At 40.6% G+C, this 994,023-nt stretch overlaps 4 protein-coding genes and 1 pseudogene across 9 annotated transcripts; 2 read left to right on the top strand and 3 right to left on the bottom strand.

Annotated features, from left to right (window-relative positions):
• Positions 1–26,245: 26,245 nt before the first annotated feature.
• Cad99C (cadherin-99C) lies at positions 26,246–555,481 on the bottom strand. Of its 6 annotated transcripts, XM_068225294.1 has the most exons (29): positions 555,383–555,481; positions 278,709–278,795; positions 246,930–246,995; positions 232,605–232,783; positions 196,934–197,056; positions 165,011–165,274; positions 96,436–96,585; positions 88,513–88,734; positions 83,819–84,013; positions 83,509–83,646; positions 81,815–81,964; positions 78,985–79,149; positions 73,393–73,545; positions 72,406–72,546; positions 68,507–68,791; positions 64,388–64,561; positions 62,828–63,037; positions 60,525–60,656; positions 60,309–60,425; positions 59,548–59,797; positions 58,540–58,691; positions 58,026–58,166; positions 52,700–52,918; positions 48,450–48,715; positions 47,454–47,669; positions 36,282–36,378; positions 32,907–33,039; positions 31,484–31,634; positions 26,246–29,913 (listed from the first exon to the last, which is right to left on the bottom strand). In XM_068225294.1, the coding sequence occupies exons 1-29, from the start codon at positions 555,405–555,407 to the stop codon at positions 29,772–29,774; spliced, it is 4,743 nt and encodes a 1,580-aa protein (XP_068081395.1). In that variant the 5' UTR covers positions 555,408–555,481; the 3' UTR covers positions 26,246–29,771. The 6 variants fall into 6 exon arrangements, with proteins under 6 accessions (XP_068081395.1, XP_068081396.1, XP_068081399.1 ...); XM_068225295.1 differs by lacking the exons at positions 165,011–165,274; positions 196,934–197,056; positions 232,605–232,783; ... (1 more) ...; positions 278,709–278,795; positions 555,383–555,481 and adding exons at positions 117,175–117,281; positions 151,048–151,157; XM_068225298.1 differs by lacking the exons at positions 165,011–165,274; positions 196,934–197,056; positions 232,605–232,783; ... (1 more) ...; positions 278,709–278,795; positions 555,383–555,481 and adding exons at positions 117,175–117,281; positions 151,134–151,153.
• Positions 108,865–109,527, bottom strand: LOC137501080 (uncharacterized; annotated as a pseudogene).
• Positions 555,482–577,268: 21,787 nt separating the features above from the next.
• On the bottom strand, positions 577,269–628,402 carry mRpL1 (mitochondrial ribosomal protein L1). The gene is made up of 7 exons (XM_067148557.2): positions 628,279–628,402; positions 627,887–628,091; positions 616,738–616,951; positions 610,575–610,742; positions 603,818–603,932; positions 585,414–585,532; positions 577,269–578,080 (listed from the first exon to the last, which is right to left on the bottom strand). Exons 1-7 carry the CDS (start codon positions 628,313–628,315, stop codon positions 577,802–577,804), a joined length of 1,137 nt encoding a protein of 378 aa, XP_067004658.1. The 5' UTR covers positions 628,316–628,402; the 3' UTR covers positions 577,269–577,801.
• Positions 628,403–628,806: 404 nt separating this feature from the next.
• Positions 628,807–844,318, top strand: LOC136874858 (CCR4-NOT transcription complex subunit 6-like). Its single transcript, XM_067148544.2, has 5 exons — positions 628,807–628,899; positions 649,695–649,823; positions 657,104–657,290; positions 691,997–692,172; positions 844,219–844,318. Exons 1-5 carry the CDS (start codon positions 628,863–628,865, stop codon positions 844,236–844,238), a joined length of 549 nt encoding a protein of 182 aa, XP_067004645.1. The 5' UTR covers positions 628,807–628,862; the 3' UTR covers positions 844,239–844,318.
• A 6,861-nt stretch (positions 844,319–851,179) lies between these two features.
• Positions 851,180–854,846, top strand: LOC136857749 (uncharacterized). Its single transcript, XM_067136644.2, has one exon. It carries the CDS (start codon positions 851,305–851,307, stop codon positions 852,772–852,774), a length of 1,470 nt encoding a protein of 489 aa, XP_066992745.2. The 5' UTR covers positions 851,180–851,304; the 3' UTR covers positions 852,775–854,846.
• The last annotated feature ends 139,177 nt before the right edge of the window (positions 854,847–994,023 follow it).

Below are 994,023 nucleotides of genomic sequence, written 5' to 3'. Positions count from 1 at the left end.
GGGCTTGTCCTTCTTGATTCGATCCTCTAAGATCAGACGTAAAGTCAGGATTGCTTCACGTGTTCCTACATTTCGTCTGAAACCAAATTGATCTTATCCCAACTCAGCTTCAACTTGTTTTTCCATTCTTCTGTAAATAATACGTGTTAAAATTGTGCAGGCATGAGATACTAAACTAATGGTGCGATAGTTTTCACACCTGTCAGCACCGGATTTCTTGGGAATAGGTATAACAACATTCTGCCGAAAATCGGATGGGACTTTTCCTGTCTCATACATCTTACACACTAAATGGAATAACCTTGCCATGCTGGTTTCTCCTAAGGCAGTCAGTAATTCAGAGGGAATGTCATCAATTTCAGGTACCTTGTTCCTATTAAGGTCTCTCACAGCTCTGTCAAACTGCAAACTCAAAATTGGGTCTCCCATTTCATCAGCATCAACACTCTCTTCTTGTTCCAGAACCAAATCATCCACATCTTTATCTTGATACAACTGTTGGGTATGTTCCTGCCATCTTTCTGCTTTGCCTTCTTTCCCTAGAAGTGGCTTTAAATCTGAGCTCTTAATATTCATACACGTAGATTTCCTTTCTCCAAAGGTTTCCTTGATTTTCCTGTATGCAGCATCTACCTTTCCTAGGACCATACAACCTTCGACATCCTTGCACTTCTCCTTCAGCCAGTCTTCCTTAGCTACCTTGCACTTTCTATCCACTTCATTCTTCAATCGCCTGAATTCTTTTCTGCCCTCTTCATTGCTAGCCTTCTTGTATTTTCGTCGTTCATCAATCAGGTCTAGTATCTTCTGAGTTATCCACTGATTCTTAGTTGATCTTTTCTTCCTTGCTAACATTTCTTCAGCAGCCCTGCGGACTTAATTTTTCATGACTCCACTCTTCCTCTATTGTGTTTCCTTCAGCCTTTTCATTTAGTCCTTTTGCAACATGTTCCTTGAAACAATCCCTCACCCTCTTTTCTTTCAACTTATCTAGATCCCATCTTTTTGCATTCTTTCCTTTCTTCAATTTCTTCAGCTTCAGATGGCATTTCATGACCAACAAGTTGTGGTCAGAGTCCACGTCTGCTCCTGGGAAAGTTTTGCAATCCAACACGTGGTTTCTGAATCTCTGCCTAATCATAATAAAGACTATTTGATACCTTCCAGTGTCTCCAGGTCTCGTCCACGGATAAAGCCGTCGTTTGTGGTTTTTGAACCAAGTATTGGCAAGTACTAAATTATAATCAGTGCAGAATTCAACCAGCCGACTTCCTCTTTCGTTCCTTTGTCCCAATCCGAATTCTCCTACTGTATTACCTTCTCTTCCTTGACCTATCACTGCATTCCAGTATCCCATCACGATTAGATTCTCGTCACCTTTTTATATTGTATTAAATCTTCTATCTCATCATATGTTCTTTCGATTTCCTCATCATCCGCTGAGCTAGTAGGCTGACCTGCACTATTGTGGTGGGCATTGGTTTGGTGTCTATCTTGACGACAATAATTCTTTCACTATGCTGGTCGTAGTAGCTTACCCACTGCGCTATTTTATTATTATTAAACCAACTCCTGCATTTCCACTGTTTGATTTTGTGTTGATAATTCGGTAGTCGCCTGACCAAAAAATCCTGTTCTTCCTGACAACGTTCTTCACTTACACCAACTACATCTAACTTTAGTCTATCCATCTCCCTTTCCAGATTCTCTAATCTAGCACGATTCAAACCTCTAACATTCCACGCTCCGACTCGCAGAATGTCAGTATCCATCTTCCCGATGATCGCCCCCTCTCGTGTAGTCCCCACCCGGAGGTCCGAGTGGGGGACTAGTTTACCTCCGGAATATTTTACCCAGGAGGAAGCCATCATCAGTACATCATTCATACAGAGAGAGCTGCATGTCCTCGGGAGTTAGTTACGGCTGTAGTTTCCCGTTGCTTTCAGCCGTGTAACAGTATCAACACAGCTAAGCCATGTTGAGTATTATTACAAGACCATATCAGTCAATCATCTAGACTGCCGCCCTTGCAACTTCCGAAAGGCTTCTACCCCCCTTTCGATGAACCATTCGTTAGTCTGGTCTCTCAACAGATACCCATCCGATATGGTTGCACCTGCGGCTCGGCTATCTGCTTCATTGGGACACGCAAGCCTCCCCATTGCGGCAAGGTCACATGGTTCGCAGGGAAGGATGTATCAGGCCTAATATATTATGTTAACAGATCTATCCGTTTCAATACCTTGGGTGTAATATAGTTAAATAGTTGCAACATCCGCGGATGTGGGTGCGGATGCGGATAATATTTTGTTTATCCGCGCAGGGCTCTAATTATAGGGAAACCGCAAAAACCGGCGGTTGCCTCAGAATGAGGCGTACAGGCCAAGATAAGTGGTTGTCATTGCTTTCCTCACTGTGGCATAGAAGGATACAGCAGCACGACTGACCTTATGAGTAAGACCTTTCATAACATTCAGACGCACTAGTTGAGCTCTGAATGTTGTTACTCAGCACCACCCATACCCCAGCAGCTTTCATATTGTCACAGCCATGGATGAGACTTGCACTTCGGTGGAAGCTACATTTTATTTTTGTTTGCCAGTGGTTTATCGGTGACCCAAGGATGGGGAAGGGTAGGCCTGAGAAGGTATTCGCCATAGCCTTAATTAAGATACAGCCCCAGCATTCACCTGGTATGAAAGTGGGGAACCACGGAAAACCATCTTTAGGGCTGCCGACGGTGGGATTCGAGCTCACCATCTCCTGCATGTAAGCTCACAGCTACGCGACCCTAACCACGCGGTCAATTCGCTCGATGAATCTACACTTTACTTTGGCCTGTGCTAAGATACAGATCCAAAAATACTGCATTCATCGAAATAAGGCACCAGATGGCTATTTTATGTAAAATAATTCAACATAGTAAATAATTTAATTACCAGAAGATACGTCATTGACAATCCTAATATTCAGGAAATTATAAAAAGTAAACAACCCCTATTAAATCACTTGCAGTTCATTTTAAACGCATTTTCCCGAAGAGATTGTTAGAAAAAAGTAAAGTTAAAACTTTTCGAAGAAATGTCGGGAGGGTTCTGGACTCTCAAGACCTCACCTCCACCTCCAAACCCCCCCCCCCCCCTAGCTATAGATCTGATCTGGGAAGATCGAACTATTCTATTCGGGTCTCGACGGTTCTTCCCCGTTCGTGCCAGGAGAAATATTTAGCATCTAAATTGATGTGACATACTTCTGTTGTACTAAGGCAGAACGCGGTATGTCAGAAACAGGTAATTTTCGATTTAATGCCGGTATGGTATAATTTGCGAAGAAGATAATGACGAAAAATCCCGGTATGATTCTGGTACCCGCAGAGTACGTTGTTCTCAAAATGAAGACTACAATTTGTTTTGCATCGCACTGACACAGATAGGTCTTATGGTGACAATGGGATAGGAAAGATTTAGGAATGAGAAGGAAGGGGCCGTGCCCGTGGCCAAACATTTATAACAATGAGCACAAAATGACAGACTAAATTATAAGTTACCGGGGTCCCGAGTCATGATCTTCTATCCACTCTATCCACTGAGATATGCTTGTCACAGAATCGTAAGTAGAATGTAACGGGAGTTTTTTATAACTTCATTCTCATGTAATTCTCGCCTATTTCTTGAAGTCGGCCTTCATTATGGTGTGAGGAATATGAGTATTTTTAGAATATAAATCGAAATTATAGCAATATTTTACTCAGACTTGAGAAGAATTTTTTTTTCTATTTGCTTTACGTCGCACCGACACATATAGGTCTTATGGTGACGATGGGATAGGAAAGGGCTAGGAGTTGGAAGGATGCGGCCGTGGCCTTAATTAATGTAGCCTACAGCCCCAGCATTTGCCTGGTGTGAAAATAGGAAACCACGGAAAACCATCTTCAGGGCTGCCGACAGTGGGATTCGAACCCACTATTTCCCTGATGCAAGCTCACAGCTGCAGAAGGATTTACAAAGGCAATTGAACTGTAAGCCTGAATGGCAAATATTCTTGGTATTTCACTCGTTTGTTTTGAACTTCGGAGTGGTTTTCTTTTTTCTGCTAGTGATTTAATTGCCTGGTGTAAAAATGGGAAACCACAGAAACCCGTTTACAGGGCTGCCGACGATGGGATTCGAACCCACCATCTCCCGAATGCAAGCTCACAGCTACGCATCCGTAACCGCAAGGCCAACTCGCTTGGTTTCGATGTTTCTATTTCAGTGCTTCTTGTCTAAACGTTTAAGGATCACCTTCGTTACAATGTTTTGAATATACTTTTATGCGTAAAAAGTCATGAATTTCTGTTCTAATAGTTTCTGTAATGAATATATCATTATAAGGTTAAATAAAAATGAGATTATGAACACGTAGTTGAACAAAGATAGAGATTCAATAGCGGTAAGTACAAATATGTGTAAGGTTATAAACTTATAAACAACTACATATAGGGCCTAGATATATATCGATCAAAGTACTGTGAGTTGGCAGCGAAGAGCCGGGCCATGTAGCTCTTAGCTTGCGTTCGGGAGATGGTAGGTCTGAACCTCACTATTGGCGGCCCTGATTATGGTTTTCCATGTTTTCTCATTTTCGCACATGTTTTCTCATTTTCGCACCAGGCACATGCTGGGGTTGTATTTAAACCCTCAACTGCTATCATATGTCTGTGAGACGGTTATTCAACTTTCCCTAGACCATTTCCTCTTCTTTTGGGGTAGCCTACTACGGAATTTGTAGTTATTTCCATCCTGTGATAATGAAAATTGCGCTCTTTAACGAACACAGATTTTTGAACATCAAAATGTAAATTGATGTTTTCGGTTTATCAGTAATTTTGTTTCTTTGATCGATTTTATGTTTACAAACGACTGGCTTAGCAGAGAAATTATTATAAAAAGGTGTATTTTTAGATTTTTGAGAAGTGAAAAGCCTCACATTACCGCAGCTTCATTTTAATTTTTTTTACACTCCTCTTTTTCTTTTAAAGTTTGGTGTGATGCGACTGGAAACTTATTTTTAAAGGAATTAAGTTCAATAAACAAAAAACCCTGCAAGGAAAGGTACCTGGAAAGAGAGGTGTTGGCAGGAGACGAATCTCCTGGCTAAAAAACCTCAGAGACTGGACTCTCAAGACATCGGCAGAGTTACTCCAGGCAGGTCACAACAGAGAAGACACAGGCAAGATGGTTGCCGACATCCGGAACGGATAGGGACCAGAAGAAGAAGAAGAAGAAGCAGAAGAAGAAGAAGAAGAAGAAGAAGAAGAAGATGAGGAAGAAGAAGAAACAAAAAACAATTAACAAATATAGTTTAATTTAACAGAAAATGATTGGGAAATGGCAGAGCCCATGTTATCAGTTACATTACAAAAAGTATATGAGACCAGATGAGAGTCAACTACGGGCACGATTGCTTCCTTCCTGGCCCTAGCCCTTTCCTGTCTTACCATCGCCAAGAAAACTGTCTGACTTGGTGCGACCTTTCGTCACTAGCAAAGAAGAAAACATAATCAATAATATACATATTGAGTTACGTGTATGTCTGTCTACTTCTTAGTCCTGTTTCCAGATACGAGGTCGGCAGTGGGGTGAGATGAAGTTATATGGCATGTTTCTCGACCGGATGACTTCCTGTCGCCAACCTCAGTGGAAGAGCCAACGACGATGAAATGAATAACGCTAAATTAAATTGGGTAAGAAGGTGGAAGGAATCGGCTGTGGTCTTTGAAAAGGACCTGTCCGGCATTTGCTGGAAGTGAAAATGGAAAACCACAGAAAACCATTCTAGGGACAGCCGACGGTGGGGTTCAAACCCACTCATCTCCCGAATGCAGAGCTCGGCTTCATAGTCGTAGCGCGTTAGCAAGCGCGGTCATTCCGCTCGGTTATACATAATGAGTTATGTATACAGGATAATTCAAATCGACATCGACAACGCGAGAGGTCGACAATTCCAACCCCTTTTATAATTTCATGCATAGTGAAACGCTCTTGTTATAAACCTCAACTGCAACAGTACTTTGTTAAAAATTAAGTTCGCCTGTCGTGAGTGTTATCGTGGTTGGTGGATCAGCAGAGGTGAAAGAAGGTGCGGGGGTGAATGGGTCTAACTACTTTGTCAAGAAAGAATTTAAACAGAAATGGAAGGTTATATTGTTTGAACAGCAACAAGTTAACAAATCCTCACTTCGTGAGATAACAATTTACATAGCAAATTAAAAACAAGATTCAGAAAAGAAAAAAATCAAGATTTTAAATCTTTAACACATTACGGCTTCAAGCCCTTAGTTTTACAATTTTTGAGTGGTAGCTCAGAAACCCAAATTTGTTTCAAGAGCAGAAATACCCTAATACGCGGAGCCCTTGCTCCTCGTTACAATATCAGGCCTCCCAGAGGCACGTTTACAATACATAAAAGAGCTGACCCGCTCTCAATTTTTCGAGCCTATTAAAGGACATGCCAGGCTTTACCAATAATTGCCCTCAAGGCACAACTTACAAAATGAAACGGGGGTATCTTGTACCCAACCTACTGGGCCTTAGCAGAAAAAGAACATGTTAAGTAAATGGCCCGACATACAAAAGGAATGGAGGTGTGAACTTGCAGTCCTACATGAAACTTCTTAAAACCTAAAAGGCACTAGGCTGATGAAACAGGGGCTATTCCCAAACTATGGAGGTGACTCGTACAAGAAAAAACATTTTAAACATTACGGAAAAGAAGAAAATCAGTTACCAAAACGTAGTCATCTCAGACCAATATGACGGTGAGCTCGAGAGGGCAAATCACTCTCTATCCCCGAATTACAGTTACAAATTTACTTAAGTTTTTACATAAACTGGTAGAAATTTACATATTTGTAAAGATGGGTTACGTGGTAAAGGTTTTAGACCTTTCCCGCAGGTTAAACTGCTGAACTAGCAAGAAATAAAGATGTTAAGCGGCCATTACCTTACAGAAGAGCAGCTGCCTGATGAAAGAGGCGCTTCCCGCCTCCTGCTACACGTCCTTACACTAGGTTAGATGTTGATGAAGTGGCCGAGGGACAAGAAAATCAGCAGTTTTTATACCCTCGGGGAAGGTTTGAGACCTTTCATGAAAAATTAAGAAACACCCACAGGCGTTTATTGGGTAGCTTAAGGTTACACATCAAAATCGAAGAAGAAAGACACGATTGGTCAAAAATTAATTACAGAAATTCTGGGTTGGCTAAGTTCAAAACTGGCGGAAGGAAAGATTAATATTGCCAACCCACAAATGAAAGAACGAAATTTAGTAAGGACAAAAACTTATGAGTACAAAATTTCTTCAAGAAAGTTCCTTCACTTCGCACCAGGGTGCATGATCACAGATTTTAGGCAGAGACATCTATGAGAGAATGTCCAAACTTCTTGATAAATAGTAAACAAAAACACGTCGAAATTCACACAGTGACATCTTCAGAGGAAAGGTTTAAGTAGATCCAGTTTTAAGTTCACTGTTCCTCCTGTAGAGAAGTACTTTAAGGCGTAAAATTCGAATGTGCGGCGTAGAGGTGTACCACCCGGTACAGACCTTCCCCCCTCCCCAAATGTCCTCCCCAGGGGGACACAGAAGAATTTTTTAAAAAAATATAATTTGTTGAAGAAATTTTTTTATTTCTTGCAGATAGATTTGTGGAAGAATATCGACGAGACATTAAGAATTTCCAAATTCTTTTAACGTGGATTTGTAGAAGAATTTTGAAGAACGTTAAAAACATTTTTCAAAGTCTCTTTTTTTAAGTAGATAGGTAGAAATTATTTAAACACCAGCTTGAAAAAAGTTGTGTTGCTGTATACTTGAAATACATGCTGCCAATTTTTACGGTAAGACCTGCCGCCGCTGCCGATATCCAGTTGAGGTCGCCCGGATCCCTCAAGTACCCTCCGATACACCTTTCCCGCTATTATGAGAGGGGTAGTCGTCGTGAAGGATGCCGCAGATCAGAAGTGTATTAACAGTCCCCAGATAAGTTGGCAATAGGTGCGCCGCACATCAGCCTTTGCCGGGAGATGGACTCCGGCGCGCCGTACACAGGAAGACATCACGGGAGTGGAGTGGGCCCGAACCCCACCTCGGTGGCTGTACTGCGACGAACGGCTGCGGGGCACTGAAACAGTCAGATCTCGGCGGCAGAATTTGTTGGTGACTTGTTATTTTAGGGTACGATCTTTGTTGGTGAGGCTGAGGGGCCAGCGGCGTGGAAAAATTTAGCCACCGAAGTGGTTTTGCAGGAGGCGGGGGCTTGGTAATGGCCGCAAGGGAAAGGGACATCAGAAAAACTGGACGGAAAAATCGTACAATTAACACATAATCACAGGGAAATTAATCCAAGGGCAGAAGGCCTTAAAATAAAACAAAAATATAACCTTCACACTACAACAAAATATTAATGGCTAAGTTACAATGACGTTACACAGGTTTTATCTGTGAAATATGGACCCTAATGATCCTCTCGGTGGCTGGATTGTTCACCAACAATGTAACAGGAGTCAGGATATCTAAAATGATGCACGGCCCATGAAATCTGGGGGCAAGCTTGCCCGCGGGAACAAAGTTTTTAACCATGACTTGATCCCCTACTTTTAAATTGGTGGGCCTCCGTCCACGATCATATCTTTCCCTAACCTTTTCATGCGAAACTTTAAGATTGGCCTTAGCCTCCTTCCAGAGGTCTCTAATATTAACGGGATCTATTGTCTCAGGTAGAATATCACTACGAGACCAAAGATTAGAGAGCGGCGTGTTGGGTACAAATTGAAACATCAACGAAGCTGGAGTGAACTTATGGGACTCATGAACCGCCGAATTCAAAGCAAAGGCTAACCAATGCAGAGACGTATCCCACCTAGAATGATCATCATGATGATAGGCAATTAGAGCCGACCTCAATTACGATTGACCCGTTCAGCCAGAGATGGTTGAGGATAGTACGCAGAAGTAGTTACATGAGAGATGGACAGATCAAAACAGAATTTACGAAAGAGATTGGATGTAAAAGCTTTAGCATTATCAGAAACAATGTATTGACATGGACCAAAAGAAGCAAAGATGGTATTTAAACAAGCAATGGTGGACTGAGCGGTAGCCAGCTTAGTCGGAAATAACCAGGAAAATCGAGTGAAACCATCTGCACATACAAGAATGAATGTATTCGCATTCCCCTTTGATTGGGGGAAGGGTCTTACGTAGTCGATGTAGAGGCGTTCCATGGGGCGCGACACTTGATGAGAAGATAGTAGCCCCAGCTTAGTGGACAAGGTGGGGTTACTAAGAAAACAAGATTTACAAGCTTTTACCAATTCACGAATTTCACCGTCCATACCTTTCCAAATGAACATCTCTCGGATCTTTTCTCGGGTTTTGAAGATGCATAAATGCCCCCTAATGGGGTCTCATGGTAATACTTGAAGATCATAGGTACAAGAACAGCTGGAACCACAACTTTCATCTTCTGATCACGCCTCGACGGGCAACATAAAACCCCATTCCTCAACACATAAGGTACGACATGTTCCCCAGAAGAAAGGGTTACCATGATAGGGGCCAGCGTCGGATCTTCACGTTGATATTTTTCAACATCCCTAAACAACATGGGAGCATCAGTTAGAATGGCATTTACACCAGGAGGTAGGGACTCGGGAAGTAAAGAACTGTCTTCCTGTTCAGAGGTCTCTACGTCATTAGAAAACATGCGGCTTAGTCCGTCCGCCACAACATTTTCAGACCCTCTTATATGCCTAACATCAAACTGGAAGGCAGAAATTCTGACGGCCCAACGGGCTATACGACCAGTACGACGCGGCCTAGCTAAGACCCAACTTAAGGCTTGGTTATCTGTTTCCAAGTCGAACTAGACGTGTTCCAGATAGAGGCGAAATTTCTATAGCGGAAATAAAGACTGCCAAACCTTCAAGTTCATAGATGGAATACACTGACTGACAGTGACAATGCAACACCAAGGAGGAGTGGTTCGAAAGGGATGAAAGTTGGGGAAAAAACAGAGACGGCACGGATGAATAATTGATGTTTATTTCAAACCGATATGCAGGTTACACAATGCGCACGGCATCGACTCAGTAGGATGTAGGACCACCGCGAGCGGCGATGCACGCAGAAACACGTCGAGGTACAGAGTCAATAAGAGTGCGGATGGTGTCCTGAGGGATGGTTCTCCATTCTCTGTCAACCATTTGCCACAGTTGGTTGTCCGTACGAGGCTGGGGCAGAGTTTGCAAACGGCGTCCAATGAGATCCCACACGTGTTCGATTGGTGAGAGATCCGGAGAGTACGCTGGCCACGGAAGCATCTGTACACCTCGTAGAGCCTGTTGGGAGATGCGAGCAGTGTGTGGGCGGGCATTATCCTGCTGAAACAGAGCATTGGGCAGCCCCTGAAGGTACGGGAGTGCCACCGGCCGCAGCACATGCTGCACGTAGCGGTGGGCATTTAACGTGCCTTGAATACGCACTAGAGGTGACGTGGAATCATACGCAATAGCGCCCCAAACCATGATGCCGCGTTGTCTAGCGGTAGGGCGCTCCACAGTTACTGCCGGATTTGACCTTTCTCCACGCCGACGCCACACTCGTCTGCGGTGACTATCACTGACAGAACAGAAGCGTGACTCATCGGAGAACACGACGTTCCGCCATTCCCTCATCCAAGTCGCTCTAGCCCGGCACCATGCCAGGCGTGCACGTCTATGCTGTGGAGTCAATGGTAGTCTCCTGAGCGGACGCCGGGAGTGCAAGCCTCCTTCAACCAATCGACGGGAAATTGTTCTGGTCGATATTGGAACAGCCAGGGTGTCTTGCACATGCTGGAGAATGGCGGTTGACGTGGCGTGCGGGGCTGCCACCGCTTGGCGGCGGATGCGCCGATCCTCGCGTGCTGACGTCACTCGGGCTGCGCCTGGACCCCTCGCACGTGCCACATGTCCCTGCGCCAACCATCTTCGCCACAGGCGCTGCACCGTGGACACATCCCTATGGGTATCGGCTGCGATTTGACGAAGCGACCAACCTGCCCTTCTCAGCCCGATCACCATACCCCTCGTAAAGTCGTCTGTCTGCTGGAAATGCCTCCGTTGACGGCGGCCTGGCATTCTTAGCTATACACGTGTCCTGTGGCACACGTCAACACGTTCTACAATGACTGTCGGCTGAGAAATCACGGTACGAGTGGGCCATTCGCCAACGCCGTGTCCCATTTATCGTTCGCTACGTGCGCAGCACAGCGGCGCATTTCACATCATGAGCATACCTCAGTGACGTCAGTCTACCCTGCAATTGGCATAAAGTTCTGACCACTCCTTCTTGGTGTTGCATTTGCTCTGTCAGTCAGTGTACTTGGATTCTTGAGCCAATAGAGTCCTAGATGCATAGGCGATGGATCGCCTCCCTAGTTCAGTCTCTTGAAGAAGGACTGCAGCCACCGCCGACGACGACGCGTTGGTTTGGATGATGAATTTCTTCGAGAAATCAGGCATAGCAAGGACAGGGGGTTACAAAGAGCTAATCTGAGGTCTTCGAAAGCGGCTTGTTGAGAAGGCCCCCACTCGAATTTGACGCCTTTCCTACGAAGTAAGTTCAAGGGCGCCGCTCTGTTAGCGAAGTTAGGAATAAATTTCCTGAAGAAATTCACCATGCCAATGAATCTGGCAATACCTTTGATGTCCTTGGGCGTTTGAAATCACGGATGACCTGTGTTATGATCCACTGCGACACCATCGGGCGACATAATATGCCCTAGAAATGACATGGAAGGCTTAGCGAAAGCAACCTTAGATAACTTCACAGTTAATCCTGCCTTACGAAGGCGATTGAGGACCTCTTTCAGATGATCTAGATGTTCTTCAAAGGTCTCAGAAAATACGATGACATCATCAAGATAATGGTATAAGTACTCGAATTTGATGTCGGAGAAGACCCTATCTAGCATTCTCGTAAGCACAGCTGCTCCCGTGGGGCTTAACTGATACTGTATTTTCCATGGAAAGAATATAAAGAAGCCATATGACATGGCATATACATCCGGGCCCTAGTTAAGAATTTAAGTTTAGTATTTTGAGATACTTGCTATTTGTATGTTTAAATAGCGCATAGTGATCATTTACGGCTATTAGAAAAGTCTTTGTCGATTTATTTGCCATACCTTCCATCTAACATCTTTGACCATTGAACTGGTAAAACACGAAACCAAATATATTTCGATATTAGTTTGTGTCGTGGCTCTAGATCAGTCTTTAATATTTATATTTTGTCTTAAGGGGAGCCGGAGGTACCTATGCTGCCCATGATAAAATGGTGAAAAGTAAGGAACATTTATGGGAAAACTATTACTTCTATTAATTTGAAAATTCGTCAAGAAATACAGTGGTTCAGTCTTGAAGTCAGGACGGGGGGATTCTTTACTATCTTTTATAGTTTCCCTTAAATAATTTTTTTGTTTCCAACCCTAAAATTTTTGAAAAAATTGCTATATTTAATTTACTTATACACAACGGAACATATTGTCAAATGGCTGTGCTAAAATGTACTTTCTACCACAAAGAGCACCGTATAAAAGTTTCATCTGGCTATCGTGAGTGGTTGTTGAGAAAATGTTCCTTAAATTTAAAAAATCAAATTTATGGGAAATGGCCCCCAAAATTTATCAATACATTCCTGCACTATAGGATGGAATGTCAGGGTCTTCTTCTTCATCCTCAAGAGGATTCTTCTTCTTTTCTGTCCTGTTGTTCCATCATATTTCATGTCCCTTTCCCTTCTTTCTGATTGGTCAGCGTAGTCGCCTTCGGTTCAGAGGGTGCTGGGTCGATTCCAGGCCGAGTCAGAGATTTTAACCACAAAATGGTAATTTTCCCCGGCTCGGGGACTGGATATTTGTACTGTCTCCAACATTCCTGCAACTCACACACAACAACATCCTCTACTACAAAAACACGCAGTTCCCATACGCGGTAGATGCCACCCACCCTCGTTGGAGGATCTGCCTTACAAGGGCTGCACCAGGCTAGAAATAATAATAATAATAATATTAATAATAATAATAATTTTTTGCTAGGGGCTTTACGTCGCACCGACACAGATAGGTCTTACGGCGACGATGGGATAGGAAAGGCCTAGGAGTTGGAAGGAAGCGGCCGTGGCCTTAATTAAGGTATAGCCCCAGCATTTGCCTGGTGTGAAAATGGGAAACCACGGAAAACCATTTTCAGGGCTGCCGATAGTGGGATTCGAACCTACTATCTCCCGGATGCAAGCTCACAGCCGCGCGCCTCTACGCGCACGGCCAACTCGCCCGGTAATAATAATAATAATAATAATCATAATAATAATAAGGTAAGGTAAGGGTGTGTTCTGCCCGAAGGCAGGTCCGAACTTCCGCAGAGGTGTGCCTGAGCCGGAGTTTTGCGTGCGGTAGGGTGGCCACTTCCTTTCCGCTCCTCCATTCCCTTACCCCCCACCAATAGCGTGTGGCAACCCATCCACTTCTCGACCACGCCCAATGTTGCTTAACTTCGGAGATCTCACGGGATCCGGTGTTTCAACACGGCTACGGCCGTTGGTTAATAATCAATCAAAACAACAGAAAAAGTTTCAAACATTGAAACTGACATTAAGAAAAGACGAATGAAATTCTTTGGACACCTCACAAGATTACCAGAAAATCGACTGTCAAAAAGAATATTAAATTATGTTAGCTCACTTAAGAATTCAACACCTTGGCTGGACGAACTTCGAAAGGACCTCAAAAACGCAAACATATGTGCAACAGACATTTTAGAAAGAGACACCTTCAGACACAAAGTCAACAAGTGGGAAGTTACATCAGAGCAACCAAAGCAAAAACAGTGCAAACCGAAATGGTCGGAAGAACGTAAACAAGCCTTCTCAGAGAGAATGAAAGCCTATTGGAAGAACAAGAAGAACCCAAAGAAAGCTTGATTGAGTTGTTTGCTTAACGTCTTCCATTATTGGGAGAATACGCTAATAATAATAATAATAATAATAATAATAATAATAATAATAATAATAATAATAATAATTGCTCAGTCTGTTTCCAGTCATTTGACCGGGTTAGGAATGTAATGAATGAAGCCTCATCTAGCGGCGAGGATAAGCATTACTGTGCCGGCTGCCCACTTCCTCTGCAAGCACGTATAGAAACATCAATAACTCCACTTCTAGGGCGAGTAGAATGATAAATCAAAGTTTGCCTTGAAGAGGAATGTTTGAGTTATTTCTTTGTAGTAAAAATGGAATATCGTCATTTTTTTTAATTTGACCACCTCCGGCTCCCCTTAAGAATACATTAAATGCTAACGTGTTTAAGTAGTCGACACAAAATAGGACAATCTTGCTAAAGACAGTGCTCATTGTCGCTTTAAACCACACGCGAACGGCCATCGCAGAGGAAAGAAACCATCAGGGAACGCTCATTATTATTAGGGAGGACCGACCAGAGGAGAAGTATTGTGATGAAAGGCTGCCGACTGGGGATCCGTTGGCTTTGTCAACTTATATAAACCAGGGTAAACCAGCTGTGGCCAGTAGAACATAGTTAATGTGAGACGTAGTGTCACAGCGCAATGGAGTAACGCGTGAACATCAAGTTCTGCTACAAACTGATGAAACGGCATCGCGGGCGCGGTGGAAGTTCACGGGAGGGAAGCCGTCAGCAGAAAATGTCCTTGCGCACAGTGCGATCAGTGCACACCAATTCCTGTCTCAGAGTTGTGTGCCTGTTCTTGAGCATCCACCGTACTTGCTAGATCTGACCCCTGCAGACATCTTCCTTTATCCCAGTGTGAAGAGGATCATGAAAGGCGTACATTTTGCAGACGTAGCAGTAATCCAAGATCGTATGAATCGTTCTGCAATCGAATCCTAAAGAGGCCTTTGCTGACAGTTTCCACAATCTGAATGGAAGTTGCCAAACGTGCATTGTAGCGGATGGCGAACCCTTTGAAGGGCAATAAGGGAAATGTGTTCTTATATTCTGTTTTGTTTATTTTCTGGTAGCATTCATCGAACGTTTTAGGCGCATCACGTATGTATGTATTGAACTCATGACCTTTGAGTCATAAGGAGCCAGATTTTTAATGTCATTACATGAGGTCCCATATAAATTACAAGTCAGGAGCTCTAGCTACATTATTTATCTCTGACCAGAGTGGACACGTGGATAAACAGGTGGTGATTCTCAATCTCACGCTAGAGAAATTACGCCATCCGCACGTGTAGAATGCGCAGGGATATGTCGGGACTAATTTTCTAATAAAAGTACATTTTAAGACGAGTTGTTGATTAAACTGCCGTAGTGAACGTCAGGAAATTGGAAGTGAAACAATTTGGTTATTAATGGCAAAGACTTTAGACCACTATATAACTCCAGAAAGAAATTTATCGAAAGACGCGCCTGTTTTTTGAACTCTGTTACAACGACCAAATATAATGCCTATCTTATGAGGTAATTTAACAATTCAGTTGGTTAAGAGAAACCCTTAAATGCTTATCATCAACACCGCTACTAAACTAAGCAACTATGTGTGATGTCGTGATCTGCCATAAGTACATTTTAAAGGGGTAGAAAAAGTGTCTGTAATATTTTGGCGGCAAATTCAGATGGCATGAGAGTGGGAGTAAATGTTATAAAAGAACGATGCGCCATTTTCAATCCCGCATTGTGTTCAGAGAATTTGAAACGACCGCACGCTGCTCAGAAGAACAGTAAAATCGGTTGTGCAGACCAAGTTCCCACAGGGAGGGCAATTTGGCCAAAGGTGGTTATCTAATAACATCTCCAAGTGGAGAAAGTTTGTAAGTCAAGTTAACGGTATTCCCATGTGGGACCGTCATGTAAATTTACGTCCAGGCAATAGACGGTCATTGTAATGCCGAAGTCCTGCAGTTAAATGAACTAATATTTATTTATTTAACTTCGTCGCGTGTGCGGATCGGTGTTTTGACGAACGTGTTCAGTTCGCCAGGAAGAGAACGTGTGAAGGGCATTTTTTGTTTATATCATTATTTTCAAGTGTATTGTACCGAAGACAGAGAAGGGAAAAATATGTTTTGTAAAGCCACTATCTGTCGAGATGGCTAAATAAACAATAAGAGAGGCTGGTGAGCCTGTGGTGATGGGAGACGACATACGACTACAGTTATGTGAATTACCATCGTTATACAGTGCTTTTATTTATTTCATGATGTCACCATTTTGTGTGTGTACCTGTGCCGCATTTGGTTACCCTCTTATTTCGTGAAAATGACAGAGTAATATGACAACAGGTAATTATTTAATGTTTCTTGGATAATCGGGAAAGTCGCGAAAGTAGGGTGTGAAGTATTGTATTGTAGTAGATTTTATGGTTGAGAAACGAATATGTCTAAAGCAAAGTATCATTTCCGTACGTTCATTTTCTATATTTGAGGTTTGCCAAAGATAAGACATTAACTTATAAAATTCTGTTTAGTGTAAAGATGAAATCCATGTAAGCGTAATTCGTGGTTTATGATTTAGAGCAAGTGTGCGATAATGGTGGAGTGTCAGTTGCCACAGATTGTTTTATGTAACAGCATAGTGAGTCACCCAAGAGATATATTACATATTATAGTCGTGTAGAGAATTTGTGATAGCGAGTGTTTCGAGTCTTGCGAAAATGGGAAGGAATGAAGGAACGTGGATCAGGTCGTTGAAATCATGTAGTGTTGATGCCGGGATTTTCAGTGTAGGAAACCCGAGGAGTTATTTTGTGTAATTTATTTATATGGGAATAGGGTCAGTAGGTAGGATTCCAAGTGGAACCGTAGAACCGTGATGGATAAGAAAATTTAAGTGACGTTTTAAATTAAACCTCTTCGCATAATCTATGTGGGTCAAGAATTATATTTCATGTGAATTGCCAGCGAGGCGAGGTTTTTATTTGATGCAAGTTAAGATAACATTTGTGCTTTGTTTAGAGATATATGGGGAGAGCTCGGTTTCCCGGTACTCCAGCCAGCTGTTAGGTGGTCGAGCCAGCTTATTACTAGAAAGAAACTAATGAGATTTGTCGTTTTAATAGAAACTTAAATTCATTATCGAAGCGGCGGAAATGAGACGATGGTACGATATGTTAGAAATAACCACTTTCAGGGATATCAAAACTTGAGAATCGGTAGTGATGTTGCCTGATGTTATTGAGGGTTGTACAAAGTTTTATTTGAATGTCACGATAGCTGTCAATCCATAGAATTCGTGATGGATGATTGCTTTGTGTTGTTGTTGTTGGTTTCCAAGACACAAATGTAGGTTCTTGTGATATGAGGTCATGCTTGTGGAGCACATGGGGTGCAGTAGTCCATCCACTCTAGAGCTGAGTGAAGTGCATTACGGCATTTCAGTCTCATCGACCTCCCTCATCGGAGGGTCTGCCTTACAAGGGCTGCACTCGGCTAGAAATAGCCACATGAAATTATTAGTCTCATCGACCTGAAATCATATCAAAGGAGGTGCCGGAATTAGTCCAAGGGATAACCGTAGGTTATAAGCGATTTTACATGGGTTGTTTTATTTTGCGTTGTGTGTAAATTTATACAGATTATAGGATTTAATGTTAGGATTATCCAAGCTAGTTTCTTAATAGTTGTTAGTGTTATAATGTAAACTTGTTGAGTGACATCACGATATAAATAGTATTGATAATTATGACAACGTATCCCGTTTCCAGCGGCGATGAAGAAAAATAGAGAGCATAAAACAATATTAGATCGCCCGGCTCCATGGCTAAATGGTTAGCGTGCTAGCCTTTGATCTCAGGGGTTCCGGGTTCGATTCCCGGCAGGGTCGGGAGTTTTAACCATAATTGGTTCATTTCGCTGGCACGAGGGCTGGGTGTATGTGCCGTCTTCATCATCATTTAATCCTCATCACGACGCGCAGGTCACCTACGGGAGTCAATTCAAAAGACCTGCAGGATCAATGCGATGATGTGTGCCTGATTAAACAGAGTGATGGATCGTCTTGACATACTGATATGACTAACAACATGCACCGAATGCATACAGGCCGTGACATGAGATGTTTACTCTTTCTTTATAGAAAGCAGAAAGTGGGGGAAGCGATTAGTCTCAAAGCAGCGGACGATCACACGGTTGTTTCAAAACGACACACTTTACAAGATCATGAATGGCATTTTAGAAGCCAACACACAAGGCTAAATGTTTATTTTTAATACTATTCCATGTAATGCAAAACTTTGTTATGTATAAGATGGGGCTTCCTTCTTCTCTTCTTCTTGTCGACTTGAGTGGTGCAGTAGGCTAATCATTGTACTACTCTTCCCAAGATCGCGAGTTCGACCTGAATGAAGTTGGTGTCATCAGAGGGTGTTTAAATGCGACCAATTCGTATCGTTGGCTTTCACATAATAAAAATTACTACTGTAGGTCAAAAACCCTGGATAGAACCGTTGGATACGCGTTTGGGTCAAGTAGCTGTCAGCTTGTAATTGAGAGATAGTGGATTCGAATCCCTCTGTCGGTAGCCTTGAAGGTGAATTTCCGTGATTTTCCCACTTTTACACCAGGTAAATGTTAGGGCTGTAGCTTAATTTAGGCCATCGTCACTTCCTTCCCAATATTAGTCCTTTCTATCCCATAGTCGCCATAAGACCTGCCTGTGTCGGTGTCACGTAAATCAAATAGTAAAACACAAAACCCATGGTATTTCTTGCAATTTATAATAACTGAAGGGATGTTAAGCCGGCCCCGTGGTGTAGGGGTCAGGTGTAGGTGAAGGTGGTTGCTTAGTGGTACTTAGTGTCTAATATATTAAAAAATACTTATTGGTAGTTAAAATAGGTTAAAGATGTCTTATAGAGTATGTGAATATGCTTAAAAATACTGGTCCACTTTTCACTGAGTATAGTTGGAGTGCGTTGGACGTTGTTTTCCTTTGAGTGTCCAGCTTCTAATCTATATATATAAAGTAACTTGTTCTGACTGACTGACTGACTGACTGACTGACTGACTGACTGACTGATTCATCATCGCCGAGCCAAAACTACTGGACATAAAGAAATGAAATTATGGGCATAGATTCATATTAAGATGCAGGTGCTCGCTAAGAGAGGATTTTTGGATATTCCTTCGCTAAGGAGGTGAAAAGGGGGTTGAAATTTTAAAATGAGTGTATCTATATCTCAAAACTTTAAAAGTTTACAGATGTAAAAATTGGTACTTAGAATCTTCTTTAATAATAAGGAAACACGTATTTTTTGTTTTCAGAAAATCCCAATAGGAGGGGTGAAAAACGGTGAAAAAGGGGTTGAATGCCTTTAATCAGTATACCGGTACTTATATCTCAGAAACTGAAGATATTACAGACCTGAAAATTGGTACTTTTATCTCCTTTAAAAATAAAGAAACACGTATTTTTTGTTTTTGGAAAATCCCATTAATGGAAGGGTGAAAAGGGGGTGAATTTTTAAAATGAGTGCATCTATATCTCAAAACTTTTAAAGTTTACAGATGTAAAAATTGGTATTTAGAATCTTCATGAAAAATGAAGGAACACACATTTTTTGTTTTCGGAAAATCCCAATAGGAGGGGTGAAAAATGGGTTGAATGCATTTAATGAGGATACTTATATCTCAGAAACTGAAGATATTACAGACCTGAAAATTGGTACTTTTGATCTCTTTTAAAAATAAAGCAACACGTATGTTTTGTTTTTAGAAAATCCAATTACTGGGAGGGTGAAAAGGTGGGCGAATTTTTAAAATGAGTGTATCCATATCTCAAAACTCTTAAAGTTTATAGATATAAAAATTGGTATTTAGAATCTCCTTTAAACGTAAAGAAACACGTATTTTTTGTTTTCGGAAAATCCCAGTAGGAAGGATGGAAAAGGGTGAAAAAGGGGTTGAATGCCTTTAATGAGGCTACTTATATTTCAGAACCTGAAGATATTACAGACCTGAAAATTGCTATTTGAGGTCTACCTTGAAATTAAAGAAACAGGTATTTTTTCGTTTTTGGAAAATCCAAATAATGGGGGGTGAAAAGGGGCGGGTGTTTAAAATGAGTGTGTCTAAATCTTAAAACTTTAAAAGTTTACAGATGTAAAAATTTGTGTTTAGAATGTCCTTTAAAAATAAAGGAACACGTATTTTTTGTTTTCTGTAAATCCCAATAGGAGGGGTGTAAAAGGGTGAATAATGGGTTGAATGCCTTAAATGAGGATACATATATCTCAGAAACTGAAGATATTACAGACTGAAAATTTGTATATGGGATCTCCTTTAAAAATAAAGAATAACGTATTTTTTGTTTTTGGAAAATCCAATTAATGGCGGTTAAACAGGAGTGACAAATTGGGGTGAATTTTTTGAAAGACTATATCTACAGAATATCTGAGAAACGTAAAATGTTACAGACGTAAAAAGTGGGTATTTGGAATCTCCTGTAAATGTAAAAAAACATAGGTGATTTGTTTTTGGAAACTCCATTTAAGGGGAACTAAAAAGGGGTGAAATTTTAAAATGAGAATTTCTACAGTATACCTCAAAAAACTTAACATGTTACACAAGAGAAAAATGGTATTTTTTTATCTCCATTAAAAATAAAGAAATGTGTATTTTTAGTTTTCGGAAATACCACTTGGGTCGAAGGGGGGCGGTAAAAGTGACTGAAAATTGTGTTGAATTATTTTAATTAAGCTACTGATATCTCAAAAATGAAGATGTTACAGACGTGAAATTTGATGTTTGGAATCCAATGAGGGGGGTGAAAGAATTGAAAAATTAATTGACTTAATTGTATTAGAATACATAACCCACAAACCCTATGGCACTACAGCGACCGCTGCTCAGCCCGAAGGCCTGCAGATTATGAGGTGTCGTGTGGTCAGCACGACGAATCCTCTTGGCCGTTATTCTTGGCTTTCTAGACCGGTATAGAATACATACATCTAATAAAAGGTAAAGTTGTTACAGACGTGAAAATTTGTATTTGTATCTCCTTTAAAAGCAAAGAAAAACGCGTTTTGGGGGAAAAACCATCTTGGTGGGCGGGAGTGAAAAGGAGTTGAATTCCTTTCATGAGGACACATAAATAAAAAACTGAAGAAGTTAGAGTCTTCATAACTGGTATTTAGAAAATCCTTTACTATTAAAGAAACGAGTATTTTTTGCCGGAAAATCCACTTGGGAGGGGGGCGGAGTGCGAAAGGAAGTGAAAAAATGTGAATTATTTTTATGGGGACACTTATATCCCAAGAGCCTCCGTGGCTCAGACGGCAGCGCGTCGGCCTCTCACAGCTGGGTTCCGTGGTTCAAATCCGGGTCACTCCATGTGACATTCGTGCTGGACAAAACGGAGGCGGGACAGGTTTTTCTCCGGATACTCCGGTTTTCCCTGTCATCATTCATTCCACCAACACTGTCCAATATTTAATTTCATTTGTCATTCATCGATCATAGCCCCAGAGGAGTGCTTCGGCAGCCGGCACAATTCCTATTGTCGCCGCTAGATGGGGCTTCATTCATTCCATTCCTGACCCTGTCGAATGACTGGAAACAGGCTGTATATATTCGATGCACTTATTCTGATCATAAACCGATCTTTTTTAATCTTTCCTGGGTTCGTTTCCAACAGCCATCTTTTCCTTCGGAGAACGTTCTTAGATTACAGTAGATTCTCCTGGCATATAAATAAAAATTTAAACACATTTGAAATAAACGATAGGAATGAGATAGACCGTCAAATTGTTCACCTCTATAATAAGGTCAATAATGCACGGAAGTATGTCATTCGTATCGCCAGAAATCCCGCACACTTGCCTATGCGCGACAATGGTGCTGGTGACATTGTCAACAATGACAATGGCAGCAGATGTAATTTACCGCCAGGTAGCGGTCTTGCATCTTGGCTGTGGGGTCCAGAACATCTACAATAATAATAATAATAATAATAATAATAATAATAATAATAATAATAATAATAATAATAATAATAATAATAATGTTCTGGACCGTCGTCAAATGTGCGGACCACGTTGGAAGTGGCTCCTGGACGGGTAATGTTAAGAATGCAGTCCGGCCGCGGGTTCAGTACCGCCAAGGCACCCAAGACGACACCACACCGTTTTTCCTGAAGGATTTGATCCAAATTAAAAATGCTTATAGGAAAAGATGGCAAAGATTCAGAGACCCAACTGACCGGGTGGAATGCCTGGACCTAGCCCGGGAAGTACGAAATCGATTGCTGGGAAAAAAGGTTGAAAAATGGGAGGAGCCGTAATCTATTAGAAAACGAGTCAGAGCGCGAATTTTGACGGATTATATATCTAAAACAACAAGCATTCAATTATAAATTTCAGTATAATACCATAGCGAAGCATGGGTATCTTGCTAGTCACCAAATATAAAACTTCTTTTGAAGTTACTTCAGTACTTATTCTAAAGGTTCGTAAACTAGGTTGTTTATCTTGCTTTAACTTGTTTGCCTTCGGAGGATACACTGTTGTGTTGGGAGTTTCAATGTATTCAAATTCATTTAAATGGGTAGCTTGCACATGATCTGTAAAAATACTTGGTGTACAACCTTACTACTCTCGCTGTCCTGGGCGTTGGTCAACCTGGTCAAGGACGGTGGACACAGACCACCTTCACGTCCGCACAATCCACACACAACCCCTCCCCCCAACACTACATTCCTCCCTCAATTAGTTCACAAGCTTTTAGTTTCCCATGGGATACTTTTTAAGAGTAACGAAAGAACACACATGTGCTTACTTTTAATTATTATCACCTAAACTTCCATTCGTACAGCTAATGACGACTGCAAAGCAGTTGAAACATGTACAGTATTTGTTAATTTTCTTATAGATTTGCCAAAGGCAAAGAATAAAAAGTATCGATTAGGTGAAAAAACATTATTGTGATTATCAGATTGACTTATCGATACGGATATGAAATGGATAGTTTGCAAAAGAGACCAGAGACGCATTTCATGGCTTGTGAATCAAAATCGCTTCCAAACCCAACTGGAATTGCTGCAGTCAGTGAATAAAGGTTAGCAAGAGAACATTGCGAAGGGAAATGCATGCAATGATCATTTCGAGTCGGTCACCTCGCAAGAGGCCATTAAAGCTGCGCGTCTTCAGTGGATTAGAAATCATCGAATGTGGACAGTAGCTGGCTGGTGGAACGTAATGTAGTCTGATGAATCACAAATTTCGTTTTTGCCTTATTCCAATGGCGCACGTCGTCGAGTGCACTGAAGGCCAAATGAAGCATTTCATCCTGGTTGTGTGCAAGGTCAGATTCAAGCCAGAGGTGGGTCTGTGATGGTTTGGGGGTGGTTTTCATACAATGGCCAACAGCGTCGCCATGTTGAAACACCGGATCCCGTGAGATCTCCGAAGTTAAGCAACATTGGGCGTGGTCAAGATCTGGATGGGTTGCCACGCGCTGTTGGTGGGGGTGTAAGGGAATGGAGGAGCGGAAAGGAACTGGCCACCCTACTGTACGTAAACTCTGGCTCAGGCACACCTCTGCGGAGGTTCGAACCTGCCTTTGGGCAGAATACACCCTTACCTGACCTTCATATCATGGATTGGGCCTGCTCGCTGAGGTGACCACTAACATGAACCAGCATGTTTATTTAAGCATTCTGAATGATCAGGTGTTGCCTTTAAGTCAACATCTGTATGATGAGTATGCTACTGATACCCCGAATTTTCAAGATGACAACAGCAAAGTTCATCGGGCTGGTTGCATATGTCATTGGTTTTATGAACACTCGCCCACCGTATTACATCTCAATTGGCCTGCAAAATTATCTGACTTGAACCCCATTGAAAATCTGTCGGACATGTTGGAACAGCAGGTAAAATGCTGACATCAGCATCTTTGCAACATGGTGAAATTGCGCAATCAAATCTGCAGCAAGTGGCTTAACCTGGATGTGATGTACCTGCACAACCTTGTGGACTTACTTCTTAACTGAATCCAGGCGGTTATCAAGTCCAGAGGCAGAGTTACACGGTAATGATTTCTCCAGGGGGGCTAGTTTTTAGTTGTGATGAGCTTATATGCATATACAGCCTGACCATATTTTGATTAGGGGTGCGGCTGATGTGCAATGGAGGCTGATAACACGAGTAAATATGGTATTTCAGGGCAGTTAAGCAATGGCTGCTCTCCTAATTAGGAGGCTGCATTTGTTCTTCTTCTTTCTTTTTTGTTTGTTACAAAATAATTAGTCATAATTTTACTGTCAAATACTAGGGCCTGTACTACAACAGCCAGATAAAAGTGTGGTTTAAATTTATCTGGAAGTTGAAAATGCATACTACGACTTTCGTTTATATGCAATCTGGGAGAATATTCTCGAGTTTAGCTATGCCGAAGTTGGAGAGGCAGTTAACGTTCTTATCTGGAAGTCAGCTGTCGGCAGTAGAAATAATTCAAGTCAGCTGCTCATCGTGATGATGGTTTGATGAACCAATTTGATTTCGAGTCTGATTCTGATGATGAATTTCTGGAGCAGATGCTTTTTTTTCTAAAAAATGGGAAAAAGCATAACTAATGCCCGAGTCCACCAATATGAGTAAAGAGAATACCATGGTAAACTTCACCAGAGTAAAGTCGTATTTTTATTGCACTAAGCTTACTCGGTCATGAGGGAGTGATTTTCCAAGAAAGCCATGGTAAAGAATCTGAAATGGAGTTTAACAGTTACATGTTATATAATATCTTAATAAATTTAAATGGAATAAAGGGGATGTTATAGAATAGGGGAATGATCTATATGAAGAACTAAACTGTGTTTCTTTTCAGAGAAGATTTTGATTTCTTTTAAAGATATTGGTGAAACTATCGTAGTTCCCTACTGACAGAAACCATCTGATATCGCCTAGAAGTTGCCTTCTTGTAGTTTTATGATTCTATTCAACTGGAGCAATTCAAAGAGAAATCAGTGATATCTGTGATATTGACAGAACAACAGCTTGCTGCATAATATACCAGCAAATAGATATCATTGCTTCATTATCACTACAGTTCATTAAACTTCCTTTTACACTAAGAGAACAAAGAGAAGTTACCGTATGGAAGGTTTTAGGAGTATTTCTCAGCTAAATCGAGCAAGATGGAATTTTCTTGTCAGTTAAAATTTGGAGCTCTTGGACATCTGAATATTTTATCTTCACATTCCATTTTGAAGATAGCTGACATTTGTAGACCAAATGTCAACAACTGGATAAACTGAACACACATGACTGTGAAAATTATCACTGCCTTCTGAATACTACTTTGAATTGTTTCCAAAGGCAATAATAGTGAGAAAAACAAGCACCAAGAAATCAAGCAATAGCAATGGTTTAAAGGTTTTATGACAATACTATGGTATGAATTTTACCGTGGTTTCGTAAAGGCTGATATTTACCAAGGAATAACAACACTCAGTTGTTATTTAATGGAAAATATATTTTGTTTGTTTTTGAAGAATTCCTACTAAGTTTTGCTCCATTTTATTTATTTTTACCAACAAGCAGTTATGTTGGTATTATCAAAGAAGGTCCAATAAATGGTACTTTGACCGAGCTCGATAGCTGCAGTCACTTAAGTGCAGCCAGTATCCAGTATTCGGGAGATAGTAGGTTCGAACCCCACTGTCGGCAGCCCTGAAAATGGTTTTCCGTGGTTTCCCATTTTCACATCAGGCAAATGCTGGGGCTGTACCTTAATTAAGGCCATGGCCGCTTCCTTCCCACTCCTAGCCCTTTCCTGTCCATCGTCGCCGAAGACCTATCTGTGTCGGTGCGACGTAAAACAACTAGCAAAAAAAAAATGGTACTTTGAAGGCAAGAAATTCTAAAAAGATGTTTATATGAGTTATGACAGATTAACTAGAAATGCGATTCCTTAAAACAGCTAGGAGCCTCATGTTTCAAAAGAAAAATGTTTACAACACATTGTGATTCACATACACACGCAGAGAGTGGAATGCTCAAGAGCCGGGGCACGAGATTTCAGTTGCCGGCCTCAAGACTCAAAAACAAGAAGAACTCCTATACTTGCTGGAGTAACTGTCAAATAACAAGGAGAAGTCTTATCCAGAATGATTTAGATAAAAAGGTTAAAACTTATTTTTATATTATTAGTTGACTTCATAGAAGGAGAACACCAGAAATATTAAAAATGATAATATTTATTTATTTATTTATTTAACAATTACTGAATGGTAATTCTTCACACTTATTTTATACACATATATAAAATATAACTATTTTTTAAAATAAGGTAATAATTGTGGATTTTTTCACATAATGAGAAAAAAAAGAAAACTTCAAATCCTAATCAGAAAATACACCTACTTAAAACAGTAAATTTACTTGTTTGAAAGTGATATGAGATTTCCAATTTTTATATGAATTTCATCCCCAAGATACAGTTCACAGAATATCATTTGATACCAGATGATTAAACATGTTGAGAAGAATTACTTTTCAATATCTATGTACAAACATATTTGATACACATGAACTTGCAGTTTTGTACAAGCAATCCAATCTATTACAAACATTAATTTCTGGAAGACTTGTTAATTGTTCACATATATACACACAAAAAACATACTGCTCTGTACAAATATTCGTTGGCACTATCAGCAATGTAAATAGCATCACTGTATGGTTTCTTTCTTATATACAGGATTTCTTATAACATCTCAAATGTATAAAATCATACACAACATTATTGACAGGTAAACTTTGTGTAGAATTAAAACAAATGCCTCTTCAGTTTACAGTATTGTAGTGCTGCCCAACCTTGACCATTTCCTCTCCATCACATTCTGCCTTTCTCGATTAACATGCAAACTTAAGCAGAACATTAATGGCTTTTAGAATTTGATCTATACTTATTATGTCTTGCAGTTTTCATGTTACTGTCTATTATTTACTCTCTACATTTAGTAGGGAGAGGGGCTAGCATCAGAGGATCCCTAGCTGAGGTGGTAAAGACGTAATCAGTTCAGCCAGAAGGACATCGGAAACATTGAGGAAGGATATTACTGCTTCTGAAAAGGTGCAAGGTCCTGAGGTCAATTAGCCTGCACCAAAACTGGATATCAGGTTAATTCCTGAGACCAAAACTGGATATCAGGTTAATTCCTGAGGGTAAAGACGACCGAGCATAGGACTGCCCGTGCTATCCCACTCTCTGCCAAGGTTACAAATAGTGGAAGCCTTCTTTATCTTCCACCCTTCCAAGAATCTTCATGGTGTGTATGGAGACTGCTTTGCCTTGGCTTTGAGCGAAGGAAGAAGGGGGGCAGGGGGGTATTCTGGTCTTGGAGCCCCAGCCAAACTCATAATGAGTGAAATATGGCTCCAGTAATATGCTAGCGATCAGTTTCGCTCTTTTCTCTTTCATTATATTTCTGTTATATTTATCATGTTGCTTCTGTTCTTCCATTTTCATGGGAAAATGTAATAATCAGTTCCTTTTAAGTACTTTGTTATTTTGTAGTATATAATGCAAAATATTAATAATTTGATTATTTTCACATACAGAACACAACTGTCATGTGTGCAATGTATAGAAGCAACAAGCAAGAAGAAGGGTCAAAGGGAACACATTATATGGGTGGTAGAGAGGAAGCTAATGTTGGACAGCACTGACATAAGGTATTTCATTCCTTCTCCATAACCTATTAAGTCATCTTGTATTACATTATATAAAAACATGTACAGCAAGTAAACTGAAGAAACCACTCATACAATTTACAATTCGGATGTCTCATTTTGTTAAAGATTTTGTATTTTTATAAATAATATTGATCATATCTTTAACAATCAGATCACACACAGCAAAGTTCTAAAACATGCAAAATTCTGTACATGTTTAGACGGCTTATGAGCTTTAGATCAGTTTAAGAGAAGATGATTTTTACAAACTTTCTTGTTTTTAAATAACAAGAAGTAAGGACGGTACTTAAATATACTGGTTTAAAACATTCCTTAAGATTGAGATCTGTTTCCACACTGACATCATAAAAGACCAAAGGGAAAAAAAATCTTCTAGCACAGGTTCATAAAGAATCCAAATTTATTTTAAACTGATAACCAATCTATTAAAAGAAGATGACCGGGCAAATTGGCCATGCGGTTAGGGACGCGCAGCTGTGAGCTTGCATCCAGGAGACAGTGGGTTCGAACCCCACTGTCGGCACCCTGAAGATGGTTTTCCATGGTTTCCCATTTTCACACCAGGCAAATCCTGGGGCTGTACCTCAGTGAAGGCCACGGCCACTACCTTCCCATTCCTAGGCCCTTCCTATCCCATCGTCGCCATAAGACCTATCTGTGTTGGTGCGACGTAAAGCAAATAGCAAAACAAAAAGACGACGACAAATCAGAACATCAAACATTCCCCCTTCCCCTGTTACTTTTGTTACCATCAGTTACTATGACATAAAAGTGAAAAATCATGATAGCTAACAGTATGAGACATGATCCCTCAACTACTTGACTCCCTTGATGTAAGTACTGGTCCTTGAAAAGTTAAAGCAGTGCATTTTTATAGCCTCACAGCTGACATTTCTATAGACCCCAGAACTTTTACATGTTCCAGAGGGCACTAGTGACTCTTTTATAAACTATAATATTTCTTTAACATCCAGTACAGGAATGAATGTTAGCTGGGTAGAACTTTTACAGTGCACAGATATGTATGTTCTAACATCTTTTATTGAGTATTTGAGCTTTGTCACAAACATAAGTGTGGATATCAGTTCTGATCAACAATCATACTTCTACATTAGTACCTGTCAGGCTAAAACAAGAACTCAACAATATGATCTCATGTGGATTCAAAGTAGAGGTGCTACAGACTGTTAAGTGAAAATCATTTTATTTAGTAACCAGTCAATCAGCCAAACAATCAAAATTAGGATGTACAGTTTGTTCTACCTAACCCTAGAACTGAATTACAAGAAAGTGATCAATCTTAACAATGCAAAGTCATTTCTAGAAATAATCTACCTCTGCTTACACATTTATATAATTTGAAATCCATTTAAGCAAATGGTACAAGGAAAATTGTTTTGTTCCCATCATGCTCCAAGAAGACTGTTCCAACAACTCCCATATGACATCACTAGAAGTATGAATGAAAATTGTTGATCTGGTTGCAAAATGCCACCATATGATGAAGAGATATCCTCACGCACTTTTCACATCTTGGCCCAGTTCATCCACTTACCAGTCCTCCAAATAGTTCTAATAACACTGTGCATCCCTTATGATTATCAAATAGAACTTTGGAAAGATTCAGAAAATGGATGAAAAGGAAAAGACTAGATGTTCCCAACCACATTAGAGCAATGAATCCAGCTCTTAGGGCTGCCACCTATAAGGTATTCAGATCTTCATAACCCTCAACCCTGTTATGCAGTCCATGAAGGTCAATACAGGATTATGATGTCTGAAAAATCATAAAGCCATATTCGTAAGAGTTTCAAACCACAATGTTCCACATAATTATGTATTACATTGGCTTAACTGTGCAAGAATGTAAACACAATAAAACGATAGCATGAAACCTATACATGGCCGATGAACTGTGGCATGCAGCTCCTTCACTGTTGTGTCTTGTTGTGGTCAGAGGAGAGAAGAGCACGCCATCTAATGGATCTGAGAGAAACAATCAACAGATCAGAGCTCTGTAGTTGTCTCAACTGGGGACTTATCTCCCAGATATGTGAAACCAAGATGTGAATAGTCTTTCTTCTCTCTAAATGTTACATTTTCATTCGTTGCACTAGCGTTCATATGGCCAATTTCATCGTCTGAAGATCTGAAACAGAATCATTAAACAAAACAGTGTAATAACATAGTATTCATAAAAAGAAATTGATATTTTGTTGCAACTACAGATGTAAAGCTATACAAAATTAAATACCAACACTCAAAAAATAATAATAATAATAATAATAATAATAATAATAATAATAATAATAATAATAATAATAATAATGATGATGATGATGATGATGGCATATGACCTCTGGAGAGGCCTGGTGCAAGTCTTTCGAGTTGAGGTTCATGGACAAATTGTGTGTCTGTGAGAATAGGGCCCTATCTAGGATGAAATGTACTGTTGAAAATAGTGTGCCTTCCTGTGTATGCACACGCACTCCTCCCCCCCACCTCTCTCTCTCTCTCTCTCTCTATGAGCAAGAGGAATTAACCAATGGATGTTAAATTCCCCAAGCTGGCTGGTTATCAAAACCAGAACACCTTTGACCAAAGACCAGCATGCTAACCAGTCAGGATGGAATCAGGCTCTCTGAAAATGATAATCTTCATTACAGTGAAAAATTAATCTTCCATCTTATTCTTATAAGAGTCAAATATTATTAAATTTTCATAAGAATTAAGGCTTGAGAGGAATTAATATGGAGGGGTTCAAAATAAAGTGTTGTAAATTTTGAACCAATTTATGATCTCTTTTGGTCTTTCGAGAAATGTCTATAATAACTGGACTTTGTAACTGTTGACAGATGGTACAATGTTCAATAAATGAAAAAAAATTCAGAAGCTTCTTTTATCTTGTCAAAAAGAGAAAATTATTCTAATTTTGATGGAATTAAAATATGAACTTTGGAGGCCCAAGAGAATCACAAGAGATATTGATACAGAATGGGTAATTACAATGTTGCACATTTAGCATCTCTTGAAGTATTATCATTACTCACAGTTTCCTACACACAGCAGATGCTGCCCACCCTCGTTGGAGGCTTACAAAGGCTGCACCTAGCTAGCGATAGCCAAACGGAATTATTACATCATTAAAGTGCTGGAATTTAACATTGAACAGGGGATTTTTAATGTCTGTAAATCTATGTATAGGGAGGGGCTGGACCAAACCAGCCAAGAATAGTGCTAACCCCTCAACTGCATTTAGTGCTGAGGTTATGGATAGTGGAAGCTTTTAACTTTCATTCATCAATGGCCCTCTATGGCCTATTGTGAAGACAGCTGTCAATTTGTGGAAGAGCTCCAAATTTGACATATTATTATAGGAATTTGATATGTTATATGAAGGAGAAAACCTTAAGAATATTAAGGACTCAAGACATTGACTTCCTACAAACCTGCTTAATAATTCTGGATAAAATATTCTGGAATATCTTTTTATTCAAAGTCAAAGCATTAGAGCAAGCACAAATGTTATGGTATGTATGCTGTATATGCATATAAATCAATAGGTTGAAGTTTTCATTATGTTTTGTTTTTAATGAAAGCATACGGCAGCATGGATCAACAATGAAGTAAACTTTCAAAATGTGTCTTGCCTAAATTGTACAAATGCATTATTTTTTATAAATAGGAAATAGCAAATATGTTAATAAATAACATCCTACCTTTGGTACATTGGATTTGTGACTGGTATAAGGGGAGAGTCATGCCCCATGAGGTTATTGTGGTCTGATTCACTCCTCAAGTGTGTTCCTCCAACAATACTCGATGCACGTGCAGTCGTTGCAGCATCTGAACTCACAGGACTTTGTTGTCCTGAAACAATAAATTTAGTAAATGAAACTGCTGCACAGTGGAGTTTATCCTCACAAATAATGCTGACTGAACTGAGTGTTAATTTTGAATTCTTTATTATGGATTGAAGATAATCACTTGAACTATTACTACTACTACAGCCCTGCATCAAATAAGCATGCTCCTTGCACTGATCAAGAACTTGATCAATTTTTGGCAATGTAGCAATGTCCTAAACTCACTCAGATGAAACTGTTTATTGAATTGTCACTCAGTTTAACTTTAAGTTAACCAAGTTAGATTTGCTTGTCTTTGTCAAGAAAAGTATTCCAGAGAAAATAAAAACAAACCTATATGCAAACTACTGCTGTACCTACTTTAAAGTAGGCTACTTCTATACTGAATGGTGAATGATTTCAAAGTTATTGAACATATTAACTATGTATTCCATTACAACTTAACAGCTTTTTTAACTTTTTGACATTGACTTCCTACAAACCTGCTTAATAATTCTGGATAAAATATTCTGGAATATCTTTTTATTTAAAGTCAAAGCATTAGAGCAAGCACAAATGTTATGGTATGTATGCTGTATATGCATAAAAATCAATAGGTTGAAGTTTTCATTATGTTTTGTTTTTAATGAAAGCATACGGCAGCATGGATCAACAATGAAGTAAACTTTCAAAATGTGTCTTGCCTAAATTGTACAAATGCATTATTTTTTATAAATAGGTACCTTTCTTTTTCTTTTTTCTCTCAGTCATGATTTAAGGTACGGTAGTTTCCTAATACCTCAAATTTATGATGGTGATAGAATATTTACCTATGATATAAATATTAACTTTTCTGCAGTAAATAGTGTTTGCTCTCTGGACTACCTATTATCAAACACAAAATATTCATGGTGTACAACAGTGCTGTACATTTTTCATTAAACAGAACAGTGATTTCTGAATGTGATCACAAAAATACGCTAGATAGATTTGTGAGACATGTTCATGAAATCACAGCAAGTTATTTTATCAGCCCTAATAGAAGAAAATAAAAATCCACAGCCCTAGTAGATAATAAATATATTTGATTTTTATGACATGAAGAAACATGGAAAGCAAGTCTGAATCCTGTCAACTTGACACTTGAAAATGTTCCTGGAACAGTCTGAAACCAGTGGGATCTTAAGAAATCCCATGATCTTGAGGTACCATCACTGATGCAAAAGAGGCTACATAATCAAAGTACCGGTAACAAAGATTTTAAACATGCGCTGGAAGTTAGTTTTATAATACTCACCTATACTTTCCCCATTTTCTTTTGTTATATAACTGACATTGTCAAGGGTGAAAGCATGATTCTTACTACTGAAGTCAAGCTGCAGATCATTGTAACTATCACTGTCATCCAATGGCACACTCATCTGAAGAACCTGCAATGATGGAAAATGAGACAGATATGAGCTCCTTTTACAACAAACTAAAATTAACTACATACTCCATATTGAGATACACCATAGCCATTGCAAAATATCTAATGCAGCTACCAGGATGAAAATGAGATTTTAGAGCTAAAGAAGACCTTGATGGACCCCTTTGCCAATAAGCGAAAGCTCTTATACTCAAACCATCCCTAATATTAAATAATTTCTGCACCCTAATTTTAGGAGCAAAATTTTGAAAATAAAAAAGTTCCTATGTGTATTTGCAAAGCTTTGTTATATTTATATTGAAAACTGTAAATGCTAAAGTAAAATAAATTATAAAATTACACAGAAACTCATTGCGTCACAATATTCATTAGTATACTTCAGCGGCCAGTATCCAGTAATCGGGAGATAGTGGGTTCGAGCCCCACTGTCGGCAGCCCTGAAGATGGTTTTCCGTGGTTTCCCATTTTCACACCAGGCAAATGCCGGGGCTGTACCTTAACTAAGGCCACAGCCACTTCCTTCCACTTCCTAGGCCTTTCCTATCCCATCGTCACCGTAAGACATATCTGTGTCGGTGTGACGTAAAGCAAATAGCAAAAAAAAAAAAAAAAAGTATACTTCAGCGGCATTTCAAAATATACTGTCATCTGATCTGTATTACCCAAATGCAAGAGTAAGTACAAATATCTCTGGCACAAATCGATAACAAATCTGTGGAAATTTACGGCCTTTCCTTCATAACTGGCTGGGAGACATTTCACAATGCTAGTTTTTCTACAAAAACTCAAGTTACTTCATTCAAAAACACACATGAATAATCAACAGCTAGCCTTACAACCCATCATTTTGAAGACTCATAGTATTATTGTAGCTATCAACGGACATGTTTCACTCATGACCACACATCCAAACTTTCTCTTTTCAGTCAAATATTCACTTATCCTGTTTTTGATTTCTGGAAAATTGACTTTATTGTATCTGAAATGCCTTGCAGTTATTGCTTGTCAGCTTATGACAATCTTTATTTTTCCTCCAATCATGCATGCAACACTTTTCCACATTGTACTTTCTTCCCACAGTGCAATTACCAGTTTGCTCTGCGTCTTCAATGACATGGAGCTTTTCTCCAGCTGTAAACGACCTATAACGAGAACTCACATGAGCCATCCCACACACCTGCTACTATCTGTGTCTGACAAGAAGTCATGGCTGTTTGTAGGTATGGCACAAGTAACTCATTACAAACATTAGTCATGACAGAGGAAACAGATCCATGTTCATTATTAAACTGTTTAGTATGCAGTATATATAATTATAGTGAATGTGTAACTAAAGCACAATTGCCCTATAACTTCACAACAGCACCTAAATTCTCAAGAGTCACTGCGGGCGGAATAGATACTTATTGTCAGGCCTTCAGACTTGAGACAGGTGCAAGTGTGGCAGCCATCTTTATCCCTAGCACCCCTTTCCCCACAACAGAATGACTTCTTGTCAGACGATCATAGTACTACTCAAACTAACACCATGTAAATGACGTGTTACATATGCCCTACATGGCATGCTTCCCCCTTCTGGCAGGAATGGGGCTGCCAAGAAAATGACTGGAACAATACCAGCTTCAGGATTTCTGTATGTCAGGAGCACCGTACTAACCCTAGTGCAAATAATCTTGTGTCCCAACTTTTCACCGCCAAATTTTGAAAGAAAAAAAAACATGCAGAGATTATTTGAAGTGAAATACAATTTCTTTAAATAATCCTGTTGTCAATACTGCATTTTAAAAAACAAATCCTTTGTGAAAGCTCTTCATGGAGTCAGTGGTGCTATAAATAATTATCTGTTAATGGTAATGTGAAAATTACAATTATGCTTAATGCATTCATCTTCCATATTTAAAAAATCTATGTTCTCTGTAACCGGTCTAGAGAGCCAAGAATAACAGCTGAGAGAATTCATCGTGCTGACCACACGACAACTCATAATCTGCAGGTCTTCGGGCTGAGCAGCGGTCACTTGGTAGGCCATGGCCCTTCGAGGCTGTTGCACCATGGGTTTCTTTTATTTATATATATATATATATATTATGTTCTCTGTAAGCAGCAATCTAAACTTATATAAGAAAATCTCAGCTGTCAAGACATACTTCTTTATTTAAGCTATAACAATTAGGGGATGGAAGAGAAATTGGAAGCTCAGCTACTTCAAGATAAGTCAGAGAGATACCACTTGAAAGGAAAAAAAAATATTTAATGAATTCTTTTATGATTTCAAGACCAGAAACTAGTTTATACCCAGAATGACTTAACAAACAGTGTGAACTTCCAGTTAGATTTTAAATGTAGAATCAGAATTTAGTACAGTTATCGTTATCACTCAACATTTATAATAACCACTATGTTAACTCCAGTTAGTATATCAGTAACTTTCACATATGAATGTCTGAAAAAAGTTGTGATCTAAAATACATACATTGAAAAATATCTCAGATAAGCAACAACTCATTCTGAATATTCAATGAGGTCTTTAGCAGATTTACAAAGGCATATTTCATCTCCTACATTGACAATGTGTATGTATGTCTACCCTGTTAGTACTGTTTCCTGATATGGGGTCAGGGATGAGGAGAGATTAAATATTATATGGCAAATTTCTACGACTGGATGTCCTACCTGTCGCCACCCTCAGCCGAAGAGCTAATGAGAGTGAAATGAATGATAGCGAATGAAATTGAGTAAGGAGATGGAAGGAATTGGTTGTGGTCTATGAATAGGACTGTCCCGGCATTTGACTGGAAGTGAAATGTAAACTACAGAAAACCATTCTCAGGACAACCGACAATGGGGTTTGAACCTGCTCATCTCTAAAATGGCTCCATAACCCTAGTGCTCAGTCCTATATTGACAATATAAATGTATATTCTCTAAGATGGTACTAATTTATAAAAATATGAAGAATTTCTATCACTCTCAGTTGTCAGTAGAGACTACAGATGTCTTGAAAACTAGGTATCATAATCAATAGAGTGAATTTGATTTGAAATTGCACTCATGCAGGTGAGAACCAAGATCAAGCCTAAAATAAGTTGTGCACTGTTCTTGCTCCAAATAAAAGGTCCATCACATGCATATTATGCTACCAGAATGAGTATCTAATAATGAAATATAATTTCAGAAAACTTCTGTACATTCCACCACTATACAACTGTATCCAGAGTAGGCTTTAAATTGACCATAACTTACTTGTGTTTCATATTCTTTGAGATTGGGTTCCACAAACACTGGATCATAGCGAGGAACAACATACATTCGCTGCATACGCTCCTTGTAAGCCTTGTACCTGGAAATGAGAAAAATTCTTATATTATTCCAAAACATCATACAATAACACAGTATTTCAATAAGAACAGTCACTTCAATGAAGGTAGATCACATTACCCTGATGAAGCAGAAAGGAGCTCATTAGGTGCTGAATAAAAAAATCTGGAATAATTAGGATGAGGAGAACAATCTATGAAGGTGGCAAGGTATGAAACTATGGAATTTATCCTTGTCATTTTATGTATTCAGCTTCATCCCTCTCTTTTCTTTGTGTAGCCCCTTCAACCTATATTAATCTAACATTTATATCACCTAGCTTCTCTTCCTGTATTCTTGTTGTTAATATACAGTAATTATATTAAAGCACCAAAGGGGTAAGAACACAAATGTGTATCTCTAAATGTATACCGGTATCATTAAATGCAAGGTCAAATGGACTGTATCGCAATTAACCTATCTAAGGCATTTGATAGGGTAGATCATGGGAGACTACTGGAAAAATTGAGTGCAATTGGACTAGACAAAAGAGTGACTGAATGGGTGGCTACATTTCTAGAAAATAGAACTAAGAGAATTAGAGTAGGCGAAGCTTTGTCTGACCCTGTAATAATTAAGACAGGAATTCCTCAAGGCAGTATTGAATGCTAGTGGCTTTACGTTATACCGATGCAGATAGGTCTTATGGCGACGATGGGATAGGAAAGACCTAGGAGTTGGAAGGAAGCGGCCGTGGCCTCAATTAAGGAAGAGACCCTGCATTTTTTTGGTGTGAAAATGGGAAACCACTGAAAACCATCTTCAGGGGTGCCGACAGTGGGGTTCGAACCTACTATTTCCATGATGCAAGCTCACAGTCGCGCGCCCCTAACCGCACGGCCAACCCGCCTGGTCAAGGCAGTATTATTGGACCTTTATGTTTTCTTATATATATCTTCTTATAAATAAAGTTGTTCGTGTCTGTTTGTCTGTTTGTTTGTTCCACCATCACGTCGAAACGGCTGGATAGATCTCAACCAAACTTCATATTTGGAGTATACTCACCCCGGGGAAGGTTTTGATACGCATATCATTTTAAAATCTTTGAAAAGACGGGGGTTTTATAGGAAAACCACAACGGTTTTATTTTCTCTTATACTATTATAGGCAAAATATCGAATTTGTCGTATAAGGACGAGACAAAGCTCAATTTAATCCTCTTGACGCAAAGAACAAAACTCGGTAAGCCCTATGGGCCCGAAAACCATGTTTTAAGGCCCTAAAACCAACCGTTACGGAGATATTGGCACCACACTACCCCTGCTCTAGGAATCGGATAAAGAAATGAACTGCCGTAACCATGGCAACGTCAGCTCCAGGATTCTAGAACAGTGAGATTATGTATGTACGTTTGGGCATAGCTGCCAACCAAAATTGGTACAAATAAGACTTAATATCTGGAAAAAATATACTGTTGTGTAAGGCACTCATAGGACTCCTTTGGGCGGGGATGGAAAGGGGGTGAAGTACGAGTATAAAAATCTTACTATATATAGAAATGGAAGTGTGTGTGTAAATGACACATCTCCTCCTAAACCACTGGAGCAATTTCAACCAAACTTGGTACACGTATTACTTACTATCGGGAGACGATCACTGTGGGGGGTAAGCCATCCCTAGCGCCCTTAAGGAAGAGGGTCGGGGGGGGGGGTAGTTACAATAATAATCGAGAATAGTGTCGAATTCATAGTTTTCGGGGTCGCTGAGTTGAAAAGTAACTCTAGAATTTTTTGAAGTCCAGCCCCCTTTTAGGTGGGGAGCAGAGGGGGGGGGGGTTGAGTTATAGAAATAATTAAAAACAGTTTCGAATCCATAGATTTCAGGGTCTCTGAGATTAATAGTATTACTCCGGATTTTTTGCAAGTGTGTGTGTAAATGACACATCTCCTCCTAAACCACTGGAGCACGAGCTGCTCGACTAAGTGGTATATTCTGAGCTGTCAATGAAGAGATGGCATGGAATGACATTAGTAGACAAATAAGTTTGAGTGGTGTCTTTAAAAGTAGGCAAGATCACAATATGAAGATAAAGTTGGAATTCAAGAGGGCAAATTGGGGCAAATATTTGTTTATAAGAAGGGGAGTTAGGGATAGGAATGTCTTACCCAGGGAGATGTTCAATAAATTTCCAATTTATTTGCAATAATTTAAGAAAAGGCTAGAAAAACAACAGATAGGGAATCTGCCACCTGATTGATTGATTGATTGATTGATTGATTGATTGATTGATTGATTGATTGATTGATTGATTGATTGATTGATTGATTGATTGATTGATTGATTGATTGATTGATTGATTGATTGATTGATTGATTGATTGATTGATTGATTGATTGATTGATTGATTGATTGATTGATTGATTGATTGATTGATTCATATTTTGTGCAGTTATCATTTCAAGGACTCATTTATTTTCAAATATGAGTGCTCTGGAGCCACAGAGTACAATGTAGATAAGTCTCATTAGAATGAAACGTACATAACCAAAGATTTCCAAGCGTAACAGTCACCTTCTCAGTGAGCTGGCATGTGTATGGCAGTGAAGACATGGTGAAGGTAGCATAGTGAAATGAGAATTTCACAAAGGAATTAATAGATAAGGTACCATATTCTATGACATTAGTTCATAGCACTGTTGGCATGGAGGAATGGATCTTCAAAGAAACCTGTAAGTATTAAGCCACTGTTATATAGAAGGGATGATAATTGAAAATTAACCCTTACTTCTTTCGTTAGTAGGTGAGCGAGAAGTGGCTGTTGTGATAAAAGAGAGAAAGAGGAAGAAAGAAACAAAATACTGTAATATAAAACAAAATACAGTAAAATAATATAACAGTCACATTTATCTAAGAAACTGGCAAACTGCCTTACAAAGCTTCCTTGTAGTTGGTATTAGTCAATTTCCTCCTGATGTACTGTAGCTCAGTGCAATATTTTTTCCAAAACCATTCTCACCACCTGCCTGTTAGCTCACTCTTTTCTCCCCATGTGATATTTAAGCCATTCCTGCACTTTAACAAAAAAACAACAGTTTCTCCCAAACCATTCATGCAAATTATATACTGATGAAGATATTTTTTATCCTAACACAATTACTAAGGTGACTGAATACAGTTGAACCTTGATATCTCGAACCTCCATTACTCAAATTTTCAGCATCTGGAAGTGACTTCAATTTCCCAGCCGTTTGTCCTATTCTTCAAGAGTATTTATTTCTCTATTACTCAAAATTTGGTTACACGAATTTCTCGATTTCTCAAAGCAAATGTTTCCTTCCTTGAAGCAAAAAATACTCTGTAACTCAAATTTTGCACAACATTATCTGTGTAATACAGCAATTGTGATTTGTGAGGAACAGTTAACAAGTAAAGAAAGGGTTACAGCAATGCTGGGAGCTAATATGATGGGAACTAAAAAACTAAAACTTCTAGTGATCGGAAAATTGGCGAAGCCTCACTGTTCCTCGGGTGTGAATTCACTTTGCATTAAATTTTTATTATTGTTTTCCACCTATTCAATACATAATTGTTTCATCGCTAGAAAATCATTTTACTACAACGCTACATTAACGGGGACATGTTTTGCTTGACTTCCAAGCATCCTCAGCCTTTATAACTTTTCTCAAGGTTAAGACATAACATTATTAACTTTACTTATAACTAATTTGTAATTAATTATAATCTTAATATTAAGTAGTAAAATACATTAACAGAAAGACATTTATGAACATAATGAACAGATTAACATTTAAAATAACAGTGTTAAAATTGGAATAGACATTAATTCTATTAACACTGATGTCCAAAACATGGTAAATCCCAATAACAATGAAAAGATTTGGCTAAAATTCTAATAAATTTCTTCATTTTTACTAACTCAATTATTAATGAGCTACTGTATTGTGCTGCTTAAAATTTGAGTCTTAAACCCTGTTAAAATTCAATAGTATCTGAGGCTTAAAAACCTTAATGTACATGTCGAAATAGTGAGAAATGTTCTACATCTCGTATTAATTTAATGCTGGCTGCAATAATATATTGATTGTGAACGGCTAGGTACATCTTGTTGGTTGTTTCCCCAAACTGGTCTTGAAATGACGAGTTGACATGTTGCTTGGGAGTTGTTCGTTATATTAAGGGCTTGGTCAAAAGGCACTTCAAATCTGAGAAACTGGATGTTGATGTATTATCCTTTATGGCAACCTTTATGTGTTGGTGCCCTTTGAGTGCCGCTAGGATGCCTCGCAGTGCTTGTTGCAGCACGGTGACGGTTCAAGCAGTCACCACAGAGACAAAGTATGTCAACTACACAGTATTTTGTCTCCTAAGTTACTGGTGAGTTTGCTAGTGTGCCAGACAGAAATAACCATCACAGGACTCAGGAATAAATTTGGAATGTGGCATGATGTACAGCTCATCAAATGTTATATAGATGATTGCGAAGTATGGTTATTGAACCTTGTATTGCTGTGATAGCGATGTCATGAAGTCGTGTCCGGTTGAGACCGATAGAATCCCACAGCTGTACAAGAAATTTAGCAATTGTGCCTTGAGCTCCGATCATGAGTCCATGGATGGAAATATTGTCTAGATGATATCTGTCTTTATAGTAGTTCACAGTTGGCTGGTAAATTGACTTCTTCTCGGCGCCCACCTCTTCGGCCTGGCCAACCTGCAATTCAACACTCTTTGCCACCTCTAGATGTATTTTTGATGTGATTGGTTTATCCATATTTGAACATTTTATTGTGATATAATTTGCTTATCAACAATCTGTGATTGTTAATTTCACAATTTTGCATTTTCTGGATAAAGTCATTTGGAACCACACATTCAGAAAAATTAATTTTTGGACATTAAAATTGTATCACGACACTAACTATTCATAAATTTACATTCAAGAAAGTTATTGGGAATGATGTATTTCATCCATTCTGCATGCTTAAAGCAAGCAGATTATTTGATATTACATTTTGACCAAATGAACGGCTTTCCTAAGATAAATAAATGGACCTATACTTACAGATGAAATATTTTATCCCTTGGTAGTTCAGAAGTCAAGCATCATTTTATTTTTATATATCAGAACAAAGTCAATATTTGCCATCCAATTTCAAACTTTAGCTTTAAAATATACAAAAGTGATAAAATAGTTCCATCTTTTGAAGATATGAGTGGGATTATAGTTCATCGCAAACAGAATTCAACTTAAATATTGGACATCCTGGAATTTAAACTTGAGTTTCTTTTATTTAGCTTGTATACTATATGAGAAGGGCCAATACTAGAAATTGAAATATTCCCTGGAAGTGAGAATAGGAAACCATGGAAAAACATTCTCATGACAGACAATTGTAGTATTTTAAGGCCAAGACCTCTCAAATGCAGAGCTGTTAAGCTGTAGCCACTCAGATCGGTGTCTAGCTATTTTCAACAAATGTCTGTACAAAACCTCTCTGTTGTACATTAATTAAAGTTAAAAACTTACAATTAAATTTACTAGTTGCTAATTTCTTTCCTATCATCTTGCAACTTAGGATACCATTCTGATGACTTCAAGTCTGCATAGGTAGAATTTCTGCAGTCTGCTAGCAGAATTACTGTCAATTAATACTCTGAACTTAAATTTATATCCTGCCATATTTTCAGACAAGATGGTTCTAAAAGATGGCCCCTTGACTGATAAATTACTGCTTAATGCATGCAAAAACTGCAAAATCTTGACAAATTCTTAGATCTATCAAATTTCTATAGGTGAGTGGTGCTGGGTGGGGCTAGTTTTCTGTAGAATGTTGTTATGATGTTTGCTGGAAGAAGAAGAGTAAGAATCTGGTGAACTTGGTAACCCTGCAGACCCTACCCCAAGTAAACTCTGGCTCAAGTTACCTCCTTGGAAGAATTCAACCAGCCTCTGTGTCGTTGACCAAATACACATCCCACTGGCAAACATAGAAATGTGGTCAATTATTTATTACCTAAAGACATTTAACTGCCTTGTTACACAACTACCATATGAATTATTATATTATTTATCATTAAGATTAAATGTCTGTCTTGTTGGCTGAATGGTCAGCGTACTGGCCTTCGGTTCAGAGGGTCCCGGGTTTGATTCCCGGCCGGGTCGGGGATTTTAACCTCAATTGGTTAATTCCAATGGCACGGGGGCTGGGTATATGTGTTGTCTTCATCATCATTTCATCCTCATCATGACGCGCAGGTCGCCTACGGGAGTCAAATAGAAAGATCTGCACCTGGCGAGCCGAACCCGTTCTGGGATATCCCGGCACTAAAAGCCATACGACATTTCATTTCATTAAGATTAAATGTACAATGTACTGTCACCACATGTATATAATGCAACATCAACAAATCGTGTGGGCCTGACGAGATACTTGGTATCATTCTCCATGAATGTGCTTCCCAACTAGCAATTCCACTATGTCAAATTATAAATAAATCACTTAAGTGTGGGTGTTTTCCAGCTGAGTGGAAAAAAAAATGTTATGTAATCCCTATCTTTAAGAAAGGTGATAAGGTGTTATTTGATAATTATAGACCAGTAGTGCTGCTTTCACTTTTATCGAAGGTGGTGGAGAAAGTCATATATATTTGCCTGTATGACTCTTTTAGTCAGTACATAGACCCACTACAGCATGGATTGCTTAAAAGTAGGTATATGAAATGGCGTATGGCTTTTAGTGCCAGGATGTGTCCGAGGACTTCGGCTCGCCAGGTGCAGGTCTTTTTATTTGACGCCTGTAAGCGACCTGCGTGTCGTGATGAGGATGAAATGAGGATGAAGACAACACATACACCCAATCCCTGTGCCAGGGGAATTAACCACTTATGGTTAAAATTCCCAACCCTGCCAGAAATCAAACCCGGGACCCCTGTGACCAACGGTCAGCACGCTAACCATTTAGCCATGGAGCTGGACTAAAAGCAGGTCAACTGTTACCTATCTGGCACTTTATTTATCTTCAACTTCAGATGCATTGAACAAAGGTAAACGGGTTGATGTAATATATATACTGATTTCTCCACAGCCTTCGACTCGTTACAACACGAGGCCTTGTTGAAAAAGTTGTCAAGTGTATGGAGTGTCTGGCAGTATTTTTGAGTGGCTGAAGAGTTAGTAAACATATTAGTTTTGTCAAGTCCAAGGGTTTGATCTCTAACCCTTATCAACCTTCATCTGGCATTCGACAGGGATCACTGTTAGGGCCTCTTCTATTTGTTTTGTTTCTAAATGATATTACTGCAGTCATTTGGCGCAGTGAATGTCTCTTGTATGCTGACAACTTGAAACTATACAGTCATAGAAGAAGACAGTGATGGCGATTATCTACAATAAGATCTGAACCAAATATGCGAGTGGTGTGATAAGTGGTCCCTCAGAGTAAATAAAGTTAAGTGTGGTGTCATGTCATTTACTTGAAAATTAACACCTGTATTGTACAGATATAAAATCAGTCAAGAATGTTTAAATAGTGTGGAGGAGTTTAATGACCTAGGTGTAATTCTTAGTAATAAGAATTCCTTATTCTTCGAGAAACACATCGATAATATTATAAAGAATCCTTCAGACTACTGGGGTTTGTCAAAAGAAATTGTAAAGATTTCAGTAATACTGCATGTGCCAAAACATTGTTTTGTTCCCTGGTGAGACCCCTCTCTTGAGTATGGTTGTGAGGGTGAGGTGTGGCTCCTGTATCAGAAAGGCCACATATACCATCTCAAGAGAGTACAGATAACGTTCATGAAATGGATTAGTTTTGGATTCCTGGGCATGCCACTCTCTTCAAGCAGGTATGAAGAATTTGTAAACATTTTTGGAATGAATACGCTGGCAACGTGCCAAAAATGTGTGAACGCAATGTTAGCAACTAGATGCTTGAACAGTAAAGTGGACTGTCTGGCTATACTGGGGTTGATTCAAACTTCATGTTCCAAGCAGGTGAACAAGGCTGAAATGTACATTTCATCTGCTCAAATGTAGGACGGCTGCATATGAAAATTTTTGGTCACACAAGCCCTTAGGATTATAAATCAGCTAGAAGGGTCACTCGACATTTTGTAACACCCTTCCACTACATATCGTTAAGTTCTTCTCAAAGGTGCAACATGATAATTTTGTAAATTATGTGAATTATTATGCAAATAGTCTGTAGAAAACATGTAACGATGTATATCTGTAAATTTGTGTGTGTGTGTATATATATATATATATATATATATATATATAAGAATTATTACAAAATTATAATTATTATTAAAAGAATTATTACTAAAGAATTATTACAACTACCAGCAGATGTTCCGGATCACACGGTGTACACTGAAAGGAAGTATAAAGGCCTCGGTTTGTTTTGCGCCACTTGGGAAGCCAAACTGCAGCATATTAACATCTGTAATAAATTAATGCTTGCAAATAATGGCTACATTAATGGAACTAGAAACTTGGAGCAAGAACGTATAATTTGTTTGCAAGATCTATGCATAGAAATTAATGATCAAGTTATGTCCAAAAACAACCATCTTCCCAATGTAAGGAAGTTCCGACAGATACTACGAAACAGAGAAGTTCAGTCATGAAGGAAAGGGCGTTCGGCTCATCCAGGAATACGCGCCAGGGAACAAATGGATAAGAGATCACCGAGGCTTATCCTGTGTGGAATGGAAAGAGGCCATCAAGATGACAGCGAATGCGTGGACCGTTCGCTCCATGGTGGGAAGGTCCCAGGACAACACCCTCTGTCAGCGTTGCCACAGAGAGCACGAAACTCTCGCCCATGTCCTGGGTGCCTGTCCTCATGGGGAGGTATTGAGAAATTCCCACCATCATTCAATACGACATATGATGGCGACCTCACTGAGGTATCACAGTTTCATGGTGCATGAAGAGGTTTCTGGCCTAGCTACCAATAGGAGTAACAGGCATATTGACATGATAGCCTTTCAACCAGGTAGCAAGCAAGGACTAATCTTAGATCCCACAATACGCTTTAAATCACACGTTGGCCAGGCCAAAGAGGTGGACGCTGAGAAGAAGTCAATTTACAAGCCAACCGTAACTACTATAAAGACAGATATCATCTAGACAATATTTCCGTCCATGGACTCATGATCGGAGCTCGAGGCACAATCCATAAATTTCTTGTACAGCTATGGGATTCTCTCGGTCTCAACCGAACACGACTTCATGACATCGCTATCGCAGCAATATGAGGTTCAATAACCATACTTCGCAATCATCTATATAACATTTGATGAGTTGTACATTCTCAGTCCTGTGATGGTTATTTCTGTCTGGTACACTAGCAAACTCACCAGTAACTTAGGAGACAAAATACTGTGTAGTTGACATACTTTGTCTTTGTGGTAGCCTCCTCATGGGGGAATAATGTATATATATTATTTAACATTTTATTTAATTTTCTATTACATTATCTATAATTAGGACACCCTATAGATGATAAATAAATAAATTCTATTCTTACACAATCTTTTCCTTTCATTAAAATGCTTACTGGTAGTATTCTTTGAAAAGTCAATGATAAAAATTATGTCCCAGGATGAACATTCAGGTCTTCAGGAGTGAGTTCCTTGAAAATTATTGATGTATTTTAAACCAGTACATCTATATTCAAAGCTGAGTAATTATGAAGATGTGCAGTCAAAAGATCAAGGAGGATTCATAGGCAAGCATGTACAGTTAGTGTTAAATTGTTTTCCTTTCCTCGCAGCCCATACACTAAAATAAATGCAGGAGTCACCATAGTCATGCTTATTTAATTCAGTCATGCTTTTCTTGCCTTTCATTCTTGTACGGACCTCTTTTAATTAAATTCTCCGTAACGCCTTATATTTTTATAAAATGATTCCCTCCTGTTTCTTTGTTTATTTTCTCTTATTCGTGTAGCCATAATTTTGGAAAAATACGATGTTTCTCATCAAATGGCTTCATTCCAGTGCATTCTCTTGTTTGTTTCTGCACAGTGTGATAGGGCGATAGTGCTGTTTCCTCAAATCAAGGTCGACAGTAGCTAAACTGTTTGAGAGTTCATTACTAAGAATATGAAACTAACAATCACTATGACTTAACACGCTGGCGACTATGACACCCACCAGTGGGTCACCGCTGACTCTTTACTTCTGGGACCCACCAGCAGGCCTCAGAGTGAGTCATTCAGATTATGCTTTCACATTTTGTGGTTAGTCTGTACAGAAGGTGAACTAACTTCTTATGATGTGGAACATGTCAGGGGTACATACAAAATAGTGTAGGGGTAGCATGCCTGCCTCTTACCCGGAGGTCCCAGGTTCGATTCCCGGTTAGGTCAGGGATTTTTACCTGGACCTGAGGGCTGGTTCGAGGTCCACTCAGCCTATGTGATTAGAATTGAGGAGCTATCTGATGGTGAGATGGCGGCCCCAGTCTAGAAAGCCAAGAATAACGGCCGAGAGGATTTGTCGTGCTGACCACACGACACCTCATAATCTGCAGGTCTGTGGGCTGAGCAGCGGTTGCTTGGTAGGCCAAGGCCCTTCAAGGGCTGTAATGCCATGGGGTTTGGGACATACAAATAATGAGTGCGAAGAAGTTCCACAACTTGTGTTCAGTTACATCTGTCCACTTCTTTGGTTTTGTGTTTCTTGTATTGTGATTTGTTTCCACCAATATCAAATTAATGTTTTCAATACTAATTAGACCTTTGAGTATCTTTACAACACTACCTTTAATCAAAACAAACAATAGTGCATACAGACCACCAGTTTCAATGAGGTTGCCAATGGGTCACAGGCTGCATGCCAAAACTGTGCATTACTTGTGAATGATGAGACCCATCGGATGGTCTCAACTCACAATGCACCTTAACACCTCAAAGCTGTACTTAAGATAAATAACAGTATATAATAAATCCCTTATTTTTTTCATTCCTAGTAAATAAAGTCTGAAAACAATATGCCATCATCAAAATGTTACGAGTTAAAAACCATGGTAATTGAACAAAATCCCTTTTATATCAAAAGGTTAAGCAAATATTATGTAATTACCTAGACCATGAGATGCAGATATACACAATGCCTGCAATGCCCAGCACCAGTATAAGACAAGCTATCACGATGAGAGCATATGGAAATACATCCCAGGAGATGATAATAGTTTTGGACTCTTTTAGTGGACCATGGATATCAGTCGCTGTTGCTGGTAGTAGGTCTCCTGTCACATCTCTGGTTATGTTAGCCATGGCTCTTTTGTCAAAGATTGACCTGAAAAGACAAATGAAATTAAAATATGACAAATGGTTTGTGAATAATTTATTAATGTATAAGTCAACATACTTCAATGAAGATAAAATCAATTATTTTAAAACATCAATTGCTCAGTTATTTCTGACATACACAAAAAAAAAATAACAGAAAGAAAGAAAGAAAGAAAGAAAGAAAGAAAGAAAGAAAGAAAAAAGAAAGAAAGAAAGAAAGAAAGAAAGAAACAAACAAACAAACAAACAAACAAAAAGTAATGCAGCCTGATAAAAGGTAAAAAGTATGGAAATTGAGAAATGTCACTAAAGAAGATTGCTTTAGTAAGTAACATATTGCTGCACTGAGTTTGAACTTACTAATACAACTTCAGTTTTTCTTTGAAGACTTGAACTAAGAAAACATTAAGATTTACAACAATACCGGTACCTTGTAATTGTATCTTTCAAGATACAAAAAAGTTCCATTAGTAACTTCACATTTCTGCATGAGACAAAACCACCAACAATTTCTGCTGAGAATTATGTGGAGATGAAAGTATCATCTATGATCTTTTTCTTAATCTATTCATAAGAGTGTAAATTTTACACACTGCTAAATTCTGTTGTCAAATTCTAACTCAAAATGACTGATGGCTTCCTTGCACACACTTTGAAATGACTTAAGACAATGATAATCCTAAATTGATATTGATGACATATTTTCTAAATTCTTCCATTGAAAACACTGTTAAAATTATTGTTTATAGTAACAGTTAACTATAACATTTGTAGATGAAAATCTCACCTCTGGACTCTGATACTATTCCTCTCCAGAATGGTCTCATTCTGGGGATCAATTGCATAGAACCAAATGTCTGTACTAGAGCTGTCAGTTTCAAATGTGCTGTTATCTCCTAGGCACATTTTGGGAGCTACTTTCTCAATTCCAATGATAAGATGAGTAATGTCCTCCAAGTTCTTGATCACTTTATTTTCATCATGCTGGACAAACTCTGGCGTACGGCCACTGATGACTAGTACCATGCGATGGCTGTCATCAATCAAATTAATCTGAAAATAATAACGTATCAAATTATTATAAAATTCATAATCTCTTCAGAAACTTGAATATAATTTTATTATGACTCTTTCATATTCAGTCTGAAAATCACTGGCAAAGACTTTGGTGATTTTAGAATCCCTTTCTTGCAGTTGCTGCCACAGCCTCTATTGCTCCTAAATTCCTTGTGACAAAAGAGTTAAACAGTGAATCCAGCTGTCATCCTAAACTCTAGAATGTTAATTCTTCCACTAAAAACCTTGTATAATATATTGTTAATATTAAAGTCAGTCAAATTCCCTACATTCTCCCCACTACTTTAAGAAATGACTCTGATCGGCAGGTGTTATTATAAATCATCTGTGGTGAATTTTGTGACAGTCAACCATTCTGTAGGTATCCAGTCACAGGAATACATGATATTACGGACCCTGCACACTGATGGTGGAATACTGCTAGCTGTCTTATTTGCTATTTTTTTCTTGATGACCTCCACCGATGCACCAAGTAGCTATGTCTATTATTCTGAAGGGTGTCATACACTGATATTATATTATAGGTGATACCAAACTTTTCTTTCAACCACACTTGTCACACACCGCCAGACTGAATTTGACTGTTGTTTCAAGGCACAAAGCCACATTGGGCTGAATGACTCAGACAGTAGTGTGCTGGCCTTCTGAACCCAAGTCTGGGGGTACTTGATGGTGCAGAAATACACCAATCTTGTGTTAGTAGAAAAACTATTCACCTAATGCGACCCCACCACCAAACCCAGTTCATATGTACAGCCGCATCCACTGAGTTTACTCCTAATTTTTAGCCTCTATCCCCTCATTCGGAGTAGTCTTCTGCACTTATTTTCACTTGTTTTCACCAGCAATCATTCTCACTACTTTGATGATGGTTTCTTCCAACTCATGATTAAGATATCCTGAGTACACCCAACTTTCACTCCTATTCAGTAAAGTCAATCTGAAAACAAACCGATGTGAAGTTGGTATAGTCTGGGAGCTGACTTCTCTCTTACGGAATACACTGATCAAAACTGGAAGCTCTGCATTAGCTTTGCAGCAACTTGATTTCCACCCTGAGAGAATAAACATCCTAAATACTTGAAAAGATCCACCTGTTCCAGTTTTGTAATCTCTACACGACATTTTCCACAAGTGTATGCCAGTGGATCAGTTCGTATCTCACCAGCCGCTGGCAGTGTGTACTTAATAAGAACAACAAATATTCAAACTGGTGTACAGCCAACATGGGCATACAACAAATATCTGTAGTGGGCACCCTATTTTTGTTTCTGTATATAAATGGCACAGCTTTTAGATCAAAACACTTAATACCCCTTATACACATAGGACTTTTAGATACATATACTGGTACATAGTAAACCTGAAAACCTACACTCAGAAGAATTGATGACCAAAGACATGTGGGCCAAAAATCACAGAATGAAACTGAACCCATCAAAATCCCAAGCAATAATTACTGGTTACCCTAAATTACTTTACATACTCAATCGAACAGTGTTACCATAGTTGTCCATTAGTGACACTCTCATACAGTATAGCCAAAACGTAAGGAATCTTGGTATTTGATGCACATCTGTCCTTGTTTTCCCACACTGTATCTGTGTGCCGATAAATGTACGGAATGCTACATTGTCTCAGAGAATTTTAACTCACTTCCCCTTTTAAACTAGAGAAAATTTACAATCTTTTCCCCTTTTAAACGAAAGGAAATTCTTGTTGAATCATTTGGATTACCTCATTTCAATTATTGCAATATAGTTTATAATAACCTAGGAATAGAATAGGGAAGGAAATTACAAAGTAATCAGAATGCTTGTGTGAGATAAATTTGCAGGCTTCATTACGCTGACCTTGTCACACCTTCCCTCATGCAGCTTGGGTGGTTTCATTTGCAAGAGTGCCGCACACTTCATACTTTTTGCATAATATTCTTTGACCTTCTCAACCAGCCTATCTCCATTATTGCATCAACCTCCCCTTCACAGCCTCTAACAAAAACACCCAATCCTACAGCACCGTGTGTTTATCCCTTCCTGTACACAGAATGACAATCTACGCTAAAACATTCACAGTTACTGCATCCTGACAATGGAATCTGCTACCAGTGGACGTCAGAAGCATGTCTAGCAACACAGCTATGTAGAAATACTAGGAAAATATAATGAATCATCTAGTTGTGATCTCAAAACTCCTATTTCCTCTTTATAATTATTTCCCTCTTCTTTTCACAGAACATTTTCCTTCTTCCTTCTCATCATCTCTAAACCGAAGGTAATATTTCAGTAACTTGAAATTTGTCTCTTTTTAACAATAGGAAATAAACATCAGTAATTAGTAAATCTACTACTCTCCCAGACATTTACATGAACTTGAATTTAATGTTCATATATTTTTTATGTATGTACAGTGTGTTTCCTGTGCATATGACATAATTCCATCTTAATATCACTAGGTTTGATTATTTTATTCGTAGGTACTATTACTTTTATCATTGTCGACATATTTCTTTTCTTCATCTTGTTATTTTTATTTGCATCATTTAAAAGTAGTTGTTATTAGTAAGAGGTAAGGTAAGGGTGTATTCTGCCTGAAGGTAGGTCCGAACCTCCGCAGAGGTGTGCCTGAGCCGGAGTTTACGTACGGTACGGTGGCCGGATCCTTTCCGCTCCTCCATTCCCTTATCCCCCACCAACAGCGCGAGGCAACCCATCCAAATCTTGACCATGCCCAATGTTGCTTAACTTCGGAGATCTCACAGGATCCGGTGTTTCAACAAAGCTACGACGTTGGCATTAGTAAGAGAATATTAGGATAATAAGTGTAAGAAAGGGAGTACATCCCTAACTTTGCTAGGATAAAAAAAATCATATCTTATTCAATCCTCTTTGGTTTCTTTCCTATTGACGTCATGTTAGTCTTGGAAAAGCTAATTTTCACTCACTGCTTCTCTTTTCTAGCTTCAATATTTTGATTGCAAGCTTTCAGGATAGTCTGCCATGAAGACCAAGTAATCAGCGTAGACCGAACTGCTTACTACATTTTCACTCAACTGAATCCTTCCCTGTCATTGTATGTCTTTCAATAAATTCTATAAAATAATCCAGATGTTTCCTGCAGGCTATTTAGTAGTCTGTGGATCACATAAAAATTAAAACACCTAAAACAACTATTTCATTCTTGTTCTTGGCCTACACCTATGCATTCTGCTCTAATATCACACACCCTATATATTCACATGTACAAGTTCAATCAATCACCACTGATCTGCATTTAAGGCTGCCGCTCAGGTGGTAGACTCCTAATCAGTTCTTTATCTAGTCTTTTCTCTATGCTTATCATCAATCCAAATCATACGCATGTTTCATGTACATAGTTTTGTGCCAGCCCTGTGATGTAGGGCTAGCATATCTGCCTCTTTTCTGGAGGCCCCAGGTTCAATTCCCAGCCAGACCAGGGATTTTTTACCTGGACCAGAGGGCTGATTCAAGGTCCACTCAACCTATGTGATTACAAATGAGGAGCTATCTGACGGTGAGTTGGTAGCCACCATCTAGAAAGCCAGGAATAATGGCCAAGAGAATTTGTAGCGCTGACCATGTGTTACCTCATACAGTAATCTGCAGGCCTTCAGGCTGAGCTGTGGTTGCTTGGTAGACCAAATGCCCCTGTGGACTGGTAGAACCAGAAAAAAAAATGTTTTATATAAATGTTATATAGATAATTGTAATAGATTTCATTTACCTAGAAATTAATTAATTTATGATTAGTACGGTATCTACTTTAAAGAAAAAATGAATTGACTTCATAGGTACAATATATACAGTAATATGAACAAAAATAGGAGCTTTGCCTGGACATTGTTTGCTTTCATGAATATTTTGAAATGTATTCATTTCAGGTCAAAATGTATGTATTAAAATGCATCATCATTAACTCTGAATCCTAGAAGAGACTTACCACTATAGGAACCTGTACAGCATGAAAGTCTCGAGTAGAGTTAGCATTGTCTCGAGCTTCGACATTGAATTTGAAGGGCAGCTGATTTGACTCCACTTTGTCAAACAACTTCTTGCTCTTGATGGTACCTGAATCTATAGTGAAGAAATCGGAACCTCTCTTGCTTGGAATGATTCTGTACACCACTTTCCCATACTTGCCACTGTCTTTATCTTCAGCCTGTAAAAAGATCAATTATTGCACATTTAAGTTATGAAGAACTTCTTACATGTCTCAGAAAACACATATTGATTTGTCTGTGAATGGTAACTTAGGTTATGAAATTACTTAAACTGACTGCCAATGCAGAAGCATACTCACAAATCAAACAAGTATGGTAATCTTATTCCAGTCACATGTGAAGTCAGTCTTCCATTAAACACCAAAGATTAGGAAAGTGACAATTGGCAAGGTCTTGTCACATACAGTACTTCCAGAGTTGACAATAAGTTAATTAAAATCCCAGGAGAAAATAGAGATCTTGGAGGAAACTTGTTACCATAAAGCCATGAACAGCCAAGTACCAAATTTGATTCGAAATACAAAGGTAAGAAGGAAACTTACAGGAATTTTATGTAGTGCAATGAATTCTCACTCTTTTATGTACAGTTTCTGTTATGTACATCATTGTCCCAACTTTCTTTCATTCTCTATGATTAGACAATATCTCTCAGGTCAATCAAGAACTTCCCATGTTATGTTTTTCTGATGTTGGAGTGAAAGAAAGTAAACACAGGACAATACAAATACATTTCACAAAGAAAGGAAACACTTTTTCAAAATTGTGGAGATTTATTGTGAAACAAGAATGTTACCTGATGATATGAGTGCAAGCATATAATTCTCTGAATTTGTGGAATAGAAGACAGCTGGTAAGTTTTAATGTAACCAAGCAACTGCTAATATTTCTTCTAAATAAGCAATGAATAATAATAATAATAATAATAATAATAATAATAATAGATACAGGGAATTATCGTAGAACGCAGAGGTAAGGAAGTGTGTGGGATGAATGGCTGGACAGGGGATCACTTAGAGCAAAAATTTACTTGAATAAAAATTGAAAATTTTATTTCTTTCTTCTTTTAAAACCCAAATAGAGTAATCAAATGATTTAACAAGAAGTAGTAGAAAAATTACTTGAGAATATTCACATTTAGCAATGAGCTTGTCAGCTCCAACAATACATTGGACTAGAAAGTCCTTAGAAGAACGTCGTGCTAAACACAGTGAGCTAATGAAGACAATGTGATCAAGCAAAAAAAAAAAAAAAAAAAAAAAAAAGAAAAGAAAAATGCCAGAATGTAAATTGAGGCTTATCGTGGTCCCTAGCTGGCCAATTAGCGAATAATAATAATAATAATAATAATAATAATAATAATAATAATAATAATAATAATGATGATGATGTAACATACATCCCACACCTACTTTAATGGTTTTTCAGAAATGCTGTCCTGCAGGAGTTTTTTTTACATGCCGGTAAATCTACCAACACAAGGCTGGTGTATTTCAGCACCTTCAAGTACCACCGAACTGAATCAGGATCCAACCCACCAACTTGAGCTCAGGAGATCAGTGCTCTACACTCTGAGGTACTCAGCCTGCCGTTTTTATTTATATTATATTAAAGAGTCAATAATTGTGAGATTAAAAAAGTATTGTGGTACAAAATTTGTTTTCACGGTGGTGTTCTTTAACCATCTATCTAAAAGTATTCAAGCAAGATTTTGCTATATATTTCCCCTGAGCTGTGTAATATGATTTATTTTAAAATGTGACATGTCCACAATTCAAAGAGTTGCATTTTCATGGTGCAAATATCTCCAGTTTAAATACTGGTATGTTCTTCAGTTTGAAAATCTGTAATTCATGTTTTCCTAATTCTCCTATTAATAACATTTAACAACCTAACTACAGTATTATTATCTTCAATAAATTGTATTTCATGGCAATATACTTCGTAATACCTATCACAATACAACTGTTTGTTCACCTTCTTTCCACTGGGTCCTATGGTTGGCACCAATATGGTTTAAGCCCAGTTTACAGCCAGATGCACCAGGCGAGTTGGCCGTGCGGTTAGGGGCGTGCGGCTGTGAGCTTGCATCTGGGAGATAGTGGATTCGAATCCCAATGTCGGCAGCCCTGAAGATGGTTTTCCTTGGTTTCCCATTTTCACACCAGGCAATGCTGGGGCTGTACCTTAATTAAGGCCATGGCCGCTTCTTTCCAACTCCTAGCCCTTTCCTATCCCATCATCGCCATAAAACCTATCTGTGTCGGTGCGACGTAAAGACACTAGCAAAAAAAAAAAAAAAAAAAGCCAGATGCCCTGCCTGATGCCAACCCTATGTGGACGGATTCACTACAGCGTGTTTCTGTGATGGATGATAGGGTGGTGTGTTGTATGTAAATGAAGATATATATTAAGACTATCACAAGCACCCAACATCCAAGCTAGAGGAATTAACCAAACATAGCTAAAATCCATGATCCAGCAGGGATTCAGACCTGGAGCCCTCTGAACTGCAGGCCACTATGCTGACCACTAAGCCAAGGATCTAGACCTTTATCTAAATCAATCTGACCAATAGTATATTATGCAATACCCTAATATGGCATTTATTAAGACACTAGTAAGTTTATGAAATGAGCATAAGTGAGTTTTATTGTTTCCATACCCTGAAGAGGTAAGGTGGGATACTTAGAGAGTGACATCCTCTCTCTGGCCAGGAGATGTGTGATGATGTGAGTTGCGGTGAAGGACAAAGGAGAATGGATTGCCTGTGACCTATAAATAGGAACTGTCCTGGCATTTACTTGGAAGTGAGAATGGGAAACCACAGAAAACCATCTCAGGACAGCCAATGGTGGGGTTTTAAACCATCCATCTCCCGAATACAGAGCTGTTAAACCATAGCCTCTCCATATAGTGGAGTTTATTTTTCAATTTTTGCATTCATTCCGTACCCTGAAGGGGTGCCGCGGGCCTCCTAGAGGGTGGTGCCCTCTCTCAGGCCAGGAGATATTTTGTTGTGATTTGAGGGGCAATGAAGTATGAGAAAGGAATATCTGTGACCTATGAATAGGAATTATCCTGGCATTTCCCTAGAAGTGAACATGGGAAACCACAGAAAACCATTCTCAGGACAGCCAACAGTGGGGCTTGAACCACTCCATAAACAGGAGCTACGAATACTTTCATAAAATCTAAAAAGAAACAATCTTTACAAGAAATACCTTGTACCAAGATGTACATCACTGAAATGAAAATACTGATATTCATGAAACACCTTTAATGGTTTTATCAGTAATTGCTAAATGATCCAGCATAATGAAATGTACACTGCCAGAAAGAAAGAAAAAGAAAAAACATGCCTGTGTTCAATGGCACCAGGGTATATATAATATGTACATACTGAGGGGTTGTTGTGTTAGTGATTCATTTGTCACGGACATCAGCGATCAGATGGCGCTCAGGAGGCCTGTCCATGCGCACTCTGTTCTGATTCTACATGCAGTAATTGTGCTGATATTAGAGGTCAACAGTGTTTGCAACATTCATTCTAGGGTATAACCATGCCTCACCAATGAGTACGTTCTCTTTTTTGGACAACTGCAGGCATTTGAACGAGGTTGCATTTTGAGCCTGCAGGAAGCTGGATGGACGTATCAGTGGATTGTTGCACATGTTGGGCACAATGTATCAGTAGTGTGTCGCTGCTTTCACCAGTGGTCTGCGGACTTTCCCACACCCATAGACCAGGCTCCAGATCTCCGTGTAGTACAGACGCGCGTCAAGATTGGCACATTGTACGAGCAGCGGTGACCGACCGAACATCCAGTTACGAAATCCGGTCACATGCTACACCTGCTGTGTCATCAAGGACCATTGGGAACCATCTGCTTGCAGCAGGATTATGATCATATGTATCTCTGGCCAGATTACCACTGACATCATGACGCAGCCAAGCACGGCTACTCTGGTGTCGTGAAAGAGTCGACTGGAGAGGGGAGTGGTGCTCTGTTGTCTTCAGTGGTGAGAGTAGATTCTGTCTGTATGCAAGTGATGGACATACACGTGTATGGCGTAAACCTGATGAGCGGCCTATTCCAGAGTGCATTCGCCCATAATAACCAGGTCCCACCCCAGGCTTCATGGTGTCGGGGGGGTCCATCAGTTACAACTCGCGGTCACAGATGGTGTTTCTGCAGGGTAACATAACCAGTGCCTGCTGCATTGCACAGGTTGTTGCCCCATGCTACAGCCACTTCTTCGACAAGAAGTTGATGTGATTTTTCAGCAAGATAATGCATGTCTACATACAGCTACTGCAACACAACGAGCTCTACATGCTGTACAACAACTGCCCTAGCCGGCAAGATCACCGGATCTCTCACCAATTGAACACATATGGGACATGATGAAGCGGGAACTTAGGCATCACCAGAGCCTGCAAGAAAGATTGCCAAATTGCATCAAAAGGTGCAAGATACTTGGCACTATTTATCGCAGGATGCCATTTGGCATCTTTACGATCATTTGCATGTGCGAATACATGCCTGCATTGCTGCCAGAGCAGGGTACACTTTGTATTAATGCAACTGTTTGGGCACACTTTACTGTGAGGTGTGGTTTATTTGGTCTGAATTTGTAATCATATACTCCTGCAATGATGAACTACCTGTTACATCGCTTGTGAATAAAATGACCTTGTACTTGAGAATGTTGCATATTTTTTTTCCCAGTAGTGTAGTTTGAAAAATATCCAGCTTCAAAGTTCGAAGGATGATGTTCTTGACTACTGCAACAAATGGCAGCCATGATATACCTTGGCCATGAGTGTTCCTGACTATTTAGTTCAATACATAGCCTGTATAGAACAGTGCTATAGTTTGAAGATTTTAACCTCAAAGCAAGGCTTGCTTAGGTAATGAACTCAATTTATTATAATATTTAAATTAATATGAACAGAGTTGATTTTATTATAAATGCAGTTCTTTGATTGTGCACTTTGTGAAATTTATCTGGGGAATGGTACCCAGCAGAGTGTTTATTTGAGTGCTATGACCGCTGCTTCCAAGGCTTGAGGATTGTTCTATGTATGATGTTGATCGATATTGGATATGGTTAGTTGGAAATCAATGGTTAGCATAACAACAGTACTGTAATGAATGGCAGTACTTTAATGTACATCATTAAGAGACAGTTACGTCACATGAAATTAGCAAATTATAGTGTGGTTGAACAAAAACATACAAATATAGCAAACAAGTAACCTACCTTTACTTGAAGAACAGATGTTCCAATTTTTGAATCCTTTGATATGGCTCCAAAATACTTCCCATGTGTAAGCTGATTGTCTGGTACAGGGAATATGAACTCTGGTTCATTATCATTCACATCAACGATTTGAATTTTAACCTGGAAGAGGATGGAAGAATATTATGGCTTATGTAACATCATTTTAGGCTTTCTTTATATATATGTGCCAGACTTATCAGTTTGTTGTTTATGCACATAAGTTCTACTTGTTAATGTTAATATCTGGTAAAGGAAATTCCTTAGGACTGCAGCTAAATAGGTAACATTTAGAAAATCTACACCCCAAAAATGAATAAACAACAACTTAAAGTTGTCTAGGACATATTATTCAACTTGAAATCTATCATGATTGGGCACCAAGTATGAAGCTTCTCTGACAGTAATTTATTTTTCCTGTTATGAACTCCAGAAGAGTGAGAAAGAAGGTGTAACATTACTCTTTAAACTAAATGAGGTGTAAGATAATACTCACAAGTGCTGTAGTCTTAGCTTGATTGATGAGTCCTGATAAAGTTTCTAATTTCAGTTTTAGTTGATATTCATGCTTCTTTTCATGATCCAGGTCACCTTTGGCTAGTTTCACATCACAATTCTTATCTTCAGTGATATTTACATAAAAAAGACCTGAAATGAAAATTACATACTATCACAGACATATTAAAAAAAAAAAAAATTCCCTCTTTCCATTTCTTATTTATAATGTAACCAAGTATATTTTCGGCTGGAGAAGGCAGGATGTGAAGGAAGGCAGGAGGATTAAAAATAGAGATACAACAGATTTACTACTGGTATGGATTTATTGTATCTCCTTATCCAATGGCTAATATTAGCAGATGACATTAGGGAAACTAAGTTCTAAACCTAGCTCTACCACAAACTTTACGCTAATTCAAAGGTCTGTAATTAAACAAATTTAGATAATAATTTAATGCGGCTGTTGCTAGCCTGGTGCAGCCCTTGTAAGGCAGATCATCTGATGAGGATGGACGGCATCAGCTGTGTATGCAGAACAGCACGTTATTATGGTGCACGAGTTGCAGGGATGTTGGGACAGTGCAAACTCTTAAATCTGAGCTAAAGGAATTAACTATTAAGATTTAAATCCCCAACCCAGCCAGGAATTCTAAGCAGGGGCCCTCTGAACCCAAAAGCCCATAAGTGAGCACTCAGCTAATTCATTTTCAAGACTGGTTGATTCAGTAAAGTGGTATTTGAAGGTGCTCAAATATGTCAGCTTTTTTTTCTGTAGTTTTAATGGCATGTAAAAGAACTTCTGCGGGACAAATTTACAGCACCTCAACACCTCCGCAAAACATAAAAATATTTGTAGTAGTAGTAGTAGTAGTAGTATTTTACATTTCAATTAAAAAGGAAAAGTTGAAATGTTCAGGTGGGAGAGGTTGAACCTGGTGAACACACCCTTGCATGCATCACTGAGAATACGGATTTGGTTATGTGACATATAAATGTAATTCCATACCTTCTTCATTGCCTTCAATTATTGTACATTTCAGAGGAATGATGTCTTGGTGAGCCCTGCTGTTCACTATAGCTAAAGTCTTGATGAGAGTATTAGCTGTCGCATTCTCCAGCACTTCTACAGTGTATGAGTCGTCAGCAAACCCGATGCCAGTGTCAGGAGCAACGGTCGCTACATGTCTCACGTAAACATGGAGTGATATCACAGACGACAAATGTGGCTCACCAAGGTCATAGGCTTTAACATCCACCTGAATATATTCAAAGATCATACATCAGAGTTATATGTGCAAACTTCACTATCTCAAAGTAGACATGCACAATCCAGGCTTTTCAAAATTTCATAGAAATAAACATCAGTTATTCTAAGTCCTAATATAAGTAAACTTAAAATCTACCAGGAATATTGAACATGAATTAATTATATCTTTGCAACATTCTGAAGGAAAACATAAGTTATGATATGCACAGGCTGTAGCATTTCTGTTATTGATTTACCAAGCAACTGGCAGAATTTGAATCTGTTATTCAAACACACTTATATCTTCATTGAGGGAAAATCTGCTGCAATATTCTTTTTTTTTGAACAAATGAATACAAAATATAGGCCCTGTAACAAATATGAAGTATTCTAGGATTTCTTGCTGTGAAATTAATATGAAGGGTCAATGACACTGATATTTGACGCCTTAAAACAGCATCTATCATCAAACTTGTTCAAACATATGTACTGATTCAGCGTAGATCGAGAAATAATCTTACCTCATATTCTGACTGAACCTCTTTCCTAAGATCATCTCGAACCTGGATAACTCCCGTGTCAGGATCAATCTGAAAGTATTTGGTAGCCTTTCCTCGTCCAACCAATTCATAGCGCACCTAAAATTGATAACATCATTGGGATAATTTAAAGAAAATAAACACTGTTAAATAATATTTATAATCAGATTAATCACCATAATATTTCATGTACGCTACCTTATTCCCTGGAGGAGTGCCATCTGAATCTGTGGCAATCAATGTTGTCACTGTTGTTCCAATAGGCACATCATCATCCAGAGTAACAGGACGAGGCACAGCAGTAAATACTGGAGGAATATCATTTCTATCCTGAAAATTCCAACGGTATATTGTCATAATGAAAATAATGACATAAGTTTATTAATGTACAGTACCTCTGATAAATAAATGCTAAACAAATTATCATGAATTAGTGATATCTATATATTATTGTGATCTTATTCTAAATATATTTTAATACTTTGAAGTAACTCAATGCTGTTGGCCACTGACATTTTAGTGACATTTTTAAAGATGGGAGAGAGAGCAACGATGATGGCATCAGATACTGCTACAGTAAAATAAATGAATCATTGTGTATGAAATTATCTATGGGCAAACTGTCTTCAAGGGAAAAATAGCTTATCTTATTATCATCCACTCTGTGACTATGTAAAAGAAAAGTACAAATTTGACTACTTGGAGATTGAAACAATAACTAAACTTACTGCAGACACCTTCAGATAATTTGTACTTAGTCCCAACTATTAGCAGGATGTAATAGTACAGAGAATGAGAGTTTCTCTCAGCACTGTTTGCATAAGACCAATGAAAACACTAATGAACCATTTGTAGAAATTTCACCTAAAGACATTATCATTACTTATTTTCAATGAATATTTGAATTTTCATTTCTAGTATGGATGTGTTAATTATAAATATCTTCACAAGTGACTAGCAGGTTGTACCTATCGGTAATAATTAACAAAAGCAGCTATCCCTATAGGAATGTTTCCAGATCAAACTAGCAGCCATAATAACTCTATGTTATCAGAAGGATTGTCAATTTACCTCCTTACTCTGTGCAGAAAGGATTTCCAGTTCTCAGAAAAAATTTACCAGTAATTGCAATAATCTTTGAATTATTGTACAGAATTTGAAAACATGTATTTTGGATAATTATCTTAGCAGGAAATATAAAGCTTCTTTAAATGCCTGTCGTCCAAAGGCACCTCTCAAGTGCATTATACTCTCCCGGCTCAATGTGTTAATCCAGATCATAGTACATCGTTCCTAACAGAGCAGCTCCATCACATCCATAACAAATCCACCAAGGTACAGTCACCCGGAAAGAGAACTTCACAGACATTCACTTTATGTCATTTGCATTTTTTTAAATGTAGTATTCATGTTTTGTCAGACAGTTACAATAATATTTTAGCAAACTCAAAGTGAGAAAAACATTACTTTATACTGCACTGAACAGTAGCTCTGTACTTGAGAGACAGGAGGGTTCAAATCCCCCATCGGCCATGCCTGAAATGGTTTTTCATGGTCTTCCATGGCTTCCCATTTAAACTACAGGCAAATGCTGGGATGGTACCTCCCTGAAGGTCACACCCCCTTCCTTTACCTTCCCAGCCCATACAATTACACCTAGAGGTAACACTCTAACACAATGGTACATGTAGCTCATCTCCATAGGGTGTACCAGGAAAAGCAGCTACAAAACTGGCGACCCAAACATATCCTCAGACATATACTTTAAAAAAAAAGCTTTATACTGCCTTGCTTTCTTGTAACAAATACCCTGTCTACAACAAACAATACAATCAATAATAACATTGCAATTACTGGCCCGGCCTCTTTACATGTCCATATGAACTGATTCAGACATTCTCATTCTAGGAAAGAGTCACAGCCACTAAGGGGTACGGCCACAAAGCCCATTTGAATTCGCCCGCGAAGCGATCTGATTGGCTAACTTCAGCAGCTGATAAAGTGACAATGGTGTGAGATACCAAATTATATTTTCAAATTATTTATCAGTATCACCAACCTTCTAAAGCTCATATACCCAGTTCACATTGTTTCCGACTATCCTGTATAAATAAAAAGCATAAAGGTCACATAATACTGCCCTGTGGGATTCCCCTCTTAATCATTTCAGGCACAGATAATGCTTCACCTACTCTAATTTCTAGAAATACAGCCATCCATTCAGTCATTCTTCTTTCTAGTCCAATTGCACTCATATTTGTCAGCAGTCACCCATGATCTACCCCATCAAAAACCTTAGATAGGTCAATCGCAATAATTGTGTCATGAATGCAAAAGGGTTGAAAGACGATAACTATTTGAAAAATAAAAGGAAAGGACATTTCTCTTATCATATCCCTGCGATTTATAGACATTTTCCTGAGCAATTTTACAGCTTCTAATTTAGCATCATAATTGCCTATTCATATTTAATATTAAGATGTATGAAGAAGCAAACTGACCTCCACATTGATGATTACCCTGGTGGTGTCACCCGGCTGTGAACCAGGGTTTTCAAGAGTGCCAACCACCAGGATATACTGGGTCTCTCTTTCGTAGTCCAGACCACGCAGAGTGCGTATAACTCCAGTTTGAGGATTGATGGAGAAAAGATCAGTGGGACCTTGTCTTATAACATATGTTATCTTTTGATTTGTATCAGGATCATCAGCCTGTAGGATAACAATAGAAAAACAATATAATACACTAAAATAACAGCCTACTGAGTATAACATGATGATTCTGTGTCTAGTTTTCAAATTTTATATTCAAAGAAAAGAATTTATTTCTGTATTATTTTGAAAAACTTTATTCCAGTTTCTCCATGACTGAAAGTTGCCCTGAATGACAAAGCTTACAAAGAAATGAATTTAAGATCTGAAATGGTACTTAAAAAGAATATAATAAAAGCAATAGAGCTGTTACAAATAATAACAAATTTAAAAATAGCTTCTTCCTGGACTTTTCACAATTACTGTGTACAGATTTAGCCTAGTATTACAGCCACATGCCTTTCCTGATTCCAATCCTATGCAGAGGGTTGTATTCTCTATTGCATATTTCTGTGGTGGTTTTTAGTGTGATATGTTGTATGTAAACGAATACACAAACTCCCAGACTCTCAACAAGATGAATTAACCATATATAGCCTACTGCCATTTCTTGATGGATGCAGTACTTTTGCATCCATCTCCTGGCACAGGCCAGAGCAAAGGGTAGCTTCCACTGAAGTCCCAGTCTCATCCATGGCTGTGACAATATGGAAACTGCTGGGGTATGGGTAGTGCTGAGTAATGACATTCAGAGCATGAGCGCGTCTGATTGTTATGACAGGTGTTGTTCATAGGATCAGCTGTGCTGCAACAGCACTTTCTGGCCCAGTGAGGAAAGCAATGGTAAACTACCTCACTCCTCATCTTGCTTAGTACGCCTCATTTTGGCCCTACCATAGGTTGTTGCAGTTTCCTTATAACCGCATAGCCTATGGTGGTGCTATTTGAGGATCCAACCAGCCTCAAGGCTGATGACCTGACAGACAGACAGTTAAAATAACCAGTGTCTATATACTGTGAAATGTTATGTTACCCCTAGGAACCATTCATTAGTCAAAGTGTATTAACAACCAAACATTTTACAGAAACTGACAACCCTCATTCTTATAACACGACCATAAAACCTTAATTGTGGTCGGTGTTAATTCATATTTTTCTCAGTAGTATAGGATGGATACTTCTCTTCATGTACTTACTATACTTCCCATGCAGAAACATAATACATTTCAGACTGATGCAAGATATTAAATGATAGGATAGCTCTATGAATTATGAACAGTTTATTTCTTTACAGGCATTACTCAATTTACTCAATTCATTGTTAAATGATGAATGTGCCTGTTATTCAAAAGGAAAAACAATGTGATTATCTGCCCCCTATTTTCTTCCATTATTTGTAAGTACGGTAGTCTAAAGTTAACGTTACAAAAAATTGATCTAATATGACATTCATAATACATTTCTACTAACCTTTACTTGGGTGACCATGTAATCTGGAACATTTTCAGGCACTCTGGCTTCATAAATCGGTGAATGAAAGATAGGTCGTTCATCATCAATGTCAATAACCTGAACTGTTACAGTAGCAGTAGCTAGGCGAGGATCTGGAGCTCCATCCTTTGCTGTTACAACAAACTTGTACTCCTGCACACATAAAATAGTTATTGGTATTTTAAAATTTTAAATGCTAATGCAAAATATTCAATGGAAAATTGACTTGCAAGTTACACTACAATTATAGTGGTCAATGGCATTAATCCATTGACATATTCATTTTAATGTACTTAGCATGCGCATGTATACCATTTTTCATGCATAAGATACAGTTTTACACTACTAAGATTTATACATGTAATCTGCAACAGACTGAATTCTAATCATGCCTTGTTTGATGTGATGAAGTGCAGTATCCAGAAGAACAATTTGTATGTTTTAATGGTGTGAAACACCTTAAAACACTCCTGGAAATGCAAAGCCACCAAATACTTCCACAGTCATATCTCATTACACTTTTTTTTCTGGTCTTGCTTTCAACAGAGTCACTTCATGGTTTAGGGTTTTAAGTCTTGTGAAATGTTCCCAGTGAACTCGTACAGGGTGAGTTGGGATTTTTTTGTTTGTTTGTGAATAACTGATCGGCAAAACTGTTTCTTTCAGTAGCTATCTTATCCCATAAAGAGTTGTGAATCACATGCTGAGAAATGTGTAGAGGGGAGGGATCTGGAGAGAGGTTCCTGTTTATGATGGGTTTATTCCAGAATTTCATATAAAATCATAACTGTATGGTTTATCACCTGTTTCTACTCCATTCCCACCCACCTTCCTTTGTCTTTTTGTAGGCAGGATGGACTTCATTATCATCATCACTGTCACGTGAAATTTTATGTTATTCTGCTATAAATTTCACTGCTAGTAAATAAGATTGATTAATTTTCTAAAACTACATCACTGCCCAATTCTGTCTGACTATCCCATAATATATATTCGATTTCATTCCTTGTAATACAATGTTTACTACGGCCGGCCATTTCTGCTGATTATCAAGCAGGTTATTACCCTACTTGGAGAGTGATTGCCTGCTGTTCCGCCTCCGCTTTGTCCAGCACAAATCTCACATGGAGTGACCGGGATTTGAACCACGGAACCCAGTGGTGATAGGCCAATGCGCTGCCATCTGAGCCATGGAGGCTCTGCAATGAATAGTATTACCATATCAAATGAATGATGCAAATGAAATACTAGTACAATATTCGATATTCATTCAATCCAGAATCACAAACAACCATGAATTATTCGAAGTGCTGCAGAGGCAGAAAGAGGAAAATAACATTTGTTTTTAAATTGTGCATGAAAATGCCATTCGTGAGGAAAAAAAGTTGTTCATATGAAAATTTGTTTTATTGTTCTCCCCATAATAATAATAATCGTATGGCCTCAGCTACCGTGTGCAGACATTTCAATTTGACGCCATCTGGCTGTCTGCTCGTCAATTTCGACGTTCCGTTTTACTCTAGGCCATCACTAGATAGATGGCAGACCGAGTAAACCGAAACTCTCTTGGGCGTCTATGGCTGAGATTTTTAATGAATTTTGTCGGGTAAACACCAAATGTGTCACCAGAGATCTTTTACATGCCGACATCGTACGACATGGAGTGTCGAATGGACTTTTTTCCGCCCTTCAAAAATCCGACTACCTCTGCCGGGTTTGAACCCGCTATCTTGGGATCCGGAGGCCGACACTCTACCGCTGATCCACAGAGGCAGCTGTTCTCCCCATGACAAACTAGCAATTGAGACAACTATCGAATCTGCAGTTAAGATCTAGATTTTACTATTTATATGAGATCTATCCTCTGGCAAAGTTTTGTATCTGCAGCTCGTTCTATATGGCTAACACAATTTACAACATAATGTACCATCCAACAACATTGTATTTTGTATTGAAAAGGTGGAATCTGCTAGATTCTAATTCAATTGTGATCTCAGTTCAATACAGATAAGAAATATGAAGTTCCTTACGTTTAACTATATGGCTAACACAAAAAGTCAAACATTATAAATATAGATTTTACATGAGCTATCACAAATTGTATATTGTATACTTCGCCCCTGTCCTGAGAACGTACTTCAACATACTTCACACCTGCGCGGCTTCTTTCCGCAGTGTACACGAGGACGATAATTTTATATTCACCACTTTATAAAAACCTCTTTTTGTATTCTTGGCACTTTTACTGTTTTATGCCGGAGTGATCAGAGAGGTGACTTTCAGGTTTCCCTCTTTGTAGAAGTGCACTGTTGCATGGTCATCTTCTGATCTTCTGATCACTCGGGAGAATGGCAAGACTGATGTCAAACAGACATTAAGACGTTTGCATGAAGTAGTGAATAGAATAGAATAATTTTTATTGTCGTTACGCAACTGCCAGTTGCAATGGATAGAGTCATAAGTGCATACCACTAGTTACAAAATATTACTATTATCTCAATAAGCACAGAAATTAAATACAACTATATACACAAAAGTTAGAATAAACATAACACTATTCGTCCAAGAGAGTGATAAATAACTACTAATTTAGGATGACATTGGCCTTTATTACCCCACCTTGAAACAGTGTTATTTATTCTTCAAATTCAGATACTGAGTAGAAGCTATTGGATGTCAACCAATTTTTAAGGGTTCTTCTGAAGTTACATAAGGGCATATCCTTTACTTGGGCAGGTAGTTTGTTGAATAATTTAATGCCACTATACCTATAGTTTTCTTGTGTTTTTCTCAGCCTAACATGTGGTAAATCTAAGTCATTCCTATATCTTGTGCCATAGGAGTGTACAATGCTGTGAGTTGTTAAGTCGAGATTTTATTTAGTATTGAATATACCCTACTATGATAAATGTATAATGATATGATAACTCATCACGGAACACATAGTGAAAGGAGGATATGCACATGTAATGTATGTCAAGAGAATTTCAACACAGGATAAGCTCAAGAATTTATAAGAAACGTCTACAACATTCGGAGAAGAAGCTATGGAAGAACGAAGAGTGCCAGTTTACGCTTTCACCAAGAAGGAACCTAAACCCTCCCTCGGAAAAAAGTGTACACGTGTCAATAATGTAACAGTACGTTTTCACAAATTGTTGATCTCAAAAAACACAATTGCATCCACTCGAGGGTGAGACTACACAAGTATACAATATGCAGTAATACGTTATCATGAAACAAACTAGAGATTAACCAATATAATAATGCTCTTCAGGACCTGCTCTCCTGATGAGTTAAACTGAGCACTGTCCTTGTATTGCAGGAGGCCATAGCCCTTAGGGGATTCACACAGCTAATTAATTAATTAATTAATTAATTAATTTATTTATTTATTTATTTATTTATTTATTTATTTATTTATTTATTTATTTATTTATTTATTTATTTATTTATTTATTTATTTATTTATTTATTTATTTATTTATTTATTTATTTATTTATTTATTTATTTATTTATTTATTTATTTATTTATTTATTTATTTATTTATTTATTTATTTATTTATTTATTTATTTATTTATTTATTTATTTATTTATTTATTTATTTATTTATTTATTTATTTATTTATTTATTTATTTATTTATTTATTTATTTATTTATTTATTTATTTATTTATTTATTTATTTATTTATTTATTTATTTATTTATTTATTTATTTATTTATTTATTTATTTATTTATTTATTTATTTATTTATTTATTTATTTATTTATTTATTTATTTATTTATTTATTTATTTATTTATTATCACAAATTGTTTCAGCTCTCCTGATAAATGATAATTTTCACTTTCACTTTTGTTAGTTTTGCCATAGGGATGACTACATGTCTTCCAACAAAAAGAAATACAGTGAAAAATATGTCTTAAGAACAACAAAAAATTAAGATGAATACAATAAATATATTAAAATGTGGGACAAATGCTAATAATTACCCTTTACTTTTTCTTATTGTACTCGTTTTCTATTTTAGTTAAAGTAATGCTGTTGGAATGAGTACAAATCGAAAGCAAAATAATAACCTCAAAGAACTTACCCGTTCCTTTTCGTAGTCCAGTGCCACCTTGGTTCGAATTTCTCCAGTCATAGCATCCACAGCAAAAGGTATATCCTCTGGTACAGAATAATATACTACAGCATTCTGGCCCTCATCTGCATCCACAGCATGAACACTGCCAACTTTCATGTTGGCCTCACCTTCCCGTATTCGGAACACGTATGGCAAGTCCATAAACTCAGGATTTTTGTCATTGATATCAGTAACCTTAATGTTCACTGTTGCTGTGCTGGAAAGTCCACCAGTGTCTTCAGCTTTTATCAGCTGAAAGAAATTTTCCATACTTTAAGAGTGGTTCTTTAAAGAGGGGGCGAGTTATTAAGTCCTTCAAAAGGATTTAATGTCAACAAAATCATCATAAAACATCTTACTTGCTCTCTAAGAGTTAGCTAATAAATGTTTTCCATTTTCCCTTACATTTTTTTTTTTTTTTTTTTTTTGGGGAGAAGATAGAGAAAATTACACATGTAACGAGGAATTAAGATACCATATCTATTTAACAGAACACTGAATATTAAAATGATATCCAAAAAAGGAGCGAAGGAGGGTTATATATAGTACATGCCCTATTTTTTTTAATGTGTACAGGAAGTAAAGGACACGTGAGATGGAAAATGAACCACAGTTCAAGAAGAGAAAATCAAAACTCTAAAATTTGCTAATGATCCAAGTCTGAAAGGGGTCTGGTGAAGTTACTGAATGGTATGGATACAGCCTTGGAGGAGATCATAATGAAATTACAACAATCAAAGTAAAAGAAAGAGATGATGGAGGAAATATCAGATTAAAATATGAACTATTAAAGATAGTAGATAAATACTGTTACTGGTTATTAGAACAACCAATGATGGCAGAAGTAAGTACATAAAATATAGACTAGCCCAAGTAAGGAAAGCTTTTCATCTTAAGACCTGATTATTTACCTTTCAGTTTGAGATATAGGCTGATGATGCTCTTAATTAAAGAGTGAAACATGTCCCTACAGTTTTAATTCTTTTTTAAAATTCTTTTTATGTATTGAAAAGGTGGAACAAATAAACTTTCATATTTATTTGACTTTACTAGATACTGGCCACACTTAAGCGACTGCAGCTATCGAGCTCGGTTGAATTCTTTTTATGAAGATACATATATATATCTCAAAAACTGAAGATGTTACAGTCATGATAACTGGTATTTTAAAGCTCCTTTATAAATAAACATGCATTTTGGGGGGGGGGGGGGGGAATCAAATTAACGAGGTGTGGGGGTGAAAAAGAAGTTGAATTCTTTTTAATAGGGTATATCTCAAATGCTGAAGATTTTACAGATATGAAAATTTGTATTTGAAATCTTCATTCAAAGTAAAGAAACATGTATTCTTTTGTTTTTGTAAAACCCACTTAAGGGGGGTGAATGAATTGAAAAATTTGTTGAATTCTTTGTATGAGGGTACTTATATCTCAAAAACTTAAGATGTTATAAACGTGAATATTGGTATTTGGAAACTCCTTCAAAAAATAAAGAAACACTTTTTCTTTTGTTTTTAGAAAATTACTTAAGGGGGTTGGGTTTTGAAAAATTAAAAAATAATTTGAATTATTTGTATGAGGATACTTATATCTAAGAAACTTAATATGTTAGAGACGTGAAAATTGGTATTTGGAGTCTCCTTTAAAAATAAAGGAACTTTTTTTTTTTTTTTTGAATCGACTTAAGGTGGGGGTGAAAATAAATAAAGAAGAGGTTGAATTCCGTTTATGAGGATACTTATATCTCAGAAACTGAAGATGTTACACATGTGAAAGTTGGTATTTTGAATCTCCATTAAAAATAAAGAAACACGCATTTACTGCTTTTCGGAATATCCACTTAAGGGGGGAGAGGAGTGGAAAGAAGTGAAGAAGAAGTTGAATTCTTTTTATTAGGATACTCAAAAACTAAAGAAGTTACACATGTGAAAACTGGGATTTAGAATCTCCTTTAAAAATAAAAAAAGCATGTACTTTTTGTTTTTGTAAAATCCACTTAAGGGGGTGAAAAGAATTGAAAAAGCGGGTGAATTTTTTAATGAGTATGGGTATATCTACAGTATATGTCAAAAACTTAACATGTTACCGACGTGAAACTTGGTATTTGGAAAGTCCTTCAAAAATACAGGAGCATGTTTCTTTGTTTTCGGAAAAGACACTCAATGGGAAGGAAAAGAAGTAAAAGTATAGTTGAATTTTTGATGAGGGTACTTATTTGTCAAAAACTGAAGATTTTACAGACGTGAAAATTGGTTTTTGGAATCTCCTTCAAAATTAAAGAAACATGTATTTCATTATTTTTGGAAAATCCACTTAGGTGGGGGGTGGGGGTGGGCGAAGGACTGATAAATGGGTTGAATTCTTTTTATGGGAATACTTATATCTCAAAAACTGAAGATGTTACAGATGTGGAAATAAGAATTAGGAATCTCTTTTAAAAATAAAGAAACATGCTGGGTTTTGTGTGACTTGACAAAGGACTGTTTCTCACATGTACAGTTCTATGTCACAAGGTCATCTTAGCCCTAAAAGGCAATACCACAAATGTGGTTTACAAAGAGTTTCTGGGGTAAATGAAATTCATTTTTTTGGTTAGTTTTTATAATTTAGGGATTTTCAGATAATGTCTTAGTACAGTACCGAGGGACATTTACTTTTAAAAAATTACGAAATCTACACAAGGGAATCGGCGGGTAACTACTAGTTTGGAATAAATCTTTGTATGAAAGTGAGACATGCAGCAAGCGCTGACAGAGAATTCAAACCTTTGAAATGTTATGTTACAGATAAATACTGAAGGTGAGATTGGCAGATCTGACCACAATGAAGAGGTATGGAGTGAAGTTAGTGAGAGGAGAATGACTTGACGAACTCTGACGAGAAGAAAATACTGACAAAACACTTCTTCCCGATACAAATTGGCTGAAAATTTTTAAAGCTCCTGAGTACAACTATGACTGACAGGAAGTGGTGTATTATCATGGAGGCTTTTTGTCTGGATAATACAGATATTTTCAATAAATTTAGAATGAATTTATATTATTACATGCAATACATGTTGCACTAAATGCTGCTTGCCACTTTCCTAATGTAACAGAACTATCCAAGTTTACTGACAAAGTTTTTATTGGACAAGCACATACTGAGTAGTAAAACAAAACAACAAATATTTTATTAGAAGCATAAGACAGACTATGCAAAGGTTGACGCTAAGTTTTCTGTACAAGAGTAGCTCAGTTTTTATGCCAGGAAGTGTACGTTACCAAGGTTTGGACAGGGGTATATAAGTTTAAGAATGGTAGGGGGAAAGTCAACACATGATTATGATTTCAGTAATTGTATTGTCTAAATATGTGAGAATTATGTTTTGTTTTCTTTCATGTTAAATAAATAGAAGTACAAACCAAAGAGAAGTCACAATTTGTTTAGGAAATATATACAAATTCAGTTTCTTGTAAAATCAATGAATAATGAATCCATTTTGTTTATTTTACCAAAGAACCATTTTCTTCTACCATCCACTCCAAGCACTGTGAAGGAGTTACATCTCCAGTTCTTTCCTTCCCTTCTACAATTAAGAAGGTTCAGGAAAATTCTGGATTTGCGAGTGTTAACTTACCTTTCTCTCTACCCTTGGTGTTGTCAATAATTGTATTTTAGATAAAAGAATGAAAGAACGCAGCAGTTTTTTAATTTGTTTACGTCAATAATGAGTGTAGCAAAGTCGGTGTAATTAATTGTATATTTCTGATATTATCTATACATTCCTCTCTAAATTTCTCAGATGTTTGCATGTGATGTATACTATTACAAGTTAAACTACCAGCAGACAGGGAAAGACAGAAATCATTTCAATAAGTAACTTACCAGCTGATATCGTGTAAGATCTTCTCTGTCCAACTTCCTTATCACTGTAATGACCCCTGTTCTATCACCAATTGTAAACTGTCTAAGATCATTTCCAGATATTATGGAATAAGTAACAGGATCATTCTCTGGATCTGTTGCCTAAAAGAGAAGACAATCAAATGTTTAGATATACTCAGTAATCCAAATATTATATTACATTTACCACTGAGCTGCATTTAAGGTTGTTGCCCAGCAGCAGATTCCCTATCAGTTGTTTACCTCATCTTTTCTTAAATGGTTTAAAAGAAGTTGGAAATTTATGGAAATTTATTATTCTTATCCCTAATTCCTCTTCTTATAAATGAATATTTGCCCCTATTTGTCCTCTTTGAATTCCATATTTATCTCCATATTATGATCTTTCCTACCTTTAAAAACTTCATTTAAGCTTATTCATCTACTAATTTCATTCCATACCATCTCTATACTGACAGTTTGGAACATACCGCTTGGTCAAGCAGCTCAGCTCATCTCCTTACTCCCAAGCCTTCCTAGCCCAATGTTTGCAAAATATCTATAACACTTATCTTTATTTGGAAATCACCCAGATTAAATCATACTGATTTCGTTTGGATCTTTTCCGGTTCTTAAATTACATAATCCTGGTGAAAATCCCATACACTAGAACCAAACTCTAATTGGGGTCTTACCAGTGACTTCTACATCCTCTTCATTACATCCTTACCTCATAACCATATGAAGAGATCTGTGCCCTTTATTTACAATCTTGTTTATGTGATTACTCCAATTAAGATCTTTTCTTATATTAACACCTAGGTACTTACAGCAGTCCCCAGGAGGTAAATACACTCCATCAACATAGTTATTAAAATCTGAGGAGGCTCCTCCTCCTAGTGAAACTTACAACCTGACTTTTCATTCCATTTATCAGCATATCATGATCATGATATAATGCAAAGCTATAGCTTAATAAACAACTTGTACCGTGATTGTAGTGACTGTTGAGTTGATAGCTGCTCCCTCGCTCACTTGGACTTCATACACAGATTGTTCAAACACTGGACTTTTAGTGTTAGGACCAGGTAACACTGTCACTTCCACAATGCTCTGACTGCTCTTTCCTCCACGGTCAGTTGCCTGAGTGAAAAAATAACAAGAAAAATATAATAAGTTATCTGATTTACTATAAATTGTAAGTCTAGATGGAAATAATTCAGAAATATTCCATCAGATTAAGAAAATGATATGCCTTTACGTGTCTTTCTCCACTATTGTGAAATCTGAAAAGAATGAAAAGAATGTTTTTTTTAAATTATTATTATTATTTTAAACATTTTTATTCACAATGAATATCTTACATATACATACAGAGGTAGTAAAAGATACAATGTGAATCCCGCATAAGATAAATTTGTGTGTGGGCTTGAAAAATACAATAGCTAGATTATGTACACCATGGCATCTAGTGAATATCATTTACTCCATTATCATTTTGGTGATCAGGGGCGTATTCTCCTTGAATGCAAGGCATTCATTGCATGCGTTATGATAACACAAAGAACTGTCTGATTTACGATTTTAGGTTGTTTCAGGTCAAATATTAACGATTTCATCTCTCAGAAGTTCAAAAGGTCCGCGCAACTGTACTAGTTCCGTTGCTTGATTACGTGTGGTGCTGGTGTAGTCTCGCCGTCTACTCCACTCTCAGAAGAAAGAGACAGCAAATGCAGGAGTTAACGACGTAAGGCATTCAATCTTAAAATTGCATTCAGTGGCAGACGTAGTTCTGAAACCCTCCGAACGATGTCGCTGCAATTGAAACTTGGTAAGAATTTGTCACCCCATACCCGTGCTACCCTCTGCCATCTGTTAGCAACTTGGAGAAAGTCGACATGTTTACAGCGAACGGGACACACAGATTACCCCCTAGAGAGAACCCAACGTGACGAAACTGACCAATGCCACTGGGGTGACTTACCTCCAGTGCTTGAGTTGTGGCTAACTAGTGAGTTAATTCATTGTGTGTTTTGCTGATTAGTGAGTTCATTCTGTGTGTGCTGTTCCTGTGCTATTCGTCGTTTTCGGTGTTTTATTATATTTTGCGCAATGTGGTATTAACGATGGATGAGTCTAAAACGGATATAATTGTAAATCAGTTTGAAAAGCCATTTACTGGCCGTTCGTTTGATGAAAAGATGCAAATAGTTAAAGCCGCGAGACCTCTACATTCCCTCGTAAATTTCTTCTTTTTCTTCTTCTTCTTCTTCTTCTTCTTCTTCTTCTTCCTCTTCTTCTTAATCTGCTTACCCTCCAGGGTTGGCTTTTCCCTCGGACTCAGCGAGGGATCCCTCCTCTACCGCCTCAAGGGCAGTGTCCTGGAGCTTCAGACTCTGGACCGGGGGATACAACTGGGGAGGATGACCAGTACCTCGCCCAGGCTGCCTCACCTGCTATGCTGAACAGGCGCCTTGCGGGGGATGGGAAGATTGGAAGGGATAGACAAGGAAGAGGGAAGGAAGCGGCCGTGGCCTGAAGTTAGGTACCATCCCGGCATTTGCCTGGAGGAGAAGTGGGAAACCTCGGAAAACCACTTCGAGGATGGCTGAGGTGGGAATCGAACCCACCTCTACTCAGTTGACCTCCCGAGGCTGAGTGGACCCCGTTCCAGCCCTCGTACCACTTTTCAAATTTCGTGGCAGAGCCGGGAAGCGAACCCGGGCCTCCGGGGGTGGCAGCTAATTACATTAACTACTACACCACAGAGGCGGACCCTCGTAAATTTAAAAAGAGAAAACAAGAATTGTGTACGCACGTTCAATCCAGAAACTTACAGTAAAACTGTTTGGCTCGAGTTCACGTACATGTAATTAGGGTGAGTAGAATTGAAATTTACTTAATACATTGTGTTAACTGCATGGTTACTAGTTGCATGCCTCAGTGGAGATTCCAGGATACGCCACTGTTGGTGATATATGACTACAGTAATTTTATGAACTGTTTTTCTGCATTTGGTGTAATAAACAGGAAACTGGAAAGGAGGGAAATGGGTTAAGGAGAAGGTTAGTTTCTTAGTAGAGAGGAATAGTGTGCTAGTTGATTTAAATATTATAATGGAAATTTATAAGTTGATCTACTTTGTAATAACTGTTAATGAGCCATGTGAATAGCCTTTTATTCAGGGTATTCTGATTGCCACTGATCACATCCACAGGTAATGCATTGTATATCCGTGGCCCTAGACAACTTAGATTTCTTTGTCCAAGTAAAATGTTCCGGCGTGGTATACTTATTCCAGTTCTGTCTTGCGGCCTAGTGCAAATTTTTGACTTGTGTTCTTTGCAGAAGAGCTTTAAATTTTTATGCATGTATAGGGTCACTGACTGCACAAATAGCTGCCGTATGTTAAGTACCATGCTTTGCTGGAACAGTTCATATGTTGGAAACATCAGTGGCTTTTTGTACATGACTTTCAGTATGTAGTTCAAAAAGAAGAATACAGTACAGAAACATGCTAAATCAAATACCCTGTACTGATATTTTGCACAATATTTATGTATAAAAGGTATTCTATATCTGATATATTGTGATATATTTTACACATTTATGTATATCTCTGTATCTAAATTACAAAGCTTTCAACATTTATGAGCAAGAAATTTTGAATGTTAAGACTGTTACAGGAAATAAAAATACACCTAGGCTACTCCTATGAGAAATTTCAAGTATAGATGACATATGCTTAACAGCTAGGAATACATATTAATTTAGCAGTATGCCTTTAGAGAACTGTATAATTTTTCAGACAGTAGTATGATAAATCATTTAACCTTTTAAATAATACCATCATCATTACTAGGCTATCTATACTAATATTATAAAGAGAAAAAATTTGTATGTTTGTTTGTAATGGATAGACTAAAAAACTCACTGGCAATGGACTGTATTTTATTTTAAAAATAATTCGAGGTAGGGGAGGCATGTAGGGATATAAAAAAATAGGCTAATATAGGCAAAATATTGAATTTGTCATAGAAGGACGAGACAAAGCTCAATGTAATCCCCTTGACTCAAAGAACAAAACTTGGTGAGCCCTATGGGCCCAAAAACCATGTTTTGAGGCCCTAAAATCAACCGTTATAGAGATATTGGCACCACACTACCCTTGCTCTAGGAATCGAATAAAGTAATGAACTGCCGTAACCATGGCAACGTCAGCTCCAGGATTCTACAGTAGCGAAATTACATATTTACAATTTATCACCAAAACCTAACATGTTACAGACATGAAAATTTTTTTCCTATTTTTTGCTATTTGCTTTACGTCGCACCGACACAGGTAGAAGAAAAAGATACTCATTTTAAAAATTAACCTGCTTTTTTATTCTTATCACCTCCTTAAGTAGATTTACCATAAAAAGTGTGTTCATTTTTAAAGGAGATTCCAAGTACCAATTTTAACGTCCGTAACATCTTCATTTCTGAGATATATGTATCCTCATATAAATAATTCAACTGCTGCCTCACTTCTTTTCACCCCCACTCCCACCCCAAGTGGATTTTCTGAAAACGAACATTTGTGTTCTTTTATTTTTAAAGGGGATTCCATAGCTGCAGTCCTTAAGTGCGGCCAGTATCCAGTAATTGGGAGATAGTGGGTTCGAGCCCCACTGTCGGCTGCCCTGAAGATGGTTTTCCGTGTTTTCCCATTTTCACACCAGGCAAATGCCGGGGCTGTACCTTAATTAAGGCCACGGCCGCTTCCTTTCACTTCCTAGGCCTTTCCTATACCATCGTCGCTATAAGACCTATCTGTGTCGGTGCGACGTAAAGCAAATGGCAAAAAAAGAAATAATAATAAGAAGAAGAAGAATACAGACACACCATTGGGAAATACTTCACAAAAGAACCAACAAGAATGGAAAAAGTCTTGTTGAATTATGTGAGGATCATGACCTCTACCCACTTTCATCACCTAATAAACTAAATTGCGATACCCATACTCAGCAATAATTTTATTGGCTTACGTCCCACTAACTAATTTTATGGTTTTTAGAGATGCTGAGGTGCCGGAATTTTTACGCGCAAGAGTTCTTTTACGTGCCAGTAAATCTACAGACACGAGGCGGACGTATCTGAGCATCTCTAAATACCACCGGACTGAGCTAGGATCAAAACTGTCATATTGGGATCAGAAGGTCACCGCCTCAACCGTCTGAGCCACTCTGCCTGGTGCTTTGTTTCTGTGACTAGATTTGCTGCCTCTCATATCAGACAGCTCCTCACTTCATCTCATGAGGCTGAATGAACCCCATTGCGGTCCTCAGTTCAGAACTGAGACCGTTGGACAGGCCGGCAATCAAAGAGGCATGCATGCTACACTACAGGGCTGACAGCCAACAGCAAAGGGTCTGCACATTTACCTGTTGATCATGCCCAAGGTCGTACCCAGGGAGAGGAGGTTAGGGGGGTTCAAACCCCCTCCAAAATAAAAAAATGAACTTACAAATTTAAACAGCCTACAATAACTTAGAAGTATTATAAAAATAAGCATCTGCAAAATAAACAAGTGAGTTCAAGCTATAAAATCTGTGAAATCTTTAAATGTTTCTCTTTGAATTTAGTTAACAAATTTACTGAAAACATAAATGGAAATTTTAATTTTGGTGAGATATACGGACTATCCATTTTTTTTTATGTTCTTAATACACTTTGCACCAGAAAAGTCGATTTCAAGAAACATATAGGAATATGTTCATGTTATCAAACCGCTAAAAGATTTTTTAAAAATAATCAAACTGCTAAATATTTTTTAATACTTACAGTGAAACATACTGTTACCTCCATATTTAAACAAATTTTTGGGGCGCACTACATGCACATGTTAAAGCGTGTTCTGTCTGCTGGATCGTTATGAATTTACATTTCTACTTCACCCATTGAGTTATAAAAGGTACTCCTCTAAAACTCATACTTTTCTTTCCGTAAAATTTATGTGAAAGTAAAAAATATTTGTTACTATAGCTAATGTTTTCAGAAACCCCCCCCCAAATCCTAACCCCTCCAAAAGAATTCCTGGGTAAGGCCTTGATCATGCCCAACTGTAAGGATCCCAGAGCATCTGGAATTTCAACATGGTTATGAAGTGAAATGAAATGAAATGAAATGAAATGAAATGAAATGAAATGAAATGAAATGAAATGAAATGAAATGGCGTATGGCTTTTAGTGCCGGGAGTGTCCGAAGACATGTTCGGCTCGCCAAGTGCAGGTCTTTTGATTTGACTCCCAGTGGCGACCTGCGCATCGTGATGAGGATGAAATGATGATGAAGGCAACACACACACCCAGCCCCTATGACAGCGAAATTAACCACTGGTGGTTAAAATTCCTGACCCTGCCAGGAATCAAACCCGGGACCCCAGTGAACAAAGGCCAGCACGCTAACCATTTAGCCATGGAGCCGGACAACATGGCTATGCCACTGGCACACACACTATTGGATTAGTGAAGAGAAAGTGAAAGGTAACTAACTGTAACTAACTTATCTCCTACACATGTTTTCTTACTAATTACTTACTTGCACAGTGATACTGTACTGCTCCCCAGCATTCAGTTTCCCAACAGTATCAATTTCTCCTGTATTACGGTCAATCTTAAACTTCTGTAAACCATTGTTGGATACATGGTAGATGCTGTAGGTAATTTCTGCATTTTCTCCTAAGTCATTGTCTGTTGCTTCAATCTGAAATATATGTCACTTATAATGGGTTAGCCTTAGGAGAGTAGACAAACATTTAAACTGTGCACTTCACATGTAGAGGTTAAAAGTTATTAAACATTGTAGGTACAAACAGACATTTTGCCTTGTAAATTTGGTTTCTAGTTTACAGAAAATACTCTGTTCCCATTCTCATGTCATGGGCCCAACAATCAGTGTATATCATAAGATTATAAGGTAAAGGTAAGTCCAAAAACACTGTGCTGATATAACTTAATTAAAAGGTTTGAATGCCTATGAAAAATCATGTTTTGTATTTCATTAATTCAGCTATAAAGAATATCTTACAAAATCATATTTTATTAATATTAGTAAGGGTTAACCAAAAGAAACTGCTATTCATAAATGCTGCACTATACTAAAATTTAACCTGCAAAATTATTTTTATAACCTATAAAACATGACCAGCTTTCTAGCAGCCAATTTCTGAACCAACACTTGCAGTATCTTACACAGCAGATTTTAGGATCTTGTTAGCTTTAGTTTCCAATAACTTAGTGCCCACCTGGTGGCTATGATCATAAAGGCGTTCAGTCTATGATCGTAAAGGCATTCAGTCTATGATCGTAAAGGCGTTCAATCTATGATCGTAAAGACGTTCAGTCTATATTGCCTGACACCATGGTTAGCTGGTTCAAATCTTGCTGGTGGCCTTTCTGTGCTTAAAAGTTTTGCTTTGAGCTAATATTAACAACACTACCATTCTCATCTTTGGTTTTGTTCTATTCTATATATACAATATTTTAGCATTACCATAGTATTAAAAGCTACAATCAAAAGATACAAAGTAGCCTACACATAGTTCTTTGTCACTGAAAATACTTGTATACTGTGTGTAATGGACTTGACTATTTATGAACATCTTTTTGCTTAGCAATTTTTCCTCTTTAAGGACCATAGTTTCCTTTACTTACTATACCGGTACTTACCGTACATCTTTTTGTATTTTTGGACTTAATACATTTTCCCTGTAAGCCTGTGATATATTATCAACACAGATTATTTTCAAGACATTACTATTTGTTTTAAATAACTTAATGCAGATATTTTTAACTACCCTATATGTTTTTATCATGAACTTTATTTTCTTTCTGACCAGGATGGAATATCATACTTTATTTACTGACAATTTTTGGTTAGTATAGAAAAATACAATATCCTAAATTAACAAAGATCCTATCAAAAATATCTTTAAGATACAATACCGTACCGGTACCAATTCTTTTGAATATCAAGTCCTGTTGTTTCCTCAACAAAGTGATGATATACTTGATTCACACCATTCTTTGTTTGAAAATGTCTTCTTTATAATTATCAGTAGGCCTACTTGAGTGGATGTGGTGCCTGTATAAATAAACCAAGAAATATATTTGGGGCTAATTACCATGTTGGTATTTGTCTGAAGGTTCTAGGATGGTTGAAAGTAGGATTTTAACCCATTCCTTAGAGGTATTTTCTGAGGATGTTTGTATTTCATGAAGCTCAGTATCTGACCTCAGCTACTTTAGCTGCTCCTCTTTAACAAGAAGACACTCCCTACTGTGCACTCATGAGTTAACATCTCAACTCTTCAGCTCTCACAGAGCACTATTTATGAAGGGCTGGTACAGCACATCAAACGGTGTTCGTTTGGTTTATTGTTTCCTCAACAAAGTGATCCTGATTAAACATGATATACATGAAGTGGGGTGTGGTTCTTTTTCTTTCAGATAAACGGCACCGGAGCCAAGAAGTGGCAAAAGGGGGCTGAAAGGATTACATGAGGTAAGCCCTAAGTGACCAAAATGATATGTTAAAAGGTGTATTTTATTATTATTTTCTTTCTTCTTTTGTTTCAGTCAATTATGGACCATACTATTTCAACTGTTTTCTGTCTTGAGCTTTAACACTCACCCAGTACTCCTGCATCCTTCTTCTTCGGTGAGCTTCCGTCCGTTCTTTGGTCCACGTCTTGGCTGTCTTTGAAAGTTAGAAAGGTGGATCCAAAATATATTTAATTCATTGGCTGTCTTCATTTTAGGTTTTGAAAGAAAACTCTGTAGACCTTCAAGTTTTTTCTTTAAAGGGTCAAGATGTCATCACGTAAGATCCCCAGTTCTTGTAAGTCCTTTTCCACCTCGCTGAACCAGATCTCTTTCGCTTTCTTATTCAGAAAGTAGGCAAAGATTCAAACGATGATGATGATGATTATTATTATTATTATTATTATTATTATTATTATTATTATTATTATTATTATTATTATTATTATTATTATTATTATTATTATTATTATTATTATTATTATTATTAATATTATTGTTATTATTATTATTGCCTCCTTAGTTGCCAAAGATGCTGATCTTATAGAATAACAAAAATTTATAATATCATTAGTTTGCTACATTGTATGACCGTTTTATACAAACTATGATCATATAATAATGACTGAATGATCCAACTGTGATAGTCTCCTAAATCCTTGAGTACTGTATACTCAGTTCCAGAAATTATCACTGAACACTACAAAAACTTCCTTGGTAAATTAATGTTTCACTTGACCACTCATGGTGAGAAACAGCATTGAGGCATAGCAAGAATAGTTCAAAGACCTCTAATAAGTGCTAACTAATCTTCATGTTTACTTTACCTTGATGACTTTCCGTCTTCCTTCCCCTGCTTGTATTGTAACAGGTGGGATCAGGGGTAAATGTGGAGCATTGTCATTGACATCATTCAGAGAGACTGTCAAAGACATTGGAGCACTGGCTGCATTTCCATTCCTTTCACGAGCAACAACCTAGAATGACAAGATAAAGACAATAGTGATAGTGTCATCTTAGTACAATGTAAATGTGTCTGAATGTTAGTGATAAGAAATTATTTTTGGGAAGAGTAATTGATTAGTTTTGGTTAGAAACATCATAGTAAATAACCTATTTTCTCACTATAGGATATATAGATTATATTGATTTACGGTAATGTTATACCGTACTAACAATAACATGTCTTTTCTCAACTATAGTACCAGAAAGGAAGGTAATGGCCATAGCCTTTATTAATATATATAGCCCCAGCACGTTCCTGGTGTGGAAATGGGAAACTACAAAATGTCATCTTCAGTGCTACCAATGATGAGGTTCAAACTCACCAACTTCTAAATGTAAGCTACACGACTTGTACTAGTATTTGCTTGGTATGTTAAATAACACCTCGAGTATAATTTTCAATGTAGAAAGAAGAGACAAACATTGTTAATTTCCTTTGTTTGAAAAATATTTGATTTTGAAGATATTCAATGGCATACTTACAAAGATGGATGGATCAAACCATGAATGAAGAGATACTGAATCGAGTTGATGAGAGGAGATCAATTTGGCTAAATCTGATGTTCCTTTATTTCATTTCCCTAATATACTAAGAAGTAATGGAGTGCAGCTGAGCAAAGTCAGGTGATGCAGGAAATATTAGATTAGGAAATGAAGTCTTAAAGGAAGTAGATGAATATTGTTACTTCGGTAGTAAAATAACTAACGGTGGCAGAAGTAAGGAGAAGGAAGCGGCCGTGGCCTTAATTAAGGTACAGCCCCAGCATTTGCCTGGTGTGAAAATGGGAAACAACGGAAAACCATCTTCAGGGCTGCCGATAGTGGGATTCGAACCTACTATCTCCCGGATGCAAGCTCACAGCCACGCGCCTCTACGCGCACGGCCAACTCACCCGGTGCAGTTAGTTTTTGAGGGAAATGTAGGTGGTAAGAACGGTAGGGGTAGACCAAGGTATATGACAAGCAGGTTAGAGCAGATGTAGGATGCAGCAGTTACATAAAAATGAAAAGGTTAACACAGGATAGGGTGGCATGGAGGGCTGCATCAAACTATTCTAAGGACTGATGACTCAAACAACAACAACAACAACAACAACAACAACTAAGAGTTAAATTAAGAACTAAACCAAAAAACACTGGCATTACGGCCCTTAAAAATGATATATGGTCAATGTTATGAATCCTCTCAGCTATTATTCTTTGATTTTTTAGACAATAATAATTATTAGAACTACCATATATTATATTAAGAACTTCCTAGACTGAACATATAATTAAATGACAAGTAATTAAGAAACAAAGGAAATATCCAGAAATATGGAAATACCGGTAATCAAGAAGAGGAAGTTCAAATATTTTGGACAATAATAAGACATCCTGAGAGAGATAAACTACTTCAGGGGGAAAATGAGGACCTGGAAGACACCACTGGCTTCTACAGGTTATTACATCCTGTGCTACATAAGTGTACTGTACAGGCTTACAGGTAAAATTCAATACAACTGTTATGTAGTACCTGAAACCGGAACTTTCCGGGACTTGGAGGGTCTCTGTCAAGTTTTTCTTCATTTACCGTCAAGATACCATTATTATCAATCTGGAAGAAGTTTGTGGTGAGCTCAAAGCTGTAGCTGGGTTTTGGATCATCAGGACCCTGAAACAAGAATGATATTATGACAAAAAGCAGGAAAATTTCATATTACCTACTTAGACTTCAGGAAAGTGATGGAAGTTTGAAGATAAAGCCTACAAGAGCAATTGATGATCTTATTTTACTTTCAAAGCTATGTTCTTACTGATTTAAAATAATAAATTAGGAACATTACCAAGTCAGCATCTGTAACAGTGAGCTGAATGGGATTTCCACTAGAATCCACTACTTTGGTTCCTTTAGGGGAATTCTCATCCACAAAACCTTCAATAGCTGAAGCATGGATAACAGGAGGACTACTGTCAACAGGTTTCACAGTGATGGTCAGTTTGGCTGTAGTAAACCTCTTCTGTTCAGTCACCTCTTGTGCCTGCAATTAAAACAGCAAGTTGACATTTTAGAAACAGGCTAAAAGTAAATGTTTATTTCCACAAATATTTGCATATTATTTTAAACAAAGAATGTGAGGGATGATAGATGTACAATGTAAAGTTGAGAATAGATTATACTTCTACAGGTAAGAATGAGTGATAAACAGAAAGGAAGGACTGAAGACAAGAAAACAAAGTCAACAGCACATTACTTCTATGTTTGTTCTGTGTTCCAAGTCTCTTACACCTGCATTATATCTCTTCTCTTTTCCCGTGTTTATCTGGCTATCTTCGTACGTTACCCCTCCAACCAGGGTTGCCAGATGTCCCAAATTTAATGGGACAGTACTGTATTCTTGTTACGTGCCCCGTGTGCTGGACAGTTCCTATCTGAGATGGCAATTGTCTTGTATTTTGAACCTCAAGAGAAATACGCCAGTGTTTCCACCTCTGATAAGTACCAAAAGGTTTTTTCTTTCTTTCAAAGAGGATAGATTTCTTCACTCTTTGGTTTCTTTATCTGGTGTGAGTTTGTAGATTTTAAAAATTGTTTTTTATTCTATTGTTTGCAGTTCTTGGGTTGTCCATCCTGGTAAATAAGATGTGTAATAGTGGTCAGCTACCTGAGGTAGTCCGAGTCCGCCGCAAGTTCGTGATCAGCTGTGAGAAATATTATGTTATGTTGAATTGATCAGGTCTCAGCTGTTCATTTCTGTAAATTTTTCTTCAATGTCATGCGGAGATTTTTATGAAATTGCTAAGAATAAGAAAAAACTGTTAACAGCACTTCAGAGAAATGAAAGAATATTGAAATTGGAAGAAATGGTATGAATAATTAAATAAACTAATTTTTTTCCTATTTGTTTAACGTCGCACCGACAGGTCTTATGGTGACGATGGGATAGAAAAGGGCTAGGATTGGAATCGACCGTGGCTTTAAGACAGGCTACAGGCCCAGCATTTGCCTGGTGTAAAATGGGAAATCATGGAAAACCATATTTAGGGCTGCTGACAGTGAGGTTCATACCAATAGTCTCCCGAATACAAGGTCATAGCTACATGACCCAAACCACGCAGCCAACTTGCTCGGTACTGTAAGTTTCAGTCTGTGTTCAAATGTTAAGGCTTTCATTAGTAAACTGCACTATGATATCAAGATGATAATTATTATCATTTTGAAACAAAGTTTATACCTAGTAGAATACGAGCCTGTTGATTTCCTCGATCACACATCTGTCCCATATTTTTATTTCAGGTATCTGACAACCCTGATGCTGCCTATCAGCCAAGATGGTTTCTCAGGAAGTGTTGATGCTCACCTTCCTGATGGAGCTGGGAAGAAGCGGCTGTAGAAGAGCTGGGGCTGATGAGGAGAGACCCCATCTCTTTGAAGACAGCAGTGTTTGAGGATGTTGAGATTATCCTTGTCCTTTTGAGTTTTCTTCTTTCTATTCCTCTCTCTTCCCAGGGTATTTATCCACCTCTTCATGTTCCTATCTATGGCCTGATTTGACATATCTGTTTCCTTTCCATTACTTAAATTGATGACACTCTTTGTAGTGATGAGCTTGTGTTCATAACACAGAGATGGAGAGATGGCTGTTTATAAACTAATGGAAAGGTTTGCAGGCTTACACTTAAATGCATTCTAGTCAAAAAGAATGCTAGATTACATGAATGCATTAATAGAACAGAAACATCTCACCAATTCAAGGGATGTTATTACAACATGAAGCATACTGATAGTTCACCTGGGACTAAGTGTAGAAACAATCTGTTAACTTCTGTAATTATGTTTGCTTATCGATATAAACTGTGATTACTGGACCTAGGTTTGCTTCCCCAGAACCTGAGAAGGAATTTGCCTTATCATCATCATCATCTTAGCGTTTATCCCGCAAAGGAGTGGGTATGCTGTTTTGCAAGCCAATCTCCACTTGATTTTATTGTAAATGCATCATTTGGAACAAGATGAACATAGTGCATGTCTTCTTGAAGGCGATCAAGCCAACTTTTCTTGGGCTGATCATGTGGCGTATTTCCATATGGCATGATGCGAAGTGCCGTCTGTACAACAGATGAACCTTCTCTACGCATTACATGGCCATACCACTGAAGTCGGGTCTCACGCATCTTGTCTACGATCAGGACAACTACCATGATTTTGCGGATTTCTAGGTTGGTGACATGATCTAGCCAGGTCAGCCCAAGTGACCAGCGAAGCATGTGCATTTCCATGACATGAAGTGGTTGCTCATGCTTGACTGTTGATGGCTAGGATTCAGAACCATACAAAGTGACTGAGCGAACAACAGTCCTGTAAACCTTGGACTTCAGGTGGATTGGTATCTGATGATTGCAAAGAACACCAGTAGTTTGCTGCCACTTCCTCCAGGCCACATTTATTTGTGCATGGGCATCTGAAATAGTGTCACACTCAGCATTGATCAAAGAACTAAGTACTTAAACTGTTCTACTTTATTGAGATCTTGGCATCTATCGGAATAGTTCCATTTGTCTTTGGACCACCCTCCATGTACTCAGTTTTGCCTTATATGAATACTATTTTTGAAATGGGGATAGCAACCAAAAATACACTGCTGCCCAGAATTAGCTACTAAATTTCAGTTTCCACTTACTCCTTGTAACATGCACTAAATTATGAAGGTGGGTTTATAACTTAATTGAAAGAAATCAGGATGCTACTAATAACAACATCATGACAAAAAGGAGTGATGTATGAGCCATTAGAAAGTTGCATATGATTTCCTTATCAGAAATTTGGAGCAGATACTTAAAAGTGCTTACCCTGGACTTGTACACAGGCCTTACACCTCTATCAGTTTGTGACAGACCTAAGACTGGATATTGTTATTGGTCCATATTCTGTCAATTACTGTACAATGTCAATAACGTCAGATCTGTAGCTAAGATCCTAGTCAACAGAACAGAAATGGCAGAGCTCAATATAGAAGAGAAATCTGATAGGTGTGCATTCAAATACACCAATTTCTGCTCAACCATTTTTGTTTTGTACTTAACATCTGTTTGGCATGTATGGTATTAGACATAACCTCATAGATGAAATCCTATTTGGAGAAATATTTAGTGCAGTTTCATTCAAATCTAATAACAGCTTCTACTGTTCAACAATACATATTTTATTATTTTGGAGGGTGATTTAATATCTAAAATACACTTTTCCACAAATTAAAAACCATATGTCTTACATTTTTATCCCCTGCGAGATATAAAAAATTCAGCGAGACTGAATGGGTGGCAAAATTTCTAGATACAGCAGAACACAGAGAATTAGAGTAGGTGAAGCATTATCTGATCCTGTTATGATTAAGCAGGGGGTCCTGCAAGGAAAATATATATAAATGATATGAGCAAAGAACTAGACTCACAGACAAGGCATTTGTAGAGTAGTAAATAAGTTACAGGACTGTGAGCGACTGCAAAAAGATGTTGATAATGTAGTGAGTGGACAGCAGGCAATGGTAAGATGATAAACGGGATGAAAAGTCAGGTTGTAAGTTTCTCCAAGAGGAAAATTCCTCTCAGTTTTAATTACTGTGTTGTTGAGGTGAAAGTACCTCATGGGGAGCACTATAAATACTAAGATGTTAATATAAGGAAAGAGTAATGTTACCAAAATGTCGCAAATTTTGGGCTGTGAAGACCTGGGAGTAAGGAGACGAGCTGCTTGACTAAGTAGTATGTTCTGAACTGTCAGTGGAGAGATGGCATGGAATGACATCAGTAGATGAATAAGTTTGAGTGAAACTTTTAAAGGTAGGAAGAAAACGTTGGAATTCAAGAGGACAAATTGGAGCAAATATTCATTTATAGGAAGGGAAATTTTGGGATTGGAATAATTTAACAAGAGAAATATCCAATAAATATCTCTAAGTTCTTTGAAATCATTTATGAAAAGACTAGGTAAATAATTGATTGGGCATCTACCACCTGGGCAACAGTCCTAAATGCAGATCAATGGTGGCTGATGATTGTTACTCTACTTTGCATGTCAGGTGTATTATAAGGGAAAAAATTCTATCTTCTTCTCAGGAGCTTTAGTTTCTAATGTAGTGATGGCATTTAGCTCTATATCCACTCAAGTAGTAGAACAATAATATTCTTATTTAACTTATATTTGTGAGTTTTTGCATATGATGATTTTAAGTCCCAAGAATTTATTTTGAGCATTTACAGCCTTAATGTCAAATTGTGGTTATGTAATTATTTCACAACATCTGATGGATCAAACAGTAACTATGCAAGAGAGCCTTATTACAGGGTGATGGTGGTGGTCCATTTTAATATATAAATATCACATGAGCACCATATACTACTTGTGTTATGCTTTCCTTCCAGATAATAAGGTAGTCAATACAGTATTAGAATTGGTCATAAACCAACTCCACAATCAAATAAAATATAAGTTATTCAAAGAGAGACAAATTTTCATATTTTTACTAAAGGAAAACTGTACCTTAATGATGATCTCAAACTGCTTTGCAACAGATGTATCGACAATCTTCGTCTGCCTCACAGCACCTGTCTGGCTATTGATCTCAAAGTAGTCCTTGTACGATGAAGGTGATCCACTTAGGAAACTGTACTCAATGGGTGCACTATTATTGGAGTCCATGTCAACAGCTTGAATCTTCTCAGGTGCAATGCTAAGCACACCCGACTCGATTCCACTAGATACCTTTAATTGTAATAAGAAATTAAAAGATAGGTTAATATAACAGATATTTACCAATATTATCCATCGATTCACACCAAATATAGTAATTCAAAACAGAATGAGTGCATGGTATTGTATGTGCTTCACATCTAATATTTTATCTGACTTTATTTTAATTATTATCAGAATATAATTGAAGATATAAATGCAAGAATAGAATGATAATGACCACATTTTGTGAAATTTAGTTTTTGATGCATGAACCAATAGTCATGTTAAATGAAGCCCAACTGGACAGCGTTCCAGTTTTCAAATACTTGGGTAGCGTTATATCAAATGACAACCTAGCAAAACATGAGGTGAACAATCGAATCAATAAGGCAACACAATTTTACCACCAGGTAAGACACCTGCTGTGGGATGAGCAAATACCCATGAAAACAAAAATGACATTGTACAAGTCCTATTATACACCAATTCTTAAATACAGTCTCGAAACCACAACACAGACCAAGAGATAATTCCAAACTTCAGGCAGCTGAAATGAAATTCCTAAGCACTATGATCCAGAAAACCAGGAAAGACAAGATTAGGAATGAGAAAATTAGAGAAGAAGTAGGAATAGATGATTCTCTCCTCAATAAGATTCAGGTATCAAGACTGAAGTGGTTTGGTCACATGAAGAGGATGCCAGTAAACAGAACTGCAAGGAAGGAATTTGACAGAAAAGTAGAAGGAAGACGACCCATGGGAAGGCCACGAAGGGAATGGATAGATTTAGTTAAGAACGATGTACTGCTGAGAGGTCATGATTGGGACAAGTTGGTGGAGGAAGAATGGTACAAGGACAGGATGAGATGGAGGAGGCTCATATACCACACCCGGGAAACTGGAGATGGTTTAGGATGATGACGATGACTTGTAACCCTCTATCGATCAGTGTAATGACATACCGTAGTATAAATTGTAATAATTATACTCAAAAGATGGACTTTTTGTAGTGTTCCTTGTTTAGTGCAAGATCTAGATAATAAACAGAATCATCTACTTCTTGTGAAAAGAACAAGCCAAAGAAGGAGTATGTCTTTTTACCTGAAGAATGGTATGACATAACATCAGCTTTGATGAAATTCAGTGTAGTGAGGGTAAACTAGAAAATGATATTTGATTTTAAAGGACACTTTCAACCAGCATTTAAGAAAGTAATGAAAATAGAACTGAATCATTTACAGTCTGTAGATATCGTAAATTAATTTATGAAGGGAGGTGAGTGTATGTTTCTGTTGGCTGGAACACTCTTGATCTAACAAAATTTTGTTTAACTCGAAACAGATCCATACACTAGATGCACCAAAGTTATATCATACTTCATTGGCACTGAAAGTACAATGATCTGATGTGATTTGGCACACAAGAATATTCCTCCAGCACATTTGCAAAGGTACGTGGGTCTAAAAGGCAAAAGCATACATGGATGTTCTGGATATAAAAGTGATGCATCTTACTATGAAATTTAAAGTGTTGCAAAAAAAATTTTTTTTAAAGGATGTGACTAAATTTATGTTCTGATCTTTTAAAATAATTCATATGGAAATAAATAAACAGGCATAAATATACAGGCATTCATTTTCATACATTAGTGTCACACAACATTCTTATGTAACATTTAAGTGCAAGAAATGGATAATTCCAACACATATTTTTTTCATATTTTCGGATGATGCACAAACCTGAAAGTTTAAAACAAAGTTCACAATCACTTACATTTGTGAAATAAATCCAAATATTATCCAAGATGAAAATTTAGTGTAAAAAGTTGTTCTCATTTTTCTCAGAACTTTACTTTTGGTTATTATCCAGTTCTTGCACTCTTATCTTCAGTTCACTTCCCATGTAGTTACAAATCCTATGAATACAGACAACACACATTATATCGATAGGTTCAATTCTTTCTGAGAAAAGTGTATCTGCGAGAACCTTATACCAGGGATGTAGCCAAGACAGAGGGGGAGTTACTGGGGGTTAGAAACCCCCCACGGAATTTTTACAAAATAAAATAAACAGAAACTTACAAAAAACCAGTGAAAGTCGACTCAGTAGGTTGGCTGCTTTGAATATTCACAGAGACAAAATTATAAAACCAACAGATCTGTTGAATCCATTTTCTAAGAAGCCTCGAAAGTTGGATTTTAGATTGTAATCTGAACATTCCATTCACTGTAAAACTATTCACCTTGATCATATTGTTCTTGTTCTGTATTTTAATGTAAGATTTTGTAATGTACCAGCTGCCAACATAATTTACTTGTATCAGTGTCCTTGCGACACTCATGCAAGCGTGCATCACACACACAGCTTCATTATGTTTTATTATTTCTGAAACTATAATCGCCTCCCCCCCCCCCCCACAGTGGTCGATCCTGGCTATGTTACTGACTCCTCCTCACTCCTTTATTGCATTAACCATTTATTTGACAAGTTGAGCAAAATCACAATGAAAAGAAATTTTAAGCACCTTTTAAAACAAAAATAATAAGGCAATGCCCATTAACTTTGCAATTTATGTTTATGTATGTTTTAAGTTACATATTACTTGAGAACCACATTACCAACATGTATGAGCATAAACAACATTACCAAATATGGGGTCAATGCAGTAGTGGCAATTGGGAATTAGAAGTGGGGGCAGGGAATGTTTACAGACAACAGAAAGTACTTGGGTTTGTTAATAATTAAAGAAAATAAAGGAACAATTAGCTGATAAGACAACAGGGCTTGTACAAATTGCTTTCTTTAATAATTCTGTAATTCCAAGCTTCAGGCAGCTAAAAATGAATAAAGACTGTTTTCTCCACAAAGTGGGGAGGTGCCTCCCTTAATTGCTACTGCTGGGCCAATGTGTAAAAGGGGCAGCTTTAATTAAAGAGTGAAGAAATACGGTAAATGCCAAAAGAACAGGGACAGAGATGATGATCAGAAACAGAACTTCCTATAAGGCTCAACCTACTCTGAATACTGAAAATAAAAGAATTCTTTCTCATATTTTCATTTATGTTTGTTCATGGCTCAGTGAGTTTTCTACATTCCTGATTAAGGTGTCCATCTATACTTTTCTCCTCTCTCTCCAAATAATTGTCAATGTCTATGCTTTATGTCGAAGGCCAAGAACTTTGATAGTTTCTGCACAAGCAGTCAGTTTAATAGTGGAATGGCAGTGCTTACTATTCTGGACTAGCAGATGTTAGCGTATTGTATACATTTTCAACAGTTTGTAGCCCCTTTGCTTTGGAAATTATTTGTACCTGCATGCATTTTTCTCAAGACACTCCTCTTCATACACATACAATACACCTCACTGCCAACAACCAAAGAAACACATCATAGTAGACATTCATTTTGTATTTGTCCAGTTTGTTCAGTTACTGTAGTGTTTAGTTATTCCTATGTAGGTTCATGTTTTTATAATCTCACACAGGAAGAAATTGGGCGGACCTCTTTGCTGAGTTATCAAAGTAGCACCTTTTGTTCAGAGGGTCCTGGATTTAATTCTTACTCACAGGAGGGATTTTAGTCACATATGGTTATTTTCTTGGGCTTGTCCGACTCGTTGGCTGAATGGACAGTGTACTGGCCTACGGTTCAGAGGGTCCCGGGTTCGATTCCCGGCCGGGTCAGGGATTTTAACCTTCATTGGTTAATTCCAATGGCTCGGGGGCTGGGTGTTTGTGTTGTCCCCAACATCCCTGCAACTCACACACCACACATAACTCTATCCTCCACCACAATAACACGCAGTTACCTACACATGGCAGATGCCGCCCACCCTCGTCAGAGGGTCTGCTTTACAAGGGCTGCACTCGGCTAGAAATAGCCACACAAAATTATTATACTAGCTGATGTACCCGTACTTCGCTACGGAATTCTTCATTGTATACAGAATTCTAGTTAGGTACTGTACACTTTGTGAGCAAGATTGTATTAAATTGCATAGCTCTCGACGTTACCCTAGAAACGCGACGGGGAAGTCACCAAACGTCTTTTCTCATATGATGACTGGGTTAGGGAAAGTTCATTGTAAGCTTAATGATAGGTCCGCTGGCAACGATGGGATAGGAAAGGCCTAGGAGCGGCCGTGGCCTTAATTAAAGTACAGACCCAGCATTTGCGTGGTGTGAAAATGGCAAACCACGGAAAACCATCTTCAGGGCTGCGGACATTGGGATTCAAACCCACTATCTCCCGGATGCAACCTCACAGCCGCACGGCCAACTCACCCGGAAAATTGTAATTCTAGACCAGGATATACTACTACTACTACTACTACTACTGAGTGAGTCTCTGCCGTAAATGTACACACTGCTCATTCAAAACAGTGCGTCAGAGTAGGGGTCAAATAGCTGAAATACTATGATGAACCAGTGTGTTACGTACCAGCAGTATCAGAAAATTTATGAACCAGAGAAATGGCATGTTAAAGAAGAACGTTTTTCAACTCCCCTGCCATTTCCCGCCAATATTCAGTCAGGCTGTTATACCCGGTACGCAGCGGTAATCCCATCTATCGGAGTTGAGTGGCACCATAAGAGACAAAGAATATCACAACAAACAATGGTCTATATAATATTATTGTTGATCAATGTTATGCGCTTTCGATATTGTAGACCTTCACATTTAGTTTTCTTCCGACTCTGAAATACCATTTTTATCATAGTCGGTACAGTAAAAATGATAAAACATAAATGATCGGAAATTGTATTATCTATAACTTTGTTATATAGTACTTTTCGATAGGACCAATAACAGGTATTTAAAAATTAAATTTTTGGTGCCTTACCCTAAACTACAATTTCATCCAGGGTGAATAAAATTGTTTATAGCTTAGACTGCAGTTTCTTATTCCCCGACTCTATATACCGATTTGCATTAAATTCTGTTTACCCATTTTCTCGTGGCTCGGCACTGATATGGACTTGGCAAGAAAAATACAAATTCATGAATATCTGTGTTATCATAGCTGGTACGGTAAAAATGTTTAAAACATAAAAGATCGTAAATTTAATTCTATATAACTTTAGTTATGTAGTATTTATCGATAGGACCACTAATAATAAAAATATATGAGTATTACATTTCAACCTTCCCCTAAACTACCATTTCACTCGGCACGAATAAAATGATTTATAGCCTAGATTTTAGTGGTTCGTCCCACGACATCACATACCGATTTTCATGAAATTCTGTTCAGCCGTTTTCTCGTGATACGTGTACATACATACATACATACATACATACATACATACATACATACATACATACATACATACATACATACATACATACATACATACATACATACATACAGACAGACAGACAGACAGACAGGCAGACAGACAGACAGACAGACAGACAGAAATTACGGAAAAGTAAAAAGTGCATTTCCTTGTTACTGTGGATATGACCGATACAGAAATACCATTCTTTTCAAATTGTGAGCAATGTACAGACAAAACTCTTATTATATATATATTACATTTCAGGCCTTCCTTTCACTCAGTGCGAATAACATTATTGATAGCCTAGATTATAGCGACCTATTCCCCGACTTTGCATACCAATTTTCCCGAAGATACGACCACTAATAAAATAAATATTTGACAATTAAGTTTTAGGCCTTCCCCTAAACTACCATTTTTCTCAGCATGTATAGCCTATATTGTAGCGAATTATTTCCCATCTTTGTCTAGCGTTCATTAAGACACGACCACTAATAACATAAATATTTGAGAATTAAATTTCAGGCCTTCCCCTAAACTACCATTTCACTCAGCGTGATTAAAATAATGTATAGCCTAGATTGTATCGATTCATCACCAGACTTTACATTCCGATTTTCATTTAATTATCTTCAGCCGTTTTCTCGTGATGCGTGTACATACATACATACATACATACAGACAGACAGAAATTACGGAAAAGTAAAAAATGCATTTTCTTGTTTCTGTGGATATGAGCGATACAGAAATACCATTCTTTTCAAATTCTGAGCAATGTACAGACAAAACTCTTATTTTATATACCGGTATATAGATTGTAGCGGTTCATCACCCGACTTTACATTCCGATTGTCATTAAATTATCTTCAGCCGTTTTCGCGTGATGCGTGTACAGACAGACAGACAGACAGACAGAAATTACGGAAAAGTAAAACATGCATTTTCTTGTTACTGTGGACATGAGCGATACAGAAATACCATTCTTTTCAAATTCTGAGCAATGTACAGACAAAACTCTTATTTTATATATATAGATTATATTTTCTTGGGCTTGAGGACTGGGGCTTGCATTTGTCTCAAGAATCTTCTCTTCATATACTGTACATACAAACACCTCACCACCAACCACCACAGAAATATGTCGTAGTAGAACACATCCCTCCACATACGTTTGACATCAGGAAGGGCATCTGGTCGTAAAACTGGGACAAGTCCAAATGTTCTACATGGATAGTAACTACCACCTTCTGCTCACCTAGGTATGGAAAAGTTGACAGAGGTTTAAAATGGACGTTAGTTCTCCCAATTAAGAGAGATGTTTTGTTTATTATAGCCAAGAATCCAACTTCAATTTTTCATTATAATTAGATTATGAGGAGAAACTGAGAGTGAATACTAAAAGGTCTGCACCTAATCTTCTTTGGTTTATACACCGTAATGATAAACAGACTGAACTGTTTTCATTGTCCTTATTTTCAAGAAATGATGATGATATGAGCTCAACTTCAGTGGTATGGCCATGTCATGCAAAGCAATGATAATTCTCTAATAGAAACTGCTCTCTAACCCAGGAGGACGCCGGCCACATGGGAGAACGCCAAAGCAGTGGATAGCCAACATAGTGAAAGACTTGCATAATATGGACCTCAACACTCAAGATGTCCTACAATGGGTCGAAGAGCAAAAATTTAGCAAAACAGCAGAACCCATTTCAAGGCGAAAACACTAAGGAAGGGAGAGAGATAATGGTAAGAACTAGGAACAAAGACAGTTTAAAGAATTTCATGACAAAAGTTAATTTCTATAGACTTTAAGAGACATTGGGATGTTGGAATATTATTCCTTGAGTTCTGAAATCCACTAATGTTGTAGTATTTAAGCACCCTTCAATCCCACTGACCTCAGCTAGGACTGAGCCTTTTTTTCTTGGGAATAGAAGAATAACAACTAACCAACTGAGCCACTAAGGTCAGCTAATTAACAATATAGATAGATAGGAGGAAGAAGAAAAGGAACACAGAATAGGATTAATATTAAGGCAGGTCAATGTGTGAAGACAGAGTAACAAGAGACAAGGACAGGGATGAAAACACAAAAGCTATCCCTGTATCTTCTTTCTGTTGCTCCCTCTTCACAATCAGACCTGAGTTTATATTTGTCCTATTTTTTGTTCCTCCTATCTATCTATATATAACTTGAATTGACACTTGTTTCTTCCTTTCCAACACTAAATTAATTAACAAGTATAACCCCTCAAGATTATCTACTTGCTGACTTTTGGTCTATAAAGACCATGATTACAGAGAGTATTCAAAAAGTCTCAATTTCTATGGGTTCTCACCTTACAAAATTATGACATTTTGTGCAAAGCAACCTCAGTATTTAAAATTAGCTCAAGAAAGTATTTCCAAGATTGTAACTGTTACCTCTTAAATGCATTCACACTCACCGAGGCGGAATACTCAGGGTTGATGCAGGCTCCATTGAGCAGTGTACAACCCTGGTAGATGAAAGAAGGATCCTGGTCATCATCATCCTTAACATTCACAGTCAAGGTGGTTGTGGTGGAAAATCTCTCTGACACATTTCTGGCTCGATCCTGAAACAAGATGAAATAACAACTGTATCAAACACGTAACTTATACAAACTAATAAACTAGACTGGGGGAAAGAAGAAGTACAGCATATCTTCAAGACTGCTGTTGTCCTCTCTGCATGATAGTATATGATGTGATATGTATCCATTGGCATGGAGTCTAAGGAGTGAGGGTAGATAGGCAGACTGGGGTTGAGTTAGGTGCAGCAGAGATACAAGAAAAAGTTGGAAATATGTTTTAGAAAATACCGGTACCCTAATTTTCTCCACAAAAATTTATAAATATACAGAGGTGCTTCAAACAGTAAGGTAAGAAGAGCTCGGGTGGAGAAACTTTACTTTTACACCTAGATACAAGGATACCCAGTAGTAGAGCACTGGTATGTGTTACCATTCAACAAAGTCGCCGTTATTGATTGTCCTAGCACTTGTTCCAACATAGGCCTACACCAAGGCATCAATATCAGCATGAAAGAAATCTCCATCCAATCCCTGAAGCACCATGATGACAGCATGCTAAACAGCCGTAATGTCATTGAATCACTTACCACCTAGGTGCTTCTTTAACAACCTGAATAGATGGTAATGACTGGGTGCCAGGTCAGGGCTGTAAGGATCATGGTCCAGATGGTTGTCCTCACCAGGGAGTGACAATGATGCCGACAGTTACTGTGACACACTGAAGAATTTGCAGGTGGCAATTGCAGAAAAGCAGGCTGCACGACAATGCCAGACCGCATGCAGCCAGCAGCATGCGTGAGTTGATATGGTGCTTCTGGTGGGAGGCACTGGTATGGCACCCAATGATTTTCATCTCTGTAGAGAGCACCAAGGTGATAGGCGAATCGATGACAAAATAGCCATTCACTATGCCGTCAACACATGGCTTCAGAGACTGGATCAATGCTGGCATGGATGCGAAGTATAGGCCTATCGTTGGAACAAGTGCTTGGACAAGAATTGTAGTTATGTTGATCAATAATGCGTATTAGTGGCCAACTACTGTGTACCCTTATATCTCATTGTAAAAAAGTTTCTCCGTGTAAGCTTTTGTTACCGGTACCTTAGTTTTTGAAGCCAAGGCTACATTGTATGACAGTTTTATACAAAACTAGCAAGATACCCGTGCTTCGCTACGGTATTATACTGAAATTTATAATTGAATGCTTATTGTTTTATATATAATCCGCTGAAATTCGCGATCTGACTGGTTATCTGAGAGAATCCGCCAAAATTCGCGATCTGACTCGTTTTCTAATAGATTACGGCAAGTTTCCTCCCATTTTTGAATCTTTCTTTCCAGCAATCGATTTCGTACTTCCCGGGCTAGGTCCAGGTATTCCACCCGGTCAGTTGGGTCCCCAAAATCTTTGCCATCTTTTCCTATAAGAATTTTTAATATGGATCAAATCCTTGAGGAGATCCGGCGTGGTGTCCTCTTGGGTGCCTTGGCGGTACTGAACCCGCGGCTGGACTGCATTCTTAGTCATTACCTGTCCAGGACCCGTTTCCAGCGCGGTCTGCACATTTGACGACGGTCCAGAACATTATTATTATTATTATTATTATTATTATTATTATTATTATTATTATTATTATTATTATTATTATAGATGTTCTAGACCCCATAGCAAGACCGCTACTTGGCGGTAAATTACATCTGCTGCCACTGTCATTGTTAATAATGTGACCAGCACCATTGTCGCGCGTAGCCAAGTGTTCGGGATTTCTGGTGATACGAATGACATATTCCGTGCATTGTTGAACTTATTATAGAGGTGAACAATTGGACGGTCAATCTCATTCTATCGTTTATTTCAAAGGTGTTTAAATTTTTATTTATATGCCAGGAGAATGTACTGTAATCTAACAACGTTCTCCGAAGAAAAAGATGGCTCTTGAAAACGAACCCAGGAAAGATAAAAAATGATCGATTCATGATCAGATTAAGTACATCGGAAATCTACAGCCTGTTTCCAGTCATTCGACAGGGTCAGGAATGGAATGAATAAAGCCCCCATCTGGCGGCTGCAATAGGAATTGTGCCGGCTGCCGAAGCCTGTCGCACTCCTCTGGGGCAATGGATAATGAATGACAAATGAAATGAAATGATGTTTGACAGTGTTGCTGGAATGAATGAATGATGACAGGGAAAACCGGAGTATCCGGAGAAAACCCTGTCCCGCCTCCGTTTTGTCCAGCACGAATGTATCATGGAGTGACCGGGATTTGAACCACATAACTTAACCCAGCTGTGAGAGGCAGGCAGGCGCGCTGCCACCTCAGCAACGGAGGCTCCTTATAAGTACATTATGAACAGTAAAATCAACTATTCTCACCTCCTTTAACACCCCACCGCCGTTAAGTTTATTTACCTCCCCCCCCCCCCCACATAAAAAAATAACAGAAAGGCATGTTTCCAAACACCAATGTTCACGTCTATTACCTTCAGTTTTGAGATATAAGTATCCCCTTAAAAATAATTCACTTTTTTCACTTCCTTTCACACTCCTTCCCCCCCCCCCTCCCAATTGAATTTTCCGGCAAAAACCTTGTTTCTTTAATAGTAAAGGATCTTCTAAATACCAATTATCACGACTCTAACTTCCTCAGTTTTTGATTTGTGTGACCTCATGAAACGAATTCAACTCCTTTTCAATCCCGCCCCCAAGATGATTTCCCCCCCCCCCCCAAAAAGGCGTTTTTATTTGTTTCTAAAGGAGATCCAAATACCAATTCTCACGTCTGTAACAACTTTAGTTTTTATTAGACGTAAGTATTCTCTTACAATTAAGTCAATTAATTTTTCAATTATTTCACCTCCCCCCCACCTTCATTGGATTTTCCAAAAACAATACACACGTAATTCTTTATTTTTAAAGCAGATCCCAAACACCAATTTTCAGGTCTGGAATATCTTCAGGTTCTGAAATATAAGTAGCCTCATTAAAGGTGTTCAACCCCTTTTTCACCCCTTTCCACCCTTCCTATTGGGGTTTTCGGAAAACAAAAAATACGTGTTTCGTTATTTTTAATGAAGATTCTAAATACCAATTTTTACTTCTATAAACTTTAAAAGTGTTGAGATATAGATACACTCATTTTAAAAATTCAACCCCCTTTTCACCCCCCATGAATTGGATTTTCCAAAAACAAAAAATACGCGTTTCTTTATTTTTAAAGGAGATCCCAAACACCAATTTACAGGTCTGTAATATCTTCAGTTTCTGAGATATAAGTATCCTCATTAAAGGCATTCAAATTCTTCTTCACCCCTTTTCACACCTCCTATTGGGAATTTCCGGAAACAAAAAAATACGTATTTCTTTATTTTTAATGAAGATTCTAGATACCAATTTTTATATCTGTAAACTTTAAAAGTTTTGAGATATAGATGCACTCATTTTAAAAATTCACCCCCCTTTTCACCCTCCCATTAATTGGATTTTCCAAAAACAAAAAAATACGTGTTTCTTTATTTTTGAAAGATATCAAAAGTACCAATTTTCAGGTCTGTAATATGTTCAGTTTCTGAGATATAAGTACCGGTATCCTGATTAAAGGCCTTCAACCCCTTTTTCACCCTTTTGCACCCCTCCTATTGGGATTTTCTGAAAACAAAAAAATACGTGTTTCCTTATTTTTAAAGAAGATTCTACATACCAATTTTCACATCTGTAAACCTTTAACGTTTTGAGATATAGATACACTCATTTTAAAATTTCACCCCCCTTTTCACCCCCTTGGCGACGGAATATCCAAAAATCCTCTCTTAGCGATCACCTACATCTTAATATGAATATATCCCCAAAATTTTATTTCTTTCTGTTCAGTAGTTTTGGCTCGGCGATGATGAATCAGTCAGTCAGTCAGGACAAGTTATTTTATATATATAGATATGGTCATATAATAATGACTAAAAAATGTTACTGTAATAGTCTCCTAAGTCCTTGAGTACTGTATACTCACTTCCCGAAAATATCGCTGAATACTACTAAAACTTCCCTGGTTAATTTACAAGAACATTAACTTACAATGTGATTTTTTTGTAAACTCTTGCTTTTAAATAAAATATTTTCTCAGTCAGCTTGATTATTTGTTGCAGAATTTTGATGATGATGGTGATGGTAATGGTAATGATATACGATCGCGGCTGTCGAGTGAAAGTTCTCCGATCAATCAACCTGACCATTCTCCAGGTTTTGCTTCCATGTGAGGTCATACCACCTCAATGTAGCAGTTAGCATTCCAAAGAGCTAAACCCCTCATCTGAGGATCTGCCTTACTGTCCACACGATTTTTTTTCCTAGTGGTTTAACGTTGCACTAACTCATCGGAGGTTTTCAGCGACGCAAGGATGGGAAAGGCTTAGGATTGGGAAGGTAGTGTCCGTGGCCTTACTTAAGGTACAGCCCCAGAATTTACCTGGTATGAAAATGGGAAACCACGGAAAACCATCTTTAGGGCTGCCGACATTAGGGTTCAAATCACCATCTCCAAAATGCAAGCTCACAGCTGTGCGACCCTAATCGCACGGTCAACTCACTCGACAGCAAGAAAACACCTCTTTGTCACGAATTCCTATTTAAAACATTTTCTACTTAATCCTTAGTATTTTGTACCAGGTGAGCTAGCCATGCGGTTAGAGGCGCGCAGCTATAAGCTTGCATCTGGAAGATAGTGAGTTCGAACCCCACTGTTGGCAGCCCTGAAGATGGTTTTCGGTCGTTTCCCATTTTCAAACCAGAAAAATGCTGGAGCTATGCCTTAATTAAGACCACGGTCGCTACCTTCCCATTCCTAGGTCTTTCCTACCCCCATCATCGCCATAAGACTTATCCGTGTCGGTGCGACGTAAAGCAAATGCTAAAAAAAATTCCGAACATTCTGTACCGTAATCATTAAGAACGAGAATTATTGGATATAAACTGCACAAACTTCCCGGCCAAATTCTAAGCTGAAATATTTCGCAGCGACTAATAATTAGGCTATCTGTTTCAAAGACAATCAACGTATACTTCCTGATTACTTCTCTGCATTGGTTACACCTCTGATACTTTACTGTATACCAAATACAAAACAGTGACCATCTTTGGCGTAATTGTTCTGAATAACCAGGATAAATAGCTACCCGTTAGATACGAACTAGCCAACTTCCACCTAGATTATCTTATACTCCCATAAAGTATGGAATGTAACAGTATCTTGGTAAGAATGTGCATTTTCATGGTCTTGGAGCAGGTTTACATCTCATTCCAGTTTAATTTTTTTCATCCCCACGACCTCGGAAGCACGTGACGTCACTAAGCGGGCGCGTGCGTCCAGCATCACATGTCTTGTGAACGACACACCGCCACGCTGCGCCGCGTAGTCTTGGACGTGCTCTAGTTCGCACCTCACTTTCAAGAGGATGAAAGTGGTGACTAAAAGTCTCTTCAGATTGCAGCTCATATGAAGAGATATGTCACGCGAAGTTCCGAGGGTTCGAAACCAGCAATATCTTCCGAACAGCAGTGAGATACTGATCAGGGGCGTAACGTTAGGGCCTGCAATTCAGGCGGGCTCAGGTCTTTAAGGGGCTTCGCAGACTCCTCGAAAAGAAATAAAAATAATATACATAGCCTAATGTCACTCTACATGTAAATTGTCTGGGTGGTTTTGTAGAATCAGTTGAAATATTGTAATTTGTTGTTTACAATTTCTACGTAGAGAAATTGCCACTTGGCTGTATCTAGCAGTGCAACACAGCACAGCTGTAAAAAGTACTTGCCCTTGCCATCTCTAGAAAAAACGTTCTTCAGAAAACACCTGCATCTAATTACTGAAATAAATGGCGTATGGCTTTTAGTGCCGGGAAATGTCCGAGGACTTCGGCTCGCCAGGGGCAGGTCTTTAGATTTGACGCCCATAGGCAACCTACGCGTTGTGATGAAGATGAAATGATGAGGAAGACGACACATACACCCAATCCCCGTGTCAGAGGAATTAATCAACTATGGTTAAAATGTCCGGCCCTGCCGAGAATCGAATCCGGGACCCCTGTGACCAAAGGCCAACACGCTAACCATTTAGCCATGGAGCCGGACCAACCTAATTATTTATAAATAAGTACAGCAATAAAAATTGGTAACAAAATATCATATAGTTAGGAAATTACATTTTCTCGATGTGCAGTGCACCTGAGATCGTATTATGCATACATTTTTGCAAAACATTTTACTTTTGCCGCACATTTATTCGACAACGCCAATAAGAAGTTCTAGTAACAATCACTCAGCTCAGTTGCGAATGGGCTCTCTTTGCACGAAGTTAACAAGAGACTTATCAGTTGTGCGGTTTGATATTTTCCAAACTTTATCTGAATATTGTTTGATTTAATTTTGCCCGTATGTTCTTCTGTGTTGTAATCGAATAAACTCGGTTACAGACTATACCTAGGTAGTTCTGTAGTTACTGAAAAAGGTTAATTACAAACATCTAAGTGGTTCATGGTTGCAGTTCAGCAGCTTAGCCGTTAAAACATGAAGATCTTTTGCCCCTTCTTGCACAATATGATATGAACCTGCGTGTAATTGGAATTGTGGAAGTGTAGAGTGTTGATTGTGAGGAAAGGAACGTTAAGGACGCCACAAACACCCCGTCCCCAGGCCAGCAATATTGATTATTTACAATTAAGAACCCCTGACCCAGCCGGGAATCGAACCCGGGGCCGTCGGGTGACAGACGGACGCGTTACCCCCTACACCACGGGGCCAGATAAGACAGGCAAACAAAACTCATTAAACATTCTTTATGCTCGACGATGCCGAAATATAAATACTGTATGCCAGAAAACTGAATGAGGCTCATGATAGTTCAAGTCTCATTACAATACAGGTTCTCCACCAATCAGAGTTCAGATTTTCATTTTTATGCAGGTTCTCCACCAATCAGAGCTCAGATTTCCATTATGATACAACTGTTTGATCAATTAGGTAAGGACAGCATCGCACCTGCGCTTAACGCACTAGCTTCGCACTTGTTTCCAAAATCAAACATGTCGGACACACATATTAACATCAATGCACCTTCTACTTCCAATATTCCACAACCACATGGCACATTCCAGCAAATTCACTTCATCAGCTGTACAATAAACAATTTGTACTTGAAATAAAGCTAGGTTATAATAACCTTCTATCAAAGCTTTGAAAACATGACATTTGTCAAGGTCTCTGATCCACTCACGGAAAATAAATAACCCAGCGCATGCGCTCTGTTTAGTAAACTCAACTGTCATGTGGCATCTCGACAGAAATTTATGAATATTTAAAAAGTAAAGTTATAAGTATCGTCGAGCATAAACATTCGTATGCAACTCGCCTATAATGGTTATTAAGACACTCGTATGGAAATTATAAAACCAATATTGCCATTACAGGCTTGTTGCATAATGTACTATTAAAACAATCTTACAATAATGAATAATCTCTTTGTTTGTACAACTTGACAATATACTGATTTACTTCTACCTGCTGTAATTAAATTTCTATTAAGTTACTGATAGCTTTTAAATTTGATTTCATGGGGCCCGAATGTGTATTTTGGCAGGCGGGCCCGTATCACATTCGTTAGGCCCCCGATACTGACGCATGTCAAGACTGCCGTATCGCACAAACGACCACGCACCATGCAGCAGCAACCTCAGAACAGAAGTAGAGGTAGAGTCGCTTCAGGTGTATTGGTTAGTACCATTTTTTATCGAAGCTGGACTTCAACCACAAACCGATACTGCGGACTTCCACCCATGCCTTTTTCAGCTCTACGATCGCTTTCAAGTGAATACTACGGCTTGCAATGGAGTCAGACCTAGGGGAATATCAAGGCGAACCAGAAGGCTACTTCTATAAAGTATATGAACTAACTTTTGCGAGTGGCTACATAGCAAGAGAATATGAAGCGGCATCAGCTGCTGATGAACTGCATACACTGCAACTTTGTATATAAAGCATCCGGCAATAATTAATCGTGCACGACAGGTTAACGAATTAATATGATACAGTTTACCCCTTGTGGTATTTTATATATTAAGAAACCTGTGGCACAAATAGCTAATTAAGGACCTTAGTCTGTCAAGACGCCTGCTGCCCAACTAGATGGCCTACAGAATGTCAGGGGGTCAGTGTGACGACATCATCGGCCTGTTACTTGGCTTTCTCGGCCGAGACCACTCTCTCATGCCAGGCAGTTCCTCACTTAGCATCATAAGGCTGAGTAAACCCCCTCAGTCCAGGATTAAAATTCTTGGACTGGCCTGGAAATCGAAACGAGGGTATCCGGCTAAGAGACAGACACGCTATCTATGAGCTATTCGTAGAAAAAATACGCCCCTCCCCCCTTCACCGTTTTTACTAGGAAATATTCGAGGGGAAAAGATGTCAGTAAACATGGTCATACCGAGAGAGCTGGCTAGGCAGTACAGGTCATGTCACTATAGGCTTGAACCCCACCACTGACAGGTCTGAAGATAGATTTCTACTGTTTCCCATTTTCACACCAGGCAAATGCCGAGGCTGTACCTTAATTAAGGCAATGGCCGCTCTATTACCAGGCCTAGACCTTTCCTATACCACCGTCGCCGAAAATTATACGGTTAGTACGATGTTAAACCGTTAGCAAAGAGGAAAATTATGGACATACGAGTATCATGCTACACAATAAACAATAACCTTAATATGTGCTCTAATGAACTTTTTTCGCTGTACTATTGCACTAGATAACAAAGGGGGACAACGTTGCTCAACGTCCGTAGGTTTAACCTTAAAGTACCCTACACGTGTCCTCCGGGTGGAGCTAATAGAGCAATAACAACAGTAATAAGCCGCCGTCCTGCTCTACAGGGCCTCGTGGTTATGACAATCGAGAAATCAACTTAAATCATAATAAAAACAGTCCTTCTGAGGACTCGCATTTCCATACCCAAACCTTTGGCTCTCAGTTAACAATCTGCTAACTTAACATCGAAGGAATCAGTAAGGCAAAAAGTGAATACTTATTCAAAATCCTTCTGGATCACTCCGTGGATGTAGTAGTGCTTCAGGAAACTCATACAGAAGATGACCTTTAACTGAACAGCCGGGGTAAAATTCCTTGATACCAATTAGCAACAGCAGTAAATCATCCTAAATATGGCATTGCCACTTTGGTCAGGAAATATATAGTAAACTATGATATACTTGAAAACGTTGTGTATCAAACTTTCTTCTCCTCATCTACACAAGTGTTGTGATAACCAATGTATATAAGGCACTTACAGTCAATTGGCCAGATCCCTTCTTGCTGGTACCTACAGAAAATACACATAATCATTGGAGACTTCAACAGCCACCACAATTTACGGGGATATGACGAGTGTAATAAGAATGGTGACAGACTGCTTGAATGGATGGACAAGAGAGACATTAAGCCAGTCTACGATGCTAAGGACATAGCGACATTCCACTCTGGCCGTTGGAATAAAGACCATTCACCCGATCTCTGTTCCGTTCCTTGCAATTTCATGTCGACTTCGCCAGTGCACAGGTAGGTACTGAAAAATTTCCCTCCATGTCAACACAGACCCATAATTTACAAAATTGGCCTGCAGATACCTGTCATTAGGTCTATACCTAAACCTCGCTGGAACTTTCAAAAAGCTGATTAGAATGCTTATGCAATGAACACAGATGCCAATATTAGATGCATAGTTCCAACTTCAGAAAATTACGGTAGGTTTGTTTGTCTAATAAAATCATCTGCAAAAAGGGCCATTCCTCGAGGCTATCGGAAGGATTACATTCCAGGTTGGAAAGAGGAAACCAGTCGCTTGTCCGCTGAATATGAGTAAGAATGTAGTCAAGAGAAAGCAATCGAACTCCTGAAATCCCTAGACAATGCCAGAAGAGAGATGTGGGTAACAACTGTAAGGGATCTTAACTTCACACATTCAAGCAGAAAAGCGTGGTCTCTCATCCGCAAGCTCGATCCAACTTCTACACCATCAAGAAATCAGACCTCAATGAATGTGGAAACCATAGCTAATCACCTCAACATCCCGGATTTTGGGGTTAAATCGGAACTAAGGCAGAGACAACAAGACACCCAGCCAAATGACTAGTATACAAGTCCATCTTATTCAAAAGAGGTACAAAAAAGTTTGGACACACTCAGAAATGGTAAAGCTGCTGGACTTGATGGCATATACCCCGAACTTTTAAAGAATTGTAGTCCAGCAACCAAGCGTTGGTTTGCTTCTTTCTTCAGTGATGTACTGCAATCCGGCCGCTTGCCTCCTCTATTCAAAACAGCTAAAATTATTGCTATCTTGAAACCTGGCAAGGATCCCAAATCACCTCAAAGCTAGAGACCCATAGCTCTACTAAATGTTACATATATGCTTCTAGAAAGGCTGATCCTCTATAGAATAACTCCTGCAATTGAATACCTTATTCCACTTGAGCAAGCTGGTTTCCGGCATGGTCAAGACTACGGTGATCAGGTTCTCACTTTGACTTCCTTCCTTGAAACAGGATTCGAGAGGGAAATGAAAAATCCGGCTGCTTATGACACCGCTTGGAAAGAAGGCCTTCTCCTGAAACTCATCAGGGCTATACCATGTTTTAAAATTTTCACCCTGATAAAAAATATGTCCAGTAACAGATGTTTCCAAATTCATATAGAACATGCCCATAGCAGATTCCATTAAAATTAATAACGACTTGCCACAGGGAGCTGTCTTGTCTCCCATTCTCTTCAACTTATACATCCATGATCTCCCAGAAACCGTATATCGCAAGTTCATCTATGCAGATGATATCAACCTCACCATACAAAGAACAGACTTCAATGAGGCAGAAGACATTCTATCCCAAGACCTTGACAATATGGGTAATTATTTCAAAAAATGGCGCCTGAAACCTAGTCCACTAAAGACAGAGTTAGCTACGTTCCTCCTAAATAACAGGCTGGCAAACTATCATCCTACGATCAGGTTCGGAAACCACACACTGCAGTGTAATACCAACCCAAAATATCTGGGTGTAACTTTAGACAGGTCCTTAACCTATCGATACCATCTTGAGAAACTGGCTGCTAAGCTTAAAAGCCGTAACAACTTACTGGGTAGACTAGCTGGTACTTCATGGGGCGCAGATGCGTGTACACTACAAACAACTGCTCTAGCAATAGTATATTCACCAGCTGAATAGTGCTCCTCTGTATGGCTCAATAGCTCCCACACTAGTCCGGTTGATGTCCAACTGCACCACACAATGAGAATTATATCTGGTACATTGTGCTCTACTCCTATTCAACGGTTACCGTTACTGAGCAACATTCAACCTCCTCACATCAGACGGCAAAGAGCCCTTGTTAGACTGTGGATCATCAGGATACAGGTGAAAATGCCGTAATAGGACTCAAATAACTGAAACCTGCCTGAAAGACGGCAATTTCAAGCCTGATGAAATATGGAAACACGAAGGGTCTCAATCACACCCTCATGGCATTGTCAACATTAGGGATCCAATTACAGTACAAAGTTGTCTGGGTTCAACCTTCCTCGCTCCACCTGAACCACACTCAACAGGATAAATTGCGGAGTCGGCAGAAGTGCTTCTGCTCTGCATCAGTGGGGCTGGAAAGACTCTCCAGCTTGTGGCTGTGGTGCTGAAGTGCAAACGATCGTACACATTCCGAAGGACTGCCCTCTGCGAGCTTCAGCTGGTTCCAACGAGGACATTCATCGAGTGACCCCTGAGGCACTCTCTTGGCTGGAAGAGCTGGACATTCGTCTATAAGAGACTAAAAGACCCCCTCATTAACCTATTTAATGTGGAGTTTGTATATATATGCCTATAGAGTCAATTTTTGTGTTTGTTAAGAACTTGTACATAGTCGATTGTCAACTGTAACATCATACGCTAAATAATAAACTAGATTACAAATTAAACATAATATTGCCCAAAGTAATAGCCGTAAGAAAATCTATAAATGTTGTTGTCATCAGACCATAGACTGGTTTGATGCCACCCTACCTTGTGCTAACCTTTTAATTTCCACGTAGCTACTACATCCTCTATATGCTCTAATCTGCTTGTCATATCGATACATTGGTCTACTCCTACCGTTTTTACCACCTACACTTTCCTCAGAAACTAAGTGAACAAGACCTGAATGTCTTAATATCTGCCCTATCATTCTGTCTCTTCTTCTCGTCAAATTTATCCAAATTGATCTCCACTCACCAATTCGATTCAGTATCCCTTCATTCGTGATTCGATCTATCCATCTCACTTTCAGCATTCTTCTGTAACACCACATTTCAAAAGATTCATTCCTATTTCTTTCTGAGCTAGTTATCGTCTATGTTTCACTTTCATACAATGCCACGCTCCAGACGAAAGTCTTCAAAAACTTCTTTCTAATTCCTATATCAATGTTCGAAGTGAGCATATTTCTTTTCTTAAGAATGGCCTTCCTTGCTTGTGCTAGTGTGCATTTAATGTCTTTCTTATATCTGCCACCATTAGTTATTTTACTACGCAAGTAACAATATACATCTACTTCCTATAAGACTTCATTCCCTAATCTAATATTACCTGCAACACCTGACTTCGTCTGACTACACTACATTACTTTTATTTTAGACTTACTCATTTTTATCTTGTGCTCCTTACCTAAGACTCCGTCCATACCATTCAGGTATTTCTATAGATCTTCTGCGATCTCAGACAAAATAACAATATCATCGGCAAATCTCAGGGTTTTGATTTCGTCTCCTTGGATTGTGATTCACTTTCCAAATTTCTCTGTGATTCCCTATACGGCCTGTTCTATATACAAATTGAAAAGGAGGGGGAACAAACTGCAGCCTTGCCTCACTCCTTTCTGGATTCCTATTTTTTTTTCAAAGCCCTCGATTCTTATCACTGCTGACTGATGTTTATACAGATTGTAAATAATTCTTCGTTCTCTGTATATGATCCCGATCACCTTCAGAATCTCAAATAGCTTGGTCCAATCAACATTATATTGGCCTATCACATAATTCTATCACTACTTACGAAGCTCATTTTCTGGGAACTTAAGAGAAAATAAACATTACACAAAACCCGCGTCATATTCTCATAATTTTCAGAGTTACGCCGATTTCAACGTTGCTTTTACAATGGATGATCTACAATAATAATAATAATAATAATAATAATAATAATAATAATAATAATAATAATAATAATAATAATAATAATAATACTTGTTTTACGTCCCACCAACTACTTTTACGGTTTTCGGAGACGCCGAGGTGCCGGGTTTTTGTCCCGCAGGAGTTCTTTTACGTGCCAGTAAATCTGCCGACACGACGCTGACATATTTGAGCACCTTCAAATATCACCGGACTGAGCCAGGATCGAACCTGCCAAGTTGGGGTCAGAAGGCCAGTGCCTCAACCGCCTGAGCCACTCAGCCCGGCAATATAATAAAAATAAAGAACGTACGTTTTAATAATAATAATAATAATAATAATAATAATAATAATAATAATAATAATAATCATCTTCAGCTAGCGCATACACACATTTTGATCTGACGTCATTTAGGCCGTGAATGGCCTTGGAGGAGTGCAAGGTAAAAGCTTCTATTATTCGTAACCTCAGAACTAGTGGAACAGAGTTGTTACCTCTTTTCCCGACGATATTTGCACCCCAAAAAATAACCCCATAATTATTTTTATACAGACTGAGTGAACCTTAGGGTCACGCCCCTCTCCGAAAGTAGAAATATCGTTTCTACATTTTTCAACTCCTTAACAGGGAATCGATCTCACATCCTTCAGAGGGCCGAGCATGCATTTACGGTCTCGCCTAGGCACCTTCTAGACTCCACAGAAATTTGAATTCTTAGGCAACCTACTGGTGAGTTTTAATTAAATTTATCGCGTAAACATTTAACACGTTTCCAGATATCTTTCACATGCCGACGTGGAATATCGAATGAACTTTATCTCGCTTTTCAAAACTCCGACAACCCCTGCAAGGTCTGAACCCGTGATCTTGAAGTCCGAAGCCCGAGACTTTACTACTCTAGTATTATTATTATTATTAGTAGTAGTAGTAGTAGTAGTAAGAGGAGGAGGAGTAGTAGTTCTGTGGTGTAGAAGCAGAGTATCTGTCTCTTACCCCGAGTCCCTGTGTTTAACTCTCGACCAGTTCAAGGATTTTAATTCTATTCTAAAGGCTGGGGCGGGACTCACTCAGCCTCGTAACCCAACTGAGAATCTGTAAAATTGCATTATATGGGTTTTTGATTGTTTTCCTAGTAGTAGTAGTAGTAGTAGTAGTAGTAGTTTGATTTGCCTTAGAGACAGTTTCATATCCAAGAAGTTGATTTTTCCCAAGGGAGATATGATTGAGGTTAAAGGTCACAAGTTCACGACGGTGGTGACGATTTTTGTTTTAAGAGGACGCACAACTAGGTAACCTCCAAAGACAATTATAACGACCGTTTAAAATATTTTTAGCCTCGTCTACAATGTCCGCTATTTTCCCATATCCCAAACTTGTTCCTTTTCTCCACTAATATCGTGAAGATCTGGTACGGCTTGATCTCTGTAGCGACATCTCCGTCTATCCACAGCTCTTTTCTCACCTGTCTGTCTGATGAAGGCTTGGTGTAGCAGAATATATCTAAACTATTTCAAACGTCAGCTCCGGATTATGACAGTTACATCAGAGTCACTGTAGGTTGACGGTAGGTTGTACGTAACGTACCTCCTGACTGCTGCGTAGTTTCCTGGTGTAGTTCTGATTTAAGACGTCCTAAGAATTTTCTGAGAACTGTACATTTAAAAGTAATGAGTGATCTGCAGCCTTTCTTATTTACCAAATGTTCAGAACCATAGAATAGAAGAGGTAGGATAATTGTTTTGTACTGAACCGATGACTTTTGAGTCATAAGAATCCAGAGTCCTAAATTCATTACATGAGGAACCGTTTAATTCCAGCGCGCCAGGTCATGAGGAGCCCTAATTACATTTTCATTTCTCACCAGAGGCGACGAGTGGAGAACAGGTGTTATGTTCTCATTCTCACGCAACAGAAATTACGCCACCCACACGTGTAAAATGTGGAAGGATACAAACTAATTTGGCGTGGAACTATTTTTGCTGAAATTCCGTTTTAAGGCGAATTGGCGACTAAACCGTCGTGGAAAGCGTCAGGAGGTCGTAAATGAAACAATCTGGTTGTCAGTTATAAAGACTTTAGGCCGCTAAGTGCCCCAAGAAGGAAAATTACCGAAAAGACGCGCCTGTTTATTTAAACTCTGTTAATCGACTAAAATATAGTGCCTAGCATATGAGTTCATTTAAAGACTAAAATTTGTTCAGAGAAACCCTTAATGCTTATCATCAACACCCCTACTAAACTGAACAGTATGTGTTATTTCAGAATCAGCCATAATCAAATATTCAGTGAGGTAAAACTGTGTCAGTAAACTTTCTGTAAATGCAAATGGCATGGGAGTGGGAAAAAATTTATAAAACCACGCCACGCCATTTGCGAGTGCCCATTGTGTCCAGTGAATTTGAGGCAACTCCAAGCATTTAAGAATAACACTGCAAACTTGTTGGAAAGACGTAAGTCCTAAAATGGAAGATAGGTTTAGCCGAAGGTGGCTGTAACATCATATCTAAGTGGAGATAGGTTAAAAATATCGACGGTATTCCAAAACGTAGAATCATCATTCAGATTCAGCTTCAAGCAACAGATGGTCATTTAATGCCGAAATGCTGCAGTTGAATTAGCAAATATCATTGTTGTATTATAAAATATTGCGTGTACGGATCAGTGGTTCGACAAACGTGTTCGGTCCCTACAAGGAAGAAATGTGTGAAGGGCATTTATAATTGTTATTTGCCATTATTTTCAGATTAATGATATAAAATAATCTATAAAACATTACACCCAGGATAGGAATCCTGATGAAAGGAAAATTATGTTTCGTAAAGCCACTACCTGTTGAAATGGCTGGATAAGAGACAGAGAGGCTGGTGGGCCTGTAATGATGCAAGGCCACGTATGACTTCCAGGTATGTAAGCTACCCTTTGTAAAGTGCATTTGTTTATTTCATTATGTACCATTTTATTTGTGTATCTGTGACCCACTTTGGTCTCCCTTTTATTTCGTGGAAATGTCAGAAGTATGCGACGAAAGGTCATTTTATGTTTCTTGGACAATCGGTAGAGCCGTGAAACTAGCGTGTGAAATGTTGCACAATAGTAGATTTGATGGTTGTAAAACGAACGTAACATTCCTATGTTTGTTGTTTGCCCAAGTTAAGATATTAATTTATCACGAAATTCTGTTCAGTGTAAAGCTGCAATTCCCGTAAGTGTAATCCGTGGTTTACCACTTAAAGCGATTGTACAATAATGATGGAACGCCAGCTATTGCGGAGCGTGCGTCGTAATGTGGTCGGAACTGTAGAATTAGTCAAGGAATTTACAAGGTGAAACTGGCGTGTGATTTGTGGAAGCGAAATGTTATTCCAAAGGTCTATTAAAATATGTGTAGAATTGGTGAGGAGAAAATAACGGTAAAATTTTGTAAGTCAAGTTGTGAGTTTCGGTTTTGAAATATTTTGTGGCCAGACTAAGATATGCGAGGAGAGATGGTTAATTTGTCACAGATTGTTTTATGTAATAGCATAGTGGATCGCGTAAGAGAGATATTCCGTATTATTGTCGTGTAGAGAATTTGAGGTAGCAAGTGGTTGAAGTCTTGCAGAGTTAGGAGGAAATGTGGCTCAGGTGGTTGAAATCCTGTAGTATTGAAGTGATATTTGTTGCAGGGATTTTTCATTGTAAGGAACCCGATGATTTATTTGTGTAATTTAATTATATGGGAATATGGTCTTTCCATAGTTAGGATCCCACGTGAAACCGTAGGGCGTGGTGGATAGGAACATTTCAAGTGACGTTTTAAATAAAATATTTTTGCATGTTCTGTATTGGTTAAGTATTGCCTTTCACGTGAGTTGTCAACGAGGCGAGAATTAGAAGAGATAACGTGTTTGCTTTCATAGAGGTCACGAAAAGGGTTTTCATTCCAGGTAGACCATCTGTTTCGGTGAGCGAGCCAGTTCATTTGTCAGAAAGGAATTGAAACTGAAATTTTGTCATTTATAATAAATGTTTGGAAATAGGTTTCAGTACTTAACAAGAGAATCGTTTGGTATAGAACTTGAGAATCATTATAGGTGCGACGGAAATGATACGATGTTATGTTGTAAATAACCATTTTCAGGGGTGTCAAAATTTGAGAACCTATAGTAATGTTGCTTTGTATCGTTGAGGATTGTTTTATTTGAATGTCACGATAGCTTGTAAATCCATAGAGAAACTGATGGATGAGGTGTTGGTCTGGTTGGTTTTCAAGGTACAAGTGTAGGTTCGTGTGATATGAGGTCATGCCTGTGGAGCACATGGTGGTGCAAGTAGTCCATCCATCTTAGAGTGTGGGTGAGGTGAATTACGACACTTGAGTCTCATCAGCAGGAAATCATATCGGAAGGAGGTACCGAAATTAGTCCAAGAGTTAACCGTAGACGTTATAAAAGACTGACATGGGTTGTTTTATTTTGCGTTGCGTGTAAATTTATGAAGTTTATCCAAGCTAGTGTCTTAATAATTATTAGTGTTATAACGTAAACTTGTTGAGTGAAATCCTGAAATAAACAAATGGCACCGGTAGTTATGACCATGTCTTTCGTAACACAGCTGCGGAACACGAAAGCTATAAGAATAAGGGATTAATATTTTCTTTTAAAGGAATGTTTCTGGTAAACATGTCCAAGTGCTAACGTAAATTTAATTGAAACCGTACGGGGGTTTAAATGAACCAATTCGTCCAGGATAGATAAAATTTGTTGTTAGTTACGATCACGAGATTACTTCATTTATTAATTTATTAAATTCAGTGAAACCGTATTTTGAGAATTAGCTTAAACCCAAGTGACTAACTTGAAAATGTATTCTGGAAATCTTAGTTTTATTTGCTGGGAAAATTTAACTTGTTAACGTAACAATTAAGGGGACAAGTCCGATAGCAAGGGACTTTACTGCCACAAGTGTTGTGAACGTTTGTTGTTGTTGTTTTTTATTTTGATTTGACTGAGCACCAGATGTGATGGGTATTTACTAACATGGAAACCTTGGTCATCAACTACTTTAACTTAATTGTGTTCAGCCTTCAGCCTAGAAATTTGGTTGGTCATGGGGTCATCAACCTCAGTGACTTAGATTAGGGCCATCTACCGTTATAGCACCATTCTTCTTGCAGTCATCATCCACAATGACTTTAACATAAATCACTGAGTTACATGTCGGTTAGATTTCGGTCCATGACATAGTCGCAGGTCACATCGATTCAATTAAGGGTCCATGCTGTACAACCGCTGTGTGCCACATGCTGATTGGACAGCCTTAATTATACCAAGAGTCCAGAGCTCGTGTTACGGGGCTGGATATCACGAATCATTATGGTGGTGCATGCAGTCTCACACGGAAGCAATTGAGTTAATGTCTGCAAAGCCAGCGTCTCTCATCATCGTTGTTATTATTCGTTTGTTTCTAAACGGACAGGTACCGGTATGAGTTCGTTGATCAGCTGTTGTGAAATGTTAAAAGTTTACATATGTTTCAAATGATCAATAAACCTACATTTTTAAATCGAGTTCACTCATTATAGACATTCTTTTTTAAATTACTGAAACCCACCTCTTACATAAGCAAGTGACGAAGAACCCATAAGCGACCCAAGAGAAAGGTCTCGTGTCGATTGCTGATAAATAAGGAAGGTAAGTATCCTTCGAAGGGCCTTAAAGGGTTTAGTATATCATGAATGTTGTGTTTCTGGACAATAATTTTGAATGTTATAGGTTTTTAACGTTAAAATAACACTTGCTGGCATTCGTTATTCTAATTTTGGTTCCTTCTTCCCGCTCAAACTTATAAGTTGAAACTAAATTTTCACATATTAGTATTGATATAAGAGACTCCGTGGCTCTGGTGGCAGTGCGCCGACCTCTCACCGCTGGGTTCCGTGGCTCAAATCCCGGTCACTCCATGTGAGATCTGTGCTGGACAAAGCGGAGGCGGGACAGGTTTTTCTCAGGAAACTCCGGTTTTCCCCGTCATCTTTCATTCCAGCAATACTCTCCAATATCATTTCATTTCACCTGTCAATCCGTAATCATTGCTCAAGAGGAGTACGACGGGCTTCGGCAGCCGGCACAATTCCTATCCTCGCCGCTAGATGGGGCTTCATTAATTTAATTCTTCATCCGGTCGAATGGCTGGAAACAAGCTGTGGATTTTCATTTTATTAGTACTGTATTGGCATACGTTAAATTAGGGGCGTGGGGGCCCTGATCCCTACCGAAATTCCTATTCCACTGGCTGTCAAGCAGATAAATAACTTCATAAGGGAAGTAAATCACACACATTTAGCTACAACCAGTACACAGAAGGAAATATTGTTTTAGAAAGGGAAACCTGATTTCAGATAAGGTACGGTTTCTTAAGAAACGAATACTTTGGTTCTCGTCGACGCCAACCAATGATTTTCCGTCTCTTCAGCCTGCTGTGAAGTTCTATGAATAAAAGTGTTATGAAGAAATGACTGAAGGTGAATATTCATTATGGCAAGGAAAGTGGTTCCGTGAAACAAACATACTACAGTGGGGTCTATGTGTAAGTGTGACAAACAATATTTTCCTCATATCTATGTTCTTCACAAGATTAGGTGTTTTCCAGTTTCAGCTGCTTCTGCAGAACAAAGGTTTTCCACAGTGAGACAATTAAAAACGTATTTGAGAGGCACAAAATCTGTTTTTTGTCTTTATTTTACAAGTTGCTTTACTTCGCACCGACAAAGATAGGTCTTATGGCGACGATGGGATAGGAAAGGGCTAGGAGTGGAAAGGAAAGCGGCTGTGGCCTTAATTAAGGTGAAAATAGGAAACCACGGAAAACCATCTTCAGGGCTGCCGACAGTGAAGTTCGAACCAACTATCTCCCATATACAACATTTGTACAGCGGCTGAATGGACTTTTGCTGTCGATTCATAGTAATATTCATGTGTTTGATGAACAAGTTTGCTTATAGTTCCAAAGAAACTTGATTTGGTACATTCAAATTACTTCTAAAAATATTAAAATATGTAAACAACTGTCATGAAAAATGTGTTCAACCCACATTGTAGGAAGCTGTGCATTTATATACCGAAGACCTACTACAAATACAGGGAGGTTTGTCATAGAACCCAAGGATTATATTTGCTTTGAACAGGTTAATAGCGTTTGTTAATAATGTGTGCATATATCAGTGTATTGTGCAAGGTGTTCTAAAATTGTATGCAGGCAAATCTCATTCGCCCCATCCCTCTCCCCCAAACAAAATTCTGTACGGTATACGTCTCTATGTTAAACCACTTACGGCGATTAGCATGTTCAGTTCAAAGCACGGAATACACTTTCTACATGGCGTCTTATCGTACAAAGTCAGCTGACTTACCTGTTTACAGTCGGTGGGGGATAACAGTTCCGTCAGGAGCAGCACAAGAACGCACGTCCGCCACATGGCATCTCACTAAAGTCATTAAGTTCTTGCTAGTCCCTGGGCTACAGATAAGCAGACTCTTAATAGCCTGCCATAACGTGCTAGCAGGTCCAAGTCTCACTTCATTATTAAGTTACTTTCGAGCAAATAACAGCCAAGCACCCACACATAAAATACTGTATAAGCAAAACGCTACATTTAAAAATTACATGTATTATAGCCAACTTTAACGGAATGAGAACCGTTCAACTTTCTTATCACATCACGGTTAACATTTTTTTAATACTCTAATGGATGTAATGTAGTGCTTCATAAATGAGTACATCCCACGCTAACACTAAATGTAATATAATAATAATAATAATAATAATAATAATAATAATAATAATAATAATAATAATAATAATAATAATAATAATAATAATAATAATAATAATAATAATAATAATAATGTTCCTAAGAAAGATAGTAGGATCAAGGATCCTTTCAGATGGAGGACGATTGTACAAACCAAACCGTGAACTACCAACACTAAGAACCCCTCATAAATGCCATCAGAAGAAGACGGTTCGCTTTCTACGGACACCTGTAAAGAATGGACTCTCACAGGCTGTCCTATAAGATCTTCTAAGTAGCCAATAAGAGTAAAGCCACTGGATCCCTGTGGATCCAGCAGATAGAGAAGGATATTGAAGAAAATATTAATAAGCCACAATAATTAAAAGAAGTAACTTCCGTTCAACTATTAAAACGAGACCCTTCCTACCATTCCTTACAGAAGCAAACCACAATGAGACCAGAAAATGGTCCAAGGAACGCAAGACAGAGTTGAGCTAGGAAATGAAGGATTAATGGGCCAACAGAAAAGCTCAAGGTACCAAGAAGAAAACAGCAGCCAAACCCACCATCAAGAACACCAGAAGCGGGCAAGCATCGACAACAACACAGCTAAAGCACAAGCACCGTGGTCTTCAGGCGGCCAAAACAAACTAAATAATAATAATAATAATAATAATAATAATAATAATAATAATAATGTTATATGAAACTGTACTCCAAATTTCATTTGAAAAGACGCAGCATATGGAAGGAACTAAACAAGATTCAAGAATCAACCACTAAATTCGGAAAAATCTTTCAAGTAAGTTATTTCGGCGAAATTACTCAACCAGCAGAAATATATCAGGAAGCTAAGAAAGAAAGAAAGAAAGAAAGAAAGAAAGAAAGAAGAACTGCTAAACTGCGCAGAGCTTACAAAATCACCGGGAACAGATACAACAAGAACTCTCTATTTAAAAATGCAGAATTACGATAATACAACACAGTCATGAAACCGGAGGCACATTATACATCCGAAACCCTGATAACTGGGCACAAATAAAAACATCGAACAAGAGCGAAAAGTTCTCAGAAAAACCTAGGGCCAAACTATGAAAACGGAATTAGGATGGAAAAGAAAACACAGGGTCTACCTCGGTGATGCAGCTGTTAGCGTAATTAGCCGCCACCCCCGAAAGCCCGGTTCGATTCTCGGGTCTGCCACGAAATTTTAAAAGTGTTAAGAGGGCTGGAACGGGGTCCACTCAGCCTCGGGAGGTCAACTGAGTAGAGGTGGGTTCGATTCCCACCTCAGCCATCCTCGAAGTGGTTTTCCGTGGTTTCCCACTTCTCCTCCAGGCAAATGCCGGGATGGTACCTAACTTAAGGCCACGGCCGCTCGTTTCCTCTTCCGTGTCTATCCCTTCCCATCCCCCCTCCCCCCCACCGCCTGGGTGAGTTACTGCTCCTCCTTCCCAGTTGTATCCCCTAACGCAAAGTCTCACGCTCCAGGACACTGCCCTTGAGGCAGAAGAGGTGGGATTCGCCACTGAGTCCGAGGGAAAATCAACCCGGAGGGTAAACGCATTAAGGAGAAGAAGAAACCACACGTAATTTATAAATCACAGAGAATAAATCAGATACAATAATGGAAAAAGACGACTTAAGTACTACGAACAGCTGCGCAGAAGAGATAACGAAAAACTGACAAAGAAACTTCTAGAGCGAGCACTATCCCTGCAAAACAGCAACCAATGGTGAGCGGAAATACACGAATATTTACAAGAAATTGGTTTTATAGAGGAAAGCACTCAAGACAGAACAAAATGTTTAAGCTTAGTACACAAACATAAATTTTCAGAGAAACCTACAAAAAATATACAGGATTAACACAAGAACGCGGAAAGGAACTCAGTGAACGAATGCAGAGATATTAGGAAGAAAAGAAGAAACATTCGCGCTTAGTTCAGCATAACGAATCGACAATAATAATGTTATATCAGTAATAAAACTAATAATAATATTATTGTTGTTTGTTTTTGAGACGCCGAAGCCAGAATGTTATCCCGCAGGAGTTCTTTTACGTGCCAGTAAATCTAGCGACACGAGGCTGACGTATATGAGCATCTTCAAATACCACCAGACTGAGCCAGGATCGAACCTGCCTTAACGTACCACAGTTCTCTTTCATTCATTCTTAAATAAAACGACTATACCCGCATTCGCGCCTACAACTTTGACCGTAGAAAACCAAACATGCTGCAAAAATGATCAGCAGGAGCGTGATCACACACCTCGGTGCTTATGCGAGGCCTTTTTTTTTTCAATTGGCTTTACGTCGCACCGACACAGATAGGTCTTATGGCAACGATGGTATAAAAAAGGGTTAAGAGTGGGAAGGAAGCGACCGTGGCCTTAATTAAGGTATAACTCCAGCATTTACCTGGTGTGAAAATGGAAAACCACGGAAATCCAACTTCAAGACTGCCGTAAGTGGGGTTCGAACCTTCAATCTCCCGAATGTAAGCTGACAGCTACGTGACCAAAGCCACGTGGCCACTAGCTCGGTGATCATGGGACTTTTTTTTTTTTGCTAGTGTCTTTACGGCGCACCGACGCAGATAGGTCTTATGGCGACGATGGGATAAGAAAGGATTAGGAGTGGGAAGGAAGTGGCCGTGGCCTTAATTATGGTATAGCCCCAGCATTTGCATGGTGTGAAAATGGATAACCCACGGAAATCTAACTTCAGGGCTGCCGACAGTGGGATTCGAACCCACTATCTCCCGGATGCAAGCTCACAGCCGCGCGCCTCTAACCGAACGGCCAACTCGCCCGGTGACCCTGAGACTAATAACCCCATTGCTTTAACTCTTACAACAGCAATTATCACCACCACTATCCATCCATACCGTCCCCCTACGCTTGACTTGATGCAGGTTATTTATTCTCTGTTGCTCTAATCTGCTCTTTTACTTCTTTTGGCTTGGCTTATCTGTTGAATATCTTTGTAATATATCAACGTGCGTGTACAGCTTCAATGCTTTTACATCACAAAAACCGCATGCCATTAAAAAAGTACTACCATCTGTTTACTAAACGTGCTTTAGTGGTTTCTGTATTACTATACATCCGCAGCGATTCAGCATTATCAGATTAGTACGGCGCCTTCTGGATTGCAAAACAATGTTGTTGAATGTACAGTGCGTGACAATTTGATAAACAAGCTATTGAGTGCAAAGCGGTGTTAAAAGTGCACAGGATTATCCTTGACCCGAAATAGATTTCAATGACCACGAACTGATTTCTGCTCTTTCTCTTCATTCATGTTACGGTGGTGTCGAGAAGGATTTTTGGCATTCCATTCATAATCTAACGATCGGTGAAGAGGTCCGAAAAGTTCGCCTTTACTGGTGAGAAAATGCTGAAACGAACATCGAAATTATGGTTCGAGATATAACAGAATATGATGAAGCAGGCCTAAATCCTTGTATATTGAGAAAGTAGCATCTGAAATATATACTCAGAAGGACACTTCACCAGTGAAGAACAAAGGGACACGTGCACAAATTCTCTATATCAAGCATCGGACTTAGAAATACAGAGAATATACTGCTCCTCCAGCATGACATTTGACTGTGTACGAATGGAAGGAACTTCAGAATACCGTCGTTGCAGAAACGAAAAGTCGCATATCAAAATTCGCACACTGCAAACAACAATACCGAAAAAAAAAACCCTGGTTCTGGAAATGCAATACTGCAAGGAGACATCTAAAAACCATCATCAGGATGTGGCTTGGACACGGATGCTACCTTCACCAATTCCACCGGATCGGAATGACTACTTTGAAAGTTTGCCGACATGACGATTACAATGATGCGGATCTGAATCATATAGTATTTTCTAGTTCCAGGTATGAGCAACAGCGAACAAAGTTACTCATACAGCTTCGGTTACTACATATCCCATTCCCCACAAATGTCAACATTATTCTTCAAGACCACGATAAAAAAAATCTACAGAGCACTGATCCATTTTCTACAAAACACCAATCTAACTATATAAACCCGGATGCAGAAGCCACCAACTGAAACAGTTTTTTAAAAAAAGATAATCTCCTAACTGTTACACCGCATTAACTACTACCTTGTCCGACTCGTTGGCTGAACGGTCAGCATACTGGCCTTCGGTTCAGAGGGTCCCGGGTTCGATTCCCGGCCGGGTCTGGGATTTTAACCTTAATTGGTTAATTCCAAAGGCACGCGGGCTGGGTGTATGTGTTGTCTTCATCATCATTTCACCCTCATCACGACGCGCAGGTTGCCTACGGCAGTCAAATAGAAAGACCTGCACCTGGCGAGCCGAACCCGTCCTGGGATATCCCGGCACTAAAAGCCATACGACATTTCAACTACTACCTTTCTAGCATGGCCTTCCCACCCTGTAGCAGTGCCATGACTGGCCTCGTGGCGAAAAGACATAGCATCATCCCTATCCTTATCACTATTAGATGGCCAAATGTTGTGGGCTATAACCAAAGGCCATTAAAAAATAGTCCAAATGCTCTTGCTCTCCATTATATAATCACGCCTCCCCCCCCCCCCCCCAGTCACATACAGTATACGGGGTGGTCAGAAACAATGTAAACCGGGTAGAGGATTGGTGATGCTAATAAATAATTTGAAAAATAAATAACCCGATATCTCGCGCCGTTCTTATTTCATTAGCTGCTAAAGTTAGCCAATCAGATCGCTTCGCGGGCGAATTCAAATAGACTTTCCGAGGCGACGTTGCTAAATCTGCTCGCGACCGGCTTGAGAGCCATATCTTGCTGTTAGTGGAGGAACCACAGCACTACAGCAGAAGCGCGTTAAATTCCCTCATTTCTCAGTCAGCTGTCTGATAGTGAGAACTTGTACACGTGTTACTTTATTCTTCACAAAGCCAGCCTGCTCTGGTAGTTTCCGTATGTAGATAGTATTTCAGGCGTCCGTTTCAAATGTATTTCATCACACTCTGTGATAACTCGAACTAGCATTGCGACGTTCATGTGTCAAAACTGACCGCCATCTGGAAAGATCGCGGCTATAAGTAGGTGAACTGCTGATGACCCTTAATGTTCGCAATTTTCCCTTACTGTGTGCAGACGTAGATAATTCAAGCAGAATAAATAAATGAGCGTACAGGAGGGCACAAAGAATATCGTGGATAGAGAAAAGAACGAACAACTCGATTTTAAAGAAACTAATGGAGGGAAAGAGACTATGTTACCAGCGAATTCTACTATTCTTCGCCCCTATTGGTTGACGACAAGAGCACAGGCTGGACATAGTACCCATAGTAAAGTTAAACGACAGTGCAATAACTAGATCATTATCATAACTAATTAATAAATTAGTAGTCCACCCCTGTTGTATAGTGATTAGTGTGATTAGCTGCCACCCCCGGAGGCCCGGGTTCGATTCCCGGCTTTGCCGAGAAATTTGAAAAGTGGTACGAAGGCTGGAACGGGGTCTACTCAGCCTCGGGAGGTCAACTGAGTAGAGGTGGGGTTCGATTCCCACCTCATCCATCCTCGAAGGGGTTTTCTGTGGTTTCCCACTTTTTCTCCAGGCAAATGCCGGGATGGTACCTAACCTAACTTAAGGTCACGGCCGCTTCCTTCCCTCTTCCTTGTCTATCCCTTTCAATCTTCCCATCCCCCCACAAGGAACCTGTTCAGCATAGCAGGTGAAGACGTCTGGGCAACGTACTGGTCCTCCTTCCCAGTTGTATCCCCAACCCAAAGTCTCACGCTCCAGGACACTGCCCTTGAGGCGGTAGAGGTGGAATCCCTCGCCGAGTCCGAAGGAAAAACCAGCCCTGGAAGGTAATGGGATTGAGAAAGAAAGAAATTAGTAATGTATATATTAATACATTTCTATTACGAATTCTTTCATTTATTCATCCAATGGCTGGATTAATGGAAGAGGGAAAAATGAATAATGGAACAGTTGAGAAAAGTAAACTTGTTTCACGTGACTGTCAATATCTTTATCATAGCCAAGGGATCTCTACTTTTATGCGGAATCCGAACCACAAGGATGTGACCATTCAAAACTCCCACTAACGTTGGGCGGGATACGGACCACGGCCGTGTTGGTGAGAAGCCACTCGGCTATCACACCACTACTGGAACAGCTACTTCATGGTACAGAAGATCAGGTGTGATGGAAGTAGAAAACTGAATTAGTCAAATGATGGGTTGCCAAATTACAATACGGAAAGACAGAATAATGATGATGAGCCAACTACTAATGAGGTAAATATAAACAAGATGGGTTCCTCGCAGTTAATGGAGGTTATGGAGGGGATTCTGAAGAGAGGAAGCAGATTACGACAGAGCAATTAGCACTGTGCCTCGATTCAACTTAACCTCCAGAGGGAATATGCAACGGAGGAAATCTCTTTGGTGTTCATCTTGACAACTGGTTAATTTAATTGGGAAAATGGTGCAGGTGATCGCTAATTGGGAAAATATTGAAGGTGACTGCTATTTTTTGGGCAAAACAAACGTAATTGTTAGCCCCTCTCAACAAATCAAATCGAAAAAATTTAATATAAAATCCACGACAACAAATAAGTTTGAAAGAAAGAACGAGATACATACACCTATAATTTAATTCCGAAATAGAAATAAGCACATCAAAAGGGAACACATAATATATAAGTAGCTATTAATTTAAAATTCAGAACAAATAGTAAAGTGGCAGGCAGTTCTTAAGTACCTGCATCAATCAAATATCGAACAGAAATTTCCAACTATGAGACTAACGTCTTAGCCTTTTTAGCACAGCCTAATGATCGATGATTGTCATCTTCGCTACAGTGAAGTATCGTGTGATAAGAGTGATTGATCCCATGGTTACTTTACCAAATGGGAGGGGCCTATTTTTTACGACCGGGAATATTCTCAACTGCCCTCGTGAAATAAAGTTCCTTCCATTCCTAACCTCAAAACAGTTTCAATTCGTGATAAAACCGAGAATAGAATTTGCCACTTCCTGATCAATGTGATGATTACGATGATTATGATGTTGATGATGATGATAATATCCCTTCGTTGCTATAGTCTTAAGATATCGTGGGCTGCCTAAACTTCCCCCCTGAAAATGGGTTCTTCAATATCTATGGGTCTCTCGCATTTAAGTAGTCTTAAAGAGCAACGTACATTTGCTGGTGATCCTAGTGTTTACAGTGCTCTATGTCTGCTGGTATGGGCTAGAACAAATTTGTTACTTTCATTCATCTGTCTGTCTCATTCTTAACTTTGACAATATGAAAGTGACTGGAGTATGAGCGATACTAGTAATAGCATTCCTCACGCAGCCAGTCCCTGTTATTGTTGATGTAAAACTGTCTCTCATACGGTCATTTGGTGCGTGCATTTCACATCGGTCTTGGCAGACATGTGTAATAGAAATATCTGTCTCTGTGAGTAAAGCAAAGGGAAACGACATCACTCCTGAGATCCCTAGTACGCCTCTTCAGTGATGCCTGGGCAGCTGATGGTGGAGTCCGGCTCCATGGTTAAATGGTTAGCGTGCTGGCCTTTGGTCACAGAGGACCCGGGTTCGATTCCCGGCCGGATCCGGAATTTTAACCTTAATTGGTTAATTTCACTGGCACGGGGGCTGGGTGTATGTATCGTATTCAACATCATTTCGTCCTCATCACGACGCGCAGGTCGCCTACGGGAATCAAATCAAAAGACCTGCATCTGGCGAGCCAAACTTGTCCTCGGACACTCCCGGCACTAAAAGCCATACGACATTTCATTTCAGCTGATGGTGGAGCTGTTGAGGATCCAGATAGGCTCAACACGCATACATATTACAACCGACTGCTGCCCGACGTTTTTGACATGTTTCTCTTCGTAGAACATAATCTAAACTTTTTAGGGAATATAATTTTTTTCCCATCGCAGTACGTGATAAGACCTGTCAACCTCTACAACCACACAGTCATGGGACCTTGGTTAAGGTCTTATGTCACCTGGATAACAGAGGAACGTGAACGTTAATGGTATTAAGATTGGCTGGTTAAATCAGCGAATATTATCAAATGAAGAAGGAAACAAAAACCACGCTTTAAGTCAACGGATCTGGATTTTAAGCTGTCACAAATGCCAAACACTGCACCGGAACCATGAGCACAGAAGGCGAGCCTCTAACGAAATATTATTCATATCTTCCTCAATAATTAATTATAATTGTACACATTACTGAAGAATTCTAAGAAATACGGGGTTTTTAGACAGTATCTACACAAAAACATGTGCATGGGCTGATGATCTTTTACGTGCCAAGTCCAACAAAACAACAAACCTTGCAAATACCATAAAGTGCATTGGGTCTACTAAGACGATTTTTGTCCAGCCAAACAACCTGAAGGCTGTTACATAATTATATTACTTGAATTTCGTGACGGAGTTCGCTTCCTCTCGTTGCATGCAGCGTCTCAGCTCACCTTATGGAGCTAAGTCAGGGCCTCTCAAACGCCCAAAATCTCACGCGTGCAAACAGCGGCGCAGAGTTCCTGTGCACAGTGCATCGGTCCCGCTCGGCTCGGACCAACGCTTCGTCTCTGGGCCACTCGGCTAAGCTCGGCTCAACTCGGCTCGGATTTGGAACGCTACGGAGCAAGTGAGGAAGAGGGAGACAGGGGGAGCGAGCGAGACAGGCGTGGGGAAAGAGAGAGACAGCGCTATTGCTCCAAATCGAGGAGTGGGGTCTGCACTCTGGTCAACCAAGCGAAGTCGTCTTTTGCACCGTGCACAGTGCATGCACCAGGCGCATGCACCCTGAGAGGCCCTGAGCTAAGTGAACCACTTTCTAAATCTCACACCAGAAACAAAAGTACTGAGGAAGCCGAAAAACAAATCCGGAGTTTCTGAATAAGATAAACAGGGATTACCCCGTCTTATTCTTCTTCTTCTGCAAGTGCCATGTCCGGAAGCAGACACTGGCAGTCATTTTGGCAAAGTCCTCCTGTTGATGGATAATCTGAAGAGTGCTGTTCAGGAAATCCCGAACCACTGGCGTAGGATTCCCAGCGACGAGATCTTTCTTCAGCTCGGGCCGCGTCTTCCCCATATCTTTCCCTGAAAGATGAGATGGAGTAGACCATAAGACGATAATTCTCAGTGTGTCGCATCACTTGACAGAAGTAGGCGAGTTTCCGGGTCAAGACCCGCTCCTTTCTCATCCACGTGAGAACGCCTTCGTTTCGAATCCGACTAACACAGTTGATTCGGAGCATCCGGTGATAGCAGCACATCTCGAATGCCTCAATTTTTTTGAAAGAAGCTTCTATCAGTGTCCTCGATTTAGCTCCGTAAAGAAGGACTGAAAAGATATAGTAACGGAGAAGACGTACTTTGAGGTCCAGGCTGAGATCGCGACCTCTGAGGACTGCCTGTAACTTGAAGAATGTGGTTCTCGCCTTCTCAGTGCAATACTTAACTTCCAGGGATTAATATATAATTTTTCTTTATGCTATTACATTCGTTATTGTCTGGCGCATTACTTCACTCCTCACTGACAGAAGATCCCCGGTAAGTTATCTTTACAGGGGGCCGATGACATAGATGTTAGGCCCCTTTAAACAACAAGCATCATCATCATGTCCGGCTCCATGGTTAAATGGTTAGCGTGCTGGCCTTTGGTCACAGGGGCCCCGGGTTCGATTCCCGGTAGAGTCAGGAATTTTTACCATCATTGGTTAATTTCGCTGGCACGGGGGCTGCGTGTATGTGTTGCCTTCATCATCATTTCAACCTCCTCACGACGCGCAAGTCGCCTACGGGAGTCAAATCGAAAGACCACCTAGCGAGCCGAACATGTTCTTGGATACTCCTGGCACTAAAAGCCATATCATGTGTTCATCATCATCTTTACAGTTATCTGAAGAGATCTTCCTGCCATCGAAATGCCTCGATATGCCACCGGCTGCTTGGCCACGACCATGCATATAGTCTTGTTGGCATTCAGCCTTAACCTTAACTCCTCACAGGCCGTCACAGCGCGATCCAGTAGCCTTTGTAGTCCGTCGTGTCTATCAGCAATCAGCAAGGTGTCATCTGCATATCGAATGATCGAAGACGGCATCAATATCAATTTCAACATCAAAGGAATGTTAATCATCGAGGGCTGTTTGGAAGATGTGCTCGGAATAACAACTGAAGATCAAAGGTGATTGTATACACCCTTGTCTCACTCCCCTCTTTATTTTGACCTCTTCTGTCGTGCGACTGCCGATTCTGACGTTGGGTTTCTGTTGCCAGTAGAGACTGGCTATACTCTATGGCCGTCAATCATTTTTTCATGATGAACTTTGTGAAAAGCCTTTTCAATGCCAATGAAGCAGAGAAAGGCAATGCAGTTAACATCACGGCAGCGCTGCATCAAGTCCTGAAAGTTGAAGAGAACCTCTCTCATACTAAGCCCAATCCTAAAACCAAACTGGGAGTGGCTGACGCCTGCTTCTATCCGCCCATATATTCTAGCGTGAAGGATGCGAAGGAGAAGCTTCAACGCGCAACTCATCAGGCTGATGGTACGGTAGTCACCGTATTCTTCCGCAGTCGGTTTCTTCGGGAGAGCGACAAAACATACCCCTCGGTATTGGAAATAGAAATTAAAAACAACAATGAATTGTTAATTTCCTACGCAGTCGGTAGCTTCAAAAGTTTGCTTTTTTATTTTAACTTTCAACAGTCGGAAATGCCCTCTGCTCGTATTAAGTAGAAATAAAATTAAAATGTCGTCTGCATGTAAAATGTGAAATGACCAAATTTATCAGGCAAAGGGTAAAACAGTCACTCTAAAGTGGACACCAGGACACTGCCTAATTGAAGATAATGAATGAGCTGATGCACTTTCCAAGAAAAGTGTTAAAGTTTCAGGAATTATCAGTAAGGAAATATCTTACCAATCTGCCTAACTGATTGTCCAAAAGTATTTAAAGAATATCACCATCATATATTGGAAAATATAACTTCTTGGAATACTGTCTGGTAACTATAACATACTGGGGCGGGGATAAAGATTAATATGGATGATTGTCCCAATCGTCTCTCGACCACTTCACTTCCCTGTCGGTCACGGCCAGCTTAAGAGTTTTGAAAGAAGGAATCTCCAACGTTCCAGACTGGCCACGAAGAGAGGCAGTTGCTGAGATTCATTTGAGTGGTCGGACGCGAATTCCCAGGGAAACATCTTCATCGGTGTCCGGCTCCATGGGTAAATGTTTAGCATGTTGGCCTTTGCTTTAAAGCGTACCGGGTTTGATTCCCAGTCGGGTCGGGGATTTTAACTTTCATTAGTTAATTCCTGTGGCTCGGGGGCTGGGTGTTTGTGACATTTTCAGCATTAGCTTTCATTTCAGATAGGGTCAAATCGAAAGACCTCTCCTGAGGCTACAGGCCATTAAATAATTAAATCTTCATCGATTCGGTATTGTGCTTGAGCCGTACTGCAAACTTTACAATCAACAGGAAACAATGGACATAAATAATCTGAAAACCGCGCTACTCTGACAAGCAAGAATGTCTATGATTATGAAACGAGGTGGTGCATGGTTCCATGCTGTATTTGTCAGTGTGGCAGCCATTGCATTAAGATAGCATTGGTTTCTCGGTCTATGCAGTTAAGATGCACTATCTTCTCTCCCCACCACCTCCATCCCCCACAGAGCGAACTGGAGATTGAGGCGAACATATAAAAGGATTTGAAATCAGCGTGTAGGGATAGAATCCCGCCACTAATTTACTATACTGTATTTTAGCTAAAGAGGAAGGTCATTGTAGAGGCCAGGCAGTTCCTGTGTGATGGTGCGTGCGTTGTCCACCGGGCCATGCTTCCTCTTACCACGGGGGCTATGGACTGTGAAGCATGATCTGAGTTAGAACTGGACTGTGAGCTGTCACAACTGGGATTTAGTCCTAAACCTTCTGGGCGTTATCTGAAGCTGCTGACTTTATTGAAAGCTGTACAGACTTTCTGGTAACCATACCAGCCTGGAATGAGAATGAAAGTTAATATGCATTCTTTTTCAGTCTCGTCCAAAGCACTTTAAGCAACAGCAAAGAAGAAACCTTTATAGGACTGAGATCTTGAATGACACTTCTATTGTCAGCAGTGCATGTCACCTGACATTCTGTGTCAGAGGAATAATAATGGTTGTGTATTTTTCACAGTAGTTAGTGCATACTTATTGACAATGCAGGGGAAAAAGAACTAGACTCTCCAGGTTTGAAACCCATCTCTATATATACTGGAGGGGAAAAGGAACTAAATTATCTCTTTCATTTGTCTCTAGACTTAAAACATGTTTCTACTATTTTGTAGGGTTTTCCTGTCACTAGTCGTGTGTATCCTCCGTATATAATAAACCTTGGAGTGGATCACAAAGAAACACAAGGAACATTGAGGGCATAAGTAGTCCAGCTTTTTGTGTTAAATCATGTCATAATGACAGTGGAAAAGTTTTGTTTCGTAACTCAACATTCTGAAGAAAGGTCAGATTTGCAAATGTCAGAGTTATGCTTTTACAAAATCAAATGCTAATGAAATCTCCGTACAAGCCATGAAACTCCTCGGAGGAGTGAACGATACATTCTTCCACCTTCCGCAATCTTGGCTCTAGGTACTACAGAGTGGTTAGCCTGTGCCCCCAGGAATTATCGTGGTATTCATTTCTGAAGTAGGCTTAGTGAACCCCGCGGCCATGTGCCTCTTCAGACGTGGAAATTTAGTTTCTATCCTTCCGGGTGAACTGAGTACACCTTTAAAACCTCGGCCAGAGAGACCCTTTCTGTGTGAACACAAAGAACACCAAAACTCAAGTAGTACTGCAATGGACGTAAGGCAACTTATGTATTAAGTTTTTTTTTTTTTTTTTTTTTTTTTGCTATTTGTTTAACGTCGCACTAACACACCGAAGGTTTTCGGTGACGGAAGGGTGAGAGATTGGGAAGGTAGCGGCCGTGGCCTACAAACCATCTTCATGGCTGCCGACAGTGGGATTCGAACCCACTATCTCCCGAATGCAAGCTCACAGCTGCACGACCCTAACTGCAAGGCCACTTGCTCGGTATGTATGAAGCGACTGTTGATAATGTGATCAATGCTTCGCCTACAATCCGAGCAACAGGAACGTGGCTTCTTATTTGAAAAGACCAATGCATTTAACTGGGATTCGAACATCGACTGCGATGATGAAAAGTCCTGAACTCAGACGCCCACAAATTTACTTGGGTTCGAATGGCATATAGATTTTAGCCCAGTTTTACGTCGGGATGCTCGTTCTGATGCCAACTCTAGGTGGTGGGATTTATTCGGTTTTTTTTTGTTTTTTTTTTTTGGCTAGTTGCTTTACGCCGCACTGACACAGATAGGTCTTATGGTGACGATGGAACAGGAAGGGGCTAGGAGTGGAAGTGGCCGTGGCCTTAATTAAGGTACAGCCCCAGCATTTGCCTGGCGTGAAAATGGGGAAACCACGGAAAACCATTTTCAGGGCTGCCGACAGTGGGGTTCGAACCGGGGTTTATTCAACTATTGCATGTTCCTGTAGTAGTTTATAGTATTATGTGATGTGTATTGAGACAAACGTGAACACGCAGTCCTCGAGGCAGGGGAATGAACTGGAACTGGCTAAAAACGTTGGCCCAGTCGGGAATCGAACCCCAACCCTCTGAACCGAAGCCCGCTACGCTGACCATTCAGCGAAGAAGGTGTATTTATAACGCCAGTTTACTTTCCTGGACTGAGCCGGCAACGTGGTCTAGAGAGAGTGAGCCTGCCTCTTACCCAGAGGGCCCGGGTGCGATTACCGGCAAGATCAGCCGTTTTTTACTCGGATCTGAAGGCTCATTCAAGGTCCTCTCATCCTATCTGAGAACAATTGAGGAGCTATCTGACAGTGAGATAGTGGCCCCGGTCTAGAAAGCGAAGAATAACGGCTGAAAGGATTCGTCCAAATGACTATACGTCACCTCGTAATATCTGACCAGCGGTTTCTTGGCAGGTTAAGGTCTATCAATGTTGCAGCATAATGAGGGTGCCTTGACTGGCTGCGTGGAGTAACTTCTATGCTCAAGGTCGCGGGATCGAAACCTGGCTTAAATGCCAGAGATGCGCGCAAGTGTAGGCCTACTCACTCGCAGGTTAAAAAACATTTTTCAGGGCGACAAAAAATCAGCACTCGGGCATCTCTTAAAGTATAGCAATTGAAGGTACGTTGAACACATAGCTTTGGTATATTTCCTTTTTCTCTTCTGCAAAATACAATTCACGGTGCGCAGCAAGTAACTCGCTTGCTACTTGCCAAATGCTATGCAAAGTTGCATTAGAAATTATGTTACTTTGTAAAATAAGCCGAATTAATTAGCATTGCGCATACTAGAAGCGATCGGAAAGTCGTTATGAATTTAGACAACGCATGGAGATTCGACTGTTAATTCGTATTAACCTAAGGGTTTTCAGGAATCTTACCGCAAAGGCTACTGGTCTGTTGGTAGATTGTTCATTGTTGTGAGACCCTATTCATTTGTTCCATTGTCGCGTTTTAGTACAATATTCGGTTGGTAAACGGCTATTAAAAGGCGATAGACTACTAGTGTAATTGTTCAATTTTTTTAAAATTTACTTTGCGCCGCACTGACACAGAGAGCTCTTATGGGGACGATAGGACAGAAAAAGACTAGGAGTGGGAAGGAAGCGGCCGTGGCTTTAGTTAAGGTACAGCTCCAGTATTTGATTGATGTGAAAATGGAAAACCATCTTCAGGGATGCTGCCAGTGGGGTTCGAACCTACTATCTCCCGAATGCAAACTCACGGCTGCGCGACCCTAAACGCACGACCAACTCGCTCGGTATGGTGCAATAATTGCTCAATTTAGCGTTTAATCTATCGTTTCAACTGAGAAACGTTCTTAAATACGTATTTCGACAAGGCATTTGCTCAAAAATTTCCAGAAACAACAGCTGTATCTGTTCACAATGCAGTTAGTCTTCTTACAGGTTTACGAGGAAAGTGTTTGCGTTGAAATGCTTCGAATTGCAATCAAGTTGGTACGAAAGCTCAAGTATGGTCACTGGAAACGGCTGTAGACGATCTTTTACATGTAAAAGTACGCATTTGTTCAAACGAGTGACTGAAAAGAGCTGCAACCACCTCGAGGTAAGCGAGGACACGAAATTACTCAAACTTATAAAATCTAATTTATTTGGTATATGTTCGCCCGAATTTGCAAGCTGCTGTGCATTCTTTCTTCCGGTTCCAGTAGGTCGTGATTAACAGCACTATGTTACCAAAATGAGAACCGGAGAAGTCCATCAATACTTGCAAGAAATTTCAGAATTATTTCAAAACTGGGGTGAAACATTAAAAAGAAATACGTAAGATAGTGTACATTATAACGGATACTAGGTCTGAATAAGTGTTGATGAAGATGCTGAATGGTTAGGATCCAAGGATTTCGGCGTCTGCTCGTTTACAACGAGGCTGTGAAAAAACTTCCAATCACTCGAAGACAAACCCTACGTGTTTTTCTTTTGCTTGCAGTTTAACGAAGCACTAACACATAGTCTATAAGTTCTCGGTGATACACGCGTGGGAGAGAAGTGGAATTTGGAGGTATCGGTCTTGATATTAATTAAGGTACAGCCCTAGCATTTGCTTGCTTGGAAATGGAATTAAGGGGAAAATGTGCCCTTCCGAGTGAACAGCGTACGTCTCTACTGCCTCGTCTAGACGTATGTATTGCATCCATAAGGGTTCAGTATGCTATTTGCTTTACGTCGCACCGATACAGATAGGTCTTATGGCGACGATGGGTTAGGAACGGCCTAGGAATGGGAAGGAAGCGGCAGTGGCCTTAATTAAGGTACAGCTCCAGCATTTGCCTGGTGTGAAAATGGGAAACCACGAAAAACCATCTTCAAGGCTGCCGACATGGGGTTCGAACCCACTATCTCCCGCATACGAGCTCACAGCTGCTCGCTCCTAACCGCACGGCCAACTTGCCCGGTGGGTAAAGTATGTAGGTTGTTGTTGTTTTCTTTTTCTTTTCTACTGGTTTAACGTCAACCTAACGCACGAAAGGTGACGCAAAGATGATAGAGGGCTAAAATTAGAAAGAAATTGGCCGTGGCCTTAATTAAGATACTGCATTTTTCTTATATGAACATGGGAAACCATGAGAAACCATCTTCAGGTCTGTACACGGTGGGGTTCGAACCCATCATCTCCCGAATGCAAGTTTACAGCTGCGTGAGCCGTATGAACTAAAGAACATATAGAGAATCAGAGTAATTTGACTCCATTATCTCCAAATTACTGAAATAATCCTTCCAAATTAGAACTCATCTGAACGTACTTGGTTATGAAATCCGAGGAACTGGCAGAAACCGTAATGAATGAGTTGTTCAGAAGGCACTATAGCTCATGACTCATGGCGTAGTGACATATATTGCGGAGTACGTCCACCTCGAAGGAGTTATCGCCTGAGTGCCCTTGACGTGGTCTCTATGACTTATTCAAGGAAAAGTCTATCAGTTGGTAGAGGATGGTTGCCTAGTTCGTACTTCCTCTTAAAACAATAGTTACCACCACCACCACCACCTCTTTCAGTTGGTAGCCCTGCCCGTTGAACAGTTCTGATGTTGCATTTCCTCTTGGATAGCGTGACTCAGTGTGGTGTTATACGTCACATATTTTAGATGAGTTCCGTTATGACCATTCAAAGATTACCATCATAAAATCAGACAGGACTTAACTGATCTCAATTTAAGTGATGACTCATAAATCGCCTATGCCAGGTAGAGTATCTCCTTTGCGTTGAAGTCACTTCACCGTCGCGCATGCTTGCATGTATGTATGTATGTATGTATGTATGTATGTATGTATGTATGTATGTATGTATGTATGTATGTATGTATGTATGTTAGGTATTCAGTCCGAAGACTGGTTGGATCCTTAACAGGTTCACCATTAGCTGTCATAGATGGTACGTGTCACTGAAGAGGCGTACTAGGGAAATGAGGAGTGAGTTTCCCGTTGCTTTCCTCACTGAGCCAGAAGTTGCTATTGCACATCAGTCTGCCAAGCCTACTGAAATGCGTGCACCAACCGACCCTATGGGCGACATCTTCACACCATTCATAACAGGGACTGGCTGCATAAGGAATGGCATTACTAGCGTCACTCGTACCTCAGCCACTTTCATATTGTCAAAGCCAAGCATAAGACTGAGACAGTGCAATGAAAGTAACAATTTTATTCTAGCCCATACCAGAAGACATAGTGCACTGTAAACACTACATCTTGCCAGCAAAAGCCTCGCGCATGCTTAACCGTGTTATTTCAAGAACGTTGCTGGTATAAAGTACCTCTATATCGTCGTTGCACCTGCGAAAACCGCTATGTGATATCACGTGGAAGATATACTGTCCCGCAGCACATAGATAATACGAGCGAGAATTCTGTGAAATTACTTGCACAATATTGAACCTCTAGGCAGAACCTTACCGGCCAAAGTTTTAAGCTGAAATATTTCAAATAGCGGCTTTCATAGGCGCTACGACGATATGTAAATAATAATAATAATAATAATAATAATAATAATAATAATAATAATAATAATAATAATAATAATAATAACAGCTTGTGGCATCCGGAGAGGCCTGGTGCACGACTTTCGAATTAACGCCTGATAGGATATAATGGCGCCTTACCAATGATGAATTCCAATAATGAAGAGGGAACACACACCCAGCGCCCGAACCGTCGGTATTAACCAATACATGTTAAAATGTCCGACTCGGCCTGAAATTGAACCGGGGACCCCTCTGACTAAGAGCTAGCTCGCTAACCATTTAGCCATAGCTCTGGACACATATACAAATGAAATGACGTCTGTCTATCCGCCTTCCGAAACTACATCATGTATAAGCCAGCGGGCGAAATGTCATGAAATTTTGCACACATATCTTCAGAGAGAACTGACACATGGTTGGCTATGTTTTATTTCCAAATACTGATCTAAAACTATATTATTTGCAAACTTATTTACAAAAGAAAACATTAAATATCCGTTGCTTAAAATGAGATATTGTCTGTATATTTTCATTCAATAACGCCAAAACTGCAGGACTAACTGAGCTGAAATTTGGTATGTGGCGAAACAAACGAAAGTGAAATGTTAATTAATTGCGCTGGTAAAGTATATGTTCAAAATGTGTACCATCATGTGTTATACATTTTGCATAGCGTTTCTGAAGATTAATGAACATGTTGAAGAATAAATGTTGTTGTATGGACACATAAAAATGACATTATCTTCTGGTGTAATTCGGGAATATTCCTAGATCGGTTATCTGTCTTGAAAACTTCAACATCCGTGGACATCTGTGGCCGTAAGATTCAGGAATCAGGAAGAATATGTGAATGGAGTTCAACAAGAAATTAGGCTATCACCAAAGTGTCGTTGCAGAAGGGTGACTCCCCATGGTGTGGGCTGTAGCTATGTCTTGTTACATCCATGTGTTTAAGGCTAACAGAATGGAAATGCCATCAGATTTTTTGCATAGCAGACATTCAAACACGAGTTTTAAAACACTTGAAGCATAGGGAGTGAACTATAATCAATTTTTTGCTAATTAATGCATCAACGTGTATAACAATATTACACAAGACAAATATACATAATTTGGATTTCATAATATGATCTCCATGATTTTAAGTTCTCCTGAATTCGTTCTAAAATGGTAGTGCAATAAAATATGAGAAATACTGCTAGATATGATTCTATCAATTCCATGCTAATATTTCTACACATATTTTAGAAAAAATTGATCGGTAGTTTTTTTCTATTTCCACGTCCTCCTTCCGGTGATCCGAATTCTACATCATCCTTAGTATGAAGTTAAGATGTGATTAGACGTCAAAGAACTAATAAACAATAGTGCGTTAATGCCTTCAAAATTACCCTGAAAGGAATCTTGCAGTTACTCTTACACCTTCAAATTCCGTGCTTTCGTTAACTCCTCGTCGCAGTAGCCGTGACCTCTTCAGCCAAAACATGGAAGGTACCCACTGCAAAAAAAAAAAAAACTGAACATGAACTCTGAATTTTGAATTTTGTGCATTTTCTCTTCTATTCTAATTACTTCCATCTCTTGTAGGCTGAAACGTTGGGCCACTGCTGTAAGCTAGAGTTCAATATAGCGGATGTTTCAGTCTCATTTGTAGCTGTGATAGTTCGGAAAGAGTATTCAGATTACAGCTCGGACCTGTGGATGTTGTGGCATGTGCTATGATTTTTAATTATGACCTTTAACAGGAAAAGAGGACGAAATCAGAATCGAATGATGGTGCAATAGTGTTGCCTAACACAGTGAAGAAATATTAGATCCAAAACCTGAGGAACCATACCTCCCAAACTTTTTAATGCAACAACATACGTCAAATGTGCTTATCAACCTTTATGTAATTAACTCACAATTACTTTTCAAATCCATATTGTTTTTTGTATGCTATATCCTCAGGGGGAATCTCCAGTTGGGGAAAGGCGAAACAAATAATCTGATCCTCATTTCCTGATAACACTTCTTTATATCACTACGACAGGTTTTGATAGCCGAGTTACATTGTCGCTACTTCCTCACCAAAGCGACTATGGTCTAAATCCCGGCCAATATGTCTTCATCTGAGGTATTCCAAATGAATGGCAAAGTTGCGTAAAAGTGGTGATCACGATATCACCATTCACGTAAGACAACAAACTTGCTTGATTTTAACGATTAAAAAATAAGTTGGTTGTTTCCACCAGAGCTCAGATTTCTATGACATGTCATATTTTTATCTTGGTCTCTTTTTAACAAATGCAAGTTAAATTTAACACATTTATAGGTTTTGTGACATAATAAACTAGATTTTTATTGGTCACATAAATGCATATTACATTACATTTTATCTTTTAAGTCACATCTGACCAAAAATGGTATGAAAGCATTTTTTACACATTATAATAGTTTTAGTCGTTCTCCAAGAATTATTCACATGTTTCATGTTGATAATGCCAAGTGATTTTGGTTATTTTTGATTTCGTTTCCTTAGAAACATTTTGCGGTTAAATGAAGTTTGAGGTAATCAGTTCTGCGAACACGAAGTTGTCAAAATAGAAAAGACAAATGATTGTTAAGAATGGCTACTTTGATGCTGGTCTTCTAATTGTAGATAATATATTTCTTTTGCGTCATATTTCTAAGATTTTATATCATATTCTGGTATTGTTAGGGCATAATTGCATGTATATCCTGAGTTTTTAGGTCATGAAATTCCGAGCCCTATTTATCACCAAGATACTCTGAACATGGCTCGAATGGATATGATTCAATTCCCTCCCGTAAACGCACCCCGTATTATATCTCCATGCTTCCTCTCTTGTTCAACCTAACCCCAACAGAGGACAATCTCTGCTGAGATGAGACCACTCATCACTTCATTTCAGCATGCGAGCCAAATGGGTTTATAACCTGTCTAAAATGACTGAGCGTTAAATTTAGAATGAAGTTTTATGATTGATGTGACTCTAAAGCTGTACTGCAAGGTGAAATGTTTGGCATAAATCCAATAATTACTGGTAGAAGATATTTCACTGTTGCTCAACGTCGCATAACTGAACGGTAATTAGCATCACCATGCCTTACGTGGCGTTCATATCTAACTTGCTGTAGAGATAAGAGACGAGGCTGCGTAGCGAAGGCGGAAAAGACGCGCTGTTAGGAATTTTAGAAATTAAAAAACCCGGATATTCCACTCTCTGGAGACGCATACGGCTCTAAAGTTCACTCAGCCTACCAACAGAATGAGTACTAGGTTAATTTCTGTTGTCAAGGGCGGTCAGAGTTAACCATTTACCATTTACAAGGGAACTGTTTGGGTTAGACCACACATATGTCGATGAAACTGGGGTGAATGATCAATGAAGAAATCCTAAACTAAATAATGATAAACATTTTGCTGTAAAACTGACGGTAGCGTTATAATGAATTGCTGAAAAATAGCTGAGTGGCTCGGAGCAGTTAGGTGATAATGTCGAAGAATGACGTTGCATATGCACTGTAGAAATATGCCCATGCTTCTATTTTAAAGTTACTTAAATCAGTTTATATCAACAATGATAGTTTGATAGCAAGAACAGGATTTCATGCTCTAATGAACTTAGTGGTAGGACTACATTAAATGAATATATCAAAAAATTAGGGGCGTAATACTTCTGTATCATTTATAATGGAACCTAAAATATAAATAAATTAAATTATAATTAAATGTTTATTGTAACGAGCATGGTGTTAACTGTTAATATAATATTTTATTAGCATACAAATAAGAAAATTGCCGAATTTCCGGTGAGTATCGCTCATTTTTTTTTCATGCTGTGGACAACTCACGTAACAACGGCAGGCGATCAGCGATGTTACGATGTCTTAATGATCATCTTATCGAGTTTCATTGCAATCGGAGTCACCTCCGTAGTGTAACGAAGCTGCCATCCTCAGGGTCCCGTGTCCAATTCTCGGTACTGCCAGAAATTTAGGAATGGCAGGAGGGCTGCTATGTGGTTGAAATTTTACATGCAGATCACATCCAGCTGGGGTGTGCCTGAAAAAATCTGCACCTCCTCGGGATGAGGACACGAGTTTACTTTTTACTATTGTAATCAGTCTACTCCAGCGTAGACAGATCCCTTGTTGGTTCAAACATATACCTACAAGTTCTCCAAGCGCCTTGCTGATGCCCAAATATGCCTCAAGTCCATAGAATGCATCGCCAACAACAACTGATATTTTCTTTTAAGCAACGAGTTCCACCTAACAATATTTATTATTTTACTACATTTTCAGTAACATCAGTCCATCCTATAGGCAAATGATTTTTATTTTTTATTTTTTTCCGAGAAGTATGCATGTTGAAATGTATAACAATTAAACAAAATTTGATAAGACCAATATTGAGACAGCCTTCTATCCGCTGGGAATGAAGTCGGCACGAAAAAGATCTATTAGTGACAGATTTGGTGTTTACCCGACAAAATTAAAAACTCAGCCGAGAGATATCCGTATTTATCTGCCATACGGTAGATAGAAACGGAACGTCAAAACTGACGAACAGGCAGCCTAGATGGCATCAAAATAAAATGCCTCCACTCGGTATCTGAATTCATATAATAATAATAATAATAATAATAATAATAATAATAATAATAATAATAATCTTTCTTAACCCAGTTACCCTCCAGGTCGATTTTTCCATCGAATTCGGCGAGTGATCCCAACTCTACCGCCTCAAGGGCAGTGTCCTGGAACATGAGACTTTTGATTCGAGGGGATACAGCTGGGAAGGAGGACCAGTACCTTGCCAAGGCGGCCTCACCTGCTATGCTTAACAAGACTTGTGGAGGGACGGGCAAATTGGAAGGGACAGGCAAGGAAGACGGAAGGATGAGGCCGTGGCCTTAAGTTAGGTACCATCCCGGTATCTGCCTGGAGGAGAAGTGGGAAACCACGGAAAACAATGCATGTTGAAATGTATAACAATTACACAAAATTTGATAAGACCAATATTGAGACAGCCTTCTGAGGTGTGAATCGAATCCCCCTCTACTCAGCTGATATCCCGAGGCGGAGTGGACCCCGTTCCAGCCCTCATACCATTTTTCAAATTTCATGGCAGAGCCGGGAATCGAACCCGAACCTCCGGGGTTGCAGCTAATCACGCTAACCACTGCACCACAGAGGCGGAAATAATAATAATGTTATGCCCCATTAACTACCTTTTGCACATTTCGGAGACGCCGGGTGCCGAAATGTTATCATGAAAGAGTTATTTTATGAGCCAATGAACCTACCGACACGAGGCTAACGTACTTGAGCACTTTAAAATAACACTAGACTGAGCCGGGATCGGACCTGCGAACTTCGGCTCGGAAGGCCAACTCGCTACCGTCTGAGCCACTCAGCCCGGCTATTAAGAGAGACGAAATAATATTTTAAGTACGAAACTTTTCTAATTGTTAGTCATGAGGACTGTGGCGCGAATGTTTCACTATTAAAGGTGAAATGAATAACTGAACAGTTGTTATTCGCAGAATTCGTCCAGCTATCATGGAAACTTGTTCGTCATCTCTTTGACAATATGTCTTTACAAGGGTAATCCGAGACAAGATAAAACTCTTATGTCTGAACTAAGAATCGAATACTGACTCGTCTAATCTTTTTAAATTACTTTATCAGATTGTTGCACTTGTCAACAGAAAAAGTTTCTACATATACTAGGATCAGGCACCTCTTCCATTATAACTAAGTGCAATAGATCATGATACGGTTAGTACCTCAAAAATTCATTTAACTCCTGGAATATGCTGCGAATTTAGTACACCTGCATATCAGCTATTGATTAACAAATTCAAGGTGAATTAATCTTCTTCTTTATCTGTTTACCCTCCATGGTCTGCTTTTCCCTTGGACTCAGGGAGGTATCCCACCTCTACCACCTCAAGAGCAGTGTCCTAGAGCTTCATACTCTGGGTCGGTGTTACAACTGGGGAGGATGACCAGCACCTCGCCCAGCACCTATTATGCTGAACAGGGGCTTTGCGCGGGGATGGGAAGATTGGAAGGGATAGACAAGGAAAAGGGAAGGAAGCGGCCGTGGCCCGGCATTTTCCTGGAGAAGTGGGAAACCACGAAAAACCACTTCCAGGATGGCTGAGGTGGGGATCGAACCCACCTCTACTCAGTTGACCTCTCGAGGCTGACTGAACTCCATTCCAACCCTCGTACCACTTTTCAAATTTCGTAGCAGAGCCGGGAATCGAACCCGGGCCTCCAGGGGTGGCAGCTAATCACACTAACAACTACACCACAGAGACGGACATAACGTCCCACTAACACATCAAAGGTTCAGCCACGCAAGGCTGGGAAAGGTCTAAAATTGGGAACGTAGCGGCCATGGCCTTGAATAAGGTACAGCCCAAGCATTTTCCTGGTAATAATAATAATAATAATAATAATAATAATAATAATAATAATAATAATAATAATAATAATAATAATCATAATTTCGTGTGGCTATTTCTAGCCGAGTGCAGCCCTTGTAAGGCAGACCCTCCGATGAGGGTGGGCGGCATCTGCCATGTGTAGGTAACTGCGTGTTATTGTGGTGGAGGATAATGTTATGTGTGGTGTGTGAGTTGCAGGGATGTTGGGGACGGCACAGACACCCAGCCCCCGAGCCATTGGAATTAACCAATGTAGATTAAAATCCCCGACCCGGCCGGGAATCGAACCCGGGACCCTCTGAACCGAAGGCCAGTACGCTGACCATTCAGCCAGAGTGTCGGACATTTGCCTGGTGTGAAAATGGTAAACCACAGAAAACCATCTTCAGGGATGTTAACGGTGAAATTCGAACCCACTATCTATCGAATGCAATCTCACAGCTGTGTGACCTGAACCGCACGGCCAACTGGCTCTGTTATTTTGATTTTGTATGTCATGATAATCAGAATATTTTAGCCACACAGTTAACATAGTTCTCATTTTGTAATTTCCTTTCGTTATCTCCTGTCAGTGATGTAAAAACTGACGCTCAGAGTACACGAGAAAATGATTAACAGTCCGAAGTAACAAATTTCCACTCAAGGTTGCTCTAGTACTTCTTGTCTACGTGCGTTAATATATTTTGTCGTTTTCCTGCAAACTAATGAGGATTATTTCCGGTATTTTCTGATTTACGGTATGTTTAATAAACTTGATTTTATCTAATGAATGTATTTGCAACCCTGTATGGGTATAGACTTGAGGATTCTTCTTCTTTTTCTTCTTAATCTGTTTACCCTTCAGGGTCGATTTTTCCCTCGGACTCAGCTAGGGATCCCACCTCTACCGCCTCAAGGGCAGTGTCCTGGAGCTTCAGACTCTGGGTCGGGGGATACAACTGAGGAGGATGACCAGTACCACGCCCAGGTGGCCTCACCTGCTATGCTGAACAGGAGCCTTGCGGGGGATGGGAAGATTGGAAGGGGTAGACAAGGAAGAGGGAAAAGGAAGCGGCCGTGGCCTTAAGTTAGGTACCATCCCGCATTTGCCTCGAGGAGAAGTGGGAAACCATGGAAAACCACTTCTAGGATGACTGAGGTGGAAATCGAACCCACCTCTACTCAGTTGACCTCCCGAGATTGAGTGGACCCCGTTCCAGCTCTCGTAACACTTTCAAATTTTCGTGGCAGAGCCGGGAATCGAACCCGGTCCTCCGGGGTTGGCAGCTAATCACACTAACCACTACACCACAGAGGCGGACGATTTGAGGATTCATCCTGTTTAAAATAAATTCTAATGATTGACTTTTTATCATATGTAAAGTGGTATGTTTTCGTAACTCTAAACATCAATTTTATTTTCATGTTAGTTTTTCTACCATTAATATTTGAAGCTATTGTATTTAGATATGGATCACTTCCAAACTGTAGACGAAGTTCCATATTTCGATTTTGTATGCTTTATAAGTCATTACTCATTAGATACAAAAGAGTTCCTCAAATAGGCACATCTAGTAATAACGATCGGAACACTTCTATAAAACTGGCGAAAGTTTGCCTTCCCGATTGACTGCACAAATCCATTTCAAGGGTGGCTGATTGTGTCAAACATACGCTTCACCAGGTTCTTCCAATTGCATTGTGTCCAAACATCAGTAGAAATCGCGAATATTTCATCCTTCCTTCCTTCCTTCCTTCCTTCCTTCCTTCCTTCCTTCCTCCTTTCCTTTGTTCTTTCTTTAGAAAAATACTAATAAAAAATAAGTTGGAATTTATTCTTACGTTCTTCCAATATAGGCACAAGCCCTGTTACTTCCTAATTACAGTACTGCCATCACATTGCTATACTTCCTACTGGTATACCTACATTTTCTGAAGTATGATTCTTGCCTGCCGTTGTCATTACTCTAGTTAATTGTTATTGATTTTTTAATGATTTTGTTATCGTTTATTTCTTTTCATTGCGATTTTGTTAGCAGTTAATTATGTTATACGACTTGAGTCAAATGGCCTCCTCAGGCTGTAGCTTAATAAATGGTAAATAAAAAGTAAACAAATGATCTCTTAAAAAGGACTCATTTATACTCTTTAAACTATAGGCCTACTTACTGGGAATTTCTAAATAGCTACAGTAGTTTTGACGAATGACTTATTTTCTCAGGAGTTCAAAAACAAATTGACTGGTCCACCAACCTCCATCTCAGAGTCTAAAGCAGTCACTTTCAGATTTCGCACATATTAAATTGTAGATAATTAAGAAACTGCGCAAGGAGAGATCGCCAGGGTGTAGGAAAGACAGTAATCGCATATTATTCACACAGATGTTCCATTTGCTGTTGCTTCACTTCACACGTGCCGACAAAATTGCAGCTGAGAAATATTACCTCATTCGTACGTTCAGCTTAAAAAAAACAACAGAATACCGCCGCTGCGCTATTCAACAAAGGTATGTCAAATAGTTGCGTAACTTCAACCTTACATCAGCGTTGTGATCTGGGCCACAAGAAACGTCTACCTAGCAAGCTTGACCAAGTCATCCATCCCTCGAGCTTTTATCGTAGGTTGCAGCATTTGACTGACCTAATCTCGATTCACATTACAGGGAACGTCAGCGTCACGTAACAGATCACGTATTAAGCTTTTTATATGGTAATGATAATAATGTCCAGCTCTGTGGTGTAGTGGTTAGTGTGATTAGGTGCCACCCCCGGAGGCCGGGGTTCGATTCCCGGGTCTGCCACGAAATTTGAAAAGTGGTACGAGGGCTGGACCGGGGTCTACTCAGCCTCGGGAGGTCAACTGAGTAGAGGTGGGTTCGATTCCCACCTCAGCCATCCTGGAAGTGGTTTTCCGTGGTTTCCCACTCCTCTTCGAGGCAAATGCCGGGATGGTACCGAACTTAAGGCCACGGCCGCTTCCTTTCCCTCTTCCTTGTCTATCCCTTCCAATCTTCCCATTCCCCACAAAGGCCCCTGTTCAGCATAGGCCACCTGGGCGAGGTAGTGGTCATCCTCCCCAGTTGTATCCCCCGACCCAACGTCTCACACTCCAGGACACTGGCCCTTGAGGCGGTAGAGGTGGGATCCCTCGCTGAATCCGAGGGAAAAACTAACCCTGGAGGGTAAATGGATTAAGAAGAAGAATGATAATAATTGTCTGGCCTCAGCTGTAAGTGTAGACATTTTTAGTTGACGCAATTCAGGCTGCCTGCGTGTCAGTTTCGATGTTCTTCTTTACTCTTACTAGATGGCAGACAAACGGATCTCTTTTGGGAGATTTATTCTGGATTTTAACTAGCTAACTAACGCCGTCACTGGCTTCTTGTCAAGGCAACTGCGCTTTGAATTTCGGCCCATTTATATGGAATTTCTGAAACAAAAAAATCACATCCCAGTGATTCAGATTCCACGTAAAACAGGATGTCTTGTGGCTATGATCACGATATCAAGAGCCACGTAAAACTACAAGCTTGCTTGCTTTATTGCGTTAAAGCTACCTCACTTCAAGGTGAAATTCTGACGCTCAAAAATAATAGAATTTGAAGAGACGTAAACGCCGTATTATTATTATTATTATTATTATTATTATTATTATTATTATTATTATTATTATTATTATTATTATTATTATTATTATTATTATTATTATTATTATTGGTATTACGGATTGCAGGAAATATCATAATTATAGAATATAGAATTGCTACACGGTCAGGACATTCTGGAGTAGGAATAGGCTCATATATCATATGAGTTTGACTCAAAGCTTTCATTTAGGACCTGGTCCAAATTTCGTTTTGGAAATGATGTAGCCTATAAAGGACAGCAGAGAAAATTTGCAGTTCTATAATAAGCCCAATATATCCGTGACTGCCTCGAAATGGACTTCAAGAACATAGCTTTTTAATAATATAGAAGTAATCTTATACAAAATAAACTCCGACTCAATGGCTGAATGGTCAGCGTTGAGGTGCAGGGTTCGATTCCCGGCCGTATAGGGGATTTTAATTATCTCTGATTAATTATTTTGGCCCGGGGCTGGGTGTCTATGTTTGTCCCAACACATTCCTCTTCCTATTCAGACAACACACTACACTACACTACCAACCACCACAGAAACGCGCAATAATGATTACATCCCTCTATATAGGGTTTGCGTCAGGAAAAGCATCCGGCTGTAAAACAGGGCCAAGTCCACATCTGCGGCACAGTTCGCATCCGCGACACCCCAGGTGTGGGCAAAGCGGTAGAAAAAGAGGCCTTCGGTTCAGAGGTTCCCTGGTTCGACTTCCGGCCGGGTCGGGGATTATAATCACATCTGGTTAATTCCTCTGACTCGGGGACAGGGTCTTTGTGACTAACATACTCCTCTTCATATACACATAACACACTACACTACCAACCACCACAGAAACACACAACAGAAAATACAACCCTTCGCAAAAGGCTAGTGTCAGGAAGAGCATCCAGCTGTAAAACAGGACAATTCTACGACAAATTTCACACCCGTGACTCGATCATCGTATGGGAAAAGTGGCGGAAGAAGAAGAACATGAAAGGTAACGTATATTACAAATACATTAAACTGGAAATGTGCTATACGTGAGTATTTCCTTCATTGTTATCTCATTGCTCATCAGAACTTAATACTTTAACAATTTGCGGTTACCTATTACAAACTAGCGTGACGTAATAAAATGCAGAAGAACGATGACAAAGAATTCTAAAATTTGATCACTCTTATCGGCTTTACTGCAATGGTTGAAATTTTCTATTGCAAATTCTGTTAATTAGACCATGCAAACTTAAATCCATAACCGTTAATTTGATTAAAGTTACTGTGTGAGGTATTCGAAACCTGGAGTGATTTCAGTGTAGCCGTACCTTCTTTTATATGTATAGCAACCGTAAGTGAATGGAGAAATTTTGAACCACATTTACATTTTACATTAATAATTATCCATAGAATAACAGCAAAGAAACACAATGATGATAATATGGTTTTCACGTCCCACTAACTACTTATACAGTTTTCGGTGACGGCGAGTTGCCAGAATTTTGTCCCGCAAGATTTCTTTTGTATGCCAGTAAATCTACCAACAGGTGGCTGACGTGTTTAAGCACCTTCAAATGCCCCCGGACTGAGCCAGGTTCGAACCAGTCAACTTGGGCTCGGAAAGCCAACGCCTTAACAACAAAGGGTCATGCGTTAAAGATTACTCTATTGGAACAAGTCTCAATATACGATTTTCGGGAAGTCTAGAAAAAAAAAAAAAAACATAATGATGCTGATTAATAAGCTTCTTAAATCTTTGAACAATCAGATGTGACGAACGGATTAATATTGTTATAAAGATGTCGAATGTGGATACTCTGACTCTGTATCGGAATGGTTGGGAAACAGGGCGTTAGTCTGCAGTTGACCTACTAGGACACAATGAGGTAGATCATGAAGCAGGTATAGCACTGTTTAACCCCAAACATCACTCCTTATCACTTGAGTGCTAACAACTGGGAATAAAGCCTCAAGAAAGCAAATAAATGGGCTGTTAAAGCGGCATGGTAGGCATTAAATGGACAATAAACCTGAACTTCCTAAACTTTACTACAGTTCTTAAATAATATTTCACTACGTATTCTTTACTTCGGACAGAAGACTTAATTTCGTTGTTCAGCAAATATTTACTTCATAGGTACTAAATTCACAAGACCGCAGAATATAATATTTTAACCTCGTACATGAAATAAACGCAGTTGGGCGAACAGTCAATTAATGATTATAAATCCCAACCAAATTAAAGAAATTGAATGTCAAAATTGCTGTGGTATTAATATTCTACAATCTGCTTTACGTTGCACCTACACAGATAGATCTTACGGCGACGATGGGATAAGAAAGGGCTGGGAGTGGGACGGAAGCGACCGTGGCCTTAATTAAGGTACAGCCCCGGCATTTTCCTGGTGTGAAAATGGGAAACCACGGGAAACCCTCTTCAAGGCTGCCGACCCACTATCTCCCGAATGCAAGCTGATAGCTATGTGACCCGAAGCCCGCTGGTTAAAATTGTCTTTCACATTCTAATGCTTAAAATCGTTGTTTCATCAATAATGTTTCTTTGTTTTGTCATTTGCGCATTAGAGTGCTTTCATTAGTCAGCTTCCTGGTTTAGCGGTAGTATATTTGCTCCTTACCCGGAAGCCACGGGTTTGATTCCCAACTAATCCATTAATTTTAACCCTGGACTTAGTCACCTTCATGAGGAGTATGATATGAGATGCATCGGAAAAAGTCAAGAGAACTAAACAGTACAACTAAGGATGACATATTGCTGACTGTATGTCACTTCATTATATGATGAATAGAATATCGCACGCTTCGAACGCAAAATAGTTCATTCTGAAGCCACTATTGGCTAACGACGTAAGTTACGAAGCCAGAAAATACTTCTCACGATGGTATGACTCAGCTCAGTTCCATTTACTTTTGGCTCCAAAATGATCTTGTAACAAGGCCGTATCATCGGTATAGTCACTTTGAAATGTGGAGTCTTTGATGTCCCCACATCACATATATGGCACATAAATGACAAGCACAATTATATATGCCGTGGTAACTGAAATGCTCGCTGTATGAATTGAATAGTACAGTGAGTAGCCGTGCTGAACACGCAGTAACATACCTGAAAAACACTGCGATACTAAAACTCCAGTACTCAACGTACAGGTCACCCAATTACTTTTTCGAATACAGACTTTCGGAGCCGAGCATTCTAATACATGTTTCACAGTAGAAATGGGGATCGACAACTGATCGCAGGCTTAGCTAAGCCTTGTATGCCTCATTATAGCACAGCCATTCGGTTTTTGCGGTTACTCTACAGTTGCACAATCTTTGGTGATGCTATATGAGGATCCAACCAGCCTCCGAGATGAACACTTACACCCGAGTGGGATTTATATTCGAAACTTTATTCTCATTCATCCACTGAAAATGGAGGATATCACGGGGCACACATATCCAAATAATTACAACTGCAAATATTTTCTTTATAATACTTTAAGAAGACTTGCGGGGGGGGGGGGTCATTATTATATTAATCTTAATCAGGCAGCGAGTTACATTTCGCAGTGTTTTAAGTTCATTAGCTGTTTTTCATTCGTCAATGAATTAATCATTTACAATAGGCTAGACTTTTTTGATGGGCATTCATTTTCAATGTCCATATTACACGAAATACACGTATTTCGTCCCTGACCGAACTGAGTGGCTCAGACGATTGAGGCGCTGGCCTTCTGACCCTCACTTGGCAGGTTCAATCCTGGCTCAGTCCGGTGGAATTTGAAGGTACTCAAATCCATCAGTCCTGTGTCGGTAGATTTAGTGGCACGTAGGACAAAACTCCCGCACCTTGGCGTCTTCGAGAACGGCCAATTAGTTAGAGGGACGTAAAACAATATTATTATTATTATTATTATTATTATTATTATTATTATTATTATTATTATTATAACCGGGCGAGTTGGCCGTGTGGTTAGGGGCGCTCGGCTGTGAGCTTGCATCCGGGAGATAGTGGATTCGAACCCCACTGTCGGCAGCCCTGAAGATAGTTTTCCGTGGTTTCCCATGCTCACTCCAGCCAAATGCTGGGGCTGTACCTTAATGATAGCCACAGCCGCTTCCTTCCCACTCATAGGCCTTTCCTATCTCATCGTCGCCATAAGACCTATCTGTGTCGGTGCGACGTAAAGCAAATAGCAAAATATTAATAATAATTAATTATAATTATAATTCAGTTATTATTCCTGTTGGCACTAAATTAGTTTAAATTAGATCAAGGCTAAGTTGGGAATGAATTCGATTGATGAAGCTGTGCATATCACCGGCTTCGGCGGAGGACTCATGTGAGGCGAATGTTAAGAGGATAGGTTACCAAGGAGAATAATGGACTCGGCCATGGAGGGTAAGAAGAGAAGAGGGACACCAAGATGACGTTACTTAGACTCATTTTTAATTAGTTATTAAAATATATAGGTGGTGTAGAACTAAATGAGGCCACAGATTTAGTTGCAAACAGAGAATCGTGTAGGTGCATAGTTAATTCTCAGATGCTCGTAGACTGAACGCTGAAAGGCATAACAGTGCATAATGAATATATACGTATGCAAATTACTAAATTAGGTAAACATTCTAACAAGATATCTCGAGTGACTGGTGAACTCAAAACACGACGTATACAAAAATCGCTAGCTGCATTTCTAAGGCATAGGCAAGATTGTAAATATGTAGTTAAGTCAAGCTCTGTGGCGCAGTGGTTATTGTGATTAGCTGCCACCTCCGGAGACCCGGGTTCGATTCCCGGCTCTGCCACGAAATCTGAAAAGTTGTACGAGGGCTGGAAAGGGGTCCACTCAGCCTCTGGAGGTCAACTAAGTAGAGGGGTTTTCGATTCCCACCTCAGCCATCCTCAAAGTGGTTTTCCGTAGTTTCCCACTTCTTCTCCAGGCAAATGCTGGAATGGTACCTAAATGTTCGACCCTCCCGGGAATCTAACCTGTGACCAAAGGCCAGCACGCTAACCATGTAGCCATGGAGCCGGACAGTGACACGTTAAGAAAGAATAAAATATTCTATCAAGTAAAGAATAACAATCAGAAAGAAGTAGAAGAAGATCAAGTCCACTGGCTATGAGGATCGGATATTATAGCTGTAAGCTCACAAAATCTCAATGCCAGCCATGAACATAATTTTCCGTGGTTTCCTATTTTTTCACAACGCAAATGCCTATGCCTTAAGGCTACGACCGTCGTATCCCTAGTCCGAGTTCATTCCTATTCTACTGTCGCTAAAATCCTACCTACATTCATGTGAAGTAAATCATCTATGGCTTACCAAATAAAGAATTGGGATAACGCAGAAATAGAGAAAACCCAACAGTTATCAAGAGAGAAGAAGAATCAGTACTTAGTTTCATTCCATATACCAATATTTGCTCTTCATGTATATACAACATCTGCGCACTAAATTCCGTTTAACCCTTTAATACACAACATGGACCTCAGAGGCCCAACATCTCAAACCAACTTCTATATCAATTTTCTGTTATTTTTCCATCATGTGAACTCGTGGCTATATGACATCTCCACACACATTGTCATGAATGACGTCTTGAGCAGAAATCCCATGCGTTAATTTATTTTTACACGATTTGCTGAAAAATAATGATTACTAACGCGCTATTTTTTGAGTTGTGCATTAGAGGATCATAACGATAATTCTAAGAGTAGATAAATCACACACAGTAGTTAAAACACAGAAGTGAGCTAAGAACAACAGACGATACTTCGCAGCTTGTAACATACTTTACTATGGTGATTAGTGAGACTCAAGACCTGCCAACACTACACAACACTACGCGACACACACTACTGTACCGCACACCACTCACACTGCCTGCCCGCGCTCTCAGCACTGGGGCGCTACTGACACAGCTGTGGTCACGTGATTATATTTACCTGCTGCGGGCAGACGTCACACAAGGACACAATATTCTGTCAAGTTTCTGGCTATTTCCTACTGCATCATATGCTGTTGCTGCTGCTGTTGTGCTATTTTAACAATTAGCAATTAAATATAACAGTCCCGGTAGCGTAACGTATTTGGTTTCGCTTGCGGATGGAAGAGCTTACTGTTCGACGCTGAGAAACCTAGCAATAATAATAATAATAATAATAATAATAATAATAATAATATACTAGGATAATGAAAAGCTATCATGGTTTTATGGTGGAGACAGAACCCAGAAGACGAAAAGGTCCTTTACCAGAGGAGCGGAAGAAAACGCTAATCGATAGGCTAAAGAGATAATGGAAAGATGTCAAAGCCGGCAGACAAACAAAACACAGACACTGAAAATGAGATTGGTTGTTAACACGCAGTCAACAGAGGCTCAATTCATTTTGCTAGTGGTAATACGTCGCACCGACACAGCTAGGTCTTATGGCGACGAGGGGATAGGAAAGGCCTAGGAGATGGAAGGAAGCGGCCGTGGCCTTAATTAAAGTACAGCCCCAGCATTTGCCTGGTGTGAAAATGGGAAACCACAGAAAACCATCTTTACGGCTGCCGACAGTGGGACCCAAACCCACTATCTCCCGGATGCAAGCTCACAGCCGCGCGCCCCTAACCGCACGGCCAACTCGTCCGGTGAGGCTCAACTCAAAAAACAAACTCATACTACTACTACTACTACTACTAATAATAATAATAATAATAATAACGAGCTGAGTAGCTCAGAGGGTTGGGGCGTTGACCTTCTGGCCCCAACTTGGCAGGTTCGATCCTGGCTCAGTCCGGTGGTATTTGAAGGTGCACAAATACGTCAGCCTCGTATCGGTAGATTTACTGGCACGTAAAAGAACTTCTGCGTGACAACATTCCGGCACCTCGGCGTCTTCGAAAAACATAAGAAAGTAGTTAGAGGGACGTAAAACCAGTATAATAATAATAATAATAATAATAATAATAATAATAATAATAATAATAATAATAATAATAATATGCCTGCAGTCTATGGACCAGGTAGATAAAATCAAACTCCCGTGGAAACAGCAAACATTTACTTGTGCAATGTGAAGTCAGCAACTAGAATCGTAACAAAACAGTTACTGAATATACCATACATCAAAAAGTCATTTCTGACAGCCAGTAAAACTTCTGGTGAGCCAGGCTGAGTGATTCAGACAGTAAAACGATGGCTTTCTGAGCTCGAGTTGGCGGCTTGGGTCCCAGTTCATTTCGGTGGTGCTTGAAGGTGCCCAAACACGACAGCCAAGAAACTCCTGCGGGACAAAATTCTGGGACCTCAGTGTCTCCTAAACTCGTAAAAGTAGTAAGTGGCACGTAAAACTACTACTACTGCGTAGTAAAACTTCTTGTGTGTTACCAACGAAATTTTGCTGAACATAGATCTACTGCTTCTACTACTGTTATTTCAACCTCTTATAAAAAAGATGAAATGACGTATGTCTGTCTGTCTGTCTGTCTGTCTGTCTGTCTGTCTGTCTGTCTGTCTGTCTGTCTGTCTACCTTCCGAAATGATAATACGTCTAACCGTTGGGTGGAATTCCATGACATTCGCAAAAACATTCTCAGAGGGATCTGTCACATGGCTAACTTACGTTTTATTTCAAAATATCCCAGCGGGATACAGGAAAGCGTATCTACACGACGCCACAGAAGATGACTACCGCAGCAGTAGTCGAAACGTCTGGGAGAAGCGAGAGGAGTGGACCACGGCATAACAGCCCGGAAGATTTTTATTATATAAACATGAAAGTAGTACAAGCATATGGGAATAATGGAAGGAGGGTACTCGAAATGAAATGAAATGAAATGAAAAGGTAAAGTCTAAGTTAGGAATAAATTCGATGGTTGAAGCTATATGTATCTACCAGCATCGGCGATGGGCTCATGTGAGGCGAATGGAGGAGGATAATTTACCTACGAGAATGGTTGGTAAGAGAAGTAGAGGGAGACGAAGGTGATGATGGTTAGATTCAGTTTTTAATTATTCTGTTATAAGAGGTAAGGAACTAAAATCCGCTTACATTCAACTATGTATTTTTGCAAGATGTTGACCTGAAAATAAAATACTTGCGAAACTCTTTTAAACAATCACGTAATAGTTTTTATGCATTCGGGAGAAAGTGGATTAGAATCCAACTGGCGGCAGCCCTGAACATGGTTTTCTGTGGTTTTCCATATTCAAACCAGGAAAATGTTGGGGCTGTGCCTTAATTACGACGTAAAGCAAACAGTACCAAACAAATATATATATATATATATATAAACGATGTGGTGTCTCTTTCATTTCTCGCTCAATCACGTCGAAATTACTGAACCAATTGAGCTGGAATTCGGTATGATGTCTGCATTCAGAAAATGGTGGGATCGAACTTCGTCGCTGGCAGTCTTACAGATGGTCTTCTGTTATTTCCCATTTTATATCATGAAAATACTGGTCTGTACAACGGCCAGTACCTTTCCAGTCTTAGCTCTTTTCTAATACACAGTCGCCAAACCCCTACACAAGTTAGTGCGAACGTTAAATACCCTTCTACTTTTCCCTGCCCGTACATAGAGATAACATTTTTTTTAAATCGTAGTTTACGTAGAATTCCAAGTGTCCCCCTGGGTACTCATTGTAGTTCCATGTTAACTTCAAAGACCTGTATCTCCTGTTGTTAAGATCCATAGCAGCTAAACGTTTTGTAGTGCGAATATACTTTGATTGTCCTAATTGAACGCACAAAGGCACCAATCAGTGCGACAACAGATTTGTTAGTCTCTAGATTCCTTAAAGGACACTGCTATAATTTTACGTGACTTTATGGTATCACAACTTGTGTTTTATTTTGTTGTTTTGTTTGAGAGCCTTGGGGAATGTCTGTAATACAGTGTCGCGCAACCAGTGTACGTGAAGTCTATTTGATGCCTGCATTAATGCTGTACGCCTGTTGCCATTTCTTGAAGAAAGCTAAAACAAAATGTAACTTCCAGTGAAGTATCGATCTAATTCAGGGCCTCTCAGGGTGCATGCGCGTGGTGCATGCACTGTGCACGGTGCAAGAGACGACTTGGCTTGGTTGACCAGAGTGCAGACCCCCCACTCCTCGATTTGGAGCAATAGCGCTTACTCTCTCTTTCCTCACGCCTGTCTCGCTCGCTCCGCCTGTCTCCCTCTGCCCCACTTGCGCCGTAGCGCTCCAAATTCAGGCTGACTTGAGCCGAGCATAGGCGAGTTGAGCCGAGCTTAGCCGAGTAGCCCAGAGACGAAGCGTTGATCCGAGCCATGCCGAGCGGCAGCGATGCACAGTGCACGGAGCTCTTGCGCCTCTATCTGCACGCGTGAGATTTTGGGCGTTTGAGAGGCCCTGATCTAATTTATGGCTATGACAGTATGGAAGCTGCTGTGGTATAGATGGTCTTGAGTATTTACATTTGGAGCACGACTTGGGCGTCTGAGTGTTATATAAGGTGCTACTCATGGGGTCAGTCGTATTGCAATAGCAATTTCTGGCCCAGAGAGAAAAAGGTTTTTTTAATTCTAGTAGTTTCACATCACACTAATACATCGAAGGTTTTCGCCGTCACAAGGAAGGGAAAGGGCTAGGATTGGAAAGGTAGTGGTCGTGACCTTAATTAAGGCACAGCTCCAGCATGTGAATGGTGTGAAGATTGGTAGCCACGGAAAACCATCTTCAGGGCTGCCAACGGTGGGATTCGAACCCATCATCTCCCGAATGCAAGCTCACAATTATGCAACCCTATCCGCAAGGCCAACTCACTCGATCAGTGAGGAAAGCATTGGTAAACTACCACACTCCTTTTCTTACCTGATACGCATTGCCATTGACATTTGTGGTTGCTCTAAAACTGCATAATTATTGGTGGTGCTATCAGTGGACGGGCTGTTGTCCTAACAGAGACAGGCGGACAAATTAACGCAGTATTTATATTCCCCATTAGCCGGCCCTGTGGTGTAGAGGTAGCATGCCTGCCTCTTACTCGGAGGCCCAGGGATTCCCGACCAGGCCAGGGATTTTTGCTTGAACTGAGGGCTGGTTCGAGGTCCACTCAGCTTACGTGGTTAGATTTGAAGAGATATCTGACGGTAAGATAGCGTCCTTTGTCTAGAGCCAACAGTAACAGCCGGGCTGACCACACGTCACCTCATAATTTGCATTGCCTTCGGACTCAGCAGCGGTCGCATGGTGGGCCAAGGCCCTTCACGGGCCGTTGCGCTATGGGTTTTGGTTTTATTTTCTACATTCCGTATTTGTGATCAATTTGAGCTAGAGATGGTGTTGGACGCAATTTGTAAGAAGGGACTCTTAGTCTGTCCCTGCTTTTAGTTCCAGACTCCCACCGAGCTCGTAAGCTGCAGTCGCTTAAGTGCGGCCAGTATCCAGTAATCGGGAGATAGTGGGTTCGAGCCCCACTGTCGGCAGCCCTGAAGATGGTTTCCCGTGGTTTCCCATTTTCACACCAGGCAAATGCTGGGGCTGTACCTTAATTAAGGCCACGGCCGCTTCCTTCCCACTCCTAGCCCCTTCCTATCCCATCGTCGCCATAAGACCTATCTGTGTCAGTGCGACGTAAAGCAACTTGTAAAATTAAAAAAGTTGCAGACTCTTATCCTATTTGTTCTCTACTCCGTAGTTAACAGTTTTTCCTTTAATGACTCGACACCATTATCCTTTATTCTTCATCTTTCTTCCATTCTGCTAGCGTGGGTATGATCTCGCAATGATATCCCTTCAGCCGAATCAGTCTCCCTGACTACACCAGCAAAATAATCTTAATTCACTCAGTGTGTAGAAGACAAGAGAGTACATGCTTCGCTGGCTGCACACTTGGATAACTTCAGTTCAAGCCATAGTTAGTGCCCATATAACTTTCACCAAGAATATTTCACTTTTCTTTGCTTTGTATATTATTTAAAATTCTTTAGCTAATAATTAAAGACAACACATTATTCTCGAATATAACTGGACTTAAATTTCAGTGTGAAATAGTAATGTTTCACAGATACTATGATCACGGGAATCATTTTAATAGCACCACCACCGGGCGAGTTGGCCGTGCGGTTAGGGGCGCGCAGCTGTGAGCTTGCATCCGGGAGATAGTGGGTTCGAATCCCACTGTCGACAATCCTGAATATTATTTTTCGTGGTTTCCCAGATTTCACACCAGGCAAATGCTTGGGCTATACCTTAATTAAGGCCACGGCCGCTTCCTTCCCACTCCTAGCCTTGTCTATCCCATCGTCGCCATAAAGACCTGTCTGTGTCGGTGCGACGTAAAGCCACTAGCAAAAAGAAAATAGCACGACCGTTCATTTACGTCAGGTGACGACCTGGTCTACTGTCATGTAGATGAACAAACGTTTACAACATTTACAAACAGGAGCTTAAAAACTGAATTTAAATATACTTTGGATGAGGTAATTGTTCCAAAAGATGGCAAGTGCAAATACTTAGGTGTGAGATTTGAAAGTAATTTGCACTGGAAGGGTCATGTTGATGACACTATTGAGACAGCATACAGATCGTTACATGTTATAATGAGGCTATTTAAAGGATGCACCTAAGTATGGTTCGTCCATTATTGGAATATGCAAACAGTGTTTGGGATCCTCACCAGGAACACCTAATAAAAGAAATAGATGGTGTGCAGAGGAAACCAGTAAGATTTGTAACAGGAGATTTCATGAGAAAACGTAGTTGATCAGAAATGTTACAGAAACTGGGGTGGGAAGCTCTAAGTAAGAGAAGGGAGAAATCTAGACTTAGAGCATTATATAGAGCCTATACAGGAGATGAAGTAAGGGGAGAAATCCGTGAGGGGCTTCAGTTAGAAAATAATTATATTAGCAGGGCTGATCACAAGTATAAAATTAGACGGGATTTTAGCAGAAATGATTGAGGTAAATTTTCATTCATTGAGAAGGGCGTGAAGGAGTGGAACAGTTTACCTGGGGAAGTGTTTGATCATTTTCCAAAATCTGTACAGATATTCAAGAAAAGAATAAACGGCAACAGAGAAAATAAATGTTAGAGGGCATTCAATCTGTGTAGGTTGTTGTAATAAATAATGTTTTAAATAAATTAATTCCATCCCCTTGTCTATGGAGACTAGGCAGCTGAAGTAGGGGACTGCCTGTAGGGGTGAAGTACAGTGGGGACTTCGAGGGCCCTGGGACCTCTACGGTAGCTGTGAAGGATCTTCAAGAACTCTGAAAAGCAGTGGCAAAAGGGGCTCTGGTTAAGACGCAACAGGTCGTTATGCACGTTAGTTACCAAAATAGATTAAAAACCAATGTACATTTAAATCTTATAGCAATAATGTATAGTATTTTTTGAAGTGATTCCACATACTGTATATGAGTTGTTTATGTGTGTAAGTACAGAAGATGTTATGAGTAGAATTTCGTAAATAATATAAATTTATTAAGGATGAGCTGTGTGTTTAATAGAAAAAATGTTCATTTAAATTGTATAATACTGTATTTCAGGAAAATGTATTCTTTTCTTTTTATCTTAAAATTTAGTTGTTGAGAATAATGTATTTTTGTGTATCATTTGCCACCGAGGTAGAGACCACATTTGCAAATAAAATATTTTGATTTGATTTGATTTGATTTGATAGGTCTTATGGCGACGACGGGATAGAAAAGGGCTAGGAGTAGGAAGGACATGACTGTGGCCTTCAGGTACAGATCCAGTATTTTCTTGGTGTGAAAATGGGAAACTACGAAATACCGCCTTAAGGGTTGCCGACAGTGGGATTTGAACCCACTATTTCTCAAGTGCAAGCTCACAGCTACCTGACCCAAACCACACAGCCACTCACTTAGTACTTGCACCAAGGAAGTATCTCCATAACTTGACTGTCCTACTATTTGTTAATCATATATTATTTTGAACTTCACTATCCATTTCACTTTTGCTTCGAAAATATTATACGTCTTCCTTTATCTAATCTTGCTATGACATCTGTCGTGCATTATGAAATTGTAAGAATAAGCTGCTTATAATTTTTATTTTTATATCATCAAAAAAGAAAAATGGTTCCAAATGGAGAAAAAATCATTCCTCTAACATTCTTGAACCCATCTATGCAATGCTCTACATCTAATCTATCTTTTTCGAAGGACAATTACGACCTGTCACCACTTCATAAGTGAAATTCGAGCAGCGTACGAGATTCCTGTTTCAAGGCCATGTATAATAATAATAATAATAATAATAATAATAATAATAATAATAATAATAATAATAATAATAATAGTTTCCTGTCCCACCTATAATTTTTAGATTTTTTGAGACGCCCAGCTGGCAGAATGTCTACTCACAGGGGTTCTTTTTATAACTTGCCGATAAACGTACTGATACGAGACTGGCGTTATTTGACCACCTTCAAATACCACAGAACTGAGTGGGGATCGAACCCGCCAACTTGACCTCAGATTACCAGCGCTTTATCGTTAAAGCTACAGAGCTTAGCTGCACATACATAAGTTACATTTCTTTTTGTGGTAAAATATTCTACCAAGTGCACAAGCAATGGAGTCGAAAATTGAATCTAGTATGTCTAATATCGTCCCCCCCCCCCCCTCTGGTGAACTAGCGAATCTGCAGTTCTGCAGTGTTCGGCTCCATGGCTAAATGGTTAGCGTACTGACCTTTGGTCACAGGGGTCCTGGGTTCGATTCCCGGCAGGGTCGGGAATTTTAACCATTATTGGTTAATTTCTCTGGCACGGAGGCTGGGTGTATGTGTCGTCTTCATCATAATTTCATCCTCATCATTACGCGCAGGTCGCCTAAGAGCGTCAAATCGAAAGACCTTCACCTGGTGAGCCGAACATGTCCTCGGACCCTCCCGGCACTAAAAGCCATACGCCGTTTCATTTCAGTTCTGCAGCTGATTTTGATTTTACTATTCATATACGATCTACCCTCTGGTAAAGTTCCCCATCTGCAGTTCGTTTTGCATGGGTAACATATAATACTGACCATAAAAATATAACCACTGATTCAACTCTGCTGATAAATTGACAGTTTGCACTTTCGTAAGTTTGCCAGAGGGGGTACGATATACAGTACAAGATCGTGAATGAATATTCTCTATTCTGGAGATACTGTACGATGGAGTTCAGCCAATGAGGAAATAGAATAGTCTACGGGAGAGTTCTATGAACCTTACATTCTTATATAGAAAGCGTTACAGAGGAGTTGGTATTGTCTGGAAAGTAGATGTTTACTGTACAGGAAGCATGTATTGGATGTCAGACGAGACTGAGTAGGTATTCATACATCCATTCATTCATTCCTACATACATACTGTACATGCAGACCGTTAAGATTTTACGTGCAAATCAGCGAGAGCATCTCCTAATGAGGTGGAATCCAGAATAGAAAGTGTCTGGTTCGACACTAGGCTTAACATTCCAGAGGCACGGGATCCTGTCATTGATTGCAAGACCTAGCGTTTACAGTGAATGATGTCCCCTAGTATGGACTAGATCAATTATTTTATTTTCACTGCCCTCTCTCAGTCTCCTCCTTGGCTTTAACGATATGAAAGTGATACGCGCGATGCTAGTAATGCCATTCCTTACGCAGCCAGTCCCTGTTATGAAGGGTGTGAAAATGTCTCTAATAGGGTTGTTTGGTGCGTGCATTGCAGAGCGCTTCGCAGAATGATAATATAATATCAACTTCTGGTTCGGTGAGTAAAGCAACGGGAAATTACGTCACTCCTAATTTCCCTAGTCTGTCTCTTCAGTGATACCTACACCATCAACGACGGCTGATGGCAGATCTGTTGAGGATCAAACCAGCCTCCGGGCTGGATACTCAATAAACATACATACATACATACATACATACATACATACATACATACATACATACATACATACATACATACATACATGAATTACAACCGCAGCTACCGGGCGAGTTGGCCGTGCGCGTAGAGGCGCGCGGCTGTGAGCTTGCATCCGGGAGATAGTAGGTTCGAATCCCACTATCGGCAGCCCTGAAAATGGTTTTCCGTGGTTTCCCATTTTCACACCAGGCAAATGCTGGGGCTGTACCTTAATTAAGGCCACGGCCGCTTCCTTCCTAGGCCTTTCCTATCCCACCGTCGCCATAAGACCTATCTGTGTCGGCGCGACGTAAAGCCCCTAGCAAAAAAAAAAAAACAACCGCAGCTCGTATGAATAGCCTTTCCCTGGTACTCACAGTGGTGGGGATGAAAAACGTCATCCAAAGTGAAGCAACACCTTGCAGCGATCTTAACAGAACCCGTAACATCGACCCAAGAGCCTTAAGCCTTTGAGTCAACGAAGCATTAACTAAACCCAAATCTGTTGTCCCAGTTGAGTTGGGGTGTTTTCCACCTCATCATCGTCTGACGAAGATCAATTCCAGTTTAAATACGTTATTCGAATGTATCTTTTTTATTTGCTTTACGCCGCACCGACACAGATAGGTAGGTAGGTAGGTGGGTCTTATGGCGACAATGGGAGAGGGAAGACCTAGAAGTGGGAAGGAAGCAGCCGTGGCCTTAATTAAGGTACAGCCCCAGCATTTGCCTGGCGTGAAAATGGGAAACCACAGAAAACCATCTTCAGGGCTACCGACCGTGGGGTTCGAACCTTCTATCTCCCGGAAACAAGTTCACAGCTGCGCGCCGCTAATCTCACGGCTCGAATGTATCAAGAATGACGGCAATGCGGAGAACATTATCACGTGTATAATGATTTAAGACAACATCCAAACAGAACTTTTGGTTGGATGAGAGTGACATTTACTAAATTCCATTATATCCTAGACAAAACTAATTAAGTTACTGTATCTTTATTAATACAGTAGTTTTCAACACTTAAACAAGATAGTCACCAAACTCTCAGTATAATGAGGTACTAGGTAGTAGGCTAAGCAAATGGATAATCAATTTTCAGGCGCGGAGCTATGGTTGGTAACAAAGTCAATGTAATAACAGCTTGAGGGTACATTGCCATCACACGAAGCCTGCTTCCAGAGTCAATTTCCCAGTCTGTGCCTTCACCTTGCAATAATATTTTTGAATGTTAGATAACTCAAGACATTACATATTTCCTGTACTTCTTCTCTACATATAAGGAATCTATTTTAAATTTCGATCCCTAATCATTAATGTGTGGGTTCCATTGGCTGTGATGATGGAGATTTTCCGATCTTCATTTACTAGTTGCGCACCATATTGGACAAGATCTAGCCACTCCTTGCCTCAGAGTCGAAGATAATTATGCAAGCGTCTGTTTCTGGGTCCAGAGTGAAGACCGCATGTTATGTGCTGTGTAGTGTGTGATGGTGATAATGATGATGACTATGATAATAGGGAAGGGAAGGGAAGGGAAGGGAAGGGAAGGGAAGGGAAGGGAAGGGAAGGGAAGGGAAGGGAAGGGAAGGGAAGGGAGGAAACACGGGCATAAGTACAGAGTCCGCCCCGCAATGTTAGTAACACGATACACCAATATGTGGCGCACGCGAAGTGACTGTCCTTTGTTTAGTAATTAGGCTTCCACTAGTAGCGCAGAGGCAAGACCAACTATAACCTATAACAAATACAGTAGAGACAATACGCGACACTGAGCGAGATATCGAGGGACAGCTATTGGAGCTCACTCTAGCGAGTAGACCTGAAAACTACTGATTCTGTCATAAGAGCACGTGTATTTTTGTGTGAAGTTTTTGGTGTTATTTATGCGTTTTCAGTGAGTTGACATAATTAAATAGTAGCGTGTGTCATTCCTTGATATCTCCTCTCAACATGAGGGGAAAGGTATGTGCTGTGTTTGGCTGCAGTAACTATGAAGTAGAGAAGAATGCGCGGTCGTTCTTCAGGTTCCATCGTGACAAGAAAATGTAAGTAATATTGTGTTTGCATATATATTCTTCCAATGACAGAGATTTAATCTTCTGACCTGCTCGACCCATATTTTAACTGGCTTAAAATGTAATACGCATATTTTATTGTATAGTGCAGCAGTTAACCTTCAATACCGATGTGTTGTTGTAGGTGTGATCTGTGGGTTTTGAAATGTCACAGAAGTGATTTGGATAAGGTGTACAAGAAAGAATAATAATAATGTTATTTGCTTTACGTCCCACTAACTACTTTTACGGTCTTCGGAGACGCCGAGGTGCCGGAATTTAGTCCCGCAGGAGTTCTTTTACGTGCCAGTAAATCTACCTACACGAGGCTGTCGTATTTGAGCACCTTCAAATACCACCGGACTGAGCCAGGATCGAACCTGCCAAGTTGGGGTTAGAAGGGACGTTATGCTTATATAAGAATTATAAGATCTGTCCAGATCATTTCCAGGCCAGCGAATTTAAAATCCTCGACTATACAGCCAAGGGTATGTTACATTTTTCCTCTAATTGTACGTAAATATTCCTCAAAGCATCACTGTCGACAACATTTTCATACTTTTCTTTCTTTTTTATCCCTCTTCTCAGATTAAAGCCGGGATTTTATAGATTATCTTTCTGTTAGTAGGCTTCATGTTAAGAGGAAAACTGTCCAGCTATTACAGGTTAATTCGCCGGGCTGAGTGGCTCAGACGGTTAAGGCGCTGGCCTTCTGACCCCAACTTGGCAGGTTCGATCCTGGCTCAGTCCAGTGGTATTTGAAGGTGCTCAAATACAGTACGTCAGCCTCGTGTCGGTAGATTTATTGGCACGTAAAAGAACTCCTGCGGGACTAAATTCCGGCACCTCGGCGTCTCGGAAAACCGTAAAAGAGTAGTTAGTGGGACGTAAAACAAATAATATTATTAATGTTAATTTATTGCATCATATGTGTAAGGAATATCTTTCTGTTAGTAGGTTTCATGTTAAGAGGAAAATTGTCCAGCTATTAAATGTTAATTCATTGCATCATATGTATAAGGAATGTGCCGATATTTTTATTGACAAGTGTCTTAATATGATGATGCAATGTTTTTAAATGAGAAAAAAGACAAATCCAACCGTAAGAGTTCAGGCAGGAATGCTAAAGCTAAAAAAAGTATTGCATAAATGAAAGATCAAGCCATTTCACACCAGTCCATTTCACTTCTTGTTTATATGTCTAATTTCAGTCTTTGAATAATGACCTTTTAAATAATTCTTCATTCATTTATCCAGAACTGCTTTAGCAACTTCGAAGTTAATATCTAAATAACACTTTCTGTCTAGACGTAATTTATTTATCCATTTCCGTATATACATTTCCATTGATATTTGAATTTAGCGCGATTTTTTCAGGTCAAGTCACTAGGAGCGCCACCGTCGAATTGTCTCCCATTTTAGCAAGGCTAAATCCGTAAGTGTCGCGTATTGTCTCTACTGTATTTGCCTTTAATATTGTAGTTGGTCTTGGCTGAGGCAAGCTGAGATAAGTGGAGTTAAGTAGTGTAGCACCGCTGCCAACTGTTGGTTGTTGGTTTGATGAAAATGAAAATCCACAGCCTGTTTCCAGTCATTCGACCGGGTCAGGAATGGAATAAATGAAGCCCCCATCTAGCGGCGAGGATAGGAATTGTGCCGGCTGCCGAAGCCTGTCGCACTCCTCTGGGGCAATGATTAATGAATGACAGATGAAATGAAATGATATTGGAGAGTGTTGCTGGAATGAATTATGACAGGGAAAACCGTAGTAGCCGGGGAGAAACCTGACCCGCCTCCGCTTTGTCCAGCACAAATCTCACATGGAGTGACCGGGATTTGAACCACGGAATCCAGCGGTGAGAGGCCGGCGCGCTGCCGCCTGAGCCACGGAGGCTCCTGTTGGTTTGATATGGCTGTCTATATTTTTCTTGTCGTGCGGACAGTATGCACCGCGGCGATAGACAAAAGCCCCTTGAAAGGTGTGTGGCCCCGGCTGTTCTCATGACAGAGGTTGGCCTGGATGTGCAAAAATGCGTTATAGTTAGTAAATGACCTTTTCTTCTTGCCGTAAACTTCGAAATTATAGGAGGAATTGAGAACGTGTAAGGTTATCGTCCGACGCCATGACACTTTCAAACTTCGCGGGCCCCTTTACCCATTTTTTTTCTTCTGCAGTGGTTAGTAACGAAATCTCTGTCTCTTCTTTCGTGGGAATGACGTCTTCATCTTCGATATCTCGGCCAATGCTCACGATCCTTGGCAGAAGCAATGGATAATGGCACCTGGACCATTACATTAGGTTATAAAAGTAAATATACTTCTGTGGGCGGGGTAGGTTGGTCCCTGGCAGGCGTAATGAACACATCTCTCCTCCAGAATCATTTCTAGATAAGAATAGCAGCAGTGAAACCAACATATTATGTTATAATCCTTGCGGGGCGGACTCTGTATTTCTACCGAAACGCGTTGTCAGTGCATAGCCTACTCTTGTCGAATAATGCCAATGGGTCTGCTCAAGGCTTAATGTCTCCATCTGACGGACGAATCACCAAACAGCGTTATATGTCGTCACTCCAAATGAGCACTGCGAAGAGGTCTGGAATTTGAACCCAGGCTTTTGGCACGCAATCTGGTGATTAAGAATTGTAAACTACCACCTCCCTCCTACCTTCCCTGCCAGCTAGCATTCTGATTTCATTAATACATGACGTCTCAACTGCCTAGTATTCTGATTTAAAATCATAATTGTGATTAAAAAATCCTTCTGCTAGGACGCATAACCAATGACTGGCCCTGCAAATCTTATGAAACCTGAGGTAAGTTACTGTACTTACCGACGCCACTAGCGTGACCAAGTACCGCTGAGTTCTCTCATAGTCCAGGCTGCGGGCGACAGTCACCTGCCCCTGGTGCGGCAGCTTGATGGCGAAGTAGTCGGCGCCATCTGCCACTGTGATCCTATTTCGACCCACGCCGTCGTCAGTTCCTAGTCCCTTACCATTTCCAGGAACAATGAAATACTCCATAAGCCCGTTGACTCCAGCATCGGCGTCTCGCGCCAGCACATTCTGGAAGATGGTGGTCCCAACAGGAGTCAACTGCAACAGAAGGTATCAACACGTTCTTAAAATAAGTGTCTTAAAACTAACGAAAGGAACGCTTACATTTCTAAAACATATTTACAAAACAATACACTAGTGACCTGTCGCAACAACAGCTGCGAGCAAAGATTAATAATAATGCTGTTGTTCTTACATGCAACTAACTACTTCTGAAGGTTTTCGGAGACACCGAGGTGCCGGAATTTTGTCCCGCAGGAGTTCTTTTACGTGTCAGTAAATCTACCGACACGAAGCTGACGTATCTGAGCACCTTCAGATACCACCGGACTGAGCCAGAACAGAACCTACCAAGTTGGGGTCAGAAGGGCAGCACCTCAACCAAAGTGAAAATGATGATATATGAAGCGTGAGGAAAGTAACGGAAAATATACTGATCTCCGGAAGACCATTCATTTGCCTTTAAACTTAGACTCCCGTCGTAGCTATACATATGGAATTTTTGAACCTTGCAATTTATAGAATTATGTTCGCAAGACTTGAATCTATCACATGTATAATGCTCGGTAATTTTCAGCAAGCAGAAAATCTGAAAAGTACCTATGAATCATTCCCTGAGTCATAAAACAGTAAGGAGCTAATCCTGGAACGTGGCTACGGTTAGCAGAGAAGGATGCAAAGGACAATGAACTATTATCCTGCATTGTATGGTTCATGAAATATTTATTATGTAGTATCGAACCTTTAAGTACGTCGTTTACTTGAGGTTTTAGAAAATGGATCAAACCATTGTGGCAACACAAATATCCACCATTTCCGCAGCAAAATGTCGTACTTCGCAGTGCATACAGATTTCATTTAATAACCCTGCAGTGAATAATTCAATGAAAGTTTCATAATAAACGACTTTCTGAAATACAGCCACATATCGGACTGACATAGGAAGATCCGCATAGAGGCCTCTATCGGGCTGGCATAGAAAGATCAGCGGAGACAACTTTCACAGAGCCATCTACCGGCGAATACAGTTAACTGCAACGACCTACGCATCGTGTTACTCGAATAAATGACAATTTTATGCAAATAAAGGACTTAATGAAATAAAAATATTTTTCTAGTAATCGTGAGATGGAGACGTTACTTTTGATGTATAACACATAGGTGTTAGTATTGCGATTTTCTCACAATATTGTGTTACACGTTCAAATTATAAACAGAAGATTTTCATTCTACGAATAGTGTTCTTTACTAGTGGCTTGATGCCGCCTTTACACGTAAAAGGTTTTCGACGACACAGTGATGAAATAGGTCTATAATTGGGAGCCCAGTTCTTCGCTAAGGTACAGCCCCAGCATTAGCCCGGTACAAAAATGGGGAACCACGGAAAACCAACTTCAGCGCTGCCGACTGTGGGATACAAACCCACCGTCTTTCGAATACAAGCTCACAGCTATGCGTTACCAACCGCGCTGCCAACTCGCTCGGTGCTATGAGCAGACTCGAAATCGAAATCTCCCAACGCCAAGGTGAAAGACTGTTTGAAATTCGTACTTGGCTACTTCATAATCAGTTGGAGCTAAAATAGAACATTTAAGATAAGAAACTGCACGCCTATATTCATACACCTTTCTGACCGAGCTCGATAGCTCCAGTCGCTTAAGTGCGGCCAGTATCCAGTATTCGGGAGATAGTGGGTTGGAACCCCACTGTCGGCAACCCTGAAGATGGTTTTCCGTGGCTTCCCATTAATTAAGGCCACGGCCACTTCCTTCTCACTCCTAGCCCCTTCCTGTCCCATTCCTATTCCTATAGTGAAACTCTGTTTCTAGATCACAGATATCAACAGCTGATGAATTCAATAATAATAATAATAATAATAATAATAATAATAATAATAATAATAATAATAATAATAATAATAATAATAATAATAATATCCGAGGTCGAAAGTGAACAGATCATTTCTATGGCAATGGCTGGTTTCGGTCTCAGGAATGCGGATAAATCCAGAGGGAAAGTCACGAAGCCCATAAGAAAAGGTGCAAATAGGCAACCCACATTTGTTTCAAATAATATTCTCACTGCTGCAGGCCTACTCACAAACTCTAAAGATGAGAGAAAATGCCTTTTTTCTTCTTCTGGCCACAGTCCTCAAGACTGTATTAAAGCTCAGAACTTGTCTTTATTAGAAAGAAGACGACAAGTGGTGGATAAAAGTAGGGCCTGTTTCTGCTGTCTGCAAGTCGGGCACCCAGCTAAGACATGTAGGTATCGTTCCACGTGCATCGTTTGAGGAAAAAGGCATTTTTGCATTAATGTGTGGAGAGATTCAGAAAGAGCGATCGAGCAAACGGCAAGAAGTTGCTCGGCCAGTGGCCCAAAATAAGTTATCTGGTAATGCTGTTAAAGACGAGGCCCTTGCAGCTCTAGCAAATCATTGCAATATTCTAATGCAAACACTTGTAGTTTATTTGAGAGGCAATGATCGAGTTTATTTACGTGCCATTAAATCTACGGACAACGAGGCTGGCTTATTTGAGCACCTTCAAATACCACCGGACTGAGCCGCGAACCCGTCAACTACACTACTCTTGAAGCGGTAGAGGTGAGATTGCCCGCTGAGTCCAGGGGAGAAACCAACCCTGGATGAAGAACTGATTTAATAATAATAATAATAATAATAATAATAATAATAATAATAATAATAATAATAATAATAATAACTGTACCGGGAGGTACACTTCTACGCCGCACAATTAAATCTTGTGCCTAAAAGAACTCCTCTACTGGAGGAACCGTGAACTTGAAACTAGTCCTACTTAAACCTTTACTCAGAAGATGTCACTACAGAAATCTGATGAAATTTTGTTATTTTGAAGTTTCCTGAACTGACTGTAGTTCTACTTGTTTTGTTTGGCCTTCATCAAGAAGTTTGGACATTCTTCCATAGATGTCACTACAAAAACTATGACCATGCACCCTGGTGCGAAGTGAATGAACTTTTGATTTAAAGAAGTTTTGTATTCATAAGTTTTGTTTAACTAATTGATGTTCCTTTATTTTTGGGTTGGCAATATTTATCTTTTCTTTCCGCCAGTTTTGAATCCAACCAATCAATAATTTCTGCAATTAATTTTCTACCTATCACTGGCTTCTTCTCCGATTCTGGCTGTCACTTTTGAACTCAACCAATAAAATTCTGTGGGTGTGTCTTGATTATTCATGAATGATCTCGAACCTTCCCTGAGGGTTTACAAACTGCGGATTTTCACGTCTCTTGGCCAATTCATCGTCAGCTGACTAAGTGTGTGTATGTATCAAGCAGGAGGCGGGAGGCCTCTTCCCCCAGGCAGCAGTTCTTCGACCAGGTAATGGCCACATAACATCTTGATTTCTTGCTAGCTCCGCAGTTTAACCCGAGGGAAAGTTCCGAATCATTAACTATGTAACCTTCTTTTCTAAAAATGTAATTCTCTGCCGGCTTATGTAATTAATTCATAAAATCGTTAACTGTAAATCGGGAATAGAGAGTGATTGACCCTCTCGAGCTCCCCTTCATCTTGGTTTGAGGTGCCACGCTTTCGTTTCTGCAATGTGTTAAAGTTATTTCCATACGTGCAACCTCAGTAGTTTGGGAATAGTCCCTGTTTTATCGGCCTGGTGCCCTTTAGGTTTTAAGTATTCATATCTAGCAGTGCAAGTACACGCCTCCATTCAAGTTGTACTCGGGCCGTTATTTAACCTGTTCTTTTCTACTAAGGCCCCGTAGGTTGGGTACTAGATACCTCTGTGTAATAAGATTTCTATTTGTAAATATTGCCTTGTAAGGCCAGTGATTTAGATTTTCATGATGTAGGCTTAGAAAACTGAGAGCACCTTTGCTCTTTTTCAAGTGTTGTAAAAGTGCCTCTGGGAGGCCTGATATTGTAGCTTAAGGAGCAAGTGCTCCATGTATCAGGAGATTTCTGCCCTTGTATAAATTTGTGCTCTTTTGTAAATTTGAGCCAGGAGCTCAAGAATTGTAAGAGCGACGGGCTTGAAGTCCAGATTTTTAAAGTCACTAAATTTTGGATTTTCTTGTCTTGTCTAAAATTTGTCATCGTATCTGACGTTTCATTGTTATGAAAAGTTGTTAAATTTATTGTTTTTCAAAAATATAATCTTCAGTTAAGTGTTTAAATTCTTTTCTTGACATTGTAGTTAGACCCATTCATCCCGGCACCTTCTTTCACCTCTGCGTTCCACGGGTAACCCCGGAATAATAATAATAATAATAATAATAATAATAATAATAATAATAATAATAATAATAATAATAATAATAATAAAACCGGAGGACCCAAGGTTGGAATCCTGGCTCATTCAAGAATTTAAATCTTGGTCTGACGGTGTGAATAGTTTCCGCTCGGCCTCATGAGGAAAACTGAAGAGCAATTTAGTGCATGAGGAGTCCGACCCCGCGGTGTAGGGGGCAACGCATCCACCTGTCACCCGGCGGCCCCGGGTTCGAATCCCGGCTGGGTCAGGGTTTTTTAATTGTAAATGATTAATATCCCTGACCTGGAGGACTGGATGTTTGTGTCGTCCTTAACGTTCCTTTCCTCACATTCAACACTCTACACTTCCTCCATTCTAATTACACGCAGGTTCATATCACATGGTGCAAGTAGGGGCAAAAGATCTCTATAGGTCGACGTCCCGAAGCATTTTTTTTTTTTTTAAGTGCGCGAGGAAGCAAATCTAGTCATAAATGACAAGAAAGACCGATGAGGGAGTCGTCAAGCTAACTGCTTGTCACCCAAGTTCTGGCAGGTCAGAAATCACCTTAGTAGCACTAAGGTGTTTAAAGATATGTATGAGTCTTGTTGTAAATAAACGTTAATATTCTGTAGTGTGAAGGTCCTTCAGTAAATAGGTAACAAACTGATGTGGGTAGCTGAAAATGGTTATGAGAAGTTTATGACATTGTCAGTAGATGGCGGCAAACTCCAGCTTTATGATATTATGTCAACAGTCGCCAGGTAGCACTAGCATGCATGCGCGATTTTGTTTAAAAATGACATCCACAGTCGAGGAGTGTATATAAGAAGAACAGTATGGTGCAGTGAGTATTTTATGGGAAGATTGACTTCCTCCACAAGACATTAACAAAAAATGTTGTTCATATTTATGCCTAGAATGGTGTGCCGCGTAAATATGTGCACAACTCTGGGAAGAAGTCTCTCAAGGACTTGACGAAAGATTTGCCTAGACGTCTCGTAGAAACAGTTACAGAGACGTCGGTAGATGCAGAGTGGGTTGTTGTCCCATAAGCTCTGTATTCTGACCGGCCAACCGAGCAGAGGAAAGGTGGCCACGGCTCCACCATGGCTCTACGCCTCTGCATTCGGGAGACGGGCCTGGGGCACAGTGCTGCACTCCTCGCCTGGTCCCACCCGTCGGTTGTCCTGAGAATGGTTTTCCGCGGTTTTACATTCTCCAGCACGAAGGCGAATGCCGGGACTGTTTGTAGTATAGGCCACGGCCGCCAACCCCCTCACCTTGACGCACATCTCCTTCACCGTAACAAATCTCCCGGCCCGAGAGACGGCCTCACCGTCTAAGAGGCCCGTCTCCACCTTCAGGGGAGGAATGAAAACGTTTAGTAGTAGTAGTAGTAGTAGTAGTAGTAGTAGTAGTAGCTACAGAGACTCCATTTCCTGGTGTGAACGATGACACAGTAAACTCAACCCATCTAAAACCCAGTCCCTCCTCTTCCGCTGCAAGCACCGGAGATTCAGCAGCACCCGTGATCCCCACAATCTCCACCTCCGAATACGCGATACCCCCGTCCACACCCAATCCACCCTCAAATACCTAGCATTTCCATGAACACCTAACATTTCGGCCCCACTTCCTCCTCCTCAAAACTAAGACCGCCACCCGTGCCCAGCTGGTCCGACGGTTAGCCGGCGCTCGGTGGGGTCTTATCACCTCTCCACTCCTCTTAACCTACAAGTCATTTATCAGTCCCCCCCCCCCATTACCTACGGCCTCACTGCCTCGGTAGCTGTCGCCCACTCGTATCCTACCTTGTACCGCCCACTCCTTTCCGTAGAACGTCGCCTTGTCCGTCATGCCCTACGTCTCCCCTTCCTCTTCCATACGTCCGACCTCTATGACATCTTCCCCTTTCCCAAAGTGGATTCCTTCGTCCTCATCCACTTCCAACGAGCAGTCCTTCGCGCCCTCAACCGAGCCTATTCTCCCCTAACCCAACTCCTTAATGGCCCACGCCCTCCTTTCCCACTTTTCATCCAGTGCCCTCTTCACCTCTGGCGGCCGACAGAGGCCTGTGACGGACAGCCACCCTGGATGTCCTCCCTGTTCCCTTATCAGCCTTAGCATCAGCAACAACTAAGCATTCTATTTCACCTCCCATTATTATTATTATCATCTTGTGCGCGAGGCCGCGTCTGCGTCCTCCTTCTAATACACTGTGGCACGCCCCGCCCCTTCACGGTGGGGAATGGAAACTTTAGGAGACAGATAGCTACAGAGACTTCGGCGAATGCAGGGCGGGTATCTGCCCACAAGTGGACACGGCTGGTCCGTGGTCCGACCGGCCAACCGAGCAGAGGAGGGGTGGCCACGGCACTACGCGTCTGTATTCGGGAGTCGGAGAGGGGTAGTCCCCACCTTCGGCTGTCATGAGAATGGTTTTCTGTGGTTTTCCATTCTCCTGCACTAAGGCGAATGCCGGGACAGTTCTTAGTATAGGCCTCGGTCTCCAACCCTCTCATCTTCTCCATGAATCTCCTTGTCCGATACAAATCTCCTGGAGTGGGAGACAGCGTCACCGACCCCTTCAGGGGAGAAACGAAAACATTTTTTAGTAGTAGAACCAACAGAAACAACACTCCGGCGGGTGGAGATTTATTAATGGACCACATTTACGAAACAAGCACGCAATCTTTCGTAACGGTTCTTACTTCTAACACAGTAGATTGTACTGCCCAATGAAATTAAATTAGCCTACAACGTGAAGTTTGAACATCGTACGTCAGATACTGTGTTTTAATACCGGTATGAGCGGTATAAAGATACAGAGGTCTGCACTTCCTTATCTAGCATAATTCTTATCTTAGATTAATGCAGCAAAACAACAAAGCTCACGCTTGTTTTGTTTAGTGAGCTTGTTCTAACACTTCTGTGTTTTGACTGTAAAGTCAAATTTTGATTCTAAAATTAAAGGAATGTGATCATTCGTATCGTCAAGAAAGAAAAGAACAACAAAACCATCTCTGTATAGGCCGTGAAGGTACAGTCGAACCTCAATATCTCGAACATCCATTACTCGAATTTTAGTATCTCGAAGTAACTCAAATTTCCCGGACGTTTGTCCTATTCTTCACGTGTATTTATTTCTCTATCACTCGAAATTCGGTTACACGAATTTCTAGATTTCCCGCAGCAAAAGCCAATAATATTCTGTAACTCGAATTTATTATTATTATTATTATTATTATTATTATTATTATTATTATTATTATTAATATTAGAAGGTTATTTAATTCCTACCCTATGGGTAGGCGGGCAGCTCTTAGGCCGTGTACAATATATATATGTAAAAGAAAATCGAACGTTTAGTGGTATGTATAGACATACATAAGGGAAAAGTAGGAGGATAACGAGTTAGGATACACAGTTATACAGATATGTACAGAATAGGATAACAAAATGATGAATATACAACGAGGAGAACATGTTTGCATCTTAGCGTATTGGAGCAAGAGTTCATATAGTCCATTGGGCGTCAATGCACTGACAACATAAGCACTGCACTAGTCAAGTTCACAACATACCGAGTAGACAATTGTTACAAATAACAGACGGAATTGCAGAAATAAAAGAAAGAAAACACTGAATATAAAGAATATGGAATAAAAGTCGGTTGAATAACGTTCAAGAACACCAATTGCTAGCTTAAGCAAGTCCACATAACGTAAATAAAGAACGTGCCGCAGGTAGAATGTTAATCGGCACGAATAAATGCACTGAAAAAAACAAACAGAAATTAGAAGCACACGCACTACCTAGTGGCACTGCAGAAAAACGAAACGGAAACACTGTCACATAATACAATATGTCCTCACTTCGGACGAAAAACATAAATAACAATAATAATAATAATAATAATAATAATAATAATAATAATAATAATAATAATAATAATAATAATAATCATCTCGAATTTTGTGCAACATTATCTTATCTTATCTTAATCTGTTTACCCTCCAGGGTTGGCTTTTCCCTCGGACTCAGCGAGGGATCCCACCTCTACCGCCTGTGCAACATTAACTGTGTAATAAAGCATTTGTGGTTTGTGAGGAACAGTGAACAAGTAAGGAAAGGTTTAGAGTGAAGCTGAGAGCTAATATGACGGGAACCGAAAAACTAAAACTTCTAATGATCGAAAATTCGGCGAAGGCTCGCTGTTTCTCAGGTGTGAATTAATTACCGGTCACGTATGAAAGCAATCCCTAAAGTCACAGATGACAAGCTTCATTTACGAATCTCGGCTGCGTGGTACTGACGAGAAATTTCAACGTGAAGGGAGGAAAGCTTAACAGTAACAAACAGAAGAGACTATTTGGTTTTTTCGAAAAGTGTTAACCGAAGTTTCTTGTTTCGCTACTGTATGTACTGTATCCTGTCTTCTAAGAAGTTACTACAATGAGGGTTATAATTAAAGTAATGCCGTAAAATGTTTGTTTGTATATTTTTAAACACTGTTAAAAATAATGTATTCAGGATATATATTTATAATTTCGTGTGGCTATTTCTAGCCGAGTGCAGCCCTTGTAAGGCACACCCTCCGATGAGGGTGGGCAGCATCTGCCATGTGTAGGTAACTGCGTGTTATTGTGGTGGAGGATAGTGTTATGTGTGGTGTGTGAGTTGCAGGGATGTTGGGGACAATGGAATTAACCAATTAAAGTTAAAATCCCCGACCCTGCCGGGAATCGAACCCGGGACCCTCTGAACCGAAGGCCAACGAGTCAGACAAACTCGTGTCCTCATCCCGAGGTGGTGCAGGCTCTTTTCAGGCACACCCCCATTGGAGGTGAGCTGCATGTACTACTTCAACCAGCCCTCCTGCCATTCTTAAATTTCTGGCAGTACGGGGATCGAACCCGAGACCCCGGGGACGGCAGCTAATAAAACTAACCGTTACGCTACGGAGGCGCACTATTCAGTATAAGCCAGTAGATACATATGATTCAATTATGTGCTATACATGCTCAAAAATGATATTCTCTATATCTCGAAATTTCGATATCTCGAAATAAAATTTATCTCCCGACGTGATTCGGGATATCGAGGTTCCACTGTATATCGTATGCCAGATGCAGGACTCTTAAGAGAAGAACAAACATCCAGCCCTCACGAGCAACAGAAATTAAACCCACAACTCGGCCAGGGATCGAACTTCGAACCCACAATCCGGAGGTCAGAATACTAACGATTCAGCTACTGATCCAAGCATATTACAAGAAGAGATCGCAGATACTACCAATATATTTTTTCTTATATGCAAGGTGTATGTAAATACAGCAGGTGTCAAATATTTGGTCCGCCTCTGTGGTGTAGTGGTTAGTGTGATTAGTTGTCACATCCGGAGGCCCAGGTTCGATTTCCCGCTCTGCCACGGAATTTGAAAAGTTGTATGAGGGCTGGAACCGGGTCTACTCAGCTTCGGGAGGTCAACTGAGTAGAGATGGGTTCAATTCCCATCTCAGCCATCCTGGAAGTGGTTTTCCGTGGTTTCCCACTTCTTCTCTAGGCAAATGCCGGGATGGTCCCTACTTAAGGCCACGGCCGCTTCCTTCCCTTCCTTCCAATATTCCCATCACCCCGCAAGGCCGCTGTTCAGCATAGCAGGTGAGGCCGCCTGGGCGAGGTACTGGTCATCCTCCCCAGTTGTACCATCGACCCAGAGTCTCAAGCTCCAGGACACTGCCTTGAGGCGGTAGAGGTGGTATCCCTCTCGGAGACCGAGGGAAAAACCGACCCTGGAGTGTAAACAGATAAAGGAGAAGAAGAAGAAGTCAAATATTTGGGGGCGTATTATCCTAGCAGAAAAACTGTATTTTTCAAATGAACGAGGTCCTGAACATTCTCAGTTTGAGAATCATCAAGAACCCCGAGGAGAAAACAAATCAAATTGCTTTCAAGGCTGAGTGGACCCTGTTCCAGCCCTCGTACCACTTTTCAACATTTTGTGGCAGACTCGGGAATCGAACCCGAGAATCCGGGGATGTGGTAGCTAATCACACTAACCACTACACCACAGAGGCGGCATTATTATTATTATTATTATTATTATTATTATTATTATTATTATTATTATTATTATTATTATTATTATTATTATTATTATTATTATTATTATTATTTAATGTTTATCGTCCAAGATTGGTTTACATATCCCCCCTCCTCCGGACTCAGCGGGGATCCCGCCCCTACCGCCTCAAGTGTAGTGTAGTTGACGGGTTCCCAGCTCAGTCCGGTGGTATTTGAAGGTGCTCAAATACGCCAGCACGTAAATAAACTCTTTCAGGACGAAGTTCCGGCATCTCGGCGTCTACGAAACCATGAAAGGAGTTAGTGGGATGTATTACAGAAATCAAGAAAACGGCGGTTACAATTTTATGGTAATTTATATTGAATGGATAATAACAGGAACGCAAAAAAATTTAAACTTAGCCTTATCAATGAAAAATCACAATAATTGGCTAAAAGAAATCAGTGAAGAGCTAAATGCAATTGGCATTAATGAAGATACCATTCAAGACGGAATAAAATTCAGAACCTTAATTCGCAAACACAAATTTTCCATAAAGACCACCCGAATACAGGATGGACTGAACAACGTAAAAAGGAACACAGCGAGAGGATAAAAAGATACTGGAAAGAGAAGAAAAAAACCGAAAAAAGTGCTAATAAGTTCAAACGCGCTTAGTTGGGCATAAAGAAACAAGAATTATTATTATTATTATTATTATTATTATTCAAAGTATGGATTGATGACCACGGGTTACCTAGCTGAGTCTTGTATTGCGTGTACTTTATTTTGCTAGGCTTCTCAATATCATCCTTCCTACCCATCTTACCTTAGTGAACCATTTTTCTACTCCGGCCCGAACGGTATTAGGTTTATGAAGCCTAGTGTGTGTATCTGTGTGTGTGTGTGTGTGTGAGAGAGAGAGAGAGAGAGAGAGAGAGAGACCCTTAAGTCTGTGTTTGAACTGAATATATCCAAACCAAACCCCATGGCACTACAGCTCTTGGAAGGCCTTGGCCTACAAGCGACCGCTGCTCAGACCGAAAGCCTTTAGATTACGAGGTCCCGTGTGGTCAGCACGACGAATCCTCTCGGCCGTTATTCTTGGCTTTCTCGACCGGGGCCGCTATCTCACCGTCAGATAGCTCCTCAATTCTAATCACGTAGGCTGAGTGGGTCTCGAACCAGCCCTCAAGTCCAGGTAAAAATCCCTGACCTGGCCGGGAATCGAACCCGGGGCCTCCGGATAAGAGGCAGGCACGCTACCCCTACACCACGGGGCCGGATGAACTGAATATATATCCGTACTAAATGTACGCTCATCTGTTCCTGTACTTCAGGCGTGGTTAAGGGAGAAAGAAACAAACATCATCTCATTTAAATTTACTACGCGATTTTTTGCAAATAATTTCGTAATACATTTATTTTTAGGTCAATATTTTGAAATTTAACAGGGTCGTGTGCAGTTTCCTCCGAGAATGTTTGTGTAAATTTCCATGAAATTCCGCGCAGCGATTTAGACGTGATGTCGGGTTCTGATGGAAGACGTACAGATACCATGCATTTTTATACAGTACGGTATACAGAAATGCCACGGTAGCTTCAGAATGTTTGTCATTAAACTGAATACGTATGAGAAGGAAGGAAGCTGATAGATAGTGCAGAACTCAATTAGCGAGTGGAGGCAGGTGTGAGGTAACCACGTAACTAGGGATGAGTCATAACTTTAACCTGACACCTGGGAGAACACGAACGAAACTCTCTGCTTCATCACGTCGAGTGGCGCGATATTTACGTAGCCTACTTAATTTTTAAAAAAACACACACATACAGTAGTATACTGCATCTAATAGAAGTACATGGCACCTTAGATTTGACCAAGGGAATATGACGTTGTTGCACCTAGAAAAAACCGCTATGTGATCATGTTTCAGCTTATAACTCAGACCAGAAAGGTTCTGTCATCTAAGGTTCAGAATTGTATGAAATATATCTACGAATTTTTGTTCTAAGTGATACCTGTGCTGCGGGTCAGTATTTCTCCCCTCGCCATTGTCATATAACGGAATTTCGAGGTGCAACGACGATAACTTTTACTACAGTGAGATATTTGGAGCCTTCTGAGCCCAGTTGTCTGTGTCGATCATAGCTCAATGCCGTAGTATTTGTACGTGCTCAACTTAGGCCCACCTCGTATCGGAAGTTTACCAGCACGTAAAAGAACTCCTGTGGGACAAAATTCCGGTACTCAGGCGTCTCTGAAAACCGTATAAGTAATTAGAAGGAAATAACAGCAATAACATTATTATTTATTATAGATCTTTGGACAGAACACGAAACAATACCAAAACACTGATATATCTTTATGTGAACGCACGTTGACTCACGCTCAAAAATACGACTTCGAATCTATACCGTTCAGGAATCCACTATTAAGATCCCAGACATTATAGCAGCTGTGAGCTTGCATCCGGAAGATAGTGGGTTCGAACCCCATTTTCCATTTCAACACAAGGCACGACCACGTCCTTCCCAGTCCTACCCCTTTCCGATCCCATCATCGCCATGAGACCTATCTGTGGCGGTGCGACGAAAAGCCAATAAAAATCATATCCATGCAGTAGTACAAGAAAAGCGCGTATTTCTTATCACAACAATTTCGCGACAGAACTCGATACTAGGTTGGTAATACTGGCTTATACCAGTCGAAAACAAAGACAGTTTCTCGGATGTTGAACAGAAAAGTTTAGTGCTGGGGTTATAATTTTTCGTCATTGTGAGAGTATTATCTTTCTAGCGACGAACAAGAGACTTGTCACATCACTTTAGCAAGAGTCCGGCTCCATGGCTAAATGGTTAGCGTGCTAGCCTTTGGCCACAGGGGTCCCGGGTTCGATTCCCGGTAGGGTCGGAAATTTTAACCATCATTGGTTAATTTCGCTGCCACGAGGACTGGGTGTATGTGTCGTCTTCATTATTTCATCTTCATCACGACACGCAGGTCGCCTACGGGTGTCAAATCAAAAGATATGCACCTGGCGAGCTGAACGTGTCCTCGGACACTCCCGGCACTAAAAGCCATACGCCATTTTTTACTTTAGCAAGTGAAGTCGATAGTGAGTTGGCAATATTGTTTTCGACCATTTGTAAACATAAAAAAGTATCGACAGTTTTTTGGGGGGTAATGGTTTTTTTGTGTGCGAGCAAATACTTATTTCAACGCATTAGTAACATTCCACATCGATGTAATGGCATAACTAGATTTCGAGTTGTCAACAGCTATCAATCAAACTTCGAATCTTATTGTTAGAATACTTTACCTGGTTGCTTTGCCGGCTGGACTACGCCCTTGGATCGTCTGAATGCGCGAGACATACGAACGGACACGAGGCAAATCTGACATGCGGACTGGATTTTGGTTTCTTCGACAAAACGCATTGTACTTTGTGCTGTGGAGATTATTTAGAAAGAGATCGCTACATACCTATTGTACCTTCATAGCAAAGATAAGAAATATGAATATTCATAAAGAAACTTTTCGATCTTTATCACATCAAGTATTAATGAAATTATTTTACTAAAAGATTCCAATCCGTAATCAATGAAGGCGTTCGTATAACTAAAGATAAAACTGAAAAGCTTGTCTTTCATATTAAGAGGGAGTGCTTCTATTGGAATCCTCGAAAGGTACATTCCAATCCTAAGGCCAACTTAACAATAATAATTTAACGTCCTTTCAATTGCTACCGATTTTAATACGAGTCAGAGTATCCCCCAAAGGATCCGAAAGCTAACGACATGGATATGAACACCTTAAAATGCCATCGACCTCTGCTGGGAACGAACCCGTAATCTCAGCAACACAAAGTCAACGGCTAACCGAGTGTGCCTCTAAGGTCGGCTCCAACTAATTGTAGACGAACATATGAAACATTAACATACGCCATTAGACAAATAGTCGTTTAATCGTGTTAATTGGCGATGGTTTTTGTCGTGATTAATATTTCAAATATTTCTAATTACGGGAATTATTGACATATTTTTCAACTAATTTTTCATGAAATAGTAATAAAATTGATAACTTATATTGTCATATACACTTAATTTATCTCCACTAATGTTAACGATTTAAGCTGCCTCTGTGGATCCGTGGTAGAGTGTCGGCCTAATCCCAAGATAGAGGGTTCAAACCCGGCAGAGGTAGTCGGATTTTTGAAGGGTGGAAAAAAATCCATTCGACACTCCATGTCGTACGATGTCGGCATGTAAAAGATCTCTGGTGATACATTTGGTATTTACCCGACAAAATTAATTCAGTCTCAGCCATAGACGCCCAAGAGAGATCCGGTTTACTCTGTCTGCCATCTAGCGGACCTAGAGTAAAACGGAACGTCGAAATTGACGAGCAGACAGACAGATGGCGTCGACAGCCAGATGGCGTCAAATCGAAATGTCTGCACACGGTAGCTGAGGCCATACGATTATTATTATTATTAACAACGATTTAGAACAATAAATAATGGATATATTTATTTTAAAAGCTCAGTACCCTAACATTATTTCAAGTATTTAAAATATAATGAAACTTGCTTAATTAAATCAATTCATTTTGGTACATGAAATAGAAAATTCCACAGTGTATTTTCCTGGAAAATTTTACCGATTTTTATTTATCAGGTATATTTTGAAAGATAAAGAGCCTCCATGGCTCAGGCGGCAGTGCGCCGGCCTCTCATCGTTGGATACCGTGGTTCAAATCCTGGTCACTCCATGTGAGATTTGTGCTGGACAAAGCGGAGGCGGGACAGGTTTTTCTCCGGGTACTTCGGTTTTCCCTGTCATCTTTCACTCCAGCAACACTCTCCACTGTCATTTCATTTCATCTGTCAGTCATTAATTATTGCCCCAGAGGAGTGCGATAGGGCTCGGCAGCCGGCACAATTTCTTTCCTCGCCGCAAGTTGGGGGTTTCATTCATCCCATCCCTGACTCGGTCATTGACTGGAAAACAGGTTGCAAGTTTTCATTTTCATTTTGAAAGATAAATGTACCTTAGTTTGAAGAACATGAATTTTACAGGAAAGAAAAAGGAATTTTATAACAATATTCGCTCATTAACAGTTGACTTAACATAAAGCTATTTCCATGGACTAGAGAGGAAGATCACAGGCTATGTTTAAACCATAGCTAGGTAATCTTATTCGCGAAGGCTTCTCTTACATATTGGTGAGAAAACTGAAAAATGAGATTTTGTCTATTCTTTGATGTCCGGATCCTCTTAAAGGGAACAGTTATGCTACCAATGACTCCAATAACTCGAAAAATATATCGTTACATGGGCTTGCACCAAAAGTAAACTGATTCACAATTCACAATATTAAAACGTGTGGCAAGTTGGAAGCTGCCTTTTCTTCTTTTTACCAAGGCCTACCAAGGTGAGCTGACATCATCGTTATCGGCCATGAAACATATTTTTGTCTTATTATCGACCTCACAGCTCGCTTCGAACATCAGCCCTCGTGATGTGTGAGATGAGAAGTGAGCTATTTATCGACTATTTTGCAAAGACCTGGGTGTTAAATATAAAGTCAGTCCGTGGAAAGCCATTGGACTGCCGCTCGGAGCAAGTGGTACAGTATCTCATGATTCCAGGGAGTTATAGAGAGTACCAAGAGACGACAGCATTTTTTTTACAATTGGATTTACCTCGCACCGACACAGATAGGTCTTATGGCAATGATATGATAGGAAAGGGTTAGGAGCGGGAAGGAAGCGGCCGTAGACGCAATTAATGTACAGCACCAATATTTGACTGGTGTGAAAATGGGAAACCACGGAATAATATCTTCAGGGCTACCGACATTGTGGTTCGAACCAACTATCTCCTGAATGCAAGCTCACAGCTACGCGCCCCTAACCGCACGGCTAACTCGCCCGGTAATGACGACAGCGTTTTCCATATTGCAAGTATAGCTAAAAGTAGTTAACTACCATTCGATCTCATTCAATTAATGTACAATCACACAAAAATTGGCAGGCAAAGTAATATTTAATTGTCTACATTCTCGAAACGCGAGGATATTCATGAACTATGCATAGCCTATGCCCGCAGAGAGAGAGAAAATCAACTAGAGATAGCTGCCCTAGAACGAGGGGTACCGTACGTTAATAGCATCAAATTGAGAGTAATATAACTAATGCCATTCCAATTTTCACACTATTTATCTTAGGATAAAATGAGCTTACATAATTTTTAATTTTTAAATTTCCCTGATGGTCCGCCTCTGTGGTGTAGTGGTTAGCGTGATTAGCTGCCACCCCCGGAGGTCCGGGTTCTATTCCCGGCTCTGCCACGAAATTTGAAAAGTGGTACGAGGGCTGGAACGGGGTCCACTCAGCCTCGGGAGGTCAACTGAGTAGAGGTGGGTTCGATTCCCACCTCAGCCATCCTGGAAGTGGTTTTCCGTGCTTTCCCACTTCTCCTCCAGGCAAATGCCGGGATGGTACCTAAGGCCACGGCCGCTTCCTTCCCCCTTCCTTGCCTGTCCCATCCAATCTTCCCATCCCTCCACAAGGCCCCTGTTCAGCATAGCAGGTGAGGCCGCCTGGGCGAGGTACTGGTCATTCTCCCCAGTTGTATCCCCGCCCCAATGTCTGAAGCTCCAGGACACTGCCCTTGAGGCGGTAGAGGTGGGATCCCTCGCTGAGTCCGAGGGAAAAACCGAACCTGGAGGGTAAACAGATTAAGAAGAAGAAGAAATTTCCGTGATGTATAGCTATCTCCCACGAGGAACGCTTTATTTTTCTTTGAATATACCGTAAATTGTGATTTACTATTGACGATGAATTACGTAAAATATCTACATAAACCCCTTTTAAAAACGAAACAGGAATGCCAAAACGAAGGAAAAATTAAATGAAAATTTTGTGATAGATCCTCGCGCACCGAAGAGCAACCTAATCACCTCCCAGCAACTGGCGAGTATGTGATACTTTTCTTCAAAGTATTTAAAACAGGGTTCGTAGTGTCGTTTCTTTTCAGAATCACCTTCTTTGGCCTGTGAACTGTTACTCCAGCACCTGCACAATATGTACATCATGTTTCAAACAAGAGGATTTTGACAGAAAGTCGTCCTCTGCGGCGGCCAATTTTTGTGCAGTTGAGTGTACAACAGCTAGAAGATACAAATAAACTATGCACTGATTGTCGTACACCTTCTTACTCTTTATCTTATTCTTTCCTAGCCTTTTTCTAAATACTTGGGGTTGACATTACATGCAAACCCATTTTACCGAGCAAGTGGCTGTGCGGTTTCGGTCACGTATCTATCAATTTCCATTCGGAAGATAATGGGTTCGAACCCCAATGTCGTACCCCTGAAGATGGTTTTCCGTGGTTTCCCATTTTCACAAAAGTGAAATGCTGGGTATGTACCTTAATTAAGGCAAAGGTCACTTCCTCCCCACTCTTACCCTTTCCTGTCCCATCGTCGCCATAAGATATATCTGTGTTTGTGAGACGTAAAGCAGATTGAGGAAAGAAACCCAGTTTTTTTTAGTGCCGGGAGTGTCCGAGCACAAGTTCGGCTCGCCAGATGCAGGTCTTTTGATCTGGCACCCGTAGGCGACCTGCGCGTCGTGACGAGGATGAAATTATGATGAAGACGACACATACACCCAGACCCCGTGCCAGCGAAATTAACCAATGATGGTTAAAATTCCCGACCCTGCCGAGAAGCGAACACGGGACCCCTGTGACCAAAGGCCAGCACGCTAACCATTTAGCCACAGAGCCGGACAGTTTTACTACTGAATAACCTTTATGACGTCAACCTTATGCGCGTTATTATTATTATTTTTTTTTTTTTTGTGATTTGTGATGTGTTGAATGAAAATGAAGACATGTATTCAGACGAACACATCACCTAGATTTCGAGCTAGAGGAATCAACCAGACGCAGGAAAAATTCCTGGCCCGGCCGGGAATCGAACGCGTTGCCCGCTCAACCGATTCCTGACCATTCAGCCGAGGTGCTGAACCTACTGATTGTTGTACATCTACCAGGTAAAATATACCGAATCTAACCGAGTTATTATTTTTGAGAACTGATGAAGAGGCCGATACATCGGGAACCCGTTTTTAGGGTGGTTACCAATTCCTGTCTCTGTTGACCGCATTGAACAGTAATAACTGTTCACAAGAGAGGTGAAATTCATAGCATGATACGTTACTTCCATCATTGCATCGGCCACCTCTTGTCTCTTCGGTCCCCATTCTGTAGGTAACCATCACACTCTTCAAAGAGGACAGACTTCAGATGTGGCAAAGAAATCGCTGGAAAAAAAAATCCTGTTCTACCATTTATCAAAATATTTACTAATTAATTTAAAATACACAGTGAACTGTCTAAATGGATATCCAACGTTGGTTTCCTCTATCGGATGGAGCTGACGACCTAAATCTATGGCCCTTTAAAACAATAATCAGCATCTCCATAGATCTTCCATTGACAGATTCCCTCTCGCGCTATCGGGTGTGTGCTTGTGTGTGTGTAAGAAAGAGAGAGAGAGAGAGAGAGATATTGTGTAGCATCGAAAGGGTGTGAACTTATTTCTTATTTGTGTCAGTGTAAACTTCTGCTTCTTTAGCCTGCGACCTCTCTGGGTCTACTTCTGTTTCACACCAATGGCGATGGCTTTAAGAGGCTTAGGCCCTCTGCTATAATTTGGTCTTGAAACCTATGACTTCGATAACAATGCCCTCTCTACCTGAACCATCAATCGTGAACACGTAAGCCTAGTGTCATCCCAAAGCAAGCTGCCACTGAAATCTCGACGAGTAGGTGTGAGATTTTATAAATGCTAAGTCACGTTACGCTGGTTTGAATTCCACGAACAACTTAACGTTCCGTGACTTCTGGTCACAAAATTAAATTACGTAAAATGCAACGAATTATTATTTCTAATGTTCAAGATATAAATTTTACAGGCCATATTTTATTCTCTGAAATAGCGGCGTGATGAGCTCAGTGGCTTAGCTGCTGGTTTCCCACCGGGAAGGCTAAGTTTCGAATCCCGATCGATCCTAGGTTGACATTTTCATCTCAAGAATCATCTGACGTCAGGAAGGGCATCCGGTCTTAAATCCCCCCGGATAAAAGCAAAATGACCGAGCTCGATAGCTGCAGTCGCTTAAGTGCGGCCAGTATCCAGTATTCGGGAGATAGTGGGTTCGAGCCCCACTGTCGGCAGCCCTGAAGATGGTTTTCCTTGGTTCCCATTTTCACACCAAGCAAATGCTTGGGCTGTACCTTAATTAAGGCCACGGCCGCTTCCTTCCTACTCCTACCCCTTTCCTGTTCCATCGTCACCGTAAGACCTATCTGTGTCGGTGCGACGTAAAGCAAGTTGTAGAAAAAATGAACCTAGGCGACCACAGAAATAGCTGAGATAAGTTGAAGAAAGTTTTAGTTTTTATTTCGTTCTCTGAAATATAGAAAAGAGGGAACCGAAGGCCGAATGAGTACTATACTTGGTTAGCTGTTCGCCTTATAAGCTCAAGGTTGCAGAATCGAATCCCATTTGAATCATTTGAATTTTATGCCAGAGACATTTCCTTGCAGATTATGATGACGTAGTAGCGTACGAGTGGAAATGCTTCGACAATTCTACTCTTCTTACATTTATGAGAAGCCGTCGTTCTCTACGTATAAACCTTTTATTCCATTTCGTTGGTGAAGGTACAGGTAGAAATCATCATATTATTATGTATTAATGCATTTATTAATGGCGCAGGTAGGGCTCCTGGCCCTCACTTACACTTAACCACAATATAAAAATAAGACTATGATATAATCATTACAAACAAAAATTAAACTTAACTATGATAATAATCTTATATTACAAATGCAGCTTAATTAACTACCGTCAGTAGGCTATATATCTCTCTTAATGATGACCTCCTTTGTATATGCTGGAGTAGAGATAAATTCCAGATTTCAAGGTCGTAAGTATTTAAACAGAAATAAATATATTTATTTCTAAATATTTTAGTGCGATTTGATAGAATTTGATTATGTTCTTTTAAGAACGAAACATACGATTCTATTTTAATTAAGTTATTTCTTTTTCAGGTGTAATATCGTTACCATGTGTTTTCTCTTTCATGTAGTTTATAAATTTATTTACTCAAAAGTTATTTTCGGCAGACGGAAGAGCCCAACAGTTATAGAATTTCTAATGTTCACTGGAATAGAGTTCCAGAGTCTGGCACCCGACACTTGGAACGACCGGTTGAAAATAATAGTTTTGTTGTTAGGAATGGTAATGGCAATGGTATGGAGTGGTATTGTGGTCATGAAAGGAGGAAAGTGAGGAATATATATTAATTTATCGATTTTCTACGTGTAATCAAACTCATGTTCCTTCATGTGAACTCTTCTCGTTTTCACCTTTGTTAGGCTAAACAGCCTCTTTGATTGACATTTAAGAGTAGTTAAATGTGAGATACTGTAGGCCGTATAACTTTTACTTTTGTTGGTAACGTTATATAAATGCAAAACTCAGCGCAGCCAGTATATTTTAAAACTGATATTGATCGAAAGAAGATTCAACTCATAGCATTATCAATGTCGCATCCAGTCTTCTTTAGCGCTTCTCTCCCTGCCGTGAGGAGGAGGAGGAGGAGGAGGAGGAGGAGGAGGAGGAGGAGGAGGAGGAGGAGGAGGAGGAGGGAAACCCTTAACGACATGCATTCGCTCGCCGTCTCAAAGATTTGCTTTGTAATGTCTGACAATGCAATTATGTTTGGTTAGAAAGAGACCGGCGGCGCAGTGGAGCACTGAACCCGGGTCGTTAGCACGGAAAGAGACTGGGACTTGTGCAGACAGCAAGCGGGCGGGAGTGAAAGTGAGTGAGTTCCAGTAGGCCTTGAGCCGTGCACTACACCCACCCACATGTACAGAACAGGCCTTGGACAGCTCGAACCGCAATGGCGTGGAAAACAGTCCCACAGTGCAGTGCTTTTGAAACGAACTAACCGCAACGCGTCTTCTACAGCAGCTTGCCTACGTGCAGCTTTGTCCAGAGAAGTCTGAGAGTCTACGATTCCCTTAAAATTCATACACATTTCTGAGACACTCATACATCACAAGAGGGAAGCCTATTCCGCCTAAAGTACACGAAGATATAACATTTCCTAGGAAATGAATGTGGCCCTTTCCCCAATTCCTTCATGTGGATGGCTTTAGTTTTACGACCGGATGCCCTTAATTAAGCCTACTCCATGTACAGAGATATATTCACAATTACGTCTCTGGTGGTAGGTAGTGTGATATGTTGTTTGTATATGAAGATGAACACTAATAACAAGTCCCCGAACCACAGGAATTAAGCAGAGTTTTCTAAAATTCCCAGCCCGATGGGGAATCGAACTGGGGATCCTCTGAAGCAAAGGTCACTGCGCAGATCATTCAGCCAAGAGGCCGGGATGAATAATAATAATAATAATAATAATAATAATAATAATAATAATAATTACATCCATCTAACTACATTTACAGTATTTGGAGACGCCAAGGTGCCGGAATATTGCCCCTCGGAAGTTCTTTTAAGTTCCGGTAAATATGTCGGCACGAGGCTGGCGTATATGAGCGCCTTCAAATCCTACCGGAAACAGCCAGGATCAAACCCACCAACCTGGGCTCAGAAGACCAGCGCTCTACCTCCTGAGCCACTCAGTCCGACTTCAAGAAAACACATTGCAGTTTCGTAGGAAATGAGCGTGAATAATAACAATAATAATAATAATAATAATAATAATAATAATAATAATAATAATAATAATAATAAGTGGCCGTGTGGTAAGGGGCGCGCAGCCGTGACCGTGCATTCGGGAGATAGTGGGTTCAAACCCCACTGTCGGCAGACCTGAAGATGTGGTGTCGTCTTGAGTCCCTTGACAGTACTGAACCCGCGGCCGGTCTGCATTCGTAGTCATTACCCGGCCAGGACCCTTTTCCAGCGCGGTCTGTGTCGGTGCGACGTAAAGCAAATAATAATAATAATAATAATAATAATAATAATAATAATAATAATAATAATAATAATAATAATAATAATAATAATAATAATAATAATCTATATAAATAAAATAGTAACGACCGTGTGTCTGTACATTGATTATTTTTGGCGTAATTTCCGTACAGTTATCCGTTTCAGGTGTAATAATGACCATCTGCATAATTTTTAGCTTTGGTGTCTGTTTGTTTGTCTGTTTGTCTGTCCTTCTATAACTTGAAAACTACTGGATATATTTCCACCAAACGTCATATTTAGAATCCACCTGTCCTTGGGCAGGTTTTAGCGCAAATATCGTTTCTAAATCCCTGAAATGAGTGGGGATTTTTACGAAACCGAAACCGTGATTTTGCACTCCCTCAAAGTATACACAACCGAACTTAATGGAAATCTACCTGCCTTAATGAAAATTAATTTCTAAACCTTTTTTTCTCATGTGCATCATTTCGATAACAGGATTTAATAAAGGAGATATCATTAACGGACCGTTTTTCGGCACAAATCCCACCGGACTTAACGCAAGAGCGGGTGCGTGTAAAGCGTATTTCTTACAACTTGAAAACTACTGAATATTTTTGGACCAAACTTTTTATATAGCATCCATCTGTCCAAGGGTAGATTTCCTTGGTGTCTGTTAGTTAGTTAGTTTGTTAGTTTGTTTGTCTGTTGGTCTGTTTGTCTGTCTTTCTATAACTTGAAAACTACTGGATATATTTCCACCAAACTTCATATTTAGAATCCACCTGTCCTTGGGTAGGTTTTAGAGCAAATATTGTTTCTAAATCCCTGAACTAATTGGGGGTTTATACGAAACCGAAACCGTGATTTTGCACTCCCTCAACATATACACAACCAAACTTAATGGAAATCTACCTGCCTTAATGGAAATTAATTTCTAAACTTTTTTCTCATGTGCATCATTTCGATACCAGGATTAATAACGGAGATATCATTAACGAACCGTTTTTCGGTACAAGTCCCACCGGACTTAACGCAAGAGCGGGTGCGCGTAAAGCGTATTTCTTACAACTTGAAAACTACTGAGATATTTGAACCAAACTTTATATTTAGCATCCACCCCTCCAAGGGTAGGTTTTAAGGTTTATAGCATTTCAAATTCGCGGAATGGACTGAGGTTTTATAGGGGACCGAAATGGCGATTTTTACTCTCCCACAAGATTTAAAGTACAAGACCAACCTAACTGGAAATCGATCGAACTGTTTGGAAATCCAATTCTAATTTCTTTTTCTCATGTGCATTTTTCAACGGGAGGATTAATAAGGGAGATAACATGAAAGGTCGGTTTTCAGGCTAAGTCTAGCGGACATAGCCTAAAAGGTGTTATATGTGGAGCAGATTCCTTATCTATCTAGATAAATCATATCGTAAGGACCGTGTGTCTGTGCACTGACTATTTTGGACACATTTTCGTACGGCTTTCCGTTTAAGGGGTAATAATGACCACCTGCATATTTTTTAGCTATAGTTTCCTGGAAGTCCTAAATTATACCCCTACCCCTCGCCCAACATCAAGATTGCCTCACAATCTGCCACACGAGCTGAAAAATTGAAATTAAGCAAATTTATACGTTTTAGCCGGTAACCTACGGAAGATCTTGAAATATTTCACTCTTTATGGCGAATAATATCGAAATATAGGCAATTTAATGACGGTGCAGACCTTTGTTTCGAGGTATTTCGCGGCTAAACGGTAAGTCCTATCACAAAACGGATGGCACGATCTCCGTTCAATTTCGAGTGGTCTACAACTTTGGTCCTGTGATATTTTGTCGTATCTCTCTCTCTCTCCCTTATAGGGTAGATTTGGCTGTATATTTCGATGGTTCGTAAATTTTGTGCTTTTTACACGTGTATTATTTAATTTGACACACTTATAGAAAAGGTAGGGTCATCGAATTTGGCACGCACATTGACACGACCAATGGCTATATGCGAACCCAAATTCATGATTCTAGCTTCCACATAAGTATGTGAAAAATAATGTAAAATGATGAAAATGTACCCAAATTTCACCCCATTCAAATATCGTAACTCAATCGAACCCATAAATATGTGAGATACGAGAAAATGTTTTAACACCAAACATGTAGAGCGATGAAAGTGACGTCTGGGGGTGCAAACCGTTTGTTGGTATGATGTACCGTTTAGGAGCAGTAAATCTCGAAATGAAGGTTTGCACTTTCAAACGTGCCCATGCATATCTGTCATCTGTATAAATATAATCGCAACGACCGTCTATCTATACATTGGCTATTTTGGCGGAATTCCCGTACAGTTATCCGTTTCAGTTGTAATAATGACCATCTGCATATTTCTTAACTTTGGTATCTGTTTGTCGGTTTGATTTATGAGTTTTTATAACTTGAGAACTACTGAATATATTTCTACCAAACATGATATTTAGAATCCACCTGTCCTTGTGTAGGTTTTAGGGCCAATGTTATTTCTGAATACCTAAATTTACTGGGGGTTTATCCGAAACCGGAACCATGATTTTGCACTTCCTCAAAATATGCACATCCCAAATTAATCGAAATCTACAATCCTAAATGGAAATCCATTTCTAAAACTTTTGTTCTCATGTGAAATTTTCGACATGATGATTAATAAGTGAGATATCATAAACGGTTGGTTTTGCAGGTTAAGTCCAGCGGACGTAGCCAAAATGTGTTGTACGTGGAGCAGATTCCTTATCTATCTATATAAATAAAATCGTAACGACTGTGTTTGCCTGTACATTGACTATTTTGGTGAAATTTTCGTACAGATACCCGTTTGAGGGGTAATAATGATCGTTTGCATATTGTTTGGTTTAATTTCCTGAAAGTCATGTTTTTACCCGCTCACCCAAAATCCAGATTACAGCATAATCTGCCAGAAAAGCAACAAAATTGAAATTTGGCAAAATTATACGTATCAGCCTGTAACGAACGAAAAACTTCACAGATCTTTATTTTTTTCATTTTTCATCCCCGAAGAATATCGAAATATGGAAGCAATTTTAATGATGGTGCAGACCTTCGTTTCGATGTATTTCGTGGGATAAACTGGAAGTCCTATCACATAACGGATGGCACAATCTTCGTTGAATTAGGAGTGATCTTACAACCTTGGTCTTATGACTTTTTGTCGTATCTGTATCGCTTATACATTAGATTCGTCTCTATTTCTCGATTTTAAGTAAATTTGGACTCTTTACCTATATAATTCATACTTTCAATCACTTACAGGAAAGATAGTATGATCAAACTCTACACGAACATTGGCCCACCCAGTACCCATATGTGAGCCAAATGCTATGTCACATAATTATCCGAAAAGTAATGCAATGTAAGATAATCTTACACAAAATTCAACCTATTCAACTTCTTCGACTCAGTCTGACCCATGAGTAGATGAGATGCGAGAAAATATCATAGGACCAGCCATTTAGATCGCTAAATACTGCGCCTTACGGTACAAATCCTTTGTCAATATGACGTACCGTTTAGCAGCAGTTAATCTGCAAATGAAGGTCTGCAATATTGTAAACATGCATATACTTTCGTATGTCCATCTATATATATTCATTGATGTCGATTTGTAGCGATCGAGAAAGGGTGTGTCTGCTATTGTAATCAGTACTCCCTACACCGACTTTGACTGTTGGCAGTAGGAATGGGGTTCTTCCCCAACTCCTGTGTAACTGGCATTAGTAGGGAGGGCCTTACCATTTTAATGAATAATTCACTTCTCGATTTGTCTTGCAGAAGGCAAGGGATCATGCAGTTTTGTTCGAAAGTCCCCTACACTATCGTGTTTGGCTCTAGGCCAGGGTGCCCGCCACTATAAACAAATGTTCCAATCTAAAATTTGACTAGCATTAGGCATAGTGGTCTGCTATTTTCATGGAAACTCACTAATTCTGTGTGACTGGCAGCAAGCTGGCTGGCAGCAGTAAAAAGGGCCTGTCATTATAATGATAACAGCACAACTCAATTTTTACTGGTGGTAGGGAAGTTGCCTGCTATTATAATAAAAACTCCTCAACTGTAATCTGTCTGAAAGTCGAAAATGGGTCTGACATTGTAACTAAAACTCCCCAAATCGATTGTGACCGCGCAGTAGGCTATGGGGCCTGCAATTATAATCTAAACTTGCCAACTCGATTGTGAATGGCAGTAGGCAAGTGAGCCTGCCGTTATCATACAACTCCGCAACTCTCACTTTACATTGTAAACAACGTATGGGGACCTCCCCATGCTATTTCTCGGATAAGGCTAAGAGACATGCAATTTTAAAACAATCTCATTTACTGCACGCACAGTATTTACGTCGATATCCGTATACAATGTAGATTACCGTAGCGAAGCACGGGTACATTTGCTAATAATAATAATAATAATAATAATAATAATAATAATAATAATAATAATAATAATAATAATAATAACGTTAGTGCTTTTTACATCCCAATAACTACTTTTACGGTATTCGGAGACGCCGAGGAGGTTATCTTTCGTGCCGTTCAAATACCACTGGATTGAACTGGCATCAAAACTTCCAACTTAGACTCTACCATCTGTGCCACTCAGCCCCCATTAGGAAATAAAGTCATCAGACTGATAAAAGAGAGATTCATCAAGTAACTTTTTCTTACTATGCTTCAAACCCGTGGAGTGAGCTCAATTACAATCTGCAGGCGTCTGGCTAGCTTGAACCTGCCGGCAGAAAAGAGCACAGTAGTGGTGAACCTAGTGCCGAAAAAAGTAAGCTACTGAAAAGTGCTGTTAGACGTTTAGGACGGTGATAATGAAGATGGAGAACAGTGTAAAAATAATGTATGGTGAAAGGGAACAGACACGCCTGCTTTTTAAAAATGTTACATTCAAACATTGTAGGAAAGATAAATCTATTGGTGATCAGGGTTGGAAATGCTCGAAGAAGGAAAACTGTAATGCCAAACTTTTAACACCGGGGAGTGATCATGTTTTAGTCGGTAGATGCAGAGTGGCCAACGCTGGTCCGTGGTCCAACAGCTCTGCACTCTGACCGGCCAACCGAGCAGAGGAGCGGTGGCCACAGCTCTACCGTGGCTCTACGCCTCTGCATTCGGGAGACGGGACAGGGCTGGACCTCATGGCTGGCCCCAACCGTCGGCTGTCCCGAGAATGGTTTTCCGTGGTTTTCCATTCTCTTGCACTAAGGTGAATGCCGGGACAGTTCCTAGTATAGATCAAGGCCGCCCACCCCCTCACCTTCTCCGAGCATCTCCTTCACCGTAATAAATCTCCCGGCCTGAGAGACGGCGCCACCGTCTAAGAGGCCCGCCTCCCCCTTCAGGGGAGGGATGAAAACATTTTAGTAGTAGTAGTAGTAGTCATGTTATGTCTAGGCGCGTGGGAAATCGCACTCATGAACCATCTTGAAAAGAGTATAACCAGACTCTTACATTCGATTAAATATTGTCGGCTCTGGTTCCGTACCAAAAAGGGCCGATGGCCTAGTTGTTAGGCCCCTTTAAGCAACAAGCAGCAACCGTACCAAAAACTAACAAGAAAACTAAACAGCGAAATCCAGAAAATTGTGCAATGGCAAAATGGCGTTTCGTAAAATGTTTAAATATTATCGTTTGCTAAATGAAAGTACTTGCAACTTAAATTCTATCGTTAGCTTAAAAAATGTATCTGAAAACTGCCCCATATTCGAGATAGTCACATGGGACTCAGTATACTCTCAAAATAATGCAATTTTAAGCTCGTTATTATTATAATTTATTTTCTTTAAAACTTTTTCGTGATCCTAATGACATACCTTAAAACTATCATCTGAATAAAAGTACTTGCAATTAAAGCTCGTCATTATATGGATTACCGATGTGTTATGGGGAGTGGCCAAGAGAAAATCACAGGTCTGTTGCAAGTTGCGGAGTTTTTGTACTGGCGGTAAGGGCAGTTTTGGGCAAACTGCGGATTCGTGTGTTGATCAGATAAAACTTGCGGAGTTCGTGTGAGCCGAAAACGATTGACCGCACTACTATCCCGTCCTCGACTTTTGGAAAGTACCAGAGGAAGACATTGTCTGCTAACAATTTCCTTGAGAGCGGCTAATGCAAGATGTATGTCGAACTGCAATGTGACACTACTGTAAACAGTATTTCTGTCATGTTACTTCTGCCAGGAAGAGACGCTTCTTTTTCTCATGTTTGAGTCATCATGGGACAGCTGCCTTCGAAGCCTTTCAAGTCCATGTCTAGCACCTGGCCGTATTGCGTTTCTCTTAGTAATCAGAAAACCAACAAAGCCTATTAATATTATGACCAAGTGGAAATGAGTTAATATGATGCTAACAAGAGGGCAATTTGGAAGATGCCTTACCCGTCCACAGTCACAACAAATTAAATTGTCCTTTGCAATATGCTTTACGTCGCACCGGCACAAATAGGTCTTATAGCGACGATGGGATAGGAAAGACCTCAGAGGGGGAAGGAAGCAGCCGTAGCCGTAATTAAGGTGCATCCCCAGCATTTGCTTGGTATGAAAATGGGAAACAGAAAACGATCTTCAGGGCTGCCGACAGTGGGGTTCCAACCCACTATCTCACAAATATAAGCTCACAGCTGCGCGACCCTAACCGCACGGCCAGCTCGCTCGGTAGAATGATAAACTTCGTTGCTCCCACTCGTGGTTTCTTCCAACGAGAGAAGTAACTTGCTGCAGTGATTAGGGGTGCCAAGAAACACGACCTTGGGAGGGAGAGAGGCACGTTTTACGGTTGCGTACTGCTCACGCACGCATGGATGCAAGTAGTGCGTGTGAGGTCGACCACACGTGCGTACTCTCGTGGAACGCTGGGACAGATTGTTTACTCTCAACCCACATAGACTGCGCTAATTAAGGTGCACCACCGCATCTCTCTGGGTTATTAAACAGCAATGGCTTTTGTGCGAGAGCTGCCTATGGACTGGATCCACTGTCTACACTACAAGACACAGAAGCGAGAGCTAACAAATAATATCAAGCTTATATAACGCCTTTTCATTACAAAAAATGCTAAGAAATGTACGATAATCCGCATCAAGAACCCACTGCTACACTGAGGCAAAACTCTAGTCATTTCACGATTGAAAACATTTAAAGAGCAATAGGTGATATTAAATTCTGGTTCATTTTGGGAACTTAATTTTGGAAATATTATTGGTTTTACGTTCTACTAACTAGTGTTACGATTTTCGAAGTCCCGGGGTGCCCGAATTTCGTCTCGCAGGAGTTCTTTTACGTGTTCGTAAATCTTGCGACAACAGGTTGGCGTATTTGAGCACCTTTAAATACTACCATCTATCAAGCGGAAAACCCCTCACCACTGGGCGAGCTGGCCGTGCGATTAGGTCCGCGCAGCTGTGAGCTTGCATCCGGGAGATAGTGAGTTCTAACCCCACTCTCGGGAGCCCTGAAGATGGTTTTCCGTGGTTTCCCATTTTCATACCAAGCAAATGCTGGGGCTGTACCTTAATTAAGGTCAAAGCCGCTTCATTACCACTCCTACGCCTTTGCTATGCCATCGTCGCTAAACGACCTACAGTATGTGTGTCGGTGTGACGTAAAGAAAATTGTAGACAAAAAAAACCCCTCTTCACCGGAATTTCTCAGCTACCACACCCCAAGACTTACCAACACAGAATTCTCAACGGAACAGGAATCCAACGAATATTTTCGCCCCTTTGACGTCCTAGTCATCAGAAGCAAAGATGGACTCTAATTGCATAATGTTAACCACAAACCTACTCGCACAGATATGAACAGATAGACTGGAACCGTTATCTCAATAAAAAACAAAATAAATAAAAACTCGAAAAACTAAACTAGATCGAAACAAACATTTATCAAAACAAATGTAAATAAATGAAATTTGCATTATGCGGCAACGATTATTCCATGAACAAAATAAACAAATACGGTAACTAAATCTTCCATCGGCATGGGCTACATGCTATATATATGGTTTACCTTGAAAATATTACCTCGTCTCAGACTTAACAAGTGTAACATTACATATAGTATATAGTAATCTAAACTGAATTTAACTCATACTCTACAGTAGTATCTACCAAAGGGCTACATAATACAGTATATCTTATATGTTACATGTTTTTTAAAGTCCATATTGGTTTCTAAATACAATAATGATGTAATAGTTGTGTAGGAATTGATAATAATAACAATAATAATAGTCCGTCTCTGTGGTGTAGTGTTTAGTGTGATTAGCTGCCACCCCCGGAGGCCCGAGTTAGATTCCCGGCTCTGCTACAAAATTTGAAAAGTGGTACGAGGGCTGCAACGGGGTCCACTCAGCCTCGGGAAGTCAAATGAGTAGAGGGGGGTTCGATTCCCGCCTCAGCCATTCTCAAAGTGGTTTTCCGTGGTTTCCCACTTCTCCTCCAGGCAGGTACCTAACTTAAGGCCACGATCACTTCCTTCCCTCTTCCATATCCATCCCTTTCAATCTTCCCATCCCCGCACAAGGTCCCTGTTCACCATAGCAGGTGATGCCGTCTGGGCGAGGTAGTGGCCCTCCTTCCCAGTTGTATTCCCCGACCCAAAGTCTCACACTCGAGGATACCGCCCTCGAGGCGGTAGAGGTGGGATCCCTCGCTGAGTTCTAGGGAAAAACCAACCCTGGTGTCTAAACGGATTAAGAAAGAAATAATAATATCGGTAACAATAATATTAATATTAATAACATTAACCAATGAAGGTTAAAATCTCCGACCCAGCTAGAAATCGAACCAAGAACTCCTTGGACTAAAGGCCAGCACGCTAACCATTTAGCCATGGAGCAGGATTTAATAATAATAAAATGCATTTAATCTGGCCAAATCCATCTCTGGTGAGATTCAATATGCTGAGTGCACTGTGTCTCTTGGTATTGGTTGATGTTGATGCTTGTTGTTTTAAGGGGCCTAACATCAAAGGTCATCGGCCCCCCCCCCCCCCTGGTATTGGCTAGATCAAGTTTGTTACTTTGATTGTTTTGTCTCAGTCCCATCCTTGCCTTTGAAGAAATTAAAGTGATTGAGGTATGACTATCACTAGTAACAACTCAACCTTGTAAATATACCTTGTGAAACAAACATAAATCTCTCCTAGAAACTAGGAACAACACTACTTGTATCAATGAATCGGTTACCGATTGATAATCACTACGTATTAACTACGTCACAGATTTCCTTAAGACTCAGACGATTCCGACGTGAAAGCTGTCGATACAAACGGACATGGGAGAACAAGAACTTACCTCTGACACAGTGGTTTCGTAGGGCGTGTTAACGAACACTGGAGCATTGTCGTTCACATCCGACACTCGAACTATGACGGGTATGGTTCTCTTCTTATTGCTGGCCTTTACTGTGCACGTCAGCTGAAATACAAGAAAAAAATAGATAAAAGAATATGTATGCAACTTACAATAGCAATAGAATACATTTTTTACATCGGAAACTTGCATCATTTCCCAGCTGTAAGCAGCACAGTATCTGCCGGGTCACTACCAACAGCTAGGACTACCAATGAAATTAAATAAAATGGCGTATGGCTTTTAGTGCCGGGAGTGTCCGAGGACAAGTTCGGCTCCCCAGGTGCAGGTCTTTTGATTTGACGCCTTTAGGCTACCAGCACGTCGTGATGAGGATGAAATGATGATGAAGACGTCACACATACCCAGTCCTTGTGCCAGCTAAATTATGCAACGATGGTAAAAAATTTCGACCCTGCCGGGAATCGAACCCGGGACCCCTGTAACCAAAGGCCAGCACGATAACCATTTAGCCATGGAGCCGGACAGCACTACCAAAATACCTGATCCTTATACAGTTATTAAAGCAAGCATAGTGTGATACAGAACTCGTGAGCCTCACTAGGGCGAGGATTTTTATGTATTATAAAAGTGTGAAATGCGTACATAAACATGTTGTAAATGTCAGTGAAATATGTCATTAAAATGTGCTATGCGTAAAATATGTAATTAAATATGTAATAATATTACTGCACAAAATTTGCAAAAATGTTCGTATATTCCTTTACTTATGACTATACCTCGGATTTGTAGGTGGTAATAGGTTAGAATGGAAAGTAATTTGGTTTGTAGGAAGTGTCATGCAACCCGTTGTAGCATAATGTAGGAAGAGTGCCATAAATTCAAGGAGTTCTATAGTCTGTGCCCCTAATATCTATGCAAATCTCATAGCATAACCGTTGTACAGTGTAGGGTATACTGGTTACTGGCTTAAGTAAGTTTGCATTCTAACCTATCAGCACCTAATAATCCGGTCTCTACTTATGACTTATGGTTATGATATGAGGCAATAGAACTGTTTTAAATACCTCCATATTCTATGAAAAAGTCATCGTTGTTGCTTTAGATAATTTATATAGACTACTGTTTTTCTAATTTGACAGTATTAAATAATGAAATTAAAGGTATAATCAAAATACTTCAAATATTTTAAAATAATGTTATGCGCTGTAAATCGCGGAGTACATTGCACTGTATTGTTGTAGCTGTTTTCCTGTCGCCCTCATGCCCTGAAACAAATAAAGTAATTATAGAATCTGTCATTAAACCCCTATTAAGTGACACAAATAGTATGGTATCGTTTTAATCGTGATGCACAGTGTGTTACCAAGTACATCTCCTTGTTTTCCATTGTGGTGTTTTGGCGCTTACATGATAAAATTCTCTTGTAGGCTGAGAAGGACCGTTTAATATCCCGGGACGTCACCGGTGTATATTTTAAAAGATATATAACTAGCTGGATTTGATATGCACCTCTTCTTGTTCGCCACTAATGATCTTGCAAACATAGAGAGCTTGAATAATCTAGATTTCGTTTAAAGACTGCATGGAGGTCGTTAGAAACTCTGACCAATGAAAGATATCTAGTCATCCCAGAATTTGAGAAAGGATTACCCCTATTGTGTTTCACAGACAACATGTACAAAAAAAATTTAAAAACATTTTAAAGCCAACTTAAGCAATTGAAATACACGGAACCCTTGAACCTACCGTTCCATCGTCGGTCGTCAGCCTCGACTGCTTCGGTAGACCTTTTTTTTTGCTAGTTGCTTTACATCGCACCGACATAGATAGGTCTTATGGCGACGATGGGACAGGAAAGGGCTAGGAGTGGGAAAACCATTTTCAGGGCTGCCGACAGTGGGGTTCGAACCTACTATCTCCCGAATACTGGATACTGGCTGCACTTAAGCAACTACAGCTATCGAGCTCGCTTTCGGTAGACCAATATTGATTCTTAGATCTTGGGGTCGTGTAGGATTCTTTTCAGTCACTTCATTGACCGAATCGACTGGGTTCAAAGGAGAGCATAACTACTTCAAATAAGGAGCAAAATAGTGCTTATTAAAAAATTTTGGAACTAAATCACGACAATCATTTTTACTGAACAACAAAAAATATAAAAAATCAAATTAAATGTATCATTAAATGTTAAAAATCAGTCACATTGCACAACATGAATGGCGAAAGTATCTTCAAATTATTTACGTTAGTGTCTTCCCAAGTTAAAAAAACGCAGTATGAAATTTGTACACAGCAAAACCAGAAAAGGTACAGAAAAACCTGAAAATCGGGCAACACTGACCCAACCGATAACTGAGAGTTAACCAACACACATGATCCGTGGAAAATATGACCTCCAAGAAATACAATACATTTAATTAAGTTTATCCTCCAGTCGAATAACCTCTCGGATACCGGAACATCCCCCGAATGGATCCTTAATCGAGCCAAATTAACTATCAATTGCTCTGGATAGGTTGTGAAATATTATTTGAAACCATGGTGTTTATTACAAGTTAACAGCAATTATCGCAATCTGAAATAAAATCACACCATGTGTTGTCATCTAGTAACACCCTGAAGTTGTAGATAAATCCCGATGCTGAAATATGCACCACACCAAACAGATGTTCAGAATGAACCAACACTTCTTGATCCGAGGGGATCTTACGTTACATCGTTCTGAAGGAACAAAACTGCGAAATTCAGGGACACATTAACTCACTGTGCGTTTAGAAATGACAAACACTGAAGTTAAGTAAAAGGGATAAATCACTCGAAAAATCATCTTACCAGACCAACTTTCAGGTTATGAAACAGTTACGTCGTTGAACTGGTTAAAGTACAAGTCCGCAATATTAAAAAATTTAAAATATGAAGTCTTTCCAATTCTACAAAACTACAACTACAATTACAAACCTGTCTACCAACATTTGTCCCCTTAAGCTAAACTACAAGTGATCTGTAGACCAACGTCTCACCTAAGTAAGATAAAACACGTACAATGAAATAGCATAACAGTTGACGAATCGAAACCGCATTCGTAGTGTAAATTACTCAATACAAAAAAAAACATTAACTGAGTGTCAACAAACTGCACTATCATGAAAATGCCTAACCTATGACTTGGCTATATTTGAACGGCGTCCTGATCCTATCGTTGAGCCAACGCTACAGTGTCTACACACCTCTAACTAATCACATACATGTGGAAACCCGAACCTATCACTGAGCCAACACTATGGTATCTACACATCACTGATACTATCGGGCGAAATCGCAAATTTAAAACAATGTCCGGATATTTAAATCTAATTCTCATTGAAATTCAAACAAATGAAGTGAAATCCGCTACAGAAATGAACTCAATCTGGAATAATGTTAGCTATGTCCATTTCCTGCTATAAAGTGTGAAATCAAAATTAAATAACGGGTTTGAATAGTTCAGTCTATCACTCATTAAAATTGAACACATACAGTGAAGTTCCCTAAATAAAAGTAAACTCAAATCTTGTCTGATATTACGTGATATTAATGAAAACAATAATCAGAACCACAACGATATTCGCGGCATAGCCTAGAGCGTGAGGCTCCAAATAACCTGCAATGTCAACACTCCAAACATGTGTCATTGTAAACTGTCCGGTGAAGTAAACTCTCATCAGCATACGCAGGGTCAACTCTCAATCTGATAAACTCATTCTCTCCCCCGCAATGTTTCCAAATCGCGATGTTTTTCGCCTCGTAAAGATACAGAATAAAATTCAATTTCCAATAACCAAGTATTACCTCGATCGCGTGTAAGAATTTATTTCGGTTATAACAAAATGCACTTCGCTGGTGTCAAACAGAATCGTCAACTTGACTTAACTGACGTTATCTACAGTCTTACGTAAAATAATAATCATGGGAGAATATCACTTGTACTTAAAATATGCGTTACAACGCACTCACTTGGATTTGACAACCCTTACAATTTCCAATCGCTTTGTTTAACATAATTCAGGATCGCTACAGGATGTCACTCCTCTTACACAGCCTGTCTCGGAAACATTACACATCAACATATACACCCTGTCACAAACATTCCTCTTCATCAAACTAGAGGTTTCTTTCTCTTCGGCATCCTGCTTAACTTCCCACTCATAAAATACAGGGATTACTCTGCCTCAAACTTTCTTACTAATTATTCTCATAAATATTTCATTTCCCATTTCGATCCATTTCTTCTTGCTTAATCAAATTTTAAGTACAAGTTATCCCATAAACAAACAACTTCATAATGATCTCCAAGTAGCTTCTCTGAATTTTCCCAGACCTCAGGAGCAAAATAGCATGCCGTGATTCTATCTCCAATATACGGTGTCACAAAATTAAATTTCCAAATGTAAAAATTATCTCACTTCACTGGATTTCGATATGAAACTGTAAACCTCGCTCACACAATTGCTGAATGCATTTTTATTATCATAATTTACTCCAAACGCGAATATTATTATTAGCCTATTATTATTATTATTATTATTATTATTATTATTATTATTATTATTATTATTATTGACTTTATCACACGTATAATTGTTGTCTTTACTTTATCATTATTAAAACTTTTACCGGCATGAACATATTCAATTGATTTTTATTGTAATATTTAATTTCACATTTTAAGAATTTTAACACAGTTGCACATCTCGCGGCGACAAAAAATGACCGTCAATCGCACCTACAGTGTTTCCTGGAACTTTCCGCCGACATCACACAAAATCATCACCGCAACACACTTAATTCTTCACACGCCACATATGCAACGCGGTGTCATGATCTACTAACTTAAAAGGACAAGCATTTACATTTCTAACTACGAAGACCTAATATTAGAATTAGACAGGCCTGCAATTGTGCTTATTGATGTGGCGACATTTTGACTGCATTTAGCAAGCCAGCAACCTCCAACTTTATGCCTCATAATGATAGATGGCATTCTTCACTTAAATACTAACGTATTAATTACACTGACTCTACACTTGTCTCGATGCAACACAAATTAAATTTCTTGAGCCTGAACTAAAACAATAACAGATTTTATTATGTGCATAACACAAAATGGACAATACCACTCCGTTTTCGACCAGGTAACTGATGGAAATCGTAGAAAGCTTCTACCCCTTTGTCAGGTGTTTACCAAATGCGAGAGGCCGTGGGACAATGTTGCTAGCTCTTACAAGAAACTAACTGTTCTCCCATACAGATTGTCAAAGGAACCGTGTTAATAATAATTTAAAAGAGCTATCTGGAACTACGCTGTCTCCCTCGCAGAAGTTCAAGAATCCTACAAATAGCCTTTATGATATTCCCACCTACCAGGATGAATGTCATAAATAATGTTTTAATATCAAAGTTGTCTCTATTACTCCTTAATACTTTACAAATGTTCTCTCTCTCAAGCCAACTGGCTTTTGGGATTTCCGAGTCTCTCTTCTAACACTTTAAATTTTGAAAGTTCTCTTCTTGGTGTTGACTGTCGCAGGTTTGCTTTCTCGGACCGATGGATGCTGAGTGCTTTTCTCGTCCTCAGAGGTGGTATTTATACGCAATATAGGGACGCTGTACAACGCGTCCCCCTGCTATTGTGCAATCGTCCCATCTTCTAACCGCTAGTCCGATTTTCTGAAACTCACACTATAAATTCTATCTATTTTCCCATTGTGGTGGAGGATAGTGTTATGTGTGGTGTGTGAGTTTTAGGAATGTTGGGGACAGCACAAACACCCAGCCCCCGAGCCACTGGAATTAACCAATGATGGTTAAAATCCCATACTCGACCGAGAATCGAACCCGGGACCCTCTGAACGGAAGGCCAGTACGCTGACCATTCAGCCAACGAGTTGGACAGCTTCAACAAATTATTCTAAAATTCTCAATTAATTACCGGTACTCCCTCGCTAAAGACAGCGCCGAAATCTCTCTAAGAGGGAGCAAGGAACCTCAAACTATTTACAAATATGGATGCGCGTGTTCTCCTCTCGCAGCTGCCCTACATAGCCGTGCGGCAGTTCTACTATGTAGAATTATGAGCTCAATATTATATACGAATTCAAATTCGCCAATTATTTTTACTATAGTCTGAAAATAAAAAGAGCCGATACATTTCTTAATAACTGTCTATATACTGTATTTACAAAATGTTGCATTCTTCACATAATATGTAAGAATATGTAAAATGAAACGCAGGTATAACCATATCAGAAATACAATTCGCCGTCATTTTTCATCTTCAGTTGTCTACAAGTAAAGGAACAGAATATGTAATTACATAAGAATTCGGGCCTTACTTATCACCACCAGGGCTACGTTAAATTTGCGGCAGCACTGTGTGCCTGCGGTTAGCATGAACGATCTCACCGCCGTTCTTGACTCGTGGCGGAGCCCACAATAAAGTCTGGTCTGTGACAAAAGCTTGCAACATTCGCCATAGGACCTGTCTGTCTGTCTGTCTGTCTGTCTGTCTGTCTGTCTGTCTGTCTGTCTGTCTGTCTGTCTGTCTGTCTGTCTGTCTGTCTGTCTGTCTGTCTGTCTGTCTGTCTGTCTGTCTGTCTGTCTGTCTGTCTGTCGGTTAGGTCATCAGCCCAGAGGCTGGTCGGATCCTCAAACAGTACCATCAAAGGCTATGCAGTTAAGGAAAACCACAAAAACCAACGGCAGAACCAAAATGAGGCATAGTAGGCAAGATTAAGAGTAAGGTAGTTTGCCATTGCTTTCCTCACTTGGCTAGACAGTGCTATTGCAGCACGACTAACACTACGAGCAACACGTTTTATAACACTCAGACGCATGGGTTTTGCTTCGAATATCATTACTCAGAATCACCCACACCCCTGCAACTTCCATATCGTCACAGCCATGGATGAGACTGGGATTGCGGTGGAAGCTACACTTTACTTTGCTCTGTGCCAAGAAACGGATGCAAAAGTACTGTATCCATCAACAAATGACAGCAGGCAGACCATACGAGCTATCAGCTGCAATACTAAGCAAGGTGCAAAGAAAGTGGCATCCATGGCCCCTAGCAAGAAGATGGAGAACTTTATAGGTATTAAGATTACGTTCTACATCCCGACTGGACAATGTCGTTGTTCTATGCATATAGTGTATCGCTTGCCGATGTTTTGAATGGATTCAGTATTCTTTATTAAAGGGATACAGTCCTCCACGATCCGAAATAATTAGTCTCCGCAGGTAGCTAAATTCGACTCGAGTTGATCAGACTGAGAAGACTAAAGCAAGCAAGGTTGTAGTTTTACGTAACTGTTGATTTAATTATCATAGCCAGGGGACCTCCAGTCCTGTGTAGACCTTAAGCCACAGGGAAATTAATTTTCATTTCAAAACTCCCATATGTATTGGCCGGGGTTCGAATTGCAGGAAGCTTGGTGAGAAATCTTTTTTTTCTTTGCTAGTTGCTTTACGTCGCACCGACACAGATAGGTCTTATGGCGACGATGGGACAGGGAAAGGCTGGAGTGGGAAGGAAGTGGCCGTGGCCTCAAGTAAGTAACCACGGAAAACCATCTTCAAGGCTGCCGACAGTGGGGTTCGAACCTACTATCTCCCGAATACTGGATACTGGCCGTACTTAAGCGACTGCAGCTATCGAGCGCGGTGGTGAGAAATCAGCGACATTCTATGGGCATCGTTTCCCTTTAACATAGTGTTTGGTCAGAACGTGTATATCGCCGACAGTATTTAACTTACGATTATATTTAATGTCCCAGTTGACAGATAAAAGAGGAGGCTCCCTGTTGCAAAAAAATCTGAACCGTAGTTTTCACGAAATAGCGCTTGAAAGTAAGGCAAAATTTGTGCTAAATATGTGACGTCATATGCATATTCTGGTATAAGATGGCGCTGTGTTGAGGTTTTACATGTAGGTATCTTTCTATTTCCGCCTATGTGGTTTTGCCCTGACCCTTATTACCCGATTACACCACTATTGATACCCACCACCACATCTGGCCTTGCAACATGCTGAGCATGGGGACAGGCAGATACTCCTGTAGTATCACTTCCCACTCTACCCAGCTATCTCTCTTCTTAGAACTAATAGCATGTCGGAGGCCATGTAGAATAGGACGATTGCCACGCGGGGGGAGCGGGCTACGGCCTCCCCTACCCCAAAAAATCTCACATGTTCAGTTGGAGGTTAGCTGTCGTTGTGAATACATCGTGGTCAGCTGTATAGAATTACAAGTTTAATAATGGAAATAAAAGATTTGATTAGGATTCAACAAGAACGTGTAAAATAAAGAGTTGAAACGAGAAAAGTGAATGACGAATGAATAAAAGCAATGAAAAGAGCGAAATAGGCATGAGAAATAGAAACAGCGAAAACAATGTACAATAAGTACTTTGAAGTAAATGAAGGAACATATACATCAAGTACGAATTTGTTAGAAGGCGAGAAACGTGAATCAGTTGATTTGAAAATTCTACGATTGTATCTGATTGAAGAAACTGCTCGTGAACAACGTTCGAATCGCTATTATGTATGTCTTGCAGCAAATATTTCAAACAGCATTTCCTGGACAATGAATTTCGTTTTGCATGTGATGTTTGCGACAGGCTTTGTCTCATTACTCATATCACAGACCCATACTAAGTACACCGAGTTATTACCCACATTCCAACTGTACCTCTATTGAATAAAATTTATTATCTACATAATATTCGACTTTTATAAGTAAGTCTATGAAACACTCAAAACCCTGTAGTCGTTACAACAGTGGCAGTCTACAGCCAAATTTTTCAACCCCCTTTTTAGATAAACGAGTCAGCTGTGTTGAGCGATTGGTTAGGCACTGGTGTTCTTTGTCAAAGTACCTAAATACAATAGACTCGCGCCAAATAGTTCACCGAAACTTTGAATAATCCCTTTCACAACGAAAATTCTGCCACTCTGAGGGTATAAACACATAAACACGACCCCCTTAGGAGAAGCAATCTGCAGCTTACGGACTGGGGGTGAAGAATGATTTCAGCCGCCAGACAGTGTGAGAAAAACCGTAGACTCTGGGCTCGAATTACATTGTCTGACTTCCTTGAATATTACTATGAGGTTTCTACACAATTTCATCTCCAGGTATACGATAAAATGGTAATTACTAGAGGATACGGTCCTGTTCCTCACGATACTTACTAAAAATGGTTCCAGATACATGTATACATCAGAATATACAGGATGAAGCCGAACTTCACCGACAAACTTTCTGAGGTTGTTCAGGGATACTTTCTGAGTATATTGGTACCAGGGACCCATGGTATCTGGCATCTCGTTACAGAGTAATAATGTAGTTACTATTTATTCGATTTGTTACACCAATCATCCCTGTTTTTGTGAAAATACCTTGATATCAGTGAATAAGCCTGTAATACGCAATAACCTAAACGTATAAAACAAAACACGGAGTAATGCAACAATCCTCAGACGAAACACGAACACTTTTGTCACAGCTTTTCCAATCTGTTCTATCAATATACTATACATTACACTACGTAAAAATGCAAAGGTGTTTCCTTACAAGTATTGTTCAAAACATCGACCACCAAGATCACGGTATCGTTGGCTTCCTGCACGTTAAAAAACTCCTGCAGGACAAAATTCTCACACTCCGGTGTTTGTCAAGAAATAGTACAGAAGGTCGTTCGGGATCTCTGGTGACGAGTTTGAAGGCCGCTGGCGGCGCTGTTATCAACTTGAGCACGTCAAAACGGGGAGTGATGATTCACATCAGTACTGAGAACGTGTGTGAATAGTTTCGTGACATTAGCTGCAACGATGCTGAAGCGGATTGACGCTGACGCTTACTGGGAGGGCTACATAACAGCACTTTCCGATGCTAAATATAGCTATTCTGCAATCCAAGAAATGTGATTTCTTGATATCAATGGACGGGATCAGTACTGTATTGAATAAAACATTGCAAAGGTCGCCTGGGCTTTAACAGGCAAATCCACGTCCAGCCGTACACCAGAAGTGGTGAGGAAAGTGAAGGCCCTTGTCTCAGGTGGAAACCCTGCTCCCCAAAGGGCTATCGCACGTAAGTTGGAGATGTCTTTTTCAACAGTTAACACCATAATCACGACCTTTAATTAGAAAAGAGTCATAAGCTCCGAGTTCACAAGCTGTTGCCCCGTCACATTTCGGAACGTCGCACTAACGAAAGAAAGCTGTGTGAGGGCTATCTGGCAGGGGTCAGATAGATAAATGTCAGTATACTCAGGAGGTATTCCTGAACAACCTCCGAAAGGTTGTCGGTGGAGTTCGGCTTCACCTGTATGTAAGCAGACGATTAGATAGTATTCACACATGCTATAAACTGTTGAGCATGCAAAGCAAAGCAGAGCTATCTTCGTACCGGCCACTTTCCGTAACCTCGGCACTAAATGAAATATTTAGAAACGAAATTTCTATACCTCATGAGGCAAATAGCCCTGAGGTTCAGTCGGCCTACACAAAGAATAAGTACCAGGTTAATTCCTGGGTATAAATGGGCCAGGCATAGAGATAATCACTCTATCTCGCTGAGTACTGAGGTAACAAATAGTAGAAGCCTTCACCTTCCATTCCTTCAAAGCCCTTCATGGCCTGTACGGAGGTTGCTTTGCATTTACAGTACTCTCTGAAGTTCAGCTGGGTGAATTCTCTAGCTAGAGGGCGGTGAAAGTTCTCGTGGCATGGAGAGGCAAACTTCTGTACTCTGTATATGGAAGAAGTTCCAGAATGGCTGCACAACAGGCTGGCAATATTCCCAATTTATATACCAGTTTTTTTAAATAATGACTTACAAAAATATTACCAAGTTAAAGTCCGGCTCCATGGCTAAATGGTTAGCGTGCTGGCCTTTGGTCACAGGGGTCCCGGGTTCGATTCCCGGCAGGGTCGGAAATTTTAACCATCACTGGTTAATTTCGCTAGCACCACGCGCAGTTTGGCTACGGGCATCAAATCAAAAGACCTGCACCTGACGAGCCGAACATGTCCTCGGGCACTCCCGGCACTAAAAGCCATACGCCATTTCATTTACCAAGTTAAAGGCACTGAATGGTGAGTACAAAACCGGTAAAGATACATATCTTATGCAAACGCAACACACAACTATTGGCTAAAAGAAAGAACGAACTCTTACTACTATGGTGCTATCTTAATGGAAAGGAAACATCGCCCAGTTGGATTTCAACTCACGATCTAGCCTCTACCTTGCTCTGAGCGGTCATTCCATCAGAACAACGCCCAACGTATACAGTCAGTTATTTTCACTACTAAAAGAAACACATCTTAGAATGCATAAAAGTCATATCTCCCTCCCCTGTCAGTAGACGTTATCCAAGAAACTATTTTATGATCTGCATTTTGAATATACTGTACACAACGAAGAGTATTATAATCGATTAATTTCTTCTTATCTCTCTTTACCAGGCTGAGTGACTCAGACGGTTAAGGCGCAGGCCTTCTGACCCCAACTTGGCAGGTTCAATCCTGGCTCAGTTCGATATACACTGACTGACAGAGCAAATGCAACACCAAGAAGGAGTGGTCAGAACTTTATGCCAATTGCAGGGTAGACTGACGTCACTGAGGTATGCTCATGATGTGAAATGCGCCGCTGTGCTGCGCACGTAGCGAACGATAAATGGGACACGGCGTTGGCGAATGGCCCACTTCGTACCGTGATTTCTCAGCCGACAGTCATTGTAGAACGTGTTGTCGTGTGCCACAGGACACGTGTATAGCTAAGAATGCCAGGCCGCCGTCAACGGAGGCATTTCCAGCAGACAGACGACTTTACGAGGGGTATGGTGATCGGGCTGAGAAGGGCAGGTTGGTCGCTTCGTCAAATCGCAGCCGATACCCATAGGGATGTGTCCACGGTGCAGCGCCTGTGGCGAAGATGGTTGGCGCAGGGACATGTGGCACGTGCGAGGGGTCCAGGCGCAGCCCGAGTGACGTCAGCACGCGAGGATCGGCGCATCCGCCGCCAAGCGGTGGCAGCCCCGCACGCCACGTCAACCGCCATTCTTCAGCATGTGCAAGACACCCTGGCTGTTCCAATATCGACCAGAACAATTTCCCGTCGATTGGTTGAAGGAGGCCTGCACTCCCGGCGTCCGCTCAGAAGACTACCATTGACTCCACAGCATAGACGTGCACGCTTGGCATGGTGCCGGGCTAGAGCGACTTGGATGAGGGAATGGCGGAACGTCGTGTTCTCCGATGAGTCAAGCTTCTGTTCTGTCAGTGATAGTCACCGCAGACGAGTGTGGCGTCGACGTGGAGAAAGGTCAAATCCGGCAGTAACTGTGGAGCGCCCTACCGCTAGACAACGCGGCATCATGGTTTGGGGCGCTATTGCGTATGATTCCACGTCACCTCTAGTGCGTATTCAAGGCACGTTAAATGCCCACCGCTACGTGCAGCATGTGCTGCGGCCGGTGGCACTCCCGTACCTTCAGGGGCTGCCCAATGCTCTGTTTCAGCAGGATAATGCCCGCCCACACACTGCTGGCATCTCCCAACAGGCTCTACGAGGTGTACAGATGCTTCCGTGGCCAGCGTACTCTCCGGATCTCTCACCAATCGAACACGTGTGGGATCTCATTGGACGCCGTTTGCAAACTCTGCCCCAGCCTCTTACGGACGACCAACTGTGGCAAATGGTTGACAGAGAATGGAGAACCATCCCTCAGGACACCATCCGCACTCTTATTGACTCTGTACCTCGACGTGTTTCTGCGTGCATCGCCGTTCGCGGTGGTCCTACATCCTACTGAGTCGATGCCGTGCGCATTGTGTAACCTGCATATCGGTTTGAAATAAACATCAATTATTCATCCGTGCCGTCTCTGTTTTTTCCCCAACTTTCATCCCTTTCGAACCACTCCTCCTTGGTGTTGCATTGTCACTGTCAGTCAGTGTACATGAAGGTGCCCAAATACGTCAGCCTCGTGTCGGTAGATTTACTGGCAGTAAAAGAACTCCCGCGTGGCTAAATTCCTGCACCTCGGCGTCTATGAAAACCGTAAAAGTAGTTAGTGAGACGTAAAGCCAATAACAGTATTATTTTATTTTCTTCTTCTCGACGTTCTTCCCTCGGTGCATGGTCCAATTTTCTGTATGTTGATCGCCATTTCTGGCGGTCGTTAAGGAGACACTGATTGACGTGTGATCCTCTCTCAGGCGGTCTAGCCAGCGTTTTCTGTATCTTCCACGGGCACAGCTTCCTTCCTGGTGAAGGTTCAAGACCGTTTTACCCTCAGACTGCTCAACGCTGAACATGACGTGACTGTTTTTTTTCTCACTTTTATCTTTTTGAGTGCCACCCCCGTGGCCCATCCAACATTAACGTTTCTGTATAATGTGGCCAAGACGCGCGAGACCCAGTGACAATCGTAGCACACGCAGCTCCATGACATGTAAAAAGCAAGGTAATCTCCGTACAGGCCGTACAGGGGTGGAAGGTAAAGGCTTCCACTATCCGTAACCTCGGCACGTGATGGGGTAGAGTGGTTAGCTCTACGCCCAGCAGCCTTTTTCCCCCTGGAATTAACCTGGGACTCATTTTTGGTGTAGGATGAGTGAACCTCAGGGCCATGTGCACCTCCGGAAGTGGAAATCTCGTTTCTTAAATTCCTGACGGGGATTCGAACCCACGTCCTTCCGGGCGAACCGAGCACGCCTTTACCGCCTCGACCAGGTAGCCCCTCCCTAACATGTAGGGTATTTTAATGTTTCACAGTCCCACTAGAATCGGGGCCCACGACGCTCTTACACGCCTTGACCTTAGGTGAACAGGCATCCGGTGATCACATAATCTGTTTCAGTCAGGCCGTACGGATACGTGCTCGGGCGTCGGGGAATGAATCACAATTTCAGAGCATATTAAGAAATTGAAAAAACAAGGGGAGTATTGCTTAAAGAGTTGAAATGAAATGGCGTATGGCTTTTAGTGCCGGGAGTGTCCGAAGACAAGATCAACTCACCAGATGCAGGTCTTTTGATTTGGCGCCCGTAGGCGACCTGCGCGTCGTGATGAGGATGAAATGATGATGGGGACGACACATACAACCAGCCCCTGTGCCAGCGTAATTAACCAACTATGGTTAAAATTCCCGACACTGCCGAGAATCGAAACCGGGACGCCTGTGACCAAAGGCCACCACGCTAACCATTTAGCCATGGAGCCGGACGCTTAAATATTATTTAACATAAAATTGTGGGCTCCCGGTATCTGAGTAAATCATTCATTCTTGTAAACAAGATCAGTCATCATTAACCACGCACCATGATCGGTACGTATAATACCCGCGTCGTGAAAGAGCATATAATGGAGCCTATTATTGTTAATCTTTTGTTGAGTAGATATCATACTACGTGCGATCCCAACAAGAGTTAACGACGTGGGAAGAGCTGTACTGAGCAAGAGGTGAGAGAGTGGTAAGTGGGTTAAAATCCCACGCTTGATCTGATCTTAGTCGAAGTGGTTTTCGACTGCTTCTCAATTTCAACTGAGGCAAATACTGGGTAGGTAATTATCACATAGGTCTCGAATATTCCCTTGCCAATTCTAGTCTCAATAACAAAACCATACACACTAGGACAGATTACAAAGCTCCATAGGTTGTCAGTAGGACCCAGATTTCTATGCATAAACAGGCTAATGTAATGTATGTAATAACAATTTGGAAATGACCTCCAACCTGAACGTATGGACTGTATAAAGATTTGCATAAATATTATGGAAAGGGAGTTAGAAGCCAAAAATAAGAAATACTAAAAAGAATGAGATGAGTAAGTTATCTGACAACGTTGGGGAGGTGCATTTTTTGAAAGTTAAAATTTAGTAAAGTTCATTTTTTTTATAAGTCGACAACTACAAATACTACTTATGTCGAATTTTTCGGGTTTAACACACATTGATTACGTACATAAGACATAATACTCAGATTTTGTTTAACTTAGTAATTAGGTCCTACCTGTAAAAATGGTATCAAATTTGCATGTTAAATAGTTACTGCATATCGTTGGCTTTTTTAAAACCTCTTATGGCTCGACGCTCTTCCTAACCAGTATATTCATTAAGACTGGTCACGCCCCCCAGGCACATATTTATATGCAGTCCATCAGAACAATTTTCGTTGTGTTCATTTTCCTATGCTAATATGCCAAGGAATTGTAGGAATATATGCTTGCATGACGAATTTACGCTCTCCTACACTATAATGTATTTAAGGTTCATTTTCCTTTACACTTTAGGAAAGGAAAATGAACACAACGAAAATTATCCTGATAGACTGCTTATAGATATGTGGCTGGGAGGCGTGACCAGCCTTAAGGGATATAATGGGTAGGAAGAGCATTGAGACAGACGAGGTTTTAAAAGAAAGCTATCGATATGGGGTAGGCTACGCACTATAAATACTGCAATTCATTGATAATTCAAAGATCATTTTTCTAAAATGCATTAAATACTTATATGACCGGCACACTATACAATTTTCAATGATATTCCATTTTTTTTTCTTAATCGTTAGCTTTTATATAATATTTCCTAACTTTTGCACTGCTAACAAATTTCTTGTGTCAAAGGAAACAACCAACAGAATGTTGTTCACCATTCGTATCAAAAAAGCACGAAAAACTACAGACTGCTTTCAACAAGCTGAACATTTGGGCAGAGGACAATAAATTCAGAATTAATCGACAAAATACGGTACAGATGATCTTCCGCAAGGGAGGCAGAACAGCATTAAAAGAGAAAATTCACTATGAAAATGGAGGAGAAACTATGCCAATAGTAAACAACTTTAAATATTTGGGCATTACATTACAGACGTCAGGAACTACTTATACCAGACAGATCAAGGATAGAGTGGCTGAGGCCGTAATAGCAATGAATGACATCTTGATCGTACGCAAACTTTCGGTTGAAGTCACTATGAAATTGTTCCATGCAAAAATATCTCCGATAATGACGTACGGACTAGAATTGATATGGGAAACACCTCACTAAAGGAAATATTCGAGAAATTGAAAGTGTAAAAGCAATCTACATGAAAAAAAAAGTATTATGTTCGTCCAAATTCACTCCTTCAAGACTATGTTACGAGCTGACAAGAGAACTCTTCTATACAGAAGAACTACGTCACAAACTAATATTGCCGTCTACAGATGCATTCAACCAGTTACAAACATAGCTGCAAACCAAGAAGGAAGATACAGTATATGGGAAACATTTTACACCACAGAGACTATGACCAGTACTGATTGGATGAAGGCAAACTATGAACTCAGGCATATAATGACTAGATTAGCAACACACGGCTTTCATCATCGCGTGTGTGTGCTAACAAAACTTTTCACACCCCGAGAAAGGAATGTATATGTGTACTGTGCGAGAAGACTTGCGACTTATATCATGTTGTGACGTGTACTAAAAGACAGATGGGACTAACCAAATTCTGTTTGATGTAATTAGTCATGTAAACATATTTTAATGGTCATTGGCTGCAGTAAAATCTTTATTTATAAATAAAATGCACTACTATTCAACATTTTATGTAAGTATCTTCAATAATGTTTGAATTATCATTAAAAGTGAATAAAAATTAAAGTTGCGAAACATGAGCTACAAAGATAGGAAATAGTGGCACGCAACACAAACATACACTGTGTTCTGAAACAGTCGAGATAATCAATGTTTACACCAAATTAAAGGTGAACGAATATTCTATAAAGAAGGAAGTTTGAAACATGCGACTGTTTATCCACAAAGATGTGCCTCCCCACCTCAGACTCAAGGCTGCTGACCGTAATTATTGCGCATGTACTTCAGCAGTTGGAAGACGACAAAGACTAAGTATGATATTCAGAATTACTCAGCTTCTTAGGCAGATAATGACTTAAATGCCCTCTCCTTTACATCCTTACTACAAGGATCTGTCCCGACATCTGTCTCAGTGCAGGAGAAAGGAAAAACCAGGGAAAAAACATTCTCAGCCGACGATGGAGACTAGCCCCTCCGCCTTCCGAATGCAGAGCTGCAAGGCTGGTGAAATCAGTCTCTGTTAAGCCGAAGCCCATTCTGCTCAGTGTGGGGGGTACATCCTAGTGTGTTTGACGGTAAGATAGACTCTTCTCGCTCCTCTTTTCAAAAGGTTTTGACGTGACAGGTGAAGGGAAGGAAGGGAAAACCCGCAGTTCTAAAATTTGGTAAACGTTAACGTGACTCAAATGCAGCTAGTCCAGGCATTCCAAGGTACGAGCTGACTGACAGCTCTGAGTGCACGAGAAACAGCTGTGACGAGCGCTGTCCCAAGATGTTATCAGATAGCGCTAGCATGGAGGGGTGTATATTACTCTTTCATAACTACGATACTGCCCGGCTCCATGGCTAAATGGTTAGCGAGCTAGCCTTTGGCCACAGGAGTCCCGGGTGATTCTCGGCAGGGTCGGGAATTTTAACCACCATTGGTTAATTCCGCTGGCACGGAGATGGGGTGTATGTATCGTCTTCATCATCATTTCATCTTCATCACAACGCGCAGCTCGCCTACGGCCGTCTAATCAAAAGACCTTCACCTAGCGAGCCGAAGTCCTCGGACACCTCCCGGCACTAAAAGCCATACGCCATTAAATTCATTTCGTTTACTACGATACTCTATGCAATACATTATATTTTCATGAAAAGACATGCTGTACATAATTAAATAAGTTCAACACGGCGTTCGCATAAAATGCGCCAGACAACATGCTTTATAATCACCGTGCACTAGAAAAACAACTTTAAATGTTGCTATAAACAAAGAAGTAAAAAATAAAAAGCATTTATATTTTAGGGGCTTAACATGCTGAACTATTCAATAAACAGTTATAAAGCGGAATAATATGATTCTTCTACTGTATATAGCTTCTGTAGCAAAACGAATGGTTTTTTTTATATATAAACTTGAACAAAGACTTCGACAAAAGTAGCATCTCCTCAAGTAACATCATCATCATAGGTTGTTCTGTCATTCGGCAGGTCCAATCATGGCTTGACATCCTCAAGTAACCGTGTTGACATGAAAGTACACAAATACAAACACACACTAACAAGTTACTGTGACAATCCTTATGCCACAGCGTATGTAACTGTATGTTTCAACCACTACGTGTAAAACGAAACAGGTAACCGGAGCCTGTCATCGACAGGTGTGCACAGCCCTGAGACAGCAACGTGGGGAAGTACAAGCCGACTGACGGAAGAGACTTGCTCTCGCGAGCACAAGTATTTCTAGCACGGGCACTGCACTTACGGCGGGCAGGTTTACTACTACTACTACTACTACTACTACTACTACTACTACTACTACTACTACTACTACTATGTTTTCATTCCTCCCCTGAAGGGGGAGGAGGGCCGCTTAGACGGTGACGCTGTCTCTCAGGCCGGGAGATTAGTTACGGTGAAGGAGGTGCTCGGAGAAGGTGAGGGGGTTGGCGGCCGTGGTCTATACCAGGAACTGTCCCGGCATTCGCCTTAATGCAGGAGAATGGCTAACCACGGAAGACCATTTTCAGGACAGCCGACGGTTGGAGCTAGCCATGAGTTCCAGCCCTGTCCCGTCTCCCGAATGCAGAGGCTTAGAGCCACGGTAGAGCCGTGGTCAGCCCTCTTCTGCTCGGTTGGCCGGTCAGAGTGCAGAGCTGTTGGACCACGGACGAGCGGTAGCCACTTGTGGACCGAGACCCACTCTGCATCTACCGACCGGGCATGGTTTGACACCAGTGAGCTACTGTGTATGGCTGTCATAGTTTTCTATGAAGTGATTAGAAAATCGCAGGTCGTAGAGCAGGTAGAGTAGACATTTTCTACCCTTCTTGTAGCTGAAAAAATGTCTTATAGGTCTTTCAACGTCAACTCTCGTCCTTGCACTTTAGACAGAAAGAGTATACACGTCAAACACAGTATAGAATCTCGTCAGAATCTGGGAACAGAAGCAATACGAGAGCTGGTAAATCTGACAGTCACCGGGCGAGTTGGCCGTGCGCGTTGAGGCACGCGGCTGTGAGCTTGCATCCGGGAGATAGTAGGTTCGAATCCCACTATCGGCAGCCCTGAAGATGGTTTTCCGTGGTTTCCCATTTTCACACCAGGAAAATGCTGGGGCTGTACCATAATTAAGGCCACGGCCGCTTCCTTCCAACTCTTAGGCCTTTCCTATCCCATCGTCGCCATAAGACCTATCTGTGTCGGAGCGACGTAAAGCCCCTAACGAAAAAAAAAAATCTGACAGTTTGAAGGTGAGGTTGAGGTATACGCTGCGCTGTTACGTGACTGAAGATACCGTACACAGCAGCAGTCACTAAACAGGTAAATAGAGGTGACCTCATAGTCGGTAAGGGAACATAGCAATGGCTGGCATCCCATGAGTGCTCGGGTAATCGCTGTTACCTGCTGACCGAGGACACTGTTACAACGTCACTCCCGTTCCCTAAGACCGCTCCTCCCCAATGACCTTTTAGAGATAACAACTTTCGAAATTCCCAGCTGATGAGACGCACTTTGTTTATGATATTAATGCTCACTGGTTCGGTTCTAGACCGTGGTGCCTTTCAGCGTACATCTTGAATGAGATTGTATGCAAAACAAACATACAAGCCCGTGTCACATCTCATTACAAGTCATGACAGTTTCTGCCTAGCTTGATGCCCTACAGATTTTTGACGTGGTTAGCTTAACTTCATCTTCAACCGTATTACTTTCCTTTCATAACCGGTTCTCTAAAGAACTAAAATCCTTAGACTGGCAAGGAATCGAACCCGGGTCCTCCGAGTAAGAGGCACACGCATGGCGGTTTCTCCTTTCAACGTTCCAATAACTACATTTATGGTTATCGAACACGCCAAGCTGCTGGAATTGTGTCCCGTAGGAATTCTCTTTGGTGCTGGTAAGTCTACTTTGTTCTTTTTAAATGTCGCGCCGACACAGGTTTTATCACGACAATAGGATAGGAAAGGTGTAGAACCGGGAAGGAAGTGACCGTGGCCGTAATTGAGATAAGGGCCCAGAATTTGCCTGGTGTGAAAATAGGAAAGCACGGAAAACCATTGTTAGGGCTGTCGACATTGGGGTTCAAATCCATTAATTCCCGAATGCAAACTCACACCTACGTTTCTCAAACCACGTTGACAGCTTGCTCAGTGGTAAATCTGCTGACACGAGGCCAGGGTATCTGATTGTGAGCACCTTGAAATATCAGTGGACTGAGTCTTGAGCTAAGAAATACAGCGCTCTTTTTCCTGATCCACTCATCATGGCCTACGACGATTAGCCAACGCCATTCGTCAAATAGTTCTCTGGAAAGAAGATCAAAACTGGATTGTAGATTTGTAACAATTACATTTATGACGATAACAAGGTGAATAATGGGTTCTCTCTTATAACATAAAAATTTCCCTTTATTGTAGCAACCTCGGTGGATCAGTGGTAGTGTCCGATTCACGATTCCAAGTTCGGGAGGTTGGATCCTGGCTGAAGTAGCCAGTTTTTTGAATGGTGGCCAAAATTCTTGGCACTCCAAGCCCTTTTGTGTTGGCATGTTAAAGGTATCTGGTACCGCACTCTGTACCACAAGACAAAACTAATTAAACTCAGCTGTAGAGACCACCCAGTATAATTCCACTTCTGTTGCTAGGAAAGGTGTAGAACCGGGAAGGAAGTGACCGTGGCCGTAATTGAGATAAGGGCCCAGAATTTGCCTGGTGTGAAAATAGGAAACCACGGAAAACCATCGAGAAGGTTTGTTTATGTTCTTCCGACCACTTTGATCTGTACTGTTTTTGTTGTGTTTGCTCTGATTTAGCTTCCCCCAACTGTTTACTTTGTGTCTAAATATGTCTCTTTCTAGGATGTCTGTTGAACTTGTGTTTGCGTTGAGGTCCTTTCGAAGTTCGTTAAGCCAGGGTGTTGAGTTCTTAAGGAAGGTTACATAATCTATATCATTTTTGTTATTATTATTTCCCTCTACTGACAATTTTTTATAAATAAAATCATCCACAAAAGTAATCGATTTTTTTATCTAGTGGTGTGGGTTTTGCTTTGTAGCCCAATAACTTGATGAGAAATATGAAGGCACTGAATATGGATTATCTCAAATGTATCCTTCTACTCATCAACCCCTTCATAACAATGCCAAATCTCCTCGCCAAAGAGAGGGGTTTTCCCTCAGGTGGCCTGCTGCATCCACTCAGGACGGAATATGAAAACATTTTACATAAGTGAAAAGGAGGGACTGTCGTTATGAACTGAATAATAATAATAATAATAATAATAATAATAATAATAATAATAATAATAATAATAATAATAATAATAATCGTATGGCCTCAGCTACCGTGTGCAGACATTTCGATTTGACGCCATATGGCTGTCTGCTCGTCAATTTCGACGTTCTGTTTTACTCTATTTCCACTAGATGGCAGACTGAGTAAACCGAATCTCTCTTGGGCGACTATGGCTGAGATTTAATGAATTTTGTCGGGTAAACACCAAGTGTGCCACCAGAGATATTTTACGTGCCGACATCGTACGACATGGAGTGTCAAATGGCCTTTTTTTTCGCCCTTCGAAATCCGACTATATCTGCCGGGTTTGAACCCGCTATCTTGCGATTCGGAGGCCGACACTCTACCACTGATCCATAGAGGCAGCTAACTCAATTATAATTGTAGAGTATAAACTCCTCGAAATCCGAGTTGGTGATCTAATTGCACGTTAGACGTTATATCTGAGAAAACAGGTGTCATTAATATGATGTCATCAGAAAGTACGCGAAGAAACACCCGGAAACCACACTGTAAATCGAGGAAATATCTTGTTTTTCCTCCATTTCCTGTAAGAAGTACACGTAACTGAAAGTGATTCATGAAGATATTTATTGCAAATTAAGTCCTGGGGCATCCATTAGCTGAACATAACTTGACAGTACTGCCTGTCCCTGTGCAGTAATCGATTTTGTTCATGGGATCCTGTTTCATTCCTACGCAACCGAGGATCTGGAGATATCAACAAATCCACGATAAGCATTTTGACATTTCAACAAACTACTTACAATTATGTACTCCTCACATTGAATTACAGAATATAAACTAGTGCGGACAGTTTATATTATATTATATTATATTATATTATATTATATTATATTATATTATATTATATTATATTATATTATATTATATTATATTATATTATATTATATTATATTATATTATATTATATTATATTAGCAAATGTACCCGTGCTTCGTTACGGTATTCAACCTTGTATACGGAGTTCTACGTAAGGTACTGCACACGCAGTGAGTAAGATTATATTAAATTGCACGTCTCTTAGCGGTGTCCGAAGACACAAAACGGGGACGACCCCGTTGTTTCCGATGTAAGGTGTACGTTGGGGAAATTTAGATGATAATGGCATTCTGCCATTCACAATCGAGTTCGCAAGTTTTTACAATAGCCGCAAGGGTCACTTGACAGCTGCCATTCACAATAGAGATGGATAGTTTCCATTATAATGACAGGCCCACTTCATAATGCCAGTCGCAATCGAATTGGAGAGATGTGATTGTAACCGAGAAATACTGCGCTATGTAAAGTATAAAAAATCGGGATACGACAGTAAGGCATAGGTCCAAAGTTGAATATCTCTTCAAATTGAGCAACGATCGTATAATCTTCTTTGTGAAATTAGGGTACTTAGCGTTTAGAAAGCAGTTACCATGAAACGAAGGTTTGCACCGTCATTGAAACTGTCTCCATATTTCGATATTTTCTTCTTCTCCTTCTTTCTTCTTTATCTGTTTACCCTCCTGAGTCGGTTTTTCCCTCGGACTCAGCGAGGTATCCCACCTCTACCGCCTCAAGGATAGTGTCCTGGAGCTTCAGACTCTGGGTCAGGGGATATAACAGGGGAGGATGACCAGCACCTCGCCCAGGAGGCCTCACCTGCTATGCTGAACAAGGGCCTTGCGAGGGGATGGGAAGATTGGAAGGGATGGACAAGGAAGCGGTCGTGGCCTTAGGTACCATCCCGGCATTTGCCTGGAGAAGTGGGAAACCACGGAAAACTACTTCCAGGATGGCTGAGGTAGGAATCGAACCCACTTCTACTTAGTTGACCTCCCGAGGCTGAGTGGACCCCGTTCCAGCCCTCGTACCACTTTTCAAATTTCGTAGCACAGCCGGGAATCGAACCCGGGCCTCCGGGGGTGGCAGCTAATCACACTAACCACTACACCACAGAGGCAGACTTATTTCGATATTTTACGGGGCCTAAAAGTAATACATTTGAACAGCCTTGAATCTTCTCTCAAAGGAAGGAGTGTCCAGTGACCAACCGAAATTATATACGTAACAAAGAGACGTAACGTTGAAGGTACGTTTCGTATGTTGTCCACGGATTTCACAGAAAATCAACAAAGGCCTAGGAATGGGAAGGAAGCTTTTTTTTCGCTAGTTGCTTTACGTCGCACCGACACAGATACGTCTTACGGCGACGATGGGACAGGGAAGGGCTAGGAGTTGGAAGGAAGCGATCGTGGCCTTAATTAAGGTACAGCCCCAGCATTTGCCTGGTGTGAAAATTGTAAACCACGGAAAGCCACCTTCAGGGCTGCCGACAGTGGGGTTCGAACACACTAGTTTCCGGATGCGAGCTCACAGCTGCGCACCCCTAACCGCACGGCCAACTCGCCCGGTGATAGTGTAAGAGAAAATGGAAGAAAACTGTTGTGGTTTCCCTATAAGACCCCCGTCTATTCAGAGATTATTAAATCATATGCATATCTAACTTTGCTCCTGGATGAGTAAACTGTTAAATATGAAGTTTGGTCGAGATCTATCCAGCCGTTTCGGTGTGATGGTGGAACAACCAGACAAACAAACACGGAAAATAAAAACTGCTTAAACGGTCTTGAGTTGACCTAAAACGGATAAATATATAAAAATTCGGCACAACGAACGAAATTACAGACAGCGAACCCCTACAACTTTATATAGATAAGCACGGACACGTTTATAAGTGCACACCTTTATTTCGAGAGTTACCGCTTTGAAACTGTACGACATATCGACAAACTGATTTCACCATCAGACGGCACTACATGGTTGTTCGTATGACATTATCTGCTATATGTGGGGGTTATATTGAGTTAGAAACATTAAATAGGGTGGAATTTGGGTACAGTTTTCACACACTACTTCATTTTTCGGATACATATGTGGCACCTGGAATCATAAAATTTGGCTAACATATGACGACTAGTCGTGTCAATGTGCATACCGAATTTAATGTTTCTGTCTTTCCTACAAGTGTGCCAAAGGATAAATGTGCGTTTAAAAAGTATGAAATTAATTGAGAAATGCATTTACATTTCTTAATAAAATCATAGGACCAAAGTTGTAGATCTCTCCAAACTGAAAGGCGATTGTGCTTTCCGTTTTGTGATATGACTTACCATTTAGCCACTAATTATCGTGAAACAAAGGTCTGCACCGTCACTGAATTTTTTTTTTTTGTTGCTTTACATCGCACCGACACAGATAGGTCTTACGGCGACGATGGGGCAGGAAGGGACTAGGAGTGGGAAGGAAGCAGCCGTGGCCTTAATCAAGGTACAGCCCCAGCATTTGCTTGGTGTGAAAATGGGAAACCACGGAAAACCATCTTCAGGCTGCCGACAGTGAGGTTCGAACCCACTATCTCCCGAATACTGTATACTGGCCGCACTTAAGCGCCTGCAGCTATCCAGCTCGGTGTCACTGAAATTGCCTCCATGTTTCGATATGTTCCGGGGCCAAAAGTTATACATCTGAACAGCTTGAAATTTTCCCTCAAAGCTAAGTGTGTCCAGTTTCTGGATTAGTACATACCGAGTAGTTAAAGAAGAAAGTATTACAGTTAAGAAAATTGAAATTAATAGAAAATAGGATTAAAACTGAAGACAGTCGGATGGAACAAATATGTAAATACCAAGAGGATGTAATGTAAAATGAAATATTCCTCACTAAATTGTTATGATATGAGTTACGGATATAAGAAGGCAGTAAAAGACGTGAAATTTAGCCGCAGGGATTCTTAGGTAAACAGATAAGAAGATGACTTATGGTGTTAGTACTTAAGCTTAAAGAGGCAAGACAGAAATCATGGACTAAAATCCGCGGTACTGTTCAAATATTAACAGCCCCTTTACAGCTATTCGAAGACGATTGTAACGTCCAACGGGATTCCGCAAATATCCTGCGGAATTGCAGCCTGACGTCTCTCTCGCCTTCTACGCACGGAACAAAAACAAGTTTAAGGGAGTTTTTACGAAAACTTCACTGCTGGCAAGCTGCCAGAGACGTTGCCATGGTAACCGGTAGGTTCGTTGTCCGTCTACGGGCCACTCCATGCAGAGCATGAAACCCGTAGAAAGTAGTAATTTTGTCCGTCATCTGAAGAGTAAGCGAAGTTATGCTCGTAACAAAAGTTGTTTAAAAGAAGGAACGTTTCACATGTAGCCCACGGATTTGACAGAAAATCAATAGTTTAAGAGAAAATGGAAGGAAACCGTTGTGGTTTCCCTGTAAACCAGCATTCTATGCAGTGATGTTTGAGGCATATGCATACATAACACTTTTCGCTGGATGGGCATACTTTATATATAAAATTTGGTCGAGATCTATCTAGCCGTTTCGCCGTAATGGTGGAACAGGCGGACAGACAGACACGAACGATAAAATCCACTGATAAGATCTTGAGTTGATCTAAATCGGATAAATATCTGAAAAATAGGCAAAACAAACAAAATTTCAGGGATCGTACTCCTATTTATATAGATTATATTCATCAGTTCGCAAACAGTGAATGACCTCATAGATCCTGAATTTTTACAAGTTTCTGTAGACGATGATAACCTAAAATATTAAAATTATTTCAAAGAAAGCAAACACTAAAGCGATTTATCATTTAGGAGTAGTATAAGTGATGATTTAAAAGAGTCTCTGAATCGTTTAAAATGTCCACTATGCCTTTTCGAGAGTCGTGTGCTGGATTCCAGGCTTTTTCAAGATTTCCCACATATGCTTTGGTACGCTGCCTCTGCTTACAAATAGCAGAACAATCGCAGGCCAGTTTTCTTTCTTTCTTAATCTGGTTACCCTCCAGGGTTGGCTTTTCCCTGCTTCAAGGGCAGTGTCCTGGAGCTTCAGACTATGGGTCGCGGGGATACAACTGGGGAGGATGACCAGTACCTCGCTCAGGCAGCCTCACCTGCTATGCTGAACAGGGGCCTTGCGAGGGGATGGGAAGACTGGAAGGGATAGACAAGGAAGAGGGAAGGAAGCGGTCGTGGCCTTAAGTTAGGTACCATCCCGGCATTTACCTGGAGGATAAGTGGGAAACCACTGAAAACCACTTCCAGGATGGCTGAGGTAGGAATCGAACCCAGCTCGTCTCAGTTGACCTCCCGAGACTGAGTGGACCCCGTTCCAGCCCTCGTACCACTCTTCAAATTTCGTGGCAGAGCCGGGAATCGAACCCGGACCTCCGGGGGTGGCAGCTAATCACGCTAACCACTACATTATAGAGGCAGACCTGTAGGATATTAAATTTACAGCCCCAGTATTTGTCTGGTGTGAAAATGGTAAACCACGAAAAACCATCTTCAGGGCTGCCGACAGTGGAGTTCGAACCCACTATCTCCGGAATACTGGATACTGGCCGCACTTCAGCGACTGCAGCTATCGAGCTCGGTCGCGTTCTTGTTAAAGCACTTTTTTACACTACTGGTATTCAAACGGTTTGGTTGGCGTACGCCCAAAATCCAATGGTTTTACCTTCGTACCCCTGAAATACAAGCATACTACAATTATACCAGAAATAATAAAATGAATGATAGTTGCTTGATGCCAAATAACTGTAATCTTCTTCTTCTACTTCTTTTTCTTCTTCTTCCATAACTTGCTTGCTTAGGGTCCCCGGACGCACTGAAGCATGAAAGAGTTGTGGCCGGGGATTAAATGTCGCAATCCCTTCCTGACACCACGGGATTTTCAACTGAAAATCCCACCCGAAAAGCACCAGGAATGAACCCACAGTCACCGGGATGACAGGCAAGCAGCTAAGACGCTACACCACCCTGCTCCTCAATAATAACAATAATGTACTGTATATATATCGTCAGTCCGCCTCTGTGGTGTAGTGGTTAGTGTGATTAACTGTCACGCCCTTAGGCCCGGTTTCCATTCTCGGCTCTGCTACGAAATTTGAAGAGTGGTACGAGGGCTGGAACAGGGTCCACTCAGCCTCGGGAGGTCAAATGAGTAGAGGTGGGTTCGATTCCCACCTCAGCCATCCTGGAAGTAGTTTTCCGTGGTTTCCCACTTCTCTCCTCCAGGCAGATGCCGGGATGTACCTAAGTAAAGGCCACGGCCGCTTCCTTCCCTCTTCCCATCCCCACCGCAAGGACCCTGTTCAGCATAGCAGGTGAGACCGCCTGGGTGAGGTACTGGTCCTCCTCCCGAGTTGTATCCCCCGAACCAGAGTCTGAAGCTCCAGGACACTGCCCTTGAGACGGTAGAGGATCGCTGAGTCCGAGGGAAAAACCGACCCTGGAGGGTAAACAGATTAAGAAGAATATATATATCGTCACTGGGCAAAGGAAACCTCCTAACTACAAGTACTTCGCTGTAAAGTTTACAGAAAAGCTCGAAACTGAGTGGTGAGCAGCGACCGGAGAATTGTTCCTGGTTTTTTCATTGCTTAACGATTACGCAATTATTCGACCATTGGAGTCTTCTGTTTCCTTCTCAGGCAACGCGGCAAGCCTTCACAAGGCAGATAGAGGAACGTGATTTTCTTGTGTGTGGAATTACGAGCAGTTCAGAAAATAGTTGCACCTGCTCATTTTCAATAAAATCTTGTTTTGATTTAGTGGATTTTTTTTTGTCTACCACTACACAGAGTCCCCTTTCCGAACTATCCATTCTAAAATATGTGTCACCGGGCCGAGTGGCTGAGACGGTTAAGGCGCTCGCCTTCTGACCCCAACTTGGCAGGTTAGATCCTGGCTCAGTCCGGTGGTATTTGAAGGTGCTCAAATACGACAGCCCCGTGTCGGTAGATTTACTGGCACGAAAAAGAACTCCTGCGGGACTAAATTCCGGCACCTCGGCGTCTCCGAAGACCTTAAAAAGTAGTTAGTGAGACGTAAAACAGATAACATTATTATTATTATTATTATTATTATTATTATTATTATTATTATTATTATTATTATTATTATTATTATTATTAAAATATGTGTCTGCAATGCTCGTTTTGAATTTTTTATTTCGAAATGAGCTCATCCACTTCAACTTCTTTTTCTGTAGCAGTGTTTATAGTACAATGGTAATTGTTGCATTAATAATTATACCTCTAGCGGTACGCGTACCACACTTTGAATAATACTGCTCTACATTGAGATTAATATAACCTTCGGGTACTGCCTGCACTTTCAAATTATTGTAACATAATGTATAACAAGCCATGAGTAAATACTGGCTGGCGTAGAGATGCCAACATGACCTTAAGTTTGCCCTTGTGCTTTGTTAATCGTCACGCAAAAAGCATGACGAATACAAAATTGCTGTCTTTTGAACCAAAAGGAAATGTGTCCGGTAGGGTCAGACTAATTCTTGATATCGAGGTTTTTTGACCTATCCTTTCACCTGTAATGATTTCAAGTCTAGACAGTTGGTATACCCATATTTCGCACAATTAATCGGCCTCCATTTATAAGGTCTTCAAAAGCATTTACATTTCTAATAGCACTGAATTTTAATGTGAGCGTATGTGGCTGCAAACCACTTAATTCCAACTTGTTTACCATTCTATTTGGAATTAAAAGAATTCGTTTTCTTCTTCCGGTATTAAACCGTTTACGCTGATGTATGCCTTTGTTAATCGAGGTACCAATACAATGTTTGTAACTTAAGTATTGATTTCATCGCAGTTATCAGTTTATACTGATATATGTTTTCTGTATTCTAGGTACCGGTGCAATGTTTATAACTTTGGAATGGATTCCATCGCAGTTATCAGTTTTGGGGACACGAATAGCAAATTTGGAAAGAAAAATATTATCTGAAAATTTAAATTCTCTTCCAGAATCCTTTAAAAGAATCTTTTCTTCCGGTTTTATCCTGGATGGTAAATACAGTATATAACGATGGAGATTTCTGAAAATTCGTCGTTTATATGACAGTAATATGCCTTTGCTGGCAGGACCTAGTGTTTACAGTGCACTACGTCTTCTGGAATAGGCTAGAGCAATTTTGTTACTTTCATAGATCTGTCTCTGTCTTATCCTTGGCTTTGATAATATGAAAGTGACCGAGGTATGAGCGATCCTAGTAATGCCTTTCCTTATGCAGCCAGTCCCTGCTATGAATGGTGTGAAAATGTTGCTCATAGGGTCGGTTGGTGCATGCATTTCAGTGGGCTTGGCAGACTGATATGTAATAGCAACTCCTGGCTCGGTGAGGAAAGTAACGGGAAACTACATCACTCCTCATTTCCCTAGTACGCCTCTTCAGTGATGCCTAGGCCATCTATGACAGCTGATGGTGAAGCTGTTGAGGATCCAACCAGCCTTAGGGCTGTGGACTGAACATACAAGACAGTAATCCCCATATCCAATTAGAAGTAACGAATCACCGAATTGTAATTCATCTGGTTTTATCCGTATGTTTTAAACAAATGAAATACCTTAAATTCCGACCAAAGTGCAGAAAACTTTGTACAGTTTTGAAATATTGGAAAAGGGTCTTCCAAGTACGATTTTTGCTCCAAAAGGAGTACCACTGCCCATAAAGTCCCTGATGAGTCTATGAAGGTCACCTTCCATTGACCGGGAGAGTTGGGCATGCGGTTAGAAGAGCGCAGCTGTGAGCTTGCATCCGGGAGATAGTGGGTTCAAACCCCACTGTCGGCAGCCCTGAAGATGGTTTTCCGTGGTTTCCCATTTTCACACCAGGCAAATGCTGGGGCTGTACCTTAATTAAGGCCACGGCCGCTTCCTTCCCATTCCTAGGCCTTTCCTATCCCATCGTCGCCATAAGACCTATCTGTGTCGGTGCGACGTAAAACAAATAGCAAAAAGGAAAAAAACGTCCATCGAGGCAATAGCCAAACAAACTGACCTAATCTTTCTCTGGAAGTCCCTCTCTGGCTCTATAGAAATTGATTCCTTCGAAACTCTAGCGCTTGTTTATCGCTCAGCTCAGGAGGGTTTCTATTGGCTTCCCGCAAAGCCATGGAACTCGCTGTCAGAGAATGTCAAGAACTTGCCTCTTTCGAAATTTCAAATATATATTTGAAGCAGAATGTAATTTAATGGAACTGCTTCATGTGTCTGTGGATGAATGGGTGAACGGTAGACTAGTAGAGTGAAAGGAAGTATGGGAGCACAGGAATGATCGATTGAATGAATAAATGAATGAATGGATAAATGAATTATTAACTAACGATAGATAGAATGAACGAGCAGTAAGAAATTAAGTGTATATCTTACAAAGTACTGCAATATAACTCGGTTATCACGACATCCCAAGGACCTGAAAAATTGTGTCGTTATAAACGAGTGTCGTAACAACTGTATTATCAGTCTAGTAAGGTGGAAAATGAAACATACAGTAAAATAAACTTAATTAGGCTTCATCCACTTCGCTCCGTAGAGGTTTTCGTAGCAGCTTAATTTTCGAACCATTCTGTTCAAAAGCAGCAACAATTTTATCGTTGTTCTTCCAAATCGTTTGGACTGTGGAATTAACAAGGCCAAACTCACGACACACGTCAGCTTTTTAAAAATTCCATTCTCAGTTTGGTGCATCACTTCAGCTTTCTCTTCCGACGTTAAAACTTTTCTTTTAGTACTCATACTGCATTAAAATATGTGCACCTAGAGGAAACTTCCAGTCGAAACTGACCGCACGCAGGTACCGTTAATACCACAAGAAATCGGGTGGGTTACAATGGGGTGGGGAATCTGGCTGCATTCCCGAGGTCTATGATAAAAGGGGACAGGAAAGAATTTGCCAAGTTGCCATATTTCAACAAAATATTTCTTAAAATAATATGGTTCTTAGAAAATCTAATTCCGAACTGAGGTTGAAGATGAAGTTGTATGCGAGGTAGACGCATGTATGTTTTTTATATTAAGAAAGGCTGAAAAGCACATTTATTACGAGGAATATGTCCGTACCATACAAAACATGACGTTATAGACGAGTTGTCGCTGAAATCGATGTCGTTATAACAAAGTTCAACTGTATTTAAGTATTTTATAAACCATGCAAATACTGTAAGTAATATATCGTAAGTTAGGTCTAGGGAACATTTTGTATGTACAAGAGGGCTCACCCCTTTTTCTCTAGACCTTCCATATTTCTGAACAGAACTGTGGTAAAGAAATGACACTAATACTAAGATGTCACTCGGCTCCAAGACGTAAATGCTAAGTTCTGTATCACTTTCCCCCCTAAACTGACCTAGTAATCCTAATTCCCAGTGAACTACGAGTATGGCTGACCATTTTAGCGTGCCAGCTCTTAATGCGGTAGTGAATAAGTGAAACGAAGGTGGAACACCTGTTGAATGTAACCTCACTTCGCGCTCACGTAGCGAGCTACATGTCTATCAGCAGAATACCTGCATGTGACATCTGCTTGCGGCATTGTGAACTATACTCGGCGCAGGACGCCACAACAGCGACCTGTCGGCCGAATGTTACATTTTGCAGTTTCTTGCTACACCAGAGCAGCATCTACAAGAGAATATTACGGTTCGTTGTACGCCAGTTAGCCGCCACCATCAATCTTTCAGCATTATATACGTCCACCATTTCTTTCCAGCACTGGGACCCTCGGTAAAATCTCGTGTGAAACTAGCACAAATACTGTATTAAGATCTGCACCGAGCAGACCACTATGGTGCAACTCTGTATTCGGGAGGCGTGTGGGTTCCAAACCACCGTCGGCGGCTGTCCGGAGAATGGTTTTCTCACTTCTAAGCATATGCTGCTGCTACTGCTACTACTACTACTAAATGTTTTCACTGCGCCGGATGGAATGGCTCAGACGGTTAAGGCGCTGGCTTTCTGAGCACAAGTTAGCAGATTCGATACTGGCTCAGTCCAGTGATATTTGAAAGTGCTCAAATTGGCCAGCCCCGTGTCATTAGATTTAACGGCACGTAAAAAGAAATCCCCCGGGAAAAATTCGGCACCTCGGCGTCTCCGAAAACCGTACATTTAATTAGCGATACGTAAGACAAATAACATTATAATGATGATTATGGAGATTATTATTATTATTATTATTATTATTATTATTATTATTATTATTATCATTATTATTATTATTATTATTATTATTGCTTACCCCTTTTCCTAGAGGGATGACGCCCTTTCTAAGGCTACGAGATTTGTTGCGGTGATCTGAAGTGCGGAGAAGGTAAGAGGGGAGCGGCCGTGGCCTATAAAAGGAACTATTCCGGCATTCGCCATAATGAGAGTGAAAAACGACGGAAAACCATTCTCACGACATCCGACGGTGGGACCAGCAAAGCGCCTGCCGAATGCAGAGTTCTAAATCCACGGTAAGGTAGAGGCTACTGTCAGCCAAAGCTGCTCTACTCTTTCTGGCAAATGCCAGAACAGTTCATTTTTATAGGTCACTGCCGAACCCTTCTCCTTCGCCCTTCACTGAGCCGCAAATCACCACATATCTCCTGGCCAGAAAAACTGTGTCACCTACCGTGAGGCCCGCTGAACCCCTTCAGGACACGGAAAAAACTATTAAAAAGTCTACTTGAAACAAGGAATGTCGGAGGAGTATCCAGAAAGCTTTCAATAGTGACTATTTTGTGGTGAAATCAGAGGTCGGAGTGTGCGGTAAACATTAGCAGAACTCGGGACCGTGCGTCAGAGCACGTATGGCGATTAGTCATTCACTTCTTCTACGGGAGATCTATCGATACCTTTAATTATATCTGTGAGAAAATCTGATTAGGTACGTACAAATAATTGTGAGACAGTTGTGAACTTCGAGAAAATTTCCGAAATGTATCATTATCTTGACTTAAATAAGGTTCAAATCAACAAGGAATGAACTCCGTTCCAATAAATAATAGTGTTGTCTTATGACTACTTTTACGAGTTTCAGAAACTCAGACCGTCTGTTAATCTACCGACACGAAACTGGCGTATTTGAACTCCTTCAAATGTCACCAGACTGAGCCGGGATCAGATCTGTCAACTTGAGCTCCAACACTCTATCGTCTGACAGCCCTCAGACCTGAACTAAAATACTTGGACAAGCCTGGGATCGAACCTAGGGCTTCCGGACAAAAGCTAGACACGTTATCCTTACACCACAGCACTGCTGATACTATTATTATTATTATTATTATTATTATTATTATTATTATTATTATTATTATTTCCGGCTCCATGGCTAAATGGTCAACGTGCTAGCCTTTGGTCCAGGGGTCCTGGGTTCGATTCCCGGCAGGGTCGGGGATTTTAACCTTAATTGGTTTATTCTGATGGCTCGGGGGCTGGGTGTGTGTGTCGTCTTCATAATTAGAAGTCATCGCCGCTAGACGGGGGCTTCATTCATTCCATTCCTGACCCAGTCGAATGACTGGAAACAGGCTGTGGATTATCAATATATCTTCTTCTTGCTAGGGGTTTTACGTCGCACCGACACAGATAGGTCTTATGGCGACGATAGGACAGGAAAGGCCTAGGAGTTGGAAGGAAGCGGCCGTGGCCTTATTTAAGGTACAGCCCCAGCATTTGCCTGGTGTGAAAATGGGAAACCACGGAAAACCATCTTCAGGGCTGCCGATAGTGGGATTCGAACCTACTATCTCCCGGATGCAAGCTCACAGCCGCGCGCCTCTACGCGCACGGCCAACTCGCCCGGTATCAATATATCTAGTGTCGGGTGATGACCAGTAGTTTTATAGTACGGGGTCACACAAAACCTATATCTTTATTATCTGGTTTAAGCACATGTTTAGAGGCATGATTTTTTGGATTAACGACAAACACGACAAAAATATTTTGAAGCGATTTTGAAATATCTTAACGAATCGTATGATTCTGGTTTAAAAAAATAGTGATTTTATTGCTGCGAATTAAAGCGACGAGGCCAGTTTAAAGCGAAATTAACTTATTTTGCGCTACTTATGTGGCGAAATTCATGGAAAATAACGACCTTGATATTGTATTCCAATATCACGCGTGTGAAGGGAAACAGAAGACAGAATAAGGATTTCTCATTTCGACAGAAGTATCTCTTCGTATGGCCGTATAGGGTGAAAAGATAATTTCTTATGTAATCTTGATTAGGGCTATATTATACTAAACAAGATTACATAAGGAATAATGAATGATTATCAATACCACCCCTGTTTATTTATCTATTTTACATAAATAATTCACAAATCTCATAAAATAACCTTTTTATGAATACATTTAGGAAAGGATTAAAGCGAAATTAAGCGATGGGATCAGTCCTATTTTGCGAAATAACACGAAAAATCGTTTCCTTTTCGCGAAATCGAACATATATAAACATCATGCCTCTACACATGTAAATAAACTCTTTCCCGGCCTCCCACTACCCAAGTGACCTATTGACCATCATTGAAGTGAGCTGGAAAGAGCGTTAGCTGCAACCCCATACCACCAAGAAATATAAAACACATTCATTTCTGCATTCTCTCCGCAGTAATTTCATCAGGTACTTGTTGTCAACACTATATGTGGATTAAGCCCAGTTTTACTGTTGGATGGCCTACCTGACACCAACCCTACGCGCATGAATGTATTCATTACTGCGCATTTCCGTGATAGTTGGTAGTATGAAGTTGGTATATAAATCAAGATGTACAGTATATTAAGGCGAATACGAGCACCCAGCCTCCGAGCAAGACGACTTAACCAGCCAAGGGTAACATTCAGATATTAGAAATTAATAATAATAAATAATGTTATTTTTACATCCTACTAACTCATTTTTTACCGTTTTCGGAGACTCCGAGCTGCCGGAATTTTGTTTCGCAGGTGTTCTTTTACGTGTTAGTAAATCTATCGACAGGAGGCTGACTTATTTGAGCACCTTCAAATGCCACCGAACTGAGTCAGGATCAAACCTACCAAGTTGGGGTCAGAAGACCAGAGCCTCAACCGTCTGAGCCACTCACCCCGGCAATTATAAATGAAAAAATAATACGAAAATATAATTCTGGAGGAAGAGAGCAAGACTAGTTCCCGCATGGAATACCATTCCTGAACAATATACGTGGTATATTTATCAATCTTTTCCTACAAAAACTCAGACTATCGTAAACGCTGAAGAGAGTCTCAATGGGTTTGAGGGAGGTATCCGTAATAAGGTGGTATCTATTAGCATGGTATTCTGCAACCGATTTCTTGACAGACGATGGTGTTATAACTCTATTACTGTAAATAAACTCTTCCTTACCTGAAAGACGATGTGCGACAAGTTCTCGGAGTCGCGGTCAAGCGGTTGCAGTAGCTGTAGTTTCTTGCCATTGAGGATGAAGATGGCAGTACCCTTTGGAAATACGAGGTCCAGAGCGATGTCAGAGAACGGGTCCCCAACAATAGGAAGCTCGGGCGGACTTGTGGGCTGATTCACCTCTGAAATGAAGAACCACATTACCACTGAGAGATGTTTATAAAATGCATAATTTATTTTAACAAAATTTTAGAAGTATCAGCATAAATACCTAGGAATAATTCGTTAATTACAACATTTTTAAAAGAAGCAGCTTCTACTATTGTGTACTCGCTCAAGAAAGGGATGAGAGCATGTTATTATATCTTCCTCGCATTTAATATTTTATCAAAATTAATTATTAACAAAATATAAAATGCCTCCCATTTAGATACAAAAAACCTGTGGGTACCCGCAACAAACATTATACCTATAGGTTCAACTGTTTCTCAAAAAAGTGTACCTGCGAGCAAATTTTGCTAATTCTTTTCTTGAGTGACTGTACAAATTCCTAGGATTAATTCAGCTTATATCCACCTCGGAAATAATCAAGCACCCTGCCAGTTAGCGATGTTTAAAAAGTTCACAAATATTATTGGATGAATAACTAAGAATAATTCAACGTATCGTATTTCTTCTTGTAGGCGAACGCACTGAAATGAAATGAAATGTCGTATGGCTTTTAGTGCCGGGATATCCCAGGACGGGTTCGGCTCGCCAGGTGCAGGTCTTTCTATTTAACTCCCGTAGGCGACCTGCGCGTCATAATGAGGATGAAATGATGATGAAGACAACACATAGACCCAGCCCCCGTGCCATTGGAATTAACCAATTAAGGTTAAAATACCCGACCTGGCCCGGAATCGAACCCGGGAACCTCTGAACCGAAGGCCAGTACGCTGACCGTTCAGCCAAGGAGTCGGACGGCGAACGCACTAATCACCTGTGACGTACCACAGACGCTAAAAGTTACACCAAGTTGTACTCGCCCCATTTCCAAATGATTTCCTTAATTCCACAGAACAGCCTACAATTATAGAGACTTCACCGGGAAACGTAACCCGCTGAAAGTCGTACCTGGAAAGAATCGTTCGCAGCAAACGAAGGACCGGCTTCTCACAAAGGTCAGCCGTCAACCGTGATAATACTCGGCAATAAGTGTACATCAAAATTATGCACAGTAGTATGCAAATATAACGTAACTATTAAGTAATTAATTATTTGCACAGTAGCATGCAAATATAACGTAACTATTAAGTAATTAATTATCTTACATCACAAAAACGTCACAGACAGCTTGCCAGGAAGTACACTTTTCACTTTAATTTTGGAGGAAAGAGAACTCTAAATAATTACTTTTTTAGAAATTCCGTATCTTGAATATTCATAGATAAATAGTTGTCGAGCCTTAATGGAAAAAATGATTTGTTATTTTAGTATTTTACTCACACATATACAAAACCTCCAAAGTAGAGGATTATTAATAAATCCTGTCTGCCATTCAGACTGCCACTGATCCCCAGCTGTTGCAGTCTTTCCAAGCGGGACTTTATCGGTAAGAGAGAGCGGGTGTCGTGTTCCCAGCGAACACACTATACCACCAGTATGGCTTAAGAAATGTGATTCGTCGCCATAAGACCTATCTGTGTCGGTGCGACGTAAAGCAACTAGCAAAGAAAAAAAGAAAAGAAAAGAAAAGAAATGTGATATTTCCTTCTGTGCAAATGATTGTGTGTGGCTCAGCACGGTGTAGCAAGAAATGGAAAGAACCTTCTAGCTTCTCATTTACGAAGGGGTGTCCCGGTTATACAGCGTGTTTCGCTTCAGACGGTTTGCTTGGCAAGATGTCACTAGGTTAACATGATTTCCTACATGTTCCTTATCTCCACCCTTCAACCGTCTCTGCCATGAAATTCAAAAAGTCATTCGAGGACTGGAACGCGGTCCACTCAGCCTCGGAAGGTCAAATGAGCAGAGAGGGCTCCAATTCCCTCTTCAGCCATCCTCGAAGTGATTTTCCGTGGTTTCCCTCTTCGCCTCCAGGCATATTCCGTGGTTGTACCTAACTTGAGGCTATGGCCGCTTCCATACCTCTTCCCTGTCTATCCCTTCCGATCTTCCCACCTCCCACAAGGCCCCTGTTCAGCATAGCAGGTGAGGTCGCCTGGGCGAGGTACTGGTCCTCCTCGCCAGCTTCATCCCTGGAACCAAAGTTTCACGCTCCAGGACACTGCCATTGAGGCAGTAGAGGTGGGATCGCTCACTGAGTCCGAGGGAAAAACCAACCCTGGACAGTAAACGGATTAAGAAAGACAGAAGAAAGAAAGAAAGAAAGAAAGAAAGAAAGAAAGAAAGAAAGAAAGAAAGAAAGAAAGAAAGGTGGAAAAAAATCAGGTTGCCCTATTATTACAAAATTGATTGTCACTGAGGAGGTTTAAACAGCGCGTCAAGGATGAGTTAGCATAAAGCACTGCAGGTGGCACATGTGACCAATAGAAGGAAGCAAGTTCATGTGAGACCAGGTGGATGTCAAACAGTGGTTTGTATAAGTCGTTCCATGGAAAATAACATATAATTATATGAATTAGCGTAGGAATCTTAGACGTATTTCATGTCATATTACACACATTTATCTCAAGTCACGCCCAGCAAGTGATTTATTGTATCTGTGAAAATACTGAACGAGGATTTAACAGGTGATGTTTATGACACGAGCAAGGCGTGAGGTGTAAACATTCCATTATAGGGCGTCGCTCATTGTTCAAAATTCATCACTGCATCTGTCTGTGAGGTCGAGGTGATATATTACTAACTGAAGGTTACTGTATCATCGAAGGTGTCTTTGACAAATTCATGAAATAATACTGCCGGCAACTATGAATATTTCTACTGGTTAACCTCACTTGTTGCTATTTCTTGATGATGCAGTATCTTTTCATCTGTCTCTTGGAACATGCCAGAGTGTAGCTTCCACCATAGTCTCAGATATGAGGTATGGGAGGTACTGACTAATGGTATTCAAACCACGATTAGTGCATCTGGGTGTTGTGAAATATGCTATTCATAGGACTGGTCGTGCTACAATGTCACTTTCTGGCCCAGTGAGGGAAACAATGGTAAATCACCTCACTTCTCATCAAGACTTGAACGCCACATTGTGGAACCGCCATTGGTGTTGTGGTTTCCTAATAACCGCATACGCTTTTTGACGGTGCTATCTGAAGATTCAAATAGCTTCTGGGCTGAATAGTTTATAGAGAGACTTGTTAAACGAATTCAAAAATATATTTCTAATATATATAGTATATAAGTAAAATAAAATCGGTAGCTTCTTCTCCACCTTCTTGCATGAATGATCAGCGTCGAAGCCTTCTTTTAAAGGGTCCCGGGTTCTATCAGCAGCAACAGAACAAACGTATTCTAAAAACTGAGTAGTTATGGAGCGAATTGCTTATGCGATGCAGGTTGTGAAACAGTAAAGTAACATTCCAGAGATGAGGAATTCGAACCCCATTGTTAGTAGCTGTGAAGATGGCTGTATTCTGATTTCTTAATTTTTGTACGTACCAGATAAATGCCGGACTTGAACTATAATAAAGGCAACATCACTACCTTCACAATAATAGTTCTTTTCTATACTAATGTCACCGAAGTTTGTTTTTTTTGCTAGTGACTTTACGTCCCACCGACAAAGATAGGTCTTATGGCGACGATGGGATAGGAAAGGCCTAGGAGTTGGAAGGAAGCAGCCGTCGCCTTAATTAAGGTACAGCCTCAGCATTTGCCTGGTGTGAAAATGGGAGAACACGGAAAACCATCTTCAGGGCTGCCGACAGTGGGATTCGAACCCACTATCTCCCGGATGTAAGCTCACAGCCGCGCGCCCCTAACCGCATAGCCAACTCGCCCGGTGAAGTCTTGTCTATGTTAGTTCAACGTCAAACAGCTAGTAGAAAGAAAACAAGCAGTTACGCCAGATAAAGTATCTAAACTCCGTTCACGGAATTTGTGAAATGGTGGTGAAGAAACTAGCCTCCTTTTACTAATTGTTTTACGTCGCACCGAAACAGACAGGTCTTATGGCGACGATGGGATAGGATAGGCTAAGAATGGGAAGAGCGACCGTGGACTTAAAGGTACAGCTCATGCATTTGCGTGATGTGAAAATGGGGAAACCACAGAAAGCCATCTTCAGGCTGCCGACTTTGGGGCTCCAATCCATTATTTCCTGAATGCAATCTCTCAGTTGCGGGCACCAAATCACGTAACCTACTCGATCGGTAAGAGATTAACAGCCTTTGGAAGTATAACAATGGATAAGTTAATACGTACTGGAAACTACAGTCAACCAGGAATATTCCAAGGAGTATTTTGTGATATCTTAATATCGCAGTGACGTGGCATAAAAAAGAAAAACAGTCCACAATGAATTGTGGGTGGAAGTTATACGCAATCCTCTTGCAAAACGAAGCAAGCTTGTAGTTTTATGTGACTGTTGATATGGTGATCGTAGCCACAGAACCTTCCGTTTTAACTCTAATTCGAACCACGGCTGCCTTGGTAAGGAGCCAGTGCAATGCCACTGGGCTTTCGCGACCCCTGCAGTTCTGCTACTCAAACTTTATAGCGATAAGAATGATAAGAATGAATTTAGATTCCAATCCAAAAAATGACGAAGTGTCAAGATCGAATCACAAGGAATACCACAGTAGATAGGTTTCCAGTGTAATATTAAGATATTCTTCTAAATATACGATTTTCTGGATTATCCTACTTTCTAAATAGGTGCACTAAAACTAAGGAACACTTGGCGCATTAATTATACCATTCATCTGAAATATGGTCGAGGAAAGTTATAATAAAAAATCAAATGAAGTCCTGAATACTTTAAATTGCAATGGGCTCGAAAATTGTGCTGGCAATACTGCCAGACCTGTAGCTATACAGATGTCTCTCTTATTATTATATATGTCTTGAGGTAAACAAAGAGATGTGCACGAATGTACATCAAGTGAACACTAATTGGCTAGCATCGTGTGCTTAGGTGTGGCACGAATGTATAGTTGCCCGAAAAAAATTAGTTCATGGTATTGTATTTTCCTCACATTTAATATTTTATCAGATTTATTTTTAATTATCTTCAAAATATAATTTACCTCTCATGTAGATAAAAACCTATGAACAACCACAACAAATATTACTTCTATAGATTTAATTGTTTCTGAGAAAAGTGTACCTGCGAGGAACTTCTACAATAGCATGCACTTTTTTCTGTTTTGAACGACTACACATCGATTGTACACTTATTGGCTGGCGCGGCGTACGGAGTTCACTTAACAGTACGCAGGTCACAAAGTAGTTCGCTAACATATTGACAAAAGCTACTACCTAAATGATCTGTATTTTGTAAAAAAAAAACGCGTTATAAAAACAATGGCTAGATCTGTGTGGGAGCCGTACTACAATCAGAAGAAAAAACATAAATCACTTTTCCTAGTCAACCGCTTTACTAGTTACATGACGTTAAGAAACTCTATACGTATTTTACAATATAGTTCCATGGTGTTACTGATTATCTAACTGAAGAAACAGGCGAACTCCATAGTGATGGTGAAAATTAATTATATAAACTACTTAGTCCAGAGGCTAATTGAAGTGCTATAATAACCTTTTTCAATTTTGTTTAGTAGGAAAATAGCAGTTTCAATGAAATGCTATTTAACCGTACCAAACAGTTACTGAAATGAAAACCAGTACCAAAACAATCCATTTCCTGAGTTACTTACAACCTGGACCACTTTATTCTAATGTGGCAGTATGCTCACAAATAGCATCCCGTACACTGTACTTCCAAAACAAATAGCCATACGTGACATTCTTAAACAATCGTCGACACTACACTCGTGAGAAAGAGAGAGAGAAAATATGGGTAGGAACAGCTAAGAGACTGTCACGATGGGTTTTCGTGATAACATCGAGCGTCGCAAGTCTGACTTGCGGGTGAAATTAAAGACGTGTTGGATAGTCAATTCAATAACATTTTAATTAAAAGTGGCCGACGATAACTGCAAACGTATCGAAGTGAGAAATGTCTTTATCTGGATAATTATATAGCCCGAGCATACGTACCACTCCATCAGCACATGCGGTTATAATTTGTGAAGTTGAAGTTAATAATAATAATAATAATAATAATAATAATAATAATAATAATAATAATAATAATAATAATAATAATAATAATGTTATTTTGCTTTACGTCCCACTAACTACTCTTTTACGGTTTTCAAAGACGCCGAGGTGCCGGAATTTTGTCCCGCAGGAGTTCTTTTACGTGCCAGTAAATCTACCGACACGAGGTTGACGTATTTGAGCACCTTCAAATACCACCGGACTGAGGCAGGATCGAACCTGCCAAGTTGGGGGTCAGAAGGCCAGCGCCTCAACCGTCTGAGCCACTCAGCCCGGCTGTGAAGTTGATATCCGAGAAGAGTTATGATTGCACAATTCAATCCCATTGAAGTCCCTCTTTCCAGCAATACCATACTTGATAATGATTCAAAATATTTGGTAATTTTCAAAATACCGTACACCATGTAAAGGAAGAAACAGGTAAACTCCATAGTGATGGTGAAACTTAATTATGTAAACTACTCAGCCGTTGAAATTAGGTCCCGGATTGAACAGACAAGAACTGTATAATTTCTCTTTAACGGGGACTTTAATATCAATCTCCATCTCCGTTCACTTCAGTGTTATGTATTTTCCGTCATATTTTATGGTGCCGAGACTTGGACCTTGAGAGAGAACACCACCAAAAATCTTCGATCTTTTGAGATGTGGTGCTACCGACGCCTGAACAAAGAGCCAGAGGTCATTCACAACTTCAAAAAGAAGAAACTTGAGTACACTGACCATATCATTCGAAATGATAAATATAAGCTCCTTCAGCTTATCTTACAAGATAAAAATGAAAGAAGGAGAAGTATGGGAAGAAGGAGAATATCTTGGCTACGGAATCTCCGAGTTGCAGAGAACAAGAACAGATTTCTCCCTTGACAGCCAACATTCAATGATGGTATGGTGCAAGAAGAAGAAGAAGAAGAAGAAGAAGAAGAAACTTCTGCGCTAATTGTCCTAATTCTACCACAACAATACCATAAGGTTGGGCGTACACACATAATTGGGCGGTTATACATTCAAAAATCGATCACCGGGCGAGTTGGCCGTGTGAGGCTGTGAGCTTGCATCCGGGAGATAGTGGGTTCGAATCCCACTGTCGGCAGCCCTGAAGATGGTTCTCCGTGGTTTACAATTTTCACACCAGAAAAATGCTGAAGCTGTACCTTAATTAAGGCCACGGCCGCTTCCTTCAAATTCCTAGGCCTTTCCTATCCCATTGTCGCCATAAGACCTATATGTGTCAGTGCGACGTAAAGCCACTAGCAAAGAAGTCGATCTGAAGCAATTTGAGACATTCTCACATTTTCGACCACCCACTCAACTTTGTCCCGAATACACTAGGGCAACCGTAGCGGTAACATCATCAGGGCCTCACAGATATATTTTTAATGGTTAGAAGTGATATTTAGGCTAGACGGTCAAATAAAATCTATTTTTCACGAGAATTTCCAACTTCAAATTTTGGGCCCCTTCGTATTCATTTTGTTATTAATCGCAAACCAAATCATATACGAACGTTATGATTTCGTTACACTTAAGTTTGAAACCTCCTCCTGAAAAATTGTGTGTAACGGAGTTGGGGCCTTTTCACATTGGATGCTTTACATGCAATCAATACGGCCTAATATTTGAAAACCTAATTGTTGGTATGTATGGGCTCATGAAAACGAAATATTCAATTTTACCATTCGTCCGTTCACTTTCCTATGGCTTTGACTAACAGGTATGAAGTAACAGCGTTCGCCTGATACATCAGAGTATGCAACCCACAATTCTGAAATGTTACACAGGTTATCGCATGGTAGGCTCTCCTTGGCAGCGAGTAAGATGGTACAGGAAATGGCTGTGGTTTGTACCCTGGTAAGGTGACCAGTTTCAGTCTGCCACGCCTTCCTCTGTCTAGCACAGCTCGATGTCGTCAGATCAAGTTCCTGGAGCTGCGCCAAGTGAATGACTGTTTAGAACCTTGCTAGAGTCTAATTACATTCTTAATTAAGAACCCACTTCTTGAAAAACTGCCGCTTTGTTGGACAGGGTTTAATACGGATTTCATTATCTACTTGCTTTAAGTCGCTGACTAACTTCCTTCCTCCGATCAATATATTGTACTTTCTCCCTTGCCTGGATATTCGCATTTATGAATTCACATCTTGTTTGTCCTGTTTCATTACAGTGTTGAAGATGGCGCAGCATGTATAAGACAATGATTATACTTTTTCTTGGGCTTTCACGTTGATAAGAATTTGGTCCACATTTACGGCCAGATTCCCTTCCTGGCACCACGTAGAGAATAATAATAATAATAATAATAATAATAATAATAATAATAATAATAATAATAATAATAATAATAATAATAATCCACAGCATGTTTCCAGTCATTCGACCGAGTCAGGAATGGAATGAATGAAGCCCCCATATAGCGGCGAAGATAGGAACTTTTTTTTGCTAGGGGCTTTACGTCGCACCGACACAGATAGGTCTTATGGCGACGATGGGATAGGAAAGGCCTAGGAGTTGGAAGGAAGCTACCGTGGCCTTAATTAAGGTACAGCCCCAGCATTTGCCTGGTGTGAAAATGGGAAACCACGGAAAACCATCTTCAGGGCTGCCGATAGTGGGATTCGAACCTACTATCTCCCGGATGCAAGCTCACAGCCGCGCGCCTGTACGCGCACGGCCAACTCGCCCGGTAAGATAGGAACTGTGCCGGCTGCCGAAGCCTTTCGCACTCCTCTGGGGCAATAACTAATGAATGACAGATGAAATGAAATGTTATTGGAGAAAATTAAATGGCGTATGGCTTTTAGTGCTGGGAGTGTCCGAGGACATGTTCGGCTCGCCAGATGCAGGTCTTTTGATTTGACACCCGTAGGTGACATGCGCGTCGTGATGAGGATGAAATGATGATGAAGACGACACATTGGAGAGTGTTGCTGGAATAAAATATGACAGGGAAAACCGGAGTACCCGGAGAAAAATCTGTCCCACCTCCGTATTGTCACGCACAAATCTCACATGGAGTGACCGGGATTTCAACCACGCAACCCAGCGGTGAGAGGCCGGCGTGCTGCCGCCTGAGCCACAGAGGCTCTAATAATAATAATAATAATAATAATAATAATAATAATAATAATAATAATAATAATAATAATAATATCAAGAAACAGCTGGCTACGTGTAACAGGCCATATGCGTTTGGTACTGGTTGGCAGGAAATAGCTGGTTATGTTAGAGCTAATCACTCTCCTTTTGCCAGTCCAGCAGTTGCTTGTGGTCTCCAGTTCTACTGGACAATAATGTGATCTACATATTATTTACTGCTTTGCAACTGCAGTATCCTGAAGGAAAAGGTTATCATGATATTTTCCGCCACCCAAAGCTGAAAGAGTTCTCGTTCTTGAAAAAGTTTTCCAAGGCGATCAGTAAGATTACTACAAGAAATTAAATTTAAGATTACGTGCTCTTCGGGTTGCATACAATTTACATAGATGTACTTGACAAGTGATTGCGTCTTCAATGCTCGTTAGTCGATACAAAAATTCAAAGTTCATCAAAAGTAAAGTCACTTCTTTTTCAAACCATTACTCATTAACACTTGAATAATAATAATAATAATAATAATAATAATAATAATAATAATAATAATAATAATAATAATAATAATAATAATGGCGTGTGGCCCCCGAAGAGGCCTGGTGCAGGTCTTTCGAATTCATCTGCGCATCTGTGAGGATGGGACCCTACCTATGATGAATACGGAACACATACCTAGTCCCCGAGCCATCGGAATTAACCAATGAAGGTTAAAATCCCAGAACCGGCCGGCAATCGAACCTGGGATCCAATGGGCCAAAGGCCAGTACACTAACCATTTAACCACGGAGCCGGACTACAGTTGAATGAAGTACACATTTACCACATTTCAGCCAACTTGTATCATTGTGTGCCTGCTGTAATCTTGATGCCATAAAATGATGTATTCTGGGTTCGTCTAGCTTTCCTCCTAAGTACTCTAACATTGCTTCCAGTGAAAAATCCGAGTGATCTACCCGCTGGATTCTCGTCCAGCTACGTGCCCACACTACTACTTCTCCAATACGCCAGCTTTCTCTACAACCTCTGCTCTTCGAATTTCTGCTAAATGAGTCCTATTTCTGAAAGTAATGCCTAGCACCTGTCTCTCCACAGTGTGCTACGGTTGTATACAAGGAACTACCTTCCACTTCAGTCATAAAAGCCAAAACATTCGAACAAGGGTCAAGGCCGCAAATCTGATGTAGTATTCGTACTGCGTAATAGATATTGTTGAAACGGAATATCTACTCAGTACGGGTTTGAAGTTTTACTGTTCATATTTCTTCTTTTTTTCTTTCTTTTTTCTTTCTTTCTTTCGTAATCCGTTTACCCTCTAGGGTTGGTTTTTCCCTCGGATTCAGCGAGGTATCCCACCTTTACCGCCTAGAGTGTGAGACTTTGAGTCAGGGGACACAACTGGGAAGGAGGACCATTATCTCGCACAGTCGGCCTTACATCCTACACTGAACAGGGGCCTTATGAGGGTCTGAGAAGATTGGGAGGGATAGACAAGGAAGAGGAAAGGAAGCGGCCCTGGCCTTAAGTTAAGTCCCATCCAGGCATTTCCCTGGAGAAGTGGAAAACCACGGAAAACCACTTCGAGAATTGCTGAGGAGAGAATCGAACCCCCGTCCATTCAGTTGACCTTCCGAGGTTCCCGTTTCAGCCCTTGTACCACTTTTCAAATTTCGTGGCAAAGCCGGAAATCGAACTTGGGCCTCCGGGAGTGGAAGCTATTCACACCAACCACTACACCACACAGAAGAACTGTTCATATTATATTTCTTAATTTTCTGGTTCCAAGGCTAAATGGTTAACATGATGGTCTTTGGTCAACGGGATCCCGGGTTCGATTCCCGGTCGGGTGGGGATTTTGACTTTCATTGGTTAATTCCTCTGGCTGGGGACAGGGTGTTTGTGTCATCTTCAACATTAGGATTCATCTTAGGTAGGGCCCAGTCTTCACAGATGCGCAAGTCTCCTAAGTAGCGTCAACTAGAAAGACCTGCACCTTGCCTCTCCGGAGGCCAAGCCAAGCCAAACCAAACCCCATGGCACAGCAGCCCCGAAGGGCCTTGGCCTACCAAGTGACCGCTGCTCAGCTCGAAACTCTGCAGATTATGAGGTGTCATGTAGTCAGCACGATGAATCCTCTCGGCCGTTATTCTTGGATTCCTAGGCCAGGGCCGCTATCTCACCGTCAGATAGCTCCTCAATTATAAATACGTATGCTGACTGGACCTCGAACCATCCCTCATATCCAGGTAAAAATTCCCTGACCTGGTAGGGAATCGAATCCGGGGCCTCCAGGTGAGAGTCAGGCACACTACCCCTAAACTGCGACGGTAGCCTCTCCGGAGGCCGCATGCCAATGAAATAAAATTTCTTAATTCTAAACTAATGTACACTTCTTCAAGACAAAGTCCATGTACAATGGGTCCGTGAAATGAGAAGTAACGTACATGTGGAAAGATATCGATGTCAATATTGCAGACGGAATTTAAATCTCTATTTCTATAACACAGAGTCGTGAGAGCTTCGACGGGTGCACCGGAGCCTCATCATCATCATCATCATCATAATCATCATCATCATCATCATCGTCGTCATCATCATAATCATCATCAGAGTGATCAGTATCCACACCCTCGAGTACCAGATCTTCCATAAATGGGTTAGTAGATGTTCTCCGGCTGGGGCTCCAGTAGTGCGCAAGTCACCTCACGACGTTCGGACGTCCTAACTTTGAGGCACTCTTCGTAAGCCTGTTCATGGTGAGGTTGGATATTTTGGAATTCTGTCAATGAGTTTTCGACCATTCTGAAGCCATTAAATGTCCATATGTCGCGACATTTTGCGAAAGAAAGACATTTGTCACAATTCTTCACTCCACTATTTCCTCCATTTTCTCTCTATCTGATTGTTTTCCGCCGTAAGTTTGTGGAACTTACCGAAAGAATTTAAACAGCCCCGTGTTGCCAGGCCGGAGGCTAGAGCTACATTAATTAATAACCACGCGGGATGGCGATTTAAGGTAGGTAAGGGTTATTCTGCCCGAAGGCAGGTCCGAACCTCCGCAGAGGTATTCCTGAGCCGGAGTTTACTTGCGGTAGGGTGGTCAGTTCCTTTCCGCTCCTCCATTCCCTTACCCCCCACCAACAGCGCGTGGCAACCCATCCAACTACTGACCACGCCCAATGTTGCTTAACTTCGGAGATCTCACGGGATCCGGTGTTTCAACACGGCTACGGCCGTTGGCGGATGGCGATTTAAGCACCTAAAAATGTCGGCGCTATTGGATCAACCGATGATGTTATAACGAGGCCAGACTTTTGTTGTGAGTAGTCCTTTCCCATTACAGTGAGATATTGAACACTGTCGTCACACGTGTTGTTTAGAAATTACTTCGTTTTGGAAACGTTCATGTTTTTGCAACGCTCACCGGCGCAAGTACGGTTCTGAAACCGTAGGCCTAAACTAGACGTATCCTATATCAGAAACAACGGCCGCCTAGCTGACCTCACGAAGTCCAGTAGTGGGAAGCCACGTGGCTGCGAAGTGACCATCTTATCAGCCTCAATCAAGAGTGAATCTTCTTCTTCTTCTGATGTTTTTTCCACACTCTGGTGGGGTCACAAGTGTGCTCTGTGACTCCAAGCTTATGTGAGAGATGTATTCGCTTTGGCGCGTCTGTGGCGGTTGGTATTGTAGCGCATTGTGTGGAAATGAAATAAGGTTGTTGTAATTTAAAACGTCCTAAAAAGTACCCATCTAGTAATTTTAAACACCCACTTAATACGACCCGCCAGAAAACGCAGTAAAACCCACAAATGTATATCATACAAATTAATCAACATACAGAATACGATATTACAGAGAGGCTAATAAAAAGATGGATAATACCCATGTCATTAGAGGTTTATTTTATCAATATTTTAGCACTCAGTCTTTTATTATGGAAAAGTTTTAACTTTAACTACGTTAAAATTTAGTCCTTTTTCACTTGTAGAAATATGTAGATCTTCACTAATTTCTCCATTTTCCTCTTCTAAATTATTTTTTTAAATTTTACCAATGAAGCTAATAGGTTGAGAACATTCTGTCAATGAAAGCAGAGGTAGTAGGGCAAGAAATGAGACTCATCACAAAACTAATACATCCTGTTGGCAAGTTCTCTCTCTCTCTCTCTATCTTTTTTTTTTTTTTTTTTTGCTGCTTTCAATTCCGTTACCTTTTATTTCTACCATTTATTTGGACTGAACTGTTATTACTCTGTCAGAATTTTCACAACTTTGCAGGGAGAAAATCAATCACGTGCTTAAGGTATTTTGCTAGTGTGCAAGCTGCCAACATAGAAATAATAATTTACCAATTTTCTTTATTTAATTTTCCAGCTTTTGTTCATGAGGTAGTTCTTATAATGTACTGTTGTTTTGAATCAGTCATGAAACTGAACTATTTAATACTCATAAACCCCCTTAAAACACCAATAAATCCATAAATAAAAACATCGAGTTGGGTGATTTTAAAACTACCCGGGTTTATCTCAACCCTGTTATGTAATGTCAATGTAAATTCCTGTCACCACCCCGAGGTAGTGCAGCTCTTTACAGGCACGCTTCCAAAGACGAAGGCGAGCTGGTTGTACCATTTTAACCACATACCAGTCCTCTTGACGTTCTTAATTTTCTGGCAGGTTTGGGAATCGAACCCACACCTCTGAGGACGGCAGCTAATAGTGCGAAACCTTATATTGCGCAGGCAGACACCCTGAAATGAAGAGGTGTGTACTACGACAAATGCCCAGTCCCCGAGAAAGAGAAATTAATCAGGTGTAGCTGAAGTCTCCTACCCGGAGGGAATAGCCAAAATGGCTTTGTAAACATCATGGCCGCTTTAAGAAATATTATCCCAAAAAGCTTAATTACTTTCGGCTCTGGGAATAACACGCAGTTCACGGTTAATTCCTAAACTAGAATAGGGGCACAAGCGCCGCTAATCTAACGAAGAATGAATTTGTATACTCACGACTGTCCCGGCTTTCCTCGATGTCCAGGATGATATTGGACTGACCGGTCTCCACCTCACACAGGCCTGTAACAAGAGAATATTATTATTATCGACATCCTGTGAAATACACAAAACATGAGATTATAATAGGAGAAGACTTAAAAAATACACAAAAAAAACATTCCTCACTTTGTTTGCCTCAAGACAATAATATCTAAGCACATAAACCAATCAAGTGAGAAATAAAACAATGAATGGAAATAAATTCGTAAAAACAATATGTAAGGTAAATACACAATATACCAGTACTACAAGCAATATTAATATCTTTAAATTATCAAATTTCATTCAAGTCTATTCCATTTCATAAACTATTTCCTCGTTCTTAGCATGTACAGTTTCACGAGAGAGATTCAATATTCTGACAATTTCAAAAGGACAAATCGTACATAAATGTTCTAGTTATTTCGTACGTCTAGACACGATTCCATGGGATTTAGGGTAGAAATAATGACTGTATTCTGACACCAACAGTACTACAAATATTGCCTTCTATTCAGAGTCTTTATGAAATATATTTCAAACGCGTCCACAAAGAACCAAACTTCATGGCACTACAGCCCTTGAAGTGCCTTGGTCTACCAATCGACGGCCGCTCAGCCCGAAGTCCTGCAGATTACGAGGTGTCGTGTGGTCGGTACGACGAATCTTCTCGACCGTTATTCTTGGTTTTCTAGGCCAGGGCTGCTATCTCACCGTCAGATATCTCCTCAATTATGGTGATCACATAGACTGAGTGGACCTCGAACCAGCCCTCAGATCTAGGTAAAATCCCTGACTTGGCCGTGAACAGAACCCGGGGCTTCTCGGTATGAGGCAGGCATGCTACCCCTACAACACGGGGCCGGCGTTCACAAATAATGTGAACAAATAAATAAACAAACAAACAAACAAACAAACAAACAGTATCGTTGTTCGTGATGCAAATACAAAACTTTATCGAATGATTTGAATCTAATATTGTATATACCGGTACCATAAAGTGTGCCTTAGTGAAGTATTTTTTTAAAGGTATTTGTAACCTCGAATGAAAATTAAATATATTTATTCTTCAAATTAGTTATCTGATTGGTTAAGACATTTTATGTGAGGGAAATTGGTTCACTGTGTATTGAGAGTTAGTCACGGTACTATAATAATTTTGAAATACATATGATTTTTCACATTTTAAGTTGCAGTTTCTTTAGTATGTAGCTTTACTTTTCCAGGAGAAAATCATAAATGACAAGGAACAAGAATTTCTTTCAAAATTAGTCATATTGCACTTTGTAATACTCACTTCGGAGTTCATCATGTAAGCAGTAACCTGTACTTTTAAAACAAGGGCTCTCAAGCGGAAGAATTCCTGCAACTATGTTTAGTCAATAAATAAAACTCGGCATAAGATTGTCCTCATGTTCATTTGATAATGAAGGGTATTTTCGTTGCAGCTTGAAAGTTTTTTTTTGTGCTATTTTGCTTTACGTCGCACCGACGCAGGTATGTCTTATGGCGACGATGGGATAGGAAAGGCCTAGGAATTGGAAGGAAGCGGCCGTGGCCTTAATTAAGGTACAGCCCCGGCATTTGCCTGGTGTGAAAATGGGAAACCACGGAAAACCATCTTCAGGGCTGCCGACAGTGGGGCTCGAACCCACTATCTCCCGATTACTGGATACTGGCCGCACTTAAGCGACTGCAGCTATCGAGCTCGGTCAGCTTGAAAGTGACGAATGGAACTCAGATATTATTTTAATATACATGTATCCAAGTGCCTAATCCATTTCCGTACATTAGCGACCTAGTCATAGCCCCGCTGCCGAGCCAGGAGCCCCTGACCAGATATCATGAAATTCATCAAGGATTCTTCACACTCCTTTCAAGTAAATACTGAGCCTAAGCTGATGATCGATCATGTCCCTAGCCTCCTAATCGAATCAGCAACAACACAAAACCTGTAAAAAAAAAAATCTGCTTGAGAAAGTTATACGGAGCAAGCAAACTCTGCTCTGTGCTCGGGGCAGGGATGGAATTCCCAGAGCGAATCGAACGATCCAAACCAGATATGATGAACACACGTCTTCAGTGCTACATTACAGATACATTAGTGTACGTACGGTATACCAAGAATGGATGAATAACGAGTTCAACAGTTTATCTACAATGCCTGGCGACAATTGAGTGAACTATTTTGTACACTTTAGTTTTGTAAATTCAACTGGTTCAAACAGAATTAATAAATATATCCAACTACGAAATGCACTTCGATGTTTGTCACAAATCATTCGAGGATTCAGTATACACATGTTGGTAAATGTATATCAATGTATGCCAAATATCGTAGTAAAAACAGTAACAACTACAACGACAATAATATTAATCTCCAATAACCCGAGCGGTTGAATCATACGACACCATTTGGAAATGTCAACCAATCAAGTGCAAAAGTCGCTGCCCTCTTCAGCTCCTCATAACTTCTAAAACCTATCCGTATATTAACATATTCCCCGCTCCTTTACCTTCTCAAATTTGTTGAAAAGACTTCATATGCCATAACACATGATCTAAAAATTTAATTTTCCTCTATTCCATTATGTCCAGTAATACTCATTAACCTCATTTAACAATTATTTTCTCTCCAGCTTGTTCGTGTCATCATCCATCACATCTCTACAACTTCTAGTTGTTTTATTTCCTTTCTTTCTAAATGACCAACTCTCAATTCCATATAGCAACGTGTTCCAAACAAAGGTATTTTGCAAATTTCTACCTTATTCCCTTATCTAAATACCTAATATCTAAATACCTAATATACTTTTGTTGATTATGTTTCGACAAGGCAGTTGTAAAAGTTATATTAATCTTTTATGCATTTTCATGATTAATATATTGTTCTATATTGTATCAATTTTCCGCTCTCTTTTACATTATGGTTGTCTTTCATAGTCTTAATCACTTCTTCAATAAACAAACTAAACAGATAAGAGCATCTGATTTCCTCATCTTTGCCTATTTTACACACTGATTTATCTCTATTACGGCAATCTGATTTTTATAAAGCTAAAAGATATACAGCATTTCTCTAGATCAATAAATGTTAGATATGCTCTACTTATTTTCAATCATCTTTTCAGTATCAAACATAAAGTCGAAATTGCATCACTCGTTCCTTCACCTGTTAGGAACATATGTTTGGAGATGCTTTACTGGAATGCGTGAGGTTGAAATCCATTCTCTAACATGTATTACTGCAAATCCCGTAGCAGTGTATGCGACCAAAATACAAATCTACAGTTGACATTTTGGGAATGGAGTATGATACTTTCTCTGTGCCTCATTAAAGTAAGAATAGGAAGCGACCTGTGATAAACAATATTTCCAAATTCCCACAGCCCGGAATGGAACTCTGTAATGTTGACTCCCGTCAACAGGTGCATGTCTATACTTACTAATCAAAACATCTTTTACGCCTAGGAAGATACGTATCTTGTTCCACCGTGCCACGCCCCTAATCGTTATTCCGTCCCTGACCTTAGATTGAGTTTTGATGGTTGCCACAGCACCATTGATTACGAGACGTCACAAATCTTGTTACAGAAAACAGTCCGGCCTGAGCACCGACCACCGCGTGACTAACACCTGCTTATCCACTGAGTGTTCGGCACTTTGAGGTAGGTGTTCCGCATGTTAAGAATTGATCATTTTCAACAGTCTCACTGTTCCGTGCGCTAATCAGATATAACTTCATAAATTCTCGGCCCATGTCCCTTTACTGGGACAGAAAAATAACACGCATAGCAGGAATAAATAATATTTTAATTAAACTAAACGCGTGGTGCAGCTATTTTCTCGCACATCTCCAATGGAGGTGAGCTGCGAGTACTATTTTAACCACTTACCAGCTCTCCAGCCATTCTTAAATCTCTGTCAGTACCGGGAATCGAACTCGGGTGCCAAAGAACGGCAGCTAATAGTTCTGAGCGTTATACTACGTAGGCGGACAATATTTTAATAAAAATAGTGTTTTAAAACTGAATATGTTATGCGATCAGGCATTGGCAATTGCCTTTAGTTGGTGATAAAATTATTATTATTATTATTATTATTATTATTATTATTATTATTATTATTATTATTATTATTATTATTATATGTGCGAACAGGCCATGAAGACCCATGGAATTGTGGAAGGTAAAGGCTACCACTATTCTCCACCTCGGTACTAAGTGGGATAGGATGGGTTGGCTCGATGTCCGGTCGCCTTTGCTCCCAGGAATAAACCCGGTATTCATTTTTGGTGTAGAATGAATGAACCTCAAAGATATGTGCCTATCAAAAAGTGTAAATATAATATGTAAAGTTTTGGACTTCCTGACGTCGAATCAAGCCCATGTTCTTCCGGATCGACTGAGCACGCCTTGACCTCTTCGACTAGGCAGCCTCTAATAATAATAATAATAATAATAATAATAATAATAATAATAATAATAATAATAATAATAATAATAATAATAATAATATCGGTAATCGTACGGCCTCGATTACTGCGTACAGATTTTCATTGGACGCCATTTAATTTGCCTGCCAAATTCAACAATCAATTTTACTCTACCTGATGCCAAGAAACCGAAATTCCGATGGGCGTCCTATGGCTGAGTTTTAATTTTTTCTGGAAAACATCAAATTTGTCACCAGAATTATTTTACATGCTGAAATCGTTCGACAAGGAGTACCGAACGAAGTTTTATCTGTCCGTTAAAGATTCGACTACCACTGTCAGGTTTAAACCAACGACCTTTGGGTGGCCGATACACTATCACTGATCCACAGGGAGAGCTTAAGATCATACGCGAGAAGAACGTGAGTATCTTCCAGTACAGTTCATTTACGAACACATTTTAGGTCAACTTACACACGGTAATCTGCGATGGTTGTAACTACTACTACTATGCGGCTAACAGCAGTATCTGTAGTGAATACATAATAAATGAATAATTCCATCATACTTCACAAGGTTCATTTTAAATAAAATTCAAGTCTAAACTGGCCAGTATCAAAGCACTGTTTATGGCTGTTCTTCTAATTCTTCTTTTGTTCAGCTTGGATCAACGTACCAAATTTTATAATATTTTTTAATACTGGCTTCTGTATTTGGAATATTTCGAGGTTAACTGAAGCAAGCAAACAAGTTTGTAGTTTTATGAGACAGTTGCCATCGTGATCATAACCTTGGAACCTCCAGTTTTACGTAAAATCCAATCCAAAGGCATGCAATATTTCGTTTCAAAAATCCCATATTCATTGGTCGAAAATCGAATCGTGACCGCCTTGGTGAGAAGTGTAAGAGTGGAAATTATGATTAGGGGGGCTGAGTGTCCATTATCTGAGTTTCGGGCTCGATTCCCGGCTCGTCGAAGTATTTCAGTTCTGAACGGAGGGCTAGAACGGGGTTCACTCAATCTCGCGAGACTGATAAAGGAGGATTCTGATGTGAGAGGCAGTGGATCAGGTCAGGAAAGTCCAAGCAAGACGGCTGTCGATGTTGTCGTGCTGGCCAAGTGTCACTCTAATGTTTGCAGGCCACCTTCCTGGACAACATTTGCCACAGTAGACCAATAGGCCTACTCTTAATGCGTAGGGATGGTTGCTTAGCAGTACTTCCACTTTAATAAATTATCGCGATTGATCAATCACGATAACTTTAATGAATAATGTATGTATGTGCCACAAGATTTGGCTACTGATTTAAAACAGTAATCACAACTACCCCATCATTCCTGGCAATAACAACAATAATTTAATGTGCCTATTGCTACCATGGAGCAGTCCTTGTAAGGCAGACCCTCCGACAAGGGTGGGTGGCGTCTGCAGTGTACAGGATCCTGCGTGTTATTGTAGTGGATGATCCCACAGCCGGGCCGGTAATCGAACCCAGAATCCGGAGGCCAAGATACTGATAACTCAGCCATGGAGCCTGTCACTGCACGGATTATTACTAATGTTATTATTAATGTTACTGGCATTGCGTTCCACTAAATAATTTTACGTTTCTAGAGACCCCGAGGAGCCAGAACTTTGCCGCGCAGGAATTCTTTTACATGCTGGTAGAGTCACAGAAATGAGTCTGTCATATTTGAGCACCTTGCAACACCAGGAAATAAAGCCAGGATCGAACCCGTCAACTTGGGCTCAGATCGCTAATGCTCTACTATCTGAGCCAGTCTGCCCGACGCACAAATTGTTCAAGTTTCGTTTTAGGGGCCAGCCAGTTAAGGACCTTGGCCTGCCAAGACGTCTCCTGCCATATAGCCTGCAGATACCACGGTACTACATGGTCAGCGTGATATCTTCAGCCATACTGCCTGACTACATGGGCAGGTCCACTACCTCCCATATCTTCGGTTGTTCTCATGAGGTGGAGTGAACATCGTTCTAGCCCTCAGAACAGAATTAAAATCCTTGTAATGGCCGTGTACCGAACCCAGAGCATCTGACTGTGTTTCTGATGTATTGATAACTAGGATCGGGAAGGAAGGAGTCTAGTTGGTATGCTGGGTACTATTCTGGAACTCTCTTGGAACTGAACTGGTGGAAACCATGGAAAATTACTCCTAGGAAGGTCAGATGCGAGATTTTAACGCAGTTCCCTTCAGAAATGCCCTCATAAGCCTGAGTGTACCCTTTTCCAACCCTCCCTTCAAGATTAAATACTCCGTGAGTGAACCAGGTACAGAACCTTAGGCAATCTGAAAATATTCTCCAGCGAATTGTCGAGTGAGCATATGGCAATTCATGAAGGAGGTCAACGCGTAGGTGGTATTATCGACCCGGTTGAAGATAAACAGCAATTCGATACACATTTGTATGTGCGTTTCAGTGCGATTGGTTTGTATCAATAAAATGTGGAAGGATATATCATGGCTATGGCAGACCAACTGGACTGGTAGCTACAATAATTTACTATTGGACGTGTATTCGATTGGATTCTTCTTCATTAGGTTGGGGTGATACTCTAGAACCGGTTCAACTCAGACCGAATAATAAACAGTGACGCTGATTTGTTTAATGGCAGTATCTAATGGAGCAAAGTGGTAAAGTTTACAGCGTGACAAACAGCAGCCGCCGGTGAGTATTCCTTAATTTTTTCTCATTCATGATGTATGCATACTGAGTCCTCAGATCGAAGGTTGGTTGGATTCGTAATAGTTTCATACAAAGCCTGGGCATCAATGTGCAGATGTGCGGGGGAAATAAAGACTGAGGTAGATCCCCGTTGCTTTTATGAACCGGGCGATCTGGCCGTGCGGTTAGGGTCGCGCAGCTGTGAGCTTGTATCCGGGAGATAGTGGGTTCGAACCCCACTGTCGGCAGCCCTGAAGACGGTTTTCCGTGGTTTCCCATTTTTTCAACAGGCAAATGCTGGGGCTGTACCTTAATTAAGGCCACGGTCGATTTCCTCACACTCCTAGGCCTTTCCTGTTCCATTGTCGCCATAAGACCTATCTGCGTCGGTGCGACGTAAAGAAAATAATAGCTTTTATCACTGAGGCAAACAGTGGCCTTAATTAAGGTACAGCTCCAGCATTTTCCTGTTGTGAAACTGAAAATTAGTTGCAGAGAAATGGTACGAATGAAGAGGTGTTTAGAGCAGAAGATAAAAGATGTTTTATGACACAAATAAAAATACGGCGGGATCATCTAATAGGCCATGTACTTAGACATGGTGGGTTATTGAAGAGAATAATAGAAGGTTCCACAGAGGGGAAAAAATATAGAGGACGACAAATATTAGAGTACATGACGCAAATATTAGATGACATGATATGTGATTCCTCCTACGAACTGAAAAGGAAAGCAGAGAAACGTGAAGAACGGAAGTTTCTGCCAACCAGCCTCACGGCTAATGACTGGACAGAGAGAGAGAGAGGGAGGGAGGGAGGAGCCATGTCCTTAAGAAAAAAATACCAGCATCTCGTCACCTAAGAAGCAATAACTCGTAATTCACAATGTTGTTTCCTATCCATTATGTTCCTTAAGAAAGGTCGCGCCTCCCAGCCACTTTTGGATATGCAGTCCATCAGAACAACGTTAGCCGTGTTCATTTTCCTACGGTTACAGGAAAATGAACCTTACCAAACAGTACTGTAGGGATGTACGTTTGCATGACGTATTTACGCACTTCTACAGTATACCGTATACTTCTGCCATCATTCACTATTCTATTACCTAAGAAACAACATTAATCTTATAACATTTAAGATCATTAAGTCTTTAGGCTTTTCAATCGTGAAATTACCAGCGTTTCGCCCCAGTGTAGCAGTGGGCTCATCAGTTGGAATGCTACAACTTTCCAAGACGCTGGCGTTAGTGCGCCGTTGAGACCCTGCCTCAAATCTCAAACGGAATTTCCGGATGATCGCTTCCGTTGAGAATTTTAGCCCTCCGACCGAAAGATGAGGTCTTGGGTGTTATCTCTTAATATTTAGGCTTGACTGCATTGGTGTGGTGGTGAGGTGACCTGTTGTTGGGTATCTTAGCTGGTCATAGTATGACCTGCGCCCTAATTTAGGGGGCGACTAAACTTTGGATACCCTGGATCTGGGTCCAGGATTCCATTGCCCAACAAGTGGTGGGTGAGTGGTAGTCTCTCAATGGATCGAGGCTGTAGTGAGCAAGCAAGTGCAGGCGTAGAGTCAACAACTATTACAGTGCTAAGAAGAAGAAGGTTAAGAGTGGGAATCAGCAAGGCGATTTGTCTTGAGCCGGGGAGGGGGGAGGTGCTGGTTAGGGCTTGCTTGGTTGGGGGATAACGGTTTAATTTCTTGAGGAGGGGGGGGGGGTGCTTGATGAGGGTGAGTTAATACATGATAAGTTGTATGCATGGCATGGCGGGAAGTAGGGTAGAGGTTTGGGACACCGCTGCAAGCCTCCTATGTAGGACAATACAGTGACGGTGCACTAAGAGGAAGCATGTGCCTCCACTACCATAATTTAATTTCATCGATTGCGTACTGCGTAATTTAACATTAAATCTTTTTTTTCTAACTCGACACTTCGATCATCACCCGAACTCATTCAACACCAGCAACCCATTAACAACCTTCTCCTACCAAAATTACTTCTGCCCAGCCAGCAGGTCTGCAATTATTCGAGTGTCGCTCGGTTAGCGAGACGGCATCTCCAACGCCAAGATTAAAATCCTTGGACGAGCCGGAAATCGAACCCGGAGCTTCCTGATAATAGGCATACACGCCATCCCTGAAACATGGGAGATAAGTACAAACAATATCCTTAAAGATGGAAGAAATGAATGCCCGCAGTTCGTAAAATATGTTTCGATTTAGCAAATGGTATTGTCCGTGGGAAGAGCCCGAAGTATAGTTGCGTTGCGTAAGTTGTTTGAAAACGTTCTACGTACAAGAAGCGAACGTTTTCACACTGAAAAATATTGTAATGTATGTCAGCAAAGCAATAAGTCGTTCACCATTAACTATTACCCGGATGTTCGTGAGGTAGATAGTAGTTTCGGTCGCCCCTCGGTTGATACCACCCGCCGTACCATGCTTCAGGCAGTATGCATGCGTAATGTGCTAGAACTTCTAAAAATAATAATGTTAATGGCTTTACGTCTCACTAACTACTTTACGGTTTTCGGAGATGCCGAGGTGCCGGAATTTAGTCGCACAGGAGTTCTTTTACGTGCCAGTAAATCTACCAAGACGAGGCTGACGTATTTGAGCACCTTCAAATACCACCGGACTGAGCCAGGATCGAACCTGCCAAGTTGGGGTCAGAATGTTAGCGCCTCAATGTCTGAGCCACTCACCCCGGCCCAAGAACTTCAAAGTACAAAGTACAAGTAGAAAATATTGTGATATATATCAGTAAAGCAATAAGTCCTTCATAATTAAATACTACATGAACTGCAAATATCCAATTTTCAACTTTTTTACAAATTTTTGAAACAGGACATTACTTTACCGTCATATGTATTCAGAGCCTTGCCAATAGTGAGAAAATATCTGTACGTACTTTTCTCCCAAACACCCTGCCTGTATATTGCTTAATTTGATCACATGGCTGAAGTCAACTGGAATTTTATTACATGCTGACCGAGTGAAGAATAATAAATAACTTAATTCACTTCTAATTCAAAATAGCTCTCTCTGTGAATCAGTGCCAGAATGTCGGCCTCCACATCCATATTCAAACCCAGCAAAGATAGTCGAATTTTAAAAGAGCGGAAAAAAGTCCATTCTAAACTCCATGTCGTACGATATCGGCATGCAAAAGCTCTATGGTGACACATCTGGTGTTTATTCGACAAAATTAATTCGACAAGTGAGATCTATTTTACTCAGCCAGCTGATAGAAGGTGGAATCTGATGATGAGGCAGCCTGGATGGCGTCGAATTAAAATGTCTAACACGGTAGCTTTAGTAATAATAATAATAATAATAATAATAATAATAATAATAATAATAATAATAATAATAATAATGCAGATGGGAACAATGGTAGGATAGTATTCGAAATGACAAGATAAAAGCTAAGTTAGGAACGAACTCGATGGATGAAATGGTACGCATAAATCGCCTTTATGTGAGGTGAATGGAGGAAGATAGGTTACCTATGAGGATAATGTGGAGGGTAAGAGAAGTAGAGGGACACCAAGGTGACGGTGGTTATACTCAGATATAATGATTTAAATATAAGAGGTATAGAACTACACGAGACCACAGTGATTGTTAGAAACAGACGATGGTGGAGGCGTTTAGTAAATTCACAGAGGCTTGCTGTTTGAACGCTGAAAAGCATAAGAGTCTATAATGAAAGTGTATTTATTTATTTATTTATTTATTTATTTATTTATTTATTTATTTATTTATTTATTTATTTATTTATTTATTTATTTATTTATTTATTTATTTATTTGTTTTATTTATGTATTTAAAATGACGACGAAGCAATATCTGTGACGTTCTTATTGTCTCTGCAGGGAGTCGAACGTCTGATGAGTAACGAAAATGGATCACTGCGGCTTCACTTTAAGCTGCTGCCCGAAGGTAGGTATACTCTTGTATTTGTAATCGGCTTATTTACATCCCAAATCAGATTATGAAGTGTGTTAATTGCAATGCATTAAAGTAAGACATGAACATTTAATTTGTTGATCAAAATAGATAACGCATTGCTATCAGCTGCGACTTTCGCGCAGAAAACGTCCATAGATTCGAAACTGTACTTCGGCCGGTCAGCGGTAAAAAAAAAAAAAAGTTAAGGAAGCCATACTTTCGAATGCCGAGTCAGTCAAATGTAACTTAAAATCTTTTCAGTCTGTCAAACACATATCTTACACATAAATATTACACTATAACATACCTTTAAAAAATACACTATTGAACAAGGAATAAAAATACACACTATTAAACAAAGAATGACATGTTTCGTTCCTAAAAGAACATCATCAGATCCCATCAAGTCACACTCAATATTCATACAAAACCGGAAATTATGTTTTGCAAAACTTCCATTATGCATCGTTTTTCAATAAAGCTAATATTAATGGAAAAAGACATTTCCGGTCTCGGTGCCCTTAAAATTACTACGCTACGGTGTAATAATCAAATAATCTATAGCCTAGTGCACAACTCGGCTACCCCTGCACTCAAATGCCGAGTTTCAAGTAATTATGTTACGCTTTTTCTAGTGATGTAACTAACAAATAAATAAACAAACATACGACCAGATATAGAGATAGATATACTGAACTACTGAGTGAGTTGGCTACGTGGTTCGAGGTTACGTAGCAGTGAAGCTGTATTCGGATATGGTGGGTTCGAATCCCACCGCCGGTAGCGTTGAACATATATTTTCATGGTTTCAGGCCATACAAGTTCTGAGGCTATACTTTATTATATGCCTTGCTTGCTCTTACCCAATCCTAGCCCCTTCTCATCCTTGTGTCACCAAAATTCTTTTATATTTTAGTGCGACGTTAAACCACTAATAACAAAAAAACTGGCTGCATGTACGTTCGTGTTTGGTGTATTTAATTCAAAAATAGAAACGAATTATGAAGCAAAAATTTGATTTGTACAGATAAAATTATAATTTTATTTATACAAATATAAAGAAGTGTATTATTACAGATTTATTACAAACACGATACTTCAATCGTTTCAGAAAAGGAAGAGCAGCATTCATCCGTCGGAGTCTTCCCTCAAGATGGGAATGGGTAACCCGAAACTCAACAAGGCTCTCTTCACGGCACTCGAGAAGGACGATATCGTCACCTTCAAGCGGCTCTTGTCGGAGGACGTGGATCTGGAACACAAGTTTAACGAAGGAGGTGACACACTGCTTATCCGTGCTTCACTCAAGGAGAACGGAGCTGACTTCTTGCGGGCGTTGTTAGAGCACGGCGCTAACCCTAACGCCGCCGATTCTGCAGGTTTCACAGCGCTTCACTGTGCGATGATGTACAATCACGATGATAATCTTGCTCTTCTGTTGGCCGACGAACGCACCGACGTAAATGCCGTCAATGAATATGAGTGTACCGCACTGCATTATGCAGCGCAACCTTCTTGGAACTTCAGGAATCGTCCTCAACATTTGCGGTGCATAACACTCCTTATGTCACATCCACGCTGTCAAATGAATCGTCCAAATGTGGTAGGAGAGACGCCAATTTCTATGGCTGTTGGATTACACGATGCGGAACGAATCAAACTTATGCTAATACTAGGCAAAGGACGTCTCAATGTTGATTATTCTCGTACTTCCAACGGTAAGCTCATTCGAAGCATTGTCCATAAGCGATTCCCAGAACTTGAAGAACATCTGCCTCCCGTTCGTCTAGAAGACCTCAACTCTGAGAATACACATACTAGAGTGTTAGCAGCATTACAACATCGACAGTTAGACATGTTCAAAGTAATTCTAAGCAAGAGTCTATTTGGTGAATCTGTGGTAGATCCTAATTACTGGTACGAAGATCCCTACTACAGTACATTGGTTGAGATGGCATGTAGAATGCGAGGTGGTGAAGATTTTGTTCAGGTACTATTGGATGCAGGTGCAAATCCAAATACTATCAATAAGATCCATAAAATTCCTTTGATTCACCAAGCTATGGACGCAGCTAACTACCCAGTGTTGGAAGTGCTAATCCAAACAGGTAAAGTGGATATTAACGCTAAGACATCCTTCGGCCATACGATGATGCACGTTGCTGCACAGAAGATCTGTTCAGATATTCAAGAGGAAAATGATATCATGAAGTGCCTTAAGGTTATCAACAGTCAAAGCAAGGAACAACAGAAAGCTATCGATATCAATGCAAAGGACACGTTTGGGGACACAGCACTGCATGATGCTGCCTACTATGGAAACAAACAGGTCTCGCTGTTTCTCTTGCGTCTAGGAGCAAACATTGTTGAGAAAAACGTCGATAAGGAACCTCCTCTGGTGTGCATTGACCCTTCCATTCTTGAAGCATATTTAGATGAGCAACTGGATAGTAATGGTCTATCACAAAAGAGTTCCGAGTATCAACTGATACTGAAGTATAACTTTCTAATTCCACCTGATGATTCAGTGACTGAAATGTATGCAATACAGTGCATAAGTCAGACGGAAGATTTGCGACATCTTTTGAAACATCCTATCCTAACTTGCTTCCTTTATCTCAAGTGGTACAACATTCGAAGAATGTTTTTCTGCAATATAGGAATTTATTTGGTATACGTTATTCTGCTGACGTCCTTCATACTGGGTATCAATGCTTATCACTTGAAAATAAATAACGATCCTGACACAAACACTTCAACAAAAAGCCCTGTTAGATGGGAAGACACCAATAATCCATACGATAGAAATACAACTAAAACAGACGATGAAGAAATTGAATATCCATTATTTGCTTCCTTTTCGATCACTTTTCTTATATTTCTTAGCGGCATTGTGATACGAGAACTTTTTCAGTTTTTCACTGGACCATGTCAGTACGTCCGAAGTCCCGAAAACTTTTTAGAAGTAGTCCTTATTATATGTACACTGTTGATCATTTTCAGGGAATATATAAATCCAGAAATGGTTCACCATATATCGGCCATAGCCATCTTGCTCTCATGGGCGGAACTAATTTTGCTGACTGGTCGTCTGCCCCTGTTGGCTCTGCAGCTAGAGATGTTCTGGAAAGTGGCAGCTACTTTCTTACGCTTTATGGCTTGGTACTCGCTCATCATAGTCGCCTTCTCTCTCAGTTTTCATACCCTGTTCAGTTCAGGAAAACCTGAGAAGGACAAAGATGAATTCTACCTCAACCCAGTGCTCTCTATTCTCAAGACCATCGTCATGATGTCAGGTGAATTTGAGGCATCCGATTTGAGATTTGAAGCTGCCCCTTATACCAGTCATATCGTATTCCTCATCTTCGTATTCATGGTAGCAATCGTGCTTCTCAATCTACTGAGCGGTCTGGCGGTTTATGACACTCAAGCTATTAAAGAGGACGCTGAAATTTTCAGGCTAGTGTCAATGGTTCGTGTCGTGTGCTATATGGAGGGTATTCTAGTGGGTATTTCCAAAACTCTTCTTTATCGTAGTTTCATTAAAAACATATTATCCCCAAAATTAAAATTATTCAACCATGAAATTCACACCAAACATATTCATGCATTCAAAAAAGACCGAACAATAAAATTTCTTTTGGATGCAGTAACGACAGAACGTTACAAGAAATATAAGGTAGAAGAGGATGTTTTGAAGGCAGCTACTGATATCATCACGAATAAAAGTGCTTCATCGGAGCTGGATGAACTTAAAGAGACTTTGAGCGCTTACATCCCTCGAATCGAAAGTATCGAAAAAAATGTAGAGCAAACAGCTCACCAGATAACTGATATACGTGACATGCTGTCATCCATTCAAAAGACAATCGAAGCAAAATTTACTTACCCCAGTGACGTCGATTAGACGCACTGTCGACTGTAACTATAAACGTCCTCCCATTTTAAGAATGTGAAAGCTGTGCTCCTTGTTATGAATGCTGCAGATACCGAACGACGTGAGAAATATAACACACAGGAGGATATAATTAATGGAGAAGCAGATTTCATTTTATCAACGAAAATAACTAACTGTGGTTAATTAAATATCAAGAATTGAAAGCATATAACAAAAGGTACACAACTCATCCCCATTAAGGAGATATAAACTATTTGATCATCATCTCCAAGTACTAAATGAAGAATATAGTCATACCTTGTGTTATGCCCTATTTCACTCTCAACGAAAGTGTCTTCTTTGCAATGGATGTACGGAATTAAAATTTGGCATCTTATATCAATAGAACTAATAGTACCTAACACAGGATACACAAAACATCCCTATTAAGGACCTAGAATATATGTGGTCATCAGCTCAAAGTATTTAGTGGTGACTGTAGTCTTATATCTTGTGTTATGACGTTCTTTCACTTTCATTGTGCCTCCTTTTGAAGTGAATGAAATTTTAGCCCATTACATTAGTCGAATTGAAAACAAAGAACAAACAGATCTCGAAACTAAGTAGTACTTTGTGGTGAATGCAGGTAGGTATCTTACTGTATGTTATGGCAATCACCCGTCTGCAACGTTCGACTGCATTCTACAGTAATAGAGTTCGTACCAAAGTACAGAAGAGAGAAAGCGACTGAACTCAAGTATCATTCAGGCATTTTCCTAGACTTAGCACGCAATAATGTCTACAAAACAGGCTCGTCGCCGAAAAATACCATGTCCAGAATTAAAATAATTAAACTTCGGTTTCTTTGTTTTTACATGACACTAGACCATCACAAAAAGCCAAAGAATGACTCTGCTATTTGAACAGTAGTGTTAGGTGTAGTTGACTCTGGGAAAGCGGATTAAAGTCTTAGCGAAAAGTGAAATTGTCTCCCTCACATGATATGCGCCTGAAACAATATCATATCTATTTTTCTAGGCTTTGGATGTGTTAATGTGAAAATAAACGCTTTTATAACGTGCTTCTTAACAAATTGTTTGCGATTCAATAAGAGCATTCTAATATATTTTGTGCGGTTAATATCTAATAATGCCAAACTTTCACTTTTAGCTTTCCAAATCTAAAAATGCACGTAACATCTGTATATTATGGTTATGACCTTTAATTTCGAAACTCTTACACGTATTTTTCAGTATTCGAACAGAGATCAACTTGGTAAGAAACTCATGATAGTACTGAGACATCACATTTCAATAAGAATGTAGCGAGTGAATTATTGGCGAATAACAAGGTCGAACTGGGCTAACAGTTTTCATCTCTGTTATGTTTTAAAAGAAAATGTACAATAAAATATTTCTTTTTAAAATCAGGTATACCAATTGTTCAGAGAGTTAATTTCATGCACTTTCTCGAAAACAAATCTATATACAAATATTGAATTTGTACTTCTAAATGTAAAGAATCTGAGATCTTGTTTCTTCCCTGTGGGTGTGGCCATTACGCACAAACTTCTGGAGACATGGTCTATGTCACCAAGTTCCTCTAGACCAAAAATACATACAGTACTGACAGTCAACCTTCCAAATCAATGTCTTGGGGTTCATCGTTGGGTGTCACTTGAAAATGACAAATAACAGTAAACATTATAGTAGATTATTATACACTGATAAATAGAAGTCGAAGTGTAACGATGCAGAGAGGTACCGGTAGGTATAAAAATTTAAATTGGCATAAAGTAATGAGGCACATTAAGGCATTCCAAAAACTTAAAACTTTATACCACAGATTCCTAGAAAACTCGAAATTTTCCAAAAGCTCTCCGAAGGCGCCGTTGTGGGAAGTTCGAAAACTGCGAAATACTCATTTGTAAGTATTTTTTTCACCTAGTAAAGAACTATAGTTTTATGAGCTTAAAAGTTTCCTGTAAGACCAATTCAATTTTTACACCAAACCTCCAGAACGTGTTGAGGGAAATGTTCGAGATATTAAGGAGGTAATCAACAAAGTTCTACTAAAAAATAATAATATCAGTAACTCAACTGACACCGATTTCTTGCATTTTTTCAATCGACTGCATCCAAATTCGCATCCTTGAGTACAGGGGACGAGAACGTCAAGCAACTTCATAACGCAGCCGTTACTTGGAAGTAATAACCATCTTCTATTGCAACCTCCATCCTTATCCTAGACGAAGTTAATTCCAAATACACATTCTAGCACTAACGGTCACCAGACAAATTTAACATGGACTAAGTCCATACACCTGTTACAAAGATGTTCCAAACCGCCTACACGAGAGTACAATAACAACATTTAATAATGATGTCCCATTAGATATTTAAGAGAACTCAGGTTACTGGAAGTTTTCCATGAGAGGGAAATGTGGCAGTAGAGAAACACATACGGGTCCCTTGAATCTAACAATTCTCAAATGCCAACTGACAGTGCTACGAAACGCGTTAAAGCGTAATCAGCTACTCTATACAACCCGCCTCCGTAGCGTTACGTTTAGCATTGCTAGATGCCATCCACGGAGACCCGGGTTCGATTCCTAGTAATGCCAGAAATTTAAGAACAGCAGGTCTGGTATGTGGTTGAAATGGTACATACAGCTCACCTGCATTGGGGGTGTGCCGGAAAAGAGATGCGCCACCTCAGGATTAGGACTCGAGTTTACTTTTTGTCCACATCCGTAGCGTAACGGTTAGTGCTATTAGCTGCCGTCCTCGGGAGTCCGGGTTCGATTTCCGGTACTGCCAGAAATTTAAGTATGGCAGGAGGGCCATGTATGTAGTTAAATGGTGCATACAGCTCACCTATATTGGGGGTGTGCTTGAAAAGAGCTGCACCACCTCGGGGTGAGTTTACGTTTTTTATCAGCTATGACCCACTTTTACACCTGTGATGTGGACTGATTACCGGGACGAATATAATTACTGTGGCTTAGAATACAGGCAACATGACAATCAGCATTCAAATGCAATTTGAAGGATCATCGCCGATAGATCTCTAGAACAGATGGATTGTCATTGTCATGATCAGCACCTCAAATGTCTAAAAATGAGATATTCTGAACAGTGCCACTTGAGAGTTCTGCTCTCCACAATATTACCTCAACGCTTTCTCTTGTTTACTCAAGCGAAGTACGAAGAATATTACTCACTGTTCTCACATTTATTGTCCAACAGACATTACACTTGACGGAAGAAACACTTTCTCCTGGAAAATACTCACACATGTATTTCACCTTTTGACTAGGCAGTTTTTTAACACGTTATGAGAGCAATGAACAGCTGCAGAAGAAGTTTCAAATCAAATTGTGTTAAGGTAATGGAATATTTAGGTTGAACTTCTATGCCGGTCCCTGCCTATCTCTTACCCGGAGGCTACATCGGGTTCAATTTCTGGTCAGGCCATGGATTTTTGCCTGGATCTGAGGGCTGGTACGAGGTCCACTCAAGCGGCGTGAAAACAATTGGGGAGCTGTATGATTGTGAGATGGATACCTCAGTCCAGAAATCCAAGATTAATGGCTAAGAGAATCCATCACAATGACCACTCTTCACCTCGTAAGCTGCTATCGATCATATCAGGAATCAATGCACATGCACCTACAAACAATTACAACCCGAGGACTTCTGAGAACTACTAGAAGAAACTATAAGCAACATTCCAAAAGACTATATCAAAATTCTGCCGGGAGACTTCAATGCATAAGTGGCAAAGAAAGGAAGTCCAAGACCACTGTAGGTATGTAACCTGCTCACAAAAACAAAACAAAACCAAAAATAAGTATTAGTTTCTGTGAGAATTTCACAGGATAGACAGAAGAGCGCAGGAAGGTACTCAGTTTACGAATGAACAGAAATTGTGAAGAAATGAAGAAATTTGCAGTAAATAAGTCAAAACACGCTCCTTAGTCGGGAATAACGAATCAGTAAGAAGAAGAATATTTCGATTAATGCAAAATTGTGACATTACCAGGCAGTGATACGCCTTATACGCCGCAGAAACTCTTAACCTAGTAAGAACAGTACTTAAGTGATTAGAAATGGTGGAACGAAAGATTCCCAGGAAGATATTGGGACCGCGAAGAATAGAGGATGATCAATTTAGAAGACGAGCGAACCAAGAACTGTATACCAAGATAGGAAGAATCTTGGACATCATACGGAAAAGAAGGAACGTATTCTTCGGATACATCCTGATAATGGACCAGGGAAGGTGAACACAGCAAATAATACAGTTTCTTGTGAACAAGAGAATCAAAGTATCCTGGATCCAAGAGGTACAAAGGGATCTAGAAGAAATGAGAATACATGAACCAGAGATATACAACAAAGTGATTTTTAAATAAAGCATTCAGGCTTGTACAGGTTTTCAGGACAGAACTAGGCCCAGAACAAAATCATCATGAACAGAAGAGCGAAGAAGGTTGCAAAGTATGACAATGAAGGATTATCGGACAAGGAAAAAGACCAGAAGAAACGAAGCTGATACAAATTAACGTGGTCCTCAGATGGCCAAAACGAAAATAGAAGAAGAATAAAAATAATAATGTCCGTCTCTGTGGTGTAGTGGTTACTGTGATTAGCTGCCACCCCCGGAGGCCCGAGTTCGATTCCAGGCTCTGCCACGAAATTTGAAAAGTTGTACGAGGGCTGGAAGGGGTTCACTCAGCCAACCTCGAAGTAGTTTTCCGTGGTTTCCCACTTCTCCTCCAGGCAAATGCTGGTAATCTACCTAACTTAAGGCCACAGTCACTTCCTTCCCTCTGTCTATCACATCCAATCTTCCCATTCCCCCACAAGACACCTGTTGAACAAAGCATGTGAGGTCGCCTGGGCAAAGTACTGGTCCTCCTTCCCAGTTTAATGTCGCCGACCCAAAGTCTCACGCTCGAGGACGCTGTCCTTGTGGTGGTAAAGGTGGGATCTCTTGCCGAGTCCGAGGGAAAAACCAACCCTGGAGGGTAAACGGATTAAGAAAGAAAAAAGAAAATAATAATAATAATAATAATAATAATAATAATAATAATAATAATAATAATAATAATAATAATATCCTTTGGTGTAGCTATGATTGCCAAACGGAACGTTCGGATATCAATTCTTATGTCTACCACTCTGAACATGATTAAGTTACATGATTTCTATAGAGATTTTTTTTTGACGCGCAGAAACATCGTAAGGTGCATGTCACAAAACCTAATTCCATTCAAATGCGATCATATACAAATGTCAGTATTAGTTTCGAACTAAATAGCTTCCAATACTGTAGCCATGTGTATTAGACTGTTTCTAAATTGCACGTACTAGTATATCTCTTACTAAGGAATAGTTCTGGATCAACGATAGCAAGAAAGATAATGTCAAATACGTATTTCCTTCGATTTAAGAGCAGCAAGTGAGTTATCAACGCACTATAGGTATATACAGTATATGCGAGCCAACACTCCAAAACACGGTTAGTTTGAAGGCCTGCTGGATGTCTCAGAATTTATTATATGATATTATCTGAGCTTCGTCCTGCAACAGGTGTAGAAAAATACGGTGGAAATCATAGACAATGCAACTGGTATTAGCACTACAAACCTCGGAGAACCCTCAACCGACGATCTTTTTTTTTTTTTTTGCGTCGCACCGACACAGATAGGTCTTATGGCGACGATGGGATATGAAAGGCCTAGGAGTTGGAAGGAAGCGGTCGTGGCTTTAATTAAGGTACAGCCCCAGCAATTGCCTGGTGTGAAAATGAGAAACCACGGAAAACCATCTTCAGGGCTGCCGATAGTGGGGCTCGAACCCACGATCTCCCGGATGCAAGCTCACAGCCGCGCGCCTCTATGCGCATGGCCAACTCGCCCGGTAAACGACTATCTTCTTAAATCTGGTTAAATCGGTGCGTTTTTTAAAAAATTATTTGAAGATAACTGTATCTTACAATACGTGCGCACAATAAGTCCTATGAAGTTTCATACAATTCGAAGACACTTCGACCGAAAATTAACAGCGCTCCTAGCTGGTGTAAGTGGCTCAGACGATTGAGCGCTGGCTTTCTGACCCCAACTCGGCGGATTCGATCCTGGATCACTTCAGTGGTATTTGAAGTTGCTCAAATACGCTAGCCTCGATAGATTTACCGGCACGTAAAATATTACCTGTCGGAAAAAATTCTGGAACCTTGGCATCATTGAAAACCGTGAAAGTAGTAGGACGTAAAACCAACAACATTTTATTAAAGCACTCCTCTGAGGTTAAGACCAGTTAACGCTCGTATAGCATGTTCCACACAGTTAGTTTCGTATATGAGAAGTACATTAATTCACCACTAATAATTTCTGATAAGAACTGCTCATAACAGTCTCCACGAAAGCTGGTACGCTCTGGACAGGTGAGCGAAGGACAGCCATGTCTGTTTTACGTGACTTGATTGCTCTTTCCTCAATTTCTTGAAAATTGCGAAAACAAGGCCAGGTGACCTCGACTGCAACTGCCTGGAGTGGCACTGCAGCAGGTGCACGAGAGAGCACGGCAAGAGTTCCTCATTCAATAGTTATAAATAGCCTGAAATACGACACAAAATTTACAATACTAAGAAGAAGAAGAAGAAGAAGAAGAAGAAGAAGAAGAAGAAGAAGAATTAGGAAGAAGAAAGGAAAAAGTAATGGAAAATTCAACCTCCGTCGTAAAGGAAGGTACAGACGGACTTCGAAGAAGTGGGTTTCGAAAAGGGAGACATGCAGCAAAAATGAGACTTCAGATAGAAGATTACGGGAATGAGCGATGCATCGAAGAAACTACTTGCTACGCCACAAAGCATCTCGCTCCTGAGGGAAGCACAAAGAAAAAGGCATGTGTCTGAGGGACAGAAGGAGAGGAAGATTGCGAAAATGTGCCCACAGACGACCGTAACGATAATAATAATAATAATAATAATAATAATAATAATAATAATAATAATTAAAAAAATAAAAAAATTTACGTCCCATAATTACTTTTACTGTTTTCGGGGATTATGAGGTGCCGGAATTTTTTCCATCAGGAGTTCCTTAAATAGCCGGGCTGAGTGGCTCAGACGGTTAAGGCGCTGGCCTTCTAACCCCAACTTAGCAGGTTCGATCCTGGCTCAGTCCGGTGGTATTTGAAGGTGCTCAAATACGACAGCCCCGTGTCGGTAGATTTACTGGCACGTAAAAGAACTCCTTCGGGACTAAATTCCGGCACCTCGGCGTCTCCGTAGACCTTAAAAAGTAGTTAGTAGGACGTAAAACAAATAACATTATTATTATTAGTTCCTTAAATACCAGCTAGCGTATTTGAACACCTCCAAATAACGTTCTACTGATCCACCATTGAACCCACCAACTTGGAGGATGGTTGCCTAGTTGTACTTCCTCTTAAAACAATAATCACCACCACCACCACCAACTTGGGCTCCAACAGCCTGGGTTCTACCGTCTGAGCCAATCACGCCCATTGACTGAAAATTAATTATTTCACAAAGCCACGTGATTATTTTTGCTAATGCCTCTCTCTATGGACTTGAAATGACATGTTCAACAGCCCTGTAAATTTAACCGCTCGTCTGAAACACTAGCTCAAGATTTAAGGTTAGAAAATTAATAATCATAATTAATGAATTAATGAAATTAGGAGGCACTGCAGGTGTTTTAAGTACACCTAGAAGAACGTAGGTTTATTTCCATGTCAAGAATCGAGAAATATAGAAAGAAATTTACCATTTCCGGAGAGGTGGAATATCCTCAACTTCATTCAGTGAACACTTAAATAGCCACTATGCCACTGCGCTATCCTTTCAGATCCTTGTAATAGCCATTAATGGTCTCTGATTTTGAAGAAAGCGCCCATGGTTTTGCAATACGTCCATTAAAGCATTTTCCCGGAAACATCAAAGAGCCTTCCCCACAGAAGCTAGCCCACCAACATGACCTTCAGTTAAAGTATTTCAAGAATTTTAAGCAATATGGCTGAGGAATCGACAAGATAGCCAAGAAACACACGTAATATGCCAGTTACCAAGTTGGACAGCCGTCACTTTGGCAAGTTTAAGGTACTTAATGCACGATGAAGGCAACTGATCTCTCTTTTTCCTTTTTCTTTCCGAGAAGTCACTGTTTATTGCGTTATATCGTCACTAGGCTTGCAAAAAAAAAAAAAGATGAAATAATTCTGATTGGAAAGCATCTTACCACTTAAAGTTGAATATTGCCCAAGGAACAACTAAGAATGGTATATGCTACGCGGGTCAGTATTTTCGCGGTAAAGATTGTTTATACGGCTGCCTTTTCAGGCGCAACAACGATATGTCAGTTTAGAGTTCTTCCTATGATCTAGCTGCTGCTCTTTCACATAAGGAGACTCAAGATTCCACGGAAAAAGATGACCAAGAACGAATCAACTACCGTCCTGCGCGCTAAGAGAAACAAAGTGCAAAAATTGACTAAGTTGAGTTGGGTCAGGGTCATGCAGTGGACATTAAGGACTTTCGATTTCAACCTTTGTATCGGCCCAAGCTTGCGTGCTAGATCCTAGGTCCCGTAGTAACGAGAGGGGAAATAACAAGAGTAACTTGTATCAGATAATTACCTGTTCGTGCTGCATGCATAGTTTGAAGAATTCCTCTGCACCAGAACACATGGACAGTAACAAATTCTCAAATGAACATATAAAATATTGGTTCTTTGATAACATATGGCCGAGCTCGATAGCTGCAGTCACTTAACTGCGGCCAGTATCCAGTATTCGGGAGATACTGGGCTGTACCTTAATTAAGGCCACGGCCGCTTCCTTCCGCTTCCTAGCCCTTTCCTCTCCCATACACCCCGTAAGATGTACTGTACGTAAATCCAATTCTAAAAAAAAAGGAATTTTAGTCTTTTGTTTTGAGCGAAAAGTGTTTAAAATGCGTTTTGTCATGGAGTGTCGTCCATCCGTCGTAGGTGTCCGTATAAGCTAGCCCTGCATTTGCGCGCTGTGTCCGTGATCTTCTCTATCTTAAGAGTAGATTTCTTATCTGGATTTTCTTATGTACGTTCCGTTTTTGTAATTTGGCCCAAGAATGTTGTGGAGAACCTTTCCCTCTTTTTTGCTCTAACTTAGCGAGCGCACGTTTCTGAGAGAGGATAAGGCATTCAGAAGCATTGAGAGATACCGGTTTAATGACAGTGTTATAATGGCGAATTTTGGTATTTATAGAAAAGCACCTTTTGTTATATATGTGCCGGGTGGTTTGGAAAGCTATCTCCGCGTTTTTGCTCTGACCGCTAAGGTCTCTGTATCTAGTGCGTTTGATTGGATCCACTCACTAAGATTTAAACTTACGCGCACGGTTCATTGTTCCATTTTTGGTGTTTAGTTGGGTCATGTTCTCTTTGATGTTTGACATTACTTCCGTCTTTACAAAGTATATCCGCGAACCTGTTTGTTCTGCTGTAAATTTCTACTGTTGCTGTTTCAAGATTTCTTGTCATTATTGCTACATCATCTGCAAAAGCTGACAATAGTAGGCAAGATAGGATGGCCGCAGCATTTCGCAGAACACACGACCTGTACAAGGAAAAACAATTTCAATGCAAGCTAAACTCAGACATTACAACACGGTGATTAAAACCGAATGTCTGTTATGGGGCTACCCGTGGTCCAGCAGAGGTGAAAGAAGATGCCGGGGTGAATGGGTCTAACTACTATGTCAAGAAAGAAATTAAACAGAAGTGGAAGGTTATTTTTTCAAAAAGCAACAAGTTAACAAATTCTCACTTAGTGAGATAACAATGACATCTCAGGTACCATGACAAAGTTTAGACAAAGCAAGAAAATCCAAAATTTAGTGACTGTTTAGTAATCAGGGCTTCCAGCCCCGCGCTTCACAATTCTCGAGCACTCGGCTCAAATTTACCAAAGAGCACAATTTTACAAGGGCAGAAATCCCCTAATACAATGGAGCACCAGCTCCGTAATTTACAATATCAAGCCTCCTAGAGGCACTTTTACAACACTTGAAAAAGATCTAACGTGTTCTCCGTTTTCCAAGTCTATTCAAGGCGATATCAGAAAATTACAATCACTTGCCATCAAGGTACAACTTACAAATTTGAAACAGGGGTGTCTAGTACCCAATCTATTGGGCCGTAGCGGAAAAGAACAGGTTAAGTAAATGGCCCGAAACACAAATTGAATGGAGGCGTGTACTTGCACTCCTAAATATGCATTCTAAAAACCTAAGGGGCACTAGGCCGATGAAACAGGGGCTATTCCCAAACTATGGAAGTGACTCGTATACGAAAGAACATTTAAGACATTACGGAAAAGAAGAAAACCGGTTACAAAACGTAGTCACCTCAAACCAATATGAAGGGGAGCTCGAGAGGTTACATCACTCTCTATCCCCGATTTACAGTTAAAGTTTTATGAACTTATTACAAAAGCCGGCAGAAGTTACATTTACTGAAAAGTAGGTTACATAGTTAAGGTTTCGGACCTCTCCCTCGGGTTAAACTGCAGAGCTAGCAAGAAATAAAGATGTTAATTGGCCATTACTTTGCTGAAGAACTGCTGCCTGATGAAAGAGGCGCCTCCCGCTTGACACACACACTAAGTTAGATGACGATCAAATGGCTAAGAGACGCGAAAATCCGCAGTTTATAAACCCTCGGGGAAAGTTCGAGACCTTTCATGAATAAACTAGCCACACCCTCTCACTTTATTGGTTAACATCAAAAGGGACACTCAGAATCGAGGAAGAAGCCTGTGATAGGCGGAAAATTAATTACAGAAATTCATGATTGGCTAAATTCAAAACAGGCGGAAAGAAAAGATCAATATTGCCAACCCAAAAATGAATGAACATAATTTAGTAAAGAAAAGAACTTAGGAATTCAAAACTTCTTCAAATCAAAGTTCTTCCACTTCGCACCAGGGTGCATGATCATAGTTTTTTAGCAGTGACCTCTGTTGAAGAAAGTCCCAACTTCTTGATAAATGGTAAACAAAACACGTAGAATTTCATACAGTACATGAAACTTCAAAATAACAAAATTTCATTAGATTTCTGTAGTGACATCTTCTGAGTAACGGTTTAAGTAGGTGTAGTTTTCAGTTCAAGATTTCTCCAGAAGAGGAGTTATTTTAGGCGCAAGATTTAAATGTGCGGCGTAGAGGTGTACCTCCCGGTACAGTCTCTATGGAAGTGAATGCCTCCGAGTTACTGGAAAGGTTGGTTTGAGAGAAGCTGAGAAGTGTGAGAGGAAGATCCTTTGAAAGATAATAGGTCCAAATATCGTGGCTGGACAATATAGGTTGCGAACGACTGATGGAATCCATCAAGAAGCGACGACTCAAGTTCTATGGCCATCTACTTAGAATGGAAGACAAGCGGGTGACTAAGAAATGTTTTACCATACTCGATAGTAGACCTAAGACATGAAATAAGTGGTCTAGGAAAGTCAGGAACAGTCTGAAAAATAATTGGACCTAATCGTGAAGACATTGTGAACAGAACCTAGTACCGACACCAGATCAATAACTTTAAGGGTTTTGTGGACTAGAAGACGAAGAATAAGAAGAACAGAACATCGGGTGGACAGCAGAAAGGAGACAGGCTGCCAGTGAGAGAATGCAACCATACTGGGCTGCAAAGAAAGCTTCTAAAAATGTGTAAATGTTGCTTAGTGTGGTCTCTAATGGCCATAAACGTATAATAATAATAATAGTAATAATAATAATAATAATAATAATAATAATAATAATAATAATAATAATAATAATGTTATTTGCTTTACATCGCACTGTCTAATTTTTCATGGTTTTCGAAGAGGGCGAGGTGCCGGAATTCAGTTCGCAGGAGTTATTTTACGAGCCAGTAAATATACCGACACGATGCTGACGTAGTTGAGCACCTTCAAATACCACCGGCCTGAGCCAGGATTGAACCTGCAAAGTTGGGGTCTGAAGGCCAGCGCCTCAACCGTCTCAGCCACTCAGCCGACTACAGACTGAATGATAAGGCAGATATGGCCTCATTTTTGCCCGTAAAACAATAGTGGCCACCACTAAACACCCGTTACTAATAGTTACATGGCATGAGACCAAAAAGCATACGAGTCATTAATGCTACCTGAAAATATAGCATGATATAGACGATTAAATCGCTAACAGAATATTGCAGACTAAATGTCGTTGTTTGGTCCTTTAACCCATTAATACACACAAATGAGCCTCAGATGCACGACATCTCAAATCTGTTTCAATAATTCTGTTATTTTCCATTATGTGAACTCGTGGTTATGTGACATTTCCAAACACACTATTACGGGCCCCATGGGTTTTTATCTTCGGAGCGTAGGTTAGCGACCGCGAAGCCTTTAGATGAGTCCTGGCATTGATTCCACTTACTTGTGCCAGGCTCCTCACTTTCATCTATCCTATTCGACCCCCCTTGGTCAACTCTTGCTCTTTTCCGACCCCGACGGTATTAGAGCATTTTAGGCCTAGAGAGTCTTTAATTTTCACGCCCTTCGTGGCCCTTGTCTTTCTTTAGCAAATATCTTCATCTTTCGAAGTGTCTGATCCCTTCTATTTTTCACTCTCCCATTAGTGTTATATAGAGGATGGTTGTCTAGTTGTACTTTATCTTAAAACAATAATCACCACAGCCACCACACATATTGTTACGAATAATGTCCCGAGGGGACATTTCATCCTTAACTTTTGCAAGTTTCTTTACGTCGCACCGACGGCGGCGATGGGACAGGAAAGGTCTAGGAGTGGAAAGGAAGCGGCCGTGGCCTTAATTAAGGTACAGCCCCAGCATTTGCCTGGTGTAAAAATGGGAAATCACGGAAAACCATCTTCAGGGTTGCCGACAGTGGGGTTCGAACCTACTATCTCCCGAATACTGGATACTGGCCGCACTTAAACGACTGCAGCTATCGAGTTCCGTCATCCTTAACTCTAGTTTAAATATAATTATTACGTACTCGGTATCTAAGTTGTACATTACAGGTTTAAGACAGTAATCACCAGCATCTGAATGCTGAAAGTCATACCAGTGCCGAATGAATATGTACGTAACATTATGACTAATATTAAGCACTTTACTGTACGAGCATTGTATTAGAAAACCTGTTGTTAACTACCAAAGAAAGGGTTGGAAATAATCTACAGTAAACCATATGCTTCCAATTTTTTCAAACGTACGGAGTCATGGCGGAATTGTTTCCTCCAAGTCAGAAATTCCCTTATGATGCCACAAAACAACGCAACACAGCAGGCTTTTGTTTACGTAGCATGCAGCACGCACGACCCGAGAGCCTCGGGCGAGTCTCCCGAATAAGACGCTCACGATTCCCACATAACCAAAGTCAACGTTAACTTACCTAAAGGCAAACAAATTCTACGTTTATAAACTTTGATATCAACATACCAAATAACATACCTAAATCCCTTGCAGCAGTGCATACCACTTCTTCTGAAAGACAATGATTGTTTGCTGATTGAAACGAACGATTTGATAGATGCTTAGGTATGTGCACAGAAACTGTCTGATAAGCCGTGTTATTGTATGATCTGTGGTACCCTGCTCATAGTATGGCCCGAGATTCTCATTTATGGCCACAACAGTACAGAAGTTTTGATGTACTAGATGTAGTGCTTATCACTGCTAACAATGTTACTTGATTCACGCCCCACTAACTACTTTTACGGTTTTCAGAGACGCAGGGGTGCCGAACTTTTATCCCAAAGGAGTTCCTTTACATGTAAGTAAATTTACTGACACGCGAGTGGCGTATTTAGCACCTTTAAGTGCTACACACATCGATAATCATAATCACACGACATTGTTGCACTTACACTCTCCACAATGTTCACAGAAACAAGGCAATGGAGAAAGCAGTAATTTCTTCTATTTGTCGTATTACAGTTTACCAAGTTTTCCATAATATTTCTTTAAAACTAATAGAATAATCATGCTAAATTTTAGTTGAACAAATAGTTCCAACCATTCAACAAATCTATGATCACTTCAGAAACTGGAGGAACTGTTGCCAAAAGATTAATTTCGATGATAACTTTATACTACTCCTATCCAGTAAGCATACGGCAGAAATAGCTATGATCATCCGCACGTGATGCATCCAAAAATATTAGCTTAGATGATAATATGTATCCTCATGGTTGAACATTCTACGAACAAGCAAATTATTTTCAATATGTGTTGCGGGTCAGTATTTTTTACATATGTAAAGGCGTACGGATCTAACACGTCCGTAATCATCTCCTTACAAACCAACTGCTGCTTTACCCTTGCTTTCATTCTTAGTATTGGATGAATTGCTGAGCGCAGAGTCGATTTTAGGGAATTAAAAACATATTAGTTACACGTCGCGAAACCTTGCAAAGGAGCCAGAATATCTAAGAGATCACGTGACATGCCTAACTTCCAGAAATAATAATAATAATAATAATAATAATAATAATAATAATAATAATAATAATAATAATAATAATAATGGATTTGCGTCCCTCTAACTACTTTAATATCTTCAAATACCACCGAACATAGTCAAGATTGAACACACCAACTTGAGCTCAGAAGGCCAGCAGTCCACCATAGTCAAGTGATAAGTGTTTTTTTTTTCAACTACTGTTCCACTACATTACTTAACTTCATTTATCATGGCTTGTATATTATAATAACCTATACACCATATATACAGAGAGGATATGTACTGACAGGCCGCTTTCGGGAATATATTCTGAGAAAAAGGCAGAACAGATTTTCATGACCAACTCTTCATTTTAAAGCGGACAACACGAAGATCCTCAGAAAATAGTAACTTTTATAGGATTACCGATTTTCCTACATGATTTTCTTCAGGTACTTTCATGATCTTACGTCGGGTAGGCCTTCTGGCACGTACCCTATGGTAGTTGGTAGCATCGTTACTGGCGCTATAACTGGAGAATTGTCAGTTTAAAGCAGGGCTTTTCTAGTAATTTTAACGTCGCACTAACACATCGAAGATTTTCGGCGAAGGAAGGATGGGAAAGTGTTAGGACTGGGAAGGTAGCGACCGTGGTCTTAATTAACATACAGCCTCAGCATTTTCCTGGTGTGAAAAGTTTAAAGCGGAAGTAGTAGCCTGTTAGTGTTATGTTATGTTCCGACTATCAGCTTTGTGTGAAATGACGATGAGCTATAGCTATAACTTACAAACTTACAGATTTACCTTCGCTATACAAACATGAATATACAAATCATTATACGGTTATGTCTACTAGAAGACGTCCCGTAGAAATGGCTGACCCTAAGAAACTCACCTGAGAGTAATTGAGTCCAGAGAGTTTCAACGGCTACAACTCAATCGCAAATCGTAGTTTCAGCGAGGTACCTTAAGAACTATGATACCTTTCAGTGGCACAAGCCACTATCAGTATTATATCTTTTTTTCTTTTCTTCTTTCTTTCTTAATCAGTCTACCGCTCAGGGTTAGTTTTCCCTCGGACTCAGCGAGGGATCCCACCTCTACCGCATCAAGGGCAGTGTCTTGGGGATAGAACTCCGGAGGAGGACCAGTACCTCGCCCAGGCGGCCTCACCTGCTATTCTGAACAGGGGCCTTGTAGGGGGGGGGGGAGATTGGAAGGGACAAACAAGAAAGAGGGAAGGAAGCGACCGTGGCCTTAAGTTAGGTACCATCCCGGCATTTGCCTGGAGGAGAAGTGGGGGAAACCACGTCGAGGATGGCTGATGTGGGAATCGAACGCCCCCTCTACTCAGCTGACCTCCCAAGGCTGAGTTGGGCACGTCCCAGTCCCTGTACCACTTTTCAAATTTCGTGGCAGAACCAGGAATCGAACCCGGGTCTCCGGGGGCGGCAGCTGATCACACTAAGCACGGCACCATAGAGGTGGACCATTTTGTTCTTAACGATTATTATTCTAAAAATGTAATGAAATTACAGCACGATCACACGTCGAAGAAATGAGAATTCAGTTCACAGCGAGCTAAAGAAGAATATTGAACTGTAAAAAGTAGTGGATACTATTTTGTCGATAACTTTAAATACAATTAGTGAAACAGTGAGCTAACAGAAGGACTCCGTTTAGGGATTGTTGTAAAGATGTAAAGGAGAGGCCATATAAGTCTCAGGCAAGACCCCAACTAGAGTATGATTCCAGTGTATGGGACCCTCACCAGGATAACTTGATTCTAGAACTAGAAAAAGTCCAAAGAAAAGCAGCTCGATTTGTTCTGTGTGATTTCCGACAAAAGAGTAGCGTTACAAAAAATTTGCAAAGTTTAGGCTGGGAAAACTTGGGAGAAAGGAGACGAGCTGCTAGACTAAGTGGTATGTTCCGAGCTGTAAGTGGAGAGATGGCGTGGAATGACATTAGTAGACGAATACGTTTGAGTGGTGTTTTTAAAAGTAGGAAAGATGACAATATGAAGATGAAGTTGGAATTCAAGAAGACGAAGTGAGGGAAATATTCATTAATAGGATTAGGAGTAAGGGATTGGAATAATTTATCAAGGGAAATGTCCGATAAATTTCCAATTTCTTTGCAATCATTTAAGAAAAGCCTATAGGGAATCTGCCACCTGGGCGACTGCCCTAAATGCAGATCAGGATTGCTTGTCTAGTTGACTTGATACATTTTACCGTCTCATTCACTTAAATTGACTATCGTGGTTCTCAAAATTATTATTCAATTTATGAACTTACCCGGTTTGGCGGCATGAAGATGCGTACTAGCTAAGAGAAGAGTGGCCACCAGGCGTAACAAGAGCTGTCCCGTTGTCATGGCAAGACCTGCAACAAACAAGACAACATTAGTCATCGAATTTCTACATTCTAAATCCATCGTACAAAATTTATATCTGATACAGTATCCTGTGTGACAGACATCAACATCATCACACGTATACACTCGCTCGTAAGTACAGTGAGTTTCTTTCTCGGTTAGCCGGCAGACGCGCCCAGCTTAGCTGCCTCCGGTTGACTCATCACTTCCCGTTACACAGCGCAGAGACAGCACGGGAATGCCCGCACTTCGCAGTTCAGGTCCGTGCTTAGAACATGTATTAAGTGTTGGTAGTGGCTTTACGTCGCATGGACACAGATAGGTCTTATGGCGACAATGGGATAGGAAATGACTAGGAGTTAGAAGGATGCGGCCGTGGCCTTAATTAAGGCACAGTCCCAGCATTTGCCTGGTGTGAAAATGGAAACCACGGAAAACCTTGTTCAGGGCTGCCTACAGTGGGATTCGAACCCACTATCTCCCGGATGCAAGCTCACAGCTGCGCGCCCCAAACCGCACGGCCTATTAAGTGTTGATCTGTCGCTGCAACTGTTCTCGAATTGTAAAGTGTTACTTCGGGGTATAATTCTCATAATACCTCCACGTGTGTACACAGTAGAGGAAAGTGTATTTATGTTCGATAATTGAAACAGTCTTGCAGAAAAGCCATTAGGCGATTTGTAACACAATTTCCAGATGTACGCCCTCCATGTGGAGAAACCGTGAGGAAACTCGTAAACAAATTGAGAGAAAGGGGTTCTTTACTCGATAAGAAGCGAAGGGTTAAAACACGTCCGCTTAATGAAAGTAAACGAAATCGCAGAAAAATTAGAACATGCGCTTACAAAATCTCGACAACAACTTGGACAGGAAACAGGGGCTTCGAAGAGCTCAGCATGGAGAGTTACGAAGCATATCAGGAGAGAAAATTAGCCTCAATTACGGAAGAAGAACCTATGCGTGTTTCCTAAGACGTTGTCAGAAATGTGTGGATGAAGGAGGAGAACATTTCCAACATCTCCTGTCATAAGGTACGAGCGTATTTTCTTAATTCTTATTTTCTTAGTTTTAATTGTTATCCCGTGTCATACACGGATTAAGTGAGCAAAGTGCCGCCCTTGTTGCTATGCCACGGAGCGGGGAGTGACGAGTCAACGGGAGGCAGATAAGCTGGGCGCGCCTGCCGGCCAACCGATGAGAGAAACTCATTGTATAACAATTGTCGCTGCTATGCAAAAACCGCGAATGTGCTATGCTCTTCCTATCCATTATTTCCATTAAGACTGGTCACGCCTCCCAGCCACATATTGATACACAGTTCATCAGAACAATGTTCTTTGAGTTCATTTTCCTATGCGCCTCATAAAAGTAAATGGACCTTAAATACATCATACTCTGCGGGAGGATAAATATGTCATGCAAACATACATCCATACAGTACGTACAGTAAGGTTCATTTTCCTTTCACGCGCGAATAGGAAAATTACCTCAACGAAAATTGTTGTGATGGAGTGCATATTCATATTTGGCTGAGAGGCGTGACGAATCTTAAGGGAAATAATAGATAGGAAGAACATTGTCACATTCGCGGTTTGGGCATAGCAGCGACGAATTGTCTTCCGAGTACATCGATGTTACCGATCATGTGTTCTTAGACAGAAAGAAACCAGTATTTAAACCACAAGCTCTATCGCAATGCTGGCATATCGAATTAACCATACTTCCTCATTGTTGAAAAACCTGTCCATCAGTTCTATTATTTCCTCCTTTTCTATCATCTCTTTTATCTAACTCGTGCCTACGTCACTGTTTCTCAAAATGTTGTGGGCCCCTGTTCGAATCCCAATCAACGCAGGTGGAATTTTCACATGACCGTGGTTCAGAAGCTACTAAAACTTGAGTCCGGTGGTTATGATCACGATATAGCAGGGCCTCTCAGAGTGCAGGTGCATGCACTGTGCACGGTGCAAAAGACTACTTCGCTTGGTTGGCCAGAGTGCAGACCCCCACTCCTCGATTTGGAGCAATAGCGCTGTCTATCTCTTTCCCCACGCCTGTCTCGCTCGCTCCGCCTGTCTCCCTCTTCCTCACTTGCTCCGTAGCGTTCCACATCCGAGCCGAGTTGAGCCGAGCTTAGCCGAGTAGCCCAGAGACGAGGCGAACCGAGCGGGACCGATGCACAGTGCACGGAGCTCTTGCGCCTCGATTTGCACGCGTGAGACTTTGGGCGTAAAACTCATTTTTGCTAGTGGTGTAATGTCGCACTAACACATCGAAGAGTATTTTCGACACAAGGACAGGAGAGAGCTAGAATTTCTAAAGTAGCAGCCATTGCCATAATGGAAGTACAAGCCCATTTGCCTGGTGTGAAAATGGGAAACCATGGGAAACCATGGAAAACCATCTTCAGGACTGTCGACAGTGGAATTCGAACTCACCATATCCCGAATGCAAGCTCACAGTTACGCGACCTCAAATCGAACACATACAACTAAAAACTTATGTTCTTTTATGAAGAGGTTACCACAGCACAGATAACATGCATGATGCATTAAATCAATGTGTGAAATAATGATCATTATAACAACAATGAAACATGAAAATCCTTATCATTCTTATTTTAGTATTCGTCTCAATGTACTACTCAGAATTAAAGAATTGAGTGGGTTATTTTTAAGCCCCGTAAGTCAAGAATTATACACTTGTGGGAAAACGAAAACACTGAATTATTAATAATGTCCAGTACATTTGTAAGAGTCCGCCTCTGTGGTGTAGTGGTTAGCGTGATTAGCTGCCACCCCCGGAGGTCCGGGTTCGATTCCCGGCTCTGCCACGAAATTTGAAAAGTGGTACGAGGGCTGGAATGGGGTCCACTCAGCCTTGGGAGGTCAAATGAGTAGAGGTGGGTTCGATTCCCACCTCAGCCATCCTGGAAGTAGTTTTCCGTGGTTTCCCACTTCTCCTCCAGGCAAATGCCGGGATGGTACCTAAGTAAAGGCCACGGCCGCTTCCTTCCCTCTTCCCATCCCCCCCGCAAGGCCCCTGTTCAGCATAGCAGGTGAGGCCGCCTGGGTAAGGTACTGGTCCTCCTCGTGAGTTGTATTCCTCTAACCAGAGTCTGAAGCTCCAGGACACTGCCCTTGAGGCGCTAGAGATGGGATTCCTCGCTGAGTCTGAGGGAAAACTAACCCTGGGCGGTAGACTGATTAAGAAAGAAAGAAGAAAAGAAAAAAAGAAAACATATAATACTAACAGTGGCTTGTGCCACTGAAAGGTATCATAGTTCTTAAGGTACCTGTTGAGTAAAGAAGTCAGGGAAGCATGTAAGGTACTTGTATACAATGTTACAACTTCTGCCACAATGGTTTAAATGTTCATGGCATACGTGATTCCAAAAAGTAATGATGATCTTTTTATCATTGTATTTTAATAAACAACGCATTCTGGTTCCATTTATAAAGTGACTTACATTTAAAACAATATTTTTAAAATTTTATTGTTTATCAACTCAAAATGATATACATAAATAGTAATAAATTGTGCCGGGAAACTAAAAAAAGTGTTGTTATGAAACTTCATAGAAATGTTTCTGAAATGGTCTTTCTTTTCTTCGCATCCTCCTGTCTGTAATATTCCAATTATAACCATTATTTTCCCCTTCATTGGGCTGGTAATCTTCATTTTTTTAATCCATGTCCATTTTATGCGTAAGACTAGCAGTATTCTACGTAGAACTGTGAGTCTACGTTGCAACCTGTTTTTTTTTAAATAAAACGAAAATGAGAAAATAGGGGATACGGTTTTTTTAAGTAACCGATTAAGCTGGGGATCATATGTATAAAATTAAAATTTACCGTTTCTTAATCTTCCCTCTCCCTGCGGGGAATTCCTCCCAGTGCTCAAGACAGAGATAATTTTTCCTTATATGACGCGCATGTCAAAAAATGTATGCCAGTTAGTAACACTTAGCGCTGCGCCTAACAGGTTTAAAACCTGGGATAAGAGCAGCAATGGAGTAACCTCAATAAAAGCAACTTCCTACCCCCACTCAAACTCAAATTCTTGGCCCGGAGTTAAACGTCGTTCCACTGGCCGACACCTGTTCTGATTCAGCGAACAAGCATAGCTTAAGATCGCGCTGACTGTTGGGCTGGCCGAGGACAACAACCTGTACCTTATTAGATGCTAGAATCCTTAACTCATTCTCACCAATTACACGCCATGCAGATTATGCAGGTGTAGCCCCTGTTCAGTGATGGACCGCATCATTACCCACAGAACTGCCGCTTGAGGCTAACTGCCCACTCTGCCATATTCGATACTAACGTTTCGCTAATTGCCAGCACGACCGCGCGGCTAGCATCTCATTTCCTCTCCCCACGCTCTTAGTTTTGTACCTGTCCACTACCTCACTTCAGTTTATTCATAATATCAGTGGAGTTTTCGCTAGTTAGACCCAATGTCGCGGAGTAAATAGTACAAGTTTAGTTCCAAGCCAGAAAAGATTATAATTAATGAGTGATTAAAAAATAATAATATGCGTCCCTAATACAATCAGTTCACATTGTATTTCTTGTTTGCTTGTTTTTAAAAGGGCCTAACTTCTAGGTCATCGGCTCTCACATTGTATTTCAGCATAGTCAGATTCTCAAACGGTAGTCCTGGCGATAATTCGGGTTCGAGCCCCAGGACTCAATTTTCTGTCAGTTGAGTTCACTAGTTAGGTCTCGTATCGTGGGTTCTAAACCGGAAGAGAATTCATGATTATCGGGTTCTGTGAATAATCCTCCTCAGAGAGAGTCTCGCACTGTCTTCTGAGTCTAAGTTGGTAGGTTCGATCCTGGCTCAGTCCAATAGTATATGAAGGTACACAAATACGCCTATGAAAAAATCCAGCGGGGCAACATTCCGGCATCTCGACGTGTCCTAAAGTCGTAAAGGTAGTAGTTTAGGACGTAAAATTAATATTATTATATTCGAAGTCATGCAGACTCATAACTGCCGAGTTAGATACGTGTTGCTGTAAGCCTGCCTTCAGGAGATGGCGGATTCGAAACCCACTGTCGGAATCCCTGATGACAATTTTCCACGGTTTCTCGTTTTTATAATACGTAAATACTTGATTAAGTGCACGGCCACTACCTTACCAGTCCTAGCCTTTTCACATCCCAAAGCCACCAGAAACTTGTGCGAGGTAGTGAGACTTAAACCACTGGCAAGAAAATCCCTTAAATAACCATACCTCACGGATAAAAGACTAATGTACGTCCGTAACATAGCTGTCTCCATTATGATTCGGAAAGGATAGAAACTCGAACGGTGGTCCTGCGACGATTGGGTTCGTGGACCGCAAAGTGTCTCACTCTACAGCCTCACCCAACCCCCTATAACTAGTGCGATGGTTTGGAGAGCTATGGCGTAATATGATCTGCATTTGTTAGTGGTAGTAACGTGAGAGTATATACCTACACGGCTACATTTTCGGATTGGGTGTGCAGGACCCTCTCCAGCTAGATGACCTACGGTCATATACACTCGGGTGTACCAGGAATATTTCCGACGTGGTAATTACTCTTCTTTGACCTGTTCTGTCAGCTGATTTGTCACTCATCGAACATTTGTGGACTCAGATGGAATACCAGCTTCATCAATGTTGAATTGTTTCAAGTCGGCGGCAGGATTATACCGTGTGTCCTTTTGATTCGACACCCCACAGTATGAACGCACGTATCCAGAAATGAGGTAGTTCAACAAGGTACAACAGGTGATCTTATTCTGCGTTGTAGGTGGGTAATACATTATCCTGAACCAAAAGTAAGGTAATCTATTCCTTTTCTATGTACCATCATGTTAATAACGTTTCATTTCAGTCCAACGGTGCACAAATGTTTGTTAGAACGACTAGATAAGAACGAACGGTATTAAAACACGAGTGCTTTCCACTCTGGCCAAAATAGGCTAATAATGTCTGTCTGTTGGGTCATCAGCCCAGAGGCTGGTTGGATCCTCAAATAGCACCACCAAAGGTTATGCTAGTTATAGGGAAACTGCAAAAACCGATGGCAGAGCCCAAATGAGGCGTACTAGGCAAGATGAGGAGTGAGGTAGTCTGCCATTGCTTTCCTCACTGGACCAGAAGGTGCCACTGCAGCACGACTGATCCTATGAGCAACACCTTTCATAACACTCAGACACTAGTTGTGCTCCAAATGTCATTACTCAGCACCACCCATACCCCAGCAGCTTCCATATTGTCACAGTCATGGATGAGACTGGGACTTCGGTGGAAGCTACACTTTGCTCTGGCCTGTGCCAAGAGACGGATATAAAAATACTGCATCCCTCAAAAAATGGCAAATTCTGTTCGTAGAACATAACCAAAGGCACCCAGTGAAATATCAGATTGCTCAACTGTAGCGGTATGTGGGTTATGGAAGACGATGCATGTAATGTCTGTATTAATGATAGAGTAAATTACACTTCCATGATGAAATGCATTTTCAACGCTCAGATAAATGGTTTCAGCGTTTCTGAACGGAAGTTATTCCACAGGAGTTACTAAGGTGTGTATGTACGCCTCGGGTTGTATATAAAATAACCGTGCAGCCGGTTGTAACGGCTGAGAAGGAATACTTCGCGGTATGGATGGGTTTGGGACGAGGTGGGATTCAACTCCTCCTGAAAAAGCCAGCAAACTCGTGGCCACATTTGCATGGAGATTTCAAGTCACGCATTCACTTCCCACTCTGGGATATTATCAGACCGTTTAAAATAAATCTCTGAAATTTATTGTTCTATCAGTGCGTATGTAAGCTAATGTCGAGAGGTTTTTATAGTGATTTTCGATTGTCGATGTAAACGTATCATTCGTTAGCATCCTTGCAGTTTCTAGAAAAAATAAATAGAATTCACATTTTGAAAACTATGTAAGTTAGAGGAAAGTCCAGCCCCGCGATGCAGGAGGCAACGCGTCCGCCTGTCACCCGGCGGCCCCGGGTTCGATTCCCGGTCGGGACAGGGGTTTTTAATTGTCAATGATTAATATCCCTGGCCTGGGGACTGGGTGTTTGTGTTGTCCTTAACCTTCCTTTTCTCACATTCAACAGTCTATACTTCCGCAATTACACTTACACGCAGGTTCCTATAATATGGTGAAAGTAGTGGCAAAAGATCTGCAGAGGTCGACGCCACGACCAATTCAACACACCGAGCAAGTGGCTGCCCGGTTTGCTCACGTAAGTATCAGTTTGCATTCGGGAGTTAGTGGGTTCGAACCCACATTCTCGGACTATCTGGTAGTGCGCCAACAGACGGCAGAACAGCGTTACGCTAGCCGTTATAGTGACCTTCAACCTTGAAAAGGCAGTTTGCCAGAAGACATCGCTGTGGTAACGTAGGGAGTTGTTATGCTAGTGTTTCTGTGAACACATGTGTGTTGTAGTCTGCGATTTCATCATCGACAGAAAGGTCGAGCAACGAGCCAACGTGAAATTTTGCGGTGAACTATGCAAATTCCAGGTAAAAAGAGTGAGTAAGAACAAGAACCTCGCTTTCATCTCCCAAACCTTGATGAGATGGAAGTAAAGTACAGTTAGTCACCAGAACTTTCCTCGGTGCACATCCGCCTTCCTACACACCGTGTGGTCACGGCGACCTTCGACGACTTATAAGTCTAGCCGAGCAGCCCAATAACGAAAGATAATCTCGTCCGGCTCCATGGCTAAATGTTTAGCGTGCTGGCCTTTGGTTCAAGGGGCTCCGGTTTCGATTCTCGGTCGAGTCGGTGATTTTAACTTTGTCTGGTTAATTTCTCCGATTCGGGGGCTTAAATGTATAAGTTCATTTCACCAAGTCAATTAATTCTTAATAAGAAACATACAAAACACACGTATCCAGAAATGGGGCAGTCCGACAGGGTAGTAAAGGTGATCTTATATAACACCGGTATTTAACCGATATTTTCTGTAACAATACGGTCTCTGTTCCTGGGAAACAAAGTTGCGGCATCTCGACGTTCCCAAACCGCAAAAATAGTTAATGTTCTTTGCTAGTTTTGCTAGTTGCTTTACGTCGCACCGACACAGATAGGTCTTATGGCGACGATGGGACAAGAGAGGGCTAGGAGTAGGAAGGAAGCGGCCGTGGCCTTAATTAAGGTACAGCCCCAGCATGTTCCTGGTGTGAAAATCGGAAACCACGGAAAACCATTTTCAGGGCTGCCGACAGTGGGGTTCGAACCTACTATCTCATCAATAACATTATTATTTATTGCGTTTTATTGAGTAAATTCAGCACTTTCTCCAGATAGTTTGCAATCTCAGATAGCTATACCGGTATAATACTAGTAAAAGCATCCAAAACTAGAAGAGTAAAACCTGAATACTTAAGAAGGGATTGAAGTACTATAGTTCTGCTAGTCCTAGTCATTACATTTACATGGTACAGAGGTGCTTCTTCTGATCTCCTGCTTGTTGTTTTGTTGAAGTAAGCACTGAACTGTGCGGTCTGCTGTTTCGTTACGTGGTGGTCGCACACAGCTAACTTTAATTGAGCTGCTGCCGTAACGTCATTTACAGCTAACTGCATTGTATGAACTGCACATCTCACAGATCTCACTATGCGTCTTGGACTGGCTGTGAAATTCCCTTTGATGTTCATTCCTGATTTTTCAGCCTTTCAATGTGTGTGGTAAGCAAGTTGAAATGGGTAGAAAACAAATCCCGTACTTCGAATATCAGCCAACATCAACCACATCCAGATGCATAATTGCTAAGAATATAACAATATCAATGCGAATCCGATCGACCATTTAGCCAGCTACAATTCTCTATGTTTCTTATTCATTACGAATTGACTTGTTGAATTTTGCGTTCATACTATCGGGTGTCGAATCTAAAGGACACAGTATAATCCTGCCGCCAACTTGACCAAAGTTGTAGCGATGAAGTTCAAAATTTTTTTTTTAAATCTTCAACATTGATGAAGCTGGTATTCCATCTGAGTCCACAAAATAATGTTCGAGCTTGTCTAAAAATCTACAAGAGCTCGCAGCAGAGAACGGACGAAGAAAACCTGAAGACACGCCGTTGAAGAGGACGTCCTGAAAATTGAGAAGACAGAATTTGGCCATAGGTGAGAATTGAATGTGTTATGCTTCACATGGAATGGATAAAATAATACAATTTCATAACCTCTGTAATCTGTATCCTTTTTGTGTGTAATTGTGCGTCCCTGTAATTAGACGGCCCTAAAACTGGGGTAAGTACCTGGATTTTTAAATCTATCCCATCATTACGAGTAGAAAACCTTGAAAATAAACCTGCAGAAGATACATGACCTTGGTATTTGGCATTTCCTGGAAGGGATGAATGAATCAGGCCGGGGACCTCCCAGCCGGCCTCTAATTGGATTGTGCTTTCGTCTGGTTTCCCCGTGGGCCTTCTAGAACACGAAACGAGAATATTTCTTCTCTAGTAGATATTTGGACCGTGGCGGCTCTTAAACGTAGAGTGGGGTGTAAGTTATCACGCTCGATTTCAACAACGTATTACTTTTAACCTGAAGAAATTCCGGGCACAAGAACAACAACTCGTAGCCGAGAAATTTCAGGAGAGCAAAAAGGGTGAAAACAAAATTATTTAATCATGTTTAGTTGCAATTACTAAAGTTATTGGATATAAATATATTGTTATGCGCTCAAGCGACCGTCAGCCCTGCCGTAGCCTCTTGGTATTTCCTGAAAGGGATGAGTGAGTTAGGCTGGTGACCTCCCATAACACAAAACGAGAATATTCCTTCTCTAGCCGCATCGCGAAGATTCCAGTACACCAGGAGGGATGCTAAAAGAAGGCTAGCCGCGGACAAGGCAGTTTGTGTTGGACAGCAGTAGTTCTGGCTGTCGTCGGAGTCGTTGTGGGTGGTGAGTGTTTCTCCAGACTTGTGTCAGTGACCGTAGTGTTGGAGTGTTGTTCTTATTGTCGTTACGGTGTGGAGCTGGACAGAAGTGGTTGTTGTTAGAGTGAGTAAGCAGAAGTAGTGCTCGTCGTGTATTGGAGTAGTACGACGGAAAGTAATTTTGTGTGCTCGCTGTTGTTTAGTTGCGCTGTGTTATTGTCTTGCCGAGTAATATGTGCTGAGTAGTTTACTGTAAGGAGCAGTCACGTAAAATGATTGTGTAAGTGACGGACTTCTCTGGAGTCGAGCGAAGAAGCAGTTGTCGAGCGTCGTGACTGCTAACAGGCTATGTGCGTGACTATCTCTGTGTATGTGGCGTTCTTGAGTGGAGTAACTGAGTCTGCGAAGCGAACTAAAATGACATGTCAATCAAAATTTCGGAAGGGTCCCCGTTCCAGGTAAAGACTGCCCAGTTGGTGACGTGTTGAGAGGACTAAAGACTTTGTAAATTGCCACTAATTAGGAAAGTGTTGCCATCCACTCTCAAATATAATTACTGTGTGTGTGTGTGTGTGTGTGTGTGTGTGTGCGAGCGATGAAATAATTTGGTTATCCTACATTAAATTAGACTGATAAAGCAGACATCGTTTTATTCGTAACACTATGTTTCCTACTGCTCATAGGAAAAAGAGAAAATACTTTATTTTAGCTCTAGTAAGAGAAAAGAAACTTGGATGGACCTACCTTTTTACTCCCTCGCAGTGAATAAATAATTGTGAAAAAGTAGCTTTAATGAAGTGTACAGTGTGTTTAATGCAAACGGTCTCACGGTCATTAAATTACTCTTCTAGTTCATAAGTGATTAGCTTACAGAGTAGATATAAGTACTGCACAATTAGGGAAATTGTGTTTTGTGCATTGCAATCATCAATATACCACAGGATGGTCGGAAAACGACGTGAACAGGGTATATGCGCGTTTGAGGGTTGATCGTACCGATAAATAATATGAAAAAATAATTCGATTATGTCATTTTATCATTTGCTGAAATCATCCAATCCGATCGCCAAGCGGGCGAATTAAAATAGGTTTAGTGAGGCGGTGTTGCTAAATCTACACATGTATTAAGACCCGCTTCAGAGCACTAATCGAAGATAAACTTAACCAGCGGAGAGATTTGAACACGAACCTCCGAAATGACAGGATCGCACTATAGAAAGTACACTATGGTGACACCAGCACAAACCCACGTTGTGTTCGTGTTTAATTCTGATTTCTCGGCGTGGCTCTCTAGCCTGTCTTAAACGGCGTGCAGATTTATCCACACCGCCTCGCAAAGCCCATTTGAATTCGCCAGCGAAGCGATCTGATTGGCTAACTTCAGCAGCTAATAAAATGACAACTCTCATATACCCGGTTCACGTTCTTTCCGGCCATTCTGTATAGCTGCCGTATTACTTGGTGCAATAGATTAGGTAAATAATAATGAATTGCTTAGTTCATTTCGGTCTTTGCACCTAATGGTTTTATTACACTGGTATGTCCGATTCATAGCAGATTGATCTAGTTCTTATCTCAACGAGAGGTGGCTGTTTTCCATATATCTACAAATCCGTGAAAATCAAACAACGATCTTTCTTGTATCCACTCCTTCAAATAAGTAAATCAAATTCATACTCCTGCAATCAACTATAGTCCTTAAAAATTCACTTGTGTCATTTTATTTATCACAACTAGCAAATGTACCCGTGCTTTCTACGGTATTTTGCATTGTACACGGATTTCTCCGTAAATTACTGTAAAGGCAGTGAGTAAGATTATATTAAATTGCATGTCTCTTAGCGCTATCCCGAGAAACATAACAGGGAGGAAGCCAGACGTTGTTTCCGATGTAAGGTATGCACTGGGGAAGTTTTGAGTATAATGGCAGGCCACATTTCCCACTGCCAAATACAATCGATTTTGGGAGTTTCTACTATAACGGCAGGCTCACTTGGCAACTGCCATTCACACTGGAGGTGTAGAGTTTTCATTATGAAGACAGGCCCCTTTTCCTAATGCCAGTCACAATCGAGTTGGAGAGATTTGATTATAATCGACAAATGTAGCCTTATATAACGTATCAACAATCGAGACACGACAGTAAGTGATAGGACTAAAGTTGTAGATCTGTCCAAATTGAACGGCGATGGTGCTCTCTCTTTTGTAATACGACTTACCGTTTAGCCACCAATTACCCCGGAACGAAGGTCTATACCGTCATTAAAACTGCACCCATATTTCCATATTTTCCGTGATCAAAAGTTACACATTTGAACTGCTTGGAATTTTTCCTCAAAGAAAAGAGTGTCCAGGTTTCGGGATTAGCACTCACATACATACGGAGTAATTAAGGAAGAAAGTAATACATTTAAAACAGTTGAAATTAATAGAAAATAGGATTAAAACTGAGGACAGCCGGATAGGACAAATAAATAAATACCAAGTGGATGTATCGAAAAATAAAAGGTCCCTCAATAATTTGTGATGATATGAGTTTAATGGCAAGCTACATTTCCTACTGCCAATCACAATCGAGTTCGGGAGTTTCTACTATAACGGCAGGCTCACTTGGTAACTACCATTCACAACCGAGATTAAGAAGGCGGTAGCAGAGAAGAAATTTAGGCGCAGGGATTCTTAAGTAACAGATAAGAAGAAGACTTACAGTGTTATTACTTAAGCCTAAAGAGGCAAGGCAGAGGCAAGAAATTAAAGCGAAAAATATAAGTAGAATAGGAATACAGTAAAAATTTAGCAAATGCCAGAAAACATCTTACGGTGTGAAATAATGGGCTACACTCCGCGGTACTGTTCAAATATTAACAGCGCCCCTTAGTGCTATTCAAGGACGATTGTAACCTCCAACGGTATTCCACCAGAATCCCACAGAATGGCCGATTGACGTCTCTCTTGCTTTCTACCCAAGGAACAACCACGAGTTTACAGGAATGATGACAAAACTGGCAATATGTTACTTCCCTGCTGGCAAGCAGTCTGAGACGTTGCCCTTGGTAACCTGTAGGTTCGTTGTCGGTCTGTCGGTCACTCAATGCAGAGCACGATACCCGCAGAAAATAGTAATAGTAATTATGAAAACAACAAAAGTTGTTTCACATAGTCCACTGATTTTACAGAAAATCAACATTATACGAAGAACTGGAAGAAAACTGTTATGGTTTTCCTATTAAACCCCCCGTCTATTCAGAGATTTTAAAATCTTATGCATATCAAAACCTTCCCCGGGATGAGTATACTATAAATATGAAGTTTGGTCGAGGTCTATCCAGCCGTTTCGCCGTGATGGTGGAAAGAAACAGACAGACACTGATACGGTCTTTGACCTAAAACGGATAAATATCTGAAAAATTGACCAAACAAACAAAACTACAGACAGCGCACCACCTACAATTTTATTTAAATAGATTTGTTTTACTTCGCACTACACAGATATATCTTATGGAGACGATGGGATAGTAAAGAGCTAGGAGCGGAAAGGAAGTGGCCGTGGCCTTAATTAAGGTACAACGCCAGCATTTGCCTGGTGTGAAAATGGGAAACCACGGAAAACCATCTTCAGGGCTTCCGACAGTGGGGTTCGAACCACTATCTCCTGAATGCAAGCTGATAGCTGCGTGACTCAAATTGCGTGGCGACTTGCTTGGTTCATTGCGTAATGTCACAGTCTAATACAGAACAGTGATTCTTGGAACAGGCGACTTGCCTCATGGGCAGGTTCTAACCAAGGACCGAGCTCTTGCGACACAGTACACAAAGTTTGGAGAGTCAGTCGCATATGCATGAGCATTTATTAACTGCTGTCCACGAACTACTTCTTGGAAGTAATTTGAAGTAATTTTTCCATTCGCTGTACATGAGGAATTCTAGAACATGAGAAGGTATTACTGATTCTAGATTCCAACGAATAACACCTATATTCAACTTTCACTCCTACTTACCACTAGCATAATTAAGCCCTGAAGATGGTTTTCCGTGGTTTCCCATTTTCAAACCAGTTAATGCTGGGACTGTACCTTAATAAAGGCTTAATTCCCACCCCTTGGCCTTTCCTATTCCATCATCGCCATAATTAATAATTAAAATTGTTTACATTCTAATCTCATTTTATAACTTAATAACTCTGCTGTTTAATTTCAGTTTTCATAGTATCAGAACACCATCTGAAGAGCTCTCAAGGGATGCGGCATTTTGGGAAACGCACCTTCACTTTGCGGATACAGAAGTTTTTATATTTTCCAAGCGACGGATCTAACTAAATAATAAAATGAGACATGATAAGCCACAATATCGGTGAAAGGTAAACATGATAACATTCTTAAAATATATATATATATTCGTTCCTCTTTTTCTAGCAGCTTCCTTTCGGAATCGCGAAATGACTTTTTCCATTCATTTCTATTTTATTTCTTGCAACTGGCGGATCTCAGGTTCAATTCTCGATCGGACTGATTTTTAGCTGGAACTGCTATAATTCCACTGGCTCGGGGACTAGGTTTTTGTGCTTTTTAAAATTCATACACAATACACTATAGGGTCGCGCAGCTGTGAGCTTACATTCGGGAGATTGTGGGTTCGAACCCCACTGTCAGCAGCCCTGAAAATGGTTTTCCGTAGTTGCACATTTTCACACCAGGCAAATGTCGGGGGTGTACCTTAGTCAAGGTCACAGCCACTTCCTTCCTACTCCTAGCCCTTTCCTATCCCATCGTCGCCATAAGACCTATCTGTATCGGTGCGACATAAATCAAATTGTAAATAAATAAATAAAAAGAATTACATCCCTCCATATAGGGCTGGCATCAGGATGAACATCGAGCGTGAAATTCGACCAAGTCTACATCACACCCGTGATCCCGGTAGAGACTGGAAAAAGTACCAAAGAAAGAAAGAAAGAAGGAAAGAAAGCCATTCCTGCTTCTTTCTCAGTGGTAGTTACTGTATTAGAACATTAAATTCCGCACAGCCTGTTTCCAGTAATTTGACCGGGTCAGGAATGGAATTAATGAAGCTCCATCTAGCGGCGAGGATAGGAAATGTGCCGGCTGTCGAGTCCTGTCGCACTCCTCTGGGGAAAATATAAATGACTGATAGATGAAATGAGTGTTGCTGGAATGAAATATGACAGGGAAAACCGGAGTGCCCCGAGAAAAAACCTATCCCGCCTTCGCTTCGTCCAGCACAAGTCTCACATGGAGTGACCGGGATTTGATCCACGGTATCCAGTGGTGAAAGGCCGGCGCGCTGCCTTCTGAGCCACGGAGGCTTCCCTGCATTAGAACATGAACACACCCTAAATACTTACTATTACCATTCTCAGAAGGCCATAACGGAGTTCACTCTCGAAGTGAATTAATGGAAGATTGTTTATGGAAGTCAACTAGCAACCAGCATTTGCGGGCATCAGTCCAGCTCCCAGTGGGACAAGTGCCAAAAGTAACCGCTGCGCCCACAATCAGCAGCCAGAGGTTCTCACACTTTGGGCTACTCATTACAAAATCTGAAGTGATCTAAGCAAGGACAGATGTGCAAATAACCGCCCACTTCTACTCTTCAACTTGAACAGACAACTTAAGTCACTTTTAAGTCACTTTACTAGACACCTGCTGTGGAAATAATGCGATCCTCCAGCATTCCAGTACGATACAGAATGACACCGACAGTGAACTCAGAGTGGACAACGCGAAGGTTGGTGAGATAACATCTCCTCCAGAACAGACACAAATTCAGAAATGCCAAGTGAAATTGAGTAGCATTAACTTAATGATTTCTTCTTCTTCTTCCCGTGGGTCGGTTTTTCCCTCGGACTCAGCGGGGAATCCCACCTCTACCGCATCAAGGGCAGTGTCCTGGAACTTCAGACTCTGGGTTGGGGATACAACTGGGGAGGATGACCAGTACCTCTCCCAGACGGCCTCACCTGCTATGCTGAACAGGGGCCTTGCGAGGGGGGGGGGGAGGAAATTGGAAGGAATAGACAACGAAGAGGGAAGGAAGCGGCCGTGGCCTTAAGTTAGGTAGCATACCGGCATTTGCCTGGAGGGGAAGTGGGAAATCACGGAAAACCACTTCCAGGATGGTTGAGGTGGGAATTGAACCCACCTCTACACAGTTGACCTCCCGAGGCTAAGTGGACCCCGTTCCAGTCCTCGTTCCACTTTTTAAATTTAGAGGCAGAGTCGGGAATCGAATCCGAGTCTCCGGGTGTGGCAGCTAGTCACACTAACCACTTCACCACAGAGGCGGACACTTAATGATATACAGTATAGAAGCCTGCGTGGCTCAGGCTGCAGCACGCCGGCCTCTCACCGCTGGGTTCCGTGGTTCTAATCCCGGTCACTCCACGTGAGATTTGTGCTGGACAAAGCGGAGGCGAGACAGGTTTTCCTCCGGCTACTCCGATTTTCCCTGTCGTCCTTCATTCCAGCAACACTCTACAATACCATTTCATTTCATCTGTCATTCATTAATCATTGCCCCAGAGGAGTGCGACAGGCTTCGGCAGCCAGCGTAGTTCCTATCCTCGCCGCTAGATGGGGGCTTCATCCATTCCATTCCTGACTCGGTCGAATGACGGGAGACAGGCTGTGGATTTTCACTTTCAATTATATACAGTAGTCTATACTGTCTAGTCTTTGATTTTTCTTTCCTTTACGTCAACTAAATGTCCGGCTCCATGGCTAAATGGTTAGCGTGCTGGCCTTTGGTCGGGAATTTTAACCATCATTGGTTAATTTCGCTGGCACGGGGGTGGGTGTATGTGTTGTCTTCATCATAATTTTCATCCTCATCACGACGCGCAGGTCGCCTACAGGCTTCAAATCAAAGGACCTGCACCTGGTGAGCCGAATATGTCCTCGGACACTCCCGGCACTAAAAGCCACACGCCATTTCACTACATCAACTAAATGACACCGTGGCGTCGGCTTGTTTCTTTTCTCCTGCAACCATGACTGTGGGTTAGTTTCTAACGACGGAAGCAATTGAGGGCCTATTTCTTCATATTCTTCTTATTGTTCGTCTTCATCCTCCTCCTTCTCCTCTTCAGTATTTATCCCGAAATATGGCGAGGACCGCTTCTGCCGGCCTATGTTGACACTTGGCACGATCGAACGCTTTTTCAGGGTAACGAATTGCAATTTCCAGGTTTTGTAGAATGCCAGGCCGGCACTGCCTCGGTCGTCCTGCTGGACGTTTTCCAGTTAAACCACTCTCCGTACTTTCTCGTACAGTTACTGTCTCAGAGTACGCAACAGGTTCATGTAACTGGCTTCCAGCATTAAAAGAAAAGAAGAATTGCTGTGGAACAAAGCTTCTGACACTTCAGCGCCTCCTACAAATCTAGAGCAATTAAAGTGATGTTAAAACAGCATTCAAAGTACTTTGCTTATTCTCTAGCATTTATTTTCGATGCTCCGTTATTAATTCTTATGAGTACTCTCACAAGTAGGTTGGAACTACAATAATAATAATAATAATAATAATAATAATAATAATAATAATAATAATAATAATAATTGTTACGGAGTTATCCGTGGTAGTTAGGGGTGAAAGAAGGTGCTGGGGTGAACAGGTCTCAAAATACGTAATTAAAGTTAAGACAAAATTTAACAAGGTTATATTTTCTTTTCGAGATCAAGAAATAACAAGAATAACAGAAACACAGCTGAATATCAACAATTTAAGAATGTACAATTACAGTTTTTACAGAATTTGGGCTTCGAGCCCCGGACTCACAATTCTTGAGCAATTAGCCCAACTTTACCCAAAAACAAGATTCGACAAAGGGGCAGAAGACCCCAATCATGCCCAGGAGCACTTGCTCCCAATTACCAAATAAAGCCTCCTCGAGGCACACAAAATCAACTTTTAAGAAAGAGCAAAAATTCAAGCCTATCAAAGGCCACACCGAACTCCACCTTTAAGCTGTCCTCCAATTACAATAACACAGGGGTTAAAATACCCAACCTACTGAGGCCTATTCAGTGAAGAAACAGGACAATTACATGGCCTCCAAAATACCAACTTGAGAGGAGGCGAAACTGCACTCCTAATACATTTCTGTAAAACCTATTTGGCACAAGGCCGCTAATGCAAGGGCTAATCCCATCCTAAAGAGGTGACTTATATGAGAAAACGATTTACATTACATTAGAAGGGAAGAAACGGTTGTGAAAATAAGTTCACCTCAAAGCAATATGAGTGGGAGCTCGAGAGGGTTAAGCACTCTCTATCCCCATATGTAGTTACAGAGGAGGAATTTAAATCAAGAGTCTTTTACATTTTAGAGGACAGTTACATGGTAAAAGGTTTCGAACCCGCCCCGAGGGTTAAACTGCTGAGCTGGCAAGAAAATAAGTTATAAAACGGCCATTACCTGTTGGTTGAACTGCTGCCCGAAGAAAGAGGCGCTTCCCGCCCCCTGCTACATACTTTACACTTTGAGAGATGTTACTGAAGTGGCGCAGAGACCCGAAAATCAGCAGTTTATATACCCTCGCGGAACATTCGAGACCTTTCATGAATGAGAACACCCGCCCACAAGCTTTTTATTGGACGACCAAAAGATTACATGTCAGGATTGAAGAAGAAAACCCGGATTGGTGGAAAATTAATTACAGAAATTTATGATTGGCCAATTTCAAAACTGGCAGAAAGAAAGGGTTTACGTTGCCAACTTAAACACAAGCTGAAAGAAATTTAGTAAGGAACAAACTTATAAATACTAAATTTCTCCAAAAACACAGTTCTTTCACTTCTCACTAGGGTGCATAATTGTAGTCCTTCAGTAGTGCCATCTAGAAGAGAATGTTCACACTTCTTACTACAGGCAAAACAAAAATACATCGAAAACGACACAGTTCAGAACACTTCAAAATCTTCTGAGAAACTTGAGAATTAACACTGTAGTTAAAGTTCAGGCTTCCTCCAGTAGAGGAGTTTCAACTGGCGCAATGTTCGAATTAGCGGAGCGGAGGTGTACCGCCCGGTACAATAATAATAATAATAATAATAATAATAATAATAATAATAATAATAATAATAATAATAATAATAATAATAATAATCTAAAACGAAGAACGGCTGGCTTCGTGAAATTGAAACAGATCTCCAGGAAATCAACATCTCGGAAGACATTATAAAGGACAAATATACATTCAGAACCAAAATTGACAATCATTAGTTAGAAGACAAACCCAACACCAGAGCCACTATAACTTGGACAGAAGAACGAAGGAAGAAGCTCAGCGAGAGGATGAAGAGATTTTGGGAGGAGAAGGCCAACACATCAGCTAAGTTGTTCTATCGAGCTCCTAAGTAGGGCATAACGATGTAAAAAAAAATGTGCTAGTAGCACTAACACATCAAAAGTTTTCGGCGACGAAAGGACAGAAAAGCGCTAGGATTTGAAAAGTAGCGCTCGTGGTCTTAATTAAGTTACAGCCCCAGCATTTGCCTGATGTGATAATGGGAAACCATGGAAAACTATTTTCAGGGCTGCCGACGGTGGAATTTGAAGCCACTATCTACCGAATAATAAATAATAATAATAATAATAATAATAATAATAATAATAATAATAATAATAATAATAATAATACGTCAAAATAGCAGAAGAACTCCGCTAGAGATGGAAAACGGCACAATTTCACAGGTGCCCTCCTTCAAATACCTTCGAGAAATTATACTACCATCAGGATTACACAGTAGTGCCAATGTAGAAAGAAACACCAAACTACATAAGGCATACAGACTGACGTGGAATTACTACAACAAAAGAGTCATATCGCGTAATGCAAAATTACGACACTACAAGACAGTTGTATTGCCCGAAGCTTTATATGCCTCAGAAGCCATATGCTTAGGTGGTCACTCTAAACTTACAGAAATTGAAAAGCAGGAGCGGAAAATTCTCAGGAAAATTTATGGTCCTACGAGAGAAAATGGAATGTGGATTAAGAGGAGAACAGCGGACCTCTACTCTTTCACCGACAGGTTTACTGATGCCGTACGGAAAAGGTGCCTTAATTTCTATGGCCATATCTACAGAATGAATAGCGACAGACTAACTAAAAGATTATTCAAAGTAATCAACTCAAAGAAGATCAAAATAAAATGGCTAGAAGAAACTAAGGCGGATCTCCAAGAAATAAATATCACAGACGACATCATGGAAAATCGTGGAGCTTTTAGAATAAAAGTAGCCAATCTTCAATTTAGGGAGAAACCAAAAAAGACAACTGGTAGGAAGTGGTCGACAGAACGCAAGATGCAACACAGTGCATTCATGAAGAGATTTTGGGAGGATAAGAAGGCACAAACCATCAAACCAACTAACAAGTTCAAACGCGCTCTATGAATGGGCATAACGAAGAAAGAATAATAATAATAATAATAATAATAATAATAATAATAATAATAATAATATAAAAACAGAAGATGGTTATAGACTGAGATCACGCAAAGTGACAGAAGAGCTTTCCAACATTGCAGCAGGCATCCGCTAAAGACGCCTGAAATTTTATGGGCACGTTCGCAGACTGCCGGCCAGTAGACTGACACAAGATTCTCACCTATATAGAACATCTAAAAAATATTCCCTGGGTATTGGAAGTGAAGAAGGATCTGGAAAAAGCCCAGATGAACTCAACTGACACCGCGGACAGAAACCTCTATAGGAAAAAAATTAACGGATGGAAAGTGCAGCCAGAGAACGACGTGAAAAAGAAGACTGGAGCAAAGTGGACAGGACAACGAAAAAGGCTCCACGGAGAAAGGATGGGAGCTGTTTGGCAACTCAGTAAACAGAATCGTTAGAGCTTTGCGTGATCCATTGGGTCCATACGCACATTAATAATAATAATAATAATAATAATAATAATAATAATAATAATAATAATAATAATAATAATAATAATAATAATAATAATAATAATAAACTTCGGAACAGCAATTAAATATACAAAAATATGGAGAAAATTTCACAGACCATGAAAAAGATGAGGTTATTATTTCTCGGACATTTGTACAGAATGGACGAAACCAGGCTAACCAAAAAGTTATTCAACTACCTGTGTAAGAAAACAACGACGTAATGGATTAAGGAAGTTCGTAAAGATCTAGAGAAGTCCAACATCCAGGAAGTTCTGATGTTAGGCAGGGAAACATTTCGGATGAGAATTCAAAATTTGAAAGGGTTTCAAGTCGAAAGAACTGCAAAGATGGGATGAGCCTGGACTGATGAACAGGAGAAACAACATAGCGCCTATATGCTAGTTTCTTTGCGTCGCACCGACACAAATAGGTCTTATAGCGACCATGGGACAGGAAAGGCCTAGGAGTGGGAAGGAAACGGCCGTGGCCTTAATTAAGGTACAGCCCCAGCATTTGCCTAGTGTGAAAAGCGCCCATGTGAAAGAGTACTGGAGGAAGAGGAAACTTCAGACAAAGAAACAATGAAATTGTAGCGTAATCCTAAGTGGTCAATTCGTGAATTAAAATAATAATAATAATGTCCGCCTCTGTGGTGTAATGGTTAGCGTGATTAGCTGCAACCCCCGGAGGCCACAAAATTTGACAATTGGTACGAGGGCTGGAACGAGGTCCACTCAGCCAGTAGGTTCGATTCCCACCTCAGCCATCCTAGAAGTGGTTTTCCGTGGTTTCCCAATTCTCCTCCAGGCAAATGCCGGGATTGTACCTAACTTAAGGCTAAGGCCGCTCCCTTCCCTCTTCCTTGCCTCTCACTTCCAATCATCCCATCCCTCCACAAGGCCCCTATTCAGCACAGCAGGTGAGGCCGCCTGAGCGAGTTACTGGTCCTCCTCACCAGTTGTATCCCCGACCCGAGTCTCGCGCTCCAAGACACTGCCCTTGAGGCGGTAGAGGTGGGATCCGTCGCTTAGTCCGAGGGAAAAACCGACCCTGGACCGTAAACAGATTAAGAAAGGAATAATAATAATAATAATAATAATAATAATAATAATAATAATAATAATAATAATAATAATAATAATAATAATAAATACATGTATGTGTTCAACGTAACTCTAACAGGTATCGAATTCAAAAATCGCTGGAGTATCGAAATATTTGAAAAGGTATGGTTACCGTGAAAGAAAAATGTATGTTCGCTGTTTAACTGTTAGGAACGCTGGTCGTAGTATTTGTTCGGTGACGTGATCTAGTACCCCCAAAAAAAGTAATAATAATTTGTTGCATAAATAAAACTACTTGCGTTTGGCCACCTGGAGAGTATAATAAAATACAAACAAATCTCCACAAAAAGTTGCGATTTGTGAACCTGTAAAAGTAATTAAAGTTAATTAATGGTAGTGTACACACAGCATTGATGAATAGCCTATAAGGAATCGATTCTTGTTTATCCCAGAATTGATCAGTGGCGAGCCCACACAACGGACGTAAATGGAGACAAGGACGTGCCTGAGTGTGCACGCAATTAAATATTTAGAAAGGTAATGAGACTGTTCTGCAGTATTGTTCGTGGACATATACCATGTTGGGAGGTATTTACATCACGGCGAACCTCACAGCTAAACAAAGAACATGATTTGCAGACAACATGATGGTTTGTTTCTTTTTTTCCACACTCTCACGCATCACTTAAGTGCTTTACGGGTAAGACACATCAAGGTCTATTTACTTTCGTAATTAGTTTCAATTAAACTAAAAAGTGCTTGTGTGACTATGTTGAAAGCTGAGGAACTATCGTTGGCATTCTGTTTCTACAACTCAGGCATTTTGAGTAAATTACAGAAGATGAATGATTTCATTCGCCACCTGAAGGGTGACGCACGCCACCTCGTGGTAACGCCTACTCTCTGCCAAAGAGATGGGCCGAGTCTGGAGGTATGATGGAGGAAGGAGTTCGGTTAAGGTATTTTGAATTTGGTGGTGGGAGTGAGTAATCTCTTTGGTTTTATTTATTTATTTATTTATTTATTTATTTATTTATTTATTTATTTATTTATTTTTATTTATTTATTTATTTATTTATTTATTTATTTGATTGGTATTGGTATCCTCTTGCCGAGCGGAGTGGCCACGTGTGCTAACGCGCTACGGCTATGAACCCGAGCTCTGCTTTCGGGAGATGAGTGGGTTCGAGCCCCACCGTCGGCTGTCACGAGAATGGTTTTCTGTGGTTTCCCATTTTCACTTCCAGTCAAATAAACAAAACAATTAAAACTTGAACTGAACGTATTTTCGAATTCTGTGTGCCTAATCTGAGATAAAATCAAAGTATAGTATTAGACAAACATTTGAGTGTACAGCAGGGCCTCTCAGGGTGCGTACGCCTGGTGCATGCACTGTGCACGGTTCAAAAGACGACTTCGCTTGGTTGCCCAGAGTGCAGATCCCCACTCCTCAATCTGGAGCAATAGCACTGTCTCTCTCTCTCCCCATGCCTGTCTCGCTCGCTCCCCCTGTCTCCCTCTTCCTCACTTGCTCCGTAGCGCTCAAAATCCGAGCTGAGTTGAGCCGAGCTTAGCCGAGTAGCCCAGAGACGAAGCGTTGATCCGAGCCGAGCGGGACCGATGCACTGTGCACATGAACTCTGCGCCGCTGTTTGCACGCGTGAGATTTTGGGCGTTTGAGAGGCCCTGGTGTACAGACAAATTTATAGTTTGACTTGCGTAGGTTTAGTATCTACGGATTCGTATATGTAATATTTTAAATGGTTTAGATATCACCGTCGAGGTAGACTAAATCCATAAATGATCTACATTTATTAAGATATACAAAAATAATAATAATAATTGTTATTATTACAGTTTGCTTTACGTTGCATATCTCCTGTTTTGATACCCTTAATACTGCCACGCCACTGTAAAATAAACAAACAATACATAGCCAAGTACCAAGTGCCTGAAGTTAAATACTGAGTTACAAGAAATTCTGTTGAGCCATTGTCTCGTGTGTTGTCACAAAGAACAAACAAACAAACAAACAAACAAACAAACAGATATATAGACAAAAAAATGAACTGAATCTACTATCGACTTTTGCATTCCTAAATCTAATACAACTAAGTATTCGGCAATATTTTAAAGTGCATAGAAAAACATATTTTATTTATATAAATGTAGGCAGAAATTTGAAGTACATAAACAAAATTATATGTTATTTATATAGATTGAACAATTATATCAACAAAAACAACAAAATAAAGATACACTCTGAAAATAAGGAAGAAAGGAACCTGTCGGGAATGAAAGGAAGACATCGGAATGCATAAGCACTGTAGATGCAGCCTCTGGTGCCACAACCTTCACGCTCGTTACGTAACGGGGTCAGGCAGATGAGTGTAAGTACTTGCTCCTCCAGGGTTTAAATGTCAGACGTTAGCTTAAATGGCATTCGCACGTAGAGAGACCAGTCTAACATCTCTAGAGAAGGTCAAATTCCGCTAATATAACAAGAATTCTCCATCACTTTGTTAATATTGAAAGCCTTCATATTAAGTACAAATCCGTGATTACCAATACACATTTATTAATATGTTAATCTTCACTATATATTGCAACTGCAATCTGATATGAGCCACTCGATAAGAAATATTCCTGGTCGCAAACAACGAGATGTCCAAAGAGTTCATTAAAGCCATCTCGAATTCTTATAATCTTACAAACTTTCAAGGATAACTTATATGAATATCAGTACAATCCGACCTAAAAATGCAAATCATTTAAATTTTTATTTGTGTATTTTCACATGTATTTCATTTGATAGGTTTCAATGAACAGGAAATGGACACGATGCTCGACACACTAAGCTAAATTTTACAGAAACTCGAAGAGAAAACAAATACAAAGAATACAAATCTCATGGTAGTCGAAAAACAGAAAAATAAAACTGAGGCAAATATAAAACTAGGACAAATTAAATTAGTGCACATGAAGGAATTCTGCTATTCGGGAAGTGTCATTAGGCTGAAAGCAGATGGTTCACTGATGTCAAGAGGAGGATATTAATGGCGAAACAAGCTTTCCAAACAACATTTGCTCCTAAATTCACACATCATTTTGGAGACTAAATTGTTTATTAAAACCGTTGTTTGGAGTTTGATGACGTACGGAGGTGAGAGTTGGACCTTGAAAAAACAAGAAAAAAAGACTTGGAACAGCTGAAATGTGATTTTGGAGGTGGTTTACAAAAAACAAGTTAGGTGGAAAGAAAGAACAACAGACAAGTTCTGATGGAAATCAAGGATAACCGGAAACTACTCTCGAACATGACACCTTTCTCCAAAACATCTTTGAAGGCAAAGTTCTGGGAAGAAAGCCAAGAGGCCGACTAAGATTCTTCTATTTCAGAAATACAGTAAAATAATTAGGTGCCCATACATGTTACCATGAAGTGAATTGTAAAGGACCGACCAATGTGGCTGCAGCGACAAGGCCTGTTCTCTAGGAAATTATGGTGATGATGATGATGATGATATCAAATATAGACTTGTCACATAATGAGGAAATACACTATGAAAAAGGACATGTACAAAAACAGCCTCGGGCATAGGCAACTGGGTGAGGAAATAAGAGAGAAATCTACCTAGACATAAGAAATATGAAATCTATTTCCACTTTTGCTTCAAAAAGCAATGCACATTACTTCACATTCAAAGTAATTAAAGAGGATAATGCATTTTGAGAGCAAATTATACCAAAACATGTTCTTTCTTTCTTTCTTTCTTTCTTTCTTTCTTTCTTTCCTTCTTTCCTTCTTTCTTTCTTTCTTTCTTTCTTTCTTTCTTCGCGTCCTACTCACCAGAGAGAGGTGGTCGTCTGAAGTTCGGATGACGGGGTGAATTGGTCGTGTGTTTAGGGGCGTGCAGCTGTGAGCTTGCATCCGGGAGATAGTGGTGTCGAACTACACTCTCCCATTTTCACACCAGCAAATGTACCTTAATTAGGGCCACTTCCTTCCCACTCCTAGGCATTTCGTATCCCATCGACGCCATAAGACCTATCCATGTCGGCGCGACGTAAAAAAGCGAATTGTAAAGAAAAAAGAGTTGGGATGACTGTTCTATTTCTCATTATACTGAATCGCAAGAGATTTCAAATCTGGCCATCCAGCTCTTCTAGCGATCTTCAATTGAAGAAACGACTGGACATTGTTGTTTCCTTTCCCGTAGAGAAAACTTGCGTTAACACATGTCTACTGCACGGTCGGAGTACAGTCTAGACTTCTGAGAGAACTGTATTGTAATACCATAGCGGAATTACTTATTCTTCACACGGAGGATTTTTATTTAAAAATATTTTCTTATGCGTAAAAGAAGAAATAAATAAAAATATCCTTTGTTTCTTAGGATGTCGAAAAATACACCACGAGGAGGTGCCCATGATGTCTTTCTATTTTGCAGTTTTCTTCACACGCTACCAAAAGCAAAACCAATAACTACTATAACAGCCCACGAAGTAAAAAACGCTATCAAACGACATAGAAATTAACTATTATAGCAGCCCGCAGTCTATCAAAAAGTAGCATAAAAATAAACTTATAGCAGCCTGTGACCTGCCGCAGCTACCAAGCAGCACAACAATCAACTATCACAATATACCGTGACCTATCACTCCGAAATATTGCCTATCTCACGTATGTTTGTCCCGTTAGGAGATGAAGTTGTCAAAAAATGCTAGTAGTTGTTAGTTATGGCTTATGACCTAAGAGGAACTACTACGCCAAATTCCACTGTGATCGGTTCGGTGGTTCTAGAGATATCTATCGTAATGAGCCATGACACGGTCATACCGAGTTCATTTACATAATACAAAACTCCTGATTATTCGTGAACGGAGTATCCAGTTTGTGGGTTATAAGTGCATCTCTAAAAAAATCGAATAGGGCTGTGTTCTGACGCAGAATGAAATTTCTAGTCAGTAGGACTATGGTTTGAATTTTATTGTTAACACTATTTCTTAATTTTTTAAAATCTACACATCATCGCGATCACGGGTTCCAAATCATTTTCCAAAAGGGGCAGTAGAAGTGTTTGGCTGGGGCTCAAGTAGCGCGGAACTCGCCTCTCGATACTCGGCCGCTTTAACTTTGAGACGCTCCGGAAAAGTTTTGAAGCTCGACACTGATGATTTTCAATTTTTTTGGAATTCTGATAGACCAATTCTATTATCTCTAATGAATTTTTTATTATTTTAAATTGTCAACATATCGCGACATTTTCCCCTAATTGTTCTCATCACGATTTTCTCAAATTCTCTATTTGATCTTGTTTGGCCGTATACTTGCAAAACTCACTGATATGAATCAAACGACACCTCGAACTACATGCCGCCACGCCGGAATCCGGAGCAACACTAATAAATTGTTAGTGGCGCGGCAAAATGATTTTAGTACCTCAATATGGCGGTTCTACTGCATCACTCGATGGCGTCATGCTGGCGTTGCATGTGTAGTCTAGAAATCATTTCGATTTGAATACTTTTATATATTTGTAATGCTCACCTCCCGAAGTACGATTCGAAGGTACAAACATACTCTACGTCAAACAATAAAAAGAATTAAATATTTAAAAAACGTAGTGTAAAGTATTTTTATTTCTTTTTTTTTTGCTAGGGGCTTTACGACGCACCGACACAGATAGGTCTTATGGCGACGATGGGATAGGAAAGGCCTAGGAGTTGGAAGGAAGCGGCCGTGGCCTTAATTAAGGTACAGCCCCAGCATTTGCCTGGTGTGAAAATGGGAAACCACGGAAAACCATCTTCAGGGCTGCCGATAGTGGGATTCGAACCTACTATCTCCCGGATGCAAGCTCACAGCCACGCGCCTCTACGCGCACGGCCAACTCGCCCGGTTTTTTATTGCTTTTGAGCTAGCCTGAGCAGTTAAGAAATGCAGTTTTTGGCAGCAATAAATCCCGTGCCGTCTGACCATAGAGTACCATATTCATTGTTATCGGTCTACCGCCTCTATAAAATTTGAACATTTCTGTTGTAAATCAGTCTGCATGGTCTTCAGTTTCATCTCGTCATGGGGAAAACGTAAAAAAAGGTAACAATAACATAATAATTGGAAGTCAGATAAAATCGAGAAGCGCTGTTGAACTGGCAGCAGATATTGGAATATCTCGAGGATTTTGTGCAAGATATGGACCTTCAGTCGAAAACGTATTACAAATCTACATTGAACGGTTGCATACAGTGGTTCAACTAAAGGAAGGGCGGAAATCGTTTTCACCACCGGCACAATGTGTAAAGAAAAAGTCAAATTATTCCATTTCACTGAAGTGGATTATTCATGTTTCCACATATTTTGTGCATGATATCCCCAATACTATCCTCAATAACCGGGAATTTACTGTGTGCGTGGATTAAGAGGACCGTTAACTCCCGGATAAAACCATACAGTAAAATATTAAGAGCCCGCACAACACAAATGAGCATTTTCATTAACATATAGACCGAGTGACATAAGGAAATTATATTACATCACTTAGTTCCGGGGGGGGGGGAGATAATAAATACGTAATGCGAGCATCTGTCATTTACACGTTTAATTATCATAAACGATAGAAAGCATTTCTCCCATGGCTTTCTCTCTTCCTCTCCTTTTATACGACGCAGCGACAGCCTACAGATACTCACAGAAGTAATTCTTCACAGGTTTCATAACTCTTATGAAACGTTTGTATCTCAGTAAGTCATCGTGTGGCTCGCGGACAATGGAGCTTAGATATACTTCTCATGAGATATTCCCAGCCAGTCATAGTGCTACTCAGTCTATTTCATAACATATGCACTGCTCTGTGATCCTCTTGAACTGGGTGACTTACTCCATTTCCACTGGCAGCTGATCCAGATCAATAACAGGAGAGGTACGACGAAAACTTGCTAGCATCCATCGAGAGTTTAGATTGCCCTCTCTATGGAAAATAAGTATCACATTATTATTATTATTATTATTATTATTATTATTATTATTATTATTATTATTATTATTATTATTATTATTAGTATTATTATTATTGGCAGATAAACCAAACTCTCAACAGGAGAAGCCTGGTATAAATTTGCATCCACCACGACTTAGGCTGTCCTCTCTAAGGAAAACAAATATCACAATACTTGACACCGGTGGGGTCGTGGGCGCGAATTGTGTCTCACTTGTGGGGTTGACCCCCTTTTTACAGACGGATGGCCTTCCTGACACCAATCCTATATGGAGGGATGTAATCATTATTACGTGTTTCTGTGGTGATTGATAAGAGTGGTGTGTTGTCTTAATATGAAGAGATGAGTGTTGAGACAAACACAAATATCCAGTCTCCGAGCCGAAAGTATTAATCAGACGCGATTAAAATCCCCGACTTGGCCGGGAATGAGACCAGAGTCCCTATGACCGTTCAGCCAAGCAGTCGTACGTCACAATATTATGATTTTTGTTAATAATAATAATAATAATAATAATAATAATAATAATAATAATAAACAGGCCGGCCTGAGTGGCTCAGACGGTTGAGGCGCTGACCTTCTGTCCCCACTTGGCAGGTTCGATTCTGGCTCAGTCCGGTGGTATTTGAAGGTGGTCAAATACGTCAGCCTCGTGTCGGTAGATTTACTGGCACGTAAAAGAACTCCTGCGGGACAAAATTCCAGCCCGTCGGCGTCTCCGAAAACTGTTGAAAGTAGTTAGTGGGACGTAAAAACAATAACATTATTATTAAATAATAATAACAAGATAATGATAGAGATTGTTGGAAACATCACTATATATTCTAAAAGCTATGATTATATCTTAGTTATGGGAAATATTACACGGATAAAAACTGTATGATTTTGACTGATTATATATCTGCGAACTTACCGTGGCTGGCTCTCGTATCGCCAAGCCACTACAATAGAACAGAGGAAGTCAGCTGGCACTCGCAATTCAGGAGCTGGGATAGAACAGATGTCTGCTTGTTAAGCAAAACGTGCACGGACGTTCGCATCTTAACCAGACATTGATATTTCCGGCAAGACTGGCGAGCTGCTTGTCTCTTACATCATAGCAGAAAACTCTCACGAACAACATGGGTATTCATGACGGGTACAGAACAAGTACGAAGAAGTTATTTACGTTCATCTCATTCACGTCAGTGTTTGAAGCTTTAGTAATAACCACTACTACATACACCGTGGGTGTTTCTTTCTACACAACTAAAGTTATACTATGGATAATATGTTATACAGAGTGCCGGGCTGAGTGCCTCAGACGGTTGAGGCGCTGGCCCTCTGACTCCAACTTGGCAGGGTAGATCTTGGCTCAATCCGGTGGTATTTGAAGGTGCTCAAATACGTCAGGCTCATGTCGGTAGATTCACTGGTACGTAAAAGAACTCCTGCAGGAATAAATTCCGGCGCCTAGGCGTCTCCGAAAACCGCAAAAAGTTATTATTATATTATTATTATTATTATTATTATTATTATTATTATTATTATTATTATTATTATTATTATTATTATACAGAGTGTTTGAGATAAGTACAAACAAACTTAAATAAGGCAGGGATGAATGTCTGCAGTTTGTAAATTATGATTTATTTTCAATTTGTTTGGTTTGTCCGAGAGAGGAGCTTCAAGTAGAGTGTGATGTTTGTGAGATAGGCAGTAGCTTCGTTTGCCCCTCAGCTTATACCATCCGCCGTACCATGCTTCAGACAGTGTGCATGCGTAATGTGTAATAAACAATTCTAAGTACATCACCGCCCTGTAGCTGTACACTAACTTCTAACTTCACTCCGCTTCAGGACATATGCACGCGTAATATACAAGAAACAATTCAAAATACATCTCTACACTGCAGCTTCAGATAGTATGCATGCGTAATGTGTACGAAAAACCTTCTACGTACAAGAAGCGAACGTTATCACACTGGAAAATAGTGTAATGTATTTCAGCAAAACCCTAAGTCGTTAATCAGTAAATACTACCTGAGCTACAAACATCAACATTTTAACTTCATTTTTTTTAAATTTTTGAAACAGGGCATTATATCTACGTCATATGTATTCAGTACCCTACCAATGGCCAGCAGTAAATATATTTGTACTTATCTCCCGAACACCCCGCAGTTTAATCAATATTTTAATTGTTTGATTGGTCATACAAATGAACACTGCTGCGAAAATATATTTCTAGAGATAAACGGGGGCTGGCATTATATAGCACTTGTATTTCATACTACAGTATTTCGAACTATGTTTGCATTCTTCAAAATAATGTGTAAAATTGAACTTTACGATACTGCTGATATATCGTACTCGATTCTGCCAACATAAAAATACACCATCAGAAACCTTTTTCAATGCAGGTACAACATTTTCTTAGACACTATAATCTAAACCGCGGTATATGGACGAGTCAATACATCTTTTGACTGATTATTTAATTACATTGGTTTTTTTTTGTTTTGTTTTTTCATGGACGGAGTCGACTGTTGAACGGTAGCTGCTGATCTGAGCATTCTGTTTGAATGGTGCACCCAGAATTGAACATAATGTGTTTATCTTTATATTATTTAAATAAAAATAAATTCAACATAGCCTAAAATGAAACCCTGTATGAATATTGAATATTCACGACTGCACTGTAATCGAAATCGACTTTCAACCTATTAGGTGTCCGACTCGTTGTCTAAATGGTCAGCGTACTGGCCTTCGGTTCAGAGGGTTCCGGGTTACATTTCCGGCCGAGCCGGGGATTTTCACTTACATTGGTTAACTCCAATGGTCCGGAGGCTGGGCGTTTGTGCTGTCTCCAACATTCCTGCACTCACACACCACACATAACACTATCCTCCACCCCAAAAAACACGCACTTACCTACACATGGCACATGCCGCCCACCCTCATCGGAGGGTGTGCCTTACAAGAGCTGCGTTATTATTATTATTATTATTATTATTATTATTATTATTAGGTCGTGTTACGTACATGTAGTACGTGTTGAAGAGACGTTAAGTACAGAACAAAAGTGTCCAACCGGACACCAGTGCAAAATCGGGAGGTTGTGGGTTCGGATCCCACTAGAGATTAAGTACAGAACAAAAGTGTCCAACCGAACAGCAGTGCGAAATCGGAAGGTTGTGGGTTCGGATCCCATTGTTTCCGGTTGGCCAATTTTGTTCGGTACTTAACATCTCTTTAACACGTACTACATGCACGTAATATGTCCTAATAGGTTGAAAATCGATTTCGATTAAACCCTTTATGGGTTTTTTTAATGATATTTGTTCGTGGCGTCGACCCTTTATGTTACTCGAGCGGAAGTGATTCGTGTATTCGTTTCAAAATCCTATTCTCGCCTGACAGCTCGGTCGTAAACATCTCATCTCATGAGCAAAACGTCCCTTTAGGCCCTTGTGATGTAAATAACGGTCTCATTGGTGCTGCTTCGTACATAGTACAAAGAACTTTACAGACCTTCAATGAAAAGGAATTCATTTAACGTGGCATGCTAATGGATTGTGTAACTACGTCGAAAGTGTAAGTATCAGAACGTGGTTTCGCACTCTATAGAACCTCGATCACTGAAAGATTCATCTGATTCATCTGCAATGCATTAGAATCATCACACATTGGTATTCAAACACATGTAGCCTACAATAGTTCAAGGTCAATACAATGCGGTTAACAGCCAATTTTTAAATATCCTAATTTTTAATATTTTATTTTTAAAATATTTAAAAAATAAATATTAAAAAGCAGGACAAATCAAACACAAAATAAACACATAATAAGGAAAATATAACCACGAAAAGGTATCCAGGATGAAAGGGAGATCTTCTCGCTGATTCACTATCCTAGTTAATAAAATTGTTCCGCTGTAGGTAGGGGAATATCATAAATAAACGGTACCCACTGCCAGTAGTAAAAGAGGCGACTCCTCAGGGACTTTCAAATCAGGAGCGTGAGTTAGCGACCACGGATCCCCAAACTCAGCCTGGCATCGCTTTCCCTTACTCGTGTCAGGCTCTTCAGTTTCATCTTTCGTGTCTGACCTCGCCTGGTCAACTCATGCCATCATTCGACCCCGAGGCCTAGACTTTCATTTTCACGCTCTTCGTTATTCGTCGCTTTCATTTTTGAGTAGCAGGATCTTCTCTTCTTTCTCTTCTGACTGGTGTTAAGAGGGGGTGGTTATCCAGTTGTACTTCCCTTTAAAACACCACCTCCACCAACATTTTAAAAATTGCTTCAAAACATTACATAAAATGAGCCATGCTTGTTATCATTCAGTTAGCTATAATCCTTATTAGTAACTACATATGTATAAAAATGTAAAAATCAAGACAATGTTTAAGTAGATAAATATAACAATAAATTGAATACAAATAAAAGAGTAAAATATAATGAAGTCGAAATATGCATATTTGTATTTAATAAATTATATTTAATAGTATTTAATAAAGGATCGACTGGGAGATCCGCCTTCTCAAAAATATAAGGTACTGTAGTCAATACCGACGTTAAAAATCGTACTATTTTCTTCCTCTACTTTTCACCTTTTCCACGGAGTGAATTTTCAGACCATACTTCCCTAGTTTACACTATCGTTATTAAATAATAATAATTATTATTTCTTTCTTTCTTTCTAGGAGCTTCCGTGGCTCAGGCGGCTTCTCACCGCTGGATACCGTGGTTCAAATCCCGGTCACTCCATGTGAGATTTGTGCTGGACAAAGTGGAGGAGGGACAGGTTTTTCTCGGGGTACTCCGGTTTTCACTGTCATCTTTAAATTCCAGCAACACTTCTCCATTAACATTTCATTTCATTTGTCAGTCATTTAACATTGTCCCAGAGGAGTGGAATAGGCTTCAGCAGTCGGTACATTTATTATCCTCGCCTCTGAATGAGGGCTTCATTCATTCCATTCCTGACACGGTCGAATGGCTGGAAACAGGCTGTGGATTTTCATTTTCTTTCTTTCTTAATTCGTTTACCCTCCAGGGTTGGTTTTTCCCTCGGACTTAGCAACGGACCCTACCTCTACCGCCTCAAGGGCAGTGTCTTGGAACGTGAGACTTTGGGTAGGGGATACAACTGGAGAGGAGGACCAGTACTTAATCCAGGTGGTCTCACCTGCTACGCTGAACAAGGGTCTTGTGGGAGGATGGGAAGATTGTTATGAATAGACGAGGAAGAGGGAAGGAAGCGCAGCCGTGGCCTTAAGTTAGGTACCATCCCGGTATTTGCCTGAAGGGAAAGTGGAAAACCACGGAAAAACACTTCCAGGATGGCTGAGGTGGAAATCGAACCTCCTCTACTCAGCTGACCTCCCAAGGATGAGTTGACCCCGTTCTAGCACTCGTATCAATTCTCAAATTTCGTGGCCCAGCCGGGAATCGAACCCGGACCTCCAGGGGTGGCAGCTAATTACACTAACCAAGAGGCGTACAATAATGATAACAATAATAATAATAATAATAATAATAATAATAATAATAATAATAATAATAATAACATTATACTAAGGAGGATTTTAGGACCAATAAGAGAAGGGGATGATACTTACAGGATAAGGCACAACAATGAGATCTATGACCATCAAGAAGACATAGTTACATCCATGAGGAAGAGTCGATTGACTTTCTATGGGGATTTGACTCGTATCAGTACTTACAGACTTACCAGCAAGATCTTTACCACTACCAGCAGAGGGAAAGCGTCCAAAAATAAATGGATCACCACAGTGAAGTCCGAATTAGAACAGCTGGGGATTTCAGAACAAACCATACAGGATTATTCCGGCAGATGACCTTTCAAGGTGTCTTTCCAGAGTCTCTCACCAGCAGACAGAGTACCCGTCAGAAGTGGACCGAGCAAAGGAAACAAGCACACAGCCAGAAGATGAAAACTTTCTGGGCGAAAAACAGAATTTCCATACTAGGAGTCGAAACGAGCCCGGTGGTCCTCAGTAGGCCCAAACGACAAGAAGAAGAAGAATAACATTGTATTTCAGATAAACGGTGATGATAAAGGACAAAAACCTAATTATACATTGTTTTCGGATGACAAAATATTTTAACAAGGAGATTTATAAGGGATCCCCGCTGTTGCCAAAGTGTTTTAAAATTATTCAATGAAACCATCGGTGAAACGGAGGGATGCCGAAGAGGTCCAGATGTTCTAAGCGGTTACGATATGTTAATTATGTAGTACATTATTCGGATGTAAAGCACTAAATATTAAGTATCTGGATGTAAAACACTGAATACTAAGTTTGCAAACACAATGATCATGCTCCCTGCTTCTAGTAGTTAATAACTCTAGCATGTTCTCTCTCGACTGTGGTTAATTAACAACAGAATTCACGGTAAGTGCTCATATCCACGAGCGTACACCATTCCAGTTCACCTGCAGGAATTCCTTTCGTTAGTACAACTGCTATTAGTGCTACATTCCTTTAACATCTCTCTCATGGTTTATAACAGAATACAGCGATCACAATTTGAAACACACCCTTTACCATTCTTCTGTTTGTGCTTTGCCTTCATTCTAAGAAGCCATTCTCTCCAACTCTATCCCCCACTATTTTCTTCTCTCTCAAGAGTCTACACCATCACTCGCTGAGTGTATTGCTTCATTTGTTATTCCCGCTTCCATATTGTGATCACATTAAGTCTTGACCAATAAACTGGTTCTTTGATTCAATCGTAATATGTATCACTTGCAGTGTTTTCTTACTCTGTATTTCTGTTTAGTGCTGATGTAGACTTACACAACATTAATTCTGAAACCGAGTGAGTTAGCCGTGCGGTTAGAGTCGCGTTGCTGTGAGCTTGCATTCGGGAGATTGTGGGTTCGAATACCACTCTCGACAGGCCAGAAAATGGTTTTACGTTTTTCTATTTCCACACCAGGTAAATGTTGGGTTTGTACCTTAATTAAGGCCATGGCAGCTACCTTTCCATTCCTAGACATTTCCCACCCTTGCGTCACCAAAGACCTTCGAAGTGTTAGCGCGACGTTGAACCAGTAGAAAAAATCTGAATTCTTTTTTCATTTTACTCACAAATAGTATATATAAAGACTTCCTCCTCCTCCTCCTTCTTCTTCTTCTTCTTCTTCTTCTTCGCTTGTCCTCATAGAAGGTTGAAGACCATCTTGGAGTAATTATCCCATTTTTGCACTGCCAGTGTCAGGATTGCCGCATCGTAGATGTCGAATTACCGTAGGAGGATCGATCTCCGCTCTCGTACACGTTTCGTTTATATACACTGACTGACAGAGCAAATGCAACACCAAGAAGGAGTGGTCAGAACTTTATGCCAATTGCAGGGTAGACTGACGTCACTGAGGTATGCTCATGATGTGAAATGCGCCGCTGTGCTGCGCACGTAGCGAACGATAAATGGGACACGGCGTTGGCGAATGGCCCACTTCGTACCGTGATTTCTCAGCCGACAGTCATTGTAGAACGTGTTGTCGTGTGCCACAGGACACGTGTATAGCTAAGAATGCCAGGCCGCCGTCAACGGAAGCATTTCCAGCAGACAGACGACTTTACGAGGGGTATGGTGATCGGGCTGAGAAGGGCAGGTTGGTCGCTTCGTCAAATCGCAGCCGATACCCATAGGGATGTGTCCACGGTGCAGCGCCTGTGGCGAAGATGGTTGGCGCAGGGACATGTGGCACGTGCGAGGGGTCCAGGCGCAGCCCGAGTGACGTCAGCACGCGAGGATCGGCGCATCCGCCGCCAAGCGGTGGCAGCCCCGCACGCCACGTCAACCGCTATTCTTCAGCATGTGCAAGACACCCTGGCTGTTCCAATATCGACCAGAACAATTTCCCGTCGATTGGTTGAAGGAGGCCTGCACTCCCGGCGTCCGCTCAGAAGACTACCATTGACTCCACAGCATAGACGTGCACGCCTGGCATGGTGCCGGGCTAGAGCGACTTGGATGAGGGAATGGCGGAACGTCGTGTTCTCCGATGAGTCACGCTTCTGTTCTGTCAGTGATAGTCACCGCAGACGAGTGTGGCGTCGGCGTGGAGAAAGGTCAAATCCGGCAGTAACTGTGGAGCGCCCTACCGCTAGACAATGCGGCATCATGGTTTGGGGCGCTATTGCGTATGATTCCACGTCACCTCTAGTGCGTATTCAAGGCACGTTAAATGCCCACCGCTACGTGCAGCATGTGCTGCGGCCGGTGGCACTCCCGTACCTTCAGGGGCTGCCCAATGCTCTGTTTCAGCAGGATAATGCCCGCCCATACACTGCTCGCATCTCCCAACAGGCTCTACGAGGTGTACAGATGCTTCCGTGGCCAGCGTACTCTCCGGATCCCTCACCAATCGAACACGTGTGGGATCTCATTGGACGCCGTTTGCAAACTCTGCCCCAGCCTCGTACGGACGACCAACTGTGGCAAATGGTTGACAGAGAATGGAGAACCATCCCTCAGGACACCATCCGCACTCTTATTGACTCTGTACCTCGACGTGTTTCTGCGTGCATCGCCGCTCGCGGTGGTCCTTCATCCTACTGAGTCGATGCCGTGCGCATTGTGTAACCTGCATATCGGTTTGAAATAAACATCAATTATTCATCCGTGCCGTCTCTGTTTTTTCCCCAACTTTCATCCCTTTCGAACCACTCCTTCTTGGTGTTGCATTTGCTCTGTCAGTCAGTGTATTTCCTTAGGCTATATTATGATTATTTAAAATAAAAAGTAAACTCTTGTCCTCATCCCCAGGTGGTGCATCTCTTTTCAGGCACACCCCCAATGGAGGTGAGCTGCATGTACCATTTCAACCACATACCAGTCCTGCGATTCTTAAATTTCTGGTAGTACCGGAAATCGAACCAGGGACCCCGACGATGGCAGCTAATAACACTAACCGTTACGCTACGGAGGCGGGCATGATGATGATGATGATGATGATGATGATGATGATGAAAAAGATGATGATGAAGATAATAATAATAATAATAATAATAATAATAATAATAATAATAATAATAATAATAATGCGAGGTCGTAATAATTTTATACGTTTTATATACCAACAACTACTTTTACGGCCTTCGGAGACGCCGAGGTGCCGGAATTTTGTCCCGTGGAAGTTCTTTTACGTGCCGGCAAATACGCCGACACGGGGCTGACGTATTTATGCACCCGACTAAGCCAGGATCGAACCTGCCAACTTGGGCTCAGAAAGCCAGAGCCTTATCCGTCTGAGCTACTCAGCCCGGCTGCCTTATATGACCAGTTGTATCAATCTGTATTAATTTTGTTTTTTTGGAAGATTTGACCTAAATAGACTCCTGTCATACGTTTTACGAGAGTTAGGAATTGGCACGATTTCCCGGCACGACGGAGTGCCTCCTCCTTGGAAACGCGGTCTACCCATAGGATCTTCAACATTCCGCGATATATCCACATTTACAGTAAAAATTTTGTAATCAGTTCATTAACGAAACCTTTAGTGACCAGCGTTCGACACCGTAAACCATCATCAACAATATATCGTTGGCCTAACTAGAAAACCTCGTATCTCCCAATGCTCTTCCCATACATTATTTCCTTTGAGACTAGTCACGCCTCCTAGGCGAAAATTGTTCTGATGGACTACATATCCATATGTGGCTAAGAGGTGTGACCAGTCTTAAGGAGAATAATGGATTGGAAGGGCCATCGATATAAGACTGTAATGGTTGTTTAATAATTTGTGACCGGGCGAGTTGGCCGTGCGGTTAGGGGCGCGCGGCTGTGAGCTTGCATCCGGAAGATAGTGGGTTCGAATCCCAATGTCGGCAGCCCTGAAGATGGTTTTCCGTGGTTTCCTATTTTCACACCAGGCAAATGGTGGGGCTGTACCTTAATTAAGGCCACGGCCGCTTCCTTCCAACTCCTAGGCCTTTCCTATCCCATCGTCGCCATAAGACCTATCTGTGTCGGTGCGACGTAAAGCCACTAGCGAAAAAAAAATTTGTGTTAATTAAGATTATAAATCAGGAATCGTAATGTTTTTACTTATTCGTGATATCACTTATGGCCCGACTCCTTGGCTGAATGGCCAGCGTCGAGGCCTTCGGTTCAGAGGGACCAATGTTCAATCTCCGGCTGGGTCGCCACTTTTAGCTACGACTGATTAATTCCTCTAGCTCGGGGACTAAGAGTACGTGGTCCTCACAGTGTATATAAGTCACACTACCAACCGCCAAAGAAGCACAAAACAGCGATTACATCCCTCAACTTTGGGCTGGCTATAAGAAGGGTATCCGACAGTAAAACAGGGCCAGCTGTACGTATGCGACAGAATTCACATCTGCGAATCAACCATGGTGTGAGAAAAGCATGGGAAGAAAAATATTCGTTATACAACTTATGTATGATGTAAATAATTCACTGATTAATTTAGTTTAATGAAATATTCTGGATGCTTTCAGCAATATGTGGGATCTAATAATAGTACCGTACGTAAACGTTACGTTATAATGATTGAAAAACCTACTAAATGAACATATAAAAATCACTTGCGACTATATTGTGCCTAAGATAGAGTATGATCAAATGTCAGGATAAAAAAGCTTTGAGCTGATTTTCACTTACATTAATGAATATTTAGTAGAAAAAGATCATGTCTATCGTCATCACTTTCCAATATAACCGTGCATGATAACGTACTCTCTATGTAACTTCTAGCAAACCAAACTTAACAGTTCCATTCCATCCTATTGTGATATAGACAAGTGTAGTCCTTCGGCATCCGGGACATATACGTATCTCAAGTCTTCCAATATCTTCCATACATCTACGACTCTATTAATTACTCACAAACATATAAATAAACATCCCACAATGAAACAAATTATCAGACCAGCTTTTGTCCACATAGATCTCTGGAGATACATGGTGTTTACAGTGCACTGCGCTGGCTTTGGGATGGTTATATGTTCTTTATCTTCTTCTCTTACGTTTCCTTCGTTTATCCAGTTTTCTTGTTCATAATCTTGCGACGTAAAGACTGCATATTTGTTAGGATGACCTGTAACGAGTGTTCTAAGTCCGCCCTCCAGACGAAGCTAGAAAGCAAAAATGAGCCCGCTGGAGACGATAAGAAATGGATGCAGAAGATTGGAATTCATGAGGAGAGAGTCATCTATACCTATATGAAGATGTGGAGACCGTCCTTGCTCTTTTGTGTTTTCACGTTTGTCCTTGTCTCCACTTACCGTTGTCCTCTCGTCCCACACTGACCAGTCACAGTGTTTATATAATTATACCTCCCTATACAATAAAGTTGTAGGTTTCACGTCTCGCTAACTAATTTTACCGTTTTCAGAGACGCCGAGCTGCTGCAAGTTTGTTCCGTAGGAGTTCTTTACGTGCCGGAAAATATTTCGACCATCTACTGAGCCATTAAGCTCGGCAATAACAAGTTCCGAATGAAGTACACTTAACAAATACAGTACCTTCTTGGCAGTACGCAGTCCGAACTTGGAACTATCGTATTTTTATCTATTTCCAAATTTAAAGAAAAACCCAGGAAATCGTTCGACAATAATGAGGACGCTAGGTTTATTGCGAAGGAGAGGTTGAAGCAAGAAATGTCAAATTTCTATGAAATGGGAATGCTTAAAGGTCTCGAGACATGACAAGTGCATGAATGTCCATGATGACTACTAGCAGAAGTAGGTAAATGTGCGACACAACTGGCTACCAGTCACATATATGCAGTATACACTGTGGTGTGCCAGCTATATATACATATACACCGAGCTCGATAGCTGCAGTCGCTTAAGTGCGGCCAGTATCCAGTATTCGGGAGATCGTGGGTTCAAACCCCACTGTCGGCAGCCCTGAAGATGGTTCTCCGTGGTTTCCCATTTTCACACCAGGCAAATGCTGGGGCTGTACCTTAATTAAGGCCACGGCCGCTTCCTTCCCACTCCTAGCCCTTTCCTGTCCCACTGTCGCCATAAGACCTATCTGTGTCGGTGCGACGTAAAGCAAATTTAAAAAAGCTATATATACATATACTCCTATGCGGCCTTACGGCAAGTGACCTTTGACTTGAAATAAAATGTTTCCCCAACTTCTCATACCAATGATCAAACATTCAACATTAGATTCCTAATTCTATTACTATTGTGATGCCTATATCGATCGTGTGGCTCAAAACTGTCGATATTGAGTTATTTATATCTCTTCCATTTTTCAATCTCTCTCTCTCTCTCTGGCTGAGTACTTCAGTAAGTCGTAGCGCTAATCAAAACCAAACTAAACCACAAAATTACTATATAAATGTCCACAGTTGTCGAGTTGAACTTTTCACAGCTGCACATTTCCGAAATATAGTAGTTTTGAATAGGAACAATATGTTAGGCCTATGTGTCATTTTTTCTACAGTGGCTCGGAAGGATAAAAGAATAAGAAGCTACCAATAATGTCGGATTTTATAGAGAAACGTAAAATTTCACTCTCATATAACTCGGATCTAGCTTTTTTTTTTTTTTTTTTTGGTCTTACTTTTGAACCAGACGACCGATATTGGCATGGATGTTCTAGACAGCGTTAATGAATTTCATTGCCCTGCATTAAAAATCAAGGAAGTTAAGGGACATAACGATTTAGAATCCTGGGCCACGAAGGTATGCAAAGGGTAATTACTGCATTCACATCAACCGCCAGGCTTTCTGTCTGGCCAAGAGTGAAATACATCTTAAACACTTTGAAGTGGCAACCACATAATCAGGGCAATGACAAGCAAAGACCGTGGAATTGCAAGATGTTTTTAAGTGCACGTTCCACCTCACGGCTCAAGATCTATTCATCACGAATGAAGTTGACCTGGCAGGTGGCTACAGATCGTATCCATAGGATTCCTACACATCACAGACCGCAACATCCTCACTTAATGGCACATGCCGTACGTCCGGTGGACTAGACATTAGCACTTATTCTCCACAAGTTAGTCTATATGATACTTACTGGTATAGGGGCAACGTGTTTTATTTTTACTTTGATCGCCTGAGTTTGATTCCTCGCCCGTTCCAGAGATTTAAATTCTGGAATGAGAACTGGAACGGGATTTATTCAGCTTCTTGAGATCAACCGAGGAGCTGTGTGATATGAGATGCAGTGGACACGGTCGCGAATGCCAAGCAGTACGACTGAGGCTGTCATCACACTGAGCATATGGCTCTCAAGTTTATGTAGGACATACGTCGGTAACGAGCCACTGCACCACAGGTTTGTCTACTTTTTATTTATGAGGTAGTTGTGCCCACTAAGGGAATAGAAAACTAACGATAAAGTCTAGACCAAGGAAAATCTTTGTATTCTGGGTTCTGGGTGTAGTTTATCTTCAGGTGGTGGTGGTTATTGTTTTAATGTAAAGTACAATTACATAACCATCCCATCTTAATTTTAATGTTGAGAACATTTCTTAACAGACAAGTAGTTCCCATACTACGAAAAACGTAAAATTAAGCAACATCCTCAACTGTACCGAAAGTTGAAGGTCTAAAGGTCCCGGAAAGTTTCAAATTGTGAGTCTTGGACAGCTCTATCAAACTAACAAACCAAATTTCGAAAATCACTTCCGGCCTAAATGCAGTTCCAGAAAAACAGCCTAAAATCGCTCGTTTCTTTACTCGTTTTTTATTCCAATCCCAGCCAAATTAACTTATTTACATAATTATTTCTGTAATGTGTTCCTTGGCTCTATATCCTCAGGCATTTTTTATGTTTTTGAAAAATATCCACACAGAATGTAGTTATAAGAGCTTAGGTGAAACTCTGCATTGACTCACATGAGCGCTCGGAGTGGTAGAAAAAGGCAAACTGCTAATCTAATCGACCGGATAACGAGGATTAAGAAAAGGATTGTAATTTTTAGGAATAAATATTCTCATTATTATATTTTATTTACCTAAAATAACTCAAATCCCTAGGATGTTTTCAACATTGACTTGCTTGCCTGAAGAGCTAGAACTGTGGTTTCTTATCAGAGAAACAAAACATCTCTATCGGCAAAAGAAAGAGCTACAAGGGGTGTGAAAATGGAAGACTCTCCAGACTTCACAAACATAATATTGTCGGGACTGCACTAAGGTGTCATACAGGAAAGATACAAGCGAGAAGTCTGGTACGAGTTAAGTGCAAACAATGTTAAACACAGCTTGAGACCCCGCTCCTATGTTGAAAGCTTATGGGGAATCGCCTCTTACTACAAGCAGGGGATACCGTATATGTATTCTATCCCCTGACTACCCGTATTTTATCCCTGCTTTTATAACATTCGTTCCCGACAAGTTAAGAAAAAAATGAACACATATTTAAATGGAATATCCGAGAAGATTAATAAAAGCAAAAAATAACACTTTTAGCAATGTAGTAAACTAATCCAAGGGGGGTAAAGAGAAGCTTGATACACTCGAAAGATTCGATTCCTCGTCAAGAATTCGAGAACTTTAGAAACTAAACTACAACATCTAGATACATGGCCCTAAAATTTACTCTGCCAACGACAGAAATGAGTGACAATCAGATATATCCTAAAGGCAATGGTGACCGGCCATAGTGGAAAGCTTATAACTTAGTCCTTCATTGTCTTCCTCCAAACCGTAATAGCCTAATTTTAAGAATAAGTCTCACTTAAAGAGAAGTAAGGAGACGCCTGTTGAAATCTTCATCCGTCGCTTTCTAGATACAATATGTGTCACGTTAATTAATTCAATGTCATTGTCCTTGCTGTGTTCCAATGCATTATACTTCTTGCCACAATTAACTATATATTCCGTGACTGGAGCTCCTAACTACCAAAGAAGGCCTGTAGTCATTTCAAGCAACGGTTCGATATAGCAGACATTTTACTCTCAGTACCAAACTAAGTTCTTGAAAGAGATTTAATGGAAATTAACACTGCGACAGTCACATAAAAGAGAGAATCCTTACGTCTGTTCTGTTTGTTGATCAGCTGTAAAGTTTGACTTAGAACTAATATTATAAATGAGTGAACGCCACGTCAACCAGACGAACTTCAATTTTATTTGTGCATAAACATGTTCAATTGGATCTAGGGCGAATTCGGTAAGAGAAGATGATTGAAAGGGTTAATGTATATGCATTTAAGGGAAAACATATGGCTTTAAGTAAAACCGACTGCAACGAAAAATATTATCAGACATCAGTAAAGTAAAAATATTAAACCTAAATTTACTAATCTAACAGAATCTGAAAAATGAACCAAGTTCAAGATTCTGAAGATCATGAATTATATAAAATTTGAAATTTGTAAGGACAATCTACTGGATTCTAAACTAAACTATAAAGCCCTCGTTATGGTATACACTAAATAGTAAGAGATGTTTTAGTATTTGATTTTTATCAACCACGATAGCTATGTAATTTTATCTTCGGATCAGCATTCGAGAATTAGTCGTGATAAATGTGTTTATGGGTCATCAGCAGATATTCTTGAAGAGGAATTCCAACATCCACTGTTTCAAATCTCTGAATAACGGGAGAATTGTACTCTTCTTAAGACCACAGTCACTTATAGCTTAATCTTGATTTAAATTAATTATTAATATGCACAACAAGTTCAACATTCTGAAAATGTGATTAAATAAATTTGAAATTTTGAAACAGAATACAAAACATACCCATAGATACTAAATTATAAGTTCGATAACGACGTCTGAGCTGCTAAAAAGAACATTTAAGTTCAACGTAGAGCATAGTCAGTGGTATAATTATGTAGATAATATCCACTATGGAGCTAAAAGAAATCCTTGTTTCAAATCCTGGGTTAAGTCATTACATTCCTTCGTGTATTCGTATTTATCACACACAAATTGCAAACAGAAATTATAGGAAAACTCCTAACCTTAAAAATATTAAAATACTCCTTGTGTGTATAAGAGTCACGGTGATTACCGTTGCTTCATTTTAATTGTTAATGAGATCGTAGGTTAAGCACAGTCTTCTTAAAGTAGGTATTTGGAAATGATAAACCGCCGAAGCGAGTACATTGCAACAACTAAATGCTAAGTAAGTAATTGGTTAATGTGCTGGTATGTATTATTTGCTGCTAGAAAAAGGGACAGATATCATTCCAAGATTTCTCAACGGCATAAAGGAAACCCAGCCCACGGAGCCTACGGAGAGCGAGCCTTCCTCTTACCGGGAGGTCTGGGTTCGATTCTTGGCCACGCCAGGTTTTTTTTACCCGTGGTCCGCTTAGCCCACATGAGAACAACTGAGAAGTTACCTGATGGTGTTATAGCGACTTCGGTTTATAAAGACAAGGATAACAGCCGAGGGGTTTCGTTGCACTGGCCACGTATCACCCTGTAATCTGCAGGCCTTCGAGCTGAGCAGCAGTCACTTGGTCGACGCCATCAGAGCTGTATCGCCATGACTTTTTTTTGTTATAGAAACAGGTAAAGTAACACTCAAAATAACTGCCAAGATGTATTATGGTCTATAACCAACCTACTGAACTATGGCTTTTAAGTCTGCTTAAGGTAGACAAATTATATGCACAGCTTCAGAAGTCGAAAACGAACATTTTGTTCGAGGTAAAGGTTGACAAAAAGCGACGATTTGCTGTTCTTAAAATTTGATCTTGTTCGCAACCGTGGAGCTCCCACTCAGAAATTCGCCTCATACTGAAGGATCGAGATACAATTAGACACAACCTACATAGAGCGCATGCAATTGCAACATTCATAAGTGAAGTCACGAACACGGAACAAGACAGGCAGCAACCAACAGAGGCTTGCTTTTGGTCTGAGCGAACACTTCCTTTCTGCTCTAGTTGTAGGACGTGGCAACCTCGCCAGTCGCCCACGGCAGCGCCCTATATGGCTGTGCTTGGGGTGATCACCTGTACGGGTACCTGTATCCCACTCTCTGCCTGGGCAGGTACAATACACCACGTTCTTTGTCACACATCCACCTTTAGAATGTGTAGGAGTGAGTGTTTTGACACTGAAAGTCCTACGATTCTTCCTATAACGGAAGTTGACTACAAATCTATATTGGAGATTTCAGTACTTGAATAGAAAAGAGAATGTCGCTGGATGAAGAGAGAGGAAAGCGATAGTAGCCTTTCTATTGCAGTAACTTCTAACTCTGCATTCATCCTTTATGTTTTTAGCTGTCTTTTGAGCCAGCTGCAGACTGGATATGCTTTTGTCGGAAAAAATATTGATTATAGTAATTTGATTAACTTATTTCTACCGATCCACAGTACCATTTTAGAAGTGTTGGCATATTTTAAATGTGAACTTGCCCTTTTCTCTAACCTAGCTCGCACACCACATATCAAAGTAGGATGCAAGATTTGGTTGTTGTTACAGGTTTAACGTCACTCCATAGTTATTGCTTATTTAGAAAGCAGTCGTATCTTTCTATATGCTTTCAGACAGAAATGGGGTAGTTTTGATCATCTTTCATTTTATCTTCACTAGCTCCTCAACTGAGGTTGGCGTCAAGAAGGACATCCGGTGTAAAACATGCCATATAAATTCATCTCACCATGTCTCTGACCCCGTATTAAGAAACAGGACTAAGGAGTAGAAATATATACAGTAAAAGTTTGTATTTGTTTTATTCATCTTATGAAGAGAACATAAAAAGCCTGCTAATGTGTGGGATACTTTTATTTGACGGGTAGGATGTCGCACAAATTATAAGAGTTCGGCAAGGTGTCACCATGGAAAAACTTTAGAAAGCATTGCGTCTAACACATGCAGGTTTATGAATACAGTATGATGGAAAAAGGGCTAGGACTGGGAAGAAATTTGATGTGACGTTAAGTAAAGGTACAGCCCCGAAATATCCTTGGTGCGAAAATGAGAATCCACGGAAAACTATCTTCAGCACTGCTCACTGTGAAGTTCGAGCCCACTATAACCTGAACACAGGCTTCTAGTTCCCTGACCCGTACCACTTAACCAGCTCATTTGGTACAAATTTCCTGGTATGTATTCTTCTTGTGTCCCTTCATGACCTTGTCCATGCAACCACTCTTCTTTATATCCCGGCGCTCCTTTCTTCTTTGCGTATTATCCCATCCCATCTTCAGATGTGCTCCAGATACTTCTCCAGGGTCGAACTCTCCCTTTCTCTCTAGCACTTCGCTTTCAAAAACATTAGTGAGGAAGATGGTGTGTCAGTTATGCATACTTAAAGAATAAATTCTTACCTTCTTTTGACTAGGAAAATAATGAACAAAGGAGACGAAATGTAGACAGACTCGTCAATTTGGCAAAGAAAGGCATAAACTTGTCACATTTAGTATTCTGACTAAGATCATGGAGAAAAATAGCTTAAGAACGGAAACCATCTCCGCAAGGATCCTTCGAGTTATTGTATACACAAAAATAAGAGAAAACTTAAAAATACAACTGTTTCCTAGGGGTATAACGTGCCCAATGGCGTTCTGTATTTAAGGAATCATGAAGTTAAGACTGAAAAAGTGAAGAATACCTGTTGAAAATTTTACCTAACCCCTGCAATTAGTATAACATTGTGATTTTTAATTTATAATAATATGTCTCACAATATATATGCACAATTCAGGTACCTGTAGTTTGGTATATGTAATAAATTGCAAAATGTTTTACTCAAAGAATTACACTAACTTATGTTCACATCTACTTTAATTTCAGAAGTATGTTTAAGATTTTTTAAATTCAATTTAAGAAAATAATAAGACAATTTACTATTTTGCGGATGAAAATAGCCCGAAAATAGGTCTTTTGATTTTCAGTTGAAGAAATATAACTGTGAAGAACCATGTAAACAAACCCATAACGAATGCGTGCAAACTCGTCTTATTAGCTCGGAATATCTCTTACATTAGTTCAAACCAGTTCAGAAACATCGTTCAGATCTCAATGAGAAGAATCTAGTTTGCAAGAATGTCAGAACCATATGTTAATAAAATTGAGGTTACCTGATGACGAGATGTGTGTCACGTATGGTGTTATAAGGACATCTCTACACATCAAGGTGCCTCTCAATAACTTTAACCTTCACTTCTTAAGATGGAATCACTAGCTGGTGTGGAGAGAATGTAGATGATGCTTCACCAGATAGTGGAAATGTAGGTGAAGCAGATATCCTAGCAATGTGCCACTCCCGTGTTTCACGGTCGTTGGCCCTCAAATATTCTCTGACCTGCTGGTAACAATATCTTGAGAACAGGCACACCCTGACGAATTTTATATTCAAGTAATCGTGAATAGGAAATCTTAAAAAGAAATATCACTCTATAGTACCTTGCAGCATGACCTGTTTGCTTCATCTGCCTGGAGATATCAACGCTTGGTCAAAACACGAGCGTAATTTTATTACACCACCTCCGAGCAGGAGATAGTAGGATGTTGTAGGAAGCAAATATAGTAGTAGAAATACATATTATCCATATCATATGATGAGTAAAGTAGTTTCCTGTTCCTTTCCTCATTGAAACAGACAGTGATATTGCCTATCAGTCCCAAAAAACTTGTAGGCCTAATAGTGTAATAGTATGGCCTCAGCTATCGTGAGCAGACATGGCTTTGTGACGCCATTTAGGCTGCCTGAGGTGTCAAATTCGACGTTCCGTTTTACTCTAATACATGGATGAGAAACGGATCTCTTTTGATTGATCTGTAGATATATTCATTTTGCCTGACCGAACTCGATAGCTGCAGTCGCTTAAGTGCGGTCAGTATCCGGTATTCGGGAGATAGTGGGTTCGAGCCCCACTGTCGGCAGCCCTGAAGATGGTTTTCCGTGGTTTCCCATTTTCACACCAGGCAAATGCTGGGTCCGTACCTTAATTAAGGCCACGGCCGTTTCCTTCCCAGTCCTCACCCTTTCCTGTCTCATCGTCGCCATAAGACCTATCTGTGTCGATGCGACGTAAAGCCAATAGCAAAAAAAGAATGGCTGAAAAATACCAAATGATTCGCCAGATTTTATTTTCATGCCAACATCGTATGATACGGAATACCGAACTAGCTTCTTCCGGTCTTTAAAAGTCCAACTACCTCTTCTGCGTTTGAACCTGTGATCTTGGGATCCGGAGACCAACACTCAACCACCGAATCAGTAGACAACCCTATGAGTGACACTTTTACACCATACATCATAAGAAAGACTGCATTAGGAATGGTGTTACTAGCATCGCTCATACCTCGGTCACTTTAATACTGACAAAGCCAAAAATGAGACTGAGACAGTCTTATAGAACTGATAAAAAGTGTCAAATTTCCTTTTGAGAAAATAAAATGATCATGAATATGTCTTTTAATGAATGAAATTCAAATTGCTACCTATTAATATACTTGCATCTAAGGAATAGTTTTCTAGAGACATCTATATGGAATTTGGAGTCCACAAGTATAGGATTCAGAGCATCGAAAGGGGGAAATTGAGTCAGGGCCTATGAAACTACCATGAATTAGATAATTTATCTAGAATATGATGGGATGAAGCCTCTTTGTTAAAAGATATATCCCTCAGTCATGAACATCCATCAACACTTCACATAACAGCCGACAGGAACACATCGATCACCTATACTCTAATGCCCCACTTTAATAATATGTCTCTCAGTCACAGTCATCTATGAATACTTCACATCACAGCTTACATGGTTGCTAAGTAACATCGCATCACACATTTTGTATTGCTAATTTCGTGACGCAAATTTTCAGATAATCTCCATCCATAACACATATGTCAAAAAAACTTGTTCCAACTCATATTAGAAGTTAAGTGTTCTAAATGAATTAAACGGAAGTCCTCTGAGTTAAAGTATGGTTAAAAAAAAGAGCAGTAAGAAGAGAGAGAATCACAATTCTGCTAACACTCTTTGCACTGATTTGCTCAGCAAATACGGTCATCAATTTTTAACATATGAAATTAAGAGCCAAAATGTAACTAGAAAATTAGGTCCGATAAGTCTATTGTTATTCAACAACATTGTCAACGTTAAATTTCCTGCAAGTTGTAAAGACACACTGAAATGGCTATGTTCTGTCTTGAAAATGGGTTCTTTAACGCGATAGTAAATCGAATGGCATAGCTCTCCCCATTCAGCACTCTTAAATGTCAATCAATAACGTCGGGTTTCCAACCCGCAAACTTGAGCTTAGAAGGCGAGTGTTTCAAGCGACTATTTTTTCTCCACTACCGGTAACGCTTTTTCTTCTTCCTTTAAATGGCAATATCATATAATTTCAGTTCCCCATTAGCTATCATAACGATATAGTGATGGAAATAGTAATCGTTCATAATATGCCGACAGTTATTTATGGGTCGTAAAACAAATGCGTGCCATCAACCAAAGCTCATAGAGTTCTAATACTTTTAGCCTTTCTTTTTTTTTTTACTTTTAGCCATTAAGTAGGAACAGATTAGAACATATTTTTCTTTAAATAGACGTTTTTAGTGGCAGCTGAATCTCTGGATTCCTTCCTTCATTCAAAACACCGGGCGAGTTGGCCGTGCGGCTGTGAGCTTGCATCCGGGAGATAGTGGGTTCGAATCCAAAATCGGGAGCCCTTAAGATGGTTTCCCGTGGATTCCCATTTTCACACCAGGCAAATACTGGGGCTGTACCTTAATTAAGGCCACAGTCGCTTCCTCCCAACTCCTAGGCCTTCCCTATCCCATCGTCGCCATAAGACCTATTTGTGTCGGTGCGACGTAAATCCACTAGCAAAAAAAAAAATCATTCACACATAAATCGAATCCATGCTGCTTGCAAATCGGTGAATTTCACACTTGTTCTAAAAGTTATATAAATGTCGGTCTCCCACAAGTTTTCGTACCAGTGTAATGATGGAAATAATAGGATCATAATGTGCAATGACGTAAGGTTTGCAGTATGTTTTCAGGTAGAGCTTAAGAACCGGGCAAGCCTTACGTCTCACATCGAGGAATGCGGCAGTGGCATTGGGGATCTCAATGCGCGAGATTTAAACCACGCAGGCTCTCCTGCAGTGATGTCTGGTCTCGCTCAGTGAACCCACGACGAAGGCTAAAAAAAGAGAGATCCCGGTATCTTTTTTTTCTGTGCAATCTTCTCCGCAGTGTTGTAAAAGTGTACAGATTCAAACGCAGTTGGCATCTGTGGTTTAAAAAATACGTTCTAATTACTCAGGTGATAGAAAAACTTCCCGTTATCTTATAACGGCTCTCAATCAGGTTTACACACACATTGAGAAACTGCAATTATTTTATTTTCCAAAAACTTTTGAAGGTAGTGTGACTTCAAAGTATCATCACCCCTCAGTCCTTAATTATAATAATTTACACCATATAAATGTCCACTACCGGGAAGTAAATTTGGTTGTGGAGGTGGTTGTGATGACTGTCGTTCTACGGCGAAAAAACAACAAAGATATGATCATGGTCACAGGTAGCCACTCAGAAGAAAATAGGATAACCAGTACATATGCATATTTCATCATGCTGCTCAATTTGAAAACACTGCGTTTTCAAGAACTGCTGATTCTCCTTTGCCAACTTCTACAATTCTGTACAAATAGCATTCACAATATTCCTCTCTGACTTTAATAATAATAATAATAATAATAATAATAATAATAATAATAATAATAATAATAATAATAATAAAATTAATCATCATCATCATCATCTGTTTACCCTCCAGGGTCGGTTTTTCCCTCGGACTCAGCGAGGGATCCCACCTCTACCGCCTCAAGGGCAGTGTCCTGGAGCTTCAGACTCTTGGTCGGGGGATACAACTGGGGAGAATGACCAGTACCTCGCCCAGCCGGCCTCACCTGCTATGCTGAACAGGGGACTTGTGGAGGGATGGGAAGTTTGGAAGGGATAGGCAAGGAAGAGGGAAGGAAGCGGCCGTGGCCTTAAGTTATGTACCATCCCGGTATTCGCCTGGAGGAGAAGTGGGAAACCACGGAAAACCACTTCCAGGATGGCTGAGGTGGGAATCGGACCCACCTCTACTCAGTTAACCTCCCGAGGCTGAGTGGACCCCGTTCCAGCCCTCGTACCACTTTTCAAATTTCATGGCAGAGCCGGAAATCGAACCCGGGCCTCCGGGGGTGGCAGCTAATCACGCTAACCACTACACCACAGAGGCGGACAATATTAATAATAATAATAATAATAATAATAATAATAATAATAATAATAATAATAATTTTATGTCCCATTAACTACTCTTACGGTTCTTCAGAGACGAGAAGGTGCTACAATTTTATTCCACGTGAGTTCTTTTACGTGCCAGTATATCTACCGACACGAAGTTGGCGTATTTGGCCACTTTAAAATACCACTGGACTCTGCCGGACTCCTACCCCCACCCCCTTAGATCTACAAGATCTCTCTCTGACTTGTTTACTGACAATGTGGTCATGTAATCTCTATCTAGCTGAATCATCTTGCGTCAAATGATTTGATTTACGTAATTTCGTATAAATATAAGTGAAAATCTGACAGCTTTTAATTTTGATTGACTTCCCTTACATTCCTATAAATGGAACGTTTATATTATTATTATTATTATTATTATTATTATTATTATTATTATTATTATTATTATTATTATTATTCACGTAAGCGGTTGCACTTCTTCGTCAATAGCCCAGTGTCGTTGGTGCATGAAGTAGCCTATGCCTGATGATCGTTATAGCAGCAGCAACTGTCTTTGTGGGCATATTGGTTATTAAATGAGGAAAGACTGGGAAGGAAGTGGACGTGGCCTAAATGTTTAGTACCATCCCAGTATTTTCCTGGAATTGAAAGTGGTGGCCGACGAGGAGGAGGTTAGGCAACTGCCTCAAGGATGGTCTAAGAAGAAAATTTAAGGAATATAAATAGGTCAGGTGTGGAGCTATTATGCTTAACCTGGAGTCAAAATATAACTTTATATGCCCTTGATCATCGTGACATATTTATTACCATCATAGTCGTCATTCTGAAAGCTTTCCCAACGCTTTCTACCCTACTTCTTTCTGTACAAATTTGACATTGACCTTCAGCCTTTTAAACTTCAAAATTTGTCACACTGTACCAATTAGTCAATTAAACTGTCCTAAAAGACTGTGTAAACAATATTAAAACTCAATGAGAGCACAGCCTCTACCGATGACGACCGAACTTGACAGACGATTTCCGAGCGGTTGTGGTGTTCTCTCAGATGACTACAGTGATTCTGTTATGATTCTACAATGATGCCAACGTCTCTTCAAAAGTAGTGTTTTTAAGTCTGGTATTCATACCAACTTGACCTTTGTCAACGGATACCCATCCAAGCAGATCTAGATACCGGTACTTTAAACATTCTAAATATTAGGCAGTAAAAATACATGGCGTATGGCTTTTAGTGCCGGGAGTGTCCGAGGACAAGTTAGGCTCGCCAGATGCAGTTCTTTTGATTTTACTCCTGTAGGCGACCTGCGCGTCTTGATGAAGTCCCCGTGGCAAGGAAATTAACCAATTATGGTTAAAATTCTCGACCCTGCCGAGAATCGAACCCGGGACTCCTGTGACCAACGGCCAGCACCCTAACCATTCAGCCATGGAGCCGGACAATATTAGGCAACGATGTTGTCCGACTCATTGGCGGAATGGTCAGCGTTGAGGCCTTCGGTTCAGAGGGTCCCGAATTCGATTCCCGGTCGGGTCGGGGATTTTAATCGCGTGTAATTAAATCTTCTGCCCCGGGGACGGGGTGTTTTTGTTGGTTCCAACACTTTTAACTTCATAATCAGACAACACACTACACTACCAACCACCACACAAACACGCAATAGTGATTACATCCCTCCATATAGGGTTGCCGTAAGGAAGGGAATCCGGCCGTTAAACAGAGCCAAATCCACATGTGCTACACAGTTCACACCCGCGACCACACAGATGTGTGAAAAGCGGTGGAAGAAGAAGAGACAATGATGTTCACCAAGGCCTAGGTTAACTTCGCAACATTACGATGTTAATGTTCTCATCAGAGCCGCCAGTACTTCACTTTTCTCCGGCATTAAAAGTCTTAAATTTGAACTGTATCATCATCACTGGACCAATTACAGAATCTCACAAGACGAAAGAACTAGAACATAGAACTAGGAGAAACTTGACAGGTGAAGCTGAATTTCCCAGAGCTGATCATCATTAAAATCATATTCTGTGGTTTCTTTTTCTAACTTCACATAAATGTTGGGGTAGTAATTTCTTTCACAGTCCGTGCGTGTATCTTTTCAAATTTTAGTTATCATGAAACACGCACGACCGAGCTCGATAGCTGCAGTCGCTTAAGTGCGGCCAGTATCCAGTATTCGGGAGATAGTAGGTTCGAACCCCACTGTCGGCAGCCCTGAAAATGTTTTTCCGTGGTTTCCCATTTTCACACCAGGCAAATGCTGGGGCTGTACCTTAAAGCCACGGCAGCTTCCTTCCCACTCCTAGCCCTTCTCTGTCCCATCGTCGCCACAAGACCTATCTGTGTCGGTGCGACGTAAAGCAACTATCAAAAAAAAAAAAAACAGGCACGATGAACAATAGAACGTAGGAAGGTATCACACACACGAGGCAGATGATCACGTTCCTAAATTCCCAACATCCTAAAACGGAATCATAACAAAAATTTCACATTTTATTATAATCCTCTTGTCTCCCTACCTGCCCTGAAATCGAACCTAGGACCTCCAGGTAACCGTGGAGTCGGCATAAGTTTACTTAATATATTGTGCTACTATGTTATCTTCCGTGATAGTAACTATCAGAATTGCAATGTAATTCACGTACGGCAGATTCTCAGTTGTTTCCTTTTTCCATTTCTTTTTTGCGGGGTGAATTTTGAAACATCGAAGAATATCAATCGCATGACTTTCTCAATTGGCCGAATTCAAATTACTCATCGTTAGTTTCCAAGTCATTTAAAAGAATATCGAATTCATACGATCAGAGGTTGGTATTTCAAATCATTCAAGTTACTCAGAGACTTGAAATAGAAGTCTAACCTGAGAAGTTCATGTTAACCCCGAGTTGCAAGGACGGAAAAAAGACAATTTAGCAAGTTGAAAATGCTCAGCAGAATCATGTTCCCTGAATATATTTATCTTTCTCATCCAACTCGTTGGACACCAGGTGCCCCTGACCGCACAGAAATTTCCGTTACAATATAATACCATTGATTTACATCTCGCCGATGTTCTGACAGGAGGATACGGAGAGAAGGCCTGCGTTTCTCTTCGTCAAGGTCTGGAGAAGGCGTGGTTCAGGTACAGAAAAGTATTTGTTAGAGTTCATTATGTAAGAACGAACATATTCTGTCCTGCAGCTTTGTTGCAACACAGTATGGAGATGTATTGAAACAATGGCATTGATGTAATAGTATTAATACGTATTACTATTATATCAATGCCATTATATTATTGTTAGTGCATGCCATATGTCTCGGTGACTTAATGTGTGTCCCGAAAATATGCGAAGGTTCTCTGGAAAGGTATCCCAGGTAGTAAATTGTGTCGAATAGGATGGTCAATCCATATTCAAGTTTCCAGCAGCGTCAATTCATAGCCATCTATCCAAACAGCGACCATTCGCGAAGTTACTTAACAATTTGACCACCAGCATACTTATCGCAAACTTTGTGTTTCAGCCATATTATTTTTTATTGAATCTATCGCTTTTTTTTACAAAAATCCGTCAAAGATGTTAAAAATGGATTTACGTCGCACCAACACAGATAGATCTTATGGCGACGATGGGACAGAAAAGGGCTAGGAGTGGGGAGGAAGCGGCCGTGTCCTTAATGAATGCTTTTACATTGGTAATATTTTCTGCAATGTGAAAAGGCTCTGATGTACATACATTTAGCCTTTGGGAGGATGGAAATGACTTACGGGACAATCACTATTTTTTAAAAAATAGTAATAATTTACCAAGCAGGATACATCATTATTTTCTTGATGAAAAAGCATAAATATTTCGATGAACAAATTTCTGGGCACCGAAATTATATGGCAAGTTCCCTCTTATCTCGCGATTTATTATCGTTCAAAAGAAAACATACATACATCCACCTTAAAAAAGTGAACAAATGCATCTTCCATAAGTAGGTCTAATATGACTTCACAGCTGTGCGGCTTTCCAAAAAACCATGGCATGCACATACTGCTGAATGAAATGACTGGGCATTTCATGAACAACCCAATATCATGAGCAGAAAACATTTCCCAATGGCTAGCGGAACTGATTCCTATGTGTCTAATATTAATATTATAGGTTTCACGTACCACTTTTGCTGTTTACGGAACCCCGGTGTGGCGGAATTTTGACCCGCAAGAGATCTACGTGGCGGTAAATCTACCGACACGAAGCTGGCGTATTCTTATTGTAAGTGTCCTGAATGAACCGTAGGCACATATGATCGACAGACCACTTACCGTCGGTGTAGCACGTAATTGTATATGATGCACATGGCCAGAATCAGCTGTGCGGCGATGTGTTAAATTTAAACTTCCAAGATTTAATATAATCCTGCGCTTTCACACGGTACGACCATTCGGTAATAATAAGTAAAAGCTGGTGGTGATTATAAATAATAATTATGAGAACCACGATGGTCAATTTAAATGAATGAGACGGTAAAATGTATCAAGTCAGCTAGACAATCAATCAATCAATCAATCAATCAATCAATCAATCAATCAATCAATCAATCAATCAATCAATCAATCACCACTGATCTACATTTAGGACTGTGGCAGATTCCCTATCATTTGTTAAGAAGGGAGCCATTCTTTTTCAGTGTCGAAACACGAAAAGTAACATAACACTAAAAACCTGTAAAAAACAGAAACATTATTTCCTATCATTTGTTTACCTAGTCTTAAATGATTTCAAAGAAGTTGGAAACGTATCAAACATCTCCCTTGGTAAATTATACCCATCCCTAATCCTCTTCCTGTAAATGAGTATTTGCCCCAATTTCTCCCCTTGAATTCCAACTTTGTCTTCATACTATGATCCACAAGCCTATTCGTCTACTAATGTCAATCCAATCCATCTCTGCACTGACAGCTCGGATAATTCCCCTTAGTCAAGTTGTTTGTTTACCTACTCCAGAGTCTTCCCAGCCCATAGTTTGCAACATGTTCGCAACACTACTATTTTGTCGGAAATCACTCAGAACTAATCGTGCTGCTTTCATTTGGATCTTTTACAGTCCTCGAATCGAGTAATACTGGTGAGGGTCGCACACACTACAACCAATCTCTAAGAACCATACTCTAATTGGGGCCTTAACAATGACTTACACGCCCTCCCTTACTGAAAATGAAAATTCACAGCCTGTTCTCAGTCATTCAACTGGGTCAGGAATGGAATGAATGAATGAATTAATTAATTAATTAATTAATTAATTAATTAATTAATTAATTAAGCCCCATCTAGCGGCGAGGATAGGAATTGTACCGGATGGCTAAGCCTGTCACACTCCTCTGGAGCAGTTATTGATGACTGATAGATGAAATGAAATGAAATGATGCTGGAGAGTGTTGCTGGAATGAAAGACGACAGGAAAATCCCGAGTACTTGGAGAAAAACCTGTCCTGCCTCCGCCTTGTCCAGCATAACTCTCACATGAAGTGACCGAGATTTCAACCCCGAAACCCAGTGGTAAGAGGCCGGCGCGCTGCCGCCTGAGCCACGGAAACTTCCCTCCCTTACCACAACCCACTAAACAACTTCATGAAGAAATCTTTACAATCCTGTGTATGTGATCTGTCGTTTATTAACAGAACCGAATGATGATGATGATGATGATGAGCAGGTTCGTCAAATACTGTTTAAATTATAATTTTATCAAATATTATGATATAATACAGTCCACAAACTAAAATGATAAGACTTCAGATACAGTATCACACCACGTATACGACCATCACTTATTCAGATTGCGTAAATGGTTTTTTTTTTTTTTTTTTTTTTAAAGAGTCAAATAGGTCCGTCGTAGGTTGCTGGTGACAAAAAAAGTTAGAGCAGAAAACTTAGGGAAGAATGTAAAACATAGCTACTACGACCTAAAAGGATCCAAGAGGTCGCTAAAATGAGCAAAATAACACTTACTGCGTTAAATACGTTCGGAAAGTTTGTGTGCTTATTTGTCTGTTGTTGTTGCTGTTGATATAATGTAGAAATCTATACTACCACAGCGACAGTGAATGCTTCAATTAATGCACTTCGTTTAGAAACACAACCTTCCCGGATATGGCCAACCACCCCAAAAACATAACATGATCTAAAATGTTGAAAACATATCAAAATAGCATGATTTTTTTAAAAAAAGGTTTTACGAAGTAATGATACACGTGAATTAAAATTCTCTCAGTGACTAACAATTGGACTCATGTCTTAATAAACGTATGTCAAGGTCACCAGCTCTTTAGCAAATATGATTTTAAGGAAATTCACAGACTTACGTCCAGACACGTAGAATACATATCGTCGTTGCGCCTAGAAAAACCGTTATGTGATAATAATTCAGCTTGGAACTCTGACCAGAAAGATTCTGGCATCTGAGGTTCAGTAATGTATAAACTATATCGATGAGTTTCGCTCTAAGTAATAAATGTGCTGCGGGTCAGTATTTCTTCCCTCAACATTGTTACATAGCGGTATATCGCGGCGTAACGACGATATATTCTCCCTCTCCCAAGAACCCATACCTCGCTCTACAGAGTGGTCGGAAACAACGTGAACCGTGTATATGAGCGTCGGTCATTCTGAGGTGTAATTTCAAAAATGTACGTCGATATCTCGCGCCGTTATCATTTTATCAGCTGCTGAAGTTAGCAATCAGGTCGTTTCGCGGACGAATTTAAATGGGCTGTACGAGACGGTGTGGCTAAACCTGCACGTGGCTTGGTCGGGTTTGAGAGCCATGCCGAGAAATGCGCATCAAACACTAACACACCCTGGGTTTCACTTAATGCCGCCGCAGCGTGCTTGCTATGGGCCGAGCTTATCAGCAGGTAGGTCCTTGTTCAAGTTCCTCCCCTGGAGAAGTTCGTTTCTTCTATTGGCGCTCTCAAGCCGGTCATAAGCCTCTAGCAGATTTAGCAACACCGCCTCGCAAAGCCCATCTGAAGTCGCCCGCGAAGCGATCTGATTGCTTAACTTCAGCTACTAATAAAATGACAACGGCGCGAGATACCTAATTATTTGTTTCCAATTATTACTTATTAGTATGACGAACCCTCTAACGCTCACATACCCGGTCCAAGTTGTTTCCGACCACCCTGTATAGCTGTCGTTCTTCACAATTTTTTTTTTTTTTTTTTTTTTTGCTAGTTGTTTTACGTCGCACCGACACAGATAGGTCTTACGGCGCCGATGGGACAGGAAAGGGCTAGGAGTGGGAAGGAAGCGGCCGTGGCCTTAATTAAGGTACAGCCCCAGCATTTGCCTGGTGTGAAAATGGGAAACCACGGAAAACCATTTTCAGGGCTGCCGACAGTGGGGTTCGAACCTACTATCTCCCGAATACTGGATACTGGCCGCACTTAAGCGACTGCAGCTATCGAGCTCGGTCTTCACAATATTAGATTGAAAGAAATTTATCCTTCCCATCCCGTGAATGTCTGAAATACATCTACTACATAACAACTGGACAGTTTGAGCACTAAGGTACAATTTACGTTCTGGCGAACGGAGGAATATTTTAACTTCAGTAAAAGAAACAATTCTTGAAGGTCTTCAGTTCACCGGCAAACGAGTGCGGTTTGTGGAGGAACTATGAGTGTAGATTACTCTGTCTTTTCTATAAATTATAAGAAGACGGCTTTTAAAATATAACCTTGAGGAATTAGTTAAAATATTCTAGAAGAAAATACAAAATTACAGTTATCCACTTCTTTCTACGGGACAGGAAGGCACAGACTTGGTTGAAACACGCACCCTTCCTACACAATAAAAAATCTAAAGAAAACCCTTGATAATAATATGGTATAAAATATTAGGAACGTAACAAAATAAAAATAATTTGTTCGTGAACTTATTTATTGTTTCAAGATACCTCCTAGAGACAACCAATAGCCGAGTAAGAGCTCAAATCTTACCCATGACAAAATAAAGTGAATGTTTATGAAATTAAGGTGTACGCGTATAATGGTCTGAAATAATTTAAACTATTAAATAATAATGTTACTGGTTTAACGTTCCTTGTGTCTGTCTGTCTGTCTGTCTGTCTGTCTGTCTGTCTGTCTGTCTGTCTGTCTGTCTGTCTGTCTGTCTGTCTGTCTGTCTGTCTGTCTGTCTGTCAGGTCAACAGCCCAGAGGATGGTTGGATCCTCAAATAGCACCACCAAAGGCTATGCTGTTATAAGGAAACCGCAAAAACCAATGTCAGCACCAAAATGAGGCGTACTAGGCAAGATGAGGAGTGAGGTGGTTTGCCATTGATTTCCTCACTGGGTCAGAAAGTACTATTGCAGCACGACTGACCCTGTGAGCAGCACCTTTCATAACACTCCGATGCACTAGTTGTGCTCTGAATGTCATTATTCAGCACTACCCATACCCCAGCAGCTTTCATATTGTCACAGCCATGGATGTTGACTGGGACTTCGGTGGAAGTTACAATTTACTCTGGCTTGTGCCGAGAGATGGATGCAAAAGTACTGTATCCGTCAAGAAATGACAGCAGGCAGTAACGTTCCTTACGTACCTACAAATCTACCGACATGATGCTGGCTTACTTGAGAACCTACAAATGCCACGGGACTGGGCCAGAATCGAACCCGTCGTCTTGCGCTCAGATAGCCAGCGTTCTGCCGTCTTAACCACTCAGCCCTATACTGTTAAAAGAAATGAATGTGGAGTCACCATTGCCACAACTGAACAAGAGTCATTTTCTAAGATGTTCAACTTGCAGAGTAGGGTAATGAATTTTTTCTCTGGAATACATCAAGATCTAGACATTTCTAACCAGACACTTCCCAATTGTTCATCCTATACTACTGCACGCGTTCCTGATAGCAACACTGCGTCCATTTCAACAGAGAGGAAGCACATTTACATGTTTATTGAATTCGACCAATTTAGAAAGTACTCTGAATGGGACCATTCTTTATGGCTTGTGTAACCGTGCACAATACGCTTGCACTTTCATGCCAGGTAGGATAGACTGCAGAAGTTTGCTTCTGGCAGTCGTTGTTCTTTGAATAATAAAGATATCATCTTAACGTGGTACAGAATTACTCATGTAAGACCAATTTAATCTATAAACTTTGAATATATCATGCTTCAGAAACTCAACAGACTGTCTCGAAGAACTTAATTCCAAGTTATTACATTTACATTATAACATTTAATTTCAAATGTTTTCAGTTTTTGAAACTTTTGTTGAAATCAACTTATATTACATACCGGAGATTTCGATTTCATATTCCAATTGTATTTTGATTGTAAAGAATAGATAACAAAACTATAGGGTGCAAATTTCAGTTGTCGAAACGTTTCGTATCCTCAATATCGCTGTGAAAGAAGTGAAAATAAGAACTGCTAATTTAGACAATATCTTATCTTTAAAAAACCTAATTTCTAATTCTTACCAAAAATTCTTTAACATAAATGGAAATAGACAATTATTATTATTATTATTATTATTATTATTATTATTATTATTATTATTATTATTATTATTATTATTATTATGCAACGTTTACCGAGCGGAGTGGCCGCAAGTGTTAACGTGCTGAGACTATGGAGCCAGGCTCTACTTAGGGGTTGTCGTAAGTATGTCAAGAAGAGATAGTATAAGTCTCTGGTAAGACCGCAGTTCGAGTATGGTAACAGTGTATGGGACCTTCACCTGGACTACTTGATTTGAAAACTGGAAAAAAAATCACAGGAAAGCAGTACGATTTGTTTTGGGTGATTTACGACAAATGAATAGTGTTTCGAAAATTTTGCAAACTATGGGCTGGATAGACTTGGGAGTAAGGAGAAGAAATGCTCGATTATGTTGTATGTTTCGAGCTGTCAGTGGTTGATTGGAGTGGAATGACAGAAGTAGAAGAATGAGCTTGAGTGGATCTTTTAAAAGCAGACAAGATCATAATATGAAGATAAAGGTTGAATGCAAGACGACAGTTTGGAGCAAATATTCATTTATAGGACGAGGAGAAAAAGAATTGAATAAATTATCAAGGGCCATCTGGGTGACAGCGCTAAATGCAGATCATTGATTGATTGATTGATTGATTGATTGATTGATTGATTGATTGATTGATTGATTGATTGATTGATTGATGAGTGGCTTCAGTCTCCACCATCAACTGTCCTGAAAATGGTTTTCTGCAGTTTCCCATTTTCACTTCCAGGCAAATACTGGAAGAGTTCCTATTCATAGACCATAGCCAGCTTCCACCGCTTTCATTTCATCTTCATTCCCTCCTCAACTGAGCTTGGTGCCAGGAAGAGCACCCGGCCGTTAAACCATACCATACACTTTCATCTCACTTCATCCCAGATCCCGTATCAGGAAACAGTATAAAGGGACAGATATGAATTACACAGCATGCGTTAAAAAAATCATTATATTTACAAAAAATTAAATTCGTTATTTATCCGTTTAACGCTTCCGAAGACCTTTTTTACGAAACAGTTTGTACCATGGCATCCGATCATTAATTTCTTTGCCTGACCTTTCTCTCCTTTCACCGAACTAAAGCAAGAAATTGAAACTAATCGAGGGGAACATTTGATGTCGTTACTCTTTGTCACTTTGCTACAGAACTCCACAAAGATTAGTTTTGATTTCTATTGGCTCAACATTCTTGTTGAAAGGATAAATATTGCGACAAATGTATATATAGATGTTTCCCTGCTAAGAATACTTTGTAAAAAAAACTGTAGTACATAAGCCATCAAGGATTCACTCATATTCCACTATATACACAGGAACGGGTGATAAACTCGCAAAGGCCCAATACGGAGGTATATTCTGCATTTGAAGTTATTCTGTACATAACAAAAACATTTTGTGTTCACCTTAAATCACAAAGAAGTGAAATAAGAACTAATTTTTTACGACTTGTCTTAAAGCAGTCTTAATTTTGACTTATTACCAAAAGAACTTAAAATAAATGAAAATAGGAACAGAGAATTATTATTATTAATTATTTTATAATTCTTATCTTATAACATTTAAAGAGCAAACAATATAACTGACTTAGTCAAAATCTTCTTAGTTCATAATTAATAATAATAACAATAATAGTTTAATGTTTGGAGTCTCCGTGTTTCAGGCGGCAGCGCGCCGGCCTCTCACCGCTGGGTTCCGTGGTTCAAATTCCGGTCACTTCCTGTGAGATTTGTACTGGAGGCGGGACACGTTTTTCTCCGGGTACTCCGGCTTTCCCTGTCATATTTCATTCCAGCAACTCTCTCGCATACCATTTCATTTCATCTGTCATTCATTAATCACTGCCCAAGAGGAGTGCGACAGGTTTCTGTAGCCGGCTCAATTCCTATCCTCGCCGCCAGATGGGGCTCATTCCATTCCTGACCCGGTCGAATGACTGGAAACAGGCTGTGGATTTTCATTTTCAATTGTTTAATGTCCCGTCAATTGCTACAGATATAAAGAGATAGGCCTATCACAGACACATTTGCTCTGTAGGAGTTCTTGAACGTTATGAAGCCAACGACATGGCGTCGGTGCACGTAATCACCCTTAAATGTCAACATCAGCCGGGATCGAACAGGCTATCGTGAAAACAGAAGGACAATGACTAATCGATTGTGCCACTGAGGTCAGTTAATAGAATTGTTCTTGTTATTCTTCTTGATCCTGCTGCTGCTGCTGCTGTGCCTTAACCGTCCGAGCCACTCAGCCCAGCTCCATAATTTTTCTTCAAGTCTAAGTTTTCTAAAACACCTATTACAAGAAAAAATCTGGACTGAGCTGAGTGGCTTAGACGGTTAAGGCGGTGGCTTTCTGAGCCGAAGTTGACAGTCTGGTGGTATTTGAAGGTGTTCAAATAGTCCGACCCGTGTCGGTAGAATTCCTGACACGTAAAAGAATTCCTGAGGGACGAAATTTGGCACCTCGGCGCCTCCGAAAACCGTAAAAATTTAGTGGAACGTAAAACCAATAACAGTATTACCACTGGAACATTCTAATAACTGTCTGTGGTAGCATTTTCTGTATCTTGGTCTTTGATTGTGTACAAGTATGAGGTCTTGGAATGGGGTACTGTCCATAATTTTCCTCGAGTGTGTGTATGGAGCAACGTGAAAACAGAGCTGTCACTGCTGGTATCTGCCACTCTGTCACTGCTGGTATCTGTCACTCAGATCTCCCAGTCCTACTACAGAGAGTGCATAAACATACTCTCTTACAAAAGTAGGCATATTTAAACAATATACATTGTTTTGAAGATATATTTCTGGTAGTACTGTATCTCCAAATTAAAATATGTTAAAACACCAAGATACATTTTCTTCCAATTATATCACAAAATAAATCAAACCGACTGAAGTATTTAAATAATTGTCGAGAAATATCTGATAATAACAAATAACCGAAAACTTCTTCAGACTACTCAGTTATGCTCTTAGGCATTATTTCTCCAATGCCTATTTAAGAGAATACAAACAACACTGCCACTCTACCAGAAAGAGCAGGAATGTTAAGTGCTAGACAATTGTTCAGAGAAAAGAATTCGAAATACAAACAGCTCAGTTTGTCGTTGTAAGTAAACGATCAACAAGAATTAGAGAGGAATTTATCACCGACAGCATTATACTCACCTTGTTGAAATAACCAAGTCCCTTCAAGTATTTCTCGGTATACCCTTTCTCACTTCTTAATGATTTGGAGTTACCGGTGCAGAATAGTCTTGAGCTTCTTTGCCTTAAAACCAAATAAACACCGCTCCTTCATAGATCCTTAATATTTCGCCAGTCGGAGAATGCTTTTTTTTTGCTAGTTGCTTTACGTCGCACCGACTCAGATAGGTCTTATGGCGACGATGGGACAGGAGAGGGCAAGGAGTGGGAAGGAATCGGCCGTGGCCTTAATTAAGGTACAGCCCCAGCATTTGTCTGGTATGAAAATGGGAAACCACGGAAAACCATTTTCAGGGCTGCCGATAGTGGGGTTCGAACCTACTATCTCCCGAATACTGGATACTGGCCGCAATTAAGCGACTGCAGCTATCGAGCTCGGTAGTCGGAGAATGTAAGGCAAGTCATGAAACTATAATTAAAAAATATAAAAGCCTACAATACTTTATTCCTCGACATGCTCCTTACTTATTTAATACATCCAAATTTCTCACATAACCTCTGTGCTACTATGTCTTCAAAATTCTGTAAGTCAATACTGTCAGACTACACAGAGCGAAATTAGAATCTCCAAATGTGGTACTCTACGTAAGATTGAAATTATAATTATCATATGTTTACATGGCAGGAGTGTGTCAACGGAAACTTGTAAGGATGTCTTCGAAAGAACACTACGATAAATTTTGGTAACAAAATCTGATTTCACCACATTGTCGATTAATTTTATCTGGAGTGTGGTGGAAAACTCCAATGAGGCCAAGTTCTGAACATTTCTTTGTTATTACAAGACTGATATGCAAGTCAATCACTGGCATCTGCTACGTGCAAAGGCTTCTTTCTGAAACATCGTGACAGTGCAGAAGCCGTGCCATAAACTGGATTATACCAAAACAAAATTGGACCGTTATTTGACAGATTTATCGTAGGTAGACTTTTACATCTGTTACTTTTCGAGTTGAACGTTCCTCAATATTACAGTCAAACAGCGCCGTCTCAGCCCACACTTCTCACTTTAGAAGGTTATAAAAGGGCGGGGCTTTCAAAAAGAAGGTCAACCGCATCACCTCTTCAATGGATTATACGTATGCCACTTACGAATGGGATTTCAGCAGGGGCTTTTAGTTCAATGCAGCTCAAAATGTATTCGAAATCAGCTGCCCCAGAAACCTTTTAGGCACACACCGCTAAGATTCGACCCTGTCTATTTATAGACGAACGTGATGCGCGTTACATCAGAGCGGCCAGCACGCGAGAAGTATAGTGAAACCTCGATATCTCGAATCACATCGAAAGCTAAATTTTATTTCATGTTATCAGAATTTCGAGATATAGAGAATACCGTTTCTGTGCATGTATAGCCTAACTACGAGCTAACAATGAATACATTATTTTTAACTCTATTTTACGTCCGACTCGCTGGCTGAACGGTCAGCGTACTGGCCTTCGGTTCAGAGGGTCCCGGGTTCGATTCCCGGCCGGGTCGGGGATTTTAACCTTAATTGGTTAATTTCAATGGCACGGGGGCTGGGTATATGTGTTGTCTTCATCATCATTTCATCCTCATCACGACGAGCAGGTCGCCTACAGGCGTCAAATAGAAAGACCTGCACCTGGCGAGCCGAACCCGTCCTGGGATATCCCGGCACTAAAAGTCATACGACATTTCATTTTTCAACTCTATTTTACGGCATTACTTTAATTATAATCCTTATTATAGTAATATTTTAGAAGACAGCATACAGTACATACAATAGTGAAACAAGAAACACCTTTGGAAAAAAAAATCCGTTAGGCTATTCCGTTTGTTACTGTTAACCTTTCTTCCCTTCACGTTGAAACTTATCGTCAATATCACGCACCCGAGATTCGTAAATGGAGCTTGTCATCCGCGACTTGGTGGATTGCATTCGTACGTGATCGGTGATTAATTCACCCGTAAAACAGCGAGGCTTCGCCGATTTTCCGATCACTAGAAGTTTTAGTTTTCCGGTTCCCGTCATATTAGCTTCCACCATCGCTGTAACCCTTTATTTACTTGTTAACTGTTCCTCACAAACCACAAACGCCGTATTGCATCGATAATGTTTCACACAATTCGAGTTACAGAGTATTTTTGCTTCGAGAAATCGAGAAATTCGTGTAACCGCATTTCGAGTAATAGAGAAATAAATACACGTGATGAATAGGACAAACGGCCGGGAAATTTAAGTTACCTCGAGATACTGAAACTTCGAGTAATGGAAGTTCGAGATATGGAGGATCGACTGTACTATAGGCGCGCGAAGTGATGATGGCCGGGCAAGCACTTGTGCGGGGAGAGGGACATGCAGGGTTAAGCATGCGCACAGCAACCGACATCGCTCCTGACGAGCAAACGTTCGACTCAGGTGTTCTGTAGTTCTCGCGGGCTGACGAGTGACTGGGAATGGATGTATTAATCAGTACGTTGTAGGGAGTAACAGGCTGTCATTCGTTGTGCTTTTTATATCATTTATAGTTTCTAGTTCTCAGGCCTGCTGTAGGCCATAGCGAACGAGGTCTAATATATTCGTAATATCTCGGCAAAGAGACCGAGGGGTAAAACAATTCGCAGTCACACTAGAAACTTAATTGAAGGAATGATAAAGGTATATGATGATGGTCAGAATAAATGTCGCTGTATGTCTATAACTGACCGTACACTGCCAAGTACTGTAATGCTTCAGAGCGACCAATATGGCGTTTAAGAAATTAAATGACGAGGGCGGTGTCTTGTTCAGGTCGGGCAAGAAACGGCCACGACCCGAGTCCTTGAAAGCGGAAATAGATTACTTTTGATCGTCAGGTGATAAAATATGCAAATGAAAACTTTAGTTTGCAGCAGAAGGTAAGCGGGTACTGATTAGTAATGTTTTTAGTACTGATTAGTAATGTACTGGCGGGAGCAACTCTCTCCCCGCCTAAAAGTGCTCGTTCGGCCATCTCGCCGCACCCATTGTCCAGTACACGTTTTCACCTCTAAAGCTGCGTCCACACTTGTATCAGATCAGCGTATCTGTATCAAGAATTGATACACGATCATGATACAGCCGTCTTTCGACAAGGCTACCCGATCTGTATCACGTATCTGTATTCATCTATGCACATCTGTTAGTTTTCTACACATCGGGCTTGTACCATCTGTTGAGTGTTGGGTCTCCAGCTACAGTTGGCTGCTGCCAGCTCTTCTAAGAGCCGTGATCAGATAGGCTACAACTTTTTCTTTCACGATTAGATAGGGCACCCAACGTCTCTTCGCGATTTTCTCCCATGCGTCATTATTCTTCAACCGACTACAATGGGGCGGATCCTTTGGGTCCCACTAAACGGTCTTTCGTTAATAATAACTTATCAATTGATGAACTTTTTCTCTAGACCACTCTACATCCATTTTTCTTGAAATCGGAAGATCCCCAAACAAAGGTTGATGCAAAACTGAACGAAGTCGGAAGGACGGTAAACAGGGTAGAACTGAAGGGAACAGTGACGGGGAGTCGGACTTTGCGCAGCACACGAGGGAATGATACAGAGTGCTGACCGGAGAAACTCTCCATCCACACTGTCCGAAACTGTATCACGCATATTCCCTTCGATCCGACGACAAAAGATCGACTCTCGGTGGGAACATCCCCGATCGGATCATTGCATCATATTTGATACACGATCTTGATACAGAACTCTGTTTTCACAAGGCCGATCATGATACAGATACGGTGATCTGATGCAAGTGTGGACGCACCTTTACATGGCGAAAACACAAACGTGTCATTTCCTGAACATCGCAAAAAAAAAAAAAAAAAAAAAAAATCTTACAAAGGCTGACAACGTATTTCAACCTGCTTCATCAATCTTGACTCACTACATTTGTAATAATGTTCGAAATCATTGAGAACTGTGTTCCAGTTTCGATGGTGCTCAGTATTTCCTATTCATTTCGATTTCGAACATTATTATTTAAAGAAATATCCGCAAGAAGTACTATTTTCTTCAGTACTAAACTCTGAAAAGTTGATTTCAATCTCCTGTAAGTGATGTATATCTACAGACAGAATGCAGAAGTTTATTAGACCAATAATTCAGTTGATCAGTATCGGTTTCATAACTTTATGACCATAAATGGCATCTACGCGGTTTATATACAGTTAAATAGGCAAAGTATGAAAATATTCACTAAAATTAGTTTCAATAACTGGTAACATCATGCCGAGTGGTGTGCTGAAATTAAGGTTGTCGCGACACAGTAAAATGAGCATAGCCTGCAAATCCATGGTGTTAGAGTGTCACCACTGTTACCACTGATCATCATTACTTCCATAACTTCTCGATTAGGTCAGTTGAAAAGTTGAAAACTGTGCTTTATTTAAATGTTCAAATATCTTCGGTGCAAGACGTAAACCCCAGAACTTCTACTCCGCTTTCTTCGTCGTTTGGCGCGTTACCATTTACAGTACTCGATAATAGATGTATTAATCTCTAGCCACTGTAATTTTAAAATTATCTTCTGTAAGTATTGTTGTTACATCTAATTCGATCCGTTTCATTTTTGTCAGAAAGACGTATTCTGCGCCATAAACCCTATGGCCAAGCCTTCGACACAGCCCGTTCATGTTTTTAATCATATTGCTGAGAAGCACGAGGCTGTTCATTCTTGTCCAGACTTGTAATATTATTATTATTATTATTCACAAAACATAAAAGACGTCAAAAATAATTTACCAAAATGATATTTGTACCATCTTAGTTTACAAGTTAATTTAATATCATGTTTGGACTAGGGTTATATTTCAGAGAAGAGAACCGTATTATAACATTAATATTTAAAGTGTCTTCCGGTGTGAATCTCGTTCACGCTTCACACCTTCTATGCTGTGGAAGTTTCTATGACAATGACAACAATAAAACCGGCCGGATACGTTTACGAATGAAGTATTATAACATCATAACTTTGCTGAATATCTTAGCAATGTGTATTTCTTACAATGTTCCACTTAGATAAAACTAGAAACTAAACACGATACTCATACAGCCCCATTATGAACTTCGGATCTACGAAGACAACTAGGTTAGGGAATTTTCATTGTAATGGTAGACCCTTTTGCCTACAATCAGTTACAATCAAGTCGTGAAGTTTTCATTATATGGCAGACACTCACTCTCCACCTGCCTTTTTAGATCCTCAGAAAGACTGTCTTTGTGGTTTTCCCAACTGAAGTCAACATAGGTCATTACAATGACGTCAGTAGGAATGTCGCAAATAAAATTAATGCTATCATATGAAATACTCGATCAAATGAAAAAACACACATTTTCTCAGAGCAGTACTACGCTGCCGATCTAGCACTCCAAAGTTCCAGAGCTGGAATGACCAGGCCTCAGACAGCTGTGAACACATTTTTTGTCGGGGGCGAATAGTTGCGAGTCCCAGGGCGAAAATTATGCCCTTTCAGTTGTATTTTTCCAAGGAGTGCCCGATGAGTCGGAGAACCTCAATTCACTACACTGGCGGGGGGAGGAAACTACCTCACTTGGAGGCAAATTTTTCCTCCAAGCCAGAGGAGAAATCCCCTCTTCGCTGCTAATTTGGAATGAAATGAATGTAGAATTTAATAAAAGTGAAGAAGAAGAAGCTTCTCTTAAGAAACGGCTACTTTCAAGGTTGAATTTTGAGTTATTTAGTGAACTGTGGTGCTATAATTTGAAATAGGCCGAAATTGTAATTCTAGACCAAGTCATAAGTGAGCCTCTGCCATTATTCTGTAAAGTATGCACACTGATCATTCCAATCAGCACCTCAGAGTAGGGATCCAATATCTGGAATACTATGATGAACCAGTATGTTATCTACCAGCAGTATCAGAAAACGTATGAATCGGACAAAGGAATGGAATGCTAAAGAAGAAAGTTATCAAACTCCCCAGCTATTTCCCTCCAGTATTCAGTCAGGCTGTTATACTCGGTATACAGCAGTAAACCCATCTATCGGAGATGATTGGCAACATAAAAGATTAAGAACATCACAACAAACAATAGTCAATGTAATTTTACTGTTGATCAATTTTTTATGAGTTTTCTTCCGACTCGGAAATACCACTCGTATCATAGTCCGTACGGTAAATCTGAATAAAACAAATATCGGAAAACGTATTCTCTGTAACTTTTGTTATGTAGTACTTTTCGATAGGGCCAATAACATAGGTACCGGTACTTAAAAATTAAATTTTAGGCTCCTTGCTCTAAACTACCTTTTTTATCCAGGGTGAATAAAATTATTTACAGCTTAGACTGTAGTTTCATATTCCCGAATTCTACATACCGATGTTCATGAAATTCTGTTTGCCCGTGTTCTCGTCGCTCACGTTGATATGGGCTTAGCAACAAAAATACAGATTCATGAATCTTTGTTATCACAGCTGGTACGGTAAAAATGTATACGATATAAATGATCGGAAATGTAAATCTACATAACATTAGTTATGTAGTATTTATCGATAGGACTACTAATAACATAAATATTCGAGAAGTAAATTTTAGGTTTTCCCCTAAAATACTATTTCAGTTAGCGTGAATAAAATAATTTATAGCCAGATTGTAGTGAGTCATTCCCTGACTTTACATACCGATATTCATTAAATTTTCTTTAGCCGTTTTATCATGATGCGCGTACATTCATACAGACAGATAGATAGATAGATAGATAGATAGAAATGACGGAAAATTAAAGTGCATTTCCTTGTTACTGTGGACACGTCCGATATATAAATACCATTCTTTTTAAATTTTGAGAAATGTACAAACACAATTATTATTTTATATATATAGATGTTATAATATTGTTGTCCAGTGGTCCTTTCGCTCTAACGTAGCTGGCCCCTGAACAATCATCATACATTCACCTCTTGGATTTTGCATTTTTAGCACTCACAAATTATTCTTTAAAATCTACCTTTTCTTGTCGGTAATGAGAAACTGTACTTGGTCCACTGACCATGACGTGCCCACTGCTTGTCTCAGTGCGATCTATCCTTTGCGATTAACAAACACTAGCGTTCGATCACCCAACTCATTACGTAGACAACAGTACATGAAATTAAATCTTGTTATTATTTAGCCCATGCTGAAACCATGTGTGATGGCCAAGTAGAATAGGCTTATCTCCTACAGCGACCGCGGTACGTATACAACCCCACCCCAGTAAATGTGGAATTTTTGAAATGTAGTTCGGTTCGCATTCCACGTAAAACAGGAGGACCAGAGAATATGGTCACGATATCGAAAGTAACGAAAACTACAAGCTTGCTTTTGTATTGGTGAAACTATGGCTACAATATTTTTTTTTTATAAAATTATAATTATCTTTGAAGAATGTCTTACATATTGATATTTGCATATCACTGTTGATATGCACTCTTCATCCAGACTGAGCCCGTATCATTTACAGGTTTCGAAGTTTCAGATATATTGCGGTATTCCTTCCCGGTCTAGAAAGCCAAGAATAACGGCCGAGAGGATTCGTCGTGCTGACCACACGATATCTTAATCTGCAGGCCTTCGTGCTGAGCAGCGGTCGCTTGGTAGGCCAAGGCCCTTCAAGGACTGTAGTGCCATGGGGTTTGAGGGGGGGGGGGTGGTATTCCTTATCAAAATAACGATCCGAGCAATCAGTCTCCAAATGATTTCTAAAATGTCTTATCCAAATCTGGACTTTGGCGACCTACTTATTGGCCTCAGCTAGACCAAGGCCCAATGATGATGCATTCTGAAACGGTGTTTACTCGCAGTACGGTGGCCAGTTCCGCTTAGCAAGCAGTGCGTGTGCAACCAATCCAAGAGGTAAGTAGGCCCAATAAGTCTTAACTTCTGACAATCAATCAATCAATCAATCAATCAATCAATCTTCTAAAGGCTAATGCCTAGTCGATGCAACCACTCTTCTTGCATTGGTTGTTCGTTTCAGTTCCATGCAATTGTCACAACCTAACCTCTTCTTGATGTCGTCCAAATACTTCATCCTAGGTCTTCCTCTCCCTTTCTCTCCCAGCACTTTCCCTTCAAGAATGTTAGTGATGAAAGTACTGTGTCTGATGACATATCCAATAAATTTTAATTTCCTGTGTTCCATTTATTTTAACAATCTTCTCTCTTCTTTAACTTCCCATAAGATTTCCAGGTTGTTTTTTCTTTCCGTCCAGCTCGTTCTGGTCATTTTCCGCCATATCCACATTTCAGCAGCTTCAAGTCGATTCCTTTCTAATTTACCCAGAGTCCAACTCTCACTTCCATACTGAAGTGTACTCCATACAAATGATTTTGCAAATGATTTTCTGACATCTATATTCATGTGTGTGCTGCTTCAAATGTTTTTCTTACTCATAAATGCCTGTTTTGCCAATGCTATTTTTCTCTTTACTTCCAGGAAGCATCTATTATCCTCTGTTATCATAGTACCAATATAACAGAATTGTTTCACCTGATCGATTCTGACGCCATCAATTTTTATATTGGTTTTAATTTCTTCCATATTTTTCCATACCACCATTACTTTCGTTTTTCGTTTGTTTACTTTTAATAGTTTAAGAGTGCCTGAGAGGACTTCCAGCATTCTATTAATTTCTGACATCTCACCGAATTCTATGTTTCAACACGGCTACACCGTTGATTATTCGCTTTGCCAAAGAGCTAAATACATGTTAAACACGTATCAACTTCCGAGCCTTTTCCCCAATGATTTGGGATCGGCACTTAAGTGGAGTAATCCCAGTTTTACGGACGGATGCCCTTCCTGATGCCAACCCTGTTTGAAAGAATGTGTTCTCTATTGCGCGTTTCTGTGGTGGTTAGTAGCGTGACATGTTATATGTAGATGGAAATGCGTATTAAGACGATCACAAAAAACCAGCTTCCGAGCAAGAGGAGTTGACCAGACACGGCTAAAATCCACAGCCTGGCCGGGAATTGAATCCAGGGACCTGTGAAATGACAGCTGATGTTGTCGAGTCAGTCGAGGAACCATACAGCTAAATATATGTAAAGAACGTATATACGACCAATACACAATCCAACCAAGGCCTACAGTGTCAATTCTGTTTATCACACGGCAGAAGCATCAATACCACGATACCATACGTGAATTTAAAATTAATACTGTATGTTAAATTATTTCCTTTAGTGGTTTCCTTTTTTCCTTAGCGAAACTAATGCATTCAAATATTTTAAGGTGGAATTTTAAATTTGAACAGAAAATGTTGACGAGAATAAGACACAAGCAGTTTATTTTCATTTCTGCCAGGTTCGATCCTACCTCAGTCCGGTGACGTTTGAAGGTGCTGAAATACGTCAGCCTCGTGTCGGTAGACTTACTGGCACGTAAAAGAACTCCAGTGGGACAAAATTCCGGCACCTCGGAGTCTCCGAAAACAAAAAATGTTATTGGCACGTAAACGAATATATAATTATATTATATATAATATAATAATATATTATTATTATTATTATTATTATTATTATTATTATTATTATTATTATTATGCTATTGGCTTTACGTCGCACCGACACAGAGAGGTCTTATGGCGACGATGGGATAGGAAAGGCCTAGGAGTTGGAAGAAAGCGGCCGTGGCCTTAATTAACGTACAGCCCCAGCATTTGCCTGGTGTGATAAAGGAAACCACGGAAAACCATCTTCAGGGCTGCCGACGGTGGGATTCGAAACCACTGTCTCCCGGATGTTTAGTTCACAGCCGCGCGCCCCTAACCGCACGGCCAACTCGCCCGGTATTATTATTATTATTATTATTATTATTATTATTATTATTATTATTATTATTATTATTATTATTATTATTATTATTACTGTAGTGGGAGGTACTATTTTGGAGCTTTCCAAAAGTATTCCATCAGATCAAATGGGTCAAAGAAAGGACACACAATTGCCTGTAGGAAGCAGACGGGTTGCATAATGATAGGAGAGCACCTGCTGGCTTTGTTCCGCCTACTGTTGAATAAACCATAGTGGGTGGGTGTCAAAAACTGTTCACATCAAGTCGATCCTCACATCTCTGTATAGTTGTTTGTTTATACAATTCAGTTCTATAGCCACGCCCTTACAGACACTTAGTAAGTCTGAGTGGTTAGAAACTTACAACCGGTAGCAGAGAACATAGGATATTTTCTCAAAGCGATTTCGAAAGTTTTACTGGAAAGCTAAGAAAAATACTTTCTAGTATAACATTCAACATATTTTAATGCATTATTATTTAATGATATCTCCAAACTAAAGTAAATCAAAAACGCCGTATATATCACGAAGGTCCTTGGAGGAATTGAAGATAAAAGGCTTGCACTATCAGTAACCTTGCAACTAAGTAGAATAGAATGGTTAGTTGTATGCCTGGACGCTCTTACCCTGCGAATTAACCTGGTACTCATTCTTGGTGTAGGCCGAATGAGCCTTAGGTTCGTAAACCCCTCCAGAAGTGAAAGTCTCGTTTCTAAATGTCTCGACTTCCTGACAAAGAATCGAAGCCATAGCCTTCCCGGAGAACTTAGGACGACATCGCTGTCTATCTAAGACTATCTCCTAATAATATCTACTAAAATGTGCATTCTCGGACTGAAATTCGTGCAACAATCACTGCGTTGCTGATATTTCAATCCTTGAACTGTCATACTTCGTCGCTACTCGACCTGAATGTGGGAAAAGTTGCGAAGAAAGAAAGAAAGAAAGAAAGAAAGAAAGAAAGAAAGAAAGGTACAAGAGTTCACAATTACGTTGATTTGCTACTTAAACCAGCAATCACCACCACCCTCCGTGGATCAGTGGTAGATTGTCGGCCTCTGGATATCAAGTTCGGAGGTTCAAAACCGGAAGAGGTATTCGGAATGGCATCAAACTTGAGGAGGTGCTATACAAAAGCTAATATCTCAACCGAGAAAAGTATGTGGGAAATCATAATAAGAATAATGTTATTGGCTTTACGTCCCACTAACTACTTTTACGGTTTTCGGAGACGCCGAGGTGCCGGAATTTAGTCCCGCAGGAGTTATTTTACGTGCCAGTAAATCTACCGACACGAGGCTGACATATTTGAGCACCTTCAAATACCACCGGACTGAGCCGGGATCGAACCTGCCAAATTGGAGTCAGAAGGCCAGCGCCTCAACCGTCTGAGCCACCCAGCCCGGCTGTGGGAAATCAAGAAAATGTGTTTTCAGTTTACGGAAAGTAAAACATTGTACAATAAGCAAGTCCTATACTTCATTTATAATTTAAACATGCCATATAATTTTAATTGTCTAGTCTAAAAACCCACTAGTTTAATTTACAGTGTTGTAAACATTGAACATAATATATTTTGCATCAAGGCAAGAAGACGTTACCTTTTTCACCAAACCTTGTTTGGACATGTTACCTTTGTGTTAGCCTTTTTATAATGATAGAGCTAATATTCTACAAGTACAAAATTTAAAAAACCCATAGCGCAACAGCCACGAATGGCCATGGCCTATTAAGCGACCGCTGATCAGCCTGAAGGCCTGCAGATTATGAGGTGTCGTGTGGTCAGCACGACGAATCCTTTCGGCTGTTATTCTTGGCTTCCAATACCAGCACCACCATCTCACCGTCAGATAACTCCTCAATCGTAATCACGTAGGCTGAGTGGACCTCGAAGCAGCCCTCAGATCCAGGTAAAATCCCTGACCTGGCCGGGAATCGAACTCGGGACCACCAGGTAAGAGGCAGGCACGCTAACCCTACACCGCAGGGCCGGCAATACTCTACAAATTCCATGTTATAATTAGCCTAGTTATAATGTGAGCAATATTTCCTGGCAAAACTATTAATGAGGCTTACTTACCTAAAGGTTTATTTTTAGCATTATGAAGAAAAACAAAACTAAGCACAGTACTTTTTCATCCACACAATCACAAATTGATCACCTTAGCTCTTACTAGTTAGCTACGTATGATGAGCATTGCGATTCTAAGGGCCTGTACTACGACTGTCAGATAAACAGCTAGATACGTAGGCTGCAGTTTTGCAAACTAGAAGTTAAATATTTTCTTGCGTACTACCAACGGATTTTAATGGCGGGATTGTAATGCGGAAGATGTAGTAACATTTTTATTGAGTTGGTAATAAGGTTACTGAAAATATAGTGAAATTTAGCGCGGTGGTATACGTGTTCCCTGGTGTTTTCGTTTGTTTAGCTCTATTCCTTTTGAAATTGTATTACTAGAATCCAATATCAGACTCTTATTAAGCTATAATGTGGAAGTCCAGGTCAAAAACAGAATTAGGACTGAAATATACACATACGAAGGAATGTTAAAATTAATTAACTGTATAACGAAATTGAAACTGTTATAGAAAATAAAAAGACTGAAAATGTAACCTGGACGCAAAAGTAAAGATTCAGGTTATGTATCTTTTATTGTCTAGTACTATTTACGAGGTTGCGCGTTACGACGAAAGTAAAGTTTATATTCGTAATTAATGCTACTGATGCAGCGTGGGATCATTAATTTTATTATTAATTCAATTTATTGTTTGCTCATTGAATAAGTAGTTAGTTTCTTTCTTTTCAATACAATGTGAGAATAGTAACTGGCAAGCATTTAACTCACTTTAGCGTAAATACTTTTGTAGCAAGTTGTTATGAAGTAAAATAAATATAACCTCCTTAACATCCTCATTCGACGGACGAATCGCCATGAACAAAGTCGTATACCTTTACTCCATATGTGCGTCGCGGATAGATTTGGAATAGAACCCACGCTTTTGACACGCATTTTAATGATTAGGAAATGTGTACTGTCACCTCTAGTACCCTACCGACGACCATTTACAAATTAAAAAAATGTTAGACTATTGGGACTCGAACGCGCGAAAAACTGCTTAACAGCAGACTCTGATGCCCTAACGACCACGGCTACCTATGAAGTATTCGGTTGACTGCTTGTGTACTACTGATATACTCAGTAGCAACAACTTACTAGCTTGGAAAATTTTTAAGAATTCTGTGATAGCTGGACAGGAAGCATGACATACTTTATAAATATATACATAAATTACATTGTAACAACTTAATTTCGCACAGCATCATGCAGATGTAGATTCATCTTCATGAGTAGCCATCTTGATTCTTTACAGCAGCGTCCCCGATAAGAGCTAAGTCCCAGATAAGAGCGTTAACAGCCTCTCCAACTTCGGCATAGCTATACTCGAGAATATTTTCCCAGATTGCACATAAACGAAAGTCGTAGTACGCGGTTTCAACCGAACTTCCAGATAAATGTCCAAACTGCCAAATAAATTTATACCGCACTTTTATCTGGCTGTCGTAGTACAGGCCCTAAGAATGAAATTTCATCCAGGATCGGGCAAGCCAAAAAAATTGTTCAACAGTATGAGAACCATATTAACCAGTAGAGATCTCAACCTTCAGCTCCGAGTTCGGATGTTACGATGCTATGTTCTTCCTGTCCTTCTACATGGTTTCGAAGGCTGGACGATCAGCCCTTTACTGGAGAGGCATATTAAAGCTTTCAAAATGTACCTGTACAAAAGAATGCCTCGAATATCCTAGGTAGACAGGAAGACCAATGAGGAAGTTCTCAGCTTGTTATATAACGAGCTGCAACCATAAAGGAATAAAATCCCGGTACATCGAGCACATCATGAAAGGTAAACGATATGAATTTCTCCAGCTCATCATCGAGGGGAAAACGGAAGTACGACGATCTGTAGGAAGACGGAGAAATTCTTTGCACGAAGAACTGCAGCACTGGTATCTATACGAACTTCTACTGAAATCTTACGAGCCGCTGTTTGTCAAGTAATCATAATAATCAGTTGGATAGCAAACCTACTTAGGAAAACGGCTCATAAGAAAAAGATGTTTGACAGGTAGGAAATAAATGGATGATGATGATGATGATGTAGCTTGTTGTTTAAAGGGACCTAACGTCTAAGGTCATCGGCCCCTAAAGAAATGGAACAACACTGATGTTCTAATGTGGTCATTAACAATAGACTACATGATTAAGGACTTGCATATGCATTTCTCTATCTTCTTCTAAGCAGTCACATTATTCTTCATTTCTGCAACTATAGCTCATCTAGAGAAGAGATGGATATCCTTCTAGCAGGCAAACAACGGATTCTTCCAATCTTAAAAGCTCATGGTAGAGACGAGCAATTTAACCTCGGTCTTCTTATTATCAGAAAAATCACGACCAAGATTAAACCCTGGAACTGGAGTGAAGCACCTCCTTGTTCCTCATTCTTCCTTTTGAAGTTGTTTGAAAGTTTCCGTTCCTTACTCAAAATACACTAGTGTCCAAAAGTCAAGCATAGTTAGTAAACCAGGCCATACCACCTGATAGGAATGTCAGACGGATTGCTGAACAAACGGAAGCTGAATCACACACCATGTCACACAAATTGTCCAGAAAAACAGTGTCAGAAAGGTTCTGATAGCTAAGGTACATCTTTGACAACAACTAACAAAACTTGGCAAAGTCTTCCACAACAAAATATGCTGTTAATAGGGTGTATGGTTACCCAGGCATGTTTTGTAGGATTCAGATCCGCAGATCTCGCCGGCCAGTCCTTGCGATGAATGCTTTCCCCAGCCATAAATTCATCCACCAGAGCAGCGCGGTGCGGTCGGGCATTATCGTCCTTTAAGAGGAAGTCTGGACCAACCGCACCTCTGAAGAGTCGAACATGTGGTCTCAGTACCTCATCCCTCTATATACGAGCGTTAACAGTGTTTCTCGTTCCACCCATGGAGATGTGCAGGTCCGTACGGCCATTCAACATGATGCCGCTCCACACCATGACGCCACCACCACCATACTGGTCCCGTTCCACTATTTTCCTGTGGTTGTATCGGCTACCCAGTTCTCTCTAGATTAATGTGGGATGGGAATCACCCTGCAAACTGAAGCGGGATTCATCTGTGAAGAGTTCATGCTTCCATTCATTCATGGTTCAGTTTCGATGTTGACGGCTCCACAGTAAACGGGCCCATCTCTGTGCTGGAGTGAGCGGGACGCACACCGCTGGACGTCGGGCAAACAGCCCACAGTTTGCCGGGAAACGGCAACCCCTGAGACGGCTACAAGCTCCGTCGACAATTGTCTTGCAGGTGCACTCCGATTTCGTCGGGTGGTTAAGGCCAGATATCGGTCCTGCTGTGGGGTGGTTACCCTTGGTCGACTTGGTACTGGCCTTTTAATAACATCTCCTGTGTCTCGAAAACGCCTCCAAAGCCTGGAAATGACACTTTGTGGCACATTCATGGATACGGCGACTTCGGTCTGTGTCTGGCCTGCTTCCAGGCGGCCGAGCATTCTACCATGCAAAACGGGGTCCAAATGGCGTCGTTGTGCCATTATGTTGTCACGTTCACCGCGAGGCTACACTCCGCACACTATCACAGGGAAAACACGACTGAGAGAATATGAGGCGCAGGCACTAGCTGTGTTTACTTTGCGGTCAAGCCGCTAGTCAAAGCAGGGAACACTCCTTTCCTATACAGAGCGATCACGTAAGGTTGGTAGGTGCATATGTCGTACGATTTGCGGTCTATTTCCTGTTGCCCTGCTTACTCGTAACTTATGCTTAACGTTTGGACACTAGTGTAGGAATGCTCAGTTTCTTAGATTAAAACTTCGGATTGCTCAGGCATTCTTATGATTTTAAAAAAATCCTTGATGTAGTAACATACTTAAGACGTTCAGACAGAGCTCTAAAGTCCAACAAATTCCAATCGACGCCCAATTTTTGAACATGAGAATGCGATTTGTAGTACTCACTTGCTCTGAATTATTAGCCTCGTTCTCTCAAGTTTTTCCACTCCATCCACAGGAAAAAAGCTGTATCCTCGAACGGGGAATGTCAGTTCGATGTCTCTGAGACCTTCAGACAACACTTCCACTGTAAAATGGCTTGCAGAAGTAAGAGTAACCTCTCTTTGGGACAGAGGTCGCATGACTTTCGTAACTGCTATTCACTCGTGGGAAGGACATGTTATTACATTTTGCTTGCTTGCTTGCTTGCTTGCTTGCTTGCTTGCTTGCTTGCTTGCTTGATTGATTGATTGATTGATTGACGTTGTCTCCGAAGAGATCTGGTGTAGGTCTTTCTACTAGATCCCATGGGCGACCTTGCGCGTCCGGGTGTGTGTTAATGATGATCATCATAATCAGGTAGAGAGACGGTGAAACCTGGTGTCGGCATATAGCCTATCCCTGTCAAATAACACCAAGGAGTCTGGTCAAGGCTTAACATCTCCATCCGACGGATGAACCATTATCAGCAGCGTCATATGCCCTCACTCCATCTGAACAACGCGAAGAGGTCTGGAAGTGAACCCAGACTATTGACATACAATCTAGTAATTAGAAAGTGTATACCACCACCTCTCCTGTCCTGTTGGCCAACATTCCGATGGTTAATATTTTTCCCGTCAACGGGACTCGAACTGGCTAATTACGGTGTTAGACCATAGATACTTGATGCCTGAAGGATAATGAGCACCAGGTGGACCCCTTTGCTTAAAGCTAGGCTATGGACAACTACATATGCATTAACCACTCCTACTCGGTGAGGAAATAAAATGGAATCTGTTACTTTCTCGTTCTATTTTGCTTTAATGATCTGGTAAAATAAAACAGTGCCTTTGCAGTCATAGATAAGTTACCTCTTTGTTTTCTTTTAATGGGCATACCACCTTTTGCAAGGCACCTCCTCACATCAAAATACCGGTGGGCCTACTTGGTATCAATTTATCTTTTTATTTGTATTTTTTTTTTTTTGCTAGTGGTTTGACGTCGCGCTAACTCACCGAAGGTGTTCCGCGACGGAAGGATGGGAAAGGGCTTGGATCTGGAAGGTAGCGGCCGTGACTTTAATTTGCCTGATGTAAAAATGGGAAACCACGGAACACCACCTTGAAGGCTGCCGAATGTTAGCTCACAGATTTGCGACCCTAACTGAACTTCCAACTCGCTCGGAACTTGGTATCCAAGATGATGATGATGATGATTATTATTATTATTATTATTATTATTATTATTATTATTATTATTATTATTATTATCATCATCATCATCATCACAAGTCACCAGGACCCGAAAGTCCAAGGACTAGTACCAGACTCAGAGAGCAAAAGAACAAGATACTGTATATCACTTGAATCTCAAATTATAGTTTCATTTGTCTGCTTAGCTACGCGATCAAACATGGTACGATGGAGTTGTTTGGACGAGTTACCTTAGAAGCCAACCTGCAAGTTTAGTACGGTCGCTTTCCTCTTACCTGCAACAGAAAGAAAATAATATTATCTTAACAATAGAGTTATGGCTACTAGACTGACAATACGATCTTCCACATCGTAAGTCAGTATATGACTTCCTTAATTGAAATGTAAATTTGTCATCGACTTTGAAACAACACTGACCAGCAAAATCAATGGATCACTTGAAATTTCAAAGGAAAAAGGATGTTAAATACTGGAACACTTCTTTTATTATTTACATTGATTATTTGCATGAAAAAAATATCTAACTAAAGTTATCTGTCTGTTATTGCTACCCTTAGTTAGATAATCAATGTAAGTAATAAAACAAATGTTTCACAATTTTATAGTTCGTGTTTCTCTCTCTCTCTCTCTCTCTCTCTCTCTCTCTGTCTCGTTTTTCTCTGGCTGTCTTTCTGAACCTTGTCTAAAATCACTCGCGTGACACGGGTGACAGCAAGACAGATTGTCCCAGAGCCAGCCAAGTAGAAAGATTGCGATCTGTTCACGCTCATAACAACTTGACTGGGGAAAAAAAGAGAATATGAGATCTTCTCCATCAACATTAATAAATGTATTTATTTATTTATTTATTTATTTATTTATTTATTTATTTATTTATTTATTTATTTATTTATTTATTTAAATTTTAAGGATATATACAAACTGTCACAGAAGACCCAAGTAGAACATACAATATACATTAGATCCGAAAATGATAAAAGTAGTTCGCGTGACCTAAAACCAATAACGTTTATTTTTATTATTATTATTATTATTATTATTATTATTATTATTATTATTATTATTATTATTATTATTATTATTATTATCAACCTGGTTCCTGTACATTTTTGGTGTTGGCTGAACGAATTTGAGGCCAATGTTCCACTTCAAAATTTGAAAGCTCGTTTCTGAACTCCTTAGTTTCCTGATAAGGAATCAAACCCATGTCCTTACTGGTGAATACAGCATTCTTTTACCACGTCGACTAGATGTCCATTATTTCAGATCGATGAACATTGAAATTGTGTTAGTTCATTCATTCTTACAACATTTAATTTCATAACGTCTCGTCTTGACTGTGCAGTTTTTTCTGTTAAAGAAACGAATTTTATCCCGCAAGAGTTCTTTCGCGTGCCAGTAAATCGAACGACACAAGGCTGACGTATTTAATCACCTTCAAATACCGCCGGACTGAACCAGGTTCTATCATGCCAAGTTCGGGTCAGAAGGCCAGAGCCTCAACCGTCTGACGAGGGAACGGTACGAAGTCGGACGGCGAATTTCCATTTGATTTTTGCATATTCGTGAAGGTCTTTTTAAGCTGAAACAGGTAGTGGAAGTCTAATTTTTCGCTGGTCTTTTTTAAGGGAGCATTTGGGAGCTCAAAGCTGGCGGTGCGCGCCCTGAATTGTACAGTATATGCTGGCACGCGTCAGCGCTCACGGCCAGCGGCTGCCCTGCCTCGCCTTCCCTCTCCACTCCTCCGGTTCTCCTCCACATACGGCTGCCAACAGTTGTGTATATGAGACGGCGTGTCCTATTCTATTCGGTCAAGTTCTCCACGACTGATGGCTATACCATATACAGGAGATAGCATTGAACTTTGTTATGGCCGCTTGCAACATTATTGCAGCTCTTATTTTGCCTACGGTGTTAATATTCAGGAAGCTACAGAGCTTTCTGATGAAGAGCAAATCACGTATATACAAATAAAGACAACGTTTGATGCAATTTTGGAGGGAAAATGCGAATTTATTCAGGAGGAGGAAGCCATTTTCGTTGATTCAGAAGACGAAGATGGCGTTGAGGAGGGGACAACAACACCGAAAAAAAAGCAAACACGGAGATGAGTTTTTTTTTTTTTGCAAGTTGCTTTACGTTGCACCGACACAGATAGGTCTTATGGCGACAATGGGAGAGGAAAGGCCTAGGAATGGGAAGGAAGCGGCCGTGGCCTTAATTAAGGCACAGCCCCAGCATTTGCCTGGTGTGACAATGGGAAACCACGGAAAACCCTCTTCAGGGCTGCCGACAGTGGGGTTCGAACCCACAATCTCCCGGATGCGAGCTCACAGCTGCGCGCTCCTAACCTCACGGCCAACTCGCCCGGTGGAGGTGAGTTTAACGAAGATAACAAGTCTTACGATGGCCGAGAAAGACCCTGTACGTCAGTGAAAGATTATGATTCCAAATCATTGTTGGACATGTATCAAAAAATAAGGGAACAAGGACCTATGTACGCCGTACGGAAGTGTAAGAAGACTCGGAGACAAATTTATGGAATCGTCAACCGCGTTGAACACAATGGAGAAATTAGGAAATGTTCAATGGTTCGAGCGTATGTGAAAGAAGAGTTCACCAAAGCAAGGATGCGTTATTTATATGCCACAAAATCTGACATTGAGCGTTGGGTTGGTGAGGGTAGAGAGTTGTATTGCCCCAAACACTCTCTCCAAAGCGAAACATACTTAACAAACCTTAAAAGGCGTTTGAAAATTCGGTTCCGAAAAGTAACCAAACTAGTCAGTAAAACGTTTAAAACAGACGAAGAAGTACGACACGAAGTGGCTAAAAAGTTTGTAACATCCATTAATGAATTGCAAGAAAAGAAAGAGATCCCGGATGCCAATATCTGGAATTCGCACCAGTCCCGATTTGAGTACGAAAAGGCAACACAGAGAAGTTATAATTTTCGTGGTGTGAAAGACGTTCTTGCTACGCTTGTTTGCCAAAATAGTTTTACGCACTCCCACACTGTGCAATATCACATTTCTCAAGCCGGAGAAATGGGACATTTGTTCTTCATCGTTTTCCAAGGATTAATGGAAAGTTTGGACCTAGAGTACAAGAAAGTATCAAAGCCTACATGAGGCGTCTAGTATCAAAACCGGCCAAGTCACTCAAGGCATATTTTTCAATACGGACGAAAAACCTGTAGAGACAAAGCAATGATGGTCAGAAAAGATTTTTTTTCACAGTTATATCCTTAATGGTTTAATATTTAAGTTCCGCTGTTTTGAGAAATCTAACTCATAATTAACCTTTCTTTTTTGTTAATTTAAATTTTGACTTGGCCGTTTTTGTTGCAATTTTGTACAATTTCACAAGGTATGAAAGTAAATCTTTCAGTTCTCCACTCGGAACAATATCCACGTTACAGCACACAATAATGACAAAATACGAGCACACCGGAAATAGGATTGCTTTGGCGCCAATGACGGTAAGAAGCCCGCGAATACGTAAATCAGTGTTGCAAACGAACAAAAAACAAAATATAATGACTTCAAAGAATATACATTACAAGGAACGATTTTGCCTACTAGTATTATCACATTGTTGCTTAATGTAACAACACAAGATTCCAGACAATAATGCTGCATCATAAAGATTGTCGCTCGTTCCTTGACTTGGCCGGTTTTGAATTCACTGGCTGCACGACTTGGCCGATTCTGTTGCACGACCGAGAATTCAGTGCTCTATAACATGAAGACATGGACGATTTTAAAGCATATTCTTGTTTCACCTGATAGTGCTATACTTCTACTTTAAATTGATAACCTTAACTCATTTTCGTAAATTTTGTGACTTGGCCGGTTTTGATACTAGACGCCTCACATGGATACCTTTAAATATGTCGTAATTGATTGTTCATCTTCCGGGAAAATGGGGAAAGGGCATGTACGTGACTAGTTTCAAAACGTTTTCCATCCGCAATTACAGGAAGACGGAAGAAGTCTTCTTCTCGTAGTTTCATCCAGTGGCCAGGGCAAAAATGCACAACTTGAATCCCTGACGAACAAACATTTACAAATTGAATACATACCGAAAGTAACTACGTATCTTTGCCAGCCGTGTGATCTTGGACTTTTCCGACAACTAAAATGTTTAGTCCGTCGAATGGAAAACATTTGCCGGGTAAGATATTTATATGGCCATTCAAAATTAAAACCCAAAAAAAGACTTTTCATTATAACTAGTCAAATACTAGCGCATAACCAATTACAAGCTGATTGTTTTGTACCAATGCTGAAATATGGTTTGAAAGCGGGTGGTTATTCCATTAATGACAATATTACACAATTTCATAATGTCTCGCAGACGAATTTTCATGATTTGATTGATAAAAAGTGTGCTGGAATTGATTGTACCAATTTTGCGTTTATAAGGTGCGCACATTGTTGTATTGTGTTTTGTTATTCACATTTTGTGTTAGATTTTCACTATCACGCCATGAACAATCGACCAATGCCAGACTGTGTTTAAAGTCATTTCATGAACACTTTGAATGTCATGATGATGCAGATGATATTTGATTATGTATTATTCATATGTTAAGTAGTGATTTGTAAACCATTTTTATTGTTTATTTATTCCATACTGAATTCATCTTTGTAAAGAAAATGTCCCAACTAACGTTAGTCTTCACCCGCAATCCCGTGTACACAACTGTGGGCAGCCGTATGTGGTGGGGGACAGAGGAGAACCGAAGGAGTGGAGAGGGAGGCGAGGCAAGACAGCGCTGGCTGTGAGCGCTGACGTGTGCCGGCATGTACTGTACAATTCATTGCGCGCACCGCCAACTTTGAACTCCCAAATGGCCCCTTAAAAAGGACCAGCGAAAAATTAGACTTCCACTACCTGTTTCAGCTTAAAAAGACCTTCACGAATATGTAAAAATGAAATCGAAATTCGCCGTCCGACTTCGTACCGTTCCCTCGTGAGCCACTCAGCCCAGCGAAAGTGTAGAGAAAAGAAAAGTTTTCTTAAGGCCGACTTAAGGAAAGGCAATAAAAGAAATAACAACGAAACACTCCCAAGAAAACAAAAGTTGACCTAAGAAAAATAGACGAAAATCAACGTGACGTAACTCCTAGGAGTTCAGGATAATCAAACTACCGTACTATACTGGGTTTTCATATATTTTTTAGTGTCGCGCCACCTCAGACAGGTCTTACGGTAAAGATGGGATGGAAAGGAAGCAACCGTGGCCTTAATTAAGATACAGCCCCAGCCTCTGCCTGGTTTGAAAATGAGAAACTAAAAAAAAAAAAAAAAAAAAAACATCTTCAGGTCTGCGGACAGAGCAGTTCCAACCCGCAATCTACTGAATTCAAGCGAACTGTTACATGTCGCGAACCGCGCACCAATAGCTAGGTTTTACATTCTCGTCACCGTGGTCCTACTGGAGATGGACGTTCGCAGAGGAGGAACAGATTCTAACTTGAATTCCGCCGTAATACACAGTACTTTCTAAAACAGCGCCTTGTAGCGCCATCGAGGTTGGTGGAGACATGTCTCGAGAGTGGTCCAGCACGTTCATGGCACGGGTCTGCCACTCGTTCTAGTCGGGTAAGCAAGCGTGTACTCACCAGTCCTTGCTCAAAACAAACATGCATTTCACTTCTTACTGCCTTTCTTGCTCTTTGTCTGAGAGAAGTAAGGTATTTGTTCTGGATCAAGAGAAATGTTTCCGTCATGGTTGTTAAAATGGTTATCAATTATACCTGTAGGATAATAACCGAGCAGTGAAAGGGCCATTCACAAATATTCTAGATCTCGAGATTACAATCTAGCACTGTCAGTAAACAAAATGTTTTTGATGATATTGCGATTTAGAGAAAGGATGACAGAGATGTGCAGCAAATGAAAAGAGGTTTGTTTTGTTTTTTTATTTTATGCTAGTGGTTTAACGCCGCAGTAACTCGGAGAGGTTTCCGTGATGACAGGTAAGAACAAGCTAGGAGGAGTAATGAAGCGTCCGTGACCTTTATTGAATCGGTAGGTGGAGAAAGGAACTACGTCACTCTTCCTCACTGAAGTTATATTTCCACTCACAAAAATGGGCGCATGGTATTGTATAAGTTCTTCACATGTATACTTTTATCAAAAACAAATGAACCTGTATAATTTTTGCTGAGAACACGGTTTGTGTCTACATGGCAGGGGGATTATATTTTGATAACAATGAAATCTGATAAAATATTAAACATACAATACCATGCCCTCATTCTTTTCTTTTGAGCGTCTATACATGTTTTATGTCTTCCTTGATTCGCCCAAGTCGAAGATGACTAAAATGAATTACTGTGGAACACGTTCTTAGGAATAGCATTTTTAAATAAAATGGGCTCAATTCATTTCTCCACCAAGCGAGTGGCTGCACAGTTTGGGTCACGTAGCAGTCAGCTTGCATTCGGAAGATAGTGACTTCGAACCCCACCGTCGGCAAGCCTGAAGATGGTGGTTTTCCATTTTAACACCTGGCAAATGCTGGAGCTGTAGCCACGGCATCTTCCTTCCCACTCTTAGCCCTTTCCTATCCCATCGTTAGTGCGACGTAAAGCAGACCGTAAATGCCTTTCTTCACCCGCCAACCGTTTTCAAGCAATAACTCAGCACCTTTATTTCTTGAATATACAAGTGTGTTCTGTTTATAGGTCGAGGGCCGAAGACCTAGATGTTAGGCCCCTTTAAACAACAAGCATCATCATCATCATCATCATCATCATCATCATCATCATTTAAAGGCACATATCACTGAACTTCTTTGAGAAAAACTAGCTAACCAATGAATATTACCTCTTAACATACTAATAATCCAGATTAATCAACCAGAGGAACAACATTCACTTTAGTAATCCACATCGGCAAGTATCTGTCAATTTCTCGGTCAACTTAAATCCTTCGCCGACCGATTCAACGAAAGTGCAAACTGGTGTGAAAATAGGAAACCACGGAAAGCCATCTTCAGGGCTGCTGATAATGGGGTTGGAACCCACCATCACGAATGCAAGCTTACAGCTACACGGTCCATACCAAGCAGGCAACTTCCTCTATATGGAAAGCGTACAAACACACACACACAACACACGTATGTACTGGAATGTGGGTGTCGGATAAGACAGAGCTGTTAGCTAGCTTTATTCTTACAATCTGGAGTCTCTTAAAAGCAAAAAAAAAAAAAAGCAAAGTCATCTCCGTACCGGCTATGAAGGCCCTTGGAGTGGTGGAAGGTAACTTGATGGGGTAGAGTGGTTAGCTCTATGCTCGGCCGCCTTTGCCCCCAGGAACCAACCTGGTACTAATTTTTGGTGTAGGCTGAGTGAACCTCAGGGCCATGTCCACCTCCGGAAGTGGAAATCTCGTTTCTTAAATTTTACGACTTCCTGATGGGGATTCGAACCCACGCCCTTCCGGGCGAACCGAGCACGCCTTTACCGCCTCGGCCAGACAGCCCCTCTCTTAAGATCTACTTACACTTAAACGCAAATTTTAGTGAATATTTAGTTTTAACCTTAAATAAACCTTCAACTTCTTCGGTCGTGGTGACTCCATACAGTGAATGGCGAAAACATCCCTTCCAAGACAATGGATATAGGCCTAAATTAGGCTACCATAGCTCAATCGGTAGAGCATCCGATACGAAATCCGCAGGGTGTGGCTGTGGAATCTACTGGTGTCCGGTTGGCCATATTTTCCTTCGACATATACTATATGTACTTAGCACGACCTAGCAAACTGTAAGTTTTCCAAGCTAAATAATATTAATAAGATAAGGAGCTGTAGTAGAAACAGCAAGGGAATGCCTAAGAACAACTGTGTGTAAAGATGGGAAAAGGCGAACATCATGGTGGAATGATGAAGTGAGAGCAGCTTGTAAACGTAAAAAGAAGGCTTATCAGAAATGGCTCCAAACAAGGGCCGAGGCAGATAGGGATTTGTATGTAGATGAAAGAAACAGAGCGAAACAAATAGTTGTTGAATCCAAAAAGAAGTCATGGGAAGATTTTGGTAACAACCTCGAAAGGCTAGGTCAAGCAGCAGGGAAACCTTTCTGGACAGTAATAAAGAATCTTAGGAAGGGAGGGAAAAAGGAAATGACCAGTGTTTTGAGTAATTCGGGTGACTCATAATAGATGGAGAGGTGGAGGGAATTTGAAAATCTTTCCAATGTAAAAGGAAATCATCCCTGTGGTGTTGTGAACAGCCAAGCTCATGGGGAGGAGGAAAACGATGTTGGTGAAATTATGTTTGAGGAAGTGGAAAGGATGGTAAATAAACTCCATTGTCATAAGGCAGCAGGAATAGATGAAATTAGACCTGAAACGGTGAAGTATAGTGGGAAGGCAGGGATGAAATGGCTTCATAGAGTAGTAAAATTAGCATGGAGTGTTGGTAAGGTACCTTCAGATTGGGCAAAAGCAGTAATTGCACCTATCTATAAGCAAGGGAACAGAAAGGATTGCAACAACTATCGAGGTATCTCATTGATTAGTATACCAGGCAAAGTATTCACTGGCATCTTGGAAGGGAGGGTGCGATCAGTCGTTGAGAGGAAGTTGGATGAAAACCAGTGTGTTTTCAGACCACAGAGAGGCTGTCAGGATCAGATTTTCAGTATGCGCCAGGTAATTGAAAAATGCTACGAGAGGAATAGGCAGTTGTGTTTATGTTCGTAGATCTAGAGAAGCCATATGACAGGGTACCGAGGGAAAAGATGTTCGCCATACTGGGGAACTATGAAATTAAAGGTAGATTATTAAAAGCAATCAAAGGCATTTATGTTGACAATTGGGCTTCAGTGAGAATTGATGGTAGAATGAGTTCTTGGTTCAGGGTACTTACAGGGATTAGACAAGGCTGTAATCTTTCAACTTTGCTGTTCGTAGTTTACATGGATCATACAGTTAGGTGGAAATGTAGTAAGCAGTCTGGCCTATGTTGACGATTTGGTCTTAATAGCAGATTGTGCCAAAAACCTGCAGTCTAATATATTGGAACTTGAAAATAGGTGCAATGAGTATGGTATGAAAATTAGCCTTTCGAAGACTAAATTGATGTCAGTAGGTAAGAAATTCAACAGAATTAAATGTCAGATTGGTGATACAAAGCTAGAACAGGTCGATAATTTCAAGTATTTAGGTTGTGTGTTCTCCCAGGATGGTAATATAGTAAGTGAGATTGAATCAAGGGGTCGTAAAGCTAATGCAGGGAGCTCGCAGTTGCGATCAACAGTATTCTGTAAGAAGGAAGTGAGCTTCCAGACGAAACTATCTTTACATCGGTCTGTTTTCAGACCAACTTTGCTTTACAGCAGCGAAAGCTGGGTGGACTCAGGATATCTTATTCATAAGTTAGAAGTAACAGGCATGAAAGTAGCAAGAATGATTGCTGGTACAAACAGGTAGGAACAATGGCAGGAGGGTATTTGTAATGAGGAGATAAAGGCTAATTTAGGAATGAACTCGATGGATGAAGCTGGACGCATAAACCGGCTTCGGTGCTGGGGTCATGTGAGGCGAATGGAGGAGGATAGGTTACCTAAGAGAATAATGGACTATATTATGGAGGGTAAGAGAAGTAGAGGGAGACCAAGACGACGATGGTTAGACTCGGTTTCTAACGATTTAAAGATAAGAGGTATAGAAGTAAATGAGGTCACAACACTAGTTGCAAATCGAGGATTGTGGCGACGTTTAGTAAATTCACAGAGGCTTGCAGACTGAACGCTGAAAGGCATAACAGTCTATAATGATAATGTATGTATGTATGTAGATAAGGATCTGTTAGTAGTATTGCGCCAAATTAGAAACTGTTCCGCTATGTGTAAAAAAAAAATCGTTAACTTGTTAACTTAGCCACGGTAAAAATAATGAGGTGTGCGTCACAAACAGAACCTCTAAACTCTGAAAATTATCCCTCTGGTTTTTAATTATCCCGCAGTCTGTTTCTGAATTCTCATAAAATTATACAACCTCGTCAAACGTTTGTTTGATAAGTAATTTGTACCTATTGTATGCATACATCGACTGTTATTGTGCACAAGGCAAAGCTTTGTCGTTGATTAGCGTTATACAGAAGTTATTTTAACCAATGGATATATTAGTGTTAATATATTCAGACGAAGGCAAAGCGACATGGGATACAGTTACTCGCCACAACGATTTATATCCCCCACATAAACGATAACAACACTTACTACTTCGAAGAATCAGACTTTGTGGTAAGTTCACAGGCTGTCTCGAACTGACAGTGTGTTGTAGAAGGTTACAGTTATAACAGGATGAGATAAGAGAAAGCACAGTTATAGTGGTGCAATAATGAGATCTGGAAATGCATCGTACTATTGTTTCACAGATCAAGCAGTCAACATAACAGGCAACCTCAATCTGTCGCAATGTCTTACGATGGCATAGTTCTTAGAGGGGTACATCATGAGAGATTATAATATCAGAGTATGATTTCACATAATACAGTAATAATAAAAATATGAAGAAGAGGAAAAGTCTTCAACGTTCTATCAACCATCACCAGTATTAAAAGGTCCCGGAGTGTGAAAATTCTGTCCTCAAAATGGGCTCACTAAAGTGCCGATAAATACAGTATATTACTCGAGTCTCTGAAGCATTCCTATATCTCTACCGACTGCGCTACGTTTTTTTTTTTACAATTGGCTTTACGTCGCACCGATACAGATAGGTCTTACGGCGAAGAAGGGATAGGAAAGGTCTATGAGTGGGAAGGAAGCGGCCGTGGCCTTAATTAAGGTACAGCCCCAGCATTTGCCTGATGTGAAAATGGGAAACCACGGAAAACCATCTTCAGGGCTGCCGACAGTGGGGTTCGAACCCACTATCTCCCGGATGCAAGCTCACAGCCGCACGCCCCTAACCGCACGACCAACTCGCCCGGTGCGCTGGGTTTCGATCTTTCAAACTTGTGCACAGGAAGCGAGGAATTATCCAACTCCACTACGCAGCCACTCTTTCTAGAAGGAAAAAAAATGTTTCTGAAGGTTATAGATGACTGAAATTTAAAAATTAGAAACCAGTATGAAAGTGTGACCACTAATTGCTACCAATTTCATGAAAACACTCTTAAAATTCCAAGTAAATTGCTCTTGTATTTATTTATAAAGATTTTATGAAGTTACTAGTTACTCCAAAGAAGATCTTCTCTGTGCAGCAATTTTCATGATATTGCATTGATGTTTTGCCTTATGGTTTATAATCCATGCCATTTCATTCCCGCTTTTTCTTTTTAGGTGCAATGATTATTATTGGACATTTTCGCTTAAACACTTTTTAAATTAGTTTTAATTCCTTTACATAACAGCAACATAATAAGTAATTAGAAATTAAAACCTAATATGCAATGAATGCGAGCATCAATAGCTAAGTCTGATCTCTGTATATTTATTTAAATACAGGCCTATATAAAATTTCAACCTCACCGCATAAACTGTGACTACAGGAACTTTTTGAATGAAGAGAATCATTTTTTTAAAAGGAAAAAGTAGATAACATCTTTATACAATGTACATATCTCAGAGCCATACGTCGGTCCTTCTGTCAGTTTCGTCTTCAATTTTCGTGATATCGTACCCATTATGATCCTCTTTCTCCTAGCTTTTGCATCAACAGAGAATCCTTGTTTGGGCCGATGACCTCGATGTTAGGCCCCTCAAGCAACAACAACAACAATCCTTGTTTACACCTGAACTAAATCATCTCACAACGAATTTATATTAACGGCACGAATAAAAGAAACGAATTTTAGTCGAATTACAGTTAAACTTCGCCCATGGTTAACCGTAAACCAGGACAGGAATTTTTAAACGTTTTTAAGCAGTTACATATGTAAGTAATAGATAACGACTACACAGAGAAACACTTCGATACGCAGAACGCTAGCATTTCGAAAGCCGAGTGTTTTCGACTTTGTACTAATCCTTAATATGTTTGCACTGTATTCAAATATTTTCACTTCACGAACTCAATCGCGGTTTGTAGCAGAAAGGCGATTAAAGTCTCTCTAGGAGGAAACTGACTTTGCGGGACGGAATGTGTCCGTAAGCTTGCATTCAAGAGGTGGTGATTTCGAACCAAACCGTCAGTAGCCCTGAAGATGGTCTTCTGTGACTTATCATTCCCACACCTCGCAAGAGCCTAGATAAAATCTTCGTTTGACGGGATGGTTATTTACTTTATACTTCCCATTAAAATAATAATCACCACTACCACCTAACTGTATGTCCGCTACCTCCCAGTCCTAGCCCTCGCAGATACTAACGTCACTCTGTGGGTGAAAATGACCAAGGTCTGGTGCTCTGGGTATGACAATCCTAATAAAGGTCAAATGATACCTGCACATAACAATAACATCAACTTTTCTGAGCAACTACGGTCATATAGAGCAGTTGAATTTTACTAAATCGTTCCCTAATCTACCTTGCTCTGTAAAGAGTTTACAAAAAACTTTCAAATCTGCTTGCCATTTAGTCTTCGCCATAACTGCAGACTAAGAAACTCCTCTCTCATATTGCATGGGCTGAATCATTAGTCTGTCACAATTCTCCTTCTTTCGCCAGACCACTTCTCTTCACTCCGACTCCATGGCTAAATGGTTAGCGTGCTGGCCTTTGGTCACAGGGCTCCCGGGTTCGATTCCTGGCAGGTTCGGGAATTTTAACCCCCATTGGTTAATTTCTCTGGCACGGGGCTGGGTGTATGTGTCGTTTTCATCATCATTTCATCCTCATCATGACGCTCAGGTCGCCTACGGGAGTCAAATCGAAAGACGTGCACCTGGCAAACCGAACATGTCCTCGGACACTGCCGGCACTAAAAGCCATACGCCATTTCATTTTACTTCTCTTCGCAGCTTGCCTTCAGAGCTTGCTTCGGATACCTATACCTTCAGTCCTTCATGCGGAGACAATTGTCAAGCAAAGGCTGGATTTCTATGGAAACCACTTGATATTTAGAGCGCTCTATTAGCCATGCCAGAAACGAATAATTTCTTCTTCTTCTTTTTCTTCTTCTATCGGGCTGAGTGGCCCAGACGATTGGACCGCTGGCTTTTTGAACCTAAATTGATTTATTCGATCCTGGTTCAATTTGAAGTTGCTCAAATACGGCAGCCTCGTGCTGGCAGATTTTGCTGGCACGTAAAAGAACTGCAGGACGAAATTCTGGCAACTCGGTGCAATCCGAAAACCGTGAACGTAGAAAGACGAACGTAAATTATCATCATCATTATTATTATTATTGGTTAGTGGTGTTGGTTACTGTGATCACGTCTTAGTTCGTGAACCATGGGCAACGGGTGAGTGGCCTAGTAACTGGTCCTAAGAGTCGCAATACCAGTTAGTACGAGCATCTCCGTCGTGTTTTGAGACATGCCCCTCCTTGTGCTCAGGCGCCTAGTACTATACAATCCACCTGCGCTCCTTAACCCGTTAGAGGAGAGATTTTCGCTGGGAATATGTGTAAACAGCGTAAAAACTTACTTCACAGAATTGTTACCGAACACGCTCAGAACATTTTAACCAAGCCTAGGACCTATGGGAGTAACGGAGTTCCACTTCCATTTGACAGGCGAGGGATTCCTTGGAAACAACTTGACGAGGAGGATAGTTGGAATGAGCAGATAAAGGCCAAGTTAAGAATGAACTCGAATGATGAATCTGTACGCACAACCAGGCTTCGGCTGTGGGGTCATGTGAGGCGAATAGAGGAGGATAGGTTACCGAGGAGAATAATAGACTCGTTCATGGAAGTCTAAGAGAAGTAGAGGGAGACCAAGACGATGGTTAGACTCTGTTTCTAAGAATTTAAAGAGGTATAGAACTTTGGGCGTATGCCATGTCAAGAAAATAAGATGAAATTCTTTACCTTTCGCAGACAGATTCTATAACTCTTGTTGCCATTGATGCTTTCACGGACCATACTTATAGACATGATATAGGTTTTTGGGCTTATGCCGTGTCAAGAAAATAAGATGAAATGCTTTACGTTTCTCAGACAACGTTGCTTTGCGTCATCGGAAGAAACTCTCGACTGTTCACGAGAAAGGCCTCTCAAGTAATGATGTTTGAATTTAGACGTTATAATAGAAGTGGAAGTGATACGTTCATTCGTCACCAGATGGCGTGATACATTCATTCGTCACCAGATGGCTCACCGGACGCGGTACAGTGCTAGCGTTCGAAGCGGAAGCTGACGGATCCATCAGAATCAGTCTGAAAGGGATTCACATAACAACAGGAGTACAGACATGTGAAAGTATGACACAGATACAAGCCTGAAATGAAACATCTGGCGATGAGGAACGTACGAATTTGGAAAAACACCAAACGAACTAACAATAGTGAAGGGACAGGAACGCAAGCACTGTACCGCGTCCAGTGAGCCATCTGGTGACGAATGAACGTACCACTTCCACATCTGTTATAACGTCTAAATTCAAACCTTATTCCTTGGGAAGCCTTTCGCGTGAACAGTCGAGAGTTTCTTCCGATGACGCAGAGCAACGTTCTCTGAGAAACGTAAAGAATTTCATCTTATTTTCTTGACACGGCACAAGCCCAAAAGCCTATATCATGTCTATAAGTACAGGCCGTGAAAGCATCAATGGCAACAAGAGGTATAGAACTAAACGAAGCCACAGAAGTAGTTACAAATAGAGAACTGTTACGGTGTTTAGTAAAATCACAGAGGCTTGCAGACCGAATGCTGTAAAGCATAAAAAACTATAATTAAGATGTATGTTATTACTCGTATCATTACTGTGCCGATCTCTTCCGGATGCTGGTAGCACACATAGCAATTTCGCCCTTGTTAACTGCAGCCCGGAACAATTCAATGGATTAAGGCTGAAACCACATTCTTAAAGTTCTACATTAAATGAAATGAAATGAATGATGGTGAATGAACCTGGGTAAGGAGGTGGAAGGAATTGGTTGTGGCCTATGAACAGGAGCTGAAAATAGGAAACCACAGAAATCCCTTCTCAGGACAGACGACGATGGACTCTACTAACCATTTCCCTGCAATATAAGCAGGACAAGCACTTTAGAAGATACCTTCCCTAAAAACAGCACCTACAGAAAACGAAAGAACCCAATAGGTGATCGCACTCCTGGATGCCTTGATCTGTGGAACGTGTATTAACTGACACCTCTAGAGCAGTGCACACACATGAAAGAGATAATATGTTCTTGTACAATGTAACAATAATTATGTTTACTTCACTACCAGGAAGGACATTTCAAACACGAGTGAATACAACATTGTGGGAAAGGCTTCATTCTTTATACGGCTGTTTATATCGTGTGTAAATGCTGTAATTAGCAGTCGTTGTTTTCTCAACACTATGAAGCAAGTGTTGCAGTAGCCAAGAGAGACTCCCATGAAGATGTAAATAGTAGAGAAAATGGCAGTCAGACCAGGAAGAGAAACTGGATCTAGGAAGTAAACACCTCTCAAATATAATGAGTAGCGTCCGGATTCCCCGGATTCAAACGACTTATTATTATTATTATTATTATTATTATTATTATTATTATTATTATTATTATTATTATTATTATTATTATTATTATTATTATTATAAGCATTCTGCACATGGAAATGGTTTTGATCCGACACTATTTAGGCTGCCTGAGTGTCAGTTTTCACGTTCCATTTTACTCCAGCAGATGGCAGAGAAGTCCGCCTCTGTGGTGTAGTGGTTAGTGTGATTAGCTGCCAACCTCGGAGGCCCGGGTTCGATTCCCGGCTCTGCTACGAAATTTGAAAAGTGGTACGAGGGCTGGAACGGGGTCCACTCAGCCTCAGGAAGTCAACTGAGTAGAGGTGGGTTCGATTCCCACCTCAGCCATCCTCGAAGTGGTTTTCCGTGGTTTCCCACTTCTCCTCCAGGCAAATGCCGGGATGGTATCTAGCTTAAGGCCACGGCCACTTCCTTCCCTCGTCTTTGTCTATCCCTTCCAGTCTTCCCATCCCCTACCAAGGCCCCTGTTCAGTATAGCAGGTAAGACCGCCTGGGCGAGGTACTGGTCATCCTCCCCAGTTGTATCCCCCGACCCAAGGTCTCACGCTCCAGGACACTGCCTTTGAGGCGGTAGAGGTGGGATCCCTCGCTGAGTCCGAGGGAAAACCAACCCTGGAGGGTAAGCAGATTAAGAAATAAAGGCAGAGAAACCGGAACTGTGTTTGAGCGAACCAACTATTGAGTTTTAATTAATGTCACCAGAGATCTTTTACATGCCGACATCGTAGGATATGACTATCAGAATTATGTTTTTTTTTTTTTTCACTCTGAAGATATTCACTTGTTTGTGCGAAATTTATTATTCTGTGTTTGATAATGTTTTATATTCAGTTTTACACCCCGAATTTTATCTTATACTATAAATAATAATAATAATAATAATAATAATAATAATAATAAAACGACACGAGCATGCAAAAGATTTTAAAAAATAACATTTTGCTATTCATCTTTCCTCATTATCGAATATAAACTACCGAGGGATTTAACTCGGACTTAATACTGAACGGCTGTTTACATTGTGTTTATAATTATTATTACTGTTTTATTCTAATAGAAGATCATTATTTGACCTATCGGTATTTAAAATGCACAAACAGATCTAGAAAACATGACATATATAAAGAGGCTTACTTTTCACACTCTGGAATTAAACGTAACAATGGTTTATAGTAACCATGACCACGCCAGAGTACTCGCCTGCTCTACAGGGCTATACAGTACATGAGTCATAAACAAGTAGGTCTTCCGAAAACATATGTTCTACGTTAAAATGTTATCAGTGCTAGAAATTCATCGACATCACGGTGTCTAACGAGAATACATTCTGAGGGTGTCCTTGGTTTTCACTGGACAAGAAAAAGAGCACACAGTAGATCTGATAAGCCACGTCCAGAGAGCATTCTACTGACATGTACGCAAAGTGCGCACCTGGGAGATGAAGCTATTGTTCCATGACCGATCATGCGTTTTTCCAGCACTTGGTAGCTATTGTTTAACTTCCACGAGCTTTTACGAGCCCCTCGCCGTTGTAAAGCGTCCATACCCCAATGACCATGCACATAGCGCGAGGTACCTACTGGAGAACAGGCCATTGAGCAATGAAATAAATTATGCTGTCGTCCGTGGGTATCTTTCCCCCACGTCCGTGTTATCTTCAGGAGATGTATTGCCACCGGGCAGCTTAGCTCAGACGGTTGAGGCGCTGGTTTTCTGACCCCAACTTGGCAGGTTCGATCCTGGCTCAGTCCGGCGGTATTTGAAGGTGCTCAAATATAACAGCCTCGTATCGGTAGCTTTAGTGGCATGCAAAAGAACTCCTGCGTGACAAAATTCTAGCACTTCGGTGTCTCCGAAAACCATCAAGAAGTGGGACGTAAAAATATATATATATTATTATTATTATTATTACTATTAGATCTATTGCCAAGTATTTCAGTCCACAACATCCTACAGAGACCTATTCCAAACATCGCATTGTCCGTTTGCTAGGTCCTTCATAACATTTACAACGAAAAGCAAAATGGCGAAATAGTTATCGCCCATCCCCCAACTAATTTCACGAAAACGGAAAACTTCCACAATAAAGTTACCATTTTTTCCTTTAAACTTAAGAAAGTCGTTCGTAACTAACACAAAAAAAGTAGGAACGAAACAAGGTTATGTTCAAATTACTCTGATTAATGACATAGACATCTTAAAAAAATTGTGAGGATGTATCTACGTAAATTAGTTTTACGGGGTTTCAAATTGTAGTGGGTGACTTTCTTTTACCAAACACTTTAGAATCTGTTTTGTGATTGCATAATTATGTTGTCAAGGGGAAAACGATCTCAATTTTCTTTATTTAAAGATGATCTGATCATTTAATATACCGTATGCATTAATATTATTTTAAACATACGCGTTTTCAAATCTTGGAACAATTCTTTCAAATTATATTTGCTAGAGACAGGAAAATTATCATCATTCTAGATAGTCGCGTCATAAGAAATTAGAGCTAGTATAAGATAGAATTAAGGAAGTATGTTATCGGACATCACTAATTTCAGTGATTAAATATTGTCCCGTAACATCCTGTGATGTTGAAAGGACCATCTCGCCATTTAAACATATTACTGTGGATGACAGAAAAAGTTTCCTGCCTGAGAATTCAGATAATTATGTAGTAGTTAATTGCAACAGAAATAAATGAAGTTTTGTCTCAATATTCTTATATATATACCGTATATAAAAAGATTGTGTTATACTGAAAATATTTAGTGTATACTTACCTTTGCAGAAGGTTACTTGAGATGGTTCTTAAGTGCATACATGTACGCGTATTTTTTCGTCTCTCACCTGGGAGACGACTACATCTGTCGACAATTTCTAGGTTTTTTTTTTTTTTTTTTTTGCTAGGGGCTTTACGTCGCACCGACACAGATAGGTCTTATGGCGACGATGGGATAGGAAAGGCCTAGAAGTTGGAAGGAAGCGGCCGTGGCCTTAATTAAGGTACAGCCCCAGCATTTGCCTGGTGTGAAAATTGTAAACCACGGAAAACTATCTTCAGGGCTGCCGATAGTGGGATTCGAACCTACTATCTCCCGGATGCAAGCTCACAGCCGCGCGCCTCTACGCGCACGGCCAACTCGTCCGGTAATTTCTAGGTTTGAAAAAGGAACTTGGTTTTGGCGGCTTCTCTGAAGATTATGTACCTCTATCTTACGTATCTGCTCTTGGGAGGTCCATCATCTAATTTAAGCCCCCTCCTCCCGCAGGGAGGAGGGGTTTGGTTGGTGTTGCTAGTACCGGTGCAATTGAATGCTCCTCACCTAGCAGTTTAGTGACTGTTGCGCCGCCCGAAGGGCGGCGCCAGTGTTTTGGAAGTAGAATATTTATGTGTATTAGTGAAGTAAAGTTATTAAGGTTGTGAAATTATAAGAGAAATGAAGGTGTTAAAGATGTAAAGAATATTTGTGGCGTTGGTCACCCATCCAGTGTGTGACCAAGCCCAATGTTGCTTAACTGTGGTTAAATAATAGAATGAATTTTATGGTCGTCGTTTAGCGGTTTTGTACTAGTTATGTGACGTTTGTGGATACGGGAACTTAGTGTGACCTATGGCTGACATTGTTTTAATGTTTTTTGGACGGTAGTATGTGGTAGTCCTGTTTGGTTACCCTTCCAGGTACTGACCATGCCCATGATTGCTTAATTCTAGCAGGGTCCATACCACCGATTTTTCGCAATTTACTTTTAGTAAATTATGTGCGGGTGTTATATTAAGTTGCAGCATGATGTATTGGCAGTATGTGGTATCTGCAGAGCAGGTGGCTGTGCCGGAGCAGAGGAAAAACGTTTGTTGTAGTGTCGTTAGTTTATTAGTGTTGGTGCTTACTTAGTATGGGTTGCGTAGTATGTCTTTTAGGATGAGTATGTACTTAGGTCGGCGTTTGAGTTTATCATTAGGATCTGGGTCGTAGTTTCCTAGTTGTTTAATGAGTGGGTTAGTGTGGTTTTGTGTGTGGGAGTAGAATTTATTGGTGAGTTTTTCTGTGTAGTCTAGTAGGTAGGGAACTTTGGTTCGAGTGTGTATTTCAGTAGTGCTTGTTGTTTTATATTTAACTGCAAGACGTAGGAGCCAGTTCTGTATTATTTGTAGTTTCTGGAATTCTGTTTTAGCGATAAATCCTATTGCTGGTATGGCGTATGTTAGTATTGGTCTGATGAATGTGGTGTATATGAGTTGTACGTTTTTCTGTGTTAGTGTGCTGTTTCTGTGTATGAGAGGGTATAGTGTAAGTGTGACACCTTTGGCTTTGTGTATTACATTCTGAGTGTGTGTTTTTAGAGTAAGTCGGGTATCGAGTGTGATTCCCAGGTACTTCTGTGTAGGTGTCCATTGTATGTGGTGGTTGTGTAGTATTAATGCTTGTGTGGGTCGTATGTAGCGTCTGGTGAAAAGTATGGCTTTAGTTTTGTTTGTGTTAACTGCGATTTTCCATTTAGTGAGCCAGGTTTCCAGTTGTGTTAAGTGTTCTTGAACGTGCTGTGTTGCTAGATCTGGGTTGCGGCTTTTGGCCAGTATTGCTGTGTCATCGGCATATATGGCAGTGATGGTGTTGTTAGTGAGGGGGATGTCATTTATATAGACTAGGAATAAAATCGGACCCAGTATACTACCTTGGGCTACGCCCGCGTGCACGTTCACTAGGTCCGAGTTTATTCCATTTACTGAGACATAAAATTTACGGTTGGTTAGATATTGATTTATGATTTTGATGTATGTTGGATGAATTTTAAATTTAATTAATTTATATATTAAGCTGGGGTGATGTACTCTGTCGAAGGCTTGTTTATAGTCGAGAAATATAGCTGTAGTGCTTTGTTTGTGTTGGAAGCCGTGTGTGATGTATTCTGTAACTCTTAGGAGTTGGTGTGTAGTAGAGTGTCCTTGTCGGAAGCCGTGTTGTTCATTTATTAATTTATTATTAATTATGTTTACAATCCTGAGATACAGCAATCTCTCAAAGAGCTTTGAGATCATGCTGAGGAGACTAATAGGTCTGTAGCTTTCAGGAAGTGTGGGATTTTTGCCAGGTTTAGGGAAGCAAATAATTTTAGCTATTTTCCACTGTTGTGGAAAATATTCCAGTTTAAGCATACTATTAAAAATGATTGTTAGTAAATTAAGCATGTTTGAGTTTAGGTGTTTAAGTAGGGCATTAGGAATTAAATCGTCTCCGGGCGCTTTATTGTTTGATAGTTTATTGATGATATTTTTAATTTCTTGATTATTGAATGGAGTTATTGGCGAGTGGGTGGGTGTTCTTAAGAAGTTTTGAGTTACATTTTTAATATGGAGGTCATGTTGGTGATTTATTAAATGATTATTAGGTTTAAACTGTTCTTTTAGGGTAGAGGCTAATGTTTGCGCTTTATCCTTGTTTGAGGTGGCTGTGTTGCCGTTAGGTTTGTTTAGTGGGGGTATATCTCTTTCAGTATTTGTGAATATTTTTGCTAAGCGCCAAAGATTATTGGGGTTGTCATTTTTAGTGTTTATTTTAGTTAATTTAGTGTTCCATTGTTCGTTTCGATATTTTATGATTTCTCTTTTACTTTTGGCGTGGAGGCGATTAAATTCTCGTTTATCTTGGAGGGATTTGGTGTGCTGATATTTAGACCTGGCTTTATTTTTATCATGTATAATTTTAATGATATGGTCCGGGAGTGTGTATGGCCTGGGGTGTTTGTAGTGTGTGCTGGCCCTGGCGGCTGTTAGAATTATATTAGTGAAGGTGGTGATGGCTGTGTCTATTTGTTGGGTGGTCGTGGGTTCTGGGAAGGTATTTACTTCAAGGAGTGCTTCTAATTGTTGATTGTACTCTTCCCAGTCTATTAAAGTGGTGTTAATGACTTTCTGATTGTGCCTGTGTTTTATATGTCCACCGAACTGCAAAAGTACTGGTCTGTGATCAGATCTAAGAGCTGGCATAGTGTCTATAGTACAGTTATGTGGTATGTTTTGTAGTAGTGCTATGTCGTTTGTGTCTGCGTGTAGTGTATTGTTTTGAGTATAGTAAAATGTGGGTTCTAAGGGGGCAGTGACGAAGTATTGTTGGTTGAGGTTGTGGTTGCGTAGTATATTTCCGTTAGTGTTAATGGTTTTACTGTTCCAGTCCGTGTGTTTTGAGTTAAGGTCGCCGGCGATGAGTACTTGTGGGTATGTGAGGAGTAAATCAAGGTCTTGTGTGCGAAGTCTGTTCTTGGGTGGAAGGTAGGCCGAAATGATTGTTGTCATGGTGTTATTGTTGTCGTCAATTTGTATGGCTGTGGCTTCTATGTTTTGTAGGGTTGGTAGGTAGATATGCTGGTGTGAAATTGAACGTTTAATTGCAATAAGTGTTCCTCCTCCGTGTTCATCGCGGTCTGTTCTGTAAATATTAAATTTAGGGAGACTGAACTTTTTCCGTGGGTTTAGTTTCGTCTCTTGGAGGAGTAGTATGTCTATATCGTTGTCTGTGATATATTGTTTGAGTTCTGTTTGTTTGGCTGTGTCATTAATACCATTAGCGTTCCATGTTGTTATGTTCAACCTGTTCTTGTCCATGTTTCACTGATGGCAATGGATATGTCTTGGAAGTGCTTGTTAAGGCTGTTGAGTGTATTAATGAAGAGGTTTGTTAATGTGGCTAGTGTTTGTTGTAAGTTAGACAGTGCCATTTGCAGTATTTGTGGTAGAGATGGGTTGATAGGTGCTTTAATGAATGGTAATGTGTGTGTGCTGGTTGAGGGAGTTGGTAATGAGTGCGTGCTGGTTGAGGGTGTCATGGGGTTCTTGAGATGTGGTGCTGGAGTGGAAGGGTTGGTAGATGGTTGTGCAGGTGTAGGAGTCTTTGTTTGCGTGTCAGTGTTAGTCAGCAGTTCTGAGAATGTTGGTTTAGTGTGTTTCTTGCGCTTAGGGCTTGGTGGGGGACTTGGTTGTTGTTGTTGTTGTTTGTGGCTGGATTGAGTTTTACTGTGGTGGGGGGAGGTGGTCAATGGTGGAAATTGTTCATTATAATTACTGTCTATGTGTTCCATGTCATTGTCCGTTGGGGCAATGGGGTCAAATCTGTTGGAAAGTGTCACGATGGGTATTGTTGTCTGCTTATTGTTGTACTGGGTATGTTGGGTATTGTTGGTTGGCCTAGTGTCAGCTGTAGTTTGTGTGCTTTGTTGGCGTTTGGCAAGTTGCTTGAGATAGGCGGGGCATTGTCTGTAAGAAGCGACGTGTTTATCCTGACAGTTCGCGCATTTGAGGTCTTCTGGGAATTTAGCCTTGCAGTTGTGAGTTTTGTGAGGTCCTGCGCACTTGACGCACTTAGGGCTCATGGAGCAATATTTATGTGAGTGGTGGAAGGCTTGACAGTTGAAACATTGAAGGATGCGGTCTCGAGAGTTTTGGTGAGTTTTAGAGTCTTCTATGGTGACTGGGATGTTGCATAGTTTCTGAATTTCCCTTATGCCCTTATTGTAGGGAAAGTCTTCGTATGTGACAGTGAAGAGAGGTAGTTTCTTACGTATGGGTGCTGTGTTTTGCTGGTTGTCTGTGTTTGTTTGCTCTGTTTTCGTGATTTGGTGTACATATAAGGGCTTGTACGATAGTTCCCTGATTTCTTCCATGATTTCCTCAGGGGTGATGTCAATCGGTAGGCCCTTAATGACGAAGTGTTTGTGAGTAGACTTGGTTAAAGGATGCGTGAAATAATTTATGTTTGCTTCGGTTAGTTTAGCTGTCAGTGTCTTATGGTCAGTGTCAGTGTATACTTGAACGATTCCTCCTTCTGCCGTAGGCTGTATAGTGTAGTTAGCGTTACCGATTGTTTCCTGGATGAAAATTCTCAGACTTTTCCATGTTTTATCTGTCCGGATATTAATCGGTGGTAGCGGTTTTGGGGGGCTGTGCGGTTCAGAGGTCTTCATTGTAGTGTTTGTGAAGTGTATGTTAGTTCATTAGCAGCGACAGCAGCGGCAGTAGTTTAGGGACACTAAGGCACGATCTGAGTGCTTTGTCGGGCCAGGTAAAGTTTTTAAAGTGGTTACACCACGACAGGGCCCGAGGCAGCAGCTCGCGTGCGTGGTACTTTTACTATTAATGTTTAGTTTATAGCCGCAGAGCGAGGTGGATCTTCGGAGACTAATTTTATCAGTTGAAGTTGTTATGCGGGCGGCGGTGATGACAGGAGCAGCGGTAGAACGTAGCAAGCCATTAAGCCGATATCGCATAAAAGAAGAGGCCAACGACCACTCAGGGTCTACAACTCCTCTCCCAGTGACGTCGAGCAGGGTAGGACGAACTCTCGGGTTCTAATTACCAAAAGGCTATTGAACAACTTCCAATAACGCAGTTTGGCACCAGCTAAGGAGAGGCACGTCTGTACTCTTCCTTCTACACGCAGAGAATGTGTGTGTGTCTGTGTCTTGGGAGGTCAACCAGTCGCTTATTATCAAGTGGGCGATTTAGGTTATCAGGACGGGGGTGCAATAAATACTGTACGTGGGGGGGGGGGGGCGATTTGGGGGCGATGAGTATTCAAAGGGGGAAAAATTAAAATGAGTTCACTGCACTCACCCCTCTCCACAGACCCCACCTGTTGTTGCTCAGCTCGGCCGACTGGTGACTCAACCCCCTCCCCCTCTTGCCATCACAACACACTTGCCATTGACCTACATTCGTCTTCAGTCTTAACTAGCTTTTGTGTGCTTCACCATCAATTTTTGTGCGTGTCATATCTGTTTTTAATAATAATAATAATGTTGTTTTACGTCCCACTAACAACTTTTTAAGGTCTTCGGAGACGCCGAGGTGCCGGAATTTAGTCCCGCAGGAGTTCTTTAACGTGCCAGTAAATCTACCGACACGGGGCTGTCTTATTTGAGCACCTTCAAATACCACCGGACTGAGCCAGGATCGAACCTGCCAAGTTGGGGTTAGAAGGCCAGCGCCTTAACCGTCTGATCCACTCAGCCCGGCTTATCTGTTTTTGTGCGTTCGTTTTGAAGTGTAAAAGTTCATGCACGATGGATTCAAAAAAAAAAAAAAAGTAGTGTCGTCAATACTCAGCTGTGTATTTAAAATTCGGTTTTATCGCGTCACCGCAAAATGAGCGGTTTCCACATTGTTTTTTGTGCGATAAAACATTTACTAGCAATGAAGCCAGGGAGCCTTCGCGAATGAAAGATCATTTATCAAGAGTAGACAGTGATAAAGTGAGTAAAGAACTTAGTTATTTTCAACGCCTCAAAGCTAAAGTTGATAAAGTGATGGTGGTGATTATTGTTTTTATCCTCTAAATCTGAAAAACGGCCTAATGTGAGTAAATTATTAAAAACAAAAACAAAACGAGCAACCGATCTTGACAAAGGTCTTCTTGCTTCTTACGAGGTGTCTTTATTGATCGCTAAATGTGGTAAACCTCACACAATTGGCGAAACTCTTGTTTCACCGGCTACCAAAAAAATGTTGAAATCATGCTCGGCGGGGGCCCTAGTAATAAGATAAATCATACCGAGGTCGATAGCTGCAGTCGCCTAAGTGCGGCCAGTATCTGGTATTCGGGAGATAGTGGATTTGAACCCCACTGTCGGTAGCCCTGAAGATGGTTTTCCGTGGTTTCCCATTTTCACACCAGGCAAATGCCGGTGGCCACGGCTACTTCCTTCTCACTCTAACCCTTTCCTGTCCCATCGCCGCCATAATGCCTATCCGTGTCGGTGCGACGTAAAGCAAATAGCAAGATAAGTCAATCGGTTCCATTGAGCAACAATACTGTTTCCAGGCGAATTAACGAAATGGCCACGGACGTTGAATCTAAACTCACCAATTTGTTGACCAAAAAAGTAAATTTGCATTGCAGATTGATGAATCAACCGTGACTGATAACAAAGCAATTTTATAAGCTTATGTGAGGTTTATCAATGAACAAAAGGAAATTACCGAGGAAATGTTGCTTTCTAGAACTTTGATCACTGATACGAAGGGATCGTCGATTTTTAAAGTGGTACAAGATTGTTTTGAGGAAAAAGAGATTCCCCTAACAAACGTGAGCGCTTGTGCAACAGACACTCTTCCTGCCATGTCATGTCATGTCATGTCGTCATGCTGGGTTTCTAGCCCATCTTAAGAAAGAAGTGCCAGAGGTTATCACTATTCACTGTGGCATTCATCGTCAATACTTAGTTGCGAAAAAATTGAGTGGTATCCTGCATGAAACCCTACAACTGGTTATTACTGATGTCAACAATATCAAAGCTAACTCCCATCAATGACCGTCTGTTCCGACAACTTTGCCATGAAAATGATTAGGAATTCGAACGCTTGCTTCTACATACGGCCGTGAGGTGGCTTTCCAAAGGAAACTGTTTGCGCTGTTTCTTCGAATTGTTTGACACGGTTACTGAGTTTTCCGACACGTCTGATCCTGGTTTAAGTAAGAATTTGAAGAAACGCAAGTTGGAACTTACAGTACATACCTTACAGATTCATAAATAAATAAATAAATAAATAAATAAATAAATAAATAAATAAATAAATAAATAAATAAATAACAGACAGACGCTGAGTTTTATATACATAGAGATACAAGTACGTATTCACTAGTTGTTTAATGTCAAACTAACACAGTCGGACTTCGGAAATGCTGAGATAGGAAATACTTCGGACTGACAAGGTACGGTTGTGCCCTTTATTAAGGTTCAGACTCGAACCCACAACCTCTCGAATGCAAGCATACAACCACACAGCCTGAATCGCGCAGCCAACTCACTTGGTAAGAATTGTATTATTGTCTAGAAGTATGCAACGGATTGGACAGCGGCAACATCTTATATCTTGACGCCAGTTCAGGGCAAGAGTCTACGTTCTACTAAGAGCTCCTGTGAAGATCATGTGTTCATAACAAGTGAATTTCGCGTGCCCTTCAAGCTCACATTAGCCTATGACGAGCATATTTCATTCCACTGTCAACAGTGCATTTCTAAATAAAGAAACATTTTAGAGAAGAAACCTCCGTGGTTGATTGTTCGCACGGTATAATTTTAATAATAATAATAATGATATTGACTTTTACGTCCCATTAACTACTTTTACGGTTTTCGCAGACGGCGAAGTCCCGAAATGTAGTCCCGCAGGAGTTCTTTTACGTGCCAGTAAATCTACCGACACGAGGCTGACGTATTTTAGCACCTTCAAATACCACCCAACTGACCCAGAATCGAACCTGCCAAGTTGGAGTCAGAAGGCCAGCGCCTCAGCCGCCTGAGCCACTCGGCCCGGCTCGGTAAAATTTATAATGACCAATAAAATAAATGGATACTCTAAAGCAGAAATGGTTAAAGTGTCGAAATGAAACATATAAGATACTTTAAAAAATATATATGTTATTACAAGAATACTTTCACACAAATTGAGTTAATATATATGTTATTGGTAGACATAGCACGTTGATACGAGTTATGCATTAACACAGTAGCAAAGGTATACAAAATTGTTCATTGTTTCGACACGTTTCACGGGGAATTTTAAAGGTCACTTGTGCCAAGTCCGTTAGTTTTATGTTTCATGTTCTAAATTTACTCACAGGTCTGCGTAGAGGCATGGTTATGTTCATCATATGGTAGGTAAGAAATCACTGCCAGTAGATCGCTCTTCTTTGTTCTAGGGATAACCCGAAGTGGTGATTGAACTTCCAACAATGCAGACCGCACATCGTCAACTGTTTGACTATGTTTCAACACCATAATGGTATTCCCTACTTTCTTTTGCCTTTCTTTCTTTCTTTCTTTCTTTCTTTCTTTCTTTCTTTCTTTCTTAATTCGTTTATCCTCAAGGGTTGTTTTTTTCCCTCGGACTCAGTGAAGGATCCCACCTCTACCGCCTCAAGGGCAGTGTCCTGGAGCGTTAGACTTTTGGTCTGGGATACAACTGGAAAGGAGGACCAGTACCTCGCCTAGGCAGCCTCACCTGCCGTGATGAACAGGGGCCTTGTGGAGGGATGGGAAAGAAGCGGCGTGGCCTTAAGTTAGGTACCATCCTGGCATTTGCCTGAAGGAGAAATGCGAAACCACTGAAAACCACTTCGAGGAAGGCTGAAATAGGAATCGAACCCACCTCTAGTAAGTTGACCTCCCGAGGCTCAGTGTACCCCGTTCCAGCCCTCGTACTCCTTTTCAAATTTCGTGGCAGAGTCGGGAATCGAACCCGGCCCTCCGGGGGCGGCAGCTAATCACGCCAAACACTACACCACAGAGGCGGACATTCCCTACTTTAATGTTACTATGTGCGTGTTTAACAGTATCACTGCCTACGTTATTAACATCATAGGAAATGCAACATGTTTTAGAGATATTCAGTTTCTTTATGATAATCCGCTGGTCAGTAACTTCGTGGATGCTAAAGAAATCTGACACGGTCTCTGAACTACTTTGAACGTGAGTGTCTTCCACGATTTTAAACAGTTTCCGCAAGAACATACAGGGTTACCGCTGCTGCCAACCGGAATACTTCGTATTTCCCACTTTAGAACGCAAGTGAACCTAGCGTCGTCCATACATCGTTCTCCCAAACATACAGCACCTCCTTCGTAAAAACAGCGTTTTGACACATTGCACCTATCTTCTTTCTTTCTTTCTTTCTTTCTTAATCAATTGCCCTCCATGGCAGAATTCCACCTCTAGGGCGGTGTCCTGGAACGCGTGACTTTGAGTAGGGGATACAACCAGGAGGATGACCAGTACATCGCCTAGGCAGTCTCACCTTCCTTGCTGAATAGGGGCCTTGTGGAGGGATGGGAACATTGGAAGGGATAGACAAGGAAGAGGGCAAGGAAGAGTTAGGTACCATCCCGGCATTTGCCTGGAGGAGAAATGGGAAAAAACGGAAAACCACTTCGAGGAGGGCAGAGGAGAGAATAAAGGCCCCCACTACTTAGTTGACCTCCCGAGGCTGAGTGAACCCCGTTCCCCCTCGTACCACTTTCCAAATCGTGGGAGAGCCGGGAATCGAACCCGGGTCCTGGGGGGTAGAAAATAATCACACTAACCACTACACCACAGAGGCGGACACCTATCTACTGTAAGGTATAAAATTGAGAACTAGTTAGCCAAAATGATTAAGGAATACACGGGTAACCCGAAAGGAATAGTGTTCGATTCCCAATAGGAAGTAGAAAAGTTTAGAGAAGAACACTTCTGGAGAAGGACATAGCTCTGACATTCATTCAGCCAATGCCGGAAAAAGTCATTAATTACAGGGGGAAACTTTTGTAATCTTATTCCCACAGATATTTCCGACTTGTTTCCGTGGTGTAGTAGCCAGCTCATTGACGTTGGGACCTGAAGGATTAGAGTCCGAGTCCGACCTTGGTCAGCACTTCCTTCTTCTTTTACTGATAGGTACCTTATTTTACACTGACTGACAGAGCAAATGCAACACCAAGAAGGAGTGGTTCGAAAGAGATGAAAGTTGGGGGAAAAAACAGAGACGGCACGGACGAATAATTGATGTTTATTTCAAACCGATATGCAGGTTACACAATGCGCACGGCATCGACTCAGTAGGATGTAGGACCACCGCGAGCGGCGATGCACGCAGAAACACGTCGAGGTACAGAGTCAATAAGAGTGCGGATGGTGTCCTGAGGGATGGTTCTCCATTCTCTGTCAACCATTTGCCACAGTTGGTCGTCCGTACGAGGCTGGGGCAGAGTTTGCAAACGGCGTCCAATGAGATCCCACACGTGTTCGATTGGTGAGAGATCCGGAGAGTACGCTGGCTACGGAAGCATCTGTACACCTCGTAGAGCCTGTTGGGAGATGTGAGCAGTGTGTGGCGGGCATTATCCTGCTGAAACAGAGCATTGGGCAGCCCATGAAGGTACGGGAGTGCCACCGGCCGCAGCACATGCTGCACGTAGCGGTGGGCATTTAACGTGCCTTGAATACGCACTAGAGGTGACGTGGAATCATACGCAATAGCGCCCCAAACCATGATGCCGCGTTGTCTAGCGGTAGGGCGCTCCACAGTTACTGCCGGATTTGACCTTTCTCCACGCCGACGCCACACTCGTCTGCGGTGACTATCACTGACAAAACAGAAGCGTGACTCATCGGAGAACACGACGTTCCGCCATTCCCTCATCCAAGTCGCTCTAGCCCGGCACCATGCCAGGCGTGCACGTCTATGCTGTGGAGTCAATGGTAGTCTTCTGAGCGGACGCCGGGAGTGCAGGCCTCCTTCAACTAAACGACGGGAAATTGTTCTGGTCGATATTGGAACAGTCAGGGTGTCTTGCACATGCTGAAGAATGGCGGTTGACGTGGCGTGCGGGGCTGCCACCGCTTGGCGGCGGATGCGCCGATCCTCGCGTGCTGACGTCACTCGGGCTGCGCCTGGACCCCTCGCACGTGCCACATGTCCCTGCGCCAACCATCTTCGCCACAGGCGCTGCACCGTGGACACATCCCTATGGGTATCGGCTGCGATTTGACGAAGCGACCAACCTGCCCTTCTCAGCCCGATCACCATACCCCTCGTAAAGTCGTCTGTCTGCTGGAAATGCCTCCGTTGACGGCGGCCTGGCATTCTTAGCTATACACGTGTCCTGTGGCACACGACAACACGTTCTACAATGACTATCGGCTGAGAAATCACGGTACGAAGTGGGCCATTCGCCAACGCCGTGTCCCATTTATCGTTCGCTACGTGCGCAGCACAGCGGCGCATTTCACATCATGAGCATACCTCAGTGACGTCAGTCTACCCTGCAATTGGCATAAAGTTCTGACCACTCCTTCTTGGTGTTGCATTTGCTCTGTCAGTCAGTGTATTTCAATAATTTCTTTGCTGTGGTCTCTTTTCATTTGAGATATTTGCAACATTTCAAATATTTATTCGTTATTATCGCTTGAAGGTGTCGTAAGTTTTATTCGTTAGAATATAAATGCGTCCGCCTCTGTGGTGTAGTGGTTAGTGTGATTAGATGCCAGTAAAAGAAGAAAAAGTGCTGACCAAGGTCGGACTCGAACTCGAAACCTTCAGGTCACAACTTTAATGCGGTAGGAACTACGCCATGGAGATAAAGCGGAAATACCTGTGGGAATAAGACTACAAAAGTTTAAGGATAGATTTTAAACGTTAAATTTTGAACAAAATAAGGCCCATTGACTAAAACGCTCGAACAGCGCTGAAATATTTTTAATGAAGGGCAAATCCTCAAAATGTGAATCCTTTTCTAGAAAACCACAGTCAGTGCCGAGTTAACGGATAGTGGAAGTCTTTACCATCTACTCTTCCAGGGCCTTCGTGGGCTGAAAGGAGAGGGGTTTGCAATAAAATAATGCTGAAAATACAACAAATGTCACATAACAGTAAAACTGTAGTGATGACACAATAACAAATACGATTAGAAGGTGAACATAAGCCAAACATGCAAGAAGCTAATTCTCACAGAGCCTGAGGGACGAGATGTGGTAACGAAGTGAGAAAGTGAAAGTTCCTAAATCATCGTATCTCATCTCGCCTGGAGCAATCTCCAAGCGAAGTAATGCATTAAACAATAACTGCACTTCCGTACCTCATAAGCAAGAGTGAACATTTCATCGCCTGGAGACTGGAAAATTACCGAAGATAAATGAGAATTGCGCCGTTATTTTGAGAACGGAAACCCACACTTCACAAATGATTCAACCAATTAGAGGACATGTCACCAAATAAAGACCGTATATTAAAATTGCTGTTAATTTCCTGAAGTTATATACAGTCGAACCTCGATATCTCTAACCTCCATTACTCAAATTTTCAACATCTCGAAGTAACTTATATTTCCCGACCGTTTGTCCTATGCTTCACGTGTATTTATTTCTCTGTTACTCGAAATGCGGTTACACGAATTTCTCGATTTTCGAAGCAAACATCTCCTCTCTTGAAGCAAAAAGTACTCTGTAACTCGAATTGTGTGCAACATTAACTGTGCAATACGGCATTTGCTGCGAGGGAACTGAAAAACTAAAACTTCTAATGATCGGAAAATCGGTGAAGCCTTGCCGTTTCTTGGGTGCGAATTAATTACCGGTCACGTACAAAAGCAACCCCTGAAGTCGCGGATGACAAGCTCCATTTACGAATCTCGGCTGCGTGGTACTGACGAGAAGTTTCAACGTGAGGGTAGGAAAGGTTAACAGTAACAAACAGAAGAGACTAACGGATTTTTTTTTCCCAAGGTGTTAACGGAGGTATGGTTCTTGTTTCACTACTGTAGGCCCCTATGCACTGTATTCTGTCTTTTAAAAAGTTACTTTAATGAGGGTTATAATTAAAGCGATGCCGTAAAATAGAGTATTTTTGTATATTTTTAAATACTGTTAAAAATAATGTATTCAGTATAAGCCCTTAGGTGCCTCCCGAATGCAGAGCTTGGTCCCACTAGCCGTAGCGCGTTAACCCTGGATATAGGTTTTCCTGGTTTCTCATTTTGACACAGACAAATACTAGGGCTGTAACTTAATTAAGGCGAAGACCGATTCCTTCCCGGTCCTAAGTCCCTTCTTATTCCATCCTCGCTGAAAGCTTATCTGAGTTAATGCGACATTACACCACTAGCAAGGAAAAAATAAAGAAAAAATAATAAATTGAAAGGTTTATGACTATATCAATTCTTTAAATCAGTAAGTGCTTTGTGACGTTGCTCTAAATCTGGAACCATTCTGCTGTAGTTTAACTAAAACCTGGTATTTTAGTGTCGCAATCGATTTGTCGTTGACCTTGGGCTTTGAAGATACCGGATTCGACCCGGCTGAGATCGATGACCTTTTAAAGTTCTATGGTGACTACTTAGTGTCGTTGGATTTTAGCATGTTAGAGAATTTCTGTGGAACGAAATTCACAGCCCTGGCGTTTGTTAAAGTCAGTTAGCAGTTAGAACGCATGTTCAACAATTATTATTATTATTATTATTATTATTATTATTATTATTATTATTATTAAATATAAGCGCAAGATAACCAAAATCGTTCGTACTTTATCTACAATGGAAGTAGGTACAGTTTAAACAGGCTAGAATTTTACATGACTATTGATAAAGTGATCACAACCACGGGACCAACGGTGAGGAGCCAGTGACGATTCCACTCGGCTATCACGTCCCCCCCTCCTCCTCCCTACACTCAGATACACATTAATTGCCAGAACAGATATTAATCATACTATTCCACCAAGTGCCAGTGTTACGAATATGGAAAGTATTAATCTACATGCAAAATTCTCAGGAAAGTGTAGGTTGAAACTGAGGTTTCTTCTATTCTAAATGGTGTTCATTCATGCCTCACCTTGACTTGAAATGTGTGATAAATCTGCAGTAAAGATTCTCTTACCGGGCGAGTTGGCCGTGCGGTTACGGGCGCGCGGCTGTGAGATTGCACCCGAGAGATAGTGGGTTCGAATCCCCCGTGGTTTCCCATTTTCACACCAGGCAAATGCTGGGGCTGTACCTTAATTAGGACCACGGCCTCTTCCTTCCAACTCCTAGGCCTTTCCTATCCCATCGTCGCCATAAGATCTATCTGTGTCGGTGCGACGTAAAGCCACTAGCAAAAAAAATAAAGTTCTCTTTCAGGTTCGTTCGACTTCAACCTTAGCAATCAGCCTCGGAATAGTATCTCGACGACTCGGTCAAGAATGGCAGGTCTAAATTCTGTAGACTTTGAAAGTGAAACGTTATAAAAATCATAAGTTACCTTTTCAAAAATAAATTAACTCATTCCCTTACCTTATATTAAATAATAATCATTCGTTATTTTCACACGTAACTAATTTAATTTTACGTTCACCCTAACCAGTGAAATAAATCACAAGGTAATTTAATACAGTACATCATCTCCTCCGTACTTAACTATTGCTGCTCATCACAAACGAATGTCGTGACTAGCTCCAGGCGAACGCTCGTTTTTATAAGATCAGTTTCCTTACGAAACGTTCTATCCAGCCTCATATTCTGTTATCATCGTCTTCTGCTACTTTTCTCTCATGTAGACTTGGCTCAGTTTTAGGGTCGTTTTCCCTTCCTAACGCCAACCCTATGTGGAGGTATGCATTATGTAAGAAAAATTCCGTCTAATAGCAACAAGCTGTGACAAAAGAAATCAGGAATACAAAAATTATCGGAACCGTCCATATAACTCGCAATTTCCGTCCGGTTTCAAATAGGACAAATAACACAATGCCGTTTTAGACGAGATGTGCGGTCCAACTGGCTCGAAAGGAATCACCACAACGTCTCAAATCACAGTTATGTTGTGAAACCCACTTTTTCGGTGTCTAGTGTAAACGAAATGCCATGATCCGTCAAAAACCGGGTGTCGAATTTTGGTACGAACACAGACTTCGCCAACATCTTTGTTCGAAATTAACCGAGCTCGATAGCTGAAATCGCTTAAGTGCGGCCAGTATCCAGTATTCGGGAGATAGTGGGTTCGAACCCCACTGTCAGTAGCCCTGAAGATGGTTTTCCGTGGTTTCCCATTTTCACACCAGAAAAATCATGGGGCTGTACCTTAATTAAGGCCACAGCCGCTTCCTTCCCACTCCCAGCCTTTTTCTGTCCCATCATTGCCATAAGACCTATCAGGGCTGCCGATAGTGGGGTTCGAACCCACTATCTCTTGAATGCAAGTTGACAGCTACGCAGTCACGCAGCCACTCGCTCGGTGTCCATTATTCTCCTAGTAAACTATTCTCCTCCATTCACCTCACATGATACCACCACTTAAGACGGTTTACAAGCACAATTTCACCAATGGAAATTATTATTACCTTAGCCTGTGTTCCCTCATTCCAAGTACACTCTTGCCATTGCTCCCACCTACGTACCGGCAATCATTCTCGCTTATCGTCATGTCTATTACCTCCAGCTAATGAATAAAATACCGTGGGTTACCCCAGATTTCACTCCCGTACAGCAAAGTCGGTCTGAAAACAGGCAGATACATTGTTTTCCGAAAACTCACTTTCTTCTTACAGAATAACGTTGATGGCAAGTGCCTTAACTTAACAGCACTCTGATTCGAGTTCACCTACTCTACGATCACCCTAGAAGAACATCTATTTTCAAGATATTAGACTGAACATTCTCAATGCAGGTCAAATGGTTGACACAGTCGAAACTGCTTACTAAATTTCCAACCAAATGAAACTCTTTCTGATATTTTACACCATTCTGGAAATGATCCATGTAGGCCTATACTACGAACGAAAAGGTGAAAGATTAGAGTCTTCTCCAAACCATGTGATGATATCTTCATTGTGAAATTTAGTATAACCAAGAAATCATAAGGATTATTTGGCTGCCAGAAAGTTGTTGCTCGTTTAGTAGCACCCAGGAGTCACGTGAAGGGTAATTTAAGATTAATCCTACGAACAAGAACAACGCTCAATTTAAATAGTGTTAATGATTGCACATAATTGTTTGAATTACTTTGTGATGTGCAATTCCATACACTAAATAAACGAATAAATACATAAATAAATAAATAAACTACTTTGAATCAAGAATTTATTTATTTATTTATTTATTTATTTATTTATTTATTTATTTATTTATTTATTTATTTATTTATTTATTTATTTATTTATTTATTTATTTATTTGTCCACGTCGCTTTACGTCGCACCGACACGGATAGATTTTGCGACGATGGAATGTGAAAAGGGCTACAAGGGGGAAGGAACCGGCCGTGGCCTCAATCAAGGTACAGCCCCAACAACTGCCTGGTGTGAAAATGGCAACTCACAGAAAACCATCTTCAGGGCTGCCGACAGTGGGGTTCAGACACACTATCTCCCGAATGCAAGCTGACAGCTATGTGACTCAAGCTGCACAGCCACTTACTTCCTCGGTAGAACTAATTTTACTATCAATTCTCACTGCGGCCTGATGTCAACATAAATGCATTTTATTCCCTGCAATAACTCGCCCCTGACACCATACTCCTTCGATTATAGGCATTAGTACTCTCTCATGCATCTTATCTGCGAAACCGAAGCAAAAAGCTCATTCTTCTTGTATTATTATTCAATATTATTTGACGCGTATTGAAACAGCTGGTCCTGACAGCTCCTCTGTGGTCTGTAACCGTACAGGGCTTCTTTTGCTTCTTTTCTTATGCTGGTTGGTACTATGTGAACTAAAAGAAAAGTCCAAGAGGGAAAAAGTCATGGGCACCTCCATGTGTGTTTTTCCGGACGTCCTAAGAACCAAGGAAGATTTTCCCTTTTATTTTTCCTTACATGCAAAAGTTAAACACACATTTTACGAATAAAAGAAACTGCGCGGAATGGGTAATCCCTCTAGTTTTAAAGTAATAATGTATTTAAGGAGCGACTAAACTTACGTAGTTTGTTCTCTTTAAACAATTTGGATCAGTTTCTGATACAGCATGGAGAGTCGAAGGTCTTCCAGACCAATTCCCGTTAAGTGAGCGAGTGCACTTTATAACGGACTGAGTCTCAGAACTCGTTCCTGTATTACCATACGAGCACTCGCACAGCGATACAAACCTGTCTGCAGTGATGTGTGAATGAGAAGACATACACACTATCCGTTTATAAGTCTGCCCACCGTAGACTGAAATAGAGGCAATTTTTGCCTCACGGACTTGCTAAAACCACCGCGCGTCGAATTGAACAGGTCAGAGCTAAAACGACAAGCCGTTGCCATATTAACAGCTATTCTGATTTTTCCCTACATTTTCCCAATTACTAGGATTTGGTACCTGTGGATGACATCCAGTTTTACGGCCAGACGCCCTTCCTGACGCCAACACCATATGGAGAAATGGATTCACTATTGCGTGCTCTTGTGGTGTGTGGTGTATAAAAGAAAGAACATGTGTATTAAGATGAACGCGAACACCCAGTAGCTGAGCTGAGTAGTTCGAACGGTAGAAACGCTGGCATCCTGAGCCCAAGTCGGCGTGTTCAATCCTGGCTCAGTCCACTGATGTATGGAGGTGCTCAAATATTCCAGTTCGTCGCCATAAGACATATCTGCGTCGGTGCGACGTAAAGCCACTAGCAATTTTAAAAAGTTCCAGCCTGGTGTCGATAGATTTGCCGGAACGTAAAGGAACTCCTGCAAGACCAAATTCAAGTACCCCAGTGCCACCAAACACCTTAAAAGTTGTAGTAAGATTTAAAATCAAAATTATTATTGTACCGGTAACTACTACTACTACTACTAGGTAGCACACAGTCCCAGATCCAGAAAAATTCACCAGACGCGGTTAAAATGTCCCTTCAGGCCAGGAATCGAACCCAGGATCTCCTGTCCAATCAGCCAAGGAGCCGAATAATAATAATAATAATAATAATAATAATAATAATAATAATAATAATAATAATAATAATAATAATAATCCAGACACTATCGGTCGAGTGTAGCCAGAGAGACAATTTCTCCAACATCCCTACTCGGCAACTCAAAGGATATAACTGATATGAGTTTTTTAATTAAGATAGAAATAAGTATAAAATATTTATTTGAATAAATTGAACATTCAATAGCGAGTCAAACTGATCCTGCAGGTGTAGTGTCTTCCTTCAGTCAGGCCATTGTAACTGTAGACCCACGGGCTCCCTACCACGGAAGGACAAACCCTCGACAGGTAGCTGAATTCGTTCCAACAGGTGCAGCTGAATGCTTGTGCGAGCGGCCTTTGCATAACGGTTATTGTGTTAGCACCACTTCGCCTCCGGAAGAACACCTGAGTTTGGCTGCTAGTCGAACGTTTGGTAGTATACGTTTATTACAAACTGACGTGAGTTTTAAAGGTGCTTTACAATTCACCCTTTATGCATTTATACTTGTTACAGATCATTTACAGAACAGTATCCGAGGACAAGTTCGGCTCGCCAGATGCAGGTCTTTTGATTTGACGCCCGTAGGCGACCTGTGCGTCGTGATGAGGATGAAATGATGATGAAGACGACACATACACCCAGCCCTCGAGCCGGCGAAATCAACCAATGATGGTTAAAATTCCTGACCCTACCAGGAATCGAACCCGGGACCCCTCTGACCAAAGGCCAGCACGCTAACCATATAGCCATGGAGCCGGACACAGAACAACTATTTCCATGCATTGACTTCATTATCTGTACAAATCGCAATAAATATTTCTTTAATTATAAAACGACCGTGAGTATTGAGATGGAGAAGTCTGTATTTTAAGTAATACAAAAAGCTCATGTTAACATCGATGCTTTCATGGCCCATACTTGTAGACATGATATAGGCTTTTGGATGAAATTTCACCTTGTTTTCTTGACACGGCATAAGCCCAAAAGCCTATATCATGCCTACAAAGAAACCCAGTTCATACATTCTAACCACACTAATTTTAATGGACCATAAGGTATTTCCAGTGTCTCACAAATTGCTGAGAATTTGCTGAGAATTTTAAAATCTAATGTTCCCTCATGTTTGACCAAGTCCATTGTTCAGATGAGTAAAGTGCATGATCGGGACAATAGGTTTACAGCTAACACCCTTCAGGTTCCACAGCATCTTACAGTTAAGTGCAGTAAGTCGTTTATTGTCACTGCCTCTCAATTATACAACTACCTTAAACTATATGAAATACAGCAAAATAGTGTCGAAACTCAGAAAAAGAAATGTCCTAAATACCGCGCAACATTTCCACTTATTAACCCTTGTCTAGTCGCGCGAAAATTATTACGTTACTAGTCGCGCACGGAGGTAACCTCCGGGGTTAAAAATTCACGTCATTTTCGTCCTTTGAGATGTTGTTTTGGCATGTTTGTTTGCAGTATTCTTCGGTATAATTAAAAAAAAACACATTTTAGTTCTGGTAGGTTATTTTTACACAATTTGTTTGATCTAAAAGCAGAATACTGTAGACCTTAACTATGTCGAATGATCTTATGATATTAAATTCGTGAGACTCGCCATTACCTACGACGATCACATCAAATGAAATATAAAGTAACATTTTTCTTAAATAAGTATAGAAGAACAAAGCAACAAGGCTATCGACCTCCAAAAATAAAATAAAAATGCACTAATATATAAGGTAATTTATTTAATCGCACACGGAGGAAACGTCCAGGTGATATCACTCGTCAACACAATAATCCCACACTCGCACACAGGATGCACGATCGCGCCGAAATGCTGATAGGACGAGTCCGAATGAACAAGGAGAACAGTTCAACTGGAAAGTTCAGTATCGTACAAAATGTAATCGGCCCGGAGGAAATCTCTGTGAGCGACTAATTAAGGGTTAAGCAATGTAAGTGAATGTTTTACCAAATGAAGTAAATATTTGGAAATATCATAATCTCCTATATGAATATTAGATGTTTAGGTCTATTCTTAACCAGGAGAGTTGGCCGTGCGGTTAGGGGCGCGCGGCTGTGAGCTTGCATCCGCGAGATAGTGGGCTCGAATCCCACTGTCGGCAGCCCTGAAAATAGTTTTCCGGGGTTTCCCATTTTCACACCAGGAAAATGCTGGGGCTGTACCTTAATTAAGGCCACGGTCGCTTCCTTCCAACTCCTAGGCCTTTCCTATACCATCGTCGCCATAAGACCTATCTGTGTCGGTGCGACGTAAAGCCCCTAGCAAAAAAAAATATCTTATTTCATCCTCGGCATTAAAATGTACCTTCGGTTTCTCTTATATCTTCTCTTTCCTTAGCATAGTATATGTTTCTGAGATGCTAAACGTAATATTGTAATTCCTAGATATTTAGTTTTTAATATTTTTTATCCTCAGTAGGAAAATGTACATGTAAGTTACAGTGGCAGTTAGTTATAGCCAAAGGGACCTCTGGTCATACTTGTAATTGACTTTAAATAAATATATTTCTATAAACTGGTTGTATATACCAAGCAAGCAAGCAAGCAAGCAAGCAAGCAAGCAAGCAAGCAAGCAAGCAATCAATCAATCAATCAATCAATCAATCAATCAATCAATCAATCAATCAATCAAGCAAGCAAGCAAGCTCCCTTTGAAGATCCGTGTTAGAGTGTCGGTCTCCATATCCTTAGATCGCGTATTCAGCCTGTCAAAGGTAGTCAGATTTTTAAAGAGTGGAAAAATGTCAGTTCGGCACTGCATGTCGTACGACGTCGGCGTGCATAAGATCTCTGGTGTTACATTTGATGTTAACGTGGCAATTTTTTTTTTAAGAAAACTCGGTCATCGATTACGCAAGAGTCCTCTGCCACCTGCAAGAGTAAAACGGAACGTCGAAATTAACAAGCAGGCAGCTTAAATGGCGTTAAATAAAATTGTTTACAACACGATAGCCGATATTATTATTATTATTATTATTATTATTATTATTATTATTATTATTATTATTATTATTATTATTATTATTATTATTATTATTATTATTATTCGTTAAGCCCATTCAAAGAGCGCGTTTGAACTTGTTCGTTGGTCTAATATTGTATTCGCCATCTTATCCTCCCGAAGTCTCTCACGAATGCCCTGTGTTGCATCTTGCGTTCTGTGGACCACTTCCTACCAGTTTCCTTTTTAGGTTTCTCCACCAATCTGTGGTTGGCTACTATTGTATTACAGACTTCACGGCCTTCTATGATGTCGTCCGTGATATTCATTTCTCGGAGGTCCTCCTTAGTTTCTTCTAGCCAGTTTATTTTGACTTTCTTTGACTTGATTACTTTAAATAATCTTTTGGTGCTTCTATCGCCGTTCATTCTAAAGATATGGCCATAGAATTTCAGGCGTCTCATGCGTTAACCTAACAGTTAATGAGTAGAGGTCCGCTGTTGTCCTCATAATCCGCATTCAATTTTCTCTCGTGGGACCATAACTTTTCTGAAAAAAAATCCTTTCTTGATTTTCAGTTTCTAGAATTTTAGAGTGACCTCCAAGGGATATAGACCTAGTTTCTGAGGCGTATAAAACATCCGGCAAAGCAACTGTCTTCTAATGTCGTAATTTTGCATTGCTCGATATGACTCTCTTGTTGTAGTAATTCCACGTTAGTCTGTACGCATTATGGAGTTTAGTGGCTCTTTCTACGTTGGCCCTACTGTCTATTATTTTATTTATATTTAGGATCGTTTCAACCTCCTATGGGTAACGATTACACAACTTCCTTGACTGTTGATGTTCTTTCCTTTTACGCCAATACTCCTTCATTCTCTGGCTCGCTTTTGCTCGTTTCTCATCCGAGAACACCCTTCTTGTTCTCTTGGGTTTCTCCACGAATAGATCCGTCACCTCCGTAATTTTCCTTCTGAACACTGTTCTGGTTGTAATATCTCCCTCCTCAATGCCACATTTTTTAAGATCCTGATGAACTTCTTTAAGCCATGGTACTTGGGTCTCTCTTCTTTCCTGGAAGATGAGGATCTTATTTGCTACAGAAGTCAGTCACCTTTTTCTTATTGAAGTTGAAATGTTCTCGCATTTTTCATACAGCTCCTGATTTGATCTCAAACGCAAGGTACTCTCATGTCCCGTTGCTTTCTCGGATCCCAGAATTCCCTCAGGAATTTACACTCTTTCTTTTCTATTTCGGTAATCCCCTTTCTGGCAACTGTCTCTGCTGCACAGAGGCATTGCGGTTTTACCACGGTATTATAGTGTCTGAGTTTGGCTTGACAGGAGAGGGTTTTGGACTTATAAGTTTCCTGGCATAGTCTGAATGCAGTCTCCATCTTCTTTGCTCTTTCTTCGATAGCTGGCTTCTCGTTGTTGTTAGGAGTCAGAATCAGCCCTAAATATTTGAATTTGTGGACTCTCTTTATGTCACCATACTTGGTCTTCATTGTCCATCTTGGTTCTTCAATGAATTGATCAATCTTTCATAAACTGAGATGACAATAATATTGAAACTAGTGAATTAAATGTTTACAAATTTACATCTTTTATAATTGAGTATTTTCATGAAAAGGCTGTCTTTTAGTTCAAATACATTCACCGTCTTTCCGTTTTTTAATGTATATTTCTATTTTGTCACGAATATGATAAATACATAGGCCTATACCATTCACAGCGTCGTCAAACTGAAAAGAAATTCAGTTAATCTAAAATATTAATGCACTGATCAGAGATATAAAATATTAATTTAAAGGATTTTCTCATTATAATAGCCAAACAATCTTCATGATTTTTTTTTTTTTTTTTTTTTTTTGCTATTTGCTTTACGTCGCACCGACACAGTTATGTCTTATGGCAACGATGGGATAGGAAAGGCCTATGAAGTGAAAGGAAGCGACCGTGGCCTTAATTAAGGTACAGCCCCGGCATTTGCCTGGTGTGAAAATGGCAAACTTCATGATTTTAATAATATGACATCTATTGGGATACATTAGTATTAGTTCATAAGGTTTACCCTTTATAATTACCAGACTGACTCTTACGAGTATTACGAGTAAATATGAGATGTTTTCCATTATATATCCCTTTTATTACTATAATTATTACTTTTGCCGCAATACGTTTACTACACATATTTCTAGAAGCATTCTGAAGCATAATTCTATATACATGACAAAACCAGATTTTTCTTGGCAGTCTCTAAATATCCCTTCGCCCGTCGACACGTTCGGTCTCTAGAGTGCAACTTCGGTTGTCAATACCTCGTATACTATCATATAAAGCTAGTATAAAAATACTTTTCACGTAATGCAACTTATTTCACCACGCCCATTAACCAAACACTGAAATCTCCGCAGATGTAATTTCACGCTTGTGACTGGATAATTAACACAACGGTCCCATATATCTTCATAAAAGTATGTAATTACCTAAAAGATGTACTCAGCTACAGTACCAGCAATAAGAAATGTTCTCATTAAGAAAATGGGCTCTACAATTTAAATTATCTGAGCCTTCGGCTGGTTGGACAGCTAGACTTGCCACTTTTTGCAAAGCTCTGAAACTCCAGAAGGAAGAGAAGAAGTAGTGTGTTCCTCGCTTCAGTAACACAACGTGAATTCTCACTTCCGCCTACTAATACGAATATTTGTTAATGACTCGTACAAGATATTAGGATGTCGTGGATTGTATAGTTACTGTGTGTACGAATCTTCCTTATAATGGCATTGTATAGTACGTATAATGATCTGCACTTGTAAGGCTAGGATTGAGGAAACATCCACCAATCACCTCGTAATCGCCTACAGTGAATGTGGTAGATGCTCAGCAATACGACAAAAAATACGAACGCTGCGAAGAACCCATGTTCAGGGTCAAATCAATGATGTTTTCTTAGCATACTTCCAAGAGATCCTGCAAGAATTCATTGTCAAAAGAACAGACATTTGGAGATATGCCATGATATTCGAGAAATGGAGACAAGGAAACTATGATCTAATGCGTATAATAACCAGATTTAATGCGCACAGTTTCCATCATTTGATTTTGAAAAATTCAAAGATTTCATAATCCTGGCCCAGATTATATTTGCAAGCACTGCAAAGAGCTTAGTGGAAGATGCCATGTCATAGTTTACAGGCAAAGGCGCAAATCTCTCAAAATATTTTGCATTTTGAAGTAAAAAAAGAGTGCTACAAGTTTCCTACTTATGTTTTATGCCTTATTAAATACTGTATTTCATATGGTGATTGGCTGAAAGGATGCTGAACAGAGGGCAGAGTGAAAGTAACACTGAAGGAAGAACTGTAAAAAGCGAAATTATTGGACGAGTCATCTGTAAAGGACCAATGGGATGTTAAAAAAAGTAATTCAGAGTACTGGAGAAAAACACCTAGGCAGAATAAAACGGCAGAAAAGAGAAAGGAACGGACGACTGACTCAATATCTCAACTCATGGAAATTAGAATGAGCCGCAAGGAAAGGAATAAGGTCAAGTAAAATTGCATACAAAATACAATTCGCCGGGATCTCTGAACAGCGAAAAAACTCTTCATGAAAGACAAGTGTGTCGACTTCCGTAAGAATCAGACGTAGGACACACGCACTGCTTACAGATAAGGATGGGAATAAAGCAGGGGAAATAAAAGGACAAGCTCAAGATCTGGAAATAGTATGTCGAGGAACTGTTCAATGACAACAGGGGGGGGGGGGGGATCGGTCCGTAATGAACTTATCTTCCAGGCCAACGATATTGGTGAAAGAGGTTCGGAGATCGCTTCAGCTGCCCAAAAACGGGAAAGTCTGTGTACCAGATAATATTCCAGTGAAAATCTTGAAAATCGCAAAATCTTATGAAGATTATAGGACTATCAGCCTCATGAACCATGCCCTCAAGGACCTTTTAAAATTATTTACTGGTCGATCAACTGAAATGCGAGCGAAACATAGGTAAGACGCAATTTGGTCTCCGAATTTCCATGGGCAAGAGAGAAACACTATTTATTATTCAAGTCTCAGTGCAAAGGTGCCAAGATTGAGACGCAACGTCCACATACGTTTCTTATACCAGTCAGGAGCCAATACGAAAATATGGTTGCATCTTTGCAGAAAGTGAGGATTGATGACAAGGACCTCAGAGTACTTAGCAATCGTTACTGGAATCAGACATCCCAAGTCAGAGTGGACGGCGAACTGACTGAACAGGTACAGATTCACTGGGGCTTTCTGAAGGTCTGTCAGATCTGAACGTAGACAGGGATCAACGGCGAGTATATGAATAACATTTGCTTCGCCGATGATACGGTGCTCCCCACTACGAATCTCGCAGAATTCAGGGCAATGATCGATTTGAATTTTTTTTTCAATCTGGGAATCTAAATATTTTGAAATCTGAAGAGTTAGTGTAGACTCCAGTCTAACGTTCTACTTACACTAAAAGATTTTCAGAGACATGGTGGTGCTAGAATTTAATGCAGAAGCCTATGGGCCATTCGCCATTATTATTATTATTATTATTATTATTATTATTATTATTATTATTATTATTATTATTATTATTATTATATGCCTGTAACACCAAATTCCAAGGCTGTCATATATAAATAATCTGAAATGATACGGAGTCGAATTTGCATATAAGAGGAAACAGAGAAAAGGGATCGACTGATAAAATCAGTGAATTTTAATTTAATTTTCTTATATCTGGAAACAATAGCATTATTCGTTCCTCTGGTTATTTTCCACAACTTGTATTACAAAGCTGGTACCGCAAAGGGTAACAAGCCTGCCTCTTAATGAAAAACCCTGAGTTCGACTCCCGGCTTGATCAGGGAGTTCTAGCTGCCTCGGTCTAGAAAGCCAAGGATAATAGCCGAGAGTATCCGCCGCGCAGACTACGCGTCGCCCCGTTATCAGCAAGCCTTCATGCTGAGCAGTGGCCGCTTCATAGGCCAAGGTCTATTGGGGCTGTAGGGGAATGGGGACTGAAATGTCTGTTCTGAAATGATTCGTCCAATTATGATTGGTCACACAATTCGAATTTGTGACTTCTGTATCTACAGTTTCCTATAAACGTATAATTGTTTTCAGATGAGGTATGGCGTTCTTTACACGCCGGTAAATTTACCACCTCAGAAAGTAGTACACCTTGTAGCTTCAGTTGAAAGCAGTTTATCACGAGGAATGCCATCAGATATCTAATTTCCTAAGGCACATTTCAGCTGCTGACCAGCAAGTCCGGTGGAAGAGATCGTGGGTTAACATAAAGAGCGAAGCCCTGCTTTCTCAACGAGATCAGGTCAGTCGTACCGCACTTCCTTCCAACAGGAAGTGAGTGAAATCAACTCACCTTCTTCCGCTAATGTCAATATCTGAGAACTGTGCAGCAGTGTTCTCAATGTGGACATTCTTCTGTATGTGGGACACAAGAAGGTCACGAGACGGACTTACTTAATGGCTTGCAACGACGTACGTTACAGGTAAACCGAGAAATTTAGTCATGGCCATTTATTGAAACTTCCTTCACTTATTTCACGGTATACACTAGTTAACAATTCTATCGTCCGGCTTCTTGAATGAATTGTCAGCGTAGTAGCCTTCGCTTCAGAGGGCCCCGAGATCGATTGCCGGTCGGGTCGGTGCTTTTAACAAAGTTTAGTTAATCCCCCTGGCTCTGGAACTGGGTGTTTGTATTCGTCTCAGTACACATCTTCATTTACCCACAGTACAATAATCTACTATCAACCACATAATGAATATATCCCTCCGCAAAGGATTGGCATAAGGAAAACCATCCATCCGTAAAACTCGGCTTCATCACACATAGCGCCCACCCCACGTAATTGGGAAAAAGCTAACAATTATTTGTTGAGTGTAAGAAAGAATTCATCTCCCTACAGGTCATGAAGGTCCACAGAGGAATTCAAACTAAAGGCTTCTGTTCATTGTAACGCCAGTATTGCGTTGGATAGAGTGATAAGCTTCAGATAGCCTTTGACTCCGAATTTAACCTGTTAATGATTTCTGTTGTAAGCTGGGGAGGTTGTAGGAGTGAGTATGTATGTATGTATGTATGTATGTATGTATGTATGTATGTATGTATGTCTTCGAGTCCGGCGGTATTAGGTTTGTGAGGATCTTTCAATGGAACTTCACGGTATTTGCCCAATGTCCTTCTCCGAGGGAATTCGTCCCCTTTCCTATAAGATCAACGAGAGACCGATTGGCGTTCTAGGGTCTAGTTCTAGGCTATCATTCATAACCCGTTCTTCACCGCTCAACGTGTATGTTAGGAGCTGAAAAGTGTGTCCGTGAGCGGATGTTCATTCGTATCACACTCGCAACGCACTTATGCACGCAAATGCGTACAGGTAGCTCATTTCCGCCTGTCTTCTTCCGCATTACCACCAGCGTAGCCGACGAAGAAAGTTTTCCCCTAAACTTAAATCTCAAGTAGGCCTAGTTTAGAAATCAACAGAAATTATATCTGACTTATTCATTCCATCACTGTTTAAAAGTCGAGCGTGTCACACGTGGCAAATAACTGCCCGAAGATGGAAATGACGGTGACCAAAATTATTTCCTTCACACATATTTCAAAGAAAATGCTGTCTTTTCAAGCTCCGGGTGAGTCATTTTGATTCCGGCCTTACCTAATAACATTCATATCCTCACAGAGAAGTACACAGAACAGACAGTCCAGTATATAACTTACACTACTGACAATGTAAATTACCGGGCGAGTTGGCCGAGCGCGTAGAGGCGCGCGGCTGTGAGCTTGCATCCGGGAGATAGTAGGTTCGAACCCCACTATCGGCAGCCCTGAAGATGGTTTTCCGCGGTTTCCCATTTTCACACCAGGCAAATGCTGGGGCTGTACCTTAATTAAGGCCATGGCCGCTTCCTTCCAACTCCTAGGCCTTTCCTATCCCATCGTCGCCATAAGACCTATCTGTGTCGGTGCGACGTAACGCCCCTAGCAAAAAAAAGACAATGTAAATTTATACGACATATACTATGTGGACTGTCTAAATATTTTCTGACTAGTTAAATAAGTTGTTTCTGAAATTATAGATAATAATTTTATGGTTTTAAGCTAGATTCAGATTCGCATAGAGAATATATTCACCCATCATTTAGTTAAGAAATGACTCATGTCATCACAGAGCCTCAAAATCTGTGGTTAGTTCAGGAACAATATGCTTTATGTGCTACAGATAAATTACGTTTGATAAAGTCGGCATCCCTGATTTATAATTAGCTGTTTTTCCTTGCTTTATTGGCGGTCTGATCGAAAGTACCTTTAATCTAGCGAAAACTATAGACTCCACTCCTGCAGGCCCTTTAATCAATGCAAAGAAGATAGGATACATTGTGAAGTTTACGTGGTACATAAGGGATTATGAAAACTTCTATGAGGAGATACTGAACTAGCCCACTACCAATGCTGCACTCGACTCTCATACTGAAGAACTTTAAAATCTACAAAATCATACCCTTTTTATTATATTGCTAGTTGTTTTACGTCGCACCGACACAGATAGGTCTTACGGCGACGATGGGACAGGAAAGGGCTAGGAGTGGGAAGGAAGCGGCCGTGGCCTTAATTAAGGTACAGCCCCAGCATTTGCCTGGTGTGAAAATGGGAAACCACGGAAAACCATCTTCAGGGCTGCCGATAGTGGGATTCGAACCTACTATCTCCCGGATGCAAGCTCACAGCCGCGTGCCTCTACGCACACGGCCAACTCGCCCGGTAAATCATACCCTAAAGACTTAAGATCTTGTTAAGCTTAAGGAGTATTAAGGGATTCTTAAATCTTCGTTGATGATATATTCCTGCCCAACAGCCAATGCTGTGTTTAACTGTGACTCCGATGTTGCTGAAGAACATTAAGGAATATATACACCTTTACTGCCTTCTATCTATAACATTTTGAAAATACTTATCATATGTATTTAAACGAATAAAAATTATTATTTCATTTGTATTCCGGCATTTGACAGAAGAAACCAAAAACACATGTTTGGAATTGTCGTTTATTACAGAAACGACATACGTGAACATTTCATTATGATGAATTACCGGTACTAAGTCATCCGACGCGAATTTTATTAACCAAGTAGGCAGTCAAGCGAAGAAACCTTCAATTCTCAATATGGATTTTGTATAGACTTACAAAACTAGTGAGGGTGGAATAAAACAGGTTTATTCATTTTTCTCAACAACAACAAAAAAGCTACAAAAGTTCGCATAGGTTATGTCATTTCTGAAATAACTGATTCCATTGAAGATAGCGATAGGCGGTTTTCAGCTGTGGGAATAACAATGAGAGGTATATGAAAGAAAGTGAGAAGTGTGCCCCGTGCTTTAAAGAAGCACAGAGGCAACGACACCAATTTTTTTCCGGGTGTTACTGTCGGGGTTGAAGTGAAAATGAAGAGTTGACCAAGGGAGGTCGGATACAAAAGATGAAAGTGAGGACTGTGGTACACAAGTACAGTATGTGAAAGCAATACCATGCTCAGCAAGAATCCCCGTGGTCGCCAACCCACTCTCTCAAGTTGAGAGCCCCTGAGAGTTTCGTGTTTAGTCGCCTCTTACGACAGGCAGGGCATCTTTAAGGGGATAGTACACAATGTTAACGCCTGTGATAGATGACACCACCACATAGCATCCCTTGAATAATAAATGAGGCTCTGACACGAGTAGATGATTACTGCTACATGGAACTCTCACAGAGGAAAGCAGGCAGACCAAGCAAGTGGCTGTGCTGTTTACGTTACGTAGCTATCAGCTTGCATTCAGGAGACAGGCGGTCCGAACCCTACTGTCGACAACCCTGAAGATGGTTTTCCGTGGTTTCTCTTTTTGACACCAGACAAATGCTGGGACCGACCTCGATAGCTGCAGTCACTTAAGTGCGGCCAGTATCTAGTATTCGGGAGATAGTGGGTTCGAACCCCACTGTCGGCAATCCTGAATATGGTTTTCCGTGGTTTCCCATTTTCATACCAGGCAAATGCTGGGACCGAGCTCGATAGCTGCAGTCGCTTAAGTGCGGCCAGTATCCAGTATTCGGGAGATAGTAGGTTCGAACCCCACTGTCGGCAGCCCTGAAGATGGTTTTCCGTAGTTTCCCATTTTCATACCAGGCAAATGCTGGAAACGAGCTCGATAGCTACAGTCGCTTAAGTGCGGCCAGTATCCACTGTCGGCAGCCCTGAAAATGGTTTTCCGTTGTTTCTCATTTTGACACCAGACAAATGCTGGGACCGAGCTCGATAGCTGCAGTCACTTAAGTGCGTACAGTATCCAGTATTCGGGAGATAGTGGGTTCGAACCCCGCTGTCGGCAACCCTGAAAATGGTTTTCATGGTTTCCCATTTTCACACCAGGAAAATGCATGTACCTTAATTAAGGCCACGGCCGCTTCCTTCCCACTTCTAGTCCTCTCCCGTCCCATCGTCGCCATAAGACCTATCTGTGTCGGTGCGACGTAACGCAAATTGCAAAAAAAAAAAAAAAAAAAAATGCTGGGGCTGTACCTTAATTAAGACCATGGCCGTTACCTTCCCAATCCTATCCGTTCCCTATCCCATTGTCGCCATAAGACCTATCTGTGTCGGTGCAACGTAAAGCAAGTTGTATTTTTAAAATGTAAAAAGCAGACGGGCTCGTAGTTTTATGTGACTATCGTTATTGTGACCCTGGCCATGAGACTTCTAGTATTATATAAAATCCGAATCAATAAGAAATGGTTCGCTGATCATCACATCAGTGTGCTTCCTTGGCGTGGCAACAGTCCCGACCTCAGTCCACTTGAGAATTTGTGGCCAAAACTGAAAATGTTAGTTTCACAACAGAATCCCAGTAACAAGAGGGAGCTGCTAGAAATCATCGTCAATTCATGGTTGAGAGTGATCAAAGCAGACTCGATGCCGCGTAGAATCGCGACAGTGATTAAATCAAAGGATACCCCATGAAATACTGAGACACATTACAATAACCTTTGTGCCAAATAATGTTTAACTTTCTGAAATTGTTGGGTTGTGAGTAATTTGTTTAATTTTTTAAACTTTTAATAAATTTTGATATGTTAACTTAAATTTTCAAACAGCGGACATTAGGTTATGTTTCCTGAAAATGTGTAATATATTGTAATGCATTTTGAACTAATATAAAATCCAAAATACAATATTCAATGAATACAAAGTGTCCAGAATTAATGTAAGTATGTATGTATGTATAATGCATTAGTCGGGATTCGAACCAAGGCCACCTTGATGCGATACGAGTGACAACGTCACTCGGCTACCTCGCCTCACGGCAGAAACTGGGTGTTCTCCAAACACACTCTTGTCTCAAAAACTACATACAGACGTCAATATACTGTATGTAACACAAATTCCTCACTTCGCTGTAATGACCAGTCAACTGTAACTTGAGCTAGCGGGCAATAATTGGATTCCCGTTAACAATCTCCGACTCGTTAGTAAAGATTAATGACGCGTGCCAGTGATATTTCAGGAAACTTGGGACTTTCACCTGTTACTGTACAAGCAACGCGGCGGCAGTCTCTTGAACTTGGTCCCATAAAGACAGATTTCACGCGAGTAGAGGAATTCCTCAGCGTAGCGGCGACAATAGAAACTACACAAAGCTCCCTGACAGCTTTTCAGATCTCCATTCGTTCTTTTTACAAGAGAGACCTTGCTACGAGAACGAAACTAACATGACCATTTCTGAGAAAATTAATTCTCATTTCAGGGCCAGCTTTCTTTAAATGGTCAGAATTTTTCTCACCTCCTGGGATATAAAATAGTGAATTGATTCAAGTCCCACTTTTAATAAACACACCTGTGAAGTATCTGATAACTGTTGTAACGTCAATCTTGTAATGAGCCCTACAGAAAAAAATATGTATTTTAGAGAACCTTAAATCCACATGGACTGATTAGCATGAGGAAAGGAAAATCTCGGTATCTTACACATCATATGCTGATCAATATATTAGTGTAATTAGTCCGTAGGAATCAGGCGTCTTGTTATTTTCGAAAAGCATTCTTTTATGGAAAAATCCACGGAGATCCGAAAAACTGTATATTAAATAAAAATATCATCTACTATTGCAGCGACTCCCAAAATTTTCAGATTCGCGAACAAATACTTTTCACAAAGGTCTGAACTGTGTGCAACTCGCACTAACATAATATATATCAACCTTAAATTAAACTAAATAACATGTAGTTACGGTAATGGACCTGCATTAGGATCCCCCTCCAAAACTGTTCAGTTGCTTAAAATATTGAAACTGCGATAGGTGTATATTTATATCCATTTAAAACTATAATCCAAAATAAAGTAGGTAAATTAATAACACAATAGCACTATATCCTATCTTTAAAATCACATTACTGGAGTTTATAAATTTTAACCTACACTGAGAATTACTTCATTGATTTTACGTACGTGTTTTGTGTAATGAAAGAGTTTCATACACACTGTAGTTCCAGAATTTTAAATTTCTCTGTTAACTTTTTTTATCATAGACCTATTCGTCTCTTCATTTGAAATACCATGAAAAGGATGATCTTGTTTTGGGTGCCACAATCAAAGTCTTATCCTTATAACAGATTGCGGATGCTACTTCCCGTCATTAAATATCTAAACACAAGCTTCGTTTCAGGGAAATGAAAACAAAATGTCTAATCCACGTGGAGTCATAGTTACATAAGTTCGACATTCCAAATCTAAATAATAATAATAATAATAATAATAATAATAATAATAATAATAATAATAATAATAATAATAATAATACCATAACGATAAAAGAAGAAAGTCAAAATCCGCTATTACGGGAAAGTTTTGGTGAGTTCCCCGTAAACCACAGCTAGGGAAACGTTCTAATGCTTCCAGTTTCTCAGACTTTATTACAAACCAGTAATTCCCATTTGTTTCATTTCATGGCACCTTTGCGAAATAAGGCTTATTTGCATGGCGTTCAAATCAGACCATACCATATGCACCTAACCGGTGCGATTAGGTAAGTTAGAGAAAAAATAACTGAAATACGTTTTGAACACTACAGAAAGTGTAGTAATAATGAACACTGAACTACTGCACCACTGATCAAAATAAATAACCAAATAAATAAATAAATAAATAAATAAATAAATAAATAAATAAATAAATAAATAAATAAATAAATAAATAAATAAATAAATATCCGTAAATGGAAGACTCCGTGGCTCTGGTGGCAGCGCGCCGGCCTCTCACCGCTGGTTTCCGTGGTTCAAATCCCGGTCACTTCACGTGAGATTCGTGCTGGACAAAGCGGAGGCGGGACAGGTTTTTCTCCGAGTACTCCAGTTTTCCATGTCACCTTTCATTCCAGCAACACTCTCCAATATAATTTCGTTTCATCTGTCAGTCATTAATCATTGTTTCAGAAGAGTGCGACAGGCTTCGGCAGACGGCACAACTATCCTCCCCGCTGGATATGGGCTAGATTCACTCCATTCCTGACCCAGTCAAATGACTGGAAACGGACTGTGGATTTTCATTTACATACCCGTAAATAAATAAACAAATCTTTCTGCCACCTCTGTTCACGTGAATTAACCACGTTCTCTTGTCTGTTGTCATATGAATGAACCCCCATGCTATATATCGCTCCAGAAGCGGAAATTCTGTTTCTATAGGCTATTTCTCGACTTCCTAACGGGGAATCAAAAACCACATCCTTCCAGATGAGGCAAGAACGTCTTAGCCACCTTAGTTCCATAGCCTTCTATTATAATAACAAACCGAGCTAGTTGGCCGTGCCGTTAGGATCACGTGCCTGTAAACTTGCATTCGGAAGATGGTGAGTTCGAATTCCACCGTGCACAGTCCTGAAGATGGAATTCCATGGTTTCCCATCTTCACACCAAGCAAATACTGGGGATGTACCTTAATTAAGGCCAAGGCCGCTTCCTTCCTAATTTAGCCCTTTTCCATCCTTGCGTCGCCTACAACTTCAATATGTTAATGTCACGTTAAATCACAAATAAATAAATAAATAAATAAATAAATAAATAAATAAATAAATGAAATTAATAAATGCTCACCTCTATAGTGGTTAGTGCGATTAGCTGCCACCCCCGGCTCTGTCACGAAATTTGAAAAGTGATACGAGGGCTGGAACGGTGTCCACTCAGCCTCGGGAGGTCAGCTGAGTAGAGGGGCGTTCGATTCTCCCCTCAGCCATCCTCGAAGTGGTTTTCCGTGGTTTCCACTTCTCCTCCAGGCAAATGTCGGGATGGTACCTAACTTCAGGCCACGGCCGCTTCCTTCACTCTCTCTTGCCTCTCCCTTGTAATCTTCCCATCCCCCAACAAGGCCCCTGTTCAGCATAGCAGATGAGGCTGCTTGGGCGAGTTACTGGTCCTATCCCCAGTTGTATACCCCGACACAAAGTCTCACGCTCCAGGACACAGTCCTTGAGGTGGTAGAGCTGGGATCCCTCGCTGAGTCCGAGAAAAAAACCCTGGAGGGTAAACGGATTAAGAAAGAAAGAATTAAAAAAAGAAAGACAGAAAAATGAAGTAATAATAACCATAATCGTATGGCCCAAACTACCGAGTGTAGACATTTTAATTGGACGCTATTTAGGATGCCTGTATGTCAATTTTTACATACCATTTTACTCTACCAAAATACAGAGAAACGGATCACTGTTGGGCGGTCTATGCTGTTTAAATTTATTTTACATGCCTCATCGTACGATATGGTGTTCCGAAAGGAGTTTCTTCCACCTGTCAAAAATACCAACTACTTGTTCCGGGTTTGAGCCCGCGATCTTGGGAAACAAAGACCAGTACACTACCACTGATCCATGAGGTTTTAGGGTATAGAAATTGAGAGGCCATGAAGGGTAGGAAAATTACAACTTTTCGAAGTCTCAGAAGATAAGCATCGTTGGGTTTGTAAACCAGCAAGAGCAAACCATGAAATGTCAAACAAGAAAGGTAAAAAAGGATATGCCTGGCAGTGCTCGACTCAGCTGGGTTTCTATGAGTGACACACACACACACACACACACACACACACACACACACACACACACACACACACACACACACACACACACACACACACACACACACACACACACACACACACACACACACACACACACACACACACACACACACACACACACACACACCTTTTTTAACTACAGTACATTCATCATCATAGTCTTGGCTTATCGAAATGTTAGTGAGTCCTCGAATTACATGGCTGCAACAAATATCAAGAGATACCTGAGTATTCTCCACGTTTACATGACAGCAGTGGGAGCTATGGAATTTCCCCGCTTCAAGTGCTCTAACATCGAAAGTGATAGGTCATGCGATTCACTCCGACAACCAATTGAGCTCAAGAGCTGATCATTTCAGTACAGGAAACTCATCATCATCATCTGTTTACCCTCCAGGTACGGTTTTTCCCTCGGACTTAGCGAGGGATCCCACCTCTACCGCCTCAAGGGCAGTGTCCTGGAGCTTCAGACCCTTGGTCGGGGGATACAACTGCGGAGTATGACCAGTACCTCGCGCAGGCGGCCTCACCTGCTATGCTGAACAGGGGCCTTGTGGAGGGATGGGAAGATTGGAAGGGATACGCAAGGAAGAGGGAAGGAAGCGGCCGTGGCCTTAAGTTAGGTACCATCCCGGCATTCGCCTGGAGGAGAAGTGGGAAACCACGGAAAACCACTTCCAGGATGGCTGAGGTGGGAATCGAACCCACCTCTACTCAGTTGACCTCCCGAGGCTGAGTGGACCCCGTTCCAGCCCTCGTATCACTTTTCAAATTTCGTGGCAGTGCCGGGAATCGAACCCGGACCTCCGGGGGTGGCAGCTAATCACGCTAACCACTACACCACAGAGGCGGCTTAGTACAGGAAACTACGTAATAAAAATAATTAGAATTGATAACACATTCTATTTCCAAAGAGCTGAACAACTGCGTTTGTTTAAAACAAGACTCTCAGGTAGTGTCATTTTCTGGTTACAGTTCATTACCATGCCTCAGGCACCAACAGAGAGCAGTGACGTACAAGATGCAATTCCCAGAAAATGATGGAATCAGGACGAGTTCTTACAAGCCGATACTAGGGTAAGAAGAGCCACGGTACCTCTGTACAGCGTAAAGCAACTTTCTCGAGAGATCACAGCTTATATTGATCGACAGTCTTCAAGCCTGATTTACGTTTAGAAAGCACAAAACCGAACTGATGATTCGTCTCCAGTTGAGAACAATTAGTTATATGTTTTACTGGACCCTGTGTGGATCATTACTTTTTGTGAAATTCTAATGGTTGTCCCTGTCCTAGAACCATGTATACTGTAAAGTGCAGAATGTACATTCATTATCTTTTTTTTTTAAACGCCTGAGGAATATATGGAAATTGAACGAAATTGAATTCCGCACATCGAACACTAATGTGTTTGAAAGTCGAGTGGCATAACGCCACTCATAAATAAGGAGCAACCAATCAAAACATATAAGTCTGTGGACAAAATTGAGTTTGATGCAGTTTCATGGAGTATATCTTGTGCTTTACATGTTAGGCCAACGGCCGTAGCCGTGTTGAAACACTGGATCCCGCGCGATCTCCGAAGTTAAGCAACATTGGGCGTGGTCAGGAGTTGGATGGGTTGCCACGCGCTGTTGGTAGGGGGTAAGGGAATGGAGGAGCGGAAAGGAACTGGCCACCCTACCGCACGTAAACTCCGGCTCAGGAACACCTCTGCGGAGGTTCGGACCTGCCTTCGGGCAGAATACACCCTTACCTTACCCTTACATGTTAGCGCATTCGTATTTTATCTGTCTCTATACTGTAACATTTAAATAACAACTTGAAAGTGAGTGGTTAAAACAAATCGTACAGTATATCGTCCACGTGGGTGACTGAATCAGAACGTATAATGTCCACCAATGACATTTTCATATTAGTTTCCTTTCACAAAATGCATAAAATGTAATAAATGCAGCATATTCTTGACAATAATATTCTGCATATAACAACTTTTGTACTGAACCAATTTTTACAAAGTAATTTTAGTCTTTCTTGAATTCCTACAGGTAGATATTCATTTTATACTGTTCTAAGTAGATACTGTAAATTTGAAGTGGTTGAAAGTCTAATTTTGTAAGTTATAACTTTCAGGTATTAAAATGAATGTGAACTAATGATGATAAAAACAGTAAACTCATCAAAACATAATATAATGTCCGATGAAACAAATCAATACATATATTGTCCAAAATGTAAATTAACTTTCTAACATCCCCATATTCATCTCTTGCAACATGACAACTAATTCAGTATCGCAGTAAGAAACTAACTGTGAAAACTGCATTATATTTTTTTGAATATAGGAGCCATCAGTTTTTCGCTTCTCCTGCAAAATTTGCATTAATGGACATTACATGATTTGATTGGTTGCTCTTCAAATGATCCCAAATTTCAGGGTGTTATCACTTTTGCGGACCAGGTTTAGTATGACTAGCTTAATTACCAGCATAGCTGCATATCTGAGAACCTTCAAATACAAACGGAACGTGCCAGGATCGAATCCGTCAACTTGAGGTCACTCTACCATCTGAGCCACTTAGCCCAGCAATACCATAATAACCATGACTGGTCGAATAGAAAACATGCTGAAAGTTAGTTAAGCTACATCTGACATACGTCATTGGTAGAACCGAAGGCCAAGTGGGCAAGAAACCTCAAAGGCCACAGCACTGAATTCACTTGAAAAACCCACGCTCTCATTCCTGTCGCCCAGAGACCATTGTACTTTACCGCTATGTAGTATACAATCACTGATTGTTTGGTGAATAATATTCCATCTTAGTTCATTTGAATACCATGTGGGAGAGCGGCAAGAGACTCTCAGAAACAGCGACTCGTGATTACACCTATAACGGATATGTTCTGACAAATGCTTATTAACAGCGGTTTTTAAAATTTCAGCAACATATCACGTGTATAAAGTAGACAAACCGAATATTTTTGAAACAGATACATTCTGTCAAGACGAGGACCCACTCAACGGAGAGCCTACGTTTTATCTAGATGCACATTCAGAAAATAATAGGGAACTCAGCTGAGTGTAGTAACAAACACAAAAAAGGCCAAATTCTTGAAAACTTTTCAATGAAATTTAAAATATGCGAGTTTTCACAGTTCATGGCTGATACTCTTTCAGAAAAGTTATAAATATACAGTAACAGTGAAAGAAATCCCAATTAAGAAAAACAAAAGTTTGATCATTTCAAAAAGTAATGTATATGTCATCCCCTAAACATACTTCTCATCCTAACGTGCTTGACTCATTCCTGCCCTTCCCCCTGTTGGTAGGGGTGGTAGAATTCATCCACGGTATCCTCTGCATGTCGTAAGAGACTACTAAAAGGGTCCCCAGGGGCTCTTAACTTGTGAGCATGGGTTGACGAGCACGGGACACTTAGCTGAGTATCGGCATTGCTTCCACTGGCTTGTGCCAGACTCCTCACTGCCATCTATCCTATCAACCTCCCTTGATCAACTCTTGTTCTTTACGACCCCGACGATATTACGTATAGAGGTCTAGGGAGTCTCATTTTCACGCCCGTCGTGGTCCTTGCCTTTATTTGGCCGATACCTTCATATTTCGAAGTGTCAGACACCTTCCATTTTTCCCTCTGATTAGTGTTAATAGACGATGGTTCCCCAGTTGTACTTCCTCTTAAAGCAATCACCACCACCAGCAGCAGCTCTTTCCTGCACGCTATTTCAGCAGAAATTTAATGCTAGATATAGCTATATTACATAATAATAATCCAGAGAAAATACCTTGTAAACTTTCCCAGCAGAAGGAAAGAAAGATGATGTATGATGCAGCTTCTTACCTGAAACAAAATAGAGACACGTTAGAAGGTAGAGGCTCCGTATGCTATTATTATTCTATAACAGATATTTACGTTACAAGGACCGAAAATAGTTTTGCGTATGAGATGAGAGGTCCGGAATTTCGAAAGTAATATGTGGAAGACTTTCGTCCTTGTAACGTACAATATTATTTATTTTACATTATACTATGTGGAGTTTTTATTTTATTTAAATAATATTAATATGAACACAGTATGCCCAGCATTATTCAAATCATCGACACCATATATGAAAGAATCGGTACCATCTGATAGGTATCTAAGTAACTGTTTTGCATGCACTGAAAAATGTTTCTAATGGTTATGCTTTTATTTTGCTCGAAGTTGAGTGCCGTAAGTAACTACCTTAACGCCTCCCCACAGCCCAGTTGGGCATTCGCCAGTCAAAACGACTACTGCCCAGCAAGACTACTTGCAGATACTGGAGTGTCACATGGTCAGCGTACGACATTCTCAGCCTTATGCCTCGACTTTCATGACTGGTTCCTCTGCCTCTCGTATCAAAAACTCCTCAGTTGGTTCCATTTACGAGGCTGAGTGAACCTCGTTCCAGTCCTCAGCCTTACCGGGCGAGTTGGCCGTGTGGTTAAGGGCGCGCGGCTGTGAGCTTGCATCCGGGAGATAGTGGGTTTGAATCCCACTGTCGGCAGCCCTGAAGATGGTTTTCCGTGGTTTCCCATTTTCACACCAGGCAAATGCTGGGGATGTACCTTAATTAAGGCCACGGCCGCTTCCTTCCAACTCCTAGGCCTTTCCTATCCCATCGTCGCCATAAGACATATCTGTGTCGGTGCGACGTAAAACCACTAGCAAAAAAAAAAAAAGTCCTCAGCCCGGAATTACAATACCTGGAGTAGCTGGAAATAGAACCCAGGGTAAGAGGCAGGCATCCTAACCCTAAATCAGGGGCTGGCGTTTGTAGATAAGCTATACGATGCATTAATTAATTAATTAATTAATTAGACAGAATTACAAGAATCATGATCCCAATGTTTTCAGATGTCAGCCCCGCTATTCGAATCCTAGAACTATGGAACTTTGCAGCCTTCTATTGTTTCTTTAGTCTCGTGAATGCCACTCATTCATCTCGACTCATAACGGAAAAAGTTGCTCAAGGTAAGACTAAAAACAAGATATTTCAAAGTTCACGCACAGAACAGGAGAACGTTGACGTGGACACAATAATGGTGGCATTAAATCCTCTCACTAAGGGACACTGATACCAAACCAAACCTCAAAGCCAATCAGGATGTCCCGCCCGAGTGGGCACTCCCAGCGAAGCTGCAGGCTGAAGTGATCACACGATGATCGGACTTCAGGGAGCGACCACCACGTAACAGATACCCTTCTCTCTCCACGCTCGGCTTCTTCTTGACCGTTATGACTGACTGTCCATCCGAAACCTGCACGATCACTTTGCTGTCAAAAGGCCACTCACTGAGTTTCAAAAACCATGTTGTCGCATTTATTGACCGGTTCATGTTTCGAACTTCTTCGTTGTACGCAAAACATAGCGGATATCTCAATTTTGACAATGCTCTCCAGGGAGGAGTGTGAAATGACAGATAGATTTTTACTGAAACAGCCAGGCTTACTAATCCAAAATCAGATGGCACTGCCATATTTCATAACCCTGAATATGTTGGTGAACTTCCAGTCCACACAGATTTTCAAGGAATGTCATAACTAAGGCAAGGATATCGCCATAAATGCCTATTTTTATTCTCAACCCAAAATTGTAGGCTCATAAGTCTAAAATCTGTTTCAGTCGATTTGTGAAGGAAATACATGGGTTTTATAGTGCCAATAAATGCCTATTTCGTGCATTAATGCCTATTTTGAAGATACTTGCATGTTAAGTGTGTAAAACAAGGCCACAGGGGTCCCGGGTTCGATTCTCGGCAGGGTCAGGAATTTTAACCATCAATGGTTAATTTCGCTGACACGGGGGCTGGGTGTATGTGTCGTCTTCTTCATAATTTCATCCCCATCACGACGCGCAGGTCGCCTACAGATGTCAAATCAAAAGACCTGCACCTGGCGAGCCGATCATGTCTTCGAACACTGCCGGCACTAAAAGCCATACGCCATTTCATTTACTAAGTTTTTAAATAGTATTTTTTCACCCACATCTACTTTGTTAGTTTTCTTTACTAGATAGCAGCTGAAAGCAGGCATTCATTGCAGGTAGCTACCGAAGATAGGCACTTATATGTGATTAAAGGACAACCGCATTATTTCTGTCCTCTGATTCTGCTTGGAGCGAGCTGGCCTTGAATCTGCACCCTGCACTGGCCAACCCCAAGATTTTCAATGGTCTCACGTACATTTTTATCCACGTTTGAACAGCTACCTTCCAAAATAAAGTAGCTGGAAGAGAGAAAACTACCTCTTGTGAAGGCTTCAGGGATTTTTCGTGACGTGGAGATGATTACTGCTAACCTTAATAGAGTGGTAGGAGATGACATCAACGCCAATTTTTACAGCATAATGCAGCGGAACCCCGGCTGGAAGGATGCTTTGGTCACTGCTGCTGTTCTCGAAGGGGAAGACGAAGCACCACCACCAGGTTTCACCTCAGCAAAGCTAACTTCTCTTACACACTGTCCCCTGATCTTACGTGAAGTGGAAAGGTCATTTTCTCAATTTAAAATATATTTCAATATATTTCTTCAAAATTTGGGACAATATCTGGTTGTCAATTGTAACATGTGCTGACTAAGATTAATTTGAGGTATCCTGTTGACATAATTATTGTCGGGAAGAGATAACAGTATCTTCAACTGTACTACTAATACTACTACTACTACTACTACTACTAATAATAATAATAATAATAACAATAATAATAATTTTTACCTTTTCCTGATTTTTGTGACTACTTGTCCCTTCAGCTGAGAACGAAGTTGCATGATTCACATATGCCGAGAAATTTTAAATGCTAAGGAGATGGAATATTCGGGTTGCTATTTAGTGCCTATTTTGCTATTTTAAGTACATATTAGCCTGTCTATTTTGGGAACCTTTAGTGCCTATAAATCTCCACCCTAGTCATAACATATATGGCCTCGTGGTGTAGGGGTAGCGTGCCTGCCTCTTACCCGGAGACCCCGGGTGCGATTCCCGGCCAGATCAGGGATTTTTACCTGGATCTGAGGACTAGAGGTCCACTCAGCCTACGTGATTAGAATTCAGAAGCTATCTGACGGTGGGATAGCGGCCTCGGTCTAGAAAGCCAAGAATAACGGCCGAGAGGATCCGTCGTGCTGACCACACGATATCTTGTAATCTGCAGGTCATCGGGCTGAGCAGCGGTCGCTTGGTGGGCCATGGCCGTTCGGGACAGCTGCGCCATGAGGTTTGGGCAAGTTATATAATAGTCTGACATATTTTGAATTCAGCGGTGTTGATTTCTGCAATTATCGTTCTTACAAGCCAGGAGGCGCTTATCGTAGAACATTATTTCCGGACATACGGAGTGGGGAGTCAGTTTGCTTCACGTTAAAGAACCGTACGAGGAGCGATTTAATAAGGAGAACCGTCACCATAAACGAGAACCATGGACGACTTCTCAGCATGGATTTTTTTTTCTATTGGCTTTACGTCGCACCGACACAGATAGGTCTTATTGGGACGATGGGACAGGAAAGGGCTAGGACTGGGAAGGAAGCGGCCGTGGCCTTAATTAAAGTACAGCCCCAGCATTCGCCTGGTGTGAAAATGGGAAACCACGGAAAACCATCTTCAGGGCTGCCGACAGTAGGGTTCAAACCCACTATCTGCCGAATACTGGATACTGGCCGCACTTAAGCGACTGCAGCTATCGAGCTCGGTCCAGCAGGTGTTAGTCATCAGTTGATGCGTCATGGAATACTGGATCCTTATTTCGTCGAAGATGCTACACAGAATCAAGAATCAGTGGGCCAGCCAGTCTACAGAGACATCATTATTGCCCCCTTCGTGTAGGATTTGCGTCGTTTTTGTCGCGCCAGAACCTTAAACCTCCAACGACAATTGATGCAGCAAAATGGAGCTACAACCCTCACCGCGAGGGAGTCGTTTGCCCTTCTGCAACGACATTTTAGAGGTAACCTACCTTCTTATTAGCGATATTCCCTTAGCCTTCCTGGTCCCCGAATCTCACGGCTCCAGATACCTTAAGATATAGATATATTATTTTATTATTACAACTGGCTTTACGTCACACCGACACAGATAGGCCTTAATGGCGACGATGAGATAGGAAAGGCCCAGGAGTTGGAAGGAAGCGGCCGTGGCCTTAATTAAAGTTCAGCCCCAGCATTTGCCTGCTGTAAAAATGGGAAACAACGGAAAACCATCTTCAGGGCTGCAGACAGTGGAGTTCGAATCCACTATCTCCCGGATGTAAGCTCTCAGCTGCGCACCCTAACCGCACGGCCTACTCGCCCGGTCAAGATATAGATGACTCACCTATAAATATTCCCGAATTACACAAGAAGATAATCGCCCTAAACCTACGCCGATGTGAGTACTAAGTAAAATGCTAGTGGATAAGATGGCCAAACACAGACTTAACTTCAGTATTGAAGTAGGCCTGACGAATAGAGGAAATATTTACTGTTCACTCCTACAAAAGTCTCCAAAGCGCAAGGTCATTGCATTGCTTTATATTGTCTCCAGAGTCTCTCAACTTTTTTACAATTTGCTTTGCGTCACACCGACATGGATAGATCTTATGGTGACGATAGGATAGGAAAGGACTAAGGGGAGGTAAGGAAGAGGCCGTGGCCTTAATTAAGGTACAACCCCAGCATGTGCCTGGTGTGAAAGTGGGAGACCACGGAAAACCCTCTTCAGGGCTGCTGACAGTGGGGTTCGCACCCACTATCTCCGGATGCAAGCTCACAGCTGCGCGCCCCTAACGGCACGGACAACCCGCCCGGTGTAACCGGTGCTCGCACAACCAAGTGTCTTCTGACGGTACTCAAAATATGGTAAGTTGTTGTTGTTATAGTAGTAGTAGGAGGAGGAGGAGGAGGAGGAGGAGGAGGAGGAGGAGGAAAGGCAGGGAAAGGAAGAAGAATGGAATTTCAGAGACGCGCCATTCTGGAACTGCATCGAGTATAAACGAGAAAGCAACGCCAAGCTATCTCGGACATGACCAATGATAAATGGACTCCTACTGCACTACAAGCGCGACAGACGACTGGCAAAGCCACTAGCTTCTGAGGTGGCCGCTCTTCGAATACCAACTAATGAATGTGGGATTTTTGAATTGAAAAGTGTCTTCCCTGTGGTTCAGATTCAACGTAAAACTGCAGGTCCAGTGACTATGATCACCATATCAACATCACGTAAAACTACAAGCTTGCTTGCTTGTACTCCTGTCATTTATTAACATCTCCGTGCAGATATAAAGGAGACTAAGAATTCGTTCAAGAAGATATAAATTTCTGTCCCTACTAACGCAGAGCAAAAACTGGGCGACAGTTATTAAAACTAACAAATACCGTCGTTTACAAATATTACAAGGGAATATTGTGGGTCGTCGTCGACTTGGACGCAGAGAGAAGTCGTGACTACCTTGCGTCGAGGAATGGACAAAAGTCCACACTACCCAACAGCTTTCTCACCTGGCGCTAGATCTAAGAGCGTTTGCCACAGCAACCGCCAACGTTCAGGGGACCGATCACGGCACATGACGATGATGAAGAAGAAGGAGACTAAAGAATCAGGCGCCAATTTTTCTGAGTAAGAGTGCGTTTTAATTCGCTCATGTATTTTAGATAATTGAATTTATGCTCGATAGGATAAAAAGTTAGGCAGAGCACCAAGTAATATTAAGGTACCGTAAAACACATGAGAATGATGATTGCATTATCCCTATACCAAAAATGTACTCAACAAGACAAGCTACGAGAGAATATTTTTAACAGATATCTTACTATTAAAACACGCGTAATGTGTTGAAGGAGACATTTTTGCAACACGAAGAAGGAGACATTATCGCAACACGAAGCAAAATCTCCCAGTTCTCTCGGTAGCCTTATTCCAAAATAGCCACTGCTCAAAAATTCTACCCTCCCAAGATATTATTGACACCGTGCTTAGAACACAAATACTGGGCAAATTCTTCTGTGTTGCATCTCAGGCGTCAAGAAAGTACTCCTTACCTCAAGAGACATCTATCGTTACTGCAGAAATTGTAGGTATCCAATCAGCCATTAGCTACGAAATTCGTCACTTCCGTACAATTCTAATATTTTCTGGCTCACAATGTGCCCTTCAAAAGCTACAAAATTCTCGTTGGGACCTGTCTACACATCAGTATATATTAAACATTTTGAACTTAATCTATACCGCACAGAAAGCAGCTCAGGAAGTACATCTCCTAAGGATTACAGGCCACGCTGTTTGGCGATGAACGAGATAGTAGACCATCTACTGAAACAAGCCACTACTTGTGAACTCCGCCTTTACAAACAGTTACCATATTCTGATTTCCTGCTCATAATCAAACAGTAGGTCTACGGGGAATGGTCTGAGTATTGGAAAATGTCACAGTTTACAAGAGGAAAGCACTATGCTAAAGTTCAGCCCACCTACCAACGCAAATCTGGTTCAAGAAATTAAAACTAACTCGCAGACACCTTTCATCTTTAATAAGAATGCGTCTGGGCCATGGATGTTATCCGAGTCATCTACACAGGATCAAGGTCTTAACCCTCACTACCCAGAAAACCCTGGAGAAATAGCCGACTTGAATCACATCATACTGTCATGTAAGAAGTACTCCCAACAACACAAACATCTGTACTCTTCTTTGGTGGAGTTAAATACCCCACTGCCAACTTCAGTTGCCATCCTGTTATCAAATCTAACTCTACAATTATGCGCTGTAATTTGCTAATATCGATCAGACTGTAGTATTAATTTATAAGATATGACCTTTTTTCTTCAACCACGAAATTTATGTACAATAAAAATGTATGCTTACTCTGTAAATGCTGGCCGCATGGTCTTCCGAGGCCTAACGCCATTAGTAGTAATAAAAAAGATACTGGGCATTCCTCAGCTAGACTTAGGGTTGCCATGTGTCCCGTATTAACAGCATACGGGGCGCAATTTTTTCCCATATTTAAGCAACTCAATTATGCCATGGTTAAAATTATCTTTTCACAGTATCATCTACCGAACCTGAATATCTGTTTATTATTTTTCATCTAGCGATTCTGCACTAGGAACGAAACGTGTCGGCGTGCGATCCGGCGGCGCCGAGTCCAAGCGCGGGAACGAGACACAGATGCATATTGTTTATGTCAACGCAACAATTAAAGAAACCCTGCATTGAAAAAATAAACTTACCATTGTTGAAACTTATGATACAATGCCAAACCTGAAGTTCAAGTCAATTTGTAGGTTTTTTTTTTTTTTTTTTTTTTCCGTGGCGGACTTAAGTCATTAATAGATAAGCTCCTTCCAAACATTCAGAATAAAGTGAAATCTAACCTAAAGAGCTTTTGCAATGCTGCAATAAATTATCTGGAAAAAGTTTAACTTCGGTGATATTAATATTTTGAAGAAACTTGAGGCTTTACATTTGAAAGATGTTACATTTTCTGGCTTTGAAGAAATGATTCATTCTTTGAAATTCACTTAAATTTGTCCAGCTTTTAATCCGGATAATTCTTATGAAGAATTTTCTTCTCATAATATTGAATTACGTGATGCTCGAGCTAGATATACCTGTACTGATACTGACGGTGACCAGAGTTTTAGTGTTAACCAAAAATGGGTGATTTTTTCCCTAAAATGATGCCGCTCCAAATATAAAAATTTTGGTATCTTATGTTCTAAGTATACCTAGTTCGAATGCATACAGTATGTTGAAAGAGTTTTCTCAATTCTTGAAAACAATGGAATAATGAAAGGAATAGATGTTAGCAAGTCTGATCATTCAGAAATTCAGGTCTCATTAATTTCAATCATAGTTGTCAGAAATTTCATGACTTGATTAAGGGGGATTCAATAATATTGAAAAAGCCAAAAAGTGAAGGAATATACGGGTTGAAAGTTTTATGGAGAAAATGAAACAGGGAAATACTGTAAAAACGTTTGTACCTACGATGTAATTATAATACAATGTTTTCTTGAGCAAATTTTATGTCGTGTCGACATGGCCTGCCCTTTGTGGTCATTTCAAAAACATGGCAACCCTAAATATAAATCAATATAAAATCAACAATTGCATTCAGGAAAAAAAGAGCAGTTTTAATTTTAGCCTGATATTCTCATCAGCTACATAACAAGCCCAAATTTTTAAGGCTATGATCACCCAGAAAAGAGAAAATGTTGTTTCACAAAATTTACAACAGCCTTTTTCACAAATATCAGATGAAATAAAAACTTGGTATACAGATCAATAAGAAGTTTTTTTAAGACGTATTAAAGTTTGGTAACTATCAGACCAATACTTTTAAAGTTATGAATTTTCAAATTGAGCGCTCCGTTGGACATGGAAAAAATACCGGCACTTTTTTGTTCAACATGCTTTAAAATTTTAACTGGGTACAATACAAATTTCTACTCCACATAATTACATGTAGACTAAAATAAGCACAATGTGTGCGTAGTTTGTTTCTATGCGGGATAAAGAATAAACATTTCATTTTCGGATTAACTGGGGTGTCTATACTTTTTTTCCACGACAGTAGCTACACTGGTGCTCTCCGCTCTTCGACTTCGTATTTCAGATGAGAAGGACCTAAAGCACAGCCCCTGTAAAAGCGATTAGTTCAAAATATAGACGTTCTCATGACTCGAATCCGAATCCTTATCTTTTCTTTCCTTACCGGGCGAGTTGGCCGTGCGGTTAGAGGCGCGCGGCTGTGAGCTTGCATCCGGTAGATAGTGGATTCGAACCCCACTGTCGGCAGCCCTGAAGATGGTTTTCTGTGGTTTCCAATTTGCACACCAGGCAAATGCCGGAGTTGTACCTTAATTAAGGCCACGGCCGCTTCCTTCCAACTCCAAGGCCTTTCCTATCCTATCGTCGCCATAAGACCTATCTGTGTCGGTGCGACGTAAAGCCACTTGCAAAAAAAATGTATCTTTTCTGGAAGGTCTTTAAGGCAATTCACTGAAAGGTCAACTTTTGAAATACAGGTGAATCGCAAAATGTTAGCGATACTACAGGTAGACATCGTAACCAACGAGGAGGTACCTCGCCGTGTCGGGAAATCATTTCAAGTCTTAACCCCCGCAAAACGCAGGAAATTAGCTTATTTTGTTAACATATTCCAAAATGATAAATTCGGACTGATACAACTGATCACAGAAGGCAAGAGGGAGGAGAAACGTGCACGTAGGTGGAAAAGATTTTGTTGGACACGGAACATCCGACAGCGATTTGACATCCACGATACGCTAACTCTGATACGGGAAGTACAAAGGAGGTAAAATTATCCCATGGTTGTCACCATTCTTTTGTATTGAGATGACGCCAGACGAAGAAGAAGAAGAAACTGAATGCCGGCCGCTGGAAAATCGCACTTTCCCCTCTATGTACGAACGGCTAATTTGAACAAGACTTCCTTGTGAGTAGTCAGGTGCTGTAATTTTGTAACATTGTCACTCACTACCTTACATGTTATTTTCACTTGTACAAAGAAAGTGGACAATTTTCGACAACCAAGAAGTCAAAGTAGCATAGGTCGAGGTCAGTTGCTGTTTACATGGCTTGTGATTACGTTGCTGCTTTCTCTTCCTCAGAAGGTCATTATCAAAACACTTCCTCTCATAATTCCTACTTTCAATCCTTTCCCTCTACATAAATTTGCATTTAAATTTACTCTTTCCGAGGATATAAAAGGAAAAGTTAATGGGCACTCCGCTCGCAGAAGCATACAAGGATTATGCTTTCTGGGTATAAAGTAACATGTTGCTGGAGGGATGTCAGCACATATAGATTAATCCATCGTATCTTTAACCTGTACCCCGAACTGCTCCATTCCTAGAAAATAATCCCCAAACCATTATATAATCTTCGTCATGATTTCCAGTGGGTATTTTGACTTTACACTAGTTCAGACATTTAATTGGACGTTCAGAAAAGCAAAATTGCATGAAAGGAAGACAGATTAATTTTACCATTCATTTTACCTTCGCTCCGGTGAACTCGACTCCATTTCTGTCCGTCCAATGGCCACATTTCTAATCAAAACACAGACAGACCCTCGATTTGCTTAAATTCATACATTTTCTCTCGATTTTCATCCCAGTAAGCGACAGCCATTACGATATATTGTGATATTTCAACCTTATAATTTATGACTATGACATTGCTCACATGTACTGCTATGGTGCGTGTATCAGCAAAAAACCAGTTTGAAATTTGAGTTATAATTCCCGTCTTTTTCCACGATGTCGTCTTCTAGCATTATTTGTTGCCTGCAAAGTCTGAAGCACTAGAATACAAGCAAAGCTTCCTATTTTAAACAGACTTCTGCAACAAAACATTTCGTATACTATGGCAAAAGAGTTGAAAATGTTGCCGTTCTCAGGATGTTAAACGCATCCTACCACTTCATATTTAAGTCAATCAAATGTTCAGGGGAAACTCCGTAATCATTGGTATCATTGTATAAACCAGTTAAACAACTTAAACAGGTGACAGGAAATAATACTGGTTAGACATTTTCAGAAACTTCCTTTTTTAGTCATGAAATCTTGCTTCTATTAGATCGCAATGCAAGTAGTAATAATGGGTGCTACACGACAATGCAAGAGAGGTGGAGTGAGACTACAGTAGTTAGAGCGCAGTAAGCCTCCAACACTAAAGTCGACTCCATAGAATGTATTAATGACTGCGTAGTGCAATGTACAATACATCGTACGCTACAGAATCCTGGAAACTGGTGAAAGCATAACTCTCGCATATCGAATTTACAAGAAGTTGTTTGTGAAATAGGTTCTTCAAAACAAATAACCTAATAAACTAGCAAATAAATTTACACGTGTCTAAAATGATATAGCAGGAATTACGCTAACTGGGGTATAAAACTGTAAAGTATGTTTCACATTATTTTGACACTGTACTCACCTTCTGGTGCTATTTAAATACGCAATATTCAGAAACACAAATTCTGAAAATGTGTTGCTCCCGAGAAGCCAATATTCTCCTGGTTTGGGCAATCTGACCAATAGCAGAGATGTACGGATATCAAGAGACTAATTCGAATGAAAGGTCGCGTATTCTATTTTCTTGCCGATTATATCTGCCCGATTTCGTTATCACGCTACCGACTCTCAACCGAGATAGCCCCGAGGACTCAGTATAGTAATCGAAAATGTTGACACCGTTGTAATAAAAAGAAAGATTTTACTTTACGTAACTGTTTATATCGTGATTATAACCAAAGGGCGTCTAATTTTATGTAGAATCCGAACCGCAGGAAAGTGAATTTTCATTCCAAAAGTCTCACATGCATTGGCAGGGATACGAAACGCTGTCACCCTGGTGGGAAGTCAGTAGCGATACCATTCGACTATCATGCGCACGGCTGTAATATATATGAAATAGTGTAGTTCAATAAAAGAAAGATTCCAAAGATCAGCGACCACTAGGATGGAAAGTGAAATCTTAACATGACATTTTGGCGACAACAGTGAAGATGTCATTAATTTCCGAAGGACCTAATATATAAGTTTTTTATAGGGAGTTCTCCCATAAATAGCATAAGTATCGACCTATTCGGAATCAGCAATGGTACAATGTTTAAATGGTAGATAGTAAGTTATATCAATACTTCAATTGTGGAATAATTCAAAGAACGTATGGTAAAAAATGAAATGGCGTATGGCTTTTAGTGCCGGGATGTGTCCGAGGACTTCGGCTCGCCAGATACAGGTCCTTTGATTTGACTCCCGTAGGCGACCTGCGCGTCGTGAACGTATGGTTATATCATGCCTAAGATCACCGACAGAAACTAGGTATCTCCGTAATTCTCCAGCAGGCTATATTTTGATTTTATTAGATTTGGTAAATTTTTCAGCAACGAGATACTATAAACATGATTGTATAACAACCATTTTCTCATAACAAGTATATGATAGCTTTCTTGCTCATAAAGGCATTGAGAAAGTACTTTGTTGCAGTAATAAAACTTTCTTTACAAGTAGTTACGACAACACGTTCATCTTTGGCTGTGTTCGTATCCAATCGAACGTATCTGAGTGAAGTGATCCCGAATGAGTATGGTAAGCATTGAGATATATTGCACTGCTGATAACTACTCTCATGAGAAATCAATCGCCTGATTTTAAAAAAATACTGAGAAATGTCTAGTTGTACTTCACAATTCAGACAACTTACCACATCACCAACTACCACAGAAACATGCATTAGTGATACTGATTACATTCCTCCATATAGTGGTGGCGTCAGGAAGGGAATTCGGCCATAAAACAGAGGCCAAATCATCATGTGCGACACAGTTCACACCCGCAACCCCACAGGTGTGGGAAAAGCGGTAGAAGAAGAAACTGAATCTAGTTGTGCTTTACAAGTATCCAGTCACTCAACGTCTGGAACACTGCTCTCCATTTGTATGTCCTAGTCATAAAAGTCTGCGATGTCTGTCTACAAACGTTTTCCTGTTTGCATATCTCCAAGGCACGAAACTGTCTAATACGGCTCGTACGTTTCCTGGCGGAATTTATTAATCTTTACAACGTCTCCCATCAAACACTTTAGTTAATTTTTCTACCACCGGCTAATACGTAATACAAAATATATTATCAATGTTTTATCGGACAGGCTTGCTAAAAACGAAAACCGCATCACCCGGCGATCAAAATGGTTAAAAAATTTACTAGCAACTGGAATTCACTTCACTGAATAGGAGACATTAAACAACACTTACTTGCAAGAAAAGTTGGATTTTTATATAAATTACAAAGTCCCATTACCCCCTATGTATTACATAGATCGTGTTTCCTATGTATTACACTGATGTTAATGAATTGTCGTTTCTTATTGTTATAGGTGTTGATATACATCTAAATCATGGCGGATGAGCCCACTTACACCATGGAGGAACGGATCGTAATGAGCACGTGGGCTCACGAACGACCGCATACAGAAAAGTCAATGACAGATATTCAGCATGATGGTCGCATATGGTTCCAGCAGGATGGAGCACCAGCCCATAAGGCTATTGCCGATAGAGAACACCTCAATGAGGTATTGCCTGATAAATGGATTGGACGTGGTTCTGTCCATTTGCCTGCGCCTTTGTAGTGGCCACCCCGAAGTCCTGATCTCTCATCCTGCGATAATGCATTATGGGGGTTCATTAAACAGGAGGTTGCTGCCACACGTTACGAGACAGTTGACGAACTTAAGGATGCTGTTCGACGTGCATTTAGTACTATCACGCCAGCAATGTTGAGGAGAATTTCACATCGTACATGGAGGAGAATCATACTCTGTTATGAAAACGATGGTGTACACACAGACACCCTGGAATAAATCATCACGAGTAGTCATACTACCTCAAAGTTGTCCTCTGCCATGATCCCACAAGAGTAAGACACAACAATTCATTACCATCTGTGATAATAATAATTTCGTGTGGCTATTTCTAGCCGAGTGCAGCTCTTGTAAGGCAGACCCTCCGATGAGGGTGGGCGGCATCTGCCATGTGTAGGTAACTGCGTGTTACTGTGGTGGAGGATAGTGTTATGTGTAGAGCGTAAGTTGCAGGGATGTTGGGGACAGTACAAACACCCAGACCCCGAGCCACTGTAATTAACCAAGGAAGGTTAAAATCCCCGACCCGGCCGGGAATCGAACCCGGGACCCTCTGAACCGAAGGCCAGTACCCTGACCATTCAGCCAACGAGTCGGACATCTATGTGATACATAGGGATTTACGGGACATTGTGATCACCCTGTACATGGAACTATATGCTACAACATACGGTTCAACAATCTTCCGTTGTGTCATTTTAATTATTATTGTTACGTAGTGAATTCATTTGAACTTCATTAAACAGCGAAAGCGTGTTTCCTCAGACCAGTTTTTGCATTTATTAATTACAACATCTCCCATCATATTTTATGTAATAATTTCCTGCCTTTTCATCCAACGCTTTAATTAATTTTTCAACCACCGGCTAATACGTAGTACAAAATATACTGTCCGTGTTTTATCGGGAATGCTACCTTCATAGTCAAGCGGTTAAGTTCACTCCACGGCAATCCTACAAAAATTCACTGTCTGGAGATCCAATATTAGAGTCCCGAGGGCTGACGGTTAATACCTTAGTGTGGTTTCAACACTCACTCGAGGGAAAGTCTTACACTACTTAAGTGGAGTAGATTCTCAGCACCACTCCTCACAGGGCATGCACTTGTGAAGAAACAAATCAAATGCGAATTCTAAAGATTAACCTAGAACACAGACTATGCAGGCAGGAGAGATAAACCATCTATGAAATAATCTACACATGCGAGGCTCTACCCTAGAATACTGACATGAGAAAAGGAAGACAATCATTGGACTTTCGAGACATAGGAGAAGATAGCCTCAACAGAAGGGTCGAAGTACCATCTGGTACACGCTGTGGCAGGGTACGAGTACGTTGCCGAACACATAAGGCACTAGATCCATTTTGTCAGCAGGTTACAGTTCAAGTCAGTGGTGGGACGAAATGGCAGTCCTGGTACATCTGCCAACGTCCCTCACCAGCGAACAATATAGGAACCTGCTCTCAGATCATGCCGACCCGTTTGTACGCTTCCAGCACGCTGCAGGATACCTGTACGACAATGAACAGGCCCATCGCTCCGGAAGTTTGGCCGATTGGTTCCATAAATACACTATGAGCATGAGAAAGTTTGCTTGGCCCGCAAATTCACCTAACCTCAATCCTACTGAGTACATCTGGGATGATGTCGAGAGGGATATAAGCGAGTTCTGGACCTGCTCCGAACAGTATACGTACGTTATGAGCAATTGTGCAGCGGTATGGCTCACTAAACACTTCCGGTATCTTAAGGGGTCCATGCCACACCGCATCGCCGCCATCATCAGGACGAAGAGGAGCTACAAGTTACTAACGCATCTCTAATCAAATTATTACTCATCGGTGTATATAAATGGGGATATTATAAAATAACCGAACCAAAGGAGTTAAAAACAGCCTTATGCCAAAATTATATACTGTAGATGACAACACAGGGATAATGGGCTGGTGTTCATTCTAGACAGGGTAGTAAAATAAGCTTATGCGGTGCATTTGCTGGCAAAACTTGTGTTTACAGTGCACAATGTCTTCTGGTGTGGGCTAGAACAAATATGTTACTTTCACTGTCCAGACTCAGCCTCATCCTTGGCTTTTAGAACGTGAAAATGACTGAAGTATGAATGAAGCTAGTAATGCCGTTCCTTATGCAGCCAGTCCCTGTTATGAATGGTGTGAAAATGTCACTCATAGGGTCAGTTGGTGCGGGCATTTCAGTGGGCTTGGCAGACTGAGATGTAATAGCAACTTCTGGCTCAGTGAGCAAAGCAACGGGAAATTACCTCACTCCTCATTGCTCAAGTACTGTACGCCTCTTCAGCGACGCCTAGACCACATATGACGGCTGATGGCGGAGCCGTTGAGGTGTAAACCAGCCTCCGGGCTGAACACTCAACACATGCAATGCATACGGAGCAACGCTGATGGGCTCATGTTACACGAAAATAACGCTAGTTCTAATCTAGGCGTTCCTGCGTCAGACTTAGTCCCAAATGATGATAGTTACACATTCACATTAGCACAAATCCCACAATATCGTAAGTCATAGGTAGTTGCCCTACTTAAAAGCACGCGCGTCAGATGGCCAAAAATTTCCTAACACTCTTATATGACAAAAACTGTAAATGTACTACTCTGTACCGTGTCGTCTTTGGAACTCCTCAACTCTACCGCGTTCGTTGAGCGTGGGAATAGCATGATCAAATAAATAATAATCCTCTGTAATACGGCGAGTTTATGAATCAGACAAACCCTAAGGCAGCAGAAGCAGAACACAGCTCAAGTTTGGTGCGTACACCTGCAAGCAGGCACTCCCAGTTCGTACAGTCACAGCAGATGAAAAGCGAACAAAACACACACTAATGCAAACAGAATTTCGGCATGAATAATAATAATAATAATAATAATAATAATAATAATAATAATAATAATAATAATAATAATAATAATAATAATAATAATCGTTACCTTTCACTTCCTTGCATAGGTGAAACCACATATATATTTCATTTTTTTTAAATCTCCGATATTTCTTAATACTAAATGTCTGATTCATTGGCTGAATGGTCAGTGTAGTGGGCTTCGATACAGAGTCCCAGGATTGATTCCCGATTGGGCCTGGGTATTTGCCGTGTATGGTTAGTTCCTATGTCTCGGGGTCTGGGTGTCTATGTTCGTCTTCGTATACACGCTAAACAACACAATACCAACCACCACAGAGATACGCAATAGAGAATACCTTCCTCCATATAGGGCTACAGTCAAAGGGACATCCGGTCGTAAAAAAGGGACAAATTCACGTGTAGAATCGTCCGCAAATAAATAAGAAAAGACCAAGCAGATTTACTAACACTAAATATCAGAGTAATTTTATAATTTAATTATTATCCGGCTCCATGGTGAATGGTTAGCGTGCTGGTCTTTGGCCCACGAGGTCCCGGGTACGATTCCTGGTCGTGTCGGGGATTTTAAGTTCATTAGTTAATTCCTATGGCTCGGAGCGTTAGCGGCGATTAGGGGTGGCGAGGGTGGGGGGGGGAGTTAGTCGCCCTCCCACTTCGTGTACATAACATTACGTTTTTATTCTATTTTAGCCGGCTAAAACTAGGAATTATTCAAACTAGCAATTTGTTCATGCCCTGTGTCTTATCAACTAATTCTTTCCTTTATATTCTTTAATTATTAACAAAATTATTAGCGGAAATGCGCACAAAATATCATTCGTCGCGGCTAACCGATTTGTATAGCGCCACAGCATGTATGTGTTGGGAGGAAGGGTAGCAGGGGTGTATTTATTTGCCAAGGTTGTGGACACTGAGGTATGATTCACCCGCCTGCCGCGCGCATTCGTCAGTCTGGCAGTCTCCTTAGTGTCTGTTAGTTTCTTAGTGTGAAGTAAACTACCAAATGATTTTAATTGTATTATCACGCCGTACTTCTATTTAATTGTAAAAAGCAAAATGTAAAGTCATCTCCGTACAGGAGATGAAGGCCCTTGGAGGGGTGGAAGATAAAGGCTTCCACTATCCGTAACCAAGGCACTTCATGGGGTAGAGTGGTTAGCTCTAAGCGCGGCCGCCTTTGCCCCCAGGAATTAACCTGGTATTCATTTTTGGTGTAGGCTGAGTGAACCTCAGGGCCATGTACACCTCCAGAAGTGGAAATCTCGTTTCTTAAATTTTTCGACTTCCTGGCGGGGAATCGAACCCACGTCCTTCCGGGTGAACCGAGTACGCCTTTACCGCCTCGGCCAGGCAGGCCCTTCTATTTAACTGTAATACATGTGTAATATTGTTCCTCTGATGAAAGTTTTTTTAATAATGTTATTGTTCTTACGTTCCACTAACTACTTCTCGAGGTTTTAGGAATCATATTATTTCTGAACGTCAGTTCTAACTGCAAACGAGCTTAGCAGACACTTGAATGTCGACATTTTGCCCTAGAGAAGTTCGTTAATGTGCTGAAAGGAACTACATGGAGTTGCATAGATTAGAAACACTTTTAAATGCTATTGCCCACAGCCAAGGTCGAACACGCAATCTTTGGTACAGAAGGACTGCGGCACTCAGGTCGGCAATGGACTGATTAATAACATGTGGTACTATGGAGCCCTGAACAGCGTAGGTAATTAGTGTAAAGATTTAGAGTCTAGAAATAGGGTGAGTGATAGGATATTGATAAAATGATCTACCTTAGAATTTGAATGGAGCAGATGTAAGGGAAAGAGAAACACCGCGGGGAAGTGCACATACACAACAACCTTGTACATCAACACACGGATCTCCGAATTGAGAAGCTACCTCGTCCTACTGTTCATTACTCAGCTGCTTGTAAATACACGGTAACGACCATATCAGGGCTATATCAAGTTTGTCTCATATTAATGACATCATGAATAATAATAATAATAATAATAATAATAATAATAATAATAATAATAATAATAATAATAATAAATTATTTTATTATAATAGCGTATCGGGAAACGGGACTAAGAGGTAGCTATACAGTATATGCATTTTTGGATTAGCAGTCCATCTCTACGTAATTTGTTTGTCATATCAATGCGTTGGTCTATCCCTACCATTATTATGGCATGCCCTTCCCTCAAAAAAAAAAAACCAACTGAACAAGTCCTGGGCGTTTTAACACGTGGCCAATAATTATCTCTCTTCTTCTGGTCAAATATCACCAAATCGTTCTCCTCTCACTAATTCGAGTCAGTATCTCTTCAATCGTGATTCGATCTACCCATCTCATCTTCAGCATTCTTCTGTAACACCACATTTCAAAAGTTCTTCTTTCTTTCTGAACTTGTTATCGTCCATGTTTCACTTCCATGCAGTGCCACGCTCCAGAAGAAAGCCTTCAAAAACGTCTTTCTAATTCCTATATCAATGTTCGAAGTGAGCAAAATTATTTTCTTAAGAAAGGTCTTCTGCATTTTATGTCCTCCTTACTTCTGCCATTATTAGTTATTCTACTACACAAGTAGCAATTTTACTTTTAAGACTGCATTTCCTAATCTGATATTTCCTGCATCACCAGATTTCATTAGACTGCACTCCATTATATTTGTTTCGAATTTATTTATTCTCATCTTGTACTCCTTCATCAATACAGTGTAAATACCATTCAACAGTTTCTCCAGGTCTTCTGCAGATTCAGATAAAATAACATTCTTGTTCCTCTTCTTTTGTTCCCTCTTTTCCCACACCTGTGGGGTCGCGGGTGCGAACTGCGTAGCACATATGGATTTGGCCCTGTTTTACGGCCGGATGCCCTTCCTGACGCCAGCTCTATATGGAGGGGTGTAATCATTATTGCAATCTTTCTGTGGTGGTTGGTAGTGTAGTGTGTTGTGTTGTGTGAATATGAAGAGGAGAGTGTTGGGACGGACACAAACACCCAATCCCCGAGACAGAAGAATTAATCAGAAGCGATTAAAATCCCCGACCCGACCTGGAATCGAACCCGGGACCCTCTGAACCGAAGGCCAGTACGCTGACCATTCAGCCAACGAGTCGGACACTCAGATAAAATAACAATATGAACGGCAAATCTCAGATCGACTTCCTCTCCTTGCATTGTGATTCATTTTCCAAATTCCTCATTGATTTTCTTTACCGCCTGTTCTACACAAATGTTGAAAAGGAGAAGGGACAAAACTGCAGTCTTTCCTCAGTCCTTTCTGGATTGCTGCTTCATTTTCGTAATCCTCCATAGATGTAGTAGTTACGTAGACATTAAAATTTTAGCACAGGATAGGCTTATATGGTCAGCTGCAACAACAACAGCAACAACAACACAGTCAGAGCGAGGTGCGCGTGGCGAGGCACACAAAATTAAGGACATATTTACATTTGAGTTAGGTATATTATCCAACTACAGTCAATAACATAGAAAGTTATTCATTAACGATATTGCTAAATATCCAGTTAATTATTGTCGTAAATGAAGGAAGACATGTTGTTTGACCTCACGGCTCGGTCAAAGGGCTAAACTCTACGGTGACGTCTGGAAATTAAAGATTCCGCCTTCCTGCTTGAGCGACGCAAGCTCACTTTCTAATCCGACACCGTGAAGTGGTCTGTTGTTCTCTCTCCAAGGAGCTCGACTCTGTCTCTACCCACAGGTTACGAAATGCTTCACAGAGACAAGCATAGCGTTCAAGGAGTAGTCTCCAGGAAAAAAATAAAAATTAAAACGAAGTTAGCTAGGCAGTTACGCAATAGATGTTTGAGTCATCAGTCCATAGACTGGTTTGATGCAGCCCTCCATGACACCCTATCCTGTGCTAACCTTTTCATTTCTACGTAACTATTGCATCCTACATCTGCTCTAATCTGTTTGTCATATTCATACCTTGGTCTACCCCTACCGTTCTTGCCACCTACACTTCCTTCAAAAACCAACTGAACAAGTCCTGGGTGTCTTAAGATGTGTCCTATCATTCTATCTCTTCTTCTCGTCAAATTTAGCCAAATCGCTCTCCTCTCACCAATTCGATTCAGTATCTCTTCATTCGTGATTCGATCTATCCATCTCACCTTCAGCATTCTTCTATAACACCACATTTCAAAAGCTTCTATTCTCTTTCTTTCTGAGCTAGTTATCGTCCATGTTTCACTTCCATACAATGCCACGCTCCACACAAAAGTCTTCAAAAACATCTTTCTAATTCCGATATCAATGTTTGAAGTGAGCAAATTTCTTTTCTTAAGAAAGCTCTTCCTTGCTTGTGCTAGTCTGCATTTTATGTCCTCCTTACTTCTGCCATCGTTGGTTATTTTACTACCCAAGTAACAATATTCATCTACTTCCTTTAAGACTTCGTTTCCTAATCTAATATTTCCTACATCACCTGCCTTCGTTCGACTGCACTCCATTACTTTTGTTTTGGATTTATTTATTTTCATCTTGTACTCCTTACCTAAGACTTCATCCATACCATTCAGCAACTTCTCGAGATCTTCTGCAGTCTCAGATAAAATAACAATATCATCGGCAAATCTCAAGGTTTTGATTTCCTCTCCTTGGACTGTGATTCCCTTTCCAAATTTCTCTTTGATTTCCTTTACTGCCTGTTCTATGTAAACATTGAAAAGGAGAGGGGACAAACTGCAGCCTTGCCTCACTCCTTTCTGGATTGCAGCTTCTTTTTCAAAGCCCTCGATTCTTATCACTGCAGACTGATTTTTATACAGGTTGTAGATAATTCTTCGTTCTCGGTATTTGATCCCTATCATCTTCAGAATCATAAACAGCCTGGTCCAATCAACATTATCGAATGCCTTTTCTAGATCTACGAATGCCATGTACGTGGGCTTGTCCTTCTTGATTCTATCCTCTAAGATCAGACGTAAAGTCAGGATTGCTTCACGTGTTCCTACATTTCTTCTGAAGCCAAATTGATCTTTCCCCAACTCAGCTTCAACTTGTTTTTCCATTCTTCTGTAAATAATACGTGTTAAAATTTTGCAGGCATGAGATACTAAACTAATAGTGCGGTAGTTTTCACACCTGTCAGCACCGGCTTTCTTGGGAATAGGTATAACAACATTCTGCCGAAAATCGGATGGGACTTCTCCTGTCTCATACATCTTGCACACTAAATGAAATAACCTTACCATGCTGGTTTCTCCTAAGGCAGTCAGTAATTCAGAGGGAATATCATCAATTCCAGGTGCCTTGTTCCTATTTAGGTCACTCACAGCTCTGTCAAACTCTGACCTCAAAATTGGGTCTCCCATTTCATCAGCATCAACAGCCTCTTCATGTTCCAGAACCAAATTATCTACATCGTTACCTTGATACAACTGTTGGATATGCTCCTGCCATCTTTCTGCTTTGTCTTCTTTCCCTAGAAGTGGCTTTCCATCTGAGCTCTTAATATTCATGCACCTAGATTTCCTTTCTCCAAAGGTTTCCTTGATTTTCCTGTATGCAGCATCTACCTTTCCCAGGACCATACAGCCTTCGACATCCTTGCACTTCTCCTTCAGCCATTCTTCCTTAGCTACCTTGCACTTTCTATCCACTTCATTCTTTAATCGCCTGTATTCTTTTCTGCCCTCTTCATTTCTAGCATTCTTGTATTTTCGTCGTTCATCAATCAGGTCTAGTATCTCCTGAGTTATCCACTGATTCTTAGTTGATCTTTTCTTCCTTCCTAACATTTCTTCAGCAGCCCTACTGACTTCATTTTTCATGACTCTCCACTCTTCCTCTACTGTGTTTCTTTCGGCCTTTTCATTTAGTCCTTGTGCAACATGTTCCTTGAAACGATCCATCACACTCTTTTCTTTCAACTTGTCTAGATCCCATCTTTTTGCATTCTTTCCTTTCTTCAATTTCTTCAACTTCAGATGGCATTTCATGACAAACAAGTTGTGGTCAGAGTCCACGTCTGCTCCTGGGAAAGTTTTGCAATCCAACACCTGGTTTCTGAATCTCTGCCTAATCATAATGAAGTCTATTTGATACCTTCCAGTGTCTCCAGGTCTCGTCCACGTATACAGCCGTCGTTTGTGGTGTTTGAACCAAGTATTGGCGAGGACTAAATTATGGTCAGTGCAGAATTCAACCAGCCGACTTCCTCTTTCGTTCCTTTGTCCCAATCCGAATTCTCCTATTGTGCTACCTTCTCTTCCTTGGCCTACCACTGCGTTCCAGTCTCCCATCACAATTAGATTCTCGTCACCTTTGACATATTGTATTAAATCTTCTATCTCCTCATATATTCTTTCAATTTCTTCATCATCCGCTGAACTAGTAGGCATATAGACCTGCACTATTGTGGTGGGCATTGGTTTGGTGTCTATCTTGGCGACAATAATTCTTTCACTATGCTGGTCGTAGTAGCTTATCCGCTGCCCTATTTTTTTATTCATTATTAAACCAACTCCTGCATTACCCCTGTTTGATTTCGTGTTGATAATTCGGTAGTCGCCTGACCAAAAATCCTGTTCTTCCTGCCAACGTACTTCACTTATACCAACTACATCTAACTTTAGCCTATCCATCTCCCTTTTCAGATTCTCTAACCTACCACAACGATTCAAACTCCTAACATTCCACGCTCCGACTCGCAGAATGTCAGTATCCATCTTCCTGATGATCGCCCCCTCTCGTGTAGTCCCCACCCGGAGATCCGAATGGGGGACTAGTTTACCTCCGGAATATTTTACCCGGGAGGAAGCCATCATCAGTACATCTTTCATACAGAGAGAGCTGCATGTCCTCGGGAGGTGGTTACGGCTGTAGTCTCCCGTTGCTTTCAGCCGTGTAGCAGTATCAACACAGCTAAGCCATGTTGAGTATTATTACAAGGCCGTATCAGTCAATCATCTAGACTGCCGCCCTTGCAACTACCGAAAGGCTGCTACCCCCCTTTCGATGAACCATTCGTTAGTCTGGTCTCTCAACAGATACCCATCCGATATGGTTGCACCTGCGGCTCGGCTATCTGCATCATTGGGACACGCAAGCCTCCCCACCGCGGCAAGGTCACATGGTTCACAGAGGAGGACGCAATAGATACAAGCTTTAATTTGTCAAACGATGATGAAGATAATAATTATTTTAATTTATAAAAGTAAATTGAGCGTTGATAATAATTACCTGCTACTTATTGTCAGTCTTACTAATTTCGTGGGCTATTTCTAGCCGGGTGCAGCCCTTGTAAGGCAGACCCTCCAATGAGGGTGGGAGGCATCTGCAATGTGTAGGTAACTGCGTGTTATTGTGGTGGAGGATAGTGTTATGTGCGGTGTGTGAGTTGCAGCGATGTTGGAGACAACACACAAACATCCAGTCCCCGAGTCACTGGATTTAACCATGAAGGTTAAAATCCCCGACCAGGCCGGGAATCGAACCCGGAACCCTCTGAACCGAAGGCCAGTACGCTGACCATTCAGCCAACGAGTCGGACAGTCTTACTAATAAACGGTGTATAACATTTATACAAGGTTTATACACCGTTTATGTGCAATTTGTAACTAATAAACCGTGTATAAGCACTCTGTATATACACCTGTTATAGTTTTTCAATGAATTGCTTACACGGACCAGGACCCTTGTATAAGTGTTACATAGCAGCGAGTGACGAAAAAGAAACAACGAGCAATCAGTTTGTTTTAGGGCCGGTTCTACCACCTACTGGTAAAGTAGCGCGTAATTTGCCCTCCACGTAAAAGGATGTTTCCGTTCGACCACCCCCAGGTAGCGCTATCGGCAGCATAAATCGTAGTTACCCGGCGCGTAATTTATCGGCCACTTCGAGAGCCCGATAAGACTTTACCTGCCGGGCAAGTTTTGAGAGTTGAACATTATTAGGTGTATTTCTGGTGACATACAACTTAAATTAGCTGTTATACTGAAAAAGGATGATACTGGAACACTGGCCGATATTGTATTGCAGGATCTTGAACATTAATGCTTCCGTTGTGTTGCAACGGCCACACCAGACTCTTGCATCGGTAGCTTAGTAGGGAACACATTTTATAAGTCAAGCTTTCGTAAAGAAACTTTAAAAGGATATAAAATCAAAATCTATTTGGAAATAATTTCAAATGGGCTTTAATTTTCTACTTTTTCAGTTTTCAGACACGAGTATAAGTTAGTGTATGTATCCTAAGTGTTTAGGTGTTCTCGTAGCGTAATGCCTAACACGCTTACTTTGTAATGCGAGGTATGCAGGTTCGAGTGTTTATTAAGACGAATCTTTTTTATTTCCATTATTAGCGTTGTGTTAATCTGTATGCCTCTTTTCATACGTTCTTTTGTTAATAATATATTTCATTGAAATATTTAATCACAATATTATGTCTACTAGGAAATTGCTCTATATGTATGCCACGGTACTTATAGAAAGTGGTGTTATGATTAACAGCACATAGGACTGTCGCCCAGGCAGCAGATTCCCTATTAGTTGTTTACATAGTCTTCTTGTAAATCTTGTAAATTATTTCGAAGGAATTGGAAACTATTCCATTCCCGAATTCCTCGTCCTATGAATGGATATTCATCCCGATTAGTTCTTTACATTTACAGTACCTTCCAACTTTATCTTCATAAAGTTAAATATTAGAATGAAATGCTTTATCAATAAATGGAAGCATGTGGAATTAAACGAGGTCACAGAACTAGTTACTTAATCAATTCACAGAAGCCTGCGGATAGAATGCTCAAAGGCAATCAGTCCGTAAAGAAGATGTGTGTGTGTGTATATAGGCCTACGCAGGGCCTATATGGAAGCGCGTAAAAGAGAGTTAAGAACAACGGCAGGGAACGAAAATACATTTTAAAATGTAAATTAGAAATACGATGAAAACCTGCGTACCTTGTATTACGGAGCGAGCGACTTGATCAATCTACTACGAGAATACTTTTCAAAAACGCTGCCTTACATGACAGGTTATAACGGGCGTAAGAAAATGTAATCTCGAGGATTTTAATCCCAATTAGGTATTGATATTGAAGATCATAGATTAAAATCACGAAAGCTTGACATAAATCGTTGTCCTTAACTCTTAAGATTCCCCGTATTAGGCTTTTTGGTGATAATCAGCAAACGCAAGCACAGGGAAATAAGACAATCGAAATGTGTTTCATGTATCTGACGATAGATAGCACCACACTCGAAAGCGAGAAGTCGCTGAAAATCAGTCTAGCCAACTTCGTATATCGGTGTCTAGCTCCGGGTAGCTACCTAGCGCTTGCACGGAGGTGGTTGGACGCAAGCCCAAGTACCAGCCGATTTACACCTCCAGGTAGTTTACCTCCCGGGCAGCTGCCAGCCACTTTACCAGCAGATGGTAGAACCGGCCCTTAGTAGTATTTATTGTCTGCAGTAATATAATCGTGATAAAATATCCGACTTATCCATTTAGTGCACACTGAAAGAATGGAAAATAACGTTGATGATTTCCATATATTTACAACACAGAAGGCACAGAACATTTAGAGGTTATGGAGGCTTGACATGTTCGTAAAATAAAACACTTTAAGAGACGGAGTGACCCATTTCTCCTAGATGACAAAAGTTTTAAAATGAAATACATATTTACGAAAGAGTATGCTCGAATGTCATTACCACAGACAGAAATGACTTTATCAAAGATCCAAGAACTTAATGTTCTCACAACACTACGCACATGAATGTGGAATGAGGTTACTAATTAGTAATTAACAGTGATATAATTATTACTAGTGAGAATAAGATATCGCTGAAATAGGTGCATTACTGTTATTGTTTATTTAAGCGTTCTATTCTCTCTCTTCTTCTTTTTTTTTTTTTTTGCAAGCTGTTTTACGTCGCACCGACACAGATAGGTCTTATGGCGACGATGGGATAGGAAAGGTCTAGGAGTGGGAAGGAAGCATCCGTGGACTCAATTAAGATACAGCCCCAGTATTTGCCTGGTGTGAAAATGGGAAACCACGGAAAACCATCTTCAGAGCTGCCGACAGTGGGGTTCGAACCCACTATCTCCCGAATACTGCATACTGGCCGCACTTAAGCGACGCATCTATCGAGCTCGGTCGTTCTATTCTCTTCTAATCGTGCTACTGTGCGGCTTCTTGAAAGGTTTTGCTCCTAGATAACCAGAAAAAAGTGACCATAAAGGCTTGAACGTGAAGAAATACGCCAGTGAACTGCAGGAAGAGATTCCTGCAGCTTGGAACGAGTGTATACTTCTACGTGCAGTATAGTAATAAATGAATATACCATGTTTATTAGTAAGAAAAATATGACATGCTTGTACGAGGTTTATTCAATGTATAACTACACAAGTGTTAAACAACTGTATACGGATTTTTTTATTAGTAAGAATGTGTTTGTATAGGCCTAGTAAATATAGCCATTAATACAATGAGCCGCAACGATGAAACTATCGAGTAGTGACCATTCTAATGAAACAGCATTGGTAAACACGTTTACCCGTGGTTTCCCACTTTCATACCTGGCAAATACGGCCATGACCGCTTCCTTACCAGTCTTAGTCATTTCCTATCTCACAGTCGTCGAAAACCTGTGAATTGCATCTCGATGTAAAAGAGCTAAAAGAAAAGGACAAACAGCATTGCACGCGTCTCGGAAACTGGGAGAATTATTTTGTATTCGATTATCGTAAGCGTACAAATTTTCGCCTCTCATCATTATTTATTAACGTCGATCATAGAAAATTTTAAACTCAATTAATTTCTGACCTTTAGCAATACCTTAAATGTGGCCACAATCGCCAGTGGAAGCCAAGCAGGGAAGATGTTCAGGAAGTTTACTGTAGATTTACTAATACCAGACAAGACTAGTGGATTGACAAGACTAGTGGATTGCCTCCGTCAGCTGTGCACGACTGCTCGTCCCGCGCTTCCCTGGCCCTACTTTCTCTGACAAGGTGACTCCCAGTCTTAGCGATCTATACTTTCCCAGGGGAAAATGAAATGAAAGTTAGAAAAACATTTCCCCAAATTTATTAACAGCATTATCTCACTCAAGCCCTACCCCGTAGTGTACGTGTAGCCCGTCTGTCTTTTACTCAAAGGTCCCGAATTCTATTCCTGGCTCCTCCGAGTGTTTAAATGCTGGTCCAAATTTTAAGCAGACTTGAACTCTTCATCATCATCATCATCATCATCATGCTAGTTGCTTTACGTCGCACCGACAGAGATAGGTCTTATGGCGACGAAGGGACAGGAAAGGCGTAGGAATGGGAAGGAAGCGGCCATGGCCTTAATTAAGGTACAGCCCCAGCATTTGCATGACGTGAGATTTGAACTCAATTGAGGAGCTGTTGATATGAGAAGCAGCGAACCTGGTCGAGGAAGCCAAGTAAAATGACCTGATGACCGTAACGTAATTTCCTCTAAACCATATTATCGAAGTGTTTTGATCATTCAGGCTAAAATATTATGAATAGACTAATAATAATCATAATACCATAATAACACACTGGCGGAAAAATATCTAAACACCGTGAAGTAAGGAATGTAGTATACGGAAATGAAGGCAATGTATTTGCCGAGATAACATATTTAATTGATTAAAAGTACCAGACTACAGGTTAATATCCGCCCGAGAAAAATCATCGCAAATGTGCCATGCTGGTCCATTAATAACCGGTGTAATCGCCTGACTGTTGAATGAAGGCATGCAAACGTGCGTGCATTGTGTCGTACAGGTGCCGAATGTCAGCTTGTGTGATGGAGTTCCACGCCTGTTGCACTTGGTCGGTCAATACAAGGACGGTTAATACCGGCTGTGGATGACGCTGGAGTTGTCGTCCAAAGATGTCCCATACGTGCTCGATTGGGGACAGATCGGGGGATCGTGCAGGCCAAGGCAACATGTCGACACTCTGTAGAGCACGTTGGGTCACAATAGCGCATTGGGGGCATGCATTATCCTGTTGGAAAACATCCCCGGGAATGCTGTTCATGAATTCCAGCACAACAGGTCGAATCACCAGACGGACGTACACATTTGCAGTCAGGATGCGTGGGATAACTACGAGAGTGCTCCTGCTGTCATAGGAAATTGCTCTCCCGACCAGAACTCCCGGTGTGGATCCAGTGTGTTGACGCCGCAGACAGGTCGAATACAGGCGCTCACCTGGCCATCACTGGCATCAAGGCAGAACCGACTTTCAACGGAAAACACAACGGACCTCCACTCCATCCTTTAATGAGCTCTCGCTTGACACTACTGAAGTCGAAGACGGCGGTGGTTTGGGGTAAGTGGAATGCAAGCCGTAGGACGTCTCGGTCGGAGCTGTCCTTCAAGTAACCGATTTCCAACACTTCGTTGCGTCACTGTGATGCCAACTGCCGCTCGATTGCTGCTCCAGACGCAGTCCGCTAGACCACAGCCATACGCCGAATACGGCAGTCCATCCTCTCGGTGGTGCCACGGGGACGTCCGAAACCAGGTCTTCTTACGAGTGTACCTTCTCGTGACCACTGCTGCTAGCACGCATGCACAGTAGAGATATTACTGCCAGGTCGTCTGCAATACCGCGGAAAGAAAATCGACCTTCACGTAGCCCTATTAAACGGCCTTGTTCAACCGCAATGAGCTGTTGATACTGGCCTCTTCGTTGTCGTAAAGGCATTCTTGACCCACTCACAATCACTCCATTCAATCTCACAGGTAACTAACGTTCTCGCAAAGTACAGCCAGTATTTACAGCAAACCTGATCTGCAACGTCATGGGACCACTACTAGCGCCACGCTATTGCGATTTGCGGGAAATTCGAATCAACGTACTCTTTCATATATACTTTAATCTACCACAACCCCTTCTTGGTGTTTGGATATTTTTTTCCGCCAGTGTATGTGCTCAACGTTATTTCCACACCGGCAGTCTTTCCGATTCATGATCCCAAGTTCGCGGGCTCGCTCCCGGCTGAGGTAGTTAATTTTTGAAGGACTGTCAAAAATCTCGGCACACTATCTGACTATTGCTGGCAAGTTAAAGATCCCTGATGGTGCACTCAGTGTGAGTTGACAAAATTGAATTACCTCTGTAATAGGAACTGTCCAGTAGAACTTCGCTTCCGTTGCTAGATAGCGGCACAATCCACTTCAGATGGTCTGCAACTTGCTAGCTCAGGTCATACGATTATTATTATTATTATTATTATTATTATTATTATTATTATTATTATTATTATTATTATTATTATTATTATTATTATTTCCGGTTCCATGGCTAAGTAGTTAGCATACTGGGCTTTGGTCCAAGGGACATTGGGTTCGATTCCCTCCCAAAGGCCACGCGACATTATTATTATTATTATTATTATTATTATTATTATTATTATTATTATTATTATTATTATTATTATTATTATTATTATTATTATATTACACAGCTATCAATCTTCAAAAATGTCAGAGCAACAGAATTTAGTACCGAAAAAGCGAGTTTCCGCCTCTATGGTGTAGTGGTTAGTGTGATTAGCTGCCACACCCGGAGGCCCGGGTTCAATTCCCGGCTCTAACACGAAATTTGAAAAGTGGTACAAGGACTGGAACGGGGTCCACTCAGCCTCGAGAGGTCAACTGAGTAGAGGTGGGTTCGATTCCCACCTCAGCCATCCTCGAAGTGGTTTTCCGTGATTTCCCACTTCTCCTCCAGGCAAATGCCGGGATGGTACCTAACTTAAGGCCACGGCCGCTTCCTTCCCTCTTCCTTGTTTATCCCTTCCAATCTTCCCATCCCCCCGCAAGGCCCCTGTTCAACATAGCAGGTGAGGCCGCCTGGGCGAGGTACTGGTCATCCTCCCCAGTTTCATCCCCCGACCCAGTGTCTGAAGCTCCAGGACACTGCCCTTGATGCGGTAGAGGTGGGATCCCTCGCTGAGTCCGAGGGAAAAACCGACCCTGGAGGGTAAGCAGATTAAGAAAGAAAGAAAATTTAGTTTAATAACTCTGTTGCGAATTTGCTGTGAGTATAAATATATGTTTTTGGAGAACTTTGATGAGCAATATATTCTTCGGAAATTCTGTAAACCTACACCATGGTAGTGGTTGGGAAAAAAGATGAATATATGTTTCTGAAGTTCAGAGGCTAAATCTAACGGTAGTGGGAATTGGGTAAAATCCATTCGCACGTTTTGTCAACTCACTTTCAACCTAGACGATACTAACTACGGGAACAAAGTCTTGCGTAACTAGCGTGGGTGAGAACTACCTGTTGCTTGTCGCCCACAGAATGTGGAACGTGGGTGTAACCCAGTGGATATTACGGTACTCCTAAAGTAGTGTAACTCCCTTGGCAGTACAAGGAAGGACGTGGAGGAATTTCACGAACTTCTCACAGATGTCTAAGGCAAACAAATTAAGCACCGAGAGGTATATTATTCATTCATTTCCCAACTACATTCTTCTTCTTCTTCTCCTCCTCCCCCTCATTCACCTTTTCAATTTTTTTTTCTTTTGGAGAACATCGACGATCATCTAGCTCCAAAAATTCCGCTTGTTTTTTCTTATTGCCAGACCTCTTACTAGCGGGCCGCGGGCTCAATTCCAGGTTCGTTAAGCGATTTTAGTCCTTACCTGAGTCCAGCTCCATGGCTAAATGGTTAGCGTGCTGGCCTTTGGTCACAGGGGTCCCGGGTTCGATTCCGGCAGGGTTGGGAATTTTAACCATAATTAGTTAATTTCGCCGGCACGGGGGTTGGGTGTATGTGTCGTCTTCACCATCATTTCATCCTCATCACGACGCGCAGGTCACCTACAGGAGTCAAATCGAAAGACCTGCACCTGGCGAGCCGAACTTGTCCTCGGACACTCCGGGCACTAAAAGCCATACGCCATTTCATTTTTTCAGTCCTTACCTGAGTCTGCGATGGCGTTTACTCTGCCTCGTAAAACTAATGGAGTATTTGGCCACGTGACACTAAAATATCTGTCAATCATCTGACTGAGCAGTAGTTGTATTCCCAGGCAGTACGGGCAGTATTCACGGGTGCTTTGTTACTAATCCCAGTTAATTCCATGTGAAACCACAGGGTGTTGTTAATAGATGGGCGTTTTTTAGGACTCCTCCAGTTCTAATTTCTTCCAAAACAGGTTTAAGACGAGGACTGATTTCTCACTTCGCATTATGTAACCAGAGTAACTATGGTTTTTCTTAAATAGTTGTATGTCATCTCATATTTTATATTTTGTTCTAACGTCGCACTAACACATGCAGATATTCGTTGATGTCGGAAGAGTAAACGGCGGGGACTGGGAATGTAGCGGCTATGGCCTTAATTAAATAGTTCGGTGTGCAAATAAAAAACTACGGAAAATATAATCATAGCTGTCGGCATTGGAGTTCGAACCTATCATCTCCCAAATGCAACTCTGTAACTACATGACCCGTAACGCATCGTCAACTCCCTCGGTTTTACATGACGCTCTTCTTTATTCATTCTCTGTAGAACGATCTCATTTTGAGACTCGGTGTTTCCAGAATATTCGTGTCATACGGCGATAAGGGGTGCCGCTTCACGTACCACTGAATGGGCACAGAAACTTGATAGAGATCAGATTAATTGTATGACAACATGACCGAAAGCTACATATCTGCAAATGCTATATTTCACCTAAGGATGTGGATATAGGCCTACCTGAAAAGGGTGAATCTCTCCTGTACGGCAATACGCAGTGAAGGGATTGGCGCGATGATAAGAAAGATAGTAAGCCAAGAAGTATGATCCAGAACGCTATTAGTTAATAAAAATTTTAAAAAGTGCCCTCCAATATACAGTAATACTAAACCAAACCCCATCGCGCACCAGCCTCGGAGGGCCATGGCCTACCAAATGACCGCTGCTCAGCCCGAAGGCCTGCAGATTATGAGGTGTTGTGAGACCAGCGCGACGAATCCTCTTGGCTTCCTAGACCGAGGCCGTCATCTCACCGTCAGATAGGTCCTAAATTGTAATCACGTAGGCTGTAATCACGGACCTCGAACCAGCCCTCAAAGCAAGGTAAAAATTCCTGACCTGGCCGGGAATCGAACACGGGGCCTCCGGGTTACAGGCAGGCACGCTGCCCGTACACCGCGGGGCCGGCCCTATATACTACTACTGTTTGTTAATTTTACAGTTTATCGAAGTTAGTGGAAAATTCACACTGTGTTGCATTTACTATAGCAAGCGAAACAGTTCTACACAACGTTGACTACTACGGAAGCTACCACTACGTTGTTTCTCACCCGGCCCAGCGTAGACCTTGCTACACGAGGCGCACTCATCAACAATCTGCCCGCCGATTGCAGTACGAAAAGATCTCGTACGCGCCCGCTATTGACACCTACGGTTAAATTGCGTGTGTTATGAGATGAGCGTTACTTTAAGGTCAGGCCACTGTCTAGCTTCATCCCAGGCCTGAAGGTGCAATTACTATCTTAGCAGCATACAGTGTGATAAAAAAAAAAAGAACGGTGAACTGGAATATGCATCATTATTATCTCCCTCTGTGGATCAGTGGTAGATTATCGGCCTCTGGATCCCAAGATCGCTCAAACCCGATAGAGGTAGTCGGATTTTTGAAGGGAGGAAAAAAGCCAATTCAACACTCCATGTCGAACGATGTCGGTTTGTAAAAGATCTCTAGTGACACATTTGGTGTTTGCCCGACAAAATTCATTAAAACAGCCAAAGATGCCCAAGAGACATTCGGTTTGCTCTGCTATTTTGTAGGCCTAGAGTAAAAGGGAACATCTGAACTCACGAGCAGGCAATCAGATGGCGTCAAATTAAAATGCCTGCGCATTATAATTATAATTTTATTTATTTATTTATTTATTTATTTATTTATTTATTTATTTATTTATTTATTTATTTATTTATTTATTTATTTATTTATTTATTTATTTATTTATTATTCGCTAATCGGCCAACTAGGGACCACGATAAGCTTCATTATACATTCTGGCGTTTACTCAGTTTTCGATTGTTCCAGTAGGTTTTCATGAGCTCGCGGTGTCGAACACGGCGTTCATCCGACCACTTTACACCAGTTGTCCACTTCGCATCCCGGAAAGTCCCAAAAGTCACGATATTTGTTCTGAAAAGGTCTCGTTTGTGCGCGTCATCTGGTCATAGGCCCATTTCTTCGACGTTTTTCTCGACGTTAAAGTACCAGGAATTGTTGTTTTTCGTTCTGAGTCAAAATTATTAAAAATACGTTTTGTCCATCGAGAGTCGTCCATCCGTCGTTGGCGACAATAGAAGCGAGCTCTGAGTTTGCACATTGTGTCTGTGATATTCTCTTTGAGTAGATTTCTTCTCTGGATTTCCTTATATACATACCGTTTTTGTAGTTTGGGCCAAGAATATTCTGGAGAATCATTCTCTCTTTTTGCTCTAACATAGCGAGCGCACATTTCTGAGAGAGGATAAGGCATTCTGAAGCATAGAGAGATACCGGTTTGACGACAGTGTGATGAATTTTTGTATTTACAGAAAAGCGCCTTTTGTTATATATTTTCCGGGTGGTTTAAAGCTACCTCCATTTTTTTTTGTCTCTGGCCGCTAAGGCCTCTGTATCTAATCCGTTTGATTGGATCCGCTCATTATTATTGTTATTATTATCCTTATCTTCTTCTTAATCTGTTTACCCGCCAGGGTTGGTTTTCTCCTCGGACTCAGCGAGGGATCCCACCTCTACCGCCTCAAGGGCAGTGTCCTGGAGCTTCAGACTCTGGGTCGGGGGATACAACTGGGGAGGATGACCAGTATCTTGCCCAGGCGGCCTCACCGTCTACAGTATGATGAACAGGGGCCTTGCGTCGGGATGGGAAGATTGGAAGGGATAGACAAGGAAGAGGGAAGGAAGCGGCCGTGGCCTTAAGTTAGGTACCATCCCGGCATTTGCCTGGAGGAGAAGTGGAAAACCACTTCTAGGATGACTGAGGTGGGGATCGAACCTCCCGAGGCTGAGTGGACCCCGTTGCAGCCCTCGTACCACTTTTCAAATTTCGTGGCAGAGCCGGGATTCGAACCCGGGCCTCCGGGGGTGGCAGCTAATCATACTAACCACTACACCACCGAGGCGGACATTTTTATCCTTATAATCTCCTAAAACCTCCTTGCATTTCATCACGGACGAGAAACTCAACGAAAATGAAGAACCTATTTACTGAAGTGTGGAAAACGTGAGAACGAAGAGATAAACTCAGGATTACACAAAATATTTTACAGTATGGTCAAGTGTTAACAGAGGCAATGCATGTGAGATCTGCTGTACAGGTATGCATACGAACAGAATTTTCACTATCCCTGAACGCGGACAGCTGGAGAATGTAAAGTAGTCCAACAGGAATGACGAAACCGTGGTCAATATTCTTCTATGGAATCCCTGTAAGGAACCTACAGCTAGAAACAGCTCACATCCGGTATGATCTTGACGACCTTCATTATCCACAGTTGAATGACACCGTGGGTCAACCTTAATGAGAACTGTAGCTATCCTTCACACGCTCCAGTTTTCCTCCATGATGACAAAAAGAGACATGCAGGAAGACAGCAACACTGAGGTATTTGCTGAACGTAGTGACAGACCACTCCATTACACAACTTCTGTTCAACCTCTCTGGGCCTCCTTCCAAGAACGACGAGATTACTGAATATTCTTTTACCGTCACGAATTATTCTTCTTCTTCTTCTTTTAAACTAGGCCTAACACATTTTATAATCTCAGTATTTGTCAGGATCAAATTCCACAAAGAGTGGTTGCTGTCTTCTGAAATTATTTTGTTAGTGTGTGTGCTTAATAATCAAGTAGATATCTGCTGCCGTTTCAGGACCCGTTTACCCGAGGGACAGTCGCCCTAAAGTCATTTCTTCAATTAGTACTTCCTCCCTCTGATAATTTCACTCATGCATTGATAAAATAAAATCAATCAGAGTCAACACATTCATCAGGTTTAATGTTTACATTTATTGTTTATTCTCGTAAATATGAACTGATCATAACATATTGTTTCGTTTGTAGAATACAGAACAGAATTTTGATACACTAAACAGTGCTGTTGTGGACTCAAGCCCGCAAGTATTGTAATATCTCTCCCTGGTCTTTATAGTATTCATACCTTGAAGAAATGTAATTACTGGGTGAGAATTCATTTATGGATGAATATTATTGGACTAATTATCCAGTTCAACAGGCCCGGGCCAATTTGTCCAGGCGGAAAGCGTATTTGGGTTAACTGTCCCTGGTGGGGAAGGGATCCCATACCCACGCTGCCACCCATCGTTATTGTTTCCTGCATATTGCACAAGTTTTCGGTAACTCTGGGATAAGGAAAGGCTTGGCCTAGGTTTACGGTGATATAGCTGGTTTGAAAATAGGAAAGCCCAAAAACTTTATCTTCAAGACTGCAGACTCTGGTATTCGAACCCACCATCATCTGAATGCAAGTTTACAGCTTCACATACGTAGTTATCTCCCTCGGTGGAATCTCTTTTATTCGAGATAACTTACCTTCCAGTAAATTTCACTGCCCATACTATCGAAATTAATCCAGATTAGTTGAAGAAAGGTAGTTCATAAAACTAGGAAATGTACAGCTGTAAGCTTGTGCGATTTAACGGCTTGGGTCATAAAACTTTCGTACAGTCCCTGCTAAGACGAGAGGCACTGTATACCTCCTACTATGAATTCGGTTCAAAAAATCCTGCCTCCGTTTTATAACATTCTCTCTACTACAAGAAAAATATTTCTTACTTATTTTTCTGCTATCCGAAGTTCAGCCCTCTTAATGAACACTGAATGAATAGATGAATTTATGACTATTGTTCTGTGGCATGAGCTTTATTGTCTAATGAAAAAATACCGAATTAGAAGGCGGAATTTTGTGGTATTTAATTTCTAAGAAATTGTACCTATCTGCGAGAATGAAGTAGGATACTATTTTACGCAGGAAGTTGTATTAAATTATGAAAAAAACAAAACCTATAGAAACAAGTAAATCGTACAAGTTATAACATCTCCCTTCTTGTCATCAGAAGAACTTAAGTAGCTCTATTGAGTAACTTCTCCAATGGAAGTGAACTGCGTGTATTTTATCATCCAGATTTCAGACCCATACTTCAATCTTAATTCCGAAGATGGCATGGAACATCTCTGTGACTCTGTAGAAATGGACACATCCTAATACATAAAATATCATAGACGACTGTCTTTTCGGATTATCATACGAACTACTAGAACTGTCTGCGAGTATAACGAACTTTTAGTTCAAGACACTTGTTTGGATTTGTCCAGGAACTTCAGCCAACCAGTACCACAGCTGAGCATTCCTCACACTGCAGATTTGTTCAACTATTGTGCATTTGGATTTCCTTATCTTCCAGCACATATAGCAATAATACCTTATTTCAAGTCCCGAATAATCTTTCTATATGTACCAGCTAAAATTATATATAATAATAGTCACACAAGTGATGTTCATATAACTACAAAGACTGATAACCACGCTGTCTCTATCTCGGAAATGAAACAACTTCTAGAGGCGTAAAACATTTTTGATGATAAAAAATGTCGAAAACAAATAGTGCCATGAAAACTGTTAAAGCTCTTTGGTTTTACATATTCAGAAATATGTTCAGGACGGCCCGAGAAAATTTATGAAGGGACGAAAAATCAATATCAAAGGAATCCCTGCCAATGGGAAATCGATTACTTGTTGCCTTCAATATTCTGTCGCCTCAGTAGCTCAGACGGGTGAGTGCTGGGTTTCTGAGCCCAAAATGGTGGGCTCGATCTTGGCTGTTCCAGTGATATGTGAAGGTATTCAAATACGCCAGCCTCATGTCAATAGATTTACCGGCACGTAAAATAACTCCTTTTAACTCAAAATCAAAAACAACAAATCCCTGGTACGTTAATGTTGAGAAAGACCTCGAAGAAATGGGTCCCCAACCAGATGACGCGGACAAAAGAGATTTTTCCCGAACAAGCATCGTGGCTTTTGGGACCTCCCCGGGTGTGAAGTGGACAACTGGTGCAAAGTGGTCGGATGAACGCCGTGCTCGACACAGCTTTCTAATGAAAACCTACTGACATGGGCGCCCGCAGGATCTTTTCCAGGGGGGGGGGGGGGCACATTAACAATTTTCTTGAATATAAAAACCAATATAATGTCAGCAACATTAAATTGTTTACAGAAACTTCCAGTTATAACATATGCTAGATGACTGTCAGTAATTTCAGTTTATGAAATAATCTGGTATGATATTAAACAATTGAACATCAACATCTTTAGAATTCCAGGGGGGGGGGGCAAGTGCCCCCCCTTGCCCCCCCTTGCGGGCGCCCATGCCTACTGAATCAATCAAAACCGAGTAAACGCCAGAATGTACTGTATAATGAAACTTATCGTGGTCCATAGTTGGCCGATTAGCGAATAATAAATAAATAAATAAATAAATAAATAAATAAATAAATAAATAAATAAATAAATAAATAAATAAATAAATAAATAAATAAATAAATAAATAATAATTCGTAGTCTGTCATTCGGATCTTAGAAATTGATTTTTTTAAATATTAAGTTACAGAATTGACCATATTTCAGGCTAACAGAATATTTATCCTGGCGGTAAACCATCTCAGAACATTACGCAATGAGTACGGTAGCATGTATGGCCAACATTGCAAACCGCTGTGAACTTCACATTAGGGAACGCTCAACAGACATATCAAGCGCAAACCATTTAGAAATTACTTGAACAGTTATTTTGGATTGATATAGTCAAGTTGCTTATGACAGTATATAGGTAAACAGTTTCTATATCAATGTAACTTGGCAAGTTCCCATGCTTGATGCTTGGCCCACTTTCTCGCTAGTTCCCACAAGATGCGTAAGCTGAGCACCGTTATGAGTCGCAAATCCTTACTCCACAGTCTTGCACGGTCAAGTTCCCACTCGTCTGTAATTTACCGGTAGTATTTTGTCACAAAACAGCTGTAATAAAATTAGTAGCCTACAAAACATTTTAGGAAAGAAATGAAGCTTATACCAAATTTGTAATCGCACATTTAACGCACGCAGCTGTAATGTTGGAATATCTACTAGGCGAAGTTCAGTGTAAAATACTCATTAAAGTTCGTGGTGTGGGTTACCGTAGTCACGTCCTAGTTCGTGAGCCGTGGGCAAAGGCTGAATGGCCTAGTAAGTGGTCCTGAGAGTCGGGATGTCAGTTGCTATAGAATAGGAGTAGTCTAGACACCTCGGACGGATTCTGAGTCATACTCATTCCATTGCCTTTGCTCTAGGAAGATATCTCTTAACGGCGAATACTTTGTTTATTTCAAGGTTCCAAAGAGCACTTAAAATTACCACTTCATCTCCAAACCAGTTCCTCTCTATGCGTACGGTATTTTAAAATTACTACATTCAGAGTAGATTCATAGCAAAAATTAATATAGATTGTTTTTAAACGCATATTTTTGTTTCTCGTTTAGGCCTATACTTAAGAATGTTTATAACTTTTCAGACAATTTCAAAATTCCTACGAGTATATCATTATACTAGTTTGCAGGTCAAATTATTGTTTCGCTAGAGAGTCTTCAATTAGGAATAAAAAGTGATACTTTCGTACAACGAACACCTGATTGTATTAGCAATACTAAAATGGTGAGTGTAAAAAGTTTCCTAACGCTTCATTGGGTATTCAATGCACATCCTATTCTCTCGATGTATGTAATCGTTTGCATATAAATCAATTCCAATATGACTGGTCATTAACTTTTTCCTCTATGAGATTTCAAATAACCACTTCCTTTAAAAGAAACTCTTTGTTAAAAAAAGATAACAGATTTATTTTACTCGATGTTTTTTATTTACAAAACTTCTCTCGGTTCACAACTGACAAAGCATAACGAAACAAATGAAATTATAATTTTGGTTTACAATAATGTTGTTGATTACAGTATTATCATAACGTCTTTAAACTATGACCGAGCTCCATAGCTGCAATCGCTTAAGTGCGACCGGTATCCAGTATTCGGGAGATAGTGAGTGGGTTCGAACCCCACTGTCGGCAGCCCTGAAGATAGTTTTCCGTGGTTTCTCATTTTCACACTAGGCAAATGCTGGGGCTGTACCTTAATTAAGGCCACGGCCACTTCCTTCACACCCCTAGCCCCTTCCTGCCCCATTGTCTCATAAGACCTATCTGTGTCGGTGCGACGTAAAGCAACTTGTAAAAAGAAAAAAACTTTAAACTATAAAAGTTATTAACATGTAGCAATGATTTCTCAGTAATGAAATGGAACATCGTAAAGCTAACAAAGCAATAGTTTGTAGTTCCAGAACGTCTAAATTAAACTGTTTGCAAAAATTCACAATGAATAGGAATAGTCCCTCGAGATTCCTACTATTAATCCTATCACTTTTAATGTCCTTCAATCCAACTTTAACTTTATAATAAATTAAATATGGTCGGTTCATAGATCAGCTTCTTTTCCTTATCAACGTCTTCTGGCTGGTCTGTGGAAATTTCAAAACGAACTGTGGGGTCTATTATACAGGAAGTATCCGGGGTGATGTTACAAACTACTTTCAGGGATGATGTAGGATGGATCAATCAGTGAGACGTAAAGCAATATTATTATTATTATTATTATTATTATTATTATTATTATTATTATTATTATTATTATTATTATTATTATTGTTATTATTATTATTATTATTATTATTATTATTATTATTATTATTTAGGATTCTGTACCGAATGTACAAAGTGGCAATGCGCCCATTTTTCTGGCACTTAAACATTTAATTTCTGGGTTGTAATCTATCCTGCAATAATAACCAACTGTCAGTTGTCTAGTGCAGAGGGGTCTAAAAATGTCTTCAGAATATATTCAATTCGGAACTATCCATGAAAGTCAAGGACGAACGAACAATTGAAAAATATGAGCACGAAGTCAATACAAGAAGTGCGTAATACGCCGTGCCCCAGACTGACAAATACGTAATTCAAGTTCAAAAAAGGGAAACACAATAACGTGAGTAAAGCGATAGGTATGATCATAACATGCCTGATCTGATGGCAAGGAATATGATTAATCCGACCTTCACATGCCGGAAACGATCGACGCAAACACACCCAAGACGCACATGTCGAATGTAAAAACGATGAGTCAGTATTTTTTAAAGTTTGCGTCACGTGTAGAAGTCATCTTGTTCAACATGTCGGGTTCAACTATCGGACTTACACACTAGGGCGGTTTATATTTTATTTTCATCCTTAATGTGGTGCAATCTTGAGATATAAAAGTCACTAACGTAATGAAGTCCCTTGTTTATAAGGAGATACATGAGATAATTTCAGCAAACAAGCTTGTACATTTCGACGACTGATATCTTAATCATAGCTGCGGGACTTCTAGATTTACGTGAAATTCATATCATAAATACGTGACTTTTTTATTTCAAAACTCCTGCAAACTTGGTCAGGATTCGAACCACGGTCGCTTTGGTGAGAAGCCAGTGTCGTTGTCAATCGACTATCACGCCACCACTCTGGCTGTTTAAATATGCACTAAAATATAATATATATTAGACAAATGACTCTTCTAATGTAACGTGGCGTAACTCTTTCCTCCATATTCTAGATGCGAGGTACTTATTCTCCGCCACTGCTGTACACAAAAATAACTCACAGGTTTGTAATTTTAGATCATGAATATACTTTAAAAAAGTGAATCTTTGCAGAAGTATTAAATGAAACATGGTGTATCGAAGACATTAATAATGGAATGGAACTTGGTGGGAGGGTCAATTAAGACATCAGGACATCACTCCACGTCTGCCATTATTACATGGGCTGCTCACAGCATGACAAAATGAATGATTCTCAACAGGAATTCGGTATTTCCTCGTTCGTTTCAATAAAATGTTGTATTAAATCGCATGCATGTTTGCATATAGATGACCATGCTATATAATATTATTTTTAGCTTTCATTACAAACGATACACAATTAGAGCAGAACTCCGGTAATCCGAATCCTGCAAATACGAAATTTAGATAACCTAAACAGAATCCAAGACAAAGGAAGAAAATTTAAATTCCCACTTGCAATGTAAAGAAAGGATTTATCATAGTACAGTACTTAGAAAATATATTTAAGCCATCATTTAGCGGAATAAAATCCATATACGATACAATATACCGTATTGTTAATTAAATTCTAGTATACTGTAGCTCTAATATAATTCAAGCCATACAATAGAAATAACAAATACAGTAAGCTATTTCGTACTGTATTCTGTACTGAACTAACAAAGTACATTTGTTGCATTAAAAAGGTCGTTACTGTATTTTGCAATGCATGTTTAACAAAACTGTATTTTCCTCTTAATTTAATCTTCACATTTGTACGAAAACACAGCACCTTAACTAGAAGAATTGCTAAATCCCTTTTGATATAAGGAACTAAACCTACTACGTTGCCTTGTGGTTGCTAATACTGCGGTTATAACAGTATACTGTAGGTATTAACTATAATGGCAAGTTTGACGATGTCGAATTTAAATACGTTTTATATGCCAGAAAAGTGCATCTTAATGAGGTTCATTATAGTTCAAGTTTCATTATAATACTGGTTCTCCACCAATCAGAGTTCAGATTTTCCTTATGATACAGGTTCTCCACCAATCAGAGTTCAGATCTTCATTATGATACAACTGTTTGACCAATTAAGTAAGGATAGCATCGCACGTGTGCAGAACGCACTAGTTTCGCACTTGTTTCCAAAATCAAACATGTCGGACACATATATTACTGTAACATCAATGCACCTTCTACTTCCAATATTCCACAACCACACGGCACATTCCCGCAAATTCACTTCACCAACTGTACAATAAACAATTTGTATTTGAAATAAAGCTAGGTTGTGATAACCTTCTATCAAGCTTTGAAAACATATGACATTGTCAAGGTCTCTGATCCACTCACAGAAAATCAACAACCCAGCGCATGCGCTCTGCGCTCTGTTCAGTAAACTCAACTGTCAAGCGACATCTCGACAGAAATTTATGAATATTTCAAAAATGGAGTTATAATTATCGTCGAGCATAAACAGTCGTGTGCAAATCGCATATGAAATGGAATGAAATGAAATGGCGTATGGCTTTTAGTGCCGGAAGTGTTCGAGGACAAGTTCGGCTCGCCAGATGCAGGTCTTTCGATATGACTCCCGTAGGCGACCTGCGTGTCGTGATGAGGATGAAATAATGATGAAGACGACACATACACCCAGTCCCCGTGCCAGCGAAATTAACCAATTATGGTTAAAATACCCGACCCTGCCGGGAATCGAACCCGAGACCCCTGTGATCAAATGCCAGCACGCTAACCGTTTATCCATGGAGCCGGACAACTCGCCTATAATGGTAATTAAGACACTCGTATGGAACATGTGTGTCTTAAGTATTGCCATTATAAGCTTGTTGCATAATGTAATACCTGGTTTCAACTTACCCAGAAAAATCTGGTCATCACTTAATCGGATCAGAACTCAACATGGCAGATGCAACTTCTGGAAACACAAGTGTAAGATTACCACCGACCCTTATTGCGACTGCTCTGACCTGCCTCAGACCGTTCAACATATCGTCACAGAGTGCCCACTCCGAAGACTCAGTGGGACAATAAAGGACATCCACGAGGCCAGTGAGGGAAGCTGTGAGGTGGATAACAAAACTGGACATTCAGCTTTAGCAGCAATGCAGATATTGATGAGCTCAAATGTATAAATATTGTTTGTTTGTATATATATAATGTAATATTTCGCATAATCCGATAATTTACGAATTCGAACGGACCACAGTACCGGACTTCTACTGTACTTAAACCCTAACATTTTGATATATTCATGTGCTGTATGTATTAATAAACCCCCTGTGTGTGGGGGACGCAGACGAAGAATATACCCACGGTATTCCCTGCCTATCGCAAGAGGCGACTAAACGGGGGAACCAAGGGATGATTGTATTAGAACCATGAAACTACTTGTGATTAGTACCACCACGCGGGGAGCACCATGGGTTGCTTTTACTTGCCTATACTTGCACACAGTGTTAGGTACCAAATAGGTTTGTGATTAGTAGCACGCTGCAGCACCGTGCGGTCAGCCCCTACTTAGAGTGCACTGTCGGCTTTTATAGTTCCTGTGATTAGTACCACTATATAAGTGACACCATGGGTGAGTGACACCATGGTTCTGGCTCGCCTGTGATTAGTACCCACTATATGAGGAACACCACTGGATAGTAAGAGTCCCTGTGGTTAGTACACTCTGTGATGAACACCGTAGGTTTGCGTTGCCTGTAAATGTCTGTATTACATGTGCGAATTTCATGACCTGTGAGTAGTACCATCATGTGTGGAATACCGCGAGTCTATGCTACTTTTGATTAGTACCGCACCATGACAAATACCATGGTTCTATTTTCCTAGTGATAAGTACCATTATGAGGGGCCGATGACTTGGATTTTGGATCCCTTTAGACTGCAAGCATAATCGATTCAGTATTGAGCTTTAGAAGCAGTCCCTTGGTCAATAATACTATTGTTTTACTGTACGTCAGTTTCTGTGAATGTGAGGCACTGCGGGTCGGATCCACTGATTGTTTTAAATTCATATCCATCCATTCATCGTACTCACGTTTTGAATTCTGGTCAGTGGAGGATTTTGTACTTTTAATCTGTCATTACATTTCGTCTCATTTCGTACCATTAGGAGCCGATGATCTAAATGTCAGGCCCCTTTAAACAACAAGCATCATCATCATGTATTAATAAAATAGGTTTATAAAACGTTAAGTTCTGTTCGTGTTGTCAGTATATCATTTTCCGTATGAAATATTTTAAAACTTTAAAATCAAACTATTGATATACTTCTACAGGACATAATGGTACGCAAGGCCATTCTGCGCCATTAGCTAATTGCTTCGAGCCGCCCAGCTAGTTTTCAGCAGTTGGTTATAACATCACCGTAGATTTTAAGGAAAAAATATTATTACCTTCAAAATATTATGTTAATTGATCATTCACCCAACCGTCATTCAAATCTGTCTGGTCCAACCCAAATAGTTCCATTGTTAGGGGATGTGAAGTCAATGTGATAACATGTGTATTTGTAGTACACCGAGCGAGTTGGCCGTGCGGTTAGTGTCGCGTAGCTGTGAGCTTGCATTCGGGAAATGGTGAATTCGAATTCAACCATTTTAACACCAGGCAAATGCTGGGGCTGTACCTTAATTAAGGCCACGGTCGCTATCTTCCTTTTCCACCCTTCCGTTGAAACCTTTGATGTGTTAGTGCGTCGTTAAACCGCTACCAATATTTGTAGTATCTCCACCTCTCTGTACTGCCTGAGGTTAGGATTAAGACCAGCTGAAGAGCTGTGTTATACGACAGGAAACGGACTCGGTCGTGAAAGCAAAGCAATACTGCTGAAGATGTCATCACGGTGACCGCGTATCACTCCAGTATCTGCAGGCCAACGGCTTAGGTAGTACTCATCTTGGCAGGCTAAGATCGCAATGAACCGTTGCGCCACCTTCGTTTGAAATAAAGATTACCACTAACCAGACTGGTAGCCAGCTTGCATCGAGCTGCAGTTAGCCTACATACACTATACAAGTGGTCGGTAATATGGGTGATGAAAAATGTTAATATGTGAAAGAGAATGCAGTAGGAAGGAAACTGTAGAGAGGGAACAAATAGGTACGACCAAGACATACACAGATATTGCGAAAAGTTGTCGGTAATTCAATGAGACACATATGATTACCTAGAAAGAAACGTTTATGCACAGGTCGTGAGTTGTCATGTCCAAGTTCATTTTATTCAAATTAATCACAATTAAGACAATGTTGATATTTCAGTGAATCTCACATTAGTATGGTCTTATATAGTCTATACATTACATACAATGGATCATAAAATAATAATTTAAAATCACAAGTGGCTAAAAAAGGGTATATTAAGAATGGGTTGCAAAAATATGGCAGTCGTTAAGTCACAGGTTATTTACATTATTTCTCCATCACCATTCGAATATTTAACGGAAAAGTACAGTAGAATAATAATGCAAATACTTAGTTTCATATGGCTTGAACACTAAAACGTTCACGTGCATAATTTAACAAGGTAGCAAGGTGGCGATAAGACTACTGAAGGCTATCTTAATTATTCTTATTACAATGTAAGCGCTCGCACATTCTAGTGGGTTTGTTCGGTCAGTTCCGACAACTCTGTATATACAAATATTAGGTAATGAAGTTTGTATCCTATTTGAAAGATAAGTGAATTATAAATTAATATACAAACACCAACACGTGATTATTACACTACAGCTACTAAACCCGAATAAATATTACAGAGAATATAATATCTGTGGTTCTAAGACAAAACCCGATATGTCAAAAAATCGAACTTTCTGTTTTAATGCCAGTATGGTAGATATTGTGACGAAGTGTATGATAGCAAGCCCGATATGATTCTGGTGACCGTAGAATACGCTGTTCCCAAAATAAAGATTCCTATAATAATAATAATAATAATAATAATAATAATAATAATAATAATAATAATAATAATAATAATAATAATAATATCGTTATCAGCCACTAACTACTTTTACGGTTTTCGGAGACACCGAGGTGTCTGGATTTTGTCCCGCAGGAGTTCTTTTACATGCCAGTACTTCTACCGACAAGAGGTTGACGTATTTGAGCGCCTTCAAATACGACCCTGCCAAGTTGGGGACAGAAGTCCAGCGCCTCAACCGTCTGAGCCACTCAGCCCGGCAATATTCTTATATTTTCAGTGCATAGATATTCAGGCAACTGAGTGATTTGTTCCATAAACAAAACTTGTTCCTTCCTTTTATTACATTCACAAATGTATGCCACTACAATTTAAAGGTCATTAAAATACAAAATGAATTTCAGCGATCTCGCCGACTTTTAAAAGCGCCTCCTGAAAAATCAAGGTCTTTGACATATCATGTTCTGCCTTAGTGGCACATATATACAGTCTAAAAATGAGTAATTAACACAGAAATTATATCTAATATCTAAACTTTAAGGTGTAATGTTCAATTAAACAATAATTACTCAAGATTATGATTACAGTGAATTCATCAGAAGTGATGATTTACGTTAGGTTGATTTATAAGAAAATAATAACAATCAATATAAAAGTATGTTAATAACAACCTCTTCCTAAGCTGCTTGATGATCTGGATCATGACGAACGACTTTGCCTTTCCAAATGCTTGAAAGAAAGACTTCGGTGCAATCGGATCAACGTTATTACAGATGAATACATGAAGGCTACGACGGAAGCATTTAAAACTTCAAGAGAAATCGACAATGCATTCACATTAACTAAGGTCCTGGGTGGAGCTGGGGGTCTCATTGCCATGCACTACCAAGCCTCTGAGGAGTGTCCATACCTATGTACAGCCGCACGTTTTATGAGCTGGCTGCTGTGAATCACCTCTTTGTTTATGCTTATTTCAGCACCGATGACACTTCAATCCTTCTGATGAACAGTTCGTTAAATGAAGTAGTGCATGGTGATTTAAAGAAGACATCAGACGGAATGTGAAAGGAACACTTCACATAACCTCAGCTCTGCAGTCTATGTACGATGCAGATTGCTATTCTTTTCAGGTGAATAATAATAATTAATATTATATAAATAATTACCTGTATGTATTATGTCCGACTCTGTGGTATAGTGGTTACCGTGATTAGCTGCCACCCCCGAAGGCCCGGGTTCGATTCCCGGCTTTACCATGCAATCTGAAACGTGGTACGAGGGCTGAGGAATGGGATCCACTCAGCCTATCCCATCGACGCCATAAGACCTATCTGTGTCGGTTGGACGTAAAGCCACTAGCAAATGAGCTCAGAAGCCAGCACTCTACCGTAAGGTCGATTTAGCCTGAGTTAAATATTTTTTTATCTTTGCAATTGGCTTTATGTCGTCAGGACTGCCTACAGTGGGATTCGAACCCACTATCTCCCGAATGCAAGCTAACAGCTGCGTGCCCCTAAGCACATGGGCATGGCCAATTCGCTCGGTATTTTAAAATTGTCCTAGAAGATAATGTTTGTAATGAGAGCAGTGTAATAAATAAACACAGTAATGTCACTTGTAATAGACTCCGTGGCTCCGGCGGCAGCGCGCCGGCCTCTCACAGGATTTTCTCCGGGTTCTCCGGTTTTCCCCTGTCATCTTTCATTCCAGCAACACTGTCCAATATCATTTCATTTTATCTGTTAGTTATTAATCATTGTCCCATAGGAGTGCGACAGGCAGCCGGCAGAATTCCTATCTTCGCCGCTAGATAGGGGCTTCTTTCATTACATTCTTGACACGAATTTCGAATGACTGGAAACAGGCTGTGGATTTTTAATGTCACTAGAAATAATTCCAATGAAACTCATGAGCAGGGCCCAGATATTGATGACATCATCTTTTAACTGGTGCTTCGCACACATTACTACAGTAGCTCATTATACAAATCCTGAGAATACTCAGACATAAAAAAGTCCAGTACTCAATTCGAAAACTGTGAAATAAAGTATCCTTCTACAACCCTTACAGGAAGTCTTTGGAAATCCACATCCCTACAGAGCGATGAGACATTGCTACACATCGGGATAGGGTTGCGGTGAGAGTGAGAGCTATTACCAACATAGCAGGTACAAATTCACATTTCAGGCAGGTTGTTGAAGTGCCTGAGTTCTAACATACATATACGCACTTGCTAGTTTCGTTTTATATAGTGCGAGTTTTATTTATTCATTTGTGATTCTCTTTAAGTGCCGAAGATTACGCTTCAGTTGTCCATTGAAAGAAAATTATTTCACAATTCGGCAAGATCTACAGATGGTCAAATACCTTTCTCCGTGTTAATATATTAACTCAAATGGGCAGCAGATAAAAGATTTACCGTTCAGCAACATGTGGGTCGCGACAAACCCGTCGTATCTAGAATATCAGACGACTGCAGGGATTGCATAATATCCTAATAACAACGGCATACAGATGCTGAGTTATACTGCTTTCTCAAAAAGGATTGGAATATTATTCTCTCAGGTGTTTCTGTATCTATATTACTGTTTGGCTCCTTGGCTAAACAGTCAGCGCGCTGACCTTTGGTCCAAGCGGTCCCGGGTTTGATTCCCGGCCAGGTCAGGGATTTTATTCTTCAATGCTGAATTCCGATTGCTGGGGGACTGGGTGTGTGTGCCGTCTTCAGCATTAGAATTCATCATATACAGTATAGGGCCCCATCCTCACAGATGCGCAGGTCGCCTATAAGGTGTCAAATTGAAAGACCTGTGCCAGTCCTCTCCGAAGGCTACACACCATTTATTATTATTATTATTATTATTATTAATATTATTATTATTATTATTATTATCATCATCATCATACACCCTTTATATAAAAAAGGTGACCGCAGTGATGTCAACAACTACCGAGGGATATCTCTGCTGTCAGTAGCATACAAAGTGCTGTCAAGGATTTTTTTTTTTGCTAGGGGCTTTACGTCGCACCGACACAGATAGGTCTTATGGCAACGATGGGATAGGAAAGGCCTAGGAGTTGGAAGGAAGCGGCCGTGGCCTTAATTAAGGTACAGCCCCGGCATTTGCCTGGTGTGAAAATGGGAAACCACGGAAAACCATCTTCAGGGCTGCCGATAGTGGGATTCGAACCTACTATCTCCCGGATGCAAGCTCACAGCCGCGCGCCTCTACGCGCACGGCCAACTCGCCCGGTGTCAAGGATTTTACTGGACAATGTAGAAAGCCAATGTGATCGAACGATTGGTGAATATCAAGGAGGATTTCGGCGGGGACGGTCTTGTACCGAGCAGATCTTCAACCTAAAAACCATTCTCCAACTACAACAAGTAAGGAGTATGAACATCGCTGTGGTTTTCGTCGACTTTAAAAAAGCTTATGATTCCATCGACCGCCAGACACTCTTCTCCGTACTGCAAGAACGAGGTGTTGATTACAACACACGCACCCTCATCCAACAGACTCTTACGGATACAACATCTAAGGTGAAGTTCAGGGGAGAACTATCTCGGAGTTTCAAGATAGAAACTGGAGTACGACAGGGTGATGGCCTCTCACCCATTCTGTTTAATCTAGTGCTTGATAAAGTCATCAAGAACTGGGAATGTACACTGAGGAATCTAGAAATCAAACCAGTTGCCAGTGGAGCCGGGACCCGAAAGATTGAGATCAGGTGCCTAGCATTCGCAGATGACATTGCAATCCTAACCAACAACTCTAAGGATGCTGTCATTGCTACTGAAGCCCTGCACGAGATAGCGGTGAAGGCTGGATTACACATATCGTATGACAAAACTAAGTATTTTGAGACTCGGCATCCCGGAAACCCCCCTTTGACGACCATACATGGAACGAGTGGGAAAGTCAATCGCTTCCGCTATCTTGGTGAATAGGTCCACCCCACCTAGAAAGGTGTAACAAACTCAATGCAGCGTACCAACTATCCCACAACCATTATAATAAGAGGTGCATTTCGAAAAATGCTAAGATCTGTCATTACGAAACTGTTGTCAGACCACAGTTTTTGTACGCCTCAGAGACCCTCCTGATGAACAAAAAAGGCACCATGGATGATCTAGAGTAAGCCGAAAGACGTATCCTCAGGAAAATTCGTGGACCGAGATTGCTCCCAGATGGAACCTACAGACTTAAATCGAACTCTGAGCTGTATCGACAGTTAGAATCAGCCAATACCAGCATGCGACGTAGGAGGCTTAAGTTCTACGGACAGCAACAGGCTTACCAAGAAGATCTTTTCTTTGGTTAAAAGCTACAAGACTGGAAGCTTGTGGCTTAATGAAGTACAGAAGGACTTGGATTCGGCTGGGATTTCAGATATTGATATAGAAGATCGTTTCAAATTTTGCGCTATGGTACAATCTTGGACCCCACCACCTAGAGTTCCTAGAAGTCGGAAGCCCCTTTCACAGGAGAGAAAGGATAAATTATCAGCAGGGCTCAAGAGATATTGGGAACAAAGAAGAGCATCGAGGAAGAACTAGTCACCAGCGCTCCTTAGTGGGCTTAAATCAATAATTAATTATCCGATGACCACTTATTAAGTTAATTGTATTCACTCCGTTACGAGTTAAAGATAATGTGGACAATGCAAATATTTACTAAGTAAATATATATACTTCATATTTTGGATCATTTTCTCGCTCATTGTCATTTTTTAGAATTTATCTGAAACTTTTATAGGTCACTTTTCGGCATTTAAGTAATCAAAATCGTCGCCCTGTCCATCAGTCTGAAGCTTGTAAAGTATTGTGATGTATCTATCAATATCATAGCAATGCCCAAAAAAATTATAACTATTTGATGCATAAGATGGTACGAGAAAATATTATCGGTAATATAGGAAGAACTGCACTTTATTAGAACCAACCCCAAACACGATAAAATATAATAGATATGACTCTGTCCTGAGAGAATCCTTCATCAGACATAACCTTCCCATATTTTTGAAGATTTTTGTTTCACATAAAAATTATCCTCCAGAAACGGTAATTTTATTTTATGAACAACATATATAAAACCTTTTAGGTTCTCAATCGTGATTCGAGACAGTTTCAAGTGTTCTTTCTCATTTCATGTTCGGCGTACTTTTGATCTTTATGGTTTTGTTGGGTTTCATGTACAAAGTATCACCTAAACTAATAGTTTCTTCTCACGAATAACAAGCACGAACTAGCTTTCTGATTCAATTATTCTGGATGGAATTTTTCACTCGAACTCATTGGGTGTAGAGTTGTAAATATGAGGAAAACTGACTCGCTAAAAACGTGGTATAATAATGAAGTATTTTGTATTCCAGGGGTGGAGATTGGGGCATGTAAGTCCATTTCCAATGATTTGGCTTCGAAATCAGGTTGTTCTAATTTAAAAGATTAAAGATAGACACAAATGAACAAAAAATCCAGTGTGAACCTGACTTCAACTAATATATCTTAAGATATATACAGAATGCCCTTGAAAAAAGTGCCAATATTTACAAAGGAAGCAGCACGCAACAAATGAAGGACATAAGTTCCTATAAACATCAGTCACAAACCGAATATCTTAGGACTCATGGTCCGCTACCACTACCATCGATGATCACGATGTTCCAATACGGAGGGTCGTATGCAACAATGACGGAAATACGTTCTTACCTAATCATTGGTCGTAAACTTACTAGCGTTTTATGTTATGGTCTTATTATGCTGGGGCGCCAACCCACTTCCATCGTAGGGTTAAGTGACACCTAACATGAGCGATGGATTGATTGGGGAGGACCAATACCTTGGTTTGCCCGTTCGCCTGACCTTAACCCTTTAGATTGTTGGCTTTGGGGATATGTAGAGAACATGCTATATGCGGTTCCTATAAATGATGTGGATACACTACGAGAACGCGAGTTCAATGCCTGCGATGCAAACCGGCAACAGCCACGGGTGTTCCAACGAATGCGTGATTCCATGCGACGTAGTTTGGAAGACTGCATTGTAATGGATGGCGGTCACATCGAACACATGCTGTGAAGATCAGATCAAAGATATGGTGATTGGTGGCTTTGATAAGATCTTTTTTCCTTCGTTTGTTGCGTGCTGCCTTCTCTGTAAATACTGGAACATTTTTCAAGGATATCCTGCATAGTTAAGCAACAAAATGTAACACTTCATTGTACATCGCTTTGCGTAATCTTAAAACGTAGACTTTCACGACCACTAAATGGCATAATGGTTATGTTGGGAATATATACTGAGTAGATCACGACTGTCCTCCATAGTTAAGTCTTCAATATATTTCTCCTTGGCTCTAGAGACCCTGGAATGAACTACACTTCTGACAGGATCTTGCTATTTGAATCTATTGAATAGGGAGTGGTAATTTCCAGTAATAGGCTTCATCGATACTGCTCTGAAGACGATCCTAATTGCAGGATTAAAACGCGACAGCTTACATAATTATAACACAACCTTATATGCCTAGCATACCATTATGTCATGTACATAGCATTTTTATTTCAAAATGTGAAATTTATGATTTCCTTGAAATATAAGCTACTTTTTCACTACAAAATTAATGCATAATTACTATCAAACGATTTTTTTATGTGTTAGCTCAAAGTTAAAATAATGACTTCTGAATGTTTTGCATAAATGCAAAGCCGTACAATTAGTCATAGAGGCTACTATCTCGCTTCGGCCTAACCTAAGAGAACGTCATTTTAATGAATACAACAGAGTGTTGAATACAACATAGTGCTAAATTAACGTTCATTGTTCGACGTTTAAATTTTACTCCAGCTAATTAGCATGAAAAGCCCTGGAAAAGAAGATTGCCCATTACTGCTATACGAGTGGCACCTAGAGAGTTCATCTGCACGGTAGACGTTAATGCACATTTTTACAAACTCGTAAAGCAGAACGTCTAAGAGAAGTATAGCAAGAGAATACATTCTCCTTTGTTCATATGCAATGCAATACATTTAAGGGTTAAATTGATAATTAACTTTTAAAGATACTGTAGATTATATTACCAACGTTTTAATTTTCAGGCCATCGTGATATATTTTTCTTGCGAAAAAACCATTCTATCATTTTAAATATTTGAACTTCGTGAAAAATATAGGAAGACAATCTTACCAGATCGCTGCTAGATCTTAAGATCGGTTGCTTTATTGAAACGGTCAGAATATGGGAAATGTAAAAATTTTAAAAATTAAGAAAAGCAAAGTGAAATAGTGTTTATATAAAACTGATGCGTATTCTGTATCCTATAGATAATTTAAATACCATTTTCCTTCAAGCTAAATAATAATAATAATAATAATAATAATAATAATAATAATAATAATAATAATAATAATAATAATAATAATAATAATAATAATAATAATAATAATAATAACGAATGTAGCATACTGCCAGAAAAATCTTGCGTTTTGTTGGCTTAAGCGAAGAATGGCCGTACTTACTTTCACCAATTCGGTTTCTGCAATATGAGTACTGTACTTGCTGGAACTATCGATTTCATTAAGTTTTTTGTCACTCCAAAATGAATTCATGAGTGAAAAAACACGCATAACCAAAACGTTAGTCCCGGGGAGACGGGAAACCAATTCATAATTAAACTACAGTCGAAAATGCTGACACGTCTTCATTATTCTCAATAAATGTTTTTGAAATATTCAACCACTCATCTTCCGGTACTAAATTATCAAAATTATAATTTCTGTCTGAGAAAATTCCGATACACAGTCATTTCTACAATAGACATGGGAATTATTTATGTATATGTCCCGGAAACCTTCGGGGCACAGAGAGATGACTGTAATCCGGGACGTATAGGAACCTTATTATAAGCAAAGCCATCTCCGTTGCAGGCCGTGAAGGCCCTTGAAGGAGTTTCACCAGTCAACTAATAACAATAATAACAGTGGAGAAAGTAAAAGGTTTGCTATCACCGAATGTAATAAGACTGGAGCAATCACTGAGTTAAACTGTATGATAAAAAGCCCTACCAGACAGCACAACTGAGTCATCATAACCTGAACCATAATACTCCCAGACTTTACAAGTACTCGTATATATATAGGCCCTATATATACACACATTGTCATTGTATACTCTGTTTTATATCTAATTGTAATAACGTCCTAGTTATTTTAATACCGAGCTCGGCAGCTGCAGTCGCTTAAGTGCGGCCAGTATCCAGTAATCGGGAGATAGTGGGTTCGAATCCCACTTTCGGCAGCCCTGAAGATGGTTTTCCGTGGTTTCCCATTTTCACACCAGGCAAATGCCGGGGCTGTGCCTTAATTAAGGCCACGGCCGCTTCCTTCCACTTCTTAGGCCTTTCCAATTCCATCGTCGCCATAAGACATATCTGTGTCGGTGCGACGTAAAGCAAATAGCGAAAAGAATAGTTATTTTAATATATAATTTGTATATTGTTGTATATTCCAATGTGTTGCCATACGCTAAATAAATAAATAAATAAATAAATAAATAAATAAATAAATACCTACTATACCCGCTTTAACAACTTTTATCGCATGTTTCGTTTCAGGAGGCCTGGAGTGATTCTGAAGGAGTTCCTCCCCATGGTACAATCAAATGTTCGAAAACCTATCCTTGAACACCCAAAGGAGGAGAGAGTAGAAATATTTCTGAATCAGAACTATGACCCATAATTACCCATGCAAAGGGGATCTCAACACTTACAATCACAGTATCGGCGTTGTGCATTGCCCTAGATCTGCGCTTCAATGTTACTGCCAACGCCTGCTTTGGGAGAGAACGAACAATGCGGGATGATGTCCTAATCGAACTAGCGACAAGCGTTTAATTTATTACCTGATATTATAAATCTGCTGTTTCTTGGGTCATCAGTCCATACACTCGTTTGATGCAGCTTCCATGTCACCCCATCCTGCGCTAACATTTTCATTTCTACGTAACTACTACATTCGACATCTACTCTAATCTGCTTGTCATATTCATACCCTGGTCTACCCCAACCGTTTTACCGCCTACACTTCCCCCTAAAACTAACTGAACGGTCTTAAGATATGTCCTATAATGTTATCTCTTCTTCTGGTCAAATTTCGCCAAATCGTTCTCCTCTTGCCAATTCAATTCGGTATCTCTTCATTCGCGATTCGATCTAACCAACTCACCTTCAGCGTTCTTCTATAACACCATATTTCAAAAGCTTCTTCTTTTTTATCTGCTTACCCTCCAGGGTTGGTTTTTCCCTCGGACCCAGCCAGGGATCCCACCTCTACCGCCTAAGGCAGTGTCCTGGAGCGTGAAACATTGGGTCGGGGGATACAACTGGGGAAAATGACCAGCACCTCGCCCAGGCGCCCTCACTTGCTGTGGTGAACAGGGGCCTTGTCGGAGGATGGGAAGATTGGAAGGGATAGACAAGGAAGAGGGAAGGAAGCGGCCGTGGCCTTAAGTTAGGTACCATCCCGGCATTTGCATGGAGGAAAAGTTGGAAACTACGGAAAACCACTTCGAGGATGGCTGAGGGGGGAATCGAACTCCCCTCTACTCAGTTGACCTCCCGAGGCTGAGTGGACCCCGTTCCAGCCCTTGTACCAATTTTCAAATTTCGTGGCACAGCTGGGAATCGAACCCGGGCCTCCGGGGGTGGCAGCTAATCACACTAACCACTACACCACAGAGGTGGACTCAAGAGCTTCTATCTTCCTTATTTCTCAGCTAGTTATCGTCCATATTTCACTTTCATACAATGCCATGCTCCAGACGAAAGTCTTCAAAAACGTTTTTCTAATTCCTATATCAATGTTCGAATGAGCAAGTTTATTTTCTTAATAAGACCTTCCTTGCTTTTGTTAGTCTGAATTTTATGTCCTTCTTACTTCTGCCATTGTTAGTTATTCTAATACACAAGTAATAGTATTCATCTGCTTTAATACTGCATTTCCTAATCTCATATGTCCTGCATCACTTGATTTCGTTTGCCTGCGGTTCCATTACTTTTATTTTGGATTTATTTATTTATTTTTATCTTGTACTACTTTTCCAAGACTCTGCCCATACCACTCAGCAATTTCTCCAGATCTTCTGAAGACTCAGATAAAATATCGGCAAATCTCAGAATGCTTATTTCCTCTACTTGGATTGGGATTCCTTTTCCAAATTCATCTTTGGTTTTCTTTACCGCCTGTTCTATATAAACATTAGGAGTCCGGCTCCATTGCTAAATGGTTAGCGTGCTGGTCTTTGGTCACAGGGGTTCCGGGTTCGATTCCCGGCAGGGTCGAGAATTTTAACCATCATTGGTTAATTTCGCTGGCACGGGGGCTGGGTGTATGTGTCGTCTTCATCATAATTTCATCCTCATCCCGGCGCGCAGGTCATCTACGAGCGTCAAATCAAAAGACCTGCACCTGGCGAGCCGAACATGTTCTCGGACACTCCCGGCACTAAAAGCCATACGCCATTTTATTGGAAAAGAGAGAGGACAAACTGTAGCCTTGCCGCACTACTTTATTGTCTGCTGCTTCGTTTTCATAACCTTCGATTCTTATCACTGCAGAATGATTTTTGTACAGATTGTAGATAATTATATCTCGGTAACTGATCCCTATCGCCTTTAGGATCCAATGCCTTTTCTATATCTACGATTACCATGTACGTGGGCTCATCCTTCTTAATTCGATCCTCTAACGTCAGACGAAAAGGCAGGATTGTTTCACGTTTTCCTGATTTCTTCTGAAGCCAAACGGATCTCCCAACTCAGCTTCAACTTGTCTTCCCATTCTTCTGTGAATTTTGCAGGCTTCAGATACTAAACTAACGGTACGATAGTTTTCACACTTGTTAGCACCTGCTTTCTTGGGAACAGGTATAACAACAATCTAAAATCAGACGGCACTTCTCCTGCATCATATATCTTACACAATTAATGGAGCTGGCATGATAATGACAGAGGAAAAGGGAGATTTCTTAGAATTCTTGTCCCGTCTTCACCCTGCTCAACAAGAACTTCACATGAAATTGCCGATGTTTAAACCGTGGGATGTTGATGATGATGATGATGTTGATAATAATAATAATAATAATAATAATAATAATAATAATAATAATAATAATAACAATTACGTGTTTAGTGTCGCCTCAACTATTTTATCGAACCCAGCGAGTCGGCTGCGTGGTTCAGTTAATAGGTGTGAGCCTGTATTCGGGAAAGCGTGGCTTCGAGCCCCAGCGTCGGTAGCCCTGGATGGTTTCCGTGTTGTCCCATTTTCACATCAAGCAAACGCTAGGTCTGTACCGGATTTGACGCCAAGACCGCTTCTTTGCCATTTATAGCATTTTCTTATGTCAGTACGCCCATGAACTCTGTATATTAGGGTGACGTTAAACCATTAACAAGAAACATATTATCCGCTTTAAGCGACGCGAGAGTGTGAGACGTTTACTCTGAGAAGGACTCAGTCAGTACTGACGTGGGTCTTACGTAGTTCAGCACACTTAAATACCACTTGACTGTTACTGGATTGGGATACGGATCCTTCAGCACAGGAACACCTAACCTACTCTACTAAGTGTGTGAACAAAGTAAACGTCGCACTCAGGATAATCGTGTATCAGCATCGAGACTCGAACCTAGGACTTTCACTTTTCCTGAATTCACTGAGTCCAAAATTTTGCCTGAGGTGACTTTTTAATAGCTGTGAGCTATTCGTGTGACAAGGAACATGAAGCAGAGGAATGGACCATTGGAAGTGCCAGCAATGGCCTTTACTACAAAAGACGTACAAGGTGAACAACTCCCCGAGTGGGCTTCCGGGGTCAACACGACGTAAGCATTTAAATATGGTGGAAGAGTCGTCTTCTTCAGCTTTCCCGTATTACAATCAGCGAGAAACGTAAGTTGTAGGTGAGCTGACCAATTACACACTTTGTCGATGCAATCGATGACAATTATTATTATTATTATATTTTTCCGAGATCACTCTGGTTATACATGAGGATGCACTCTCTCTCGGCATGAATATATCTTCTCCTTCTCTTTTGACCTATTCCCAATTACTTGGGGTCAGCACCATATGTTGATTAAGTCCAGTTTTACGTCCGGATGCCCTTCCTGACGTCAACGGATATTCACTGGCGTACGTAAATGAAGATGTGCATTAAGGCGAAGACGAATATCCAGCCACTGAGTAAGAAAATATGAGACGAGGCTCGGCCAAGAATCGAATTGGGGGCCCTTTGAACCGAAGGCTACCACGCTAGCCATTCAGCCAAGGAGCAAAAATTCTGTAAGTAATTCTACTTTTCATATACATAATTATAATAAATAACATAATTTGTTTAAATTCTCTTTTAAATATAATTCTATTATTCCAATCTTACCGCTTTCTTATTCCGTATGATGTAAAATTTTAACTAAATATTTTAAACGTACGGTAGCTCTCGTATTTTAGAACATGACTTGAAAACTTACTTCCTCTTCTTGTAAAGGAAAATATTAAAACTAAAGTATCCAAAGAGATAACCTGATCGGCCTTTCTAAAAAGACGGCCTGATTAAACATAAGAAGGAAGAAATATAAGACATTTATTTATTTTATTTATTAATTCCAACGAGCCGAAGACTCATATACAGGAACCGTACAATACAATTTGGTAAGCGTATATAACACACATACATTGGGTGCATGTAAGTTAATTATGTTATACTGATCTTCAATCTAAAAAATTCCAATATTTCCTTTACCGTTACTATCACACAAACTATTCTCAGAAAATTCGTCTGGTTACTCAGATAGTGGTTCCACAGCACTTTCTTTAATTTAGTTTTTGAAAGATGATAGATTGAAAAGAGATTTTAAATCTCTTGGAAGATGATTATATGATTGAATGGCTGAGAACTTCAAACTACAGGTGCCATAGTTACAGCACCTTAGGCCTACTTGATTCTAGCTTAAACTGATGATGAAAATAATAATAATAATAATAATAATAATAATAATAATGTTATTGGCTTTACGTCCCACTAACTACTTTTACCGTTTTCGGAGACGGCGAGGTGCCGGAATTTTGTCCCGTAGGAGTTCTTTTACGTGCCAGTAAATCTACCGACATGAGGCTGACGTATTTGAGCACCTTCAAATACCACCGGACTGAGCCAGGATCGAACCTACAAGTTAGGGTCAGAAGGCCAGCGCCTCAACCATCTGAGCTACTCAGCTCGGCTGCTTGAACTGAACACAGTTAAATGTATATTAAAACAATCATCGCGATTACTGCAGTATGTAAATTATAACAAATTTTACAGGAACGTAAATATTAGAAGAGACAAGCGCAAAGACGGTTACATCAAAATATGCATACATATATTGGAACATACATCACGATTAGTAATCATCTTCATCTGCGTATCTTTCCATAGACGGGTAGCTATCAGATTCTACCTTGAACATCTTCTTTGAACTGAGTATACAGTCGACCCCTATTTAAATCTGTTATTACCGGGCGAGTTGGCCGTGCGGTTACGGGCGCGCAGCTGTGAGATTGCATCCGGGAGATAATAGGTTCGAATCCCACTGTCGGCATCCCTGAAGATGGTTTTCCGTGGTTCCCCATTTTCACACCAGGCAAATGCTGGGGCTGTACCTTAATTAAGGCCACGGCCGCTTCCTTCCCACTCCTAGCCCCTTCCTATCCCATCGTCGCCATAAGACCTGACTGTGTCGGTGCGACGTAAAGCCACTAGCAAAATAATATTATTATTGCAATTCTCCTTTCTCCTCGACCCCTCTTTCCTTTTATCTTCTTTTCTAAAACAGGTTTTTATTTCTATAGGCCTAAATTATCTTCTCAGTGTGTCATATTATACAACTAGCTTTCGTTTGCCTTGTTGTCTTTGCCTCTTTCTTTATTAACTCTCTTATGAACTTCCCCATTCCTTGCCTTATCTATTCATTTTATTTCCTCCATTCTTCCCCACAGCTACATTCCAAAACTTACCAGGTATTTCTCTTCTTTCTTTCTTTCTTTCTTTCTTTCTTTCTTTCTTTCTTTCTTTCTTTCTTTCTTTCCTTTCTTTCTCTTTCTTTTTTTCTTTCTTGACGTCCACGTTTCTGCACCACATGCAAAGACGCTCCGAACAAAACATATAGCAAAATGTTAAAACGATAGGCCTAGTTCTTGCTGTCAGAAGCTCTTTAGCCTTTCCATATGTGATTTTCCCATGTGTCATCCTGCCGTTATCCATTCTATACAGTTTCCATTCCATGCTGCAATATTACAGAAATATTTAAAGACCATACTTACTCTAGCGCTTCTTTTCTATCTCTAAGTGGATCTGTTCAAGACGTTTTGAGATTTTCATCATCTTTGGCTAACTGTAATCTTGAGTCCATATTGCTAATCAGTTTCTTTTAACCTGTCCACCAGTAACATCAGACATAACAAATGGTCAAGAATGAAGCAGGAACAAGACTACGCAATTCAGTAATGCAGTGATCACGTTTATCTTAGGCTATGTTACTGAATTTTACTGTGGTCATTCTCTGTGGTCCATCCGTGACTGGGAGCGGCTTGCAAGGGAGACAAGAGGCAGGAAGTGGTCTAGGGTAGCACAGGAAGTACCTCCCACATTATTGTAAACCACATCAACACTGGGTAACCACTCCGACCCACAAGACTAGACGAATTAAGGCGGATTCCATAGTTTACATTCTCAAAGAATTGACGGGTATAATGGAATTATCTTCTAGAGACAGAAATGAAAACCTTACCAGTCTAAAGACAACCAGAAAAGCACCTTCATCTAGAACATGTGTTTAAAGTTTTATAAATTCATGCTATCCCGAGGAGTATAAAATTATTTGCGAAATCTCTATAAGACAATACACAGCTGATTAGAAGACCGTGATCGCTACCTCAGTGGTGGTTAGTCATTGTTCTTCTGTTCCCAATATAGCAGGTTCGATCCCGCCTGAGGTCGGTCGCCTGAACTGCGTCGTTGGCTTCCAGCACTTTTTCCTTTCTGTTTGTAGTGGTCGCATTAATCGGACAGGTTTTTCGGCGACAATGGGATAGGAACAGGCTAGGCCTGGGAAGGAAGCGGCCGTGGCCTTAAATAACCCAATGCAATGTACCACGGAACAACTTCCTCAGAGCTGCTGATGGCGGGATTCGAACTTACCATTTCCCGAATACAACCTTGCTACTCCGTGATCCACACCACAGCCAACTCGCTCAACTCACGCGGGACTTTTTTTTTTTTTTTTTTTTGCAAGTTGCTTTACGTCGCCCCGACACATATAGGTCTTACGGCGACAATGGGATAGAAAAGAGCTAGCAGTGGGAAGGAAGCAGCCATGGCCGTAATTAAGGTACAGCCCCAGCATTTGCCTGGCGTGAAAATGGGAAACGACGTAAAAGCGTCTTCAGGGCTGCCGACAGTGGGGTTCGAACCCACTATCTCCCATATACTGAATACCGGCCGTACCTAAGCAGCCATCGAGCTCGGTGCGGGACGAAATTCCAACACATCAGCACTCGCAAAATATGCAGTCATTCAAGGGACATGATACAAATAAGATTTTTTTTTTTTTTTTTTGCTGGTGGCTTTACGTCGCTCCGACGTAGGAAAGGCCTAAGAATTGGAAGGAGGCAGTCATGGCCTTAATTAAGGTACAGCCTGGTGTGAAATTGGGAAACCACGGAAAACCATATTCAGGGCTGCCGACAGTGGGATTCGAACCCACTATCTCCCGGATGCAAGTTCACAACCGCGCGCCCCTAACCGTACGGCCAACTCGCCCGGTATTATTATTATTATTATTATTATTATTATTATTATTGAACCGGTATTGAATCTCTGATCTCGAGATGGTTTGCTAACCACATTGCTACCAGAGCCAACTATGATTATCTAGAATCCAAAGATGATAATTATAATATGTGGCCTCAGCAGACCACCTCGTGCAGGACTTTCAAGTTGACGCCCATGAACGTCATGCGCATCTGTAAGGATGGACCCTATTCAGGATGAAATCTAGTGCTAAAGATGGCACAAACGCCCAGTTTCCCATGAAATAATCAATGAAGGTTGAAATCCCCAACCTGACCTGGAATCGAACCTGGGGCCCCTTGGACATAAGGCCAGCATACTAACCAGTTATCCATGGAACTGGACGTATCTAGTGATAATACCTCATGCGACACTTCTGACATTCGCTAAATCAAGAGGATACCATACAATGAGGTAAGAAAAAATCTGTTTATCAGAGGAGTAGCCTTTCACAATGTAGATTCAGGTTCGATTCTCCCGCACGAGGAATGTAGTCCAGGAAATGAAAGAAAGTTGTGCAAGTCGACCAAGCCTACAGTCACTCATTACCTGCCTAGTTCACATCGCCTTAATAATCCCAAGAAGACTCCCAAGGACTGCCTGAGATCGAGAATGAGCTGTTGAGTATTTGGTTTGACTTGGTCAATGCATTTTTGTCCGGCTCCATGGCTAAATGGTTAGCGTCCTGGCCTTTGGTCACAGGGGTCCCGGGTTCGATTCCCGGTAGGGTTGGTAATTTTAACCATAATTGGTTAATTTCGCTAGCACGGGGACTGGGTGTATGTGTCGTCTTCATCATCATTTCATCCTCATCACGACGCGCGGGTCGCCTACGGGCCAAATTAAAAGACCTGCACCTGGCGAGCAAGTCCGACCCTTCTAAAGCTGCGTTTACACCAAGCGCAATTTTCTCGCGAAATAATTTCGCCTAGTGCAGACGCTCCCCCCACCCCTGAGTAGTTGCGGAGTGAGGGTCCTCGCTGCGAGCCGGAGCTCAGTCGGTTTTTATCCGCGCATCAAACGGTTTCGCTCATCGAATTTCGCTCATTGTAAACGTGGTTCCCATAGTTGCGCGAGGGATGAATCAAGAACAGTGTTTGCAGCTCATCGAGCTCTATAAAAATCGAGATTTTATATGGAATCCGAAAAATAAAAGATATTTCAATCGCAATAAAACTAAACTGTCCTATTTCTTCAGTGAAAGGGAAGATGAAAGCGCTACTGGGATCATATCAAAGCGAAAGATCGAAAGAAAATAAGAGCAGAGTCACTGGATCAGGTATGCAATTACTATTGGCTTATATGCAAAATTGTGTCATTTCATTACTTTGTTGAACCTACCGGTACCCATTTTGAAGCATTCTTGGGTCATTGTGAAGAACTTACACTGACCAGTACGAAAAACGCGACACTTCAATTTCTTACAAAAACTGAAATTTATTTTAACTTTATGACGATTTTATGACACTAATCTACTATATGATGATGAAATATTGTAGCGGCTGGAGGGACAAGACAAGTTTCCATGTTGGTTGCAAAACCAGAACTGAAGCTTTCAGGCTTGTCGAAGGCGGCTTGCCCCACTCGCGCTATTTTTCGCTCTGAATTGCGCTCTGTTTTGAGTAGTGCGAAATTTCACTCGAAGCGAGTCGCCCGAGCGACTTCCGCGAGGGAATTTCGCTAGTGTAAACGCAGCTTAAGAATGAACATATGGGCAAAAGAAAGAGAAGAGGCACGAAGAGAGTGAAAATGAAAGACACCCTAGGCCTCGCATATCTAACACCGTCGGGGTCGGAAAATAGTTTATCAATGATGGTCGGATAGGAAAGATGAAAGTGAGAGAAGTGGCACAAGTAAATGAAAGCAAACCCAGATCAAGCTAGGTGATCCCGCGGTCGCCAACAAACTCTCCCAAGCGGAAATTCTCTGAAGTCATCGTTTTAGTCACCTCTTACGACAAAGCAGGGGATATCGTGAATATATTTTACCACCCCTATCCATGAAGGGTTGTTGATTTTTCTAAGCCTCCCATTCACAATATATTTGGAAAGGGTTGATGAGTATTTTGGCTTCGTCTTGTTACAGAGGTCTGGGATCTAGACGTTAGTACGATAGCTTTCCCTGCGGTTCGAGTTTGATCTCTGACTCTACCAGGAATTTTTAAGACAGGTTTGAGGGAATGGAACGAGTTTCACCCGATATAAAATAACACTATTTAGACGAAAATGTGGTTAAAATTATCCCACTCTCGACCTTCCTAGCAGGGGTCTTCCGCGGTTTATCTCTTCAGGTTGAGGCGAGTGCCCGAATAGTACGAAATATACTGATCACAGCATCAAGTGAAGTAAGAGTTTTGTGTCAACGTCTTATGGAGCCCTTACAGTCCTCTTTCTTGTGTCTAAATACAATGTAAAAATCACCATTTCTTTTCAAAATGATTGCGTTTGACTTGGTCAATGCATTTCGTGAAGCTCCCTGCTTAAATGGTTAGCGTCCTCGCCTTTGGTCACAGGGGTCCCGGATTCGATTCCCGGTAGGGTCGGGAATTTTAACCATCATTGGTTAATTTCGCTGGCACGGAGGCTGGGTGTATGTGTCGTCTTCATCATCATTTCATCCTCATCACGACGCGCAGGTCGCCTAAGGGAGTCAAATCTAAAGACCTGCACCTGGCGAGCCGAACATGTCCTCGGACACTCTCGGCAATAAAATCCATACGCCATTTATTTCAATGCATTATTAAATTCTAATATATTTTGTTTTAAGTGTATCAAGTGAAGGGAATAAAAGCAGAACTGAACTGAAAGAAGTTAAAGAGACATTAAGAAATACGAGATCTACCCAAGCTCCTCGGATGGACGAGATAACTACAGAAATGATGAAATATTCAGATAAAAAAGGCTCGCATCGGTTGCGCAGACTCCTTGATATCTATTGGATCGTAGGATAGATTTACGATCAATAGAGAAATGGTATAGTTATACTAACATAGAATAAAACGGGAAATCCTTTCGACCCTGGACTGTACCACATAGAGGAACAGTTCTTCTGAGCCAACCCTTGAAAGTCCTATAAACATATTGGAATAAGATAGAAAATCAAGTGAAATAATTCTTCGCTGAAGAATAACAATATTTCACACACAAAAAAAGTTCAAGGATGGTACTTTCTCCCCTGAGATGAGTACAAGAGAGAATTTACTGTGTTTAGGCTTTCTTTTGCAGATTCTTCTAGAAAAATAATTTCATGTAAAGAGAAGAAAACATATATGTAAAATGAATGCAGCTGGATGTGTGGGTTAATCGCCAATTGCCAATAAATAAATGGAAAAAAAAGAGTTGGGCTTCCGTGATTTTGCAGTTCACTGAGTTGAAAATGCAAGTCACACGTAAAATCTCGTTAAGAACATTTTAATTAACCTATCCTGATTCACTCGGTATAACTTTAACATATTTTCCTAAAAGCAGCGCCATTTTGTAACGATATTTAAAGAGATAAGCGCACCCTATATCAATCCTGACAGTGTCGTTCGAGTGAAAGAAACCTTATTTGGAGCTCCTTGGGGTATCCTGGTCGAAGAGAGGCTGAGTCATACATCCTACCTTGGTGCTGCAGTCGCACTTCACTGAGAATACAGTGACCATTTTAGTACAACGGCTTTCACTGGACTGAAAATATTGCACTAGTGATAGATTTTTTATTAATATTTTAATATAATATTTAATCTCATCCCTATGATTTTTTTTTCTGCTATTTGCTTTACGTCGCACCGACACAGATAGGTCTTATGGCGACGATGGGATAGGGTAGGCCTAGGAACTGGAACGAAGCGGCCGTGGCCTTAATTAAGGTACAGCCCCGGTATTTGCCTGGTGTGAAAATGGGAAACCACGGAAAACCATCTTCAGGGCTGCCGACAGTGGGGGTCGAACCCACTGTCTCCCGATTACATGAAAAATTTTAAAAATATTTTCTCTGGAAACAAATATATCGTTGCATTAGAGAATAGGTGACGTAGGGCAATATCGCTGTGTCACAGACAGTTTCACGAAGATTGAATCCCGGTTAATGCACGTGAGAACTTTGAAATGAAAAATAAAGTCCTTGTAGTTCGGATTCCACGTAAAACTGGAGGTTCTGTAGCCATGATATCAACAGTGATGTGCTCGTTGATTCGTTTTGAAGTACTGAATGACTACAGCAGTGTATTCATAAAGTTAGTGACAGCTACTTCTATTCATCTCCCAGTAGCTCATAACATAACTTACGACGCTGGTGCGGCGATCAGAGACTAGTTGAGTCTGACATTTCTCGTGCCAGGCTCCCCACTTTCACTTATCCTAACCTAACACACTAAGTGAACACTCTTGTTCTATGCCGACCTAGGTGGTATTAAGTTAACATTTCATTTTTCCGGCTTTTATAGTGATTCACTTTCCATGAGTCGAAACTTTTTTCCCTTTCTATGACTAATGTTATAAAGGGTTGATCATTTCGTTAGTTTTCTCGTTAACTCTATTAACACAACACCACCACTTTCAGGCAACTTTAGAGAGAGTTACTTTTAGCATCTTACTGCCACTTCGTCATCACTCATGCTCCTCTGTTCATACATAGATTTTTAGTTATATATAGATACATATCATTAATGATTCGACACCAAAGCACTGTTGGGAAACTAATTGGAAACCCGCGTTGCTGTGGTCAACGATTGACTGCATATCTACGTACTCCGAAATCCACTGAAATCATAAAGCAAATACCTTGAACTTTATGAAAAGAAACCCGTTCCACTGTACATACGGATTTCGCAACAATTGATATCATTACAGTAGAATTCCAATAGTCCGGCATCCAACAGTCCGGAACAATCCGATGGTCCGGCACCTTTCCAGGATTTTTTATGTTACTTTTTTTTACGTTTATGACAGTGAAAGCGCACGGCGCGGTTCGAAACTACCCGTAAGTGTCAACTACGCGTCTGCTATTGGTAGACACAATCTGCATTGTTGGCTGTCACAACACACAGGTTCAGTTCATTGTTTTTGTTACCGAGTTTTTGTGGTAGTTATGCGTGAAAGAAGGTGCGGGGTGGTGAACAGGTCTCAAGCTACTAAAGTAAAATTAATTTAAAATTTAACAAGGTTATATTTTCTTTTTTAAAACAAAGAAATAACAAGCATGGCAGGTACAAAGTAGCAAGTCCAAAGGGTAGTTACAATATTTACAAGATTTGGGCTTCGCGCCCTGACTCCACAATGCTAGGGCAATCAGCCCAGTTTTACCCCAAACACAAGTTTCAACAGAGGGGCAGACAACCCCATTCATGCCTAGGAGCCCTTGCTCCAAATTACACAGAAAAGCCTCCACGAGGCGTACAACACTCAATTTTCAACAGAGCCACTCGCTCTCAAATTTAAGCCTCTCCCAGGCCACACCAAACTCCACCTTCAAGTTGTCCTCAACGGACCTAAACACAGGGGTAGAATACCCAATCTACTGAGGTCTATAAAATGAAAAGAAGGTTAATTAAATGACCTCTAAGGTAATAATTTGAGAGGAGGCGAACTTGCACTCCTAATACACGTTGATTAAGACCTACTTGGCACTAGGCCGTTAATACAAGGGCTAATCCCATACTAAAAAGGTGACTTAAGAAGAGAACAATTTGTTTTACGTTAACGAAGAATAGGTTGAGAAAAATAAGTTCACCTCAAAACAATATGAGTGGGAGCTCGAGAGGGTTAGCACTCTCTATCCCAGTATGTAGCTTTAAAAGAGAATATATGAAAGAGTAGTTACATTTAGGAAAAGGTTACATGGTGGAACGCTTAGAACCCGCCCCGAGAGTTAAACTGCTGAGCTAGCTAAGAAAGAAGTTATTAATTGGCCATTACCTTGTTGTTGACCGCTGCCGAGGAAAGAGGCGCTTCCCGCCTCCTGCTATGTACTTTATACACAGAAAGATGGAACAGAAGTGGCCCGGAGACCCTAAAATCAGCAGTTTAAATACTCTCGCGGAAGGTTCTAGGCGTTAGGGGAATGAGAACACCCTCCCACGAGGATTTTATTGGTTCATCAATAAACCCCCTACACAATACTAAGAAGAAACACATAATTGGTGGAAAATTAATTTAAGAAATTCGGGATAGGCTAGATTAAAAACAAGGGGAAAGAAGGGGTTAATATTGCCAACTTAACCAATGACTGAAAAAATTTAGCAAAGAACAAACATTTGAAATAAAAATTTCTCCAACAAAATAGTTCTTTGACTTCGCACTAGGGTGCACTATTGTTGGTCTTCAGTAGTGTCCTCTAGAAGAGAAAGTTCACACTTCTTACTTCAAGCGAAACAAAAACACATCAAAAATGACACAGTTCAAAAACTCAAAATTTTCCACGTGGTGACATCTTCAGAGAAAGTAGAGAATTAATAGCGTAGATAAAGTTCAGACTTCCTCCAGCAGAGGAGTTTCAACTGGCGCAAATTTTAAATTAGCGGCGTGGAGGTGTACCGCCCGGTAGAGAAATCCCCCCCTAAAAGTACCTCCAGGGGTGACACATGAAATCTGTTTGAAAGAAGGTCCAAGTTAAGCTGTGGATATGAAGATTGATTGCAGAATCATTTATAAGATTTTCTTAATTTGGTTTGATTCAGTTTCAAAATTTGTTGTTGCAGGTGAAGTAAAGTCTTTATATTTGTAGAAGTTGAATTTCTGAAGATAAACTTTTAATACTTAGAGGTGAAGAAAAATTTTGCAATTGCCGCCAAATATTGCTGTTGAATTCCCAAGTGTAGTCATTGCTTATCGTAACTGTCCATGTAGTTGATGTTGATTAAGTTGAATGGCCAGACCGGCCGTTGCAGCTTGCGTCCAAAAGGAGGCCGCTCGGACTCCTCAAGTACCCTGAGATACCGCTCGCCCGCACTATGAGGGGAGCAGAGGTGTTGAAACACGCCGCGCCCGCGGTGAACATATACAGGCTGCGGGCAAGTAGCAGGTCGTGCGCCGCGCATCAGCCTTGGCCGGGAGGAGAGCTCCGGCTCGCCGTGCACCTGACGTCCTCGCTGGAGAAGAGGGGGCCCGTCCTCTGCCCCAGTTGCTGCACGGCGCCGCGCGGCTGCGGGGGCACTGAAACATTAAAGCTAGGCGGCAGAATTGTGTTGGACCATCATCTTTTTGAGGGCACAGGCTTGGTGAAGAGGTTGAGGGGTCAGCGGCGTGCAGGTATCCATGGCATTTAATGTAATCACGCCACAGTGTGTATAGCAGGAGACGGGAGCGTGGTAATGGCCATGGTAAGGACAAAATGGCAGTTTAACGGATCGGGGAAGGTTTTACAAAAAGCTTACATATAAGACAAAATATTATAGAAGGGGCAGAAAGCCTTAAAAGTGAAACTAAAAAAAAAAAATTATATAACCTTCATATTCCTTTCAAAATAATATGAAGCAAGTTAACACAGAAATTACACCGGTTTCACCTGGGACAGGTGAACTCTAAATATCCTCTCGGTGGCTGGATTACTTAACAATAAGGTAACCGGCGTAAGGAAATCCAGAATAATGCATGGCCCATGGAATCTGGGGGCAAGCTTGCCCGCGGGAACAAAGTTCTTGACCATCACCTGGTCACCTACCTTCAAAGTGGTGCGTCTCCGTCCACGATCATACCTTTCCCTAACCTTTTCATGAGATACCTTAAGATTGGCTTTAGCCTTCTTCCAAAGATCTTTAATATTATCCGGATCTATTGTTTCGGGTAGAATGTCACTCAGAGACCAGAGGTTAGAGAGCGGCGTGTTGGGAACAAATTTGAACATCAAAGAAGCTGGAGTAAATTTATGTGATTCATGAACCGCCGAATTCAAAGCAAAAGCTAACCAATGCAGGGACGTGTCCCACCTGGAATGATCTTCATGATGATAGGCAATAAGTGCGGACCTGAGATTACGATTAACCCGTTCAGCCAGACATGGTTGAGGGTAATAAGCAGAAGTAGTTACATGAGAGATGGATAAGTCAAAACAGAATTTACGAAATAAATTAGATGTAAAAGCCTTAGCATTATCAGATACAATATATTGGCACGGACCAAAAGAAGCAAAAATAGAATTTAAGCAAGTAATGGTAGACTGAGCGGTAGCCAGCTTAGTCGGAAATAACCAAGAAAATCTGGTAAAACCATCTACGCATACAAAGATGAACTTGTTAGCATTACCCTTTGACTGGGGGAAGGGTCCTACATAATCAATGTACAGGCGTTCCATGGGGCGTGACGCTTGATGGGAAGACAAAAGGCCTACCTTGGTGGACATGGTTGGTTTACTAATCAAACAGGATTTACAAGCCTTTACTAGTTCACGGATTTCACCGTCCATACCTTTCCAGATGAACATTTCACGAATCTTTTCACGGGATTTAAAGATTCCAAGATGCCCTCCTAATGGGGTCTCATGATAATATTTGACGATCATAGGCACGAGAACAGCTGGAACGACAACCTTAATCATCTTGTCATGCCTCGATGGGCAACATAAAACACCATTCCTCAGAACATAAGGGACAACATGTTCCCCAGAAGAAAGGGTTTCCATTATCGGAGCCAGCGTCGGATCTTCACGTTGGTATTTCTCGATATCCCTAAAGAGCATGGGAGCATCTGTTAGGATGGCATTAACATCAGATGGTGTGGACTCGGGAGGTGATGAACTGTCGACCGGTTCATGGTTCTCAACGTCGTTTGAAAACATACGGCTGAGTCCATCAGCGACAATATTTTCGGTACCTCTGATATGTCTAACATCAAACTGGAAGGCAGAAATACGAATGGCCCAGCGGGCTATACGACCAGTACGACGCGGCCTACCTAAGACCCAGCTTAAGGCTTGATTATCTGTCTCCAGGTCGAATTTAACATGTTCCAGATAGAGACGGAACTTCTCTAAGGCGAATAAGACTGCCAAACCTTCGAGCTCATAGATGGAATACTTGGCTTCTTGAGCCGACAAAGTCCTAGATGCATAGGCGATGGGTCGCCTCCCTAGTTCAGTCTCTTGAAGAAGGACTGCCGCTACTGCTGACGACGACGCGTCGGTTTGGACGATGAATTTCTTCGAGAAATCAGGCATAGCAAGTACAGGGGCATTACAAAGAGCTAATTTAAGGTCTTCAAAAGCGGCTTGTTGAGAAGGTCCCCACTCGAATTTGATGCCTTTCCTACGAAGAAGGTTTAAGGGCGCCGCTCTATTAGCGAAGTTAGGAATAAACTTCCTGAAGAAATTCACCATACCAATGAACCTGGCGATACCTTTAATGTCCTTGGGAGGTTTAAAATCACGGATGGCCTGTGTTCTAGAATGATCGACTGCTACACCATCAGGTGACACAATATGCCCTAGGAAAGACATAGAGGGCTTAGCAAAGGCAACCTTGGACAACTTAACAGTTAACCCAGCCTTACGAAGGCGATCGAGAACTTCTCGCAGATGATCTAGATGTTCTTCAAAAGTCTCTGAAAATACGACGACATCGTCCAAGTAGTGATATAAGTACTCAAATTTGATGTCGGACAATACCCTATCTAGTAGCCTAGTGAGTACAGCTGCTCCCGTGGGGAGCCCGAAAGGCACGCGGTTGTATTCGTATAAGTTCCAGTCCGTGGCAAACGCTGTAAGATGTTTAGACTCTTCGGCAAGGGGAATTTGATTATAGGCCTGATTCAAGTCCAAGATAGTAAAGAACTTGGCCTTACGAAACCATGAAAAACAAGAATGAAGGTCAGGAAGGGGCACAGATTGCAACACCACCTTCCGATTGAGAGCCCTATAATCGATGACAGGCCTGAAGCCTCCTTGGGGTTTCGGAACTAGAAAAATAGGCGAAGAATATGCCGACTTAGAGGGCCTAATAATACCATCCTTCAACATCTGATCGATAATTTCTTTCAGAGCCTTCATTTTAGGTGGAGATAGCCTATACGGTGGAAAACGGACAGGAATCGAATCCGTGACCTCAATTTTGTATTCAATAAGGTCAGTAACACCAAGAGTATCAGAGAACACCTCGGGAAACGACTGACACAATTTGCGAATACTATCAGCCTGCTCCTCAGGTAGATGTCTAAGATCTAACAACATCTCATCCTGGGTAGGCGAAATAGAAGAACATGATGCAGAATTACACTTTAATAAAGGGATGTTACAATTAGAGGCAAATTTGAAAGTGCAAGACCTACTCTGAAGGTCGAGCACAAGACCAGTGTGAAAAATAAAGTCCGCTCCCAATATAATGGGGCAAGACAAGTGCTTGGCCACAAACAATTTAACTTTCCATGTGAATTTAAAAATACGAATTTTGACCAATAAGGAACCTAGAATTTCTAATGGGGATGAATTAGCCGAAACATATTGAACAGGAGATGAGACATAGTCAGGGAGTTTATAAGCAGACTTCAATTTAGAATACCATTCAGCCGAAATAATCGAACAAACACTGCCTGAATCTAAGAGAGCTGTTATAGGCTCGTTATTTAACTCAATCTTAAGAAAAGGAACCGGTGCGGGGGAATCCGCCGCAATCCTAAGACACTCTTTGGGACCTTCAAAAGATAAATTTGAAAATTGCTCGTTCCCTGAATTTACAACCTGTTTACCAGGGGCTGAGTCTCGGGAAGATGGATTAGTCGACTCAGCCGAAGCCACTAGTCACTTTTTATTATTGGCATAGGTAGAATTTGCACCAGAAGTTGAGCAGGAGGGGGTGCTAATCGAGTTTGGGCAATTCTTGGCGATATGTGAGAAAGCCCCACATTTAAAACAGCCTTGTGCTGAACCAGCTCCATTATTTGCCCTACTAGTTTTGACCAATGGACACTTATTGCGCAGATGGTCAGGCGACCCACAAGCATAACATTTACGGGGTGTGACTGGTCGGCGAGGTGGAGGCCGAGTATTACTAAACGAAGGAGGGGGTTCTTTTGCCACACGCAAAGAGTCAGCGTACCTCACTCCTTCCGCTGAGACGGCCAACGCTTCAAGTTCAGAGAAAGTTTGCGGGCACGCCGCGAAACACAAATATGACCTATAAGATGGTGAAATGCCTTCTACAATAGCCTGTACAATCTGATCTTCAGGAAAATGAAGGGCAAACACCCTAGTATAAAACTTAATGTCTTGTATGAAATCAGCCAAGTTCTCATCCAAGCGCTGTACACGATAATAGTACTTCTGAATAAGGGAGGACCTGGCCCTAGCCGGGATGAAGTTAGCTAGCAAATGGGCATGGAAATCCTCAATAGATGATTGCTCGGCAATGGCTCTTACGATTTTATCTGAGAGAATACCAATAGCATACGGATAGATAATTTGCAAAATTTGACATGGAGAAAGAGAAAACACAAGGGCATGATCCTGAAATTCAACTAGAAATCTTAAAAATGAAATTACATCACTGGTGGTATTAACGGAAAACTTAGAGATACCTCTGAGCAACATTGCCAATGGATGAGGCAAGCTGCTAAACCCGGGTGACATAGTAGGTAAAGGTTTCAATGGCAAGGAAGTTAATTCAGAACGGATGTTACTCAACGATGCACGGCGTTCAGATTCGTTGTCCAATGGGGCAGAGATAGTTTGAGCGGCGATGGTTTTCCTATTTACTTCTCCCTTAGGAGGTTCTTCCTCACTACCTACATTCACCGTGACGGGTTGATCAGTTTTGGGAGGAACTCCCCCAGTTAACAATTGAGTGACCTTGCTAGATAATTCAGACATATTTTCAAGCAGCGTACTAGCTTCCTTCTTCTGAACGTCATTCAACTTCAGAGACAACAGATCATTTGAAAAGTGATATAGCCTAGCTTGCACACGCTTAATTTGATTAGGAGAAGGATCATTTTCATCAAAAAAACTAACTACAGAAGCTAGCCCAGTAATATTCTCCGTGATCGTGGAAAGAGAGTCGTCAATTTCTTTCTCTCCCAAATTGGGTATGGAAATGGGCAAATCTAGGGACTCTCTAAGCTTGTTTGTGTCTACTGCAACCGTGCCTCCAGATTGTACATTTCTAATAGTCAATTCATAGATCAACTCCTCCTTGCGCAAATAGTTAAGATGGAGAACATCGCGAGGGCCGGGCATGGTGACAGAACAATTTTGAAAAACTCAAAAAATTCCAGCAACTGGGAGAATAGTTAGAGTTCGGAACAAAACAATGTTTAGCCGTCAAAAGGGCCTAAATTTGAGACCCATTCAACCACGCTCTGCTACCACTTGTTACCGAGTTTTTGTGGTAGTTATGCGTGAAAGAAGGTGCGGGGTGGTGAACAGGTCTCAAGCTACTAAAGTAAAATTAATTTAAAATTTAACAAGGTTATATTTTCTTTTTTAAAACAAAGAAATAACAAGCATGGCAGGTACAAAGTAGCAAGTCCAAAGGGTAGTTACAATATTTACAAGATTTGGGCTTCGCGCCCTGACTCCACAATGCTAGGGCAATCAGCCCAGTTTTACCCCAAACACAAGTTTCAACAGAGGGGCAGACAACCCCATTCATGCCTAGGAGCCCTTGCTCCAAATTACACAGAAAAGCCTCCACGAGGCGTACAACACTCAATTTTCAACAGAGCCACTCGCTCTCAAATTTAAGCCTCTCCCAGGCCACACCAAACTCCACCTTCAAGTTGTCCTCAACGGACCTAAACACAGGGGTAGAATACCCAATCTACTGAGGTCTATAAAATGAAAAGAAGATTAATTAAATGACCTCTAAGGTAATAATTTGAGAGGAGGCGAACTTGCACTCCTAATACACTTTGATTAAGACCTACTTGGCAATAGGCCGTTAATACAAGGGCTAATCCCATACTAAAAAGGTGACTTAAGAAGAGAACAATTTGTTTTACGTTAACGAAGAATAGGTTGAGAAAAATAAGTTCACCTCAAAACAATATGAGTGGGAGCTCGAGAGGGTTAGCACTCTCTATCCCAGTATGTAGCTTTAAAAGAGAATATATGAAAGAGTAGTTACATTTAGGAAAAGGTTACATGGTGGAACGCTTAGAACCCGCCCCGAGAGTTAAACTGCTGAGCTAGCTAAGAAAGAAGTTATTAATTGGCCATTACCTTGTTGTTGACCGCTGCCGAGGAAAGAGGCGCTTCCCGCCTCCTGCTATGTACTTTATACACAGAAAGATGGAACAGAAGTGGCCCGGAGACCCTAAAATCAGCAGTTTAAATACTCTCGCGGAAGGTTCTAGGCGTTAGGGGAATGAGAACACCCTCCCACGAGGATTTTATTGGTTCATCAATAAACCCCCTACACAATACTAAGAAGAAACACATAATTGGTGGAAAATTAATTTAAGAAATTCGGGATAGGCTAGATTAAAAACAAGGGGAAAGAAGGGGTTAATATTGCCAACTTAACCAATGACTGAAAAAAAATTAGCAAAGAACAAACATTTGAAATAAAAATTTCTCCAACAAAATAGTTCTTTGACTTCGCACTAGGGTGCACTATTGTTGATCTTCAGTAGTGTCCTCTAGAAGAGAAAGTTCACACTTCTTACTTCAAGCGAAACAAAAACACATCAAAAATGACACAGTTCAAAAACTCAAAATTTTCCACGTGGTGACATCTTCAGAGAAAGTAGAGAATTAATAGCGTAGATAAAGTTCAGACTTCCTCCAGCAGAGGAGTTTCAACTGGCGCAAATTTTAAATTAGCGGCGTGGAGGTGTACCGCCCGGTACAGTTTTGATTGCGAGCACTTTTCGCTATAGTATTTTTTCTTGAGATCTAGGATCCGTATTACAGTAGTGCAGCAGTGTAGTGAACATACCTATCAAAGTGCCCTGTGGAAGTTTTCTTGGTATTTATGCAGTGACAATGTTCTCGAAACCGAAACCTTTTTCAAGTTCCAAATCAGGAGAGAAACGTAAGCACGTAACTCTGACCATCAACCAGAAACTGGAAATCATCAAACGCCTGGAGAAAGTTGAGAATACAAATATTTTGTTGAATGAATTTAATATCGGCTCGTCAACCATTTACGACATAAAAAAGGATGAACTAATGAAATTTGCTTCTCAATCGGTAACAACTGAAAAAATGGCTTCCAGACAAACATTTAAAAAACCAAAACTGCAACAATTAGATAGCTTATTGTACAAATGGTTCTGTGCAGTACGCTCCGAAGGAAAGTCGCTAACGGGACCAATGGCTATTGAAAAGTCCAAGAAATTTGGACAAGACTTTGGTGCTGCAGAAAGTGAATGCAATTTTTCTGACGGTTGGCTCAGAAACGTTCAGTTTCGGAATGGAATTCGAAGACTTGATGTAACCGGAGAGACACTTTCAGCAAACCAAGATTCAGCAGAAAAATACAAAGGCGTGTTTGAAGAAATAATCGCAGTTAATAATGATTCTCCTGATCAACATTTTACTGCAAAACGCCGTGTTACAGCTGTTTTCGCTGTATGCCTTAACCTATATCGTAGTAAAAGGTACCGGCCCGGTCCCGGATTATCGAAAATGCCGGACTATCGGACTGCTACTGTATTCTCTTTTTGTTACAGGATGTTACTCCAGTAGTTTCTGAGCGATGCCAGCAAGCAACATTACAACAAACCACGGCACTTAACGCCCTTGAAAGGGCCTTGACCTGTCCAGCGACCGCTGCTCAGCCCAAAGGCCTGCAGATTACAAAGGGTCGTGTGGTCAGCACGACGCATCCTCTCGGCCGTTATTCTGGGCTTTCGAGACCGGAGCCGCCATCTCACCGTTAGATAGCTCCTCAATTCTAATCACGTAGGCTGAGTGGACCTCGAACCAGCCCTCAGGTCGAGAGAAAAATTCCTGACCTGGCCAGGAATCGAACCCGGGGCCTCCGGGCGAGAGGCAGGCACGCTACCCCTACACCACGGGGCCGGCTTTATGATGTAAGCTACCTGAAAACTTTAATATGAAATCCGTAAGTCTGGGGAGGTGACTTATTGTTTCGAAAGTCACCGGGGTTCGAACCACAGCCACAATTGTGAAGTACTTGATAGCATCTTGGCGCAATGCTGCATAGAGTTAATATAATTCAACCATCATCGCCATCTTGTGTTGGCCAACACCTACAGTATGTGATTAAATCTTCTTACATAATAATGTTGCATGTACAGTCGATTTAATTCCCGACGATTTTTAAAATACGTCACGATGCCGAAACTTCGATGTTAGTAAAGGTTGATTTTCAAGCTAGAAAATGTATAGAACAGATCTCGCTCATTTGTATACCTATAAATGCCAACTGAGTCTGCTGGTATTCGATTGGTGGTAATTGCTCGAGGAAACCACTGAGATTATCATTCATTCTAGGAAGAAGAGATGATGATGATGATGATGATGAGTTCAGAGACAACGGCCCACCCAAGTGCGTTGCACTTTTCAGTATTTCAAGTAGAGCCGGCATGATTTGAAGGATACATACTGTGTATAAATCGAGTCACCACATTCCGAGGCTCGTATTAGTATGAGCCATGCAGACTATTTGGCATCACACTTCAGGTTGAACTTGCCGAGTCCACGACGTGCAATGAGGCGTAACGCCACAAAATCAGCCGCTCCCCGCCAGACCGTTAGGACAGTTACCTTACGGTGATAGCACGCTTCTTCATCATTCACTGAGTGACCAAGTAAACGGAAAAGCGTTATTTAGCGTACCGGCGGCGGGGGCAGGGCGAGGGGGATTTTTTCCGATGATAAATTTTATTTAAAAGAGTGAGTACCAGCAAATGACTGGCTTCCACAGATGTACGGTGGACGGTAAGGACTGACAACTGTCTTGCTTAGGTCAGTTCTGGGTACAGATTTCAAAAATAAAAAACCTTGTGATCGTGGTGGTGATCGCTGGAGGAAACCATTGAGATTATCATTCATTCTAGAAAGAAAATGTAATGATGTTACTAATTTTACGTCCCACCAACTACTATCACTGTTTTCGGAGACGCTAGGTGCCGGTACATTGTCCCACAGGAGTTATTTTACGTACCAGTAAATCTACCAACGCGAGGCTGACGTATCTCAGCACCTTCTAATACCACCCGAATGAGCCAGGATCGAACATGCCAAGTGCCAAGTTTAGCTCAGAAGGTCAGCGCTCTACCGTCTGAGCTACTCAGCTGAGTTGGCCGTGAGGTTAGGGGCGCACAGCTGTGAGCTTGCAGCCGGGAGATAGTGGGTTCGAACCCCACTGTCGGCAGGCCTGAAGATGGTTTTCCATGGTTTCCCATTTTCCCACCAGGCAAATGCTGGGGCTGTACCTCAATTAAGGCATCAGTCGCTTCCTTCCTATTCCTATGCCTTTCCTATCCCATCGTCGCCATAAGACCTTTCTGTGTCCGTGCGACGTAAAGCAAATAGAAAAAAAAGAGTGGGAAGAAAGCTACCGTGGCCGTAATTAACGTACAGCTCCAGCATTTGCCTGGTGTGAAAATGGGGAAACTACGGAAAACCATCTTCAGAGCTGCCGACAGTGGGGTTCAAACCCACTTTCTCCCAAACGCAAGTTCACAGCTGCGCGACCCTAACCGCACGTCCAACTCGCTCGTAGGAAGAAGCGTGCTTAAACAATCTCCATTGTAGTGCAAACTGGCTATCAATGGCTGCGGATAAGATGATTGCGTGGTGATAGTGGCAAAGGAAGATATAAGCCATTATCTAAGTCAATTCTTTCACAACACTTAATAAAACAGGCATAAATGCAATACCGTGCCGTAACTGATCGTTTATATTCGTAACTTTTATCTAGAATTAGCTGTTGAACCTGTCATTGCCGGGTGAGTTTTCATACAGCTGCAGCGGTAAAATTAGTGGTAGTCGAATAGAGAGGTGGTGGTGGTGATTATTGTTTTAAGAGGAAGTACAACTAGGCAACCATCCTCTGTATAACACTAATCAGAGAGAAAAATGGAAGGGGTCCGACACTTCGAAAAATGAAGGTATCGGCCAAAGGAAGACAAGGGCCACGAAGGGCGTGAAAATGAAAGACTCCCTAGCCCTCGCAAACCTAATAGCGTCGGGGTCGGAAAAGAACAAGAGTTGACCAAGGGAGGTCGGATAGGATAGATGAAAGTGAGGAACCTGGCACAAGTAAGTAGAAGAAATGCCAGGACTCAGCCGAGGGCCCCGTGGTCGCCAACCCACGCTCCATAGTTCAGAGCCCCTGGGGTGAGTCGAATAGAGAGAGAGAGAGAGCATATCTTAACTAACAACAGTCAGTGTAATATTGCTGAAAGAGCCATTACAACTAAGGCGTCAAGTCTGTATTGTCTGACACCGTGGTTAGCTAGTTCGAGTCCCATGGGTTGAAAAAAATGTTCACGATAAGAATTTTGGCCGGCAGTGTACGACAGGTGGAGACTGAGTGCCAAAAGCACGCTCCCTCCAAGTGCTGCCAATGGCAACTACCCCTTCCTCATATAATCATGATCTCACCTCATAACCTCGCCTACCAGTGTAATCTCAACTCGCGAACGAACATTTTCACAATGTTTGTAAACATGTAAATATTGTATTCATTTGAGACATAAGAAAATACAGTGAGTTTCTCTCATTGGTTGGCCGGCAGGTGCGCCCAGCTTATCTGCCTCCCGTTGACTCATCACTTCCCGCTACACAGCGCAGCGACAGCGCGGGAATGCCCGCACCTCGCAGTTTAAGTCCGTGCTTAGAACGTGTATTAAGTGTTGATCTGTCGCTCCAACTGTTCTCGAGTTGTGAAGTGTTACTTCAGGGTATAATTCTCATAATGCCTCCACGTGTGTACATGGTAGCGGAAAGGGTATTTATGTGAAAACAGAATCTTGCAGGGAAGTCGTTACGCGATTTGTAACACAATTTCCAGGTGTACGCCCTCCACGTAGAGAGACTGTGAGGAAACTCATAAACAAATTGAGAGGAACTGGTTCTTTACTCGATAACAAGCGAACTGTTAAAAAACGTGTACTTAACGAGGAAAAAAGTAAATGAAATCGCAGAAAGATTGGAGCATGAGCCTAGAAAATCCCCCAATACGACTTGGACAAGAAGCTAGCAAGGCGGGCTATGAAAATGTTAACACTGAAACCATACAAGGTAGCTGTACTACACGAACTGCTTCCACGTGATCACGATAAGCGGGTGCGTTTAGTAACTGGATGTAGCGAAACGTTCATGATGAAATAATTGATCCACGCTTAATATTTTTCTCTGACGAAGTGCGGTTCCATTTACACGGGTATGTTTCGACGCAGAATATCAAATATTGGAGTACATTAAAAAACCATCGCATATACGAAATTCCTCTACATCACGAACGGATCGGACTATGGTGCGCAATGAATGGATAAGGAATTATAGGACCTATCTTTTTTCAGGGCACAATTAATACATAAAGATACAGGGAAATATACTCAAACCATTTTTTGACAAAATGACTGACACTGTATATCGAAATGGATATTTTCAGCAAGACTCTGCCACCGCGCATACAGCTAATGACACATTAAACTTTATTGAGGAAATGTTGGAAGACCGTGTTATTAGTACGGAGTTACGGCAGTCACGGTCCCCAGATTTAACTGTTTGTGACTTTTATTTATGGGGGAGCTTAAAAAATAAAGTGTATGCAAGACACTCTCACACGTTGGACGAATTGAAAGAACATATCCGGAAAGAAATAGCCTCAATTATGGAAGACGAACTTACGCGTGTAAATCGGAGTTTCCTAAGACGATGTCAGAAATGAGTGGATGGAGAAAGAGAACATTTCCAGCACCTCCTGCCATAAGGTGCGAACTTATTTCTTTAATTCTTAATTACTAATTTTCTTAATTCTTATTTTCTTAATTTTAATTCTTGTCTCATGTGAGGCACGGATAAAGTATGCAAAGTGCTGTCCTTCTTGCTATGATGTGGAGCGGGCAGTAATGAGTCAACGGGAGGCAGATAAGCAGGGCGCGTCTGCCGACCAACCCATGAGAGAAACCCACGGTGCACTTGATTTCTCTAGTTTCTTCTTTTCGTAGGAAAATTCACATTGAGAGAACGTTTTGATATTCACTTAATTTATGGAAGAGCAGATGGAAATGGAATGCAAGCTGCAATAATATCGGAAGAGGACCGGGTGGCAAGAATAATACACTCATGTCCATAAGCGAAGGGACCTTCAATCAATATCAATCAATCAATCAATACTGATCTGCATTTAGGGCAGTCGCCCAGATGGCAGATTCCCTATCTGTTGCTTTCCTAGCCTTTTCCGAAATGATTTCAAAGAAATTGGAAATTTATTGAACATCTCCCTTGGTAAGTTATTCCAAACCGGGCGAGTTGGCCGTGCGCGTAGAGGCGCGCGGCTGTGAGCTTGCATCCGGGAGATAGTAGGTTCGAATCCCACTATCGGCAGCCCTGAAGATGGTTTTCCGTGGTTTCCCATTTTCACACCAGGCAAATGCTATGGCTGTACCTTAATTAAGGCCACGGCCGCTTCCTTCCAACTCCTAGGACTTTCCCATCCCATCGTCGCCATAAGACCTATCTGTGTCGGTGCGACGTAAAGCCCCTAGCAAAAAAAAAAGTTATTCCAATCCCTAACTCCCCTTCCTATAAATGAATATTTGCCTCAGTTTGTCCTCTTGAATTCCAACTTTATCTTCATATTGTGATCTTTCCTACTTTTATAGACGCCATTCAAACCTATTCGTCTACTAATGTCATTCCACGCCATCTCTCCGCTGACAGCTCGGAACATACCACTTAGTCGAGCAGCTCTTCTTCTTTCTCTCAATTCTTCCCAACCCAAACATTGCAACATTTTTGTAACGCTACTCTTTTGTCGGAAATCACCCAGAACAAATCGAGCTGCTTTTCTTTGGATTTTTTCCAGTTCTTGAATCAGGTAATCCTGGTGAGGGTCCCATACACTGGAACCATACTCTAGTTGGGGTCTTACCAGAGACTTATATGCACTCTCCTTTACATCCTTACTACAACCCCTAAACACCCTCATAACCATGTGCAGAGATCGGTACCCTTTATTTACAATCCCATTTATGTGATTACCCCAGTGAAGATCTTTCCTTATATTAACATCTAGATACTTACAATGATCCCCAAAAGGAACTTTCACCCCATCAACGCAGTAATTAAAACTGAGAGGACTTTTCCTATTTGTGAAACTCACAACCTGACTTTTAGCCCCGTTTATCAACATACCATTGCCTGCTGTCCATCTCACAATATTTTCGAGGTCACGTTGCAGTTGCTCACAATCTTGTAACTTATTTATCACTCTATAGAGAATAACATCATCCGCAAAAAGCCTTACCTCCGATTCCATTCCTTTACTCATATCATTTATATATATAAGAAAACATAAAGGTCCGATAACACTGCCCTGAGGAACTCCCCTCTCAACTATTACAGGGTCAGACAAAGCTTCACCTACTCTAACTCTCTGAGATCTATTTTCTAGAAATATAGCAACCCATTCAGTCACTCTTTTGTCTAGTCCAATTGCACTCATTTTTGCCAGTAGTCTCCCATGATCCACCCTATCAAATGCTTTAGACATGTCAATCGCGATACAATCCATTTGACCTCCAGAATCCAAGATATCTGCTATATCTTGCTGGAATCCTACAAGTTGAGCTTCAGTGGAATAACCTTTCCTAAAACCGAATTTCCTTCTATCGAACCAGTTATTAATTTCACAAACATATCTAATATAATCAGAAAGAATGCCTTCCCAAAGCTTACATACAATGCATGTCAAACTTACTGGCCTGTAATTTTCAGCTTTATGTCTATCACCCTTTCCTTTATACACAGGGGCTACTATAGCAACTCTAGCGGCGCCAGTGTTCTCGTTTGGGGAGGCATCATGTTAGCAACACGTAAGCCACGGTATATGTTTCCTAGTGGCACTGTGACGAGTGCGGTCTATAGGGATGGCATCTTGCAATAATATATGTGACTTTTTTCGTGGTGAATATGGACCTGGGTTCCGTCTGATGGTTTATAACGCCCGCCCACAGAGGGCTGCATAGGTGGATGAGTGCCTGCAACATGAGGACATCATCGATTGAGTGGCCGCGTGGTTTGTGGCACGTAGCTGTCAGCTTGCATTCGGAAGACATTGGGTTCGAATCCCACTGTCCGCTGACCTGAAGATGGTTTTCCATGGTTTCCCATTCCCACACCAGGCAAATGCAGGGGTTGTACCTTAATTAAGGCAAGGGTCGCTTCCTTCCTGCTCCTAGCCCTTTCCTGTTTCATTGTCGCCATAAGACCAATCTGTGTCGGTGCGACGTAAAGCAATTTTCAAAAATTAGGACATCACGCATCTAGCTAACTCCCCGGACTCATCGGTTTGAACATGTATGGGACTCTCTACGCCGAAGGACTGCAGTTCCAATACCGCCATAACGGACCACTTTCAACCCCCAAAGGGCGCTTGTCCAGCAGTGAGATGCGTTACCGCAAGCCATGACGGATGGCCTGATCCACACTATAGGGAGCCGTTACGCACCCTGTACTGCCATACACAGCTCGTACTGGCGTTCTGTATGACACCGGCGAAAAAACATCACGCACGGTCAATGCCACTCACTGTCCATGTCCGGTTTTCCTGTTTACCCTCGTATCAGTGGTGTCACGAGTCACATTGTTGCCAGGCGCATTTTACTGCACATACTATCACCGTGCTTCATTCTTTTTCTGTGTCACCGAGCTCGATAGCTGCAGTCGCTTAAGTGCGACCAATATCCAGTATTCGGGAGATAGTAGGTTCGAACCCCACTGTCGGCAGCCCTGAAAATGGTTTTCCGTGGTTTCCCATGTTCACACCAGGCAAATGCTGGGGTTGTACCTTAATTAAGGTCACGGCAGCTTCCTTCCCACTCCTAGCCCTTCCCTGTCCCATCGTCGCCATAAAACCTATCTGTGTCGGTGCGACATAAAGCAACTATCAAAAAAAAATTCTGTGTCCGGTTTCATGGCTAAATGGTTAGCGTGCTGGCCTTTGGCCACAGGGGTCCCGGGTTCGATTCCCGGCAGGGACGGGAATTTTAACCATAATTGGTTAATTCCCCTGGCACGGGGACTGGGTGTATGTGTCGTCTTCATCATCATTTCATCCTCATCACGACGCGCAGGTCGCCTACGGGATTCAATCAAAAGACCTGCACCTGGCGAGCCGAACTCCTCGGATACATCCCGGCACTAAAAGCCATACGCCATTTCATTTCATGTTTTTCTGTGGATCTCTAATATCCCTTAACTTATAGTCATGAGTGTAACTGCTTGTGACACAGTCACGAGCACTCCAGGCATCTTCGAACGGGTGCAACAGTCCATGGCGCACCGTTCCATGCCCCGTTGAAGGCTGGAGGAACCCATTTTGTGAACATTTGCTGTAATTGTTACTGCTACCTGAATACTGTAATATTAATAAAAGAGTTATGCATTAATAATGAACTGTTCATAATGAAATACAAAAATACTCTTAACTACCAAACGAAGTGCTTCCGGACAAGGGTTCCTGTATGAAAATTGTTCATACGAATCCCTTCTATCATCCCTGAAAGTCTGTATAAGAGTCACAACTACACCCTGTATATCTTGCTCTCAATACATTACCAAGAGCTTGGAGGCAACCATTACTTTTTTTTTATGCTAGTGGCTTTACGTCGCACCGACACAGATAGGTCTGTTGGCGACGACTGGATAGGAAAGGACTAGGAGTTGGGAGGAAGCGGCCGTGGCCTTAATTAAGGTACAGCCCCAGCATTTGCCTGGTATGAAAATGGGAAACCAAAAACCATCTTCAGGGCTGCCGACAGTGGGATTCGAACCCACTATCTCCCGGATGCAAGTTCACAGCAGCGCGCCCCTAACCGCACGGCCAACTCGCCCGGTACCAATACATTTAACAACAACCTTAATGTAATACATCTTCAATGTTAGTCTTTAAAAATACATCCGAGAGAAAGTAAAGAAATGGGTATCCTTCCAATACTGTGTACTAACAGAGAGTTTGAATTTAAAAACTGAGACAGACAGGTAACAAAGACAGCTAACAAGGCCATCTTGACGATAAGTCGTAGGCTCCGAGCGAGACCTTGATTCAGCCTGGAAATGAATAAATTCATAGACCTTGACGGTGTTAATCTGTTCGGCAGCTTTACTACAATGAGACAATCACTCCATCAGATAGGTATTCAGGAGAGTGTGTTTTAACAACCTCTGGAGACACTGAAGCTGAATGTTACACCATACTTGCGGAACAATAACACTGTCGCTATTCTTAGCCTTCCATAAAATTAGTTTGTTATATGCGAAATCCAAACTATATAGGCAAAATCCTTTACTGCTAGATGAGACGAGATGAAAATGATATGGCATGTCCTACCTGCCGCCAACCTCGTGAAGATGAAATGAATGATGGAATCGTGTAAGAAGATGGAAGGAATCGGCTGTAGCCTGTGAACATGAACTGTCCCGGCATTTGTCTGGTCTACCAAGCGATCCCTGCTCAGCCCGAAAATTTGCAGATGACAAGGTAACGTGTGGTCAGCGATGAATCCTTTCGGTCGTTATTCTTGGCGTTCTAGACCGGGGCCACCAATTCATCGTCAGATAGTTCCTCAATTGTTCTGACTTAAGCTGAGTGAACCTCGAATCAGCCCTCGGATACAGGTAAAAATCCCTCACCCCCACAGTTTTTTTACGTGCTAGTAAATCTATCGACATGAGGCATGCATATTAGAGGCGCTTAGTTCATTCACTGAGGCTTGCATACTGAACGCTAAAAGGCATAAACATTATTTAATAGAGACGCTTGTTGCTCATTTAATGGTATTGGTTTCACGTCCCACCAATTTTTATGGTTTTCGGAGATACCAAGCTTCCGCAGGTGTCCCCTTTACGTGCCAGAAAATCTACCGTCACGAAGCTGGCGTACTTGAGTACCTTCAAATACCGCCGGACTAACCCAGGATTGAAATCGACGACTTGGGCTCAGAAGGTAAGTGCTCTAACCAGCTGAACCACTCAGTCCAGCATTTTATTATTATTATTATTATTATTATTATTATTATTATTATCATCATCATCATCATCATCATCATCATCATGCGTTTAGCCCTCTAAGGAATACGTAGAACCATTGATCTTCTTGTTCTTATCTTCCCAAATTTTTCTCATCCCCTCGCTATGTCTGTCGTCTTTCTTGTGTCCATAAGTATTTGAATTTCAAATTTCCTGCCATCACGTCGGTTCGTTGGGTGTGTGTGAACTTATTTTCACCGGGCGAGTTGGCCGTGCGCGTAGAGACGCGCAGCTGTGAGCTTGCATCCGGGAGATAGTAGGTTTGAATCCCACTACCGGCAGCCCTGAAAATGGTTTTCCGTGGTTTCCCATTTTCACATCAGGCAAATGCTGGGGCTGTACCTTAATTAAGGCCACGGCCGCTTCCTTCCAACTCCTAGGCCTTTCCTATCTCATCGTCGCCATAAGACCTATCTGTGTCGGTGCGACGTAAAGCCCATAGAAAAAAAAAACTTATTTTCTGTCTGTAGGTAGTCCGTACAGTTGCCAGTGAGTCAATACTGACTTCTGTGACATCCTTTTTGAGCGTCTACTAGCCAGCGTATTTTGATATGTTGGGTGTGATGAGGGATATTTTCTTAGTCAATCGCGAATCATTCATTCGTGCTATATCTCCAAACACACGTCTTTTTCGTGCGACTGAAGTGAATCATTCGGTCAGTGAATAAAGTTCTTCAGAGCTTTTGCGCATCCAAATATCATATTGGACCTTCGGTCTGAATATTTTCCTCAGTATCCACCACTTCCGAAATGCAATCTCACATCTACGAGACTCGAAATGCGCAGCCAATTCACTCGGCTTAGCGATCAACCTATTATTATTATTATTATTATTATTATTATTATTATTATTATTATTATCACCACCATTATAACGTAGCCCATGAGACACGTAGGATTGAAGCTAGAGGTGAATACAGAGCTCTTCGCAATATGGCATTAAAATAGCATAAAATGAGATAGACTCAGTGTCGTGATGGTAAATAAGTTATCTCACCCACAGAGTCGTATAAAATGCCGTTGGTAGCGTCGGGATTATGTATTTATAGTAATTGTATGACAAACGGGAGACTATGAACAATCGAACAGTGGCGAAAAATCATAGAAAGTCACACTGCATTACTGCGGTTGGAACTATACCGGCATTATGTAAACTATATAGGTACCTAATCGTTCATGGTATGTCATGCTGCGAGCGTAAGACTTTCATAGGAAATGTCAGTTTAGCTTAGTATGAAGAACCTTTTTTCACAGGCTCAGTTTATTTCCTTAGACTAATGTAGTAACGCGGCTTTATATATTTTCGCTGATTATTTCACTTGAACTTTCAAATGAAAGGACATCGTATACAGTATTGCAAGGCTAATGTAGCATGCAAGATTACTTTCACACGAAGTTTAGCAGTATTTTTATGAAGGAACGATACAGTTAAACTAGAATTGGTCGCCTTCTCGTTGTTCTATGTACCTCATGTACAGGTTACCGGATGAAACGTATTCGAAACGTCGTTATTTACTACCGATTTGAAATGAAATGTTAGGTTTTCGAAACATCAACGACTTGTACATAAAGTAGGCCCCTAAGGTATACACAAAATAACGGCAAGGTCTAATCCGTAAAAGTGCACGCTTCCCTTTTTATATTCAATGGAAGATACGTCAGGACTTCTCGGTCTTCAGCTAAGTTATTTTTCTTTTTTTACAGGGTTCTACTTGGTGCCCCTTGGGGTAGGTATCCATATCGTTAAAGGAGAACACATCAAGTACTATCAACACGATAGCATGGGTCGGCGACCACTAAACTCTTAGCCGAACTTGTAATTTATTGTTTTCACTTACTGACGCTGTATTTATTCTGACGAGATCAATCCGGGTGGCTTTCTCTCACATCTAGCCAGATTAACAAGGTGTATATAATAACTGACATAGTAGATACATAATTAATAGTTATAATTAATTTACACAGAATAAGGACATATAAACAGGTATTAAAATTATTTTAATAAACTACATGTAAATAATTAAATAATAAATTAAATAAATGAAACAGCCGCCTCTGTAGTGTAGTGGTTAGTGTGATTAGCTGCCACCCCCAGAGGCCCTGGTTCGATTCCCGGCTTCGTCACGACATTTGAAAAGTGGTACGAGGGCTGGAACGGGGTCCACTCAGCCTCGGGAGGTCAAATGAGTAGAGGGCTATTCGATTCCCCCCTCAGCCATCCTCGAAGTAGTTCTCCGTGGTTCCCTACTTCTCCTCCACGCAAATACCGGGATGGTATCTAACTTAAGGCCACAGCCACTTCCTTCCCTATCCCTTCCAATCTTCCCATCCCCCTACAAGGTCCCTGTTCAGCATAGCAGGTAAGGCCGCCTGCTAGAGGTATTGGTCCCCCTCCCCAGTTGTATCCACCGACCCAAAGTCTCACGCGCCAGGGCACTGCCCTTGAGGCGGTAGAGGTGAGATCCATCGCTGAGTCCGAGGGAGAAACCAACCCTGGAGGGTAAACGGATTTAGAAAGAAAGAAATAAAGAAAGAAAATAAATGAAATAATAAAGATACATACACAAGATATGATATATACAATTTAAATTTAACATGAGCCAGTGAGTAACATAGTGATATTTATAAATTATATGTTTTGATGTCTAAAATACTTTGTAGGTTCATTCACGTCTAACCACACAACAACTCCCACGCAGTTGCTGTAAATGCATTTGCATTCTGTATAGCCCTGATATTATCAGCCGGGCTGAATGGCTCAGACGGTTAAGGCACTGGCCTTCTGACCCCAACTTGGCAGGTTCGATCCTGGCTCAGTCCGGTGGTATTTGAAGGTGCTCAAATACGTCAGCCTCGTGTCGGTAGATTTACGGGCACGTAAAAGAACTCCTGCGGGACTAAATTCCGGCACCTCGGCGTCTCCGAAAACCGTAAAAGAGTAGTTAGTGGGACGTAAAACAAATAACATTATTATTATTATTATTATTATTATTATTATTATTATTATTATTATTATTATTATTATTATATTATCAGGAATTCGATTCCACAAGCGGGATGTAGAGACAATGAAGGAGTTGTCATACATGATATATCTGCGGGTAGGTAAGGCTAGGAGTTTGGTGTGGTAAGATCGAATATTCCTATCATGATATGCAGGGTTGGGAAGTAACAGAGTAAAATTAAGCGTGCTGACCTTCGGTCCAGGGAGTCCCGGGTTCGTTTCCCGGCCGGGTCGGGGATTTTAACCTGCATTGGTTAATTCCTATAGCTCGGGGGCAGGGAGTGTCCGCCTTCATAATTAGAAATCATCATAGGTAAGGCCCCATCCTCATCGACGCACAGATCGCCTATACTGCGTCAATTCGAGAAACCGGCACCAGGTCTCTTCGCAGGCCACACGCCTTTATCACTACTTGAATCAGATAACATTTTAGTAATTTTTACTTGTAATCGTCACTTTTCAAAAATACGTAATTTAACTCATAATCTACTTCTTAAAATAAAATTGAAATAGCTACATTCTAGAAATCGATGTATACCAGACGGAAAGTGGCAACACTGGAGCCCCAGCAGTTGCCTTGGGTTTGCGACCAATATTTATAGAATCTTTCTTCGTTCGTTTGTTGCGTGCTGCATCCTCTGTAAATATAGGAACCTATTTTAAGGACACTCTGCATACATAAACACACACACACTCGTACTTACATACACATTATAGACTGTTATGCCTTTCAGCGTTCATTCTGCAAGCCTCCGTGAATTTACTAACCGCTGCCACAACTCTATTTGTAACTAGTTCTGTGGCCTCATTTAGTTCTGTACCTCTTATCCTTAAATCGTTAGTCACCGAGTCTAACTATCGTCGTCCTCGTGTCCCTCTACTTCTCTTACTCTCCATAATAGAGTCCATTATTTACCTAGGTAACCTATCCTCCTCCATTTGCCTCACATAACCCTACCACCGAAGCCGGTTTATGCTTCATTAGTCGAGTTCATTCCTAACTCAGCCTTTATCTCCTCATTCCGAATATCCTCCTGCCACTGTTTCCACCTGCTTATACTTTTATGTCCGTTACTTGTAACCTGAGTCCACCCAGCTTTCAGTCCCGTAAAGCAAAGTAGGTCTGAAAACAGGCCGACGTAAAGATAGTTTCGTCCGGAAACTGACTTCCTTCTTACAGAAAACTGTTGATAACAACTACGAACTCACTGCATTAGCTTTGCTGTACCTTGATGTAATCTCACTTACAGTACTATGCTACCACCCTGCGATGATACATATCCTAAATACTTTAAATAATCTACCTGTTCCAGCTTTGTATTCTTAACCTGACATTCAGTTCTCCTGGATTTCTTACCTACTGACATTAATTTTCATACCATACTCATTGCACCTATTTTCAAGTTCCAAGATATTAGACTGCAAGCTTTCGGCACAATGTGTTATTAAGACAAAGTCGTCAGCATAGGTCAAACTGCTTACTACCTTTTCACCTAACTTATTGCCTCCCTGGCAAACATAAAGTTCCTATATTAGTCTCTTGCTATAGCTTTAATTGTGCGTGATACGTCTCGTATGGGCAGTAATCGGCGTTTTACACAGGCAGCTGGGGCAAGAAGGTCAGTAGTAAAGTCAAGAGTGACCCAATCACTCCAAGAGGGGGATCCTAATTATCGGTAGAATATAGCGGTGAGGTGTACAAGTGGGCCATGTGGCTACAGTTATGTGTGAAGGAGGTCGCACCGTTAGACGCTGCACCCAGAGGTCGCCATGCCGGACATATACGCGCTCTACCTGGGCTACATTGGCGAGGCACATCCCATTGATACGGCAGTCAAGAAGCTACTTCCGCTGATAATTCCAGTGCTTCGTAAATCCTTACTGGTGTTCTACACTCCTGAATGTACCACCTTATGGGTATTGTACACTCATGCATGTTCTCTAACGAAAGCATATGTAGTTCATAAGATAATATTGTTACTTGGGTAGTAAAATAACTAACGATGGCAAAAGTAAGGAGGACATAAAATGCAGACTAGCACAAGCAAGGAAGAGCTTTCTTAAGAAAAGAAATTTGCTCACTTCAAACATTGATATAGGAATTAGAAATATGTTTTTGAAGACTTTTGTGTGGAGCGTGGCATTGTATGGAAGTAAAACAGACGATAACTAGCTCAGAAAGAAAGATAATAGAAGCGTTTGAAATGTGGTGTTACAGAAGAATGCTGAAGGTGAGATGAATGAAGAGGTACTGAATCGAATTGGTGAGAGGAGATCGATTTGGCTAAATTTGACGAGAAGAAGAGATAGAATGATAGGACATATCTTAAGACACCCAGGACTTATTCAGTTGGTTTTTGAAGGAAGTGTAGGTGGTAAGAACGGTAGGGGTAGACCAAGGTATGAATATGACAAGCAGATTAGAGCAGATGTAGGATGCAATAGTTACGTAGAAATTAAAAGGTTAGCACAGGATAGGGTGGCATGGAAACTGCATCAAACCAGTCTATGGACTGATGACTCAAACAACAACAACAAGAAATTTAAAATAATATGGAAATAAATTAAATGTTTGATAGTAGTTTAACTTCGTATTAACACTGGCTTTCGGCGGCAGAAGGATAGAAAAGGGCTAGGACTGTAATTAAAAGTGGCCGTGGTTTTATTTTAGGAACGGTCCTGGTGTGGAAATGAGAAACGACGGAAAAGCATTTTCAAGAATACTGACGGTAGTCCTCGAACCCACCACGTCCCAAATTCACGTTCAAAGCTACACGACCATGTAGTTAACTCGCTCCGTAAAAGAAATAGAATTGCGTAATTTCTATGATTCCGTGACTTAGTGACAATAAACTGAAATTACTTTTTTAAAATTTATTGGCATTAGGTACCCGACCGAACAGCCAGCTGGAAATACATTAGAATAGAAAATATATACTGAGAATACATAGCCACGTATGAATCTTCCATAATATTGTACTGAATTAAGTTCTGAGTCCTTACAGAATGCTCACACACACATACACAGGGAAAAAAGAAGAAACTGAAACACTGCAACTGTAGTATGTTTAGTTATTTTTTCCGTTGAAATGAAATGGCGTATGGCTTTTAGTGCCGGGAGTGTCCGAGGACAAGTTCGGCTCGCCGGGTGCAGGTCTTCTGATTTGACTCCCGTAGGCGACCTGCGCGTCGTGATGAGAATGAAATTATGATGAAGACAACACATACACCCAGACCCGTATCAGCGGAATTAACCAATTACGGTTAAAATTCCCGACCCTGCCGAGAATCGAACCCGGAAACCTGTGATCAAAGGCCAGCACGCTAACCATTTTTTCCGATGTTTTACCACGTCAAACTTTATAGTCTTAAATCGGTGTCTTTTCAGAATATGGCGATTGCATCAGTGGCGGCTGGTGGCTGTCAACTCTAGGGCTTCAATATTGGAAATCAAAACACAGCTTATGGATCTCCTGGAGAAAGCTACAAAACTACATTATAAATCATGCAACAATAATTTCAATAAATTATACACTCACCTATGCAGACTGCTTGTACATGAAGTCTAAGACAAATTCGTTAAAACCTCCATATCCCTGACTAATTCCTTCTCAATCGAGAGCATTGCAAGAGCGGACAGTTTTTCGTCACTCTTTGAACTACGTAGGAAAGTATTTATCCTCTTCAACGTTGAGTTTTTCACGTTGCTAGGTCAAGTATTTGGTTCCTTCAGGCTGCTATTGGTCTTGATCAGGGTAAACCAACTGCTAAAGCAGTATTTTTTTTTTTTTTGGAATAACAGACGACATATATATCTATAACTAGCTGATGTACCCGTGCTTCGCTACAGAATTCTAGGTTAGGTAGTGTACACGTTGTGAGCAAGATTGTATGAAATTGCATAGCTCATAGCGTTACCCTAGAAACGCGACCGGGAAGTCACCAAACATATTTTCTCATATGAAGACTGAGTTAGGGAATTTTCACTGTAATGGTAGACCCGCCTGCATACCATCAGCCACAATCAGGTTGGGGAGCTTTCATTATAATGGTAGACACTCACTCTCCACCTGCCTTTTTACATCCTCAGAAAGACTGTCTTAGTGGTTTTCCCAACTGGAATCAACATATATTACAATGACGTCAGTAGGAATGGCGCGATAAAAAGCAATGCTTTCATATGAAATACTCGATCAAATGCAAAACCACACATTTTCTCACTTTTAACGAACAGGACTGCGCTGCCGATCTAACAGTCCAAAGTTCCAGATCTGGAATGACCAAGGTGCAGACTGCCGTGGGCCGTGAACACTCTTCGTCCCTTTTCGGTGGGGAGAGGGTCGAATAGTGGCGACTCCCACGGCAAAAACTATGCCCTTTTACTAATCTGTTTCCTAGGAGTACCGATGAGTCGGAAAGTATCAATTCACTACACTGTCGGCGGAAAAATCTATCTGACTTGGGGGCAAATTTTTCCTCCAAGCCAGAGAAGAAACCGCCTCTTCACTGCTAATTTGGAATAAAATAAATGTAGAATTTAATAAAAATGAAGAGGAAGAAGCTTTTCTTTAGAAAAGACTCTTTTCAGGGTTGAATTTTGAGTTATTTAGTGAATTGTGCTGCTATAATTTGGAATGTACGAACCAGAGGAATGGCATGCTAAAGAATAAAGTTTTATAACTCCCTGGCTATTTCCCGCCAATATTCAGTCAGGCTGTTATACTCGGTACGCAGCAGTAATCCCATCTATCGGAGTTGAGACGCAACATAAGAGACAAAGAACATCACAACAAACAATGGTCAATGTTATGCGCTTTCGATATTGTAGGTCTTCACATTTAGTTTTCTTCCGACTCTGAAATACCACTCTTATCATAGTCGGTACGTTAAAACTGAATAAAACGTAAATGACCGGAAATTGTATTCCCTATAACTTTTATGTAGTACTTTTCGATAGGACCAATGACATAGGTATTTAAAAATTACATTTTAGGCGCCTTCCCCTAAACTACAAATTCATCCAGGGTGAATACAATTGTTTATAGTTTAGACTGTAGTTTCTTATTCCCCGGCTCTATATACCGATTTTCATTAAATTCTGTTTACCTATTTTCTCGTGGCTCGCCGCTGATATGGACTTAGCAACAAAAATACAAATTCATGATTATCTGTGTTATCATAGCCAGTACGGTAAAAATGTATAAGACATAAATGGTCGAAAATATAATTTTATATAACTTTGGTTATGTAGTATTTATCGATACGGCCGCTAATAATATAAATATTTGAAAATTAAATTTAGGCCTCCCACTAAACTACCATTTCACTCAGCGTTAATTAAATTATTTACAGCCTATATTGCAGTGGTTCATTCTTCGACTTCGCATACCAATTTTCAATGAGATAGGACCACTAGTAACGCAAATATTTAAGAATTAAGTTGTAGGCCTTCCCTTAAACTACCGTTTCACTCAGCGTGAATAAAATTATTTATAGCCTAGATTATAGCGACTTATTCCCCGACTTTGTATGCCAGTTTTTATCAAGATAGGACCACTAATAACATAAATATTTGAAAATTAAATTTTAGGCCTTCCCCTAAACTACCATTTCAATTAGCGTGAATAAAATTATTTATGGGCTAGATTGTAGCGATTTATTCTCCGAATTTGCATACTGATTTTCATTAAATTATCTTTAGCCGTTTTCTAGTGATGCGTGTACATACAGACAGACAGATAGACAGCAATTACGGAAAAGTAAAAAGTGCATTTTCTTGTTACTGTGGACATGACCGATACAGAAATACCATTCTTTTCAAATTCTGAGCAATGTACCGACAATAATACCACGTCATAGTAGGTAGAAGAGTGCCACGTGCTTCTAACACTAGGTGGGACTTTAAATCACGGACTGTTGAAGTAGTTTATGAGAACAAGAAGTCCCTCATTGAATGCCTTGAAGAAATAGAAACAACGTCTCGATAAGGTATAACAATGTCAGAGGCAAGGGGATTAAGCCTTAAACTAGAACAACCTACATTTTAGTTTTGGCTGTCTGTATTTTATTTAATAACGCCACATGTTGATATTTTATACAACCAATTGCAAAAGAGAACATTAAACCCAGTTGAAATTAAAAAAAAAAGCTATTTATAATTTTGAATGTGTCATCCAAAAAGTTAGAGACAGTAAAATTGACTCACTTTTGAATGCGTATGATACAGTAAAAATATCACGTGCAAATATTTACATGCATCTCGAAGAAAGTGGCAGCCAAGGAAATTTGCGACCCAATTATTGTCTGGGCCACGGAACGTTTTCAGTTCACCACAATCATCTTCTTGCGGCGAACTTGTTTCATGCTGATAGTTTTGCAAAGTATGAAAGGCAGTTCCCATTTGTTACCTTGAAGAAAGTGTGTAAACACCGTTCACATAATCGCACCGACATCACAAATGGTTGCACTGGGCATCGAGTTCCGAGTAAGTGGATATATGCTGGCAGTTGTTGGACACGAAAGATTAACAGGCAAACTGGAAATAGGCCTTGTCTCCCCACGAATAAGCTTAATGAAGCGCTTTACACGAACTACAGGTAAGAGGGTTATCTCCCGTAATATTTCAGCTTCACGAAGTGTGGGGTCGACATTTTTGATTAAACCTTGTCTTTGAATTACAGTAGACGGAATGTAAAATTCTAGATTTTTTAACGAAAAAATTCAGATTCCAGTAGTTGATTCGCCACTGCTCCCGAAGTGGTTTAAATTCGAAGCTTGTTTCGCCCAATGGTTTTTGTCCAGGATGTTTTGAGGCACGCGACCTGCTCGTTAAATAACAGCCTACCAAGCTTTCAACGATAACAACGAAAGGGTCTTGATCATATGTGATTGTACCTATTTTCGTTGCTATTGCGATATACAACTCTTTGATTAGTGTTGGGCTGATTTACAGATAGGGATAAAGTATTTATTTCTCCCTCAGCTGCACCATTAGAACTGTTCGTGGTATCAGTTGAACCGGAACGGTTTATGATATGTATATATATTGCAAGTTGCTTTACATCGCACCGACACAGACAGGTCTTATGGCGACGAGTTTATGATATCAGACTCCTCTGTGGGACGGGGTTCACTTCCAAGAGGACTTTTTTTTTTCACTGGGAATGAATTCACTTAAAAGGTCAGAGTCAAAATTACCTGATTTCATGGCTGGCTGTGCTGAAACAGTGGGTACTGATACCTGATCCCTTTGTAGTAACGCGGCTCATGCTCCTTGCATCTCTGTTGAGTGGGTGTTGACAGGTTGTTGAGTCGACAGAAGTTGATGTGGATTCTGAGGGGTTTTGGCACTTAAAGTAAAGTCTGAAGTCATCGATGGAGACTTGCTGTAGCATGTTTGTAAGGTAACGTTAATTACCTGACCCGTGTCAGGTGAATCGTTCATGATTCACTCACAACACACACAAACGAAATTTTTGAAATGCTGCTATTCTTATTTGAAACAAAAGGAAAAGAAAACACAGTTACATATTAGCGACAGATACGTAAATTCTAATAGTACATAGACCATAGCCTTATTACACAAACACAGCACTTAGTACGCTGGGGCAACAGCGGAGCACTCGATGTGAACAAGACCACGCCTCACAGTGAACTGCTGAAATAACTTACATGGTAAAATATTTCTGCCAAGCAAAATACACTGGATCGAGCAAGTGGCCGCGCGGTTTGAGTCACGTACTGTAGCTATCAGCTTGCATTCGGTTGATAGTGGGTTCGAACCCTGCCCTGAACATGGTTTCCCGTGGTTTCCCATTTTCACACTAGACTGTACCTTAATTGAGGCTGTGATGGGTGGCACACTGTTACAAGGCCACGGCCACTTCCTTCCCACTCTTAGCCCTTTCCTATCCCATCGTCATCATAAGACCTTTTGGTGTCGGTGCGACGAAAAGCAGGTTGTAAAAACAAACAAAAACATTATATTGGCACCTTAGCTGCTAATTTCTGGAAATGAATGTTTAAACGAACACGGAAAAGAAAAGAAAGGCTTAACATGTTCTATCCTTCTTTCTCCGTCATTCTTCCCATACCCTGGTGAGGTCTCGGATGTAATTTGTGTCCCAACCGGATGATGACCTACCCTTTGTGCATTGATGTATTCCACTAGTATGTGTTTCTGTAGTCCGCCTCTGTGGTGTAGTGGTTAGCGTGATTAGCTGCCACCCCCGGAGGCCCGGGTTCGATTCCCGGCTCTGCCACGAAATTTGAAAAGTGGTACGAGGGATGGAACGGGGTCCACTCAGCCTCTGGAGGTCAACTGAGTAGAGGTGGGTTCGATTCCCACCTCAGCCATCCTGGAAGTGGTTTTCCGTGGTTTCCCACTTCTCCTCCAGGCGAATGCCGGGATGGTCCCTAACTTAAGGCCATGGCCGCTTCCTTCCCTCTTCCTTGCCTATCCCTTCCAATCTTACCATCCCTCCACAAGGCCCCTGTTCAGCATAGCAGGTGAGGCCGCCTGGGCGAGGTACTGGTCATACTCCCCAGTTGTATCCCCCGACCAAGAGTCTGAAGCTCCAGGACACTGCCCTTGAGGCGGTAGAGGTGGGATCCCTCGCTAAGTCCGAGGGAAAAACCGAACCTGGAGGGTAAACAGATGATGATGATGATGTGTTTCTGTAGAGTTGAGTAGTGTGGTGTGTTGTGTGTAAATGAATTATTTTGTAATGTCTGAAGCCATTTCTTTTCAATTTCGACTCATTTAATTTATAATTATTGGGTACTTCAGTCCGGCGAAACTAATTTTAAGCAATACATTTATAAACTACCTGAAAGAGAAAGCAAACGGTAACAATTAAGCTGTTTCTTTTCCAATAAAAATTACTGTTAAGTTATCTTATGTTATCTCTTTCAGGTAGTTAGTACATTTATTACTCAAAATTAGTTTCGAGTCCACCTCTGTGGTGTAGTGGTTAGTGTAATTGACTGCCACCCCCGGATGCCGAGATTTGATTCCCAGCTCAGCCAAGAAATTTGAAAAGTGGTACGAGGACTGATACAAGGTCCACTCAGCCTCGGGAGGTCAACTGAGTAGAGGGGGGTTCAATTCCCACCTCAGCCATCCACGGAGTTGTTTTCCGTGGTTTCCCACTTCTCCACGCAAATACCGGGATGGTACCTAACTTAAGGCCATGGCCAATACCTTCCCTATCCCTTCCAATCTGTCCATCCCTCAATAAAGCCCAAGCAAGCGAGGCCGCCTGGGAGAGGCACTGGTCCTCCTCCCCAGTTGTACCCCCGAGCAAAACTCCCACGTTCCAGGACACTGCCCTTGAGGCAGTAGAGGTGGGATTCCTCGCTGAGTCCGAATTAAAAACCAATCCTGGACGGTGAATGGATTAAGAAAGAAAGAAAATGAGTTTCGACAGACTGAAGAACCTAAAAATTATAAATTAAATTAAGACAAACACAAACACCCAGTCCCCGATCCAGAGGAATTAACCAGATGCGCCTAAAATCCCCAGCCCAATCGGGAATCGAACCGAAGTTCGGCGTTCTGATCATTCTGCCATGTAGCCAAAATACCGCTTAATTTGTGCAAATAAAATATTGTAAAAAGGCCACTGCTTAGCTGAGACAGTAAACATGTACTTGGTTCTTCTGGAAGGACGTGGTTTCGATTCCCCATCAGAAGAGTCTAGTAATTACGGAAATTTGATGCCTTCTGGAGGCCGACTCAACCTACAACAGAAATGAGTACAGATTAATCCCACGGCCCTTTCCTACAGCTAACTACTATATCCCATTTACGGCCGAGGTTTCGGGTGTTGGTGTGACGTACTTCACTCCTCCAGAGGCCTTCATATCCCGTACGGAAATGGCTTCTTCCTGTTTTTTTGTTTTTGTTTTGTTTTTGTTTTTTTGCTTTACGTCGCACCGACACAGATAGGTCTTATGGCGACGATGGGATAGGAAAGGCCTAGGAATGGGAAGGAAGCGGCCGTGGCCTTAATTAAGGTACAGCCCCAGCATTTGCCTGGTGTGAAAATGGGAAACTACAGAAAACCATCTTCAGGGCTGCCGACAGTGGGGTTCGAACCCTTCATCTCCCGGATGCGAGCTCACAGCTGCACGCTCCTAACCGCACGGCCAACTCGCCCGGTCTCCCTGCATTTAATACAACAAGAGGTATTATTCAGCGGAGTAATGTGTCAACAAATTACCCTCCTTCAGTACCACTCGCTTAAAGTATGCAGTATATTGTTATAATGACCTTGACACCCGACCAAGAAAGTCAAGTAATACGACTGACCATGCGACACTAATATCGGCAGACCACCTGGATGAATTGCAATCGTCTTGACAGGTCCAAGAAGACTGAATGAATATCCACAGCCTGTTTCCAATCATTCGACCGCGTCAGGAATGGAATGAATGAAGCCCCTATCTAGCGGCGAGGATAGGAATTGTGCCGATTGCCGAAGCCTGTCGCACTCCTCTGGGGCAATGATTAATGACTGACAAATGAAATAAAATGATATTGGAGAGTGTTGCTGGAATGAAAGATGACAGGGAAAACCGGAGTACCCGCATAAAATAAAATAAAAAACTGTCCCGTCTCCGCTCTGTCCAGCGCAATCTCACATGGAGTGACCGGGATTTGAACCACGGAACCCAGCGATAAGAGGCCGGTGCGCTGACGCCTGAGCCACAGAGGCACACACCCAAGATTACTACTAAATGTTTTCATTCCTCCCCGAAGGGTGAGGTGGGCCACCCAGACGGCGACGCCGTCTCTCTGCCCAGGAGATTTGTATCGGAGGAGATGTGCGGAGAAGACGAGAGCGTTGGCGGCCGTGGCCTACATTAGGAGCTGCCCCGGCTTTTGCCTTAGTACAGAAGCATAAAAAACCACGGAAATCCATTCTCAGGACAGCCGACGGTGGGGATCAGCCCCTCTCCGTCTCCCAAATACAGAGGCGTAGAGCCACGGTAGAGCCGTGGCCACACTTCCTCTGCTCGGTTGGCCAATCGGAGTGCAGAGCTGTCGGATCACGAACCAACCATGGCCACTTGTGGGCAGAAACCCACTCTGCATCCGCCGCCCCAGACCCAAGAGCCTCCAACAGGCTGTATACGAAACGAAACCAAAGTTCAGGACTGTTATCTTAGGGACATTTAAAGCCTACAACTACAGTAGCTGTAACTGCTACTACTACTACTACTACTACTACTACTACTACTACTACTAAAAACCAAACCAAACCCCATGGCACTACAGCCCTTGAAGGGCCTTGGCCTACCAAGCAACCACTGCTCAGCCCGAAGGCCTGCAGATTACACTACTACTACTACTAGTACTACTACTACTACTACTACTAATAATAATAATAATAATAATAATAATAATAATAATAATAATAATAATAATAATAATAATAACAGAAATAATAATAATAATAATAACGAAAATCCATGGCTTGTTTCCAGTTTTAACCGGGTCAAGAATGGAATGCCTGAAGCCCCAATCTAGCGGCGAGGATAGGAACTGTGCCGCCTGCCAAAGCCTGCACTCCTCTGTGGCAATGATTAATGACTGACGGGTGAAACGAAATGATACTGGAGAGTGTTGCTGGAATGAAAGATGGCAGGAAAAACTGGAGTACCCGGAGAAAAAAAAAAAAAAAACCGTTGCTCCTCCGCTTTATCCAGCTCAAATCTCACATGGTGTGACCGGGATTTGAACCACGGAACCCAGTGGTGAGAGGCCGGCGTGCTGCCACCTAAGCCACAGAGGCTCTATAATAATAATAATAATAATAATAATAATAATAATAATAATAATAATAATAATAATAATAATAATAATAATAATAATAATAATAATAATAAATAATACTACTACTACTAATAATAATAATAATGGTTTTACGTCCGACTGGCTTTTTACGGTTTTCAGAGACGCCGAGGTGCTGTAATTTTGTCTAGGAGTTACTTTACGTGCCAGTAAATCTACTGACATGAGGCTGGCGTAAGAGTAAAGCTATATTAATAAAGACCATTAACGCCCATGAAGTAGTGTAAAGGCGGGAAGTGTTCAGTAATGCAAACGATGTTTTTTTCTTTTTACTCCCAACTACGACAGCACGTACGTGACTGTACACAAGTAAATTTCATTTGTTGCGCTTGGTGTAGGAAATATCTATGATTTGTTTTGATTTAATATTTATCATTGTGAAAAAATGTATGGAATAAAGTAAAATGCAGTACCATTTTGATGAAAACTACACAAACCCGTGTATTGTTTGTATTTATGTTCACTGCATACTATAATTTTATTGATAATGAATTATAAAAACGTCCACCTCTGTGGTGTGGTGGTTAGTGTGATTAGCTGCCAACCCCGATGGACCGGGTTCGATTCCCGGCTCTGCCACGAAATTTGAAAAGTGGTACGAGGGCTGGAACGGGGTCCACTTAGCCTCGGGAGGTCAACTCAACTGAGGGGGAATTCGTTTCTCACCTCAGCCATCCTCGAAGTGGTTTTCCGTGGTTTCTCACTTCTCCTCCAGGCAAATGCCGGGATGGTATTTAACTTAAGGCCACGGCGGCTTCCTTCCCTCTTCCTTATCTATCCCTTCCAATCTCCCCCCCCCCGCAAGGATCCTATTCAGCATAGCAGGTGAGGCCGCCTGGGCGAGGTACTGGTCATCCTCCCCAGTTGTATCCCGATCCAGAATCTGAAGCTCCAGGACACTGCCCCTGAGGCGGTAGAGGTGGAATCCCTCGCTGAGTCCGAGGGAAAAACCGACCCCGGAGGGTAAACAGATAAATGAAAATGGAATGGCGTATGGCTTTTAGTGCCGGAAGTGTCCGAAGATACACTAAGTTCCGCCGCCAGATGCAGGTCTTTTGATTTGACTCCCGTAGGCGACCTACACGTCGTGATGAAGATGAAACGACGATGAAGACGACACATACACCCAGACCCCGTGCCAGGGAAATTAACCAATTATGGCTAAAATTCCCGACCCTGCCGGGAATCGAACCCGGGACCCCTGTGACCAAAGGCCAGCCACGGAACCGGACTAAACAGATAAAGAAAAGGAAGAAGAAGAATGATTAAAACAGATTTCACACAAAAATGTGGAAAGTACCATGTGAAAGAAAATTAACATGAAGGGTAATAATTGTCAAACAAAGATAAGCATAATGCAGATAAAATTTAAAAGAATTAAATACAAAAGTTGGTTAGTAACGGGTTTTGAACCCAGGTCCGTAAAGTACGATTCCCGCGCTTTAGCAATGAGCTGCCGTAGGACACAGGTACTTTCGTAACAGCTACTTGACACGACACTTTTTTCAGTAATCGTGAATATCTCTAACGCGGCGTGTTAAGGACTCCCTAAACTACATAATATAACTTTAAACTATTAGAAGTGTCTTTTCTCCAAAGCGCATATACATCTGTGATATACAGAGCGTGGTGGTGGTGGTGTGAGTTCGACAAAATAGTTTACTTCAAAACAATCTTATAGTCGTACATGATTTGACATTGTGATCATACCTACGGGAACTCCTATCTTACATGAATTCCGAACCACTGGGCTGTGAACTTTTCATGTTAAGGATCCCATATGCATTAGCCGATATACGAAACCAAGGCGATGACATACTGCTATCACGCCACCAAATAGTCCGGTTTAGTCCCAAGTCGGATCTCGATGTTAAGTGTCCTATTCCAAAACTGTGTTTAAATGCGAAAACTTTGTATCGTTTACGTGTTAGCACGTTAAAGTACCCTTTGAGGACGTACGGTAAGTCTTGAAAATCAACAGCAAATGAAGCGACGGTAGACAAACGACATTAATAATTGTACCGGGAGATACAACTCAACACCACACATTCAAAATAAGCGCCTTAATGAACTCCTCTATCGACCAAATGTGAAATTGCTACTACATAACGTTGAGACTTTAATCAGAAGTTGTCACTACTGAAATATTAAGTAATTGTGTTATTGTGAAGTTTCCTAAACTGATTGGATTTCTATTGGTTTTGTTTTTGCTGTACATCAAGAAGTTTGGACGTTTTTCCACAGATGTCACTATCAAAAAAACTATGGTCATGCACTCTGGTGCAAGGTAAAGGAAGTTGTTATTGAAATAAATTTTGTGTTTATAGGTTTTCTCAACTTTCATTGTTTTTTTTAAAAAATTTATGTAATTCTAGGTTTACAACACTTCTGTCTCATTCCGCCAGTTTTGAATCTGGCCAATGAAAACTTTCTGTAATTAATTTTCAGCCTATCACAGGCTTCTTGTTCGGTTTTCAGTGTAACTTTTGGGTTCAGCCAATAAAAATGAGAAGGTGTGTCCGGATTAGCCCAGAATCTTCTCGAACCTTCCCCGAGGGTATATAAATGCGGCTTTTCAAGTTTCCTTGTCTCTTGATCGTCATCTTTCTGAGTGTGTGTGTTAAGGCAGGAGGCAGGTCGCCTCATTCTTCGGCAGGCAGTACATCAGTCAGGTAATGGCCACTTAAATTCTCTTTTCTGTAGCTAACTCCTCAGACTTATCCCAGGGTAAGGTCCGAATTTTTAACTATTGTGGCTACTCCGACCACTACTCTTATACTTACATCTCCTTCACACAATATACATAACATTTGTTTGAGCGCCAGTTGCTTTTTTAAGAAAAACAACAAAATTCGGTAGAGCATACCTCTTATATCAATTATCTCAAGGCGTGAGGTGATAAACTCACATATTTGGCAATATACAGGGATATGGATCAGGAAAATATTAAATTACTATTGCATTTCCACAATTGAGGATTGTACATGGAACTGGAATCACTTATTATAATTAAAATAAAACTGAGTTTATGACTATAATTTACGTCACAATGAACAATCATTGACATCTTTTAATTTAACATAAGAAATATATCGTGAGATTTGCGGTATTAAGAAAAGGAAAATTTAATCTAAACAAAAAAAGCTATTGGCATGAACTTGAAGTGAGATGTGATATCGCCGCTGATTACACTCTTCTTCATGTTATGAATGCATAACATGTCTGATGCTTTAATTACCTGTTGTCTGCATACACCGCTGTTGAACTTGAAATTCTTGGGAAAACCTGTGAGCTGAAGTCGGGAGCCGTCTGTTGTAATCTTCTTATATAACAAGGAGTTGGCCTACATACCATGTACGCGTGTAGGGAGCTCCAATGTAATTACGTCCACTCAATATATTTTAAATAATTGGAAAATATTATTGAAACATCTTGTGAAGTCCATCCTCACAAGAAGATGATGTTTCTTTATCAGCATAGTACCCGTCTCTGCTCGGATACAACCACCACTTGTAGACCTCCTCGATTATTACTTCTTCAAACACAACTCTTAGCTTTGACCATCACACTAAGACCACTTCTTCCATTTTATACATCTGACTGTTACATATGATCTGCACGATATGAACTGCTTATGAACTGAGTAAGAACAGAATAATGAACTGAATCCCTCTCCCCACCGTCGCCTCGACTGTATATCACCTCGCGATGACGACTCATCTCCCCACTCACTGTTCATCCCTTCCACTTCCACATACAGTAGCTGGCGAATACTGACACTTGGTCGCAATCACGTGTCCACGCACTGATGTCATCAGTCAAGCGTCGTCTAAGCGTACCCAAGCGGTCCGAGAATGACTGTACCGAATGCGTCACCGGGAAATCTCCTTGTACACAACATTCCCAGTTAAACATAGCCTCGATTGCAAAATACTATGCCAGCTCATCTAGCCAAAGTTACAAGCCACAGCATGACAATATGAAACCAACAAATCTCACTTACTACAATACAGAATAATTACAAACATATTCACTTAACCTATGATGAAATACAATAATATACGTGATACCTAATTATTACAGTCTAAATGATGAGAAACAGAATATATAAAATCTAATGAATCGGGTTAATAATAATAATAATACTAACAATAATAATGAATACAGAATGGAGTCTGTAACCCTGTAGTACGGTTACAGAACGCCTCCCTCATGAAATAATCGATTAAATGAATCGATTGATTCATGAAATATCTACACAATCACCTGAAATCGAGTACACCATAGATACATGTATAAAAATGCCCTTTACAAATTTGGTACATAGTATCATCCATCTGGATGTTCGTTGTTACACATATAAAACATTTATCAATTATCATTTTCACTTTGATTATACAGTATTATTTACATACAGATTACATTTCTTTCTCACTTCTGTCGTTTCAAACGTTCATTGAGTGTTCAAAAGTAATTCTCGAAGACATTTCATTATATACACTGTCTCCAAGCACTGGAGTTTATTGCACTGCCGTGCTTCACTTATTATCGCAACACACGCTAATTTCACTGAAGTCCTGTTCGCAAAGCCAGCTTCATAAAACATGGTGAATTAACATAATAATGAGAATTAATCAACAAACTCACATGATATATTTCTTAATATTTCTTATATTGTATGTGCCTACGATATTTCCTTCCTTGTCTTCTAATGAATAAGCACATTTCCCAATCCGTTTCACTACGGTGAAGTATCCCTGATATAACAAGAAAAACTTAGAAAATTGACCAGCTTCTGCTGATGACGGGAATGGCACTCTGAGTAAAACCTTGTCACCAAGCTCAAATTCATCCAATGAAGTCTTACAAAAATTATCATGCACAATCTTACCGTGTTATCCTTCTTAGGTATAATAACAAGTGGATTTAAATTAGGACTACCTGATGGTTCAATGATATTATAATCTAGCATAATGTCAATCTGCTCTTCAACAGCGCTAGCGTATTTTAACGGAATGGGATATTTCGGTCCTACAAAAGTTGAGTTATCAATAACATTAAATTTGTGTTCGTAAAGATGTGTTCTACCAGGCCGATCGCTAAAAACATCACTATGTGATATCAATAATTCACACAATTCGTCCTTCTGACTTTCCGCTAAATTACATTTCTCCACTGTCTCATACAATTCATCTCTAGAATCTCTCTGTATAGACACATGGCAGACATCAATATTTTTCCTCATATTAGGAATTTCACAAGATCCTTCCGTACTAGAACACACTTTATTCGCACTAATTTCTGACAAAACATCATATGGTAAACTGACTTCCCTGCTACTCTTTCCCCAAATAAGATTGACATTACACAGATCAAAATTTAATTTAGCCTTGTGACACGTTAACCAGTCGGTACCTAAAATAACGGCATAAACTAAATTAGGCACAACTAAGCATGGTTGGAAAATACATTCTCCACTTATGTTAATGGGGACAGCTATTTGTTTATTCACTCTTTGAGACTTGTTTCCAACAGCTGTTACGATGAACGTATTCCTCACTGGAATTTCCGCTACCTCATACTTCTCTCTTAAAACTTCCTCATACAGCTTGGAATTTACACATGACTTCTCACTACCAGAGTCCAACAAAATCTTAACTTTTCTGCCCCATATCAGCAGTTCAATCGTCGGTGTAACAGTAACACTACTTAAATTATCCTCATTACATAATATAAGATCACTTAACAAATCTTGCCTTATATCTAAATTTAAATTACACTTATAAAATTTATTGTTTACGATTAAGTCGTCACTTAAAACATTTGAATTATTGCTACTTAGGTCACAATCATGTTCACTTACAACTATAGGCTGGTCGACATTAACATACTTATCTACCTTATACGTGAACTCACCATTTACGGACTGTCTCAGTGACCTGTTTATACAGTCCGTTGCGCGTTTAAAGTACTTGGTTCGGTTACGACTTGTTGGTTACACACCTCAGTCGGCCTCCCCTGTTGCCTATTTCCTCTAGCTTCATTATTATTATTACTATGGCCTGTATTGTCCCGCCTCGCAGCTTCTGGTTGACTACCATAATCACGCCTCCCAGTCCTGAAATTTTCCGAACTATTTTGATAATTTCTCTCCCTGTGGAAATTATTATTAGGTCTCTCCTGATATTCTCTTCGGTAGTTACGATTATTCATAGGCCTGTCCTGATTATTAGATTGGTTACCCCTTCCTTCTACATTCCTATTTAGTGTTCTACTATTATTCAAGCTACTACCTAAAGCATCAAAACTTTCCAACAAAATCTCCATTTCCTTAATAGTCTCCACTCTTTGCATACAAACAGCTTCTCTTATTCTATCGGGATAGTGCTTAGCCATAAGTCTAACTATATCAGCCTCAGGTCCAATACATTCTAAATTTCTCCACACCAACACATGAGCCAAAACGTATTCAGTCATTCTAACACCCTCGTTAGAATTATACCTGCCAAACATTACTCTCTCTCTCTCTCTACTCTGAACACCTTCACTCCAAAATTTAGCCATGAATTTCTCCTTAAATTCAGTTAGACTAGACATCGAGCTTTTATATACTTGAAACCAAGACTTAGTCTCTCCTACGAAAGCATTAGATAAGATCTCCAATACAGTTTCCCAGCTAATAATATTGTCTCTTAATTGAACAGCAAATTTCTTCTCTACTACTCTCATAAATTCCATCGGGTTAAATTCTTTCCCAGAAAACTTAGGTAAGTCATGATCTCTAGTGATTAAACCATTATTTACAATTATTTCACGTACATTTCTACTATCACGCACTTCTTTCTGGAGTACTCTCTGGCAACTCAGAAATTTTTCTTCCAATGTTTCCTCAGCCTTTTCTTCAATTTTTCTTAACTTCTCCTGTAATTTTTCTTCCGATTCTCTCACCTTCTGTGATAATGATTTTTGTTCACTCTCTAGATCACCTACTTCTCCAAGTTTTCTTTCCACCTGTTCTACCCTACTAATACATTTCCTAGTTTCTTGCCCCACTGTATTGGTTATCTTTTCAAACCTTTCTTCTACTAACTCATTGATTTCTCCTTTATTGGACTCGATCTTGGCGCCTAATTCATCAATCTGTTTGATGCATGTCTCACTAATTTGTTCTATTTCCGCATGGAGATTGCTCCGACCCAATTCCATCTCAGCTCTGATGTCACTACACTCCCTATTTACCTTACTTTCTAAATTATTAATTTGCTTACTTATTTCTAACACCTTATGATCTATCTTATTACTAACATCATCAATCTTCTTATTAATACTATTTATGGCATTACTCTGAGCTTCAATTTTTTTACTAATAATATTATTCTGAGATTCAATTTTCTCACTCATAATATTATTCTGAGATTCAATTTTCTCACTAATAACCGTTTCAATTTTCTCACTCATAATATTATTCTGAGATTCAATTTTCTCACTAATGATATTATTCTGCTCAGTCATTTTGGACATCAGCAAATTAAATAAACCCAGGTCAATCACCCCTTTACTTGGATCTTGCGTGACAGCGTTTTCCTCAGTTTCTACTATTTTCTGACTTTCAGCAGGTCCCACCTTAGTCACCAACTTCCTATTTATGTTACCACCTTGGATTTCCTTGGACACAATAACCTCAGCCTCATCACCTGACTGCATATTGCTATCCTTGTCCATCTTCGGTTTCCTACTAATTTTTCGCGATCTCAAAGCTATTTCCCCTTGCAATTCCTCTGACATTACCCCTTAAATACAAACTTCAACAAAATGACCTTCCTAACATTACTCGGTGAATTAAACATGTGCGTACTCATTAAAAGAACTGATCCATGTATATTGCCATTCAGAAACACTTTTTCTGAACCTTTCGAGTCCCACGTTGCTGGCGACACGTTGTGGCTACTCCGACCACTACTCTTATACTTACATCTCCTTCACACAATATACATAACATTTGTTTGAGCGCCAGTTGCTTTTTTAAGAAAAACAACAAAATTCGGTAGAGCATACCTCTTATATCAATTATCTCAAGGCGTGAGGTGATAAACTCACATATTTGGCAATATACAGGGATATGGATCAGGAAAATATTAAATTACTATTGCATTTCCACAATTGAGGATTGTACATGGAACTGGAATCACTTATTATAATTAAAATAAAACTGAGTTTATGACTATAATTTACGTCACAATGAACAATCATTGACGTCTTTTAATTTAACATAAGAAATATATCGTGAGATTTGCGGTATTAAGAAAAGGAAAATTTAATCTAAACAAAAAAAGCTATTGGCATGAACTTGAAGTGAGATGTGATATCGCCGCTGATTACACTCTTCTTCATGTTATGAATGCATAACATGTCTGATGCTTTAATTACCTGTTGTCTGCATACACCGCTGTTGAACTTGAAATTCTTGGGAAAACCTGTGAGCTGAAGTCGGGAGCCGTCTGTTGTAATCTTCTTATATAACAAGGAGTTGGCCTACATACCATGTACGCGTGTAGGGAGCTCCAATGTAATTACGTCCACTCAATATATTTTAAATAATTGGAAAATATTATTGAAACATCTTGTGAAGTCCATCCTCACAAGAAGATGATGTTTCTTTATCAGCATAGTACCCGTCTCTGCTCGGATACAACCACCACTTGTAGACCTCCTCGATTATTACTTCTTCAAACACAACTCTTAGCTTTGACCATCACACTAAGACCACTTCTTCCATTTTATACATCTGACTGTTACATATGATCTGCACGATATGAACTGCTTATGAACTGAGTAAGAACAGAATAATGAACTGAATCCCTCTCCCCACCGTCGCCTCGACTGTATATCACCTCGCGATGACGACTCATCTCCCCACTCACTGTTCATCCCTTCCACTTCCACATACAGTAGCTGGCGAATACTGACACTTGGTCGCAATCACGTGTCCACGCACTGATGTCATCAGTCAAGCGTCGTCTAAGCGTACCCAAGCGGTCCGAGAATGACTGTACCGAATGCGTCACCGGGAAATCTCCTTGTACACAACATTCCCAGTTAAACATAGCCTCGATTGCAAAATACTATGCCAGCTCATCTAGCCAAAGTTACAAGCCACAGCATGACAATATGAAACCAACAAATCTCACTTACTACAATACAGAATAATTACAAACATATTCACTTAACCTATGATGAAATACAATAATATACGTGATACCTAATTATTACAGTCTAAATGAAGAGAAACAGAATATATAAAATCTAATGAATCGGGTTAATAATAATAATAATAATAATAATAATAATAATAATAATAATGAATACAGAATGGAGTCTGTAACCCTGTAGTACGGTTACACTATGTAACAAAACTTTTCTAAAATGTAAATTTTCTTTCGGCTAATGTAAAACATAAAGTCTTTAACTGTAAATCGGGGATAGAGAGTGAGTTCTCTCGAGCTCCCCTTCATCTTGGTTTGAGGTGACTACGATTTCGTAACTGTTTTCTTACTGTAATGTATTAAATTTATTTCCATGCGAGTCACCTCAGTAGCTTGGGACCAGCTCCTGTTTCGTTGGGTCCAGAGCCCTGTTAGGGTTTTAATATTTCATTATCTAGGAGCGCAAGTGTACGCCTCCATTCAGTTTGTGTTTGGACCATTTATTTAACCTGGTTTTTTTTCGCAAAGGCCCATTAGTTTGGGTACTGGATACCCCTGTGTAAAACTATTTCCATTTGTAATTCGTGCCTTGTGAGGCCCGAGAGTGTAAGATTGTGATGTAATGTTGCCTTGAGTGGGCTGTAAAAAATCGAGAGCATGTAAGCTTTTTTTCAAAGTTTTGTAATAGTGAAGGGTGCCTCTAGAAGGCTAAATATTGTAACTTTTGGAGCAAGTGCTCTTAAATCGGGATATTTCCGTCCCTGTCTAACCGTTGAGATTTCGTAAGTTTTGTAAACTGGATCCGGTATCTCTGAAATTGTAAACTAAGGGCTTGAAGCCCCAAAGCTGTAAAATTCACTAATTTGGGATTTTCTAAGTCTGGTTTCAAGATTGCTAATTGTACCTGTCATGTTGTTATGTTCACTAAGTGAAGAAATTTGTTAAGATGGATATTCTAAAAGAAATATAACCTTTTAAAGTTTTAACTCAATTTTTGATATTGTAATTAGACCCATTCACCCCAGCACCTTCTTTCAGCTCTTTTTGCTCCACGGATATCTCCGTAACAATAATAATAATTTCGTGTGGCTATTTCTAGCCGAGTGCAGCCCTTGTAAGGCCGACCCTCCGATGAGGGTGGGCGGCATCTGCCATGTGTAGGTAACTGCGTGTTACTATGGTTGAGGATAGTGTTATGTATGGTGTGTGAGTTGCAGGGATGTTGGGGACAGCACAAACACCCAGACCCCGAGCCAATGGAATTAACCAATGAAGGTTAAAATCCCCGACCCGGCCGGGAATCGAACCCGGGACCCTCTGAACCTAAGGCCAGTACGCTGACCATTCAGCCAACGAGTCGGAGATAACATTAATTAATTACATACTTTTAATAGCAGATTTAATAAAACCCAGGGTCATTTGCCGCTCTGGAAATCGTAGTAGCGATTCTACATTTCTCGAACTAAGCACTATTCTACTACTACTACTACTGCTACTACTACTACTACTACCACTACTACTTCTGCTACTACTACGACAAACCCTGTTCTACGGTCGGATATCCTTCCTGACGCAATCCTATGTACAGGGATGTATTCACCATTGCGTGTTTCTGTGGTGGTTAGTATTGCGGTGCCCTGTGTGTATACGAAAAGGAATATACCCTGATATAAACAAATACTGAATCCCTGAGTCAAAACCCCGCCGCGGCCGGCAATCGAACCCGGGATCCTCTGAGCCTAAGGTCTCGACGATGATCATTTAGCCAAGGAGCAGAACATTTAACAGCTATATACTGGTTTAAAAACCCAATGAGAACTGTCACCACCGATTGCCGAAAACGGAATGCAAACAAGCCTCATGAATTGTACCTCCCTAGTCTAACGTATGTTCCAACATTATCGCAAAATGTGAGTGACCCGTTCACCCTGGGTCATTCGGAGAGCCAAGCCCACTCCAGTAACTGGCTCAAGGTGAGTGGGGCATTATACAAGTAGGTTACAGCTCAAACCTCAGTCTAGAACTTCTTTCTCCTTGTGGTAACGCATCGTCAAGAATACTTAACATTTGAAGTGTGAGAGCACTAAGTAATATCCCGTAGAAAATGAGTCGAATGGCGGGGAATGTTTTGTCAGTAAACAAAAAATTAATGAGATATGGCTGAATCTTACATAATCCGGAGCATCTCTTGCAATAAACTACCATTTGTCGTTCACATTCATCTTAATCGTCGACCGCTGCAAGGAATGATTTCCCTCCACTTTTAACTGGAAGAAATACCGTGGAATTGATGTGCGATTCTAGATCTTCTTTTGGTCAAGTGAAATGGAAATGGCGTATGGCTTTTAGTGCCGGAAGTGTCCACGGACATGTTCGGCTCGCCAGGTGCAGGTCTTTTGATTTGCCTCCCGTAGGTGACCTGCGCGTCGTGATGAGGATGAAATTATGATGAAGACAACACACATATCTACCCAGTCCTCGTGTCAGCGAAATTAACCAACGATGGTTAAAATTCCCGGCCCTGCCGAGAATCGAACCCGGGACCTCTGTGAGCAAAGACCAGCTCGCTAACCATTTAGTCATGGAGCTTTGGTCAAGTAACTACTACTAAATGTAAATAAATCGACTGTTGCCATCAGATACATGCCATCTCATCATTTGAATAATTTAGTCTTCCGAATTGACATCTCTACAGGTAGTCAACGTCCGAAAGCCATATGCTAACCTGATCACTGAACCAGAAAACTAGACATCGAAGACTATTTTCAATTCAAGCAGTATGACGTACACATTCAAATTTTAAAACTCCCTATTGTTTGAGGAGTCGTTCCGATACAAAATTTCAAATCCGTACGCGTTATGCATGAGCGTATGTTTATATTATATTTAAAAAGAGATGCGACAATACATCTATATTAATGACGTGTGACCTCCGAAGAGGCCTAATGCAGGTTTTCAGAGTTAACGCCGTATAGGTGACGTGCACGTCCCTGAGGATGGGGCCCAGTGGCGGTTCGTGCATGAAGGGCTTTTGGGCGCCGCTCCGCCGTCTCTTCAAAAACATTTAACGTTATTTCATTCTGTAAATGACTACATAAAGAGATGGAAAAATGTAGCGAAGTTGAACTTATGTGGTGTGACATTCAGTTATATAATGTTATCTTTATTATTACGGCTGTAAACATTTTGCTTTTCTATTTTCAAGAAATTAGCAAAGGCTTTCAGGCCGTGGCTGTTGTCCAGCAAGCACGATGTTTTCTCTTTAGTCGTGAGGCGCTCGGACTGTGGCAGCAGAGCCCTGAGTAGGTCCCCAGACGGGAAGAGCCTCGATGAACGATGTGGGCTTGTCAGGGGAAGGAAGAGTGCAGGCGGTGTATGATCTGTCCGGCAAAGCTCTCAGTAGGTCCGGGTGTGGGACCAGCCTGGAAGAACGGCTTGTCAGAGGTAAGAAGAGTGCAGACGAGTGTAAGCGCTGAACGGCGGAGCCCTCAGCAACATTGCCAACCACTTTAAAAGGTACCTAGAGTTTTCCCCCCACGTCTTATATTAACTTATGTTAGAGATGAATTCCAAAACATTTTACAAAACAATGAATTCCATTATACTGACTATTTAAACAAGTCAGGTCTATAAAGAAGCTAAAATAAAGATTAAAAATATAACCGTAACGTGACGGCACTATTTGTAGGGTAGTCAAATTGTTAAATACGTTGTCATGCTTTGAAATTTGAGCAAGGAGATAAAAATTCGAGAGCGCACTGTTTATTTGTTTTCATGAATATTATTATTAAGTATCAATAATTGTAGCCGCCTCTGTGGTGTAGTGGTTAGCGTGATTAGCTGCCACCCCCGGAGGTCCGGGTTCGATTCCCGGCTCTGCCACGAAATTTGAAAAGTGGTACGAGGGCTGGAACGGGGTCCACTCAGCCTCGGGAGGTCAAGTGAGTAGAGGTGAGTTCGATTCCCACCTCAGCCATCCTGGAAGTGGTTTTCCGTGGTTTCCCACTTCTCCTCCAGGCGAATACCGGGATGGTACCTAACTTAAGGCCACGGCCGCTTCCTTCCCTCTTCCTTGCCTATCCCTTCCAATCTTCCCATCCCTCCACAAGGCCCCTGTTCAGCATAGCAGGTGAGGCCGCCTGGGCGAGGTACTGGTCATACTCCCCAGTTGTATCCCCCGACCAAGAGTCTGAAGCTCCAGGACACTGCCCTTGAGGCGGTCGAGGTGGGATCCCTCGCTAAGTCCGAGGGAAAAACCGAACCTGGAGGGTAAACAGATGATGATGATGATCAATAATTGTATTGTGATCAGTGAAACAGTGCAGTGCCATAATAGTCGGGATTGCATTAGCTGTTAGCCTGTTAATTAATGTGTGTGCATAAATGCATTGTAGTGTAGTGCAAGCAGATTTCTATTCAGACAGTGTCATCGGATTATTATTATTATTATTATTATTATTATTATTATTATTATTATTCACCTAAAGGTATCGTAGTGCTGATCAGTGAAAACTGGACCAATTGGGGAGGGGAAAGAGATGGCGGCAAAGCCGTGTCAGAACCCCCACTGATGGGGCCCTACCTGCGATTAATTATAATACTCAAGACGCCCCCCTACACACACACACACGCAGCCCCAGACCAATTGGAATTAACCAATCAAGGTTAAAATCCCTGATCCGACCAGGGAACGAACCAGGAACCCTTGAACCAAAGCTCAGCAGGATAACCACTTAGCCATTTCGCCGGACGATGCAGCTGATGATGAATTACGAACGAATTACATTAAAAGTTAGAAATTCACACAAAGAGAGGGGTTAATTGAGAAATTCGGAATTGCATAATATTAACAAAGCGATTCGTCGAAGACGAGTAAGACTTGACCTCCTTTTTATCTCATAAGTCCATGTCTTGTCAACTGCCAGGAAAACTCGATCCTTGATCTAAATCTGAAGTACGATATTTAGCTTTTGAGGGAAGATTTTCTTCATTGTTAGTCAGATATTCATGATACGTTTTATTTGTCTCCTTTTCTCAGAATGAGTGGAGGCACACAATACCATGCTTGTCAGTTTAGTTGCAGGTAGGCTACCGTACTACGCTTGTCGGAGACTATGTTCCAGTCATACAGGAGATCATTACAACTCTTTAAAATTGTATTTGACACATATTATAAATACATCTCCCCCATTAGTTCCGGGTATTAGATTCTTGATGTGGAGACGTTAACTGACCATTAGGGACAGTCTAATGAAGCCAATGTCAAAACATACTGGAATCTGTGCTTCCGGTCCCGCTGTAGCTGGGGGCAGTAGAATACATCCTCGGTATCCCCTGCCTGTCGTAAAAGGCGACTGAATGGGGGACCTGGGGCTCTGAACTTTGGAGCCTGGGTTGGCGACCACGGTTACGCTAGCTGAGTCTGGCATTGCTTTCACCTGCTTGTGTCAGACGCCTCATTTTTATATTTCATATCCGACCTCCTTTGGTCAACTGTCGTTCTTTTCCGACGCCGACAATATTAGGTTTGCAAGGCCTAGGGATTCTCATTTTCATGCCTTTCGTGGCCCGTGTCTTTCTTTTGCCGATACCTTCATCTCTCGAAGTGACAGACATCTTCCATTTTTTCTCAGATTAGTGTTGATGTAGGACTTTTGCCGAGCCGTACTTCCTCTCAAAACAATAATCAACACTACTCTATGCTTCTGAAGTTCACATGGCTTAAGAATTTTACACTCACTTTTCTAACACGTCATCTCTGTGTATTTCATGGCAATGTAGAAAAAAACGGCGAGTTGTCCAGATTGCCTAATTTCAGGTAAATACATCTGTCAGAATGAAAACAGAATAAATTACGCAATAAAATCCCAATACTCATATAAATGTCGCTATCAAATGACCTTCCCTTTAATCGTAGAGACGAAATTTTTGCAAGTCTGAAAAAAAGTTCTGAACTATTATACAGTACATGCATTTATTATCGAAGAATGGACGACACTAAGAGAAAGAATCTGATCAATGTCATTATTTTCAAATAGTCTTTTCTTTAATCGTCGAAACGATAAAACTGACGCGTTTAAAAGTGTTCTGAACTAGTAGGCCTATACTTGTATCTATCAACGAATGTTCAATGCTACAGTATGAGAAATAATCTGTTCAACAGATATCACCATTACTTCTGGCATTTGCTTCCCGTTAGTTATTTCCTAGAACAAACTGAGACAGAAATTTGGTCCGGAGGATATTGTTATTAAAACAAAGGACTAGAGATACTAGTCTGACGGAGACTATTGACTGAGCTCATGAATTGCAAATCATCACTTGGAGTGTAACAAATTACTTTTAACTCTTCCGTAACCTCCCAAACCTAACTTCCGGGTATCCGTTAGGATTGATAATAATTAACTAGCACTAAGAGAGATGTACATGCCATCTTACTTACTGTAGATTATTTTCTGTTTCTGAGTATGCGAGCGTCTTCTCCATGGTGGATCAGAGTCCTACCATCGTCAACCCTGAAGGAGGTTTTCTGTTGTTTCCCGTTTTCACACAAGAAAATGCTGAGGCTGTACCTTAAATGAATATGCCAGATTAAAAAGAAAAAGATTCCATGTTCTGGTTAAAATAAACTTCAATTATGAAGTGAAGACGCGTCCAGTGATGGATAGAAGGCCAATAATCTTCACTGCTAAAGCATTTGCAAGCGGTTAGTTTTGACTAAGACGAAATAAATCATTTCTGGAATGCATTTGGGTTAAGAACTACGCTAGATCAGCAAATAGCCAATTTTATGACAGGCTGGTGTGCATTCTTTGAAGAAACAACGAAAGGTTTGGAGAGCAAACAAAAACAAATGCAAAATGTTAAATTTTCATTAAGAATTATCTAGCCAGTCATGAGTTTGCTGATGATTTAACCAGTGATTTGTTTAAGCTGTACAAGGGTAGTGAGATTATTCTACGTCAGAGCGTACGAAAGGAGGCTTCCCAGAGAAAGAAACAGCTCGAAGATATTGCTAAAATTATTACGTTCCTGATGACTACAAAGATTTCTACTAACAGATCTTATCGTGGTCAGCTAATAGAGACGAGAACAGTAATTTCTATGATGAACTTTTAATATATAGACAGACATGTTTTTGTTTACTTTGAACTAAATGCAATCTTGAAATGTAACCAGATGTTACTGTCGTTATAAGCCATGTAGTACTGAATGAACATTGTAACACTTTTGTACAAAAATAATTTCTGATTTTTAGCACTGTTTTTCAATTGAGTGGAAGTAAGGAAAATTATGTTTAAAAAGTAACCCTTGTCCAGCCCCACGGTGTAAGGAACAACGCGTTCGCTAGTCACTCGGCGGCCGAGGGTTCGATTCCCGGCCGGGACAGGGGTTTTTAATTGTAAATGATTAATATCCCTGGCCTGGGGACTGGATGTTTGTGTCGGCCTTAACGTTCCTCACATTCACCACTCTACACTTCCGCAATTCCATTGTGAAAGTAGTGGCAAAATATCTACAGAGGTCGACGCCACGAACAAATATCATTTAAAAAACTCTACTACCTTAGTTACCAAGGTTCTTAAATGAAAGTTTTTATACTTGACCTTCAGTTTAACAAATAACTATTTTCAGTTTTCTGAAAGTAATGCTACATAGACTCTTTTCCTTTTCAATCTTAGTTATTCAATCAAAGCCATGGTCGCTTCCTTTCCAGCCCTAGCACTTTCCTCTCCATCGTCGCCGAAAACCAACCTGAGTTAGTGCTTAAAACCACGTGCTTGGTTTTCTCAAACAGTTCTCAACAACCGTTGGTAACTGAAGAAGTGGCATTTTAAACCGTCTTCTTTCGGGAATAGCTTCAGTATTGAGCAGCAGTCGTATTTTATTGCAGTTTACTCCTTTTCCTTTGATATGGAAAATTACTACGACGATAGGCCCCTTCAATGTGAAAGACAGCAACATATGAACTTAAGCTTGGTCCTTACAGGGACCCGTCGACAAGACAAGACAGGCGGCAGAAGGCACAACGCACAAAAAGACACGCAGCAGAGATCCTCTATTTATTTTTTTCGGCCGGGGTGACGCCTCATCTGTAAATCGCACCTCGCCGAGCCCAAGCACAAAGGCTGACACCACAATTGGACGTCGGCGATATTCACTTGCATCCTCGATTCTCTCCAAATGGCATCACCACTGCACTTCTCCCGACCGGCCCACATACTGCCTTCACGTCTTCCCGCACAGCTGATGGACCCAGCGCCTGCTCTGACTACGCCTGTTGCACCGCCGCTGACATCGTCTCCACCAATGCACTTCTCCCGACCGGCCTACATATATACTTCATGTCGTCTCGCCCAGCTGATGGAACCACCGCCTGCTCTGTTTACACTTGTTGCACCGCCGTTCATCCCAGCTACTCCTACCACCACCCCTATCACCACTACAGTCTTAGTTTCTGCCGTTTCTACCTTTCCTGCCACCACTACCATTATGCCTCATCCATTCCCTGTCATGACGTTTCCTCCTCTTACCACTCAACACTCACAGCAACCGCCTGTCGACGAAGCTGCAACTGATTCCTCTACTGTTCCTGAGCATCCACCATTGTCATCGCCGTCTGAATGCATTGCCAATTATACTTGTGTCGCCTGTGGTGTTGATCCTGCTCTTCCAGTCGAAGTCATCACTTCTGCCCTTCATCAAGCTGGACTTTTTGTCACTGGGACCTCCAAGATATACAACTCCGCTGGACCTACGTTTTTGGTACGTCTCCACTTCGCTCCGCCTGAAGCCGTCAATCACCTGCTCACACATGGACTTCACCTCTTTGGCCGTACTTATCGTGTGGAACCATCTCGTTCTCCTCCTCGTCTACAATCTCGTATTCCCTCACCCCGTCGGCGTCCCCGACCTTCTGCATCTTCTCTTCACTCACCTCGACAACGTCTTTGGTTCACTCCACCCTCCAACAGCTCATTTTCCCCATCCCCGCCTTCAACCGATCTTTTCCGTCTTATCTTAACCTCTCTTGCTACATTCTCCTCTACCTTCCGTCTCATTGCTTTCCATCTTTTCCTCTATCACTCCATGTAACTCTGCATTGTACAACATGACTCTGTCTTTGTATCACTGTGCATTCATGTACCTAACAAAATACCAATAATGATATGAATCAATATTAAAAAATAAAAATAAAGGGAACACAAAAAGAGGAAAACCAAGACGCCCCCAATCATATCTCCCATTTCCATCACCTCTATTTACCCTCTCCCACATAAAGCACATCACCTTTAACCCCCCACAACTCTCTTGGCCAAAGAGTAGATGTTCCCTACTAGGTGGCCCGCCTCCCCCGTCAGGGGAGGAATGAAAGCTTAGTTAGTTAGTTTAGGGACCCGTCAAAATCGGTTTTACGTCCCAATAACTACTTTTACGGTTTTCGGAGACGCTGAGGTGCCAGTAAATCTGCCAACAAGAGGGTGACATATCTGTGTACCTTCAAATACCAATGGGCAGAGCCAGGATCGAATCCACCAACTTCGGCGCAGAAGGCCAGACTACCAAAAAGACTATTATCCAGTCAAATAGTCTGGAGATACAGAGTGGCACGTGTCTGAGGCAATTTCCTCAGACATGTCTATGCGTTGCTTCTCCTGTCAGACAGCTGCTCAATTATACTTAAGAGGCAGACTCAGACCCAGATTAAGATCTTTGGACGAGGCAGGAATGAAACTCAGGGACTACACACACATGCTACCTCTATTCCACGCGATCATCGATATCAAATATATGATTATTGCCATAATCAAGGAACGTTTGGAAGTGTCAGGCTCCTTGGCTGAATGGTCAGCATACTGGTCTTCAATTAAGAGGGCTCCGGGGTCGATTCTCGGCCGAGCCGAGGATTGTAACTCCGTGTTTAGTCTTAATATATTTCTCTTCAGTTTCATACAACACACCACACCACCAAAGAAACACGGGATGGTGAATATGTCCCACCAGAAAGCGTTGGCATCAGGAATGACATTGCCGTAAAAATGGGCCAGATCCATATCAAACGATGACCACAATAAATTTAGAAAAAATAGGAAGAAGAAACAATGTTGAAAGTATATATAATGCATGAACATACGATGAGACAGTGCTCTGTAGAATTCCATTCTATAATTTACAACATTCATGTTTTCTTAATATTTTGCAAGGGATTTATGAAAGATTCAAATAATATTAAGTTTACTAAGCTAGATATTACTTAAGACTGTCCGGCTCCTTGGCTGAATAGTTATCGCGGGGCTCTTCGGTTCAGAGGCCCCTGGGTTCGATTCCCGGCAGGGTAGGAGGTTTTAACCTTAAATGGTTAAATCCCTCGGGTCGGGGACTGGGTATTTTTGTTTTCCCCAACATCCCTGCAACTCACACAACACTACCCCCTACACCACAATAACATGCAGTTACTTCTACACGGCAGATCTCACCCACCCTCGTCGGAGGGTCTGCCTTACAAGGGCTCCGCCCGGCGAGAAATAGCCATACTAAATTATTACACTTAAGACTGACATAGGTATAAAACTTGCCCGGACTCAAAGAGGACCCGATGTGGGCCAGTTCCTCTGACCTGATCCAGCTTCCATCTGGGTCGCATATCCACATTCCTCTCTCAATCGATAATATACTGACCCACCATATTGACCTGAAGAAGGATACGTGTTACTTAACTGAAAACAAAAAGTTTTAAGGTTATCATCCTGAAATAATGATAAGGAGCATTAGTCGTTACACCTGTACAGAGACCAAGATGGAACGGTTTTCTTGGCAAGGGAAACAAAATACGAATAACTGAGCTTAATATTTGTCAGCTAATGAGATTAGTATCTACTGTATTGTAATCAGAAAAATTATCCTGGGTAAAACACACAAATCTATAAACGTGTAGGTAGCGTTGACACAACACTGTCATGGATGAAAATATGTCGGGTATAACCACAAAAAAAAAAAAAAAAAAGAGCGAAGTTCTCTCCATACAGACCAGTTGTCTGTAAAGTGCGGGCCACGCCCCCTGCGGAGAGGATGGGGGAGTAATCTAGACGGTTGCGTCCAACATCGGCAGTTCGTATGACGGTTCAAACTTCATCTAATTTTTTAATAATGCCATCCTCATATCCTCAGTACAGTAACTCAGACAAGAAGCCAGTGGCGTGCGGTGAACATATTCATTACCCCAGCTGCAAAAAGGTTTTCTAAATATAAACAATCGTAGCCCTACTACACTCTCTAAAGTCAACATTACCATTTTATAAGACTGGTTTTTCGTGGAAAGGTCTACCTGAGAAAGATATTTCAAGAATACTTTCAACCACACGCTCGAACATACTTCCAAATTGATATGCACGGTAGTGACGACACCATCATAACTTAATCTATAGCAGATTTTAAACAATGTACTTACGGTTTCGTGATACATAGTACAGTCATGGTTTACACAAAAATACACTGGGACTAACTATTTGTTTCTTACTTAAAAAGCCTAATCTAAACTAATCAGCAAAACTTAACTGGTATTTTACCGTCGCTGAAGTTTTATAGTTTCACTCGCACACTGAGTGTACGTGCATGAACGACAAACGAGGGAAAATATTTGTCACGACGTATAACACACGTTATATTCATGAAGAATGACACAGAACTCGCGAAACCCTAACGTATAATCCAATAGGAACACTACAAAAATTCACTATATACCGCCATCAGAAACAACCAAATACAAAATTCTTCTACTTCGCGCTTAACTCTGTGTTCATGCTGGGCAACCTAAATATTGTTCTGCGGCTATCGGAACACATACTCTACACGGGCCATCAATGAATTGCTCGAAAAAACTGTATACATGCCGAAACCCAAGACTAAAATATATTCTTCTATATTACAATTGGTTTCATATACTGGCTCTATTTTTCTTAGCAAGACGATGTGCAAATGGCTATACTGGTAAGATGTTGATATTTTTCTTGCAGTCTCTACTGTGTGACGCTGAAGACTTCGAGTGTCAAGTATTAAAACCAACATTACCTTAACTAAGCTAGCTGGCCTGTAGGTGTGAATTGCTGTCGGGAGCGGGCCTACAGTTCCGCCCCGCTGCCAGGACAAGGAAGCTTCAAGTGCATGCGTCACCCAAGCGGCCTTAAATTTCGCTGGGGTAGCTCTCTTTTGCGCCGGCAAGGAAACCCAGCTCCCTGGAGAAGCTGAACTGCGGTAGTGCGAGAGGATTGTCGAGACAGTTGTACTTGGCTTGCCTTAGATGTTCGCAGTTTTTTAACTTTATAAAAATCGTTCTTTAAGGAATAATTAAAAAATGTTAAGACAAAGTTCTTTACCTCAGCAGCGCTGGGGTAGATGGTGTTCAGTGCACGCCATTGCAAGAATCTCTTCCACTCCTATTCAAAACTAACATACTTTCATGGAAAAAACATTACCTTACTTAGTATCTCACAAGTGCTGACCAGAAAGGCTGGCAATTAGACCTTACTAGCACGAGTTCGGAGATTAATTTGACCACAGGAATTACCCCCCGGCCTTTCAGAACCGAACCTACTACTCGTGGCGCCAACTTCCACCCATTGTATCTCAATGACAATTAGCCACTTGACAATATTACTACCACTAACTCGCTTCGCTACTAGAATAGTTTATTCTAAGCCTGAAACTCGTTGTCAGTCGAGCAAAGACAATGAGTGAACAGTACACTCTGTTGTACAGATAGAATCTGCGCGTTCTGAATAGTGGTACTTAACATTTTTCAATGGTAAAGGTATCGTCATAAATGTCATAATCATTGACAAGTGGCTAATTCACAGTCGTAAAAAGCGATCCCGTTAAAGTGTTTCGTCGAATACCTGTTCTCCCATGAAAATGCCTAATTAAAAACTGGACGCGAATTTAGTTGTATGTTCCTTCACCTTCCACATTTCTTCAGCTTTCACCAGTAAAGCTAATTATTCGACAAAATAAAAGTGCGAAGATACCAAGACGATTGACAAAAGTACGCAGATATCAAGACGATTATTTAAAACTAGGTTTCAGTTACATTCACGTGAATAACCAGAAGCAGGCACAGTGTGTTCTTTGCTCGGATATATTAACCAACGACAATTTGAAACCTATAAAACTTATAAGATACTTACAGACAAAACATCCAGAGCATGAGATTAAACCTATCGGAGTTTTATGTCACAAGCAGCAACAGAAAATAAATGTCAAATTCCTAGAATTCCTACATTTACTAAAAACGCACTAAGAGCATACCTAGCATTTTTTTTTTTTTTGCTAGTTGCTTTACGTCGCACCGACACAGATAGGTCTTATGGCGACGATGGGACAGGGAAGGGCTAGGAGTGGGAAGGAAGCTGCCGTGGCCTTAATTAAGGTACAGCCCCAGCATTTGCCTGGTGTGAAAATGGGAAACCACGGAAAACCATCTTCAGGGCTGCCAACAGTGGGGTTCGAACTTACTATCTCCCGAATACTGGATACTGGCCGCACTTAAGCGACTGCAGCTATCGAGCTCGGTACCTAGCAATTTTAACTATATTACAGAAGTTCTTGTGAGTCGGATTTTTTTTTTTTGCAATCTAATTAGTAGTGAAAAGGAAGGAAGGACGAGTGCAAGACCTGGCATGCTCCAGATGGGGGGGGGGGCGACATAAAATGTGGACGACTAGTGTAGACCATGAAAACCTTCGATGAGTTAGTGCGACGTTATGTTAATCACGGTCCATCTAGGAACTAGCCCCCCATATCCAGAATTCGGGATGATAATCGAGTTCTAGTACGTGTATTATTATTATTATTATTATTATTATTATTATTATTATTATTATTATTATTATTATTATTATTGTTATTATTATTATTACACCACGTTTCCTAGAGGTCCAAGTGAACGGTACCCTATCAAAAATATTGTGAGTTAGGCCACTTTAAACAATAAGCATCATCAAAAAAATTGTGAAGGAGTTCAGGAGCGATTTTCATTCAATACGCTTCCGAAGATAACATCACTGAAGAACTTAGCAACACAATCATTAGAAAATCAACACAAAATCTAACGAAAAATGCAATATAAACACTAATATTTTAACCAACTTCTGTGAAATGCACATTCTGCTATTTATGAGTAAACGCTTTTGAAAGCAATCTGACTTAAATTCTCTCTTCATAAGCTCTGCGACTTCTTTATGGGTTGTCCCCAGTTTCCTGGCGTCGACACTTTGTATGGATTTAGCATAGTTTTACAGCCGGATGCCTTTCCTAATGCCAACCCTACGTGGATGTATTCATTATAGCGTGTTTCTGTCTTAGTTTGCAGTGTGATGTCTTGTATGTAAATGAAAATGGAGACGAACATAAGCACCCAATCCCCGAGCAAGAGGAATTAACCAAACAAAATTAAAATCCCCAACCCAACCGCGAAATCGACCATGGACCCTCTAAACAGAAGACAAGTACGCTGAACATTCAACCAAGGAGACGAACTTCATAAGCCCTATGGCTGTTCACAAGATTATTTCAGAAGATTATAGGTTACTCATAGTTCCATGCGTTGAAGTCTCTGAGGCATTATTTGGAAATTATTCATAATTTTGTACAAGTTAGCAGTAGGGCCTATACTTGTAAAAAAAATATTTAGTACAAATGATTCTGATAAATCTGTGTTCATAATTCGCTCATGTTCAAGTCTGAAGCAGTTCTCTGTATTGTTTTAAATGTGAAAAATGAAGTATATTGAATTAGGAGTGTCCCAACAAATTCAGCTGTTGAGTTCTCGAATGTTTCCTTTACTGAAAGACCAGTCCCAAGAAAAGAACTACTTGTTTGAATCAGGCTGAAGAGTGGTATGATGCAGACAATTTCCCATTATAGGCCTAAATATTTTATTACTTCTCTAAATAATTACTAATCATGGAAATTCTAATCTATGCCTTCAACTAATCTACCAGCTACAACATAAGCAATATTACGAAATTCTGACGCCGCATTGCTTGTTGTTGGAAGGCTCATATGAAGTTTCTATAAGGTTTACTGAGCTGTACACAGCCTTTCCGAATGTGAGTTCCTGTGGGACTTAATACTGCCATATTAAATGTAATAGTGAAAGTTAGAAAAACTGTAAATTGTTCACCTTCGGGTTCGGTTCCCGGTACCGTCAGAAATTTAACATTGGCTGAAGGGCTGGTGTATGGTTAAAGGGTACATGCAGTTCACCTCCTTTGGGGATGTGCCTGAAATGACCTGTACCACCTGGGACGAGGACACAAATTTACATCTACATCACATTGTAAAGGTCACACACTTACTGTTGCTGCCGTCTATAACAGCAATATTTTACCTCCTGACTAATCTCACACTAGATTATAATGTTTCGATATGCATTATAGAGAACGTCATTTAGGCCTACCTAAAAATTTCATGTTAGATCTAGTTTACGCAAGATGTGGAAAAATGTCTGATCTAATTTATTGACCAGCAGGAGATATAGAATGAAAGGTTCAACTTTTTCTTGACCTCTGTTGCACGAAATGAAGGTAATGATATCAACTCTGAACACCGAACGACCTTTACTCTACTATAGAGAAAAGTCTTCCGGTACTAATTCAGAGTCAACCCAGAAGATACCTGGAGGTTGGGAGTAGTCTGTAAATCCCTGCTAATAATGATAATTAGATCTCGAATTTATATGACATGTTATTTTTTTTATCTCGGTATCCATCCACAAACTTAAATTAAACACATTTCTAGCTTCTGTAAACATAATAACGTGGTTTTTATTGGTCATATAGATACATATAATACCATATTTTTATCATTAAGCTATAGGCCTATATGACCAAAAATGGTATATATGCATATTTAACCGTTCTCCCTACTAGTATTTACATGTTTTGCTCTGATAACGCCCAGCGCTCGTTTATGAATTTCCTTTTCTCAGAAATAGTTTGTAATTAAATGCGGTTTGAAGGTAAGGCAAATTCTGGACAATATTTAATTGCTTCCGTGTCGTATTTCCAAGTTTTTATGTCGTATTTTGGTACTTTTAGGGCACAAGTGCACGCAGATTTCCGGAGTTTTTAAATAAGAACTACTAATGATCGAACCTCGGCCCTCCCAGTTGGGAAGCTAACGCCTTAGCTCTAGATTTGGTGCGTCAACAGAGTATCACAAAATTATGTTCCTCTTAATTCATATAAATATTTCGTTATTTCAGCATAAGATTAGCTCCTTGATAAAGACGGAATTAACTTTTATATTTTCATGTTTTTTGTTTGTTTGGAAAAGTAAAAAATTAAACTAAAAGGGCATTTAGCCTACTTGAATGTTATCATTAGCCTATGGTATTGTCATAATCACGCTCGACAGCAACCCACATTGCATCACATTGCGATGTCCATTTTATTCGATACCCTTCAACCGAGGAAGCGATCTCTCAGACAAGGGGAGGTTAAAAACACTTAGATGTACTCTCCATCTAATAATCACTCCATACTTTATTTCAACTATTGATGATGATCGTATCCAAGTATCCTCAAATGTTGAAAGCGCTATTAAAGAGACTTGAGGACTTGAGAATACGTAATAAAGGCTCCCCGCTGCGTAGGCAACGTCCGTTAGCAAAGCGGCTAACTTTCTCGATACTGAGCAATTGAGAATCTGTGCATGACTATTCATTCGACTAGCTGTTAATAGTTGAAATCAATAACCATGCACAAATTCTCAGTAGCCTGACTCGATAAGATAATCAATCAATATCGAAAACAGAATCAAACATTCACAGTAATTATGATTCACAATATACCGAGCGAATTGGCTACAAGTTGGATCACGTAGCTGTGAACTGTATTCGGAAGACGGTGGGTTTGAACCCTACTGTCGGCATCCCTGAAAATGGTCTTCCGTGATTTCCCATTTTACACCAGGCAAATGGTGGGGCTATACCTTGATTAAGGTCATAGTCGCTTCATTTCAGTCCAATCCAATCGTCGCCATAAAACCTGTCTGAAACGGTGTGGTGTTAAACTGATTGATTCACAAAAATACAAATCTTACAACTATATACAATTTATAAATATAGGGATTATTCTCCCATACCCTCAAGCTGTTATTATGTTTGAGCAATGACCGGCGAAGACACGTCCATAGACTCGAATACCAACGTCAAATATCGTTGAAAAATTTATTATCTAGGTTTCTCCATTTCAGTTCCAGAAAACACGCTAGGGTGGTACCTGTCATATTGGTCATGGCCACTTCATTCCCAATATTTGGCACAATTACAAATGCACACACCAATGTAGATATCACAACAGACTGAAAGTCAGGTTTCATAAACACAGTCAATTTTGGGGTTAATTACCAGGTTATCTCAAACATTTAAAAAGCGATGCGTCCTTCTATTGTAACAATCCACGCTGATAAATGCATTAGGAGAGTTGGTGGTGGTGATTATTGTTTTGAGAGGAAGTAAAACTTGATTAAAAGAGGACTGAATTCGCATCAATGAAGATTTTTGTTTGTTGCCGGTCATTGAAATGTAACAGATAGGAGGTTGTATTAGTATTAGTATTAGTATTTATTTATGAACAAACAGGCTTTCCGCCCCTTACATGTTCACAAAGCAATAAGACACAATATTAATAAAAAAAAAATGATAATAATAATATAATACATAAAAATAAAATAATGATAATAGAGATAATAGGAATAAATAATAACAAAAATGATAACAATTCTGTAGCAGTCCTCGGCTCGAGGATCCAGCAAACTCATCACTTGTCCTTATGCCTACAGCAACTTTCGTCACATTCCTTTTCCCTGACCTACTCCCGATCAATACCAAAACATCGACAGTCAGCACTTACATTCTAACCAGCCATAACACAAACAAAAGTCCTCCACGTTCACAACAATAAATAACACAATCCTAACCCAGCAGAAAATCATAATAACTTACAATCAAATTTCAACACTGGTCTCCCTCCACACTTACCTTAAATACCACTTTTATTACAATGCATTACTACCTCTCATGTTGCAACTTGACCATTATTTAGCCATGCTTGATCTCATTTTAAAACCCAAGCCATGCTCAGCATTACATTTGCTATCGCAACCACCACTCATTCCGTGTCCTTGTGGATTCAGCACATACGTCATCTTCATTGTCCTCTAACTTACTCTCTGCCCAAACCATAACAACCAACATTCCGCAATTGCCCTTCAATCCATCATACACTACATTTACCAACCCGCACTTAATACAATCATCTCTCCAACTCCAAAAGTTTCAGCAATAAATTAAACCATCTCATTACCAAACCATCTTCGCCTATACCAGCACTTCTCCCACACCACATTTTTTTTTTTTTTCGATAAATCTAAACTAATTCAGCAATAAATAAACCATCTACATACCAACTCTCGGATTCAGATACCACCTCTTATCCACAATTTCCATTCCAGATCCACCTCATATACCTTCCACAATACACCACTAAATCTAAATTTACAACATCTCAGATTTACAAAATAACACCGCTTGACACCGCTTCTCACCATATTTCAACCATAGTCCTCAATAACTGCGACCGTTTTATACCACCACTTCTCCAACACCTCATTTCAGCAATATGACACATCTTACCTTAATCGTATCTAGATACCAGGCCATCTTCACCTTAAAATACCAAACACTCATATACCATCTCTTCACCAACACCACATTCCAATCTCTACCATTCAAAACTCTTGTCCCTCTTAACACTCACTTAGTTAGCATTAAATAAACCTCCTACCCAACCAAAAGCTAATACAGCTACCCTTCAATACCAACACATCGCTTCATATACCACCTCTCAATCTCATACCACACTATCATGCTATCCTCTCTCTTATATACATCAACAATAAATATACCACTTCACCATTGCCACATTTCGGCCTTCACAAATAATTACCATCATAACCTAATAAATTTACAGTGAATAACAATTACTGACATATCGTAAGACTTACCAATCAGCGTCAACTCCAAATATCACAATAAATATATCACTTCACCCTTACCACGTCTCAGCCTTCACAAATTATTTACCATATTTCAGTCTTCACAAATAGTTACCATCCTAGCCTAATAAAATTACAATGAATAACAATTACTGACATATCATAAAACAAACAGACCATGCCATCCTGTCCTCTTACCCAACTCCCCTAACTAAATACTCAGTCCCTATATACACTAAACCATTAAAATTTTAACCTACTATCTCCTTCCCTTATACAGATAACTATTCTACCCCCCTATTCCCCTGCCCACCCTCTAACTCACTCTCCTTCATTTTACTCTCGCAGGCCTTTTTTGTCGCACAAAAATACCTGTTCAATTCACCCCCTTTTTCCCATTGTTTAAGAATCCATCTCAGTATTGCGTTCTCATCCCCTCTCCCCAGTACTTCCCGATTCTCGGCACTCAATAATCTATGTCTTAACCCCCTCGTTCCCTCACAGTCTCTTAGCAAGTGAAACTCATCATTCACATCCCCACAAAGTACACACCTTGTCTTATCCCTGCCCTGTAACCAGCCCTTATTCCTTGGCAGACCTAAAAGCCACCACATCATCCCATATCGATTTGACCTATCAACGTATCTAATATTCAACCCTGCTATCTCCTCTATTTTCGTCAAAACAATCAGCGAATTTCTTAGTCTGCTTTCCCCCAATAATTTCTGCCTATGGATATCCCTAATTCTCCTTTCTAGTATTTTCATCCCTCTCACTTCTGTCTTTGACCAAACCTCCCCCCACAGGTGCCCTAATCCTATCCTCTCTAAATATCCTTTTATTTTTTCTAACCATCCCCCCTTATACATGCTCTTAAATTGCTGTACATATGCAGCCTGTAAAACTCTCCCACCTTCCTGTCTTTTTAAATTCATCCAATATCTAACTATTCTTTTCACACCCTCTGATTCCAAATCCTCCCCACACATTAATTCCGCCCCTACGTTTGCTGTACACCTCGGTAAGCCCATCACTAACTTAGCAAAACTACTAACAATCTTTCTTAGTTCCTCTCTTTTTTCATCCAGCCCCCAAACTTCTGCTCCGTATAATACCCTCCCCACTATTACCGACCTGAACACGAGTCTCAGTGTTTTATAACTGATCCCCGGGAACTTGAGTAGCAAATTTCTGACTGAGGCTAAGGCTGCCAAGCCTCTATATTTCATTCTTTTGATCTGGTCACTCCAAGTTCCTTTATCATTAAAAATAACTCCTAGATATTCCAGCTTCCTTACCTGTTCCAATCTTTCTCCCTGTATTACCCAATTCCCTTCCATCTTTCTTCTTTTGTTCACCTGTACTATCAATATTTTAGACTTATTTCCATTAATTTTCAATCCCCATTTCCTCGCAAATAGCATCACTGACTCTAAGGCCCTATTCATCGCCCCTGAAGTTAACGTCATCAATAACACATCATCCGCAAATATCAGTCCTGGCACTTCCAAACCATTAATTACCGGTACAGCCCAATTTCCTGCCCCAAACCCCTCTAATATATCGTTTATAAATAAAATAAACAGTATGGGCGATAACTTGCAACCTTGTTTTAAACCCACCTTGGACTCCAATGGTCCACTCATTCTCTCTTCTCCCAATTTTACACAAAACCTGACGTCCCTGTATATTCCTTCCACTGCCCTCAACATCTTCTCCGAAATCCCTAGCCTACCTAATTTCTCTCGTAGGGCCTCTCTATTTACCTTATCAAAAGCTTTCTCAAAATCTATTGCTGCTACATAAACCGTACTTCTATTCATATTCTTATACTTTTCTAAAATAGTCTTTACTATCATTATATTATCCACTGTTCTTTTCTTTTTCCTAAATCCCCCTTGGTAATCTGTCAAAATTCCATTTTCCTCCGCCCACCCACTTATTCTGTTCGCTAGCACCCCCGTATATATTTTACTCAGAGAATCCAACAGAGATATACCCCTATAACTGTTCACATCGTTCCTACTACCCTTTCCCTTGTATATAGGGCATATAATTCCTGTTTCCCATTCCCTAGGGTAATTTCCTCCCTCGAATATCCTATTGAATAGTTTCACCATGCCCTCTATCATTATCTCATTTTTACTAATTTCCTTCCAAAACTTATTATTTATACCATTACACCCCCCGGCCGACTTCGCTCTGGCTCTACTTATCACTCCCCGGATTTCCTCTCTTGTGATTTCTTTATCCAAGTCATAAATTGCCACTCCCCTATTACTCCAAATTACTTCTTCTCCCGAACCTCTCCATCTATCACCCCCCTTTTTTCCTAGTAATTCCTCGAAGTGCCTGACCCATTGCACTTCCTCAATACTCGTTCTCTCCATATTCCTTCCACCCTTAATAATTCTATTAATCTTATCCCAGACTCTCTCAAAATTGTTAGTCTTGCAGTCATTATTTATGGCTTCCATTTGTTCCTCTAACCACGTCTTTTTTGTCTCAGAAATTTTCTTTTTATACTCCTTCCTCAATCTACAGAAAAACTCCCTTTCTTGGCTTCCACCTTTCCTTCTATATTCTCCTAAAGCGTCCATCACCCTCCTCCGCAATCCTTCACACTCCCTATTAAACCATTCTTCTCCCTCTTTCTTATTTCCTTTTCTAGCTTTCACCTTCTGCGCTATCATCTTTATTGGATGTAGCAACAATTCCAAGGCTTTATCAGTATCATTCTCTTCTAACGCCCCTTCCCACCCATATTTCAGAAGATGTAACTCCTCCTTTACTACCCTATTCCAATCCCGGCCTACCTTCTCTGTCCATTTGTACTTATTATAACCCCTCCCTCGTTTATCCTTTGTCTCATTTTCCTTCATTGTACGCTTCTCTACCTCTCTTTTCAGCATAACCCTCACCGGGAAATGGTGTGACTCAATCCAATCTCCTATTTCCATACTTACAACTTCCTCAATCATCCCTTCCGAGCTCAGAACCATATCTATCACACTACCCCATTTCTCCGTAACATATGTCAATTTCCCCGTCCTGTCACCCTCTATCCACCCATTCAGAATATACAAGTTTCCCACAGCACACATCTCTAGGAGCTTCTCTCCATAACTATTTGTAATTTTGTCCTCACTCCTTCTGCTTTCTAACAAACACATTCCATCCTCCCTACTATAAATTGGGCTCTGTTCTCCTATTCTCGCGTTCCAATCCCCAAATAACAACATATCCTCCTCCCCTGGATACATTCCCCTTATCCTGCCAATATCCACCAATAACTCTTCAAAAAAATATTTATTTGCATATTCTGAATTACTAGGATGACAGTAAACAAAAGCTAGATTTATTTTCTTCCTCCGTCCCTCTCTCTCCCCCAAATTCAATCTCAGCCATATGGTTTCCATCATATCGGTCTCTATATCCTCTACTCTTTCACTAATTTCTTCCCTAATTAGAACTATCATCCCTCCTGGTGCTCGTCCCTTATTCCTCTCTTTTCTTCTATATTTATATTTTATCTCAAACCCCTTCCATGTAATCTCCCTCCCTGTTTCCAACCACGTCTCTAAGAGTGCCACAACATCGAAACTTTCAATTACTTCCCTAACTTTCTTGTTTCCTAATTTGCTCCTTACTCCTTCAATATTCACACATCCTATCTTCCAAAATTGTTATAACTTTCCTTCCCTCCCTTCTAGGTCTCCCACTCTATTCTTACTTCTAGTATTTATCGACCTCTCTCCCTCTGTATCCTCCATCCCTTTACGTACTTTTCCCCATATGTCTTTTAAGCTCTTACTCCTGACTTTACTCATAAGTTTTTTACCTTCTTGTCGATCTGTCTCCTCTTGACCTTTCTTTTTCGCTACACCACTGCACCCTGCACTCACCTCTTCTTGCTGCTCACCCCCACTCTCCCCCTCACTATTTTGGACTTCTGAATCCATCTCCCTTTGTCCTTTCTTACTCACTGCACCACTACACTCTCCTCTCCCAGTTTCTTGCGGTCCACTCTCACCGTCCACTTCACTATCTTGGTCTTCTGTCTCCCTGCTGCACTGCCCATTCTCTTCCGAGATGCCCTGCTCTCCTGCCACGTCCCTCCTCCTCTTCTTTTCTTCTTTCTTCTTCCCATCTTGCCTTGACCTCTCACCACTCTCAACCCTCTCGTTTTCGTCCATTTCCTTTAGCTTAGAAACTGAATGAACTCTGACCCATCGCCCGTTCGTCACCTCCAACCTCAGACCTCTTATTCGGGCCTTTAGCCCCTGGTTCCTCGCTCTCCAAAGGTGCCTATTCAAGATCTTCGCGTTTTCACTTCCTTCTCTTCCCATGTCTCCTTTCACCCCTATTTTCCGCCCTTGTAAATTCTTGCTGTTTCTTAACACAGAATCTGCCATTAGGGTTGAGAACAATGTAACCCTAATTGGCCTCCGACCTTTGATTCTACAAACTCTCTCTACATCATCAATGTCTACCTCACTAAAGTTTACCTTCATAACATCCCGTATAGCTTCCACCACCTTAAATATCAGCTCAATCTTGCTCTCTCTCGCCCCTTCCTCAATTCCATATAAAAATATGGCTTTTTTCAATCTCTCCTGCCTGTACCCCTCCGCTTCTTTCTTCATCTTCATCACCTCGTCTTTCAGATGCTTCACTTCCCCTCTCAATAACTCGATTTCTTTCTCGTTATTGACCACTCTCCAGCTCGATTCCTCTGTCTTCGTTTCAAGCCATTTCTTCATGTTCCCTATCTCCCTTCTCTGCTCCTCCATCATGTCCTTTATTTCCTGCACCTTATCCCATTGACACTTTTCCTGCATCACTTCACTTACAACCACCCTGAGTGCGGCCAAATCCTCTGCGCTAAATTTTCCACTGGTATTTGGGCCTGGGTTCACTTCCACCCCCCCAATAACCAGTAACACTGCTATCACTGTCACCACCAGCACCGCTTCACTCATTTTCAATCCGTCCGTCACCAATCCATTCCTGACCTCCTTCTTCTGCCTTGCCTGCCATTTCCCAATAGCGGCCCGGTACTGTTCAATGCCAACCATGATTACAGCACGCACTTCGCTACGCAACCTCTCTCCTCGACTGCTCGAGCTAGACTGATGGATAGGAGGTTGTAAGAAACCAAAACAAACGAATCCCATAATGCTGCAAACCTGATGGTTCTTGGCCTACCAATCGACCACTGCTCAACTGGAGGCCTGCAGATCACGAGGTAACGAATCCTCTCAGGCCTCATTCTTGGCTTCCTACACGGGGAGCGCTATCTCATCGTCAGATAGCTCCTCAACTGTTCTTATGTAGGATGAGTGGACTTCAATTCAGCCCGCAGATATCCCTGATCTAGTCAGGAATCGAACCCAGGATCTCCTGGTAAAAGGCAGACTCACTACCCCTCGCGGTCGGCAGGTGGTTGGAAGAGAGCAACTGTTAATCACAGACTTGTATAGATTCTAATAAATAAAAACAATGCGTAGAATAAGAACTTCGCAACCTCAAGCTAAGAATAACTATCCTCTCTTAACACTAATCAGAAGATGCAAGGATGGGAAAGGGTTAAGGCTAGCGTTAGGAAGGCAGCGGCCTTAATTAAAGTACAACCCCACCATTTGCCTGGTGTCAAAATCGGAAACCACGGACAAATGTCTTCAGGGCTGTCGACGATGATAATAGAAACCACCATCTCCCGAATATAAGCTCACAGCTAAGCAACTTAAACCGTGCGGCCAACTCGCTCGGTCCCGTAAGTTTAACACATTCCTTTGGTGTGCAGCAATTCTTACGTAGGTGCATGCATTTGTTTCTCCTGGTCAATACATGTTAATGCATTTCAAACCTTTGCACCGTAACATTTTCTTTTGAGAAACAGTATAATGACACAGCGTCTAACGAACGGTCGCAAATACTGTCCTTAAAATAACCCAATAACTCACAAAGGTTTTTATTTACCATTTAATTGTAGTCATACACCATTCTGTTACACCTGTTCACATTTCTTAATAGATGCAGTGCTTTTGCATCTGTCTCTTGGCACAGACCAGAGCAAAGTGTACCTTCCACCGAAGTCCCAGTCACATTCATGGCTCTGACAGTATGGAAACTGCTGAGGTATATGGGTGGTGTGAGACATGACATTCAGAACACGACTAGTGTGTTATGAAACGTGCTATTCATAGGGCTGGTCGTGTTTCAATATCACTTTCTGACCCAGTGAGGAAAGCAATGGCAAACTACCTCGCTCCTCATCCTGCCTAGTATGCCTCGTTTTGGCACTGCCATCGGTTTTTGTGGTTTCGCTGTGACCTCATAACCTTAGAGGGTACCATTTGAGGATCCAACCACCCTTCGGGTTGATGAACTAACAGACACACACACACACACACACCTTTCTGTGTCGAGCGATTTGGCTACGTAGTTTGGGTCAAGTAGCTGTCAGTTTGCATTCGGGAGATAGTGGATTTGAACCCCACAGTCGGCAGTGAAGATGGTTCCTGTGGTTTCCCATTTTCACGCCAGGAAAATGCTGGAGATGTACCTTAGTTAAGGACATGTGCGCTTCCTTGCTAGTCCTAGCCAATCCCTATCCAATCGTCACCTTAAGACTTCCCTGTGTTGTGCGACGTAGAACAAATAGGCTAGTAAATAAAAAAGTTATAAAGAGTACAGAAGACGAATAGACTACGAGGAGTACCGGAAGACCAAGTAGCCTTCTGCACCGTTATCGGTAAAGTACGACCAAAACTATAATTATGATAGGAATTTACAAGCCTTAATCCTATTACCTCAAACCAGTATGTATCAGTCATAATTAACTAAGCACCTTCTCTACGGTTGTTCCAGGTTTACTTCATCTCGCGGCGCGGCGCTTCTCTCCGGGAGATGACTGACGGTTTTTCTTTTCCAAACTGAATATGTATGAATGTACATACCGGTACAATACAGTATCACGTTTTCTTTTCTGTAGTTGTCCGCTTGAACTGGAAGAGCCAATCAGAGTCTGGTGACAATGATTTAAGAAGACACACTGTTGATAGAGCCCCAAAAGAGGTGGAAGACCTATATTCTTCAAATATATGGACCACAATGTGAAAAATTGGGTCAAGATAGGAAGATAGATAAAAAAGAGACCCCCAAATTATTGAAATAAAAGGATCTACTCAATTTATCTCGAAATGGCTAATGTCCATGCCTACCTGATAGGAAGACACGGATGTCCACGTGATGTCTTCCAATTGCTCTATAGAAAAGAAGATTTTTAAGTTACAAATTCATCACACAATAGGTCAGAAAAGAACAGATAATATATTTCTCTTCCTACTATCTATTCTAACAAATGAGAAGAATGAATACCAATGAGCTCGTAAGTTCCTCTGACAGCGACGGAGTAACTCTAAGCTGCACAGTACATTCACGCAGTTCTTTAGCCAATGAATCCAAAAGAATCAAACCACGGAACATTTTCAAATAAGAAGCATTAGTGCTTTCCTCATCTAGAGGTATCACTCACTCTTGCAACGAAATTCGTTCTAATTTAAAGAGCAAACATGAACTATTTTATATGTCAATTGTAAGTTCTTGAAATAATAACCTATAATAAACCGGCACTTCTGTGGTAAGGTAGATGAACTAAGCACAGCTTTAGGCAGCGCTACACACAGCTTCCAAAAGACGTGCGCACGCTAGACAAGATGTTTACAAACATAGACATACAGCCTTACCGTTTGTTGTGAGGGTTAATAGCATTTAAATCCAACTGGAAGACCACTTATCCCCGTTACACCATCTTCCAATGTAAACAACACTTTTCACTTTATAAAGTACACGTTAATTTACAGAAATCACACAGATTATCAACACATTGCCGAAGACGTAACAGACCACCATACAACGCGGCCGCACTCGACAAGCAGACTGCTTGGTCCTTCTGCGGCTGGCAGGTAGGCCAGCAACCCGCCGCAGGTGCATAGGCGTGCACTGACACCAGCGCCATCTCTTCTCTGGAGTTATTACTAGAAGACGACCGTCTGGAGAACTGGAGAGACTACTGCAATTCCGCCTTTGTTGGCTTCTAAGTTCTTAGGAAATCGAGGTTTGTTGTCTGTTTGCAAAAACAGTAGCCTACTGCAGATCATCCGTCCCGAACATTCGTTCTGAAGCTTGTATTCAAATCAACAGATATATTTAAACTCCTTCACGAAATGCGAGAGAAACAACAAAGTTTGTTTCATTATCAATGAGACTGGTCCCTACCATCGGGTGTCCTGAGAATGGTTTTCTCTGGTTTTCCAGTCTCTTGTACTAAGGCGAATGCCGGGACAGTTCCTAGTTTAGACCACAGTCGCCAACTCCCTCACCTCCGAACATCTCCATCACTGAATCAAAATCTTCCTGGCCTGAGAGACGGCGTTACTTTCTATTAGCCCGCCGTCTCCTTCAGGGACGAAATGAAAACTTGTGCAGTATTTGTAGTAGTATTATCAAATAGGCTGGTCCCCACCATCGGGTGTCCTGAAATAATGTTCTGTGGTTTTTCATTCTTCTCCACTAAGGAAAATTCCAGGACAGAATCATTTTATAAGCCACGGTCGCGTTCCCTCTCACATTCACTGTAACAAATGACGTGGCCTGAGAAAGAGGACATCATGCTATAAGAGGGCCACCGAAACCCTTCAGGGTAAGGAATGAGAACTTGTAGTAGGTAGATAGGTTATCGATGAATAAAGGCCAGAGTTGTCTTCGTTTCAACAGCGGCTAGTTTTACTAGCCTTCCAGCTATGCATTCGGATGGAGGAAGAGCTCGTCCCTTCCGTCGGCTGTTCTGAGAATAGTTTTCCATGGTTTTCCATTCTCCTGCACTAAGGTAAATTCCGGGACAGTTCCACTGGTAGCCCTCGGCCGCTGCCCCTCACCTTCTCCGCATCTCAAATCACAGCTTCAAATCTCCTTGGTCTGAGAGAGGGCGTAACCCTCTAAGAGGCCTGTCGTACCCCTTCAGAGTACGAAAAAAAACGTTTTAGTAGTAGTATTAGTAGTAGTATTAGTAGAAGTAGTAGTGGTTATCAATGGCACCGAGCGGAGTGGCTAAGGCTTAACAGCTCTGCATTGGAAGACGGTGGCTGTCCTAAGAATGGTTTTCCGTGGTTTCCCGTTCCCACCTCCAGGAAAATGCCGAGACGTCCGATACCCTCTCCTTCGCCCTTCACTGCACAGCAAATCACCACACATCTTGCCAGAGAGAGGGCGTCACCTTCTAAGTGTCCCGCCGTACTCTTTCAGGGTACGGAATGAAAGCAATATATAACATATATACCAGGTGGCTCTCGAACGCCGTACTTTCTACTTATAAATGCCCCGCATGCACAAATGATGAATGGAATGTCTACAAACTGATTTTCAAAGGGAACTACTGCCAGTGGGCTGGTTACGTCAGTATATGAAGAGATAAGAACCGAACTGTCGCTCGCAGCATGTTACTCGGCGCTACCGGTCTAATGCACCCCTTGCATTAGTAAACCTTGTTTTCCACTGCATAGTTCTAGGTTGGTGTATGGTACAGCCGCACTATATTTGCTGTCTGCAAATCGGCAATGCCTAGTGTGTTCAGCAGCGACGAATACACAGACATTATGTTAATCTGGCCAACACACGTATTTCGCGGAACAGTATTAGTTTTTGTTTCATACAAGCAACTCTTTTATCTAGTGGAATGTCTACACGTGTATAAATTAATAAGTTATTAAATTTTCTTTTCTGCATCTTTGGTGTGTTTACAAATAGTAGCGGCGATTAAGGGGTGAGGCGAGGAGGGGCAGTCCCTCCCCCCCCCCACTTTGTGGAGTAAACATTACATTTTTATTCCACTTTAGCCAGCTGGAACTAGCAATTATTTAAAAAGCTATTTGTCCAACCTTATTGTCTTATCTGCTAATTCTTTAATTATTAACATAATATTTGGCGGAAATACGCACAAAATGCCGTTCGTCGTACCGATACAGATAGGACTTATGGCGACGATGAGACAGGAAAGGGCTACGCATGGAAAGGAAGAGGCCGTAACCTTAATTAAGGTACAGCCCCAGCACTTGCCTGGTGCGAAAATTCGAAACAACGGAAAACCATCTTCAGGGCTGCCGACAGTGGGATTCGAAACCACTATCTCCCGAGTGCAAGCTCACAGCTCCGCGCCCCTAACGCCACAGCCACCTCGCCCGGTACAATTAAATAGCAGTACATGATTATACAATTAAAAATAATTTAGTACCCCTACTACCCTTCCTCACAGCACATGCAAAGTCTCCACTACTTGCCGTAGTGCTATACAAATCCGTTAGCCGCGACGAACGAAGACTTTCTAGAGACAATTCGGTCTCTAAAAATTCCAGATAACGCCTACCAGTGAACCTAGGGGCTATGAAAACAAGCCCAATGATGTAGTCACCCAGAATACCGCACCGCACATATGCTGTGCTGTGCTCGAACCCAGTGGGAGTTTCTGGAGCCCAATAATGGATATACCGGGCGAGTTCGCCGTGCGGTTAGGAACGCGCAGCTGTGAACTCGCATCCGGGAGATAGTGGGTTCGAATCCCATTGTCGGCAGCCCTGAAGATGGTTTTCCGTGGTTTCCCATTTTCACAGCGGATGAATGCTGTGTCTGTACTTTAATTAAGGCCAAGGCCGATTCCTTCCCATTCCTAGGCCTTTCGCGTCCCATCGTCGCCATAAGAACTATCTGTGTCGGTGCGACGTAAAGCACAATAGCAAAAGAATAATGGATATTGTGAGTGTTAACGATAGAATCATTCGAAAAGTAACATTCATCGCTCCACAGGATATTCCTGATAAAATGTGGTTCTTACTGTGATGCCGTGGCCATTCTTCTGCAATATGTTGCCCTGCGATCAAAATCACCTCCATATAGTTGCAGATGTAGGTGCGCCTTTTATGAGTGCCATTTTCTCTCCTTCAGGATCCTTTGCATTGACGCTCGGGATACTCCCAGCTCATCCGCAGTTCGTCTTTGCCCTAAGCCACATTAAACATGCGCACGTCTGTAACAACGATGGTTTGTATATTATTATTATTATTATTATTATTATTATTATTATTATTATTATTATTATTAGAGTAAGGTGAAGTTCACTTACCGTATAAAGGATTGTGTTCAAAGTATTGCAGTGCATTCTCCACAACGCCAGCATTGTCGCGACGGGTTAGTCCCTGCTCCTATGTACCTTGAACGATCCATTAGTTCTTAACTGCAACTCTGTTCGGCGAAATACATGTATATAAGGCAGAGGTCTGTTAGGAAACTGCTGTGCATACCGTCTACGAGCTTCGGCAGCATTTCGACCAGATTCTTCGTAGATCAAAATTATGTCTGTGTGTTCGTCGCTGCTAAACACACTAGCCATTGCCGAAATACAGACAGCAAATATAGCGCGGCTGTACCATACACCAGCCTAGAACTATTAATGTTTAACTTATTAAGTTTTAACTTCCTGAAGCAGTAGCAGTGGCGTGCAGTGGTTTTGAAAAGTGGGCATGCTGTCCAAAATAGGACGTAGGAAGTACAATTTAACGTACATCATTACATAAAAGAATGTAACCTAGCTGTAACCATATAGACTTAACTGTAATCTCATGAAAATTGAAGGACTTCTAACGAGAGCGTACGGTATCATGCCAAATCCTTGGCTTTTCAGGAAACACAAAATAAGTAGTAGATTTAAACTAGTAGATCTATAGATTTAAAAATTGATATCGTTTTTAAAAGCTCCAATTAACTTATTGAGATGTACAGAAATAGTTTATTTATTCCCAATAACAGTGCATAATCCGTAAGAAACGAAGACAAGCGTGTCATTGTTGCGTTTTTTGTCATTAAAATTGTTATTGTATTCAGTTTCCTGCACCGAAGTACTTAGATTAGTAGACATCACGTCTATTTCATGCATCACTCGTAACTATTCTGTTAAAAAACTCCTTGATCTCTTATGTATGTATCAGAAAACTCTTTGTCCAATTATACTTTTTACCCTTCAGCCTGGAAGCCGACTTGAAATACCTCTGACACTGATGCAACAGCATCATGCATATTACGTTGTACACATAGACGTATCTCAAAACTGATAGTAACTTATTTGCTACCTTTTTGTCAGAAGTATTTCTATTGTCCACTATTTGCTCCACAACTAAAAAACTATGCATTAAGTCCCTCCACAAGATTATTTTTGTTAACCGGGCGAGTTACCGTTCAGGGTCGCGCAGCTGTGAGCTTGCATCCGGGAGATATTGGGTTCGAACACCACTGTCGACAGCCTTGAAGATGGTTTTCTGTGGTTTCCCATTTTCAGACCAGGCAGATGCTGCGGATATGACTTAATTACGGCCACGGATGCTTTCTTCCCACTCCTACACCTCTCATATCGCATCGCCGCCATAAGACCTATCTGTGTCAATGCGACCTAAGGGAAATTGTAAAAGATTTTTGTTGCTTTGAGTCTAGTTGAAGTTGAAATCTAGCCTCTCTCATGTTTTGTGAGTGTTGTGATGACATTATCACAAAATGTGTCTGTGCTTTTCAGTTGGTGCAGAACTTCCTTTTCTGTGGACAGAACTGCCAAATCTGAAAGTCGCTCTTGACTCTGCGTTGACCTATGATAAGTCTTAATCCTCCCGAGAGCTGAAAACGATCTTTCAACTGACGCTGTAGTGCTTGGAACAGTTACTGTAAGTTCACCCAACTCGCACACTTCATGCAGGGCTGTATCTAATTGTTTGCTTTACAGAGAACACACTAACTGATGAGGGTGTTGACCATAAAATTCCTCAAACGAATACAGCACGGTTAGTTCATTCTTCAATCGGATAAAATCAAAGAAGTCTTTATAGGACAGTTTAAGATTTTCAAAAGCAAAATGAGGAAAAGTAGCTTTGTACGCTTCATACTTCAGATGATCCAACAAGGATGTAAACAGTATTTGGTTCAATGACTCAAAGCGTTCGTCTAATTGCACAATAATGTTGTCAAAACTAGAGTGGTAAAGGCATTTCCTTGAAATTATTGTATGTTCTGCCCGGCATTGTCGTTTATTTGGTGGAGAGTCTTCGACACCATGATAGACCAGAGTCTGGCCCAAGTTACGTTGCACTTATTCCTGAGGTTTAGTATATCTCTTTTGATGTCCTGTACTTTCTGGGAGCAATATAGGACGTCTAAATGCTTGGACTGAAGGACATTGCTAGTTGCTTTACGTCGCACTGACACAGATAGGTCTTATGACGATGATGGAACAGGAAAGGCCTAGGAACCGGAAGGAAGCGGCCATGGCTTTACTTAAGGTACAGCCCCAGCATTTTCCTGGTGTAAAAATGGGAAACCACGGAAAACCATCTTCAGGGCTACCGACAGTGGGGTTCGAACCAACTATCTCCCGGATGCGAGCTCACAGCTGCGCGCTCCTAACCGCACGGGCAACTCGCCCGGTTGAAGGACATTGGAAAAGATATCAGTGAAGGTAAAAATGTTGCTAAAAATCGGTAACAGAAAGGAAGTTTCAATGCGAGTTAGAAATTTAATGAAACATTGTACCGCTACTACTGTTTCACTGTCCCAGTTTGAGCTTTCATCTAAAACACTCCGAAAGAATTCAAGGAATGAAGTGCGATATTCTTTCACTGTGTGAACAAGACGAGATGAAAAATTCCACCGTGTTGGAGCATTTCTAGACATCCTCTTTACTGTAAATCCTTTCATTTCATGGGAGCGTTTAGAGGACTTGTGAAAAAAATGATCCAAATCCCGTTAAGGTCTGAAAAAATATTCTACATTCCTTGATATAGGAAACTAACTGAAACAAAATCAGATTAAGCTTGTGACTAAAGCAATGGATAAATATGGCCTTCGGAAAGAGTTCTTGTACTTTGGTTCTTAGTCCACTTGTGTGGCCGGCCATCACAGCTGGTCCGTCGAACGTTTGTGCAACCAATCTGTACTTTAAGTCAAACTCAGTAACAATGTTTTTCACATGTTCAAGTAAACCATTAGATGTTAGATCTGCGCTGACATCAGTGAAAGAAATGAACCTTTCGTGAACTTTACCACTTTCAGAATCAACGTATCTCAGAGTGGTTGATGGTTGAGACAAATTCATAATGTCTAAAGTCTCGTCAAGAAGAAGGGCAACAAAAATAGCGTGTTATATTTCTGGCGTCACTCTTTCCAAAACTACATCACTGACAGCCCTTAAGTCATTTTATATCCTGTTTGAAGTTCCACGAAACACGGTCGATGTTTCTAGGTGTGTACTTAATGTTGTAGCGTAAGTGCCGAGTAAATTCAACACACCCACATAAGCACCCCTGTTCAAAAAATCTTCACCCTCAGAATGTCCTCGGCATGGTAATTCGTGAGTAGCTAAAAAACACGCATCACTCAATCGCTTGAGCACGTCTCTGTTTTTCCGAACGGTCTCATTTGTATTGTACAGTGCTTGCACAAATTTGAGCAACAAGCTGGATATCAATTCTAGATTTTCCAAACGTTCTCAGCTGTAACAGTGTAGAAATGTATCACTGCGATTTCTCATGCTTTTGAATGACATTGTGCAAGTTACTCAGATTATCATAACTGTTGTCGAACCAAACAGTTCGGTCTCTTGCAAAGAGAAAACATACCCAGCAAAACAGTTTATTTAATTTGGAAATTCAAGAAATCCATTCTCTTTTACTGTACTGTGAAGTCTGGAAATGGCGAACGTAGTCTTGATTTTTTGTTTTTATGCGTTCCTGTAAGGTTGGGCATATCTGGAGGTTTTCCAGACTGATCAATTTCTAGTTTCTCACATACTGTAAGTTCCTAAAACGAAACGGTTTGTCCAACAGTCGTTCAAACACAAAAATTGAGTCAGTCATCACAAATATTACGATAGTTGAAACTAAGAAGAAGTTATATTTCACTAAATACTTCTACACATATACACAATTACACACTTATGACACAGTCTGATTATAAGCACTGTCCACGTTGCATGTTATTATTATTATTATTATTATTATTATTATGAAAATCATTAGAACGTACGCTCCTACAAATACGCCAAAAGGTCCATTATAACGCTAGTACGGGACCTACTAGAAGGCAAGGTTTTCTCGCACTGTTACATTTAAGAAAAAACTAATTTTCAATTCTAAAGTGAGCTGGATACACGTACTTTAAAAAAGTTCTTCACTGCTGTCAGTTGTCACCCGCAAGAGCTGTTTCAGCAATAAGCCAAATCACAGTAAATAAACGTACGGTATCACAAAGTAGCACAAAACCGCTTCACACTGCTACACCATGCGATCAAGCCGGGCAGCGATGAGCTGTCGGCTTACCAAGTTCGCCTACTGGCGCGGTTACTACGCATGCATCACCTTGATCTCAACGCTGGGTGAGCCAAGCGATAAGTGTGCCACATACCCTCGCTACTACAGAAATTCGCAATGCAGATTCGCACTTCCTACTGTGATAGTACATATATCACACCCTCGCACTATATGTAGAGGTGAGAGATATCGCTGTCAGTATTCGACTTATTATTATTACTATTATCTGTATTTCATTTGTATATTTATTCTTACTTGTAAGCTGGAAGTTCTCCATATGTAGGTATGAGTAATTTGTTTTGTACAACGGCTGGGAAAACATTCCTATATTGGACTTCGAAAATTTGGATGGGTCATGTGTCTACCCCAGTGTTTGATGAGATGTACTTGTTGTTGTCGTCGGGAAGTTCTATGAATCATGTGAATAGCCCAGAATCATATGAGCTTGTTGATGTTGTACTCGACAAGTTCTATGACTTATGCAAAACACCCCAGAGTTTGTTTTTGTCTTGGGAGCAAGAAGTAGTCCACGGCATGGGCTTGACTAGAGGATACACTCATGATTGGCTGGCCAGGATCAATCTTGGCGTATCATGTGAGAGGAAGGGGAATGCTGATGTCTATAAAGATTGATCATACGGCAGGAAACAAGACACACTGTACGAGAAGGAAGTAGTGCAGACACACTGTACGGGAAGGCAGTAGTGTTAATACACACGGGAGTGAAACTGGATGTACGGTACTGGAGTTTGACTGCTGCACTATACTGGAGTGGACTTCAAACGTTGGTGGAACGTAGTGTTTTTATGTTTGTGAAAAGTGACTGACCTACAACTATGTATTGTATCACTTTGTGGTGGCCTGGTATTACATGTTCTTGAAAGCTGGGAGGTGCTCTATCTCAGACTTTCCATAATTTATGCTCAGGAACGACAAGCGTGTGTTGCTCAAATGTATATATCTTTAAAACAAGTGTTAAAGTCTGTGAACACAGTATTACGAGGTACAGTATCTGTGTGATTTTATAAGTGCTGATTATGAGAATCAGCAAGTCGTGTTGATACAGAGACAGTGAAGGGTTCTTATATAAATATATGTACATTGTTCAACGAACTAACTACAAATGGTGGCTTAGTTCTCGCTTTCGTTTTCCCACTGTTTTCTTTGTTGTTGTTGTAAATATGGAATCTTCCAGCACTCTTTTGTTTGTGTATTATAAGTGTATTTTGGTGTGTTGATAAGGTGCTCATGCACGGATTTTATTGAGAATATAGTTAGATATTTTAGAATCAGTTCAGTTATTGATGAATCTAGGAGCAGTTCCTACCTATTTAGTCGTTTTCAGAAGGTTAGGTAAGGCCTGAAGCAGATGTACCAGTACACAGCACTAAGTACATGCCCTGGGATATAAAGACTTATCATGCTCTATCTAAATTCGAGGGATCCATTCTGGTGAAGTGCACTATGTCTTCTGGTATGGGCTATATCAAATTTTTTACTTTCATTGACCAGTCTCAGTCTCATCCTTGGCTTTGACAATATGAAAGTGACTGAGGTATGAGTGATGCTAGTAATACCATTCCTTATGCAGCCAGTCCCTGTTATGAATGGTGTGAAAACATCGCTCATAGGGTCGGTTGGTGCATGCATTTCAGTGGGCTTGGCAGACTGATATGTAATAGCAACTGCTGGCTCAGTGAGGAAAGCAACGGGAAACTACCTCACTCCTAATTTCCCTAGTACGCCTCTTCAGTGACACCTAGGCTATTTATGACAGCTGTTGGCGGAGCTGCAGAGGATCAAACCAGCCTTCGGGCTGAATACCCAACATACATACATTCTGGTGAACTCTGGCGCCCATACTACGGACATTTCGATTAATTATTTTACTAATTCTATTTATTCAGTTATTTATATATTTTTGTTATGTTCATTTATTAATATTAACAGTAAAGTTACAATGGCACCCAAGCGTGGAACAATGATTACAGTTAATTATTATTATTTATTGGTATTTATCAAATTGTTACACTACATACTGCAAAAAACCATACTGCAGCAATTGATGTTATTTAAAAAAATAGTATTGGCCACTGACAACATAAAATAAATTGTTGCACTTACACTTGCATTAGTGTTTACTTTGCTTCTTAAGTCCAATGGGTAAGCCCGGCTTAGTCTGCATACCCACAATGCACGCTACTGGTTATTACCAAGCCTGGTAGGGTACAAAGGGGCGTGAAGAGCGTCAGATATTGAATGATCACTGTGAAGGACACGGACATGCAGCATATTCATGTGAGACAGCGTTATCAGCACTCAACAGAGTTTGAAAGGTGTCTCAGAGTGGGTCTCCATTAGGCCGGCTGGTCGAATCGTGCAATATCCACATATGTGGGGCATTCGGACATGATAGTAGCCCGATGTTGGACTTTGTGCGAACGTGAAGGCAGGCATATTCTTCGTCAAGGTTCCAGTCGATGACATGTGACCACCAAAAGGGAGGATCGCCGTATTGTGTAGCAAGCACATCTGCACCTGACATCCGAGAACCAGTAATGGCCTCTCTGCAAATTTTGTCATGCCGCACCATTGGTCGGAGACAAGCAGCAGCCTGACTAGGGAATTACAGTCCCATGCGTAGGCTGCCATTAACACCACAACACAAACAGTGATGCCGTGACCGGGAAGCATGGACTGCTGATGAATGGCTTCACATTGTTTTCAGCGATGAAAAACGGTTCTGCTCTAACCCGGATGACGATCGTCTGCGAGTATGTTGGCGACCTAGAGAGAGGCCCCATTCCATCAATAGTTTGGAGAGGCACAGCGGTGTTACTCCTGGAGTCATGGTGTGGGGAGCCGAGTATGACTTCAGGTCATGGCTGGTAGTAATTGAAGGCACTCTGATGGCACAACGTTACATCAGGGACATCCTGCGTCCTCATGTGTCACCTCTCATGTGACAGAATCGTGGTGCCACTTTTCAACAGAACAGTGTTCGTCCATTCACAGCATATGTCTCTATGAAGTACCTTCGTAATGTTGAGGTACTCCCGTGGCCAGCAAAATCCCCAGATCTGTCCCCCATAGAACGTGTGGGACCAGCTCCGACGTCAATTCCGTCCCACTGCCAGTCTCAAGGATGAAAAGAGCCAGTTACAATAGTTGTGGGCCACCTTGCCTCAGGAGAGGATACATCGACTTTACGACATCCTTCTCAACCGATTCAGTGCATGCATCCATGCCAGAGGGGCTGCAACGTCATTACCGATAAGAAGACTCGTACCGCCAAGTTCTTTGTAAATTTGACTTCATGTTGTAATCACTGAAATAACATCACATACCCTCTCAACACGTAATGTTTCATTTCATTTCCTCCTCCCCTTCCGGGTGCTTCAAAATGTTTGTCAGGCAGTGTAGAACAGAAAACCTTGAACAAAATAATACGACAACACGGAGGAATTCATATCATTTGGAATTGTTGGAATAAAACAATACAGTACCATGGTGGAAATGGTTCATATACCTTACATAATAATCTACTACTTACTTTTCTTCGGCTTATCCCACTTATTTCTGGGGTCACTGGAGCTACCCAGGCTCGTTTTGGTTTTGGCCGGGGATTTAAGTTTTGAAGCCCTTCCTGATACCATGTTATTTTTGAGATGGAAATCTCAACCCAGAATCGACCGGAATTCGAACCTCAAGTCTTACGGGTAGGAATCCAGCAGGTAAGCCACTGAGATAATCACGCTCCCAATAATAATAATAATATTAATAATAATAGCATATGGCCTCCGGAGAGGCCCGGTGCAGGACTTACGAGTTGACGTCCTTGGGTGACCTGCGCATCTGTGAGGATAGAGTTCTAGATATAGGATGATTATCTTTTGTTGAAGTGGCGGTGGTGATTGTTGTTTTTAGAGGAAGTACACCTAGGCAACCATCCTCTATTGAGGGAAAAAAAATGGAAGGGGTCCGACGCTTCGAAAAATGAAGGAATCTTTTTTTTTGCCAGGGGCTTTACGTCGCGCCGACACAGATAGGTCTTATGGCGACGATGGGATAGGAAAGGCCTAGGAGTTGGAGGGAAGCGGCCGTGGCCTTAATTAAGGTACAGCCCCAGCATTTGCCTGGTGTGAAAATGGGAAACCACGGAAAACCATCTTCAGGGCTGCCGATAGTGGGATTCGAACCTACTATCTCCCGGATGCAAGCTCACAGCCGCGCGCCTCTACGCGCACGGCCAACTCGCCCAGTAATGAAGGAATCAGCCAAAGAAAGGCAAGGGCCATGAAGGACGTGAAAATGACAGCCTAGGCCTCGATATCTAATACCATTGTGGTCGGAAAAGAACAAACGTTGACAAAGGGACGTCGGAAGGATACATGAGTGTGAGGAGTCTGGCACAAGTAAGTGGAAGCAAAGTCTTGCGCTTAGCTAAAGGCCCCATGGTCACCAACCCACTCTGCAAAGTTCAGAGCCCCTGCGGCCCCTTTTAGTCGCCTCTTACGACAAGCAGGGGATACCGTGGGTTATTCTACCGCCCCTACCCACAGCGGGCTTTGTTGAAGGAGGCACAAACACCTGGTCCCCGATCCAGAAGAATTAACTATAGACAACACAGTTAAAATCCCCGAACCTGTCGAATCCGGTTCCCCCTGAACCGAAAGCCAGCACAAAGATCGTTCCGACAAGGAGCCGGGCATTTATAGTAAAGTTGTAGGAGGTCCGGTGTCTGTAATTTAGTTCATTTTGCCAATGTTTAAGATATTAATCCGTTTTAGATCAACTCAAGTCCTTATCAGAGGTTTATAGCTTTCGTGTCTATTTGTCTGTTCCACCGTCACGGCAAAACGACTTGATAGATCTCAACCAAACTTCATATTTAGTCTTAACCAAATTTCATATTTAATACTAATCCAGGAGTATGTTTAGATCTGCATATGATTTAAAACTGGGGTTTACAGGAAGACCAGACTAGTTTGTTTTGATTTTTTAAATTTTCTCTTATACTATTGATTTTCTGCAAACTCTGTAGACTACTATGTGAATCGTCCCATCATTTAAACAACTGTTGTTATGTACATAATTTCGCCTACGCTTCAAACGAGGGAGAAAATTGCTATATTCTGCGGGTATCATGGTCTGTATCGAGTGACGGACACTCGTGCAGACCGAAAACGAACTTACCGGTTACCATGGCAACGTCTCTGGCTGCTTGCCAGCAGGGATGTACCGTAATGGAATTTTCGTTATTAGGCTATTCCTGTAAACTCGTGGCTGTTCATTGGATAGAAGACGAGAGAGACGTCAAGCCGCCATTCTGCAGGATATTTGCGTAATAGCGTTGGAGGTTACAAACGTCTTCGAATAGCACTGTTAATATTTCAACAGTACCGCAGAGTGTAGCCCATTATTTCACACCGAAAGGTGTTTTCTGGCATTCGCTATAATTTTGGTAATGCATTTCTCTTATACTTCTGTTTTAATTTCTTGCCTCTGCCTTGCCTCTTTAGGCTTTAGTACTAACGCCATAAGTCATCTTATCTAAGAATCCCTGCGCCTAAATTTCTCCTCTGTTACTGCTTTCTTGAATCCGTAACTCATATCATCACAATTTAGTGAGGGCCATTTCATTTTTCCAGTACATCCACTTGGTATTTACATATTTGTCCAATACGGTTGTCCTCAGTTATTATCTTCAATTAATATCAACTTTAACTGTATTACTTTCCTCTTTAATTTCTCCGCATGTATGCGAGTACTAATCCCAAAAACTGGACTCTCTTTCCTTTGAGGAAACATTCCACGATATTCAATTGTGTAATATTTGGCCCCGAAAAATATCAAAATACGGAGGCAATTTTAGTGGCTAAAGGGTAAGTTGTATCACAAAACAGATAACAGAATCGCCGCTCAATTTGGAGAGATCTACAACTTTGGTCCGATGACTTTTTGTCGTATCTCGATCCCTTATACTTTAGGTAATGCTGCATTTCTCGATTGTAATGAAATCTCCCCAACTCGATTGTGACTGGCATTAGGAAAGGGGGCCTCTCTTAATTAAAAAACTCCCCATCTCCATTGTGAAAACAGTAGGCAAGTGAGCCTGCCGTTATAGTACAAACTCCCGAACTTGATTGTGAATGGCGGTAGGAAACGTGGCTTGGCATTATCACCAAAACTTCCCAACGCGCACCTTAAATCATGTATGGGGTCCTCCCCGTGATGTTTATCGGATAACGCTAAGAGAAATGTGATTTAATATAATCTTATTCACTGCGTGTACAGTAATTTACGTAAAAATCCGTATACAATGTAGAACACCGTGGCGAAGCACGGGTACATTTGCTAGTTAAGCAACAATACAAATTACAAGAGGATCCGTGCTGCTCCGCAGCATTCGTTATGAATTGGTGAAATAATGTGTCTTGATGAAATTGCTCCATGCGTTGTCTGGGTACTTTCTTGAATGTTTATTTCTAGGATTTATATTACCTGTTAGTTTTTGTGTCAAGTGAATTTTTGTAGATTTCTGTATTGTGACGCTGACTGATATTTTACGAACTATTTTGTCGTTTCAGCTTTATTGTTGTGTGTTTAATTAAAAGTTTTATTTGAAGATTATTTCGTTTCCCGTGGAAGTTCGTCCTAGTTGAAGCCCATATTGTCTGTGAAGTAGTCAGTCCTTTCAAACAATTAATAAAAACTAGCCCGCAATGTATAAAGTATGGTGTTGTTCGTTACTATCCTCACGGATGTATTTGCAAAGTTTCGAGTTAATGAAAAAATAATATTATGTAAATAAAATACTTGAAAATACATCACACAAAGAAATTGAATTAAACGTTCCTTGGAACAACACTACGCGCCGAACTGTTAAAAAGTACTTCAAAGATCTTCGTCATAGAGACAACTTTTCTCAGAATCTACCAATTTAAGTAGTTATCACCTCAAAAGAAAGCGCTTGATCCACTGAGTGTTTTTAGACCAAAACAAACTCCGTACGTTAAACAGAACGAAAGATATGATTGATTTAATGAGAAAAAATGTTGAAGAAATGAGACGTCAAATTGAATGTGCACTCATAACTTTCCTGAGAAACAACCAATTTGAATAGTTACGAGCTGAAATGAAAGAGCTTGATCCACTGAGTGTTCTTAGGGCAAAACGAACTCCGTACCTCAATTACAACCAAAGATAGGATTGCTTCAAAGAGACAAAAATGGAAAAAAATCAAATAATTTGAGGAAGGCGGAAGTTAAGTGATTTATATTACCTGATGACAAATCTGTGCACGAATACCTTTCAGTTAAAAAAAAAATGAAGGAAACTGACCGGTTAGAATGGCCAGAATGACTGACTTTAGTTTTCATAATTTTTTTAAAATATATAGATGAGTGATAATTATATGGATTTACGCATCGCGCTATAGATATGATGTACACGACTCCAACTGTCACCAATTAGCTGAGCGAATTCGAAAACTATGCATTCAACACTTAATCTCAGTCATTTTGGACGTTTTATTTTCCAAGCCTTCTGACTCCTATGCCGATGGAGGTTGAACTTGGACTTAAAACGGCGTCCAGTGTGTCACAATTCATCTCAGCAATGCCGAAAATTATGGATCCGACACTAATATTTGTCGATTTTTACGTCACTCCTTTCCAACCCCCCCCAACCGTTGGGGTGCTGGGGGTGTCTTACCCGCATAGTATTTTTCTCCAGATAGTAAGTGTACCAAGTTCGGTTGCGAGCTATGCTGGGACATGCACACGCACACATCCATAATCTCGGTCATTTTGGACATTTTCTTCTTCACACTTGTTAGCCCCAATGCCGATGGAGACAAACGGCATCCGGAATGTCACTGTTCATTGGTAATTGGTGGCTAATGTATGACACTATAATAATAATTTATAATTTTGTGTGGCTATTTCTAGCCGGGTGCAGCATCTGCCATGTGTAGGTAACTGCAAGTTATTGTGGTGGAGGATAGTGTTTTGTGTGGAGTGTGAGTTGCAGGGATGCTAGGGACAGCACAAACACCCAGCCCCCGGGCCACTGGAATTAACCAATGAAGGTTAAAATTGCCGACCCGACCGTGATCGAACCCAGGTCCCTCTGAATCGAAGGCCAGTACGCTGACCGTTCAGCCAACGAGTCGGACAATATATGACACTAATATTGGTCATTTCCAATTCTTTTTTCATATCATAAGTTATGTGTACCAAGTTTGGTTGAAATTCCAGGTTTGCCTGCAGACGCCTGTCATTGTTAATCGTTTAGCTTCGCCGATATATGTGCGTAAAGATGTTACTCCTTAACTCTGTACAGAATGTATTGCGGGCTGGAGCAATCCGTCGCCAGATTATTGAACTGGTCATAATTTTAGGATTACTCAAAAATTGACTGAAATTAGAGACCTATCAGTGCCTGATGATTCGTCGGCAGGGAATTTCAAAGAGATTTCCGGTCCAATATAAGGGCTGGACGGACTGGACAAAGCTGTTTTAGTAACATTTTTAACACGAAGGTTGGAACTTAAATAGTGGCAACACAGCTGTAGAGACGCCATGCAATAGAACCTAATAATGTCACTGATAGCACTGCTGGAGAGATTCTGAATGAGTGAATCATAATGAACAAATCATTACAATGAACGACTGAATTATGATTCAGTGAACGAAATGAATCGACTCGTTTGTAAATCGAAAGCTGAATCGAGAGATGGCAGCCGCAACTCGTTCCTTGGTTCCTCGTTCGTTCTGATTCATACCGCCAAATCGGGTATCCACCCTTTTTGAATCAATGACAACTTGTGAAGAACGACCTTGTTATTTTTTATTTAACCTAAACTAAAAGTCCGGTTCACAAGTCAAATACTCCTAACTTATCCTTACAGGTAAATATATATATTTTTAAATAAGAAATTATCACTTTGTTTCAAGTTACACACTTCACGGAACTGTAATATACACTCAACTTCCAGCTCGTTGCAAAATGTTAGGTTAAGTTTACTTCAAGGTTCCCGTTCCCGTGAACTGCTGTGAACTAATAGTGTGGAACATGGCCACAAAAATGTTCATATTTACTATAAATTTCAAATTCGATTGTCGTATAGTTTCGAATGGTGTCTACTTAACTTTGGAAAGGATTAGTTGGACAGTTGTGTAGCATTTTTCGACTGTAACCTCTAATGTTAGCAATAACCTGGAACATTTCACTTCCTGTAACTTGTAAACTTGTAAAGCAGTAGCAGTTATAAAGAACATAACGGAATACTTCATCTGAGTCCATGGTTTTGCTTTTGGCTCTCCGTCACGTGGTAATCGAATGAACAAATCATTTTGATAAATCGTTTCAAATAAATTGGTATCTTATAAATGAATCAGATTTCCCATCTCTAGTTACATACCGGTACCTACCTTACCTCAGAGCATATGGACTCTCCCGTCCCACATCATGCGCATGCGAACTGGCGAGAGGAACAGAGCCTTGTGTTCGCTGGCGGTCTAAGGTAGTGTTGTCACAATGTTTTCGAAACAAGAACAACGGAGTTGGATAAAGATTGAATGTGCCAGAGGCCATACAGCACGACAGTGTCATTGAGGTATTCAAGAGGCTTCCTGGAAATCTGCATTGCCTTACAGAACAGTGGCACAGGGGGTGAAAGCCTTCAACGAGGGACGCCAAAATGTGGCAGACATGCGTCGGCCAGGTCGTCCTAGTGTCAGTGAAGAAGTGCATGTTCTCACCACGTTACTGGACACTGATCGACGCCATACAATTCGTGAGGTGGCCCGAGACACCGGATTAGCGCATGCGACTGTACTTCACATTTTTATGCAATGCCTGGGTATGGGAAAAATTGCATCATGAGGGGTTCCATGTGATCTGAGGGAAATGCAGAAATGGTTATGATAGACTCTGCTCGTAACCACTTGGAGCACTGTCAGCGGCAAGGAGAGGCTTTCTTACGCCATATCATTACGCTGGATGAGACATGGGCCAAATCGTACGAACCACAATTGAACAAATGGCGTCATTACGGGTCACCACTAAGATCACAAGTTTGTCAGAACCCCAGCAATGTGAAAGTTATAATTATTCTCGTGTACGACTGTGATGGTGTAACTTTACGTTCCTCTACAACTGACCGTCAGTGCACAGTATTACTGTTCATTGGAACACAACCTCCTACCAGCTTTGAGAAAGACGCGGCACCACTTTCTGCAGAACTCATCCATCACTTTGCACGACAACACTCGACCGCATACAGCGCAAGCTGTGGCTGATTTGTTTGGTCGATGGGGCTGGTAACTTCTGTACAATTCCCTATACTTCACGTACTTAAGCCTTTGTGACTCCGATTTGATTCCTAAGATGAGGGAACCACTTCACGGCATTCTCTTCAGAACTGTTCCAGAGATTCGTCAGGCAGAAGACTACTCCATTTGAACTATCAACACAACATACACTATTAAAGGTATCCTACGACTTCCACATCGCTGACAGGGGGCTGTACACAATGCTGGTAACTACTCTGAAGGACAGTAAAACATGTATCTCTTTTGTATCAGTCATAATTAAATAGTTGCCACTATTAAAGTGCCAACCCTCGTATATACAGTAGATAATAATTATTACAAAAATATTTCAACATAATTTCTAACCCCATGTGGAGGGATATATTCATTTCTGCATGCTCCTATGGTGGTTAGTAGTGTGATGAACTGTGTACATAATAATAATAAATATATTCACCATCCAGAGACATGAGACTTTCATACTAATGTTGGATTTTTAGGAGAAGGCTATAAGACTGATTGCCAATAATAAAATCCTTATCATTATTCCAATCAGCAACAATTTTTGCAACAATGTGCAAACGTACCTCACAATGACGTACTTCATTTTGATATAAACAGTATGAAACTACTCTAAATAAGCAATTCCTATCACCTAGTAAAAGTACAATTCTTTGGGTTTCCATGTCAGTAAAGTAGATGGACAATGTTTGTGACAGAGAAAGCCCAGTAGGCAGGCCAAAATGTGAAATTTAGAGGAAGAGAAACTCTACTCTACTCTGACAGAAAGAAATGGCAAGTACTTGTACAGCACACCCAGGAAACTGGAGCTGGAAAATGATGATTTATGAATGTTTGTGAAAACAACCTGAAATACTCTTGACAAACCACAAATCCATGAGTGACCGCTCAGTTATGTAGACTACAGCAAGGAAACATTATATCAGACATGTACGCCTTTCAGAATTCCTGTCACGCACATGGCCGGCAGTGGACCAGCATGTAGCCTGAACTATTGGCGAGTGCTTTGGCCAATCAGAATGCTACATTTTTCTTTAATAATTTAAAAATATACGGCGAAAAATGTTTATGCTTTTAAAAACACTCTGCAAATCCACAGGCCAAGAGCTTTTGTCAGAATTCTTTACGATGTCAATCAGCTCAGCCGTTCCCACAAACTCGCGGCAACAAAAATCAGTCTACTGTTTTAAATATATAGATTATTATAATCAGAACAAAAATTTATAGGATAAGCCATTTAAATCAACTGTTTAAAAAACGATTAATTTAAACGGTTTATCCTATAAGAGGACAGTCCTTGTTATGTTAATGATCTTAAATATGCCTACTGCGCTTCACTGTTTCATAATTTCCTACAAGAATATTTTTGGACTAAGATTCTGGTAATGCCAATTCTTTTTATTTGCCTTACCTTTCCATTTAGTTTCACTCAGTCCAAGGATCTGTACATTATACCTGGCAAGGCTCTGCGGGTGCTATTGTCCACTTTGCATCCGAGGCTAATATAAATTTTGAAAGCGATTTTATTTATTCTTCAAACTGACTAACTGGGCCTAACTTAGAGAAAATTTTCTATCAGAGTTATCTTCCTTAGCCTTTAGCAGTCCCCTGCCATATCTGCAAGACAACAGCTTCCTGTTGAATTTATGTGTCATTTCAAATGTGGCTGACTACTGTAGACTTTTATCTTGTGATTATAAGAAGTTTTTCTTTTCTTATGGACATCATAAGCTCAATATCAAGTGTTTTAAAAGTGCAACGCTTTAATGAAATATGTTTTGATTCATTTATGTACGATTGCTTGTTCTCATTAGTGGCTGAATATGACGCACATCAGCGTCGAAACTAGTCCCAAGTAAATGTTGTAACTTAATTAGTTCAATGTTATTTTGTATTGAAAATGTGGACTTTTAAATTTTCATTTTCTGATATCTCTATTATCGACCATATGGTAAAAATGTATGGGACATACAATAACGTACAAATTAATCCGAACATAGTCATTTCCAAGACTAATTATAACTAATAACAGCAGAATCACATGTTCTCACTAAATACTGTTCACGCATACAAGTTACATGCATTGAAGGCGTATGGCAGTATTATTTATTAACATTATTGGGTATTACTTAATGTTCTCTATAATGCAGTAATTAGCTGAATGTCTTCGGGTAAGTTGTATGTGTTTTCAGTACTGTGTCATTGCACTGTACATTGATAATGGATACCACCCTGGGAAAATGTTAAAATATTGTGAGAAACTGCTTAACAATGGGGTGTTGGTGTGGCTACGGTAAATACCGAGAAACCAAGTTGTTTTTACCACTGAAAGACAAAAACAGTTGTCGGAAATGCAAGACTACACCAAAAGAAGACCATTTGTTCCTTAAGAAGAGTATTTAAAAAAAAAAAGCTTTCAACTGTTTACCTAAACTGAGGTTTAAGTCAAAGTGGGCAAAATGTTTGTGCTACAACAGTTCACCATAGAATGTTGGAGGCAGAAAGAAGAGCACGCAACCAGCAATGAAGCAGCTTCTGACGGATGCTATGCATAAAAGTGATATGGACTGAATTACATAAAGACTGGACTGTGGCAGACTGGAAGATGAGAGCTATTTCAAAGTTTGTAGTCAATGCATTCCTTATGTGCATAAGGAAACATGAGAGAAGATCTCACTGGCCCGCATTCAACAAACATCCTCCATAATGGGGATTTTTATGTAAAAGGGACCAGGACTGTCAGTCCTTGTCAAGGGTATGATTAACAGTAACCAGTACACAGAAATACTTCGAATGAAGGTAGTGCATCCAGATGCTGAAAGTGTTTTTCAACAAGATCTTGCATCATGCCACACATTCAAAAAGGTCTATTTTTTTACAACTTTGCCTTGCGTCGCACCGACACAGATGGGTCTTATGGCGATGATGGAATAGGAAAGGGCTAAGAGTGGGAAGGAAGCGACCGTGGCCATAATAAAGGTCCAGCCCCAGAATTTGCCTGATGCGAAAATGGGAAACCATGGTCAACAAATTCTTTGGAGGAAAAAACATTGAAGTGCTCCCTTGGCCCAGCAACTCTATATCAACCCCACCAAAAATTTATGGGCCATTTGTAAGAAGAGAATGGTGAAACTGGATAGATTCATAAAAGTGAGCTTGATATGTTTGCTGGTGTGGTTTCATGATGAAGAGATCGACAATCTGCTTTTCCTACCGCTTTTTCCCACACCTGTGGGGTTGCGAGTGCAAACTGTGTCGCACATGTTGATTTGGCCCGGTTTTACGGCCGGATACCCTTCCTGACTCCTACACTTATATGGAGGGATGTAATCACTATTACGTGTTTCTGTGGTGGTTGGTAGTGTGGTATATTGTCGGAATATGAACATGAGAGTGTTGGGACAGACACAAACACCCAGTCCCCAAGCCAGAATAATTCATCAGAAGCGATTAAAATCCCCGACCCGGCCGGGAATCGAACCCGGTACCCTCTGAACCGAACGCCAGTACGCTGACCATTCAGCCAACGAGTCGGGCAATGAAGAGATCGAGAATATTTGCAAAAAAAACGGCGGAATCTATGCCAAAACATGTCGTCGTTGTGAAGAACAAAGGAAGTCACATAAAGCATTACGTTATGACTTTCTGTAACTGCAGAACTGATTTTCAGTAGTTTTTACAACGTTTGTTATGACAACACTTTTCCGTATCTTGTTTGGATTAATTTGCATACTACTGTGAATGATTGGAATTTTTTTGTAACGTCTATTATGGACAGTTTCTAGATAGAACTAACATTTCTGGAGGTATTTGGAAGTTTGCATAAATGTAATAATAGCAAATATCTCGAATATTTTCCTCGTATGCTACAAAGCATCAAACAAAAAGATTGAAAATGATATTTTTCACAACATTTATTAAGTAAAATTTTTTTGCTCTAATATTAAAGGAAAAATAAGGTACTTCACATTTTGACTCTCTTAATATTGTTACCATTGTATATTAATAAGATAACATACAGCCTAGTGTACAACCTGGCTATCCCTGAACACAGAGTTTCAAAAAAGTCTGTTAAGCCATTTACCTGTAATGTAACACACAAACAGGCAGATATTAGATTAAAACGGAACTGAACCTATTTAGGCTACTTAATCCGAGATAAAAAGAAAGTAGGGGGCAAAAATTTGAAGTGTACAAACAAAATTATAATTTTATTTATATAGATAGATAGGAGGGGATAGGGAAGAAGAGGGAGAAAGAGATCAAACACTAATATGTTTTAGTTGTGGGATTCATAAATAAACAAGATGTATGAATATAAAATCTTCACATGAGAATAAATGAAAACATATACTTCAGCATTTGTACTAAATTTAGTGCTAAAATCTATTGCACTTCTCTACATACATCTATACTTTATACAAGCCATTTACTGTCCTGAGGTTACTGCAGATGATTCTCTCTTTTCCTTCCCCTCCTCTTCCTCCTCTTCTTCTACCTCCTCCTCTTCCTCTTCTTCAATTCTAATATCCTGGTCTTTCTCTACACCTAGATAAGGCTCGAGATTCACTTTTAACCTTTCCACAGATGGAGCACTAATTAACAAACACCTTGTAATAAAAGGTCCTTCTCTCTTCGGACGAAGGCTGTCCACATCTTTCAGCAGTGCAATGAAGTTTGCTTCGAGGTGAGAAACATCCATATCAAGCTAAGGGGAAAATAACCAAAGATATTAGAACAGAATATGGAATATGCTAAAAAGAAGAATAACATCACATTCATAGTTCTATAAAGTATCTCCTTAAAAAAAATCACCATTTCAAGAATAAGGCCCATTCTCATAGTTCCCCCTTCATCCTTTAATGCTCCCCTAGCAAAATGAAGCGTAAGGTCTTCTAACATCTCCACCTCTGACATTTCAGTCTTTCACTAACACACCCCTAGTTGAAGACATCTTACATTATTGCTCTTTGAAGTTGTATAGAAAGACAGGAACATGAACACACAACACAATAAACACAGTGACAAGTCAGCACAGTAAGAGGAAGCAACAGAAAAGGAGACAAGGACAAACATGAAAACAGTGAAGAACAAGGACAATTTGCAAATCTTCAAATAGGGCTCTATCTTCTCAAATTGACCTGTCATTGGAATTATCCTATTACATTTCCTGTTCATATTACTGTCTTTCTATATATAGACTTGATCTGTCACTTGTTTGTTCCTTTCTATTACATCTACCCATTGGGTTCTTTCTTTCCTACCCTCTGTGGGTGGGGGCAGTAGACTACATCCGTGGTATCCCTTGCCTGTCATAAGAAGCAAATGAAAGTGGGACCAGGGGCTGTCAACTTGGGAGCATGAGCTGACATCCACAGCTCCTCTTGGCAACTCTGGGTTTGCTACCACTTACTTGTGCCAGGCTCCTCACTTTCATCTTTCTTATCAGATCTACCTTGGTCAACTCTTGTTTCCTTCTGACCCTAACGATATTAGATTTGTGAGGCCTAGGGACTACTTCATTTACATGCTCTTCCCAACCCTTCCCTTGGTGCAGGTCTTTCAGTTTGACGCCTATGAGCAACCTGAACATCTAAATGTAAGACAATGATGACAAGTAAGAAGAGGGGGAAGTATTGAACCTCTTCCTTTTCTTCCTCTTGATTAGCGTCAACACACTGCTGATCGGATGCTTGAACTTGTCACATACCCTGTGGACCAGACATTTTTCTACTAAGCATACTAGAGTGCACATAATTATAAAAATGTACATAAATATTAAACTAATCATAGGATATAAACTTCATGGTTTTGATCCATATTGAATTGTGATCACAATAATAATTATTAAATTAATGTTGTAGGGTCCACCTTTCTCAATACTGTAATTATGCAATATTACTGAATTACATTACTAAAGTAGGGACAAGGTTCGGTCTTGGCTGGCCATCTTCAGCCTTAATATAATACATCTAATAACTAAACAAATGTAAAAATACACAACTGACACGAAAACTAATGTACAAAACACACAATTAACATTAAAATCTGGGATGAACTAAGTGTAAAATCTAAAAAATAAATTAGGCTCTAAAATTCTTAGCATCTGGAGTATGCTCATCATACAGACTCTTTCTTGAATTGATATTCATAGAACTGTTAGTTCCATCACTGCTAACCATTACAATTTCAATTGCAAAACGGGAACTGGTAAATGGTGATTCTGTAGTCAGATCATCAATCACTAAATCTACTTGAGTGGTGTTGGCAGTATGCAAGCCACTGTAAATAACCACCAGCTGACGCAGAACTGCTAGATGGTGTTTCTACATCAACCAACGTGAATAAAATGAAATGTGCCCGTAGTGTTTGTTAAAATCGTGCTGAAATGCTGTTGGACATTGTCAGGATGGTACATGAAGATATGGTTAAAACTGACTCGTTCTTAATTTGTGGCTGGTATAAATTCGTAATTCATTGTGGTGTCCATGAAGTTAACCTGAATAAATGATAGATGAAATTAGATAAAATTAATGGAGAGAGAGAGAGAGAGAGAGAGAGAGAGAGAGAGAGTGTGTGTGTCAGTCAAATGGCACAGGTTATATGTGGCATGTAGTGCGTGGTGTACTGCTGTGTGCCTCACACTAACAGTTGTGAGATTCAAAGGAAAAGGAAGGGCCGAGGCAAGGAAAGAGAGGCGGGGCAAGGGGCGAGGGGATGGGGCAAGGGGAGAGGTCAGGGAAAGGAGAGGAGGGGCGGAGGGGAAGGGGAAGGGGGGAATTAAGGCAGGGCCGTCCGACTCGTTGGCTGAATGGGCAGCGTACTGACCTTCGGTTTAGGGGGTCCCGGGTTCGATTCCCGGCCGGGTCGGGGATTTTAACCTTCATTGGTTAATTCCAAAAGCCCGGGGGCTGGGTGTTTGTGCTGTCCCCGACATCCCTGCAACTCACACACCACACATAACACTATCCTCCACCACAATAACACGCAGTTACTTACATATGGCAGATGCCGCCCACCCTCATCGGAGGGTCTGCCTTACAAGGGCTGTACTCGGCTAGAAATAGCCACACGAAATTATATATTATAGGCAGGGCCGAAGGACATGGGAAAAAAGATGGCTGCTGAGGAAAGGTGCTGTGAATATTATGAAAAACTGAATTATGACTTGTTGGTTTGACGTTTCTAAAAATGGGAATTAGAAGGTCAAATAGTATATTTGGATTTTCTGAAATGTCATTAGGATGATGATTCAGGTTAAAATATTGATCTATATGTATGAAGCAGCTTTCAGTAATGTTAAGGAGGGGTCCTTTGCTGATGATTTTGAGAATTTCCATATCTTGTTTTATATCTGTGAATTTGTGATTATAGTCATGCATATGCTGTCGTACAGCTGAAAATTTATTGTACTTCGGGGCACTGACGTGTTCCAAGCACCTTATATTAAAATTCCTCCCGTCTGTCCAACGTAAGAAGAATTACAACTGTTGCAAATAATCCTGTATACACCTGATTTTGAAAAACTATTGAGCTTGTTTATGGATGTGGCATTATGTAAGACTTGTGCTTTCCTATTGTTGGTTTTGAAAACTACTTTTACATAATGCTTTTTAAAGATGTTGGTGACTTTATAAATTTGTTAATTGAACGTAAAGATAGAAAGGGAGGAGTTGTTTTGATTATCTTTTTCAAAGTGTTAAAGGGGCGATATTTATATTTATTGATTCTTTTTTCAACAAAGAAACTGTTGTATCCATTAGATTTAGCTATATTACGAATGGTGTTCAACTCATTTTTAAGGTCTCTTCTAGACACTGGAACACTGAAGACTCGGTACACCATACTGTTGTACGCTACTTGTTTGTGAATTTGGGGGTGTGAAGAATCTTGACGGATTGTAGTGACTGTTTGGGTGGGTTTTCTGAAAATCTTATATCTTAAGTAGCTTGGGTGTCTGGTAATAGTTAAGTCTAAACATTAATTTTGTTCAATTTCAGATTCAAGTTGATTTTTATATGCGGGTCAATGTTATTTAGATTAATGAGGGTAGTAGCAGTGTCTGTGATGTTCTCATACATAATTACTATGGTGTCATCTACTTATCTTGCCCAGACAAGGATGACGTCAAAGTTATTATTATTATTATTATCATCAATTTTGGTGTGTTCCAAAAAATCAAAGTAAATCTCGGCTAAGATACCTGAGGCCGGCGATCCCATAGCCAATCCTTCTTGTTGATAAATAACACTATCGAAAGTGAAATAATTGTTGCCTATAACTAATTTAAGCATAGACATGAAATCCTGTATTTCTAATATACTTAGGCCGCTGTATATGCTTAAATTGTTTTGAATGATGAGGTATACCTTGGAGATTTGTATACTAGGATACATGTTTACAATATCAAATGAGGGGAGAGAATGATTGGATTGAATGTTAAACTTTTTAAATTTATCGATCAATTCTTTAGTGTTTTTGACGGATTTGTTCAACAAAAAATTATAGTTCCTTCTAAAAATCTTTGAATGAATTATGATGCTTTATATAACGGACTCAGTCTATAGTCAATGATCGGGCGAATGGGGATGCCGGTTTTGTATATCTTGGAGAGTTGGCGGTGGCTAAACCTGGGTTCATATTAATTAATTTAGTTTTTTCTTGATCTGTCAATGCATATGAAGTATTCTTGAGAGTCTGCTTAAGGTGATGTTGGATTCTCGGGGTAGGGTCCTTCTTTACTGTAGAGAATGAGCTATCTTTAAAAAAATTGATTTGTTTTCCCTACATATTTATTTTTGACCATTATGACATCATAATTATAAGATTATTACAATTGATTTTCTTTTTGAGAGTATGTATTTACTTTTGTATGAGAATCGAATCCTTGTTGCTATTGTCATCATGAGTAGTAAGGGGTGAATGACAGGAGTTAATATTGTTTTTTGGGTTAAGAATGGAGTTTAATTTTCTTTTTACTTCAATTCATACTTCGTCTTGTTTGTCTGCTGGCAATTTGCTAATGGTAATGGTTAATTCTGCTTCTACTGTTGTAGTGATGGCTGCATTCAGAGTGTTAAAATTAGGACAATCGTGTTTAGGGCCCTTGGCTAAAATGGAACTTTTGTCTATATATAAACAATTGCTTAATTTTAATACTCTACACTGAAATTACGTAAGAATGTAATACACCTCAAGCTATGGCAGAGCGGATCTCTGATTTCAGAGGTTAGATTATATCTTATCGCATCTCGTTAAATTTTTGCATGGCAACCAATGGTCCAGCAGTTATATTTATGTGTAATTACCGTATTTACGCAAATAATCCCCGCCACCGAATAATACCCGCAAACTTACTTTAGGATAGCTCATTTTGAAAAAAAAGACTGCCAACAGTCACGCAAATAAAACCAGAACCCCAATTTCCTGCATCAAATTCAAAAATATATATGCGGGTACTATTCGTGTAAATACGGTATATCCCATATGCGAGGGAATTGATGATAGATTTAATTTACAAAGCTGCGATGTATTTCTGTTCTTAACATCATAAGATATAAATGCTGTGCATAAGCGTTACGTAAATAACCTGTTCAAATTTATCGCAAAGCCTAATAAGCTAAAGCAATGGCAACGCGAACTCCGTAAAGTTTATTATTTTGTTGCCACTTCATGGCCAAGACTCAAATGTTTTAATTATGTAATGTACATCTTTGTGTTATCTGTGATTTCTTTTTATATATTCTTTATTTATGCTTTTCATTCATTAAATCTGTTTATTTTATGAGAGGTTGCTTTATCTTTTCTTTTGTAAACACTAGCAACGAACTGCTCCATATGGTCCATAGCCGTAATTGTCGCTTTGTCAGCATCACTTGCACTTATCACAGAGTCCACCACGGTTAGAGGTTAGAGTGCAAGTACATCATTTTTCAATGGAATAGTTGTTGCCTGCACTGTATCTTCACCTTGTTAAGTATCAGCTGAAACTTGCATTTCCCTCTAGCATCACATGATCGCAGGCGATCAACATGGCAAGATCCCACTTCTCTGAAATAGTCTCCGCATGGCCCATGGCAATGTTTTCGGCAAAAGTTGTGCCATCATCAGACTGTAGCCAGAAATCCTCACATTCAAATTCTTCTTCCTCATTTAAGGAACCAAATCCACATTTGATGATGCAGTTCATGATTGTTAATGAACAAAAATCATCCCAGGCAACAGTCACACGCCACAGAACATCCATCACATTCCACTTGTGCATTTCTCCCCCCAGAACATTTCTAGCGAATTTGTGGTGTAACACGCCAGGTATCAGAGATCAAATGATACCTTTATCTAGGGGCTGTAAGTAGCTCATAGAGTTGGCCGGTGGAAAAAAGAAAATGCACATTAAACTATGTTTGTGCACAGTGTACTGATCCAACAAGAAAAGTATTTTTTTGTCCTGGCACACCAGCCAATTCTCAAACAGTATGCTTGTCATCTAGGCAGTATTAGATGCTTGTAATGGCATGGAAAGCGTCTGATACCTCCATCCACATCACAACAAAGGAAACTGACCCTATCCTTGTATGATTTCCCGCCATGGAATTTCTCTCCTTTAAAACCACAAGTCCATTTTGGTTCAGCATTAAAGAACAATGCACTTTCATCAGCATTGAAAATGTTGTTTCGTGCATATGAATTAATGATATGAGCCATGCTTTCATGCCAACTGTTGGCATTGCCAATGTTTACAAATTCTAGTTCTCCGCACACTGCCTGCCACGTGATATTGTGGCGTTCGTAAAAACAATGAAGCCACCTGTTTAAACACTGAAAATCCAATCCGATCTTTAGCGCCAGTTCATTCACTTTCCCCTTAATAAACATGCCATCAACATACCAAAACCATTCAAATAATTCCATTTCCAAATAGACGTGTTTAGCTCCTTGAATGCACATTCGCTTTTGCAGTATTTGCACGCTGCATTTCTTGACCTTCTATGCTCTCACTATTTATTAAAGATGTTTAAAATTGTGGACACATTATTTTCAAATTCTTTAGCTGTTACAGCTTTTGCTTTTTTTATCCTTTGTAGAACTCCCTTATAATTTACATCTTCTCACTCAATGTCTTAGAAGAATATTGATGCTTAGCCATAGCCATCTCACAATACAAAAACAAACACGCATACCGTAAACTAAAATAGTGTAATTACCCCAATAAACTAAAATACAGTACTAATGAAATATACCGGTAATAACTACAAAGTACATAAATGTATGATAAAACTTAAGTAAAAAAATAACTGCAAGGATACAAAAGAAATACAATTTCACTCTCGAATTTAGCAGTTCTGAGCACACTGTAGACACACCAAAGTGAAAGACCGGAAAGCTACCCCTGCACTTTCCGGAAGACGCATTCTATTGTGATGCAGAGAAATGCTGAATTAAATTATGCTGTAAAATATTATTCAAAAAATTAAAGAAAATTTTGAATTAAATTTTGAATTTTGGTAAAGGGATCAACATTGCTCTTTGAAATATGAATTACCCACATTTCGAATTAACCAATTTAAATAACATGCAAAACCATACCTCGTGTTTCTGGGAAAGAGAGAGATTCTTCGAATGTGGCAGTATTTTGAATTAACCAATTTTGAATTATTGAGGTTCTACTGTAACAACCGAGATTTGTAGTAACGCTGGACATCTCTTTAAAATGAGTACAGTCATAATGGTCATCATCATCATCAGTTTTCCACTCCAGTTGCCCGGGTGTGGTTTACGAGCACTCTCCACTTCTGTCTGTCCATGTACCACTCTTCTCTCAAGACGACATCCCAGAGTCATAATGGTGATTATTAATTAAAATTATTTTTGAACATTTGAGATTACGGGGAGGAAAAAAATCGTACAATGTACTGAAGGAAACTATAAATGGATATTTCATATTAGTTTCAAGAATATAGCATTCACATTGATTTGAAACTCGTTCTACAAATTCATTACTGTACATAATTTTTAAATACCGTAAATGCCCTAAAACTTACTTTTCCTATACTGGTATCGATCCATCCATAGTCCTTTTCATTTTCATCACTGGATGAAGCATACTTAATGCCAAACTTGAATCTTGACACCATTTCAGCTACATCAGCACCCAAAGTTCCTGCAAATAGAAATTACTCATTTTGATGGAAAATAATAACCAAATACAGTAGAAGTCTGTTATCGCGAGGATTCATAACAGCGAAAAATTTACTCGCTATAGCGGGTTCTCGTTATATCAGATTTTTTGTAAAAGTCGGGAAAACCCCCATACACATTCAAATCAGTATGAAACAGCAATCAGTTTGTTCAAAACTTTCAATTTCGTGGCTAATATCCACACTACGGCTTACTACTTAGTTATTTTTCGAAATCCGATACTACGTGAAAGTGTGTGTTTAATTTCATTCTGAAAAAAATGGTAGTACCGTATTTCTCCAAATTCAAGACGACCCCCACTTTTTCTTTTAAAAAATTTTAATCAGGCTAAAAAAAGCTTTGCAAAATAATATGAATGCATTTCTTATACAGTACGCATTTTAGACTAGTTTTTGACGCCGAACATTGACTTAAGTTATGCCGTATTTTTTTCGGCTGCACAATTATTCTTTATTTTAGCGATTAACTTAAAATTGGCATCATAATATCGAAGACAACACGTTGGAAATTTGCCGGCAATACCTATTCCATGTGTCTGTACAACACGACGATCCATCACGAAAATATTTTTGTTGAATATAAAACTGTTACTTTAACATGGCATCAGATATAACTGGCTGCCACTACACGCACGTCTCGCTTGCCGGGTTCGGCCAACTTCAGCGACTAACAATGTATAGGTCTAATAGTGGAAGCTGAAGGTCAACGAACTAGCCGCGGTATGGCATTCCGCCCTAGCGCTTTTCGTGCACATACCTCACAATTTCATCTTCGACTTCTTTAACACGTTCCCTGCTTTGTGAGTCACATGTGACTCATACAGCACAAAAATGTGGTGCTGGACAAAAATAAACATTTTATTCCTATGCTGCTACGGTGATAACTTTGCCTAACAGTACGACAGCGAGTCACAGGTGGTATCTATGTTGTTCTACGGCACAGGTGTACGTTTAACAACTACCTTACACCACGAGGCACGGGTGACTCGTGACGCATGGATGTAATGCAACTTTTACTATTTGCTATATGAGTCACCAGTGCCTCGCATTTTTACTAGATGTCCCGCTAAACTGCGGTGGACAATAGGGGCTATACATTGTTGATCGAGTATTATCGTGCTCTAGCCATCATTGTAGGCTGGTGGAAATCTGTTGTGACAGCGTGTGAATACTCTTGTCATCGTGTGAGGTAACTACAGGATATACAATTGGGCATCTTTTCCGCGCAGCATCGTGGTAAGAATGTTACTTATATACAGATTTCATCATCTTATTCTCAACTATAAGCATAGAAAGCTAAAGAATGTGTGTGAATTGTTTCAGACGAAACGTAGATTAGCAGACTTCCAGCTACCCAAAGAGTGTTCCAGTTCAGACTCTTCACAACGAGCCAGGAGATCTCGATTAGCGAATCCATTAGAGGAGTCGGGTTTTGAGGATCTTTTAGGAGATGAAGTAATCCAATGTAGTGATATTGAGGATCCCAATTTTTCATTGTCAATTTCATCATCTTCACCTGTGTCCTCTGGAACCGACACAGATGTACATGATAGCCACAGTGAAAGTGACAGTGAACAAGTTAAAATACAATCACTTAAATCAGACTGAAGTTGGTGTGATATAACCAGGAATGATTTAGGTTGCACTGTTTTTTTCCTGGGGAAGCAAAGGTTCAGTTACAGTTAGAAGAGTGACAGCCAACTGATATATACTCTCACTTCATAGATGAGAGCCTATACAAATGATGGTTCAGGAAACCAACAGGTATGCCAATCAATTTAAACAAAGTCCTAAGGAGAAAAGCAAGTCCAGATGTGCTACCGATGTGTAATAAACAGGCGGTTGTTTATTGTCAACAAGTTTTGTGTGCGCGTGCAGTGGGTGAAAAGAAGCAGCGTTGTTACTGCGGTAGTTGCCAGTGGTGTTCATTACTGTTAGGCCACGAATGCAAGACGACCCTCAATTTTTCACCTGAGATTCTGAGAAAAAACCGTTGTCTTGGATTCGGAGAAACACGGTATCACTCCAGAGGCTTCTGTGGCAAACATTTCAGTTTTCTTCTTCACACGGCGTCACCTAACCGTATATGTATCATGAAAACATATTTGAAACGCATGTAGAGAAATGATAACCTCCTCGTTAAAAATTTACATGTGATAGCCTTTCCGAAATTTACCTAGACGCAAGAAAATATAAACTATCCTCTGAAATCAGCGATGTACTCTGCCACATCTTGAGGTGTATCACATCCTTACTTAATATCGGTATATAACATTAAAATTAAAAGTTTGTTTACTTCAGTCTTTATTTTTAATGAGTTAACAACTGCTATCGGCAACGTTATTTACGCATTTATTACGAAAATGTGTTATCCTCTTTCATTTCAAATTTTCTTTAGAAAACAGCAGTCAACGGGTATTAGTAATCTACTCCAACATCGCTTTCGAACGTCGACGAGAGAGCTCGCAAATGCACATAGCGAGAAAACTATTCCGTACCGAAGATGATCGATCACATTTTGTGGCTAATGTTTCAGTTTTCTTATTCAAACAGCGTCACTGATCCAACTTAACTGTACTATACAGTACGTATGGTGAAAACATACTTCGAGAGCCAGTAGAGAAATGATAACCTTCTTGTTTTAAATGTACGTGACAATAGCCTTTCCATAATTTAACAGACGCAAGAAAATATAAACTAACATCTGAAATCAATGATGCACTCTGCCATATCAAGACGTGTATCCTATTCTTACTTAACTGCAGTATTTAGCATTAAAATTAAGCGATCATTTATTCAGCCTTTATTTTTAACGAGTTAACAACTGTTATTCGACATGTTATTTATGCATTTATTACTAAAAAAGTTATCTTTCATTTTGAATTTTCTTTACGGAACAGAAGTTGATGGGTATTAATAATAGACTTGTTATTAATAATAGACTCCAACATCGCCTTCGAATGTCGACGAGAGAACTCGCTAGTGGACATAGCGAGGAAACAATACCGAAGGTGATCGATCGCATGCAATATAATCGCCGGGGTGCATAAATAACGGTAACAGAAAAAATCGTGCGCGCTTAATCGCTCGTAATAACGGATGCGTGAGTGATAAGGCTCTCGCTGTAACCAAAGGATAACACACAGTTTAATATAGGAATTTTGAAGGGACGCACAAACATTGTCGTTATAATGGGGTTCCCGTTATATACCGTACTCGCTATAGCGGACTTCCACTGTAGCAATCAAGATACAAGCAAATCAAGCTAGAAATCATGGCATACTTCTGTTGAAGAATTTTCCTCATAAGTTACACAGAAAATGACAGCAATTAGCATAAGTTCAGTTAAGGAGGAAATGAGAACATATTAATTGCTGTACAGAAAAGGAAACTGGTGTAGGTGAAAAGAGCAAAATTAGCTTGACAATTAATGGATGTGAAGTATTTACTGTATCTATTTGAAAAGATTGCTGAAGATCAATCATCAAATTTTCAAGTGACAGATTATGAGTCTGATCATCCTACAACCTCTCTTGCACTTTTTTTTCCTGTTTGTTTTACATCACACCAACTCAGAGAGGTCTTACGGCGATGATGGGATACAACAGGGCTAGAATTGGGAAGGAAGCATCTGTGACCTTAATGGTGTGAAAATGAGAAACCACGGAAAGCCATCTGCAGGGCTGCCAACAGCGAGGTTCAAAACCATTATCTCCCGAACCCCTACACACCTTGAACCGTGTACCCAACTTGTTCAGTATTGTGGGTACTCTGCAACTGTATTCCACGTCAGGTTTTTATTATGATGTTTTCAAACGTTGGTAAATTAAAAACTCAAAACTTCCCACATTCATGATCTTAAATTTGTTAAAGTTGTAGCAAATTGATGGATGATTCATGCTTGAACTGTTGGAAATCTCAATTTTGATCACTATTATTTTTATAGTAAAAGCAAACTCTCAATTATCTGGTTCACAAATTACCTGTGCATAGTTATGGAAACATTTCTTTTTAAAGGATTGTCAATGGAGGGTCATTGTGCAGATTCAAAGCAGTTTCCCACATGCAGAAGAAAATTTTCAAATTTATTATACATCCTTGTTAGAAATAGTGCAAGCAATGTACAACAACTGTGTTAGCAGAGTACTGACCCCATATGGAAAGACAGAATGGTTTAGGAATAACACTGGACTAAGACAGGAGAGTGTGCTCTCACCTCTTTTGTTTATTATGGTCCTGGACGAAATTGAAATGGAAACAAAGGAAGCCTATGGACATGAAGAGACTGCTATTTGCAGATGATGATGCGATCTGGGGAAAGGACAGCAAAGAAGTGCAACAACAACTAGAGGTACTGAACGAAAAAATTTAGAAGTATGGCATGAAAATCAGTACAGAGAAAAGCAAGACTATGGTGATGTCGAGAGGGGAAAAGAAGACAAGGGCACAGTGAAAATTGGAAGTCAAGAGTTTGGAAACTGTGGACAGCTTTAAATACCTAGGAAGTGAATTAATGCAAAATGCTAGGGTGGGCATGGAGATTAGCAGGAGGGTACAGCAGGGTAATACATTCTATCAAAGTGTAAAAAAACTTGTTTGGAGTAAAGAAGTGCCACAGAAAAGTAAAGAGATAATGTACAAAATGTCCTATGTACCCATACTGAATTATGCAACTGAGACTTGGACTTTGACTAACAGGCAAGAGAGTAGAATTCAAGCCCGTGAGATGAAATTCCTAAAAAGTAAGATAGGAAAAACAAGAAAAGACAGAGTGAGAAGTGATCTTAGGAAGGAAGTTGGGATAGGAAAGCTAAATGAGAAAGTTGAAAAGAATCAATTAAGGTAGTTTTGACATGTAAAGAGGATGGAGGAGAATAGAATTCCAAGGCAGATGCTGGAGGCAAAGTGCGAGGGTAAAAGAGCAAGAGGAAGACCTAGGACAAGATGGATTGAATCAGTGAAGAGCGGCATAAGATGACGAAATTTAGACTGGGACAAGATCGTGGAAGAGGAATGGTGGAAGGAACAACCAACCAGTGTTGCCAACTTGGCGGAATTAGAAGACCATCAGCGGAGAAATATATAATTTAGCAGACAGCGGAGGTTTTGGCGGAATTCTGGATTTATTATAGTGGAATTTAGTGTTTTATCCATTTCACGTTTTAAAAAAATCTCCAGTCTGTCTCCAATCTATTGCGTATTTCTTACACCTAAATTTGTCTACTTGAGGAATATTTCCATATTTGGTGATTAATGGTTGATTGTTGAAACCTGATCTAGTCCCTTCTATATACTTTGTCTTTTCATAAGATATTATTATTGTTATTATTATTATTATTATTATTAATTTCCTTCCTTCTAGCCAGATTGGAATTTCTTGACTTTACGAAGAAGCCTATGCCTTTTGAATCCGAAATTTGCATCGGGTTACATGAGGAGCTAGCAGACGCATGAGGTAAACATGTTATTTGCATTTGATGAAATCAGGTTTAAAATAGTAACGTGAACTTTTCTCATCCCATTTACTGGTTTCTAATAAATGAATAAACTTATATTGGACTGCCCACAACATTTCAGTTTCTAACAGTAAGCCGCTGGCGCTTTCAGCACAGTAAATTCTTATACATAGAAGAAACTCCGCTCAATATCTGCAGAAATCAATGAAGCATATCATTTAGACTGGGACAAGATCGTGGAAGAGGAATGGTGGAAGGAAAGAGGAAGATGGAGAAGTACAGTAAAACCTCGATTATCCATTCTAATGCCCGGGAAGGGGTGAAGGGTTAATAAAAAAAATTAAAAAATAGATAATGCATACTAGTAAATTTAATGGACTTTACAGTACATAAAGTACCGTATAAACAACAGCTAATTTTAATTTATGGTCGCCACTAGAGTTTGCACAGCACAAGATGGTAACATGCTCTTTACTAGATTTGTGACCAGGAGCTGATTTCTCTTCAGCAGCTGCTAGTGTTTTACTGGGTAAGCACTTTCAATAAAGTCCAGTTTCATTGGCATTGCACACTTGACTTGGAATGAAACTGTATCTCTCAATTACAGTGAAACTCTGTTAAGAAGTTTTTCAAGGGACCACAAAAAAAAAAATTTCTTAAGCAGGAAACTTCTTAAAAGGGGTAGGCCTAATGCCCGAAAACTTATTCTGTACTTTGACAAACATGTGAAACACACAGCCAACAGATTTCCTTGTTTGTGAACAATAACGAAATAGGCTGTTATATAAGAGCTGCTAAAAGAAAGCTACAATATAAATACAGTATTAGATTATCATGACATGTATTTTTAGAGATAAAGTAAAATATTGTAATTGAACATACTGTATTATAAAAATTCTTGATAAGAGAAAGGGACATATTATATAAAACCTTGCACAAGAGAGAAAAGAAATATTAAGAACATTAAAACGGTAGATGGTGACCGTACATTATGTAAATTCCATACTACATTAGACATTAAATACATTTCCAAACACAAAAGTCTACGCTCCTACTTGGAAAAGAAATTGTCCAGGGTTGACTGTTTTTAGGTTTTTACTGCTTTCTTGAACTACAAACCACCGAGCTGGATAGCTGCAGTCGCTTAAGTACAGCCAGTATTCCGTATTCGGGAGATAGTGGGTTCGAACCCCACTGTTGGCAGCCCCGAAGATGGTTTTCCGTGGCTTCCCATTTTCACACGAGGCAAATGCTGGGGCTGTACTTTAATTAAGGCCACGGCCGCTTCCTTCCCATTCCTAGCCCTTTCCTGTCCCATCGTCGCCGTAAGACCTATCTGTGTCGGTGCGATGTAAAGCAACTTGCAAAAGAAAAAAAAGAAAATAATAATAATAATAATAATAATAATAATAATAATAATAATAATAATAATAATAATAATAAACCTCCCACATTCCCACCTTGCCTTCCATGTGTTCTGAGGCGCACTGACTGAACCTTCCATAAACCGCCTCAGTTTTTCACACCCCCCGACATCTTCAAGTTAATGGCAGCAGACGGGACATCGGCAACTTATTCTTAGAACCTATTCATAGGTCTATATCGCCCCTGCATTCCTACTAGTTGTCACGGCCACGGGCGTAGTTTCTGGCTGTTTCGCAAGTACCGCATGGACAAATCGATACTGAGTTTATTTTCCTGCTTTAATCCACTTCATGCTAAAGGTAATGAAGAAAAGAAAAGCAGGTTCGAAGTTGCAGAAATGAGTGCATGGGAAAGTATTGGGGTATTACATGCGAGTGATAAAAGCGCAGTAGCAACACTAGCACATCTAAACGTAAACAGTTTCTTTCCCCACGAGAATTTTATTTCATGTCTCCTCATCCTTGTGCTATGTTCTAATAATGCAATGTAATAATTACGAGTGACACGATAATACAATGTTTAGCTCGTATAAAGGTAAAAATAAAAATAACTTTCGATTTTATGCCAACACGTGGTATCGCGATGCCTCTGAGTGCGTGTGTTAGGCCCCTCTCACCAACACCCAACTGGTTATCAACATTCATTCAACTTCGTAGATGATCGGGATCTTTCGGCCGGCTGTTTCGCGGCATAATATGTATCAGCTGGCAAGTCGGCTGCATTCTCTTTGGTCAGCTGTTTTCTGCATAGAGTCAGGATGTTTCTTTGTTTCGAAATAGTTTATTCACCTAACTAATAATGGACACGGAAAATCTTATCAGTTTACTTCCAAACCGTAATTTCCTCTACAAGACCCTAAGTATTATTACAACAACAACAACAACAACGTAAGAGAGAATAGCTGGAAGGAAATAAGCAAGGGAATGAAAATCCAAACAGGTTAGAATATTCAATTTTGTGGTAGATTAGGCCTATACAGTACTTTATTTCGCAATTATTGTTGACCTTATTTCAAATCATATTATCATGTTGGAGTCCATATACAGTATGATATGTCAGTACAATAATTGACATGGCTTGGAATGTACAGTATTTATCGTGAACAATTTTGTAAGTGGCATTCCTTACGGTTGTCGTTTATGTATTCCTAACAAACAGTACGGTAATGCATTTGTGTTGTGGACAAATACATTTTTCGGTTTTTAATTAATGTTGATGCCACCTCGATTAATGACTTCACCCTGTCACGGCACGCAACTTACTGCATTAATGTTTTATCATAGCATCCATTGCGTGCTTTGTGTTTCCTGCGTAGAATCCCATTTGATTCTATTCTGCTTGATGTAAACGGTGGAGTGGAAATTACGACTGATGGGTTCGATTCGATTCCACAAGGTGAGACTGAGCATCTGGTGGTGGTGTTGTCACAGCGTGATGTCATATGGCCTTGGCAACCCCGGAGAAGCTCCATGACAGGTGCAAACGGTCTAACACAGGGTTCAACTTGCACGGGGACTGGAGGGTTCTAACCATGAGCTGCTTTGAGCGGACATTTTCTATCTCAAGGGGCTCTAAAATTTGAACTGTTTAACCAGGAAATATATTTACAACAGAACACTTTAAGCGGGATAAATATACATATATCTTAATGCAACCGATCAAGGGACCACTTCTTAGGCGGGAAAACTTCTTATGCGGGAACTTCTTAACTGAGATTCACTGTGTGCGCTTAAACTCGTATCTAAAGTTTTCTGCTGCACTGGTGTCACCACTTAGTTTTTCTCCTTCGATGTTTAATTCTCGAATGCCATGTCTGTCCTAAAACCTCTGTAGCCAACCGTTGAACGCTGGTGAAGACCCTGAGAGCCCCATCTTTTCGTGAAAAATTTGTGCCTGCATTGTTATCATAGGACCACTAATAGGTACACCATCACCTCTCTTTGTTGAAACCACATGAATAACGCAGCATCCAGTTCCTTTAAAGATGATGCTTTCATTGATTTTCTTTTAGCGAGTCCATGCAAACTGCCAGAACTCATATATCACAAATATGATTATAATACACTGACTGACAGAGCAAATGCAACACCAAGAAGGAGTGGTCAGAACTTTATGCCAATTGCAGGGTAGACTGACGTCACTGAGGTATGCTCATGATGTGAAATGCGCCGCTGTGCTGCGCACGTAGCGAACGATAAATGGGACACGGCGTTGGCGAATGGCCCACTTCGTACCGTGATTTCTCAGCCGACAGTCATTGTAGAACGTGTTGTCGTATGCCACAGGACACGTGTATAGCTAAGAATGCCAGGCCGCCGTCAACGGAGGCATTTCCAGCAGACAGACGACTTTACGAGGGGTATGGCGATCAGGCTGAGAAGGGCAGGTTGGTCGCTTCGTCAAATCGCAGCCGATACCCATAGGGATGTGTCCACGGTGCAGCGCCTGTGGCGAAGATGGTTGGCGCAGGGACATGTGGCACGTGCGAGGGGTCCAGGCGCAGCCCGAGTGACGTCAGCACGCGAGGATCGGCGCATCCGCCGCCAAGCGGTGGCAGCCCCGCACGCCACGTCAACCGCCATTCTTCAGCATGTGCAAGACACCCTGGCTGTTCCAATATCGACCAGAACAATTTCCCGTCGATTGGTTGAAGGAGGCCTGCACTCCCGGCGTCCGCTCAGAAGACTACCATTGACTCCACAGCATAGACGTGCACGCCTGGCATGGTGCCGGGCTAGAGCGACTTGGATGAGGGAACGGCGGAACGTCGTGTTCTCCGATGAGTCACGCTTCTGTTCTGTCAGTGATAGTCACCGCAGACGAATGCGGCGTCGGCGTGGAGAAAGGTCAAATCCGGCAGTAACTGTGGAGCGCCCTACCGCTAGACAACGCGACATCATGGTTTGGGGCGCTATTGCGTATGATTCCACGTCACCTCTAGTGGGTATTCAAGGCACGTTAAATGCCCACCGCTACGTGCAGCATATGCTGCGGCCGGTGGCACTCCCGTACCTTCAGGGGCTGCTCAATGCTCTGTTTCAGCAGGATAATGCCCGCCCACACACTGCTCGCATCTCCCAACAGGCTCTACGAGGTGTACAGATGCTTCCGTGGCCAGCATACTCTCCGGATCTCTCACCAATCGAACACGTGTGGGATCTCATTGGACGCCGTTTGCAAACTCTGCCCCAGCCTCGTACGGACGACCAACTGTGGCAAATGGTTGACAGAGAATGGAGAACCATCCCTCAGGACACCATCCGCACTCTTATTGACTCTGTACCTCGACGTGTTTCTGCGTGCATCGCCGCTCGTGGTGGTCCTACATCCTACTGAGTCGATGCCGTGCGCATTGTGTAACCTGCATATCGGTTTGAAATAAACATCAATTATTCGTCCGTGCCGTCTCTGTTTTTTCCCCAACTTTCATCCCTTTCGAACCACTCCTTCTTGGTGTTGCATTTGCTCTGTCAGTCAGTGTATTTATAGATCCACCTGTTCAATATAATACAATCCACTATTTCATGTGATTAAAATTTATACATAATACATAAAAGTCATAGGTACATGTTTCACCCTTTTTTACGGGCATCATCAGCCTATATCAATCTTAAAAATTAATGGATACGAGAGCTTTCTAAGCTTATAAATCATAGAGTAAAATGTTGGACAACGATCTCATAAAATGTTGTACTATAACATCTAAAATAGGGATATTGCACAGAAAGTATGTTAAAAACAAAAAATGTGAATTAACAGTTTTTGAAGATTATAACATGGTTAATCATGAATATTTGAGCGTTTAAAACCAAAATGGATTCTCTTCTTATGCATCATTAGGACTGTGACGGCCTTGAGTGTAAAAGCACAATCATCCAAGGGGAATGTTTACTCCATTCGCATAGCATGAGTTCAAGTTCATAGTAAAATCAATGTCAGTTATTTAAAATAGAAGTGTGCACGTATCAAATGTGTTAAAATATGTATGGTTGATTTATCGGAAAGTCGTAGAAAAGATGATGGTACTTCTTGTAGAGACGTTGCTAATGATAGAATGTTGTGTCAAAGCTAGCTGATGTCAGTGTTTAGTTATGTTAGTACGGTAATTAATTGGATCCAAAACACTGTCAAGTGAGTGTTAATAACCCTGTTGAAACATTTGTTCGAAGAAATGATCGAGTTTTTATGCGTACGGTGCGTGTTAACTACGTCGGGCTGCATATCGGTTTGAAATAAACATCAATTATTCGTCCGTGCCGTCTCTGTTTTTTCCCCAACTTTCATCCTTTTCGAACCACTCCTTCTTGGTGTTGCATTTGCTCTGTCAGTCAGTAGAAGTAGAAGTAGAAATGACCAGCATACTGTACTCTACGTTCCATGGGCTGGGAGAGGGCTAATTACAGTACATTATCAGTCAACAATTTTAATCACACGAAATATTGTATTGTACTGAACAGGTGGATCTATAAATATTATAATAATATTTGTGATATATGTCATCTTCAATACGGAACCAAAATGAGAATAGTTACTTGTAACTGCCAGAACTCGCCACAAACTGCAAAACTTTGTCTTTATTCTTCATTAGGTCCCACACTTCTTGTCACACCCACACCAAACTATGATGCTAAATTTGAGACTAGTTCACCTTTCTTTAACCGTTCGATTATATTAACTTTATTTTGTATGGTTAAAACTACACGTTTTCTTTTTACTGCAGATTTCGATCTCAACATTTCTCAGCTATTAGAAGGGAAAATAAATGTTCAATTCATCAATCACTCTCACATTTCCTTACTTTGCACTACAGTACAGAATGTAGCCATTTTCACACCGGGAAGATGCTGGGGCTGTACCTTAATTAAGACCATGGCCACTTCCTTCCAACTCCTAGGCCTTTCCCATTCCATCGTCGCCATAAGACCTATCTGTGTCAGTGCAACGTAAAGCTACTAGCACAAAAAAAAAAAAAAAAAATGTAGCCTACCTGTCTACTAATAGCGGAGGTTGACTATGACGGACCGCTAGGCTGGTTTCCGATTCCTGTGCATTGTGAAACATTTACGATTCCGTAGCCTGTGGTGAAAAAAATATTTAACCTTGACAGAGAACGATATGAAAGATCTATGTACGGTACTCGGAGATGTTACACGCTACCAAATAAGTTGTAGAAGTAGAAATGACCAGCATACTGTACTCTACGTTCCATGGGCTGGGAGAGGGCTAATTACTGTACATTATCAGTCAACAATGGAATGGATAATAAAGTTTGTGACTGTTGAATTTGAATAGCATCCCTCTTCTTTCGTAACAGTTGAAAGTTAAATAATTTTACACAACATAAAATTATGGTCTATGCGCGTATACGTACAGAAGTTACTGTAGATTGACATCAAGAGTACACTCATTCAGTTTTAGACCGACTGTACATTGCTTAAAAAAAAATCAATATTTTTGGGGGCGACGGATAATCCGCAGAATGGTTAATCGAGTGACGGATAATCAAGGTTTTACTGTACCATAAATACCCCGACCCGGCAGGAGCTGGATAAGGCGAAATGATGATAATAATGATGTATATCCATTGCAAAGAAAACACACAATAAAAGCTGTGTGCTTTTCTATCCATAGGGAATCTGCGCTGTGTAGATTAAGTAAGTCATTATTGGGATTACAATTCATTATCGCATTGCGCATAGTCAGTGAAGTTACTACTGTATCTGCAGCAGGTAGATGTGGCAGGAAAACTCAAGCATGCTGTTCGGACTGTAGGAAAAAAGCTTGAAAGTTTAGGTAGGTTAGAAAAGGGTGAATCAGCAATATAATTTATAACTGTTATGTTCCTCAGTCTGCCGAAACTAATTTTGATTTAAAACATTTATAAACTACCTGAAAAAAAGAAAACCATACGGTAACAAAATTATACCAAAAAAAAAAAAAAAAAGAAAGAAAGAACTTCAGATATAATTCAAAATTAGTTTTGGCAGACTGAAAAACCTACCAGTTATAAATTAACCGAGTCAAAACTGAAAAGAGATGGCTTCAGATATCACAAATCAGTGAGAAGACACGCTAATGATGATAATATTGATATTATTGGAATCCTGACAGCCAGAGATACAGAAAAACAAAGGAAAGCTTTAGAAATTTGCAAGCAGAGTAGATAGCCAGGCTGAGCTTCCACAGTGTAAGAGTATAAAAACCTGGACTTACGTACATCTGGGTTAAGCACTGTGTATGTGGTTCAAACAGAAAAGCGCAACAGTTCCCATGTCAGGTCCTACGTTAATCAAGAAAGCACAAACTTTTGAAGATTGAAGGAAAATTTAAAGCTTCTTCAGATCGAATGACACGGTTTACTACTGGATTCACGAGACTGCAGTTCAAGGTGAGAAACTGTATGCTAAAAAAAAGAGGCAGCTAAAATGTTTTGGATGAAGTGCATACTTTTCCAGAACTATATGATCATTTGCCAGAGCAAAATTTATAAGCTGAGATTGACATTACTGGAACAGCCTACCAACACATGTTTCTGAACATAAGGACAGTATCTTTTGCGCATGAATTCAACAGGAGAAAATAAACTATAACCTCCTCATCATTGGAAAAACAAACAAAAAAACCCCCAATCTTTCACCTTCATTACATGCATCAAAAGGGATTGTGCATGGACAGCATCATCATCGGTGGGTGATTTCATTCAAAGTTGTTCCTGCTGTGCGTAGATGCCTAGAGGCAAATGGGGTTACCTAACAGAGTCATTGTTACATTAGACAAAAGCGCCCATCTGGTGGCCATGATTGTTAAGGCATCAAGTCTTTAATGGTCTGATACCATAGTTGTCTGGTTGGAGATCCTCTGGTAGAATATTTTCCACCATTATAATGTTGGTCAGCCAGGTAGGAAAGGCATGGTAAACAATTTCTAATCACTACATTGTGTGTCAAAAGCCTGTATTCAATTACAAATCTCTCCACAGTGTTCATATGGAGTGAGAGCATATAATGCTGTTGATGGCGATTTGTCCGTTGGGTGGGGATGTAAAGCCTTGAACACACCCCTTGGTGTTATTTGATAGGAGTACGCTATGCGCCAACATTGGGTTTCACCTGATTAACTCATAATAATCTCAGATCCTGACTGCCCCTGGGAGTCAAATAGAACGACCTGCACAAGGCACGCTGAACATGTCTTCAGACACTCCTGGCACATGTTAAATAAATTAATTAGACAATTCACCATGTCATCCAAGTGAAGCAATTCTTGTTTCTGAAGACGGGCAGCTTTTTGTGAAATATATCCCGCCATGTGTTATGTCACTCATACAGCTGATGGATCAACATATGATTGCAGTTGTAAAACAGTATTAAAGGTCAAATCTAATGCAAACTTGTTCAGGAAGGTTCAGATTTATGAGTTTCTGAAAATCCCTGAACATACTGGACACAATTCACAGGTTTTCGAAGGCCTGGGATAGAACAAAGATCATAACAAAAACTTGCTTGTGGAAAAAAAAATTATGCCATCAGCTAATATTGGTTTCATAGGCTTCAGTAGTGATGAATATAACACAGCTGCTAATCTTGTAGATCTCGTTATACAAACCGATGACTGTAATGACGTGGATGTTGAAAACGTTTGTGATCGGCTTAACAGTGATGCATGTGAACCAGGATTTTAGCAGCTGAGTGCTGGAGACAATGTTAAGCATGGTAAACAATGTGCACACTAAAGGAAAAGTGATAAGCAGGCAATCAAGCAATTCCTCACTGCTCAAACTGAGGTATCAAAATGTATCGATCTGTGACTGGAATATACGGGGCTAAGCTCTTTTGATTGCACAGATCCACTGCTGCTCTGGACTATTATAAGAAAGAACATAAATGGTAAATTGAAGCAGAAAAAAATGAATGATTACTTCCCAAAAGCAAATCAAGTGTGAAATGTAGTTCAGAGAGTCTTGTATTTGATATGTTGCATTATTTGTAAATAAGTGTATTTCAGGTTATGTATGTTTACGGATTATCTGCATTTTTTGATATTCCATGCTACCTCAGGTCAGGGTTAGCAGAGATAAATGGGAGTTTAATGTAAATATTTTGTAATGATGACTTAATTTTATATTTTTAAAACTTGCAACACAAAAGGTATGTTACATTTTCAAGTAAACTGATTTCAGAAGTGAACATCCCACGAATGTTTGCCAACAAAATTAGTCACAGTCTATATGAGGACCAATTTTTCAAAAGCGAATATAGTAGAACTTCGATAATTCGAAATCGGTTAATTCAAAATCCCGCCTAATTCAAAGAAGCTCTCGTTTCCGATAACATGAAGTACAGTTTTCCACATTATTTAAATTGTTTAATTCGACACACGGATAATTCGTAATTCGAAGGACAATGTTGGTCCCATTACCAAAATTCAGAAGACTTTTAATTCAAAACGCCTTTACGTTTTAAAAAAAGTATTTTACAGAGTAATTTAAATTCAAAATTTATCTACGTCATGACAGAACGCGTCTTTTGGAACGTGCAGGGGTAGCTTTCTGCACTTTCACTCACTTTGGTGCGTCTACAGTGTCCTTCATATTTGCTCATTTCGAGTGAAATCGTAATTCTCTTGTATTTAGCGTTTTAAGGAACGCCACAATATCACGTAGCAAGCAGTGTGCGGAGAAGTACAATCTGCGAACACTGGTGACGCCGACAGTTGGTGATAAAGTGTGGCTTATCTACAGTCGAAACTGGTTAGGACGTTTTTATGGGGACTGAAAAAAAATAATGTCCTAAAGAGAGAACGTTCTAAAAAATTAAAAACAATTACGCTGTTTAATTTAAAGTTAGGTTTGAACGTAAAAATATTTATGATGAAAACAGAGAAACAAGTGTTTACAATTATGGTTAATGAAATCAATAATGAAACAATACATTTTAAGAACACCATCATAGCAAGCGCATTGTGTAACAACGTACATAAATTAGCCCACTGTACATACGTATACAGCTGACGTGTTGGTGCTCAATTTATGTCCAATTAAATACACGTGAAAGAAACCTGGGTAGCATATTAATGTCGCTCCTTAGTACGTTCGTAATATTCCTACCATAAGAAATTTAAATTCGCAATTCCTGGCCATGTTGCATGCACGATGCACCAGCAACGACTGGCGAACTATACACGTCGCTTACAATTATGTTTAAAGTTATCGCAGGAATGTCCAACATCTGGGCCATTTGCATACGTTTCATGTGTGGATTAGCATCCACTTTCTCAATAAACCTTAATTTTTCATCATTTGTGAAATGTCTAGCTTTCTTCTTCCCCATAACTGAATGTCCTGCAAACCACTAAGCATAAGTACAGTTGGCCTAATTTATGTATGTTGTTACACAATTAACCTCTCTCTCTCTCTCTCTCTAGTCATCAGCTGTGAGGTTGGTTGGCAGCAGCTCTCCATTCTTTATGTTTCAGTTCGTAGTAGGAGTCACATCTCGTGTCATCTAGTATTTGCGTCATGTACTCTAATCTTGATCGTCGTCTATAATATTTTTCCTCTATGGAACCGTCTATTATTTTCTTTAATAACCCATCATGTCTAAGTACATGGCCTTAGATGATCCTGCCGTCTTTTTATTTGTGTCATAAAACACCTCTTGACTCGTGACTGATGGTCGCTGCAGCTGTAGGCCGACACGCTAGGGCTGTGAAATTAAGTTCTCTACCAAAATCATCAATCAGGCCAGGCCATGGTTCAAAAATGAGGAGAAATCTATGCTGGCTCCCCTTTGCAAGTGCTTTATTCATTGGATTACTGTAGTGTATGCATTTTAGATGTCCTGTACTTGCATGAAAAGTACCCAATGCCCTTAAAACATCGTGGCTTGTCGAACTTTCGTATGAAGAGGTGGGAAAGTCTCTCGCTTCCATGTGCATTGCAACACAGTACAATGAGCCCACTCCCCGACCTTTGTACGATTCCCCGGCTGGCACTTCTCTCCTTTAAAACCATAAGTCTGTTTAGGTTCGGCATTAAGAGAAACAATGCAGTTTCATTGGCATTGAAAATATTGTTCGGTGCGTACCAATTAATTAAAGTTGAAACTGGTTAAGGCGCCCCTCTCTAGCCTGTTTCCCTGGTTATTACATCATTATTCCAAAGTCCCAGTCCATGTCCTAATAAACACATGTTAAAGAAACCTGGGTAGCACATTTACGTTACTTTAGTATGTTCGTAATATTACCACCATAAGAAATTTAAATTAGCATTCCTGGCCACGTTGCACACACGGCGAACACTGGCGACGCCGACAGTTGGCGAAAAAGTGTGGCTCATCTACAGTCAAAACGGGTTAGAACGTCTTTATGGGGACCGAAAAAAATAACAACGTCCTAAAGAGGAAACGTGCTAAAAAATGAAAAACAATTACACTGTTTAATTTAAGGTTAGGTTTCAACGTAAAAATAATTACGATGAAAACAAAGAAACAAGTGTTTACAATTAAAATTAATGAAATCAATAATAAAATAATACATTTTAAGAACACCAACATAGCAAGCACATTCTGTAACAACGTACATAAATTACGCTTACTGCACGTACGTATACAGCTGATGTGTTGGTGCTTAATTTTATGTCCTAATAAATACACGCGAAAGAAACCATGATAGCACATTTATGTTGCTCTTTAGTATGTTCATAATATACCCACCATAAGACATTTAAATTACATTCCTGGCAACGTTGCATGCACGATGCACCAGCGACAACTGGTCTGGTTGATGATTTGGTAGAGAACTTAATTTCACAGCCCTAGCGTGTCGGCCTACAGCTGCAGCGACCATCAGTCATGAGTCAAGAGGTGTTTTATGACACAAATAAAAAGACGGCGGGATCATCTAATAGGCCATGTACTTAGACATGATGGGTTATTAAAGAAAATAATAGACAGTTCCATAGAGGAAAAATATTACAGACAACGATCAAGATTAGAGTACATGGCGCAAATACTAGATGACACGAGATGTGACTCCTACTACGAACTGAAACAACAATGTTGTGTAACAACATACGTAAATTAGCCTACTGTACGTACGTATACAGCTGACGTGTTGGTGCTCAATTTATGTCCTATTAAATACACGTGAAAGAAATGCAGAAACTGCACTGTGAAGAACTCAAGCATTTCTGGTGAAGGCAAAAGATCATAAATATCTCAAACCAGTTATCAGCTTTTGAAAAAAAAAAAAAAAAACAACAACAAAAAAACCACCACTCCTTATATCCCCTCCCCCCACTCTCACAATTTGATCTAGTTCATATAGAATAATGCACTTTCAGACTGAATACAATAATCTTTTACTTACCATTTCGGGTAGTGGGAAAATTGCGCTTCATTAGACCTCTCACGGACACCAATTCTGGAAGAATCTCAGGGTGAGCCACTACAAACTGGAAATCCTGGACAGCAACTTCACCTTTCTGGAAAAATAAACATAACTGTACAACTAAATTGTATTTTATACAAGTTTAAGGTGCACATAATAATCACGTATATAGATCAAAATAATTGAAATAGTCAAAATCAAAATTCATCATTTATTCACAACATTTCGGGGAATGTTTCTCCAATAAGAAAATAACAATCTTGTTATGTTAACTGATATTCATCGGAGTATTATAGTTAAAATATTACACTAGCAAAAATATTATTTCATTATTGTGAAAATACCGACTTCCCGGTAAACAATTTACTCAAAATCTTCTGTGTCGCTATCACTGGTTTCGGTATCTGATGTGTCGTCCTTGCCGTTGCCCAATACCAGTATCAGATTCTTCGTCACTCTGCTACACAGCGTCATCTTCGGATCTGTCTAGTGCATCGAAATACACGTCTTTTTGAAGCTCTTGGAGATTAGTTCAGATGGTATAAGGTCCAAACTCTTCATTACCCACGAGCATAATTTGAAGATTGGACGCCTAATATTTCCAGTAGGAGTCATGTTAGGCCGCCCGGAATGACTACCTGTTGTCTTATTTTCATAGAGGAGTTGCTTCATTTTGTTCACGAGGTGACCTCGGAAACTATCTAAAACAAGCAGAGTCAGCTGTTTCAGTAGTGCACCGGGTCTTCTATCCTCCACAGTTTTAACCCAGTCCAGCATGAGTTCTACGATCATCCAACCCTTTGGTTGCACTCGTACATGAATTCCACAGGGAAACTATTTACTTAGGCATCGTTTTCCTCTTCAGAATTGTGTAAGGCAGCAACTTTCTTACATCAGCATTGTCGCCCTTACTGACTTGAACTCTGTAATGTTCCATATCTGTGTATCCCTCTTTCATCACTTTCATCAGCATTTACCCTTCCCTCATTCACCACTTTTATTTTTTCTCTCCCACAGTCTTTTTACAATTGTCAATAATTTTGATAGTTTCCCTGGCCTTCTCCATCCCATGTTCATTAATTTGACGACAGTATAATATTCAGATTCTCTTTCCATCTTATTTATCTCTTCCGCTTCCAAGTATTTAATCCGTAATGTTCTTATACTTTCACACTGTCTCAAGAAATGTGCATTTCCTAACTCCTTCTCACTTCAGTAAAAGCCTTATTTTTATAAACTCCCATCATCCACCATATCAATCCCCTGTATTCTCTTTTGGTTAATTTATCATGTATTATTTTCATACCTGGATATATATTCATGAATTCCTCCAGAGTTTTCCTATTACTACCCTCAGCTCTTAGCATTTGTATTTCTATATCTGCTACCCTCTGTGCCACTTCCCTACAGACTTTTCTTTCTTCTAAATCTTTGTCCCAATAGTTCCCCATCCCAATTTCTTCTAGTACTTTCTTTAAGTTGCCCGCCCAATACCCATTCTGGTACCTCAATTGGTGCAGGTAAGCTAAATCTAGAATTTCTCCCCCTACTCCCCTTTTAACCTAAACCCAATATTATATTACTCTCTTAATTATATCCTCCTTTATATTAATGTCTGTACACAGTAATCCAACTCCACTATTCGCTGTACATATTGGTAAACCTGTAATTATTTTAATAAATCTACTAGTAACTGAATCCAGCATTGCGGTTTCCTTTTCTGTGCTCCACACTTCTGCAACGTATAACATTTTAGATTTGATCACAGCATTGAATACATTTCTTTGTACCCTAAAATCAATATTAGGCATCCTCTTATCTAGTATTTGGATACTAGCTAGGGCTGCTGCACCAATCATTTTTGCTCTCTTGATGTGTTCAGACCAATTTCTATTTCCTGATATTATAATTCCTAAATATTCTAACTTGTTAACTACTTCTAGTTTCACTCCTTCCAAATACCATTTTTCTTTTTTTGCTAATTTGTTCCCTTTTTTGCACACCATTACTCTAGTTTTCTGTGCGTTAATTTTCATATTCCATTCTTTACAGTACTTCTCGATACCATCAATACTTTTTTGCACTGCAACTGGCGTTTGTGTGAACAGGAGTATGTCATCAGCAAAGACAAGACCAGAAATATCCTGATTTTCTAAACATGGCAGTGCAAATCTTTCCTCAACTTCAAATTCTAGTATATCGTTAATGAACAATAAGAATAAAATCGGTGACAATTTACACCCCTGTTTCAGACCCATTTTGGAGATAATCTCTCCTACTACTACACCTTCTTCCACTCTCACAGTACACTTTACTTCAGCATACATCTTTTCTATAGCTCTTATCATTTTACAAGACACTCCAACCTGTCTCAATCTAGTAACGACTGCCCCCCCTGTTCACAGTATTAAATGCTTTTTCTAAATCTATTGATGTAATATAGAGCTTACCTCCTTTTTTCTTTACATATTTGTCAATAAGCGTTCTCACTATAAAAACATTATCTAGTGTTCTTCTCCCTTTTCGGAATCCACTTTGAAATCTCGACAGGACTGAATGTCTCTCCGCCCAGTTCCTTAGTCTATTTGCTAGTATACCAGTATATACCTTCTCCAATGTATCCAATAATGTAATTCCCCTATAGTTTCCAGGATTTGATCTATCCCTTTTATTTTTGTATATAGGGCATATTATCCCCCCTTTCCAAGCTTTGGGGAATATCCCTTTCTCGAAAATTTTATTGAATATCCTTGTCAAAATTTCCCACATGCCATTTCGCTCTCCCACTTCTTCCCAAAATTCATATGTGATACCTGAAATAGCTCCTGATTTCCCCTTCTTAGCTCCTTGCAACTGGTTCATTATTTTCTGAGTCGAAATAGCCTCATCCAATTCAGGCAGAGTGACACTCAAGCCCCCCGAGACAATAATCCCCTCATGATGCGCTCTCCACTGGTCTTTTTTATTCAATAATTTCTCAAAATACTGGACCCATGTACTATGACTTATACTGGTCCCCCGTGAACCTGATTTCTTCTTGGTCATCTGATTTATTTTATCCCATACTTTCCTACTGTCATTTTCCTTACACTTTTTATTTATGTCTGCAGCCATCTTTTGTTGCCATTCCGACTTCATCGTTCTTAACAAATCTCTGTATTCTTTCCTTTTTCTACAAAATTTGTTTCTAGCTACTTGACCACCATCCTCCCTGTATCTCCTAAGTGCCTTCATAACCAGTGACTTTTTCTTAGCACATTCTGTATTATACCATCCACATTTTATCTGCGTTCTACCTGGATTTTGCCTCATACATTTTCCTGCCATTCCAATTACATTTTCTATCCTGGTTAGGGCTTCTTCAACTCTATTCTCTTCTATCAGTTTTACAATACCTATTTTCCAGATCTCATAATTCTCTCTATTGAAGTACTCTCTAAATTCATTCCCTAATTCTTCTCTCCAACGATACCTGGGTATTTTCCTTTCCTTTACGCTATCGTAAACTCACTCCTGCACTCTTATATCTTGAATAATTAATTTTAGAGATACTGGCATATGGTTTGCCTCTGCCCAATCCCTAACGCATATCTCTTTGATAACTTGCAAACTATCCCTACAGCCTACAACTAGGTCAATTGTACTGCCCCCATTTTCTACTATATAGGTTAGTTTTCCGCTCTCATCACTGAACCACCATCCATTCAATATATAAAGCTCTTCCACCGTGCATAATTCCAGTAGTTTTTCTCCATTTCTGTTACATTCTTTATCCTGGCTATTTCTATTAACTACTAATACCTCATCCTCATGTTGACTATAAACTGGTTTCTTGTCCCCTATCCTCACGTTAAGATCACCCATAATAATAATAATGCTTGCCTGATCATACGTACTTCTCATTCATCTGATTTCTGTCACTAAATTCTCAAAAAATTCATTCTGCGAAAATGGGGAGCTCAAAGGTGGATTATATACAAAAGCTATACATATTTCATTCCTCCTATTTACCCTATCTAATATTCTTATCCAGATTAATTCCTTAAACTCAGATTCTAAGAGCTGTATCCTATCTGTTAAGTTCTTTTTGATTACCACCGAAATTCCTCCCGATATCCTTCCTCTATTGGATCTCCTTGACCCATATTGACTCCATACAATACACCCTTCTATCTTTAAGTCTTTCTTGTAATCAGCCCAAGTTTCTACAAGTCCAAGAATATTCATTTCTTCCAGTAGCTGTTTAAAGTCTTCGTTACCTATTTTTTTCTACATTCCTTCAATATTAACATATGATACCTTTAACTCTAGTTATTTTTTACTTTTACAGTCTAAATTCCCTGATTTACTTCTTGTCATTCTAGAATTGTTGTACCAATATCCCGCCATGTATCCTCTTTCACATTCTTTTTCAAGTGATCGTCATTTTTCGGGTCCCATAAAACAGAATGTGTCCAATCAGTGTCTATTAGCGAAAGCACATCTTCATTGGACCAAGCCCGCCATGCTCGCGGGATGCTCACTGTAGCCGTACACACTTGCGAGCATGTTCCTTGGCCGTCCACACTGAGCGCGAGCATCCCTTTGTGTCGCCTAGAAAACCGACTCCAGTTGGCTCGCAGTGAGCAGCTCACAACATGCTCGCTTTACGCTCAGTACCCCATGCACACTTGCGAGCATGGTAGTGTGAGGGGCTCATGAGCCGCTCGGCTCGCAAGATGCTCGCAAGTGTGTACGCACCTTTAGAAAGTCAGCCCCAAAGATGACATTATAGTTCATGCGTGACTTCTGGAAGACAGGAAAACATACCGCGTTTATGGATATCTACAGGTGTGGCGGTAATGCGTTTTATTATCATAAGTTTAATTTCATACATTCATTTCCTTTTTTTAATTAACACATCCCTTGTATGTTTTGTTTGGCGTCTCCGAAAATTGTTTAAAGTACGCGGGGACATAAAATTATTATTATTATTATTATTTGTTAGGTACGTTGGCGAGTAAAACAACCGTTTTAATTGGATAGCTTTTATGACATTTTAAACTTATTTCTCTCCAAATATATATCTTAATTGGCCCGAGTTACGATATATTAAACGACCACTTTGTTTATGATCTCGCCTGCTGTATAAATAGCAACAACCGTGAATATTTCTCAACTAAAGTAAACTCGTTTCCTTATCCCGAGGTGGTACCGCTCTTCTTAAACACAGCCCGAGTGGAGGGGAGTTACATGTACCGCTTTTACCGCACATCAACCTTCCTGCCATTCGTAAATCTCTGGCAGTACGGTACCGGAAATCGAATTCAGACCCCCGAAAACAGCAACTAATTGTGCTAACCATTATGCTGGTGGACATTATTAACTACAAAACACGGGCATATAGCATGACTGATGCATGTTTGCAATGCGCAGGCTGGACACGAAGCTAGGCCTATTCATCTATTTGTGCGACGTCATCAGAGCTGCAGTAGACCTACGCTACAGAGGCGGATATTTCTTAACTATGAAACACAGATGTACCGCATGGATTCAATGCGTTTTCATTGCGTATGTTGTATGGACGAAACTATTCACAAATTCGTGCAACGTCATCAGAGCTGCCATAAGACTTGTACCCACTTCGAAGCGGAATCGTCGTCATTCTCTGACGAATTACGTTGGGGGGGGTCTAATACACGAGTAAATACGGTATGTGATGGTGTCCTGTGTAATGTGTGGTAGTTGGAATACATTATAGTGTAAAGGTATAGTAATTAATTTGCACATCATTATTTATTCCCTGTGTAAGCTACTGATAATGTATGTTTACGTTGTGACTGTAGTAGTGAACATAACTAATTATTAAGGTTGGCGATTTAATCCTCATGTCTACACCGCGTTCTTTTGTACATGTAAATACAGTACAGTTTATATCGGCAGTATGTTTTCCTGCACTTGACGTCCAAATTTGTTCAGTCCTTTCAAAATTGTACTAACAAGGTTCCACCGGGCTGAGTGGTTCACACAGTTGAAGCGCTGGCATTCTGACCCCAACTTGGCAGGTTCGATCCTGGCTCAGTCTGGTGGTATTTGAAGTTACTAAAATACTTCAGCCTCATGTCGGCAGATTTACTGGCACGTAAAAATTCCTGTGGGACAAAATTCAGGCACCTCGGCGTCTCTGAAAACCGAAAAAGTAGTTAGTGGGACGTAAAGCCAATAACATTATTATTATTATTATTAATAAGGTTGAACTGTATTTGAAAACATGGAGACTGTCCCTGTCCTTTTACGTCTTCTCTCTATTTGTCCCTCTTTTTACAGTGACCCGTCATTGTGTTTATCCCATTTAATGTTCCTTTCTTTCTATAAATGACTTAATTTGCAATTGTTTGTTCCTTTCCACATCATGTAAATTAAAATGTACAGAAGGAATAATCATCTGTACTGCAAAAATCTGACCAATATATTGACTGATATTATGTTTGGAATTTCCAGTCACCTATCTTAAAAAACGTTTCATCCAATTTACTCTTCCTGTAGCAGTATTCTAAACACAAGATTCTCTTTTACACTTGGATGAGAAACCTTCAAATATTTAGTGCTATGAATCCATCAACTCACAAAGTGATCTAATCTAGGTAGTTAACTTGTGCTAACAGCCAGTTGGCCTTATCTGTACATGCTAAAATCTGAGCTATATTTCATTACTCTCTTCAGAAGAATATTTCAAAGTAAATGTTTCTGTTTTTACCTGGACATCTTTGATAAGTTCAGTACCACCACATAGAGTAGCTCCAGCTTCCAGTGCCATTTTCTGCAGCTCTGGTGATTTACAAAAGACAAGTACAGACCTGTCATCTCCAAGGTCAAACGGATAAGGGATATGAACCACTCGCTTGAAATTGTCCACGAATTTATTCTAGAAAACCAAGAATATATACATTTAATTAAGTGATAATAGAGTTGAAAAAACTAATAATATTTGTATTCAAGTTACTAAGCATGGGTCAAAGTCTAATGCTGAAGTCCAGCAGTAGAATACTTTATAAGAAAACACTTGAAGAATGCCAATACAAAATAGAATTGGTGCCATATTATAAACCCACTTTACTCTATGTGAACGACATTTGTATACCAAATATAACAATTTCAAATTTAAGTTCCCTTAATAGCAGAATAATATGTATGCATATCAAGCACCACATTTTAAACAATGAAATGAACAACTGAAACACACTTTTAGAAGTGTGAGCAACGAACATGAAATTCAATAATACATTTAAAAAAATTAATAATAGTTAAGGGTCAAAATTGTCAGAAGATAATAACAGCAATTATGATGCAGTTTGTCATTCCATACATGATCATTTCTGGGCACCATTTTATTTTTATTTGCCTGGCCTCCATGCATACCTGTGAATTTGAAATTTGCTTACATAACACGCTTGATTCCGATAACAAGAGAAAGTAGAAGTTTTCAATGTTCTCTTTTAGGAGCAGTATCAAATAACAGATAGAACACTGCTCTGATATATCAGGAATAAATGATATCAACATCTATGTCTCAACACTCCCCATCACTGGTCAATATCGAGAAGCAAAATATTTCATTACACTCGACCTCAGTACTCGCATACATAACCTTGAAGCTCTCAACATGCTCCATGGCAGACCAGTCTTCCACATCTATTTCAGTCATCAAGGTCAGCCCTCAATATCTGTGAACAAATTTTCACCCAAACAAGTCCCGCTGCAACCTAAGTGATAAATCTCACTCGTTACAGCTATCAATACTTGAATGCATAGAGAGGGTGTTTGTTAGATACTTACAGAGCCAATTTTTATTTTTTTATTTTTTAAGTATCCTACATAACGTGTATTTCAAGATGTGAATGAATGAGGAGCAAAGTGAAAATTGATATTTCCAAAACACATGTGCTGTATTGGCAAAATCAAAACGAATCACTTATAACAACACAAAAATTTTGCCCTGATCGAGTAGATGATTTCTGTAATTGGAGAAGAAAATATAGAAATATGTGCAATAAAATTACAAAACAATGACAATCATAAACCACAAAATGTTACTAATCTGTACGAATGACAGTTGTACATACCACAAGCATTTCATCAAGACTTTCTTAACCCTACTACTAACAGTGTTGCTCCTGAGCTATGTGTATTTCAAAAGTACTTCATCAGTTTCTCTTCAAACCCATTGTTGCCATAAAGCTACAGGAGCTATAGGTGTGCATTTTCATAAAACGACACCAGATAGTACTTGCAGCACTGATCTAGATGGCAGGAGTGGGTGGGTATTTTCTAAGGAATTACCACCGTGTTACATAATCACATTTTTTGAAAAATGGTTTGTGAGTTAACATTTCAAATTAGTGTAATAATAATAAGATTGGTTTTACATCCCACTAACTACATTTACAGATTTTGGAGAAGCCAAAGTGCCTGAATTTTATCTCTTAGGAGTTATTTTACATGCCAGTAAATCTATCAACAAGACGCTAACATATTTGGGCACCTTCAAATACCATCGGACTGATTCGGGATTGAACCTGCCAACTTGAACATACTAGCAGGCTCAACTGCCTTTCTACCTAGAATTCAGAGAGAGTTGTTAAATAAATGGAAGGTGATGCTGACAAGTAATTGATTTTAGGTCGTGAATATGTCACTCTTTTATTGATGAAAATTGTGGGGGAAAATTGTCACATACAGACTATCAGAACTTTTTAGATTTATTCATAATTTATAAGACAAATTTCAAGAAGCTTCAACGATAGCACACATGGATGTTTTCTTAATCTAAATCAACAGAGATTATACCAAAGATGACATTGTAAAGAATGTTCACAAAAATGTTAGATTTTGTATGCCATATTATATTTTGTGTGTGTTAATTATTTAGGTTTTAAGTCACTTTTTAAAATAAATGAAATGGCTTATGGTTTTTAGTGCCGGGAGTGTCCAAGGACATATTCGGCTCGCCAATTGCATGTCTTTTGATTTGACTCCCGTAGGCGACCTGCACGTCGTGATGAGGAAGAAATGATGATGGAGATGACACATACACCCAGCCCCCGTGCCAGCGAAATTAACCAATGATGATTAAAATTCCCGACCCTGCCGGGAATCGAACCCGGGACCCCTGTGACCAAAGGCCAGCACGCTAACCATTTAGCCATGGAGCTGGACACTTTTTTAAATATATGTAGCTGAAGATGGTCACACAGTGACCAAAGCTGGTACTACTTCTTATGAGTTAGGATAAGATATTGTGTGCAGTGTTATATAGTGTTGATTAGGTGGATTCCTAATAAAAAGTCCTTTTCTACTCAGCGATCAACTTCTACTAACCTGATTAACATTGTTCAGAGTGTTCTTAATACAATGGACAGACGTTTCCAAGTTGACATGATATATTCGGACTTTTCCAAGGCATTTGATAAATTGGATCATGATATAGTTCTTTGTAAATTGTCAGCATTGGGCTTTTCACAATAAATATTAAAACTAACTGCCTCATATCTTTCTTGCAGAAAACACTTTGTTTCTTATAATCAGGCTAAGTTCCATGTTTTCAATGTTAATTCTGGTGTGCCTCAGAGTTACAATTTGGGTCCACCGTTTTTCCTGGTATTTATAAATGATTTGCCAGATGTTGTACAGTTCTCTAATTGTTTGTTGTTTGCAGATGATAAGTTGTTCAAAGAAATTAGTAACTATAATGATGCACTTCAGCTACAAGCAGATTTGAGTTGCCTCAATAATTGGGGAACAGAAAACAACCTTTTAAGTGCTCTGTAATGTCTTTTTCTAGAATAAGCAATAAGATCCACTTCAAATAAAAGTTGAATAATGAAAAGTTAAAAAGGGTAAATGCCATGAGGGATCTAGGTGTTACTTTAACATGAAATCATTCATTTAATTTGCATATTGACAAAATTTGTAATGATACATATAAACTACTATAGTTTATTATAAAAAATAGCAAAGATTTACAAGACCCGATCTCAATTTCAACTCCTTTTAATTCCTTATTAAAAAGTCATCTGAAATATGCTTCTCTAGTTTGGATGCCGTATTATAAATCACATACTGACAATGACAAACTGGAGAGAATGCAAAACAAATTTTTCAGATTAGGACTGTTGTTCTTATTTGGATACAATATCATATAGTAACCTCCTATGTGAATTTAATTTTGTTTCCTTAAAGAAATGAAGAGAAATATTGCAGTTGGTTTTTCTATACAAATGTGTGAAAGGCATATTCGGCAATAGTGTTTTGCTTGAACAGTTTCATTTTAATGTGAAAACATCTCGCTTACGCCTAAAGCAACTTTTCTATTGACCATAAACATTCCCCACTGCAGAGAATGTGCACAGCATTTATTAAAGTGCATAGACAATAACTTTGATTTTACATTTTCAAAATTTCTTGTTTTGATAAGAACTGTTCATAGTATAAAATCTGAATGTCAAAATTTGTAGATTTATTTCATTTTATTTATATAACTGTGCTCTTAAGAGAGATGTTTCTACGTTTGTTCTTTGTTACCAATATGGCCACTGCTGTAAAGATAATATACGCAGCTTACTGAATCTTAATTTAATAATCTTCTATAAATGATTGTGCAAGTACTGTAACATTATATATGACTGTACAATTGGCAATTTTGACTTTATTTCCTGGTATTTATTTGGTACTTCCACAACTGTATTCATAAATTCAGTGGATATATAACTAACATTTCTTCTGTCTTTCCACTTTCTGATTATCATGCCTTGAGAATACCGAGCAATATTTGTGCCTCTTTCCAGTTTTGCAGATACAACTTCATTTGGCGCATTCCTTCTACTCAACCGCAGTGTCCTAGTGCAACGCGTTTTAAGGTCCACGAGAGTTTTACCTAAGGTAAAGCTATTGTAATAATTGTCCAGGTAAATGTAACAACCTACATTCAGCTTCTCCTCGAACAAATGCAAAACAACCTTTTCAGCCTGACCTTTCCCCTCTTAGATCGTAAAGCATCCCTGTGTACGCAGTACACTTATTTACAAAACCATCCAGATTGTTCAGCTTGCTGCTTGTTGTTTAAAGGGGCCTAACATCTGAAGTCATCAGCCCCGGACTGTTCAGCATGTACACCACTAAACTCACGTACACTGTTCTCCAAAGCACGTAACACCTCAGCTTCTAGAAGAGGCATTTGATAATGTTGATTGGACCAAGCTCTTTGAGATTTTGAAGGTGATCGGAATCAAATACCAAGAACAAAGAGTTATCTAGAACCAGTATGAAAATCAGTCTGCAGTGATAAGAATTGAGGGCTTTGATAAAGATAGTGCAATCCAGAAAGGAATGAGGCAAATCTGCAGTTTGTCTCCCCACCTTTCCAATGTTTATATAGAACAGGTGGTAAAGGAAAACAAAGAGGAAATTGGAAAGGGAATCGCAATCCAAGGAGAAGAAATCAAAATCTTGAGATTTGCTGATGATATCGTTATTCTATCTGAGACTGCAGAAGATCTGGAGAAATTTCTCAATGGTATGGGCAGTCTTGGAGGAGGAGTACAAGATGAAAATAAGTAAGAAGTAAGTCCAAAACAAAAGTAAAGGAGTGCAGTTGAACAAAGGCAAACAATGTGGTAAATATTACATTAGGGAATGAAGTCTTCAAGGAAGTAGATGAATATTGTTACTTGGGTTATAAAACTAACGTTGGCAGAAATAAAGAGGATATAATATGCAGACTAGCACAAGCAAGGAAGGTCTTTCTTAAGAAAAGAAATTTGCTCACTTCAAAGTGATATAAGAATTAGATGTCTTTATGACTTTCGTCTGGAGCGTGGCATTGTATGGAAGTGAATCATGGATGATAACTAGCTCAGAGAGAAAGAGAATAGCTTTTGAAATGTTACCAAAGAATGCTGATGGTGAGATGGATAGATCGAATCACGAATTAAGAGATAATCAAATTAGTGAGAGGTGATTAATTTGGCTAAATTTGACGAGAAGAGAGAGAATGATAGGACACATCTTAAAGCACTCAGGGCTTGTTCAGTAAGTTTCTGAGGGAAGTGTAGGCGGTGAAATGGTACAGGTATATGAATACGACAAACAGATCAGAGTAGAGGTAGGATGTAGTAGTTATGTAGAAATGAAAAGATTAGCATAGTAGGTTGGCATGGACGACTGCATCAAACCAGTCTATGGACTTATGACTCAAACAACACACTGACATCATAAGAAAACTTATTAATTCATTAATAAATATACATTTATGGATATTATTTCATGGTCATACAAGGTCACTCAGTTTCAATATATTTTTCATTCCTCTGAACAGCTCTCAATTTTTGTAATTCAATTTTTTGGACATATATTTTATTTAATTTCTCACAAAGAAACCATGTATTCACTTCACTTCACAAGCTATGAGAACACAACTTTACACTGTGATGGAAATCAATCAAACAGGACGAGCATGAGGTGGGCTCCGACTGTCCCAGGCAACAAACTCTCACCTCAGAGAAATAAACCAGAGTGAAGAAATCTGTCCTCTTTGAAAGAAATAAAGCTGCTGGTATTTTGGGGATGTGGAAACATGAGTGTATTTCTTTCAAAGTTCAAAATAGGGCAAAATATGGGACATCTACCATCCCAGATAGGAACTACCTGGTACATGGGACAATTTGCACAAATACGGTAACTGTCCCATAAAATAAGAGACTCTGGCAACACTGGTCTTAAGAATTCAAACAGTATCCAATCTTTTTCAATATAGTTAAAGATACTTTGAAAAGTTGTTAGATATATCCAATATGATACAAATTAAATTTCTATTACTACCTTCTGCCCAAATATGGTACAAAATATGTAAATGGACAGCTCACCTTCTTTGGAGCCCTCATGTCAAGTTCTATGAATGCATTGAGAGGAGCGTCAGGCACATTGTATATGGTTGGATGATGTGTCTCTCTATGGCATTCCACAGCCTCTGCAAAGCTGTATATTCTCCATTTGTGGTACTTCCCAATCCACACATTGTCAACAGGATCTGATTTCCAGAAGTCTTCAATGCGACGTTTAGTGGTTGGTACTTTCAACCTTAAAAAATAAATACAGATGTATTTGTGAATTTATTTACATTGAAATGAAAAGATTAGCATAGTTGGTTGACATGGAAGGGATGCATCAAAACAGTCTATGGACTGATGACTCAAACAACATATTGACATCATATGATGTAGGGAAAAAATTATACCACCACCTGGAAGATTCACAGGAATTATTACCACTGTAAGGAATAAGAGAATTGCATCCACAATGCAGTGAAATGGTCAGAAAATTTACCACTCTCTAAGAAGAGCTTTTTTTTTTTGCTACTGGCTTTATGTCGCACCGACACAGATAGGTCTTATGGCGAAGATGGGACATGAAAGGGCTAGGAGTGGGAAGGAAGTGGCTGTGGCCTTAATTAAGGTACAGCCCCAGCATTTGCCTGGTGTGAAAATGGGAAACCACGGAAAACCATCTTCAGGGCTGCCGACAGTGGGGTTCGAACCCACTATCTCCCGAATGCTGGATACTGGCCGCACTTAAGCGACTGCAGCTATCGAGCTCGGTCTCTAAGAATAGAATAATAAGACATGTTGCTAGTTTTGTAAATCACTCCAAAATAACATACTGTCTGAGGTGTATAGAAAGATACTCAAAGAAGCTAACAATCTGCTAATTGTATTGCTTAGTACATGAAAGATCAGAATAACTCAAGAAATGCTGCCATCTGTTTTCTTTTTAATGCTAATGGTTTAATATTCCACTAACATATGGAAGACTTTAAGCGATGCAAGAACACAAAAGAGTCAGGATTGGAGAGGCTTTAATTCTGGACGCCACAGGTAAACTATCGTAAATGCAAAACCGACAATTTTGAGGTTTAACTTATACCGTATGTGACTTATTTTGGTCATGTCTCCTTAAGGATACACTATTGTATATGTATGTTTGGCAGGAATTAAGATAAGCTATGTGATACTACCGTATGCACAAGGAGAAACCAGCAATAAACAGTGAAAAGTGATCATACAACAGTTCAACCTTTTGCCGTCCACAGCACTCCTCATCGTATTGGCTCTTATGACAATATGCCATGGTTAGAACTGTTGATATGAGCTGCCTTAAAGTTGGAAAATATGCACTTCAGTAGCTTCTTTCTGCTCTCCTGTAAAGTTAGTGAAATGCCACTTAAAGATACTTCACTTCTGATGTCCAGAATTAAAGTACAACCCAAGCATCTGCCTCGTGTGTAAATGAGAAACCACATGACAGCCGCATCTGTGTTTCTTTTAATATATGATTTCTGTGGTATAATTGGAATGATCTACATTCACGCTCATAAATTAAGGATAATTGCAAATTGTGGTGCCACACAACGTGGCACTATACAAAACAGGCGCTAATAGCATAGGCACATAGTGAACACAAACGAAACATATCTGTAAGTCCACGGTATTGGTGATAAGTTGAGAAAACCGTCCCAAAACACACGTGCTACAAAACGCCACTGTTTCCTGCGTATGTACCCCGACATCAGTATGGGATATGATCACCATGCACACGTACACAGGCCACACAACGGGTTGGCATACTCTGGATCAGGTGGTCGAGCAGCTGCTGGGGTATAGCCTCCCATTCTTGCACCAGTGCCTGTCGGAGCTCCTGAAGTGTCCTAGGGGTTTGAAGACGTGCAGCGATACGTCGATGGGGTTTAGATCTGGAGAACAGGCAAGCCAATCCATTCGTCAGATATATTCTTTTTCACGGTACTCCTCCACGATGGCAGCTCGGTGGGGCCGTGCGTTATCATCCATCAGGAGGAAGGTGGGACCTACTGCACACCTGAAAAGGCGGACATACTGGTGCAAAATGACGTCCCAATACACTTGAACTGTTACAGTTCCTCTGTCACAGACACGCATGGGTGTACGTGCACCAATCATGATCCCACCCCACACCATCAAACCCCTACCTCCATACAGGTCCCTTTCAAGGACATTACGGGGTTGGTATCTGGTTCCTGGTTCACGCCAGATGAGAACCCGGTGACAATCACTGTTCAGACTATACTTAAACTCGTCCGTGAACATAACCTGGGACCACTGTTCCAATGACCATGTACTGTGTTCTTGACACCAAGCTTTACGGGCTCTGCTGTGAATAGGGGTCAGTGGAATGCACCTTGCAGGTCTTCGGGCGAATAAACCATGTCTGTTCAGTCGTCTGTAGACGGCGTGTCTGGAGACAACTGTTCCAGTGGCTGTGCCAATGTCCTGAGCAAAGCTACCTGCAGTACTCCGTGGCCGTCTGCGGGCACTGATGGTGAGATATCGATCTTCTTGTGGTGTTTTACACTGCGGATGTCCAGTTCTGTAGCGCGTGGACACGTTTCCTGTCTGCTGGAATCGTTGCCATAATCTTGAGATCACACTTTGTGGAACACGGAGGGCCCGTGCTACGACCTGCTGTGTTTGATCAGCCTCCAGTCGCCCTATTATTCTACCCCTCATAACGTCATCAATGTGTGTTCGTTGAGCCATTTTCACTACACAGTCACCATTAGCACGTCTGAAAACATCTGCACACTTACTCGCTGCACCGTACTCTGACATTCACCAACACACCTCTGCGTATTTGGACTGCTGCCAGCACCACCATGCGACGACCGCAGGTCAAATGCATCATATGGTCATACCCCGAGGTGATTTAAAACTGCAAACCGCCCACCATCGCGTTGTTTCACCATGTATCGGCCTTATCCCTCATTTCTGAGCATGAGTGTACTTTCAGACAGACATAAATCATCATTCTAGAGAAAGATATGTATTTTACATCGCTCTGACACAGACAAGTCTTATGGCAACATGGGTCAGCAAAGGGCTAGGACTAGGAAGGAAGTGACCATAGCCTTGATTAAGGCACAGCCCCAGCACCTGCTTGTTGTGAAAATGAGGAACTACGGAAAACCATCTTCAGGGCTGCTGACAGTGGGGTTCGAATCCACTATCTCCTGAATGCATGCTGACACATAAGTGACCCAAATCCATAACCCATATTTCCATAATTTGTTGGCTACCTGATCTATCTGCTGTTACAGGTAATAGTTGAGTTACATCAAACAGTTGTATCTGAAGATCTACATATTGTATTATGTTTTAAAGTTAAAAACTTCATGATTGTTCCGTATTGAATAGAGAAATAAGAAGATGTACAATATTATAGGGAAGGATCCACCTTTCAATACTCCGTAGTAAAAAGTAGTTACAACCTGTTTATTGGGAACGGTTTCAACACATTTCAAGTGTCATCATCAGCCAATTAGCGAAGATCTTAAAACAACTAATGTTTTGAACATTAACTGAATTGCTACAATATGATACAATGTTAATATTTTGCCTGTGTTCAATATATTAGTTGTTTTAAGATCTTCGCTAATTGGCTGATGATGACACTTGAAATGTGTTGAAACCGGTCCCAATAAACAGGTTGTAACTACTTTTTACTACGGAGTATTGAAAGGTGGATCCTTCCCTATAATATTGTACATCATCTTATTGTATTATGTTTACTATGAGAGATTTAGAACGATATGTCTTACATGAGTTAGTTGTTATATGTTTCATTAATCTACAAAAGCTCCATGTACCTCTCTTCACTTATGCTGGTATGTTCACAGCCACAAGTTCCATACATACATACCTTATCGGCAGAAGAGATAAAGTTTGTCTTTCACAAGTCAGACAAGATAACATATTTCACATCTGGAGCTGAAGACCTGGACTGTGAGTTAATCTATACTGCAGAAATGGTAACAGAAGCAACAAAACATTCCTAAATGCAGAACTACACCATGATAAAAAATATAATTGATCAACAAAATATGAAAACAAGCTTCACATCATGATAATATTAAAAATAATCAAGCTCTTAACACTATGCACCCACCAGTAGTAATATTACTACCAAACTTTGCAAGCATGTGTGAACACCAGAAGTTAGTAATAAGTTACCACCACAAACTTTCAAATTAAACTGCACAAAAACTAGTCAAGTTATCAATTTGGCTGTTGCCTTAGAATGCTGTCGGTTTTTCTTTCTACTGATAGATTTCATTATCTTGCATTGGTAAATGGTAGTGATTCCTAGGGACAATGTTTCATTAACACATGCACTCACCTAGACTCTGATGTGACAGTTGAGGAATTTCATGGGATAGAGTGGTTTTTCTAGAATATGTATAAAAATATAAATAATTAGGCCAAATAGCAAAAATTACCAGAACTATCCTGAGAGTCTAAGTCAAAGATGTTCCAGCTCAACGTTTCATCCCGCAGGCACACAGTGTTGTAAGCGGGTGGGTGGGCGTGTTATTCAGCCACACTGATGTTGCGGTTACGTCACAGGCCATGATGGCTAGTGCCAGGCAAAGACCTGCCAGTCAGACTTGGAATGCACCGATACCTAACTTCAAAATGGTGGCAGAAACTAATGAATAAGAAAGGGCCTTGCCGAATCTCTATGCAGAGAAGATGGGAAGATTTTTTTTTTTTTTTTTTTTTTTTTTTTTTCCATTTTATATTTGATAGCAGTGGACCACCATGCAAAATGCCTTCTATGAGGTCACTTAGTTACATTGAAATGATATAATGTCGAACGCCACTACAAAGCGTAACAAGCTCATTTGCATGATGATGATGATGATGAACAGGATGTTCGAATGAAAATGGTTGAAGATGGATTTTAAATATTATTTTCTGAAGTTTTTGAATTAAGTATGACTTTTTACTGAATGGATAACAGGGATTTAACTTTTCTAGTGGAAAATCTGTCATTCCCATCTAAGAAATTGTAAATCATAGCTTGCACGCTTCAACCCACTATCTTTCTACAGTCGCTCAAAGAAATTGTTGAGTATATATATATATATATATTCATATGACTCTGGCTGAGCTACCATCAAGTAGCACCACCTACACACTACGGTTTCTTTGTCCATTCTGACGCATCACAATTGTAACCTGCATGTCTACTGTTTTAACTGCATCCATCTGTGATTTACGTGTGTAATAAATAGTGTCATTCTAATATAAACTGTGCTGAACTTATTACTTTCCGAAACATCGTGCCTTTTCAACAGGTTACGGGCCCAGGATGCGCGTTTGGAAAATTATTAAATGTGTAGTGATAAAATATACTGAAAAATAGACACGTGAAAACATTGTGTTGCGCACAGTTGGCGAGACTGAGTTAAACATTTAGCGAAGTGTCTTCTGCGAAGAAATAGTGTGTGAAGATGAACACTTCAAGTAAGGTGTGCATCGAGACGTTGTCAAAGGACAACTTTGACACGTGGAAAATTCACATGAAGGCTGTGTTAGTAAAAAATCGTACGTGGGCGTACATAGCTGGGATAAAGGTTAAGCCTGAACCGGTTAGTGAGAACGCGGCCGCTATTACAGAATGGGAAGAACGTGACAATGAAGCAATGTCAGATATCATCTTGGCGATTCAACCCTCGGAATTGAAATAGGTAAAAGATTGTGATACTTTGCGCAAACTGTGGCTAAAACTAGAGTTGATGTACCAATCGAAGGGGCCAGGTCGGAAAGCAACATTATTAAAGCAGATCTTGCTTCAAAGAATGAGTGAAGATGGGGATGTACGCGATCATTTGCGGACATTTTTCGACGCTGTGGACAAGCTTAGTGGTATGGACGTGGCAATCAACGATGATTTGTTATCCATATTACTTCTGTATAGCTTGCCAGTCAGTTTCAAATACTTTTGGTGCGCAATATAATCTCGCGACGAACTTCCAAAGCCCGAGGTATTATGCATAAAAATTGTCGAAGAAAAGTGACGCGAGGAGCAGTGATCGGAACAACATGATGCAAAACTGTATGACTGTTGAACGAAAATGCAAGAACAAGAATTCTAGAAAGCTCACAAGCAAAGTCGATAAAGGCGAAAAAGGAGTATCCACATCTCTTTTTTGCTATCGTAAAAAGATAGGTCATAAGGCGAAGGAGTGCAAATCGAGTAAAAATCATCATGACAATGCTCACAAGGCCGAAGGAAGTAGGGCCTACCTCGCTATAAATTACACCAGAACTGAACTCGACGCAGATACAGTGTGGTGCCTCGACAGCGGCTGTACATTGCACATGTATAAAAATCTGGACTATTTTTCACAAGTAGAATCCGATGTTTCTGACGATTTAAAGTTAGTGAACAGCTCTACAACGAAAATAAGTGCAAAAGGTGTTGTGACAATGTCAATGAACGTTGATGGTTGAGATAAAAGTTTCAACCTATGCGATACATTATACGTACCTGATCTGCGTACTAATCTAGTCTCAGTCGAGAAGATCGTAGATAGGGGTCACCGCGTAGTGTTTGATGAAACATCCGCTCGAGTTACAGATGCAAACGATAGTACTTTATTCGTTGCACACAGAAAAGACAGACTTTATTTTGTTAATGGGTCGTACACCGAAGAACACGGGAAAATTGCCCGAGCTGAATACTCACGCAAAGGGTCTATTATGGACTGGCACATCTAAACATAACGGATCTACGTCAGGCAGTGAAAAATAAAAGGATAGAGGGAATAGAAGTCATCGACACTGAAGAGGATTTTGAATGTTAGATCTGTCTCCAAGGAAAGATGACACGTACCCCTTTTCCGAAGAAGTCTGATAGGAGAATGGAACAAGGGGAATTGATTCATTCTGATATTTGTGGCTCAATGAGGGTTTCCTCGAATGGAAACGCGTGTTACTTCGTCACATTCGTCGACGATGCGACTGGATGGTGCGAAGTGAAGTTTCTTCGCCAGAAAAATGAAGTCGTTAATGAGTTTCAGGACTTCAGAAAACACAGAAAAACACGAAGATAAAGATTTTGCAGTCTGACAATGGTACGGTGTACGTGAATTCCCAATTTGACGCATTGTTGAAAAGCTGCGGGATCCTACAACGCCTGACGATTCCTCGTAACCCTGAACAAAATGGAGTAGCGGAAAGGAAAAACCGTACACTCGTCGAGATGGCCAAATGTTTATTAGTGCAGTCCAGACTTCCTCCTCCTTTCTGGGCAGAGGCTGTTTCAACAGCGAATTAAATTAGGAACAGATGTCCTACAAGTAAACTGGGTGGGCGAACTCCTTATGAAGCCTGGACTGGAAAGGTTCCAAATGTTTGTAAATTCGAAAAATTTGGATGTGAAACCTACTGCCTAAATCTATCGCCGAACATAGGGAAACTCGACCCTCGAGGAAAAAAGGGCATATTCCTCGGATATGCGGAGCAGGCCAAAGGTTTCAGAATTTGGATACCACAGGAATGAAGAGTGGAAATCTCACGTGATGTCAAGTTTTTGAAAGGAGACAGAAAAGAGCAAAAATACGATCTTGATATTTCTCCAAGTCAGCGCCCAAATGCAGAGCGCTTTGATGAAGATCATCCCAGGATAGAGCCAGAGCAGGTTGATCCTTTCATCAATGTAAACATAACTCCTAGACATACACAACGTACAGAAAGCATCAAAGATCCAGATAGTTCAGAAGAAGAATTTCTTGGTTTTGAAAATGAACCAGAAATACAACAATCTCCACATGCTCCAGGAAGACCTAAAGTGATTCATTCGGGCACATGAGGCAGACTTTGAAAGCATTACCAGGAACGCGGTGGAGGACAAATTGATTCGGTATGTCTGGCTGAGGTTCCAATTCAGATAGCATCTTCAGGTCCAGAGAAAAATAAGTGGATGCTGGCGATGGCAGATAAATTTGTCTCTATTCTAAGAAACAAGACCTGGAATCTTGTAGACCCCCCAGAAAATGGGATGACAATTGGAAGTCGTGCAGTCCTTAGGAATAAGTACGGAGCAAATGGTGAGATCACAAGAAGGAAGGATAGAGTCGTAACCAGGGGTTTTTCCCAGAGACCAGGTATAGATTATACTGAAACATTTGCACCAGCAGCACGACTCAGCTCAATACGAATGGCTATTGCACTCACTGCTCATCATGGAATATACGGTATGTCCGACAATTCGATATAGCAACTGCATACTTAAATGGATTTGTTGAAGAGGAAATCTTTATGGAGGTACCAAACTACACCAGAGAAATACTCAAATTCTTCGTACAGGAAAGCAATGCAACATCCGAGATCATAGGTGAAGCCAAGAGGATGCTGAAGATACTGAACAAGGATCGTGTGTGCCGTATTAAAAGGGCTCTGCATGGCTTGAAGCAGGCTGGCCGCTGTTGGCAGCAACGCTTGAACGAGCAACTACTAAAGCTTAGTGTCAAACCAACGTCCGGCAATTCGAGCGTCTATGTGAAGGGTTCTGATGCTGATGCTCTCCTAACCATAGTTTATGTTGAAGACAGTTTTATCATGGAACTCGAGAGAAACTGACAAGGTCCACAAATTTCTACAAAAGTCGTTTGAGGTCAGAGACCTAGGAGACGTTAAGTACTGTCTCGGGATTGAGTTTTCTCGAGACGAATCCGGTATAACCATGAAACAGAAAGGTTACGTTATGGACATCTTAAATCGCTTTCGAATGTCTGATTGTAAGCCTGTGGCCACACCAATTGAAGCTGGAATTAAACTGTCAAGATCAAGTAGTTGGTCAAAGGATGATGGTAAGAAGCCCCCCCCCCTTACAGAGAGCTCATAGGTGGACTTATGTATCTATCAACTGTAACGCGTCCAGACATATGTCATGCAGTGAGTGTCTTAAGCCAATACAATGATTCTTTTGGCAAAGAACACTGGAAAGTGGCAAAGAGGGTACTGAGGTACCTGGAAGGTTCTTCTGATGTGGGAATCACCTTTGGAAGCGATACCAGTAATTTAACTGGCTATGTAGATGCTGATTGGGCTGCATGCATCAACGATCGCAGGTCATACACTGGCTTTGCCTTTACAATGTATGGCAGAGTCGTATCTTGGGAATCCAGGAAACAACGGACAGTGGCATTGTCCTCAACAGAGGCTGAATATATGGCCTTGAGTGAGGCTTCAAAATAGGCAGTGCACTTACTACGACTAGCAAGGGAGATAGGCATTAACAATGTGTCGACTGTACAGCTATATAACGACAATATTGGAGCTCAGAAGCTTGGTGGAAATCCTGTTTTCCACTCTCGGACTAAGCACACTGATGTGCGACATCATTTTGTATGAGAGGTTCTTTCATCTGGGGACATTCACCTTGAATACTTGTCAACTGAGAAGATGCCTGCAGATATATTAAACAAGGGACTACCAAAGGATAAGCACTGGAAGTGCTTAGAGTGTCCGGGTGCCAGAAGACTGAAACGCTGAAGCTGGTTCAGCCTTCGAGAGGGGGTGTTGAGTATGTATATATATTCATATGACTCTGGCTGAGCCACCATCAAGTAGCGCCACCTACACACTATGATTTCTTTGTTCATTCTGACACGTCACGATTGTAACCTCCATGTCTATTGTTTTCACTGCATCCATCTGTGATTTACGTAGGTAATAAATAGTGTAATTCTTTCCGAAACATTGTGCCTTTTCAACAGGTATCCACAGGGTTTTTATCTAAATTGAAAGTGAATCTGAAAATACTGTAATAAAAATTGTCTGATAAAATATTAATTGCAACAAATATAAAATACCCTGCAATCATTATATTTTTGAGTGACTGTACATTGTAACATGTTAGTTTTCTTGCAATGTGTAAATATAGGAAAATAAAACCATGTCTGTTAATATCAAACACAGTATAAATCACACATGAATATTTGAAGGAAAAGAAAAAGGTTTCCTTGCGATTGTAGTGTCCTTCTGTATGCTGTAATGCAAGCAAATTTTTGTTGAAAAAGGTGCGAAGAAAGCTCTATAATCACAATCAAATGGCACTCCTCCTTTGCCTCGCTTCATTCTGATGTATGCTTAACAAGTAAGCTGACCGCAGTGACGTAAAGCCCGCCCAGCCCTAACAGGCGCTCACCTGAGCAACTCTGATCTAAATCATGCCATTGCAGGGGAATGATGCCACATCAAATAGTGCAGGCGCATAGTGTTAAGGCTTCTTTTTGCCATGAAATTATCAGTGTTTCATCCCAATGTGACAGTGTTAACCTATTTATCCTCCTCCATTCACCTCATGACATCACTAACACAAAGCCTGTTTATACACACACTTTCATCCATCGATTTCATTTCTTGTTCTGAACTCCCTCCTGCCATTGGTTCCCACCTGTTTGTACCAATGAACTTAATCTCTGTTTTCTAGATAACCTGAGTCCACTCAGCTGTCATTCCCATACAGCATAGTCGGTTGAAAAAATTGCATCTGGTTCGTCATGTGGGTTCCTGTAGCCATGTTCTAGTTCATGAGCTATGGGCAATGGCTGAGTGACCTAGTAGGTGTCCTTAAGGTTGGAGTATCAACTGGTATGGAATAGGAAAGGGTATTTCAGATATATTCTGAGTTGAAACTCATACTTGGGCAGCTAGGATTATCAAATTCATCGGTGGTGCCTAAACCATTAGAGTGAAAAATTAAGTGTAAGTAAGGCTAGCATCCCAATCCACAGAGTGGAGTGGAAGGTAAAGGTTTCCACTTTCTGCAACTCTGCCACTCATGCGCCAGAGTGGTTAGCTCTATGCCTGGCCTCCTTTGCTCCCACGAATTAACATGGTATTCACTTTTGTTGCAGGTTAAGTAGGCCTCAGGACCATGTGCTACCAGTACTACAAAAGTGGAAAACTCGTTCCTTAAAAACTTTCGACTTTCTGACGGGAATCGAACCCATGTACTTTCAGATGAACCAAGCACCCTTTATCGCCTCGGCTAGGCGCATGTTCAGAATGAATAAAGGTAAATAAATATTGGAAAATTTGAATCGGCAAGAGTCAACAAACAGAGTAAAAGCAGCATATAATTTACTTTCTAGATCTAGTCAGGGTGTATATTCGTAATGACACAACTTACTTCCCTTTACCTCGTAGATAAAAAGGTACAGTTTCTATCTTCTTCTCTACTTTAGCGCTTTGAGCTTTCTTCTTCCTTTTCTCTCTAGTTCCCTTTCTTGCTGCATATCTGACTTGTAGAACTTCATTTAGTTTCAATGTTGGTAAAAGAAATTGGTGTCCCCAACGGCAGTATGCACCAGAAAACGTAAACTTGGTTAGTATACCTGAAACATTTGTACTTAACCTCAAAACGAGTTTTTACACCACCAATCAGCAGACATTTCAAGTATTGTCCATCATCAATGAAGTGCAGCTATATGTAAAATAATATTAATTACGATTTTCTACATCTTTACTTCTATTTTTCTGGCAGAAAACCGCCTTTCATTAAAACCAAAATACATAACTAACCTGAAAAGGAGGATGCCATGCTGGTGATCAGCGGCATCGCTCAGGTTCGGCAACTTTCGCAGATAAACGACCAATCGAAATGAAGTATAGTTCTCCGACTCCCCGAGTACCTTTTAATAAATGGCGAAGTTGTGTTTGTCAAGATAGTTTTGTTTACGATAAAATTCCATCAATATTTTACCACAAACAGCCGTTCGGTGTGCGTTTAGAGGTAGATGAAGGTGCGTGATGTATTGGTGTGTTGAAATGTTGTGTATATACTATGCCTACGTGTGAAAAAAAACCTCAGTTCACGAGTCGAGAGTAATTTGCATGTCTGGTAGGGGTGACACAAGCAGTTGCCATCTGTCCCCTTTTGATAGTTTCTTTATTTACAGTGGTTATTTCAGTGTGAAACATAATATGAAACTTCAATAAAGGACATAGGTTAAAAATATAAGTTCTGATTGGTTCTGTTCATTCATCTGTAGAACGATTTACTCTTCTTGCATCTAAGCCTTCTTGTGGGCATCGGTACTTAAATAGAGAGGATTATAGAATTTTGAATTTACTAAAGATCTGCCGATGAATAGGTGAATTGGATAATGGAAATAAACATGACGAATGATTGTTTAAGTGAAGGTATGTGTTCAGTTTGCTATATTTCTTTATTGAAGTACTGTTTGGTCATAAGCTGTAGAAGCTATCTTAAGAAAGTGATACTGAATTAGCTCATTTATGATTCGTTTTTCCTTATTTGGGGCTGATTTTCAGACTGTGTTCTATTCTAACTTTCTTTTTTCTTTGAATTAACTTGTTGTTTACTTCATAGTTCAAGTAAACAAGAGGTAATGCTGTATGTCACATTCTGCCTAAATAAACAGAAGTGACCTAAAATTGACTATGCTAGAAAATGCTGATGACTTCTATCTCTATGCAGAAGTTTCTCAAATATTTTCTGCTCCAGTAAATGTTTAATTTCATGCCATTATTAAGATGTAGGCGAGTAGTAGTAGTAGTAGCAGTAGTAGTATTGTCCTGTTTGTTTTCAGTAATAAGCAAAAAGATCTTCATGTGAGAGCATTCGGGTGCTACTAATATTGTTTGGATGACTGCTCTTTCCCTTCCTTTTTTTACACAATATAGGTATTAGGCCAATGACTGGAGTTATTCTCACATGCGTTAACATCGTGTAAACAGGTTATATTTGCAGCTAAATTTGGGTTAACACAAAGACATTTTTTTAGTATAGATACAGTTCCCTAGAAGCAAGATTTTATACCAAAGAGCCTGGTTCAAATAATGCTGGAGAAATAATGGGAGAATTAGGTCGCCAGGCACATACAGCGCTTATTTGTCCACCTAGGAACCATTCTGAATGATATCGTAGGACTGTTATCAAAATGGGAAGCCACGAATAACAATCCTCAGGTTGCCGACAGTGGGATTCAAACCCCTTATCTCCCAAATGCAAGCTCACCTCTGTGCGCCAACTTGATCGGTGACTGTCTTGTATTTTCAGCCTTTAGTATTCAAATATAGGCTAATAATATGAAATAAATACTTGCTCTCTGGTTCTTAACTATCTGCTTTAAGCAATGTATATTAACAAATTCTACATAACTTAATTTCCAGAATGTAAATCAGATCAGTGGTGAATAGTATCGTATCAGATTGTCGGAATAATTTGTGCTCTTTTCCTGGATAAATAATTGTATTAATCCGATAGGCTACAGCAGAATTTTTGACTACCGGTAAGAATACTATCTTCCAAAATTGTCTATGTTTTTACACTATGCCTTGAAATGGAATGGCAACCTTCAGATTCCCTTCAGGATTAAAAGTTAGTTTGTGTGGGGGAAGGTATATAATTACTTTTAACATTGCTTCATCTATAAGTGTTTTTTAAATCATTTACGTTGTACAAAACACATCCATGTCTTCTCTATGAGATCAGTAACAACATCTCTGTCCAATTCTTTATTTATTTCACAACCTAATGTTGTCTATTCCTTATCAATCTGTGACTTTATAATTTCTGCCTCTCTACTTTGCCAGTATTCACTATTATGATTGGGGACTCTTAAGAGTGTACAAAAAGCAAAGTGATGGATTCCTTTTCTCTTCCTACCTCTTTGTTGGCCTGAATTGAGGATTGTATTTTTTTTTTTTAAATCTCTATAGAGAGCTAAATGGCCAAGAACAGCTTTAATATCAAGATTTTCATCTTACTAGCTATGAACAGTTGCAGTATGCTGATATATTTTTAGTCCTTAAGTCACCCTAGGCCTCTTAACCAGAGGCCCCGGGTTCGATTCCCGACCAAGTCAGGGATTTTTACCTGCATCTGAGGACTGGTTCGTGGTCCACCCAGCCTATGTGATTACAATTGAGGAGCTATCTGACAGTGAGATGGCGGCCCCGGTCTAGAAAACCAAGAATAACTGCCGAGAGGATTCGTCGTGCTGACCACACGACACCTCGTAATCTGCAGGCCTTCAGGCTGAGCAGCGGTCGCTTGGTAGGCCATGGGGTAAATCACCCTAGTCTATCTGCTAAGTATTCGTATTCATGTTTCCATAGAAAGGGAAGTTCTACGCTATGTAAATATCCATGTATGAATACATGTAAAAGTTTGTCATGGGTGGGAAAAAGCTTTTGGTATGAGTAGGTGAGTGTCTTATTGTAAAAGACCCCCTTTAAACTTCCCTGGACAAATGGATTAATATTTTTGTGGAATTGTTTTGATAGAAACATGAATTCATTTGGCAACTTAGGAATACCTACATTCATGGGTGTTTTAAAGGAATGTGTATATATAACTAGTTCTGAGAAATATATGCTAATGCATATTTCTAGTGCACACGCATATCTTAATAAAAATACTGTAGGCACTCGTTAATCTGGTATGTTCAGGACCATGGCCATACCAGATTAGTGATTTTGCCGGATTATCTAATGTCGATACTGTAGTTTTTAATTTCTTCATTCTAGCAACTGTAGGGCTTTAAATAACATAGAATACAAAATTAAATTCAAACACTGAATATTCTTGTATTAATAAAGAACACAGTACAATAGAAACATTGATGCAGTGCCTACGGTGATATACCAGGTGGTCCACCAGCCCCTTGTGATCCAGTTTTATGCATCCCTTCACATTTACTACAATTCTGAAAGACATCGGTCCCTCTCCCTAAACTGGGGTAATATAACGAGATGCGTGTTTACCGGCTAGAAGACAGCAGGAATAGTCACAGGAATTTATTATGGATACCTTGAATGAACCCATAAAACGAGTACAGATATGCAAAACAAGTACTTTAAAACAGGAGATGGACACGCAGACCGGGAGCACGGTACTGTATAGGCTGGGAAGTGGGCGCCGTAGGTCAAGTGTCGCAGTAGCTCACATGACAAGCGAGCGGGCTGATGTGTGATAGTGGACAGTGCTCGAGGTAGGAGGTTCGAATTCCACATATAAAATTTTTTTACCAGTCATTTGCCTGGGATGTAGTAAGGTTGCATACCTGATGGCTTCCAAGGACTGATTTGTTTATTAGACCCTGTAAAAGACCGTACGTATCGTTGCATTGGGTATGTTGCTGGGTTGGACGAGGATGAGGAGATGATGGTCTGTGGTCAGTTAGCTACGTCGTACATGTTCCAGGCTTCGTAGACCAAAGGTTGGGCAAAGTATACCCCATTGGAGCAATAAAATGCGATGGCAGGTAAGTGTGTAGCTGCGCGAACTCCCCTCCTTCGATGCAATTCACAATGCAAAGTTTATTCACTGCCTCGAGATGTATTCCAGCATTATTAAAAGTTAAACAGTTAATTTATTGAAACCACCTAACTGTTTAACTTTTAATAATTGAATTTCAATACGGTCAGTATGAAAATAATCACTTTTAACAAATGTATTCCAGCGACAAGTATGTGGATATGTTGCCATTGATGCTTTCACAGCCCGTACTTATAAACATGATATAGGCTTTTGGGCTTATGCCATGTCAGGAAAATAAGGTGAAATTCTTTACATTTCGCAGAGAACTGCGCTCCTTGTCATCAGAAGAAAATCTCGACTGTGCATGATAAAGGCTTCTTAAACAATGTCACAGGAACACTGGCTATCAGTTAAGTAATACCGGTACCTGGTTGCCAGCCATTAAGGATTTACGTAAGTAGTTCCCTTCCCTGTCCCTTCACTATTGTTATTTCGTCTTGGTGTTTTCCAAATTTGTACGTTCCTCATCGCCAGATGTTTCATTCCAGGCTTGCGTCAATGTCATACACCTGTCATTGTCAGATGTTATGTACACATGTTATTGTGACCCTCTTAGACTGATTCTGATGGTTCCATCGCCTTCCGCTTCGAGCGCTAGCGCTTTACCGCATCCAGGGAACCATCTGGTGACAAACGAACGTACCATTTCCACTTCTATTACATACATACATACATACATACATTATCATTATAGACTGTTATGCCTTTCAACGTTCAGTCTGCAAGCCTCTGAGAATTTACTAAACGTCGCCACAATCCTCGATTTGCAACTAGTGTTGTGGCTTCATTTAGTTATATACCGTACCTCTTATCTTTAAATCGTTAGAAACAGAGTCTAACCATCGTCGTCTTGGTCTCCCTCTACTTCTCTTACCCTCCATAACAGAGTCCATTATTCTCCTAGGTAACCTATCCTCCTCCATTCGCCTCACATGACCCCACCACCGAAGCCGGTTTATGCGTACAGCTTCATCCATCGAGTTCATTCCTAAATTAGCCTTTATCTCCTCATTCCGAGTTCCCTCCTGCCATTGTTCCCACCTGTTTGTACCAGCAATCATTCTTGCTACTTTCATGTCTGTTACTTCTAACTTATGAGTAAGATATCCTGAGTCCACCCAGCTTTCGCTCCCATAAAGCAAAGTTGGTCTGAAAACAGACCGATGTAAAGATAGTTTCGTCTGGGAGCTGACTTCCTTCTTACAGAATACTGCTGATCGCAACTGCGAGCTCACTGCATTAGCTTTACTACACCTTGATTCAATCTCACTTACTATATTACCATCCTGGGAAAACACACAACCTAAATACTTGAAATTATCGACCTGTTCTAGCTTTGTATCACCAATCTGACATTCAATTCTGTTGAATTTCTTACCTACTGACATCAATTTAGTCTTCGAGAGGCTAATTTTCATACCATACTCATTGCACCTATTTTCAAGTTCCAAGATGTTAGACTGCAGGCTTTCGGCACAGTCTGCCATTAAGACCAAGTCGTCAGCATAGGCCAGGCTGCTTACTACATTTCCACCTAACTGAATCCCTCCCTGCCATTTTATACCTTTCAGCATATGATCCATGTAAACTACAAACAGCAAAGGTGAAAGATTACAGCCTTGTCTAACCCCTGTAAGTACCCTGAACCAAGAACTCATTCTACCATCAATTCTCACTGAAGCCCAATTGTCAACATAAATGCCTTTGATTGATTTTAATAATCTACCTTTAATTCCATAGTTCCCCAGTATAGCGAACATCTTTTCCCTCGGTACCCTGTCATATGCTTTCTCTAGATCTACGAAACATAAACACAACTGCCTATTCCTCTCGTAGCATTTTTCAATTACCTGGCGCATACTGAAAATCTGATCCTGACAGCCTCTCTGTGGTCTGAAACCACACTGGTTTTCATCCAACTTCCTCTCAACGACTGATCGCACCCTCCCTTCCAAGATGCCTGTGAATACTTTGCCTGGTATACTAATCAATGAGATACCTCGATAGTTGTTGCAATCCTTCCTGTTCCCTCGCTTATAGATAGGTGCAATTACTGCTTTTGTCCAATCTGAAGGTACCTTACCAACACTCCACGCTAATTTGACTACTCTATGAAGCCATTTCATCCCTGCCTTCCCACTATACTTCACCATTTCAGGTCTAATTTCATCTATTCCTGCTGCCTTATGACAATGGAGTTTATTTACTATCCTTTCCACTTCCTCAAGCATAATTTCACCAACATCATTTTCCTCCTCCCCATGAGCTTGACTGTTTGCAACACCACCATGATGATTTCCTTTTACATTGAGAAGATGTTCAAAATATTCCCTCCACATCTCCAGTGATTCCCTGGGATCTGTTATGAGTTCACCTGAATTACTCAAAACACTGTTCATTTCCTTTTTCCCTCCCTTCCTAAGATTCTTTATTACTGTCCAGAAAGGTTTCCCTGCTGCTTGACCCAGCCTTTCCAGGTTATTACCAAAATCTTCCCACGCCTTCTTTTTGGATTCAACACCTATTTGTTTCGCTCTGTTTCTTTCATCTACGTACAAATCCCTGTCTGCCTCGGCCCTTGTTTGGAGCCATTTCTGATAAGCCTTCTTTTTACGTTTACAGGCTGCTCTCACTTCATCATTCCACCAAGATGTTCGCCTTTTCCCATCTTTACACACAGTTGTTCCTAGGCATTCCCTTGCTGTTTCTACTACAGCATCCCTGTATGCCACCCATTCACTTTCTATATCCTGAACCTGCTTACTGTCTACTGTTCGAAACTTCTCACTAATCATATCCATGTACCTCTGTCTAATTTCCTCGTCCTGGAGATTTTCTACCCTTATTCGTTTGCAGACAGATTTCACTTTCTCTACCCTAGGCCTAGAGATACTTAGTTCACTACAGATCAGATAGTGGTCTGTATCATCGAAAAATCCCCGAAAAACTCCTACATTCCTAAAAGATTTCCTGAATTCAAAGTCTGTTAAGATATAGTCTATTATGGTACCCCTAGCCTCCCATGTGTAGCGGTGAATAGCCTTATGCTTGAAGAATGTATTCGTAACAGCTAAACCCATACTAGCACAGAAGTCCAGCAAACGCTTCCCATTCCCATTAGCTTCCATATCTTCCCCACATTTACCAATCACCCTTTCGTATCCTTCAGTTCTATTCCCAACTCTCGCATTGAAATCGCCCATTAGCACTATTCTATCCTTGCTGTTCACACTGACCACGATGTCACTCAATGCTTCATAAAACTTGTCAACTTCATCCTCATCTGCACCCTCACATGGTGAATACACGGACACAATTCTTGTCCTAATTCCTCCCACTGACAAATCTACCCACATCATTCGCTCACTTACGTGCCTAACAGAAACTATGTTGCATGCAATGGTATTCCTGATAAACAGCCCTACCCCAGACTCTGCCCTTCCCTTTCTAACACCCGTCAAGTACACTTTATAATCTCCTATCTCTTCCTCCTTATCTCCCCTTACCCGAATATCACTTACTCCTAGCACATCCGGATGCATCCTCTTTGCTGACTCAGCAAGTTCTACCTTCTTTCTTCCATAAGCCCCATTAATATTGATAGCCCCCCATCGAATTCCATTTCGTTCGCCAAGTTGTTTCCAAGGAGTCCCTCGCCTGTCAAATGGGAGTGGGACTCCATTACTCCCATAGGTCCGAGGCTTGCTTAAATTGTTCTGAGCTCGGTAAATTCATGAAGCAGGATGCTGCCCTACTTGCACATAGTCCAAGTGAGGATCTCTCCTCTAACGGGTTATGGACCACCGGTGAATTGTGTAGTCCTAGCCGCCTGAGCACAAGGAGGGCCACGACTCAGAATATGTCCGAGATGCCCACTCCCATTCCATAGCAACTGGTATCCCGACTCTCAGGACCACTTACTAGGCCACTCAGCCGTTGCCCATGGTTCACGAACTAGGACGTGACTACAGTAACCCACAAACATGATGTCTAAATTCAAAAGCTCATTGTTTAAGAAGCTTTTCTCGTGGACAGTCAAGATTTTCTTTTGATGACGCAGAGCACAGTTCTCTGCGAAACTTGAAGAATTTCGCCTTATTTTCTTGACACGGCATGAGCCTGAAAACCTATACCATGTCTATGTGAATATGTTACTTATCTGTGGAAAAGCTAGACAAATTGCATACCAGGCATGACGCCTGTACCAAGAACGCTATCCGGATAGACGACAACCGACTGGCATGACATTTCGGAGTGCGGAAAGACGCCTAAGAAGGACACGGCCTGTTCAAGATCACACCGTGACGTTTGCTGGCAATGAGGAGGTCATGTTTGACCCTATCCGGCGTAACCGTCATACTAGCACACGTTCACTGTACGCATGCCAGATTTCCTTTAATGACCGATCACCTAGCACCTAGGAGGCGAACATCAGCCGCGAGCGTCGTTTACGCTGATATTGCGTACCCACCGGTTTCACCCGTACCATCTGCACTTACATCAGGAGCTCCTTGGAAGGTATCAGAAAAATTATTTTGTGGGATTCAAACCTCTTATCTTGGGCACTGTCCTCTATCACATATCTTCCTGCCCGCTTGCCTTGTGAACTACTGCGACACTTGACCTATGGCGCCCACTTCTCAGCCTATACAGTAGCGTGCTCCTGGTCTGTGCATCCACCTCCTGTTTTAAAATGCGTGTTCTGTGTATCTGTACTCGTTTTATGGGTTCGTTCAAGGTATCCATAATAAATTAATAGTGGCGCTCACGATTCCTGCTGTCTTCTAGCCGGTAAACACGCATCTTGTTATATTATCCCAGTTTAGGGAGAGGGACTGATGTCTTTCAGAATTGTAGTAAATGTGAAGGGATGCATAAAACTGGATCACAAGGGGTGATGGACCACTCGGTATAAAACAAGCTGCAACGTGAACTGGGTATACAAGCGTTAAAGTGTTAGTCCTGTTGATAAATGATTTGAAAGAAATAATTCCATACCTCGTGCCGTTGTCATTTTATCAGCTGCTGAAGTTAACCGCTCTGATCACGTTGCAGGCGAATTCAAATGGTATTTGTGAGGTGGTATTTATAAATCTGCATGTGGCTTAAGACCAGCTTCAGAATACCAATCAAAGAAAAAAATCCCCAGGGCTGGGATTTGAAACCGGACCTCTAAGTTGACAGGATTGCACCGTAGCAAGTACGCTGTGTTGACACCGACTGATCCCCACAGTGTTCTCATCTGCAGAGTTCACTGATATGCATTTAGCTTATGGTGCTACTCACCAAAACAGAGCAAAGGCACGGAGAATTTACAGTGAAAGATTTCCTCACCATATCATACCGTGCAGCAATAAATTTCGATCCATTGCATGGCGATGTCGACGCTGACTAAGCTTGCATTGCATTGTGAGTTCAAGTTCACTGTACGCATGCCAGATTTCCTTTAATGACCGATCACCTAGCAGCTGCCGATGCCAAGAAATCAACATCAGACATAAACACACTGCGGGTTTAAGACATTGACTCCGTATCGTACTGGCTATGGCACGATCCTGTTAAGTTCGGAGGTCCGTGTTCAAATATCTCCCCTGGCAAATTTTTTCTTCGATTGGTGTTCTCAAGCCGGTCTTAAGCCATGTGCAGATTTAGCAACACCGCCTCGCAAAGCCCGTTTGAACTCACCCTCTGACTGGCCAACTTCAGCAGGTGATAAAATGACAAGGGCATGAGATATGGATTTTTTTTTTTTTTTTTTTTTTTTTTTATTATTTTTTTTTTATTTATCAGCATGGCCAGCACTCTAACATTCATATATCTGGTTTATGTTGTTTCCGACCACCCTGTATACATGACTGTTACTGTTCAAGAATGTCCCTGATGTCATGTTGGTTCCAAGATTTGGATCTGTTCTTGAAACAATTTTATGCATTCTTCAGAGTTGTAGGTTTTGTTAGATTTGTCACATTTTATAAATGTAACTTATTTAATGCATCAGAAATACTTCAGCTTCATCTGCCATGGCTCCTTCTTCATCCAGTTCCACTCCTGAACCTGGGCTTCTTGTGGGTTCACAACACTTTGTATGATCTTTTCGTCACTCAGTTCTTTGAGTACTGGCACACTTTTGTTGATTTCAATTCAGTTTGTAGTTTCCTTAATGGGTACATCTGTAGAAGTGTTGTTTGGCACAGCTTCTACCAAAACTATTTTGACCATCACTGGTATTGTTTGTATCTTGGTCTGCATCTTCACCATTAGGCAGAGTGTGCACCAGCACTACTATAGAGTCAGTTCTGTCACCAGATTCCACATTAAGGCAATTGCAAAAATTGCATCTTTGACATTAAACTGATTTTGGAAGCCTGTTACATCACAGTCAGAGTCCAAAAGTCCTTGCACAAAAGATCCTGTATGAAAACATTTGAAATTTCAGTCACATCTTGATCTGTCAGCTGAATCAAAGAAGTGACATCTGGTGATAGGTAAACTGCAAAGATATTGCCAGAAGCAGGGGGATGAAGAGTTCAATTGTCCTAACAACAAAAGCGCTCTGCTGCCTTCTGGTATTCCATATTTCTGAAAGTTTTCCTTTATCTCTGGTACAAAATGATGAAAAAAAAACCTGTCCTTAAATAACTTGGTGTCACCTACGCATGAGAAATTGATCCTTTTTAAGTCGTGGTGCCAATTACCATGTAAAGGAGAGGAAGTAGTTTTATATTTAGACTGCCCAAAAGCAGACTCTTGGATCATTCAGAAATTACCTCTGTCCTCTTCTGCATATATAGTACATAAACGCAGTGAAAATGTCATCCGACCTCACTGCAGCCATATTGGTTCCCAGTAGGTGGTTCAGCACAACCATTGCCACCAAAATTGCTGCTGTGAGACAGAAACCCTTGGAATTCTGCTGGAGCACTCAGCTACTGCACAACAATCGCCACCACTGAGTAAGAACACTGATTGCTCAAGCTTGAGACAGCATGGATGGGAGGTGCACAAGGAGCTTCATTGCATCTCTATTGATGACTCTAATTGAAGGGCTGACATCATAGCTATCAGCCAAAAGGACAGTAAAGCAATGGTTTTAAATCCCACCGTTTGCCTTGAAAGAGATTTGAATCAGACTTAGAAATACGAGCTATTTATGTACCATGTTTGTCTTACCTGTCATCTAAATACAAAATACCCATTGATTTCTTCTCATTGCTTTGAAGTTTTGTAAATGGAACAATGTGTCAGATGCTTACATTGTAATGTGCTTTAGATTTCCATTGTTCTCATTTGAGGTTTGGGCTTCACCGATAGCCTTGGTAGTCCTCAGCATATGCCACTGTGGAATATTCTCTAGCTGACATCATTTATTTCCATCAGGACATGGTTAAGGGCCTTTCCACTGCCTCTGAAGCAGTGGGTTATATAGCCACCCTAGGTCATTCTCATGATTTCCGGTGGTGTCTGCTTGTTGGTTGTACTGTGCCTTCAGTTGGTTGCTCTCTGTGTTCGAACACCTCCGGTCTCCTTGTCAGATCCGGCGAGTACTGGTCGGTTGGGGCAGGATGGTCCTCAGGTCAACCAAACACTAAATCCACTGGAAGACACAGCTCTCTTTCAAACGGCGTCCTCGCTGGTATAGATCTCATAGCCTCGTGCACTGCAGACCGGTAAGCTAGGGGAAGTGGGAAGGAGACCCACCTCAATCTTTCTATCTTCCACCTTCGTCTGAGTTTCCATCTTCATTTCCCTCTCATTCCAGCCATCTTCCAACATCTTCTGACCACACTCTGCTGTCTTCTGGCTGTCTTCCATCTTCTTCCTGCCATCTTGTATATTTTTCTGACCATCTCTGTAATCATCCTTTCCTGGCTTTGTACTATCCTCTTCTGGCTTTCTTTCATTGTCCTATAGCCTTCTTCCAACTTCTCCATCATCGTCGTCATCATCCTCTGGGCTTCTTCCATTGTCGTCTGGTCTTTCATTTCCTTTGTCATCTCACAGAGCACATTTAATTGAACCTCCATTTTTGCATTGCTTCTGATCTAAGCAGGCATGCAGTAATTACCACAAGAGAAAACCTAAATATTTAAATGTGTGTGTAACTACTATACACAGATGTTCCAGAATGCTGCCAATGGTGGTGGAAACCTGCAGTATCCAACCCACTTTCATTCTCAATACAGTGATGTATTTATCACACACACAGGGTCCATTCCATCTTCTGACACCACTTTTATTACGAATAAAACACTGTCTGTTTTATTGCTCTAATTTATTTCAGAATGCCCCAGTAAATGCACACACATACAATTGTATTCAACCATAAATGAACACACTAATTGCCATCTGTTTAAAAAGTCTCTAATCTCCTCACACAGCGGGCGGTCTGGCTCGCTGGCATTACCTGAGAGATGGTGATCCTGATTGACAGGCCTTTCACTTTTGCTCCTGCAAGTTCGGTCAATTTACACACAACAGCCTTTCAGGAACAGACTCGAACACAAGGCTTCTAGCCACCACAACACGTGACGACTGTTCTTTGGTTCGACTCCAGAGACAGTCCAATAATTCACACAGTTGAATACAGTGAGCTACTTAACACTGTCAACTAAACAGCAGCAGCCCAACAGTGCTAACCATCGGAGCATTACTTATCACAACAGTGACAATTAACACTGTTCCAATTACTCTTACCTCAATTGTTTTGCACGCAAACTCTAAGGAAGTCCATATTCCATAGTAGTTCACAGACAGTAGTCCATGGCAGTACACGGCAAGTACTCTGCTCAGTACTCGACGATATTCTGACTCCAGCAGGGCGCAGACGACAACCAGCACTACTGCCATTAAGCTCTAGTTGCTCACTCCACATCTGTACACATACAGCACTCTGGTCAATACTCCCAAGGCAGTACACACACCGTACTCTGCTCAGATACTCTGACCCTGATGATACGTTGGCAACAGCCAACACTGTTGCTGCCCTGGTCCAACTACTGAACTCCAACATGGACTGACTTTTCACGGCTAGCCTCCTTTTTATAGCTCGGGGAATGAGTACCGGAATATTTTGCGGTATGGCTGGAGAGGGAAATTTCTTGTTACCCGTTCCAGAAAATGCACAGGGGAACCAGACGAAGAGAACAATATCGGGAGACATCGGCCATGCCCTCAGGCATCAGATTTAAATTTATTTAAATTTAAACATCAAATTTAAATTTATTTAAATTTAATTTTGAAGAAATTTATTTAAATTTATATCACTCTTTTGAACTTCTTTTTGTTTCAGATATTACAGTATTGTGAACACCTTTCATTGTAAGTACTGGTATAAGGTCTGATTGACAGCTATGCCCAATTCATTTTGTAGCAACATTCAAAATGTCCTCTTTCCACACCCTTACTTTCAGCTGTTTTTTTCTTTTTTTGCATTCTCTTCTAATTTTTTAAAAAGTCATGTCACAATTACAATACTATGAGTATGTGCTCGAATTTATTTTGTGAAAATTTAAGGTATTTTACATGTTGCAAAAAAATATGTTCTTACATCACCCATACACGGAACGGTTCATAAACAAATTCTATATCACTACAGCCCTGATGGGCCTTGGCTGATCAAGCAACTGCTTCTCAGCCGGAAGGCTTGCAGATTACAAAGTGACTTGTGGTCATTGTAACGAATCCACTTGGCTGTTATTCTTGGCTTTCTAGACCAGGGCTGCTACCTCACCATCAAATAGCATGTCAGTAGACTTCAAACCAGACCTCAGAGCGTGACAAAAATGCCTAACCTGCTGGAAATTAGACCTGGGACTTCTAGATAAGAAGCAGATTTGCTACCCTAGACATTTAACAAAACATTCAACAAAGAAGGAGTGAGCAAGAGACATGCAAATGTAAAATACAGTGAAACGTGCCTAAACCAATCCCAGTCATTCTTCTGAAATATGGCCATTAATACAGGTGGCTGATGAATTAACATTATGAACTTCTAGAATCGGGAAAGAAGTTCATTTCATCACATGATTACCTACAGTTACCTGCTTTATATTAAAAGCAGCATGTACTTCATATACAGGCTTGTTGGAAACAACATGAACTGGGTATATGCATGTTAGAGGATTGGACTTACTGATAAATATTTGAAGAAAAGGAATTGGACATCTTGTGCCATTATCACGTTATCAGTTGCTGAAGTTAGCCAATCAGACCACTTTGCAGGCAAATTCAAATGGGCTTTGCGAGGCGGTTTTGCTAAATCTGTAATGGCTTATGACTGGCTTGAGTGCACCAGTCAAAGAAGGTTTGCATTGCAGTGTGAGTCTGAAGTCCAGTGTATGAAAGCCGTTTCCGTAAATGACTGGTGCCGAGAAATCAGCATCAGCAAGCGAGTTGGCTGTGCGGTTAGGGTCGTGCAGCTATAAGCTTGCATTCGAGAGATGGTAGGTTCGAATTTCACCGTCAGCGGCCCTGAAGATGGTTTGCCATGGTGTCCCATTTTCACACCAGGCAAGCGCAAAGGCCACAGCCGCTACCTTCGTAATCCTAGCCCTTTCCTGTTCTTCAGTCGCCGAAAACCTTTGATGTGTAAGTGCGACATTAATTCAGTAGCAAAACACACACGCAAAAAATCAGGATCAAACATAAGCACGTCCTGGGTTTCATCTGGTTCACTGTAGCGTACTTGCTATGGTGCAATCCTGTCAAATCAGAGGCCGATGTTCAAATCCTTTGCCTGGCGAAATTTTTTTTAAAAGTGATTCTCTCAATCAATCAATACTGATGTGCATTTAGGGCAGTCACCCAGGTGGCAGATTCCCTACCTGCTGTTTTCCTAGCCTTTACTCTCAAGGTGGTCTTAAGCCACGTGCAGATTTAACACCACCACTTTGCAAAGCCCATCTGAATTTACCCGCAAAGCAATCTGATTGGCCAGTTTCCACAGTTGATAAAATGACAACAGTGCAAGATATAAATTTCTTTTCCAGTTATTCATCAGTATGAACAACCCTATAATGCTCCTATACCCGGTTCACATTGTATCTGACCATCCTGTTTAGAGCACGCGTTTAAATATACTGTAGAATTACTTTATCTTAATTAACTTGATTTACAATCTATATTTTAAAAGAGTTCTAAATACAGCTTTGGCAAAGATGTCCATCCATTCTGTTGAACCGATTTACTTCATTTTTGTTTTATTCCCTTTGGAATTACCTGCCAGTGAATTATATGAGACATTGATAAGTCTCCAATAAGTTCAGCCAGCTTTGAGTACCTGTAATCATAAAACCAAATCATTAAATGATCACCCCAACAATTGCAGGTGAAGGCTTACCCTAACCCGCAATACAATCTGTACTTAGCAGGTTGGTAAGCGACTGACAGTTCTATTAATATTCTGATATATGTGATTTTCATCCTTAGTAATGTCATTGCATGCGACCATGTTTGATTACTATCTGTGCGATTAAAAATACCATTGCTTTCTATGACACAATACCAAGCTTTACATCAAGAACTGCAGGATATATGGATAGATTTTTACCAGATGGCATGATGATGTGAGAATGGATGAATTCTGACTACAAACTGTGGCATAGCATAACTTGCTTCTTATTAAATGTTCATGCAACCATTGAAATGGGCTGGCAAACCAATATGACTATGATAGGCATATCAAGACAAGTTATCTGACCTATTTATAATGAATGCTGCAGAGCAGCACAGGTCCTCTGGTAAAATCTTGAATTTTTGGATTGTAATTTAGAGATATTTCCACATCTCTTCCTAGCAGCACGTTTCAAAAGATCTAAACATCAAATCAGTGCGTTGTCACTGATCTGCATTTAGGACTGTCGACTAGGTGGCAGATTTCCTATCAGTTTTTTACCTAGTCTTTTCTTAAATTATTTCAAAGAACTTGGAAATTTATAGATTATTTCCCTTTATAAATTATTCCATTCTGTAATTCCTCTTCTTATAAATAAATAAATGAATATTTATTAAGATGCAAGACTGTATTCTCATCGTACTATACTGTTAATCTAATACGTAACACCGGCTGTGTGTTGCGTTATTCTCTTACTTTCTGGCACATTTGGCAATTTTGGCAAGTTTACTTACAGAAATTCCTTTCTCGCTTTCGAGAATCACTTTTCTCCTTGCCTTCAATGTTAAAACCATTCTTGACTTATCGTACATTATAGGCCTATTTTACACATTCACTGACTGAATTTACTAAAACTGAACTCAATCACCAAACTGCCAATAAGCATAATTGCACTGCACCTATTATTCCAACCAAAAACATTCCCAAATAAGTTTGCATATTGCTTGTTCAATCATGCCATCCCGTTTGTTGTTGCGCTTAATTTAGAATTTCATATACTGGTAGGCAATGGAAAAGAGAGGAGGAAGAAGGACAGTGTGTATTGTACCCCAGGAAAAAGAAACTGCAACTGTTTGGATGGCCATATGTGAAAAAATGTTGATTTTGTTATTGTGTATCTGTCTCAGGGATGAGCAAAGTATTTGGAGTGATTATGGCTGCTGTTTCATTCAATTCAGTTTGTGAAATGTATCTGGCCAGTGACATGGTGTCAGAAAGGTGGCGATATTAATGTAAACTTTGTGGGGAAAATTAACTGGTTCCAGAGAAGAATTTATTGAAGTGACCGCTAAGTGAAGCTGGCCGTATTGGCAGGTTTCACTGTATCTCCAACATCATTTGTTCATCAGCTAATGGAATGTATGTTCAAGAAAACTGCATTGGTCTCTCAGTTTGCATTACTCATGCATCCTCACCACCTTCAATATCTGGCAACTCATCCCCTTACAGTAATGCATGCCCATACTCTTCATGGCAAATCATCCACCTGTCTGTTAAGCCATTGCTGATCTAATTTATTCTGCTCTGTAGTGGCTATTCTGCACAGATCCTGCAGAACGAATGGTCTGTCATGATGTCCATAACGAGTCTCAAGAATGTTCAGTAGGATTCATATCTAGTGAGCAAAGATGCCACTGTTTAAGCAATATCAGCAGTTAAAAGAAGAGAATGATTTCTATTCAATGAATTTTTCTGCATGAAAATGAATTGTTCAAAATGCTGGCAGTGGGTTGGAGGATGCTGGTTTTGAGGAGTCTTGAGATTGTTCTGAGTGGAGGCATATGGTGAAAATATTTAATGCCACCCAAAAATCCTGTCTCAGACTCCATCTTGTCGTTAAACTTTCTAAAATACAGTACAGTAATATTCTCAATATTCTCTGTTTCTCTTCAAACACATGGTAACGGTTGTCAGAAATGAGCCATATGCAACACTCATAAATAATACCATGAACCAATGCTGAACAGTATCCTGTATGTTGTGCCCAGTTATAACTTTCCCCACAGCATTACATTGTAAGATTTGGGTCTCGCTATTGGCTTCCAGAAGTAAAGATTGACACCATGCAAGCTGTTTCTTAAATTTTCAGCAGATGCACAGTATTCTGTGCCACTAAGATGTCTTAAGAGATCATTATTAGCATGGTTCTATTAGCCTTGAGATTCTTCTGAACCCAAAGTTGTAGATAGCAGTCATCAGTTGCAAATGTACCCCATGGATAATTCATGCAAGTCTCCCTGTGGGTGGAGTCGGTAGAATACATCCATGGTATCCCCTGCCTGTCGTAAGAGGCAACTAAAAGGAGCCATCCGGGCTCTCAAACTTCGGATACCTTCATTTTTTGAAGGATTGTACTGCTTTCTTTTTCCTCTTTTTAGTAGAGAATGGTTACCCAGTTATACTTTCTCTTGAAACAAAAGTCACCACTGCCATGATGCATGGACGGCCAGTCCTTGACACTATCTGTATTCATGCTACAATTCTTTTTCTGAACTTCATTATTTTGTCTTACTCTTACATGCCTGGCAACTTCACTTGTTGATGGTCCCACCTGATAAAAAGTGACTGTTATACTTGATATTGGCCTTTTCACCATACCCACCCCCCCAACAGTATGACAACGCTTCCTTCCTGACAGTACAGCACAACTCCAACTGATATGCATCCTGTCCTTTGGCTATGTTTTGCTTTTGAGAAGCAAGATTACGTACAGATTTGCTTTCTTTTACTCCCACTTTAAGGGTCTTCCTGTGGATGTTTTTTTTAATTTGTAGAGGTAATACAAAATTTCTTGTATAGTGTGTTGGTTTAATGTACTAATGTCTTGGCTATAGTTCATTGGTAGATTAGCTGTCTTTAACCTGTGACCCAGCATTGCTGTGATTACAGTATACTTCTGTAACTGTGACCAGATCAGCAGAAGTAAGATGGGGTAAGGATGCATTTGGATTTGAGAGGCTGTAGGAAAGGCTTTGCTAGCCTTCCCTCACATTATATTTAACATTCATAATTTTTAGCTATACACTGCCTAATTTTTAGTTATACACTGCCAACCAAAATGAATATAGCAAGGAATACAGTAATTAAATCTCTTTTTTTTTAAATATATTTTTTTGTCATTTTAGATAGAGGAGCAAATAGGAGATCTATCATTTATCACAGTATATTATCAATTGTTTACATTGGAGAACCCTGTCTAAATATTATGGACCACCAAGTGAGTTGGCTACATGGTTTGGGTCATGTAACTGTTAGTTTGTATTTGCATTCGAGAGGTAGTAGATTTGAACACTCTGTGGGCAGCCCTGAAGATGGTTTTTCCATGGTTTCCCATTTTCATGTCAGGCAAATGTTGGGACTGTACCATAATTAAGGTTTAGACCTTTCTTATCCCATCGTTCCCATAAGACCTGTCTGTGCTGGTGCAACACAGAACAAATAGAAAAGAAATACAGAGAATAAATTTTGTCATACTACAATACCGCAGTATAAATAATAATTAATTTTGTTAATTTATTCTCATTTTCAATCATTCACTACTGATTTGCATTTAAGGCAGTCAACCAGGTGGCAGATTCCTTATTTATTGTTTTCCTAGCATTTTCTCAAATGATTGCAAAGAAATTGAAAATTTATTGAACATCTCCTTTGGCAAGTTATTCCAATCCTTAACTCCCCTTCCTATAAATAAATATTTGCCCCATTTTGTCCTCTTGAATTCCAGCTTTATCTTCATATTGTGATCTTTCCTATTTTTCAAGACATCACTCAAACTTAGTTGTCTAATGATGTTATTCCACGCCATCTTTCCACTGTCAGCTCGGAACATACCACTTATAATTTGCATACATATTTGAATTTTGAATTTTGAATTTATCTATTCCACCTATTCAATACAATTGATTTTGTGTTATTAGAAATTCATTTTACTACAACACTACATTAAAAGGGACATGTTTCGCTCGGTTTCTGAGCATCCTCAGCCTTTGTAACTTATGTCAAGGTTAAGACCTGTCATTGTTAATTTGCTTATAACTAATTTGTACCTAATTATGATTCTAAAAACTAAGTGGTAAAATACGTGAACATAGGCATTTGTGAACACAATGGACAGTTAAACAATTTAAAATGACAGTGCTAAAATTAGGATAGACATTGCTTCTAATAACACTGACGTCCAAAACACAGTAATATCCTCACAGTAACAAGATTTGGCTAAAATTCCCAAGTTCCTTTTTTGTAAAAAACAATTGATCGTTGACTTATTATATTGTATACATTAAAATTTGAGTCATAAATCCTGTTAAAACTCAATAGTATTTAAAGCTTAAAGTCTTAATATGCGTGTCAAAGAGGTTGGAAATATTCTGCATCATGTGTTGGTTTGAGTCATGCTTCTGTAATTTATTAATTGTAAATGGTAAAATGCAACTTGTTGGTAGTTTCCTTGAACTGGTCGTGATTTGACGAGCAGAATTTACATTGGAAGCATTTCGTTATTATGAGAGCTTGGTCAAAAGGGAAGTCTTGAAATGTCGATATATTATCCTTTTTCACAATCTTTAAGTGATGGTGCATCTGTAACGAAGGAAATTACGTGGTAATGTTGTGTGTTATTGTGCTTTCACAGTGATTGTATTGGTGTGCGTCACTTACCCCTTTGACTGTTATTAGAATGCCTCGTGGTGCTTGTTACATCACGGTGACTGCTTGCTTTCTTGTTTCTACTTCATTTTAAATTGTTAAACTGTCCATTGTGTTTACACATGCCTATGTTCAAGTATTTTACCGTTTAGTTTTTAGAATCATAATTAAGTACAAATTAGTTATAAGCAAATTAACAATGACAGGTCTTGAAATTTTAACCAACATGAATGAATATTTTATTTTATCATAACTATCATATATGTTTTAATTTTCGTGCCATTTTGTCAAATCTTTTATCTATTGTATCATCATAACTATCACATGTCTTTTAATTGTCTTGCCATTTTGTCAAATCTTTTAGCTGAAGATGTTCCATAATCGGAACGAAACGTGTCCTAGAGATTAAGCTGGTTTATATAATGTAATTAATAAAACTATTAGATAGAAATTGATAAGTATTGGAAGGTGGGAACCTACTTATAACTTAACATACCACTTAGTCAAGCAGCTCGTCTCCTTTCTGCCAAGTCTTCCCAGCCCAAACTTTGCAACATTTTTGTAATGCTACTCTCTTTTTTCTTTTTTTTTTCTTTCTTTTTTCGGAAATCACCCGGAACAAATCGAGCTCCTTTCCTTTGGATTTTTTCCACTTCTTGAATCAAGTAATCCTGGCGAGGGTCCCATACACTGGAACCATGCTCTAGTTGGGGTCTTACCAGAGACTTATGCCCTCTCCTTTAAATCCTTACTGGTACTACAACCCCTAAAAAATACTCTCATAACCATGTGGAGAGAGATGTTCCTCTTATTTGCAATCATATTTATGCGATTACCCCAATGAAGATCTTTCCTTATATTAACACCTAGGTACTTACAATGATCTCCCAAAGGAACTTTCACCCCATCAATACAGTAATTAAAACAGATGACTTTTCCTATTTGTGAAACCCACAACTTGCCTTTTAACCCTGTTTATCATCATACCATTGCTTACTGTCCATCTCGCAACATTATCGAGATCATTTTGCAGTTGCTCACAATCTTGTAAATTATTTATTACTCTGTACAAAATACCATCATCTGCGAAAAGCCTTATCTCTGATTCCACTTCTTTATTCATATCATTTATATATATATATATAAGAAAACATAAAGGTCCAATAATACTGCCTTGGGGAATTCCCATCTTAATTATTACAGGGTCAGATAAAAATTCACCTACTCAAATTCTCTGGGTTCTATTTTCTAGAAATATAGCCACCTAGTCAGTCACTCTTTTGTCTAGTCCAATTGCACTCATTTTTGCCAGTAGTCTCCCATGACCCACCCTATCAAATGCCTTAGATAGGTCAGTCGCGATACAATCACGATTCTGGACCACCTACTCAACATAGTTGGTTGGGCATGTGCATTCTATGTCCATGTTGTTATTGTTATTATAGATTTGAAACTTGTAACTCTGTGGTTTTGTCATCTCTCGGTCAAATTATGATATGAATACGGTGGAATGTTGTTTGCCTGTAGATCCAGAAAAAACTGTTCATAAGGTATATGTGCTTACAAAGCACAGAAGATTGGCAAATTACTCACTGACTGGTAATATTGTTGCAGGTTTTAGCATGTCACGCAATCATAAGGATAAGTATGAGAATACCACCTCTCGTCGGTCACACACAATCATGTCCAGTGAGGATGCAGCTGCTGGAAAGAAATCTCATTGGCCGGAATTGGAGATAACAGGTGAGGAGATAAAATATATTTATTTATGGTATTTGTATCCTTGTACAGCTGCCAACAAATATTGTTATACAGCTTTCACTGAAGCCTGTCTCATTTTTGGCTGGATAGTAATAAAGAAAGAAAGAAAGGGAGGGAGGGAAAAACAGAAGTTAATGTTGTTTTAGATAAATTAGGTGAACTCATAATAGATCCCAGGAAATCACTGGTCAGGTGGAGGGAATATTTTGAAAATCTCACCGCAAAAGGAAATCTTCCTGATGACCTGGTAACCTGGTGACGCGAACAACCCAGCTCATGGAAATGAAGACATTTATGTTGATGAAATTATGCTTGAGGAAGTTGAAAGGATGGTAAATAAACTCCATTGTCATAAAAGAGCAGGAATAGATGGTGTAATATAGTGGGAAGACAGGGATGAAATAGCTCCATTGAATAATATTAGCATGGAATGTTAGTAAGATACCTTCTGATTGGACGAAAGCAGTAATTGCACCTATCTATAAGCAAGGGGATGGGAAGGATTGCAACAGCTATCGAGGTATTTCATTCATCAGTATACCAGGCAAAGTGTTCACTGGCATCTTGGAAGGGAGGGTGCACTCAGTTGTTGAGAGTACAGTAGTTGGATGAAAACCAATGTGGTTTCAGACCACAGAGGGGCTGTGAGGATCAGATTTTCGGTATTTGCCAGGTAATTGAAAAGTGCGATGGGAGGAATAAGGGTAAAAAACTTCAGGATGAGGAAATTAGACAGAAGTACACGGATAGATCAGTAAAAAGTTCATGTTTATGTTTAGTAGGTCTAGAGATCGCATATGACAGAGTACTGTCGTTTCGGGAGGCATTTGTGTTGACAATTGTACTGCAGTGAGAATTGATGATAGGATCAGTTCTTGGTTCAGTGTACTTACAGGGGTTAGACAAGGCTGTAATCTTTGTTGTTCATAGTTTACGGGGATCATCTACTGAAAGGTATTAAGTGGCACGGAGGGATTTAGTTAGGTGAAAATGTAGTAAGCAGTTTGGCCTCTGCAGACGACTTGGTGTTAATGGCAGATTGTGCCGAAAGCCTGCAGTCTAGTATCGTGGAATTTTAAAATAGGTGCAGTGAGTATGCTACGAAAATTGGCCTTTCCAAGACTAAATTGATGTAAGTAGGTAAGAAATCCATGAGAACTGAGTGTCAGGATGGGAATACAAACCTGGGACATGTAGATAATTTCAAGTATTTAGGATGGTAGTATTGTAAGTGTGATTGAATCACGGTGCAACAAAGCTAATGCTGTGAGTTTGCAGTTGCAATCAATTCGCAACACGGTTGCATTCACCTCCTGGACAAACTATCTTTACACTGGTCTGTTTTCAGATCAACTTTGCTTTATGGGAGTGAAAACTGGGTGGACTCTGGATATCTTATTCTTAAGTTAGAAATAACAGACATGAAAGTAGTGAGAATGGTTGCTGGTACAACCAGGTGGGAACAATGGCAGGAGGGTACTCAGAATGATGATATAAAGGCCAAGTTAGGAATTAACTCAATGGATGAATCTGTACATATAAACCAACCTTGGTGGTGGTGTCATGTGAGGCAAATGGAGGAGAATAAGTTTCCTAGGCCTACAATGGACTTTGTTATGGGGGGTAAGAGAAGTAGAGGGAGACCAAGACAACGATGGTTAGACTCGGTTTTGTAATGATTTAAAGATAAGAGATAGAGATCTAAACGAGGCAACAGAACTAGTTACAAACAGAGGATTTTGGTAGCGGTTAATAAATTCACAGAGGCTTGTAGGCTGAACACAGAAGGGCACGACGTATATAATGAAGATGTATGTAAGTTCATTCTCACTCAATATCACAATATCATCAGCAGCAAATAACCAACCTCTAGTATTTTCTGGCCACATCTTTCTTTTAACTACCTTCTACACTTTGTCCATTACAGTGACAAACAAGAGAGGGGACAACACACGTCCCTGTCTCAATCCTGTCTTCACTTCAAACCGATCTATCTTTCCAATCTTTGTCTTTACTCTGCATTTACATTTCCTGTACAATGCTTGGATCAGGTGTACCTTTTTCTCTGCAGCTCCTTTATTTCTCAATGCTCTGCATGCGTTTTCCCAGAGTAGACTATCATATGTCTTCCGGATGACAATAAAAGTCATTGCTACATCCTTATTATACTCCCAATTTTTTCTTGTCTCGTAGCAAATGTCAAATCTGCTGTTGATTTGCCCTGCAGAAACCATGCTGTTCTTCTTGCAGTTGTTGTTTTACTACCTTTGTCAGTCTATCTTCCATAATCCACTTACATATTACAGTGAGTGACTTCTCAATAGTTATCAGATATCTTTCTGTAACTTTTCTTAAATATTGGCACTCTCTCTCCTCTTCCTCATTCCTCAGGTATTTTTCCACTTGACATTTAGAATCATTTCAAAATACTGTTTTACCAGGCAAGTTGGCCGTGCGGTTAGAGGCGCATGGCTGTGAGCTTGCATCTGGGAGATAGTGGGTTCGAATCCCACTGTCGGCAGCACTGAAGATGGTTTTCCGTGGTTTCCCATTTTCACACCAGGCAAATGGTAGGGCTGTACCTTAATTAAGGCCATGGCCGCTTCCTTTCAACTCCTAGGCCTTTCCTATCCCATCGTCGCCATAAGACTTATCTGTGTCGGTGCGACGTAAAGCCAATAGCAAAAAAATAATGTTTCCACGTCTTCTCTTTCTCCCTTAGCCTACACATCACCTGTCTTAATTTTTATTTTTACACACTCTCTCTCTCAGGGTAATAAAGTTATCAAGGATTTCAGAGAGAAAAGAATTACACCTCACCTGTCATAATTTTTATTTTTACACTCTCTCTCAGAATAGGAAAGTTATCAAGGATTTCAGAGAGAGAAGAATTAGTATGGAAACTGAAACAGATAGACACAAAGGAAAGTTTCAAGAGGAAACCAAGACGACAGTCGTAAATGGGGATTTAAATGGAATGGTAGAATAATGCTATGAAATCAAGGTTGAAAGCGAAAAAATGTCATTGGTTGAATTTCTCTCTGCACTTCATAGACTTGTTGACAATATTTGAGATAGAAAAATAAATATGACCTATTATTGATTTTACCCCTGTCAAGTTTCCTTCTATCTGCTGTCACATCTTTTTCCAATTCTCTGGTGAAGTTCTCCCAAGTTTCTCTTCTCTCACTATGCATTGAAACAACTTTCTTACTTCCTTGTCACTCTTATCTTCTTAACCTCACTTTTGTTCTCTATCCATATTTTTCAGTGCTATTTTCTTTTGTTTCACTGTCTCTCTAGATGTTTTGCTCCACTAAAGCATTTCTTTCTCCTTCCTCTTAGCACTAGTTCCGCCACAAATTTCTTTCCACTCTTTAAAACTGCTCTCTTAAATTCATACCAGTCTACACTCAATTTAACTCCCCGTTTTGGATTGTTCTCTTGATTTCCTCTTATATTTTCTCTGTTGTGTCTATCTCTCTCAGTTTCCACACTAATTCTTCTCTCTCTCAAATCCTTGATCCGTGGTGATTTTCCTATCCTGAATTTCTTCGCCTGAATTGGTGTACAATCAATCTGTGATCGCCATCTAAGGTTTCACTTGGAAACATTAACGCATCTCATGGTCTTTGTCCTGCCACCCCACCCACACCAGATGATGTTGGAATTCTTCTTCCTGAACCAAGTATACCTAATTATCAGATCATTTCTCTCTCAGAAATTCTCATGGTCATTGTTTCTTTGTGCATACCCAATTGGGCCAACCAACATCTCCACCCTGTTTTTTCTTGGTCCACCTGTGAATTTAGATCTCTCACCACCACCACCACCATCTCATTTCTAATAATATTTTCTTCGAATGCGTTCAGGAAATCCTCCATTCTCTTTTCCTACTTTTCTATGTGGGGCATATACTTGTAGCCTATCCAATCTTTCTCTATTCTTCTAATCTTGATTGTTAATTTTATTATTGTATCACGTATCCTACATTTTCTAGCACATTAAGTACACCTTTATTTACTCTAAAATCTTCCCCAATTTTTGCTTCTCTTTACCCACTCCAGTAGCTCTTTTTCTCCATTTCCTGTCCATTTTGTTTCACTTGTAGATATCCAGCTTCTTGTCACACATACAGTCCACTCACTACTTCCAAGATGCTTACCATGCCTGCCTTCAGATTTTCCAACTTATTGCCCATTTTTCATGGCATTCTCAGGATTCCATATATTATATGTCATTTTTGGGGTTGTCATAGCCTTTGCCCTGATCCATTATGATATTCCATATTTAGGCCGAGGGCGGATGAAATATAAACGGGAATTACTTTTTAAAATGTATTTCATGAACCAAAAAAACACATATGGACATCACTTTTCTACATAGTGTCGTGCCTTCGATACACATTTTCTCCATGGGATTGGTAAGTTTTTTATGCCGTCCTGATAGGCAGAAGAGGGACGTGTGCGGAGCCTGTTGCGCACAAATTCTTCTACACTGCTATCATCATTGAACCACTGTCATCCTAGGTCTTGTTTGAATGGTCCAAACAAATGGTAGTCGCAGGGCGATAAATCTGAACTGTACGGAGGGTGTTCCAGAGATGTCCAGTGAATTTCCTCCAGTTTTTTTCGCGTTAAAGCAGCAGTATGCAGCCTTGCCTTGTGTGGAGAACAATGACATTTCGGATCGGCTGCCGGTGTCGCTCATTGTGATACGCAGCTTTTACTTCATCCAAAAGGCAACAGTAATAGGCTGCATTAATTGTTCTTTGTTCTGAAGAAAATCTACCAGCAAAACGCCCATAGAGTCCCAGAAAACAGTTGCAAGCACCTTTCCAGCAGATGGGCGTGTTTTGACCTTGACCGGACCTGCTTTCTCTCTTCGCTGCCACTCCATGCTTGCTTGCTTTGACTTTGGGTGTAATGGTGCACCCAAGTTTCATCACACTGAGCTCAATAGCTGCAGTAGCTTAAGTGCGGCCAGTATCCAGTATTCGGGAGATAGTGGATTTGAACCCCACTGTCGGCAGCCCTGAAGATGGTTTCCCGTGGTTTCCCATTTTCACACTAAGCAAATTCTGGGGCTGTACCTTAATTAAGGCCATTGATGCTTCCTTCCCACTCCCAGCCCTTTCCTGTCCCATCATCGCCATAAGACGTATCTGTGTCGGTGCGACGTAAAGCAATTTGCAAAAAAAGTCACAAGTCACAATACAATGCAAGAAATCCTCTGCTTCCTCCTCGTAGAGACGCAGGAGTCTCTGACAAACTTCCTGTTGTAATGTATTTTGTTCCTGGTTGAGGAGACGAGGAACCCAGCTGGCAGACAATTTTCTGAAATGGTGTTCATCTCGGATATGATGGTTTGAACACTTCAGTAACTTATTCTTACGGCTAAAACAATTTGCTAAATTTTTATTCGCCGATCTTCACCAATAATGTCATGAATGGCAACAATACAGTATAGTCTGCAGTGATGCTTGTCCGCGGTCTCCATTCATGAGGTTCATTGTCCACAGCTTCTCTTCCTGTCACAAATTTTTTAGCCCATTCATACACGAGTCTGTGAATGTGTTTCTTCCCCAAACTGTGTGCGGAGCCGCGTCAAAATTTCGGAATGTTTGGTGCACACTTTTGCAAGAAATTTTATAATGATGCATTGTGCAGCAGACCTGTGCGCCTCTTGCTTACGCATGGTGTACTGAAGCAGCCCAGCTCTCCACCGTCTTTCGCGTGCACAAACCCCTTCTCCAGACACCCCCCACCAACGTCCTGGCAAAGCTCCGCTTCAGAATTAGTACTAAGAGCAGCAGTACATTCAAATTCCCGTTTATATTTGATCTGCCTTCGTATTAGTTCACTACATCTCATAGATATGTTAGAACTTCTGCCAGCATAATATATAGGCCATCCCTGACCTGGGAAACAGATTCCTTTTGTAGCCACCCCTAACATGAGGAATGAATTTCAGTGGCATTTTCTCCACTGTCACTTTTGGAAGCTGCTGGGTCTCCCAGTGTGTCGGGTTATTTTTGACACTCTGCATGGAGTCACTGGCTGTACGGTGTATTCCAATTACTGTAGCAGATGTATTCTTGCTATTATTATTATTATTATTATTATTATTATTATTATTATTATTATTATTATTATTATTGTTTTTGTTGTTGTTGTTGCGAATAAAACTCCATTTGTTTCATTACTCTAATTTATTTCAGGATGGCCTAATAAATGCACACACACATATTTATACACAGGCAATTCTAACCGTTTATGAATGGCCACACTAATTACCAGTCTATTTACAAATCTCTCTACCTTATGGCACACCAAGGGTCCAGCCCATTCGTTTACCTGGGACGCTAATCCTTACTTTCACTTTCGCAAAGTCCAGTCACCTCCTACAGCCGCTGTGCGTAGACAGCTGGATTTGAACACAGTATCGCTGGTTATACAACACACAACGACTGTTCGTTGGTTCGGCTTCACAGATGTACTTCACATAGTCCCAGGCAGTGAACGACTAAACAGCTCACCAGTATTGAACAGCAGGGACGATACTCACAACAACGAGCATTAACACAGGTCCATTTATCTTCACACTCACAATAGCGCGTTTCCTCGCTGGCTCACAGCGATTCTCGGTCCACAGAATTACACGAACACACAGTACAGTCTACCGTCCTATCACCTCCAGTGTCTCTCCGACACCACAACAGCTCATGGTTCAGACCTCGGTGGGACACTGGCGACAGCCAACACCTCTGTCGCTCTCAGCCCAGCCACCGAACCCCAACACACCGAGTCTCACACAGAGTCCAACGCTAACTGACTCTCCGCGGCTAGCCTCCCTTTTTATAGCTCGCGTGATTTTATCCAGAAATTTCACGATGTCACTACAGGCAGAACAATCCCATTGAATCTCCAAGGAACTTACAGCTATGCCGGGCGCCAAGAACAATATGCGGAAAGGCCAGCCCCACCCCACAGGCCGGCTGGGAGATTCCAGGTCATCTTGAGTCACCAGCCCCTTCCTGGAAGTACCGAACGGAGCTCCCACGGGGCTGGCACGTAACATTATTATTATTATTATTATTATTATTATTATTATTATTATTATTATTATTATTATTATTATTATTTCTCATAACACTGTTGCCTAAAGTTTAAATATTATGTTTATGATTGTTCTTTATGATGAACTTTCATTCTGTGTGTGTGTGTGCTGAGAAATAAGGGGATTGTGCTGTTCTGTTCCAGGGACTATCCGCAATTTAAGTCCAAACCTGTGGCAACTCACTCACCTCACATCATTGTACCTGAATGACAATAGCCTTACTCGAATCCCGCCAGACATCGCCAAATTGATTAACCTGAGAATCCTCGACTTGTCCAGTAATAAGTTGCGTAGCTTGCCGGCCGAACTCGGTGAACTAATCCAACTCAGGTATTATGTGCTGTGCTTATTAGTAACTATTGTGTTTATTGAGGAGCAAGTTAATCTTTTAATTTATTCTTACAGAGTATTTAACTGATTTGTAGCACTACTGTAGAATTAGAATTGCTATAAATGAAATTATTTGGAAAGAACATGGAAAATTTAGTAACTGTATGATTAGACATGCGTTAATGTTCATTGTGTTTTTAGTATAAGAAGGTTCTCAGTCATGGTTTTCTTTCTGCTGTATCATATCCTCATCTGATCTCGACTCTCATCAGGGATTGATGTTCTCAACAAGTCAAAAAAATGTTGGGGGTACTGAGTCCAGAGTCCATATAATTCTCATAGATTCTTTAGCAAATATATTCTCCTTCCTTCAATCTTACCTTGTAAGATAAGTTGAAGGAGTCTGTACTTATCATTTCAAATCGTATGGCCAGAATACTCTTGTACCTTCTTTTTGATGTTGTCCATGATCTCTAGCTCTTTCTTCAGGTGTTGGCATACTTCAGTGTTGCGTATTCTATCAAACCATATTTTGAGCAGGCGTTGTGAAGGATTGAAGTTTTTTGCTGGCATTCTCTGTTAGGGTCCAGGCCTCAGCATCAAATGGTAAGACAGAAAATGCATAACACCGAAGTGAACAGAGTTGGAGATTAATATTAAAGTCCCTGTTATAGAGGATTTTTAATAATTCTCTTGAATGCAGTCCTTGCCTGTCCAATCTGGGACCTAATTTCAACAGCATTGTTCCAGCTGTGATCTAGTATGCTGCCAAGATACATGAAGCATTGGAATTGTTCTAGTGATCTACCAGCTACTGTCAACCAACAGGTTGAATTACATGTTTGCTTACAACCATTACTTTGGTCTTTTTTGTTTTTAAACACAGACCTTTTGACCACACAGTTTGTAGATCTTCAGCACTTGTTGCAGGCAGAATATCATCATCTGCATATTGCAAATTATATTTATTGTGGTCCCGTTAATGATAATCTCCTGTTTTTCGATTGCATAGGTTTTTGCTATGAACGTTAACTGATCCCGTCTGATTTCAATACAGGTTGTCAATAATTTGGATGTCTACCATCCAGGCCAATATCATGTAGGATATGCAACTGTTTTATGTTTCACATGGTTGAAGGCTATTCTGTAATCTAATACAAACATATTTACACATCTTTGCACTAAAACCTGCACCCCCAACAGTGTATCTCTGGTACAAAATCCAAACTGGGTACTGTCTATGTATGATTCACATAAATGCTATATACAGTAAAACCTTGTTAATTCGAATTCGTTGCAACTCAAAAATCGGACTTCGAATTACGTGATTTCGAATTAGCCTCCAATTTGTAATTCAGAATTGCCAACCCTTGCCGCGTTACAAAATATTCTAAGGCCTGTTACTGCGTGCAGTTAACCTTGATTCACTGTTTAAACCTTTCAAATGCCATGAAAAAAAAAAAAAGAAACTATTTCCAAAATGCATCCAAGAAGGTGCATTGAGAGTATTGAAATAATGCACTTGGATAACCCACTGACAAACATAGGTGTGCTAGGTACCAACTGATGAGCCCACCCTAGCACACGAGGGCGAAACGCTGGCAACCAAGAATGAGTTAGCTGGAAAATTTATAATGTCCAATAACGGACCATTTATATTGGGATTATAAATTTGCTCATTCGGGACAAGTATTTCAGATTCCCTATGGGAATCAACATCTATATCATCTGATGGCCAAGCAGGCATCAATTTTTGATAATGAGACAAAGTCTCTTAGTGCATTGGCACTGCTGGTGGCTCCAGTTAGCCTACGCAGTGGCCTCCAAGGTATGCACTAGCCAGCGTATTGGTAGGTGTGCTAGGTACCAACTGATGAGCCCACCCTAGCACACGAGGGCAAAACGCTGGCAACCAAGAATGAGTTAGCTGGAAAATTTATAATGTCCAATAACGGACCATTTATATTGGGATTATAAACATAACCTCTCGCAACGAAAGAAAGAAAAAAAAGCCTGATTCAAAGACCAGGAGAAATCCCATGTGCAAGTGCTTTATTCATTGGATTATTGTACTGTATGCATTTTAGATGTCCTGTACTTGCACAGAAAGTACCCGATGCCCTTAAAATATCGTGGCTAATCGAACTTTCCTATGACGAGGGGAGAAAGTCTCTCACTTCCTTCTGCATGACAACACAATACAGTCACTCTATCCTTGAACAATTTCCCGCCATGACACTTCTCTCGTACTTCAGAAATGTAAACACTTGCCGCGTCACAAAGTATTCTAAGACCCATTAATGCATGCAATCACCTTGATTCACAGTTTAAACCTTTCAGATGCCATAGAAAAAACTATTTCCGAAATGTATCCAAATGTTCAAATAATGCACTTGGATAAATTACTGACAGACATAACCTCACACAACGAAAGAAAAAAATCACACGATTCACAGACGAGGATAAATTATGCTGGTTCCCCTGTTCAAATGCATTATTTTTTGGATTATTCTACCATTTGCATTTTTAGATGCCTTGTACTTGCTCGGAAAGTGCCCGACGCCCTTAAAACATCATGGCTTATCGAACATTACTATGATGAGGGGAGGAATTTTCTCACTTCTGTGTGCAGTGCAACACAGTACAATGACCCCCCCACCCTTGTACGGTTTCCCGGCTGGTACTTTCTCCTTTAAAACCATAAGACCATTTGGGCTTGGCATTAAAAGAAAGCAATGCAGTTTCATCGGCAATGACAATGTTGTTTGGTGCCTACAAATTGATTATATGAGCCACGCTTTTTCGTCAACTGTCGGCATCGCCAGTGTTCGCGGATTCTGTTTCTCCGCACACTGCCTGCTGCGTGATATTATGGCGTTCCTTAAAAATGTTGAATACAAAAGAATTCCGATTTCACTCGAACTTAGCAATTATGAAGCACACTGTAGATACACCGAAGTGTGTGAAAGTGCAGAAAGCTACCCCTGCACGTTCCGGAAGACGCGTTCTATCATGACGCAGATAAATTTTGAATTTAAATTACTCTGTAACATACTATTGTTTTAAAATGTAAAGGCAGTTTTGAATTAAAAGTCTGAATTTCGGTAATGGGGCCGACATTGTACTTCGGATTACGAAATATCTGTATTTCGAATTAAACAATTTAAATAACATGCAAATTGTATCTCATGTTAGCTGGAAAATTTATAATGTCCAATAACGGACCATTTATATTGGTATTATAAATTTACTCATTCGGAACAAATATTTCAGATTCCCTATGGGAATCAACATCTATATCATCTGATGGCCAAGCAGGCATCAATTTTTGATAATGAGACAAAGTCTCTCATAGTGCATTGACACTGCCGGTGGCTGCAATTAGCCTATGCAGTGGCCTCCATGATATGCACTGGCCAGCGTCTTGGTAGGTGTGCTAGGTACCAACTGATGAGCCCAGCCTAGCACACGAGGGCGAAACGCTGGCAACCAGGAATGATTTCGCTGGAAAATTTACCGTATTTCACGGCATAATCGTCGCCACCGCGTAATCGTCGCATCCTTTATTTTCAATACAAAAATCGGACTTTAAACCTTTAATTACATAATCGTCGCATGTCCAAATTTTGTTCACTAATCTGGTTAAAAGGTAAATGGAACTGCAACGTAAGTTGCACATGAATGCGCAATTTAAATACGTGTATGGTTTATGGGCAATTTGGCAACACAGTCACGGTTGCGACATGTTGCACAACGTATAAATAAATAATACCGGTATATGTACGACGCATGGCTTAGCGGTTGGCTATCGGCAGTTTGACAACATGGTCGCGAGACAGTGTACTATTTATTCACCACCTACATATTATGAGTTCCCATTTGAAATACATATGGCTGTAAGTTATCGCTTATCGGCAACGTCGCCAGGAAATACCGGGTAGGTAGGTTGAGTGGATTTCGAACCAGCCCTCAGATACAGGTAAAATTCCCTGACCCGGCCGTGAATTGAACCCGAGGCCTCCGTGTAAGGGGCAAGCACGCTACCCCCACACCATGGGGCCGGCTCCTGTGTTATTGCGCACGAAGTGAAATCCAAGACGATAACGCAGATTTCCACGGAATTATTCAGCCGAATTATTTACGATGTCTCAGTTGTCATCGCTAGACTCTTATCTTACTACTACGTCATAAGTGTCCGGGCATGGGATGAAAATTTTTATCCAAGCAGTCAAGATAATTATTATCCAATGCTATTAAAGTTTTATTTTATAAACTCGTCAGTACTGTAATGTAAAATCATCAATAACTGGGAAGAAATATTAACCTAATTACTGTATGTTTAAAAGAAATTGAAAAAATGAATGTTTGTTACTGACGTCACGGAATACAGTCAACTATACAGTAGATCTACACCGCGCTAGCTAGAGCTCCGGTTTGCGAGCTTTGCGCAAGCGCAGTAGTGTGTCGCAACCAACGAGCTAAACTGATAAATTGCTGCATGCTTCCTTGCTGCCTAACAGTATTGGCTGCTCAGGAATGGACAGATCACAGATGCATTTATTTGTTTCAGATTTACGTGATTACTGTAGACATGTGTGCGTGAGAATTTAAGTTTTTAATTTGTGTTTGGGGTGTTTGCAGAAATAATTTGTTTTAATAGTGAACAATTACGGAGTCATTTATATCACAAAACATTAACGTATGAAGCATTTATAAGCGATTATGGGTAAATATAGAAACTATTCTGCAGGCTTCAAGCTAAGCGTAATTGCCTTCGCTGAACAGCACGGAAACAGAGCTGCAGAAAGAAAATTTTCAGAGAGTGAAAAGTTGGTGCGTGACTGGCGGAAAGTAAAAAACAAGCTAAAAAGCACAAACCCTTCTAGACGCGCGTTTAGAGGTCCTAAAACACGGAGGTTTCCTATAATTGACGAAGAAGTGTTTAGGTACGTCAGTGAAATACGTAACAATGGCTGCAGTGTATCATATAAAATGTTACAAATTAAGGGACAGGAGGTAGCGCGCAAACACAACATACTGGTAGGCCTAACTCAGTTTAAGGCGACTCGTGGGTGGATTAAGGGGTTCATGCGACGACACAATCTGTCAGTGCGAAGGAGAACAACACTAAGCCAAAAGTTGCCTGCTGATTACACGGACAAGATTGTAAATTTTCACCGATTTGTCATTAGTTTGCGCAAGGAAACTTCGTACTTGCTTTCTCAAATCGGTAATGCCGATCAGACTCCAATCTTTTTTGATATGCCTCGCAACAGCACTATTGCGCTAAAAGGATCACGGAGTGGATTAATGAAAACCAGCGGTAGTGAGAAGTTGCGATGCACGGCAATGCTAGCCATTACAGCTGACGGGAGAAAGTTGCCGCCTTACATCATTTTCAAGAGGAAAACGATGCCTAAGAATATACAGTTTCCCCGTGGAATTCATGTACGAGTGCAACCAAAGGGTTGGATGGACGTAGAACTCATGCTGGACTGGGTTAAAACTGTGTGGAATAGAAGACCTGGTGCACTACTAAAACAACCAGCTCTGCTTGTTTTAGATAGTTTCCGAGGTCACCTCGTGAACGAAGTGAAGCAAATTCTCACTACAAATAAGACACGACAGATAGTCATTCCTGGTGGCCTAACATCTGCTTTGCAGCCACTAGATGTATGTGTTAATAAACCCTTTAAAGACCACTTACGTCGATTTTACAACGAGTGGATGATGAGCGGCGATCAGCAATTGACGCCCGCTGGAAATATGAGGCGTCCACCCTTGGACTTGTTATGCTCGTGGGTGAAGAAGAGTTGGGATCTTATACCACCTGAACTAGTCTCCAAGAGCTTCAAAAGGACTGGGATTTCGAATGCATTAGACGGTTCCGAAGATGACGCAGTGTGGCAGGGAGACGAAGAATCTTATACTGGTATTAACAGAGGCGAGGACGGCGCATCAGATAGCGAAACCTGCGATAGCGACACCGAAGATTTGGAATAAATTGCGTACCGGTAAGTCCGCACTTCACAACAAAGCGATCATTTTTTGCAAGTGTAATATTTTAACTTTAATACTCAAATTAATGACAATTAACTTAATACGTTCATTTTTATTTTCAGGTTGGAAAAACGTTCGCCGAATTGTTGCGAAAAATTATGAATTTTGTTTTAGACTATTTTAATTATTTTGATGTATAAACCCGAGTATTACGTGCATCTTAAATTTCTATCAAATACAATTTAGTTATAAATACATTTTTTGAGTAATACAAATACTGATATTAAATATTCATCGTATAATGGTTGCACCCTACAATTTTTTCGAAAATTTTGGTATAAAAAGTGCGACGAATATGCCGGGAAATACGGTATAATGTCCAATAACGGACCATTTATATTGGTATTATAACAAGAGCTTCTTCGAATTAGACGGGATTTTGAATTAACCAATTTCGAATTATCGAGGTTCTACTGTATTCTTGTATATTTTACTTTTAGGAATATTTTGAGAACACTGCTCGTAGGCTTATGAGCCTGTAATCTCCATGAGATTTAGTTGTTTTTGTTGGAATAGCGATTAAAGTTGATACCAACCAATCAGAAGAAATTGATCATCCATTAGTGTATGCTAGATTGAATAGCTCTATCGGGATATCCAGTGATTGGTCTTTTTTTAAGAATTTTTAATATTTCTGTAGGTATACCATCACGTCCAAGTGCTTTTCTGTTTTGCACTTCTTGAATGCATATTCTGTTCCCTGGGAAGTTATTAATGGTCCTACATCTGTATCAGAAACAGGAGGACATGGTCATCTATTATCATGGAAAAGATTAGTTACATAGACTTTCCAGCTATTTAGATCTTCTTCATATTGCAACCTTTCCACCCCACGCCATTTGCCCTATAGAACCAAATGACTGCTTGAAAATCCCTAAAAAAAAGGGATACCGTCATATAGCACCATACGCCAAGGCATTCGTTGGAAAGGGACCTTTTTAGCCTAGAGTCAAATGCCACCTCGTCTGGAAAGAACGAAAAAGAAAATCCTTTTCTTTGATGGGTGAGCAAAAGCTCTTCCGACTGTGCAAGGATCTACTGCACCCTTCCATTCCATAGAATCAAACCACCGACCTCCCAGGGACATGGTGCGTTCGCGGCAAAAGATCAAAGAAAATAACCCATAACTGGCTTAAAGGCATAAATGAACGGAAGAAAACTTGGGATACAATGTTTTTCGGCAAAATGACAGGCAAACAAAAGTTTAATTACCTATTTATTAATCTTTCATAAATCAAATTAATTAAAATTGACCCTGAATACTTATAATATAATCTTAATATAATATGCAATGTCCAATGGACTAAATACAAAATTGTGAAAAGTCAAAGTTGATTTCTCCTTTCCCTCTTTCCTCTTCCCGACATGAAGATAAATATTACATTAAAATTTGTATAACATATTTTTTTTTAAATCAGAAATATCCTTATAAATGCGACGGTTATCATTAGGAACTTTCTTCACTATCAGAAGAAACAATTATCTATACAACAAAAAAAATTGAAGATAACTTGAAGTGGTCACATAGCTAAATTAATTATATTACAAATAAGTAAACAAAAAAATAAGTGAATACTAGTTGATGAGATCATAATCATAAAATAAGTAACAATGACCGATGTCGGGTCCAGAAATTGAACCCACATCCCAATGAATCAAATAACGAAATAGAGCTAATTTGTCATCCAAATAAAAATGTAAAACACAATTAAAAGAACATATAAAAGAGGAAAATATGTGCACATAATTAAAAAGGAACAATAAACAATATGCGCATGCAATTTGCTGTATTATGAAAAAGAAAATAAATCGTGTGACAACAAAAATCCATAGTTGCCTCAGAGTTCGAACCAATGACATCCAGGATGGCATCGACAAACGGGTCTATAAAAACTCCCTTTCTTATTAATCATAGGGTCAACAAATCAATAATAATACTGGCGTTCCGGTTATGTTATTTCATTATAAAATTAAACATGAAAAAGTTAAAAGAATCCTTTAAACTATAACCGGTTTTCTGCAGAGTTCCCTGCCTCCATTGTAAGTGGAATAGCTCGAACAATAGAGTAGACAGTAACCCTTTTACAAGGGACAAGCTCTCTCATTCCCCTTCAAGATGTAAATCTTTCGATGTCATGCTATAACAAGTAATGGCCTGGTGTGGCAGAAAATATTTTGTTAACAGCTCAAGGCGAGACCAATTCGTCTCCCTTAGAATCCATCATTGTTAAATAATCTCATTTCAATACATATTCTCATATCATATTTCCAAAGCTCCACTGGCTTAATAGTTCACTGCCTTATCACAATTCTTTAACTCAATATCAAGCCACCTTTTATCTTCTCATATTCACATCCTTAGACTTAGAATGACCGGGTTCTCATCCATCCGATTACAGAGGTACACAGCCTAGGTTTTCCTACATTTTAAACTCAGACAAATAAAATCAAATATGGATTTTAAACATATCCATAATGTTATTCTCATATACAGAAAGGGAAAATACTTGACATTAAAGGAAAACACTAACCTCAATGGGAGGGCATTTGTTCGTTGTCCAGGCTTGTCACAAGTTACGCATATAATTAATACAGCCATCTAAAATATTATCATGCAAATTACGTGAAAATGAGAGTGCTTTCCTGTCCTGATGTTAACAGCCGATAGTCCATTTTGAAGGCATAATCACCATGCATTATCACAATAAGCTTGGATATCTTGTAAATAAATATACATATTACGGTTTGGGATCAGTTCAAATACAAATCTGCTTTTTTTTTTTTTTACCTAATCTAAGCACTCTCAGACTAACTAATATTTTTCATCAAATCATGGACATGCATTACGTTAGATATATATTGAAGCCTATGTAGTAGACTATTAATTCCTTTTAGATGAATATAAACGATATGAAGACCACTCACAAGTTCTCTCTCTAATTCAAGAATACATGCAATTTACATTTCTAATCTAATTTATGTGATCTACATGTTAAATAACCGCGCATTTATTTAGAAAAATTATTACATTTTAGTACTAATCATCATGTCGTGAAATCCAAGGCTAGAGCCCAGGAAAAGGCCCTTATTTCCTTTTTTTTTTTTTTTTTTTTTTAAGCTTCCATGACACTGACGTTGGTCACAGGTTCGTGTCCACTGCTACTCCTGCTGAGCGCATTCATAATCCATGGTCCTCTTCTACACTTATCACAACTTTGATGATGTTATCATATGTTGCATCACTTTAACAAAAAAAATACTGTAACACTTTAATGATATTAACATATATTGCGTCACTTTTTTTAAAAAACTACAATAACACTGTTCTTGCGGTCACATTACTTCAACCCTTTTAATACTATCATTTGTAGATAATTATAATAGTCTCGAAGATGTAAAATGTATATTTCCAGTCTGAAATACTAATAAAATCAGAACACCAGCAAACCGTGGTTCTGCCTTGAATCCTTCGCGTCAAGTGGATCCTGGTGTCATCACCGCCATCCCTTTTAAAAGATTTCCCCTACTCACACAACAGACAGTGGCAAATCCCCACTACTTTTTAAAATTAATAGTTCAACATGTCGTATGACATCGGTAATGCGTTCAAATGTGTGACTCAGATTCTTAAGTAGTCTAGTTATGTGCGGAACCAACATCGATCGGCCGTTTATTTAAAATTAATTATCAAAATAATGTCCCTACAGAGTCCTCCATGAGGGTGCTGCGTACATAGTAAGCATGCTGACGCTTAGCTGTTATATAATGCAAATGATCGCGTATTTTTCCACACGTTAATATATTATAAAAAATTGGAATTTTGGCAGAGGTCTATTATGAAACCATATAACATCCCGAGGTTTCCCATACTAATTGTTATCCATATCTCAAAATCTTATCATACAAATGAAGCTTGCAAGCTGGCATCGCCGCGTTTCGGTCATTTTTCAACGGGTGGTGGGATCATTATTGATTTTTCTGGCTTGACATTTTTCATCTCTCTCTCTCTCTATCTGTGGATTCTTTTAGTTAAGACGGAGTGGTGTTTACCAGGCTAGAAAGGTTGTGTAAGCATGTGCAACCTAATGCAACTTTCTGTAACATGTACGAGGGAGCTTAACAAAGGTTTTCACTGCCTAAAATAATTAATAAATATGTACATGACCGATACGGTCACAATATTCAATGATGATCTTCTCGTGATTGTTATATGAGAGTCCATTTCTCCTCCTAGTACATAACCCTGCAGCTTCCTTAATCTTTTTGTGCATGTTAAAAGTGTTGTCATTCAGTACTTTTCCCTTCTAATCTTCTGGAGGTTTTTGGTCTGGAGTTCTTTATACTTTTTCAAGTTCTTGTTTTCTTCCAGCTTCCGTTGGTCTACCAAGTCAAGTATTTTGTCAATTATCTATACATTTTTCTAACTCACTTGTCTTGTATCAGATGATGATTTTTTGTGTCCAGTACACTTCTGAATTTACTCCAACTGGTTTCAATTTCCTTTAGCATATCATTTTGGTTGGATAGCTGTTCGCTCTGGTCTTTCAGTATTGTTCTCCTAATGTTTGTGTGTTGAAGTTTTGCGGTATCAAGTTTAGGACTGTTATTCTTTCATTTCAGCTTAACTTTAGTGACCAATGGGTTATGATCTGATGACCAGCACCATGATAAGTCTTTGCTCTCTCAATGCAGTTTCTCAGTCTCTCTTTAATCAGGATGTAATCAGTCTGATTCCTCACAATCCTTGACTTGGTTTCAACGTTTGATTTCCAGGTGTACAGTCTCTGTGCTGGTAACTTACAGAAAGTATTTGTCACAACAAAGCTCACCTGTTGACAAAGTTGAATAAACCCGTCCACATATTGCCACATATATATATTGTTAATTTATCTGAGTCTGCAGAAGATCTGAAGAAATTGCTGAATGGTATGGACACAGTTTTAGAGGAGGAGTACAAGTTGAAAATAAATCAATACAACACAAAAGTAATGGAGTCCACTTGAATGAAGTCAGTGATGTAGGAAATATTACATTCGGAAATGTACTCTTAAAGAAAGTTGATGAATATTGTGACTTGATTAGTAAAATAACGAATGATGGCAGAAGTAAAGAGGACATAAAATGCAAATTATCACAGGCAAGGAAGACTTTTCTTAGGAAAAGAAATGTGTTCATTTTGAATATTTATATAGGATTCAGAAAGACATTTTTGAAGACTTTCGTCTGGAGCGTGGCATTGTATGGAAGTGAAACGTGGACGATAACCAGCTCAGAAAGAAAGAAAATAGAAGCTTTTGAAATGTGGTGTTACATTAAAAATGCTGAAGGTGAGATGGATAGATCGAATCACGAATGAAGAGATACTGAATCGAATTGTGAGAAGAGAACGATTTGGCAAAATATGACCAGAAGAAGAGATAGAATGATAGGACACATCTTAAGACACCCAGGACTTGTTCAGTTACTTTTTGAGGGAAGTGTAGGCGGGAAAAATGGCAGGGATAGACCAAGGTAAGGTAGATGCAGGATGTAGTTGTTACGTAGAAATGAAGATGTTAGCACAGGATAGGATGGCATGGAGGGCTGCATCAAACCAGTCTATGGACTGATTATCCAAACAGCAACAATCCTCACATACGCTTTTTTCCACTTTTGCATTGAAATCTCCCATTAGTATGGTTATCTGTGAATTCTTTGATATACTTAAGGCTTCATCAATGTATCCATAAAACTTCTCGATATTCATTGTTGGTCCTATCACAAGCATATGCTTTTATGATATATCAAAATGTTTTGAGAAACTTGATCAATAAAACTGTTCGATAATGGAATGAAGGCCTTCACTGCGTTATTTCCTTAGCTACCCAGTATAATGCCAACTTCATGTCAGGAGCAGCGTAATTTTCTTGCTGGCAGCCACTCTAAAATACTTAGCGACAGGCTAAGTGACAAGTCGGCTGTTAAAGCAAATCCACATCCTTGTGGAATGCTGTCTCAGGGAATTGTTATGAAGACTAGGCTAGGCTGATTTGAGAAGTATACAAGGGTTACCATAACATGGGCGGCGATGGCTAAACAAGCCAGCCCCCACATTCCGTATTGTGTTACTCATTGTAGGCATTATGTCTGGACACCATTATGATCCGGCAAAATCGCTCAAAAAGAGGTGCATTGGTGCCTGCACTGCAGCTCATGATTGTCACGGATATGGAGGAAAAAAACTATGACTTCTAGAAAATTTTCAATTATCCAGATCTGGTCATCGACAGTACCTGGTTTAAGAATTGTGATTGACACCTAATAACATACTACAGCAGCAGAAATGCAACACAGACTACATCCTCATCAGCATTGAAATCTTGAAGACGTACTGGACACTAAACAGTTGCAGCTTAACAGCAACCATATAGAGCCAATGAAAATTATACAGTTTCACTCAGACTAGCAAGAATCAAATGGTGGCAGAAAGCTGACATCGTTGAACAATTTACTCTTGTCATCGATTACAGATGTTGAAGAAGGCTGTCCTCAAAACCACATATGCTTTTCTTGGAACAACAAAGCCAGACAATGTCAACTCAAGAGAGTTGTATGGTTATGGAATGTTGAAGTCTAAAGATGCATTTTGCAGGAAGAGTAGCTGTATCATAAGTTTCTAGAGGACAAAACACCTTTGTGTTGGAACGCTTATAAAGGATAGCCTGCAGCAAAATAGAGAAGATTGTGACCATAACAAAGACTGGTCAGTACACAATCTCTACGTGAAACTTTACATTCACGAGGGTTAGCGGGACATTACCGGCTCGTCAAATCCAAATACCATAAATCGGAAGATATCCATCACTTCTATGGCATTAACAGTGATAAATGCACTAGCTTGACAATTGGAAGAAAGCACAGGAATGCTGGCAAATTTACTGTGAGGAGATTTCAGCAGAAAAATTCACACACCCTCCAATCCCAGTAGACACCATTGTTGAGAGACCAGTCACATCTGTCTACATCACCGAAGTCAAGGCTGCATTAAACAAGATTAAGCCAGGATAAGCTTCTGGTCCAGATGATATTGCAGCAGAATTGTGATACTCTTGAAGGTGAGATGCAGCAGATTGATTGAGAAGACTCTTCAATTAAATATTCATACAGGCACAATTGCCACGTGACTGGCAACAGAGCATTATGGCACCCAGCTTCAAAAATAAGCGAAGTCCTGCTGAGTGTGTCAGTTACAACCTATTCAACTTCTGAGCCACAGCATGAAAGTGTTTAAGCACATTCTTGACAAGCAGATCAGAGAAATCTTCGAGCTGACCAAAAACCAAGCTGGACTTGTGAAAAATTGCATAGCAGCTGACACAATCCACGCTGCTAGTTAATAAGTATCATGAGAAAAACAAGCTGCTTTATCTCGCATTCTTATATCTTAAGAAGGTTTTTAATTGTGTGCTGCATGACCTAATCTGGTTAGTATTCTGACAACACAACGTCCTGGATTACCTTGTCAACTGGGTGGGTACAGGTGCTATATGCAGAGCTACGAAGTTGTCATATTCAAGTTGCAGCAGGGTTGTCCAATAATTTCCTTATCGTAGTCGGCATTGATCAACGTTCAGCCTTATAACCACTGTTGTTCATCCTTCTGGTGGAATACAGCAGACCCGCACTGACCTATATCTTGGATAATTCCTGGTGTTCATGATGTCACTTTAGCCATCAAGCATGATCTCCAGCTGCAGATCAGAGACTTGGGGGGAAGGAGTCGAGCTACTTGACAAAGTGGCATGTTCCAGGTTATCCATGGATAGATGGCATGGAATGAGTTTAGTAGACAAATAAGCTTGACAGAGTTTTTAAAAGTAGGAAAGATCACAGAATGAAGATAAAGTTGTAAATCAAGAGGACACATTACGGCAAATATGTATTCGTTTATAGGAATTTGGATGGAAATAATTTACCAAGTGTGATATTTGATAAATTTCCAACTTCTTTAAATCATTTAAGAAAATACTAGGTAAACAATTAGTAAGGTATCTACCACCTACGCAACAGCCCTAAATGCAGATCACTGGTGATTGATGGTGGCTGACGTACCAGAAAGGTAAACGCAAGAATTCATGTTTCGTGGACGAAGTGGCGAACAATGGGCATCATCTGCGATCGTTGGATGAAAGAACGTCTTCAATCAAAGGTCAACCGTACTGTTGTTCACTTTGCACTCTACGATTCTGAGTGTTGGCTGACCTCCTCAGAAGCATAACACTGATTAGGAATTGTGGTGGCTCAGATGCTTAGATGGACAGTAGGCATCACCAGGTTGGATCGCATCTGCAGTGAAATTATAACAAACGATTTGGTGTTGCACCAATCAAGAAGAAAATGTAAGAGGGCCATAAATGATGGTTTGGGTATGTGCTGTAGTCAGGAGTAGACATTATCACAAAGAAGAGCTATACCCTGGAAGTTGCTGGAAGAAGACCAAAATGGGCAACTGAGTTAAATTTTCACCTTGACATGACCCATGGCAGGAAGATACGGAGACAGAAGACCCTGCCACTAGGGTGGGCAAAAGCAAAAGGAGAGTTACTTTCTCAATCACTTCAACAGAGATCAGGTTATTTGTATCTACTATTCCTTAGGAAATTATTCCAATATCAAGGCTTGTTGAAGGTTGTTCAGAGTATTAGGAATTGAGTGAAAAATGAAGAGAGCAATATATTTTATTCAGTATTTTAAAGTGTTGCAGCGCAGTTCTGATTTCTGTTTTTTATATTTGATAGAAAATATTGAAATATGTACTTCATTTATATTGACAAAGGATACTGCGTTAGATATCAGTTGGATTGTTGACCGAATATTTTACAGAAACCTGCAGATTGGTTAGTACTGCCTTCAGATTGGCCATGATATAATGACACATTGCTGCTTACTCAGTAGATTACCTCTTCCTCCCTACTCGCCCACACCCTGCTGTATATTTCTGGTGGCCATCTGACCGTAGTACACATCCTTATAGAGTGTGGGGACCAGAGTGATCTCCACTGTACTCTAAAACTTCCCGACACCATATTTCTTATCGTACGACATGATGAGCAGTCAGTAGCCCTCATTGTCTGTTTTATGAGGGATAGTGGCCTGTGTAATTAGTTTTAACAGTAAAATTTTATTCTACACTACCTGACAAATGATTTAAGCGCCCAGAAAGAGTGTTTGAAAATGAATGAAACTATGTATTCTGAAAGACCCTGTGCCCTCCTCCTTCTTCTTCTTCTCCTCCTTCTTTTATGACCACATAGGATCACTTTAGTCAGTCCGTCGTTCAGGTCTCTTTGAAGGGATTGTTCGGGCTTTGTGGTCCTCCCAGTACTTCTTCAGACGCTCTGATCTTCGTGCCCTTTCCTCAGTTGAAAATGTGCGTGTTGTTGGTTTGTTTTGTGTAATGGTAAAGCGGAGGTTTGTATTCTTGAGTTTTGTATTCAATTTTATCTTATTTGTATTGTCTTCTGTTGTAAGGCCTATTTCCTTCAGATCCTCTCTTACTTCTCTTATCCATTTACATCCTGTTGTGGTATTTTTTGAGACGAGATTGTGTTGTACTAGTTGTTTCAGAAGTCTCGAATCCTGCATCCTCATGATATGTCCAAAGAATCCCAGTTTCCTCTTACGCATAGTATCTGTAATGGGTTCTAGCTCTTTGTACATGACTTTGTTAGGTATTAACCGCCACTGTCCATCTTTCTGGTATTTTTTGTTGATGCAGGTTCTTTATTAAACTGATTACAATATGGGGTGAAAGAGACAAGGCCGTTGGCAGTTACAGGTGGAATGTTGGTGCCAGGTCAATACGGTGCCCCCCGCCGCAATGCATGCCTTATGCGGATCCTCTCCTGAGGCAAGTTCTTCCACAGTTGTTGCAGCTGTCCCTTCAGATCCTGCAGGTTGGTACTGGGACAGAGTCCCTTTCCAATGTCATCCCTCACATGTTCAATGATGGAGAGGTCCAGGGATCTTCCTGGCCATGGGAGGACCTCCGCATGCTCTAGGCAGTCCATAAACACACACGCTGTTGTGGACCTGCATTATCTTGTTGAAACAATGTCCCAGGGTGCTGTGCCATAAGGGGTAGGCCGTGCGGACGCAGAAAGTCTGTGACATTTCGCTATGCCGTCAGAGTCTGCCGAAGCACTATCAGAGGTGACCTGCATACATATCCTATTGTGCTCCACACCATGATGCCAAGGATTACACTTGTGTCTCTTTCAAAAATATGGGCAGTATCTGCTCTCTGCCCGTGACACTGCCAAACCCGCAAATGATGGTCATCGGAAGTTATGGAGAAGCAGGGTTCATCACTGAACATGATGTGATGCCAGTCGTCCTCTGTCCATGCCTCCCAGGCAAGGTGCCACTCCAAACGCAGGTGACGGTGTTTTGGTGTTATTGGCAACCGACGCATGGGATGGTAGGACCCCAATCCGGTGGATGCGAGTCGTCGAAACACTGTGCGGGAACTCACAGGATATTGTAGAGTCTGCAATACATGTTCGCGGATGGCGGGTGCCGAAGTTATGGAATCTCGCAATGCTTAGCACTCGATGCGACGGTCTTCCGTCAGGGTGGTGTCTCTAGGTCGACCCGAACCTGTATGACGTGATTGAGTGCCCTCGTGTATCCATCAAGTCCAAAATTGGGCCACTTTGACATCTGAATGGCCCACATGCCTGGCAATTGCATGATAAGACCAACCAGCCTCATACAGTCCCACAATGCAGCCTCTGTCAAATGCTGTCAATTGGTGGATAGGCTGTCGTTAACGTGTCTGTGAGGGATCATGGGTGCTTCGTACTCTACGTAGTCCTCTCTGCACGTCTTGCTTAACTGCCTGTCTCACAGCAGTTAACTGGTAACAACGTATCAATAACAGGACTATGCCATCACAAATGCAGTCTGGTGGGCGTTCTACACATTACAGATCCTTGTAAAACTAATCATCTACTCACACATCAATCGTATGCATGTTTACCAAAACGGGATAATGTTCGACCACTCCTTCTAGGTGCTTAATTTTTTTTTCACGCAATGTAGTTAGGTTTTTCAAACTTGAGATAATATTGGACCACTCCTGGGTGCTTAACGTTTTTGTCACGCAGTTCAGTTAGGTTTTTCATACTTCTGTTTTACTACAAATAATTTTATTTTTAGTGGCTCTTTTAATCTAAATTATGCTTAAGTTTTTTATTTACTAGTATTTTGTTTAAAATTTGATTTTCGTTTTCATCTTGTTGTGGCGGTTTGTTACTTTAAGTTTTCATACATGGTATATAATAATCACCGTTGATGGGAAACTGGATGTTTCAAAACCAATAGTAATGATACACTACCGATTCCTCTGACAAAAATAAGCACACCAACATCTTATATAAGCAAAATTTGAAATGAGCAAAGTGACAGGAAGCTACACTGGGAGAGAGAGAGGGAGAGGCCCATGGTAGGAACAGAATAAAAAAAGGTGACCACCATTTGATAACGCGGATAAAAAACTGTATTAGATAAATATAACTGACTTTGCGCAGTACACACACGCATATAAATTATCTGAAAATATCACAGATAAACATGGAAGACGTCCATTATTTCTTTTACTACTTTCTGTTTTTCTTCTTTAAGAAAACATAAGTTACAGTATTCACCTTGAAGGTGGAAGTACAACAAGAAGGGCAGTAAAAGAACAACTAGCCAAGATTTTACGATTTTCAAAATTGTGCATACATTATCACGTCTATAGTATTCGTTTTTAGGAAACACACGGAAAGTTGTCAAGAATGACATTTACAATAACAGGATAATATTTGGCTACATATGAAATACATCACCTCCAGGGTGTTTTATAAAAGCCTAACAATTGAGCTAAAAACATCAAAAGGGGGGGGAGTAAAGGAGAATAGTAATGGCTAGGGATAAGAGAGGAGAGTAAAGTTTGAATCCGACTGCGTAACTTAAAGAAAGTTCATCCACTCGTTACTGTCATTATTAAATGCATTGAGCAATTATGTCCACGATGGTCACTCTCATTCCACATTAAAACTTTCCAAAACACATGTCATGATAATTTAAATAAGCTGCAGATGGTAAATAAGAAGCTCCAATAATGGAAAAAACTGTTAAGGCACAGATCAAGGTCTCCAAAAACTAGAGAATATAAACAGCATGCCTGAAGGGCCAATTTAGAGTTCCAGAGAATTATATGCAGATTTTTAGCTCACCCAGATCCCAAGTAGATGATATTAGAGTTCCATTTGGACGGAAAAGATCACATATCACACGGACAAGCCGCATGAGGTCAATAACCCCTCCACTCACACACAATGTACAAAGGTCGATGCCAGGCTGACCAGAGGAGCGTGGCTGTCCGTTATATATCCGAGAGGAAGCGGATACTAGTAGGTTTGAGAAGTTTTGATGACGTACCAAATGATGTAGGTAGTAAAAGGTAGACATAGAGAGAGTCAGTATGCAATAAGTTACAGGAGCGGAGAGACGGGAGATAGGTGAGCACAAAATGTTTAGTCAATAACATCAAATAATACGTAAAGACGTAGGTGGTAGAAGCAGGTTAACATAATAACGTAGAAAGTAGATGATAATGTAGAAACGTAGATACACAGATTATGGCAGGGCCTGTAGGAACGTAGATACGAAGATTATTGCAGGAACACGTGGGAACGTAGATGCGAAGTTTATGGCAAGAGCTCGTTACATTGTTATAATGCATATGTATACTTTTAAATCAATGTCTTATTGAATTTGAATTCACATTTTATTCATTTTATCAAAAATAAGGCATTTTGAATCATATCTGCTGATTATTTTAAATTCATTATCATATTATTCATCCTAGACGGAGGGTCAAATTTTAAATGATCATTTGATTCATACCATCAGGGTCCAATCACCTAAATACAAGGGTTGGTTTTTAAGTTTTGGCAACTATTTTATTTATTGATACGTAGCATACGTACATGCTTCTAAGTTGCATAGACCTTTGATATAGTTATCAGTGTTGCATACGTGGTCCCCGCAGTGCAGAAGCCGTTGGATCCCGTTGACACTGACCAGTTTGTCAATGATATGAAGAGAGCGTTTGCTGTCCTGTAAAATGCCTTCAATTGTACGAAGCGTTTCCCACATAGTGCCTCTTTGATCTTAAGGATTGGATCAAAGTCACGGGGACTTAAATCCGGAGAGTATGGGGGATTGATAGAGCACCCCCAGCCCCAGCGATTGAACAATTCAGACACAACTTCTGCTGTGTGTGCCCTAGCATTGTCATGCAGAACAACAGCTAGGTTGTCCATGAAGTGTTGTTATATTCTTCTCAGATACGCTCATAGACTTGTTTTGCAAAAATGAACAGTAGTATGCCACATTAACGGTCTGTCATGGGGGAACAGTATGTATTAAGAACACACCATCCCAATCATAGGCAGGAATCAGCATTATCTTCACATTGGTGGGGTGTGCCAAACTGTATGTTTTCATGGTGATCAATGGTGATGAAACTCGTTTGATTGGCATTTCAGCTGTGGTTCGTTAGATTTCACCCAGGTCTCATCAGTGGCAGTGATATGCTGTAAGAAGTCCTCTCCTTTGCGCCCATAGTGCTGCAAGTGTGTATGCAAAGCATAATACGAAGTACGTCCAGAAAGTAAATTCCGTTTGGTAATAAAACTAAATTGTGTACAGATACGGAAAAATTATTTATTGCACAAAATTCTACAACTCTTAAACTACTTTTCCACATAACTGCCGAAATTTTGCAGGCATTTGTCATAGCGGGGCACAAGTTTTTGTATACCTTCTTCATAGAAGTTTGCCGCCTGTGTCGTCAACCAGTTGGAAACATTTTCTTTCAGCTCTTCGTCACTGTTGAAGTGTTGACCGCCAAGGAAAGACTTGAGATATAAGAACAGATGAAAGTCGCTAGGAGCGAGGTCAGGGCTGTACGGAGGATGGTCAAACACGTCCCAGTCAAATCCCTGTAGGAGGTTTTTTGTCACATTTGCAGTGTGTGGTCGTGCGTTGTCGTGAAGGAAAACAACAATTTTTGACAGCAATCCTCGGCGCTTATTCTGTATTGCGCGGCGCAATTTCCTAAGCGTCTCGCAATAAACATCTGCTTTCATTGTTTGACCACGTGGTAAGAAATCAATGAGTAAGATGCCTTTGCAGGCCCAGAACACTGTGCACATCATTTTTCGAGGTGTCAAGATTTGTTTCGGCTTAACCGTTGCTGGGGATGAAGTGTGCCTCCATTCCATTGATTGCCGCTTACTTTCAGGGGTGTCGTAAGAAACCCAAGTTGCATCTCCTGTGACTATCTGTGTCAGAAATTCTTCACCGCCTTCATTATAACGGGTCAAAAACTGAAGTGCACTACCCATCCGTTTTGTTTTGTGTTGCTCAGTAAGAATCTTTGGTACCCAACGTGAGCAAAGTTTACGAAATTTCAGTTTTTCGGTAACAATTTCATGAATTAGTGATCGTGAGATTTGGGGAAATTCCATAGCGAGAGCACTAATTGTAAACCTGCGGTTTTCCCGGATCTTGTCATCAATCGCGTGAACCAGTTCTTCTGTAACCAAAGATGGACGCCCACTTCGTTCTTCATCGTGCACGTCACTACGTCCTTCATTGAACTGTCGGACCCACCTTCTCACCATTGAATCACTCATCACATTTTGTCCGTAAACGTCGCAAATTTGCCGATAAATTTCAATTGGTTTCACTTTCCTAGCATTCAGAAAACGAATCACAGATCTGATTTCACAAGTGGCGGGATTTTCAATCAACACTGACATTTTAAACAAGCACAACAAAGCGTACGTGGCTGACAGCGATCTCAAAATGGCACACGCTTCTTCTCCTTGATACAGAGCGTCTACCGTGCATGTGCGGAACTGCGATTGCAGCGCTGCAGCGGAGATAAATTGAAACGGAACTTACTTTCTGGACGTGCCTCGTATAATATCGCAGCTATTTCTTAATGTCCATTCCGACCTGTACAGATTGCTAAAAGGTACAGAGAAAACAATATATACACGTTATTCGTCTAGCATAATCTCCAGCTCCAGATCTGAAATACTTGGGAGTAAAGAGTCTAGCTACTCGACGAAGTGGTATATTGATACAGATGTTGATTCCCATAGGGAACCTGAAGTGGTATGTTCCAGGCTATTAATGAATAGAATGAATGAGTTTAGTAGACAGATAGGCTTGACAGAGATTTTAAAAGTAGGAAAGTTCACAGTATGAAGATAAAGTTGTAATTCAGGAGGACAAATTAGGGCAAATATGTATTCTTTTATAGGAATTTGGATTGAAATGATTTACCAAATTTGATAAATTTCTAACTTCTTGGAAATAATTTAAGAAAAGACAAGGTAAACAGTTGGTAAGGGATCTACCACCTGGACAACAGCCCAAAATACAGAAAGGTACACACGAGAATTCATGTTTCGAGGATGAAGTGGTGAACAGCAGGAATCACCTGCCATCGTTGGATGATAGATCATTTTAAATCACAGATCATCTGTACTGTTGTTCACTTTGCACTCTACAGTTCTGAATGTTGGCTGACCACCTCAGAAGCAGAACACTGACTAGGCATCGTGGAGGCTAAGTCGCTTAGAGGGACAGCAGGCATCACCAGGTTGGATCGCATCTTCAGTGAAAGCATAAGAAGACAATTTGGTGTTGCATCAATCAAGAAGAGAATGCAAGAGGACTGTTTATGATGGTTTGGGCATGTGCTGTGGTCAGGAGTAGACATCACAAATAAGAGCCATACCCTGGAAGTTGTTGGAAGAAGACCAAAATGGGCAGCTGAGTTAAATTTCCACCCTGACATGACCCATGGCAGGAAGAAATGGAGACAGTGGACCCTGCCACTAGGGAGGACAAACGCTAAAGCAAGTGGAGAGTTACATTCTCTGTCACTTCAGCAGAGATCAGATTATTTGTATCTATCTCCTTAGGAAGTTATTCCAAAATCAGAGCTTGTTGAAGGTTGTTCAGAATTTTAGGAATTGAGTGAAAAATGAACAGTATATTTTAATCAGTATTTTAGAAATCCAAAGTTATTAGTTGGGAAGAAATAGAACAGGGTTCTGAATTACTAGTAATGGATGAGAATTAAACGATTGATTTCAAGTATTTACAAAAGTCATGCCAAAGTGTTGCAGTGCAATTCCGATTTCTGTTTTTTATATTGGATAGAATATATCAAAATATGTACTTCATTTATATTAACAAAGGATTCTGCTTAGATATCAATGGGTTAGTACCATCTTCATATTGGCCATGGTATAGTGACACAGTGCTGCTTACTGAGTAGATGACCTCCTCCCCCTTCCTGTATACTTTTGGTTCCTATCTGACTGTAGTACACGTTCTTACAAAGTGTGATCTCCACTGTTCTCTTAAACTTCCCAACACCATATTCCTTATTCTGCGAGATGATGAGCAGTCAGTAGCCCTCGTCTGTTTTATGAGGGATAGTGGCCTGTTTTATCAGTTTTAACAGTAAAATTTTATTCTAGACTGCTTGTCAAAAAAAAGTTAAGCACCCAGAAGGAGTGGTTGAAAATGAATGAAACTACATATGCTGAAAGACCATGTGCCTTTATTGAAGTGATTATAATATGGGATGAAAGAGACAAGGTCATTGGCAGTTACAGGTAGAATGTTGGTGCCAGGTCAATGGGGTGCCCCTCCTGCCGCAATGCATGTCTTATGCGGATCCTCTCCTGAGGCAAATTCGTCCTCGGTTGTTGTAACTGTCCATTCAGATGCTGCAGGTTGGTATTGGGACGGAGTCCCTTTCTAATGTCATCCCACACATATTCAATGATGGAGAGGTCCTGGGATCTTGCTGGCCACGGGATGACTTCAGCATGCTCTAGGCAGTCCACAGGAACACTGTCCCAGGGTGCTGTGCCATAAGGGGTGGGTGGGACATGCGTACGCAGAAAGTCTATGACATATCGCTGTGTTGTCAAAGTGCTGAAGCACTATGAGAGGTGACCTGAATGCATATCCTATGGCGCTCCACACCGTGATGCAGGAATTATGCTTGTGTGTCTTTCCACAATATGGGCAGGATCTGCTCTCTACCCTCGACGCTGCCAAACCCGCACACAATGGTTACCGGATGTTATGGAGAAGCAGGGCTCATCAGTGAATATGATACGATGTTGGTCATCCTCTGTCGATACCTTCTGGGTAAGGCACCACTCCAAACACAGGCGCTGGTGTTTTGGTGTCAATGGCAACCAACGCATGGGGCGGTAGGACACCAATCGGTGGATGCGAGTCGTCGAGACACTGTGTGGGAACTCACAGGATATTGCAGAGTCTCCATTGTTCGTGGATGGCAAGTGGCGAAGTTATGGGATCCCGCAATTCTTGGCGCATTATACAACGGTCGTTTCTCAGGGTGGTGTTTCTTGGTCGACCCGAACCTGCGCAACTTGATTGGGTGCCATCATGAACCCATTGAGTCCAAAATCGGGCCTCTGAGACATCTGAATGGCCCACATGCCTGGCAATTGCACGATACGACCAACCAGCCACATGTAGTCCCACAAAGCGGCCTGTGTCAAATGCTGTCAGTTGGTGAATAGGCTGCTGTCTAACGCGTCTGTGAGGCATTTTGGATGCTTTGTACTGTACGTAGTCCTCTCTGCACGTCTTGCTTAACTGTCTGACTCACAGCAGTTGACTGGTAACAACTTATTAACAACAGGACAGTGCCATCACGAATACACTATGGTGGGCGTTCTGCACATTACAGATCCTTGCATAACTAATCATTTACTCATACATGAATGGTATGCATATATACCAAAATGGGATAATATTGGGCCACTCCTTTGTGAGGAGGGAAGAGGTAACAAATTATGCCGCAGACAGTGCCTATATCCTTCAGGTCATTTTATTCTAAGTAAACTCTCTAAAAGAATATCACTACTGTACGTCATACCATTGGGAGATTTTACATGGCATTTCTTTAACATAGTGTCTGTAATAATTTTCTGCTTATTACTATGAAATTTACAATCTTTAAAAATTCTATGTTCTTAATCTGCCCTTGTGGGAAATTAATCCTAGCATTGGCTGAGGAAAAACTGCATTTAGCCCACATTAAATTACGAGTTGCATTCTTTAGTCGCCTTTTGAGAGACGATATTGTCTTTTCGGCATTGGTAAGAGAACTAGACTGACCCTGAATTTGACTACAATTAGGCTGACCTTGAATTTGAAAATCACTGCATCACTGCTTCACTCATTTCATAATTCTTGTTCCTTATCCTCTGGATACTGTTCTCACTCTTTTTCCTACTGGGTGCCTGTCGCAATTTTACCTCAGTGGTTAGGTATTTCAGTAAATTTGGAAATATATGAGCCACCGCTCCTGGTTTTAATTTCCACCTCACACGAGGAAGTTCAACGTTTTCACCATTCACAATGAAACAGTCCGCCTTTATAATAAAATCTGCCGAAAAATGCAGGTCAGATTTTTTGCTTTTGGCCAACAATTGCTTATTTTTCCGCGAAATATCTCTAGCCCACTCCGTAAACAGATTATTTTCTTTTGGTGGTGTAAAAAATCGCCTACCATCACGCTTCTTGCCGTAAACTGATTTACAACTGAATGAAACAGTACAGCATTTTCTCAAAATGATAGAAAACTAGTTGATTGCACACAAAGCACTGCACAGGTACTCACACGGACTTTCAGAAAATATTAAAACAAACAAATAGGTGTTAAATCACCATGACTTCACGCACGCTTGCTATACCTTCGCCGACAATTTGGCACATGTGTTGTTGCAGCTGGTTCGTTCAGACTGCAGCGCCACGCTCTGGCAGGACCACCAACTACAATGTTAAGAGACGGAGTGATCACACTTGGTATTCTTTTCGTCAGGATATCGTTCAAAAATATGGGGCCTAATATCCGTTATGCAGTTACAGCATACCATACGACCAATTTTCTGGTCATGTAAAGGAACTTTGTAAAATATTAGCTGATTTTCAGTGCTCCAATACCTATTGTTTTGTGAAGAAACATAACCACTCAAATGAAACCATGCCTCATCTGAGAAAATCTATATAAATAAATTTGTAGGGGGTCCGCTGTCTGTAATTTCTTTTGTTTTGCCAATTTTTCAGATATTTACAGATATTTATCCGTTTTAGGTCAACTCAAGACCAAATCGGTGGTTTTTACGTTTCGTGTCTGTTTGTGTGTCTGTCTGTCTGTCTGTCTGTTTGTCTGTTCCACCATCACGTCGAAACGGCTGAATAGATCTCAACCAAACTTCATATTTAGAGTATACTCATCCCGGGGAAGGTTTCGATATGCATATCATTTTAAAATCTTTGTATACTCCGGGGGTTTATAGGAAAACCAGAATGGTTTTTCCACCATCTTGTCGAAACGGCTGGATAGATCACAACCAAACTTCATATATAGAGTATACTCATCCCGGGGAAGGTTTCGATATGCATATCATTTTAAAATCTTTGAATAAACGGGGGGTTTATAGGAAAACCTGAATGGTTTTTCCACCATCACGTCGAAACAGCTGGATACATCTCAATCAAACTTCATATTTAGAGTATACTCATCCCGGGGAAGGTTTCAATATGCATATCATTTTAAAATCATTGCATAGACGGCGGGGTTTATAGGAAAACCAGAATGGTTTTCCTCCATTTTCTCTTATACTATTGATTTTCTATAAACTTCGTTTACCGTACGTGAAACGTCTCTTCATTATAAACAATTTTCGTTATGTTCATAATTTACATTACTCTTCACATGACGGAGAAATTTACAATTTTCCGCTGGTATCATGCTCTGCATTGAGTGACCGACAGACCGACAACGAACCTACAGGTTACCATGGCAATGTCTCTGACTGCATGCCAGCAGGGAAGTAACGTATTGCGATTTTCCTCATCATGCTTTTAAATTCATGGTTGTTCCTTGGGTAGAAGGCAAGAGAGGCATCAATCGGCCTATCTGCGGGATATTGGCGGAATATCGTTGGATGTTATAACCGCCCTCGAATAGATTAAGTAATAACACCATTAGTCATCTTCTTATTATTTGTTTACCTAAGAATCACTGGACCTAAATTTCTCCTCTGTTACCGCTTTATTATATCCATAACTCACACTAGCATAATTTATTGAGGGGCATTTGATTTTTCAATACAATCACTTGGCATTTACATATTTGTCGTTATCCGGCTGTCCTCAGTTATAATCCATTTTCTATTAGTTTCAACTTTCTTAACTGTGTTATTTTCTTCCTTAATTACGCCGCATGTACGTGAGTGCTACAAACTACTGGATGTATTTCCACCAAGACTCATATTTAGAATACACCTATCCTGGATAGGTTTTAGGGCAAATATTGTTTCTAAATCCCTGAACTGACTGGGGGTTTATACGAAACCGAAACAGTGATTTTGCACTTCCACAAAATATACACAACCAAACTTAATGGAAATCTACCTACCTTGGTAGAAATTAATTTCTAAACCTTTTTTCTCACGTGCATCATTTCGATACGAGGATTAATAAGGGAGATATCATTAACGGACCGTTTTTCTGTACAATTCCCATCGGAATTGACTCACGAGCGGGTGCTTGTAAAGCGTATTCCTTACAACTTGAAAGCTACTGAAGACATTCGAACCAAAATTTATATTTAGCATCCACCTGTCCAAAGGTAGGTTTTAAACGTAAATAACATTTCATGTTCCGGAATGGACTGGCGGCTTATAGGGAACACAAATGGTGATTTTACTCTTCCACAATATATACAGAACAAGACCAACCTGACTGGAAATCGACCAAACGTGATGGAATTCCACGTCTAAACCTTTCTTTTCATGTGCATTTTTTCGTCAGGAGGATTAATAAGGGAGATATCATGAATGGTCACTTTTGCAGGTTAAGTCCAGCGGACATAGCCCAAAAGGTGTTTTACATGGAGCAGATTCCTTATCTATATAAATTTTGGCGAAATTTTCGTACAGCTTTATGTTTAAGGGGTAATAATGACCATCTCCATAATTTTTGGTTTAGTTTCCTGAAAGTCCTAATTTTTACCCGCCTCGCCCAAAATCCAGATTGCTGCATAATCTGCCAGATGAAAAAGAAGATAATTGAAATTTGACAAAATTATACGTTTTAGCCTGTAACGAACGGAAAACATCCTAGATCGTTAAATTATTTACTTTTTATCCCTGAAGAATATCGAAATATGCCGGCAATTTTAGTGATGGTGCAGACCTTGGGAAATTCCTATCACATAACGGATTGCACAATCTCCGTTCAATTTGGAATGATCTACAACCTTGGTCTTATGACTTTTTGCCGTATCTGTATCCCTTTTACGTTTGATTTTTCTCTATTAATCGATGTTAAGTCAATTTGGAATTTTCACATGCATAATTCATACTTTCAATTACTTATATGAAATACAGAATCATCATACTCTTCACGAAAATTGGCCCACACAGTAGGCATATGTGAACCAAATGCTATGTATGCAGCTGTCACATAATTATCCGAAAAGTAATGTAATGTGAGATAATCTTACAAAACCTTTACCCTGTTCCACGTTTCTAACTCAATCTGACCCAAGAATAGATGACATATCATAGGACCAGCCATTTAGGCCACTAAATCCGGCGTGTCTTATGGTATAATCCTTTGTCGATATGACGTACGTTTAGTAGCAGTTAATCTGTAAATGAAGGTCTTCAATATTGTAAACACGCATATACTTTCGTATGTCTATCTATATATATTCACTGATGTCGATTTTTAGCGATCGAGAAAGGGTGGGTCTGATATTGTAACAGTACTCCCTACACCGACTTTGACTGGCAGTAGGAAAGGGTTCCTTCTCCAACTCCTGTGTAACTGTCATTAGTGAGGAAGGCCTACAATTGTAATGAATAGTTCCCTTCTCGATTTGACTTGCAGAAGGCAAGTGAGCATGCAGTTTTGTTTAAATCTCCCCTACCCGATTGTGTTTGGCAGTAGGCAAGGGTGCCCGCCATTATAAAGAAATGTCCTCTTCTAAAATGTGACTGGAATTGGGCATAGTGGCCTGCTATTTTGATGGAAACTCACCAACTTGGTGTGACTGGCAGTAAGCTGGCTGGCAGTAGGAAAATGGGCCTGGCATTATAATGATAACTGCACAACTCAATTTCGAGTGATAGTAGGGTAATTGCCTACCATTATAATAGAAACTCCTCAACTGTAATCTGTCTGGAAGTAGGAAAGGGGGCTGCCATTTTAACGAAAACTCCCCAAATCGATTCTGTCCGCGTAGTAGGCAATGGGGCCTGCAATTATAATGTAAACTTTCCAACTCGATTGTGAATGCCAGTAGGCAAGTGAGCCTGCCGTTATATCACAAATCCGTAACAAACACTTTACATTGTAAACAACGTACGGGGACCTCCCCAGGCTCTTTCTCGGATAACGCTAAGAGACATGCAATTTTAAAACAATCTTATTTACTGCATGTACACTATTTACTTCGATATTCGAATACAATGTAGAATACCGTAGCGAAGCACGGGTACATTCGCTAGTTATTAAATATAGGTCAGAAACGCCATCAGCAATATTTTGCAATGTCCAATTACAGAAATTGACTTTGGCTTCATCATCACAGGATCGTAATTGGTCACTTCATAAGTTTTTAATGTCCATATTTTAGAAGCCCTATGTACTTAGAATTTTGAGATATCGACTTGTTTGTTCAAAGTTGAATTTCACTGGCATTTCAACGATGTAATAATGTAATTAATCTAATTAATTCTACTGTAATTCAGCCACCTCTGCTCTTGCAACAAACGTATCACTTCACTGCTTCCCACGACACACAAATTGAGTAACTGACCACCTCATAACTATGCAGTGAGTCAGCATGAGGTTATGAATACACCGCTCAAAGCGTGCATGTGCATGTCGACTGCTGGGAGCAGGACACGCTGTTGATTGTGGTGCCCTTTGCAAGTGATTTCCCCTTATTCTCATAGATATATTGGGTAGTGACACTATTCCTGGAGTACTTTTCATGCTGTGTGACAAATTTGTAGATTTATTTCACACCTTCAGGTGTCTCCAGGTCTTCATCGAAGCTTAGTGATTCTCTTAAAGATATGGAGAACCTAAATTGCATTGCTAGTTAATATACTGTATCAGATGTGAAACCACACTGCTTCTGGTGCATGTTGACAATATTCCTGATACAATTTACAGTGACATATTCCCAAATTTTGAGAGTGTGTAAAGTGAATTTGATGCCTCTGTGGTTCCCACATTCTCCAACATCTCCTTCTGCTTGAAGATTGGCACAATATAGGTTTGACAGACCTGTTTCTGCATAGACACACCAGCGAGGGTCTTATTAAACACCTTAGTCAGCCTGTCATTTGCTTCTGCACTCTGAGCCTCCCATTACTCAACTAGGTTGTCATCAAGCTACACTGCTTCATCATTCTTCATCTTAGACACAGTTGCTTTAACTTCGGCTTGGGTGATCTCAGATACAAGTCACTAAACAGGTAAGGTATTCAATTTCTATGTCCCATGGAAGGGTGTTATTCTTGAGCCACTCAGTGATAGGGTATTCCCTTCAGTGGTTATTGATGTTGGTGTTCTTTGCAAGTGATTTTCTCTAATTCTCTTGGATATATTGGGTATTGACACTATCCCTAGAATAATTTTTATGCTGTGTGACAAAATAGATAGGTCTTCATCAAAGCTTTTGCAGCTCTTCTTCTCCTTTAGCTCCTGTAACTACTGTCTTTATACGGTTTTAGTGGCCTTGTATCTCATTCTCAGATGTAACCTGTCCTGATTCTTACTAGACTCATACCACTTTTAAAAAAGGAAATTCTCTTCTTGCTGATTGCCTTCTGAACTTTGATTTCCCACCATCGCATCTTCTAGTCAAAATGCAGTCTCCCTTTCGAGACCCTTAGATGAAGCCTTGCTATCTTTGTGCAATAACTCTGGAAATGTTATCATCATCATCATAATAAATTCTCTGCTCCAGCAAGCCGGGTGTGAGTGTTTATGAGCCTCTTCCAGTTTGTTCTGTCCATCTACAGATGATTTTCTGCTTTTTTGCTGCCAATTTACATAACCTTTTGCAAGATGTTTGAAAATTACCTTTTCCCAAACCATCACGAGGTCTCCATCTGGGTCTTTTACCAACAATGTCCGTCTCGTTGGCTGAATGGTCAACGTATTGGCCTTCGGTTCAGAGGGTCCTGGTTTTGATTCCTGGCTGGGTCGGGAATTTTAACCTTCATTGTTTGTGCTGACCCCAACATCCCTGCAACTCACACACCACACATAACACTATCCTCCTCCACAATAACACGCAGTTACCTACACATGGCAGATGCCGCCCACCCTCATCGGAGGGTCTGCCTTACAAGGGCTACGCTCGGCTAGAAATAGCCACACAAATATTATATTACCAACAATATTCCTTTCATAGTATGCTTTTGGGGTTTTAATTGGAGCCATCCTTCACATGTCCATGCCACCGTAATATGCTTAATTCTAAGGTTTTCAACAGACTCTTGTCCAAACCAAGTTATTACTGGATATTCTCATTCTTTATTTTGTCTCTTGTCTTTTGGAGACAAAAACAGAAGAACTTCATTTCAATGGCCTGTAGATGACTTTTTACAAGTCAACGTTACTGCTTCCACTACATACATTAGAATTTGTACAAGATATTTTTGTACAGTATGAACGCAGAAGATTGGGGAAATGTGTCATCCTGAAGCCGTTGATGAACGGAATGGTAGAATTTTGACGCAGCTTGTATCCTATTGCCTATTTCTTGGTTTATGGTATTGTCAGAAGAAGCAAAGCTCCCTAAGTATCTACTTGGTTCATTTTGCTCTTTAGATGGACTGCTTCAGGATTTTGACTCATCACTAAACCAGCAGCATTTTAGCTGATGATCATTTCCATTCTTTCAAATTCTTGCCAAAGACGTAGTGTAGCTTGAACTTCTGCTGCTGTCTCACCCCATAGCATAACATCATGAGCAAATTCAAGTGCATTTGTTGTCTGATCCTTTTTTTTTTTCACCACTGCTTTTATAATCTCATCCATTATAATAACGAAAAGAAGTGGTGATTGACAACTTCCTTGCTGGACTCCACTCTTGGTTTCAAAGCAACTTCACTCGCCCCATTGAATTTGTACACAGCTCTTTGTCTCTTGATAGAGTTATTTTACTAGAGCTGTAATCTCATCTGGTACTTTTTTACTTCTCAGACACCCATATGTGCTTTCTTGATACAAGATCATATGCCTTCTCAATATCCAAGAATACAACTGTAACTGTTCTGTTCGTATCCCAGTATAATTCAAAGAGCATTCTTGTTGAAAAATGAGGTCTGGGTTGATCTGTTGAATCTAAATGCATGTTCTTCCTCAAGTTAAGGTTCAATAAATTTTCTGAATTTTCTCTCCGAGATGGACTCATAAATATTAACCCATGGGATAGAAGGGTTATACCTCTTTAGTTGTTACACTTCTTTCAGTCACCTTTCTTTAATAGTGGAATGATCATGCCTTGCCTCCAGTCACGAGTTTTCATTTTCTTCCCAAATTTTATTTAATACAAAATGTTGCATTAGTTTCCAGATTATTTTGTATGGATCTATCAGTTTTGTACTTATTTATCCATTTAAATAATTCATGGTTATCATTCATCATCATCATCATCATCATCGTAGAACTCCTCCAGCGTGCCGGGCAGGGTGGTGTTGAATGAGTCTTTGCCATCGCTGTCTGTTTAGAAATTTTCTCTCTCTCACTACTGATTCCCAGTGTCTTCTTCTTCTTCTTCTTCTTCTTCTTCTTCTTCTTCTTCTTCTTCTTCTTCTTCTTCTTCTTCTTCTTCTCTCCACATCCTCTCTCAGCTGGTGTAGCCATTTCTTCCTAGGTCTTCCCACTGGCCTTCTTCCTTCAACACTTCTTTCTATGCATGCACGTGGTGTTCTTGTGCCAGACATTCGCTTTACATGTTCATACCATGTTAGTCTCCTAGTCCTTAGGAGTTTTATCGAGTCCACATCCGGTTCCATTCTCACGTGATCATTCCTAATATGGTCTTTGCGTGTTTTTTGGAGGGTAGTTCGTAGAAACTTAATTTCATATGCTTGCAATTGACTAACTTCTCTCTCTTTCATTGTACATGTTTCTAGACTGTATGTGAGAATGGCACAAATTATGACATACAAAGTCATCTTAGTTCTCAAGGACATTTTGTTATCCCTTAGTAGATGTCTTGCAAGGTTGTAGAAGTTGGAACTGCTAGCCACTCTGTTTACTGTTTCTTTATATGCAGTACCCCTGGTGGAAATCATACTCCCAAGATATTTGAATACTTGTACATGTCATCAGCAAACACCAATGTGTGTAGTTCTCCATCTTATTCTCTTTTCAGATTTTTAAGAATACTGTCCATGACAGTAATGAATAGCAATGGTGAGAGTGTGTTTACTCGTTGGACACCCAGTGTGTTATTAAATCATTCTGCTTGGCCATCCCCAACACGCATACAGCTGCTACAGTTGTGGTACAACATCCGGACCTTGCCAACGAGAAATTCAGGCACTCCCAGTTCTCTGAGGCACTTCCATATGACTTGTCTAGGCACCCTATTGTATGCCTTTTCTAGTTTTAAGAATACTACAGTTAGGTCTTTCCCTCTGCCAGTGCTGTTCCATTAACATCCTTACGGTAAAGATCAAGTATGTTGTTCTTCTATTGATTCTAAATCCATGCTGTTCTTCTTCCAGGGCAGGTTCTATCACTGCTCGCAGTGTAGTTTCAATAGCTTTTTCCATTATTTGCAGGCCCTGGGAGAGAAGAGTGATACCCCTATAGTTGCCACATTTTCTTCTACATCCTTTTGTAATCATCACCATCATCATCATCATCATCATCATCATTTCCCATTATCCAGCTCTAGCCAGGTAGGGGCAAGTATGGTTCCTTTCCACTTTCTTCGGTCTTTCCACCACTCCTCCTCCAACTCTGTGTCCCAGTCCAGGTTTCTTTCTCTAATACTGCATTGGATTGTGTCCTTCCATCTCAATCATGGTCGTCCACAGCCTCTCCTTCCTTGCATTTGCATTTCCATCACCTCTTTTGAAATTCTTTCATCACTCATTCATTTTATGTGCCCAAACCATCTTTATTCTATCATTAATTTTTTCCACTCCAATTTCTTCCGAGATTTTCTCATTCCTTATTTTGTCTCTTCTACTCTTCTGTATCATACTTCTCAAGACCTTCATTTTGGCTGCCTGTATTCGACTCTCATCCTTCTTTGTCATTGTCCAAGTTTCTGCTGCATAAGTTTTTATGGGTACGTAATACATCTTGTGCATAGTTTCTTTGCTTCCATTGGCACATCTTTGTCCCATAACGTGTTTCTTACACTATGATAGAAACAGCTTCCTGGGTAATCTGACCTTTCTCTTCCTTCTCCCCTCTAATCATAACGAGAGTTTTACTTTTTTTTTTTTTTTTTTTTTTTTAAACACTTATTTTCAATCTACATTCTTCGATCTTCCCATTCACCACATCCAACTGTTCTTGAATCTTCATGTCATCTTCTCCCCAAATCACAATATCATTTGCAAATAACATGATGTCATCCATTACTATTGTAAACAGGATTGGTGATAGAACACTTCACTGTCTCAGCCCACTAGTGATTTTGAACCAACTTGTCCTGCCAACTTGTGTTTGCACGCAACTACAACATTCCTTGTACATTGCCATGATCATTTTTATTGATCCCTGCCCAATTCCTTTTTGCACCGGACTGTCCCAAACTTTAGTCCTGAGGACACTATCGATGAATGTCATCACCATATCATTCCCATACTCCCATTGCTTTTCTGTTAGTTGTCTCATAGTGAAAATGGGCTCTATTGTTGACCTTCCACTTCTGAAACCAAACTGATTTTCCTGTATCTGATTTTTGACCCTCAACCTTATCCTACTTTCCAGTATCCTCTCCATTATCTTAGCAACATGGGATATCAGAGTAATTCCCCTGTAGTTATTTTGTAAATAAAGGGGTAATAAAACATTTTGTCCAGTCATCTGGAACCTGATTTTCACACCATATTGATCTCAAAGTTCTGTATAGCCACTGCACTCCAGGATATACCTGCGGCTTTGATCATATCAGCAGGAACTTCATCGATCCCAGCTGACTTGCCACTTTTCATCATTTTTAGAGCAATTTCCACCTCAGACCATGCAAGTGGAACATCATTTGTCCTCAGCCTTTCTTCCACCTCTTCAGTATTCTCTCTCATCCAGGAGTGTATCGAAATACGTCTTCATTTAATTTCTAATTTCTTGTTTGCTCCTGACTACATTCCCATTTACTGTTTGTAATGCTGTGATGTCTTCTTTGTCAGATAGTTATCATTGTTATTTGCATTATATATGAAATAAAGTATATTAATTACATGTAATTTATTTGTTTTCAGGGAACTTCTGTTAAACAACAACAGCCTACGCGTACTGCCCTACGAATTGGGTAAGCTGTTTCAATTACAGTGTCTTGGGCTGCAGGGTAATCCACTGAACCAGGAGATCTTGGCCTTGTATGGTGAACCAAATGGGACCCATAAGCTGCTTACGTATATGCTGGACAACTTGCAAGGTAGGACTGTTATCAATTGTCACACACAGGAAACAATGTACTTTGGAGTTCTCTGTCAGATTATTATTTTCTACCTGTTGTGCAAAATGTATCTAAATGAAATTATCCAGTATGTTTTGAAGGCCAGCCTGCTTGGAGGCCATGGTTGCTAAGATGTCAAGTCTTCGATGGTTAGCTGGTTTGAGTCTCATTGGTGGGCATAAAAAAAAAAATTAAAAAAAAAAACAAATAAAAAAAAAAACATCTGAATGTTGGTCAGCAGGTAGGAGACGTACTATTAATATACTGCACAGGAGATATAGCATGGGCTAAACACGTGCTTAGGGTAAGGTACTTTCCTCCCTGCCTGTCTGTTTGCCTCCGGCTTGACGGCAATGACACGCTAGAGAGAGGAATGAGAGGAAGAACCACTGGTGCTCCGTGAAGGTAAGAGACATATAAAACATGGAAATTGTGACATGTAGTGTAAGTATGAGGAAATCACTGTGCTATTTTCACAAGTGTAATGCACATACTGTTATTGTGTGCAACTATGAAAATAACAGCAGAGCAACATGCAAGGGAACCACATAGAAATGCTAAATGACTCTAACCAGAGAATAACCTGTGTTTTCGTGGTAGGTTCATCAAGGCGGGTGGCTCGGACGGTAGAGTGTTGGCTTTCAGAGATCAAAATGGTGGGTTCAATCCCGGCTCAGTCTCATATTCCAAAGTTGCTCAAATATGACAAAACTCCGGTACCTCGGAGTCTCCGAAAAACCATAAATGTAGTTTGTGGTACAATAAAAGCATTGACTGATGATCTATGATGTCCCTAGCACCCAAAATGAAGCAACATTATACAATTTCTATACTGTTATACACCAGAGGAAATAAAACATGATTTTAAGAAATTATGATACTCACTGGTGCATAAATGACAGTGCAGTACAGATTCCCTCATTATCTCTCACATTGATTGAGCTGTACTGTCATGTGTTTAACTTAATCCTCTTAGTGCCTTGCTGTCATGCTGAGAATGTGCTAAAAATGCCAGGCTGATTAGTAGAATTTTGCAAGTTCCTATTTAAAGTGACTTGCAGTTTACAATTTTGAATATTTTGAATTCAAACTTGCAGAAAATATTAAGGATAGTGTGTACTTACCACTGATAATGATTAGAATACCAATTTGAAAACAAAAATATTGAATTTCCAAAATAGCAATAAAAGTAACTCAAAATTCAGGTTACAGGAAATCTGAAAAATATCTGTTTGGTAGTTCCACAAGTGTGCAGTATAGAAAAATAAAAGTGTGTAGGCCTACCAGATTTTGCATCTGGCAGAGGAGCATGTTTCATAATATCCGGGTGAGGGCAGGTGTTTGGAATCTTGGCTGATGATGACTTCACAGAAATCCAGAAATTGATAAGCGTTATTACTGTCATCGTCAGTACTGTTATCATTCTGGAGATAGTTGTTACTCTCACTACCGGCGTTGGAATTCCTATCAGCATCTGATTCCCTGTTTTATTCATGATCACGATTGTCATTCATATTATGACCTTCAACTTCCTTCTTATCACCTGTGAAGGAATGAAATCCTCATCTGAATAAATATAATCCTCGCATTCACGTAAGTTATTCACAACTCAGCCAAATTGTCGTCGTCAACAACTCTTAATAACAGTCGCCATTTTGCATTGCCAGCTGTCACTTGGTTCAAGAAATACATGAAATTCTGAAATTACTTGTGTGTACGTAAATGAACAAGTGTGTTGCCTAGTGATAAAATTAGAAACTACGTTCTTCACTCTATGGAAGCAATGCCGAAGATGTTGCCATCTGCCATTAATAACTGTACTGTAGTTGTAAGCTTGCATTCAGGAGATTGTGGGTTCGAATCCCATCGTCGGCCGCCCTGAAGATTGTTTTTAACCCTTATGCTTTGAAGGCAACAGTCTATCGGTACCCACGGTTCCTGCGAAAACTCACATGGTAACAATCCATCGTTACTGGTATTTGTTGTTATTATTTAGTTATTTACATGCCAGATGGCAGCATTTTACACGGAATAAGAAGAGCACAGTTTGAACGCACGTTCTACTCCGCGGGAACTTCTGACTATCCGTATTTATCGATATTCTTAGAGTTTAAAACGTGTGCTCACTGGAGTTCGGTGTCATGCTTACGTCATGGTTGGCAGCAAAGATGCTAGGATTTCTCTCTGATTTTTTTTGATGATACCGATTATGCAGTGAAATTAAGCAGTACCATATGCATTATATTTAGTTTACTTGCTAGTTCATTAATTAAATAGTTTTCTTAGGTAATTAGGTGCATATTGTAAGTAAAGCGTTAGATATAGCCTAGTTGGATAAAGTTCATTTAGGTTAGGCCTAGTTATTTATCACGTGCAACATGGCGAAGAGAGTTCATTTAGCTGACGATATCACTGAATATCTTGACAGTTATTCAAGTGATGATGTTTCTTTGTCCGAATCAGAAAGTGTAGATGACGATCATAATAATCGAGCACCTCCAGTAAGAAATGTGTATTGTATACAAAACAGCCGACTTCATTCTTTGATACATCACTTTACACGATTTAATCTATCCTTGGATCTACTGCACATACAATAGAATCTTGATACTCACTATGTTAGTAAACAATAACATGACCTTCCTACTAACATCAAACACAAATTTGTGCATTGAACACTATTTCTCAGAATTACTTCAAAACTTTCAAAATCTGAAACTTGTAACTTTGTTTCCACATTTGTTCTTTTTTTTAAACTGAATCCTTCTGGTTTAGGGACATGACTTACATGCAGTGATAATAAGTGACATATACTCTATGTGTTCACAAACTTTCATGTTGATATCTTTATTGATGTGCCTTCCATGCAATATTAAAAGAAATGTGTGCACAGTGGGGTAAATATGGCTGACAGTTTTCACACATACATCAGCTGAGGGCTTGAAAGCAAAAGAGTTAATGGTTTCCCATTTTCACACCAGGCAAATGCTGGGGCTGTACCTTAATTAAGGCCATGACCGCTACCTTCCCAATCCTAGTCCTTTCCCATCGTTGTGTCACCAAAAACCTTCAGTATGTTAGTGCAACTTTAAACCACTAGCAAGAAAAAAAAAAAAGCACAAACGTGAAGGCATCTTTTATATTTCTGTAGAACGTAAAGAACTAATATTACTGCCAGCAACATGCTTCCGTAAGGAAGGGGAAAAATCATCAGTAAGAAGCTTCATGTACAGTAGCTTTGAAGAAAATGAAAACTATTCATAAGAAGGTTTTGGTTTGAGTACATGGGAAGATAAAAATCATATATTAGCGGACTTGTGGCTTCTCGATGAATATTGAAGAGAAGAAAATATGCAAATAAAGAACTGGCAGTGAAATATTATGACTAGAGCCCCGATTTCCATGCACTATCAAATCTCAAAATATGCATGCATTCATGCACTATCAAATGGCAAAACATGCACGATAAACTGCAAAATTATGCACTATCAAAATTCATTTGTACATTGTACAACTACCGTAATTTCTCCAAACTGTCTTGATTTCAGCTTACAGAAAACACAGAAAATGATCTACGTTACAAGAAGTGACAGGTGCATACTTAAATGAAGACATTTGGAACAAAGTGAGGTCAAATTCTACGTCTTTTCCATTTTCACCACAATGTGTCTTATATAAGTTTGACGAATTCAAAGTCAGGATTTGAACGGATCACTTTGCTTGACCTATCTCTAGTTGCCGCAGGTACTTCTCCTTGTGATGACTACAGACACTTTTTGAATGTACTCAATTAACTGTTAAGGATTGCCTGCTGCGATAACAAAGACGTGTGACGATTGAGAAGTCCGGGTAGGAAATTCTAGAATAACAACGCAAGAGGGTTCGGTGCAAAACCAAGATTTGTAAGCTCAGTAAAGCGGAGTCATAGAAGTGAAGTGTTATACAAGTTTTGATTTGTCTGACTAACAGAGATGAACAAATGAGCTGTCCATGAGTGATGCACAATTTAAGGTTCTATTTATAGCAATGTATAACTGAGACACCTTATTCCTAAGAATTACAGATATCGATGTGATGACTTCCATCTTATGTCAATGTTTACTCAAGCAACAAGGAGAAAGTGCTAGGCTAATTGGATTATAGGTTCTCTACCGTATGTACTAGCTTTGGTTGTAACATACGTTGCCAGGAATACACACTCTCCGTGTCTTAAGTCAGAAGAAAAGTGATATGCAATATTAAACACCCAAATATTCCCTATAAAATCAAAAATCTTCAAAATATGCATTATTCATTAATGTTTTCCTAAAAAGGCCAAAACATGCAAACATGCAAGGAAAAAGAACGGGTATTTGGAATCGTTAAGCCATAAAACAAATATTTGCAAAGTTTGAGAAGTGTAACTAGTTTATTTAAAAACATGCATTTGCATGGAAATCCGGGCTCTAATTATGACAGTTATTTGCCAGAGAAGATGAAAGGAAAATCAGAGTATGCAGAAGCTTCTTTTCTGTCGACCACTGGCCTCAGGAAAGATGTGCTTAATGACTGGGTAAACCAGCTTTATGTGACCATAAACAGTAACAGTGATGAAGAGGAAATTTCTGAGATGGAAAAAAAAAAAGATCAGCAAACAGCAAAAAGAGACTCAAATCGGATTCTGTTTGTAAGTGATTGGAGATTATATCTAATGTGCTAAGCCACTGTTGTGGAGCTTGAAGTAAACAAGTTTATGTAGAGGCAGGTTTCAAGATTTCAAGTCCGTTAATAACATGCATTGCACCTAGAAAGAATGGTGTGAAGAGAGATGAACCGCTGCAGGAGAGAGGGGTTTTGTGAGATCATAGACAATAATAAGAATACAGTCTTCTCATAGAGAAGAAGTAAACAGCTTGCAGAGCCTTGGACGATGCTGCTGCAATTCGTGGTATTGGAGATAACCCTTGTTGCAACAATGGACATACAAAGTTTTGTTGCTGTGCCCTGTATTATTAGTGTTTAAATAATATTGTAATGTGACGTGCCTACCGGGTAAAAAAATAAACACAACGGGTGGCATTTAATTTTACGACTAAGATTTATTCTAACTACTAATTGTTTATACACTGCACAGACACACTAATTCACAGTTTGCACATCTCTCTTCTAATGCTGACTCACATCGGATGTTCACTCTGTCACTTACGAATTAACACAGTGACGCTAGTTCCAATTGTACACTACACAGTTTCCAATTCACTGTCACACAAGTCACTGGAACTATCGGTCAAACACTCCAATGGCCTTCGTACACTCCGAGTTTATGCGACACATTGACTTCAGACACTCCTGACTTCACTGAAGACAGACTCAACTCCATGACAGAACAGAACACAACACAAACACACTACACAACTGGAACAGACCACCAATGCAGCTCAACTCTGTACTGCACTCACTCAACTGTAACCTTCAACTGTATTCTTACAGCACTCAGTAGTCTCTCCTCCATTTCCTTACTTCACAGTGACAGTCTGCACGTACTCTTGACACTGAACCCTCAACACACTGAACAGAACTTCTAATTGAGCCAATCACTGGTTGCCTGTTCAGCATATAAAGGTGCATACCACCTCGCAAACAATGCAGAACCTGGATACGCCCAGAATATTCCCTATCACCAATCGTCTTGAGGTTTCCAGGCAGGTGACAGAGGTGCTGCAGAGGAGCTGGCCTTTCACTCCTCATTTTGTCCTGACTGGTTGGCTGCACGGGCAAATGGAGCGAGCCCAGTATCCTAAGTAGTAGTGTCGACTGCTCAGCGAGGGCAGAGTTAGGTCACCCCTTCCCAAAAGCTGGTAAGTTCTAGCAAACAAAATTTCATAATTTTACATTCTATGTAAAAACACAAAATATGTCCATTTAGTCATGTGGCGTGGTGGTGAGGGAGAATTTTCCTCCAATGAATTTGTAAGTTGTGTAAAGCTTTTTGTTAAGATTTACTCTTAAGTACAAGAAAATAATTTTAGTGTCTGATGGTTGCTCATATCAGAACAAGAATCAGGTACTTGCAAGAGATCTATCAGATTTTTCAAGCAAGCTTAATAGAGTAAATTAGTGTGGAGAAGGGACATACTGTGATGGAGATGGACAGTTTTTATTGAACATTAGAACATTTGTTTACCCCTCCACTGGACACATCTGCTCACTGTCCGTGCAAAATAGAAGCTGTACATCCATACACTGTTCATTACTCTGACTATACGTTCTTCAAGAGTTATGATCTTCTTTCAAATTATTCTTCTACTAGACGTGGAAAGAAGATTAGGGATCCAACAGTTGTTGACATTAGGGCACTTCTGTACAAGAATTGTGTGGTATTCTATCAGTCATCTGGACGAGTGGGCTCTACTACCACAGCGACAAAATAAACAAGAACAGTGTGAGCGGCAAAGCATTTACGTTCAAGCATGCAAAATAGACAAGACAAAGTTTGAAAGATTACAGGCTTTTAAAAATGTACATCCACAACAATTACCATCCTTTCTATGATGGTTTGCAACGCTGAATCGATTACAGTGGATTCATTTTGTACGTTCATTTCATTAAACTTTGTGTAAAAGAGTGATATAATTTTTTATAGATACAACCAATTTTTAAATCAACTGTGTTTCTGGAACAGAATCTACTATGTGACAGAAAGGCTGAAATGAAATCAGCTATGTGTAGTTCAGAGGTCAGTGTTTCGTGGTTAGATGTTTTGCTGATAAAATATGTTTTATATTGTAAATGAAGCAGTAAAGAATTGAAAATTAACATGATTTTGTGGCTTGCTAAATAGACAATTAGAGTAACTTTTTTCCTCCTCTTGAAAAGTTTGTTCCAAACGACATGTGGTGTTTTGAGTTGTAGGACACCATACCATTACATCAAATGGTAAGGATTCACATTGGAAAGTGAAATGCTCTGGAAAATGTTTAGTAGTTGGGATTGATTATTTCATCATATTAATTTATTTTGTACTTGTCCCAACTCGTTGGCAGAATGGTCAGTGTACTGGCCTTCGGTTCAGAGGGTCCCGGGTTTGATTTCCGGCCGGGTCAGGGATTTTAACCTTAATTGGCTCATTCCGGTGGCTCGGGGGCTGAGTGTGTGTGGCGTATTCAACAATAGAAATCATCCTAGGGCCCTCATCTTCACAGACATGCAGGTCGCCTAGTAGGCCGTCTACTAGAAAAGACCTGCACCAGGTCTCTCCGGAGGCCATATGCCATTATTATTTTGTACTTAATGTGCATTTAGTTAATCTCCATTTGAAATAAATTGTAGTACTAAGTGGAGTATATTCTACAACTTCACATTGTAGGATTGCTTCTTTGGACAACTCTTCTCTCCACCAAAAGACAAGACTTTATTCATGAACTGGTCAAAAGCTACCCCATGCCAAGATTTGCCTTTAAGTAACAAAAATTTTATTTCTGACCTGCATTTTGCAAATTAACATATTTTAAATGTGACTCCTTCACTATTAATGCGAGATTGTAGAAATGCCAAAATAGAGGTGGAATTTGGACCCCTCCGTAGTGTCCACTACCATAATGCGTGCCTTTTGATGTTTTACAATTGCTTTTGTTAATAATGGCTTCCACTATCACCTTTCATTTCCTGCTGAGTCTGTCTAACCTGTGCTGTGGAGGATTTGATCTTTGGGAATTCCGTAACAAGCTCAGCATTACCATCCTTCATTTTGAATGATAAATGCTGAGAAAAGACAAAAATAATGGCCTTCAAGGGGAAGAGAACCGATTCCTAGTAAAATATGTTTAGATAATACAACATTGGGAAGAGTAAATTTGTTCAATTATCTTGGGTACAACTTATCATACCAATCAGAATTACAGTAGATATACCAGCAAAAATTAATAATCTCACCGTTCGCAGTCCTGAAGATGGTTTTCCGTGGTTTCCCATTTTCACACCAGGCAAATGCTACACCTTAATTAAGGCCACGGCCGCTTCCTTCCCACTCCTAGCCCTTTCCTATCCCATCATCGCCATAAGACCTATCTGGGTCGGTGCGACGTAAAGCCACTAGCAAAAAAGGAAAAATTCACAAAAACTACAGGAATAATAAACATCATGAAACCATCACTTGTTCAGAAACATACTTGATTGCGCCTTTATAATACCCTAGCTAAACCAACACTTTGCTATGGATGTGAGATGGACGTTAAGATCTCAAGACTTGTCTCGAATTACAGCACGGGAAATGACATTCATGCATCGTACAGCAGGGTATACAAAATGGGACCATAAAAGGAATGACGAGGTGCTAAAAGAACTGAAAGTACAATCGATAACTGCCTACATCTACTGTTATCTGGAAAGCTGGAAACGTCATATACAAAGGATGGATCCTGGTAGATTGCCAAAAGAGATTCTTCGATACCAGCCCAGAGGAAAAAGATCTGTAGGAGGTCCGATGAATAGATGGAGGGAAAATGCCAGACCGTAACGGGTCACATGGCCCTATACTTGTAAGGAAGATGATGCTGAGCTTGCTACTGAACTCCAGAAGATCAAATCCTCTACAGCACGGGTTAGTACTGACAGACTTAGCAGGAAAGGATTTAAAGGAGAGGGCATATAGTTCTCTGGTAAGACCCCAACTGGAGTATGGTTCCAGTGTTTGGGACCCTCACCAGGACAAATTGGGGCAAATATTCATTTATAGGAAGGGGAGTTAGGGATTGGAATAACTTACCAAGGGAAATGTTCAATAAATTTCCAATGTCATTGAAATAATTTAAGAAAAGGCTAGGAAAACAACAGATAGGGAATCTGCCACCTGGGTGACTGCCCTAAATACACCAGTACTGACAGATTGACTGATTGATTGAAACTAAAGTTGATGGTTGATGCCATTATTAAGAAAAGCAATTGTAAAACATCAGAAGGCACCCGCTATAGTAGTGAAGTATAATGGAAAGCTCTTCTACTAAAAGTCAAGTCCCAGAAAGGATATAAACACTGCAGTCAACATGAACTTCTTCCCCTAGTATTACCATCTCATCTTTGCAGCTTTGACAATGATAATGACAATGACAGCAATACGTTTGTTGTTGTGATATTCGATGCGGCTAAATTGAAAGAGGAAATAAGATTCAATGGCAGTTCTTTGAAAATTGATGGATATGTAGATTTTGACACACTTACACCTGAAGAATGCCGAGGGAAATTGCCAACCATGCCCTAGTGTTCTTGTTTGTTCCACTCCTGCAGCACTAGTTTCAACCTGTCTCAATGTATGCAACCTGAAATTCTACCCCTGGTGATATACTGTCTCAAATAATTATATAGGTAATTATTCAGTTGGGAAGTGCTGGAATTCAAGTAGTTGGATTTGTGTGTGATGAAAGTCAGTCTAGTAAAAAAGCTTGGCTAAATCTTAGTATTAGTGGAAAAACAAATAACTTTGCAAATCCTCAAGAACACTGGGTATTTTGTGATTTAGAACATTTACTCAAATGCATCAGAAATAATTTTCATGCCCAAGAAGATGTGACCTATCTAGGCCACACCATCAGCTTCAGATACTACAGGCGTATATGAAAATGATACTCTGTGGATTCTGCAGGTTTGAGAATATGCCCTAAACTCGCTTCCTCCCACATCAACCCCTCCACTTTTCAGAAGATGATTGCTCGCCAGCATTTCAGCTGCTAAACAGAAGTATGGCAAAAAGCCGTAAAGTGTTTTGTTCAGACAATGGATTTGGAGGGAGTTGAGCTACAGAAACTTTCACTAGACGTAAATGACCTTGCTGATGCCCTCAATGCTCGGATACCCAACAAGGCTCTATTTACTGGTTGTGGAAAGCTCAGTCATTTGTGTAAAATGAATGAAATTTTGAAGGACACTGGTCATACATTTGCCTCTGATAAAACACCTCAGTGTCTGTGAGTAACACTGCAAAGTACAGCAGAACTTACAAGAGTACCTGTGTAAACATGGTTTGTCATATATACTGTACTTTGTTTCAAATTTAACCAAGACTCCTTGGAGCAATACTTTGATGTTCTCAGATCAATTAGTTGTGATGACCATCACTCTATGGCAGATATTTTGCATCTCCACATGCTACAGCCTGTTTACTTCCCACTGAAAAATGCACTGCCTAAAGGAGGTAACTGTCAACCTGATCATGTACCCTTACCTCATTTGTTAGTCAGAGTGGAACAGTGGCAAAAGAAGTAGCAATACAGTAGTCAGAAATTCACTTGAACATGAAATCTGTGAAAAACTTACTGTACCTTTTAAGAGTCTCTATCACTCAGCTGCTTATGGCCTTAGAGATTTTCATTCATACAAAACCGTACTCTTGGATTTCGATGAAGTTAAACTACAGAATTTCACAAGAGACATAAATGGCTTTGCTGATGCAGCAGTTTAACCAACTGAAAATGAGTGTCCTTCATTACCAAGCGAGTTGGCCCTGCGGTTATGGGCGTGTAGCTGTGAGCTTGCGTTCTGAAGATAGTGGGCTGAAACCCACTGTCAGCAGCCCTGAAGTTGGTTTACTGTGGTTTCCCATTTTCACACCAGGCAAATGCTACAGCTGTACCTTAATTAAGGCCACGGTCGCTTCATTCCCTCGCCTAGCCCTTTCCAGTCCCATTGTCGCCATAAGACCTATATTTGTCTTTGTTATGTAAATAAAGCCGGTTGTATAAAAAAAAAGTGGTTATATAGTATATGATGCAAAAAATATAACTAACTGTGTCACATGCATTAATTCATTTCAAGATAGTTTTTTTTTAAAGTACATTTTTAGCATTAACAAGATTGAGGGAATACAAAAATGCATCCAACCACTTGACCCACCCTGTGGAATAACTGTTGTCACTACTTTCTCATGTAGAGAAAACAGTAGTCTCAGTGTACCAGAAACTTTATGGGAGGACATATTTCAAAGAGTGCTTAGATAACCTTCCTAAAATCGCAGTTATCAGTGAATTGGTTGCAGTCGTAAACATGTGTTGGACATTTTTCAACAACTTATTTTCCATTACATCAGATGCTGCTTTTAATTCCATATAAAAAATATGACAGGAGAATTGCTAGCTTGTAAATCCTTTGAAGCCACCTGAAAGCTGTCAAATGTTTCCAGTCGATGACTTACTAAAGCAAGATAAGATTCTAAATGAAGTTAAGAATGTTGTTCAGTTGCATAAATGGGGCAATTATATATTACTGCAGACGTGTCAACTCCCTCGATTTAAGCAGGAGACTCCCTGTTTTTGGTCCTTCCTCCCTTTCTCCTGATTGCTGAGACTTATCTCTAGATTTGAAGAACAGATTTAGTATTCTTGTATGACACTCATGACACTTCACTGTAACTGACTTAGGCCTCTTCATAAATTTCTAAACTACATTTATGCTCAAAGCGCTGACCTTGTTGAACAGGATTTAAGGTTTAATTTTTTCCCAGTTTTTTTTTTTTTTTTTCCTTGTTCTTTAAGTAGCTGGAGAGAACTGATATCCAGTGGGCACTGGCAAGACAGATTCAATCAGCTGGTGGTGTTCTTAAATATGACAGAATCTCTAACCTGTTGCTTTTTATTTTATCATTTCCACATAGCAATGCCGACTGTGAGACTATTTTTTAGCATATTTACAAGGGCAGAAGCTCAGTTCAAATCAAAACTTCCCCCCCAAAAAATCTGAAAAAATTAAACCTGCAGCAGCAAAACGTGAACTAGCCCGAGTCAGCTCACTCTTTTATTCGTTATGATATAACGTTTAACAGATAGCAACAGAATCCCAAATTAATTTGTCATCTGTTACAGATTTTAAGAAATGTGTGTTTATGCCACTGGTGGTTTATTTCAGTAATGCACATATATTTAGAGCAGTGGGAAGCTTGTTGTAATAGTAAATCTAATATAGGCCAAGAATCTTGTAAGATTTTTCTCTTGATATACTGTCCGTAATAGGTACTGTTAGACATGATATAGGCCCAAAAGCCTATATCATGTCTGTAAGTACGAGCCTTGAAAGCATCAGTGGCAACAATAGCTGCTGTTATTTATTCCTGTATTGACTTGTATAAACTTATTAAAAACTATTTAAAATAGTATTATGGTTAAATCTGCCTTGTCAACACACTTTCTGTTAATGAAACTATTTATTCATTGATCGTGTTTTGATGAGAAGAATAAACATTCTGTTCATAGCAATCATCAAAGTCCAAGTTAATTACAACATCAAAGAATGAGATTTAATTTACTCAAGAGCAGTGTGATCTGCATGAATTTAAGCATTTTGTATTATTACAGGAATGATGTGGCTGTTGAATATGTTTTTGAAGAATGTTTTAATTTGTGCCAGACATATCTCCTTGCTGTAAAAGGCCTAGTCAGTATTTGGATACTTGCCTAATAAGCCATCTGGTGTTAACAGTTACTTGTGTCGCAGCTATTTTTGCACAATTATTATGAACTTTGCAGCTGAAAATAAGAAAGAATAATTTACTGTATACCAGTAAATGAAAAGGCAGAGGAAGCAATATTACTGAATAAAAGAACAATTAATTGTAAAATATTTACTGACGAATATATCCAGTGTCAGTTGCAGTCATAAAAATGGTTTATATTATCATCGTGAACACTTCCTTGATGAAAATCTGTCAGACATTCGTAAATAAGCTAGTAAATACTGGAGCATAACAAATAACAAAAACATTCTGTAAGAAGTGTTCACTAAATTTTAATCAATAATTCAAATGACCTTATGCCATATAATGGATATGTGTTTACATTCAGCAGTCACATGCTGATGAAACTAGTGAGTGCTGTGCAGCGGCAAAACGTGAACTAGCCCGAGTCAGCTCACTGTTTTATTCGTTATGATGTAACGTTTAACAGCAACAGAATCCCAAATTAATTTGTCATACATATTGTTACATGCTTATGTGACTGCTAGCCCTCTGGAAGCCCTCCGCCCTCCCCTCCAGTGTTTCCTGGAAGCGATGAGTGAGTCAGGCCGGGAAGCTTCCAGCCAGCCTGAGGGCCTGTGACAGCATCTGCTTGTATTGTGCTTGTTGTCTGATGTGTCTGTGGGTTTTCTGGAAGGCAAAACTGGAAAGTTCCTATTCTGGATGCACCGCGAAGTTACCAGAACTTCATCAGCAGGCGTAATGAAAGTAGGTGTGCCATGAACAGTAGTACTGTAGTGTTGACAGAGTGTTGTCGGTTGGAGCAGTTGTTGTCATTATCTAGTGGTTAGTGTTGAGTGTGTTGTGTTTTTGTCACTGCCGTCACCACCCTGCACCTCCTCAAAATCAACCAGAACTCCTAGCCCCTATCAGAACCGTTGATCCACCTACATCACCTAGCTGTTCCCTTTTCATATCACCTACAGTTATGGATCTAATTCACTTTATCACCATTTCATTACTAAATATCCACCCGTACAGCAGACCCTTAGTTCTCACTCACTTACAAGCAGCAACGAATCAAACATTCAATCTTCTCTTTATAACCACCCATTCTGGCATAAGTTTGTACTTAAACTTTACACCATTGGAAGCCCTTGTTTGAGTACATTCAGCTCAAGCAACAGCTCCATAGAATCACATCCTCTCTAGTCTTTGCAGTCACTGACTGAACTTACATCCTGTTATGTAGGCTTGTGAGTGCACCAGGGAAATTGTATTCTTCACATATTTGCCACCCTGTCTTCAGAATAGAGCACACCGGCAAAGAAACCAGTGAAAATAATTTGTAATTGATGTTAATATCCCAAGTACTGACAAACTATTAAACTTATATATAAATGTGAGTTACAAACTCCTTAGATAAGAGGCCAAACCCCCTCCTATCTCCTTCTCCTTCACATCCTCCTTTACCCACCTCCTTCCTCCATCACATCTCCCCAACCACCCGCCACCCGCATTTCTTGGTCGGAGAGAGGGCGTAACCCTCTAGGTAGATAGATAGATGGACCGTTATCCTGGCTGTAGTTGAAGCCTTGCTTTAGAACTTGGCACAACTTCTCCATGATCACAATCCTCATAAATGTGAAATAATTTTAATTACAAAATATCTTACACCTACGACATAAAAGAACACCTGTATGTTGGGTATTCAGCCCAAAGACTGGTTTCATCCTCCACAGTTCCACTGAAAGCTATCAACAGATAGCCTAGGCGTCACTGAAGAGGTGTACTACAGAAATGAGGAGTGAGGTATTTTCCCTTTGCTTTCCTCACCGAGCCAGTTGTTGCTATTGTATATCAGCCTGCCAAGCCCACTGAAATGCATGCACCAACCGACCCTATGAACGACATTTTCACACCATTCATAGCAGGAATTGGCTGCATGAGGAATGTTATTACTAGCATCGCTCATACCTCGGTCACTTTCATATAGTCAGAGCCAAGGATGAGACTGAGACAGGTCAGTGAAAGTAACAAATTGCTCTAGCCCATACCAGAAGACATAGTGCAGTGTAAACACTACATCTGGCCAGCAGGGGCCTAAAGGAACAACTATGTTGTAAAATTACATCTTCGTACGTCAGACGCTTTCTAGGGATGAATAATTTTGTCATTAATCTTCAACCCCCTCCCCCAGTTAGTGTATTGTTTTAGAAATCCTTCTTGTTAAAATCTAGGACATATAGAAATGTTAAGTGGAATGGTTTCAGAGAAATTAATATTTTTTGTCATTAGACTTCATCCCACAGTCAAAACTCCTTAAGAGTATATTGTTTTAAGATCATTTCTTATTTAAACTCTAAGACATATGGGAGCAACTCTCATATGGAATTTCAAACGGTTTCAGAGAAATTAATATTTTTCTTGTCAGGCCTCATCCACTGATCAAAACCCCTTAGGGATGTATTGTTTTAAGACCACTTCTTATTTCAATTCTAAGACATAGAGGAGCAACCATCATATGAAATGTCAATCTCGTACGTCAAGCAGTTGGAGAGGAATTGATAATTATGTCATCATGCTTCACCCCCGGTCAAAACCCCTTGGTGGTGTATTGTGTTAAGAACCCATAGTATTTAAAATGTAAGACATACAGGAGCGACAGTTGTGTGAAATTTCAACCTCGTACGTCTAGCTGTTTCTGAGAAATTAACATTTTTTTCATCAGACCTTACCACCATACGAAACCCCTTACGGGCATATTATTTTAGGACCACTTTTTTTATTTAAAATCTAAGACATATAGGAGGAACCGTCATGTGAAATTTCAACCTCGTATGCCAGATGGTTTCAGAGAAATTAATACTTTTGTTTTCGGGTATCAACCCCCATTTAAACCTTACTTAAGAGCTGAAAGTTTATCTAAACTTGTCTTACTTGATATCTAGTGCATAAAGGAGCAGTCATTGAGTAAAATTTTAACTTTGTCAGGTGAACGATTTCGGAGTAATGAATATTTCGGTTTTCAGGATTTTACCTCCGTTTTATCCCCTTGGAGGTGATACTTTTTGAAACACTTCGTTAGTGGGTGCCTACACTGCAGTAGAAATGTATTCCCGAAATTCCATTTCTCTATGTCCAGGCGTTCATTAACAATCAGTCAGGACATTGTCTTTTATATATTAAAGGTATCAGCTAGGAAGAAAAAAATCACATATCCATTATAGGTCTTTAAATTCGATAATAGGTCTTACCTTTTTCTCTATAACTGTTTGTATTTCTTCTTTAAGATCTAATTTTCCTTTAAAAGTTTATCTCGACTGGGCCACCTGATTTCATTATTAAAAACAAATGTCTTCCACTTCCGAATCAACACTGCGAGAAATCCTCAAATTCTGTATGTCGCAGGCTTTGCTAACGAATAATATTCACAACTTTAACTACAACTTTCAAGACATTATTTGAATTCAATAATCTGACATAGATATTTTGTTGGGGTAGTGAACAATGATGCCTGCCTCTTACCTGGAGGAGACTTCGAAGTGCTGTGGGTGGTTGATTACTAACTACTGGTATCGTAAAGATAAGGATCAGTGAGTAACAATAAACGAATTAAGTAATAAAGTAAACTGTTTGAACATCTGTATGTCTTTTATGTAGGAGACGGGAAACAGATGTATGGAATGAATTTAAGATTCACACAGAATATCAGTGTTGTAGTTACCTTCTATTTTATTAAACAATTACGTTTAATTCATAAATTCGGGTACGTGTCGCATACAAAGTGGACAAGGGCCACGTGTTTAACCCACCTGCTGTTTATAAAAGGATTTGCTGACTCACTCATTCAGTCGTTCATTCATTCGTCCATCAGCGTCCAGCTAAAACCGCTATGGCAGAAAAAAAAAATGAGAGTATACTCCTCTTATACTGTAGGCAAGAGAATAGAAAGAATGTTTTTCTTATTGTCCAAAGTGGTGAAAAGGGGGTTAATTCCCTTTTAAAGAATATCCATCCCACGAGTCCTTTTTAATCAGAGAAGTGAAATTCGGCATTGAATCTAATCATCTTATCATTAAAATAAACAAATACGTCTTTGAGCGTTTTTCGAAGTTCAACCCTAATAGGGGTGAAAGGGGACAAGTAGTTTTCTGAAAGGTATCCATATCTCTCGAGTTGGAAAGGCGAAATTTGGCATATTAATTCGTCGTTAAAATTGTTTTAAATGCGTGTTTCAGTGTTTTTTAAAATCTATCCTAATAAGGGTGAAATGTTTAAGTTGGAGAAACGAAATTCGATTTATAAACGCACTATTAAAAGTTAACAAACACGTGTTCGTGCAGTTTTCGAAATTTAACCCTAACTTTGGAAGGGACTGGATAAGGATTTTCATAACGATACCGTATCCGTATCTCATGAGTGAAGTTGGGAGAGACCGAGCTTGATAGCTGCAGTCGCTTAAGTGCGGTCAGTGTCCAGTATTCGAGAGATAGCGGGTTCGAACCTCACTGTCGGCAGCTCTGAAGATGTTTTCCGTGTTTTCCCATTTTCACACCAGGTAAATGCTGGGGCTGTACCTTAATTAAGGCCACGGCTGCTTCCTTCTCACCCCTAGCCCTTTTCTGTCCCATCGTCACCATAAGACCTATCTGAGTCGGTGCAACGTAAAGCAACTTGTAAAAAAAAAATGGTTGGGAGAGGTGAAATTCGGCTTTTAAACTCACCATTATTTTTAATACGAGTTGGAGCTTTTTAAAATCGAAATTGGGACCTAACTGGGCTGAAGAGGGGTAGACTTCATAAAGGTAGACTCTAAATATGAAGTTTGGTCGAGATATAATCAATAGTATAATTGAAAATTGAAAAGAAACTTTCTGATTTTCCTATAAACCCCCAGTCTGTTCAGTGATCTTTAAATTATATGTGTATCAAAACCTGCTCCTGGGTGAGTAGACTCTAAATATGAAGTTTTGTCTATATATAATCAATAGTGTAAGAGATAATGAAAAAATCTCTTCCGGCCTTGCTATAAACCCCCAGTCTACTCAGTGATTTTTAAATGATATGCATTTGGAAACCTGTTCCTGGATGAGTAGACTCTAAATATGAAGTTTGGTCGATATAATCAATAGTGTAAGAGAAAACTGAAAAAACCTCTTCTGGTCTTCCTATAAACCCCCAGTCTGTTCAGTGATTTGTAAATTATATGCATATCGAAACCTCCTCCTGGGCGAGTAGACTCTAAATATGAAGTTTCCTCGAGATCTATTCTACCGTTTACCCGTGATGGTGGAACAAACAAACAGGCGCGAAATCTAAACTACTGATACGATCTTGAGGTTGACCCAAAACGGATAAATACACAGTTAAAAAAAATAGGGGAATACGTTTTTGAACGTATACCATCCTCCACAAAACAACACCTCACACCCAGGTATATTACCAACTAAACCTTTATTCTTTACCGTTGAAGTATACAAAACATCGATGGATTCGCGTTCATTTTCAGAACACAAACGGAAATGCCCAAGTAGGGGCGAAAACAAAGTGATAACAGTCCTCTAGGGTGGATTTTTATCACAGTTGGTGAGCTTCAGTATGGTGTATGTACTCCACGAGCATTTATCACAGCTTGACACCTACGTGGCATGCTCCGTATAAGTCGTCCGAAAGTCACGTTGCGGTATCAGGTCCCATTCTTCAATGAGAGCCTGTTCGAGGTCTTGGAGTCTGTGCTGGAACAGGACGCCCACGAACACTTCTATCAAACTTAGGCTACCCCACGCATGCTGGATGGGATTAAGGTCGGGACTCACTGCTGGCCATTCCATCTCTTGAATGTCCATTTCTCGCAAGACAGCTCTGGTGATGCGCGCTACACGAGCCCTGACATTGTCATGCATGAGTACGATGATGCTTGTTGTTTAAAGGAGCCTAACACCTAAGGTCATCGGTCCGCATGAGTACGATATCAGGGCCGACACCGTATGCAACAACCAACACATGCTGTAGCAGTATCTGCTCGATGTACCTCGCAGCGGTAAGATTACCACGGACGACGACCAGATCCGTACGGCCATCAATACTGATGCCACCCCACAACATCACAGAACCTTGTCCGAATCGGTCGCCTTCCTGGACAACATTTGGCATGTACTGCTCACCACGGCGTCTCCATACACGTTGATGTCCATCACGCTGTGTCAGGAGAAATCTGGATTCGTCTGTGAACAACACAGGTGTACATTGGCGAAGTTGCCAGTTGACGTGGGTACGGGCAAACAGAAGGTGAGCTGCGCAATGTTGCTGCATTAAACGGAGCACTCGAACAGAACGTCTCGGCCGTAAGGACACTTCTCTTAACCTGTTCCTTACTGTCTGATCAGACACCGTGACTCCAGTGACCCTCCTGAGGTCTTGTTGCAGTTCTCTGGCATTTGCTGAACGACGCCGCAACGCACAAAATGTCAGATATCGGTCATCCTGTGGGGTTGTCATGCGTCTACGACCTTGTCCAACCCTTCTTGTAAACTGGCCTGTCTCATTATAGCGATTCCACAAGCGTTGAATAATTGGCGGAGGGACATTGAGATCCACAGCAACACGACGAAAAGTCCATCCTTCCTGGATCAAGGTGACGGCCCTTGCAACTTGAACCTCGTTAAGATGTCTCGTGGGATGTACTGGTTGACGTACAACGTGCTCAAATGACCGCAGTAGTCTGTGTACCTCACAACGACACACGGACGCACCGCTATTCACTTTGTTTTGAGAGGTCACCTGACAGTTTAATGCATGGCTACGCCTACAGATGGAGTATAACTTCGACTTGACATACCCTGAGTAGCTAAGGTCTTACGGTATGCTGTACGACCATTGGAACCCCATCTACCAAATTAACGTTCACATACCAGACGTTACAAAACATGTTCACCCCTAATTTTTTTGAACTGTTTGTTTATAAGCTTATAATTTTGTGTGTTGTTCACTTCAAATTTTTGCCTCATACTTCGTTTTTATCTCGGATTAGGTATACAGAAGTCGAAAATTAATTCAATTCTTCAGTTCTTGTCTGGTTGTTTCTTTCTGTGAACATATCTGAAAAACGACGTGACAGAATTGCTTGAAACTCTATATTAATGCGGTAGGATGTCGGGAGAGTGCTCTAGGCTATATATTATTTGATCAGTACACAGTGGCGTGGCAGTATTAAGTGGACCAAAACCACGAGCATACTACGCTGGCGTAGCAGGGGAGAGGTGATACTCCCACGTGGCGCGACCCAGGTGGCGGATAGGGGGGTCCTAACCGGCTTGCCGGCGGACTTGAGGGAAATAAAATACCTCTCGCGGACCAAACACACAACCTCCTGTGGGTGGGGGACGCAGACTAAGAATTCACCCACGGTATCCCCTGCCTGTCGTAAGAGGCGACTGAAAGGGGCGACCCAGGGATGATCAAATTAGAACCATGAAACTACTTGTGATTAGTACCATCGCGGGGGGACACCATGGGTCGCCTTTACTTGCGAGTAGTACCACTGTGTTAGGTACACAATAGGTTTGTGATTAGTAGCAGTAGAGGGTGAATCAGTATGGGTTTTACAGTACCCGTGATTAGTACCATTGTGAGAAACACCATAGGTCTGCGTTTCCCTCGCGACGTACAATAGGGTTGTAAGTAGTACCAAAATGTGTGGAACACCGTGAGTCTACGCTACTTTTGATTAGTACAACAACGTGACAAATACCATGGTTCTACTTTACTAGCGATGGGTACCATTATGAGGGGCCGTTGACCTGGATTTTGGACCCCTTTAGACAAGCATCCTCGATTCAGGATTGTGTCTTAGAAGCAGTCCCTTGGTCAGTGATTCTCTTGTTTATGATAGTTTCTGGGAAAGTGGGGCATTGCGGATCGGATCCACGGATTGTTTTAAATTTATATCCATCCATTCGTTCTTCACCATCACGATTTTTATTCTGGTCAGTGGGTGATTTTGAACTTTTAAATTGTCATTGCATTTCGCTCATTTCGTAGCATTAGGGACCGATAACCTTGATGTTAGGCCCCTTTAAACAACAAGCATCGACATCATCAATGCTCGGCTGTTTCATGCTGTTCTGAAGTAGTAGCTTAGTTTCGACCTGCATTTGGTGCTGTACTGATAGCAACTTTAGTATTTTAGTTGCTCTTGCAGGTTGTGTGAAATGTCTGCTTAAAGAAGATTGTATAATGAAGACTATATTAATTATGAATTCGCATTTATTGAAAGAGGCTGTGTCTGACTGCCGCAATGTGTTCTGTGCTATGATGTCCTCAGTAACGACGCTGTGCTACCCGTACGTCGGGAACGAATTTAATAACAGCACACCCAGTGCTGAAGAACTATCCTTAAGAGTTTATTTGTAAAAGAAACTCATTAAATCATATGGGACTGGACTCTGTGAATTTCAGCAGGTGAATGAAAAGGTTACTTGAAGCATCGTTTGAAATTTCTCTCTTAATAGCAAAATACAAGAAACCCCGAACTATTGGTGAGACGCCAATCATACCTTGTATTCTTAAAGCAACCAGAATATTTGAAGGCAGACAAATGGACAAATTATCTTTCATACAACAGTGTGAAACGTAGGATTGACGAAATGGCCCTAAGTGGGAAAGAGCAGCTAGTTAAAAATCTGAAAATGTCTCCATTTTTTGCTTTACAGTGTGACGATTCTACAGACGTAGCTCAGCAGCGTCAGTTGATAGTATATTGCCGATTTGTGGACGACGAAAAAGGTAAGGTAAGAGAAGAGATCTTGTTTTCTAAAAATCTGGAAACTACATCCAAATGTTCAGACGTGTTTTCTGATATTAATGACTTTGTGTTTGGAAGTGATTTGTCTTGCGATAAAGTTGTGGGAATTTGTACGGATGGAGCACTGCCCATGTTCGGTTCATGGTCTGGCTTCATTCACCACGTGGACATCAACTCATCTGGGTTACTTGGATGTCACTTCATCGTTTGGGGAGTGGTACGGGAAGATTTAGGGACAACCTCAAGAAGTGGAGGTATTTAGGGAAAACAGAGATCTGTGATTGTGGAGTTTTTTTTTTTTTTTTTTTTTTTTTTTTTTTGCAATCTACCCGGACACGGATAGGTTTTATGGCGACGATGGGATAGGAAAAGGGCTGAAAGTGGAAATGAACCTACCGTGGCCTTAATTAAGGTACAGCCTTGCCTTGTGTGAAAATGGGAAACCACGAAAAACTGTCTTCAGGGCTACCGGCAGTGGGATTAGAACCCACTGTCTCTCGAATGCAAGGTGATAGCTACGTGACCCAAGCCGCACAGCCACTTGGTCGGTGCAGGGTGAAACAAACTGCCCCACACATGTATAACTGTCAACTATGCCGTGTTCATTGTACACTTCAAGACCTCGAGGAAGCGCCCGAAGAGGGAAGTGCTGCCGCTGCTCATAGGATGGACTCACTGTAATAATAATAATAATAATAATAATAATAATAATAATAATAATAATAATAATAATAATAATTAATAATAATAATAATTAATAATAATAATAATGTTATTGGTTTTATGTCCCACCAACTACTTTTACGGTTTTCGGAGACGCCGTGGTGCCGGAATGTTGTCTCGTAGGAGTTCTTTTACGTGCCAGTAAATCTACCCACACGAGGCTGACGAATTTGAGCACCACCAAATACCACCGGACTGAACCAGGATCGAACCTGCCAATTTGGGGTCAAAAGGCCAGCGCCTCGACCGTCTGAGCCACTCAGCCCGGCTGGACTCAGTGTGACCGAACGAATTACATCTGAATTTGTCGTGTATTTTGTGTAATGTAACGTGTATGTTACGTTTATGTATATTTGGACTTTTCACATTGTAGCAACGCTCTGATAAGAAATAATAATACTGCAATTTTCACAGACAAGCCCTAGCTTCTAAAAAACTTTACCAGAGAAGGTCAGTCGTGTATAGAATGTGGCTATCAAATTTATTAATTTTATTATGACCAGCGCTTTGAATATCCGTTTATTAGAACTCACATGTCATGATCTCTTTGCATAACCCCACAGTTTACTTTTTCTTACTCAAGTTCGGTGGCTCTCATAGGACAATACGCTAAGTAGGCCATATGAACTGAAGTCAGAGGTGGAGATTTTTCTTATGAATGAAGGAAGAGATGGCCATGTAGCCTAGGGTCAGACAGTTTCCTGAACCCAGTCCATGAGATGTCGTAGAGGAAAATGGAGTCGGACAACTCTCGCTAGGTGCGTCCACGTTGTGGGCAACGCTACTGTGCCGAAGCGGTAGCGGCTGTTCTAGTGGGGACCCAGTCACATGGGCCTCGTGCATAGGGATACATGCGAAGACCTCAACGGTAGCGACGACGACGGTGGGGACCATCAACAAAGTGGAGCTGGCGGAAGGAGCGACCCTTCCTCTTCAGGGAGTAAAAGCAGAGGATCCTGCTGCCTTGGGTGAGGTGGAGGGATCAAGAAAGTTTATGGCACCAGCCAGGCAGAAAGGAGAAGGATCCGGAGGGCTGAAAGGGGGCACCTCCCTCCTCGAAGGTTGTGTGCTGGGCCAACGATTTAGTCGTGTAAAAATCCCTTGTTACGAGAACGAACAATAGTAAAAGCCCGATGGATTTAATGATGAAGACCAAGCATGGAAAAGGAAAACGAGATTTTTTTACAATTGGCTTTACGTCGCACTGACACAGATAGGTCATATTGTCGACGGGAGATGAAAGGGCTAGGAGTGGGAAGGAAGCGGCCGTGACCTTAATTAAGGTACAGCCCCAGCATTTGCCTGGTGTGAAAATTGGAAACCGCGCATAACAATCTTCAGGTCTGCCGACAGTGGAGTTACAACCCACTATCTGCCGAATGCAAGCTCACAACTGCGCGCCCTTAACCGCACGACCAACTCGCTCGGTAACGAGATGATGTATTTCGTACCTGGAATGTCCGGAATCTCCTCAGAGCAGGAGCCTTCACTGACCTGAAGGATGTCCTCAACAGCTACATTTGTGTGATCGCATTGCAAGAAATCCAATGGAAGGGCGCTGACATCATGGACTAACGAGATCATATCATCTTCTACAGTGGAGGAGCGAGGAGCCAGTTTGGCACGGGATTCGTTGTTGACAGGAGACTCAAGCCGGCATTGCTGGAGTTCAAGCCCATGAACGAGAGGTTGTGTTCGTTGAGACTGAAGTTCTCGCTGTTCATTGTGTCAGTGTTCAGCGCGCTACACCTACTGAATATGTCTCTGAGGAAGAAAAGGATGCCTTATATGCTTTCCTTGACCGAGAGTACTCTGCTGACCCGCGACATGAACGTTAAGATCGGGTGGCCAGCTATTGGGCAGGAGAGCGCACACGCAGAGAGCTATGACAACTGCCTATTGCCCTTTGCGTTCTCATCGACCGGAGGAATGGCTCGGATATTATGGATTGTATGGCGGGGATGATCTTGACGTCATGATGCGACGAGGGAACGAATTTAACAACAGCACGCCGCCAGAAACCAGTAACAAATTTAGATGACTTTGACAAAAACGTGTTGCGCCGTACAATTTTTGACATGTACGCTGAAGGGCAATCAATTTTTTTCCTGGTGAACGTAAATGCAGTCCCGATCAATTTAATAGACGACTTTGCTTCGGTTACAATTATTTGCTGTGTACTGTACGAACACTGACATCGCACGCTGCTGCTGTTAGTTCTTGCGATGTGGCACCATCATCCCAAGCATCTTCTGCCTCGTCCCTCGCTCGTTCCGTAACGTTCTTACAGGTGCACTTTGAACATTACTCCTCGCACTTGCTTATGCAAAACCTGTCGTTTACTTCCTACCTCTGCTTCCATGACAGTTACAAACACAATCTAGATAATTTACTTTACACTTGAAAACTTGCAAAATAGTATGCTCACACACACCTTACTAGCTCGCCCAGCAAAGCTTCACTGTTTCTGATTGGCGCAATATTGAGAGGCGTGGTGCTTTGACGTCATTGTGTTCTGCGCACAGCCTTGCCGGCTGGTCCGCACTCCAATGGACTTTGCTCTCGACGATCAGATGAGTATTAGCACCACTTACTTTCTGCGGAAGAGGATCCGTACTGTAACATGGACGTCCCCCGAAGGCGAGACACAGAACCAGCTCGATTGCGTTCTCATCGACCGGAGGCATGGCTCGGATATTATGGATGTGAGGACAGGACATTGACTCTGAACACTATTTGGTGGTCATGAAACACAGACGATGCATAGCCAACATAAGGAAAGCTTGCGTCCAGAAGGCGAGGAGGTTCGATGTTGGAGCCCTGAAGAGTAACGCCGCCATCAAGGATGGGTACAGGGAGATGATCCGGGCCAAACTTGGAAATCGGAAAGAGGGACAGTAAGGTACCACAGTAGAAGATCTGTGGGGGAACAATCCGGGACGCCATCACCTACGGAGCGACAGAATCTATAGGGTTCCAAGAACCAAGTGTGAAATCCGAGTGGTTCGATGCGGAACGAGAAGAGGCCATCCAACGGATGACCAAAGCAAGGGACGAGACCTTACAAAGACCGACAAGGTCAACAGAAGACTACCATACGACGAGGGTACAAGCAAAGAGAGTACTCTGTATTATAAGGAGGAGGTACGTGCCATGCTCTAGAGAACAAGAGAAATCAAGAATGGGTTCGAGACCAGAACATTATACTTCAAGGGCAGGAGTGGTCTTTTGGTTGGAGAGGATGAGAAGACCTGTCGTGATGGGCGGATCACTTCGAAGAGCTCCTGAACACTGAAGGAATGGAGGCATCGGTACCTGATAAGCCGACAGCTGCCCACCTACCTATTGACAACGAGCATAAGCCATTCCCTGAAGTGACGAGGAATGAGGTGAAGGATGCGATCGACCTGGTGCGCAATAACAGAGCGCTATGAGAGGACGGCCTACCAGCGGAGATGTTCAAGTATGGAGGATAATAGCCTGTAGATAGCATGCACGCCCTGATCCGATCTGTGTGAGTGAGCGAGGAGATGCCAAGGGAAGGGAGCTCGGCCCATCTGTCTCATCTACAAGGAGGGTGACACGACAGCGTGCAGCAACTACCCAGGAATCTCACTACTCAGTATGGCGTACAAGATATTTTCGAAAGTGCTGGCTAGGAGACTCGAGTCGTTTGCTGAGGGGCAGCTGTGAGACTATCGCTGTGGGTTCCGGCGCAACAGATTAACAACAGACCGCATACTAACCCTACGGCTCATCCTTGAAAAGTGTTATGAGTATAACGTCAACATTCACCAGCTCTGTGTTGACTACAAGGAGGCTTACGACAGTGTGGACTGGCCAAGGTTGCGGCGAGTGTTGGAAAGGATGCAGGTGCCGAAGATCACCAACCTTGTCTTGTAGGAGTACCAGAGCCAAAGTGAAGATCCAGGATTAGCTCTCCAGGAAGTTTGAAGTGTAGAGAGGATTGAGGCAAGGCGACACGTTGTCAACCACCGTGTTTAACCTCTGTCTGGAGAGCGCTATGCGTTACCCTTTGCAACAGAACCGTCCAGTACCTGGCCATCGCGCACGATGGTATCCTGCTCGAGAGAAGTGTGAACTACCTGACGGAAGCTCTGCAGCACATGAGCGAGAGATCACAACATATGGACTTACTGATCAACACCGACAAAACCAAGTACATGGTTAACACCCGAGACAAAGCAAGATTTCGCGGCGTAAGGTGCCTGGAATATGCAGGTGACACCTAAGAGAGAGTGGCGCAGTTTAAGTACCTGGGAGCCCTTATGTCTTGGGACAACAAGGTCAGCGAGGAAATAAAGGTGAGGGGTGGCAGCTGGGAACAGGTGTTACTTCGCCTTCCAGAAGTTATTGAAGACTACAATGCTTGTTACGATTATAGGGTATGTCGGGCAGAATATGTGTCACCATACAGCAAATCGTGGAGAGTTTGAATATGTGTAGTAGTGACACTTTAAATATATAACAACAAGCTATCCAGTCAGAAGCAGGCTGGAATTAATGAGGAGTCCGTGGAGGGAACAAGAAGAATAATTGTAACATTTAACCAAAACAGTATATTCTTTCCACTCGAAACATAACCAGATAAGCTCAGTATTTCACAGTGTCGAAAAATACAACAACGTTTGAATAAAAATGACGTTTTTACAAGAAAGTCCTAGACCATTTACAAAAGATTTACATGAGGCAATAAAGAAGATGTAGCGAACTTCCAAGCCTCAGGCTAACAAGAAAAGTGAACACAATTTGAATCGAATAAAAGGGAAAGGAGTGTAACAGAGAATGTCAGGAGGGAACGGGGCGGGATCACAACAACAGGAGTCGCCCAAGCACGAAACGATGTGAAGTGCAGAGTTAGTTCAAAGTTTGCTTGTTAAGTCCAGGCCCATATTCAATCAGTCAAGCCTCACCATTCAATGCATCATCTTGTTGCCATTATTTTGTTTTAAAAAGATATACAGTAGTTAAAACACTCATATAAAACTTACCATGCTAACGAAGTTAAAGTTACGCCCACATTAATAAAGTTCACTTGGAAAATAATAATAATAAAAATAAAATAAAACACACTGTTGCTCACCCAATATCGAAGAAATACAAGTAGAGTTTCCCAACGAAATACTGGGAACTCGTAGAACGACCCTCCAACCTCACTCAGTATCAATGCTGGACTGAAGACCGACACACACCCACCCTATTCTTTCAAGACCGAGCGGTCGGGAGAAGAATTTATAGGGCGGAAGAAAGTTCGTGAACCACACAGGGCTTCGAGAAACACCAGATAGTGACGTAAGCCAGTGATGGTTCAGTACGTAGTGATGGGGATGGGCGCGACTGAAGCCTGGAATCGACAGTGTCGACGCCATCGACTCCGACCACCGGAGTCGGTTAGCATGAAGACTCGCGAATCCAAGTTAACCTGATACGCATTGCGGAGCCGCACTGTCGCTTCGCATGAAGCCACGCGACTCCAAGCTAACTTGACTCTCATTGCGGGGCCACTAGCATGTCGAAGCGCGGGAAATAACATGAAATATTTTACATGTTTCTGCTCATTTTCCCATTGGGATTTTTAAGAGTATTGTAGAATGAAGTACGGTATCATTAACGAAGACAACGAGCGTAATGGTGTAGTTGAGATAAAATAAAACGTGTCGAGTCAGAAAGTATCGGCATAGTAGACCACGGGCATTTCATTTCACGTCTTTATTTGTCGTGATCAGGAAATTGATAAACAAATATCGATGGTAAATCATTATGAATTGCTCAAGAAATATGAAAACAAATCTAATATGGGTAAAGCCACTAACATATTTCGAACTTAGATGAAACCATTAAAAATAAACTCTGTGAACGAAGCCTTAATAAACAACGCCAATGTTGTCTCCCACACATGTTGATGGCTATGCAGTACGACAATGAACACTGAATAATATTCGTCCCACAAAAGACGTTTCACGAATGAACGATACCAATGACACCCGTATATAATTCGTGCATATTTCACCATCATCACGAAAACTGAGCTACACGTAAAAATCCCTGGCCTGGTCGGAGTCGATCCCGGGGCCTCCATAGACTGCGGAGGTGGCTTATATGATGCACAATAATTGGTAAAATATTTGTTGTAAAATCATACTCTAAACACTCACCTTTGTTCTGTTTTACGTCGTTGAAGTTAATATTGGCATTTATTTAAAAGTATACTGTCAAATTATTATTATCACTACTATTATCGTCACCGTCATCATCATCGTCGCCGAAATAGACCTACAACGTTAACAATAACGATGATAATAACTCAAAACAATATTTAATGTTTGCTGGCTAATAATCATCTTGTATTCATCCTATCACAAGTTACCGAGGGAGGAACGTGGAACTATAGTTCCAAGCAGTTCCGAAAACAGCTGTTAGATGGCGTTAATGCATCAGTGGAGTCGACGCTGGAGTCAAGAGTGTCGATTACAGAGGCAGCAGTCTCGACTGTTCGCGACTCCGTTCGCAGCCCATCCCTACGTAGTGAGATGTCCAGCAGGTCGGGCGATGTGCGAAGCAGCAGCGGCGGGAGTACAAGGGCAAGTAGATGAGTGCTTGTAGCTAGTGCTGGGAAAGGAGCGGTAGGAGCGGAGCAGTTGTTCGCGCAACATGAATCGGTATCTCCGATTACCTCCGTTGCCTCCGCTTCCTCCGATAAAACCGTTATGCAAGGAAAGGAGCGGTAGTACCGGAGTAGTTTGTTTTAGTATGACCTATTTTAAGTAGAGTGTCAACGCGGCCAAGCCGTTGGACTGTTACGTATGGTACCGTTTTTAAGCAACAGATGTAGTAGTGTTGTTTTGAATGAAGAAACTACCGTATACTAAATAATACCGATACATCATTTTAATGTAACAATAATTCATAATTTTTGGTATATTAAAGAGAAGTACGTTATAAAAAGGCAACCTCATAATAAATACACAAAATTACTTCGGAGCTACAGATATACACCAAACAAAGACATAAATAAGTAAATAAATAAATAAATAAATGTATGTTTCAGTCAAGAAGAAACGAAGTTCAAGGCTACATACGTTACTTGAAGAAATATTTAGAGTTTCCATGTAAGAAAAGCAAAGTGTTTGCTCGTTCTGGCGATAAAGCATTTCTTCTTGCTATGATTATTTGCCCGGCAGCCGAAAACATTCTCTCAGCTGGGACAGAGGTAGCTTGAATATAAAGGTAGTATCCAGCTATTTCATGAAGCAGATTAGATTGGTTCGCCATTTGAGCCCAGTACTTGACAGGGTCAGTCAACCTATGCTCTGTCTCTAATTCCACGTACTGCCTTAGGAGTATCGTGGTATTCGACGTAGGCGTCGCAGCACGTCGCTTCTGGGCCAGCTTTGCATCCACGTCTGCCTTCGTTTCTTCCTGCCGCAGGCTTTTCTTCCAACGATGTAGAACTTTCTGCTGCTGCTTATAGCCTATCACGCCTTTGGATCGTAGTCCTTAGCTCGACTTCAACCTGAAAAATTGTCATATGCTTGGTTTTAAGAAAGGGATAAGCTATATAGACTGCCAGTTCGATTTTCAGCTTATTGCGTACTTCGTCATGTATTTCGCCTAGAATTCCCTAAGAAAAACGGTCTAGAAAGCCAAGAGTAACGACCGAGAGGATTCGTCGTGCTGACCACACGACACCTCGTAATCTGCAGGCCTTCGGGCTGAGCAGCGGTCGCTTGGTAGGCCAAGGCCCTTCAAGGGCTGTAGTGGCATGGGGTTTGGTTTGGTTCCCTAAGAAAAAATTAATATAACATAGGTATCGATCACAGAAATAGCTGGCAATTAATTGTAATACTGTACAATAAATGGTGCAATATGAGTTCATTTTCCACCTACCTCAGACAGAGTTCGGCGACATGGTAGTTCATACCTCGGATTTAAAACGTTAACAAACTTCCTGAAGCCTTCATCCCGGACAATTTCGGGTGGTTGCATATCTATAGAAACAAACATAGCCACACTCCGATTCAAGCGCTTATGCTCTTGACTGCCTGGGGCGTACACCTCGCTACTTTGCTCAGTTGTTGGTTCCAAACACTGCTTATGACTCATCTTTAAAGGATCAAATAAATTAGATGTGCCGCCTCCCGTTGAAAAACTACGTGCACATAATTTGCACTTGGCAGATTTCTTCTGATCGCCTTCTGCATCGAAAAAATTCCGAACAACTGATTGTTCTCTTGGCATTAGCTATACAGTGAAGGTAACGGTGCCAGAAAGTTCACCCGTCACACGCAGCAACTGAGAGGAAGGAGTGTTTTGTCTGAATGAGCAGAGCACGTTCGCTCCGTTTCCTCCGCTACCCTCCGTATACCTCCGCAATTCTCCGCAGTAGTACCGGAGAATACCGGTAGAGCGCTTCACTTGCTACAACCGATTCAATCACTCGGAGGACTGCCTCCTCTCCCAGCACTACTTGTAGCGGCGTGTTGATAAAGTCGAGCGATGTACGAGAAAACAGCGGTCGTACGAAGTCAAGTAGGTGAGTGCTCGTTACACGCTCTCTAGAAGATTACAAGTCGCCATGTACCGGGTTATAATCAGTCCAGTGGAGCTGTATGCATGCGAGACGTGGACCTTGAACGAGTGCGACAAGAAATTTATAAGGGTGTGGGGGAGAAAGATCTTGAGGAAGATCTTCAGCGCGGTTCACGATCGAGGTCCAGCGAAGAAGTCTACGCCATGTACGTTGATCTCGAGATAGTCGCACAGGCGAAAAAGATGAGACTTCGGTACCTCGGGCACATCGTAAGGATGGACCAGGACCGAGCTAGAAAGAAGATCCTCGACCAACATCCTGGTGCCCAACGAAGACGAGGGAGGCCAAGGGCAAGATGGCTGGACAACGTCTCGAGAGATTTGGAGTTGTTAGGAGTCCAGGGCTGGGGGAGGAGAGCTTTGGACCGAACGGAGAGGGCGAGTGCTATTGGAGAGGCCAGTACCATTTATGGGCTGTCGCGCCAGGAGAGTGAGTGAGTAAAGGAAAAAAATGAGCTTTGCAATGTGTTTACTGATGATAGTTTTGTATTGTTCTAGCATACCTTGCAGACTTCTTTGAAGCCATGAATAACCTCAGTTTCAAACGTCAAGGCTAACATTCAAACATAATGACTGCTTATGAAGCAATAAGGACCGCCTTTGAAAATACACACGTATAGAAGCGCCGACTGGATTCTCCCGTGACTTTTTCATTTCCTCGATTCGGTGAGCTCCTAGAGAGGAAACAATGAGCTCTGAAGGAGTGTAGTTAGATTATCCGTACACATCTCTTTCAAGATGAGTTCAAGCGTTTTCCTGACATGACTGCAGAAGACTGGCAGTGCAAATTTGCTAGATCGCCCTTCACCACTGATGTCGATAAACTTCCAGAAGAAGTGCAAGAGGGTGTATTTGAATTCAAGTGTGACTCCAGTGCCAAAGAACAGTTTTGAGTAATGGGACTGGAAGAATTTTGGGTAGTTTTCTTCCTTTTCACCCAAGAGTAGCAGAGGAAGCCTTAAAAAAACTTCTCGTACAGTTCTCACCCACTTACCTTTGTGAAACATGATCCTCTACATTGTCCATTGTAAAAACCAAACACCGCAGTCATTTGAACGTGGAACGTACGTGAACAAACAACACCGTAATTAAAATAGCTGCTTAAAAATAAACAATGTCATTCATCCCATTGATGTTCCGTATTGTTGTGAGATTCATAATATGATTACAAACAAAACAAATTTTCAAATGAAATGTAAATTAATGTGAATGAAAATAATTAATTTAGTTGCAGTGTAATTTAACTGTTACATGTTTTTATTTACATTTTCTCTTGGAGTGATGAGCACTTTGCATTTGAAGCATCAGCGTGGTATTGACATTTTAAGTATGCCTTTTTATAATATTTCAATTTACATTCTTGTTTGTAGTTACATTATTTTTGGTATGCATAAAATAACATTTTATTAACTAGTTGAGTAAATAACAGTTGGGTGTCTTCATGATGTTTCTCAAGTGTTTCCTCGCAGATTTTTGTTTTAAAAATAATACTGCAATATTTAAAATTTTAAAACCCTTTAATTTATTCTACAATCTAACACGCAACATCATTTAAAAATATAAGTGTTTCTGAAAAAAAAATTGTAATAATTGTAAGAGGAAGGAGGGGGAGATCTTACAAAATGGGGGGCGCGGGAGGATAAGTTTGGGAACCACTTCGCTAGGCTGTGGTTAATCCGACCCTTCCTTGCACAGAGGGGTGTCGAAATAGAGAGAGTGCCGGATTATTGAGAGTGTCTGAAAGATATAGTTGAATACCTTCTTTAACAAAGCCAGTATTACAATGTAGCATTCATGCATTTAAGAACTTAGAGAAAATTTTAGCCCGTGAGTTTTCTACACGATGTATCGCTCACTATGAAATTTTTAGTTGCCTGGCGGCATGCTTTGTCATGCAACCGCTTTGCAATTATTACGTCAGTATTGCGCGTATTTGATTTATGCATTAAAATATATTCCCAATACCAACATTGTGACAAATGCTTTCTACTCGTGCTGTCTTCTTCTCACGTTCATCTTTACTTTCCTGCGCATATTTTATTATTACTTCACGGGTTGAAATTACAAGATTGTGAGCAACTGCAAAATGACCTCGATAATGTTGTGAGATGGACAGTAGGCAATGGTATGATGATAAACGGGGTTGAAAGTCAGGTTGTGAGTTTCACAAATAGGAAAAGTTCTCTCAGTTTTAAGGACTTAGTTGATGGGGTGAAAGTTCCTTTTGGGGATCATTGTAAGTAGGACTACCTAGGTGTTAATATGTGGAAAGATCTTCATTGGGGACATCACATAAATATGATTGTAAATAATGGGTACAGATCTCGCACATGGTTATGAAGGTATTTGGGGGTTGTTGTGAGGATGTAAAGGAGAGGGCATATAAGTCTCTGGTAAGACCCCAGATAGAGTATGGTTCCAGTGTATGGGACGCTCACCAGGATTACTTGATTCAAGAAATGGAAAAAATCCAAAGAAAAGTAGCTCGATTTGTTCTGGGTGACTTCCGACAGAAGAGCAGTGTTACAAAAATGTTGCAAAGTTTGGGCTGGGAAGACTTGGGAGAAAAGAGACGAGCTGCTCGACTAAGTTGTATGTTCCGAGCTGTCGGTGGAGAGATGGCGTAGAATGATATAGTAGACGAATAAGTTTGAGTGGTATCTTTAAAAGTAGGAAAGATCGCAATATGAAGATAAAGCTTGAATTTAAGAGGACAAATTGGGGCAAGTGGAGTTAGTGATTAGAATAACTTGCCAAGGGAGATGTTCAATAAATGACCAATTTCTTTGCAATCATTTAAGAAAAGGCTAGGAAAACAATAGATAGGGAATCTGCTACCTGGGCGACTGCACTAAATGCAGATCAGTAGTGATTGATTGATTGATTGATTGATTGATTGATTGATTGATTGATTGATTGATTGATTGATTGATTGATTGATTGATTGATTGATTGATTGATTGATTGATTGATTGATTGATTGATTGATTGATTGATTGATTGATTGATTGATTGATAATAACATCTTCTCATCACTTTTCTCTGCTCCTGACGGCTTGTCGAACATGTCAGTTGACTGGCAAGTTAATGTCAATAATTTAATTCCGAATTACACTAACTGGCTCATCACTGTCGCTTTGACTCCAACTTGTCTAAAATGTCCATTGCTTCCAGATGTAAGGTAACGTGCTTTTTTTTTCGAGACATGCTATTGTACTATATTGTAACTGAAGCCCCAATTTCAGAATTCGTTAACACATTGGTGGCGTCCAGTTAATAACTGTAGCTCAGCTGTTGATAGCGATTCGTAACAGAATAGAAGCTCATCTCTACGAGAGACCAGAGTATTAAGGGCCAGATTAGCGAGCCACTTTGACTTGAATAGCAAACATGGACAACAGTTGCAAGTAATTTTGCCATGTTGAATTTACAGTTTTAGATATAATTATATATTTATTGTATTGTGCAGGTGTTAGCTTGAGTTCGGGAGACGGTGAGATCCGACCCTTTGTCGGCAGCCCTGAATACGGTTTTCCGTGTTTTCCCATTTTCACACCTGGTAGACCACACATCTCGTGGGATAAGAGGGTCGAGACCCAATCCCGTGAGCAATTTTAGCCCTTCGGCCTTTCGGGCCTTGAGTGCAACTTTCGATGAGGTTTCTAACTAGACTGCATAGGTGTTATGAGGTGGTATTTTTGATAACGGAATCGCACTGGTCAGGATGTGACCTGCACCCCGGAGGGTGGATTTAATTTAGGAGAGACTTTGGTCGCTTGTGGAGAAGACCATCAGTATCATAGTTACCCAGGTTGGATATGAGTGGGTTTGGGTTGGTGTTCAGGTAGTAGTAAAATCTTTGTGCAGAGATCAGAATTCTGGTGTAAACTTCATCAATATGAAGGTCATTATGTATATCGCGATTCCGTTCGTACCATTGCGCACCACTGATCATGCGAAGAGCACGATTTTGAAAGCGCTGAACTTTGTTTAGGTGCGTTTTGGCTGCGATCCCCCAGACAGGACTGGCATACTCAAGGATTGGCCGTATGGAGGTTTTGTACAGCAGGAGCCTGTTTTCTAGGTTGAGCCCATTATCGGCTTTCATTAGAGGTATAATTTCGTACAGGCGTTTATATGCCTGGGCCAAAATTCTTTCAATATGGTGCCTGAACATTAGTCTTCTGTCGAGGGAAACACCCAGGTATTTGGTGACATTTGACCACCGGATCACTTCGCCGAAAAAGACCAGTGGTAGTGGGTCATGATAAGTTCTTTTGGAGAAAAGAGTGGCACTGCTCTTAGTAACATTAATTTTAATTCTCCACTGTCGGAGCCAAGGTTCGATAGTGGAGAGGGCTTCTTGAAGATAATTTTGTACTCTGGGTGTTTGCCAGGATACAGAAGAGATAGCGGTGTCATCCGCATACATGTAGACATTCGCGTGCGGTGGACGGGGTATGTCTGACATAAATAGGTTGAAGAGAACCGGTGAGAGGACACCCCCCTGAGGGACCCCGGCGTTAATGGGGCTGGGTTCCGACAGGGAGTTGCCGACTTGCACTTGGAATTTTCTTTGTGAGAGATAGCTGTGAAGAAGGTGAATCAGGTATTTGGGGATCTGAAGAAGATTGAGTTTGTAGATTAGTCCTTCGTGCCATACCCTGTCAAACGCACGCGAGATGTCAAGAAAACAGACTCCTGTGTGCCTCCTATGATTATAATTTTTTGTAATTTCCTCGGTGATTCTCATAAGTTGGTGGACTGTGGAATGACCACTTCTGAAACCAAATTGTTCGTCGTTGAAGAGGTGCTTGGCATCAATGATAACTTGCAGACGAGAGAGTAAGATAGATTCAAAGAGTTTGGATAGAATAGAGAGAAGAGAGATGGGTCTGTAGTTTTGGGGGAAGGTGGGGTCAGAGAGAGCCTTAGGGATCATGATGACCTTTGCCAATTTCCATGGTTTGGGAAAGTGTGCAAATCTGAAGATGGCATTGAAGAGTTTGGTTATAAAAGTTAAGGCTTTCCTGGGTAAGTTTTTTAGAAAGGTGGCTGAGATGTTGTCTAAGCCAGGAGTTTTACGGTTTTTAAGTTTGCGAATAGCAGCCTGGAGCTCAGAAGGTGAGACAAATTTGAAGTCAGGGGGGAGATTGAAATCACCGAGGTTGTCTATAGCCTCCTCGACTAGGTCAATGAAATCGTCATCAGACGGATCTACATTGGGGGTGCAAGTTTCTTCAAGAGTATCTGCAAGAGCGTTAGCTTTTTCATAGTCAGAATGTGCCAATCCTTGTTGACCATGTAGGGTGGGGATGCCAGTCCTTTTCCTAGTGAATCGCCTCGCCATCCTGTGCAGTGAGTTATCTGCAGCACTTAGCTCAGCTAATCTGGATTTCCAAGATCTTATTTTGTGGTTCCTGATGAGGGTGGTCAGGTTTCTTTTCTGGCGATTCCAGACTGATTTTAAATATGGATCTCTGGATAGATGCCACTGCTTGCGGGTGCGGTTCTTGATTTTGATTTGTTGTAAGATCTCTGATGGCAGAGGTTCGGGCTTGGTCCTGGCCACGGAGGGTCCCACGGCGGAAGTTTCAGCGGCAGAGATGATGGCAGTAGTTATCTCCTTTGTAAGGGCATCGATGTCTTCTGGACCTTTTATGCTGGGGTTGCCGTTGACATGAGATTGTAGGTAGTCTCTGAAGGCTTGCCAGTTAATCTTACGTAGATGTATGGGGATGGGGATTGGGGAGTGAATGGGACTGGAAGCAATATTGATGAGTACTGGTAAATGGTCTGAATTTAGGGCATCAATGGTAGTCAATTTGATGTAATGACGGATGCTAGAGGAGATGGCAATGTCGAGAGTATCGGGCATATGATTGGGGTTATGGGGGTAGTGGGTATGCCTGTCAGGACCGTGAGTAAGCAGGAGTTTTCTGTCGCAGTATCGGGCCAGTTGGTTGCCTCTGGTTGTGGAGGTGCGACTGTTCCACCGTGGTTTCTTGGCATTAAAGTCTCCGGCAAGCAGGTGTTGGTGGCCAGGACGGATGAGTTTATCCAGATCAGCTGAGTCAAATACTGCGTTTGGTGAGATGTAACACGCAGAGAGACTGAGGGGTCCTTTGTGTGTGGCTACTTCGACGGTAGTGGCTTCAAGTGAGGAGAGGTCAGGAGGGGTAGGGATACGTAGATGGGAAAGAGAGTGTTTGATGAAGATGGCAGTACCACCATGTTCGCGGTTGGGACGATCGTTCCTGTAGGATTTGAAGTTGGGGAGGTGGAAAGAGTGGCGAGGTTTGAGCCAGGTTTCACAAATAAGGGCGATGTCGACCTTCAGTTCCTTGATTAGCTCACACAGTTCGACGTGTTGACGTTGAACGCCTTCGGCGTTCCAAAAGAGGACCCTCAGTTCCCTGGGGGATGCCCGGTTGGTGGAAAGTTTAGGCATCTTGGAACCACTCAAGTAAGGCTTCAAAGAGGGCTTGTTTTTTGGCAGCAGGTGAGGGGGCAGCAGCAATGCGGGAGAGGGTGTTCTTGATGAGTGAGATTAAACTTTTAATGGTTGGATCTGAGAGAAGTTTGAACAGTTCTAGTATGTCAGAAGCGCTGGAGGTGGAGGTGAGGTTTAACGGTGCTTCCCTTTCTGGTAAGGGGGCCGTAGTTCCTGGAAGAAGAGGAAAGTCCGATAGGGAAAAGTTGATCGGATTGGGAGTGGAGGACTGATTTGTCTCGGAGGTCTGGGGGTTCATAGCATTGGCGTATGTAATGTTAGCTTTAAGTCTTGACGGAGGGGGACCGGAGGGACCTTTACGGGCTGAGGGGAGCCTGGAGTTGTGCAACTGAAGGAGTCGGAGGTAGTGACTACATCCTCGGTAGTTTGCGGTGTGTTGTTCGCCGCAGTTGGCGCAGCGAGGCTTCTGGGAACGGTCACCTCTTTTGGGGCAATCGTTGGTAGAGTGGTAGTCTCCGCAGATTACACATCTTGAAAGGCAGTGACATCCTCCTGAGAGATGGCCGTAGCGCTGGCATTTGAAACACTGGACTGGACCAGAAGGGCTGTTGTATTTCTCAATTTTGATGTCAGTGCGCAGCAGGTGCTTGATGTCATAGATCTTTAGGTCGTCGGCGTGATCATCGAAGTAAGTGACCAGAAAGAGCGGGAGTTTCCTTTTGGTCTTCATGGACGTCAACTGGGCTACTGATGCGATGCGAAATCCGATGGTCGATAGTTCTTCGGCAATCTCTTCCAGGGATTGAGAGTGATGGAGGCCACGGATAACCACCTTCCTGTAGGCTTTATCAACTAGGAGTCTAGTATGATATTGCCCGTTGCATTTTTGGATGAGGGCTTTCAATGTTTCAAAATCTTCCTAGGAGCGGGTTTGAACCCGGATGCCGTCGTGAAGAACTTTAATGGCGTATTCAATCTGATTTGCCTTCAGGAGATCGGTGAATTGATTAATGTCTTTTACGTCCCTGACATAGACAGGGGGAATCTTGACTCTTGGAGTTCGAGGAGTCTGAGGGGCGTTTTGCGTAGGAGGGGATGAGTTAGAATCAGATCTGGATTGCTGGACTGAGATGCTAGGGCTGTACCTTTTAATCATTGTCACAGCTGCGTCCTGCCCTGTCCTATCCAGTCCTCGAAGACCTGTCTGGATGAGCGCTTCGTAAAATCAGTAGCAGAAAATCATTGCAGTGTATTTTAAATACTATATGGGTGAGTGATCTACTTTTTAAGTCGAGGTCTTAAGTGAGCTTCATAATGTGAGGAAGCTTCAGTGGTTGGAAAGCCCAATTTAAATTTCGACTTCTCATCACCCTATTCCGATCGTTATTGTTGTGGGTTTTTTTTTCCTTCCCCCCCCCACTGTCCAAGATGTAGTGCCTCTTGCAAGGTCTTGAAATTATAACTCTGGACTACCGTAAACCTGAAAGTAAAAGAATGCAGTTTCTCTACCACAGACATCCCTTGAACACATGTCCTCAAGTAAAACAGTACGAAGGTCGGTCTCTCTCTCCGATTAGTCATTTTGTGGATATGGAACTGGACGTTAAAGATTGCCATCATCTGGTATTTACTAACTTCCATCGTCTTAAAATGAAGTGATATTACGCGTGAGGGTGTGCAATTTACTTCTGAAATGCCGTGCGATTTCGATCAAGTTTGGCACAGACGTACGCGTCCTATTGGTCTTATTAGGTAGGAAGAAGAAAACGCTCAAGATCTTATCTCTATACTTTTTTAATGAGAGAATAGGTTAATAAAAATCATTTTTCATCTTTGATTAGGATAAATAATATTTTTTAAGTTGATAATGGAATAACCACGCCATATGCAGGTCAAAATTGATGTTCAGTCCTTCCAGTGAGCTTTAACCTTTCGAAAATTGCTGTGTTTTTTTTTTTTTTTTTTTTTTTAAATCTTCGAATTATACACGAAAGATGTTACTTTCTGTGCCAGTCTCTTGCTTTTGCCACTATTCTTTCACGGTCATTATCTTGCTCTCCAAGAACTAGCGACGGTCGCGCCCTTGAATTGCCGGTGGTATGTGTGTGGATTAATGAAGTTGATAGCAGAAATGAATGATCTTGAAATTTTCACAACAAACCAGTCACGCGCTCAAAATCATAACGAGTTCCATTGCATGACTACGGCCGATGCGCTTCGCTGATAAGTCTTGTGGGCAGTGCACCTAGCTCCATTGTCTGTTGAGTTCTCTCCCAAATACGGGAGCCATGATACTGCCTCCAAGTATTCATTAAATGTTTACAGAAATTACTATATGTCCTGTTGGGGAGATACAGCTTGGTTACTCGACGTCCGTTTCCTTCTTACAACTTATTGCTTGGCATGCATCTATTATTCTGATTCATGCAACACTCCCATGTTGGGTTGTGGGGGATATGCAAATTACACACTTGTCGAGCTGTGTAACTTGAGTGACACATGAAGGATCAGCTCGAGATACGTCAGCGCAGCAAAGTGATCATATAATTATGTATGAGATCATGAATGCCCGCAGGATTTTTTGCTAGTTTTCTTATTGATGGAACTGATCCCTAAAGAAATTAAAGCAAACGAAGCAGGCTAGCGAAAAGTGCAATTTTTGAGGCATGCCGATTCGGTTCAGTTGTTTGATATGTAACTGCAAGTGGTTGGTCCGAGTCCCGAAACTTGAAATTAGTTATACATGTAGCATTTGTCTAGAATGAATATGTTAAAGAAGGCACCCTTAGCAGCCGAAAGTCGTTGACTCTGCCTTCTCAGTTCTATCGTCGAGCGTTCTTCGCACATTTCTCTCTTGAATGTGCGTAGGTAACTGTGTCGCTTGCTGAGGGTTGAGATTTAGTTATACAGTCTATTGGTTCAGAGTTCACGTAAAATAATGGGTTTGGTGGCTCACGCCTCCCGGTGAACTGCCGTAAAATGAGAATTTAAAGGTTTAAAAGCCAAAGCCATCGCCGTAACTGGCTATGGAGTTGGGCGAATAGATAGTAAAGGGTTTCACTGTTCATACCTTCCCCACTAATTGGGATAAAGTGGTTCTGTACTTTCTGATGGGAAGTCGAACCTATGTCATTCTGGGTGATCCAAGCACACTTACCGCCACAGCTGAGCTGCTTTTATCTTATGAAACTACCTTTTATCGAAATGTTGAAAACTAGGAGCAATTGATTAGGCTATATAATTTTGAAAATTATATGTGAAGAAAGAGCGCCTCTTGTTATTTTATGGTCATCTGTGATGTATTTCAGTTGCAACGATATCTTTTAACGAAATGTCGGTGTGTAATGCATCAGTGCGACAACGAAATCTATTTCTATATACCAGGGGATAATCATATTTTTGAAACACAGCGGTCAGTGAAAGTAACAAATTAATTCTTGCTCACACCAGATACACTAGATCTTGCCGACAGAGGCATCCTGCATATAATACGAAAATATAAACAGTATAAGAGTATAGAGCTATCGTTGACGTAGTTATATACAGGCCTCCCAGTAGAATATGCCTAGCTTCTAACTGGATATTTCACATTTGGTCATGCTCCTTCTGAACTAACACGTCTACGATATAGGTTACGAGAACATGTGAAGGGAGGGGTTCAGTTTCACTCACTGTAGTGGTTTAGTTTCCCAGCTTGTTAGTTTCTCTGCGTGATTTGTCCTCATTACAATTCATTAATCTGGGTGGTGTTCGCCAGGTTCGTTTTGGCAACTGGCAAATGTAGAAGAGGCTTCAAAAACTCTCCTTATCCCTGGCAAAGGAAATAACTTACTCAACTTTTCGCATTGTCTCCAATTCCCATCTCTTTCCCTTTACCAACTAAATAGTAAAGTTTGATCGAATTGCAGAAGGTTCTAGTAACCATCGGCACCTTAAAGATATAAGGTATTTCAGCGACTTCTGTAGTCACGATAATTCCACGATATAGGTTTCGAGAACATGTGTAGGGAGGGTGTCAGTATCACCATCGCATATTTTGTTCCGTTGGAATCTTCGAGAGCTAGTCCAAATTCTACACATGTTCTGTTAAATGATTTTCTTCTTTGCATTTTTCCGAATTATTGGGGTCGGCACTTGGTATGGATTTGGCCTACATTTATGGTGGGATGCCTCCTCCGACGCCATCAAATGTTCTGTTGACTGATACTATGAAGGTATAATAAGTGTATTGGCATCTTCGTAATCACAACCATAAACTTCGCACCTCTATAATATTCCCCCCGCGGCACTTAACGCCCTTGAAAGGGCTTTGGCCTGCCCAGCGACCGCTGCTGAGCCCGAAGGCCTGCAGATTACGAGGGGTCGTGTGGTCAGCTCGACGCATCCTCTGAGCCGTTATTCTGGGCTATCGAGACCGGGACCGCCATCTCACCGTCTGATAGCTCCTCAATTCCAATCACGTAGGGTGAGTGGACCTCGAACCAGCCCTTAGGTCGGGAGAAAAATCCCTGACCTCGCCGGGAATCGAACCCGGGGCCTCCGGGCGAGAGGCAGGCACGCTAACCCTACACCACGGGGCCGGCGCCTCTGTAATATTAATAAGACTCAAATGTGTAATAAATTTCTCCTTTAGTCATAGAAGAGTTCCTTTTGTTCTTAACGACCGGGCGAGTTGGCCGTGCGTGTAGAGGCGCGCGGCTGTGAGCTTGCATCCGGGAGATAGTAGGTTCGAATCCCACTATCGGCAGCCCTGAATATGGTTTTCCGTGGTTTCCCATTTTCACACCAGGCAAATGCTGGGGCTGTACCTTAATTAAGGCCACGGCCGCTTCCTTCCAACTCCTAGGCCTTTCCTATCCCATCGTTGCCATAAGACCTATCTGTGTCTGTGCGACGTAAAGCCCCTAGCAAAAAAATGTTGTTCTTAACGGACCATTGGATAACCTCGTAATCTTAGCCTTTGTTTTATTCTTAAACAATGTGTCACGTAACGGATGATGGTGGTTTAATGGGAATCCATTTTCATGTGCTAAAATGTGAACTGCCGTTGCATATGACATGTAGATTTCCAACCTACTTGCTTGCTAAATATGTTATAATCCCAGCAGTTTTAACGGAGCTATTTCTTGCGCTCTTTCATCTTGAGGGTAGGCAAAATCCGCTCACTAGCAGTGCCTTTTGTTGCAGAAAGAAGCAGTTTCAATCTCGGTAACAAGCTACAGAGCCTCGTGGAGGAGTGTAAGAGTAAGTGGAAAGTTTTCGTAACCTCGACACTAAATAGGATAGAGTGGTTAGTTCGATGGTCAGCCATCCTTGTCACTAGGAATTGACTTGGTACTCATTTCATGTGTGAACCCCAGGACCCTGTTCCTCTCCTGCTCTTTCCTCGTGTTGAATATATTCGAGCTTGGCCTTAATTGGGTCTCTGGTGGAGTCTTTGTCAACTTTTTTTTTGTTTTTTTGTTTCGGGAACCATAGAAATATATAACCAAACCTTGAGGAGCCCTGGGTGGCTGGCACATACTTTAAACTTGGCGGAATATAAAATAGTTAACGAGCCTAAAAGTAAATCGTTTATTTTCAGTAAAATTATAGAGCAGTATTTATTTAATCCACTTCGTAGAAAGGCTTCACTTTAATGTTACATCTTAAATGTGTTATTAACAGAAGTAGTATATTTATACGAAAGTATTTCAGACCAAGAGATTTGTATTAATACTGTCTTTGCAAAACATTTTGTAAAGATTTACTCTCAGTTGAAAGGGAAAGAAATTTGTATTATTCTGTTGGCACAGGCAGTTTAGTGTGATAGAGCCTAATAATTTTATTCTTGGCCATACCTTTGGTAGGCAAACACGAAGTTATTCTTTGACGATCAAAAGCCTATTTCATCAATGTTCGTCAAACATGAAAGAAACTTGTTCACATAAATAATATGTGGAAGTTTATAATACTGTGTTTAATGCTTTCTCCAAGATTGCAAGTCTCTTTTCATCTATAACCAAAATGTATCACAAGACTGTTCACTTACTTTTAACGTTCGATTACATTTCATTTCAGCTAAATACCTTCTTGTAAGCTGAATAAATTGTCTAAACTGTTTGGGTAGACCTGCTCTATGGAAGGGTTCCTGATCCAGTCTTACGCTTCAGATAGTAATGAAGGGGAGTACTTTCCGGTTGTATTTATTTATTTATTTATTTATTTATTTATTTATTTATTTATTTATTTATTTATTTATTTATTTATTTATTTATTTATTTGAGTCTACCTGATATTTCGTGTAAATGTGATTTCTCTAGTGATGTGTTTTTGTTGGGGGCAGCAGTACGGGGGAAGCGACCATAGGGTGTGTGTTGGGCACAAAGTCGTAGCATCACATGAAGTTGTTCGGCTCCATGGCTAAATGGTTAGCGTGCTGTCCTTTGGCCACTGGGGTTCCGGGTTCGATTCCTGGCAGGGTCGGGAATTTTAACCGTAATTGGTTAATTCCGCTGGCACTGGGGCTGGGTGTATGTGTCGACTCCATCATCATTTCATCCTCATTAGGACGCGCGGGTCGCCTACGGGAGTCAAATCAGAAGACCTGCATCTGGCGAGCCGAACTTGTCCTTGGGCACTCCCGGCACTAAAAGCCATACGCCACCTCAGTTTTTACCTGAAGTTGAAGTGCATCAAATTTCTTACCCTCAAATCAGTCTTAAATTCGTTTCAGAGCCGGAAGTTATATCCTAATCTATATGGTAAGAAGCTACTATGCATCCTAGACAACTGAACGACTGCGAGGTTATCTTACATAAGTATAGCCAATAGATATGCTTTTTGAAAGCGCGACTACACACTTCATGATGATAGTGTAGTTTATCTTATTTCATATTTTACGAACTGCGGACATTCATCTCTACCTTCCGTAAGGTTATTTGTACTTATCTTCCACCAAACACCTTGTTATTTACTTATTATACAATAAGGGTCTATATATATTTTTTTAATTTAGCGAATGGTTTGCTCGGGGGGGGGGGGGGGGAGTTTGAAGTAGAGTGCGATGTTTGTGAGGTAAGTAGTAGCTTCGTTTGCCCCTCAGCTTATACCACTCACCGTGCCAATCTTCAGACAATATGCATGCGTAATATGTAAGGGGCAATTCTAAGTACATCACTGCACTGCAGATGTAAACATCACTTCACTTCGGCAACAGGACGTATCCATGCGTAATGTAAAAAAACAATTCTAATTGCATTACTGCGCTGCTATTCAGGTAGTTAGTATGCGTAAGTTGTCGTATGAAAACGTTCTACGTACGAGAAGCGAAAGTTTTCCCTCTGGAAAATATTGTAATGTATATCAGCAGTCCCAAGTCATTTAGTGTAGGCTACTGAGTGTATGATTCGAAGCAGTGTATCGATTCATTCAAGTGTCCGAGTGAATCGATTCACAGGAACGGTGAGCTCACGGCACACGATTCAGCTGACTCGCAGCAGACAGTGCGCACTCACGGATCAGTGAGACAATACACACACGGTTCACTAGCAAGGCACTGGACTTTGGCGGGGAGCCGATCTTCCGCTGCAGTGATACATACAGAGCCCTGACACACTGAAAGAATCGTTCGCTATGACGGACCCTCGCGCTCACCTCATTTGAAAATAATACCCACTAAATAATAGACGGATTTATCTGCAGTGTTAAAAAGGTAGTCAAAAAATAATTCCGAAGTACCTAGTTTGTAAGTAGGTAGGCTGTTAGGTTATTCTAGTTACCGTATTCCTTTAATCAGTCCCGTATTTTTATAACTAGTTGACATTCGACAATTAATTAACCTCAGGTCTTCGAGCCTAACCGCCTGGCTAAGTGGCTCAGACGGTTGAGGCCTGACCTTCTGACCCCAACTTGGCAGGTTCGATCCTGGCTCAGTCCGGTGGTATTTGAAGGTGCTCAAATACGTCAGCCTCGTGTCGGTAGATTTACTGGCACGTAAAAGAACTTCTGTGGGACTAAATTCCGGTACCTCGGCGTCTCCGAAATCCGTAAAAGTAGTTAGTTGTACGTAAAGCCAATAACATCATTACGTAGCCTACCCTATGACTACGAGTCGTGCTCATGACTACTCTAAATTGTCTGTTTTATATTGGGAAGAACCGTTCCGTATTCTCTCAGTTCGTATGTCGCATCATTGCACAATACTTCCATAATCGAATCACGAGATCACCGGTGTACGTGAATAGTGAATGAGTGAGCCGACTGATTCAGTAGCTTAAATAGATAGATAGATAGATAGATAGATAGATAGATAGATAGATAGATAGATAGATAAATGTCTTTATTGGCGTTGTTAAGGCCACTGGGCCTTCTCTTACACTAAACCAATTAGTATACATTAAAGTCATAAGTAATACTACCGTAATTAATACTACAGGGTGATTAATTTGAAAGTACAGAGCGGAGTGCCGAGGATTAGGCGTGCTGGGAAGCAGTGAGCGCAGTGCCCGCCATGACAAGCAGGCATAGTCGGCTCAAAGAAGCGGCATGATTACGCCTAAAACGAAACTGAACTCGCTGGCTACATAGATGCTCTGGACAAATTAGTAAATGAATAAGCAAATAAATCAGCTAGGAAATTAAACTGAATTCGCCAGCAATAAATAAATATATAAACAAATAAATAAATCAACTAGGAAATTAAACTGAACTCACCAGTATTTACAGACGATGCTGAAAGTGATCTCCTTCAGCTGCGATGCAAGCTTCTTCACATCTTGTAATGAGATTTCGAAACACAGTTTGTAGTTCATGGACACCGATAGAACGCACAATGTTCCTAATTTCAGTTTTTAATTCTTCTGCAGTTCGAGGATTATTCCTGTAAACTTTTCCTTTAAGATTTCCCCATGGATAAAAATCACATGTGCTTAAATCAGGCGAACGAGGGGGCAATAAGCCTTTACTGATGATCTGATCATCATCGAACATTTCCCGTAACCGTCGCATAGAACTACGCGCCGTATGGGCCGTTGCACTATCCTGCTGGAAATAGCCGTACCTTTTCTCTTCTTCAGTCAGTTCAGCAAAAAATGGTTCCAGAATGTTGTGAATATAACGGTCAGAAGTAATCGTGTACTGAAAAAATATCGGACCGATAATTCGTCGGGCACTGATAGCGCACCACACACACCCACCTTCACATCGTGCAGAGGTCTCGGCTGTAAAATGTGCGGGTTGTCTGAATCCCAGATTCTATTGTTCTGTGAAATGAAATGAAACCAGGCTTCGTCGCTCATAAAAAGAAAGTTCGGATCCACAACACCGTCGTGGACACTGTTTATTAGCCAATTGCAAAATCGTATTCTTGCATTGAAATCTGTAGGCAGTATGTTATGCACTGAATGAGTCCGATAAGATCGTAAACGTAACAATTTTGTTGCATTACGTGCTGAAGAAGGTGAAATACCATTTTCCTGAGCTAATCTCCGAAGCGACTTAAGTGGACTGACCTGGAGTCTTGCCTGTATATCTAACCTCCCTTGTGTGAGAGCTGTTCTCCTTCGCTTCTTTTTCTTATTGCTTACGGAACCAGTACTACGCCACTTGTAAATGAGTTGATGCACGTAACGTTTTGATAGTACTGTCGCACCGGGAAATTGTTTACGGAATTTTTGAATGCACCTTTTAACTGGTTTCTTCTTCTTGTGCAAATAACACTCGACCAAAAATATTCTTTGCTCTATAGTGTATTTAACCATCGTGATAATAACCTCACAACACACCTTAAAAGTCCAATATTTTCTAACTAACTGAGGGACAGAGTGCTAAACAGCTGCGCATTGCAGTGAACACTTCTTATCTCGCCGTGTTGACAGAATCCATATGGCGCTCGCTCGGGACTTCCCACGGCATGCGACAAGAAGTCGGAACACTAAGGCTGATTCTCCACGAGCAGGTAAAACGCCGCTGTTCGCCCGCCTGACCGCTCAAACTTTTTGCCTATTCTACACGAGCGGTTGAATTGACGCCGGTAAACAGCGCCAAAAACGCCGGCGACACGCGCAGCTATTCTCCACCAGCGATAAACCTGCCACACTATAATGATGGATGTCGTACAAATAGGTCTTGTTGTTGGAGCTGTTCAACTACAGTTATTAGCAATATTGAAAAAGAAACCTGGTAAGAAAAGACGTTGGTGGACTTACCCTGCGTTATCGAATCGGCTCACCACTGGACATTTTCATTTAACGTTTTCCGAACACATGAACTCTCTGGAAATGTTTTTCCAATATTACAGAATGTCAGTTGAGGTGCATATTACTAAACGAGTGAAATGGTAGTTTAGGGGAAGGCCTGAAATTTAATTCTCAAATATTAATATTATTAGTGGCCTTATCGATGAATATTACATAACTAAAGTTATATAGAATTAAATTTCCGATCATTTATGTCTCATACATGTTTACCGTACCGGCTATGATAACAGAGACATTCATGAATTTGTATTTTTGTTGCTAAGTCCATATCAACGCCGATGCAGGAGAAAATGGGTTAACAGAATATAATGAAAATCGGTACATAGAGTCGGGGAATAAGAAACACAAGCCTAAGCTATAAACAATTTTATTCACCCTGGACGAAATTCCAGTCTAGGGGAATCACCTAAATTTTATTTTGTAAATACCTACAATAAGTTATTGGTCCTATCCAAAAGTACTGCTTAACAAAAGTTAGAGAGAATACAATTTTCGATCATTTATGTTTTATTGCTAACGACCGTAGCCGTGTTGAAAAACCGGATCCCGTGACATCTCCGAAGTTATGCAACATTGGGCGTGGTCAAGATTTGGGTGGGTTGCTACGGGCTGTTGGTTAGGGGTAAGGGAATGGAGTCCGACTCGATGGCTGAATGGTCGGCGTACTGGCCTTAGGTCCAGAGGGTTACGGGTTCGATTTCCGGTCGGGTGGGGGATTTTGACCTTAATTGGTTAATTCCAATGGCTCGGGGGCTGGGTGTGTGTGGTGTATTCAACATTAGAAATCATCCTAGGTAGGACCCTCATCTTCACAGACATGCAGGTCGCCTAATAGGCCGTCTACCAGAAAAAGACCTGCACCACTCCTCTCCAGAGGCCATACGCCATTATTATTATTATTATTATTATTATTATTATTATTATTATTATTATTATTATTATTATTATTATTATAAGGGAATGGAGGAGTGAAAAGGAACTAGCCACCCTACCGCAGGTAAACTCCGGCTCAGGCGCACCTCTGCGGAGGTTCGGACCTGCCTTCGGGAAAAATACACCCTTACCTTTATGCTTTATTCAGTTTTACCGTACCGACTATGATAAGAGTGGTATTTCAGAGTCGGAGGAAAACTAAATGTGAAGGCCTGCAATATCGGAAGCGCAACAATAACATTATATTGACCATTGCTTGTTGTGATGTTCTTTGTCTCTTATGCTGCCACTCCACTCCGATAGATGGGGTTACTGCTGCGTACCGAGTATAACAGCCTGACTGAATACTGGCGGGAAATAGCTGGGGAGTTAGAAAACTTTCTTCTTTAGCATGCCATTCCTCTGGTTCATACATTTCCTGATGAAATGAAATGAAATGGCGTATGGCTTTTAGTGCCGGGAGTGTCTGAGGACAAGTTTGGCTCGCCAGATGCAGGTCTTTTAATTTGACGCCCGTAGGCGACCCGTGCGTCGTGATGAGGATGAAATGATGATGAAGACGACACATACACCCAGTCCCCGTATCAGCGAAATTAACCAATTATGGTTAAAATTCCCGACCCTGCCGGGAATCGAACCCGGGATCCCTGTGACCAAAGGCCAGCGCGCTAACAATTTAGCATGGAGCCGGACACATTTCCTGATACTGCTGGTACGTAACACACTGGTTCATCATAGTATGCCAGCTGTTGGATCCCTACTCTGACGGGCTGTTATGAATGAGCAGTGTACCGGTAGTATTAGTAGTAGTAGTAGTAGTAGTAGTAGTATGACCTGGTCTAGAATTACAATTTAGGGCTACTCCAAATTATAGCACCACAATTCACTAAATAAATCAAAATTCAACCCTGAAAAGAGCCGTTTCGTAAGAAAAGCTTCTTCCGCTTCACTTTTATATTCATTTTATTCCAAATTAGCAGTGAAGAGGGGTTTTCTCCTCTGGCTTTGAGGAAGAATTTGCCTCCAAGTCAAATAGTTTCTTCCCCCGCCAGTGTAGTGAATTGAGATTTTCCGATTCATAGTGTATTCCTAGGAAACAGATTAGTAAATTTTTTTGCTATGGGCTTTACGTCGCACCGACACAGATAGGTCTTATGGCGACGATGGGATAGGAAAGGCCTAGGAGTTGGAAGGAAGCGGACGTGGCCTTAATTAAGGCACAGCCCCAGTATTTGCCTGGTGTGAAAATGGGAAACCACGGAAAACCATTTTCAGGGCTGCCGATAGTGGGATTCGAACCAACTATCTCCCGGATGCAAGCTCACAGCCGCGCGCTTCTACGCGCACGGCCAACTCGCCCGGTCACAGATTAGTAAAAGGGCATAATTTTTGCCCTGGGACTCTCCACTATTCGACCCCTCCTCCCCACCGAAAAAAAACGAAGAGTGTTCACGGATCACGGCTGTCTGCGGGTTGATCATTCCAGCTCTGAAAATTTGGATTGTTTGATCGGAAGTGTAGTAGGCCTACTGTTCGTTAAAATGCGTGGTTTTTCATTTGATCGAGTATTTCATACGAAAACATTGCTTTTAATCGTGTCATTCCTATTGACATCATGGCAATGACCTATGTTCATTTCAGTTGGAAAAATGATTAAGACAGTATTTCTGAGGATGTAAAAAGGCAGGTGGAGATTGAGTGTCTGCCATTATAATCTAAACTCCCCAACCTGATTGTGACCGATGGTAGGCAAGCAGGTCTACCATTACAATGAAAATTCTCTAACTCAGTCTTCATATGAGAAAAGACGTTTGGTGACTTCCCCGTCGCGTTTCTAGGGTAACGTTAGGAGCTATGCAATTTAATACAATCTTGCTCACAACGTGTACTTTAGAATTCTGTATACAATGTAGAATTCCGGAGCGAAGCACGGATACATCAGCTAGTAAAGAATATACTACACTTCTGGCAGTTCCCATCGTGCGACAGAGGCGGGTGAACTGCTCACTGCCGCCACGTGGAGTATGATTCGCTGTTCTACCGCTAGCGGGAATGACGCCTCTGTTGGCGTTAGACCCGCCTGCCCGCTCACGGACGCGTCCACCCGCGGCGTGCAAACCGCCCGTGTAGACAACTCAACATATACCCCATAGTTCTGTTCCATAAGCGGGTTTGTAGCGGGCGAACAGCGGCGTTTTACCTGCTCGTGAAGAATCAGCCTTAGGCTGATTCTCCACGAGCAGGTAAAACAAGCCTTAGGCTGATTCTCCACGAGCAGGTAAAACGCCGCTGTTCGCCCGCTACAAACCCGCTTATGGAACAGAACTATGGGGTATTTGTAGAGCTGTCTACACGGGCGGTTTGCACGCCGCGGGTGGACGCGTCCATGAGCGGGCAGGCGGGTTTAACGCCAGCAGAGGCGTCATTTCCGCTAGCGGTAGAACAGCGGATCATACTCCACGAGGCGGCAATGAACAGTTCACCCGCCTCTGTCGCACGATAGGAACTGCCTGAAGTGTAGTATATTCTTTGCTAGCTGATGTACCTGTGCTTCGCTACGGAATTCTACATTGTATACAGAATTCTAGGTTGGGTAGTGTACATGTTGTGAGCAAGATTGTATTAAGTTCCATAGCTCTTAACGTTACCCTAGAAACGTGACGGGGAAGTCACCGAACGTCTTTTCTAATATGAAGACTGCATTAGGGAATATCCATTGTAACAATAGACCCGCTTGCCTACCGTCAGTCAAAATCAAGTTGGGGGGCATTATAATGGCAGACACTCAATCTCCACCTGCCTTTTTTACATCCTCAGAAAGACTGTCTTAGTCATTTTCCCAACTGAAATTAACATAGGTCATTACAATGATGTCAGTAGGAATGACACGATTAAAAAGCAATCTTTTGATATGAAATACTCGATCAAATGAAAAACCACGCAGTACTGCGCTGGCGATCTAACAATCCAAATTTTCAGAGCTGGAGTGACCAAGCCGCCGACAACCGTAATCCGTGAACACTCTTCGTCTTTTTTCGGGGGCGGGGAGGTTGGCAGGGTCAAATAGTGGAGAGTCCCAGGGCAAAAGCTATGCCCTTTTACTACTCTGTTTCCTAGCAATACACAATGAATCGGAAAATCTCAATTCACTACACTGGCGGGGGAAGAAACTATCTCACTTGGAGGCAAATTCTTCCTCAAAGCCAGGGAGAAAGCCCCTCTTCACGGCTAATTTGTAATAAAATGAATATAGATTTAATAAAAGTGAAGCGGAAGAAGCTTTTCTTAAGAAACGGCTTTTTTCAGGGTTGAATTTTGAATTATTTAGTGAAGTATGGTGCTATAATTTGGAGTAGACCTAAATTGTAATTCTAGACCAGGTCATACTACTACTACTACTACTACTACTACTACTACTACTAAGTGAGCCTCTGCGTTAAATGTGCACACTGCTCTTTCAAAACAGCGCGTCAGTGTAGGGATGGAATAGCTGGAATAATATGATGAACCAGTTGTTACGTACCAGCAGTATCAGGAAATGTATGAACCAGAGGAATGGAATGCTAAAGATGAACTTTTTCTAACTCCCCAGCTATTTCCCGCCAATATTCAGTCAGGCTGTTATACTCTGTACGCAGCAGTAATCCCATATATCGGAGTTAAGCGGCAGACAAAGAACATCACAACAAACAATGGTCAATATAATGTTATTGTTGATGAATGTTATGCGCTTTCGATATTGTAGGCCTTCACATTTAGTTTTCTTCCGACTCTGAAAAACCACTCTTATCATAGTCGGTGTGGTGAAACTGAATAAAACATAAAGGTAAGGGTGTATTCTGCTCGAAGGCAGGTCCGAACCTCCGCAGAGGTGTGTCTGAGCCGGAGCTTGACCACGCCCAATGTTGCTTAACTTAGGAGATCTCACGGGATCCAGTGTGGCAACCCATCCCAATATTGACCACGCCCGATGTTGCTTAACTTCGGAGATGTCACGGGATCCGGTGTTTCAACACGGCTACGGTCTTTGGCAATAAAACATAAATGATCGGAAATTGCATTATCTCTAACTTTTGTTATGGAGTACTTTTCGATAGGACCAATAACTTATTGTAGGTATTAAAAAATACATTTTAGGTGCCTTTTCCTAAACTGCAGTTTCATCCAGGGTGAATAAAATTGTTTACAGCTTAGACTGTAGTTTCTTATTCTCCGACTCTATGTACCGATTTTCATCATATTCTGTTAACCCATTTTCTCCTGGTTCGGCGTTGATATGGACTTAGCAACAAAAATGTAAATTCATGTATGTCTCTGTTATCATAGCCGGTACGGTAAACATGTAAGAGATATAAATGATAGGAAATTTAATTCTATATAACTTGATTTATGTAATATTTATTGATAAGACCACTAAAAATATAAATATTTGAGGATTAAATTTCAGGACTTCCCCTAAACTACCACTTCACTAGTTTAGTAATACGCAACTTAATAAGTTCAAAAAGCTCATCGAATGAAGCAACTGACATTCTATAATATTGGAAAAACATTTCCGGATAGTTCCTGTGTTCGCACAACTTCAAATGAAATTGTCCAGTGGTGAGTCGACTCGATAACGCAGGGTGAGTCCACCAACGTCTATTCTTACCAGGTTTACTTTTTAATATTGCTAATAACTGTAGTTTAACAGCTCCGACAACACAACCTATTTGTACGACATCCATCATTACAGTATGGCGGGTTTATCGCTGGTGGAGAATGGCCGCGCGTGTCGCCGGCGTTTTTGACGCTGTTTACAGGCGTCAATTAACCGCTCGTGTAGAATAGGCATTAATTAAATTATTCTCCCTGTAGAAGTCACAATTTAAACACAATCAAAATATAACTGAAATAAAATTCCACCACAGTGAGACATACATGCAACAGCAATACTAATAATAATACTAATGATAACAATAATAATAGCTGGTAATGATATAAAGATGTTTAAACAGAAAACCAGTGGGCTGCTGTACAGTACATCTCGGGTAGCCTGTAAAAATATGATATCCTCTTCTGATAGAAAAGGACATTCTCAAAGACGAACGAGCTAGCTGGTCGTGCATTTTTGGTCGCGTAGCTATGAGCTTGCATTCGGGGGATGGTGAATTCGAATCGTACCGTCGTCAGCCGTTAATATGGTTTTCCGTGGTTTCCAATTTTCACACCAAGCAGATGCTGGTGCTGTACCTTAATTAAGGCCACGGCCACTTCCTTTCCACTTCTAGCCCTTTCCTATCTCATCGTCGCCATAAGACCTATCTGTGTCGGTGCGACGTACAGCAACTTGTTTGATTTATATTTAATATGTAGGCTACTTATTGCGGACACAGGTATTTTTACAGGTACTTTTGCATATACTGTATAATAGAGTTATGACTTTCAGAGAACTGTGGAAAAGCGCAAGGTAGTGAATAAAGTTTGAGTTATATAAATAATAACTAGAGGACCCGTATTGCTGCGCAGCATTCGTTATAAATATGTAAGGTAAATCGCCTTGATATGCCTGTCGTAGTAATATTGTTTTGCCTGCCCTTGTCAGTAATTTTGTGAACATTTAACAAGAAGTGCGTTCTGGCATGCCGCAGTTCGTAGTCAGAATTTCATCCATTCTGACGTCATAATACCGCCTGTTTGGTAAAAATCTATCCATATATTCGCTTTTTTATCCTCCAGTTCTTGATGTAAAGCTCGGTATTGTGTCGTAGAATGCAATGGTATTTTTAATCGCAGTTCTTCTATATAGAATGGTTGTCTTGTGGGCTCATATGTTAGTCTCGGAAGTGTTTTCTTGCCATGCAAAGAACTTTCTTAAGATACATGGCCTTCATTCTTTCTAGCGTAGCTAGGTCATCCTTCGAGAGGTATTCCCAGGTAATCTCCAAGACGTATGTCATGATGGGGTCTGTTAGTACGTAGACTTTTTTCTCTTAGCAGCATGTAAGTTATAAGGAACGCTCTACCATCTGTTAAATATATTTGGAAGGTTGGAAAGTTTAGAGAATCAAAGAGTATCTAGCAGGGAATAGTATTCTTCGGTGATCAGAGGAAGTATATATACTCTGGCTGTCTCTGACTTGACAGGTAGTAATCAAACATGGCTGCAAGCAGTGGCATTACTAAGGATGAAAATCACATATATCAGAATATTAATGAAAGTGTTAGTCGCTTAGCAAATTTTTAACTTATTTATTTTGTATTATTTACTTGCCGAGAATATAATGAAATTTCCAAGTTCTTTGAAATCATTTAAGAAAAGATTAGGCAAACAATTGATAGGGAATCTTCCACCTGCGCGACAGCTCTAAATGTAGATCATTGATGATTGTGTGTAGAAATATTTTTCATCTAACTCTATATACTTATTTAATGGAGTTGTCACTGTCGGGGGAAGACTTTGTAACATCAAAACTTGATGCAAAGAAGTGGCTGCAGGAGGATCGAGTTTAGAGAATCAAAGAGTATCTAGCAGGGAATAGTATTCTTCGGTGATCAGAGGAAGTATATATACTCTGGCTGTCTCTGACTTGACAGGTAGTAATCAAACATGGCTGCAAGCAGTGGCATTACTAAGGATGAAAATCACATATATCAGAATATTAATGAAAGTGTTAGTCGCTTAGCAAATTTTTAACTTATTTATTTTGTATTATTTACTTGCCGAGAATATAATTGAATACAAGCATTTAATGTTGTAGCTGCTGTCTTATCAGTACACACTACACTGATGCAATAGGATCGATGACTAATGAGCCGTGAATCGGCTCACTGTATCGATTCAGTAACGTGAATTGAGTCAAATGAATCTATTCAGTAAAATGAATGTGGAATATCCCATCACTAAAGTCATTCGTCATTAAATACTACCTGAGCTACAAACATCACATTTTCCATGTAATTTATTTTTTTATTTTTGAAATAAGTCATTATTTTGACGCCATGTGTATTCAAGGCTGTACCAATAACCGACAGGAAAAAATTGTACTTAGCTCCCAAACACCCTATAAATATACCTAAAAATGTGGGAAGTAATCGGGGCGTGGGTAGCACATACGAAAACAACACAAAACGCTTCAATGAACAAACGTCCTCTGGCTAATCGGTCGGGGGTTGTGTCTGTTTATATTATCAGCTGAATGGAGGGAATATTTCGTATTAAATTTGGAGTCACGAATTCTGTCCAAAGATCTCGTACCATCTAATCTTTACGACTTCGATGATGTCTATTTTTCCTCCTTGTCCTAAATAACGTGGGTCAATGGCCTACATGTTAGGCCTCTTTAAATAACAGTCAGTCGAAATGGTATAGTCATGCACGATTTCCAACAACGCTCGAAAGTATGCTGTTGAGTATCCGAAAAGCCATCAAACGTGTAACAAATTTTGAGCACTTACTGTAGTGACATATCACTGCTGGTACAGAAACACGGCCACAGCTACTCGAAGTAGGAAGTGCTAGGTTGGGTTGTTACCAATAATTCCTAAAATTACTGTAACTCGTAAACGGTAGATCAATGGGACGTTTTGTGTTCTGGAGTGTACTTTCCTCGCCCTGATTGCAAACACTATGTAATGTACGTATTTATTTATTTATTTATTTATTTATTTATTTATTTATTTATTTATTTATTTATTTATTTATTTATTTATTTATTTATTTATTTATTTATTTATTTATTTATTTGAATTATGTGTATAAAAGAAAACCAGTTATTGTCATTTTTCTATATCCCAGATCATTCTTTAGGGTTAATAGCCTATGGAGGAAATTATATCTACGTTGGAGAACTTTGAAGTAGGAGGGGCGGATTGACACACTGCTCAAATTAAAACATCACGTATAGGATGTGTTGTCCTCTTTACAAGGATTTCAGTTTCAATCCGAAGATTTATTTTGTCAGTAATGTTTCTTATAAAAGACCGAAGCCAAGAAAGCTTTCACTTCTATTGGCACCGAGACACTGACCTTTCGGCGTCAAGTAAACTAGAATTTTGTTGAGAAGACAAGGAGGAAGATCCATCTACAGTGAGTCACGACAGCATAACCTAATATAAAGCAACATTTATCTAGATCGAACGATATCTTCAATGTTAGTCGTGCCTCACGTCTCCTGCCGGGCGATGCATGAAAGAATAAGCTTCCCGTCTTAGTTTTACTTGAGTGAACCTCCGGGATGTGTTGGCTGAGAGATGATTGGCTACTCATCATTCATCAGCATGCTCTGTAGATGAACGGAAGTGCTTATTGTATCGGAGAGTTAAGAAAGTTCTAAAACCATAATCCCTTTTGTTATTCATCAGTTGTCCTGACGATTTTAGTTCTATCTTCGGGCAAGGAAAGTTGGCCTACACTGGCTGTATTGTATTTTTGAAGCTCTATTCATTTTGAAGACGAGTCGGAATGCCTTTCTGCAAATAACGTGTCTTCGTAGCTGTGCTTTGTCCGGCTCTATGGCTGGATGGTCTACGTAGAGGCCTTCAGTTCAGGGGGCCCCGGGTTCGATTTCAGGCCCGGTCGCGGATTTTAATCTTAAATGTTTTAATTCCTTGGCTTGGAGACTGGGAGTTTGTGCTGTCCCAACATTCCTGTAACTCACGAACCACTGCCCTCCACCACAATAACTCGCAGTTTCCCTTACTCAGCATATACCGCTCACCCTTGTCGGAGGCTCTGCCTTGCAAGGGCTGCACCAGGCTAGCAATAGCCTCCCGAAATTATAATCATTGGCCGCGCCTTCAGCAACATGCACTAAATGAGGACTCGAAGTTGAGTGGTACAGTCCAAGAACTCATCAACTCTGGACTATTATCTTGTCTGTATTTTACCGTTTTCTCCCCCCCTCCCCCCACCCCCTCCCCCTCCCCCTCCCCCTCCCCCTCCCCCCTCCCCCCCCCCCTCAGTACTGGAAAAGTTGGTTCACTCTATTTCCCAATTCGAGCTCCGATTAGACTTGCTCTAACACAGTTAACACAGCTTATCGGAAAACATTCAGACAAGCTACGTACCCAGTTTGTTAACCATGATATCCATAAACCCTAATATGAATACGTAACAGAACCTCCTATAAATGAGCCCGGTATAAGATGATTATTTTATTCTTAAAAATGAATCGCACTAGTTTGTATAAAGAGAACTGTTCCGTTTTGATTTTACGTATCTGACTTTGGAAGGCCTAAATTAATTGTGCGTGTCGTAAACAAATAGAGCTTGTAAATAATACATAGACAGACCGGCTGCGTAGCATAGTTGGTTAGGTGCTTGCTCATCTTGTAGAGTACAGTTCTTTGCAGTACATTGAATACTCGCAGATAGCTTTCCTGTTGAGTCTTTCTAATAATTATTCTGCCTCCCATTTTATTAAAGCAGACACAGTGCTCTCTTATAACTATTCACATATTATAGGCCTATACATATCTTCAGTGGAAAAGTGTACGTATGCTTATCTGACTGTCCGATCTCTACTCCTCAGGTATTGTCGAAGTCGAGTTCGGAAGGATAGGCGGATAAGGTCTGGGTGACTCGGGGGCGGTGGTGGGCGGTTTGTGGCTCGGTCACGCTGCTGTTACGGCAGACGGCACGCGCGTGGGAGACCCCACCTCAAACTCGGTGAACTTAGTTGAGTTTCATTGCTTGTAACTGACGAGGATTAACGACTGTGTTTGTTCCTTTGGGGAGAGAAAGGAGCGAATGTTAAGGTTTTTCTCACTAAAAGTCCGTGGTAGCAGAATCATCTACCTTGTACTGTACTTTGCTGTTGTAGTTCGATACGGATGAAGGATTACCACAAATACTAGGTCTAGGGTTTCAAGGGTCGTTCGGCTCGAATTAAGATCCTGGAAATCAGGTTCAATGCTGCTGTTATTTAGAAACTGTGTGTGAGTTGGAATGTTCTCTTGATGATTCGAATCCTCCTGTGGGTGGATGCGGTAGAATAACACCCACGGTATCCGCTGTCTGTCGTAAGAGGGGACTAAAAGGGGCGCCAGGCGCCCCTAACTTGGGAGCGTGGGTTAGTGACCACAGGGCCCGTAGCTGAGTCCTGACATTTCTTCCTATTACTTGTGTCAGGCTCCTCGCATTCATCTATCACACCCGACCTTCCTTGGCCAGTTCTTGTCCTTTTCGAACCCCGACGGTATTAGGTTGTGAGGCCTAGGGAGTCTTTCATTTTCACGCCCTTTGCGGCCCTTGTCTTTCTTTTGCCGATGCCTTCATTTATCGAAGTGTAGAATCCCTTTCATTTTTCCTTCTGATTTGTTGCACTTCCTCTCCAAAAAAATCCACCACCACCAACGTCCACCACCACCACGTCCACCACCACCACTCTTGATGATTCGAAGCAGTTGTACGCTTTTTCCAGTTCATGATACTGCATTGTTATGAAATGCTTGACAAGCAATTAAAGATTATTGTGTGTTTTAATTTGTATGTATATTTCTTTTACCTTATGAAGTTCGAGACTTGTGGGTCAGGGGGGCTATCGTCGCAGGGGCTGATGATCATGTTGTTTTGCCCCTTAAAACTACAGTTACCAGCAGACAATTGTAGTATGTACTTAGGCTAGCGTTATGATCAAGATTTCAGCTGTAGATGTGAATATCATACCAACAGAGAAACCGAATATTAATTTGAAAATTAGCACTTTGGTTAGCGTTTAATAACTGCTTGTAGATAAAATCAGCACGGTTTTATAAAATACTGGAGCAGCATTAAATAACAGGGACAAGACACACTGCATTTTCACTAGGCATATGATAGTCTTTATTATACAGAATCGTTGGAATTTTACGAGCACCATCCGTGTAGACTGAGGACAAATAGCCGTCTAAATGAGAGAGAATTGTGAACTCTAAAATAATTATTGTTGGTCATTGTGTGCAAGTTTTTCTGTAGGTTTTTGTTTTATATCCCCTGAGCATAACCTACAGTCTAGGGGTAAGCCAGGCTTGATTCCCGTTTCTGCTGTGAATTTAGGCCTGATATAAGGTATATACTCAGCCTTAAGGTGTACGATTGGGACACTTAATATAAAGTACTACTTCTGCCTTTTGCTGGCACGAATGTCAAGAAACTTGAGCGAAAAGACACGCCCAAGATATCTGCTGCCTTCAAGTGTATATGAACATCTAATGAGTCAACGGTGCAAACTTCCAGTTATGTCATTGAACGCATTTTTCTCTTCGGCTACGAATATGGGTCTTACAGAATAAAGATCGTAGGACTTGAATTGGATGGATCAAATGTGTAAGTAGTATAAGTAAGCGAACAAGTCCCAAATATACCGTACACACAAAATGACTTAGGATATTCAATATACACAAAGAAATAGTATTCATTTAACTGTGAAGCACGGGTAGAAATACACCCACGATCATCCGAAAAAAGTTGTACGTAAGTCACTGTGGCACACTGAAATCGTCACTCTCGCTAGTCACAGGGTATTATCACCTAACAATATAGTCTATTCAGTGTTATCCAGGTTGTCTTTGGAACCAACACAGGCGGGACCTAAATAATTTTCAGCAACAGGAATTGAAAACAGTGCGATGTGGTATTTGCGTTCCGATGGGCTTTTAATTGTAAGATGATTCAGTGGCAAGGCGAGACTAGGCGGCCCGTTACGTTACGTTCGAGATTCTTGGTATCGATAAGGTGATCTGGCCAGCTTATGGGAGCGGAGCGCATAAACTAGTTCAGCGTTGAACGGTACAAACTTGATGTGTTTTAATTGTCGTCGTAACCAGAACAGACTCAGCGCGACACGCCTGCGCCGTACTTCTAATGATGTGCGATATGACTAACCTGTAGATTGTGTTAAAAGAAGTTTTTACCATGTATTGTCTGGTTTGTGTGTTAATTACTTACGACGGGTATCCCCATTCTAGAATTCCCACACTTAACATATTGTGCCTCCCGACCAGCCGTCTGTCATTCTGAAAGGAATATGTTGGTGTAGAATACTTCGCTACATATAGGAAATTCCGAGAATACCTGGGGAGTTTGTATGCTAGAGCTCGTTTCGTATAGATTTCCCATTAAATGAAGGTTATCGTATATTTCCAACCCCCTTAGTTTTCTCTCCTCCCACAATTCTCGACCTCAGAGACTGATAACTGTTTTGCTAGGCCTTTACGAAAATAGCATTCTACACGTTACGTGTTTCAACCGCGTTTGTAGCATAGTTCACTTTCAGTCCTACTGGAAAATATAGAAAAATAAAATCTTGATTGTATGATAGTAATTGACCTACTTCTCGGCTGAATGGCCAGCATAGCGGTCTTCGATTCAGTGTGTTCTAGATTCGATTCTCGGCGGGGCGTAAAACTGGACAAAGTCATGTGGGACACGGATCACACCCGCAATCCCGTCAGTTTGGGAGGGGAGGAGGGCGGAGAAAAGATAATTGTTTAATATTGTTAACAATGATACAAATATTTACCAGTCTAAATAAATTTTAAGTTATATCAACGTTGTTTGCAAGTTTTTTTTTTTTTTTTGTTTTTTTTTTTTAAAGAAACGCTCATCTGCCACAACATATTCTGAAGTAAACTATGCTTAAAATATGTTTGTGTTGGCGCGTGATATCGAATAATCATAACTTTTCAAATAGAGGATAATAATAATAATAATAATAATAATAATAATAATTAAGTACAATAATACCGGGCGAGTTGACCGTGCGGTTAGGGGCGCGCAGCTTTGAGCTCGCATCTGGGAGATAGTGGGTTCGAATCCCACTGCCGGCTGCTTCATTCCCACTCCTAGGCCTCTCCTGTCCCATCGCCGCCGTAAGACCTATCTGTGTCGGTGCGCCATAAAGCAAATGGCAAAAAAATAAAAATAAAGTACTATAATAATTTACCATTCACTCATACATTCATATCTCGGTCATTTTAAAAATCAGTTTTATTAATCAAGCAAGTATCTGTGGCATTTCACCTTAGATTTGTTATGGGAAGTATTTGGAGGAAGCGAACTCCATGACAGAGCAACAGAGATTGCGAAATAGCGGTTGTAGATAATAGTGCGGTGTAAAGGTATAATAACAGAGGAACCGGGTCGTGTAGTATGGTGATGACTTGATGAGAGGAGTTTGAAGTGTGAAGAAAAGTGATTTGGTTGATCTGAATTTAGATTCGTGAGGAGTGTATGTTCAATAGGCGCTATTTCCACCCTAGGAATGTTGTGGGGAAAAACAAGGAAACGTATAAAAGGCACATGGAACGTACCCATGATCGGGTATAGTACTACTTTTAAGGAATTAAATCTTTCTGGACTGGATTGTTCATGGCATTCGATAGTATTCAAGTACTGCAATGCATGTGGGCGAAATACTTTTTTTTTTTAAATTGAAGTGTAAATAGCTCCTTCTGATGATGGCAAAGGCATTGTTGTTCTAAGGTACAAAACAGTGAGATCACCAGATGTTTTTGAAGTATTTAACCTGCTTGGTAATTATTATGTTTACCGAGCTCGATAGCTGCAGTCGCTTAAGTGCGGCCAGTATCCAGTATTCGGGAGATAGTAGGTTCGAATCCCACTGTCGGCAGCCCTGAAAATGGTTTTCCGTGGTTTCCCATTTTCACACCAGGCAAATGCTGGGGCTGTACCTTAATTAAGGCCACGGCCGCTTCCTTCCCACTCCTAGCCCTTTCCTGTTCCATCGTCGCCGTAAGACCTATCTGTGTCGGTGCGACGTAAAACAACTAGCAAAAAAAAAAAATTATTATGTTTAACAAAGACTCACTCTTGGCTCTCTGAAGTGCGTATTTGACCCCTTTGCGATCATAAATTGTGAGAAAATACATTTTTCAGTACTGACAGAATCTCAGAATAAAGCAGAATTGTGCTGTCCGTTTTTTTGCTTTCGAAACAAGACAAGACTATTGTTTGAAAGAGCTCAGGGCGCCTCTGTCTTATCTAGGTTGCTAGAGGCAACCATTATGCCGCTGAAAGCAGTAACAAGGATACTGCAGTGACGATGAAACTTGCCATTTAAAGATTTAATTCGTAAAAAAAGAAGAAATGACATCCTTGGTGAAATGGAGATGTGTTGAATGGTTTTTTTCCCTCCTTCCCTCTTGACTCAGAGTATGTAGAAATAATTACCAAATTTATATTGGGAATGGTTATCATAAGAATTAATTTAATCCTTGAATTTTCGACTCCTTGGTAAACCTGGCAGTTGGCACCATCAGCAGAATAGCGACCGTTCTCTGATTTATATGTTTTTGCCGCCGTAAAAGTGACTTCATGCAGATCTCAGCAGTATATGGGAGAAGTTTCACTAGCCGGGTTTCAGAAGCTAATTCAAATATTATATTCTCAGGGTGAGGAAATTCGCTGCTAGAAATTTTGTAATTAATGGAAAGTTATTGGTGAGGATTAGTGGTGCATCGTCCGGCTTCATGTCTAAATGGTTAGCGTGCTGGCCTTTGGTCACAAGGGTCCCGGGTTCGATTCCCGGCAGGGTCGGGAATTTTAACCATAATTGGTTAATTTCGCTGGCACGGGGGCTTTGTGTATGTGTTGTCTTCATCATTTCATCCTCATCATGACGCGCAGGTCACCTACGGGTGTCAAATCAAAAGACTTGCATCTGGCGAGTCGAACATGTTCTCGGACACTCCCGGCATTAAAAGCCATACGCCATTTCATTTCAGTGGTGCATCAACTATTTAGTGAAAGTTCAGTAGACTGATATCTATCATGCCACTTTTACATGTACACATTTATTGCTACAATAATCGCTTCTGGCTTGATGCAGTTACGTAAAGTGGCGAGCCATACCGATCGGAATATTTAATATTGCTAGAGAAAGCATGGAGATTACAAGGCGTGAAAATATTCCTGAGTGGGTCAGACGGTTGGGGCGCTGGTCTTCTGACCCCAACATTGCAGGTTCGATCCTGGCTATGTCCGGTGGTATTTGAAGGTGCTCAGATACGTCAGCCTCGTGTCGGTAGATTTTCTAGCACGTAAAAGAACTCCTGAGGGACTAAATTCCGGCACCTCGGCGTCTCCGAAAACCGTGAAAGTAGTTAATGGGACGTAAAGCCATTAACATTATTATTATTATTATTATTATCTGCCTGCTGTCATTTCTTGATGGATACAGTACTTTTGCATCCATCTCTTGGCACAGGCTAGAGTAAAGTGTAGCTTCCACCGAAGTCCCAGTCAACATCCATGGCTGTGACAATATGGAAGCTGCTGGGGTATGGGTAGTGCTGAGTAATGACATTCAGAGCACGACTAGTGCATCTGAGTGTTACGAAAGGTGCTGCTCATAGGGCCAGTCGTGCTGCAATAGTACTTTCTGACCCAGCGAGGAAAGAAATGGCAAACTACCTCACTCCTCATCTTGCCTAGTATGCCTCATTTTGGTGCTGTCATTGGTTTTTGGGGTTTCCTTATAACCGCATAACCTTTAGTGGTGCTATTTGAGGATCCAACCAGCCTCTGGGCTTATGACCTAACAGACATTATTATTATTATTATTATTATTATTATTATTATTATTATTATTATTATTATTATTATTATTATTATTATTGTTAAATATAAGAGAGCATGATGTTTCTTCGGTGAACTGTTGTGGTAATTTCTCTTTAAAATATTGCGTCATTTAGACAAAAGTTGACTATAGATTTTTAGAAGTGTAGTGAGTATTTATGGGCTCTGCCATCACCCTCTACTTGTTTATTTCGCTTATTACTTGGAAAATACTGGCATAACGTCGATACTGGCCGATTGTGTTCTTCGAGATTTTTGTTAATATTACGGAACTTGGTTTCAACGAATGTTGAGATTGTTGCCTCCTAGACATAAACGGATTCCCTTGTATAGATTTTACCTGTCATTCGGTTGATAATACGGGTAGCAGCGGCCTTATTGGGCTTAACTCGGAGCTATATCGCTGCACTCATTGTTCAGCGACTGGCGTTTGACCCCAATTGTCTAGCCCTATAATCATTTCATGATACAGCCACTGAGATGTCAAATTACTTGTCCATGAATGGCGCAAGCTCAGTGACCTTTTTGCTTGCTTCCTGCGTAGGCAGCCACGAATCCCATGTGCATTCGGGAGATAATGGGTTCGAACCCCACTGTCGACAGCCCTGGAGATGGTTTTCCGTGGTTTCCCTTTTTGACACCAGGCAAAAATGTTAATTAAGGCCGCGGTCGCTTCCTTCACACTCTTAGGCCTTTCCTATCCCATTGTCGCCCTAAGACGTATCTTGTCGGCGTGACATAGAGCCAATTGTAAAAAAATCATATGGCTGATAATATTTAAATGTATTATCTCGGAAAATTTCACAATATTTCCTTTTCCGCCGTCCTAGTTTGGATTTATTTTAAAGTAGTTAAATCAAATACCTACATGTATCTTTTTAAATAAAATACATAAATAAAGAAAGGTTTAATGCCTCATATTTAAACCGTTGCAGGAAATAGTTTTTTCTTAATCTCTGCATGCCATGGACATCATAGTAATACAAAAATATCTAGTTTAAGAGAATATCGATTTATGTTCTTGGGTACCTGTTAGGTGGCAGGATTAATTTAGTGTTTTCTGTAGTGTGTGAATGATTATGAGCAATAGCCTCAGGTAGGCTTCTTACAGAATTTCGGATTTCTTGCTGGCCCAATTATTTAATCTTCTGGATTAATAAAACATGAGTGAATCGAATCTCAGCAACGGCGATCTCACGGCACACCAGTCAGCTGACTCGCAACAGACAGTGCTGAGTGGCGCATTCGCGGATAGGTGGCAGACAACACACTCACGTTTCATTATCGCAACACTGGAATTGGCGGGGAGCCGAACTTCCGCCGTAAACGAGACATAGGCCTAAGGATCCATGGCTCATTGGAAGAATCGTACGCTTTTGGCTTCATTGGGGACTCTCACTATCAGCTCATTTGAAAATAATACACCCACTTACATTTCCACTAATAGGTGGATTCAATTACGGTGTAATTAAAGTACTTAAATTATAATTCAAAAGTACATAGACAAATTATAGGTTATTATGTGTATAATTTTAATCAATCTGGGTATTATAACTTAGTTGACATTCGACATTTGATACAGCTCAACTCTCTAGCCTACTCTATGATTATGAGTCATGCCCATGACCACTCAGAAATATCTGTTTTATATTGGGAAGAACTGTTCAGCATTCTCTCAGGTCGTATGTCGCATCATTGCATAAGATTTCAATCACCGAATCACGAGATCACCGGTTGCACGTGGACTGAAACTTTTATATCTAATTCTGTATAGAGCAATTCAGTATGTGACTGACTGACATAACATAATATCTATGGGCGTAATATTGAAGGATAAATTCTGACAGTGTTTAGAGAGAGGTCCGTTTACTGCCTACCTGGGTGGAAAAAAGGGAGTAGAGGTATGATTGCCATGGAAACTTGGGCGTGCCCACTGCGGTTGCCATGGAGATAAGCCTGCTGGCCGGATCGAGTTGCTTGGAGTTGCCAAACCTCCCACTTCTGAGCGGTCGGAACGAACGAACAAATGAGCCGGAAAAGAGGGAAAGGAGAACGAAATGCAGGAGTGTGGCAACACTGTGTAATGGCACGTGCAATGCTCCTCTCTCCAGCCCTAACTATCAGGATGCTTCTTTCAATATTACGGGGGCCGATGACCTTAGATGTTAGACCTTTTTAAATAACAAGCATCATCATCATTATCATCAATATTACGGGTATATACAAGCGTTGGGGTGTTTGTGAACTGAGAATTCGATTAACATTATAGGATAAGGGAACACTGGGCAATTACAATGATATATAAAACATGGCTTAAAAATAAAAAATGTACTAAATACTTTGTTCCGAAGTTTCCGTGACTGACTGACTGACTGACTGACTGACTGACTGACTGACTGACTGACTGACTGACGGACGGACGGACGGACGGACCGACCGACCGACCGACTGACTGACTATTTATGTCGAATACTGTTTTCCAAAATATTGTTTAGAGAGGAAGGTTTAAGGTACTCATTTATAAAAAGAACATATCATAATCTCAATTTATAATTGTAAAAATTTGGGTAGTTTATTTATTCTAATTCTGTAATGGCATTATTTTGCTCTCATACTATTTTTCAGGCATCGTTTTATTGGAAAAAATCATGATCAAAACACTGTCAATAATATAAATGCAGTTTCCTAACTTTAAATAGCAAGAACGAAAATATCAAGAATGAATAACATAAAATAATATTTTTAATATTAACACATAATGTAGCTGACTAGTGGCCATGATCGTTAAGGCGCTGAAGTCTAAAACGGTCTCACACCGAGGTTAACCGGTTCGAGTCCCGTTGGTCGAAAAAAATTTCCACCATCAGAATGTTAGCCGGCAGGGTAGGGGAGGTGGTGGTATACAATTTCTAATCACTAGATAGCGTGCCAAAAGCCTGGATTAAATTCCAAACCTCTCCGCATTGCTCATATGGAGTGAGGACATATGACGCTGTTGATGGTGATTCGTCCGTCGGATGGCGACGTTAAGCCTTGAGCAGACCCCTTGGTGCTATTTGACAGGAGTAGGCTATGTGCCAGCACTGGGTTTCACCCTCTCCCTACTATCATATATCACGTCATTCATTTCATCTCATTAACTCCTCTGATGAGGTCATGAAAACCCGCCACGACAGATTCATCTCACCTCATACCCGAGCCCGTAGGGAAACGGGACAAGGGTTGGACAAACAATGTAGCTGACTAGTGGTAAGCGGACATTGACAGTCAGACGAGTATTAGGCACCGTGCAGATAGATCGAAATGCTACTACTAGCGCTACATAGTGGCCCGTTCTGAAACAAGAGGTGAGGCGTAGTGCGAGAGTCTCAGTACAACATGTGTGACATACGAACAAGTTGCGAGTTTAAAGCGATTCAGTTCGGGGATCTAAGTGAATCATTATACAATAAAGCAAGAAACCTTGTTGTCAGTGGTCACTTGAAAGGCGTTGAAGAGTTAATTTTGAATGGTTTCGAATACACCACGGGAAAAGTCACCCGACAAACGTCTGTCATTTTGCCGCCTTATTTCGCGAAACTTGAGGTAGGCAAGGTGTAGTTAGGTAACAGTTTATAAAGTTTATTTAGTAAGGATTACTTAATGCACGTTTGCTAAGTTGTGCGCATTTTTATTTTGTGTTCAGGTTGACCACAATCGTAATGTCTCCACCAGCGAATGTTCCTGTCCTGCCGGCGCCAGAGGAACTTGCAAACACGTAGCTGCGGTAGTGTATTATATAAATAATGAAAGTATTGCCTCCAAAACAGAGTGTCCGCAACAGTGGGGAAAACCGAGCCCGAAAACAATGTCAACAGAAACATATACAAAAGGCAAATCGTAGAAGAACTGTTCGGTAAAATGACTTTGGAGACATCTCTTCCCCCCTTCGAATTAACTGAGGATATTTTAAAACGCATCCCTTGCAGTCTTCGTACAATGTTCCGAGTAGAAGCAAGTACTGAAATCGAACAATCGTGCAGGGCCGTAGTCACCTCATTGATAAGATAGGGTAGTGAATGATATGGAGAGAGAAGAGTGTGAGGAAATTGTGGCACAGCTATTACATTTACAAGTCTCTAACGATGTGCGCTTGTCAGACAGATACACCCTTCGCACTGTGAGTAACGAAATGTTTTTTACCAGCAAAGTGCAGGTTGATACAGATCATATAATTAAAATCTCCCTGGACACTCTATCTCAATCAGGAAGCCCTCGATGGTTTCAAGAAAGAAAGATAAGAATATCTGCTAGCACGAAAGCACATCGGATCAAAACTAGGCGACATAACTTTGATACTTTAGCTCTCGCATTTGTAACTGAATCTCCAATTGGGGAGCTGCTTTGAACAATCTTTCTTACGGAAGTGAAATAGAAAATGAAGCAATAGAATGCTATGGAAGTTCATTTGGTGTTCATGTTATTCGATGTGGGTTAATAATGCACAAGAAACAACCTTGGATTTGTGGATCTCCAGATGGCATAGTTCTCAAAGGAAATGTAGCTGACAGAGTGTTAGAAGTTAAGTGTCCACCTTCCTGTAAAGATAAACCAATAGTAGATGAGTCAGGAAATGTGCGAGTACGTTATCTTTACTTTGACGAGCAAAATAACATACAGTTAAAGACAAGTCATATATGTTACACGCAAATACAAAAACTGATGTACGTAACTGGCGTGGGAAAATGTAATTTATATGTATATAGCAAAGCACCAACAGTTGGCAATACCTATTATCAGGACAATAAATATGTCGAGGAATGTCTCACTAAAATGACAAAAGTTCTATTTCAATAATTACTTGCCAAAAATTAGCGGTATTCCTTATTATTATTATTATTATTATTTATTTGTCAATTCTTGCTTGTTGAACCATTGAACAGATCAAAATATAAACAGAAAATATAAAACAAACTAATGGTAGAACAAGTCTCAAATTATTCTTTAATTATTGGAGGTTGCAAATTCGTTAACACGCAACACATATGCACGATGTCATCCAGGTGTGGAAAATGTTCTGTTGGCAATTTATGTAATATATTGTATATTTTGATTCTTTGAATACACCTTACTACGTGAATGCTAACACTCGCAATATTGTAAGTACACTCAACTTCCTCAGCTGTTAATCGTCATGTAAGAACGGTGGTGTCGCGATTACAACACCGCGGCCAGATAAGTCAGTTCTATGCTAGGAAATCCTTCATCAGCCATTACCTCATCGCCAGGTTGAAGGAAAGTTAATAAACCACGGTCGGTGTTTATGAATGAGTCGCTGGCTCTTCCACCGTAACATTTAGATTTAAAGGCGATCATACCACTAGGCGTGATAGCAATTAAAACTTTTGCAGTGTGGCAACCCTTGTATTGAGAATAGAAATATACTCTCTGATCTACTTGGGGAGGCTTTTCAACCCAAAATTCCATGCAGTCAATAATGACTCGACATTTACCGTAATTTCTCTAAAATGCTGGAGACATTGTTTCTTGAACACTTTCCTTACTAGGCCAGAATATGAAATGTTTCGTACGCAGTGCCAGTTGCATAAGCATGGTCGTAAAAATACGTGATATTGTTGTCCTGTGAACACCGAACAGCACTCTCAAAGCAGAATAGGACAGTCCGGTTTTCATTTTCACTAGGAAAATCAGTAATCTGGTTTCTTTACATAATTTCGAAATGTTACAGTTTGGTAATAACGCAAGCAGCAAGGCAAAGACGCTGAAGTTCACACCTGCTAAATCACGCATTTGTGTGTTGTTCTTTATGGAGCTGTACCCTTGGAAACCTGGACCCTTGATGTCTGCATGATCGTCTTCCATTCCACACATTTTATCATGTTTCGTAATGTCACCTCCCAGACCGAAGTGTATTTACGTCGTTTTCATTTATTGAACAAGAAAACATGAAGTGTGAACATTGAAAATCACATGCGTCTGTTCCCACGGATACATCCTTGGTTATGTTATTTGGAACTTTTCCGTCTGATTCTTCCTTTTTTAATTACTTGAGTTGTCTGTGAAAGTGCTGTAAGCTGGGTCCCGGCGACACATACCTCTTCTTGTATTCATGCGGAAGTATTGTCGGAACATAGGCTGGACTTAGTGGGTGTCCAGATCTTCTATTTCCGATGAAATGTGCACTACATATTATTGAGTAAGTTGTAGGTTGCCAAAGTGATCCATCAGTGCAAAAAATTAAAACTAAAATTAAATCGATTCAATTGAACTTATTGCAAACATGTGCAGTACGTATGTGTAGGCCGACTTACTTCGTTCGGTTAGCTGCTTGTATCCATCGTCTCCTTCGGTCCACTTCGTTTTGGAAAACAGTAACATTGTACTTCACTTCCCGCATTTGCGTAAGTATTGGAACATCCGACAACACAACAAATGCGTTTACTCGATCTCCTTTTCTCTGCCATTATCATCGGAGTAACTACACGCTCAGTCATAACAGAACAGCCACTGCGTGTCTGGAGTCTGCCTCACGTGTTGTTCTCCGCCCGGCCGCTAGAGCGACATGCACGGTGCCTATAATGTGTTTTACTTTTAGTTTGTGATTTACGTCATTATCTTCTTCGATCGACGTCTGTGCATGTGGATGGAACACTTAACGCAACATCCGCGCACGTGTGACTGATACTGCTGCAAGTAACGCTGCGTAGTGCATTCTTTCAACGTATCACTTTATTGTCCGACAGTTTGTTTTAATTGCGAAACTTGTGAATCCTTCTCACTGATTGTTCACACGAAAGATGTGCATGTTCTATAACACATCGCCCAATACTCCTGCACATTGAACTATTATTATTATTATTATTATTATTATTATTATTATTATTATTATTATTATTATTATTATTATTATTATTATTATTATTATTCAGCAAACCCGGCGACCACTGGTAGCCCATGTGAACAACTGTTGTACTCTATCTAACAGTGTTTAGGAAGGGAGATTGAATTATTGCTGTAAAAACTTCGTACTACGCGTTTATTCGAAATATGATTGCACTCGACCATGATACTGTAGGGACTGAAACTTGTTTACGTCCGGTGCGTTGTAGCAAATACAGTAGATACAATACGCGACACTTACGGATTTAGCCTTGCTAAAATGGGAGACAATTCGACGGTGGCGCTTCTAGTGACTTGACCTGAAAAAAACGCGCTAAATTCAAATATCAATGGAAATGTATGTACGGAAATGGATAAATAAATTACGTCTAGAAAGAAAGTGTTATTGAGATATTAACTTCGAAGTTGCTAAAGCAATTCTGGATAAATGAATGAAGAATTATTTAAAAGGTTATTATTCAAAGACTGAAATTAAACATATAAACAAGATGTGAAATGGACTGCTGTGAAATGGCTTGATCTTTCATTTATGCATTACTTCTTTAGCTTTAGCATTCCTACCTGAACTCTTACTGTTGGATTTGTCTTTTTTCTCATTTAAAAACATTGTATCATCACATTAAGACACTTGTCAATAAAAATATCGGCATATTCCTTACACATATAATGCAGTGAATTAACATTTAATAGCTGGACAATTTTCCTCTTAACATGAAGCATACTAACCGAAAGAAAAATCTATAAAATCCCGGCTTTAATCTGAGAGGAGGGATAGAAGAAAGAAAAGTATGAAAATGTTGTCGATAGTGATGCTTTGAGGAATATTTACGTACAATTAGAGTAAAAATGTAACATACCCGTGGCTGTATAGTCGAGGATTTTTAAAGTCGCTGGCCTGGAAATGATCTGAACAGATCTTATAATTCTTATATAAGCGTAACGTCCCTTCTTTCTTGTGCACCTTAACCAAATCACTTATGTGACATTTCAAAACCCACAGATCACACCTACAACACCACATCGATATTGAAGGTTAACTGCTGCACTATATAATAAAATATGCGTATTACATTTTAAGCCAGTTAAAATATGGGTCGAGCAGGTCAGAGGATTATGAAGTACTATAAAGATCTCTGTCACTGGAAGAATATATACGCAAACACAATATTACTTACATTTTCTTGTCACGAGGGAACATGAAGAACGACCGCGTATTCTTCTCTACTTCATAGTTACTGCAGCCAAACACAGCACATACCTTTCCCCTCATGTTGAGAGGAGATATCAAGGAATGACACACGCTACTATTTAATTTTGTCAACTCACTGAAAACGCATAAATAACACCAAAAACTTCACACACAAATACACGTGCTCTTATGACAGAATCGGTAGTTTTCAGGTCTACTCGCTAGAGAGAGCTCCAATAGCTGTCCCTCGATATCTCGCTCAGTGTCGCGTATTGTCTCTACTGTATTTGGTTGTAGCCAGGTGTAGGAGCGCGCTGAATCTTTGACTATTCGTTAGGAGGTCAGTCCTTTGTGATACAGTGGTGGTTTCTTTTGCTCTTACGTCCGTTGCCTCGGAACGACCAACCCGCGTTTCATTCTGAAATCGTCCTGTTGTTCTTGCATTTGTAGCGCTCACAGATTCTTAAAATTCGTGTTGCCCTATCAGTAATCCAGACTCGGTCCACTGACGAGCCCGCTTTTCACTTCTTTGTCATCTATGTTACGTGCCTGAAGCGACCGTGCCGGATACGACCACGTCAAAATCTTGCCGCTAGGGGCCGAGTGGATTAAGCATCGTGCCGCATGCGACCAATCAGTTAGTCAGCACTGATCTGTATTTAAGGCAGTCGCCGAAGTGGCAGATTGCTTATCGGCTGTTTGCGTAGCCTTTTCTTAAATAATTTCAGAGAATTTGGCAATTTATCGAACATTTCTCTTGATTAATTATGCCAGTCCCTAACTCCTTTTCTCAAAGGAATATTTGCCCCAATTTGTCCTCTTGAATTCGAACTCCGTTTTCAAATTGTGATCTTACCTACTTTTAAAACCACCACTCATACTTACTCATGTACTAATATCATTCCACACAATCTCTCCAATGACAGCTCAGAACATACCACTTAGTCGAGCAGCTCGTCTCCTTTCTCCCAAGTCTTAGCATTATGGTGCAAACTACAGACCTAAAAATTACAGTATTGTGATCCTCTCTCCAAGATCTGTTCTGTTAATTTGGTACACCAGTTACCTTCCATTACGTAGTATGATCTCACGAAATTTCAAAGTATAAATACTACTAAACTTACTTCTTATGATTATCTTGAACATTTTCAGTTTTTAATTATTTTTTTTTTTAGCTCATGACTTTTAGTGCCAGGAGTGTCCGAGGACCTGCTCGTCTCGATAGATCTGTAGGTGCTGTTCCCGGTACACCCTATGGGAGTGAGCTACATGTAGTAGTGTGTGAGTGTGTTGTCTGTGTGTGTATGACTAGTAAATTGAGGCAAGATATTGCGCAGTAAGTAACACGATCCCGTTTACCCTTTATAAACGTATATTCAGCAATCGAGTAAGTTAGTTACAATTTATAGAACAACGCAAAGAAGTGAATATGTGCATAAAACAAAGGAAGCATTAAAAACTAACTTCAGTCTTAACTGTGCCCTTTGGTGACATTGGTCGGTATATTATTCATGGAATGACTGGCAGAGTTAGATCGCTCGGTATTTTGCGCAGTATGTGTAATTGATGATGATGATGATGATGATGATGATGATGCTTGTTGTTTAAAGGGGCCTAACATCGAAGGTCATCGACCCCATGTGGTCGTGGCCATGAGAAAGGTACCATCCCGGCATTTGTCTGGAGATGAAAGTGGTAAACTACGAAAACCATTTTCGAGGATGACCGACTTTGGATTCGAACCCAACCGTCACCCAAAATAGCAATAACAGGCAGTACCGTAACGCACTGAGATATCCTATTTGGTGCTTTCTCCCAGACATGGAAACGCAGCTCCATATATGAGCATGTTGTGGGATAAAACTTAAACGCATCACCATATTTCGTGTTGTAAAAACTGCCAGTTTCCCCCAGGAGTGTAACGTAAAGTAGGGGCAGTAGCTTCTTATGGAACTGGTTCAAGTGACATAGCTCTTAGTGCTGGTACTTCGCAGTAAATTCTTCAAAGGCAACTTACGAAGATACTGTTATGTCATCTCCGTTCCCGAAAATCCAGGGACTTATCCTGATGATCCCCAAGAACTGTATTTATAGATAAACAAAACAAAATAATATAATGTTCGTTGAAATATAACTGAACTTGTGTTATTCTAGTATTCAGTATTGTACATTTCCCCCCACATTTTAAGGGTGTTGACCTTAAAATATATCTTGCCTTATTTATGACCCATCCATTTTTTTCTCTGAGGAAGGAATATCTCTGTTCATGGCTTTCCAAATCATAAATTACACTGATTTAGTTTTCAGCGACGAGTTCTTGAGTTGGTTTTGGGTATTACCTTTGTGTGCATGCATTATTTCGTCATAGATATACAATCATTAATTATTATTTATAAACCTTTAACGGAATATTGTTCTGATTGTTCTTCGTAAAGGTTTGCATAGGTTGTATTTCCCGACGACTAATTCATTGTACACTGACTGACAGAGCAAATGCAACACCAAGAAGAAGTGCTCAGAACTTTATGCCAATTGCAGGGTAGACTGACGTCACTGAGGTATGCTCATGATGTGAAATGCGCCGCTGTGCTGCGCACGTAGCGAACGATAAATGGGACACGGCGTTGGCGAATGGCCCACTTCGTACCGTGATTTCTCAGCCGACGGTCATTGTAGAACGTGTTGTCGTGTGCTACAGGACACGTGTATAGCTAAGAATGCCAGGCCGCCGTCAACGGAGGCATTTCCAGCAGACAGACGACTTTACGAGGGGTATGGTGATCGGGCTGAGAAGGGCAGGTTGGTCGCTTCGTCAAATCGCAGCCGATACCCATAGGGATGTGTCCACGGTGCAGCGCCTGTGGCGAAGATGGTTGGCGCAGGGACATTTGGCACGTGCGAGGGGTCCAGGCGCAGCCCGAGTGACGTCAGCACGCGAGGATCGGCGCATCCGCCGCCAAGCGGTGGCAGCCCCGCACGCCACGTCAACCGCCATTCTTCAGCATGTGCAAGACACCCTGGCTGTTCCAATATCGACCAGAACAATTTCCCGTCGATTGGTTGAAGGAGGCCTGCACTCCCGGCGGCCGCTCAGAAGACTACTATTGACTCCACAGCATAGACGTGCACGCCTGGCATGGTGCCGGGCTAGAGCGACTTGGATGAGGGAATGGCGGAACGTCGTGTTCTCCGATGAGTCACGCTTCTGTTCTGTCAGTGATAGTCACCGCAGACGAGTGTGGCGTCGGCGTGGAGAAAGGTCAAATCCGGCAGTAACTGTGGAGCGCCCTACCGCTAGACAACGCGGCATCATGGTTTGGGGTGCTATTGCGTATGATTCCACGTCACCTCTAGTGCGTATTCAAGGCACGTTAAATGCCCATCGCTACGTGCAGCATGTGCTGCGGCCGGTGGCACTCCCGTACCTTCAGGGGCTGCCCAATGCTCTGTTTCAGCAGGATAATGCCCGCCCACACACTGCTCGCATCTCCCAACAGGCTCTACGAGGTGTACAGATGCTTCCGTGGCCAGCGTACTCTCCGGATCTCTCACCAATCGAACACGTGTGGGATCTCATTGGACGCCGTTTGCAAACTCTGCCCCAGCCTCGTACGGACGACCAACTGTGGCAAATGGTTGACAGAGAATGGAGAACCATCCCTCAGGACACCATCCGCACTCTTATTGACTCTGTACCTCGACGTGTTTCTGCGTGCATCGCCGCTCGCGGTGGTCCTACATCCTACTGAGTCGATGCCGTGCGCATTGTGTAACCTGGATATCGGTTTGAAATAAACATCAATTATTCGTCCGTGCCGTCTCTGTTTTTTTCCCCAACTTTCATCCCTTTCGAACCACTCCTTCTTGGTGTTGCATTTGCTCTGTCAGTCAGTGTACATAATTAAATGTAGTGCACGGTTTGCGGTTATAGTATTTCGCTATTTGAACCGAAAAAAGAACAATTTCATTCCCTAGCCGGCAAGCAGTGCCATAAATTCTTGGCCTATTTTCTAACCTTTTCTGGTTCTGATTTAACTTGCCTTATCTTGGATGATGACATAGGTTATAAAAATGAAAATTGGGTTATCAGCACGGTCGCATCTGAAACGACATCGTTCTCGACCAACTGCGGTAATCAAAACACTAGCGCTGCCTCGCCGAAGTGCAGTCATATTTTGTATTTGTAATATAAGAGAGAGTTTTAATAAATGAAATAAAACTCTGTAATTCTCACCACCAATTCGTAAATCAGTTTAGCGTTTCGAAGAATACGGATTTGTCAGGGACTCTCTGGGGTCGGGGGTAGGCTTTACAGTCTTCTATAAACATAGCGAGCATATAGTCTTGTAGTCAGCAGTGCCAAGATCCGAGAAAACCACACGCAGGTTCTCAGACACAAGGACATTTCAAGCTCAGTACAGAGAATCTTACAGAAGATTAAATTTAAAAATGTTCCATATATGGTTCATTGGAAGATTATCCCTATAACAGGTTAGAGTTTTGAAAGATTGTTACCGAGCAGTTTGGCCGTGCTGTTAGGGTCGCACAGATGTGGGCTTGCATTCGGGAGATAGTGGGTTCGAATCCCACTGTCGGCAGAGCTGAAGATGGTTTTCCGTGGTTTCCCGTTTTCATACTAGTCAAATGCTGGGTCTGTATCTTAATTATGGCCACGGCCTTCTCACTCCTAGCCGTTTTCTATCCCATCGTCGCCGTAAGACCTATGTGTGTTGGTGCGACGTAAAACAAATTGTAAAAAAAAAATAATAATGGAAAATTGTTTGGAATGAAGTGGCCTTTGAATTGGCTGCTCATCATAAGCTTCACAGCTGTCCGTCTTTAAAGTGCACATAATTTTGTGATTAACCAGCCAAGTGTTATTACAGTTTGAGGTGGAATTTCTTACCCCGGAATACTATGACCTACTATGACCTTAACGGCGCTATGGCTAGTGAGAAATGTTTAGAAATGCTGTTATCGCACTGGAGTCTGAGGTTAAGGACTGTCAAGGCTTTACAATAATAATTGATTCTTTGTTCCTACATGATAGCGCTCCGCGTTATACTATCCGCGTGCCAACTTTACCAACCTGTTTGTCTTGGTGTTGCGGGACGGCTTCCGTTTTTTGTTATGCGAAAGGAAAGTTGCTTACGCGTAAACAGTAGTTTTGAAGCATTACGATAAGTAAAGACCCCCATACACGATACATGTTGCAAGTATCAGCTTCACAATACAATTCACGACGTGTACTTGACTATCTCGGTATCAGTATCAGTAATCGATCAGCTTGCATCGTTGTCTGTATCACTTGTTGAAATGGTTGATACCTGGGTGGCGTGCCAGATGCGACCGTGCCGCATGCGATCCGTGTCACTAGCGACCGCATAATCTGTAACCGTGCCGGATGCGACCGGCGTTGTCAAGCAAATTGTCATTGGATAAGTTGTGTCATCACCCAAGATAAGGTAATCTAAACGAAGTGCAATGCCATTTCAGTAAGTCCTATAAACAGCTACTGCCCCTACTTTACATAACACTCCTGGGGGAAACTCGTTTTACAACACGAAACATGGTGATGCGTTTACGTCTTTTCCCATCGGGCGAGTTGGCCATGCGGGTAGGGGCGCGCGGCCTTGAGCTTTCATCCGGGAGATAGTGGGTTCGAATCCCACTGTCGGCAGCCCTGAAGATGGTTTTCCGTGGTTTCCCATTTTCACACCAGGCAAATGCTGGGACTGTACTTTATTTTTTTTGCCAGGGGCTTTACGTCGCACCGATACAGATAGGTCTTACGGCGACGATGGGATAGGAAAGGCTTAGGAGTTGGAAGGAAGCGGCCGTGGCCTTAATTAAGGTACAGCCCCAGCATTTGCCTGGTGTGAAAATGGGAAACCACGGAAAACCATTTTCAGGGCTGCCGATAGTGGGATTCGAACCTACAGTATTATCTCCCGGATGCAAACTCACAGCCGCGCGCCTCTACGCGCACGGCCAAATCGCCCGGTGTGTACTTTAATTAAGACCAGGACCGCTTCCTTCCCATTCCTAGCCCTTTCCTATCCCATCGTCGCCTTAAGACCTGTTTGTGTCGGTGTGACGTAATGCCACTAGCAATAAAAATGATCCTAATTCTCTGAAATTATTGACGACTTAGGCCTACTTATGTATCGTGTCCTATTAGTACCAGGAGTGTCCGACTCGTTGGCTGAATGGTCAGCGTACTGGCCTTCGGTTCAGAGGGTCCTGGGTTCGATTCCCTTCATTGGTTAATTCCAATGGCCCGGGGGCTGGGTGTTTGTGCTGTCCCCAACATCCCTGCAACTCACACACCACACATAACACTATCCTCCACCACAATAACACGCAGTTACCTACACACGGCAGATGCCGCCCACCCTCATCGGAGGGTCTGCCTTACAAGGGCTGCACTCGGCTAGAAATAGCCACACGAAAAAAAAAGTACCAGGAGTGTCCGAGGACGTGTTCGACTTCCCTGGTGCAGGTCTTTCTACCTGACGCCCTTGGGCGGCCTACGCGTCTGGATGTGGGATTATGATAATGAAGTAGGGAGAGATGTAACCCGGTTTCGGCACGTAGCCTACTCCTCTCGAATAATACCAAGGGATCCGCTGAATGGTTTACGTCGCCATCCGACGCCCGAATCACCATCAACAGCATCATATCCCCTCACTCCATTTGAACACTGTGAAAAGGTTTGGATTTGAATCCCGGCTTTTGGCATGCAATCGAGTGATTAGAAACTGCCTACCACCAACTTTCCTACCCTGCTGGCCAACATTCTGATGGTGATTTTTTTTTTCATCCAGGCTAAGTGGCTCAGACGGCTCAGACGGTTGAGATGCTGGTCTTCCGACTCCAACTTGGCAGGTTCGATCCTGGCTCAGTCCGGTGGTATTTGAACGTGCTCAAATACGTCAGCTTTGTGTCGGTGGATTTACTGGCACGTAAAATAAGTCCTGCGGGACTAAATTCCGGCACCTCGGTGTCTCCTTAAACCATAAAAGTAGTTACTGGGACGTAAAGCCAGCAACATGATTATATTTTCATTTCAACCAATGGCACTCGAACCTGCTAACAACGGTGTCAGACCTTTATTTTAGAAAAGACCAAGTTAGCTATTTATAAGCAATCTGCCACTTGGTGACAGCCCTTAATGCAGATCAGTTATAAGTGATTGATGGGTCGCATGCGGCACGGTGCTTATCCGCTCGGTCGCTATTTGCACGATAATGCCCGGGTCGCATCCGGCACGGTCGCATCTGGCACGTAACCGGTACCCGGAGTGTGCAATCGATACGAAATGTTATACGTTTCAGTGCGTATGTGCCAATCTCTTTGTAGCGTGCAGTTGGGAATTTTGAGGAAAAGTTTTTAAATATGTATAGGCTATGTCCTTATTTATTTATTTTTTTCTGTTTGCTTTACGTCGCACCGACGCAGATATGTCTTACGGCGACGATGGCATAGGAAAGGCCTAGGAACTGGAAGGAATCGGCCGTGGCCGGTATTTGCCTGGTGTGAAAATTTGTGGGGTTTTAAGTCTAAAGACAACTTCGGGAAGCGACAATAACAGAATTTGTTTAAAAATGCGGATCGTAGTTTTCTTACCAAAAATATACACAGCTTATGTTGTACTTTCCGAAAAGAACATAAAGGAGTTGTAGTTTAAATGTGTGGAATCTACCGATGAAGAATAGCTACCAAACTTAAAGTATTACAATATTCTGAGCTTCATTGCTTTGTCCATATTCTCATAATCCTTTTTCGGCATATTTTTATCTGTACAAATTATGATAATGCTACTGTAACCGGTACAAACACTGGTTGGAGAAGCAACATTTCGGTATTGCGTTTTAAACTAAGTTGATGTCTCATGCTTCGCTCTCAGTGTGGACGTTAAACTGATACTTGATGCAAATCTTAAATACATGTATCCAGATCTCGAGGTGAATGGGACCCATAATACATTTAAAAATATCAATAAATGGGGAGTCAGTTTGCGTCATTCCGTATTTATTGACTTGCATGCTGCGAGTATGCTGTCGCTGAAAATTAGTGTAGACAGTCCGATAAAGGTAGGTGCGTTCGCCTCCTGCTAGTGACGTGAACGAATCTAGTTGCAACCGGAATATTTTTAATGGCAGTCCTATAATCAAGAGGAGCCGATCGCCTTATCAAACCTTATAAAACATTCTTGACTTTCTGCATAGTCTTTTGGCGAGAGTGGCATAATCCAGAAATTGGTTTTGGAAAAATTACAATCTGAGATACGAACTAATAACCATCGCTACGGCCATGTTCCGCGAATGGCATGTGTGAGAGGAGTCCGACTTCGTGATGTGACAGATGCGATGTTATGAACTGGTTAGCGGTGCTGATTAATGGGCTCACAGCAGCAATGAGACAGCACGCCTTAGAGTTGACGCGGAGAAAGGAGGCCGAGTGGGGTGAGTACCGTTATGTCGTCTCCAGTAATAATGTACATTCAGGTGACAAACTTTCTCTAAACCTTGTGTCACTCGTACATCTGATCAGAATATGACATGAGAATATCATGTGAGTTTCGTTTAATGTTTATTTCGGGCCAGATAATACTATGTGCTCAGTAAATAAATAAATAAATAATAATAATAATAATAATAATAATAATAATAATAATAATAATAATAATAATAATAATAATGGTTCGTGGTGTGGGTTGCTGTGGTCACGTCCTAGTTCGTGAACCATGTAAAACGGCTGAGTGGGCTAGTAAGTGGTCCTGAGTGTCCAAATATCAGTTGCTATGAAACAGGAGTGGGCATCTCCGTCGTATTCTGTCATGGCCCATGCTTAGGCGGCTAGGACTGTACAGTCGACCGATAGTCCCTAACCCGATAGAAGAGAGATTCTCATTGCGACTATGTGTAAGTAGGGTAGCGTTCTCCTTCACAAAACTGAGCACGCTCAGAATGTTTTAAGCAACCCTCAGACCTTTGGGAGTAACGGAGTCCCACTTCCATTTGACAGACGAGGGACTCCTTTGAAACAACTTGGTGAACGGAACTGGAGTGTTAAAGTAGAGACAGGTTAGGAGCGATAGGCGCGGGGTTATTCATGCTGGTGAAATAAGAATTTGTAAGGTAAAAGAAAGTTAAGGATGGGAAACATGAAATTCTAAACCTGGCAAGGCTGGTGCTGATTGTGATGTGGAATTGTTTGATACGAAAAACAGCTATGTGCGGAACGATACAGAAAAGGAACGTTATTGTAGCAGGTGATCTGAACTTGCCAAATGTTAACTGGGAAGGGAATGTGAACGACAGAAAGCTTGACCGACAACTGGTGAATAAGTTAATATGGAAGATGAATCAGAAAGTGATGGGACCAACTAGAGGGGAAAATATTCTAGACGTGGTGCTGATAAAACAAATGAACTATGTAAAGAAACAGTGGTAGATGGTGGATGATGTGATCACGAAGCTGTCTTTAGTCGTAGTTAAAAATAAATGTGGTAGAAAGGAACGCGTAAAAGTAGGAATATTAGGCAATGCCATATGGTTGGTAAGAGAGACATGGGGAATTTTTAAAAAAAAAGCCAGTGGAAAATTGTTTATAAAAATGTAAACAGCGTATGAGATGGGTTTAAAGCAATTTTTGAGGAGTGTGAAAACAGGTAGTGGTAAGGAATGGCAAGAACGCATTATTTTATAACAGGGAAGAACAGAGATTAAGGAGAAGGTGCAGATTAGAAAGAAGTAGAGTTAGGAATGGTTGCGGGAATAAGGAGAGATTGAAGGAGCTCTCTAAAGAACCAGAGAAACAACGAAATGTCATTTGGTCGTTGTTTCAATGACGGTGAAATCCTGACATTCACCTCCCCGCGGTAGAGAGGGGGCAACGGCTGCATATAAAAATATTTTATATGCAGGCGGCTAACGAATGAAGGGACCGATTATCTCCCGGTATAAGGAGATCCCCTATACCAAGTGCCAACAGTCTCTTTGAGAGTGGATGAGCGGGTATGGGTAAGGGCACTTTATTGTCCTGGGGACAAGAAATTGTTCCCAAAGACGGAGGAACCAGTTTGGTCAACGGCATTAGGATGCAGAAGGCAACGGGAAACCACTGCATTAAAGATACTGAGGAATATTCCAATAAATCCACATGGCATGGCTGCAACGTTAAGATCGGAGCTGGCCGTGTGGATCGTCTACCTCCGTTTGGAGATGACGGCTTAAGAAGAAGAAGAAGAAGAAGGAGGAGCTTACTAGGAAATCGAATTTAGCGAAAAAGTTAAGCTAAGAATAACATCATCGCAAACATAAATGGCAGCCATATGAATTTTGGGGATCAATGGAAGGATAAGTACAGACAGACAGAAACAGGTTCCAGGAAAGGCATTCTAGGGATCATTAATTAACTAGGGGAGTTTATATGTGAGAACTTAAAGAAAGCAGAAGTATTCAGTCAGTAGTATGTAAAGGTAGTTGGATCTAAGGATAATGTGCAGATAGAGGAGGCGACTAATACTGGCGAATTTTGAAAAATTTCAAGGGAAATGTTCGACAAATTTCCAAGTTCTTTAAAAACCTATAAGAAAAAGTTAAGTAAACTTTTGATGGAGAATCTCCCACCTGCTGGCAGCCCTAAATGCAGATCATTGATTTTTTTACAAGTTGCTTAACGTCGCACCGACACAGATAGGTGTTATGGCGATGATGGGGCAGGAAGCGGCTAGGAGTGGAAAGGAAGCGGCCGTGGCCTTAATTAAGGTACAGCCCCAGCATTTGCCTGGTGTGAACATGGGAAACAACGAAAAACCATCTTCAGGGCTGCCGACAGTGGGGTTCGAACCCGCTATCTCCCGATTACTGGATACTGGCCGCACTTTAGCGACTGCAGCTGACGAGCTCGGTAGATCATTGATTGATTGATTGATTGATTGATTGATTGATTGATTGATTGATTGATCGATTGATTTAGGGAAGGTTGCATGCCCTATCCCCACCATGTTAAATTTGTCAAATTCATGTTCCTTTTTCTTATTAAGTATTTAATCTATTAAAACAAAACCTGTCAGATATTTAGATCTATATTTTATCTTTAAATGGTTGTGTTTGGAAACGTGTGTGTTTATAAATTATATTTTAATATATAGTTTTCAAATGTTAAATTTTTCAACTTATTTCTCTACAAAAACATAAAATATTGCTTTTTTCTATTTATGATAAAATCACAAGAAAACATACAATCCTTTAATTGATCATATAGATTTACTGAAAAAAATTCAGAGCGCTATTGTCAATACTTCCTGAGAAAAAGGAACATTTGTCTCGAAAAAAGAAGTGAAGAAAAATGCTGTTAAAGATAAGTGTTACCTTAATATGCACCAGGCCCATATTCAGGATCATCTGGGTTGTCTTCATCTTTTCTGCCCCTTTTCTGGTTTCCTTTTAACTGCCTAGCTTCTTTAGAACTTGTTTGAAATTTGATATCAGACTTTTTCATACGGAAATTGTCAATTTCATAGCATGCGACAATCATGTTCACTTGTGGTTCTATAACCAGTTTTTCAATACTTTAATCCTACCATTGTTCCCCTCGTTGAATGCCAGCACGGCATCATATATTTTCAATACGTCCTCTGCCAGGTCCGGCTTTTACTTTCCTCTTCTTGAATATTTTCTGAGATCTTGGCATTGTCTTAGCACACGAAAATAAAACTTTCTAGACACGAGGAAAAATTGAATTTGATTGTTTACGAGCCAACAAATGAATGTTGCAAGGTGTCTTCCATTCTTACCAACACACGAAACTCCCCTGTAAACCACAAACCTCGGAAATAGAAAGGAACTAGCCCAAGAAACCGAAAATATGCCGGATCTCACGAATAGATTTTAAAAAGGGGGCGTGGCTTTCAGGACACATCGAATTTAAATGACCAGTAAATGGCGTTCAGCAAACATTTTCAGCAAAGAAGCGTATGCAGATTGTAAATTGGACTTCAGGCTATGAAAATAACATAAAATCTAAAATTCTATTTTTTATTACCCAAAGCAGCTTGCAACCTCCCCTCAAAGGTTTTATTTTTATTATATGTAAAATGTTTCATTTGATACGTATAACTAACTGTATTATTGACTCTGTCTTCGCAGACGTCTTGAAATTTCTTGCCAATTTGTATCACCTCGTGAATTAAAACTGCAAAGAAGAAGAAGAAAGTCGAAAATGACTGCATTTCTTGCGGAACATTTGTCATACGTTCTGTCTGCAGCATAAGAATTTCACGGTCACGTCATAATGAAAGTGGCAGCTCGTGGTAGGTTTGTAGGTTACTCCCCCGCGCTCCAGTGCCGCTTGTGCCTAATTTGCTTCCTTTATTAAGGTCGTGAGCTCGTCTGCATGGTGATAGCCTAAGGCTGTTCCTGTCTGCCTGTTGACAAAAAAGGCGTGAGACTGTATATTCGCCTCACTCTGAACATTCCCATAGCTGTTAATTACTGTGCGGCGTCGTTCGTAGCCCGCGGCCAGAGAGTACATTTATGTTGTTGTTTGGGTCATCAATCCATAGGCTGGTTTGATGGAGCCCTCCATGCCCCCCTATCCTGTGCTTACCTTTTATTTCTACTTAACTGGTACATTCTACATCTGCTTTAATCTGCTTGGCATATACCTTGGTCTACCCCTACCGTTCTTACCGCCTACACCTCCCTCAGAAACCAACTGAACAACCTCTGGATTTCTTAAGGTGTATCCTATGGTTCGTATCCGAGTTTATCTTGAAACCTGGCTTGTAAACCTCCTGTCGCCGCCCAAATTAAATTTTGCTGCTCACAAAATGTCCATTTTTACTTTTATTCCAAATACCTTGATACCTTGAAAGTAACTTTTTCAACAATTGATCCCAATGTCTTGTGAGCAGTTTCCTGTTTTGATGATACCTGTGTTTCAGAGAATTCTGTATCTGATATCAGTTACTGGAATCATAAAATTATGTCCCGATATAAGAACAGCTAGGAATAGCTATCTCCCGTTGGTGAGTAATATTTTTTTTTCACAAATGAAGCACTTGTGGAGTCTGGGGAAAATAAACCTGGAGAATATAAATCTAGCGTTCCCTAACTACATCTTCTGCAAGTTCGAAATGTTTTATATAGTCATATCTAAAGTTGTGCAGATCATCTCAGTTTTACTGAATTGTTAAAATGTATTTATTACTTCCCAATTTATGGGTTGCCGACCATGGCAAAGTATACCGTATCGATAGTGTTGAAAATACTGTAATAATGAACAATGGTTGTTAAAGTTGGTTGTAAAGATGATTACAATTAATTTGCAGTGATTCCTTGATCGCTAATATTGATACATCCACGAGGATGTTATAAGGAATCCCCAGATTTCGCAGATCTTTCACACAAAATTTTGGCATTGTTTTTTGGCGCCTATTAACAATTCAACAACTTTAACACCGGAAGTTCTGTAGGAGTGTTTGAACTGTGCTATTGTTCGCACATAGATGGCTTTATTTTCCTGGTCTAACGGTGTCTGGCCGGAGCTCACTTCAAATCTGATAATTGAATCCAAGATCACAACACAGTTCTCTCTTCGATCGATGGCGATAATGTCGATTCGTGTGTTGCTCCCTCCAATGGCAATACATGGGACATTTTCATACATTTCCAAGCCTTGCTGGGAAAGGGCAGTTGCGATCTTTGTTCGGATTATGTGATGTGTTATGTTTCTAAGCAGCGCCCCTCTTAGAACCGAGAACGTGCCCAAAGGTTTCGGTCTCGCTGCATTGTCTGCAGCGGGTTCCGTCTTCGCTTCATCCTGCGAGGGTACGGACTGGAACATCATACTGTAGCTTGAAGGCTTCTATCCACTCAGATCTCGACAAATCGTTCAGTCTCAATCCAACGGTTCTTGATAAACGTATGGCTCCTTTCCTTTGGACACTCCCTTCGCACCATTGATCATGCTCTCGCTTTCTTAACAGCCCTCTTAATTCTTTGCTGTTTTTGGTATGTTCCTCTGCTTCATTGGTCAGGCGAAGTTTGGTAGTGCAACTCCTCTGCTCAGCATTGAGATCGTATGTTTTCACAATGTATTCATTTCCTGACACTTAGAATGCGGTGTATGCTTAGATGATGTTACACTGCCTCCCAAGCGCCTAGCCCTTTTAGTTTCCTAGGGGAGTACAATACGCAGTCTAGTGTATCAGCAGGAAGATTAAGAATTTCTTTAACGGCGCATTTTATTAATTTATCGATATTCTGGAAGAATGTCTGTTGATGTGCGGGCCAGACAAAATGATTAATTTTTGCTATTCGCTTTACGTCGCGCCGACACAGATAGATCTTATGGCGACGTTGGGATAAGAAAGGCCCAGGATTGAGAAGGAAGCGGCCGTGGTCTTGAATAAGGTACAGCCCCAGCATTTGCCTGGTGTGAAAATTAGAAACCACGGAAATCATCTTCACGGCTGCCGACAGTGGGGTTCAAACACACTATCTACCTATTGCAAGCTTACAGCCGCGCGCCCCTAACCGCACGACCACTCGCCCGGTGAAATGATTCATAACTAGGAATTTCTGATCCGTTTTCAGAAGAGGGCTATTCAACAGAAGATGGAGTTTCTGAGTTCATTCAGTATACCTTAAGCTTGTTTAAAATTAATCGACGCCTAGGTAAGGGATTTTTCCTCCTTATCTGTACAGCTAATTACGAAACTGTCCTTCATAAGCATGGGTAAATTATGGATCTTTCCTTTCACGTTGTTGATGGCTACAAATTTTGAAGGGTTGAGTTGGGTCCCCATTTCATTAAGTAATACAACAGCTGTACTTGCCAATATTGCAGCGTGCTCTTGGCTACTGCTGACAATGCCTTTATCATCAGCGAAACCCATGCACGTTAATTTTTGAAAGCTGATATTCATACCTTGAGGATGCTGTTTCTTCAAATAGTTCTGCGACGAAATCCGTTGTATAAAGTGGGCGAGAGGAGTTTTCCTGGCATCGCTCCACAGTCAATTTCAACTGACCTTGTCCTCTGCTGATGAGCTTTTATAACTGTTGAATTTCCTTTCTATAGTTGCAATATGACTGATCTCAAATTATGATGGTAAATTTCTAGGCTGTAGTGTTCTTTTTATGTATTGTAACCTTTTGATGGTTACCCATAAATAATAATAAAATATCATCAATAAAAAATATTGCTCAAAAACTTCATAAAATTAATAAGCATAATTAACCGAAATGTCCGTAGTATGGGCGCCAGAATTCACCTAAATGGATCCCTCGAATTTAGATAAGAGCATGATAAACTTTATATCCCAGGGCGTGTACATAATGCTGCGTACTGGTACATCTGCTGCAGGCCTTACCTAACCTCCTGAAAACGACTAATTAGGTAGGAACTGCACCTAGGTTCATCAATAACACTGATTCTAAAATAGCTAACTATATTCTTAACAAATTCCGTGCATGAGCACCTCGTCAACATACAACATTATACATATAATACACACATAAAATATTGCTGGAAGACTCCATATTTACAACAACAACAAAAATAATGAAAATCGTGGGAAAACGAAAGCGAGAACTAAGCTACCATTTGTAGATAGTCCGATGAACAATGTACATGTATGAAATACCCTTCACTGTCTCTATATCAATTCGACTTACCGATTCTCATAATCGGCAGTTATCACATCACACAGATACTGTACCTTGTACTACTGTGTTCACATATTTTAACACTTGTTGTAAAGATATATACACACGTCTGTCGATCCTCAACATAAATTTATGGAAAGTCTGAAGCTTTCACCAACATATAATGCTAGGCCGTCACAAGTGCTACCACACTTAATGCGCAAGCACTCTCCACAATCAGTCACTTTCCACGAACATAACAAGACTACGCTCCACGAACGTTTGCAGTCCAATCCATTGCTGCCGTGTCACTCCAGTACCGTGTATCAGCACCACTTCCTTCCCGTACAGTGCGTCAGTTGTAGTTCTCTTATACAATGTCACTGGTTGTATTTATCTTCCTTCTCGTTCCTTTACAATCACCCTTACAATGTTCCCTTACAATCTTTTCGGTTGCCGCCGTATGATCCACCTTTATAGACATCAACATCCCCCTCCTCTCAGAAGATACGTCTGGATTGGTGCTTGCCAGCCAATCATGGGTGGTCCTCTTCTCAAGACCAAGCCCTGAACTACTTCTTCGTCCCAAGACAATAACAAACTCGGGTATATTCCATGAGTCACCAAATTTTCCTAATACAACAACAAGCTCATCTCATCAGGCTGGGATATATACATGACTCATGAATTTCCCGACACAAGTACATCACAACAAACACTGGGGTAGCCATATGACTCATTCAAATTACCAGAGTTATTAAAGCAATGTTTTCCCACTCGTGCAAAACAAATTACTCATACCTACATATGTGGATATCTTCCAGCTTACCAATATAAATGGCAAAATATACAAATGAAATACTGATAATAATAACTCTAACTTCTACATATAATTCTGGGGTGTGATATATGTACTATCACAGTATGTTTGTCCGATTGTATGAAATGCTGAGGAAATATCTAGAAAAGTTACTGTGACGTTACCCTTGTACTGTTTAGCTGAATGCAAAACAGAACAGTATCAAAGATCGGTACATTAGTGTAAGTTTCAGGAATATAAGAAACTCCACGTTGATTTATATTAAACGTAATTCCGGAGTCTCGCATCTTCTTTCTAAAATCCTCCTCAGGATAGAGCAGATAAATACTGGCCTTCAGTTTTCAATGTTATTCTCCTTACCTCTCTTGTGAAGTATGCACGGGCTTTTTTGAAACAAGGAGGAGCAAACGCGTACGAATTGAGAGTCATGAAAGTGTAAATGAGGGATAGAATGCGGTGTAGTGTATTGTGTTTCACAGCCCTCATTATAACTCTTATCAGGCCTGGGAACTGAATCGATCTTAATCTCCATAGCCGCATTTTCAACCTCGTCTTCGTTTATGCAGGGGTTACAGTTACAGTCTACCTCTTTCGCTTCGTCGCTAGTGATATTGATCGGGTAATCTGTGCGTACTGCATTGTTATGGACCACATCTTCCAAAACGTAAACTTCAGACCGTATCAGTCCAAACAAGCCCCATCATATTAAGATATTCAGAATATCTCGCACATGAAACTGAGTAAAGCATCGGAAAATGAAAGATTAGAATAAGGAATGGCTCAGATATAGCAGCGGTATGGTATCAAACTTCCACAGGAAAATCAGATATCATAAATATCTCTTACTAGCATTTGTACCTGTTCCTTGCACGGGAATTTGTAATGGATTACATGTTTCCTTCTTGAATACATGTGAATTTACGTGCCTGTATTCAAACGTTTAATACAGCGTGTTAAAAATATTCAACGAAAGCACGTGGCAGTAACGTCAAGTACGATAAAAATGAACAAAGTCGAGACAGAAAGAGGGCGATTACAGAGTTTATTGTACGGTAAACTTTAAACTCCGAAGTTATGCGAAATTCTCCCTGCTTCTCGGTTACACATTGTTGTTTCTCTGACCACTGGAGTGGCGCTGTGGCTGAAGGCTCATGAAACCCACCGTTGATGGTAACCTCCCTTATTATCTGTTCTATCGAAAAGAGTAAAATAGCTCTTTAGTTCTTCCCGTTAACCCACCTTTAAGTGACATGCACCATGTTTTCCACGGGACTTAGACTAAAAATCCAACTTTTCGTATGCATCTCCGTTATTATCCCTCATCCTTCGTACGATGAATGCGTATACGGCATAAAATAACGGAAATAACATACTCTTAAAAGTTTGTTATATATAGTCCTTTGGTAGACCTAATTTGACGAACATATATTGGGAATAATCTTTCCATAAACGCTAACTGCAAGTGATGCCTCGACTTCATATTCACCAAACACAATGAATGAGTAGATTACAAATTGCATAATGTCGGTGCGACGTAAAGCAACTAGCAAAAAAAAAATAAAAAAATTAAAAAATGCATCCGCTTTTGATCTAAGTCCACTGGAACTTAGACTGCAAAACCGTCCGTTAATGATATCTCCCTTATTACTCCTCCTATTGAGAAGATGCAAGTGAGGAAAGTTTTAGTAATTGATTTCCAATATGGCTGGCCGATTTCTATTAAGGTTGGTCTTGTATATTTTTTGAGAGTGTAAAATCACTGTTTCGATCTTATTATATACCCTCAGTCCGTTCAGGGATTCAGAATTAATATTGGCCCTAAAACCTACTCAAGGACAGGAAGAATCTAAATATGAAATTTAGCAGAAATATATCCAGTAGTTTTCCCGTTATAACAACTCAGACAAGCAGAAAGACAACAAAGCTAAAAAAATATGCAGATGGTTATTATTATACGTGAAACGGACAACAGTACGAAAATTTCGCCAACATATTTATTTTATTTTTTATTGTTATCGTATATTTTATTTATATAGATATAACACTCGGTCATGGCCATCCATCAACGGTTTCTAATTTCAGATGACCGCCAGCCATAAGACATAGCCTGCACGGTTGCTAGGTAACATTGTCGGGCCATCCATCCATACTTTACATCACAGCTTGCACGGTTGCTAGGTTACACTTCCGTCACACATTATGTTGTATGTATGTTCAGTCAGTCAGCGATGCCTCTGGTGGGATCCTCAACAACTCTGCCACCAGCTGTCATAGATGGCCTAGGCATTACTGAAGAGGCGTACTAGGGAAATGAGGAGTGAGGTAGTTTCCCGTTGCTTTCCTCATCGAGCCAGAGTTGCTATTACATATCAGTCTGCCAAGCCCACTGAAATGCATACACCAACCGACCCTATGAGCAACATTTTCACACCATTCATAGCAGGGACTGGCTGCATAAGGACTGGCACTACTAGCATCGCTCATACCTCAGTCAATTTCATATTGTCAAAGCCAAGGATAAGACAGAAACAGATCTATGAAAGTAACAAAATTGCTCTAGCCTATACCAGAAGACGTAGTGCACTGTAAACACTAGGTCCTGCCAGCAAAGGCATGACACTATTTCGCTACACAGATTTTCGGATCACCCCTAGCTCTAGCGCGCTATTTTTTCGTGTTACTATCTTAGCAACTGTGTAAACAAGCTGGAAAGATCTTACACATAACAAATTATCATTAAAACGCTCATTAACTATTGAAAGACACGTTTACCACTGCACAGTAATCTTAAAGAAGTCGTAACTAACTGTATAACATACAAAATAGGATATAAGGATATATAAATATAAAATACAAGATAGCTTCATTCGTGATCACTTGATGAATTCCACGTTTAATGACTCCGTAAGGGTCGTAAATTGCAGCATTATCGTTAAGAATAATGTTGTACATTATAGGTCAGTGATTACCGTATTGCCAATTTCAGTTTTAATTTTTGTCAGTGCTTCAGAGAACCACACTGTCCCGTAAGGACGAGTTTCATGCTATCGGTCACGCCTTGAAGTGACAAATTCTGTCTGATGTAATTTTAATTATATTTATTAGTTACGTACACGTGTGGTGCAGGAAATTCGTATTTGTTTCTTGGTGGATGTATGTTAGATGTATATTGATATGATAAATCGTATATTAGATAACATATATATTTTAGATAAATGCTTCTTCTAACATTTGGAGGGATACGAGTACGTAATGTATTGAACTTGGGCTTATGACTACAAGGTTATCAGTTCAAGAAACTGCAAGCTTGCTTTCATTGCACTTAATTCCTTGAAAAGGTTATTTCAAGTTCCCTGATATCTATCAATCGTTGTGACATTTAACTACTCGTGCATTATAGTAATAAATACCGCTGTATTCTAGTTTATCAGAAGTCGCAGTCAGTCATGGTTGCATGTTCTTGAGTATGGATGTGCAATAGTTGCCTCGGGCTGCGATATTTCTGTTGATGGATGAAAAAAACAGGCTTAGTAGAGAAAGCGAGAGATTGCTTATAAAGTGTATATGTATGGGTAGTTTTGAAAGGATTACAGATTTGGTAGAACCGTAAATTAATTATCAAACTTTCTGAGCCATAGAATCTAAGATATACATTGATGAGCCAATCCATTATGGCATGGCCACACTGACCCGGGAATATTAAATTATGCCTGAAGTGCGGAGAGGTACATGTAGTACGGCTGGCAACAGGGTATATACAGTATAGGACACATCTCCTGACTAGCTGTCAGTTGTGTATCTGATGTCAGAATGGGAAAAGCGTGCGATATCTGCGCTTTTGATAGAAGTCAGATTGTGATGGTATGGCGCCTTGGCATCAGCATCTCTCAAACGACGCAGCTTGTTGCTTGCTCTCATGTCTCTGTTGCGAGCACATATCGAGAGTGGTGCAGCGGTAGGCAAACAACAACGTGTCGTCCAGCCATGTGTGGAGAGGGACTCATTGATGCCAAAGACCAGCAAAGACTGTCACGTATTGTTCGGAGCGACTACAGGGCCGCAGTTCGGGAAATAGCCAAAGAAATACGTACACCAGTTATGATCAGGACAATGTTTCACAGTACATGGTTCAGTGAACACCGCTGTGCAATAGGACTGTGCTGAGTCGAAGATCCAGTTATACCCTAATTGCAACCACATTCCACCGATAGCAGTACATAAGGTGGGTATAAAACCATCGACACTGGATTGTGGATGATTAGGAAAAGGTCACCTGGTCCGATGAATCAAGATGTCTTATCCGAAGGATTGGACAGGCTGGACACTTGGGTTCGTTAAACAGTTTGGCTTACAAGGGGAGGCTATGGCGCATGGGTGACTGATTCTATCCATCTTTGGTACAGGTGTAGGGCATGACCAGGAGGATAACAGGTGCAAGTAGTAAGGGGCAATTCTCAGCCGTTTTCGAGAAATTAATGAAAAATTCCAGTGCGGTTATGTGCAAGCTATGTTACCGAAAAAGACAACGAGGTCGTGGCCCAGCGGCAAGAGCTCCGCTTCGTAAGCCCGGGATCGGTGGATCGAATCCCACCATTGGGCAATTTTTTCAGATATTTCACAACTCTCACAAATTAAAGTGTCTTCAATAATGTTCATTTTCGAATCAATTCCAATAAAAAAATTTAGCTGGGAAAGGTTTCTGAAAAATCCATACATGACGCACGTCCGGTTTATTCCAATGAATTCTACCCGAGTTGAGGCCGCAAAACTTTCCGACGGACAACAGCTCTTGTTATCGTATTTGGTTTACTAGACACTCGTTTTGTACCACTTTGCTTCTAGACCAAGCTACCTTACTGAAGCTTTTATTTTTTACTACACTTGCATAACGTTATAAGCTATTATTATTATTATTATTATTATTATTATTATTATTATTATTATTATTATTATTATTCGCTGTATCACTTCATACCACTGCACTGAGGTATTGGGTTCACTTATGTTGTCTTCCATTAGACTACTCTAGACTTGCGAATCGAATCCCATTCGATCGGTTCGCTCTCTATTGCGCAGAAGGGTGCTTGGCGAGATCCGGTCTCGCGACGAACAATCCTGGTTCATCATATCGACAGTTAAGTGCGTGTATGCTGATTGCCATCGGAGCCTATAACAACTGGTTGCACTTTTTGGCGGAGACAGGCCGGTGGAGGAGGTGTGGTCTGAGCGATGTTTTCATAGGACATTATGTAGCCCATTATTTCGGTACTCCAATCTCTGACAGCTATCCAGTATCTGGACGTTATTGGGAACAAAGTTCTTGCGTTCATGTCAACAGTGATCCCTGCCTGTAACGTTTGCTTCCAACAAGACAATGCACCATGTGACTGTGCCGGAATTATGAAGGACTGGTTGGAAAACCTTGATAGTGAATATGCTTTAATGCCGTGGGCTTTCAGTAACACGGATATCAAACCAGCTGAACATTTTAATGTTTTTGGTTTGACTGAAACACCACCTACCAATTTTGGATCGATCGAAACTGGCTAAATACTGCTAGGAGGTGAATTCGGGCCTCTTAGACCAGAGAACCTAAGTTTAAAAGGCATGTCCCCAAAACAGAGAGACAATAACGTAGAGCAGAGGTCAATTTAAATGAATTAGGTTTATTAACATAAACAAGAGAGAAAAGGTTTGAAGATAGGCATACAAAAAATAAATGGAGAATACAGGGAAGTCAAATACTCACATATATGGTTTGTAAAGATACTCCAGTCACAATCAAATCGCTTGACTTATCAATCTGAATCTTATAGAATCTTAAATCGTCGCAACAGAGGTATCATGAACTGTGATACAATTATTTTTATTTATCACTAGACAGTGGCAATTAAAACGTGATCCAAAGTATTTCTTTCTTAAGGACCGTTTGGAATCATGAGGCGAAAGTAACAGCTTTCACACAATAAAATTATCGCGGCTCCCCAGACAAAGTCAAGACACTTTTTTGTCAAAAAAGAAACATGGCTCCCACCAATCCCCGTAGGGACTGCATCCCCAGAAATAAAAGACGCCAGTGAACCAAGGCTGGTAGAAAAGTAAACAAGCTGAGGAGCGCCCGCAACATGGCGGTACGCGCATGGACATGTCTTCCCCAGTCACACGCTGCTGCGCAGCCAGCGGTGTGGGGCTTTGGTCGTATTGTGTGAGGATTTGCGGTCATCCCGTTCTTGGCTTGTTTTCGACGGATTTCTGCCTGTCGAATTTGTCTCTTACATCATAAACAGCTGCTCGAGGTCTATTAACAATCCGGCTTATCTCACTCGATAATTGTAATTGCTTATGTAGCCTTATGATCAATTTTCTTTTATCCTAACCTTTGTGACCCATTTTATGTTTCCTTGTTCCTCCTGTTAATTTCACTGCTGTCCACCTGCTGCAGCGTGCAATATTCCTACTCCTGAGACTCGATACTATTCTGAAACACGTGAGTGATAGCACAACATTCATTTGTTTCCCTCTGCCATTACTTGTCCGAATACTTTTGGAGAGCAGGACTGGCCACCTTCTCCAAATTGGTGTAAGACACGTGAAAGGGACTGGTAAACAAACCCCGCTTGCTTGCGGAAGTAAGCTCACCAGTAATACATCTGACATGCCAAATTTCAGTTCCTATCCATATGAATGGAAGTATTATCTTTTATGTCGAAAATGCTGAAGTGTTCGAATACGTTTGATTCTCACTGTAGGTACTTAAAGAGAGCTGTTGTCTGGGATGTAGCTGTGTCCAGTTATTTCTTCTTTATCTTAAATCAGGCCGAAAACTGGTTGAATCCTCGTATCAGCGTAGGTTATGTAACGTTGGTACTTGCGTATGTTGGTATGTTTTTGATTTTATAGTAGACCATCCAATTGATGGATTAATTGATTGATTCATTCATTAATTCATCAATTCATTAATTAGATAAGTTTATCTATAGATTAATCGTATTAAGTTCAAGAACAACCATTGTGATGAGAAAGATGTAAAGGGCATACTGACAGACTGAATATTAAAAATTGAAGTCCACGTTAGGGAAACAAATTGGGGAAAAGCTAGTAATGGTAAATAAATCCACTCCAAGTTCGTATTCTTGTTGAGGGTTTGCGCATACAGTACACTGTTTATCCGAACTGTGTTACATTTATGAACAGGTATTATCGACGCAGGAACTGATGATGACACAGGCATGTAAGAATGAACTTTTCTTTGTGTTCACCTTTGCGGTGAAGTTGGCAACTACTATAATGTTTAGATAAAAAATATGTGAGTGATAAAGATGTTCTAGTACTGTTTATTCCAATCTTGAGAATAAAGCTCTGTTTGCTTCGAGTTTGGCGGCATCGGTGCCGTAAGTTCTATGAACTACAATATAGTAAAGTTGACAATCTTTAGGGAGACAAATGGATGATGTCCTTTTGACCTGATATGAGGTCACGCCCAGCGGGTAGGCCGGCTGGCTACTTATTTCCTCTCCCATCCCACCATATTGAGGAGCCATGCCGGCTAGGCTGGGTGTGGTGGGGGACCATTGTGTCTGTCAATGTCCTCCGTGGCTCGCGGTGCGTGGGCGAATCCAGGGAGGTAGATCCTACAATGTTATTTACATGATCCGCGGCATCCGCGCGAAACTAATGTGAACTATGCATAAGGTGTCAAGCCTTCTTTTCCGATTCATTAAGCCTTGAATGTACCACAAGATGAATTTTAGTGAACGTCAAGTTCGTAAAATGCGGATTGAATGAACGTGATGACGACCATTGTCTATTGATTTCATAGGGTCAGTTCGCGTTTTCAAACACACTGTAAGAATCACAGAGAAAACTAATATTTTTCTCCAGCTTGATTTATCTTTTATCTGTTCAGTGTTGTTTCTCATTATCAGTGGAATATCGCATCACAGATACTTAAAGTATGTTTCGGTTTCTTTATATCTTCGTTATCCAACCTAGGAAATCTGGTTCATTGCTGCTGTTATTTAGAAACTGTGTGTGATATGGGATGTTCTCTTGATGATTCATTGTGAGATGGGATGTTCTCTTGATGATTCAATGTGAGATGGGATGTTCTATTGATGATTCAAATCCCCCTGTGAGTGGGAGAGGTAGAATAACAGCCATGGTATCCCCTGCTTGTCGTATGATGCGAATATAAAGGGCCCCAGAGGCTTTCGACTTGGGAACGTGGGTTGTGACCACGGGGCCCTTAGCTGAGTAGTGACTATTACTTCCACTTACTTGTGCCAGGCTCCTCGCTTTCATTTGTCCCAGAGGTGCTCACGCTGTGCATTTTGTCCCGCGAGCGCACAGCATTGTAAGCGAACGGGCGGGCAGGCGATGAGCGTATGCTATTCAGCCAAATTGGCGTTGTGGTTACGTCACAGGCCGTGGAGGCTGGGCGAAGTTCCCCCAGTCATTCTCGATCTCTGTGGCGATACCCAAGTTTGATAATAATAATAATAATAATAATAATAATAATAATATACTCATATTGTTTTTACGTAGTATTATCTACTTTTTAACGGTTTTCGGAGACGCCGAGGTGCTGGAATTTTGTCCTGCCGGAGTTCTTTTACGTGCCAGTAAATCTACCGACACGAGGCTGACGCATTTGTGCACCTCCAAATGCCACCGGACTGAGCCAGGATCGAACTTGCCAAATTGGAGTCGGAAGGCCAGCGCCTCATCCGTCTGAGTCACTCTGCCCGGCCCCATGTTTGCAATGGAGGCAGAAAGTAACAAAGGAAGAGGGCAGATACCCGCGTCATTTTCATTCTACGTTGTAAGAAATAAGTTACTTATGTCCATTGCAGTTTATGTATTTTGACCGGATGCAATAAGGAGTTAGGCCTACAACCTGAAATATGCGTTTGTACTGTACATAATGAATTACTATTTTTCACAGTGTCTATTATAATACGGAGATAAGGTTCGTAACCTGTGACTTGTGGTTGCTTGGGTTTAAATTATCTGATAAACTCACCAACAATCCAGTCATGCCTACCGGGAGTAACATCAGTAGGGTTATTTATATGGAGGCATTCTGCATATTTATCTGTTAGATGCATTTACATTGTTGTTGATCGTGGGTAGTAAATATCTATGTCGTCACTCGTGATGAAACTCCCTCGTCATTTTGAGGCTAGCTATTATCATCGGAAAGTCACACAACGCTACAGTACTGTGCAAAATCAAGCAGTAAACTTGTTGAATTATGTAAATATATTACGTTTTGGAATAACATGAATTTTACTTTTTTTAAGTGGAAATAGTGTTATTCCCTTCGATGGTATTGTAAATCGCAGCTTGTACGCTTAAACCCTGTATCTTAGTAAATTGTAACACACAAATTATAATGTGTCAGTTTTCTTTGAATATATAAATACAAGAAAATAAAACTGACTGTTTATATCGAGCGCAGTATAAATCAGACCGGAATATCTTGTAAAGATTGGTTTTCTTTAGATTATAGAGTATTTTTAATACCGTACCCCAATCAGTATTTTCAAATACCGTACCCCAGTCAGCATTTCGCTAAGCGGTGGAGGAGAGCTTCTTAGTCACAATCGAACGTCACTGCTCCCTTCCCTGCGAAGTGTGTTCGCTCTTTCGCTTCTTTGTGATGTATGCTTGCTATGTAAGCTGCCCGCATTTACGTCAGGCCACCTCTGCCGTATTGAGCTAGCCTCAACGAGTGCCCAGCTGACCACCTCTATCCTATCCGACTTCCCTTGGTCAACTCTTATTACTTTTCCAACCCTGACGGTATTAGGGAGTCTTTGTTAGTCTTTTTCGGTTGGACCCCACCCCCTTCCGTTTGTTCCCCCCTCTGAATAGTGTTAACTTCCATCTAAAATAATAATACTAATAATAATAATAATAATAATAATAATAATAATAATAATAATAATAATAATAATAATCACCACCAGCACCACCATTGTGTAGACTGTCACTCTTACTCGCAAACCTTGTGACTTCCAAATAATAGCCTTTTTGAACGACTGAAAGAAAATTTTCATCTCAGTCTCACTCTTGCATATTCGTACGGTGGCGTGCCAGATGCTACCGTGCCGCATGCGACCCGTGCCACTAGCGACCGCATAATCTTTAACCGTGCCGGATGCGACCGGCGTTGACAAGCAAATTGTCATTTGATAAGTTGTGTCATCACCCAAGATAAGGTAAGCTAAACGAAGTGCAATGTCATTTCAATAGTCCTATAAGCAGCTACTGCCCCTACTTTACATAACACGTCTGGGAGAAACTCGTTTTACAACACGAAACATGGTGATGCGTTTACATCTTTTCCCACCGGGCGAGTTGGCCATGCGGTTAGAGGCGCGCGGCCCTGGGCTTGAATCCGGGAGATAGTGGGTTCGACTCCCACTGTCGGCAGCCCTAATGATGGCTCTCGGTGGTTTCCCATTTTCACACCAGGCAAATGCTGGGGCTGTACTTCAAGACCAGGGCCGCTTCCTTCCCATTCCTAGCCTTTTCCTATCCCATCGTCGCCTTAAGACCTGTCTGTGTCGGTGCGACGTAATGCCACTAGCAATAAAAACGATCCTAATTCTCTGAAATTATTGACGACTTAGGCGTACTTATCGTGTCCTATTAGTACCAGGAGTGTCCGAGGACGTGTTCGGCTTACCTGGTGCAGGTCTTTCTACCTGACTCCCTTGGGCGGCCTACGCGTCTGGATGTGGGATTATGATAATGAAGTACGGAGAGATGAAACCCGGTTTCGGCACGTAGCCTACTCCTCTCGAATAATACCAAGGGGTCTGCTCAATGCTTTACGTCGCCATCCGACTGCGGAATCACCATCAACAGCATCATATCCCCTCACTCCATTTGAACACTGCGAAAAGGTTTGTATTTGAATCCCGGCTTTTGGCATGCGATCTAATGATTAGAAACTGTCTACCACCAACTTTCCTACCTTGCCGGCCAACATTCTGATGGTGATTTTTTTTTCATCCAGGCTAAGTGGCTCAGACGGCTCAGACGGTTGAGATGCTGGTCTTCCGACTCCAACTTGGCAGGTTCGATCCTGGCTCAGTCCGGTGGTATTTGAACGTGCTCAAATACGTCAGCTTTGTGTCGGTGGATTTTCTGACCCGTTAAATAAGATCTGCGGGACTAAATTCCGGTACCTCGGCTTCTCCTTAAACCATAAAAGTAGTTACCAGGACGTAAAGCCAGCAACATTATTGTTATATTTTTCTTTCGACCAACGGCACCGGGCGAGTTGGCCGTGCGTGCAGAGGCGCGCGGCTGTGAGCTTGCATCCGGGAGATAGTAGGTTCGAATCCCACTATCGGCAGCCCTGAAAATGGCTTTCCGTGGTTTCCCATTTTCACACCAGGCAAATGCTGGGACTGTACCTTAATTAAGGCCACGGCCGCTTCCTTCCAACTCCTAGGCCTTTCCTATCCCATCGTCGCCATAAGACCTATCTGTGTCGGTGCGACGTAAAGCCCCTAGCAAAAAAAAAATTGACCAACGGCACTCGAACCTGCTAACAACGGTGTCAGACCTTTATTTTAGAAAAGACCAAGTTAGCTACTTATAAGGAATCTGCCACTTGGTGACAGCCCTTAATGCAGATCAGTTGTAAGTGATTGATGGGTCGCATGCGGCACGATGCTTATCCACTCGGTCGCTATTGGCACGATAATGGCCGGGTCGCATCCGGCACGGTCGCATCTGGCACGTAACCATTCGTACTACCACATGGCTTATCTTGAATGAGCCATATCAGGTTCCCGTGACGTTGGTTATTGATCTTGCGAATTTGTCTTTGTTTTCTGCAAAACAGAATTTCTGAGTGTTTCGTACACATGTCTAATAATTGAATGTTCTCCAGCCGGGATGCTCGATTTCTTCCAACACCACTACTACGCTATGCTTATAATTTGATTACATTTCCAAAGCAAACCGTAATAATATTTTTTGTTTATATTGACAACAAACGACAACAACAAACAACCCATGGCACTACAGCCCTTGAAGGGCCTTGGCCTACCAAGCGACCGCTGCTCAGCCCGAAGGTCTGCAGATTACGAGGTGTCGTGTGGTCAGCACGACGAATCATCTCGGCCGTTATTCTTGGCTTTCTAGACCGGGGCCGCTATCTCACCGTCAGATAGCTCCTCACTTCTAATCACGCACGCTGAGTGGACCTCGGACCAGCCCTCAGGTCCAAGTAAAAATCCCTGACCTGGCCGGGAATCGAACTCGATGCCTCCGGGTAAGAGGCAGGCACGCTACCCCTTCACCACGGGGCCGGCCTTTATATTGACATTGACTTACGTAATGTTTACTTCAACATTTCAGTCCTTGGTTATGATCACGATATCATTGCAAAACTACAAGCTAGATCATTAATCCTGCAGAAAGAATGTATTGTTTCTATTATTATTATTATTATTATTATTATTATTATTATTATTATTATTATTATTATTATTATTGAAATATTATACTAGTACAAATATAGCATTAGTAGTCATTGTTCATACCCGGGATGCATTCGTTTTGGTGACCTTTCCTTACCAGTATTTAAATATATTGATTGCTCTTCGAAATACCGTTATGTGACAATGTTGATTGAAGAAATACTGACCTGCAGCACATGTATCACGTAGAACGAAAATTCGTTGACAGTTCATGCAGTACTGAACATGAGATGGCAGAAGCTTTCTGATCAGAGTTCTAAGCTCAGATATCACATTGCGGTTCTTCTAGGCGCAACGACGATATACTGAATAGGAAAGTGCTAGGAACATTGAAGAGGACACAGGTTTGGAATAACCCCTTTAGCAGCAAATGGTTGTTCCGTCTTAAAAGTGATGTAGTGCCAACGATCACAAAGCATATGTTTAAGGAAGTATCGTCAGGTATTGTCAGAACCAGTCACGTTTGATTTTTTTTTTTCTATAAATACAATACACGATTGCTACACGTTCTGTAGTCAAACATGCCATTAATAAGTACTAGGCAGTTTACTTACAAATAAGTTCCATTACCGAGTGATCTAGGTTTTGTGTTCACAGAATATGGCACTGCACCTGCAACTCTTCTTTACTTGAGGACTTATATTTTACTGTTGACGGTATACAATTAAATCTGGTTCAAGAAAAATTTTTTAGTACTTAATGCTAATATTCGTTCACCGAGTCCTAAACCTCCCAAGAGTTACTAGTTGGAATAGTTCTGTGTAAGTATTATGTAGACCTTCACCCTCCATGTGGATGACGCTGAACGTTCTCATGGTCATAGACATTGCTCAATTCTGTAATGAGTTTGCTGTCGTCTATATATTGTTTTGTTTATTTACAGCAGAGATAGATACCTGTATCTGAAATAATACTTTATGCTGTCTGTATTGCATGATGAATTCCCTTAAGGGGCACCTACATCTTTTATTGGGATTTGACCATAATGCCCTGATCAATGTTGGATTACGGCAACATCTATGCTCCGTGTCTTATTTTCATTTTGTTGATGGGATGTTATCCTAACCATCTCTTATCATGGAAAAGTTACATAACTAAACTGTTGTACCTGACAGCTGCTATATTTCTGCAGGTTCATCTTTCGCCAACGATCGATTCCATAGAGTATCTAAAGTAAGTGAGCTTTTGGCCCTACTAGGATTTCCTTTATTATTTTCTTGTAAGAAAGTATTTTCCTCCGCTGACCTCCGTCGATGACTCCAACGAAATTAAGTTGACGTGGTTTAAAGGGTCTTCCGCGACATTTTCATTATCCGATATCCTCATTTTTCGTGGGATAGGAATTACGACTGATAATCGTGTTGCCCCTTATAACTTTCACCCTGTGAGTGCTAACATACCTGGGGTCTACATTACCTGTGATTAGTACCACTATGCGAGAAATACCATGGGTCTACGTTACCTGTGATTAGTATCGTTATAGGAGGAACACCATAGTTCTGCTTTACCAGTGATTAGTACCATTATGAGGGGTCGGTGGCCTGGATTTTGGACCCCTTTAGATAATGAGTATCATCCCAGTAATTAAAGCATTGTGAATTGGATTTGCCGGATATTTAAAAAATAAAATATAGGTCAATTCCTAGCTTCTCATTAGAGACGTATTTATTGACAGTTCTTGTCTTCAATAGAGCCAAATAGGTCTCATTGTGTTAAGTAAAGTAACAATTTAAAATAAACATAAACTAATTAAATATCTAATGGCCAACGTTTAGGCTCCCAATTTTGATCGTACAAATTTCCGTAAAAATTTGTCTATCATGAATATGCCTGTCTTCAGCTACGAGCTCCTTGAAAGAGTACACTTGTACAGTACTTTAAGATTAGAAAGATTGTGGGCGTATAGTACACGGGTCGAAGATGTTTGTTCGTTAAGATCCTAGCTAGTTCCCCAAAACAAATTGCTCAGTATTTGTCTAAGAGTTACAGTATGTATTAAGTGACGCGTGTGTTCATACTCACTGGGGACAGACAGCTGGTCGGCTCTCCTCCTTGTGCAATCAACGAATCCGGCCAACGCTCTTCATGACTGTCGCCCCCTAACGAACGGCCTAGTTTCTTAATGGGTAGGTAGTGTGACGATACACATCCTTGTGAAGACACTTCGACTTTCCAGTGATAGTAGATAATGAAGACCGGGCGAGTTGGCCGTGCGCGTAGAGGCGTGCGGCTGTGAGCTTGCATCCGGGAGATAGTAGGTTCGAATCCCACTATCGGCAGCCCTGAAGATGGTTTTCCGTGGTTTCCCATTTTCACACCAGGCAAATGCTGGGGCTGTACCTTAATTAAGGCCACGGCCGATTCCTTCCAACTCCTCGGCTTTTCCTATCCCATCGTCGCCATAAGACCTATCTGTGTCGGTGCGACGTAAAGCCCCTAGCAAAAAAAAAAAAAAAGATAATGAAGAGGAATACTTCATTGTAGTATGTTTTACATTATTATTGCCACAATGCCTGTCCCACATTACAGTGGCATTTTTTTTTTTTTTTTTTTTTTTCCGAAACTCGTTCCGTATGTTATACTAGCAATTACCCGCGGTTTCGTAGATTTCGTAATTTGATAAAATTGATCGTTTCTCGGTACTATACTAAGACATTATCTGAAAATCCTTAAAGTATAAAACCTCACCGAAAAATTGAGTTTCATTTACCCCAGAAACTCTTTGTAAGCTACGTTTGTGGTATTGCCTTATTGGGGCTAAGATGACATTGCGACATAGAACTGTACATGTGAAAAACAGTCTTCTCTCAAGTCGAAAAAATAACTAGTTTCTTTATTTTTAAAAGAGATTCCAAATACCTATTTCCACGCCTGTAACATCTTCAATTCTTGAGATATAAGTATCCCCATAAAAAGGATTCAATCCCTTTATCCGTCCGTCCCCCACCCCCACCTCCACCTAAGTGGATTTTCCGATAACAAAAATTACATATTTCTTTATTTTTAAAGAAGATACCAGATACCAATTTTCACGTCTTTATTTTCCGATAACAAAAATTACATATTTCTTTATTTTTAAAGAAGATACCAGATACCAATTTTCACGTCTTTATTTTCCGATAACAAAAATTACATATTTCTTTATTTTTAAAGGAGATACCAGATACCAATTTTCACGTCTTTAACATCATAAGATCTTGAGATTTAAGTATCCTCATAAAAAATAATTCAACTCTTTTTCACTTCCTTCAACCCCATTAAGTGCTTTCTCCGAAAATAAAAAAAATACATATTCCTGTATTTTTAAAAGACTTGCCAAATACAAACTTTCCCGTCTGTAAAATGTTCATTTTTTACATAAACTCTAGATATACTCATTTTAAAATTTCACATGCATTTCCAATTCCGTTCATCCCGAAATCAAAAACTGCTTGTTTGTTTATTTTTAAAGGAGATTCCAATCATGTCTGTAGTATCTTAAGTGTTTTAGATATAAGTATCTTCATACAAATAATTAAACTAATTTTTCAATTCTTTCACCCCGCTTAAGTGGATTTTCTGAGAACAAAGGAATACATGTTTATTTTTAAAAGAGATTCCAAATACCGAAATTCGCGTCTCCAGTATCATTCACTTTTGATATATAAGTATCTCTATACAAAGAATTCAATTAATTTTTCAATTCTTTCACCACCATCAGCCCCTAAGTGGATTTTCCTAAAACAAAGAAGTACGTATTTCATTATTTTTAAAGGAGACTCCAAATACCAATTTTCACGTCTGTAACATCTTCAGTTTTTGAAATATCACTATCCTAATAAAAAGAATTCAACCCCCTTTTCAGTCCTTTTACCCACCTTCCCCCTCAAGTGATTTTCCAAAAAGAAAAAAATACAGGTTTCTTTATTTTCAAAAGAAATTAAAAATATAAATTTTCACACCTGAAACATGTTACGTTTCTGAGATATGCTGGAGATATAGTTTCTTAATTCGCCTCCTTAGTCACTCCACTTCACCCCCTATTAATTGGATTTTCCAAAAACAACAAAACACGTGCATCTGTATTTTTTAAAAGAGATTCCAAATACCAATTCTCGTGTCTGTAACATCTTCAGTCTTTGAGATGTAAGCATCCTCATTAAAGGCATTCAACCATTTTGCACTTTTCCCCCCTCTTAGTGGGATTTTCCGAATACAAAACAAAAAATACGTGTTTCTTCATTTTTAAACGAGATTCCAAACACCAATTTTTACGTCTGTCTACTTTCAAGTTCTTGAGATATAGGTATACTAATTTAAAAAATTCATCCCCTCTTCATCCTTTTAGCGACGGAATATCCAAAAATCCTCCCTTAGTAAGCACCTACACTCTAATATAAATATATTCTAAAGACGTCATTGTTTATGTGCAGTAGTTTTGGCTCGACGATGATGAATCTGTCAGTCAGTCAGTCAGTCAGTCAGTCAGTCAGTCAGAACGTGTTATTTTATATATATATACTCGCTTTCGCTTGTTGAGGGCACCCCCTGGTGCTCTGCATTTGAAGTGGTCATTTCGAAATATATTGTGGCGAAACGGTATGTCGCATCGACATGCGGACTGTGCCACTGGACGGCCCTTTTAGTGGTCTACATGTTTGATTCTAATATATTTTCTCGTATATTGGCGATTTATAGTCTTAAGTCTTGAAACTTAGGAGGTGTAGCGATGATAAAACGGTGTAACATTTTGGATATTGACGTTTTATCGGATCTCTGTCGCGTACACCATATATTACTTTAGAAACTCTTATTAACTGGAAATTTGAGTGCAGTTTCCACATATTCGTATTGTTTTTCCATACTTACACAGCAGTTAGATTCATGCTTTTCGGATTGAGAATGGTCTACGGGTGTGTCAAAGAGCCTGGCGAATTTCGTGATCCTATCAGTCTTATACGTGTGCCAAAAAGTACAATTGATTAAGGAAAATGTTCAAAAATTGTCGTAAAATCGCAAAATGAAGCACAATCTAAGGTAGAAAGAGTCTAAATACGACAAAATGTCATAGGAACAAAGTTGTAGATCTGTTCATTTTAGGAAACGAAAGTGCAAATCGCTTCTTAATAGCAATTACAGTTTAGACGCAAAGTACATCGAAAGGAAGGTCTTTTATTTATTTATTTATTTATTTATTTATTTATTTATTTATTTATTTATTTATTTATTTATTTATTTATTTATTTATTTATTTATTTATACATACATACATACATACATTATCATTATAGACAGTTATGCCTTTCAGCGTTCAGTCTGCAAGCGTCTGAGAATTTACTAAACTTCGCCACAATCCTCAGTTTGCAACTAGTGCTGTGGCCTCATTTAGTTCTATACCTCTTATCTTTAAATCGTTAGAAACCGAGTCTAACCATCGTCGTCTTGGTCTCCCTCTACTTCTCTTACCCTCCATAACAGAGTCCATTATTCTCCTAGGTAACCTATCCTCCTCCATTCGCCTCACATGACCCCACCACCGAAGCCGCTTTATGCGTACAGCTTCATCCATCGACTTCATTCTTAAATTAGCCTTTATCTCCTCATTCCGAGTACCCTCCTGCCATTGTTCCCACCTGTTTGTACCAGCAATCATTCTCGCTACTTTCATATCTGTTACTTCTAACTTATGAATAAGATATCCTGAGTCCACCCAGCTTTCGCTCCCGTAAAGCAAAGTTGGTCCGAAAACAGACCGATGTAAAGATAGTTTCGTCTGGGAGCTGACTTCCTTCTTACAGAATACTGCTGATCGCAACTGCGAGCTCACTGCATTAGCTTTACTACACCTTGATTCAATCTCACTTACTATATTACCATCCTGGGAGAACACACAACCTAAATACTTGAAATTATCGACCTGTTCTAGCTTTGTATCACCAATCTGACATTCAATTCTGTTGAATTTCTTACCTACTGACATCAATTTAGTCTTCGAGAGGCTAATTTTCATACCATACTCATTGCACCTATTTTCAAGTTCCAAGATATTAGATTGCAGGCTTTCGGCACAATCTGCCATTAAGACCAAGCCGTCAGCATAGGCCAAACTGCTTACTACATTTCCACCTAACTGAATCCTCCCTGCCATTTTATACCTTTCAGCAGATGATCCATGTAAACTACAAACAGCAAAGGTGAAAGATTACAGCCTTGTCTAACTCCTGTAAGTACCCTGAACCAAGAACTCATTCTGCCATCAATTCTCACTGAAGCCCAATTGTCAACATAAATGCCTTTGATTGATTTTAATAATCTACCTTTAATTCCATAGTCCCCCAGTATGGCGAACATCTCTTCCCTCGGTACCCTGTCATATGCTTTCTCTAGATCTACGAAACATAAACAAACTTCCTATTCCTCTCGTAGCATTTTTCAGTTACCTGGCGCATACTGAAAATCTGATCCTGACAGCCTCTCTGTGGTCTGAAACCACACTGGTTTTCATCCAACTTCCTCTCAACGACTGATCGCACCCTCCCTTCCAAGATGCCAGTGAATACTTTGCCTGGTATACTAATCAATGAGATACCTCGATAGTTGTTGCAATCCTTCCTGTTTCCTTGCTTATAGATAGGTGCAATTACTGCTTTTGTCCAATCTGAAGGTACCTTACCAACACTCCACGCTAATTTGACTACTCTATGAAGCCATTTCATCCCAGCCTTCCCACTATACTTCACCATTTCAGGTCTAATTTCATCTATTCCTGCTGCCTTATGACAATGGAGTTTATTTACTATCCTTCCCACTTCCTCAAGCATAATTTCACCAACATCATTTTCCTCCTCCCCATGAGCTTGGCTGTTTGCAACACCACCATGATGATTTCCTTTTACATTGAGAAGATGTTCAAAATATTCCCTCCACCTCTCCAGTGATTCCCTGGGGTCTATTATGAGTTCATCTGAATTACTCAAAACACTGTTCATTTCCTTTTTCCCTCCCTTCCTAAGATTCTTTATTACTGTCCAGAAAGGTTTCCCTGCTGCTTGACCCAGCCTTTCCAGGTTATTACCAAAATCTTCCCACGCCTTCTTTTTGGATTCAACAACTATTTGTTTCGCTCTGTTTCTTTCATCTACGTACAAATCCCTGTCTGCCTCGGCCCTTGTTTGGAGCCATTTCTGATAAGCCTTCTTTTAACGTTTACAGGCTGCTCTCACTTCATCATTCCACCAAGATGTTCGCCTTTTCCCATCTTTACACACAGTTGTTCCTAGGCATTCCCTTGCTGTTTCTACTACAGCATTCCTGTATGCCACCCATTCACTTTCTATATCCTGAACCTGCTTACTGTCTACTGTTCGAAACTTCTCACTAATCATATCCATGTACCTCTGTCTAATTTCGTCGTCCTGGAGATTTTCTACCCTTATTCGTTTGCAGACAGATTTCACTTTCTCTACCCTAGGCCTAGAGATACTTAGTTCACTACAGATCAGATAGTGGTCTGTATCATCGAAAAATCCCCGAAAAACTCGTACATTCCTAAAAGATTTCCTGAATTCAAAGTCTGTTAAGATATAGTCTATTATGGATCTGGTACCCCTAGCCTCCCATGTGTAGCGGTGAATAGCCTTATGCTTGAAGAATGTATTCGTAACAGCTAAACCCATACTAGCACAGAAGTCCAGCAAACGCTTCCCATTCCCATTAGCTTCCATATCTTCCCCACATTTACCAATCACCCTTTCGTATCCTTCAGTTCTATTCCCAACTCTCGCATTGAAATCGCCCATTAGCACTATTCTATCCTTGCTGTTCACCCTGACCACGATGCCACTCAATGCTTCATAAAACTTGTCAACTTCATCCTCATCTGCACCCTCACATGGTGAATACACGGACACAATTCTTGTCCTAATTCCTCCCACTGACAAATCTACCCACATCATTCGCTCATTTGCGTGCCTAACAGAAACTATGTTCCGTGCAATGGTATTCCTGACAAAGAGCCCTACCCCAGACTCTGCCCTTCCCTTTCTAACACCCGTCAAGCACACCTTATAATCTCCTATCTCTTCCTCATTATCTCCCCTTACCCGAATATCACTTACTCCTAGCACATCCAGATGCATCCTCTTTGCTGACTCAGCCAGTTTTACCTCCTTTCTTCCATAAGCCCCGTTAATATTGATAGCTCCCCATCGAATTCCATTTCGTTCGCCAAGTTGTTTCCAAGGAGTCCTTCGCCTGTCAAATGGGAGTGGGACTCCATTACTCCCATAAGTCCGAGGCTTGCTTAAAGTGTTCTGAGCTCGGTAAATTCATGAAGCAGGATGCTGCCCTACTTGCACATAGTCCAAGTGAGGATCTCTCCTCTAACGGGTTATGGACCACCGGTGAATTGTGTAGTCCTAGCCGCCTGAGCACAAGGAGGGCCAGGACTCAGAATATGTCCGAGATGCCCACTCCCATTCCATAGCAACTGGTATCCCGACTCTCAGGACCACTTACTAGGCCACTCAGCCGTTGCGCATGGTTCACGAACTAGGACGTGACTACAGTAACCCACAAACATGAACCATTTATTTATTTATTTATTTAATTTATTTATTTATTTATTTATTTATTTATTTATTTATTTATTTATTTATTTATTTATTTATTTATTTATTTATTTATTTATTTATTTATTTATTTATTTATTTATTTATTTATTTATTTATTTATTTATTTATTAGATACAGCCTACGGAGGGCCATTTTACACTAATAATAATAATAATAATAATAATAATAATAGTAATAAGTGTAAATAAGTACAAAATATAACAAAGATATAAACAACAGGAATAAGTATCAACAATAAATTAACAGTTAACAATAACAATGTAACAACAATGGCAACGATAATTGGCAAGACAGTGTCGGTTACAGAAATTATGAAAAAGAATGGTCGAGGGTTGAATGGACGCAAGAAAATGGAAACCTGAAGAGGACTTCAAAGGAATCTTTTAATTTTTTGTTTGAAGGATGCGAAAGATGTGAATATGTCGATATCGGGTAGTGAGTTACCAAGAGTAGTGAGACGGTGGAAGATAGAGCGTTGTTGTAAGGTTAGGCGCGGTGGGCGAGTTGGCCGTGCGCGTAGAGGCGCGCGGCTGTGAGCTTGCATCCGTTAGATAGTAGGTTCGAATCCCACTATCGGCAGCTCTGAAAATGGTTTTCCGTGGTTTCCAATTTTCACACCAGGCAAATGCTGGGGCTGTACCTTAATTAAGGCCACGGCCGCTTCCTTCCAACTCCTAGGCCTTTCCTATCCCATCGTCGCCATAAGACCTATCTGTGTCGGTGCGACGTAAAGCCCCTAGCAAAAAAAAAAAAAAAAGTTAGGCGCGGACGGAACTCATGATGAGTGCGCCGGTTGCGTGTTGGGCGGGAACGAAAGTGTATAGGGAAGTAAGCCGTTGATTATTTTATGGAGGTAACATAGATCGGAGAATTGTAAACGACTTCTCAGGTCAAGTATACTCAGATAGTTCAAAATGTCAGATTTAGTTTTGTTCTCAAAAGACAGGATTGCGAGTCTTAACAATGAAATTAAAAAGTTAAAAATACTATTTAGTTAATATATGTTTTTGATAGCAGATGAGGACCAAATAGACCGAGCTCGATAGCTGCAGTCGCTTACGTGCGGCCAGTATCCAGTATTCGGGAGATAGTAGGTTCGAACCCCACTGTCGGCAGCCCTGAAAATGGTTTTCCGTGGTTTCCCATTTTCACACCAGGCAAATGCTGGGGCTGTACCTTAATTAAGGCCACGGCCGCTTCCTTGCCACTCCTAGCCCTTCCCTGTCCCATCGTCGCCGTAAGACCTATCTGTGTCGGTGCGACGCAAAGCAACTAGCAGGACCAAATAGGGGAAGAAAAGTCAATAATTGGGAGAACATACGAGATATAGTATAATTTTAAGGCGTTAATATCATTAATTTCAGTGAACCTGTAAAGGTTGCCTAGGGTACGCAAGCACGGGATTTTATAGACTGAATATGAGCAGAGAAGGTAAGTTTACAGTCTATTATAACACCTAGGTCTGTTAACTGAGAAGCCGGTTGCAATGTATTTCCGTGGATGGTATTAGGCAATGTTCATTCCTTTAGCAATGAAAAGGAGATTGTATTGCACTTATTAACATTGGGAGAAAGATTCCATTTCTTAAACCAGTCACCACACGAACTGAGAACAGTCTGTAATTCATCACAATCATCGGGCGTAGAAACTTCTCTTAGAATTTTCCCGTCATCTGTGTACAAGAGGAGGGAACACTGACTATTTTGGGTGCAGAGAATAATTATGTCATCGATATAGAGAACAAAGAGCAGGGGTCCCAGAATACTGCCGTGAGATACACTTGATAATACAGATAACCATGATGAGGCAGATTCAGGGAGTACCACTCTTTGTTTTCTGCCGGAGAGGAAACTTGTTATCAGTGACAAGACGGGGCCATGGATATTAAATCTGGTGGCGAGCTTATGAAGAAGTGCCTGATCCACCGAGTCGAATACTTTGGCCAGATCTGTATACTGTATATTACATCTAACTGAAATTTTTCTATTTTTGAAATGATGTGGTGATTGAGAACTGTGAGGTTAGTGAGGCATGATTTTCCGGGAGTGAATCCGCGTTGTTCTTCAGATAGGTACGGCTTTGTGGAAAAGAGGAGTCGGCCGTGGATTATTCTTTCAAGGACAGAGGATAGTATTGGGACGATAGATATTGGGCGGTATGATGAGATATGTTTGTTGCCAGATTTGAAAATAGGTGTGATATCAGCTTGTTTCTAGCTGTCGTGGAATGTACCAGTAGCGATACACAGGTTTAAAATTGTAGATAACGGTGCGCAGAGAGATGAAGAAGTATTTTTGAGAAATATAGGGCTAATATCATTGGGCCTGGTGGAGCGGTTTGTTGGGAGACTATTGAGAATATTTTGAACTTCGTTAGGGGTCGTTGATATTGGCGACAGTGAGTAATGTTGGAGTGAAAGTACTCATAAAATTTTAAGACCTTAATTCAGTTGGGACATCATCACTATGTAGTTTAAGATTCAGTGGTATCCGGAGTGACTTTCTACGTGATGAAATGAGGGACTTTTTTTTAAGGTTTCCAGTTATAGAAGTGATGTGCCGGTTGTAGTTATTCTTAAGATGCGATTTTGAAATTTTCCTGAGGTGTTTAAAAGTATTATACGTGTGTGAATTGGGGATAGACTTCCAGAGTAACCACGCACGTGTCCTTTAGTAGAAGTTTATAGTTTCGGCACTCAGCCATTGGGGATATTTGTGTGTTCTAGTTTTGGAGAAAGGTACATGCTGTTTAATAGTGGTAAATATTAAATCCTCAAACAGGGAAGCAGCATTGTTGACGTCACGCTCAGCTTATAACCAGCACCAAGGGAGGGATGACAAGTCCTGATTGACAACTAGCCAGCCTACTTGACTGCATAGAGGAAGTGCTTGCCTCGCAACGGGTGGGAAGTCTTTATGTGGATAAACAGGTAGGGGTGATCTCTCTCTACGTGAACATCTCCAATCACCGCAGCACCTCCTTCAATTTTTGCTCGGTCAACCTCAACGAAACGAGCGGCCGAACTTCCCACTGGAATGTAACTACCCCAATACCTACTCTTCTCTCCTCACCATGACCACCACCACAACCAACACGACCTTCGCCCTTACCATTCCCTACCTTCCTATCACTACGGTTACGTACTCCTATCCTTCCCCTATTCTGGCCACAACCCTTCCTCCGCGCCATACCCTGATCCGCCCAGCTACCTGTACATCTCCCCGCTACTTCAACCGTTCGACCATCGCTGAAGAAGCCTCCGCTACGCCACGAGTCACACAGCCTTCACCTCCAGCACACGCCGTGCGCACCACCACCAGCACCACCACCACCGCCAGATCGCACCGCTATTTATAGTTGTGTTCTACGCGGCGTGGGTCCTGATATCCCAGATCAAGAGGTAATTCAAGAACGTGTTCTCGAAGGCATTCCTGTCCGTCGCGCCTTCAGAATTTGGAACCCTCCGGACCAACCTATCTCGTCCGTCTGCATCTGCCTACTGAAGAAGCAGTCCAACATCATCTCACCAGTGGCACACGTATCTACGGTCGTCGACATCAAGTGGAATCTTCACGCTCACCTCCCCGACCTTTCAACAGCCCACGTCTTCGAACCCGGCTATCCCCTCCATATCGACCTCCACCACACGTTCGTCCGCCCCCTTTCCAACTCGATCCTCCTTCCCATCCCCCCTGACAGCCGACCTTCTCCGACTTCTCACCACCTCACTATGTAACATCTCCGCCACGCTACACATCCTCACCACCCACCTCTGAACTTCAGTCTGAACTTTCACTACTCCCTCATAAGCATCTCCCCATTCAAGAGGCCACCATCACTCCTCTCTCAATCATACACTTCGCTTTTCCCATCTTCCTCTTCTCACACACCTCTCAGTTCTTTCCGCTTCTCCCGGCCCGAGAGAGCCCGCCACGCTTTGAGGGGCCCGCCCCGCCCGAAGGACGGGGAATAATATACTATTTGTCGTCGTCGTAGGCTGAGGGTAGCTTCGATTGAGTTATGGTCAGCGCTAAGAATGTTTCTGCCAACAGATACCTAACACTAGTTACTGTAGAGAAGAGGAGGTCTAATGTTGCCAGATTTCAGGTGTGTTTTAAGCAGAATGATGTAGATGAAGGCCGTTCATAAAATTTGACAAAATAAATGAGTCGGCAGGATCGGTTGCTGTTCCAGTGGTTGTAGATTGCCAGGATATGTGTGAATTGAAATCACCTATTAGCACAATATCGTTGGATTTATTCAGAGCCAAAACCGTTCAATTAAAGCAAATAACGCTGTGATATCACCGGAGGGTAGGCGTTAGAAGCAGCCAACTAAAAAGTTTTTACTTCTGGAGATCGCAATTTCGACCCAGGTTATCTCACATTCGGTTTCTAGGTCGGGTCTGTGACGGGCTTTAAGTTTATTACTAACTGCAATCATTACACCACCCCAACGTTTACCGGTACGTTTGTTTTCATGGAACACTGAAAAGTTAGATGAGAATGGAAGTTCACCGTCTGAGACAAAATCAGGTAACCAAGTTTCAGTGAAATATAGGATATCAACTCGCTAAATTCAGGTTCACTGAGTACACATTCAGTTAATTTGTCTGCACCGTTGTTAAATTTTCCTCGGAATTTCGAAATTTTTCGGGGGTAAAATGTGAAATATGTGGAAATCTTTGAAATTCCCCGTCGGTTACATGCTAAGAACTAGAACTGTGCCAAATTTTAATTTTCTAGGGCACCGTAACGCAGCGTCCACCATCTTGCTTGGGGGGGGGGGCAAAATTATAAATTTGACCTTTTTGGAATTGTTCGTAGGTTGCGCGGTAATAGCTACAAATTCGGCAAATTTCGAGTTTCTAGCTCATGCGGAAGTGGGTAAACATTTATGTCAGTGAGTCAGCTAAGCCATTTTACATCTAGAAGAAAGAATAAGATGTGGATTGAAGACGTACACGTTTGTAAGTGCAACCTTCATTTGGAAATTTACTGTGTCGGAACGATACGTCGTATCGACCAACGGATTGTGCCATCTTACGGCCCCTTTAATGGCCTACATTTTTGGTCCTAAGATCTTTTCTGGTATATCGGTTAGTTATGCCCAGGGGTCGAAAAATACCGGGCGCCCAGTCGCCATGGCGCCTGAAAATTTTTACCTGGCGCCTGAATTTTCAAATTCGGTTTTGGAAATTTATTTTTTGAAATCCGGAGTTCCCTTACATGTACTTTCCCATTACTTTACAAAGTAACAAGTCGTGTGGTGTTTCACGGTTTTTTTCTGTAGCTCATATATTCTAATATGTGCAATAAACACTTTCTGTGCTTTTGGCAGAGTCTTGAATTCTGTAATTACTCTTCGTACCTTGGAAATGGAGGTTTCAGTTCTGCGCGGGCCTAGCGGTCATGGGAGATATCATTGTAACCCGTCAAACAAGTATCCTTTCTTGTGAACATATCGTAACACATCGAGTTCTATTACAGATGATCAGCTATCGGTAGCCGAGTACAAAGATCAGACCAGAGGTGTGGAGAAATGCAGAGAACTACTACGTTAAATAATTCCACAAACACTACATTACCGCCATCCTTCCCGTGACTAGCCGTTCCTCGACTATTGCCGCCAAAGCAGTGCTGATACTGTAAATTCCCGTGGAATTCATTCTTTGCATTTAGAACATACGGAATGACGTGTTTATCAATTCTTGTATTTTTACCTAACAATATTTATACTTTTAATTTAATTACGGCATTTTGGTATTGAACAGTTTGCACTTTATAAATACGGTTGTTTTTATTCCTGTGCGTTTATGGAAAATTGGCAACGTAGCATCAGACATCGAAGCCCGCGAACTCGGAAGCCATTTAACGCTGGTGTATTTCACGTTTCTGTGCTATACTTGAGAAAATCGGCAAAATGAAACGAACGAAACCGCACAAATTGACTGATGCGAGTAACAAACAGTGTTCCGGTACTCTTTCAGATTTCTTCGTAAGTAGGGCCCGTAAACTTAACACAAAGGGATACAGAAGGGAGTGAATGTGAGAAAACACTTGATGGAAGTGCCGACTGTAGAGTTCAGGACGACAATGACCAGCGTGAAATTTATGGTGTTCGAGACAATGATAGGTCAAACATAAAAAATACGTCGAAATTTCAATTTTCAGGAAAACGGAAATTTCACCACTTTCAGCGAAGTGCGTATAGAAAATAAATGCTAATATGTCACAGCATATGAATGCATTGTTCATGGCATCTTATCATATTGCAAAAAATAACAGACCCTACACTGATATTGAAGGTTTGGCTACATTGTTAAGCAAGCTGAATGTTACTGATTCAGAGAAGTATGAGAATGATACACAGTGCAGAGAATCGTAGCTTGAATGACTACCGTGGCTGTGCTATGAAGAAGGAATTGCGAAGTGTAAATTATGCAGTAACTTTGGTAGTATTGCCGACAAACATTCTAAAGGTGTATCCGGATTTTCAGGACCATTTAAACTGGAAATGTTTAAAACATACTATCCTATAAAATCCTATCCTCACTCGAAGTGTCAGGAGGCTGAAAAAATGGCGTAACAGTCCCAAAGGGCCTTGGCCTACCAAGCGACCGCTGTTCAGCCCGGAGGCCTGCAGATTATGAGGTGTCGTGCGGTCAGCACGACGAATCCTCTCGGCCGTTATCCTTGGCTTTCTTGAGCGGGGCCGCCATCTCACCGTCAGATAACTCCTCAATTGTAATCACGTAGAGAGAGTGGACCTCGAACCAGCCTTCAGATCCAGGTCAAAATCCGTAACCTGGCCGGGAATCGAACCCGGGGCCTCCGAGTAAGAGGCAGGCACGCTACCACTACACCGCGGGGCCGACAGGAGGCTGAAAGTTTCATGAAAAATCCCGAATGCGCACTTTTAGTGAGGTGCGTCAAGAAAATGAATGCTAATATGTTACAGCATATGAAGCCATTGTTCATGGCATCTTATCATACTGCAAAAAAACAGACCCTACACTGATTTTGAAGGTTGGTTTGCATTGTTAAGCAAGTTGAATGTTACTGGTGGGAAATCAAACAGGCACATGTACTGTAATTTTAAAAGACGCTGACCTTGAAGGTGACTGGTGATTATTTGGGTTAGTATCTCTTAAAATATAAATTTCCATTCTTATATGAACTGTGACTATACGACTTAAGGCCACATTTCAAAAATAATACGTAGCTTGATCCTAGTGGTGTTCATAATGTATATTTGCGAAAAATGTACTGGCTCCTGATAAAAAGGGGCTGGCTACTGAATTATTTCTATTTTCTTCTATCCCTGGTTTCGATATAGGACAAATTTCGTACTTTTTTCACAAGTTGAGAAATTATTTCGCCAACATAGCAGACAGTTACAGTCTTGAAACTTGGCAAGCGTATCGACCACAAAACGATCTGCAATTTTGGTTCTTTTGCGTTTCAGCGTATCACCGTCGGTTGCGCCTTAGATTGCTTTAGAAACTTTGATTGAGCTGAAATTTGAGTCGTGTTTGCACATATTCCGCCCGTTTTCCCAAACATTCTTGGCAGCTGGAATGATAAAGTTGCTTTACGTATGGCCAATGAACGTGGTCAGGGGCCTGCTGAATTTCGTGATTTTATCTGTCTTAGAAGTGTGTGAATCGGTATAATAATGTATGGAAAATAAACAAAATTGACCAAAACTGGGAAAACGAAACTCAGTCTAAGGTGGAAAGGGTCGAGATAGGACACAATGTCATAGGGCCGAAGTTGTAGATCTCTTCATTTTAGGAAAATAAAGTAGTATCCGGTTTTTGATAGTAATAACCGTTTTTGAACAGAATACCTCGAAACGGTCTGCAACGGCCTGAAAAATGCCTAAATGTTTCGATATTTTTCGGAGGTAAAAAGTCAAACATTGGAACTTTTTTGGAGTTTCTCCGTCGGTTACAGGCGAAGAGTTATAATTTTGTCAAATTTCAATTTTCTAGCACACCCGGTATTTTCGTCTGCACTTTGTTCGCGAGAGGGGGATAACTATTAGAAATTTGAACTTTTTGAATCTTTTCCTTAGGTTACAGCGTAATAACTCTCAGACTGCCGAATTTCAAGTTTCTAGCCCATCTGGAAGTGGGTAAACGTTAATGTCAGTGAGTGAGTGAGTGAGTCAGTCAGTCAGTCAGTAATCCTTCTGGCTTTATATAATATAGGGATGTATAGATAGTCTTCCATTAAACTACAAGCATAATTCAAATAAGTTCATCTTCATCAGCAAGTATCTTCAAAAGGGAAATACAGTTCAAAAGGTCGTTTCTGTATTTTTACCATTGGTAATATTGTTAGTGTGTGTACGGTTTTGAAAGGTTGCCTAGAACTCTACTCTCTTCAAACTGGTGTAGTTTGGTGTAGATTAGGTTGTATTACGATCAAGAGAAACATGAGGATATACAAGCACGTTGTGGAAGCTCTGATCGGTTCAGAACAACCCTACCTTGGTAGGATGATGTGATTGTGAAACAGGTCCGAACGGAAGAGTGTTTGCTACAATAACCTACTTCTGCGTCTCACCTCGTTGGATGTGGTCTAGCAGAAATAATACCCCGTCATTAGCAGGCTGTCCGGCTCCATAGCTAAATGGTTAGCGTGCTGGCCTTTGGTCCAGAGGATCCCGGGTTCGATTCCCAGCCTGCTCGGGGTTTTTAACCTTCATTGGTTAATTCTGATGGCTCGGGGGCTGGGTGTGTGTGTGTGTGTGTGTGCCGTCTTCATCATTATAATTCATCATAGGTAGGGAACCATCCTCATAGACGCGCATGTCCCTGTGCGGCCTCAACTAGAAAGACCTGCATCAGGCCTCGGAGGCCGCACGCCATTTCTATTAGCAGGTTTAGGAGTATTTGGAGCAGTGCTTCGAATGGCTTTTGCGATGCACCCTTAACCGTTGATTTTAAAAACAACAGTAAACCAAATTATAAGGTAAGAGCCATGTAGCATTTTACAGGTAACAACTTCGACACTCTCTGAGGATATTAGAAAGAATTTATTTGCAGCGAAAATGTCATCATGTGCACAAACATAAATTGAAACACATCTGACCGTATTGCGCGTGTGCCCGTGTGTGTGATTATGTACCGGCGGGTGTACTGTAAGTTCACATGTGTCGTCTATTTGCATAATCGGACATCTCCGAATAGTTAAACGTTTTAGGAAACTGAACATTTTATAAAGTCTAATGAAGGAAGTTTACGGCCTATCTTATTAGCGTAATGATTTGTAAGCGGTTTTTTTAATGTGACAATACCGTCCTATTGTTCATATACTTTATATATTATATATATAATATATATTATCTACTTTATTATTATTATTATTATTATTATTATTATATTTATTTGTCCAGTCCATTTTTCATGATGACACAGATAGGTTATATGGCGACGATGGGACAGGAAAGGGCTAGGAGTGGGAACGAAGTGGCCGTGGCCTTAATTAAGGTACAGCCTCAGCATTTGCCTGGTGTGAAAATGGGAAACCACGGTAAAACATCTTCAGGGCTGCCGACAGTGGGGTTCGAACCCACTATCTCCCGAATACTGGATACTGGCCGCACTTAAACGACTGCAACTATCGAGCTCGGTCATATACTTTTTTGGAATATTTCATTTTCAAAATTGGAGATAGCTGAGTTACCAACAAACTGAAGGTAATCAAGAAGTACAAAAATTGCTTTATTTAAGAAGGAAATTGTAAGAACTCAATCTAGTGAAAAATTCCAATAGTATATACGCAGAATGAACCAAAATTCAGTGTTAGGACCAAAATCCATATCTTGATCTCATATAACTTCCTCATCTTCTGATATGTAATTTATTTGTGTAAGATTATTATCAGCGAGTTCCTTGTAATACTTCATCAGTTACAGGGTTAGAGTCGTGCCGTGCCGTTAGAGTCGCACAGCTGTGAGCTTGCATCCGGGAGATAGTGTGTTCGAATCCCACTGTCGGCAGCCCTGAAGTAGGTTTTCCGTGGCTTCCCATTATCACGCCAGGCAAATGCTAGGGCTGTGCCTTAATTAAGACCACGGCCGCTTCCTTCCCACCCTGGGCCTTGCCTATCCCATCGTCGCCATAAGACCTATCTGTGTCGGTGCGACGTAAAGCAGAATAGCAACAAAAAAAGAAAACTTCATCAGTTACCGGGCGACTTGGCCGTGCGGTTAGGGGCGCGCAGCTGTGAGCTTGCATCCGGGAGACAGTGGGTTCGAACGCCACTGTCGGCAGCCCTGAAGATGGTTTTCCGTGGTCTCCCATTTTCACACCAGGCGAATGCTGGAACTGTACCTTAATTAAGGCTACGGTAGTTTCCTTCCCACTCCTAGTCCTGTCCTATCCCATCGTTGCCATAAGACCTATCTGTGTCGGTGCGACGTAAAGAAAATAAAGCTTCATCAGTTCTATATTTCGCTATTAAGTCCCAAAATATTCCTATGGTAAATATTCAACATGCATTATTTTAACTTTCAACGTGTTACCCATATGTATAACATTTTGATTAATCATCGTAACATCCTTGCCTATCTTACATACACTTAATGCTGTGCCAATTTCCGTTCCGTAGTTAGATTCACCATGAATCAACATTCAATTGCCCTATTGTGTTTTTGTCAAAATAACCCTTTTCTCGGCAGTAAATTCGAAGTGTTATTTTCCCGTAGTATTGACACTTTTAAAGACATTTTTAAAAGTCAAAATCTGGAACCTTTTCATCAGTAACGAAGTGCAGTACGTTCCCATACAGGGAAAGAAGCCGGATTCTTCGGCCTTTTTCTAGCTCTTCTAGGTGTCACTTTGTCATTATTAGTCTGCACTCCAGCGACTGTGGAGATGGCTGGTATTGCTAGTCATAACTGTGCGCGGGTGGATTCTTTTCGCAACTAACCCTAATGTTCTACATATAAAAGAAGTTGGTTACAGGCTGAGATTGGGATATCTTCCAATTGCAATGTATTTGTTAGTAATAATATGCATTAATACCTTCTGTAAACGTTGACAAAGAACACTCTAAGCGTATAAAGCTGATTTTAGCATATTTATTTATTTATTTATTTATTTATTTATTTATTTATTTATTTATTTATAATTCGCTGGGGCCATCAAGGACCACGTTAAGTCTTGTTGCATTTGACACTGAACTTGGCCTTCTTTAGAGCCCAAATTTCCCTCATTCTTTGTGAGTCGGCCTGCTTACGCTCCTCTGTCCAAGGGGCACCGTGTCTTCTCTTCGGTTGCTCGTCTCGGTTTAGCCCGTCAATATTTTCTTGCGGAAGAGATCTCTGTTAAAGGCGTCTTCAGCTGAGATATGTAGCATTTGCAGGTCTTCTGTGGTATTTCTAAACCAGGGAATTGTGGTTTTGGGGTTTGAATCAAAAAAGTGAAAGATTTCTTCCGTCCATTCTTTTCAGATGACCGTAAAATCGTGCCCGTCTTTTTCTGATTGTGTCGGTAATTTTCTCTATTTTGCTGTAGACTTCCTTGTTGGATCTCTTTTGATGGATTCCATTTCTGTACTTTGATCCCAAGATTCCTCTCACAATTTTGCGTTCTCTTTTCTCCAGTTCTTCAAGGAGTCCTTTGTTGGCATTTAGAGACAGGGTTTCGGCTGCATATAGAACTACTGGCTTCAGAACTCTTTCATAGTGACGTATCTTGGTGTTTTGGGAAAGGCATTTTTTGTTGTAGATTGCGCGTGATGTTTGGTAGGCTATTTCCAGTTTGCGTACTCGCCCCTGAAGTGCTTTTTTGTCCAGTCCATTTTTCATGATGATCTCACCCAGGTATTTGAATTTGTCTACTCGGGTGATGTCGCCGTATTTTGTATGGAGTTTTGGTGGAGCCTCTTTGATGTTCGTCATTACTTCTGTTTTCTCAAACGATATCTGCAAACCAGTTTGTTCGGCAATTTCCTTTAAAATTTCAACTTGAGCTCTAGCGGTTTCTATGTCGGTTGAGAGAAAAGCAATATCATCGGCAAATGCTAAGCAGTCTGTTGCGATCCCCTTGGATTTGGTTCCTATTCTCAATGGACTGTAGTTGGTTTCCTGTAATCTCACCCGCCAGGTTCTGATGATCTTTTCAAGAACACAGTTGAAGAGTATCGGGGATAGCCCATCACCTTGTCGGACTCGTGTTTTGATGTCAAAGGAATGCGAGAGACATCCGTGGAACTTCACCTTGGATTTTTTATCGGTTAGGGTGGCTCTAATTAATGCCAGCAGTTTCAAATCAACTCCAAATTCATTTAAGATGGTTTTTTTTTTGCTAGCTGCTTTACGTCGCACCGACACAGATAGGTCTTATGGCGACGATGGGACAGGGAAGGGCTAGGAGTGGGAAGGAAGCGGCCGTGGCCTTAATTAAGGTACAGCCCCAGCATTTGCCTGGTGTGAAAATGGGAAACCACGGAAAACCATCTTCAGGGCTGCCGACAGTGGGGCTCGAACCCACGATCTCCCGGATGCAAGCTCACAGCCGCGCGCCTCTACGCGCACGGCCAACTCGCCCGGTTTTAAGATGTTTAGCTGGACTTTCCGGTCAATGGAGTCGTACGCTTTCTTAAAGTCCACAAAGACACACACATACTGCTTGCACCTTAGTGTACAATATCTGATGATCGTTTTGAGATTTTGGATCTGTTCAGCTGTTGAGCGACCTTTTCTGAACCCTCCTTGGTATTCACCTATTTGATGTTCGACTTGTGCTTCCAAACGCTCCAGGATGGCAAGTGATAGAATTTTGTAAGTCACGGGTAGCAAAGATATTCCTCTGTAGTTGTTGATGTTCTTCATGCTGCCTTTTATTGTGTAATGGATGGATCAAAGCTATTTTCCAATCTTCGGGTAGGGTCTCCTTGTTCCATATTTCTTCTGTTTGCTTTTGCAAGATATCAAGTGATTCTTCTGGGGCATATTTCCATAGTTCTGCTACTACTGAGTCTTCCCCCGGCGCTTTGTTATTTTTGAGACGGGCAATGTGGCGCTTCATTTCATCTCTGTCGGGTGGTCTGGAATCTGGGTACCTGAGTAAGGGTTCCTTGGTCTCAATGGCGCTTTGCGGTTTAGAGCAATTAAGTAAATTCTTGAAGTAATCTGCCAGAATGCTGCAATTTTCTTCATTTGACGTCGCCAGTGTGCCGTCCGTTCGCTCAAAGCATAGAGATGGTGGTTTATAGCCAGTGAGTTTGCGTTTGAAGGCTCTGTAGTACTCTCTGCTTTCATTCTTCCTGAAGTTTTGTTCTATCTTTTCAATTATAGATTTTTCGTATTTACGTTTCTCAGTTCTGAACACCCTAGCTGCTTGGGCACGTTGGGTTTTGTAGGTTTCCCAATCATTTTCTGATTTCGTAGAGTCGTACTGTTTCCACGCATTGAGTCTTTCTTGGAGGACTGATTCGCAGGTACCATTCCACCAGGCATGCTTTTTGCTTCTCTTGATGTCTGCAACGTCTTTGGCGGCCTCAACAAGGAGACTTTTGGCGTTGTTAAAGTCAGTGTAATTTGGTCTGGCCTTCTCCTGGAACTCCTCGACCCTTTGCCGAAGTTTATCATTGTCGAAACGTGTGATCTGTTTGGTTGTCTTCCTTGTGTTTGCGGGAATTGGTTTGAATTTGATAAGAGACATATAATGATCTGAGGCCACATTGATGCCTTTCTTTACCTTGACATTCATAATCTCAGGGCTGTTTCTCCTGGAGATTGCAACATGATCAATTTGGAACTCTCCGAGAGCTTGGACGGGAGAACGCCAAGTCATTTGCTTTCTGGGTAGATGGCGAAAGTGGGTCGACATGACCTGCAGGTTGTGATTTTCGCAATTGGTCACCAGTCTTTTGCCGTTGGGATTGGTTCTTTTGTGAGCAGGGTAATTTCCTATAACTTTCTTGTACTTCTGTTCACGACCTAGTTGGGCATTGAAGTCACCCAAAAGAAGCTTGACATGGTGTTTGGGTATTTTGTTTAATTTTTCATCCAGTAGGTCCCAGAAATTATCAACTTCGTCTGGATCGGACTTGTTCTTATCGTTTGTAGGAGCATGTGCGTTAACTAGGGCGTAGGTTTTGTTCGCGCATTTAATTGTGAGTATAGACAATCTGTCATTCACAGGTTCGAAATTTGCAACCGATTTAAGGATCTTGGTTCTAACAGCAAACGCGGTTCCAAGCATCACAGCTCCATTGAGGATTCCTCTTTGCGCTTTGCTCTTGAAAAATCAGTAGCTTTCGGATTCAAAAATCTCTTCATCTGGGTACCTTGTTTCCTGTAGGGCCATTATGGATATCTGATTTTCGTGAAGAGCTTTGGTGAGGGTTTTCAGCTTGCCAGTTTGTGTAAGTGAATTTATGTTGAAAGTTGCGAGAAAGGTTTTAGATTTTGGCCTGAGTTTTTGACTCTTCGGGGTACACCGAGACGCTCCGACTAGTCTCTTGCATGATGTCGAGTCTCCCCCAGAATCCGAACGAGACTCGTGCGCCGTGGCGTTCACGACGAGGGATTTATCCGAAGATTTACCCCCTGGGGTATGTTTCTTGAAATGTTGTGCCATCATGCTTTTTGACTTGACTTTGCTTTGGACGGGTACCCATCCTTTTACAACTAGGGTTGTTAGCCCTAGAGGTTGCCTCAAGATGTTTTCTGGCTTCTGGTCATTTACCAGTCTTCGCCGTAACCCTGGCAAGGGACCAGTTTTTTGTTTTGTTTTTCACGGTGGTATTTTATTTCCCTACTACCCTCTGACTCTGCTGGCGGCAGAGCCAGCGAGCTTCCCCAATTCCAATGGGACGCGCCCGATGGAGGTAACCGGTAAATCCCCACACGGGAATAATAATAATAATAATAATAATAATAATAATAATAATAATATAATAATAATAATAATAATTCACCTCGTGTTAAAAGATAAGGTCATGAGTGTAAATATTGTTTGCTCTTATATGACATTAATGTGTGCTGTAATTAAGCAGATATGAGCCTGGAATACGTCCGAATCCTGACGGATCATTTACTACGTTTTCTGCGTTTATTGCATTTATTGCATTGTTGAGTTTACTGTATCTGTTACAGTTGTTACACTTGTAATATTTGTGGACTTAGGAATGGATCAATTACTAGGTGTTTGATTTACGGATCCATTAGTTGAGTCTAATGAGAAGAGAATATGTTGCTGAACATAATTTCTTCAACTGGAGCACGTGTTAATTGATAGTCATGATATTAGGAGGATAATAATAATGTTGCAACTCATGGACCTTAAACGCGAATATTTATTTTAACCGGCGATAAGTGCGTTCTGTATGATATTTTCGGGTGATTTATTTCTCTAACATTTCTTGAACATCGTTGTTGAATTTAGTTTCATTATTGAAGTGATAATCCTGACGTCATCACATTCCAATTCGTCGCAATTGTATTTCTTTAGCCGATACCGTCATCTGAAATCTTCCATGATTTAGATTAAAATTTGAAAATAATAATCAAGGACTAGTATTCGTTGTAAATATTATATAATATTCCCGTGTACCCTAGTGTGAGTGTTGTGTGTCTGATTTACCAACATTTTGTGAATTGTGATATTTTCCTTGACGACATTTGACTTGATCTCTTACCCACTGCGCGTGTTCTGATCGATTTTTCATGATTTTGTGTCGATTATATCTTACGGAGATGTGAATCTTTAGTCAATTTTATTTTCAAAATAAGATAGAATAGGGCTTGATGTATCAGAAGAAAGTGAATAAGCAAGGGTCATGCCCGTGGATGGAACTCACGAAGTTAATTATTGTAACCCTTACATTGCTAAGAATTTTCAACATAGGTGAAATTAATGTAAATTTTAGGAAGAATCTTAAGATGATAATTTAAAAAATATTCTGATTAATGAATTTAAGATTGGAAAAAAATATTGTGAAAGGAATTTCGACAGGAGAATTTTATTTTTATATTTTTCATTAATGAGAGAAAGAATTAATCCTATTATTGTCGATTATAGAGTCGAAGAAATATTTATTTAATTTTTAAAATAATCTGATTTAATCAGAGAAGGCCTTCTCATCAAATTTAATCTATTATTCATTTATTTCAGTCAATGTAGGCTAATATTTATTTATATAATTACATATATTTATATCCGTTGATTTTTGGGGAAGAGATTCCGAATTTCAAAGAAACCGGTTGAGAAGAAACCAAAATATTATACAAGATTTTGTTAAAATTTGAGTTTTTGTGGAGAGTGCTAGTTTTAATAAATGTTAAATCCTTATTTTAGTGTTTATTTTTTTATTGTCGCTAGTCCTTAAGCTAATCCTGCCCTTAAAAATTTTGCATAGCCAGAAAACGAACAGTCTGCGACTGAGACTCTCGTTCTCCGGCTGAGTAGCCAGGTAAGAAGGGGGCAATATCAAAACACATCCGGAGCAGCGTGATGTTCGAAGTTGTGGGTGCGTCAAATACGTGAACATTTGGGCCCTGTTTCATAAAACATCTTTCAATACTATTATTAGTAAGAAACTAATAAATAATATTAACTAATAATATTAGTATTATGTTTCATAGAGTTATTAGCTAATAATATTAGTTATTAGTTTTAGTCAAAATAATTAGTAGATATTCCTAATAATATCAGTAAATTGTTTCATAGATAACATGACTAATAAAAGTTACTCATATTATTGGGATTGTTTCCATGAGTGTATTTTGACTCATAACCCATATTATTAGTGAATCCAAAGTGAGTGGTATTTTAATATTTTGGCATAAAATCGTTATTATCAGTGAAATGGTTGACTCATTCAAATAGTGATGAGGAATGAGTGTAGGTATTCACCGTTCAATAAATGTTTGGCCAAAAACACAAACATAGGAATACAATAAGGGATTTAGGTTAGATTACTGAACTTTTGAGTATTTGCGTGATAGAATGGAATGAAGCATTAGCTCAAAACAGCACCTTCAAATTACACTCCACGGGTTGGTACTTATACACAGTATCGTTGTTTTTTCCTGTGCAGATCTGTTCGGAGACTCCAGCTACCCTTTAAAATCTTGGCTTATACCACCAGTAAATCAAGATGATGGTGGTGATTATTGTTTTAAGAGGAAGTACAACTGGGCAACCATCCTCTATATAACACTGATCAGATAGAAAAATGGAAGGGATCTGACACTTCAAAAAATGAAGGCATCAGCCAAAGAAAGACAAGGGTCAGGAGGGCGGGAAAATGAATGATTCTGTAGGGCTCGCAACTTAATACCGTCAGGGTCGGAAAAAAAAGACAAGAGTTGAGCAAGGGAGGTCAGATCAAATAGGTGAAAGTGAGGAACCTAGCACAAGTTTTATTTATTTATTTATTTATTTATTTATTTATTTATTTATTTATTTATTTATTTATTTATTCGAAATGGTCAGTTTTGCAAATAGACAATTCATACGATTCTTTAGATTTAGTTCCTTTACCGCAACATTAAATGAAATATGTTTTTCAAACATGCATAGTTTTAAAACACTTCGACTGAAATGTCATTAAACCGAATAGTGTTGATTTGAAGTCATTGTTTCTGTTTCCTGTTTTATAAACTTTTCCTTTTGTTATAGTAAAAGTCGGCTGAGCATATACGGGTCTGTTCTTGAGAATATCAATTAAAATCTGTGAATATTATGGTAAATATCATACATCATATCATATCATATCATATCATATCATATCATATCATATCATATCATATCATATCATATCATATCATATCATATCGTATCGTATCGTATCGTATCGTATCATATCATATCGTATCATATATCATATCATATCAGTAAACTTGTGATTTGTATTCCAAACCACAATAGTACTAAAAACAGAATCGATGACAAAATGTACTTCAGTTAATTTTTGCCTTAAATATTTTCCCACTATCTGCGCGAAATAGTACGTAGTTTGTTAAAATTATTACGAGTGACTTCGTGCGTTATGCGTGTGTTATTGAGTAATCTGCACACTGGGGTCGATACCTTATTTCTGAGCCGCGAGATAAGATATTTTCTGTTTTGTACCTATTTCCCTACATGCTTGCTCGTGTTGAAATGATGTTGACACTGTCAGCAATTTTAAAGGACATTTGTTGGGTATTGCACTATGCATTTCTCTTAGAATAAACACATGTGTTCCGTGATTCAGACACAATGTATTTCGTAAGACTGCTTTGAGAATATTTGTGAAGGACGTGTCCTGAACCTCGGGTTGAACGCATACTTAACTAACATACACAAAACATCTCCGATGCTCGCCACCGAGCGTGTGCTTAAAATACTTTTCTTGGCTTACTGCAATATTCTATGTACGTGTCATCATGCCGTCTCGTCTTTCTTCTCGATGTCATCTAACTACTTGCAGTGCTGGGTAACTCATACGATAGAACGCCGGCATTCTTAGCTCAAGTTGGCGTGTTCGATCCTGGATCAGTCCGGTAGTATTTGAAGGTGCTCAAACACGGCAGCCTCGTGTCGGTAGATTTATTGGCACGTAAAAGAACTTCAGGACAAAATTCCGGCACCTCGGCGTCTCTGTAAACCGTAAAGGACAAGCAAGTGGGACGTGAAACCTAATTATTATGATTATTGTTGTTGTTGTTGTTATTATTATTATTATTATTATTATTATTATTATTATTATTATTATTATTATTATTATTATTATTATTATTATTATTATTATTATTATTATTGTTCCGGGTATATCGTGGAACGCAGAGGTGTAAGAAGGTGCCGGGGTGAATGGGCGGGCAAGGAAATGACTGGAACTTAACTTAAAGCTATAATTTTGAAAATGTATTTCTTCCCTCCTTTTTTGTTTAAAATTTTCTTAAATAGAAAATCTGAATAAACAACAACAATATACTAAGGTGCTCGTCAACTCCCACAACAATAATGACTTAGTCAAAAATCAGGTACAAAATTAGAGAGAATTATCAACGTGATAATATACAAGAGGATGAGCATTGTAGCCCCGAACAGGTACACTATTTATAACAGCATGTTTGCTCCACTAATTTGCATAGCCTAGGAGTCTGAGCTCCAGAAGCTAATGTAGTCCAGCCTCTCAGAGCCATACATTTCTTACAAAATAATGCTTGACAAACTGTACAGTCACTTCTGCTCAACAGTTCGGTACACACTGATCTATAAACAACAGGGGCAATGAGTACCCATTCCATATGGTCTTAATGAAAAAAAGAAAGGGTTTAATATAAACTTCCCACGAACCTACTACGGTGGCTTAGCAGGGGGAGAGGTGATACTCCCACGTGGCGCGCCCCAGGTGGCGGTTAGGGGGGTCCTAACAGGGTTGCCGGCGGACTTGAGCGAAATAAAATAGCTCTCGTGGACCAAACACGCATACCCTGTGGGTGGGGGATGCTGGCGAAGAATACATCCACGGTATACTCTGCCTGTCGTAAGAGGCTACTAAAAGGGGCGTCAAGGGATGGTCGAATTAGAACCATGAGACTACATGTAATTAGTACCACCACACGGGGAGCACCATAGGTCGCCTTTACTTGCGCGTAGTACCACTATGTTAGATACACAATAGATTTGTGATTAGTAGCAACAGTGTGTGAATCAGGGTGGGTTTTACAGTGCCTGTGATTAGTGCCACTCTGTGAGCTACACCATTGGTCTGCCTTGCCTATGATTAGTACCCGCTATGTGAGGAACACCACGGGATAATACGAGTCCCTGTGATAAGTGCACCTATGTGAGGAACACCATAGGTTTGCGTTGCCTGAAAATGACGCCGCAATGTGAGAAACACCATAGGTCTGTGTTACATGTGCGCATTACATTTCCTGTGAGTAGTACCATAATGTGTGGAATACCGCGAGTCTACGCTACTTTTGATAAGTACCGCAACATGACAATGCCATGGATCTACTTTACAGCAACATGACAATGCCATGGTTCTAGTTTCCTAGCGATAAGTACCATTATGAAGGACCGATGATCTGGATTTTGGACCCCTTTAGACTACAAGCATCATCGATTCAGTATTGTGCTTTAGAAGTAGTCTCTTGGTCTGTACTTCTGTTGTTTAACGCTAGTTTCTCGGAATGTGGGGCATTACGGGTTGGATCCACTGATAGTTTTAAATTCATATCCACCCATTCATTCCGTCATCACGTTTTAAATTCTGGTCATTAGACAATTTTGGACTTTTAATGTGTCATTACTATTACCGGGTGAGTTGGCCGTGCGGTTAGAGGCGCGCGGCTGTGAGCTTGCATTCGGGAGACAGTGGGATTCGGCAGCCCTGAAGACGGTTTTCCGTGGTTTCCCATTTTCACACCAGGTAAATGCTGGGGTTGTACCTTAAGGCCGCGGCCGCTTCCGTCCAACTCCCAGGCCTTTCCTATCCAACCGTCGCCATAAGACCTATCTGTGTCGGTGCGACGTGAAGCCACTAACAAAAAAAATGTCATTACATTTCGTGCAATTAGGGGCCGATGATATAGATGTTAGGTTCCTTTAAACAACAGTATCATCATCATCATCATCATCATCATCAACAACAACATAAGCTTCCATGAACAAAAGACTAGGAGGAGAAACGATTACACTCTTTTTAGAAAAATTCTTAAAATCCAAAGTGGACTTATGGCCCAAAGTTGCAAAGGCTAAGCCTATTCTGCAGAGGGGTGACTAAACGAGAAATTTTAAATTCCGAAAGTGTGTTGAGAATTTAAGAGGTTTAGAAAATTTTAGTCACCCCATACCGACTTGAATGGGAGTCAACAGAGGGTAATCACACTTTGATCCCTTGCCGATAATCTACATTTAGAACGTTGAATTAGAACTTTACCTAAAATGAAAGAAGTTTGAAACCTTCCCCTCAAGATATTTGCCGGAGCTATCACATGCTTAAGAAAATTCTGGCATTACCTTGTTTAGCTGGGCATTCCGAACACCGAACTGCGACCCCTGCTTCCGAATAACACGCCGCACTCACAGAACTAAAGGGATGAAGATGACAGTACGGCCTTAAAGCGCCCAGCTTTTATGGCATTTCGAGGGGAAGTTTTCAGAACTCTTCACAGGTAGGCTGGATGCCTGTGCACTCCCCTCCCCAATTCTAATTGGTTAAAGAAAATATTCACAAGGATTTCTGATTGGTTACTAAGGGAGAAGAAAGCAGTAGGAGTGTTGACAACTTTGACATAAGAACAAAACAATCTTCACAAACTTAAGGTTTGTCACCTGTCGCAATACAAATTTCTTAATAAATTAGAGTTCAACAAAACCGATGATACAGACATCTAGTGGTTGAAAAATCCAAGCATCTTAAATAACATTAGTTCAAGTTCAATTACATAGATGGCCTTATAGAAGGCGCGCGGTTTTACAGGAAGGTACAGTTATTATTATTATTATTATTATTATTATTATTATTATTATTATTATTATTATTATTATTATTATTATTATTATTATATTACAAAAACTACGCCATGAAGTAATTTGATGGACCGTGTGAGTTGGCCGTGCGGTTAGAGTCGCACAACTGTGAGCTTGCATTCGGGAGATTGTGGGTTCGAACCCCACTGTCGGCAGTCCTGAAGATGGTTTTTCGTGGTTCCCCATTTTCACACCAAGTACCTTCATTAAGGGCATGATCGCTTCCTTCCCACTTCTAGCCCTTTCCTATCCCAACGTTGCCATAAGACCTATCTTTGTCAGTGCGACGTAAAGCGAATTAAAAAAAAAATTAAATTGGAGCACCTCTCAATGAACAATCCACAGTTTATTTCCAGTCCTTCGACCTGGTCAGGCATTGTGCCGACTGTCGAAGCCTGTCGCACTCCTCTGTGACAATGATTAGTGACTGACAGATGAAATGAAATGGTAATGAGAAGTGTTGCCGGAATGAAAGATGAAAGGGAAAACCGGAGTACCGAGAGAAACATCTGTGCCACTCCCGCTTTGATCAGCACAAATCTCACATGGAGTGACCGGGATTTGAACCACGGAATCCAGCGGTGAGAGGCCGGCGCGCTGCCGGAGTTTAGGGAGGCTTCACATAAATTCAATATCATTGATAATTATTCCCTCTTTTTTTTTCTCGTGGACTAAAATTTAAATGGTTTACTGGGCTATCTTGGGTGTAAGTTATCTCGACATTGTCTTCGTGAGAATGTGGGATATAAAGATAGCAGTCAGTCAAGTTACATATTATATTGATGAGCGAGCGGAGGAAATACGAAGAACAAGATGTGCGTCACGTTATTTGAGAACTCGGGTCGCTCAGATTTCAGGTAGTGTTACCCGATCTCCCGTATTCCAAGATTCTCTCGTATTTTAGATTTATATTTTTAACAGGATGCCTCGCGTAATTTTTTTCTGCGTTTTTAAATTATGTGCAGAATAACTGAACTATAATATAGAAATGAAACTCGATAATCGATAGCAGATTCCATATGTCCGATTAAATGTTGATGTTCGACTGTTGTGTTTGTGAGCTTTCTGTTCCGATCAGACATTTCTGAGTAGCCACATATCTTTCTTCGTTCTTGCATGTGGTTTTAACACAGATGACTAGTCTAAAAACATCATGGGTGCATAAAAATCGGAAAGTGATTCCGAGCAGAATATTCAGCAGAAGAAAAGAGCGTTCGTGCATTTGTATTTATCTTCCAAAATGAATTGCAAGTTAAATTAAAATTATTGAAAAAGAAATGGACAGATGCAAGAAATAAGAGTTCTGTTAAACTCATAATAACAGAGTTGCAAGATGTGAATTTTAGTTGTTCTTGTAAAAGTTATTTTTGAAATATAATCTATATTTTGTTAACGCAGCCTAGTCATGTTCGAAATATTAAGCAGGTATTTTGTAATGTAGCCTTGCTGAGTGGCTCAGACTTTTGAGGCGCTGGCACTCTGATCCCAACTTGGTAGGTTCGATCCTGGCTCTGTCCGGTGGGATTTGAAGGTGCTGAGATACGTCAACCCCTTATCGGTAGATTTACTGGCACGTGAAAGAACTCCGGCGGGACAAAATTTCGGCACCCCGGGGTCTCTGTAACCGTCAAAAGTAGTTAGTGGGACGTTAAAAGAATAACATTTATTATTTTGTCATGTATCTGTTCAGTTCAAGTGTTCTAATTTTGTTAGGTCGGGCTGGGTTGCTCAGGCGGTTAAGGCGCTGGCTTTCTAAGCCCGCGTTGGCAGGTTCGATCCTGGTTCAATCCACTGGTATTTGAAGATGCTGAAATACGTCAGCCCCGAGTCGGTACGCACGCTGAATTCTGTTACAAACACAGGCAACATAACTCTGCTAATCATTAAAAAAATGTGTCCTTTACTTAAAGACCTGTTTGAAATAGGCTTATAATACAAACATTTTCAGTTGTATGATGTGCACATAGAAGGCGTAATTTATGCAGTTTCGCGATCTAATCTATGTAAAGTAACGCACTATCAGCGGACGAAACTGTCTCGAGGACGCTCATTATATGGCGCTGCATTTTCGCCTGGGCGCCATTCAGAGCGCTGTAGCAGACACGCTAGTCACATGTGTAGACTTATTTCTAGCTCATTGGCTGTGGATGAACGTTACCTGCAGATTTTGACCCCGAGATACCCTGAGAATTGTGCACTCCTGGCGAAAGGCCACTTTGCGACTTCAATTAGGAAGCATGTCATCTACACAGTTGACCAGAAATGTTGCAGGTGACTGGTATTTTTGTTGTACATGACACATTGAGGAAATCTTGGGAAGTAGACTAATAGGTGGGCTCTGCCTACTCCATACAAAGCGCTGATTGGCTGTTGGCCGTGTGACGTCACTGCGCGGGAGATTTAAAAGTTATGCGACGCCATGTAATTTGACGTCACCCGGAGGGCGATTTGAAAAGTGAGTGGTTGGCTACTTGTGCACGCTTAACCTTAAGGCTTGGATTCGACCTCAGGCTTAACCTCACAGGGTGCTAACCTGACAGACCTAAGTTGCCCGCGCTAGCCGCAGAAGGTGCAAGCTTAACCTTACATGTTTCGATTCGATCCCAGGCTTCACTTAACCGCCACAAGGTGCCCAGTCATTATACATTACTCGTATGGGACTATGGAGAGCTACCTTTGGGGCTTAGAACTTGTAACTTAGGGCCTATTGGTCTTATAGGACAAACTCTGGGAAGCTGGTGCAAGGGCTATTGGACAAGTTGAATGCTATAAATTTCTCTCACGGGGCTAACTCTGGAGTGCTTCGTCAGGTGCTCACAACTTGTAACTTCGGTCGACTTCTTGGCTAACCTCCCACAGTCGAGTTCAACTCCTTGGCTAACCCTAGCCGTACAAGCTCATTTCAACCCTGGCTGAAGTAGAGTGCGCTTCCTGCTCTTAAGTTCAAGGGTTCGTCAGGTTAGCACCCTGTGAGGTTAAACACGAGGTCGAATCCAAGCCTTAATGTTAAGCTTGCACAAGTAGCTACTGGAAGGGGCTGTGCCATCCTCCTCCTCCTCGTCCTCCACATTCTCACACCCGTGTTATTAAAGGAAAATGTGCGGGGATTCGCTCTAGGTTAGATACTGTATAGCATATATTGTGCTGCTTTGTCACCAACAAGAAATAAGGAGGAAACCTCATAATACTTAGCATCATCATCGCTCTCTAGTGATAGGCTTATAGTATATTTACCAAATGTTTCGTTGCCTGTTTCAGAACGGTTTTCTTCTGTCTAGGTGTATGTTCTACTGGTTGTTTTAGCTATTGTTTCTTACGCATAAATGAACCAATGTAAATCCATTCCATTTTCTTCACTGCTACGTCTGACGACATATTGCATTTTAATCTTTTAAAAGTTTCGCAGCAGATTTTTTTTTTTTTTTTTTTTTTTTTTTCGAAACTTCATGTGGATATGCAAGCTGGGGTTTACGCAACCAGGATGTATATTACGTATTAACGATAAATGGAAGATTTCTGGGCGCAGTATTCAGTATTGGTATCGTTGTTGCTGCCCATCCTCGTTCCCGTCAAAATCAAACGAGCAGATACATAACGCCTTTGCCAAGCATTGGTGTCCATACATTTACACTAAGTGTATATGCGTTATACAAAATAATGGACTACTGAACAGATAAGAAGTACTAGTTTGCGCTCTTCTCTCCCACTACGAGATTTAATGCTGGAAATTCTTGGCCATTGTTCAGTAACGAATTCATGTTTTATGAAACAAAATATTAACTAATCGTAAGTGAATTGGGTGTTTTTTTGCATTCTATAGAGTGTGATCGGTAGGTTGGCTGGAAGTAAAACATGAGCTCCAACTGGTTTTACGTCACTCAGTTATTCATAGCACTGTTCTTTGGATATTAAAGTTCGTGAAAAGTTTAACGAAATGCTTTGGTGTTAACATTTTGTCGCACACAAAAAGCGACTTTAGTGATATAAGGTCTCCCATCCGTGAATGGCGGTGTGCGTTTTAAATTGAGCGACAGTAACCGTCTTGAGTGACCTGAAGCATGACACTAATGTGCGTGCGTTGCGCGGCCACTCTTTGTAGAGCGTTCCAAGGACAGGTTAGCCAACCACGATTCGCTCGAAATGTTTACTGGATGCTTCGTTTCTTCACCTGCAGACTCGCACAGTTTGTCCCATGATTCTAGAGTTACGTTTCCATTTTCAGTATGGTTGCGAGACCTCGTCCCAGTTAGCGTAGCAAACCGCAGAAAGGCTGTGATCTACTTTGTCTTACGCCAAACCTTGGAGACACCCTGTCTAATAGATCTGTAATTTACGGCCACTTTCACAGAAGTGAATTTAGAGGACTTAAAAATAAATTTATAACCGATAAAGTGGCTGTGTGTTTTGGGTCACGTAGCTGTCAGCTTGCATTCAGGAGATAGTGGGTTCGAACTTCTCTGTCGGTAGCCCTGAAGATAGTTTTCCGTGGTTTCCCATTTTCACACCACGCAAATGCTGGGGCTGTACCTTAATTTAAGGCCACGGCCGCTTCCTTCCCACTCCTTGCCCTTCCCTGTCCTATCGTCGCCTTAAGACCTATCTGTGTCAGTGCGACGTAAAGCAACTAGAAATAGGTAATATAGGATTGCATTCTAAAATAACAGTCCTGGGGGAATATCTGATGCGTTTCAAAGTGTGGCAGTTTCAATTCAGTCAATCAATAAATGAATCAATCACCAGTGATCTGAATTTAGGGCTGTCGTCCAAGTGGCAAATTACGTATCAATCGTTTACCTAATCCTTTCTTAAATGATTTCAAAGAAGTTGGAAATTTATCGAATTGATGTAGATTTAGTAGGGGGCACACTGGGTAACTTATTCTAGACCGTAATTTTTCTTCCTACAAACCAATACTTGTTTTAGAAATATATTTTATTTGAATGACCTTTCTATTACCATACGGCACGCTTATAAATATAACAGCCTACCTCGTTCAAGAAATTTATTAGAAACACAACCTTGTCAGAAATGTCAACTATCTCATAACAATGGTCCTGATAATGATTCACCAAACTGCTATACTACACCTATTTCACTTCAAATAATCAACAGGAGAATTGATTTGAAGTTCTCTGGTGGCATATGCATTTTCGTATAAACCACTTTAACACCCAAATCGTTGGCATACGCCATTCCATTTCACTTAACAATTCAATACAATAATCACAAGGTTATGGTTATATATCACGGGCTTGTTTACATTCAACCGATGCGTCGGCCATGTTGATTCTGTTGTAGATGGTCTTGGCTGTGTTCGTGCTCGTTCACATCAGTCTAGTGTTTTAGTCGATTCTAGAGACTAGCCGCTAGATTTGGAGTCTTTTTTAGTAATTTAGTTTCAGAATTTAAAAGATAGCGACTAGTGACTTTTCTAGAGATTTTAGGAGCCAGTTGGAGACAATTCTGGCGAATTTTAATTTAATACTTGATAAAAATAGCATTGGTCTTCGCATAATCGCTTGGGCGCGTGATGGAATGTATTAATCTATGCATTTTCTAAGTTATGGCATCTAAGTGTTTGACTGATTCACACGTGTGGAGCATGAGTTTTCGGAAGGATTATCAGCGACCGATCATCTCACTCATATACTTCCTGTAAGGGAATATATATATTTAGCCTTGTATAGCAGCAGTCGGGTTGGAGACAATAAGTGTTATAATATGCCATAGTACTCCTGTATTGCGCAAGTCATGTAGAATAAGCAGTTTTGACCAGTTTGATTTCTCGTGATTTTCCCTGGGTTTTGGTTTTGTAAAGTTGGTAGGTATGCGTTCAGCATGCCGTCGTGATGTGCCTTCTGGGACTGGACTCAGATTTCTTCTTCCAAGGTGGCGTCGATGCCTTGGTATTGGCCTACTGTTATAACGAGTGCTTAGTCAAGAATGGTAGTTATATTGAATAGTAGTTCCTATCCGTGTCCTACTACTGTGTATCCTTATATCTGCCTGTAAAATAAAGTTTTTCCGTATGAGTTGTTGTTACCGTATTTTTTGAAGCTGAAGAATTTGAACAGGTATGTCATACTTCGGGCATAATATTTGGGGGAAATCCGTCGCCCAACTTCAAGAATGATCATCTGCTGTCATGAGGTTGATACGATTACTTATCTATATGAATAGAAGATGTCACTTTAAGTTGTTAGCCTGGATCGAAACCTCACCTTCGCTCACTTACCTCACGGCATTCTGTTATAGTGGACGGTGACTTTCAACTATTAATTGCATATTTTACCGTCACTCAGGTTTTGACATTTATGTATAAGCATTTGTCAGTGTTATATATTTGGCATAATGGATTAAGTTACTCCCGTCTTCATTTCTTTGAAGATTGCTATTGTTAGTAGACGGACTTATTTTGCGTTTTCAGTTGAAGTTCCTGTCTAGAAAGCCAAGAATATCGGCAGAGAGGATTCGTCGTGCTGACCACACGACACCTTGCAATCTACAGGCCTTCAGGCTGTGCAGCGGTCGCTTGGTAGGCCAAGGGCCTTCATTGGCTGTAGTGCCATGGGGTTAGTTTTTTAATTTTAAGTTAGTGTAAGAGTATTTACCTAAAGTACAGCTAATCAAGGGCTGCTGGCTTCTTACCAAGGTGGCCTCGGTTCGAATCTCGGCCGATGCATGTTAGACATTTATAATGAAAAGTCATGTCCCCATCGTTCAGATCCCATGTAAAACTGGCGATGCCGTGGCTGTAATCACGATATCAACAGTAACGGAAAACTACAAGCTTGCATGTTTTCTATAATATGGATTCATTTTCATACGCTTACAGTTATTTATGAAAGTCGTGCTTGAAGACAAAAGAAAGACAAGTTGTGGTATTCCCTACAGTATTCATTTCAAGAAAATCTCGACTGTCCACAAGAAAGGCTTCTTAAACCTTAAGCCTTTCTCGTGGACAGTCGAGATGTTCTTCTGATGCCGCTGAGCACAGTTCTCTGCGAAACGTGATGAATTTCACCTTATTTTCTTGGCACAGCATTAGCCCAAAAGCCTATACAGTATCATGTCTATAATGAATATGTCCTATTATAGCGACGTTAGAAAATTACCTTTAATCTTATTCCAGTTTAGGGCCGATGACCTTAGATGTTAAGCCCCTTTAAACAACAAGCATCAACATCATCTGTTCCAATTTAACAAATGTTAATCGCAATAAAATGAAATGGCGTATGGCTTTTAGTGCCGGGAGAGTCCGAAGACATGTTCGGCTCGCCAAGTGCAGATCTTTTGATTTGACACCCGTAGGCGACCTGCGCGTCGTGATGAGGATGAAATTATGAAGACGACACATACACCCATCCCTTGTACCAGCGAAATTAACCAACGATGGTTAAAATTCCAGACCCTGCAAGGAATCGAACCCGAGACCCTGTGACCACAGGCTAGCACGCTAACCATTTAGCCATGGAGCCGGGAATTCTTAATGAAAAGAGGCCATTAAAACTAATGAGCGCATGTACCATGTAACGTAGAGGTATTGTACAGTATGTCGTGTTGATGGTAGTCATTATTTTAAGAGGAAGTGCAGCTGGACAACCATCCTCTCTTCACACTAGTCATAAGGAAAAGAGGAAGAGATCTGACCTTTCTAAGAATGAAGGTGTCGGCACAAGAAAAGGAAGGGTCACGAAGGGTATGCAGATGGACTGCCTGGGCCCTGCAAATCCAATACCGTCCGTGTGGAAAAGAACAGGGGTTGACTAATATGAGGTGTTTGATAGGAAAGATGAAAGCTAGGAGACTGGCACGAGTAAGTGTAAGTAATGCCAGGCTTAGGTAGGGGATCCATAGTTGCCATTGCACGCTTCCGTGTTGAAAGCTCCTGGTTCGCATTCTTGCTACAGGCAGTCCCCAGGCTAAAGGAATTAACGAAATGCCGGTAAAATCCCCGGCCCCGGCCCGACCGGAAATCGAAGCCGGGGCCCTCTGAACCAAAGATTACTACGCTGACTATTCAGCCAAGGAGCAGAGCATATAAATACAATTACATTTTGTTCCATACACTTCATATATTTACGTCATAATTCGTTTTTTAAATTCTCGTATTAGTGACGCAAAATTCAAAAGTGAATTCTGTTTAGTTCAGTCTCTGTTTGTTTGTTTGTTTGTTTGTTTGTTTGTTTGTTTGTTTGTTTGTTTGTTTGTTTGAACACCACAGGGAAATGGCTTGACAGAATTTCTTGAACCCCGATATTTAAGTTAAGGGATATCCGTATTATTAATGGGGCGAAAACAGGAAATGTCTTGTATCTCCATTAATATTGCTTGTATCTAAAAACTGTATATTATTAAAGTTGTGTGAGGAATAATTTCCGATATTTTATGTTATATTTGAACTTGTATCTAACAAATAATCATAACCGCGGAGATATTCGCGATTATTATATGCTTTTTTTAAAGAAGGAAGCCATATTTTCCAGGGTCGACGCTATACCTGAAAAAAAACCACACTATTAAACAAGGAATAGTCTGTATTTTTATTCGTTATATTGAATTACGAGTATATTGAATTCTTTATATTGAATGTATATGTACGACGGACTGAAAAGCTTTCAAGTTACATTTTTCGCAAACTTCCAATTATGTGCGGAATTATTTGTTCCACCTACCTATACATTACAAAAATTATAGAAAATACAATTTCCTATCGCGTATTTTCCGTGCATTTTTACCGCGCACTCCGTGTTAACAAAGATGTTCACGAATTCAGATGTTTGGTGCAAAGTCTAACGCCGAAAATCGTTGACATGGAAATATATTACAGTCGTTATGCTAACGAGATAAATGGCAATGATCATTGTTGCCGTGATTAATTTGATAATGTAAAACCGCATGGTCAACAGCCTGTATTTGTCAGGAAGATAAGTAAGATAACTGTCGAAATGAGAAGAAAACTTGTAGATAATAGTGCGAGAAAAGTGAGTCATGAAGAGAGGTGGAAATGAAAGAGTCCCTTGACCTCGAATGCCCTAATATCGCCGAGCAGGAAGAAAATGTGGTGGCCTGCAATGTCTAAGACCATAAAACTGACCAACATTACCATTACACCGACTGTTGTTCATCGATATGTGTTCTTTCTCTTCGGCTACCACTCATCTCTGGTAGTTTCTGCAATTCTATAAAATCCAACCCTTCAACGACAGGCTCAGCAGTTAATTATATTCGTGGGTTTACAAGCAAAACACTTTGTCATGTTTTCAGTCCTTGGCATTTGCACAGTGCCCTATGAGATGTTTCCACTCTGGTCATAAGTCACACGAAGTCACTCTCATTTCTGAATTTTCTGATTTTTGTTCTTGGTAAGTCTCAAAAGAGGAATTTCGTTCATTTTATCCGCACAGCGCTATTTTAGGTATTCTAACAAATCCATTCCATTCTCCATTACCGGGCGAGTTAGCCGTGCGGTTAGGGGCGCGCTGCTGTGAGCTTGCATTCGGGAGATAGTGGGTTCGAATCCCACTGTTGGCAGCCCTGAAGATGGTTTTCCGTGGTTTCCCATTTTCACACGAGGCAAATGCTGGGGCTGAACCTTAATTTAGGCCACGGCCGCTTCCTCCCAACTCCTTGGCCTTTCCTATCCCATCGTCGCCATAAGACCTATCTGTGTCGGTGCGACGTAAAACAAATGGTAAAAAAAAAGAACAGCCTGTATTCAATCCCAAAGCTCTCGGCATTGTTCATATGAAGTGAGGGCATATGGCGCTGTTGATGGCGATTCGTCCGTCGGGTAGGGAGGTGAAGCTTTGAGCAGACCCCTTGGTGTTACTCGACAGGAGTAAGCTACGTGCCGACACCGGGTTTCATCCTCTCCCTACCCCATTATCATCATCATGTCGCGCCTATGGGCGTCATATAGAAAGCCCTGCAGCAGGGGAGTTGAACATGCCCTCGAACACGCCCGGCACTAAAAGCCATACGATAAATAAATAAATTTGACCCATATATAGATTCCAAGACTTCTTGTGGATAAATTCAAGGACCTGGAGCATGGTTCACAACACATAACTTCGAAAGGGAAATGATGCGAAGAATCCTCGGGCCTTTCGCAGACAGAGGGCAAACGAAGATCTATGTACTGTGATCGAATCACAAACATCTTGAGAAGCGAATGAATCCAGAGGACCGGCCATGTGGCGAGGATGCCAGAGGGGGTAATACCTAGAGCTGTGGTGGAAGGAATACCAGAGAAAACTCGACCCGTTTGTAGACCAAGGCTGCAATGACGAGATGAGCTGGAAAAAGATACAAACCAGTTTCATTAACGGGGATTCTAATAAGTATACACCGGGCGAGTTGGCCGTGCGCGTAGAGGCGCGCGGCTGTGAGCTTGCATCCGGGAGATAGTAGGTTCGAATCTCACTATCGGCAGCCCTGAAAATGGTTTTCCGTGGTTTCCCATTTTCACACCAGGCAAATGCTGGGGCTGTACCTTAATTAAGGCCACGGCCGCTTCCTTCCAACTCCTAGGCCTTTCCTATCCCATCGTCGCCATAAGACCTATCTGTGTCGGTGCGACGTAAAGCCCCCTAGCAAAAAAAAAAAAAGTATACATTTATGTTGTTTCAGTACAATTCAAGCCGTTTCTGGTTGTTTCTTGCCTTTCTGTGTAGAAGAATGTAATTAAAATAACCTGTAAGTTTTTCATTGTGTCGAATACAAGATGCAATTTTAGAAATTACTAGTACACACAGTATGTTGAAAAAGCCGTTTATTTGTAATAGCATGACTTAATTCAGTCTCTAGCCTCAATATTTTTCAAATAACGTATTTGCCTGTGTGTGTATGTACAAGATTGTTTACGTTGTGTAAGCTTGTCACTGATTATCAGTGGGAGATAATAATATGATTTAGTGAAACAGTCATCTGAATGTTTTTAAGTTCACGTTTTCACAGTAATTAAGGTGGGGGGTGCAGGACTTTAACAGTCAGACTATTTTTTTCACTCATTTATATTATCGCTCATTCATAACCGGAGTGACAAGTTGACACAACGTAAACAATCTTGTACATATTGTATGCGTATAAATGAGTGATTTGAAAGAAGCTATGGATGTTCTTCTAAAACGAAACATACCATTCTATTATTAATAAACTCGTTTTTCTTGTTACTGTGGGTAATAATGTTATATACATTTGTATCTTGTGTTCGACAGATTGAAAAACTTAAGAATATTTCTATGGCGTTGCTGAAAAACATTGCCTAAGTCTCAACAAATATATATAAATGATCCTTTTAAATTGCTCTCCTGTAGGCCTGTCACTTCCGCTGTTGTAGGAAATAATTTAGGAAGGTTCATCTATCGCACGACTGTTTGCACACTCTTGTATATGCGCTAGATCGTGTGCTGTTTGTGGTATATAGAGCGTAGTGTTCCCGCTTTCTCTTGCTGGTAAATGAAGTGTAACAGACCGACCTTCTCAACAGCAGAGTTCCTTCCACTATTGTTTCCATTATGACCTCGAGGTATGATAGTTAACAAGGAGATTATTTAAACTTCTGATCACGCAATCACTTTGCAAAGCTTAAAAAAGCGCGGCTGCTGTCTTTGTTATGTGTGCTGTGTAATGGTTGCGACGCGACTTGACGTGACGAGACGTGCCTGGCGCGTGTGTACCCTCAGACAAAGAGCTGCCTGCTTGCATATTGCTTACTCGTGCATTACTTCCAAAATAAAACCACAATTTGCTTTACATCGTACCGACGCAGGTAGGTCTTATGGCGACAACGGGATAGGAAAGGGCTAGGAGGGGAAATGAAGCGACCGTGGCCTTACTTCAGGTGCAGCTCCAGCATTTACCCAGTGTGAAAATGGGCTGCCGACAGTGTGGTTCGAAACCACTATCTCCCGAATGCAAGCTGTCAGCTACGTGATTCAAACCGCGCAGCCACTCGCTGGATAATTACATAATTTCTTCCATATTTCTCATACCAGAATCTTAGATATGCCTGTTCCAGGGAACATGCATGATCCGGGGTTTTGATTAAAAATATGCTAATATGATTCAAAATTCCATGCAGAATTCAAAAATGTGAACAGAATGTACCAATGATAACTCCAAACATGATAAAAATCTAAATTAAAGTACGAAAATGTCACGTGACGCAAGTACGCGATCTTATTGGTCTGACGTCGTCGTACAGGTTGACTCAAGGTTCTTAAACACGGTTGACTGAATTACCAGACGAAATAACACATAGTGTGCTGTGAGAAACAGGTTACACTTCGCGTATTTCTACTTTATGTTAGTGTCTGGTATAGTTAAATTCGAGGTCTATACATTGGATAATAATCTGAGTGGTATATTTTAGACTTAAAATGAATCTTGCGCAGACAGTGAGGCAGAAAAATAAATGGTGTATAGTTCCGATGTGCAATAGCAGATCGCATACCATCCCAAACAAATTGTTTATAAATGTTTCAAAGACGGTAAGAGAAATCGATTTTGGTGAACCGGAAAAATGCTGGTGATATATAGGAAAAGTCTACAGTTTATTTTTTAGAAGATCATTTTAACGTTAAGTTGAATTTGTTTGAATTTTCAATCACTTTTCCATGTCAGCTGTTCTAGTGGTAAAACTTTAATTTTTAATGCATGATGCTTTAATTAAATGCTTCAATTACATCTTGGAATATGAAAGTAATAAACAGTGCATTAATTAATGCTGATTATTAAAGTATTCTCCAAACCTAACCTATGTTTTGGGTGATCCATATCAAGGTAATAAACCAAAGGGGTTATGAACGATATTGACAGCTCTAATTATACCAATTTATATTGGCATGCGACAGTTATTTATGTCTTTATTGAAGAGCTTACATTTGTAAAGAAATTTAGGCTATAGCTAAATACTCTATAATATAACAAAAAATAGGCGTGCGCATCATGAAAGAAAACAACGTGATTTTAATAAATGTATATCTCTACACAAAACCAATGTTTGTATGTTGGGGTCTTATAAGTTAACAATGCTCAATTATAATAATTATCATAATATTAATGGAATAAATAACATAATTACACACAGGTGAAAATAGTGATGTTGGTGTTTAAAATATTATCCAACTTGGCCTAAGTTTTAGGTTATACAAGCCAAGTCAATAAACCGAAGGGTAAAAATACCGGGAGAATTGGCCGTGCGGTTAGGAGCGCGCAGCTGTGAGCTCGCATCCGGGAGATAGTGGGTTCGATCCCCACTGTCGGCAGCCCTGAAGATGGTTTTCCGTGGTTTCCCATTTTCACACCAGGCAAATGCTGGGGCTGTACATTAAGGCCACGGCCAGTTCCTTCCCATTCCTAGGCCTTTCCTGCCCCATCGTCGCCATAAGACCTATCTGTGACGGTGCGACGTAAAGCAAAAAAAAAGTAAAAGTCACAGCACCCAAAGACATTCCTGTATTGAACGACTAAAATGTCACCAAGACACTTTCTTGCGTTATATGCTCAGCTTGTTAAAAGCCAAATGTAATTAATGTTATTGGCTTCACGCCCCGCTAACTACTTCTACGGTTTTCAGAGACGCCGATGTGCAGGAATTTAGTCCTGCAGGAGTTCTTTTATGTGCCAGTAAATCTACCGACACGAGGCTGACGTGCTGCGGTTCGATTCCGCAGCAATGAGCGCAGGAGGCGAGCGGCAATGTAACTAAACTACAACTCTTGAACCCACAAATTTGTTTCTCAAATATATGAAATACCGGGCGAGTTGGCCGTGCGCGTAGAGGCGCGCGGCTGTGAGCTTGCATCCGGGAGATAGTAGGTTCGAATCCCACTATCGGCAGCCCTGAAGATGGTTTTCCGTGGTTTCCCATTTTCACACCAGGCAAATGCTGGGGCTGTACCTTAATGAAGGCCACGGCCGCTTCCTTCCAACTCCTAGGCCTTTCCTATCCCATCGTCGCCATAAGACCTATCTGTGTCGGTGCGACGTAAAGCCCCTAGCAAAAAAATATGAAATATACACATGATTAATAATAATAATAATAATAATAATAATAATAATAATAATAATAATAATATTTGCTTTACGTCCCACTAACTACTTTTACGGTTTTCGGAGACGCCGTGGTCCCGGAATTTAGTCCCGCAGGAGTTCTTTTACGTGCCAGTAAATCTACTGACACGAGGCTGTCGTATTTTAGCACCTTCAACTACCACCGGACTGAACTAGGATGGAACCTGCCAAGTTGGGGTCAGAAGGCCAGCACCTCAACCGTCTGAACCACTCAGCCCGACTTGTGAAAACTAGATGAAGTCATATTTATCTTTATCATGTTTAACTTTTTCCCTCCATCAAGATATTTAATGTTTCTCTTTCATGGGCCCCAGAAGTGGGTAGGCCAGTTGCCCCAACCATAAATATATATTTTTTCGGGAATGATAGATTATAGACCTAGACAAGGAAGAGGCAAGGAAACGGCCGTGGCCTTAGGTGCCTGGAGGAGAAGTGGGAAAATACGAAAAACCACTTCGAGTATGGCTGAGGTGGGATTCGAAATCCCTCTACTCAGTTGACCTCCCGAGGCTGAGTAGACCCCGTTCCAGCCCTCGTACTATTTGTTTTCAACTTTCATGGCAGAACCGGGAATCGAAACCGGTCCTCCGGGGTGGCAGCTAATCACATTAACCACTACACCACAGAAGCGGACTAGTCCTATAATGCTGCCTATATGTTTATGTTAGTGCTGAAATCCGATTTCTTACTTTACTAATGCTGAAAGCCCGAAAATGTCATGTTTTTCTTTAATATGGGAATCGGTCTAGAAGGAAATGTTGAAAGTGATGTGGTTTCTATCCAGGTTCGTTGTTATCCTAACACTATGAGTTACAGTACATTGCAGGTATATAAAAGATGCCACTTACAAACTTGCTTTTTATCCGCGATTTTTTTTGCGGCCACAAAAGTCACTATTTTTCAAGAATGATGACATCTGCACATGGTAGATTGTCTGACTGTGCTGTTTTGAACCTTTCTTCTGTCATTTTGAAGTCATTCGCGATCACGAATAATAAACAATCGGCTTTTAGTAACGGCTGATGCACAGTGGCTGGTAGAGCTGCATGCGGCACTGGATCGTGACGTCACAGCGCACCGCTTACGTCAGAGGCCGTTTCACTCGCCTTGCGGAAAGGCACTTTTAAATATTTTTTTAATGGTAGAAAACAAGGCAACTTACCACAATGTGGTACGTTTACGTACTATTTCATTGGCGTACTTTTCAAAAATATTTTTGAAAATTATGCATGTTCCCTACAGTTTGTGTGATTCACTCTATAACTAGTAAAAACACAGTTAACTGGAAAACCAATTAGAGAAACAAAGAAAATAATTCATATGACGTTCTTGAGGAAATCGAATTCTATGTACAGGAGAGAGGGTTATTTTGTGATAGGACTATATGTTTACCCATTATATTCGTTTTTAACAGTCAAAACATTCGCAAGTTTAGTACATAACTGCATAAATGGTTGCCATTTGGAAACGATTGAATGTAGCAAAATAAAGATGGGCTTGTTCCCAGATATACCCACCCGCAATTTTCAGTCCTTTAGTCCAGCAGTTTTGGTGTGATTGAGCAAGAAACAATCAGACCCATATCATGTTTAAGCTATCGAGCTACATATTTTGTAAATACCTGTGTAGATATCTTTTGAAGTAAATGGCCATAGTCATGCGACAACTTTCTCTATGATCGCTTGTGCAAAAATGTCATGAAATTCCACCAAACGTTATAGACGTGTTGTTTCCGAAGACGGACGTCGTGTATATGTTTGTGTGTGGTTCTCTGTATCCAGTAGGGAAAGAGGGGGGAGAGGGGGGGGGATTGACATGCTAGAATCTACCGAAGGCTGGTTGGATCCACAACGATCTGCCATGAGCTGTTATGGAAGTTCAGACGTTACTGAAGAGGCTTACTAAACAAACGAGACGTGAGGTTGCTTCGTGTTTCTTTCCTATTACGATGGAAGTTCTGACGTTACAGAAGAGGCGTACTAAACAAACGAGACGTGAGGTTGTTTCGTGTTGTCTTCCTATTACGGTTCGTCCAAATATATCCATTCTGATATTGAGTTGCCCGATAAGCCCGGTGTTTCCTGTTGCATATCAATCTTCTAAGTACCCTGAAATGTGTACATTGTGTATGAAGTTCTTTATTTTTCTGATACCTTACATATTGAAGACTAGCTGATGTACCCGTGTTTCGCTACGGAATTCTCAGAAAGACTGTCTTTGTGGTTTTCCCAACTGAAATCAATATAGGTCATTACAATGACGTCGGTAGGAATGTAGCGATTAAAAGCAATGTTATCATATAAAATACTCGATCAAATGAAAAACCGTACATTTTCTCGCTTATAACAAACAGTACTGCGGTGCCGATCTAACAGTCCAAAGTTCCAGTGTTGGAATGACCAGGCTGCAGACAGCCGTGAACACTCCTCTGCCATTATTCCGTTAAATTTGCACACTGCTCATTCCAATCAACGCCTCAGAATAGGGATTGAATAGCTGGAATGCTATGATGAACCAGATTGTAACGTACCAATAGTATCAGCAAATTTATGAACCAGAGGAATGGCATACTAAAGGAGAGAGAGATCTAACTCCCCAGCTACTTCCCGCCAATATTCAGGAAGGTTATCATACACGGTACGCAGCAGTAACCCCATATATCGGAGATGAGTGGCAGCAGAAGACACAAATCATACCACAACAAACAATGGTCAATGTAATGTTATTGTTGATCAATTTTATGACCTTTCTATATTGTAGGCCTTCGCATTTAGTTTTCTTCCGACTCTGTGATATTAGGGCATCTTATAAAATTATAGCGTAGATTGCAGTTCTTTATTTCCCGACATTACATACCAGTTTTTATGAAATTTTGTTCAAACAATTTCTCGTGACTCGGCGCTGGTATGGACTTAGCAACAAAAATCCAAATTCATGAATATCTCTGTTATCATAGCCGATACGGTATAAGTGTATAAGACATAAATGGTCGGAGCTGTACCTGAGGTAAGGCCACGGTCGCTTCATTTTCCCTCCTAGCCGATTCCTACCCCATTGTCGCCATAAGACTTATCGACAGGACCACGAATGACATAAATATTTGATCTTACAAAGTGATCTATACTGTATATGTCCAACCCTTGTCCCTTTTCTCTAAGGGGTCGGATATAAAGTGAGCTGAAACTTCGTAGCAACCTGATCAGAGGAATTAATGAAATTAATTACGCGATGTATAACAGGAAAGGACAGGGTGAAACCCTGTCTGGCATTTAGCATCAAGGGGTCTGCTCAAGGTTTAACGTCTCCACCCGACGAATGAATCACTATCAGCAGCATCATATGCCCTCACTCCGTATGGGTCCAGACTTTTGGATGCAATCTAGTGATTAGAAACTTTATACCACCACCTCTCCTATCCTACCAGCCAGCATTCTGCCGGTGAAAATCCTTTCGACCAACGCGACTTGAAACGGCTGACACTGGACGCCTTAACGATCATGGCCACATTATTATTATATTTATATTTTGTTGTATGTTTCAGTTTAAAATTATCTGGTACCCAACTCTCCAGCCGCCTTTCCTCACTTGCGTACGCTACCGGCGTAAACACTATCTCCCAGGTATAGATTTGGGGTTCGGTCAAGTGTATGGACTTCAAGTGCTGTCTCATAATAGAAGAAAATCTCGTATTTTAGCCTGATGTGACGATTTTATAATGAAAATTCAGAAAGGCAGGATGGACAGGTTTTTTTTGTTTCATTAATGACCAATAACTTGTCTTTCGGAATGTGTTGACCAAATGCCGATAAAGATGGAGAATGTTATCACTAGTAATAGCTAATAGGCTAATAATGGTGCATACTGGTAGTGTAAACTGTTTTAGAGGCAAGAGTTATTCTCGTGGGCAAAGCGGGTAGTATTAGTGACGAATGTCATGGCCAAGTGGTAGAGTGCATTTTGAGAAAAGGGAATAACTTGGGGCTAATTCCCTCCCCTCACTTGTACGGTATACTCTTGTACGGCACCCCTCATCGCATCGTACGATACATGCGGTTTCTTCTTCAGTTCTGTCAAATCGTGTATACTAAGTTGGCTGCGAAAAATAAGTTCAGCACCGAGCGAGTTGGTTACGCGGTATGGGTGTAGTTCTAAGCTTGATTTTGTGAGGTGATGGAGATTCGAATGTAAAGATTTCTTTGTAGTGCATTCTTGAGCTCACATACAGTATATTATATAAAATAAACGTGTAATTCAGGAGTTCTTTTTATATCTTCCACTTTCACTATCCTCCATCCATACATAGGCCTATCCCGTTTCTCATGGCTAAACAAACCTTATCAACACAAATTCAGTACCCATCTTTCCGAGAATGCTGCAGTATTACGATGTATCTGTCGACGGTAGTACATTCATACATAGGACACCGTGTTCAATAAACGAGTCATTTACGTTCCCTTATAAGTATTTTGCTCTAAAATAGTCTCGAATTTTCTTGCTATTATCGTGATCTTCTTGCTCACATTCCTTTCTTAAATTGAAATAAAGAGCCAGACTACCGTCAAGTCAACGATCTCGATCCTAGTGTGCTGAATTTTTCAATGACATTCTCCTAAGTAGATTGCGGTTTCAGTTACAACAGGCAGTGGTTTGATCGGTGGCTAATTTTTTATAAGACTCATACTTGCTTCTTGAATTTCCGTTACATAAGGCGGAGGTTGAAATGTTATGTCGAAATGCATCTCACACAGACATACAAATTCCTAAGAGTAACAAATTTTAATCGCATACAGCTATGGGTGAGAAATGTTTACTCGTATACGTGAGCACTCACACTGGATAGATGATTATATCTAGCATGAATTAGAAGGATTTTGTACATCATTTTAGACAGCAAGCTTACCTTATATACCTTAAAATACCTTTAAAAAATTAATATTAACGACAGAATGACACGTTTTGTTTTCAAAAGGACATCGTCAAACTATGTCAAATCACACTTTCCTTAACAATTGATGAAAATGGTGAACAAGTGTAAGAAGGCATATGCTAAAAGTCTGTATTCAGTGTCTTGATAAATATGAAAATGTTTTGAACTTATTTTAATGCTCTTCGTCTGTTGTACCTCTCTCTGTTGTCCAGAGTGGACTGTGTCACGTGTAGGGAGCATGTTCCATGCGTAGATTTTTGTTTTTTAGAAATTATATATTGTAACCTCCTGTAAGTTGACATTTTATTGCACCTCTCGGTAAAGTTCGATTGTGATGAGTGAAAGCTATGAGTTATTGCGTGGTGGTATGTATATGAGCCAATGTTGCTTTTCCGGCATGTGATGCTTTTCTTCTGTATAAAAGGAAATATAAAAGGAAATGCTAGAGAAATGTGTGAAGTGTGTGGAAAGTGTAATATTGGTGAATCACTCTTCCTCAGGTAGTTTCACGAAATTCAAAGCCGGAGGTTTCAGCTTAGAAGATGTGGATTACTATGTGGAAGATGATATATACTGTAGATAGAGCTTGAGACCTGCGCTAACTTAGGCGATTGCTGAGGCTGCTGCAGGCATCAGAGTCAGGCTGCGTAATCCCCAAAGCACACACTGAGACATGCAAGCCTTTCTTTTCTGTAAGCTGCCTTCCCAAGCTCCTTCTGTGGGTCATTGGTAGTGTGTCGGCGTCCGTCGGTATCGCAGCGTCGCGAGTTCAAACCCGATTGTCGGGTTTTTGAAGGGCACAAAAATAGTCCACTGGGCACTGCATGGATTACGATGGCTTGTAAAAGATGTCGGTGAAACATTTGGTGTTATCCCGACAAAATCAGTTAAAACTCGGCCATTGGTCGCCCAATAGAGATCCGTCTTTCTACCATGTGGTAGAATAAAACGAACCGTCTAAATTGACACATACCGAGCTCGATAGCTGCAGTCGCTTAAGTGCGGCCAGTATCCAGTATTCGGGAGATAGTAGGTTCGAACCCCACTGTCGGCAGCCCTGAAAATGGTTTTCCGTGGTTTCCCATTTTCACACCAGGCAAATGCTGGAGCTGTACCTTAATTGAGGCCACGGCCAATTCCTTCCCACTCCTAGCTCTTCCCTGTCCCATCGTCGCTATAAGACCTATCTGTGTCGGTGCGACGTAAAGCAACTAGCAAAACAAAATTGACACATAGGCAGCCTACATGGAGTAAAATCGAAATGCCTGCACAGGATAGTTGAGACCGTAAGATTATTATTATTATTATTATTATTATTATTATTATTATTATTATTATTATTATTATTATTTTATTATTATTATTATTACAAGCGAATGGACCACTAAGGATCACGTTACAACTTCATTTCTTTCTCTTCGTGCGGAGTTTTCTCTGTGCCCAATACTCCTTCATGCGTTCGCTGGCCTGCTTCCGTTGTTCATTTGTCCAGGCTCTTACGGTCTTCTTGAACCCCTTCCAAATTATTCACTGTCCCTAAACGTATTCCTTTCTAACAGCTGGACTTCCGAGATGCTTAACCTTTCCATATCCTTCTTCGTTTTCTTAATCCAAGCTGTAGTGGTCTTTTTTCTCCAGAAGTAATCAAATATCTGTGTGGTAAGTCTGTTTGCGTTCATTCTGTACAGATGTCTGAGAAACGCCAGTCTCCTTTTCTTCGTTGTCTCTGAGATTCTTTCCACCTTCTGGTAAACTTTGTTGCTACGAAGTTTCCATCCTCTTTCAGTTTGGATAGCTTCCATAATTTTCCTGAGGATTCTTCTTTCCAGGACCTCTAGCTTCTCCAGCGTGTAGTTCATGGAGAGGCATTTACTGGCATACAGGCATTCTGTTTTGACCACAGTGTTGTAATGTTTTAATTTTGGGATTCCAGGATAAGCACTTCCTATTGTAGATATTTTTTGTCAAGCCGTATGCTCTTTCCATTTTTGAGATCCGATCTTCCACTGCAGTTTTTTCTAGTCCATTCTCCTATATGGTATCACCAATGTACTTGAACTTCTTGAGACCCTTTCTATCTGTCCTTTCTCTGTTTCCAGGAATTTTGGTCCATCTTTGATGTTCGTCATGAATTTGGTCTTTTCTGCAGAGATCCTCAGTCCTGTTTGGCTGGCGATTCTTTCCAAGGGGTTAATCGGGATGGTTGCGACCTCTGGACTTTCTGATAGTGTAGCAAAGTCGTCAGCGAAAGCCAAGCAGTTGACTTTAATCCCTCCTGACCGGGCGAGTTGGGCGTGCGGTTAGGGGCACGCAGCTATGAGCTTGCATCGGGCATCTGGGAGATGGTGGGTTCTAATCCCACTGTCGGCAGCCGTGAAGATAGTTTTCCATTTTCACACCAGGCAAATGTTGGGGCTGTACCTCAATTAAGGCCACGGTCGTTTCCTTCCAACTTCTAGACGTTTCCTATCCCATCATCGCCATAAGACCTGTCTGCGTCGGTGCGATGTAAAGCCACTAGCAAAAAAAAAAATCCCTCCTGATTTTCTCCCTAGACAGATCGGGATTATGCATTGATTTTCGAGTTCTGAGTTCCATATTCTAACTATCTTTTCTAGGACACAGTTGTTATTGTTATTATTATTATTATTATTATTATTATTATTATTATTATTATTATTATTATTAGCGTATTCTCCCAATAATGGAAGACGTTAAGCAAACAACTCAATCAAGCTTTCTTTGGGTTCTTCTTGTTCTTCCAATAGGCTTTCATTCTCTCTGAGAAGGCTTGTTTACGTTCTTCCGACCATTTCGGTCTGCACTGTTTTTGCTTTGGTTGCTCTGATGTAACTTCCCACTTGTTGACTTTGTGTCTGAAGGTGTCTCTTTCTAAAATGTCTGTTGCACATATGTTTGCGTTTTTGAGGTCCTTTCGAAGTTCATCCAGCCAAGGTGTTGAATATTATTATTATTATTATTATTATTATTATTATTATTATTATTATTATTATTATTATTATTATTATTGAATAGGCGAGAATTGCTGATCAGAAAGAGCGACGTATTCTAAAGAGACAGTGAAACGCCTCACATGTCTGGTCACCTGGATGAAGTTGCTCGAGATTGGCTGGGATGTCTTACCACCGCGACCATATTGATTAGACTTCTCGGGATCCTACTATTGTCGGACTCTCTGGATAAATTGTTGAAAGCAGGCATTTTTCTTAAACAGACAACAATTAGTCAATCTTCCATCAAAATAAGTTCCAGGCGTTAAGGCAACCGAAGGTTAGGAAGTGAATGTATGGACAAAATGTTCGGTTAATGCCTTGAAATAGAAAATGTTTTCTTGAAGAATTAAACCATTGTTTAAACCTACAGAAGAGACAGGGATGAAATAGAAATATGTTCGTTCCGGATTAAGTGTAGGGTGAATTGTGGCCCGAATTCTGGTCATAGTGGGACTTATATTTCACACGCGTGTCATTTGTAAGTGTAGTCTAGAAAGCCAAGATAGCGGTTGAGAGGGTTCGTCACGGTGACCACGTGTCACCTCGTAATCTGCTGGCGTTCGAGTTGAACAGCGGTTGCTTGGTAAATCAAGTCCTACCAGGGCTGTAGTGCTATGCTTTTTGTTTTATTTTTAGTAATGTGTAAGGTTGAGAGGGTTCGTCACGGTGACCACGTGTCACCTCGTAATCTGCTGGCGTTCGAGTTGAACAGCGATTGCTTGGTAAATCAAGGCCTACCAGAGCTGTAGTGCTATGCTTTTTGTTTTATTTTTAGTAATGTGTAAGGTCCTCTAGTGATATTTTTTGTAAGAGATGAATATACTGTACTTGCAACGTGTTTTTTAATGCTTGTTGCATTGTTTATTATGCATAAAACAGTCTCTAACATTCTGCATTTTCACCTATTCTATTCATGATAGTGTATTTTTGTATTTGAATGAAGTGATCGTTAATTCTTTTCCTAGGAGAGGGGCTGGGAAGTTGTACGCGGCGCTGTTTGTAGTCGTGGTATGGGACATTATTTACTGCTAATGTAATCGCGTGACATGTTGGGCTATTGAGACGTCTGCATACATGAATACTAGTGTCCACCTGTGCTGGCCTTCCTACTCACCTTCGGAACTGTTCCTCGAGACGCCGCTTGTCCACGTTCCTAATCACATATGCACGTGACCGAAGATACATCACAGTTCTCAGCAGTGCTGAATCATATGTATGTAAGCCGAGCTAAGTGGCTCAGACGGTTGAGGCGTTGGTCTTCTGACCCCAACTTGGCAGGTTCGATCCTGGCTCAGTCCGGTGGTATTTGAAGGTGTCCAGATACGACAGCCTCGTGTCGGTAGATTTACTGGCACGTAAAAGAACTCCTGCGGGACTAAATTCCGGGACCTCGGCGTCTCCGAAAACCGTAAAAGTAGTTAGTGGGACATAAAGCAAATATTATTATTATTATTATTATTATTATTATTATTATTATTATTTATTATTATTATTATTATTATTAATCATATGTATATTTCATATATTTGAGAAACAAATTTGTGGGTTCAAGAGTTGTAGTCTAGCTTAGTTACATTGCCGCTCGCCTCCTGCGCTCATTGCTGCGGAATCGAACCGCAGCACATTCTGTTGGCATTTTGAGATATTCTAAAGAACTCTATTTCGAGATGAAATCCCGGTATTCGTTTATTAAGATCTATTGAAGCTGCAGCGACTGTAAACATAATTAGACATTAAATACACTAGTTTGTAAATAAGGCTATGAAGTATTGTTCTCGCCCTGCAGTACTTACATTTGTGCATTCTTCCATATGCTTCATCTTCAACAACACATAATTATTACGGTAGGAAGAACTTGAAAATGTACTGGATACCTAATTCTACTTCCACAGAGTTTGAAAAAACTTTTACTTATTTTATTTTTATTTTTTTAATAGTGGCTCGTACTTGTGTCCTAGCGTAGCTGTCTGTAAAGTACTTACGGACCGTGCCTGCTCTTGTGATATTGCTATCAAAAGGTGTGAATCTGTGTCCATAATGCACATTAATCCATCCTATACGCCTCTCCTTTTGGTCACCTTCTCTTACTCCATATTCGTCAACACTGCAGTGTGGGTGCTTTATTACAGATTATGTTACACTTTACACTTGTACCACGCGTATTTTACATGCAGTCCTTTTTAAAACGTCTCTTTAGTGAAATTGATCCTATATTGCCAGGTTCCAGAACGGAATTAGGTTTGCGAGGGTTTGGAAGTTGCGTTTCCCCGCCTATCATTGCCTTCTTTTTTTCAGAAATATGTATTCTCATATTTCAAGGGTTGGACGTTATTCCTCTTTTCCTTACGGTTAATGTTAAGAGCAGCCTTAGCCAGAAGTTACTCAGAAACTTGGCCTCGAAATCATAATCTCATTGTCGGTTATTCTACCTGATTGATGTTCGACGCGTACTGATGTCACCTGAAGGTGCTATCAGTTGCCAAGCGCAAGGACTTAACATATTCATCACAAGAGGCCTTGTTCCTATTTTAGTCATATGTTTGCCAGAGGACGCTGCACTCCCTTGAGAAGAGGACACTGGTTGCGAGTTGAATGCAACGTCGCTCGTTACGGAGCTCTTTCATAGCTCTTATATAGTGAGTACCCTTTCACAAGCATTGATTGAACCCATTCGCTGTCGTTTTCGTGGTTGTCAACCCAAAAGTGACAGAAATTCATTACAAAATCAGTCATGGACAAAGTGTTGAAAATAATATACTTTATTACGAAACAAATGTTTAAACTGAAAGGAACAATTAAACTGGTCCTAATTGTTTCTGACCGGTCGAGTTGGCCGTGAGGTTAGGGGCGCGCAGCTGTGAGCTTTTATCCGGGAGATTGTGGGTTCGAGCTCCACTGTCGGCAGCCCTGAAGATGGTTTTCCGTGGTTTCCCATTTCAGACCAGGCAAATGCTGGGGCTGTACCTTAATTGAGGCCACGGCCGCTTCCTTCCCAGTCCTAGGCCTTTCCTTTCCCATCGTCGCCATAAGGCCTATCTGTGTCGGTGCGATGTAAAACAAATTGTAAAAAAAAAATGTTTCTGTTCATCTATTTCTGTATCCAAACGTGCACAGACGCCAAAGACCATTTTGAAACCATTTTATTTCAGGTAATTCTTCCCTTCTAACTCAGGTGGTAGAGCGCTGGCCGTCTGAGCTCAGGTTTACGGGTTCAATCGCGCATCAGTACCGTAGCATTTGAAGGTGCTCATATAAGTCAGCCTCGTGTGGGCAGATTTACAGGCACGTTAAAGAACTCCTGCGGGATAAAATTCCGTCACCTCGGCGTCTCCGAAAACCGTAAAAGTAGTTGGTGGGACGTACAACCATTATTATTATTATTATTATTATTATTATTATTATTATTATTATTATTATTATTATTATTATTATTATCTCTTCTATCAGTCTCTTGTAGTTATTTTCATGGTAGTTTTGCACCAGTCAGATAACTTCGTCAGACATTGAGGTATGACATTTAGGGAAGGATATATTTCAAGCTGAGGAGCTAATCGTTATAATGCATTTTTCTGCCTGCTCTGACTCCTAAACTTATATTTTAAATAATTTAAAATTGGTCCCAAAAATGCAAATATGTCTGACTTAATTAGGGTCCATCATTGCTACCAACGTGAATAGTTACTTGCGAAGATCACGAAACATTACAAAAGCATACATTATAATATTGCAGATATCGGTAATGCAGATTCACTTACCTTAGTACATTATTATGAAATTTAAGGTGGACTCCTACACCAGCTTGGTGATTAAATGCATTATGCGTACTAGCCACTGTGCTTCTTAACTGATATTACCCGTACGGTCTTTACAATAATTATTATAATAAAAGAAAAACATGAATCAATTATGTTCGTAAATGTACCTTATGATACTTCCATAATACAATAATATCAACGTTTCCCACATTCCAATTTATCGGAAATGATGAAAAATGCTGCCAGCCTGCAAAGATGTATCGTCTTCGCTGTATGGGCGGCAACGCAGAATACAACCCAGCAGTTAGAAATGGGGGAGGATTGGTAAGGTTTATCCCTTAGGGACCAACATCTGGTGACACCGACTATAATACCATCGTACTAAGGAGGTATGCTGAGCCATCTGCAGACAACCTGACAAACCTGCCCCTTCTTTGACCTGGTTCTTGTGATTGTCCCGGTTGAGGACAATATTCGAACCTGAGGCAAGTGACAATACCTCACACTTACCGTGTCAGCAGATAGCCTATATAATATTTATTGGGTTAGTGACCTCATTCGCTCAGTAATTCAACCCAAACGTCATTCAGCCTCAGCAGAAGAGAGAGGAAGAAAATCTCGTTATAGCCGTGACACCTGGAACCTGATGTAATGGAGATTTATCGTTCATAGTTTAAAACGGTGTTTACTACTTCCAACATAATCACGCGTAATTAATTCTGTTAGCTAGTAACAGTAGTGAAAAGCATTCATAATTCCAGCACGTCTTTTTCTGCTGTGAATCATCCACTTTTTCAGTATCAGGTACGAGCTGTTGCGGACACGTAACAAACAATGCCGTTATTAGAGGTACCGTTTTAAGATTGGTCATTTCAAGGACACAATTTAATAAAATTAGCTATTGCGGTAAATGAAACTCTAACATTTACTTTTCCCATCCAGAATTTGTTTTCGAAACGCGTCTTTCCTCTCTTATATTCACCTGATTGCTTGTGTTGAAAATGTTTTCGTGAAAGTAAGTTTCTTCTCGACTTCGTTCATGTTTCTCTTGATTATTTAACTCCTTTAAGGCAGGAAGTAAGAAATGAAGAGAGTAATTACGTCCATGTCTTGTGCTGGTGACATTTCATCGTCGTGGATGTTGGCTGATTACGGTGCTGTGTTTTATTATTCACAATTCTGCAATGGAGAGAAGATTGTATTCACATGATAATAACCGATAACCTACACACTGTATTAGGCTTTTGAAACAGCAATAATCATCATATCAATCAGTCAATGAATCAGTCAATCAATCAGTCAGCACTGATCTGCATTTAGGCCAGTCGCCCAGGTGACAGATTCGGTATCTGTTGTTTTCCTAGCCTTAGGTAAGTTATTCCAAACCCTAACTCCCTAACGAATATTTACCCCAATTTGTCCTCTTGAATTCCATTTCATCATTACGAATTCACACAACGTATTTATTATTTTCATGGGAGTTTATGTTTGCATGCGTAACAAATCTACATTTCACGTACATTGTATTGATATAGTTTGCACTGTTTTAGTCTGTAGGGTATTTATTATCATAATATCGAAATCTCCGTCTGTGTTCCTCCAAGATATTTTCTTCTTCCATTTTGTATTTGACTCCGTACTCCGAATAAGGTAAGATAAGACAATACCCATCTCCCATAATTTAGGAAACCACATACTCCGAATAATGTCACAAGTCGTGGGGTTGGAGTGACCATGATTCTTTTCCTGTCATTGTTCTTTAGTTGATAAGTTTCCGAAGAGGAAGGGGAATTTGTTGACTGGTCCAGGCCATTGTTGTTATTAGTTCAGTTATTAATGGCACTTATATCAGCATTATATCGTTTGGAAAATCCTTTATCTCTACAGATATCTTTGACATGGTTGGTAGAAAGGACAAAGCCTTGGATCATTCCGTGTTATTTCGTGGTCATGAGAAAGCTACGTGCCGACACAGGCTTTCAGTGCTGCATGTTGCAGGAAGGACAAGTCTCCCTCCTCTCTATCGTCCGATGCCAAAAATGTACTTAGAGGTTATCTGCTGTCTTTTAAAATCAGCGGGTCGCCTCCTAGTCAATATAGTTTTCCGTTGATTGAGGTGAAGGAAGTAGGTATCTAGGGGAAGAAGATCTTTTAAGTAAACCGTAACCTTTCTAAGCGTCGTTTGTCGTGCAACAAGGGCACGAGAGCATCAGAGATCCGGTTCTTCCCTCGCGCTGCGATTGAGATTTGGGTTAAGCGGTGGGAGCAGACGGGGAGTAGTGGGGGCAGAGCGGAGAGCGCTGGCTGAACCGGCGAGCGGGGCCCTGCTGAGCGCAGTGTACTGTCAGCAGTGAAAGAGTGTGCACGCTTCGTGATGGGGTGAAAATGTAAATCCGTCCTGGAGTACGAGTGTAAAATGAGCCCTGCTTCCCAGGGCAGTCTTGAGGTTGAACGTTACATCGGCAGCTGCTTAATATCGTCCTCTGTGCGCAGCAGTAATACGACCAGCAATAACAGCACCGTGAACCATCATCCCAAAGGACTTAAGAAAGGAACGTGTCCAAGCAATCATCACTACCGGCATAATAACTACAACGGCGTCCCTCTATGCGAGTGTGGCGCCAATACCCGATATGGGTCAGCGGGTCGGAGTTGGGCCGGCATGCCGCTCATTTCAATGGCTTCAACCGGGTCCAGGCGCAATCGCAAATCATCCACTTCGACACCGGCAGGTAGGACCGGCAAGGGTAGCTGTAAAGGCGTGGACGGGGAGCAGACGAGAACTCCTCTCTCACGCCTAGCTATCCACACCCAAGGAGCTCCCCTCATCTTGGCAGGCCGTTATAGCAGTAACAACAATAACAATACTACCAGCAAGGGCCCGCCTGTCAGGCAGCACCCTGCCAGGAAATACAACAATGGCACTATTAACAATAGTAAGGAGATTATAGAAAAGAATTCGGTGCCAGGCAGTACCAGTGCTACACCCAACAGCAGCGATACACTAAGTGTGGCCAGCGACGAGAGTTCGGGTCATTCAGAGAACAGTTTACCACGGATTATAAAACCGCGCAAGCGGCGGAAGAAGGACCGCAAGCCACCCCCCAGCGCTAATATATCCCCGAGTGAAGCTACCAAGTCCGTTTCACCCTCTAGTGAAAGCAAAAATCAAGAATCATCTAATATCGTTACCCTCAAGCCGTATGTGCCGTTGTGTTACGATATTTACAAGGGTAGCAAAGTATGCGGCGTTCCCTGCGTTGTGGATGATGAACGAGCTTCGCAGACGTCCGAGGAGGATGCACATGACGTGAAACTTCACCATGAGTTTGACGATGTTGAAGGTGAGGACGATAATGTGGCCTTATTTCCGTATCCTGTATGCCAGTGTAGCTACTGTGACCCAGCTGGACTCATCTGGGATGTAGACCAGCATTGTTACTCTCCTTTTTTAACACCACCATCGCCAGATTCACCCTTCACGAACATTCCTTTCTTCTCGAGTCCGCCACCTACCTCGACCGAGTTGCACTCCTTCAGCTTATTCAGCAATAATGATGCTTCGCCGGCTTCAACGACCGAGAAGGACACCTGTTCTGGACTGCGTCGTAGTTGGAGTGACCCATCGGCTTCGCCTTCGCACAGGGTTCCCTTCTGTTCGTCGTCGCAGAGTTTGGAGGTGTCCACGGAGATCGTAACTTCTCCGAATGGTCACCGGGATATCGAAATAAAATTTTACTCTTCGTCTCCTCCAAGTGCTGTGCCAGCTCAGGACAACAGTGAGAAAGTGAAATTCAGATGGGGCAGTGAACCAGGAGGTTTGTGGGGAACCGCGAGTGATCTCGGAGAGGAAGTGAAACAGTTACGGTTGCAAGTGGAGGAATAGGTTTAAGGCAGGAGAGAAAGAAAAAAAGTGTTGTTTTTTTAAATCGTGTGCAGTGTTCAGAACGTATGAACCTCTCAATTGTTTGCATGAATAAGCTACTGTTCAATCTGTGGGATGTGTCGCCCTTGACTTTTGTCCCTAAACATCATATATTCATTTAGTAAGGTTCATTTTGAAGAAATTTGGGTCATTCCATTTCATCACATGAGCATCACACTCGCGTTCACATCATAATTATCATGCACAAATTTGTGGGTCCATTAAATTGGAAGAAATAAGTTCGGAGCTATTGCATTTCGGCATCCCGTCCATTGAAAGAATTTTCATGGTTGTCTGAGAACATGTGTTACAGAACAGTAACGTGTAGAAGTGTTGAGGCTGTGTTTCAAAGCTTTTTAAAAATGTTGTTTGTACATGTTTGGTTTTGTGGGCTTGCTGGGTAATAAGGTCTTGGCGTGACTTCTGTTATTGTACCTCTTCCTGGGCTGTTGTTTTTCCTGTGGTCGGGTGACTTCGTGTTTTTTCGGGTGAAGCACCTCCTCTCATCTTAATTTGCCAGTATATTTTTTTCACATTGAGTCAGTCATTCACCATTATTACTTCTAACACGTGAAAGAGATCGCTCTAATCTCCAGCATTACTGTGATTTTATTGAGCGATGTACATTTTAAGGGTTGGTTTCAAGGCAGCCTTTTGTAATAAAATTAAGCCACGTGTGTTGTGTAGATCATCTGCAAAGCTAATTAACCCGCTGGAATGTTAAATTTCTTCATAATCATGCTCATGTTTGGAAAGGCACCCACCTGCCGGAAGTACAATTGCATGGTGGTCGTTAAGTTTAGGGAATGTATAGGCCGTAATGTTTACACTCCTAGAGTTTCACATTCAGGAATAAAATTACTGAAGATAACACGTTCCGTCCAATATATTTCGTTACATTCTCTCTTTTTCTAAGCTGTTTTTTTAAATATATTCGTAGTACTTAGGTTACTTTTGCCTTGATTTTGTTTTTAAGTAGGATTCTGTAACTAGCCAAAATTATCTCCTGAGATTGAAGTATTTCATGAAGTGCAGAGATATTTAGTGTGATAACGTGCTTATAACATTCTAAATAAGCAGTCGCACTTTCATATTATAGCTGTAGTATCTCTAATTATTGATTCAGTTCATGTGGCATTAACATGGAAGAGCTCTGTCTCCTCAGAGAGTAAGGGTATCAGATAAATTGCACACTAGGCCTCAACGAAAAGGTCGTATAGGATGGAAAAAGAGAGAAGTCTAGCATATATCCACATTATTTGATTACAACACTCATATAAAATTAGTTGTAATCCCTTTTTGATGGAGTTTCACTTGATTCTTTATTAGTATACGGCGTTAGCAACGTTTACCAAATGATGTCTTCAGGATTTTATAGTTGTGCACAATCATAGACACCTACCATAAAATATATTTTTCCATAACTCCATTGCAATACATTGCTTAAAGGCCAGTACAACGAACTATCGGTGAACATTATTTATGTTATTCTTCATTCTCATTCTGTCGCTATCTCACTCACTCCGATAGAACTCAGTACCATTGTTATCTCAGTTTTCATAGAAATAGTTGGTAATTAGTTTTATGATTATTAGAATTCTGTGCAGGAAAGAGCATCCATATGAAGTTTTAGTACAATTTTGCTGAGAAAAAATTATATTCTCTTCTAGCCGTAGACAGACATCAGTTAGCTCAGCGATTTTAAGTGGCTTAACAATAGTTTCTGTATTATTATTATTATTATTATTATTATTATTATTATTATTATTATTATTCCGTTTAAGCGATGAAGGGCTGCCTTGTTTCCCACACTTTGTATAATTTTGTTGTTATGTCTTAAGCAATTTATACACAAAGTGATTAAAGACAACTATCAGCTTTTTCACATGGAGAAACCTTTTACTGCTACATGTATCTGGATTTCTTTCATGCCAATCTGAACACAGTTAAAAAGCTACCAATTTTTCCCTGCACTTGAGGCTATATGAGATGTACATGTTTGCAGTTTTATGAAATACATACTTTTTTCTTTAGATGTTTGTGTTTTGCTGTATCTTTTGTAGTTTGTGTTTAATTATGAGGATGATGCAGTTCTGTGTGGTAGAAAACTCTTAAACCAAGGCTACAAAGATCAGTTGTATAAACGCGAACCTCCTCCTCCGTTTTGTGACATGCCCTTGATCTGATTACTTACTGGTAGTTAGCAAACCTTGAGCCTGTTACTTCACCTCGACATCCTAACTACAGGGTAAGTATATTATCAAGTTCATCCTCGTGGAATATATTCATTTGTTACCACAGATGGTGAATAATGACATTATTTTAGCGTTGTCTAACTTATAACACTTTTGCAGATTGCTAAAATGTAGCATCTGTCTTTTATACTAGCTTTAGTGAGTAATGGAACAGCTTCTTGACTATACTTCAGTTCAGAGTTTGTACTGTCAAAGAAAGAAGATGTATTGAAATAATGTGTTATACCACTTTCTGTAGAGACTGAGCGAGTTGGCCGTGCGGTTAGGGTCGCGCAGCTGTGAGGTTGCATTCGGGAGATTGTCGTCAGAAGGTGGCTTTCCGTGGTTTCCCATTTACACACGAGGCCATGGCCGCTTCCTTCCCACTCCTAGCCCTTTCCTACCCCAGCGTCGCTGTAAGACCTATCTATGTCGGTGCGACGTAAAGCAAATTGAAAAACAAAAAAGAAACATTTCTGCAGAACCTAACGTCAGGAGCAACTTTGACAGTGACATCGACAGTGGCTAGAAATATGTGATAAGTAGACACCAGTATTTTAGACACAAATACGGAACGAGAAGATAGTTGTCTCTACATATACAGTATTTTGCGTAAGTAAGAAGCGCTTTAATATTTGTTTTAAATTAAAATGCCTTGAAAACCTTTGCTACCCCAATTTTGTTTTATTCTAAAAATGTAAGCCTGCTGTTTTTAATGTGGTTCGGAGTCATTTATTGTGTGATGTTACTCTATTACATTAGAACAGAAACATTTTAAATATGCTGTTTTGATGTTGTTTTTTAGATGCAGTGTCTTTTAAGTTATTACGATTAACACACATGCTTTTGTAATAAGAGCGAAATAGCAGTGTTGAGTTGAATTTCACCTTATAAACAGTTAGAGCAGATATATGCTTGACGTGAGTTACGGAAAGCACCAATAAATGTTCAGATGAACTCTTAGTGTCTTTGGTTTCAATCTATTAAATATCAAATCCTCTGTAGGGCACTATGATGATATTTCTTGTAGATGTGTGTTACTCTTTCAGTATTTGAATGTATTGGGATATAAGACTAAGTGCAGTTACAATAACTTAGTAACAGATTAGTAGTCTCTGCTAACTTGTTATGATCTTGCTACTTGCATTTTTTATTGTTTTTGTTACTATGAATTAGAAGACTTTCACTTTACATCGCTTTACGTCTTACATTGTGTGGCTGATCGTCATGCTTGAATATGTTGGGATGATCGTTGCCGCAACTGCTTCGTGTAGAGAACAAGGAAAAGGTGGTCATTATCACTGTATACTTCCAAAAATGTGCCTCCTTACTGATAAAATACTTCATTTGTTCATCATTTAGAGACATGAACATGGTAATCGTTTAGCTCGTATACGTCACTTATGTGTGAATTCCGTTTGTTAACACTGGGTGGGGGTGGGGGAGTAGGCACTGGCGCCTTGATCCATCCACTAGACTCCCATACCGAGTATCACAGGTTTGAATCCCGGTTACTTCGGATGGGATTTTCAGTAGAACCAACACGTAACAGCAGTAAAGGCATCCGGTCTTAAATTTCTGCCAGTCCTAAACTGATTCAGGTGTTTCCGCCGACCTCTCATAAACGTGGGAAGGTGGCTTTGTAAAAAAAAATTAAAAAAAAATAAATAAAAAAAAGTATTTTTACTAAGATGTTTTTATCGATTGGGGGTAGAATTGGGGAAGAAACAGCTATGTCTTCGTAAAAGGTACCGTACCAGTGTTTCTCTGTCTTGAAAACTGAAGCTACGGAAGATGCCCAAAAGTGGGATTTTACCTGTCTGTCTTCTGATTTCGTTGGTAATGCATTATTGGTCTGCAATTTGGAACAGTGAGCCACCGTCATAAGTATTGTTTTAGATGTATGTATGTTTAGTCATCAACCCGAAGGCTGGTTGGATCCTCAACAGTTCCGCCATGAGCTGTCATAGATGGCCTAGGCATCACTGAAGAGACATACTAGGGAAATGAGTGAGGTAGTTTCCCGTTGCTTTCCTCACCGAGCCAGAAGTTGCTATTACATATCAGTCTGCCAAGCCCACTGAAATGCATGCACCAACCGACCCTATTAGCAACAGTTTCACACCATTCATAGCAGGGACTGGCTGCTTAAGGAATGGCATTACTAGCATCGCTCATACCTCAGTCACTTTCATTTTGTCAAAGCCATGAGTAGGACCCCGTGACAGAGACAGATCAATGAAAGTAACAAAATTGCTCTAGCCCATACCAGAAGACTTAGTGCAGTGTACACACTAGGTCCCACCAGCAAAGGCATATTGTTTTAGATATGTACTCGTTAAATTTAGGCATGGACATTTTATGGTCCTAGAGACCTTGTAATAGCCGGCCTCGTGGTGTGGGCGTTGCGTGCTTGCGTCTCACCCGGAGGCCCCGGGTTCGATTCCCGGCCAGGTCAGGGATTTTTACCTGGACCTGAGGGCTGGTTCGAGGTCCACTCAGCCTATGTGATTAAAAATTGAGGAGCCTACTGACGGTGAAATAGCGGCCCCGGTCTAGAAAGCCAAGAATAACGGCCGAGAGGATTCGTCGTGCTGCCCACACAGCACCTCGTTATCTGCAGGCCTTCTGGTTGAGCAGCGGTCGCCTGGTAGGCCAAGGCCCTTCAAGGGCTGTAGTGCCATGAGGGTTTTTTTTTTTTTTTTTTTTTTTTTTTTTTTTTTTTTTTTTTTTTTTTTTTTTTTTTTAGAGACCTTGTAATGCGAAATACTGTACACATCATTATTATTGGACGCCCGCTGGCATTGCGGTCTAGTGGTAGTGAGCCTGCCTCTTTCCCGTAGGCCCCGATTTCGGTTCCCGGCCAGGCCAGGGACATTTTACCTGAGGCACAATTGACGAGCCATCTGACGATAAGATAGCGGCCCCGGTCTAGAAAACAAAGAGCAACTGTCGAGAGGACTCGTCTCCCTGACCACGTGTCACCTCGTAATGTACAGGCTTTTGGACTGAGAAGCAGTTGCTTGATAGACGAAGGGTGTTTGGTGTTATGGAGCGCCATTGGATGTAGATTTCAGGGCCTAAATATTTCTGAATACTTGCATTGCACATTTATTAACGGGTTTTGTAGGTAAAGGCTACGCGAGTGGTTTCATGGACTTGCATTTTTATGATAAATGTCTTGTAACATGTAGCCTACTTTTGCATTGTATGGCTTCTCGAGCACCTGCCTGTAATTTGGGTTGGGATGACTACCTGGTGAGGAGTATGTTTGGAAAAATCCAGGTGGAAACGACGACTGCAATTGGCGTTGAAAGTCACCCGTGATCGAACCACGGGGTCCTACTCATGGCTTGTTTCGTCGACGGCACTTCTGTGGAAGGTAGGTATGTTTTGTTTTACTGCAAAAACCTGTACCATCTACAGCCTATTAAGGGCCTATGTCTGCCAAAATGACTGCTGCTTAGTCAAATGGCCTGCAGATATTGGAGTAATACGTGGTCATTGTGACGATCACTTCATTCTTGGCCTTCATTCTTACCTGTCACATCAGACAGTTCTGCAATTGAACTCAAGAGGCTGAATGATCCCCCTTCCAGCCCTCAGTCTTGAATTAAAATCCTTGGATTAGTCGAGAATCAAACTCGGGTCATTTGAGTAAGAGGCAGGCATGCCACTACCAGACAGCGGGACTGACTTTTATTAGGTACAGAAAATAACTTTTTTTTTTTTTTAAGTCGCTTGACATATTTTATGTTCATGTGGCACAAAGTTCGTTTACAGCAATATAATTTGAAACGTTGAGCTGGATCGTGTAAAATGTTACGTATGAGAATGAGAGAAGCCTGATACATGATACTCTAAACTCTCAAGTTCAGATGTAGTCCTACTCAAACAATACGATTTATGAACCCACAGCTTCTGTTTGATGCAATGAATCAGTGACTATCAATTAATATTTATTTTGGTAATTCGGAAATGGATCTAAGGGGAGTCCTGGATGCCATTTTGAATAATCAAATTAGAAATGGGCTTTTTACCCATCATACGCTTGGGTTTCGAGATTTCTGGGATCTATCAGGATTTTATATCCTCTGTACTAGGGAGGTAAACTATGAACGTGTACATGATCTTCCTAGTGCGCTTCTTCAGACTTGGCAAGGGATAAACTGAGGAAGTTTGCTGCACGGTATAGGTCTTGTAGGATTCGGGAGATAGTAGGTTCGAACCCCACTGTCGGCAGCCCTGAAAATGGTTTTCCGTGGTTTCCCGTTTTCACACCAGGCAAATGCTGGGGCTGTGCCTTAATTAAGGCCACGGCCGCTTCCTTCCAACTCCTAGGCCTTTCCTATCCCATCGTCGCCATAAGACCTATCTGTGTCGGCGCGACGTAAAGCCACTAGCAAAAAGAAACTAATATTTTGTCAGACATATCTCAAATAATTCAGTAAACCTGTTTTGATATTGCCATAATATAAAATTGAAATTTCCTAAACCCTGATTGTAGAAAGTGACGGCCTTCTACTTTAACCATTTTTAACCTAGTGTGAAATAGAAAAAAGGATTGAGGAGCTCTGCTGCACTCTTGACTTTATTGGCATCGTGTTCACCTCGAACTGTACAGGTCCAACTCGATATTCACCCTCTTCCGAGTTGTTTCAAGAACTGGAAAACCATTACCATGTTTAACACATATGTCGGACTCCTTGACTTGAATAATCAGCGTCGCGTCCTTCGATTCAGTGTCTCGGGTACCGTCCGGATATTTCATGTCCACTCGAATGGGTGTTTGTTCTAATGCATCCCTCTTCATATACACACAACACACACATTAGCTGGAAGATTTAATGCAAATTTGGCTGCTAGAAAAAGACACCACACTGTATGCTCTAGATAATAGCGAATCTTAATATTATTTTATAGGGTAAGTATTCCTCCAAATGTATAGACTGCTTGAAAATGTAGACACGCTCAATCCAAGCAAAACTTGTTCTTTTGTCGGTCTTATTTGTCTCCATTTGCGTACATAGGATAAACTTTCTTTTGGGTCTGTCCTTCGAATATGCAGTAGGCCTACAATATATGTGCTCCAGGTACCAAAATTAACAGTAGGGATAAAATTATAAATGACACGAAATTCTGTTAATGATAATGTTAACCAAGCGATAGTCTGAAGGATATATCACGCTACATCTCACAAGATTTCCAGTGTTGCTGATACATCTTTAGGTGTAAGAACGGCAATATTATATTTCGAAAAATAATTATAAAGTAAGAGAAAAGTATTAACATGTATCCCGTGAAAGAATATATTAAGTTTACAGGCGCAAGAAGTCCTAAACTGAATGAGTATTGTTCTTCGTGTAATAAAAGTGAAACGAGTGTAACATGAGGAAAAGTACAATTTAGTCCATAATCAATTGTCTCAACGTATTATATAATAATAATAATAATAACAATGGCGCATGGCCTCAGGAGAAGCCTGATGCAAGTCTTTTTCTAGTAGACGGCCTATAGGCGACTTGCAGGTATGTGAGGATGAGGTCCTACCTAAGGTGATTTCTAATTATGAAGACGGCACATGCATCCAGCCCCCGAGCCAGATGAATTAACCATTTAAGGTTAAAATCCATGACCCGTCCGGGAATCGAACCCGGAACCATCTGTACCAAAAGCCAGCACGCTAACCATTTATCCATGGAGCCGGACATTCTGTCATGAAAGGTTCTGTATAATCTGCACCGAAACAACATTATTTTTCTACTTTTTTACATCATTATTCTGTAAGTTGAACTGGATCATTCATGAACCTCTATGAACCTTCCCCGAGTCGTGTTAATAAGTAACAAATTCCCATCCGTTAAAATTCATTTTTCCTTTTCCATTCTTGTTTTGCTTCTAACACTGAGGCACGTATAAATCTGGCCCCAAATATTGGTGCTACACAAATACAAACCCCACCGTGATGCATGTTACATAGCAGATTTTACCCATGTACTTCATATCCGTGATTGATGTTCAGAGAGATCCCTAACCGCCCAAATGAATGTACCGTGCAACTACAATTTGTTCGGAATAAATTTCAAGAAGGAAGCTTCAGTACGTAAAAAAAAAATGTGGCGGCGGATTGTTCAGATTCTTTAATTAATATGAATGAAGGTTCAATATAATTTGAAAAGAACGTTCTTCGAAATCAGGATATTTCGGATTGAATGCTAGTCGTTCTTTGTCAAAGAGTATAGAAACGGTGTAGAGAATGGCTTCAGAATGAATTTTAATGGCAGACCTTGTGTTAACGACTTGTTATTCCAATACACTAAGACCTTTCAACGACAATTTCAGTTGGTCTCTAAATATTATCTCCCAACGTCAGCCCGCATGTTTCGTCTACACCTGCCACCAAACAACAACGCGATTGATAGCTCCTAAATATCCCGAAGAATATTGTTTGTCAATGATGAACCTTGGCAGGAGTTAGCGCTAAATGCACCATTCGTTGAGGTACAATGTCGTGCGCGTTTCACGTATTGACACCTATAAATATTCATATGCTCCCCTCTCACCGCTACAGGTAAAGCAGATGGAATGTTTTGAAGCTGTAGGCTAGCTATAGCCATTAATGAAGGTGGTTTTACTGTTAATGTTTACTCTGTTATCCCTTTATATTGAGTGGATTATGCTAATGTGTTGCTATATATTACGAACATTTATGCACACTTAAATTACATCAATAAATTGCATATACATTCGTCAGGAAATACAATTTTTTATGCCCTATAGGAAAGATGCTTCAAACCTATAAAAGTAAAATATGTGTGTTCATTTATGGAAATTAAGGTTTCAGCGTTACTTGCCCTTATTACCGCGTTTAAGATGTATTTTTAACATAGTATCTATTGAGAAAATCGGTCGCAGTAGTGTTTGTTAAAATTGAGTGGACTATTGTTAATTTTAGTCCTGTTGAAGTGTTAATAGCTTGTATCCATACACAGTGAGTGAGGCGCCTTCTTTTCTCTATGGAATGAGATTCCGTGTAGGACTCAGGAGGTTTCACCTTGCAGTTTTTCTTAATGGTACTTGCCTAGAAGAAGCCGGTGTGGATCAGAAGTAAAGCTGTTCTGTCCAGATTGAAAACCGCACGTCTTACTATCACAAATATGTTTGTGCTTTCTTGTTTAGAAGATCTTTTAGACATTTCTTGGAGGTAAAACGTAAGTATTGAAATATATTTCATTAAATCTGAGAAAATTTTGGTTGCTGGTTATCGTGAATTGCATTGTTTCAAATCAGAACATTCTATGGTTAAATACTATAACTCGTAGTCGTGACCTAATCGTTACCTTCGTTCCGTCATTTGTAAGTTGTAACTCCCAGAAGCTCACACTTTGTGCCTATGAAGCAACGGCCATGTGTCCCAAGTTGTAGCAGTTAACATCGAATTATTTGCGCCATGCTTCTATCTTTCGTTTTTCTTTTCCGACTTCTTTTGATGAACTGTTTCCTTACCACTCCGACGATATTAGGATTGCAACGCCTAGGAAGTCTTTTCACAGCCGGGCTGAGTGGTTCAGACGGTTGAGGCGCTGGCCTTCTGATCCCAACTTGGCAAGTTCGATCCTGGCTCAGTCCGGTGGTATTTGAAGATGCTCAAATACGTCAGCCTTGTGTCAGTGGATTTAATGGCACGTAAAATAACTCCTCGGCACCTCGGCTTCTCCGAAGACCGTAAAAGTAGTTAGTGGAACGTAAAGCCAATAACATTATTATAAGTCTTTTCATTGCCATACCTTCCACAGTTCTTCCCGTTCATCATCCGGTACTTTCATTTTTCGAAAAGTAGGAGCCCTCATTCTTCATCCTACAGTTAGAGTTCATAGAGGCTGATAGTTCTATTGCTTTTCCCATTGAAACAATTACCACGACCACCACCACTATTGCAGTAAGATTGATCCGTTTCCCGTTGTCCTAAAAATTATTTAACTAACAAATTTGTATTTCAAAATCTTCTACAGCATTTGACGATTACCTTAATGACAAAGATTACTGAGTACAAAAATACTCAGTTATGTTTAAGTAAATAGTTTGAAAACATAAAAAATAGAGGATGAAAGACGTGACTAAACTATGCACATTTTTAAGGTCCTTTTGTATGGTTCTTAAGTATACAAATGGAGCATCTGAATGCAATTAAAGCATCTGATGCAATAAAGGGTTACCTTAAACATATATAAGACTTCTTGAAATAAATAGAGAATATAAGTTATATTGTGTATAATCTATTCCAGCGTTCTCATCTTACTAATGTACGTATAATCAGCGGGAAAAAAAAAACATATTAAAATACCACACTACGTCTCGAGATCAATATTGCCAAGGTTTATTAATTAATGGCAAGAAATGGGCAAATAATGGTAATGTTCATGATGTATATATTTCGAAGCAGTTGATGCTTACTAATGAACGGACAACAGGTCATTGTTGTAATTTGGACCGTAGCCATGAAAGCCTTAATCAGAAGATCAGTTTGTAGGGAATATATTGAGAGAGCTCCTCTTGATAATATCATATGTTTGTTTCAGAATAAGAATAGACTCCTTTCTTGTCATTAACCACCAGCAAGCCCGTTTACCTAAACACTGTTGTTATTTTTGTTTTTTTTACAACTTTGCTTTACGTCGCACCGACACAGATAGGTCTTACGACGACGATAGTATAGAAAAGAGCTAGGAGTGGGAAGGAAGTGGCCGAGGCTTTAATTGACGTACAGCCCCAGCATTTTCCTGGTGTGAAAATGGTAAAGCACGGAAAACCATCTTCAGGACTGCTGACAGTGGGGGTTCGAACCCACTATCTTCCGGATGCATGCTCGCAGCTGCGCGCCCCTAATCGCACGGCCACCTCGCCCGGTCGTTATTTTTTGTTGTTTCATTTAAGAATTTGGTCATTAGCCATGTGTACTTATTGTATGTGAAGTTAGTCTATTGTCGCGGCCACCAAATTAAGCCGGCTTTACATTTACGAGTAACTCTTATAGGCTACGAGTAGGCTACTCGGACTGACTCGGATAAGAAATCGTAAATGTAAACGATGACTCGTACGTACTCGTAGCTCGTATACGAATAGCAATCAAAGTAGAGAGGCTTCCGACTTGCATCCGAGTTAGACTGTTTTAAAAATGGCGGAGACTAAATACTGCAGGATGTCTCGTGAAAATCTGGAGGAGTTCATTAATTTATACTACAGAACGGAGTGCCTGTGGAATGTTAAGTGTTCTCAATATCGGGACATCAATGCGAGAAATAAGGCCTATGAAGTTAAACATAACTACGGATCTAGTTAAAAAGAAAATCAACCACTTTTGGAATGAAGAAGGAAATAGTTGAGGCTGATATACGCGTCAAGAATTCTAATGATTTGAAGCTATCTCCAGTAGCTAAAAATCTGAGTCACTGCCAGTTGCAGCTGAAAATTGATACCACTTCTCATCTGAATGTTTTCTTTGGGGATATGAGGGGCAACCTAGAAAAAAATAATTACTAATAATATGCCAGTATTTAGCATATCGATACCGGTACCTATAAAAGTCATTTCGTCCACTTACCAAAAAGTACAACATTTCAAATGTACTAAAATCCATCCTTAAGAAGTCTCTATAACCATCTCCTCCCTCGTTTAATAAATCAACTAGTAAATGTTCCTGTATTCCAAAAACGGGTCTTTTCTTCAAGGAATATTTAACCCAAAAGCTCCTGACTTTTTTCGCTTCATTCTGTTGTCTTGTTTTAAAACACAACAGCAAGATACCAGCCATAGCAAGACGTTTTCATCTGCTTGGAGCCATATTGGAAACTGTACTCTTATACGAGTAAGCATCATAAATGTAAACGCGTTTCCTACTCGTATACGAGTTACTCGTAAATGTAAAGCCGGCTTTAGGCGGGTGAGGAAAACTCTTAGAGCATTAATACTATAGAGTGCGCTTAGCGCCACCTCGTCCATGTTGCGGCTTGAAGCCAACATCTCGATCAGCTGACTGGGGGGGTAGTTCGAAGCAGAGTCCGAGAGGATATAAGGAAATTGTCAAACAGTGACATTCGAAAAGGCGGCGAAATCGGAATATGATATGTACCCTGCTTAGCTGTTGTGGTTAAGCGTTAATTACAATAAAAACCGTGGACATAAATGCATAATTACGACGAAAATGTTTAAAACCAAAAGAGAGCTACGATAGGATACACCCTCATTATGATCGTTTTTTTTGCAAGTATTACATCCCCGTGAGTAACACTAATTGTTTAATGTTAATTATTTATTATAATGTAAGAGACAAGTAATTTTTTCCAATTACCGCATCATATTGGGATTAATAGCTGAAAGCTAACCTCTGAAAGTTGTCCGTAAGGAAGTGTAGCCTAATTTGAAATATTAATGCGACTGACATCTACAATAAACACTTCATAACTTCCAAAAACAACTTTAAAATACTGTATTTACCGTGCTCGGTATACTTTTGACTGAAATAGGCCTACTTCAAACCAATGCCCAACAACACAAGATGCAAAGAGTGACACACAGCCTACAGGACCATTATGGAAAGAAAATAACACAAGTATCACACTTAAGTGAACCATACACCACCAACAGATGGCAACAAAAATGAACTCTCCAGGGTAAACGATAAACAGGTACCATAACAAGAAATATTCACTTATCATAAGTTATAAAAATTCACAATACAGTAGGGTCAACTGCATATCAATTGGCACTGGTTGTAGTACCTATTTATGCCTATGAAGCAGGGATCTGTTGTAATATGCTGCTTCAACAACAACCAAATAATAATAATAATAATAATAATAATAATAAAGGGATACATAAAATGCTACACAGGTAAAATTTCACTCCACTGCCACCTACTAAATTAAGCTTAGTTTAAAGCCCAACATAAACTAATGCACATGCCACATTTGAAGTAGGCCTATAAATAGGAGGTCACATTTGAAGAAAAGAAAACATCCTGCAGCATTCAGTAATGTTGTTCCCAAAATACAGAAACAAGACATGCCAATATAAAAGTAATTTAAGAATGAATGTCTATAAAAATCAACCTGACTCATAGACAGAATGATTAGAGGGAATATGCCTAAAAGTAGAACACTAATACAAATCAGTGAAACTAGCATACCACACCAGCATCCTCTTACATTAGCAACTTGAGTCTATATAAATATTCCAGTCATAGGAAGCATAGAAATCCTCGTATAGGCCTACACACTCTAACACGTTTATATAACAAATGCAATAATTATATTATAAAGCAGCCTACCTTATATTACTGGTTCCTGAATAGAACAGTCTTTGTGTGAAAGCTTCGTACCCTCACACTGTGAAGTTTTTCTGTTTCAAGCCGTGCTTTATGGTGTAACCTCACTTTAAAGTATTCCATCAAAACTGCTCGCTTCAGCTGATGAATGTGGTTGTCAAGGGGCGGAGAAACAAATGTATGCTCCTGAAGTTCATCAAACACTTCTCTCTTAGCATGGTTCAGTACTGCCATTACAAGTACATTTAAAGGGTCCTTCATCCTTGTCATTTTGTGCTGGAATTGTCGCATCATCTTTTCACCTTCCCTGCAGAGGTATATCACATCTAATGATGGGATTGAAAGGCCACCTCTGTTTTTCCTCTTCAGGAGTGCTGAATGTGAAACTGCTGTTTGGAGAACCGCCTTACAAACATTACATTTAACTGTTTTCTGTAATCTTTTCACAACAAAACCTGCTATATATTCCACTACATCCTCAACATACAGTGTCAGGTTGGCTGGGTGTGGAATGTAGTCATGATCATGACTAACAAAAAGTACGTCAGTACTGTTGGCAGGCAGATGAATAGGATCACCAGTTATTTGACTGCTGTCTCTACAATTCATAATAACAGGAGGGTCAACTGCAGAGCAATTGACACTGGTTGTAGTACCTAGCTGTGGGGTTGTTGTTATGACCACCATGACTCCTAATGGCACTAAAAAAATACTTCCAGATGATCCTGACTAAGTTTGTAGGTGAGCAGAAAATGCATCTTCAGCTGTGGCATGTTGAAAATTGAGTCATACACTCCTAAGACAGACTTTAGACACACAATCAAACCTATGAAACCAGTTTTCCTAGAGCACTTCACTATAGTGCTATTAAAACAATGTGCGTGTTCTGACAGTTCGCAGCACGTGGCGCCGAACAAAGGAGTGGGAGCGCTGTGTTGCCACATGATCCGGCAGCAGTTACTACATCACAGTTAACATCTCTCGTTCTGCGCTAGGCTCTGCGCAAAATAATATCCATTAACGGCGATCATGAAAGAGTTAGAAAGGCGTTAAATATCGTTGCTATTATTCCAAGATGGCTCAGCAGTAATTTTATCAGCTCAAATATCGTAAGACAAACTCCTCATTCCCCTTCCTCATAGGCTTTAATGAGTCGGGTTTTGCCCGGTGTTGATAACCTGTCATGTGGTGGTCCAATTACATCCACTCCCTCTCTTTCCCCTTCACCTTCTTCCCAAGGCTCCTTTTCTTTCTTTTCTTTTTCTTTCCCTATTCTAATTACTGTAGCCTGAGAAATTTTAAAGCTGCTGATGTTCTTTCTACAACTTTGTTAACGTCTATCAGTGGGCCTCCATTTTTCCCTTCAGCCTCAAAATATTCCCGTAAGGCACATACCATATCGCGAGCTTGACAACGAATAGCGAAGCCATGCCTCCCCATTACGCTTGCCTTTTTTCTAGGTGAATGAATTCTAGGTCGGCCTCGGTGTTTAGCGGCGCTCTGAACGGGTTGCAACATTTTGAGTTCAGTAAATGAGACGGTGTTAAAATTACACTATACTACACAATACTATAATTTACACTACACTAGAATGCCAGCCTCGATAACGATACACTTATTAATACGAACACAATAGCACTATAATATTTAGTTGATTTAAAAAACACACTATACAGACAATGATATCTCTCAAAGTAGACATTGTTAGCCCAGCCACATGTGCTACGGTATACTATATTGGCAACGTGGAACTCGGACCAACCGCCTCACGAAGCTTTCTGACAGCGGGGGTAGGAAAAGGGAGAGTGCATGCCGAGCTGGGATTGGCTGAAACGGGAGGCGTGTACTGGTTGCCATAGTAACTGCTACCTCCTACTAGCACGCTAAGAGCTGTCAGAACACGCACATTGTTTTAATAGCACTATAGACAAACACCACCATCCATCTCTTGCAGTGATTGTATATATTCAATAGCCTCCTGAATGTAGGCCCTCGTACTGAGGATATTCTCTGCTTTCAATGGTTTCTGCCATCCCTTTGAACAAAGATTACGGCTGTTCAAGATATCAAATATATTGTTCATGAGCCTAACAAATTTTACAGTCTCCTCACACCCTTGAAACTGAGGAAGATTTAAGTCTCTGTCACAATATGTCATTGCACTTGCAACACTTTCACTGAATGTTTGTGTGGCGAGCTTTACTTTCATGGGTTCCTTCTCCCAGTGAATGTGCCTTTTGGAAAGTTTTGTTCCTAGATGAAGGCCCTCGATACTGTGAAGTTTCTCTAACTCTTCTAAGTACCTCCAGTCTATGACATTATCACCCCTGGCAAAAGTTCTCTTAGCTCCTAAAGTATTCCTCACTAATTTTATAGCATGGCAAGCATCTAGAAGAATAAACACTTTAGAATCATTTGAGGGATTTTCAAACCAGTTCACCATATTATTTTCATCAAAAGAAGCTCCCAAACAACGGGCCATGGATAAATTAGAAGCAGCACCATCAAAAGTAAGTGACACTACAATTACATTTTGGTCATTTAAAAATTTAAGGCACTCAATCACTAGGTTTGCTCTCTCCGAGCCACTTAAACCGTTAATCAAAAAATAACCCACTGGAATTTTCCAGTGTCCATTTAGTGAGACCACCATAAACACTAAAGCCTCCTTGGCTTCTGGTAAATCCTGATCCTCGATTTCAGTACCACAATTCACATAACCAAGAAATTGTTTTCCATCAAATTCAATGTGCTTCCGGATGCACATTTCATCCATCATCAGTGCACACACTAGGGGCTTTCCACTGATAGCCATCTCCTTCCCTTTTGAAATGAGAGCAGTTGCAGCCTCTGAACTGAATCCTGGCTTACCATCCACCGACTGATACCACTTCCGCAGTGTACTTGGATGGGGCAAACCATGAGGAAATACATCCCTCAAGTAGCTGTATGCACGACTTGAATAGAAATTCAATGTAAGTGCAAAGCAGCGTAGTTCAGGAGGATACTCTGCTCTTGTATCACCATCCTTTGTTCGCATCAGAAGTTGGGCAGCAGCAGGAGAAAGACATTTCTGGAACAATGGAAGTTAAAAGGTGCATTATGCTTTTTCACAAGTTAATTTATGGTATTACATTATTTTTGAAATATTTGTTTAACAGAGATTGTGATACAATAAAAACAAATTACAGACTTCTAAAGGCTCCAAATTTTATGTATGTATGTATGTCTGTCTGTTAGGTCATCAACCCAGAGACTGTTTGGATCCTCAAATAGCACCACCAAAGGCTAGCGGATATAGGGAAACCGAAAAAATATTTAAGCTGTTGTTTTCTTACCTCAAGCGTGCAAGCAGCATCTTCAGTTATCATCATTTTCTCCTTCAAATGGTTTACTAAGGCTTTCCCATTCTGCAACTGATTAATAGCTCGCCGATACTTCTGCCTTTCCAATTTCAGCCTCTTATGGGATTTATGAATAACTTCCCTGGCAACCTGCATGAAGGTCTGGACTTTCCTTGGTGACTTTACCATTTCCTCAGTGTAATCACCAACATTAGTTTAGTTTAGTTTAGTTTAGTTTAGTAATGTTTTATTTTACCTGGCAAGATTAAGGCCTTCAGGCCTTCTCTTCCATCTAACCAGGAACTGAAATATACATATGTTGCATTGTATTACAATAACTACGTCTAATACAAATTAAATTAATAATAATACAAGAATGGTGAGATTACATTAAGATGAAATGAATTAAGATTAAATTAATAAATTAAGATTAAGTTAAGATTAAATTAAGATTAAATAAATCAGACATAAAAAGGGATAAATTCTTAAAACTAATATCCTACATGTAAAAAAAAAAAATGGCAGTACATAACATTTGATTTTAAAGACAAATCGGATAAAAATTTTACTCTCTACCAGGACATCCATAACAATAGAATGGTTGTAAGTAGCAGCATCAAGTTTACAGATGATCCTTACTGGTGCATAAAATGTCTCCAAAGTGCTTCCTTGAAAGTGTGAATAGCGGTTAACCCCCTGATATTTTCGGGAAGGAGGTTCCACTCACGGCAGGCAATTACTGTGAATGATTTATCATAGATGGCAGTTCTGTGGGTAGGTAAAGCAAGGATGGAATTATTAGTGGATCTGGTGTTAAGACTGTGATAAGAGGATAAGTATTTGAAATATTTGAAGTATTAGATTTTCTGAACACCTTTGTTTTAGGAAGAGACTCATTCTTCTCTTCCTGAGGAACACTGAAAAAATATGAAAATTATAAGGGTCAACAACAAAAATGTATTACCTATGTGTAATATAGTAACCTAATATGCTGCAATAGATGTTGCAGTTGAACAGTATGTTAAATATCTTAAACACAAACATTTCACATAAGGATGACAGGCCACATTCCTGCATAAATCTATGGAAAATAATAAATAAAAAAATAAAATCTGCTCACACACAACTTGTTGATGCAACAGGATCCACTTGAAGTTTCCTCTTCACAGGAGGTTTTATCCTCTTCTCAGCTGGTAAAAGGTGGGGTGGAAAATTAAAAATTGTTGGTACTGCATTTGGCTTCAGTTTAACTCCCACACCAAATGCTTCATTATCAAAACATTCCGGTGAAAAATGCTTAGAGCATAATCTTGAATGCTTTCCAGGTATGAAATTCTCTCTTCTTAATGAAACTACCCATTGCTTTTTCCTTGTCTCATCAGCAGGAAAACTGAAATCAATAAAAGCACAGTATTCAAAATTGCTGTAACCGGGAAACTGGAACTGTAACCAATACAATAAACGTACGTATTCTACACACACCTGACAACAACTGTATGAAACCCCTTACATCATCATCATATTTACGTAAATATATACTTACCCGTGAAAGGAAATGCCAGATCCTTTTTTGAAGGTCTCCTTGCATCCATACGCTACGCAATAGTGCACCATCGCTTCATTAACAGTAGCTAAAAGTCACTTTTAAGTACGCTGATCACTATTCTCGCCTATAACACAATGTTCAAAACTCGCACTACCCACCAGTCAGCTGATTGAGATCCTTGCTTCAAGAATGTGACGTCATCAGCCTTCTATTGGATATATGATCGTAGGGAAAACTGCGCTGTCGTCAGATATGGGAACGGCAAAGCGACATAGGGTCGAGAGTCGCTTACCTCCGAGCACGGATTGGCAACGCTGATCGTGCAGTGCTGTCTAGTTGAAGCCCATCCGCTCCAGGCCACCTTACCCGAGTCATTCCCTGTCATGCAGCTGTTGAGCTCGCATCGTAAGTGCAGTTAAAATGGATAGTGAATGCGAATTGATTTGGGCTCAAGTCAAGAGAGAAGTGGCAGAGAGGACCAAGACATTCAAAATAAAGGACGTAGAATAATTCACGTCAGAAGCCATCGACCGTGTGACTGCTGCAGAATGGGAAAAGTGCTTCAATCGTGCGGAAAATCTTCAAACAGACGATTGGGCCAAAGAAATAGTACGGGACGAAAGAATGGAGCCATTCATCATCAGTGTAAATGACGGCTCGACAAATAGTGAGATGAGTGATGACAGTGACTAAGAAATCTTAGACTGCCATGAAGATAGAAACCGATTCTTAATTCATTATAAATTAATGTTAACCTATTCTTAAAATAGTTATTTTTCCATATTACTCAGTACAATATACAGTATTCAAATATTTAAAGTTGTAATAAAACTGATACGGATTAATGTGTAATCCGGAAGTATTTACGGCGTCCTGCAGCCTGTGCTGGCGCGCGCGCCCCAAACTGCCTCAGCCAGCGACATTTACATGATCGCTTTCCAGGAAAACTACAAAACATGCGTAAATATGTTTCAGATAAAAAATATAAGTCAGGCCGTTTTTAACATTTTTCCCGCAGACAAAATTTTATTGGCTGAAGAAATAAAAACTTGGCCGCTTACTGAAATTTTCAATACATGATTCTACGGATTTAAATTTACTCGTTCAAGATTTTATTTTTAATAGTTATTTGAAGTGGTTTATATGGAAAATAGTTATACCACTGAAATCAGCAGTCTTTTCTGAAGCTTGTAGTATAATTTATTTTGAAACATTATATGAAGTAACATCAGGAGCTTGAGAGAGAACAACTTGTCTCGCGCTCCGAAATGATGTGTTCAGTTAGACATTTCTTCGCCGGTTGCTACATAACATTGGCAACAGCGTAATTCCTCTGACCCGCCTAATTTGATGGCCGCGACAATAGTAACCTGTTGTGGTGGTGTCTCTTCTTTAGAATGTAGTAATTTATTTGAAATACAATGGGAAAGGAAATGGTTGTTGCCTGATATTCATTCTTTGTTCTTAAACATACTGAACTACTTGTGGTTCCTCGAGTGTACTAGGTGAAAATTGGGAAATCGATCACAAAAACAAAAAAACGTTATTAGTATTATGGGGGGTTCGCGCCGCCTTTTCTGGACTCAGTGATTGTATCCATGGAATTTCCCGTTTATTTTGATGGAATTTCTCTTAATCTATATATATAAAATAACTTGTCCTGACTGACTGACTGACTGACTTGACTGACTGACTGACTGACTGACTGACTGATTCATCATCGCCGAGCCAAAACTACTGGACATAAAGAAATGAAATTTTGGTGATATATTCATATTAAGATGTAGGTGCTCGCTAAGAGAGGATTTTTGGATATTCCGTCCCTAAGGGGGTAAAAAGGGGGGTGAAATTTAAAAATGAGTGTATCTATATCTCAAAACTATAAATGTTTACAGATGTAATAATTGGTACTTAGAATCTTCTTTGAAAATAAGGAAACACGTATTTTTTTGTTTTCAGAAAATCTCAATAGAAGGAGTGAAAAAGGGTTAAAATGGGTTGAATGCCTTTAATCAGGATACCGGTACATATATCTCAGAAACTGAAGATATTACAGACTTGAAAATTGGTACTTTTGATCTCTTTTAAAAATAAAGAAACACGTACCGGTATTTTTTTGTTTTTGGAAAATCCAATTAATGGGAGGGTGAAAAGGGGGGTGAATTTTTAAAATGAGTGCATCTATATCTCAAAACTTTTAAAGTTTACAGATGTAAAAATTGGTATTTAGAATCTTCATTAAAAATAAAGAAACACTTATTTTTTTGTTTTCGGAAAATCCCAATAGGAGGGGTGAAAAGGGGTGAAAAATGGGTTGAATGCCTTTAATGAGGATACTTATATTTCAGAACCTGAAGATATTACAGACCTGAAAATTGGCGTTTGGGACCTCCTTTAAAAATAAAGAAACATGTATTTTTTGTTTTCGGAAAATACAATTAATGGGGGTTGAAAAGGGGGTGAATTTTAAAAATGAGTGTATCTATATCTCAAAACTTTAAAAGTTTACAGATGGAAAAATTGGTATTTAGAATCTCCTTTAAAAATAAAGAAACACATAATTATTTGTTTTCGGAAAATCCCAATAGGAAGGATGGAAAAGGGTGAAAAAGGGGGTTGAATGCCTTTAATGAGGATACTTATATTTCAGAACCTGAAGATATTACGGATTTGAAAATGGTATTTGGAATCTACTTTAAATATAAAGAAACAGGTATTTTTTGTTTTTGGAAAATCCAAATAATGGGGGGTGAAAAGGGGGATGAATTTTTAAAATGAGTGTGTCCACATCTTAAAACTTTAAAAGTTTACAGATGTAAAAATTGTTATTTAGAATCTCCGTTAAAAACAAAGAAACACGTATTTTTTGTTTTTGGAAAATCCAATTAATGGCGGTTAAACAGGAGTGACAAGTTGGGGTGAATTTTTTGAAAGACTATACCTACAGAATAGCTGAAAAACGTAAAATGTTACAGACGTAAAAAGTGGGTATTTGGAATCTCCTGTAAATGCAAAGGGGTGAAATTTTAAAATGAGGATTTCTACAGTATATCTAAAAAACCTTAACATATTACAGAAGTGAAAAATGGTATTTTTTATCTCTATTAAAAATAAGGAAACGTGTATTTTTAGTTTTCAGAAATACCACTTGGGTGGAAGGGGGGGGGGGTAAAAGTGACTGAAAATGGTGTTGATTTCATTTAATTAGGCTTCTGATATCTCAAGAATAAAGGTTACAGACGTGAAATTTGATATTTGGAATCTGCTTTAAAAGTAAAGAAACACGTATTCTCGGAAAAAACAATGAAGGGGGAGGGGGAGAGAATTGAAAAATTAATTGACTTAATTGTATGAGAATACATACATCTAATAAAAACTAACGTTGTTACAGGCGTGGAAATTGGTATTTGGATCTCCTTTAAAACAAAGAAAAACGCGTTTTGGTGGCGGGGAAACCATCTTGGGGGCGGGAGTGAATTGGAGTTGAATTCCTTTCGTGAGGACACATAAATCAAAAACTGAAGAAGTGAGAGTCGTGATAATTGGTATTTAGAAGATCCTTTACTATTAAAGAAACAAGAATTTTTGCCGGAAAATTCACTTTGGGGTTGGGGGGGGGGGAGGAGTATGAAAGGAATTGAAAAGAAGTGAATTATTTTTATGGGGACACTTATATCTCAAAACTGAAGGTAATAGGTGTGAACATTGGTGCTTGGAATCTCCTTTAAACATAAAGAAACGCGCCTTGTTTTAATTTTTTTTTTGGGGGGGGGGGGTAAGGGTAAATAAACTTAACGGCGGTGGGGTGTAAAAGGAGGCGAGACCAATTGATTTTACTGTTCATAATGTACTTATAAGGAGCCCCCGTTGCTCAGGCGGCAGCGCGCCGGCCTCTCACAGCTGGGTTCCGTGGTTCAAATCGCGGTCACTCCATGTGACATTCGTGTTGGACAAAACGGATGCGGGAAAGGTTTTTCTCCGGATACTCCGGTTTTCCCTGTCATCATTCATTCCAGCAACACTGTCCAATATTTCATTTCATTTGTCATTCATCGATCATTTACCGCTAAGTAGTGGTCTAGCATCTTGCTGTGGGGTCCAGAACATCTATAATAATAATAATAATAATAATAATAATAATAATGTTCTGGACCGTCGTCAAATGTGCGGACCGCGCTGGAAACGGGTCCTGGACGGGTAATGACTAAGAATGCAGTCCGGCCGCGGGTTCAGTACCGCCAAGGCATCCAAGAAGACACCACGCCGGATCTCCTGAAGGATTATTAAAAATGCTTATAGGAAAAGATTGCAAAGATTTAGGGACCCAACTGACCGGGTGGAATACCTGGACCTAACCCGGGAAGTACGAAATCGATTACTGGAAAGAAAAATTGAAAATGGAAGGAAACTTGCCGTAATCTAATAGAAAACGAGTCAGATCGCGAATTTTGGCGGATTCTCGCAGAAAACGAGTCAGATCGCGAATTTCGGCGGATTATATATCTATAACAATAAGCATTCAATTATAAATTTCAGTATAATACCGTAGCGAAGCACGGGTATCTTGCTAGTCATCAATATAATGTTACTACACTCCAGTATAGCAAGTCCGACTCCTTGGCTGAATGGTCAGCGTTGAGGCTTTCGGTTCTGAGGATCCCGGGTTTGATTCCCAGCCAGGTCGAGAATTTTAATCCCATCTGATTAAGTATTCTGGCTCGGGGACTGGGTGTTTGTGTTTGTCCCAGTTCTCTCATCTTCACACTTAAGCAGCACACCATACTACAAACCACCACAGAATCACGCAATAGTGATTACATTCATCCATATAGGGTTGACATCAGGAACGGCATCCGGTCGTAAAACAGCACCTAATCCACACCCGCGACCCCGCGTATGGAAAAAGCGGTATAAGAAGTATAGGGAAAGCGGAAAAGCGGTAGAAGTATAGGAAGAGCTAATGTCCATACTAATAGTGTTTGCGGGTGGATTTGAACTTAAACTCGTGGATTGATTCTTCTTCATCGCCTTGTTTCCTGTTATGTGAGGTCTACGCCAATGTGGATTAAGCCCAGTTTTACGGCCGGGTGCGCTTCCTGACACCAGCCGTGTGTGACTCTATGTTAGCATTATCGCGCATTTTCTGTGATGGTTTGTAATGTGTTGTATTGTGTGTAAGTGAAGATGTGTTTTAAGACGGTCAGGAACACATAGCCCCAAAGCTAGAGGAATTAACCAGGCGCGGATTTAAAAAATCTCCGGCTCGGCGTGGAGCCGTATGAACCAAACGCCACTACCCTAATCATTGAGCTGATAAGCTATGCAAACTCCTGGTTTAATTAAGGAATTATCTCAAAATAGTTTATGCACCGCTTTCTACTATTACTACTACAACCTATTTCTTTTTATTTCCGTAAAGAGATTGAAGTTCGTAACTCTGGATATACTGTCAAAGAAAAGTAGAAAATAAGCAAGCGAGCAGAAGGCAGGAATAATGTCGTGAAAGGCATTTACTGGCCTTCAAAATAACTTGTTAGCTGTTAAATTATTTCGGGTTCCTCCAAGAGCTACAGTTTCTCGAGTCAGTGTTGTTGCAACGGACACGATCTTTAGCTTTTGTTTTTATGTTCTTAACAAAGTGGCATCCCATCCTCCTTTTTCTCATCTAACGGTCGATTGGTCATTTTTTCTGTTCTTGGAATGTGCACATTTTACGAAGATGAGTTTTTATAACGTTTGTTTACTTAACACTCTTTCTTGACTTTTTTCCGACTAAGATTCCCGTACTGTTAATCGCCAAGAAAAAGACATCGCTCGTTAGACTAGACTAGACCAGACTAGACTAGAGCCTATTTGCCACGGCCAGTTGACTCATTTCATCTTAATCAATCAAATACCTTACGGTTCAGTGCCAGCATTATACCGAATCCCAATTGGTAATACGACGGAAAATATGTACTCTGTGGTAAACTGCTATGCGGCGTATTTTTCGTCGAGAAAAATCGCAGAAATATTCATTTCATTCGTACGACTATTAATATTGTTGATGACGATAGTAATAATAAAAAAATTCTGAAAATTATTTTCGTACAAATATTCTGATCCTTTCTCGTTCTTCAGTTGCTGGACAGTAAATAATTTCGTATGTTCAGCTGTTTAGGTCGTGTCTTGTTCCCTTGCATGACATGGGTGAGTAAATAATTGTGTACAGCGCGCCGGCCTCTCACTGCTGGGTTCCATGGTTCAAATCCCGGTCACTCCATGTGAGATTTGTGCTGGACAAAGCGGAGGCGGGACAGGTTTTTCTCCGGGTAATCCGGTCATTTTTGCTCTGTGCTTCACGTCTCTAAGGCATTACCGTGTAATTGAATTGTGACACATTATTAGGTTATGTAACGGAAAATGTTTCAGTCAATCTAATGTTCATCCAATTTCTGATGACCAGGTGGCTGCGGAAACTGCATCGGCCAGTAATCCCTTGCTCTCGGTCATCTGCCCTACACCAAATTCCGCAATACCAACATTAGACTGACATTCTAAAAACTTCCAATAAAAATCCACAGCCTGTTTCCAGTCATTCGACCGGGTCAGGAATGGAATGAATGAAGCCCCCATCGAGCGGCGAGGATAGGAATTGTGCCGGCTGCCGAAGCCTGTCGCACTCCTCTGGGGCAATGATTAATGAATGACAGATGAAATGAAATGATATTGGAGAGTGTTGCTGGAATGGAATAAGACAGGGAAAACCGGAGTACCCGGAGAAAAACCTGTCTCGCCTCCGCTTTGTCCAGCACAAATCTCACATGGAGCGACCGGAATTTGAACCACGGAACCCAGCAGTGAGAGGCCGGCGCGCTGTACAAAATTAGTTACTCACCCATGTCATGCAAGGAGAACTAACTCCCTGTCTTTATTTTCCACACACATATTTGGCATCTGCGTATGGCATTATCCATTACACGTCATAATTATGTTTGAGAAATTCGATTTATCTTCTGGCAGATGTTTTCCTTCAGTTCTTCCAATGTGTGCGGATTTGTCTTGTAAACTTCATGTGAATGTTCCTTCGATGGATTGGCGTGCCATATGTTGTTGCTGATAACTCTTATCACTGAATATTGTTTGTAAGGATTCATTGTCTGTATGAGCCCTCACAGAGTACTGCTGAAAGAAAGAAACCCACATGAATCTACGTTCCTTCTCAGTTCAGTAAAAAAGAAATTGCAAAATATTTCACACACAATATCTTCACAATTAATTATTTCGTCACCCAGCGAGTTGGCTGTACGGTTATGGTCGCGTAACTGAGAGCTTGAATTCGTGAGTTGGGTTCGAATCCCACCTTCAGCAGCTCTGAAGATAGTTTTCCGTGGTTTCCCATTTTCACATAAGGCAGATGCTGGGGCTAAACCACGGCCGCTTTCTTCCCAATCCTAACCCTTTCCTATCCTTGCGTCGCCGAAAACCTTCGATATGTTAGTGCAACTTTTAGCCACTAACAAAAATAGGGAGAAATTAGGCCTGTTATTTTATCACTGCTAACAATGTACCACGCACCGTTTTTCTGATCATGAAGGGATTCCTAATGGCTCAGTTTCCGTTTTTCGGCTGTCCAGTGTCGGCAGTTTTGCGAATTTACATATCCTTGTAAGCTGAATTAATCCTCATCCGAAAACAGAACAAGGTGGGGTTCAATTTTTCCTAATGCACTTCGTATCTACAAAATATTTATTTACACACGCATATGCCCAGACAAATAATAATGTAATTTGTTTCGATTTAGATTTTAAGAGACTTCCGGGCATCGAAATTTCGTCCCGTAGAGTTCCGGAAGCCAAACAACTCGTATAATAGTTCACAGTATGTGGGTTCGAACCCCATGGTCTTCAGCCCTGGTTTTCCATGCCTTCCCATTTTCACACCAGGCAAATGCTGGGTGTACCTTAATGAAGGCCACGGCCGCTTCCTTCCCATTCCCAGCCCTTTTCTATCCCATTGTCGCCATAAGATCTATCTGTGTCGGTACGACATAAAGCAAATTGTAAAAATAAAAAGTTCACAGTAAGAGAGTCTGTTGGATATCTCTGAAGTCCGTGGCAACAGAACAGTATAATGCATCGTTGAGTACCCATTGGCTAAATCCAGACAGGTGGGCAAATAATAATAATAATAATAATAATAATAATAATAATAATAATAATAATAATAATAATAATAGTCTACTTATCTAATACTTAGAAAGTTACTAGATTTGTGTATTGTCCCTGGAATATCATGGTTAGCAAAATACTCCTGACCTAGGCCAATTGAATTATTATTACGACTAAAAATTCCAATATTTGTTAAATCGGCCCGATATCGGATGTTTTTGAAGACTTTCGTCTGGAGCGTAGCTCAGAAAGAAAGAGAATAGAAGCTTTTGAAATGTGGTGTTACAGAAGAATGCTGAAGGTGAGATGGATAGATCGAATCACGAATGAAGAGATACCGAATCGAATTGGTGAGAGGAGATCGATTTGGCTAAGTTTGACCAGAAGAGATAGAATGATAGGACACATTTTAATACACTCAGGACTTGTGCAGTTGTTTTTGAGGGAAGTGTAGGCGCTAAGAACGGTGGGGGTAGACAAAGGTATGAATATGACAAGCAGATTAGAGCAGATGTAGGATGCAGCAGTTACGTAGAAATGATAAGGTTAGCACAGGATAGGGTGGCATGGAGAGCTGCATCAAACTAGTCTATGGACTGATGACTCAAACAGCAACATCGGTGATCAGACAAATACAGATGGCCAGTGAAAATCAATGCCTTTATTTTTCGATTTTACGTCTCCCGCCTTTTATAATATTATTGTTCGTTTTTCCATGCCGTTTTGACCCCCATTAGCAGCCAAACAACGTCGATGCCGCTGAAGTGGTGACCGTGGTTTGAATCCCGTCCAATGCATTTGGGACTTAATCCTCATATCATACACAATATGTTTTTCATGTGGAGTTTACGTCGCACCGACACCAACAAGTCTTATGGCGACGATGGGATATAACCGCGTAGCCAACTAGCTTGACAATAAGATTCCTCAGTGTTGACATACAGATGGGTACAGACAAAATGTATACAAACGTTGATAGTTAATATTAATGGAACAAATTACATACCGTTATAATTCTTGCACGGGGGGAAGTTTCTTTTATGTGTTCAAAGTGACTCCCCCTCACCCAATTATCAGCCAAACAACATCGATGCCGCTGAACTGGCGACAGTGGTTTGAATCCCGGTCAATGCATTTGGGACTTTTTATAATTGGAAAATCACGTTCCTGTGGTTCGAATTTCACGCACAGTAGATATCCCGCGGCTTAGTCATGATATGAGCAGTCACATAAAACTACAGACTTGTTGCTGTCATTCGAGACTTAACCCATATATCATACACAGTACGTGTTCTTCTTATGGGTTTTACGTCGCACAGACACCAACAGATTTTATGGCGACGATGGAATAGGACAGAACCAAGTCTGGAATGGAAGCGACCGTGGCCGTAATGAAGGTTCAGCTTCAGGATATGCCTTATGCGAAAATGGGAAACCACGAGTAAAAATCCTCAGGGCTGCCGACAGTGGGTTTCGAACTACCATCTTTCGAATGGTAGCTCTCTTGTACGTGACTCTAACCGCGTAGCCTACTAGGTCGGTATAATAAGATTCCTTAATGTTGACATACAGAGGAGTCCAGAAAAATGTAGACGTTCTTTTGTAGTCAAATGGAACAGAATTACATACCGTTACAATTCTTGCACGGGTGAAGCTTATTTTGTGTGTTCAAAGTTCATTAGCAGTCACGCAACGTCGATGCCGCTGAACTGCTGACCGAACTACGGCTGTCAATGTTGCTGGTATCATATCCGCACAGGACGTCTAGATGGTTTCTCGAAGCTCGTTCAGTGTAGCTGGCTTCTATCGATAAACTTCATTTTCCAAGGTCGCCCATTGGTAGAAGTCAAGAGATGTATGGTCTGGAGACCGTGGTGGGTACTTAACAGCTCCTTTTCGACCTTTCCATTGTCCAGGTAGATTTTCATCCAAGTAGGCTCTGACATCTCTTTGGTAGTGAGGTGGAGCGCCATCTTGTTGTAGGTAAAATCTTTCATTTCCAAACACCTGTCAGATGGCAGGTAAAATCTATGTTTGCAGCTTATGAAGATACACCCTCACCAGTTCGAAGAATGAGCCAATCAAACCGCGCGATGGCAGACCACACCACACATTAACACTGGTAGATTAACATGTTTGTGCACGTGAACGTGAGGATTTTCAGGAGCCCAGTACACGCAGTTGTTGCGGTTTACAGTGCCGTTCAGTTTGAATATTGCGGCTATGGTTGATCGGCTTACCCCGCTTTCATGTACACCCTGATGTACATATTTTTGAGGTGACCTAGTAAAAGGTTGCAACACAGCAGTGCGGGAAGCTGGACTTGTTGATGTTTTTGGTCGGCCAGACTTTTCTTATGCACGTTCTGAACAGTACCGTCGGCTTCAAATTTATTCCCTATACGATAAATTGTACGTGTTGGTGGCTGAGTTCCGTACACATCACGCCATTACCATTGCACCTTCATCATGTTTTCGTACTTCCAGTACCACTTCAATACGGCCTTGCATTGCTCAAGCGACAAACTTCATTAATTGCTGCACTGCCATCTGCTGGAAAACGCGCGCCAAGATTGTCGCGCCATTCACGAGACCATCATCTGTTGAGAACAAAACACTGGACTAACAATGGACTACGCTACAGCGTAAGAATTGCAACGATGTCATTTTGTTCCAAAGATATTAACTATCGAAGCGTGTGTACATTTTTCTGGACCTCTCTTTATTGGCGCATAGACGAATGAATCCGGTAGTGTAAAGTGAAATTGAACGTTTTTAAAAGTAAAATTTGTTTTTTGACATTCCTATATTTCACAAGCATGAAAATCCTTAAATTATTGTGATACTTAAAGATGTGAGATGCTATTGTTTACTGTTGCTCTTCTCTTTATTATTATTATTATTATTATTATTATTATTATTATTATTATTATTATTATTATTATTATTGTTGTTGTAACGATTGTGAATACGCTGTATTCTGGGTCTGTGTACTCATTCATTGATAGTATCCTAATGTTGCGGTACAATAGAAATGTTAGAAAGCTTGTTAACATTGATTTTTTTTGGATAAGATTTTGTTTCAATACAAAAAACTACTAGTTTATGACAAATCGATGTTAGTTTTAATCTTTACCATCTAACACTACATCGGTCAGTAGAATCCACAATATTACACTATAAACCAATGTCTTGCAAATAATATTTTTGGTGAAAGATTTTCTTTTCATGATATGGTAAAACTCTCTTCAAGGGATCAGGTGTTAACCGCTCATTAACCGGAGCCACGTGAGTGAAAGGTAACGGATACAAAACATATTCAATTCTTGTTAGCGTTTTTATTGAAATATTGCATACACGAATACAGCATATGCTAAATATACTATTTTCGAAGATATGCAGTTTTGTTTTTGTGTTCGCAATACTAGACCTATTAACGACAGTGACTACGCTTACTTCCAAAGAGACAAAACTCATTAATTTTAATATGGTTTGTACCCGAACGCTGAATAATAACTTTTTCTGTACAATTTAACTGTGAATCTACACTCATTTGCATATCATTGGGAGCATTTAAAAATTGTAATACCCGCCTCACTGCAAGGGCATCCTGCCGCATGGGAACCGCTTCAGATGATTCGTCTTCTTCATCCCCTTCGTCGTCAGTTGTGACACCGGCATTATATTCTATAATTTTATCTTATTCAATTTGTGAAGTGAGCGTAACACTCATTTTAAAATCACACACACTTCATTACACAAAGGATTACATAAAAGTGACAAACGAAATTTTCTGGAACTAAGGAATATGAGTTTGAGAAGGATGTGGTAACAGCGCAGCCTCACAATTTTGTTCTGTGTAATGGTACATGTTTAAAGAACGCCGGTAGCGGTGCTTGGAAAAACCAGCAAGTAAAAGACTGAGTACTTCACAGATTATTGACCCTAATTAGAACAAGTACCGGTAACGAAAATTTAACTTTTCTTCCAAGCATTACTGATAATGAATTAAAGCGCAGTTAAGCGGGATTCGAGTGCAGTGTATGGGGCTTTATATACGAGACCTGATTTTTTTTTTTTAAGAGCGTTGTGCGGGAGAGTGTATTAAGCAGGCGCATGCTATCGGGATTTCACGTACTAGGTTATGAGGATTTTGGATTTTTCATGAGAGGTATAGTAGATCAGTAAGATTAGTCAATCAATTATTTGCATTTAGGACTGTCGTCCAGGTGGCAGATTCCCTATGAATTGATTACCTTGCCTTTTCAAATGTTTTCAAAGAATTTATTGACTATTTGCCCCAATTTGTCCTCTTGAATTCCAACTTTATCTTCATATTATGATCTTTTCTAAATTTAAAAGCTCCACTTACGCTTATTCGTCTACTAATGTCATTCCATGGCATCTCTTCACTGACAGTTCGAAGCATATTGCTTAGTCGAGCACCTCAACTCCTTTAAGAACAAATGGTGCTGCTTTCCTTTGGACCTTTTTCAGTTCCGCATCAAGTAATCCTGGTGTGAGTCTCATACACAGGAACCATATTCTAATTGGGGTCTTACGAGATACGTATACGCCCTATCCTTTATATCCCTACTAACCCCTAAATACTATTATAAACATGTGAAAAGACCTGAAACCTTTCTTTACAAGCTCGTTATTCTTTTTAACGGAGTATGGCGTTCTCAAGTCGGCCATAAACCACGTCCAGATTTAGCAACACCGCCCCCCCCCCCCCAAATCGCACCTGAAGTTGCCTGCGAAGCGATCTGATTGGCTAACTTCAGTAGCTCATAACATAACAACGGCGCGAGATATCGACGTGTTTTTTTTTTTAAATTACGTATCATTATGACCAACGCTCTAGCGCTCATGTACCCGGTTCACGTTGTTTTCGACCACTCCGTATATAAAGAAAGCACACTGCCCTGTGGTACTCTCTCTTAATCATTACAGTATCAGATAATGTTCCACCTACTCTAATTCTCTGAGTTTTGTTCTCTAGAAATTTAGCCACCCATTCAATCAGTTTTGTCTTGCACTCTCCATTCGTTTGGGATAGTTCCTTCATGCAAACAGTAATCAAATAAGTATTTCAAATATGGCACTATATCCCAAATCATTGCCCTTGATATATCCACAGGAATGTTATCAATCCTAGCTGCTTTTCTAGTTTTCAACTTTTGTATTTTTTGATGACTTTATCATCATTGGTAAATTTCAGGCCTGCTCTATCTGGACATAATCCTTTTATACAACTGCCTTTACATACTGCTGACTGAATATTTCTGCCTTCTTTACATCCTCACGTATACCCACCCATTGTTCATGAATGATCCCTGTAATGCCCTTCCTATAGGTTCTTTCTGCCCTAACTTATGTATACGTAGCCTTCCATTGTTCCCTAAAATCCCTATGGCTGCCAGTTATATTTACCATCATGTTATCTTTAGCTGAGTTTTTTTTTTTTTTCTTTTTGCTAAATACATTTTCCTAGTCTAAGTTCCTTCAATTTCTCCTTACTCCTGCAACCATTCGTAACTCTGTTTCTAATCTGCACCTCCTTCTTAATCTCTTTATTTCTGTGTTATAATATAGTGGGACCTTAGCATTCTTTACTTACTACCTTTCAAGGAACATACCTATTTTCACAGTCCTCAATAATATTCGTAAACACATATAAGTTGTTTACATTTTTATTTAAAACTTCTACTGGTCATAATTGCTCTTTAAAAATTCCCCCGTGCCTTTTTTTATCAACCATATGGCATTTTCTAATTGTCCTATTTTTACAACCTTCCTTTCTATCAATTTTTTAAAACTTAAAATTGAAACAGCTTCATGTTCACTTATACCATCTGATCTCTTCAGTTTCTCTGTATAGCTCATCTGGTTTTATCAGCATCTCGTCTAGATTGTTTCCCTCCATTTGGTTCCATCACTTTGGATTCAGCTGTCCTTCCCAGATGAACTTATTCATCATTTTTTAGTCATGTTTTCTGTCGTTCGCGTACCTTTCCCAGTTAACATTTGGTAAATTGAGATCACCCGTTACAGTACTGTTGCTTTCTGTGTAGTTCCCCACGTGGCTGATTATCTAATCAAATAATACCTCATCAGCCTCAGCGCTAACCATGCCAGGTCTGTACACCCCCAAAACATGGAGTAGCCTATTATTTTTAGAGATAAGTCCGTACACCCAGAATTCCGTGTTTCTCGTCCTTAATCTTTGGTAACCTACACTTCTTTCACCAGTATGAATACTCCTCTTCTTATCAATCCTAACCTGTCTCTACTATAAACACTCCAGTCCCGTGAGAAAATATCCGCATCTGTAATATAACTTCTCAAACAGGATTCAACTCATTTATTTTATTTACAAAACTGCCTCCCTGTGGAGGTAGCCCCAAAAGACTCAGTATACCCACATGACAATGGGTCACCATCTCCTCTTGTTGAAGACCAACCTCGAATCGGACAGAAGCGTGAATTATTATGCCATGCCGAGGAGTGTTAGAATGTGCAATAATATCAACTCTTCTAGTTTTTTTGTTTTTTACAATTGGCTTTACGTCGCACCGACACAGGTAGGTCTTATGGCGACGATGGGATAGCAAATATCTAGGAGTGGGAAGGAAGCGACCGCGGCTTTAATTAAGGTACGGTCCTAGCATTTTCCTGGTGTGAAAATGGGAAACCACGGAAAACCGTCTTCAGGGCTGCCGACAGTGGGGTTCGAACGCATTATCTCCCAAATGCAAAACTCTTCTAGTAGATCCATATGAGGAAACGCATGGGATTTCTTCGTGCACTTGTCACCCTTTCTGTCGCAAAGCATTAGCGAAATTAGACCTCACCATGTGATGGCGTGAAATACGGAATAATGTCCCTCTGTCACAGGAATTCTAAGACATATCCAAATGATTCGTTCTCGGTGCATTGTCTACATCGGGTACCATCTAAGGATCTGCCTGGAATGGTCCGGACAGACGCCACGTTTGCGTTCATTTTATGGCAGGTGGTCCATTCAGATGTGGATAATCCAGCTTTGTTAGAAGTCAGATACATCTGCAAAGACTTCAACACCCGTACCTCGTCTAGGTAATGTCTTCCAGGTTTCAAATTCGCATGTTCTTAGATCTTTACGAAGCTTCTTAACTGGTGTTTTCGATAGAACTTCAGGTTGAGGAAGGCTAAGATGTTTACACGAAGCTTGGAGTTCTTCCTGAAGTGGGCGTAGGACATTTTAAATTAATTATATTCCTTTCTTTACAGTACTTCTAGAGTTTAATACTAACATTTTTATGTCGTCCTTATTTGACTTCGTGCTTCCTATACTGTCATTACCGCTACCTAGTCAACCGCGTCCCAGAATGTACCTCCCTATAATTCTTCTAAACAAACCCCGTAAATTAATGTACCATTGCTGTTGGTGTGAAAGCCATCTGAGCTTAGATCCCTATCTCTTACCAACCCATTAGGGTCTGAAAATCTTACTCCCAATGCCCCATATACCCACTCCATAGTATTTAAATCCCCGATCACCCTCCAGTCAGTATCCGTCCTACAGGGTATCCCACTGACAACAATCTCTGCTTCCTTAAACTTCTCCCGTCCTGCCGTAATCGGATCCCACATATATCCAACTATGTTCAGTCACCCACGAGCAGAGCCTGAACTCCATCCACCTCATTAGATCCCGTCCGCTCCCGATCTCCCTTAGCTTCTCTAACGAGTGCTGATCCTACTTCCTTATCCCTTCTCTCCCTCTCACTACCCTGTTCCATCTGCCTCTTCCTATCCTCTACTCTACGTTTCCCCTTCCTACCGTTCTCTTTCCTCTTGCCTCGTACCTCCTCCGTAACGCTTTCCTGATCTCCACCTTTCTTCTGCTGTTCTACCTGAGTGACTCGTGCCGATTCCTCACTGATACCTCTCCTGGGCTCACTCCCTGATAAAAACCGTTAGCCCTTATTTACCTTTCCCTTATAACATTAGTCTACCTATCCTCCACAACTTCTTCCATTCCTTCCCCTCCTTTTTGGCTACCTGCCGTATCCTGTTCACTGATTGAGGGAACCTACCTTCATTCCTGTCTTCCGTTACGAACCTAATTATCTCCCTCAAACTCGATCTCTATTTCCTCATCTTCCTTAATTCCCTTCCACTCACAGTACCTACACCTGCCTCCCTCAGCCATTCTTTTAAGAAATGTGAAATAATGCGAAACTATCATAGACATTATATGAATAGAAATATACTGTATATGTTCGAGGAAGGAAGTATTGCATACTTCACAAAGATTTCAAGACAATAATGCAAGCAACTGATAAAATAATTGCACTTCAGTTATTCTACTTCGACATATCCTGATTATAAAATACGAGGAATAACAACCTAACTATAGAAATGTGTAGTAACGTCAAATACGTGAGTATATAGAATTTATTATTATTATTATTATTATTATTATTATTATTATTATTACGTGCAAGCAGAAAAAAGCATTCAAGATACTCTTTAATGCAAATAGGTACACTGCAATTCTAAATTGCACTTCCCAAGCATATTGCTAATTACAACAGGTTAACTGAAGCAATTGAATTTAGTAAGAGCTAAGTTCCTAGAGAGAATTTTCCCTTGCTGGTAATACACCAAGATTACGTAATAATAAAGGAAGCGTGATATGTTGTTATAAAATACCTACATTACAATAGGTCTAATTCTAAACTGCGTTTAGACATATCTTAATTACGATAGCTTAACTGAAACGACAAGAATAGTTAAAAGTAAATACTTATTAGAAAGGTCTTTTTAAATTTTATTCCTACAAGCTAACAGAATTTAAAACTGCCCTTAAATGCTTAAACATCGAAGGTGCAAGGTATAAAGTACGCAGGAGACTTGAACTACAAATAATCGGAATGCAGGAATCAGATTATTATTATTTTTGTTTCCAGAATATCCTGTAGGCCTACTCTTTGTTCTGGACATTATACCAACAATGTAATATTTGAATACGAAGAGCGGCTATAATCGATAACAATACGATTGTTAACTATTTCGCTGTTGAAATACCAGGTATTCTCTTTAATTTTTTTATTTAAACAAAGTTTACGGGAGTATCGTGTCCGACTCGTTGGCTGAATGGTCAGCGTACTGGCCTTCGGTCCAGAGGGTCCCGGGTTCGATTCCCGGCCGGGTCGGGGATTTTAACCTGCATTGGTTAATTCCAATGGCCCGGGGACTGGGTGTTTGTGCTGTCCCCAACATCCCTGCAACTCACATACCACACACAACACTATCCTCCACCACAATAACACGCAGTTACCTACACATGGCAGATGCCGCCCGCCCTCGTCGGAGGGTCTGCCTTACAAGGGCTGCACCCGGCTAGAAATAGCCACACGAAATTATTATTATTATACGGGAGTATCGTGTTATTTAGACGTATCCTGTTTATAATATACTAGGAATAACATGCTAACTATGGAAACGTGTAGTGGTAAGTGATAGGTGGAACCGATGGATCGGTTTTTGAACTGCTTTGCGAAATACCGTGTCTATTGCTTGCACGAATGTAAAATGTTACAACTCCTTATAATATCCTGTCTTTTTATTCTATCAACAGACTTTCCTATATTTACGTAAAAAATAATAATATTATGTCCTCTTTCCCCAACCGAAAATCGAAACAATGTAAACCAAACCTGCGTAACCTAGACCACGTAATCAATCGAACACCAGCGGAACTACTCAATGTGAAATTTAAATTTCACTAATCTTTAATTTCTACCAGCGAACTATTACTAACAATTACTGGTACTACATCCCGAAATAGATGTGAGCTAGTCCATCATTTCGTGTAATTGTGTTCTTGGCTTTGTAGTGGTTATTTCATTTAGGGATTGTGACAACACAGTCGTTATCTCTATGTAATTGTTTATATTAATGTTATATGTTAACTCACGTTGTTGTGATGTCTGCACTAGCATTTGCCAGGTGAATTACGGAAAACTACCACCGTATTTTTATTTTCCGTAATGAGTTGGGCAATTGATTCTCTGTATAGAAGTTCTAACAAGGCTTATTTATGCAACAGTTACTAATAACAAACACACAATTTTGCAGATTCTGTAATAATGCTGTCTCCGACATTTGGATGAGCATGGTTCAAGTTGTGACAGGTAACGTATGTCTTTTGCGACGATAAAAAGATTCCTGAGTACATGAAGGCAAAAGTTGACAATGATAAAATCAGTTGTTCCCTGTTGAGTAGAATGTGGTCCTTTGGCGAGGAAGTATGGACATATCCTCCACGCTATGCTGATGAGAATTTGCGATGGTCACTGGGACTAACTCTCCTGGACTATGTGAGAAATGAAGATGTGCGACGTAGACTTGGTGTGGTGGCAGTCGTAGACAAAACAATGGAGGCTCCATTCCGGTGGTATGTCCATGCATTGGTAATTCCGTTATAAAAATGGTCCTCCTCATTGATCCGACAGTGGGGGAGACCGCCGAAGCGTTGGATGGACGGCATCGTGGAACACATGCCTGATGTGAACCTCAACCCTCGAGGCGTCCTAGATCGGACCAAATGCCGAAAATGCATCAAAACAACGGAACCCTCATGACGGGAAAAACGCGAGAGGACAGAGAGCATATAATTACGAAGTTTAGCATAACTTACCACAAAACACAACACAAGCTTGCTGTGCTGTAATTGAAAAACAATACAGAGCGACTTATATTGATCGTTCCCTGAAAACTTTTGAACGCCTCTATTTTTAGAATTACAGTATTGAAGAAATAACTCATTTTAAGGAAAATTATTATTATTTACTGATGTAATGCATATAGACACTTTGTATATTAAAATTGCTTGTTTTAATTCGGGTTAATTGGAAGAAGTTCATAATTAACCTCATTGGCCAATTTTATTTATTTGTAATAAGTTGAACACGCAATGAATATATATCATCAGGCATGCCATAAAGATAAGTTATAGTTAAGATAAATTAAATTGGCGAAGCATTCATGCGGAATGAGCCTGTTTAACCTGTGTTGTCAGTGCGTGTCAGGCATCTTGACCTCCATGCTGAGGTAGCATGCTTGGATTATTTTTGGTTGTCAGGTGCTCTTGAGATATTTGGGCTATAATAGCATACTCTAGAAGATGAATTCAACTGTTTTATGACTTGATACATACATACATACATACATACATACATTACATAATCATTATAGACTGTTATGCCTTTCAGCGTTCAGTCTGCAAGCCTCTGTGAATTTACTAAACGTCGCCACAATCCTCGATTTGCAAATAGTGTTGTGGCCTCATTTAGTTCTATACCTCTTATCTTTAAATCGTTAGAAACCGAGTCTAACCATCGTCGTCTTGGTATCCCTCTACTTCTCTTACCCTCCATAACAGAGTCCATTATTCTCCTAGGTAACCTATCCTCCTCCATTCGCCTCACATGACCCCACCACCGAAGCCGGTTTATGCGTACAGCTTCATCCATCGAGTTCATTCCTAAATTAGCCTTTATCTCCTCATTCCAAGTACCCTCCTGCCATTGTTCCCACCTGTTTGTACCAGCAATCATTCTTGCTACTTTCATGTCTGTTACTTCTAACTTATGAATAAGATATCCTGAGTCCACCCAGCTTTCGCTCCCGTAAAGCAAAGTTGGTCTGAAAACAGACCGATGTAAAGATAGTTTCGTCTGGGAGCTCACTTCCTTCTTACAGAATACTGTTGATCGCAACTGCGAGCTCACTGCATTAGCTTTACGACACCTCGATTCAATCTCACTTAGTATATCACCATCCTGGGAGAACACACAACCTAAATACTTGAAATTATCGACCTGTTCTAGCTTTGTATCACCCACCTGACATTCAATTCTGTTGAATTTCTAACCTACTGACATCAATTTAGTCTTCGAGAGGCTAATTTCCATACCATACTCATTGCACCTATTTTCTAGTTCCCAGATATTAGACTGTAGGCTTTCGGCACAATCTGCCATTAAGATCAAATCGTCAGCATAGGCCAGACTGCTTACTACATTTCCACCGAACTGAATCCCTCCCTGCCATTTCATACCTTTCAGCAGATGATCCATGTAAACTACGAACAGCAAAGGTGAAAGACTACAGCCTTGTCTAACCCCTGTAAGTACCCTGAACCAAGAACTCATTCTGCCATCAATTCTCACTGAAGCCCAATTGTCAACATAAATGCCTTCGATTGCTTTTAATAATCTGCCTTTAATTCCATAGTCCCCCAGTATGGCGAACATCTTTTCCCTCGGTACCCTGTCATAAGCTTTCTCTAGATCTACAAAACATAAACACAACTGCCTATTCCTCTCGTAGCATTTTTCAATTACCTGGCGCATACTGAAAATCTGATCCTGACAGCCTCTCTGTGGTCTGAAACCACACTGGTTTTCATACAGTTTCCTCTCAACGACTGATCGCACCCTCCCTTCCAAGATGCCAGTGAATGCTTTGCCAGGTATACTAATCAATGAGATACCTCGATAGTTGTTGCAATCCTTCCTGTTCCCTTGCTTATAGATAGGTGCAATTACTGCTTTTGCCCAATCTGAAGGTACCTTACCAACACTCCATGCTAAATTTACTACTCTATGAAGCCATTTCATCCCTGCCTTCCCACTATACTTCACCATTTCAGGTCTAATTTCATCTATTCCCGCTGCCTTATGACAATGGAGTTTATTTGCCATCCTCCCCATTTGCTTAGCTGTTCACAACACCACCAGGATGATTTCCTTTTACATTGAGAAGATGTTCGAAATATTCCCTCCACCTCTCCAGTGATTCCCTGGGATCTATTATGAGTTCACCTGAATTACTCAAAACACTGTTCATTTCCTTTTTCCCTCCCTTCCTAAGATTATTTATTACTGTCCAGAAAGGTTTCCCTGCTGCTTGACCTAGCCTTTCCAAGTTGTTACCAAAATCTTCCCACGACTTCTTTTTGGATTCAACAACTATTTGTTTCGCTCTGTTTCTTTCATCTGCGTACAACTCCCTGTCTGCCTCGGCCCTTGTTTGGAGCCATTTCTGATAAGCGTTCTTTTTACGTTTACAGGCTGCTCTCACTTCATCATTCCACCAAGATGTTCGCCTTTTCCCATCTTTACACACAGTTGTTCCTAGGCATTCCCTTGCTGTTTCTACTACAGCATCCCTGTATGCCACCCATTCACTTTCTATATCCTGAACCTGCTTACTGTCTACTGTTCGAAACTTCTCATTAATCATATCCATGTACTTCCGTCTAATTTGCTCGTCCTGGAGATTTTCTACCCTTATTCGTTTGCAGACAGATTTCACTTTCTCTACCCTAGGCCTAGAGATACTTAGTTCACTACAGATCAGATAGTGGTCTGTATCATCGAAAAATCCGCGGAAAACTCGTACATTCCCAACAGATTTCCTGAATTCGAAGTCTGTCAAGATATAGTCTATTATGGATCTGGTACCCCTAGCCTCCCATGTGTAGCGGTGAATAGCCTTATGCTTGAAGAATGTATTCGTAACAGCTAAACCCATACTAGCACAGAAGTCCAGCAAACGCTTCCCATTCCCATTAGCTTCCATATCTTCCCCACATTTACCAATCACCCTTTCGTATCCTTCAGTTCTATTCCCAACTCTCGCATTGAAATCGCCCATTAGCACTATTCTATCCTTCCTGTTGACCCTGACCACGATGTCACTCAATGCTTCATAAAACTTGTCAACTTCATCCTCATTCGCACCCTCACATGGTGAATACACGGACACAATTCTAGTCCTAATTCCTCCAACTGACAAATCTACCCACATCATTCGCTCATTTACGTGCCTAACAGAAACTATGTTGCGTGCAATGGTATTCCTGATACCCCAGACTCTGCCCTTCCCTTTCTAACACCCGTGAAGTACACTTTATAATCTCCTATATCTTCCTCGTTATCTCCCCTTACCCGAATATCACTTACTTCTAGCACATCCAGATGCATCCTCTTTGCTGACTCAGCCAGTTCTACTTTCTTTCTTCCATAAGCCCCATTAATATTGATAGCTCCCCATCGAATTCCATTTCGTTCGCCAAGTTGTTTCCAATGAGTCCCTCGCCTGTCAAATGGGAGTGGGACTCCATTACTCCCATAGGTCCGAGGCTTGCTTAAAATGTTCTGAGCTCGGTAAATTCATGAAGCAGGATGCTGCCCTACTTGCACATAGTCCAAGTGAGGATCTCTCCTCTAACGGGTTATGGACCACCGGTGAATTGTATAGTCCTAGCCGCCTGAGCACAAGGAGGGCCAGGACTCAAAATATGTCAGAGATGCCCACTCCCATTCCATAGTAACTGGTATCCCGACTCTCAGGACCACTTACTAGGCCACTCAGCCGTTGCCCATGGTTCACGAACTAGGACGTGACTACAGTAACCCACGAACTTGATGGTTGTTAAAATATCTTCTTGTACAGCTTGCTCTCCTGGTAGTTGACATGGTGGCGTATGTTGCAATATATTTGTTCTGTCAAGTTCTGCGATGAAGATGAGCTTCAGAAAACTGAGGTACTGCATCCTGATATGGGTGTGAGCTAGTCATCACTTCATGTACGAGTAGTTCTGTTTCTGTCTTTGTAGTGGTTATCTCAGTTAGGGATTGTGACAACACAGTCATTAACTCCATGTAATTGTATATATTAATGCTGTGTGTGTTAACTTGTATTATTGTGATGTTTGTACTAGCATTTACCAAGTGAATTAGCTAAACCTACCATCGTATTTTTCGAACGAGATCTGTAATGGATGCGCTGTTCTCAGGGAAAAGAAGTTCAGACAAGGGCTTGCTGATATAGCCCATACAGAGCTTCTAACATTGATAAGAAACTGGTTCTCTGGCGCTAAAATGTGTTTTAAATGGAGCAATGCCCACCGGCAATAAGAAAATCAAAGCAGACGAAATTAGAAAAAAACAGTGGTGAAATTTGATATCTTTATAAATCGAATTCGGCGTGTATGCTGTATGCAACTGTTTTTAGATTGGTGGTAATCTGTAATCCAGAAAGTTCAGCAGCAACTTACTAGGATACAGGGCGTAAGATATTTGAGGACATGTAATTGTGAATCTGCAGTTATGTGCAAATTCTTAGCTATACTTGTATCTTTACAGCGCATCAGATAGTAACATAATGGCGTGTGGCCTCCGAAAAGGCCTGGTGCAGGTCTTTCGAGTTGACGCCGTATAGGCGACCTCTGCGTCTATGGGGCCACACCTATGATGAATTCAGAGCATCAGATGAAGAGGCACGCAATGTTGAGCTTATGGGGTTGATTTGAAAGCTATCAACGCGTCTAGGACAATATAAGAACATCACAGTTCATACAGTTGGTGCAGAACATTAACGATAAGAATCCCAGAACTCGATGAGAGTCATTGCTAGATATCTCGAGGTCTCCGAGGGAATAATCGCACTGTGGTGCACGAGAGCAATCAGTATAAGTTTTATGTTCTGAGAAAAAGGGCTATTCATGTTGATACACAAGAAAAATGCCTGTTTCGAGTAAAGCGGTTACTGAACAGATTGAAACATCCTGGCAGGATCAAAAGGTGAATAGGAGAAATGATAAGTGGTTATGTGGGTATCCTTTTCATGTCTCCCGTGTTATATACATGAAGTTTCTGCAACTGTGCTATTAATTTTTAGGAGCGTTGAGTAGCGAAGGACACGGCGTACCTCTCCACTTTTTTCCTTCCGCTTGACTTTCGGGTGAATGATGCTGTGTACACTGAGGTACTGGAGAAAGTTGTGAAACCATCGATAGACAGCGTGCAATTGTTTGAGCAGTACTCTGCACATGCACACAAAATAATCCGTTACGACTCAAGATTGTATGGTATTGAATCTGCACGATCACATCACACTAAATATTTGGCCACCTAGTCGCCAGGCATAAATCTCTCTTGTGAAATGTTGTTGAACGGGGGACTAATCAACGTTCCCACGATACGACGGATTCCCTAAAACCTCTATTACCTGGACAGTGACCAACCGACCATGCGATACGTGCATGTCAACGCTTCTGGTCCTGCATTATAGCCGTTATTGCGGCTAAATTCAGGTACTTCAAATAAACCCATACTCCAACCATTTCTGCATCTGTGTACCAAGTTTTGCATGAATACCTTTCGTTATTCGTGAGATATGTTTTTGTATGGCCTTTAATGTGTCCTCAAATTCCTTACACATCCCATAATACGACCTGATTTAGGAAGAAATCAGATGCAGTTGTTTCTTGAGAAATGGAACCGAAATAATGTTAAATTCGATAACAAATTGCTGTTGCATACCACCGTGAATATGAAGCTAGTACGAAGTCTAAATTTTTAAGGTTACAATGAAAGCGAAACCTGTTGGCAAAGTGCTGTGCATGACCAAGATTACGCCCGTGTTGGTTAATTTATCATGCGACATGGTATAAGTTAATACCGGCGAATCTCCCACCAGTAGTTGTTATCCATATTCACTTTGTCTGGTCTGGACGAAAGTATCTTCTTTGGACACCTATGGTAACAAAGTTGTTTCCATAGTTCAGTCACCGTCGAAAATTGGAGATAACATTTTTTTTTCATTCTTAGGGACGGGCGTTCTTAATTAAATGTTCCTTGGTTTGCACTGCCCCCTGAACGTACATAAAACTAATATTCGTATTCAGAATGTACCTCCCCGATGTCTTTGCAGTGGTTGTTTATTCCCATTTTGATCATTTCGTTGGCTACAAATGTTGAAATTGTTAATAGAACTATGGGTCTTCCTTCGACGATAAGTTTCTCACAACGGTACCTTGACATCTCGATTACTTCCTGTGACTCCTTGAATAGCATAGGGCTTCGATGAATTTTCGCCATCGGACTTTGCTGCGGGCCATCTGACGAAGTTCTCTCCGGGTTTTCCCTGCGTTGCTTGCCTCCTCCAGTACAGACCTCTTCCAGGTTTGCTATTGTCGACCTCGCTTTCGTTGTCCCTGCGGGTTCCATTCCAGGGCTTGCTTCTCGATGGCTCTATCGTGTTTCCTCGAATTTTGTCCTATCCACCTCCACTTCCGCTGTTTGATCTGGTTTGCAATAGGCGTTTCCCTGGTCATATCCCATAAATCTTCGTTACTAATCATGTCTGGCTAATTGTTTAGGATCCTGCGCAATCAACGGTGTACATAGGTTTGGAGCATCTTAGTGAGTCGTGTAGTAACACTCCAGGTCTCGCATGCATAAACGAGGACAGACTTGATATTACTGTTGAAGATCCTCAATTTCATGTGTTAAAATATGGTACGGACCGCGATACCTAACATCAACGATTTTTTTTCTTTTTGCTAGTTGTTTTACGTCGCACCGACACAGATAGGTCTTACGGCGACGATGGGACAGGAAAGGGCTAGGAGTGGGAAGGAAGCGGCCGTGGCCTTAATTAAGGTACAGCCCCAGCATTTGCCTGGTGTGAAAATGGGAAACCACGGAAAACCATTTTCAGGGCTGCCGACATTGGGGTTCGGACCTACTATCTCCCGAATACTGGATACTGGCCGCACTTAAGCGACTGCAGCTATCGAGCTCGGTCATCAACGAATTATCTCAAACCTTCCACATGTGCAGTCAATAACGAATTTGATTAATCTGTATGTATAGAATCCCTGTCACAGTACTTCTTCTTCCACCACTTTTCCCCATACCTGTGGGGTCGTGGGTACGAACTGTGTCACGCATGTGGATTTGGTTCTGTTTCACGGTAGGATGCCCTTCCTGACACCAATCCTACGTAGATGAATGTGAGTAATATTGAATGTTTCTGTGGTGGTTGGTAGTGTGGTGTGTTGTCTGAATGTGAATAAGCACGTGTTGGGAAAACACAAACACCCAGTCCCCGAGCCAGAAGAATTAATCAGACAATATTAAAATCCCCGACCCAGTCGGGAATCGGACCTGGGACCCTCTGAACCGAAGGCCTTAACGCTGACCTTTCAGCCAAGGAATCGGGCAATTCCTGTAACAGCACCAACATTTGTTAATTTGGTAGCTCATCTCAAAGGCTGCAGAAACTGTCTTCCTTAGACGTCAAACAATCGACATTTAAAAACTCTCACATGAATCATGCCTCCTCCAGTAGAAACCTCTTCCAGTTCTGCCATTATTGACCTTGCTTTTAGTAGATGCCACGAGTATTATAATTAGTAATCCATTCTTATAGTAATTTTTAATTGATTCTCATTGCAGTTATAATCTTAAATTGTGAAGAATTTACTAACTCGAGGTAGTACCTCGAAACCATATTTTTAGAAAGGAAACATTGACAGTAATTATTTTTACGTCTGTTCTGTATTCGGATCAACTCTCGGGTGCTCTCAAACGTGAGGCACGTTGTCGTGGTGCACGAGAGAAATGTGATGTCGTTTCCACACATTTCTTCAAGGCTCATTTCCTTCATCTTTCCTGCTTGATCCGTTCTTCGTTGACATTCTCATTTCTTCGCCCGTTGACGAATTTAGTAGCGTAGTCCGTTAGTGTTATCCTTTTCTTCTGACGAAAACGGGTTCGATCCGGACTGAGGTTGGAGGCATTTGGGAGTATTAAGAATTCAAATCTGTGGCTTTCTTCACGTCAAAGAATTCCTGCCGGTCGAATTTCCCACACCTCAGCGTCTCTTAAAATCTGTAGGAATTGTAAGGATGTTAAACAAATACATCTTATATGTACATGTTATATCTTCGATTTTCTCAGTCTTCAAGAACCTGAAACGTTTTCGTTTCCATGGTACTCGTACTGTATTTTGCTAGATTTGTGTGCAACAAGATAACACATCAGCATTCAGTTTTGCTATGATAATCAGAGGTGGGATGAACATGAATTTGATGGAATATTAATGCGCTGTTTATAAAGCCTATTTTCCTACCGTTTCATTATGAACGTGCATAGATAAGCACTAAATTCTTTGATCATATTTGACTCTACGTTTCCTTGTGTACACCCATTGAGAAGTGTATCGGTAGCTAGCTGATGTACCCGTGCTTCGCTACGGAATTCTACATTGTATACAGAATTGTAGGTTAGGTAGAGTACACGTTGTGAGCAAGACTGTATTAAATTGCATAGCTCTTACCGTTACCCTAGAAACGCGACAGAGAAATACCAAACGTCTTTTCTCAGATGAAGACTGCATTAGAGAATTTTCATTGTAATGGTAGGTCCGCTTACCTACCATCAGTCACAATCAGGTTGGGGAATTGCATTATAATGCCAGACACCCACTCTCCACCTGCCTCGTTACATCCTCAGAAAGACTGTCTTAGTGGTTTTCCCATCTGAAATGAACATGGACATTACAATGACGTCAGTAGGAATGGCGCGGGTAAAAGCAGTGATTTCACATTAAATACTTGATCAAATGAAAAATCACACATTTTGTAACTTGTACGTTGCCGATCTAACGGTCCAGAGTTCCAGAGCTGGAATGGGCGCAGACAGACGTGATCCGTGAACACTCTTAGTCTTTTTTTGCGGGCGGGAGGGGGGGGGTCGAATAGTGAAGAGTCCTAGGGCAAAAACTATGCCCTTTTACTAATCTGTTTCCTAGGAGTACCCGATGAGTCGGAAAATCTCATTTCACTATACTGGCGGCGGAAAAAATCTGACTTGGAGGCAATTTTTTCCTCCAAGCAGGAGGAAAAACCCCCTCTTCACTGCTAATTTTGAATAAAATGAATGTAGAATTTAATAAAAGTGAAGAGGAAGAAGCTTTTTAAGAAACGGCTCTTTTTAGGGTTGAATTTTGAGTTATTTAGTGAATTGTGGTGCTATTATTTGGGATATGCTTAAATTGTAATTCTAGACCAGGTCATACTACTACTACTACTACTACTACTACTACTACTACTACTACTACTACTACTACTACGTGAGCCTCTGCCTTAAGAGTGCACACTGCTCATTCAAAACAGCGCGTCAGAGTAGGAATCGAATAGCGGGAATACTATGATGAACCAGTGAGTTACGTACCAGCAGAACGGTATCAGAAAATGTATGAACCAAAGGAATGACACGCTAAAGAAGAAAGTTGTCTCCCAGCTATTTCCCGCCAGTATTCAGTCAGGCTGTTATACTCGGTACTACAGTGACTATATGTACAGTGTGGCCAACGAGTGCTTCATTCTGATTGGCTCCGCCATGTTTTAGCCAAATGTCCCGTCAGCTGATTTAAACGTATGTATTCAGCAGAGGGTAAGATCACTCTTTATGCAATTTCAGCGAAGTACAGGCTACTTGTTTTAACCTTAATACACCGAAAATATGTTCTTATTAAACACGGAAGATTATTTAGTATTATTAGTTAAGAAATGTGTGTGAATTTACGTATGTCGGAGGTCTGAGTTTTGAAGAAAATCACGCCAGGCTGTTATGCTTATGGTTGCAGAAACAAATCAGGAAATGTTTTTAAAATGAAATTAGGCAATTGCTTGTTTTCAGCACGTTATAAGTCGCTCCCAACAACGAGTAGAGTTGTTTCGTGCATTATAATGGTAACAATAATAACAAAATGGGTTAGTAATTTTATAGAAGTCAAGACAGTAAATGTCAGATTTCTCCGTTAATATTCGCCGTATCGAAAATCTGTACATAAGGAAACTTGTTTAGAATATAATTTCCGACATTTTACGTTTTATGAAATTCTATCGCGTAAGGAAAATAACAGTGATTTTCACGATTATATTATTTTTCACAAATTTTCAAGTATCCCCGAAAATATCCTGTTTTATCTGAAACAAAACTTACAGGAAAGGTCACTCCCAATCATTTACTGTAAGTCTCATTCATTTTCACCGTATGAGGTATTATGATTGATATATTCAGAAATACAAACTTTTTGGCTATTCATCCATTAAAGGACGTGGTTATAAGTGCCGTCTAGCATCAAGTTGAGTTTTCCCATACATTATAATAATAGCAATAATAGTCTGACTCCGTGGTTGAATGGTCAGCGTACTGCCCTTCGGTTCAGAGTGTCCCGGATTCGATTCCCGGCCGGGTGGGGTATTTTAATAGCTCGGGCTTGGGGATTGGGTGTTTGCGTTTGTCCCAACACTCTCCTCTTCATACTCAGACAACATACCACACTACAAATCACCACAGAAACACGCAATAGTGATTACATCCCTCCATATAGGATTTGCGTCAGGAATAGCATCCGGCCGTTAAACAGGACCAAATCCACATGTATGACGCAGTTCCCCCACACAACCCCACCGTTCTAGGAAGAGTGATAGAAAAAGAATAAGGTAATGATAACAGTTATAACACTGTATTAGCAAAACCGATAGTAGCAAATAGAATGTTTAAAATACAGCGGATATCTACCAGCACTAACCGAACCGGGGCACAGAATTAGCCATCATTAAAGGAGCACTATACACAACCCGGGGATCATGGCAGTTAATTGTTTTCGCCACTAAAGAGTAGCAGGTTTTCGCTATTATTTCTATTAGTACCACGAGTAAAATGGTACAGTATATTATGTTAACTTATATTACGTTAACAGAAATATGAAGCTAGGTAATACAATTTTGTCTACCCATCAGTTAACTAGTCATATTATTTTCTATCTTCTGCGTGTTCAGATTATATACGTACCGATAAATCATATATAAAAAGTACATTTCTATACATACTGCGTTATATATTCTGATATGTAAAATCATGTAACCTGATATATGGTAATGTTATAATTTTTTTTTAATTTAAATGACCGGGCGAGTTGGCCGTGCGGTTAGGGGGGCGCAGATGTGAACTTGCATCCAGGAGATAGTGGGTTCGAACCCCAATGTCGGCAGCCCTGAAGATGGGTTTCCATTTTCACACCAGGCAAATGCTGGGGCTGTACCTTAATTAAGGCAACGGCCACTTCCTTCCCATTTCTAGGCATTTTCTGTCCCATCGTCTCCATAAGGCCTATCTGTGTTGGTGCGACGTAAAGCAAATAGAAAAAATATATATAGGCTAACTTTACAGTCATCACGTACATTATTCAAGACAATGACTATACTGTTTTATGCCACATGTATATTATAATATGTTATGATAGGCCTAGCTAACAACACAGAATTTCTAACCTCTTCAATAATAGTGATTTGTAGGCCTATACCACGTATAACTAAATTTTGAAGTCTTACGTCAGGTAGTCAGACTTTGAATATAACAAATACTGATAGGCATATATACATACCTAGTCTATTCTTTATTGAAATACTAATAATATCACTCTCCTTCATCTATCAGCTGATTGAGTACTTGGCTAAAACAAGGCGGCTGGACTGGCCTTGGCCACACTGTACATATAGAGTCACTGTACTCCGTACGCAACAGTAATCCCATCTATCAAAGTTGAGCGGCAGCATAAGAGACAAAGAACGTTACCACAAACAATGGTCAATATAATGTTATTGTTGATCGATGTTAAGTGCTTTGAATATTGTAGGCCTTCACATTTAGTTTTTTTCCGACTCTGAAACACCACTCTTATCGTAGTCGGTACGGTAAAATTGAATAAAACATAAATGGTCGGAAATTGTATTCTCTATAACTTTTGATATGTAGTACTTTTCGATAGGATCAATAATATAGGTATTTAAAAATTAAATTTTAGGCGCCTTCTCCTGAACTACAATTTCATACAGGGCGAATCAAATTGTTTATAACTTAGACTAGTTTCTTATTCCGCCGCTCTATATACCGACTTTCATTAAATTACGTTAACCCGTTTTCTCATGGCTCGGCGTTGATATGGACTTGGCAGCAATACAAATTCATGAATATCTGTATCAAAGCCGGTACGGTAACAATGTATGACATAAATGTGCGGAAATTTAATTGTATATAACTTTAGTTATGTAGTATTTATCGATAGAACCACTAATCACATAAATATTTGAAAATAGAATTTTAGGCCTTCTCCTAAACTACTATTTCACTCAGCGTAAGTAAAATTATTTATAGCCTAGATTGTAGTGGTTCATCCCCCGAATTCACATAGCGATTTTCATTAAATTATCTTCAGCCGTTTTCTGGTGATGCGTGTACATACATACATACATACATACATACAGACAGACAGACAGACAGAAATTACGGAAAAGTAAAAAGTGCATTTTCTTGTCACTATGGACATGACCGATACAGGAATACCATTCCTTTCAAATTCTGAACAATGTACAGACGAAACTCTTATGTTATATATACAGTATAGATAGATGTATCATGCAGTAGTATGGTGTCACGAGTCACAAGTTTGGCATTTTATGAGTAATATTTATAGACATTTTGTGACTAATTTTTTGATAGAATTTGAGTGTTATTGTAATCTTCTTCCTCCTGGCCTCCTTCCCAATTTGTTGGGGTCATCATCTGTGGTGGATTTCGTCCAGTTTTACGGCTGGATGTCCTTCCTGACGCCAATCCTTCATGGAGGGATGAATTCATTGTTGCGTGTTTCTGTGGCGTAGCGTGGTGTGCGTATATGATGAGCGGTGTTTTTAGACGAACACAAACATTCAGTTAATGACCCAGAAGAATTAAACATACTGATTTGAAATCCTCATCTGTGTTGGCAGACGTTGAGTGTTATTGTAATATTATGCAAATGAACAGTATTTTAAACACACACATGATCTTATATGATGCTGCGTTTAAGTTATGAATGTTGTATAATATACAGACTGTTTGGAGACCTCCCTTACTCTACGATGTATTGCATTGTTTGAAATACCGTCGCAGTAAGACGCGTTCTCAGCTTGTTAGCCTTGATCGCAACAACCCTACTTTTCTGCACACGCATTGAGTTGCGTGTGCATGGAATGTTTTTTGTTTAGGAAGATGAAGGTCGTATTTCTTAGTCATCTTGATGGGATCTAGACTGGCGGTGTAAAGGCAGCAAACGTATATTAAATAATTTCTACATCACTCAAATTTTACTTTGAACAATGGCTCGAAATGAATCGACTATAAGTTGTAAAAATTTGCTTGCTCCCTGCCCAGAAAGATTTTCTCCGTTCATTTCTTCGTTCAAAGATACGCATTACCTGAAAACCTTTAAAAAGAGCTTAAAGGTTATACCAAGAATATGTTGCACACTTAGGATGTGGAAGACTTGGGAGTAAGGAGACGAACAGCTCGACTAACTGGAATGTTCCGAGCTATCAGTGGAAAGGTGGCTTGGGATGACATGAGTAGACGATTGCTTGAGCGGAGTTTTGAAAATTATCTGTATCTAAAGTACTGTATATAAAGTTGGAATTCAAGGGAAAAAATTGGGACAAATATTCGTTTCCAAGAAGAGGAATCAGGTATTGGAATAGTTGTTTCTACCTTCTTACATGTTAAAGAACATCGCAGGCACTTACGTCTTTGCCAGCCAGAGAAGTCTGCTGTGAAAGAACGTGCAATACATAATGGCCATCAAATAATTTTGATGCAACTTTCATTTATAAAGAGAAACATTTTATTCCTAGAAACATTCGTGAGGCGATAGAAATTGCTAAACTCCCGAATAATTTTAACAAAGGTGACTGCTATGTACTGAGTAGATCATGGCTACCCTCCATAGTTAACTCGTCAACATCTTTCTCCGTGACATTGGAGGCCCTGGAATGAACTGTATTTCTAACAGGGTCTCTCGATCTTGAGTCTGGTTACTATGGAGTGACAGTTGCCATTATGCTTTGATACTGCTCTTAAGACGATCCTGGTCGCAGGATCGAAATGCGTCAGCTGATAATTAATATTACACGACCTAATATCCCCAAATAATTATCATAAGGTCATTTAGTGGTCGTGAAAGTCTATGTATTAAGATTAATAAAATAGTACCCTGACAGTCTGTGACGGAAAACTCACTTAAAGCCTTATTAAATATACAATTTTTAAGACCGTTTACTTAAAAAGTTGTGTCTTCATTCGGTACTTCACACAATGATTTCTGTATTTGGAACATACAACTTATGATACATATTGAGGTTATAAAAGCGTAAAACGAAAATATGAAACAAAATGGTGTGTTTTGGTAAATTAAATGAGATAACATAGTACCAGAAACAAGAGAATGGACATCTAAGAATTAGTGCGGTTTCCTGGAAGGTATGTGTTAAATCATGCCGTACATACAAGAAAAAATATCATTACCGGTACTCTTCTTGTTCAAGCAAGATAGCTGGAATGATGCTTTGAGTTGCAGTGTTCCGGCATTAGTTTCACATTTCAGCTTGCATTTGCACCTTTCATGTTTCTGTCTACATGCAATTGACTGAGGATTCCCTAATTGACGTTTTGTTATTTTTTCAGGAGATATTTTATTCACCCGTGTGTTGGTGACAAAGCAAAAACTAGTACGATATATACAGTTGTTGTATACCATTCTCGTTTCTTAGTTTGTGGATTCCTATGCCTATTCTCGCAACTTCCAAAATACTATTTCTTAATAGGCCTATATCTCGTTCGATCAACACGAGTAGTTCGAACGCGTTCTTTATCACCAATTTCATTTTTGTTTGATTTTCGAGGCTTTATTTCACAGCACTTCTGTTTTCAGGCAATTTTGCAACACAGTTCACTACCTTTTACATTTCACGGTTCCGTACATAACTTGCTGCGATGGTCGTCTTTGTAGTGGCCTCTTCAATATGATTATTTAAGAGGATAACGTGAAGCACTCACTAAGGAACTAATGCAACTGAATGAAATAACGATGTGATGTATACTTTCGCTTAACTAGTTACGTAGTAGTGATCAGAATTCGTGTAAAAACCATTAAATGATTGCTCGTGTAGTAACGATATTTTTGAAATGTTATGCTACTTGATAATAAATATGCTTTATTATCTAAACAGCGGCTGTAGATAATTAGCTTCGTTTGTTTTAAATAAATACTTCTCTTTCAATTCTTATAGATAGAGTAACCAAATCTATTACTGTAGGTATTTCTGTATCGGAAGGATGAACCGACACCATGTTGTTGCCCAAGGAACGCCCGAATGCCCTCTGTAGCACTCTTCGGGGAGGTGCCTTTCATGTCCCCCATATGGTATAAATAATCTTGTGCTATAAATGTAAACTCTGTTCTGAATGAGATATGCAGGATGATCACAAGTTGTTTAAAACCAACTCATGCGGAGAAGATACGTTGTCTTGCTGGCATTACAACTCCGAGCATTCATCGATAAGTTGCTGTTGACCATGGACGTCTTACGGCTAACAGTAAAGAATCCCACCCACTGTTTGGTTATCAACCGCCTCATTGTAGGCTAAAATAGAGACAAATTGTCCTCCTTGCTTCTAGGAGCTCCGGATAAAGCAAGACTTCTGTGGAAATCAAAAATCATCCAGGCTGGATGGAACTACATGAACATCTTCCGGCTAACTACAACGAGAACTGGGTTGTATGAAAATCTCTTAACCCTTTCTAAACTGATTGATGACTTTGGTTAAAACCCTGCATTTCTTTATCTTTTCAGTATATGCATACATATAAACATTTAGTTCTTGTACATAGTTTTCCCCATTTTGCCTGTAGGTTCCTGATGCGAATTAGTAAATATTTTTATTTTTTTTGCTAGTTGTTTTACGTCGCACCGACACAGATAGGTCTTACGGTGACGATGGGACAGGAAGGGGCTAGGAGTGGGAAGAAGGAAGCGGCCGTGGCCTCAATTAAGGTACAGCCCCAGCATTTGCCTGTTGTGAAAATGGGAAACCACGGAAAACCATTTTCAGGGCTGCCGACAGTGGGGTTCGAACCTACTATCTCCCGAATACTGGATACTGGCCGCACTTAAGCGACTGCAGCTATCGAGCTCGGTAGTAAAATAAATAAAATGTAAATTTATTTTCTCACCGAGTGAGTGGGCGGCAGTTGTGGTCGTATAGCTCTAAGCTTGTATTTGGGAGATCATGGAATCGAACCCCACTGTCGGGAACCACGGAGACTGTTTTAGGTGGTTTCCCATTTTCTTGCCAGACAAATGTCGCGGCTGTACCTTTAGTAAGGCCACGACCGCTACCTTCTCTGTCCTATCTTCTGTTACACCACGGCCTGTTACACCACGGCCGAAAACCTAACAGTGTCAGTGCGACACTAAGACCACTTACAGCAAATATTTTTTCAACACCAACTGTCTTGAGACTGTTGCCATGAATATAATGGTTCGGCTCAAGTCTTTGGTATATGAAGGTACTCAGGTGCTCGTGCCTGTAGATCTATTAGCACGTAAAAGAACTCCCGCAGGAAAATCAGGCACCTTGATCTCTCCGAAAATAAAAATGACGTATAAACTTCAAAACTTCACCACACCACAACTCGGATAAAGTGAGAGGGTACCAACCCTACGCCCCCCCCCCCCCAACACCAGCACTTATTATGGGTAGGTACCCTTTGCGGTTTATGCCGGTGTGCTGATTTAGCATTCCACGGATATGAAATCCTGGACTTAGATGGGATAGGCCGAGGTAATGTTAATGAAGCCATTCTTGTATTTCTAATTTTAAAAATTTTTAAATAAATTATTTTGCTAAGTTCAACTCACAGAGTTCAATTGCAGTGCAGTCCTTAATTGCATATGCGACCTACAGTATTACTCATTAGCTAGGCTGAGTAGCTCAGACGGTAGAGCGTAAGTTGGCGTCTTCGATCTCAACTCAGGTTGATGGTATTGGAAGGTGCTCAGATACGACAGCGTCGTGGAGGTAGATCTACTAGCACGTAAAAAAACTTCCGCAAGACAAAATTCAGGCACCTCGATCTCTCCTAAAACCATAAGAGTAGTTAGTGGTATGTAAAACAAATAACATGACCTGTTATTGAAAACAACTTATTAACTCTTATGAAAATGAAATGGCGTATGGCTTTTAGTGCCGGTATGTGTCCTAGAACTTCGGCTCGCCAGGTCAGGGCTTTTGATTTAACTCCCGTAGGCGACCTGCGCGTTGTGATGAAGACGACACATACACCCAGTCCCGGTGCCACGGGAATTAACCAATTATGGTTAAATTTCCCGGTCCTGTCGGGAATCGAACCCGGGACCCCTGTGACCAAAGGCCAGCACGCTAACCATTTAGCCATGGAGCCGGACATTAACTCTTATCAGTTAATAGTAATAATCAGGGCTCGAAAAATCCCGGGTACCAGCTCGCCATGGCGACTGGAAATACGAGTCTGATGCCTAGATTTTTCTGACGTTGGTATCCCCCATTTTTACCTGCCAGTAAATCTGATTTGCATGTGAATGGATAAATGGATTAAGAACAGATTATTTGCGGGATAAATGTCAAAGTTTCAGATTTGTCTTGAATGTAAAATATATTTAATACCATTTATATGAGTGTGCAATTACAAGGGTTGAATAGTGGCACTAGAGTTCTCTTCAAACTAACAAAGAACCTTTATTGCCAGATGGAGAAGAACACCTAGAAGAAAGGTTTCTCATTAGTGAACATAGCATGGAAGTGTGCACCAGAGTATTTGATACTTTTATCTGCCAGAAGGGAAGAAACTAGAGAATTTTGGAGGAAAGGAAATGGAAACATTTGTGCAGCATTTTAAGAACCACCTTGTGGGTTCTACTGTGGACTTCGAAAAAGTAAATCACTCCACTGTTGCTTGGCAAAATGATTTTGAGCAAAGTTTTGGCAAAAGGACAGATTTCCTATTTTAAGCAAGTAGCTTCGTATTTTGCCAATGATATCTGCGTCAGTTTCAGTGAGAGAGAGGTTAGTTTAATGAACCTTAATAAATAACAATTCGAGATCATCATTAGGATTGGAAAGCCATAAAAATTGATGTTTATCAACATGAATGGCCCATCATTAGATAATTTTAATCCACTCAAAACAGTGAAAAATTTGTGTTTTATAGCTCAAAGTACAAGACTTGTGCATGGACATAAAGCACACAAAACACACACTGCTGCTTTGTAAAACGTCACTTACATTGCCTTTATTTGCTGTGATCTTCGATCTTGTACCTTTCATACCAGTAACTATCATTTTAGGCCAGAATATTTACGCCTATGCATCATACTGCATTTGTATCATAGTGGCGACTGATTCCCGGTACTGGCGTCTAGGTAAGAACAATATTTTTCGAGCACTGGTAATAATAATAATAATAATAATAATAATAATAATAATAACATAGTATCAGCTGCTGCTTTGCAGACAATTTTATTTGACGTAATTTAATCTGTCTGTCAATTTAAATGTTCTCTGCAGGAAGAATCGGAACTCTGTTGGGCGACGTATGACTGAGTTTTAATTGTTTCGGGTAAAGACCAATTGTGTCATCCGAATCTTTTCATGTAAGCATCGTATAACATGGAGTGCCGAATGGACTGTTTCCCGCCATTAAAAATCTGTCTCTGTGCCGGGTTTGAACCCATGATCTTGGGTTTTGGAGATCGACATTCTGCTAGTGTTGCACAGAGGAAGCTATTAATTTTATTGAGAATTTTTCCTTTAATCACTGTTTGTAAATAGTGTAAGCCAGAAGTACTTATGCGAAGTTCTTACGTTGGTATGACAAAGATAAGAGTGCGTACAATTCATTGGATGAAATCATTTACTGAGAATGCTATAATTGTAATTATCACTCAATCACCACCACTATAATAGTGACCTGGGATAACGCCCAGAGAGATCTACAGTAGTAGTAATAGTAGTAGTAGTAGTAGTAGTAGTAGTAGTGTTTTCTGTTTGGTATCTTGGATGATGAAAGTAATAGCAGCGTCCACTATCGAATTATAAGCTAATGCATTGATGAAGAGACCTTCGTTACTGCGACTGTTGTTGATATTCCTACATTTTGCTTTCTAATGTTAACCTAAAAAAAAACAGTAAATTAGCTGATGTACCTATGCTTCGCTACGGAATTCTACATTTTTTATTTTTTATAGAGAATTCTAGGTTAGGTAGTCGTGGCCCTTGTCTTCCTTTGGCCGATACCTTCATTTTTCGAAGTGTCGGACCCCTTCCATTTTTCTCTCTGATTAGTGTTATATAGAGGATGGTTGCCTAGTTGTACTTCCTCTTAAAACAATAATCACCACCACCACCATCGAACAGTGGAGAGTCCCAGGGAAATAACTATACCCTTTTACTATTCTGTTTCCTAGGAGTATTCAACGAGTCGTAAAATCTCAATTCACTACACTGGCGGCGGAAAATATCTGACCTGGAGGCAAATATTTCCTCCAAACCAGAAGAGAAATCCCCTCGGCCCTCTTCACTGCTAATTTGGAATAAAATGAATGTAGAATTTTATAAAAGTGAAGAGGAAGAAGCTTTTCTTATGAAACTGTTCTTTTCATGGTTGAATTTTGAGTTATTTAGTGAATTGTGGTGCTATAATTTGGAATAGGCCTAAATTGTAATTCTAGGCCAGGTCATACTACTACTACTACTACTACTACTACTACTACTACTACTACTACTACTACTACTACTGAGTGAGTCTTTGCCTTAAGTATGCACACTGATCATTCAAAACAGCGTGTTAGAATAGGGATCGAATAGCTGGAATACTATGATGAACCAATGTGTTACTTACCAGCAGTATCAGGAAATGTGTCAACCACAGGAATGGTATGCTAAAGAAGATAGTTTTCTACCTCCCCAGCTATTTCCCGCCAATATTCAGTCAGGCTGTTATACTCGGTACGCAGCAGTAATCCAATCTATCGGAGTTGAGTGGCAATATAAGAGACAAAGAACATCACAACAAACAATGGTCAATGTAATGTTATTGTTGATCAGTGTTATGCGCTTTCGATATGGTAGGCCTTCACATTTATTTTTCTTCCGACTCTAAAATACCGCATTTAGCATAGTCGGTAGGTAAAACTGAATAAAACATAAATGGTCGGAAATTGTATTCCCTATAACTTTTGTTATGTACTACTTTTCGATAGGATCAATAACAAAGGTATTTAAAAATTAAATTTTAGGCGCCTTCCCCTGAAGTACGTCATCCAGGGTGAATAAAATTGTTTATAGCTTAGACTGTAGTTTCTCATTCCCCGACTTAATATACCGATTTTCATTACATTCTGTCAACCCATTTTCTCGTGGTTCGGTGTTGAATGGACTTAACAACAGAAATGCAAATTCATGAATATCTGTGTATCTGTCGGTACGGTAAAAATCTATAAGACATAAATGATTTAATTCTGTATAACTTTATTTATGTATTATTTATGGATAGGACCATTAATAATATAAATACGAGTATTTGAGAATTAAATTTTAGGCCTTCCTCTAAACTACCATTTCACTCAGCGTGATTAGAATGATGTATAGCCTAGATTGTAGTGGCTCATCCCCCGACTTTACATACCGATTTTCATTAAAGTCTCTTCAGCCGTTAACTCGTGATGCGTGTACATACATACATACATACATACATACATACATACATACATACATACATACATACATACATACATACATACATACATACATACATACATACATACATACATACATACTGTACATGCAGTCCGACAGAAATTACGGAAAAGTAAAAAGTGCATTTCCTTGTTACTGTAGACTTGACCGATACAGAAATACCATTATTTTCAAATTCTGGGCAATGCACAGACAAAACAGGATCCGCCCTTTCCATCCAAGACCTTATTGCTCAGTGGTTGCTCTCAAAATAAGCAGACTTCCTAGCAGAAGTTGTCTTCATTGCTCCTATTGAAGGCATCCAGTGATGTCCCCGCTACGTTTCCATATCTTTCAATCTAAACCACGCTTATATTATATATATATATAGAGAGAGAGAGAGAGTATCAAACATTGTTCCAGTGAAAGAAAGCTGGTTCTGCTGAAAGTACTACATTTTAGGCGGCATCTAATGTGTCCATCCGTTGGCCCAGACGACTACAATAGAACCATTCGATTTGGGCGTAGCTTTTTAGCCTTCAATTCAACAGGACGCAATTAGGCTGAACGTTGGCGGTAAATGTTGATGGTTCAGTTGCCGACAATAGTACTGGCTACTCCAGTGTACCACACACGGTACTCCCATGTTGAAAGGACCCTTTCATTATAATTTTCTGTTTTTTTCTCACGTGGATCCAGCGTTATGGGGAAAGCAAGTAAAATTGAACTACAGTATTGTGTGAATTGTCAGTACTTCTTTCGGGAGTATTTTCAGATGTGGAAGATTTGTGGATTGCGATTTGGTGTGAGATAATCGTACACAGCAGTTACTCATCACCTGGCTCCGGATCCCAAGATCGCGGGTGGGCAGAGAAAAGTGCATTCCACACTCCCGTCGTACGATGTCGGTATGTTAAGGATCTCTGTTGGATCTTCGGTGTTAACCTGACAAAATTAATTAAAACTCGGCCATAGATCGCCAGCAGAGATTCAGTTTGCTTTGCCATCCGGTAGAGTAAAACGGAAAGTCGAAATTGACACTCAGGCTGTCTAAATGGCATCAAAGAGAAATGCCTTCTAAGGCCATACTATTATTATTAGTATTATTATTATTACTTTTTATGCCGATGTACACTAATGCCAGGAGGCTTTGTCTAGTTTTTTTTTTCCAAAAGCTTACGGAGCAGGAGCTTTGTGACACGTGTAGTTTCTTGATTTGGACTAGAGATCCACATCTGATGTCGTTTTACTACTTATGGGGCGATATTACAACAGTTTTGCGTCTTACTAGATGCTAGCTCTTCAGAGCGAGTGGGAGTGTCTCACAATCGTTGTCGGATACGTTTTTAATGTTGTGAGTCCCCTAAACGCAGAGGAGAGCTTACGACAAGGCATCATCCCCTAATTAGCATGGGGTGAGCGCTGCTGATGGGTCACTTGATTAAGTGCCCGATGGAACTACTAGTATGGCGTTGTATGTATCGCAATGCATTAGGCCTACATACGTATTTATCCGCGTCAAACTATTTATCGTCTTATTTAATTTCCTTAAACACTGTGTTCTAATAACACTTTATAGTTATTCCTCGATTACCGTTTAACTTTCGTGAACTCGGGGAGGAACGAAATTTTGCCGTCGTTAATAAAACCAGGAACTTTGATTGCTTTACATCCCTAGAAATTAAAGTCCAGGACGGATAAAATGTCGTTACTTGTCAAGAGGTTATTAACTCACATTAATTCACCCCATTAAAATGGAATTAATTAATAATTTTCCGCGAAACGTTCCAACTGTATAATGTCTAGCATGCTGACTATGAAAGGCATGGATCAGAATAAAAATGCATCATAGGAATAATCTGTGCATATTCTGCATGTAGTTAAGGTGTAGATTTTCTTTGGTACTTTTATATTTCATCATGTTCATGCCAGAGCGTTATTGATTCCAATTGTTGGAAAAATATTTTTGGAGCTAATTTAGCTGGTAATTTCTTCGACAATACTGACTAATAGTTTCCGGCCTGGCATGCCCTGTGGGAAATCCGGTAATGCTTGCCTTGTGGTTAATGAAGTTCTCCTCGTGCGTGTTGTATTACGGCTATTTATGTGATAGAAACAATGCCCTGATCGTCAGTGCGTACCAGGGAGACGCCCTCTCGGTTTGTAATAGGATCCGCCCTTTCCATCCAAGACCTTATTGCTCAGTGTTTGCTCTCAAAATAAGCAGACTTCCTAGTAGAAGTTGTCTTCATTGCTCCTATTGAAGGCATCCAGTGATGTCCCCGCTACGTTTCCATATCTTTCAATCTAAACCACGCTTATATTTTCACCCACTAATTCATTCTTAATTACCCGTGCGAGTGGCTGCGCGGTTTGATGACTCAGCTGTCGGCTTGCATTCGGGAGATAATGGGATTGATCCCCGCTATCGGCAACCCTGAAGATGGTTTTCCGTGATTTCTCATTTTCACACCAAGCAGATCTGGGGCTGCACCTTAATTAAAGCAAGGGTCGGTTCCTTCCCACTCCTAGCCCTTCACCGTCATACGACCTATCTGTGTCGGTGCGGATGTGGATGCATTCATAAAATTCACAGAGGCTTACAGACTGAACGCGGAAAATCACAAGTCTGTAATGAATGTGTATGTATTGTTACAAACAAAACACACTGTTTTATCGGTCTAATTCAATTCAAGATGACCCAGTTCGTATACATACGCATTTACACACGCCCGGTGGCTATTTACAAAGTCTTTGCACTCCTCACAGGATGTAGTCCGGCTCGCTGGTATTACCTGGACAGCTGGACTGGCGATAATCCTGATCGACAGGCCACACTTTTCACTTCGCTTTGCACGCTCGGTCACTTCACACGCCAGCTTCGCGCGCATGCACACACACACACACACACACACACACACACACACAGAGAGAGAGAGAGAGAGAGAGAGATTTTAAATATACAGTCCGCCGGCAATCTCGGTACACGACGACTGTTCCTTGGCTCGACTTCGGATGACTCCAGTACTTCACACAATCAACACAGTTTTTTTTTTCTTCCGTGTAGCTATTTCTAGCCGGGTGCAGCCCTTGTAAGGCAGACTCTCCGATGATGGTGGGCGGCATCTGCCATATGTAGGTAACTGCGTGTCATTGTGGTGGAGGATAGTGCTATGTGTGATATGTGAGTTGCAGGGATAAAATCAACACAGTCAACTCAGTTAACTGACAGTCAACGTGGCCGCTGTGCATATTGGACTAGCCAACACGTATTACTCGGAAGGACATTAACACAGCACTAATAAACAACAGCGACCACACTTTCACGTTACTCTTCGTCGTACTCCATTAACAACTCGGACGACAGCCACATTACTGCTATCGAACTTAACAACTGACACCGACTCTGGTACAACACCCAATAACTACTCGTTCGCACTTACAGTATATCTCTGGTGATAGAGTTCTGGAATCTTCTAGGTACCCCTAGAGAAGGAATATTCTTGTTTCGTCTTCGAGAAGGCTCACGGAGAAACCAGATAAAAGCACAATGGAAGGAGAGACCGCGGCGGAGTTCGGGACTAATAGAAGGCCATTCAGCTGTGGAGATGAATTCTCGTACATTGGCCTCGAGCCACTGTTGAGTCGTCCTTGCTTTCTGAGCAGAATCGTGCTGAAACGTCCAAATCTCATGTTTGATATGGTGTGATACAAGTCCTTCACGAGAGGATCCTGAACGGTTTCCGCATACACTCTGGCACTTGTTTTTTTGCCTTTTTCACCCAGTTGGCTCTCGTTGCTTGCCCCGTACCAAACCATGTTCGAGGAGGGGGCAGGACTCCTCTGAACCTTGGAAACTCTCTCACGAACTGCTCGAGAACTTGCTGTATATAATCTATCGTTGTGGTGGTTAAAGCTCTCTTCGATGGTGAAGACTCTCGTCGGTTATCCGTTCTGTGACAGATAAATAGCCAAAGTGACTCTAAACTCTGTGTGTAAGCTAACGGTGAATATTTTGAAGATTAATTAGTGCAAACGGTGTGTAATGTGTGTGTGTCCGTAATGTTTTGAAAAGAAATTGAAAATCTGAAACCATATTCCAATTTATTATTCAAATTATTGAAAAATAGTTTATGAGAGTATGTATGGCTAGACTATGTAAAACAGGCCTAAAAGTGAGAGAGAAAATTAGATTTGTTGTGAGGAGAGTAAATAAAAAATCTGAGACTTATCGATGACTTGCTATTTTATCAGAGTCTGCAGATGATTTTGAGAAACTGCTGAGTGGTATTGACTCAGTCTTGGAGAGTGAGTACAAGAGGAAAATCAATCTAAAATAAACGTAATGGAAAACAGTCGAATGAGTCAGGTTATAGGAAAAATCAAACTAGAAAATTAAGTCTTAAGGACAGTAAATGAATATTATTACTTGTATTGTAGAATACCCAGTCATAACAGAGGTAAACAGGGCATGACATGTAGAGTAGCCCAAGCAAGTAAGTACTTTCGTAAGAAAATACAATTGCTCACTTACAACATAGATACACATATTAAAAAGTTGTGTTATATTTTGTATGTAGGTGAAATATGGACAATAACTGACACTGACAGAAAGAAAGAAAGAAAAGAAAAGAAAGAAAGAAAGAAAGAAAGAAAGAAAGAAAGAAAGGAAAAGAGACAATAGAGGCATTCAGAATACAGTGTTACAGAATGCTGAAGATAAGATGGATAAATTGGGTCCCAAGTGAAGAGATACTAAATCATGTTAGTTAGAAGAGAACGATTTGGTGAAATTTGACCCACAAGAAGATATTAGATTGATTGGGCACATCCAGGACTTGTTCAGTTGGTTTTCAAGGGAATTGTAGTGGGATAAGAATGGTAGGTTGAGACCATTTGAATATGACAAACAGATTAGAATAGATGTTGGATGCAGTAGTTATGCAGAAATGAAAATATTAGCACAGGGTAAGGTTGCATAGAGCACTGCAAAAAATCAGTCTTACCGATCGGTGACCCCAACAACAACAGCAACCTCACAAGAACGAGGAGATAATGACCAGAGCCCTCTTAGCCCTTAATATGAATCACTTACTGCTGTGTCTATGAAAGTTACTGCGCATTATAGGTCGCGGGGCTCTTCCAAAGAAAGCACGTTGTGTATATGTGTGTGGAGGCCCTTACCCTTTCTTTATCTTCTACCCTTTAATAGTATTGTGACTCACCGAGCTCGATAGCTGCAGTCGCTTAAGTGCGGCCAGTATCCAGTATTCGGGAGATAGTATGTTCGAACCCCACTGTCGACAGTCCTGAATATGGTTTTCCGTGGTTTCCCATTTTCACACCAGTTAGATGCTGGGGCTGTACCTAAATTAAGGCCACGGCCGCTTCCTTCTCACTCCTAGCCCTTCCTTGTCCCATCGTCGCCATAAGACCTGTTTGTGTCGGTGCGACGTAAAGCAACTAGCAGGTACTGTGGCTATCGGGTTAACTTGAAAGAATCGCTGTGAAACATTGTAGATCACCAGTCATTGAAATTTATTCTGTAGTATATGTTAAATTCTTGTCAATTTATAACACGGCACTGTAATAAGATACCTTGCCGTCCATTACTCGGTAGTATGCTGGCCGAGGGTATTAGCATCGCTTGTTGTAAGCTGCGAGACTTTATGATGTGCCAGCTGGATCTTCCCCGGAGGACACTGCATGTTTCTTGTGTTGAAGCCGCTCCTGCCTTCAGTGCCAGTTATGCAAAACGAGTGCAAATTATTCCTGCCGGCTTGTCTGCCAAGGTTAGGGCACTTTTTGTTTCTCTAGAACATGTTTTACTTGTGCATTCCTCCGTCTTTCATGATCTTCCTTATAACCGTGTGGCTTTTAGATCTCGTGAGACAGCGTGGCTCAAGATGATCCTCGTTAATGTCCTGCACGAGAGCTATTCGTTACGTGGAACATAAAAAGAATGCTTTGAAAAATACTACTTCACATCTTAACTTTTCCTCACAACTTTTTGAACTTTTTGCAGACAGTTTTCAACCAAGAAGTTATTTAGTTACAGCTGTAATTTAGTTCAGGTTTGGTATACGTCTACATTTCATCATAGAAAATTATTATTATTATTATTATTATTATTATTATTATTATTATTATTATTATTATTATTATTATGTAACTAATGTAGGTAGTTAATAAATTGTTCAAATATTGATCTTATCAATCATCTGCCAATGTACTGGCCACAGTATCCCATAAATAGTTGGAGATAGTATGAGAGACTGGTGCCTCAGGCGTGATTCCGTGGAATGTTGATTTTACCTTTTATTTCTGGTGTGGATTACTGTAGTCACGTCCTAGTTCGTGAACCATGGGCAACGGCTGAGTGGCCTAGTAAGTGGTCCTGAGAGTCGGGATACCAGTTCCTATGGAATGGGAGTGGGCATCTCGGACATATTCTGAGCCATGGCCCTCCTTGTGCTCGAGCGGCTAGGACTGTAGAATCCACCGGTGGTCCCTAACCCGTTAGAGGGGAGATTCCCACTTGGACTATGTGTAAGTAGGGTAGCGTCCTGCTTCATGAATTTACCGAGCTCAAAACATTTTAAGCTAGCCTCGGACCTATGTGAGTAACGGAGTTCCACTCCCGTTTGACAGGCGATGGACTCCTTGGAAGCAACTTGGCGAAAGAAATGGATTTCTATGGGGAGCTGTCAATATTAATGGGGCTTATGGAAGAAAAAATGTAGAACTGGCCGAATCAGCGAAGAGAATGCACCTGGATGTGCTTGGAATAAATGCTATTCGGGTAAGGGAAGATAACGAGGAAGAGATAGGAGATTATAAAATGTACTTAACGGGTGTTAAAAAGGGAAGGGCAGATTGCGGGGTTGGGCTGTTCATCAGGAATACCATTGCACGCAACATAGTTTCTGTTAGGCACGTAAATGAGCGAATGTTGTCGGTAGATTTGGCAGTTGGAGGAATTAGGATGAGATTTTTCTCAGTGTATTCACCATGTGAGGGTGCAAATGAGGATGAAGTTGACAAGTTTTATGAAGCATTGAGTGGCATCGTGGTCAGGGTCAACAGCAAGGATAGAATAGTACTAATGGGCGATTTCAATGCGAGAGTTGGAAATAGAACTGAAGGATACGAAACGGTGATTGGTAAATGTGGGGAAGATATGGAAGCTAATGGGAATGGTAAGCGTTTGCTGGACTTCTGTGCTAGTATGGGTTTAGCAGTTACGAATACATTCTTCAAGCATAAGGCTATTCACCGCTACACATGGGAGGCTGGGGGTACCAGATCCATAATAGACTGTATCTTAACCGACTTCGAATTCACGAAGTCTGTTAGGAATGTACGGGTTTTCCGGGGATTTTTCGGTGATACAGACCACTATCTGACCTGTAGTGACCTATCTCTAGGCCTAGGATAGAGAAAGTGAAATCTGTCTGAAAACGAATAAGGGTAGAACATCTCCAGGACGAGGAAATTAGACACAAGTACATGGATATGATCAGTGAGAATTTTCGAACAGTGGACAGTGAGCAGGTTCAGGATATAAGAAACGGAATGGGTGGCATACAGGAATGCTGTAGAAGAAACAGCAAGGGAATGCGTAGGAACAACTGTGTGTAAAGATGGGATTGACAACTACAAGATAATGTGATGTAATATGTCTCTAAAAATACACTTCCTGCATTCCCATTTCGATTTCTTCCCTGAAAACCTAGGGGCTGTGAGCGATGAACACGGGGAGCGTTTCCACCACAAGGACATCGCGGAAATGGAAAGGCGCTACCAAGGTAAATGGTCTCCAAGCATGCTGGCAGACTACCGTTGGTCACTGATAAGAGTGTTCCTCAAGCGAGATACAGTAGAAACTCCAATTTACATACATTCTAAGTGAGGAAATGTAATTACAGCTAAAATATCATAATAATATAGTGCATAGATACCAAAAATGTTTTTTATGTTATTACTCGAAAACCCTGGGTGATGGAAAAGTTCTGTAAAAAGATTTGAAATCAGCACAAAAAGTAAGTCAGGAACACACCTATTGTTTCTCTTGTAAAAAAAAAAAAATCTGTCGACCAGTGCAATTAATTCAACTCTCTACCTTATGACTATAAGTCATGCTCATGACCACTCGAAATTGTCTGTTTTATATTGGGAAGAACCGCTCAGTATTTTCTCAGTTCGTATGTCACTTCATTGCACAAGACTTCAATAATCGAATCACGAGATTAACGGTGTACATGGACAGTGAGTGAGCCGACTGACGCAATAACTTGAATAAAAAGATGTTGAATCAGAAAACCACCGGGCTACTGTACATCTCGGTTAGCCTGTACAGAATATGGCGATTTTAAAAATCCTCTGCTGATAGAGACATATTTTCGAAGATGACCGAGTGAGTTGGTCGTGCGGTTAGGGTCACGTAGCTATGAGTTTGCATTGGGGGATGGTGGGTTCGAATCCTGCCGTCGGCTGCAGTTAAGACTTTTTCCGTGGCTTCCCATTTTCACACTAGGCAAATGCTGGTGTTGTACCTTAATTAAGGCTACGGCCGTTTCCTTTCCACTCCTAGCCCATCGTCGCCATAAGGATTGTCTGTCGGTGCGAGGTAAAGCAACTTATTTATATTTAATATGTAGGCTACTTATTGCGAACACATGCATTTTTACATCTAATTCTGTAGATATAATAGAGTTGTGTCTTTTAGAAAACTGTGGGAAGTCCATAAGTTAGTGTATAAAATTTGAGTTATGTCAGCTCTTCTTTTTATTATTAACTACGTAAGTTTTGTACACTAATATAACGAGCCTATAGTACTGCACAAGTACCTAATGTTTTTCTGCATTTCAATGTGTAACTTATTTGTTTTGGATTATGCACTCACTGTGAATACAATGAAATTTCCATGTTCTTCGAAATAATTTAAGAAAAGACTAGGCAAACAATTGATAGAGAATCTCCCACCTGGGCGGCAGCTCTAAATGCAGAGATCACTGATAATTGTCTGTACAGATATTTTTTCATCTAATTCTATGTACTTATTTAATGGGTGTTGTTACTGAGGGGAAAGGCTTTGTAACATCAAAATTTGTCCGGCCCCGCGGTGTAGGGGGCGACGCGTCCGCCTGTCACCCAGCGGCCTCGGGTTCCATTCCCGGCTGGATCGGGTTTTTAATTGTACATGATTAATATCCGTCGTCCTTAATGTTCCTTTCCTCACATTAAACACTTTGCACTTCCCCAATTCCACTTACACGCAGGTTCCTATCATATGGTGAAGGTAATGGCAAGAGATCTACAGAGGTCGACGCCACGAACAAATATATTTTTAAAAAACATCAGAATTTGACTTGAAGAGGTAGCTGCACGAGAAACCTGAATCTGAAAGCTGGATGACGTGTAGGAAAGCAGTTCCTAGAAAGGAGACCAAAAGGCAGCAGCAAGCATTGAATGTTGTTGCTACTGTCTTATCGGTACACACCACACAGAAGCAATAGGAACGGTGACTAATGTGCCGTGAATCGGATCGCTGTATCGATTCAGTAACGTGAACGAATCAAATTAATCCGATATATCGTCACTACTAGCAACGCAGAACGCCAACGCTTTTCGCACATGTTGTTGTTATTGTTGTTTGGGTAATTAGTACATAGCCTGGTTTGATACAGCTCTCTATGCCACCCTATCCCGTGCTAACTTTTTCATGTTTGCGGAACTACTACTTCCTACATCTACTCTAATCTGTTTGTCATAGTCATTCCTTGGTCTAAGCCTACCATTCTGTCTGCCTACTCTTCATTCAAAAACGAACTGAACAAGTCCTGGCTGCCTTAAGATGTGTCCTGTCCTATTTCTTCTTCTGGTTAAATTTCGCCAAATCATTCTCTCTCACCAATTCGATTCAGTATTTATCTCTTCATTCGTGATTTGACCTACCCATCACACCTTCAGCATCCTTCTGTATACCTCATTTCAAAAGCTACTCTCCTCTTTCTTTCTAAGCTAGTTAGCGTTCATGTTTCACTTCCATACAATGCCACGCTCCAGCCGGAAGTCCTGTATCAGTGTTCAAAGTGAGCAAATTTCTGGTCTATAAAAAGACCTTACTTGCTTGTTCTAGTCTGCATTTAATGTCCTCCTTACTTGTGCTATCATTAGTTATTCTACTACCCAAGTAACATTATTCATCTTCTTTAAATACTTCATTTCCTAACCTAATATTCCCTGCATCATGTGATGTCGTTCGATTGCACTCCATTACTTTTGTTTTGGATTTATTTATTTTCATCTTGTACTCCTTCACCAAGATTGTGTCAACTGCATTCAGCAATTTCTCCAGATCTTCTGCAGACTCGGATAAAATAACAGTACCATCGGCAAATCTCGGAGTTTCGATTTCCTATCTTTGGTTTGTGATTCCATTTCGAAATTCCTCTTTGATTTTCCTTACCGCCTGTTCTATATAATCATTGAAAAGGAGTGGGGCAAATACAGCCTTGCCTCACTCCGTTCGGGATTGCTGCTACTTTCTCATACCCCTCGATTCTTATCACTTCAGATTGATTCTTGTACAGATTGTAGATAATATTCTTCTTTCTCGGTATATGATCCGATCACCTTCAGAATCTCAAACAGCTTGCTCCAGTCGACATTATCGATTGCCTTTTTCGAGATCTACGAATATCATGTTCGTGGGCTTGTCCTTCTTAATTCTATTCTCTAGGATCAGACGTAGTTAGGATAGCTACAAGTTTATTCTGAAGCCAAACTGATCTCCCAACTCAGCTTCAACTTGTCTTTCCTTTTCTTCTGTAAATAACAACGTGTTAAAATTTTGCAAGTGTGAGATACTAAACTAATAGTGCGGTAGTTTTCACACTCAGCACCTGTTTTATTTTATATTTTTTTACAATTTGCTTTACGTCGCACCGACACATGTAGGTCCTTTCGATGGGATAGGAAAGGTCTGGGAGTGGTAAGGAAGCGGCCGTGGCCTTATTTAAGGTACAGTGAAAATGGGAAACCACGGAAAACCATCTTCAGGGCTGCCGACAGTGGAGTTCGAACCCACAATCTCCCGAATGCAAGTTCGCAGCTGCGCGGCTCTAACCGCATGGCCAACTCGCCTGGTGCACCTGTTTTCTTGGGAATAGGTATAACAACATTCTGTCTAAAATCAGATGGCACTTCTCCTGTATCATCATCTTCCACACTAAATGGAATAACGTCGCCATGCTGGTTTCTCCTAAGGCAGTCAGTAATTGTGAGGGTATGTCATCAATTCTAGGTGCTTGTTCCTATTTAGTCTTTCAAAGCTCTTTCGAATTCTGACCCCAAAATTGGTTCTTCGATTTCATGAGCATCAATAGCCTCTCCTTGTTCCAGAACGTTATCATCAAATTCCTTCCCTTGATATAGTTGTTGGATATGTTCCTGTCATCTTTCTTCCTTGTCTTATTTCCATAGAAGTGATCTTCCATCGGAGCTCTTAATATTCGTACACCGTACCTAGCTCTTCTTCTTCAAAGGTTTCCTGGATTTTCCTATAAGCAGCATGTACCTTTTATGCAACCATACAACCTTCAACATCCTTGCACTTCTCTTTCAGCCATTCTTCCTAGCTGTCAATTTCATTTCTTCCTGTCTACTTTAATTCTTTAATCGCCTGTAATCTTTTCTGCCCTCTTCATTTTTTACATTCTTGTATTTTCGTCGTTCGTCAGTCAGGTCTAATATCTCCCGAGTTATCCACTGATTCTTCCTTGATCTTAACTTTCTTCCTGATCCTTCTTCTCGACGACTGTCTACTTTTCATCTCTTCAGCCTTTTCATTTAGTCCTTGTGCAACATGTTCCTTGAAACAATCCCTCACATTATTTTCTTTCAACTTAATGTTCAAACGTCTTGCATTCTTTCCTTTCTACGATTTCTTCAACTTCAGATGACTTTTCAGGATCGTCAGGTTGTGGTCAGAGCCTACGTCTGTTCCTGGGATGATTTTTGCAATCCTCCGCCGGATTTCGGAATCTCTGCCTAAATCGTAATGAAGTATGTTTGATACCGTCTAGTGTCTCCAGGTCTCGTCCACGTGTGCAGATATCGTTGTGGTGTTAGGAGCCAAGTATTAGCATCGACTAAATAGGTGTAAAATTCAACCAGCTAGCTTCCTCTTTCATTCCTTTGTCCCAACCCGAATTCTCGTATTGCATTTGCCGTCTCTTCCTTCGCCTACCACTGCATTCCAGACTCCCGTCACAATTAGATTCTCGTCTCCTTTTACATATTCTATCTGTTCATATATTGTTTCTATTTCATAATCTGCTGAACTAGTAGGCATATAGACCTGCACTGTTGTGGTGGGTATTGGCTTGACGTCCATCTGGACAGTGATAAATAATTCGTTCACTGTGATCGTTATAGTAGCTCACCCGCTTCCGTGTTTTCTCATTCATTATTAAACCAACTCTTGCATTTCGTCTGTTTGATTTTGTGTTGATAATTCTGTAGTCGCCTGATATAGCCTATAATCTATTTCGTTACCGTTGGAACGGAGTTATTTACCGGTTTGGAAAGTGTTGCTTTCTATATTGCATCTACTTTTTCATTTCGAACAGTATATTTATATCTGGTGATCCGTGGTTTATGCATATTATCATTGCTACAAATAATTGAAGTTATTTAACTACTGATTTGAATGCAGCTTTGGATTTTTGCAATTTTCAGCGCTCTTATTGGATAATTGATTATCTGTCTTAAAAGGTTTATCGATGAAGCTGTCACAGTGTAATCCTACTCCTGAACTTTTTGGACTCTCCATCTCCCGAGTAAACAATTGCACTCCCAATCAATTAGTCTGTATTTTTGTTGTTTATTCGAGGGCCGTTATGTAGCTGCACAGGTCATGATTTGACCTACGCGGCGTTAAATGCTGTTCTTCACTGCTATGCGAACTAATCAACGACTTCATTCGTATCTGTATATCGTGTCATAGCTTCTTGTCTATCAGTGAGCGATGAATATGCAGATACACCGATCAGCTTAGTTCGTGGAATATTTTAATCTAGAATGGTCTCATCTAATGTGCTAAACATTACAAATATTAAGATTGGGTGTAATTTCTTTGCATTTCGTCGAAAAATTTGCGATAAACACAGCTACTGGAGAGAGGGAAAAATATGTCTTAAGCTCGTTGTATGAATTGCAACTTGTTCTCGAAAACGTAGTCATACCAAGACCGACTACAATATATCAGACCGTAATATCAAAATCGAGATGGTGGACGTCGTGGGCGCAGTAGCTGCCGACTGATGAAGGTTAGGGTAGCACGCAATAACTTCATTTCGACGATAAACCAACTCACGATTTTCGGAGATGTTGGAATTTAGTGCCGCAGGAGATGTTTCACCTGCCAGTAAATTTACCGACACGAGGCTGACGTATTTGAGCACTTTCAAATACTACCGGACTGAGCCGGAATCAAACCCGCCAAGTTGGGGTCAGAAGGCCAGAGCTTCAACCGTCTGAGCCACTCAGCCCGGCGTCACATTAAATTATTGTGTTGATACCACTGAAAGAGCTACACAATATCTGGTTCAGTCAGCCAGAAATTACGAAAAGATCACGTACATATTTTGCAAACGGTGGTAGGTAATTTAACATGATAAATGTAACATAGGGAAAATCACTGTTGCACCGAACTGTTGCACTGTTGCTTCGCGAACAAGTACTCATCACATATAAACAACTAGAATCACACATATTCTGCTAGAATAGATGGACAACCCCACAGCAAAAGAGAACAAGCTGATTATTTCGAAATTTCACTGAGTCGAATAACGTTTTCTCTTAGATTACACTTTGCAGGATAGATGGAAATACATTATAAAACTGTTAAAATGATATTTATAACATAATTTGGAATGTTTAAAAATAATTTAAGGTTCGAAATTCCCCAATTTATTCACTCTCATAAGAACTATGAAACATAACGTGTTGCCTTAGTTTCAAAGTGGTGGACAATTTCTAATGTTCAGCACTCGATGAAAATGAAGTACACCCAAAATGATTACGCCAGACCAATGAACAGCCCCGCTGATGTTAAGCCTTCCTTACTGGAAACTCTTAAATCGTATGTTGACATATGATATAGTAGCACTTCCAACCATGATGGTAAACTTAGAAATGAAGCGTTCAAACACTAAAGATATAATAGGATTTTCCCCATTGAAGAACATGAGTAAAACAACACTATTGACTCTAAACAATGACGTCTTTAACTTACATGGACGAGCTACAATTTGGTGTAGACTGCTTGATAGCAGATATCCATAGCATGAATCGGAAGGTATTGGTACAATAAAACCCCTGAGTTACAAACAAAGCTAATCCCCGCAAGTCCCCCCCTGTGGGTGGGGGCGGTAGAATAACACCCACGGTATCCCCTGCCTGTTGTAAGAGGCGACTAAAAGGGGCCCCAGGGGCTCTGAACTTTGGAGCGTGGGTTGGCGACCACGGGGCCCTCAGCTGAGTCCTGGCATTGCTTCCACTTGTGCCAGGCTCCTCACTTTCATCTATCCTATCCGACCTCCCTTGGTCAACACTTGTTCTTTTCAGACCCCAACGGTATTACGTATGGATTCCTTGGGATTATTTTATTTTCATGCCCTTCGTGCCCCTTGTCTTCCTTCGGTCGATACCTTCATTTTTCGAAGTGTCGGACCCCTTCCATTCTTTCTCTGTGATTAGTGTTATATAGAGGATGGTTGCCTAGTTGTACTTCCTCTTAAAACAATAATCACCACCACCACCATCCCTGCAAGTCACTATTTCTTCTGTGTAACAGTGTACAGATTGCTCCATCTGTCACACTATAAGTTTTGTTATACACCAAGATCTAGCCAAATGTTCCCGCAGGCAAGCACAGATTCTTTCAAAATACAATTGCATCTAAATCACACGACACTTTGAAGCACATAGACACCATATCAATTATCACTATCTAAATGAATTTTTTTTTTTTTTTTTTGGTAGAAGAATACGAATAGGTCCACCATTTAGAATTAGAAAAATAGTTTTCCCTAATCTCAGACTTACTGTCAGATGACATATGCACACTACTGTTTTGTAGAAATATTCACGATGTATGTTCCTGATCCACTTCTCTCTTAATGTTTCATTCCTTATCGAACTTAAGAATAGATGTATGAGAGGCATTGCCATAGTTCGATTTAAATCCGGTTCACAACACGATCGAAACAAACATATTCTCACATGACTGCGTATAATTACAGATCTTAGTGACCACTGACCACCGGGCGAGTTGGCCGTGCACGTAGAGGCGCGCGGCTGTGAGCTTGCATCCGGGAGATACTAGGTTCGAATCCCACTATCGGCAGCCCTGAAGATGGTTTTCCGTGGTTTCCCATTTTCACACCAGGCAAATGCTGGGGCTGTACCTTAACCAAGGCCACGGCCGCTTCCTTCCAACTCCTAGGCCTTTCCCATCCCATCGTCGCCATAAGACCTATCTGTGTCGGTGCGACGTAAAGCCCCTAGCAAAAAAAAAAAAAAAGTGACCACTGACCCATATAAATACACTCACACACTTATATTCTACATAGGAACTAATACTTATCGTCAACTTACATGAAATTACTCCGACTGAATAAGAAAACAAAAACGAATAGGCTCACCATTATCGGTTGGAAAGAGATCTTCCCTAACCACAAATTTTGGTTACACACATAGCCTACGATAGTTTGGTCTTTGACTTCCAAATTTTCCCGGTGAATATTCTTATCCATTTCTCCTGTAGAGATCTATCTTCAGGGAATTTAAAAGCTTCAGCAACGGTATAATTAGATCTACAACCACGAACGCAGCAGGAACGACCCATTTTGTGCTATGTTACAGCACGGCAATATAAACACTATTATACATTAAAAATACCATCAAATAAACTTCTAACAAAACACCATACTGATAAACCGTTATAGATTACTATTTTACCAAACATATACTTTATACTTCAATAACTCGATCAAAATAACACTCTTTAACAGAATGTAAACACAGATATGAACCAACCACATGTCTCAAAAGCTCGCCCACGAAGTCGCCATTTTCCTCCCAATCGATAGTAACATTAAGGTCTGATATATTGTAGTCGGACTTGGTCATACCTTACGTATTAAATGCTCAGAAACTTCGTGGTATATAATACTTCTGTGTTAAAGTCCTCGGATAATTGGAATTGGCATGTTACACTCATAAAGTATCATCGTCGTTGCGACTGCGAAAGCCGCTATGTGAAATATTGCTGCTTAGAACTTTGGCCTGTAGTAAAGTTATTTCATTTGAAATTCAGTATTGTGCGAATATTGTCAGCTCTTCGTAATATATGTGCTGCGGGTCAGTATTTCTCCCACAATACTATCACATATTAAAAAATAGCAGTTTGTGCAAGCGCAAGATCTGAAATTTACAATATTAAAAAATCAAATACAGCTTATAAAGGCATTCAGTTCATTTAATTCTCTTATCTTCCTATGCTTTCTGTGTGTTGGACGTGCCAGTGTTTTTTGTTATTTTCCTTTCGATGAGTGTTGCGAGTAGTTGCATATTTTCCACTGTAATTCGTCTTTACGGCCTCATTTATAGACTTTGACCAATACTAAGCGGCATTAACGGGAATCCAGTCATTAAGTAGCTTTGACCTGCAAATCAAGATTGTCCTCTTTTTAATCCTTGGATACAATGTGTAAATTTTACGTACATTTTCATCGAAAGGCGAGGTTAAGTTGAATGTTATAATAGTAGTCTTACGTCAGGTCAGCTGATTTGGATATCGGATATCCTTTATTATTCAGAGAGCTTATCTTATTAGTATGCGTATGCCTCTTCGATCATCGTTCATATCCAACGATTTCGACCGCTTACACAGCTTACAGTAAACATAGTGAATGCTGGAGTTTTCGTACATTTCATAATGTCGGTTGGCCATTCTACCTGTTGATTCTTAATAACTCTGTAATAAGTCGAGAGAATACCTACAGTGAAGATTGGGTATGATTTTGTTGATGTGCAGTTCATATATGAGAGGTTACAGCAATAGTGAATCAAATCTTTCTTTCTTTCTTTCTTTCTTTCTTTCTTTCTTTCTTTCTTTCAATATTTGAATACAGATATAGCTGGTGTGGAAGTTACTGGAAACTCTGCCAAAGTTGCCATCTTTGTAAACAATATGTGAATCGATTTTCCTGTTTCTTTCACAACTTTTCTGAACCAAGTCGATAATATCGAAATGGTATAGTACAACAATTACAATAAATCAGATAGCGAACGAAAATGAGTAACGATTTTGAATCCTATGATGAAAAATATGTTCTTGATTCATCGTTTAAATTCTTAGGTGAATTTAACCACGTTAAGTGGTATTGTTTTAATTATTTAATTTATTAATTGAAGATATAAGTCAATAAGAATAGATTATTTTACACTGTGTAACGCCATATTTATATTCACTTTACCATTCAGTGGACTTGATTTTCTGTAGTAATATATTGAGAGCTCTGGATTTTATCTAGAGAAAATCTGGAGCTCGAGTTGTATTTATTTTGACTATTTAGCGAATATCTATATAATTAATATCATCATCATCATCATCATCATCATCATCATCATCATAAATCCTTGGACTCATTGCTGAGCGTCGTGACCCCATGAGCTAAGCGTCGCTATTCCGAACGGTTACCAGCTTGTCTTAAAGCATGCTGAAGAGGTAAACCGGTTTTCTTCTTGACTTGGTCTATCCACCTGCTCGTTGTTTTTTCCCTCGGTCTGGTGCCGTGAACCTTCCCTTCCATGATTAATTTTTGTAGGATTTTTCCGTCTTTTCTCCCCATATGTCCAAAGAACGGGATGTTTCTCTCTTTAGTTGACACGGGAAGAAAGGCACGTGAAGATATTTTCTTTAATAATGGACGCGTTAATTATGTTTTCGGACCATTTTATGTCTAGCATTCTGCGTCAGCATCGAAGTTCGAATGCATCAATACGCAGCTTGTCTCTGGCCTTGAGAGTCCATGTTTCGTAACCGTATAAGAAGACGAAAAAGGTGAGTGTTTAAACCAGACGGTTCCTTGTACTGTTTGTGATCGCCCTGTTCTGCGAGATCTCGGTGAGCTGCTTTATAGCCACTTTATAGCGTGATCTGTCTTCTTATCTCATATTTACAACTTCCCGTGTCACAGACGCTTGACCCAAGATAAGCGAAAGAATGCACCACGTCGAAGTTCCGTAATCGACCTATGAGTTGGACTTGTGTTCCCTGATCAATTATAAGTTTGGATTTGCCGGTATTGATGTCTAATCCATATGATACACTAAATAAGTGATGACAAGAAAAATGCTTAAATAGCCTATAAAACAAGTCAGTACGGCACTTAAGGTTTGTATAACCTGTACAGAGAACAAATGTTTCAGCCCGGAAATATACTGTTTTATTTTTCCTTTCAAACGCTTCGACCCTCATTATCCTATTATCAGTTTCATAATAGTTACGTCCTGTCGATTGTGTAATAGGCCTATGTGGTCAAATGTATTACTGAAGATGTTTCAGTGCGCTATTCTGATAAAATCATATTAAAACAAGTGTATGTGGGTGCTATAAAATAAAAGTGGTAACGCCGGGCTGAATGACTCAGACGGTTAAGGTGCTGGCTTTCTGAGTCCAAGTTGGCAGGTTCGATCCTGGCTCAGTCCAGTGGTATTTGAAGGTGCTCATATACGTAGGCCCGTGTCGGTAGATTTCCTGGCACGTAAAAGACATCCTGTGTCTCAATTCGGGCACCTCGGCATCTCCGAAAACCGTAAAATTAGTTAGTGAAACGTAAAACATTAACATTATTGTATTATTATTGAAAGTGATAACAATAAAACGATCAAATTGTAACGATAGACAACTGTTGATTGGTTGAAGTTATTGATATTATTATACCAGATTGTTTGGTTATTGGAGCCACGAGCTAAATAGTCTGTTGAAAACTTAGACTTTATTTCTTCAAAACTTGTTCGATTAACTTGATCTGCTAGGGTTCTGGACCCCCCCCCCCCCATACTGAAAGGAAGCTCAGATAAACAGTAATTATAGGTGAATTTCGAAATTATTGTCAGATTCAACACTTTTTCTTTCACGACGCTTTTGTTGGGAAAAACATGTTTGCGAATTCGTGCTCATGTTTCTTATTACGTAAAATAGGATTCCGAATAAGTTTAGTGTGCGTGGTAATTCGTACTCACGTACAGTGACAACATGATCTTGTTTGAGATCAAAAGCGTCACCTTGTTCAACTGTGAAAACTGTGCCACACTTTGTGCTGGTTACTATCACGCACAACCAGTTGCTCCGCCAGATTAACATAACGTTATGGTGACACGTAGCGACATATCACTGAGTTGTCTGCTTCAGAGTTACGCATTTTCCTACTACGTTTGTTGCTTGAAGCTCGCCTGAGTTCAAAATGTCTGTTTCAGACTTCAGCAGATTAGTAGATGACGTAACATTTCATAATTCATTAAGGTTGAACCTAATCAGGAACCTGTGTGTTCATATTAACTGAGGAACATGTGTTCCATGAGGTGCCTTTCAAGTTCGCTAAAACGAAGCGAGTTGGCTGTGCAGTTATATGTGTCTTAATAATAATAATAATAATAATAATAATAATAATAATAATAATAATAATAATAATAATAATAATGTATTGTTATTTGCTGTGCGGTTTACAGAGACACGCGGGGACCGGAAATTTGTTCCACATGTGTTCTTTTACGTGCCAAAAATTTCACCTAGACGAGACTGCCGCATTTGAGCACCTTCAAATAGCACCGGATTGAGCCGGGATCGAATACTCCAACTTGAGCTCAGAAGGTGAACGCTCTACCATCTGAGCTACTTAGCCCGGCAGGTGTACCTTCATTGAGGCCACGGCCGCTTCCTTGCCAGTCCTTCCCTAGCCCTTTTTCTGCCCCATCTTCGACGAAAACTTTCACTCAAATAGTACGACGTTAAACCACCTGTAAAAAGGGAGTTTTTAAAGGTCGAATGGTTGTGGCTTCCCGGAATGAGAAACGCACCAAGTTCTAGCCCAAAGACCGTGCCAATATTAGACTGATTTCTTGGGAAAAAAGTATCAGTAAAGCATGTACTCAAAATTATTCCCGTTAGCTATAGGGCAGTAGAATCGATGCATCGACTTCATGCAGTCTTTTCATTTAAGGTACTAAGTACTTTTTGTTGCTTTGTCAGGTACTTTTTATTGCTTTGTCAGACGTATTTAGTATTTTAGGAACGGTTAGATGTATAATAAGAAAAGCAAAGCCATCTCCTTTCAGGTCGTGAAGGCCCTTGGAGGAGTGGAAGGTAAAGGCTTCCATAAACTTGACAGTAAATGAGATAGTGATTAGCTCTATTATGTCCAGCCGCCTGCCGTTTAGGCTGAATGAACCTCAGGGCCACGTGTACCTTCAGAAGTGGAAATCTAGTTTCTTTAATTTGTTGACGTCTTGACGGGAAATCAAACCCACGTCCATCCAGGTGAGCCGAGTGGCTCAGACGGTTGAAATGCTAACCTCCTGATTCCAACTTGGCAGTTTCGATCCTGTCTCAGTTCGGTGGTATTTGAAGGTGCTCGCTCATATACGTCAGCCTTGTGTCCGTTGATTTACTGGCACGTAAAAGAACTGTGGGACTAAATTCCGGCACCTCGGCGTCTCCGAAAACCGTAAAAGTAGTTAGTGGGACGTGAAGCAGTTATTATTATTATTATTATTATTTATTTATTTATTTATTTATTTATTTATTTATTTATTTATTTATTTATTTATTTATTTGATATTATTCACTCCTTTCTCTCCAAAGAACATCGATTTATCAGTACGAAAGAATAGCATTATTTCCTTATATAATTCTCATAAAACGCCATTCTATGCCGATGTTAGTGTTCTCTCCCAGCGTTTGCATGGTGGAGTGTGAAAGGAAAAGCCTAGGAGTAACCCCTCCATACTTGTGATATTCTTAGAATGTACTGTGACTCAAACCTTGGATATTTGAACGACGGTAGAGTGTTCCTTAATTTAGTAGATTAAGAAAGCGAAGTTTTTAAGTATAGAAATTAGTACATTGATTTTTTTTTTTTTTTTTTTTTTTTTTTTTTTTTTTTTTTTTTTTTTTGTCACGCACCTCTTTTCTCTCTTACTGCATTATACCTTGATTTTATTCTCGTTCTTCTGTGTCAATGCTATTGCATAGTGTTTCCTGAAAAGCCTTGTCTCGTGTCATCTACCCCGTGGGGGTGGGGGCGGTAGAATAACACCCACTGTAGCTCCCGCTGCCTGTCGTAAGAGGCAACTAAAAGGGGCCCTGGGGGTTCTGAACATGGGAGCCTGGGTTGACGATCTTGTGGCCATAGCTGAGTCCTGACGTTGCTTCCACTTACTTGATCCAGGCTCCTCACTTCATCTATCCTATTTGACTTCCCTTGGTCAACTCTTGTTCTTTTTCTACTTCGACGCTAATTAGGTTCTGAGGGCTAGGGAGTCTTTCATGTTCACCCCCTTCGTTGCCCTTGTCTTTCATTTGCCGATATCTTCATTTTTTAAGTGTCTGATCCCTTACCTTTTAATAGAGGATGGTTTCATAGTTGTACTTCCTCTTAAAACAGTCATAACCACCACCGTTCTCCGTCATCTAAATAACGAATAACCTCTTAGACCAGTAATTTCGCTCATATTGCTACACTTGATTCTTCTTCCATACCTACTCAAACTTTCTGCGCTTACTTGTATCATGCCTCCACTTTGGAATAGTATACACTACGTAAAGTTCAGCATTATCTCGCGTTGTGCAAACCCACTGGTTTTGTCCCTCACAGCCTGAGCTTCAGAAGTTTAGTATGGGATGTCCTTGCTTTTTCCTTTGGCTTCTTGGTTTTAGGTTATCCGTCTTGTTTATAGTAAACAAACGTGGTGCCTCTTCTTCCTGTGAAGATATGTTATCTTTCCAAGGTCATGTTAACTTGAACCTAATAATCGCAGTCACGGTGCTAAAAGTCGAGGACAGCTAGCTACATACAGACCTAGTACAGTCTCTAAATGTTTGCTCACTGATCGTCTCCGGACTTATCGTATGTATGCTTTTGAATCATTTGCGATATTCTAGAATGAGATGAAATTAATTTCATATGCACCATGTTTGTTGTAGATTGTTCTTTGTTGAAAGGTATTTTTTTATTAATATACTACAGACGTTATTCCTCAAATACAGTATGACGTCTAATACAGACGTTTCTTCCCCTGTTGTATCGTCTATTACTTTTCAGTTAGGAGTTTAACTTCCGAAGGCTCGTAACTATTTTCTTTGTCGGTTGTTTCCTTGGACGTTACTGAGTACTGTCTGTTTTCCAGCATTTTGAATATTTGCACAGTAAGCTTCGTACTACTGCCAGTTGTGAGGCGTTATCCTTACTCATATGAATGTTTATGAGACGGGTATGTAGGTTTGACTTGCTTTACTTTGCTTGTTATCGCAAAGAAGAGATCGTGGGAATTGGAGCTATTATGTCACGCAGATGTTAACGCTGTTTCTCACAGCTTTATAGCTTGGTTTCTCTTTGCGGGAACGTGAGCTGGGAGGCAGCGACCTGATCCAGTCTGTCCATATACTTTTTTTTTATTTTTTTTTATTCGAAGACTCAAATTTACCCAACTTCGGAGCAATGCTACCCGTGCGACGATCTTTTCGTTGATAGCTTAATATCTTTCAACTCTTTCTCATAGAAAGAAAGCGTATCGTTCAAATGTTTCGTTTTTGTTATGGTGTTTCTTAAGATATAAGCTGTCCAAATAAGCCCATTAACGAGCAGTGATTCGAGGGCTGTAAATGAAGCAGCAACATAGTTCAGACACTCGCTGAAGATCGGGCATGCGCAAATAAGATAGGCCTATGGGAGTGATCATGTGGCTGTTGTCAATGTGTAGTGTGCATTTGACGGACATCCAGTTGCATTGTTGCTGTGAGGCGTTGAAGTGAAGAGGCAGCTCTAAAGCATGTTTTCAAAAGGTGATCAGCGTTCGTGGATTAAAATCGAGGTTGCCCATGGCAAAAATGCACCCGAATGTTATCGAGCCTGTGGCGAGAATGCATTACCGTATAAGACGTTTGCACGATGTGTCAAGGCGTTTCGTGTGGGTCGGAATGAGACTGCGGATTTGCACCATACAGTTCGGCCGTCCATTCCTCAAGATCAGATTGACATTGTGAGTGGTCTCGTTTCCGTAGACCATCGATGGACTGTCCGGGAATTATCCGTAAAGTTTGGTCTCAGTCATCAAACTGTGTGGCACATACTGACGAAATGTCTTAACATGAGGATAATTGCGCCCCGTTGGGTTCACCATCAACTCACCGATGTACAGAAATGGCGCCGGTATGCATTGGCTGGCATCCATCTGGACAGATACCGCAACGAACGAGACGCATTTCTCCAGCGCATTGTCGCCATTGATGAAACGTGAGTACGAGCCTACGAACCTGAATTAAAGCATCAATCGAATGAATGGCGTCAGCCAGATTCATCACGTCCACAGACATTTCGACAGGAACCCAGTCGGGTGAAGCTTATGCTTGTGGCAAATCGTCAGCAGTGACTACTGTCGCCGATTTCTGGAGCAACATCTGCTTCCGGCTATAAGACGCAAACGTCCACGTCTGTTGCGTTCGCTATCATGTTGCGTTGTCATGTCGCAAACGGTATCAAGCTCTTGTTGCAACGGTGGCATTGGGAGGTATTGGAACACCCTCCGTACTCACCAGACATGAGTCCTTGTGACTTCGACCAGTTTCCGAAGTTGAAGGAACCCGTCCGAGGCCGCCGATTTCCTGACATGGCATCTGTACTCCGTGCAGTAGGGCGCTACGTCTCTGTTGTCAACAGAGAACGCCTTGCTAACGGTCCCCAACGGCTTCCCGACATTTGACAAAATTTAATAGACTTTGCCGGTTACTACATTGAAGGAATTCAGTGCAATTGTACTTGTTAGTTCATAAAATATTGCGTTCTGTCAATATTGACACATGCCAAATATCAAGAATCTCACGACGACGTGACAGCTGATGACCTCTTGAAAGCTCTGAATAAGAACAGAAGAGAAAAATGGCATAAAACAACGGCAGGACTCAACTTCACACATTCTAGTCGGAAAGCCTGAAACCTCATTAGAAAACTTGGTACAGATCCCAGGTTGTCAAGTACAGTCACACATGTGAATGCTAATGGTGTTGCATCCAGACTGATAAATTTTTCAAAAACTAAAATAGACAAAGGACAGACACGAACTGTGAAGAATGAACTGTACATAAAGAGGTCTCATCTAAAACCACACCCAGTCTACTCACGTGACTTCTGCATTGAGGAACTTGATAAAGCCCTCAATATGCTAAAGGTAAACAAAGCCGCTGGCATATATCCAGAGTTTCTTAAAGCCATCGGACCGAAAACAAAAATGAGGCTTATTGATTTTTTCAATGAAATTCTGAAAACTGGAAAATTACCGAAGCTTTTCAAACCACGCCATTCTGAAACCGGGAAAAGATGGAACTGATGATTCTCATTATCGACCAATATCACTACTCAGCATGACCTATAAGCTACTAGAAAGGCTTATTCTAAATCGCAATCAAGAGGCCATTGATCAAATCATCCCGATTGAACAAGGTGGGTTTAGGAAACATCGGAGTTGCTGCGACCAGGTCTTAACATTGACAACTGTAGTAGAAGCTGGATATCAACGAGGTCGCAAATCAGCTGCAGTTTTCGTGGATCTTACAGCAGCTTACGACACTGTTTTTTTTTGGGGGGGGGGGGCTTGATGTCCAAATTTATTGACATCATCCTATGTAAAAAGTTGGCACTTTTAATGAACAACATGCTTTCTCACAGGCGCTTTAAGATGTTCCTGAATGGGCAAGTTAGCAGGTGGAGGATTCTAAACAATGGCCTACCTCAGGGATCAGTTCTGGCCCCCATTTTGTTTAACCTGTATATCCATGACATGCCTCACACAGATTTCATGAACTGTGAGAATGTTCTATCTAGTGATTTGGCGAAACTGAGTGATTACTTCCACAAGATTGCCGGAAGCAGCTGGGGTGCAGACGCTAATACTCTACGTTCTGCTGCTTTCGCTCGTGTATATTCTGCTGGTGAATATCATGCCCCTGTATGGGAAAACAGTGCTCATATCACTAAGATTGATGTGCAACTCAATGAGACCATGAGGTTTATTACTGGTACTGTTAGATCTACTCCCACACAGTGGCTACCAGTCCTAGCTAATATCGCTCCGCAAGATCTAAGGAGGAAAGCAGCTAAGGTAAGCTTGCTCAAGAAGATCACCTCTCATAAGAACTCTCCGTTGTATGATGCCCTGCAAAATCCACCAATAACACGTTTGAAATCACGCAAGCCACCTTGGGTTGATTTAGAAGGTATCAATTCTTTCAACATGACCTACAAGTGGCAACAACGTTGGAACGAACATCCACCCAAAAATGCTCACCTGGTTGAAGATCCTACAAAGAAGGTAGAGAGATTCCAACTACCACGCCAAACCTTCTCGGAGGGATTCCAACTACCACGCCAAACCTGGTCGAAGCTGAACCGCATTAAAACGTGTCGAGGGAGGTGTGGTCACACCTTAAAGAAATGGGGTTTCCGTACATCTGCTGTCTGTGACTGTGGAGTAGAGGACCAAACCATATAACACATTGTTCAAGAGTGCGCACTTCGTGCATTTGACGGTGGTCTGAAGACTCTACACAAAGTGACACCATGTGCTCTGGAATGGTTGTCAAATTTGGATATTTCCATTTGATTTTTTTTGTATACTTTTGTGTACTTGTACAACCATACGATATATATAATATTGACACTACTTTATTTACAGCCCTCGTTAAACGCTTAATCTTTGAAAATACAGCTCTGGTGTATTCTTCATAATCCACTGAGAACTGTGCGTCTGTAATATTTTCCCCCATGGTTTCACATATTATGATGAGTTATTTATTGAACATATTTTATTCGTTTGCTCATAGTGTTGTCATGAAAATGAGAGATCATAAAGTAATATAAGAATTTGGAAGTTGGCAGTTTTATACTGACAGTCACTCTGCATACTGCCAGTATTTGTTTTGTCTTGAATTAATTCCCTTGACATACGTGCCATTTGTGTAGGATGATAGATATTATCAGTTGTCATAGCGGACAAGCAGCCAACAAAGGTTGACCAGCGATGGAGTGTTGAGTATTTACTCAGTCTTATTTATCATGGTATCACTGATGTCATTTGTGAATATCCTACTGCTCAAGAGATTTCGTTTTAAGGGCATGTATTTTAAACTTTTCCTAAATTGTCATTATTCTATTTCTGACTTTACTCTTTTCGGCATCTGAAATGTTAATGATTTCTATCGCTTTACTTGTTCGGATTTTTTTTTTTAAGTAAATGATTCGTTAACACACTGTCTACATTTGACTGACCTTTCTCTTAATTTGATCGAAGGTGATTTATTTATTCGTTGTAAGATGATTGAGTTTAGAAATGCGGTCTGCGAAAAGTTATTTATGCTGTATGTTTAGTTTAAGTTACATACTTGTACTGATTCGAGTATTAATACTGTTAATGTTCACATTAGTTGATAACTGAAAGTCTCGTAAACCTTAACGGTATTTTCCTTTCTTTCTTTCTTTCTTTCTTTCTTTCTTTCTTTCTTTCTTTCTTTCTTTAATTAATATTCAAATGATAATGAGAATCGTCGGGATACCGAAGAAAGTTGGTTCATTTGCATTTGATTTTCAATTCAACTCGTGTTATTTACATTTGAAGACAGATTACCTGGATTCGGTGATAAATGTATGGATAGGCTATTGGTCTACTTATTCTATTAATACATTCAATAATCTACTCGGTGATAAAATGTTAGTAGCGTGCTCACACAAAATGAAGTCCCTTCTACGTATTTGTTAGTGATGTCGACTCGTGACTAAACCTCAATAGTTATCAAGTGCGGTGTTGATACATTCAATAACCTACTCTGTAATAAAATGTTAGTAGCGTGCTCATGCAAAATGAAGTCGCTTCTGCGTATTTGTTGATGTCAACTCGTGTAAATATTCAAGTGCAGTGGGCATATCCACTTGCCGGCGCCTATTTAATGTGTTTACACCAGTGCTCAGTGCCAGAATTTTGTATTGCCTGGTGTTTCTCGAGAAGTATTCACAGTTACAGAAATGAGATGATAATTGTATGGGGATTATTGTGAATACCTTGTTATACTGCAGGTTTAAAATAAATATCAGGTGATATTACTCAGTATTGAAGGAGACTTCAGGGGGAAGTTTACGATATAATGAGTTAGAGAAGGGAGCACAAGGTGTCCTTGTTGTTTCTCATTTGATGGATGTAGAAAACGGCGAAATTTGCGTGCATGCTTGTCATATGAGCAGACCAGATTATTATTTTCTCAAATACAGAAAAGGATTCACCGAGCAGGTGACTGCGGGATTTGAGTCACGTAGCTTGTCAGCTTGAATTCGGGTGGTAGTGAGTTTGAACCCCACTGTCGGCAGCTCTGAAGATAATTTTCCGTGGTTTCCCATTTTCACACAAGGAATCTGCTGGCGCCGGCGCTGTACCTTAATCACTTCCTTCTCACTCCCTGTCCTTTCCTATCCGATCATCGCCGTAAGACCGATCTGTGTCGGTGCGACGTAAAGCAAATCGTAAAACGGAAAAGGATATCACATGGTAAAAGCCATGCTTTTATCTCTTCATACCTACTGATCTTTCTGTTTTACGAGTCTGAAGTGTTCATCAGCTTCTTCACTCAACTCCTAACCTGCTCAGGTTAAACTCTAGGTGAATGATTCATTGTCTCACTGTCTTTTGTTTTTAATGGCTTTCGACTGTGTTTAATCAAGGTTGTGTTACGTACTTAGGTTAAAATAATTCATTTAAACTCATATTATCTAATTAATTATAATGCACAGTATTCATTTGAAACACTGTTTGATTAGGATATTATGAGAAGATTAAAGCAACACCCTTGTCCTATGCCGGACTCAAACCGGTAGCAGACGCTTCACAGCTTCTCACCTTCGCTTTGAGCTACGCTTGCTGGGTGAGGCGAGGATTGACACCATTTTCGTCGCAGAAATTACTTGAGCTCAAGTATATATTTGACCGGACTTCTGAAAGAGTTGTTAATATCCCCTAGCTGAGTCTGACGTTACCTCCACTTACTGGTGTTAGACTTTCCTGTCCCATCTTCTTTGGTCAACTCTTCTTCTCTTCTGACTCCGATGGATGGTATTAGGTCTGGAAGATCTAGGTAGTCTTTTCACGCCTTTCGTGCCCGTTCTCTTTCTTTTCACGAAACCCGCATTCATCGAAGTTTCCCCCCATTTTCCCTCTGATTAGTGTTAATAGAGGATGATTTTCCAGTTGCAATTCGTCGTAAAGCAGCAATGACCACCGCCCGTCGGTAACAGTGTCGGTGGAAATTTCGTCTCGCAGTTGTTTTATACGCCGGTAAATATACCAGCGCGATTTATGCTCCACAGGTCTGTGCCGGGATCAAACACACAGTTTTCGGCTTCCCTAATGAGGGAGTTAAAAAAGTAATTATGGTCAGTGGAAAACGATAAATAAAAATGTAAACAAACTGTGGGATGGGTTTAAAGGAATTGTTGAGGAAAGTGAAAAACAGGTATGTACCTTTGAAGGTGGTAAGGAATGGTAAAGACCCGCTATATTATAACAGAGAAGTAATTAGACTAAGAAGGAGGTGCAGGTTGGAAAGAAATACAGTTAGGAATGATTGTGGAAGCAAGGAGGAATTGAAGGAACTTACTAGGAAATTTAATCTAGTGAAGAAGTCAGTTAAGAATAATATGATGGCAAGCATAACTGGCAGTCATGCAAATTTTAGTGAAAAATTGAAGTGTATGTATAGTTTATTTAAAGGTAGAAACAGGTTCCAAGAAGGACATTCCAGGAATCATTAATGAACAAGTGGAGTGTGTTTGCGAGGATCTACAGAAGGCAGAAGTATTCAGTCATCACAATGTTAAAGATTGTTGGTTACAAGGAAAATGTCCAGATAAGAGATGACTAATACTAACGAAGTATTAAAAATTTACGTACGATAACAAAGACATTTACAATAAGCAGGTTAGGGGCTGGTCTCTTTTCTAGCTCTCAGTCCCTTTTTTGGGGGTTAGTCTCACATAATCTCTTTTTTTAGAGGAAGTCTCTTTTCTAGTTTTCTTGCCTTTGGCACGCGAAGAATTTCAAAAAATGGGGTTGGAGTAGAATAATTGTGTGAGGTGTTCTCCAAATACAATAAACGTATGTGGTTTGTCATTATATTTAAGGTTGATCAATATCTAACTTCCTTCTGAAGTTTCTGATAAGAATATCCGTGTAATGTGTGTTCTTCATGATACTGAAGAAACTGACCTTCAGTTACATTTTCCAGCAGAACGGTTTAAAACGAAGTTTTTCTGTAATGTATTTATTGTCACTATATATCATTTTTTCCTTTCCTTTATGGATTTATATTGGAACTAACTGATGTACCCGTGCTTCGCTACGGGATTCTCAGAAAGACTGACTGTGGTTTTCCTAACTGAAGTCAATATAGGTCATTACAAAAACGTCAGTAGGAATGGAGCAATTAAAAGCAATGTTATCATATAAAATACTCCATCAAATGAAAAACTGCACATTTTCTCACTTTTAACGAACAGTACTACGGTGTCGATCTAACAGTCCAAAGTTCCAGAGCTGGAATGACCAAGCCGCAGACAGCCTTGAACACTTCTCTGCCATTATTCCGTTAAATATGCACACTGCTCATTCCAATCAGTGCCTCATTGTAGGGACTGAATAGCTCGAATGCTATGGTGAACCCGTGTGTTACTTACCAGTAGTACTGGAAAATGTATGAAACAGAGGAATGGCATGCTAGAGAAGAAAGTTACATAACTCCCCAGCTACTTCCCGCCAATATTTAGGCAGACTGTTACACTCGTACGACTGGGCGAGTTGGCCATGTGGTTAGGGGCGCGCAGCTGTGTGCTTGCATCCGGGAGATACTGGATTCGAATCCCACTGTCGGCAGCCTTGAAGATGTTATTCCGTGGATTCCCATTTTCACACCAGGCAAATGGTGGGGTTATACCTTAATTAAGGCCAAAGCCGCTTCCTTCACACTCATAGCCCTTTCCTATCCCATCGTCGCCATAAGACCTAACTGTGTCATTGCGACGTAGGGCAAATTTAAAAAAAATACTCGGTACGCAGCAGTAATCCTATCTATTGGAGATGAGTGGCAACAGCAAGACAAAGCACATCACAACAAACAATGGTCCATGTAATGTTATTATTGATCATTTCTATAAGCTTTCTGTATTGTAGGCTTTCACATTTAGTTTTCTTTCGACTCTGTGATCTTAGGGCGTCTTATAAATTATTTATAGCATAGACTGTAATTCCTTATTCTCCGACTTTACATACCGATTTTCATTAAATCATGTCTACGCATTTTCTCGTGACTCGGCGCTGATAAGGACTTAGTAACAAAAATCCAAATTCATGAATATCTCTGATCATAGTCAGTTATGTAGTATTTATCGATACGACCACTACTAACATAATTATTTGGGAATTAAATTTTAGGCCTACCCGCAAACTACCATTTCATTCAGTGTCAATAAAATTATTTATGGCCTAGATTGTACTGACTTATTCCTCGACTTCTCCTATCGATTTTCGTTAAGATACGACCATTAATAACAAATATACATACATACATACATGCATACATTATCATTATAGACTGTTATGCCTTTCAGCGTTCAGTCTGCAAGCCTCTGAAAATTTACTAAACGTCGCCACAATCCTCGATTTGCAACTAGTGTTGTGGCCTCATTTAGTTCTATACCTCTTATCTTTAAATCGTTAGAAACCGAGTCTAACCATCGTCGTCTTGGTATCCCTCTACTTCTCTTACCCTCCATAACAGAGTCCATTATTCTCCTAGGTAACCTATCCTCCTCCATTCGCCTCACATGACCCCACCACCGAAGCCGGTTTATGCGTACAGCTTCATCCATCGAGTTCATTCCTAAATTAGCCTTTATCTCCTCATTCCGAGTACCCTCCTGCCATTGTTCCCACCTGTTTGTACAAGCAATCATTCTCGCTACTTTCATATCTGTTACTTCTAACTTATTAATAAGATATCCTGAGTCCACCCAGCTTTCGCTCCCGTAAAGCAAAGTTGGTCTGAAAACAGACCGATGTAAAGATAGTTTCGTCTGGGAGCTGACTTCCTTCTTACAGAATACTGCTGATCGCAACTGCGAGCTCACTGCATTAGCTTTACTACACCTTGATTCAATCTCACTTACTATATTACCATCCTGGGAGAACACACAACCTAAATACTTGAAATTATCGACCTGTTCTAGCTTTGTATCACCAATCTGACATTCAATTCTGTTGAATTTCTTACCTACTGACATCAATTTAGTCTTCGAGAGGCTAATTTTCATACCATACTCATTGCACCTATTTTCAAGTTCCAAGATATTAGATTGCAGGCTTTCGGCACAATCTGCCATTAAGACCAAGTCGTCAGCATAGGCCAAACTGCTTACTACATTTCCACCGAACTGAATCCCTCCCTGCCATTTTATACATTTCAGCAGATGATCCATGTGAACTACGAACAGCAAAGGTGAAAGATTACAGCCTTGTCTAACTCCTGTAAGTACCCTGAACCAAGAACTCATTCTACCATCAATTCTCACTGAAGCCCAATTGTCAACATAAATGCCTTTGATTGATTTTAATAATCTACCTTTAATTCCATAGTCCCCCAGTATGGCGAACATCTCTTCCCTCGGTACCCTGTCATATGCTTTCTCTAGATCTACGAAATATAAACACAACTTCCTATTCCTCTCGTAGCATTTTTCAATTACCTGGCGCATACTGAAAATCTGATCCTGACAGCCTCTATGCGGTCTGAAACCACACTGGTTTTCATCCAACTTCCTCTCAACGACTGATCGCACCCTCCCTTCCAAGATGCCAGTGAATACTTTGCCTGGTATACTAATCAATGAGATACCTCGATAGTTGTTGCAATCCTTCCTGTTCCCTTGCTTATAGATAGGTGCAATTACTGCTTTTGTCCAATCTGAAGGTACCTTACCAACATTCCACGCTAATTTTACTACTCTATGAAGCCATTTCATCCCTGCCTTCCCACTATACTTCACCATTTCAGGTCTAATTTCATCTATTCCTGCTGCCTTATGAAAATGGAGTTTATTTACTATCCTTTCCACTTCCTCAAGCATAATTTCACCAACATCATTTTCCTCCTCCCCATGAGCTTGGCTGTTTGCAACACCACCAGGATGATTTCCTTTTACATTGAGATGATGTTCAAAATATTCCCTCCACCTCTCCAGTGATGCCCTGGGATCTATTATGAGTTCACCTGAATTACTCAAAACACTGTTCATTTCCTTTTTCCCTCCCTTCCTAAGATTCTTTATTACTGTCCAGAAAGGTTTCCCTGCTGCTTGACCCAGCCTTTCCAGGTTATTACCAAAATCTTCCCATGACTTCTTTTTGGATTCAACAACTATTTGTTTCGCTCTGTTTCTTTCATCTACGTACAACTCCCTGTCTGCCTCGGCCCTTGTTTGGAGCCATTTCTGATAAGCCTTCTTTTTACGTTTACAGGCTGCTCTCACTTCATCATTCCACCAAGATGTTCGCCTTTTCCCATCTTTACACACAGTTGTTCCTAGGCATTCCCTTGCTGTTTCTACTACAGCATCCCTGTATGCTACCCATTCACTTTCTATATCCTGAACCTGCTTACTGTCAACTGTTCGAAATTCTCACTAATCATATCCATGTACTTCTGTCTAATTCCCTCGTCCTGGAGATTTTCTACTCTTATTCGTTTGCAGACAGATTTCACTTTCTCTACCCTAGGCCTAGAGATACTTAGTTCGCTACAGATCAGATAGTGGTCTGTATCATCGAAAAATCCCCGAAAAACTCGTACATTCCTAACAGATTTCCTGAATTCAAAGTCCGTTAGACCGAGCTCGATAGCTGCAGTCGCTTAATTGCGGCCAGTATCCAGTATTCGGGAGATCGTGGGTTCGAACCCCACTGTCGGCAGCCCTGAAGATGGTTTTCCGTGGTTTCCCATTTTCACACCAGGCAAATGCTGGGGCTGTACCTTAATTAAGGCCACGGCCGCCTCCTTCCCACTCCTAGCCCTTCCCTGTCCCATCGTCGCCATAAGACCTATCTGTGTCGGTGCGACGTAAAGCAAATAAAAAAAAAGTCCGTTAAGATATAGTCTATTATGGATCTGGTACCCCTAGCCTCCCATGTGTAGCGGTGAATAGCCTTATGCTTGAAGAATGTGTTCGTAACAGCTAAACCCATACTAGCACAGAAGTCCAGCAAACGCTTCCCATTCCCATTAGCTTCCATATCTTCCCCACATTTACCAATCACCCTTTCGTATCCTTCAGTTCTATTCCTAACTCTCGCATTGAAATCGCCCATTAGCACTATTCTATCCTTGCTGTTCACCCTGACCACGATGTCACTCAATGCTTCATAAAACTTGTCAACTGCACCCTCACATGGTGAATACACGGACACAATTCTTGTCCTGATTTCTCCCACTGACAAATCTACCCACATCATTCGGTCATTTACGTGCCTAACAGAAACTATGTTGCGTGCAATGGTATTCCTGATGAAGAGCCCTACCCCAGACTCTGCCCTTCCCTTTCTAACACCCGTCAAGTACGCTTTATAATCTCCTATCTCTTCCTCATTATCTCCCCTTACCCGAATATCACTTACTCCTAGCACATCCAGATGCATCCTCTTTGCTGACTCAGCCAGTTCTACCTTCTTTCTTCCATAAGCCCCATTAATATTGATAGCTCCCCATCGAATTCCATTTCGTTCGCCAAGTTGTTTCCAAGGAGTCCCTCGCCTGTCAAATGGGAGTGGGACTCCATTACTCCCATAGGTCCGAGGCTTGCTTAAAGTGTTCTGAGCTCGGTTAATTCATGAAGCAGGATGCTGCCCTACTTGCACATAGTCCAAGTGAGGATCTCTCCTCTAACGGGTTATGGACCACCGGTGAATTGTATAGTCCTAGCCGCCTGAGCACAAGGAGGGCCACGACTCAGAATATGTCCGAGATGCCCACTCCCATTCCATAGCAACTGGTATCCCGACTCTCAGGACCACTTACTAGGCCACTCAGCCGTTGCCCATGGTTCACGAACTAGGACGTGACTACAGTAACCCACAAACATGAACCATAATAACAAATATTTGAGAATTAAATTTTAGGCCTTCCCCTAAACTACCATTTCACTCAGCGTGAGTAAAATTATTTATGGTCTAGTTTGTAGCGACTTATTTCCCGACTTTGCATACCGATTTTCATTAAGACATGACCACTAATAACATAAACATTTGTGAATTAAATTTTAGGCCTTCCCCTAAACTACCATTTCAGTCAGCGCGAATAAAATTATTTATGGCCTAGATTGTAGTGACTTATTACCCGACTGTGTATACCGATTTTCATTAAATTCTCTTCAGGCGTTTTGTAGTGATGCATGTACATACATACATACATACATACATACATACATACATACATACATACATACATACATACACACATACATACGTACAGACAGACAGACAGACAGACAGGCAGAAATTACGGAAAAGTAAAAAAAAAAAGATATTTCCTTGTTACTGTGGGCACAACTGATACAGAAATACCATCCTTTTTAAATTCTGAGCAATGTACAGACTATGTATGACTATGGAAGCCCATCCTTTGCATGCCTGTCAACCAGCACATCCTAGGTTGAAATCAAGAAAGAGCTTCTTGACAACCACTGAAGCTCTTAAAGAAACACCACAACAAGCAAGAATCTCAATGTGGCGGGAAAAATGTCAACATTTGAGAGAAGGGATGGTTCCAAAGGAAGAACTTCCTCCTGGACCTTCTGAAAAGTGGACATCATGGAAGGCTCTCAATCGATTACGCTCCAGTACCACGAGATGCAAGACCAACCTACAGAAATGGGGCCTTCCTGTGGAGACAGTTTACTGCAAGTGTGGTACTAATCAGACTAACGAGCATCTTCTACTCTGTCCATCTTCTCCAGCCACTTGTACCATTAAAGATCTAATGAGGGCAACCCCAAATGCGCTTGTCGTGGCCAATTTTTGGTCAACCAATGTTTAAAATTTCCTTGTTTAATTTTTGTCTCTCTTACTTTGTACTTCTGACACGATAAATAAATAAATAAATAAATAAATAAATAAATAAATAAATAAAACTCTTATTTTATATATATAGATGGTTGGCTGCTGATCTGTGAACAGAAGTGTTAATAATGGGAAAGTGCAATGTTAAAACTGATTGGAATGGTAATTTGTTGTCAACATGGGAATCAAGATACAGTCGAACTGAAGTATTTTTCAAACTACATGTGTGCAGAAAAGATTTTCGAAACAAGGGGTGTCATGCTCCTCTTCAACACTCATACTATGCTTAACATACAAAATTAGCCTCTGATGTTCTGGGGTAAAAGCAAATAGTTTTAGTCACTGCAAAACTCGGCGGTTATACTGATAGAATCTAAAGTGAAGATACTAGGTCAATCTGTACTTCTTATATGTGTATTATTAAACTCGATAAATAGTTCGAAGTATGTGGCAACAGTATCTGAACCAATTTGGTTTATGAACTCTGTGTGATGCAACTTCTCCGCATCCTCTTGCTGAGGGGTAGTTCCAACCGATTTCTCCTGCCCCAAGAATAAGGGAAATTTAATAACTGATGCACTGGGATCATAATTTCAACAGATGATCTCAGATGATTTGGGAACCTCCTGTTTTCAGTCTGTTTTGATGAATCAACAAATGTTGAAGACAAGAGATAGCTTTAGATATTGGTGAGATATTGCCCAGTCAGAAAGTAGAGGTGAAGTGCTTTAAACATTTGCCGACATTCTTCATTAGGAAAGATTATGCACAAACTCTACATGGAAAAATTCAGTCTGCCATCAGTAATTCAAACCTTCCTGTTCATAAACTGATGATGATGATGATGATGATGATGATAATAATAATATGGCCTCAGCTGCCGTGTGTATTTTAATTTGACGCCATCTGGCTGGCTGCTCATCAAGTTTTACTCTAGGCTTACTGAATGTCACAGTAAACCGAATCTTTCTCAGGTGGCATCTGTGGCTGTATTTTTAATGAATTTTGTCGGGTAAACGCCACGTGTGTTAACAGAGATCTTTTGCATGCTGACATCGTATGGGATGCAGTGTCGAATGGACTTTTTTCTGCCCTTTCGGCCGGGTTTGAACCCGCTATCTTGGGATCTGGTAGCCAACACTCTACCACTGATCCACAGAGAGAGCTACAAACTTACAGTGATTGGCTCAGGTGGACCAAATGTGAATACGGAAGTTCATAGTCTTTTCAAGGATGATTTATTATAAGATCTTGCAGATTACATGATATCGGGACTTGTCCCATTCACATCATTCACGATATATATCTTTCGATGAAGATGCATCTGAATTAGCTGTTGCTGTTTACCGCAATTTTAATGGGTGACCAGCCAGGCTGGAGGAATATTAAAGTATTCAAGAAAATCTCAAGTTACCTAAAAGGAAATTCTTGAAACATTCTCTGTCTAGGTGGCTTATATTTTGTCCCACTGCTGAGAGATTGCTTGAACTGTGGGAAGGATATCATTATTTTCTTAAATTCTTGCCATCAGTAAAGAATCAGACTGTGTCACCGTCTACATCATTCAACAACAAAAAAGGGCAAATGTTTATGTTGTTCAACAATCAAAGCACAAATGTACCTCACTGTATCTTCTGAAGAATGTTTTACATACTTCACCGAAGTATTCCAATGAGATGAACATTTAATTCATATCCTGTACCCTCAGGTACAAGATCTGTTAGGAAAACTGGCTGGATATGTTTGCAAGTCTATTTCTGTAGGTAAGTTTTTCCTAAATATGTTACTTGATTAAAAAAGAATGTTACCCCGGAAAGATATTGTTGCTTCACAGAAAATTTAAAATGAACTTTCACATCGTCCAGAAAAATAATTCTTTGTTTTCATGAATAGTGTTAAAGAGTTATCGATTCAAACATTTTATTGAAAAGGCCATGCAAGATTGTGGTTTGATTAAAATTCTGAGACGTTTAAACCCTTCTCTTGTGAAAAACCGACAAGGCTATCGAGATATAGTTTCAGACGCCAAAGAACTACCTAACCATATAAAAGAGGCTGTGCTCATTGACGAATGGAAGATGTTGCAGATGGAGACGGGCTTAGCTTTCGAAGGACGAATTGATTATAGTTATTGGGATAAAACTTTGAAGAAGACTAATGGATCAGGCCAAAAAACATTAGAGAGAATTGTCTGCCTTGAGGCTGCATTGCCTCTATCACATGGGAATAATAATAGTATTTCCCTGTTTTACAGTCTTCTTTTAGTAATGTAACAAAATTGTATTTCTTGACATTCTTTATGTAAAACTTGAAAAACCACGAACCTACTACGCTAGCTTAGCAGGGGAAGAGGTGGTACTCCCACGTGGCGCGTCCCAGGTGGCAGAATGGGGGTCCTAACCGGCTTGCCGGTGGACTTGAGGGAAATGAAATACCTCGAGCGGACCAAACACACAACCCCCTGTGGGCGGGGGACGCAGACGAAGAATACACCAACGGTATCCCCTGCCTGTCGTAAGAGGCGATTAAAAGGGGCGACCAAGGGATGATTGCATTAGAACCATTCCGTCCTTCGGTTCAGAGGGTCCCGGGTTCAATTCCCGGCCGGGTCGAGATTTTAATCGCCTCTGATTAATTCTTCTGGCCCGGGGACTTGGGATTTGTGTTCGTCCCAATACTTTTCTCTTCATATTCAGACAACACACTACACTACCAAGCACCACAGAAACACGCAATGGTGATCACATCCCTCCATATGGGGTTGGCGTCTGGAAGGATATCCGGCCGTAAAACAAGGCCAAATCCACATGTGCTACACAGTTTGCACCCGCGACCCCACAGATGTGGGGAAAGCTGTAGAAAAAGACGTGTTTTTAAAAGTAAGATCACAATATGAAGATAAAGTTGGAATTCAAGAGGACAAATTGGAGCAAATATTCGTTTATAGGAAGAGGAGTTAGGTATTAGAATAATTTACCAAGGGAGTTCCATAAATTTCCAAATTTCTTGCAATTATTTACGAAAAGGCTAGGTAAACAACAGATAGGGTATCTGCCACCTGGGTGACTGCCCTAAATTCAGATGATTGATTGATCGATCGATCTGAGCCACTCGCTAAACGATGAACCATATATTATAATTTTGCATTGTTTCCTGTTGTTTACGATCCGGATATTAATTTAGCATCTGCCACTATAAATGACCCCCTCTTTTAAGAGTGGGAGAAACCTTTTAAACATATTATCTTGCTCTTTTCTTTTAACTTTTGAATACAAAATTGCGTTTCAATGGAATGTAAAACAGTCCGTTTTAGAAGATGTTATATTCCTCACGACAGAAATGGGAATGTTCACACTAAGACTAGATCAAATGAACTACTACATCTTGTGCCTAGATATTCATCTCTTGATACGGGTGACCGACGGGTAGACCGTTAGAGTGGATTGCGAACACTGCTCCGTGCGCTTCCACCTGCAGTGGAACTTTTAACTGTAATGGGGTCCAGATCCTTTCCATTTATTTTTTCTTTTTGGCTTGTTCTAAAATTTAGCGACCCCTTTCCATGTGCAAAATCTTTGAAGCTATTGTCTTTCTCGAATGTAGTTAATAATGTTCAAATAAGTGTTCACACAAGGGAAGGTAAAATGTTAAAAGTAGGTACAAACCATGTCTTTTCAGATTAACAAATTTAGGAGTTATGTTTTAAGGATTCTTGGTTGAATTTAATGTTCTCGTTGATGGGTAATATTTTTAATTTTGTGTTCCTAAATTTAAAGGCTTTGGATGTTTCTCGGCCAATGAATGACGAATTATAATCATTCTGAAATATCAAAGTCATCTTATTAGCAGTGCTGATGGTGGTACTTATTATTATAATTAGTTATATACAGTCGTATCAGCACACTAAATTTTATTTCAGAACCGGTTTTCGGACTCTAAGGTCCATCATCAGCGTTGAAATTATTTTAAAAACATTTGATTTTACATGAGCATATAGCCTCACTTGTAACGACTGCAAAATGTTTTACATAGGAAGGACTGGCCGAGCCTTAAATCAAAGATATCAAGAAGATTTCAAGGCAATAAAGTACAACAAATATTCAGCTTTTGCGGAACACATTTATAACAATCATAACTTTTTAGGGATCAAAAAGGACACGGAATTAATTGTTAAAGGTAATTAAGGATTTGAACTAAATACCCGCGAAAACATTGAAATATTCCTGGCGCAGATAACGGAATCTGATTAAATTTTAAATGAAACAGTCGCAAGCAACATATTGTTCACAACCTTGAGGTGACGTATTATCATGTGCTTCCCGCGTGCCCCGTACTTAAAGCTGAACGTTTGTCTAATAGTAGATCACGAGGATAATCCAGCCCTTCTTATGGTATATCATATATATTTTTTACATCATCATTAAGTTTTATATGTATTGTGTACATACGTTTACACTCTTTCTTTTTTCTTATTTTACAGTTGATATCTACAGGGCTCTATTTTAACTGTTTTAAAACTCAGTGTAACAAGACGCTCATGTAAAATCAAATGTGGGGCTGGTGTTGGCCCCTTTAAACAACAAGCATCATCATCATCATCATCATCATCATCATCATCAAAATCAAATGTTTTAAAATAATCCCAACACTGTTGATGGAACTTAGAGTCGAAAACCGGTTCTGAATTTTTTTTGTTTTTTGTTTTTGTTTTTTGCTAGTTGCTTTTACGTCGCACCGACACAGATAGGTCTTACGGCGACGATGGGACAGGGAAGAGCTGGGAGTGGGAAGGAAGCGGCCGTGGCCTTAATTAAGGTACAGCCCCAGCATTTGCCTGGTGTGAAAATGGTTAACCACAGAAAACCATTTCCAGGGCTGCCGACAGTGGGGTTTGAACCTACTATCTCCCGAATACTGGATACTGGCCGTACTTAAGCGACTGCAGCTATCGAGCTCGGTGAAATAAAATTTATTGTGCTGATACGACTGTATATGACTAATTATAATAACAAACCCAGTCAGTGAAAAGAACTGTCAAAAATGACATAAACAACCATCTCACGTGACTAGCTCACCACGCGAGATCAGTCGAATAGAGCCCCCCTTTCGAGGGAGGTTTGTGCCCTTCATGGGACACTGCAGGCTCGTTCATTCATTCATTCATTCATTCATTCATTCATTCATTCATTCATTCACTATACTTCTATTAAATTTAATTAGTGCGCTTTCTAACCAAGCCATCCTCAAGGAAACTTAACTACATCATCGTGGTAATGTGATTCCTTTTATTATGTCTAATATTTCGATGGGTAGCTTTTGGAACCTGAAGCATGGTATCTCAGCGATAGAAAGATTATCAAGGGAGGAATGCCCTCTCCTGTTCCGAAGTAGGGGCGTATACGATTTTAACCACTGTAATGTGATCAAAATCGTACTCGATTGACTCTTCATTAGAATTTGTTTTGTTTCATTGTGTGAACTGTTATGGCCAAAAAACGTATTGTTGAAAAAATTTCCTAAAAATCTCCCAAGTTCAAGCAGAAAGCCTTTCGACCTCCCTCTCCCCCCCCCCCCCCCCCCTATAATGATGCATGTGTTAAAGGAAGACTAGGACATAACATCTCCCCATCCTTCGTGCAATGACAGCATCGGAGCTCGGGGGAAATAGGAGTTTACCTAACCACGTCAAGTAGGAAGTGTTTTGGTATTAATGAAAGGAAACAATACCCAACTCAGCTAATGCCTGTCCCCATCTCGATGCCGGTGAGATGTATAGGTAGTACTTTAAAAAAAAAATATTGAATTGACTTTTGTTGTGACAACATTTGGTCATCATCCATATACAATACCGAGGGAGTGGCTGCGCGGTTTGGGTCACGTAGCTGTCAGCTTGCATTCGGGAGATAGTGGGTTTGAACCACACTGTTGGCAGCCCTGAAGATGGTTTTCTGTGGATTCCCATTTTTGCACTCGAGGGAAATGCTAGGGCTGTACCTTAATTAAGGCCATAGCCTCTTCCTTCTCACTACTAGTCTTTTCCTGTCTCATCCTTGCCATAACAACTGTCTGTATCGGTGCATTGTAAAGCAAATTGTAATAGTATTTAATGCTTGTATCACATCGGGTACATTTTTAGTTCATTACGTATAATCCATCGTTTGCTGCTGATACGTGTTGGAGAAGTCCATTGAATTGTATACGAGTTTCGCATTAGGTTGGGCCACTACAGATTCATGTGAAATAAAGAGGTTTCGAGTCCATTTAAACTTTTTACTGGTCTTGGTAGTAAGTAAGTGGTTCCGGAAGTAGGTCTCTTGTTAGTTGAGCTAGGCAAGATTATCCATGTGGCAAAGCGGAGGGCGCTGATGCGAAACCAAGGAGGCTGATTGCTCCTGCCCACCCTTCCTTACAGAAAATTAAAATATTGTTGTTTTACTGTCTGGATATGATTTAGCTCAGCTGTAATTAGTGTTAGAAATGATTAAGTTAAACAAGACGTCCAGATAAATTCGAACATTGGTGGGACTTGTCTGGCTTCCGAGATGACTTCCAAGAAATGCAAAAGTGTCCTCTCTGTCATTGTGGTCACAGTATATGATATCATTGTCGCCAGTTGTTAAGCGTAAAGACAGCTTGCGGTTATTCATATCGTCTTCTTGAATGCTAGCTTTATATATCACACAAGAAATACTTCATGTTCCTTGGAGCTGACCTTAGTGGCAGAGTTGGTTGGTCGTTGGCTCTTCGTTCTGGAGATAAGGGGTTCGATCCCGATTCAGGTCGGTGACTTAGAGGATATTTAAATGAGACAATTCTGTATCATTGGTTTCTTTCATGCCAAACAATTCCTGCGGGCCCCAAGTCCGATAACCTGGCGTCTTAACAGCCTTTGCAATTAGAACGGGGGTTAAACTATTATTATTATTATTATTATTATTATTATTATTATTATTATTATTATTATTATTATTATTATTATTATTATTATCATTATCATCATCATCACTTCCTGTGTGGAAATTGGTGAAATATTTCCATAATTTTATCTCATACATACATCTTTATTATAGAATGTTTGCCTTTCGGAGTTCGGTCTCCAAGCCTTTGTGAATTAACTGAACGCCTCCGCAGTCATATATTTGTAACAAGTTCGGTGGCCTCGCTTAGTCCCGAACCTGTGATCATTGAATCACTAGAAACTGAGTGTAACCATCGCTGCCTTGGCCCTTTTATCTCTTATTTTTCGTGTCCGAATCCATTATTCTCCTAGGTAACATATCCTCCTTTATTCGCTGCACATGACCTCACCACCAAGTCGGTGTATGCGTTCAGATTCATCTATTGAGTTATATCACAACTTGGTCTTTATCTCATTTCGAGTACCCCCATACCGTTGTTCCCACCTGTTTGTACCAGCGACAGTTTTCGCTGTTTTCATGTTTGTTGCTTTTGACTATTGAATAAGATATCTTGTTCACCAAGCTTTCACTCCCGTACAGCGAAGTTGGTCTGAAAACAGACCATCCAGTATCTGACTTCTTTCTTACAGAATGCTGTTGATCGCAACTGTGATCTCAGTTAGCTTTGCTGCATCTTGACTTAATCTTACTTAATAAACTCCCATTCTGGGAGAAAACACATCCTAAATACTTAAAAAGGTATGCCTATTACAGTTTGGTATTGCCAGTCTGGCATTCATTTCTCTTGCGTTTCTTCGCTACTGATATAATTTTATTTTTGGAAATGTTAATTTTTAATTCAAACTCACTGCACCTGTTTTCAACTATGTTGCAGACTGTGGTGTTCTTGATGAACAGTACTACACCACAATATGACCTTCCCTTTAAAAGATCTATTAAGAAGACTATAAGATCATATATCACCCTTATTATCTCCCGTTACACGAATTAACTCCTAACTTATCCAGACGCATCCATCCTCTTTGCTGACCTTTCTTCCGTAAGTCGCATTAATATTGACAGCTCCACAGCGAATTTTATTTCATTCGCCAAGTTGTTTCCAAGGAGTTGCTCGCTTATATATCTAAATTCGGTAAATTCTGTGAAGTAGGATGCTGTCCGATGCGGCCTCCGTTCTCATAGTCCCAGTAAGAATATCTCATCTAACTGGTTATGGACGTGGATTGTGTAGTCTTAAGGCCCGCTCACACCAAGACGCGACGCGAAGGCAGGAAAATATTCTTTCGCTGCGTAATAAATGTGATGGCTCACCCATGGAGTGGAAACGCGCCGCGCCGAAGAAGAGGAAGTTGCTTGGCGAGAATAACTCTTCCGCTTCTCCTGCCGGAATTTTATTTCGGTAACGTTCATATAGTATTCGGGTGTTTTGCAATCGCGTTGAGTCCATGCCGTACATAGTGTTTGCTTCCTCTGGACTGTGTTGAAAATGGACTGTGAAAAAGTGATTCATTTATTTGAAAAGTACACTTTTCTATATGATAAATGCCATTGAATTAGCAGTTGAAATTTTACAATGCTTATTCGAAAATAAACTTTGAATTTATCTTGAGGGCGTAACAACGGTTGAAATAAATTAAAGAATTCACAATTTAAATTTTTAGATAAATTAATGCCGTCCTTTGTTCTTTCTTTTCAGCATCTTCAACCAAGAGAGTGTTCGGCTCAATGGCTAAATGGTTAGCATGCAGGCCTTTGGTCACAGGGTTCCCGGGTTCGATTCCCGGCAGGGCCGGGAATTTTAACCATCATTGGTTAATTTCGCTGGCATGGGGACTGGGTGTATGCATCGTCTTCATCATCATGTCATCCTCATCACGACATGCAGGTCGCCTACGGGCGTCAAATCAAAAGACCTGCTCTTGACGAACCGAAGTCCTCGGACACATCCCGACACTAAAAGCCATACGCTATTTCATTACCAAGAAAGCTAAGAGCTAACACGTGATCCATTAGTTGCGTTCGGCTGGACCAACGCTTCCCATCAACTGAAAGACAAGTTTTGACGATCAGCTGTACAAATTAGGTGCGCTTCCGATAGGTATGATCGCGCACAGAAGAAATTCGTCTCGTTAGTTCCTCTCTCCGCGTCTCCCATCCGGTAAGTGTAAGCGGGCCTCTAGCCACCTGAATACAAGGAGGGCCACGACTCAGAATAATTCCGAGATGCCCACTCCTATTCCATAGCAACTGGCATTCCGACTCACAGAACCACTTACTAGATCACTCAGCCGTTGTCCATGACTACAGTAAACCACACTATGAACCGTAGTTTTAAAGCAAATTAAGGTACAACCAAGATTAAATGCATAATTTTCTACACAATTCCTCGAAAGTGTGTTTCATTTGATGAACATTTTCTCGTAAATCACCAATGTGGGGCGATGAATGAAATTACTTTTAAGAGGAGCATTTATTTATTTGTTTAGCGTATGGCCCTTACAATCAAGTTGAGCACAGAAATAAATTATATACGTATTTACATAACAAGAAAACGATGAACGAGGAAAGACTCCTTACAACTGAATGTCAAGACCATTGACCCGCTTTATTGTTTCTGAAGTTGCCATCAGAAAATCCACTTTGCTGCCTGTGTTTGCCCGCGTTTCACACACTCTGACAATATGGTGTATGGTTTGTCGTGCAGCTCCGCAGTCACACGCGGGTGTCGGCAACTTGTTCCATTTAAACAACATGTCTCTTGCATCTGCCATGGCCTGTTCTTATTCTGTTCAGAGCAAACCATGTTTTACGTGGTAGCTGGAATCCACTTGGAAGTTTGGCATTCGAGAACATACTGTGCAGGTTAATTTCTGTTGCTGCTTCCCACCGTATTTTCCACTCTGAAGTTGGGTTTTAGCCTCTAGCAACCATGTCTAAGGCGTTATGTAAAGTTGGATGGCGTGAACGTAATCTGTTTGGGTTGATAGTTCGTAGATCTTCATGCACAGGTGAATCCGGGGTTCCTTAAGATTTTATTGAATTCCTTGATGAGAGCGGTGGATCTGCGTAAGTCAGATGGCATTGCTCCAGATAAAAGCGGGAGCCAGTGAGTTGGCGTAGATCGAATTGTGCCAGTTATTATGCGCATAGTGGAATTCAATGCAGTATCACTAAGTCTTGTGTGGTGACTGTTCATCCATACTGGAGCACAGTACTCAGCACTTGAATAAGCCTAAAGCTGAAGACCGTAAAACGCTTGCCGAAGAATCCCAGGCAGTTCCACAAAGCTTATGAATGATTATGTTACGTGTTTTCAGTTTCTGTGCGGAGTTCAGCAGATGTTGCTTGTAGGATAGTGTTCGATCCAGGGTTACTCCAAGATATTTTGGGTTCCAGATGTGGTGAAGTATCCTGCCACAGAAACTCGCGTTCGATTTAGTATTTGCTAAGTGATTGTTTAAATGGAAACGAGGCACCTCCGTTTTATTGGTGCTGGGCTTAGTCTCCAGTTCCTGAAGTAAGTTTCCAAAATGGACAAATCCCTTGTTAACATCTCTTCAGTTTTCTCCAGTTCTTTGTGTTTCACAGCTAATGCTAGATCGTCAGCGTAGCAGAATTTCCGTGATGTAACTTCAGAAAGATCAGATATATATAAGCTGAACTGGAGTGGCAATATGACTGAACCTTGAGGCAAACTATTTTTAAGCTTCCTCTCCTTGCTCACATTGTTCCCGATGATAACCTGATGCCTCCTACCACTCAGCATATTGTTAATAAGGCTTGCTATCTTTCTGCATGGTATGACTCGGAGAAGTTTATAGATCATACCTTCCCTCCACACTGTATCAAATGCAGCAGTGAGATCAACAAAAGCAGCAGATGTTTTCAGTTTTCTCTGGAACCCCATTTCTATGAATGTTGTAAGTGCCAAAACTTGATCACAACAGCTGCGACCTGGTCTGAAGTCTGCCTGATCCATGGGAATGTGCTGTAAAATGGCACTGCTTATTCTGTTAAATATGAACTTCATTTTAGCAGGTCCCTGAACATTTTTTTCCCTTGCAACTGGCTTTCACGTCGCACCGACACACAGATAGGTCTTATGGTGACGATGGAATAGTAAAGGGCGAGGAGTGTGAAGGAAGCGTCCGTGGCCTTACTTACGATACAACCCTTTCTAAATTCAGTGACGGAAAATAAAATCCCAACACCAAGAAGGAGTTTGCTAGATAAACGAATTTCGGGAGGCGTGTTTGCACATCTGAAAGATGACCCCCGTTCAGATTTAGGCGCTAGTCGACGAAGAGTGGTGATCTTTCAAAGCAAGTTTGCTTTTAAATACGTGCTGTACAGCGATCAGGGATCAGTGTGGCTCCCCAACGCTTGCGGTGTCGTGTAGACACCATGCCTCGTCGCATTGCCGCCGTTATCAAGGCGAAAGGGGGTGCTACACGCTATTAGCCAGGTAGAGAAGGTGTTGGCAGCATAGTGGAGTGACATGTTCTAGATAACGCTGGGGTAGTAGTACAGTAACCCACTCTGAACGTTTACAATCAGCTCGCAGTAGGGAATGAAGTTCCCATTAGATCAGTAATTCCCAAAACCGGCGTGTAGCATATGTGTACAGGTACATAATCCAGAGCTCGAATCGATCTGTTCCGGGCTAATCGAAGATCTATTATATAACGGAGTTTTCTAGTTTTCGATAATATTTTGTGCTGAATATCGTCGTTGCGCCTGAAAATACCTCTTTGCGAGTATGTTGTCGGAGAAATATGTACCCGCAGCACATATATTACTCAGGCAGGATGATTCTTTGATATCAAACTCGCAGTATTGATTCTTAGATGACAGAACGTTTGTCCGGCTCCTTGGGTGAATGGTCAGCGTCGAGGCCATTGGCTGAGAGAGTCCTCACTACAAACCACCACAGGGGCACGCTCAAGCGAATACATTCCTCCCCGTAGGGTTGGCGTCAATAAGAGCACCCGGGCTTAAAACAGGGCCGGATCCACATACAGGACACTGTTCGCACATGCGACTCCACCAGGATTTGGAAGAAGCGGTAGAAAAATAAAAGATGACAACATTTTCGGTCAGAATTCTGAAGTGAAATGTAACGATTTTTCTAGACACGGCGACGATATAGCACTGGGCAAATTGGCCGTGCGGTTAGGGGCGCGCAGCTGTGAGCTTGCATCCTGGAGATAGTCGGTTCGAACCCCACTGTCGGGAGCCCTGAGGATGGTTTTCCGTGGTTTCCCATTTTCTTACCAGGTAAATTCTGGGGCTGTAGCTTCATTAAGGCCACGGCCGCTTCCAGCTACTCCTTTCAGCCATTTCTTTTAATCGACCGTCTCAACATTAATATGGATGAATAAACGGAATTACGATTAACCTTATTTTTCCTTAGAAACGAATCATTATAGTTCATCGTTTTGAAAAGTAGATGTAAAATATAGAATACAGCAGTTATGTAGAAATGAACTAGAAAAACACAGGATAGGTGGAGGGATGGATGTCTCCGTCAAACTAGTGTATGGATTTAATATTTTAATCTTCTATGACATGCTCCTGATTTCACAATCAGCTAGTGTTAGTGCTTTGCAGGCTGTATTCCATTTTAAAGTTGTTGTCGAGGATTTATTCACTTTCACAGATATCACTATAGTATAGACACTCTGCTCTTTCCCGAGTTCATGGAGATGATGTTGAATATGTAAAATGAATGAAAAATAACAATTATGTTTGATTACAGTCTTAGTACTTGAAGTGATTGCGGTAGTTAAAAAAACTATGTTTTCAAGCAGTAGTGGCGATTGGCACTTAGACGTACGTACGTGCGCGCGTGTGTGTGTGTGTGTGTGTGTGTGTGTGTGTGGAACGGGGGGGGGGCAAAAATTTTCAGACAACAAAAAGTACCCGGGTTTGTTAATAATAAAATAAAATAAAGGAACGAATTAGCTGATAAGACAACAGGGCTTGTACAAATTGTTTTTTTAATAATTCACAGTTTCAGGTGGCTAAAATAGAATGAAAATATAGTGTTTTCTCCAGAAAGTGGGACTGTAACAACTGCCACTGTTTTCAAGTGGAAATTTTGGATTCGGTTCTCTGTCTTGGTAGAATTTAAACATGCCAACACCCTCATCTCCTTCTCTGATGTACCAACGACCCTACTCAGACAGCTTGTTGAACAAGTATCGAAGTAAATTCCTCTATTTCCGAGAGTAAAGGTGGATCGAGGTTCAGTAATGTCTACACTGCCGTCACCTGCACGGAAAATAGGACATATCACCTATTGGTAAATATTGCGGAAGAGCAACTTAATTGTTTCTAGTATCACTATTGTGCACCAGTACAAAATACCACGCGATCGTGAATACATCCATCCACATGGGTTTGTCATCAGGAAATGTATCCGACCGTAAAAATGGGCTAAATCTGTACAAAGTGCCTACTCGAGTTAATGGGGGAAAAGGCCAACGAAAAGAAGAAGAAAAATGTTCTGCACAATGTGTTCCATGAAGACAAGTTTCTGTGATTCTACTGGAAGAAGTTTTATACAAGTAGTATAATATTCAGCATCTTCACGTATTATATTTGAATCGTTATTATTTTTGAATCGTTAATATTGGAATAACAGAAGTCCACGACATCGCTTTATTTTCTATAAGCACTTGTCTTCGCAGTAATTGTTAGCGAATGGAGAGGGCGATTATCATATCAGTTATTCTCAACAAACGATAAACGGTGGGGCATTGTTATAAATTTATGACCTTGACGTCTTCAATGTGATGAATCAAGTACTAATATAGAAGCAGCTAAAACGATATTCATCTCGCTTCTCGGAAGCGCGTGGCTACCTGATGTCTCTAAATCGACGTTAAGTGTCAGCTTTTTTTTAAAAAAAATTGCTTTATGTAGCACCGATACAGATAGGTCTTACGGCGACGGTTGGATAGGAAAGGGCTAGGAATCCCCTGTGGTGGGGGCGGTTAAATAACACCCGCGAAATTTCCTGCCTATTGTAAGAGGCGACTAACATGGTTCCATGGCATTCTTAACTTGGGAACGTGGGTTGGCGACCACGGGGCCATTAGCTGAACCCTGGCATTGATTCCACGTACTTGTGCCAGCCTCCTCACTTTCATCTATGTTATCCGGCCTTCCTTAGACAACTTGTGTTCTTTTCCGACCCCGACGGTATTAGGTTTGCGAGGCCTAGGGAGTCTTTCATTTTCACGCCATTCGTGCCCTCTGTCTTTCTATGGCCGATACCTTCATTTTTCGAAGTGTCTGCCCCCTTCCATTTTCCCCTCTATTTAATGTTAATAGAGGATGGTTGTACTTCCTCTGAAAACAATAATCACTACCACAATCACCTGGGAAAGAAGCGATCATGGCCTTAATTAAGGTAAAGTCCCAATATTTGCCTGGTGTGGAAATTGGAAACCACGGAAAACCATATTCAGGGCTGCCGACAATGGGTTTCGAACCTACTATCTCCCGAATGCAAGCTTATAACTACGTGAGTCAAACCGCGCAGTCACTTGCTCGATGGGTGTCAGTTCTACTAACACGCGTGTCAGAAGGGCACAATCACGAACAGTTTACAGCAATTTCTTACCAAAAAGGAAAACAAGGAATGTCACTGAAACGCCGGTTATACAAAAGTATGTTTCTCATCGTTTGTTTCAGGCGCTTGGAACATCTCATGTCGTCAGTCGCGTGTATTTATATACTGTATGTAAGAATAATATGGTAATAGGCTACATTATTCTGAAAATATTAGATAAAAGTTGCATTTTTCATAGATAATATTTTCTTGTGCTCAGGCATGAACAGACGTGTAATTCCATTTTGTTCCCTTTTTGAATCTGAAAATTGTTATACTCTACATTTAAAGTATTGATTAACCGAGATTTTTTGGTAGATTTTTATACGGGGTGAACTCCTCTGTTACTCATGCCTATTATCCCGTATTTGGGGTTGGGTGCTATAACCATTCTCTTCCATCTTGTCCTATCTGTTGTATATGCTTTAGTCAGTCCTTTAGTCAGCATGTCATTTTTTACGTCTCGCCATCTGATCCTTTGCCTTTCTCTAGATCTGGTACCCTGTATCTCTTGATTAGTGCATTCACCTCCGAACGCATTACATATCCGTACCACCTCAGTTTGTACTCTCTCAGAATCTGTATTATTTTCTTCAGTCCCGCTATCTTTCTGGTATGATCGTTTCTTCGCTTTTTATCCAGAGAAATTGCAATGGCCCACTGTATCATTCTCATTTCTATCCTATCCCAAAACTCTTCATCCTTAAAGTCTATAGGCCGATTGCAGAAACGATGACTAATTTTAAGCCTTAAGGTGCGTTTTCCAAGGTGCGATTGTAGCCGCAACGGCGTCAGCAGTCCCCATCTCCGCGCATGCGCAGTTTGAATTGGGTCTGCGACTCGCGGCGATTGCGGCTTGAGCCGCCACACTGGTGCAGTGAGCACTGAGCGTGAGCAGTAGGGATGGGCTGCGAACGGAGTCGCGAAGAGTCGAGACTGCTACCTCTGGAACTGACACACTCGACTCCAGTGTCAACTCCACTGATGCAGTAACGCCATCTATCAACTATCGTCGGTACTGCTTGGAATTATTGTTCCACGTTCCTCCCATAGTAAATCGTGATAGGATGAATAGAAGATGATTATTAGCGAGCAAACATTAAATATTGTTTCGGGATTTTATCATCGTTAGTGTTAATGTTGTAGGTCTCTTTTGGCGACGATGATGATAATGATGACGATAATTGTAGTGGTAATAATAATCTGACAGTATACTTTTACATAATTGCCAATATTGACTTCAACGAGTTAAGCTCCACGGTGTGCGGGGCAACGCGTGCGCCTGTAGTCCAGCGGTCCCGGGTTCGATTCTCGGCCGGGTTAGGTTTTTAATTGTAAATGATTAATACCCCTGGCCTGGAGCATAAAACAGACAAAAAGAAGCGAGTGCTTAAGAGTATGACTTTACAACAATTATTTTACCAAACATTGTGCGTCATAATAGCCGCCTCCGCAGGACAATGCTCGTCCACACATGGCACGTGTGTCTATGAACTGTCTGCGTTATGTTGAAGTACTCTCATGGCCAGCAAGATCCCCAGATCTGTCCCCGATAGAACATGTGTGGGACCAGCTCGGACGTAACTCCGTCCCTGTGACAGTATCCAGGATATCAAGGATCAGTTACAAAAGTAGTGGGCCAGCTTGCCGCAGGAGAGAATACAACGTTTTTATGACACCCTTTCCAACCGAATCAGTGCATGCATCCAAGCCAGAGAGGGGGTGACGTCATGCTGATAAGTGGGCTTGTACTGTCGAGTTCTTATAAAATTAAACTATTTTGTAATCACTGAAATAACATCACATACCCACTCAACATATGAAGTTTCATTTCGTTTCCTCCTCCCCTTCTGGGTGCTTCAATGTTTTTGTCAGACTGTGTATGTATTCTCTGCGACAACTTAACAGACCCCAGGGTCTTCCTACCAGTCAGTTTTATTTTCACGTACGTTTTCTAGCGCCCATACAGATTGTTTATCGCTCTCACATTTCACAGCTATTGTCTCAACATTATTGTTAATGTATTGATTCAGTTTGTGAACATTAAGTAAATTTTGAGTGATCATGTAAAAAAGGTATCCTTCGTATTGTAGGCCTAAACACTGCATCTACAGTACATACAGTATATATATAATAAAAGTTTTGTCTGTACATTGCACAGAATTTAAAAAGAATGGTATTTTTGTATCGGTCGCGTCCACAGTAACAAGGAATTTCTGTCTGTCTGTCTGTCTGTCTGTCTGTCTGTCTGTCTGTCTGTCTGTAGGTAGGTAGGTAGGTAGGTAGGTAGGTACTCGCATCACGAGAAAACGGCTGAAGATAATTTAATGAAAATCGGAGTGTAAACTCGGGGAATGTCACTAAAATCTAGGTTATAAATCATTCTATTCACGCTGAGCGAAATGGTAGTTTAGGGGAAGGCCTAAAATTTAATTAACATTTATTTAACTAAAGTTATATAGAATTACATTTCCTATCATTTATGCCATACATTTTTACCGTACCGGCTATGATAAGAGATATTCATGAATTTGTATTTTTGTTGCTAAATCCATATCAACGCCGAGCCACGAGATAATGGGTATTCAGTATTTAATAAAAATTGGTACACGGAGGCAGGGAATAAGAAACTACAGTCTAAGATATAAACAATTTTATTCACTCTGGATGAAATGGTAGTTTAGGGGAGGGCGCCTAAAATGTAATTCTTAAATTCCTACGTTATTGGTCCTATCGAAAAGTACTACATAACAGAATTTACAGAGAATACAATTTCCGATCATTTATGTTTTATACAGTTTTACCGTACCGACTATGATAAGAGTGGTATTTGAGAGTTGAAAGAAAACTAAATGTGAAGGCCTACAGTATCGAAAGTTCATAAAATTGATCAACAATAACATTACGTTGACCATTGTTTGTTGCGATGTTCTTTGTATGCTAAGCTGCCACTCATCTCCGATAGATGATACCAACTGCTGCGTACCGAGTATAACAGCCTGCCTGAATATTGGCGGAAAATAGCAGGGGAGTTAGATAACTTACTTCTCTAGCATACTATTCCTCTGGTTCATACATTTTCTAATTCTGATGGTACCGGTACGTAACACTCTGGTTCATCATAGTATTCCAGCTATTCGATCCCTTAACTCTGACGCGCTGATTGGATTGATCAGTGTGCACAGTTAACTGAATAATGGCAGAGGCTCACTTATTACCTGGTCTAGAATTACAATTTCGTCCTATTCCAAATTATAGCACCACAATTCAATAAATAACTTAAAATACAACCCTGAAATGAGCCTTTTTTTTTTAAGAAAAGCTTCTTCCTTTTCATTGTTATTATATTTACATCCATTTTACTCCAAATTAGTAGCCATGAGAGGGTTTCTCCCCTGGCTTGGAGGAATATTTGCCTCCAAGTCAGATAGATTTTCCCCCGCCAGTGTAGTGAATTGAGATTTTCCAACTCATCGGGTACTACTAGGAAACAGAGAGTAAAAAGGCATACTTTTTGCCCTGAGGCTCTCCACTCTTCGTCCCCCACTCCCTACCAAAAATAAAAGTGTGTTCACGGCTCACGGCTGTCTGCGGCCTGGTCATTCCAGCTCTGGAACTTTGGACTGTTAGATCGGCAGCGTAGTACTGTTCGTTAAAAGTGAGAAAATGTTTGGTTTTTCATTTGACCAAATCTTTCATATGATAGCATTGCTTTTAATCGCGACATTCCTACTGTCATCATTGTAATGACGTATGTTCATTTCACTTGGGAAAACTACTAAGGCAGTCTTTCTGAGGATTTAAAAAGACAGGTGGAGAGTGAGATTCTGCCATTACAATGAAAATTTCCCAACTTGATTGTGACTGATGTTAGGCAAGAGGACCTACCATTACAATAAAAATTACCTTACCCAGTCTTTACATAAAAAAGAACGTTTGGTGACTTCCCCGTCGCGTTTCGAACGTAACCGTAAGAGCTGTGGAATTTATTACAATCGTACTCACAAAGAGTGCACTGCCAAACATAAAATTTTGTATACAATGTGGAATTCCGTAGCGAAGCACGGGTACATCAACTAGTTATGGTAATAAAAAAGTCATTTCCTGAAATTTCTGTACAACTGTCAAAACGCTGACATTGGATGTGACACGTTAGAGCACCCACTGACGACAATGAAACCGGCAAATGTGAAATTCGAATAAAAATGAAGCACAGGCGAAGTTTTAAATACAAAGGGAGCTCTAAAACAACAACAACAACAACAACAACAACAACAATAAGTATGTCATTTTCAGTGGCTACTTGTCCGCCTCCGTAGCGTAACGGTTAGTGTTATTAGCTGCCGTCCTCGAGGGCCCGGGTTCGATTCCCGGTACTGCCAGAAATTTAAGAATGGCAGGAGGGCTGGTATGTGGTTGAAATGGTACATGCAGCTCACCTCCAATGGGTGTGTGCCTAAAAAGAACTGCACCACCTCAGGATGAGGAGACGTGTTTATTTGTCCGACTCGTTGGCTGAATGGTCAGCGTACTGGAGGGTCGCGGGTTCGATTCCCGGCCGGGTCGGGGATTTTAACCTTCATTGGTTAATTCCAATGGCCCGGGGGCTGGGTGTTTGTACTGTCCTCAACATCCCTGCAACTTACACACCACACATAACACTATCCTCCTCCACAATAACACGCAGTTACCTACACATGGCAGATGCCGCCCACCCTCATCGGAGGGTCTGCCTTACAAGGGCTGCGCTCGGTGAGAAATAGCCGTACGAAATTAATTAAAAGTGGCTACTTCTCAACAGTTCTCTTTTTCTCTCAAAACAATACAGCATGCTGCTCCATACAGATATGTACATTACAAAATGTAGACTTAATTCTGCTTTTTCTTACTTGAGAGGTATCTTACCTTGACAGAATATTGTAACACGAGTATTGACGTTGTGTTTCGCACGCCTTAGACAATTTAGTCTGCTTGCCGTGGCTGCAGAATTTAAATGAAACAAAGCGGATTGTTGTGTCGAGTTATTATTTATTTCTGGGACCGATGACCTTAGATGTTAGGCCCCTTTAAACAACGAGCATCATTATTATTTCTTTCTTAGAAGATAAAACTTCGGGTGTCTGACACCTTAGATCACTGGTGGTTCGTTAATGGTGTTAGAACAATGAAACAAATATTATCAGGCTTAGTTTAATTGTAAATTTATTGTCGTTGCATTTTACCTTAAATCCATCAGTATCCTTTTTTCATTCTTTGGTGTTGAATGATGGAGTTTTCTTCCCAGTTTAATCGGATTTGTGAGTGTCTAATATTTCAGACCGTTCAATCAGTCGGGTGTGGTAATAATAATAATAATAATAAACGTTTCCTATTTCACAGTTCTACATGCATTGTTCCCTTTAACTTCATAAAGAACTATGACGACTTGAAAGAGTTTACAATGTTAATGTTGCATTGACGATAACTGCAATATAATCGATATGTTGATCCAGTAATTAACGAGTTGAGGAACTTTACAAGTTGACCCTAGAATGGTAGCTTGTGGATTGGAACGGAGGTCTTCCTTCCCGTAATAGTGCCGTTTTCCATTATCATGCTAACAACTGTTAACTTGTCATTTCCGCCCGCTTAGGGACAATGACCAGAATGGGAAATAGATTGTGTTGTATCTGTGGAATAACTGTTACGGATACTACGTCATGTTTCCCTATTTGGATTTGCGAATTGTTTTCTTTCTTTCTCATTTATTCATTAGTTCTATTTATTTTAATTTTGCGATTTCGATTAATATCATATTTTTCATGGTTGTTTTACTAACAAGCCGAAAAATCTGATTCAAGTTCAGACTGTTGTGAAACGTTCTGTTCCAAATATAGATTCCGAGTATTTTTAAAATCTAAATGGTGTTATATTTTGGGTTGATTACAAGTGATTTTGATAATAATGGTAATGAGAACAAACAACTCAATACAGCTTATGGTATTTCAAGCTACAGATGAAACCTCACGGCTGAAATCGTTACCGATGACGTTATGTAAATTTACCCTCATATGTTCGAAACTGGTAGCGTATGACCATTATTAGGTAGGTGTAGTTATTGCATATTCTGAAGCAAAAATGATTCCCACTGTCGTACATTTTTATTAATTACTAGCTGATGTACCCGTGCTTCGCTACGGAATTCTACATTGTATACAGAATTCTACGTTAGGTAGTGTACACGTTGTGAGCAAGATTGTATTAAATTGCATAGCTCTTAACGTTACCCTAGAAACGCGATGGTGATGTCACCAAACGTCTTTTCTTATTTGAAAACTGGGTTAGGGAATTTTCATTGTAATGGTAGATCCTCTTGCCTACCACTAGTCACAATCAAGTTGGAGAGTTTTCCTTATAATGGCACACACTCACTCTTCACCTGCCTTTTAACATCCTCACAAAGGCTGCCTTAGTGGTTTTCCAAATGGATATCAGCATAGATCTGTACATTGACGCTAGTAGTAATGTCGCGATCAAAAGCAATGCTATCATATGAAATACTCGATCAAATTAAAAATACCACACATTTTCTCAATTTTAAAGAACAGTACTACTGTGCCGATCTAACAGTCCAAATTTCCAGAGCTGGATTGATCAGGCCGCAGACAGCCGTGAACACACTTTAATTTCGATGGGGCAGGGGGAGTGAAGGCCGGGGGGGGGGGGGCGAATAGTGTAGAGTCCCAGGGCAAAAACTATGCCCTCCTACTCATCCGTTTAATAGGAGTACCCGATGAGTCGGAAAATCTCAATTCACGACATTGGCGGCGGAAAAATCTGTCTGACTTGGTGGCAAATTTTTCATCCAAGCCAAAGGAGAAACCCCCTCTTCACTGCTAATTTGGAATTAAATGAATATAGAATTCAATCAAAGTGAACAGGAAGAAGCTTTTCTTAAGAAACAGCTCTTTTCAGCGTTGAATTTTGAGTTATTTAGTGAACTGTGGTTCTATAATTTGCAATAGGTCTAAATTGTAATTCTAGACTGCTAAGCGAGCCTCTGCCTTAAGTGTGCTCACGGCTCATTCAAAACAGCGTGTCAGAGTAGGGATGGATGAACCAGATGAATGGCATGCTAAAGGAGAACGTTTTCTAACCCTCCAGCTATTTCCCGCCAATATTCAGTCAGGCTTTTATGCTCGGTACGCAGCATTAATCCCGTCTATCGGACTTGAGTGGCAGCGTAAGAGACAAATAACATCACAACAAACAACGGTCAATGTAATGTTATTGTTGATCAATGTTATGCGCTTTCGATATTGTAGGCCTTCACATTTAGTTTTCTTCCGACTCTGAAATACCACTCTTACCATAGTCGGTACGGTAAAACTGAATAAAACATAAATGATCGGAAATTGTATTCTCTATAACTTTTATCATGTAGTACTTTTCGATAGGACCAATGAAATAGGTATTTCAAAATTAAATTTTAGGCGCCTTCCCCTAAACTACAATTTCATCCAGGATGAATAAAATTGCTTATAGCTTAGACTGTAGTTTTTTATTCCCCGGCTCTATATACCGATTATCATTAAATTCTGTTAACCCATTTTCTCGTGGCTTGGCACTGATGTGGACTTGGCAACAAAAATACAAATTCATTAATATCTTTGTTATCATAGCCGGTACGATAAAAATGTATAAGACATACATTGTCGGAAATTTAATTCTATATAACTTTAGTTAAGTAGTATTTATCGATAGGACCACTAATAATGGAAATATTTGACAATGAAATTTTAGGCCTTCCCCTAAACTACCATTTCACTCAGCGTGAATAAAATGATTTATAGCCTAGATTGTAGTAGCTCATCCCCCGACTTTACATACCGATTTTCATTGAATTATCTTCAACCGTTTTCTCGTGATGCGTGTACATCCATCCATACAGACAGACAGACAGACAGACAGACAGACAGACATTACGGAAAAGTAAAAAGTGCATTTCCTTGTTACTGTGGACATTACTGATACAGAAATACCATTCTTTTCAAATTCTGAGCAATGTACAGAAAAAAACTTTATGTATATATATAATGAACGATTTTTTTTGCTAGTGGCTTTACGTCGCACCGTAACAGACAGGTCTTATGGCGACGATAGGATAGGAAAGGCCTAGGAGTTCGAAGGAAGCGGCCGTGGGCTTAATTAAGGTACAGCCCCAGCATTTGCCTGGTGTGAAAATGGGAAACCACGGAAAACCATCTTCAGGGCTGCCGACAGTGGGATTCGAACCTACTATCTCCCGGATACAAGCTCACAGCCGCGCGCCTCTAACCGCACGGCCAACTCGCCCGGTATGAACGAAATTGTATGAAACATTAATTACTCTCATACATTTTTACGTATTTCATTTAAAGGTGGGTAGGTACGCACTTCGCTAGCCTAAAATGCGTACCATTTAAATTGTTATAGCTTTGAAACTGCAAATGCTATTTAAACAAAATTTTGTATCCTTTACATCCATTACGATTTATGAAAGAATTTTCCAAGTTTTGGAAAGTCCAGCAACTGTCTTAAAAATATCAAATTGGCGTATTAATTTTGCAATGAAATGGGATCTGCACTATAATACTACTATTAATGGAATGTTTACATAGGTCTTTTTCTTAAATAATTTTTTAAGACTTACTTCAACAGCAAACTAAGTTATTCCTTCTAGAAATATCTTTGTCTTAATTATTACCTTTTATGTAATATATTCTCACTTTTACTCTGTTAACTGTATTTTTTTAAGTTAAATTACTTGTGTCAACGAAAGGAGCCTAGAGCTGGTTGTTGGGAATCCAACCAGTCTTCGAGTTGTGAACTGAAACATACGTACACATACTCTAACTACAGAAAATAATGGATTATGTATAGATCTAAATCAAATACACTGACATACATAATTTCATGCAGTTTTCTTCAATATCTTTTAAAATTATGAAAACCATGTGTAAAAATTAAAGTTGCGTAAAATGAAGCACAAACATACGACAGAGTAGATTGTAGCAAGTGATACATGGATATTTTTTCTTTGTTTTCTTTTTTGAAGTCGTTGAGACAGTTAATTACAATATGTCACCAGATTCGAGAGGAGATTATACTTTGTAGCCAAAAGTCTTCGGATACTCCACTGAACGCGCTTTGTGTGATGCCTAGCTATGCATCTTAGGGTATTTAAGTGCAGGCACAATGCACAATGCCTTAGGGGGTCTACTTACAGTGCTTTTGTTGATGATTACTAATTACTTCACCTCCCTACCTTTGTTATGCAAGCTAGCTAGTACAGTAACCCACTCTGAAGGTTTACAGTCGGCTCGCGTTTGTGAATGAAGCTTTCGTCATTGCCAGCTCCCACTAGTTCAGGAATTCCCAAATATGTGGCACATCTACAGATATTGTACTGTACGTAACCCAGAGCTCGAACCGATCCATCCCAACCTAATGGAAGATTTATTGCTTAGATCAACTGAGTTTATAGTTTTCGATAATATTTTTGTGCTGGATATCGTCGTTGCGCCCGAAAAGACCTCTTTGCGTGTAAGCTGTTGGGGAAATATGGACCTGCAGCACATACTGTATATTAAACAGGATGAGTCCTTTGATATGAAACACGCAGTATTGACCTTAGATTACAGAATGAGTCAACGTAGAGAATTAAGTGGGTTCGAACGGGCCATAATTGTAGGGGCGCACAAGTTCGGGGATTCTGTCACAGAGATAGCTTGGGAGTTACAGTTACTCCCATAAATATTCGGTCACTCTGATTTTTTACATACTTTTATTGGATTATTATTCTTACACTATAATGATAATGTATAATACAACGAAACATGTAGGAAAACATAATACAACGTTATAGACACATTGAGATGTAAGTCAAACTCTTCTAGCAGTCATTAGTACGCCATCTGTCGTATATTTAAATAAAAGCAATAATTCCAGAGCCGCCTCAAAAATATTCGGCCACTGTACAAAAAAGCAATATAAACTCGCATAATTCAAAACCCTGTTACACATTCAGCACTTTGTAGGTCCACCTTTATATTTTATGACCTCTTCCAGTCGATTCGGCATACTGGCGATAACTTTCTTGATATAATCAGGGCTTAATGCCGCCCATTCTTGTACCAGTCTCCTCTTCAAGTATGTGAGGGAACTTGTCGCCCGGAATTGCAGAGCTGCCTTCTTTTGACTCCACAATTCTCGATGGGGTTCCGGTCGTGTGATTGTGGTGGAGTCTCCAAAAACTTCGGGCAGTTGTACAGCAGGCACTCCCTGACAGTTACGACTTGTGCTTGGGGTCCTTATCTTGGTAGAATTTGAAAGTATGCTGTATACCAAGTTGTTCCGCAGATTGTCGCAAATTGTTTTTGAGGATAGCCAAATAGGCCTCTTTTGTCAAAATATTTTCAGTGAAACTCAGTGCACCAACCCCGTTCGATGCAACACATCCCCACACCGTTTCACTTCCTCCACCATGTTTTACCGTTGCTTGTAAATTGCTTGTTTTCAGTTCCTCGTGATGCTTCTGCCACACCAATTGCTTTCCATCGGACCCAAACACGTTGAACTTCGACTCATCAACAAATAACACATCCTCCCACCAAGCAATGGGTTTGCTTTCGTAGGTTTTGCGAACTCTAACCGCTTCTTTTCATATACCGCTCTAATGAATTGTTTCTTCCTATCTCTTCTCCCAAGTAACTCATTCCTTCGCAGTGCTCCTTGCACGGTTTCAGTACCCACTTTATTTCTCCACTCCTCTAAAACATCTGCTACCACTTTCTGAGCACTAATTTTTGGATTTCGTTTCCCATTCCGAAGCACAAACCGCTCCTGTCGTTCTGTCAGCCTTCTTGGTCTGCCTGTGTGAGGAACTGAATCAATTCTGTCTTCATATTTTAATCGTCTGATTATATCTCCAACTATTATTCTGCTATGTTAAGCATCTGCGATATCTTTCTATGCGATTTACCTTGAGCATGATGGAATATCACGAGCTGGCGTTCTTCATACGTGGTATTGTGTTGTCTTTTGCACCCTATTTGATACCTGTCGCAACACTGCAGCGAATGACTTCGGCACGACGGGTCTTGCGGCACCGCATTTCTGAACTGAAAGTTTTGCAACGCTATCTGCCCTGTCTCTGTCAATGAACACAATGGCAATCCTGGTCTTTCCGGGTGACCGAATATATTTGAGGCGTGTCATTTCACCCATGTTAGCAATACCCTTTCTTTTACAGCATAATGTAAATCAATGCTCCCTGATTCCTCTTCGGCATAAGCAACCACATGTAGTTCCATTACTTAGACACACTTGATTTCACATTCTGCTCATGGTTGTGTTATTGTCATCACTTTTTTCCGGATTTTATCAGTGGCCGAATATTTATAGGAGTGACTGTATATGTGCCCAGGTCCACTGTTAGCGATGCTAATGTGAAGTGGAAACGTCAGGGAAGCTACGAACCCAATGTGCCTTACAGTGGTTATAACTGTACGGGTGCAATTCGCAATAATCTCATTGATAAAGCTCCCCTAATAGAACCAGCTGTGGTAAATTTGTAAGGACACAGATGTTGATAACGTATCGACACGACGATCTCTTAATTCCCACTTGCACAGATAAACGATGTTGAGATTTCGTCGGACTTTGTTCCAGGTTTTCTAGTGTTCGAACTCTTTTCGGACAGTTATGGTTTTTGTTCGCTACAGAGTCCGTTTCACGCCATTTTGCCACTAAGTTTTGCATTGTAGACTTTGCTGGAGGTTTTGCCAAAAACACTTCCATCTTAAACTCTTGCGCAAACAGTTCCGCACAGTTTTTCCAAGAATCGTGCTTCGCATAACACTGGACATTGAACACGCGCTGTGTTATCGTGAGTGCCATTTTGTGTGCATTCAACTGGTTACTAAACACGTCTGCTCCTCTCGTTCACTCGCACGTAATGACAGACTCGGGAGATGCGGAAGATGCTCACACGCAAACATTTAACAGTAACCGATTGGCGCACCGTTTCCAGCGTTTCCTGTGATAGGCAGTTCTCCTGTACTTTACAAGGGTCAGTTCCGCGTCATTGTTATAGATATTTTCCGGGCGAGTTTTATTTTGCCGTCGCGGTACTTCCAATTTTTGATGTTGAAAATATTAATTTTTAATTACAATTCTTACGGCTATATTGGCACCTCTTCAGTAGGATGGTTGTATATATTCCAGTAGCGTAGCCAAGATCAATCGATGGGGGTGGTTATAGTTACGTGTGTGTGGTGCGCGCATGCACGAGTGTCATTATAAGGATGTTGATATTCAGATTGCAGTACCGATACACCACAAAATATTACATTAAAATACAAAGCACTAACGATATGATTCGTTGCACAACGAATGGTATGTTCAGATTGCAATCTAAAATACAACTTTCAAGGCTTCTTAGAAAATAGATTCAAGAGGTCTGTTGGTTTTAAAATTATGACTCTGTGTATGTTCAAAATTGCCAACCCATTGATTCTACTTTCACTTGCTTATTGTCCACTTCTGGTTATTTTCTTTACGCCAGCCCCGCGGTGTCGGAGTAGCTTGCCTGCCTTTTACCCAGAGTCCCTGGCTCGATTCCCGGCCAGGTCAGGGATTTTTTACCTGAATCTGAGGCCTGGTTCGAGGTCCTCTTAGCGCACGTGATTGTAATTGAGGAGCTAAACCAGGTGAGATGGCGGCCCCTGTCTAGGAAGTCAAGAATAACGGCCGAGAGGATACGTTTTGCTGACCACACGCACCTCACAGTCTGCAGGCCTTAGGACTGAATAGCGGTCGCTTGGTAGGCCATGGTCCTACGGGGCTGTTGCGCCATGGGGTTTCGTTTGGTTATTTTCTTTCGTATAAATTCCATTGGGGGAGGGTTCTAACCCCCAGTAACTCCCCCCCCCCCCTCCCCGGCTACGCCTGTGATATATTGATTGAAGTGCAGGGGAGGGATTGTTTTACAGCGATATGACCGATATGTAAGTTATTTTTAAATTTTGTGTGTTAACTTCATATTTGTATTCATGTCGGTTTATTCTGTATATAATATTGATTACACAATATAGACTAACTGGGCTCCCGTTAACGTATTAACCGACTGAGGAGCAACTTATAGGTAGATTTGTAACTGTTGTGTGCACACTCAAATATTTTAAGCATGCGACGTCACTGCACATCCTACCACAGTTTCTACGCGAGGACGACTTTTAGTTTTTAAATTTCGCTACATAGCAATAGATACTTTAATGCCGTTATAGGAATTGTTAAATGATCTACTCAGCTTTGCGTGTTCATTAATAATCATACCTCACTTTATCCTGCTCACTTCTCTTTAATACTACAAGTTGGTAAGTGCAAGTTCTGTTCACCTCCGTGACTGAGGTCAATTTTGTAATCTGTGTCCCACGCACTGTTGTCCATTCCTCAGGAAACAATGGACATTCTAGAATTCATTGCAGTTGTAGGTTAACTGCATGCAATTTCTATTTTAATTATGTGAATCTTGTAGCATTGTTAAGGATAGAATTGTCCAGAATAATTGCAGTCGGAAAAACGAAATCTCTCTTTTCCGTGGTGCAGCTGTACGCGATAATGAGATATTAACTCAACTTTGGCATGTACATGCAACAGTCGTAAATCTTTTAGCGCTGTCTCTCAAAGCATTTCCGTTGTAGAATTCACTTTAGCTATGGTATGTATAAAGAAAAATAATCTACCGCTTTGTACAGTGTGGCACGGCTGCTTCGATAAGCGAATGGGTAATATATCATTATACAGTGCCCACCCTTACGGAAAACGACTGAAATCGGGTAGTGTCAGGGAATTCAGAAAAATCTGGAAATTCGTCCTTCTGCCAGATGAAACGGACGTACCGTATTTTTCCGCGTAATATTATTTATTACATTTCAGTTTTTTTTTACATTAATCTAGGGCGTGTCTTTTATGCCAGGAGAAATTTGTAAAGAAAAGTGAATAATCATAAAAACAAGCGCGATCTCGAATGTGAGGTAACACGCAGTCTATTCAGTGATTTTTAAATCATATGCATATTTAACTCTGCTCCTGGATGAGTATGCTGTTAAATATGAAGTTTGGTCGAGATCTCTCCAGCCGTTTCGCAGTGATGGTGAAACAGACGGACAAACAGGTCGACAGAGAGACAGACATAAAAGCTAACAAACCACTGATACGGTCTTGAGTTGACCTAAAACGGATAAATATCTAAAAAATTGGCATCGTGAAAACTAGGCGTTATGTCTGGGTCTGTTTGGTTGAAACGTAACTTTTATTTGTGATAGGTAGTAATCCGAATCTACGACTCCCTTTCGTACTCTTGAATTGTATGCGTATTCTTTGTGGAAACTGCAACGTGATCGATCTGATATTCCCCTAGAATGGGTGATCTCCAGCCTTTGTGTGTGTGTGTTTTTTAGATAGATATATGTCTAGCAAAATGAATGGGTAGACTTAAGTCTCAGCGTAAATGATTTATGATTTACAGAAGCTTATTAGACGTTCTTCATTCTTATTAGTCCGCTGATGTTTTGGATGAAGGTGCCTCTAGGTGTGCTCTGGCTAATTTCACTTTTCCCGTGTCAGCTAATTCTCCTCCTTCATCTAGCTTCGGGCCGGCAACAACAACCACTGAAATACTAAACCCACCTAGTAGCGAACGACACATTAATTTAAAAATTAGATTTAATCAAGAGCCACGTTGTTTATTATTATTATTATTATTATTATTATTATTATTATTATTATTATTGACTTGGAACTACTGTTACTACTGAGCTTTAAAACATCAGTACAGACTGTATACATCCTCTTTGAAATATATTCGTATTATTTTCTTCTGGAAGCTTTTGAGGCAGATTTCCTCGACTGCGGAACGAACTACTAATTTACCATCTGAACCCTTTTATAAGTGTCTCAGCGAGGGTACTATCCACTAATATCTTAGATCATCAGTTGTATTGTCAACAAATCGCAGTGGGAGTAATGTTTTTAATAGGATTCCGTTAATTTTGCAGTCGACAATTGCTATAACAATGCCGTAAGGTGCGTTAATTTACAATCTGTTTTCAGCTTTTTGTTTGCTTGATATAACTCGAAGTTGCGTGTGTGGAGCAAGGTGTGCCTTTAGTGTCGATCGCGAGAGTACAGTACAGTCAAGGTTGTGGTAGCGGTACACCTTGAGATTCCTGTGCTGAGAATTCTCTGCCCTTTCACCTGTACACATTCACGATCAGCGAGACAGAATATATATTAAAAAAACGTAATTTGGCTACTGTTACATACTAATCCATGATCTTCCTTGATGCAATATTTTGAATTCATGCACGGAAAACTTGTGCATCTTCTCTGTCTATTCTTATGCTTTAGGAGTATGGAATTTTCATGTATATTCGGTAATGAGATTTTGTTTTATCGGTCTCCAGATACAAAGGAAAATATAATTTATAAACTCCCGGCATTTTAATTTCTGATCTGCCGTTCGCTGTGCTGTCTATAGATTTCCATTTCATCTCTGTGTAGGCATTTTCAGCACAAATTATTATTATTATTATTATTATTATTATTATTATTATTATTATTATTATTATTATTATTATTATAAAAAGAAAGCACGTATTGTGCAAACTCCATAGTTCAGTTAAAGTTCAGCATTACATTTAGTTCTTTCATTACTCGAAATTCTCTAATAAAACATTGTGTAATTGATCAAAGAAACACGTCGGGAACTTTAAAAAAATGATTTCGTCTTGTATAGACCATGTGAGATTTTGAACTGATTCATATTAGCAGCGGAGATTGATGCCACTGCAAGGAAATACTTAATCTATAGTTTGAACGTTTTATTTTCCAAGTAGTTCGTGGAACGAGAGAAGTCCACTCGCTGTATGCCAGCGTCGTACTGGAATTATATTGCTGCTATAAACTGCCTTGTTTGGTCTGGCGTCCTCTGGAATGCGTCTTTTATTGTATTCGATAAGCCTAACGATGTCGCTCGAGACTAGTATCGCCCTCTCACCTCACTTTTATTAGCAGGGATCAAGGGATGCGATGGAGAATTAACTTTATGAGCTGGAAATCATATTTCTCATATTGTTCTCCCTAATTATTTTCATTTAAATGTAGAGGTTCTTAAAGTGCCACTGCTAAAACGTAATTAGGTGTTTCTTCATTAATAAATCGTGAAATTTAGTAGGCGTATTTTTATTTTTGCAAATTCTTTTTTTGTATTTCAGCCTACGGATGCAACACAAGTAATGTCGGGTTGAGTCGCTCAGACGGATGATTGCTAGCTTTCTAAAGCTCAAGTTGGAGAGTTAGATTCCGGCTCAGTCCGGTGGTATTTCAGTGTGCTCAAATATACCATCCTCGTGCTGGTAAATCTATCGTGGCAAAATTCCGGCTCCTCGAGCTCTCCCGAAACCGTAAAAATACTGGATATTATCTCGATTTCAGAAATGGCACAATGTCCCAAGTAATGAGAATGCTCCATGTAGGGTAAATGTACATTTTCATATGTTGTAGTACCGAGTGAAAATTAGAGAACTGTTCTCTGTAACATGTAAGTGATATGCCTCCTCGGCCTGCCTTGGAATAATCGTCAACGTACGGAATTACTTGTGAAAGGGTAAGCATGAAGATGCCAGTCAGCGATTTTTCTATTTTTCCCGAAGTGTTGAACCAAATTATCGGCACTTTCATTGTCAGATTTCTCTTGTTAAATGAATATATAAAGATGGATTATAAAATATTCGAGCGCACGGTTATAGAAATTAGAAATGTATTTATTTAAAGTTTATTACAAATAGGACCAGAAGTAATCTACATTTATCAAATAATATACAAAAAACTAAACATCTAAAATATATCTAGGATTATATAATATTTCCTTTAACATTTCAGAAACATAGATAATTAACCCGATGGTACTACAACCCTTGAAGGGCCTTGGCCTACCAAGCGACCGCTGCTCAGCCCGAAGGCCTGCAGATTACGAGGTGCCGTGTGGTCAGCACGACGAATCCTCTCGGCCGTTATTTTTGGCTTGCTAGACCAGGGCCGGTATCTCACCGTCAGATAGCTCCTCAATTCTTATCACGTAGGCTGAGTGGACCTCGAGCCAGCCCTCAGGTACAGGTAAAAATCCCTGACCTGGCCGGGAATCGAACCCGGGGCCTCCGGGTAAGAGGCAGGCACGCTACTCCTGCACCACGGGGCCGCCAACACAGATAATTACTTTGGTGAAAATTCACTTACATGGCTTAATAAGCGGAAAGGTAGCGGTATTTAAGGCATATTTTTTCCTGATTTTTGACACTGCTTTGCTGTATTTCGTATAGTTCAAGGTACTGTATAATTGAGCGGCAGTGACAATAAACGACTTACTGCACTTCACCGTACTAGCTGTGGAACTTGAAGGGTGTTAGCTGTAAACCTATTGTCCCGATCATGCAGTTGACTCATATGAACAATAGACTTGGCCAAATACGAGGGAACATTAGATTTTAAAATTCTCAGCAGTAAGCAAGCAGCTGAGTATGATCGTCTGTCCCTGAGTTTCAACCATTCTGCGGCCTTGTAGTAAGATATTATATGACACTCTTTACAAATATTGAAGACGAAACGCACACAGGCATTCTGAACTCGTTGGAGGTATTTATATTTCTCTGAGGTACCGCTGTAAATCAATAAATCACCGGCGTACATACGACGTCTCGTGCGGTGTAAAACTTCAGGTAGGTCGTTTATATACAGCGAAACAAACTGGGGGCCAGAATGTTCACAAGAGCATTTAGAGAAATTTTGTTTGTCAAATAACACACGCTGAGACCTCCCTTTCAGGAATGCTGCAAACCATGAAAGCTGATAGAGATATGCTCATTGTGTGTAATTTAGTCTCAGAATTTAAAACAGAAGTTCTTGGTGAACTCTTATCAATAAATGCCTTGTTTAAATCGAATAGTGCCAGACAGAATTGTTAGCTCCTTCCAATCCGTTGCAAACTTGATGCCATTGATGACTTTGAGAAGTGCCGCAATAGCACTATGGCTTCTACGAAAACCAGATTGAAACGTGTTATGAATAGAATGAGCATTTAAATATGAAGTGAGTTGAGTTATACTAAGTTGTTAGAAGATGGGTTGAAAGAGTGTGTGTATGTGTTTTTAATTTTTTATTATTTTAATACAAAATATTGGCTGAAGCTGCCTATTTCTGTTTCTGACTCTTTCCTTTTCTGTGTTGCAGGTGAGTTCAGATTCAAGAAATCGATAGTTTTGTCTGCATTGGTAAGTAGGTACATATACTTTTGTTTAGAATTTGCTTTCCGTCGCACGGACACAGATAGGTCTTATGGCAACGATAAGGTAGGATAGGAAAGGGCTAGGAGTGCGAAGGAAGTGACCGTGGCCTTAATTAAGGTACAGCCCCAACATTTGCCTGGTGTGAAAATGGGAAACCACGGAAAGCCATCTTCAGGGCTGCCGACAGTGGGGTCCAAACTCACTATTTCCCGGATACAAGCTCACATCAGTGCGTCCCTAATCGCACGACCAACTCCCCCGGTCATATACATTTTTATGATTGTTAGTTATATTATATCTTAAAATACTGACATTATCAATTGTTGCTTTACACATTTCCCATTGGTGTGATATACAAACACCGACTTTGAAGGCTATTCGAAATACGAATGCACTACTCTGAGATTGTTTTTGAAATAGGATATTTCTCCGCCTCTTCCTTTTTGAGAGATGATGTGTGATTTTCTGTTTTATGAAGATGCTTTATAATGTTGTTTCAGTATTTGTAAGCAGGATATCAGAGGAGAAGAAAAATCCTTGACAGGTGCATCGTTTTACTATTATTATTATATCACAATAGCAGGTGCGTGGGAATTATGTATTCTTAAGTTGGTAAGTGGCAAAATTGTAAGCGCTTGTGTACGGTATGCTTTTTTATTAGTAGTGTCATGTGTTGGTTTGTTTATTTCCATTTGCACTATCTGTCCCAGGAGAAAAAGTAAACTCCATGTTGGTTTCCAGCATAGTTTACTGCGTCTTCATCTAATCCCACAGCGTGCTATTTTGATAAGTTTTCCCTTATGTAATAGGACTAACCTGTCTCAAGTCGACGTTTACTGAGGATGGATAGAAGGAATCGACCCTGGCCGTAATTAAGGTACAGCCCCAGCACTTGCATAGCGTGAAAACGAGGAAAACACGGAAATCCATCTGCTGCCTGCCGACGTAGGGTTCGAACCCATCATCTCGTGAATGCAAACTCACAGGTACGAGACGTGAGGCGAGTAGCCAACTCGTTCGCTGTTCCGTATATATCCCTGCAGTTTGTATATATCACCCGGTATAAAAAAAGAATATCACATTTGTTATTCTGAGCCATGAAAGCACCAACGTAAACATTAGAAACTCTATGGGGATGACACTTTTAGCAAGGCTTTAAAATTCGGCCATGCAGTCTTCGCTAAATGTAAAGATTCCCTGCGGTTTGTCTCCTGCACACGGCATAAACTCAAAACTTCTTTATGGATCAATGGTAGAATGTCGGCTTCCGGATCTTAGGATCACGGGTTCAAATCTGGCAGATGTAGTCTGAGCTTTGAGGGGCGTAAAGAATCTGTTCTGCACTCCATGTCGTACGATGTTGGCATACCTATAGATCTCTAGTGACACATTTTGTGTTCACCCGACGAAATGAATTACTAAGCCGCAGGTAGCCCAAGAGAGATTCAGTTTAAGCTGAATGGCATGAGAATTCAAAGCAATAAACGCTTGAATAAGGTTTTACATACAGGTGAAATCTTTTGCCTTACAAATCCGTTTAAAATATACCAAACCAAACCGCATGGTGCAACAATACCGAAGGGCCATGGCCTACCGAGCGACCGCTGCTCAGCCCGAAGGCCTGCAGATTACGAGGTGTCGTGTGGTCAGCACGCCGAATCCTCACGGCCGTTATTCTTGGCTCTTTAGACCGGGGCCGCCATTTCACAGTCAGTTAGCTCCTCGATTGTAATCACGTAGGCTGAATGGTCCTCGCACCAGTCCCCAGATCCAGATAAAAATCCCTGACCTGGCCGTGAATCGAACCCGGGACCTCCCGTTAAGGGCCAACACGCTACCCGTACACCGCGGGACCGGCATTTAAACATATACGGTGGACATTATTAGGAGGGCCTCCTAAGCGAAGGTCACTACGTCGATTACTCATTGAAGGAGCCGGACAGGTATTAAAATCTACAGTGTATAGGTTACGAATAACTACAGGTTGCCATCTTTTCAAGGTGCAACCTAAGAAAATGAATGCACTCAGTCTTCTTCAGTGAAAGTTCCGTGAAGAACCTGATAAAAGAAAGGAGTGATTTTTATCTGGATTATCTCTTGTACTCTGCGCATTTCTGTGAAATATGCATGCATGTATTCTTGATTTGTCTAGCTTTTTCAAGGGTGTTAGTTATCGCTGAATTGGTAATAATTATCGTCTAAATATGTGTTACGATACATGGATGACTCTTTCCTCATTGAGCAAGAACGTAAACTTTTTCGGAGAGTTGTGGGCCAAGGTAGGCCTACTGCATATCAGAAGATAATTTGTCAGAAGATGAAAGTAATTAACTTGCAAGGCCTACTGCATATCAGAAGATAATTTGTCAGAAGATGAAAATAATTAACTTGCAATATCTAACCATGGTTTCTCCGGAAATATCCCTGAAAGTACGGAGTAATTTACTGGCTTTATGTGTTTCGAATCGTCATTCACTGACTTCAGCCGGGCTGAGTGGCTCAGACGGTTGAGGCGGTGTCCTTCTGACCCCCAACGTGGCAGGTTGGATCCTGGCTCAGTCCGGTGGTATTTGAAGGTGCTGAAATACGTAAGCCTCCTGTCGATAGATTTACTGGCACGTAAAAGAACTCCTGTTTGACTAAATTCCGGTACCTCGGCGTCTCCGAAAACCGAAAAAAGTAGTTAGTGGGACGTAAAGTAAATAACATTATTATCATTGACTTCAATACTCTTGCAGGGAGTTGAGTTGTATTGTAGAAGTGCCCATCTACTGGTTACTATCTCTAGTGACCACTCACTATCAGATGTGCTGAGATGATATTAAAACAATAGGTTTTCTTAATACAATGAGAAAATTGGTGGCTAAATAAAGTTAATATGCCAGCCCCGCGGCTACGGTTAGCGAACCTGTCTCTTATCCGGAGGCCCGGCTTCGATTTTCGGCTAGATCAGGAATTTTTACCTGGATCTGAGAGCTGGTTCAAGGTCCACTCAGCCTATATGAGAACAATGGAGTAGCTATCTGATAGTAAGATAGCGGCCCCAGTCTAGAAAGGCAAAAGTAATGGCCGATAGGTTTCATCGCTCTGACCACACGTCACCTCGTTATCTGCATACCTTCGGGCTGGTAGGCTAAGGCACGTCAGGACTTTACCGCCACTGGGTTTGTTTGATTTATGGAGTTAATATCTTCCTCTGAATTCACAAGAAGGGCTTGCTTTAAGGAACAGCTTGCGAAGAAGATTCAGTATGAGGAACCACAATCGACGTTGTTATACGTAGAAGCTCTGCGGTAGAGGACGGAAATTAGCAAGAAATATTTTGTTCCGTGAAATGAGAGAATAAAACGAGCGCTCAGTCTGAAGTAGTCGTTCGTGTTTACGAGAAATAGAAGGAAATTACGAGTTTGCTTTGTAAGGAATATGCTCGGTAGTCAAGCATGTCCCTTGTCCTTGATGGGATTCTCCGAATGGAAGAGAGATGTACCCGCAAGCGACAAGGGACCTTGGCGCAATAATAACCGATTGCGTTCCGTTGTCTTGCGGATGTGCAATTATTGGAGACGGTGAGACAGCACGCAACGGGACCCCACTGTGTGGATACAGCTAGGTCCAGCCAGTACGCGTGGAGACACTGCGGTACCTTCCGATTGAAAGTGAAGTATACAACTTGTGTGTAACAGAACTGGAGGCTTTCAGGATGAGATTAGCGAATGATGTAATACGCTACCGTATGCAAGCTGTCTGTAATTCTGTACATGTTCTTAAAATCCTGCATATTTTTTTGTCTGGTCCTAGAGCGTACAATTACCGCCCGTAGTGCGAAAGCAAATCAACTTAGAGGTTACCTGACTGTTAATATCGTGATCTTAACCACGGAACCTCCAGTTTTACGTGGAATCCGGTCCAGTGGGAGGAGACTTTTCATATATCTCCCATATTGGCCTGGTGACTGGTGAGAACCCAGTGACTAAGCCTCTCGCCATGGATCACTTTATAAGAATTGGCGTTAGGGTGACAGTCAAGATATCAATCAATCATGAATGATCTGCATTTAGGACTGTCGCCCAGGTGGCAGATTCCCAATCATTTGTTTATCTAGCCTTTTAATAAATGCTTTAAAAAAACGTGGAAATTTATCGAACTTTTTCCCTTGGTAAATTATCCCAATACTTTATTCCTCGTCCTATAACTGAAAATTTGCTCCAGTTTCCCCTCTTGAATTCCAACTACATATTATAAGCTGTCCCACTTTTAAAAGCTCCACTCAAGCTCATTCGTCTACTAATGCTATTCCACACAGTCTGCTAAAGCATCTCGTCTCCTTACTCCCAAGTCTTCCCAAACCAAAGTATGCAACATTTCTATACATTCTATAACACTATTATTTTGTCGGAAATCGCCCAGGACAAATCGTGCTGCTTTCCTTTGGACCTTTTCCACTTCTCGTATCAAGTAATCCTATACACTCTGCACTGGAGCCGTACTCTAATTGAGATCTTACCAGAGACTTTTCCGCCGTCTCCATTACATGCTTACTACACCCTTAAATACCCCATAGGCCTAAGCATTTGAAGAGATCTGTAACCTTTCTTTATTACCTTGTTAACATGATAATCCAAATGAAGACCACCCCATCAACACCGCAGTTAAAACTGAGAGGACTTTTCCTCTTGGTGAAACTTACAACATGACTTTTCATCCCATTTACTATCATACCATTGTGTGCTGTCCATCTTCCAAAATTGTCGAGGTCTTTTTGTAGTCGCTCACAATCCTGTAACTTACGTACTACTCTATACAGTATAACATCATCCCCAAATTGCCGTATGTGTGATTCCAGTTCTTTACTCGTATCACAATATAAAGGTCGAATAGTATTCTCTTAATCATTACATAACCCTTCACCTACTCTAATTCTCAGAGTTCTATTTTCTAGAAATTTAGCCACCCATTCAGCCACTCGGTTTTGTCTTGTCCAATAGTCCTCATTTTTATCCGTAGTCTCCCACGATATACCCTATCAAAAGCCTTGAAGAGGTCGATGGTACAGTCCATTTTACCCCCTGAATCTAAAATATCTGCTATATCTTTCTGGAATCCTAGAAATTGAGCCTCATTGGAATACTCTTCCTTAAACCAATTAAACCAATAAAAGAAAAATGCTTTCACAGGACTTACAAATGCACACGTCAAGCAGACTGGCCTGTAATTATCCGCTTTATGTTTATCACACTTTCATTTTTACGGTACATTGGGGCTACTATTGCAACCTAAAAGAATACTGCATACTAGGAAATCGCCAGCATATCAAACTGACAATATTGTCAGAAATCAAATAGATTTTATTAGTATCAAGAGACGTTATTGTAACTCTATTCTAAGTAGAAGCTTTTCTTGGCGCAGACAAAGTTAGACCATAATCCATTGGTTGCTAAGTTTCGGGTCAAGTTCAAGAAATTTCTTCGAAGACATCAAAGGAATTAAATACAAGGCTCTTAAGTTAAAAGATCTAAAAGTGAAAAACCTACTAGCACAACAAATGAATGAGCAACTGAAGACAATTCAGAATGAACCGAATGATTATGTTAATGAGAAATGACAGACAGTAAAGAATATGGTACTGTCCACAAGCAATGATGTTTAAAAAATGTATAAAGCGACTAGTAAGAAGGGTTGAATGAATTATGACATTTTTCAAACTAGTAGATATTTGAAGGATTTATAAAAAGAAAGGATTTATACAAGAACTGGCATGCAGAGATAAGAGGGGAAAGTAAGAAAAGCAAGCGAAGAATCGTTCAGCGAGAAAAGATTAAGCTTGTGACATAAGAACTTCAGTCTACACAAGAAAGTGAAAGAATTAACTGGTACAAATGGAACTAGGAAGATGAACATACTGCTGGACAAAATGGCAACATTATTCTTTATGTGGAAGGAAAAATAAATAGATGGAAAGAGTAAATCCAAGAGCTATTCGCAGATGAAAGGGAGGAGGACGCTACGTATGAAGAACACCAGAATGATTATGGTCAAGGCATTACAAAGAAGAAGTACTCCATGCAGTCAAAACTGCAAAAAACAACAGCTTCCCCGGCCCAGATCCGCTAACATCTGAGATACTAAAACAGGAAAATGTAGCGATAATGGTAGACTTTTATGATACTATTTATAATTCTGGTGTAAGTCCATATAATACACACATCAAAAATGTTTTGCATCATCTTGGTGCTAAGAGGTCCTGAACCTTTACATACAAACAGTATAGAGATATACACAAACAACATTCAGCTCTCTTTATTACTCATGAAAACCACACATTGCAAGTTGTACAATCATACAGCTAGGCTCTCTGAAGTTGTGGTCCAGATTGCAGTATACACCAGTACCTCTAATACCCAGCAGCACGTCCTCTTGCATAGATCCATACCTGTATACTATCCACTAGTTCATCAAGGCACTGTTGGTCCAGATTGTCTCACTCTTCAACGGTGATTCGGCGTGGATCTCTCAGATTGGTTGGTGGGTCATGTCGTCCAAAAACAGCCCTTCTCAGTGTATCACAGGCATGTTCGATAGGGTTCATGTCTGGAGAACATGCTGACCACTCTAGTCGAGCGATGTCGTTATCATGGAGGAACTCATTCACAAGATGTGCACGATGAGGGCGAGAATTGTCGTCCATTAAGACGAATGCCTCTCCGAAATGCTGCCGATATGGTTGCACTATAGGTCGGAGGATGTCTTTTCTGTATCGTATAGCCGTTTCGGTTCCTTCCATGACCACCAGTGGCATACGTCGGCCCCACATAATGCCACCCAAAACATCAGGGAGCCACCACCTTGCTGCACTCGCTGGACAGTGTGTCTAAGACATTCAGCCTTACCAGACTGCCTCGAAACACGTCTCCGATGATTGTCTGGTTGAAGGTATATGCGACACTCATCTGTGAAGAGAACGTGGTGCCAATTTTGACGGTTCCATTCAGCATGTTGTTGGGCCCACCTGTACTACGCTGCATGGTGTCTAGGTTGCTAAGGTGGATCTCGCCGTGGACGTCGAGAGTGAAGGCGTGCATCATGCAGCCTATTGCGTAAAGTTTGAGTCGAAGCGCGACGTGATTGTATTATATGTGTGTAAGTTAATATAATAATCTTTTGTGAGAAATAACGTTTGATTTGTTTTGTAAATCTGAAATACCAGGGTGTATTGAAATTAATGAGCGGTAGTGTAAGTTGGATGGAAACCAGTGTGGTTTCAGACAACAGAGGGCTGTCAGGATCAGATTTTCAGTGTATGCCAGGTAATTGAAAAATGCTGCGTAAGAAATAGAGTTGTGTTAGTAGATTTAAAGAAAGCATATTGCGGAGTACCGAGGGATTATGGGATTAAGTGTAGATTATTAAAAGCAATCAAAGGTGACAATTGTGTTGTAGTGAGAGTTGATAGTAGAATGAGTTCTTGGTTCAAGGTACTTACAGGGGTTAGACTAGGCTGTGATCTATCATCTTGGTTGTGATCTATAATCTTTGTTTTTCATAGTTTACATAGATTATCCAATGAAAGATATAAAGTGGCAGGTAGGGAGGAATTCAAAAAAGATGGAAATATATTAAGCAGTTTGGTTGTTGAAACAGAAATCCGTCGAGGCTCCTCCTCGGTGGATTCTTAAACAAGCTGACAGGCCAAAGTTCACAACACAAATTATTCTTGCTGCTGCTGAGGAGTCCATTCCATCGTTTTCAGAGACTCCTTGATGGAACGAGGAAATTGCAGCAGCTATCAAAGAACGCCGTCGCGCTCATAAACGCTATCGTAGGCAGCCTACTGTGGCCAGCTTGGTTACATTTTTGAAAATCCGTGCTAAGACGCGAGTTCTTATTCGGCAGAATAAGAAAGCTTCGTGGGAGACGTGTGTCGTCTATGACGTCACATACACCGTTGTCTCAAGTGTGGACTAAACCTCGACGTATTTCGAGTATACATGGATCATCTTCAGTGCAGGGAATTTCCATTGCAAGCAGCATCATCACGGAGCCACTCTCGATTGCTAATCATCTAGCCAGTCATTTCGTGGATGTTTGTGGCTCCGGGAATTATCATCGTGATTTGCTCGCTCTGAAGCTTTGCAAGTTTTGCCACTCATGCTTCAGAGGACTATAACGTGCGCTTTACGGAGTGGGAAATCCGCAGCACCTTGGCGCTTTGTAAGGGCATGTCTCCCTAACCAATGTCCATAACCAGATGTTGAAACACCTTAGTGAGGATAGTCTGTTGTGTCTCCTTCGTGTGTTCAGCCGAATCTGGATATAGGGTGAGTTTCCGTCTCATTGGCGAGAGGTCATAGTCATTCCTGTCCTCAAGCCTGACAAAAATTCTTAGTATGCAGGACGTTACAGACCTATTCGTCTTACTAACTGTTTGTGTAAGCCATTTGAGAGGATGATAAATCGTCAACTTGTATGGTGTCTGGAGAGAAAAGGACTTTTGTCCGAGTACCATTGTGGTTTTCGAGCCGCTCGCTTGACCATTGACCACTCGGTACGCCTGGAGAGTTCTATCCAGGATGTATTTCTCCGCAAACAGCATTTGGTGGCTGTTTTCTTTGACTTAGAAAAGGCCTATGACACCACATGGCGGTATGGTATCCTTTCAGTCCTACATCAGTGGAGATTCCGAGGTAACTTGCCGGTATTTATTGCGAATTTTTTGTCCCTCCGTCTATTCCATGTCCGAATAGGAAGGGCGTATTCGCAGTACACGTTCAGGAAAATAGAGTCCCACAGGGATCGGTTATTAGTGTCATTCTGTTCGCGATTGCCATGAACGGTATTGTCGCTGCTGCTGGTTCAGCAGTAATACCGTCGCTATATGCAGACGATTTTGCTCTGCATTATAGCTCGCACAATACGACAGTCGCAGAGCGACAATTACAGCAAGCTATTAGCGTAGTGGAACAGTGGACTTTTGAACATGGCTTTTCGGTTTTCAACCGCAAAGACCTCTGTTGTACACTTTTGCCGGATGCGCACTTTGTACTCGCATCCTGAGCTGTATTTAGGGAATGTCGCTCTTCCCGTAGTTGACACCGATTTCTTGGGCTCCTTTTCGATAGCAAATGATCGTGGAAGCCACACGTGTGGCAGTTAAAAGTGCAATGTACTAAGGAGTTGAATATTTTGAAATATCGTAGCAGCACTAGTTGAGGGGGCTGACCGCACGGTACTCCTACGATTTTATAGGGCACATATTTTATCTAGGTTAGACTACGGCAGTGCAGCATATGGGACAGCAAGGAAAAGCGTCCTTGCGAAACTGAATAACATCCACCACGGCGGGGTTAGGTTGGCAACGGGAGCTTTTTGTACAATCCCCATTGCTAGCCTGCTCGCTGAATCTGGTGTGCCGCCTTTACACATGAGGCGCCAGTAAATGCGTCTGTCCTATGCTACCAATTTGCGACAGATGCCACTTCACCCAAGCTATCCTTGCGTATTCCAGAATGGAAAGCGTCGGCTGTACGCTGCTTATCCTCGAGCAACGCGGCCAGCTGGAATGCCCTTGGATAGCAGTCACAGATTGTTTGATGTACCTTCGCTTCCCTATCTTGTCAGACAACCAAGTGGGGTACCTCTATGGATAACGACTTGAATTAATCCTGGATCTGCACACTAGCCCGAAGGAAAACGCGAACCCCTCGATTTATCAGAGGTTCTTCATGTCCGTTTTTGGCCGGTATCCAGATTCAGTCGTCGTTTGCGCGGATGGTTCGAGGACAGAAACGAAAGTGGGCTGTGCGTTCGTTGTCGACAATGACAGGTTTGTTTTTGCACTCCCGGAAACCTGTAGTGTGTACACACCAGAGCTTTATGCTATCTGTGAAGCTGTGCGGTACGCACCGTCCGATGAGCGCCGACACTTTCTGGTGTGCACCGACTCCTTGAGCTCGCTACCTGTTTCCCTCGGCACCCTCCAGGATATGCTAGCCGGGTGTTCGGATGCCGACACCAGAATCACGTTTATGTTGCTCCCAAGCCACTTGGGTGTAGAGGGAAACGAGTTAACTGATAAGGCTGCCAAGGAGGCTGATACGCCGCCCCTGTTACCTTACAAGGTTCCATCAAGTGATATTCGCTTTCAGCTGAGTCATTTGGTTATGTCCCATTAGGAGATCGAGTGGCATGCCATTCAGCTTCCAAATAAGCTGAGAGCGATAAATACCGGGCGAGTTGGCCGTACGGTTAGGGGCGCGCAGCTGTAAGCTCGCATCCGGGAGATAATGGGTTCGAACCCCACTGTCGGCAGCCCTGAAGATGGTTTTCCGTGGTTTCCCATTTTCACACCAGACAAATGCTGGGGCTGTACCTTTAAGGCCACGGCCGCTTCCTTCCCATTCCAGACCTTTCCTGTCCTATCGTCGCCATAAGACCTGTGTCGGGGCGACGTAAAGCAAAAAAAAAAAAAAAAAAAGAGAGAGAGAGAGAGAGAGAGAGAGAGAGAGAGCGATAAAAGGTACAACGAAGGTATGGAGGACTTCTCTTCGGGCTTCTCGGAGGGAAGCAGTGGTATTAATTCGTCTTCGGAATGGCCACGTCATAGTAACGCACTCCTATTTACTGAAAGGAGAACCTCCTCCGGTGTGTACTTGCGGCGATCATCTTACCGTGGAATACATCCTTAGGGAGTGCGTGGACCTGGTCGATCTGTGCTGTAGTCTAAAACTCCCGAGTACCATCTCCCTCATCCTGCGAGATGACGAGCTATCACCAGACCTCGTCATCCGTTTTATGAGGGATAGTGGTTTATTTTATCGCATCTAAACGGTGTGTTTCGTTTTAGTCTTTGTATTATTGTTTACTACTTTTTATTAATTTGACTCTGTTTAAATGCCATAATCTATATCTCTCACTTTACTGAAAATGAAATGAAATGAAATGTCGTATGGCTTTTAGTGCCGGGATATCCCAGGACGGGTTCGGCTCGCCAGTTGCAGGTCTTTATATTTGACTCCCGTAGGCGACCTGCGCGTCGTGATGAGGATGAAATGATGATGAAGACAACACATACACCCAGCCCCCGTGCCGTAGGAATTAACCAATTAAGGTTAAAATCCCCGACCCGGCTGGGAATCGAACCCGGGACCCTCTGAACCGAAGGCCCGTACGCTGATCGTTCAGCCACCGAGTCGGACACTGGAAATAAGGCAGTGCGAATTAGATCCACTGCTTTTAAAGGCACAATCATTGTTTATCTTCATTTATTTTAAATTCTAGTCTGGATATATATTTAAAATTGTAATTAGTATGTCGTCCATCTCGTACCATTAGGGGCCGATGACCTTAGATGTTAGGCCCCTTTAAACAACCATCATCATCATCATCATCATCATCATCATCATCATCATCATAAGCAGTTTTGCCTATGTCGACGACTTCATCTTAATGACAGGCTCTGCTGAAAGCGTGCAATGATTTTGATATGAAATTTAGTCTTTCCAATGCTTATTTGATGACAGTAAGAAGATCCCTAAGAGGACAGAATGTCAGGTTGGTAGTACAAAACTGGAAGAGGTAGCTTATTTCAAATATTTAGAACGTTTATTTTCCCAGGGTGGCAGTATAGTGAGATTGAATCAAGGTTCAGCAAAGCTAAAAATGCAGTGAGTTCGTAGTTGCCATTATCAGTATTCTGTAAGAAGGAAGTCAGTTCCTGGACGAAACAATCTTTATAGCAGTCAGTTTTTTAAGCGAGCTTTGTTTACGAGAGTGAAAGCTGGGTGGACTAGGGATATCTTATTCATAAGTTAGAAGTAACATAAATGAAAGTAGCGAGAAAGATTGCTGGTACAAACAGGTAGGAACAATGGCATGAGGAAACTCGGAATGGGGAGGTAAAGCCTAAGTTAAGAATCAACATGTTTATGAAGCTGTTAGCATAATCCTGCTTCGGTGGTGGGATCATGTGAGGCGAACGGAGGAGGATAAAATGGACTCGGTCATGGAAGGTAAGAGAAGTAGAAAGAGACTAAGACGACGATAGTTACGCTCAGTTCCTAATGATTTAAAGATAAGAGATATAGGACTAAACGATACCACAGAACCGGATGCAAATCGTAGCGGCGTTTAGTAAATTCACAGAGGCTTGCAGACTGAACGCTGAAAGACATAACAGTGTAATGAAATATGAATGGCATGTATATTATGTATGCACTATTTTGTAACAAACTTATGAGTGTATACTGAGTCGTACTGGCTACCTTCGTTTGGTAGGCAGTATTTCTAAATAAAATGATATGAATACCTACGTATTTGATTTTTTTTCACTTGTATTGTGTATGTCCAACCTTGCCACGTTTCTGTACGGGGTCGGGTATGACGTGAAATGAATCTGTCGTGGCGGGTTTTTATGATCGGGTGCCTTTCCGGTCGTCAACTTCATCAGAGGAGTTAATGAGATGAAATGAATGGCGTGATACATGACAGTAGGAAGGGAGAGGGTGAAACCCGCTGCCGGCACATAGCCTACTCCTGTCGAATGGCACCAAGGGGGTCTGCTCAATGTAACGTCCCCATCCGACGGACGAATCACCATCAACAGCGTCCTATGCCCTCACTCCATATGAGCACTGTGGAGAGGTTTGGAATTTAATCCAGGCTTTTTCCACACAATTTAGTGATTAGACATTGTATACCACCACCTCCCCTACCCTGCCGGCCAACATTCTGATGGTGACATTTTTTTCGACCAGCGGGGCTCGAACCGGCTAACCGTGGTGTCAGGCCGTTTAAACTTCAACGCCTTAACGATCACCAGGTGGGCTATTTTTGCACGTGTATTACCTTTACTTGATTATTATTTTAATTATTCGCTAAAGAATCGCAACAAACAGAACTTTATCTCCAGGTTCTCTCTAGATAATTTAACTTGCAACTATGTTGCTTGCGAAATTATCGACAAAATCTGGAGCTTTCGTTATATTACCTATGATATTATTTAGTAAATGAAATAAAATGGAATACTGGGCGAGTTGGCCGTGCGGTTAGGGGCGCGCAGCTGTGAACTTTCATCCGGGAGATCGTGGGTTCGAATCCCACTGCCGGCAGGCTTGAAGATGGTTTCCGTGGTTTCCCATTTTCACACCAGGTAAATGCTGGGGCTGTACATTAATTGAGGTCACGGCCGCTTCCTCCCCACTCCTAGCCCTTTCATATCCCATCGTCGCCATAAGACCTGTCTGTCTCGGTGCGACTTAAAGCCACTAACGAAAAATAAAAACTGGAATAAAACAGGGCTTGTGGCTATGTCCACCACTGTCCTCGTCCTCATGCTCTATTTCACTTCCTTTCTTCACGCACCGGGCAAACGCTTCGGGACAGCTCCCTTAGCCATGTCGTAGTAAAGAATGTAAAAAATCAAATTAAAAAATCAACCATTAGTTTATACAGTACATAATTAGAGGAACGACCTGTGTTTGAGGGAAGCGTGTACTAGCCTATAGTCCTTGCTCTTTCTTTTACTCTTGTGCGCTGGCATGGCAATGTAGGTTAAAGTTGCTTCCTCGTGCAGTTCCTACTTGTTAATACGTCGTGTTATTAACGACTTCCTGGCGGGAAGGATACTTGATGACTAGAGGGCAAAGAATCTTAATTGTTACCAACACAAATAACATGAATCATTTTCTCACAGTGTAAAGGCTACATTTCCTGTATTGTTGTGGAATAAACTTTGAAATTGTTCTTTTTGTAATAAGGTCTCGTCAACACTTATTAGGAGGAAAGTAGTATGGCCATATTTTCTTGTACCTGGCCTTTTCCCCAATTTTATTGGAGTCTGTACTTGATACAGATTTGGCTCAGTTTTACTGTCCTTCCTGACGCTAACCCTGAATGGAGGGATGCATTCACTATTGCGTGTTTCTGTGGTGGTTAGTAGTGTGGTGTGTTGTATTTAGATGAAGAGAAGTGTTCTTAGACGAACACAAACACCCAGTCACGTGAAAGAGGAACTAACCATAGGCTACCCATTTAAAATCCTTGATCCGGCCTGGAATCGAATTCGGGACCCTCTGAGCTGAAGGCCAGCTAACCATTCAGCCGTGAAGCCAGGCATAGTGTAGGTTAATGTTTGAGTAATTTTTTTCAACGGAAGTTCATGTATTATTTATGTAGTAATAAGAGAGAGAGTAACGTTTCACTTCCCTGAAGGTTCCTGTGATGAGTTGCGGACTGTAGCTTTGAAAATACTACATTTCGTGTCTTCGCTATCGCTCTTCCTTATCCTATTTTCCATGCCGTTCGGAACATTGGCCCAATTTGTTAGTTAACTCATCAGTTTTCAGTTTAGTACAGTATTATATTTTCTATGGATGATTAGCTCGTGACATGTGTTAATGATTATTTCGTGTATGCGCACCACATGCGTGAATGTTTTATCGCAACAGTAAAATGTTCCCTTTCCAAAAGTGGTGCAATTTTAAAAAGGATTGTTTTCATAAGGTGCACCTGTGTCAAATTTCAGTTCGGTAAATTGAAATAAATCTTAATCAATCAGACACGGAAGCTCGGTGACAGTGTCGACTGTCTCTTCCCAAGGAGATCGCGTTTCTAATTTTATCCAGTGTATGCGAAATGTTCGAAGCAGTAAATCATTTCTGTAACAATCATTCAAGTCGTCAGAACTCCCGCCATGGCACTCTGTTTCTCTACAGGAGAG

Source organism: Anabrus simplex, chromosome 1, assembly GCF_040414725.1.
Source record: "Anabrus simplex isolate iqAnaSimp1 chromosome 1, ASM4041472v1, whole genome shotgun sequence".
NCBI classification, from domain to species: Eukaryota; Metazoa; Arthropoda; class Insecta; order Orthoptera; family Tettigoniidae; genus Anabrus; species Anabrus simplex.
This window is presented reverse-complemented; position numbering and strand designations above follow the sequence as displayed.

Bases quoted from the DNA above. Each gene is read 5' to 3' on its own strand.
- Cad99C (XM_068225294.1), bottom strand. From the start codon at position 555,407: ATGCTATTAACCCTCACAACAAACG. The intron at 72,547-73,392 runs GTACAAGTTGTT...CTTCTCTTTTAG, and splicing joins CAACAGTCACTACAATCACG to GCAACAGATCCAGAGAATGA. The intron at 59,798-60,308 runs GTAAGATTATTT...GAATATATTCAG, and splicing joins AGGTTCAGTCAGAATATGAG to GTGGATGTTAAAGCCTATGA.
- mRpL1 (XM_067148557.2), bottom strand. From the start codon at position 628,315: ATGCCGCTGATCACCAGCATGGCATCCTCCTTTTCAG. The intron at 628,092-628,278 runs GTTAGTTATGTA...CAAATGTTTCAG, and splicing joins CATGGCATCCTCCTTTTCAG to GTATACTAACCAAGTTTACG. The intron at 585,533-603,817 runs GTAAGTAAAAGA...TTCTATTTGCAG, and splicing joins TTTTCCCACTACCCGAAATG to GAACTTTGGGTGCTGATGTA.
- LOC136874858 (XM_067148544.2), top strand. From the start codon at position 628,863: ATGGAAATAAACATGACGAATGATTGTTTAAGTGAAG. The intron at 657,291-691,996 runs GTATTATGTGCT...ATTTGTTTTCAG, and splicing joins GGTGAACTAATCCAACTCAG to GGAACTTCTGTTAAACAACA. The intron at 692,173-844,218 runs GTAGGACTGTTA...CTCTGTTTCCAG, and splicing joins TATGCTGGACAACTTGCAAG to GAATTTTGGTCCATCTTTGA.
- LOC136857749 (XM_067136644.2), top strand. From the start codon at position 851,305: ATGAGCCCTGCTTCCCAGGGCAGTCTTGAGGTTGAACGTTACATCGGC.